This window comes from Bufo gargarizans, chromosome 2 (assembly GCF_014858855.1).
Source record: "Bufo gargarizans isolate SCDJY-AF-19 chromosome 2, ASM1485885v1, whole genome shotgun sequence".
In the NCBI taxonomy this organism is placed as follows: Eukaryota; Metazoa; Chordata; class Amphibia; order Anura; family Bufonidae; genus Bufo; species Bufo gargarizans.
The window spans coordinates 255,221,113-256,374,545 of record NC_058081.1 but is presented as its reverse complement, the minus strand read 5'-3'; the positions used below and the strand labels follow the sequence as shown (position 1 = coordinate 256,374,545).

At 42.8% G+C, this 1,153,433-nt stretch overlaps 2 protein-coding genes and 1 pseudogene across 2 annotated transcripts; all 3 read right to left on the bottom strand.

Annotated features, from left to right (window-relative positions):
* Nucleotides 1-32,886: 32,886 nt before the first annotated feature.
* LOC122929921 lies at nt 32,887-33,065 on the bottom strand (annotated as a pseudogene).
* Nucleotides 33,066-357,565: 324,500 nt separating this feature from the next.
* TBC1D22A (TBC1 domain family member 22A) lies at nt 357,566-978,202 on the bottom strand. Its single transcript, XM_044280236.1, has 13 exons — nt 977,984-978,202; nt 966,664-966,720; nt 954,457-954,797; nt 936,487-936,657; nt 853,840-853,910; nt 805,147-805,275; nt 802,722-802,784; nt 777,316-777,430; nt 703,239-703,351; nt 647,410-647,485; nt 567,946-568,073; nt 477,616-477,711; nt 357,566-358,125 (listed from the first exon to the last, which is right to left on the bottom strand). Exons 1-13 carry the CDS (start codon nt 978,043-978,045, stop codon nt 357,997-357,999), a joined length of 1,551 nt encoding a protein of 516 aa, XP_044136171.1. The 5' UTR covers nt 978,046-978,202; the 3' UTR covers nt 357,566-357,996.
* LOC122927906 lies at nt 621,582-624,230 on the bottom strand. Its single transcript, XM_044280237.1, has 2 exons — nt 623,809-624,230; nt 621,582-622,270 (listed from the first exon to the last, which is right to left on the bottom strand). Exons 1-2 carry the CDS (start codon nt 623,820-623,822, stop codon nt 621,640-621,642), a joined length of 645 nt encoding a protein of 214 aa, XP_044136172.1. The 5' UTR covers nt 623,823-624,230; the 3' UTR covers nt 621,582-621,639.
* Nucleotides 978,203-1,153,433: the final 175,231 nt, after the last annotated feature.

Genomic DNA, 1,153,433 nt, shown 5'->3' with positions numbered 1-1,153,433 from the left:
TTTAGGTCCCTTTGGCAGTCACATATAGGCTCACTAAAGTGTCAGAAGCTTGCTGCCCATCCCCCCTCAGCAATAATATGTAGGCTCACTATCCTCCACACCCCCTAAAGTTGTCAGAAGCTTGCTACCCATCCCCCCCCTCCAGCAATCACATGCAGGCTCACTGTCCTCCACACCCCCCAAAGTTGTCAGAAGCTTGCTACCCATCCCCCCCTCCAGCAATCACATGCAGGCTCACTATCCTCCACACCCCCTAAAGTTGTCAGAAGCTTGCTACCCATCCCCCCCTCCAGCAATCACATGCAGGCTCACTATCCTCCACACCCCCTAAAGTTGTCAGAAGCTTGCTACCCATCCCCCCCTCCAGCAATCACATGTAGGCTCACTATTCTCCACCCCCCCCCCCCCCACCCCCAAGTTGTCAGAAGCTTGTTCCCCATTCCTACCAGCAATCACATGTAGGCTCACTATCTCACTATCCTCCACACCCCCTAAAGTTGTCAGAAGCTTGTCCCCCCATTTTCCCCAGCAGTTACATGCAGGCTCACCATTCTCCCACTCCCCAAAGTTGTCAGAAGCTTGCTCCATATTGTCCCCCCATAACCCCTAGCAGTCACATGCAGACTCACCATCCTAAACCCACCGCCAATTTAGTCACAAAGCTTCTCCCATTCTCTAAGCTCCCTATCAACTTTCCATCTGACTGCCCCATCACACCATCCCCTGCTGCCACCTGTGCCACTACTACTCCTAACCCTCTGCTGTCACCTGTGCCACTACTACTCCTAACCCTCTGCTGTCACCTATGCCACTACTACTCCTAACCCTCTACTGTCACCTGTGCCACTACTACTCCTAACCCTCTGCTGTCACCTGTGCCACTACTACTCCTAACCCTCTGCTGTCACCTATGCCACTACTACTCCTAACCCTCTGCTGTCACCTATGCCACTACTACTCCTAACCCTCTGCTGTCACCTATGCCACTACTACTCCTAACCCTCTGCTGTCACCTATGCCACTACTACTCCTAACCCTCTGCTGTCACCTATGCCATTACTACTCCTGCAACAAGCAAAATTCTGGGAGTTGTAGTTTCCCAGGCGGCAGTGCCCTCTGCCAGCCGGCCACTACATCCAGTCACACACACCATAATAATGGTACCTGGCGGATGACAGTCCGCTTCCAGGCTGCACATGTGGGCTCAAGTCACTAACAGGAAGTTCCAAGGGGAGACAAACACACATCCTGCTGCACGGGAACCAATGTCACAGTCAGAACGGCCCCCTGGATACAACATACGGTTTCTCTAGTTCCGCGGCCAGGAGTTCCCAGTGGAGTCTGGTAGCTGGTTGGCACTGCGGGAAGCATGTGGGGCGGGCCTAGTAGACGCACCTGAATTTTAAAAAAATTAAAGGTGCAGTGCGTCGTGGTGCGTGCCAGTCAAATATGACCTGCGTGCCATCTCTGGCACGCGTGCCGGGGGTTGCCGACCCCTGGACTATTGCAATGTACTTTACTAGGCTCTTTGCCTGTGTGTGGAAACCTGCTGTAGTATCTATTCCCTTCATTTTCTGTTACTAACTTGAGGTAGCATTCACACTTGTGTATTTTTTTTATTTAATTACTTTTGCTGCTTCCCCTACATGTATTCACATTTATTGGTCCCCTCCCCCCTGTGTCCCTCTTTTATACCTGTTTTACTCCATCCAATGATGTAAGACTCCATTATATGTGTTTTATTGTGGTGTTCTAATAAAGTATATATTTTTTACTTACATATGGTCGCTTTTTCTTTGGTGATCTGGGTATGCACATCGTGTTATAGGCTGTGCTTCCACAGTAGCCAGTGACAGCTCATGTATGACACCTGCCATTTGCTCAGGCCATTTAAGGAGGCCATGTTATTTGTCAGTTGGCAGAACTACGAGATGAATGATGTCATTCCACTCTTTCACATCCTGGAGGAGATGCTGACAAATCTTATTGGTGAGGGTACAGAAGACGTGGCACCTACTTCTCATAGCCACCTGAACCCTGAGGAGGCTGAACTGAAAATGGAGTAGGTCATTAACGCTAAGGAATTTTATACACAACTAGGTATATCTAGTTGGTATATCTGCCCAAATGAAAGGAGAGAAGCAGGAGGCGCTAGAAGAGCACAAGGAGCTGGAGGCCGACAACAAAGACAATGCAGATGACCCCGACAGACCGCGGCAGTATGAAGTGGACATGGAGGCAGGAAGGCCCTCTGAGTTCCTTGCACAAATGGCCAGACGCATGCTTTCCTGTTTTTGTAGTGACAGCCACATTGTTAGGATTCAGCATAGGGATGACTAACTGCTATCCACATTGTTAACCTTTACTCGAAGTCAAAAATAGGGGCATTTTTTACTGTCATGGGGCCACTACTGTCACTGGTACTGCCACTGATGGTACCCTCCCACTCTGTGATGGGGCCACTATTGTCACTGTTACTGTCACTGCTTCTGCTGCTGCCACCCTCCCCATTTTATCATGGGGCCACTACTTGAATCTTGGGGCACTGCATGGTTAAAGGGAGTCTGTCGCCTACTCTTAGCATTCTAGACCTTATTTAAACAGTACATTTATTGTATATGTCCGACATAGAGAAGCTGAAAAAGCAAGTTTACAATGATATGCTAATTTGGTTGTGCAAGTGCCCAGGGACGGTGTTATGGCCGCAAGTGCCAAGGCCTTTCACCAATGTACGTGCCTAACCATTCCCCTTGCAGTCCTCTGGATCCTGGTTTGGCAGTGGATAACGCAGGCACGAGATCTCAGAGGCAGAGGAGGGTGATGGACAAAGAGGGCAGGGCGGACCAAAGGACTGCAAGAGGAGTGGTTAGGTGGGCCCATCGGCTAAGGGCCTGGTGACTTGAGACCTAATTAGCATATAGTTATAAACTTGTCTACCTGGGACATATACAATAAAGGTACTGTTTAAATTATGGGAAACTGCGCAATAATGTAGTATGAGCGGTCTAGAACAATAAAAGTAGGTGACAGATTCCCTTTAAGTCCACGGTGATAAATTGAACCTGACAATAACAAATGTGGATAGGGAAATGACTTAACATAACATAGAATAGAAAAAAATAATAATAATCATCTTGAACTAGGAGGCGAAGGTCAAAGTGGACTAGTAGGTTGAGGAGGCAGTAGACGTGGCGGCGGCGGAGGAGGAGTTAGCCAAGACTGTTTTTCTATCTTTTTTTTTTATTTATTAATATTTTTTATCAGTTTGGGAAGGCCCCAAAACATTGGGAAACGGAAAAGAGAACGCAAAGAGAAAGTGTGCTTGTGTATAACAATGGCTGGATGCAGGTGGTATACTTGTCTATTCAGCACAAGGTACAGACAAGTCCTGTGGGATCCATGCCTGGTGCATTTAAATGAACGTTAACTTGTCCACGTTGGCAGTGGACAGGTGGCTGCGCTTGTCTGTGATCACCCCCTCTGCCGTGCTAAACACACGTTCGGACAATACACTGGTTGCAGGGCAGGCCATCACCTCCAAGGCAAAGAGGGAAAGCTCAGGCTATTTGCCCAATTTGGAGACCAAAAAGGTTAATAGGGCAGACATATCAGTGAGTACGTGTAGGCGTGTGCACACGTACTGTTCCACCATGTTGCTGAAATTCCGTCTCCTGCTAAGACGTTCCGTATCAGTTGGTGGTGCTGGTTTGGGTGCCACCCTGCTGTGAACCCGGTTCCTCCCCATCATCATCCTCCTCCTCATCCTCCAGAACAGTGTCCTGGCTGGACAGTTGTGTCCCTGGCCAGTGGCGTAACTATAAATGACTGGGCCCCACAGCAAATTTTTGAACGGGGCCACCCCCAGGAACTTTTTTGCACTCCTTCTGTGCAACCCCCACACCAGTGGCTAGTCAAATTGCTCTCTCAAACTAGGCACAACAGCCACTGTCTGTCCGTTTTCTACAGTGTCTCTGTATATTATGTAATTTTATAATACTTTTGGGGGGGCCCCTCAGAATAAAATCTTTTAATCCTCCTCCTGAGTTAGCCCTATCTGAGTTTTGGCCCTAAATTAGCCCCTTACCCTGCCTCCCCTATAGCTATGCCCCTGTACCTGGCCTCTTTTGGTGCAGGAACCCACCATCTGAGCCACTTGGGAATGACTGGCCTGATAACCGTGGAAATGATCCCGCTTCCTCCTGTGCCTCATCGCTCAAAGCGTTTTTTCAAGGAAATAAAGAAGTGGGATAGTAACGCGGAGGATGGCGTCATCGGCACTGGCCATGTTGGTGGAGTACTCGAAACAGTGCAACATGCACACACATCCCGCATGGAGGCCCACTCGATGGTGAAGTGGTGCTGTTCCGCAGAACGACTCACTCGTATGTGCTGCAGCTGAAACTCCAACTATCGCCTGCTGCTGCTCACACAGTTTCTTCAGTATGTGCAAGGTGGAGTTCTACCTTGTAGGTACGTTACATATGAGGCGCTGAGCAGGAAGGCCGAAGTAACTCTGCAGCGCAGACAGGTGAGCAGCAACAGGGTGAGAACACCGAACACGCACTCAGATGATGCTCACTTTCTGCAGCAGCTCTGACATATTGGGGTAATTTTTCAGGAACCTCTGCATCATTAAATTCAGCACAGGCGCCAGGCAAGAAATGTGCTTCAAACCGGCTAGGCCCAGAGATGCTACGAGATTTTGCCCATTATAGCACACCACCAGGCCTATCTATCAGCTTCCCAAAATAGTGATAGTGGTTTTCCATATACCTGAGTCCACAAAATTACTGCATGAGGGTGATATACCAGCTTCAACTAACAGCTGATTGAGGCCTTCCATATATCAGTTTCCACAAAATAGTGATAGATGTTTGCCATATACCTACGTCCACAAAGTTACTGCTTGAGGGTGATTTACCAGCTTCAACTAACAACTGATTGAGGCCTGCCATATATCAGCTTCCACAAAATGGTGATAGATGTTTTCCATATACCTGCGTCCAGAAAATACAGATTGCGGGTTTTGATATACCTGCTTCAACTAACAATTGATTGAGGGCTGCTATATATCAGCTTCCACAAAATAGTGATAGAGGTTTTCCATATACCTGTCACGGTCAAATTGATGTTTGACCGTGATGCTGTTGCGTGCAGACTGGTTGCCGGGGGCAATGAGTAGTTTGCTGTTTGCATGTATACTTTCCGTTTTTGGGTGTTTTCCCCGTTTTGGTTGTCATTGGGTTAATTTAGGTGTGTCTGCTTGGTGTGGTGGGTGTGACCGCAGGCCTCTTTATATCTTGGTGTGTTGGAGCCTGTGGTCAGTCTTATTTTGTTGTCTGCCTGTGTAGGAGCTCTGCTCCCTGGCAGTATGTCTTTGTGTCTGTGTGAGTCACCCTTATTTATTATATTGTTTCCTTGCCCTGGCTGTGTGTCCCCTCCAGTGTGTGTCTCTGTTTTCCTCCCCCACCTGGTGTATGTGGTATTGGTGTGGTTGGTGTATGGAGGTTTTCTGGTGGTGTCTTGGCTCCGAAAGGGGTGTGCTTTCCTGGAGGGGTTTAAGCGAAGACAAGACTGTGGGTTTCCCAGCCTGGAGCCGTATTCCATCTTCTCTATGGCAGGTAAGTGTGGATAGCATAGTTATGTTGCTGTGTAACTTACCTGCCGTACTGTTTATCCCATGGTCTTGCTTCCTGTCTGCCACTGGGCCTCTGGAGACACCTTTTCATCTGTGGTGTAGGGGTGGTCTCTGCCCTGTCATTAGGCCTAGGGCATTACAGGGATAGTAGGGTCCTAGGTTCGTGAGCATGAGCCCCCTTACCATCTGAGGCGGCTCATGTCGAGGGAGAGCTAAGGGTTACTTTAGGTGGTGACCAGCTCCCTTTGCCCTGCTATCTGGCGTTGCAGCCACTGTCATTGCACGGTGGGGAGTTTTTCCCGCTCCCCGCCGTGACAATACCTGCATCCACCAAATTACTGCTTGAGGGTGATATACCAGCTTCAACTAACAACTGACTGAGGCCTTTCATATATCAGTTTCCACAAAATAGTTATAAAGAGGTTTTCCATATACCTGCATCCACAAAATTACTCCTTGAGGGCGATATACCAGCTTAAACTAACAACTGATTGATGCTTGCAATATATCAGCTTCCAGAAAACAGTAATAGAGGTTTTCCATATACCTGCAATCACAAAATGCAAATTGCGGGTTTTGATATACCTGCTTCAACTAACAACTGATTGAGGCCTGCCATATATCAGCTTCGACAAAAAACTGACTGAGGGGATTGATATACCTGCTTCTACAAAATACTGATAGAGGGGATTGATATACCTGCTTCCACCAAATATTGATTAACGGGTTCTATATGCATTGTGCAATTAAAGATAGGCACAACCAGAATATTTGGTTCACTTGGAGTAACAATATATTTATTGGACAACGGATAACATCAAATAGGCAGTAGTCAATGGTAATAAAACAATATAAATTACTAATAAATTACTAAAACAAAGAGATAACATTAAGTCACCCAATGATGATGTGCGGTGACGCAGGCAAATCGCACATATATATGTGGAATAAGGTAAAAGGAATTCCAACCCTATACAATGAAGCAGAGTTGGGTATATTTCAAGTGTCTCTCCAAAAGCAATATGAGGAATTGCTTATGTGCTGTGCATGCTCACACTAGCATCACTTCATGTCCTCCCCAAAGTTGGTTGAAAATGGGGATATTTAGTATGCTTGTTGTTTGTCTACTTCCAAATAACCCCTAATTTCTACAGTTGTAGTGTCTGCATCACAGGGTACTCACAGTTTGATGTCTCCAGACCGCAGATGGTATCACACGCTGTGTGGCGTCCCACCTGTATTCAGCGTGGCTGCGACTGCTTGTGTGATGAGTCTCGTAGTTTATCTCGAGATCTTAGGTATTAACCCTGTGATACTTGCCGGCTTTCGCTCCTGGGGTCTATGGATTAGTATACAGCTGCTTTTGGTAGTTAATCAAGCTGGTCAGCACAATTTCCTGGATCAATTCTTCTGTAATGTTTCAGTTGCGCAACTTTGCACTTATTTCCTAAAAAATAATGCTGGGGCACGTCATCAAACTTTTTTTCTGTTTAAAACCAAATGCTTTTCGGAGTGTATATAATTTCCCACTCCTTCTTCAGTGGTGACTTATCTGTGAATGAATATGCCCTTATATATCGTTCCCAATTAGAGTTGGGATCTTCTTAAATATATGGAACTGGATTTTGGTGTCCCACATCATTGGCTTAGTATATAAAACCATTTTTCCCTAAATAAATGTCCAATTTGCAAAGCTCCATAGTTAAAAAGATTGGGCACATGTTAAGGAACATCTTGACACAAAAAACGCATATGATATATGACACGATTTTGTTGTGTTTTTCATGCGTTTTTTTATGGGTCACATGCGTTTTTTGTGTATCTGTAGACACAAAATACATCACTTCCATGTCTCCAATCTATACATTTTCATTGCTCTTATCTAATATTCCACAAAATGTGTATTTTGACTTGCAAGAATCTTGACATGAAAAGTCTCTAAGTCTACAAATCAAATCCAAAAACAAAACCAATATAGTGGGTGTGGTTACCCCAAGCTGCTGCACACAATAACACAGAAAAAGCATATAGTATATGGTGTAATTTGGTCGTGCTTTCCATGCGTTTTTCTGGACTACATGCGTTTTTTGTGAATTTACATCCGCGGATACAAATAATGTTGATCCCATGCTTCCAGTACATACATTTAGATTGCTGATGCCTAGTACTCAACAGACTATAAATTTTAAATTTTCATTAAAAGCAATATCCCTAAGTCTGTAGATAAGTCTAAATGCATGTTTTCACAAAATACTGATTGAGGGGTGCAATAATTCATAGTTTTGATGCCTTCAGTGTGAATCTACAATTTTCATAGTCATGAAAATAAAGAAAACTCTTTGAATGAGACGGTGTGTCCAAACTTTTGGTCTGTACTGTACATAAAGATAAAACATAATCTTTAATAATGTTACAAATGCAGTTTCGGACAGCACATTCCGGCCCCATGAAAAATGAATGGGGCTGCACCCGTTCCGCAAAATTGCGGAAACAGATGCGGACCCATTTTGCGGACGTGTGAATGAAAAAGATATCCCTCAAAATAAAAATATATTAAAGTTAAGCAAAAAGCATAAATGTAGTAGGTAATGCACTAAATTAGGTGCACATCCATGAATCCCAGAGGTAAAGCAAAAAAACATCTATCCATGGGCTAGATGATGATGTGATATTGAAGGACAGGGTGCGCAAAGAACTGCCCCAAATATTGCCCTACAGGGGGCTCCTATTCTGGCCCTGATAGCCTAACCACAGATCACCCGCCCTGATAAGAGCGACCCCATCCGGAACCTTACCCTATATAAAAATGGCCCTAGTAAGCCCCTAGCCCCCTGACTTCCAGGTGATCACTGGATCTATGTGTTTTTGACTCATTATAAAAGTATATTATAAGTATATCGCACCCCTCTGTGTATCACCTATACCAGTCCTTAAAAGGACTTTTGTGATCCTATTAGCTAGCGTTTGGTGTCTCCAACAGCCTGTCCCTGCTCCACATAGCAAAACACTGGCAAAACACTGAATGTAAAATGGCGGCCAGATCAGGTTTATTTATAAGGTAGGGGGTATGTCCATGTGCTGAAACGTCTCAATTGGCTGTCCTGTACTACCTGATGGATGTGTCATGGGTCAAAGTTCTTCACAATGTAAAACAATATGCCGGGTGTGAATATCTCCATATGTTTGAATGACCGCAGGCGAACCGCAAGACCATCTCTAACCGACAGGCTCAAGGACTGGCCTAACTTCTGTTCTACATATTTGTGCAAGGCTGGTACTGCCTTTTTTGGAAAGAAATGAGGGCTTGGGACTCTCCACCTCGGTTTGGCACAATACATCAGTTCTCTGAAAGGTGCAGAGTCCACCACTTGGAAAGGGAGGGACTGCAGCACCAGCAACTTGGACAGGAGCATATTCAGCTTCTGCGATGGATGAGTGCATGTATACTATTGTCTCTTGGCAATCACTTTGGTGATCGATTGCTGATGGAATGACTGACGAGGAGTAGGAGGGCGAGGAGCTGGAGCATCAGGGCTGGTAGATGATTGGAAGGACAGACAGCTCACTTTGGCTGAGGTGGTGGAGCCATGACTGCCTGAAATCAGGTGCGTGCCACTGGGTGATGCAGGGGTTGCCTCGGCAGGCTGGACCACCACTTCGGAGCCACGGTTCTCCCAGGCTACTTTATGGTGACACTGCATATGTTGACGCAGGTCTGTGGTGGCAACATTTTCATTCTGGCCACGCTTCACCTTCTGCCCACAAATTCAGCAAATGGCCATGTTCACCTCCTCCGGCGGTATAACAAAAAGCTGCCACACCGCTGTGTAGGTGATTTTACTCCCAACACTCTGTACTGACTGACTGCTAGCAGTGCTTCCTCCGTGAACCCCTGCACCACTACTTTCCAGGCAGGAAGGCTCCTGCGAAGCAGGTGGTCTACCCTGGGCACATTTAGCTCCCGACATTCCACTGCTGCCACCCTGCTGACTCCCGGCCACACTACCGACTTGCTGACCCTGCCGCTGCCTCATGCACAAGATGCCACCCTCTTCTCCCGATGATGATGAAGCCCCTTCGTCACCCGGCTCCTAATCGCAATCGGCTACATATTCACTGAGTACTGTCTGCACGTCACTGATGTCCTCCTCAACGGTCTCTGAGCCAGGAGCCTGACCGCTCCAAACACCAGCCCCCATGCCACTCTCCTCATCACTACTTGCCCGCCTACCGGAGGAAGCTGCAGATGTCTCCTGCAGATCTTGTCTGGGTAGTAGCTGCTAACTGTCCTCTAGTAGCTCATCCTCGCTGTATAGTGGAGCTGAGCCAATAGAATATAATACTTCTCTGGCTGAGGGAACAGAAAAGTACAGAGGCAGGTTGAGGACTAGTGTTGAGCGCGAATATTCAAATTGCAAATTTTCTTTCTCAAATATCGTAACTTCGAGATTTCGCGAATATTTAGAATATAGTTCTATATATTCGAAAAATCGAATATTCGTTTTTTCATCTGAAAATATGATTTCTCCCTGCTTCTTGCTTATGGGTCAAAAGGCCATTGGCCCACAAGCAACTTAAGCAGGGGGGAATCATGTTTTCATATGGAAAATAAAATGACCAATATTCTAAAAAACAAATACATAGCAATATAGTGAATATATCCGTTATTTAGAATGTTGGCATTATATTTTTCCTATCTGTACAGTTGTTCGCATACTCCTCCCCGACAAGCATCCCCTTCACCATGGGAACGCCTGTGGGTTTGAAAATACCCCTTCCCTGAGATCGTTAAAGCTCAGATCCGATGGTATATTCTAACTCACAAACGCACAGGCATTCCCATGGTTACGGGGACGCTTGTCGGGGAGCAGTATGCCAAAGTGGAATAACAGTACACATAAATTCCAGTCTATATGTGTATCTTACAAATATTCGTAATATTGCTCTAACTTCGTCTTTTAGAATATTTGTAATATTCTAAAAGACGAAGTTAGAGCAATATTACGAAAATTCGTAAAATACACATATAGACTGGAATTTAGCTAATATAGTGCTATATTAATTTTTTTAATAGTGTATATATTTTCCAAAACTGAAGTTCAGAAGAGGCAAAAAAAGTTAGACAAAAAAAAAGATTATAACACTATATTAGCTAAATTACAGTCTATATGTGTATTTTACGAATATTCGTAATATTGCTCTAACTTCGTCTTTTAGAATATTCGTAATATTAAGTTAGAGCAATAATATGAATATTCGTAAAATGCACATATTAGCCTAGCCATAGTCAATGTCATAGGAACGTTGCCTTATACTGTCAAAAGAAAAATCGCAATACACGAATAATTAAATCGTATATTATTCGCGATAAATAGAAAAATGACGAATATTCGATTTTGACGAATATAAGACAAATATTCAATCGAATATTCGTGAAATATCGCAAAATCGAATATGGCACCTCCCATTCATCACTATTGAGGACAGGTGAGGGCACAGGGCCTGCTCCCAGGCCATGCCAACTAAAAATTGTGTCTAACAAACCCACCGACTCTTGTCTTGGGATGAAGTGGATGATCGAGTCAACCATTCAAGAACCGCTTGGTTGCTGGTCAAGACACGAATGCTAGATGACACCGGGAGCTCAGGCCTCTCGAAGTGACCCTTGCTGCCACACCCCCTTACCCTGCTGCGACCTGTACCTGCGCTAGAAATATTTAGGCCTCTGCCCCTCCCCTGTGCAGGGCCTGTCACTACTCTGTCTGACATAATATTAGATTAAATAAGTAAATTAAAAGGTAATTAATACACCCCAAAAAAGTCTGCAATTTTGTCACTTCACCACACAACGGCTAACAAGCCTTTTTTTTTGCCACTAATATGTGACAAAAAAGGCTTTAGAACATATAACTGCACTGCTGAATAGCAAATAACATATTTTTGTTGCCACTAATACACGACAAAAAGGATTGTAATTTTGTAATTTAACCACACAATGGCTAATAAGCCCTTTTTTCCCACTAATACACGCCAAAAAAGATTTAGAACATATAACTGCATCACTGAAGGCAAATAATACTTTATATTTGCCACTAATAGATGCCAAAAAGGGCTGTAATTTTCTCACTTCACTACACCACGGCAAATAATACTTTTTTTTCCCACTAATAGACTTCAAAAAAGCTTTAGAACATATAACTGCACTGCTAAGCAGCAAATGTTATATTTTTTTGCCACTAATACACTTAAAAAATGTCTCTCATTTACTCATCTCACCACACAATGGCTAATGAGCCCCTTTTCTTCCACTAATACGCGTCAAAAATGGCTTTACAACATATAACTGCACCGCTAAACGGCCAAAAAAGCTTTAGAACATATAAACTAGCGATCAAAATTTGAGAACAATTTATAATCACTTGATTTTTACAGAAATAATGATCATCATTGGAAGGATTTTTTGTAAGGGGTATACAATGCCATTAGAATTTAGAACAGTGTTTTCCAAAATAACCAAAGTTTATCAACATAAAACCTTTATTTTTCAAAAAACCTGATGATCACAATTAGAGAACAGCAATGACTGTAGCACAGAGAAAGATCTAACAACATTTTTTGAAGATTACAACAGTCACCAATTAGTGTTGATCGAGCACCAAAGTGCTCAGGTGTTTGGGTGCTCGGGGCAAACACCTCGGGATGCACAATGGAAGTCAATGGGAGAAACTGAGCATTAAACCAGGCATCCCCTGCTCTGAAGAGGGGAGAGGGTCTGGTTCAAAGGAAAAGATCAGAAATTGATGGAAACACCACCGAAATGGTTCGGAAAATGCATGGGGAGGATGTCTGGATGCATCTTGGACTCCCAGGTCGCTGTTAGGAACGATGTTGTCCAAGTAGTACGCCACTTTTACAGACTGACAATAATACGCACAAAACCAAAGATAAAATCAATTTTAAAGGAAAAATTGTTAGCAAATATTCTTTCCTGTATATTTACTTGTATATAATGTGCAAGTGCAGCCAAAAATTACAAGGAAAAGGCACTCCGATACACCCTGAGTATCACATAACGGAGGGTCTCATTCACATTGTGGTACAATTGATCAGGTAGTGTGACTCCTACACTCATAAATCCTATGCACTTCACAAGTGAAAGGGCCTCCAAAAATTACAAGGAACCGGCACTCCAATACACCCTTTATTAAACAAAAAGAAGGGCATCATACACCCTTATAAAAATATGATTGATGGCCTGCTGGTGACCCTATAAAACATTAGGGGCAAGGGCCTGCTGCTGATCTGACCATCTAAAACATTAGTGGTGAGGGTCTGCTGCTAAGCTAACCCTCTAAAACATTAGGAACGAGGGCCTGCTGCTGATCTTACCATCTAAAACATTAGGAGTGAGGGTCTGCTGCTTAGCTGACCCTCTAAAACATTAGGCGTGAGGGCCTGCTGCTGATCTGACCATCTTAAACATTAGGGGTGAGGGTCTGCTGCTGATTTGACCATCTTAAACATTATATGCGAGGGCCTGCTGGTGAGCTGACCCGCTAAAAGATTGTAGGTGAGGGCCTGCTGGTGGTCTTACCCTGTTAAACATTATGGTTGAGGGCCTGCTGGTGAGCTGACCCTCAAAAACATTATATTCAAGGGCCTGCAGGTGAGCTGACCCTCTAAGAGATTGTAGGTAACGGCTTGCTGGTGAGCTGACCCTCTAAAACATTATATGCGAGGGCCTGCAGGTGAGATGACCCTCTAACAGATTGTAGGTGAGGGCCTGCTGGTGATCTGACCCTGTAAAACATTATAGTTGGGGGCATTCTGGTGAGCTGACCCTCTAAAACATTATATGCAAGGGTCTGCAGGTGAGCTTACCCTCTAAAAGATTGTAGGAGAGGGCCTGCTGTTGAGCTGACCCTCTAAAACATTATGGTTGAGGGCCTGCTGGTGAGGTGACTCTCAAAAGCATTATATGTGAGGGCCTGCTGGTGATCTGACCCTCCAAAAGATTGTAGGTGAGGGCCTGATGGTGATCTGACCCTGTAAAACATTATGGTTGAGGACCTGCTGGTGAGCTGACCCTCTAAAACATTATATGCGAAGGCCTGCAGGTGAGCTGACCCTTTAACCCCTTAAGGACTCAGCCCTATTTCACCTTAAGGACTTGGCCATTTTTTGCAAATCTGACCAGTGTCACTTTAAGTGCTGATAACTTTAAAACGCTTTGACTTATCCAGGCCGTTCTGAGATTGTTTTTTCGTCACATATTGTACTTCATGACACTGCAAAAATTGGGTCAAAAAAGTTAATTTTTTGGGATAAAAAAATACCATATTTACCAAAAATTTTGAAAAATTTGCAAATTTCAAAGTTTCAGTTTCTCTACTTCTGTAATACATAGCAATACCCCCAAAAATGTTGATGACTTTACATTCCCCATATGTCTACTTCATGTTTGCAGCATTTTGGGAATGATATTTTATTTTTTGGGGATGTTACAAGGCTTAGAAGTTTAGAAGCAAATCTTGAAATTTTTCAGAAATTTACAAAAACCCAATTTTTAGGGACCACTACAGGTCTGAAGTCACTTTGCGAGGCTTACATAATAGAAACTGCCCAAAAATGACCCCATTCTATAAACTACACCCCTCAAGGTATTCAAAACTGATTTTACAAACTTCGTTAACCCTTTAGGTGTTGCACAAGAGTTATTGGCAAATGGGGATGAAATTTGAGAATTTCATTTTTTTGCCTAATTTTCCATTTTAACCCATTTTTTCTACTAACAAAGCAAGGGTTAACAGTCAAACAAGACTTTATCTTTATTGCCCTGACTCTGCCGTTTACAGAAACACCCCATATGTGGCCGTAAACTACTGTACGGGCACACAGTAGGGCGTAGAGGGAAAGGTGCGCCGTATGGTTTTTGGAAGGCAGATTTTGCTGGACTGGTTTTTTGACACCATGTCCCATTTGAAGCCCCCTGATGCACCCCTAGAGTAGAAACTCCATAAAAGTGACCCCATCTAAGAAACTACACCCCTCAAGGTATTCAAAACTGATTTTACAAACTTTGTTAACCCTTTAGGTGTTGCACAAGATTTAATGGAAAATAGAGATACAATTTCAAAATTTCACTTTTTGGGCAGATTTTCCATTTTTATATTTTTTTCCCAGTTACAAAGCAAGGGTTAACAGCCAAAAAAACTCATTATTTATGGCCCTGATTCTGTAGTTTACAGAAACACCCCATATGTGGTCGTAAACCGCTGTACGGGCACACGGCAGGGCGCAGAAGGAAAGGAATGCCATATGGTTTTTGGAAGGCAGATTTTGCTGGACTGGTTTTTTGACACCATGTCCCATTTGAAGCCCCCCTGATGCACCCCTAGAGTAGAAACTCCATAAAAGTGACCCCATCTAAGAAACTACACCCCTCAAGGTATTCAAAACTGATTTTACAAACTTTGTTAACCCTTTAGGTGTTGCACAAGATTTAATGGAAAATAGAGATACAATTTCAAAATTTCACTTTTTTGGCAGATTTTCCATTTTAATATTTTTTTTCCAGTTACAAAGCAAGGGTTAACAGCCAAAAAAAACTCATTATTTATGGCCCTGATTCTGTAGTTTACAGAAACACCCCATATGTGGTCGTAAACCGCTGTACGGGTACACGGCAGGGCGCAGAAGGAAAGGAATGCCATACGGTTTTTGGAAGGCAGATTTTGCTGGACTGGTTTTTTGACACCATGTCCCATTTGAAGCCCCCCTGATGCACCCCTAGAGTAGAAACTCCATAAAAGTGACCCCATCTAAGAAACTACACCCCTCAAGGTATTCAAAACTGATTTTACAAACTTTGTTAACCCTTTAGGTGTTGCACAAGATTTAATGGAAAATAGAGATACAATTTCAAAATTTCACTTTTTTGGCAGATTTTCCATTTTAATATTTTTTTTCCAGTTACAAAGCAAGGGTTAACAGCCAAAAAAAACTCATTATTTATGGCCCTGATTCTGTAGTTTACAGAAACACCCCATATGTGGTCGTAAACCGCTGTACGGGCACACGGCAGGGCGCAGAAGGAAAGGAATGCCATACGGTTTTTGGAAGGCAGATTTTGCTGGACTGGTTTTTTGACACCATGTCCCATTTGAAGCCCCCCTGATGCACCCCTAGAGTAGAAACTCCATAAAAGTGACCCCATTTTAGAAACTACGGGATAGGGTGGCAGTTTTGTTGGTACTAGTTTAGGGTACATATGATTTTTGATTGCTCTATATTACACTTTTTTGTGCGGCAAGGTAACAAGAAATAGATTTTTTGGCACCTTTTTATTTTTTGTTATTTACAAAATTCATCTGACAGGTTAGATCATGTGGTATTTTTATAGAGCAGGTTGTCACGGACGTGGCGATACCTAATATGTATACAATTTTTTTTATTTATGTAAGTTTTACACAATGATTTCATTTTTAAAACAAAAAAAATGTTTTAGTGTCTCCATAGTCTAAGAGCCATAGTTTTTTCAGTTTTTGGGCAATTATCTTAAGTAGGGTCTCATTTTTTGCGGGATGAGATGACGGTTTGATTGACCCTATTTTGGGGTGCATATGACTTTTTGATCGCTTGCTATTACACTTTTTGTGATGTAAGATGGCAAAAAATGGCTTTTTTTACACCGTTTTTATTTTTATTTTTTTACGGTGGTCATCTGAGGGGTTAGGTCATGTGATATTTTTATAGAGCTGGTCGATACGGACGCGTCGATACCTAATATGTATACTTTTTTTTTTTTTTTAAGTTTTACACAATGATTTCATTTTTGTAACAAAAAAAATCATGTTTTAGTGTTTCCATAGTCTAAGAGCCATAGTTTTTTCAGTTTTTGGGCGATTATCTTGGGTAGGGTATGATTTTTGCGGGATGAGATGACGGTTTGATTGGTACTATTTTGGCGTAAATGCGACTTTTTTGATCACTTTTATTACCTTTTTTGGGAAGTAAGGTGGGCAAAATTTCAATTTTCTCATAGTTTTTTTTTTTTTTTTTTTATGGCGTTCACCGTGCGGGGAAAGTAACATGACCGTTTTATAGATCAGGTCGTTACGGACGCGGCGATACCTAATATGTGTAGTGTATTTTTTTTTTTTTTTTTTATTCAGTGATAAATGTTTTTTTTTTATCTTAACTTTTTTCACTTTTTTTTTACATTTTTTTTGACCCAGACCCACTTGGTTCTTGAAGATCCAGTGGGTCTGATGTCTGTATAATACAGTACTGTACAATATATATTGTACTGTACTGTATTTTACTTACCACTTTGTCTGAACAGATCTCTGCTTTCAGCACAGATCTGTTCAGCACCATGGACAGCAGGATGCCTGAGAAGGCGTCCTGTTGCCATGGGAACCTTCCCCGTCTGCTCAGTAGTGTTCAGAACTTCGCAGACGGGGAAGGGTAAGGACGGGGCTTGGGGGGCTGCCTGGGAGCTCTCTCCCTCTCCCATCGGGGGGCTGCAAAGGCACAGCAGCCCCCCGATGGGAGAGGGAGGGAGCTCCCTGACCTGTTAACCTTTTCCATACAGCGGTCCGTACGGACCGCTGTATGGAAAGGGTTAAACGGCTGACATCGCATCACCGATGTCAGCCGTTTATACCAGGGTGCCAGCAATGTGCTGGCACCCTGGTATACCCACTAGAAGCCAACGATTATTCAAGGGGAGGCGGGCGGGGGATCGTGATCCCGCCTCCCGCACCTCCCGCACCGCCTGCGACACCCCCCCTGCACCACCCGCCCACATAATATCATTCAGGGGTGCCGGGGGGGTTAATATAAACTTAATTTCTGGCATTTTAACGTTTGATCCCCGCGGTCAGAGACCGCGGGGATCAGAATCGGCTAAAAGCGCAGCAAACCGCAGGTCTGAATTGACCTGCGGTTTGCTGCGATCGCCGATACGGGGGGGTCACATGACCCCCCTCGGCGTTGTGACAGGATGCCGGCTGAATGATTTCAGCCGAAATCCCGTTCGGATTAACCCCCGGGGCGCCGCAATCTTATTTTAAACTCATGACGTACCGGTACGTCATGGGTCCTTAAGGACTCGGGAACCATGCCGTACCGATACGTCCTAAGTCCTTAAGGGGTTAAATGATTGTAGGTGAGGACCTGCTGGTGAGCTGACCCTTTAAAACCTTATATGCGAGTGCCTGCAGGTGAGCTGACCATTTAAAAGATTGTAGGTGAGGGCCTGCTGATGAGCTGACCCTCTAAAACATTAGGAGCGAGGGAAGACTAATAAGCATGTTGATACGATGGAAGAGGAGGAGGTCGAGAAAAGGAAGATTGAACCATATACTCTTTTCTGTGGTGGAACGGGTGCATGGGAATACAGTGTAATCAGTACATTATTAAAAAGACATTTCAAGTGCCTTTAAGTTCAGCCACTTTCCTCTGGTGGAGTAGAGAAGTCAGGGGCAATCCAGTCCATTTTTATAAGAGTCAACCTGTCAGCATTTTCAGTTGATAGGCGGATGCACTTATCAGTTATTATGCCCCCAGCAGCACTAAATACCCGCTCTGACACAACGCTGGCAGCAGGGCAGGCCAGCACCTCCAAGGCTTAGAGCGCCAGTTCCTGACACATTTCCAGCTTGGACACCCAGTAGTTGTAAGGCACAGAGGGATCATTGATGACGCTGACACGGTCTGGTACTTACTCCTTCACCATCTTCCAAAATTATTCCCTCCTTGTGACACTAGGCTGCGCATCAGGGTGAGGGTGCTGGTTGGGTGTCATGAAACTGTCCCAGGCTTTGGAGAGTGTTGCCCTGCCTCCTGTGTAACTGCTGTGTGTTCCCCTCATCTCCCATCCTCGGTTGCCCAAGGAACTACGTACTCTGCCACCAGTGTTGTCAGCTGGAAATTTTTGGAGCAATTTTTCCACAAGGACCTTCTGGTATTGCACCATTTTGTTCGTACTCTCCACCACAGGAATGAGAGATGAGAAGTTCTCTTTATAGCAGGGGTTGAGATGGGTGAACAACCAGTAATCCGTGTTGTCCAAAATGCGTAAACCGCGTGGGTCATTGGAAAGGCAGCCTAACATAAAGTCAGCCATGTGTGCCAGAGACCCAACAGGCAAGACTTTGCTGTCATCATCAGGAGGATGACTCTCAGTCTCCTCATCCTCTTCCTCCTCTTCTACCCATTCATGCTGAACAAATGGAATTAAACTTCCATGGGTATTACCCTCTGTAGTGGAGGCAACCGTCTCTTGCTCCTCCTCCTCTTCCTCATCATCATCCAATTCGTGCTGAGAAGACGAAGTGAGGATGTTATGGCTATCAACCTGTGTAATGTCTTCCCCCATTTCCACCTCTTCCACATGCAAAGCGGCGGCCTTAATTGTGAGCAGCAAGCATTTGAGTTGACACAGACGTGGGATGGCAACGCTGATAATAGCGTTATCGCCCCACACCATCTGTGTTGATTCCTCAAAGTTTCTTAAAACCTCACAGAGGTCAGACATTCATGCCCACTCTTCGCTTGTGAAGAGCGGAAGCTGACTGGAAAGGCGACGACCATGTTGCAGCTGAAATTCCACTACTGCTCTCTCCTGCCGACAAAGCCTGGCCAACATGTGGAACGTGGAGTTCCAGTGCGTGCCCACGTCGCACAACAGTCGGTGAGCTGGCAATTGTAAGCACTGCTGCAGCATTGGCAGACCGGCGGAAGCTGACTTGCAGAAATGGGCACACACACGACGCACCTTCACCAGTAGCTTAGGCAAATTGGGGTAGGTTTTTTGAAACCGCTGAACCACTAAGTTGAAGACCTGGGCTAGGCATGGGATGTGTGTGAGCTTTCCGAGCTCCAAAGGCTCCACCAAGTTACAGCCATTATCAGACGCAACCATGCCTGGTTCTAGGTTGAGTGGCGAGAGCCACAGCTCAGTCTGGTCTTTTAATTACAGAGGTATCATCTATTGCAAACCTAAAAACAGCAGTATAATGGCCATTTGGATCCGCAGTCAGTGCAGCAAGCTGTAATAGGATTGTTCCTATTACCCAGGACGTACACTCCTGTCATGGAACCATGAACCAGACGTACACAAGAGATAAGTGGAAATAAGAAGGCTTTATTGAAAATCAAGCTGTCAGGCAAAAGTCCAAACGGATGGCTAAACCGAAGCAGGGTCTTGCGAAGCCAGAGGTCAGGAACCAGAAGGGTAGTCAGACGAAGCCTGGATCAGGAACCAGCAGGGTAGTCAGACGAAGCCAGGATCAGGAACCAGAAGCAGCAGCAGTCTTAGAAGCATGTGAACACAAGAGGACCAAGCAAGGAACTGAAGCCACAGACCTCCTATATATATGAGCTAGGCATCCAGCTCCTCCCAGTGGGAAGGAGAAGCCGCAGGGTGGGAGGCTACAAGAAACCCAGAAACCAAGATGGCCGCCAGCACATGTCAAACGAAGGAGAACAGCAAGAAGGTAAGACCATGACAACTCCCCTATTGAACATAGTTCTGCTTCAAAACTGTGGAATAATTCCTCCCTATCCTTTCCCTACACTTCTAATGCTCTTTCCCTGAACTTCTATTCAGCAAAATAAGAGTTTTCAAGTCTTTCCTAGCACTTTCCCTAGAGTCCGCTGACACCTCTCCCTGCACTAAGTACACTGGAAAATGGCGGAGGCTATTTATAGGGCTGTGACATCACAGGGCTAGCTGGCTGCTGATTGGCTGCAAGAATGGCATTGTGGGTGATCCTTGTTCCCAGAGTTCCCAGCCATTTTAGGAAAAAATGTGATTCGTTATCACGAAGCGTGAGGAAATTCGGATTCGGTGCAAATCGAATTTTTCCTGAAATTCGGATCGAATTCCACTTTGTCAACTTTGATTTGCTCATCTCTAGTCATGTACTATGCTGAAATACATTTAAATTAGGCATATTTTAGGTGCAGATAGTGGCAAAATGGTTAGTTGTGCCACTATCTGCGACTTCGCACCGCTCACACCAGGTCTAAAAATGGGGGAGTGGTGTAGGCCAGTGGTGCCCAACCATTTTTCGTCTGAGGGCCGCACTTGACATGGTATAAATTTTGCGGGCCAGAACCAGGTAGCTTTGCCGGAAAGAAATACAAACACTGAGTCGGCACATTTGAGCATTACTACTGTGAAGTGGCAAATATTTGGGCATTTTTTATGTGAAGGGACACATATGGGCATTTTTACTGTGAAGGTGGCACATGTGAGCATTACTACTGTGAAGGTGGCACATATGAGCATTACTACTCTGAAGGGGACACATTTGAGCATTTCTACTATGAAGGGGGCACATCTGGGCATTTTTACTGTAAAGGGGGCACATGTGAGCATTACTACTGTAAAGGGGGCACATCTGGGCATTTCCCCTGTGAAGGGGGCACATCTGGGCATTACCCCTGTGCAGAGGGCACATCTGGACATTACCCCTTTGCAAGGAGCAGGGCCGGATCTATAATAAGGCTAACCAAGCGGCTGCTTGAGGGCGCAAAGAAGGGGGGGCGGACTTACCCGGCAGCCTGCCCCAGCCTGCAGGTGTGCCATGCGGCCCTGTCCCTCACCTCCTCACAGAGCGGCAGGCAGGCTCAGCAGCAGCACGGTATCGGCAACCCAGAGAGTCATGGGGTCAGAGGGGTGTGACTGCCAAATGGCGCTGCGGCGGGCAGCAGGCAGCAGCAACTGGTGTAGACTGGGTAGCGGAGGTCTGGAGACTGGAGGCAGAGCTGTTGGTGGTGAGTAACTGTGTGGACAAATGTCTCTGAGTATTCTGTCTGTGCGGCCCACAGGGAGAAATATATGTGGCATGGGGGGGGGGGTGAAATGGACATGATGGAGGGGGGAGAAATGTGACAACATGGATGGAGGGAAAAGAAATGTGACAACATGGATGGAGGGGGAGAGAAATGTGACAACATGGATGGAGGGGGAGAGAAATGTGACAACATGGATGGAGGGGGAGAAATGTGACAACATTGATGGAGGGGGAGAGAAATGTGACAACATGGATGGAGGGGGAGAAATGTGACATGGATGGAGGGGGGAAATATGGCAACATGGATGGAGGGGGGAGAAATATGACAATAAGAATGGAGGGGTAGAGAAATGTGACAACATGGATGGAGGGGGAGAGAAATGTGACAACATGGATGGAGGGGGAGAGAAATGTGACATGGATGGAGGGGGAGAAATGTGACAACATGTATGGAGGGGGAGAAATATGACAACATGGATGAGGGGGAGAAATGTGAGGGCTGATGTGACATAGGTGATTTGACATGGAGGAGGAGAAATGTGACATGGAGGGGGAGAAATGTGACATGGAGGCCTTGAGGGGGAGAAATGTGACATGGGGGCTGATGGCTGACATGGGGGGATGATGTCTGACATGGGGGCATAATGGCTGACATGGAGGCTGATGTCTGACATGGGGGGCTGATGGATGGGGGCTGATGTCTGACATGGGGGCTGATCTGATGCATTGGGGGTTTGATCTGAGGCCTGATTAACATTAGGGGGTCTGATTGCTGGTCTGACCTGAGGTGTAATGGAATTTTTTTATTTTTTATTATCCTCCTCTAAAACCTAGATCCGTCTTATGGTCTGGTGCGTCTTATAGAGCGAGAAATACGGTCCTCAAACCAGTGATTGTCTGAAGCAGAGCGAAGATGCCAGCTGATGCAAACGGGACCAGGGCCAGATGAAATGCTGCCAAAACGTAGCTTTGCTTGTGTTGGCAAAAATCCTTGCACCGGCCATGGCAAGGAGGCATATCTGGGCATCACCCCTGTGCCCCCTGTGCAGGGGTCACATCTGGTCATTACTACTGTAAAGGGGGCACATCTCTGAGCATTACTACTGTGAAGGTGACACATCTCTGGACATAGCAAGAGGAGTGGAATGCAGGAAACTCTCTCTAGAAATGCCTTTTGGTCCTCTCTCCCTCATTAATATTGCTAAGCGCATTCTGAGGAGCAACCCAGGCAGCCCACACGGCCACCAGACATAGTGATCACATATTAAGAAATAGGCTCAGGTCCAATCACTTCCACCACTACCACACCTCGCCAGTCACATCCTTCATAGACGTCCTGCTCCCATCTGACTCGTCCTCACCTTCTCCTTCAACGTGCTCTGTTGCCTTGCTGAGAGTCCAGAGGGGGTCTGTAAGGGTGGGTGGGTAATTTATTGCCCCCTCTTTGTATATATATATATATATATATATATATATATATATATATATATATGTCCATTTTGCCCCTTCTGTATATATATATAAATTTTTCCCCCTCTGTATATATATCCATTTTGCCCCCTCTGTATATATTACCATTTTTGCCCTCTCTTTATATATATTCCATTTGTCCCCTGTGTATATATTCAATTTTTTGCCCCTACTGTATATATTTGATATATATTTCATGATTTTGCCCCCGGGGCCGGGGGCCCTATGAAGGATTTGCTGTCAGTGTCATGCCGGCATGCCACTGTGCCGCACTGCCAGGTGCCCCCCATGTGAGTACAAACCGGATTCCAAAAAAGTTGGGACACTAAACAAATTGTGAATAAAAACTGAATGCAATGATGTGGAGATGGCAAATATCAATATTTTATTTGTAATAGAACGTAGATGACAGATCAAACGTTTAAACCGAGTAAATGTATAATTTTAAAGGAAAAATAAGTTGATTCAAATTTTCACAGTGTCAACAAATCCCCAAAAAGTTGGGACAAGTAGCAATAAGAGGCTGGAAAAAGTAAATTTTAGCATAACGAAGAGCTGGAAGACCAATTAACACTAATTAGGTCAATTGGCAACATGATTGGGTATAAAAAGAGCTTCTCAGAGTGGCAGTGTCTCTCAGAAGCCAAGATGGGTAGAGGATCACCAATTCCCACAATGTTGCGCAGAAAGATAGTGGAGCAATATCAGAAAGGTGTTACCCAGCGAAAAATTTTGCATCTATCATCATCAACTGTGCATAACATCATTCGAAGATTCAGAGAATCTGGAACAATCTCTGTGCGTAAGGGTCAAAGCCGTAAAACCATACTGGATTCCCGTGATCTCCGGGCCCTTAAACGACACTGCACCACAAACAGGAATGCTACTGTAAAGGAAATCATAGAATGGGCTCAGGAATACTTCCAGAAACCATTGTCAGTGAACACAATCCACCGTGCCATCCGCCGTTGCCAGTTGAAACTCTACAGTGCAAAGAAGAAGCAATTTCTAAGCAAGATCCACAAGCTCAGGCGTTTTCACTGGGCCAGGGATCATTTAAAATGGAGTGTGGCAAAATGGAAGACTGTTCTGTGGTCAGACGAGTCACGATTCAAAGTTCTTTTTGGAAATCTGGGACGCCATGTCATCCGGACCAAAGAGGACAAAGACAACCCAAGTTGTTATCAACGCTCAATTCAGAAGCCTGCATCTCTGATGGTATGGGGTTGCATGAGTGTGTGTGGCATGGGCAGCTTGCATGTCTGGAAAGGCACCATCAATGCAGAAAAATATATTCAGGTTCTAGAACAACATATGCTCCCATCCAGACGTCATCTCTTTCAGATAAGACCCTGCATTTTTCAACAAGATAATGCCAGACCACATTCTGCATCAATCACAACATCATGGCTGCGTAGGAGAAGGATCCAGGTACTGAAATGGCCAGTCTGCAGTCCAGATCTTTCACCTATAGAGAACATATGGCGCATCATAAAGAGGAAGGTGCAACCAAGAAGGCCCAAGACGATTGAACAGTTAGAGGCCTGTATTAGACAAGAATGGGAGAGCATTCCTATTTCTAAACTTGAGAAACTGGTTTCCTCGGTCCCCAGATGTCTGTTGAGTGTTGTAAGAAGAAGGGGGGATGCCACACAGTGGTGAAAATGGCCTTGTCCCAACTTTTTGGGGATTTGTTGACACCATGAAATTCTGATTCACCATATTTTTACCTTAAAATTGTACATTTTCTCAGTTTAAACTTCCGTGATTTATGTTCTATTCTGAATAAAATATTAGAAGTTGGCACCTCCACATCATTGCATTCAGTTTTTATTCACGATTTGTATAGTGTCCCAACTTTTTTGGAATCCGTTTTGTATAAAGCCGACGTTGTGTGCACATTTACACATACAAAAAAAATAATACTTACCTTCTCTGCTCCCGCCGCCTTGTTCTCACACAATCCCGTCATCCAGCGTGCGCCACAGGCCCACGTCATCTGATCAACCCACATGATCCCGCAAGACCCGGCGCTGAGGTCACGGGTCTGGATCATCACAGTAAGAATAGCGCAGTGTCGGATGGGTGGGGGTGGGGCCGGGGGTTGTGGTTAGGTTACGTAACGAACTGGGCAGTGCTTCGCCGCTGGCCAGGTCTGACCCGACTGGCCATGAAACCATTGAAAGCACTTGCACCGCAAAACTAATAATAGTAGTACAACTGTGCGCAAGCACGGGCCGCATGACACAGCTTCGCGGGCCAGATGTTGCCCGCGGGCTGTAGGTTGGACATCACTGGTGTAGGCGAAAATGGTCAAAATGTAAGACATCTCGGATCCTCTGCCAGTTTAGGGCTTTATTAAGACATGAGTAGAAAAGGAAACTAGGAGAAGGTTGCAAAATGCATACCAAGGGTTATGAAAATGAATGAAGGAATGAAGACTAGAAACCAAAGTGTAGTGCAACCTTTCTTACTCAAGGATACCATTAACATATTGTGACACAGTGAGAGGTTTTGTCCGGGAAAACAGGTATTTTCCTCCTAGCATGTGCTGCTGGACTGAGTTACCGCCAGGTGAGGTCAAATACTGGACCGGATTTTAAGTGCCTGTCCAGGTTTTGGCATCACCTGGCTGTCCTTAAATAGGCAGCTGGGCTCAGAAGCGAGGTCTCTGTGTTGTGATCTGGGAGCCTTGTGTCTGGCTGAAAGTTTGCTACCTGTTTGGCGTGAAAACAGGTTGGTGCTGCTATGGTCAAGGTTGGTTTGAGGCAGAATTGCAGCATGGTGTAAATTAACACCAACACTGCAAGGTGATTTATTTTCTGTTTGATTATGACTGCTTGTTTTGTCACTTCCCTAAAGTGTGAATAAAACGCGGATCTGTTTGACCCAAAGAATTTGTTGTTGCCCCTATACTGCATCCGCTAATCCTGTCTACCAGAGCGAAACCCCACAATATGTAAAAATTAGAGTTAAGACAATAAGTTTAATGCACAGTACTCCAATGTACTGTATAACTAAACAGATTAATTATTAATGTCGCAGCACATTACCTAGGTACATGCATCTATAGATTAGACCAGCTAATTCCAATACACAGTAAGTCTATGTATAACAGAACATATTAAGTATTAATGACCCAGCAAATGAACTATATAAACATGCCTATATATTACACCTCCTGTTGAAAATGAGCCTGCTACACTGTACGTCCATGTATAAGTGAACAGATTAATTATCACAGGTGCAGCAGATTAACTAGGTACACATGCCTGTTCCCAAACCGCGGATCCGCAAAAAAAGGAAGCCGCCCGTGTGCCTTCTGCAATTTGGCCCATTGTAGACATGCATATTCTTGTTCGCAAAACGGACAAGAATAGGACATGTTATTTTTTTTTGCGGGTTCTCGGAACGGAGCAACGGATGCGGACAGCGCACGGAGTGCTGTCTGGATCTTTTGCGGCCCCATTGAGGTGAATGGGTCCGCATCCGAGCTGCAAAAACTGCGGCTCGGATACGGACCATAACTACGGTCGTATGCATGAGGCCTAAATCTGATGCACAGTCAATCTATGTATAACAGAACAGATTAAGTATAAATGGTCCAGCAGATTAACTTTATAAATATGCTGATATATTAAGATAAGATGAAATAAGATAATCATCTAATAGTCCCACCATGGGGAAATTCACATCGCCTGTTGACAATGAGTCTGCTGCAGTGTAACTCTACGCATAACAAATTCATTATTAAAGGGAACCTGTCATCACCTTTATGCTGCCCATACTAACGGCAGTATAAAGTACAGACAGGTGAGTTGATTTCAGCTGGCTGTCATAAGTTAAACGTAAGTGGCTGCCAGGAACCAACATCACAATCATTTGCAGAATAGGCCTAGAAAAAGAGTCCCGGCCACCTGAGAAGAATCCTGGTTATTTATAAATTCCTGCTCTCCCTGCCCACCTATAGAGATGTCCCGAACTAATCGCCAGCGAACAGTTCCCGGCGAACATTGCTTGTTCGCGTTCGCCGCGCCGGGCGAACATATGCAATGTTCGGTCCGAACCCTATTCGTCATCATTGAGCAAACTTTGACCCTGTACCTCACAGTCAGCAGACACATTCCAGCCAATCAGCAGCAGACCCTCTATCCCAGACCCTCCCACCTCCTGGACAGCATCCATTTTAGATTCATTCGGAAGCTGCATTCTCAGTGAGAGGAGGGACAGTGTAGCTGCTGCTGATTCAATAGGGAAATCGATAGCTAGGCCAGTGTATTCAGTGTCCACTCCAGTCCTGAAAGACTCATCTGATCTCTGCTGTAAGGACAGCGTCCTGACAGCACCCCAAAAAGCCCTTTTTAGGGCTAGTACATCAGTCTGCTTAATTTTATTTTTTCCTTTGTAATCTAATTGCAGTTGCCTGCCAGCGTGTGTGTCGGGCTCACAGCATATACTGTGCCCACTTGCCCAGTGCCACCACTCATATCTGGTGTCACAGTAGCTTGCATTAAAAAAAAAACTATTTTGACTATAATATAATAGCAGTTAGTTTTCTGCAAGCTTGTGTTTTAGGCCTACAGCGTCTACTCTGCCAACTTCTGACAGTGCCACTCATATCTGGTGTCAAAGTAGCTTGCATTAAAAAATAAAAAAATTGACTGTAATATAATAGCAGTTAGTTTTCTGCAAGTGTGTGTGTTAGGCCTACAGCGTCTACTCTGCCAACTTCTGCCAGTGCCACTCATATCTGGTGTCACAGTAGCTTGCATTTAAAAAAAAAAAACTTTTTTGACTGTAATATAATAGCAGTTAGTTTTCTGCAAGCGTGTGTGTTAGGCCTACAGCGTCTACTCTGACAACTTCTGCCAGTGCCACTCATATCTGGTGTCACACACAGTAGCTTGCATTTAAAAAAATAAATAAAAAAATTTGACTGTAATATAATAGCAGTTAGTTTTCTGAAAGCGTGTGTTAGGCCTACAGCGTCTGCTCTGTGCCAACTTCTGCCAGTGCCACCAGTGCCACTCATATCTGGTGTCACAGTAGCTTGCATAAAAAAAAAAACTATTTTGACTATAATATAATAGCAGTTAGTTTTCTGCAAGCTTGTGTTTTAGGCCTACAGCGTCTACTCTGCCAACTTCTGACAGTGCCACTCATATCTGGTGTCAAAGTAGCTTGCATTAAAAAATAAAAAAATTGACTGTAATATAATAGCAGTTAGTTTTCTGCAAGTGTGTGTGTTAGGCCTACAGCGTCTACTCTGCCAACTTCTGCCAGTGCCACTCATATCTGGTGTCACAGTAGCTTGCATTTAAAAACAAAACAAAACTATTTTGACTGTAATATAATAGCAGTTAGTTTTCTGCAAGCGTGTGTGTTAGGCCTACAGCGTCTACTCTGCCAACTTCTGCCAGTGCCACCAGTGCCACTCATATCTGGTGTCACACACAGTAGCTTGCATTTAAAAGAACAACAACAATTTTAACTGTAATATAATAGCAGTCAGTTGTCTGCAAGCGTGTGTGTTAGGCCTACAGCGTCTACTCTGCCAACTACTGCCAGTTCACAGTGCCACTCATATCTGGTGTCACAGTAGCTTGCACGCATAGTACAACTAAACTAATCTAAAAAAAATGACAGGCAGAGGCAGGCCACCCCACAGGGGCCATCGTGGTCGTGGTGCTGTGATTCCCTTTGGCCCTAGAATAATGCCCAGGGTTCAGAGGCCACGTACCCTGAACTCAAAAAGTTCTGAGGACATAGTTGACTGGCTAACACAGGACACCCAATCTTCTACAGCTTCTGTTCGGAACCTTGACGCACCATGCTCATCCAGCTCAGCTTCGGGCACCTCTCAAGTTACCACTTGCCCGCCTACCGCCACCACCAACACTAGCACCACAGCTGCTTCACTTGATCTGTCAGAGGAGTTATTTACACATCAGTTGGAAGAAATGAGTGATGTGCAACCATTATTGCCAGAGGATGTAGATAACAGGGATATGTCTCAGTCAGGTAGCATTACACACATGGACGTACAGTGTGATGATGATGATGATGTTGTACCCGTTGCTGCTTCCTTTGCTGAGTTGTCAGATACAAGTGAAGCGGTTGATGATGACGATGTGTCCATGGATGTCACGTGGGTGCCCGCTCGAAGAGAAGAAGAACAGGGGGAAAGTTCAGATGGGGAGACAGAGAGGAGGAGGAGACGAGTTAGAAGCAGGGGGAGGTCGTTGCAAGGAGCTAGTGGCACAGTCAGACAGCATGTATCGGCACCCGGGGTCAGCCAGACAAAACGCCAATCAACACATGCTGTTGCCACCACCAGAATGACGTCATTGCAAAGCTCAGCAGTGTGGCATTTTTTTTTGTGTGTCTGCCTCTGACAACAGCGATGCCATTTGCAACTTATGCCAAAAGAAACTGAGTTGTGGGAAGTCCAACACCCCCCTAGGTACAACTGCTTTGCGAAAGCACATGATCTCACATCACAAACGCCTATGGGATCAACACATGAGTACAAGCAGCACACAAACTCAAAGCCACCATCCTCCTCCTGGTCCAGCATCTTCAGCCACGTCAACCACTGCTGTCCTCCTTGCCCCCTCTCAACCACCCGCCACTCCGCCTCTCGCCTTGAGCAGTTCCTGCTCATCTGCCCACAGTCAGGTGTCTGTCAAGGACATGTTTAAGCGTAAGAAGCCAATGTCACAGAGTCAACCCCTTGTTCCGACAGCTGGCTTGTCGGAACTCTTAGCCCGCCAGCTTTTACAATACAGGCTGGTGGAGTATGAGGCCTTAAAAAAAAATTGTAGCTATTGGGACACCGCAGTGGAAGGTACCCGGACAAATTTTTTTTTCACAAAAGGCAATCCCCAACCTGTACTCTATTGTGCAAAAGGAAGTAATAGCATGTCTGGCACACAGTGTTAGGGCAAGGGTCCATCTGATCACTGATACCTGGTCTGCAAAGCACGGTCAGGGCAGGTATATCACCTACACTGCGCATTGGGTAAACCTGCTGACGGCTGCCAAGCATGGAATGTGTGGCTCTGCAGAGGAGTTGGTGACACCGCCACGACTTGCAGGCAGGCCTGCTGCTACCTCCTCTACTCCTCCTACTCCATCCTCTTCGCTAACCTCCTCGGCTGAGTCCTCTTCTGCTGCTGCGTCTTGCTCCACATCAACTGCACACCCCCAGCTCCCCAGGGTCTATTCCACATCCCGGATACGACAGTGTCATGCCGTCTTGGGGTTGACTTGTCTGAAAGCAGAGAGTCACACCGGACCAGCACTCCTGTCCACCCTGAACGCACAGGTGGATCAGTGGCTGACTCCACACCAACTGGAGATCGGCAAAGTGGTGTGTGACAACGGAAGCAATTTGTTGGAGGCATTGTACATGTGTGTAATCTGATCGTACAACGCTTTGTGCATAAGTACCCAGGCTTACAGGACGTCCTCAAGAAGGCCAGGAAGGTGTGTGGCCATTTCAGGTGTTCCTACACGGCCATGGCGCACTTTTCAGATATTCACCAGTGAAACAACATGCCAGTGAAGCGCTTGATTTGCGACAGCCCGACACATTGGAATTCAACACTCCTAATGTTTGACCACCTGCTCCAACAAGAAAAAGCCGTCAATGAGTATTTGTATGACCGGGTGCTAGGACAGCCTCTGCGGAGCTGGGAATTTTTTTGCCACGTTACTGGACGCTCATGCGCAATGCCTGTAGGCTCATGCGTCCTTTTGAGGAGGTGACAAACCTAGTCAGTCGCACTGAAGGCACCATCAGTGACATCATCCCATTTGTTTTCTTCCTGGAGCTTGCCCTGCGAAGAGTGCTGGATCAGGCCGTAGATGAGCGTGAAGAGTTGTGGTCACCATCGCCACCAGAAACAGCTTATCAGCATTGATTGCTGGACCTGCGGTAACGCTTGAAGAGGAGTCTGAGGAAGAGGAGTCAGAGGAGGAATGTGGCTTTGAGGAGGAAGACCAACCACAGCAGGCATCCCAGGGTGCTCGTTGTCACCTATCTGGTACCCGTGGTGTTGTACGTGGCTGGGGGAAAGAATAGACCTTCAGTGAGATCAGTGAGGACGAGGAACGGGACATGAGTAGCTCTGCATCCAACCTTGTGCAAATGGGGTCTTTCATGCTGTCGTGCCTGTTGAGGGACCCTCGTATAAAAAGGATGAAGGAGAACAACCTGTACTGGGTGGCCACGCTACTAGACCCCCGGTATAAGCAGAAAGTGCCTGAAATGTTACCGAATTACCGGAAGTCGGAAAGGATGCAGCAATTCCAAAATAAATTAAAAAATATGCTTTACACAGCGTATAAGGGTGATGTCACAGCACAACGGGAATCTAACTGGGGAAGAGCACACAGGCAAGGGCAGGGCACTTTACAGACGTGTTGTTGATGGAGGACATGCAGAGCTTTTTAAGTCCTATGCATCGCCACAGCCCTTCGGGGTCCAACCTCAGAGAACGACTCGACCGACAGGTAGCAGACTACCTCGCCTTAACTGCAGATATCGACACTCTGAGGAGCGATGAACTCCTTGACTACTAGGTGTGCAGGCTTGACCTGTGGCCTGAGCTATCCCAATTTGCGATAGAACTTCTGGCCTGCCCCACTTCAAGTGTCCTGTCAGAAAGGACCTTCAGTGCAGCAGGAGGTATTGTCACTGAGAAGAGAAGTCGCCTAGGTCAAAAAAGTCTAGATTACCTCACCTTTATTAAAATGAATGAGGCATGGATCCCGAAGGGACTGACAGTGGGCGATACATTCGACTAAAAAAGGCATGATGAGATGAGCTGCCTTGGGCTAAAAATGGTCCAAACGCTGCTGTATTTTATCTCTGCCGGATGACTTGCATGACTTATCCGCCACTAACTAGGGTTCAAGCCGCAATGTTTTAGTACACTTTCTACCTGGAAACCATAAACTTTTCTGGCCGCTGCTACAGCAGCGGCTACAACAATACCTAATTTTTAAGGCATGTGTACGTGCCAAATTTTTCTGGCCTCTGGTGCTGCACTGTGGCTGCAAAAACAAAACAAAAGGCACATACATGTTGTGATCGTTACCTTGTTGTGGTGAAGGGGCTTGCGTATCACAATGAAGCGATCAACTCTATGAGTGTGTTGGCAATGGCAATGTTGGCACAGCCCAGATGATAAGGTCATTGCTTCATTGCGAACAGATTGGCTGGATAATTCTGCATAGAAAATACATTAATTTTCTTTGTGATCATCTAAGGTGATCATTAAAGCCTACTAAGCCAACAATGGGCCCACACTGCAGAATCATTGTTTTCTGGGTCACTTAACTGTCACTGAACTACATCAGCACGACCATAGGCTTTAAAAAAAAAAACATCGGCTGCAATCTCCCAAACGTGCCACGAGCACAGTCATCACTACACCAAGATTGACGCATAGACGAATACAATTTGTCATGAGTGTGTCAACTATTGACAACTTTTTGCGGTTGTCTAAAATCTATTCCATACAAGTCTCCTGATATGGGACGTAACAGGGATTAAACTGATAGGTATAGTACTACTTAACACACCACTCCTATCTGGTGGCACAGTACATTGCACAGCGCATGCGCAGTGCCCTAAATTGGAAGTAGGAGGACCAACCAAGCATCTTTTTCCATCTCCCGGTTACTAAAATCTATTCCATAGACCGGCCCCTGATAGGGGACGTAACAGTGATTAAACGGATAGGAATATTATTACTTAACATACCACTCATATTGGGATTGCATAGTACATTGCACGGCGCACGCGCAGTACCCCAAATTGGAAGTAAGAGGACTGACCAAGCATCTTTTTCCATCTCCCGGTTCCTAAAATCTATTCCAAACACGTCCCCTGATAGGGGACGTAACAGGGATTAAACTGATAGGAATAGCACTACTTAAGCACACCACTAATATCTGGTGGCACAGTACATTGCACGGCGCATGCACAGTGCCCCAAATTGGAAGTAGGAGGACCAACCAAGCATCTTTTTCCATCTCCCGGTTCCTAAAATCTATTCCATACACGTCCCCTGATAGGGGACATAACAGAAATTAAACTGTTAAGAACAGATTTTTTTTCAATAAAAAAAAAAAAGGACAGCCTTTGCGGAGCTGGGTATTTTTTGGCCGCGTTACTGAACGCTCATGCACAATGGCTGTAGGCTCATGCGTCCTTTTGCGGAGGTGACAAACCTGGTCAGTCAAACCCAAGGCAACATCATCGACCTTATCCCATATGTGTTTTTTCTGGAGCGTGCCCTGCGAAGAGTGCTGGATCAGGCCGTAGATGAGCATGAAGAGGAAGAGTTGTGGTCGCCATCACCACCAGAAGCAGCCTTGTCGTCGTTGATTGCTGGACCTGCGGCAACGCAGAGAGAGAAGTCTGAAGAAGAGGAGTCAGAGGAGGAAAGTGGCTTTGAGGAGGTGGAAAACCAACCACAGCAGGCGTTCCAGGGGGCTTGTTGTCACCTTTCGGGGACCCTTGGTGTTGTACGTGGCTGGGTGGAGGAAGAGACCTTCAATGACGTCAGTGAGGACAAGGAACGGGACATGGCTAGCTTAGTATCCAACCTTGTGCAATTGGGGAGTTTGCGGTTGTGCAAAAGGACTGTTTGCGGTGCGTTAAACGGGGAGTTTGGTCTGTCAGAGTTTGGTCTGTCACTGTAAAGCGGGCATAACCCTTGCACTACCTGATCGATACAACATCATACCTGATAGTATACACACACTGGATGTTTTAAAGCACATTATTCCAAACAATTTAGGAATGTTAGGTGATTTATGCCCTTTATGGATTAAAACCCGACTATGCGTTAACTATGTAATTTTCCATGGGAGTTTTGCCATGAATCCCCCTATGGCATGCCACAGTCCAGGTGTTAGTCCCCTTGAAACAACTTTTCCATCACTATTGTGGCCAGAAAGAGTCTCTGTGGGTTTTAAAATTCGCCTGCCTATTGAAGTCAATGGCGGTTCGCCCGGTTCGCCAGTTCGCGAAAATTCACGTTCACATTTCGCGAACGGAAAATTTAATGTTTGCAACATCTCTACCCACCTACTGAGGACTGACAGTCCTCTACCTAGTTTTCTCTCTTTCTCTCTAGCAGAGAACCGTCAATCATCAGCAGATGGCCGGGGAGTGCAGGAGATTATGAATAACCAGGACTCTTCTCAGGTAGATTTGACTCTTTTCAAGGTCTGGGCTGTAATGATTATGATGCTGGTTCTTGGCAACCACTTACTTTTAGTTGATGTGTGACACAGCACTGAAATCAGTATTTCTGTCACTACATTATACTGTCCTCAGTGAGGTGAGCATAAAGTTGATGACAGTTTTCCTTTAATGGCCCGGCAGATTAACCTGGTACATGTGCCTATATATTAGACCGGCTGTTGAGACTTAAGTATGATGCACGGTCAGTCTATGTATAAAAGAACAGATTAATAATGAATGGCACAGCAGTGGAACAAGATGCACAGGGCGATTACACAAAGCCTACACTGTCCCTGCACTGTCCCTGCAGTCTACCTATGCTCTCCATTCAGTGTTCGCCCTATAATCTCCCTACAAAATCCCTGCACTGTCCCTATCCAATTTTCTACAATTAAAAGATTGCTAAAACACTGTCCCTAGCACTTGCCATGCCTCTCCCTATTCTCAGCTCATAGTAAAATGGCTGAGACTAAGCAGGATTAGGCTTTTTATAGGGCTGTGACAGGGGTGGCTATCTGCTGATTGGCTGGATGCACAGCATTATGGGTCCTGGGCTTCTTACTTTCACTTTTCACACGTGTAGCCACCATTTTAGGAAAAAAATCGATACGTTACAATGAAGCAAGAAGTTTTCCTGAAATTCGTCTTGAATTCAATTTGTTTCACTATGCTCAACACAAGTAAATTTTTTTCCATGTCAATGGTTGCTCAATGGCTTTATTCCATATCAATGAATTGGAAAGAGATGAAATAATGAACATAATGTGACGACACATGGATAAAAATATATGTTATCAACACATGTAAAATTATTTTTACAAATAGTTATTTTATAGTGTTGAATATTTGAATCACACATTTTAATTGCGAATATCGTCACTTCGAGAATTCGCAAATATTTAGAATAAAGTGCTATATATTAGTATTTGTGAATAGTGTCGATCGTGAAAATTCTAATCGCGAATTTATCGCTAATTTATCTCTAATTTATCGTGAATATCGCCATTTAGCAACATCCCTAGCAACCAATAGGAAAGTTGCCTACCCCTTAGTGTTGATCGCAAATATTCTAATCGTGAATTTTTATCGCGAATATATTACATTGCCGATTTTCGGAATCAAGTAAATAATGACTGTAGATAATGAATTCTTGAATTTACAAATTTATGGCGAATATTTGGCCATAAATTTGCGAAATATTGCAAATGTGAATATTGCCTATGCCGCTCATCACTCTTCTTTTATTGAAATCTGCTGTCCTAGTAAGGCCTCATGCACACGAACGTTGTTTGTTTCTGTGTCCGTTCACTTATTTTTTTGCGGATAGGATGCAGAACCATTCATTTCAATGGGTCCACAAAAAATGCAGACAGCACACTGTGTGCTGTCCGCATCAGCATGTCCGTTCTGTTGCCCCGCAAAAAACATTGTGCATGTCCTATTTTTTTTTTGTTTGCAGACAAGTATAGGCATTATTACAATGGATCCGCAAAAAAAAATGGATCCGCAAAAAAAGGATGCCATACGTTCCGTATGGCATCCTTTTTTTGCGGATCCATCAGTTTTTTTGGCGGACCGCAAAACACATATGGTCTTGTGCATGTAGCCTAAGAAATACATTATATCTCCTAATGCTTCTGCTGCCTAAAGTGCAAGTTAACCGCTGAAACTTGCCCCCTAACATCTAAAATAGTGGTAACGTAATGGTAGTTTATAGTTAGATTCTGAGCTTTTATTATTTTGAATGTCATATGGGATATCTAACCAAAGACTTACAATGGTTATAGACATCTTAAGTGACATTCATATGGATCAAAATCATCATCCGTATCAATTTTCATGTCCTAACTGCTCTATTAATCAAGTAGGATGCGGACACTTTAGTGGATCATGATTTTGATTTCTTACAAGGAGACCAAATATTAGATATAGGCTCCTTCAAGTACAGATAAATTATTAAAATTGGCCCTATACAATATCCATTAAAACAGTGGAATGAGTAAAATGGTAAGGTTATATTCACATGTGATAGATTTGTAGAAGCAATATAACTCCACTCTCCTAAATTGGTCTTGTAGAAATAACCCTATTCACAAGAACTTACTTGAAGCAGAAATGTCTGCAACAAATCTGTTGAATATATGTATAGCCTAAATTTTCAATAGTGCTTACTGGGTATTTACAGTATTTTCTTTGGTCTTGACTGTGTACTTTGGCTTTACTTCCTCAGCACATACCTATGATTCGAGATTCTACTTCCAACTTGCTCTACTCAGAGTCTGTGGTAGTGCCCTTTTTTGGGTCAATGCAATTTTTTTTTTTCTTATGAAATCATTGCATACATTGAGCCCAGTGTTTTTTTTTTCCCTTTATTGCCCAGTGTCTTTCTCCCATAGGCCTATATTATTTTTTGCCACTACAAAAAAAAAACATCTGTGCAATGTGTGTTTGTATTTTTTATAACTTTTTTGCATGGTGTTTAACGCCTTAAGGACCCAGGACGACAATGCTCGTCCTAAATGGCCGGTACTTTGCGCTCCAGGATGAGCATTCTCATCTTGAGGTCCTTCCTCCACCCCATGTGCAGTGCCATGATCAGCAGCACAGATCCAGCTGTTACTGACAGCCGGATCCCTGCTGTATCCACCAGCATCGGTGATAACGCCGTTGTCGGTGGATTAACCCCTCATATGCCGCAGGAGGTTTGTGCTCCCTCTCCTTAGCCGATGGTTGCCATAGCAGCCCCAAATTATTCCAAGGCCTTACGGCCCAGCATGTACGGAGGCCTATGAAGCCCAGCCCCCAGGATGGGTCTTATAGGCAAACTATCAGTGTATTACACTGTCTAAGGCCTCATACACACGGCCGTTGTTTTTTACGCATCCGAGCCGCAGTTTTTGAGGCTCGGATGCGGACCCGTTCACTTCAATGGGGCCGCAAAAGATGCGGACAGCAATTCGTGTGCTGTCCGCATCCGTTGCTCCGTTCCTTAGCCCCACAAAAAAATATAACATGTCCTATTCTTGTCCACGCTTTGCAGACAAGAATAGGCAGTTATATTATAGGCTGTACGTGCCATTCCGCAAATGGCGGAACGTGCACGGACGCCATCCGTGTTTTGCGTATCCGCAATTTGCGGACCGCAAAACCAACAACGGTCGTGTGCATGTAGCCTAATACACTGATAGTCAATGCAGTACTATACAGATATATTGTGCTGCATTGAAACAGGGATCAGACCCTGTAATGTTGAAGTCCCATAGTGGGACGAAAATAAAAAATAATAAAATTAAAAAAAGTGCTTTTAACAATAAAAAAATTAAAGTTTCAATTAAAGCAAAGGCCTTTTCCCATGTTTAAAAAAGTAGACATATTAGGTATCGCTGCATCAGTGACAACCTGCTCTATAAAAAAACACATGACCTAACTTCTCAGGTGAACACCGTAAAAAATAAAAATAAAAACTGTGTAAAAAAAGCAATTTTCAAAAGTCATATGCACCCTAAAATAGTACAACCTTCTCTATAAACATACCACATGACCTAACCTGACCGTGAAAAAATAAAAATAAAAACGGTGTCAAAAACTAAATGGTTAGCAAAATTAGAAAAATCCGTTTTTAATACCTTGAGGGGTGTAGTTTCTAAAATGGGGCCGTTTACGGGTGGTTTCTATTATGTAAGCCTCACAAACATGAAGTAGACATATGGGGAATGTAAAGTAATAACTATTTTAGGAGGTATCACTATCTGTTTTAAAAGCTGAGAAATAGAAATTTTGATAGTTGCGAATTTTTCCAAATTTTTGGTAAATTTGATATTTTTCATAAATAAAAATGAAATATTTTGACTCAGAAAGCATTTTAAAGTTATCACCACATAAAGTGACTCATGTTAGATTTGCAAAAAATGGCCTGGTCCTTAACCCTTTAGGGACTGGGCTAATTTTGACCTTAAGGACCAGGCCATTTTTTGCAAATCTGACCAGTGTCTCTTTATGTGGTGATAACTTTAAAATGCTTTGTCTTATCCAGGCCATTCTGAGTTTAAAAAATATATATATTTTTATTTATAGAAAAATACCAAAATTTTGAAAAATTTTGAAAAATTTCCAAGTTTCAATTTCTCTACTTCTATAATACATAGTAATACCTAAAAATTACTTTACATTCCCCATATGTCTACTTCATGTTTGGATCATTTTGGGAATTACATTTTATTCTTTGGGGATGTTACAAGGCTTAGAAGTTTAGAAGCAAATCTTGAAATTTTTCAGAAATTTTTAAAAACCCACTTTTCAGGGACCAGTTCAGGTCTGAAGTCACTTTGTGAGGCTTACATAATAGAAACCACCCAAAAATGACCCCATTCTAGAAAATGCACCCTTCAATGTATTCAAAACAGATTTTACAAACTATCTCTAATGGAAAATAGAGATACAATTTAAAAATGTCACTTTTTTGGCAGATTTTCCATTGTAATAGTTTTTTTCAGTTACAAAGCAAGGGTTAACAGCCAAACAAAACTCAATATTTATGGCTCTGATTCTGTAATTTCCAGAAACACCCCATATGTGGTTGTAAACAGCTGTACGGGCACTCGGCATGGCGCAGAAGGAAAGGAATGCCATAGGGTTTTTGGAAGGCAGATTTTGCTGGACTGGTTTTTTGACACCATGTCCCATTTGAAGCCCCCCTGACAGCTATAGGGGGTGCAGAGGTAGCAGTCGCTACCGGGCCCAGGAGCCTGAGGGGCCCAAAGAGCCTTGTGCCACATAAGAAGACACTGGTATTATAGAAGGTGTATGCAAGTTACACCTCTGGCTGGACAGGAGGGGTTAGGTTAAGAATTTGGTATGGAGGAGGGGGGGTGCAGTTTTGAATTTTTACCTCCTGCAGCACGAAGGTTTGAGGGAAGGGGGGCCCAAGCTGAACTCTTGCACCAGGGCCCATGAGCCTTTAGCTACGCCCCTGCCCCCTGATGCACCCCTAGAGTAGAAACTCCAAAAAAGGACCCCATTCTAGAAACTACACCCCTCAAGGTATTCAAAACTGATTTTGCAAACTTTGCTAACCCCTTAGGTGTTCCATAAGAATTAATGGAAAATAGAGATACAATTTCAAAATTTCACTTTTTTTTGGCTCTGATTCTGAAGTTTATAGAAACACTCCATATGTGGTCATAATCCTCTGTACAGGCTCACGGCAGGGCGCAGAAGGAAAGGAATGCCATACGGTTTTTGGAAGGCAGATTTTTCTGGACTGGTTTTTTGACACCATGTCCCATTTGAAGCTCCCCTGATGGACCCCTAGAGTAGAAACTCCAAAAAAGTGACCTCATTTTAGAAACTATGGGGTAGGGTGGCAGTTTTGTTGGTACTATTTTAGGGTACATATGATTTGTGGTTGTTCTATATTACACTTTTTGTGAGGCAAGGTAACAAGAAATAGCTGTTTTGGCACCGTTCTTTTTTTTATTTGCAACATTCATCTGACAGGTTAGATCATGTGGTATTTTTATAGACCAGGTTGTCACCTAATACCTAATAGGTATACTTTTTTTTATTTATGTAAGTTTTACACAATGATTTCATTTTTGAAAAAAAAAGATATCATGTTTTAGTGTTTCCATAGTCTGAGATGCATAGTTTTTTCAGTTGTCGGGCGATTATATTGGGTAGGGTATGTTTTTTGCGGGATGAGATGACTGTTTGATTGGCACTATTTTCGGGAGCATGTGACCTTTTAATCGCTTGCTATTACACTTTTTGTGATGTAAGGTGACAAAAAAATGGCTTTTTTTACACTTTTTTTTTTTTTTTTTACGGTATTCACCTGAGGGGTTAGGTCATGTGATATTTTTATAGAGCAGGTTATTACTGACGCGGTGATACCTAATATGTATACTTTTTTTTATTTATGTAAGTTTTACACAATGATTTCATTTTTGAAACAAAAAAATCATATTTTAGTGTCTCCATATTCTGAGAGCCATAGTTTTTTTCAGTTTTTTAGCGATTATCTTAGGTAGGGTCTCATTTTTTGCGGAATGAGATGAAAGTTTAATTGGCCATATTTTGGGGTGCATATGACATTTTGATGGCTTGCTATTACACTTTTTGTAATGTAAGGTGACAAAAAATTTATATTTAGCACAGTTTTTATTTTTTATTTTTTACAGTGTTCATCTGAGGGGTTAGGTCATGTGATATTTTTTTAGAGACGGTCGATACGGACTCGGAGATACCTAATATGTATACTTTTTTAATTTATGTAAGTTTTACACAAAAAAAATCATGTTTTAGTGTCTCCATATTCTGAGAGCCATAGTTTTCTCAGTTTTCTGGTGATTATCTTAGGTAGGATCAGATTTTTTGAGGGATGAGATTTGATCGGCACTATTTTGGGGTGCATATGACTTTTTGATCGCTTGCTATTGCACTTTTTGTGATGTAAGGTGAGAAAAAATTGTTTATTTGGCACAGTTTTTATTTTTGATTTCTTACGGTGTTCATCTGAGGTGTTAGATCATGTTATATTTTTATAGAGCCGGTCGATATGGACGTGGCAATACCTAATATGTATACTTTTTTTTTTTTCTGTAAGTTTTACACAATAACAGCTTTTTTTGTTTTAGTGTCTCCATATTCTGAGCCATAGTTTTTTTAATTTCTGGGCGATTGTCTAAGGTAGAGGCTAATTTTTGCGGGATGAGCTGACGGTTAGATTGGTACTATTTTGGTGGGCATGCACCTTTTTGATCGCTTGCTGTTGTTTTTTTTGTGATGTAAGGTGACAAAGAAATGGTTTATTTAGCACAGTTTTTATTTTTTACGGTTTTTATCTGAGGGGTTAGGTCATGGGATATGTTTATAGAGCCAGTCAATACGGACGCGGCGATACCTCATATGTCTACTTTTTTCTCCCTTATTTTTTTACCAATTTTTTTAACTTTATTTGGAGAAAATGATGTTTTTGTTTATTTTTACTTGAAACTTTTAATTTTTGGGGGGGAAAACTTTATTTTTTTAACTTTTTTTTCTCTTTTTTTAACTTTTTTTTCTCTTTATTTTTTTAACTTTTTTTTCTCTTTATTTTTTTGTCCCACTTTGGGACTTCAAATTTTGGGGGTCGAATCCTTCACAATGCATTCCAATACTTCTGTATTGGAATGCATTGGCTGTATGAGTATAATACAGTGAGTATTTGTCACCGCCAGACATTTGAGAAGCTCTGACAGACGTTCTTCGGAACCTCCTGCCTGACGTTCTTTTGTTTTGCTTTCGTTTTTTCATCTCGTTTCCCTCTCTCAGCTGTCATCTAGTTACACTGATTGCATCCCTTTAAATCCCCTCCCATACTGCATCACTTTGCGGTTTATACAACTTCCTGGAGTGTGCTGATGCTAGAAGCTGTTACTACTGCATCCACAAGATAAGTCTGTTTTCTTTATTTCTGTTTGCCTGTGGGCTTGATCCTAGGTGACCCTGACTCCCTCCGTATTAAGTGTAGGGAGCCGGTGGTCGTGTCCCCTCACTATTATAGGGTGTTCAGGTGCATACAGTCGAGGTACGAGGGTATGCAATTTTCTACCATTGAGATTTTTGCATAGGCTGAGCAGTAAGGGAGAGTAAGGGAGAGAACTAGGGCTCTTACAGGGCTTACCCTCCTGTTTCTTAGTTTTGGATTAAGTCAGTCAGATCTTCATTTGTGTCTTCTAGTTTTCTGCAACACCATCCGTGACAGTATTACTCATACAGCTTCCGGCCTGTGAGATCCAGGGGGCTGGATCTCACAGGCTCGTCACAGGAAGGCAGCGCCGATGCCTCAGGAAGGTCAGGAAGCCCCAGGGGGACCCGATGGCACCGCCATCAGCTACCACCACAACATTGAAAAGCCGCAAACCGCAGGTCTGAATTGACCTGCGGTTTGCGGCGATCACCGACACGGGGGGGGGGGGTCACGGGAACCCCCCAGCTCATTTAGCCAAGGTGCCTGCCCATTGATTTGAGCAGGCACCTTGTTCATGTTCTGATCACCGCTCGCCGGGCAGCGGTGATTGGAAATACACATGACGTACCCGTACGTCATGTGTCCTTACATACCGGGACAATATGCCGTACCGGTACGTCATGTGTCCCAAAAAGGTTAAGGTGAAAAATGGCAAGGTAATTATGGGGTTAATGTTTTTTCCCCATACAGCTCTCCAGAAAAATTAACATTAAGGGAGGCATATACTTTCCCCTAAAAACTAATGAAAAATAAACAATGCCTCAAAAATGTTTTAGTTTTTTTTGTCTTTTTTATTGCCAGGAAAAAATGCCATGAAGGCAATTGAGTGAAGGAGCCATGAGGCTTATTTTAAAAATAGTCTTACATCATCAACTAAAAGGACTCTAAACCCAGGCAGAATAAAAAACTGAACAACCATCAAAACCTTACATAATCTCTTTATGTGTCTTTGTTATTTGCTTGTATCATAAGAAATTAAGAAATTACAATTGCAGACCATAACAGATAAAAAGGAATAATGGAAGCTCTTAGCACACATACAGTGGGATGCAAAAGTTTGGGCAACCTTGTTGATCGTCATGATTTTCCTGTATAAATCGTTGGTTGTTACGATAAAAAATGTCAGTTAAATATATCATATAGGCGACACGCACAGTGATATTTGAGAAGTGAAATGAAGTTTATTGGATTTACAGAAAGTGTGCTATAATTGTTTAAACAAAATTAGGCAGGTGCATAAATTTGGGCACCACAAAAAAGAAATGAAATCAATATTTAGTAGATCCTCCTTTTGCAGAAATTACAGCTTCCTGAGAGTCTGGATTCTGGTTGATGGTATTTTGGACCATTCCTCTTTACAAAACATCTTTAGTTCATTCAGGTTTAATGGCTTCCGAGCATAGACAGCTCTCTTTAAGTCACACCACAGATTTTCAACTATATTCAGGTCTGGGGACTGAGATGGCCATTCCAGAACGTTGTACTTGTTCCTCTCCATAAATGCCTTAGTGGATTTTGAGCAGTGTTTAGGGTCGTTGTCTTGTTGAAAGATCCAGCCTTAGCGCAGCTTCAGCTTTGTCACTGATTCCTTGACATTGGTCTCCAGAATCTGCTGATACTGAGTGGAATCCATGCGTCCCTCAACTTTGACAAGATTCCCAGTCCCTGCACTGGCCGAACAGCCCCACAGCATGATGGAACTACCACCATATTTTACTGTAGGTAGCAGGTGTTTTTCTTGGAATGCTGTGTTCTTTTTCCTCAATGCATAACGCCCCTTCTTATGGCCAAATAACTCAATTTTAATCAGTTTCATCAGTCTACAGCACCTTATTCGAAAATGAAGCTGGCTTGTCCAAATGTGCTTTAGCCCACCTCAGGCGGCACTTTTTGTGCTGTGGGTGGAGAAAAGGCTTCCTCTGCATCACTCTCGCATACAGCATCTCCTTGTGTAAAGTGCGCCGAATGGTTGAATGATGCACAGTGACTCCATCTGCAGCAAGATGATGTTGTAGGTCTTTGGTGCTGGTCTGTGGGTTGACTCTGACTGTTCTCACCATTCGTCGCTTCTCTCTATCCGAGATTTTTCTTGGTCTGCCACTTCGAGCCTTAACTTGAACTGAGCCTGTGGTCTTCCATTTCCTCAATATGTTCCTAACTGTGGAAACAGACGGCTGAAATCTCTAAGACAGCTTTCTGTATCCTTCCCCTAAACCATGATGGTGAACAATCTTTGTCTTCAGGTCATTTGAGAGTTGTTTTGAGACCCCCATGTTGCTACTCTTCAGAGAAAATTAAAAGAGAAGGGAAACTTACAATTGACCCCCTTAAATACTCTTTTCTCATAATTGGATTCACCTGTGTATGTAGGTCAGGGGTCACTGAGCTCACCAAGCCAATTTGAGTTCCAATAATTAGTTGTAAAGGTTTTGGAATCAATAAAATGACAACAGTGCCCAAATTTATGCACCTGCCTAATTTTGTTTAAACGATTATAGCACACTTTCTGTAAATCCAATAAACTTCATTTCACTTCTCAAATATCACTGTGTGTGTCTCCTATATGATATATTTAACTGACATTTTTTTCATCGTAACAACCAACGATTTATACAGGAAAATCATGACGATTAACAAGGTTGCCCAAACTTTCGCATCCCACTGTACGTGTTGGGTCCATCTACCAGGCGTCAAGGTGGCTTCCGCAGATGGGTCCCCAGCACTGGGACTTCTGAGCAGAGTATGTTTGTAGCTGGTTCCTACACTGCCCTGAATATTGTAGACTTAATTAAGTCCAAAGTGAGGCAGTATATTTAGTGATAGGGACCCATCTGCGGAAGCCACCTTGACGCCTGGTAGATGGGCCCGACACTTATGCGTCTAAGAGCTTCCATTATTAATTTGTAGTCGGTATTGTGCCACTTTTATCTAGAATGACCCCATTTCTTAGCTCTATTGTTTGTATATATAACAGTGTGCAGCCATTTTGTTTTTTGTAATTATGTTTGCTTCATGGATATGCACCTGTGATTCTGAAGGCTGTAGTCTAAATTTTCTTGCAATATATTGAGGGTAGCACCTCTTTTAGACTGAACACGCCCATCTACCTGGGACTTCTGAGCAGAGTACGTTTGTAGCTGGTTCCTACACTGCCCTGAATATTGTAGACTTAATTAAGTCCAAAGTGAGGCAGTATATTTAGTGATAGGGACCCATCTGCGGAAGCCACCTTGACGTCTGGTAGATGGGCCCGACACGTATGTGCGCTAAGAGCTTCCATTATTCATTTTATAGTCAGTATTGTACCACTTTTATGTAGAATGACCCCCATTTCTTAGCTCTATTGTTTGTATATATAACGGTGTGCAGCCATTTTGTTTTTTGTAATTATGTTTGCTTCATGGATATGCACCTGTGATTTTAGACTAGGTTCTAGTCTAAATTTTCTTGCAATGCACTTAATAATATAGATACAAGCATTATATATGGACCAAGCCCTCACTCTGATGTAATAAAATCTGAGACACTTGGCCAATATATTTTGATCAGAACACATCCGCACATTTATTTATCATATTATGCAGGATGTTTTTATCTTAGTTTTTTCTGTAATTTTTCTGTTTATACAGTATATGCTTGAGGGAGTGGAACCTTCAAGTGTGAATGTGCTCCTGGTTTATCTTGGGAGTAGCATTCCTTTGCACTTTTGCCCTTCCTATCTAATAGACCACCTCGATTAGGTGGTACATATAGGTGTGCTTGCTCCTCATCCCATCGATTGAATGATGCACATGGAGGTGACTAGGAGCAGCACACCATATGTGTGGTGTCTACGCTCCTGAACATAGAAACCCAATGGCTTAGGTAGGTTTAGCGTAGGACCCGCCTGACCTGAGACCACCTTGGCGCTTGGTAGGCGGACACAGATGTGTTTTGATCAAAATATATTGGCCAAGTGTCTCAGATTTTATTACATCAGAGTGAGGGCTTGGTCCATATATAATGCTTGCATCTATATTATTAAGTGCATTATTATCTTTTTTCTGTAATTTTTTTTAATGAATGTGGCCAGGGACATCCGCACATTTATCTATCATATCGTGCAGGATGTTTTTATCTTATTTTTTTCAGTGATTTTTCTGTTCACATCAACATCTGCATCAACATCTGCATATACATCAGCATCTGCATATATCCATCAACATAGCAGTGCTCAGAATATATACGCCTTAATCGCTAAAATCACACCATTAGGTATATGTATCCTCATGTATGATGCTGTCAACATGTGATGGAGAATTAGGTATAATCTTTCATATCTGTGATAAACAAATAAAGTGTACTGGTATATTTCCTAAGGTTAGTTGGCCTCCCCCAAAAGTAATTGCAAGGGTTAGTTGAACTTGGAATCCGCTTAATAATAAAAGGTTAGTCAAGGGTTAATCAGACTCTGAAGTCCTTTGAGCTAAATACAGTGTTTCAATCCTTATAATAAAATATAATATATGTAAAATATATATGTATATGTTTACTTCAAGGTAAATTGTTAGTATAGTTAGCTTGTGCCGCTACACCGTGGCGTCCCACGTGACGGTCAAAACCAAAATGGATTTTATCTCTTTGATGAATGAACCGGAGGCCGCGCTACCTTATCTCCCAGCTTTATCGCTCGGGGAGGTGCTCACTTAGTATACCACATAGCTCGAAGATTCAGAGCTTGGCGCCTCACGTGGGCCGGTGCTCCTCTCCTGATGTTGCAGCTCTTTCCTGGATAGAGCGTCGAGTGAGCTACCTTGTCTCCCAGCTGTGTTACTTGTGGGGATCCATACTCAGCGTATCGTGTGACTCATGAGTTGAAGGCTTGTTGTCTCAAGTGAGCCGGCGTTCCTCTTTTGGTCTCACAGCTTGTGCATAGAGCAATAAGGAGAAGGATTATAGACACCAAACTTTATCCATGGATTTTTGCAAAAGTGGGTCTTTCAGTATGCAGACACCGTATGTTGGTGGATAGATGCAGATGTTGATGTACAGTATATGCAGATGTTGATGTGAACGTTGTGGATGTCAGTCACCTTATAGGTTCTAGTGACATGTGTCTTACAGCCAACTTTACACATGTTAACCAGTCAAGGTATTTATTTTTATCCTTTTATATATATATTTATATAAATTGTTCTATGTTTTTTTTTAATTCCGGTTTTTATAGGTTTGTTATAATAAGGCGCTAATAAATACTAACTTTTTACATAGTTATCTCTGGGTGGTCTCAGATGGTGAGTGCCTGTCGTTTTTGTACATATTGCAGGTGAGTACATAACTTCATAGGGTGCTTGTACAAGTCAAAAAAAAAAAAATCAGGCTATAACAATATAACTATAAGATTCATGTTATAATTAGAGATGTCGCAAACATAAAATTTTCCATTCGCGAATGGCGAACGCGAATTTCTACAAATGTTTGCTAACGTGCGAACCGGGTGAACCGCCATTGACTTCTATAGGCAGGCGAATTTTAAAACCCACAGGGACTCTTTCTGGCCACAATAGTGATGGAAAAGTTGTTTCAAGGGGACTAACACCTGGACTGTGGCATGCCGGAGGGGGATCCATGGCAAAACTCCCATGGAAAATTACATAGTTGACGCAGAGTTGGATTTTAATCCATAAAGGGCATAAATCACCTAACAATATATATTTTTTTAAAACAACGTGGTTTAAAACATCCAGTGTGTGTATACGATCAGGTATGATGTTGTATCGATCAGGTAGTGTAAGGGTTACGCCCGCTTCATAGACATTGACAGACCAAACTCCCCTTTTAATGCACCGCAAACAACCGCAAACAGTCCATTTACCCAACCGCAAACTTCCCATTTGCACAAGGTTGGATACCAAGCTAGCCATGTCCCGTTGATGTCATTGAATGTTTCTTCCTCCACCTAGCCACGTACAACACCAAGGGTCCCGGAAAGGTGAATTGAATTGATTTTTCGAATGGGGAGATGGTTAAAAAAACGCTGGCTCCCTCCCTTTTGTTTGAACCCACGGTTACTGCGTCTGCGCCGTGCAATTTACTGTCCCACCCGATATGAGTGGTATTTCCTGTAGTTCTCTCTTCTCATCAGTTTAATCCCTGTTACGTCCCCAATCTGGGGTCCATTTATTAAATAGATTTTTCGAACGGGGAGATGGTTAAAAAATTGCTGGATCCCTCCCCTTTGTTTGAATCCACGCCATGGTCACTGCGTCTGCGCCGTCCAATTTACTGTCACACCCGATATGAGTGCTAATTTCTGTAGAACTATTCTCATCAGTTTAATCCCTGTTACGTCCCATATCAGGGTGGTATTGCCTTTTGTGAAAAAAAATTTTGGCCGGGTACCTTCGACTGCCTTCACAATGACAGACCAAACTCTGATACACCAAACTGAATTGATTTTAGGAACCGGGAGATGGAAAAAGCAGCTTAGTCGGTCCTCTTACTCACAAGTTGGGGCACTGCGCATGCACGGAGCAATGTGCTGTGACACCTTATATGACTGGTGTCTTAACTAGTACTATTCCTATCAGTTTAATCCCTGTTACGTCCCCTATCCAGGGACGTGTGTCGAATTGATTAACCATTGTCGAATTAACGAACCATTACGACATCCTGGAATAATTTAGTTCTGAGCTTTGTACTTGATTTGTATTGGATTTGTTGGGGATTTTTTAAATTGTCTGCATTATTTCTAATAAACTATTAAGAGACTTTATTATGATTTTTTTATTTTATGTATTAAAAACCCACCCATACAACTTAAAAAAATAAATAATAATTTACGTTTTTTCTATGAAAAAACATCCAGCCGTCCCGATAGCTTTTGGTCTGATCATAATGAAGCAACGGCCTTATAATCTGGGGTGTGGCAACATTGCCAACACACTTATGGAGGTGATGATCGCTTCATTGTGATACGCAAGCCCCTTCACCACAACAAGGTAACGATCACGAAAGGGGAATTGACACTTGTATGTGCCTTTTTTTTGTTTGTTTTTTGCAGACACAGTGCAGCACCAGAGGCCAGAAAAATTAGGCATGTACACATGCCTGAAAAACAATGTTATTGTTGCAGCCGCTGTTGTAGCAGTGGCCGGAAAAATTGATGTTTTCAAGGCCGAAAGGTGACTAAAACATTGCGGCTTGAACCCTAGTTGGTGGCGGAGAATTCACGAAAGTCATCCGTTATGCAGACATTAAATACAGCAGCGTGGGGACAATTTTGGGGCCAAGGCATGTCATCAGGCCTTTTGTTAGTTAAACGTATCCCCTACTGTCAGTCCCTTCAGGATCCATGCCTCATTCATCTTAATGAAGGTGAGGTAATCAACACTTTTTTGACCGAGGCGACTTCTTTTGTCAGTGACAATGCCTCCTGCTGCACTGAAGGTCATTTCTGACAGGACACTTGAAGCGGGGCAGGCCAGAAGTTCTATCGCAAACTGGGATAGCTCAGGCCACAGGTCAAGCCTGCACACCCAGTAGTCAAGGGGTTCATCGCTCCTCAGAGTGTCGATATCTGCAGTTAAGGCGAGGTAGTCTGCCACCTGTCGGTCGAGTCGTTCTCTAAGGCTGGATCCCGAAGGGCTGTGGCGATGTGTAGGACTGAAAAAGCTCTGCATGTCCTCCATCAACAACACATCTGTAAAGCGTCCTGTCCTTGCCGTCGTGGTCGTGGTAGGAGGAGGATTAATTTGACCTCTTCCCCAGTTAGATTCCCGTTGTGCTGTGACATCCCCCTTATAAGCTGTGTAAAGCATATTTTTTAGTTTGGTTTTGAACTGCTGCATCCTTTCTGACGTCCGGTAATTTGGTAACATTTCCGCCACTTTCTGCTTATACCGGGGGTCTAGTAGCGTGGCCACCCAGTACAGGTCGTTCTCCTTCATCCTTTTTATACGAGGGTCCCTCAACAGACATGACCGCATGAAAAGACCCCATTTGCACAAGGTTGGATGCCGAGCTACTCATTTCCCGTTCCTCCTCCTCACTGATGTCATTGACGGTCTGTTCTTCCTCCCAGCCACATACAAGACCACGGATCCCAGATAGGTGACAACAACGAGCACCCTGGGATGCCTGCTGTGGTTGGTCTTCCTCCTCCTCAAAGCCACATTCCTCCTCTGACTCCTCTTCCTCATACTCCTCTTGCAGCGTTTCCGCAGGTTCGGCTAGCGATGATGACAAGGCTGTTTCTGGTGGTGATGGTGACCACATTTCTTCCTCTTCACGCTCATCTACAGCCTGATCCAGCACTCTTCGCAGGGCACACTCCAGGAAGAAAACAAATGGGATGAGGTCGCTGATGGTGCCTTCAGTGCAACTGACTAGGTTTGTCACCTCCTCATAAGGACGCATGACCCTACAGGCATTGCGCATGAGAGTCCAGTAACGTGGCAAAAAAATTCCCAGCTACGCAGAGGCTGTCCTAGCACCCCGGTCATACAAATACTCGTTGGCGTCTTTTTCTTGTTGGAGCAGGCGGTCGAACATTAGGAGTGTTGAATTCAAACATGTCGGGCTGTTGCAAATCAAGCGCCTCACTGGCATGTTGTTTCGGCGCTGAATGTCTGCAAAGTGCGCCATGGCCGTGTAGGAACGCCTGAAATGGCCACACACCTTCCTGGCCTGCTTGAGAACGTCCTGTAAGCCTGGGTACTTAGACACAAAGCGTCAGTGGTCAGATGGACCCTTGCCCCAACACTGTATGCCAGAGATGCCGTGACTTCCTTTTCAATCACAGAGTAGAGGTTTGGGATTGCCTTATTAGAAAAAAAAATTCCACTGTGGTGTCCCAATAGCGACAAATTTTTTGAAGGCCTCAGACTCCACCAGCTGGTATGGTAAAAGCTGGCGGGCTAAGAGTTCCGTCAAGCCAGCTGTCAGACGCCGGACAAGGGGGTGACTCTGTGACATTGGCTTCTTACGCTCAAATATTTCCTTTACAGACACTTGACTGTGGGCAGATGAGATGGAACTGCTCAAGGTGAGAGGCGGAGTGGCGGGTGGTTGAGAGGGGGCAAGGAAGACAGCAGTGGTTGACGTGGCTGAAGATGCTGGACCAGGAGGAGGATGGTGGCTTTGAGCTTGTGTGCCGCTTCTACTCGTCATCATGTGTTGATCCCATAGGCGTTTGTGATGTGCGATCATGTGCTTTCGCAAAGCAGTTGTACCTAGGTGGGTGTTGGATTTCCCACGACTCAGTTTCTTTTGGCACAGGTTTTAAATGGCATCGCTGTTGTCAGAGGCAGACACACAAAAAAATGCCCCACTGCAGAGCTTTGCAATGACGGCATTCTGGTGGTGACAACAGCATGCATTGATTGGCGTACTGTCTGGGTGACCCCGGGTGCCGATACATGCTGTCTGACTGTGCCACTAGCTTCTTGTGACGACCTCCCCCTGCTTCCAACTTGTCTACTTCTTCTCTCTGTCTCCCCTTCTGAACTTTCCCCCTCTTCTTCTTCTCTTCGAGCAGGCACCCACGTGGCATCAACGGACACATCGTCATCATCAACCACTTCACTTGTATCTGACACCTCAGCAAAGGAAGCAGCAGCGGGTACAACATCATCTTCATCATCATCACACTGTACGTCCATGTGTGTAATGCTGCCTGACTGAGACATATCCCTGTTATCTACATCCCCTGGCAATAATGGTTGTGCATCATTAATTTCATCCAACTGATGTGTAAATAACTCCTCTGAGGGATCAAGTGAAGCGGCTGTGGTGGCTGTGGTGATAGTGGTGGTGGTGGTGGCGGGCAGGAGAGTGGTGACCAAAGCTGAGCTGGAGGAGGATGGTGCGTCAAGGTTCTTAGCGGAAGCTGTTTAAGATTGGGTGTCCTGTGTAAGCCAGTCAACTATTTTCTCAGAATTTTTTGGGTTCAGGGTACATGGCCTCTGAACACTGGGCATTATTCCAGGGCCAGTGGAAATCACAGCACCACGAACATGATGGCCCCTGCAGCGTGGCCTGCCTCTGCCTGTCATTTTTTATTAGATAAGTGTTACTATGCGTGCAAGGTACTGTGCCACTCTATATAAGTGGTGGGCAGTGGGCACAGTACAGTCTGTGTGGGCCTGACACACACGGGCTTGCAAATGTGATTAGATCACAGTTAAATTTAAAATAGATTTTTTTTTTCCTGAAAGGTATTTGGGGGAATGACACCCTGTAACGGTATGAGTGCAGGCCTAGCCAGCCACTAGCCAGTGGCCACAATACAGTATGTGTGGGCGCCTGACACACACGGGCTTGCAAATGTGATTAGATCAGTTAAATTTTAAATAGAATTTTTTTTTCTGCAAGGTATTTGACTGAATGACACCCTGTAACGTTATGAGTGCAGGCCTAGCCAGCCACTAGCCAGTGGCCACAATACAGTATGCGTGGGCGCCTGACACACACGGGCTTGCAAATGTGATTAGATCACAGAAAAGTATTAAATAGAATTTGTTTTTATCTGCAAGGTATTTTCTGTCACACCCTGTATGAATGGTGTGCACTGTGCACACAATGCTGTCTATGACTGAGCCTGCAGCCTCTCACACACGGGCAGCCAGGCAACTGCAATATATATATATATATATATATATATATATATATGGAGAAAAAAAAAGCACACTGATGTACCAGCCCTGAAAAGGGCTTTTTGGGGTGCTGTCTGGATGCTGTCCTTACAGCAGATGAGTCTGTGGACACAGAACAATGCCCTAGCTAACGCTTTCCCTATTGAATCAGCAGCAGCTACACTCTCCCTCCTCTCTCTGTGAATGCAGATTCCGAATGAATCTAAAATGGATGCTGTCCTGGAGGTGGGAGGGTCTGGGAGGGAGGGTCTGCTGCTGATTGGCTGGAATGTGTCTGCTGACTGTGAGGTAGAGGGTCAAAGTTTACTCAATGATGATGTATAGGGGGCGGACCGAACATCGCATATGTTCGCCCGCAGCGGCGAACGCGAACAAGCTATGTTCACCAGGAACTTTTCGCCGGCAAACTATTCGGGACTTCACTAGTTATAATCACATTTGCGCAAATGATGTCCCTTACATATAACAACTACAGTGTACCACCTTAGCCAGAGCAGACAAAAGTCCGGAGAGATAAACAGGACACATGTGGTGTGACATATTCTCTGTATAATCAGCATAAGATATAGAAACGTTGATTATATAAATAGAACTCAGACAAGGATTTGTAGGAACAGTCAGTGAGAAAAAATGTGATAATGTAGTAATGTAGTTCATATTAAAGAGCTGCTACTACAAAAACCTCCCCCCCCCCCCCCCCACCACTGTTCTCCAAACAAACTAATGAGGACATGCATCTAGCATGTCTGTTAGAGAGGCTCAGAGGATAACTGAGATAAATGTGGTACAGCTGACACCCATTGGTTGTGATATGAATTGCAGCCTGTCCAGAGTTTAGATAACATGTAGTGATATTGTACGGAACTGGTTTCATGACAAATTATAGTCCTTAAATAAGGATTGGAGGGAGAACAGTTAAGGTAGGACACATCTGTACAGAGTTGTGCCTGGTAAACGATGAAGGGGATGCAGTGCTTACAGGTTTGCCACATATCTTTCAATCAGGCGTTCGCTATTGATAAACTGTACTAAAAAATAAGCATCAATTTCAAATTCCTGGAATACCCCATTAATATGAAGTGATCCTGAAGTTCCAGTTTGATATTTATTAATTTGGTTCATTTTTTTAATTTGAACATTCTATTAGTTCTATTATTTCATGTATGGAAATATCAATATAATAAGTAACCAGTTATAGTATTATTGACCCATTATTTCTATTACTGACTAAGCCAGTGTGCAAATCCTTCACACGTTGAATGTATTGCAGAGTATTAGACTGCTTTGTGGATTTCAGGTTTTCAAGGATTTTAAACTGTTAAATCTGTAAGATTAATTGCTTTATGCTGCACAACCATCTTTGCACTTGGAAAATAAAGATTGTAGCTCTAGGCTCAAATAAGAAGCTCAATTCTATTATCTTAAACTAACTTTAAGAGCTAGTGGTTGAGTCAGACAAGATGATTCAGACACACTGTAGATGGAATTTTCCAGACACTATTTCATCAAAGTCGTTACACTTGTGATCACCTAGGGATAGGTGTTGCTTCACTCATTCTATTTAATCAAAATCACTCTATTTTGATGCTCTCTTCTTTTTTACATATTTTCATTTTATTTCTTTGATTTGCTCTGCGCTCTGTATATACAAATATAATCCACAACTGGATAGCATACCTGTCAGTAGGAGTATTTGTTCATCCAATGAATGAGGTCTGACTCATAGTTTTGTTACATACTAGGATAGGTTCAGAGATTTTTCTTTTTGCATTTTTTGAGCCAAAATCAGAAGTAGATAGAAAATGAATGGTAAATATGGAGGAAGGACCTCTCACTCTTCTTCTTTCTAGCATTTGCTATAAAAAATGCATCGAAATCTGCAGACATGTTGCAATGCTGTATTTCTTACAAAAAGACCACAAATCGTATGCATGGGCAAGCACTTTTCTTCATCCTTAACACTAAACACTGGGATACCGCAAGGCTGTGTGTTGAGCCCTCTCCTTTACTCCCTCAAATGACTGTAAACCTATTCACAATACCAATACCATTATAACATTTGCAGATGACACGACAGTGATAGGCCTAATCTCCAACAATGATGAAACAGCCTATAGGAAAGAGGTTGAGAACCTAGAGAGATGGAGTAAGAACAACAACCTCATACTCAATACCAAGAAAACAAAGGAGCTAATTCTGTATTTTAGGAAGAAGAAACAAAATGGACACCATCCCATTAGCATTAATGGTGGAAACGTGGAGATAGTTCAAAGTTTCAGATTCTTGGGAGTTCATATTAGTCAGGACCTATCATGGATAAAAAACACAATAGAAATTACCAAAAAAGACCTTTAGAGGCTTTATTTTCTGAGGAGTCTGACGAGAGCACAACTCCCAAAACAGCTGCTTGTCAAATTTTACAGGTGCACCATAGAAACTGTTATCACATACTGCATTACAGTGTGGTACTCCGGCTGCTCTTCTGAGGACAAGAAGACCCTCAAGCGCATCATCAGAATGGCTGGAAGAATCACTGGTACTCAGTTACCATCACTGGATGACATCTTCACTGCTCGCTGCAGCAACAGGGCAAAAATTATCTGTGGGGATCCAACTCACCCCGGCCACAGCCTTTTCACTCCCCTACCCTCTGGTAGGCGTCTTCGAGCCCTACATGCTCACACCACTAGGCTGAAGAACAGCTTTTACCCCAAAACAATCAGTCTCCTAAATGCTCTGAGACTATTGCCCCTTCCTAGGATAGAAACTACCACAGACTGAAAATGACTGCTGCATTCATGACCCCATGATGACCTCTTGTCTGCAGTGGTGTCTGAATCAGTGTGTATATACTCATAAGCACTTCCTACTTTGCTCTTGCTATATATATGCTGTGAACTGTGAATAGTAATTCTTTAGTTTAAATGTCAGTTCTTGTTCCCCTGTCCATGGCATCTAGGATTGCTCCAAACAACATTTTATTGTATTGTACATTGTATTACATTGTATTGTACAGTGACAATAAAGGCATCTTATCTGATCTTATGTGAAACTAACCCTAAGGCCTCCTGCACATGAAATTGCGCGCTGCAATGCAGGAAAACCAACTGCGGGACAGCAGACCCATTCACTTTAATAGGTCCACGATCCGCCCATTCCGCAAAAAGATAGAACATGTTCTATCTTTTTGCTGAACGGAAGTACAGGGCGAAACCCCATGGAAGCACTCTGTAGTGCTTACACAGGGTTCCGTTCCGTGCTTCCGTTCCGCACCATTCCGCATTTCCGGATTTGCCGACCCATTCAAGTCAATGGGTCCGCTTCCGTGATGTGGAATGCACACGGAACAGTGCCCGTGTATTGCGGATCTGCATATGCGGTCTGCAATACTACAACGGGACACCCACGGTCGTGTGCAATAGGCCTAAGGGTGATCTCATCACAACCGTGCAACAGTACAATATGGCACTTGCATTTCATAGCTCTGGGTTTCAGTAAAGAAACAGTAGCAATTTTACAGTGAATATATAGATATAATGTACTTGAAAAGTTGAGCAACTTTTTTTAAATGCATGATTTTACTTAAAAAGGACCTGTCACCACAAAATGCAATGCAATCTTCAGGCAGCATGTTATAGAACAGGAGAAGCTGAACAGATTAGTGTAAGGCCGATTCATTCGCCTGTATTTGTGGGAGGGGCTTGGTTGCCTACTTCAACGGCCAGTGCCCTCCCACAAATCGTACGACGTGCAGAGTTTCGCAGGAAGCGTGCGCTCGTACCTGGCATCTTTGTCTCCAGCAGGCAGGTGAGTGGAGTCTGGTCGGCTGGCCCCTAGGTGAGTGGGGCTATGCTCCGGACCGCATCGCTTCTTTCCTCCAGGCACGATGTCTGGCTGTCATTCAGGGGGAAGGGGGGCGGCGGCGGAGCCGCGGCGGTGTCTGCGCTCCCCCCCCCTCCACACAGGGCTCCCGAACACTGCCCTCCTCCGGCGGGGGGGCGGAGCCTCGGCGGGGGGGCGGAGCCACGACGGTGACGTGCTCCCCTCCTCCCGTCCACACATGGTTTACTGCCCTCCTCCGGCGGGGGGCGGAGCCTCGGATGGGGGGCGGAGCCACGACGATGACGAGCTCCCCTCCTCCCGTCCACACAGGGTTCCCTAACACTGCCCTCCTCCGGCGGGGGGGCGGAGCCACGGCGGGGGGGCGGAGCCACAACGGTGGCGGCGCTCCCCTCCTTCCCCGCTTACAGGTCCACCACGTTCCACTTCACCAGCGGGGGGCGGGGCACTACCTCCCCACGTGGTGGGCGGGCTCAGCCGGCGGTGGGTCGGCCCCCAGATGAGGGGGGGCGCCCCCGCACTGAGCGCCCTGCCAGGGAGCGAGTGCGGCGCCACGGGGCCACAGTTTATCCGGATAAGGGGGGGGCTGGGTCACATGAGGCCTCCCCCCTGTCCCGGCTCCTAGATGCCAGGGGGCTGCGCCGTTTCCCCACGTGGTGGGTGTGCCCAGCCGGCGGGTCGGCCCCTCGAGCAAGGGGGGCACCCCTGCTCTGGGCACCCTGCCAGGGAACAGCGTGACCCCCCACGCGGCAACATTCATTTGACCGATGTGGCGGGGCCCGCGTTGATTCAGGGGCCCCCCCGCACCGGTTTAGGCCAGAGGGCTACGCTACTCCCCACGCGGTAGAAGTGCTCAGCCGGCAGGTGGGTAGGCCCTGAGCGACGGAGGGCACCCCCCGCACTGGGCACTCTGCCAGGGAGCCGCGCAGCCCTCCACGTGGCTCACGTTCTGTGTTGGCGTGGGGCAGGGGCCAGTGCGCTAGAGGGTCCCCCCATTCGGGCCACGGTGCCAGGGAGCTCCGCTCTCCCCACGCGGTTATCGTGGTGGAATGCGGGGGGCGCATTGGCCATGCTCTGCGTTTTCACTAAAGTCTGGCACGGGCCGCCGTGCCACCTCGATAGGCAGGGATCCGTGACAACACCGGAACGGTCGTGGGGGGTACATCTTAGCCAGTGACTAACCCCTTCTACCGGTCACCTGCAGCTTACAGCTCATGTCCAATCATTCCATGTTTTACCTGTATGGTTCCGTATGGCAGGCACGATCCGCAGTTGACACCTTCATTGTTTGCTTCCAGGGTCCAAGTTGTCTTGATCTCATTACGTAATTGTGGCTTATCGGTAAGGTAGTAGGGGTTCACGTGGGGGAGGGGAAAGGAAGTGCCCATCAGTGGGTTATGTGTCTCACGCATTGTCTCACGTCCAGGTTGTGCTGTTTCACGAACTTCTGTGGTGGTCAGTGTAGATTTCTGAGTAGGTAAGTAGATCATTTCCCCCGTGTTGTATTTCCGGGTGGCGGTTCCTGGCCACTCCCTCACGGTTCCTTTTGTGTCAGTGTGCATAGCTACACGGGGGCAGTACACCTTTCCTTGCTTTGCGTGCAGTTTCACGGATACTGGTGGTCGTCCAGTTTAGCCGGTCACTTATGTTACTGTTTCCACAGCTGTGATGTCACACGCATCAGACATCATCGAGGCGTCCGTGGACGAAAACGCAGCAGGAATGTCTGAGGGGGGCAGTATTCCGTCCCTACGTGCATGGACCATTCCCAAGCTCATGTCGGAGCTAACGAAGAAGGGCGTCCCTTTCCCGGCTTCCGCCAGGAAGGCAGAGTTGTATCGACTGTGGAAAGACTCTTTAGTGCCCAGTAGTGACGATCCCCCTATGACCACGGTGCAGACGTCACTCGCGCAGTTGCACGTCATGTTGAACAGTCTGACTTCGGCGGTCACCTCGATACAGGCTAGGTTGGAATTAATCGAGTCTTAAGTCCCGGTCGTTCCGATTTCTGCCCCTGAGGTCCCGGTCGTTGCCACCTCTGCCGTAGGGGATACCCGTTCTGTCCAGGCCATCCCCAACGTGGCTCCATCTCATTTCGTGCCAATCAGCATCAGGAAAGACATCCTTGAGGGTAGGGATGTTAACCTCGCTTCATTGCTGATAGCCTCCAGAGACTTGTCTGACAACAAAGTCATAGCTTGCGGGGAAGTCTCGGTGGTGCTGAGAGGCCGTGACCACAGGCTTAACCGCAAGCTAACCATCCCGGAATTTGTCATGGCGTTCAGCCTTTTAGGGATGTTATATGTTCTGCCAGGCCGGACAGGAGGGAGGAACTCGATCTGTACCTCTTTCGGGTTACAGAGTTGGGTTACAAGTATGGAGGAAATTCGTTTTACGACTATCATTGTTCGTTTTGGCCAAAGCAGCAGCTGCGCTTTCCCAGTTCCAACATGTGACAGATTGGTCCAACTTAGACACAGAACTGTTCTGCAGGCACTTTGCTGGCCTGAAAGCTCCCTCCTGTTCCGCCTGTCAGTCCATCTTCCACTCGGTAGAGTGGTGTCACTAGTCAGCCGCCAGTACCTCATCGTACCCGTCCAGCTCTACAGCTGGACCACTCGATGTTTTCAGACCCCCCCAGCTCCGTGGACAAGCTAGGTCGGCCCATTGTTCAGCTAGGTAGGGCTCAGATCTGCCAAGAAAGTTGAGGGCCCGTCCACAGTTATCACCTTTCTGGGCATTGAACCAGACTCACAAGACATGTTAGCCAGGTTACCTTCGGACAAATTGATGAGGATCAGAGAAGTTATCCACAGGTTTGCAGTCACGACCGTGGTCACTAAGGCCGATTTGCAGTCACTACTGGGCATGTTAAATTTTGCCATGCGCATCATTCCGCAGGGCAGGGCGTTCATATCCCGCCTGTTGGCGCTCCTGGCCACGGCCCGGAGCAGGACAGCCCAGTGTGTCTGGATAGTCAGGCCTTAGCTGATCTCCACATGTGGGATCAACTTCTTTGTCAATGGAATGGGGTGTCCTTGTTCAGTCCCGAGTTGTCGTGTAATTCTCCTGTAGTATTTTCAGATGCGGCCGCAAGCTCAGGTTTGGCCGCTATTTTTGGCACCCACTGGGTCGCGGGCGAATGGCCTGCCGAGGTGAGACAGATCCCAGGTTTCCTCCACTCCTCGGTACTGTTCGAACTGTACCCCATTGTGGTAGCTGCCTACATATGGGGCAATCGTTGGGTAAATCAGTCTGTTCTGTTTGTGTCTGACAATGCAGCAGTGGTAGACATTGTAAACAGTGGGTCGTCTAGATCATCCCATGTTATGTGTCTCTTGAGACGACTAGTACTACTCTCCCTACATCACCACTTCCATGTCCATAGCGCGCATGTGCCAGGTTCACAAAACGTGGCTGCCGATGCCTTATCAAGGACTAATTTCTCCCTTTTCTTACAGGTCATGCCAGAGGCAGATGTAGTGGGCGCTACCGTCCCTCCTCACGAATCCTTAATCCTAGCGTGACTAGTCACCTAGAGACGGCCCACGCCTTGATTTCCAAGTCCCTTTCCCCCAACACCACCAGGGCATATACCACCGGGTGGAAGGCGTTTTGCAAGTTTCAGGGGGAATGTCCTCAGGAAGAATCTAGTTTTGTAGAATACATCCTGGCGTTCATTGGCTACTGCCACTCAGAACTAAAACTCTCTCATAACACCGTGAGATCATACCTGTCGGGAGTGCAACATTTCTTCTCCATCAATCATCCCGAACGGACATCGGTGTTCTCCATGCATGCTGTCAAAGCCGCACTCGAGGGTTTGAGCAAATGCGGGCCCCAGGGCCAAGTACGTAGGCAGGCTGTCACAGGGCTCCTTTTCCGTAGACTTTATGACGTTCTGGATAGGAATCCTTTTGGGGTTCTACCCAACCTGGTGCTCAAATCCGCCATCTATCTAGCTTTATGGCTTCTTGAGGCCTGGGGAGTTCACTTGTTCTCCTGGCAGCAGCAGGTTTCTCACAGTCGACCAGCTGGTCCAAAACGCCGAAGGTTACGTGCTGCTGCTGAGGACGTCCAAAACCTCACAGGTGGGGCCCCCAGTACCGGTGTCTTATTTCCCGCGTCTCATCAATGGTGCCCTGTCACAGTTCTCTGTCAACTACTATCAGCCTTGTCAGGGTCCGGGCCAGATAGTCCATTATTGCCCTTTGGGGTGGCGTCACTCACCACCCATCAGTTCGTGTCCCACGTACGCTCCCTGGTGGCCAGCTTGAGCGGCGACGCCACCGCGATCTCGGGACATTCGTTCCGCATAGGTGCTGCGTCCGCGGCTTCCAAGAATCAGGTGCCAGCGCATGTCATTCAGAAATTAGGGCGTTGGCGCTCCACGTGTTTTAGCCGTTAAATACCTCACCCGAAACTGAGATGTCAATAGCTTTCAGAGTCTGGTTTGTAATCACGTTGTAATAAAGTACTCCTGCCTACCGGTATGTCTTTTGCCCTCTTTCAGGCGTCCCTCCACGACGCGGTTACGGCACAACTCTGACCGCTTTAGAGTAGGGCATCCCAGGTAGATCTCGGTACGTTCCTGGTTGCCACGACCACAAGTGTAAGGCCGATTCATTGGCCTGTATTTGTGGGAGGGGCTTGGTTGCCTACTTCAACGGCCAGTGCCCTCCCACAAATCGTACGACGTGCAGAGTTTCCCCTCCCACCCACCCTTTTCACCTGTTACTCTCAAAGGGGATGCCCTCTTTCAGGCGTCCCTCCACGACGCGGTTACGGCACAACTCTGACCGCTTTAGAGTAGGGCATCCCAGGTAGATCTCGGTACGTTCCTGGTTGCCACGACCACAAATATATAGTTTTGTGGGAAAAAATTCAGTAAAATGTGTAAGGCTACTTTCAAACTCGCGTTTTGGCTTTCCGTTTGTGAGATCCGTCATGGGCTCTCACAAGCGGTCCAAAACGGATCAGTTGTGCCCTAAGGGTACTTTCACAGTAGCTTTTTGTTTTCCGGTATTGAGTTCCGTCCTAGGGGCTCAATACTGGAAAAAAACTGATCTGTTTTATTCTAATGCATTCTAAATGGAGAGCATTCCGTTCAGTAAGCATCAGGATGCATCAGTTCAGTCCTTCTTACGTTTTTTTGCCGTAGAAAATACCGCTGCATGCTGCAGTTATCTCTCCCCCAAAAAACCTGAACACTTGCCGCAATGCCAGATCCGGCATTAATTTCCATTGAAATACATTAATGCCGGATCCGGCCCCATATGTTACGGCAAAACAGATCCGTTTTTTCTCTCCGCGCATGCGCAGACCATTAACTCTGTGAAAAAAAAAAATACCGGATCAGTTTTCCTGGATGACAATCGGAAAGACGGATCTGGTATTGCAATGCATTAGTGAGACAGATCCGCATCCGGGTCCGTCTGACAAATGCACCCGTTTGTGTCCAGATTGCCGGATCCGACTGCCGGCTGAAATCCTCTGCCGTAAATGTGAAAGTACCCTAATGCATTCTGAATGGATAAGGATCCGCTCAGAATGCATCAGTTTGATCCGATCAGTCTCCATTCCGCTGTGGAGGTGGACACCAAAACGCTGCCTGCAGCGTTTTTCTGTCCGCTTGACGATACTGAGCCAAAGGGATCAATCCTGGCACACAATGTAAGTCAATGGGGATGGATCCGTTTTCTCTGACACAATAGAAAACTTATCCGTCTACCATTTACTTTCAATGGAGTTCATGACGGATCCGTCATGGCTATGTTACAGATACTACAAAAGGATCCGTTCATTATGGATGCATGCGGTTGTATTATTGTAACGGATCTGTTTTTGCAGATCCATGATGGATCCGCCCAAAACGCAAGTGTGAAAGTAGCCTTATTTATGCATTTACTCTGCTTTTTGTAACTTAAAGAGTCACTGTACTTTCATACAAATTAATTTCAGTTAATAGATAATGGTGTAACTAGCAACTTTCTAAATCACTTTATTTAAAAAATAAGCCTGAAAAAAGCTATAGTCATGGCCATCTCAGTTGCAGTCAACCACTTGTTGTTAGATATGTTCCCTGGTAACTGAGACTCAGAAGATGTCTGAGAAGAAGTTAGGGTGTGTCAGAGCTAGCTGATTTTGTAAGCCTGATAAAATAACTGCTTCTACACAGCTTCTGAACAGAAAAGCAGCCTCCTGCTTTTCTGTAGGTGTTATGTATCCCTTTATATCTGTTCTGTGAGCTCCGGAGCTAATAAAACAAAAAAAAAACAAAGTGGGAAGTAAGGGAAAGGAAGGGATACCCTCTGCTTCTGAGTGAAATACATCTCACTGTGCAGCTGAAACAGAATAATTTTGTTATGCCAGCAGGTTTGGACCCACTCTGCCACTGACCGGCTATACCTTGGAGGGGCATGACTAAGTGACTCCCTGGTCTTCACTAGAGCCTCTGATGGTAAGGATAGGCTTGGGCCATTAGGTTAGTCACCAGGTTCCACTCCAGAGTGGTCCACAAGTCAGTGGCAGCTGACCAAGGGGTCAGAGATACCAGTGCAAAGCTCAGAGGAGAATGACGCAGTCAGAAAGTCTGGGGTCAGGGAAGGAAGCAATCAAGCAAAGTCCATAAACAAAGTCCGAGGTCAAAGGTAGGCGGCAATCAAGCAAAGTCTGTTGAATCAAGAAGCAGGGTCTGGTACACAGAAAAGCAGAGCTAAAAAACACCTTCACACAAGGAACTAGACAAAGCTAGTGACCAAGATTGCTCTGGCGCCTTTCTGGAGCAGGAAGCAGCCTTAAATACTTCCTGCAACTCATCCATAGGCTGGGGAGATAGAGGGCATGTATGTACTGCCTCACAAGGGAGGAGAGACACGCCCGTGCACGCCAAAACGACAGTACAAAACTAAAGCAGCAAGTAAACTCTGGGACAGAACACAGATACAACACTTAAGCTATCGGCAGTGCATGCTTGTCAGCATGGTGCACAGCAGCAGAAGGAAATGAGGGAGCCCGGCGCACGTGTTCGCGTGTAGGGAGAGCAATGCAGGCACGAAGTGCTGGGTTAACAAATATGGCTGAATAAAACATTAAGGAAGCTCAAAAAATGTATGTTCCTTCACAGTTATACTTGTACAAACAAGCATAGACATTATATAATTTTTTTTTTCAAAACTTTAAGATCGCCCTCATGAATAGTTCTTGGTACACAGGGGAGGTGTATAAGTGTGTGTGTGTGTATGTGTGTATATATATATATATATATATATATATATATAAATATATATATATATATAGATAGATAGCTGTCAGTCACAAGCAGAGATGTAATATATAAATTGCACATTACTGAATCTTTACCCATAAAACTATATATCAATCTGCTCAGCTTCTACTGCTCTATAACATGCTACCTGCAGATTGCACTACATTTTGTGGTGACTGGTCCACTTTGAGTGCAGCTGCAGCTGATATAAAAGATTGAACCAGCATTAAGATTTCTGTGGGTTTGCTTATCTTTGATCAATTCAACAACTTGCTGGCAGACACTTCTAATGACTTAGCTGAGCTCCACTATAGGAGATTTTTTCATTCATCACATTACAGTCCACTGCCAAGTGACTCTACTTCCTATAATCTAACTCATAATCTATCCTCATTCAATGTGTTTTGATCATGTCAAGCAGGATTACTCTTTGACATAACCCTACATCTGGAAGTTCCATCCCACCTACACTTAAAGGTTGAGATAGGATTGCACTGGCCACTTTTGGTTTCTTTTTGTGCTATATACAGAGGGGGAAATAAGTATTTGATACCCTTCTGATTTTTCAAGTTTTCACACCTACAAAGAATGGAGAGGTATGTAATTTTTATTGTAGATACACTTTAACTGTGAGAGACAGAATAAAAATAAATAAATCACATTGTATTTTATCAAAGATCTGTCACAGATCTGTTGTTTTTTCTTTAAGAAGCCCTCCCTCTGCACTCATTAAATGTACTAACTGCACCTGTTTAAAATCGCTACCTGTATAAAAGACACCTGTCCACTCACTAAATCAAAGAGCTGTCTAAGGACACCAGGGACAATGTAGATGTGCACAGGGCTGGGGTGGGCTACAGGACAGAAGGCAAGCAGCTTGGTGAGAAAGCAACAACTGTTGGCGTAATTATTAGAAAATGGAAGAAACACAAGATGACTGTCAATCTTTCTCTGTCTGGGGCTGCATGCAAGATCTCACCTCATGGGGTAAGGATGATTATGAGAAAGGTAAGGAATCAGCCCATAACTACACGGGAGGACCAGATCAATGACCTGAAGAGAGATGGGACCATAGTTTCAAAGATTACCATTAGTAACACACTACGCCGTCATGGATTAAACTCCTACAGGGCATGCAAGGTCCCCCTGTTCCCTGTTCACACCAGCCCGTAACCAGGCATGTTTGAATTTCTCCAATGACCATATGGATGATCCAGAGGAGGCATGAGAGAAGGTCATGTGGTCAGATAAGACCAAAATAGAACTTTTTGGTATGAACTCCTCTTGCTGCGTTTGGAGGAAGAAGGATGAGTACAACCCCAACCGTGAAGCATGGGGTGAAAAAAAATCATACTTTGGGGGTGCTTTTCTGTAAAGAGGACAGGATGACTGCACCATATTGAAGGTTGGATGGATGGGGCCATGTATCGCAAGATTTTGGCCAACAACCTTATTCCCTCAGTAAGATCATTGAAGATGGGTCATGTCTGGGTCTTCCAGCATGACAATGACCTGAAAAACACAGCCAGGGCAACTAAGGAGTGGCTCCTTAAAGCATTTCAAGGTCCTGGAGTGGCCTAGCCAGTCTCTAGACCTGAACTCAATCAAAAATCTTTGGAGGGAGCTAAAGCTCAATGTAGCCCAATGACAGCCCCAAAACCGGAAAGTTCTGGAGAAGATCTGTATGGAGAAGTGAGCCAAAAGTCCCTGATGCAGTGCAAACTTGGTCAAGAACTATAAATAAATGGCACCGGACGGGGTTAAAAGCAGAGTGTGCCTGGCATGCTTGCTGTACCTGCGCTCCCTGGACTTTGTGTGGCTGTCATGGCCCATAACAGGTAGGAACTAGTGTTAGGGACCACTCATAGAGGCGACCTTGACATGGTGAGTTGCTTATTACGCTTTGGCCAAAATGTACACTAATGCCTCATTCAACATCCAGCATAGAGGCAGGGCAGCGTGCTGGTTGCAGAGTGCCATTGCATTTGTGTTTTTGCGTTTGTATATGTATTTCGCCATAGCAAGGTGCACCTGCATACAGGGTTGTGCTGACTGAACCCCCCACATTTTTTTCTTTGTAGTATATATTGGAGGCGTGGCGATCTCCATGCAGTCATGCACACCTGACCAGTTAGTCTGCCCTGGAGGCTGGTTTTGAAGTCAATATAAAACTGAGTCTGCTTTTATAGCGCCTACCAGTAGCCATTTGGCTCCAGGAGAAGTATATAGTGGGCTCAGCATGCATGTTGGTACTTGCATCCCTGGATCCGATGGAAGCTGTTATGGCACCGGACGGGGTTAAAAGCAGAGTGTGCCTGGCGTGCTTGCTGTACCTGCGCTCCCTGGACTTTGTGTGGCTGTCATGGCCCATAACAGGTAGGAACTAGTGTTAGGGACCACTCATAGAGGCGACCTTGACATGGTGAGTGGCTTATTACGCTTTGGCCAAAATGTACACTAATGCCTCATTCAACATCCAGCATAGAGGCAGGGCAGAGTGCTGGTTGCAGAGTGCCATTGCATTTGTGTTTTTGCGTTTGTATATGTATTTCGCCATAGCAAGGTGCACCTGCATACAGGGTTGTGCTGACTGAACCCCCATATTTTTTTCCAAAAACCATAAATATCTGATCTCTCTAATTGCAAACAAGGGCTTCTGTACTGTACCAAATATTACGTTCTGTTTTTCTATTGTATCAAATACTTATTTTTTTATGCAATAAAATGCAAATGAACTATTTAAAAATCATACAGTGCGATTTTCTGTATTTTTTGGGGGTCAAGAACAAATTTTTGGTAAAAAATTACAGACCTCTACATTCTTTGTAGGTGGGAAAACTTGTAAAATTGCCAGTGTATCATATACTTATTTTCCCTACTGTTAGGAGTTAATGGCCTTCAGAATATCTTTGATAACAGACTTTAAAAGTGGGATGAGGATGCATAAAAAACAATATAGTATGATAGGTAGAATGTTCATTTTTACTGCATTGATTTGGTAATCAGTGAAAGGGGTACAGTCAGCCATGCCCTAATCTGTTTCCTGACTCCTGAAGTTGACAGGAGTTCTTCCTAAGCGTAGCTTTTACTGAGTCTGCCAAATACCTAGATAAGAAAATCCCTATTCCACTATTGTAAATAGAAAAAAAAAATTAAAATCGGACACCAGGTTCGCATTGGAAATTACCACTATCATCCGAGACTTAGATTTCATTTATAACATGATACCACTGAATGTACAGTTTCTTTTAGATTTTGTAAACTATCAGATTTTTACACATAATCCTATATCAGCATAAAACCCAATTCTATACACATGACCTATATTGCATTGTTAAATTTGATAGCAAGAAAATCAATGACAAGGGGCACAAGATGCAATCTCAGAGCATAAACCCCCTACTCCAAACATGAGGCGTTGGATGTAGAGATGGCCTTGCGGTTCGCCCGGCTGTCGTTTTGCGGTGAACTTTGCGTGTTCGCGATTTGCCGAACATGCGAACATATGGAGATATTCGCACCTGCCATATTCTTTTACATTGTGAAGAACTTTGACCCATGACACATCATCAGGTGGTACAGGACAGCCAATTGAAACATTTCAGCACATGGACATATCCCCTACCTTATAAATAAACCTGATCTGGCCGCCATTTTACATTTATTTTTTTGCCAATGTAGGGAGAGGTTGCTGTGTGGAGCAGGGACAGGCTGTTAGGGACACCAAACGCTAGCTAATGGGGTCAAAAAAGTCTTTTTAAGGACTGGTATAGGTGTGCTATCGATAGGGATGTGATATACTTATAATATACTTTTATAATAAGTAAAAAACACATAGATCTATATAGTGATCACCTGGAAGTCAGGGGGCTAGGGGCTTACTAGGGCCATTTTTATATAGGGTAAGGTTCCGGACGGGGTCGCTCTTATCAGGGAGGGTGGTCTGTGGTTAGGCTATTCGGGCCAGAATAGCACCCCCCTGTAGGGCAATATCAGGGACAGTTCTTTGCCCACCCTGTCCTTCAATACCACATCATCATCTAGCCCAGGGATAGATGTTTTTTGCTTTACCTCCGGGTATCATGGATGTGCACTGGAACCCCCCGGATTGTGGTAGGACATATGGTTTCTGATTTGGTGCTGCCGAGCACCTGATTTAGTGCCGCCAAGCACTTGTTATTGCCTACCACATCTATGCTTTTTGCTTAACTTTAATAATTTAATTTGTTTTCATTTTGAGGGATATTTTTCCATTCACACATCCGCAAAATGGGTCCGCATCCGTTCCGCAATTTTGCAGAACGAGTGCAGACCTATTCATTTTCAATGGGGCCGGAATGTGCTGTCCGCATCCGCATTTGCGGATCCGCACTTCAGCATCCGTGCTTCCGTTTCCTATTCTTGTCAGCAATTGCAGACAAGATTAGGCATTTTCTATTATAATGCCGGCGATGTGTGGTCCGCAAATTGTGGAATGCACATTGCCGGTGTCCGTGTTTTGTGGATCCGCAAAACACTTACGGACATGTGAATGGGCCCTCATAGTTACATTATTAAAGGTTACGTTTTATCTTTATGTATATTCTAATGGATTGCCTTCCTTGTACAATGTTATAATATACGTTCTATGTTAGAAAGTATATTATAGTGCATTTGTATTGTGCGGTTCAGGTATATAGAGGGACAAGCGTTATTGGAACAAATAATTTCCACCCCGCAAAAAAACTGGGGTGTTATATACCAATATACTTTCTTTATAGTGCATTTGGGTACTGTATAGTGCATTTGCGGATGCGCGTACGCGAAAATTATATTGACGATATTTTGCATTGAAAAAATTATTAATGGAGATCGCAAATTTGAATAATACATGTTGTGGGACTATTTGTGCACTTGTAGTAATTATTTCTTGGCTACAAATATGAGCTGAAGGTTTTTCAGGTTCACCTGCAATTAAAATGAAGGGGACCCGCCACGAACTTGCGGATCACGAACATTTGATCGTGTTCTCACGTTTGCGAACCGTCCCGGAAGATGTTCGTCCATGACTAGTTAGACGTGTATAACGATAAGACAAAAAGGAAACTGAAAAACTGAAACTACATAATGTGACCTCCAGGAACGAGTGTTTATGAAAAAGAAAATATAGTATTGACAAAAAGCTCACCCCTCTAACAAATCTGGAATGGGTGCTCTAGTCTCAGTTGATTCACTCAATCAAACAATGAACCCGAGGTGGGCAAACTTTTTGACTCGTGGGCCACAATGGGTCATATATAGGGTTGAGCGAACCCGAACTTAAGGATTTTGGGACCCTGGACCCGAACCTGAACATTTCAGTAAAAGTTTGGGTTCGATGTTCGGCGATTTTATTGGCACTTTTTGAAAGGCTGCAGAGCAGCCAATCAACAAGCGTTTAACTCTGTGCCCTTAGAAGCCATCACAGCCATGCCTACTAATGGCATGGCTGTGATTGGCCAATGCAGCATGTGACCCAGCCTCTATATAAGATGAAGTCACATTGCGCTGCACGTCACTCAGCTGTGTTTAGTGTAGGGATAGGTTGCTGCTGCTGTGAGGGAGAGAATAGGAAAGAATCTTTAATCTGAAGTGCTTGCTAACTCAGCGATCTACATAGATTTTGTTTTGTGGGTGTAGTGTAGAATATTTTTACCCTGCCTTGAGCCCTGTGACAGATAAAAATAACTTTTATCCGTTTGTAAGTTAGGTGGGCGGCGACGGCCATTTTATGCAAGCTCAGTGCACCAGCACAGCATATGTGCTTTTGTAACATTCAAATAAAAGCTTGAAATGCTGCAATAATAATCTGGGTTTAAAAAAACACCCATTTTTGGCAATATCCTACATCTGGTGCCTCTGCAACATTTGTCAGTGTGCAATTTAAGCTAGAAATACAGCAATAATTTTCTGGGTTTTAAAAAACACCCTTTTTGTGCAAAATACTAAATTTTACAGCCCTTGCTGCATTTGTCAGTGTGAGATACACGCTTTAGATACTTCTGTCATATTCTGTTAGTAAAAAAAAGACCCTTTTAGGGCAAAGTACTTAATATTGCAGCCTTTGCTGCATATGTTATTGTTAAAACAAGCTTTAAATACTTCAATAATTTTCTGGGTTTTAAAAAACATCCATTTTTTGCAATACCATCTATCTGAGGCTTCTGCCGCATTAATCAGTGTGCAATTTAAGCTAGAAATACAGCTATAATTTTCCGGGTTTAAAAAAAACACCCTTTTTGGGCAAAATACTAAATTTTACAGCCCTTGCTGCATCTATACGTGTGAAATTCAAGCGTTATATACAGCGGTTATATTCTGTTATTCAAAAAACACCCATTTTGTGCAAAATGCTTAATTTGCGTCCTTGTCTGCATCTGTCAGTGTGAAATTCAAACATTATATACTGCTGTCATAGTATTAAAAAAAACACCCTTTATGGCCAAAGTACTTAAAGGGAGTGTTTCACGCAGATTCACCCTATTAACATAATAACTGTATTATGTCCACGGCATCCCCCCTATTAAAAAGGTGCTTACCATTTGTTCCTTGCTAGCATCGTTTTGGAGAAAAACACTTTTAATCCACATGCAAATGAGTCTGTGAAGTTGCCCAGGGGCGGCGTTACAACAGCCGGGGCCCAGGCCCCTGGGTCATTTTCATACGAAGGCACTCCCCCTCTGCCGCGTCTGCCCGCCCTTAGTCTCTGTTCTAACCTCCCTCCTCCCGTCCGTAATCCCGCGCATGCACACACTAATTGCGATGGCCCGACAGTGCACATTCAATGCGCAAGCGCCGATATCACGTTCATCGGCGCATGCGCGGGATTACGGACGGGAGGAGGGAGGTTAGAACAGAGACTAAGGGCGGGCAGACGCGGCAGAGGGGGAGTGCCTTCGTATGAAAATGACCCAGGGGCCTGGGCCCCGGCTGTTGTAACGCCGCCCCTGGGCAACTTCACAGACTCATTTGCATGTGGATTAAAAGTGTTTTTCTCCAAAACGATGCTAGCAAGGAACAAATGGTAAGCACCTTTTTAATAGGGGGGATGCCGTGGACATAACACTGTTATTAGGTTAATAGGGTGAATCTGCGTGAAAGACTCCCTTTAATATTGCACTATTTGCTGCATCTGTTGTTGATAAAAAAAGCTTGAAGTACTTCAATAATTTTTGGGGTTTTAAAAAACACCAATTTTTGGCAATACCCTCTGCCGCATTACTCAGTGTGCAATTTAAGCTAGTAATACAGCTATGATTTTCTGGGTTTTAAAAAACAACCGTTTAGGGCAAAATACTTAATGTGCAACCTTGTCAACATTTGTCAGTGTGAGATATATACTTTAGATACTGCTGTGCTATTCTGGTATTAAAAAACACAAATTTTGGTCAAAAATCTTAATTTGCAGACCTTGTGCGCATCTGTACGTGTGAGATACATGCTTTAGACACTGCAATGCTATTCTGGTTTTAAAAAAAAACACCCATTTAGGGCAAAAATCTTAATTTTGCAGCCTTTGCTGCATCTATCAGTGTGAGGATACAAGCGTTAGATACTGTTTTTTTCTATTCTGTTATTAAAAAAACACCCATTTTGGGCAAGATTATAAATTTTAGAAATATCAGTAGAGCGTCAAATAAGGGATGTGGCCCCTGTCGTAGTGCTGCTGGTGGAGCTCCTGTTGCAGGGAGAGGACATGGTCGATCTGTGCCAGCTACACGCACAAGTGAAACACCTTCCTCAGGTGCAAGTAGGCGACAGAACCTTCAGCTGTATTTGGTCGGGCCTAATGCGGCTCTGCGAATGGGGAGGCCAGAACATGTACAGGCGATAGTAGATTAGATTGCTGACAGTGCCTCCGGTTCCTTTACATTGTCTCCCGCTGAAACATCAGAGTTGGCACCTGCAGCCGATGTCATCAGTCTTTCACCTCACCCCCTTGCAAATCAGCCAAGCAGTCTGAGCCCCAAGTCATCCACCTAGCCCTGCCCCAGAAGTGGAAGAGATTGAGTGCACCGATGCCCAACCACTTATGTTTCAAGATGAGTACATGGGAGGACCATCGCAGCACGTCTCGGATGATGACGAAAAACAGGTGCCAACTGCTGTGGCTTTCGAAAGTGTGCAGACCAACAAGGAGGGCAGGGGTGAAGACTGGGTGGAAGATGATGTGGAGGACGATGAGGTCCTCCACCCCACATGGAATCAAAGTCATGCGAGTGACCTTTGTAGTTCGGAGGAAGAGGCGGTGGCTACCAGCACAGCAGAAGAGGGAGCAGGGCGCAAAAGCGGAGCGGCCATCCCCTAGACAGTACGCCTGCTACTTCCCACCGCAGCAAGGGACTGGGCACACCAAAGCCAGCTCCAAGGAGTTCCCTGGTGTGGCTGTTCTTCAGACAATGTGCTGACGACAAGACACGAGTGGTTTGCACGCTGTGCAATCAGAGCCTGAAGCGAGGAATAAACGTTCTCAACATGAGCATAACCTGCATGACCAGGCATTTAAGTGCAAAGCTCGAGCTGCAGTGGAGTAGACACCTCAAAAACCAAGAAAGGTCTCTGGCTCCTCCTGTTTCCTCTTCTGCTGCCTCTTCATCCACCTCTGGAGTGACTGGAAGAGGAAGTACCCCACTACCCACCTGCGATTCCTGGCCCTGAATGCCAGCATTTCAAAATTACTAGCCTTGAAATGCTGTCATTCTGTCTGGTGGAAACGGAGAGTTTTAAAAGCCTTATGGCGGTGGCTGTCCAACAGTACGTCATGCCCAGCCTCCACTACTTTTCCAGGCGTGCCATCCCATTCCTGCACAACCAAGTGTGGGACAAAATCAGGTGTGCACTGCGCAACGCCATCTGTGGCAAGGTCCACCTAACTACGGATATGTGGACCAGTAAGCACTGTCAGGGATGTTATATCTCCAAAACAGCACACTGGTTAAATGCAGTGGTGGCTGGGCCTGAGGCGGATAGCAGTTTGGCGCATGTCATTTTAGTGCTCAAAAGTTCGGGTCCCCATTGAATTCAATGGGGTTCGGGGTTAAGTTCGGGTCAAGTTCATCCAGGTGTCCGCTTAACTCTAGTCATATATTGGACCTGGGGGCCGGACCATGAGTAGATGGATGTGGCGTTTTTGGGAATTAATATAAATTACATTTTGTAACATTAAAGGTTTAGTTTAATTCAAGGTAGAAAAACATAAAAAGAGTTATTGTAAAAAACTTTTCTGCAATGTATTTCTTTCTTCACATAGTATGTATAACTCACCTTCAATTTTAGTGGGAACAGTGTTGTTGGTCTCCCTTTTTTGCTCAGGCATCAAAGTCTGGAGTTAGCTTTGTTGCTATTCGCAGAATAGATAATGTGCCAGTATATAGGGCCCCCATAGTGCATCCCCTCTTCTCCATAGTGCCCCCCATATTGTGCCAGTATATAAGGCCCTCATAGTGCTTCCCCTCTTCTACATAGTGCCCCTCCATATTGTGCCAGTATATAGGACCCACATATTGCTTCCCCCCCCCCATATTTTGGCAGTATATATGTGCTTCCTCTCTTCTCCATAGTGGCCCCCATAGTGCTTCCTCTTTTCTCCATAGTACCAATCTATATTGTGCCAGTATATAGGGCCCCCACCCCCCCTTCTTGCCACAGTATACTATAAATAATAAAAACAATAAACACATATACTTACCTTTATGCTGCTGTCAGTGATACGATGCAGGCCTCTTCCGGCCTGTGTCCCGCTCTGTACATCTCAGGCCTGTAGCCTATCAGAGGAACGGGCAAGGGAGACGCCTCTCCCCTGCTCCTCCTCACCATTCATCCATTCATCTGTATCTCTGTCCTGAGGACGGCGATACAGATGAATATGGAGATAAGCGCTTCCACAATCTCCACTCCTGCTGCCTCCGGACAGCTCTGTGGGCCGGATGAAAAGGTCCGCCAGGCCGTAGTTTGCCCATCACTGGCATAAACTCTAAAGAACTGACATTTGTTTTATCCCGAATTTGCAGAATGCTATAATAAGGTAAAAATTGCCCATAAAGCTGTCCAAAGCCTTTTGTGAGACAAGGTGACCAAAAAACAGCAATTCTGGCATTGTGCTTTTTATGGTGTTTACTAAAAGGGAGAAATAATGTGTTATCTCTGATCCTGGATGTTGCAAGTGGGTCTCAGCTGCTTTACACAGTTGGCACCCACCTATGCATGGAGCAGATTCATTATGACATAAATATACAACAGCTGTCAGGAAGGGGTTAATATTTAATCATCAGACAATTTCTGTAAAGCTGAATGCTTAAACCTTTATTATGTGGCTGGCAAAGCACAACAGACATCGACCCATCAAAACAGACATAGATAGATAGATAGATAGATAGATAGATAGATAGGCTGACCAAGTTATGCATTTTTTTTCTGGTAGAATATGCAGAAATGATTAATGCTGGATTCTGCCACTTCTAAGTATCTGCATACTTGTGTTGCTTTTATAAAAATGGAAGTGCCATAAGATCCAGAATGTTATCCTTGAAATGTCAGACAACATTACTAAAATATAGCCAATCCATAAATTTCATATAAAAGTCAGTGAACTGTACAAATTGATGTTCTTTCTAAACTAGACTATTTAATGCAGAATTACAAATTAGGTTTTTTTTCTATGCAACATGGTTCAATGGAGCTAGCTGCAAAACAGACAGGTTTCAATCTTGCTTTAAAGGTTTATTAAACTACTGGAATCCATCGCAGCCAGATTGTTTTAACCCCTTTATGACATCCACCGTACATTTATGGCGGACGTCAGGTCTTTAACCCCTTAAAGACCAAGCCAGTTTTCACCATAAGGACCAAACTACATTTTGCAAATCTGACATGTTTCACTTTATGTGGTAATAACTCTGGAATGCTTTTACTCATCCAAGCCATTTTGAGATTGTTTTCTAGTGACATACAGTCAGGTCCATAAATATTGGGACATCAGCACAATTCTAATATTTTGGACTCTATACACCACCACAATGAATTTGAAATGAAACGAACAAGATGTGCTTTAACTACAGACTGTCAGCTTAAATTTGAGGGTATTTACATACAAATCAGGCGACGGTGTAGGAATTAAAACAGTTTGCCTATGTGCCTCCCACTTGTTAAGGGACCAAAAGTAATGGGACATAATAATAATCATAAATCAAACTTTCACTTTTTAATACTTGGTTGCAAATCCTTTGCAGTTAATTACAGCCTGAAGTCTGGAACGCATAGACATCACCAGACGCTGGGTTTCATCCCTGGTGATGCTCTGCCAGGCCTCTACTGCAACTGTCTTCAGTTCCTGCTTGTTCTTGGGGCATTTTCCCTTCAGTTTTGTCTTCAGTAAGTGAAATGCATGCTCAATCGGATTCAGGTTAGGTGATTGACTTGGCCATTGCAAAACATTCCACTTCTTTCCCTTAAACAACTCTTTGGTTGCTTTTGCAGTATGCTTTGGGTCATTGTCCATCTGCACTGTGAAGCGCCGTCCAATGAGTTCTGAAGCATTTGGCTGAATATGAGCAGATTATATTGCCCGAAACACTTCAGAATTCATCCTGTTGCTTTTGTCAGCAGTCACATCATCAATAAATACAAGAGAACCAGTTCCATTGGCAGCCATACATGCCCACGCCATGACACTACCACCACCATGCTTCACTGATCAGGTGGTAAGCTTAGGATCATGAGCAGTTCCTTTCCTTCTCCATACTGTTCTCTTCCTATCACTCTGGTACAAGTTGATCTTGGTCTCATCTGTCCATAGGATGTTGTTCCAGAACTGTGAAGGCTTTTTTAGATGTTGTTTGGCAAACTCTACTCTGGCCTTCCTGTTTTTGAGGCTCACCAATGGCTTACATCTTGTGGTGAACCCTCTGTATTCACTCTGGTGAAGTCTTCTCTTGATTGTTGACTTTGACATACATACACCTACCTCCTGGAGAGTGTTCTTGATCTGGCCAACTGTTGTGAAGGGTGTTTTCTTCACCAGGGAAAGAATTCTGTTGTCCACCACATCCACCACAATTACCACAATTTTTTTCCGTGGTCTTCCAGGTCTTTTGGTGTTGCTGAGCTCACTGGTGCGTTACTTATTTTTAAGAATGTTCCAAACAGTTGTTTTGGCCACATCTAATGTTTTTGCTATCTCTCTGATGTTTTTTTTTTTTTTTGCAGCCTAATGATGGCTTGATTCACTGATAGTGACAGCTCTTTGGATCTCATCTTGAGAGTTGACAGCAACAGATTCCAAATGCAAATAGCACACTTGAAATGAACTCTGGACCTTTTATCTGCTCATTGTAATTGGGATAATGAGAGAAAAAACTCACACCTGGCCATGGAATAGCTGAGAAGCCAATTGTCCCATTACTTTTGGTCCCTTAACAAGTGGGAGGCACATATGCAAACTGTTGTAATTCCTACACCGTTCAACTGATTTTGATGTAAATACACTCAAATTAAAGCTTACAGTCTGCAGTTAAAGCACATCTTGTTTGTTTCATTTCAGATCCATTGTGGTGGTGTATAGAGCCAAAAATGTTAGAATTGTGTCAATGTCCCAATATTTATGGACCTGACTGTATTGTGCTTCATGTTAGTGTTAAATTAACGGAAAATAGAGGTAACATTTTAAACTTTTATTTTTTTCTATCTATTTTTTCTGTAGCCTTACAAGGGTTAACAGCCAAACAAAAGTCAATATTTTATTAACCTGATTCTGCACTTTACAGAAACACCAAACATATGGTCTTAAACTGCTGTATGGGCACACGGCAGGACACAGAAGGAAAGGCGTGCCATATGGATTTTGGAGAGCAGAAGTTTCTGTGATCATTTTAAATTGCCATGTCGCATTTGAAGACCCCTGATGCACCCCTACAGTAGAAACTCCTAAAATGTGACCCCATTTTGTAAATTACAGAATGAGGTGATAGTTTTATTGGTACTATTTTGGGGTACACATGATCACTCGATATTATTGTTTTGATCACTCGATATTACGCTTTGTGTGAGGCAAGGTAACCAAACAATAGCTGTTGTGGCACAGTTTATTTTTCAGTTTTTTATGTTCTCCTGACAGGATAGATCATTTGTTGTTTTTATAGAGCAAATTGATACAGATGCAGCAATACCAAATATGTGTATTTTTATTTTACTGTTTTACATAATAAAGCAGTTTTGAAAACAAAAATTATGTTTTTCTGTCTTCATTTTCTGAAAGCTACATTTACTTTATTTTTTCTGCTGATTGTCTTGTACAGGGGCTCTTTTTTTGAAGGAAGATCTGATGATTTTATTGGTACCATTTTTGGGTACATATGATTTTTTTTGATCATTCAATATGACACTTTTTTGGAGCAAGGTGACCAAAAAATTGCTATTTTGGCACAGTTTTTATTTATTTATTATAACAGCATTCACCTGAGGGGGTAAATAATGTGATATTTTTATAGAGTAGGTCATTACAGATGTACCTAACATGTCTCATTTTTAATTTCATTTTTATACAATAAAAGCATTTGTCCCCGTTTTTTCTTTTCTTTACTATAAACGTATAAATATTTATTTATTTTTAAAAACACACTTTTTCATTTTTTTTTTTATATATTTGTCCCACTGTGGGAATTCAACTTTTCATAATTAAATGAATTGAACTGTCAGCGTCTTGTACAGTAAGACACTGAAAGTTGCCTAGGAGGCTGGATCTCATGGGCTACTGTAGCTGGAAGGCTCCGATGCCTGTGTAAGGCATCGGAGCTGCCATAGCAACAAGCGGCCCCCTTTCACCGCAGAGCGGGGGCCAATGGAGTCAAAGGGAGACCCCTCCCTCTGTAAAGACCACACGTCAGCGCTGACCAGTTGAAGGGTTAATCTGCCGGCATAGCCGCATACAGAGATGCCAGCGGATGCAGCAGGGACCAGGCTGTCAGTAACGGCTGAGCCAGTGCTGCTGATCGGGCAGGCGCAGCTCCTGCACCTGCCCATTCATATCACGTACATGCATGTGAGGACGTGGCAAGAGACCTCATTCCCTCATGTACATGTACATGATAATGTGTGAAGAAATGAAAGATGGCACCTGCGCCGAAGTGAAATGATCACCTTAGCTGCCAGGTGCCTGCTGTTTCCTATAGCAGACAACCGCAGCTAATGTCTGTGTTCAGCGGTAATGCCAAATGCAGACATTTAACTCCTCCATTTAACTCCTCAGATGCCATGGTCATCTGAGAGGGTTAAAACCCAGAAGTGCACGCTTCCAAATAAGAAAAGGTGAAGATCATGCAAGATGTTTCTTTACAGTGATGAGCCTGTATTAGGCTTCCAGGCTATACCTGTATATTACAGTTCAGGCCAGCAGGGAGCAGCACTGAGGAGATGGGGACCCAATGATTAGGAAGGCAGCCCAATGCCTTCCATAGGCATCGTGCTGCATTCCATGTAAGCCTGTGAGATCCAGCCCCCTGGGTCTCACAGGCAGGCAGGCTGTAAGTGTATTACACTGTGTAATACACATATAGCCAATGCATTACAATACAGATGCATTATAATGCATTCTACAGGGGATCAGACCCCCAAAAGTTGATGTCCCATAGTGGGACAAAAAATAAAGTAAAAAAAAAAGTTACAAAAAATTGTTTTACATAATAAAAATAATACAATTTTTACACATTTTCTCAAACATATTGACTCAAATTTATCACTAACATGAAGTACAATGTGTCACGAGAAAACAATCTCAGAATGGATTGAATAGGAAAAAGCTTTCCAAAGTTATTACCACAAAAAGTGATATGCAAAAATCGGCCAGGGATTTAAGGTGAACAGTGGTTCGTTACTGAAAGGGTTAACATACAGTGTATTTAAAAACACCTCGCTGTCACGTGTGTTATACTTTTTCATATTCCAAACCTTCCAAAATGTGTCCCTTATCAGCAGCAGATGATGATTAAACACACACAGTGTTATGGGATGAAAAAAAAAAAGTGGCTTGGGGGACCAAGCATCCAAGAAATATGCCTTGACAAGGTCGGAATGCCTGCCCATACGACACGCACAATTGTAGTTTGTCAGAAGAAAAAGTGTCTCATTGTGAACTAGCATAAATAAAATTCTCCCTTTTAATTGGAAGCAGCAGTGCAGTGTGGACGTGGAAATGGCAGTGTATGGATGGCAGCAGCAGAAGCAGTATAGCATGGAACATACAAGGCTGTCAATGGATAGTAGTGACAATAGTAGTAGTAGTGATAGTGGCGGCAGATGCTTTGCGTTATTGGTGGTGGCAGTAGAAGATTAATAGCGAGAATCAGCAGCAGCTGAGGCAGCGGTGGTTGCAACAGCAGCCATATGGTATGTGTTGGCAGAAGGGCAGCAGCATGATGGAGGCAGCAGCTTTATGGAAAATCATGGTCAGCAGGTCATAGCAGTGGCATGATAGCAGCAGTGGAATGATGAAGGCAGCGGTAGAAGCAGCAGCCGTACAGAACGTGATGGTTGGCAGGTTTCATTAGTGGCATGGTGGAGGCAGCAGCAGCCATAAAGAACATGATGGTAGGCAAACGGACACCAACAGTGGCAAGATTGGGCACCACTAGCAAGGCAAGATCTTCTTCAGCTGAAGGGGTTTGAAAATCCTCCTTAATCCAGCTTGGTTAATTTTGGCAAAACTGATATTTTGGACACTAGCAGAGGACAACTTGGTTCGTTTGGGTGTCACCACACCCCCCGGCGGCACTGAAAACCCTCTCCGAGATGACACCGAAGGCTGGGCAAGGTGTTTGCTCGCGATAAGCTGCAGCAAGCTGGGTACACAGTGTTTCCGAGTAATAACGAAATTTGTCCTCCTTTTCTTTGGCAGGAAACATTCCCCCATTTTGCTTTGATAACAAGGTTCTAAAAGCATAGCTATCCGGACCAGTAATCATCCGACTGCTTGATGTCAACAATCCTCCTGTCACTGTATACACAAGTGAGGGTGCAGTTCGCCATTCTGGCCAGCATACCCGAAGAGCAAGTTCTTTCCACTTCCGCACCTTACTGAGACGATTGGGTGTCAGGGTCGGTGTCACCATCATCCTCTTTCTCCTCTTCAAGTAACAGCACCTCATAATCCTTCCCATGGATGTTTCTCATTGTGGGTCCCCAACTGCTACAGGGCCAACTCTTGCATAAGCATCAGCGTCTCTTCAAAAATACATAAGATGGTGATGAGGGACAACTGCAGCATGAACGGTATGACCTACCAGTGCCCAACCTGGAAACAACACATGCTCCCTGCTGAGGCAGTCTGGTGCATGACCCAATTGTTCACAGCTGCCCTGCTCATACAGATGCTTGAGTATGCGCATAATTGAATTCCATCGAGTTGGACCATCGCAGATTAAGCATTGTAGCTGCATACCATTCTGATGCTGCAAGTCCAGAAGAAAGCTCCTCACCACATGAAAATAGATTAAAAGAAGGACAGTCTCCTGTACATTGCAAGCACCTTGCGCAAGCACATACATTTTTTTTAAAGGGCCATGCAGGGAGCATGTACAGTACAGACCAAAAGTTTGAACACACCTTCTCGTTCAAAGAGTTTTCTTTATTTTTATGACTATGAAGGCATCAAAACTATTTATTAACTCATGTGGAATTATATACATAACAAACAAGTGTGAAACAACTGAAAATATGTCATATTCTAGGTTCTTCAAAGTAGCCACCTTTTGCTTTGATTACTGCTTTGCACACTCTTGGCATTCTCTTGATGAGCTTCAAGAGGTAGTCACCTGAAATGGTCTTCAAACAGTCTTGAAGTAGTTCCCAGAGATGCCTAGCACTTGTTGGCCCTTTTGCCTTCACTCTGCGGTCCAGCTCTCCCCAAACCATTTCGATTTCGTTCAGGTCCGGTGACTGTGGAGGCCAGGTCATCTGGCGCAGCACCCCATCACTCTCCTTCATGGTCAAATAGCCCTTACTTTCAAAGTTTTCCCAATTTTTCGGCTTACTGACCTTCATTTCTTAAAGTAATGATGGTCACTAATTTTTCTTCACTTAGCTGCTTTTTTCTTGCCATAATACAAATTCTAACTGTCTATTCAGTAGGACTTTCAGCTGTATATCCACCTGACTTCTCCTCAACGCCATTTATAAGGCAAGAAATCCCACTTATTAAACCTGACAGGGCACACCTGGGAAGTGAAAACCATTTCAGGTGACTACCTCTTGAAGCTCATCAAGAGAATGCCAAGAGTGTGCAAAGCAGTAATCAAAGCAAAAGGTGGCTACTTTGAAGAACCTAGAATATGACATATTTTCAGTTGTTTCACACTTGTTTGTTATGCATATAATTCCATATGTGTTAATTCATAGTTTTTATGCCTTCAGTGTGAATTTACAATTTTCATAGTCATGAAAATAAAGAAAACTCTTTGAATGAGAAGGTGTGTCCAAACTTTTGGTCTATACTGTATGTTGTTTCCCCTAGGTTTAGGGTGGCCAGGATGTTGTATCGATTGTCGCTGACCACCTAGCCCAGTTGGAGTCAGCATGGTTACAGCCAGTGGGATATTTGCTGCTTGATGTACTTGAGCAACTCCTTGCTGGTGTGACTACTCTCTCCCAGGCTGATCAGCTCCTACATGGTGTGGTAACAATTTACTTGACACATGTTATAGGAAGGGGAGGTAGTGTGAGTAACACTGTGCCTTGCTGCTACCTGGCACAGGACCGTATACATGAAAGAGGAAGTGGAGGAGGCACATGAGGCCTGCTGTGGGAGCCAGCCCCATGATATGGTGAGGGGAAGTCAAAACAACCTGGCCATGTTGTTGGGGTGCTGCTTCTCCACTGCCGCAAAAAAAATTGACCCAGTGGGCCATGTGTAATGCCCCAGAGTGGCATTACCACTTCTGCACCTTGCTACTATCTCCTATGGTTAACCTAATGTCATTTTATGTATTTATTTCCAGGTCCCGTATACTGTGTATATCTATTTCTATGCAACTGCTGTGTTCAACTGTAATATGCCTAGTTCACCAGCAGGTGACAGCATAAATGGCAGAGCTACAGGTACAGAGAATGGAGCTTTCCTTTCCATTCTAACCCCCCTCTGTGGTTTGGTGGGCGTGTTCCACTTGCTGCAGGGACGGTGGAGTTCAGTTCCTAGTCAGTCTAGCTTACCCCCTGCTAGGGGAAAGATCAGCTTAACCCCTGCTAGGGGATGTAAGCAGGTGCGAGTATCTGTTGGACGTGCCTTTCCCAGCCAGCTAGAGCACCTTCAGCTCTGATGGATGTGGAGTCCACAGCTGGAAGCCTCTGAAGCCAGTTCCCTAGATTAAGCTGGTGTCAGACAGCAGAGAGAAGTTGCAGCACCCAGAGAAAGCTAAATTATTCAGCTATCCTTATTGAGACTGCTCACTAAGTTTTCATGCTATCTAATTCAGTGCCTTATACATATCTGTACTCTTGTCATATGTACTTGTCATCCCTTTTTCTTGTTATGAAAAATATTCATAAATAAAGAATATACAAAAAAAAAAAAAAAAAAAATTATTCAGCTATCCTGTCAGCACAGCAGAGCCAGAGAGCAACAGATGTAGCAGAGAAGAGTTGTCATGGTCCCTCAGGTGACTGATGTCAGGAAACCGAGGATACTGGCTGAACGTGGAGTAATCTAACAGCCTCCTTGATTTCTCTTGATTTAGTGTTGATAGGGTTAATGACTAGTGTTGGGCGAGCATCGCTATGTTCAGCACATCACGGTGTTTGGCCAAATTGCATGTGCTCGAGTCAGTGTATTTAAATCTAATTTAACTTTTATTTCTGAAAAGTTTCTGGCGGTATTCGAACTATACCTTTTTATATTAAAGCGCAGAATGTTAACCACTACACTATACAGCTGCATGGCCAGTTATTAAAATATATGAGATTCCTGCTATATAGGAATACTTGCTGTATACGTATTCCTATACAGCAGAAAACTCTTATTTGTTTTATTTTTTTTATAACTGGCTGTATAGTGTAGTGGTTAACATTCTGGGCTGTAATGTAGAAGGTTGTGAGTTCAAATCCTGTCAGAAACTTTTCAGAAATAAAGGCTAAGTGTAATTTAAACATACACTGCCTGTCCCAAAAAAAGGTCACACACTCTAATATTTTGTTGGACCTCCTTTAGCTTTAATTACAGCACGCATTCGCTGTGGCATTGTTTCGAATAGCTTCTGCAATGTTACAAGATTTATTTCCATCCAGTGTTGCATACATTTTTCCCCAAGATCTTGCATTGCTGATGGTAGAGTCTGACTACTGTGCAAATCCTTCTCCAGCACATCCCAAAGATTCTCAATGGGGTTAAGGTCTGGACTCTATGGTGGCCAATTCATGTGTGAAAATTATGTCTCATGCTCCCTGAACCACTCTTTCTCAATTTGAGCCTGATGAATCCTGAAATTGTCATCTTGGAATATGCCCGTGCCATCAGGGAAGAAAAATTAATTGATGGAATAACCTGGTCATTCAGTATGTTCAGGTAGTCAGCCGACCTCAATTTTAGAGCACATACTGTTACTGAACCTAGACCTGACCAACTGCAGCAACCCCCGATCATAGCACTGCCCCCACAGGCTTGTGCAGTAGGCACTAGGCATGATGAGTGCATCACTTTATCTGCCTCTCTTCTTACCCTGATGCGCCCATCACTCTGGCACAGGGTAAATCTGGACTCATCAGACCACATGACCTTCTTCCATTGCCCCAGAGTCCAATCTTTATGCTCCCTAGCAAATTGAAGCCTTTTTTTCTGGTTTGCCTCACTGATTAGTGGTTTTCTTATGGCTACAGAGATGTTAGATGTCCAGTCCCAATCCCTTAAGTTCGCATTGTGCATGTGGAAATGCTGTTACTTTCACTATTAAACATAGCCCTGAGTTTGATTTCACCAAAGGTTTAAGTGATCGCCAATCACGATCATTCAAGATTTTTTTCCCCAACACATTTCTTTCTCGAATACGATTGGTCCCCACTATACTTCCAGTTTTGAATAATGCGTTGGACAGTTCTTAACCCAATTTTAGTAGTTTCTGCAATTTCCTTAGATGTTTTCTCTTCTTGATGCATGCCAATGATTTGACCCTTCTCAAACAGACTAACATCTTTTCCATGACCACGAGATGTGTCTTTAGACATGGTTGTTTAAGAAATGAGAAGCAACTCATTGCATCAGTTGGGGTTTAATAACTTAGTGCCAGCTGAAAGATAATCGCCCATGCAGTCATTATCCAATAGGAGGCTAATAATTTGCTTAGTTAAATCCAGGGGGGCAACTTTTTTTGGGGACAAGCAGTGTATATATACGTTTTTAGCGATAATATATTTACATATATCATATATATTTTGAATATATAATATATTATAATTTTTATATATATACTGTATGTGTATATATATATATATATATATATATACATATATATATATTATTGCTAAAACATCAGTAGTATTATGTATTCATATATATATATATATATATATATATATGGAGTGCAGAATTATTAGGCAAATGAGTATTTTGACCACATCATCCTCTTTATGCATGTTGTCTTACTCCAAGCTGTATAGGCTCGAAAGCCTACTACCAATTAAGCATATTAGGTGATGTGCATCTCTGTAATGAGAAGGGGTGTGGTCTAATGACATCAACACCCTATATCAGGCGTGCATAATTATTAGGCAACTTCCTTTCCTTTGGCAAAATGGGTCAAAAGAAGGACTTGACAGGCTCAGAAAAGGCAAAAATAGTGAGATATCTTGCAGAGGGATGCAGTACTCTTAAAATTGCAAAGCTTCTGAAGCGTGATCATCGAACAATCAAGCGTTTCATTCAAAATAGTCAACAGGGTCGCAAGAAGCGTGTGGAAAAACCAAGGTGCAAAATAACTGCCCATGAACTGAGAAAAGTCAAGCGTGCAGCTGCCAAGATGCCACTTGCCACCAGTTTGGCCATATTTCAGAGCTGCAACATCACTGGAGTGCCCAAAAGCACAAGGTGTGCAATACTCAGAGACATGGCCAAGGTAAGAAAGGCTGAAAGACGACCACCACTGAACAAGACACACAAGCTGAAACGTCAAGACTGGGCCAAGAAATATCTCAAGACTGATTTTTCTAAGGTTTTATGGACTGATGAAATGAGAGTGAGTCTTGATGGGCCAGATGGATGGGCCCGTGGCTGGATTGGTAAAGGGCAGAGAGCTCCAGTCCAACTCAGACGCCAGCAAGGTGGAGGTGGAGTACTGGTTTGGGCTGGTATCATCAAAGATGAGCTTGTGGGGCCTTTTCGGGTTGAGGATGGAGTCAAGCTCAACTCCCAGTCCTACTGCCAGTTTCTGGAAGACACCTTCTTCAAGCAGTGGTACAGGAAGAAGTCTGCATCCTTCAAGAAAAACATGATTTTCATGCAGGACAATGCTCCATCACACGCGTCCAAGTACTCCACAGCGTGGCTGGCAAGAAAGGGTATAAAAGAAGAAAATCTAATGACATGGCCTCCTTGGTCACCTGATCTGAACCCCATTGAGAACCTGTGGTCCATCATCAAATGTGAGATTTACAAGGAGGGAAAACAGTACACCTCTCTGAACAGTGTCTGGGAGGCTGTGGTTGCTGCTGCACGCAATGTTGATGGTGAACAGATCAAAACACTGACAGAATCCATGGATGGCAGGCTTTTGAGTGTCCTTGCAAAGAAAGGTGGCTATATTGGTCACTGATTTGTTTTTGTTTTGTTTTTGAATGTCAGAAATGTATATTTGTGAATGTTGAGATGTTATATTGGTTTCATTGGTAATAATTGAAATGGGTATATATTTGTTTTTTGTTAAGTTGCCTAATAATTATGCACAGTAATAGTCACCTGCACACACAGATATCCCCCTAAAATAGCTAAAACTAAAAAAAAACTAAAAACTACTTCCAAAAATATTCAGCTTTGATATTAATGAGTTTTTGGGGTTCATTGAGAACATGGTTGTTGTTCAATAATAAAATTAATCCTCAAAAATACAACTTGCCTAATAATTCTGCACTCCCTGTATATATGAATACATAAATCAGAAGTATGATATTTTATATATATATATATATATATATATATATATATATATATTTACTAATTACTAAATATATATGTGTTAAGGCAATTTGCCTGGATTTGTGGGAGGGGCTGAGGTCCGCCTCCAGCCTATTTAGGGCACTCCCCTTACCTGGCTCCTGCTCCATTTGAGGTCTGAGCTTTGAGAGAGAGAGTCGCTTGGGGAGTCGCTGGAGTTTTGCTTGCGAGTTGCTGAGTTTCTGGAAGTTCGTCGCCGTCAGTGTTCTGGATTTGGAGCATTCCTGTTTCCGTTCTTCCTGCTCCGTCCGGTTTCACTGTGGGTCGCGTTTGCCCATGGAGCTGTGGGTCGTCCACACGGTACAGCACGGGGCCTCTCTGCTTGTTCCTCTCTGCCACTCATTTTCGTTTCGCCATTGTTGGACTCAGGTCAGGTTTTCTCGCTCTTGAATCATGCCAATTTTCATGTCGGTCATGCCTGTCAGCATTGCGCAAGAATGCGACCATACGGGAGCTCCATTCACAAATCAGCAGCAAGCCACCACATGTGTATTGTGTTTCAGGGTCATATTCACCATCCATACCATTACTCTTTCGGTTCACCACACCTGCCAAACTTCATTCACACGTGCACTGTACAGCACGGGGGCCTCACCATTTTGTCCCCCTGTACCATCTCATCTTGTATTTCACCATTGTTTGGTCATGTGCCACCTCATCACCGCCCGGCACACGCGCCGCGACCACAGAGCCCCAGCTCTGCCTCCGTGGTGTCCGGCCTGGCATCCGCAGCCGCAGCTAGTACAGGGGGACCGCCGGCATCCAGGGTTGTCCGTCTCTACCAGCAGCCGGCAGAGCCCCGGAGCAGGCGGTTAGCTTCCTACCCCACACTCACTAGGCAGCACGATCGCTAGGCTCCTCTGTATCTTTGTCCTTGTTTTGTATACAAATTTCCATATTCCTTCCTTATCGCATGGTTTCCCTCTGCGTTACACACCGTTCACATGGTGCGATTTTCAGAGAGCTTGGATGTGTCGTCAGATTCTGCAAGGAGGGCCAACATACCTCTCCTTTGCCTTCGTATCGCATGTCAGCATGGTGGTGGCAATCTCCAAATGGGTTAGGCCCAAATTTCAGATAGGAGCTGATATGCATTTATCACATGTTTTTCAATTGACACCCGCATGTTACCTACATGGGTTGCCCCATACCTTGCTGACTTGCACCACAGTACATTCATACAGTACTGATGTCCGGCTCCTCGGGGTGTCCAAACTCCATCCAGCACAGTACACAGGTCCTATCCCGGCGTCAGTCATGATTTACCATGCATAAATTCTGTGTATAACCATGCGTATTAGAGCCACGATTCATCCCCAGCACACTTGGGTCACTCATATTACATCCGGAAAAGGATCTCCAGGTCAGGCGTTCTGCTTCATGCCCCCTCCCACACAGGCGGCGCAGTCCAGGGGGGGCATCCAGCCTGTTGCCCTCACATCCCCTCCATATCAAAGCACCCCACCACCACCAGGTCACAGCACCACAAACACAACACAAACCCGCCACATCACCCACGTGCCCCATGGTCCAAAGTAAATAGATAAATAAATCAAAGAAAGGGTAATCCCGCCATAGTCCATGGCCGCACGTCCCCAAAAAAAACAAAAAAAAAAAAGCAATAGTCCTCATGGTCACACATTCCAAAAAAAAATTAAAAAAAATGGTATGGCACCTATGTAGACCATGCGGTCACACGTTCATTTCAGCCCACATGCTAAGCCTCATTTCTCACGTCTCGATCCAACCAGTCACACGCGCAAGCATGTACTTGTTTCATTCCCATCAGGTCATGTGTCCGTTCGCACCACAGTCCACACTCGTCTTACCACTTTATTTCAAACCCCTTTTAGGCGGTCTAGCATAGACATATTTTTCTCCACACATGTGTTCTGTGAATTTTCTTACCACCAGGTACGTACACCTGCTCTTACGATTTGCATTTCTTTTCATTTCTAGGCTTATAAGAGTGAGGCACCACTCACATCCAGTGCTGCATTCACCCACTTGTTCTTGCATCATGCGTTTTACCCTGCTTCCACTAAAGCTGCATTTCTTTTCATTTCTAGGCCTATGAGAGTGTGTTCCTACTATGTTCACAAGTTGGTTATTCGTTGGTCATGACAAGGGTCTTCTCTTAGCGAGCTGCAATGCCTCTGGCTCTTGTTTTCTCCATCAGTTCAATTTCACGGTTCACGGTTGATTAATGTTTCGGTTGTGCACGTGGTTCGGATCACTACTGTCCATGCATTTTTTCCACCAGGTCTGGCTCATGTTTAACTACTTATCATCACCGTGAGGTCATCTCGTTCAGTCCCTTGGCTTCAGGGGCCCGGTGACCGTTCTCGTGTTGTCCATTAGGGGTACTATACGGTTAGTATAGGTCAGTGTCTCAAGTTCATTGTCGGAGATGGTCATGGTTATGCGAGTCCTATTGGTGCCGCATAATAAAAAAAAAAAAACTCCGCCATTGGTCTCCCACGTGTGTTTTCTCTGGTTTAGCACGCACCCACGACTCCACCATTAATCTCTCACGCATGGTTTCTCCGTTTCAGTTGTATACATACGACTCCGCTATTTGAGTCTCTCACGCATAGCTCCGCCATTAGAGTCTCTCACGCATGGCTTTCTCCATTTTAGTGTTTCACATACAACTCCGCCATTAGTGTCTCTCACACATGGCTTCTCCATTTTAGTGTTTCACATATAACTCCGCCATTAGAGTCCCTCACGCATTACTTCGCCGTTTTAGTTTTACACACATTTCTCTGCCATTACAGACTCTCACGCATTACTTCGCCGTTTTAGGTTACACTTATAACTCCGCCATTAGAGTCTCTCACGCGTTACTTCGCCGTTTTACTTTCACACACATAACTCCGCCATTAGACTCTCACGCATCACTTCGCCGTTTTAGTTTCACACAATAACTCCGCCATTAAAGTCTCTCACATATGACTCCGCCATTAGAGTCTCTCACGCATGGCTTCTCCGTTTTAGTGTCACACACATGACTCCGCCATTAGTCTCACGCATGGCTTCTCCGGTTAGTGTCACGCATATGACTTTGCCAGTAGAATCTCACGCATGGCTTCTCCGTTTCAGTGTTACACATATAACTCCGCCATTAGAGTCTCTCACGCATTACTTTGCTGTGTTAGGTTACACATATGACTCCGCCATTAGTCTCACGCATGGCTTCTCCGTTTAGTGTCACACATATGACTTCGCCAGTAGAATCTCTCACGTATGGCCCTGCCATTAGAGTCTCTCACGCATGGCTTCTCCGTTCTAGTTTTACACATATGGCTGCCATTAGAGTCTCTCACGCATGGCTTCTCCTTGTCAATTTTACACATATGGCTCTGCCATTAGAGTCTCTCGCGCATGGCTCCGCCATTAGAGTCTCTCACGCATGGCTTCTCCGTGTCAATTTTTACACATATGGCTCCGCCATTAGAGTCTCTCACGCATGGCTCCGCCATTAGAGTCTCTCACGTATCGCTTCCCCATTTAAATTCTACACACATAACTCCGCCAGTCGAGGCCGGCTGCGTGGTCCCACAACCAGCATGTTCCATGTCTTTTCTGCCTTCAGACCCGCTCGCATGGCTCGGTCACCTGTGGCTTGCAATACAATTATCTTGTGGTGACTCGCACGCGTGGCTTGCGCCATTAGAGTCTCTCTCACGTTATCGTTTTCTCTGACTTTTATTTTCTAGGTTGTCAGATTCCTCCTGGAACATAACATCACGCCCCCTTTTGTCATGTCTTCTCTTCTGGGGTTTGCTTCTTTCTGCCACCTTAAACTCAAATGTCATACAACGCCATCATACTCTATCTCACTGGCATTCTACACCACATGCTAATCTTACACCCTAATAACATCAGTTTCATGGCCTCTCACCAAATCAAAACCATACTCAGAGGTATTCAGAAAGCGGAACCCGCACGTCCAGCCCAGAGGCTACCCATTAACAATCATATTTTCAAGGCATTATCCGACTTACTAGACGCCAAGCCTTCTGAAGCAGATACCAACTCCATCATCAAAACAGTAATTTACTTGGCCTTCTACGGTTTCCTGAGGCCCGGGGAATTCACTACAACCTCCACGACCCAAGCCACACCTTGTCTTCTTGTCTCCCACTTGGCGAAACACATGGATCATTACATCCTGACCTTACCTCACTCCAAGAGTAGTCAGCACTTACCCGTCAACATTTCATATTACCCCACGCACAACAGATGGTGTCCAGTCAGGGTTCTGGATGCTTACAGACAACGTCACAAGTTTCTACCCTCTCAACCGCTACTTCAACTACATGGTTCGGTACTCACCACCACCACCTTCATGACCCATGTCAGGTCATCCCTCACACAACTGGGCCTCAACGCAGCCAACTACTCAGGGCACTCCTTTCGCATTGGAGCCGTGTCCACGGCCTCCAGTGCCAACGTCCCTACTCATGTCATCGGGAAATTGGGGCGCCGGAAGTCATCCGCTTACTCGCGATACATTCCCAATCCAACACAAGAGTTAAGAGATGCTTTCCAAAACATGTCGGGTTGAGCTATTCATGTATATATTTGACTACAATAAAACTGGTTATTTCCATTTTTGCCCTCTTCTTTCTCAGGCCTACCTCTTCCTCGGTTTCGGCACACCACAACCGACTGCGCTTATTCCCTGTTTTCCTAGGGCTCTTCACTGTACTACCGTAAGCGCCTAACACAAGTGTTAAGGCAATTTGCCTGGATTTGTGGGAGGGGCTGAGGTCCGCCTCCAGGCTATTTAGGGCCCTCCCCTTACCTGGCTCCTGCTCCATTTCAGGTCTGAGCTTTGACCCTCCCACCACTCCACTCATTCACACTCATTTCTTCCATATCTTTTTCCTTGGGTAGGCCCTCTTCTTTCTCAGGCCTACCTCATCCTTAGTTTCGGCACACCACAACCGACTGCGCTTATTCCCTGCTTTCCTAGGGCTCTTCACTGTACTACCGTAAGCGCCTAACACAAATATATATATATATATATATATATATACATACAGTACAGACCAAAAGTTTGGACATACCTTCTCATTCAAAGAGTTTTCTTTATTTTCATGACTATGAAAATTGTAGATTCACACTGAAGGCATCAAAACTATGAATTAACACATGTGGAATTATATACATAACAAAAAAGTGTGAAACAACTGAAAATATGTAATATTCTAGGTTCTTCAAAGTAGCCACCTTTTGCTTTGATTACTGCTTTGCACACTCTTGGCATTCTCTTGATGAGCTTCAAGAGGTAGTCACCTGAAATGGTCTTCCAACAGTCTTGAAGGAGTTCCCAGAGAAGCTTAGCACTTGTTGGCCCTTTTGCCTTCACTCTGCGGTCCAGCTCACCCCAAACCATCTTGATTGGGTTCAGGTCCGGTGACTGTGGAGGCCAGGTCATCTGGCGCAGCACCCCATCACTCTCCTTCGTGGTCAAATAGCCCTTACACAGCCTGGAGGTGTGTTTGGGGTCATTGTCCTGTTGAAAAATAAATGATGGTCCAACTAAACGCAAACTGGATGGAATAGCATGCCGCTGCAAGATGCTGTGGTAGCCATCCTGGTTCAGTATGCCTTCAATTTTGAATAAATCCCCAACAGTATCACCAGCAAAGCACCCCCACACCATCACACCTCCTCCTCCATGCTTCACGGTGGGAACCAGGCATGTAGAGTCCATCCGTTCACCTTTTCTGCGTCGCACAAAGACACAGTGTTGGAACCAAAGATCTCAAATTTGGACTCCTCAGACCAAAGCACAGATTTCCACTGGTCTAATGTCCATTCCTTGTGTTATTCAGCCCAAACAAGTCTCTTCTGCTTGTTGCCTGTCCTTAGCAGTGGTTTCCTAGCAGATATATTACCATGAAGGCCTGATTCACACAGTCTCCTCTTAACAGTTGTTCTAGAGTTGTGTCTGCTGCTAGAACTCTGTGTGGCATTGGCCTGGTCTCTAATCTGAGCTGCTGTTAACCTGCGATTTCTGAGGCTGGTGACTCGGATGAACTTATCCTCCGCAGCAGAGGTGACTCTTGGTCTTCCTTTGCTGGGGAGGTCCGCATGTGAGCCAGTTTCTTTGTAGCGCTTGATGGTTTTTGTGACTGCACTTGGGGACACTTTCAAAGTTTTCAGACTGACTGACCTTCATTTCTTAAAGTAATGATGGCCACTCGTTTTTCTTTACTTAGCTGCTTTTTTCTTGCCATAATACAAATTCTAAGAGTCTATTCAGTAGGACTATCAGCTGTGTATCCACCTGACTTCTCCACAGTGCAACTGATGGTCCCAACCCCATTTATAAGGCAAGAAATCCCACTTATTAAACTTGACAGGGCACACCTGGGAAGTGAAAACCATTTCAGGTGACTACCTCTTGAAGCTCATCAAGAGAATGCCAAGAGTGTGCAAAGCAGTGATCAAAGCAAAAGGTGGCTACTTTGAAGAACCTAGAATATTACATATTTTCAGTTGTTTCACACTTTTTTGTTATGTATATAATTCCACATGTGTTAATTAATAGTTTTGATGACTTCAGTGTGAATCTACAATTTTCATAGTCATGAAAAAAAAAGAAAACTCTTTGAATGAGAAGGTGTGTTTTTTTGTAATTACACATTTATTTTTATACCTTGTACAGTAGAGGTAAGGACCTTATCCACTCAGCTTTATGGCTAAACTGTGTCAGAAAAACCTCATAGAAGTTTCTGACATAGTGAGTATTCCTATTCAGCAGAAGTCTTATTTTATATTTCTGTGCCAGTTAACATGTAGCTCTATAGTGTAGTGGTTAACATCCTTGCCTCTAATGTACAAGGTTGGGAGTTTGAATCATGACAGAAACATTTCAGAAATGTAGATTAAATTTATGCATTTTTTAGTAATTGTAAAAAAAATTATGGCACAAAATAAATGTGCAATCACTATAAATATATATATATATATATATACTGTGTGTGTGTGTATATATGTATATGTGTGTGTGTATATATATATATATATATATATATATATATATAATCATACTTCCGATATATATGAATGCATATTATGTGTGAAACTACTACTGATGTTTTTAGCCATAATATACTTACACATATTCTAATATATTATATATTCTTATTATATAATAATATATGTAAATATATTATGGCTAAAAACTTATTTATCGTATTATGGCAGTGCATCTTATGGGGCGAATGCTGCAGTTCACACTGATACACCGCCGACCGCATGCTGCACAGTGCGGTCGGCGAGTGTATCAGTGGTGAGGGAGGAGGAGCTGGGGGACGGCATCTAGTTTTGAATGGCAGTCACTGTATTCTATTGCACCGGGCCCCGCTCACTTTAGTAATCCTATCTATACCTGTAGGCATTGTTTAACTATAATCTTCAATATAATCCATTAATCTTCACTTACTAACGTCCGTATCAGGCAGGAGGTGAGGCGGGTGGGCAGTCACTGGCAGCGTAACTCACTACGTCATGCTCCTGCTCCGCCCACTTTATGAATGAAGCAGGCGCCCACCCCCTGTATTGGGGGTCATTCACACTACACCGGGACACTGTTATGGGGGGGATCTGTGGATGACACATAGCATAAGATGCTATATGTGTCATCCACAGATCCCCATAACAGTGCCATCCACAAATGTCCCCATACCAGTGCCATCCACAGATGCCCCCATAACAGTGCCTTCCACAAATTCCCCTATAACAGTGCAATCTAGATACTCCACCATAACAGTGCAATCTACATACTCCCCCATAACAGTGCAATCTACATACTCCCCCATAACAGTGCTATCCACCAATGCCCCCATAACAGTGCCATCCACAGATGCCCCCATAACAGTGCCATCCACATATCTCCCATAACAGTGTCAGCCACATATCCCCATAACAGTGTCAGCCACAGATCCCCCATAACAGTGTCAGCCTGAGATCCCCCATAACAGTGTCAGTCACTGATCCCCCATAACAGTGTCAGCCACAGACCGCCATTAGTTAAAAACCACCAAAAGCACACCTTTTGGTTAAAAATATTTTTTTCTTATTTTCCTCCTCAAAAACCTAGCTGCGTCTTATGGGCCAGTGAGTCTTATAGGGCGAAAAATACGGTGTGTATGTGTGTGTGTATATATATATATATATATATATATATAAATAATTAATGTGTTTCAGCCAGGATTTAAACTCCCAACCTTGTACATTAGAGGCACGGATATTAACCACTACACTATACAGCTACATGTTAACCTGCACAGAAATATTAAATAAGTCTTCTGCTGAATAGGAATACTCACTACATCAGAAACTTAAATTAACTAACATAGTTTTGCATTCAGCTTCATAGCTGAGTGGATAAGGTCCTTGCCTCTAATGTACAAGGGGTTGGTAGTTCAAATCCCAGCAGAAACTTTTCAGAAATAAATGCTAAATTACATTTAATACAGTGACTCGAACACACGTGGTGTTCGGCTGAGCATGCTTGATTAACACTAGCTGACAGCCTTTCCTCTTAGCATGCTCAAGAGGCTAGGAAGTTTGTTAGTCGGAACACAGATGAGTTCTTGGACCTCCCAGGACATACTTCAGTAATCCACCATGTAGATGTAGATCCTCAGAATGACCCCATATGGACCCCCACCCCCTTTTGGATTTTAGTTTTTAACTCACTGCTTTCTTGGAGCCATAGCTATTTTATTTTTACAAACTGTACTTTATAATGCCAGCATTTAATATTACATAACATGTAGTGGGAAACTGGAAAGAATCCAAATTTGGTGGAATTTGAAAAAATGCAATTCCTCTACATTTTTATGGGTTTTATTTTTATGGCATTCTTTTATGACTTATGCTCTTTATTTTCCGGGTCAGTATGATTACGTTAATACCACATTTTTGTAGTTTTTCTCATGTTTTAATACTAGAAAAAAAACTTTCTTTTTATCCCCATATTCTGACCCCCTTAACTTTTTTAAAGTTAAGTCTAGGGAGCTGTATTTTTAGGGATGGTCTATGGTTTCTATTGAGACCATTTTGGGTTGTGTATGATTTATTTTTATTACCTTTTTTATATTTTTTGGGTGGAAGAGAAGTGATAAAATAAAAAAAGGTGAATCTGTCATATTAAATTTTTCTCCATTATGCTATTTACTGGTGTTTTCTGACACGATGATGCCTATGATGTATATTTTTTGATTATTTATATTTTTTTACTTTTTTTAGGCTCCCACGTGAACCTTAACATGCAATCATTAGATAGAAATTTGTATAAAGTAATGGAATTTTATCCATTACACTATACAAAGATATGCATATTACACCTGCTACCACCTGCAGGCGTGAATTGTAATATCCAAGTAATAAGTCTTAAAACCCAATCTCAGCCAGCAGGAGGCAAAGTGCACAATTCTGGGTTTTCAGTCTTTCAGATGCCATTGTCACATTTGATTGTGTCTAGGGATGAGCGAACCAGAACTGTATAGTTCGGGTTCGTACCGAATTTTGGGGTGTCCGTGACACGGACCCGAACCCGGACATTTTCGTAAAAGTTCAGGTTCGGTGTTTGTCGCTTTCTTGGCGCTTTTTGAAAGGCTGCAAAGCAACCAATCAACAAGCGTCATATTACTTGCCCCAAGAGGCCATCACAGCCATGCCTACTATTGGCATGGCTGTGATTGGCCAGTGCAGCATGTGACCCAGCCTCTATTTAAGCTGGAGTCACGTAGCTCCGCACGTTACTCTGCTCTGATCAGTGTAGGGAGAGGATGCAGCTGCTGCTGTTAGGGCGAGATTAGGCACTAGACAGGGATTTACTCAGCAAAAACACTTAATGAAGTGATCGATCTACAGCTGTGAATCATTCATCTTCTGCTATTCAATTGCTCACTGTTTTTAGGCTGCCCAGAGCGTTTTTCAGTCACTTTTTTCTGGGGTGATTGGCGGCCATTTTGTGTCTTGTGGTGCGCCAGCACAAGCTGCCACCAAGTCCATTTAACCATCAATAGTGTGTTGTTTTTTTTTGTTGCTATATCCTACATCAGGGGCTTGGCTGTGCTTGCTATTTTATTGAGGGGTGAAATACAATTGCCAAAATAGCAGTACCCTAAATCTGATGTTTGAGCTGTGGCTAGCCAATTGTAATACTGTCGGCTGTCTGGCAAAGGATATATATTTTTTCTGAGTTGAAATACAATTCCCAACTTAGCAATTCCCTAAATCAGTGGTTTCTGCTGTATCAGGCCAAGTTTAAATCGATCCATAAAAGGGTATATTAGATTGAAGGTGCGGATAGTGTCATCCTTAATAACTTTACACGCTACCGTGCATTTCCAAGTTTAATTCTGTCCGTAAACGTATACCTGTCACCCAGCGCCTAAATAATAGGCCTAAAATTCATATTCAGCTAAATCTGTGGTTATTGCTGTGGCTGGTCAATTCATTTGGTGTCCGTCAAAGCACAGTTTTTGTTCTGGGTTGAAATACAATTCCCAACTTAGCAATTCCCTAAATTAGTGGTTTCTGCTGTATCAGGCCTACTTTAAATCTATCCATAAAAGGCTATATTAGATTGAAGGTGCTGATAGTGTCATCCTCAATAACTTCACACACTACCGTACATTTCCAAGTTTAATTCTGTCCGCAAACGTATACCTGTCATCCAGCGCCTAAATACTAGGCCTACAATTTATATTCAGCTAAATCTGTCGTTACTGCTGTGCCTGTATTAGTGTAATACGGTACCTAAATAGATAGCCAGATAGTGTTAGGTGTCTGTAAAAAAAGGCCTGAATTTGAATTCAATACATTGGGCCAAATTTTTTTCTTATTGTGGTGAACGGTAACAATGAGGAAAACATCTAGTAAGGGACGCGGACATGGTCGTGGTGGTGTTAGTGGACCCTCTGGTGCTGGGAGAGGACATGGCCGTTCTGCCACAGCCACACGTCCTAGTGTACCAACTACCTCAGGTCCCAGTAGCCGCCAGAATTTACAGCGATATTTGGTGGGGCCCAATGCCGTTCTAAGGATGGTAAGGCCTGAGCAGGTACAGGCATTAGTCAATTGGGTGGCCGACAGTGGATCCAGCACGTTCACATTATCTCCCACCCAGTCTTCTGCAGAAAGTGCACAGATGGCGCCTGAAAACCAAGCCCATCAGTCTCTCACATCACCCCCATGCATATCAGGAAAACTGTCTGAGCCTCAAGTTATGCAGCAGTCTCTTATGCTGTTTGAAGACTCTGCTGGCAGGGTTTCCCAAGGGCATCCACCTAGCCCTTCCCCAGCGGTGGAAGACATAGAATGCACTGATGCACAGCCACTTATGTTTCCTGATGATGAGGACATGGGAATACCACCTCAGCACGTCTCTGATGACGAAACACTGGTGCCAACTGCTGCTTCTTTCTGCAGTGTGCAGACTGAACAGGAGGTCAGGGAGGAAGACTGGGTGGAAGACAATGCAGGGGACGATGAGGTCCTAGACCCCACATGGAATGAAGGTCGTGCCACTGACTTTCACAGTTCGGAGGAAGAGGCAGTGGTGAGACCGAGCCAACAGCGTAGCAAAAGAGGGAGCAGTGGGCAAAAGCAGAACACCCGCCGCCAAGAGACTCCGCCTGCTACTGACCGCCGCCATCTGGGACCAAGCACCCCAAAGGCAGCTACAAGGAGTTCCCCGGAATGGCATTTCTTCAAACAATGTGCTGATGACAAGACCCGAGTGGTTTGCACGCTGTGCCATCAGAGCCTGAAGCGAGGCATTAACGTTCTGAACCTTAGCACAACCTGCATGACCAGGCACCTGCAACGACAGCAGAGTTGCCCACATTTTAACGTGTGCGGACTACTGGGTTGCCACCCTGCTGGATCCCCGGTACAAAGACAATGTGCCCACCTTACTTCCTGCACTGGAGCGTAGTACAAGGAAGATGCGCGAGTACAAGCGCACATTGGTAGACGCGCTACTGAGAGCATTCCCAAATGTCACAGGGGAACAAGTGGAAGCCCAAGGCGAAGGCAGAGGAGGAGCAAGAGGTCACCAACGCAGCTGTGTCACAGCCAGCTCCTCTGAGGTCAGGGTTAGCATGGCAGAGATGTGGAAAAGTTTTGTCAACACGCCACAGCTAACTGCACCACCACCTGATACGGAATGTGTTAGCAGGAGGCAACATTTCACTAACATGGTGGAACAGTACGTGTGCACACCCCTCCACGTACTGACTGATGGTTCGGCCCCATTCAACTTCTGGGTCTCCAAATTGTCCACGTGGCCAGAGCTATCCTTTTATGCCTTGGAGGTGCTGGCCTGCCCGGCGGCAGCGTTTTGTCTGAACGTGTATTCAGCACGGCAGGGGGCGTCATTACAGACAAACGCAGCCGCCTGTCTACAGCCAATGTGGACAAGCTGCCGTTCATAAAAATTAACCAGGCATGGATCCCACAGGACCTGTACATCCCTTGTGCAGATTAGACATTTATAACTACCTCCCCTTAACCATATATTATTGTACTCCAGGGCACTTCCTCATTCAATCCTATTTTTATTTTAATTTTACCATTATATTGCGGGGCAACCCAAAGTTGAATGAACCTCTCCTCTGTCTGTGTGCTGGGGCCTAAAAATATCTGACAGTGGCCTGTTCCAGTGTTGGGTGACATTGCAACACGCCAGACCTGCAGGGTATGACGAAGTGAGGTCACGGTTATGGGCAATCGAGGGTACTCACTATATTTGAAGAACCCTGGGCAGGCGCGTGGCAGTGAAGGAGAGGTAGACACGGTTCCTCTGGGGCACACTCTGTATATAGGGACCAGGCCAGATGGTGGATGAGGTGCCCTGGATGTTACAGGTATTTTGTGTGCCTGGGGCAAGGTCCCTGTGGTATTCGTGACGCCAGTGCCTTTGGACGGTGGCACGCCGGTTGGTGGTTGGAATGATGGAGGTACACAGTATATAGTGAACCAAACATAACTTTACTGAACAATCCAACTTTGTACAGCAGGTAGAAGTACAGTCTTTCAAACACAGTTCCACAAGGAGGCTTATTCACAAAATGGCAGGCAATATTCATGCAAGATACGCAGAGGGTAAATTCACAAGCACTCAGCAGCAGGTTGTACCTTTCCTCAGAATCAATGTACAGTGTCCTTTCTAGAACTCCTGCTCTGGCTTTATCTCCCAAGGCCCGGATGCCTAAAAGGGTGGCTTAAATCCTTGGTTACTATCTTCCTCAGGTATTAGATTCTTGCTGCACTTTCTAGTGTAGTCTGCCCATCAGGGTTACGTAGCTTACCCTGGATCGCCTTCTCCTGTAAGGTGGATAACTGTGGGTTTCTCCCAGGAGGTTGGATCCTGCAACTGGGGTATCTTCAGAGCTAACTTAGGCTCTCTTGTTCTCAGGCAGGCTGGAGCTTCTCACTAGCCTCCTGGACATCACTAGCAGCCAGGGCTATCCAGCTGCATGTCAGGAGCAGGCTTCTTAACCTCTGTCTTCTCAGACTCCTGACTCTGCACTAACTCTCCCTGTCTGGGCCTGGACATTTATACTAGGGGCTCCCTATCTCCCTCTAGTGTCTGGGATGTCTAACTACACCCAACTAGGCCTGCTATTGCATCATACAGGGGTACATTGCATATAACAACACATTAAAACATACATTAAATGCACAATTAAACATGACATTTCTGTTCCTTGTAAGTAGGAGTAACGCGCACACCAATTAACCCTTGTGTAGTGCCCACCCCTACCTAGTGGGACACTACATACCCCCACGCTATAACGTTGCCCGTTCTCGGCGCAACACTTGAGGGTCCCTGCACAGCTGGATACTGCACCTGTAATAGGGAAGATAAAAGCAAAGCAGGAAAACACATCTACATTTGCAAAATATACATTATATGTATACATCAGGCAGTTCCACTGGATTAGGAGCAAGTAATGGTGAAAAGGGGCGTTGTTCTCTTCTCTCAGGATAACACAATGGGAACAGGGGCGCTGACCTGGCACAGCGTAACAATAAATACCAGGATAGTCCATAAGTGCAAATTGTCCATGAAAAATGTAAAACATTAAATAACAATTCTTGGAGGCTCAAAGCATTTAAAATGAGTCCGTACCCAGGTTCTTTTCTTTTTGTTTAATCCACAGCCACGTAAAGATATCGCAGATGAAACTAGAAAGGCAGATAGAATCACAGAGGCTCGCACGAGGTGGAGTCCATCTCTGGGCACAATACTTTAAAATAGCAGCAAAATCTCAGAGGCTCATGTACATTTGAGTCTATCCCTGGGCCCAATTCTTTTAAATTCCAGTTGCATAATAAAATAGCAGCACATAAAATAGTCCACATTATTTAAATGGCATACATATAGAAATAAGTGCTGTAATACCCTTAATCAACCTGAAAAGGGGGTTAAAGGGTTAAAAGTGCAACTTAGGAAAACAGGCACAACTGGGTTTTCACTCTGAGAAAGCAGGCAGGAGGTCCTGTAAACAAGATGGCCTTGCTGCACGTGGTATTTCAGTGGCTTGCCGCCTCCACTGAGCCGTGGGTAACTGGCAGCAGCAACAGAGGGCCAAAACAACGAAGGACTCCTGTCCTGGAAGGGTTAAATCTTCTATAGGATCCCTTGGCAAAACAAATCACACATCAAGGGCCTAGCAGGCCAATTCACAGGGGCATGTCGTATTCACTTTGCATTTCAGTGGTGCTCCCTGGCTCCATTTGTATATCGGGCCTGTACTGAGGTTCAATAGATGGATGTGCCCACAACACTGTATTGGGGGGCAACTGCAACATAAACGGACCCCTAATAGGTATAGGCCCCATAGGCCTAGGGGTAATCAAAGTCGCTGACCTCACCGGAGCAGGCATAACAATCGTGGGCTGCTGCACTGGCCTGCTGCAAGCGGTCCGGTGGGTTCTGGAATGACTGGCTCTGTGCGCCGGTGCACAGCGTAAGAGGTTCCCACCGCAGGTGCCGGTACTAAGGAGGGACGACTGGCAGGGACAGGTACTCTCACCTTAGACTCGGAGACGTCCGAGTCCTTACGTCCTCTTTCTTGTAGGTCAGGTGGAGTCCGGATCCTGGCGGAGGCAATCTGGCGTAGCTCCCGTAGCTTTAACTCCAGCCGCACAATCTGGTCGTCCAGGCTTTCAGAGTCGGGATCGCTGGTCTCCGCTGTCGCCGTCGGCACTTGGAAGGTGGGTGGTTCGTCCTGCGCAGCCGCTGCAGGCTCAGGTGAGGCGTCCGCTTTCCTCCCTCTGCGGATATTTTCCAGGGTAGCTCGGAATCTCTCGGCATCCTGAAGCTCACGGACAGTTTTCTCCCTGCGAGGCAACTCAGGTGAGGGCCATGGGCTAACCCTCTTTTCCACCACTGTTGGTTGCCAGAATACATTTGGGCCAATGAAAGAGCCCCGTTCCTGGAAGGCATGATGGGCCGGTCCTGGAGAGCACACAGGTTCGCGCTCGCAGCCAGGGTTGTCCTCCGGAGAGCACACAGGTTCGCGCTCGCAGCCAGAGTAGTCCTCATCAAGGTCCCAGTCCTCCGATTTCTTTTTCGGACGGGACACGGCAGTGGCGTAGGGGCCTCGCAGACCCTCAGCAGGGGTGAATTCAACCTCCTCTCCCTCGCGGAGGTTATGTAAACGTTCTGGGAGGTAGCCCCGCTTGACGGACCTCCGATTGACATATAAGTCTCTTCCAGTCAGGTAGTCTTTTATGAAACCGAAGCCTCGGTCCTTGTCAAAGGCCACAACCAACCCCATTCTCCTTTCCAGGCGGGGTTGTGTGTCGGTGTGGCACTCATGAACGGTCTTTGCCAGTTCTTCATAGTATGTCTTGGTTTTAGTTGTCTTCTTTATGGCGGCCTCCCGGATCTCTGCCATTAGAGCTGACCACTTGAATGAGGGCTGGAAGAAGTCTTTCCAGGAGCCATAGTAGGTCTCCGGTTGCGTCCTCGGTGGCGGGCAGGCGGGTCTCTCCGGTCCCGGAGAGTAGGCCGTTGGAGCGTCCTCTTGCTCTACACCAGTAACATTCATCATTAGTAAATCAGGCGTGGACATCTCAGCAGGAAAGTCCTCACTCCTCAACATGCTCGATCCTTCTCTGGAGAGCGACAGGGTGGCGCCAACAAGTTCAGACAGATCCTCCCATTGCACTGGGAGGCCGCCCCCCAGGTACTCCAGTATGGGGAGGCGGAGTCCATTACAGCAGACATGCAAATGTCCAGACAGGGCGGTGGCGCCAGCATACAGCCTTCCCGCACTTTTAGCAGAAGGCGCCAATTTTTACCGCCAATTTAAGATGAAGATGACGCAGCAAACAATTTCAATCCAGCTAAGCGGCCATCTTTGAGCAAAATAGCTGTCTATTCACTGACAGCAAGCGGTGGCTTAAATAAGTAGAAAACAGTCCACACAATGCTATTTTCACACCGCAATTATTACAGTTCACTTTGGCCCAGCAATTTTCAATAAAACAATTGGGGCATGTCACTTTAAGACAATTTTCAGCACACAGTTTTTAAATCCCCAATGGCGCAGGAATATTCGGATCCTGTTCGTGACGCCAATTTATGCAACACGCCAGACCTGGGCCAGGGTATGACGAAGTGAGGTCACGGTTATGGGCAATCGAGGGTACTCACTATATTTGAAGAACCCTGGGCAGGCGCGTGGCAGTGAAGGAGAGGTAGACATGGTTCCTCTGGGGCACACTCTGTATATAGGGACCAGGCCAGATGGTGGATGAGGTGCCCTGGATGTTACAGGTATTTTGTGTGCCTGGGGCAAGGTCCCTGTGGTATTCGTGACGCCAGTGCCTTTGGACGGTGGCACGCCGGTTGGTAGTTGGAATGATGGAGGTACACAGTATATAGTGAACCAAACGTAACTTTACTGAACAATCCAACTTTGTACAGCAGATAGAAGTACAGTCTTTCAAACACAGTTCCACAAGGAGGCTTATTCACAAAATGGCAGGCAATATTCATGCAAGATACGCAGAGGGTAAATTCACAAGCACTCAGCAGCAGGTTGTACCTTTCCTCAGAATCAATGTACAGTGTCCTTTCTAGAACGCCTGCTCTGGCTTTATCTCCCAAGGCCCGGATGCCTAAAAGGGTGGCTTAAATCCTTGGTTACTATCTTCCTCAGGTATTAGATTCTTGCTGCACTTTCTAGTGTAGTCTGCCCATCAGGGTTACGTAGCTTACCCTGGATCGCCTTCTCCTGTAAGGTGGATAACTGTGGGTTTCTCCCAGGAGGTTGGATCCTGCAACTGGGGTATCTTCAGAGCTAACTTAGGCTCTCTTGTTCTCAGGCAGGCTGGAGCTTCTCACTAGCCTCCTGGACATCACTAGCAGCCAGGGCTATCCAGCTGCATGTCAGGAGCAGGCTTCTTAACCTCTGTCTTCTCAGACTCCTGACTCTGCACTAACTCTCCCTGTCTGGGCCTGGACATTTATACTAGGGGCTCCCTATCTCCCTCTAGTGTCTGGGATGTCTAACTACACCCAACTAGGCCTGCTATTGCATCATACAGGGGTACATTGCATATAACAACACATTAAAACATACATTAAATGCACAATTAAACATGACATTTCTGTTCCTTGTAAGTAGGAGTAACGCGCACACCAATTAACCCTTGTGTAGTGCCCACCCCTACCTAGTGGGACACTACATAATGAAGCCTGATTCTCTGCTATGACATGAAGCCTGATTCTCTGCTATGGGACCACTCTCCTCTGTCTGGGTGCCGGGGCCTAAATATCTGACAATAGACTGTTCCAGTGGTGGGTGACGTGAAGCCTGATTCTCTGCTATGACATGAAGCCTGAATCTCTGCTATGGGACCTCTCTCCTCTGTCTGGGTGCCGGGGCCTAAATATCTGACAATGGCCTGTTCCAGTGGTGGGTGACGTGAAGCCTGATTGTCTGCTATGACATGAAGCCTGATTCTCTGCAATGGGACCTCTCTCCTCTGTCTGGGTGCCGGGGTCTAAATATCTGACAATGGACTGTTCCAGTGGTGGGTGACATGAAGCCTGATTCTCTGCTATGGGACCTCTCTCCAATTGATATTGGTTAATTTTTATTTATTTTATTTTTATTTTTATTCATTTCCCTATCCGCATTTGTTTGCAGGGGATTCAACTACATTTTGCTGCCTTTTGCAGCCCTCTAGCCCTTTCCTGGGCTGTTTTACAGCCTTTTTAGTGCCGAAAAGTTTGGGTCATCATTGACTTCAATGGGGTTCGGGACAAAGGTCGGGTTCGTATCCCGAACCCGAACATTTACGGGAAGTTTGGCCGAACTTCTCGAACCCGAACATCCAGGTGTTCGCTCAACTCTAATTGTGTCATCAGACGGGTTAAATGTCCATGAACGGCATAACCGCCAATTGTGGACATTAGACACGGGTGTCTGTTGTGTGAAAAGCAGGAATCTGATTACTTTGGTAATCGATCCACTCCAGAGTAGGTGCCATCTCTGTTTAGCAAATAGCATTTATGTAGAGAAAGTTAAAACAAGGCACTTACTAATGTATTGTGATTGTCCATATTGCCTCATTTGCTGTCTGGATTCATTTTTGCATTACATTACACACTGCTTGATTCCATGGTTATGAGCTCCCTGCAATCCTGCAGTGGTGACTGTGCTTGCACACAAAAAAAAAAGCATCAACCTATGCGCATTCCCACGGTCCTGGCCACCAGAGAGGCAAGCACTTTTTCTTATAGGGTGCAAGCTCGACGACCACTGATGGATTGCAGGGTGGCCGTAACAATGGAAACTAGCAGTGTATGATGTGATGAAAAAATGAGTCTAGCCAGCAAAGGAAGTAATATGGATAATAATGATATGTTCGTAAGTGGCTTGTATTAACTTTCTCTACATGATAAAGGCCACTTACTGAAGTTAGACAACTCCTTTAAAGACCTAGGAAAGGTTTAATGGTGGCTCAATTATTTTTGATCTATATTATTGATCAACAGCCAACAACGTCATTTGCATGTCCCCTGAGGTGGGGACTTTTGCTACATGACATGGATTGACTGGCCACATCTAGGACCACACTGGCTTCATCATCGCATGTAGCTATCTGGCTGTCAATGTTTCTTGTCCCTGATGAACCTATGACATTCTATAAGGGAAATCTATTGGGACAGTTAATAGAACATATTCTATTAGGGAAGGACCTGTATTGTAGGGACAGCCAACGATAAGTTGGGGACAACCCTTTTGGGGCAATAACTCTGCTTTTAGACAGGGACCAATAAAATAATAGGATGAGTCCTTTCATGTAGCCTAAAGCCGATCTGTATCCAGCAATTAACTTCCAGAATTGTACTCTGGAGGACAAGAGACCATACAAGCCTTCCTGGGTACATCAAATGAATACAGTGATGAATTCTGGAGTCCCCATGCTTCAAGGTCATGGAGCAGATATCAGCATCACCTGAATGCTGGTGATTACAATATCTGGGAGTAACGGAACGCCTGGCACCCTGACTGGGTACCTCCGTTGATGGATGCTCCTAGTGCTTCCCGAGGGCTCCAAGCCCTCCGCTCGACACTGTAACCACCACAGACCCCACGAACTGATGCAGCTTGGTTGGGGTCTCGCCGTCCTCCACCCACGCTGAACCCAAGACCAAGCTTCAGCTTCCAGTGGGTGAACCTCTCCTAAATCCAGAGAACAGGAACCAGGAACAAGCTCTTACAAGAGCTTATACTCAGGGGAGTATTGTGATATAGCAATCCCCAAGAGTGTAGTTATCCCATCCCCCAAACATGAGCTAAGACTTCATGAAGGAGTAAAGCAGGACTCTTTAATGGGGCTACCTGTCAGCCTTTTATACAGGTCTTCCAGCAAGGGACACTTCCCCTGGAGAGCTTGTGGAAGACTGAGACAGTTTATACATTAGCCAATCACTTACATTTATAGTATTGAAAAACTCCCAGCAATTGTACACAACCCCCCTCTGCATGTGATACAATTAACAAAATACAATGGGCATTGTCTATGATGCAATTACCAAATACAATGGGCATTGCCTGTGACACAATTAACAAAATACAATGGGCATTGCCTATGACACAATTACTAAACACCATTAACTTAATCACTCACAGGCAGAAAACACAAATTTTTCCCAACCACAGAAAACACCCCAAAGCACCACATATGCCCCTAAACATATTTCCTGATAACCTCGATCTGGGTGAGCAACCAATCCAAAACTCACCCAAATCGGTTCAGGGGTTCAGGAATTTCCTGGAAGTCTTATTTTGGCCCCACGTGCACATGGTCCCATGTCCAAAATAGTTCAATACACTCGATGGCAAAACACTGCTGGACAATTTAAGATGGTCGCCGACACATTTTTGAATCTGTTCCAGTAAAAAGTTCAAGGGGCAGAAACAGTGCCTTTAGAATCCAATATGCCCAAATAGTGTCCCAGGGGCCATAGTCACATGCCAACAGGCTGGCAAGCAGGCCTCTCCAACTCCCAGTGACAAAGGTGCTTTTGTCACACTGGGTACATTGATCACCTAATAAGTGACCACCACAGTGATAAACTAATTTTTTCATATGTGGCTTGTCCCTTAAAGGATACTTTACCTATATAGTATCTGATGCAGCAGATACTGCATTACTAGTGATGAGCGAGCATGCTCGGCCGAATACCTGTTCAGCTCGAGCATTACTATGCTCGGCAGATGGCGGTACTCGGCTGCTAAGCAGCCAATAAACGTGCAGGTAAGTACTGCCATCACTGTAATGCGAGTAGCCATGTTGCTATATAGCACCCGATGACACGTGCTCAGATCAGTCATAGTCAGGGAGAGCAGAGCGTAGGAAGTGAAAGGCAGTGGAGGGAGCGAAATTCACAGTTATTATTCTAAGAAAGCTTTTCAAAGACCCAAAAGTCCTACTGTGTTTGTGTGTGTTTTAGAGCAGCAATATATTTTTACCTGCGCTAAATTGATCAGTCACAGGGACATCCATGCTGAGGAATGGACAGATAGTGCAGGGAGAGAAATTTGGTGTTTCTACTACCAAAAGCTTTTCAAAGACCCCAAAGTCCTTTTAAGGACTACTGTGTGTGTGTGTGTGTGTGTGTGTGTGTTTGATAGCAGCAAGATATTATTATTTTATACCTATTAGTGACATATACTGTAAATCATCCGCAGACAGTTAATTAAAAATAATCAGCTCCACATTTATTGTCTATAGTGTGTGTTTAACCGCCTAACGCAGATCTGCGGTCCGGAGGCGGCAGCTCTGCGCAGAGTGACGCATATACACGTCATCTCGCGAGAGCCGAGACTTCCTGTAAACGCGCGCACACAGGCGCGCGCGTTCACAGGAACTGAAGGTAAGAGACAGGATCTCCAGCCTGCCAGCGGCGATCGTTCGCTGGCAGGCTGGAGATGTGATTTTTTTTAACCCCTAACAGGTATATTAGACGCTGTTTTGATAACAGCGTCTAATATACCTGCTACCTGGTCCTCTGGTGGTCCTTTTTGTTTGGATTGACCACCAGAGGACACAGGTAGCTGTGTAAAGTACCACAAAACACTACACTACACCCCCCCCTGTCACTTATTAACCCCTTATGAACCCCTGATCACCCCATATAGACTCCCTGATCACCCCCCTGTCATTGATCACCCCCCTGTCAGGCTCCGTTCAGACGTCCGTATGATTTTTACGGATCCACGGATACATGGATCGGATCCGCAAAACACATACGGACATCTGAATGGAGCCTTACAGGGGGGTGATCAATGACAGGCGGGTGATCACCCATATAGATTCCCTGATCACCCCCTGTCATTGATTACCCCCCTGTCATTGATCACCCCCCTGTAAGGCTCCATTCAGATGTCCGTATGATTTTTACGGATCCACGGATACATGGATCAGATCCGCAAGACGCATACGGACGTCTGAATGGAGCCTTACAGGGGGGTGATCAATGACAGGGGGGTAATCACCCATATAGATTCCCTGATCACCCCCTGTCATTGATCACCCCCCTGTAAGGCTCCATTCAGATGTCCATATGATTTTTACGGATCCACGGATACATGGATCGGATCCGCAAAACACATACGGACGTCTGAATGGAGCCTTACAGGGGGGTGATCAATGACAGGCGGGTGATCACCCATACAGATTCCCTGATCACCCCCTGTCATTGATCACCCCCCTGTCATTGATCACCCCCCTGTAAGGCTCCATTCAGACGTCCATATGATTTTTACGGATCCACGGATACATGGATCGGATCCGCAAAATGCATACGGACGTCTGAATGGAGCCTTACAAGGGGGTGATCAATGACAGGGGGGTGATCACCTCATATACACTCCCTGATCACCCCCTGTCATTGATCACCCCCCTGTCATTGATCACCCCCCTGTAAGGCTCCATTCAGAGGTCCGTATGCGTTTTGCGGATCCGATCCATGTATCCGTGGATCCGTAAAAATCATACAGACGTCTGAATGGAGCCTTACAGGGGGGTGATCAATGACAAGGGGGTGATCACCTCATATACACTCCCTGATCACCCCTGTCATTGATCACCCCCCTGTCATTGATCACCCCCCTGTAAGGCTCCATTCAGACGTCCGTATGATTTTTACGGATCCACGGATACATGGATCGGATCCGCAAAACGCATACGGACGACTGAATGGAGCCTTACAAGGGGGTGATCAATGACAGGGGGGGTGATCACCTCATATACACTCCCTGATCACCCCCTGTCATTGATCACCCCCCTGTAAGGCTCCATTCAGACGTCCGTATGCGTTTTGCGGATCCGATCCATGTATCCGTGGATCCGTAAAAATCATACAGACGTCTGAATGGAGCCTGACAGGGGGGTGATCAATGACAGGGGGGGTGATCACCCCATATAGACTCCCTGATCACCCCCCTGTCATTGATCACCCCCCCTGTAAAGCTCCATTCAGACATTTTTTTTGGCCCAAGTTAGCGGAAATTGTTTTAGCGGAAAAAAAAATTCAATGAACTCGCCATGCCCCTTATTGAGTGCCTTGGGGTGTCTTCTTTCCAAAATGGGGTCACATGTGGGGTATTTATACTGCGCTGGCTTTTTAGGGGCCCGAAAGCGTGAGAAGAAGTCTGGGATCCAAATGTCTAAAAATGCCCTCCTAAAAGGAATTTGGGCCTCTTTGCGCATCTAGGCTGCAAAAAAGTGTCACACATCTGGTATCGCCGTACTCAGGAGAAGTTGGGCAATGTGTTTTGGGGTGTCATTTTACATATACCCATGCTGGGTGAGATAATATCTTGGTCAAATGCCAACTTTGTATAAAAAAATGGGAAAAGTTGTCTTTTGCCAAGATATTTCTCTCACCCAGCATGGGTATATGTAAAATGACACCCCAAAACACATTCCCCAACTTCTCCAGAGTACGGCGATACCAGATGTGTGACACTTTTTTGCCGCAAAGGGGCACACATTCCAAAGAGCACCTTTAGGATTTCACAGGTCATTTTTTACACATTTTGATTTCAGGGGCATGGCGAGTTCCTAGAATTTTTTATTTTCTGTCACAAGTTAGCGGAAAATGATGATATTTTTTATTTTTTTCTTACAAAGTCTCATATTCCACTAACTTGTGACAAAAAAAAAAATTCTAGGAACTCGCCATGCCCCTCACGGAATACCTTGGGGTGTCTTCTTTCCAAAATGGGGTCACTTGTGGCGTAGTTATACTGCCCTGGCAATTTAGGGGCCCATATGTGTGAGAAGTAGTTTGCAATCGAAATGTGTAAAAAATGGCTGGTGAAATCCGAAAGGTGCACTTTGGAATATGTGCCCCTTTGCCCACCTTGGCTGCAAGAAAGTGTCACACATGTGGTATAACCGTACTCAGGAGAAGTTGGGGAATGTGTTTTGGGGTGTCATTTTACATATACCCATGCTGGGTGAGAGAAATATCTTGGCAAAAGACAACTTTTCCCATTTTTTTTATACAAAGTTGGCACTTGACCAAGATATTTCTCTCACCCAGCATGGGTATATGTAAAATGACACCCCAAACACATTCCCCAACTTCTCCTGAGTACGGCGATACCAGATGTGTGACACTTTTTTGCAGCCTAGGTGGGCAAAGGGACCCACATTCCAAAGTGCACCTTTCGGATTTCACCCTTCATTTTTTACAAATTTTGATTGCAAACTACTTCTCACACATATGGGCCCCTAAATTGCCAGGGCAGTATAACTACGCCACAAGTGACCCCATTTTGGAAAGAAGACACCTCAAGGTATTTCGTGATGGGCATAGTGAGTTCATGGAAGTTTTTATTTTTTGTCACAAGTTAGTGGAATATGAGACTTTGTAAGAAAAAAAAAAATCCGCTAACTTGTGACAAAAAATAAAAAGTTCTATGAACTCAATATGCCCATCAGCGAATACCTTAGGGTGTATACTTTCCGAAATGGGGTCATTTGTGGGGGTTTTCTACTGTCTGGGCATTGTAGACCCTCAGGAAACATGACAGGTGCTCAGAAAGTCAGAGCTGCTTCAAAAAGCGGAAATTCACATTTTTGTACCATAGTTTGTAAACGCTATAACTTTTACCAAAACCATTTTTTTATTTTTTTTTGCCCAAACATTTTTTTTTTATCAAAGACATGTAGAACAATACATTTTGCAAAAATTTATATATGGATGTCGGTTTTTTTTTTGCTAAATTTTACAGTTGAAAGTGAAAATTTTCATTTTTTTGCAAAAAAATCATTACATTTTGATTAATAACAAAAAAAGTAAAAATGTCAGCAGCAATGAAATTCCACCAAATGAAAGCTCTATTAGTGAGAAGAAAAGGAGGTAAAATTTATTTGGGTGGTAAGTTGCATGACCGAGCAATAAACGTGGAAATTAGTGTAGTGCAGAAGTGTAAAAAGTGGCCTGGTCATTAAGTGGGTTTCAGCTAGCGGGGTTGAAGTAGTTAATACACATTCGTGACATATACAGTACTCCATACGAAAACTGTTTCTTTAGCATAAATTAAAATAATCAGGGGCCAGCCCTCATCTTCTGTCTCTGTAGTGTGTGCGTGTAATACACATCTGTGACATATACAGTACTCCATCGGAAAACTTTTTCATTTAGTGTAAATTTAAATAATCTGGGCCTAATCTAGTGTCCATAGTGTGTTGTTTTCTGTGACATATACAGTACACCATCCGAAAACTGTTTCTTTAGCGCAAATTTAAATCATCTGGGCCTAATCTAGTGTCCATAGTGTGTTGTTTTCTGTGACATATACAGAACAGCATCCGAAAACAGTTTCTTTAGAGTAAATTTGAATCATTTGGGCATAATCTAGTGTACATTGTGTGTTGTTTTCTGTGACATATACAGTATGTCCTCCAAAAACTTTTTCTTTAGGGAAAATTTAACTAATCTGGGCCTAATCTAGTGTTCATAGTGTCTGGCTTTCTGTGACATATACAGTACGCCCTCCAAAAACAGTTTCTTTAGGGCAAATTTAACTAATCTGGGCCTGATCTAGTGTCCATAGTGTGTGGCTTTCTGTGACATATACAGTAAGCCCTAGGAAAACTGTTGTCACGCCCTGCCCTGTGGGTGTTCTGAGACTATCTGTCAGAGTTGCTGCACGTGACTCACTCGATCTGACAGTTTGTTTTGGGTTTGAACAGAATCCCACCTCCTATCAGGTGTGGTTCGTTTGGTCATTGGGGAGGCTATTTATTCCTCCCTCTCCCTATAGCCTTTGCGGGTTATAGTTCTTCTTTGTTTGTGTGCTGGAAGTTTTGGTGGATTGTCTGCTCAAACTCCATCTAAAGATAAGTCTTTTTCCCCTTTTCCTTCTGTGTCTGTTTTTACTAGGCCTCCTTCGGTAGATGAAGGAGCTGGTAGTCTCTTACCCTTTTCCCTAGTGCTGAGTGTTTGGTCCAGTGTGTTTCAGCTTAGGCACTTGGGCATGTGCATATCTACCATCAAGATATGCACATGGGCATAGCAGCATAGGGAAAGTCTTTTAGGGATTGCTAAGAGGTGACCCCTTTGTTCCCTAGCTTTTGGGGCCTAGTCAGTTGTTTTGTTTGCTTTGCTGTTTCCTGTTTCCTTCCCTTATCTTACCTATCGTGACACTACCGTGACAACTGTTTTTTTAGGGCAAATTTAACTAATCTGGGCCTCATATAGTCTCCATATTCTGTGGGTTTCTGTGACATATACTGTCCTGCATCAGAAAACTGTGGCTTTATTGCAAATTACAATAATCTGAATATGTGGTGTTCTGTGACATATACAATACATTGTGTTTAAAAACACACCACACTGACATGTTTTTTTTATTTTTTATTCCAAAGCTTCCAAAAATTGCCCCTTATCAGGAGAAATGATGTTTAAACTCACAGTGTTATGCTGTTATGAAAAAGAAAAAAAAAAACATTAAAAAGTGGCTTGGGGAACCAAGCATCTGGAAATTATGCCTTGACAGGGTCAGAATGCTTGCCCATATGACACGCACAAGTGTTAATTGTCAGAAGAAAAAGTGGGTCATTGTGAATGAGCCTAGAAAAAATATTCCTTTTAATTGGGAGCAGCAGCAGTACAATGTGGATATGAAAAGGGTATGGTCAGTGTCGGACTGGGGTACCTAGGGACCACCAGTAAAATGTATTTTGGGGGCCCACCGTACGGATACATTAAAATATAATAAATAATCTAACAAGTTTTTTATATGAACATAAGCTGGTTGAGGTGCTGTACATTGAATATATGTATGTAGTGTACTAAATATAATGTGTTATGTGCCACTTGTGCAGGGGGTGGGAGACTAGGGGCCCACCTTGCTCAGGGGCCCACCGGGGAATTCCCCTGTACCCCTGTGGGCCAGTCCGAGCCTGGGTATGGTATAGATGTAAAGGCATGCGGACGCAATAGTAGTGGCAGCAGAAGCAGCATAGCCTGGAACATAAAAGGCAGTAAGTTGGCAATCTATGGGTATTATTAGTAGTGGTGGCAATGGTAGTAGGGGATTAGTGGCATGGAGCAGCAGCAACTGAGGCAGCACGGCAGCAGCCACCATATGGTACAAGTTGGCAGGAAAACAGCATCAGCGTTACTGAAGATGATGGTCGGCAGGTCGCAGAAGTGCCATGATGATGGTGGTGGTGGCATGATAGAGGCAGCAATGATGGTAGGCAGGCTGTAGCAGTGAAAAAAAAAAGGCTGTAGCAGTGGCATGATGGTGGTGGTGACATGATGGATGCAGCAGCAGTACAGAACATGATGGTAGCAGGCTGCAGCAGTGGCATAATGGCTGTGGTGGCATGATAGAGGCAGTCGCAACTATAGAGAACATAGAAGTGGCATGATGAAAGGAGGCAGCAACAGTGGCAAAATGGGGCACCAATGGCAAGGCCAGATCTATTAATTGGCCTCGGCTGGAGGAGTGTAAAAATCCTCCCGAATCCACACTTGATTCATTTTGACAAAAGTGACGCTTTGGACACTGGCAGAAGACAACTTGGTCCATTTGAGTGCCACCACAGCCAACCCCATCCCCTGCAGCACTCAAAACCCTCTCCAAGATGACACTGGAGTCAGGGCAAGTAATAGAAAGAGAGCATGCTGTGCCAGTTCAAGCCACTGTTCCAATCTGTCTTCCCAGAAATACATGGGATCAGGGAACAGGTTATGTGTCAGAGACTGGCCAGATTGTAGTTAGGTCTGAACCTGGGCGCTGAGGCAAGAGCTGTCACCCTGTTAACTGGCGTCATCCTGACGCGGCATGTGGAAAAACTGTTCCATCATGTTACGGAGAACGAAATGGCTGCTGCTTCTTGTGGCAGCAGAAAGGGGTGCCGCTGTGGTTGCGGAGAGGGGCCTCTCAGACATCATAGCACAAGCATCTGCTCACGGCAAGCTGCATACACAGTGTTTATTAGCCTAATTTCTGGGTGCTACCTCAGGGCTGCTGCAAAAAACATTGACCCAGTGGGCTGTGAAAGACATGTACTGTCCCTGCCCATAATAGCTGGTACAGGTGTCCACCACGTTGTCAGCCTTGCCACACAGTGAGCATCACAAGGATTGTCCTGCGCTCTCCACCAGAGTACAAAACACTTCTACAATGGTGCTAGTGCACCATCACCAACATGTCCAGGTGGGTGTTCAACTTGTGCTGGTGGATAAAAGTTGTTTCATGGCTAAGAATTCCATTATAGATGTCTCACGATGGAGCAAAGGACAAGGAGAAGTCTTAGGATAAGAAGGAGGTGATGATGATGACAAAGATTTCATATCGCTTTGGGAAATGCATGGGGGGGGGGAAGAAAAATTCCTAACTAGGGTTGAGAAAACCTAAACTGTAAAGTTCGGGTTCGTGCCGAACTTTAGGATTTTTGGACCCTGGATCCGGACCCGAACTTTTCAGTAATTTGGCTATTTTATGGTGCTTTTTGAAAGGCTGCAGAGCAGCCAATCAACTAGCCTTCAACTCTGTGCCCTTAGAAGCCATCACAGCCATGCCTACTAATGGCATGGCTGTGATTGGCCAGGGAAGCATGTGACCCAGCCTCTATATAAGCTGGAGTCATGGAACGCTGCACGTCACTCTGCTGTTACTAGTGTAGGGAGAGGATGCTGCTGCTGTGAGGGAGAGAATAGGAAATAATAACTCAGCGATCTACCTAGATTTAGTTTTTTGGGTGCAGTGAACAATCTTTTTACCCTGCCCTGAGCCCAGTGACACAGAAAAATAACTTTTATCCGTCTGTTAGTTCGGTGGGTGGCGGTGGCCATTTTATACAAGCCCAGTGCACCAGCACAGCATAAGTTCTTTTGTGACATTCAAATCCAAGCGTGAAATACTGCAATAATTTGGGTTTAAAAAAAACACACATTTTTGGCAATATTCTACATCTGGTGCCTTTGCAGCATTTGTCAGTGAGTAAGACGAGCTTAAAATACTTCAATAATTTTCTGGTTTTAAAAAAACACAAATTTTGGACACAAAAACAAATTTTGCAGCCTATGCTGCATCTGTCAGTGTTAGATACAAGCTTGAAATACTGCAATAATATTCTGGGTTTAATAAAACACCTATTTTTGGCAATACCCTACATCAGGGGCCTATGCTTCATCTGTCAGTGTGAAATACATGCATTAGATACTGCATTTTGGGTAAAATACTTAATTTTGCAGCCTATGCTGCATTTGTTAGTGTGACATACGAGCTAGAAATAATGCACTAATCTGGGTTTAAAAATATCCTACATCTGGAGCCTTTGCAGCATTTGTCAGTGCGTAAGACAAGCTTAAAGGATAACTGTTGTATATTATATTTTTTGAGAATTGGATTGTGGTGATTAATATCTCCTTTTTTTCCCTGTACTGCCTTCTTTTACTTGTGCTTAAAATGGGGTTCCTAAGCATGGTCCGTCTATCTGTTGAACTACGGAGCACAGAAGCAAGCTGCCTGCAAGGTCAGATTACAGACAGCCAGGGACTGTAAGTAAATGATTAAAGCCAGGTCCTCCCCAGCAGCTGATAACAGTGCCTGGGCTGTGTGCACTTCTCCCTGTCCCTGCGCTTGGCAGACGCTCCCTCACTCAGCAGAGCTGGAGAAGGCAGAGTTGGAGCAGCGCAGACCAGGGAAGAGAGATCTGCCATCTGCTCAGTGTATAAATGAAAGCAACATGTGGTAAGAGGACCCCTTTGTGCTGCAGGAGATTAACCCTTTAGGGGAAGGGCTCTGGTTACTGACACTTTTGGGGGGCTATTGTTACTGGCTAGTGAGGGCAGGCGGGATTAGCCTCAGGGGGAGGCCAGTGGCGGCCATCTTAACTGAATAGTGAAATTGCAGTTTTATGCAGACTGGTTGCTAAGGGCTGAATCTTATTAAATATGGGGTAAGTCAGTCTAATAGTAACTGATTCTGGAATATCATGTTATTAGTAACTACAGACGTGGACAAAATTGTTGGTACCCTTTGGTCAATGAAAGAAAAAGTCACAATGGTCACAGAAATAACTTTAATCTGACAAAAGTAATAATAAATTAAAATTCTATAAATGTTAACCAATGAAAGTCAGACATTGTTTTTCAACCATGCTTCAACAGAATTATGTAAAAAAATAAACTCATGAAACAGGCATGGACAAAAATGATGGTACCCCTAGAAAACACAGAACATAATGTGACCAAAGGGACATGTTAATTCAAGGTGTGTCCACTAATTAGCATCACAGGTGTCTACAACCTTGTAATCAGCCATTGGGCCTATATATATGGCTCCAGGTAATCACTGTGTTGTTTGGTGATATGGTGTGTACCACACTCGACATGGACCAGAGGAAGCAAAGGAAAGAGCTGTCTCAAGAGATCAGAAAAAAAATTATAGACAAGCATGTTAAAGGTAAAGGCTATAAGACCATCTCCAAGCAACTAGATGTTCCTGTGAGTACAGTTGCACATATTATTCATAAGTTTAAGATCCATGGGACTGTAGCCAACCTCCCTGGACGTGGCCGCAGGAGGAAAATTGATGACAAATCTAAGAGACGGATAATCCGAATGGTAACAAAAGAGCCTAGAAAGACTTCTAAAGAGATTCAAGGTGAACTTCATGCTCAAGGAACATCAGTGTCAGATCGCACCATCCGTCGTTGTTTGAGCCAAAGTGGACTACATGGGAGACGACCAAGGAGGACACCATTGTTGAAAACGAATCATAAAAAAGCAAGACTGGAATATGCCAAACTACATGTTGACAAGCCACAAAGCTTCTGGGAGAATGTCCTGTGGACAGATGAGACAAAAATCGAAGTTTTTGCCAAGGCACATCAGCTGTATGTTCACAGACGAAAAAATGAAGCATATCAAGAAAAGAACACTGTCCCTACTGTGAAACATGGAGGAGGCTCTGTTATGTTCTGGGGCTGCTTTGCTGCGTCTGGCACAGGGTGTCTTGAATCTGTGCAGGGTACAATGAAATCTCAAGACTATCAAGGAATTCTAGAGAGAAATGTACTAGCCAGTGTCAGAAAGCTTGGTCTCAGTCGCAGGTCATGGGTCTTGCAACAGGACAATGACCCAAAACACACCGCTAAAAACACCCAAGAATGGCTAAGAGGAAAAAATTGGACTATTCTAAAGTGGCCTTCTATGAGCCCTGACCTCAATCCTATTGAGCATCTTTGGAAGGAGCTGAAACATGCAGTCTGGAAAAGGCACCCTTCAAACCGGACACAACTGGAGCAGTTTGCTCATGAGGAGTGGGCCAAAATACCTGCTGAGAGGTGCAGATGTCTCATTGACAGTTACAGGAAGCGTTTGATTGCAGTGATTGCCTCAAAAGGTTGCGCAACAAAATATTAAGTTAGGGGTACCATCATTTTTGTCCATGCCTGTTTCATGAGTTTATTTTTTTACATAATTCTGTTGAAGCATGGTTGAAAAACAATGTCTGACTTTCATTGGTTAACATTTATAGAATTTTAATTTATTATTACTTTTGTCAGATTAAAGTTATTTCTGTGACCATTGTGACTTTTTCTTTCATTGACCAAAGGGTACCAACAATTTTGTCCACGTCTGTACATATATGAAAATTAAAATTAGGATCTAAATGTGACAGTTATCCTTTAAAATACTTCAATAATTTTCTGATTTAAAAAAAAACTCCAATTTCGGACAAAAAACAAAATTTTCAGCCTTTGCTGCATCTGTTAGTGTGAGATACACGAGTTAGATACTGGTATTCTATTCTGTTATTTAAAAAACACCCATTTTGGGCAAAATACTTAATTTTGCAGCCTATGCTGCATCTATCAGTGTGAGATACAAGCTTGAAATACTGCAATAATATTCTGGGTTTAAAAAAAACAATTTTTGGCAATCTCCTACATCTGGGGCCTATGCTGCATTTGTTAGTGTGACATAGAAGCTTGAAATACTTCAATAATAGTTATTATGGGCAAAATAACAAATCTGCAGCCTTTGCTGTATCTGTCAGTGTGAGATAAACACCTTAAATACTGCTGTTTATTCTGTTATAAAAAAACACCCATTTTGGGCAAAAAACTAAATTTGCAGCTTTTGCTGCATCTGTCAGAGTGAGATACACGCATTAGATACTGCTGTTAGAGTTGAGCGAACACCTGGATGTTCGGGTTCGAGAAGTTCGGCCGAACTTCCCGAAAATGTTCGGGTTCGGGATCCGAACCCGATCCGAACTTCGTCCCGAACCCGAACCCCATTGAAGTCAATGGGGACCCGAACTTTTCGGCACTAAAAAGGCTGTAAAACAGCCCAGGAAAGGGCTAGAGGGCTGCAAAAGGCAGCAACATGTAGGTAAATCCCCTGCAAACAAATGTGGATAGGGAAATGAATTAAAATAAAAATTAAATAAATAAAAATTAACCAAAATCAATTGGAGAGAGGTCCCATAGCAGAGAATCTGGCTTCCCGTCACCCACCACTGGAACAGTCCATTCTCAGATATTTAGGCCCCGGAACCCAGGCAGAGGAGAGAGGTCCCGTAACAGAGAATCTGGCTTCATGTCAGCAGAGAATCAGTCTGCATGTCATAGCAGAGAATCAGGCTTCACGTCAGCCACCACTGCAACAGTCTATTGTCATAAATTTAGGCCAAGCACCCAGGCAGAGGAGAGAGGTCCCGTAACAGACAATCTGGCTTCATGTCAGCAGAGAATCAGTCTTCATATCATAGCAGAGAATCAGGCTTCACGTCACCGACCACTGTAAGAGTCCATTTTCATAAATTTAGGCCCAGCACCCAGGCAGAGGAGAGAGGTCCCGTAACAGACAATCTGGCTTCATGTCAGCAGAGAATCAGTCTTCATGTCATAGCAGAGAATCAGGCTTCACGTCACCCACCACTGTAAGAGTCCATTTTCATAAATTTAGGCCCAGCACCCAGGCAGAGGAGAGAGGTCCCGTAACAGAGGATCTGGCTTCATGTCAGCAGAGAATTAGTCTGCATGTCATAGCAGAGAATGAGGCTTCACGTCAGCCACCACTGCAACAGTCCATTGGCATATATTTAGGCCCAGCACCCAGGCAGAGGAGAGAGGTCCCGTAACAGACAATCTGGCTTCATGTCAGCAGAGAATTAGTCTGCATGTCATAGCAGAGAATGAGGCTTCACGTCAGCCACCACTGCAACAGTCCATTGGCATATATTTAGGCCCAGCACCCAGGCAGAGGAGAGAGGTCCCGTAACAGACAATCTGGCTTCATGTCAGCAGAGAATTAGTCTGCATGTCATAGCAGAGAATGAGGCTTCACGTCAGCCACCACTGCAACAGTCCATTGGCATATATTTAGGCCCAGCACACAGGCAGAGGAGAGAGGTCCCGTAACAGACAATCTGGCTTCATTTCAGTAGAGAATCAGTCTGCATGTCATAGCAGAGAATCAGGCTTCACGTCACCCACCACTGCAACAGTCCATTTTCATAAGTTTAGGCCAAGCACCCAGGCAGAGGAGAGAGGTCCCGTAACAGACAATCTGGCTTCATGTCAGTAGAGAATCAGTCTGCATGTCATAGCAGAGAATCAGGCTTCACGTCACCCACCACTGCAACAGTCCATTTTCATAAGTTTAGGCCAAGCACCCAGGCAGAGGAGAGAGGTCCCGTAACAGACAATCTGGCTTCATGTCAGTAGAGAATCAGTCTGCATGTCATAGCAGAGAATCAGGCTTCACGTCACCCACCACTGCAACAGTCCATTTTCATAAGTTTAGGCCAAGCACCCAGGCAGAGGAGAGAGGTCCCGTAACAGACAATCTGGCTTCATGTCAGCAGAGAATTAGTCTGCATGTCATAGCAGAGAATAAGGCTTCACGTCAGCCACCACTGCAACAGTCCATTGGCATATATTTAGGCCCAGCACACAGGCAGAGGAGAGAGGTCCCGTAACAGACAATCTGGCTTCATGTCAGCAGAGAATTAGTCTGCATGTCATAGCAGAGAATGAGGCTTCACGTCAGCCACCACTGCAACAGTTCATTGGCATATATTTAGGCCCAGCACACAGGCAGAGGAGAGAGGTCCCGTAACAGACAATCTGGCTTCATGTCAGTAGAGAATCAGTCTGCATGTCATAGCAGAGAATCAGGCTTCACGTCACCCACCACTGCAACAGTCCATTGGCATATATTTAGGCCCAGCACCCAGGCAGAGGAGAGAGGTCCCGTAACAGACAATCTGGCTTCATGTCAGCAGAGAATTAGTCTGCATGTCATAGCAGAGAATGAGGCTTCACGTCAGCCACCACTGCAACAGTCCATTGGCATATATTTAGGCCCAGCACCCAGGCAGAGGAGAGAGGTCCCGTAACAGACAATCTGGCTTCATGTCAGCAGAGAATCAGTCTGCATGTCATAGCAGAGAATCAGGCTTCACGTCACCCACCACTGTAAGAGTCCATTTTCATAAATTTAGGCCCAGCACCCAGGCAGAGGAGAGAGGTCCCGTAACAGAGGATCTGGCTTCATGTCAGCAGAGAATCAGTCTGCATGTCATAGCAGAGAATCAGGCTTCACGTCACCCAACATTGGAACAGTCCATTGGCATATATTTAGGCCCCGGCACCCAGACAGAGGAGAGGTTCATTCAACTTTGGGAAGCCTCGCAATATAATGGTAAAATGAAAATAAAAATAGGATTGAATGAGGAAGTGCCCTGGAGTCCAATAATATATGGTTAAGGGGAGGTAGTTAATGTCTAATCTGGACAAGGGACGGACAGATCCTGTGGGATCCATGCCTGGTTCATTTTTATGAACGTCAGCTTGTCCACATTGGCTGTAGACAGGCGGCTGCGTTTGTCTGTAATGACGCCCCCTGCCGTGCTGAATACACGTTCAGACAAAACGCTGGCCGCCGGGCAGGCCAGCACCTCCAAGGCATAAAAGGCTAGCTCTGGCCACGTGGACAATTTAGAGACCCAGAAGTTGAATGGGGCCGAACCATCAGTCAGTACGTGGAGGGGTGTGCACATGTACTGTTCCACCATGTTAGTGAAATGTTGCCTCCTGCTAACACGTTGCGTATCAGGTGGTGGTGCAGTTAGCTGTGGCGTGTTGACAAAAGTTTTCCACATCTCTGCCATGCTAACCCTGCCCTCAGAGGAGCTGGCATTGACACAGCTGCCTTGGCGACCTCTTGCTCCTCCTCTGCCTTGGCCTTGGGCTTCCACTTGTTCCCCTGTGACATTTGGGAATGCTCTCAGTAGCGCGTCTACCAACGTGCGCTTGTACTCGCGCATCTTCCTATCACGCTCCAGTGCAGGAAGTAAGGTGGGCACATTGTCTTTGTAGCGTGGATCCAGCAGGGTCGCAACCCAGTAGTCCGCACAGGTTAAAATGTGGGCAACTCTGCTGTCGTTGCGCAGGCACTGCAGCATGTAGTCGCTCATGTGTGCCAGGCTGCCCAGGGGTAAGGACAAGCTGTCCTCTGTGGGAGGCGTATCGTCATCGTCCTGCCTTTCCCCCCAGCCACGCACCAGTGATGGACCCGAGCTGCGTTGGGTGCCACCCCGCTGTGACCATGCTTCATCCTCATCCTCCTCCACCTCCTCCTCATCCTCGTCCTCCTCGTCCTCCAGTAGTGGGCCCTGGCTGGCCACATTTGTACCTGGCCTCTGCTGTTGCCAAAAACCTCCCTCTGAGTCACTTCGAAGAGACTGGCCTGAAAGTGCTAAAAATGACCCCTCTTCCTCCTCCTCCTCCTCCTCCTGGGCCACCTCCTCTTCCATCATCGCCCTAAGTGTTTTCTCAAGGAGACATAGAAGTGGTATTGTAACGCTGATAACGGCGTCATCGCCACTGGCCATGTTGGTGGAGTACTCAAAACAGCGCAACAGGGCACACAGGTCTCGCATGGAGGCCCAGTCATTGGTGGTGAAGTGGTGCTGTTCTGTAGTGCGACTGACCCGTGCGTGCTGCAGCTGAAACTCCACTATGGCCTGCTGCTGCTCGCACAGTCTGTCCAGCATGTGCAAGGTGGAGTTCCACCTGGTGGGCACGTCGCATATGAGGCGGTGAGCGGGAAGGCCGAAGTTACGCTGTAGCGCAGACAGGCGAGCAGCAGCAGGATGTGAACGCCAGAAGCGCAAACAGACGGCCCGCACTTTATGCAGCAGCTCTGACATGTCGGGGTAGTTGTGTATGAACTTCTGCACCACCAAATTCAGCACATGCGCCAAGCAAGGGATGTGCGTCAAATTGGCTAGTCCCAGAGCTGCAACGAGATTTCGCCCATTATCACACACCACCAGGCCGGGCTTGAGGCTCACCGGCAGCAACCACTCGTCGGTCTGTTGTTCTATACCCCGCCACAACTCCTGTGCGGTGTGGGGCCTGTCCCCCAAACATATGAGTTTCAGAATGGCCTGCTGACGTTTACCCCGGGCTGTGCTGAAGTTGGTGGTGAAGGTGTGTGGCTGACTGGATGAGCAGGTGGAAGAAGAGGAGGAGGAAGCCGAGAAGGAGGAGGTGGCAACAGGAGGCAAAGAATGTTGCCCTGCGATCCTTGGCGGCGGAAGGACGTGCGCCAAACAGCTCTCCGCCTGGGGCCCGGCTGCCACTACATTTACCCAGTGTGCAGTTAGGGAGATATAGCGTCCCTGGCCGTGCTTACTGGTCCACGTATCTGTGGTTAGGTGGACCTTGCTACAGATGGCGTTGCGCAGTGCACACTTGATTTTATCGGATACTTGGTTGTTCAGGGAAGGCACGGCTCTCTTGGAGAAGTAGTGGCGGCTGGGAACAACATACTGTGGGACAGCAAGCGACATGAGCTGTTTGAAGCTGTCTGTGTCCACCAGCCTAAATTACAGCATTTCATAGGCCAGTAGTTTAGAAATGCTGGCATTCAGGGCCAGGGATCGAGGGTGGCTAGGTGGGAATTTACGCTTTCTCTCAAATGTTTGTGAGATGGAGAGCTGAACGCTGCCGTGTGACATGGTTGAGACGCTTGGTGACGGAGGTGGTGGTGGTGGTGTTGGTGGTACATCCCCTGTTTGCTGGGCGGCAGGTGCCAACGTTCCTCCAGAGGCGGAGGAAGAGGCCGAGGCGGCAGCAGCAGAAGAGGCCGAGGCGGCAGCAGCAGAAGAGGCCGAGGCGGCAGCAGCAGAAGAGGTAGCAGGGGGAGCCTGAGTGACTTCCTTGGTTTTAAGGTGTTTACTCCACTGCAGTTCATGCTTTGCATGCAGGTGCCTGGTCATGCAGGTTGTGCTCAGGTTCAGAACGTTAATGCCTCGCTTCAGGCTCTGATGTCACAGCGTGCAAACCACTCGGGTCTTGTCGTCAGCACATTGTTTGAAGAAGTGCCATGCCAGGGAACTCCTTGAAGCTGCCTTTGGGGTGCTCGGTCCCAGATGGCGGCGGTCAGTAGCAGGCGGAGTCTCTTGGCGGCGGGTGTTCTGCTTTTGCCCACTGCTCCCTCTTTTGCTACGCTGTTGGCTCGGTCTCACCACTGCCTCTTCCTCCGAACTGTGAAAGTCAGTGGCACGACCTTCATTCCATGTGGGGTCTAGGACCTCATCGTCCCCTGCATCGTCTTCCGCCCAGTCTTGATCCCTGACCTCCTGTTCAGTCTGCACACTGCAGAAAGACGCAGCAGTTGGCACCTGTGTTTCGTCATCATCAGAGACATGCTGAGGTGGTATTCCCATGTCCTCATCATCAGGAAACATAAGTGGTTGTGCGTCAGTGCTTTCTATGTCTTTCACCGCTGGGGAAGGGCTAGGTGGATGCCCTTGGGAAACCCTGCCAGCGGAGTCTTCAAACAGCATAAGAGACTGCTGCATAACTTGAGGCTGAGACAGTTTCCCTGGTATGCATGGGGGTGATGTGACAGACTGATGGGGTTGGTTTTCAGGCGCCATCTGTGCGCTTTCTGCAGAAGACTGGGTGGGAGATAATGTGAACGTGCTGGATCCACTGTCGGCCACCCAATTGACTAATGCCTGTACCTGCTCAGCCCTTACCATCCTTAGAACGGCATTGGGCCCCACCATATATCGCTGTAAATTGTGGCGGCTACTGGGACCTGAGGTAGTTGGTACACTAGGACGTGTGGATGTGGCAGAACGGCCACGTCCTCTCCCAGCACCAGAGGGTCCACTAACACCACCACGACCATGTCCACGTCCGCGTCCCTTACTAGATGTTTTCCTCATTGTTATGGTTCACCACAACAACAAAAATATTATTTGGCCCAATGTATTGTATTCAAATTCAGCGGGATATAAATTTGAGGCCTAGTATTTAGGCGCTGGGTGACCGGTATGGATTTAGTGACGGAATTAGACTTGGAAATGCACAGTAGTGTGTGTGTGAAGTTATTCTGAATGACCCTATGTGCACCTTGAATATTATATACCCTTTTAGGGATAGATTTCAAATAGCTCTGATATAGCAGAAACCACTAAATTATGAAATTGCTAAATTGGGAATTGTATTTCAACCCAGAACAAAAAATGTGCTTTGACGGACACTAAATAACTTTCCCAGCCACAACAGGACAGCGGTAACGAGAGATTTAGCGGGATATAAATTTGAGGCCTAGTATTTAGGCGCTGGGTGACCGGTATGGATTTAGTGACAGAATTAGACTGGGATATGCACAGTAGCGTGTGTGTGTGAAGTTATTCTGAATGACCCTATGTGCACCTTGAATATTATATACCCTTTTAGGGATAGATTTCAAATAGCTCTGATATAGCAGAAACCACTAAATTATGAAATTGCTAAATTGGGAATTGTATTTCAACCCAGAACAAAAAATGTGCTTTGACGGACACTAAATAACTTTCCCAGCCACAACAGGACAGCGGTAACGAGAGATTTAGCGGGATATAAATTTGAGGCCTAGTATTTAGGCGCTGGGTGACCTGTATGGATTTAGTGACAGAATTAGACTAGGATATGCACAGTAGCGTGTGTGTGTGTGAAGTTATTCTGAATGACCCTATGTGCACCTTGAATATTATATACCCTTTTAGGGATAGATTTCAAATAGCTCTGATATAGCAGAAACCACTAAATTATGAAATTGCTAAATTGGGAATTGTATTTCAACCCAGAACAAAAAATGTGCTTTGACGGACACTAAATAACTTTCCCAGCCACAACAGGACAGCGGTAACGAGAGATTTAGCGGGATATAAATTTGAGGCCTAGTATTTAGGCGCTGGGTGACCGGTATGGATTTACTAACAGAATTGGACTTGGAAATGCACAGTAGCGTGTGTGTGTGAAGTTATTCTGAATGACCCTATGTGCACCTTGAATATTATATACCCTTTTAGGGATAGATTTCAAATAGCTCTGATATAGCAGAAACCACTAAATTATGAAATTGCTAAATTGGGAATTGTATTTCAACCCAGAACAAAAAATGTGCTTTGACGGACACTAAATAACTTGCCCAGCCACAACAGTACAGTGGTAACGAGAGATTTAGCGGGATATAAATTTGAGGCCTAGTATTTAGGCGCTGGGTGACCGGTATAGATTTAGTGACAGAATTAGACTGGGATATGGCCAAAAAATAACCACACTATTGCTGGTTAAATGCACTTGGTGACGGGCGCAGCTTGCCCCTGATGTAGTATATGGCCAAAAAATGAACAGACTATTGCTGGTTAAATGCACTTGGTGTCACAGCTTGACCAACCACACTACTGAGGGTTAAATGCACTTGGTGACGGGCGCAGCTTGCCCCTGATGTAGTATATGGCCAAAAAATGAACAGACTATTGCTGGTTAAATGCACTTGGTGTCACAGCTTGACCAACCACACTACTGAGGGTTAAATGCACTTGTTGACGGGCGCAGCTTGCCCCTGATGTAGTATATGGCCAAAAAATGAACAGACTATTGCTGGTTAAATGCACTTGGTGACAGGTGCAGCTTGCCCCTGATTTAGTATATGGCCAAAAAATGAACAGACTATTGCTGGTTAAATGCACTTGGTGTGATAGCTTGACCAACCACACTACTGAGGGTTAAATGCACTTGGTGACGGGCGCAGCTTGCCCCTGATGTAGTATATGGCCAAAAAATAAACAGACTATTGCTGGTTAAATGCACTTGGTGTCACAGCTTGACCAACCACACTACTGAGGGTTAAATGCACTTGGTGACGGGCGCAACTTGCCCCTGATTTAGTATATGGCCAAAAAATGAACAGAATATTGCTGGTTAAATGCACTTGGTGTGATAGCTTGACCAACCACACTACTGAGGGTTAAATGCACTTGGTGACGGGCGCAGCTTGCCCCTGATGTAGTATATGGCCAAAAAATAAACAGACTATTGCTTGTTAAATGCACTTGGTGTGACAGCTTCACCCTGATGTAGGCTTTAGCCAAAAAAACAACCACACCATTGAGGGTTAAATGCACTTGGTCGCAGCTTGTGCTGGCGCACCACAAGACACAAAATGGCCGCCGATCACCCCAGAAAAATGTGACTGACAAACGGTCTGGGCAGCCTAAAAACAGTGAGCAATTGAGTATCAGCAGCTCAATGATCCACAGCTGCAGATCGATCAATAATCAAGTACTTTGGAGGAGTTAATCTGCCTAATCTCGCCCTACTGTCGCAGCCGCAACCTCTCCCTACGCTAATCAGAGCAGAGTGACGGGCGGCGCTATGTGACTCCAGCTTAAATAGAGGCTGGGTCACATGGTGCTCTGGCCAATCACAGCCATGCCAATAGTAGGCATGGCTGTGATGGCCTCTTGGGGCAAGTAGTATGACGCTTGTTGATTGGCTGCTTTGCAGCCTTTCAAAAAGCGCCAAGAAAGCGTCACAAAAGCGCCAAGAAAGCGACGAACACCGAACCCGAACCCGGACTTTTACGAAAATGTCCGGGTTCGGGTTCGTGTCACGGACACCCCAAAATTCGGTACGAACCCGAACTATACAGTTCGAGTTCGCTCATCCCTAACTGCTGTTCTATTCTGTTATTTAAAAAAATGCACATTTTAGGCAACAAACTAAATTTGCAGCCTTTGCTACATTTGTCAGTGTGACATACACTCGTGGGATACTGGTAAATTATTCTGTTATAAAAAACACCAATTTTGGGTAAAAAACTAAATTTTGCAGCCTTTGCTGCATCTGTCAGTGTGAGATACATACATTAGATATTGGTGTTCTATTCTGTTATCAAAAAAACACCCATTTTGGGCAAAGTACTTAATATTGCAGCTTTGCTGCATCTGTCAGTGTGATATATACACATTAGATACTGGTGTTCTATTCTGTTATTAAAAAAAATATCCATTTGGGGCCAGTGCCGCCATTAGGGGGGTACAGCCGATACCCCAGTACGGGGCCCGGACCCTGAGGCCAGTTCCAATAAAAAAAAATAATAATAATCCCCCCCCCCCCCCATTTGTCAGTGACTCGAGTTGGGGGAGGGGCTCGGGAGGAGTGTAATCTGATCCTAGAGTGGACTGCTTCTGCCAGCCCCGCCCCTCCCCACCCACCAACCAATCAGAGCTGAGGCAAGGCAAGCACTAGCAGCTCTGAGTCACTGACACAAGTACAGGGAGTCTGAGAAAGAATCGAATGAGTCTCAGGTTAAAAGAATCTAAAGATCCGACTTAGTTAGAGACTCATTCGATTCTTTGAGTTAAAAGAACCATCAGTCAGACTCTAGAACAGGTTACACTGAGGCTGATGCTTTTGTTGCAGCAATGATAAGATTAAGGGACAGGAGCAGAGAGATAAGAGAAGTGACAGATGACTGTGAAGACCACGCGATCTGTTGCTCAGAAGCCATGAGATCGTAAGGCTACTTTCACACTAGCGGCAGGACGGATGCGACAGGCTGTTCACCCTGTCGGATCCGTCCTGCCGTTATTTCGCCGGACCGCCGCTTCGTCCCCATTGACTATAATGGGGATGGGGGTGGAGCTCCGGCGCAGCACGGCAGTGCATGGCGAAAGGCCGCCGGACTAAAAGTACTGCATGTCCAACTTTTTAGTCCGGTGGCCTCTCACCGCGAACTGCCGTACTGCGCCGGAGCTCCACCCCTGTCCTCATTATAGTCAAAGGGGACGGAGCGGCGGCAGGACGGATGACAGGGTGACAATCTCTCTTCAGGTTTATTAGAAAATCGTGCACAAATTGCACACTAGTTATTTTCCTGAGTGATGTCTGTGTGGACTGTGGGGACTATTTTATTATCAGCCAGTGTTACTGTTATCAACTTAGCACATCCAGTTTTCCCTGTGCATTCACTTCACTTGGTTGTACTGCTGTCGGACTGCTGTCACTGTGGGTAACAATGCATTGCATGCACAACAGACAACAATGCACACCACACAGCTTCTGAGTCCTCCTGTCCGCTTCCCTTCATTCCTGACTCACTCAGTCAGAGCTCAGACAATGTACCAAGAGCCGAGTCAGCAAGTGAATCGAAGCATCCGCGCATGCGCACCACCTAAGCTCTTCAGTCAGTAGACTCAGCAAGTGAACCGAAGATCCGATTATTTAAATGAACCGATTGATCTGAAAGATCCGAACTTCCTATCTCTATTCCTTGCCCGACCCCCCCCCCCCCCCCACTCCGCTGATTCCCATATTATACCTGGTATACCGGCTTTGGCTGCATTTCCCTTTAAAAGGCTCTGAGCCGCTGCGCAGCGGCAGATGACGTCAGACGCTGTCCGCTGCCTGCTGCCGCCTCATGCCGTGACGCCGCCTTCAGCCTGCCTGCCACTGCCAGACACAGTCAATTTTGGTTTGCAGGCTTGCAGCCAGGCACGGCGGCGAGGACTTCTGTTCTGGCCTCTGGGAGTGGGACTGGAATAGAATCTGGAAATAATTGTGGTGGAAGCCTGCCCAGCTGCCCTAGTGCCCTCGCCCCTCGCCCCACTTAGCCAGCCCAGGAAGGAGTCAGTGCCGGCTCCATACTCCACTCCATCACATGTTGGACCGGACGGACTCCAACGATTCATTAAGGTCCATTAGGTTACTTTTTTCCATAAATAATGTTATCATTGGTTGAGTGTCATCCACAGATCCCCCATAACAGTGTGTCATCCACAGATCCCCCATAACAGTGTGTCATCCACAGATCCCCCATAACAGTGTGTCATCCACAGATCCCCCATAACAGTGTGTCATCCACAGATCCCCCATAACAGTGTGTCATCCACAGATTCCCCCCATAACAGTAAATCCTCCACAGATTCCCCCCATAACAGTAAGTCCTCCACAGATTCCCCCCATAACAGTACGTCATCCACAGATTCCCCCCATAACAGTACGTCATCCACAGATCCCCCCCCCCCCCCCCATAACACTAACAGTAAACCTTGTACTTTTAAGGTGTTTTTTCTTAAATGTGCCATGGGAAGATTGCTAGGGCAGATTAGAACAGGTAGTGTAGTTAGTGTTAGTGTAGGGTCCTGCTTAAAAGAGTCTACCTTGTCGTGGTAGCAGGCTTCATATTATTTGGTCAAAAATTAATTCCTTACTGAAATCACTGATTATCACTTTTTACTGTCTTTGTAGTTGTAAAAAAATAATGAAATTGGGGTAGGTCCTTAGGGGTGGAGGGGAGGTGGAGTCAGGATGGATTCTAAAGGGGCGGGGTAGGAGGGGGGGCCCAGGCCTTGAGCTGTGTAAGGGACCCCAAAATTTCTGATGGCAGCCCTGTTTGGGGCAAAAAAACTAAATTTGCAGCCTTTTTCTGCATCTGTCAGTGTGAGATACACGCATTAGATACTGGTGAATTTTCCTGTTATTAAAAAAACACAAATTTTTGGCAAAATAATAAATCTGTGGCTTTTGCTGCATCTCTCAGTGTGAGATACATGCGTTAGATACTGCTGTTCTATTCTGTTATAAAAAAACACAAATTTTGGGCAAGATCCTAAATTTGAGAAATACGAGAAGAGCGTCAAATAAGGGACGTGGCCCCGGTCGCAGTGCTGCTGGTGGAACTCCTGTTGCAGGGAGAGGACGTGGTCGACTCGTGCCAGCTACACGCATAAGTGAAACACCTTCCTCAGGTGCGAGTAGGCGACAGAATCTTCAGCGGTATTTGGTCGGGTCTAATGAGACTCTACGAATGGTGAAGCCAGAACAAGTACAGGCGTTAGATTGGGTTTCAGACAGTGCCTCCGGTTCCTTCACATTGTCTCCCACCCAGTCTCCTGCTGAAAGATCAGAGTTGGCACCTGCAGTCGATGTCCATCAGTCTTTCACCTCACCCCCTTGCAAATCAGCCAAGCATTCTGAGCCCCAAGTCATGCAGCAGTCTCTTCTGCTTTTTGATGACTCTGCTAGCAGGGGTTTCCCAGGGCCATCCACCTAGCCCTGCCCCAGAAGTGGAAGATATTGAGTGCACCGATGCCCAACCACTTATGTTTCAAGATGAGTACTTGGGAGGACCACTGCAGCACTTCTCGGATGATGACAAAACACAGGTGCCAAGTGCTGTGGGAAAGCGTGCAGACCGACAAGGAGGGCAGGGGTGAAGACTGGGTGGAATATGATGTGGAGTCATGGAATCAAGGTCATGCGTGTGACCTGTGTAGTTTGGAGGAAGAGGTGGTGGTCGCACAGAGCCATCAGCACAGCAGAAGAGGGATCAGAGTGCAAAAGCGGAGCTGCTGTCCCCTACACAGTATGACTGCTACTTCCCAACGCAGCAAGGGACTGAGCACACCAAATCCAGCTCCTAGGAGTTCCCTGGCGTGGCAGTTCTTCAGACAATGTGCTGACGACAAGGCACGAGTGGTTTGCACGCTGTGCAATCAGAGCCTGAAGCGGGGCATAAACCTTCTCAACCTGAGCACAACCTGCACGACCAGGCATCTAAGTGCAATGCACGAGCTGCAGTGGAGTAGACACCTCAAAAACCAAGAAAGGTCTCTGGCTCCTCCTGCTTCCTCTTCTGCCTCAGTCTAGGCCTCTTCATCTACCTCTGGAGTGACAGTGCCACCTCCCACCCCGCAAACAGAGGATCTGCCAGAAACACCACCACCTGGGTCACCAATCATCTCCACAATGTCCCACAGACGCATTCAGCTCTCCATCTCCAAAAACACAGGCGCGGAAGACGAAGTAGCCCCCTACCAACCTACGATCCCTGGGCCTGAATGCCAGCATTTCTAAATTACTGGCCTTTGAAATGCTGTCATTCCGTCTGGTGGAGACGGAGAGTTAGAAAAGCCTTATGGTGGTGGCTGTCCCACAGTACGTCGTGCCTAGCCGCCACAACTTTTCCAGGCGAGCCATCCCTTCCCTGCACAACCAAGTGGGGGATAAAATCAGGTGTGCACTGTGCAAGCCATCTGTGGCAAGGTCCACCTAACTATGGATACGTGGACCAGTAAGCACTGTGAGAGATGTTATATCTCCATAACAGCACACTGGGTAAATGCGTGGCGGCTAGGCCTGTGGCGAATAGCAGTTTGGCGCATGTCCTTCCACCATCAAGGATTGCAGGGCACTTAAGTTTGCCTCCTGTTGCTTCCTCCTCCTACTGCCGCTTCCTCATCCTCTACCGACTCCTCATCCGGTTAGTATAACACCTTCACCACCAACTTCAGCACAGCCAGGGTTAAATGACAGCAGGCAGTTTTAAAACGTATCTGTTTGGGGGACAAATCCCACACCGCGCAGGAGCTGTGGACTGGCCTTGAACAACAGACCAATGAGTGGTTGGTGCCAGTGAGCCTCAAGCCCGGCCTGGTGGTGTGCGATAATGGGCAAAATCTCGTAGCATCTCTGAGGCTAGCCGGTTTGACGCATATCCCTTGACTGGCTCATGTGCTGAATTTGGTGGTGCAGAGGTTCTTTAAAAATTACCCCGATATGTCAAAGCTGCTGCATAAAGTGCGGGCCATCTGTGTGCACTTTCGGTGTTCTCACCCTGCTGCTGCTCACCTGTCATCTCAGCAGCGTAACTTCGGCCTTCCAGCTCACCACCTCATATGCGACGTGCCCACAGGGTGGAACTCCACCTTGCACATGCTGGCCAGACTGTGCGAGCAGCAGCAGGCGATAGTGGAGTTTCAGCTGCAGCATGCACGGGTGAGTTGCTCTGCGGAACAGCACCACTTCACCACCAATGACTGAGCCTCCATACGAGACCTGTTTTCCTTGTTGCGCTGTTTGAGTACTCCACCAACATGGCCAGTGCCGATAACGCCGTTCTCAGCATTACTATCCCACTCCAATGCCTCCTTGAAAAAACGCTTCTGGTGATGATGGAAGAGGATGTGGCACAGGAGGAGGAGGAAGAAGGATAATTTCATAGGGTTTCCGGCCAGTCATTCACAAGTGGCTACGAGGGTGGGTTCCTGCACCCACAAACGCCAGGTACACAATTGTCCAGCCAGGGCACAGTTTTGGAGGATGACGTAGAGGAAGAAAGAAGACACACGAATTACAGAAGGGACTATTAAATGAACAAGACAACATTATTAATTTAAGCAATACAAATCTCACTACAGCACAAATGTCACTCCTCAACAAAGGGCTCAAATTTGCCCCATCTGCGAAATTAAACAAATTCGATACCTATATTGGTATACAAAAATTTATAAGAAATCTTTGTTTAAAAAAATATTTTTTTAAAAAATCCATTGGTCCCACAGACTCAAATAATAGATGAATTCCCACATACAAATTTGAAAAATAAATCTAAAAAATTTCCCAGTAATGAAATAGGTCCAGAATTATCTGGATTCCAAAAATGCGTTGAAACAGACCTAAGACATTTGAAAGAAAAACGTATCTATAAGAATAATCTATCTAAAAAGGAAATACTAGCAATAAGAGAGCTTCAAGAAAAAGAATAAATCACTATAGTGATAAGGGGGGCGCTATAGTGATTATGAATACCAAAGATTATAACAACGAATGTTGGAGACATCTATCTGATGCCAGTACTTATAAAATACTGAAAGTAGACCCAACGGTGACCTTTAAAGAGAAATTGCTGAAATATTGCAATAGAGGGTTACATCTGGGAATCCTAACAAAGGCAGAGTTTGATTTTATTGTGGGAACGCCGGGCAGACTCCCAGTCCTTTATTGCCTGCCGAAGGTACAGAAGGATCCTGTTAATCCGCCCGGCCGCCCCATAATATCTGGCATTGGTTCCTTAACTGCAAATTTGTCTAAATACATTGACTCATGGCTTCAACCGTTAGTTAAAAAAACAGTGTCACATCTAAAAGATACCACACAAGTGGTAGAAATTTTTGAAAAAATGACAGTAGATGATGATTGGATCCTGCCTACTTTAGATATACAATCATTGTATACAGTGATCAATCATGATCAAGGTATTAACGCCCTGAAAATCCAATTAGAAAAAGAGGATTTCAAACAAGAACAATTGGAATTTATAACAGAGGGTGTAAGACATATATTGGAACACAACTTCTTCTATTTTGAGAAGAACTACTACCTCCAGATCACAGGGACTGCCATGGGCACCAGGTTTGCCCCTAGTTATGCAAACTTATTTCTGGCACATTGGGAGAGTTTGTTTGTTGATCCCAAGAGGGGGGGGCAGCCTGGTGCTCTGGCAGAGATATATTGATGACATCATCTTGATCTGGAGGGGTAATGAAGCTACCCTACTGTCATTTATTTCTGAACTAAATAATAATTTATATAATCTAACCTTTACAGCTAGTATCAATAAATTAGAGACAGAATTTTTAGATTTAAACATCACTAAAAAGGGAGACAAATATATATGTCGAACATTCCAAAAACCAATGGCGAGGAATGGATTCATATTATATTCAAGCTGCCATTTGCCACACTGGCTGATGAATGTACCCTTCGGACAATTTCGCCGGATAAAAAGAAATTGTACTGAGGATTCACAATATTTAGAAGAAGCCCAATTGCTTAAAAATAGGTTCATTAAAACTATCCCACACACGTATTAGAACGAGCACTTTGTAAGGTAAATGAAACACCTAGAGATTATTTCTTTGTAAAAAAATCACAAAAATAATACAAAGGGGGATAAAATAGACTTTAGGATCATATTACCATTTTCAACACAAACAAGTTGAACACATCATTAATAAATATTGGAATCTGTTAAGACAGGATAAAACAATTGGTCCACTTATACCCACCAAACCTAAAATTATATACACAAGAGCACAAAACTTAGGACTTAAAATTGCACCTTCCATTAAACACAAATTGAAAAAGTTTTCCCCTCACACAAACAATTGGATCAACCTAAAGGGATTCTATAGATGTGGCAAGTGCCAAGGTTGTAAAACAACAAAATTCCCTAGAAAAATCACAGAGGTATCCTCATCTCAGAATAATTTTTCAATGACGATAACATTTTTTCTCAATTGTGATACCTCAAGTGTAATTTATCTGATCCAATGTCCCTGCAACAAGCAGTACATTGGCAGAACAAAAAGATCTCTTAAAGTTAGAATAAGCGAACACCTGTGAAATATCAAAAGTGGCTATATGAAACATGCACTATCAAGGCACTTTAAAGAATTCCATGATAAAAATCCGAAAGGGATGTCTTTCATGGCGTTACAAAAAATTGATCAACACTGGCATGGTGGCAAGCATATAGAATGAATGTCTAGTGCCGAATCAAGACTCATCTTTGATTTCGGCAGCCTCATTCCATTGGGTTTAAATGCAGAATTAGAAATTTTCGGCTTTCTTTGAGTTTGAGCTGCATGTCTGCTATCCGATGGAGAGTCTCATGCCTGGCTGTTTATCAGCACCGAGACTCGCCCTCGATGCCAGACATGTACCCCCTATATCATCAACACCTCAAGTTGAATCCCCTGAATGTTAAATCCACAAATAGTTTCTGTCACTTTATACAGTTAATGATTTGTAAATATATCTATGTTCCATGATGATATAATACAAGATTGTATTCATTGTATGATTATTATTGTAATCGGTTTTTAGCAGTATTTATTCAGTTTTTATCAAAATTTTATTGAAAGCAACAAGATATAACATTTATCTCTATTGGGTGGTGACTACTCATCACAAGATACAATATATAAAAAAACTGCATAAAAAAGAAAAAACCGCATGACAAAAAAACGCGTCATAATCGCATATAGAAAATCGCATACAAAGAAACAAAGTTGAATCCTGAATTACTAACTCCACACCACTAATTCAGATAGACCTGGGCGGTTTATAAATAGCCAGTCGAAAATGGGAGAGTAGCTGCCACTGATGCGTCTGGCATGAACAGCTGCTACAAAATGACAGCTGCTACAAAAGGCCTCTTTCTTAAGTCCAAAGAAAGGGAGTAGTACGCTGTTCATGCCAGACGCGTCAGTGGCAGAAAAAAAAACTGTAGCTCCCAGGTTATGGCGATACTAAAATATTTTTTGGGGGTTCCTAAAATGATAATATAGTGTAAAATCTAAATACATTTTAAAATGTAGACATATTAGGTATTGCCGCGTCCGTAAGAATCTGCCCTATAAAAATAACATTTGACCAAACCCCTCGGATGAACAGCGTTAAAAATATAAAATAAAAACGGTGCCAAAACACAAATTTTTGGGCAAAATTTCCATTTGAATACTTTTTTTCCAGTAATAAAGCAAGGGTTAACAGCGAAACAAAACTAAATATTTATTTCCCAGATTCTGTAGTTTGCAGAAACCCCCTATATGTGGTCGTAAATGGCTATATAGCCACACGGCAGGGCATAGAACGAAGAGAACGCCATATGGTTTCTGGACGGCAGATTTTGATGGACTGGTTTATTTACACCAAGTCCCATTAGAAGCCCCCCCTGATGTAGCCTAGACTGGAAACTCCAAAAAAGTGACCCCATCTAAGAAACTACACCCCTCAAGGTATTCAAAAGTTACTTTATAAACTTTGTTAACCCTTTAGGTGTTTCACAAAACTAAATAGCGAATGTAGAAACAATTTTAGAATTTACATTTTGTTACCTTGCCTCAAAAAAGTTTAATATAGAGCAACCAAAAATCACATTTACCCTAAAATAGTCCCAAAACAACAACCACCTTATCCCGTAGTTCCTAGATGGGGTCACTTTTATGGAGTTTCTACTCTAGGGGTGCATCATGGGGCTTGAAAGGGTACATGGTGTGAATAAACCAGTCCAGCAAAATCTGCCTTCCAAAAACCATATGGCGTTCCCCTTCTTCTATGTCCTGCCGTTTAGCCAAATTGTAGTTTACGACCACATATGGGGTGTTTCTGCAAACTACAGAATCAGGGCAACCCATATTGAGTTTTGTTTGACTGTTAACCCATTTTTTACAGTAATAAAGTAAGGGTTAAAATAAAAAAATTGAAAAAAATTGAAATTCAAAAATTGTTTCTCCATCTGCCATTAACTCTTGTGGAACACCTAAAGGGTTAACAAAGTTTGTATACCCAGTTTTGAATACCTTAGGGGGGTGTACTTTCTTAGATGGAGTCACTTTTTGGGAATTTCTATTCTAGGGGTGCAACGGGGGGCTTGAAATGGGACATGGTATAAACAAAACCAGTCCTGCAAAATCTGCTTTCCAAAACCCATATGGCGTTCCCCTCTTTCTATGTCCTGCCGTTTGGCCAAACAGTAATTTAGGACCACATATGGGGTATAATTCCCAAAATGATACAAACATGAAGTAGACATATGGGGAATGTAAAGTCATCACAATTTTTGGGGGTATTACTATGTATTACAGGAATAGAGAAACTGAAACTTTGAAATTTTTGGTAAATTTAGTATATTTTTAGCAGTGTCATGAAGTACAATATGTGACGAAAATGGCCAAGTCCTTAAGGTGAAATAGTCCTTAAGGGGTTAAAAAAAAATATGAACATTATTTTCAATTCTTATTAAACCTTTAAATCTTTTTTTTTTTTTGTGGTGCATCTGACTTTATGATCGCTTTCTATTACACCTTTTTGTGATAAAAGTTGTCAAAAAAAATGCCTTTTTGGAGAGTTTTAAATTTTTGTTTTAAAAGGTGTCCACCTGAGGGGTTAGTTGGTATGATATTTTAATACAGCTGGTTGTTACAGATGCGGCAAGAACAAATATTTTTTCTTATTTTTTTAGTTATTTATATTTTACACAATAAAAGCATTGTTGAACCCAAAAAAAAAATCATATTTTACTGTCTCCATAGTTTGAGAGCCATATTATTGTTAATGGTAGGGTCTCGTTTTTGGCAGAATTAAATGACCGATTGTTACTATTTTGGGGGGCATTTGCCTTTTTTGATAGCTTGGTGTTGCACTTTGTGATGTTGGGTGACTAAATTAGTATTTTTTTATTGTTTATTTTTTTTATTTTTAAAGTGTTCACCGTAGGGGTTAGATCATAGGATATTTTTATAGAGACGGTCGATATGTACACGGCGGTACAAAATATGTCTGTCTATTTTTTTTATTTTTTTTATTTAAAGTCTTTATACACATTAACTATTTAAATCTCAATACGTTAGTTAGTAATATTTATGATCATTATATAGTTTATTACTTAGTTATATTTCAGTACAGTATAATTTTATTTTGTTAGTGATAATACTATAGAGTTTAATATTATTTATTTGTTAAGTTAGTGGTTTTAATGTAAATTAAAGAGTTATTGTCCAGTGTTCTTTTTTGTATTACTATAGTGTATGTTGTCACCTCATTGTGAGCCCTTTTAATGTTTATGTACATGTTATGGATACATAATCATATTGCTATGTGCACATATTTACCCTCCTGGCGGGGGCTGGTGATCTCCTCCTCTTCCTCCGAGTCCTGAGATGGGGCGGTGCTGGAGGGTCCAGCACTTTCCACCTCCTTCACTTCTCCCACATCTGGTGGGGGTGGCTCAATAGGCTCGGAGGGTCTGGCCTCCTCTTCCTCCTCTTCCTCCTGAACCTCCACGGCCTCCACCGATCACTTTCTCCGAATGGAGGGAATAGGAACTTCTGTGATCACAGAATGTACAGATTTTAGATAAACAACTCAGAAATCGTAAGAATATAAATATATAAAAAGAAATTCCAATATGGAGGGATCTATATATAATTTCAGTGGCTGCCAGCTTTATGACGCATAACCCAATCAAATATGAACAGCATGCTAAAAGACATCCCCTCCACAGTGTATTGATGAAACAATAGGGCGAGATGAGACCTATGTGATGGGATTATCTCCTGAGTGTATCATAGGATGATCTACTTCTCTACACCAGAGGCGGCTACTTCTTAATACCATCACTAACACAATAGAACAAAGGGACAAATAAACTAACACATTCATTGGGAGTCTCAGAGCAGAGTTAACCCTTATTGCGTTTATGGAGTCACACCATGCAACTTTAATGGGGAATAGGAAAGATGTGGCCTAAAAACTCAACCAAAATAATAATGGTTTATAGTTCCCTCTAACTCAAATAGGTCAGAGTGGGGGTCTTCATAGTCCTGGCTCAATAGCCCGTAGGAAGGAGGCTAGCCCTCAGGCTTCTACTGCAGACACAGTGATGGTTCAGTTTGTCACTTGTCTGGCACAAAGCCAACACATCACATCAACCAAAGAACACCATCCCCACAATGAAACATGGTGGTGGCAGCATCATGCTGTGGGGATGTTTTTCAGCAGTCGGGACTGGGAAACATGGACAGGGATATTCTTGAGCAAAACCTGTCTCACTCTGTGCGTGATTTGAGGCTATGACGGAGTTTCACCTTCCAGCAGGACAATGACCCCAAACACACGGCTAAAGCAACACTTGAGTGGTTTAAGGTGAAACATGTAAATGTGTTGAATGTGTTGTAGTTCTGAAAAAACGCGCCCGGGTGCACGCTGCCTTACTGTTACGGTTAGAAGATGGGATTGTATTACAACTGTAGGTGGGTGGGGTCTGAGATAACAGATATTGTCCAGGTAAGCAGAATTGTACATGTCTAGTCAAGTCCCGGTATGGTATGGGGTGTACAGCTGGTACGCCTCCCCGGGATGCACCCTGGGTAACTCTAAATGAACCAGCAAATACTGGCAGAAGAAAGCTTCTCCTGAGTCCTAACCAACAGGATACAAACTATAATCTTTAGACTCTGTGTGTGTGTGTGTGTGTGGTATATAGTGTGTCTGTCTGTGTGCGGTATATAGTGTGCATGTGTGTGCGGTATATAGTGTGTGTGTGTGTGTGCGCTATACACTACGTGCAGAATTATTAGGCAAATGAGTATTTTGACCACATCATCCTCTTTATGCATGTTGTCTTACTCCAAGCTGTATAGGCTCGAAAGCCTACTACCAATTAAGCATATTAGGTGATGTGCATCTCTGTAATGAGAAGGGGTGTGGTCTAATGACATCAACACCCTATATCAGGTGTGCATAATTATTAGGCAACTTCCTTTCCTTTGGCAAAATGGGTCAAAAGAAGGACTCGACAGGCTCAGAAAAGTCAAAAATAGTGAGATATCTTGCAGAGGGATGCAGCACTCTTAAAATTGCAAAGCTTCTGAAGCGTGATCATCGAACAATCAAGCGTTTCATTCAAAATAGTCAACAGGGTCGCAAGAAGCGTGTGGAAAAACCAAGGCGCAAAATAACTGCCCATGAACTGAGAAAAGTCAAGCGTGCAGCTGCCAAGATGCCACTTGCCACCAGTTTGGCCATATTTCAGAGCTGCAACATCACTGGAGTGCCCAAAAGCACAAGGTGTGCAATACTCAGAGACATGGCCAAGGTAAGAAAGGCTGAAAGACGACCACCACTGAACAAGACACACAAGCTGAAACGTCAAGACTGGGCCAAGAAATATCTCAAGACTGATTTTTCTAAGGTTTTATGGACTGATGAAATGAGAGTGAGTCTTGATGGGCCAGATGGCTGGATTGGTAAAGGGCAGAGAGCTCCAGTCCGACTCAGACGCCAGCAAGGTGGAGGTGGAGTACTGGTTTGGGCTGGTATCATCAAAGATGAGCTTGTGGGGCCTTTTTGGGTTGAGGATGGAGTCAAGCTCAACTCCCAGTCCTACTGCCAGTTTCTGGAAGACACCTTCTTCAAGCAGTGGTACAGGAAGAAGTCTGCAAGGTAAGAAAAACATGATTTTCATGCAGGACAATGCTCCATCACACGCGTCCAAGTACTCCACAACGTGGCTGGCAAGAAAGGGTATAAAAGAAGAAATTCTAATGACATTGCCTCCTTGTTCACCTGATCTGAACCCCATTGAGAACCTGTGGTCCATCATCAAATATGAGATTTACAAGGAGGGAAAACAGTACACCTCTCTGAACAGTGTCTGGGAGGCTGTGGTTGCTGCTGCACGCAATGTTGATGGTGAACAGATCAAAACACTGACAGAATCCATGGATGGCAGGCTTTTGAGTGTCCTTGCAAAGAAAGGTGGCTATATTGGTCACTGATTTGTTTTTGTTTTGTTTTTGAATGTCAGAAATGTATATTTGTGAATGTTGAGATGTTATATTGGTTTCACTGGTAAAAATAAATAATTGAAATGGGTATATATTTGTTTTTTGTTAAGTTGCCTAATAATTATGTACAGTAATAGTCACCTGCACACACAGATATCCCCCTAAAATAGCTAAAACTAAAAACAAACTAAAAACTACTTTCAAAAATATTTAGCTTTGATATTAATGAGTTTTTTGGGTTCATTGAGAACATGGTTGTTGTTCAATAATAAAATTAATCCTCAAAAATACAACTTGCCTAATAATTCTGCACTCCCTGTATAGTGTGTGTGTGTGTGCGGAATATAGTGTGCGGCATGACAATAGATGTGCAATGTGCATGTTAAATATTTTTCTATGCTTTCCATACAAATATGCTACTAACATAGTGGGTGTGATGTAAAAGGAATACTTAGTGTGAAAATAAATAATATCTAGTGAGACCTTTATAAAAGGTGAAGTTTTGTGCACTTAAGAAAAATTTTAATCGCTGAAGGTCGCACTGGCGATTTATGCATATAAAGCGATTGTTCAGACATGCAGGTGAAATGTAATCAAATACACTACTTTAATGTAAGATTACTTACAGTCACCAGGAGTTCTTCCTCTTCGTCGCTGAACTTCGTTCCACCCATGGCATCCATTGAATTGCTAGTCAGTGCAAACCAGTTGCTGTAGGCCACACCTTCCTAGCGCATGTGCTCTTGCGATTAATACTTTGACGAAATTTCGCAGACAAAAAAAAAATGCTTGGCGATCGCAGATTCTCTTAATACTTCCAGTATGTCAGTGTCCATGTTGTGGGACTATGTGTGCACATCTAGTAAGTATTTTGTGCCTGCAAATATGACCTGGAGGTTTTTCATGTTCGCCTGCCATTAAAATGAATGGGACCTGCCGCGAACCTGCGGTTCGCAAACATTTGGGATAGTTTGAGCGATGGTGTTCGCGAACCGTCCCATCAGATGTTTGTCCATCACTAATGCTTAATATCCTGTTATCGCTCACAGATGTGGTGCACTACCCTGTGTATTGGTTTAGTGATCACCTATATGCTGTTTTAATTAAATTGAACAACCCCACAGAAAATTCAGTTCCAACCATGTGGAGAAAGAAATGAATTGAAATGGATGATTTAGACCCGATGTCTGTGAAGGTTCTCATTTATCCAGGTCATGGTGTATATCTGTAAAGAATAAATCAAGGCAACTGGACGTACTGTAGATTTCTTGAAAACGTTTCATATTTATTCCCAGAATTTTTGTACAATCGCTCAGAATTGAGAAAGCTCGTTGGAAGAACGTGAAACGTTTTCAAGAAATCTACAGTACGTCCAGTTGCCTTGATTTATTATTTACAGATAGATTTAGACCTGATGCTTAATATCATGTTATCACTCACAAATAATGTGGTGCACTACCTTGTTTGTTGGTGTACTGATCACCTATGTGCTGGTTTGAATAATATCTATAAAAAAATTGATTCCTGTTAAAATGGGGGAAAACAATAAAATGTATGGCTTTGCAGGTAGCTGCATTTGAGGTTTTCAGAAGCTGCAGTTCTGCTAGAAGACAAAGCCAGCCTCATCTTCTCACTTCTCACTCCCTGGCTGACAGTTTTCCCTGCCTGTCCCTATTCTACACACAATACTTCTTTATTGTAATTCTAGACTTTCCCTTCAATGTCCCTGGCAGTAGAACACAAGAAGTTTGATTGATTTTGAACTGTCTCTGACTCCTTAAGATCATTTTTCTGGCAGACACTGTAAGATCCATCCACCGTCATTCACAGCACAGCACAGAATGTCATTGTGCTTGTTCTGCAAGAGCAAGTCTATGCCTGCAGCAGCACTAATTGGCTACTCCAGGATTTTTGTCGGCCTGGGAGCCAAGCAGGACAAGCACTTCCTCTCAGGGTCATGTGAGCACCCTTCTTCTTCCTCCCTAGTGTTTTTTTCCCACCAAAGTGCTCTAAAAAGAAGCTATGTGCCATTTTCCTGAATTAGTCCAAACTGGTTCTCTCATCTTTAGTAGCAATTACAACTTTGCACACAATATAAAATCTTGACCACTGACTTATTTAAGGCAATCGAAATACAGTCAGTATAGAATGCTGGAAAGAATGGAACCTCAGTTGCCATGATGCAAATAAATGACTGTATTCAAGACTCAATATTATGCAGAGTTCTATTTACAGATATGAATGTGCTGCCAGAAGAAAGACAGAACCTTAGAGAGAATGTTGTAGGAGGTGGCTATGAACATCCAGAATCAAATTCTGGTACAAGCATATACCAGTATCATTGAATACACCTATATTTTAAAAGTTCAGCATTATGGTGACTTTAAATGGTAATGAAATTCAGTCCATAGTTTAAAGCCTAGCCAAGTTACTTTCAGCTTCACATTCATGGCTACCTAAATTGGCATAAGCAATAGTGCCTTTGGTGGGGATGATAGGTGTTGGAAACTTCTGAGAATTTAAATAAAATCATTATCTCTGATGCAACTTAGAAGAGCTCACAGTATACTAAATGGGAGTTTCATGGGAGCTGAGTTTAGTGGGAGCTGAGTAATTACCTAAATAGTGAGCCCCCTCTAGTGATGGCTTCTGGTGAGCAGAATATTATCATATAGTCAACTGTAAGACTGTGTGAAGAGAAACAGGTGCTCTGCATAAAAAAGCTGTTATCCCCTATAAAGAATTTTAAATGCATTTAATTTAAATTAAATTTTAGGTACACTTTGCTGCCATAAACAATTTCCATTACAAAATCCATGAAAATTCAAATAACCAGGAACACTGCCAATTAATTAAAAGAGAAATTAAATTTTATTAAAGGAAATTAATAACAATATATAAATATGTACATTCAAAATTCCAAACTTTATTACACTTCATTATCATATGGATTCTTATACAGTGACCCCTTAAAATACAATGGCCTCAGGATACAATATTTTCAACATACAATGCTTTTTTCTGACCCATCGTAAGTTGAAACTAGACTCAGCATACAGTGTCTCAAACTCAGATCCAATCAATCAAGGCCACTTCTCTGGTAAATAGCTATATTAGTTGCTAGTTAGCAGCTATTCCTGACTATTATATGTAAGGACTTGTTTTATCTGTCTCAGTTATCTGCTTATTTTTCTTAAATCTTCATCATTTTCTCTAATCTTGGATGGCATTTTGGGGCTTTGGAACCGATTTCTCAACTTACAGTGGTTTCAACATTGAATGGTTTTCCTGGAACCAATTAATATTGTATATTGAGGGACCACTGTATATTCAAAGAGATTGCCCAACATTTTGATATTGATAGCCTATCCTCAGGACCTCAGGATAGCTCATTAATATCTGATTAGTGGGGGGGGGGAGGGCTCACTTATGTGAGAGTCTGCTGTGGTAGTGAAATAATACTGTGAGTCAGTATGACATGCAGATGACAGGCGTCGCTCTTAGAATGACTGCACACCACTTATTGTGGGGCCAAAACTGTCCAAATAACTCGCATATGAACTCTGCCTTACAGGTCAATGTTAGCGCGAAGAAGAAGCTCACTCCTTTTACACCATCATCAGCTGATTCCACATAGATGTCTACAGACCCTGTTCTATTAAACGTTTATACAAGTAGAGCCCCCCGACAGAGTAGGGTATCAGCAGTAAGTTTGTGTTAGCGTCACTGATTATTTTTCCCTTCCTCTGATTCACAGATCCTGTCTGTGGAGCATCCGCCTTCACTCGGTCAGCATTTGGTCAGTAATCCATCAGTATTGCTAATGCCAAACAAAACAGGAGTAGATCCAAAACAGAGATGACACGTGAATGGAATATTTGCATGTCATCTGTGTTTTGTACCCACTCCTGCTTTTGGCTACCAAATCATAATCTAATTCTGATGGGACCATACAGGCCTCACAGCTGCTACACAGACAGGATACGTTGTGCATCTAATTTTTCCTTCCTTCTGACAGATAAGAAGGGTCAATTAAATGATGATGTCAGCCAGGCCGAAAGGCAAAATAGTGGCAAGGTGACATAGTGTGGAGGTGGCAGCAGCATGAAGAGGCCACAGAGTGGCCATTTGAACTAGTGGTGAGGTGGAAGCAGCATGAGAAGACCAAAGAGTGGCCCAATGACAGAGTTTGGAGGTGGCAGCAGCATCAGGAGGCCACAGGGCAGCATAATGACAGAGTCTGGAGTTGGCAGAAGTTTTAGGAGGCCACAGAGTGGCACAATGACAGTGTGGAGGTGGCAGCAGCAGGAGCATCAGGTGGAGGCCACAGGGTGGCACAATGACAGTGTGGAGGTGGCAGCAGCAGCAAAATCAGGTGGCCACAGAGTGACATAATGAGTGTGGAGGTAGCAGCAGCAGCCTCAAGAGACCAGAGAGTGGCAAGGTGACATAGTGTGGAGGGGGCAGCAGCATGAGGAGGCCACAGAGTGGCCCTTTGAACTAGTGGTGAGGTGGCAGCAGCATCAGGAGGCCACAGAGTGGCACAATGACAGTGTGAAGGTGGCAGCAGCAGGAGCATCAGGAGGAGGCCACAGGGTGGCACAATGACAGTGCAGAGGTGGCAGCAGCAGCATCAGGTGGCCACAGAATGGCACTTTGACAGTGTGGAGAGGGCAGCAGCATGAGCATCAGGTGGAGGCCACAGGGTGGCACGATGACAGTGCAATGGTGGTGGCGGCAGCAGTATCAGGAGGCCACAGAGTGGTATGATGACAGTGTGGAGGTAGCGGCAGCAGCAGCATCAGGAGGCCACAGAGTGGCACAATGAAAGTGTGGAGGTGGCAGCAGCAGGAGCATCAGTTGGGGCGAGTTCTTCTTTGGGGAACTATGGCTGCCGCTGCACTAAACACCCACTCTGATACCACACTACTGGCCAGGCAGGACAGCTTTTCTAGGACAAACTCGGCCCGTTGCAGCCACAAATCCAGTTTGGCTGCCCAGCAGTCCAGTGGATCTTCAATGTGGGGTGGCAGAGTGCTGTCCATGTACCCTATGCCACCACCTGCTCGCTAAGGTTCTGCTGTGGAACGTGAGCACAGAGGGGCCCCCCAGTCAGACCTGCGAGAGGATGGACGATGGTGCAAATAGGCAGCAGCCAACTGACTACATAGGATGTCTCTATAGTAGTTCAGTTTTCCCTCCCTCTCAGCGGGTGTAAAAAAAGGCCCCTATTTTGGATCGGTAGCGAGGGTCCAACAAGGTGGAGATCCAGAAGTCATCCCTCTGCCGAATGGTGACAATTCAGCTGTCACTACGCAAGCAAGTGAGCATGCATCGGGCCATTTGGGCAAGTGACTCAGAGGGACTCTCTGCCTCCATCTCTACTGCATACTGCCATGGTGTGTCTGGGTCATCTGTCTTGTGTTCCTCATCACCCTGTAGCTCCTCTAGCTGTTCCTACTCCTCCTCTCCTGTTAACTGTGTATAAAAACCATCCATATCGCTACACATTGCTTGTGCTCCAATGTCCTCCTCCAGTTCATCCACCAAAGGGCTCATGTGGCCATGAGATCTAGGCGCCACGTCTCCAGTCCCCTGACCAGCCACATTTACCAGCATTTGTTCTAGGACATGAAGCAGTGGAATTACATTGTCCATCCCGTAGTCCTTGCGACTAACAAATAACTTGGCCTCCTCGAAGGGCCTGAGCAAACGGCAGGTGTCACTGGCTGACATCAAAGTGGAGTACTCCTGTCTGCTTGGATCATCAGGAAAGCGTTGATGGCCTTTCTCTGTTGATGCAGTAGGTCCAACATATGGAGTGTGGAATGCCAATGGGTGGAAACGTCGCATATCAGCCTATATTGGGGAATGCTGTTCTGCCACTGAAGCTCAAGGAGGGTGTGCTTTGCGATGTACGAGTGGCTGAAGTGCATGAAAAGTTTCCTGCCCATTTTTAGGATGTCTTGCAGATGGGTGGAAGATCCGAGGATCCACTTGACAACCAGATTGAGCATGTGTGCCATGCGGGGCGCATGGCTCAGCCCTCCTTGACGATGCACCGACACCATGTTCCTCCCCTTTGTCGGTCACCATAGTTCCGATCTTCAGTTTTCGCAGGGAAAGCCAGGATTTGATTTCTTGATAAAGAACACGGAGTAGTTTCTCCCCTGTGTGATGTGCAGAACAGCATGTTCTTGTAAATGTGGTATGCTGGAGGGGCACTGTGAATTGTCCCTGCAGTGGGGGCTGAGGACATGGTTGAGATGAGGAGGCAGACGCGGACATTGTCGCAGGACCAACTGCGTGAGAACATGGAGGCGAAAACTGTGTGACCTGGCAAAGTTGCTGGTGTGGCTGTGCAGGAACCACATTCACCCAGTGGTAAAGGACATGGATTGTCCCTGACCGTAGTTACAGCTCCACACGTTGGACAAGACCACATTCAACTTTTGCGCCATTGGATAAGTGCATGCATACTGTTGTCTCTTGGCAATCGCTTAGGTGATCGATTGCTGACGGAATGAATGACGAGGAGGAGCAGGAGCATCAGGACCAGCAGATGATGGGAAAGACAGACAGCTGTTGGGTGAGGTGGTGGAGCTTTGACTGCCTGAAATCAGGTGCAGCGTGCCACTGGGTGATGCAGCGGTTCTTGTGGCAGTCCGGACCACCACATCGGAGCCACGGTTCTCCCAGGTCACCTTCTGCCCACAGAATCTACATATGGCCATGTTTACCTCCTCCTGCGGCTTAACAAAAAACTGCCACACCTCCAAGTAGGTGATTTTACCCCCAACTCTACGCACTGACTGACTGCTACTGCCGCTGCCTCTGTCAACCCGTGTACCACTACTTCCCGGGCAGGTAGGCTCCTGCGAAGCGGGTGGTCTACCCCGGGCACATTTGTCTTCTGACCTCCCACTGCTGCCACCTTGCTGACTACTGGCTACACTAGCAACTTGCTGGCTCCACTGTTGCCTCACAGGCAAGCTGCCACCCTCTTCTCCCAATCATGAGGAAGCCACTTCATCACCCGGCTCCCAAGTGTGATCAGCTACATCATCATCGAGTACTGTCTGCACTTCACTGATGTCCTCCTCAACCATCCCTGGGTCAGGAGCCTGACTGCTCGCACCAGCTCCCACGCCACTCTCCTCATCACTACTTGCCCGCCTAGTGGAGGAAGCAACGGAGGTCTCCTCCACATCTTGGCTTGCCAATAGCTGCTGACTGTCTTCTAGTAGCTCATCCTCACTGTATAGTGGAGCTGAGCCCACAGCATACAATACTTCTCTGGCTGATGGAACAAAAAAGGACAGAAGCAGGTTGAGGACAGGTGAGGGCGCAAGGCCTGCTCAATAAGGGTTGTGTCTGACGAACGAGTCAACCATTCAAGAACCGCTGAGTTGCTGGTCAACAAAGGAGAAGACTGGCACTCGCTGTGCCAGTGTCATCAACGGAGAATACCTCAATCATCTACATACAGGGGAAAAATTTCCGATCAAGGTTTTTTTTTACTTGTAACAGCAATATTGTTATATACATTCTGAAATGCCCATGTGGGCTAGTATATGTAAACACAAGTCAACTATATGAAAAAAGAACCTATTACTAATTCTTTTTCATTTTGATCAATGTCGCCATAATGTTTCCCAACTACTTTTTTAAATCATAGGACAAGTATTGCCTCCACGAAGGGGTGGCAATAGGATCCAGATGTTAAAAAACCGCGAGGCCTTCTGGATCCATAGGTTGCAGACCCTGGATCCAAAGGGCCTGATTCGCGAATATGAGCTTAATTGCCTTTTCTGATGTAATTTCCCCCTACTTTAGGAATATTTCATGAACCCCTGTAGGGATTTATTGTTCATTATTTATTGCTTTTACGTGAGCGTTTATCACTAAACAGATTTCTTTTCTTTTTACAGAAAATGTAATAAATATTGAAACTACTCTTTCAGGTTTTTTGTCATTGTGCATTATCCCTTTAACAATTAACCAGATGTTTTGACTTTTGTTGGCAAAATAGCAAACAATTGAAGATTATGCTAGCTTTAGTGTACTAATAATCTTAATTTTAATAAAGACAGGAGGCAAGTATTTTGCATTAACTCTCTTTACTAACTCCACAGCAGTAAAGAAAAATGTAAAGAGTAACAAGTAGATCACTGCGCCGCATAGTATATAAGGGTCATGCTGCCTGTACACTTCCTCTTTCTAAAAGCGACATCAAAGTCCAGGTTGAGCTTGAACATCCAGAAATTCAACAAACTGTAACAGCGGTTTCTGGCGAGCAGAACTTGAGGAGACTTCTGGTAAACGAGGTTGGAGGTAAGACCGAACGAAGCTCTCATCTCATCCTATGGGGTCGTAAGATTAACAAACCAGCAACCAGTGGAGGACCTGAAGAGGGTTACACTGAAAGGAGAGTATAAAATAGGTTAGGTATAGAATCGTAACTATTCACGCTTATGGGCTTTAACGGAATAGTGTAAAGTTAAATTATTATAAATAGCGTGCAAATTATCTAGTGGCTAAATGTAAGGTAGGTGTAAGTATGTAATACAACTAAGAACTGTCCGTCAGGGAGGCAATACTTAGGGTGAGAAATTCCGAATATGTCCCAAAACAGAGAGATTATTAAAATCAAGCCCCATATCCGACACCTTGAGATTCACTCCCCCAAAGAGTCAGGGTACGGAATAGAAGGGAGGGAAAATACTCGCCTCCTGTCTTTATTAAAATTAAGATTATTAGTACACTAAAGCTAGCATAATCTTCAATTTTAAAACATGACAGGAGGCTTCCTATTTTGCAATTTTAACGCTGAAGAAGAGATGTCCCAGCAGAAGGGGGAGTGCGAAAATAAAAGGTACGGAAAGTAGATTCCCTAGACCAGTCCACCGTTCGGAGAATATCCGAAAGGCATGCCCCTGCCATTAGGGCTGATGAAGCCGTCGCTCCGCGAACGGAGTGGGCGCCGAAAGCGGGGTCTATACCTGTGAGGGAAAGGATCCAGCGGATCCAACGGGCCAGCGTGGTGACAGAGACTGGGGCGTAAGGGCGCACGTAGGAAACTAGGAGTTGACCCGACGTAGAGGAACGGAGTGAGGAGTAACCGAAACATAACTGCGAAGGGTGGACACAACACAGAGCTGCGGGTCGTCTGGAAAAAAGGGATAAGAGACCGACGTCGAACCTGATTTAGTGCGACGAGAGATATGGAATGTGACTCCTTCAGGGGTCACCTCAAAGGCATCGACATCGAAGGCCCGAACGTCCGACACCCGTTGGAAAGACACAAGACAAAGGAGAAAAGCGCACTTAGCGGATAGTTGGCGAAGGGAGAGGCGGTCATTCGGAGGCCAATCCCTGAAAAAACGGAGAACCAGTCCCACGTCCCATAGGTGATGGTATTTGGGGGCTGGGGTGCCGCATGCCACGGAGTAGGTGACAGACCAGAGGATCTTTGCCGACCGGGAGGTCCCCGACGGGAGTATGGGCTGCCGAAATTGCGGAGCGAACGACGTTGATAGAGCAATAAGAGCGGCCAGAAGAAAACAAGGAGGAAATAAAATTGAGAATCATGGGAACAGGTGCCGTAAATGGATCGGAGTCCCGTTCCATGCACCAAGTAGACCAGGAGGCCCAAGCTGAAAGGTAGCAGCGTCTAGTTCCCGGGGCCCATGAGTCCCATAAGAGGTCCCTAGCAGTCTGCGATAGTCCGCTGACTCGCCAGGAACCCCGGAAAGAGACCAAGCCACCAGGGGTAGGTCAATCTTCCAGGATGAGCGGGTGGAGACATCCTTTGGGATCCGTGAGCAGGTCCTGGAAGGATGGAAGGAGGAGAGGATCCATGTAGGAGGAGGCCAGGAGGTCCGGGAACCATGGTTGACTTTGCCACAAGGGCGTTATGAGAACCAGTTTGATTTGCTGTGTCCGCATCTGGTGTAGTGTTCTCGCAATCATGGAGAATGGGGGAAAAGCGTAGGCTCCTGTCGCCGGCCATTGTTGGAGAAATGCGTCTGTCACTTTGCTCTCCGAGTCCGGGAGCCAGCTGAAGAACTCCGGGGTCTGGTGATTGTTGCGAGAGGCGAACAGATCCAGGTGAAAGGGACCCCTCCGGGCTGCCAGGGCCCTGAAGATTCTCGTGTTCAGCTTCCAGTCGCTGACGTCTCTCCAGTGGCGAGAGAACCAGTCGGCTGCGAGGTTGATTTCTCCCAGCAAGTATTCTGCTTGTAACGTGATGTTGCGAGGGAGGCAGTAGTCGAAGATGTCCCTCGTGATATCCGACAGTAGGCGTGAGCGAGCGCCTCCTAGGCGGTTAATGTACTGGACTGCGGAGATGTTGTCCATGCAAAGGAGGATGCAACAATTGGAGCTCTCCTGAGCCAGGCTGCGAATCGCGAAGGATCCTGCTAGGAGTTCGAGGCAATTGATGTGCATGGAGAGCTCCTGCGTCGTCCATGCTCCTCCCGTGGAGATGGTTCCGTTGGTGGCACCCCATCCCCACAAGCTGGCGTCTGATTCTAAAACGAAATCTGGAGTGTCTCCGAATATGGCCTTGCCGTTCCAGGCTTGCATGCTGTCCAGCCACCATGACAGCTCTTCACGAACTTCTGACGTCACCGGGACGGGTTGATCGTAGGTAGGTCTGTGGCGAAGGTATTTTGCCTTGAGTCGTTGCATGGCCCTGTAGTGGAGAGGACCCGGAAATATGGCTTGAATGGAAGCTGAGAGGAGTCCCACAATCCTGGCCAGGTTGCGTAGAGGGATGGAATCGAGTCGGAGAACTCTGCGAATCTACTTGTGAATGGTTGCGATCTTTGAGGTTGGTAGCCTCAGAGTGCACGTCGTCAAGTCGATCTCGAAGCCGAGGAATTGTATCGTCTGGGTAGGGGTCAGCTCCGATTTCTGTTGGTTCACCACGAAGCCCAGAGATTCCAGTAGGGATATTGCCAGGTGAGTGTGTTGGTGTAGTCTGCGTTTGTCGGAGCAGAACAGGAGGAGGTCGTCCAAGTAGATGATGCATCGAATGCCCCTGGACCTCAGGTGGGCCACCACCGGTTTTAGGAGTTTGGTGAAACACCATGGGGCTGAACTGAGCCCGAAAGGGAGGCAAGTGAATTGCCAAGGGCGACCATGCCAGAGGAAACGTAGGAGTGCTCGACAGTCCGGGTGCACCGGGACTGACAGGTATGCATCTTTTAGATCGAGCCTGGCGAACCAGTCGTTGCTCCAAAGAAGGTCCCGCAGGAGGTGGATGCCCTCCATCTTGAAGTGGCGGTAGACCACGTACACGTTGAGGGCGCGAAGATTGATAACTGGGCGGTATTCTCCCGACTTCTTCCGCACGAGGAAGATGTTGCTGAAGTAACCTCCCTGTTCGTGGACTGGTTGAATAGCCCCTTTGTCCCGAAGCTCGCGTAGCTCCGCGTTGATGAGGTTGTGGTCGAAAGACGACATGTGGATGGGGTGAGGGGGCTGAACCTGAAAGGGGGTTCCCACTAGGTCTATGATATATCCCTGTACTGTTTGTAGAATCCATGCGTCTGAGCAAAGGGCGGCCCAATTGTGGAAAGAAAGGGAAATACGGCCCGCAGTGCGGGTACATGGTAACAACGGAGGAATATGGATCCTTACCTGCAGTAAAGCGGGAACGTCCGCGTCCGTGGATTCCACGGCCTCTATCCGAGCCTCTGGAAAAGGGTCATTGCTGATAGTCCCTTGTCGGATAAAATGGTGTTGGTTGAGTACGGGGGCCTGAAGGCCAAAATCGGCTGGCGGCGCGGCCCCGTTGCCGGCCAGCCCTTCCAAAAACCCCTCTGGTAGGGTTGCTCCTGAAGACACTGCGCATTGAGGATTGCACCTTATTAAGGGAGGTGAACACGTTGACATGTTTGTTTAATTCCTTGAGGAATGGTTCACCGAAAAGTTTCCCTTGTGCCTAGGGCCCAATCTCTTTTGTGCCAAGGTCTGCCAATTTACCGTTAATACGGAATAATGCTGCTTTTCGTCTCTCCGAAAAGAGCGTAACATTGGCGTTTCCGATGAAACAAAAACAACGTTGTGCCCACTCACAAATGTCATGTGCCCATTCCCTGAAGTCATCGGTGGAGAAGGAATCGGCTTTGGCGTAGGCATCATCCACCAGATACATAATGCGAGCCAGGGGGCCTACGGAATCCAGTAGGTTATCTTGGGCGCCCCATAGGCCTTTCTCTACCCCCCGTCGAGGGTCTCTGCCACTGCGCATCATAAAGGTCGTCATAACTTTGTCAAATTCTGGGGTCTGAGCGACCTTATCCGGCAGGGAAGGGCGTGGGCATTCAGACCTGAGTCGGTTGCGGACCTCTTTCTCCAGAGGTTTGCGGAGCCACAGGTGCATGAACCTGGAAAGGTGTTCTGGAGGCGACCATTCACCCGATCTGGGGTGTCGTATGTTGCGAGGATCGAACATCGCCTGACCTGAGGGGTCCATAATGGTGTCTGAGTCAAGAGGAGGTTCTGCGTCAGCAGTGTCTTCGATACCTCTTGCCTGGGCCGCACCCAGGAGGGTCTCCTGCATGAAAGCGGAAACAGACTTCTCGTCCGAGCCCCATGCGTCGTAATCCGACTCTGAAGCGTCAGCTTGCCACTCATCTAGCACTGACATGGAGTGGGTAGGGTCCTGTTCTTCTTCTGAAGAGTACTCCTGACGCGGGGCCGGAGTGTGAAGTTTGGCAGGTTTACGCTTGGCAGGTGCCTTACCCTTGGGTGGTTTGGGTGTATAGTCCTCGCCTTTGTCATGGCGTTTCGTAGGGCGGGATTCATCCACTGTCTGATAGTCGGACAGGTCGGAGTCCGACTCGTGCCGTTGACGTCTGCGAGTTTTAGGTACGTCAGGAGCCGAAGCTCGGGCCTTGGAGAGTGCCTTCTCCACAGAGGCAGCGACAGCTGCGTTAATCATAGCCTGGAAGTCTACAGGGACATTCTGGGAATTCTCCATGATAAGGGTCAGCTGGTATGTCACTGAAAGGTACAGTAATAAACGGGCACCCAGGTCTTGAGAACAGGCGTATGGTCAGTTTTAATAGTATGGGAACAAAGACCAGTATAAACCCCAGCAGGGTAAAGTAGTGACCTTATAAACTGGGGCTCACCCAGTTAGAGAGAACTGCAACAGCTAGTCTCCCAATAAGCAGCGTATTAATAGTGGGGGCTCACCCCGGTCGCACAGGGTTGAAACCTTTAAATGCAGGTCACAATAATAAACAGGCAGCAGCACTGACCTGACTGACCCAGCCACATGAGGCACAGAGAGAACTGAATAGTAGTCTGAGATAGGCACAGGGGTGAAAACCAGTAATGAGGGAGTAACAGCTAATTAGTACAGTCACACTGAATCCCCAATGAGATGTTATGAGGTAAAATTAAGATTTTCTCACTTTACCACACAACTGCTAATAAGCCCTTTTTACACACAAAAAAGGGCATTAGAACATATAACTGCACCGCTGAACGGCAAATGAATTTTTATTTTGCCACTAATACACGCCACAAAAGGCTTTAGAACATATAACTGCACCGCTGAATGGCAAATATATTTTACTTTTGCCACTAATACATGCACCAAAAGGCTTTAGAAGATATAACTGCACCGCTGAACGGCAAATATTTTTTTCTTTTGCCACTAATACAAGCAAAAAAGGGCTTTAGAACACATAACTGCACCACTGAACGGCAAATATATTTTTCTTTTTCCAATTATACAAGACAAAAAAGGCTTTAGAACTAGAGATGGCCTTGCGGTTCGCCCGACGATCCTTTCTCTGCGAATTTTGCTTGTTCGCGATTCGCTGAACATGCAAACATATGGCGATATTTGCACGCGCCATATTTTTTTGCCTATCGCCGAACTTTGACCCATGACACATCCATCAGGTGGGACAGGACAACCAATTGAGATGTTTCAGCACACACACACCCAACCCTATAACAGAACCCAATCTGGCAGCCATTTTACAGTATGTGTTTTGCCAGTGTAGAGAGAGGTTGCATTTTAGAGCAGGGACAGTTAGAGACACCAAACGCTAGCTAATAGGGACACAAAAGTCGTTTTAAGGGCTGGTATAGGTGTTCTATTGATAGGTGTGAAATACTTATAATATACTTTCTAACATAGAAATTATATTATAGTGTACTTGTATTGTGCAGCAGTTGTGTGCAGTTCTGCTGCGATACCGCAGCTAGATAGAGGGACAAATGCTATTTGAGTAACTAATTGCAACGGGTGTGATATATCTGTTGCCCACCCAAAAACTGCTTGAGGGTTGCGATATACCTTATTCCACAAAATCCTGATTAAGGGGTGCTATATACCTTTTCCCGCCAAATACTGATTTGGGGGTGCTATATACCAGTTTCCGGCAAAATATCAGTTGAGGGGTGCTACATACCTGTTTCTGCCAAATACTGATTTGAGGGGTGCTATATACTTTCTTTCACAAAATACTGATTGCGGGGTGCTATTGCTATATACCTTCTTCCACCAAATACTGATTGAGGGCTGCAATACACCTGCTTCCAAAAAAAAAACTGATTGAGGGGTGCCATATTCCTTCTTCCACAAAATCCTGACTGAGAAGTGCTATGAACCTGTTTCTGCCAAATACTGATTGAGGGGTGCCATATACCTTCTTCCACAAAATACTGGTTGAGGGGTGCTATATACCAGTTTCCACAAAATACTGGTTGAGGGGTGCTATATACCAGTTTCCGCAAATTACTGATTGAGGGGTGCTATATACCTTCTTCCACCAAATACTGATTGAGGGCTGCAATAAACCTGCTTCCACAAAATTCTGATTGAGGGGTGCTATATTCCTGTTTTTGCCAAATACAAATTGAGGGGTGCTATATACCTGTTTCTGCCAAATACTGATTGAGGGGTGACATATACCTTCTTCCACAAAATACTGATTGAAGGGTACTATATACCTTCTTCCACCAAATACTGATTGAAGGGTGCTATTGCAATATACTTTCCTCCACGAAATAATAATTGAGGGGTGCTATATACCTGTTTCTGCCAAATACTGATTGAGGGGTTACATATACCTTCTTCCGCAAAATACTGATTGAGGGGTGCTATATACCAGTTTCCGCAAAATACTGATTGAGGGGTGCTATATACCTTCTTCCACAAAATACTGATTGAAAGGTGCTATTGCTATATACTTTCCTCCACTAAATACTGATTGTGGGGTGCTATCTACCTGTTTCCGCCAAATACTGATTGAGGGGTGCTACATACCTGTTTCTGACAAATACTGATTGAGGGGTGCTATATGCCTTCTTCCACAAAGTACTAAATGAGGGGTGCTATTGCTATATACAGTCATGTGAAAAAATTAGGACACCCTTTGAAAGCATGTGGTTTTTTGTAACATTTTTAATAAAAGGTTATTTCATCTCCGTTTCAACAATACAGAGAGATTAAAGTAATCCAACTAAACAAAGAAAACTGAAGAAAAGTCTTTTCAAGATCTTCTGTAAATGTCATTCTACAAAAATGCCTATTCTAACTGAGGAAAAAGATAGGACACCCTTGCCCCTAATAGCGAGTGTTACCTCCTTTGGCTGAAATAACTGCAGTGAGACGGTTCTTGTAGCCATCTACCAGTCTTCGACATCGGTCTGAGGAAATTTTACCCCACTCCTCAATGCAGAACTTTTTCAGCTGTGAGATGTTTGAGGGGTTTCTTGCACGTACAGCCCTTTTCAAGTCACCCCACAGCATCTCAATGGGATTCAAATCTGGACTTTGACTTGGCCATTCCAGGACTCTCCATTTCTTCTTTTTCAGCCAATCTTTGGTTGATTTACTAGTATGTTTTGGGTCATTGTCATGTTGCATGGTCCAGTTCCGCTTCAGCTTTAATTTTCTAACTGATGGTCTCACATGTTCTTCAAGCACCTTCTGATACACAGTAGAATTCATCGTGGATTCTATGATGGTGAGCTGACCAGGTCCTGCTGCAGCAAAGCAGCCCCAAACCATGACACTTCCACCTCCATGCTTCACAGTTGGTATGAGGTTCTTTTCTTGGAATGCTGTGTTTGGTTTACGCCAAACATGTCCTCTGCTGTTGTGTCCAAATAATTCAATTTTGGACTCATCTGTCCAAAGAACATTATTCCAGAAGTCCTGGTCTTTGTCAACTTTATCTCTGGCAAATGTCAGTCTGGCCTCGATGTTTCTCTTGGAAAGCAAAGGTTTCCTCCTTGCACACCTCCCATGCAAGTTAAACTTGTACAGTCTCTTTCTGATTGTAGAGGCATGTACTTCTACATCAACAGTAGCCAGAGCCTGCTGTAGTTCTCGAGATGACACTTTAGGGTTTTTGGAGACCTCTTTTAGCATCTTGCGGTCTGCTCTTGGGGTGAACTTGCTGGGGCGACCAGTCCTGGGCATGTTGGCAGTTGTTTTGAAAGCCCTCCACTTGTAGACTATCTTCCGGACAGTGGAATGGCTGATTTCAAAATCTTTTGAGATCTTTTTAAATCCCTTCCCAGACTCATAGGCTGCTACAATCTTTTTTCTGAAGTCCTCTGACAGCTCTTTTGCTCTCACCATGGTGCTCACTCTCACTTCAACAGTCAGGAGCACACCAAACTAAATGTCTGAGGTTTAAATAGGGCAAGCCTCATTCAACATGCAGAGTAACGATCTACTAATTATGTGCACCTGGTGTGATATACCTGTGTGAGATCTGAGCCAATTTAAGAGGGAATACATGTGAGGGTGTCCTATCTTTTTCCTCAGTTAGAATAGGCATTTTTGTAGAATGACATTTACAGAAGATCTTGAAAAGACTTTTCTTCAGTTTTTTTGTTTAGTTGGATTACTTTAATCTCTCTGTATTGTTGAAACGGAGATGAAATAACCTTTTATTAAAAATGTTACAAAAAACCACATGCTTTCAAAGGGTGTCCTAATTTTTTCACATGACTGTACCTTCTTCCACCAAATACTGATTGAGGCCTACGATACACCTGTTTCCACAAAATACTGATTGAGGGGTGTTATATACCTGTTTCTGCAAAATACTCATTGAGGGGTGCTATATACATGTTTCTGTAAAATACTGATTGAGGGCTGTGATGCACCTGCTTCCACAAAATACTGATTGAGGGGTGCCATATACCTTCTTCCACAAAATACTGATTGAAAGGTGAAATTGCTATATACCTTCTTCCGCCAAATACTGATTAAGGGCTACGATACACCTGCTTCCATAAAATACTGATTGAGGGGTGCCATATACCTGTTTACGCCAAATACTGATTGAGGGGTGCCATATACCTTCTTCCACAAAATAGTGATTGAGGGGTGCCATATACCTGTTTCCGCCAAATACTGATTGAGGGGTGCCATATACCTTCTTCCACAAAATACTGATTGAGGGGTGCTATTTAATGATGATCGAGCACCAAAGTATTTGGGTGTTCGGCCCGAACACATTGCTATATTTTTGTGCTCAACTGAGCACACGAGTATAATGGAAGTCAATAGGAGACAACCAGGCACCCCCTGCACCTGTCAGCATTGCCAGTGGACAAGCGGATACGCTTATCTGTTATAATGCCACCAGCAGCACTAAATACATGCTCAGACAAAAGGCTGGTGGCAGGGCAGGCCAGCACCTCCAAGGCGTAGAGCGCAAGTGCCATGTGGACACCCAGTAGTTGTAAGGCACTGAGGGATCATTTAGGATGCTAACATGGTCTGCTATGTATTCCTTCACCATCTTCCAAAACTTTTCCCTCCTTGTACCACTAAGCCGCACTTCAGGGTGATGTTGCTGGCGGGGTGACAAGTGTCCCATGCCTTGGAGAGTGTTGCCCTGCCTTTGTTGGAACTGCTGTGTGTTCCCCTTGTCTCCCTTCCTCGGTTTCCTAAGGAAGTACGAACTCTGCTGGCCGCTTTGGAAAATTTTGGAGCAATCTCTCAACAAGTACCTTCTGGTATGTTGCACCGTCTTACTCGTCCTCTCCCCCACAGGAATGAGAGATGAGAAGTTCTCTTTGTAGCGGGGGTCGAGAAGGGTGAACACCCAGTAATCCGTGTTATCTAAAATGCGTATAACGCGAGGGTCACGGGAAAGGCAGCCTAACATGAAGTTAGCCATGTGTGCCGGAGTAACAACAGACAAAATGTCAACATCAGGATGACTCTCCATCTCCTCCTCCTCCTCCTCCTCCTCCTCCTCCTCCTCCTCTTCATGGTCCAGTTCATGCTGAGAAGACGAACTGTGGGTGGTCTAGCTATCACCCTGTGTAATATCCTCCCTCATTTCCTCGTCTGCCACATTAAGAGCGTTGTCCTTAATTGTGAGAGGTGATCGTTTGAGTAGACCCAACAGTGGGATAGTTACGCTGATAATAGTGTTATCACCACTAACCATCTGTGTGGATTCATCAAAGTTTTTTAAAACCTCACAGAGGTCTGACATCAATGCCCACTCCTCGCTTGAGGTCCGACATCAATGCCCACTCCTCGCTTGTTTGGCAGTTTACTCGAAAGGCGATGACCATGTTGGAGCTGGTATTCCACTACTGCCTTCTGCTGCTCACACAGCCTGACCAACATGTAGAACGCAGAGTTCCAGCGCATGCTCACGTCGCACAACAGTCGGTGAGCTGGAAGCCACAAACGCTGCTGCATTGTTGACAGACAGTTTGAAGCTGTGGATGACTTGCAGAAATGGGCACACATGTGGCGTGCCTTCACTAGTAGCTCTGGCAAATTGGGGTAGGTTTTGATAAACCGCTGAACCACTAAGTTTAAGACATGGGCTAGGCATGGGATGTGTGTCAGGTTGCCGAGCTCCAAAGCCACTACTAAGTTACGGCCATTTCAGACACAACCAAGCCTGGTTGTAGGTTGAGTGGTGAGAGCCACAGCTCGGTTTGGTCCCTAAACCCTGCCACAGCTCTGCGGCTGTGTGCAGTTTGTCCCCTAAGCAGATCAACTTCATCACGGTCTGTTGACGCTTGCCCACAGCAGTGCTACACTGCTTCCAGCTAGCGACTGATGGCTGACTGATGCTGGAGGTGGAAGTGGAGGAGGAGGAAGCGGAGGAGGAGAAGTGGGGGTTGTAGCCAGTAACATAGCTGCTGGCGGAGACCCTGATGGACGTAGGGCCCGCAATCCTGGGTGTGGGTAGCATATGTGCCATCCCAGGGTACGACTCACTCATAGCCTCCACAACATTCACCCAGTGTGCAGTCAGGGAAATGTAGCATTCCTGGCCACCAGCACTTGTCCATGGTGAAGTGGACCTTCCCAGTAAGTGTGTTGATCAGGGCACGGGCGATGTTCTGGGACACTTGCTGGTGTAAGGCGGGCCCGACAAAAATAGTGGCGGCTGGGGACCGCGTACCGAGGGACGGCCGCCAACATCAGGCTGCGGAAGGCCTGAGTGTCCACGAGCCTAAATGGCAACATTTCAAGGGCCAGTAATTTCGAAAGTTGCGCATTTAGTGCTATGGCGTGTGGGTATTTGCTCTTGCGTTTAAACAGTGGCGGATCCAGAGCCTGGTCTCGGGAGGGGCACTTTCAGATTATTTTCTGTCCGCCGCCACAAGACTACACAGTGTAGAGGTATACTGTATATTGTGTGGGACAGTGTATGCTATATGTGTATAACAAACATATTTAACATGAAAACTTACAATTCCTTGGCTTGGCCCTTGGGGATCTCGGACGCCACTTCAACACTTTGGCTGGGGGGCTCGTTAGAGCTGATGTTGCGTTTTATCCTAATGAGAAAGATTTCATAATAAGGATTTGGAGAAGGAGCAGAGGGGGGGTTCATACCATAGGGGAGTAATAAAGCCCACCATAATGCCCCCCCAGTATTAATAATTCTCCTTATAATAGACAGTGCAAAAAAATATAAATACCCCCTTGTAATGCCCCAGTTGAGCTAATGTCCCCATAGTGCCCCTATAATGTGCCAGTATAAAATACCCCTATATAGTGCCCGCAGCAAATGCCCCCATAGTGCTCCTCTCCCCCCTTCCTCCTAGTGTCCCCCATAATGTACCAGTATAAAATGCCCCATATATAGTGCCCCAGTAGAGGCCCTCAGTGTCCCTCATAATTTGCAAGTATAAAATACCCCTTCTTAGTGGCCCCCGTAGATGACCCCATAGTACTCCTCTCCCCCCTTCCCCATAGTACCCACTATAATGTGCCCCAGTATAAAATGCCGCTGTACAGAGCCCCCCATACTGTACATACCCCTTCGTTGTGGCCTCAGTAGATGCCCCTATAGTGCCCATCAATAATGTGCCAGTAAGAAGTGCCTCCAATAATGTGCCAGTAAAATGTGTGGCCATAGATGCCCCAAACACGTGCCAGTTACGAGAGCCCCCCTTAATGTGCCAGTAACAAGAGGCCCCCTAATGTGCCAGAAACAAGAGCCCCCCCCCTAATGTTCCAGAAACAAGAGGCCCCCCTAATGTGCCAGAAACAAGAGGCCCCCCTAATGTGCCAGAAACAAGAGGCCCCCCTAATGTGCCAGAAACAAGAGGCCCCCCTAATGTGCCAGAAACAAGAGGCCCCCTAATGTGCCAGTAACAAGAGGCCCCCCTAATGTGCCAGTAACAAGAGACCTCCTAATGTGCCAGTAGCAAGAGACCCCCTAATGTGCCAGTAACAAGAGACCCCTCTAATGTGCCAGTAACAAGAGGCCCCCTAATGTGCCAGAAACAAGAGGCCCCCCTAATGTGCCAGAAACAAGAGGCCCCCCTAATGTGCCAGAAACAAGAGGCCCCCCTAATGTGCCAGAAACAAGAGGCCCCCTAATGTGCCAGTAACAAGAGGCCCCCCTAATGTGCCAGTAACAAGAGACCCCCTAATGTGCCAGTAACAAGAGACCCCCTAATGTGCCAGTAACAAGAGACCCCCCTAATGTGCCAGTAACAAGAGGCCCCCTAATGTGCCAGTAACAAGAGGCCCCCCTAATGTGCCAGTAACAAGAGGCCCCCTAATGTGCCTGTAACAAGAGGCCCCTCCTAATGTGCCTGTAACAAGAGGCGCCCCCCTAATGTGCCTGTAACAAGAGGCCCCCCTAATGTGCCTGTAACAAGAGGCCCCCCCTAATGTGCCTGTAACAAGAGGCCCCCCTAATGTGCCTGTAACAAGAGGCCCCCGTAATGTGCCTGTAACAAGAGGCCCCCCTAATGTGGCAGTAACAAGAGGCCCCCCTAATGTGGCAGTTACAAGAGGCCCCCCTAATGTGCCAGTTACAAGAGGCCCTAATGTGCCAGAAACAAGAGCCCTCCCCCAATGTGCCAGTAACAAGCGGCCCCCCTAATTTGCCAGTAAAACTATTGTACATATAAAAATATAAAAACCACTCATACTTACCTCCATGTCAGCGATGCAATGCAGGCCTCGTCCCTCGCTATACGGCTCATGCGGCACGATGACGTCATTGCGCCGCCTGCGTCAGCCTCTGATAGGCTGCAGACACTAGGCCGGCAGCCTATCAGAGGAAGAGGAAGGGACCCTCCTCTCCCTCCCCTACCCGTTCGCATTTGCAGCACAGCCATCTGTATCGCTGTCCTGAGGCCGGTGATACAAATGACTATGGAAATGAACGCTTCCACAATGGAAGCACTCATCTCCCTGTGCCCTGCGGCCGCCGCCCCCACTTCTGAGCAGCTCAGGGGGGGGGGGCAATTGCCAGTTTGTTTAAATGACTGTGTTATGGACATTTGGATGCTGCGCTGGGACAAGGAAGTAGATGTTGTTGCTGATGGTTCATGCGAAGGTCCAGGTGCAGGGCAAGGGGCATCCGGGCTTGCGCCTTCGACAAGGGATAGGCCAGCAGTGGGTAACAAAGGGGAAGAGGAGGCAGTGGTGTGACCCGCAGACCCAGATTGTGGACTCAGGTGTTTGGCCCACTTATTAGGGTGCTTGGATGCCATGTAACGGATCATGCCGGTTTTGGTGAGGTTGCTAGTGTTCACGTCCCTGCTCATTTTGGTACGGCAAAGGTTGTAAACTACCACTCTTTTGTCGTCTGCCCTTTCCTCAAAAAAGCGCAATACTGCGAAACACCTACCCTTTGGCAAGGTAGATTTACACATGGGGGTGCTTGGTGCAATGGTTGCGGGCCTGTTTGGTGTGGGCCGACCTCTCCCTTTTGCAACCTCACTGCCTCTTCCAGCCTGTTGCGGTGCTGCGGATCCTTCCCCCTCTGTACTGCTGTCCTTGCTCGGCTTTTCACCTTCCCATGTTGGGTCAGTGACCTCATCGTCCACCACCTCATCTTCCACTTCCTCACTTTGCTCATCCGCCTGACTTGACCTAACCACAACCTCAGTGATTGACAACTGTGTCTCATCATCATCCACCGTTCACCACCGTCATCTTCTTGAGACTGTGAAGGCTCAAGAGGTTCGGAATCGGGGCACAATATCTCTGGTCCCTCTTCAAGCATGCTGGGTGCGAGGACCAAATCTAATAGTGGCGCTGGACATGAAACTGGGTATGGTGGATGTTTTTTTTTTCTGGTGCACTGGCAGCCGGCACAGTTTCATTGCGCCCAGGGCCACGGCCTTTGCGTGCACCATCAGCATCACGCCCACTTCCCCATCCCTTAGTGCTTGCCTTATTCATATTAATGGATTTGTCACTAGATGTGGTGCAGATTGCTTTACTGTCCGCTAAAGACACCGTTTTCGGATGCAGGACAGTATATGTCACAGAACACCACAGATTATAGACACTATATTAGGCCCAGATTATTTGAATTTGCAATTCAGACAGTTTTCGTATGCAGGACAGTATATGTCACAGAAACCCACAGAATATGGCCACTATGTTAGTCCCAGATTATTGGAATCTGCAATACAGACACTGTTTTCTGATGCAAGACAGTATATGTTACAGAACACCACAGATTATAGACACTATATTAGGCCCAGATTATTAGAATCTGCAATACAGACACTGTTTTCTGATGTAGTACAGTATTGGTTACAGAACACCACAGATTATGGACACTATATTAGGCCCAGATTATTGGAATTTGTAATGCAGACACTGTTTGCAGATATAGTTCAGTATTTTTTACACAAAGCCTCACACTATGGACACTAGATGTGGCCCGGATTATTAAAGACACAGTCTGCGGATGAGGTACAGTATATGTCACTAAAAGGTATAAAATAAAAATATCTTGCTGCTGTCAAACACACACAGAAGTCCTTAAAAGGACAATGGGGTCTTTGAAAAGCTTTTGGTAGTAAAAACAGCAAATTTCTCTCCTCAGCACTGTTCCTGAGAATGCAGGTAAATAGATTGCTGCTCTAAAACACACACACACACACAGTGGTCCTTTAAAGGACTTTTGGGTCTTGGAAAAGCTTTCTTAGTATAAAAACTGTGAAATTCGCTCCCTACTCTGTCTTTTCCTTCCTACGCTCTGCTCTCCATGTCTACGTTTGAGCCGAACATGCGTCATCTGTGCTATATAGCACCAGATGACGCGTTCCGGCCAGCCACTCACTGTAATGCCAGCAGCCAACAAGGCTACTGGCATTACAGTGAGGGCAGTACTTACCTGAACCTTTATTGGCTGCTTAAAACCTGCAAAACGTGCGGGTAAGAGACTCGAGCATTGCACTCGAGCACATGCGTTACTCATGTGCTGAGCATAGCAATGCTCGAGCCGAACAGATATTCGGCCAAGCATGCTCGCTTATCACTAGTGCTATTGCTATATACCTTCTTCCACCAAATACTGATTGAGGGCTGCGATATACCTGCTTCCACAAAATACAGTTTGAGGGGTGCCATATACCTTTTTCCACCAAATAATTATTGAGGGGTGCTATATACCTGTTTATGCCAAATACTGTTTGAGAGGTGCCATATACCTTCTTCCACAAAATACTTATTGAGGGGTGCTATTGCTATGTACACTCACCTAAAGAATTATTAGGAACACCTGTTCTATTTCTCATTAATGCTATTATCTAGTCAACCAATCACATGGCAGTTGCTTCAATGCATGTAGGGTTGTGGTCCTGGTCAAAACAATCTCCTGAACTCCAAACTGAATGATGTCAGAATGGGAAAGAAAGGTTGGCTACAACAGCAGAAGACGCCACCAGGTACCACTCATCTCCACTACAAATAGGAAAAAGAGGCTACAATTTGCATGAGCTCACCAAAATTGAACTGTTGAAGACTGGAAAAATGTTGCCTGGTCTGATGAGTCTCGATTTCTGTTGAGACATTCAAATGGTAGAGTCTGAATTTGGCGTAAACAGAATAAGAACATGTATCCATCATGCCTTGTTACCACTGTGCAGGCTGGTGGTGGTGTAATGGTGTGGGGGATGTTTTCTGGGCACACTTTAGGCCCCTTAGTGCCAATTGGCCAACGTTTAAATGCCACGGGCTACCTGAGCATTGTTTCTGACCATGTCCATCCCTTCATGACCACCATGTACCCATCCTCTGATGGCTACTTCCAGAAGGATAATGCACCATGTCACAAAGCTCAAATCATTTCAAATTGGTTTCTTGAACATGACAATGAGTTCACTGTACTAAAATGGCCCCCACAATCACCAGATCTCAACCCAATAGAGCATCTTTGGGATGTGGTGGAACGGGAGCTTCGTGCCCTGAATGTGCATCCCTCAAATCTCCATCAACTGCAAGATGCTATCCTATCGATATGGGCCAACATTTCTAAAGAATGCTATCAGCACATTGTTGAATCAATGCCACGTAGAATTAAGGCAGTTCTGAAGGCAAAAGGGGGTCCAACACCGTATTAGTATGGTGTTCCAAATAATTCTTTAGGTGAGTGTATATACCTTTTTCCACCAAACACTGATTGAGGGCTGCGATATACAAACCGGATTCCAAAAAAGTTGGGACACTAAACAAATTGTGAATAAAAACTGAATGCAATGATGTAGAGATGGCAAATGTCAATATTTTATTTGTAATAGAACGTAGATGACAGATCAAACGTTTAATCCGAGTAAATGTATAATTTTAAAGGAAAAATACGTTGATTCAAATTTTCACGGTGTCAACAAATCCCCAAAAAGTTGGGACAAGTAGCGATAAGAGGCTGGAAAAAGTAAATTTGAGCATAACGAAGAGCTGGAAGACCAATTAACACTAATTAGGTCAATTGGCAACATGATTGGGTATAAAAAGAGCTTCTCAGAGTGGCAGTGTCTCTCAGAAGCCAAGATGGGTAGAGGATCACCAATTCCCACAATGTTGCGCAGAAAGATAGTGGAGCAATATCAGAAAGGTGTTACCCAGCGAAAAATTGCAAAGACTTTGCATCTATCATCATCAACTGTGCATAACATCATCCAAAGATTCAGAGAATCTGGAACAATCTCTGTGCATAAGGGTCAAGGCCGTAAAACCATACTGGATGCCAGTGATTAGGGATGAGCGAACCCGAACTGTATAGTTCGGGATCGTACCGAATTTTGGGGTGTCCGTGACACGGACCCGAACCCGGACATTTTCGTAAAAGTCCAGGTTCGGGTTCGGTGTTCGTCGCTTTCTTGGCGCTTTTTGAAAGGCTGCAAAGCAGCCAATCAACAAGCGTCATACTACTTTCCCCAAGAGGCCATCACAGCCATGCCTACTATTGGCATGGCTGTGATTGGCCAGAGCACCATGTGACCCAGCCTCTATTTAAGCTGGAGTCACATAGCGCCGCCCGTCACTCTGCTCTGATCAGCATAGGGAGAGGTTGCGGCTGCGACAGTAGGGCGAGATTAGGCAGATTAACTCCTCCAAAGGACTTGATTAATTGATCGATCTGCAGCTGTGGATCATTGAGCTGCTGATACTCAATTGCTCACTGTTTTTAGGCTGCCCAGACCGTTTGTCAGTCACTTTTTTCTGGGGTGATCGGCGGCCATTTTGTGTCTTGTGGTGTGCCAGTACAAGCTGCGACCAAGTGCATTTAACCCTTAATGGTGTGGTTGTTTTTTGGCTAATTCCTACATCAGTGTGAAGCTGTCACACCAAGTGCATTTAACCAGCAATAGTCTGTTTATTTTTTGGCCATATACTACATCAGGGGCAAGCTGTCACCAAGTGCATTTAACCCTCAATGGTGTGGTTGTTTTTTTGGCTAAATCCTACATCAGGGTGAAGCTGTCACACCAAGTGCATTTAACCAGCAATAGTCTGTTTATTTTTTGGCCATATACTACATCAGGGGCAAGCTGCGCCTGTCACCAAGTGCGTTTAACCCTCAGTAGTGTGGTTGGTCAAGCTGTCACACCAAGTGCATTTAACCATCAATAGTGTGGTTATTTTTTGGCCATATCCCAGTCTAATTCTGTCAGTAAACCTATACCTGTCACCCAGCGCCTAAATACTAGGCCTCAAATTTATATCCAGCTAAATCTGTCGTTACTGCTGTACTGTTGTGGCTGGTCAAGTTATTTAGTGTCCGCCAAAGCACATTTTTTGTTCTGGGTTGATATACAATTCCCAATTTAGCAATTTCATAATTTAGTGGTTTCTGCTGTATCAGAGCTATTTGAAATCTATCCCTAAAAGGGTATATCATATTCAAGGTGCACATAGGGTCATTCAGAATAACTTCACACACCCGCTACTGTGCATTTCCAAGTCTAATTCTGTCAGTAAACCTATACCTGTCACCCAGCGCCTAAATACTAGGCCTCAAATTTATATCCAGCTAAATCTGTCGTTACTGCTGTAGCTGGTCAAGTTATTTAGTGTCCGTCAAAGCACAGTTTTTGTTCTGGGTTGAAATACAATTCCCAATTTAGCAATTTCATAATTTAGTGGTTTCTGCTGTATCAGAGCTATTTGAAATCTATCCCTAAAAGGGTATATAATATTCAAGGTGCACATAGGGTCATTCAGAATAACTTCACACACCCGCTACTGTGCATTTCCAAGTCTAATTCTGTCAGTAAACCTATACCTGTCACCCAGCGCCTAAAGACTAGGTCTCAAATTTATATCCAGCTAAATCTGTGGTTATTGCTGTGGCTAGGCAAGTTATTTAGGGTCCGTCCAAGCACAGTTTTTGTTCTGGGTTGAAATACAATTCCCAATTTAGCAATTTCCTAATTTAGTGTTTTCTGCTGTATCAGGCCTACTTTAAATACATCCCTAAAAGGGTATATCAGAATCAAGGTGCTGATAGGGTCATTCTCAATAACTTCACACACACGCTACTGTGCATATCCCAGTCTAATTCTGTCCGTAAAACGTATACCTGTCACCCAGCGCCTAAATACTAGGCCTCAAATTTATATCCTGCTAAATCTGTCGTTACTGCTGTACTGCTGTGGCTGGGCAAGTTATTTAGTGTCTGTCAAAGCACAGTTTTTGTTCTGGGTTGAAATACAATTCCCAATTTAGCAATTTCCTAATTTAGTGGTTTCTGCTGTATCAGAGCTATTTGAAATCTATCCCTAAAAGGGTATATAATATTCAAGGTGCACATAGGGTCATTCTGAATAACTTCACACACACGCTACTGTGCATTTCCAAGTCTAATTCTGTCAGTAAACCTGTACCTGTCACCCAGCGCCTAAATACTAGGCCTCAAATTTATATCCAGCTAAATCTGTCATTACTGCTGTACTGTTGTGGCTGGGCAAGTTATTTAGTGTCCGTCAAAGCACATTTTTTGTTCTGGGTTGAAATACAATTCCCAATTTAGCAATTTCCTAATTTAGTGGTTTCTGCTGTATCAGGCCTACTTTAAATACATCCCTAAAAGGGTATATCAGAATCAAGGTGCTGATAGGGTCATTCTCAATAACTTCACACACACGCTACTGTGCATATCCCAGTCTAATTCTGTCCGTAAAACGTATACCTGTCACCCAGCGCCTAAATACTAGGCCTCAAATTCATAGTCAGCTAAATCGGTGGTTACTGCTGTGCCTGTATTAGTGTAATACGGTACCTAAATAGATAGCCAGATAGTGTTAGGTGTCTGTAAAAAAAAGGCCTGAATTTAAATTCAATACATTGGGCCAAATAATATTTTTGTTGTTGTGGTGAAGCCAGATTCTGTGTTATGGGACCTCTCTCCTCTGCCTGGGTGCCGGGGCCTAAATTTATGATAATGGACTGTTACAGTGGTGGGTGACGTGAAGCCTGATTCTCTGCTATGATATGAAGACTGATTATCTGCTGACATGAAGCCAGATTCTGTGTTATGGGACCTCTCTCCTCTGCCTGGGTGCCGGGGCCTAAATATCTGAGAATGGACTGTTCCAGTGGTGGGTGACGTGAAGCCAGATTCTCTGCTATGGGACCTCTCTCCAATTGATATTGGTTAATTTTTATTTATTTTATTTTTATTTTTATTCATTTCCCTATCCACATTTGTTTGCAGGGGATTTACCTACATGTTGCTGCCTTTTGCAGCCCTCTAGCCCTTTCCTGGGCTGTTTTACAGCCTTTTTAGTGGCGAAAAGTTCGGGTCCCCATTGACTTTAATGGGGTTCGGGTTCGGGACGAAGTTCGGATCGGGTTCAGATCCCGAACCCGAACATTTCCGGGTAGTTCGGCCGAACTTCTCGAACCCGAACATCCAGGTGTCCGCTCAACTCTACCCGTGATTTCCGGGCCCTTAAACGACACTGCACCACAAACAGGAATGCTACTGTAAAGGAAATCACAGAACTGGCTCAGGAATACTTCCAGAAACCATTGTCAGTGAACACAATCCACCGTGCCATCCGCCGTTGCCAGCTGAAACTCTACAGTGCAAAGACGAAGCCATTTCTAAGCAAGATCCACAAGCTCAGGCGTTTTCACTGGGCCAGGGATCATTTAAAATGGAGTGTGGCAAAATGGAAGACTGTTCTGTGGTTACACGAGTCACGATTCGAAGTTCTTTTTGGAAATCTGGGACGCCATGTCATCCGGACCAAAGAGGACAAGGACAACCCAAGTTGTTATCAACGCTCAGTTCAGAAGCCTGCATCTCTGATGGTATGGGGTTGCATGAGTGCGTGTGGCATGGGCAGCTTGCATGTCTGGAAAGGCACCATCAATGCAGAAAAATATATTCAGGTTCTAGAACAATGTATGCTCCCACCCAGACGTCATCTCTTTCAGGGAAGACCCTGCATTTTTCAACAAGATAATGCCAGACCACATTCTGCTTCAATCACAACATCATGGCTGCGTAGGAGAAGGATCCTGGTACTGAAATGGCCAGTCTGCAGTCCAGATCTTTCACCTATAGAGAACATTTGGCGCATCATAAAGAGGAAGGTGCAACAAAGAAGGCCCAAGACGATTGAACAGTTAGAGGCCTGTATTAGACAAGAATGGGAGAGCATTCCTATTTCTAAACTTGAGAAACTGGTCTCCTTGGTCCCCAGACGTCTGTTGAGTGTTGTAAGAAGAAGGGGAGATGCCACAAAGTGGTGAAAATGGCCTTGTCCCAACTTTTTGGGGATTTGTTGACACCATGAAATTCTGATTCAACATCTTTTTCTCTTAAAATTGTACATTTTCTCAGTTTAAACTTTTGTTCCGTGATTTATGTTCTATTCTAAATAAAATATTAGAAGTTGGCACCTCCACATCATTGCATTCAGTTTTTATTCACGATTTGTATAGTGTCCCAACTTTTTTGGAATCCGGTTTGTATATAGCTATATTGAATATAGTGCTATATTTGAATATTTTTGAATATTCGTCATTTTTTTCCATCTGAAGTCATGATTCATCCCTGCTTAAGTTGCTTGTGGGCTAATGACTCAATGGCCCACAAGCAAGAAGCAGGGAGGAATCATGTGTTCAGATGGAAAAAATTACGAATATTCTAAAAACAAATATATAGCACTATATTGTATAGTGCTATATATTCTTTTTTGACCCATGCCTGTATTCAGCATGCAATATTTGCATATTATGCGATCATTACCTTGACGATTTTTGCGTAAAAAAAAGAATGTAGAATAGAACGAGTATACGAATTTGCGAATATATGCCGAATATTCCACAAAATATTCACAAAATATTATGATTTCGAATATGACCCCTGCCGCTTATTACTACATAGATATAGCTGTCATATAGTTTAGATAGATATAGATGTCATATAGCTTAGATAGATATGGCGATCATATAGCTTAGATAGATATGGCGATCATATAGCTTAGATACATTAAGCTGTCATATAGCTTAGATAGCTATGCTGTCATATAGCTTAGATAGCTATAGCTGTCATATAGCTTAGATACTCATAGCTGTCATATAGCTTAGATAGATATAGCTGTCATATAGCTGAGATAGATATAGCTGTCATATAGCTTAGATAGATATGGCGATTATATAGCATAGATAGATATGGCGATCATATAGCTTAGATACATTTAGCTGTCATATAGCTTAGATATCTATAGCTGTCTTATAGCTTAGATACTCAAAGCTGTCATATAGCTTAGATAGCTATAGCTGTCATATAGCTTAGATAGCTATAGCTGTCATATAGCTTAGATAGATATAGCTGTCATATAGCTTAGATATATATAGATGTCTTATAGCTTAGATATATAGATGTAATATAGCTTAGATAGATATAGCTTAGATATAGATATAGCTTAGATACATATAGCTGTAAAAAAATAGATAGATATAGCTGTCATATAGCTTAGATACATATAGCTGTCATATAGCTTAGATACATATAGCTGTCATATAGCTTAGATACATATGACTGCCGTATAGCTTAGAAATGTATAGCTGTCATATAGCTGTGATATAGCTTAGATAGTTATAGCTATTATATAGCTTAGATACATATAGCTGTCATATAGCTTAGATAGATATTGCTGTCATATAGCTTAGATACATTTAGCTGTCATATTTGGGTAGCTTAGATGGATATAGCCCTCATATAGCTCAGATACATGTATCTGTCATATAGCTTAGATACATATAGATGGCATAAAGCTTAGATACATATAGCTGGAATCTAGCTTAGGAAAATATAGGTGGCATAAAGCTTAGATACATATAGGTGGCATAAAGCTGAGATACATTTGGGTAGCTTAGATAGATATAGCTCTCATATAGCTTAGATACATATAGCTGACATATAGCTGTGATATAGCTTAGATAGTTATATCTATCATATAGCTTAGATACATATAGCTGTCATATAGCTTAGATAGATATAGCTGTCATATAGCTTAGATACATATAGCTGTCATATTCGGGTAGCTTAGATAGATATAGCTCTCATATAGCTTAGATACATATAGCTGACATATAGCTGTGATATAGCTTAGATAGTTATAGCTATCATATAGCTTAGATACATATAGCTGTCATATAGCTTAGATACATATAGCTGTCATATAGCTTAGATAGATATAGCTGTCATATAGCTTAGATACATATAGCTGTCATATTCGGGTAGCTTAGATAGATATAGCTCTCATATAGCTTAGATACATATAGCTGTCATATAGCTTAGATGCATATAGCTGGCATAAAGCTTAGATACATATAGCTGACATATAGCTTAGATACTCATAGCTGTCATATAGCTTAGATACATATAGGTGGCATAAAGCTTAGATACATATAGCTGTCATATAGCTTAGATATATATAGCTGTCATATAGCTTAGATAGATATAGCTGTCATATAGCTGAAATACTCATAGCTGTTATATAGCTTAGATATATATAGCTGTCATATAGCTTAGATAGATATACAGTGGGATGCGAAAGTTTGGGCAACCTTATTAATCGTCATGATTTTCCTGTATAAATCGTTGGTTGTTACGATAAAAAATGTCAGTTAAATATATCATATAGGAGACACACACAGTGATATCTGAGAACTGAAATGAAATTTATTGGATTTACAGAAAGTGTGCTATAATTGTTTAAACAAAATTAGGCAGGTGCATAAATTTGGGCACCACAAAAAAGAAATGAAATCAATATTTAGTAGATCCTCCTTTTGCAGAAATTACAGCCCATAAACGCTTCCTGTAGGTTCCAATGAGAGTCTGGATTCTGGTTGAAGGTATTTTGGACCATTCCTCTTTACGAAACATCTTTAGTTCATTCAGGTTTGATGGCTTCCGAGCATGGACAGCTCTCTTTAAGTCACACCACAGATTTTCAATTATATTCAGGTCTGGGGACTGAGATGGCCATTCCAGAACGTTGTACTTGTTCCTCTGCATAAATGCCTTAGTGGATTTTGAGCAGTGTTTAGGGTCGTTGTCTTGTTGAAAGATCCAGCCCCGGCGCAGCTTCAGCTTTGTCACTGATTCCTGGACATTGGTCTCCAGAATCTGCTGATACTGAGTAGAATCCATGCATCCCTCAACTTTGACAAGATTCCCAGTCCCTGCACTGGCCACACAGCCCCACAGCATGATGGAACCACCACCATATTTTGCTGTAGGTAGCAGGTGTTTTTCTTGGAATGCTGTGTTCTTTTTCCTCCATGCATAACGCCCCTTGTTATGGCCAAATAACTAAATTTTAGTTTCATCAGTCCACAGCACCTTATTCCAAAATGAAGCTGGCTTGTCCTAATGTGCTTTAGCCCACCTCAAGCGGCACTTTTTGTGCTGTGGGCGGAGAAAAGGCTTCCTCTGCATCACTCTCGCATATAGCATCTCCTTGTGTAAAGTGTGCCGAATGGTTGAACGATGCACAGTGATTCCATCTGCAGCAAGATGATGTTGTAGGTCTTTGGTGCTGGTCTGTGGGTTGACTCTGACTGTTCTCACCATTCAACGCTTCTGTCTATCCGAGATTTTTCTTGGTCTGCTACTTCGAGCCTTAACTTGAACTGAGCCTGTGGTCTTCCATTTCCTCAATATGTTCCTAACTGTGGAAACAGACGGCGGAAATCTCTGAGACAGCTTTCTGTATCCTTCCCCTAAACCATGATGGTGAACAATCTTTGTCTTCAGGACATTTGAGAGTTGTTTTGAGACCCCCATGTTGCTACTCTTCAGAGAAAATTAAAAGAGGAGGGAAACTTACAATTGACCCCCTTAAATACTGTTTCTCATAATTGGACTCACCTGTGTATGTAGGTCAGGGGTCACTGAGCTTACCAAGCCAATTTGAGTTCCAATAATTAGTTCTAAAGGTTTTGGAATCAATAAAATGACAACAGTGCCCAAATTTATGCACCTGCCTAATTTTGTTTAAACAATTATAGCACACTTTCTGTAAATCCAATAAACTTAATTTCACTTCTCAAATATCACTGTGTGTGTCTCCTATAAGATATATTTAACTGACATTTTTTATCGTAACAACCAACGATTTATACAGGAAAATCATGACGATAAACAAGGTTGCCCAAACTTTCGCATCCCACTGTAGCTGTCATATAGCTTAGATACTCAGAGCTGTCATATAGCTTATATATATATATATATATATATATCTGTCATATAGCTTAGATACTGTATATGTCAAAAACAGTAGGCAGCACTCCATGAGATAAAAAAAAAGGTACAAATATCTTTATTTACCCAAACAGGACATGCAACGTTTCGGCTCTATGCTGGAGCCTTTCTCAAGCAGTGCATATAGACAAAGTGCTCAGTATATATAGCAATCTCAATTAATGTGCCAGTTCATTACAGTTTACATAACATTTGCAATCAATTCATAGCAATTTGCAAACAATCATAAAATAATACAGTGAAACAATAAAAAATTAAAAATTTAACCAAGACCTCATATATCTTATGATCGCATCATATATAACAGTGATTAAAGTACATTCAAAATATATATGAGAGGAACTCCATATGTGTACATAATTAATCTCCATATCATTATTAGTGCCATATGTAATCAATAATATAAAGTGCTAAGTGCTTACTAGATGATATCGCTAACGAAGGGTGAAGGAGGAGTGATGAGGTGAATGGCTGCCATCAGTAGCATAGCGTGTAGTCCGGCATACCTAAAGCGTAACTGCGCATGTCAGGATGACGTATGTTTCTCATTTCCAGATTTCGCCGCCCTCATTACTATGCGGTTGCGCACTGTGACCCAGATGCAGAGTCAACCATTTTAAGTGCTGGAATAACACATAGAGTATCGGGCGCAAGCGCATTCATACAGGCCCCATCTGATATACACATCGAAGTTATAAAGCACAAATCCGTGCAGCAATTAGAAACAGATGGCTATGCGGGGTCAGATGCAGGCTACCACAACTTGATAGAAATGGAGCCTCCATCCGTGGCCATGGATCAATTATGAGCCCGCACGTCAATGCAGGGTCACACTGTATCCATGACCATAGCCCACCTATCACCTTTTCAGAGGGTTCTCCTCAACACAGATACACGGTCCATGTGCATAACAGAGTATGACCAAAGAGTATAAAAAAATAAACACTAAATAACAAGCATCCTTATGCTCCTGGATCTGCGATATGGCATCAATGGAGGGGAATGAAATTCCTCAATTGTATTATGACAGCCTACCAATATATTCCAATGGCGTCAAATAATGTTCCCTATATCCACGCTCTGTTCAGAGTACGTAGAGATAAAAGGTATCCTGACCACTTTAGAGTGTGGTGTCTTACTTGTGAGGGTATCATTCCTGTCCAATTTTATAGCCATTTCCTTTTTATGTTGTAATAATTTTGTATTGGACAAAGTAAATGTTCTTTATGAATTTTTACTTTTTAATACTTTTTATTTTTTTATTACAGATGATTTGTCACGGAGTGTGGAGAGAGGAAGTTTGAGGCTACACCAAGTGATGGCGTGCAGTTATCATTACAACTTATACAGGATGCTTGTTATTTAGTGTTTATTTTTTTATACTCTTTGGTCATACTGTTATGCACATGGACCGTGTATCTGTGTTGAGGAGAACCCTCTGAAAAGGTGATAGGTGGGCTATGGTCATGGATAGAGTGTGACCCTGCATTGACGTGCGGGCTCATAATTGATCCATGGCCACGGATGGAGGCTCCATTTCTATCAAGTTGTGGTAGCCTGCATCTGACCCTGCATAGCCATCTGTTTCTAATTGCTGCATGGATTTGTGCTTCATAACTTCGATCCTGTGTATATCAGATGGGGCCTGTATGAATGCTCATGCGCCCGATACCCTATGTGTTATTCCAGCACTTAAAATGGTTGACTCTGCATCTGGGTCACAGTGCGCAACCGCATAGTAATGAGGGCGGCGAAATCTGGAAATGAGAAACACACGTCATCCTGACATGCGCAGTTGCGCTTTAGGTACGCCGGACTACACACTATGCTACTGATGGCAGCCATTCACCTCCTCACTCCTCCTTCACCCTTCGTTAGCGATATCATCTAGTAAGCACTTAGCACTTTATATTATTGATTACATATGGCACTAATAATGATATGGAGATTAATTACGTACACATATGGAGTTCCTCTCATATTTTGAATGTACTTTAATCACTGTTATATATATTGTGATCATAAGACGTATGAGGTCTTGGTTACATTTTTTATTGTTTCACTGTATTATTTTATTAATGTTTGTAAATTGCTATGAATTGATTGCACATGTTATGTAAACTGTAATGAACTGGCACATGAATTGAGATTGCTATATTTAATGAGCACTTTGTCTATATGCACTGCTTGAGAAAGGCTCCAGCATAGAGCCGAAACGTTGCATGTCCTGTTTGGGTAAATAAAGATTTTTGTACCTTTTTTATCTCATGGAGTGCTGCCCACTTTTTTTTTTACTTTTATGTATTGGACTTGCTAATATCCATATTGGGCCAGCTGCACCCCCTTGTTTGCATTAGAGACGGTGCTGCCACTTTTTTTTTTTTCTTTCTTATATATATATATATATATATATATATTTATATATAACATATATATCTATGCATGTGGGAATATATAGAGTGATCTATATCTCTATGTACATATATATCTATATACTTCATAAATATATGAATATAAAGATATAGCTTAGTAAATATATATATATATGTATAAGGTAAAATATATTTACCAATCAATATCTCTATATACATATATATCTATATATAGAGAGTATCTGCAATGTGACAGGAAGATCTTCTACCTATGTGAGTTAGGAGATGAAGTTAGGTTGTGCAGAGTAGGGTAAGGGGAAGGTCAGATTATTCACACCCACAGAGCTTAGTCATTGTTGTTACACGCCCCCACAGCTTTGTTGCAGCATGTAAACAAAGCAATAATAACAGAACCATGCAAAGGTGTAAGTATGGGTTTCTCTTAAGAAATCAAGCTTAACTAATGTATATGTATGTCCTGATGAGTTTTATAAGATTTTTTTTTCCATAATTCGGATAACCCCTTTAAATTTGAGGGGTTAATTTTTTCAGTGATATTTTTGTCTACACCCCCTTCTGAAGATTATTTCTTAATTCTGTGAATTATAGAATATATGAGTTTCACTTTTTGAATTGAATTACTGAAATAAATTAACTTTTCGATGATATTCTAATTTACTGAGATGCTCCTGTATATGCTGCAGTGCGTGGATAAGAGTTCTTAAAATCTTACCCACTTTGTTGGTACTGTAAAGTGTTGTGGAATACCGCACAGCAAATCTGCAGTATATCCATTCTATCTGAACATACCCTTATCGTCCTTTAACGAGGTGTTTTCATGTATACATTTTTCAGTTACTATATACAGTACAGACCAAAAGTTTGGACACACCTTCTCATTCAAAGAGTTTTCTTTATTTTCATGACTATGTAAATTGTAGATTCACACTGAAGGCATCAAAACTATGAATTAACACATGGGGAATTATATACATAACAAAAAAGTGTGAAACAACTGAAAATATGTCATATTCTAGGTTCCTCAAAGTAGCCACATTTTGCTTTGATTACTGCTTTGCACACTCTTGGCATTCTCTTGATGAGCTTCAAGAGGTAGTCACCTGAAATGGTCTTCCAACAGTCTTGAAGGAGTTCCCAGAGATGCTTAACACGTGTTGGCCCTTTTGCCTTCACTCTGCGGTCCAAATCACCCCAAACCATCTCGATTGGGTTCAGGTCCGGTGACTGTGGAGGCCAGGTCATCTGGCGCAGCACCCCATCACTCTCCTTCATGGTCAAATAGCCCTTACACAGCCTGGAGGTGTGTTTGGGGTCATTGTCCTGTTGAAAAATAAATGCTGGTCCAACTAAATGCAAACCGGATGGACTAGCATGCCGCTGCAAGATGCTGTGGTAGCCATGCTGGTTCAGTATGCCTTCAATTTTGAATAAATCTCCAACAGTGTCACCAGCAAAGCACCCCCACACCATCACACCTCCTCCTCCATGCTTCACGGTGGGAACCAGGCACGTAGAGTCCATCCGTTCACCTTTTCTGTGTCGCAAAAAGACACGGTGGTTGGAACCAAAGATCTCAAATTTGGACTCATCAGACCAAAGCACAGATTTCCACTGGTCTAATGTCCATTCCTTGTGTTCTATAGCCCAAAAATGTATCTTCTGCTTGTTGCCTGTCCTTAGCAGTGGTTTCCTAGCAGATATTCTACCATGAAGGCCTGATTCACACAGTCTCCTCTTAACAGTTGTTCTAGAGATGTGTCTGCTTGTTCTAGAACTCTGTGTGGCATTGACCTGGTCTCTAATCTGAGCTGCTGTTAACCTGCGATTTCTGAGGCTGGTGACTCGGATGAACTTATCCTCCACAGCAGAGGTGACTCTTGGTCTTCCTTTCCTGGGGCGGTCTGCATGTGAGCCAGTTTCTTTGTAGCGCTTGATGGTTTTTGTGACTGCACTTGGGGACACTTTCAAAGTTTTCCCAATTTTTCGGACTGACTGACCTTCATTTCTTAAAGTAATGATGGCCACTCGTTTTTCTTCACTTAGCTGCTTTTTTCTTGCCATAATACAAATTCTAACAGTCTATGCAGTAGGACTATCAGCTGTCTATCCACCTGACTTCTCCACAACACAACTGATGGTCCCAATCCCATTTATAAGGCAAGAAATCCCACTTATCAAACCTGACAGGGCACACCTGTGAAGTGAAAACTATTTCAGGTGACTACCTCTTGAATGCCAAGAGTGTGCAAAGCAGTAATCAAAGCAAAAGGTGGCTACTTTGAAGAACCTAGAATATGACATATTTTCAGTTGTTTCACACTTTTTTGTTATATATATAATTCCACATGTGTTAATTCATAGTTTTGTTGCCTTCAGTGTGAATCTACAATTTTCATAGTCATGAAAATAAAGAAAACTCTTTGAATGAGAAGGTGTGTCCAAACTTTTGGTCTGTACTGTATATACTATATACAGTGTGTGTACTGTTAAATTTAGTATACATATACACACAGGTAAATAGGGAGTTAGACAAAAATTGGGCAACAATTTTTTTAAGCATACTGCACATTCAGCACTAAATAAAATAATGAATATGAGAATGTTGTGATAATACTGTATTTACAGTATTTTATTAAATGAGGTTTATTATAGGAAGATAATGTTGCATAAGTGAATTAACTGTAAAATGCTTAAATGCTTCTAATAAACATACTTTCCTTAAAAGAATCTGTTCAATCATGGAGAATGAAAAGAAAAAAAAACACAGATTGTATCCTTTCCCATTCTCTTTATAATCTAATTGGAATTCTCTTCAGAAAGAGCAATAGCTTATCTTAACATGATAACAACATTATAGCTGAGAATGTGAGAGCATGCTGTGGCTGTTACCCACAGGGATAGAAGGATAGATTCTCCTCCTGGCAATTTGCTGGAAATTGCAGGGGCTTTATTATCTGATTTAAATTCACTCTATCACCTTTAGTTCACAAGATGGTGAAAATATATATCTAGCATATTCAGAGTACAACAGGCACAGAATCCCTGTAACCCATCCCAGCAAGCCACTGGGAAAAAAAAATCTGCAGAAGTTAAAATTTGACACAAAAAAGGCATCTTCAATGACAGAGTTTGAAGGCAATTTGTCAGATGTTGGCAACTCATTTCCTTATCAGCAGGGGACTGTCCCCCCGTGATATGCCCCATTATTTAAGTGTTTGAAACTCTTAAGCAAAAACAAATTTTACCTCAAACAACTAGGTAATGATAGATTGTGCTCATTTCTATGTCTCCCTTGCTGGTATGGTGTGAAAATGTGTGGTCATTTATATTGTATTAGAGCTGTAAATGTCTTTTAACACAACATGCATAGCATCCTTGATAATCATTTTTCCTTGATAAGAATATAATAATAACTTGCTGTGTAGCTATTTGTTGCAATAATTACATAAAAATATTAAAACTTTGATTTTCAATTATTTGTTTTGTTTGTTAATCGAGAATATAATATAATCAGTATCCAACAGCAGCGTGATTATGAATTACACAATAAACATTCTGTACTCATTGTACCAGTGTTAAAATGCAGTCATTTATAAAAGGAAATAACTATCCTTGATCATTTTAAGAAGGTTTGACAAGGCTTTATATACTCTTTATGATTAGCTGATATCTTCAGCTCCTTTGTGTTCAGAATGTTCCTCAGAATGTGATTTCCCTACTGTTCACAGCCATAGTTGGTGAGCAAGCTGATCATGTGAACAGAAACCTGTTTGCATTTGTAATAATAATGGTAACACAGTGCTATAGGAAGTAATAGCCCTAAAAAAATAGTATTGCATGGTTTCCTTTTGCAGCTTCTCCTGCCACTTTGGACCACCATCAAGTCCTAGATACAATGACGAATTAATAATTCACCTTTTGTAGCCACTTCTTTTACTCTATGTAATGACCTTATGGAGAGTGTTGGCTGTTCTAATGATGTAGTGATCCAGAAAATGGCATTAGCCTGCTACTTGAAACCATTCTAGTCCATTTAAATTATGTAGTTTAAACAGTTAGGCATCAGAACAGGCCCACAGAGAACATCAACTATCATAAACCCTAAAGCTTTATAATTTAAAAAAATATCCAAATAAATCTCTTCAAGTCAATGTTTGGTCTTCAGTTCTTATTTCATTCTCATTAAGCTTTTAAAGGCCTGTTCCAATGCTTTACAAGTGATGGACTATCCTCAGAATAGGCCATCACTATATGATGTGCTGGTGTCCGCTACCCTTTACTGCCGATCTGATAGCTCCAGTGGAGGAACTACACAGCTCTTTTATTTGTACAATGGATGGAACTGGTAACTGCAGTGCTGCACCCGTTGAAGTGAAAGTGAGCAGTGCTGCAGTAACCAATGTTCTGCCAAGTACCAACACTGGAGCTACTGCAGAGCAGATTATTGGCAGAGGTCCAGGGTGTCGGGTCCAGGGTGTCTACCATTCTGAGGACAGGCCATTATTTTTCCTTCAATACAGCACCCCATTTTTACTTTTTGAAAATATTTTTTGAAAACTTAATTTAACTTTCTTCAGTGGGAGCTTCCTCCCTGTGTCTAATAGCTCAGATGCCCCAGTTACTAATGACTGCAGCTTCTGAGGGGTTGAACTGCCAGGTCACAAACATATCTGATCCCGGCAATGAGAGCAAAGTGTCAGCTGTATAAAACAGCTGGCACCCTCAAGCGATGGCGTGGCCCAGCTCCTGAGCCCACACTATTACAGCTTTCTACCATTATGGTTCTGGGTGTTAATTACCTACACTCACCAATGGAGAAGTATGGCACTGGGCATTAAGGAAAAGACAATACACTTTGTTTAATGCTTAAGTGGTGTCTCTGTAAATTAATAAAAATTAAATTACAAAAAAAACTAATATTACTTGATTATAAATATATTCCCAAATTCTTTTCATTAGTTATAATGAATTTTTTTCTGGGGAGCGATAATTAGTGGAAATAAAATGGCTGCCTTCCAATTAGTCCACACAAAACCTGTCCTAATCCCACAGAAGGACAAGTTACTTTACAACACTGAACTAAAGAGCTGTCTCAGCCTCCTCTCTGCTCTGCTTGTCAGCGATTATAATCCGGAGTACAGTTTAATATTTCTTATATCTTCAGCTGAATCTCTGTAGGAATGGAGGAGACATGAAGTACAGAGAGGAGGTGGTGGTGTGGCTATAAGCAGCAGTACTTGTATGCCGTCTCCATTGCCACAGCCCCATATTATCACAGTTTGTCCTTTTCATCTTTTCTGTACTTCATGTCTCCTCATGAACTCTATTCCTACAGAGATTCAGCTGAAGTTCTTATCAGCTGTGATCATAATCATTGACTAGCAGAGCAGAGTCAGCTCTTTAGCTCAGTGTTGTGAATTAACTTGCCCTTCTGTGAGATTAGGACAGGTTTTATGTGTACTATTTAAAAAAAACAGCTATTTTAACTAATGAAAGGTACTTGGGAATATATTTATAATATTATAAGTAATATTTAAGTATTTTCATTTTCTTTATTCCAGGAGAAGCTCTTTAAGCTAGTTAACCCTACAACGCTTGGCATCATATTACATTAATTAACAGTGAAATACAGTTAAATACCTTGCATTTAATTCAAAAAAATATACTTTTTACCATATAGTTATAATGACTTTGTATGCATTGTGTCTTACACAGCAATATAAACAGCAAAATTATGAAGGAATACAAAGAAGTAACTTTCTGCTGACATTGATTGGACATCATCTGGGGCTCAGTCCACAACGTGCAATGGCCCAATTATGATCAAACACTTCATTAATAGTAAAGCTAATTAACTGCAGGGCTAAGGTAAGTGAGCCATAGAGAATTAATCAAGTTTTACTACAATATATGCTCAGAAAGGACTTTTCTTTCTCTAGAAATAAATTGTCTACTGCCTTGCTTACATTGTGCTGTTTCACTTGGATTAAGCTTCTCACAGAGGAAAGTTAGATATATTTTTCCTGTCTCTGCTAATCAAGAGTGCTCACTGCCTACTAAGACAGTTAAAAAAGAAAATAATAACATAACTTTAATATAGATAAAGGTTAAAAAAAAGCCTAGTCCCTTTCTTCGAACTTAAAGATAGGCGAATTTACCTTCCCCTGGATTAATACAACCATTTTAACATCTGGACATAAAAATAGCTTGTACTACTCTTATTAGTTTCTAGCCATTGAATAAAATTATATATAATTTTTTTCTTGTCAAGAAAATCACCTCATCAAATAGGATAAAAAAATGTATGTTTTCTAAAGTGATATATACATAAATTAGAGTTTTTACATTTCCTGAATAGTTTCAATCACTATTCCCATTGTGAGGTATGGAATCTAACTTCTACTGTTATTAATAATTCATATCCTAATAGGCTTCTTAATTAAATAAGCCACTTCATGATTTCAAGTGTTTAAAATGAGTAATATAGATTATTCAAAACCAAAATGTGGTTTTACAAGAGTTGAATGATCTTTTGGTGAATAACATTGATGACTTAAACTTAGGATAAGCCAGTAGTCTGTAATTGGTAGAGTTTCAACTCCCTGGACCTCATAAAATATGCTAAATAATTTACTAAATATATTGGCCACATGTACTGAGGAGATTGCACATACATATTGGCATAAATTATGCCAATCTTTGGCTTTAATTTGGTGTATCTATGTTTAGAGAATATATGCAAAAAGAATCCAAGGCAGCAAACAGATAACCGTGATAAAAAGGGTATTTGTGTCACGGCTGAGGGTGGGGAAAACCCTCAGCCGTGCGATGCCAGAAGATGTTAGGCTGCTCGGCCAGGACGACAGGATTAGGGAGCAGGTCACCTCCTAAAGCGTCCCTAACCTGACCCTAACTCCTAGCTGCATGGGCCGACCTTTAACCACCTCCGGACCGCCTAACGCAGATGTGCGGTCCGGAGGTGGCAGCCCTGCGCAGAGTCACGCATATATCACAGGAACGGAAGGTAAGCGAGTGGATCTCCAGCCTGCCAGCGGCGATCGCTCGCTGGCAGGCTGGAGATCTGATTTTTTTTAACCCCTAACAGGTATATTAGACGCTGTTTTGATAACAGCGTCTAATATACCTGCTACCTGGTCCTCTGGTGGTCCCTTTTGTTAGGATCGACCACCAGAGGACACAGGCAGCTCAGTACAGTCGCACCAAACACTACACTACACCCCCCCGTCACTTATTAACCCCTTATAAACCCCTGATCACCCATGATCACCCCATATAAACTCCCTGATCACCCACCTGTCATTGATCACCCCCCTGTCATTGATCACCCCCCTGTCAGGCTCCGTTCAGACGTCCGTATGATTTTTACGGATCCACGGATACATGGATCGGATCCGCAAAACACATGCGGACGTCTGAATGGAGCCTTACAGGGGGGTGATCAATGACAGGCGGGTGATCACCCATATACACTCCCTGATCACCCCCTGTCATTGATCACCCCCCTGTCATTGATCACCCCCCTGTAAGGCTCCATTCAGACGTCCGCATGTGTTTTGCGCATCCGATCCATGTATCCATGGATCCGTAAAAATCATACGGACGTCTGAATGGAGCCTTACAGGGGGGGGGATCAATGACAGGGGGGTGATCACCCATATACACTCCCTGATCACCCCCTGTCATTGATAACCCCCCTGTAAGGCTCCATTCAGACGTCCGCATGTGTTTTGCGGATCCGATCCATGTATCCATGGATCCGTAAAAATCATACGGACGTCTGAATGGAGCCTTACAGGGGGGGTCATCAGTGACAGGGGGGTGATCACCCTGATCACCCCCTGTCATTGATCACCCCCCTGTAAGGCTCCATTCAGACGTCCGCATGTGTTTTGCGGATCCGATCCATGTATCCATGGATCCGTAAAAATCATACGGACGTCTGAATGGAGCCTTACAGGGGGGGTGATCAGTGACAGGGCGGTGATCACCCATATACACTCCCTGATCACCCCCCTGTCATTGATCACCCCCCTGTAAGGCTCCATTCAGACGTCCGTTTTGCGGATCCGATCCATTGATCCGTAAAAATCATACGGACGTCTGAATGGAGCCTTACCAGGGGGGTGATCAATGACAGGGGGGTGATCAGGGAGTCTATATGGGTGATCACCCCCCTGTCATTGATCACCCCCCTGTCATTGATCACCCCCCCCCCTGTAAGGCTCCATTCAGACATTTTTTTGGCCCAAGTTAGAGGAAATTTTTTGTTTGTTTTTGTTTTTTCTTACTAAGTCTCATATTCCACTAACTTGTGTCAAAAAATAAAATCTCCCATGAACTCACCATACCCCTCACGGAATCCAAATGCGTAGACATTTTTAGACATTTATATTCCAGACTTCTTCTCACGCTTTAGGGCCCCTAAAAAGCCAGGGCAGTATAAATACCCCACATGTGACCCCATTTCGGAAAGAAGACACCCCAAGGTATTCCGTGAGGGGCATATTGAGTCCATGAAAGATTGAAATTTTTGTCCTAAGTTAGCGGAAAGTGAGACTTTATGAGAAAAAAAAGAAAAAAATCAATTTCCGCTAACTTATGCAAAAAAAAAAAAAAATTCTATGAACTCGCCAGGCCCCTCATTGAATACCTTGGGGTGTCTTCTTTCCAAAGTGGGGTCACATGTGGGGTATTTATACTGCCCTGGCTTTTTAGGGGCCCGAAAGTGTGAGAAGAAGTCTGGGATCCAAATGTCTAAAAATACCCTCCTAAAAGGAATTTGGGCACCTTTGCGCATCTAGGCTGCAAAAAAGTGTCACACATCTGGTATCGCCGTACTCAGGAGAAGTTGGGCAATGTGTTTTGGGGTGTCATTTTACATATACCCATGCTGGGTGAGATAAACATCTTGGTCAAATGCCAACTTTGTATAAAAAAAATGGGAAAAGTTATCTTTTGCCAAGATATTTCTCTCACCCAGCATGGTTATATGTAAAATGACACCCCAAAACACATTCCCCAACTTCTCCTGAATACGGCGATACCAGATGTGTCACACTTTTTTGCAGCCAAGGTGGGCAAAGGGGCACATATTCCAAAGTGCACATTTCGGATTTCACCGGTCATTTTTTACACATTTTGATTGCAAAGTTCTTCTCACAGATTTGGGCCCCTAAATTGCCAGGGCAGTATAACTACCCCACAAGTGACCCCATTTTGGAAAGAAGACACCCCAAGGTATTCCGTGAGGGGCATGGCGAGTTCCTAGAATTTTTTATTTTTTGTCGCAAGTTAGTGGAATATGAGACTTTGTAATAAAAAAATAAAAATAAAAAATCATCATCATTTTCCGCTAACTTGTGACAAAAAATAAAAAGTTCTATGAACTCATTATGCCCATCAGCGAATACCTTAGGGTGTCTACTTTCCGAAATGGGGTCAATTGTGGGGTTTTTCTACTGTTTGGGCATTGTAGAACCTCAGGAAACATGACAGGTGCTCAGAAAGTCAGAGCTGCTTCAAAAAGCGGAAATTCACATTTTTGTACCATAGTTTGTAAATGCTATAACTTTTACCCAAACCATTTTTTTTTTGCCCAAACATTTTTTTTTATCAAAGACATGTAGAACTATAAATTTAGCGAAAAATGTATATATGGATGTGGTTTTTTTTGCAAAATTTTACAGCTGAAAGTGAAAAATGTCATTTTTTTGCATAAAAATCGTTACATTTCGATTAATAGCAAAAAAAGTAAAAATGTCAGCAGCAATAAAATACCACCCAATGAAAGCTCTATTAGTGAGAAGAAAAGGAGGTAAAATTCATTTGGGTGGTAAGTTGCATGACCGAGCGATAAACGGTGAAAGTAGTGTAGTGCAGAAGTGTAAAAAGTGCTCTGGTCATGAAGGGGGTTTCAGCTAGCGGGGCTGAAGTGGTTAAGGTAGGAGGACCTATGCTCAGGAACCTCGGATCCCTAACTCACCCTCCGACTGGTCCCTGGACTAGGAGTCAGGGTAAGACGGCCTGTTCCTTCTGGACACGGAGGAACAGGGGTCTCACTGGCCAAGCTGCAGGGAAAAGGGGAACACTAACAGTCTTAGGGATATGACAGGTGAACTGAACTAGTTCCACCTACCTGCCACAGCTTTGCTGACTGGATCCCTGTGCACACAGGAATCCAGATCCATAAGCTTCACCAAACAACAAAGGAAAATCCCAACTGAACATCACATAGACATCACACATAAACATGACATAAACTTAATGTGACATAAATCTTATGACCACAAGGGTGGCCCCCACTGGCAGGTGTAAAACACAGGAGGTTGCTCCAGCTAAGCATGGCTGAAGCAACCCCCAGACTGAAGCTAACAGTGAGGCTTTATAGGCCCCAGTAGCCACACCCAACAAACACGGGAGTTAACCCTTCCAGCACCAGGGAAGGGAAACACAAACTTAAAAGGGAAAGTGTCCAACCCAAAAACACACTGTGGCTGTTGCCGCAGGCAACGACATGGGTGGCAACCATGTCCTGGGAGTCAGCCCGAAGGCCGGGACACTGCCACCACATGTACACATACAACCAAACGTTGCCACAGGCAACCACAGTGAAGGGAAGATGTCAGTGCACACCACACATAACACAGAGTGCACACCAGACATACAAAAGTGCATACATACACGCACACAACTCCAAGGCAACCGCACACATACCTGTTGTCCGCGGCAACCGCACCTGAGGCAAACAGCAAAATGCCTCCAGCTGCGGTTGACACAACAACCCAAACCGCGGGCAACTGTATGCGGCTCCCAAGGAGTCACGGCCATAAACATGGTCGTGACAATTTGTCACCACCAGATCTTTGAGAAGTTCTGTTAGACATTTTTCAGTACCTTCTGCATGATCTTCTTTTGCATTCGTTTTGACATCTCTCCTCCCTCTCCCAGCTGTCATCTATTAGCATTGATTGCCTCCCTATATATCTCCTCCCCATACTGCCTTACCTTGCTGTTTATACAACTTCCTGGAGTGTACTGATGCTAGAAGTTGTTACTGCTGCATCCACAAGATAAGTCTGTTTCTTTATTTCTGTTTTCCTGTGGGCTTGATCCTAGGTGACCCTGACTCCCTCCCTATTAAGTGTAGGGAGCCGGTGGTCGTGTCCCCTCACTATTATAGGGTGTTCAGGTGTCATACAGTCGAGGAACGAGGGTATGCAATTTTCTACCATTGAGATTTTTGCATAGGCTGAGCAGTAAGGGAGAGAGCTAGGGCTGTTACAGGGCTTACCCTTTTGTTCCTTAGTTTTGGATCAAGTCAGTCGGATCTTCATTTGTGTCTAGTTTTCTGTAACACCAGCCGTGACAGTATTTTATTCACCCATGTGTAGACAGCAACGTTTCAGCTCGCTCTATGGAGCCTTTGTCAAGCCAAAGGCTCCATAGAGCGAGCTGAAACGTTGCTGTCTAGAAATGGGTGAATAAAATACCCTTTTTTTCACGGATATCTGTGTGCTGCCTTGGATTCTTTTTGCATATATTCAGCTGGATCTAAGTCCGTGATCCGTCTCAAGGAATTGCACCACCTTGTATTTGTGTGCTGCTCATCCATTTTTCTATACATATGTTTAGAGAAGTTATGTGTGTGTAGACTTATGAAGGGGGCAGCTTCATGGGGAAATGGGTGTGGCCAAATATTTTAACATTGGGCACCAAAATTACATCATGATTGAAAGTGTGTAGCCTTGCATTAAATTTACTCTCCAAAATCAACTACTGTAATAAATCTGGGGCATGTCTAGACAGCCTAAGAGTATGCCATCTGTAGGATTAGTAAATCTGAGTCCCTTGACACTCATATCCATGGGGCACTCAGGCATAAAGTGTAAGTTACTACCATTAAAAGGGTCTATTTCCGTCTTCTGCTGATCTGTAAGGGTTTGGGGACATGGGTCCACACAGCTCAACCTTTAACTAACTAGTCTATTTTAATAATAAGTGATTAAAGGTATTATCCCATTATAAGAATGTATTCCTTATCCACAGGATAGGGAATAAGTGACTGATCAGAAGGGGTTCAATTGATGGGACCCTTGCCGATCAAGAGAACCAGGACCAGTGTTTCCTCATTTGAATGGAGCAGCCGATACACATGTGTTTGCACTATGCTAAAGTCTATTGAAATGCTGGAGTACAAGTGCCTGAATATCTCCATGAGCACCATAGAGCTAAATGGAGGGGCAGCATGCATTCATATCTACAGATCCATTAAAAAGAGGCAACACAGGAACTCATTCTCATGATCATCAAGAGCACCAATGGTCATAGTGAAGGCAATCAGACATTTATCTTCTTTTCTGTAGATCGGAAAGATATGGATTTCTGCACAAATTGGTCATAAAATGTGATCTGATCTTCATCTAAGTCCCAACAATAGACAATCACAGTCTGCTTAAACTAATAACACACAAATAATTAAATGTTACCATGTTTTTATTGAACACACGATATAAACATTTACAGTGCAGGTGGAAAAAGTATGTGAACCCTTGGATTTAATAACTGGCTGAACCTTCTTTAGCAGAAATAACTTCAACCACATTTTTTCTGTAGTTGCAGATCAGACGTGCACAACGGTCAGGAGTAATTCTTGACCATTCCTCTTTACAGAACTGTTTCAGTTCAGCAATATTCTTGGGATGTCTGGTGTAAATCACTTTCTTGAGGTCATGCCACAGCATCTCAATCGGGTTGAGGTCAGGGCTCTGACTGGGCCACTCCAGAAGGAGTATTTTCTTCTGTTTAAGCCATTCTGTTGTTAATTTACTTCTATGTTTTGGGTCGTTGTCCTTTTGCAACATCCATCTTCTGTTGAGCTTCAGCTGGTAGACAGATGGCTTTAAGTTCTCCTGCAAAATGTCTTGATAAACTTGGGAATTTATTTTGACCTTCGATGATAGCAATCCATCCAGGCTCTGATGCAGCAAAGCAACCCCAAATCATGATGCCCCCACCATTATATTTCACAGTTGGGATGAGGTTTTGATGTTGGTGCGCTGTGCCTCTTTTTCTCCATACATAGTGTTGTGTATTTCTTCCAAACAACTCAACTTTGGTTTCATCTGACCACAGAATATTTTGCCAATACTGCTGTGGAACATCAAGGTGCTCTTGTGCAAACTGTAAATGTGCAGCAATGTTTTTTTGGACAGCAGTGGCTTCCTCTGCAGTATCCTCCCTTGAAATCCATTCTTGTTTAGTGTTTTACGTAAACGTAGATTCGCTAACAGGGATGTTAACATATGCCAGAGACTTTTGTAAGTCTTTAGCTGACACTCTAGGATTCTTCTTCACCTCATTGAGCAGTCTGCGCAGTGCTCTTGCAGTCATCTTTACAGGACGGCCGCTCCTTTTATAACCCTTTCCAGCTTTATGCAAGTCAACAATTCTTAATCGTAGGTCTTCTGAGAGCTCTTTTGCGTGAGGCATCATTCACATCAGGCAATGCTTCTTGTGAAAGCAAACCCAGAACTGGTGTGTGTTTTTTATAGGGCAAGGCAGCTGTAACCAACCTTCAATCTCATCTCATTGATTGGACTCCAGTTGGCTGACACCTAACTCCAATTATCTCTTGGAGATGTCATTAGTCTAGGGGTTCACATAATCTTTTTTTACCTGCACTGTGAATGTTTACATGGTGTGTTCAATAAAAACATGGTAACATTTAATTCTTTGTGTGTTATTAGTTTAAGCAGACTCTGATTGTCTATTGTGACTTAGATGAAGATCAGATCACATTTTATGACCAATCATTGCAGAAATCCATATCATTCCAAAGGGTTCACATACTTTTTCTTGCAACTGTATACAGTATTAAGCTGTTTTGCCTGACTTCATATGGGAGTAGGATACCACATGAAGACCAGTGATGAGCGCCTGGGGCAATATTCGAATTTGCTATATTTCACAAATATTTGCGCGAATATTCATCATATATGCATGAATTCGAGAATTCGGGATTTTCAGATATTATTTTCTTTATTGCAAAAATTGGCAATTGAAAAATTTGCGATCAAAATTCGCAATATGAAAATTTGTGATCAACACTACTCTTAAAGTCTAAGTCTAAGATAATGCAGCCTTTTTATTGGCCTACAAGCAAAAAGCAGTGGAGGATCATGGGTACTAATGCTAATTTTCGAAATGCCAATATTCGCGATAAAAATTTGTGATTAGAATATCAACACTAATAAAGACCACACCAGGAAGGACTCAACAGACTTCAATTGTAATACTTATTTTCTTCTATACCTATTCTCCTTATAAACTTTAAATATTTTCTATGCACATTTATTTTTATGTAATCTTATTTTCCGTGTGCATTAAATAATCCTTTTTAGTTTCGGTGTGTTTAATTTTTGCTCTGCTTATGAAAATATCTGTGAGATTTAGCAGATTCTAAATGATAGTTCTAAAGTAATGGTCTGCAATTAAACAAATTCTACTCTTGAAAAATTTAATGTTTTCTTTTAGACAGTTTTCATGAATCTGTCCTTTTGTTTACAGATTAGCTTAACCCGATAGTGACCATGCGCTGTATATACGGCACTCGGTCATTAGCTTTATGCCGGAGTGCAATATAAATACAGTGCTCCAATTGGGTGTGCACAGGAGCTATGCTCGCCAGATGAGAGGCAGGGACCAGCTGTTACTGACAGCCGGGCCCCAACTATTAAAACCGGCATTGGTGAAAACTCCTATGCTAGCGAATTAACACGTTCGATGCCGCAGTCAATGCTTGCTGCTGCATCTGAGTGGTTTACAGAGTAAGTAATCTCTCTCTCTCCCCATTGGACTCCTGCAATGCATTTGAAGGGTCCCAATGGCTGCTATGGTATCCCGAGAACTAAGGCAGACCTCAGATGTCATACATGCCATGTATGAGCACCTATGAAGCCCAGCCCACGGGCTGGGTCTCTTGGGCAAACTGTCAGTGTAATACTGCATTGTAAAAGAGATAAGAGACCCAAAAGTTGAAGTCCCATATTGAAACACAAATAAAAAGTAAAAAGTGCTTTAGAAAAAAAATCTGTTTCAAGTAAAAAAAAAAACTTCCCCTTTCCCCTCATCAAGCTACTTACAATAAAAAAAAAAAAATTGGGCAAAATATTGGGTTGTCTGTAACAACCGGCTGTATATAAATATCATGAACTACCCAGTCAGGTAAACCCATAAAAAATAGTGCCAGAACAGCCATTTAACCACTTCAACCCCTCTAGGTAAAACCCCCTTAATGACCAGGCCACTTTTTACACTTCTGCACTACACTACTTTCACCGTTTATTGCTCGGTCATGTAACTTACCACCCAAATTAATTTTACCTCCTTTTCTTCTCACTAATAGAGCTTTCATTTGGTGGTATTTCATTGCTGCTGACATTTTTACTTTTTTTGCTATTAATCAAAATTTAACTATTTTTTTGCAAAAAAATGAAATTTGTCACTTTCAGCGGTAAAATTTTGCAAAAAAAACGACATCCATATATAAATTTTTCGCAAAATTTATTGTTCTACATGCCTTTGATAAAAAAAAATGTTTGGGCAAAAAAAAAATGGTTTGGGTAAAAGTTATAGCGTTTACAAACTATGGTACAAAAATGTGAATTTCCGCTTTTTGAAGCAGCTCGGACTTTCTGAGCACCTGTCATGTTTCCTGAGGTTCTACAATGCCCAGACAGTAGAAAACCCCCACAAATGACCCCATTTCGGAAAGTAGACACCCTAAAGTATTCGTTGATGGGCATAGTGAGTTCATAGAACTTTTTATTTTTTGTCACAAGTTAGCGGAAAATGATGATTTTTTATATATTTTTTTTCTTACAAAGTCTCATATTCCACTAACTTGCGACAAAAAATAAAAAATTCTAGGAACCTGCCATGCCCCTCACAGAATACCTTGGGGTGTTTTCTTTCCAAAATGGGGTCACTTGTGGCATAGTTATACTGCCCTGGCAATTTAGGGGCCCATATGTGTGAGAAGTAGTTTGCAATCAAAATCAGTAAAAAATGACCGGGGAAATCCGAAAGGTGCACTTTGGAATGTGGGTCCCTTTGCCCACCTTGGCTGCAAAACAGTGTCACGCATCTGGTATCGCCGTACTCAGGAGAAGTTGGGGAATGTGTTTTTCGGTGTCATTTTACATTTACCCATGCTGGGTCAGAGAAATATCTTGGCAAAAGACAACTTTTCCAATTTTTTTATACAAAGTTGGCATTTGACCAAGATATTTATCTCACCCAGCATGGGTATATGTAAAATGACACCCCAAAACACATTCCGCAACTTCTCCTGAGTACGGCGATACCAGATGTGTGACACTTTTTTGCAGCCAAGGTGGGCAAAGGGGCACATATTCCAAAGTGCACCTTTTGGATTTCGCAGGCCATTTTTTACACATTTTGATTGCAAAGTACTTCTCACACATTTGGGCCCCTAAATTGCCAGGGCAGTATAACTACGCCACAAGTGACCCCATTTTGGAAAGAAGACACCCCTAGGTATTCCGTGAGGGGCATGGGGAGTTCCTAGAATTTTTTATTTTTTGTCACAAGTTAGTGGAATATGAGACTTTGTAAGAAAAAAAATTTAAAAAAAATCATCATTTTCCGCTAACTTGTGACAGAAAATAAAAATTCTAGGAACTCGCCATGCCCCTCACGGAATACCTTGCGGTGTCTTCTTTCCAAAATGGGGTCACTTGTGGGATAGTTATACTGCCTTGGCATTCTAGGGGCCCTAATGTGTGGTAAGTAGTTTGAAATCAAAATGTGTAAAAAATGACCTGTGAAATCTGAAAGGTGCTCTTTGGAATGTGTGCCCCTTTGCCCACCTAGGCGGCAAAAAAGTGTCACACATCTGGTATCGCTGTACTCAGGAGAAGTTGGGGAATGTGTTTTGGGGTGTCATTTTACATATAACCATGCTGGGTGAGAGAAATATCTTGGCAAAAGACAACTTTTCCAATTTTTTTATACAAAGTTGGCATTTGACCAAGATATTTATCTCACCCAGCATGGATATATGTAAAATGACACCCCAAAACACATTCCCCAACTTCTCCTGAGTACGGCGATACCAGATGTGTGACACTTTTTTGCAGCCTATATGCGCAAAGCGGCCCAAATTCCTTTTAGGAGGGCATTTTTAGACATTTTGATCCCAGACTTCTTCTCACGCTTTCGGGCCCCTAAAAAGCCAGGGCAGTATAAATACCCCACATGTGGCCCCATTTTGGAAAGAAGACACCCCAAGGTATTCAATGAGGGGCATGGCGAGTTCATAGAATTTTTTTTTTTTGGCACAAGTTAGCGGAAATTATTATTATTTTTTTTTCTCACAAAGTCTCCCTTTCCGCTAACTTGGGACAAAAATTTCAATCTTTCATGGACTCAATATGCCCCTCACGGAATACCTTGGGGTGTCTTCTTTCCGAAATGGGGTCACATGTGGGGTATTTATACTGCCCTGGCATTTTAGGGGCCCTAAAGCGTGAGAAGAAGTCTGGAATATAAATGTCTAAAAAATGTTACGCATTTGGATTCCGTGAGGGGTATGGTGAGTTCATGTAAGATTTTATTTTTTGACACAAGTTAGTGGAATATGAGATTTAGTAAGAAAAAAAATAAAAAAAATAAAATAAAATTCCGCTAACTTGGGCCAAAAAAATGTCTGAATGGAGCCTTACAGGGGGGGGTGATCAATGACAGGGGGGTCATCAGGGAGTCTATATGGGGTGATCACCCCCCTGTCATTGATCACCCCCCTGTCATTGATCACCCCCCTGTCATTAATCACCCCCCTGTAAGGCTCCATTCAGACATCTGTATGATTTTTACGGATCCACGGATACATGGATCGGATCCGCAAAACGCATACGGACGTCTGAATGGAGCCTTACAGGGGGGTGATCAATGACAGGGGGTGATCAGGGAGTGTATATGAGGTGATCACCCCCGTCATTGATCACCCCCCTGTATGGCTGCATTCAGACGTCCGTATGCGTTTTGCGGATCCGATCCATGTATCCGTGGATCCGCAAAAATCATACGGACGTCTGAATGGAGCCTTACAGGGGGGTGATCAATGACAGGGGGGTGATCAATGACAGGGGGTGATCAGGGAGTGTATATGAGGTGATCACCCCCGTCATTGATCACTCCCCTGTAAGGCTGCATTCAGACGTCCGTATGCGTTTTGCGGATCCGATCCATGTATCCGTGGATCCGTAAAAATCATATGGACGTCTGAATGGAGCCTTACAGGGGGGTGATCAATGACAGGGGGTGATCAGGGAATCTATATGGGTGATCACCCGCCTGTCATTGATCACCCCCCTGTAAGGCTGTATTCAGACGTCCGTATGCGTTTTGCGGATCCGATCCATGTATCCGTGGATCCGTAAAAATCATACGGACGTCTGAATGGAGCCTGACAGGGGGGTGATCAATGACAGGGGGTGATCAGGGAATCTATATGGGTGATCACCCGCCTGTCATTGATCACCCCCCTGTAAGGCTGCATTCAGACGTCCGTATGCGTTTTGCGGATCCGATCCATGTATCCGTGGATCCGTAAAAATCATACGGAGTCTGAATGGAGCCTTACAGGGGGGTGATCAATGACAGGGGGGTGATCAATGACAGGGGGTGATCAGGGAATCTATATGGGTGATCACCCGCCTGTCATTGATCACCCCCCTTTAAGGCTGCATTCAGACGTCCGTATGCGTTTTGCGGATCCAATCCATGTATCCGTGGATCCGTAAAAATCATACGGACGTCTGAATGGAGCCTTACAGGGGGGTGATCAATGACAGGGGGGTGATCAATGACAGAGGGTGATCAGGGAATCTATATGGGTGATCACCCGCCTGTCATTGATCACCCCCCTGTAAGGCTGCATTCAGACGTCCGTATGCGTTTTGCGGATCCGATCCATGTATCCGTGGATCCGTAAAAATCATACGGACGTCTGAACGGAGCCTGACAGGGGGGTGATCAATGACAGGGGGGTGATCAGGGAGTCTATATGGGGTGATCATGGGTGATCAGGGGTTCATAAGGGGTTAATAAGTGACAGAGGGGGGGTGTAGTGTAGTGTAGTGTTTTGTGGTACTTTACACAGCTACCTGTGTCCTCTGGTGGTCGATCCAAACAAAAGGGGCCACCAGAGGACCAGGTAGCAGGTATATTAGACGCTGTTATCAAAACAGCGTCTAATATACCTGTTAGGGGTTAAAAACATCACATCTCCAGCCTGCCAGCGAGCGATCGCCGCTGGCAGGCTGGAGATCCACTCGCTTACCTTCCATTCCTGTGAGCGCGCGCGCCTGTGTGCGCGCGTTCACAGGAAATCTCGGCCCTCGCGAGATGACGCGTATATGCGTCACTCTGCGTAGGGCTGCCACCTCCGGACCGCACGTCTGGGTTAGGCGGTCCGGAGGCGGTTAATTGTCACCTGGCCTAACAAAAGCATAATATCAAGCAGTCGCATATACACCAAAATGGTACCAGTAAAAATCTCATCTTGTCACACAAGACCGCTGGAAAAAAATAAATAATATATGGCTCTCAGGAAATGGCAGCAAACTTTTATTGTGTAAATCAGCAAAAATTTCAAAAATAGACATATTGTGTCACAGTGTAGTCACTGTGATATGGGTTGTCGTGTTGCTCATGTTTGTGCTCTGGCGTACTGGCCTTGGTAGATTCTGTGTAGGCTGGTTGCCAGGGGTGACGTGGTAATGGGCAGCCTGTGTGTACTTCTCTATTGATGCATGCTCCTGTCCCTGTTCAGTTCTGGTGAGGTTAATAGTCTTGTCTGTGTGTGGTCACTAGGTGCTTTATATTTCTGTTTGCTGTAAGCCTGTGAGTCAGTCTGTCTCCAGTCTTTTTGGGTGCAGGAGCTTTGCACCTGACCTGGGTTATTTTAACTGTCCTGTCTGTGTGCTCAACTTATAAGACATTAAGCTCTCCTTGTCTAGTTCCGTCTAGTCTGTGACCACCATGTCATTCTGCATGGGGTCCAGACTTCTGCCTGTCTGTGCAGACCTGCCTATGACCGCCATGTGTCGTCCCGCATGAGGTCCAGACTTCTGCCTATCTGTGCCTTGTGTAAGGCTACTGCGTAGCCGAAACGTCGTTTCCTTTGTGTGTGCACTCTTGGCTCCCCTTAACCCCTTAGGGACACAGCCTTATTTCACCTTAAGGACCAGGCCATTTTTTTGCAAATCTGACCAGTGTCACTTTAAGTGCTGATAACTTTAAAACACTTTGACTTCCCATAAATTGTGATGATTTTACATTCCCCATATGTCTACTTCATGTTTGAATTATTTTGGGAATGATATTTTATTTTTTGGGGATGTTACAAGGCTTAGAAGTTTAGAAGCAAATCTTGAAATTTTTCAGAAATGTACAAAAACTCAATTTTTAGGGACCAGTTCAGGTCTGAAGTCACTTTGCGAGACTTACATAATAGAAACCACCCAAAAATGACCCCATCTAAGAAACTACACCCCTCAAGGTATTCAAAACTGATTTTACACACGTTGTTAACCCTTTAGGTGTTGCACAAGAGTTATTGGCAAATGGGGATGAAATTTGAGAATTTCATTTTTTTGTCTAATTTTTCATTTTAACCCATTTTTCCCACTAACAAAGCAATGGTTAACAGTCAAACAAGACTGTATCTTTATTGCCCTGACTCTGCCGTTTACAGAAACACCAAATATGTGGCCGTAAACTACTGTATGGCCACACAGCGGGGCATAGAGTGAAAGGTGCGCCGTTTGGTTTTTGGAAGGCTGATTTTTATGGACTGGTTTATTTACACCATGTCCCATTTGAAGCCCCCTGATGCACCCCTAGAGCAGAAACTCCCTAAAAGTGACCCCATCTAAGAAACTACACCCCTCGAGGTATTCAAAACTGATTTTACATACGTCTTTAACCCTTTAGGTGTTGCACAAGAGTTATTGGCAAAAGGGGATGAAATTAGAAAATTTCATTTTTTGCCTAATTTTCCATTTTAACCCTTTTTTTCCTTTAATAAAGCAAGGGTTAACAGCCAAACAAGACTGTATCTTTATTTCCCTGACTCTACCGTTTACAGAAACACCCAATATGTGGGCGTAAACTACTGTACGGCCACACAGCGGGGCGTAGAGTGAAAGGTGCGCCGTTTGGTTTTTGGAGGGCTGATTTTTATGGACCGGTTTATTTACACCGTGTCCTGTTTCAACCCCCCCGATGCACCCCTGGAGTAGAAACTCCCTAAAAGTGACCCCATCTAAGAAAGTACACCCCTCAAGGTATTCAAAACTGATTTTACATACGTCGTTAACCCTTTAGGTGTTGCACAAGAGTTATTGGCTAATGGGATGAAATTTGAGAATTATATTTTTTTGCCAAATTTTCAATTTTAACCCATTTTTTCCACTAACAAAGCAAGGGTTAACAGCCAAACAAGACTGTATCTTTATTGCCCTGACTCTGCCGTTTACAGAAACACCCAATATGTGGCCGTACACTACTGTACGGCCACACAGCGGGGCGTAGAGTGAAAGGTGCGCCGTTTAGTTTTTGGACGGCTGATTTTTATGAACCGGTTTATTTACACCGTGTCCTGTTTCAACCCCCCTGATGCACCCCTGGAGTAGAAACTCCCTAAAAGTGACCCCATTTTGGAAACTACGGGATAAGGTGGCATTTTTTCGGGGACTATTTTTAGGGTAAATATGATTTTTGCCATATATAGTGCTTGCATCTACTTTATTAAGTGCATTATTATCTTATTTCTGTGGTTTTCTTCAATAATATGGCCAGGGATAGCCGCGCATTTGTATCATATCGTGCAGGATGTTTTTATCTTAGTTTTTTCTATGATTTTTTGGTCTATGTAGTGTTTGCTTGAGGGAGTGGCACCTTCAAGTGTGAATGCGCACCTATTATCTTGGAAGTAGCATTCCTCTGCACTTTTTCCCCCCTCCCCTATCCAAAAGAGCGCCTTAATTAGGTGGTACATATGGCTGGGCTTGCTCCTCCTGCCATTGGTTGCTTGATGCACATGGAGGTTACTAGGAGCAGCACACCATATGTGCGGCATCTGCGCTCCTGAACATAGAAGCCCAACGGCTTAGGTAAGGTTTAGCGTAGGACCCGCCTGACCTGAAACCACCTTGGCGTTCGGTAGGCGGGCTTAGATGTGTTTTGATCAAAATATATTGACTAAGTGTCTCAGATATTATATCAGAGTGAGGACTTTGTCCATATATCCATGCATCTACTTTATTAAGTGCATTATTATCTTATTTCTGTGGTTTTCTTCAATAAATATGATTTTTGGTTTCTCCATATTACATTTTTGTGAGGCAAGGTCTTTGCCATTTGCCATTCACTGTTGAGGAACACCTAAAGGGTTAATAAAGTTTGTATAATCAGTTTTGAATACCTTGAGGGGTGTAGTTTCGTAGATGGGGTCACTTTTAGGGAGTTATTACCCTTTGGGGGCATCAGGGGGGCTTCAAAAGGGACATGGTGTCAATAAAAAAGGCCATCAAAATTGGCCTTCCAGAAACCATGTCGGTCCTTTCCTTTTGCGGCCTCCCTTTTACTGATACAGCAGTTTACGACCACAAATGTGGCGTTTCTGTAAACTGCAGTATCAGGGTAATAAATTTTAACTTTTGTTTGGTTGTTAACCCTTGTTTTGTTACCAGAAAAACGGATTGAAATGGAAAAGTGCCAAAAATAGCAGTTTTGGCACAGTTTTATTTATTTTTTTAACCGTGTTAATCTGGGGGGTTAGGTCATGGGATATTTTTATAGAGGGGATTCTTACAGACGCGGCAATACCTAATAAGTCTCCTTTTTTTTTTACAATTATTTAGGTTTTTGACTATATTACCCTTTTTGATACCCAAAGATTTTTGGGGTATCTCTAAAGTGTAAGTGTCATATTTTTTTTTATCCGATTATCTTATGTGGGTGCTAATTTTCTGCGGGATGAGCGGACGGTTTTATTGGCACTATTTTGGGGCTTATACGACTTTTTTATCGCTTGCTATTAAACTTTTTCTTATGTAAGGTGACAAAAAAATTCTTTCTTTGCACCTATTTTTTATTTTTTTTTGGACCGTGTTAATCTGGGGGGTTGGGTCATGGGGTATTTTTATAGAGGAGATTCTTACAGACGTGGCGATACCTAATAAGTCTACTTTTTTTTACAATTATTTAGGTTTTTGACTATATTATCCTAATGTCTGTCACCACCACCTAATAAAAAAATTACACTGAATGAATGTCACTGATATTTAGTGTTGAGCGTGAATATTCAAATTGCGAATATATATCTCGAATATTGCAATATTTCGAATATAGTGCTATATATTCACTATATTGAATAGTCATAATATTTTAAAATCTGAAAACATGATTTCTCCCTTCTTCTTGCTTATGGGTGCATGAGTTATTGGCCCACAAGCAACTTAAGCAGGGATGAATCATGACTTTAGACGGGAAAAATGCAGACTATTCTAAAAAACGAATATATATGACTGTATCGAATATATTAGTTTTTTGGAATATTTGTCTTTTTTTTCCAATCTGTACAGTTGTTCCACTTCGGCATATTCCTCCCGACAAGCGTCCCCGTCAACATGGGAACTCCTGTGGGTGAGAATATACAAGTAGTGAGATTGTGAAAACTCAGATGCAATGGTATATTCTAACCCCCAAGTGTTACCATGATGACAGGGACGCTTGTTGGGGAAGAGTATGCCGAAGTGGAACAACTGTACAGATTGAAGAAAAAAAGACTAATATTCTAAAAAACTAATATATTCGATATAGTGCTATATATTCATTTTTTAGAATATTCGTAATATTCTAAAACAAGAATATATATCAATATAGCAAATATTCAAAAAAACTAATATAGAACAATTTAGCAATTATAGTGCTATAATCTTTGTCTAATTGTTGTAATTTTTTTTCTCATCTCAGGTTCAGATAGGAAAAAAAATACAACTATTAACCACTTCCCATCTGGGCCATTTGCCCCCTTCCTGACCAGGCCTAATTTTGCAAAACTGACATATCTCACTTTATATGGTAACACCTTTGGAACGCCTTTATTTATCCAAGTCATTCAGAGATTGTTTTCTCGTGACACATTGTACTTCATGATAGTCATAAATTTGAGTCAAAATATTTCACCTTTATTTATGAAAAAATCCCAAATTTACCCAAAAATTTGAAAAATTCGCAGTTTTCTAAATTTCAATTTCTCTGCTTTTAAAACAGAAAGTGATACCTCATAAAATATTTATTACTTAACATTCCCCATATGTCTACTTTATGTTGGCATCATTTTGGAAATGTCATTTTATTTTTTTAGGACGTTAGAAGGCTTAGAAGTTTAGAAGAAATTCTTCAAATTTTTTAGAAAATTGCCAAAACCCACTTTATAAGGACCAGTTCAGGTCTGAAGTCACTTTGTGGGGCCTACATAGTGGATACCCCCATAAATGACCCCATTGTAGAAACTACACCCCTCAAGGTATTCAAAACTGATTTACAAACTTTGTTAACCCGTTCCACAAGAATTAAAGGAAAATGGAGATCACATTTTTAAATTTCACTTTTTTGGCAGATTTTCCATTTTAATCCAATTTTTTCTTTAACACATCGATGGTTAACAGCCAAACAAAACTCAATATTTATTACCCAGATTCTGCGGTTTACAGAAACACCCCACATGTGGTCATAAACTGCTGTATGGGCACACGGCAGGGCGCAGAAGAAAAGGAACTCCATTTGGTTTTTAGATGCCATGTCCCATTTGAAGCCCTCTGATGCACCCTTACAGTAGAAACTCCCAAGAAATGACCCCATTTTGGAAACTAGGGGATAAGGTGCCAGTTTTATTAGTACTATTTTTGGGTACATATGATTTTTTGATCATTCATTATAACACTTTATGGGGCAAGGTGACCAAAAAATTGGTTGTTTTAGCACAGTTTCTATTTATTTATTTTTACAGCGTTCACCTGAGGGGTTCAGTCAAGTGACATTTTTATAGAGTAGATTGTTACGGACATGGCGATACCTAATATGTATACTTTTTCTCATTTATTAAAGTTTTACACAATAATAGCATTTTTGAAACAAAAAAATTATGTTTTAATGTGTCCATGTTCTGAGAGCTATAGTTTTTTTATTTTTTGAGAGATTTTCTTATGTAGGGGCTCATTTTTTGCGGGATGAGGTGACGGTTCTATTGGTACCATTTTGTGGGACATACGCATTTTTGATCACTTGGTGTTGCACCTTTTGTGATGCAAGGTGACAAAAATTGCTTGTTTTGACACCGTTTTTTTTTTTTTTTTACGGTCTTCATCTGAGGGGTTAGCTCATGTGATATTTTTATAGAGCTATTTTTTACGGACGCGGCAATACCTAATATGTATACTTTTTTTATTTGTTTCACTTTAACACAATAATAGCATTTTTGAAACCCCAAAAATGATGTTTTAGTGTCTCCATGTTCTAAGAGCTATAGTGTTTTTTATTTTTTGAGAGATTTTCTTATGTAGGGGCTCATTTTTTGCGGGATGAGGTGACGGTTTTATTTGTACCATTTTGTGGGACATACGCGTTTTTTTTTTTACGGTGTTCACCCAAGGGGTTAGGTCATGTGATATTTTTATAGAGCTGGTTTTTACGGACGCGGCAATACCAAATATGTCTATTTTATTTTTTCTATTTTTAAATTATTTTTTTTATTCCTTACTTGGGGACCTTTTTTTTTTTTTACATGTGAAACTTTTTTTATTTGATTTTTTCAACCCTTTATTTTTTTTTATTTTATTTTACACTTTTCGTCCCCCATAAGGTCATACAAGACCTCTGGGGGACATTTGCTTCACTTTTTCTTTTTTTTTTTCACTGTTGATTTCTCCTGTAACTGGGGCTGACATAGTAGCCCCAGTTACAGAAGAAATGCACCCCCCAGAGAGGCTGTACAGCATGATTCTGCGCTGTACAGCCTCAGAGCAGGGCTGATCGAGGTCTCTGAAAGACCTCACACAGCTCCTGCACTCTCCGGTCCCGGCGGTCACATGACCGCCGGGCCGGAACAGGAAGCGCACAGGAAGCGCACAGCGCTCGGTGAGCAGCGATCCGGAAGGCAGGGACACCTGGGAACTGTCCCTGCCTTATCTCTGGGTTGCCCTGCTGTCACTGACGTTTTAAAACGTGCTTTCAGAAATAGAGGTCCACCCATAGGACGTTTATATCCTATGGGCGGACGGAAAGTGGTTAAAAAAAGATTATAGCACTATATTAGCTAAATTGCTCTATATTTGTTTTTTTCGAATATTCACTGTATTGCTATATAGTCTTGTTTTAGATATTACCAATATTCTGAAAAACGAATATAGCATATATTCTATATTAGCTATATTGCTCTATATATTGTTTTTTTATACTATTCGTCATTTTTTTCCATCTGAAGTCGTGATTCCTCCCTGCTTAAGTAACTTCAGATGGAAAAAAATGACGAATATATAAAAAAAATATATATATCGCACTAAATTCTATAGTGCTATATATTCGTTTTTGACCCACGCCTGTATTGCGAATATTACGCGATCGTTACCTTGCCGATTTTTAGAGTAAAAAAAAGTAGAATATAACGAATATTCGAATTCTTGAATATTCTACGAAATATTCGCGAAATATCGCGAATTTGAATATGATCCATGCCACTCATCACTACTGATATTTAAGCTGCACACACGTTAATCAAAAAGTATAGCGCAAGTAATGTCGCTGCCACCACCGCCTAATAAAAAATTACACTGAATAAATATCACTGATATTTAGGATGCGCAAATGTTAAATAGGAGGTATAGTGCAAGTAATGTCGCTGTCACCACCACCTAATAAAAAATTACACTAAATAAATGTCACAGATATTTAGGATGCGCACACTTTAAACAGGAGGTATAGCGCAAGTAATGTCACTATCACTAGCGGCTAATAAAAAATTACACTGAATGAATGTCACTGATATTTAAGATGCGCACACTTTAAATAGGAGGTATAGTGCAAGTAACGTCACTGTCACCACCGCCTAATAAAAAATTACACTGAATGAATGTCACGGATATTTAGGATGCATAAACGTTATACAGGAGGTATAGCGCAAGTAATGTCGCTGTCACCAGCGCCTAATAAAAAATTACACTGAATGAATGTCACTAATATTTAGGATGCACAAACGTTATACGGGAGGTATAGCGCAAGTAATGTCGCTGTCACCACCGCCTAATAATTTTTTTTTAATCTATAAATATATCATATACTTTATTTCCATTGTCCTGTTTCATCCAGATCAGCAGCTATGAGGATACTTTCGCCATGCTTGATTTGCATTTTTCAGTTTTTAACATTGTGAATCACTATTCAGACCATGCGTTTTTTTCAAGAATTTGCACATTTTGTGTGTTTTTTTATAAATGTCTCGTTCATCACTTAATTTTTTGGAGGCTGGCACATTTTGTTATTCCTGATATAGAAGTCTGAATAGTATATATTTTATGTGCACTCACTTGGTTTTAAAGATGTTAAACTTGCAGTAATGTTAATTTCAGTTGTTCGTATTGGCTGTGTTTTGGGCGTGCTGCAATCAGCTTCTTCCAGCTCTCACCTGGAGGTGGGAGGAGAAGTAGCAGCTAGCTTATATAAACATGGCCAGTAGGATATCTGATCGGTCACGACTAAGAACATGTTTGTTCCAAACGCCTAGATGTTCATTTGGTGATGCTGTCACTGTATGGATTTGCACTATACTGAATAAAGGAACCCACGATATTTTCGATATTTCGATGCTGGATCCATCCCTTCATTTCTACTATTTCACGGTCTTACCAAGGTTTCCATGCATCCAGGAAGTTGATACAAGGGATAGAGACAGCAGGTGAGCTGGACATTGTTTACAACATAATAAATTACACTAAATTAATGTTACTGATATTTAGGATGGGCAAATGTTATACAGGAGATTTTAGCGCAGGTAATGTAACTGTCTGCAGCGGACACAGTCTGCAGAAAAAGTACACTGGATGTCACAGATATTTTTAGGCTGCGCACACGTTACACCGGAGATGTAGCGCAGATAATGTTGCTGTAGCCAGCGGCAAAAAAAATTACACATAATGTAACTGATATTTCGGATGCCCTAACGTTATACTGGAGATGTAGCGCAGGTAATGTCACTGCCACCAGCAGCAAAAAATTTTGACTGAATGTCACTGATACTTTGGATGCGCAAACGTTATACAGGAGATGTAGCTCAGGTAATGTAACTGTCCACAGCGGATACCGTCTACGGAAAAAGTACACTGGATGTCACAGATATTTTTAGGCCGCACACACGTTAGACAGGAGATGCAGCGCAGATAATGTCACTGTCTGCAGCGGCCAAACAATTGCAAGCTATTTAGTGCAGGTTGCGCTAATAATATATATTGCTGCCAGATACAACAATAGTCCTTAAAAGGACTTTTGGTTCTCTAACAAGTTTTAGTGATTTAGTGCAGGTTGCACCAAAAATATATATTGCTGCCACACACAATAGTCCTTAAAAGGACTTTTGGGTCTCCAACAAGTTTTAGCAATTTTGCACAGGTTGCGCTAAAAATATATATTGTTGCCACACAAAACAATAGTCCTTTAAAGGACTTTTGGGTGTATAACTAGTATAAAAACTAAATTATTCCTTTTGCACACCCTACACTATCTCTCCCTTCTGCTCTCCATCTCTCCCTGACTAAGACTGAGCCAAACACATGTCATCGGGTGCTATATAGCACCCGATGACGCGTTCCGGCCAGCCAATCACTGTAATGCAAGTAGTCAACATGGCTACGGCATTGCAGTGAATGGCAGTACTTACCTAAGCAATTACTGGCTGCGTGCATCGCACTCGAGCACACGCGGCATTCTGCTGAACACCATGATGTGCTGAGCATTGCAATGCTCAAGTAAAATTTGCGTTTGGCTGAGCATGGTCGCCCAATACTAGTCTCTTGCAATCATGCCAATTCCAGTAACTACCATCACTTAAATCTCTTGGAAATGGTATGATAAAGCAAGCATAAGTAAACATTTCCAGATTTGAAGGAAAGGTAATGGGTCAGACAGAGATGCATTACGATACAATGCAAACAAATCCTAGTCCATCACCAATGAATTCCATTTCAGCTGATATGGGAAATGAACTGGTTTATCTTCTTTCAAGGTGGATTGTAAATTGTAAAGTGCTTTAATTGTTTACTTCCCACAGTTAGTTCTCAATCATGTAGTCTGAAGTTAATGGTGTTCTTCAGAAATGATTTAAAATGACCACCAGCAGCTTGTCCTACAGTGTGAGCAGGACTGGATGCCTCCATTTGCAAAGCTGCATGGGGATGTCACGATGTATGGAGAGTGGAGGAATACTAGAATGACAACAGAAGGAAAATGACCCAAAACTAGGCCTCACGGCTAGGGAAAGGAAATGGTCACCACCTAGAAAACCCTAAACCTAGCCCTGACTCCTGTCAGTATGAATAGACCCTGAAGGTGGTAATATTCATACACCGTATACCTAGGCCCTAGAAACCCTGAAAAGCCCTAGGCATAGTGACAGGGTCTGAGACCACTGGTTCTTTCCCAGATGCATGAACCAGCAGCTCCCTGAGGCCTAGGAAACAATGAACAAAAGGGAAAACAAAATACAAAGGGGAGTACACTTATCTTTATTAGAAAATGGATGAGCAGGAACTCAGAAGAGGACAACACTCCAGGCTGATAATATCAACTGAATGGTAAGAAGTGTAAGTCCATACTAAATAGAGGAACAGTAATGACCACAAGCTACACCTGAAACAAGAGGTGTGGTCACACCAACAACAACAATGCAAAGTGAAAACCGAGAGGCTGTCAGATAATCTCACGTGATACAAGTCTCTCAGATCTTCTGATCCCTGTCATGGGAGGGATCATGACAGGGGGTGAGGGGAAGGAGCTCAGTAAACTGCTCTACAATAGATGGTAATAAGATCCTGCCTATAATATGCCATCGTAGCAGAGCAGCCTGACAGGAAAACTCACCAGTATGTAGTATAAGCAAGCGACAGACCATAGTGTGTACTGAGTCTCTTCACCCCCACCCTTAGGCAGCTGTACAAGTGAAGGCCACCAGTCCTGATCACATTCCAGGAAAGGTTGCAGGCATCCATTTTAAATCGCTCCCAGGGGAACCCCTTTAAGCAAGGTTATAGAGTAAAATAATAATAGTGCCTACAACATCATATTCTGATACTGCCAGCAAGAAGACTGAAATAAAATATGGGATGCAAAGGACTTTATGGTTGAAATTAAAGATAAGCAAATTTTTCAAAAATTCTATTCAGTTTGTCCGAATTTTTGGGGAAAAATGTGGTTCGATACGAATAAATTTGCTGAGAATTTCATAAAAAATCTGCTATTTCCTGACTGCAGAGAGCCTTTATAGTGGTGTAGAACACTGTGCCTTGTAGTAACATGCATAGGGAGTCTGCTTTGGTAGTGAAATAATACTGTGAATCCGTATGACATGCAGATGACAGACGTCTCACTTAGAATCACTGCACACTTCACTTATTTGGGCAGTCACGAGGCCAAAACGGACCAAATAACTCAAGTATGAACTCCGCCTTACAGGTCAATGTTAGCACCAAGAAGAAGCGTACTCCTTTTACACCGTCATCAGCTGATCCCACATAGATGTCTACAGACCCTGTTCTATTAAACGCTTATGCAAGTAGAGCCCCCCGACAGAGTGGAGAGGGTGTCAGCAGTAAGTTTGTGTCAACTTCACATATTTTTTTTTCCCTTCCTCTGATCCGTCAGAACAATAATCCTCAAAAAATTAATCCTGTCTGTGGAGCATCCGCCCTCACTCAGTCAGCATTTGGTCAGTAATCCATCAGTATTGCTAATACCAAAACAAACATGATGACACGAGAACAGAATAGTATCATGTGTTCTCTGTTTTGTACCCACTCCGGCTTTTTGCTACAAAATCATAAGCAAATTCTGATGGGACCATACAGGCGTTACAGCTGCTACATGACAGGATCCTTTGTGTGTCTCATTTTATCTTCCTTCTGACAGATCAGAATAAGGTTCAAATAAATGATGATGTCAGCCAAGCCAAAAAGGCTAAATAGTGGCCCAGTCATGAAGTGGGGAGGGTGGGAACCACATGAGAAGTCCACAGAGTGGCCCAATGACATAGTGGTGAGGTGGAAGCAGCATAAGTAGACCACAGAGTGGATGACAGAGTCTGTAGGTGGCGGTAGTATCAGGAGGCTAAGAGTGGCACAATGAGAGAGTGTGGTGGTGGCAGCATCAGGAGGCCACAGAGTGGCTAAGTGACATTCTGTGGAGGTGGCGGAAGCATGAGGAGATCACAGAGTGGCCCAATCACATAGTCTGAAGGTGACGGCAGCATCAGGAGGCCACCGAGTGGCATAATAGAGTGTGGAGGTGGCAACAGCATGAGGAGGCCACAGAGTGGCGCAATGACAGATTCTGAAGGTGGCGGCAGCATCAGGAGGCCAACGAGTGGCACATTGACAGATTCTGGAGGTGGCGGCAGCATGAGGAGACCACAGAGTGGCCCAATGACAGAGTGTGGAGGTGGCAGTAGCATGTGGTACGGTGACATATTGCGGATGTGGGTGGCAATACCAGTACCCAATGAAGATGGTGGGTGAAAGAAGGAGCACTTAGCATCAGATATGTGGAATCAGGCGGGTGGCAGCATCAGAGTAGTAGCTGAGGCAGGTAGCCAGAAGAAACCGTTCTCTTTTGCCAAAGTGTTGGTGTGGCACCATAGATGATCTAGTCTGATATATCAGGCATTGGTGGGTGGAAATCCTAGCTAAAGGTCAGTCTCTCCACATTTTGGGCAGGCAGGTGAGTTCTTCTTGGGGTAACTGGGGTAACCCTGCCACAGTAAACACCCGCTCTGATGCCACACTGCTGGCTGGCTGGCAGGACAGATTTTCCAGGGCAAACTCTTCTAGTTGCGGCCATAAATCTAGTTTGGCTGCCCAGTAATCCAGTGGATCTTCAATGTGGGTTGGCAGAGTGCTGTCCAAGTATGCCACCACCTGCTGGTTCAAGTCCTGCTCTATTTCTAGCTGCTGGTGAGTAGTTTCTTCACTGTGTGGGTGAAGGAAGCTGCTTATCAGCGACTCTAGACTCAGGCATCTGCTGATAGAGCTGGTACTGCTCCTGCCACCCCACCCCTCCCCAGCAGCCATGGCAGTGGAACGTGAGCGCAGAGCACCCCCCCCCCCCCAGTCAGACTTACGATAAGATAGACGATGGTGCAGATAGGAAGTGGCCAACTGACTACAAAGGATATCTCTATAGTAGTTTAGTTTGTCCTCCCTCTCAGCAGGTATAAAAAAAGGCCCCCATTTTGGACCAGTAGTGAGGATCCAACAAGGTGGAGAGCCATAAGTCATCCCTCTACCCGAATGGTGACAATTCGGCTGTCACTACCGAATCAACTGAGCATGCAGCGGGCCATTTGCGCAAGTGACTCAAAGGGACTCCCATGCCTCCATCTGCACTGCATACTGCCACAGTGCGCCTGGGTCATCTGCCTAATTTTCCTCACCCCCCTCTTGCTCCTCCGGCGGCTCCTGCTCCTCCTCTCTTGTCACCTGTGTAGAAAAACCACCCATTTCGGTACACATTGCTTGCGCTCCAATGTCCTCCTCCTCCAATTTAGCCCCCACAGGGCTCATGTGGCCATGAGATCTAGGCACCATGTCTTCATTCCCGGAAACCAGCCATATTTTGCAACATCTGTTCCAGGACATGAAGCAGTGGAATGACGTTGTTCATCCCATAGGCCTGAGCAAACAGCAGGTGTCACGCATGAGCTGCCACTGGCTGACATCGAAGTTACACAGGGGAGTACTCCTGTCCGCTTGGATCATCAGGAAAGCGTTAATGGCCTTTCTCTGTTGATACAGTAGGTCCAACATATGGAGTGTGGAATGCCAACGGGTGGAAACGTCGCATATCAGCCTATGTTGGGGGATGCCGTTCTGCCGCTGCAGCTCAAGGAGGGTGTGCTTCACGGTGTACGAGGCAGAAAGAGAAAAACAAAAAAATAAAATATATAGTGGCAATTCTGGAGGAGCTGCTAAACCCCTGACACTGTGGCGTGTCCTTTATTGGGGGAGCAGCCCAACCGCATGTGGACCGCAGTAATCGACTAACCCCAGCAAATTATGCATACAATGGAGGATGTCGGCGCGGTCCACATGCACCACAAGAGCAAACTACACAAAAAATGTAGCAATCATATGAAACACACAGAGAGAATGCACCAAACAGATATAACACTGACTATGCTGGCAAGACATGAATAAAGGTATTAAAAGCTGAGACTTTTGCCAATATATTCCAGTCATGGATATATCGGAGCCCATCATGCACCACGTCACGGCTCTCAGCATGGCAATGGGTCCTAACCGCTGCTCTAACTATGGTTAGAGCAGCGGTTAGGACCCATTGCCATGCTGAGAGCCGTGACGTGGTGCATGATGGGCTCCGATATATCCATGACTGGAATATATTGGCAAAAGTCTCAGCTTTTAATACCTTTATTCATGTCTTGCCAGCATAGTCAGTATTATATCTGTTTGGTGCATTCTCTCTGTGTGTTTCACGGTGTACGAGTTGCTGAAATGCATGCAAAGTGTTCTGGTCATTTTTAGGATATCTTGCAGATAGGTGGAAGACTTCAAGAACTGCTTGACAACCAGACTGAACACGTATGCCATGCAGGGCGCATGGCTCAACCCTCCTTGACGTAGCACCGACACAATGTTCTTCTCATTGTCGGTCACCATGGTTCCGATTTTGAGTTGTCGTGAGAAAGCCAGGATTCGATTTCTTACTGAAGGACACCTAGCAGTTCCTCCCTTGTGTGACTCAGTTTGCCTAGGAAAACGAGATGCATAACAGCATGACACCGCCGTGCCGTGCACATGTGGTTTGCTGGAGAGGCACTGAGAATTGTCCCTACAGTGGAGGCTGAGGAGGCAGAGGCGGACATTGTTTCTGGACCAACGGCGTGGCAATGTGGAGGCAGAAGTTGCTGGTTTGGCTGTGCAGGAACCACATTCACACAATGGGCCGTAAAGGACATGTACTGTCCCTGACTGTAGTTACAGCTCCACACGTCGGCACTGACATTCACTTTAGCAGACACCGACAGGCTCCAAGACTGGACCACCTTCTGTTTTATATATTTGTGCATGGCTGGTACTGCCTTTTTGGCAAAGAAATGGCGGCCTGGGACTGTCCACCTTGGCTTGGCACAAGCCATCAGTTCTCTGACAGGTGCAGAGTCCACCACTAGGAAACAGAGGGATTTTAGCGCCAGCAACTTGGACAGGAGCACATTCAGTTTCTGCACCATTGGATGAGTGCACGCATACTGTTGTCTCTTGGCAATCGCTTTGTTGATCGATTGCTGACAAAATGAGTGACAAGGAGCATGAGGAGGAGCAGGAGCATCGGGACTAGCAGATGATGGGAATGACAGACAGCTCCCTTCAGGGTGGTGGAGCCTTGAAACCGGGTTTGTGCCACTGGGTGATGCAGCGGTTGCTGCAGCAGGCTGGATCACCACATCGGAGCCACAGTTCTCCCAGGCCACATGGCGACACTGCATATGTTGAAGCAGTGCCGTAGTGCCAACATTGGCACCCTGGCCATGCTTCACCTTCTGCCCACAGATTCTACATATGGCCACGTTCACCTCCTCCGGCGGCTTAAGAAAAAACTGGCAAACCGGCGAGTAGGTGATTTTACTACCAACACTATACACTGACTGAATGCTACCGCCGTGCCTCCTTGAACCCCTGCACCGCTACTTCCCAGGCAGGTAGGTTCCCGTGGGTGGTCTACACCTGGCACATTTGGCTCCCGACCTCCCACTGCTGCCACCCTGCTGACTCCCGGCCACGCTAGCGTCTTGCTGGCTCCGTCGCTGGCTCACAGGCAAGCTGCCACCCTCTTACCTCGATGATAATGAAGCCCTCTCATCACCCGACTCCCAAGTGCAATCAGCTACATTATCATCATCGAGTACTGTCTGCATGTCACTGATGTCCTCCATCTTCAATGGTCTCTGGGTCAGGAGCCTGATTGCTCGCAACACCAGCTCCCAAGCCACTGTCCTCATCACTACTTGCCCGCCTATTGGAGGAAGCGGAGGATGTCTCCTCCAGATCTTGGCTGTATAGTGGAGCTGAGCCCACGGCAAACAATACTTCTGTGGCTCTGGGAACAGAAAAAGACAGAGGCAGGTTGGGGACAGGTGAGGACGCAGGGCCTGCTCCAGGGCCATACCAACTAAGGATTGTGTCTGATGAACCCCCTGACTCTTGGCTGGGGGTGTCTGATGTCAATTGCGACAAAGTCGAAGATCTAGTCAACCACTCAAGAAGCACTGGGTTGCTGGTCACGACACGACCGCTAGCTGAGACTGGGAGCTCAGGCCTCTCAAAGTGACCCCTGCTGCCACAGCCCCTTACTCTGCCTGCGCCATAAACATTTAGGCCTCTGCTACTCCCCTGTGCAGGGCCTGGCACTTCTCTGCCTGACATACTGTTAAATCAAATAAATAAAATGGAAATTAAAACCCCCCACAAAAGCCTATACTACAGATAACTGCACCGCAGAGCGGCAAATATATTTTTTATTTTACCGCTAAAACACCCCACAAAAGCCTTTACTACAGGTTACTGCACCACAGAGCGGCAAATATATTTTTTCTTTTATCACTAAAACACCCCACAAAAGGCTTTACAACAGATTACTGCACCGCATAACTTTTTGTGCTAATACACGTCACAAAAGGATTAACAAGAAATAACTGCACCGCAAAGCGGCAAATGTATTTTTTTTCTTTTTGCGCTAACACGGCACAGAAGGCTTTACAAGAAATAACTGCACCACAGAACGGCAAATGTATTTTTTTTCCAATAAAACACCCCACAAAAGCCTTTACAACAGATAACTGCACCACAGAGCTACAAATGTATTTTTTTCTTTTTGTGATAATACACATCACAAAAGGCTTAACAAGAAATAACTGCACCGCAGAGCGGCATATTTATTTTTCCTTTTTTTGCTAAAACACCACTCAAAAGCCTTTACTACAGATTACTGCATTTCAGAGTGGCAAATGTATTTTTTTCTTTTTCCACTAAAACACCCCACCAAAGCCTTTACTACAGATAAGTGCACCGAAGAGCAGCAAATGTATTTTTTTCTTTTTGCACTAATACACATCACAAATGGCTTTACAAGAAATAACTACACCGCTGAGCGGCAAGTATATTTTTTCTTTTTCCGCTAAAACACCCCACAAAAGCCTTTACAATAGATTACTGCACTGCAGAGCTGCATATGTATTTTTTTTTTGTGCTAATACATGTCACAAAAGGTTTAACAAGAAATAAATGCACCGCAGAGCAGAAAATGTGTTTTTTCTTTTTCACTAAAATATTACTCAAAAGCCTTTACTACAGATTACTGTACTGCAGAGCTGCAAATGTATTTTTTTCTTTTTCTGCTAAAACACCCCACCAAAGCCTTTACTACAGATAAGTGCACCGCTGAGCGGCAAGTATATTTTTTCTTTTTCCGCTAAAACACCCCACAAAAGCCTTTACAATAGATTACTGCACTGCAGAGCTGCATATGTATTTTTTTTTTGTGCTAATACATGTCACAAAAGGTTTAACAAGAAATAACTGCACCGCAGAGCAGAAAATGTGTTTTTTCTTTTTCACAAAAATTTTACTCAAAAGCCTTTACTACAGATTACTGTACTGCAGAGCTGCAAATGTATTTTTTCTTTTTCTGCTAAAACACCCCACCAAAGCCTTTACTACAGATAAGTGCACCGCAAAGTGGCAAATGTATTTTTTCTTTTTGCGCTAACACACGTCACAAAAGGCTTAACAAGTAAAAACTGCACCACAGGACGGCAAATGTACTTTTTGCGCTAAAGCACCCCACAAAAGCCTTTACTACAGATTTGTACTGATTTGTGTGCAAGTGCTGAAAATGTATTTTTTCTTTTTGTGCTAATACACGTCACACCGTAGTGCTCGGGGGCTCGGGCCGAATACATCGTGATATTCGGGTGCTCGACCGAGCACCCGAGTATAATGGAAGTCGATGGGAGAACCCGAGCATTAAAACAGGTACCCTCTGCTTTGAAGAGGGGATGGTGCCTGGTTCATAAGAAAATGTCATAAATTGTTGGTAACATCACGGAAATGGTTCTGTAACAGCATGGGGAGGATGTATGGATGCATCTTTGACTCGCTGGTCATTGCTGGGAACTATGTTGTCCGAATATTACGGCACTTTTACATAATGACAATAATACACACAAAACCAAGGGGAAAAAATGATTTTAGAGGAAAAATTGTTAGAAAACATTCTTTCCTGACAATTTACTTGTATATAAAGTGCAAGTGCAGCCACAATTACAAGGAAGAGGCACTCCGATACACCCTTAGTTACACATAAAGGAGGGCATCATACACACCCTTTAAAAATTATGATTGATGGCCTGCTAGTGACCCTCAAAAACATTTGGAGCAAGGGCCTGCTGATATGACCATCTAAAACATTAGAGGCGAGGGCCTGCTGCAGCATTGGTGACTCTAGATAACCTCTGCATCCATTCGGATGTCTGGCCTATCAACTTTCAATGTAATTGTCAACTCAAAACCATTGTAAACTACGGGTAACGGATAATCAGTGTTTGATTCCAGAGATGGAGCCTGAGAAATGGCTCCCACATCCAAGGAAGGCAAGCGGGTGGCGCGCAAATCACACACTCCCGACTCGTGGAGGTAGTGACGATACATAACAATATAGGACTCTTAAGAATCCCTGATATTGGAATGAGTAATAAAAAATTTGAGGGAATGTCACTGCGGTATTTTGGATGAGGAAACGTTATACAGGAGAGGCCCTGCTGCCACTTTGTTGACTCTAGATAACTTCTGCCTGGTCGCACGTCCCCGTGATGTCCACAATCGATTTTGATATCTTCCCTATCAACTCAAAACCATTGTAACTACGAGTAACGGGGAATCAGTGTTTGATTCCAGAGATGGAGAAACGGCTGCGGCCGCCACTTTCAAGCAAGGCAGCATGCGCGCAAATTACGTATTAGGTATAATTAGCTGAGGAACTGCAGATGAGCTGACCCTGTAAAAGATTTGAGTTGCGGGCCTGCATGTGAGCTGACCCTATAAAAGATTTGAGTTGCGGGCCTGCTGGTGAGCTGAGGTGGAACCGACAAACCCAACTTGATTTTGATGGCTGCATTAATCTGCAGGTGACTGTCTTACATCTCTACAGATTTGTTTCCATCTGCATCTTTCTCAACAATCTGTGGCCTCATTCTTTTATCCAGACTCTGTCATTGTGCCACTATGTGGCCTCCTCATGCTGCCATCTCCACACCATGTCACCTTGCAACTCATTTTTATCACCATGCTGCTGCTGATACTGCTTAAAAGGCCTTAAACTGAACACCAGGCCCACAATTTAATTAAGGTTTTGAAATCGATAAACCCAACTTGGTTTTGTGGGCTGCATCCAGGGGCGTAGCTATAGGGGGTGCAGAGGTAGCAGTCGCTACCGAGCCCAAGAGCCTGAGTGGGCCCAAAGACCATTATAGAAAGTGCATACTGATCAATTTAAACCTCTGGCTGGAGAGAAGGGGTTAGGTTAAGAATTTGGCATGAAGGGGTGCCCTTTCAATTTTTGCCTCAGGCAGCAGGAAGGATATGTGCTCCCCTGCCCCTTGCCAACAAGCACTGATGGACAGGGACCCTGGCTGCATCAGTGGTGTAGCTAGAAATGACTGGGCCCCACAGCAAATTTTTGAATAGAGCTCCAACCCACAGTAATTTTTTAGCGACCCCTTGCTTTCATGCTGCCCCCATTCCTGTGGCTAGTAAAGATCGTTCTCTCAGACCAGGACCGGCAGCTGTTCCATCAGTTTTATACACTGTCTATACTGTCACTGTATCTAATTTCATTGTGTAATACTGTTGAGGGGGCTCTGACCAAATCCTTTAGTCCTCCTCCTCCTGGATGGGCCCCTTCTGGGTCAGGGCCCCAAAGCTGCAGCTTCCCCTATAGCTACGCCCCTGGTCTGCATTAATCTGCAGGTGATCGTCATACAGCTATGCAGATTTGTTTCCATCTGCATCTTTCTCAACAATCTGTTGCCTCAGTCTTTTATCCAGACTCAGATGTGACAATTCACTGCAGGAAAATGTGGATAAATTATGGAAAAAATATAATTGTTTTCAATAATATTCTTCCTATCTCTGCCCCTGACACACAGAAAGTATAGCCGAACAAATGTCACAAGTCACTGCAGACACCCTCTATGGAGAAAAAAAATCGCAAAGTATGGGAAAAGAAATTAGACTGCAAGATTAAATTGCTACCAACACACACAATAGTCCTTAAAAGGACTTTTGGGTCTTTGAAACGTTTTAAAATTGAATAAATCGCTATCACAAACTCCCTACATTATTTGTCCCTTTCTGGCAGCAGCTCTCCCTGACTCGCAATGAGCCGAACCCGCGTCATCTGGTGCTTTATAGCACCCGATTACACGTTCCAGCCAGCCAATTACTGTAATGCCAGTAGCCAACATGGCTACTGGCATTACACTGATGGCAGTACTTACCTGCACGTTTATTGGCTGCTTAGCAGCTGCGAAACATGCGGAGAGGAGACTCGAGCATGGCGCTTGAGCACATGCGATACTCGGCCGAGTACCACCATGTGCCGAGCATAGCGATGCTTGAGCCGAACAGGTATTCGGCCGAGCATGCTTGCTCAACACTAATCAGGAGTAGAAATTCTATTTGCTTGATCCTGCTCTTCCCTGACATCATCTGTTGGGGGAGAGTCGGTAGCTCTTCATATAGATTAAATTGATGTCCAGCCCCATCAAAAACACCAAAAATACATGCACATTTTATTTATTTCATTTATTTCAGAAATCCTCACTGGAAGGACTAAAATTATACTATATAAGTACTGCTCACAGTATACACTGTATAAAACTGAACCTGTTGAACAACAACAATGATTCTATAATGAGCTTAGCCTGTTATAGCAATATAGTAAAAAAATCAAATAAAAAATAAAACCTAATCAAAACAGTGCCTAGTTTTTATTTTATTTTATTTCTTTATGATATAAAAGTGAAACATTCAGAAAGTTAAATAGCTTAATATACAAGCAGCTGGCCTTTTAAATGTTTGTACTTAGAAATCCTGAAATTTAAGTATGGACACCACACTGCAGAGAAATAGTACAGTCTGCCGCTGTTTCTTTACAGCAGCTTATAATACATTTCTCATTCCTCTGAGGTCTGTTGCTGAGAAAACATACCTGATGGAGAGCATAAAAATTGAATTTTTTAGTAAGTACAAGATAAAAGATGGGAAGTGGGAGGAAAAGGAGGAGGGCAATAGCAAGCAGTAGGAATCCCTTTAGCCAAGGTTTATAAAGCTTACAAGTTCTCACTGGAGAATTCTACAATAAAATCATTATATCCGGGAATTGGTGTTATGCTGTACTACACATATCAACAGGAAAAGAGCAAAATGGGCAGTTTGGATATATTTGAAAAGGTGCTGGGACATGGCAAACACAAAATAACAGTTATTAAACTAAATTATGCCTGTTGGCTCTGGGCCAGCTCCCATATTTCCTAATGAGAGGTATTTATGAAAGCATTGCCATCACTACAATCATACTTTACAAATTTTGCAATCTAATAGTTATAAATGGTGAAGGGCTGGGGTTTCAGCATATTTTAATATAAACCTAATAATTACTTCCAGTGTGTGACAGGCTTTATAAATTCCAAAAGTCCCCACATTTTTGTTAAAGCAATAATAACAAGAAAAGGAAACTGAATGAATAACATTGGTGTGATTCAGTTTAAAGTTTTTTTCCAGGAACACACTGATGACACAATTAATATGCAATCAATTGGTAGGATCCATACCTCTTGACCGCCACAAATAATCAGAATGAAGGGACCATAGCCTACACCTTTATCCTATGGCTCTTTTAATGTTCTTCTTGATACAACAGCGCATCTGTACATGGGGCAGCCACTTCGGAGATTTCTTGATTAATGTAAAAAAAATGAAAATCAGACATCATATAGTACATGACAATCTCTTTATAACAAAGCTAGAACCAGCCCTGTACCTCACATGGATCCAGAGATCTCCAAATATATTGCTCTAGTTGCTGTGCAGCTCTGGGGGGGGGGGGTCTTTCTGATGCAGCTCTCTCCCTATCACAGCTCAGGAGGCAGTAAAATGATGGAACTGAGCATGTGCGTCCACCTCAACGAGGTGGACAGAGAAATAATAAGAAAAAAAAACATGGACTAATAAACTTTCACTTGTTTTTTATTGGATTTTTTGCTGGAGTGCTGACATTTTTTTCATACATATTACTACAGCACGTAGCTAAGTATAAGCACTAGCAGAAAGAAATGAGCTATACATTGCATGCCAAAAAGTTATCAATTTTATTCATTTTATTAGTTGTAGTAATGGTTTAATGCTCATGGGGAAAAGACATTAATTTATGTAGATACTCAGACATACATGGGAACAGATGTTGACCTTTTTCTCTTGAGCTACATTATACAGTTTAGCAGCTGACATTGCAATAATATAATTAAAATAACTTGTTTCTGCTTTCAGATAAAATTATTATTAATTTAAAAGATACCGAGAAACCTGTCCCAAATAATTGATTCATTTATTAGAATGCCACATTGGGAACTAGTCACTAGAATATTCTTACCTTATTATCCGAGGTGTCGACATGGTTTAATGGGACTCCTTAACATAAATTATATAGCAACATAGTAACATAGTACATAAGGCCGAAAAAAGACAATTGTCCATCCAGTTCGGCCTGTCATCCTGCAAGGTGATCCAGAGGAAGGCAAAAAAAACTGTGAGGTAGAAGCCAATTTTCCCCTCTTTAGGGGAATAAAAATTCCTTCCCGACTCCAATCAGGCAATCAGAATAACTCCCTGGACAAACAACCCCTCCCTAGTAGCTATATCCTGTAATATTATTACACTCCAGAAATACATCCAGGCCCCTCTTGAATTCCTTTATTGTACTCACCATCACCACCTCCTCAGGCAGAGAGTTCCATAGTCTTAGCTTTTTTTTTTCTTTCTTTTTTTTTGCAGCACAATCAAAAGTATTGAAAATATACTGGTAGTTGTTATTGTTTGTATATTTGTAACATATAGATTGGCCCATTTATAAACCCTAAAAGTGGAAATGTGAGCACAGTATATGAGTATGAATAAATACTATTATAGAAGTTAATACCTCAATAAAAATATAAATGAGATATTTTCTCTTTATTTCGTACCTTGTGCTGTCATTTAAAAATTCCTGGGTTTCATATGATTTTGCACACTTCTCAACATTGAAATTGCAACACCAAGAGGGACAAGCTATAATGTTATGCAAATTGAGGAAATATCAAGTGTTGCTCAGATCTGCAGATGATCCAATTTTCAAGCACCTAGCTTAAATTGGTGAAATGTGAGAGGGGCATAAAAGCCAGAATAAAAGCAAAGTTTTATAGTCACAGGAAACTAAAAAAATCGGAAAGTCATGTGGGATGATTTTACAATGCCTCTTATTCATTGATGTGCCAGTTATCCCTACTTGTTGCAAACTGAGAGGAACAAAATTCTTACAAATATGAGACCTTGATTTATCACTCTGGATGATCACTATAAGCCTAGGCCAAGATGTCAGCGCTGTTCAGTGTTGCATGTCCCGGTGGTTGGAGTACAATGGCAAACTGGAATGGCAGCAAGAGGTGCACAGAGTACCGTTTTTATCTCAAGTGCAATTAAAGTCAGATATTTGTCTGAAGACCATATGGGCAATGCCATGAAGAAGCCTTCACAAGGGAATTTCACATCATTGCTAGGCCATTTCTATAAACTGTCCCTGGTGCCAAAACCAGGCCACATGTTGATTGTACTACTGTGAGCAGCCTGAATGACCTAAATGTGTTACCATGGCCTGCAGCATCTCCAGACTTATCTCCCATTGAGTGCATCTGGGATGTCATTGGTCAGGATTGTAAAGGGAATTGCCTGCAGCAAATCGTGATGATTTGCATGTCCAAGTGCATTCCGCATGGCAGAATACTCCTTAGACAACCATAAATAACCTCATGGATAGAATGCCAAGATATGTAGGTGTATTTCTGCATGTGGCGCTGAAACTCGATACTGAATAAATCAAGACGTTTTGATATTTTTTTTCCATTGTTTTATCATTTGCATAACATTAACATGACTATTGATTCTGTGATTTTCAGAATTCCACAACTTTTCGTTCTTGGTGTTGTAATTTCAATTTTGAGGAGTATAGATTCTTTTTATATATGGTACATAGCCATGAGACATAACTTTTGCTAACAAATTGATCAAAATTGCAACCATGCATTCTGAGGAACTGAGCATGTTTCAGTGTAGCAATGTCAAAAGAATCATAGACAAGGTATTAAACCTCTGTATAGTGCTACAGTTATATTTTAGAAAACTACACAAAATCTTATAAGAATTAAACTAACAGGGCAGGCACTTGCTTGGATGGAGCTAATTTGAGGAGAATCTCTAACAGACAGAGATTTCCTAGGCTGATGTAAAAGTGACTTGGGAGACTTTCAGGAAGCTGCAGTGGCAATTAGCAGTCATCTCATACACAGAAGTCTCAAGTAGGGATGCGCGGGTTTGCCTGGTTTGGCTGAATTTCGGGTTCGGGGCCCCAAACTTGACCCAATCTCGAACACAAACCCAAACCCCATTGAAGGCAATGTGGACCCGAACTTGGGCCAATAAAATGGCTGTAAAATAGTCATAGTAAGGGCTAGAGGGCTGTAAAAGGAAGCAAAATGGGGATAAGAGCAGGACAATTGCCCTGCAAACAAATGTGGATAGGAAAATAACTTAAAACAACATAGAATAGAAAATAAATAAAACATAATAATCTTGAACTAGGAGGCGGAGGTCAAAGTTGAGTAGGAGTTTGAGGAGGCATTGGATGTGGCGGTGTAGGTGTAAGCGGCGGTGGAGGAGGAGAAGGAGGTAGCCAACACTGTTTTTTTTTCCCCTTTATTTATTTTATAAATTTGGGAAGGTCCCAAAGCATTCGGAAATGGAAAAGAGAACGCAAAGAGAAAGTGCACTGGAGTATAACAATGGCTGGGTGCGGCCAGTATACTTGTCTACTCAGCACAAGTAAGGACACAACAAATAATTTCCACATTTCTGTCATGCTAACCCTCCCTTCTGAGCTGCTGGCGGTGCCCCAGCTGCATTGGCGACTTCCTCCTCCTCCTCTTCCTTTGTCTTGTGCTTCCACTGAGCCCCCGCTGTAAGGTAGCAATGCCATCAGCAGCGCGTCTACCAGCGTGCGTTTGTATTCGAACATCTTCCGATTACTCTCCAGTGACGGAATTAAGGATGGCACATTGTCCTTGTAGCGGGGATCCAGCAGGGTGGCCACCCAGTAATCTGCACTGGTTAGAATATGGGTAACTCGGCAGTCATTGCGCAGGCAGTGCAGCATGTAATCACTCACCCACCAAACTAACAGACAGATTAACTATTAGATTTTTGTGTCAAGGGTGCAAAGAGCATTGCACCAACAAAAAATCACTATAGGTCACCCACAGAATTAAAAGCCATATTAATTATTATATTTTTGTGTCAGGGTGTCACGGACGGTGTACAGGAAATAAGACAATGCAACATGCATATATGACTCACTGGATCCAAAGCTAAGGAACCAAAAGGGAGACCCCTGCACAAGACCTGGCACTTTCCCTGGCTGCTCAGCCTATGCAAAAATCCCAAAGGTGGAAGGTTGCATATCCACGTACCTCGACTATTTAACACCTGAACACCCTACAATAGTGAGGGGACACGACCACTGGCTCCCTACACCAGACACGGAGGGAGTCAGGGTCACCTGGGATCCAGCAAACAGAAAATAACAGATAAATGTACAGCACTTAACTTAGTAGCAGACTGGGAAATAGGATCAGCATGCACACACACTCCAGGAAGAAGTATAAGCCGCCCAGTAATGCATTATGGGGAGGAATTTAAAGGGAAGCAATCAGTCCAACTACATGACAGCTGAGAGAGGCTAACGAGATGAGGAGGTGAACACCACAACAAAGAAAACTCAAGGAGGAGGTTCTGAAAGGCTTCTGTCAGAGCTTCTCAGCTGTCTGGTTGTGACACAGGGGTGCAAAGCTGATGTATTGTACCCACAAGAAATCACTATAGGTCACCCACAGAATAAATAGCCAGATGAAATTCCCTCTCCCTCACTTCAGTTGCCTCCTTCCTGTCCCCTCACTACTTAGAGCTGATGGGCGGTGCTACATGTGAACCAGGTTGTATAGAGGCTGGGTCACATGATGCACCAGACAATCACAACCAATCCATTACTAGTCATGGCTGTGATGGCTTCTTAGTGCCCATAGCTTAAAAGCTTGTTGATTGGCTGCTTCGCAGCCTTTCAACAAGCTTTATTAAATGCCCGAACACCAAACTGGAACACAAACTTTTGGAGCAAAGTTCGGGTTTGGGTCTGGGTACCCGAACTCGCAAAGTTCGGTACGGACCCGAACTTTGCAGTTCGGGTTCGCTCAACACTAGTCTCAAGTCCATCAGAATGGGAGCTGTGCTCATAAAGCAGTTCTCCCCTTCTCATATAAGGGGTCTGTAGCAAAGGATCCCATCTATGAGGTCCATAATCCTTGATAGGAGATATGGGCAGGGTTTGTCATCGCCCAGCAAGTTGGTGTTACACTTGTGTGGCTGTGGAGAATGAAATAAATTAAAAGGTTTGAATGCAATATTCAAAAGAAAGGACAAATTAAGTAATAACTATTGGAGTGAACAGAACTCGGCATCTGGGTGTTTTTGTGATGGATTGTGAACACTTTGAGGGTCATTTATTATCCAGAAATACGCCTATATTAGGTGTATTTCGGGCGCAGATTGCAGAACGAAGGTTATTTGCGCAGCTCTCTGTGACTTTTCACCGCTCATGCCAGGTCGCCAAAAGTGGATGTGGCGGGGAAGTGGACAGGCCGGCAGGACCATCTCAGTCATCACTTTCTACGCCTGTTTTAGGTGTAGAAAATGGTCAAAATTTAAGACAGCTAGGAAGTTGTCTTACATTTAGACTGGTGTTGGATGTGGCGAAGTTATTTAGAGGCCAGCGTTCCTACATGACTGTGGAGGATTCACCGCCAGATATAGAGGTTACTAAGTGTGCCAGGCGCAGCACTATAAAGTGCCTTTTGCTCTGTGGCATTAGTAGAATTTTGATATCTCTGACTTTTAGTCTAACCAGACTGTCTATTACTCCGTAATTCCTCTAGTGCCGTTCTATGGAAACAGTAGGTTTAAAGAGCACACCAAATGCTTCAAATAACTTCTTTACTAACTTCAACTTTTCTTCATATATAACATTGCCGCCTCCGCAGCAGATAGTCCATGTACAAAACTCTTGTTGAAAAGATATCACAAAATGGCTGTATGCATAGGATTGTGGTTCAACTGTTCAATCTTGTCATTCAACAGAAAATGGTGGATATATTTCTCTCTTGAGTATCTGTACTCTCACTTTAAGCTATTTAAGCACTTTATGATTTCTCTGAGAGGTATGTCTGAGGTCTAACTAATAGTTCTACTGCAGATTGCAGTTTGCTTTTGCAATTTGTATGGATTGTATGATTGTATGGCTCAGTATGATGGAACAGTAAATAAAACAAATATATATCTAGTTCAGTATATAGTTCTAAACACAATACTAACAATATGAACATTATATAACAGTTTACCTATTTTGACCTCTTGTTCCCATAAAACTCAGCTCTCAGAGGAGTGAATGTCTCTTCCGCTCCTGTCTCTGGTGAATAATGATTCTAGCTATTAACCTACAGAAGGCCACCTGTCAACCAGACAGCTACGATTACCACTCATAAAACATCTAAGGTAAACCAAAACGAACAAGTGGAAATGATGTATAAAAGTATAAATTTATTATAAAGTATAAAGGATGGAACAACTACAGATAATGCAAGGATACCGAGAAGCGCAGGGTCACAGGCACCAAAAAACACCAATGTATCTGTGGGTTATAACACACAGAAAGGTACAGTCCATTAATGATAATAAAAGCTCAGGGGTTACCTGAATGGCCAGATATAGTGTCGCCACAGTAGAACTATGCACAAATCATGCAAATGACCATACCAGGTAAGCAAAAGAGCTTTGTCACACTACACACAGTACTTGAACAATTAAAGCAGACCATGGAAATAACAAGTACTCAGATAGAAGTAAAAATCTTGATAATATGCACCATGGGTGTGTTGAGGGACTCACTATGGATGTATACAGAAGTCCCAAACAACGGTGTGAAACAATACTAACTCAGAACGTACCTGAGGACATGGTGGTAAGTGGACGGTCGGACCCTGGGCGCACAACCTCGACGCACGTTTCACCTTACGGCTTCGTCAGGAGTAATGATTCTAGCAGCAGGAGCTGAGGGAATTCCCAGACAGGCTGTGTGTGAGGCTGGCTGTGATGGGTGAAAACTCTTGCAGTATGAGAAGCTGGCTATGATTGGTCTAGACTTCTTCCCAGCAACAGCAGATTAACACTATACTTTCTGTTTCTGCTGTGTCACTGAACTTACCTTACATTACAAAATTAATCTTAAAGGCATATTATCTTTTTCTGCTTCTGTAAACACAAAATATAACAGTTATACGATATTCAAAACATGAAGTCACAGTAAATTACTCTGCTTTTGTCTTTAACACATAAACATAGGAACTGTATTAAGGTTATTAGCACATTTAGCTGTATACACATTTAAGGCTACCTAGGACAGGTCTTAGCTGGCCAACTGCACCAAAATCAGCGTCTTAAATGCGAGTCTTAATAAATTACCCTTTTTATTTTGCTTTGACTACCCCTCCCCCCTCATTATTATTATTTTTTGGGGGCGGGCAGGAGTCCGTGATACATTATTGTCATTTGAAGTATATATTTATATTAGAATCTCAGATTATTATTAGTATTTGTATTTTGCTTATTTATGTATTCAGTTTTCCAATTAAGAGAGAGTTTTTTATTTGTTTTACAATCATGAATCCTAATATGATTTAGTTATTAAATAATACATTTACATTAATAAATTAATGGTACTTGCACTGTGGTTTTTGAGAAAGGGATGGATATATTTTTTTCCTGATTACTTAAGTAAGTCAGCTGGAGACACAGTACTTTTGTATGTATAGCACTCTTTTCACATCTAATTCCACTAGTCACTTTTTGAAGATGGTTGTATCAATGAAGACTGTTTGCACTTCACAAAATAAAAATATATCTAGATTCAAGACAAGCGGACCAGGTCTACTGATACATAATCCATATCCTTTGTATTAGTAAAATAAATAAAAAATGGTAATACACAACAATATATTGAAATGGCTGTGGTGGCTCACTCCTAATTTGCTCTGATGTGGTGCTTCAAACCCAAAAAAGAGGGAACACCCAACCCTCTGGATAGTGGGTAAATGTATACACTCGGCATCCAATTGAAATGTAAGAGTTTAATTAAAACATAAAATATGTAAAATTCACATAAAATATTAAAATGCTATCTATAAATTGAAAATTAAAAACAAAACAATACAATACAGATGGTTATGTTGTTTTCAATGAATATCACAGTGAGCACTGAGAAAATCGCATGAAAAAAAATCGCATTTGCTGCTTGTAATCTTCCCAAACCACTTCAGGCAATTTCAATCTGTGACCATGTTATTGCAAGTATATAAACTTTAATCTGATTAAAGTGTTAAAAACTATCCTAAGGCTCCTGGATTGCCTAATTAGGTTTTTCCTGTCGAACCAGGAACTGAATTGAACATATCAGCTATCCATTGTTTGAATTATGGCAACTAGTAGTGGTATGTAATTCAGGTTATACAGCAGATCCAGGTTCACAGAGATCTGGATTCCAAGGTATCAGATGGAAGAAGACCATTCAAAGGGTGAGTGTTCAGCAAGTCTCATTTTAGATTTCCTTTTATCAAATGCGTATTCAATTTGGATTAAGTAATCCCGTATCCACACGAAAAATCCAAAGTTGAAGAAAACTCCAAAGTGGCCAAATAGAGTTTGCAGGTAAGGTAGAGCAACCTGGAGGTTCATAATTTGTCATCCACCAAGGCAGTTAGTTTGTGTATTTTGTCTTTACAATTGGGGCATTCTATATAAGTGGATTGCCTAATTTTCTAAAGGAGGGTTTCTATTTTGAAGGACAAAGAGAATTTGAAGGAAAGTATAATATACTGCAACTCTGGCAGACAAATTGTCATACATTGAGAAAATCACCTATTGAAGAGGTCAGCTAGCATAAAGGCTCAAGGCCCAAGGCACATGATTAAAAGCCTTTTTGACATCACTGCCAAAAAGGATAGCTTTAGTTTTAGTGCAGTTAACAAATTTAATTTCCCCTCCCTCTGAGGAACACAACTGTCCTGATCTGGGTCAATAGTGGTGGGAAGTACGGATTTCAATCAAGGACAAATATTTTGACAAATACATTTAAATGAATGTTTAGCAGAGCAATTGGTCTATAGCTATTACATTGGGTTGGGTCTTTATCTTCCTTTGGTAGAATGGTGATGTTTACTAGCAGTGATTAAAGTGTAAAAGGTATTACAAATAGAACTTCATTGAATAGACTGGTAAGGATAGGGAGTGATACAGACTGGAAAGTTCACTAATAGAAGGGAGTCAGGCCATTTATGTGAGAAGGGGGATGTCACTGTGTAAGGGGAGGGAAGGAACACCAGAATGACAACAGGAGGAAAATGACCAGGAACTAGGCCTCAAGGCTAGGGAAAGGTAAACGGCAACCACCTAGAAAACCCAAAACTTAGCCCTGACTCCTGAATAGCCCTAGTAGTTTGGACAGGGTCTTAGACTACTGGTTCCTTCCCAGATGAACGAAGCAGCATCCCCCTGAGGCCTAGTAAACAATGAGCAAATGGGAAGAACAAAATACAAAGAGAAGAGATGAGCAGGAACTCAGATGAGTTCCAAACACCAGCTTTTCCAACTCCAGGCAGATAATATCAACCACATGGTATGAAGTGTGAGTCCAGACTAAAAAGAGGAGCAGTAATGACCACAAGCTGCACCTGAGACAAGAGGTGTGGTCATGACCAACAACAACACAGCAACAAGTGAAAACAGAGAGGTTGTCAGATAACCTCACGTGTAGCCAGTCTCTCAGATCTTCTAACCTCTGTGATGGGAGGGACCGTGACAGGGGAGCATAAGCATGAGGCCTGCTGTTAAGAAATTTGAGGAAGAGAGGGGCTAAAAAGTATGCTGTGAGTTCACTTATGCTGAGTAATTTTATCAGTGCAGTCAAAGTTGAGCTTGCATAAAGTATAGTAATACTCATAAAACTAACATGCAATTGATTCACTGTTTCGCTTTAATCTGGCATTCTTGTCTCTAATCGAGTCAATGTGATTCCTTCCTGTGATTTAATAATATTACATCTGAATTTACTTCAACATGAACAACATACAAATATTTTTTACTTTTTCTTATGAAGGTGAGAAAGCAAGAGGGATTTACATACCACATCAATAAACATTTCAAGGAAGCTGCACAGCAGAAGCCAACTAGCTAATATAGTTGGTAGCTTAGTCCATGGCTCCAATGCCTTAGCCATAGTTAATTTCTGAAAGTCTATTGCCTTTATTAACATTTGTGATATTTACTTTTAGATTTCAACAGATAATAGTAAATCTATTTCAGCATTGGCTGTATTCCATTGCAAATAATATATTTCAAATAATACACAGAACAATAGCCAGAACAAAACACTGCTGTCACCAAAGTAACATAATAGAAATGCAAGAAAAGTACAATGTATGTGCTCTGCAGAAGAGCTTTTTATTTTCTAAACATGTTAAACATTAACTTATAATTAGAAAAGCAAAAATAGTAAGTCCTATTCTACAGAACGAGCAGCTAAACTTGAAATTGTCATCTAACTCAATAAAACCCAATACACTAGGTTGCCACTAATAACAGCTACATTTTTTGATGTATCTGCAACAGTTTCAGCGTTATTGTATATAGCTTATTATCCTGTGTTATTGCTGTTGCAGTTGTGATGACACTGAAAGCAATCTACCATATTGAGCTAAAATTGCAATATTTTTTCAAACAGACAATTTTAATGAAAGCTTATTTGATTTGATCAAGCCGTTTCAGTAGTGTGGGATTAACAATAAGAAATAAAGTCAGTAATTTATCACAGAACTCTAGCAGCCAATTCACATCTGTAAAGTAAAAAGTGATGACATGCTTCTGCCAATTTTGCTATGTAATTTTTGAAGTAATACCAGAGCCTCCATGCTGCCTGCTATATGCAATTCCATCAGAAAATTAAACATTTCTTGAATTGATTGCTTATAGGAAAAGTTAGCTTAGCAAAAGGGGTTTGCAGAAGAAATCCAACCTCATGTAAAATACATATAACCCAAGCTGTCATGTTATAAATATTAGAACAGAACTTTTAAGTAAAAAGGCAATAATATTTTTTTGTTTCAATTTTATCTCAAAGTTCTTTGAACTGCACAAATATATTCTAGATGGCCTGCATCTACATCAGAAAACTTAAAACCAGACCAATAATTATGAACAAGAGAATTTTTCCAATAGATTTTTTTTGTATTTAAATTTAAGATTTTTTTTTTAACTGTGGCTGAAGGCATATTCCAATCAAAATAAAGAAAAGCTTGATTTATCTTGATATATCTTTCCCCAGTTGCACTATTTTATTTTTTTCTTGGACGATCATGCTAGTAATAGTATAGTAAATGGAGCTCTGTGTATCATACTCGTGTCCTAATTGTTGCCTCATGTCTACAAACAGTCTTTATCCTTTTGTTTCCCGGGCACTGTGCATAACATTGTTTGCCCCCTTATCACTGATGTTATATCATCTAATCCTATTATAGCTGTAGTACAGTGCATGTTACTGGACCTTCAGTCTGCTTCTTCCAGGTATAGGTTTATTCACTCATTGGTCATGTTAAACAGTACATGTTAAATGAGGAATAGACAACTCTCCCATTCTTTGATTATGAATACAAGGAGACCACTTTCTTCACAGACCCCTTGCAAGATGAGACATTGATATAAGTATAGCCATTTCAGAGTGATTGCCTTATGAATTGAAGGCAGAATAGCGACCAGTATTAGTGTTTAAGAGCAAATATCCTCAATACCCCATCATTATACCATTCAACACAATGCAAAACTGTAGCTCTGATATAATACTGGCATATAGGAACATTGAGGATTTATTTTCTTATCATTTGAACTATGAACTATGTGCTAAATTAGCTATCAGTGATTCTTATTCCCTATGTAAGTACACTAGTCTGAATTTTAAATAATTAAGTTTTTTTTTGCATGAGCTTGTATTTTATGTATATAAAGTTATTTTGATCGATTTTACATGTTAGAAGAAACAGTGTCATTTGTTTATGGCAGTGAGAGCATATGTTTCTTGCATGGTTTCTCACTGGATATGTGGCGCCTGTATACAACCTAATTTACAAGTGATTAGGTAGTACTCCTATGACAAGATTTAAAGAAATAAAAAGATAGATTTGAAACTTAAAATGCATAACTATACTTAACATAACTATAATTCTTTCATGTATGACACTGGTTAACTCAGTTGAAGTTAAGTATAGAGTGTTCAGCTATAAAACATTCATCATGGAGTTCTTAAACTGTATATTTGTAGAGGTTTGAGGAACCATATTGTGAAAGTAATCTAGACTAGAAGAATGTTTCCAATTTACCAGAAAGGGTTATTCAAGGGCCTTCTAGCTGTAATACAGAGTTTAGACTAGTTAATGTTTTTCAGTAAAAGGACAGATAAAACCAGAATTTATGAGTTCTGTGGCTTCTGAGGATCGAGGGATAAGATTGAAGATATAGGCATACAAAGATCTATTTTCTAGCTTGCTCAAATCATGAAATATATTCTTAAGAAGCTAATATATGCAAATGTTAACTGAACCTATCCATGATGATTGGTAAAGCTTTGCCGCAATGAGAAATGCATAATAATGGTTATTGGCTGCTTTTTGATAGTGTTTTCATATAATAAACAGGTCACAGGTTATTTTGATCAGATAAGACTTTGAACTCAGACTCAATATTTAACAGTTTTAGTCCCTTATTCTTACTGTAGTGATTATTGTATATATTTTATGTTTTTTGTCTTCAGATTAAAAATGGAAGTGTTGTAACAATATGATCTGCCTTGTTATATGTTATATACAGTACAGACCAAAAGTTTGGACACACCTTCTCATTCAAAGAGTTTTCTCTTTATTTTCATGAATATGAAAATTGTAGATTCACACTGAAGGCATCAAAACTATGAATTAACACATGCGGAATTATATACATAACAAAAAAGTGTGAAACAACTGAAAATATGTCACATTCTAGGTTCTTCAAAGTAGCCACCTTTTGCTTTGATTACTGCTTTGCACACTCTTGGCATTCTCTTGATAAGCTTCAAGAGGTAGTCACCTGAAATGGTCTTCCAACAGTCTTGAAGGAGTTCCCAGAGATGCGTAGCACTTATTGGCCCTTTTGCCTTTACTCTGCTGTCCAACTCACCCCAAACCATCTCGATTGGGTTCAGGTCCGGTGACTGTGGAGGCCAGGTCATCTGGCGCAGCACCCCATCACTCTCCTTCATGGTCAAATAGCCCTTACACATCCTGGAGGTGTGTTTGGGGTCATTGTCCTGTTGAAAAATAAATGATGGTCCAACTAAATGCAAACCGGATGGAATAGCATGCCGCTGCAAGATGCTGTGGTAGCCATGCTGGTTCAGTATGCCTTCAATTTTAAATAAATCCCCAACAGTGTCACCAGCAAAGCACCGCCGTGTCGCACAAAGACACGGTGGTTGGAACCAAAGATCTCAAATTTGGACTCATCAGACCAATGTACAGATTTCCACTGGTCTAATGTCCATTCCTTGTGTTCTTTAGCCCAAACAAGTCTCTTCTGCTTGTTGCCTGTCCTTAGCAGTTGTTTCCTAGCAGATATTCTACCATGAAGGCCTGATTCACACAGTCTCCTCTTAACAGTTATTCTAGAGATGTGTCTGCTGCTAGAACTGTGTGGCATTGAACTGGTCTCTAATCTGAGCTGCTGTTAACCTGCGATTTCTGAGGCTGGTGACTCGGATGAACTTATCCTCCGCAGCAGAGGTGACTCTTGGTCTTCCTTTCCTGGGGAGGTCCGCATGTGAGCCAGTTTCTTTGTAGCACTTGATGGTTTTTGTGACTGCACTTGAAAGTTTTCAAAAAATTTTGGACTGACTGACCTTCATTTCTTAAAGTAATGATGGCCACTCGTTTTTCTTTACTTAGCTGCTTTTTTCTTGCCATAATACAAATTCTAACAGTATATTCAGTAGGACTATCAGCTGTGTATCCACCTGACTTCTCCACAACACAACTGATGGTCCCAACCCCATTTATAAGGCAAGAAATCCCACTTATTAAACCTGACAGGGCACACCTGTGAAGTGAAAACCATTTCAGGTGACTACCTCTTGAAGCTCATCAAGAGAATGCCAAGAGTGTGCAAAGCAGTAATCAAAGCAAAAGGTGGCTACTTTGAAGAACCTAGAATATGACATATTTTCAGTTGTTTCACACTTTTCTGTTATGTATATAATTCCGCATGTGTTAATTCATAGTTTTGATGCCTTCAGTGTGAATCTACAATTTTCATATTCATGAAAATAAAGAAAACTCTTTGAATGAGAAGGTGTGTCCAAACTTTTGGTCTGTACTGTATGTTATCGCTATGTACCTCATAGCCAGATAACGTTTATAGACAGGAAGTTCATTTGGAGCAAAAGCCAATGATACCATGCAGCCCAGTCAACATCACCCTAAAAAGACAGGCAAACTGAATGTAGGCTTAGGGGTAAATCATATGTGCAGTAAAAATGACTCACTAGTCTGGTTCTTATGATCTTTCTAAGTTACTCAATAGCGTTTCCAGGAAGTGCTAAGATTCTCAATTCAGCTATAAATGCAGCTATGCTGCCAAAGGCAAATTAATTTAATAACATATTCTTAAGTAGGATTATACTGAAATTTATAGTGATTGAAGAAAGCATTTTCATAAGGAACTTCGTACCAGACCACTGCCTCATGAGAAAAAAATACTTGTTTCTTGCTTGGTGTATCCTCCATAGGACAAGGTTTAATGTATATTTTATTAGAATTACTATTCAATTTCATAGCAAATTTGCCTCTGGTCATTAAAAAAGATGTATGGAAATTATCAGCCAAGTATTCCATCCAAAATATTATAGTTCACAATTTATATGTTTTCAGAAGCAAGTCACTAATATACTGATACACTAATTATCCTGGCCTAATCTTGAAAAATAAATAGGCATTGTTTGCCAAAAGTACTTATTAAAACCACAAATCATAAAAAACTACAAATATGCCCACAAACAAAGTAAAGCAATAACATCGACTTTTCAGTAGTTTGCACTTTGGAGAAACTTTGGACCACTGTAAATGCTAAAATACAATAAAGTACTAAGTTTGTTCTCCTTTTGGCAAAAAAATGAGAAGTATGTGCCTGTACTGAACATACAAATACATTGTAGCTTTGGTAGAAGACCTACATAGCTTTGTTATGTTTGAATGTTGTGTTAAATATTATATTTATTTCTGGACTTCATTAATTTAATAAATACAATGCTAATAAAAAAAATTCTTTTAAACTTTATTCAACTACCGGATGGAACCAGTATAAGGCTTTATGCACATTTCAGGTTTTCCAAATGCAGTGTTCATACATTCCAATATATATAAGAAGTAACATTAGTTTAAATATTTGTCACAATTAGAGTTGAGCGAACACCTGGATGTTCGGGTTCGAGAAGTTCGGCCGAACATCCCGGAAATGTTCGGGTTCGGGATCCGAACCCGATCCGAACTTCGTCCCGAACCCGAACCCCATTGAAGTCAATGGGGACCCGAACTTTTCGGCACTAAAAAGGCTGTAAAACAGCCCAGGAAAGAGCTAGAGGGCTGCAAAAGGCAGCAACATGTAGGTAAATCCCCTGCAAACAAATGTGGATAGGGAAATGAATTAAAATAAAAATTAAATAAATAAAAATTAACCAAAATCAATTGGAGAGAGGTTCCATAGCAGAGAATCTGGCTTCCCGTCACCCACCACTGGAACAGTCCATTCTCAGATATTTAGGCCCCGGCACCCAGGCAGAGGAGAGAGGTCCCGTAACAGAGAATCTGTCTTCATGTCAGCAGAGAATTAGTCTGCATGTCATAGCAGAGAATGAGGCTTCACGTCAGCCACCACTGCAACAGTCCATTGGCATATATTTAGGCCTAGCACACAGGCAGAGCAGAGAGGTCCCGTAACAGAGAATCTGGCTTCATGTCAGCAGAGAATCAGTCTGCATGTCATAGCAGAGAATGAGGCTTCACGTCAGCCACCACTGCAACAGTCCATTGGCATATATTTAGGCCCAGCACCCAGGCAGAGGAGGGAGGTCCCGTAACAGAGAATCTGTCTTCATGTCAGCAGAGAATCAGTCTGCATGTCATAGCAGAGAATGAGGCTTCACGTCACCCACCACTGCAACAGTCCATTGGCATATATTTAGGCCTAGCACACAGGCAGAGCAGAGAGGTCCCGTAACAGACAATCTGGCTTCATGTCAGCAGAGAATCAGTCTGCATGTCATAGCAGAGAATCAGGCTTCACGTCAGCCACCACTGCAACAGTCCATTGTCATAAATTTAGGCCCAGCACCCAGGCAGAGGAGAGAGGTCCCATAACAGACAATCTGGCTTCATGTCAGCAGAGAATTAGTCTGCATGTCATAGCAGAGAATCAGGCTTCATGTCAGCCACCACTGCAACAGTCCATTGGCATATATTTAGGCCCAGCACCCAGGCAGAGGAGGGAGGTCCCGTAACAGAGAATCTGTCTTCATGTCAGCAGAGAATCAGTCTGCATGTCATAGCAGAGAATGAGGCTTCACGTCAGCCACCACTGCAACAGTCCATTGGCATATATTTAGGCCTAGCACACAGGCAGAGGAGAGGTTCATTCAACTTTGGGTAGCCTCGCAATATAATGGTAAAATGAAAATAAAAATAGGATTGAATGAGGAAGTGCCCTGGAGTCCAATAATATATGGTTATGGGGAGGTAGTTAATGTCTAATCTGGACAAGGGACGGACAGGTCCTGTGGGATCCATGCCTGGTTCATTTTTATGAACGTCAGCTTGTCCACATTGGCTGTAGACAGGCGGCTGCGTTTGTCTGTAATGACGCCCCCTGCCGTGCTGAATACACGTTCAGACAAAACGCTGGCTGCCGGGCAGGCCAGCACCTCCAAGGCATAAAAGGCTAGCTCTGGCCACGTGGACAATTTAGAGACCCAGAAGTTGAATGGGGCCGAACCATCAGTCAGTACGTGGAGGGGTGTGCACACGTACTGTTCCACCATGTTAGTGAAATGTTGCCTCCTGCTAACACGTTGCGTATCAGGTGGTGGTGCAGTTAGCTGTGGCGTGTTGACAAAAGTTTTCCACATCTCTGCCATGCTAACCCTGCCCTCAGAGGAGCTGGCCGTGACACAGCTGCCTTGGCGACCTCTTGCTCCTCCTCTGCCTTGGCCTTGGGCTTCCACTTGTTCCCCTGTGACATTTGGGAATGCTCTCAGTAGCGCGTCTACCAACGTGCGCTTGTACTCGCGCATCTTCCTATCACGCTCCAGTGCAGGAAGTAAGGTGGGCACATTGTCTTTGTAGCGTGGATCCAGCAGGGTGGCAACCCAGTAGTCCGCACAGGTTAAAATGTGGGCAACTCTGCTGTCGTTGCGCAGGCACTGCAGCATGTAGTCGCTCATGTGTGCCAGGCTGCCCAGGGGTAAGGACAAGCTGTCCTCTGTGGGAGGCGTATCGTCATCGTCCTGCCTTTCCCCCCAGCCACGCACCAGTGATGGACCCGAGCTGCGTTGGGTGCCACCCCGCTGTGACCATGCTTCATCCTCATCCTCCTCCACCTCCTCCTCATCCTCGTCCTCCTCGTCCTCCAGTAGTGGGCCCTGGCTGGCCACATTTGTACCTGGCCTCTGCTGTTGCCAAAAACCTCCCTCTGAGTCACTTCGAAGAGACTGGCCTGAAAGTGCTAAAAATGACCCCTCTTCCTCCTCCTCCTCCTCCTCCTCCTGGGCCACCTCCTCTTCCATCATCGCCCTAAGTGTTTTCTCAAGGAGACATAGAAGTGGTATTGTAACGCTGATAACGGTGTCATCGCCACTGGCCATGTTGGTGGAGTACTCGAAACAGCGCAACAGGGCACACAGGTCTCGCATGGAGGCCCAGTCATTGGTGGTGAAGTGGTGCTGTTCTGTAGTGCGACTGACCCGTGCGTGCTGCAGCTGAAACTCCACTATGGCCTGCTGCTGCTCGCACAGTCTGTCCAGCATGTGCAAGGTGGAGTTCCACCTGGTGGGCACGTCGCATATGAGGCGGTGAGCGGGAAGGCCGAAGTTACGCTGTAGCGCAGACAGGCGAGCAGCAGCAGGATGTGAACGCGGAAGCGCGAACAGACGGCCCGCACTTTATGCAGCAGCTCTGACATGTCGGGGTAGTTGTGAATGAACTTCTGCACCACCAAATTCAGCACATGCGCCAAGCAAGGGATGTGCGTCAAATTGGCTAGTCCCAGAGCTGCAACGAGATTTCGCCCATTATCACACACCACCAGGCCGGGCTTGAGGCTCACCGGCAGCAACCACTCGTCGGTCTGTTGTTCTATACCCCGCCACAACTCCTGTGCGGTGTGGGGCCTGTCCCCCAAACATATGAGTTTCAGAATGGCCTGCTGACGTTTACCCCGGGCTGTGCTGAAGTTGGTGGTGAAGGTGTGTGGCTGACTGGATGAGCAGGTGGAAGAAGAGGAGGAGGAAGCCGAGAAGGAGGAGGTGGCAACAGGAGGCAAAGAATGTTGCCCTGCGATCCTTGGCGGCGGAAGGACGTGCGCCAAACAGCTCTCCGCCTGGGGCCCAGCTGCCACTACATTTACCCAGTGTGCAGTTAGGGAGATATAGCGTCCCTGGCCGTGCTTACTGGTCCACGTATCTGTGGTTAGGTGGACCTTGCCACAGATGGCGTTGCGCAGTGCACACTTGATTTTATCGGATACTTGGTTGTGCAGGGAAGGCACGGCTCTCTTGGAGAAGTAGTGCCGGCTGGGAACAACATACTGTGGGACAGCAAGCGACATGAGCTGTTTGAAGCTGTCTGTGTCCACCAGCCTAAATGACAGCATTTCATAGGCCAGTAGTTTAGAAATGCTGGCATTCAGGGCCAGGGATCGAGGGTGGCTAGGTGGGAATTTACGCTTTCTATCAAATGTTTGTGAGATGGAGAGCTGAACGCTGGCGTGTGACATGGTTGAGACGCTTGGTGACGGAGGTGGTGGTGGTGGTGTTGGTGGTACATCCCCTGTTTGCTGGGCGGCAGGTGCCAACGTTCCTCCAGAGGCGGAGGAAGAGGCCGAGGCGGCAGCAGCAGAATAGGCCGAGGCGGCAGCAGCAGAAGAGGTAGCAGGGGGAGCCTGAGTGACTTCCTTGGTTTTAAGGTGTTTACTCCACTGCAGTTCATGCTTTGCATGCAGGTGCCTGGTCATGCAGGTTGTGCTCAGGTTCAGAACGTTAATGCCTCGCTTCAGGCTCTGATGGCACAGCGTGCAAACCACTCGGGTCTTGTCGTCAGCACATTGTTTGAAGAAGTGCCATGCCAGGGAACTCCTTGAAGCTGCCTTTGGGGTGCTCGGTCCCAGATGGCGGCGGTCAGTAGCAGGCGGAGTCTCTTGGCGGCGGGTGTTCTGCTTTTGCCCACTGCTCCCTCTTTTGCTACGCTGTTGGCTCGGTCTCACCACTGCCTCTTCCTCCGAACTGTGAAAGTCAGTGGCACGACCTTCATTCCATGTGGGGTCTAGGACCTCATCGTCCCCTGCATCGTCTTCCACCCAGTCTTGATCCCTGACCTCCTGTTCAGTCTGCACACTGCAGAAAGACGCAGCAGTTGGCACCTGTGTTTCGTCATCATCAGAGACATGCTGAGGTGGTATTCCCATGTCCTCATCATCAGGAAACATAAGTGGTTGTGCGTCAGTGCATTCTATGTCTTTCACCGCTGGGGAAGGGCTAGGTGGATGCCCTTGGGAAACCCTGCCAGCGGAGTCTTCAAACAGCATAAGAGACTGCTGCATAACTTGAGGCTGAGACAGTTTCCCTGGTATGCATGGGGGTGATGTGACAGACTGATGGGGTTGGTTTTCAGGCGCCATCTGTGCGCTTTCTGCAGAAGACTGGGTGGGAGATAATGTGAACGTGCTGGATCCACTGTCGGCCACCCAATTGACTAATGCCTGTACCTGCTCAGGCCTTACCATCCTTAGAACGGCATTGGGCCCCACCATATATCGCTGTAAATTCTGGCGGCTACTGGGACCTGAGGTAGTTGGTACACTAGGACGTGTGGATGTGGCAGAACGGCCACGTCCTCTCCCAGCACCAGAGGGTCCACTAACACCACCACGACCATGTCCACGTCCGCGTCCCTTACTAGATGTTTTTCTCATTGTTATGGTTCACCACAACAACAAATATATTATTTGGCCCAATGTATTGTATTCAAATTCAGCGGGATATAAATTTGAGGCCTAGTATTTAGGCGCTGGGTGACCGGTATGGATTTAGTGACAGAATTAGACTTGGAAATGCACAGAAGCGTGTGTGTGAAGTTATTCTGAATGACCCTATGTGCACCTTCAATATGATCTACCCTTTTAGGGATAGATTTCAAATAGCTCTGATATAGCAGAAACGACTAAATTATGAAATTGCTAAATTGGGAATTGTATTTCAACCCAGAACAAAAAATGTGCTTTGACGGACACTAAATAACTTTCCCAGCCACAACAGGACAGCGGTAACGAGAGATTTAGCGGGATATAAATTTGAGGCCTAGTATTTAGGCGCTGGGTGACAGGTATGGGTTTAGTGACAGAATTAGATTTGGAAATGCACAGTAGCGGGTGTGTGAAGTTATTCTGAATGACCCTATGTGCACCTTGAATATTATATACCCTTTTAGGGATAGATTTCAAATAGCTCTGATATAGCAGAAACCACTAAATTATGAAATTGCTAAATTGGGAATTGTATTTCAACCCAGAACAAGAAATGTGCTTGAACGGACACTAAATAACTCGCCCAGCTACAGCACTAGGGACAGATTTAGCGGGATATAAATTTGAGGCCTAGTATTTAGGCGCTGGGTGACAGGTATGGGTTTAGTGCCAGAATTAGACTTGGAAATACACAGTAGCGGGTGTGTGTGAAGTTATTCTGAATGACCCAATGTGCACCTTGAATATTATATACCCTTTTAGGGATAGATTTCAAATAGCTCTGATATAGCAGAAACCACTAAATTATGAAATTGCTAAATTGGGAATTGTATTTCAACCCAGAACAAGAAATGTGCTTGAACGGACACTAAATAACTCGCCCAGCTACAGCACTAAGGACAGATTTAGCGGGATATAAATTTGAGGCCTAGTATTTAGGCGCTGGGTGACAGGTATGGGTTTAGTGACAGAATTAGATTTGGAAATGCACAGTAGCGGGTGTGTGAAGTTATTCTGAATGACCCTATGTGCACCTTGAATATTATATACCCTTTTAGGGATAGATTTCAAATAGCTCTGATATAGCAGAAACCACTAAATTATGAAATTGCTAAATTGGGAATTGTATTTCAACCCAGAACAAGAAATGTGCTTGAACGGACACTAAATAACTCGCCCAGCTACAGCACTAGGGACAGATTTAGCGGGATATAAATTTGAGGCCTAGTATTTAGGCGCTGGGTGACAGGTATGGGTTTAGTGCCAGAATTAGACTTGGAAATACACAGTAGCGGGTGTGTGTGAAGTTATTCTGAATGACCCAATGTGCACCTTGAATATTATATACCCTTTTAGGGATAGATTTCAAATAGCTCTGATATAGCAGAAACCACTAAATTATGAAATTGCTAAATTGGGAATTGTATTTCAACCCAGAACAAGAAATGTGCTTGAACGGACACTAAATAACTCGCCCAGCTACAGCACTAAGGACAGATTTAGCGGGATATAAATTTGAGGCCTAGTATTTAGGCGCTGGGTGACAGGTATGGGTTTAGTGCCAGAATTAGACTTGGAAATACACAGTAGCGGGTGTGTGTGAAGTTATTCTGAATGACCCAATGTGCACCTTGAATATTATATACCCTTTTAGGGATAGATTTCAAATAGCTCTGATATAGCAGAAACCACTAAATTATGAAATTGCTAAATTGGGAATTGTATTTCAACCCAGAACAAGAAATGTGCTTGAACGGACACTAAATAACTCGCCCAGCTACAGCACTAGGGACAGATTTAGCTGGATATAAATTTGAGGCCTAGTATTTAGGCGCTGGGTGACAGGTATGGGTTTAGTGCCAGAATTAGACTTGGAAATACACAGTAGCGGGTGTGTGTGAAGTTATTCTGAATGACCCAATGTGCACCTTGAATATTATATACCCTTTTAGGGATAGATTTCAAATAGCTCTGATATAGCAGAAACCACTAAATTATGAAATTGCTAAATTGGGAATTGTATTTCAACCCAGAACAAGAAATGTGCTTGAACGGACACTAAATAACTCGCCCAGCTACAGCACTAGGGACAGATTTAGCGGGATATAAATTTGAGGCCTAGTATTTAGGCGCTGGGTGACAGGTATGGGTTTAGTGCCAGAATTAGACTTGGAAATACACAGTAGCGGGTGTGTGTGAAGTTATTCTGAATGACCCAATGTGCACCTTGAATATTATATACCCTTTTAGGGATAGATTTCAAATAGCTCTGATATAGCAGAAACCACTAAATTATGAAATTGCTAAATTGGGAATTGTATTTCAACCCAGAACAAGAAATGTGCTTGAACGGACACTAAATAACTCGCCCAGCTACAGCACTAAGGACAGATTTAGCGGGATATAAATTTGAGGCCTAGTATTTAGGCGCTGGGTGACAGGTATGGGTTTAGTGCCAGAATTAGACTTGGAAATACACAGTAGCGGGTGTGTGTGAAGTTATTCTGAATGACCCAATGTGCACCTTGAATATTATATACCCTTTTAGGGATAGATTTCAAATAGCTCTGATATAGCAGAAACCACTAAATTATGAAATTGCTAAATTGGGAATTGTATTTCAACCCAGAACAAGAAATGTGCTTGAACGGACACTAAATAACTCGCCCAGCTACAGCACTAGGGACAGATTTAGCGGGATATAAATTTGAGGCCTAGTATTTAGGCGCTGGGTGACAGGTATGGGTTTAGTGCCAGAATTAGACTTGGAAATACACAGTAGCGGGTGTGTGTGAAGTTATTCTGAATGACCCAATGTGCACCTTGAATATTATATACCCTTTTAGGGATAGATTTCAAATAGCTCTGATATAGCAGAAACCACTAAATTATGAAATTGCTAAATTGGGAATTGTATTTCAACCCAGAACAAGAAATGTGCTTGAACGGACACTAAATAACTCGCCCAGCTACAGCACTAGGGACAGATTTAGCGGGATATAAATTTGAGGCCTAGTATTTAGGCGCTGGGTGACAGGTATGGGTTTAGTGCCAGAATTAGACTTGGAAATACACAGTAGCGGGTGTGTGTGAAGTTATTCTGAATGACCCAATGTGCACCTTGAATATTATATACCCTTTTAGGGATAGATTTCAAATAGCTCTGATATAGCAGAAACCACTAAATTATGAAATTGCTAAATTGGGAATTGTATTTCAACCCAGAACAAGAAATGTGCTTGAACGGACACTAAATAACTCGCCCAGCTACAGCACTAAGGACAGATTTAGCGGGATATAAATTTGAGGCCTAGTATTTAGGCGCTGGGTGACAGGTATGGGTTTAGTGCCAGAATTAGACTTGGAAATACACAGTAGCGGGTGTGTGTGAAGTTATTCTGAATGACCCAATGTGCACCTTGAATATTATATACCCTTTTAGGGATAGATTTCAAATAGCTCTGATATAGCAGAAACCACTAAATTATGAAATTGCTAAATTGGGAATTGTATTTCAACCCAGAACAAGAAATGTGCTTGAACGGACACTAAATAACTCGCCCAGCTACAGCACTAGGGACAGATTTAGCTGGATATAAATTTGAGGCCTAGTATTTAGGCGCTGGGTGACAGGTATGGGTTTAGTGCCAGAATTAGACTTGGAAATACACAGTAGCGGGTGTGTGTGAAGTTATTCTGAATGACCCAATGTGCACCTTGAATATTATATACCCTTTTAGGGATAGATTTCAAATAGCTCTGATATAGCAGAAACCACTAAATTATGAAATTGCTAAATTGGGAATTGTATTTCAACCCAGAACAAGAAATGTGCTTGAACGGACACTAAATAACTCGCCCAGCTACAGCACTAGGGACAGATTTAGCGGGATATAAATTTGAGGCCTAGTATTTAGGCGCTGGGTGACAGGTATGGGTTTAGTGCCAGAATTAGACTTGGAAATACACAGTAGCGGGTGTGTGTGAAGTTATTCTGAATGACCCAATGTGCACCTTGAATATTATATACCCTTTTAGGGATAGATTTCAAATAGCTCTGATATAGCAGAAACCACTAAATTATGAAATTGCTAAATTGGGAATTGTATTTCAACCCAGAACAAGAAATGTGCTTGAACGGACACTAAATAACTCGCCCAGCTACAGCACTAAGGACAGATTTAGCGGGATATAAATTTGAGGCCTAGTATTTAGGCGCTGGGTGACAGGTATGGGTTTAGTGCCAGAATTAGACTTGGAAATACACAGTAGCGGGTGTGTGTGAAGTTATTCTGAATGACCCAATGTGCACCTTGAATATTATATACCCTTTTAGGGATAGATTTCAAATAGCTCTGATATAGCAGAAACCACTAAATTATGAAATTGCTAAATTGGGAATTGTATTTCAACCCAGAACAAGAAATGTGCTTGAACGGACACTAAATAACTCGCCCAGCTACAGCACTAGGGACAGATTTAGCTGGATATAAATTTGAGGCCTAGTATTTAGGCGCTGGGTGACAGGTATGGGTTTAGTGCCAGAATTAGACTGGGATATGGCCAAAAAATAAACAGACTATTGCTGGTTAAATGCACTTGGTGTGACAGCTTCACCCTGATGTAGGCTTTAGCCAAAAAACAACCACACCATTGAGGGTTAAATGCACTTGGTGACAGGCGCAGCTTGCCCCTGATTTAGTATATGGCCAAAAAATGAACAGACTATTGCTGGTTAAATGCACTTGGTGTGACAGCTTCACCCTGATGTAGGCTTTAGCCAAAAAACAACCACACCATTGAGGGTTAAATGCACTTGGTGACAGGCGCAGCTTGCCCCTGATTTTGTATATGGCCAAAAAATGAACAGACTATTGCTGGTTAAATGCACTTGGTGTGACAGCTTCACCCTGATGTAGGCTTTAGCCAAAAAACAACCACACCATTGAGGGTTAAATGCACTTGGTCGCAGCTTGTGCTGGCGCACCACAAGACACAAAATGGCCGCCGATCACCCCAGAAAAATGTGACTGACAAACGGTCTGGGCAGCCTAAAAACAGTGAGCAATTGAGGATCAGCAGCTCAATGATCCACAGCTGCAGATCGATCAGTTAATCAAGTCCTTTGGAGGAGTTAATCTGCCTAATCTCGCCCTACTGTCGCAGCCGCAACCTCTCCCTACGCTAATCAGAGCAGAGTGACGGGCGGCGCTATGTGACTCCAGCTTAAATAGAGGCTGGGTCACATGGTGCTCTGGCCAATCACAGCCATGCCAATAGTAGGCATGGCTGTGATGGCCTCTTGGGGCAAGTAGTATGACGCTTGTTGATTGGCTGCTTTGCAGCCTTTCAAAAAGCGCCAAGAAAGCGTCACAAAAGCGCGAAGAAAGCGACGAACACCGAACCCGAACCCGGACTTTTACGAAAATGTCCGGGTTCGGGTCCGTGTCACGGACACCCCAAAATTCGGTACGAACCCGAACTATACAGTTCGAGTTCGCTCATCCCTAGTCACAATGGATGCAAACCCTCAACAATAGTCCACATATGATTATCCAGAAGTACAATCTAGTCAGACTGAAATGTGAACTTTCAGCTTTAAAGGCTTCAAGAAAAGTATTGCATTTACTGTATAGGAATATAGTCATGCACTTAGTGCCTACATTTTCACAGGTTAATAAGTACACTGCTATGTCCATAATTAATGCATATCTCACCAAATTAACCTTTAGAAATAGTATGAGTGTAGGGCCACACAGACAGGTTTCCTGATGCAGTTTTGGAAGACAAAACCAGGAGTGAATTTAGAAAACAGAAGTTGTATCTGTCCTTTATACTTTCTCGGCCTGTGTAATCCACTCCTGATTTTAGCTTCCAAAACTGTATCAGGAAACCTGAGCATGTGGCTGTACATCGACCATGTTCCAGTGGATTTTATAATACACATTACTTTCAAAGTTTAGGTAAAAGCCAATGACTGTATAAGAAAGTATTGTTAATACGTGTATCCAATCAGTATTGCATCATTGTCTAAAACTCTACACAAAGTGCTATGTGCTTTTGCTGTATCAGTCTGCTTTCTACTTCCAGCATGTGCAGCTGTGGATTGTGCTTATCAGAAATGGAACAAAAAACAGATACATAGTAACATAGTATAAAAGGCCGAAAAAGTCCATCCAGTTCGGCCTGTTATCCTGCAAGTTGATCCAGAGGAAGGCAAAAAAAAAGTGAGGTAGAAGCCAAATTTCCCCACTTAAGAGGAAAACATTCCTTCCCGACTTCATTCAGGCAACCAGATAACTCCCTGGATCAACGACCCCTCTCTAGTAGCTATAGCCTGTAATATTATTACACTCCAGAAATATATCCAGGCCCCTCTTGAACCCTTTTATCAAACTCACCATCACCACCTCCTCAGGCAGAGAGTTCCATAGTCTCACTGCTCTTACCGTAAAGAATCCTCTTCTATGTTTGTGTGCAAACCTTCATTCCTCCAGGCGCAAAGGATGTCCCCTTGTCACAGTCACAGTCCTGGGGATAAATAGATGATGGGAGAGATCTCTGTACTGACCCCTGATATATTTATACATAGTAATTAAATCTCCCATCAGTCGTCTTTTTTCTAAAGTGAATAACCGTAATTTTGATAATTTTTCAAGGTATTGTAGTTCCCTCATTCCAGTTATTACTTTAGTTTCCCTCCTCTGAACCCTCTTTAGCTCTGCTATGTCTGCCTTGTTCTCTGGAGACCAGAACTGTACACAGTACTCCAAATGTGGTCTGACCAGTGATTTGTAAAGTGGTAGGACTATGTTCTCATCACGGGCATCTATGCCCCTTTTGATGCAACCCATCATCTTATTGGCCTTGGCAGCAGCTGCCTAACACTGTTTTTTACAGCTTAGTTTGCTGTTCACTAAAATTCCTAGGTCCTTTTCCATGTCAGTGTTATCCAGTGTTTTACCATTTAGTATGTACGGGTGACTTGCATTATTCCTACCCATGTGCATAACCATATACTTGTTAAACCTCATCTGCCACTTCTCTGCCCAAGCCTCCAATCTATCAGGGTCCATCTGTAGCAGTATACTGTCCTCTTCCGTGTCAATTACTTTACACAGTTTAGTATCATCTACAAAAAAATGTATTTTACTGTGCAAGCCTTCTACAAGATCATTAATAAATATATTGAAGGATAGGGCCCAGTACTGACCCCTGAGGTACTTCACTAGTGACAGTGACCCAATCGGAGAATGTACCATTAATAACCACCCATTGTTTTCTATTACTGAGCCAGTTACTTACCCACATACAGACATTTTCTCGCAGTCCAAGCATTCTCATTTTATATACTAACCTTTTATGCAGTACAGTGTCAAATGCTGTGGAGAAGTCCAGATATGTGACATCCATTGATTAGCCGCTGTCAAGTCTAGAACTTACCTGCTCATAGAAACTGATGAAATTAGTTTGACATGACCGATCCCTCATGAAGCCATGCTGATATTATGTAATTTGCCTTTTTTTATTGAGATGCTCCAAGATAGCATCTCTTAGAAAACCTTCAAACAGTTTACCCACAACCGATGTTAAACTTACCGGCCTATAGTTTCCGCACTCTGTTTTTTGGCCCTTTTTGAATATTGGCACCACATTTGCTATGCGCCAATCCTGTGGAACACTCCCTGTCATTATAGAGTCCTTAAATATCAGAAATAAGGGTCTGGCTATGACAATACTTAATTCTCTTAGGATATGGGGGTGTATGCCATCTGGTCCTGGCGATTTGTCTATTTTAATCTTTTTAAGACACCGCTGTACTTCTTCCTGGGTCAGACAGGGCAATTTAAATGGGGAATTTACTTTTACATTCTGTATTTCATCTGACAGTTTATTTTCTTCAGGGAATACAGTGGAGAAAATAATATTTAATAGCTTTCCTTTCTCCTCATCACTCTGTAAAGGGCCGACACCTTCAGATTTATACTTGTCATGGTCTTACCTTCTCACTGTTCTCCTTCGTTTGACATGTGCTGGCGGCCATCTTGGTTTCTGGGTTTCTTGTAGCCTCCCACCCTGCGGCTCCTCCTTCCCACTGGGAGGAGCTGGATGCCTAGCTCATATATATAGAAGGTCTGTGGCTTCAGTTCCTTGCTTGGTCCTCCTGTGTTCACATGCTTCTAAGACTGCTGCTGCTTCTGGTTCCTGATCCTGGCCTCGTCTGACTACCCCGTTGGTTCCTGATCCTGGCTTCGTCTGACTACCCCGTTGGTTCCTGATCCTGGCTTCGTCTGACTACCCCGTTGGTTCCTGATCCTGGCTTCGTCTGACCACCCTCCTGGTTCCTGACCTCTGTCTACGCAAGACCCTGCTTCGGTTTAGCCATCCGTTTGGACTTTTGCTACGGCTTGATTTCCAATAAAGCCTTCTTATTTCCACTCATCTCTGTTGTACATCTGGTTCATGGTTCCATGACATTAGGACCAAGCCATGAATTCTGACGGTACAGGGCCATCCTCGCTACCTACGCTGGTTGCCAGACTTGATCAGCAGGATCACCTGTTGGGTCGGTTCGCTGTGGCGTTGCAAACCCTGCTTGAACGCACGGCTCATTTCGCTTCCGTTGCCGATGGGTCGGTTGTCGCTCCTGGGCCCGCTCCTACTGCCGCTCCGGTTGTTGCGCCAGAGTCTACCCCGACACCTGTTGCTGCGCCTGCGGTGTCTCGGGGTATGACCGGTTCTGCCCCCCTTCCACAGCGCTTTGGGGGAGAGCCAACTCAGTGCCGAGGTTTCCTTAACCAGGTGGGCATTTATTTCGAGTTGCTGCCACATGCCTTTCCTACTGAGAGATCAAAGGTGGGCTTCTTGATCTCGCTGCTCTCGGACAAGGCCTTGGCCTGGGCCAGCCCTTTATGGGAGAACAACAATCCGGTGGTTGCCGAGTTTTCCGGTTTTGTTGCTTCTCTTCGGAAGGTATTCGATGTGCCGGCTCGTGCTGCCTCTGCTGCGAAGCTCCTTATGTCCATCAGACAGGGTTCACGATCCGTAGCTGAATACGCCATTGAGTTTCGTACCCTGGCAGCAGAGGTGGGCTGGAATAATGAGGCTCTGGTCGCTGCTTTCTCTCATGGTCTCTCGGATGCCTTGAAGGATGAGGTTGCAGCTAAGGACCTACCAGTGGAGCTCGAGTCTCTTATTTCTTTCCTGATTTTGATTGACACCAGACTCAGGGAGAGACCTTCCTTTAAGGAGAGCCTGCGGAGGTCTCCTAACAGATTGGCGCCTACGTTTGCTGTCCCACCCGTGCCTCCCTCTCCTCCCACGCCTCCTGGGGATGACTTGTCTGGGGGTGAACCCATGCAGCGGGGGTTTGCTCGCCTGTCTGAGGGGGAGAGGGTACTCCGGAGACGCGAGGGCCGATGCATGTACTGTGGTCTTGGTGGGCATTTTCGGTTGGCATGTCCGAACCGTCCGGGAGAACGCTCGCACCTGAGGTCCTGTCGGGGGCAGATCTTGGGTGGAGTCTCCTCGTCCCCGGTTTCACGTGTTGACAAACCACTGATCACGGTTGTCCTCTCCTGGGTCGGGGGCTCGGTGACGACCCAGGCGTTGGTGGACTCTGGTGCTGGTGGTTTGTTCATTGATAGAGTGTTCGTTGCCGCCAATTCCATTCCTCTGCAGCCTCGAGGTTCCCCACTGGCTCTTGAGGCGATAGACGGCAGACCCCTTCTGCCGCCACACGTGACTCATGAGACCCTTCCAGTGGGGATAGCCATTGGTGCCGTTCACAGAGAGTCGGTCTGTCTCCAGGTTATTTCGTCTCCACACTACTCGGTGGTCTTGGGGTACCCCTGGCTCCAGAAGCATAATCCGACTTTCGATTGGAGATCGGTCGAGATCCTCTCGTGGTCACCGCAGTGTGGGGCTAGTTGCATCCATGGGCCTGTCAAGTTGCTGTGTACTTCCTCGGACTCTCTGTTGCCTCCTGAATACAAAGAGTACCGGGATGTATTCGATAAGGTGCGCGCGGTTGCCCTACCTCCGCACCGCCCATACGATTGTGCCATAGAGTTACAATCCGGTGCCGTTCCTCCTCGTGGCAAAGTCTATCCACTGTCGGTAGCGGAGAATGAGGCCATGGAGGAGTACGTGAGGGAGGCGCTTTCACGCGGACACATTCGCAAATCCTCGTCCCCGGCAGGGGCTGGATTTTTCTTTGTGAAAAAGAAGGGCGGCGAGTTGAGGCCTTGCATCGATTACAGGGGTCCCAATCGCATCACGATCAAGAACGCTTACCCGATACCCTTGATTTCCGAGCTGTTCGATCGCCTCAAAGGGGCCACGGTCTTTACCAAACTCGACCTGAGGGCGGCATAAAACCTGGTAAGGATCAAGGCGGGCGATGAGTGGAAGACCGCGTTTAACACCAGGACTGGTCATTATGAATCCTTGGTTATGCCCTTTGGGTTGTGCAATGCGCCCGCAGTCTTCCAGGAATTCATCAACGATGTTTTCCGTGACCTGTTGCAGCAGTGTGTGGTGGTCTATTTGGATGACATCTTGGTATATTCTGCATCCATGGAGGCCCACATTCTGGATGTCAGACGAGTGTTGCAACGCTTACGAGAGAACAAGCTGTTCGGTAAGCTTGAGAAATGCGAATTTCACCGATCCCAGGTAACCTTCTTAGGTTACATCATTTCCACTGAGGGGTTCTCCATGGATCCTGAGAAGGTTTCGGCTGTCTTACAGTGGCCCCAGCCCAGTGGGCTTCGTGCCCTGCAGCGCTTTTTGGGCTTCGCCAATTATTATCGGAAGTTCATCAGGGACTTTTCCATGCTAGCCAAGCCTCTCACGGATCTGACCAGGAAGGGCAGTAATCCTCAGGTCTGGCCGCTCGAGGCCATCCGAGCTTTTGAGGCTCTAAAGTCCGCCTTTGTGTCGGCTCCGATTCTGTCGCATCCCAACCCTGGGTTGCCTTTTGTCCTCGAGGTGGACGCGTCTGAGACAGGAGTAGGCGCCCTCCTGTCTCAGCGTAGAACACCAGAGGGTCCTCTGCTTCCTTGTGGGTTTTACTCCCGGAAACTGTCTTCCGCGGAGTGCAACTATCAGATTGGTGACAGGGAGTTATTGGCCATCGTGCAGGCCCTTAAAGAATGGAGGCACTTGCTCGAGGGCTCGGTGGTTCCGGTTCTCATCCTGACGGACCACAAGAATCTGACCTACCTCTCTGAGGCCAAGAGATTGACACCACGTCAGGCCAGATGGGCTCTGTTCTTGTCACGTTTTAATTACGTGGTCTCCTACCTACCCGGCTCCAAGAACATCAGAGCGGATGCCTTATCACGGCAGTACTCCGAGCTGTCCGGGGAGGAGTCGATTCCGACTGCGGTCATACCCCCGAATCAGATCCTGGCCGCTATTCGCACCAGCCTGACCTCTCCTCTGGGTGAGCAGATTTTGGCGGCTCAATCTGGTGCTCCCTCTGGGAGACCCAACGGCAGATGTTTTGTGCCTGAGGAGTTGCGCACTCGGTTGTTGCGAACCTACCATAACTCCAAGGCCGCGGGGCACCCTGGAAAGAATCAGCTGTACTGGGCGGTTTCACGTCTGTTCTGGTGGCCTTCTCTACGTTCCGACATCGCCGCATATGTAGCGGCATGCTCCGTTTGTGCCCAGAGTAAGTCCCCTCGGCACCTTCCGTTGGGCCTTTTGCAACCCATAGCCACCGGGGAGCGTCCATGGTCACACCTGGGGATGGATTTCATTGTGGACCTCCCTGCATCCCGAGGCCATACGGTCATTTTCATGATTGTGGATCGGTTTTCCAAAATGTGCCACTGTGTTCCTCTCAAGAAGTTACCCTCTGCACAAGAGTTGGCCTCGATTTTTGCCAGGGAGGTCTTCCGGTTGCACGGTTTGCCCAAGGAGATTGTGTCGGATCGGGGGAGTCAGTTTGTGTCCAGGTTCTGGCGCGCCTTTTGCTCCCAGTTGGGGATTCATCTCTCTTTCTCCTCGGCCTACCACCCTCAGTCCAATGGGGCCGCAGAACGATCCAATCAGGCCTTGGAGCAATTCCTTCGTTGCTATGTCTCCGATCACCAAGACAATTGGGTTGACCTCCTGCCTTGGGCTGAGTTTGCCAGGAACACAGCGGTGAACTCTTCCTCTGGGACGTCTCCCTTCATGGCCAATTATGGGTTCCAACCTGCCGTGTTACCGGAGGTATTCTCTCCCCAGGATACTCCGGCTGTGGAGGATCACCTTTCCGTCCTACGTACTTCTTGGGTACAGATCCAGAGGTCCCTTGAGGTCTCTGCGCAACGCCAGAGACTCCAGGCTAATCGCAGACGAGCGCCCGCTCCTTCCTACCAGGTCGGAGACCGTGTATGGTTGTCCACCCGCAACCTCAACCTTCGAGTGCCCACTCCCAAGCTGGCGCCTCGCTTTGTTGGTCCATTCCGAGTGCTTCACAGGGTAAACCCGGTAGCCTATGCCCTTGCGCTTCCTCCTGGCATGCGGATCTCCAACGTGTTTCATGTCTCCCTGTTGAAGCCATTGGTGTGTAATCGTTTCACTTCCTCGGTTCCTCGGCCCCGTCCGGTCCAAGTGGGCAATCGTGAGGAATATGAGGTGAGCAATATCCTGGACTCACGCCTGGTCCGCGGTCGGTTGCAGTTTTTGGTCCATTGGCGTGGTTATGGTCCAGAGGAGCGTTCCTGGGTTCCCTCCGCAGATGTCCATGCTCCTGCGTTGCTCCGAGCCTTCCACGCACGCTTCCCTCTGAAACCGTTCCTTACTCCGCGGAGGAGGAGCCCTTGAGGGGGAGGTACTGTCATGGTCTTACCTTCTCACTGTTCTCCTTCGTTTGACATGTGCTGGCGGCCATCTTGGTTTCTGGGTTTCTTGTAGCCTCCCACCCTGCGGCTCCTCCTTCCCACTGGGAGGAGCTGGATGCCTAGCTCATATATATAGAAGGTCTGTGGCTTCAGTTCCTTGCTTGGTCCTCCTGTGTTCACATGCTTCTAAGACTGCTGCTGCTTCTGGTTCCTGATCCTGGCCTCGTCTGACTACCCCGTTGGTTCCTGATCCTGGCTTCGTCTGACTACCCCGTTGGTTCCTGATCCTGGCTTCGTCTGACTACCCCGTTGGTTCCTGATCCTGGCTTCGTCTGACCACCCTCCTGGTTCCTGACCTCTGTCTACGCAAGACCCTGCTTCGGTTTAGCCATCCGTTTGGACTTTTGCTACGGCTTGATTTCCAATAAAGCCTTCTTATTTCCACTCATCTCTGTTGTACGTCTGGTTCATGGTTCCATGACAATACTTTTCACCATTTATATAATTGAAGAACATTTTAGGCTTAGTTTTGCTCTCTTTGGCAATTAATCGCTTGGTCTCTAGTTTGGCCGCTTTTATTTGTTTTTTATATATATTCAATTTTTTTCCTTATAGTTTTTCAGTGATTCCTCACTATCTTCCTGTTTTAGTGATTTAAATGCTTTATTTTTGTCATTTATTGCTTTCTTTATAGTTCAATTTATCCACATTGGTTTCTTATTGTTTTTTAATCTTTTATTCCCATAAGGTATGTACCTCTCACAATTAGATTTTAGGATGCTTTTAAAAATATCCCATTTTGTGGCTGTATTTTCATTTTTGAGGACTTTGTCCCAGTTAGTTAAGCCTATGGCCTCTCTTGGCTAAATTTAGCTTTTTTGAAGTTTGGTATTTTTGTTCCTTCCTGAAGTAACACTATTTTGAATGATAATTGGAAGGTTATTACTTTATGGTCACTATTTCCCAGGTTTCCACCAACCTGCAAATCTGTTGTTCTGTCAGGTCTATTGGTTAATACTAAGTCTAGTATGGTCGTCTTGCTAGTCAGTTCCTGAACCAGTTGGGAAAGGTAATTGTCTTTGGTTATTGCCAAGAAACTGTTTCCTTTATGAGGTGTACAGGTTTCAGTTTCCCAGTCTATATCTGGGTAGTTGAAGTCCCCCATAATACCAACCTCATTATGATTTGCCGTCTCGTCTATCTTGTTTAGTAGTAGATTTTCTGTGGACTCTGGTATATTAGGTGGTTTATAATAAACTCCTATTAGTAATTTATTATTGTTTTTGCCTCCATGTATTTCTACCCACAGTGACTCCACATGTTCATGTGCCTCACTTATATTATATGGGACTGTGTGCTTTAGACAGGACTTTACATAAAGGCAGACCACTCCCCCTCTCAAATTTTGGCGATCCTTTCTAAACAGAATGTAACTTTGTACATTAACTGCCCAGTCATAATTATCATACAGCCATGTCTCAGTTATTCCCACTATGTCATAGTCCTCCTTACACATCACTAATTCCAGTTCCCAAGTTTTATTAGTCAGGCTTCTGGCATTAGTATACATACATTTAATAGGTTTATGTGTATTTTTTACATTACACCTTTCCTTCTGAACTGTTCTAGTTCCTCCTTCTATTCCTCACCAGGTCTATTACCTTGGCCCAGGTCTCTATCTGCACTATCTTCACCTCCTATAACATAATTACCCTCCCCAGTACCTAGTTTAAAAACTCCTCCAATCTCCTAGCCATCTTCCCCAACACAGCTGCCCCTTCCCCGTTGAGTTGCAGCCCATCCCTACGATAGAGCTGAGAGAGAAGTCAGCCCAATTCTCCAGGAACCCAAAACCCCTCCTTCCTACACCAGTTCTTGAGCCACTTGTTAACCACTGAATGAAGAGGAAAAAGCTAACTGTTGTCACCTCATTAAGACACGGTTGTCCAGGATCTGCAAAAATACATGTTTCAATAATGAATAATTATTTAATTAATAATAATTGCAGATTCTTAGCACAAGAATGGGAAACCTCAACTGCTGTTGACACAACTATTGTGCATTATTGACTATATTTTATGGAATTGAATGCTTGAAAACTGAAAAAGAAGCCTTTACCAACAAGGGCAATAAATGAGAACTGTCTCCAGTGGGATCATAAATATGGTATTGTTTCAGATGAAAGTCAATTTATGTTGGAATAGCTGCCCATGTCCATTGCCCCGTTCTCCCCAATGGGCACGGACGCTGCGCTACTCAGCATGCTGCTTCATCAATGCTTCTCCTTAGTACTCCAGACTCTGTCCCCTTAGGGCACATGCGCCCTTACCTCCAGCTTTTTAAAAAGCCAGTGCTCATGCTTCCAAATCCAACCCCAGCCAATGGCTAAGGGTCCCTGGATATTTAAGGCACCCTGAGCTTTTAGGTTCCCTACTTACCAGCAAAGGTATTTGATAGTCTAGTGCTGTTCTGATTTACCCGTGTTTATCCTGTATTATTTTCTGCCTGTGTTCCTATTGGTGTCAGCCCTGTTTCTTGCCTCCCTGTGTTATCCTGCACTTCCAGTTTCCAGTTTTGTCCATGTTTGAGTTAACCCTGTTGTTCTGCCTTATCTGTGTTCCTGCCAAGTATCCAGCCTGCCTGCTCTGTCTGCTTCTTCATTACACCCCTGTCTGCAAGTTTGTACTGTTTTTACTATCATCTACGCTATCAGTGTGCTGTCTGGATCTCTAAAACCAGCAGTGAAGCTTAAGTGACTGCTTAGACTGTGCCTGATGTTTTCCAGTGGTTTTGGTGTAGTCTCTGCATCCTGAGCTTCTGGTGCTTGCAAGTGTGTAGGCTGCCAACTATATTAGGACTATCCCAAGAGGTGGCGGTCTGGTTGCTCCCTGTCAGTAAAGTCCAAATCCCTATACAGGGGTTAAAGGGTGAATACCAGATGCCAAAATAATGGTCTTAGGATTAGTCCAATATCAATTCAATTAGTTGGCATAGCGGGTCCACAGTCACTGATCCATTTAAATTCTGTCTTGACAGTGATGAACCACTACTTGTTCTCTGTACCACTAATGAAAGGATGTGACCAGAGTGTTAGTGCCAAACAAAAAAACATGGAGTCACGGTGTGGAACTTTCTCATACAATGGAGATGGCCGCTAAGAACTTGAAGATATTGTAAACTAAGTTTCAAAAACAGGTCCATCCAACAAATTGAAACTGATAGATGTCTGTCACGGACGTACCGAGACAAACAGACGTTATCGAGACAGGTGGCAGGAGATCTGTGAGACTGGCAACACGTGGTTTGATCTGACATGTTTTCCTTTTGGATCAAATGACACCTGTGTTGGCTATTTTGGTCATTTAAACTTCTCTATTTATTGTTGTTTCTCCGACTATGCTATGCGGTTTATAGCTTCTGTTGGATATGTGGTTAGCTTGTGTTTGGTTCTTGGCTGAGTTCCTGGTGTTTCCTTTCCCTTTTGTATTTTGTTTATATATATGTCTGTGTTGCCTTTCAGTGTTGTTTGTCATTGGGCCTGAGGGAGACTCGTGTTCGTCCTTCCCTTTGGAGGAACAGGTAGACTCAGTCGTGACATTAGTTACAGGGTCCTATAGGGTGAGATAGGATTCTAGGTATCCAGTGGATGAACTTGCCTACCTTTTGGGGCCTGTTCATACTGGTAGTCTGTCAGGGCTGGAGTTAGGGTTTCCTCCAGGAGGTGTCCATCTTCTTTCCCTAGTTTCTAGGCCTTATTCTTGTATCCCCTTTCCCTCCTATGCTTGCTATGGTGTTTTCCTCATACACAGGAGCATGACAATGTCATTATTTGTATGTGGTACGAAAATATCATCCCTCAAAGATTCAAAATCTTTAGATTCCATGGCAAAATTGACACATTGCTGACACGTTGTAGTGGATTTTAAACATCAAAACAAAGAAACTGGTCTTTATACTATTTAGGCCTCTTTCACACTTGCGTTGTCCGGATCTGGCGTGTACTCCACTTGCCGGAATTACACGCCGGATCCGGAAAAACGCAAGTGTACTGAAAGCATTTGAAGACGGATCCGTCTTCAAAATGCTTTCAGTGTTACTATGGCACCCAGGACGCTATTAAAGTCCTGGTTGCCATAGTAGGAGCGGGGAGCGGCATACTTACCATCCGTGCGGCTCCCGGGGTGCTCCAGAGTGACGTCAGAGCGCCCCATGCGCATGGATGACATGCCATGTGACCACGTCATCCATGCGCCTGGGGCGCCCTGACGTCACTCTGGAGCACACCGGGAGCCGCAAGGACGGTAAGTATGCTGCTCCCTTGCTCCCCGCTACACTTTACCATGGTTGCCAGGACTTTAGCGTCCCGGCAGCCATGGTAACCACTCTACAAAAGCTAAACGTCGGATCCGGCAATGCGCCGAAACGACGTTTAGCTTAAGGCCGGATCTAGATCAATGCCTTTCAATGGGCATTCATTCCGGATCCGGCCTTGTGGCAAGTCTTCAGTTTTTTTGGCCGGAGCAAAAAGCGCAGCATGCTGCGGTATTTTCTCCGGCCAAAAAACGTTCCGTTCCGGAACTGAAGACATCCTGATGCATCCTGAACGGATTTCACTCCATTCAGAATGCATTAGGATATTCCTGATCAGGATTCTTCCGGCATAGAGCCCCGACGACGGAACTCTATGCCGGATCCGGACAACGCAAGTGTGAAAGGGCCCTTAAAAAATGGGTATATATGCCACATCATGTTACATTTTTTCCCACCAGTGTAATTAGACAAACTAACATAATTATAAACATACGTATAATAATACGTATATAAGTAATTTTTAATACGTGAATGCAAATTACTGTTGCCAACTTCAGCTGCTCCTTTTTTTGTGGTTCTTTATGGTTTCACTTTTTCTTTCAGTAAGTGAAAAGCATGCTTAATCTGGTTGAGGTTATTAGCCATTGAAGATTATTTAATTTCTTTGCAAAAGGGTGTCCACTTTATAAAACACAGTTTCATATACCAAATGGGGAATTCTGAATTAATAGAAGGGTCCTCTGTTTAGGATCCTCATGTCTTGTCTAGAGGTGAGAGCGGTTAGAAAGAGTGTTTCTCAATCTGGAGGACCTTTCTTGACCTGTAATAAACAGCACAATGATGTGATTGGACACAATGTAATGCCACAATTCCCCTATGGTACCACTATAGGGAAACTGAACACTTTCTGCCAGACTTCCAAATTACTTCAGGGGGTCCCTGCAGAGTGACACTTTGTGATGAGCTTATTGTCAGGGGACCCTTCTAACCAGAATGAAGAATATCTTTATTTTCTAAATCATATGGTTCCCTTTCACTTAAAAATACACAACACATCTCATAAAAGTGGTTGTCTTGAATAAAGACTATTTTTTAATGGATGTTGATTGCTGCAGGCCAACTTCAGTAGTAATATTTAACCATAATGGTCAACAGGTAACACCACTTGTAGCATGTAGTATTACATGTCATCCATTCAAATTAATTGAATCTGCCCAGACTATAAACACATCATCCACATATCTTAGGTAGAGTGTCTATGTTATGTATAGTCTGACTGGATGTGCCAAAATTGGATCTAACCTCAGCGAAGCTCTCCCTTCTGGATCATAAATGTAAAGAAGGTACTCAGCAAGAGACCTTCCCCCTCATGAAGTCCATATGCCTAAGGTGCATTAAGCATATAAACAGGGGTTGCCTTTGGGAAATAATTTTTTTAAGTTCCCCTTTCAGAGTGATATATGAAAAGTTTTCATTGGTGGAGTGACTCCAACTGATCACTAGAAAGAGGAGAAAGAAGCTCTCACATAGAGTGTTCTCCCTCACTTTGCTGATTTGCTCAATAGAAAGTCTATCAAATTGTCTCGAGTCCTGCAGCGAGAAAGAAGAGCTCCTACAGAGCCTATCTCCTCGTTTTAGTGATTAGTGGGGATCTCAGTAATTAGACCTTCACCAATCAAAACCTTTGATACATCATTATAATATATCAAAAGTTGTTTAAAAGTACAGACACTTCAAACTAGTAATTAGTCAATACTTGTTCACCTATCTGACATTAGGGTAAATCCATCAAAGGTCCTACAGTCTTTGATGCACTCCACTAGACTTACATGCATGTATCTTCCACCATGATACAGATAAGAATGTCAATAATGTCTGGTTTCGAGGCAAACTTTGGTAAACCTGTTTCTCATTTCAGTAGACTCTTAGATAATTATTTTTTATTTTAATATTTTTTTCAACTGTTATTAAGCAGTTTTTAACTCCTTGAAGATGTCATTCTGTTACTTTAACCCCTTAGATGTTGTGATCAATAGCAATTGCAGCATCTAAAGTGTTTAACAGAGGGAGGGGGTTCTCTATCAGTCCATCAGCTTATCACAACACAATTGTAGTGCACTAAAGGTGTCAACGCAGCTATCATTACCTGCCTATTAGGGCATGCCACAGTATTACTAAAACAGGTGGCTTACCAATAGTATGCAGTGAGTATGCAGTTCAATGCTATAGTCTCTCCTTGTACCCCCAAGGCAATACAAAAACAAAGTACCGTAATATAGATTGTTTCATAAGAATTCATTAATAGAAATAATTAATTGAAAAAAAAATGTAAACAACTTTATTGGTATATAAAACAATACACAAAAAAGAGAGTTGGAGTAGACACTCAATATAGTTAATACCTTTTTTTTCCTATTTCTTCCCCCCAACCCAACCCCCCTCTCCCCCCACCCTAACCCTGTGATGCGTCCGTCACACCCCCCCCCCCCCCCCCCCCCCTCATGTTCCCCTTCAGAGGAAAGCTTCAGAGGAAAGAGAGGAATAGTAGACAGGAGAAGAGGGAGAAAAATAAATAAATAATTTAATTTAAAAAAAATGATAAAGCACATCAATTGGTACAGTAAAATATAAAAATTATAAAAAGCATCTCTAAACTCAAGCTACAATTATGATGAATGAATGCTAGGTAACTAATAAATAATGTACTGGGCCTTAGTGGATCTTGGACTAATATATGCTTGTTTAATCCTTCAAAAAATGCAGTTACAATTAAACTGCTGGTAAGCTCATTAATTTACATCAGTTAAGTAAGCAGCCATATAAACGCAGAGTAGTGCAGATTTACTATTTTCTGTCAAAAAACTGGTGTGCATGCTTTGCATCAAATTTACCAACTGTTTACTAACAGTTTTTTCTAAGCATTTTACACCTCATTTGACAAGAGGGAGTCCCTTAATGGAAAAGGGCCTGACTCTACGGGAAAGGGAAATTACCTAAATGTGCATTCGTGCATCAAAAATGCTCCAAATGTTTGGGACATTATTGTGGTAAAACTATGCCAACTTATAGGTAGTGGAAGGGACAAATGTTTTGGAGCATGGACAGAATTTTTGTCACACAGACAAAATTCTGATGCATGGACTGAATTCTAGCGTAAATCTGGTGCCTGATTTAACATACTCCAAATTTATATAGGTCCATGCACCAAAATAGTACATTTGTCTATTAAAACTGTGTATCATATTCTTAGACAAAAAAGTATGACAAAATTAGTAAATCTGCATCTATAATGTTTTATTATTCAGTGACACCTAGTTTTTGTTAGAATACGAGGACTGCTTGGTATAAGCCCATAGCATATTCATTAGCCAATCTATATTTAGCAGTATTTATAATAAGTATGTGTACAGTACAGGGAATCAATTAAGTACATCGAACTCTACCTGATATATGTGGATGGTGTATTTATAGTCTGGACAGGGTCTAATGAAAATTTTGAGGACTCTCTCACATACACTATGTTAATGAAGTAAACAATATGAACAATTCCCAACTTGAATTCCTCAATGTTCTTGTAACAGTGGATAAAGGGAACCTCATAACTTCGGGATACCGAAAATTACACTAATATTAATACACTCTTACTTTTTAACAGTCACCACTACACAGTGGGCTATTCCTTATATAATATGTCTGAAGCTACAAAGGATAAATGGTGATGACAATGCATTTGCGCAGCAGGTGACAGATTAAAACATACATTATCTTGCCAGAGCTGATCCTGAAAATGTATGAGATGCAGCCCTATATAGCGTAAACAACTTGAAACGTGATCAGCTACTTGATAAAAACAGCCTTGTAGGAAAAAAAGAAAGCTGTCTTACATTTAGAATCAGTGGTGGATATGCCAAAGGTATGTAGAGGCCGGCGCCTCTACATAACTTTGGCATTCTACCGCTAGTGCAGAAGCTTTTTAAGACCAGCATCTGAAACGGTGGTCTTAATAAATGTGCCCCTTTATAATTTTGTTTAAATGTAATGCTTTTGTACTGGAAATTTATCTGTCATACTAAAGAACTGACAAATGACAGAGAAAGACCCTGTCCTAAAAGAGGTGCGCCCACTGTAACCTTCCTTGGAGTGCTAATTTGAAACACATGTCTCTTCACTGAAAGGATGATCTTAAAAGGTTGCCATGGATATGACCACTATTCCTTTTGTAATCTAAATATAATAGATCCATATCTGAGACTTTGATTACTGTATAAATCAGTTTATTTTTGCAAAACACATTTTTTTAGTCATCATCTATCCCTGTGGCTTCTTGTGTTTAAGCAAAACTATAACTATAGACACTCATCTAAGGGTACGTGCACATCTGTGTTTTGGTATTCCCATAGTCTGCTCAGGAAGAGAAGAAGACAACAGAAACTACCCTATCCGGTATAGACAGATACTACCTGCCTGATTGCTAGCTTTCCGATGGAAAATACTGCTGCATGGAGTGGTATTTTTCCATCAGAAAGCCCATGTGGTGTCCAGCTATGCCAGGTCTGGTAATTCCGGTAGTCTGCTCCTCTGCCAGAACAGACTACCAGAATACCTAGCCAAATTCAGCATGTTCTGAGACAGTGGAAATGCTAATATACTACAGTTTACAGGCATTGAATGAATGGAGTTGCCAAGGTCCAGTGTTGATTGTCACATATTGCTTAGAAAAAATGGAATGGAATGAATTATGTGAAGTAATGCTTTTGGGCACTTGGAATGGATTATACAAATGATCTTAATGTTTTGTAATACTTTGTGATACATTGCAATATTTCACCTAGGCTACTTTTACAGTTCAGGGCTCTCACAAGCGGTCCAAAACGGATCCGTTTTGCCCAAATGCATTCTGAATGGAAAAGGATCTGCTCAGAATGCATCAGTTTGCCTCAGTTCCGTCTCCATTCCGCTTTGGAGGTTTGCAGTGTTCTGGTGTCTGTCTGACGAAACTAAGCCAAACTGATCCGTTCTGACACACAATGTAGGTCAATGGGGACGGAATCCATTTTCTATGACACAATCTGGCACAACAAAAAATGGATCCGTTCTCCATTGACTTTCAATGGTGTTCAAGACAGATCTGTCGTGGCTATGTTAAAGATAATACAAACTGATCCGTTCTGAACGGATGCAGTCGGTTGTATTATCTGAACAGGTCCATCTGTGCAGATCCATGACGGGTCTGCACCAAACGCGAGTGTGAAAGTAGTCTTAGGGTGGGGTCACACTAGCATTAGGGATTCCGTTATGGCTTTCTGTTATAACAGGGTTATAACGGAACATAACGGAATCCATAAGATGGAAGGACGGATCCGTTCTTCTGACCATAGACTAGCATTATGACGGAAAGCAAAACGGACGCCTTTAAAAGGCATTCTGTTTGCTTTCCGTCCTAATAGAAGTCTATATGGGAATCAAAACTGATCCGTCTGGTTCCCGTTATGCAAGACGGAAAACAAAGTCCTGAGGACTTTGTTTTCTGTCTTGCATAACGGGACCCAGATGGATCTGTTATGTTTTCCCAAAGACTACTATTAGGACGAAGCAAAATGGAATGCCTCCTAAAGGCTTCCGTTTTGCATTCTGTCCTATGGATTCCGTTATGTTCCGTTACAACCCTGTTATAACGGAAAGCCATAACGGAATCCCTAACGCTAGTGTGAACCCACTGGCTGTAGGTCTGAAGATGTGCGTGTCCACTCGAAATGGCTGTTCTTCAGACAGTAATTAAAAGTTAGCATAAAGGACCATGGGAATTCAAACCACAATAAAGATGTCACTTCAGGTATAATAAAATGGTCTTGTTGTAACAGCTTCAGTCTTAACATGCCAAGAAGTTTATTGTGGAAGTCAAATGTGAGCAAACAAATCAATAAAAGCAAATCTACAAGAGTGAAAAAGTTTGGTGCACTTACTTTATTTTAAAAACTGAAATAAGACAACAGAATTGAGGTGCAAAAATAGCTTCATTATGCTGTACATGCCAACCTACTTAATTTTTTGGGGTAAAAAAGGAGATCCATTATTCATTAATTCGTCATTTATACAAACTATTGTTTAAACCAGATCCTTCTGTAAACAAGAGAATAACATTATAGTAAGAATGCAAAAGCAATATTATTATTATGTGAACTTCTGCTGAACATATTAGGTGACAATAATTATATTTTATTTTTAATTCATATTAATATACTTCTGCAGGCTTGAATTACCAGTAGTACATTTCTCTGAAACATTTTAGCATTCATATACCTTGACATGTACTACACTACCCATGCAACATGGTAGCTTTCTGCTAATAGTATTCAACTGAGCCTACATAAATCACAGTCATAAAGGGATGAACCTGCTTGGCAACTATTAAATGCCAAGAGAACACATCCTAAAAATGTATACAACCACCACAGAGAAATACTCATATCATTGGGTATATCAGATATGGATAATTAACATGAAGCAGAGGAAACTGATATACATCAGTACAGGCCTCTTTATTCCAGTCCTCACAGGCCTGTCCATGATGCTTACATTTTTTTATTGTAGTCATTTATTTAGACTTCACAAATAACTGCTAAAAATATAACGCCTCCTAGACATATACCATGCGGTCTCTGAAACCCAAAGGTAAAATAGATAGTATGTTTGTTAAAGGGAACTTGCTATCAACGTAATGCTTCCATCGCTGTGGGCAGCATAAAGTAGTGACAAACATGATTTCTGTAATTCGTGAGCTAAAATTGGTGGCTGACAACCAGTATTATAATCACCGCAGCCTGGACCTTGAAAATATTCACTACTACCTGAGAAGAGTCACAGTTATTCATGACCTTCATACATCCCCTTCGCCCCCATCTGCTGATGATTGCCAGTTCTGTCCTAGGTAGAAAAAAAAGAAAAGAATGCCAGTCATCAGCAGGTGCATGAAAAGAGCAGGAGGTCAGGAATAACTGTGGCTTTTCTCAGGCAGCAGTGAGTAGGGCAGGCCCGAGCTTCGATAATTATACATCTGGTTCCCGGCAACCACTTACTTTAGCTCTTGAGTGGCAGACAGCTGAAATCAGTCACTACTGTATGCTGCCCTCAACGAGAGTAGAATAAAGTTTTTTACTTTATTTTAAACTTTTAAACAGCATGGATATATGGATAGGATCAAAGCACACACTTTTTGAATTCTATACAGTCATGATAAAAAAAAGTACACATCCTTTGAACTCTATGGTTTTATATATCAGGACATAATAAATAAAAACATCTTGTCTTTAGATGGCTTAAAATTATATAAAAACAACCTCAGATGAACAGCACCACATCGCAAATTAAAAAGTGTTTTCATTTATTTAACAAAAACAAGACCAAAATGCAGAAGCTATGTGTGACAAATTAAGTACATGCTTACTGCTCCCACAGAAATGAAAGGGGTTGAGCAGAAATTTATATTCATGACCTATACTCAGGATAGGTCATCAATATCTGATTGGCAGGGGTCAGACACCCGGCACCTCAGCCGATCAGCTGTTTGACGAGAAGGAGGCAGTCCATGCAAGCACTGCTTCCTGAATGGAGTGAGACGAAATGCAGTGTAATGAACAGCTGCCTCCTCTTTACAGCTGATCGGCGGAGATGCTGGTTGTCAGAATCCCACTGATAAGATATTGATGATAGGTCATCAATATAAATTGCCGCACAACCCCTTTAAGAGGGTAAGTCATAGTCAGGTGCTGCTAATCAAATGCCCTTGATTAATTTGTCTGTGAAGGTTCCCATTTATCAAGGTCATGGTATATCTGTAAAGGATAAATCAAGGCAACTGGACTTACTGTAGATTTCTTGAAAACGTTTCACTCGTTCTTCCAACGAGCTTTCTCAATTCTGAGTGACTGTACAAGAATTCTCTGGGAATTATTGATCTTAGGGATGTGGATGTAAGTGCCCTATTACCCCAGAGACAATTAGGATAATGGAATCAACACCTTTGACCCCATTCTGGGTATAATGACCTCTGACCCCATGCTGGGTATAATTACCAGATGTTGATTCAGTTACATATTTATTCCCAGAGAATTCTTGTACAGTCACTCAGAATTTAGAAAGCTTGTTGAAAGAATGAGTGAAACATTTTCAAGAAATCTACAGTAAGTCTAGTTGCCTTGATTTATTCTTTACAGATATACTCTTGATTAATTGATCACCAGTAGGTGAGAGTGTATAAAAGCTTTGGCAGTTTGCAGGTCTGGAGCATTTAGGCATATGTTAACACAATGACAGGGAAAGACATCAGCAATTATCGTAGAGAAGTAATTGTTGCAGCCCATGACTCTTGGAATGGTTATAGGGCCATTTCCAAACAATTTGAAGTCCATCATTCACCAGTGAGAAAGATTATTCACAAGTGAAATACATTCCAGACAGTTAGCAATCCTCTTAGGAGTAGACACCTCAGCAAATGCACCCCAAAGTCAGACCATGTCATGTTCAGAGAAATAGCACAGTGCAATCATGAATTCATAGTTTCTGGTTAGCTATTTAGTGCACACAATAATTTTACATGATATGAATCTCCTTTTGTCCAAAATAATGTCAGCTCACCTTTATTTTTTTTTACTAACAGTGAATGCTAGTTCAAAAATATTGATACAAAGAAATGGCCCCACTCAACATTGCTATGGTATGAGCAAGAGTGGTGTCATGTCTGAAATGTGTAAGCTGACAAAGATACAGACTTCTATTAATGGATATGCTTTAAGGATGCTAAAATAAAAGAATCATTTCTATAATAAAGCACTGTTGGACGTTGTCTCTTTTTTGCTTTGCTCATCCTACAGGAGTAATAGAGAAACCTCTCATTACGGGCCTGTTAGTGCTGTGCCCATGTATAAAACATGGAATTTCTTGACGTACAATATGGTGAATAAGATAGAAAGAGATCATCAAGACGAGATGAAACAAGATGTACTTCATTATTGATTATACTATTAAGAACTATGATAGGTAAGCTGCTCTGTTCTATTTGCAGGAATAGGTCTCTCTCATGTCTGTCCTGTGCATTCAGTGTATACACCGGGAACACTTCAAATGGAGCTTGGTAAATAACCCTTTCTGATTTAATGTGCATGCCACTCTTAGTGTTAGATTGTAAACCACTGGTTGAAAATGGCACAAAATATAGACTACAATAGAGTATAGAGGAGGGTAATAAACTCATATGTAAGATGACTGATGTAGAATGCTTATATGGCAACCATTTGAGAGTCTGTGTATATTATATAAGTGACTTAACTTGCAATATTTATGTTTAAATCTTAGCTAAATAAAGCAATTGCTTTACTTTCTGCTGCTCGTGATATATTATGTTTCACAAATAATCTATAAAATAGTTTATTCCACCATTTTATTCTTAAATGGAACTATTTAAAAGCTACAATTTATCATCGCCCCTGGAATTGTTTGTTGATTAAAAATTATTGGTTATCTATCTCACAGGCAGCTGCCATCATAACTAGTGTTAAACGTTTACATGAACCTTCCCTCTGGGGTAATAGTGCACTTACATCCACATCCCTAAGATCAATAAAAATGTTCCTCGTTGCAGTTCAATCAATATGAAAGTTATAGATCACAAAAGACAGCACTATCATTGCCATCACAAATTACATTTTTTTTTTTTTGCACATACTGGAACTTTGTCTTTTTTCAATATTAGTAAAATTATAACAGTTTACGCAAATATTTATATCTAATGATATTGGTTGAATAGGTTTACACTGTATATTCAACAATTAACAACCTCTATTCTAATTCTTCTTAGTAAACCCTATCAATTACTTTAATACCAGAAGACAAAAGGTTCTAAAACAAATGGGGAGATTTATCAAGATGGCCGCTTTCTGCACTGGTATTTATAAATTAGGCACATCCTCAGGCAGTCCGCGCACCTAAACAGAAAAATACAACAGCTCAAAGCTGTCGTAGATTTCTGGCTTCATTTACACCAGAAAACTGAATGAAGATAAATAAATGAAGATAAGACTGTTGCTCGTGCCCCTTTCAAGCCCTTTTTGGACAAGGACAGAGTAAACAGAGGTGGTTGCCATTTTTTATTTTTATTTTTTTAAGTCACAATTAAAAAGTCACAAACATGCAGCTTATGAATTTTTAAAGCCACTCTTCTGGTCCAAGGGAGATAATACAGTGTTGGGAATGTAGAATAAAAACTTTTAACATCTATTCATTAATTACTATTGCACAAGCAAAAAGCCTAAACTTTATGCTACATGAAGATATAAACTATAAGTAACAGCACACTGTTTCATGTTATTTGTGAGCCAATGTTTGGTCTTACTGGTCCATCAGATTGGGATTGTGCTTGCTGAAATTTATGTACCTGTATATTCTGTAGCACCAACAAAATAATTTCTTATACGCTAGGGACTCGTTCACACAGTGTCTTTTGATGCTGGAATTTTGGTGGAGATTCTACACCAAAAGGCCAGCAGCGACCATGCAGAACCCAACTTTACATTTCCATGGGAAGCAATGCTGCAATTTGTGTGCCAATAATGGACATGGCCTTTACTAGGGGAAGCCATGTTGAGTGTCCATTCGCAGTTTAGCACTATTCAACTGGGCTACACCTTGAGTAGGTCCACCTCATTCATACTTTAAAAAATGTGGCAAAGAATGCAATGACTTCTGCCACAGAATAAGCATCAGGTTGCTAAATTCGCAGTGCGAACTAGCCTTTATGCTAGTGCTACTATAAAAGTTTTTGTATCAGTTGACGGTTACATTACACATAATTGCAATCCAAGTCAATGTATTCATTTAGACTGCAAAATCAAAATCATCAGTAACAATACAAATGCCTTATTTGAGGAGTCCTATAAATGTAAGCAATTTGTATTCTGAACCTAAGGCAGAAGCAGCTATGAAGTTCACTTTCAAGATGCTTATCCATCCTACTATTAGGCAGGGCTACAATTACGACGGCTTATAGAACTAGCACCCCTTCCATAGTAAATGAAACAATGACAAGTATTCTTCCTGTGATTGAACAGACAAGTTTGTCAATCTCTAAGTCATTCATGAAAGAAGCTTTCATCTCTATGACAGAAATGATTCCACAAATGATAGGGTTTTAAAATCTATAAAGAATTTATAGCCCAACTGCCAACTTGAAACATCCCAGATAAAGTGTGTTCAGTATGCTTACCACATACTCTGAAGAGCTCTGTCACTCCAGGCTTTCTACCACATATCGTAGATCTTATTTGATTAAAAATCTCAGAGAACAGTAAAAATGAATAAATACAGGTTTAGGCCACCACAGAAATTTTTCATCAGAATTGACGTGTTCCACAATGACTAAAACTGCTATCAGCAGAGATAGGTGATTAGACAAATGCAGTACTATTCTTTAATTTGGAAAAGGCACTTAACTACAGAGTCACCTGGACCAGGATCATAAAGGATTGTACAAACCGGATTCCAAAAAAGTTGGGACACTAAACAAATTGTGAATAAAAACTGAATGCAATGATGTGGAGATGGCAAATGTCAATATTTTATTTGTAATAGAACGTAGATGACAGATCAAACGTTTAATCCGAGTAAATGTATAATTTTAAAGGAAAAATACGCTGATTCAAATTTTCACGGTGTCAACAAATCCCCAAAAAGTTGGGACAAGTAGCAATAAGAGGCTGGAAAAAGTAAATTTGAGCATAACGAAGAGCTGGAAGACCAATTAACACTAATTAGGTCAATTGGCAACATGATTGGGAATAAAAAGAGCTTCTCAGAGTGGCAGTGTCTCTCAGAAGCCAAGATGGGTAGAGGATCACCAATTCCCAAAATGTTGCGCAGAAAGATAGTGGAGCAATATCAGAAAGGTGTTACCCAGCGAAAAATTGCAAAGACTTTGCATCTATCATCATCAACTGTGCATAACATCATCCGAAGATTCAGAGAATCTGGAACAATCTCTGTGCGTAAGGGTCAAGGCCGTAAAACCATACTGGATGCCCTTGATCTCCAGGCCCTTAAACAACACTGCACCAGAAACAGGAATGGTACTGTAAAGGAAATCACAGAATGGGCTCAGGAATACTTCCAGAAACCATTGTCAGTGAACACAATCCACCGTGCCATCCGCCGTTGCCAGCTGAAACTCTACAGTGCAAAGAAGAAGCCATTTCTAAGCAAGATCCACAAGCTCAGGCGTTTTTACTGGGCCAGGGATCATTTAAAATGGAGTGTGGCAAAATGGAAGACTGTTCTGTGGTCAGGCGAGTCACGATTCGAAGTTCTTTTTGGAAATCTGGGACGCCATGTCATCCGGACCAAAGAGGACAAGGACAACCCAAGTTGTTATCAACGCTCAGTTCAGAAGCCTGCATCTCTGATGGTATGGGGTTGCATGAGCATGTGGCATGGGCAGCTTGCATGTCTGAAAAGGCACCATCAATGCAGAAAAATATATTCAGGTTCTAGAACAACATATGCTCCCATCCAGACGTCATCTCTTTCCGGGAAGACCCTGCATTTTTTAACAAGATAATGCCAGACCACATTCTGCATCAATCACAACATCATGGCTGCGTAGGAGAAGGATCCGGGAACTGAAATGGCCAGTCTGCAGTCCAGATCTTTCACCTATAGAGAACATTTGGCGCATCATAAAGAGGAAGGTGTAACAAAGAAGGCCCAAGACGATTTAACAGTTAGATGCCTGTATTAGACAAGAATGGGAGAGCATTCCTATTTCTAAACTTGAGAAACTGGTCTCCTCAGTCCCCAGACGTCTGTTGAGTGTTGTACGAAGAAGGGGAGATGCCACACAGTGGTGAAAATGGCCTTGTCCCAACTTTTTGGGGATTTGTTGACACCATGAAATTCTGATTCAACATATTTTTCCCTTAAAATGGTACATTTTCTCAGTTTAAACTTTTGTTCCGTGATTTATGTTCTATTCTGAATAAAATATTAGAAGTTGGCACCTCCACATCATTGCATTCAGTTTTTATTCACGATTTGTATAGTGTCCCAACTTTTTTGGAATCCGGTTTGTACATATGGTCACCAGGGTCCCAAAGGTCTGATCGCAAAATCACTGGAATGAGTACAATCTGTGTGCAGGGACCTGCAGATAGCTGAAGGATGATAGAAAATGATTTACATCTCCAGGTCTGGTACAGTTATCACAGAGAGAGGATTTACTAAGCTGGGCACACCAGGATTTCTTGCCAAATAATTACTGTACATGCCTTGCTCCATATTTATTTATTTATTTATTTAAGATAGTTTTGTGCCTTGCATAGTTTAAAGCTTTGTCAACTTTCACGAAACTTTTGATATTTCATAGGGACATATTAAAAACTGTGAGTAGTGAGCACATATTGCTCTATCTCCTCGCTAATCAGGGCGGAATCGGAGTCCAGCTTGGGCACCAAGGAAAGAGACCATGATATGAGCGCACTTTTCTCCCCTCGTTCTAAAGAACATTGGGGGCCTCAGCATTCAGACCCCCACCAATCACAACTTTAGATTGTCTCTATAACATATCAAAAGTTGTGCGAAATGTTAGTGACTCTTTAAAGAAAAGGGATGTGGCTTGCTGGGAAGGGACATATCTTAAAGGGGTTATCCCATGATTAATGTAGAAAATGAAAATCAGATATCACATGGTGCATGACAGTAACTTAGAACTAGTTCTGAACCTCACATTGATCCAGAGATTAACCCATTAATTGCTCTAATTGATAGATTTATTTCAAGCTGGCAGTTTAGTGGGCATGCAGTTTCTCAGAGGAGTGTCCTTTCTGCTGCAGCTGGTGGCAATTGAACTTAACTTGTGCTTCTGTCTTGGTGAGCAGGGCAGAGAAATTAGAAAGAGTATCGAGCACTGCCTCCTCTTCAAACAGCTCGGGGGGCGGTGGAGGGTCTCCAGATTACACCCAGTCAGATACTGAGGATAGGTCATCAATATAAACTGCCTGCACAACTCCTTTGAGTTTTAACCCCCAACAGTCACCTTAAAATTGGAAAAACCCTATAGGAAATGTCACTTTTTTATTTTTAATATTATGTGTGAAGAAAATATAGTGGGCAGACAGCTCAGGGGATGCAAGTGCATTTTAACTCCTTCTTCAATTTAGTTGTATGAAATCTTGAATTTTGCAGGATGAGTTGAATTTTTAGGAACCATCTTGGAGTACATATACTGTATTAAATAACTTGCAATATTTAATTTTTTGGGAAGGATAAAACAAACACAAAATTAACATTATTTTGTGGGATTTCTTTTTATGGAATTTAGTGTGTCTTATAAGTAATATGATAACATTATTTGGTGTATCAGTATGATTATGATGATGGCAAATCTATGAAGTTTTTATTATATTTTATAATACAGGGAGTGCAGAATTATTAGGCAAGTTGTATTTTTGAGGATTAATTTTATTATTGAACAACAACCATGTTCTCAATGAACCCAAAAAACTCATTAATATCAAAGCTGAATATTTTTGGAAGTAGTTTTTAGTTTGTTTTTAGTTTTAGCTATTTTAGGGGGATATCTGTGTGTGCAGGTGACTATTACTGTACATAATTATTAGGCAACTTAACAAAAAACAAATATATACCCATTTCAATTATTTATTTTTACCAGTGAAACCAATATAACATCTCAACATTCACAAATATACATTTCTGACATTCAAAAACAAAACAAAAACAAATCAGTGACCAATATAGCCACCTTTCATCCATGGATTCTGTCAGTGTTTTGATCTGTTCACCATCAACATTGCGTGCAGCAGCAACCACAGCCTCCCAGACACTGTTCAGAGAGGTGTACTGTTTTCCCTCCTTGTAAATCTCACATTTGATGATGGACCACAGGTTCTCAATGGGGTTCAGATCAGGTGAACAAGGAGGCCATGTCATTAGATTTTCTTCTTTTATACCCTTTCTTGCCAGCCACGTTGTGGAGTACTTGGACGCGTGTGATAGAGCATTGTCCTGCATGAAAATCATGTTTTTCTTACCTTGCAGACTTCTTCCTGTACCACTGCTTGAAGAAGGTGTCTTCCAGAAACTGGCAGTAGGACTGGGAGTTGAGCTTGACTCCATCCTCAACCCAAAAAGGCCCCACAAGCTCATCTTTGATGATACCAGCCCAAACCAGTACTCCACCTCCACCTTGCTGGCGTCTGAGTCGGACTGGAGCTCTCTGCCCTTTACCAATCCAGCCATCTGGCCCATCAAGACTCACTCTCATTTCATCAGTCCATAAAACCTTAGAAAAATTAGTCTTGAGATATTTCTTGGCCCAGTCTTGACGTTTCAGCTTGTGTGTCTTGTTCAGTGGTGGTCGTCTTTCAGCCTTTCTTACCTTGGCCATGTCTCTGAGTATTGCACACCTTGTGCTTTTGGGCACTCCAGTGATGTTGCAGCTCTGAAATATGGCCAAACTGGTGGCAAGTGGCATCTTGGCAGCTGCACGCTTGACTTTTCTCAGTTCATGGGCAGTTATTTTGCGCCTTGGTTTTTCCACACGCTTCTTGCGACCCTGTTGACTATTTTGAATGAAACGCTTGATTGTTCGATGATCACGCTTCAGAAGCTTTGCAATTTTAAGAGTGCTGCATCCCTCTGTAAGATATCTCACTATTTTTGACTTTTCTGAGCCTGTCAAGTCCTTCTTTTGACCCATTTTGCCAAAGGAAAGGAAGTTGCCTAATAATTATGCACACCTGATACAGGGTGTTGATGTCATTAGACCACACCCCTTCTCATTACAGAGATGCACATCACCTAATATGCTTAATTGGTAGTAGGCTTTCGAGCCTACACAGCTTGGAGTAAGACAACATGCATAAAGAGGATGATGTGGTCAAAATACTCATTTGCCTAATAATTCTGCACGTAGTGTACTTCCATAATAAAAACAATTGTTTTATATCTGTTTATTAGATATTACTCTCTAGTGATAATTGTTATAGCTTATTACTGTTGCTTGTAATGGCTATTGTATGTGCGTGTGGGGTACAAGTATTTGGTATGACTTTTTTGAATCATAGTGTCAATAAATGGCCTAAATTGATGCAGAGGCGTGATTAAATGGTCAAGTGCTCCTATTTAATGTTAGTTTATATATAGTATTGTGCTCAGTATTAAAGTGTGGTCTACTATATTGTCGTCTGCATCTTGTTAAACTGCTGAAACATTTGCATTTAATCTGTTAGTTTATAAATAGAATTATTGTGCCTCAGTATTAAGGGCTCGTTCACACGACTGTTGCCCCTCCGTTGCCTTATTGTGGCCCACATACGGCGGGTCGACAATACATGGGGCACCAGCCCTGTGCATTCCGCATCACGGATGCAGACCCATTCACTTGAATGGGTCTGCAAATCTTAAAATGCGGTGCGGCACGGAACGGAAACTACAGACTGCTCCCTGGGGTTCCGTTCCATGCCTCCGCACCGCAAAAAGATAGACCTTGCTCTATCTTTTTGCAGAACGTACAGATGGCGGAACCATTTAAGTGAATGGGTCCGCGATCCGCATTCATAGTTAATCTGTTAATACTGTACACTATGGCCAACAGACTTTCCTGGGCACTTCAAAGGGATGGTCAGTGGCAAAAATGTTGCTGTAATCGGCACAAGCAGCAGAAGAAAGGATGGTGGTAGCAGCAGACGCAGGAACAGGCCAGAACTGCCACAGTCATCCGGGTTTTGACCAACAATCCAGCTGTACTGGAGTGGTTGGCTCTTCAACATCATCTCAAGTGACAACAGATACATATAGCCAGGAATCGGTGGATTCCTATGATGCCATGCTTAGTTGGCATGGCCCAGGAACTGCCTCTGTGCCCTCATCTGTCCTGAACCTGCCTCTTGCTTTTGCTGCTCCTTCTGCTAGCCAATAATGTATGCAACCGGCTCTGCTCCACATTTCACTAAGGATGAGCTTAGTGAGGACAGTCGGCAGTTACAGGCCAGCACAGATTTGGAGGAGAGGTTTGCTGTGGACTCCTCTAGGCGTGTAACTACCGATGATGACAGTCGAGTGGGAGCACATGTTGCGAGAGGTCATGGATGTGCGCAAGAGAAAGGCGTGGGTGACAAAAGTGACAAATATATGTAGATGATGATGTAGCTGATTGCACATGTTTTCTAGGTGAAGAGGGGACATCGTTATCATCAGGGGACAACGGTGGCAGTCTGCCCGGGAGATAGCAGGGTGGAAGCAATGGGAGATCTGCAGCCAAATGGGAGGGGTATACTGTCTGCTACTCAGGCGACTTCCTGTCAGGAACACACTAGCAGTGCACTGGTTCATAAAAGCAGTGGCAGGCATCACACAGTGGTAGAGGGTATAGATGAGTAAAGTTTAAAAAAAATTGTTCCGAACGCTTTGCCGAATTTCGCCAACATGCAAAATATTGATCATGTGATAGAGGCCCCATGCTAATGTTTTATGCATTTGGTCTTTTGCATCTGAAATCTGTTTTATTCAGATGGAAAAGAAGTCCTGAATGGAGGATTTTAATGGCCTCTATCAAACGGTCAGCATTTGATCAGTTTTTTGTATCAGTATTTGATCAGTATTGGTAAGGCAAAAAAAGGAATCTTTCCAAAACAGAAATAAAACGTGATGGAAATATTTGCATGTCTTTTGTGTTTTGGACCCACTCCTGCTTTTAGTTTCCAAATCATGATCAAATTCTGATGCAAAATACTGACCATATGATACAGGCCTTATGTACCCTCAAACTACAGGACGCGTTTTTGTTTCTTTCTGTTCTTCTGACGGATCAGAAGAACGGAAAAATAAACGGTGATGTACACACTACCAAGCAGGGACACCAGTGGTCCTATAACAGACTGGTGAGGGTGGCAACATCATGAAGGGTCACAATAGTGACCCTAGAACAGATTGATGAGGGTGATAACAGCATGAAGAGTCACAATAGTGGCCCTGAAAGAGAGTGAGGAAGGGCAACAGCAGTGACAGCACAAGATGGTGGCAGATCACAGTAGGAGCAGATAGTAGTAGAAACAGCAGGCGTTTGGTAGTATCAGAATAGTGGCAGCAGCACATGGCATGCACCGATGTCTTGAAATCTTGGTTGATCTACACCTGATTCCTCTTTATAAAGATTAGTCTTTCAACATTTTGTGTTAAAAGACAAGTTCTCTTTGGGATAACTATATGCCACCCACCGTACTAAACACCTGCTCTGATGCCATACTACTGGGCGGTCAGTTGCAGCCACAATTCAAGTTAGACTGCTTAGTAGTCCAGGGATCTTGGATCTGGGGTGACAGGGTGCAGTCCAAGTATACCATCACCTCCTGGTTCAGGTTCTGCCCCATGTCCTGCTGCTGCTGCTGGGTGGCTTCTTCAGTAGGCAGCTGAAGAAAACTGCTTATCAGAGACTCAAGACTTAAGTTACTGCTGATGAAGCTGGTACTGCTCCTCCTCGCCCCCCTCCAGCAGTCATGGCAGTGGAGCATGAGATTAGAGGGTCCCCCAGATCAGACCTTTGTGAGGATGGGCGATGGTGCACGTAGACAGTGAATAACCAACTACAAAGGATGTCTCAATAGTAGTTGAGTTTTTCATCCCTTACAGAAGGTGTAAAAAAGGCCCTTATTTTGGATTGGTAGTCAGAGTCTAGCAATGTGGAGAACCAGTAGTCATCTCTCTGCTGAATGGTATTAATGCGACTATCGCTACACAAGCAACTCAGCATGCATCTGGACATTTGCACAGGGGACTCAGAGGGACTCCCTGCCTCTATCTCCACTGCATACTGCCACAGTCTTTCGGAATCATCTTCATCATTGCTCTGTAGCTCCTCATGCTTTTTTCCTGTAACTTGGGCAGATAGACAACCTGTCACAAGGGTATCGAGAGACACACCTGACTCCGTTATACCCGGGGTCAGGAAGTCGCAGCGGTTGGCTGCACGCTCTATTTAAGATAGGGCTGTTTTCCTTATGGTAGCTTTCTGGGTTTGCTTTGCAAACCCTTTTGGCTCACTCAGGGATCCGTAGCTCCTTCTCCTCAGCTGTTCCTTGTCCAGCACTCCCAAACCTCCTTATATTCCTCTCTCACACTTCTCTGGTTGCCAGAGATAGAGCTTCCTGCCTGGACATCTATCCTGACCCACTGGAGCTGTGTTGCTGCGTCCTCTGACTGTTGATTCAGAACGCTACCCTCCGGATCCCTGTTGGACCTTTGTGGACAGTTGTTGTCATCCACCTGGGTGTTTGTGTTTGTCTGTGTTTGTCTGTCCTCTCCCTGGTGTTTCCCTCTTAGTGCAGTGGTGAGGACTAGCGATCCCACCGGCCCGTTCACTATCTAGGGCTCATTTCAGGGAAAGCCAGGGTTTAGGCACGTGATCGCCGCACGGGTGAGGAACCCGTCTAGGGACGTCAGAGCAGTCAGGTGCCAGCCGCAAGGTGAATTAGGGGTCACCACCTTTCCCTCTCCCTTAGGCAGGGCTTTCCCTGTTTTCCTCCCTGTGCGTGACACTGGTCATTACATTATCTCTGGTCCTTATTTTGTGTAGGTAAAAAAAAAATATATATATATTTATATTATTATATTTTTTTTACCTACTTAGAATCCAGTATGGATCAAATTGCTGCTCTGTCCAAACATGGCCTGTCTTTGGAGGTGGTAGGATTGAAGGCGTCGGTCCTCCAGCAACAGCAGCAATTACAACTGACCGCAAGCCCAGCGGTTGCTACTGGTAACCAGGTTGTTGCGGAACCCAAGGTCCCTCTCCCTGACAGATTTTCTGGGGGAAGGGACAAGTTTTTGACTTTCCGTGAGGCCTGTAAGTTATATTTTAAACTGCGCCCTCACTCCTCTGGTAATGAAGATCAGCGGGTGGGGGTTGTTATTTCCCTGCTGCAGGGGGACCCGCAGTCCTGGGCGTTCTCTTTACCTACTGATTCCCAGGCTCTTCGGTCAGTGGATGAGTTTTTCGGGGCCTTGGGTCTCATATATGACGACCCTGACCGAGTAGCACTGGCTGAATCAAGAATACGGAGACTCTTACAAGGAGAACGGCCGGTAGAGGAGTATTGCTCTGAATTCCGTAGGTGGGCTACGGATACCCAATGGAACGACCCGGCTCTCAGGAGTCAGTTCTGCTTTGGGTTATCCGAAAGGGTTAAGGATGCGCTTGCATTATATGAGACCCCCTTTTCCCTTGATGCGGTTATGTCCCTTTCTATCCGTATAGAGAGACGCCTTAGGGACAGGTTGAAAGAACCGGAGAAATTGGTAACTCCTCTCAAGCAGCAGTTAGTCTGTACGGACTTAGAAGAGCCTATGCAGCTAGGAGGAATCACTCGTCAGGTCCGTCCTCCTGAGGCCCGCCGTAGGCGTGGGGTTTGTTTTTTTTGTGGGGAGAGGGGTCATTTCATTAATGTCTGTCCTTCTTTCCTCAGAAACAAAAGACCGTCGGAAAAACTACTAACCCCAGGCTGTGTGGAGGATGTCAGCCGGGGGGTATACGTCTCCTCCATACGTACATCGCAATTTGTGTTGCCAGCGGTTATTGTTTTTGGTGATAAGACGGAGACTATTTCTTTCTTTTTAGACAGTGGAGCAGGGGTAAATTTGATAGATGCCCATTTTGCCCGCACTTTGGGTTTGTCTCTCTGTACGTTACAGAGACCCATTCCCATATTCGCTATTGATTCTGCTCCCCTGTCTCAGAGAAACCTCACCCACATTGTTCATAATATACACCTTCGGGTAGGGGACCACCATAACGAGATGCTTTCAGGTTATGTTCTGGAGGGGCTTCCCACTCCGGTGGTGCTGGGTCTTCCCTGGTTGGTAGCGCACAATCCAGTAGTGGATTGGCAGGCCAGGGAGATATTGGAGTGGAGTGAGCAGTGCAGAGAAAATTGCTTAAATAGCAATTGCTTAGTCGCCCCCATAACTACCCTTCCTACATTTATTTCGGATTTTGAGGATGTTTTTTCTGAAAAAGGTTGTCAGAAGTTACCACCTCATCGTCCTTATGATTGCCCGGTTAACCTTATTCCCGGCGCAAAATTACCCAAGACCAGGTTATATAATCTTTCGGGTCCAGAGAGACAAGCCATGAAAGATTATATCTCCGAGAGCTTGGCTAAGGGACACATCAGGCCCTCTTCTTCACCCGTGGCTGCAGGGTTTTTCTTCGTTAAAAATAAAGATGGGGGCCTGCGTCCTTGCTTAGATTTTCGCGAATGAAATCGGATAACCATCCGAGACCCATACCCTCTTCCTCTCATTCCTGACCTGTTTAATCAGATTGCGGGTGCTAGGTGGTTCTCCAAACTTGATCGTAGGGGAGCCTACAATCTGATTCGTATTAAGGAGGGGGATGAGTGGAAGACAGCGTTTAACACCCCTGAGGGGCATTATGAAAATCTAGTTATGCCTTTCGGTCTGACGAATGCTCCTGCCGTCTTTCAACATTTCGTTAATGACATTTTTAGTCATCTAATCGGCAGGTTTGTGGTAATATACCTAGATGATATTTTAATTTATTCGTCTGATCTGAGAACACATGAGGAGCATGTCAGACAAGTACTGCAGGTCCTACGGACGAATTAATTATGTGCTAAGATTGAAAAATGTGTCTTCGCCGTTCAGGAAATACAATTCCTGGGTTATTTTTTATCTGCTTCAGGTTTCCGTATGGATCCTAGGAAGGTCCAGGCAATTTTAGATTGGGATCTTCCTGAGAACCTCAAAGCACTACAACGGTTCTTGGGCTTCGCGAAATTCTATAGGAAATTCATTAAAAATTATTCACTTATTGTAAAACCGCTTACTGACATGACTAGGAAGGGGACTGATTTTTCTAAATGGTCTGACGCCGCTAAAGTTGCTTTTTCCTCTCTAAAAGAGAGGTTTACCTCAGCACCTGTACTAGTCCAACCTGATGTCTCTCAGCCTTTTATTGTTGAAGTCGATGCGTCAGAGGTGGGAGTAGGGGCGGTGCTGTCTCAGGGTCCGTCTCCTGGCAAATGGCGTCCTTGTGCTTTCTTTTCGAAAAAACTATCTGCAGCAGAAAAGAACTACGATATTGGCAATAGGGAACTATTAGCTATTAAACTTGCGTTTGAGGAGTTGCGCCACTTCTTAGAGGGGGCAGTCCACCCCGTCACTGTGATTACGGACCACAAAAATCTCCTGTACCTCGAATCAGCTAAGCGTCTCACCCCTGGACAGGCTAGGTGGTCGCTATTTTTTACCAGATTTAACTTTGTTATTACCTATCGTCCTGGGGCAAAGAACACCAAGGCTGATGCACTATCTTGTTGTTTCCCTGGAGGGGGTAATGTGAGTGATCCGGTGCCCATTCTACAAAGAGGAGTGGTTGTCTCTGCGGTACACTCTGTTTTGGAGGGGAAGGTGTTAGAGGCCCAGGGGGACGCCCCGGTCTCTTGCCCCTCAGAGAAATTGTTTGTACCGTTGAACCTACGTTTCGAATTATTAAAGGAACATCATAATTCGGCACTTGCTGGGCACCCGGGTAGTAAAGCAACCTTTGAGCTATTGTCTCGTCGTTTTTGGTGGCCAAGGTTGCGTCAGGATGTATTGGATTTTGTGTCTTCTTGTTCTACCTGTGCGCGCGCAAAAGTTTCACATACACGTCCTGCAGGGTCTCTATTACCACTCGTCATTCCCAATAGACCGTGGACACATCTGTCAATGGATTTTATCACTGACTTACCTTTGTCTGCGGGTAAAACAGTGATTTTGGTAGTAGTGGACAGGTTTAGCAAAATGGTACACTTCATTGCGTTACCCACACTACCTAATGCTAAGACTCTTGCTCAGGTATTCGTCAGTGAAATCGTGAAGCTTCACGGGGTCCCCTCCGATGTTGTTTCGGATCGGGGTACCCAGTTTATTTCTAAATTTTGGAAAGCTTTTTGTTCCCGTTTGGGGGTACACTTGTCCTTTTCTTCAGCTTTCCATCCTCAGTCGAATGGACAGACTGAGCGAACCAACCAAAACCTTGAGACGTATCTAAGATGTTTTGTGTCTGAAAACCAAGAGTTGTGGTCATCATATTTACCGTTAGCTGAGTTTGCCATAAATAATCGTCGTCAGGAATCCACTGGCAAGTCACCATTTCTTGGTGCATATGGTTTTCATCCCCAATTCTGTACTTTCAAAGAGGGGGGGTCTTCTGGGGTTCCCGAAGAGGAACGTTTTTCGTCATCTCTTTCATCGGTATGGCAGAAGATGCAAGCTAACTTGAAAAATATGGGAGGTAAATACAAATGCATGGCTGATAAGAGACGGTCGCCAGGTCCGGACCTAGGAGTGAATGACTATGTGTGGTTGTCTACTAGGAATATTAAATTGAAGGTTCCCTCTTGGAAACTGGGTCCTAGGTTTATTGGCCCTTACAAAATTGTAGCCATCATCAACCCCGTGGCTTTTCGCCTGGAGTTACCTCAGACTTTTAAAATTCATAATGTTTTTCATAAGTCGTTACTCAAAAAATATGTTCCACCTCTAGAACCATCACCACTGCCACCCCCTCCTGTTGTCGTGGATGGTAATCTAGAATTTCAGATATCCAAAATTGTTAATTCTCGTCGGGTCCGCCGCTCTCTTCAATATCTGGTGCATTGGAGAGGTTGCGGTCCCGAGGAAAGAATGTGGGTTCCTGCGTCTGAGGTAAACGCCGACAGGTTAGTTCGGGTTTTTCATGCCTCTCATCCTGAGAGACCTGGTCCTGAGTGTCCGGAGGCCCCTCGTAGAGAGGGGGGTACTGTCACGAGGGTATCGAGAGACACACCTGACTCCGTTATACCCAGGGTCAGGAAGTCGCAGCGGTTGGCTGCACGCTCTATTTAAGATAGGGCTGTTTTCCTTATGGTAGCTTTCTGGGTTTGCTTTGCAAACCCTTTTGGCTCACTCAGGGATCTGTAGCTCCTTCTCCTCAGCTGTTCCTTGTCCAGCACTCCCAAACCTCCTTATATTCCTCTCTCACACTTCTCTGGTTGCCAGAGATAGAGCTTCCTGCCTGGACATCTATCCTGACCCACTGGAGCTGTGTTGCTGCGTCCTCTGACTGTTGATTCTGAATGCTACCCTCCGGATCCCTGTTGGACCTTTGTGGACAGTTGTTGTCGTCCACCTGGGTGTTTGTGTTTGTCTGTGTTTGTCTGTCCTCTCCCTGGTGTTTCCCTCTTAGTGCAGTGGTGAGGACTAGCGATCCCACCGGCCCGTTCACTATCTAGGGCTCATTTCAGGGAAAGCCAGGGTTTAGGCACGTGATCGCCGCACGGGTGAGGAACCCGTCTAGGGACGTCAGGGCAGTCAGGTGCCAGCCGCAAGGTGAGTTAGGGGTCACCACCTTTCCCTCTCCCTTAGGCAGGGCTTTCCCTGTTTTCCTCCCTGTGCGTGACACCGGTCATTACACAACCTAGTTGTGTATAAAATTCCAGGGGGTTTATGTCCCCTTCTCATCTTCATCCTCCTCCTTGGCCAATTCAGACTCCCCAGGGCTCAGGTGGCCGTGAGATGTGTGTGCCACGTCTTCTATCCCCTCGCCAGTCAGGTTTATCAGCATGCCTCGAAGAATGTGAAGGAATAGAATAACATCATTCATCCTGTAGTCCTGGCAACTGACAAACAGTGGCCTCCTCAAAGGGCTTTAGCAAACGGCAGGTGTCACGCATGAGCTGCCACTGTCTAACATTGAGGTTGCGCGGGGGAGTAGTCCTGTCAGTCATTAGCAACAGGAAATTGGTCACAGGTTTCCTTTGCTCATATAGTTAGTTTGAAATGTGGAGTATGGAGTTCCAATGTGGGGAGGCGATGCAGGGGAAAAGCATTCTACTTTTGACGCTCAAGGGGGGCGTGTTTGCGCTGTAAGAGTGGCTGAAGTGAATGCACAGTTTCCTTGACATTTTCAAGACATCTTGCAGGTGGTTGGAAGACTTCAGGAACCGGTGACAAGCAGATTAAAGATGTGTGCCATGCAGGGCGCATGGGTCAGCCCTCCCTGGTGCAACACAGACAGAATGTTTTTCCCATTATGGATGACCATTGCTCAAATCTCTAATTGGCAAGGAGACAGACAGTGTTCAATTTCTTGGTTGAGGATGCGGAGCAGTTCCTCCCGGGTGTGTCTCCTTTCACCCAGGCTGACCTGTGCTTTGCAGAGGTGGTATGCTGGAAGACCACTCTAAACTGTGCCTACAGTGGAGGCTGAGTACAAGGTGGAGGATGCTGAGTATGGCATTTTACCCCCATCATTCTGTACTGACTGCCTGCTGCTGCCTCCATGAACCCATGCACCGCTAGTAATTTCCTGAAAGGTAGGCTTCTAAATAGCAGACAGACTACCACAAGCGCATTTGGCTCCAGATCTTTCACCCCCTGATAATGATGATGCCCCCTCTTTACCCGACCCTCTTATGCGATCGGCTACATCATCATCCACTAATGTCTGTTCATCACTTATGTCACTCTCACCAGTCTCTGTCCCTGACCGCACGCAACACATGCTCCCTCCCGACTGTCATCATTTCACTCCTAATGGAAGACTCCAAGTCTGTGCTGGCCTGTAGCTGCTGACTGCTGAAAAACGGAGCAGAGATGGCAGCATACATTACTTCCCCAGCAGAAGGAGCAGCAAAAGAAAGAGGCAGTTGCAGGACAGAGGTTGTTCCTAGGCCATGCCAACTTAGTGTGGTGTCAGAGGAACCCACTGATTCCTGGCTCTGTGTGTCTGACGTCACTTGAGAAGATGTTGAAGAGTGAGCCAACCATTCCTAGATGACAATGGCAGCTCTGGCCTTTTGCTAGGGCTGCTGCTACCACCCACCCAAACATTTTTACCATTGCCCGATCCTTTTGAGGGCCAAGGCAACAGTTTGTTGGCCATAGTGTACAGTAACTGAATCAGTAATGTAACTATAACTATAAATGGAGCAGCAGTTGAACTGATTTTAGCTTACAATTACTGACTGTCTGAAAAGAGGTTTTATGGATGCTTAAAATACAGCTCAGAAGAATTGAAAAATAAACAGTAATGTGAACACAGCCTTATTGCCACTGCTGCTGCCACCCTCCCTACTCTGTCATAGGGCCACTACTGTCACTGCCACTGCAACTGCTGCCACTCTCCCCACTCTGTCATGGGACCACCATAGTAACTGTTAGTGCTGCTGCTGCCACCCTCCCCAATCTGTCATGAAGCCACTATTGTCACTGTTACTGCCACTGCTGCTGCCACCCTCCCCACTCTGTCATGGGGCCACTACTTGAATCTTGGGGCACTGTACAGTTAAATCCACAAAGATAGACCTGATGGTAACAGTTACCTTGTAATAGTGACATACAGTAAATCTATATCCAACAGAAGGGATTAAAAAGCATGTGTTTGGACTGCCACAACATGTATTAAAACAATTTTTTGCTAAAAGTGGCCCTGGTTTTGTAGTCGGGTCCAAATTGATGGAAGGCAGGGCCAGCAATACCATATTGTGGGCACATTATACCACCCCAACAGAGCCAAATATCACCATCGATCACAAAATACTGCCAGCAGCACAAAATACATCCCCAAAAAATTCCACTGACCGGCTGAGAGGAGGGCCCAGGTGGACCCCAGGCATCGGCCCACCGAGGAACTTTCCCTGTAAGGTCTATGGCCAATCTGCTCCTGGTTGCCTCCATTTCTTTATTTTGTTCCACTAAGGAGCCATTGCATTGCAGGGGTGTTCAAAGGTGTTTTGCTTTACTGAAGGGTGTTGTCCTTGTCTTTTTGTTTAACAGAAGGGATTAGCTATGCATCTTGGTGCACTGCACAGTGATGTAGACGGTGATAAATAACACCTGTAATACTGACGGCTCAGTACTTACAAAACCAATTAACTATCAATGTAGGTGCACTAGAACGTAATCCACATGGTAATACACTCTCCCTGCACTATCCATGCAGTTTAAGTTCTAAGTCTTCACACTGAAATTGGGCCACCAATGATTAGGCAGAATATGATTAGGCAGAGTGGCCTGGGTTTAACAGATTTATGGCAATTTGTGATGAATTAATTCATAACAAATCAAATGTCTTGTCGAGGTTCGGCAAATTGACCAAATTGAATCTTTCAAAACTTCGCTCATCTCTAGTTGTGTTCTTTCTTTCCCTGTCTAACAGAGGATATAGCTTAAGATTTAAACCAAGCATGTGCAACCACCTCATTGAGGTGGACAGAGAAATAAGGAAAAGTATAAACAGTAGGAGGGGCAATACAGATGCATTTTATTGAATAGTTCAGTGACAGTGTAGTATACTACATTTTTTATTATATGCAATTACAAAAGTATTCTGATCCATATGCTGATTTTAAAAATGTTGAATTTTTTGTGTGTCACAACACCTTTAAAGCAGCCCTCGCCACCTCACCCTGATGTCCGAACTCTGCTTTGGCTGAACCGTTACATCATTTTGTCAAAGCCCCTAACAGAGCAGAACTTTTAGGGGGCAATATGCATTTATCATACTGTGATAACTTTGGTACATCTGTAGACTGCCTGTTCTAACTTTGCATTGTTTAAATATTAGGATAAGTGAATCTACCCCAGTGCATCCTAAAATAAAATGAAGCTGTCCTCACCTAGTGTCCAAAGGAGCAACTTATCCTGCCACGGGCAAATACAGCAATACAGAGTTTGTATTACTGCATTTTACAGTAGAGAGTAGAAGCACTCAGCAGCCAGCCAGCTCAAGATCCGGACATACACCAGGAGGCATCCAGGCATGCACAGAGAGCGCAGGAAGCTAAGGTGCATACACCTCATCTTCAAGCGCTTACTGCACAAGACTGGAAGAAGGAGTGTTTCTGGCTAGGATCTGACGTGCCGGATAGAAGGAGCGTGCTTTAGCAGCGAGGCAGGCGGCATGGCCGATAGTATTCAGTGACCCAGTTTTCCCAACACAGTAAATGAAGACAGAAAGGTATTGCAGCTCCAAGCTGCCGTAGATTTCCATTTAGGAGCACGCAGCTTAGGGAATATCAAGACCAGTACAGAAACCAACAGTCTTGATAAATCTCCTCCTTAATTTTAAAGGGGTATTCCCATCTCAGACAATGGGGGCATATCGCTAGGATATGCCCCCATTGTCTGATAGGTGCGGGTCCCACCGCTGGGACCCGCACCTATATTCAGAACGGAGCGGGGAGCTCTGTGGCTGAAGGACCCCAGATTTCCCAGGGTTTTTCCACCACCAAGCGCTAATCCCCTCCTCTCCCATAGAAGTGAATGGGAGAGTACCGCGCATGTGCGGCCCATGCTCCCATTCATATCAATGGGGCAGACGGCAATAGCCGAGCCAGCGCTCGGCTATTTTCGGCAGCCCCATAGAAATGAACGGAGGGCAACTGCGCAGTGCTCTCTCCTTCACTTTCGGGGCTCCGTTCTCGATATAGGTGCGGGTCCCAGCGGTGGGACCTGCACCTATAAGACAATGGGGGAATATCCTAGTGATATGCCCCTATTGTCTGAGATGAGAAAACCCCTTTAGTAATAGGACATTTTCTGATAAAACACTGATTTTAAAGATGTAATGTATGTGTGTATATATATATATATATATATATATATAGTCTTAAAACAATGCAATCTGGGAAAAATGCATCTATATAACAGCTTTATAGAAGCTTAGATTTTGGTTCTTAACTACAAATTGGTTGCGCAAATCATCACTTATGCTACCTCCACAGAAAATTAGAATATATGTAGTACAGATGGTGTGGATTGTGCATCCTGATGTCCAGAGTAATTTTCACTCCTAGTCTAGCCAGTGCTTGTCACATTTCACATGATGCAGTATGGTACTTTGGCATAGTGCATTTTATATTAAAAGGAACGGTCTTGCCTTATAACTATACACATGGCTGCCTTTCTATCTACATTTCAAATTTAAAGAAGAGTCATTTTTAATAAAAGCTAACTTTATATTTTCAGAAATGTTTTTACATAATTAATGAAATTTAGATGTTTTTCTCACTCTGCTACTTGATTACAGTAAAGCTCATGACCTCATTGATTGGAGAATCACATTAAAGAAACTTGCTAATTTAGTTGCACTAATTGTAATTGTAAATTGCACTGGAATCAATGCCTGTAAGAAGTGGACAACCAATTTTCTTAGAATATTATGTATTCACCCATAAAAAAAATAAGACGGCTACTTTTCTGAGGCTCAAGGCATGCTTAATATGCCGTAATGGCTGCTAAATTCTAATTGATATTATATATTTCTGCAGTGTATTATCAATCAGGAAAATCATTGATTGCATCCTTTGAGGCTGTCATATACATATATTTTTAACCCTTTCTCTGCCAGGGGTGTTTCAGCATTTTCCGTTTTGACACGTAAAAATAAATGACAAAATAAAAAAATCCTACTAACCTCCCCATTCCCATTTATTTTCTTAAAGTAGACACCTGGCGCATTGTCAAAATTATATTACTGGGTAAAGGTAGCAGAAAGTAATATGGACCACACCTCTTAAAAATAAATGGACAACATGTGCAGAGTCTATACATAACACTGAGAACTAAATTTATATGCACAAATCTTCATAATATCATCTGAACTGGAAAGATCTAAATCTGGCTTTGAGCTGGAAATGTTAAAAAGTAAAATCATGTAAAATACATTAAAAAATAAGTGAACCCCCAAAATCTTTATATTTCCTAAAAGCAGACAACCTGATGAATGCAGCTGCCTTGACGGACTCACAAAAAGGTAGGGATAAGTGCAGCCTTTAAATTATACCCACTCCCCTATCCCTACCTACTTGCACGGTCCATCCTAACCGATGGGGTACAAAGGGGGCGGAAGTCCCTAGCTTAGGTACGTGCAGGGGCCTAAAGGAAGGAAATAACAAGGGGAGAAAACAAAAGACAAGGAAAGAAAAACACAGAAGCAACAAGCTTCCCAGGCTGGGTAAAACCACAACTGAAAACATGGGAAGCCAAGGTCAAGACCCAGGAGGTAACAAGGGCACAAAGGGGTAATTCAAGATCGAAGTCAATACAGCCCGTGGTCAGGAGCCAAGAGGTTGCGTCAGTACAAGGGGTAACACAAGATTGAAGTCAAATACAAGCCGAGGTCAAACAAAAGTTACACATGCAGAGAATGCTAGTGAGGTAACAAGACCAATCACAGGCAACATGTGGCCAGCAGTTTTCCTGCTTAAATAGGTCTAATTGATGAGTCACGTGATGTGGCCAGCGTCACATGACCCATGTCCAGCACATCAATCCACCTGAGTAATGACTCATTGACATTGGCGCTCAGTTCCCCCCCCCTGCTTGTTGTCTAGGGGACGAAGGATGCCGGCAACGCTGAAGAGGCGTGCACTGCCGGGTCCTCTCTGCCCCCTGGTTACTATGGAGACGAGGGTTCCGGCCGTGTCCTCGCTCCTCCTCACAAATTTTTAAGAAATAGGAACTTTTAAAAAAATGCAGTAAAACAAACATTGGCACCTTAAACTCACTTCCAAGCAGAAGTTTACACATAAAACCAACTTCCTGTATTGAAGACTACAAGCGCTCGGTGGGAATCCAACATAAACGTGTATGAAGACAGAACAGTAAAACAGATGCTAGTCACCAGCGATAGTGGATTTCACAATACGGAGTCACCATCACACACGCGGTCCTGCATATAAGGTTGCAGCGGCTGCCATACAGTCGCAAGAAGCGAGAGTGCAGCCCACAGCAAGCGCAGAACAATCCATACTATTGAAGTCCATTCCTACCTAGACTAAGTCTGCACAGAGACATTAAACAGCTAGCAAAAGACACACAATGTCCGCTAGCCAGACATCATCATACAGGACCAGGTCACGAGCAAGCTGCTCTAACAAGTTCTTAATTTAAAAAAAAGGCTGCTCTCGCCCATGCAGAAGCTGAGGCTGCAAAAGTATGGTCTTCCTTCACTGCACAAGAGATGCAACTAAAGCTAAGGCAAGCAGATGAAGAAACAGAGAGAGCCTGCCTGCAAGCGTCAATGGAAAAGAAGAGAGTACGCCCTCAAGCGTCACTGGAAGAAGAGAGAATACGCCGCCAAGTGTCAATGGTAAAGAAGAGAGTACACCTGCAAGTGTCACTGGAGAAACTTGCGGCAGAGAAAGAAGCGGCAGCCGCAGTAGCCCAAGCAGAGTTCCTAGAAGCCATGGAGTTCCTCGAATCCAAGAAACACTGTACTCGGTACAGATCTCGATCAACAAGATCCAGCACAGTGCATCTCAGAATATGTCCATCAGCATCCCAAGACAGATGACGACTATGATCCAGTATATCAGCCAGCTTATACAGAGTGCCAAAGATCCTACTTTGAACCATAGTACCTCAAGCAAGACGGTATGCGACAAAATGATGCTGACCACAACTACAGCCCTATAGAACAGAAACTACAACCTTTGCTTCGTCTTAAAGGGACAACTTTCACGTCAGAACGGTATTATAAAGACTTCCTTAAGCCAGAAACCCCTAAAAAGTATGGTGACACACCACACACAGCATAACAACAACACACCGAGTAGTATTGGCGCTAACCAGGACTCCACTAAGTTCTTTGCTAAATGGGAGCTGGTTACCAAAGGACTTATAAAGTTCACTGATTGCCCCGATAACTACAGGGCATGGCGAGCCTCCTTTCAGAAATCCATAAGGGACTTATATCTTACCTGTAGTGAGGAGTTAGATCTCTTGGTAAAGTGGCTTGGAAGGGAGTTTGCTGAACACGCCAAAAGAATCAGAGACATTAACATAACTAACAAAACTATCCAGGCAAAGGCCTAAAGATGGTGTGGGAAAGACTTGATGAGTGTTATGGATCAATAGAAGCTATAGAAAATGATTTATATAAGAGAAACCCAGAATAGTCGGTAGAGGTTAACAGAAGCTTAGGGAACTCAGTGACTTGTTGATAGAGGTACAGGTTGCTCAGGCAGAAGGAGATCTGCCAGAGCTAGCATTCCTGGACACCGCCAGAGGTGTCAACCCAATTGTCCAAAAACTCTCTTATAATCTACAAGAGAAGTGGATCACGCTTGATTGCCATTATAAACAGTTTCATAATGTACCATTCCCCCCCTTCGTGGTGTTTGTAGACTTTGTTACTCAACAGGCAAGGATCAGAAATGATCCCAGTTTTGACTTTACATTGTCATGTCCCACTACCCCTGGTGTCAAATCTCATAAAACACAAGTGGCAGTCCACAAAACTAACGTTTCCTCCACAGGTTCTCCTTAACAGGCTGTTTAAGGCTCCTCCTCAGAACAAACTCAAAGATCTTACCAAAGAATAGTGATAGATGAATATCGTCCGGGACGATTCGCAATCAAATGTTCACAAACTGAGCATTCGTGGCAGGCCCCATTGACTTTTGCAGCCACCAAATACTTACTAGAAGTGCACAAATAGTCCCACAACATGGATAATGACATAACAGAGGGGGATCTATTGGCAAAAATTCCCACAAAAAAATATGTATTTTAATCAGAGGCCATTTTATGCCCTGCTGGAGCCTAGAAAATTTTTATTTTAGGCCACGGGAGTATAGGCCCCAAAAATTAGGCATTCACCTGACAAAAAAGAACTTGTGATTATGTGGCTGGAGGTACATTAGGCGGTCACTGGATACAAATTTTACTGTAGGCCAGTACAGGCCCCAAAAATTAAGCATTTACCTGACTAAAAAGAACTTGTGATTATGTGGCTGGAGGTACATTAGGCGGTCACTGGATAAAAATGTTACTGTAGGCCAGTACAGGCCCCAAAAAGTAGGCATTCACCTGACAGAAAAGGCCTTTTATGCTGCCATATATACATAAAACAAGGACCATTCTTTGTTATGGGTCATGGCGAATATTTGTGGGCTGGCATGAGGAAATTCAAGTACACGTGGTCGTCACAGGTTTTGAATTCCTCCGAGATCCATGCCTAGTTCATTTTTGGAAATGTGAGGTAGTCCACACTGTCGTGAGCTAGGCAAATGCGCTATTGGTCACGATCATCCCTGCTGAGCTGAAGTTCCTTTTGGACAAGACACTCAACGAGGGGCAAGCCAAGAGTTCCATAGTAAATTGTGCCAGCTCTGGCCACAGGTCAAGCCTGTACACCCAGTAGTCCAGGGGTTCCTCACCCGATGTAGTCAGATACCTGTCGGTCTAGGTGTTCCCTGAGGCTGGATCCGGAGGGCGGCTGTCGATGGGTTGGTTGCAAGAATGATCTCATATCCGAAGTGACCAACACATCTTCAAACCGCCCTCTTCTTGCAGGCGCAGTAGGATTAGTGCTTCGCTGTAAGTGGAAATTCCTCTGCCAGCGCCTGTAACAGCAGAATACAGCATCTCTCACAGCAAGTCCTAAAAATGCTGCATTTTGACAGCCCTCTGTGATGCTGGTAACATGTCTGCCATTTTGTGATTGTACCGGGGTTCTAAGTACATTGCCACCCAGTACTGGTCTTTGCCCTTTATGCTTTTTATATGGGGGTCCCTCTTCAAACACTGAAGCAAGCGATGGAGTGTCCTGGCTCCTGCTCAGGAGAATGTCGTCCTCAGTCTTCTCCCCCCAGCCACGGACAACACCAGTGATCCCCCAAAAAACCTGTTCTTCTTGCTACTTCTCCTCTTCCCTCCAGCCATAATACTCCTTTGACTCCTCTACAGATTCCTGTTGACTTGTCTCAGATGGAGTAGTCCCCCATGGGAATTCATTCAGTATTGCGACTTCCTCATCTTCCAGCTCCTGCTCCTCGACGGCTTGATCAATGACACGATGCAATGCACACTCCAGAAAGAAGGCGTAATATACAATGTCACTGATGGCTCCCTGTGACTGCTACTGACCAGTCTGTAGATCTCATCAAATGGGCGCAGAAGTCTTTATGCATCGCGTATGAGCAGCCACTGGCACAGTGGAGCAACCTGGAGCAACCTATCAAGCATATACAAGGTGGAGTTCCAGCGCGTCGGGCTGTCACAAATCAGACGTCTAATGGGCAAGTGCGAGCCATGGTAAAATCTTCTATAGTAAAATGGCCAGAGATTTTCCTGGCCTGCTGAAAGATGTACTGGACCCCGGGGTATTGGCAACGAATCACTGCACGATTAAGTTCAGGACATGTGCTATGCACGGCATGTGTGTCATTTTGCCCTGTTTCAGCGTGCTTAGCAGATTGGCACCGTTGTCGCACACCACTTTACCAACTGTCAAATTGAGCGGGGTTAGTCACTGATCGGCCTGTGGCTGCAGAGCTGAAAGCAGTGCAGCACCGGTGTGGTTCTTGGCTTCCAGGCACAACAGCCACAGCACAGCATGGCAATGTCTCACCTGAGACGTCGAATAGGTTCTGGGGAGCCTAGGGGTCGCAGTGGAAGAGACAGTAGCAGCAGAAAAGGAGGAGTCAGCCGAGGAGGAGACGGAGGATTAAGTAGGAAGAGGAGAAGAAGAGGCAGGCCTGCATGCAATCCTTGGCGGTAACACCAAATCCACCCAGGAGCCACAGGTTACATGCTTGACGGCCTTCAGAAGGTTCATCGAGTGGGCATTAAAAGTTATGTACCTTCCCTGCCTGTGTTTGCTAGACCTGTCTGTGGTCAGATGTATTTTGGCACCGACATTGTGTGCCAGAGATACTGTATATTTATTTGCCGCTGAACGTGGCCATATAGCTCTGGGATGCCCTTTTGGGAAGCATATAGCTCACTTGATACCGGTACTGGACCCAGAAGCCCCAATAGTCTTACTCCTTGGAAGAGACATACTATGAGTTCACAAGGCTAGAGGACAGATTAACGGTCCCCAGAACGCTCCATACGCCCAGATACTTGACCTAGGATGGGATGTCTAGGAGGAGCACACAAGCTGACCTCAGTCAACTGTATGCTCACTAACACACTTGGTAATGTACGTCCTTTTCTATTCCAGCCATGTCACAGCAGTTTCCTGATAAAAGAATTGCCACACAGCGCTCCTGTGCCTTGTCCTTTCGCAGATCCCTCCTGGGAAGACCACACCTGTGATAGTGAGCAAGATCACTTAGGGTGTACAGTGTTCCACAGGACAAGAGAAGAAAACCGGGTTGCAATGTCAATAGAAGACAGGCTGTTCTACAGTTGATTTATCTCCCTCAAACAGAGGCACTATGTGCCTACACAGCATTCTAGATCCTTCGCACCAAGCCACTTTAAGGACACAACACGGTTTACGGGTCCTGCATTCCTGTATCGTTCAATGTCTGTACCAGAGCCAACACGTTTGAATTGGTAGACCTAGATGCAGATTAAGAAATCTGATCTGAAGTATCTGTCCTATGTACGGTGACTTCTGACCACCAACTCAAATCTCATCGTTTCAACAGGTTCTCCACCTTGATGTTGCTCGTTTGTGGTATAGCCTTTGTAGTTCATATAGCTCAGTCTTACAAGTCGACATTACCTATGAGACAGAAGCCCTGCAAAGGTTGGCATCACTGCTCAGATGACCGCCTTATGCTCAGATGACCACCCCATGCTCAGATGACCGCCTTATTATCAGATGACCGCCTTATTATCAGATGAATGCCTTATTATCAGATGACCGCTCCATGCTCAGATGACACCCCATGTTCAGATGCTCAGGGGTGATTTGACATAGGGGAGATGTGAGCATGGGGTGTCTGATTTTTGGTGTCTTATGTGAGCACTGGGGAGGCTTATTTTGTGGGTCTGATAAGGATTTGGGGGTCTTATCTAAGCTCATACTACCCCCATGTCAGATAAGACCCCCAGATCAGTACATTAATCAAAATAAAACTGTGTAGGAGCGGGCTTATCCTACCTCTGCTGCTGCTGCTCTGAAAACTGTGGCGCCCTCTCCACAGTGACCTGACGTACACAGCGTCAGGTCAGAGCATGTGCCTCCACGTATTAAGGGGGGGTGCACTGCGCCACCAATGATAACCTTTAATACAGAAGGCGGGTGCTGGCAGAATCACATAGCCGACACCTGACCTCTATGATGGCACTGCGAACCCCGGCAGTTAACCCCTCAGGTGCGGGGTAAACTGATGCGTATCTCAGCTGTGGGTTCACTGTCACTTATCGTCCTGGGGTTAAGATCGATGCCTTTTCACGTAGTTTTCCTGGAAGTGGTGATTTAAAAAATCTGAGTCCTAATTTATCGGAAGGGGTGGTGATTAGGGATGAGCGAATCCACTTCGGATGAAATATCCAAAGTCGATTCTCATAAAACTTTGTTTCAATACTGTACGGAGAATGCATTGGCTCTGATGAGAACAACTTTGCGAAGTCTCGCAAGACTTCACATAATAACTTCAGAAATTGATTTAGACTGTAAAAAATATTTCCCAAACTTGGGTTCGGTTCCAAGTGGTGATTCGCTCATCCCTAGTGGTGATATCAACCCAATACCCTGACCATAGAGATGAAGGTGTTAGAGGTCCAGGGAGACGCACCAGATTCTTGCTCCTCTTGGAAATTGTTTGTGCCATCGGAATTGCGTTACAAGGTGTTTGAGGAACATCACTGTATGGTGCTTACAGGACGCCCTGGGAGCAGATCTACTGCCGACCTCATCTCTCGTAGATTCTGGTGGCCGGGGTTGCGTAAGTGTGTTGAGGACTATGTGTTGGCCTGTAGTGTCTGTGCGCGCGCTAAGATGACACATACTCGGCCTTCCGAATGCTTACTTCCGTTGCCTATCCCATCCAGACCATGGACTAATTTATCTATGGATTTTGTTAGGAAAGACAGTTATTTTGGTGGTGGCGGATTGTTTTAATAAAATGCTGCACTTTATAGCATTGCCTGGCCTAGCTAATGCTAAAACTCTCGCGCAAGTGTTTGTTGAAAACATTGTGAAACTTCATGGCATTCCCTCTAACGTGGTTTCGGATCGTGGGACTCAGTTTTTGTACATATTCTGAAAAGGCATTCTGTACTCAACTGGGGGTACAATTGTCTTTTTCTTCTGCTTTTCATCCTCACACGAATGGACAGACAGAGCGCACTAATCAGAGTCTGGAGACTTACTTAAGATGTTTAGTTTCTGAGAACCAGAAGGAGTGGTCCTTGTTTTTGTATTTGGCAGTGTTTGCCATAAATAATCGCAGACAGGAGTCCACTGGTAAGTCGCAGTTTTTTTTTGGGACACATGGGTTTCACCCGTAGTTTGGCACTTTTTCTGGTTCAGATACTTCTGGTATTCCTGAGAAGGAACGTTTTTCGTCAACTTTATCATCTATATTTAAAATAACTTTATGAATATGGGCAACAAGTATAAACGTGTGGCTGACAGGAGACATATGAAGGGTCCGGACCTAGGAGTGAGTGATTTGGTGTTGCTGTCCATAAGAAACATTTAGTTGAAGGTACCTTCTTGGAAGTTGGGTCCAAGGTTTATTAGTCCATATAAGATCACTGCCATTATTAATCCTGTAGCTTTTTTGTCTTGAACTTCCTCATGTTCTGAAAATACATAATGCATTTAATAAATCTTTGTTGAAGAGATATGTTGAACCTTTAGAACCCTCTTCCTTGCCACCCGCTCCTGTCATGGTGGACGGCAGTTTGGAATTCCAGATCGCCAAAATAATTGACTCTCAAGCTCTCCGTAGATCTCTTCAGTATCTTGTTCACTGGAAGGGTTATGGACCTTAGATGAGGATGTGGGTACCGACATCTGACGTGAATGCCAGTCGTTTGGTGAAAGCTTTTCACAGGTCTCATCCGGAAAAGGTCGGTCCTGGGTGCCTGGAGGTCACTTGTAGAAGGGGGGGGGGGTACTGTCACGGACGTACCAAGACATACAGACATCCCTGCGATTAGTGAGTGGCAGGAGAGCTTTGAGACTGGCAACATCTGGTTTGGTTTGACATGTTTACCTGGTGGATCAATAGGCGTCTGTGTTGTTTCTGGTACTGGCCACACCCTAAACCTGCAGGTGTTGCTTTTGTGATCATTTAACTTTCCCTATTTATAGTTGTCTCTCCCACAATGCTGTGAGGTTTATAGCTTCAGTTGGAGCTGTGGATAGCTGGTGTTTGGATCTCGGCTGAGTTCTTTATCTTGCCATAGGTTCTTGGAAGTTAAGTGTTACCTTTCCCTTTGTATGTTGGCTTTTTGTGTGTTGCATTTCTTTGTTGTTTTGTATTAGGCCTTAGGGAGACTCCCGTTCATCCTTCCTTTTGTAGGACCAGGATGTCTCATTCCTGTCATTAGTACCAGGGCCCTTTAGGATTAGATAGGACTTTAGGTATTCCTATGTGTGAACTCACCAACCTCTGGGGTTTGTTCATACTGGTAGTCAGTCAGGGCTTTGATTAGGGTTTTACATTAGGAGGTTGCCATCTTCCTTCTCTAGTTTCAGGCCTTATTTCCTTTTCCCTTTCCCTCCTATGTTTGGCGTGACACATGATCAGGTTTTGTTCAGGTTTTCTGATGCAGCTCTGATGCTAAAACCAAGTATGAATTCAGAAAAGAAGGATCTGCCTGTTATATTTACTATCCCTTTAAAACATGATCAAAACCTAAACATGTAGAGGCAGGCTATTGTTTTGCCAGATAACCCTGTATAGCCAATAGGGATTTTAGTATTGTATTAGTATACATGACACTAGGTTGAATATCTTTGGATATCTGAGCATTTCTGAAGGGTAATGTTAATAATAGCCAATTGGATTTAAATAATAGGCTCGTCTTCAGAGTCCTGAGATCAAAAGTGTAGAGCTTGAAAATACAGCAGGCTTCTTAAGTCTAGTCATCATTGGATGGTCCTACATCTATGGACATACACTGTACTTCAGTGAAATCTCAGAAGTTGTCTACAATAAATGTTCATTATAAGCGGTGTAGAGATCAATAACACAATTTTTCTTAATCTTTTAACTGTCATATCATTAAAAATGTATAAAGCTTTCCCTTCTAGTGCAGCATCAAAAGCTGCTTATGTGAGTAACACACAGACCACAAACTCTTTAAGTCTATTGACAACTTTCTGAGGACATTTTTCTTATTGTTTCCTAAAATATATGATCAGAGTGTAGCTAACCTTTTAGACAAGACTATTTAGATCTATTGTAAATGTTCTGGAACCAATCTTTCTAATATACTAAAATTAAAAGTTTTGCTGAAAAAAATAGGCACCTAAAGTTAATGATGTTGTCTCCTTATAGAAAATGGCATTTATCATGTAGATACAAGACAGTTACTAACGTATTGTGATTCTCCATATTGCTTCCTTTGCTGGCTGGATTTATTTTTCCATGACATTATACACTGCTCGTTTACAGGGGTTATGGCCACCATTGCTATGTAGAGACAAGTGGACAGTGCACCAGTGCAACATCTAAAATGTTGCTCTTAATAAATGACCCCTTAAGTTCCTGGTCTTTTGACTGAGGAAAACAAGGAGCAGTTTTGATGGTCATACCCGTTTATCGTAACACATCGGATGATCCAGCATCAGCATCATGTGGGCAGAGGAAAATCAGACAATCGCCACACAAGCGTTTATGATAAAGCGACCTGACCCTCATGCTCACTCCTTAGATTACAATGAAATATAGTCTGTAGATTATATCCTCTTGTTCCTGATAATTGGCTTGTATAATCGAGCTTTCAATCAGCAAATGCTTGTTTGTTGGCTGATGGCCATCTTTCATCGGGATGCCTGGTTTTTCTCTGGTAGATACGGTAAGTGGACGCAGTAGAGAGGCAAAATACAAGTTCTTAACTCAAACCTCAGTGTTTATTCACACTTGCGGCAGTTGCATAAAACAACACGTCACTTTGCAGTCTTTGGTGTTAATTCACACACAAAGGAAAAGTTCAATTTGCACAGAACAACATGTCACCTTGTTGGCAGTTTTGCCTCCAGTAGTCCACAGCAGGTTTTAGGGGGCCTGTTCCCCCTGCACATGGGTCTCAGCCCTCCAGTCCGGCACAAAACCTCAGATCCCAACACAGAGACTCAGCTGCTGAGACCATCTGCCTATCTAAGGACAGCCAAGTGCTGCCAAAACCCAGAGCGGCACTAAAACTCCGGTCCAGTATTTAACCTCACCTTGCTGGAAACCAGCCGCACATGTTGGGAGGAAAATACCTGCCTTCCCAGACAAAACCCCTCGCTGTGTCACAGGGAATATAGGAGGGATGAGCTCTTATATACTATCAAGGATCCTAAATAACAAATTGGTGATGAAAGTCATTCAGGGATTATATAAAACCTACAGTAGGTGGATGAATGGCTTCATGAATAATATATTGAGGCCCCAATTGAGTAATTGCAGGGAAAAGTAGCTAAAGCCCGGCCAGTCACTTGGAAGTCTTGATATTGAGTTAGCACCTAATTGAATCGCCTGCAGGAACATAGAGTGTAAAAGTTTAATTATTATGTTAGTTAATACTAAAACACCATAAGTCACAAAGAAACTGTGTTTATAGTCTCAACAACACTTTACAGAAGAAAATTCTGGTTTCAAGGGGTTAGTTACCTTATATATAATCAGTACACGACAGGGGGTGGTGGGGATATTCGCAATTTACTAATATATACAGTTCAGAAGCTGAGCAGAGATTTCTTTTATGGCCCCTTTCACATCCTCGTCCTCTCTCCAGATAGCCCCACCACTCATCCTGAAAATAGTAGCTGATGAAGGGACAGGTGAAATGATGCCATCCATGAGAGATTCCCAATGAAACCAACAGTTTTTGGTCCAGTTTCCTTCCTAGATTATGATGTTTTAATATATGCAAATGAGCCTATAGGAGCAACAGGGACATTACTGTTACTCCTAGAGGTTCGGCTCTCTCTGCATCTGCTGCACCCTTTGCACTTTTATAGACAGGGACAGGAACTGTAAACATCACACCTGGCCTTGTCAGTGAAAGTGCATCATCACGTCCCTAGAGGCTCAATTGCATACATTAAAACATCACATATGAAAATGGGACTAACACAGATGCCTTCAGCTATCAGGCACACATGTAACAGGATAGCCAGTTTCATAAGTACAAATCTGCTGACAGATGCCCTTTAATGGAGATCCTTTCTTCTATACCTATATGTTTAGATAAAAGGGAGGTTTGGAGCATGTCCCAAGGCTGAGGGCATTTTTATTATATGAAAAGAATAAGTATTATTCCCCTCTGTCTAGCTCCGATCCTTCTTTTGATCTGAGAGTAAGCACAGGAGGACATATTTCCTATATGTACAGTAACAAGATGAAGGAGCTAAAGAAAGTTCATTTTAGAAAATATGGTAAACTTTATGGACTCCTTAGAGAATTTCTTGTTTCATTTCATTACAACATTGAAAGAATCTCCAAAAACTTAATGAAAATAATGGGCGTCATTTATTAAACTGGTGTAAAGGAAAACTGGCTTAGTTGCCCATAAAAACCAATTAGAATCCACCTTTCATTTTGGACAGCTCTTTTGGAAAAAGAAAGGTGGAATTTGATTGGTTGCTATGTGCAACTAGGCCAGTTTTACTTTACGCCAGTTTGATAAATGACCCCCAATGTTCTAATGTTTTCATTTATGAAACACTACATAAATGGATACATAATTGTCGTATTCACATCTGACACTTTGACAGGGCTAAATTATCACTGGAGCAGCCAATTGAAAGTACTTTATAAAACAGGGGTATAGACATAACACAGAAAGATCTGGTTAGGCATGTGCCCCACATGAAAAATTCCAGGTCTCTCTACCTTGAGTAGAGTAATGACAATGACAAATATTTGTAATGCACTTTTTCTCACAGGGACAGTTGTGTGGCTTGGGTAATTCCCTGGGAAGTTAGTGGCTGCCATATAGGGTCAACCCCAATGTACTCTAGGTTTAATTTCATAGTGAAAACTAGAGTAACCAGAGGAAACCCATGCAAACACAGGTATAACATACAAATGTCAAGCAAATGTTGTCCCCAATTGGATTTGAGCCACCATGCTGCCCACAGACCTAGCCAGCTAAGATGAATCCTTGCCCTGGGTGAAGAAAAGCATATACATAAGAGAGAACCTGTCAGATTTCATGATGCTTCAGACTCCTTCATTAGAAAGAATTATGTGGTATTTGCATATATAGAAAGACCAGTCAATCAAGCCAAGCCAGTTGGTTAGTGGATTAGCCCAGCAGATACCTTTCCCCATGCCCTTTTAAAAAAAAAAAAAAAAACACTATTATTACTTCTATTATCTTACTTGCGCCTGTTTGCAAAGTTGTAAACTTTGGCACATGCCGCCTTTGTGTAAAATTTCAGAATTCTTTTACTTGCTGTTCACACCACTTTTTTAAACAGTGGGGCTTCGTGGGATGGCATGCCTCCGGTGGCACTGCAGATTTACTATTCTTTCTTACTATCATTTATCCCAGAAAATGGCCAGATAATTTGAGTAAATTATAACCAAGAAATCACTGCCATAGATTTCATTTTCTGGCACATGGCCTGCCAGAAGATGCTCCAAATTTATTAAGAGGCTTGCACCTTTTATATATATTTGGCTCATCTTCTGTATGAAACACCATTCTTAACAAACTGCCCCCTTGGGTTCTCTATAATGCAGCTGTTTCAGACTAAAATATAGTTATTTTGAAGCTTGTGCATATTTAATGCTAGCCCATGGTTAGAGCAGCATGAAACTGCGCAGGACACGTGGTTGGTATGATGCTATGATATTGTTGTACTGTGATTGATGTGGCTGCGATAGGATTGACATGTTATGACTTGAGTATATGTTTACTTGCACAAGCACTTTACTATATAAAACTATGTGTATTGTTCCTATATACATGCTGTCTACTAAGAATGGAATACTTTTGTAAGTGTTGACCCACGTGACTTGCTAGGGCGTTTTGTTATTTTTTTATGTGTGTTTTTAAAATCATGTGATAATAAAGATTTAATAATTTGTATATTTCTGGTTGTTGCTATTCTTTGGTGTTATATTTTGGGGCATGGACCGGAGCACGCATTTTTTGGCCCTTATGTGCGATAGGTGTTGTTGTGTAGAATGCCAATTTATGTTGTGTATTTCTGCCATGGACTTCACTCTTTGCAATGCAGGGATTCCGCAACTAAATCCGGTAAATTTGGTGCAGATTGTGCTGCTGCAGAGTACCTGGTGTACAATCGGTCATTGATTTCTTTTGTATCCACTACTGGCTTTGGCTTAAAGAGGACCTACCTCATGACATGCCTGTTTTAGTAAATAATTGTACTATATCACATTAAATAACAATTCTGGAGCATTTATTTGAATGACTCCATGCTGTGTCTATCTAACTACTAGAAGTTTAAGAATAAAGGTGCAGCAACCAGGCCACACTCCAGTTCTGGAGTTCTCCTGTCTGAATATGGTTGAGGTGCCCCTGATGTTGGTAGTTTTGAGATACAAAGCAGGGTCCCGGTTGTAGTGATGCCAACACTTTGCAGTGTAGTAGTAGCGCAGGAAGCAATGATGATACAGTTTTGAAGTAGAACAGTTCTTTAAAAGTTCAAACAAATCAGGACAGTTCTTATCTCACAATGGACTGGCAGTTGATACCCAGAATGCATTCTCACAGATGTTACAGATGACACAGCTACACAGGTAGTTGATAGGCCTAAATGTCTTTTAAAGCAATTCTCCTGACTCTGCACTTCACTAGCTGACTTTAGCATAAACACCCAGGCATTAATTCTCTTGTCAAGCAATATAACACAACCACAGGGCAGTCCCTTCAATGGCATTCAAACTCTTCTGCAGCTTATTTGAGCAGGTTCTACATCCATACAGATGGACAATCTGTAGTAGAAGTGTCCTGGGCCAGAAGCCTTTATTCAACTGGACACAAGAGCTGTAGATTCCTTTAGCTTTCAGCAATGAAATTTACCTCTACAGAGCGGTTTATTTACACCTCCCTATTCTTTCTTTTCATTCATCTGACTTGCTTTAATGGATGTTTCCTTTAGTTTTTTCTTTCTGGCCTACTCCAGGATGGCCCAGTGGTCCAGGGGTGGCTACTCTGTCAAGAACACAAATCTGCTTCCTTCTCCTGGCCCTACCTAGGCTAGACTACTCAAAAATGTTCTAAACCTTCTCCGTATGGTGAGAGGAAACAGCTCCACCTGGTGTCTGGTGGTGGATACTATGGTGTGTTAAATACCACATGCACACTACATACAATAAATATATGTTTTTCACAGAAATACAATATTTTACACATTGCAGTTAACTGTGACTCTTGAGAAGAATGCTGCAATGGTACAACTGAGTGCAACTCATTGGGGGGGTGTCCCTGCAGTCTGACACTGTCCAATTAGTGCTGCTAGTGTGAGACTATGCAGGGACACACCCTAAAGGTAGCACTGAGCTGTACATTTATTGATAAACATTAAGCAGGAATAATAGAGGAATGGCACACTGCAGGGTCATAAGAATAGATGCAGCAGAATTGCTATTTCTTGGAGAATGTAAGTAATTACTGCAAAAAACATGTTAGTGACAGGTCCTCTTTAAAAACAAAAAAAAGCTAAAAAAAAAAGCATCACAACTGCATGTGTGATTCCAGACCTACACAGTATGACACATAAAGCATAACAATTCGGATCTACACATCATTCAGAAAATACTTAGAGATTATCACTTTTGAAAATCCAGCTTCTTGTAGACAAAGAAAAATCTTTCAGCAGCTGATTATAATGTGAAGAGACACTATGCAAACAGTGTCTAGGAATTATTTTCTCTTTTAGCAGGGACTGCTCATTTCTTCAACACGAATGCAGTGTCAATCTTATCACATTCTGTCATTCAGTTATATACATGTTTGTGAATGTTCACACTATTTCCCATAGTAGAGATGCTTCCCTGTTTGGCTACGTCAGAATTCATTTACACATTTACTGAAGACGATGGTATATAATACTCTGTTTCTTTAGGAATAACCAACTATTGTTGAATTATCCATCTCACCATCCAACACAATATTATTACAGAAGATATGAGAGGCAGCATCATAATAAACTGTAGAACCACATCCGCCGAATTGTAATGAAGTGTTTATCACCCCCAAGGAGCAACAACATATGATATGATTCTCTATCTAAGTGTCTCTCCTTCACGGTATGAACAGCATAAACACCTGAGCCACAGTCAAGGAAAGGGATGAAGATATCTCTTATTAACAAGCAGCAACTGGAAATTAACCCCTATGTGACCAGAAATTCCACCATTTGCAATATTCAAACAGAAGGATTTCCATGGTTGCAACAGCCCAGTATTAGGTACAAGATACACCTGACCCAAGAGAGAGTCACAAGAACCACCCTATCAATGCACATCCAACAATAAGCAAATGATAAAATGTATAAAGTTTATTAGACACACCAACAAACACACATTTAAAATTGTATATAAAATTAACAGCGTGTCGGTATACAAATAAATATATGTAACCGACACATGCAATATAAACCAGCTATATACAATATGTACCTGTGAACAGCATAGAGAAAATATCGGATAAGGTAAGGCCACTGATGAACAAAAACAGACCAAAATGGAGTCAAATAGCAAGAGCCAAAACCTTCATGAACAGCTGGTGCAGTGGACCTGAAGACATGAGAAACGCCCAACGCGTATCACTGGCGCAGTCCGGCTTCCTCAAGGGTAATGAGCTACATGTTAGGGTGTCATATATATACAGAGTATAAAGAGCAATCAGTAAAATGTAATAATGTGTAGTGGGAGTAGGGGGGTGCAGCAGCATGTCACAAAACAATGTGCTGAGAGACCTGGTCTCTAATCTGAGCTGCTGTTAACTTGCAATTTCTGAGGCTGGTGACTCGGATGAACTTATCCTCCGCAGCAGAGGTGACTCTTGGTCTTCATTTCCTGGGGCGGTCTGCATGTGAGCCAGTTTCTTTGTAGCGCTTGATGGTTTTTGTGACTGCACTTGGGGACACTTTCAAAGTTTTCCCAATTTTTCGGACTGACTGACCTTCATTTCTTAACGTAATGATGGCCACTCGTTTTTCTTTACTTAGCTGCTTTTTTCTTGCCATAATACAAATTCTAACTGTCTATTCAGTAGGACTATCAGCTGTGTATCCACCTGACTTCTCCTCAAGGCAACTGATGGTCCCAACCCCATTTATAAGGCAAGAAATCCCACTTATTAAACCTGACAGGGCACACCTGTGAAGTGAAAACCATTTCAGGTGACTACCTCTTGAAGCTCATCAAGAGAATGCCAAGAGTGTGCAAAGCAGTAATTAAAGCAAAACATGGCTACTTTTTAGAACCTAGAATATTACATATTTTCAGTTGTTTCACGCTTTTTTGTTATGTATATAATTCCACATGTGTTAATTCATAGTTTTGATGCCTTCAGTGTGAATCTACAATTTTCATAGTCATGAAAATAAAGAAAACTCTTTGAATGAGAAGGTGTGTCCAAACATTTGGTCTGTACTGTAGAGGCGAGCCTATATATAACTTCGGGGTATCCACCGTTGGTCTAATTGTAAGCTAGCTCCCTTGCTGGCTTAATTTTAGACCATTTTCTTCACTTAAAACAGGCGTAGAAAATGATGAATGAGATGGGCCTGTTACCTTCCCCACCTACGACACGCCCACTTTTCTAAACCTGGCATGAGCCGGGAAAAGTCGCAGATTGTGGTGCAAAGGTAATATTGGCGTACTTCTGATAGTAACTGACCCCCAATGATCCTGCAGGCACTGCAGGATTTTTGCTATTTCAGTGCCTGCTCTCAGCATAAAACACACCCACAGAGAACTTTGAGTGACACTATATTTTCCCTGTCTGATAAAACCCTGACTTTCCTACCTATAGATTCAATCTACGTTACTAAATACTGTATGTCCCTAAACTGTCCCTACAACACAGTAAGATTCCTGGCTTGGGTCTGCAATTGCTTCTTTCCAGACACATTCAACACACGTCCTCTCACATAGCAAATTGGGCTCAGAATGGCATCTGCAACTTCTGAGCTAGCCAAAAGACTGAAGGACCTGTCAAAATCCTGCCCTCTGATTGGCTCAAAGGCTTTTTGTCAGCTTCTGAACTAGCCAATCAGGGAAAGCCTCCTCCCAGCATCTTGTAATCCTTTATCTTCATCCTCTCTTCCCTGTTTCATGCAAATTCTTACAGTAAAATGGTGTGGGCACCAATTTAAATTTGTTTAGCAGCAGAATTTTTGTAAGATTGTAACAAATCTAATTCATTCATAATTATCCATAATGACGATCCCAGAGGTGACGTATAAGCTATAAATGCCTAAGATGAAAATACCTATATACCAAAACCAGCAGCACTTCATTTACCAGTAAACGGTGATGTACCCTGTGCAACTGTATTCTTCAAAAGCCGGCCATGATTAAAAAAATATTTGTCAGGAGTCACTGTGGGAGGCTTGTCATGCTGACCAGCCAAGTCCCAGCTGGTTGACCTGTCTTTGTCTAGTCCCATAGTTAGGTGATGGATTTAAGACTGCAGATATATTGATTGGCCTGAGGGTTTCTTATTGAAGTCCTGGTTCTTGAGCAGTGTGATTCTCCCTACTCCTGGTATCTGACTGAGGCCTGTTTTCTGGATTAAGCTCTTGACTGCTGTTTTGGCTTCTTCTGATTATTCCTGGCATCCTGACTGTGGTGTGTTTTTGGATTAACGTCTTGACTGCTGATTTTGCTTTTTCTATCTCTCCTGATTTTGACTCTGCTTGCATTGGGTTCTGATGAATACCAAGGGAACCTTTGCTTCCTACGAACCAGAGTGGTTCAGGAAGACTGGTAGCACTTTCTGAGTCCATTGATTGTGGTTCTGGCATATGACCATATATTATCATTATAATATTACCAACTTTTACAATATCTAGAATAGAAAATCAGCATAAAATACTATTGTGAAAAGAATGTGTGTACTGTAGGTACAGTAAGTATGCTGGTTACTTATGCCTTGTGTTACTGCCTTATACCAATCAGCAATAACCTTAAGACCACTGACATTAATTGTCTTGTGACTATGGCACATTTAAAATGGTTGAAATATTAGGTACACATTCGTTGGAAGCAGGGGCGGACTAGGAGCTTAAAAAGGCCCTGGAAAAAATACAAAAGTGGCTCCGTTTTGTAGTCAGGTCCAAATTGATGGAAGGCAGGGCCAGCAATATAATATTGTGGCACATTATACCACCCCAACAGAGCCAAATACAACAGTCCATCACAAAATACAGCCAGCAGCACAAAATATAGCACCAAAAAATTCCATTGGGCATCGGCCCACCAGGATATTTCCCTGTAAGGTCTATGGCCAATCCGCCCCTGTTTGGAAGCAGGAAAATTGGGCAAGATTAAGGTTCTGAGCGACAAAGATAAATGGCCAAACTGTAATGGCTAAATTAATAGGTCAAAATATCCACGAAAAAGCAGGTCTAATGGGGTGTACCCGGTATTCATTGGTGTGTACCTTCCAGAATGGTCTAAGGAAGGACAACTGGTCCCATGGACACCAATAGCTCATTGATATAAGTGTCTTGAGAATATGTCATCAATATCAGGAGCCTGGGAAACCCCTTTAAGAGTGATGTCCACTAGTCTGGTACTAATGAAGCTCTAACAACATGTTCTGTAGCCCTTTATATTCTTTATCATTAAACACATTAGAGAAAATAGTCCATATGTCAAGCACAGAATGATGCGTTGCAATATACGTAAGTTTGAAAAGTTCAGCAATAAAAGTTGCACAACAATGTCGACATTTCTTAATGACTTAATATACACCAAATCTTACGTGAATTTATTTGTGGACAGCAGAAATCGCCTGAGAATAACTTTGTCAGTACAAGTGCAAAGCATGGCAATCTATAGTATTGCTAAATGCCAAAGAAGTCACCAAAGGTGACCTCTAAACCATGGACTTTATTAGACTATGAAAACTGATGTGATAATGCAACACTTTTATAAGGCACATCATTTTATTTTAGGATCTCCATGTATGGTGTATCATTTAGTTTAGGTACCAAGTTGTGAACAAGCTGAAAATCTTACCTTATATGCATATGCTTGCACATCCTAGCATAGAATAATGAAACAGCAGATGGGCTGTAAAAGGTTATGAATGTAATCTGCTTGGCTCATTTCTGCTAACAGACATCTTGAAATATTAACTGCTCTGTGGTAATATGAATAATGTTGTAAACAATATTGGATATTGTTACACAATGCCTATATATAAAAAAAACCTCATAGAAACAAGGTTTAAGAAGTCAGTTGACCTATACATGTACACAGAGAATTGTGGTGGTGATCAGAATCATACTTTTTATGGGAGTAAGATGGCAGAGCCCAGAATCTGCGGTTTTGCTCTTAGATGCATGGAACCACTGTCAGAATATATCCTATTTTTCGCTCTATAAGATCCCTTTTTTTGCTAGAAAAAATCTTGCTAAAAAGTGCCTGGGTCCCCCTGGCAGCTTCCTTCATGATCCAGCAGAGCGCACATACAGCACTTTACACGATCAGTCAATGAGCTGTAGATCTGCACATACTTTTCTCTCCCTGCCAACACCGGCCTGTATGATCAGCAGCAGAAGGAGAGCACATGGGGAGGAAGGTCCTACAGCTGTACTGAAAGGAAATGAGAACTCCAAGTACATATTAAGGACCTTTGATGAACTATACAGCGGCACTAGTGCAGAGGAATGTGAGTTTTTATTGAAGATGGTAAGTGTGTATAGCAGAGCTGCAGGTGTGGCGTACAGCTGTATAGGGTAGCAGAGCTGTAGGTGTGTAGAGCTGTATGTGTGTACCAGAACTGTATGCAAAGAAAAGGGGGTTAGTTAGCACATCCCAATGTGCAGGTGCATGCTGCCATGGCTGAAAACATAGAGAGAAAAAGACAATGCAACAGCACCCTGCAAACCAGATAAAGTATGATATTGCCATAGTCACAAAAAATATTATAGTGCTAATGCTACGCTTATTTATAAAGTGAGACGCTTGGCAAATGCATTTTGTACAAAACCATTTGAGCCCGTCTGTCGAACGTCAAGGGGATCTCTGTAAGATGGATCCTAACACTAAATACTACCTGTTATGCGCCATATTGGTTCTATAAAGTTCAGGAAGTGTTGGATCCACATGCATGCTGGGTCCACTCTGCCTTTTACCATTTTTGGTGCCATAATGGCCTCCATTACTTACAAGAGATGCAGGTACCAACATGCATGCCAAGCCCACTCCATTCCTGTATGTATGTAGCAGTGCGGTATGTGTGTACCAGAACTCTATGGGTGTAGCAGAGCTGTATGTATGTAGCAGGCCTGTATGTGTGGAGCAGAGATGTATGTATGTATAGTAGGGCTGTGTGTATGTAGCAGAGCTATGTGTGTAGCAGCACTGTATGTGTACCAAAACTGTGTGCGTGTATGTCACAGACAAATAATTAAAAATAATGTAGCAGAACAAGAAGCATGGAAGGACACAACAGATGTAAATTTAAGGAGGTGATCACATGCACCATTGCTGGTTGTTACAATGGTCAGTAGAGGACACAGTAAGGGTTATAGGAGCTGACCAAACCTACCCCCCCCCCCCCCACTACACCCTAAAGTTATTGACCCTGACTCCTCCACTTCAGTAAACCAAATTTCCTTCAAAGAAGACATAGAAAATATTTTTTTCTAATGTTCTGTTATCTAGATCTGGGGTGTGTCTTATACCGTATTTTTCGCCCCATAAGACGCACTTTTTCCCCCACTGCGTCTTATGGGGTGAATGCTGCCATTTTGCATCGCAGACTGCGATGTATCAGCTGGAGGGGGGAGGGAGGAGGGACGAGTGTCATGCAAATGCGGCGGGGCTGGTGCGGTCACTATACTCCGGCCCCGCCGCTCACTCACTTCCTTAATGCCTAAACATTTTATAATAATAGCTTTAATTAAAGTTCCTTTCCCCAGCCCCATCTGTACTACTTACTAAATGTCCTGTAGCAGGCAGAGCAGGGTGGGCGGCCGTAACTCACTGACTTCACGTGCCTGCGCCACCTACTTCATTCATAAAGTAGGCGGCGCAGGCACGTGACATCAGTGAGTTCTGGCCGGCCGCCCACCCTGCTCTGCCTGCTACAGGACATTTAGTAAGTAGTACAGATGGAGCTGGGGATCAGAACTCCAATTAAAGCTATTATTATAAAATGTTAAGGCAATAAAGCAGTGAGTGAGCGGTGGGGCCCGGAGTACAGTGACCGCACCAGCCCTGCTGCATTTGCATAACACCGGCCCCTCCCACAGGTTTAGCTCCAGTATATTAGGGCATCTGTGGATACCACTATTCTGGGGTAGGGGATATGTGGATAGCACTGTTATGGGGGGGAGACCTGTGGATGGCACTGTTATGGGGGTGATCTATGGATGCCACTATTATGGGGTGGGGGATATGTAGATGGCACTGTTATGGGGTGGGGGATCTGTGGGTGACACATATATAGCAGTGCCATCCACAGATCCACCCCCATAACAGTTCCATCCACAGTTCCCCCTCCATAACAGTGCCATCCACAGATCACCCCCCATAACAGTGCCATCCACAGATACCCTCCCATAACAGTGCCCCCCTCAGATCCCCCCATAGCAGTGCCATCCACAGATCCCCCATAACAGTATCACCCACAGATCCCCCATAGTAGTGTCATGCACAGACCACCATTAGTTCAAAACCCACCAAAAGCACACCTTTTGGTTAAAAAAAAATCTTAATTTCCTCCTCAAAAACCTAGGTGCGTCTTATGGGACGGTGCGTCTTATAGGGTGAAAAATACGGTAGTTCATGTCTTATAGAGTGAAAAATACAGTTCTATTATGCAATATATTGTTTTACTACAGTACATACTCTTGTTTAGAAACTTGATTAGTTGGGTTTGTTAAAGTTAAAAATAAATATGAGATCAAAATTTCATAAATCATCCTTGTTGAACTTGAATGAGTACTCTTTGTTACAGAGAGCTAAACTAAAGGTCCTCTGTCACAAAGCAAAATCGGTATTAGGGCCTCCCATGTAAGGTATTATTAGATCCAACATTATTAAGGACAACTACCAGGAACAAGTTTTCATAAAAATTGGCCTGTGTAATCGTGCAGCCTTTAGGTCTCCTCAGGTACCAGGGTCCTAGTGAACTAGGCACCTATGCACTCTCTATAGCTATAGCTCTGCTTTATTAGCAATATACTGCACTGAATACAGATCTACTTAGGAAATACCCCAGAAACCCAATATTATGCTGTGCAGAAACAGTATTATTATACAGTAAGTAAATTTCTGCAGAGAAAGGGTAAAGACTGAACTAATAATTATATTTCATATAAGAAATCTTTTGTCAACTTCAAAACAATGCAGGGACAGAATTTTGTAGAAATGAAGATATAGAATTATGAGGAATTGTTCTCTTTCCAGACATATGCAAGTATCCTACAGGTAAGTGAATATAAATAAAACTTCCCATACCATAAAGAGTAAACCAAAAGACCACTGAATACCCCGGCACATTGTCACAACTTTTATTCTGTCATTTTAATCATCTGTATAATCATCTCCTTATTTCACCAGTGTTCAGTATTTAACGGAGGCGATATAAGTTTTGGTGACATATATCTCCCTCAAAAACGGAACAGCATTTTAATTGCAGGCAGCGCATTATATTTCTTATATTATAGTATATTTCATCCCTGTCTGCTCCAAGATTCATTGCTTCATTACTTCATATTATATTGCCCAAAGCCTGATATCTACATCTTTATGATGCCCTGGATCCAGAGCTCATGAAATATGCAAGCTGACACTGTCTTTTGAGGGACAGATACAAGACGTTGCTATAAAATTTGGATAGACTGCCTGGAATTTATTGTCAGTTGAAGTAAAATAAAGTTTAGGAGAGTTTGTTAATGCTATAGAGCAAGAACCATCATTATTAGTATTGCTATTTTGCTGTTTGACAGTTTAGAACATCGCTGATTTTGATTTGGGAGACATCATGACTAGAACAAAAGCTGCATGCCTAGGGGAAAGTTCTCTATGTGTCAGCCTCAAGACCATATATATTTTTATTATTATGGATCTATGACATTCCCCATCAAATTTTGTGTCCATTATTATTATTACTCATGTGCCTGCACATAGACCTTTTAAGGAAAACAAAAACATGATTAAACATGTTTTCATGTAAAAAAGCAACATAAAATGCATTGCACAGGTAGAATTTACATTGTAATCATGATTTCCCTACTGTAACTCTGAATCTTTAAAATCAGAATACCGTTATACAAAATAAATACAATTCTGCATTCAACATTAACAGTGTTTTATACCCTACTTAAGGCTTGCTTTTTATGTCATCTGTCAAAGGCAGATTGGCAACATTCAAACTAAGTTATGAAAAGCAAAAAGATGTGATAATAAGAAAAAGACACAATTTGATTGTTTCCGCTGGTGCAGCTTTCATATTGGTCTATGTTATTTTAATATCAATTAAACAAGTTTAAAGGGAATAGTCAATCTCTGGAAATTATTAGCTGCAGCACATTGCCATAGCCAAAATTTCTAACAGTTTTTTAAAAATATAAGAGCATTTAGTGGAAATTAATAATCAACCCGCCCTAATATTTTTAATTTTTTTTTTATATATTCAGAATCTGTTAAGCACCACTGTTGTTTTGTCATCATGTTATGATCTTGGTCTCAAGAGTTTTTTTTTTCTAAAGAAATCAACAGTAAAGGACAGCCATATTACCAAATCACTAGATTGTATAGTATATGCTTGACCCACAAAACCAAAGTTAAAATACACATAAAAAAACAATTAAAATCAGCATACCATGATAACTTTTCAAAATAATGCATTACTAGAACACTAAATGTGCTATCTCTAAAGCTGTTTGCAAACTAGTTAAATGTACCCTGTAAATACACAAAGCAAAAAAAAAAGAAGAATGAAGCTGAATATCAGATGTATTAATTACCCGCACTAGACATAGTGTCAAGATGCCAGTATATACACTACTCACAAAAAGTTAGGGATATTTGGCTTGTGGGTGCAAATTCAGGATGAACCTAAAATGCACTCTAACCTTTACAGGAAAACTTAATGTGACCTTCTCCAAACTAAATTTCCTGGTTTAATTAGAGTTGGTATTTAAACAGTCCTCCTCGTCATGCTATTCACATTTTGACATTATGAGACCAAGATGACACCTAACAATTGATCAACGGTACTTTGCCATTGTGAGGCTTCAAGCAGGATGTTCTCAGACGGAAGTGTCCACTGAGCTTAGAGTGTCACAGAGTGTCAAAATAAAGTCCAGCAGAAAAGAAGACCCTTAAAAACACTCTTTAATTAATTAGATTAGGAATAAACCCAAAATATTCCCGATACATAATTATATTAATGGTCAACAAGAAACATAAATATCTATGTCCCAAGATAGTCATCTAGTACATATGTCAATCATAGGGACACTGCAGTGAAGAGAAAACTTTCCCTGTGATATCCCTGCAGTGTCACTCAGCCCAGAGACGACCCCTAAAGGTGGGGACTCTCTGTCCTCGTACCTATACTGTCAACAACCCCCTGACGAAGGCACGCCGAAACGCGCGTTGGGGTAGCGCCACCCTGGGTCTTTTTGCACACGGTTCTCTCAGGTGAGCTCTGGTCCACCCTGCCCCCCGCTGGTTGTGTGGTTATTTGTGTTTACTCACACTTTGCTCCTTATGCCACTCACTTTTGCAATTTTATCCAGTGGGGATGCAGGAGCTGACCTTGCTCTACCTAATATTGTATTCTACTATCCATATATTCATTCCATGGGTTGGGCACTGTACCCAGGATTCTTTTTTCCCATGTTAGACATGATTGTATTTTGATTTCTTTATGTTTATTCCGTGTGTACTTTTCCTCCCAGGGTGGCGCTCTGCTTTTTCTCCGCCCTCATCACCTTGCTTCACGGCATCTTATGCATTTATTTATTTTTCTCTTTTTTGTTATTTTAACATATGATAATAAAATTTATATATTTTTTGGTAATATGAGCTCTCTTTTCATTTGTTTCTGCTGTCAACAACCCTAGTTGGCCCTTATGGGTCTCTGTACCCCAATGCGTTTCTCCCACTCTTGGGTTCCTCAGGGGGTCAATATATTGTGAGGTAGCTAGGTTCAATAAACTCCACCCACAGGGTTATATACATCACATAAACAAATACAAGACACTGAATAAATACATCAAAATGCTGTGCCAAAATTGTATACTGCACCGGCAACCATTGATAGCAGGGGGGTGATAGTGATTAACTCATATAGACAAACTGCCTGTGAGTCAACCCCTCTGCTTGGGGTCCACCTGGTAATAGCAAGAACTTTTAGTTTGTGGAAGGTGACACCCCTCATGGTATTCATCTAGGGCAGGCATGGCCAACCTGTGGCTCTCCAGCTGTTGTAAAACTACAACTTCCACCATGCCCTGCTGTAGGCTACTAGCTGTAGGCAGTCTGGGCATGCTGGGAGTTGTAGTTTTGCAACAGCTGGAGAGCCTCAGGTTGGCCATCCCTGATCTAGGGGTATAGTGAGAATTTGGGGTTTCTGAGGTGACACCCTTCATGATATTCAACTAAGGGTCTTGTGAGAATTTATAGTGAGGTGACTGAGGGAAAGCTGGAAATCCTGCACGGGGCGGGTGGGGGGTGAAGGGGTAGCAGGTCCCACTACCAACCTACCCACCATTCCATAAAATATAGGCCTAAAAAAGCTTATCAAAACCTAAGAAAAATAATGCTGAGGCAAATCATCTCTCCTATATTCATTCCTCTCACCCAGCTATGCAAGAAAGGTGAAAGAGACCCTCCCTGAAGTACTTTTCTAGTTGCCGACAATATGCTGAGTATCGTGGGGGTTGCAATTTTATTATAATTTGCTTTTGGGGTTGCAATAATATTATAATTTGTTAGCTATGGTGCTGGTCAGTTAAATAAAAAAAAATTATGGCCAATATGTGTGGCATGGGGGGAAGATATAGAGTAAAAAAAATAATAAAAACAAAGGAAGTATGATAAATTTTAAAGCAGTCCTTAATGCACAGACTTGGTTTTGTGGGGCATATTTCATATTGGCGGATTGTGTCCTTTCTAATTCCACATTTTGCGCATACACATCTTTTTTGGGGCCTCCGTTTTTATTCACTGGGGGGAATATCTGTGGGGAAATGCTGGCCATGAATTATCCTGCAGACATCACTGCCAGATGCACTGTGACCTGCTTCCTGGTCAGTAAACATCAGGGATTTGATAACTTTTTCCTGAAATTGCAGGAAGGTATCTGTATTGCCAGCATATCTGTAGAGCACAAAGGCCTTGTGCAGAGCAACTTGGGTCAGCTGGACAGCCAACTTCTTGTACCATACTTTTGTTTTGCGCATGGCGTTGTATGGCTTGATGACCTGATCTGAAAGGTCCACGCCACCCATGAATTTATTATACTCCTGTACGCAAACAGGTTTGTTGGCTTGACTGGTGGACCCAAGTACAGGGACAAGGATACTGCTGCAATCATGGATTGTGGTTAAAATCAGGATGTCTCTCTTATATTTCATGTGTCTTATATTTCATATGTCTCTCTTATATTTTTATATTTCACAAGCAGCAGATTTTTGCTACAGACAGCCCTGCTCTCTCCCACGTTAATTGATAGTCCCAGGAAAGTTTTGGGGAGACCCCTCTGATTCTTACGAATTGTGCCACAGGCTGCAGTGGCTCTAGACAAAAGGGCTTTCAGCAAAGGGACACTAATATAGAAGCTTATAGAAGATCAGTGTCACGGAGGTGAGTGGGTGGATGTGTGGAGGAATATTGGGGTGGTGGACGGGCAGAGCGGAGGGTTTTTATCTTTTAAATCTTCACACGGAGCCTCTTCACAGGCTCTGCAGCTGTGATCTCCTGTATGATGAGCGCCGTGTCACGGAGGTGGGTGCGTGGATGTATGGCTGACTTGTAGAGTGGTGGGTGGGTAGAACGGAGGGTTTTTAGATAACTTTTTATTTTCTTCTTGCGATCTCCTTTTCTGCAGTTGTGATGTCCTTCTCTGACAAGCTCCCTGACAAAAGGGAGCTCGTCAGAGCTGGAGATGCTGGCAACTACAGCATTCAACGCTATGATTGGTCAGTCTGCACTGACTGGCGAATCACAGTGATCGCCGGCACGGGAGTGCTGTGATTGGTCCTGTGCCAGAGAGCTATGCCGGCAGCTGTCAGAGTCCCTGTCACCATGGCTGACATTGCGGTGACAGGTTGAAGCTTGGACTTGCAATTTGGACGTACATTTACGTCCAAAAGCGTGAAAGTGTTAAAGTCATTTAGGTGCATTATCACACCAGCTATTCATGCTGACTTAGTTTAACTATGTGCAAAGCTTCTAAAGCTTGAAGTTGGTTTCAAGTTACATTGTCAGGATGACATGCTAACCCACAGATTTTGATGCTATATTGCGTATTAGGTGTGTATTGCAATGATATATATATATATATATATATATATATATATATATAGCAGCTACAGTGGATATAAAAAGTCTACACACCCCTGTTGAAATGTCAGGTTTCTATGCTGTAAAAAAATGAGACAAAGATAAATCATTTCAGAACTTTTCCACCTTTAATGTGACCTATAAACTGTACCACTCAATTGAAAAACAAACTGAAAGCAGAACTTTATTTGGGGTAAATCAGAGGCACTTTAAATGATGGCAGGTGTATGCTGACTTTTTTTTTTTTCAATTGAGTGGTACAGTTTATAGGTCACATTAAAGTGGAAGAAACTCTGAAATGATTTATCTTTGTCAAATTTTTTACAGCACAGAAACCTGACATTTTAACAGGGGTGTGTAGACTTTTTATATCCACTGTATGTAGCAGTGCTGTATTTATCATGGGGTATATGTAGCTGTGTTGTGTCTATATCAGCTGTGTAGTGTGCATACAGCAGTGCTGTGTGTAAGTTATTGACAAAGGAAGGTTAAATAACTGGAAAATACTTGAAACCTAATTGTTTATACTGTAGAGGACACTATGGCCCACACACACCAACTGAGGGTTGGAGGATGAGGGAGAACGATGCTGTGCCACCCACTCACCTCCTGCTACACTCAGTCAGCACCCGCATTGAAGTGCTGTACAGAAATGATGATTTGATTATGTGGATGGTACGAAGCAGGGGGAGGAGGAAGCTGCCTTATCCAAACTCATTCCACTGTGCCCTGCACTAAGCATTGTAGCGAAGGGTGGCTCCTGCTACACTAACCATTTATGGGGTATCAGCCATCTTTATTCCTTCTTTCCATCAGATATGGTTACCCTAATTTAGGCTGCATTTCCCATTAGTGCTTTGCATGGATGGGTGGTGTTTCATCACATTAAGGAGAGCGAGTGATAGATCAGTGATAGTTCACTGATTAATGTGGTAAAGTCTCAATGTAGTCCCACATGATGCCGCTTCTGTCTCTCCTGCCTCCTGCTGGTGATACTTTTCTCGCTTCAGCTCTTACAAACAAGGGAGGAGCTGTGTGAAGCTAAATCTCATAGAAATACACATAGCACACACAGATGGTATAAAGAGTATGATAGTATACATGCTAGTATAAGAGTGGGAAACTTTTCTAACTCTGCAGCACAAATATTGTACAGCAGAAACTCTATCTTTAGCAGCACTATACACAGGATTTCATAATGGGTAGCTTACATGAGGTCAGTCACGCAGTAGAGACTCCTGTCTACATAGGACTGCAAGGTCTGGACCAGTGGTCAGACGGGGGGGGGGGGGGGTTCACATGACACAGGTACCCATAATGAAAGGGTGCAATATGTATGGTATAGATGCAACATAGATGGTATAGAACTAATTATAGTGCTGGTTAGTTAGCATTATATGTTCAACAAAATTTCTGGCTGTACATGTACGGTGGAAGTGCTCCTTCTCTCACTAGACTGGAACTCTTCTTCTTGAAGGAAGTAGATTCCACCCACTCTTACCAAGAGGGGAGAAATAAAGTGTTCTGCCCTGATTCCAGCCAACCATTGCCAACCATTAACTCCCCTGCTGGAATAAATGGTATAACATCACATTACATATAAAACATTAAACTTCCTTCTGGGATTCATGTCCCCACCTATCCCTTGGTTGAACTTGATGGACTTATGCTTTTTTCAACCGTATTATCTATGTAACTATGTAATTGTAGATGCCCCAAGGTCAGGGGTACTGCATTTATATTTGTGATTGGCAATAAATCTGATGGAAGACATTTAACCCCTGTGGTCAAATGTGACCACAGCATCTGAGGGCTAAAAACCCAGGAATGCTGCATGGTGATCATTCTTGGTGAAAGGCCTGAGCCTACTGGAAGCTATCAGGCCTTTCACAGGTGTATTTCAATGTAGACCTGTAAGTGACAGCATTACATATGAATATGCTGAATTTTCTATTTAGCAATGTATTAAATGCCATTGGCAAATAGAAATAGCAGTCTGACAATTGCATGTTGTTAGGCCCCTGGGGACCAAAACAAGTTTGAAAACATATAAAAAGATACAAAAAATTAGCATCATGCCCTTTTTTTCAGAATAAAAATAAAGGACAATTCATAAAATAAACATTATAGACATCGCTGCATCCCAAAATATTAAATTAAAGTATAAAATAATTTATCCCATATGGTGAATGGTGTAACAGACAAAAACTCAAAGTTACTGATTTGCCATGTTTTGTTGCTTCACCTCCCCAAAAAAAAAATTTGAAAAAATTATCAAAAAGTCAAAACATTGTCCTGCAAAAAAATGAGCACCACACAGCTGTACAGACATAACTATGAAAAAAAGATGGTGGCCCAAATATGAGAAAATTAATATTTTTTTCAGTATTAAAAAATTAAAAACTATATAAATGTGCCATCATTGTAATCGTACTGACCCAAAGAATGAAAGACATAGGTAAGTTTTGCTGCATAGCGGGCGCTGTAAAAGCAACCCATAAAACTATGGTGGAATTGCCTTTTTTTTCAATTCTACCCCATTTCGAATTCTTTTTATTTTATCGTATCCAACAGTAAATGGTGTCGTTAGAAATCACAACTTGTCCCGTAAAAAACAAGCCCTCATACGGCTATGAGAATGGAAAAATAAAAAAGTTATGGATCTGGGAAGGCTGGGAGTTAAAAATGAAAATACAACACCGAAAAATTGCCCATCCAGAAAGGGTAAATAGTAAAACATACTAAGAGGCATTTATTAAACTAATTACGACACTATTGTGGTGTTAAAAGTCCCAGATTATAGCGCACACCATATTTGCACCATAATTAGCGACTTTTCAAGCATCTCACCACCAAAGTGGAGGAACCTATAATGGCTCTCTAGATTTACTATAACTTGTGCCAAAAAACGGATATAAATTATAGCTCAAATCTACGCTAGCCCCTAAATGGCGTAGATTTGAGTTTATGGAGCATGGAGTACCAGAAATCTTCCTTTGCATGGAGTGCCAGAGGCATCTGCCTCTTAATAAATTAGGTGCATCTTAAGGGCCCTGTACACTGACAGATGAGGACGATTGTTGGGAAGGAAACTTCCTTCCTGACAATTGCTTGCTCATCAGTAAAGGAGACTGCTGCATATAGATTTGCTGATCTTCTCTACGGTATGGGTGCAAGTGATCACTAATGTCATCGCCCGCCCCCATACATAGTCATTGTTTGTTGATAGCAGAGGGCTGTTTAGACACCACAGTCTGCTGCCGACAAACAATTTAGGAGTCCACACCAACGATCCTGTAAGGTGATGAACAAGTGTATTGCTAGTTCATATGGTAATCGGCAGCCCCTTTACACCCGCAGATTATCACTAACGGGCATTGTTATGACCCCTTGTTACCAATAAACTAGCCGAACGGCAGTGTAAAGGGGCCTTTACTCCAGAACACAGGGCATCGAAACTGGCATACAGAAACGCCAGTCTTAATAAATGTCCCCCACTATGTTTTTACACAGTATGCAAGTAGATAAAATCTAGCACATAGCTCCAATTAAAATAGAATTCCTTTATTTATTTGAATTTCTTTAAAAACATGATCAGCACAGAAACAGCACAGAGAAAGATGTACAAATAAGGCACGTACACAAGGGGAAACCCCTGGTTATAGAAATTAACAGAATCTATTGAAACATATTGCAAACAGTCAATATATCTGTCTGCAGACAGACGAAACATATACTTCAACCGTCTATAATTAAATGCACAATTAAGAAATTACACACTAAGTGGCGCAAACACAATGCATACAAGAACCAGAATGCAATATAATAATCTTTATTTTTCTTCATTGTCAAAAAAGGATTAAACACAGGTTAATTGCATATTATCTCCTACTCTGTGTGGTTAACAAATGACTGTTATATATGCATACTCATTAAACGGTTTGTCTTATGAACCCTTGTCTATATGCCCTATTACGGTATATGGTTATCATAGAGGAGGTCCCATACTAGTATCCAAAATGGAGAGCCGCTTAATGCAGGCAGCTAAATATTCTGGTGGATTCTGGATGACCATGCATAGAACCCAGTGCAAAAAGTCAGCTTGGGCTCCTTTGAAGGTTATCCTCACGCATGCTTGCTCCAGCTGTCCGCATGTTTTAAGAGGGATCACTGGGTCTCTCAAAGGGGGTCATCCCATAATTAATGTAAAAAATGTAAATCATGCATCATACAGTACATGTGAATCTCTTTCTAACTAAACTAGAACCAGCTCTGTACCTCCATGGATCTAGATATTTTTCCATTTATTACTCCAATAGCTCTGCTAGATTAAGTTCAAGCTGGTAGTTCAAGGGAGTGTCCTTTCTCATGGGGTGTGTCCTTTCTTTTGCAGACTACGGTAACTTTCACAGTTTTTATCAGTAGATATGACTGATGACAGTAGAAGGATGGAACAGAGCATTTGCGACCACCTCAGTAGATTAACTTGCAGATTAAACACCAGGGGGCACAATTATAATGAAGTAAAGAGAATATCTCACAACTGGAGCACTTTGTTACAGAAAACAAATCACAAAGGCAAATAGCTTTTCATGTTGAATTATATTAAAATAAGGTTTATTCATGACACAAGCCCTTTAATTGACCTATCGATGCAGCACTAAGAGCCAGTGATTACAGTGCAGTTACATCTTCTCTGATTGGAGTCTTCCACTTCCCAATAGCACCTGAAGCATCTAAGGTGTTGGACAGAGGGAGCAGGCTTTCACACCACATTGTGCTTTTTGTACAGCTCTGTGCATTCACTTGCTCTCAGGTGTCAGCCACTGCAAGAACTTCCAAATTTAGGAATTTTGGGCTGTAGGTCCTGATAAGGGCCTCATATTAGATAGTGAATACACCTCAGCTCAGCGATCTCTTTTATACAGACATGCGCTATAAGAACACTGTAAATTTTGCAGTTGCCTGTCTGCATTTTCTCCACAGCTTCCCTTCCTTGACTACTGCTAACTATGGCATTAAGAGGTTAAAAAGGACCTTTCACCGATTAGGACACTGTGAACTAAGAATACAGACATGTAGAGCGACGCCCGGGGATCTCACTGCACTTACTATTATCCCTGGGCGCCGCTCCGTTCTCCTGCTATGCCCTCCGGTATCTACGGCCACTAAGTTATAGTAGGCGGAGATTTCAGTCACTAAGTTATGGTAGGCGGAGTCTGCCCTTGTTCTGCTGTAGCGCTGGCCAATCGTAGCGCAGAGCTCACAGCCTGGCCAGCGCTACAGAAGAACAAGGGCAGACTCCGCCTACTATAACTTTGTGGCCGGAGATACCAGAGGGAATAGCAGGAGAACGGAGCGGTGCCCAGGGATAATAGTAAGTGCAGTGAGATCCCCGGGCGCCGCTCTCCATGTCTGTATTCTTAGTTCACAGTGTCATAATCGGTAAAAGGTCCTCTTTAATAATCTTCTTTCTGACATCTTTAGCTCTCTGTCCATCATAAAACTTATTTCCTTGCGTTCCCCATTCCAGCATCTCAGATTTACAATATTTTGGATGCCATATATCAAAGGAGATCAGAAAAGAGATGAAACAAGTATAATTAGCCTTAGTGTGGTAAGGGGGCTTCTAGGCTCTTCTGTCTTGTGAGTCTGGTCTGAACTGTGACTGCTGCATACTTATTGTTACTCCACTGCTTGTATTAATAGGATAGCCTTTCATCTGAATTGCCACAATGTAGTTTTACATTCATGTGTCACTGCATGGAAAATATCTGGCTAGTCCCAGGAATATCAGATGTTGGCTGTGGATGCCCAGAGCGATTCCCTGGACATTGCATTCTGAAAGTGGGAGGTAATAATTGTAATAAAGCTATGTAATGTAAACCAGAATTTTTTAGTTTAAGGCCTCATGCACACGACCGTGGTGTGTTTTGAGGTCCACAAATCATGGATCAGCGAAACACGGATGGCGTCAGTGCGCGTTCCGCAATTTGCGGAATGGCACGGACAGCCTTCAATATAAATACCTATTCTTGTCCGCAAAGCCCCGGCATCCTCCATTGTACGCATTTTTTGCTGGGGATTGCCGTTATCTGCGGACCGCATGCGGAGGAATTGCTCCCCCAGGTATAGACACGTAACAGTGTTTGGGTTTGGAGCATTTCCACCTATTTAGGCCACTTTTTTAAGTGAGTTTAATTCCTTATTACACTTTATGGGGCAAGGTGACCAAAAAAATTGGTTGTTTTAGCACAGTTTTTATTTTTACAGTGTTCATCTGAGGGGTTAGGTCATGTGACATTTTTATAGAGCAGGTTGTTACAGACATGGCTATAGTTTTTCTTATTTATTTAAGTTTTACACAATAATAGCATTTTTTAAACCCATAGCCAGAGCCATAGCTTTTTAATTTTTTGACCGATTGTCTTACTTAGGGTCTCATCTTTTGCGAGATGAGGTACTATTGGTACTATTTTAGGGGGCATACGCCTCTTTGGTCGCTTGGTGTTGCACTTCATGTGATGCTACGTGACAAAAAATGGCTTTTTTGGCACTGTTTTTATTTTTAGTTTTTTAGTGGTCATCTGATGGGTTAGGTCATGTGCTATTTTCTATCAAGCAGGTTGTTATGGACACGGGAATATCTAATATGTCTACTATTTTTTTAACTTTTTTTTTTATAGTTTTAACTTTTTTTTACTTTATTGGGGATTTATATTTTTATATGTGAAACCTTTTATTTTATTTTTATAAAACACTTTATTTTTTTTATTTTACACTATGTGTCCCCCATAAGGTCTAGACTTCTGGGGGACATTTTTTTTTTTTTCACTATTGATTTCTCGTGCAACTGGGGCTGACAAAGAACGTAGCCCCATATACAGGGGAAAAACACCCCCCAGAGAGGCTGTACAGCAGAATACAGTGCAGTACAGCCTCAGTGCAGGGCTGATCGAGGTCTGTGGAAGACCCGACAACTTTTGCATTCTGCCGACCCCGCAGACAGCACAGCGTTTCCTGATCTGTATACACAGCGCTTGTTGAGCGCTGTATATACAGTGATCTAGAAGGCAGGGACAGTCCCTGCCTTCTCTCTGGGTTGCCCTGCTGTCACGGACAGCGGGCCCCCCGCTCGGCAGCTGCACGATTAGCGTGCTATATTCCAATCCAGCCAGCACTCCACCATGGAGTTCATGCTGCAATGGGAAGGAGAGAACCCCACATAAAATGTTTGAAGAAATCCCGGCAACCGTGTCTTGCTTCCAAGTGTATTCCTTTATTTTGATATCGTATTTCTTGATGTTCTCTTTCCTCATCTTCTCCATTTGGTTACCAACTATGACAGCATCTTTCAGCCTCATCTTTGCAGAATTTGCCACACAGACATTTTAGATTCTGCAATTTTCTACCATCTTCCTTCCGTTCTCAACACAAGCTTTCTATACTGCTGCCACTCTAATACTGTGATCACTGTACTCCCAAAATCCATCAAATACTATAATGCAGAAAATATAGTGCTCTGACTAGTAATAATGCCCTTTATACTGTCTTCAGTAATACTAATGTCCCCTACAGTGCTCCAGTAATAATAATGTCGTCTATAAGTGCATCCAATAATAATAATACCCCATATAGTGTCCCCAGTAATATTAATGTAAATCATGTAATGTAAATGGCGGTAATTGTGACATGTACATAAGGCATAGCTCTCTAGCGCCCAGAGAGGTCCTCTTGTTCAGTTGTGTGGACTGTACAGGGAACATTATGCCATACCAAAATCCAAATTCTGTTCCTAACCCAGAAATAATAATATACAGTCAGGTCCATAAATATTGGGACGTCAACATAATTCTAAAATGTTTGGCTCTATACACCACCACAATAGATTTGAAATGAACCGAACAAGACTATCAGCTTTAATTTGAGAGTATTTACATCCAAATCAGGTGAACGGTGTAGGAATTACAACAGTTTGCATATGTGAATCCCCCTTGTTGAGGGAAAAAAACTAATAGGACAATTGGCTTCTCAGCTGTTCCATGGCCAGGTGTGTGTTATTCCCTCATTATCCCAATTACAATGAGCAGATAAAAGGTCCAGAGTTCATTTTAAGTGTGCTATTTGCATTTGGAATCTGTTGCTGTCAACTCTCAAGATGATATCCAAAGAGCTGTCACTATCAGTGAAGCAAGCCATCATTAGGCTGAAAAAACAAAACAAAACAAAACAGACCATGGAAAACAACTGTAGTGGATGACCGAATAATTCTTTCCCTGGTGAGGAAAACACCATTCACAACAGTTGGCCAGATCAAGAACACTCTCCAGGAGGTAGGTGTATGTGTGTCAAAGTCAACAATCAAGAGAAGATTTCCCCAGAGGGAATACAGAGGGTTCACCACAAGATGTAAACCATTGGTGAGCCTCAAAAACAGGAAGGCCAGATTAGAGTTTGCCAAACGACATCTATAAAAGCCTTCACACTTTTCGAACAACATCCTATGGACAGATGAGACCAAGATCAACTTGAACCAGAGTGATGGGAATTGATGGGATGAGAAGACTATGGAGAAGGAAAGGAACTGCTCATGATACTAAGCATACCACCTCATCAATGAAGCATGGTGGTAGTAGTATCATGGGGTGGGCATGTATGACTGCCAATGGAACAGGTTCTCTTGTATTTATTGATGATGTGACTGCTGACAAAAGCAGTATGATGAATTCTGAAGTGTTTCAGGCAATATTATCTGCACATATTCAGCCAAATGCTTCAGAACTCATTGGACGGCGCTTCACAGTGCAGATGGACAATGACCCAAAGCATACTGCAAAAGCAACCAAAGAGTTTTTTTAAGGGAAAGAAGTGCAATGTTATGCAATGGCCAAGTCAATCACCTGACCTGAATCCGATTGAGCATGCATTTCACTTGCTGAAGACAAAACTGAAGGGAAAATGCCCCAAGAACAAGCAGGAACTGAAGACCGTTGCAGTAGAGGCCTGGCAGGGCATCACCAGGGATGAAACCCAGCATCTGGTGATGTCTATGCGTTACAGACTTCAGGCTCTAATTTACTGCAAAGGATTTTCAACAAAGTATTAAAAAGTGAAAGTTTGATTTATGATTATTATTCTGTCCCATTACTTTTGGTCCCTTAACAAGTGGGAGGCACATATGCAAACTGTTGTAATTCCTACACCGTTCACCTGATTTGGACGTAAATACCCTCAAATTAAGGCAGACAGTCTGCAGTTAAAGCACACCTTGTTTGTTTCATTTCAAATTCATTGTGGTGGTGTATAGAGCCAAAAATTTTAGAATTTTGTCGCCGTCCCAATATTTATGGACCTGGCTGTATTTTATGGGTTTCATCTTTGCGGACATATTCTTCAGATAAGTATGATTACAGATATATTACATTTATATATATAGTGTGCTTAGCGCTATATAGTTTTAACACTTAAAAAAAACTTCCGATTTTTTTTTTTTCTTTGCAGCAACATATTCTTTTTATAGTTATGTCTACGGAGTTGTGTAAGTGCAAATTTTTTCTGAGACCATCTGTATTTTTAATTCGTATAATTTGGGAGCGTGTGTGACTTTTTGATCACTTTTTATTTCATTTTTAGGGAGATGAAGCAACAAACGCTGTCAAATTGACCATTAAAAAAAAAATGATGTTATGGTATTCCCTGTACTATAGGTTGGAGGTCTGGATCTGAGCAAAAACCACAATGCTGATCATCTGGTGGAGAAAACAGGCCACACTATAATCTCACAGTGATATCTTCTGTTACCGCCTTACTGCATTCCCACGTGCATGTACGTGATGTGATTGAGCGGTAGCAGAAGCTTCACCCTGCTGTATTCACCGGCATCTCTGCATTGCATGATGTCGGCGGATTAACCCTTTTGCATGCCACGGCTCCTTCTGATTCCAAAGGCCCCCTGAGCTGCGCTGACAGGGGGCCGATGGTTGCCATGGCTTTCCCGATACCTTCCACAAGCATCGGACCCTGCCATCTACGGAAGCCAAGGAGATCCAGCCTGAGGGCTGGGTCTCCTAGGCAACTGCCAGCATATTACTGTGTAAGACGCTGACAGTTCAATTCAGTACAATACATACAGTGGGACAAATATAAAAAGTAAATAAAAGTGAAAATTAAAAAATCCAAGTTTCAAGTTAAAAAAAAGCATCCTTTTCCCAAAATAAAGTAATATTTATTTCTGTAATACGGAAAATAAGAAAAGTAGACATATTAGGTATTGCCAGGTTCATATCGACCGGCTCTATAAAAATATCACATGACCTAACCCCTCAGATGAACACCGTCAAAAAAATAAAACAAAAACTGTGCTAAAAAAAACATTTTTAGCACCTTACACCACTAAAAGTGCAACACCAAGCCATCAAAAATGCATATGCCCCCCAGAATAGTACCAATCTAACTGTCACCTTATCCTGCAAAAAATTAGCCCCTATCTAAGACAATCGCCCCAAAAATAAAAAAAATATGGTTCAGACTATCGAGACACTAAAACATGATTTTTCTTTGTTTTAAAAAATGCTGTTATTGTGTAAAACTAAAATAAATGAAAAAAGTATACATATTAGGTATCACCACGTCTGTAAGAACCTACTGTATAAAAATATTACATGACCTAACTCCTCAGATGAACACCATAAACAAATAAAAAGGGTGTCAAAAAAGCAATTTTTTTGTCACCTTACATAACAAAAAGTGTAATACAAAGCGATCAAAAAGTCATATGCACCCTAAAATAGCTAAAATAGTACCAATCAAACCATCATCTCATACCCCAAAAAATTAGCCCCTACAGAAGATAGTCGCCCCCCAAAAAATAAAAAATATGGCTTTCAGAATATGGAGACACTAAAAAATGCTTTATTATGTAACACTGAAACAAACAACCCAAAAAAGTTGTCATATTTAGTATTATTGCGTCCGTAACAACCTGCTCTATAAAAAAAAACACATTATCTAATGTTAAATAACAAAAAATTAAAACAGTGCCAAAATAGCTATTTTTTTATTACCTAGCCTCACAAAAAGTGTAATATAGAATAACCCAAAAATGTACCCTACAAAAGTATCAACAAAATTGCCACCTTATCCCGTTGTTTCCAAAGGGGGTCATTTTTTTGGAGTTTCTACTCTAGGGTTGCATCATGGGGTCTTCAAATGTGACATGGCAACTTAAAATTATCCCAGTAAAATCTGCCCACCAAAAAACACATAGCGTTACTTTCCTTTTGCACCCTGCTGTGTGTCCATACAGCAATTTACAACCACATATTCGGTGTTTCTGTAAACAACAGAATCAGTGCAATAAATATTGAGTATAATTTCCAGCCTTGAAGAATTTAAACCCCTAAAAGTTACTTTATTGGTATACGTTAAAAGGATCCTATAAGGGTCCACTAGATACACACTAATTAGTATACAAAAAAAATAATTAAGTGACCAATAACCACATCCAGATGAAAAATTATTATTAACCTGGGGTATGGGAGAATTTGTCCCTAAATCTACCCCTATCCTGAAACCTCAGCCCAGGGAGGGCTCCTGATGGTGGAGGCCCCCTGTCCGCGTACCTATACTGCTAACCCTTCCTGTTCCCTATGGGGGTGTCGCCGATACGATAAATAATTATCCCAGGTGTGAGGTATGGATAATAATTACCAACTATATGAGTACACTGGATGGGAAAAAAAGGAAAAAGAAACACAAAACATAGTACATACAGACATGAAAATACACTTAGTCAGGGTTGACATTATAGTCATACGCCTCAGTTACCTCAACGCATTTCACCCACGTAAATACGGTGGGATCATCAGGAGGTGTAATTTAAACAGTTAATCTATATAGTGTTTTATATGTGACTAGATAGGTACCGGTACAAGACCGGGTCACATAAGAGAAGTGCTCCAAGATATGTGCCGGCTGAAAAGCCAGATCGCACTCGTGAGATAAAAGCTCTACATATGGTTAAAATAGAGAGAAATTGAGACAGGGGAATATGTCAATGATACTTATGTTTGCTTTGGACTCCATCCAGTGCAGATAATGTTATCCACATCCTATATGGGGTAGGAAACAGTTAAAAAACACGGTCAGTTTCAGCATTTGAACAACTAGATGTGTGTGAAGTCACTGGTAAGTGCAAACTCACGGTTCAGTAGATAGAGAGGGCCACAGTTAGTTAATTCTCTGCTATTCCCCTGCCATGGTTACTAGACAGACCCCACACTGAAAATAAGGTACATCATCAGTCTTAAGCATTGATGCCAGCGCTCAATAGACACAGACAAAACAAAAATCTCTAGTTGAAAAGATGCCATACTCACATGTTGGAGTCTCCCCTATGCTCAATGTCCCCCTGGTAGGCTATTTACTCACTGTTGTGCAGGCTGTATTTAAAAGGAACCGCCGCCTCACACCACTGATGGTTAATTTGGTTCCATCCTGGCCCCATTTCCTGCCGTTGGAACGCACATGCGTTCCAACAACAGGAAGTACCAGTTCCTAAAGGCAGGGCTAAGCGATCATTGCCAGCGCCGCCCTTCTGAGTGCTGGAACGCATATGCGTTCCAAAGGGCGACTTCCGGTTCCGGCATCCCGCATTCATGTAAGATGCGGTGCGCTCCATGCGATGATCTCCTCCCTGATAGTTATAGTGATGCCAGGCAAAGCCCTATTGCTGTTCAAACATAGGTATCTTTAGTTTATTCAGAATTCTGATATAATTTGGCAAGCCTGGGATCCTCTATTATGCTGTGATGAATTAACATATATATAGTGCATTTTAGCAAGTTTATGATCTTGCCATAGTACTTGTCATATTCACCCCTCCATATCTGTGGAGGTATGTCTTAAATGCATATATAAATATATATTACCCACATCATTGCCAGCATACATAGGGGGGCAAGGTGGAGCATATACTGGACACCGGATTCAGACAATGCCTTACATTTACTACAGTGGAGTATATATGTATATAAATATAATGTTCTCATGATGCGAAGGCTTAAAATACACATACCGGCATACTTCACCATTAATTTTGATGTATACATCCTTAAGGAGGGTAACCAAGATGTATGGTCACCTCAGGACAGTCATCCAATAGTGGATCACTAATGTCCAATCCGATACAACATTATATTTCATGCTTTACGCATGTGGTCTAATTTTCAGTACACTTATTAAGTCACATGATGCTCGGCTTATAGAAACGGAATACAGATATCACGGACACAGTCGCCTCTCATAAGAAACAGGTGAATGTCAGCCTTTCGTTGATGCCTGTGGGTGCCTGAGATCGAAATCTGTGTATCCACACACATTCCTTCTGCAGGATTTTATTGTCCCAGTTCCCACCTCTGGGTGAGGGTGGTATGAGCTCCAAGACAGAGAATTTTAGACAAAGAGGATCCCCTCCATGTACATCATTGATATGGGAAGCTACTGGAGTAACCTTTTCATTGATGACATCATTAACATGTTCGCAGATTCTCCTGCGTAGCTCCCTTATCGTCTTCCCTATATAATCTTTGGGGCAGGGACATTGACAAATATAAATAGCCCCTTTACTACGACAACTGCAGAAGTCCCTGATATCAAATACCTGTCCGGTGGCTGTGCATGTTATGGTTTTGGCCGTAGAGATATATTTGCATGCTTTACAGGTCCCGCATTTGAACATCCCGAGGGGTTTGCGGTCCAACCATGTGCCCTCCCTTATAGGGGGAGCGTAATGGCTATGGACCAAGCGGTCTTTGAGGCTTTTGCCCCGTCTATAACAGACACATGGTTTTTCCGTTAAAATATCTGATAGATCGTGGTCCATCCGCAATATGGGCCAGTATCTATTAAGCACCTTCATCACCTCTTGATTGGCCGAATCATAGGTGGAAACAATACGGGGTGGTTGCATTTTATCTACCTCTCTCAGTTTTGGCACTAGTAGTTTAGTGCGATCCTGTACCACTGCATGTTTAAATGCCAGGTTCAGAGGTTTCTGTGGGTAACCTCTTTCTTTGAACCTTGATTGTAATTTCCTCGCTTCACTAAAAAACGCTTGATTATCCGAGCAATTCCTCCGTGCACGGAGATATAGCCCCCTCGATATCCCTCATTTGAGGGGAGCCGGGTGGTGACTATCCCAGTGCAGGAGGGAGTTAGTAGCGGTCGTCTTTCTAAACATGTTAGCAGTTAGCCTGTCACCGTCAATCGTAACAAGCACATCCAAGAAGGCAATTGTCTTCGAGTCAATCTCCGATGTAAACCGAAGGCCCACGTTGTTCACATTAATTTCAGTGATGAACCTACTGAACTCAGAAGGGCGGCGCTGGCAATGATCGCTTAGCCCTGCCTTTAGGAACTGGTACTCCCTGTTGTTGGAACGCATGTGCGTTCCAACGGCAGGAAATGGGGCCAGGATGGAACCAAATTAACCATCAGTGATGTGAGGCGGCGGTTCCTTTTAAATACAGCCTGCACAACAGTGAGTAAATAGCCTACCAGGGGGACATTGAGCATAGGGGAGACTCCAACATGTGAGTATGGCATCTTTTCAACTAGAGATTTTTGTTTTGTCTGTGTCTACTGAGCGCTGGCATCAATGCTTAAGACTGATGATGTACCTTATTTTCTGTCTAGTAACCATGGCAGGGGAATAGCAGAGAATTAACTAACTGTGGCCCACTCTATCTACTGAACCGTGAGTTTGCACTTACCAGTGACTTCACACACATCTAGTTGTTCAAATGCTGAAACTGACCGTGTTTTTTAACTGTTTCCTACCCCATATAGGATGTGGATAACATTATCTGCACTGGATGGAGTCCAAAGCAAACATAAGTATCATTGACATATCCCCCTGTCTCAATTTCTCTCTATTTTAACCATATGTAGAGCTTTTATCTCACGAGTGCGATCTGGCTTTTAAGCCGGCACATATCTTGGAGCACTTCTCTTATGTGACCCGGTCTTGTACCGGTACCTATCTAGTCACATATAAAACACTATATAGATTAACTGTTTAAAATACACCTCCTGATGATCCCACCGTATTTACGTGGGTGAAACGCGTCGAGGTAACTGAGGCATATGACTATAATGTCAACCCTGACTAAGTGTATTTTCATGTCTGTATGTACTATGTTTTGTGTTTCTTTTTCCTTTTTTTTTCCCATCCAGTGTACTCATATAGTTGGTAATTCTTATCCATACCTCACACCTGGGATAATTATTTATCGTATCGGCGACACCCCCATAGGGAACAGGAAGGGTTAGCAGTATAGGTACGCGGACAGGGGGCCTCCACCATCAGGAGCCCTCCCTGGGCTGAGGTTTCAGGATAGGGGTAGATTTAGGGACAAATTCTCCCATACCCCAGGTTAATAATAATTTTTTATCTGGATGTGGTTATTGGTCACTTAATTTTTAAAAAAAAAATTTGTATACTAATTAGTGTGTATCTAGTGGACCCTTATAGGATCCTTTTAACGTATACCAATAAAGTAACTTTTAGGGGTTTAAATTCTTCAAGGCTGGAAATTATGTGATATATTTACCCCCACTATATCAATGTACATTGATTCTGCTGGAATTACAATAAATATTGAGCTTTGTTTGGCTGTTAACCCTTGCTTTGGTACTGGAAAAAATGGACAAACATGGAAAATCTGCCAAAAAAGTGAATTTCTGAAATTTCATCTACATTTTCCTTTAATTTTGTGGAACACCTAAAGGGTCACCAAAGTTTGTAATATCAGTTTTGAATACCTTGAATTATCCCAGTGAAATCTGCTTTCCAAAAACCATATAGAAACATAGAAACATAGAATGTGTCGGCAGATAAGAACCATTTGGCCCATCTAGTCTGCCCAATATACTAAGTACTATGGATAGCCCCTGGCTCTATCTTATATGAAGGATGGCCTTATGCCTATCCCATGCATGCTTAAACTCCTCCACTGTATTTGCAGCTGCCACTTCTGCAGGAAGGCTATTCCATGCATCCACTACTCTCTCAGTAAAGTAATACTTCCTGATATTACTTTTAAACCTTTGCCCCGCTAATTTAAAACTATGTCCTCTTGTAGCAGTTTTTCTTCTTTTAAATATTCTCTCCTCTTTTACCTTGTTGATTCCCTTTATGTATTTAAAAGTATAGAGTATGTTGCTCCTTTCATTCTGCACCCTGCCATGCACCCGTACAGCAGTTTACAACCACATATGGGGTGTTTCTGTAAACTACAGCTTTGTTAGCGGGGGAAAAATGGATTAAAATGGAAAATCTGCCAAAAAAGTGAAATTTTTAAATGTTATCTCTATTTTCCATTAATTCTTGTGGAACACCTAAAGGGTTAACAAAGTTTGTAAAATCAGTTTTGAATACCTTGAGGGGTGTCATTTCTAAAATGGGACCATTAATGTGTGGTTTCTATATGTAAGCCTCACAAGGTGACTCTATAACTGAACTTGTCCTTAAAAAGTGGGTTTTTGAAAAGATTTGCTTCTAAACGTCTAAGCCGTCTAACGTCCCAAAAAAAGAACCTATCGTTTACAAATTGATCCAAATATGAAGTAGACATATGGAAAATGCAAAGTAATAACTTTTTTAGGAGGTATTACTATCTGTTTTAAAAGCAGAGAAATAGAAATTTTGAAAGTTGAGAAATTTTCCAAATCTTTGATAAATTTGGTATTTTTTATATAAATACAAATGAAATATTTTGTCTCAAATTTACCACTGTCATAAAGTACAGTAAGTAACGAGAAAAAAAATCTCCAAATGGCTTGGATAAGTAAAGTTATCACCACATAAAGTGACACATGTCAGATTTGCAAAAAATGGCCTGGTCCATAAGGTGAAAAATGGCAGGATCCTGAAGGGGTTAAGGGTTGCTCTGGATGATGGATATATAATAGGTCACCTGTCATTAAAAAAAGGCAGTCAGGGACCTGAATCCTGGTATGCATATCCACATTCATATTGCAGAGAGCAGCAGTTCACTGTAAGAAGTCAGCATGTATCAAAACTAGGGATAAGCGAATTGACTTTGGATGAAACATCCGAAGTCGATTCGCATAAAACTTTGTTAGAATACTGTACAGAGCGAGCGCTCCTTACAGCATTAGAATGTATTGGCTCCTATGAGCCAAAGTTATTACTTTTCAAAGTCTCGCAGGACTTCGGGTAATAACTTCAGAAATACATTTCTACTGTAAAAAAACTTTTTCCGAATTCGGGTTTGGTTCCAAGGTACCACTTGGAACTGAACCCTAGTTCGGGAAATAGTTTTTTACAGTAGAAATCTATTTAATAAGTTATTACGCAAAGTCTCACGAGACTTTGCAAAGTAATAACTTCAGCTCATCAGAGCCAATACATTCTAATACTGTACAGAGCGCTCCCCTCGCTGTATTGAATAAACCTTAACATTTGTTCTTCACATCTGAAATGTTTAGCTTCCTGTCAGAATTACGAGCTTCTGTATAAATGAAGCAGGAGCCTACAGACGGAATCCCCTTCAGAGCTTATTGTTTATGCACATATATAATTGGCAAAATCAGCTTATTCACAAGAATGGCATTTTATTCACTCAGCAGGTAGAAAAGCAATATCAAATTAAATTGTGTACACTTTGGAGAACTTTGACAACAGCTTGATGACCAAAATAACAAATACTTCATTTTTTATTTACTGTTTACATTTGCAAAACAGAATCTCACTTCGACAATTTACAATAAACCAGTTTCCTTTGACGCCTCTACTTTTTTCCTTACATTTATTCAGATTTAAACATTTGAAACTCATGTGCTAGCCACTTAAAAAAGTTTTTTTTTACTCAATCAGTGTTGATGGTTTTTAGGCTCCTATAGCTTGTGAATGTGCAAAATGGCTACATATTACATTTACAGTCATTTGCATCTAGCTCTATACTGCAAAACTATACTTAAAGGGACATTAAACCTGAAAAACAAGAAAGAAAAAAACATCTGCAGAAAGCAGTTAGAGAAGTATTTAGCTTCTCTATACTTCTCCATCTTCGGAGAGAGACCAGCTCAGTGCATTACTGTAGCATAAAAAATAACGGGCAGAAGACAATACTTTCATTATATTTTTGATTAGTTATAGGGACATATCAATAGTTTAGATTGATAGGGGTCTGAGCGCTGAGACCCCCACCAATCTCTAGAACTAGGGAAGTAAAGTGTGTACTTAGCACTCTCTCTCACACACAAAAGTTTAATGAAAGTACAGTGTCACTTTAACACTGCATTGACGTCAATAGACATTATACATGGAGCAGTGGCGTACCTCCAATAGAGGCAGAGCACGCAACTGCTATAGGGCCCCTGGGGGAAATGTGCCCCCAGTGGAGGTTAGGCCCCGCCTATTAATTGCACTTGTATGGCTACCTGAGAATGTAAGAGGTGGAGAAGGACCTTTGGTGATGTCATCAACCATGTGACCAGTGCAAAGAACTGGTGAAAGACCTGTGACATATCCCTGTGAGGGGGCAGAGCTTCTGTGTGGTGCCTGGAGGAGAGGTTAGTGGTGTTCTGGGATAACCTATAACATCCTAGAATAGCTAGGAATTGTAGTTCTGTCCTAATTATCCCTCTCCATGTAATTTAAACGTATGCCTTAGTACAGTCTGGTAATACTGGGAGTTGTAGTTCTTCTGTCCTATTGTATGCCTCTCTATGTAATTTCAATGTATGCCCTTGTACAGTTTGGCAATGCTGGGAGTTGTAGTTCTCTCCTCTTATACCCCCTTCTCTGTAATCTATACTGATTCCCCATAATTAGTCTGGCCATACTGGGGGTTATAGTTATTTCTTAAAGCTCTCACCTAGTACTAGATGATGTCCTATAATAATCTGGACATGCTGGGAGTTGTAGTTCTCTCTTTTTAGGCTCACTTCACCGTTTTGTTTTCCGTTTTGCGTGCAGGACTTTTTTCCATCTAAAATAACAGATCTCTGACAGAAATGGCATAATACAGGAACCGTTTTTTCTTTATCTTTCTGTTCATCTAAGGGATCAGAAGAATGGAAAACTAAACGGTGATGTGAACCCGGCCTTATACTCTTTCTGTGTAATATCAACTTGTATCCGATAATAACAGCCTGGACATGCTGGAAGTTGTAGTTCTCTCCATTTTACCTCTCCCTGTGTTGCTCCCTAATTTCCAATAATAACAATCTGATGATGATGAGACTTGTAGTTCCATTTTCACTATTATAATGTTCTGCAGCCACTGAGGTGTGTATTAGGCTTTGTTCACATCTGTGCTGGTGACGTTCACTGTTCTGCCATCATAGGAGCAAATCAACGAAAATCACGGCAGTCCCGGATCTGGCACTTCATGGACGACAACACCCAACAGATCCCGCTGACTATGATGAGCTCTGATGGGTTTCCATCTGCCAGGCTATAAAATTCTGTCCATAATTTACTGATCTGCGAATGAGGCCCCAACACAGATGTGGTCAAAGCCTTTTAAACTATCTAGCAACAGATTATGATGTTCTGCAGCAGCTGAGGTATGTATTAGGAGGTTCGGCAGAGGCTGAGGTATGTATTAGGAGGTTCTACAGCAGCTGAGGTGTGTATTATGAAGTTTTGCAGCAGCTGAGGTGTGTATTAGGAAGTTCTGCATCAGTTGAGTTGTGTATTAGGAAGTTCTGCATCAGCTGAGGTGTGTATTAGTAGCTTCTGCAGCAGGTGAGGTGTGTATTAGGAGTTTCTGCAGCAGCTGAGGTGTGTATTAGGAGGTTCTGCAGCAGCTGATGTTCTGTAGCAGTCAGAAAAACATCAGTTGTGACTGGATAAAATCCTTTAGATTTCTGTGTCTGCACTTTGGAAAATGTCCCTGTCCTGTTCCACTGCCAGCACGCGTCACACTGTGACCTGACTGACCAGTCCAGACCTGACCTGATCCTGCACTGTCACCAGTCCAGACTCCAGACTAGTGCTGTGAAGATAATCAGGCAATCACTTGCCATCAGATTTTGGTATTCTGTTCCAGCAGAATACCAGAATCGCCAGATCCAGCATATGCCAAACATTCCGTGACAAATCAGTTTACCTGGCAAGTTGGACAGAGACTTATGCACGGATCGGGACTACTCCAGGCTTTCCTCCGTTTTTTGTTTGCCTGATATTTGTCCAGTAAAGTGTACCTGGACTTTGTTTACTTTGTTAATAATCCCCTTTGACTTCATCCTCACTGGTCTGTTTCGTTGGTGCCTTGCATTACAGAACAGTGGGCCAATCAAACAGTTGCCATGGAAAGAATCCAGCAGCAGCTGAGTTAACAGGAGCTGTTAACCCAATGACGCCCGAATGTGCCAGCAGTCACTGCAGCTCAAATCCAGGAGCAACTGTCTAATGTGATGGGGAGGTTCAGCAGCTGCTCCAAGGAGCTTCCACGTTACCCATCACGATTGCAAGACACCAAGTGAAGCCGAATAGATTCCTCTGCCTGACTCCTTCACAGGAGATAGACAGGAATTCCTAATTAGCTTCCAGCAATATTAGAGGATTGGGATCATAATGTCCTTTCTGCATGGAGATCCCCAATGTTGGGCGTTTAATTTGCCCCAGGACCACGCCGTCTATTTGTCAGTCGAAGCTTTCTTTGAGGCCATGGCCGTTTTCTAGGAAGACCCAAATCGTACCCGTACTGCCGAGAACCATCCCGAGCATATTCAGCAAGGTCACCGCCCTGCCGAAGAAAACACTGTGGAATTCAGGCGATGGGCAGCTTTCACCTCCTGGGGCGCTGCCGCCCTCTGCCATAGTTTCCGGCTGGGACTTTCTGATGCAGTCTGGGATAGCATAGAGCAGAACCTCCTAGGTGCTATTATCCCTCCTCCAACCCAAGTGATAGTTCCCATTTCACTACAGTGGCAAGACAAAGTCCATGTGTTTTCTGCCCTGATTGATTCTGGAGCAGCAGAAAATCTTATGGACTCAGTCTTGGTGCATCGACTTAGCATCCCGCTTATCCAGCCAAAGACCACCCTGTCGGTGACTGCTATTGATGGATCTCCTCTCCAGTATGCTCATGCCGTGTGGATGATGCCCGGGATGCAGGTAACAGTGGGAGCTGATTATCGGGAGACCTTAAGCCTTTTTGTCCTGGACATGCCATCCACTCCTGTGATTTTGGGTCTCTCTTGGTAGAGACTGCATAATCCGATAGTGAACTGGTGCTCAGGTCAGATTTGCCGGTGGAGTACTGAATGCCTCACTCGGTGCTTATGTTCTGAGTTGCCACTAGCCTCTACAGAAGTATTAAGTACATTACCCCAACATTACCACTTCCAGGATGTGTTCAGTCCACAGAGGGCTAAAGTGTTACCCCCCATAGGTCATATAATTGTTCCATAGATCTGTTGCCAGGTACCATGCCACCCCAGGGACATCTATATAATCTCACTGGGCCTGAGATTCAGGCCCAGCGTGATTATATTAAAGAGAATTTCGAGAAGGGTTTCATTCGTCCATCCACTTCCCCCGCTGGAGCCGGGTTCTTCTTTGTGGAGAAGATGGATAGAGGATTGAGACCCTGCATCGATTTTCGCGCCCTCAATCGGATCACGGTGAAGAACCGATACCCTCTGCCTTTGATTGACGATTTGTTTTCTCAGGTGGCAGGGGCCCGGGTCTTCACCAAATTTGATTTGAGGGGTGCATATAACTTGGCATGCATCAGAGAAGGTGATGAATGGAAGACCATATTCAACACCAGGGACGGGCATTATGAGTATCTCTTTATGCCTTTTGGTCTCTGTAATGCTCCTGCGGTCTTCCAGGAGTTCATCAATGATGTCCTCAGGGATCTCTTAGGTAGATTTGTTGTTGTATATTTAGACAACATACTAATCTACTCTTCGGATCTGGTGTCTCATCGGAGACACGTGTGTCAGGTTTTCCAGAAACTGAGGGAGAACCGCCTCTTTGCCAAACTAGAGAAGTGTCTGTTTGAGGTAACGGAATTGCCTTTTGTGGGGTACATTATCTCAGAAAGGGGACTGGCTATGGATCCATCCAAACTTTCTGCTGTCTTGGATTGGCCTCGGCCTAAGGATCTGAAGGGACTCCAGCGTTTCTTAGGCTTTGCCAACTTCTACCGCAAGTTTATTAAGAATTTCTCTGTGGTAGTGGTACCTCTCACAAACCTCACTAAGAAGGGAGCTAATCTTTCAAAGTGGACGAGAGAGGCAGACAGAGCCTTTGAGACACTAAAGCAGGCCTTTGCACTGCACTAATCTTTACTCATCCAGACACTTCCCGACCTTTTGTCCTCAAGGTCGATGCCTCGATGTGGGTGTTGGGGCAGTTCTTTCACAGTATTCTGGGGTCCCTGAGAGGTTACATCACTGTGCCTTCTTCTCTCGAAAGCTCTCTCCAGCCGAGTGTAATTATGACATCGCCAATAGAGAGCTTTTGGGAGTAAAATTGGCTTTTCAAGAGTGGAGACATTGGCTAGAGGGTGCGGAACATCCCATTACAGTTTGCACTGACCACAAGAGTTGAATACCTAGAAACTGCCAAGAGACTCAACTCTCGACAAGTTCTGTGGGCATTGTTTTTCACCAGCTTCAATTTTCACCTCACGTATAAGCCAGGTTCTAAAAATGTGAAGGCAGATGCTCAGTCCCATTGCTTCCCTGAGGCTGCTTCCATCGTGAGCTCTGAGCCAAAGACTATTCTTGCAACTAAATGTTTTCTGGCCGCCCTAGGGACCGCAGAGTTAATGGAGGACTTGTCCTCTCTTCTCGAGCTGTCACAGGCAGAGAGTCTGCCTAACAAGCCAGAGGGGTGATGGTTTGTACCAGTTAACCTTATGTTAAAGGTTATCCAACAGCTTCATGACTCCAAGTCTGCAGGACATCTGGGTGTTAAGAAAACACTTGCCCTTGTTAAATGTCACGTTTGGTGGCCCAGTATGTCCATGGATGTTAAGGCCTACATCCAGGCATGTGGTGTGTGTGCTCGATGTAAACCGTCTTGGTCTGCCCCTTCTGGTTCTTTGCTACCACTACCCTTTCCTCAGGTTCCATGGACTCACATCTCCATGGACTTCATCACAGATTTGCCAAGGTCCTCTGGAAATACGGTAATCTGGGTAGTGGTGGACCGTTTTAGTAAAATGGCCCATTTTATCCCACTTCCCGGATTGCCCTTGGCCAGAGAATTGGCAGACGTTTTTGAATCATGTCTTTCGATTACACAGAGTGACGGATGATATTGTTTCAGATAGAGGTGTTCAATTCATCTCTCGGTTCTGGCGTTCTTTCTGCCCCCGGTTGGGTATAAATTTGTCTCTCTCTTCCGATGTTCACCCAGAGACCAACGATCAGACGGAAAGGACTAACCAGACCCTGGAGCAATATCTCTGGTGCTTCATATCAGACTGCCAGGAGGAATGGGCCGTGCATCTACCCTCCGCAGAGGTAGCTAATAACAACTCTGAGCATGCTTCCACCAAGAGGTCTCAATTCAGGTGCATGGGGGGCAGGGATACAAGGCTCTCTTGTCTGGCCGAGCCTCCACTGATTCCCAGGTGGTGGATAAATGGTTCGAGGATAGACGTCCCATTTGGTCGTCGGTTCAACAGAGTCTCTGCAGTGTGGTGAAGCAACAGAAGAAATTTGCTGATTGTCATCGCACTGTACAGCAAAAGTTTAAGGTGAGAGGTCAGGTGTGGGTCTCCACCTGGAACATTCCGCTGCATCAGCCATCTTCCAAGTTGGGTCCTCGATTAATTGGTCCAAACGCAGAAGATCAACCGAGTAACGTACAAGGTTGCTCTTCCACCATTGATTCAAGGAGTGAACACCTTTCATGTATCACTTCACAAATCGGCAGCCGACTCTGTCCCCTTCATTCAGATTCCACCCCTGTTGGAGGTTCAAGGGGTGCCAGAGTTCGAGGTGAACAGGATTTTGGACTCTTGTTGTGTCCAGAGGTCTCTCCTATACTTGATAGACTGGAAGGGCTTTGGTCCAGAGTAGAGATGTTGGGTACCTGCTCATCAGGTGCATGTGGATGAGTTGGTGGCAGCTTTCAACCGGGATAATCCGGGGAAAGCTTGCTTGCAGTCTTCTGAGCTGCCTCCTCGAGGGGGGGGGGGGGTAATGTAAGATCCTCACCTATTTAGCACTCCGGTGTGACCAAAAAGGGTCCTCGTGGAGCTGCAGGTCAGGTTACGCGTGTCTCCATTGATAAACCAGGTCCGACCCCTTTGCGAACTGACGCGGGGATGCGTTTGCATGTGCGCCGGAGGGGGAAGACCCCATGGCTTTCGGGGACAGCTTGGCTGGCTAGTGGCAGTGTGCTGCGGCCGAGCTTGTCTCCGGTGCCTATTGCAGATTCGATTCCGGTGTCCATGTCGACGCGCTCACGCACTCTCGCATCCGCTCGAAAACGGGTTGGCAAGGGGATACGCGGTCGCGCGGATGCGCTTTGCCGACCAGCAAACAAAATGGCACCTGGCCGCAAGTTCAAAGTAGATTAGGGGGCCGGCATTGGTCTAATTGACTAATGACCGACCAAAGCCTTGTACACAGGAGTAGGGCAGGATCATGACCTATGGGGTGTGGACACTTGGCACCCTGGGATTTGCTAGCAGGCACATAAAAGGTGGCCTCCCAGGTCGGTCAGTGCCCACTGTTATCTTTCCTCAACCAGGTGCAGGTCAGTACTGCTAGCTACTGACTGAAGATTACTGGGAATCCGTCCGTTCCAGTGGGACCCAGGACCCGGGACGTTCTGTGATGCATCCGTTTACCTGGCAAGTTGCACAGAGACTTATGCATGGATCGGGACTACTCCTGGCTTTCCTTTGTTTTTTTGTTTGCCTGATATTTGCCCAGTGAAGTTTACCTGGACTTTGTTTATTTTGTTAATAAACCCCTTTGACTTCATCCTCACTGGTATGTTTCGTTGGTGCCTTGCATTACACTCACAAAGTGACTCCAGACCTGAACTGGTGTTTAAAAAGTGGGTTTTGGAAAAGATTTGCTTCTAAACTTCAAATTTTGAAATTGAAATTTTGAAAGTTGCGCATTTTTCCAAATCTTTGGTAAATTTGGTATATTTTTTATAAATAAAAATAAAATATTTTGACTCAAGTTTACCAATGTCATAAAGTACAGTATGTAACGAGAAAAAAAATATAAGAATGGCTTGGATAAGCAAAGTTATCACCACATAAAGTGACACATGTCAGATTTGCAAAAAATGGCCTGGTCCATAAGATGAAAAATGGCAGGGTCCTGAAGGGGTTAAGGGTTGCTCTGGATGATGGATATATAATAGGTCACCTTTCATCTACATGAAAAATGCAGTCAGGGACCTGAATCCTGGTATGCATATCCACATTCATATTGCAGAGAGCAGCAGTTCACTGTAAGAAGTCAGCATGTATCAAAACTAGGGATAAGCGAATTGACTTTGGATGAAACATCCAAAGTCGATTTGCATAAAACTTTGTTAGAATACTGTACAGAGCGAGCGCTCCTTACAGCATTAGAATGTATTGGCTCCTATGAGCCAAAGTTATTACTTTGCGAAGTCTCGTGGGACTTCGGGTAATAACTTCAGAAATTAATTTCTACTGTAAAAAAAACTTTTTCCGAACTCGGGTTTGGTTCCAAGGTACCACTTGGAACTGAACCCGAGTTTGGGAAATAGTTTTTTACAGTAGAAATCTATTTAATAAGTTATTACGCGAAGTCTCACGAGACTTTGCAAAGTAATAACTTCAGCTCATCAGAGCCAATACATTCTAATACTGTACAGAGCGCTCCCCTCACTGTATTGAATAAGTCTTAACGTTTGTTCTTCACATCTGAAATGTTTATAGCTTCCTGTCAGAATTACGAGCTTCTGTATAAATGAAGCAGGAGCCTACAGATGGAATCCCCTTCAGAACTTATTGTTTATGCACATATATAATTGGCAAAATCAGCTTATTCACAAGAACGGCATTTTATTCACTCAGCAGGTAGAAAAGCAATATCAAATTAAATTGTGTACACTTTGGAGAACTTTGAGAACAGCTTGATGACCAAAATAACAAATACTTCATTTTTTATTTACTGTTTACATTTGCAAAACAGAATCTCACTTCGACAATTTACAATAAACCAGTTTCCTTTGACGCCTCTACTTTTTTCCTTACATTTATTCAGATTTAAACATTTGAAACTCATGTGCTAGCCACTTAAAAAAGTTTTTTTTTACTCAATCAGTGTTGATGGTTTTTAGGCTCCTATAGCTTGTGAATGTGCAAAATGGCTACATATTACATTTACAGTCATTTGCATCTAGCTCTATACTGCAAAACTATACTTAAAAGGACATTAAACCTGAAAAACAAGAAAAAAAAAACATCTGCAGAAAGCAGTTAGAGAAGTATTTAGCTTCTCTATACTTCTCCATCTTCGGATAGAGACCAGCTCTGTGCATTACTGTAGCATAAAAAATAATGGGCAGAAGACAATACTTTCATTATATTTCTGATTAGTTATAGGGACATATCAATAGTTTAGAATGATAGGGGTCTGAGCGCTGAGACCGCCACCAATTTCTAGAAGTAGGAAAGAAAAGTGTGTACTTAGCACTCTCTCTCACACACAAAAGTTTAATGAAAGCACAGTGTCACTTTAACACTGCATTGACGGAGTATGGAAGCTGCAAAACTTCATCAATATCTTGCAAAACCTCCTCTTGTATGTGTGCAGGAATACTAGGCAGTACCACGTCACTGACACTACAGGAATTGCTTCCAAGCTTTCCCAGGTGCCTGAATGTCAAGTTTGCCTATATACCAAGAGAGATTTCTCCCTGCCTGTCTAGGTAAATTTGACATTAATCAGTGTTGGAGACATGGATTATAATTCTTGTGGAGCTGTACACACTGATCATATAATATTACTCTTACATTATGGATGTAATCCAGCTTTCCCAGGACCTTAAAAGGCAAATCTGCCTCCCTATTGAACTATATAGTAGTGATGAGAGGGATTTATCTTGGTAGATTTAGTATTTTGCAGTTTACTACAGCTCCACTGTCACGAATATTGGGGAGGGGAGGGATACCAGAAAGACAACAGAAGGGAGAAAACAAAGAACTAGGCCTCAAGGTTAGGGAGAAGGGAAAGGTCACCTCCTAGGAAAGCCCTAGATCTAGCCCTGACTCCTGTCAGTATGTATAGACCCTGAAGGTGGGAAAATACATATGCCGGAACCTAAACCCTAAGAGCCCTGAGATGCCCTAGAGGTATTGAAAGGAAATGAGACTACTGGTTCCTTCCCAGGTGAACGAACCAGCCTCTCCCTGAGGCCTAGTAACAACAAGCACAAGGGAACCACCAAATACAAAGAGCAGTACAACTTATCTTATAAAAACAAAATGGATGAGCAGAAACACAGGTAAGGTCCACACTCCAACTCTTCCAAATCCAAGCAGAGAATATCAACCGCATAGTATGAAGTGTGAAACCAAACTAAATAGGGAAGCAGTAATTACAGCCAGCTGCACCTGACAAGAGGTGTGGTCATTATCAAACAACAACACTGAGAATCAAGAGGCTGTCAGTTAACCTCACATGCAGGTACCGTGACATCCACATGATGGACAACAATTTCTGTGGAAATATAATGGTGGCCACACTTGGTGTATACTATATAGTATCGGAAGAGACAAGGCAAACAAAAAGAAAATTAAATTAACTCCTTAACAACGCAGAACAAGAATACTCATTCTAAACAGTGGGTCCTTCTCATATTAGGATGAGTATTCTCATCCTGTGGTTAACTGTCCCTTCCCTATACATGTAGTGGATCAGCGGTAAGGAGCTGACTGTTTGTAATACCAGCTATATCTGCCAGCATTGGTGAAAACACAGATGGTGGTAGATTAACCCCCTATATGATGCTATCAATGGCGACTGCGGCATACAGGAGGTTGATTCTCTCACTCCATTGGGTCCCTGGCGCTGCGATGGCTGGGTCCTGATAGTTGCTATGGCAGCCCCAAGCCTTGCAAAGTCCTTGGGGCCTGACAGCTACAGAGATCTATAAGGCTAAGCCCCTAGGCTAGGTCTCATAGGCGAACTGTCAGTGTAATACACTGATAGTCAATGCAGTATAATACAGCATGTATTGTACTGCATTGAAACAGGGATCAGACCCTGAAATGTTGAAGTCCCATAGTGGGATAAAAATAGAAAAGTGGAAAAAGTGATTTCTAACAATAAAAAACATTTAAGTTTCAACTTAAAAAAAAACACCCTTTCCAATAATCAAGCTATGTACAATGAAAAAACAAACAAAAAAACAAACATATATATATATATATATATATATATATATATATACACACACACATATTAAGGGTTTTCTTTTCTTTTTTCTTCACCTTAGAGCCTCTACAGTTGTAGGCCAGTGCTGTATAAGTCACCAAACTAAATCTCAAATACACATGATGCTGTTTCTCCTTTGGTGTGCCCATATAGCACTTTACCTCCACATATGAGGTGCTGCCATATCCAGAATGAAATGGGTAACAAATTATGTGGTCCTTTTTTGCCTGTAACCCCTTAAAAATGAAAAATCTGGGTCTAAAGCAACATTTTCTTGGAAAATGTTAATATTTTTTTTCATGAAATGCAATTTAGGTCAAAGTGCTTACTACACCACTTGAATAATTTATTGGGGGTGTAGTTTCCAAAATGGGGTCACTTTTTTGGGGGGGATTCTGCTGTAAAGGTGCCTCAAGGTCTCTTCAAAGAACCATTTCCACAAAATCTGCACTCACAAGCATATGGTCCTCCGTGGCAAACCCATACAGCAATTAACAACTACATATGGGGTGCTGCCACATTCAGTAGAAACTGCATATCAATTTGTAGGGTCCAATTTTTTTTTCTGTTACCCCTTTTGAAAATCATAAATCTGGGACTAAAGCAACATTTAATTGGAAAGATGAATTTGTTTCATTTTAACAGTCAAGTGTTTCTAAATTCTGTAAAATGCTGGTGGAGTCCAAGTGGTCAGTACATCCTTCAATAAATTCCTTGAGCAGTGCAGTTCTCAAAATGAGGTCACCTTTTGGGGGTTTCCGCTCAAAAACCATTCTTGCAAAATCTGACCTCTAATAACCAAATGGCTCAATTTTCCTTTGGAGCCCTGCCATGTGCCCAAATAGCAGGTTAGTTCCACATATGGAGTATTGACATGTTCAGGAGAAAATGCTTAACAAAATTTGGGATGCTTTATTTCTGTTACCCCTTGCGAAAATGAAAAATGGGGGGTTTATGCAACATGTTATTTTAAACTTTTATACCATGTGTTTCTAAAGTCTATGAAATGCCTGTGTGGCAAAAAAGGCCAGTACACCCTTCAATAGGTTCCTTGAGGGGTGTAGATTCCAAAATGGGGTAACTTTTGGGGGGTTTCCACTGTAGAGGTACCTTAGGGTCTCTTCAAATGTATCATGGCACCCTAAAACCATTCCAGCAAAATCTGCACTCCATAAACCATAACCTAACCATGTGTCCATATAGCAGCTTACGACCATATATGGGGTGTTTCTGTAAAACCGCAGAATCAGCGTAATAAATATTGAGGTTTGTTTTGCTGTTAACCCTTGCTGCCTTATAGGAAAAATAGATTAAAATCTAAAATCTGCAAAAAAAGGGAAATTTTGACATTTCACCATTTTTTTCATTACATTTTTGTGAACTATGTAAAGGGTTAACAAAGTTTGTAAAATAAGTTTTGAATAATTCGAGGGGTATAGTTTCTACAATGAGGTCATTTATGGGTGTTTTTTTTTTTTTTTTTTACTATATGAGCCCCACAAAGTGTCTTCATAACTGAATTAGTCCTTAAAAAATAGGTTTTGAATATTTTCTTAAAAATTCTAAGACTTCTAATGTACAAAATGATGAGTACAAAAAGTAGCCATATGGTAAATGTTAATTAATAACTATTTACCACAGAATGATAGAAAAGTGGGAACCTAAGACGTCTGTGTGTCAAACTCTGTTATCCATCATGGGGTCCAAATGTGATTTCTGTCATTTTTGAGGAAGGTTAGTGCTGTATGTTGTGCTATTCTTTCTGTCAAATCTGAAGGAACTATTGTAAAAAGTATTAGAACAGAGCCTATGACCGCGGCGTGAAAATAGCCTTATTTTGTTAATATTTATCACTGTCTCTTCCTTGAGGGTACTTGGAGTAAAAGGGTGGGGGGTACTTTATGGGTAGAATGAGCACAACCCTGTAGTCTGCCAGCAGTCCTATGGAGAATGAATAGAAGGGCAATGGACATGTGTAACCTGCAGGGACAAGAGACCCCCTTGATTGTTGGAGGCTCCAGCAGTTGTGCCCACACAGATCACAGCATTGGATAGTTTCTAACATGACATAACCCATTTAATTACTCTACATAATATTTAGCTTATTTCATGCTCTTTGCAGTATACCTAGCATACCTAGTTTCTATCCAACAGTCCACCCATTAACTATTCACATGTGGAATCAGTCGTAATTATTCTAGTTTGATGTTTACATGTCAATGAGCATCCAGGGTTCTTAAGTAAATAAACAATGTTATTCTACTTCTTGATGGTTTCAGGTAGCTATAGATTTCATTAGATGATCATGGGTTTCCTTAGTAAACAGAAGTGTAGGAATAAAGTAAGATATAAGAGAGGCAAGAAGACAGAAGCCTTCACTATTGGGCAATGTTTAGCATCAGTAACATGGTTTAGAAAAATGTAATGACCCTCCTGAGCATTTCTTATGCCATGTTTTAACCTATTTACTATTTATCTGGTGTACTCAAAGAAATGTTTGCAATGAGCCTCTCTGTCTCCAACTTTGGTACCTTTATCTTTTTTCATATTATAGTTTGTGAGGTTAAAAAGAACATGTCAGGGTCAAAATGCAGTCTACAGGCAGTATGTTATAGAGCAGGAAGAGCTCAGCAGATCGATAATTTTATGAGAAATGATTCAGTATAACTTGTAATTTATACATTAAATGTTTTTCTCTTTCTGAACTTGGTTGTACACAGGGTAATTTTTTTTTTATCAGTAATATATGCGCAGAGAATGCTATCAGTCATTGATAAACCCACTCAGGCAACTGAGCTCAGAAAGAGCAGAGATTTTAATTAATACATTACAAGTTTTGCCGACTTTCCCACAAAACTATGTATCAATCTGCCTGCTCCTTCTGCTCTATAACATAGTGACAGGTTCCTTTTAAAGGGGTTCTCCAGAAATAAAAATTAAAATACCTAAATACATTTTATAATAAATATATTCACAAATACCTTGTATTACTTAGAATGGCTTGTTTTGTTTGGGGAGCAAAATTAGGAGAAATAAAATGGCCGTCATTTTATCAGTACACACAAAACCTGTCCTAATCACACAGGAGGACAAGTTACTTCACCACAATGAGCCATAGTGCTGCCTCATCCCCCTTTCTGCTCTGCCTGTCAGGAATCATGATCCTGAATACAGGTGAATTTTTGTGGGAGATGATGAGAAGACATGAGAGGAGGGTGAGGGGTGGCTAATGAGCAGCAGCACTTGTTTACAGTTGCCATTACCACAGCAACAAATTACCACAGACTGTCCCGTCCGTCCTCTGTGTACCTCATGTCTCCTCATGAACTAAATTCCCCAGAGATTCAGCTGAAGATCTTATCAGCTGTATTCAGGATCATAATCCCTGACAAGTAGAGAGGAGGAGGAGGCACCTCCTCCTCCTCATGTGTGATCAGTAGCCTTTATAAATAATGAAAGGTATTTGAGAATATTGTGGTAATGTGAACAGTGCTGGAAGGTGTGTTGTCCCACTTCAGGTATCTCAGATGGGTGAGACAGATAAAATCCAGAGAGTGGCAGTAGTCTCAGCAAAGCATAGATTGCAGAGACATTTTTGTATACATTTTCTGGGCTGGATTTTACTTGGACTGGTGGCTAGGCGTGCTAGAGGGAGTTGCCAGTCCACACCCTTCCAGTACGGGTTATCCTTTCTACCTGAGGTGATCGCAGGTGAGGCCTGCTGTAATAAGGCTGGCACAAAGCGCCTCAGAGTAGGTAAGTCTGGGGAGAGATACAGAGACCCAGAGCAGAGGCTCTGTGTGTGGTCTTAGCTTGCTAGTCTCAGAGACCAGGGCATTGTGACAGCCCGAAGTTTGGGGAACGCCGTGACGCCGGGATTCAAGGGTCACAAGGCCGGAGTCGGGAGGACTGTTGGGCCACACTTCCCCATACACGTACGGGACTGATTACAGCCAGAGAGGCTGGGGAACTACGGGCTGAGAAAAAGTCGCATATGGGTTCTGTGTGTGTTCTGTAGCTGAGTCATGGCCTTGTTAACAGGTGTAGTGAGAGCCCAGCCGGGCAGGTATTTGTTTTCTTTTAATTTATGTGGGAACCTCATCACACCCAGTGATTATTAACTGGACTGTTCAGTGTATGAAAAATGTCCCAATAAATGCAATGTTTGGCCCCGAAAGCTGCGGTGGATGATGATTTCTTGTGAGAATGACCCCCCCAAGTACAGTGATCCCTTACATTTGGTGGAGGATGCGGGCAAATTGTCCACGAAAGAAGGGCAACAGTCGGTTGTTAGGGGCAACAAGACAAAGAGCAGGTGCTACTGAGTGCTGCTTTGTTGCAGTGTTATGCTTAAACAGACAGAAGCCTCTTACGTCCAGTGGAGCTGTGGCTTGTGCTGTTCTGGACTCTTGTTACTATTTTGCTGCTCGGTGATTTAAAGGGTCAAAAAAAACCTGACCTGTGAAAATGGCTGCGGCTTGGTATCATCCGTGGGAGAAGGACTGCGAGCTAGTGATTGGGGGAATCCCGCTGGGGGTCACTCTAGATACCCGCCAGCAGGTGTCTCGGGTCAGGCCTGATTTGCTGGACTTTCTGGAGAGAGGGCCAGAGACTGATGCCACCGTGTCTCTGACCTTTGTGACAGAGTATAGCTCAGTGCAATGGGAGCTGTTAAAATGTGCGACCCTGGAAGTGGAATTTGTGCTGGGCAAGGACTTTCCATTGTTTGGGCAGTTGTGGAGCGGAGCTCCTGATAAAAAGCAAAGATATGCTGTTGCCAAGGGAAACCTTCGGGAAGACAAAGAGGTGGAGAGCGATGCAGTTCTCATGAGTGCATATCTTCTCTGCGACTTTGCACAAGATTCTAAAGGGTGCGGCTGGAATGACCGTCCAGGAAGAGTCTTAACTGCAGGCCAAGTTGTTTCCGGTAGCAACTGTTGGAGTAAGGAGTCTGCAGGTGATCATGGTACCAGGAATCAAGAGCAGGTCTCCAGAGGCTGGATTTTGGAGGATGGTCTCAGCAGAGATGTCCGTGGGATATCCTCATCTCCCGAGACTGCTGAACCCGTGACACCGAAGGGTAAGACTGTTCCTGTTATTAACTGTGTGGCAGACCCAGTGACAGTGAGCCGGCGGCAGTTGATACCTGCTGGGCCGGTAGGTAATAAGTCACACAAAAAATAAAAACGGTGTCTGAACAGGCGGATAAGCCTGTTGTGATTGCTCCCTCGCAGAAATCTACAGAGGAGAAGGTTTCTGTGTTACCTCAGTTGCCCATGATCAAAGCTAGTTTTGGAATGACAAGGATTCGGGATCCCATGCTAGCCTGGGTAAGAGTTAGCACAATATTGAAACCTGAGACTGGTAAAACAATAAAGGCGCTGGACAGTCATGAGGCTAAAAACTATCCGCTGATTTTTACTGAGCGTGAGACTCCAATGAGAACAGGGACTTATGAACTTGATGTTACAGATACGCTCATGCATGAGGGAGTGTCGGGGTGTAATTTCCCCTTATGCTGGTAGTTGTGGAGTAATGGAGACACTTCTGCAGAGAGTGCAAAAACTCCTGCAGAACTTGTACCTGTCCCTTTAAGTGAACGTGTAAGGGAAAGGACCATTGAAAACAGTGATGTAGTTGAAGTGAAAAATGTGAGGTCATGTGAAGTATAAGATGATGACATGCCTTTTCCCTTTCAGGATGTGGTCAGGAGAGAAGTGCCCCCTCCTGGTAAAAATATACAGTACAGACCAAAAGTTTGGACACACCTTCTCATTCAAAGAGTTTTCTTTATTTTCATGACTATGAAAATTGTAGATTCACACTGAAGGCATCAAAACTATGAATTAACACATGTGGAATTATAGACATAACAAAAATGTGTGAAACAACTGAAAATATGTCATATTCTAGGTTCTTCAAAGTAGCCACCTTTTGCTTTGATTACTGCTTTGCACACTCTTGGCATTCTCTTGATGAGCTTCAAGAGGTAGTCACCCGAAATGGTTTTCACTTCACAGGTGTGCCCTGTCAGGTTTAATAAGCGGGATTTCTTGCCTTATAAATGGGGTTGGGACCATCAGTTGTGTTGTGGAGAAGTCAGGTGGATACACAGCTGATAGTCCTAATGAATAGACTGTTAGAATTTGTATTATGGCAAGAAAAAAGCAGCTAAGTAAATAAAAACGAGTGGCCATTATTACGTTAAGAAATGAAGGTCAGTCAGTCCGAAAAATTGGGAAAACTTTGAAAGTGTCCCCAAGCGCAGTCACAAAAACCATCAAGCGCTACAAAGAAACTGGCTCACATGCAGACCGCCCCAGGAAAGGAAGACCAAGAGTCACCTCTGCTGTGGAGGATAAGTTCATCCGAGTCACCAACCTCAAAAATTGCAGGTTAACAGCAGCTCAGATTAGAGACCAGGTCAATGCCACACAGAGTTCTAGCAGCAGACACATCTCTAGAACAACTGTTAAGAGGAGACTGTGTGAATCAGGCCTTCATGGTAGAATATCTGCTAGGAAACAACTGCTAAGGACAGGCAACATGCAGAAGAGACTTGTTTGGGCTAAAGAACACAAGGAATGGACATTAGACCAGTGGTAATCTGTGCTTTGGTCCAGTGGCGTACACACAATCCATGGGGCGCCGGTGTGAAACTGATCTATGGGGCCCCCTCCCCGTCGCCCCCCCCCCAACCTGCCTCCAAGCCCCCCCTACTACCTCCACTACTAGTGTTGTAACTATAGTGTAATGGGCCACAGTGCAAACATTTTTATAAAGAACCGGCAGATTTTCTTACTAAGGGCTCTTTCCGTGCGGGTAATCCTCTGCGTGACTGAGTGCCAAGCCCCATTCTGGACAGCAGAGACACGAAGCAGTAACATGATTGACTGTGATCTTTTTACTACAAAATCACGGTGACAACTTTATGTCTGTGATTTTGTAGTAAAAAGATCACAGAGAGGCACAGAGCATTACCAATCATGTTAATGCTCCGTGTCTCTGCTGTCCGGAATGGGGCTTGGCTGTCTTTCACGCAGTGGTTTACCCGCACGGGATCCGCTCGTGTTAAAGAGCCCTAAGCCCAATGCATGGCTACACTCACCCAGTCCTAATAAAATCTGGTCCTAACTCATCCAGGGTGTCGCTGGCGTCGGCGTGATGTCCGCTGGATCCAGAACAAGGTCCCTGTGGTGATAAAGAAAAAAATAATAATCACATAAGGAAGGGATGGTGACTGCCCCTGTGAAATCACCAGCAGGGGGCACTGTGCTGGCCTGTAAGACTGAGCCATGCCAATGTATAGCAGGGTAATCTAGGACATTTCCCCTAAGTGGAACCACACAGTACTAATGCCCACCTTGTGGCCCCTCACAGTAGTTATGTCCACCTTTATTCCTGTCACAGTAATTATGCCCAGATATGTGCCCCCTCATAGTAGTTATGCCAAATGTGTCCCCTTACAGTAGTTATGCCCAGATATGTGCCCCCTCAAAGTGGTTATGCCAGATTGTGTCCCCTCACAGTAGTAATGCCAGATTATGTGTCCCCTCACAGTAGTAATGCCAGATTATGTGCCCCCTCACAGTAGTAATGCCAGACTATGTGCCCCTCACCTAGTAACGCCAGATTATGTGCCCCTCACAGTAGTAATGCCAGATTATGTGCCCCTTCACAGTATTTATGCCCGGTTATGTGCCCCCTCAAAGTAAATATGCCCAGATATGTGTCCCCTCAGAGTGGTTATGCCAGATTATGTGCCCCTCACATTAGATATGCCCACATATGTGCCCATCCCCCTCACATTGGTTATGCCAGATTACATGCCCCATCACAGTAGTTATGCCTTCATATGTGCCCCCTCAAAGTTATGCCTTTATATGTGCCCCCTCACAGTAGTTATGCCACATTAGGTGCCCCCTCAAATTAGTTATGGCAGATTAGGTGCCCCTCAGTAGAGATGCCAACTTTTGTGCCCCCTCACTCTAGTTGTGCCCATCAAACAAACCCCCCCCCGCCCCCAGTCTGCAGCGTTAGAAAGCAGCGTTAGAAAAAAAAAAAACATACTTACCTTCTTCCCTGGTGAGAGGAGGCAGATTGCCAGGCTTTCAGGTCTCCTCCCACAGGCAGCAGCGCGATCTGGGGCCAGCAGGGGGAGCTCCTGAGCTCTGAAGATCAGTGAAGCAGGGAGCAGAGAGGTTTCCCTGCTTCACTGTGGAAACGGAACTGCCAGCCATGTGTGTGTGAGTGCGCTCCCCCCCCCTCTTTCTTGACCCTCCGGCCCCCCCACCCCCATATTATACATGTAATGGAGGCATGGAGAGCGCTCTGATGGGGCCCGGAAATGCCACTGTACTTCATGCCGGGCCCCATCAGAGCGCTCCATTACATGTGAGTACCGCGGGGGCCCTGCCAGCAGCCTGGGGGGGGGGGGGGGTCCACAGGCGGCCGGGCCCCCTGGAGTGCTGGGCCCGGTCGCAACTGTGACCATGGTATGTACGCCACTTCTTTGGTCTGATGAGTCCAAATTTGAGATCTTTGGTTCCAACCACCAAGTCTTTGTGCGACGCAGAAAAGGTGAACGGATGGACTCTACATACCTGGTTCCCACCGTGAAGCATGGAGGAGGAGGTGTGATGGTGTGGGGGTGCTTTGCTGGTGACACTGTTGGGGATTTATTCAAAATTGAAGGCATACTGAACCAGCATGGCTACCACAGCATCTTGCAGCGGCATGCTATTCCATCCGGTTTGCGTTTAGTTGGACCATCATTTATTTTTCAACAGGACAATGACCCCAAACACACCTCCAGGCTGTGTAAGGGCTATTTGACCATGAAGGAGAGTGATGGGGTGCTGCGCCAGATGACCTGGCCTCCACAGTCACCAGACCTGAACCCAATCAAGATGGTTTGGGGTGAGCTGGACCGCAGAGTGAAGGAAAAACAAGTGCTAAGCATCTCTGGGAACTCCTTCAAGACTGTTGGAAGACCATTTCAGGTGACTACCTCTTGAAGCTCATCAAGAGAATGCCAAGAATGTGCAAAGCAGTAATCAAAGCAAAAGGTGGCTACTTTGAAGAACCTAGAATATGACATATTTTCAGTTGTTTCACACTTTTTTGTTATGTATATAATTCCACATGTGTTAATTCATACGAACCGGATTCCAAAAAAGTTGGGACACTATACAAATCGTGAATTCGTGTTCACCGACAATGGTTTCTGGAAGTATTCCTGAGCCCATTCTGTGATTTCCTTTACAGTAGCATTCATGTTTGTGGTGCAGTGTCGTTTAAGGGCCCGGAGATCACGGGCATCCAGTATGGTTTTACGGCCTTGACCCTTACGCACAGAGATTGTTCCAGATTCTCTGAATCTTCGGATGATGTTATGCACAGTTGATGATGATAGATGAAAAGTCTTTGCAATTTTTCGCTGGGTAACACCTTTCTGATATTGCTCCACTATCTTTCTGCGCAACATTGTGGGAATTGGTGATCCTCTACCCATCTTGGCTTCTGAGAGACACTGCCACTCTGAGAAGCTCTTTTTATACCCAATCATGTTGCCAATTGACCTAATTAGTGTTAATTGGTCTTCCAGCTCTTCATTATGCTCAAATTTACTTTTTCCAGCCTCTTATTGCTACTTGTCCCAACTTTTTTGGGATTTGTTGACACCGTGAAATTTTGAATCAACGTATTTTTCCTTTAAAATTATACATTTACTCGGATTAAACGTTTGACCTGTCATCTACGTTCTATTACAAATAAAATATTGATATTTGCCATCTCCACATCATTGAATTCAGTTTTTATTCACAATTTGTATAGTGTCCCAACTTTTTGGGAATCCGGTTTGTAGTTTTGATGCCTTCAGTGTGAATCTACAATTTTCATAGTCATGAAAATAAAGAAAACTCTTTGAATGAGAAGGTGTGTCCAAACTTTTGGTCTGTACTGTATGTGATACAAAAATGCTGGTTAATGTTGTGAGCCCAGAAGGTGTACCACACGTACCAGAGGTGGATATGCAGTACTCACGGGGTATTTTTGTTGCTGGGGAAGTGTCCAATGTGGGGACTAACGCATCGGTGCCCCTAGAGGTCAGAACCGATAATGATGACACAAGTAATACAAGTGACGCATGTGCCGTGGCCTATAGCAACTCAGAGAGAGGCTGCCATGTCAAGGTCTTGCCAAATTGACGTAGTTACGGGTAGCAACCAGACGATAATTGCACCTGATGTGACTAGAGTTGAGTGGGGAGACGCCAGCCTAGTGTCTGAGACCCATATTCAGGCAGCGTTAGATGACCTGACCTGTCAGTACAGCTGCAATCATGATGATGATTTCTCTCTCTCCACACGGTCCCTAGATACGATAGAGAAGGGACTAGTTGTCATCATAAAGACATTGAAAAAGGCTGCAGAAGGGTCAAAAGAAGAGACCCCAGAAAAGATGAGTGAACTGAAGGGTCTACTGCCTGGTGTCCCAGAGAAGAGGAAAGGCTCCAGAAAGGCACGGAAGTCTCTAGTAGACATCGACAATGGGCTTAAAGAGTCCCTGGGTGGAAAACCCACAAAGTGTCTAAAGGAGAATGGTGGTACTCCTTTGTCTGATGCAGCAGCAGAACAAAGTAAAGAGCCGCTGGAACAGGAGGCCCAAGAGTGGGGCGCTTCCAACAAGGTGCGAAAAACTAAGAAGGAACAGAAGTTTGGCCAGCTCCTGGCTGAAGAGAAATACATATCGGCTCAGTATGCCGAAGAACGTGACCGAGCGGAGGCTGATTCTCGGGAGAAAGAGTCCAAGGCCCTCTCCTTGGCTAGAGCAATTGAGAAGTGCTTGAGGAGCGAAATGAATTAGAGAGGCTAAACAAGCAACTCAGAGAAGAGATAGAAGCTCTCATGAGCTCAAAAGATGACATCTATGAGTTGGAGAAGCCTAAGCGTGCTCCTGCACAGCAGGTGGAAGAAAATGAGAAACCGGAAGAGGAAGATCCTCTGGAAAGTGCCAAGAAGTCAAAGCCTTGTAAGAGTTGGTCTGGACATGGCCAGCACCCCGGCACCACCAAGGCAGAGAAGGTGGAAAAGGTATCGGCTGAACCAGTTGATGGGGCTGATGTGGATACAGAAGCCAAGAGGCTCCTGACAGTGAGCAGCCCGGGCCTGGGCATGAAAGTTGTCCCCTCTGCCGTCAATGCCTTCCAGAAAGCCAGGTGTCTGATGGGGAACAATATCCTGGGTGAACCTCTAAAGGGATTGCCAGAAGATGACGAGTCTAGTGAAGATCCCGTTGTCTCCAGTGCCTCCAACCTTGATGCGAAAGAGGAGGAGGAGTTAAGAAAGCAAGGATATGATGCCATGTCCCTGAATGGTGAGAAGGCTAATAAAGTGAAGTAGGATGCCAAAGAGACAGAGGCCAAGGAAGCTAAGGCCTAGCTCTTGAAGTGGGAGAAATCCTTGGATGTTACAGAGATCAAGGGTAAAGCCGAAGTGGAGAGAGCCAGTGAAGAGGCAGAAGACCCTGAAACTGAGGCACCATCTGAGAAAACCACTGCAGAAAAAGAAGCGAGCAGGGGCAAGCCAGCCCTGCTGACGGAGCTTCGCAAAGACAAGAAGAAAAGGCCTAAGCATCTGCAAGAGCCAGCGAAGTCAAACAGAGTCTGTCGTTTGCATAAAAATATATTCTGAAGGGAGTTCCAGAAGCAGAGATCGAAATTCTAAGAGTAAAGGAAAAAGAAATGTACGATCTGCGGTTAAAATAAAGAGACAAAAAGAGGCGAGTCGTAAGAAGCGTGCTCAGCTGAAGCAGCTGTGTAAAACAAAGAGAGAGAAAGATAAAAAAATAAAAAGAGAGGGTCTGCCTGTCACATGGACATGGGAACCTTGTAGACAATGTCTCTTGGGCTAGATGCCAGTGTGGGTAACAAACCAAGCACGGATGGCATGGGTCTGGAAAAATAAAGGGAAGCCTCTGACGCTGACCACATCTTCCAGGGAGAAGGCTGAGCCAGGCGATGGCAAGATAATGCAGATGCCCTGTCACAAGCATCCGGTTGGTACAAGTGTTGGTACAAACCCCATGCTCATTTGAACAAAGGGGGGGGGGGGGGGGGGGGCGGGATATGTGGTAATGTGAACAGTGCTGGAAGGTGTGTTGTCCCACTTCAGGTACCTCAGATGGGTGAGACAGATAAAATCCAGAGAGTGGCAGTAGTCTCAGCAAAGCATAGTTTGCAGAGACATTTTTGTATACATTTTCTGGGCTAGATTTTACTTGGATTGGTGGCTAGGCGTGCTAGAGGGAGTTGCCAGTCCACACCCTTCCAGTACGGGTTTTCCTTTCTACCTGAGGTGATCGCAGGTGAGGCCTGCTGTAATAAGGCTGGCACAAAGCGCCTCAGAGTAGGTCAGTCTGGGGAGAGACCAGGGCATTTTGACAGCCCGAAGTTTGGGGTACGCCGTAACTCAAGGGTCACAAGGCCAGAGTCGAGAGGACTGTTGGGCCACACTTCTCCATACAGGTACGGGGCTGATTACAGCCGGAGAGGCTGGGGAACTACGGGCTGAGAAAAAGCCACATATGGGTTCCGTGTGTGTTCTGTAGCCAAGTCAGGGCCACGTTAACAGGTGTAGTGAGAGCCCAGCCGGGCAGGTATTTGTTTTCTTTTCATGTATGTGGGAACCTCATCACACCCAGTGATTATTAACTGGACTGTTCAGTGTATAAAAAATGTCCCAATAAATGCAATGTTTGGCCCCGAAAGCTGCGGTGGACGGCGATTCTTGTGAGAATGACCCCCAAGTACAGCGATCCCTTACAATATATTCATAATAAAGTAATATTTAAGTATTTTCATTTTCTTAATTCCTGGAGAACCCCTTTAAGGGCATGTCTTTAGCTGGTCAATTTATACCTTAGCATAGTTAACACAAACTAAGGTTCGGACTGCTCTAGAAGGTTGTGCACTGCTCTGTCACTATGTATATGGGTATATAGCCTGCTGAATGTGTGTAAATCAAGTCATTCTTTATTCAATGATATTCTAATATAGTTGAAAAGATTTGCATAAATGGCTAAAAGGAGTATTCTGGGATTTTATTAATGATGACCTATCTTCAAGATAGGCAATCAATATCTGATCGTGGTGGTCTGATACCCCACACTCCGTCTATCATCTGTTCTGCTGTAGCTCCAGTGCCAGAAGTCGATGCTGGAACTACACAGCTCTGTCCACTACATAATGGACTTCTAGCAAAGGAACTACAGCAGGAGAGCTGACCGTGGGAGTGCAGGGTGTCAGACTCCTGCCAAATCAGATATTGATGGCCTATCCCGAGGATAGGAAATCGATAATAAAATCATGGCCAACCCATTTAATGTGTCACAAAACTATATCTGAGCAAACAAAATATTAGATATCACAAGTTGGATGATTGGACTCTTGCATGAATACTAATCTGTTTATTAATATGCAGATGAAGGAATCTGGACACATCAGACCATGTAACCTTTTTACAGTATTCAATGGACCAATTTTCATGATTATGTGCCTGCTGGTATATATTTTTTTTAATGGAATCAGAATATATTCATCACTTTTACAACTGAACTGGGCCAAGGACAGATGATGTGTGTTTTACAATGAGATAAAGCACTCCACTGTGATGTGACTATAGAAAATGACACAATAGTCACCAGTTTCCCGTGGCTCCGCTTTTACATAACTTACATTCTGAAACTGTAAATGAAAGCAACCCTCCAGGTTCATTCTTAACAGTGCTCATTTGCATGAATATTTCTGACCATTACATGATGTTCAGCATTTTTCTCAATGGTGGTTAATTAGTCTGTACCCCTGTAATGAAAATCAACTTTCCATGCACTGACTCTCTGGTGAGCCTGTTATCGACTCTGGCCCTGACTTATGAAACTGGTGCATAGTAACCAGATTCCACTTTCATTTTACAAAGGAGCTCTGAAAAATGAAAGGTCGTTGCTTTGGGCAACTAAGCCAGTTTTGCTATGCACCAATTTTGATAAATCAACCCTTTTATCTTTATACACAAAAGCCAGTATGCAGATTCAGAGCTGCAGGAGATGTGTCTCAGACTACTGCAGACACCTTATAGACACTGTAATCTGGGCTGTAGTAACAAATCACAGCTTGGTCCTGAACAACACCCGGACCACAAGTACTGCAGAAAATAAAAAGCAAGTAAATGTCACCTGTATCTACTGACTTCCATATTCTTAAAGGGATTGTTTCACTTGAGCAAGTGGAATTTATCACGTAGAGGAAGTTATTACAAGGCCTCTTTGGTGGCCAGGATAATGGGAGTGCACATAGGCTGCGGCTTTTACCTATAGTGTGCAAGCACAGCCACCGCTGATGGATGGCAGGGTGGTCCTAACCATGGAAACTATCAGTGTATAATGTGATGGAAAAATGAATCCAGCCAGCAAAGGAGACAATATGGACAATCACAATATATTAGTAAGTGGCTTGTATTAACTTTCTCTACATAATAAAAGCTATGTGGTGAAGTGACACAACCCCTTTAAGCTACAACTAGAACAGTTGCATTACTCAAACATGTCCACTTTTATGTTTGGCTTCATTCATGAGTCACCTTCCATTTTAAAGACATACAGAAGAAACCATATTAGCTGCGCTTAATGACAAAGTCAAATAGGGTTAAGGGATCGCACATTTTAAGATGCAAATGTTCCAAGTTGAAATATGAGCCTTCACAGAGATAAGATGACAATTAACATAAACCATCAGTTCCAGATAAAATAGTTTAATGGAACGTAATAATAATAATAATAATATGAGGTGATCATGTCACCCTAGTTATAGACTACTTTTACACCAAATCAACTACCTGTGCTGGAATCTCTCTTCCTCTAGTGAATCTTTCAGAATATGCTGTCCATCTGACATGAGAATAAATTACAGATGCTCAACTCCAACAGTTTAATAACATAAAATTAAATTAAAAAAATGGAAGTCCTTAAGGCTTGCTGAAAATCAGCCATATTCAAATCATTAGACAAATAATGATATAATACTGGGCCTGCACTAGGGATAAATGCTAATAAATGCTTGCAGGGGGAGCTCCTTCCACTCAATGTATGTTGTGCCTGCATTAAGTTTACATGATAGCCGGGCCGCACAACACTTACTGTTAAGTACTTACTGATAAGTACATCTCGCATTACGTTTTCAGTGCAGTTTTCCTACTTGGAAAATAAATAACTTAAAAGGTTCTAAATTGTATCACTCAAGTCATTTCAATGCTGTCAAAGGTGATGTTCACTTTACTATGGCATGCTGGGCTAATACAGGAGACATTCCACAATGGTACCCGCATCCTCTCCATTAGCTAGAAATAAGCGGCTTTCAGCTCTGGAGGAGAAATGAATGTATGTGCATTCATTTAAAATGGGCATGCCGCAATCTTCTAGTCCTCAAACAGCCATGATGCCTGTAGAGTGTAGCTCTCACAATGATAATAGCCGATTATACTCCGCTCCCAATATTCAGCTCCGATCAGTGGGTCTCAATGTGGGAAGGGGTGTCACCTTTACATTCCGTGGTATCAGATCTAAAAGTCATTTTATGTTTAAAGGGCTAGCCATTAATATAGTTTGGCTTTCCCATTAGTGTATTATTAGTATAACAATTGAGCACTAATAAGAAGCATTTGCAAGAGAAATTCTTGAGCGAATAAAGATCTGTTGGCAAATTTGGCAGAACAGCCATTCGGTAACATGTCCTTCCTAGGAACCTTCTTGAGTGACATCATTTTAAAATTGTTTGCAGCATTTACAGCTGTCAGAGCAGAAAATCTCCTGTACGTGACAGCTGCAAGGAAAAAGCTATTTATTTTATATATGACACTACACATACCTCTCAGTGCTGAATTCGCCAGATAGGGATATGTAATGCAATGGATAAAAGACACTTCCTCAAGACTGCTCAGAATCAGATGTTTTCTGACAAGTATGGTCAGAGAAATTAACTCAATATACAGTGACAGACACATCACAGACACAGAAATAAAGTGCACAGTTAATTGCCTCTGACCAATTCCAATAGGATTCATCCAAAACACAGGAAATGAAGACATTCTGAAAAGTGTTACTGAGGTACAATAATAATTTGAGTGGTTTATAGGTGATGGTTGTATGTAGTATTCTGCTGTATGCTTGGTAAAATATATAAAACATAGCTCTTAATAAAATCTTATTAAAATAATAGGGTCACAAAAAAAGCTGTCCGATGGCTGTCAAATGGTTAAAAAAACAGAAAAAAACATACTCACTGTGCTGATACCCTGCTGCTGTCCTGATCCTCTCCACTTCCTGTTGTATCTCAACTCAGCAGGAAATGGCTATGAACGCCACTCAGCCAATCATTGTCTGAGGTGGGTCATTGTTGCAGTCAGTGAATGGCTGAATGCATTTCCAGCTGTATCAAGATATCAATAAAAAGTGGAACACAGGAAGGGCCTGGGCAGTTTCAGAGTGGCAATGGCTTGGTGACAAAAAAAGCTGTTGGATGGCCATCAAATGGTTAAGTAAACCTGAAACAAACATACTCACTGTGCTGATATCCCGCCACTGTCCAGATCCCTGTTGTTCTCCACTTCCTGTTGTATCTCGACGCAGCAGGAAATAGCCGTGAATGCCATTCAGCCAATCACTGTCTGAGATGGGTCATTGTTGTAGCCAGTGATTGGCTGGATTCATCGAGACATCAATAAAGTGGAGCACAGCAATGACCTGGGCAGTTTCAGAATGGCAATTGCAGGGAATCGGCAAGGTGTTTATTTCTTTTTAACCATTTGATTGCCATCCAGCTTCTTTGTACTGTAATATTCGTGATATTAGCCATCAGATTTATTTAGTCACCATAAATAATAAGGCAACTTAAAAGTATAAATAAAGATTCAAGCAATGATGTGGTTAATATATTATAAGAATTTTAATGTTTACTGTACTGTACATTTCACATGTTCCAAATAGTTATTTTCAGAAATACAAAGATTTGAAGCTGTGCAGGTCTAATTCAAACTTGACACACCTATCAAAACAATCACATGTCATGATGATTTGAATCACAGGCGGGATGACATCATTATTCCTACTGGTACTTTGTAAATACAATTAAAAATATGCTTCTTTGGTATATGGCATGTTCATGTCTTAGAATAACCTACAGAAGAATTGACACCTACACCTATTCAGTAATGGTTTTATGTTGCTTCCAATAAATTTTAGCACTGTGATAAAAATGGACAAAAAAAGTATTTATAATATTTATAGATATTCATATAAATCATTAATAAGGAGGGGCAATGCTCAAACGTTGCACATAATGAATGAAATATGTTATTTCTTGTAGTGATTTGGAGCATCTGCAAATGCAAATTTTAGTCTGTAGGCTTCAGCTAAGAGGACGCTGATATCTTCATTCCCCCATTGGACTGTTGGCAGATTCTGCAAAAGTATCAACAACCCCTGCAAAATATAAAAAAGGAAGATCTTTAAAGAAATGCATCTATAAAGCCTGGGTAATTCACACATACAGTATTCGTACCAAATTTCTTACATTAGATAAACAGCAGAAGAGATCCGATATTATTCGCTGCAAACCCTGTACTAATACCAAAATATAAATATCTACCTAAACCTAAAAAATATCACATATAAAAAATGTGGGGTTTTCTGGTACTTTTATATTGCTAACCCATCCTCAGGACAGGCCCCTTAATATCTGATCTGCAAGGGATCAACGCCCCCCCCCCCCCCCCCCCTCGTTAATCAGCTGTTCTGCAGTAGCTTTGGCCCCACAAGTTGGTTACTGCAGCACTGCCCCCATTCACTACTGTGGGGGTCGGTATTCAGTAACCAGCTCCATCCATAACACAATGGACAGAGCTGTATAAATCTGGTGCCACAGCTACTACAGACAGAACAGCTCATTAGTGGGGGGTGCAGGGTGTCGGACTTCCACTGATCAGATATTGGTAGCCTATTCTGAGGACTATGAATATAAAAGAAGTGGACATTCCCTTTAAGCGGTTTGGCAAGCTTAAAAATATATGTAAATGTTTTTAAATAACAAGATATAAAACTTTACTCATGCTCTTCAATTAACAAAAGGTGCCTAGGTATCTAGTCAGTCCCGATACCAAAGCTTTACTTCTGGCTTGTGCAGATACCATTTCCTGTCACAGCACGGGACCTGTACTGTGTGTGAAGCAGGCTTACTGACTGGCTCATTTCAACAGGTAAGTCAGTCCCCTTCTCAGTTCATACATGAGTTGTAATGAGATGGGGGCTTAGATATTGAAATTAACCAGTCAGCCAACCCCATTTTGGGCTAATATTTCTTCAATTGGCAGTTTTTGTGATACATGTAGTTTAAAACCAGTTTATGGCATTTTCAGACTATCCCTCCTGAGTTCCCTCAGCTGATGGCTCATGTAAAGCCTCATCTCTGATCTCCTGACCTCATAAACACTCTTTTAAGCCATATTCTTATTAGTTTGGTAAGCTTAGCTATGAGTGTTTATGAGGTTGGGAGATCAGGCTTTACATGAGCTGTCAATTGAGGGAATTCAGAGGGATAGTGTGCAAAACGTAAAAACACAAAATGCAATCGCACACTGCAACCAGCACTCTGCCCTGCCTTTATGCTGGATGTTGAATAAGGCATTGGTGTACATTTTGGCCAAAGCGTAATAAGCCACTCACCACGTCAAGGTCGCCTTCATGAGTGGTCCCTAACACTAGTTCCTACCTTTTATGGGCCATGACAGCCACATAAAGTCCTGGGAGCGCAGGTACAGCATGCACGCCAAGCACACTCTGCTTTTAACCCCGTCCGGTGCCATTACAGCTTTCATCGGATCCAGGGATGCAAGTACCAACATGCATGCTGAGCCCACTATATACTTCTCCTGGAGCCTAATGGCTACTGGTAGGTGCTATATAAGCAGACTCAGTTTTATACTGACTTTAAAACCAGCCTCCAGGGCAGACTAACTGGTCAGGTGTGCATGACTGCATGGAGATCGCCACGCCTCCATTATATACTACAAAGAAAAAATATGGGAGATTCTCTTTGTAGTATATAATGGAGGCGTGGCGATCTCCATGCAGTCATGCACACCTGTCCAGTTAATCTGCCCCCTGGAGGCTGGTTTTAAAGTCAGTATAAAACTGAGTCTACTTATATGGCACCTACCAGTAGCCATTAGGCTCCAGGAGAAGTATATAGTGGGCTCAGCATGCATGTTGGTACTTGCATCCCTGGATCCGATGAAAGCTGTAATGGCACCGGAGTGCTTGGCGTGCATGCTGTACCTGCGCTCCCTGGACTTTATGTGGCTGTCATGGCCCATAAAAGGTAGGAACTAGTGTTAGGGACCACTCATGAAGGCGACCTTGACGTGGTGAGTGGCTTATTACGCTTTGGCCAAAATGTACACCAATGCCTTATTCAACATCCAGCATAAAGGCAGGGCAGAGTGCTGGTTGCAGTGTGCGATTGCATTTTGTGTTTTTACGTTTGTATCTGTATCTCGCCATAGCAATCTGCACCTGCTAGGGGTTGAGCGGGCTGAATCTCCCATATTTTTTCTTTATAGTGTGCAAAAAGACTGCTTTTTAACCGGATGTATGAGGAAAAACTACTGAAAATTTGTAATAAAGACCAACTGAAAAAATATATTTTTAGCTAAATGAGTAAAATGCTATCATTAAAAAAATTGCCCATAAGGTGTCCGTAGCCTTTAAGATACTTTTTCTGACCTGAGGAACCCTTGTAATATAAGGAAAACCAAGTTAATGCATAAAATTGCATGAATGTAAAAGTAAAAATAATGTCTAAGATAAACAGTACAGCTTGTGGTCATGCAAAATACATAAACAGATTAGACAATGTTTAAACTGACTTATGTAAAAATAAATTCTACATATATCTGCATGACTATAGCAAATAGAAAGGCAACAAGATCCCATGGGACACAAACAGAGTAAGCATACACACATGTGATGACATGGTACACCTGCATGTTACACTAAATCTAGAACGTTCCAGATCAGCAGTTTTTCTACAACAGCCTATTGTCTGCTGAAAGATTTGCTGGACAAGCACCGGATGTAGTCTCCTAAATTATTTCTTCAAAAGATCCAATTCTGGGACTTCACATTAAGATGAATACAAATTTACAAGATTTCTATTAAAAATGCATTGTTCCCACTGAAAATGTGTAATTTCCCTACACTAGCAGAGATTAGGTAACCTATATTGTATGCTTTTATAGTTTCCAGTCTCACTATAATTTCAGTCTACTATTGAATGATTTCTAAAATCTATGCCCACTTTGCTAAAACCAGATAAGAAATAACTTTTCTCTTTTTTTCCAGAGTTTCGCTTTCATTCCATTTCACTTTATATTACTATGACCTCTATAGTTCTAGGGTTGAATGCAGTGCTCCGGCATTATGGTAACTTACTGACTAAGCTACACACTCAATTTCAAAATCTAATTTAGGGATCCAAGTTCAGTAGATAAAGGGTGAATGAAACTGTCAAGACCTCTGTTTTATAAAATGTTAAAGAGATGAAAATTCTATTTGTTTGACCTTTAAAGATAGTAAGGCAGGATCCTGAAAATAAAATCTGCTAAGTACATTTAGGTCTGCTTTTATGATCACCTCAATTATAGGCAGGACAAAAGACAAAGAAATCTCTTTGGCAGGACCTACTAACCTTTTTAAAGCAAAAATCAGATTGATATGTTAGCCTGGTCCACGCATAGCTTACTTGTGATTTCAGAAACATAACTACTAAAGAGGCTTCTTAGAACATGGATCAATGATCCACATCATGATGTCTCCTACGTATTATACTGTATCTCATATACACTGCTTTAGCCTTAAAAATACAAAGATGCTTCACTTCAAACAATAAATCCCTTGCATCACATGATAGCATTACAAATACCATGTTAAATGGGAGAATTTGGCTCATTTTGTGAGGCACAGAAACTATGCTATATATTATTTCCCATCCTTTTCCTGTCAGGACCTTATGCACTGGGCAGAATTTCTGTTATTCATTAATGCAAATTAGAAAAGTAACACATTAAATAGGTTGTCCAGCGATTAAAAAAAAGCTCCCCATGGTATAAAAAAACTAAATCAGTGAATACTAAATTTAGCATTGACCCACCTCAACCACTGATCCACCGATTAGCTGAGCTGGCATTTCCAGCTTGTCAAGCAGAACTTTTAAGTTGTAGTTGTACCCAGGGAGCCTGTCGGGATTTCATGCTTCCTGTAGTTCAGGCAACATGAAGCTCCTGACAGATTCACTTTAAGGCAAATATTAAAATGTGCTGATCTTTGCTACAATTCTAAAATGTGCTGATCTTCTAAAGGGAAAAAAAATAACTAGTAAGACTGTAGTCAGCTATCTGGACATGTCTGCTAGGTGAGTATAACCGGTTCATCTCGATGGACACAATATTTTGAGCGTCATTGAACTTTAAAAAAAACTTTTGATATGTCCTATTGACACATCAAATGTTTTGATCCGTCGTGGGTCTGAGCTCTGAGACCCCCATCAATCACATGAAAGAGTAGAGGGAAGTCCCGCATACTGCATTCTCTCTCCTTGCTGCAGGAGGCATGCACAATAGAAAGGCTATGGGCCTATCTCTATTCCATCTCCAGCAGCAAGCAGAGAGAGCAGGATACGTGATTCTCCCCCTCCTCATTCTAGCAATCAGTAGGGTGTCTCAGCACTCAGACCCCCCACTGATTAAAACCTTTTATATATCACAAGATTTATCAAAAGATTTTTAAAAGTTCAGTGACATGTTAAGTATTCTGTATTGCATTACTGAACATTACACTTTGCCTTTCTGTGTGTGAATTAGGGTTTATTCATTGAACCTCACAGGACTCTGAGGCACTGTAGGGGTTAACTCCCTTTTTGCTCTGTGTACAGGTGCTAGGCTGTGTGGTGCTGATTAGCCCTGTTATACAAACCACATTCCAAAAAAGTTGGGACACTATACAAATCGTGAATAAAAATTGAATGCAATGATGTGGAGGTGCCAACTTCTAATATTTTATTCAGAATAGAACATAAATCACAGAACAAAAGTTTAAACTGAGAAAATGTACCATTTTAAGGGAAAAATATGTTGAATCAGAATTTCATGGTGTCAACAAATCCCCAAAAAGTTGGGACAAGGCCATTTTCACCACTGTGTGGCATCTCCCCTTCTTCTTACAACACTCAACAGACGTCTGGGGACCGAGGAGACCAGTTTCTCAAGTTTAGAAATAGGAATGCTCTCCCATTCTTGTCTAATACAGGCCTCTAACTGTTCAATCGTCTTGGGCCTTCTTTGTTACACCTTCCTCTTTATGATGCGCCAAATGTTCTCTATAGGTGAAAGATCTGGACTGCAGACTGGCCATTTCAGTACCCGGATCCTTCTCCTACGCAGCCATGATGTTGTGATTGATGCAGAATGTGGTCTGGCATTATCTTGTTGAAAAATGCAGGGTCTTCCCTGAAAGAGATGAGATCTGGATGGGAGCATATGTTGTTCTAGAACCTGAATATATTTTTGTGCATTGATGGTGCCTTTCCAGACATGCAAGCTGCCCATGCCACACGCACTCATGCAACCCCATACCATCAGAGATGCAGGCTTCTGAACTGAGCGTTGATAACAACTTGGGTTGTACTTGTCCTCTTTGGTCCGGATGACACGGCGTCCCAGATTTCCAAAAAGAACTTTGAATCGTGACTCGTCTGACCACAGAACAGTCTTCCATTTTGCCACACTCCATTTTAAATGATCCCTCGCTCAGTGAAAACACCTGAGCTTGTGGATCTTGCTTAGAAATGGCTTCTTCTTTGCACTGTAGAGTTTCAGCTGGCAACGGCGGATGGCACGGTGGATTGTGTTCACTGACAATGGTTTCTGGAAGTATTCCTGAGCCCATTCTGTGATTTCCTTTACAGTAGCATTCCTGTTTCTGGTGCAGTGTCGTTTAAGGGCCCGGAGATCACAGGCATCCAGTATGGTTTTACGGCCTTGACCCTTACGCATAGAGATTGTTCCAGATTCTAAGACTATTCGGATGATGTTATGCACAGTTGATGATGATAGATGCAAAGTCTTTGCAATTTTTCGCTGGGTAACACCTTTCTGATATTGCTCCACTATCTTTCTGCGCAACATTGTGGGAATTGGTCATCCTCTACCCATCTTGGCTTCTGAGAGACACTGCCACTCTGAGAAGCTCTTTTTATAACCAATCATGTTGCCAATTGACCTAATTAGTGTTAATTGGTCTTCCAGCTCTTCGTTATGCTCAAATTTACTTTTTCCAGCCTCTTATTGCTACTTGTCCCAACTTTTTTGGGATTTGTTGACACCGTGAAAATATGAATCAACGTATTTTTCCTTTAAAATGATACATTTACTCGGATTAAACGTTTGATCTGTCATCTACGTTCTATTACAAATAAAATATTGATATTTGCCAACTCCACATCATTGCATTCAGTTTTTATTCACAATTTGTTTAGTGTCCCAACTTTTTGGGAATCCGGTTTGTATATGCTTGACTATGTGTCCCACCTCTTGGATGTGCAATAGGTCTCAATAGATCTGCCAGGTCACACTGCCTGCTGGAGCATATACTAGAGCTATAATATCAGAGTTTATTTTCTTATAACTCTGACAACTGCATAGTAGATCTGTCATATTCCATTCAGCCTTTTTCTTCCAGAACACAATAATTGTATGCCTTTTGTTGACACAAATTTCTTCATTTAGTCAAATGACACTTTAGAACTATCAGTTTGTATATCTCTGTACCCAGGGTGTCTGTCATCTAACCTACCCTGTGTCTGTGACTCAGGATGAGTGAATCGACTTCGTATGAAACATCCAAAGTCGATTCGCATAAAACTTTGTTCCAGTACTGTACGGAGGAGGAGCTCCGTACAGTATTAGAATGTATTGGCTCCGATGAGCCAAAGTTATTGCTCTGCGAAGTCTTGCGAGACTTCAGGCAATAACTTCATAAATTAATTTGTACTGTAAAAAAACATTTCCCGAACTACAGTACAATTCAATTTATGAAGTTATCACCCGAAGTCTCGCGAGACTTCGCGAAGCAAAAACTTTGGCTCATCGGAGCCTATACATTCTAATACTGTATGGAGCTCCTGCTCCGTACAGTATTAGAACAAAGTTTTATGAGAATCGACTTTGGATGTTTCAGCCAAAGTCGATTCGCTCATCCCTACATGTGACCTTGATCCTTGCCTATATTATGACCAAGTTCCATTTGCCCTGGCCCTGCACTGTCCTTGGATTTGCAAGTACTCTGTCTGCCAGACCTCATCTTGGTTCTGTCTGTTTGCTTTGTCTGTTCCTCTGGTGGTTTGCACTAGTGTCTCTGAACCTTCATAGGTTAGCTCCCAACTAACCCGGGACTACTCCAAGAGGTACCAGCATGTTGAAGCAAAGACCAAATGCCTAAATAGGGATTAAAGGCTGTAAACCAGGGGACTGCCAGGACAACACCCTCACGATAGTCCAAAGTCAAACCAGTCATGCACAGGCCACGGAATCATGAGCTACTCCTGCGGTATCTGGACTTCGTTTTTGCCCCCTGGATGTTTTGACAACTTCTTCACCCGATTCTGCTTTGTGTGAATTGACTACTGAAAAAACTATGTCTGAGCATCGGCTGGATTTTGTGTACCTGTTTTTTCTTTGCCTGAACTACTTTGCTGGGCTACTGTGCGTGTCTGCAATTTCTGGATTGTTTCGTGAAGTAACATTTTTTGCTACCAATAAGAATAGTATCTGTAACCCTGTATATGCTTCGAATTTGGGCCCTTAAGAGGGCCCTGTCTTTTCTCTTTGGGCTTTCTTTTGCAGAAAAGGGGGCCTTGAGATATAATCAGCCCTGCTATGTATGTTTAAATATGTGTCCCTGTGCAATAGGTCTCAACAGATCTGCCAGGTCACTCTGCCTTCTGGAGCATGTACTAGAGCTATAATCTGTCTCGGTACCCTGTCTGTGTGTCTGATTTAACAGGCATCTGTCAGCAGATTCGTACCTATGAAACTGGCTGACCTATTGCATGTGCACTTACCTAAAATATCTCGCTGAACCACATACTTCAGTGTCCAGCACGGGTGTAATACTTTAGAAGTCAGGGCTAGGCGTGATAATGTTTTTACTGCCTGGCCCTGTCAATCTCAAGAGAGCAGAACCTCTAGGTGTAATGGGAATGCCCCCTTTGCTCCTACTGGCTCATATGGATATATTAAAACTTTATTTTTATCACCAATGTGATGGGACTGACATAGATACATTCAACTGCCAAGCGCACATGCAACAATTCAGCCAGTTTCAGGTACAAATCTATTTACAGATGCCTGTGACCTTGATCTGTTGATAGGCCTGTATTTTGACCTACCATATTTTTCGCTTTATAAGACGCACCCCCCCCAAAGTGGGGGGAAATGTCTGTGCGTCCTATAAAACTAATACTAGTGAGCTCTTCCATTATGGAAGCACTCACTAGTATGTATTAGGAGCGGGGAGCGAAGTGCAGCAAGCGCAGTTAATATTTACCCTCCCTGGTTTGCGCCACGGCTCCTCTTCAGCTGTCGCGCTCCCATCTTTCTGGCTGGCGCTGCACTGTCCTGACCCCGTACAGCATCAGGACGTAGTGCGCGCACTATGACCTGACACTGCACACAGTCATGTGACAGTGCAGCGCAGGCCGGAAAGATGGGAGCGCGACAGCTGAAGAGGAGCCGCGGAGCAGGACAGGTAAGATGATTTTTTTTATTTTAGTCTGATCTGAGGTCTGATGGGCTATTCTGAGGTCTGGGGGTACTAATGGGCTAATCTGAGGTCTGGGGGTGCTGATGGGCTAATCTGAGGTCTGGGGGTGCTGATGGGCTAATCTGAGGTCTAGGGGTGCTGATGGGCTAATCTGAGGTCTGGGGGTACTGATGGGCTAATCTCAGGTCTGATTGGGGGTACTGATGGGCTAATCTCAGGTCTGATTGGGGGTACTGATGGGCTAATCTCAGGTCTGATTGGGGGTACTGATGGGCTAATCTCAGTTCTTTTAAGGCTCTGAGTGGGCTGATATGAGGTCTGATGAAAAATATTTTTTCTTATTTTTCTACTCTAAAATCTGGGGTGCGTTTTAGGGCTCTTTCACATCTGCGTTATAGTCTTCCGGCATAGAGTTCCGTCGTCGGGGCTCTATGCCGGAAGAATACTGATCAGGATTTTCCTAATGCATTCTGAATGGACAGTCCGTCCTTCAGGATGCATCAGGATGTCTTCCGTTCCGGAACGGAACGTTTTTTGGCCGCAGCAAATAGCGCAGCATGCTGCGCTTTTTGCTCCGGCCAAAAATCCGGAACACTTGCCGCAAGGCCAGATCCGGAATGAATGCCCATTGAAAGGCATTGATCCGGATCCGGCCTTAAGCTAAACGTCGTTTCGGCGCATTGCCGGATGCGACGTTTAGCTTTTTCTCAATGGTTACCATGGCTGCCGGGACGCTAAAGTCCCGGCAGCCATGGTAAAGTGCAGTGGGGAGCGGGGAGCAGCACACTTACCGTCTGTGCGGCTCCCGGGGCGCTCCTGAGTGACGTCAGGGCGCCCCAAGCGCATGGATCACGTGATCGCATGGACACGTCATCCATGCGCATGGGGCGCTCTGATGTCATTCTGGAGCGCCCCGGGAGCCGCACGGATGGTAAGTATGCTGCTCCCTCGCTCCCCGCTACTACTATGGCAACCAGGACTTTAATAGCGTCCTGGGTGCCATAGTAACACTGAAAGCATTTTGAAGACGGATCCGTCTTCAAATGCTTTCAGTACACTTGCGTTTTTCCGGATCCGGCGTGTAATTCCGGCAAGTGGAGTACACGCCGGATCCGGACAACGCAAGTGTGAAAGAGGCCTTATAAAGCGAAAAATACGGTAGTTTTGTCTGCCCTGACCCTGAACTGTCCTTGGATTTGCAAATACTTTGTTTGCCTGACCTCAGCTTGGTTCTTAGAGCGGTGAAGGAAAACATATCCCAGACCAGCGCTTTCCAAATAATGCTTCTTTTATTCAGGTAAATCAAGTAACAAGATAAGGAGTCCAAATTACGCGTTTCAGGGACCTGGACAGTATCTGAGAAAGGGACAGGCCACTGAAATGCATCTATGGACTCTTTATCGTGTTACTTGTTTTACCTGATTAAAAGGAGCATTATTTGGAAAGCACTGGTTAAGAATCCTTTTCCCATCACCACTCCATGTGTCAGAACGCCAATACCCATTATTGCCTTGACATTGAACTTCATGACCAAGCATGTCCATCTACAACCTGCACACTGTTTCAATGCCTATTACAGTTGTTCTAGCTTATCACAACATAGGGTGAGCTGCAAATTGTGTTTACCACTGTCTCCCATAATACTCAGGCGTCACTCTGTACAGCGGTCTGTGCCTTTTTCTTCTCACTATAGTGCTTTGCCTGATCCTTTGCACTGGTGTCTCTGCCCTCCGTAGGCCAGCTGCTAACTACGCCAGCACTATTCCAAGAAGTAGTGGCCTGGTGGCTCCCTTGCAGCGATGACCAGATCCTTGTTTAGGGGTTAATGGGGGAAAACCAGGGAACAGTCAGGATAATGCCCTCAGGAATAGCCCAAAGCCAAACCAGTTAGTTGGCACAGTGGTTCCACAGTAGTTCCATTGTCCGTAACACAGAATAAATGCTAAAATATTTCAGTACTATATAAAGGCAACAAATGGCAATGTGCATCTTCTGATGCAATTTAATTCTATATCAGAGTTTATTTTCTTATAACTCTGACAACTGCATAGTAGATCTGTCATATTCCATTCTGCCTTTTTCTTCCAGAACACAATAATTGTATGCCTTTTGTTGACACAAGTTTTTTCATTTAGTCAAATGACAATTTAGAACTATCAGTTAATTAATAACTACACCATCTCATACTGTTCCAGCAAGTACATCTTGGCTTGATGCTGACATATGACTCTGCCAGATCATGTATGGTCAAAAATCTGATAGCAATTAAATACCAAGGGAGACATTTATGCCAGTTTGGTAGCATTAAATTGTTGCACATGCGAATTTTGGCTCCCCACGCCACTTTCAAAAGTGGAGTGAGAAGTTGGTCTGTTTCTGAAAATAGATTACTTTTAAGATGATGATGTGTGACAGTAGTAAATGTCGCAGCCAGTTGTAAAGTATGTCAGGTAACCCCCCTAGCTTACAATCACTTTTTGTGCACCAAAATTATAAAACCTGTATGCCTGCTGATAAACGAGAAACCAAAGGCAGCTTTAATAGTGGTAGAAAAAAATGTGCAATCGATAAATGCCCCCCCAAATCTATAAATAACTGGGAAAACTCATTTCTAGACATAAATATGTGCATGTAAGAAGCAAAATGTCAAGGCATTCATCTTCTCTCTCTTTGTAGTACTATGGGTAGAGTGGGAGAGAAAAGAACTGAAATACTCTGCCCTAGAATAAAGTCAGTGTGCAGCGTGTATGGAGGCACAGAGTGATATCACAGAAGAAACAATCACACATGAGATCTGAGACATACAGAGATACAGTTGGAGACGCACACACACATTAGGTAAATATGAGCCAGACATGACTTTTTCAGCAGCATCTAAAGTGTATAAAGGTCACAAGACTCTCCCCCAAAGGCAGATTTTGGAGGAAAGAAGGATCAGTCAGTCATGTTGAATTTCCACAGTTCAAGTTCATGGATGACAGAAGTGTTAAGCAACCACTAGATGAGTCTCGAAAGGATTTATGCCCCTCTACCCATTGAAAATGCATGCTTTGACAAGCATGCATATGGATGAGGAGTCGGAAGGAATAGCTGTTGGGAAAATAATCATTCATCTAACAGCTACTGTGTACATACTTTATAGGAATCTAGCTTTACAGGTACATCAGTACTTGGCTTCTTACAAGACAGAGCTCCGATAACAGTCCTGTACCTGTGTTCATCACAGGACCGGGGCAGACACTAATCCACTGGAAAGTTCTCATTGAATAAATGACTGCGACTGCAAGCAGAGATCTTAAAAGCATACTGGAAGATTTTCACTATACCAAGAATCACCTGTATTTGCTAAAACCAGAATACCCCTATAACAGTATGATGCATTCTGAAAGATAGATTATATTTTTCTTTTCTGACAAACCCATTTTTCAAGGATCATAAAAAAAATCAAATGGCAAATTAAATGTTTTGTACCTGTTTTAGCAATATTATAGCAGTAACGTCCAGAATAAGAAGTATATTTATAAGTCCATGATAAATGGAACTGAAAAGTCCTAACAAATGTAAGAAGGAAATGTGCTCAGAACAGTTACTACATACTAACTAGCAAGGGGCTGTAACGAAGACAGCATCTCCCAAGTATCAAAAACTGATGTGTAGTTGGAGAAGTGAACTGGGGCAGGTGTCCTGGGTGCTGGTTGCTATGTGGATGCCATGAAGCCAATGTGGTGCCACCAGGGTTTTTAAATACAGGTTGAGGGCAGAGAACTGAACTATTGTCCTGGGTTAAGAAAAGCCTAGCTAAGGCTCATCTTAGAAGGTCTTCTGTCCAGCATGTTATTTATTAGGGCAGGCACTGAGTGTATGTGGCCACTTGGGAAGCATGTGCACCTTGATTAAGTCAAGTGGGTCCCGGCATCTTTTCAGGTTTGCCTTGAATATTGCAGCTAAAGCCAATCTGTACCATTTTGTATTTTCCAAATTAGACATTTAAACAGCATTTATGTAACATCTTAATCTGTTAAGGTTTGCTGGACAAGCACTCGCTGCAGTACAAAAAGTGGCCAGTCCTAGGATCTTAGTACTGTCCCATCATCATCTATGCGGAGAGAACGCGATAGGAAAATAAACTAAAATGTCTGTAAATGAAGCAAAAATATACTTTTGCGAGAAAAACAAAAACTGTTATACACTGTCTGTGATTCTATTTTCTATAAACTGTTAACAGCCATGCCACTTATGTCAGCCTTACGCCTTTATTAACAGCAGGAGTTTGGAAGCAACTTTGGATGTGAAACAAGTGATGCAGGAATGGAAAACCTCCAGCGGTGACTGATAATGATGCAGGAATGAAGTTGGTACAAAATCTTAGAATACAGAGACTATGTATAATATACTGGCCTACATTCTTATGGCTAATCACATGTAGACATTGAAAATTACACTGGTTTAACAAATATTATCCCAACAAAACATCACAAACAGTAATTAGTTGAATATTTTGCATAAATACTACATATTAAATGATGCTTGACCTATGTCCATCATACCCCAAAATATACTGTACTTAGCGTATTGTTCTTCCATACTGCATATAAAAACACAAACATAATACATCCAAAATATTAATGGGCTGCTAATTTCCAGGCTGGCTGATATTCAGTAGATGTAAACCACAAGCAATATGGACAATCACAATACATTAGTAAGTTCCTTGTATTAACTTTCTCTACATAATAAGTGTCATTTGCTGTCATATGTTTAATGCGGTACACTAAAAATAAAGGAGATATGTGAATACTCTGCAGGATTTATAAAGAGTGACGTGCTATAAGCTAAGGCAAAGAGATTTGATGGAACATGGAAGATATACATTTATGAATATAGGTCTCCAAACTTTACAATCCTCTCTCTAGAAGTTAAGTCCTCCACCAATTGAATCTCACCAGAGACTTCCCCTATAATGTAAAACTCAATTTTCAATGTCCTCCAAATGCAAACTAGGGTGCTACCTTTCCATAAAACCCTCTTACAAGTATTAGAATAGATGTATTATATTCTGATCATGGTAGCCATCAGTTTAATACTGCAGTCATATAATTAGCAGGACATAATGAATAGGTACCATCCTGACCACCATCAATGAATGTATCAAAGTACTCGTAACAATCAGGACAAGCTGACGAACAACCACACAGGCACTCTTCATGATGCCATTTACTAGCTACTATTAAGCCGGTATGAACCAATTAGTATTAATTAGTATTTTATTGTCTGCTTTTACATAGTGAATTTTTTGAGCATACAGTATATCTTGTGACTCCACTATGTGTCTTTATTTAGTTTATTGTATAAAAATCCATCAGTTACTTAATTAATGGCACATTTAGAAATCTTTTATTTTAAAACAATGTGTTTTTTTGTGTGTGTTTTTTTAACGAAGTCAATCACTTATGCATGTATTCTTCTAATACACGTTTTTATAGGGATGCCAATATTACTAGTCGCACCCACGAGAAGTCGGCTTGGCACATTATTATTTTATTTAAAGCATTATTATAGGGGGTCCAATAACCTGAAATGTATTGTCTATAAGAAATAAAAGGATTATTCCAGCTATAGTCTTACTGCTGGTTGACTGTTACTACAATACAAAGAGGTAGATTTATCATCTCCCAGCACTAGTTTTGTGGCAAAAAAAGAGTCAAACACAAGGGACGCAAATGGCGTTTCTGTGGGGTGTGGGCAGTGCCAGCTGGCTCGACACATTTATCTTATTTTGCTCCTGCTTTCAGGCCCAAATGAAGACAGAAACCTACAGCAGCTTTGTATAATGTGCTTAATATATGACGTCATAAAATAGGCGCATGCTCCAGCAATGAAGAAGATATCCAAGACCAGCATAAACCACCAGTCTTTGATAAATCTCCCCCAAAGAAAGTACTCTTGGCTTATTCTTTATTCCATTGTTGCTACTTTAGAGACTATAGTGCCTCCAATTGTCTTAAGCTACCCACAGACAACAGATCACAGATCGTTTACTTTGGAACGGCAGGACTTATGAGCATCCCTCTTCTAGAGGATACTTTTATATGCTGATAGGCAATTGCAGATGTGTTACACCCTTGTCAAATTTAAACCAGTATGTACTTCCAGCCATGTTTACACACATGGTGAGTTTGAAGACAATAAAGAAATTTTATAGTTGAACTTTCTTGTAAGATGTCTATGAGCACTTACTCAACACTTAAAGGGAACCTGTCACCAGTTTTATGGTGTCCTAACTAAGGGCAACATAAATAAGTGACTGATTCGCTTAGCAAAATGCTGGGTCACTTTCTTTAATTGACCCAGTCAATCTGCCAACATCTTGTATTGAAAAGCTCCAGCTGATAATGATGAGTCCTGAATATTCATGAGCTCCTGACTCTCCCCGCCCACCTGCTGCTGAATGACAGTTTGTTTCCATATGAATCAGCAGCAGGTGGGCAGGGGAGTGGCTATAGCTCTGAATTAAATATACGCTGGACTCAATGACATCACGCTGGACTCCAATCAGCTCATTAGCATGCAGCATCTTTATGTGTATATTATGAGGTAACCATCTGTCACACCAGTAAGTGAATACATCTAAGGCACTTTTTAGTAGTTAATGATTGTATATAATTAGTTATATTATAATCAAATATCCACACATGACAGGTTCCCTTTAAAGGGTTAGCCCATCATTTAGAAATGAAACTCGAAAGAAGTTTGCAGGGTTATTAAACACTGTAATAATAGAACAATAATGCTACATAAACCTGCAGGATTACATTTTCTAGCCACACTGTTGCCCTCTTGTCAGTGCAGTAATAGTGGATTGTCTTTTGCAGCAGCTCATGTGAGTAGCAGAATACAACTGCCATGTTGCATTGATGACATGTTCCAGGCTGTTCTTCTGCTGTATTCCCTTACAATATTTCATACTGTGCTCCTAAACACTGAACCTCTCATATTAGTTCCCAGTTAAAGCCTCCTATAACCCTTAATTCTGGAACTGAGCATGCTGGACCAGCAAGCTGAAGCTGAACTATGCAGGTTGTAACGCCAGAAAATGAGCCATAAACATCAGCAAACTACTGAAAAGATTTAAAGCGTACCTCACTTAAAAAAAAAAAACCTCTGCATTAATAAGTTGTACAGTGTCTGTACATAAATAACACTATTTTGGGCCAGTATAGTACTTGTATCTCATTTTTTATATCAGTTTTCCTCTGTGCATGCTAAATGTCTAGTTTAAAGTTCCCCCAGAGATGGTGGATGGAGCCTAGTTTCCATCCACTGCACACAGAAAGTAGAGGACAGCCTGTTTCCTAACCTTCTCTTTCCAACTGAGAAGCAGCCCCGGGATCATGAAGGACATTACAGAGATGTACTGACCTGTATGGTTGTGAATAAAGCACTTAGGAAGTTTAGATAAACCCATGTAGCTGCAGCAGTCTGTTAGTCTATGTGTGTCTCACTCAGCAACTCCCCTCTCTATAGACTTGTATAACATGTGTTATATGATCTTTCTGTGAGCTGCTCTTGTCCTGGATGGGTTTAAGGCATTTTTAAAATTGAAAATAAATTAGGCAGTGGGTGGGTGGGACAAAGGAAAACAGGTATACAAGTGAGAACTAGAAATTTTTCACTGATAATACATTATAAAGTTTCTTGTGGTCACTTGTACTATTGACATATTGATTTATGCAATGTTGTGTGACAAGTAAGTGACATTTAATCACTATATACTGAGGAATTTTACGTTATACTACATACTTTCAAGTTTTGTATTTCGGAATATACTTTGAAAAGGAACTAGTTGGAGGGTCATGATTCCTAAAATGTCAGTGGCTGAAAAAGGTACATTAAACCTTAAAATTGTCCTTACAGAATAGTGACTTAAAGAATTTATCATCAGAATAGTTTTGGTCAACCTGAAACAAAGTGCCCAAACTGCCTTGTAAAGATGTGCATGACACTCTGGGGTCTACTAGGACGGTATTCAACACCTTTCAAGATCTTTAACGCAAAGAAAGCATTAGTAATGTCAAGTGACAGTGCCATAGATGGCTATTTGCAAGTGGATGGTTTCCGATAACAAACATGATCTGCCATTTTGAGTGGTTTGCCTGAATCAAATTGCAAAAGCTTTGGATTCACTTGAATCTGAAATTTTGAGATGTGTTTTATTTATTGGGATGATAGTTTAGTGTTTATAATATCTCACAGCAATTCAAGATATTGAAGAATGTATATCTGTAAATGAGCTAAAAAATACATTTCTAGTGTCAAAGCTGTATGCAACAAAATGATGTCAGAAGATGTAAAACCACATTATCCACGGACTGGCTCATTCATATATAATATCATCTATTCTTTAAAATTATATTGATTCCTTTATGCATCAGTAGAGCAAAGTCTTGCTATACATACAAAAGAAAAAAACGTTATGAAATCTGTGAAAACATGCTGAAAAACACCCACTTAAGATGGCCTACAGAAAACAGGTGATATGATAGGAAAAAAAATAATAATCTCCTACATTGAGCATTTCATATTTAATAGAAGCTATTGCAAATTATACTCAATTTTTGTTGCTAAGCTACAATAGGATACGAGAAGCACAATCCCGATGTCCTTAAACGTAAATCCCCCGCTGCGTAACATATATAAATCTTGACAAAGAATAAATCACATTAGAAGAATCAACATAAAAAAACTGTTACTAAGACTTTTCAACTCCAAGTCCAAATCCTCTGAAATGTGTCCTTTGATGGCTTACCATCAGAAACCTATTCATTACTAAAACATCCTTCTCACTTGATTGCCATCATGACTCATTACACTGCTAAACGTGAAGACGCAAACTAATTTGTGCAGATGTGATTGGAAAGTGTATTAGACCAATTAACCTGAATCTCCCTTGTTTGCATGTACAACTTAATGGCTATTGTTTTATCTCTCCTCTATGCAGTTATGAGAGAATAATGAATAATTGTGGCTAAATGAGACTCTTATCTATGTCATTAGTGAGCTTGAGGTATCGGAATACAAATGTATACATAGCAGGGACGGTTCATATATGTGATTATGGGTAGATTTTTATCAGAAGTACTGTAATATCTTTCTGGGATAGAATAGTAATAATATGAAAGAAACTGAGGAATATAGGGAAACTAACTTTGTATTTCTCATCATAAGAGATTTTTAAATCACATGTAGCTTTAAAGGCTACGACAACTTTCCAATATTTTTATTTTTTTTACGTTTCCATTACACCTAGAGGCTCTGCTATTTCCACAACTGCTGTGCCCTCAACACTTTGATTGATAGGGACAAGCATGATGATGATTACGCTGCTTGGCCCTGTCAATCAAAGGATGTGCCAGTTGCAGAGAGGGCCGAGCCTCTAGGAGTAACAGCAACACCCCCATGCTCCTAGAGGCTCATTTGCATATATTAAAACAATGTTTCTCATCAATGCGGGCACATATGAACATGGGACCAACACAGATGCCTTCAGCTACCAAGTGCACATGCAACAGGATAGCAAGTTTCATAGGTGCAACAAGTTTACAATTTTACATTTTTATTTGGGGTTTGGCCCCAATTATAGAGACGACTTTCTACATACACTATATCATACACTTTTACAGGGATTGTTTTAGTTGATTAATAGTATTGCTAAAATATATCCCTAGTGGTCTACAGTGGTTTAACAGTTGATACCTAATACCTCTTGTGGTCTAAGGTAAAGTAGGAGCATTGATATACACTATACATTTAGGTTATGGGTTGCTACCTAATATCCCTGGATGTCTACAGTTAGTGGTTAACAATCATTTATTTAATTATGGTATATATTATTATATTTTTAAGGGTGATGCAGGGGTTAGCCATGGTCTTGGGCAGGAAAGTATACCTATTATATAATTTAATAAAAACATCCGGAATTCTCATAAAGGTTAGGGCTCTGCTCTGATAAAAAGATCCTAATCGCTTGCTTTCCATTCACATATTTGAAGTGTAACATGTTACAAATCTGTATTCCTCCAGCTGCCAGAGGAAGCATTACACTACATAGTTCTTTATAGATGTACACCTCTCCTGGAGCTCAATAATAAACTCATAGGGAGTAGTCGTACACAACAAACACTGCCAAACTGGACGATTTTAGCAGGTTTGGATGGCGTCCTTTGTGTATGGTGGCGTGCAGATTACTCCCCAACAAATGATGTTGGAGCCATTTGTTCTCAGGAAAGAATAGCAGGTGTTCACCATTAATTGGATTTATTCCTGACCTGCCTAGGATTGGGGGCTTCAAGCACTAGAAAACCCTCTTGCTTCAAAAAAGCAAAAGTTAGCCAACTAAGAGATGCCATGGGCCTAACTAACTGGTATAAAGTCCTTAAAAATAAAAACACAGCCACAAAATTAGATATTTTTAAAGGCATCCTAAACTGTAATTGGGAGAGGTACATACCTTATGGGAATAAAAGTGTAAGGAACAAGAACAAAAACAATGTAGATAAATAGAATTGTAAAGATAGCAATAAATGACAAAAAAGAAAGCATTTAAATGGGCATTCCCATCACAGACAATGGGGGCATATCGCTAGGATATGCCCCCATTGTCTGATAGGTGCGGGTCCCACCTCTGAGACCCGCACCTACAATGAGAACGGAGCAGGGAAATTAACGAAGGGCTCACTGCGCATGCGCAACCGCCCTCCATTAATTTCTATGGGGTCTACCACGGTCTGCTCCCATTTACTTCTATGGGTGCAGCGATTGGACAGACCCTGGGAAATCTGGGGTCCTCCAGCCTCAGCTCTCCACGCTTCATTTTCATTGTAGGTGTGGGTACCAGAGGTAGGACCCGCACCTATCAGACAATGGGGGCATATCCTAGCAAAAAAAGAATATGTAAAAGACAAATAAAAGCAGCCAAACTAGAGACAGAGAGATTAATTGCCAAAGAGAGTAAAACTAACCCTAAAATGTCCTTCAATTATATAAATGGTAAAAAGTATAAATCTGAAGGTGTTGGCCTTTTACAGAGTGATGAGGAGAAAGCAAAGCTATTAAATATTTTTTTCTCCACTGTATTTACTGAGGAAAATAAATTGGCAGATAAAATGCAGAATGTAAAAGTAAATTCCCCATTAAAAGTGACCTGTCTGACCAAGGAAGAAGTACAGCGACATCTTAAAAAGATGAAAAGAGACAAACCGCCGAGTTCTAAGAGAATTAAGTAATTTTATAGGCAGACCCTTATTTCTGTTATTTAAAGGAAACTAGTCATCACTTTCTAAACCTATTTATCCACTCACTTTTCTAAAAATACTTGATTTAATACATGATATTAAAATCAATTCTGAACAAACTATCAGTTCAGAGAAAAACCTAAAATAAATGTTCCTGCCATATATGTAAATGAACTTTAGATGAGTCCTGTCTCCTTCATGCTTCAGAGATAAGTCCAGCGTTCTGCCCCGCATCTACTCCTTGCTCCCCAACGGCACAAAGCTAAAGCGCCGTAATCTCGCAATGTGCGAGATAGCGCATGCACAGTTCGTTCCCTGAGGCTGTTGCCAGCATAGGGAAGGAACACTATGCCAACACTGCGCATGCGCTAGCTTGCGAATTGCGAAATTACGGCGCTCTAGCTTTGTGAGGTTGGGGAGCAAGGAGGAGATTCGGAGGATGCGGGGCGGTGCTGGGCTCCTTCACAGTGGGTGTGGCTGGCCTCTGGAAACATTAGTAACAGCTCCTTGGGCTTCTTACTTTCCTCATTTACAAAATAAAAGCACAGAGACCTACAGGGAATGGATATTGCGGATGTGCTAGCGGCGATCCAGCAGCCAATGTCCTCAGCTCTATACCCAAAATCCAGGTGACAGGTTCCCTTTAAGGACGCTATATTGACAGGGAGTGTTTCACAGGATTGGCGCATAGCAAATGTGGTGCAAATATTCAAAAATGGTCCAAAAACAGAGCCTGGAAACTATAGGCCAGTAAGTTTAACATCTGTCGTGGAGAAACTGTTTGAAGGTTTTCTAATAGATGCTATCTTGGAGTATATCAGCATGGCTTCATGAGGGATCGGTCATGTCAAAGTAATTAACACGGAAGAGCACAGTATACTGCCACAGATGGATCTGGATACATTGGAGGCTTGGGCAGAGAAGTGGCATGAGGATTAACACTGACAAATGTAAGGTTATACACATGGGAAAGAATAATGCAAGTCACCAGTACATACTAAATAGTAAAGCCCTGGGTAACACTGACATGGAAAAGGACTTAAGAATTTTAGTGGACAGCAAACCAAGCTGCAAAAACCAGTGTCAGGCAGCTGCTGCCAAGGCCAATAAGATAATGGGTTGCATCAAAAGGGGCATGGATGCCTGTGATGAGAACATAGTCCTGCCACTTTAGAAATCACTAGTCAGACCACACATGGAGTATGGTGTACAGTTCTCGGCTCCTGTGAAGAAGGCAGAAATAGCCAAGCTGGAGAGGGTTCAGAGAAGGGCAACTAAAGTAATAACTGGAGTGGGTGGACTACAGTACCCAGAGATGATGAAAATCAGGGTTATTCACTTTAGAAAAAAAAGACGACTAAGAAGCAATCTAATAAGTATGTATAAATATATCAGGGGTCAGTACAGAGATCTCTACCATCATCTACAGTTGCGAGAAAAAGTATGTGAACCCTTTGGAATGATATGGATTTCTGAACAAATTGGTCATAAAATGTGATCTGATCTTCATCTAAGTTACAACAATTGACAATCACAGTCTGCTTAAACTAATAACACACAAATAATTAAATGTTACTATGTTTTTATTGAACACACCATGTAAACATTTACAGTGCAGGTGGACCCCTAGACTAATGACATCTCCAAGAGCTAATTGGAGTGAGGTGTCAGCCAACTGGAGTCCAATCAATGAGATGAGATTGGAGGTGTTTGTTACAGCTGCCCTGCCCTATAAAAAACACACACCAATTCTGGCTTTGCTTTTCACAAGAAGCATTGCCTAATGTGAATGATGCCTCGCACAAAAGAGCTCTCAGAAGACCTACGATTTAGATTTGTTGACTTTCATAAAGCTGGAAAGGGTTATAAAAGTATCTCCAAAAGCCTTGCTGTTCATCAGTCCACGGTAAGACATATTGTCTATAAATGGAGAAAGTTCAGCACTGCTGCTACTCTCCTTAGGAGTGGCCGTCCTGTAAAGATGACTGCAAGAGCACAGTGCAGACTGCTCAATGAGGTGAAGAATCCTAGAGTGTCAGCTAAAGACTTACAAAAGTCGCTGGCATATGCTAACATCCCTGCTAGCAAATCTACAATATGTAAAACATTAAACAAGAATGGGTTTCATGGAAGGATACCACAGAGGAAGCCACTTCTGTCCCAAAAAAAACATTGCTGCACGCTTACAGTTTGCACAAGAGCACCTGGGTGTTCCACAGCAGTACTGGCAAAATATTCTGTGGACAGATGAAACCAAAGTTGAGTTGTTTGAAAGAAACACACAACACTATGTGTGGAGAAAAAGAAGCACAGCACACAAACATCAAAACCTCATCCCAACTGTGAAGTATGGTGGTGGGGGCATCATGGTTTGGGCTGCTTTGCTGCCTCAGGGCCTGGACGGATTGCCATCAAAGGAAAAATGAATTCACAAGTTTATCAAGACATTTTGCAGGAGAACTTAAGGCTATCTGTCCACCAGCTGAAGCTGAACAGAAGATGGATGTTGCAACAGGACAATGACCCAAAGCATAGAAGTAAATCAACAACAGAATGGCTTAAACCAGTGGTCCCAACCTTTTTTGCACCAAGGACCAGTTTCATGTAAGACAATTTTTCCAGGGACCGGGTGGGGTAGGGGGGTTCTGGGGCGGGGCTTAGGGGGTGAGCGGTGTTTATGGGGGTGCTGGTCGGCGCTGACTGATTCACACGCACGACAAAACACAAGGTGCATATTAATATATATAACACTATATAACAATTACATTTATTATTTAAATGTGACTCCCAAAAAAAAGTATTGCAACACCAATTCGATACCATGAAAACAAAAAATACTCACACGTTAACCACATGTTGCATGGGGTTAACGTGTGAGTATTTTTTTATTTTTACTTTTTGCAAAGTATCAATTGCCTATTATGTGAGGAGGTACTTGATGGGGTCACTTACTATTAGGCCGAATGCACACGGCCGTTGTTCACGGCCGTGAGCGGTCCGTGGAACCGCGGCCTGGATTCCTCCTGAGAGCAGGAGCGCACGGCGTCATTGGTTGCTATGACGCTGTGCGCTCCCTGCTGCCGCCGCAATACAGTAACACACTGGTATGATCTATACCAGTGTGTTACTGTACTGTGGCGGCAGCAGGGAGCGCACGGCGTCATAGCAACCAATGACGCCGTGCGCTCCTGCTCTCAGGAGGAATCCAGGCCGCGGTTCCACGGACCGCTCACGGCCGTGAACAACAGCCGTGTGCATTCGGCCTTAATGTGAAGCAAATAGAAGTCTAAATTGATAAAGCCTTGTGCCTCATATTAATAGTAACACCAGCAAGTACTTCCTGACATAATGGACATTGAGCAGCATGGGGTTAATGTGTAGGCTGGTGTTGGGTACCACAGTATGATAAGGTTACTGGCTATTAATGTGAGGCACATGGAGTCTAAATTGATGAAACCATGTGCCACATATTAATAGCAACCTCGTCAAGTACCCCGCTTAACATAATGGACAACATGGGGTTAATGGTATCAGGTACATGCTGTTAAAATGAGGCACATTGTTTTATCAATTTGGACATGCATGTGCCTCACATTAATAGTAAGAAACCTCATTATGTGTACCTCATATTAATGGTAAACCTAATGTTGCCCATTATTTGATGATGTGCTTGGGGGCCACATACTTTTAATCTGCGGTACATGGGGGTACTAATGTAATAACACCATGTACATCAGATGAATAATAGGTGACCCCATCTGTGGGACAGTGTGTGGGTACCTGTGCTTTCCAGATCACTAATGGCTAGGGACTGATCTGAGAACACAAGAGTCAGGAGGAGGAGGCTGCCGAGCACACTAGCTGAGACGGTGCAGCGGTAAACTCTCTCCCGTCCCTCCTCCTACTTTAATATTAGACATATTCATTGGTGGCAGTGGTGCGGCGCCTCAGAGCCCGCTCATTGTATTGGGCTCTGCAGCAGCCGCCTCATGGGAGGGAGGGATTCCCTCCCTCCGTCTCCATTGATGTTGGCAACATGTACGCGTCGGCGCACATGCGCTCCTCTCTCCTCTGTGGCCCGGCAACATATCTCCCAGGGCCCGGTCCTGGTTGGGGACCGCTGGCTTAAACAGAAGAAAATACGCCTTCTGAAGTGGCCCAGTCAGAGTCCTTACCTCAACCCGATTGAGATGCTGTGGCATGACCTCAATAAAGCGATTCACACCAGACATCCCAAGAATATTGCTGAACTGAAACAGTTCTGTAAAGAGGAATGGTCAAGAATTACTCCTGACTGTTGTGCACGTCTGATCTGCAACTACAAGAAACGTTTGGTTGAAGTTATTTATGCCAAAGGAGGTTCAATCAGTTATTAAATCCAAGGGTTCACATACTTTTTCCACCTGCACTGTGAATGTTTACATGGTGTGTTCAATAAAAACATGGTAACATTTAATTCTTTGTGTGTTATTCGTTTAAGCAGACTGTGATTGTCTATTGTTGTAACTTAAAATGTGATCTGATCTTCATCTATGACCAATTTGTTCAGAAATCCATATCATTCCAAAGGGTTCACATACTTTTTCTTGCAACTGTATTTATTCCCAGGACTGTAATGAAGGGACATCCTCGGCGTCTGGAGGAAAGAAGGTTTGTACACAAACTTAGAAGAGGATTCTTTACGGTAAGAGCAGTGAGATTATGGAACTCTCTGCCTGAGGAGGTGGTGATGAAGAGGTCACTAAAAGAGTTCAAGAGGGGCCTGGATGTATTTCTGGAGGGTAATAATATTACAGGTTCTGGTTAATAAAGATCCAGGGAGTTATTCTGATTGCAGGATAACAGGCTGAACTGGCTGGACAGATGTCTTTTTTCAGCCTTATAAACTATGTTACTATGCTAAGTTTCATTTATTTTATTTTTTTACAGAATCTGTATTTTATTATCAACAGAAGAAAGGGATTCATAAAACGAGTACTAAGCCGTTTGGGGTGCTGTACCTTTGGCCATATTTCCCTTTAACCATGCTTCTAGAAGACAATGAAGAGATTCATCATCTAACTGACCATGCTCTTATTAAAAAACAGTTGTGTATAATGCCAGTATACAATAAGCTGCATTACTACCAAATTTACAATCTATGTGATAAAGCCTGGAAATTTGGTCCGGAATACACTGTGTAGCATTGATCCAGAGTTTGTGTGGCTGCAAGTGGAGTCCCTACAAATTTGTACAACAGAGCAATAAGCCTTTTCAGGTGCCAAAGTATGATGCCTCTGCACTGCCCCATATTTTGGATATATTCTCCCATACATGTAATAGTTATGTGTTTATAATAGGACATCCAATTAAAGGGGTGGTGCCATGTAACACATTTTACATTTTTCAAACCGGCACCTGGCTCTGAATACTTTTGTAATTGAATATAAATAAAAATGTAGCATAGCCACTGAGCTATTCAATAAAATGTATCTGTATGTCGCCACCTGCTGTTTGTTCTTTCCCCTAATTCTTGTCCATCTGAGGTGGTTGCAGGTCCTCAGTTTAAATCCTAACCACCTCCTATCCGCCCATAGACTAAAAACGTCCGGGAGGTGGTTCTATATCTCTGAATGGACGTTACTGAACGTTCATTCAGAAACTGCAGCTGCACGCTAATCGTGCAGCTGCAGATTGGGTTGCCCACTGTCAGTGACAGCAGGGCAACCCTTAGAGAAGGCAGGGACAGTGCTCTCACTTAGCACTGTGTATACAGTGCAGGAAGGGCTAAATGTCCCCCAGAGGTCTTGTATGACCTTATGGGGGACTAAAAGCATAAAATAAAAAAATTTAAAAAAAAGTGTTAAAAAATTAAATAAAATGTTTCACATGTAAAAAGAAATATTCCCCAAGTAAGGAATAAAAAAAAAGTCAAAAATAGATTTTTAAAAATAAAATAGACATATTTGGCATTGCCGCGTCCGTGACGGTCGGCTCTATAAATATATCACATTATCGACCCAGTCCAATAAACAACATAAAAAAAAATAGTGTAAAAAAAAAACTATTTTTGTCACCTTGCATCACAAAATGTGCAACACCAAGTGATCAAAAAGGCGTATGTCACCTCATTCCGCAAAAAATTAGCCCCTGAATAAGAAAATCACTTGAAAAATAAAAAAACTATAGCTCTCAGAACATGGAGACACAAACTTTTTTTTGTTTTAAAAATGCTATTATTGTGTTAAAGTGAAATAAATAAAAAAAGTATACATAATAGGTATCACCGTGTCCGTAACAACCAGCTCTATAAAAATATCACATGACCTTACCCTGCGGATGAACACCGTAAAAAAATATCAAAACTGTGTCAAAAAAAGCATTTTTGTCACCTTACATCACAAAAAATGCAACACCAACTGATCAAAAAGGCGTATGTCCCACAAAATAGTACTAATAAAACCGTCACCTCATCCTGGAAAAAATTAGCCCCTACATAAGAAAATCGCTCAAAAAATAAAAAAAATATAGCTCTCAGAAAATTGACACATTAAAACATATTTTTTTTTTTTCAAAAATGCTATTATTGTGTAAAACTTAAATAAATAAGAAAAAGTATACATATTAGGTATCGCCACGTCCGTAACGATCTGTTCTATAAAAATGTCACTTGACTGAAACCCTCAGGTGAACGCTGTAAAAATAAATAAAAACTGTGCTTAAACAACCAATTTTTTGGTCACCTTGCCCCATAAAGTGTTATAATCAATGATCAAAAAATAGTATGTACCCAAAAATAGTAGCAATAAAACTGGCACCTTATCCCCTAGTTTCCAAAATGGGGTCACTTCTTGGGAGTTTCTACTGTAAGGGTGCATCAGGGGGGCTTCAAATGGGACATGGCATCTAAAAACCAAGTGGTGCTCCTTTTCTTCTGCGCCCTGCCGTGTGCCCATACAGCAGTTTCTGACCACATGTGGGGTGTTTCTGTAAACCGCAGAATCTAAGTAATAAATATTCAATTTTGTTTGACTGTTAACCATCGATGTGTTAAAGAAAAAATTGTAATAAAATGGAAAATCTGCCCAAAAAGTGAAATTAAAAAATTTGATCTCCATTTTCCTTTAATTCTTGTGGAACGCCTAAAGGGTTAACAAAATTTGTAAAATCGGTTTTAAGTAACTTGAGAGGTGTAGTTTCTACAATGGTGTCATTTATGGGGGTATTCACTATGTAGGCCCCACAAAGTGACTTCAGACTTGAACTGGTCCTTAAAAAGTGGGTTTGGGCTATAGTCGTAAAAATTTTAAGAATTGCTTCTAAACTTCTAAGTCTTCTAACGGCCTAAAAAAATTTAATGACATTTTCAAAATGATGCCAACAAAGTAGACATATGGGCAATGTTAAGTAAAAAATATTTTATGAGGCATCACTTTCTGTTTTAAAAGCAGAGAAATTGAAATGTAAAAAATTTAACATTTTTCCAAATTTTTTGTAAATTTGGTATTTTTTCATAAATAAAGGTGAAATATATTGACTCAAGTTTATGACTAGCATGAAGTACAATGTGTACTTCATGCTAGTGTGAGCCTCTCAGACATGGCTCCCAAGGCGGTACCAAGGCTTTAGGGAGTCACAGTCATTTTGATGGTATGAACTTTATTCGGTGATACTGTGTTCTAGGCCTATCGTCTCACCGCGAAGGCCACTGTGAGTAGTATTTATCTCAGACTGGCTTTTTATGCCAGTGTATGAAATCTCCTGTGTTCTAGGCCCATCTCTGAAAGGCTTGGATAAGTAAAAGTGTTCCAAAGTTATTACCACATAAAGTGAGATATATCAGATTTGCAAAATTAGGCTTGGTCAGGAAGGGGGCAAATGGCCCAGATGTGAAGTGGTTAAACTGCCACCAGCCACATGTTCTGTTAGAACCAGTGACAGTTACAGAGAATGAGCTACAGAAGACAGGAAATGCCCCCTGAGCTGTGATAAGGAGATAGCTACAACACAAGGGACACACATATGAGCTGACAGCCTGAAAAGAGCAACTAGAGTAATGAATGGGGAGATCTCTGGATCCATGTAAGGCACAGGGCTGTTTATAGCGTTGTTAGAAATTATGTCTGATTTTAATTTTTTACATCAGTCATGGCATAACCCTTTTAAGCATGGCACGGTTGGTCGTATTTCACATGAACCTGACATACACACCTCTATATGCTTCTGCATCAAATCTAAGGCATATGGAGTTAAGGCATAGTCCCTCAAGACTATAATACGAATTAGCTGATGAGCCTTTTCTCTGTCCTTTAGAAGTCACTTGGCAAAAAAATTAATCAAAATGCCCTGTGGGAACGACACCAGATAAAAAAAAAAAGGTTGGGAGAATGAAATGCCTCTTCAGACTGGATATTTCTTGCTCTTCAGTGTCATGACATTTTGAAACAAAGCTGGTATCATTTACTGATGGACTGCGTACATGAGGTGAAAACTATCATTTACCGCAGCCGCAGATGAAAAACAGCTACGTCGGTTAATTAGCATAAACATCTTGATAAATACTGACCGTCTGATCTACATCGCTTCAGAGGTGCTCGCAAAGAAAAATGACATCTTTGGTACTTTCAAACCACATTTGTACTCCTCTTGTTTGCACATCCCCACTGAGCACTTAGGCAGCCCTCTAAGGCAGGAGGAAATACATTTTTAACGGATTTTGTTTCTGAACTAAATATTATTCCCCATCTCAAGCAAATCCCCAGGTCAATTGAGTCATGAATAACCATGGAATTAATGTATTCATGACAGCTGCACTACATTAAATATTCAAATTTTGTTTATATTTTTACAGATTGTGACAACTTCAATGTTGACTTTTTCAATCTCGTAGTTTGCATAATTTCCACACAAAGGAGAAATTTAAAGGGCAAGCAGCGCCGAAACTGAATACGTGTCTGTGTATTACGTCTTTGGATTTCACTTGAAATCCATTTATTTAGAAGATTTCAAGAAAGGTATAACGTGTTACCTTCCAGTGATAGCACATTAAACAGATGGTCAGTACATACTGAAGGTTTCTCTACATATGTGCTCAATAAAAAGAAAAAATATGGTATTTTTTTAATATGGTAAGATAGTAATAACCCTGTATAATATCATTTGGGCTTAAAGGGGTTGTGTCACTTTCGGCAAATAGCATTTATTATGTAGAGAAAGTTAATAAAATGGCACTTACTAATTTATTGTTATTGTCCATATTGCTTCCTTTGCTGGCTGGATTAATTTTTTCATCACATTATACATTGCTCGTTTCCATGGTTACAGATCACCCTGCAATCCAGAATCAGTGGTAGTGCTTGCACACTATAGGAAAAAGTGCTGCCTCTCTGGAGGCCGGGACCATGGGAGCTCACATAGGCTGGTGCTTTTTCCTTTAATGGATTTCTGGGTGGTCGTAACTAGGGATGAGTGAATATCGACTTCAGATGAAACATCCAAAGTCGATTCGCATAATACATTGTTTAAATACTAAGAATGTATTGGCTCCTATGAGAAGTCTCGCAGACTTTGCATAATAACTTAATAAATCAATTTCTACTGTAAAAAAAAAAAAAAAATTCACAAACATGGGTCTGGTTCCAAGGTACCACTTGGAACGGAACCCGAGTTCGGGAAGTGTTTTTTTACAGTAGAAAATGTATTTATTAAGTTATTATCTCGCATGACTTCGCAAACTAATAACTTCAGCTCATCTGAGCCAATACATTCTAATACTGTGCGGAAGTCGAAGTCGATTCGCTCATCCCTAGTCGTAACCATGGAAACAAGCAGTGTATAATGTGATGAAAAAATTAATCCAGCCAGCAAAGGAAGCAATATGGACAATCACAATACGTTAGTAAGTGGCTGGTATTAACTTTCTCTACATCATAAGTGCTATTTGCCGAAGTGAGACAACCCTTTTAACAATACATTGCATTTTACCTTTTCTACGTGATTAAATGAAAAAAATAATGTACATATATTCATACATTGCTCTCACCCAGCTTATAGTAAAAAAAAATATGCATCATTCTGTCTCCATGTTCTTCTCGAATAAACCTACATCTATTCTAAATTTCTTACATGAGTATTAGCTTAGAAACCAGAGGGTAGAATATAGAGAAATGTAGCCTGACAGTTACTGTCACCTGTATAACAGCTCAACTTAGGTCATGTCAGATTTATACATGAAGCAATAGGGATGCCATAGAGGTCCCTGAGCCCTCTACTGCGCCTCCTGTTGGCAGTGTGGCTGCTGGCAACTAGTGCACATCATAGAAAGAGATTATTTCTCTGATGGCTGGGTTATGTCTAAAATTTTAAAATAGAGCCTGGTTGCTGGAGTTAACTCCACTTTGGCTGGGTTCACACTTCGCAGTTGTGGTGTGGCTGTTGGTACAGTGTTTTTTACTGCAATTTAGGAAAACCATGGTAAAAACGACACATCGGCCACAATGTGCGAATACCCCTTAAATGTATTGAGCCAATGGATTTACATCTACGTCTGTGAATACTGGCACTGAATCTGGTCACTGTATCCAGTGTAAATGCTGACTTTCGGCCGGACAAAAAAAATACTACACAGTTTTTTGTCTGGCCAAAAACTGGCATATATGCCAGAAAGTGGCTGGATTCCCGCCGGATCCAATTACAGTAAATGGGGATCTGGTTATGCGCGCTGGTATATGGCGGTGTAGGATGCGGTAAACTCTGGCAGTCTGTTCCTCCGTCAGAACAGAATGCTGGCGTTCACATCGCAGATGTGGAGCTACCTGGAGAGCTCTTCAGAGAAGTGTGAGCCTCTCAGACATGGCTCTTAAGGCAATACCAAGGCTTTAGGGAGTCACAGTCATTTTGATGGTATGAATTTTATTCGTCGATACTGTGTTCTAGGCCTATCGTCTCACCGCGAAGGCCACTGTGAGTGGTATTTATCTCAGACTGGCTTTTTATGCCAGTGTCTGAAATCCCCTGTACTGCCGGAGGATGAACCTAGTTTATGACGAGGCACACGCCTTGTAATAAATTAGGCACATCCTCTGGCAGTCAATCCGCTAGACTGAAATCTACGGCATTCAAATTGTGGTAATTGAGTGCTATGAAAATCCCTCTTAAATGTATGTAATAAGATTGGGAGGACAGGGGAATAAAATGGCAACCCAGACTGAATTTATAAAAACCTGCATCTAAATCTATGTCTGACGTGATCATTAAAGTGAAGCTCCAAGCAAATGTTCCTACCGTTCTAAAATGCAGTGGGCAGACAGTCTGCAAAGTACAGCAGAGCAGCTGGTAATGTCAGAAAGAGGGCACTGTTTTGACAAATTCTGTACAGCAGGGGTTATTGCCTATGCTGTAACCTGTCTGTATTAGTCTCATAGACACTGAATGGAGCAGCAGTGTGCATGATTATCGCTACAATTAAATCCTTACTGCAGTTGGTTGTATATTAAATTAGCCTAGTCGGCCATTTTTCCTCAGCATTTAAAGTAAATCCAGGTGGTGAAACCATACATTTTACAACATAAAATATGTATTCTACACAACATGGCCTTTAGTAAAGAACATAAAAAAATGAAAATATGAAGAAAAAAAAAAGGTTTTGGTTGACATTATGTTAAAAAAGAATGATGACATGTAGTTACATAGTATGTAGCACCTGATGTTTAAAGGATAGCAACACACATGTCCACATAGATGAGTGGTGGCAGACATATATGCTCAGTTAATTTCCTCATAATCAGATCTTTTCACAGTGATCCACTGTTCACAACAGATCAGCCAATAGAAATAGATTTCTGACCTGCTTTACCTGTGCCTCTACAGTACCATGGCAGTATAGATGAGAAGGGCCCTTCAGCAAGAGAAGTAATAAGGTACTAAACTGTCAGCTGCCAGAGAAGGAAGGAGACAGATTTGGTTCAGAACTCTTTACCAGAAAAACTAATTATTATTACCAGGACTAAAGGGAAGAAAATTATGAAAAAGGGTATTTATTCTTCTCACTGAAAATTACCGTATTATTCCCCCTATAAGACGCACTCCCCCCCAAAAATGGGGGGTGGAAAGTTAGTGCATCTTATGGTGTGAATATAGGGGGAGGGGGGAAATGTCAGGCGCTACCTGGGTGCCGCTGCAGTGCTGGGATGAAAGGGCCGCTTTGATAGATGAATCAGCGGTGGTGAAGCAGGCTCAGGCTCCGCAGGTGTGCGCTCCAGTTGCCGGATGTGCCCTTTGCTTCTCGCTCCGAGTTTGAATTTCCCTCTGGTATATACGGTAAATGCGGGATCAGAGGGCACTCGTGTTTCCATCCTGAGTCTGCACCACCACCGCCACGCTGCGGGTGCTGGGCGCAAAGGGCCTGGCGTGCTGCAGGTGTTAGGAGGCAGAGAGTGCCCCCTGCTGCAGATGGTGGGAGGCAGGGGCTGGTCGCCTCTGCAGGTTGTCTGTGGTAGGGACCGGCCGGCCACAGAAGATGCACTATTATGGAGGAAAGTTTATGGGAGCGGGCAGACGAGGGGCGGAGCAGACTGCCCTGTCACACATGCCTGCTCCGCCTCTCAGTCTTCACATGTGCCTGCTCCTGACTATGTGCACTGTGACTGCTGTGAGAGTTGTTCCCTGCCAGAAAGTCATCCCTAAGGTACCCCTAATGATCCCACTCCTGATAGTGACCCCACTCCTGATAAAGTGACCCCACTCCTGATAAAAGTGACCTCACTACTAATAATTTTAACTCACCTTTTGTTCAAAATATTTTCAAACTCTAAAACCTAGGTGCGTCTTATAGGGCAAAAAATACGGTACTTAGAAACAGCCATTAACATCCTTCCTTGACTTATCAGGAGAATTATTCACAGGATACCTCTTTATACTTTATGAGTACAGGTGAAACTCGAAAAATTTGAATATCGTGCAAAAGTTCATTTATTTCAGTAATGGAACTTAAAAGGAGTTGCATTAATGCAGCTTAAAATTATAATATTGTGAAAAGGTTCAATATTCTAGGCTCAAAGTGTCACACTCTAGTCAGCTAATTAATCCCTACCCCTGAGCAAAGGGTACCTGAGATTGTAAATTTGGGGTTTTCAATTATAACAAATAAAGGCTTGAAATATCTCACTTTGCATGTAATGAATCTATCTCATATGTTAGTTTCACCTTTTAAGTTGCATTATTGCAATAAATGAACTTTGCAAGAAATAAAAAAAATTCAAGTTTTACCTGTAAGTTTGTGTACCCTTTACATATTAAACAGACATCTAACTATGGCCGACATTTAATTTCTCCTGCCTGTGGGCCCATGTTTCACTTTAAGATCTCTATTTGAAATAACAGTTAAGCATTACATTGTCTAAAAGTTTTGTGTAAGAAAATTGCCTATGAAAAGATCATGCTTATTTATCTTATTTTTAACCTTTAACAACACTCCATGACCTTTTCATCAACAATCAAAAAACAGAGAACACAACCTGATACACTGAAAAGATGAAACTAACTAGAGACAAAAAAGGTCATTCGGCACTGACTCGGATCTGACGGTGGACACTCATTCTTGATTCTAAATAGGAGAAAAGTCAATCTTTACTGTCATGTTATCAAACCCAATAAGAACCCGGTACAGTCAATGTGCCACATCTGCTTTACAGTCCACTATATTGGGTTTATATTTTGAAGTGAGCAACCTACGATTTGACTTCTCACCCGCCCTACCTCATAAGAAACCCTGATCTTCTAAACATGGGGCTAAATCTCCCCAGTAGTTATCTCTAAGCATCAGTGGATGCAGCTTTTCAAAGTTTATTGCTTTGACAGCTTGTTATTAGTTTGAATATCTTGTCAAGTTGTGGAAGGATCCTCTGCTAAAAATAGAGAGACATTGATAGCTCAATAGGACACAACTGCCAGCTTCTGAAATTGGTCAACAACTCGGGCTGACAGCTCTCAACAAAGTGAAAAATGGAAGGTGACACTTTGACAGAGCAATCTTCTGTTAATCTTCTGATAACATAGGGAGGTATATTGCTTGTGTAATTAATTTCATATTTTTGAGAAGGAGAAATTCCATGGAGAAATGTACCTTTATATCCTGAAAATAAAAGCTTATGACACATTGATGGTCTTTGCTGTTCATATTTCTTTTATCATACACTGGGGCATATATTTTATGATCACTACATGACCCACTTAAGGCAGCAATTAAATCCCTCATACATTTTTCTTACAATTTTCACTTCATAAATACAGAATCGGCTAGTTGCTGCACTGAAGCAAGCTTCAACCCTCTGTAGTGGTTTTGTTTGATGCAGTGAACATGAGAAATGAGACAGTGGTGTGACCATCTTGTACCTGACCGATCTATGGAGGATGTCTTCTGTTTTTCTGTATGTGTAGAGCTCTTGACCTCTATTGGCAAGCCGTACAGATTACACTTTTATGTGTATCGTGTTTAATGTTATTAATGAAAACTTATCTCCTAAAAATCTTTACAGCTACACAGTGAACCTTTACTGTTACAGCTAGTGTAGCCATGTGGAGGAGACCCCAATGATGTAATTGTTAAGAATGTCTTTTCAGTACTATGTTTTTCCAACTCTTAGTACCACTGCTGATCAGCTGTTTAAAGGGGCAACGGCACCTCAGCCTCTTCATTGTTTGTCTGCACACAGTCTACTTTAGTAGTGGCAATGTATTGTAGCCTTGTCCCACTGAAGAGAAAAGGAAAAAGCTACAATAACCTTCACCTCTGCTACTGCATAGACAGCATACATATAAACAATAATGTGGACAAAGCACTCAAAAAGAGCTCCGATGACCCTTTAATCAGCTTACAGTGGGGATTTGGAACTCAAACAATCTGATACTGATGGCCTGAGGATAGGCTATCAATATTCCAAACCCAAGCAGCCCTACTAATGGCACATCCACTGCTGCAGACTAAATGAATAAAACTCTAGCATGATCCGTGATACAACCTATGGAGTCCATAGTGGTTTAAACCAACTTTCCTACAAACACATAAAAAAAATAAAGTAAGGGTCCAAATTTTTTTTCCATAATCTTAGGCCTCCTGCACACAACTGTTTTTGGGTCGTTTTTTTGCGTTCCGTATACAGTCTGTATACAGAACCATTTGTTTCAATGGTTCTGCAACAAAAAAACGGAATGTATTCCGTATGCATTCCGTTCCCATATTTCCATTTTCCGTTCCGTTGAAAGATAGAACATGTCCTATTATTGCCCGCAAATCACGTTCCGTGGCTCCATTCAAGTCAATGGGTCTGCAAAAAAAACAGAACACATACGGAATGTACTCCGTATGTCTTCCGTATCCGTTATGTTTTTGCAGAACCATCTATTAAAATTTTTATGTCCAGCCCAATTTTTTCGATGTAATTACTGTATATGCCATTTGGAAAAACGGAACGGAAAAACGGAACAGAAACAAAAAACGGAACAACGGATCCATGAAAAACGGACCTCAAAACACTGAAAAATCCATACGGTCGTGTGCAGGAGGCCTTACAGAAGAGGGTGACTCAGGGATTCAGTTTATGGGAGATATTTTTATCTTAGTGGGTATTCCGTTTAACAACAATTTAAAGTTCAAATGCACTTGACTTTTTTTAAATTAGATTTAACATAGACAAAAATGCCAACTTGTAAAAGTGACACTAACTGCGTTATCTGGCTATGAAAAAATTTCAATGCTCAATTTTTGTGAGAACCATTTAACGTTGATCAGGAAATATGAAATTAGGTGCAATACTTACTGTATGTCTGTTATATAAAATGAAAACATTCAGTTCTGGCAATAATATTTGCCTGATCAAGCCATGGATTTTTTGGAGATGGTTTTTAGTATTCACTTCTAAAGTTTCGATGCAAAATTTTGAAAAAATATGACTAGTAGAAATTAACTTATTATGGGGAAAAGGCTACAAATTTTATGTTTACTTTAGAAGAAATGTCAAATGTAAATCTGAAGACATGCAAATTGGAACCATATAATCTGGGAATGGCCAAAGTTACTTTTAACATTTGAGAATATACATCTATATTGAGGAACTTAAATTATTTTTGTCAAACACCGATTGCTAAATACTGGATGTCAGATAAATGTCCTTCCATTAAGAAATGGATTGAGTGCTCTTCCAGAAGTATGTTGGAAGGGATAGAAATGCTTTTTCTGATTGCTCCTAAAGAAAACCCAAACAGTAAATTATATATAAAACTAAAACCCACCCATTAAAAACAAGCCTACACACAGCTAGGTCAATAGAAAAAAAAACAACAAAAAAAACATGGGTTTTGGAAGGTAGCAACACGAAAAATGACTTTTTTTTAACATAAAATATGTTTTAGTTCACCAAAAATACTGAAAAAAAAATGACTTACACTCACCTAAAGAATTATTAGGAACACCATACTAATACGGTGTTGGACCCCCTTTTGCCTTCAGAACTGCCTTAATTCTATGTGGCATTGATTCAACAAGGTGCTGATAGCATTCTTTAGAAATGTTGGCCCATATTGATAGGATAGCATCTTGCAGTTGATGGAGATTTGAGGGATGCACATCCAGGGCACGAAGCTCCCGTTCCACCACATCCCAAAGATGCTCTATTGGGTTGAGATCTGGTGACTGTGGGGGCCATTTTAGTACAGTGAACTTTTTCCAGTCTTCAACAGTCCAATTTTGGTGAGCTCGTGCAAACTGTAGCCTCTTTTTCCTATTTGTAGTGGAGATGAGTGGTACCCGGTGGGGTCTTCTGCTGTTCTAGCCCATCCACCTCAAGGTTGTGCGTGTTGTCGCTTCATAAATGCTTTGCTGCATACCTCGGTTGTAACGAGTGGTTATTTCAGTCAACGTTGCTTGAATCAGTCGGCCCATTCTCCTCTGACCTCTAGCATCAACAAGGCATTTTCGCCCACAGGACTGCCGCATACTGGATGTTTTTCCCTTTTCACACCATTCTTTGTAAACCCTACAAAATGGTTCTGTGTGAAAATCCCAGTAACTGAGCAGATTGTGAAATACTCAGACCGGCCCGTCCGGCACCAACAACCATGCCACGCTCAAAATTGCTTAAATCACCTTTCTTTCCCATTCTGACATTCAGCTTGGAGTTCAGGAGATTGTCTTGACCAGGACCACAACCCTACATGCATTAAAGCAACTGCCATGTGATTGGTTGACTAGATAATCGCATTAAGGAGAAATAGAACTGGTGTTCCTAATAATTCTTTAGGTGAGTGTATTATCATCCATCATGATCCAGAGAGTGAAGTTAGATTTGCATGATTTATATCACATGCCACAAAAGAGACTTTTTTCTCTCAATCCCCAGTTAATCAATAAATAATATAAACCACAAAATGGTGTCTATAAAAACTACTCCTGCAGAAAAAATAAATAATAATAATAATCACAGAGTCCTATAAATTTACATTATATAATAAAAAAACAAAAGCCTTCCCAATCCCCCATCCCTCCTGTTCCAATGATCCCAGAGTCCCTGCACTGATTCTCTATGCATCCTGACAAACATTATACACCTACTCAGCCCAACACAATCCACAGCAATGACCCAACTAAGCCAGCAATTTCCTGCGTGTAGAAAGGAACCACAAAGAAGAGGCCAGTAGGAACCTGTGGATAGAAGGATCAGTGGATGGACTGCAAGTATGACTTTTTTTTTATGAGCTAATGCTCTTGTAGTCCCATATGATGTAAACAGAGATGGGCAGGAGATCTCAGCAGCATCTGCTTTGGAGTAGAAAGGGAATAAACAGTTGAGTATTGGTGTTTTTGTAATTTTATAATATAATCAGCTAACAAAAATACTGCTGGATTACCCATTTAAAGAATTTAAAAGCTAATTTTCACAGACTTGCAGCTAGAAACATTTCTTTTCATTAAAGATTATTATTTTTTGTATCAAGTAATCGTGTATACTGAACCTGTGTACAATATCTATATTCCAGTCACTTCACAATAATTAATATGCTAACCCAAACATATCAGATTTGTAGCCTTATATGAACAGTCTACAGGTAATTGAAGTCATCTGAATATCTGCTGAGGGCATAAAACTATATTAATTCAAACATTAATGAGCAATATAACTAGACTGATTATATTAACAGAACAGATAGAAGCAGGTTGCTAATTGTAAACAACCCATTTCCCATTTTAATGTGCAGTCTGTTTCATTCAGTCAAGACTTATAATTAATAAATGTCCTAAGACAAAATAATACAGTTCATGAATTACCATAAGGTACTGCAAGTCAGCATTTATATTGTACAGTATACTTCCCAACACCATATAACATCATGAAAAATTATTTATATTCAGGTGTGCGAGCAGCATGGTGGTTCAGTGCTTGGCACTGTTGCCTTGCAGCACTGGGATCCTGGGTATCAATCTGACCAAACTGAAGATTTGCATGGAGCCGATATGCACTCCCTATGATTGTGTGAGCTTCCACTGGTTTGCTCTCAAACATAAATGAGGGTAATTTGCATCCCGTTAAACTACTCCTAATATATATGTCTGAGATTGTGAGAAGACTGAAACTAAAGCTTCACAGAACCCTTTACCCAACGACAGTACTGCTATTCTGCAAATCAGGAAAAGAGAGACAGTATTACAAGGTAAAGCATGATGATAGGGTCACAAACTACTTTCTGTGAATTTTTCATTATACATGTCTCTCAATGGATGATGTAATACACTGCAATAATTCTGGATTGTAGTATATTATGCCTGTCAATGCCAACAGACAGCTTATTAGTCCATGCCCTAATAGGCTTCTTTACATAACAGACCTGGAAAAGTTGCAGACTGCCAAAAAGTTGCGGCGGGCTGATGGGGTTCCTTCTCTGTCTAAGCAGCATGTTAAGGGAAATATGGCTTTCAGCCAGAACCTCATCCTGATGACCACACAAATATGCCTAATAATTGGACCCAGTGCTATTCACCCATTCAGTATGGCCAGTAGCATTGTGTCCCTTGTTAGCATATCTAAGGCAGTTGAACAACATCCTCTTGACCAAGAGATGGGGGGGGGGGGGGGGGGGATATTTGGGTGGTCACAGGGTGGAGTCTATGGTGGGGGGGCTGGGACACAGCAAGATATAGGTGAAAGTTGGGAGTGAGGCAGGGGCTCTCTCTTCCTGCCAGCCACTGGAACAACAGCACTTCAGGAGCAAGCTAAGTTATATGTGTGCGTATGTGGGTATGTATATAAGTATAATATCCCAGTAGACTTTATATGTGTACATATAGATATTTGTAGTCGGCAATTGCATTACCAGTTAGATTATATATGCTGTTTATGCAGGAGTCTTTATATGTACATGTACTAATGGTCAGGTACTGGATGTGAAGAATAGATTCAGTAGACTGTATATTGATGGACTCTGGATATACTGTATATACATACACATTATTAGCCACATTTGCTTAGTATCCGGGGTGGGCAGGAACGGAGGTGGCTGTGTGTGGTGGTGTCCTCTATGTATTGTGTTATCTGTATCTCTATGTATAATGTCCATTGCTTTGTCATCTTTATGTTATCAGTAAACTATTTTTATATATAAGTATCTGCGAGGGTTGTGTGTTGCTCCTGGGGTATATGAAGGACTGGAGGAGGTGTAATTATACACAGGATATTCGGGTTGTATGGGAAACAACTGCAACATTGCTAGGAATAGAATAGAAGGGATGGAAAACGGAGATATACATAAATCTCCATTTTCCAAGAAGCAAAAATCCCCTCTTCAATGGCGAGCTAGGCCCAAATGTTTTAATTGATCTCTGTTGGGATATACTGTTGAAATTGCTGTTATACTGTGAATTTCGGACAGGTAACACAGTTTCATTGAGTCCTAGAGTTCAATTAATTACAGAGAACCTATTTAAGTGACATTCCTGGGTTGCTGATTGCTTCCCATTATAACCTGTGTGGTTTGTTTTGTGTTTCGTTCATTTTTTTTCCGGTCCTTCAGTAGAATCTGCTGGTTGGTAAAAGATTCTTTCAGAAGTAACACACAGATCGCAGGGATAACCGTGAGTGACAAAGCAGGACATGGGACTTTTGAAAAGTTAAGTAGATACAGTACGTTTAACCCTGTATTGCCTAGATCAAATGAATCTGTGCAGATGTTATGGGAATCTCTGGTAGATCAAGCTGATTCCTATGACAAATTGCACATTGCTAAACGTGGTGTGCTCAAACAAACGTCCAAGCGGCTTCACATGCTTGCTAAGCTGATGTGCATATTTGATGATTCCATTAGCAAGCTGGAGAAGGTGGAATCATTTGAAGAGACAAAGCCCCCTGTAAATTTGCATTGTAATTGTTGTGCAGAAGCGGTTAAACAGGTTTCTAGTCTAGAAACACAACACAAAGATAAAGTCAGTCAGTCTCAGTTAGCTGAGAAAGAAAAATACTATGCAGATGTTGATAAAGTTTTTATACAGCTGTATATGGAGATAACGGGCTATAAGGAAAAGGCAGCCTCTACAGAGGTGATAATGGCTGACCTGAGGACCGAGTTAACTGAGAGGGATGAGAAAATTAGCAACATGCAGAAGACCATAACTGAGCTCTCACATCACAAAGATTTGCACTCAAAGCAAATTAGTGTTTTGAGTGCAAACAGGGGGACAGATGAGAGTGAGAGCGCTCCTATGGCTGCCTCCAATCAGACCGATTCCACTCCAATAGCTGTAAAAATTACTGCTGGTGAATCCATTTGTGGTTTAGGAGGTGGCATGGGACATTTACAGACTACTTCCAACTCACAGACGTGTCACAGCAATGCAGCAGAATTGCATTCTTTCCATAACATGGAGAGGATGCAATTTCTGCTAAAGATATGTAAACTGATTCCTACATATGATCCAGACGCAGATCCTTTCACTTCCTGTGATACTTTTGAGGAACATTGCCAGAAATTTTCTGTCCCTCCAGAATATCGCATGGAACTGTTCAAGTTATGGTTGCCTACACATCTTTTTCAAAGATATGAGGTCATAGAAAAAATTGCCTCCAGGAATGGCCTATTTCATGATGAGGAAGACAGGCTTTCCATCCTCATGAAATTGGTAACAGGGCATACGGACGTCAGCCCAGAGGTCCTAAGTAACTTCAGGCCTACCATCCACGATGATCCCTTGTCGCTTTGTGGGAGGTTTGAAGCCATGTATAGGAAGGTGACAAAGGATCATGGTGTAGGAGCCCCACAAGGCATGATACGTATGTTTGTGGAGAAGTTTCCATATCTTGATACCGCAATTCGTTTAACTGCAGCTAAGGAGACATCACTGATTGAAGCAGCAATGGTAATAGAGCAGGTCAGGCAGGATTTGCTAAAGAGTCACAAATCTATAAAAATCAGGAAGAAGGTAGCATTTAATAAAAAAATGCAAGATGGCTGCATGTTAAAGAAGATGGCAGCCAACAAAATATCTGTGTATTCTAGTGCTCTTCAAAGAAGAAAGTGGGAGAATATACAGTGTTTCAATTGCTTGCAATCTGGACACATAAAACGACTCTGTCCGCACAGAGATGTAAGGCGGGGTGGCTTTCAACCACACATACAATTGCAGAGACAGAGACCTGTTTCATTTGTGAGCCAACAGGCTACACATGAAACAGGGCTGCAAAAAGACACCATTACAACAGATATCCCTACTGGGAATCTGTTATAATAGATTTGTGGTGGGGATCCCCAAAGATCTGGCCATAATAAATAACTCAGGGGTCCCCCGTATACTGGTCAGAGCATGCAATCAATGTAAACCTATAATAGCCCCAGTGCATGGGGACATGGTCACCAACACAGGGGGAGGGATTAGGTTTACTGTTGCAGAACCTTTTGTTTGTTTGTCCTCAGTGTGTAATGCAAATGTGATAGAGTTCTTGTCTTTAATCTCTACACCCAGGTGTCTGTTGGGGGAGCTGTTAGGAATTTAAGGCCATACAGCTCACAAACAGATGGTATTGTCCCTCAACCATGAAGAGACAATGGATTTTAGATTAGCTCTCTTGCTTGCATCAATTGGCAATACTGTTGGTTCATAAAGAATAGCTTCTTGTACAATAGGACAGTTCAGTCTGGGAGTGCTCTTTTCATGTTGGGCAGGTACCTTAAAAAAAAATAATAAAAAAAATAACAAAGTCTGGTTGTGAGGCGGCCCTCGCCTATATCACTAGGAATATATGGTTCTAATTTTTGGTGCCAAGGTCTGTTGCTGCCTAAACTTGGCACAGAGTGTCATCATAAGGGCATGTCGTTGCATATCTACAGTGTGTCTTACTCAGGTAAACCCTGTACTGTCAGCTTCTGAATTGGGTCACTAAAGAGTATGGAGAAATGGCAGTCTATCTCCCTGTCTGTCACTGGCACTTATAAGTAGGCGTTCAGTCAGGCCAAAACTGACTGGGCCCATTAACGGTAGTAAATAACTACCATGGATACATGGCGTGTAATTTGGGTGCTAGCCCACAAAGTCCGTGGCGCAGCCAGTAGGTTGTGGGGCATAGCTCTCCCTATTGGGGATTCTGCGAGGGAGTGGGTTGATCCCACAGTGATCCGCAGAGGCGCTTTGTATAAATTACGACTGTCCAGTCGGACGCGGAACTTGGGCACAGCCGTTGCAAGTGGGAGCTTCCACTGGGTTGTGATATATAGCCTCAGTTTGTAATGTACCTACTAAGAGTGCTAACTGTTATCTACAGATACTGTCAACAGGGGGAGGCCATGATATCTCCTGATGGATTTTCAGATCTGCAGCTGTTGATGTGTGCTCCCCTGAGGAGCAGACTGTTTAATATGATTCCAGGTGGAGAAATGCCCAGAGACACAATGATTGCCCTTGATCTAAGAAGATGACCAGACATCTGTACCCATCAGAAAGCCACCAGAAGAAATCCCAGATGAACATCAGAACCATCCAAACACAAGAAGATGAATCAACCGATTGGCCAAAAATGCAACATAAATGAGCTTATAATGTATTGTGTTTGTTCTTATTGTAAACACTTCCACACACAGACCAGGCTTCCAACACAGTGTGTCGGTATACCGACAACAGGGGGATATGTTAAGGGAAATATGGCTTTCAGCCAGAACCTCATCCTGATGACCACACAAATATGCCTAATAATTGGACCCAGTGCTATTCACCCATTCAGTATGGCCAGTAGCATTGTGTCCCTTGTTAGCATATCTAAGGCAGTTGAACAACATCCTCTTGACCAAGAGATGGGGGGGGGGGGGGGGGATATTTGGGTGGTCACAGGGTGGAGTCTATGGTGGGGGGGCTGGGACACAGCAAGATATAGGTGAAAGTTGGGAGTGAGGCAGGGGCTCTCTCTTCCTGCCAGCCACTGGAACAACAGCACTTCAGGAGCAAGCTAAGTTATATGTGTGCGTATGTGGGTATGTATATAAGTATAATATCCCAGTAGACTTTATATGTGTACATATAGATATTTGTATTCGGCAATTGCATTACCAGTTAGATTATATATGCTGTTTATGCAGGAGTCTCTATATGTACATGTACTAATGGTCAGGTACTGGATGTGAAGAATAGATTCAGTAGACTGTATATTGATGGACTCTGGATATACTGTATATACATACACATTATTAGCCACATTTGCTTAGTATCCGGGGTGGGCAGGAACGGAGGTGGCTGTGTGTGGTGGTGTCCTCTATGTATTGTGTTATATGTATCTCTATGTATAATGTCCATTGCTTTGTCATCTTTATGTTATCAGTAAACTATTTTTATATATAAGTATCTGCGAGGGTTGTGTGTTGCTCCTGGGGTATATGAAGGACTGGAGGAGGTGTAATTATACACAGGATATTCGGGTTGTATGGGAAACAACTGCAACATGCTAGGAATAGAATAGAAGGGATGGAAAACGGAGATATACATAAATCTCCATTTTCCAAGAAGCAAAAATCCCCTCTTCACAGCATCATAATTAATGGCAGCATTTAGGGGTTAGTTGTGTAATACAGCCAGCACCCGACAGTCATGGCTCCTGTGCCCACCCCATCACTATGTAGCATTATGGCGCAGGGAACTAAGGGGTTAAACATATGGAAGTTCACATATACCACTATATCTTTTTAATCACACTGCATCCTTAGAACAAGCTGCATTTTCAAAAAAACACCACTAGGAGCAAAAATAGCTAAAAAACTGATACTGCACATAAACACAGTTGACTGTGTTTAGTTATCAAAACTTTTACTACGGATCAAAGACTTTATTTTAATATTACATTTTGAACACTGAAAATTTAAATAGTTATGATGGTAACAATATATTTGTCCAAGATTTACGCCTCATGCACACCGCCGTATCAAAAAAGGCACATGTATCCCTAAAAAAGCAAAAATTGCCTGAATAACCCAACATTAAAACTGCAAATGTTATAGCTGTGAAACCCCCCCAAACTAAACAATTTATTAGAGACAATTTGTTACATACTTTTCAAAAAGTCCCAGCTGATAACTATGGCTTGAATCAGGTCAACGGGGTAACCACACTAACTTTCCCATTAACTTTCAAACCTTATAAAGCAAAAAGTTGCAAAGACTTACTTTGTGAATTGTAGAGTGTAGGGCTTGATAAATTCCCCCTAAATTAATCTATCATAAAAAAACACTCTAGGAAAAACAGAGACAGTATATTATGCCTAATCTAGGGCCTAAGGGGACAGTGAATTCTATCTTTGGTGTTTTCCCAAGATTCTTAAATGTTCCAGACAACCCCTTCAATGTGCCCCTGAAAACATTAAAGGGTTTATATTAACATTTACAAACACAGCACTATAACCAGTATTGTTACTACGGCACTTGCTTCACTGTCCCTCACTGTGCAGTGTCCAATATTTGTGTACTGCAGTGAGCTCTGATATAAGCAGTGTGATCATGCACTGAAGTGGCCACTGATCAAAGTTCACGTGACTAGACACATGTCCCTCAGCAGTCTCCATTGAACATAACTGGGCATGTGGGGTACCCTGAAGCAGATACCGTAATAACAATACAGTAGTATGTTATTATAAAGTAGCCAAACCCTTTAAGAGTGATGACTACATGGCAACTTTAGATATTCAGCCAAATATCACAGTATTGTGGATCTACATTGGAACATAATGAAAGTGAACCTGCTGGATTTCTGTGACTGGCAAAACAAAACTAAATTTACTTTGATTATGTTGTGATGTAGCATCGTGATATTGTGATTGCCGGCCAAAGTTGTCATGTAGTTCTACAGACCACTTGAGGTTGGAAACTTTGCCTATACCTGGATGAAGAAACGCCACACATTTAGACCTTATTTTGGAGTGTTTCTTTTAAACAAATGTCCATTTGAATGGAGATGTGCTGTGGTGGGTGGACAGGAGCAAACAAGCCAAAGAGACCTCAGTTCCTTTATTCTAAAGATTGACAATGGTAACTGAGGTCAAGCTTTCTTCATTGTACTGCATGCCTTAGTGATATGCCATGATATTATAAAAGTCCTCCCTTAAATATTGTGCTATTGTGGGGTATGGCCAGGTCATCACATGATGTCATTTCTTGCCGCATGTGTTGTGCATGCTGACATTTTCCTTTATTTGGAGGACACTGTCCCTCTAAGAGAAAGATTAGAATGTTGTCTGTCTACTTGGCACATGTGTTCACTGAAAAGTGCTACAAAATGCAGTGTATCACAATGTTTACATATAATCCAATGGGTATTGTAGCATTAAAGCATGACACTATGTGTTATATATTATATTAAGGTTTGCAGCAGGAAATAGGTGTAGTGTGAAGCTGAAGCCACATGGTGTAAGAGAGGAGGTTCCTGCAACAAACTGTATCCTTACTAACAAGTCAAACGTGGTGAGTTAATTTGGAAGCTGCAAAAGAAAAGCTAGAGCAGGGATCAGCAACCATTATTGAAGCTCTTCATTAAATACCGGAGGACCAGGAAGCAGTGAAGACTCTGTACTCACCGCTTCTTGCTCCTCGGCTCGGCTATCGGCTGTGCAGGGCTGCACACAGCGTGAGGGCGCTCTTTGACCTCACACTGTGCGCCGCGATACACAGCCGACAGCAGGATGAAGATTGTGATGGTGAGGAGCAGTGGTGTCCAGCAGGAGAGATGAGTTTTATTTATTTTTTATTTGCACTGGGGGCTGATGGCTGACATTTAGTGGCTGATATATGGGGCTGATGGCTGACATATGGGGGTTGATAGAAGGCTGACATATGGGGGCTGATACATGGCTGACATATGGGGGCTGATACATGGCTGAAATATGGGGGCTGATACATGGCTGAAATATGGGGGCTGATACATGGCTGACATATGGGGGCTGATACATGGCTGACATATGGGGGCTGATACATGGCTGACATATGGGGGCTGATACATGGCTGACATATGGGGGCTGATACATGGCTGACATATGGGGGGTGATAGATGGCTGAAGGTTGAGGGTTGATCTGAGGCATTGGGGGTCTGATATGAGGTCTGATTGACATTGGGTGTCTAATTGGGGCTGTAAGCAGAGGTCTGATTCACTTTGGGGGTCTGATTGCTGGTCTGACCTCAGGTATAATGGATTTTTCCCCCCCTTATTGTTCTCCTCTAAAACCTAGGTGCGTCTTATGTGCAGATGCGTCTTATGGGGTGAAACATATGGTGTAAGTGTTGTGTATGACGGGTATGTCCAAATCAACCGGACTGGGGCAGGAACTAATATTTCCCTGCTCTGCAGGCATGAAGGCTGCTGAAGGGGTTAATCTTGCCTGAAGTATCCAGTGGGAGAGAGATACAGGGCAGACAGCAGCTCAGCCAGTGCAGGGGGCATGACCAGCACAGTGACTCTCATGTACAGACACATCTGCTCTCTCAGATTTGTTTACAAAATATCATCAGAGCAGGGAGAGATCCTCAGTAAAATCTGAGAAAGCAGCCACTGCATATATAGTAAGTGCATGGTAAAGCCCTTACATTTGCCTGGTTAAAAACATACAAAGGACAAACAAATAACCCCTTTAAGGGCTCCACAACAATGGAGACCATAACACATAAGGTCTGGGATCCCTCCCTACTATGAACTTAGTGGTTTGCTTCTGATGCTCATACAGCCGCCGCTGCATCTCACCATCGCACGGATCAAAACATTCGGCGACAGGGGCGCGGGTATCCCTAGGATAGCTAAAACTGAAACAAAAAAAATAATATATACAGACTAATTTGATATCGTCCCATCTGTAACAACCTGCTCTATAAAAGAAACACATGATCTATCCTGTCAGGTGAACGCTGTAAAAAACAAAACAAAAATAAAAATGGTGCCAGAACAGTAATTTCTTTGTTACCTTGCCTCACAAAAAGCATAATTTCAAGCGATCAAAAATTAGATATACCTCAAAATAGTGCCAATAAAACTGTCATCTTATCTCATACTTTCCAAAATGTGGTCACTTTTTGGGAGTTTCTACTGTAGGGGTATATCAGGGGGTCTTCAAATGCGACAAGGCAACTTAAAACTATCCCAGTGAAATCTGCCCTCCAAAATCCATATGTTGCTCCTTCACTTCTGAATCCTGCCATGTGTCAATACTACAGTTTACAACCACATATGGGGTGTTTCTGTAAACTGCAAAATCAGGCAAATAAATATTGAGTTTGTTTGGCAGTTACTTCTTGGTGCCTCACTGGAAAAATAGATTAAAATGGAAAAACTGCAAAAAAAGGTGAAATTTACATTTCTGCTCTATTTTCCTATAATGCTTGTAGAACACCTAAGGCCCCATGTACACGACCGTGGTTTGGGTACGCCTCCGAGATGCATTTTTGCGAGTCGGATGCTGACCGGTTTACTCCAAAAGTCAGTTCCACGGCCCCGCAAAAAAAAAAAATAGAACATGTCCTATTCTTGTCCGTATCACATATAGGATTGCTCTATTCAAGTCCATATGTTCCGTTCCGTATGCAGAAAACACACGGCCAGCAAAATGGACACACCTAAAGGGTTAACAATTTGTAAATTCATATTTGAATAACTTGAGGGGTGTAGTTTCTAAAATAGGGTCATTAATGGGTGATTTCTATTATGTAAACCCCACAAAGTGACTTTGAATTGGTTCTTAAAAAAGTAGATTTTGGAAATCTTCTTTAAAGTTTTAAAAATTGCATCTAAAATTGCAATCCATCTAACATCCAAGAAAAAAAGGACATTTACTAAATGGTGGTAACAAAGTAGACATGTGGGAAACGTAAAGCAATAACTATTTTATGAGTTATCACTATCTGTCTTAAAAACAGAAATTGAAATTTAGAAAATTGGTAATTTTTCCAAATTTTTGAATTGTTTTAATAAATAAAGGTGAAATATATCAAATCAATTTTACCACTGTCATGAAGTACAATGTGTCATGAGAAAAAACTGTCTCAGAATGGTTTGGATAAGTAAAAGAGTTCCAAAATTATCAAATAAAATAACACGTTAGATTTGAAAATATATGGCGTGGTCAAGAAGGTGAAATCTGGCCCGGGGTAGAAGGGGTTCTTATTGTGCAAAAATAGTAAAACATTAAAATAAAAAAAATAAAAAATATGCATTTGGTATTACTGTAAAAGTACTGACCCTGAATAAAGTTATGTTATTTATGTTGAAAAATGAATGCCACAAAATTTATAACCAAAACTTTATGGTGGTATTGCTGTTTTTTCCTATCCCCCTTTTAGAAAGAGTTAATAAAAGTTAATCATTAAGCTATGTGTACCCCAAAAAGGTGCCATTAACAACTGCAACTTGTCCCACAAAAAAACCCTCATAAGGCTATACCAACAGAAAAAGAACAAGTTATAGCTATTGGAATGAGACACTGAAAAAAAAAATATATATATTGGTCACTAAGGCCCATAACAGGCTGGTCACTAAGGGGTTAATAAAGAGTAACTGATGGTTTAGGTAGACTTTAATGAGATAGTAATGACATCAGAACTCATTGTTGAACTAGATATTACTACAGTGCCAGGACACATTTAAGGATGACTTACATTTTATAACCAACGTATGTCATTTATCGATCTGAAATGCTTTGCAATTCACACTTTTGTAAATCCCGTCTCAGATGTATCAGAAAGATTTAATACCTGGCAAATCCAGGAGCTGGCATAAAGGTAAACAGAATTAGGAAGGGGAGACGGGCAAGATTAAAGTCATAAAGGAAGTCAAGCGAAAAATAGTGTTTACTTTCTCCTCAAGAAACATGTTACAGCAAGTTTGTTACCATGCCACATTAAATGGGAAATGCTATCATCCAAGGTTTTATACACAGTACACATGGTGCTGCTTTCTGGTATTTAAAAATATAAAATCTCATTCCCCATCTTCAGCATCTACCATAACTTATTTCTTAGATTGAAGTCGTCTAATAAATGTGATGAAACTTCAACAACCACTACAAGTTCTGCAAATGTAACTATTCATTTTCAACAGTGGAAATTACATTGGCAGCCTGGATAGTATTGCTGCAGCGATAGATCGGATTTCAACTAGGAAACAATCCATGTAGAATTTGGATAGCCTCTCCTCTCTGGGTGAGATCCTTATCCTGTTTCTTATGCTAAAAAAAAATCACTCAGTTTAATAATAACAAAATACTGTAATATTACTCTTCTGAAAATCAAACACAGAACTAATTGTGGGGTTTTCCAGGAGCTAAATAATGATGAGGTATGCTCAGAATAGACCAAGTGGGGCACGTCTCTTGTCACCCCTGCCAATCAACTGTTTGAAGAAGCTGCGGCACTCAGTGAGCAATACTGTCTCTTTCTAGGCCTGTGACATCACGTTCATCAGTCACATGTCCTATGTGCAGCTTAGTCCAATTCAAGTGAATAGATCTGGGCTGAAATAACAACCACAGCCACTATACAATGTACGGCACTGTGCTTGGTACGTTGCGAGGCCATAGTACTCACAAAAACTGCAAGGTCTCTTCAAACAACTGATCGTCAGAGAGTGCTGGGACTTGGAGCCCCACCAAACAGATATTGATGACCTATGCTTTGTCATCAACATCGTACTCCTGGAAACCGCCTTTCAACATATAAACGTATGTAAAATATATGTTTGTATTTAGTAAGGTTTGTCTCGGACCATTCATTCTTGCTGTCAAAAGGGATGGGACCACTGGCACAACTTGTAAATAGCATTGTAAACACAAATAACACCTTAACCTCCTAACAGTCACATTAGAATTGGAAAAACCCTCCCAAAAATGCCACTTTTTTATTGTAGATTTTTATTATACATCTGAAGTAAATACTGTTGGCACACAACTCAGGGGATACAATTGCTTTTTTTTTACCCTCTTAACATAACTTATTTTAGCCTTTAAAAAAACAAAAACAATAAAAACAAAACATTTTCTCCTCCATGGTCCAGCAGTGATAACCATTTAAATTTTTCTTCTAAAAATGTTCTAGTTTTTGCAGGATGAGTTGTAGTTTTTCTTTGGAATGATTTTGGAGTACATATAGTGTATTAAATAACTTATCTTTTTTTGCGAGGGGGGATAAAGAGCATAACATAATAACTTTATGCTGTAGGTCTGTACAAATATGATAATGCCAAATTTATATACATTCTACATTTTTAAACATTTTTTTTTCCTCCTTGAGGCTGTGAGCTCCCCAACTGTCCCCTCGTCCTTCAGACTGAAGAGGGGAGGACTTAATATTTCATTAATTAATAAATCCCTCATATCTCTGGATTTGTAGCAGGTAGTCTTGTTTGAATACTGGCATTCCAAGCTTTCAAACAACCATAATCACATCATTATCTCTACTAGATTGGAATATATAGCTGCTTGAAATCTCTAGCTGCTACCAATCTTGAGATATGAGAAGTAAAATCAGCCCTCCCCCAGCCACTCTGCTGCCTGAGCTCTGCTTGGGCTGAACTGTTAAAGGGATTGTCCAGGATCAAAAAACATGGCAGCTTTCTTCCAAAAAGAGTGACACATCTGCCAACAGGTTATGGGTGGCATAGCAGCTCAGCCCCATTCACTTCAATGGAGGTGAGCAGGAATACCAGACAGAACCCATAGTCAAGTGTGGTACTGTCTCTAGAAGAATGCGACCATGTTTTTCTCATTGTCATCCTCAATAACTGCTTTAAGTCCTTTTTCTCAAAGCCAGAGCGCAGTTTGGGCAAGACTGTGATTAAAGTGTTCTAAATGAATACAGGTGGAAGTCCTTTACTAAAGCTGTAATCAATTAACCAGAGTAGAGAACATGTCTAAAAAGAGCAGGTTATTCTCTGAGGGACATGAGCACATCTGGCCAGTGGGCTCAATGGGAACATGCAATTTACCCATAAGGGGAATTAAACATTTGTTAATGGCTATAAATACCAGGAGGCAGTCACCTATTGATGAGTATATTTATGAGGGACCTGTCTTACTAAACAGATTTCCAAAGAGGACAACTTGTTTAACCTCTTTAAAAAGCAAGTAAAACACAGCTCGTTCTCTGAGGAACCTAGGTACATCTCACCTGATCCACAAACAAATTACAAAGGATAATTTTCAAAAAGAAATCTTAAAGCTACCACTTCAGGACCATATTGGATTTAAACCTATAGCAGTCTGTATGGAAGCAACATACAAATAACCTCCACAAACTGAAGCTATGGAGTACATTGTTGAGATGTGGAAAACTGAAAGCAAATGCAGCTCATTCCTGCAGCTGTCCATAATATAATAGTATAGATTAATATATACTGTAATATATGACATATTTGCATTACTTTTTATTATAAACAGTTAACCCCTTCTACCCCAGGCCAGTTTTCGCCCCCTCCCAGGCAATTATTTGCATATCTGACATGTGTCCCTTTATGTGGTAATTACTTCGGAAAACTTTATCCAAACCATTCTGAGATTGTTTTCTCGTGACACATTGTACTTCACGATAGTCATAAATTTGAGTCAATAAATTTACATTTATGAAAAAATAAAAAATTTACCAACAATTTTGAAAATTTAGCAATTTTCTAAATATTTCTCTGCTTTTAAAACAGAAAGCGATACCCCTTAAATATTTATTACTTAACATTCCCCATATGTCTACTTTATGTTGGCATTATTTTGCAAATGTCATTTTTTTTTTTAGGACGTTAGAAGGCTTAGAATTTTAGAAGCAACTCCTCAAACTTAAGAAAATTTCCAAAACCCCCTTTTTAAGGACCAGTTCAGGTCTGAAGTCACTTTGTGGGGCTTACATAGTAGAAACCCTCCATAAATGACCCCATTGTAGAAACTACACCCCTCAAGTTACTCAAAACTGATTTTACAAACTTTTACAAACTTCCACGAGGATTAAAGGAAAATAGAGATGAAATATCTAAATTTCACATTTTTGGCAGATTTTCCATTTTTATCCTTTTTGCTCTATAAAACATCGAGGGTTAACAGCCAAACAAAACTCAATATTTATTACCCTGATTCTGCAGTTTACAGAAACACCCAACATGTGGTCATAAACTGATGTAAGCGCACACGGCAGGGCGCAGAAGAAAAGGAGCGCCATATGTTTTTTCGAAGGCAGATTTTGCTGGACTGGTTTTCAGATGCCATGTCCCATTTGAAGCCCCCCTGATGCACCCTTACAGTAGATACTCCCAAAAAGTGACTAATTTTGGAAACTAGGGGATAAGGGGCCAGTTTTATTGGTACTACTTTAGGGTACATAAGCTTTTTAATTGCTCTATATTACATTTTTTGTGAGGCAAGGTAACCAAAAAATGGCTGTTTTTGCACAGTTTTTATTTTCTACAACATTCATCTGACAGGGTAGATAATTTTTATAGAGCAGGTTGTTACAGAAGCAATGATATCAAATATGTCTACTTTCTTTGTTTCAGTTTTACATAATAAAGCATTTTTGCGAAAAAAATGTTTTTGTGTCTCCATTTTCTGAACGCCTTATTTTTTTTATTTTTCTGCCGATCGTCTTGTGCAGGGGCTTGTTTTTTTTGCAGGAAGAGTTGACGTTTTTATTGGTTCCATTTTTGATCATTCATTATTACACTTTATGGGGCAAGGCGACCAAAAAATTGGTTGTTTTGGCACATTTATATTTTTTTTTTACGGTGTTCAGCTTAGGGGTTAGGTCATGTGATATTTTTATAGAGCAGGTTGTTACAGACGCAGAAATACCTAATATGTCTACTTTTTTTTATTTATTTCACTTTACAGATTAATCGTTTTGAAGCAAAAATAAATAATCATATTTTAGTGTCTCCATTGTCTCAGTCATATTTAATTTTTTTTCAATTTTTGACCGATTGTCTTAGGTAGAGTCTCATTTTTTGCTGGATTACGTGACGTTCTGATGGGTACTATTTTTTGTGGGGGGGGGGGGCATACGTCTTTTTGATCGCTTGGTGTTGCAATTTTGTGATGTAAGGTGACAAAATTTTTTATTTTTTGGCACTGCTTTTATTTTTTTACGATGTTCAGGTGAGGGGTTAGGTCATGTGATATTTTTATACAGCTGGTCGTTACAGATGCGGTGATAACTAATATGCATAAATGTTTTCATTTATTTAAATTTTAACACTATAATAGCATATTTGAAACAAAAAAATAATGTTTTAATGTCTCCATGTTCTGAGAGCTATAGTTTGTTTTTTAGCGATTTTCTTATGTTGGGGCTAATTTTTTTGCAGGATGAGGTGACGGTTTTATTGGTACGATTTTGTGGGACATACACCTTTATGATCACTTGGTTTTGCACTTTTTGTTATGTAAGGAGACAAGGAACCATTTGCCAAACTCGGGTTCGGTTTCAAGGTACCACCACTTGGAACCAAACCGGAGTTCGGGAAATGTTTTTTTTTACAGTATAAATCTATTTCTGAAGTGATTACATGAAGTCTCGCGAGACTCATTGGAGCCAATACATTCTAATACTGTACAGAGCGCTCGCTCCGAACAGTATTGAAACAAAGTTTTATGCAAATCTCTAATTATAATACATCTGTATTGTAATGCATTGTATGTTAGTGTATTACACTGAGCCTGGGGCTTGATCTCTTCAGCCACCGTAGAAGGCAGGTCCCGATGCGGTGCAAGGCATTGGGCAGCCTGTGCATGGCATCGGGCTGTCTTGTCACCCATCGGGTCCCCGCTACAGCAGTGCAGGGCTCCCTCACCCACCACATGCACCTTCTATGCTGTGGTAATCGCTGACCGCTGCATAGAAGGGGTTAATCCAGCAGGGCCCCAGCTATCAGAGACTGCCAGGCCCCTGCAGTGATCTGGCGCACACTGCTACGGTGCCCGCCCGATCACCATGACGTAATAGTAGGTCAAAATGCAGGAAATGCAGGATTGGAAAACTCCAGATGTTAATCTGCTTAAAAAATGTATTGTAGAAATATAGTTTATAAAGTGGTTGCAATGGCAGAACCTAAATTCAAGGGGACCTATCAATAGCTTTTTTGATGTAGCATTAGGTAAAATGTAGGGATGGGCGGACCCGTGGATGTTTGGGTTCGGACAAACTTTGGGTCAAAGTTTGGGTTCGGGACCCAAACCCCATTGAAGTCAATAGGGACCTGAACTTTGGTGCACTAAAATGGCTGTAAAATAATCGCAGTAAGGGCTAGAGGGCTGCAAAAAGAAGTAAAATGGGGGGTAAGAACAGGACAATTGCACTTCAAACAAATGTGGATAGGGAAATGACTTAAAATAACATAGAATATATAAAAAAATATATATAAAAATCTTGAACTAGGAGGCGGAGGTCAAAGTGGAGTAGGTGGTTGAGGAGGCGGTGGATGTGACTGTGACTGTGCAGGTGGAAGCAGCTGTGAAGGATGAGGAGGTAGCCAACACTGTTGTTTTAATTTAAATTTTTTATAAAATTGGGAAAACCCCCAAACATTGGGAAATAGAGAATGCAAAGAGAAAGTGCGCTGGAGCATAGCAATGGCTGGGTGCAGCCGGTATACTTGTCTGTCCACAAGTCCTGTGGGATCCAAACCTGGTTCACTTTAATGAACGTAAGCATGCCCACGTTAGCTGTGGACAGGCATCTGCGCTTGTCTGTGATCACCCCCCCTGCCGCGCTAAACATGTGCTCGGACAATATACTTGCTGCAGGGTATGCCAGAACTTCCAAGGCGTAAAGGGCATGTGTCCAATTTGGAGACTCCGAAGTTGAAAGGGGCAGACTCATCAGTCAATACGTGTAGGCATGTGTACATGGATTGTTCCACCATGTTACTGAAATGCTGCTTCCTGCTAAGACGTTCCATATCAGCTAGTGGCGCTGGTTGTTGTGGCATGCTGACGAAGCTTTTCCACATTGCGGCATTGCTAATCCTCCCTTCTGATGTGCTGGCGGTGCCCCAGCTGCGTTTGAGACTTCTTCCTCCTCCTCCTCTGCCTTGCGCTTCCACTGAGCCCCCGCTGTCAGGTGTAAATGCCATCAGCAGCGCATCTACCAACATGCGCTTGTACTTGCGTATCTTCCGATCATGCTCCAGTGACGGAATTAAGGACAGCATGTTGTCCTTGTAGCAGGGATCCAGCAGGGTGGCCACCCAGGAAACAGCACTGGTTAGAATGTGGGCAAATCGGCGGTTGTTGCGCAGGAACCGCAGCATGCAGTCACTCATGTGCCAGGCTGCCCAGAGGCAATGCCAAACTGTCCTCTGTGGGAGGTGTATCGTCTGTGTCTTCTGTATCCCGCCCAGCCACGTTTCATTGATGACCATAAGCTACTTTGGGTGACACCCTGCTGTGAACACGGTTCCTCATCCTGCAGAACTGTGCCTTGGCTGGACAGTTGGGTACCTGGCAACTGTTGGTGCAGGAACCCACCCTCCGAGCCACTTTTGAATAACTGGCCTGATAACCATGGAAATAATCCCTCTTCCTTCTCCTTTTCCTCCTGTGCCACATCCTCTTCCATCATCGCACAAAGTGTTTTTTCAAGGAGACATATAAGAGGCATAGTAATGTTGAGGACCGCGTCATTGGCACTAGCCATGTTGGTGAAGTACTTGAAACCGCGCAACAAGGCACACAAGTCCCACATGGAGGCCCATTCGGTGGTGAAGTAGTGCTTTTCGCAGAGTGACTCACCCGTGCGTGCTACAGCTGAAACTCCACTATCGCCTGCTGCTGTTCGTAGTCTCTCCTCACATCTCATATGAGGCAGTGAGTGGAAGGCCGAAGTTATGCTCGCAAACAGGTGAGCAGCAGCAGGGTGAGAACTCAGAAAGCGCGTACAGATGGCGCGCACTTTCTGCAGCAGCTCTGATATATCGGGGTAATTTTTCAGGAACCTCTGCACCACCAAATTCAGCACATGCGCCAGGCAATGGATGTGCGTCACACCGGCTAGCCCCAGAACTGCTATGAGATTTCCCCCATTATTGCACACCATCAGGCCAGGCTTGAGGCTCTGCAGCACCAACCACTCATCGGTCTGTTGTTCCATCCCCATCCACAGCTCCTGTGCGGTATGTTTTTTCCCCCCAAACAGATGAGTTTGAAAACAGCTTGCTGTCGTTTCCCCCTGCCTGTGCTGAAGTTAGTGTGGTAAAGGTGTTACGCTGACCGGATGAGGAGGCATTAGAGGAAGTAGCAGAGTAGGAGGAGAAGGCAACAAGAAATGTCCTGCAATCCTCTGTGGCAGTAGGACATTCACAAACTGCTATCCGCCTCAGGCCCAGCCACCACTTTATTTACCCAGTGTCCAGTTAGGGAGATATAACGTCCCTGCCCATGCTGACTGGTCCACGTATCGGTAGTTGCGCAGTGCACATCTTATTTTGTCTGCCACTTGGTTGTGAACGGCAGGGATGGCTCGCCTGGAAAAGTAGTTGCGGCTGGGAACCACGTACTGACAGCTCAACACTTCCATGGGACAGTGTGGACATGCTGGGTGACGGTGGTGGTGTGGCTGCCACATTCTCTGTTTGCGGGGTGGCAGGTGCCACAGTCACTCCAGAGGGGGAGGAAGAGGCCAAGACCACAGCAGAAGAGGGAACAAGAGGAGATCTTTTGTGGTATTTCAGGTGTGAACTCCACTGCAGCTCGTGCTTTGCATTTAGATGCCTGGCAATGAAGGTGGTGCTCAGGTTTACAACATTTATGCCTCGCCAAAAATGTGAATATGTCACCCACCAAACTAACAGTACACTGCTGCTGTGGAATAGATACGATGCTCTCCTCTACCTGCAAGGTACACTGCTGCTGGGGACAGAGACCAGTTGTTTCCTCTTCCTGCAAAATATACTGCCACTGGGGAGCAGGACAGACTGCACCTACTGCCTGAACCTCCGCCTGCCATTGGGGATCTGAGCCGACCGCCAAGCATCCCTGTAGGGCCGGTGGAGAGACCTCGGTGCCATCTCCACCTGCCATATGGAGTTCCTCCCAGCACCCATCTATCAGGTCCCCTACCTCTGTAGCTGGTAACGAGGAAATGGGGTTGGCCTCCATCTCTCCCAGAAGCTTCAAGGGACTACTGGTGCCAGGCAGAGGCTAACAGCACTCTGCCCTGTTGCCAGCTCATCTGCTGGGAAGTAAACTGCCAGTTTGGTGGCCTTGAAGAGAGTCTTCAGGTTCACTGATTGTTGTAGGTAGAGGCCTGTGGAGCTTTGCTCTAATAACTCTTAAGGTGGGGCTAGAATTTCCTCTGCATCGGCCTGCGGTCGGGGAGAGGGGCTGCCTGCCCTGGCTGCCTGGAGTTTCAGAGGTGCATTTGGTTCTGGGCAGAGATTAGCAGTGCCCTGCCCTGATGCCAGCTTTTCAGTTGGGACTAGTAGTTCCTTGACATCTGTGGTTGCTGGGGCATACTGTTGAGCAATGTCAAACAGTCTTTGGTATGCCTGTTCCAGCTCCCATTTCTGTCTAACTAAAAAGTCCAAATCAGTCCTCAATCCGAAATCACTGGGGAGTTCCAACTCCCCCAAATCATGTATGTCGTCCTCCTCCACTCCTGTGCACTCCCAAATTGTGGATTCTCCTGGAGTGCCTCAAATATAAGTCCTGGGCAGCCAAAATCATAGCCCTCAGTGGGATTATTGTTCTCAGGCATGGACACAATTGGGTGACAATACCACTGTAGTGCCCGATACCCATCATCCAGCATCAGTTACGTTTGGAGCAGCTCATCCATCTCCAACAGCCAATCCTCCCGCGGCTACTCTCCCAGGAAAGGAACATGCAAGTCCGATTGTTGCCAGTATGGTTCCTTAGATGTAGGGAGGACCTTGCCACAATAGTGCTGCTGCAATTGAAGAGTCTCCCTCCAGATCTCCTGGCGCAAAGCGTCTCTCCTCCTCAGCATGTCCTGGGCAGAACCAGGATTCTGGAGCTGCATCAGTGCTTCCATGGCCGTAGGCAACTGTGGCTCTTCTCCTATGTTAGCAGGTGGTTTGAATGTCTCCTAAGGCAAGGAAGAGCATCCCACTGCTGCCACCAATGTGACGGACCCCCAGTACTCAGGAAGAGTATGTCTGTCTCTGCATTCTTCCTTAGGCAGGAGATATTGCAAACCACTGGTCTTTAGCTCCCAGTTTTCCCCAGTCACTGGTCGAGACCCTCTACGGTTCCACTTGTGGATGTCCATGTTAGTCACCCTTCCAATTCTGTTTGGTGAGATAGTCCATCAGCATTCAAATTGTGTTTCCCAGGCCGGTATTAGATTGTGAAAGTGAATGGCTGTAGGAACCGGCTCCACTGCAACAGCCATCCATGTGCCCCGGACACCCGGTTTAACCAAACAAGTGGGATCTCCAAAATACCAGGTCCGTAGTCGCTAGGAAGAAGGCTGGCCCTCAGGCTTCTCCAGCCGCCCGAGTGACAGTTCAGTCCGTCACACCTCACACCAAAAATAGGAATAAGTCAACCACCAAACTAACAGACGGATAAACTATATTTATTTCCATGTCATGTATGCAGTGCAGGTGTACCTCACACAAAAATGGGTATATGTCACCCAATGAACTAACAGACGTATTAACTATTATAACAAACAGCCAGATTCCTAACATTCTTCCTAGCTTCAGCTGCCTGCTTCTGGTCCCTGCACTTCTCAGAGCTGATGGGTGGTTATACACATGATCCAGCTTGTTTAGAGGCTAGGTCACATAATGCACCGGACAATCACAGCCATGCCATTACTAGGCATGGCTGTGATGGCTTCTAAGTGCCCACAGTTTAAAAGCTTGTTGACTGGATGCCATAAAGCCTTTCAAAAGCTTTATTAAATGGCCAAACACCGAACTCAAACTTTTCCGGCAAAGTTCAGGTTCGGGTACCCAAACTCGCAAAGTTTGGTACGGACCCAAACTTTACAGTTCGGGTTCGCTCAACACTAGTAAAAATAAATCATAACACATCATGTGCTGCATGTCAATTACTTGAGAAGAGTTCTGCAGCAGCCAAGGCATACACAGTGAAGTGATATATAGTGGTCTTGGCTACATCTGCACACTGAACTTGACAATGTTTTAGTGTACAAAATGCTAATGGTAGGTTAATTTTGATAATACAAAATATAGAAACTATCAGAATTTGGCCATTTATACAATGCATTCAGAAAATCTTCACTCCCTTTCAATTTTTTCACATTTCTGTATGTTGCAGCCTTGTGCTAACAAACAAAATTGCAAGTTTTCCCCACAGAAGAACACAGTGGCCTCCAGAATTCTAAAATGGAAGAAACCAAACTAAGTAATTGGGAGAGAAGGACTTTGGTAAGAGAGGTGACCAAGAACCCAATGACTTCCAAAGATCATGTAGTCAGATGGGAGAAACTTCCAGAAGGTCAGATATCACTGCAGCATTACACCAATCTGGGCTTTATGGCAGACTGGCTGAAAAAAAGCTTCTCTTAATTAAAAGGCACATGAAAGCCTGCCTGGAGTTTGAAAAAAGTACCCAAAGCACTCTCAGACTGTGAGAAACAAGATCCTTTGGTCTAATGAAACTAAGATTGAACTTTTTGCCTCAATTCTAAACATTGTCTTGAGAAAAGCAGGCACTGCTCATCACCTGCCCAATACCATCCCTACAGTGAAGCATGGTGATGGCAGCATCATGCTGTGAGAATGTTTTTCAGTGGCTGGGGCAGGGAGACTGGTCAGGGTTTAGAGAAAGCAGAATGGAGCAAAGTATGGATATTCTTGATGAAAAGTGTTCTGGACCTCAAAATGGACCAAAGTTTCACTTTCCAACAAGAGAATGACCCTAAGCACTCAGCCAACATAGAAGTGGCTTGGGGGGCTGCAGAGAAGAATGGCAGAGAATCTCCAAATCCAGATGTGCAAACTTTGTAGCATCATAGCCAAGAAGGCTGGAGGCTGTAATTGCTGCCAAAGGTGCTTCAACTAAGAATTCAGTAAAGGGTCTGAATACTTATGTTAATGCAATAATTTAGTTTTTCCTTTCCAAAAAATTTGAAAAGATTTGAATAAGCTTTTTTTACTTTATCATTATGGGTATTGAATGCTGAAGAAAAACTTTTTTTTATTTTAGCAGAAGGCTACAACATAACAAAATTTAAAAAAGTGAAAGGGTCTAAATGCACTGTAACTTCTATTTATGTACAAGAAGTATGTTTATGAAGAAACATTTTCACTTTAACCAACTATACAATACATAGTTGCTTCATGACTTCAAGACCCCATCGACAAAACAGATTACATTCCATAAAATTTATAAATTATGGGGAGCAAATCTGTAAACTCATTTTAAGGATCTGTAAAATGCCATCTTTATTACAGAAACCGGTTATCCATGTTTTCTACTGTATTTATTATGATGTGGCTAAAAATTATTTATTCACTGCATGGGACAAACAAATATCAATTACATATGGCCATAATAAATGTCTTCCCAAAAGAAAGATATTGCTTTCAACAAGGAGCAATCTAAAATTATTTTACAAGAAAAGGATATTAATATTTTAACTGACAAAGCAATTTCTAGAAATGCTGAAAAATTTGCTCTTTTCTGCCAACAAAATTACTAAAGGTTAATAAATATGCATTTGGTTAATTCCTTGGATTAAAAAATAGGTGCTGTTCAACTTCCCTAAACGGATTTTAAATTGCTACCTTAATTTAACTCCTTTTGTAATGCTAGTGTTTATGAAAAATGTTGAAGGCAGCCTTGGCAGATACATAAAAACCAAGTCTAAAACTATAAAAGCAAAAAAATGTTTCTCTCTAAAAAATGATGGAATAGAAATATTTTAGTGTTACCACAATACATATTACTAATCAGTGGCATAATTGTAGTAAAGGTACAGAATACTATAGCCCTTATTGCTAAATAACAGAACATTTCTGCTTTACACATGCTAAGACATAACACTTTACACTGCTTTTAAAGAGGACCTTTTACCACTCCTGACATTCCTGGTTTATTAGCTTCATACATTCTCCATGTAATTACAATTCTGGAGCATCTATTCTTATGTCTCTTTGTTATGCCGTTCCTTTATTATTAATACTAGAAGTTATAAATTAATTGCTATTAGCCTTTAGTAAGGGTACAAAGGGGTGGTAACAAGTTGGGGGGGGGGGGTGTACCTGCACAGACTCACTCTATCCAATCAGTGCTGCCATTTTCAGACTGTGCAGGGACACCCCCCAACTGGTTACCTCCCCTCTGTACCCTTACTGCTGACTGCTAGCAATTATTCATAACTTCTAGTAGAAATAATAAAGGAATGACACAACTTAGAGCCATAAGAATAGATGTTCCAGAATTATTACATGGGGAATGCACAAAGCTATTAAAATAGGCAGGTCAGGAGTGGTGAAAGGTCCCCTTTAAAGAGGACCTTTCACCAGATTTTATTAATTGAGATAAGTACCTGTTTTTTCTCTCCGGCTGTGATGCTCTGCACTGCGATTGGACAGCGCTATAGCCAGGGGAGAAGGAGACGCTCAGAAAGACTCTCTCTTCCCAATTGCTCCGATGATCAGTATTAGCATACTGAGCAGGGAAAATACAGAACGGCGTAGGAGTGGTATTTTAACAAAACAGGCAAGGTGGCAGCATCAGCGGGGGGTACCCCGCAAGTACAGATACTTATCTCAATTAATAAAATCCGGTGAAAGGTCCTCTTTAAGTTTGTATTTTAAAACCTAAACTGCATATCATCAAATCAAGTGGTATGTTATGTTGTCAGCCTTTAGGCACCGATGACTCCATTACATGTGCCATTAGCAGCATTAAAGAGTAACTATACTTTTCATTAACGTTTTGGTAAAATGTCCCTAATAATTTTTGCAATATACTTTATTAATGCATTTAGAATTTTTTATAGTGATATCCCCCCTAAAGCACACCTTTCACTTCTCTGCGGTGTACGGGCTCTAAAGTTTATGAATGGGGCCGCAGCGCATGGAGTATGGGCATGGAGTACGCAGTGCATGGAGCAATGTGTGCTCCTGCCCATATTCCGTGCACTGCAGCCCCATTCATAAATAATGATTAGAAGAGTAAGGCAGCACCTCCACATATGGTGTCTCGTGCAAGGACCTGGTCTAGTCCGTACAGATCCAGAAAAGTAGTAAGAGATGTCCAGCACCGAGATAAATAAAAATCTTCAGTCTTTATTTAATAGATTTAAAAGAATGCCCCATTCATAAACTGTAGACTGAAGTCAGCAGTGTACAGAAAAGTGGATTTTAAAGGTAAAGGTGCTCTTTGGGGGGAAGGGGGGATATCTCTATTAAAAATTCAAAATGTATTAATCAAGCATATTACAAAAAGTATTAGGCATCTTTCACATGAGCGTGACAGATTGGGTCCAGATGCGTTCTGTGAAACTTGCACCATTTTTGCAAGCAAGTTCAGTCAGTTTTGTCTGAGATTGCGTTCAGTTTTTTCCGCACAGGTGCAATGTGTTTTCATGTGTTTTTTCACTCGCGTAATAAAAAACTGAAGAAGGTGTACAAACAACATCTCTTAGCAACCATCAGTGAAAAACACACTGCATCTGCACTTGCTTGACCCATTCACTTCTATTGGGCTGTGTGAAAAACACAGAATATAGAACATGCTGCGTTTTTCACGCAACGCATAACTGTACACAAACTTATTGAATTGAATGGGTCAGGATTCAGTGCGGGTGCTATGCGTTCACATCACGCATTGTACATGAGTGGATAACTCGCTTGTGTGAAAGGGGCCTCATTAGGGCAATAAGGACATTTTACCGAAAAGTTAATTAAAAGTTTAGTTACTCTTTATGGCACCGGTTACACTATTTATACACAGCACTGAATACATCCATCAGAAGTATAAGTTCCCAATATATAACTCCAAAGGATGGTTCTGATGAATACATTTTAAAGGCATACAATGACATATGTCCTCCATAGGATTCCAATTTTGCTAATTGTCCTGTTTTTTAGAAAGCACGGTCTGCTGTAGTTTCCTTCACAGTTGAAAGTAAAAGGTAAGGATACAATAGAAAGTGAAATGAGCCTAAGGTTGTTGGGATGACCTAACTGCTGATGGTATCCTGGCAATAAGATTCCTTAGTGTGCTAAGCCCTCTGCACTGGTGTTCTGATATGCTGTCTGTCAGTGTACCAACCTCTACCTGTTTATCCATATTTATCCTTTACTGCCTGACCTGTGCCTATTACCCATATTGATCCTATGCTGCCTGCTGAGAGCTTTCTACTTATTAACATATTGCATTTACTTTGCCAGCCCTGACCTCAGCATGTCACTGACTAAAAGTTAGCGACCTGGTGGCTTCCCTGCAGCAAAGTTCAGATCCCTGTATATGGGTTAAAGTGTGAATACCAGGGAACAGCCAGCAATATGCACTTAGGATTAGCCCAAAGCCAAATCTGTTGGCTAACACTGTGGTTTAATACCCACTGCCATAACAAACAGAATCAATAGCATCTCGACAGTCTTAAAATGTGAAGTAGTTGTGTCCATCCTTTGCCACATTCACTTTCTTTGCAAAACAAGATTTACATGTGTTAAAGCTTTAAAGTTGAACTTTATTCAGTGACAACATCTGACACATTTATCTATCTATATTTACTGCCCCCAGCAGAGAACTTTGATTCTGAAAACTGCATCCTTTATCATCAACAGTTAGTTATTTATAATGAACAAGACTGGTCTGGTCATCAAAAAGCATAACATTGGTCACAGTCATGGAAGTGAGTCATGCAATATTGCTTTATTGAGCAATAAAATTTGGTGTCCAAAATAGGACCTCTCAAGGAATAGTAAATACTTTGAGGTGTCACAAAATTAGTTAATCTAGGAATTGCAAAGTTGCTTGATAATATTAGGATAAGTTGTCATGTGCTTTTAATAATTTATTTGATGCCTAATTTCACAATAATGTCATGCCTGGGGTTTCTGTAATTTAATAAATCTAAGGTTCATTTCAAGAGAATAAAGACAAGTCAGGAGTAAAACTATTCCATTAAATTGTCACAATAAATTGCCTTTGTGAATTGGAATCCTTATTGCAATAATCAAGGAATAAATCATTTAAATAAAACACATTTGCGATATTCAGCTATAATAAAATGAACGCCGCTTCATGTCTTGAAAAATAAAAATGTTGACTTTAACAGTTCTGTTTAACTACTCTTAAACAGGCACTTAAAATGCAGTCCGGGCCAATTTTAAAACCGTCTCATGCCTCAGTTTGGAATAAATGTATGATTAAAATGTCATTTACAAAAAGTCATACTTTCAAAGGTTTTCCAATTGTTAATGCCATACAGTTACCAATAGATCCTTTAGTGATCATTTCATTAAAGTAGACATTACACCTAGAAGACAGGCTACAAATTGAGAATCCTTAACGGTTAATACCTTTTAAAGGAACCCTAAACCTAGAAATTTATTTAAATAGTCCCTATTATCGAGGATGAAAGTTTGGTCGCACGTTCATCAACTATAATAGGCCTGTGCAAAAGTGGAGCCAGACACCCGATGAATGCACATTTCTTGCTAATGTGCTCCGTTTTTTCAGACCATACACTGTAATATATATATATATATATATATATATATATCAAAAAAACAAAACAGTGGCTGCTCGCTTTTGAACCATGTACTTCTGCCCATCTGCCCAGTGCTTTTAATTAAAGAAGTGTGATATACCTGAATTCTACATTGCCCTTAAATTCTGTAGGCCAAACGTGCAGGAGCAGCAAATCTGTTAGTGTAGGTCGCGTCTGTTAGAAGCCCCGACAATTTTTTTATTTAAAAAAAAAAAATGTGCGCAAAGAGCTTCAAATTTTTATATAGTCATATACAGAAGTTTGCATTTGTTCATGTTTCCAGTGTTTGCATGTGTCTTTGGCATGGCAGTGTGCTGCTACTTGTAGTCCTTGTTTGCTTATATGTGTGTGTATATATATATTACAAAATAGGTTAAAGGCAGGCATAAGGCACACATATTGCATACATTGCACCTTTTAATTGTGCACCCAAAATATAATACACTATGTAGCACTAGCCTAATAACTGCAGTGTTTTTTTTTTTTCTTAACAAAATATATTCCGATATTACCAATTCCATAGTTAGTAAAAGCTCATTATTCAAACATTTTCAAACAGAAAATACTTTTGGTACATGCTGATTAAATACAAAAAAGAGAAACTATACAAGAATATATTTTTAGTATACTGTATACCAAACATATTGGCTCACCATAGTTTGAACACTGGCTAATGTCAATAGAAATGTGGGCAGCTTGACTGATATCATCGGTGTTGTACAAAGTATAACCAAAACTAACAATCATAAATATTCCTCCAATAATAAAGAAGATACTGGGATAATAAAATAGGTTTGCTTTTCTTTACAGAAACAGCGCCACTCTTGGCTATCAGCTGCATCAAGTATTGCAGTTTATCCCAATTAAAGTGAAAGAGGCTGAACTGTAGTGGACAAGAGTGGCACCATTTCTAACAAAAAAATATTGTATCTTCTTGTAATCTTGTTTGTAAATATTTTATTAGCATTTTCATATAAAACAAGTTTGAATACTTGAAACTATAATGTCCCCTATATGATCGACCCTTCTCCTTATCTTGTAAATCCAACTTAATCAATATACATCCCAGGTCTTTGTGATGAAAGGTCTAGCACAGTGAAGCCAATTGATCAGTAGACTGTGAAACATATTAGAATTTAGGATAAACTGGGCACCAAGCAAGTAGCAAAAAGAATTGGAGAAAATATAAAGAAAAGCTAATCCTAAATCAGCGCTGTGTGTCACTTCATTCTATTATGGTTCTCATACTCCAAACACTTCTAGTTTCTATTAGTTTCCTTATCAGCCATTCTGATTGAATTTGGTAGTCAAGTGTGCAAGCTCCTGTGATTTTCCTCATCTCTGGGGTTATACACTGATAAGACCAATAACTGACATTGTTATTCAGCATATTCTACCTGAGAAATAAACACTGTAAGAAAAAGGTTTTCTTTAGAGAGAAACGTCTCTGGTGACAGTAGTGAATTACTAAATAAATGAGGGTTCTGCCGTTACATTCTGCTGAATAGGGCAACTGAATTGCTTAAAAAGCAAGGGGATATGCACACCCTGCGGTGTTGCTTAAAATGTTGAAGAGCCTGATAAATGACTATAAAATGTTTACAATACATAGCAAACCAGGTCACTCATCCATACAATATAATTGTTCTGTCTGAAAGGAATGGATTTACAAGGCTGACATCTGAAAAACAACCTTCATTCTAAACACAAGGTAGATGTCTGTATCGGAGTGCAGTAATGTCCTTGACATCTTATCAAGTACAGGATAGTCTATTCTAATTTTGCCTGGACTAAAAAAAGGAGCAAAGTAAGAATATACTCCAGGAAACACACATCAGATTAGATCTATGTAACTCGGAGGTTAACAGTGTGCTGTGCAGAACACACGCGCTACCTCAAGTCTCTGTGTAGATTGTACAGCGCTGTTCAATAGGAAGATGCTTCCGAGAACTGGAAAGTGAAAACATCCAAAGATCTATCTATGGGACGAGATCCTAAAGCAATAACATGTAATGCAACCGTTTTCAGGACAAAATATTTAGAAATAATCCCACATAGTACTTTAAATAAACCATTACTTTCAAATCAAACTTTTATACACAGAAAAATACATGAGAAATTCTATGCATTTCTTAAGTTACCAGCTACATACTATAAAATAAAATCTCTCATCAAAAAGTGACCTATGGTTTAAATCAGTCTTCATATTAAAATGTTCAAAACATTTTGTTGTATTTTGAATTTTCTATGTTATTTTTTTTAATATTCTTAGATCTTGCAAGGCTTCTTGTTCTGTTCCTCAGAGGAAGGAATAAGGTGAAAGGTAACACCTATATAAAGATCCACCAATCACAGTAACTGAGTGGAACACGTCACCCTCTTCCTGCACAGTGGTCGAAGCATAAGTCACACAGCATGCCTAGAACAGTTTCCCACAGAAGTCTATAGGGAAAATTTATCAAGTTCCTTGTAGAAAAGTTGCATCTTTTGAACAAGCCTTCTTTTAGCTAGGTCGTGTGCTTATATTAAAATTACGACACTAGAAAACTGCCATAAAATCTACCCCACCTACTAGGGGGACACAGATTTCAGGTTTTATAGATAGGCACATGGCCATTCAAGAACCACCAAAACTATGAAAAGATGTGCACTATTGTGCATCTCATGTCAGCAGAAACTAGATCAAGACTGGCATGTAAAATCACAGTTATCTACAGCTATAAAATATCTCTGAACGCTGAGGCAAGAAGGCCATCCACATAATCATGAAAAGAGTATAACAATATATATATATATAGACGTTAAGACATATTGAAAATATTTCATTATGAATTTTAATTAGTAAGACAAATATGAACACCATGAAACTGCAGTGCACTCTGCAAGCAATATTTCCCTGTTCATACTATGCTGAATACTCATGTGGGCAGTCAATCATTGATAGAACTGCCCACATGCCTATTCACCTTTGATATCCAAATTTGATCTAGTAATTATACTTTATATCACTGACTACCATGGTGTAGACACATTTACAAACAAGCTAAAAAGAACATATTTTCTGTAATTTCTCAATGAACATTTGTTGTCGAGTTTGAAGTATGTTAAAAGGGTCGTCCATCTTTTATGAAGTAATAGCCTAAACCAGTGATGGCTAACCTCCCAGCATGTTCCATTCATTTCTATGGAGTTCTGAGAACAGCCAAGTTAGAGTGCATCTTGGGACTTGTAGTTTTACCACAGCTGGAGTGCCAGGGTTAGCCATCACAGGCCTATATCCAGGATAGCAAATACTATCTGATTAGCGAGGATTCATAATGCTACTTAGCCCATTTTTATTAAGGGGGTTCTCTGGGAATTAATCAAATAAAAGATTTCAATATTACTTTGTTATAAATATATTCCCAAATACCTTTCATTAGTTATAATTGTTTGTTTTCTCTAGGGAGCAATCATCAGGGGAAATAACATGGCCGCCAACCTATTAGTATACACATAACTAGAGATGTCCCGAACTATTCGCCGGCAAACAGTTCCCGGCGAACATCGCTTGTTCGCGTTCGCCACGGCGGGCGAACATATGCGATGTTCAGTCCGCCCCCCTATACGTCATCATTGAGCAAACTTTGACCCTGTACCTCAGTGTCAGCAGACACATTCCAGCCAATCAGCAGCATACCCTCCATCCCAGACGCTCCCACCTCCTAGCAAAAAGCAAGGACAGCATCCATTTTAGATTCATTCGGAAGCTGCAGTGTTAGTGAGAGCAGGGACAGTGCAGCTGCTGCTGATTTAATAGGGTAATCGATAGCTAGGCCAGTGTATTCAGTGTCCACTCCAGTCCTCAAAGACTCATCTGATCTGCTGGAAGGACAGATTTCTAGGGCTGGTACATCAGTCTGCTTCTTTTTTTTTCCCTCTGTAATCTATTTGCAGTTGCCTGCCAGAGTGTGTGTCAGACCCACAGCGTATACTGTGCCCACTACTGCCAGTGCCCAGTGCCACCACTCATATCTGGTGTCACAGTAGCTTGCATTTAACAAAAACAACAATTTTTTCACTGTAATATAATTGCAGTTGCCTGCAAGCGTGTGTGTCAGGCCTACAGCGTGTACTGTGCCCACTACTGCCAGTGCCCAGTTGCACCACTCATATCTGGTGTCACAGTAGCTTGCATTTTAAAAAATAAAATAAAATTTTCACTGTAATATAATTGCAGTTGCCAGCAAGCGTGTGTGTCAGGCCTACAGCGTGTAATGTGCCCACTACTGCCAGTACCCAGTGGCACCACTCATATCTGGTGTCAAAGTAGCTTGCATTTAACAAAAACAACAACAATTTTTTCACTGTAATATAATTGCAGTTGTCTGCAAGCGTGTGTCAGGCCTACAGCGTGTATTGTGCCCACTACTGCCAGTGCCCAGTTGCACCACTCATATATGGTGTCACAGTAGCTTGCACGCATAGTACAACTAATCGGAAAAAAATGTGACAGGCAGAGGCAGGCCACCCCGCAGGGGGCATCGTGGTCGTGGTGCTGTGATTCCCTTTGGCCATAGAATAATGCCCAGTGTTCAGAGGCCACGTACCCTGAACTCGAAAAGTTCTGAGAACATAGTTGACTGGCTAACACGGGAGACAATCTTCTACAGCTTCCGCTCGGAACCTTGACGCACCATCCTCCTCCAGCTCAGCTTCGGGCACCTCTCAAGTTACCACTCGCCCGCCTGCCGCCACCACCAACACTACCACCACAGCTGCTTCACTTGATCTGTCAGAGGAGTTATTTACACATCAGTTGGAAGAAATGAGTGATGCGCAACGATTATTGCCAGAGGATGTAGATAACAGGGATATGTCTCAGTCAGGCAAGCATTACACACATGGACATACGGTGTGATGATGATGATGTTGTACTCGCTGCTGCTTCCTTTGCTGAGTTGTCAGATACAAGTGAAGCGGTTGATGATGACGATGTGTCCGTGGATGTCACGTGGGTGCCAGCTCGAAGAGAAGAACAGGGGGAAAGTTCAGATGGGGAGACAGAGAGGAGGAGGAGAGAAGTTGGAAGCAGAGGAGGACGTTGCAAGGAGCTAGTGGCACAGTCAGACAGCATGTATCGGCACCCGGGGTCAGCCAGACAGCACGCCAATCAACGCATGATGTTGCCACCACCAGAATGCCGTCATAGCAAAGCTCAGCAGTGTGGCATTTTTATGTGTGTCTGCCTCTGATAACAGCGATGCCATTTGCAACCTGTGCCAAAAGAACACCCACCTAGGTACAACTGCTTTGCGAAGGCACATGATCTCACATCACAAACGCCTATGGGATCAACACATGAGAACAAGCAGCACACAAACTCAAAGCCACCATCATCCTCCTGGTCCAGCATCTTCAGCCACGTCAACCACTGCTGTCCTCCTTGCCCCCTCTCAACCACCCGCCACTCTGCCTCTCGTCTTGAGCAGTTCCTGCTCATCTGCCCACAGTCAGGTGTCTGTCAAAGAAATGTTTGCGCGTAAGAAGCCAATGTCACAGAGTCACCTCCTTGCCCAGCGTCTGACAGCTGGCTTGTCGGAACTCTTAGCCCGCCAGCTTTTACCATACAAGCTGGTGGAGTCTGAGGCCTTCAAAAAATTTGTAGAGATTGGGAGACCGAAGTGGAAGGTACCCGGCCGAATTTTTTTTTTCCACAAAAGGCAATCCCCAACCTGTACTCTATTGTGGAAAAGGAAGTCATGGCATGTCTGGCACACAGTGTTGGGGCAAGTGTCCATCTGACCACTGATACCTGGTCTGCAAAGTACGGTTAGGGCAGGTATATCACCTACACTGCGCATTGGGTAAACCTGCTGACGGCTGCCAAGCATGGAATGTGTGGCTCTGCAGAGGAGTTTGTGACACCGCCATGACTTGCAGGCAGGCCTGCTGCCAAGTCCTTTACTCCTCCTACTCCATCCTCTTCGCTAACCGCCTCGGCTGAGTCCTCTTCTGCTGCTGCGTCTTGCTCCACATACACTGCACCCCCCCCCCCAGCTCCCCAGGAACGATTCCACATCCCGGATACGACAGTGTCACGCCGTCTTGGGGTTGACTTGCCTGAAAGCAGAGATTCCCACCGTACCAGCACTCCTGTCCGCCCTGAATGCACAGGTGGATCAGTGGCTGACTCCGCACCAACTGGAGATTGGCAAAGTGGTGTGTGACAACGGAAGTCATTTGTTGGCGGCATTGAATTTGGGCAAGTTGACACATGTGATGTCCTCAAGCAGGCCAGGAAGGTGTGTGGCCATGGCGCACTTTTAAGATATTCAGCGGCGAAACAACATGCCAGCGAGGCGCTTGATTTGCGACAGCCATACACGTTGGAATTCAACACTCCTAATGTTCGACCGCCTGCTCCAACAAGAAAAAGCCATCAGCGAGTATTTGTATGACCGAGGTGCTAGCCTCTGCAGAGCTGGGTATTTTTTTGCCACGTTACTGGATGCTCATGCGTAATGCCTGTAGGCTCATACGTCCTTTTGAGGAAGTGACAAACCTAGTCAGTCGCACCGAAGGCACCATCAGCAACATCATCCCATTTGTTTCCTTCCTGGAGCGAAGAGTGCTGGACCAGGCCGTAGATGAGCGTGAAGAGTAAGAGTTGTGGTCACCATCACCTCCAGAAACAGCCTTATCAGCAATGCTTGCTGGACCTGCAGCAACGCTGGAAGAGGATTCTGAGGAAGAGGAGTCAGAGGAGGAATGTGGCTTTGAGGAGGAGGAAGACCAACCACAGCAGGCATCCCAGGGTGCTTGTCTTCCCCTATCTGGTACCCGTAGTGTTGTACGTGGGTGGGGGGGGGGGGGGGGGGGGGAAGAACAGACCTTAAGTGAGATCAGTGAGGATGAGGAACGGGACATGAGGAGCTCGGCATCCAACCTTGTGCAAATGGGGTCTTTCATGCTGTTATGCCTGTTGAGGGACGCTCGTATAAAAAGGCTGAAGGAGAACGACCTGTACTGGGTGGCCATGCTACTAGACCCCGGGTATAAGCAGAAAGTGGCTGAAATATTACTGAATTACCGGAAGTCGGAAAGCATGAAGCAGTTCCAAAACAAGTTAAAAAGTATGCTTTACACAGCGTATAAGGGTGATGTCACAGCACAACGGGAATCTAACAGGGGAAGAGGTGAAAGTAATCCTCCTCCTACCACGACCACGCCGGCAAGGACAGAACGCTTTACAGACGTGTTGTTGATGGAGGACATGCAGAGCTTTTTAAGTCCTACGAATCGCCACAACTTGACCGACAGGTAGCAGACTACCTCGCCTTAACTGCCGATATCGACACTCTGAGGAGCGATGAACCCTGATAGGGGACGTAACTGGGATTAAACTGATAGGAATAGTACTACTTAACATACCACTCAGATCGGGGCAGCACAGTACACTGCAAGGCGCACGCGCAGTGTCCCAAATTGTAAGTAATAGGACCGACCAAGCATCTTTTTCCATTTTCAGGTTCCTAAAATCTATTCCATACACCGGCCCCTGATAGGGGACGTAACAGGGATTAAACTGATAGGAATAGTACTACTTAACAAACCACTCATATCGGGTAGCACAGTACATTGCAAGGCGCACGCGCAGTGTCCCGAATTGTAAGTAATAGGACCAACCAAGCATCTTTTTCCATTTTCAGGTTCCTAAAATCTATTCCATACACCACACCGGCCCCTGATAGGGGACAAAACAGAGATTAAACTGGTAATAAAAGATTTTTTTAATAAAAAAATAAAAAATAAAAAATAAAAAAAAGAGGACAGCCTCTGCGGAGCTGGGTATTTTTTGGCCGCGTTACTGAATGCTCATGCACAATGACTGTTGGCGCATGCGTCCTTTTGCGGAGGTGACAAACCTGGTCAGTCAAACCCAAGGCAACATCATCGACCTCATCCCATATGCGGAGTGGTGAGGAGGAAGGTGGCTTTGAGGAGGTGGAAGACCAACCACAGCAGGCATCCCAGGGGGCTTATTGTCACCTAACGGGGACCCTTGGTGTTGTACGTGGCTTAGTGGAGGAAGAGACCTTCAATGACGTCAGTGAGGACAAGGAACGGGACATGGCTAGCTTGGTATCCAACCTTGTGCAAATGGGGAGTTTGCGGTTGTGCAAATGGACCAATTACGGTTGTTTGCGGTGCGTTAAACTGGGAGTTTGGTCTGTCATAGTTTGGTCTGTCACTGTGAAGCGGGCGTAACCCTTACACTACCTGATCGATACAACATCATACCTGATGTTTTAAAGCACGTTATTCCAAACAATTTAGGAATGTTAGGAGATTTATGCCCTTTATGGATTAAAACCCGACTCTGCGTCAACTACGTAATTTTCCATGGGAGTTTTGCCATGGATCCCCCTCCGGCATGCCACAGTCCAGGTGTTAGTCCCCTTGAAACAACTTTTCATTTACTATTGTGGCCAGAAAGAGTCCTTGTGGGTTTTAAAATTCACCTGCCTATTGAAGTCTATGGCGGTTCGCCCGTTTGCGAAAATTCGTGTTTGCGAACAGAAAATTTTATGTTCGCGACATCTCTACACATAACCTGTCCTAATCACACTGCTCTGCTTTTCAGGGATGAACACAGCTGATAAGTACTTTAGCTAAATCTCTGTGGGAACGTAGTTCATGAGGACTAAATGAAACACATAGAGGATGGACAGGACAGACTGTGGTAATGGAGACTGCATACAAGTGCTGCTGCTCATTATCCACATCCCTACCCTCCTCTCTGTACTGCATGTCTCCTCATAGCAACATAGTACATAAGGCCGAAAAAAGACATTTGTCCATCCAGTTTGGCCTGTTATCCTGCAAGTTGATCCAGAGGAAGGCAAAAAAAATAAAAAACTGAGTTAGAAGCCAATTTTCCCCACTTTAGGGGAATAAAAAATTCCTTCCTGACTCCAATCAGACTAACTCCCTGGATCATCGACCCCTCTTCTAGTAGCTATAGCCTCTAATAATATTATGCTCCAGAAATACATCCAGGCCCCTCTTGAATTCCTTTATTGTACTCACCATCACCACCTCCTAAGGCAGAGAGTTCCATAATCTCACTGATCTTACCGTAAAGAATCCTTTTCTATCTTTGTGTACAAACCTTCTTTCCTCCAGACGCAGAGGATGTCACAGTCACAGTCCTGGGGATAAATAGATGATGTGATAGATCTCTGTACTGACCCCTGATATATTTATACATATTAATTAGATCTCCCCTCAGTCGTTTTTTTTCTAAAGTGAATAACCTTAATTTTGATAATCTTTCAGGGCACTGTAGTTGCCCCATTCCAGTTATTACTTTAGTTGTCCTCCTCTGGACCCTCTCCAGCTCTGCTATGTCTGCTTTGTTCACTGGAGCCCAGAACTGTACACAGTACTCCATGTGTGGTCTGACTAGCGATTTGTAAAATGGTAGGACTATGTTCTTATCACGGGCATCTATGCCCCTTTTGATGCAATCCATTATCTTATTGGCCTTGGCAGAAGCTGCCTGACACTGGTTTTTGAAGCTTAGTTTGCCGTTTATTAAAATTCCTAGATCCTTTTCCATGGCAGTGTTACCGAGTGCTTTACCATTTAGTATGTACGGGTGACTTGCATTATTCCTTCCCATGTGCATAACTTTACATTTGTCAGTGTTAAACCTCATCTGCCACTTATCTGCCCAAGCCTCCAATCTATCCAGATCCCTCTGTAGTAGTATACTGTCCTTTTCAGTGTTAATTACTTTACACAGTTTAGTGTCATCTGCAAAAATTCACACTTTACTGTGCAAGCCTTCTACAAGATCATTAAAGGGGTTGTCCGAGTTATGAAAAAAAAATATAGCACTGAAAATCTGATACATAACTGAGCTAAGCAAGTTTTATGCAAAAGAAAAATATAATTTTTCCTCATTTCCCTGGTTCTTTTCTGGGCCTTTGTTTACATGCAATAAAAACAATCTCTGCCCCTCCCCCTGCTCTGCTAAGGGAGTGGATACAAGAGCTGCCCTGAGTGACATGTCTGCCTGCTGGGAGACTCTGCAGTATGTTGTATGTGTAGGACTACAAGTCCCAGCTGTATAATGACACTGCTAAGGGAGTGGATACAAGAGCTGCCCTGAGTGCTGGGAGACTCTGCAGCATGTTGCATGTGTAGGACTACATGTCCCAGCTGTATAATGATACTGCTAATACACACAGGATCTTCCCCCTACCTTCTTGTGTAATGCTCTCTAGTATATCAGCTCCAGTGCCCAGAATTGTCCCTGCTGCAGAGCTGTGCAGCTGACGGGGTTAAGTATCCTAGCAAAGAGTAGACGGCAGTGAAGGGGGGGGGGGGGGGGGGCGTGGCCAGAACAGTGATGTCTCGTTTACAGGCTTGTAAACGACCTTCATCAGAGCAGGGAGAGAAGCTTACATCACAGGTCATGTGACCCTCAGTGAAATCTGAAAAACCAGGCACCGGAGATAAAGTGAGTGAATTGGAAAGCTGTTACATTTGCTTAGTTAGGAACATAGAAAGAACAAAAAAATAACTCGGATAACCCATTTAATAAATATATTGAAGAGAATAGGGCCCAATACTGACCCCTGAGGTACCCCACTAGTGACAGTGACCCAATCTGTTTTCTATCATTGAGCCAGTTACTTACCCACATACAGACGTTTTCTCCCAGTCCGGGCATTCTCATTTTATATACTAACCACTTATGTGGTACAGTGTCAAATGCTTTGGAGAAGTCCAGATATACGACATCCATTGATTCGCCGCTGTCAAGTCTAGAACTTACCTCCTCATAGAAACTGATTAAATTAGTTTGGCATGACCGATCCCTCACAAAGCCATGCTGATATGGCGTTCGTTGCTTATTTCCATTGAGATGCTCTAAGATAGCATCTCTCAGAAAACCTTCAAACATTTTACCCACAACAGATGTTAAACTTACCGGCCTATAGTTTCCAGGCTCTGTTTTTTTAACCCTTTTTGAATATTGGCACCACATTTGCCATGTGCCAATTCTGTGGGACATTCCCTGTCAGTATAGAGTACACAAATATCAGAAATAAGGGTCTGGCTATGACATTACATAATTCTCTTAGGATACGGGGGTGTATGCCATCCGGTCCTGGCGATTTGTCTATTTTAATCTTTTTAAGTCGCTGATGTACATTTTGCATGTCATCTGACAGTTTATTTTCCTCAGTGAATACATTGGAGAAAAAAATATTTAACAGCTTTGCTTTCTCCTCGTCGCTCTCTGCGACTCCCCCCTCATTACTCTTTAAAGGGCCGACACCTTCAGATTTATACTTTTTAACATTTATATAATTGAAGAACATTTTAAGGTTAGTTTTACTCTCTTTGGCAATTAATCTCTCGGTCTCTAGTTTGGCCGCTTTTATTTGGTATTTACATGTTCTATTTTTTCCTTATAGTTTTTCAGAGCTTCCGTGCTACCTTCCTGTTTTAGTGATTTATATGCTTTCTTTTTGTCATTTATTGCTTTCTTTACAGTTCTATTTATCCACATTGGTTTCTTTTTGTTCCTTAACCTTTTATTCCCATACGGTATGTACCTCTCACAATGAGATTTTAGGATGCTTTTAAAGATATCCCATTTTGTGGCTGTATTTTTTATTTTTGAGGACTTTGTCCCAGTTAGTTAGGCCTATGGCCTCTCTTTTAGCTTTTTTGAAGTTTGGTATTTGTTCCTCCCTGTAGAAACGCTCTTTTGAATGATAATTCGAAGGTTATTACTTTATGGTCACTATATCCCAGGTGTCCCCCAACCTGCATGTCTGTTGTTCTGTCAGGCCTATTGGTTAATACCAAGTCCAGTATGGCCATCCCTCTAGTCGGGTCCTGGACTCCATTCCTACAGAGATTTAGCTGAAGATCATATTAAACTGTATTTAGGATCATACTCCCTGACAAGTAGAGCAGAGAGGAGGATGAGGCATCTCTTTAGCTCAGTGTTGTGAAGTAACTTGTTCTCCTGTGTGATTAGGACAGGTTTTCTGTGTACCAACAGGACAGCTGCCTATTTATTTTCCTAATGATTGCACCCTAGACAAAATGAGACACTCTAACTAATGAAAAGTACTTAGGAATATATTTATAATAAAGTAATATTTAGATAGTCTCAGTAATTTCATTTTCTAAATTCCCAGAGAACCCCTTTAAGTGACAGGCCATCGCTTAATAAAAGGTGGACAACCATTTAAGCCAGTACACAGTAATAAAAAAGATGTATGAACTAATGCATATTGTAAAATGAACCTATAGCTCATTATGGAGAATGTTGAAGTTGTTATTTTTAATACTAAAAATATAGAAACTCCTGTGTAAAATACATTTAATAAAAGCAGTTCATAAAAATGTATTAACCAAAAGCGAAACTAAACAAAATAATGAAGAAATGAAGCTGGTATACAAGGTATAATATGAAGGAAATGTTATACTATCTATAGTGTATTAGGGGAATACAAAAGTGCAAAAATTACAATCTAAGAACATAGTAAGGTACAACCCTATAATCAGAGTCCTAGAAGACCACTCATGTAGTGCATGTACTGTGGTATCCAGCTCAAAAGGTCCTTTATTATTAATGAGCCTTTTTCGCTTTCAGAGATAAAGATATGTAGTCACAAATTACACAGACCTTTATGTCTGGAATCCAATGCGGTGTCAACCTGTCTAAATGACTTTAAAATAGTAACCTCTGTGATTACATAATAATAGTGCAGACAAGTCAGATTATAATCTCATTCTCAATCTCATCATTCTCCATATGCTTCAAAATATGAGACAGTGTAGCTCATAGCTAAAAATGTCAGATCAAACCAAACTGCGGTATCATCTCACTCCCATTAATTAAACATATGCTTCCAATTAAAACAATACAAAAAGTGAGAAAAGGGTCACAAACATTTCCCAAAGCAAAACATGAATAACACACAACAGTATGCAATAAGCTTTAGTCTGAATGACACTATTCCTGTGTATTTGTTTTCCAAGAAATGCCCATAGCCAAGCTGCAAGTCTACTGTGTTCCTTCATATTGACCTTCATGATTCTATCACAATCAGGGGAAGGCATACGATGCTTTTTTTGGTATTCACAAAATACATATCAATACAAATAAATATATCAATCTAAACAGACAAGGGGATGACACATTTTTATGACTGTTAATGTCTTAAGGGGCAAAGCACAAAGATCCAATGTCATATTTTCTCTACAGAACAAAACACTTAAAATATCTGGTAAACAAACATAAAAATGAATGACTATGCAGGACATCAAACTCATTTGAGCATCTATAGACATAAATAGACTTATAGACCAGCTATGTACAAAACACTTTTACATCTATTCATATACTGAATATACTGTACTATATAATTAACTGAATACTTGACAGAAAACATTGGCAGTGACTTAAATTTCAAAAACAGCCTCAACCATTGCCTGTTACTAAACCTTCATTCTATCCTATATGCTTTACTTCACCTGTCTACGCTAGTTTCACACTAGAGTTAAACCTTTTCGGCAGGCTTTTTCCGTCCAAATTCCGGGCAGCTACCAGATCTCTGTCGGATCCCATTATATGGGGTCAGTGGGCACACGGTAACATTCGGCTATGCCAAATGCACAGAGCTCTGGCTCTATTGGATCTATTGGATTTTATGAAATCTATGCCAGCAATAAAGCTGGAATAGATTTCAGTCTGGTGGTGCACAGACTGCCAAAGGAGGTCCTATCAAAACCACCATAGCACAATCTGGTCTTGATAAATCAGGGCCTTATAGTTGATTAAAAAATAGTTTATCTGTAATATCTTATATAAGACACTGAAACATAAACTTCTTTTGTTTTTTACTATGAAATTACAAAAAAAAGCACACCAGTGGATGTAGAGGACTCTCAAATGCCCAATACTTACGTGGAAAAAACTACCATTATTAGTGTTTGCCTTTAACCATCCAGATGTAAATAAAACATACACACTCCACACATTTAGATGGCAGAGTATTGCTAAAACAGCCTTGGAAAACAAGACAATAGAAATATAAAGCTGAAACTGTAGCCTAAACAGCGTCACTGACTATGAGGACTTCTAGCCATGTGCTAAATTTACATCAGTATGTATAAAGTGTAGTACAGGTTGCTTTATGGGAATAAAGTGGGCACCAGGACGTGTTTTTCAGGACAAATTTGGCAATAATAAAATATACACTGACTTAAGATAAGATACCAACAGACTGCAGGTTTGTATCCCTCTGGGTGCATTAAAATTTTTATAGATTGACCAGCTGTTTTCAATGTCATAGGAGTAATGAAAGAAGAAGTTTGAAAAAATAAAAATAAAAAAATAAATAAATCACACGCATTGTTGATGGAAGATGACAGGGCAGCTTTGTAACGCACAAGTATCGAAAGTTGCTCTTAAATGCAGTTGGCCCATTTTCAAAAGGTGATGTTTCTTTGTTAGGAGTCCTGTTCAGAATCACAAGAACTTTATTTATTTACTACAGTGAAGGTTACCGGAGACCAAGAGCAGCTATTATGGCTCTGTGTAGGGAATAAAACATTTCTCATTAAGATTAGTAGGGCAGTTTGGCAAACGTATACCCATACAGAAGTGACATAAAAAAAAAATACTCTCTGTTCCCTTGTATGTGCCATTTAAATTTCACACAAGGACTTTTCCTGGAGGAAAAAAAAACAAAGAATAAAAAAAAAAATATTTTTTTTTTTTGTTTACTTTATGCGATTTAGCAAGTCCTTGAAAATCCAGAAATGTTTCCATCTATGGTCATTAACAGCCTTAAGGTGGCCAAATACATTAGTCTAATGTTGATCAAAAGTGACTATTTCAACAAAAATGCATCATTTTAGCCAACCAACCATTATCGCCTGAAATTATGTGTTTTATTTTCATCCAATTATTGGATGACAGATCGTTTGTTCAAAGGTAGTTTGTGGACGAAAGATCTTTCTCTGGAAGAATATTCCCAGAAAGATCTTTTGTCTATCACCTGGTTTCATTGATCATGTACTGAACAACTTTAATGTCCAACATGGACTAAAATGTGTAGGCCAATGTGTACGGCCACCTTTACTGTACCTATGCAAAATAGACAATGCTGGGGCTCTGTTAATACACAACATCATTTCCATAGGATAATGTCAGGTTTGTATCGTTCAAGTTACATTCAAGACTTTGGGTAACTAAAATAGAGGGTTTTCTCCATAGCAATAATATACCTGTGTAATTCTATGGGGAATTATGTCACCAGTTTTTATATATGAAGGGGAAGGTACCCTAAAATCTTAAGAGGTACTTCAGTTACTGCTGCCATAATTTTGCTGAAATGGATAAAATTGGAGATAACATAGATCCCAGCCATTAAAATCCTTACATTTTACAGTCAATAATGACCATGGCATCTAACTGGAGGAAAAGGATTCCCTTGGCCACCCCTTTCCACACTATGATCATGTGGGTTGCCATAATAACTGGTCTTAGGTCTGCCATGTGTGTGCGAGTCTATTAATCTCTATATACTGGCAGGTAAAACACACTGCAATGCAGAGGTATTGGTGTGTGGTATTTAAGTGTCTGAAAAAGCTATCAACTTTTACACCGGAAAGTGATGCAAAAAGCAAGTGCCAAAGGGAAGATAATCTAGCAAAGCAATTAGAGCAGCGGATGTGGAGATCTCTGGACCCATATTAGGGAACAGGGCTGGTAATTGTCCGATTTTCATTTTATACATCATATTGAGAGGTGTACACCTTTTAATAGACTTTTGTGCATTTTATTTTAACAAACTTCAGGCAAAGACTGGCATATGAAACACCAGTCTCCCCTAATGACTAGCTCTTTGGAAATAAGGCTATATGCAATGCATCCTAAGAAAACATAAATCTATCAGCATGGTACTTATGATCAATGTGAGACATATATTAAATATGCTAGACCTAACTTCAGAATTACATCCAAGACTTGAGAATGCTCCACTTGTAACAGTGTGACCTGCTATCGTACAGTAGGACTATAGGGCAAATCAATGGAAGGCATCAATTAAAACCATACAGTTAGAAGTTCACGCTGTTGGGTCATGCTGTTACACTCCTATATTTATGTTGTTCAAAACTTGTTTTAGGCTGGAAGCTTTCTTATGGATCAAAACAGAAATATGCAATGAAAGCTTACACTGTCAGCAACACATTTCTATACGATCAGCAATTCATTTATTTATCACAGTGCTCTTAAAACATTTAGCAACCTTCTTGCTGACTATTTTTTAATGCTATGCACAAAACGTGTTTCAATTTTAGATGACTGTACTGGTATCAAAGCAATGGACAAAAACTATGAATATTACAATAGCATTAGAATAACAAGCTCCCACCGTAACTTATTCATAAAGAGACTACAGATTTCAGAGCTGCAAAAATGGCACAAATAAACACAATCCTTACATTCATAATCAGTTCATGGCTCTAGAAGTTTTAATTGAAAAGTATATGCTTACTTTGTATCAGAATACTATTCAACTTCATTAAAGTCCAGCTTCACTTTAAGGCTGGGTTCACTCGGGCAAGATTTCCGCACGGGTTCAATGCGGGAGGTGAACGCATTGCACCCGCACTGAATCTGGACCCATTCATTTCTATGGGGCTGTGCACATGAGCTGTGATTTTCAAACATCACTTGTGCGTTGCGTGAAAATTGCAGCATGTTCTATATTGTGCGTTCATCACGCACAATATAGAAGTGAATGGGGCTGAGGGAAAATCGCAAGCATCTGCAAGCAAGTGCGGATGCGGTGCAATTTTCACGCATGGTTGCTAGGTGACAGTCTATTCACTGTATTATTTTCCCTTATAACATGGTTATAAGGGAAAATAATAGCATTCTGAATACAGAATGCTTAGTAGGTGATCAATTGAGGGTTAAAAAAAATAAAACAATTAACTCACCTTCTCCTCTTGATCGCGTAGTTCCCGGTCTCTTCTTTACTTCTTTAATGATGAACTACCGGCTAGGACCTGTGGTGACGTCAGATCACATGCTCCAATCACATGGTCCATCACCGTGGCACGTTAAAAAATGTCTTTTAGCTCTGGCATTGAAACAATTGTGCCTAGGGTGGCCCAAGAATATCAAACCAAGACTGGAAGTTGCAAATAAATGTGTCAAGAAAGTTCTGTGTATTATTCCCCAGCCTCTCTAGAATTTAATAATACCAGTTATAATAAGAGCCGCGCTGGAGTAAAATGTGGAAAATGTATTAAATGTTATACTATACTATTCGCTATACTATTGCTAAAACAAAGATATTAATTTCTTTTTTCTGAAAGTAGTGGAAATGGGTGTGCATAGTCTTTTATATTATTGCTAAAGCTAATAACTATAGCTATAACTTTATAAAATTTATTTCAGCTGCTTCGCTGAACTTCGACAAGATATTTGATTTGTTATAAATTACTTCGTAATGAATCACTTTCCATTGTAAGGAGAGGGCACAATGATGGGGAACAGCAACTGCGTCATCCCCCGTCATTTAGGCTCTCACATTCAGCCTTTCAGGGGTTAAAAGAAAAAAAAAAAGATATTACTCCTCTCATGCACTTGCTCGTGGAGAGACCGCTGATTACGTCATTGCGCGCTCCCAGCATGATCACATCATCACACTTGCTGCATGTCCTTTGGCGAGTTTTCTTAACTCTAGACAGGAGCGGAACGCCTCTCCGCAAGCTACCAAATTAGGAAAAATTGATTCGTTACCACAAATCGCAAGGAAATCTGGCTTCGAAGTAAATCTAATTTTTGCTGAAATTCAGATCGAAGTTCCCTTGGGATATTTCGGTTCACTGAACACTAGGTATAACTTTTTAATGTTTTTATTTGCCTTTTTTATTTTTTTGTATTTTTGGGAAAAAGTGAATTAACCCCTTCTTGGCTCAGTCAGGACTGAAGGGGTTTATTCAAAATCAAATCAGGCTCACATCAAAAATCTAAGATGAGCACACCTCTGCTGACTTTTCTTCACAGTGAGAGCTTGTCACAACATTCAGATGTGGTCACAAGAAGTGGTTTCCGGGATCTTCACTGTGATTGCACTAATGACAGCGTGGTTACAGAAATCTGCAGCACCACAGGGCGCTGAAGGATCACAGTGTAACCAGCTGCTTTTAGACTGGGGGTTACAGTTAAAAGCTGACCACCCCGATGTATAAAGTTGCGTGGCAGTAAGAAAGTGACTTAGGGCATTACACAGGAGGCAAAGACACAACATACAAAAAAGGTTAAAATCCACAAAATAGCAGAGCAACTGGCCATGGCAGTCAGATGGCTTGCAAAGCAGGAATCTGATATCCTGAATGTGGTTACCATGGGCACTTACTGCCCTTTCTGGCTGCACTACTTCTTCTACAAGAAGCCCTTTAACCACCCCCCGTCCGCCCATAGACTAAAAACGTCCGGGAGGTGGTTCTATATTTATGAATGGAAGTTCTGCCAAAATCTGCCCAAAAAGTGAAATTTAAAAATTTGATCTCCATTTTCCTTTAATTCTTGTGGAACGCCTAAAGGGTTAACAAAGTTTGTAAAATCGGTTTTAAGTAACTTGAGGGGTGTAGTTTCAACAATGGGGACATTTTTGGGGGTATCCACTAAGTAAGCCCCACAAAGTGACTTCAGACCAGAACTGGTCCTTAAAAAGTGGGTTTTGGCAATTTTCTTAAAAATTTTAAGAATTGCTTCTAAACGTCTATCCCTTCTAACGTCCAAAAAAAAAAAAAAAAAAAAAAAAAAAAAATTTCCAAAATGATGCCAACATAAAGTAGACATATGGGGAATGTTAAGTAAAAAATATTTTATGAGGTATCACTTTCTGTTTTAAAAGCAGAGAAATTTAAATTTAGAAAATTGCGAATTTTTTAAAATATTATTATTTTTTTTTCATTATTAAAGGTGAAATATATTGACCTCAAATTTATGACTAGCATGAAGTACAATGTGTCATGAGAAAACAATCTCTGAATGGCTTGGATAAGTAAAAGTGTTCCAAAGCTATTACCACATAAAGTGAGATATGTCAGATTTGCTAAATTAGGCCTGGTCAGGAAGGGGGCAAATGGCCCAGAAGTGAAGTGGTTAAAAGAGGTTGTTCAGCCTAGGAGCCGACAACATCAATGGTTCTAACTTGTGCCCCATAAAAAAATACAAAAAACAAAAGATCTTGCTGTGCCCGTACCACTGCTCTGTTCCCACATTCTTCAGGTCCCCGCAGGACCAGCTTGATTCCGTGACCACTGTGGTCAATTACACGCCTCAGCAGTCACATCTGCTTGAATGGCACCTCATTTTTTTTTATTATAAACAGGTTAGGATCATTGGGGTTGTCAGAATCTAGGCCGGACAACCCTTTTAAGTTTCATTCACTAGCCGCAGAAATGGCAAAGAGACATTACAAGGGCAAGGAGCGGACACTCCTGTAAGCAGGTTTTCAAGGCTGTGGAGATTATACTAAGATGTAAAGTGCTGAACCTGAAGCTGTAAAATATGTTACAGGACAGAACAAGGAAAATAAATAAGTATAGATTATATAATTCAAAGACCGTAAAAAAAAATGTTTACGTGTTATGCGTTTTAACCTTGCTGACCTTCAACCTTCGTAATCACAGGCTTCTTCAAATGAATTAAAATAAGTCCTGTCATTTCACGGTTTTTATTTATGCATTTATTTTGCTACACTCTGGCAGCGCTCAGTAATGCCAATCAATATCAAAAGCAGATCTGCGAATCCGTAAAGTGTATGGTTGATATAAAACCACTTACAAAGAGGATTACTTAAATCCAACACATCCTTCAAATACAAAAAATGACTGATGGATGGAAATGCTACAAAATACATTGTCAGATGCACAAGACACTTAAAGCCTCCATTAAAAAGAAAAGACAAACTGCTCAACACTGGCAAAAAAAAAAATAATGTAAGTTAGTGTCACAATGCAGAGATATGTTGGTGTAACTATCAGTAAAGGACCAGACGTCACAGCCAGTAAACAATTATGACGTTGATACACCGGGCTGCTTTGCAAGATGTAGCTGTTTTTATATATCATTAAAAATTGATTGGCAAATGTTTACTTATTGTTATTGGCTGTGAAGGATTACCTGAAAAAATGGGTCAATACAGTCAATACTTAAATGGGTTATCAAACCCCTAAATGCTGCACCATACGCCTGGGCCCCTCACACACAATATACTTACCTTGCTTGCCAGCACCCGCGATGCTAAGGAGGCTCGTCACCGTGGCAGTCTGCCATTGGCTGCCCTACACCGACACCGGATGTTTTGATCCGCTCATGGGGAGAAGCAGCGGCGGCCATGCAGGGACCAGGAGCGGCGCGGGTGCCGGGAGCAAGGTAAGTATATTGTGTGTGAGGGGCCTGGGAGTACGGTGCAGCATTTCAGGGTTGGATAACCCCTTTAATCTATAGAAAACATCTGCAGCTGGCATGGCCAGGAGTTTTTGGGCCAAATCCCTAGATGTGGCCACCATGTATAGTCCTAACTTTAGGATAGCAGGCAAAGCAGATGCAATGGGGTTCAGCAACATTGGGTGCTCATGTCCACGGAGAGGGGAGTTGAAGTTAGTGATAACTGTGGATGATAGATGGGGAGAGCATTGTATGAATAAAATAAAAAAAAGCAATAAACAAACTATTCAATTAGCAACTTTTCAGCATATGAGAAACAAATTATTAGTTTCAGGGTGGAACTCCAAGGCAACGTTTAGTTGCCATGGTGTTTCAGTAAAATAACAATATGTCCAGATTTTTTGCAGAAATCGCAAGATTATTGTTGCTGCTGTTGAAGGATCGTTGGGATGAATTTTCCTTATCACTCTTCTAGTTTCACTATGCAAATAAAGTAGAGCCAGAGTATGTGACAACCACATCCTCACACAGGCTGTCCTGCAGTGTCATTAGGAGGATGGATTCAATGCCCAGGAATCCGACACTGGCCATTTTATCTCCTCCATTGACTGTCCCCTAAATGAGCCATTATAAATAATTAAAAGCATAATAAAAGGCATTTAAGAATGTATTTATAATAACATGTTTTTCAGTATTTTCATTTCTTTTTCTTTCTTGGAGAACCTCTTTAAAAGGGATTTTCCCATCACAGACAATGGGGGCATATCGCTAGGATATGCCCCCATTGTCTGATAGGTGCGGGTCCCACTGCTGGGAACCGCACCTACAATGAGAACGGAGCAGGGAAATGAACGGAGGACGCACTGCGCATGCGCAGATGCCCTACATGCATTTCTATGGGGCCGCCGAAAATAGCTGAGCACTGGCTTGGCTATTGCTGTATGCTCCAGAGAAATGAATGGCGCATGCGCGGTGCGCACCCATTCACTTCTATGGGAGCAGAGCTTGGTGGGGTCCTCCAGCCACAGCGCTCCCAGCTTCGTTCTCGGTGTAGATGCGGTTCCCAGAGGTCGGACCCACACCTATCAGACAATAGGGGCATATCCTAGCGATATGCCCCCATTCTCTGACATGGGAATACCCATTTAAGGCCATTACAGCAGCATCTCACCCCACTTCAGCTTTGCTTCTGGACATGGCTGCTACTCTGCTCACCTTCACTCCCTGGTGGTCTTGGACCCACCAGCAGACGTCCTTTCCAATGGGCTCAGCCAACAGAATAGTTCCACTTCTACCACCTGGTTGCGGCTTCCTGCAAGCTGAAGTTTGCTCCTGCCTTGACCATAGAGTGCCATCTCCTTCTGCTTCTTAAAGGGCAAAGTGCACGCATCCTAATCTTAACCATCCAATAGTTGGCCAACTAAGTTCTTAAGCCACCTGTCCCTGTGGGAAGGTGCCTGAGCCATAGGTTTCAGTTGGCTAGTATCCAGCAAAGTAGTCCACCCATGTACTGACTACTACTTGTTTCCCAGATCTGTCCCTTTGTTGCCTGACCTGGCTTCTACCTGATCTCCTTTCTGACCCTGAGTGGCCTGCTCTGACCTTGGACTGTTTATTGGATCGCACAAACTCTGCCTGTCATCTGAACAGATACTACTCCCAAAGGTAGTGGTCATTCCCCTGAAGTGGAGTCAAGATCCCTGTAGCAGGGTTAAGGGTCAAGACTAAAGGGCCACTTAGATAACTCTCTTAAGAGTAGCCTAAAATCTGCTGACAGAGGCATTTTAATAAAGCTAAAATGTTGGGAGATTGAGTTATCAAATCCTAAAAATATAATTTAATCTTATGTCTGGTTTAAACCCTCATTCACACATAATGGGTGATAGAGGTAAGGTTGCAGTATGAAAAACAAATAAAAACTGTTCAAATAGACAAGCTCAGACACAACTAGAAATAAAGATCAAATTCTGAAAATATTGGACAAGCTTTTAAAGTAAAAACAAAAACCCATACATTTAAATGTTAAAAACCTAAAATGATTTCAGAGTAGTTCTAAAAGCTTGCTCAGCTCTTCTAGCTGCTTTAAGGGACAATTATCTTAAAGCAAATATAAAAATAACATGTACACCAAAGCTAAAGACTCAAATCATTAAGCAGCTGATAAAATGTAACACAGAGTTTTGCACAGACTTAAACACAATGTGATGGCAGATAAGTACTTGGCCGACCAGTCACTCTATTTTTCTTTATGTTGTAAAAGCTGGAGCCTGGTATGGCTTCCCTTCATCTTTACAGTCGCTTTCTGTCATGCAGACAGAAAGTAAAACTAGATAATGAAACAGTTTTATTAGCAACATTCACATTGTTTTTTCTGTGATTTAAAATTATATTACAGTGACCATATCTTCACAGTTCACAAATACAAAAGCAAACATATTTATACATTATTGCTGGGTGCCACAGAAAGGCTGCAGCCACCATAAAATGTCTACTATAGTTTCAATCTTCATACCAGCACCTTTAGTTTACATTTATGCTGCATGCGCCGTCAGTCAGCCGTATTAGAAGCTGTGATTGCTATTACTTTTGACAGGTCTTCATTCATAAATTTAAAAAGAAAGCCTCAAAGCTTTTCGAAAGACTAAAATTTGCCAGAACTAGATGGACTTGACAACACAAAATAATAAAGCCCGACATTGCTTATACAAACATAATATGTGAAAGTGGTACTGAACAGACCAAGTAGGAAATCGGCAATTAAGAAATGGAGAATAAATGTGTATTTAGAGATGCAGATGATCAGGAACAAAAGTTCCTGCGAACAATTGTTCCTGACAATCTGCTGGTGTAAAGGTGAAGCACGTCATTCGCATGGGCACCTAAATTATCGTTCATGAACAGCAGATCATGCTGTCTATACAGTGGTCTGCTACCCAGAAACAATGCAGATTATGAGGATGAGCGATCACAAAAGCAATCGCTCATCCTCATACTGTGAAGGTGATCGCTGCATATAAATGTAACACTTCACCCCCACTGAACAAGCAGCCGACTATCGTGAACGAACCATTCCTTCCTGACAATCTGCTGCTCATGGGTACCTGTAAATCCAACCTAAGCAGTCAAACCTAGATAAAAGTGTTTATCCAGTCCGGTTGAATGGCTAATAGTGTTGAGCGAACTTGTGTTTTAAAGTTCGGTGTATAAGGTTCAGGTTCGGGTTATTTAAGAATTCCGTTATGGATTCCGCTACCACCATAACTTATGGTCCATGGTAGCGGAATCCATAACAGAATTATTAGATTACCCGAACCTTGTACGCTGAACTTGAAAACACCAAGTTCGCTCAACACTAATGTCTAATGTAACCAGTCTAAAACAACATTTAAAAGGGTGACTGAGTTATTTTAGAGCTCCAGGTCCTCCTCCTACATAAAGTATCAGTCATAACAGCCATTAAAAAGGTCTTGGTTCTCTCCTCTTATCTTGTAATCATCTTTATTATACTTCAGATTAATTCAGTATCAAACAGAAGTGCGTATGTAAAAATCTCATCTGTACTCACCAGGGAAGATTTACTAATCCTAAAGATGGAGTAAACTTAGGCAGGCTCTATAGACCTGCACCACATTTATCACAGGGGCTCAGGCTGGGTGATGAATGTGGTGCAGGGTTAGACACTTTTCTCTAACTCTATACCAATGATTAGTTGACTTACTTTGATACAGAAGTTAAGCCACAATTGTGGCACAATCTTGAGTGCTAAATGTAGCATATTTGGCCATGACCCTTTCCAGCAAAGTCATCCACTGGCTACAGCAGTGCACTTGATCCTATCCCTGCCAGAAATGTGCATGAGGGGACCAAAAAACCGAAGACAGCAGTGGAGAGCCATGGAGCCGGACCTGAGTATCAGGAAAGTATGTATCCTTCGACAGGTACTGGTCATTTAAATCATCAGATAAAGCAGTCAATGGGAAAGTGTCATCTGGGTAGTTAGTTGGAGGGAGCTCCTATTGTCCTTCAATCGACACCTGGTGGCGAAACCATGGTGATCTGGGTGGTTATTATCACATATTGCAGTATGGCTTAAACGGAAGGCAGTAAAACAAAAACAAAACAAAAAAACTATAGTCTGCAACAGTATACTATTGCAGTCTATAGTCTAAACTATTTAAGGATCGCATGATCAAGTCAAATCACCCCTTTCCCCAACTTTACACACAAAAATAAAACAATAAAAATGAACATAATTGGTATAGTCAAGTCCACAAATGTACAAGAATGTACAACAATATAAAGACATTCTGATGATGTAACCCCCCAAAAAATGGAATAAAAGTTTATCAAAAGAAGCATGTATCCCAAAATTATACCAATAAAAACTACAGCTTGACCCACAAAAACAAATCCCTACACAGCTCTGTAGATGGAAATAAAAATAAGTTATGTGTGTCAGAATATGGAGATGTAAAAAAACTATACAAAAAAAAAACACAGAACTATAAAAACATAATAACTATATACATTTGTATCACTGTAACTGTACTGGTCATCATATCATTTTCAGAAAATGCCATAAAACCAATACCCAAAGAACAATGGAAGAATCTAGTTTTCTTTGTACCCAACATTCTTTTTTTCTGTTTTCCAATACAGGGTAAATTAAATGCGGCTATAAAAAAAAAAAATATATATAATAATTCTGAATTAGCAAAGTATAAAAAAATAATGCCTGGTCTGATTTGGCATTGTTTTAAGCGGCTCACTATACTGAGTAAGACAGTGGTATGCCCTTTACATGGTGTTCCAGTAATAATCAATCTCCATCACTGGTTTTATCTACACTGGACCTTATTTATACAAACTGTACATCTCCAATTCTGTCATTTTTTCTTTTAAGTGTGTTTACAGTTATTTCTTAATATGTCTCCATTATCAGAATCATTCATTTTATGAGCATAAGAGGTCAGTTAATAATACTGACAAGCTGCAATTAAGAAACATGCATTTTCCCACGACTTCCCGACAGTCTATAAGCAGATAGCAGCTTACAGTATTTATGGCTGCTTATAATTTCAGAAACAAATAGTTGGTAAAAGAAGCCTATTCAGGTAATTTGATAAACTCTGTGAGGTGACTCAATTCTCCTCAATCCTACATTTTCACTGTAATTCAAAGGTGCCACCTATAACTCCCATTCTGTAAAAGACAATCTCAACCTCCACTCTACTAAATGAATCACCTCCTCACAAACTCTCCTGCTTCTCTTATGGAATTCCTAACCCTCTAAATGCACACTGAAAACCTTCATAAACGTAATATGTCCCTTATAAAGTCCCCCAATCACTGTCTGACAGGTCTAAAGCTGCTTACAATGGCCTACGGATGCAATCATTTCATACAATGGTCTTTCCTGGGCCATTGTAACTTAAGACCAGACTGAACATACAATGCCCTAAACAATTCTGATTTGTGGTTCATATGACTGCCAGGAATATCCAAAGAAACAACATTGCCATTTCACTTGCTGTCTAGCAGCGCCTCTCTACAGTGCAGTGTGGTACTACATGTTCTGTCCTGAGCGTTACTTGTGTCAGGATAAGCAAACTCCTTTAAACACAAAGGATGGTGTCTTCATTTTATTTTTCTGGTATCCTGTGTGTAATATACAGAACCCTGAAGTTCTCTAAAAAGAAAGTACTTTACAGCTTTCAGAAGCTTTTTCTAATTGCTATATGTAAATACTTGCTTTATCTGTGACTGCTTGATTTTGTTTAATCTTGGTCTTATCTTATTTTGGGGGTGACATTATGGGACTTTGAAACCAATTACCAGTTTTCCATAGAGTTATGGACTCAAGTTACAATGGTTTCAACATACAATGATCATCCTGAAACTAATTAACATTGTATCTTGAGGGACCACTGTATATCTATTTCTAGGAGACTGAAATATGTGAATGTTAAATGCTGCGGATGTTGATGGCCCTATAAAAAAAAAAATAATAATATTACACTACTTTATTAAAAGATCATCCCCATTTATATGGAGTAATTATATGAACAGAAATATTTTTCAGATCATTTATATTAAAGGAAACATACTTGCCCTTGTAGACATTGTGTTTATTGCCGCTAGACCTTGTAAAGATAAAAACAATGAAAATCTTCTACCTATTGCATTGTCTTAAGTGGTCTGTAACTGTTAAGTCTATGTCAGTTCTGGCTCTTGTCTCCACTTTCAATGCTGTTCTGTCACTGTCAACTATGATTTGTTCTTGTATCAAAGGTGCTAATTTTGTCTATGAAATGTGCTGATTGGAAAATAATTATCTCGAGCTTGCTTATTCTCAACACTAGAAGACAGCAGCACAAGAGTTCAGATTATAATCAGAAAGACAGGAAGATCTCTTCCCCTGAAAACAAAACAGCTAAGCAACTGTGAAATTGCAATATGGTCTACATTTAAGACAAATGTTCTCATTAAGTATCGAGAGCCACCCACAAGCTGTGTGCTTGTATTAATACAATATTCAAAGGTAATCCCCATAAACTCACTTTACAAGAGACTGGAAAATGATAAAGAGTACAGGCTACTGTCTTCACTGAAGGCAAGATGCATTAATTAGCATTTTATTTTGATACTTCTAGAAAGAACAGTGCTTAGTGAATAACGGAGTTATAAATATACTTCTTTGACGACCTCCAAAACACATCAAGCTGTCATTTAAATTGCTGACACAAAACAAAATCCAACAAAAAGGGGTAATATCCCTTCTTATTCCCCAAAACTGGGACAAGGTAAATCACATATTTACTCATTTAGACAGACCTACCGTACATGCATAATTTTATTATTACTTTCATTATTATCTTAAGCTTTTATATGGTGCCAAAATATTCCACAGCACTGTAAAAATTGTCATCATTCACATCAGTACCTGATCCAATTGGAGCTCACAATCTAAAATCTATCAATGTGGGAAGAAACCCCCACACACATGAGGCAGATGTTGCCATTTGTCACATTTCAGCCCAGGACCTCAGCACTGCAAGACAAAAGTACTAACTACTAAGCTACTGCTCTGGGGCAAAAGTCTGACACACTTCATACATTTACAATACTCTGATCCACTTAGTCCAAAGTTGATCAAAATTGACAATTTCAAACAAAACAATAGTTTGTGAGATGAAATTCAAAAGAGAGATTGTTTTAACCAGCACATGACAAACCATTATTATCTGAAAAGAAGTCTGACGTGTTTAATATTTACACCAGCTAGTTGACTTCATTTGAAATATTTTTCCTACTTCCCACTACATTTTATGCCATATTCAAATGGTGGCATTAGAAAGTACAACTTGTCCAGCAAAAAATAAGCCCTCAAAAGGATATGTGAACGGAAAAATAAAAAAAACGTTATGGCTCAAGGAAGATAGAGAAGAAAAATAAAAATGCAAAAACTAAAAAACCTCCGGTTTACTAAGGGTTAATGAGTTTTTGTAACACTGCTGTTTGGTTAACATATATCTTTTTGCTTTTCTTTTACAAGATTTTTTACTTAATATTAGAATTTTCTTAAACTAAGTAAATACGACCAAGCAAGTGACATGCTGAGAGGTATCATTTAATGTTCTGAAAAAAATGTTGCTTATTTAATGACATGAACTTTAAGCCTGTCTTTTCTCTAAATGCTAACAAGAATTAAATGCACAAAGAAAAAGTCCTGAATGTTCTTTTCCCCCATGCAATTTCCAAGATGCAAAGCCTATTTTATCTGTAAAGTTTCATTCAATGAGCTATAGCTTAGGTGTCTCATAAAAGCCTTTAGCTTTAACCAGTACTTAGAGAGGCATGTAAAATATTTTATAAGTTTATGCATTTCAATTTTCAGAATCCCAAGAGAGGAACAATTTTATATGCTTAATACTTCCTTCTCCATTACCTATTTTCCCTGGTGTAAAACCTCTATTTGCTTTCTTTAAAACTCAGTACACATTTCTTTTTTAATTTTGTGTTACTGAACAACATGACTTTAAAAATAACATGTTAAATTGCTACAACGTAAAAGTATTACTTAAGACCTTCCATAATCCTGAAGTGATACAGTGAGAGGTTAAACATACATCCTAGCTATAAGTATTTGAGAAAATGGTCTAGTGCAAGACCAGTAGCATCTCATTTTTATTTTTTCTTAAGTGGATGCTAATAACCGAAAATGAAAAGTTCTCAAATTCATTCATACATCAAGGCATTCTGCTTAACACATTTAAAGCGGTGGATTTTGGGCAGTTACTTATTTATTAACAGAAACAGCGATTTTCATATTTTTTATTTAATTATTATTATTTTTTACTCCTGGCCTTCTTGGAGCCATAACTTTATTTTTCCTTTCACATAGATCACATAGACATATGATGGCTTGTTTTTGTCAGGAAATGTGTACTTTCTAAAGGTGCAATATTATATTACATATAATGTAGTGGAAAGCTGGAAAAAAAATCCATATGGGGTAAAAATGTTAAAAAAAAACTTGCAAATCCTACACAGTTTTCTGGGTTTCCCTTTTACAGCGTTCGTTAACTTCATTTATTACAGTGATAACAAATTTTTTAAAGTTTTTCTTCTGTTTTAAATACTTAAAGGAAGTGAGTTACCAAATGTTTTATCTGCCAGTTAAAACCAGATAGTAACAAGTTTTTTTTTTTCTAATCTATTTTTATTTTATGATTGTAGATTTTTTTTATTTTGTATTTTAACAATTTATATTAAAACTGGTTAACCTTAATCATAAAACTTTTGTTATTACAAGTTTTTTTAAGCTTTTACATTAGCTCTTGGAAGCAACTCACTAGCAAATATTTCCTTTGTGGAAAAAAAAAAGCAATTATTAAGTTGCTTGAAAAATGATAATTATACTCAATGGTAATTTGATTTTCAAAAGTCTATAACAACACCATGAGAGAGGGTCCGCCTCCCAGGACAGGAAACCCACAGGTAAAAAAGGAGGAACCTCTCCCTTCCTCAGTAGTTTTCAGAGACAAGCAGCCCTCCATAATCCAATCATCCGACTTTCCTCGCTTGCTTGACTGAAGGCATATGCTCTCTAAACATTTAATATTATTCTATTTTCCTTTTTTGCACACCTCGTGACCATACCCAGGAACTGTCACCAACATAGAAGTAAAAAGGGTGGAATTTTAGGGGTGCTGTCATGGACTTTGAAAATCAAATTACCGGTGAGTGTAATTATCATTTTCCCCATCATCTATGACAGCACCATGAGAGATCCCAGAGAAAATCTAGGGTGGGGCCACGGCCTGGAGTTCCTTACGACCAAAGGACAGAAAAAGAAGAAAGATACAACCTATAGTGCTTATAGAAGGTCAATGGAGATGACCAAGTTGCAGCTTTACAGATGTCTGGGATTGAGGCTTCTGCTCTCTCTGCCCAAGAAGTTGCCACCGCTCTTGTTGAGTGAGCCGACCATCCCCAGGGAACCGGCTTCTGCAGGAAAACGTAAGCTAAACAGATAGCCTGCCTTATCCACCTGGCTAAGGAACTTTTACTAGCCGATTTCCCTCTATTAGGGCCTGAAAACTGTATAAACAAATCGGTTGCCTTGCTCCAATCCTTGGCAGCCTGAATATAAGCCAACACACATCTGCTAACATCCACATGATAAAGCTCAGCTTCCTTAGGGTGATCACAAAAGGAAGAAACAAACACTTCCTGGCCCTTGTGAAAATTCTAGACTACCTTGGGGAGAAATGCTGGATCGGGACGAAGACTAATGCTATCCTCCTGAATGGACATATAATGATGGTTGATAGAAAGAGCTTGCATTTCACCTAATCTCCTGGCCAATGTGATGGCTACTAAAAAGACACAGTTTAATGTTACAATCTGGATGGAGACTTCAGAGAGAGGTTCAACGGGTGCTTTGACCAAAGCATGAAGGACCAGGCAGAAGTCCCAAGGAGGGACTCTTGCGATACTAGCCAGGATGTTTCTAGCAACAGCCTTACAAAATCTAACAATGAGAGGATGAGCAGCTAGACTTGAATCAAAAAAGAGACTTAGGGAAGAAATATGAATCTTTAAAGGTACTTAAGGTCAACCCTTTATCTAATCCCCTCTAAATAAACTCTAAAATCATAGGGATGCTAAGCTGACAGGAAGGTGAAGGAGGTATCCCTAAAAATGCAAAGAAAACTGACAATACTCTAGAACAAGGCTGGCCAACCTGCGGCTCCCCAGCTGTTGTAAAACTACAATTCCCACCATGCCCTGCTGCAGGCTGTCTGGGCATGCTGGGGGTTGTAGTTTTGCAACAGCTGGAGAGCCGCAAGTTGGCCAGCCCTGCTCTAGCAGATATGCCTTTAGTCACTGCCTTCCAACTCTTTAATAAGGTAGAGACTACCGACCTAGATAGTTCCTTCCGGATCAAAACCGACCTTTCAAAAACCAAGCCATCAAGTGAAGGCCCCTAACTGGGGGATGTATTACTGGGCCATGACACAAGAGATCTCCGGAAGGACCAATGGCTCCCTGACAGACAGTAGTCTTAACCAGGAGAACCATGCTCGACGGGATCAAAAGGGGGCTATCAAGATCACAGAAGCTCTGTTGACCCTTATTTTAACACCTTGGGAATAAATTGTAACAAAGGGAATGCATACAGAAAACCCCTGTCCCAGGGCTGAAGGGAAGGCATCTAGTGCTTTGGGAGAATCCCCTGGACAAGGAGAAAAGAACCTTTTCACATTCCTGTTGCTTCCTGTAGCAAAGAGGTCTATGTCTGGCAACCCCCACAGGCTTAATATTTTGGCAAATATCTCCTGATTCAAAGACCATTCCCATTGGTCTAGTCTGTTTCGACTCAGGTAGTCTGCTTTCCAGTTGTCTATATCTCTGATATGTAGGGCTGATAGTGACAACACCCTCTCTTCCAACAATGGGAATATTCGACTTGTAATTCCCATCAACTCCTTGGATCGGGTCCCCCCCGATGATTTAAGTAGGCCACCACGGAACCATTGTCGGACACGACCTTTAAATGTCGGTTCTAAAGCCAAGGCAGACTCTCAGAATCACCTGCAGTCTTCAGAACCGCTGTTAATTCCTTTGCATTGGAATACATCTTCCAATCTGCATTGCCTCAGGATCCCTGAAAAATTGTGTCCAGAACATGGGCCCCCCACCCAGATGGACTGGTGTCTGTAGTGACTACTAAAGGGTTTACCCCCTTCCACGGGACCCCCCTGATCTAGATTCTCATGTAGCAGCCACCATTCCAGCGACTGACGGGTCTTCCCAGAGATGAGAATCTTGCTGTCCAGCTCCTCCTCCTTTCCTGACCAAGACTGAAGAATCTCCCACTGGAGATCCCTGGAATGAGCTTGAGTCCAGAGAACTGCAGTAATGCCCGATGTTAAGGTACCTAGTATGGACATAGCTTTCCTGACTGAAATGCAAGGGCATAGAATCACTCGCACCACTGACCTTAATTTGTCCAAGGTCAGAAAGGATCTCTGGGAGGTCGAGTTGAACAATATCCCCAGGAACCTCTGCAACTGTAGGCAGATAATTCTGGATTTCCCCACGTTCACGATCCAACCCAATGATTCCAGGATCTGAATTACTTGATCTGCCTGTGAAAGACAACTCTGCCTGAATGGGGCTACTATTAAAAGATCGTCCTGGTATAGGAAAACAAGATGTCCTTCTCTCTTATGTGAGCAGCCATCTCCGGCACCAGCTGGGTAAATATACGAGAAGCCATAGAAATCCCAAAAGAAACACCTGGAACTGAAAGTGTCTTACTCTCCCCTTCAGATGCAGTGCCCTTCAAGACCTACAACCATTACATCCTGAATGGAAAGAGCTTCTTCTTGCTCTTATTGCTATTGCTTATTGCTTTAAAAGCTGATCCGTATTCTGAATAGGAGATATTGGAGTAAACTGGCAGGGATTTAACCTGAGATTTATGAGGAACCTTCTTGAATTTAAGCGAGTTCCCCACTTCCTCTCTAATTAACTTCTTCATGCATTTCATCTTCTGCAATTGTAGACTCAATACAAGGGTGACAAAGTAGCTTAGTATAGGCAGGAGCTAACTTTGCTTTACACAATCCACATTCTTTGCATTTGGTTTAGAGGATGCCTTTTTAGGTTTATCCTGAAAAACAACAAGACTGCCATAAGCCAATATTCATAGAACAGCACATATCACCATTACTTTCCCTGACCTTCGACAGCCTGGATCCGGACATTCCCGACAAGGATCTCGGCTTGTAGATGGGTATCTGAATTTATCACAAGCTCCAGCGTCTCGCACGCACATGACTCACCAGGCTGGTCCTCCTATTATTATAATGACTCCGTCCCCTTCAGGCTTAGCATGCCACGTGGGAGCCTGCTTCGACCGCCAGAGATGCCCGCAATAGCAGGGGACTTTGCTACCCAGTTAGTAACACAGTGTGAGAGACGAGTGAGGACAATTATAGCAGAGATGAAGTTGGGAAGCTTATTGCGCGCACAGCCGCTTAGTCCAGTACAGATGCCTCACGTTCCAGTATAGTGCTCACGTCCTTGCGTCTTCCGGGTGTGTGGAGTGGGGAACTCACCCGGTGCAAACCCCCCCCCCCTTCCCAAGATGAATAAAACTTTCCTAGTTGCCCAGGGAGAAACTACCCTCTATGGCCATACCTGTGGGATCCACTTCCTAGGAAAGGAAACCACTAAGGAAGGGAGAGGCTCCTCCTTTTTTATACCTTTGGGTTTCCTGTCCTGGGAAGCGGACCCTCTCTCATGGTGCTGTCATGGACGATACGGAAAATAAACGTTTAGAGGCAACTTGTCACTATAAAATGCAGTGTAATCTGCAGGTAGCATGTTATAGGGTGGAAGGAGCTGAGCAGATTGTACAATATGTGCCTGCAGATCTCTTTAGTCTTTAAAAACATGGACTTAAATGGCTTACCAGTGCTAACTGGGGTATACGTACTTTAATTATCACTATCCAAGAATATATTTTCTTCTGACTAGTATGCAGACTAGATAGCGGATATGGTGGTTAATCAAATAAGCTACTGTTTGTCACCAACAATATGTCAGGGGTGATTGTAGTTCAATAAAATTAATCTCTGCCACAGACTATGTTGGAAAGCAAAGAATATATCATTGTCAAATTGCAGTCCACTGAATATCTTTTGCATTCCAAAGAAAATGGAAACTAAAAGGATTAACTTTAGATCATAACAAAAAAGTGCGGAATGTAATCAGACGGCTCACATGATCAGCATTAATTACAACTATATACACAAGAGAAAATAGGCAAACACAACATTTGTATTGCATGCCATTCACTTGTGAAAAAAAACTGTAATCAATCCAAAATATGCTAATTAATAATTTATGCAAGACAGTTATACTACATGTGTCTTAAGGCCAACCTGAAGCCAGAAAGGTATTTCTAACTGCAGCAATAAATGCATTTCTATCTTCAGTTCGCATCTCAGAATATATATTTTTCTTAGGAATTTCAATGTGTATAAAATGTGCAAAAATACTTAGCGATAGAAAATTTCAATATATTTAAGTAATGCTAAAAGAATAGGGGAGAAACTACGTTATCTGGCACCATAGAAAACAAAACAGTCGGATAACATTATTTTCATTCTGTCTAATCCATGCTTTCTCCACCATAAGACATATGGACTTAAAGGAAACGTGTCACCAAAAATGTTATCTGCCAGCTAAAACCAGTTAGTGATAAATATCCTTTTGATCTAATCTGTTTATATATTCTGATTGCAGATTTATTTATTCTCTTTCCTGAACTTTATTATGGGGGCAGACATCTATCCTAAGCTGTCCTTAACAGCGTTCAGAAAGCATTAAGAAAATTGGTTTAGGGCAGCCCCATGGGCCATACACACAATGGTCAGGAGGGGACTTCATTGACTTCTATGGGAGAGTCTTCAAGGCATGTTCTGTGACCTGTGCAGAGGTCATTGTACAAGGAAAGAATAGATGAGCTCTGACAATCATCTATTGTGAACAGTGGATCCTGTCTTATCTGTCATTCTAATCCTGCCTGTAATAATATTACCTCTGTGTGCAGTAAAGTGATCTGTACAGACCAAGAATCGGCACCTATAATTCTTATTAGTGGCTAGTGGGAAAAATGCAGGCTTTTATGGTTTTTGTTTATATATACTGTAGATATTGACATGGAAAATTTTAAATAAAAAACATGATTTAAACAATAGATCTTTTTCTGATGACGCATTTCCTTTAACCTGTTCCGGACAAATGACGTACTGGTACGGGATGATGTCCCGGTACGTAAGGACACATGACGCACCGGTACGTCATGTGTAGTTCCGATCACCGCCGCACGGCGGGAAGTGATCGGGACAAGGTGCCTGCTCAAATCATTGATCGGGCACCCAGGGACAATGCGCGGGGGGTCCTGTGACCCCCCCCCCCCGTGTTGGCAATTACGGCTTGCAGCGGTGCCATCGGGTCCCCGTGCGGCTGTAGGGGGGACCCGATGGCATGGAAGGCAGCAAGATGCCTTCCTTAGGCATCGGCGCTGCCTTCAGGTGACGAGTCTGTGAGATCCAGCCCCCTGGATCTCACAGGCCGGAAGCTGTATGAGTAATACACACTGTATTACTCATACAACTAATGCATTACAATACAGAGGTATTGGAATGCATTGTAAAGGGGATTAGACCCCCAAAAGTTGAAGTCCCAAAGTGGCACAAAAAAAGAAAGTGAAATATATATATATTTTTTAAATAACGTTTCCCCCCCAAAATGTTTAAGTTTCAAGTAAAAAAATAAATAAATAAATCATTTTCCCCAAAGAAAGTTAAAAAAATTGGTAAATATTAAGTATCGCCGCATCCGAATCGACTGGCTCTATAAACATATCACATGGACTAACCACTCAGATGAACAACGTAAAAAATAAAAACTGTGCTAAATAAACCATTTTTTTTGTCACCTTACATCACAAAAAGTACAACAGCAAGCGATCTAAAAGGCGTATGCCCACCAAAATAGTACCAATCTAACCGTCACCTCATTCTGCAAAAAAATAGACTCTACCTAAGACAATCGCCCAAAAAATAAAAAAACTATGGCTCAGAATATGGAGACACTAAAACAATTTTTTGGGTTTTAAAAACCGGTACAGCATAAAAATATCACATGACCTAACCACTAAGGTGAATACAGAATTTTTTTTAAAAAAATGGTGTAAAAAAGAATTTTTTTGTCACCTTACATCACAAAAAGTGTAATAGCAAGCGATTCAAAAGTCATACGCACCCCAAAATAGTGCCAATACACCTGTCATCTCATCCCGCAAAAATCATACCCTGCCCAAGATAATCGCCCAAAAACTGAAAAAATTATGGCTCTCAGACTATGGAGACACTAAAACATGATTTTTTTTTTTGTTTAAAAAATAAAATCATTGTGCAAAACTTACATAAATAAAAAAAAAGTATACATAATAGGTATCATCGCGTCCGTGACAACCTGGTCTATAAAAATACCACATGATCTAACCTGTCAGATGAATGTTGTAAATAACAAAAAATAAAAATGGTGCCAAAACAGCTATTTCTTGTTACCTTGCATCACAAAAGGTGTAATATAGAGCAACCAAAAATCATGTGTACCCTAAACTAGTACCAACAAAACTGCCACCCTATCCCGTAGTTTCTAAAATGGGGTCACTTTTTTGGAGCTTCTACTTTAGGGGTGCATCAGGGGGGCTTCAAATGGGACATGGTGTTAAAAAAAACAATCTAGCAAAATCTCCCCTCCAAAAACCGTATGGCATTCCTTTCGTTCTGTGCCCTACCGTGTGCTCATACAGCAGTTTACGACCACATATGGAGTGTTTCTGTAAACTACAGAATCAGGGCCATAAATATTGAGTTTTGTTTGGCTGTTAACCCTTGCTTTGTAAGTGGAAAAAATTATTAAAATGGAAAATCTGCCAAATAAGTGAAATTTTGAAATTGTATCTCTATTTTCCATTAATTCTTGCGGAACACCTAAAGGGTTAACAAAGTTTGTAAAATATGAATACCTTAAGGGGTGTAGTTTCTAGAATGGGGTCATTTTTGGGTGATTTCTATTATGTAAGCCTCACAAAGTGACTTCAGGCCTGAAGTAGACATATTGGGAATGTAAAGTAATAACAATTTTGTAGGTATTACTATGTATTATTTTGGCAAATTTGGTATTTTTTTTTTTATAAAGAATTTTTTTTTTTTTTTTACCAGTGTCATGAAGTACAATATGTGATGAAAAAACAATCTCAGAATGGCCTGGATAAGTCAAAGCGTTTTAAAGTTATCACCACATAAAGTGACACTGGTCAGATTTGCAAAAAATGGCCTGGTCCTTAAGGTGAAAATGAGCCCGGTCCCTAAGGGGTTAAGCGGTAGAACTACCATAGACACAAGTCAGTAAAAAGAAATCTGTCTTTTGCCAGTTTAAGGCTGGGTTCACATCTGCGCTGTGAACTCTGTCAGTTTGTTCTGACAAAGGAACAGAATGCTGGAGTTCACTGTATCCAGCATAGCCGGATACAACCATGCACCACCAGATCCCATATATGCCGTCTTTCAGCCGGACAAAAAATGTTGCATGTAGTTTTTTTGGTCCAGGTGAAAGACAGGCATGTACGCCAGATACAGTGACCGGGTGTGAACACGGCCTAAAAAGCATTCCTATATGGATAACACTCTCTAATATAGTTACCCTAATGAAATGCTAAATGACAAAAATTCACTTAGGTGACATCACTACCTTTTAAGAAGAGGAAATGTAAATGAGCTGTTACCAATATCTGCCTCTAATGCCACCAAACCTAAAGTGCCTGCAAGGAGGAGGAGGTAACGACGGGCATAGGGTGCCAGCACCACAATTATACTACTAATGTATGAAAAGGGTACATTAACCCCTTAACCACCCCTGACGTAACATTACGTCATGGCCGCCAGTGACTTGATGACTTTGAAGTAGTGATACGTCAAGATAACCGGGCGGGCACAGGAGCGGTGTGAGCACGATCAATGAAACCTGCTGTATCCACCGGCATAGCTGTAAAAGGTGATGTCGGGGTTTTAACCGCTTATATGCCACAGTCAAAGCCGACAGTGGCATAAAGGGGGTTTGTGGGGTTTTGCAGCTTCTCCGCATCTCCATCGGGTCCCTGCTCTGTGGTGACGAGGACCCGATGGATGAAATGGCAGCCCGATAGGCATCGGGGCTTGCTTTCTATGGAAGCCTATGAGACTTCAGATTTTAATATGATGTCCACTTTGCTGTAACATTCAATTAATCTGAGAAAATATGTATAAACAAGAGTGAGATCTGCTCTTGGCTAATGGGTTTCCACTGGAGAATGGAATAAAATTCCTTAGTGGGGGACTTCCTTTAAAATGTCAATTTGCCCGTACAGGTCATATTTATTAAAATCATAAAACATATTGAGTAAACCGTTTTAAAAAGAAGTTATTCATTGTTCAGTGTCAACAGGAAACATTTCCTCAAGCAACAAGTATGAAAATCGTAACATCTTTCAGTATTTCATTTCTCCACCCTACTGCTACTTTAATTCTTTGGGTCTTTTCTTAAAAGCTAGTTGAATCAGTGCACTTCCAACAATAAAACATGTCGCACCATGCTTTTGTTGAGACACCAATATTCTAAAATGCTAAATAGAAATCAAGCTGTGGTAATATGTACAGTGCTGAAATGTGTTGTGGGGACTCGCTCTGGTAGACAGGATTAGCGGATGCAGTATAGAGGCAACAACAAGTTCTTTGGATCAAACAGTTCAGTGTTTTATTCACACTTTAGGCAAGTGACAAAAGAAGCAGTCATATTCAAACAAAAAGTCACCTTGTGGTGTTGGTGGTAATTCACACCATGCACAATTCTGCCTCAAAGAGTCCTTGCTGATAGCAGCACCAACCTGTTTTCACGCCAAACAGGTAGCAATCCTTCATCCAGACACAAGGCTCCCAGATCCGAACACAGAGACCAGGCTTGTGAGCCCAGCTGCCTATTTAAGGACAGCCAGGTGCTGCCAAAACCCGGACCGACATTTAAAATCCGTTCCGGTATTTGACCTCACCTGGCTGTAAATCAGCCCAGCAGCACATGCTGGGAGGAAAATACCTGTTTTCCCAGACCAAACCTCTCACTGTATCACATGCACCCCCCTCCCTTTGTTCAACCCTGAGGGGGGTAAAACATGCCAGACAGTGTACCCGGGACAGGGCATCTGCATTTCCCAGTAACCGGCCTGCCCTGTGTTCCACCAAAAACGTAAAGTTTTGTAGGGAGAGAAACCATCAGGTGACCCGGGTATTTTTGTTCTTGGCCTGGCTCATCCACTTGAGAGGGGAGTGGTCAGTCACAAGGCAGAATTTTCTCCCCAATGAATAATAACTGAGAAATTCTAGAAGAAACACACAACACTATGTGTGGAGAAAAAGAGGCACAGCACACCAACATCAAAACCTCATCCCAACTGTGAAGTATGGTGTGGGGGCATCATGGTTTGGGGCTGCTTTGCTGTGTCAGGGCATGGACGGATTGCCATTATCGAACGAAAAATGAATTCCCAAGTTTATCAAGACATTTTGCAGGAGAACTTAAGGCCATCTGTCCACCAGCTGAAGCTCAACAGAAGATGGGTGTTGCAACAGGACAACGACCCAAAGCATAGAAGTAAATCAACAACAGAATGGCTTAAACAAAAGAAAATATGCCTTCTGGAGTGGCCCAGTCCTGACCTCAACCCGATTGAGATGCTGGGGCATGACCTCAAGAAAGTGATTCACACCAGACATCCCAAGAATATTGCTTAACTGAAACAGTTCTGCAGAGAGGAATGGTCAAGAATTACTCCTGACTATTGTGCACGTCTGATCTGCAACTACAGGAAACGTTTGGTTGAAGTTATTGCTGCCAAAGGAGGTTGAACTAGTTATTAAATCCAAGGGTTCACATACTTTTTCCACCTGCATTGTGAATGTTTACATGGTGTGTTCAATAAAAACATGGTAACATTGAATTCTATGTGTTTTATTAGTTTAAGTAGACTGTGGTTGTCTATTGTTGTGTCTTGGATGAAGATCAGATCACATTTTATTTCCAATTTGTGCAGAAATCTATATCATTCCAAAGGTTTCACATACTTTTTCTTGCAACTGTAGCTCATAATTTGCTTTCCAATTTATGGCATCCTGAATATTGACATGAGCTAATAAATTGTTATACCTCTTTCAATGATTTCTACAAGGCCAGTTTCATACGATTGAGTTGTCAGTGGGAAACAAATTCCATGTGGATGCATGAATTCCCGGCCTGAATCTGCTCCTGTAACAGGGCCCCATGGCACTGTAATGATTTATAATGCTGTGCGTCCCTGCCCAACATCGGCTGTATTGAATAGTATTGATATAATAACTTCACTACAATTAATTACAGCCTATGTTGAGCAGGGACACAGAACTATGAATAATTATGAAGCTATGAGGTCCCATCACAGGAGCAGAGTTTAGGCCAGAAATCACGCCCTCACACAGAGCTTGTTTCCTGCAGACAACTTGATTGTCTGAAACTAGCCCTATACTGTACTGTCTATAGAAAGCCAATGGCCCTAAGAAGACTTCCAGCTTGGGGAAGGCTTAAGGTTTTCTTACACAGGGTGATGACGAGTGTCGACTGACGACATACAAGCACCTGTTTAAAGTGCCTTTCACATAGCCCAACGCAAATTAAAAGGGCAACAATTGGTAATTTTTACAATTGTTTGTTTCCACTCACTTTGCATATTGTCACCAGCAAACCCTCTACTTACACCGGGCGAAATGCTGCAGACAATGGACAATTTTAGGTACTACATGAATAATGTGATTATGTGACAAATAAGGGATTTGCTTGGATGGTGGGTGATCAATGTTTGATTACATTCACAATAACTGGCCTGATTCTCGGTTACTGTAAAAGGGCCTTGACTTATCAAAGTAGCTGCTGATGTCCTCAGAACAATATACTGGACAACTGAGGACTGGTCACCACAGAACTCAACAGAATTAACTGCATTTTGGATTGTGCAGAAATTGCAACTAATTTATAAGACCGAATTTACTTCTAACAAGTAACCCTCCAGATTTTATTGAATCTTTCTCCAACTATACATTGTCAATTTTGAAAGAGTTGTCTCAAAAAGACAACTCCTTTTTCCATATGCCCCATAAGGGCTGATGCACACCACTGTGGTTTCTGTCCACATCCAATTCACATTTTTTTGTGTGTCAGATGCAAACCCATTCATATCAATGGGGCAGCAAAAGATGCAGACAGCATACCTTGTATCCAAAAAAAGAACATGTTCTATTCTTGTCCATTATACAAAGCTAGGACTGTTTTATAGAGGGCAGGATGTTTCTGTTCCAAAAAATGTGGAACGCACATGGCCGGTGTCCGTGTTTTGCGGCTACAGCCGTGTGTATGAGTCCTAAGGGCCGCTTCACACGAGCGGATGCCGTGCGTGGCATCCGCTCCGTGAAAGAGTGCCAAGACCCGCTGCAGACTGCAGAGGCACGGAGCGGTAACATGACTGTTAATGCTCCGTGCCTCTCTGTGATCTCTTTACTACGAAATCACAGTGACAACTGTGATTTCGTAGTAAAGAGATCACAGAGAGGCACGGAGCATTAACAGTCATGTTACCGCTCCGTGCCTCTGCAGTCTGCAGCGGGTCTTGGCACTCTTTCACGGAGCGGATGCCACGCACGGCATCCGCTCGTGTGAAGCGGCCCTAAGGCTACTTTCACACTTGCGTTGTTAATTCTAGTAGTGAGATCCGGCAGAGGATCTCAATACAGGAATTCAATGGAACCATTTTGATTTTGCACATCAGGATGCAATAGAATGCGGTTGTGTGAAATCAAAACGAAAAAAAGCAGATCCATCACACATTGAATTTCAATATATTTAGTTTAGTTTAGATCCGCTGCAAGCTGCGGTTTTGAGTCCGGTCACAAAATGGAATGCTGCCAGAACGGAATACATCCTAATTCATCCTGAATGGTTCTCTTTCTATTCAGAATGCATGAGGACTAAACGGAAACATTTTTTCGGTATTGAGATCCTCTGCCGGATCTCAACACCGGAAAATAACAACGCAAGTGTGAAAATAGCCTAAGGGTGTTTGGACTTCATAAAGGGTTCTCCACTCAATTTATTTTAAAAAGGTGTTATCCTGATGAGACAACACTTTTAAACACATTTTATATCTGACCTAAACCACTGAAAATGGCCAGAAAAAAAAGCTAATTTTTCACTTTTATTCTAAGTCTTATATTTTTTTTTTTTTTTTTTTACAGTAAATTTAATAATCTTAAATTATGCAATGAGAACTTACTCAATGGCAATTTACTTCCAGAGCTTCCATATTTATTTTTTTCTTGTAGGAACCTTTGGCCTTGAAGATACCATAAGTGAGGTTATTAGGAATAGAGTGAATGGACTATTTTTTGCCTTTAAGAAATGGCACATAACAGTCATTATCTAATTGGTAGATGTATGAACTGAATAGTAATTGCAACATTTTCAGCAAATCGATGAAATCCATTCAATCACATCTTGTCAAGGTGAGACAGAAATCTGCCTCCAAAAAAAGATGAAATTATTGATGAGCCCACAGAGAAAAGAAAGATAGAATTGTTAATCGGAGAATAAAGCCTCCTATTGATTACAAGTAAATGACAAGGAAAACGTTGTCCTGAGTAGCCAAATGCATCTCATCATAAAAACTCATACATTCATCATGTTTCTCAAAAGAGGAGGAAGCTTGTTTATACATTGTGACATCATAATGTACATGATAAGTGACAGGTTCATGTGATATGAGGTACCCTAACTAGACTTCTAATCTACAGTTAGGAATAGCTGGAAAATCCAATTTGTGGTCAGGTCGTTGAACAGATGGAAATGGATTTGATGACTATTGGACAATGATGGAACACACAGCAAAACAAAACAAATCATACAATTCTAACTTTAATTTTAATTTTATGAAATGAGTGTCTTTTAGCCTCCTTCGATCTCCAACACCAATTCAAATTTCAGTTCACATACATCTCTAAACACTGATGTTATGTTACCTTACCAGTTGTAAAAAGCTAGAAATTGTTAAAATAATAATAAAAATACATTAAAAAGTAATTGTCAAAATATCAAACATTACATTGAATCCTCTCAAAAGAAAAAAACCTTTAAAAAAAAATGCAGGGCCATTAGAAAAAGACACCAACGGGATCTCATTAAAGGGGTTATCTGGTATATGGCCTAGTTGCAGCTCAGTCCCATTCAAGTCAATGGGGATAATCTGCAATACCATGCACAGCTGCTAAATGATGCACGGTGTGCTGTGTTCTTGTACGTCGCTCCACATATAGTGGGTGCCTCCTCTAAAATACAGCAGGCACTTGGCCGCAATGATGGGGAATGGCAATCATGCCGAACCATGTCATTTAACCCCTCAGATGCCACTTTCAACAGTGATTGCAGCATCTGTGAGGTTAGGCAGAGGGATGCGGCTCACTCTGCCCTCTAATCGGAACCCCTGCACTGAAACTGCAGGGCTTCGATCGACTACCATGTGAGCCTGGGGCCTGATGAAGCTTCCGAGGTCTACCATGGTAAGCTTCCTGCTAAGCAGTGCACCAGGCAGAATGTCATAATCTCATTCACCCTACTAAATCTGAATTAGGGATCATGCACACGGCCGTTGCTCAGCAACATCCATGCGGATTCCGCAGACGGATCCAGGCCAATTCAACTTGAATGGGTCCATAAGCCATCAGCACCACCCAAAAATAGAACATGTTCTATTTTTGGGGTGCAGTCGCACGGAGAGAAACCCCACAAAAGCACTGCGTAATGCTTCCGTGGGGTTCTGTGCTTCCGTTCCGCACCGCACCTTTCTGATTGCGGACCCATTCAAGTGAATGGCTCCACATTCGTAATGTGGTGAACACATGGCCGGTGCCCCATACTGTGGACACACAACAGCCATGTGCATGATCCCTAAGGGCGAATGGAACAAGGAATTATAAGATCCCAGGTTTTAAACCCCTAAGGGGGGGGTAAAAGTTATTGTTAAAAAAGTAGAAAAAAAACAACAAAAAACACCCATTTCCCAATGTTACATATAAAAATATATAAACCATCAAAAATAGACATAACAGGTATAGTTGCTTCTGAAAATGTCTAAACTAATAAAATATAAAGTATTATCCTGCACAGTGTACGCAGTAATGGGGGCATGCACCACAAAAGCCTATAATAGGCATTCCGTCATAATAGAAGTGTATGGCCAGCTTAGACTTCTATTATGATGGAATGCAATATGGAATGCCTCATAGTTTTGTGGTGCATGCCGTCACAGAATTCCATTATGGTCCGTGGTAGCTGAATCCATAACGGGATTCTTAGATAACCTGAACCTGTACGCTGAACTTGAAAACACAATTTCGCTCAACACTAAATAACAATAATCTAAAAGTTGTATGCACCCCAAAAATGGTACCAATAAAAACAATTTGTCCCACAAAAAACAAGCCCTCATACTGCTCTTTAGACAAAAATATATAAAAGTTACAGCTGTCAGAAAATGGCAATGCAAAGAAAATGTCGTTTTTTAAAGTTTTTTTTTAAGTAGTAAAACAAAATTAAGTTTGGCATTGTCGTAATCGTATTGAGCCACACAATAAGGATGACATGTCATTTTTAGAGCACAGTGATTGCTGTAATATCAAAAAACCTTGTTGGAATTGTGTTTCTTTATTCAATTTAATCCCACAAATATATATTTTTTTCCCCTATTTTCCAAAACAAGCTATGGTAAATTAAATGGTGATATTAAATAATCCAACGTATCCTGCAACAAATAAGCCCTCATAAGGCTATATAAACAGAACATTTTAAATATTATGGCTATTGGAACGTGGGGAGGAAAAAACAAAAATGGGCTCAGTATTTAAGGGTTTAAAGACATATCTAATTAACCATATTGGTTTGTGTAGATTACTGCACCAAAAAAAAAAAAATCACAGAAAACAACACAATGCTGTGATTATCAAATAAACACAGAAATATGGGGTGAATCAGGTCAGGTAGATTGTTCTGTGCTCTAATAGTTTTCTGACAGGCTGCTCTGTGTTGTTCTATAAGGGCTCACACACGACTGTGGTTTTTGCACGCAACCGATCCACATTTTTTGCAGATTGGATGTAGACCTATTCACTTCAATGGGGCCGCAAAAGATGCCGACAGCAATTGCGTACTGTTTGCATCCATTACTACGTACCGCAGCCTTGCATAAAAAAATAGAACATGTCCTAGTCTTATCCATTTGGTGGACAAGGATAGAACTTTTCTATAGAGGGCAGGACGTTCCGCTCTGCAGCAATATAGCAAAAACAGCAATGGCCGTGTGCATGAGCCCTAAGGGGTATAATGGAATTGCAGATAACTAATCTCACCCTACGGAAACTCCCTTATAATGTCCAATGCAGAGACCCCATCATGAAAAGACCACCCCAACCTAATGCGGGTGACCGCACCCAAATTGAATAGCCTATGCACGTTTCTGCCAGCTTCTTAACCAGCTCCATCATTGGACAAAAAAAATTTGGACTAAATCCATCAGAGAACATGTATAGTGGAGTGTAAAGTGGGGTGACCTGTAATGGTGTTTAGAGATAATTCGCCAATTGGGTCTGACAACTCACTGAAAACCAAGCTGAAAATGTAAAGTTTCTTATAATGTTATTTATTTTATAGCTGGAAATAGTGTATGTACAACATGATAAGATAAGATATGCAGCATTCAAATGTGGGAATTGTGAGCAGGGTAAGTAGAAAGTCCACAATAAAAATATTCTGCATTATTGATACAAATGCACCAAATTACATTGCAAAATTGTAATGGACAGATTTGCTGCTCACAGGCAAGGTTAAGCTCTGTATCTTTAAAGACTACCTTATAATCTCCTTATTATGCACATCAGTATGTAATGAACATTAACAATTTCACAGCCAAGTCAAGGATTTACACCAGGACATTCTCAGTTAGTTTACATGTAAATGAATATATTTCAGTCTAATGCAATATGGAAAAATTGAGTCAGTATGTACAAAGAAAAATAATAAGTAGTCACAAGGAGAGAACATTAGACTTCCCCAGGGTACTTGCAGAAGAATAGTGTCTCGGGCTGCTTTCATTCATGTGCAAATACGCTCAGTTCTGAGAATTTTTGAACAAGTGTTACGCAAAAACTGAATTGTCTTAGTTTTGTACACTTTTGTAAAGAACAGTTTTTTTACAATCAGCGCTAAAACCTAAATTACACTAATTACAACCATTAGTTGTATCTCCACATTCCATCTTAATTATATTTTACAGATTGCAAGAAGAAACGTATGCTGGGGATTTTAGTGGCAACTCGTCTCTCATTCTACACAGGACCGCCATAAAATTCCTGATAAAATGCTTAGCAAATGAATTTAGCACAGGACTGCAGTCCCACTTTCTCAAGGGTGAAAGATAATTTAATTTTACACTACATTTGTACTGGGCCTCCTCTAAGTGCTGTGCCAAATTGAAGTATATGCAAAGGATAGGACTTCGCTGAGTCATTTAAATAAGACCATACATGTAATTACATCTCCTTAATGATTTAGTGCATAAACTTTCAGGAGTTTATCCGCTTTGACACCTACCTGTAGCTGCCAGGATAACTTCATTATTGCAATTATTATAGACATACTTAAGATCTGCTAGAATTTAAATAGTTAGACTACTGGAATAGATTTATGGGAGGGTTTTTACAACACACGTTTCCCCATATTCTACTAGCAATAAAGTCAGTGAACAGCAGTTAGTCCTGAATACCGAATGAGAATTTAAATATCCTGGGCATATAAAAAGAGAAAGCTTATTAAGTGAGCTAAATGATAGACCAAACTACATTTTACAAAAAGGCACGTTTCTGCACAGAGTATGCAAAAATATGCCTAGAGCAAGAACGTTAGATGGGAGATGGCAAACACTCCCATTAGATAAATGTTCCAGAAGGAACTACAATCTAAAAATAAGGCAGCAAGAAAAGTTCATTTCTCGTATAATATGTAGTTTCAATCAGAGGCCATTTTATTTAGCCTCTATATGACCAAGGATCATTGATGCCTGGATCCGGGGCAAAATATAAATCTTTTGGAATCATACATTCTAAAAGCAGACACAAAAATTGTGTAATGCTCCGTTAGGCTATATTCCACCTCATCTGATGTGTATTTTACATGAGGATATGCTGAAAAATATGAGGCAGCTACTCCGATTGCTTCCACGGATGTGCTACAGATCCACATAAATAATAGCCCTATTAAAATTCAATGGATATTTCTTGAGGAATCTGCAAAAAGAACAAGCATGTTCATTCTTCTTGTAGTTTTTTTTTCCCAACAGTATACACTTTGATATGTGGCATGTGATTGGGGATACTGGATGTGGAAAATTTGTAGAATTCATTCCAAAGTCTGCACCAATACCTGAATGCGTGAATATACCGTTACCAAGATATTTCACCTTAGAGACATTGTTTCTAGTGGAGAATACCTCGGTAAAATAGTGCAGTATGAAGGCAACATATAGTAACAATAGAGGCATCTGCTCTGTGTACAGAACCAGTAGGTTTCAGTTGGTGAAATAAAAATAGCCAAAATATTTAATTGGTAACTAATATTCCTTGGGGACTATTTGGTACTAATAATCTTTGTACATCCTATTTGCTTACTAGTCTATACTCGTGAAATGGAGAGAGATAGAAATATGGTAATAGAGAGTGCGACCAAAGGGAATTTATTTCTATGCATATACTCTACATTACTGTCTAAATACCACCGAATTATAAGGGGAGAAATTTACAGAAAACCGATATACTTTTAAAGGAAACCTATCACATTGAACATGGTATCTGAGCTGAAGGCAGCATAGTATAGAGCAGGAGGAGCTGAGCAGATTGATGTATAGTTTTATTGGAAAATATTTAGTAAATATTTTATACTTTAAATTCCTGCTTATTCTGGGCTTTGAAGTCGGGGAGGTGGTCCTATCAGTGATTGACAGACTTCCCCCTATGCCTGTGTATACAGAGATAGCTGTTAATCACTGATGGGACCGCCTCCTGGACTTCACAGCCCAGAATGAGCAGGAATTTAAATGAATGAATGACAAGTTTTACTGAATCTTTTCCCATAAAACTATTTATCAATCTGCTCAGCTCCTCCTGCTCTATAACATGCTGACGGCAGCTCAGACACCATGTTCAAAGTGACACCACCTTTAAAGTACTGGTGAACTCACTTTAAATGGTCACTGAACTTTCAACAAACTTTTTATTAATAGTATAGGTGCATACTAGCAGCTCACTTCTCCTCACCGCTCCCATCTCTATAGACTTATATGGGCTGCATGCAATCAGATTCTTTGGTGAGCTGGCAGTCTGTCTTGTCTGTCAAGATATCTTTAGCAGAATTTTAGTTTGGGAAGGGCGGTGGGAAGACATATTGTTGTAAAATAAGATATATTACAAAGTATCTGATATTCACCAGAATAACTGATTTATGCAAAACTTGTTGAAACAAAAGTAACCTCTTAATTCTTTCAACATACATTTGGAAAGCGACAAAGATAAAGCCAACTTCTTCATGTTAACATTACGAATAAACTAATTGTTCAAACACAAAATAATACAAATGTTAATGTTAAAAAGTTACCAATACAACAAAAAACCATGGTAAATCACAACAATGTTTGCAGGCTAAGGACAGCACCAAAGTGATTTTTATTAATACTACGACACAAATCATGGCCAGATCACTGTCAACTTAACAATTCTACAGACAAGCACATCAAACAAAAACAACTATTAATAGTGGCAAGCTGGCCTAGCCGAGACAAGAAGGCCAAGGAAAATGGGAATCTGAAACATGAGGTATTTCAAGAACGTAATAACTATGATAAAGTGTTTGGGTACCTTGGCAGCTAATGTAAGAGAGAGCAGCTGTCCATGCAGATGAATACAGAACAATATCGTTTTATCAAAGACATACCAGTGCCTGACCATGGATTTTCTCCATTTCTTTTCTTTCATTGCAAAATGTTCAATAATATGTAATAAGTGAAAAAGGTCAGTCATTAGGAAAATACTATTTGAACTGTATATTTTGTAGTGTACTATACTATGCCCAATATTAAAAGAGTATAAATTATTCTCATTAATATTATTCCTACTGCTCATACATTCTATATATACACAGTTCTGCATAGGATCACACAGAACTTCTTTATACCAGACATTTGGTTACACACAATAACAATTCTCTGCAACGTATGGTTTTAACCCTGAATCATTATTATGGACATGATTTGTTATTCTGTTTAAGTAATTATACTGCAAGGTTTATATACGCGATAACATTTAGTGGATTTATATTCAATACATAAATACCATTGATCTTAGTTTTGATGAATAGGAAATCAAAATACCCTACAACTGTACATTTTTTTGTAATATAGTCCAAAATTATACAACTCTTTTTAAAAATCTTGACTGGTTCATGTGACTTCACCAAAAGTAGGAAGTTCTTACTTTTTAAACATTTTGTGTTTTCTAAACTCTACCTGACAACTGTATCAATGCTGTGCCACCTTTCTTGACCTCAGCCTGATTACCTGTCCTGACCTATTGTGTGTTTTACTGTTTTGCACAAACTGCACCTGTCCTGACCTTGGCTTGCCTTCAGACCATGCTTCTGTCTCTCCTCTTAGTACTATGCACCAATGTCTCTTGACCCGCCTGGGCCAGAAGCAAGTGGATTTCATTGTTAAATTGTCTGACTGGTCATAGCGAAGCAAAAAAAAAAAAAAGCAATCAGAATAGTAGAGGGCAAGTAGTGTCAATGAATTTATTACTAAATTCCATCCACTGATTGGCTGTCTAGTAGCACCTTTCTACAGTACAGTCAATAAAGTCCTACATGTCCTATATTGCTTTATCTGTCTTAGTGAAAGGGGTTGTGCAGCCAGTACATATGGATGACCTATCCTCAGGATAGGTGATTAATATCTGATCGGTGGAGGTTCGGCACCTCCGCTGGTAAGCTGTTTGAAGAGCAAGTGGCACTCCTGTGAGCGCTACTTCCTCTTCAATATTACTCTGCATGTCGTCTAGAAAGTCTAGCGCAGTGAAATTATAAGTGTATGTTCCACTCCCTTGTAATTACAATGTCTCACTGCTGTAAGCGAAACGACACAGTGCAATCTTCAAGAGAAAGCACTGCTCGCACAAACTTTGTCTCCTCTTGAAACAGCTGATCAGCGAGGGTGCTGAAATTCAGACCCCCACCGATTGGATATTGATGACCTATACTGAAGACAGGTCATTAATATGTACTGGCTGCACAACCCCTTTAATTGTTTAAATGTTATGTATTCTTAGTGTTATAGTCGCACGGTACAATACACACCCTGGAACGAGCGAATATTGAATACAGTCAGCATATAAAGTAGCAACCTTTACTAAAATACTGTTCACTTTTACATGCTGTTGGCATTAGGGGTAAAAATAAAAGGATCGGTTGATAAGGAAACCTGAAATACAAATGGTCAACCATAATTTTCGATGCAATTACTTCAGTTTTGTGTATTTGAACACTTGATACATCACCCCATTATCTTTCAGAGCACTGGTTTGAGATATCATTTACTAGTCTTTGTTGGTACTTAGCAAATGCACTTCAAGTGCTTGACTAAAGCGTTTCTTTTGCTGTTATTATAAGAGACACAACAGTGGCAATAAAGGTCTTCTGTGCAGAATCCTTCAATAATACAATTATAACGCATGGTTAAAATTTACAGCACAAACTAAATTCAAACTACATCTTTACCATTTATTATGTGAATAAGACTTGAAGATGAACATGTTCCCTTGATTGAGGTCAGCAATTAAGTAAAATGCACTTTATTACCATGATTTTGCTAAGAGATACTAAAATATTGCTAATACACATAAAACAGTGAAAGGTGAAATGGCATAAGATTTAAATACTAATTAAACCAAAACGCATATTTTTTTGGCCGTAGTTACATTCTCCATCCCCTTTTCTAGAACAAAGTCAGAGACTTCCATAAAATACACTTGCTGCTACTGTATTAGTGCAAGAACAAAGAGAAAAACATAAGCCAATATTCAGAAGTATCAGAAAAGTAAAGCTGTACGTACATATAAATGTTCCGTGATACCACAAACCTGTTCTGACAGGTACGACAGATGCTGCACTAAGCTCAATAAAAAGTAAGTTACTACACTGGCTATATACTTAAGCGATGCTCTAAAGCCCAACTACTCTTGAAATAAATTTTGATTTGGTATACCATTTTACAACTTTTCAGAGACATATGCAAAGTAAGCAATGACTACAACAAGCTTTTAGAAAATGGTCAACAAATGCAGCAAACTCGGCAGACGTTTTTTTACATATTTTCTAAATATTATCAAATATTTTCCTAATGTAAGGCATAATGCGATAGTGATTTTCCAATATTGGCTTGTAAATTATGAGTTTCTGGAGCTCCGAGATGGTTGTCTGCAGCAACTGAAATCATAGAAAGCTTGAAACATAATGGAGCTGTAACACAGTGTTATGGATGTATCTCTTTCTGTTTTTCCGACAGCTGTGATTCGCAGTAGGAAGTGATGCAGCTCATAGGCTGACCATGTACTGCATTTTATTAGGATGTAACTTCCTAGGTTACGATATACACAAACATGCTAAATAATGATGCCATAGCTCCTCTTGATTCCTTTTAAACTTTAAGCCTAGATAAAGTGGGCCTAACTTATCTTGTATCTGATTATTACTGGACAATCATTAATCTCTGAGACATATCTTGCATTATACGATTCAGAGTGGCCAAGGTCTGGTTGAGGAGTACCTAAAAAATGGCAACTGCTCATGGTACAACCTCAAATCCACATCATTTTACAATGCTTGTTTGTGGGCAGGGGCTTTTTACTGGCAAAACCTGGGGTCTCGAATACCAGCTTCAGGAAACTGTGCAGTAAAACCACATTCTATTGCATAACACCTAAAAGTCAGATGCCAAGTGTGGACTCCCATGGACTGACCACTTGGCCAGATTCAATAGGATCAAATGTATTTGGTTCAAGACAATTGCTTAGCGAGTTAGACATTACTATGTTGGGTTATTTTGTCTGATTCATCTATGCGGTAAGACTTTCCAAGAATAAACAATGGAGTAACACATATGGATATTTTACTCTTGTGAGCTTATAGGCTTTACAAATAAAGAGTTAAAGAACATGCAGAAGTCCTATGGACGATGGCATATGAAACTATCACAAAGTTCCAGAAAAATATATTGCACATCTTATTCATTAAACTACAATGAAGATTAAATAGAAAAAAGGAGATAAAAGACATGTAAACAACTGATCTAAAAGATCAGCAAACACCATAACAGTGAGCCAACCTTAGATTTGTTCAACTCGCCTTAGACATAATGGAACAACTCTGAGATGTCACAAAACAACAATCTCTTGTGACAAGTTAAAAAAGTACAGACTAAGACTACTTTCACATGTGCAGTAGCCTTCTCCGGCGGGAGAACAGCCTGCCGGATCTGTGCTACCAAAACTCTCCTCTGGCCCCATTCACTATAATGGGGGCGGGCCAGATGTCCGGCTGCAGCCCGGCAAACAAGCCAAAGGGGGCCGGAATAAAACTACAACATGCTGCGTTTTTTTATCCATCCGCCTCTCGGCTTGTTTGCTGTGCTGTGGCCGGACCTCTGGCCTGTCCCCACTATAGTGAATGGGACCCGAGCGGACTTCCGCCAGCACGGTGGACTTGCAGTAGCAGTGATCTGGCAGGCTGTTCACCCACCGGAAAAGCCTACCGCAAATGTGAAAGTAGCCTAATACAAAAACTTCTCCAATTAGCCTTTGCAGGTTTTGAGATTTTTTGTTATTTTTTTTATATAGATAATTGCACATCATATAATCATTAAAATGTATGCATATATAAAGATTTATGACAGCTAAATAAATAAATTCGTGTTTTTCATAGATTCTCAGTTTTATTCTTCTACACTTAACTGGGTGGGCAATTTCACTATATTTCACTAGAATCAATGGGTAGCTATTATAGTTCAGATTTTCACATACCACTACAAATAAATCTATACGTTTTCTACCTGATTTTGGTCCAGTGATTTTTATAGGCCAAAGTATCACAGTGTTCAGTTATGATCAAAATCAGCCACAAATCTAGCCATATGAAACTTTATAACAGATGAATTACATATATATAGTGAAAATCAGTTATTGGTGGAGCTTTTTCTAGCTGTATTAAGGCACATTTCCAGCAAAATGTAGTAACAGATTGGTACATTTGTTTCCTTTACGCTGGGTTCACACCTAGGCGTTTATCAAACGCGCGTTTCTATGCGCGTTTTTGTCGCGTGTTTTATGCGCGTTTTTTTTAATAGTGAACGCGCGTTTGACGCGCGTTTGGGTGATTGACAGCAGTGTTGTCCAAAGAGTCTATGGCCCAAACGCGCCCAAAAAAGCTCCTGTACTTGTTTGAGCGTCGGGCGTTTTACAGCGCGATCGTACGCGCTGTAAAACGCCCAGGTGTGAACCCTTCCCATAGGGAATCATTGGTTCTTACCTGTTGTGCGTTTTACAGCGCGTAGGAACGCGCTGTAAAACGCTCAGGTGTGAACCCAGCGTCAGTCTTAACACATTGGTCATTTCTGCATAGTGACAAAAGGAAATGCATTCATATTGGTTGTCCCTTTTGAACCAAGTTCTCAGAAACTAATCACCAATTGTCACTAATCATTTTAAATCAATAACCAGGTGACAATTTACCAATAAGATAGTTTAAAGGTGATAATAAATATGGCTGCTTTTAGTTTTGCAGCTTCACAAAAAATGGTTCAACTTGTACTGAACAAAAAAAAAAAAAAAAAAGACAATATTTTAGCATGTACATCAATAATTGCCAATTTTTGGCGAATAGAAATGGGCGAATTTCATGCTTCACGCTTAGTTTGGTGGTAAAAGCAGAATTGTGTTATGGATTCCGTTACCACATACCATAACGCAATTCTATGATGGAATGCAGAACGGAATACCTTTAGAGGCATTCCGTTATTCATTCCGTCATAATTGAAGTCTATGGGCTGCAAAACTGAAACTCCACTGCATAACTGAAACGGGACGGATTCGTTTTGCAGCCCATAGACTTCTATTATAACGGAATGCCTCTAAAGGTATTCCGTTCTGCATTCCGTCATAGAATTCGATATGGTCTGTGGTAACGGAATCCGTAACACAATTCTGCTTTTATTACCAAACAAAGCGTGAACAAATTTCAAAATATGAAATTTGCTCATCTCTACTAATAATATCTGACAAATTTTACTTTTTAGGTGAACATTTCTTTTATCTATATAAAATACCCAGGAGACAACCATCGAACATATTGAATTGATATATAATTCTATTAGCTCATTCATACTATTTAAACATATGTATCTCATTTATACTGAAAATGTAAACCATGTAGATCGAACATCATCTAGTAAAAGCAGCATTACTAGATCATACACAGTACAATAGGTTAATTCGATACTCAGGACACCCAAGTAAATCACCTCTATTTAACGCAACTCTCACTAAAGTAATCTCACACAGCTATTACCGGCAGATTTAAATTGTGGTCTGGAACGTTGCTGCTCACTACAAATCACCTGTATTTGAAAAGTCTGTGATGCCAAAGGTGACATTGTTTAAGTGTACAATTTGTCACATGTTTTACAGTTTGTAACTACTTCCCTTTGTTGAGTGGATTTATTGCATCGTCACCATAGGCACATAACTGTGGCCTCATTTGAATCTATATGCTACAGCAAGTAAAACAGAATCACTTACATGAAAATCTTTTTCTTCCAGAATCTCTTTCCTCCATCTCACTAGAAAGGCAGCACATACATATAAATGGAAGTGGGAAAATCCTTCAGGTTCAGACTAAAAAATACAAAATGGCAAAACAGTTATTTGAAATATTCAAAGATAATTCCATAGATTAAGGGTACATTCACATTCCGATTTTGCGGAACACACATGGCCAGCCCTATGATAGAAATGCCTATTCTTGTCCGCAATTGTGGACAAGAATAGAATATGCTCTATCTTTTGAAATAAAATGGGACCGCATCCCGGACGCATAAATATATTTGAATATATGTGAATGTACCCTAAAGGGGTTTCTCATTTCAGCAAATGGCATTTATCATGTAGAGAAAGTTAATACAAGGCACTTACTAATGTTTTGTCCATATTGCTTCCTTTGTTGGCTTAATTTCTTTTTCCATCGCATTATACACTGCTTGTTTCCATGGTTACGACCACCCTGCAATCCAGCAGTGGTGGCCGTGCTTGCAAACTACAGGAAAAGATGCTGGCCATTGTGGAGGCCAAAAACCACAGGCGTGCACATAGGCCGGCGCTTTTTACTATATAGTGCGATCACGGGCACTGCTGCTGGATTGCAGGGTGGTCACAACCATGGAAACGAGAAATATATAGTGTAATGGAAAAATTAGTCTAGTATACAAAGAACAAATTCACGGAAATAAAATATTAGGGTGTACGTCTATTTTATAAGTTATTCACTGCCTGTACTAGACGCTAAAACATAAACAATATATCTTTATTAGTTTTATAAGTTAAAAGGGGTGGGACCCAGTTACAGGCCTATAACGCAATACTCCCGACACCCAAGGAATAAACAGATAAAAGAATGGCTTCCTAAATCGGGAGAGTAAAGGTGCTGTGACACAGTGAGAGGTTTGGTCTGAAAAAAACAGGTATTTTCCTCCCAGAATGTGCGGCTGGGCTGATTTATAGCCAGGTGAGGTCAAATACCGGACTTTAAATGCCAGTCAGGGTTTTGGTAGCCCCTGACTGTCCTTAAATAGGCAGCTGGGCTCAGAAGCCATGTCTCTGTGTTGGGATCTGGGATCCTTGTCTCTGGAAGAAGGCCATGAGCAAGGACTTCACAAGGTCACTTTTTGTTTGGATAGGACTGCTTGTTTTGTCACTTGCCTAAAGTGTGATTAAAACACTTAACTGCTTGAGTCAAAGAACTTGCTGTTGCCTCTATACTGCGTCCGCTAATCCTGTCTACCAGAGCGAGTCCCCACAGTGCTAGCGGCCATACTAGCACTGGATGCCGCACCACATGTGTGGTTACATCGCTCTGCCTTTGTTATTTTACTATTAGGGCTCCTGATGATACTTTAACATTGAAACGCGTTGAGCCGCCACCTGTTACTTTCTCTGCTTCAGTGTTTGTGTGCTGCCGTGCTGCGCATTCAAGCTGGCTAGGGCAGAGATCAGACAGTTACCCCCAGCACTGCCTTCAGTATACTCTGATGGCTTGCAGGCGTTTGCTGTGTTATGAGGCAGTAAGGGTCTACTGTATCCCAGTGCTGCCAAGGGCTTTAGGGAGTTTAATTGGTATGTATCAACCTTCATACCCACCCACAATCTGGCTACCTGGCAGCAGGGTCGGGTTATGACCCTTTTTCCATACCTTAAGCATATTACTGCACAGTACATGGTATGAATGACCTTCTGATGTGAAGTTCGGTGTCATTGGAAAGCACCTTTACTCTCCAGATTTAGGCACCTATTCTTTCATCTGATTATTCCTTGGGTGTCGGGAGTATTTCGGTATAGGCCTGTAACTGGGTGCCACCCCTTTTAACCTATAAAACTAAAAGATTTATTGTAGTCATCAAAGAAAGCAATATGGACAATCACAATTTATTAGTAAGTGCCATGTATTAACTTTCTCTACATAATAAATGCTATTTCCTGAAGTGAGACAACCCCTTTAAATAATGAAATGTCATTTTTAAAATATATGTTTGAAAAAGAAACAACATGCAGACTTTAGAGGTTATTGAAACCTTAGACATGGAGAAATGTTATTTTTCATTACGGCATGTTAATGGTTAACTAGAGTAAAATAAGTTGAACTATATTTGAGGCTGAAATCTTAATTTCTACTTTCATTTTCAGACCCCTTATATTCATTTTACCATCTGCTCCTGCAAGTTTTAGACTTTCCTAACATGTTCTTGTTAGATCTGATGCTAGATTTGTGTGCCCTAAATTCTACTGCCCTCACTAGCTCTCAAGTAGGATCTCATCTTTCTTTATGTTAACAGACTCTGAGAGAGCAAACAAAGCAAGGATTGACATATATAATAATAATCACTCTACAGTGCTCCAGAATATGTTGTAACTATATAAGCATCAGGAAATTGGGGAGCTACAGTTAGCTCCATATATATTTGGACAGAGACAACATTTTTATCATTTTTGTTCTGTACGTTACCAAAATGGATTTTGAACAAAACAATTCAGATGCAGTTGAAGTTCAGACTTTCAGCTTTAATTCAGTGGGTTGAACACAATGATTGCATAAAAATGTGAGGAACTAAAGCATTTTTTAAACTCAATCTCTTCATTTCAGGGGCTCAAAAGCAATTGGAGAATTAAATAATTGTAAATAAAATGCTAATTTCTAATACTTGGTTGAAAACCCTCTGTTGGCAATGACTTCCCGATGTCTTGAACTCATGGCCTTAACCAGACGCTGTGGTTCCTCCTTTTTAATGCTCTGCCAGGCCTTTACTGCAGCGGTTTTCAGTTGTTGTTTGTTTGTGGGCCTTTCTGTCTGAAGTTTAGTCTTTAACAAGTGAAATGCATGATCTATGCCAGGCATGCTCAACCTGAGGCCCTCCAGCTGTTTAAAAACTACAACTCCCAGCATGCCTGAACAGCCTACAGCAGGGCATTGTGGGAGTTTTAGTTTTACAACAGCTGGAGGGCCGTAAGTTGAGCATGCCTGCTCTATGATTTCAGATCAGGTCACTGACTTGGGCATTAAAGAATATTCAATTTCTTTGCTTTAATAAACTCCTGGGTTGCTTTGGCTTTATGTTTTGGGTAATTGTCCATTTGTATTATGAAACGCCGACCTTCGCCATACTTTTTTCTTTCCATCATTCTGGTAAAGGTTGATCTTGGTTTCATCTGTCCAAAGAATGTTCTTCCAGAAGTGTGCTGCTTTTTTAAGATGCTTTTTAGCAAAGTCCAATCTAGCCTTCTTATTCTTGAGGCTTATGACTGGCTTGCACTGTGCAGTGAACCCTTGTATTTACCTTCATGCAGTCTTCTCTTTATGGTAGATTTGGATATTGATATGCCTATATCCTGGGGAGTGCTGTTCACTTGGTTGGCTGTTGTGAAGGGGTTTCTCTTGACCAGGATAAATATTCTGCAATCATTCACCACTGTTGTCTTCAGTGGGCGTCCAGGTCTTTTTGCACTGTTGAGGTCACTGGTGCTTTCTTTCTATCTCAGGATGTACCAAACTGTAGATTTTGCCACTCCTAAAAGTGTAGCAATTTCTGATGTTTTTTTTTTCTTTTTTCGCAGATGAAGGATGGCTTGTTTCACCTGCATGGAGAGCTCCTTTGACTGCATGTTTACTTCCCAGCAAAATCTTTAAACGCAAGTACCATAGCTCAAATCAACTCCAGAACTTTTATGTGCTTAATTGAGAACAAAATAATAGGGATTGCCCACTAAACAGCCTTTGATTAGCTTGTCCAATTACTTTTGGTCCCTTTAACCCCTTAAGGACCAGGCTCATTTTCACCTTAAGGACCAGGCCATTTTTTGCAAATCTGACCAGTGTCACTTTAAGTGCTGATAACTTTAAAACGCTTTTACTTATACAGGCCATTCTGAGATTGTTTTTTCGTCACATATTGTACTTCATGACACAGGTAAAATAAAGTCAAAAAAATTAATTTTTTTGCATAATAAAATACCTAATTTACCAAAAATTTGGAAAAATTAGCAAATTTCAAAGTTTCAGTTTCTCTACTTCTGTAATACATAGTAATACCCCCAAAAATTGTGATGACTTTACATTCCCCATATGTCTACTTCATGTTTGAATTATTTTGGGAATGATATTTTATTTTTTGGGGATGTTACAAGGCTTAGAAGTTTAGAAGCAAATCTTGAAATTTTTCAGAAATTTACAAAAACCCAATTTTTAGGGACCACTACAGCTCTGAAGTCACTTTGCGAGGCTTACATAATAGAAACCGCCCAAAAATGACCCCATTCTATAAACTACACCCCTCAAGGTATTCAAAACTGATTTTACAAACTCCGTTAACCCTTTAGGTGTTGCACAAGAGTTATTGGCAAATGGGGATGAAATTTGAGAATTTCATTTTTTTGCCTAATTTTCAATTTTAACCCATTTTTTCCACTAACAAAGCAAGGGTTAACAGCCAAACAAGACTGTATCTTTATTGCCCTGACTCTGCCGTTTACAGAAACACCCCATATGTGGCCGTAAACTACTGTACGGCCACACAGCGGGGCGTAGAGTGAAAGGTGCGCCGGATGGTTTTTGGAAGCCAGATTTTGCTGGACAGTTTTTTTGACACCATGTCCCATTTGAAGCCCCCTGATGCACCCCTAGAGTAGAAACTCCATAAAAGTGACCCCATCTAAGAAACTACACCCCTCGAGGTATTCAAAACTGATTTTACAAACTTTGTTAACCCTTTAGGTGTTGCACAAGATTTAATGGAAAATAGAGATACAATTTCAAAATTTCACTTTTTTGGCAGATTTTCCATTTTAATATTTTTTTTCCAGTTACAAAGCAAGGGTTAACAGCCAAACAAAACTCATTATTTATGGCCCTGATTCTGTAGTTTACAGAAACACCTCATATGTGGCTGTAGACCGCTGTACGGGCACACGGCAGGGCGCAGAAGGAAAGGAATGCCATACGGTTTTTGGAAGGCAGATTTTGCTGGACTGGTTTTTTGACACCATGTCCCATTTGAAGCCCCCTGATGCACCCCTAGAGTAGAAACTCCATAAAAGTTACCCCATCTAAGAAACTACACCCCTCAAGGTATTCAAACTGATTTTACAAACTTTGTTAACCCTTTAGGTGTTGCACAAGATTTAATGGAAAATAGAGATACAATTTCAAAATTTCACTTATTTGGCAGATTTTCCATTTTAATATTTTTTTTCCAGTTACAAAGCAAGGGTTAACAGCCAAACAAAACTCATTATTTATGGCCCTGATTCTGTAGTTTACAGAAACACCTCATATGTGGTTGTAGACCGCTGTACGGGCACACGGCAGGGAGCAGAAGGAAAGGAATGCCATACGGTTTTTGGAAGGCAGATTTTGCTGGACTGGTTTTTTTGACACCATGTCCTATTTGAAGCCCCCCTGATGCACCCCTAGAGTAGAAACTCCAAAAAAGTGACCCCATTTTAGAAAGTACGGAATAGGGTGGCAGTATTGTTGGTACTAGTTCAGGGTAGATATGATTTTTGGTTGCTCTATATTACACTTTTTGTGCGGCAAGGTAACAAGAAATAGCTTTTTTGGCACTTTTTTTTTTGTTATTTACAACATTCATCTGACAGGTTAGATCACGTGGTAATTTTATAGAGCAGGTTGTCACGGACGCAGCGATACCTAATATGTATACAATTTTTTTTATTTATGTAAGTTTTATACAATAACTTCATTTTTAAAACCAAAAAATTGTTTAGTGTCTCCATAGTCTGAGAGCCATAGTTTTTTCAGTTTTTGGGCGATTATCTTGAGTAGGGTCTAATTTTTTGCGGGATGAGATGACAGTTTGATTGGCACTATTTTGGGGTGCATATGACTTTTTGATCGCTTGCTATTACACTTTTTGTGACGTAAGATGGCAAAAAATTGCTTTTTTTGCACAATTTATTATTTTTATTTTTTATGGTGGTCACCTGAGGGGTTAGGTCATGTGATATTTATATAGAGCCGGTCGATACGGACGCGGCAATACCTAATATGTATACTTTATTTTTATTTATGTAGGTTTTACACAATGATTTTATTTTTGAAACAAAAAAAATTATGTTTTGGTGTTTCCATAGTCTAAGAGCCATAGTTTTTTCAGTTTTTGGGCGATTATCTTGAGTAGGGTCTAATTTTTTGCGGGATGAGATGACGGTTTGATTGGTACTATTTTGGCGTACATGCGACTTTTTTGATCACTTTTATTACCTTTTTTGGGAAGTAAGGTGGGCAAAATTTCAATTTTCTCATAGTTTTTATTTTTTTATTTTTATGGCGTTCACTGTGCGGGGAAAGTAACATGACCGTTTTATAGATCAGGTCGTTACGGACGCAGCGATACCTAATATGTGTAGTTTATTTTATTTTTTTTAATTTTTATTCAGTGATAAATGTTTTTTTTTTTATCTTAACTTTTTTCACTTATTTTTTTTTTTTTTTGACCCAGACCCACTTGGTTCTTGAAGATCCAGTGGGTCTGATGTCTGTAAAATACAGTACAGAACCGATATAGGTTTCTGTACTGTATTTTACTTACACTGAACAGATCTATGCTTTCAGCACAGATCTGTTTAGCACCATGGACAGCAGGATGCCTGAGCAGGCGTCCTGTTGTCATGGGAACCTTCCCCGTCTGCTCAGTTATGGTCGGACCGCTGTATGGAAAGGGTTAAACGGCTGACATCGCATCAACGATGTCAGCCGTTTATACCAGGGTGCCAGCAATGTGCTGGCACCCTGGTATACCCACTGTACACCAACGATTATTCAATGGGAGGCGGGCGGGGGATCGCGATCCCGCCTGCCGCACCGCCCGCCTCCCGCAACGCCCCCACCGCCTGCGACACCCCCCCTGCACCACCCGCCGCCATCAAATCATGCAGGGGTGCAGGGGGGGCTGTACTATATTGATTTTAGACACTCTAAAGTTTCTGATCCCCGCGGTCAGGGACCGCGGGGATCAGAAACTGCAAAAAGCGCAGCAAACCGCAGGTCTGAATTGACCTGCGGTTTGCTGCGATCGCCGAAACGGGGGGGTCACATGACCCCCCCTGGCCTTTTAACAGGATGCCGGCTGAATGATTTCAGCCGGCATCCTGTTCAAATTAACCCCTGCGGCGCCGGAATGCCGATTTTAAAGTCAGGACGTACCGGTACGTCCTTGGTCCTTAAGGACTCGGGAAATAGGGCGTACCGGTACGTCCTATGTCCTTAAGGGGTTAAAAACAGGGTGCCACATGTAAAGGAGCTGAAACTCCTAAACCCTTCATCCAATTTTGTGGATACCATCAAATGAAAGCTAAAAGTCAGGATTTTATGTTCATGTCCATTATATAACTATAAGTTGAATATGTTTTAGTAAACAGGTAATAAAAACAAAATTTGTGTCAGTGTCCAAATATATATGGACCTAACTGTATATAATAAGTGATTTACCAATAGGTCATGTTCATATGGCATACATTTTCAGTAGGCAAATCCGCTGTGGATTTTTCAAAAAATCTGTGGCAGAAATCTAAAGCTAAGTGTGGATTTAGATGAACGAATAATTGTCCAGATTATCGGGAACAACCGTGTAATCTGGACATCTAAATGTGTTGCCAATCACCCGATGAACAAGTGAAACACTCGTTCATCGGGTGATCCTGTAGTTCGTGCAGGCACCACCAATCATCATGTCTGGGCACCAGATAGTGCAGTCTAAACAGCGATCTGCTGCTCAAAGAAACAATGATTCTGTATGGGGACGAGGAATAGCTATAGCGATCCCTCATCCTCATACTGTAGAGGATTTTTCTCGCAGAATCAATGGTAATAATGAACATGTGGTGGATTTATTATCCACAATACATTCATTATATTGTATGGATATTTGCCTGAGTGTGTATGTGGATGGGGTAAAGTACCACATTCACCTGCATTGCCTGGGGAATGTCCGGATTAAGGAGTGGAGTTTGCACTTATGACAGAATCCTCAAGCTGTGAACATAACCATATAGTTTCTTTCGTCACAATTAAATTTTGTAGGGATATAAGCCCTTCCTTAGATTCCACTGGACCATTAGAACATATTTAGAATTAAGAGAATGAACATATAGGTCCTTTGGGGGTCATTTACTAAGCTGAAATCCGCTTAAATTAGGTGTATTTCAGGCACAAATGCCAGTGCAATGGTTAGTCCACCACTATCTGTAACTTTACCCCACTCATGCCAGTTCTAAAATTGTGGGCTTAGAGGGGCTGGCAGGCCAGTCTCATTCACCGTTTTCTACGCCTGTTTTAGGCGTAGAAAATGTTCTAAATGTAAGACAGCTAGGAAGCTGTTTTACATTTAGAACTGTAGCTGGATGCGCCAAAGTTAAGGAGAGGCCTGCGTCTCTTCATAACTTAGGTGTACCACTGCCGCCTATGGGGCTTTATTAAAACCGGCGTCTAAAACATTTAGAACTGTAGTTGGATGCGCCAAAGTTAAGGAGAGGCCTGCGTCTCTTCATAACTTAGGTGTACCACTGCCGCCTATGGGGCTTTATTAAAACCGGCGTCTAAAACTCCAGCCTTAATAAATGTGTCCCTTTAGCTTTTCTGTGTAACAGTTTTTAAAATTGGGATCTATACATCAGGCCTATTGTTTTCAGGAATATTAGTACCTTGCATCTAACCATAAATCCCCCAGATCTGCATTTACTAGAATAAATTAATTTTACAGCTTACATAAATCCTTGACTTTAAGTGGTGTTGTAAACCACACGCTAGACAATAAAGACAAACTTAAAGAACAAATAAAACCCAAACACAGTCATGCATGGTTTTCCACTGCAGCAAAATAGTTTTCCCTCTATCCGAAGAAACAACTTTAAAAGCTCTTCTCACTGCAAGACTCTATGTGTGAAGTGGTGCTGATACAAATAAGCAACGCTGTAGACCAGGATCATTATTTTCTATTTTCCTTACATAGTCCCTCTCACTTTCTGCATATCAAATTGCAGGTTCTCAATGTGCAGCTACAAGTCTCCTCTTATCTAATAAATGTAAGCAGATGGCTTTACGGTTTCAAGAGGCACATGCTGTTATGAATGTATTTCAAATCTTCATAGTAACTGGAAAATGCCTGCAAATGTTCTTTGAAAACAAAACTCTCATAAACTATATTAAACATATTTGAGCTTGTCTAAAAGGCAGGTGCTTCCATAAACTAAATATATCTGAATTTAGAATTCATAACGCTATAAAAAGGACCAAGTCCATGGTGCTCTCTTGGTGAGTCTATCGTTTGTGGAGAATTATAATAACACAAAAGTCACATTATCTGCAATTCTTTACTACAAAGTCATCAACGAAATTGCAACTTCTACACGTAAAACAGATCTAGTAATGAACACCGTTAGGCAATTCTTTTGTAAGCCCTCTCTCTAAGTACTCCATTACCAGAATACAAGCTGTTGTAAAAGGCACCTGTGACTATGCTAATCTATTGGGGCGCAGAAATTATATGCACGCTCAGGTCTCGGCATTGGCAATTTCATTTACACAAAATGCTTACCACTTTGAAGTTGCAAAATATTTTTACTGTGACACAAATAATAATGAACACATTTTTAGAATGGCCATTTTTATCACCAATAAAGTCTATGGTGCTATAGTTTTAACAACTGCTAAGACAGGAGTGCACCTGTCTAACGTCCGTTAAAAACTGATGCACTAGAACAATATGGTCTTTTAGGGGTTAAGAAAATATACCTCTTACACACGCAGTGACACTCCTCTCTTGATTGAAAAGGACCTGCCGAAGAACCTGCGCTCAGTGTGATGACGTCACCAAGCGCTCATGCTGGCAGCAGAAGCAAAAAATTACAGCTGGAGGCCACTATGGGAGCCATTATGGTGGACATTACTAATTCTTGGGACCACTATGGGAGACATTATAACTGCTGGGGGGCACTAATGGAGACAGTACTAATGCTGTGGGCCACTAAGGGAGACATTATTACTGCTGGGGCCACTAAAGGGGGATATTACTACAAATGGAGGCCACTATGATGGACATTTTTACTGCTGTGGGACATTATGTGTACTGAGAACACCATAAGGGTTGGGATTTTTATTAAAAAATAATGAAATTCATCCCTAAAGAACTGATTAGGTGATAGGGCAAATTCGTGTCCTCCTTTAAGACAGCCCCCATTGATCAAAACATTTGACATATCACTTACAATACAGAATATCAAATCTGTCAAATATTTCAAATAGCAGATTTTATTATCTAGAAACCCTAAACTTTGTATGTAGATACATTTTTGTTTACAAAACGTATTTTCTTACAGCATACTGTGTTATCGTCTACTAGAGATGAGCGAACCTGTCAAGGTTTGATTCATTTTTAGGTTTTTCCAAATTTTGGGAAAAATTCGGTTTGAGGATCAACCAGTTTGGGAGGATAGAGTGAGAGTGAGACTTGATTCAGAAAACCAGAATGTCTCAGGAAAAATTTGCCTTACTTGGTTGACTGGCCTTGAGGGGTACTCTTTGGGGTGCTATTTATCATTAGGGAGACCAGAAAACGCATGAGTATTGTATGCCAGGCAACAGTAATATTGGTTTCTAGGCAGAGTATATGCAAATCACATCTTAATTCAGCTGGCATGAAAAAAGATTAGCATTCTTTTCTGTTTTGGAAGAAAGGCTAATTCGAATATCTTTCTCAGAAAAGCAAAGGTATACAAATAAGGTTTCCTGACACAAAAGAAAAAAAGTGATACCCTATTTCTCTCGTTTGCCTGAAACAAACCACAAAAATTTTAGCTTCGTGTGAATCTGAACTTTGAGAAATTTGGAGCGAATCCCGAATCGCATAGGCACTTTGATATTAATTATTGTGATTATGTACTGTTCCCGTCTTTTTTTATTAACTTATAGATGGCTTTGCACTATGCAGGAATAAATGCTACGTTTCATACCCTTTAAGGGTGGGAATTCTATTACATAGAATTTACTGATGGGATTGGTTTGCTGACATGTGACATATATATTGTGGCTCTTTTCTTTGTATATACTACTGCTGCTGATTCTATATTTTACATTATCAATTGATGTGAAATTAATAAGGAATACATAATTTGTTTGCTGTGTACTTCTAATTTTGGTGTGGCTATATAAGGTTTCATAGCTGACAATGCATATCAGAACAAAAAACTATCTAGGATTTCTACTGCACTGAAAGTTCAAAAGCACACAGCAGTCTTCATAATTCTTAAATGGAAGAATTATGGAAGATGGCATAACCAGGACTCTTACTAGATCTGGCCACCCCATCGAACTAAGAATCAAATGGTCACTCTGGCTGAGCTCCAAAGACCCTGTGGGATAAAAACTTTCAGAAGGTTCACCACCATTGCAGCACTCCCCCAATCTGGGCTGTATGAGAGAGTAGCCTCTACTCAGTAAAATGCACATAAAAGCCAATCTGCAAAAAAGCATCTAAAGGCCGCTCAGACTGTCATAAACAAGATTTTCTAGTCTGACGAAACCAAGATTGGACTTTTTGGCATCAAATTTAAGTTTCATGTGTTAAAGCTGGCTAAATGTATTTGCTCTACTGCTCCAAATTGTCTTTATCCTAGGATCTTACATGCATGGAAGAAACTACACTGACACCAGACAAGGGTCAAAGCAGTTCTCATTTATTACAAGAGGTTAAGCAGTCCCCCTGAGACTCGTGGCATTGTTCCACTGGCTAGAATACAAAAATAAGAAAAGAGATAACACTTAGCATCTGCACATTGTTTTACCAGCTTTGGTATGCAAACTATGTAAACATCTAAGTGCAAGCACCATATTGTAATGGCTTCATATTAACATCAGTACAGCATACCGTACGTCATATATGACACATCAGGGAGGAGGGTCCCCTTGGATAATGTTAAGCCTTTGTGCCTTGTCCCAACTTGAGTGAAATAGGCATTGTCTGAGAGCTGGAGGATATAGGGGCCATTTAAGTTGATCAAGAATTATATCAACATCTCTATCACATGTTTGGAGGAAACCAGAAACTCATTACCTGCCCAATTTTAACCCTACAATAAATCATGGTGGCGGCATCATGCTGTGGGGGTGTTTTTCAGCAGCCCGGACAGGCAGAATGGTCATGGTTGAGGGCAAGCGGAATGGAGTAAAGTACTACAGAGATATTCTTAATGAAAACATGATACAGAGTGCTCTGGACCCTTATACTGAGCACAAAGGTTCACCAGCCAACAAGACAATAACCCTAAGCACACGACCAAGGCAACACAAGAGTGGCTTAGGCTAGGTTCACACCTGAGCGTTTTACAGCGACTTCCTAGGCGCTGTAAAACGCTCAACAGGCAAAAACCAATGTTTCCCTATGGGCATGGTTCTCATCTGAGCGTTTTACAGCGCGTACGAACGCGCTGTAAAACGCCCTATACCCCAAGTAGTACAGGAGCTTCTTTGGGGCGTATTGTCGCGCGTATTTTGGCAGTTTTTCATTGGATGCCTCTGTGGTTAATCACACAAACGCGCGTACTACGCGCGTTTCCAAAATACAAAAACGCCCCAAAATACGCCTGTAAGAAGCACTTATCGAATACACTCAGGTGTGAACCCAGCCTTAGGGACAACTCTGAGAACGTCCATGAGTGGTCCAGCCAGAGCCCTGACTCAACCCTAATCAAACATCTAAGGGGAGACCCCATCCAACCTGGCAGAGCTTGAGAGGATCTACAAAGAAGAATTGCACAAAATTCCCAAATCCAGGTGTGGCATTACAGCCAAGATGACTGGAGGATGTAATTGCTGCCAAAAGTTCTTCAATTAAGTACTGAGCAAAAGGTCTGAATACTTACAGTATGTCACAATATTTAGGGTTTTTCCTTTTTAATAAATTAGTAAAGGTTTCAAACATTTTGTTTCCACTTTATCATTTTGGGGTATTAAGTGTAGAATGATAAGGAAAAAAAAAAAAACTATTTTAGCACAAGGCTGCAACATAACAAATGTAAAGTAAAAAAAAAAAAAATTAAGGGTCTGAAAAGCTTCTTAAAGCATTGTATATCCTTTGTTAAAATTAATTATTGTTTGCTACATTTCATTATCCATGTCCCTTGGTGGGAAGGTTTACTGGGCTGTCTGCATGGAGGTCATCTCCATGAGATGGCCACTAATGGAGGTTCATGTGACCAGACATATCACTCACTCTCCTGCATTCTAACACACAGCATCTGCACTAAACTCCCAACAGTACAGAAGGCAGGTACAGTCTATTTGAATGGTGAAGACTGACTGATATGCCTGGTCATATGGCCCTCTATCAGCAGACATTTTCATGGACATGACATCTGTGCAGACAACACAAAAGATTTGCCCAGCAAGGGAATATGGGTTATGAAAATAGCAAATCGTATATTATTTTCAACAGTCTATATTAATAAGTGCTATATAGTCATCTTACATACACACTGATCAACCCCTTTAATCAAAATGACAGTGGCACAGGTATTCTGGAATACCTGATACATTTCTCATAGGCTGGCATTGCCATTTCTATGCCATGGTTCTCTGTGATCCCCATGACTACTGTACATTAGTTTTATGGCTGTTAACATAGGAACATTGATACTGATTCTGACTTCCAGATAATGACATTATACATATTTTACCACATCCATAAACGCAAGTACAGGAAACTACCTAGTTTTGTCTGCTGTATGTATCTGCTGGCCATCAGATGGTGCACCCCACGACTTTGTGTGGTTGCAGTGGTAGTGATGGAATTTTAATGCACATTGAAAAAAAAAAAGTGTTAGGTTTTATAACATCTAAAGCCACATCCCGTGTTAATGTCATGTGACACCATCCATCTCCTGCGAGATGGATGCGGTCAAATCTGCACCCCACTATGGCCAGCGGCAAATAAGTTACGGCTTTGATAAATAACTCAGGTATGTGGCTGTAACATGTACTTGGCACGGCAACAGCCTACTGCAGACTCTTCACCAGATCAACAGGCAGAACCAACGCAAATGTCTCTTAATTTGCCAAGAGCCATTGTGGTCAACATCTAACATATCTGCTCAACAACTCTGGATTGGCTTTAGCAGATACAGCCTTCTGCTTACCAGTGCTCAATTTAAGCTACTTTATAACCCCCACCACCTATCCCTATTTCTAGAGCAAGCTAGCTCCCATTTGTACACCCTGACGATCTGGAAGAAATGTATTTTCCTTGAGCCCAAAAACAGACATCGTTCCCTCCTTTTTATTACTTTTGTGTCCTTGCAATTAATGCCTAATTTACTGGGAATCAAATGGCTATCTAGGAACTGGTGGTCTATTTAACTGGTTGTATAACTGTTTATTATTGCCAATCATTGGGATTTTATTTGTTCTAGGTTGGCTAGGGAATTTAATCCATTTATGCTTAAGGAAAATACATTTTCAAGTAAGCAAAATGTATTACTAAAATAACTATTACGGCAAGCAGTCAGAGCTAACGGAGCCAGTTTAAATACACGACTATGCTCAGAAGAGAGGAAAGATAGCACAAGTGAGCACAGAGATCAATTAACAACTGCATCATTTGGAAAAGAAACTAAAACATTTCAGATAACTAATGAGTCGACTTGCCATGGATAGGCTAGTTTTTATCACCTGAATGCAATGTGATAATGGGGCCTTTGTATGAATTCTGCTCTTTTCTATCTGGTTCTAACAGACATTAATGGGTGCCTTAGTCCTATTTACTTGGAAGAGTAGTCCAGCTGGTTGAATAATATGCAGTCCTACAGAGGAGAAGATTAATTATCTCCATCACAAATAACTTATACCCCAATCTAACAATATAATTATTACATATTTTACATTTTGATGTCTAAACTACTTACCTCATGTATCATCTTAATTACTTTTCTACTTGTTTCCCAGAGAAGCTGAGTAATATGGCATTAATTAATGGACACAATAAAGAAACTGCCAGTATTGTTTCAATTCTTTCTGTGAAGCCGGCTCATTTGCATGCTTGCTTTTCCCCTACCTTTTATACTTAACAATAGCACCACTGAGACTTCTGCATTAAATTGTAAGTGCATTAAACAAAACACAATCATATTCATTCCTACAGATATTCATCTATTACCATATTTAACATTGAGTACTTTTTATTATATCGTCTCGTGGGTGTTGAGCTATGGGGTCAGATTTGTACATTATAGTATGCATTTTGCATGATAATAGAATTTGTGGTTACTGCATTACATAATAAATGTATGGTGAGTTAAATGAATACAAAGTAAGACTGCAAGACACAGTTGGGAAATTATATGTGCTTAAGTTCCAGAAAAAAAAAGCACATGAAAAGAGATGTTAATGTTATTTTAATCTAAATGCACGTCAAATGCAGTTGTATATTAAAGGGAATATACAGTACTGCAAACACATTGAATTGCTATAATGCATGTATTGCAAAAAAAAAAAAAAGAAGAAGAAGATAATAAGCATTTTAAAACTGAATAATTTTAAAATGCAAGATCAGGCCGGTGTGTAGACTCATCTTGCATTTTTATTACTCCCTTTCATGTGCCCGCACTTCTACTTTTCTGTAAGTCTACAAGAATGGGTGAAGCAAAAAGTATAAAACACTGAAAACTCCCTGATGTGAGTATCCAAAACTGCATTAGATGAACAATATACTACTCTCCAAAAGTTAGGGACATTTGGATTGTGCGTGAAATTTCAGGATGAACCTAAAATGCACTCTAACCTTTACAGGTGAACTTAAATGTGACGTTCTCTAAACTTTTCAATGCACATGCCCAACTGTTCAAAGTGTCAGTACTTTCTGTACAACTTGCTGTTCTCTAATAAGGAGCTTAATGGCAAAATTCACAACAGGTGTTTGATTTACGAATAGCCCAATAAATTTCCTGGTTTAATTAGATATGGTATTTAAACAGTCCTCCTCGTCATGCTGTTCACATTTTGACATAATGAGACCAAGATGACACCTAACAATTGATCAAAGGTACCATTGTGTGGCTTCAAGCAAGATGTTCTCAGATGGAAGTGTCACAGAGTGTCATCAGCAGGTTGCTACAGAGAGACTGGAAGAGTCATAGAAAGGCATAAAAGTGGACATCCTTTGGACACATCCCACAATGATGACCACTTCATTGTGAACAATGCCTTGCGGAAACGGATGATGAATACCGCATAACTCCAGGCACATTTAAGGGAGGTCAGAGGCAACCAAGTGTCACGTCAGACCATTCAAAACCGTTTACATCAGCGTGGTCTGCGTGCTAGACGACCTGCAAGGATACCTGACCACACCACCAAGCACAGGCGTCATCGTCTTGCATGGGACAGAGAGCATCTACGCTGGGCGAGGGACCAGTGGGCCTCAGTGCTGTTCACTGATGAAAGTCAATTCACTCTGAGCAGAAATGATGGCCAACAACAATGTTGGCGACATCAAGGAGAGCACTAACTGTTACCAGACAAGCCTTTGGTGGTGGTGGTGGTATTACAGTGCGGGCAGGTGTCTCTAGTCAATACAGAACTGCCCTACACTCTGTGAATGGTACAGTGTCAAGCCCATACTACTTGAATAACATCATTAATCCAGTCATTGTGAATCTGCATGAACAATACAGGCCTAATTTCATCTTCATGGACGACAATACGCCAGCTTATCGAGTTCGCATCATTAGGGAAAGGCTGCAGGAGACTGGGGTACCTCAAATGGAGTGGCCTGCACTTTCTCCAGACCTGAATCCTATTGAAAACCTATGGGATCAGCTGAGTCGCTGTATAGAGGCTAGTAACCCTCTACCCCAGAACTTCAATGACCGGAGAGCCACCCTCCAAAAAAAGTGGGATGCCATGCCTCAGCAGACAATAAGTTGACCTGTGAACAGCAAAAGACTTTGTGGTCAAACTGTAATTGATGCTCAAGGCCACATGATAAGTTATTGAGACTGACTATTTTTTGTGGGTATATCCACCGCTCTTAGCTTTTGTTCTAATAAATTGTTTGAGATGAGGAAATCACAATTGCATGCTTCTACTTAAATGCCCTACCTTCTCGATATACTATCACTGTAGCGTAAACATTTTCCGTTTCCACCTGAAAGCCAAACATCCCTCATTTTTTGTGAGTAGTCTATGTTTAAAATCTGAGCGTGTCACTGCATATGACAGGATCAGAATGCATACAGGATTTGTTTTAGTCTGCAACCATAGATAAACATAAATTGGTATCGGAGCTGTAAACTAAAGAACAACATGTGTCACATCACAGGCGTCTGATAACCTGAACTCTGATTTGGCTGTTCAGAAAAAGAGTTCTAAAAGGCCCCTCAAATATTCTACAGATTATTCATTTATTTCCCATTGCTTACATAGCAGCAATATATTCCACAGTGATGTGGAATATTTTGTCACACACACATACTATATGTGGTACCAATTATTAAAGGAAAATCCTTTGTGGTGGCTCTACCATACAACCTATCTGCAGGTTCATGATGACGATTAAATATCCAGGAGGCTTCATGACATCAGACACCTACAGTAGCCCCGTTATGATTCTACTAGTACATATGGTATTCTCCCTCTATGTCTCCATCTCTCTGTATATCTATCTCTCCCTATCTCTATCTTTCCATCTACCTCTCTCTCATCTTTGTCATCCATCTTTGTTATCTATCTATTGAGAGTCAGCTTCATGTGTGCTGCTTCTGACTACATACCTTTACAATAGTGAGGCTGAATATTTGTCAGACAGTTCATGCTGATGCCATTGGTCAATGCTGGCAAGTAGTCTATTAGTTACATTGCTATTATATCAGGCAGACTACCCAGCAATCTAAGCACAAAACATAAAGTACTGGAAAATTCTCTGCAAGCACAAATTATGGATGCATGCCATCAATAATGATTTATTCTCAGAATAGATCATCAATATCAGACTGGTGGGAGTTTGGGACCCAGAATCCCACTGATCAGCTGTTTGGGACTCCTGCAGTGCTGCACACTATGCAATGTATGCAGTGTATGGAGCTGGAGGCAGACAGTTATGTACACCATGTAGTGGCCGTGCCTGGGTACTTCAGCTCAGTTCCCATTTAAGTGAAATAGAGGTGAGCTCCGAAAACTGCTGCTTCTGCTTCATGCACTGCAGCTCAAAAGTGTTGGGGGTGCCTGGTTTCAGAACTCGACCAATCGGTTACTTAGAAGTTTTCAATACCTGTATCCTGAGAACCCCCTTAAATCTACAAAAAATAAGGCAATACGTTTCAAATAAAATACCAGACATTAAAGGGGGTTTTCTCACTTCAGCAAATGGCATTTATCATGCAGAGGAAGTTATCACAAGGAACTTAGTAATGTATTGTCCATATTGCCTCATTTGCTGGCTTGAGTCATTATACACGGATGCTGTCCAGAAGTTACGGCCACCGCTGCAGAGCAGATACCAGGTGACCGGGATGGGAGCTGCAGCTTCACATGCTGCGGAGAAAACCCGCAGTGTAAACCGACTTGTGCTAAGGGTTTTAATCTGCTGTAATCAACGGTTTGCAATGCAAAATCTGAAAGCAGGAGGAGACCCACTGAGATCCAAGCAGCTGCAAAAAGCATCTTAGTTGACATAATGTCCTATTGCTGGCTAGTGTGAGGACCTTGTTGGATTAGGATAGGTGACCCAAGACCCCTTTAGTGTAAGTCACTATTGGGATTGAGGCATGTACCGTGCAGTGAAGGTAGTCGCGCTGCACTGCATTAGCAAATTATTAATATGCCCCCCCGCCAATGGAGCAGCTCAGAGGAGGAAAACTGTCCAGACCTCAATATGACTAGTGCTGATATGACTTGTGTACGGGCTGATAATCAGTCTCTACAGACATTATAGCATGTCTGGTCATATCAGCACAGGCCATAAATAAGTAATTAGCGCTGGTCAACCAACTAAAATTAGGGCTACTGAATTCTTGTCAATGCAGCCCAAAATGAGAGCCCTGGACTGCACATTGTAGCCGCTAAACATCCATGGACCATGTAACCCCATCCCACTAATCAGTATCCTAGTGTACCTGAATGGCTTCTGGCTCCCTGGCACAACCTCTGGATACTACAGTTTGCACTTTACTGTCTCACCAGACAGGGTTGCAGGTAGGGTTAAGGGCGCCTTCACAAGCGGCAGATTTTGTGGCAGCAAGCACATGGATTTCTGCAAGCCTCATTCAGGTGAACAGGAACAGCAAAGCACAGGCAAAACAGCGAGGTCTGAGGCGGAGCCAGCATTCAAGGATCGGTGAGCAGCAGGCAGTGTAAGCTCCGCCTCCGCAGAACGTGCTGATGCAGTGTCAGGACTCTGTATGTGCTGCGACCAGGACCTCATGTGGTTTGTGGATTATGGAAAATAAACAATTATAGTATTTACCAGCGGCCAACTGTGTTGTCAGGCAGATCAGGCCAACCGGAATCTGCCCGACAAGGCAGATTGCCAGTCCGGGCCTGGATTTAGTCCCTGCACCCCCCTAAGCCAGCCTAAATAAGGCTCATTTACAATCAACAGCTATTGAGATCCTTTGTTCATTTCTGAGCACTCATAATGATAATTGGTTCATGTTAGCAAAGGTTTAGTAATAAAACATACTTAGTGATGAGTGGCATGGGCAATATTCTAATTCACGATATTTCATGAATATTTGGTAGAATATTCGTCATATATTCGGAAATTCAAGATTATTTTCTTGATCGTGAAAAATCTACAATGTAATATTCGCGTAATGTATGTGAAATACCGGCGTGGGTCACTATAGCTACATTTTTCAAGCTGCTAGAAGTTTTCTGAGACTGGAGAAAATGGTTGGCACGGCAGAACATTAAAAAAGGCTTTATATGCAGTTAGAGTGCTCCAATATATTTGTGATTGCGCAAATCGGCACTAATGATGAGAATATTTTGGCGCAATACGTGCATCTTCACATTTCAACAGGTCTGACTAATTATTAGTGATTGGTGCACTAAGTATTGTTGTGAACTTGTGACATCACAGCACTATGTATGTAGCCTGTATATATGGACAGCAGAACCTGTCCAGCAATCACATTACCTAACACTCATCTACACTATATCAGGATATAACCTACACTGACTATCTCCCACTAACTATCTGTATTATATATAAGCTAACTAACTATCTAATGTAATGACACAGGAAAGCAGAGAGCAGAATAACACTGCTGTCTCTTTCAGATCTGCAAAATACTGCATACAAGGGCTGCTGGGGAGGTTCTTATATAGTGAGGGGTAGGCAACTTTCCTATTGGTTACTAGGGATGTTGCTAAGCTCAGACAAAGACATTGCTGCCTTATCATTGGCCCACAAGTAAGAAGGGAGGTTACTAATGGGAAAAAAAAAATCTAGAATATTAGAAATTAAAAATATATAGCACTATATTCTAAATATTCGCAAATTCTCTAAGTGCCGATATTTGCGATTAATATTCGCGCCCAACACTATTACTTATCAACTGTGAGGATGTAAAACTGAATGCTATTGGTGCCATGATTGATACAGTATGTCTATGAATGCTGGGTGGCAACCTATATAGGTGCTTTAACATTGTCTGCATTCTTTGCCACCCAACATTCCCAGACATACCTATGACTAAAATAAGACTTACTTGGGAGATGTGCCCAATAATAAACCACAATATATATACTAGGTGGAGAAGCTGAAGGAGTCCTGTCAAGTAATGCAGGACCTGAAGCACTATGTCAGAAATGACCAGGAAGCTACCTTAACAGGAGCAGCTACACCAACATTCATTTACTGATGCTCAGACGCCCTGACAAATGTGGAACAAAGAAGAAGCTGAGCAGATGGAGAGCTCCTTGCGTCAAAGTCATATATTGGTTACTGACTGGATTTTGACCCTAAAGCTCACGAGGATGTGTGAGTCGCCCTGTAGCAGTAGCAGTGACTGCTATGGCTGTACTTCTGTTTCTGTGTGTGAAAGACAATCGTTTTTCAAGGCCCTGTCCCCTGCTCCCCCTGCTGCCAGATCTTCAGTAAATTATCAGCAGCACTAAGGTGCTTTCCTTTTCCCACCCCCACACTTTCTGACAGCCTAGGTAGGTGCGCTCATGTGCTTTGTGGTAAATACAGACCTGCCCCCAAGATAAGCGGTTTAAAAAGCACTTGGAGAAGCAGTACTGCCTCCTGACTGCATACCAATCACAGCAATGTACACTGTATAGTGGGTGTGCTTGGTACTGCAGCCCATTCACTTGAAAGGGACCAAGTTACGCGTAGGCCATGCGGCCAATGAAAGTGATCTCACTAGCTTAAGAAAACGCAGTGGAGCTATCTAGAGGATGTGGGAGCCAGGAGTTGGACCTCAGCCAATCTTCTATCCTGAAGATAGGTCTTTAATATTTTACTCTGAGAAAATCCCTTTAAAGTTACAATTAACTTTTTTTTACATTACTCCAAGCTGCAACATCTCTAAATAACAACTGTTGTGAGATGCATTTAATACACTTTAATGTAAGGGATAATGATCACTGCAGATTTGAAGGGAGAACAGACATCAGTCTTCTGGATAGACAAATTACCTGTCTCCATTTAGAATCCCAATAAAACAGGCTCCATGCCTTGATTATTCCTGCCAAAATACAAAGCTATTTGAGATCAGTGCAGCCTCGGCTAGATATTAGTCATACCATTGCTGTTATCATGTCCCTACTAACAACCTCAATGAAGCTAATTAAATAAGTCAGAGAAGATCTATCAGTCTTAAATCTGTTAAGCTTGTAAGATACGAAATAATTAGCATTACCTCTAGTTTATTTCAACTTTTATAATTAGATTCAAAGTTTTGACAGCAATTATTTTAACTAAGGGATGTGTTTCCCTCAATCCTGCATTTTATTGCAGCTTCTTCATCAGTGATAGAAGTTCCAAATAGTTTTTCATTTTAAAGAGGTACCTGAAAACCTGTTGAATCCCTTAATGACAGGCCCATTTTTGCGTTTTTGTTTTTTTCCTTTCTTCCTTCCAAATGCCATAATTTTTTTCTTTATATTTTATGTTTTTTTGTTCCCGTGGCCATATCGGGTCTTATTTTTTTGCCGGATACGTTGCATTTTTTATGGCACCATTAAAGCAGCTGTGTCACCTGGATCAACCCCATTAAACCAGAGATACTGGCTGTAGGGCTCGTCATGCTGATTAAAATGATACCTTTCTTTTGTCTGTACGATAAACAGCTGCAGAGATATCGGTGTTTTTATTCATATGCAAATGAGAAGTTTGAGCACCAGGAGGGGCTTTGTAACATCCCCTGTGTTCTGCACACTCCCCCCTCCCCTTGATTGACAGGGCTAGACATGCCGAGGGCAGAGCTGTGTCCTAAAATCATATACTCTATGTACTATAGTTTCACCGAACTGAGATCGGCTCAGAAAGCTAATCTATATATTACAGCTTTATTTTTAGTCCCCTTAGGGGACTTGTACATGCAATCTTCTGCACTCTATGGAATTCTGACAGGCCTGGTAATCTTCCCAAGGCCGTAGGTTGTAATAGCAACCGATCAGAGCCCCACAATTTTGCCAATCCAAGGACAGAGGAAGCCCCCCTGAATCTGTCTAAGACCTAAGCTCACACTTCAGTGATTTGATCCATGATTTCCATCAGTGATTGTAAGCCAAAACCAGGTATGGGTCAACAACACAGAACAGGGGAAAATCTTTCTATTATACCTTATCGTTGTATAGTCTCCCCTCCTGTATTTTTGCTCATAATCACTAATGGAAATCACTGACCAAATCACTGAAGTGTGAACAAGGTCTAACCACACAGATGCCTGGGTTGCTAGGTGACATCTGAGGGGTTAAATGACCAGAAGTGGCAGTGTCTGTTGTATTACACAGCTGGCACCTGCTCCATAAGTCCCCTGCACACTAATGCTGTATATGTACGGCATTATGCTTTAAGAGGATATAGAAGTATGAGAATCATTTGTGTCAATATAGTTGTGTTTAACCTGTTGCTGTAAAGAGCCGATGGGGTGAAATGGTAAGCATGTCGGGACTCTGAACTTCAGAAACGGGGACCTGATGGGTGAGAAGGCAGCCCGAAGCCTAGGAGATCAAGCCCCTTAGGCACTGGTAATACACCAACAGACAATGGTCTAACCTGTCAGGTAAACATTGTAAAAAACTAAAAATAAAAACTGTGCCAGAAGAGCCATATTTTTGTTACCTTGCCTCACAAAAAGCATAATATAGAGCGATCTGTACCCGGATGGAAAACTCGCTTGTGTGAAAAAGGCCTTATGCTGCAGACAACTCACACAAATGCTAATAAATTCATGTTCAGAACAGAGGTCGCAATAACAACTGTACAAGCATCAGACGCCTGTACAGGCAGTTTTACTCCCTAAAAAAGTCTGATGCGTATGAATACGCACAATGATTTCACTGCCATTCATGAGCACACTAAGTGCTGTGAACGGCACAGGCAGCACAGCAATCCAATCACAAATCTCCTCACAGTACAGAGCTTTGTTATTAGAGAGGAGGCTGCTGATTTGTCAGTATCAACAGGCTGCCGTGCCATTGGCTGATCCTCTCACACCCCCTTTTCCCGCCCGCTGAACACACAGCAGCAACCATTTCATTAATTAAGAAAAAGGGTGGTGCGATCCGCCACCCGTGCCATTGCCGGCTGCTGATGAAGGGAAAGCATGACGGGAATGGAGCCACTGCTGAGTAAAGACAATGAGAGAAGTGTCAGGCTTGTGCCCAGGTGATGTCACAGTCACAAGTGCCTTGCAGGCTCCTATCTGCTGCTGGGAGCTCCATGTGGTTTATCAATTGAAAACTAATAGCCAAGAGGCTAAAGAAAACCCTGCTTCTGACCCTTATGTTAAATCATAACTTTCATTTGATTGCTCTGATACCTAAACACCAAAAGGAAAAAAAGAATGTTAAAAACCTGCTGTTTCTCTAGATAACCTGATGTTGATAGTAGTATTAATAGAGTCTTAAGGGTCAAAAAAAAAGCAGGTACCCTGCTTTTATAAACCTTTGAGACTCTATTAACACTACTATCAACATAACTAATTGTGACGAATACCACACCTCGTGCCCGCTTGACGTCAACTACGTCCAGCTCACGAGAAGCGGTATGGTCATGGGTTTACCAAAAACGTGAAGTTACGCCCTCCAGAGCAGCACGTAAGGTCAGGTTGGTACAGTTTACACACACACCTCCTGTCCACGCGGGCACAGAGAGGCAACAAGCTGAGAGAGCCTTTTCACTGCCGCAGTAAAAACAGCGCCTCCTCAGCCCGGGTATCTGCCACCATCTCTCGTTTGATATAAACCTGGTCGGCTAACGGGATTACATAGGGTCAGAAACGAACCCGTGGTAGCTTATAACTAGGCCAAAACACGGACATGGGGATTCATGATCGAGATACAAGATAGCACAAGATTAAAATATAGATTTAATCGCCGTAAGGGCACACTAGATTAAACACAATATACACAGAGAATATATACAGTGGTCTGAGGTTACAGATTACAGGTTATATGGGTACAATAGGGTTAAGCAGTGTAAAAGTCGGTTACCGGGTAAGATGGAAGTTCCTTTTGGTTGTGAGATGTTCTTTGCTGGAGTCCACATGAAGGGCCGTGATCTCAGCCATTTCCTGGGTCCCTCTAAACACATGTGTAGGATGCAACCCCTCTTCAGAGAAAGACACGCCTGCTTGCTGGCACCAGACTATTAACCTGTAGCCGGCCCCTCCCCTACCAGCCTCAGGGAGGGGTCCACTCCCCCTCTTCTGGGCTGGTAGCAAATGACCCACAAAACCGTTTAGGGTTCATAGCTCCAGACCAGAGGGTCACAGGGAGATGGTTCTGGGACCAACGGACCTGCTTGGGTTCCGGCTACAAGTAGAGTCCAAACCTGGTACCGTTATGTGGTTTCTGTGGGGAGATATGGATATCTCCGTTCCCTGACTTCGCACTATTAAACAAAGACCATGGGCACGTACATCATGGCCACCGGGACACAAATATGTATCTGGTTTGCACCTGCGATGGCCAGGCAATTCATTATGAAAGGTAGGTGCCAACATGTATGGGAGGTCTCATTGATCCTGAGCAAGGGCGGATACCCCAGGCTGGGGGTTTTCTTGCAGGATTCAGCTTGGCTCCAAACTGATGGACTGAGATGTCACCTTCTCCTTGAAGCCTGGACCCCCTGGGGCTTTCTTCCTTGCCAACTGACACTCAGATGGCTGGGGACTAATTTTGCATGTACACTGAACATGCCAAGAGGTGAATCAATGAATGACAATCAGGGTTGGGGGCTTTGTAGCAGGGCCCTCCTGACCTTATGTTGACAGTAGTGTTAATAGAGTCTCAAAGGCTTATAAAAGTCGGGTACCTGCTTTTATAGACCCTTGAGACTATTACACTACTATCAACATAAGGTCATCAAGAGAAACAGCAGGCTTTTAAAATTATTTTTTTCCTTTTGGTGTTTAGGTATCAGAACAATCAAATAAAAGTTAGGATTTAACATAAGGGTCAGAAGCAGGGGTTTCTTTAGCCTCTTGGCTATTAGTTTCTCTATGTAAGTACTCTGGACCAGAGGTCTATTTTCCTATATGGAGCACACTTTCAAGAGATCACAGAGAAGACTATAGGGTACATTATACTGTGCTACAGTCTGATATATTGTGTATAAGACTGTCCTATAACTGCCTCCTGTACATTCGTCCCAGACCCTACCCACTGCCACCAGACCACTACTGCTCCCTGCCACAACCACCAGACCACTACTGCTCCCTGCCATAACCACCAGACTACTACTGCTCCCTGCCACAACCACTAGACCACTACTGCTCCCTGCCACAACCACCAGACCACTACTGCTCCCTGCCACAACCACCAGACCACTACTGCTCCCTGTCACAACCACCAGACTACTACTTCTCCCTGCCACAACCACTAGACCACTACTGCTCCCTGCCACAACCACTAGACATCCCTGCTCAAATCTTATTGCATTGAGATTTGCAGTCTACTGCTCCATCTCTATGTAACAAATTTGGTGCTTAAAGAAAGGTAGAGATTGAGAGAAAAATGTTAAACGGTCAAAATGTGGTGTTTCTGCATGGTAGACATTATAGAGGAGACTGGTAATGGTTTCCCTGCATGAATAGCAACCCCCTTGCCTATGTATTATATATATGAATAACTACAATTTTCATACTCCTCCTTGCCTAAAAATACTCCTCAAAAATGGTCAGAGGAGTATTTTTACTCTCCGGGAAAAAATATAGTGCGACCTCTGGTTCAGAATGCTGTTTTGAAGTACAGCATAACCCTGCCATGAGTGTAATAAGTGAAAATGAGGTGACCGATACCCTTTAAAGACATATAGGTTGAAAAGCTGTAATTTCATGATATGATTTGGCAATATTAGGGGTTGGTCACACAATGGATTTTGAAAACGTGCTGAAAAACGTGCTGGGGTTTTTGGCGTGGGTTTTATGCAGATTTTTTACACAGTTTTTTTTAACGAATGGATGCTCACTTCAATGCAAAGTTTTTTTTTTCTGCAACTAAAAGTTTCCAGAAAACGCACAAAAAAACACATGGACTTACATGAAGCTTTTTTTTATTTATTTTTATGGTAACCATTCATTTCAATGGGAGATTCAGAGCGGATTCTGCCCCCAAGAGGTACACTGCCTCTTTCTTCCATGTGTAGTGCTGCTTCCCATTGAAATGAATGGTAGGCTGCTTAGAGGAGTTTTTGGGAAATTATTTTAAGGCAGAAACCCTCCAAAATCACCACTAAGAAACTCAGTGTGAACTGGCCCCTACAGTAAAAAATCTGATCACTTTGGGCAGCACGTTGGCTTAGCGGTTAGCACTAGTGCCCTGTGCTCTAGGGACCTTTCTGGGTGTAAATCTAATCAAAGATATTTGCATTAAGTTTGTATGTTCTCCCCATGGGTTTCCTCCGTGTACTCCAGTTTCCTCCCACACTCCAAAGACATACTGATACAGAATTTAGATTAAGATGACTAGTATGCTGTGCAAAAGCGAGTGATCAAATAAATCAATTAAGCTCTTCGTCTTCTAAAGCATTTCATTATATCATTCATCTCCATTCATATACAGGGTGGGCCATTTATGTGGATACACCTTAATAAAATGGGAATGGTTGGTGATATTAACTTCCTGTTTGTGGCACATTAGTATATGTGAGGGGGGAAACTTTTCAAGATGGGTGGTGACCATGGTGGCCATTTTGAATCCAACTTTTGTTTTTTCCATAGGAAGAGGGTCATCTGACACATCAAACTTATTGGGAATTTCACAAGAAAAACAATGGTGTGCTTGGTTTTAACGTAACTTTATTCTTTCATGAGTTATTTACAAGTTTCTGACCACTTATAAAATGTGTTCAATGTGCTGCCCATTGTGTTGGATTGTCAATGCAACCCTCTTCTTCCACTCCCACACAGCCAGATTATACCTTATATTTATCAGAGCTCCTTTGAAAAATGTAAGGTGGAATCTGATTGGCTGCTATAGGCAAATATGCAAGTTTTGATAAATCTCCCCAAATGTCTTTTTTAATTTAGTTTAAAGGAGTTTTTCAGGTTCCTAATATTGATAACATATCCTTAGGTTAAGGGCTCATTCATGCGACCATGCTGTGTTTTGCGATCTGCAAAACACGGATGCCGCCATTGTGCGTTCCGCAATTTGCAGAACGGGCTGCCTATAATAGAAAGGTCTATTTTGTCTGTAAAAAGGACAAGAATAGGACATGTTCTATCTTTTTTGTGGGGCCATTGAATGGAGCAACTCCGTGTGCTGTCCGCATCTTTTGCGATCCCACTGAAGTGAATGGGTCCGCATTTGAGCCGCAGATGCAGCCCCAAACAACGGTTGTGTGAATGAGCCCCAAGTTAATAATATCAGATCAGTGAGGGTCCAAGACCCCACACCTCTTCCAATCAGTCGTTCCCTGCATCCTCTAGTAATTTGAATGGGGCAGGAAGCATAGCCACATTCAAAGTGTAGTGTAGGACATGCAGGGTTACTGCTAGGCTTGAGCGAATCACCCTTCCCATCATAAATCCGTGGAGCAAAAGTTAGTTTTTCACGAAGTCGTGCAAGACTTCGGTTAATTCCTACCATATGCATATTTGTGTATTGAAAAACAATTTATACGGATACAGCATTAAAATCTAAATATTTGAATGAATCGACGTTGGATCTAGGATCCGAAGATCGATTCGCTCAAGCCTAGTTACTGGGGCTTAGCTACCACTGAAGTGGATGATAGCGGAGCTACAATAACTATGCTCGGCTGCCAAACTATGAATGCAGCTGTGCTTCCTGTGCAATTCATAGTACTAGTTTCAGCACCATAAACTGCAGGGAATGGCTCATAGGTTAGGGTGGGGGGTGTTGAACCCTCAATGATCGGATATTAACACCTTCTGGACCTCCACCATACATGTACAGCAGAAGTCCAGCATATAAACAGGTCGTCCATTCAAAAGCTGAGCTAGCGCCACAGGTGTCGGGTACCTGCTGTTTTATACAGTAGACACCTGAAGCTAAAGTCTGTCATTGATGATAATGCCAATAACAGAAATGTGACCCCCTCAGATGCCATGGTCCATTGTGACCACGGCAGCTGAGACAGCTTTCCCTGGAAGCGTTGCACTTCTAGGTGCAGGGGAGCCATTTGATCCCTGAACAGGGGAGCTGTTCATTCGCTGTGTTAGCCTCGAGCCTCTTACAAGTCTGTCGTTGATGATAATGCTAATCGCAGAAATTTTACCCCTCAGATGTCATGGTCCATTGTGACCACAGTAGCTGAGACAACTTTCCCTGGAGGCGGTGCACTTACAGGCTCAAATGGCTCCCCTGCACTGAGATCAGGGGAGTCATTCATTGGCTGTGCTAGCCTCGAGCCTCCTAGAGGCTTCAATGCCTGCCACAGCAATGTTCAAATGAACACACTGAGCCACCCATAGGCCGTAAGCAATGTGGCAATCGCATGCTCAAGGACCCCTAGTTCAAAATATTTTTTAAATGTAAATAAAATATACACACCCTTTCTTCTTTACAGAGGTTATCCAGTAATAAATATTGATGACGTTGGAAAGAGCAGTCACTTTTTAGGTGGTTTTGCTGGTGAATACCTTTATTTTGTAAGCTAAAAACAACAAAAAAAAGTGTTGTGTCTATTTGGTTCCCATTATCTAGTTTAAAAATCTGAAACACTGACTGAAAAAATATGCAATAATCATAGACATGTAAAAGGTGGAAAATAAGTTAACAAGGTTTTGTCATAGTCTATGTTTAGAACATTTTATTAATTTGTAGCAGGCACATAGCTATGATACTTCAGTTAGCAGGCCCCTGTTACGGTACATAAAAGTAAAGAAGCAAGAAAAGAGCGAGTAACAAGAGCCAGATTAAACCCACTGAACAGAATTCTGTGCTGAGCTGCTAAGTAGTAAACTGCAAAGAATCCTGTTCCCTTGAAATTCTTTTACCTGTAAATACACATGAGAGCGATTTCTAGTGATATCATGTCTTTGCGTTCTTACAAACACAGACACATTGAAAGGATCCGTGTAGTTCTCCACAGCTTCCCCAAGGGCACATACTTCACCTAGGAATCCTTGTTAGTTTTTTTTTTATTAAAATGACCAGACTGTAAGGGCAATGTATTGAAGGTGACAAGAGTGCCAGAAAAATACTATTGACAGCTTTTCTTCATCAGTACTATGTTACTGTTAACAGTTCATGTAATATCACATTTTTTTATTTTATTTTTTTAGATGAAACCAGAAACACATGCACAATTCTTTACAGATCATTCTTAAAAAGGTTCTTCAAGGTGCCTGCTGTTTACTTTTATCATCTGCTTTCTGAGAACTATTACTAGGAATGCATGATATTGCTGCGAAAGGCCCTTACGCTGACCTATTATTAAAAATACGGTAGTCATGGTTGAAAGTACTGAGTTACTATGTGAGACCCGGAGGTCATATGGAAGAAAGACCTTGTATAGGAGCAAAGGTAAATTAAAAACATGTCTTCCATATTATACAATAAGTAAAGTTAAAATGTGTTAACGTAACCAAGCAAGGCTATGTTTGGGCTATGAGAAAGTGGGGAAAATAAGTATTTGATACACTGGCGATTTTGCAAGCTTCCCCACCTACAAAGAATGGAGAGGGCTGTAATTCTTATCGTAGGTAAACTTTAACTGCAAAACAAAGACAAAATGTAAAAAAAAAAAAAAAAAAAAAAAAAGATTTTTAAATAATTAATTTGTATTTTATTACATGAAATAAATATTTGATCACCTACCAACTAGCAAGAATTCTGTCTCTCACAGGCCTGTTTTTCTTTAAGAAGTATAACTCTGCACTCAGTACCAGTATTAACTGCACCTGTTTGAACTAGTTACCTGTATAAAAGACACCTGTCCACACACTCAATCAATCACACTCCAACCTCTTCACCATGGCCAAGACCAAAGAGCTGTCTCAGGACACCAGGGGCAAAATTGTAGACCTGCACAGGGCTGGGATGGGCTACAGGACAGAAGGCAAGCAGCTTGGTGAGAAAGCAACAACTGTTGGCACAATTATTAGAAAATGGAAGAAACACAAGATGATTGTCAATCTTCCTCTGTGTGGGGGCTTTTCCTCGTGGGGACAAGGATGATTTTGAGAAAGGTCAGGAATCAGCCCAGAACTACATGGGAGAACCTGGTCTATGACCCGAAGAGAGCTGGGACCACAGTCTCAAAGATTACCGTTAGTAACACACTACACCATCATGGATTGGGCACCCTGTTCACTCTAGCACATGTCAAGGCCTGTTTGAAGTTCGCCATTGACCATCTGAATGATCCAGAGGAGGCATAGGAGAAGGTCATGTGGTCAGATGAGACCAAAATAGAACATTTTGGTATCAACTCCACTCGCCTTGTTTGGAGGAAGAAGAAGGATGAGTACAACCTAAAAAACACCTTCCAACCGTGAAGCATGGTAGTGGAAACATCATACTTTGGGGGTTCATTTCTGCAAAGGGGAAAGGGTGATTGCACTGTATTGAAGAGAGGATGGATGGGGCCATGTATCAGAAGATTTTGGTCAACAACCTCCTTCCCTCAATAAGAGCATTTATGATGTGTCGGGGCTGGGTCTTCCAACATGACAATGACCCGAAACATACAACCAGGGCAACTAAGGAGTGACTCTGTAAGAAGCATTTCAAGGACCTGGAGTGGCCTAGCCAGTCTCTAGACTTGAACCCAATCAAAAATCTTTGTAGGGAGCTGAAACTCAATGTAGCCCAGCGACAGCCTCAAAACCTGAAAGATCTGGAGAAGATCTGTATGGAGGAGTGGGTCAAAATCCCTGCTGCAGTGTATGCAAACTTGGTCAAGAAATTGATAAAATGTCTGATCAAAGGTTTTTGTAAAAAAATAATTAAGTTCTGTTTTCTATTGGATCAAATTATGTAATTATTTAATGCAATAAAATGCTAATTAAGAATCATACAATGTGATTTTCTGGATTTTTTTTTAGATTCTGTCTCTCACAGTTGAAGTGTACCTACAATAAAAATTACAGACTTCTCCATTCTTTGTAGGTGGGAAAACTTGCAAAGTTGTCAGTGTACCAAATACCTATTTTCCCCACTGTAAAATATACAGAAGCATCCTGCAAAAAAATGCACATCATGCAGTACCTATTAATTTAACATGGGAGTCTACAGGCGACATATTGTATCACACTGTATGTCTATACAGTGGCATACATCCAGAAATTCTGCTTCTGATGTACTTCGCAAACGTAATGTGACTAAACCCTAAAACAGTGCTGTTTATGCATCTCTGCAAATGAAATAAACTTTGTGCAAGTTTACTGGGATTATCCCATGAAAAGTATTTGTCACTTATCCACAGGATAGGTGATAAATGTTGGATGACATGGGGTCCAACCCCTAGGTCCCCCAGCAATCCAGAGAAGAGGAGTCCCAAAATCCCTTCTCTGAATGGAGTGGTATTGCACATGTCTGTCCACTGTCCACACCTCCATTTAGGCTTCATGCACTCGCCCATGTCTGTGTTTTTGTCTGCTAACAACAGTTGCAGAAACTATGGAAACCTTCCGTGTGCACTCCGTATTTTTGGGACTAAAAGGTCTATTTTCGTCCACAATATGGAGAAGACTAAGACATGTTCTAAAATTTGTGGAACAGCCACATGGATCTGCAAAAAATATGAATGTGTGCATAGATATGAATGGGTCAGTGTGCTATCCCCAAAATATGGGGATAATAAATAGTTGAAAAATAGGATATGTGCAAGAGTCCTAATTTAGATGGGGCTGACCTATATCCAGCGTTCAGACCTCAGCAATTTAGGGGGGTAATTTCTTATACTGAAATACTCCTATATTAGGCGTATTTCAGGCACAGATGGCGGCGCAATAGTTAGTTGCACAGATGGTGGCGCAACTAACTGTCTATCTGCGACTTCGCCCCGCTCAAGTCAGGTCTAAAATTGTGGGTGTGGCGTGAACGGGGAAGGTGGGGGCCAGAAGGCCCATCTTATTTACCATTTTCTACACCTGTTTCAGGGGTAGAAAAAAAGTCTAAATGTAAGTCAGCTCGGAGGTGTCTTACATTTAGAACTGAAGCTGGATGAACCAAAGTCATGGAGAGGCTGGCGCCTTTTCATAACATTGGCCGCACCACCGCCAGCACAGGGGCTTTATAAATGCGCCCCTATACATTTTTCACCTATTCTGTGGACAGTTGACCCTTCATGGGATAACCCTTTTAACTGTCCAGGTCAATAATACTAGCAGCCATATCTTATTCTCTTCCAAAGAACACACACGGTACACATTTCTGTTGCTTCTCTGCTTTCTGGAGGGAAAGTTCTGTGCATACAGATTACTGACCGAACCTTCCAACAAAAACAGTATTCAGAAGTGATTTTTAAGTGAGTTTCCACAATGGCCAAGCTACTTGACTTCAATCAGCTGCAAAGCTTCTTTTATTCTGTTATCACATCAGCATTGGGAACGAATGCCAAAGATTCAATAGTCTTCCTGAGGAAGTGCTGTCACACTTTTAGAATAGCAATGAGCCTCCATCCTCTCTTCTTGCATGCTTTCATTCTTGTAGATGAATGTATGCATGACAAAAAATAAATACAACAAGGGAAGGTAAATCGTAGATAGGTGTGAGGGACATACATAATAACTGAAGTGGAAAAATACCACTGCATTTCCAAGGGCAATCTGATCTGTGCAAAAATGGATAGCAAAAAAAAAAGTTTCAGCAAAGCGGAGCAGATAATCATCATGGAGAGATGTCCTATGTAAAGGCTGGGAGCTAATTTACATTACTTAGAGTTTGATGTGATCAAAATACAGTAGAGATGTATATGTTTTATTAAAGATGACCAAAGGAACAGCAATACATATAAAAAAAAAAAATATAGTATAAATCTTAATATTTTCTTGGCAATTATTGTGTAGCTGATTTCAAGCCCCTCATCAAGATAAATGCATAGCTTGAAAAAAAGACACCGGTCCCATCAGTCGACAAATGAGCATTTGCTCATTCATCAGCTGCTCAATTATACTGGCAAATTATCAGAAATGAGCATTAACCTGAACGATTGTTCCCGATAATTGTCCTTAAAATTGTGCAGTCTAACAGGACCCTTAGAATAATTCAATTTATAACCATCAATGTTATTTGCTACTAGATAAGCATGTAGCCCTTTTTTAAATGTGGACATAGTGTAACAGCAGCTGATGTGCGCCGATGTTCCCCTGCTTACCGCCGCTGTCCCGAGCGCTGTGTTCAGCGGTGATCTGCTGCCTGTGTTTCCTTTCAGACCTGGCCACAGCATGCTTGCTGCTTGTTTTCTGCAGCTTTTCCTTAAGGGCTGGCACGCATCACTTCCTGTGCTTTAAGGGTTGGATCATGTGATCTCGCTGACCAATCCTAGCCCTCCTGCACATATATAAGTGGCTCAGCCCCCTTCCCAGATTCCTTAGTGTCAAAGTCTGTGTGTGTTCTGCTAAGGTTCCGGATATCCGCTTGTGTTCCTGACTCTGCTACCTGTTTGATCCCTGCCTGCTTGCCTTGACTCTGCTGTTGCCTGACCTGTACCTGACCTATTGCCTGTTTGATTTCGCCTCTGCCTCATCATTCGGTCCTGCACTGTTGCTCCTGGTTATGACTCAGCCTGCTGACAATGCCTGTACCTCTGGTACCTTGCTCAGGAACCTCCTGGTCCGCTTGGACCAGCTGCCTTGTGTGCCAATGCTCATCAGGAGATAGCGACCTGGTGTTCCCCTCGAAAAGTCTATCCCCACCAGAGGTACTGTGAAGATTGAAGGGTTTACTTAGACAACAACCTTAGAGGAGGTAGGACACATGGCACAGTGGGTTCACACCCACTATGGTTCGTGAAACACAGTATCTGCCATTACTTCTTCTTGGGGTAGGGCATTTGACTATCTAAGTGTAAAGATCCCTTTACTGTATTCAAAGTGTATGTATACCTTGGGGGCATTTTTTTTTTAATTATTATTATTGCATTGAACTAATTTTGAGCTATACATTTTTTTTTTTATTGGTCTTTATTAAAAATATGGTGTCCTATTTTCTGTACAGAGCTGACATGCTCTAGCAGCACCATTTGGATTTTCTGTCTTTTCCATCAGACCAGGAGCTGACGGACTTATCTCTGCTTATAGCTCAGTTCTTATCTTACTGATAAGAATGTGGCTTAAATAAGTGTTTATGACCTCTTGCTAATTTAGAGATAAGAGATAAGGGTTATTAGATGACGGCATAAAGTGAAAGTACCAGTCACAGCTAGAAAACCGTTAACCCTTTGTGACAGAACAACTCAATATTTTAAATAAAGGACAATTGAAAAAAATATTTTTAGCAAACAATTTGTAACATGAAATCATAAAAAATTTAATAAAAAATTGCCTCTGAAGGTGTACATAACCTCTGAACTTCCATATGCAATGTAAAGTCCATGGAATGAATAAATAATGTCAATTCTTTGCACAGGCCAAATATCTATTTAGCAAAAGAGACATCTTTACTGCCTGCAAGGTGATACTAAACTCAATCTTACCTACAGTAATAGGGTCATAGGCCACTTGGAGACATGTTACCGCTGAGAGCAAACACTGGCTGCAGTGGCGCACATGACCATGCTCAGGTAAGAAGTTGATAGACGGGGAACAGAAGTCCAATGAAGAAAGCCAGGGAGCTGGAACATAGCTACAAAGACCAGGTGGGTATGGCTGGGGGCAGATTTAAAAAAAAAAAAAAAAAAAAAAATGGACAACCCTTTAGAACTCAAAATATTTTTGGGCCTTTACAGCGCAAAAGAACAATAATAAGAGAAATTGTTCTGTCGCCTTACTAGTACACAACAGCTCTTTTACACTAAGGTAGCTTTCATGCAGAGATAAAAAGGATGCAAAACAGTTTTCTTAAGAAAACATCATAAGCAAAGGCACTCTGACCATCTTATGCTGCTATTTTTAGAGCCTTAAGTCTACACATTACAATAAAATTTAGGTCTACTTTGTAATATTTCAGCATAATGTATGTATAAATGTGATATGGTCCACAGCAAATGTGAACAAGATAAAAACCTCCCAGTAGAGTTCATAGCCATTCATTCTTCTGCCATCCCCTCCATAGCTTGCTCTATATAACAGGGCACGTCTGCACAGACAAATTTCTCTTGATAGTTATACTACGGCCTACTTATCCTGTGTTACTCAGGTACCAATTAAGGAAGAAACCAATCCCCATCGGGGTACTCTCGACTTGCATTTCTTATTACTTATTTACTCCTTAGTACGCTGGAACATAAGGTATTCATCCATTATCGTTTTTGGGAGATCACATTCTCTGGCAAAGGAGGCAATTAAACATGTTTCCAAAAGATTCAAAGCAAATTGTTATAGCCCAAAGTAAAGCAAAGCTCTCACTAATGATAATATTCCAGTCCTCTGATATGGTTTGCATAATTTCTAGATCTATAACTCCTGCATTCTTGCAGCTGTTGGACGAAGATAATTGTCGGCACCTGGCAACTGATCTGCAGCAAGTGCCCTGCATACAGTAAAAGAACTCATTTATTTTAATAGCAACATCTGAGTAATCAGGTTTTAAATTGGCGCCAGTGGTGCGCTTACTGGAAATATTGCTGACTGTCATGTTTATTAAGGACTGATAAATAAAATGTTTGAAAGCTGCTTTCAACCCGGTATCATACAGTGCGATGGTTCATAGGGCTCGCAGCAGATTGCAAGCTTTGATCTCCCATTTGTCTGGAACGCAATTACAATGAAGTGGCTAGGACTAGAAATACATTTCATCAGCATATACAGTATACTGGGCGCAAGCAACAAGTAAATATGCTAATATCGTAAATCACTTCATAACACACATCATAGATGTAAAAGATAAGAATCAGACATTATACATTTCATATATATGTATATATATATATATATATATATATATATATATATATTCCAGAAAAAGGACGGCACTCCAGTAAGATGAAACCATCCGGTGCAACGTTTCGGCTCTGAATGAGCCTTTTTCAAGGCTTGAAAAAGGCTCATTCAGAGCCGAAACGTTGCACTGGATGGTTGAATAAAGGTATCCTTTTCTTTTCATCTTACTGGAATGCCGTCCTTTTTCTGGATTCTACTTGTGGGGTGAGAAGTCTATACCCTAGGATCGTGCACCCTATCTTCATCTAATTACAGCCAGTGCCGCCATTTTTCCTTTGTATATATGTATATGTATATATATATATATATATATATATATTTATATATATGAGAAATGTATATACAAAACTCTTTCTTTTTTAAATCAGATGTTTCTTTATTATCAATTTTCATTCATTTTTTATAACAATAACATGACCTTTTGTAGACCACTGACATATACAATATCAGTCATAAAAGATATATATGATATACACATTATAAGACACATATCTACAAAGACATAGCACGAGTCTACATAAAGACACAGATATCAAAGCCATCTCCAATGTGATTACAAATATTCTCCATAAACAAATAAACCCATAACCCCACCCCCCTCCCAAACCCCTATAAGAGCAGGACACATTTATAACAACCCTTCTTAAGTATCATTCCTGGGGAGTCGGCACCACAATACCCATTAGTAAACCATCCTCCAGTATCATCTTCCAACCACCAATATGTCCATAGAACATCACCATCCAACATCCATCTCTTCATACAGCCATATTTCAATTCCAGATAGACCAATCACCAACAGGCTTCTGCACCTACACCACACACCTACTACCATCTGTGGCCTCTCCCCTTTCCAAACTCACTGCAGTATCATATGTATCCTCCATCTTCACTGCACTCACCTCATCATATAAAACTCCTTGTGAGCGCTAACCAGGAGCTACAGCACCCAGAGTTATCGATCCAGCTGCCCCAAATCGCTTCAAATTTACAAAGCTAGAACCAGCCCTCTAATGCACATGGATCTAATAATTTCTCCAACTGAACCCCTAGATTCTCCAAAGGTTTGCAGATCAGGGGGCATGTGCTTTCTGCTTCAGATCTCTACCTATCACAGCTCAGGGGGATTCATTTGGCAGCAGTTTTTTACCTGTAACTGTCACAGCATCTAAAAGTAGATCCATCTGGGGGCAGTTGAAGGATGGAACTGAGCATGTGCGACCACCTCAGTAGAAGTACGTGCACATTACCTTACAAATTAAACACCACTGAGCACCATTACAATGAAGTATAGAGACTACCTCTTAACTGAAGCATTTTTACAAAAGTAATGAGTTTATCAGGCTGAAATGGATTCAAAAACTTTTAATGTGGCACAACCACAAGACTTTACTATGCAGGAAGGATATTCCACTGGCTATTTTCTGTTAATGTTTAATTTTATTCCGGGAACACAAACTGTTTATTCACAATGAGATCTAGGAAATGGTGTCTGGAGAATGATGTGGCGCCAGCTAAATATGTAAAAAAAAAAAGGCAATTTCAGAGGGTTGTTTGTGAGACCCTTTCCTTGTTCCGATCCACTCTACTAACCACATTGATGCAGGCTATTAGCAGAGCGAGCGAACGCAGGGCAGGAGCTCACACAACACATCTCTCCTCCTGCCTGTGACCGCTCTGCTATACCACATATACACCAGGCTTTAGCGGAGCAGCACTGGCCTGTACAGCAATCAGTGCGGCCCCAGCGGTGTGCGGGAGTAGGGATTCTAAAGCGCAAGACACCTGAGCTTCAAAAAACAAAACAAAACAACGTATATTAGAAATATTTGCTAGGGAAAAAGATATGTTACAAATATTCTTTTTAGCACATTTACAACAGGTTTTAATAAAGTGTAGCTGAAGGTTTAGAACTGGAACCGCTATGGGGACAGCAGTAGCATGTATTTTTGCTAATATTTATAGGTATATTTCTTCGTGAACCCTTACATTAATTACATTCAGTTATAGAGGATATGTTTATTGTCTGAATGTGTATGGAAAAACCTTTTTTTATTTTGTCATATTTGAGTTTTATCACATAAATTAAAAAAAGTACTTTTTGGACTTACCAGTATTCATTGAAGATGGTGAAATAATCACAAAGGGTTATAGGAAACCCACCGCGACCAATACTATATTACATTCTAATAGTTTCCACACGTTCAGTGTCAAAACTTCAGTCCCCTTTGAACAATTTGTTACATCTAGATTAATGGTAGGGATAGTGATTTCATTATGCAAGCTAAAGAAGTCAAGATACGTCATACATTCCTTGAGAGAAAGAAAGGCAACATACAGCTGGCCCACCAAGTTCTTCTAAGCTCTTATAGCAGAGAGGTAGTTGGGCAGAAGCTGCTGCCTTCTCCTTTGTGTACTGATCTTCTGCTGAAGATAGGGCAGTGGGAGGATCCAGGAAGGGGCATTTATTTTAAACATGATTTCCCTAGTAGAATCCCATAGTCATGTTTAAAGTTTAAGCTAACAATCTGAGTTTACAAGTTTTTATAGCCTAAGGCCGCATGCACAAGACCGTGGTGTGTTTTGTGGTCCGCAAATCGCAGATCTGCAAAACACGGATGGCGTCCTTGCGTGTTCCGCAATTTGCAGAATGGCACGGACAGCCTTCAAGAAAATTACTATTCTTGTCCGCAAAGAGCGGACAAGAATAGGACATGTTATATTTTTTTAGCGAGGCAACGGAAGCGGAGAGCACACGGAGTGCTGTCCGCATCTTTTGCGGCCCCATTAAAGTGAATAGGTCCGCATCCGAGCCGCATGCGGACCCAAACAACGGTCGTGTGCATGAGGCCTTAGCTGAATGACAGCAGTTTCTCAAATGGTTTACAGCTTCAGTCTTGAACTATTGACTATCCATTCCCTTCACTTATACAAGTGTCTAGTCCTGCAAAAAACATATTTACTTAATCAGTTATCAGTAAGAGGCTAGGTTAACCAAGGGCGTTGCGTGCCTTGTAACAGCGGAACACAACACAATGGAAAGTATAAGTATTGCCGCTCCTTAACTGTGCGTTGCGTGCCATAGAGTGAAGCATATGAAAAGCATGCTTCTTCATGGTCACTTAACGTGTTCGTTTTGCGGTAACGTGACGCACTGCATGCATTGGCCTTTATTCTTACTGTAGAGAATTAATAATAACTTTTTGTCAATTGGGACATTTAAACTTGCTTTTTTTTTTATTCCAATTTAAATTTAGTAGGAGACAGTTCATTTTTGCCGACACCGACTCCAGGTACCCAAAATTGCCTCAGACTCCGACGCCACAGCCCTGGATATGTTAGGTCTAAACTAGGATTGTTGTAAATACCAACATTTTGATTTGATCTCTATACCATTCGATACCACGCAAAAAAAAAAAAAGAAATAAAACACCAAAAAAGCAGTGTGCATTCAGAATTTTATGGAACGTCCGGCTCATAATCGAACAGTTCGATCCTATATATATTTTTTTATGAATCACGCATTTATTTTTCTGTTGTGGAGTTCATCCCATAGGAGAATTTTTCAAATATTTTAATAGTTCGCACTCTTTTGGTTGTGGCGAAGCAATATGTTTATTTATTGTTTATATATTTTATATGTAAAATTGGGAAAGGGGGTGATTTAAACTTAATATTTTGGTGCTTTTTTTTCTTACTTTTTATTTAATAACCATTTAGCTCTAATAGAGTGAATAGGACTTCACACTGTCCCTGCTGCCCTGTGCGTAGTACACACAGCAGCAGGGAGGTTACCATGGCAGCCAAGGCTTCCGTAGCTGCCTGGAACCAATTGGAGCCCCAGGATTACACTGCTGGGGCTCTGATCAGAAGCTGCCACTGCACCACCAATGACTAATACTGGGGGGTTTGGGGGGCACACTGCACCACCAATGTTTTTAGTACTGGGTGAAGGAGGGGGTGCACTGCACCACCAATGAAGATAAGTAACTGTAAAGGGGGAATATTAATCACCAATATTATGCGAATATCGATAATTAATATTCCTAAATAGGAGGAGCCGTCTAGTGATGACTCCGCCTACTTATGCCTTTATATAACAATTACACAATATCTTCGCTATGCCTTACACTAATCACTATACTAGCTGCATGCGCCTTACTTACTACCGCTAACAAATACACACTACACAAAGGGTACAAGTAACACAGTATTTATTAACACCTGACACTACGCACACAATACAGTAACAATACAATACTCAACTACACTACACATTCCCAAATTCCACCCACAAACTAACTATACAATACACACATACAAGTATAACAACCCACCCGCCTAGCTCTATACTGTCCCTACGGGGTTACAAGAGGGTTAAACACGATACTTTGTTTGCAGAGCAGCTGCATGCTCAACAGAGCAGCAGAGCATGGGTTAACCAGGGGATGCAGGGTTAACCAGAGGATGCAGGGGTTAACCAGGGGATGCAGGGGTTGGGGTAACCCAGGGGTTAATCAGGGCCACCAGGGTAAACGTTCAGGGGTAAAGGGTTAACAGGGTAAATCAGGGGAGCAGGGATGTTAACCAGGGGGATGCAGGGGGGGGGGGGGTTAACCAGGGGGATGAAGGGGGTTATGAAGGGGGGGGTTAACCAGGGATCAGGGAACCAGAGTGGGGGGTTAATGGAGTTGGTGGGATGGGGGGGGTGATACTTATGGATTGCCAGGGGTCCGCTCGTTCGTCCAGGAAGGGGGGCGGGGGGGGGGGTCCGGTCCGGCTGAGCGCAGGATGCGCTCCCTTTCAGGTGAGTGAGGGGGGTCCGGTGAGGCCAGTGGGGGCCCAGACCCTAACTCTCCTCCTGAGTGCCGGGCCGCCGGATATTTAAACCCGGCCGGCCGCACTCCCGCACCCCCATCATCCACGTGGGCCGGCGCAGTGATATGACGTCACTGCGCCGGCCCGCACATCGGGGACGCGCTGCAGACAGGCGGGAGATCCTTTGATCTCCCGCCTGTAGCTCTCAGCATTCCGGACAATTGCGATGCCGGAATGCACATAATAGAGGGAGCGGAGGTGTCTCCACTCTCTCTATTATGTTTAATTATCTCCAGCAGGGCTGCAGATAATTAGAACAAAAGGATTCAAATTCATTAGAATTTGAATCCTTTTGAGGTCACCAGAATGACCGGACCTTATCCGGTCATCCTGGCGCCTTTACTCAGAATACATCAATGTGAATGCTTGGGCCACATTCACATTGATGCATCTGGGTCCATGTAGGGGGGGGGGTTTATATAATATACATGAGTATGGATGCTTGGGGCACATCCATACACATGTATATACATTAATATTAGGGACATAAGGGGGCACAGATTATATAAGGGGGCACAAAACCCCTACATATACTATAAGGGGGCACAAGGCCCCTGCACATATATTATAAGGGGGCACATATTTCCCACAGGGGCCACCATGAGCCCCTAGGGATCACCATGGGCAGACGTGCGCAGATGCTGGGCACATCATCCCATGGTGCGTTGGTTAATGTATGCATATATACCATACATGCCCGCACGTGTTTGCGGGCATGCATGGATATATATGCATCCGTCTCAACCCTTCCTCAACAGTAACCTTTTAATACAAATACAGGAGGCGGGTGCTGGCTATGTGATTCTGCTGCCAGCTGTATTTGTATTAATGGGTGAGTTATCATCATTGGTGGCGCAGTGGCCACAGCCCCTCCCCTCCTCCGCCCCACTCTCTTCATATTGGTGACAGCAGCGGCAGAGGGGAGGGAGAGAATCCTTTTCCACTGTGCTGCTGAGGGAACATGGCGCGCGCTGAGAGCAGCGTGGGCCTTGTTCTCTGATAATAGGCTGTCAAATACCGATATCAAATCGATACCGGTACAAAAGTATCGACTGGGTATCGATAATTCAATACCCGCTACAACCCTAGTCTAAACACTTAGTTTGATATTATGATTAAAAAGAGTAAGCTAAGGTGTGGACAAAGTTCCTTTTGTAGTATTAATTTACAAGAAAATAACTTAAATACTGGGCGTGTCCATTATACAGTTAGTAGTTAATTAGTTGTCGCACTGAAATTGTGGTTGATATGGTGGGCTGTTTTACACAGGCAAAACAATTAGATGTCTCTTAAAAGAGTTAAGGGAACACCAACTCCATAATATTATGTCACAGCGGCAAGTGAGTTGCTGCATTATGATATAATAGTACACCTTGATGATCAGGCGGGCAGAGGAGCTGTGCATGCCCGATCAATACAGGAGCCCGCTGTGACTAACAGCCGGGCCCCTGCTGTATCTGCTGGCATTGCTGTAAATGTAGACTGATTAACCCCTTATATGCCGCAATCAATGCTTACCTCGGCACGTAAGAGGATCGTAGAGGGAGGGGGCTCCCTATGCCTCTTCATCGGCCCCCTGTGCTGCAGTGACAGGGTACGGCAGCCCCAGGCCACGCAAAGACATCTGGGTCTGCCATATATAGAAGCCTGTGAGACCCAGCCCCCAAGCTGGGTCTCAGAGGCACACTGTCAGTGCATTACACTGACAGAGAATGTAGTACAATACAGCATATATTGTACTACATTTAAATAAGGATCAAACCTTGATGTTGAAGTCCCTGTACTTGTGCTTTCCCTTCATCACGTGATTTTAAATTAAAAAAAGCGAAAAGAATTTTAAAAAGACATACTCGATATTGCTGTGTCCGAGTGGCTCTATAAAAATATCACATGACCTACCACCTCAGGTGAACTCTGTAATAAAAAAATAAAATAAAATAGAAACTGTGCCAAAACAGCCATTTTTGGTCACCCTGCCCCAAAAAATCTTAATACTTATCAAAAAATCTTATGTACCCAAAAATGGTTATTATTATTATTATTATTCTGTTTTAGCGCCTATCCCCACATTATTTGACCCAAAAATGGTACCAATAAAAAGTCAACTCTTCCTGCAAAAAACAAGCAGCTACACAAAACGATCAGCAGAAAATTTTTAAAAATATGGCTTTTAGAATATAGACACTCTTTTTTCGAAAAATGTTTTTATTCTGTAAAATAAATTTAAATAATTAATAAAAATAGACAAATTAGATATTGCTGCCTCCGTATGAACCTGCTCTATAAAAAAAAGCACATGATCTACCCCCTCAGATAAACACCTTAAAAAATGTAATATGTGCCAAAACAGCATTTTTTGCGACCTTGCTCAAAAAGTAACGCCCCCCCAGGAGGAATCTGGGGAAGCATACTTCGGGGTGGCCGCTCACCCCTTGTACTTTGGAAGAATCCCTCCTAGTGGATTCTAATGGATTTTCGATCACGTGATATATCCTGGTCTTCCCAGGTGGATGCAGTGTTTGGAGCTATAGGGAGCGATGATCCAGGTCAGAAAATGCTATGTTGCTGAGAGGGCAATTGAAGCACGTGTTACATAAGCAAATGAAAATGTGGTGGAACAAAGCCACGTTAGAGAAGTACTTGCTGCAAGAAGTGTATATTTATGGTAAAAAATTAAAAATAAATCACAAATCACATGTACCCAAAAATGGTACCAATAAAAAGCCCATACACAAGATGAGCGGCAGAAAAAAAAAAATGGCTTTCAGAAAATGGAGAAAGAAAAACTAATTAAATTAGACATTTTAAAAAATGACAAATTAAAATAGACATATTTGGTATTGAGGCGTCTGTAACAACCCGCTCTATAAAAATATCACATGATCTATCCTGTTAGGTGAACGCTCTAAAAAAAACTAAAAATAAAACCTGTGCCAGAACAGCCATTTTTTGTTACCTTTCCTCACAAAAAATGTAATATAGAGCGATCAAAAATAGTACCAATAAAACACCTTATCCTGTAGTTTCCAAAATGGGTTCACTTTTTGGGAGTGTCTACTGTAGGGGTGCATCAGGGGGTCTTCAAATGACAACTTAATGGCGACATGGCAACTTAAAATTATCTCAGTGAAAACTGCCCTCCAAAATCCATATGTTGCTCCTTCCCTTCTGTGCCCTGCCATGTGCCCATACAGCAGTTTACAAACACATACAGGGTGTTTCTGTAAACTGCAGAATCAGGGTAAAAAATATTGAGTTTTGTTTTGCTGTTAACTAGAGATGAGCGAATTTCATATTTTGAAATTTGTTCATGCTTCGTTTGGTGGTAATAGGTGAATAGCATTATGGATTCCTTTGCCACGGACCATAATGCAATTCTATGATGGAATGCCTTTAGAGGCATTCCGTTATTCATTCCGTCCTAATAGAAGTCTATGGGCTGCAAAACGGATCCGTCCCGTTTCTGTTATGCAGGGGAGTCATCTCCTGCCTAACAGAAACGGGAGGGATCCGTTATGCATGCCATAAACTTTTATTATGACGGAATAAATAATGGAATGCCTCTGAAGGCACTCTGTTATGCATGCCATTATATATTTGCATCATGGTCCGTGGTAATGGAATCTATAAATGCAATACTGTTTTACTACCAAACGAGGTGAAGACTTATTTCAAAATACGAAATTTGCTCATCTCTACTGTTAACCCTTGATGCCTTATGGGAAAAAAATGGATTAAAATCTAAAATCTACAAAAAAAAAGGTGATATTTCTCCTCTATTTTCCTTTAATTTTTGTTGAACACCTAAAGGGTTAACAACGTTTGTTTCTATGTGCGCCGGATAACTTACCTGGCACCCTTACTCGCTGGAATAGCAGTGCGCCTGCGTCCCTTATTCAATGCGGCGGCATTGGCGTTTCCTGCTGCGCCTGCTCTGTCCTCACAGGCACGGGATCTAACAGGATTGGGGACTGTAAAAGCCGCCCAGCGCAGTGAATAATAATGAGCTGGGCAGCACTAGGAAACGACAGTTGGGGTGCGGCTGGGCACAAAGGTAGGAGAAAAATCGCCCCTTGGGCACAAAGGAAGGTGATTGACAGATGAATATAAAGTTGATTTTACATGGTTTAAAATGCGGACAGGGGGTACTCTTATATGATTGGAATACACTTCAAAAGACCTATGACTGCATAGGAATATCTAAATATGTTTATAGGGCCTGTCAGTGTCCCTTTAAGTTTAAAAATGCATCAGTCTTGAAGGGGTGAATATTATTAAAAAATTATACCAAAGACGCCGTGACCTCAAACGTGACTTCCCTTTTTTAGTGTAAATGATGCTTAATCATTTCATTAAGAAATGCTCTGCAACATACTTTTTATATTAATTTGCCAACTTTGTCAATACCCCTACTTGAGATCAGTGGCTGAAAGCATTAGTGTTTACACTGGCTACAAACCCTTTCAAATTATGTCCAACTGGCATGGTTGTAAATGTTCTTCAGGACAAAGATCTTTGACAGACTAAGGGTCCATTCACACGTCCTGTTTTTTTTCATCCTGAAAAACGGTCCATTTTTTGCGGATCCGTTGTTCCTGAAAATGTTTCCGTATGTCATCCGTTTTTTGCGGATCCGCAAAAAACGGGAACATGTATACATTTCAATAATCAAATAAAGTTGTTTGGATTTCTTTGAAAAAAAATTGAAGAAAAAGAAAAAAAAAAAAAAAAAAATATTTGTTATGTGTTTCCAGGAACGGAATCCGCAAAAAACGGATGACATACGGAATGACATCCGAATGTCATCCGTTTTTTGCGGATCCATTGACTTTGTATTGTACCAGGATCCGATTTTTCAGGACAAGAATAGGACATGTTTTATATTTAAACGGACATGCGGAACGGAACAACGGAAACGGACAGCACACATTGTGCTGTCCGATTTTTTCCAGGACCCATTGAAAATGAATGGGTCCAGATCTGGTCCTGAAAAAACGGAACAGATCAGGAAAGAAAAAACGGACGTGTGAATGGACCCTTAAAGACGTATTCAAGCCAGAGCAAGTGACGGCAAATTACAAAGACCTCAACAGACCATGAAGCCCCTTCCACACTTCCACTTCTCAGCATTACTCTTGTTCAAACACTGTGCAAGTATGGTGAATGTTAAAGTTAAAGTCTTGAAATGTGCAGGGAAAAGTCAGACGGAGCCAAGTCCATTCATTCTAGCTGTATGTGGTTGTCACTGCAGTCATGCCCCATCAATCAGCAAGTGACAGCAGAAGTTAATCTTTAAACTGTCCCCCCTTGGTCAACTAGATATGATCACAATGTGCTTGAAGTCTCTGGATGTAACAAAGAAGGTATGCATCTTCAAGCAGCAATCTCTAAAATGTCAAAGAATTGAAAGCTGCACAAACTTTAATTGTACAATAAGCTTGATTTTCATAATTTTTTTTAAATCAACAAAAATTAGTCCAGGGACACAAATGAGAGTCATTTCTGTTGCAAGCCCTGAACCTAATCTGTAGCACTGTAAATCACTGGGTTGGAAATAATCAATAAGAGTTAGTTTCTTCCCATTAAGCACCTGCAAAATAGGACTTTCTGAGATATTGGTGACCTCCACCAGTCAGTACTAAGCCAGAGGGAGGTGCCAGGATCAACAACTGGTGGGTTAGCCTGCTTCTAGTCAATTACTCATGGACATGGCCTTACTACTGATGGAGTATGGTGTTAGACTGCAGCCCATCACCACATGCAGAGATGACAGTAGTGGGCAAGGATCCTTGCCACCACCAGATAAAGAGGTTTTACGCAGTAGAAAGAAGATTATAGCTTGCAAGCTCCAAAGTGCCTCAAAAGACGGAAAACTCAAGGATTATGGGGCTATAATAAACTTATAAAAAGCTCTTTCTTCCAAGATTTTTTATAATCACAAAGAGTTATGATAGTAAAGCCTGTTAAGCTTTAACCCTGTACAAGACTTGAATTACTGTCAAAATGAAGAGGATTTATAAGCGGAGTACTGGAAGCCTTCAGAATAATGCAGCAAACACTATAATAACTGGGCACTCTGCAGCAGCTCTAACCTTCGGGTATACTAAGGATTTACAGCATATGTTTAATGACCCAGGGCTCTTTAACATGGCTCATTTTCGGACTTAGGAGAACGTTTAATAGCGATACCAATTCAAAGATCCAGACTGGATGACCAACTAAAGTCTTTCTGAAAAAAACGCTTTATGCCTTATATAAAAGTACTGAACAGAAACAAATTTAGTGAATAGGATGGAAATTGGTGCTTTAGCATTGCCAAATCTAATGGACATCCACAACAGAACAAGAGTAGCATTAAAAGCACAAAATGACCCATAACAGTGGGAAGTGTAGTTGCAGGATGTTATTAAAGCCATTTTTTCAGTTTTCTCAACAAATACAATTCTGGTACCGACTGAGAAGTAATTTGACTTATGACTATGTAAATCTGAGCTGCCTGGCAACGGGACATTCACATGAGGCTTTGTATTCATTGTTTAAGAAGCAGTTTTAGTGCACTGTATTTACAGTCCAGTTGGAAGAATACAGGATTGCCTCTTCCCTGGAATAACCTTCTGCAAAACACAAAACTGCAATCAATCTGTATCAAGGGGCTGGTCACTGTTACACAGCAATTATACTAGTGTATGGTAAACCTTAGAACATTATACTAATGACACAAAAAGAAAAGAAAAACTAAGCTGGATTTACTAAATTGGTAATTCTTTGTATTACGTTAAGTGCCGTGAAATGAACTTGACTGTAATGACTTTTTTTTGTCACAGACATATAGTAAAATGTATACCATAAATACTACACTCCGTTATAGCATATATGCTATGAATATAAAATAATAAATATAAAATAATTTGATAAAGTTGAATTTGCGTTAATCAACCACTGATAGCTTCATTTGCACTGTGGGTTTTGTGTACCACATGAGAAAACTGCAGACTGCCCAGGTCTTTAGATATGGCATTTAGAGAGCAGGTGAGTGTTAAACAGGGATTCTCATGCTCGTCTGCATACTAGTGCTGTTATTGCAGTTTCTATGCAATGGTCTGGCATCTGGGTCGGATAGGTTATTGTCTAGCTTAGGCAGGTTAATTTCAGGCGGAGTTGTTGATTGCTTAGCCTTTATATGTCCAGGCCATTTGCTTCTCTGGTTGCTAGTGTTAAAATTTGCCTCCAGATTCATTATCTTACTCATGTCTGTTGTGTTTGTCAGTAGTGTAGCTTGAATGTTTGCTGTGTTGGTTTGTCTTTGGTGTCTTGCTGAATTGCATTTTCGAGAAGTCCGAGTAAGGGCCGCTTCACACGAGCGGATGCCGTGCGTGGCATCCGCTCCGTGAAAGAGTGCCAAGACCCGCTGCAGACTGCAGAGGCACGGAGCGGTAACATGACTGTTAATGCTCCGTGCCTCTCTGTGATCTCTTTACTACGAAATCACAGTGACAACTGTGATTTCGTAGTAAAGAGATCACAGAGAGGCACGGAGCATTAACAGTCATGTTACCGCTCCGTGCCTCTGCAGTCTGCAGCGGGTCTTGGCACTCTTTCACGGAGCGGATGCCACGCACGGCATCCGCTCGTGTGAAGCGGCCCTAAGGCTACTTTCACACTTGCGTTCAGAACGGATCCATCTGCATTATATTGTAGAAAAAATTCTAAGTGTGAAAGTAGCCTGAACGGATCCGTCCAGACTTTACATTGAAAGTCAATGGGGGACGGATCCGTTTGAAGATTGAGCCATATTGTGTCATCTTCAAACGGATCCGTCCCCATTGACTTACATTGTAAGTCTGGACGGATCCGCTTGCCTCCGCATGGCCAGGCGGACACCCGAACGGTGCAAGCAGCGTTCAGGTGTCCGCCTGCTGAGCGGAGCGGAGGCTGAACGCTGCCAGACTGATGCATTCTGAGCGGATCCACATCCACTCAGAATGCATTAGGGCTGGACAGATGCGTTCAGGGCCGCTTGTGAGAGCCTTCAAACGCAACTCACAAGCGGAACCCCGAACGCAAGTGTGAAAGTAGCCTAAAGTGTATCTTTATTTAACCACTTCCAGACCAGGCCATTTACCCCCTTCCTGACCAGGCCTAATTTTGCAAATCTGACATATGTCACATTATGTGGTAATAACTTTGGAACACTAACTTATCCAAGCCATTCTGAGATGGTTTTCTCGTGACACATTGTACTTCATGACCGTGGTAAATTTGAGTCAATATATTTCACCTTTATTTGTAAAAAAATCAAAAATGTACTAAATATTTAGAAAAATTCACAATTTTCAAAATTTCTATTTCTCTGCTTTTAAAACAAAAAGTGATACCTCATAAAATATTTATTACTTAACATTCTTCATAGGTCTACTTTATGTTGGTATCATTTTGGAAATGTAATTTTATTTTTTAGGACGTTAAAAAGCTTAGAATTTTAGAAGCAATTCTTAACATTTTAAAGAAAATTTCCAAAACCCACTTTTAAAGGACCAGTTGAGGTCTTTAGTCACTTTGTGGGCCCCCCCATAAATGACCGCATTGTAGAAACTACACCCCTCAAACTGATTTTACAAACTTTGTTAACCCTTTAGGTGTTTCACAAGAATGAAAGGAAAATGGAGACAACATTTCAAAATTTCACTTTTTTGGCAGATTTTCCATTTTAATATTTTTTTTCTTTAACACATTGAGGGTTAACCTAGGGTTGGGCAATATACCGGTGTTGGCGGTATACCGCGGTATTAGAAAACAACGATATTGCGGTTTCCTAATAACCGCTGTATTTTGTGACATAGAAGCCGTCATGTGCGCTGACCACTTCAAAATCTGCATCTGCCCGCCCCAGCATGATTCCATACAAATTGCTGCCTACAGCGGCTACCCCGGCTCCTCCACGCAGACTCCCATAATGCAGTATCCACCCACTGACGTTGGAATCAGGATGACAGGCGAGGCTGCGCAGCGTACGACAGGACAGGAGCACCACTAACGCTTCTGCTTACAGCCTGCAATACACCCCCTCTAGTAGGAGATGATACACAAGATTACTATAAACCACTCGTTCTGGCACAGAATTAACCCTGTAATGGTACACAGCAGCTTGTGAACACAGCACAGGCCGTTTCACCTTTGTATCTCAGCAGAGTAAACATTGAAAGCAGCGCTCTGATTGGTTGTTGTGTTGCAAGGTCAAATAAGGTTCCATCAAGGGCGACATAAAAATACATGAGCTACAAATGTAGTAAAATTAAATAAATAAAATTAATAAAGAAAACATACCCATTTGGTATTGATGTGATTGTACAGCCCCATAATGCCTTAGTTATGTCACATGCTGAATAGCACAAAATATAAAACACAAAAATCAATGTTGGAATTGTTTTTGTTTTTCCATTGGCCCTCAATCGACTAGTTAAAGACACCCGAAATGGTCAAAAATATGACATATAAAAGTATAACAATTAACGTCTCCTTGTGGCTGCTTGGCTGCCCCCATACAGTATAACGTCTCCTTGTGGCTGTCCCATACAGTATAACGTCTCCTTGTGGCTGCTCCCATACAGTATAATGTCTGCTTGTGGCACCCATACAATATAATGTCTCCATGTGGCTGCCTCATACAGTATAATGTCTCCTTGTGGCTCAAAGTGTTTTTTTTTCTTCTAAATGCGCATTTATCGTGACATATATCGTTATCGTGATAAATTTCTTAATATCGTTATCGTTGGAATATTTTTTATATCGCCTAACCCTAGGTTAACAGCCAAATAAAACTCACTATTTATTACCCTGATTCTGCGGTTTACAGAAACACCCCATATGTGGTTGTAAACTGATGTAAGGGGACACAGCAGGGCGCAGAAGAAAAGGAGTGCCATATGGTCTTTGGAATCCAGATTTTTCTGGACTGGTTTTTAGATGCCATGTCCTATTTAAGGGGCCCCCTGATGCACCCTTACACTAAAAAACTCCCAAAAAGTTACCCCATTTTGGAAATAAGGAGATAAGGTGCCAGTTTTATTGGTACCATTTTGGGGTACATATAATTTTTTATTGCTCTATATTACATTTTTTATGAGCAAAGGTAACCAAAAAATGGCTGTTTTGGCACGGCTTTAATTTTTTACAACATTCATCTGACAGGGTAGATCATGTGTTATTTTTATAAAGCAGGTTGTTACGGACACAATGATATCAAATATGTCTACTTTCTTTGATACAGTTTTACATAATAAAGCATTTAAAAAAAAAAAGTTTTTTGTATCTCTATTTTCTGAACGCCATATATTTTTTTTCATTTTTCTGCCAATTGTCTTGTGCAGGGGCTCGTTTTTTGCAGGAAGAGTTGACGTTTTTATTTTTAGGTATATATGATTTTTTGATCATTCATTATTACACTTTATAGGGCAAGGTGACCAAAATTGGTTGTTTTAGCACAGTTTTTATTTATTTTTACAGGGTTCACTTTTTTTTATAGAGCAGATCGCTATGGACGTGGAAATACCTAATATGTATACTTTTTCTTATTTAAGTTTTGCACAATAATAGCATTTTTTAAACCCCAAAAAATAAGTTTAAGTGTCTCCATAGTCTGACAGCCATAGCTTTTTTATTTTCTGTCAGATTGCCTTAGTTAGGGTCTAACTTATTGCAAGATGAGGCGACGGTTTGATTGCTACTATTTTGGGGGGCATACGCCTTTTTGATTGCTTGGTGTTACACTTGGCGTGATGTTAGGTGACAAAAATGGCTTTTTTGGCAAAATGTATTTTCACAGTAGGTTTTTTGCAGGATGAGATGACGGTTTCATTGTTACTATTTTGGGGGGCATATGACTTTGATCGCTTGGTATTGCAATGTTTGTGATAAAAGGTGACATGGCTTTTTTGGCACTGTTTTAACTTTATTTTTTTACGGTGTTCATCTGAAGGGTTATGTCATGTGATATTTTTATAGATCTGGTTGTTACGGACGTGGCGATACCTAATATGTAGAAATAGAAGTATAGTGGGCACTCTATATCCGGCACTAAAATATTGGGTACTAAATATTGGGTACAACAGATTTATTTAGATAAATAATATTATCAATCTACTTCATAAATAAAATAAAACTTGCAAAATGTTCCCAATTGTATGACAGTACAATTAATAAAAAGTCATAAGATATTCCTAAAAATATATAAAAATAAAAAATAAAAATAGTATAACAATATAATGCTCCTAGAGGTTAAATGATATAGATATATATATATTCACATTCATAAAAGTCCCTTTAAAAACTTCCGCAATACTTTGTGCGATAGATATGATAGATATCCTGAGTTTTGGCAATGTTCTATGCGCTTATACGTTCAAATCCGTAGGTCTCACTTCAATGGAGGATTATAATGGTAGCTATTCAGGGGTTAGTTACATGCAGTATAATAATTAGGTTTGACTCACTGCTTAATGTTCGTTGGTTTTTCTGACTTTCGTGGCGTCCCACTACTGGTCAGATCACTCACCCCTCTTCTTATATGCTGTGCATAAGCTGCGCTACTGAGGAAGAGGTTAGCAACCTCGAAACGCGTATAGCGAGAGTGGATGAGATCCTTAAAGTAATGAGACGTCTTATATTACTATAACCAGTAACAAACTTGTGTGGAAAAACAGCAAGATTATTGCCAGAAAGCTGTAAAAACGGAGGTTGGTACCGCCTCCGGAATTTGAACTAACCCAACCACATTGGATTCAGGTTATGTGACGTGTTGAAACTCCGATCACGTGACAAACGCTCTGAAGCTCCGATCACGTGACAAACCATCTACACGTGGGACGCTGAACAGAGACCAAGAGGAAACCTCGCGGACATCGCAATATTACCGCTAAATGGAAGCGCAGCTTATGCACAGCATATAAGAAGAGGGGTGAGTGATCTGACCAGTAGTGGGACGCCACGAAAGTCAGAAAAACCAACGAACATTAAGCAGTGAGTCAAACCTAATTATTATACTGCATGTAACTAACCCCTGAATAGCTACCATTATAATCCTCCATTGAAGTGAGACCTACGGATTTGAACGTATAAGCGCATAGAACATTGCCAAAACTCAGGATATCTATCATATCTATCGCACAAAGTATTGCGGAAGTTTTTAAAGGGACTTTTATGAATGTGAATATATATATCTATATCATTTAACCTCTAGGAGCATTATATTGTTATACTATTTTTATTTTTTATTTTTATATATTTTTAGGAATATCTTATGACTTTTTATTAATTGTACTGTCATACAATTGGGAACATTTTGCAAGTTTTATTTTATTTATGAAGTAGATTGATAATATTATTTATCTAAATAAATCTGTTGTACCCAATATTTAGTACCCAATATTTTAGTGCCGGATATAGAGTGCCCACTATACTTCTATTTCTATTTTTACTTCATATTGTGGTCTGGGTGAACCACAACTTAGTGAGAGCACCGATCTATATTAGCAGGAGGGGTGAGCCACTATATACCTCTATTATCAGATACCTAATATGTATACTTTTTTATTTATTTCACTTTAACACTATAATAGCATTTTTGAAACAAAAAAAATATGTTTTAATGTCTACATGTTCTGAGAGCTATAGTTTTTAAAATTTTGAGCGATGTTCTTATGTAGGGGCTCACTTTTTGCGGGATGAGGTGACTGTTTTATTAGTACCATTTTGTGGGACATACACCTTTTTGATCACTTGGAGTTGCACTTTGTAAGGTGACAAAAAATGGCTTTTTTTATACTGTTTTTTTATGATGTTTATCATGTGGATCATGTGATATATTTATAGAGCTGGTCGTTACGGACACAGCAATACTTTTTTCGTTAAACCTTTTTATAACACTTTGTTTTATTTTAAACTTTGCGGTTTAAGGTCATAAAAGATCTCTGCGATTTAGAAGGCACTTTTATTCTTTACAGATATGATGTCACTGACAGCGCCCCCCCCCCCCCCCCCCCACTCGGCAGCTGCACAATTAGCGTGTAGCTGCCATCTCTGAATGGATGCTATATCCTATGTGGGCGGATGTGAAGTGGTTAAGTTCACTATCAGTCATCTGCCCTCAACCTTCATGTCACTAAATCTTATAGCTGATCTGCTGCTGGACTCCCATCTCTTTCATCTGTGGCTATCATCATGCGTTTCCTGAGTTTATTTCAGTACCTTATCAACCTGTGTTCATGTGTGCTTTATATATGTTTTTTGGGACAATATGTTTGTTGTGCAATTCAGTCCTACTGTGAGTCCTGGGAGGTTTCTGAGTACTAAGAGACACAATTAAAGGCGACTGCTACAAATGAAAGGCAGTTCTGCAGTCTTGTGATCAACCGGTATCAATACAGGGACACAAATGTTTATCATACTTTACCTCTAAAAACCACACAGCCATAGCTATGTCAATTCATGGTAAAATGCTAGCTATAACATTAAAACAATCTAATGCTGACAAAACAGCGCAAACCATTAAGGCTGGATCTCTGAAGGTGTCTTATGGTATCTGGCATCAGAATGTTAGCAGTAAATCCTTTAAGTCCTGTAAGTTGCCAGGTGAGGCCCTTGTGGATCAGACTTGTTTTCCAGCACATCACGGCTGTCTGAACAGATTGAGATCTGGGGAATTTGAAGGTCAAGCCAACAACTTGATCCCATATTGAAGTATCATGTTCCTCAAACTATTCCTGAAACATTTTTACAGTGTGGCAGAAGGAATTATCCTGCTTCTATGAAGCCACTGCCATTAGGGACTACAGTTGCCATGAAGGGGTGTACTTCTGCAACAATGTTTAGTTAGGTGGTAAGTGTCAAGGTAACACCCATGAGAATGCCAGGACCCAAGGTTATTGCTCAGAGCATCACACAGCAGCATCTTCCAGCATTAGGCCTCATGCACACGACCGTTGTGTGCATCCGTGGCCGTTGTGCCGTTTTCCGTTTTTTTTCACGGACCCATTGACTTTCAATGGGTCCGTGGAAAAATCGGAAAATGCACCGTTTGGCAGCCGCATCCGTGAGCCGTGTTTCCTGGCCGTGAAAAAAATAGGACCTGTCCTATTTTTTTCACGGCCAACGGTTCACGGGCCCATTCAAGTCAATGGGTCCGTGAAAGAACACGGATGCACACAAGATTGGCATCCGTGTCCGTGATCCGTGGCCGTAGGTTTTAGTTTCATACAGACGGATCCGAAGATCCGTCTGCATAAAAGCTTTTTCAGAGCTGAGTTTTCACTTCGTGAAAACTCAGATCCGACAGTATATTCTAACACAGAGGCGTTCCCATGGTGATGGGACGCTTCTAGTTAGAATACACTACAAACTGTGTACAAGACTGCCCCCTGCTGCCTGGCAGCACCCGATCTCTTACAGGGGGATATGATAGTACAATTAACCCCATCAGGTGCGGCACCTGAAGGGGTTAATTGTACTATCATATCCCCCTGTAAGAGATCAGGGCTGCCAGGCAGCAGGGGGCAGACCCCCCCCCCTCCCCAGTTTGAATATCATTGTGCGGCCCCCCCCCCTCCCCTGTTGTTAACTCGTTGGTGGCCAGTGTGCGCACCCCCCTCCCTCCCTCCCTCTATTGTTTTAATACATTGGGGCCAGTGTGCGCGCGCCCCCCCAACCCCCCCCCCCCTCCCTCCCTCTATTGTTTTAATACATTGGGGCCAGTGTGCGCACCCCCCCAACCCCCCACCTCCCTCCCTCTATTGTAATAATAGCATTGGGGCCAGTGTGCGCACCCCCCCCCCCCCGCCCCCCCGATCATCTGTGGCAGCGGAGTAGAAGATTTTCATACTTACCTGGCTGCTGGCTGCTGCGATGTCTGCGTCCGGCCGGGAGCTCCTCCTACTGGTAAGTGACAGCAATGCGCCGCACAGACCTGTCACTTACCAGTAGGAGGAGCTCCCGGCCGGACACAGAGATCGCAGCAGCCAGCAGCCAGGTAAGTATGAAAATCTTCTACTCCGCTGCCACCGATGATCGGGGGGGGCGGGGGGGGGGCACACTGGCCCCAATGCTATTATTACAATAGAGGGAGGGAGGGGGGGGGGGTTGGGGGGGCGCGCACACTGGCCCCAATGCTATTATTACAATAGAGGGAGGGAGGGGGGGGGGGGTTGGGGGGGCGCGCACACTGGCCCCAATGCTATTATTACAATAGAGGGAGGGAGGGGGGTGCGCACACTGGCCACCAACGAGTTAACTACAGGGGAGGGGGGGCCCACTGGCCACCAATGAGTTAAAAACAGGGGGGGGGGGGTCTGCCCCCTGCTGCCTGGCAGCACCTGCCAGGCAGCAGGGGGCAGTCATGTACACAGTTTTTTTGTATATTCTAACCTGAAGCGTCTCCATCACCATGGGAACGCCTCTGTGTTAGAATATACTGTCGGAAATGAGTTTCACGATGTAGCTCATATCCGACAGTATATTCTAACATAGAGGCGTTCCCATGGTGATGGGGACGCTACAAGTTAAAATATACCATCGGATTGGAGAAAACTCCAATCCGATGGTATAACAGAACTCCAGACTTTACATTGAAAGTCAATGGGGACGGATCCGTTTGAAATGGCACCATATTGTGTCAACATCAAACGGATCCGTCCCCATTGACTTGCATTGTAATTCAGGACGGATCCGTTTGGCTCCGCACGGCCAGGCGGACACCAAAATGACTTTTTTTTTCATGTCCGTGGATCCTCCAAAAATCAAGGAAGACCCACGGACGGAAAAACGGTCACAGATCACGGACCCACGGACCCCGTTTTTGCGGGCCGTGAAAAAAAACTGTCGTGTGCATGAGGCCTTAGGGTTAAAATACAACATAATTTTGGCACAAAATATTACCTTAAAGTAAGCCATCCAAGATGTGGTGTAAGGAAAAATCTAACAAGTCTTGCAAGAAGCAAAAAACGTATCACACAGCGTGAGCCACTGTGATAAATTTGGCACATCATCTGCTCATTTGGTGTAGTTTTAAGCTAATCTACAGTATAAACAAGATATAAGCAGAGAATACTTTATAGAATAGGATATAAGTACAAGTATATAACCATCTGCTAGTAGAGCGCAATTGCTGTTATGCTCACCTTTTGGAGTTGTGCAGAAGGAACAACTCCTATCTGTCTTGTATGTAAATGGATTCGCTGGAATTCCAGGTCTAACCGGATTAGCATTTATGAAAAAAAAAAATCCAGGAAAATGTAACCGTACTATGCTCCTAATAACGCCATTAGCAAATCTTCCCAGGGACATATTCTCTATTTTTATCTGTGCATTTCTAACACGTTTCAGGACTTATAAAAATGCCCCACTTTCTCCAGACAATAGACAGAAGTCTAGTTGAAAGCTTAAAGATAAAACTAATAACCCCCGCACACACTTTATTTATCATTGAAAACTGGATTAGAGTCACATCTATACTTCTAGATAGAGAATGGCGAAGTTGAGGAAACAGATGTGCACTCACTTTCATTGAGGCCATTGCCATTTTAAGTTGCAGTATAAATTTACAGCAAAGTCTGTTTGCCAGTATGAATTATATAAGCCAGTAAAGTCAGATCAGCATGTATATTCTCTGAAAAAAGGATTAGGACAGATTGGGAGCCTGAGCTGGTAACAGGGGAGGTTTAGCAGAGATCAATGAAAAATATGTACATATCTGGGAAGTGAAATCATGTGCAGTAAATACTAGTCGTCTGGTTTCCTAAAAAGCAACATCAATTCCAAATGCAGAGCATAGCTAGCCTATTTTTCTAACCACAAAAATACTGTAGGTACAACTGAGCAGTACAACAGTCCTCATAACCCCTTATCCAATTATGCTCTACTTTCTCCACTTTCAGAATAGAGTGGAAATGTGTGTGCTTTTCCCCCACTTTTTATATGTTTTTGCTTAGAGTACAGGAAAGCACACCACTTACTAAGCAGTCAGCATTGTGCTTCAAAGAGAACTGTAATGTCGCAGAAATGAAATTACAGGGGTTGTCTGAGTAAAAAATATATAGCATGAATCGGATTGTCAGCAATATATACAGTGGATATAAAAAGTCTACACACCCCTGTTAAAATGTCAGGTTTCTGTGCTGTAAACAAATGAGACAGATAAATCGTTTCAGAATCTTTTCCACCTTTAATGTGACCTATAAACTGTATAACTCAATTGAAAAACAAACTGAAATCTTTTAGGTAGAGGGAAGAAAACAAAACTAAAACTAAAATAATTTGGTTGCATAAGTGTGCACACCCTCTTATAACTGGGGATGTAGCTGTGTTCAAAATCATGTTAAATAGGAGTCAGCAGACACCTGCCATCATTTAAAGTGCCTCTAATTAACCCCAAATAAAGTTCAGCTGCTCTAGTTGGTCTTTCCTGAAATTTTATTAGTCACATCCCACAGCAAAAGCCATGGTCCACAGAGCTTCCAAAACATCAGAGGGATCTCATTGTTAGGGCTCATGCACACGACAGTATGGCTTTTTCAGTGTTTTGCGGTCCGTTTTTTACAGATCCATTGTTAAATTTTTAGTTTCCGTTTCCTTTCCGTTTTTCTGTTCCGTTTTTCCATATACAGTAATTACATAGAAAAAATTGGGCTGGGCATATCATTTTCAATAGATGGTTCAGCAAAAACGGAACGGATACGGAAGACATACGGATGCATTTCTGTATGTGTTCCGTTTTTTGCAGACCCATTGACTTGAATGGAGCCAAGCACCGTGATTTGAGGACAAGAATAGGACATGTTCTATCTTTTCACGGTACGGAAATACAGAAATACTGAAACGGAATGCACACGGAGACACTTCGGGACCCGATCATTGCAGAGGTCCGGCAGTCCCTGGTAGCCAGGCCCCTACTGTATCCGTCGGCATCGCTGGAGGATTAACCCCTTCTATGCCGCTGTCCGCGCTGACCGCGACATAGAAGTGGTTTGCAGTGGGTGAAGCAGCGCATCGAGTCCCTGCGCTGCGGTGGCGGGGACCCGATGCGTGACAAGGCAGAGGCTGCCCAATGCCCTGCACGGCATCGGAACCTGCCTTCTACGGGTGCCGAGGAGATTCGGCCTTAGGCTGGGTCTCCTAGGCAACCTGTTTGTGTACTACTTACTGTAGTACACGAACAGGCAATGCATTTTGTAATGCATTACAGAGGGGACCAGACCCCAGCGTGGGACAGAAATAAAGTTAAAAAAAAAGTAAAAAAGAAGTGTTTTGAATAATAAAAAAATATAAATTCACGCCCATTTCCCCTGATCGGCTCTATAAATATATCACATGATCCACCCCGTCTGATAGACACCATAAAAAAAAAAAAAAAAAAAAAAAGCTATGTTTGTCACCTTACATCACTAAAAGTGCAACACCAAGCGATCAAAAAGGCGTATGCCTCCAAAAATAGTACCAATCTAACCGTCACCTCATCCCCCAAAAAATGAGTCCCTACATAGGACAATGGCCCAAAAAAAAAAAAACTATGGCTCTCAGACTATGGAGACACTAAAACATGATTTTAATTTTTTTTCAAAAATGCTTTTATTGTGTTAAAAAAAAAAATGCGCAGTTCGTTCCCTGAGGCTGATGCCAGAACACTATGCTGACACTGCGCATGCGCTAGCTCACGCATCGCGAGATTAAGGAGCTCTAGCTTTGTGACGTCGGGTAGCAACAAGGAGATTCGGAGGATGCGGGGCGGTGCTGGGCTACTTCACAGTGGGCGTGGCTGGGCTCCGGAAACACTAGTAACAGCTCCTTTGGCTTCTTACTTGCCTAATATATATATATATATATATATATATATATATAAAATCTTTTTTTTTGACAAAATTAAATCTATGGGGAACAGATATTGCGGATGTGCTAGCAGCGATTGAGCAGCCCATGTCCTCACCTCTATACCCAAAATCCAGGTGAAAGGTTCCCTTTAAAAAAGGTTTGTAAATGTCTTTACAACTGATGACCTATCCAGACTGAAAAAAAATAATCAGGAGCCATTGGCCCCTAAACTAGAAAATTTGGGAACAAAATTAAATTTTTTTGTCGCCAAATAAAAAAATGCATATAATTTAAAAAAGGAATTGACGGAGAAGATGAGATGCAGGTCACAGTAGTGAACCAGCACTACATATAGGAAAATACAGCACAACTTACCTCTCACATCCAGTGACATCTTTTGGGGAACAAGGTGACTAAAAATGGCGAATTACGCAGTTTAGATTTTATTTTCTGTTACAGCCTTCACCAGAGAGGAAATATTTTTTTTATATTTTAATAGCTCACACTTTTTCGGATGTGGCGATATGTAATATGTTTATTTTTATTGTTTGCTAATTTTATATGTAAAATTGGGAAAGGGGGCAATTTAAACTTTTAGAATTTTTCATTTTTTTTTTTACTTTTCATTTAATAACCATTTTGCCCCATAGGGGATATAACCTGGATCTTTTCATCCCTTGTTCTATTCACCCCGATAGAGCTGTATTAGGGTGACTAGGACTTCACTCTCTCACTACACACAGCAGCAGGGAGATTACCATGGCAGCCAGGGCTTCAGTAGCATCCTGGCTGCCATAGTAACTGATCAGAACCCCAGCAGTGTAATCTGCCACTGCCACCAATGGAGGGGAGGGGACCCTGTGGTCACCATATAACAATGAGGGGGGGCTGTGGCCACTGCGCCACTAATGATACTAATAATGGGGGGGAGGCACTGCGTCACCAATGAATGTAATTATAAGAGGACCTTTCATGGGTCCCAAAAATATGAACGTAGTAGCAGGCTACATAGAGCTGGGCCCAGGGACCTCAATGTACTTACCTCCCTGGCTCTGAGCTGCGATTGGACAGCACTGCTGTCAGAGAGAAGGAGAGACACTGGCGTCTCCTCCTTCTTGCTCTGAATGTTCAAAATACCGGGGGCCACAGCGGGCGAACAGAGCCTGCTACTAAGTTCATATTTTTTGGACCCATGAAAGGTCCTCTTTAACTAATTTATACAAGTGTCGGCAGCGGTAACACAGACCCGGCCCCCGGCCTCAATAACAGGGCATGCGATCCGCGGCAACTAACCCCTCAGATGTGGCACCTGAGGGGTTAATTGCCGCAGGACTCCCTCCTTCTCTACTGTGCTAGTGAAGAAAACATGGAGTGTGCCATGTTCTTTAACTGATACTAGGCTGCGCAGCAGAGCGACGGTCCAGTCGCAAATGGCGACAAGACTAAAAAGTTTGGTCGCCATCTGGAGCCCTGGCCGTCATTCGGGATCCCCACAGACGCGGCCTTCTCGCAGCTGACTAAGCACAGCACCGTTATTTGTATAGCGGCTGTGTTTGGTATCCTGCTAAGCCTCATTCACTTCTAAGGGGCTGGGCATAGGCCATGTGACCGATAAACGTGTTGTCCTGATGATAGGTCATCAGTAATAAAGTCTCTGAAAACCCTTTTAATTTAGACCATGCTGAGCCATTTAAAGATTATTTTTTTCCCTTGATAAGCACTTTAAAGGCTACTGACACTTTTGGGGCAATTTTCTATGATTTTTTATTTATTTTTTGCCAAAAATGAGTGAAATGCAATCATTTTTAATTAGTCTTTATTAAAAATGTTCAGCCATTTCTGAGATACAGGGCTTAAAAATCAGTCTGTTTGCAAGCTGTTGCTTTGTTTTATTTGAAAGTCATCCTCTGACGGCTTATGTATATATATAGCTCTTTCCTCTGATCTCCTGACCTCATAAATACTCAATATAGCTTAATTCTTATCAAACTGATAAGAATATGGCTTAAAAAAGTGTTTATGAGGTAAGAACATCAGAGAAAAGAGCAACACATGAGCTGTCAGATGACAGGATTCAAAAACACATAAAAGTGAAGGCCTGCAAACAGACTGATTTGCAATCCCTGTACCTCTGAAAGAGCTGAACATTTTTAATAAAGACAAATTAAAAAAAATTTTTTAGCCCACAAGTAAAATGCAAAAATAAAAAATGCCTCCAAAAAGGTATATATAGCCTTTAAGCTGTTTACAAGGTACTGTGCAAAAGCACATAAGATATATGTACTCCCAGTTGTTGCTGATTTTCTTTTTCCAAAGGATTAACAAAATGTGGAATATACAACTGATTCTTGACAATAAAAAAAATCCTGATTTGTATTAAAAGATCTGGAAAAAATACTGGAATTCCTCGTTATAACACTGTTAAAGTTGTATTCCAGTGACTAAAAGGTATCCCTATCTGATGGGTGACCACTGGGACCCTACCAATCCCAAAAATGGTGGCCCTGTACTTGCAGGAGTCAACTGTACTATGTACAGTTTAAGACTGTTTGGGAGAATGCAAATCACCAAATCAAGCAGTGCGCAGCAACTGAGCTAGTAAAGGATGTTGGCAGATTTCAGCTCAAAAGCCTGCCGAAATATGAATGCAAAAATGACTTGAGAAACAGTTATGGAAAGTAATATATGCGTAAACTTCCATACAGCTGTACTGTTGATGCTGGTATTTTGCCAGGCTATAGTCAAAGCTCCACTGGCCATCTATAAGCTGCCGTAATATGTTTTGAATAGGAAATAATAGCTGAAAGATCTTTTTTATTTGTGTGTCTGCAAGCTCCGTAATTGTCAGATGCGGAATTTCCATTACAAGAAATGCAGCAAGTCTACTTCTAAAAGCATTGGTAGGGCTGTCCAACTGGTGGCTCCTCGAACAGTGTTTGTGAGTAGCAGAAGGTGGCATTTACTGTAACCTTTAAGGATTTATTTCACACACACAAGTATATTGTGTTCTCCGATTGCTTCTCAACATCCCTCTTGAATATGTTAGGGACAATTTACTTAAGTCATTACATTTAACTGTCACAGATGTTATATTTCAATAGTCTCTGGTGATCTTTTAAAACTGTTATTTCTACTCGGAGCTCTGATGCGAGTTGTAATACTTGATATCAGCAGCAGTATAAAAACTATAGCCATAAGTAATATAAAAAATATATTGATTCATGTTGTTCATTTGCAAGCTGTTAGGAAAGGATCAACAAAATAAAGACGTAAAGCTAATTGTCCTGGAGTTTGTATTAATCTATGCAACGACCATCTGGCAAATATAAGAAAATATAAAATCTAAGTGTAACCATCTCAAAGTTAAAACTGTAATAACACCATGGGAGCTGCATAATGAGATGGCTAAAGAAGCCACTAAATCCAAGGGATTACAAGTCTTTTCTTTATCAGTCTCCCAACAAAAACAGTGCAATGATTCACTTTATATAGTCTTTTTCAAAGAGGTGATACATTTCAGTAATCTCTATACATACAGCTCTATGCTCTGTGCCCTGTGCCAAATGCATGGATGAAACCAGAAAGAAAAAAGTCAGAATCAAATAATACAAATACTATACAGACGTGGACAAAATTGTTGGTACCCTTTGGTCAATGAAAGAAAAAGTCACAATGGTCACAGAAATAACTTTAATCTGACAAAAGTAATAATAAATTAAAATTCTATAAATGTTAACCAATGAAAGTCAGACATTGTTTTTCAACCATGCTTCAACAGAATTATGTAAAAAAATAAACTCATGAAACAGGCATGGACAAAAATGATGGTACCCCTAACTTAATATTTTGTTGCGCAACCTTTTGAGGCAATCACTGCAATCAAACGCTTCCTGTAACTGTCAATGAGACATCTGCACCTCTCAGCAGGTATTTTGGCCCACTCCTCATGAGCAAACTGCTCCAGTTGTGTCCGGTTTGAAGGGTGCCTTTTCCAGACTGCATGTTTCAGCTCCTTCCAAAGATGCTCAATAGGATTGAGGTCAGGGCTCATAGAAGGCCACTTTAGAATAGTCCAATTTTTTCCTCTTAGCCATTCTTGGGTGTTTTTAGCGGTGTGTTTTGGGTCATTGTCCTGTTGCAAGACCCATGACCTGCGACTGAGACCAAGCTTTCTGACACTGGCTAGTACATTTCTCTCTAGAATTCCTTGATAGTCTTGAGATTTCATTGTACCCTGCACAGATTCAAGACACCCTGTGCCAGACGCAGCAAAGCAGCCCCAGAACATAACAGAGCCTCCTCCATGTTTCACAGTAGGGACAGTGTTCTTTTCTTGATATGCTTCATTTTTTCGTCTGTGAACATACAGCTGATGTGCCTTGGCAAAAACTTCGATTTTTGTCTCATCTGTCCACAGGACATTCTCCCAGAAGCTTTGTGGCTTGTCAACATGTAGTTTGGCATATTCCAGTCTTGCTTTTTTATGATTCGTTTTCAACAATGGTGTCCTCCTTGGTCGTCTCCCATGTAGTCCACTTTGGCTCAAACAACGACGGATGGTGCGATCTGACACTGATGTTCCTTGAGCATGAAGTTCACCTTGAATCTCTTTAGAAGTCTTTCTAGGCTCTTTTGTTACCATTCGGATTATCCGTCTCTTAGATTTGTCATCAATTTTCCTCCTGCGGCCACGTCCAGGGAGGTTGGCTACAGTCCCATGGATCTTAAACTTATGAATAATATGTGCAACTGTACTCACAGGAACATCTAGTTGCTTGGAGATGGTCTTATAGCCTTTACCTTTAACATGCTTGTCTATAATTTTCTTTCTGATCTCTTGAGACAGCTCTTTCCTTTGCTTCCTCTGGTCCATGTCGAGTGTGGTACACACCATATCACCAAACAACACAGTGATTACCTGGAGCCATATATATAGGCCCAATGGCTGATTACAAGGTTGTAGACACCTGTGATGCTAATTAGTGGACACACCTTGAATTAACATGTCCCTTTGGTCACATTATGTTCTGTGTTTTCTAGGGGTACCATCATTTTTGTCCATGCCTGTTTCATGAGTTTATTTTTTTACATAATTCTGTTGAAGCATGGTTGAAAAACAATGTCTGACTTTCATTGGTTAACATTTATAGAATTTTAATTTATTATTACTTTTGTCAGATTAAAGTTATTTCTGTGACCATTGTGACTTTTTCTTTCATTGACCAAAGGGTACCAACAATTTTGTCCACGTCTGTATATACCAGGCAAGCTCAACCTGCGGCCCCTCCAGCTGTTGCAAAACTACAACTCCCATCATTCCCGGAAAGCCTACAGCTATCAGCCTACAGAAGGGCATGGTGGGAGCTGTAGTTTTACAACAGCTGGAGGGCCGCAGGTTGAGCATCCCTGCTATATACTTTAAGCAAGGTTCATATCTGCATTGGAGGCTGTGTTAGGAGCCTCCATTTGCACATTACGTCATATATGATTAGCACTGTTGGTGTCCACCATTTTACAAATTTATTATGGCTTGAATTGTATTTTTTCTTTCTTTTTTTTTGATGATAATATTTATTTTTCTTTCTGAACAGAAAAACAGAATTCACAGCGCCGTGTGAAACCAGCCATATACAGACTAGTTCTAACTGTAAGACACCTTCTGAGTCCTCTTACATTTTGACCATTTTCTACGCCTAAGACAGGCGCAGAAAATGGCAAATGAGACGGGCCTACTGTCCCGTCCCCTTCCCCGCCACGCCCACTTTTTTAGAACTGGTGTGAGCGGGAAAAGTTGCAGATAGCGGCACCTGAAATATGCCTAATTTAGGCATTTTTCTGATTAGTAAAAGAGCCCCATAGTGTGTACTCTAGAATTTGTATTGACTGCTGAGTATCTTTACAGCTGTCTCTCACTGACATGAAGCCACTCTATATTGCGCACTTACTTAAATGCCCTGATGAATTCTAGCTTCTTCAGCCATTGATTAAGATGGGGAAAGAGATGCACAATACTCCATTACAAGTGAATGGCACTCACCCCTCTCCACCATTGCCCTGGATGTAACTGGTTAGTCTTACAATAGCTGAGTGTAGCTCCATCAGCAAAACTAATAGTCCATTGGCCAATTTGGAAAGATGGTCAGATCTTGACCAAGAAAGCACCATAATTCCAGCTCAGGGCCACCAGGTTTGATGACTAATCATTTAAAAAGTATAGTTACACTTTAGTTTGGGGCGGGAAGGTCACTAGTATCCAATAGTACTAAAGCTGCCTGAGCACTATTGTTGTCCAACTTATTTCAGACATTACATATATTTTACATAGTTACATCGTTGTTAAGATTGGAAAAGACAAAAGTCCATCAAGTCCAACCTGTAATCCTGCTATATCGATACACAAATCCATGGATCAATGTCCATCTTCCTTTTAAAAAGGGGTTCGACTAAATGGAAAGGGTGTGTGGAACAAGATTTCTATACATTGTCATAAGCTTCAATGTTATTTTGAATTAAAAAGTCATCTAAACCTTTTTTGAAGCCATCTACTGTATTTGCTGTGACCAGCTCCAGCGGCAGGCAATTCTAGAGATTTACAGATCTTACTGTAAAAAATGCTTGTCGCTAACTTAGAGATGATTTTAATTAATACTTATAGGAAAACAGAGTTTTGTTCTAGAATGAAACAAAGCCAACAGTATAGCACATTTGTGAATGTATGACCATGCTCCAGAGTGTCACTTTACACTGGGGAGCAGTGGTGATGAAAAGGCTCATAAATCAGAGAAAGGCTGGATTTATCTTTCTTCTTTGTACCTTCTAGGAGAAATACACATACCAGCTTTACTCATTTACACAAGGTCTTTTGGCAAGCTATTATGTCTCCCAGTGCGATTATAAACTGTGAACCTTCCACATTGTAAGTTTATCTGGAGAGCAATAAAAAAAGATTTTGAATCACAATTGTTTCAAACCTCACACAAGTACATTTGCACCTAAAAATACTTCATCGGTCTAACCATCAGGGGGCAAGTGAATATGAAATAAAAAATAAAATACATTTCCAAATCAAAATCGTAGCATAAAATGGGCAGCGCAGTGCAATCTTGGAGGCATTTAACCCGGAAGCACAAAAAACAAGTCAGTATTTAGACAAAAATGTATTTTATCTTTAATTGCTTAAAGGGAGACTGTCACCACAATTTGACATTATAGACAGTTTACATAGTGCTATAGCATAACTATACGTGAATCAAATGGTACCTTTGTTGTGTTGTTCTGAAGTTCAACAGAGGCAAAAATCGCTGTTTTATTCATATGTAAATTAGGGCTAGCAAGTGCCCAGGGGCGGCATTCGCACTGTTAGTGCCCAGGCCGGTCTGTCTCCTTCTCACATAACTCCTCCCCAGCCTGTTGCATCATCCAGTGTACTGGACGAGATCCCGCCGGCAATGTGATGCTGCTGCCCACAGTGATCATGGTGCGCATGCTTGGGCCGGCGTTGACCTGCGCACTCATCGGATCCCGGCCAGTAAACTAGATGATGCATGGGGCTTACAGGGCGGACCAAGCAAGAAACTGGGATGAGTTATCTAGGAAGAAAGCAGAGTGGCCTCAGCACTTACAAACCGAAAGCCACCGCTGGTCCTTTGCAAGCCCTCATTTACATATAAATAAAACAGCGATTTTGCCTGTTGAACTTCAGAACAACACAACAAAGGTACCATTTGACTCATGTATAGTTATGCTATAGCACTATGTAAGTGGTCTATAATGTCAAATTGTGGTGGCAGACTTCCTTTAAAAGAATTAAAAGCTGTCTAACCCCATCCATCATTATAGATCAGGAAATTGTGGGGAAAGATTCAGGAGGACTTGTAAAATATACTTTGAAATCTCTGTGCTTTCTGAATTTAAATCTGCCCCATGCAGAACTATCACTGTCTGACAGCTATGTATACACACTTACAGAGTGCTATGCTATCAATCATTGATAACACCTCCCCCATGTACAGCTATCAGTGACTGACAGCTATCTATGTATACACACTTACACAGAGAATGCTATCACTGATAACACCTCCCCATGTGTACAGCTATGTATGTGTACACACTTACACAGAGAATACTATCAATCGCTGATAACACCTCCCCCATGTACAGCTATCAGTGACTGACAGCTATCTATGTATACACACTTACACAGAGAATGCTATCAATCACTGATAACACCTCCCCATGTGTACAGCTATCTATGTGTACACACTTACACAAAGAATGCTATCACTTATAACACCACCCCATGTACAACTATCAGTGACTGACAGCTATCTATGTATACACACTTACACAGAGAATGCTATTAATCACTGATAACACCTCCCCATGTACAGCTATCAGTGACTGACAGCTATGTATACACACTTACACAGAGAATGCTATCAATCACTGATAACACCTCCGCTGTGTACAGCTATCAGTTACTGACAGCTATCTATGTATACACACTTACACAGAGAATGCTATCAATCACTGATAACACCTCCCCATGTGTACAGCTATCTATGTGTACACACTTACACAAAGAATGCTATCACTTATAACACCACCCCATGTACAACTATCAGTGACTGACAGCTATCTATGTATACACACTTACACAGAGAATGCTATTAATCACTGATAACACCTCCCCATGTACAGCTATCAGTGACTGACAGCTATCTATGTATACACACTTACACAGAGAATGCTCTCAATCACTGATAACACCTCCCCATGTGTACAGCTATCTATGTGTACACACTTACACAGAGAATACTATCAATCGCTGATAACACCTCCCCATGTGTACAGCTATGTGTACACACTTACACAAAGAATGCTATCAATCACTTATAACACCACCCCATGTACAACTATCAGTGAATTACAGCTATCTCTGTATATACACTTACATAGAGAATGCTATCAATCACTGATAACACCTCCCCGTGTACAGCTATTAGGGACTGACAGCTATGTATGTATATACAGTTACACAGAGAATGCTATCACTTATAACACCACCCCATGTACAACTATCAGTGAATTACAGCTATCTCTGTATATACACTTACATAGAGAATGCTATCAATCACTTATACCACCCCATGTACAACTATCAGTGACTGACAGCTATGTATGTATATACACTTACACAGAGAATGCTATCAATCACTCATAACACCACCCCATGTACAACTATCAGTGACTGACAGCTATCCATGTATACACACTTACAAAGAGAATACTATAAATTGCTGATAACACCTCCCCATGTGTACAGCTATCTATGTGTACACACTTACACAAAGAATGCAATCAATCACTCATAACACCACCCCACGTACAACTATCAGTGACTTACAGCTATCTCAGTATACACACTTACACAGAGAATGCTACCAATCACTGATAACACCTCCCCGTGTACAGCTATTAGGGACTGACAGCTATCTATGCATACCCACTTACACAGAGAATGCTATTAATCACTGATAACACCTCCCCTGTGTACAACCATCAGTGACTGACAGCTATCTACAGTTGTGGCCAAAAGTTTTGAGAATTACCTAAATATTGGAAATTGGAAAAGTTGCTGCTTAAGTTTTTATAATAGCAATTTGCATATACTCCAGAATGTTATGAAGAGTGATCAGATGAATTGCATAGTCCTTCTTTGCCATGAAAATTAACTTAATCCCCCAAAACACTTTACACTGCATTTCCTTGCTGTCATTAAAGGACCTGCTGAGATAATTTCAGTAATCGTCTTGATAACGCAGGTGAGAATGTTGACAAGCACAAGGCTGGAGATCATTATGTCACGCTGATTGGGCTAAAATGGCAGACTTGACCTGTTAAAAGGAGGGTGATGCTTGAAATTATTGTTCTTTCATTGTTAACCATGGTGACCTGCAAAGAAACGCGTGTAGCCATCATTGCGTTGCATAAAAATGGCTTCACAGGCAAGGATATTGTGGCTACTAAGATTGCACCTCAATCAACAACTTATAGGATCATCAAGAACTTCAAGGAAAGAGGTTCAATTCTTGTTAAGAAGGATTCAGGGCGTCCAAGAAAGTTCAGCAAGTGCCAGGATCATCTCCTAAAGAGGATTCAGCTGCGGGATCGGAGTGCCACCAGTGCATAGCTTGCTCAGGAATGGCAGCAGGCAGGTGTGAGCGCATCTGCACGCACAGTGAGGCGAAGACTTTTGGAAGATGGCCTGGTGTCAAGAAGGGCAGCAAAGAAGCCACTTCTCTCCAAAAAAAACATCAGGGACAGATTGATCTTCTGCAGAAAATATGGTGAATGGACTGCTGAGGACTGGGGCAAAGTCATATTCTCCGATGAAGCCTCTTTCCGATTGTTTGGGGCATCAGGAAAAGGTGAGCGCTACCATCAGTCCTGTGTCACGCCAACAGTAAAGCATCCTGAGACCATTCATGTGTGGGGTTGCTTCTCATCCAAGGGAGTAGGCTCACTCACAATTTTGCCCAAAAATACAGCCATGAATAAAGAATGGCACCAAAACACCCTCCAACAGCAACTTCTTCCAACAATCCAACAACAGTTTGGTGAAGAACAATGCAGTTTCCAGCACGATGAAGCACCGTGCCATAAGGCAAAAGTGATAACTAAGTGGTTTGGGGACCAAAACTTTGACATTTTTGGTCCATGGCCTGGAAACTCCCCAGATCTTAATCCCATTGAGAACTTGTGGTCAATCCTCAAGAGGCGGGTGGACAAACAAAAACCCACTAATTCTGTCAAACTCCAAGAAGTGATTATGAAAGAATGGGTTGCTATCAGTCAGGAATTGGCCCAGAAGTTGATTGAGAGCATGCCCAGTCGAATTGCAGAGGTCCTGAAAAAGAAGGGACAACACTGCAAATACTGACTCTTTGCATAAATGTCATGTAATTGTCGATAAAAGCCTTTGAAACGTATGAAGTGTGTGTAATTATATTTCACTACATCACAAACAACAAACAAAGATCTAAAAGCAGTTTAGCAGCAAACTTTGTGAAAACTAATATTTGTGTCATTCTCAAAACTTTTGGCCACGACTGTATGTATACACACTTACACGGAGAATGCTATCAATCACTGATAACACCTCCCCGTGTACAAATGAGACCGGCCTACCAGTTTTTTCCCGCCACACTAGGGTTGAGTGATATACCGTTCTTAGCGATATACTGCAGTATTAAGAAACAGCGATATGGCGATATTGCTGTTTCCTAATAACCGCGTTATTTGGTGAAGTCATAGAAGCAGTCATGTGCGCTGACCGCTTCAAAATCTGCTTCTGCCCGCCCCTGCATCCGTGCATACCAAATAACAATTACTAGCCGCAGCGACAGCCTCTGCCTCCTCCGAACTCCCATAATTAAGTCTTTGCCTACCGACATCTGATGTTGGAATCGGCACACGAGCGACTTGAGGCAGCAAATGACTCACTCTGGCCCCCACAGAGTTCGCCTGTGAGTGACTTTCCAAGGCGGAGGAAGAGGAGTGTGATAGAGACCCTGAAATATTACAACTGGGCAGCCCGAGTGAATAAAGGTGTTATGTCTGTCTATGTAGGTCTTCTATAAATGCGGCCATGTCTGACTCTGGCCAAGTCCTTCCTGCCTACAAGCTGCACATTGAAATAGCAGGCATTAGGGAATGAGTCATCATGAGTCCCTTCCCCATTACCCCATACAAGAGCAACAAGAAGACATTACTGTATGGTGGCCATAAGACATTGTTATACTGAATGGGAGGGGAGGCTCAAAAATTGGTGTCCAAATGTCAGTATAATGTCCCCTTGTGATTGCCCCATACAGTATAATGTCTCCTTGTGGCTGCCCCATACAGTATAATGTCCTCTTGTGGCTGCCCCAATACAGTATAATGTCTCCTTGTGGCTGCCCCCATACAGTGTAATGTAACCTTGTGGCTGCCCCCATACAGTGCAATGTCACCTTGTGGCTGCCTCCATACAGTGTAATGTCACCTTGTGGCTGCCCCATACAGTATAATGTCACCTTGTGGCTGCCCCATACAGTATAATGTCACCTTGTGGCTGCCCCATACAGTATAATGTCACCTTGTGGCTGCCCCATACAGTATAATGTCACCTTGTGGCTGCCCCATACAGTATAATGTCACCTTGTGGCTGCCCCATACAGTATAATGTCACCTTGTGGCTGCCCCATACAGTATAATGTCACCTTGTGGCTGCCCCATACAGTATAATGTCACCTTGTGGCTGCCCCATACAGTATATTGTCTCTTTCCCGAATTGTTTTCTTTTTCTTTTAAATGAGTATTTATTGCAATATATACATTTTTTATATTGTTATCGTGGGAATATTTTTGATATCGCCTAACCCTACGCCACGCCCACTTTCTTTTTAGACCTGGAATAAGCAAGGAGAAATCGCAAATTGTGGCGCAAAGGACCTTTGCACCACATTCTGCACCAGAAATATGCCAAATTTTTGGCGTATTTCTGTTTAATAAATGACCCCTATAGCTCTTTAGAATCTATATGGATCAATACCTGCACCAGCTCTCCTGTACAAGTGAAAGACAAGACCATAGAAAAGAGTAACATAAAAAGCATATCTGATAAAAAATAAAAATAAAGGGTTGGCAAGAGATCGGTTTTCATTCACCGACACCCATCTGTTCCAATCTGTCAAAAACATAATGCCAAAGTGTATTTTGGCAATTTAGGAGACTAGCTTGATTCAGCTGATGACATGTTTAAGGATAATAAATAAACATGCTTATTTGTTGCACTATAAACATTAATGGAAAAGTATTTCCCAAGTAATTTCAATTCTTCAATTCATTTATTGACTGGCATGTCAAGATTTTAATCAAAAGTGAAGACCGTTTATCAAAAGTGCTAATAATTTTTGTACCTTTTTCCTTTATTTTTTTCTTTTTGTGTGACTCACAAAACGGTAAATCAGTATTGAGGAATACCTTTAGATTATCAATGTGAACTTTACCAGGCTATTGTCCATAATAACGTTCAAACTAATGAAAATAAATAAATAAATAAATAAACAAACATACATCAGTCAAATGCTGTGTAAAATCAATGCTAAACCTAATGCCAGTAAAGCTTAAATCCACATATCTAAAGCACCACAAAACTCACTTGTGTCGGTCAGCTACTGGAATTAGTTTAATCCTCTTGCAACAACAGGTACATTGTTAATTATAACTTTTAAAGTCACAGCTACCTGACAGATGCCATTACGTGAATATAGTTTGTGGGGACAAATAAGAAAACTTTATTAAACCTAATAAAGTGAAAAGAAAATGTGCCTTCATTTTATATACAAATAACACTGAACAAATTACACTAACTTACGTCACTAAATATTTTGACAGACAGCTGCCTTCCTATGGTCTAAACCAGGGATGCTCAACCTGCGACCCTCCAGCTGTTGTAAAACTACAACTCCCATCATACCCTGCTGTAGGCTGATAGTTGTAGGCTGTCTGGGCATGCTAGGAGTTGTAGTTTTGCAACAGCTGGAGTGCCACAAGTTGAGCATGCCTGGTCCAAACATTATTCTCACACCTTATCGGCAGCATAGAAACCTAGAATGTGTCGGCAGATAAGAACCATGTGGCCCATCTAGTCTGCCCAATATACTAAGTACTATGGATAGCCCCTGGCCCTATCTTATATGAAGGATGGCCTTATGCCTATCCCATGCATGCTTAAACTCCTTCACTGTGTTTGCCGCTACCACTTCTGCAGGAAGGCTATTCCATGCATCCACTACTCTCTCAGTAAAGTAATACTTCCTGATATTACTTTTAAACCTTTGCCCTTCTAATTTAAAACTATGTCCATTTGTAGCAGTTTTTCTTCTTTTAAATATTCTCTCCTCTTTTACCTTGTTGATTCCCTTTATGTAGTTAAAAGTTTCTATCATATCCCCTCTGTCTAGTCTTTCTTCCAAGCTATACATGTTAAGGTCCTTTAACCTTACATATAAATGATGGAGGAAGAAGAGAACGGGAAGTAAAGGTTTAATGCTCATGGGTAACCAACACCATTTTTCAGTTGTTTCTCTAATGCTCCTTTCACACTGGCATTTTGGCTTTCCGTTTGTTAGATCCGTTCAGGGCTCTCACAAGAGGTCCAAAATGGATCAGTTTTGCATTAATGCATTCTGAATGGATAAGGATCCGCTCAGACTGTATCAATTTACCTCCGTTCCGTCTCCATTCCGCTCTGGAGGCGGACGTTTTGGTGTCCGTCTGACGAAACTAAGCCAAAAACTGATCCGTCCTTACACACAATGTCTTGGCTATGCTAAAGATAATACAAACGGATCTGTTCTGAACTGACGCAGACGGTTTTATCTGAACGGATTCATCTGTGCAGATCCATGACGGATCCGCACCAAACGCGAGTGTGAAAATAGTCTAAATCTCAAGAAAGAACGAAAGGACAACTGGAATAAAATTATTTGAAATTAAAAAAATCCCCATTTTAAAAAGTGATTCATATACTTAGCATAAGCCTTCATTTTTAAGACTGGAATTCCCCTTTATCTCCAGGGTGTATATGGTTGTGTGTTTCAGCAGTTAGCACCACTATCTTGTGGAATTAGGTTCCTACTAGCAAAAGGGCTACATCTTCAAGGAGTTTCTACATTCTCTAAATGATTGTGTCCCCCGGAACACATATATAAACAATATACTAAAAGATCCAATGGAATCTGATGGCTGGCATAGACATCAGATTGTCAGGAGTGATTGACAGCTATTCTTCCTGACACTAGGCCAATAAAGAGAGGGGAATGAGCCTTTGCTAGACAACTCTGGCAGCAGCTTATCTCCCTTGAGTACAAAAGGATCAGACATGCGGAACTGTCAGATTCTTATTTCCCCCAAAAAACAGAAACAACCAATACACATTTAATTATCTAACCACCAAAATCAGCAGGTTCAACCAACATAATGTTTAGACCCACATTATTTAATACACTACGTGCAGAATTATTAGGCAAATGAGTATTTTGACCACATCATCCTCTTTATGCATGTTGTCTTACTCCAAGTTGTATAGGCTCAAAAGCCTACTACCAATTAAGCATATTAGGTGATGTGCATCTCTGTAATGAGAAGGGGTGTGGTCTAATGACATCAACACCCTATATCAGGTGTGCATAATTATTAGGCAACTTCCTTTCCTTTGGCAAAATGGGTCAAAAGAAGGACTTGACAGGCTCAGAAAAGTCAAAAATAGTGAGAAATCTTGCAGAGGGATGCAGCACTCTTAAAATTGCAAAGCTTCTGAAGCGTGATCATCAAACAATCAAGCGTTTCATTCAAAATAGTCAACAGGGTCGCAAGAAGCGTGTGGAAAAACCAAGGCGCAAAATAACTGCCCATGAACTGAGAAAAGTCAAGCGTGCAGCTGCCAAGATGCCACTTGCCACCAGTTTGGCCATATTTCAGAGCTGCAACATCACTGGAGTGCCCAAAAGCACAAGGTGTGCAATACTCAGACATGGCAAGGTAAGAAAGGCTGAAAGACGACCACCACTGAACAAGACACACAAGCTGAAACGTCAAGACTGGGCCAAGAAATATCTCAGGACTGATTTTTCTAAGGTTTTATGGACTGATGAAATGAGAGTGAGTCTTGATGGGCCAGATGGCTGGATTGGTAAAGGGCAGAGAGCTCCAGTCCGACTCAGACGCCAGCAAGGTGGAGGTGGAGTACTGGTTTGGGCTGGTATCATCAAAGATGAGCTTGTGGGGCCTTTTTGGGTTGAGGATGGAGTCAAGCTCAACTCCCAGTCCTACTGCCAGTTTCTGGAAGACACCTTCTTCAAGCAGTGGTACAGGAAGAAGTCTGCAAGGTAAGAAAAACATGATTTTCATGCAGGACAATGCTCCATCACACGCGTCCAAGTACTCCACAACGTGGCTGGCAAGAAAGGGTATAAAAGAAGAAAATCTAATGACATGGCCTCCTTGTTCACCTGATCTGAACCCCATTGAGAACCTGTGGTCCATCATCAAATGTGAGATTTACAAGGAGGGAAAAAACAGTACACCTCTCTGAACAGTGTCTGGGAGGCTGTGGTTGCTGCTGCACGCAATGTTGATGGTGAACAGATCAAAACACTGACAGAATCCATGGATGGCAGGCTTTTGAGTGTCCTTGCAAAGAAAGGTGGCTATATTGGTCACTGATTTGTTTTTGTTTTGTTTTTGAATGTCAGAAATGTATATTTGTGAATGTTGAGATGTTATATTGGTTTCACTGGTAAAAATAAATAATTGAAATGGGTATATATTTGTTTTTTGTTAAGTTGCCTAATAATTATGTACAGTAATAGTCACCTGCACACACAGATATCCCCCTAAAATAGCTAAAACTAAAAACAAACTAAAAAATACTTCCAAAAATATTCAGCTTTGATATTAATGAGTTTTTTGGGTTCATTGAGAACATGGTTGTTGTTCAATAATAAAATTAATCCTCAAAAATACAACTTGCCTAATAATTCTGCACTCCCTGTAGAGTAACGAAACTTTAGTTTTTCCCCTCAGATAGACTGTGTCAGTGCACAGTAAAAACTTAATATACTTCATTCACCATTTCCGTTCCCAGGATAAATTAAGCCCAAAGATCATCTGCTGTAGCCGCTAAATTTGTAATCCACTTCATGTTGCCACCTGAATTCCGTCTCTCTAAGGACTTTGTAGATGATTTTTAAACTAGTGTGGGCGTCTCTAACCGGGAGCGCTCGTCACCATTGTGGTCACAATGTATACCTGCGCGGTTTTGATTTGCACACAATACAGAACTCTTTCACAGCTGTAGATGCAGTTTAAATTAGTAAGGTGTAACTATGCACAAAGTCTATCTGAGGGGAAAAGTTTAGTTACTCTTTAACATAGTATACACATGCATGTGAGATATAGAAATTACACTATAAGGCTATTTTCACACTAGCGGCAGGACGGATCCGACAGGCTGTTCACCCTGTCAGATCCGTCCTGCCGCTGCTCCATCCCCATTGACTATAATGGGGACTGGAACGTAGCTCCAGCGCAGCACGGCAGTGCACGGCAAAAGGCCGCTGACTTTTTAGTCCGGCGGACGCTCACAGCGAACTGCCGTGCTGCGCCGGAGAATGGGGAAAGAGCGGTGGTCCGGCGAAATAGCGGCAGGACGGATCCGACAGGGTGAACAGCCTGTCGGGTCTGTCCTGCCACTAGTGTTAAAGTACCCTAAGTCCATATTAGAACCTGTCATCAGGGATGACCACGTATGCACAAGGCTGTGGAGAATGTTAAAAAGGTTTCAGTTCTGCTTTGTACTAAGAACTGCTTCTCCTGTGTATAGGTCAGAGACTAGCAAAACAATATGATGTTCAAAGAGGTTACTAAATCTTAGCCCAGGGGTCTGTGCCGACGCTGCTGCCCCTACCCGCGGGTACAGGTTGCTGGGCTCCCTCTTGCTGACATGCACCTTGTAGGAGAGTTTTTTTGTAGTTTCTGCTTTGCGGTGTACTGGACCCTACTTTTAGATTTAACAGATTTTGCTTGTTTGCCATCTCACTCTGATCTTGGACTTAGTTTACAGACTTTGCTTGATCGCTGCCTGCCCTGACTTCAGACTTCCTGACCGCGTCCTTTCCCTTGCTGTTTGCACCAGTATCTCTGACCCACTGGTCAGCTGCGACTGACCCGGGAACTGCTCTGGAGTGGCACCTGGCAACTACCCAAGCCTATCCTCACCATCAGAGGCTCTACTGAAGACCAGGTAGTTACTTCCAGGGTATAGCCAGTCAGTGGTGCAGTGGGCCCAAACCCGCTTGCATAACACTAACCTCGGAACCCTGTAAAGTTCTGCTAAGGTTTTCTTCAAGACAAATAGACAATATTCTAGAGCTGGTATGACAATGCATTTATTTAACATTAAAATTGTGTTATAACGAATAGCATCTTTATCTCCTTGTGCCGAGTATGTTTGGTGCAGTTCAGATAAAGCAGAGGCTTGTACTGAGTAGGGCCTAAAACAGATCCTGTAGAGTCTTGTACACAGACAGAGGAACTGTCCACGCCATAGTATAGCAATTACATAAAAAAGTAAAATAAAATAATAATAATAACTAAAAAAAAACTCTACAAAATTCTGCATAGAGGAAAGAGATGCAAACCTATTGAGATGAAATCCAGGCTAGCGCCACAATAAAACACATGAGGTAGATTAAAATTCACCAAGTGCATTACAAAGCTTGACAAGCATTTTGGTTTTAGCCACCTGGGACTTAGCATTATTCAATCAGATAAGCTGCAATAAGAAGCATAAAGGAATTTACTAAAGCATGACAATCATTTTCATCCTATCTGATCTCATCATATAGACTATAGGTAACGTTGAGAACCAGGCGGATAATGTGGAGATGAAAAGTGGAAATGTGAATGAAAAGAATAGAAAAGTAGCTAGGCTTCAAAATGTATTTCAGCATTTCTTAGATTATCACACGCTTAAAGGGGTTGTCCAGGTTCAGTAAGAACTAAAGAAGTGAGCACTACTTACCTAACAGATTCAGTACTGCCGTTCTAGCATTTGTCTGCAGCGGTCGATGCGACATTACGTCCACAGCTGGGTAAACAAAGGCTAGACAGGATTACCTGAGTGGTACTCCTGCAAGGTACTTTCTGCTCATTTCGTTGTCCAGTTTCTTAATGGAACTAAACAAGCCCTATAAGGGCAAGCTACACGGTGAAAAACAGGAATACTTTATCATAAGTAATCTCATTCTTACACTGATTTACACTACAGTTCTGCAAGGACATGGCTATGCGATTAATCGGTGTTCACAACCTTCACAACTATTACTAAGGCTACTTTCACACTAGAGTTAATGTTTTCCGGGATTGAGATCCGTCATAGGGTCTCAATACCGGAAAATACGCTTCCGTTTTGTGCCCATTCATTGTCAATGGGACAAAACATAACTGAACAGAACGGAATGCTCCAAAATGCATTCCGTTCCGTTCTCAAACCGGAGAGCAAATCGCGGCATGCTGTGGTTTGCTTTCCGTCCTGAGATGCGGAGCAAGACTGATCCGTCATGACCCACAATGCAAGTCAATGTGGACAGATCCGCTTTCTCTGACACAATAGAAAACTGATCCGTCCCCCATTGACTTTCAATGGAGTTCATGACGGATCCATCTTGGGTATGTTAAAGATAATACAACCGGATCCGTTCATAACGGATGCAGATGGTTGTATTATCAGTAACGGAAGTGTTTTTGCTGAACCCTGCCGGATCCAGTAAAAACGCTAGTGTGAAAGTAGCCTAACAAGTACAAGGAGATGCATTGCTCGCATGAGCGCTGTGGCCCTTTAAAACTGCTGATTGTTTTGAGTGCTGGCATTTGGACACCTGCAGATCTGATATTGATGCCTTATCCTGAGTATACGTCATCAATATCTGTAGACAGGACAACCCCTTTAAGGGCAAATTCACAAGTAGCACAATTGATGCAGAAATATCTGCTACTGTTCCATTCATCAGAATGGGGTTCGCAGAAATCCATGTAACATTGTAGTTGGTAAATTCAGGGCATGTAAGCCCTGAGAACAACCAAAACCTGCCTGGTATCACCCATTATGCATAGGACTTCCACCCAGAGACAACCTGAATTTGCTGCGACTGTCTCTGAAAACTAGGAGCTGTTGGCAACTATGTCTGTGCACGTGTAGAAGTAGTCTTCCTAACAGCGAAACAGCGTTGGGAGGAGGGCGCTGCTCTGTCGGTCGGTAATCCCCATGTGTTTGCCCTTTTTTATTTTTACTATTTCAGCACTGTTCTATTTATTTTTGACAGATTAGCCGCCCATTTGGGTGAATAATGATACATTTACATAGGTGTTGGATGTTGCCTTGATTTATCAGTCGCACATGCAGCGCCCTCTATGTCCTCTCTGGTACATTTATTGCTGCAATATTAATTTATCTATGTATTTCTGGTTTTAATGATTATGTAATAAAGCTTATCTTTTTTACTAATTGAGGTGAGGCATCTTTTGTTGGGGGTATCATAGTATTGGTAGACCTCTGTTACCCTTGGGTTTAGTTTTAGTTTGTATTTAGTTTGTAATCCCGCAATATAAAAAATTGAAGAAAAATCGAAAAAGTTATGACTGCTAGAACAAAAAGGGGGGAAATATTATTGGTCCTTAAGGCTAAATTTAATTAAGTCACTAAGGGGTTAAAATGCAATAGTCTCCCCTGAGCTGTGCGCCAACATATTTTACTACAGACACGCATTTTAAAAAGAATTGACATTTTTGGGAGGGTTTTTTCCAATTTTGACTTTTAGGAGGTTAAGACAGCCTTGACCAAATCTGTAAAAAAAAATGTTTAAATCTAGAAGAAACCCTCTAAACACCACAAAATTTGGGGGAATTTTAGAGAAGAATGCAACATAATTCAGTCAAATGGCATGCCATGTACGATTTTATCTTCACAAATGAATAACGATAAGCACAGACGATAAAGCACATATGCCAGTAATACAGCGTTATCACAACTGGAAGCATTTCACAAAAAGCTTTCCACAACATGATGCATTATTACGGCTTACACTACAATTCTCAGCAGGCCTGACCAGGGTTAGCTGCCACAGATCAGGTTGACGGATTTCTAATACCACTCTCAAGAGGTGAAGCTGACAAAACTGTAGCGCTATTCACATTAACCTGTTGAGGCACTGCACCAATTCTTTTCAAACGGAAAAAGACGATCTCTGCTTTCTTCTACATATTCAATATTGGTAGTGCATACACTGAAATTAAACTGGTCATACAGTTAGTGGGATCTCTCAGCATTCATAGCTACTGCTACATAAATCCAAGCATAGAGGCCTGCAATCTCCAGAGCAGCATAATGACCCATGTTCTAGTGTACAGAAACCTACTGTAACAGCATACAAGATTTACTAAGTTATGCAAAAAAGGCAATGATGTGCACCAAATTTACTGCATTATATGTTTTTTTTATTTTTACAAAGCACAACAGTCTTGACAAGTGTCTAAAGAAATCAGGCATCAATAAGTGGAAGCAGAAAATATGTCAATCTTATAAAAGACCTGGCAGTTTTGGGTGGAAAATACCAATTAAGGCTACTTACTAATAATACAACCGTCTGCATCCGTTATGAGCAGATCCAGTTGTATTATCTTTAAAGGGAACCTGTCACCAACTTTATGCTGTCCATACTAACGGCAGCATAAACTAGAGACAGGTGAGTTGATTTCAGCGGTCTGTCAAGTTAAAAGTGGTTGCCGAGAACCAACATCACAATCATTGCAGGCTGGGCCTGGAACAGAGTCACGGCCACCTGAGAAGAGTCCTGGTTATTTATCAATTTCTGCTCTGCCTGCCCACCTGCTGATGACTGACAGGCTTCTACCTAGTCTTCTCCCTTTCTCTCTAGGACAGAACTGCCAATCATCTGCAGATGGGTGAGAGAGCAGGAGATTATAATAACCAGGACTCTTCTCAGGTAGATTTGACTCTTTTCCAGGCCTGGGCTGCAATGGTTATGATGCTGGTTCTCAGCAAGCACTTACTTTTAGCTCACGAGTGACAGCACTGAAATCAACATTTCTGTCACTATTTTATGCTGCCCTCAGTGAGGTCAGCGTAAAGTTAATGACAGGTTCCCTTTAAAATAGCCAAGACATCCGTCATCAACACCATTGAAAGTCAATGGGGGACGGATCAGTTTTCTATTGTGTCAGAGAAAACAGATCCGTCCCCATTGCAGCGTTTTGGTGTCCGTCTGGCCGTGCGGAGCCAAACGGATCCGTCCAGACTTACAATGCAAGTCAATGGGGACGGATCCGTTTGACGTTGACACAATATGGTGCAATTGCAAACGGATCCGTCCCCCATTGACTTTGAATGTAAAGTCAGGAGTCCCTATTAATATACCATCAGATCGGAGTTTTCTTCAATCCGATGGTATATTTTAACTTGAAGCGTCCCCATCACCATGGGAACGCCTCTATGTTAGAATATCCAACAGTATATTCTAACACAGAGGCGTTCCCACGGCGATGGGGACGCTTCAAGTTAGAATATACTAAAAGAACTGTGTACATGACTGCCCCCTGCTGCCTGGGGAGCAGACCACCACCCCCCTGTTTTTAACTCATTGGTGGCCAGTGCAGCCGGCCCCCCCTCCCCCCTGTTTTTAACTCATTGGTGGCCAGTGCGGGCGGCCCCCCTCCCCCCCTGTTTTTAACTCATTGTTGGCCAGTGCAGCCGGCCCCCCCTCCCCCCAGTTTTTAACTCATTGGTGGCCAGTGCGGGCGGCCCCCCCTCCCTTCCCCCCTGTTTTTAACTCATTGGTGGCCAGTGCAGCCGGCCCCCCCCCCTGTTTTTAACTCATTGGTGGCCAGTGTGGGCGGCCCCCTCCCTTCCCCCCCTGTTTTTAACTCATTGGTGGCCAGTGCAGCCGCCCCCCCCCTGTTTTTAACTCATTGGTGGCCAGTGCGGGCGGCCCCCCCCTGTTTTTAACTCATTGGTGGCCAGTGCAGGTGGCCCCCCCCTCCCTACCCCCCTGTTTTTAACTCATTGGTGGCCAGTGCGGCCAGCCTCCCCTCCCCCCCTAATAAAAATGACCGACCGCCCCATCATTGGTGGCAGCGGAGAGTTCCGATCGGAGTCCCAGTTTAATCGCTGGGACTCCGATCGGTAACCATGGCGACCAGGATGCTACTGCAGTCCTGGTTGCCATGGTTACTTAGCAATATTAGAAGCATCATACTTACCTGCTGCGCTGTCTGTGACCGGCCGGGAGCTCCTCCTACTGGTAAGTGACAGGTCTGTGTGGCGCACTGCTTAATGATCTGTCACTTACCAGTAGGAGGAGCTCCCGGCCGGTCACAGACAGCGCAGCAGGTAAGTATGATGCTTCTAATATTGCTAAGTAACCATGGCAACCAGGACTGCAGCAGCATCCTGGTCGCCATGGTTACCGATCGGAGTCCCAGCGATTAAACTGGGGCTCCGATCGGAACTCTCCGCTGCCACCAATGATGGGGGGTTGGTCATTTTAATTAGGGGGGGGGGGGTGGCCGCACTGGCCCCCAATTAGTTAAAAACAGGGGGGGGGGGCACCAATGAGTTAAAATAAAAACAGGGAGGGAGGGGGGGCCTCCCGCACTAGCCACCAATGAGTTAAAAACAGGAGGGGGGGGGGGCGGCGGCCGCACTGGCCACCAATGAGTTAAAAACGGGGGGGGGGGGGGGGAGTCTGCAGGCAGCAGGGGGCAGTTATGTACACAGTTCTTTTTAGCATATTCTAACTTGAAGCATGGGAACGCCTCTGTGTTAGAATATACTGTTGGATCTGAGTTTTCACGAAGTGAAAAATCAGATCTAAAAAAAACTGTTATGCAAACGGATCCGTTCTGAACGGATGCAAGCGTTTGCATTATAGGAGCGGATCCGTCTGTACAGACACCAGACGGATCCGCTCCGAACGCTAGTGTGACAGTAGCCTTAGTAGTAAATTTGCAAGTATTTAGTCACCATTTGGACCCAAATTTAGAGCAGCTTTTTATAACTTGTCAACTCATGGGCCAAATTAATGAATTTCAGCCTACTTTGTGTACAAGAGAAATAACATTATATCCGACCATTATATGACGTGCATTCTGAATTTAACACTAGCTTTCCCCTATGCAGACATCTCTAATTGTTAGTGTACTGGAATAACTGCTATGATGTCTCCCATATACAGCACACACAGAAAAGAGAACTATATCGCCCTGTAGCACACCCTCAGAAGCCGTGGCAGCAGCATGGAGAACATTATACAGCTGTAATGAGTAGTGTATTCATGAGCTCTCCCCATCCCCCACCTCGTATTGATACAGGAATGATGAGGACTCCAGCCCCTGTGATAACACAATTAGAGAAAATGACCCAGCATTTTGCTAAGGGTATTTGTCACAAGTTTATGCTGCGCTTCTTTAGGGAATCTTGTGACAGATTCCCTATAAATTCACAAATGAAGACAGGAAGTTATTGTTTTTGGGAGTCATGTATTTAGCAATGAAGTGTCTACTTTAATGCTCCTATTTAATATAATAATAGTTGTACAGCAAGGTTTGGGCACTGGATACTTAGAGTACATTTAAACTGCTTATTCCTTCCACCTGTTTCTTGGTACCACTTGTTAGAAGTCCAGTAAATCATAACATCTAGCCACACTCTACATTTGCTTTGTCTTGCTTTTCTCGACCTACCAATCTTTCCTTCTCTTTCCCTATCTTTTTCCCCACTCATTTCTTCTTCTTTAGGAGTGTTTTATTACAGTCTCTTCTCTATCGCTACTACAGCTTAAAGGAGTTGTTTAATCTCACTGTCTCTAAGGTGAGATGAGACACAGTCCCAACTACCAGCAGGCCGGGAAACAGTAGACCGATCTGGTGCTCGCTGTTTCAGTATCTTCCACTGTGATGCATGAGAGCTACAAAAACATAGCTCTCACGCACTGCAATTGGAGCTACTGAAAAAGCAAAGCAGCGGTCCACTCTGTTGTTTTCCGGTTGGCTGGTGGTCAGAACTGTGTCTCATCTCGCCTTAGTAATGGTGAGATTAGACAACCCCTTTAAATCTTTCTCTCTGCCTCAAATATTAGCTTGTAGCATAATGTATTCACCTAACCATACAGAATGACAGTAATAGCTACATTTCCACAATCATATATAAAATTGCGTACAATACAGCTTTATAAGGAAATAAATGGCAGCGAGATGGTATGCGTTTTATTTATTTTTTGTGCAAGTTCTAGGACAAGTTCAATGATTATCCATGAAATTATAAGTATATCACAGTGAACACCATATTAAATTTGATAATAATTTCCTTGGGACATATTGTATTTACTGTGCGATTCAGTAAGCTACGTTATCTTGTTTGTCCAGTGTATTTCTACAAATTGCTCCTCAGAGAGTTGGCCGGTTCTGTTCATTTAAAAAGCGATATAAAATATAAGAACAACGTACCTCACAAAAAAATATAAAGGAAATATACCATTCGGCAAATATAAAGGACAAATTACTTCTGTACGACAGCAGACATACCATGTAAAAGAAATGTATACAGTACAGTCTATCAATGTATAGGAGCCAATCAGAAAAATAGGAATCATGTACCGTTCTATGCAGACCAATCCCACAATGGTGGCAGCAGGCAGCAGAAAGCACAAAATAAAATATTAAAGAGGACCTTTCATCAGTTTAGCCCTAGTCTAATTATGGTTTTACCTTATAAGGCCCCCCCCCTTTTTTTTTTCTTTCTAAAGACCCCCCCCCATTCGTCCGCTGTTGGCCCCGTTGATTTCGGCACCTTATATTATAATGAGCTAACTCGGTTATACTAGGCGAAGAACTCACAGTTTCGCTGGGAGCGGTTCTCTTCTCCCTGGCTGTGAGTGCATCCAATCAGATCACACCACTCTTACCCATGGAGAATAAGCTCTAGTTCTCGCAAGATTCGAGAGCAGACAAACGGGGGAGGGGTTGCCCACAGCGGACAAACAGGGGGGTGCCATGGCATCAGTGGGGGGGGCCCTATAAGGTAAGACCATAATTAGACTAGGGCTAAACTGATGAAAGGTCCTCTTTAAAACAAAATCTTCTAGTATAAGGTAGGGCCCCCACGCAGGGCTGTTTTAACACATTGGTGGACCATGTGCCAAGGTCTCATGAGTGGGCCAAGCACTCCGGCTTCTAAAGCACAATTTAACTTCACTATTGGAATAAACCCTAAAATCTATAGAAGCAGACAAGTGTCCTGTAATCTATCTATTAATCTATATTAAATATAGATGGAATAGAAAGCAGCACTTGGATCTTTCGTTTTGGATGCCAACAATTAAAGCTGTACCAACTTTTCAAAAGCTCAAAACTTTTTTTTTTTTTTTAAATAATAAGCCAGGTTTTTAACCACACCGTGGTTATAGCCCTACAGTGCCTCCACACAGTAGTTATGTCCTCTTACTGCACCCACACGGCAGTTATTTCCCTTTACTGCACCCACAATTTATTTTTTACAATAAGCCACGCTTCTAACTCTGCCCAATGTCTACCTACACATGTCCAATCCTCTTAGAGACCCCATACAGTGGTTATAGCCCCCATAGTGCCCCCACAAAGTAGTTATGCCCTCTTACTGCCCCACACAGCACCTATGCCCCTATAGTGCCCCAACAAAGTAACCAAGCTCTCTTACTGCACCACACAGTAAATATTTCCACTCACTGCCTGACATGTTAGTTATGCCCCCCTTACAGTAGTTATACCACCTTAGTCGACCTAGTGTCTTCAATAGTTAGGTTGCCGTACTGTGCTGTACACCCTCTGACACTGGATGCTGGGAGAGGATCACAGGACTATCAATAAGTACTCTCCCTTTGTAATTATACTGCTTTTCGTGTACTTCTATTGCAGGCATGCTCAACCTGCGGCCCTCCAGCTGTTGCAAAACTACAACTCCCAGCATGCCTGAACAGCCTACATCTATCAGCCTACAGCAAGGCATGGTGGGAGTTGTAGTTTTACAACAGCTGGAGGGCCGCAGGTTGAGCATGCCTGATCTATTGTATCACTGCTGTTATTCCACATAGAGAATACTTTGTGAGAAACAGGTCAGGATTTTTGATGTGTATGAATGTTTTGGCAAGGGTGTAGACCTAATCAGTATATTAACTACATTGCCCCTACAAGATCTATTGTATGTTTACCGCATTGACTTATTGGTTTGACAGGGTTTTTACTGTTACTTTAGTAGTGTGATCTTAGGGTGCAACATGGATAAGCTCTGGTGCGGGGCTGCCCTTTTCAGGGCAAACATGCAGCCTATGCAGAGAAAATGTAGGTTGTACCAGGGGCATAGTACCAGGCGTCTGACAGCACCTTCGGTAGAGTGACAGGTGTCCATCATTGATACTCTGCCCTGTTTATTAGCAAAGTACATTGCCCTTTCTGATTCACCCCAGTCACCACTGGTGATGACACCTATTTGACATAACTGGTTGTAACGTTAATTTAATAAAAGTTAAACTTTGGTTTGCAGTGATACAAGTTGTGTAGTCAGCCATTTCTGTGTAGTCAGAACATTTTCTTTTCAATATTGTTATATCACTTACATGAAACTACTGCTAAACATAAACGCCATGTCTGTACTTGCCGTAATACCTTTGTAATTCATGATAAACGACTATTGTATTGCTGCGCAGCACTCATCCGTGTGGCATACTTCCACTAGCCGCAACACGGAAACTTGTCCTTTTAAAAAAGTGGCATTTTCTAACTGGATATTTTAGCTCAGCCTTCTGCATCTTCTTACATTTTCACATCATATAACAGGACTGCGTTAGAAAGAAGAGTAGAAATTTCCAACTCTAAAGTATTGTATGCAGCATAAAAGTCCTTTTTCTAGAAATTTGCTATACTAATGGAAAATGCGCACAGTATAGCCGAATGCACAGACCTCAGACATGTAGGTACCTCTGTGAGTGACACTTCCTACTCTAGAATACTTCTTTAATATGACACATGGAAGCACATCACATTATGGTATGGGGCTATAGTAGGTAGATCCATACTGCAAGAACACTAAGGCCACCTGCACATGAACATGTGCGCCCCGTGGACGTTTTGCGGATCGCAATACACAGGTACCGTTCCGTGGGCATTCCGCATCATGGATGCGGACCCATTCACTTCAATGGGTCCGCAAATCCGGAGATGTGGAATGGTGCGCAATGGAAGCACGGAACTACAAAGTGCTTCCGTGGTGTTTCGTCCTGTACTTCCGTTCCGCAAAAAGATTGAACATGTCCTATCTTTTTGCGGAACGGGGAACCATTAAAGTGAATGGGTCCGCGATCCGCTGCAGCTGCCCCACGGTCGGTGTTCGTGCACTGCCGCCCGCAATTTGCGGGCTGTAGCACGTCCACGGGGCGCACATGTTCGTGTGCAGGAGGCCTAAGGGAGATGTTAAAAAATCTACACCTACCTGTTATACACAGTTACATAGGCTCAAAAAGAGACACTTCCAATTAGTTCAACCTTTTTCAACATCCTGTGCAGATTTTTAGGTCATAAAGGTCTCACGCTACTTTAACTTGCGTTTTTGCTGGATTGGGCAGGCTTCATCAAAAACGCTTCCGTTACTGATAATACAAACATCTGCATCAGTTATGAATGGATCCAGTTGTATTATCTTTAACATTGCCAACTCCATTGAAAGTCAATGGGGGACGGATCCGTTTTCTATTGTGTCAGAGAAAACGTATCCATCCCCATTGACTTGCATTGTGGGTCATAACGGATCAGTCTTGCTCCGCATCTCAGGACGGAAAGCAAACCACAGCATTTTGGAGCATTTAGTTCTGTTCAGTTACATTTTGTCCCCATTGACAATGAATGGAGAGAAATGGAAGTGTTTTTTCCACAGTATTGAGCCCCTATGACAGATCTCTATACTGGAAAATATTAACGCTAGTGTGAAAGTAGCCTTAATCCAAAATGCTCTCTGATTCGTCAGCAACAAAAAGGCATTCAATAGACTGTTTCAGGTATGCATGTAAATATACAAGGCAGGTATTCCTACACCTGACCAGAAGTCGCATAACATTTTTTCCGAAAGAGTAAAAACACTCCTCTTACCGTTTTTGAGGAGTATTTTCAGCTGAAGAGGAGTATGAAAGTTGAAGTAATCAATATATATATATATATATATAATACATAGGTCTAAATTACATTAAGAGGCTGCTATTTATGCAGGAAACCGTTCTCAGTCTACTCTAGAATTGTCTTCTATACATACGAGTTCAATGTTTTGTTAATCTCTGATGTCGGGAGCTGGCTCTGCAGTCAGAAGAATACAGCCACGCTGTAAGTGATCCCATTCCCCCGATGCAGTGCTCTGCTGTCCGTCCACAGCTCCTTATCAGCCTGACATCAGGTGGCCTCCTCACGGGCTGCTCTTCAGTCTTCATGGATCTTTCCTCGGCCAGCCACTGGTTAGGGACTCTGGAGAAGCAGCGCGCCGAAATTGGCCAATGAGCAGCCTCCCTCCCTAATAACAAGCTCCTTACTTGCTGCCATCCCTCCACCTGCGAGTAAGGAGCTTAGCTATTAGATGTTTTGGGTAACAGCAGTATTGCTGCGCTGCCCATGAGATTCACAGCGTGCAGTGCGCTGGTTAACTACATGAAAAGTCTTAATGCGTATTCATACTCATTAGCCTTTTTTCAAAGTGTAAAATTGTCTGAACAGGCGTCTATGACGCTTGTACGGTAGAGATGTCCAGTTCTTGCACGAATCGTTCTTTTGAATCGATTCCTTTCACTGATCTGGAGGAGTCGATTCATCTGACTGAGCCGATCAGTGTGAGGTAGCAGAGACTCTAGCAGGTCTTGTGTAACGTGATCCTAGGGTGAAGGCTGGGCCCTCCCAACCATTTTATTATATTAATTACTCCTCCCCTCCAGTCCTGAGTTTTCCTCACCCCCTGGATGCTTATTTTTATTTATTTATTTTACTCCTGAGCTTCGGTTCACTTGCTTGTCAGCCGACTCAGCAAGTGAATAGAAGATTAAATTCATGAATCAGTTGTTTTGAATGATCTGATTCAAATGAACTGATTGATAAAGATTCAAACTTCCCATCGCTATTGTACAGGCGTTATTGCGACCTCTGCACCTGACAGTATATACAAGTGGCTCCCCTACTGCTTGGACTCACCTGGTATGTATCCCACAGCCTGATCGTACACCGCAGGGGAACTTCTCTCATCAGAAGATTATTCATCCAACGGAAAGCAAATTGCAGGTATTCAACCTCATACTGATGTAAGTGCCTGTGTACTTGTTCTGAAAGCAAGCAGAAAACCACTTGTTACATCTTCAGATGCTTCATATTATAATATAATGACACTAAAAGCCACGGAGCAAATCTAAAAACAATAACATTTTTCTTGCCTGAATGCAAATATTGATGTGGAATGTAATTAAAGTAACTATTAGCTTGTGGAACCGACATGTAGCAGAAACCACAATGTGGTGCCAGATCCCTCACATGATGGACACTGGGCCTCATTTACCAAAAATGTCTAACAGAAAAACGTAATCAAAGCTCACCTTTCATTTCTTCAAGTGTTCTGAAAAAATTAAAGGTGAGCTCTGATTGGTTGTTGTGGACAACTAAGCGTTTTTCTGTTAGACAATTTTGATAAATGGGGCCCCCCATACAATGGAATCCATCAGGTTCTGCCAATTAGATGGGAATCTCTGACATAGATGTGAATATAGCCTTACATTTCTTGTAAAGATCACGATGACTGCACATGAATATCCCTTTTGAGAGCATACAGTATTCATCTGCCTGTTGTCAAAGATGATAAAGACATGCGCACGTTCTAGGGTGCACATACACCTGACCATGATGTGCCATGCAGAGAAAAAGGCGCACATTATTTTCACATTTTTCCGTGCAGTTTTTATAATTTGTTTCATCTGCTAAAATCTGTGCAGCAAAGAAATGTGGCAACTCATAGTAAGGCCTCATGCACAAGGCCGTTGTTGTGTTCTGTGTACGTTGTTCCGTTTTCCGTGATTTTCTGCGGACCCCTTGTCCTATTTTTTTCACGGACAACGGTTCGCGGACCCATTCAAGTCAATGGGTCCGTGAAAAAACACGGAGGCACACAAGATTGTCATCCGCATCTGTTTTTTTTCTATCATTTGCAAGGCAAACTTGACTTAGATTTTTTTTTCACTTTCCTTCATGTCTGGTGATCCTCCAAAAATCAAGGAAGACACACGGAAACAAAAACGGAAACGGATCACGGAACAGACTAACATTTTTTGTGGCATATGTCAGGTCAGTTAAATCTATGACCGCATAGTACAGGGATGGCCAACCGGAGGCTCTCCAGCTGTTGCAAAACTACGACTCCCATCATGCCCGGACAGTCTACAGCTATCAGCCTACAGCAGGGCATGATGGGAGTTGTAGTTTTACAACAGCTGGAGAGCTGCAGGTTGGCCATGCCTGGCATAGTACAAGAGAAGATGTGAACATAGCTTTAAATGTGTCAAGAGAAGTAGATCATTTAATGAAGATGTGCACCAAGAAGCCAACAGGTGGCATAAGGATGAGGCATGGATCTAACATGCTGATTGAGGTGTCCTGAACACATTATGCCATGTGTTCCATTTACATATATTTACAGTACTGCAATCTGTGACCATTCTGCTGACTTAAAATCCATTCATCTTATGACATACTTGATAACTCTCTCCCACTGAATTTTGGAATAAAAAAAATATTGGTGGACTACCTTCATGGCGCATGTCAAGATGAGGCTGAGCAGAATAGTAAACCTACAGCGGTATTCCTGCCTGCTTTTGACACGGGCTGCGGAGATAGTGCAACTTTGGTGCAAGTACCAAAGCTTCACTGTATGAATAAGCCCTAATATGGTTGTATAAGTCACATGTGGTGCTTGGATAATTTCTTTCTCAAGGAGGACAGATTACTCCTACTTTGAATCATATAAAGAAAGTCATAATGAAATCTGATAATTGGATTTACAAATCATGATTCCAACTGCAAGCTTTAATAAGCCCCGTCTGAGATTCACTAGCATTTAAACAATGATGAATAATGCTCCAATAAATTATGACTACTGCTTGCCAGTAATATTGATCAAGAAAAGCAATGGCAAACACTGAATTAATTCATTCTTCCTTCTTATGAGCAATTGTGAGCAGATGCACTTTCGCAGATAAAGGTAATTTGGTTAGCAATAATTCTAAATTTAAATTTTCCAACTCACTAGAAATAAGCATTTGCACATAATGAATGAGCAGGAAAATGTAATTATTGTCATCTATCAACCCAAAAATATTTTTTCATAAAATACTTATGCAGCAGTTTATGATAATAACATTATACGAGAGTGAAAGGGAATGATAGCTCTAATATAAAAAATGTACAAGGCTTTAGCAAGTGCTGTTAAACACATTTCTCAGCAGTTTTACCACTTTGCAGTCATATTTCCCCCCACAACAAGTCACGAGGCTTCCTTATAGATACATTAAGATTCCCAATGCTGTTAAGAAGACTAATTATAACTGTACATCAAGCAGGGCAATTCCACGAGTAAGACACTTGCTAATGAATTACACGGTGAAGATGGGTATCAGTCATGCTGCCCTTTAGAAGGCAAAGACTTAAAGGTCAACACAAAAACCCAAAATTACCAACACTGGCATTTTTACACCAGTCTAAAAGTCTCTGTGCACATTCAATAAAGTGTGTTCTTAACCCCTTAACCACCAGCTTGTTTAAGGCCTCACTGACCAAGTATTATTATTTTTTTTATCTGTCTGCTGCCGTTCACCTTAAAAACATACTTTTATAGATATGCTAATGAGCCTCTAGGTGCTATGTGGGCGTCATTAGCACCTAGAGGGCTCCGTCCACTAACCATTTCAGCCGCCCATCGCGTCCCTCCAGCCTGCCCCGCTCCTGTTGATTGACGTGAAACTTCTCAGTATCTCGTACCAATTCCCGCGCCGTGCACTTCTGTATTCGGCGCAGTGAGTGAATGCCGTGCTCCTGGTGCCGGCTTCCTCACTGTAACGTAGTTGGCGCAGTGAGGAAGCATTGTATTTTAATGTCAGTGCTATACTGAAACTGACCAGAAGGCTGCCCCAGAGAGGCAAAACCTTCTAGGGAACAGGCTTGGGGCATATACTAGGTCCTGGCCTGCTTACACACACATTGGCACCCCACAATCTCATTTGGCAGCAATATGGATTTGGGGAGTTTTCCAAGTGTATACACTTCTGAATTCATACATAATCTGAAAGGAAAATGACTTGGCATGCTCCATCCACAGAAGTATCACTTACACAGGGATAAAAACAATTAAAGCATATAAACAGTTTTGTGGTAGCTTCCATGTAAAGTACAAAAGGGGTCATTCATCAAACAGAAAACCATTTCTGGCTCAGATTGCTGCTCAAAGGTCCTTTGAGCAGCAATCTGTGACTTCTCCCCCCCCCCTCACTCCAGGTCAAAAAATGGGCGAGACATGGGCATGGATGGGGACAGGCCCGCAGGTCTGTCTCATTTACCATTCTCTTCGCCTGTTTTAGGCATTGAAAATGGTCTACATGTAAGACAGCTCGGAAGCGGTCTTACATTTAGAACTGGCAAAGGCTCTGCTGACATTATATAGAGGCCGGCTCTAGGTATAGGGGTCATTAAGCCCGGCGTCTAAAATGTTGGTCTTAATAAATGTGTCCCAAAGTGTCCTGGTTGTACAGTGTAGGCTAAACTTTATTGGTACTTAGTAATTATACAGAGCAGCGTAAAACATTTTCTTAGAATATATTTATTGATTTGTTGCCCTGCTTTACGGTCTGTTGTGGAATCAGGGAATAAGCATTACCGGTATCCGACATCATGGTATCTTAGTGTGGTCAATAACCACCCAAAAAGTTTGAAAAACACTCCTATAAAATATATGCAGTTTTATTAATACATAAAATATACAAAAAAAATAACTTAAGGCACACGGTCATGGGAAGACGGGGAACCCCATGTAGCGGGGAAGTAATCCTCACCCTCGCACGTACTGACCAGAGAATCCGAAAATAGTCTGCCACACACAATGGGTTCAATATAAATAATGCAGAAATGACATATAGCTAGATACATATCCAAATAATAATAGATGTGAATACCATCAACTACTACCACTGCCGTGTCATAGTAACCCATAAAAAACACAAAGGCCAGTCTACAGTTGCTGAGAAGCAAGAGGTCTGGTCGCAGCTGTATAAGAATATGAACAGAGCAAGGCACGGCAATCGTAGGTATACTATGTAATCACTGATACATAATAACACAAAGAACAAGCATAGGAATGTATCAATTACCCATGATGTGTGGAAACACCAGATGTCTGGACAGAGCAGTACCTCGACGCGCGTATCGCCAGGAAAAGGCTTCGTCAGGAGGTAAAAAATGTGCACAGGTGTACGGCTTAAATAGTGAGGTTCACACCAGGTAATACTAGTGCGCATGGTGAATGAGGAACCAACGTCACAGGAACGCGCCGCCAGTTGCCAGAGAGCCACGTATAGTGCACCCCATGCGCAGCACAACCCAGCCGCGGGGTGATGCCACGCATGAGTATTGCGCGGCACAGCACCCTCCTTATTATACTCATTATTTTATACAGGCCACAATGATAATGCAATTATTGAAGCTATTATCTCTGTTTCGGTAAAAAAAATGTCAATCAAGACAAAAATAATGAAGTATACTGTCAAAACCTTATTGTACTCTTTATATTTCCTCAATGGCCTGTAAGTATGGGAATCTACATTTTATACACTGCAAAAACAATGCAGTGATTTTTATTTATTTTTTTATATGCAAAGACTATCACATATTTCCAGCCTGAAAATGTTCACTTATAAACAATATTTTGTTATTACTAAATAGGCCGATGAATTTCTTAGTATGAGCTCCATTTCCAGATAGAATCCAATCAGCTGCAGAGACACAGTGAATATGAAGCAGCACATACCGATAACTTTAAAGGGATTCTGTCACCTTGTTTTAGCTTATAGAGCTGCGGACATGCACGGCTAGATCGCCGCTAGCATGTCCGCAATATACCTGTCCCATAGCTCTGTGTGCTTTTATTGTGTTTAAAAAAAAATACTTTATAGATATGTAAATGAGCCTGGTAAGCTGTACTAACCTTCTTAGAGGCCACCCACGCCCCCTGTGAAGGAGACCTGCACCGCATGCGTCCTCCGAATCTCCTCCTTGCTTACAGTTAGATCGCCGTAATCTCACGCATGTGAAGTGCCGGCATAGTGTTCCTTCCCTGTGCTGGCATCAGCATCAGGGAAAGAACTGTGCATGCGCAAGCTCGCGCATCGCAAGATTATGGCAATCTAACTGTAATCAAGGAGGAGATTCGGAGGACGCAGGCTGTGCTGGGCTTCTTCACAGGGGGGCGTGGGTGGGCTCCAAGAAGGTTAGTACAGCTCCTTGGGATCCTTACCAGGCTCATTTACATTAATTCTACTTATCGCTGGAAAGATCTCCTAACATTATATATAATTTAACATACATTGCACTCTGGTTTACAAGGAACACAGCAGCAGATGTTACCGTAACTTAATTTTTTAGCACTTGCTTTAAATTTGTCACCATTATTTAATGCTCTGTTTCTTGATGGGGCAAAGGACACTGTATTCCTCCCCACATACTGTATATTTCAAGTAATGCGCGCTCTTGTGAACCACATGCAGGGTATGCATTTCAATGCCCTTTGAAGCCTTCTCCATAGCTTAGTACATTTCACTAGGAAAAAAAATAATTGTCTTGATTTATGACTACCCTGTACTTAATTATTTGCATGCTATACCCTCCAATATGACTTTCTTTGTAAAATAAATAATGATGTCAAAGCATGTGCAAGTCTCTTAGGTACTCTTAAATGTTAATTATGTCTCCCTTTCAACACCTCTTTCCTAGTTAGCGTATTCCAAAGTACTTGAATCACTCTTACACTCAAGAGGACAAATCCTTCTTCCTTTTCATGCGTTGTCATGAGCTGCACTGCATAATGTCCTTCAAGTAGCTTTTAACCGTCCACTGTTAAAATCTGAGAGATATTCATAGAGCACAATAAATAAAATTTCATTATCAACTACGTATTCAAATGAACACTTTTTAGATATAAACTTGAAAAATATTCATAAGAAGCCAGGGTACCAATCAACCCTATGGAATATTAACATCAAGTTAACACTAGTGCACTGGTTACCCTAGTCCTAAGGCAATGAAGCAGGGTTTTCTTCAGTTCTCTTAGAATTTTACTATAAAACAATGGGAAATGATTTACCCCAAATTTAAAACAAAGAATTTATTTGGGTCCATACAAAAACTAATTTAAAAAATTATATATTATATCGCTAGAAGAAACACCTGGCACTGCCCGAATAGGAGGGGCTGGTTTGCGTTTTTTTTTGTTTTGTTCCAAGGATGCCCAGGAGTCAAAACCGTGCACTTTTTTTTTTTTTTTTTGAGGGGGGGGGGGGGAAATCGCTAATAGCCCTATATACCCTGGCAATTACACACTGTTTATTTTATTTTTAACTGTCCCTCAGCTTCCCACTCCACAGTGCCCTCCTTAACAGTGACCTCCACAGCAGTGACCTCCACAATGCCCCATTCCCCTATCAGTGACTACCGCAGCTCCACGCCCCATTAACAGTGACCTCTACAGTGCCCCTCCCCTTAGCTGTGACCTTTAATATGTGTCATGTGACCGTGTGTATGACAGTTAGGATATGAGTGTTGCAAGCTTCTATTGCCTAATACGGGTCACGTGATGGTGCCATATTTGCATTTTTGGGGAATATTTCAAGAACGGTACATCCTAGAGTACCTATGTTGGTTTCAAATTTGGCTTCCAACGGATCAGGCGTTTTGGAAGCCTATAGAGTGCAGACGGACAGACAGAGATAAAAACATTGAGAGACTGGCACATCCAAACACCAGTGTTAATCTCCCTGCACTGGCATGAGATGCCCCTAATTTATAAAGAGGTACCAAATCAGGTGCATCCCTGACACTCTTCCAATCTTATAATGCATTGGCAGGATAAGTCTTAACATTATGACTGGTGGGGGTCTGACCTGTGGGACCCTAGCAAACAGGGTAATGAAAGGACTGAGCTATCCTACACTGCAGGCAACATATCTACAAAATATAAATTAAGCAATAAATAACAAAAAGAAAGCATTATATAAAAGACAAATAAAAGCTGCAAAACTGGAGACAGAGGGATTCATTGCCAAAGACTGTAAAACTAACCCTAAAATCTTCTTCATTTATATTAATGGTAAAACGTATAAATCTGAAGGTGTCGGCCCTTTACAGAGTAATGAGGGGGGAGTCGCAGAGAGCGATAAGGAAAAAGCAAAGCTGTTAAATATTTTTTTCTCCACTGAATTCACTGAGGAACATAAACTGTCAGATGACATGCAGAATGTAAAAGTAAATTCACTATTAAAAGTGCCCTGTCTGACCCAGGAAGAAGTACAGCGGTGTCTTAAAAAAGATTAAAATAGACTAATTGCCAGAACCAGATGGCATACACCCCCGTATTCTAATTCAATTAAGTAAGGTCATAGGCAGACCCTTATTTCTGATATTTAAGTACTCTATACTGACAGGGAGAGCTCCACAGGATTAGTGCTTAGCAAATGCAGTACCTATATTCAAAAAGTGGTAAAAAACAGAGCCCGGAAACTATAGGCCGGTAAGTTTAACATCTGTTGTGGGTAAACTGTTTGAAGGTTTTCTAAGAGATGCTATCTTGGAGGATCTCAATGAAAACAAGCAAATAACATCATATAAGCATGGCTTCATGAGGAATCGGTCATGTCAAACTAATTTAATCAGTTACTATGAGGAGGTAAGTTCTAGACTTGGCGTGGTGAGTCAATAGATGTCATATGTCTTGACTTCTCCAAAGCTTTTGATAAAGTGCCAAATAAAAGGTTAGTATATAACATGAGAATGCTTGGACTGGGAGAAAACGTCTGTATGTGGGTAAGTAACTGGCTGAGTGATAGAAAACAGAAGGTGGTTATTAATGGTACACACTTAGATTGGGTCACTGTCACTACTGGGGTACCTCAGGGGTCAGTATTGGGCCCTATTCTCTTCAATATATTTATTAATGATCTTGTAGAAGGCTTGCACAGTAAAATATATTTTTTTGCAGTTGACACTAAACTGTGTAAAGTAATTTACACAGAAGAGGACAGTATACTGCTACAGAGGGATCTGGCAGATGAGGTTTAACACTGACCAATGTAAGGTTATGCACATGGGTGGGAATAATGCAAGTCACCTGTACATACTAAATGATAAAACACTGAGTAACACTGACATGGAAAAGGACCTAGGAATTTTAGTGAACAGCAAACTAAGCTGCAAAAACCGGTGTCAGGCAGCTGCTGCCAAGGCCAATAAGATAATGGGTTGCATCAAAAGGGGCATAGATGTCCGTGATGAGAACATAGTCCTACCACTTTACAAATCACTAGTCGGACCACACATGGAGTACTTTGTACAGTTCTGGGCTCCTGTGAACAAAGCAGACATAGCAGAGCTGGAGAGGATTCAGACGAGGGCAACTAAAGTAATAACTGGAATGGGTGGACTACAGTACCCTGAAAGATTATCAACATTTGTTATTTACTTTAGAAAAAAGACGACTGAGGGGAGATCTAATTAATATGTATAAATATATCAGGGGTCAGTACAGGGATCTATCCCACCATCTATTTATCCCCAGGACTGTGACTGTGACGAGGGGACATCCTCCGCGTCTGGAGGAAAGAAGATTTGTACACAAACATAGAAGAGGATTCTTTACGGTAAGAGCAGTGAGACTATGGAACTCTCTGCCTGAGGAGGTGGTGATGGCGAGTACAATAAAATAATTCAAGAGGGGCCTGGATGTATTTCTGGAGCGTAATAATATTACAGGCTATAGCTACTAGAGAGGGGTCGTTGATCCAGGGAGTTATTCTGATTGCCTGATTGGAGTCGGGAAGGAACATTTCCCCTTAAGTGGGGAAAATTGGCTTCTACCTCACAGTTTTTTTTTTCCTTCCTCTGGACTTACTTGCAGGATAACAGGCTGAACTGGATGGACAGATGTCTTTTTTCAGCCTTACAAACTATGTTCCTATGACACTGCACTTTTAGGCCACTGATAAAGGTCTTCCTAATTTATTCCAGACAGAAATTTGTTATTACATCTGAATAAATAGCGTTTCTATCCCCCATGCAGACAATTTGAATTGAGTATGTATTAATTCCTAAGTAATGTGATTACTGAGGCTTCTGGCTTATATAAATGAAATGCTAACACAAAGGGATTAGTGAATATCATTCCTTTATTGATTTATATTAAATATGTATTGTACAAAGGGTCTTAATCAATGCGCGTTTATAAAGTTATAGGCCAAAACTTGATAAGCCAGACCATCCAGCTGGAAACAAAGCATTGCAATTCAGAGGTGCTCGAGAAATTAAAGCACCTCTGGTCTCCTGGTGACTTTCTATAATTCCTGCTAGAAAACAGCACATCTTAAAAAATATGAGACATCCTAGACTACCTACGAAATGTCAATTATAATTCATTTTCACCGCCCTGAAACCTGTACCTGAGTCACAGGGACAGCCTAAGGTTATCATAGGCCAGGGGTCAGCAATCTCAGACACTGCAGGAAAAACTACAACTCCTAGCATGCTCCATTCATTAATATGGGAGTTTGCGAACAGCTGAGCACCTGTACATGCTGGGAGTTGTAGTTTCACCTATGCTGGAGTGCCAGAGGTTGCTGACCCTGTGTGCTGCCATGTGGAAATGTATTCTCCACTAGAAGCAATCTAGGGGAGAATAACTCCACGATACAATACCTAAGGGAACATGAATCCATATTGGAGGATACTGAGGAACAGATTTATATTCATTCATGCCCTATGGCTTTGGGAACTGACCTATTTAATGAGACCTGAAATAAGAAGATATAACTAGGCCTGTCCAGTTATCTTCTGCTACTACTCAATCTGTTATCAATGCTTGGTGGAGAATCTAACCAAACAAAAAGAGTTCAACAAGGGCCACAATAATACTCATCACATTCCTCTCCTATATTTTACCACATCAGTCAGCAACAGCTTTCAGATGTCAATAAGGCCCACATGGAAAATCATGGTTTGGATTAGTGTGCAAAATGCAATGCAATCTGCAGGCCGGATATAACTGAGCATATTGGTATAGAGTTTTGTAGGAAAAGAGTAAAACTTGCAGTTTATACTTTTAAATCTCTCCTCCTCCTGACCTCATTGTTCCTGAGGGAGGTGTTATCAGTGATGGCCTCCTATCAGCTTCTGTCAATGCAAGTGATCTGCTTTACTGCCCTTCTCGCTGCTCTGAATCACAACTGTAGTCTTCTCCTAGTTGGATGCTACACCTGTCATTCAGAGCAGGGGAATGGGGACCATGAGGTATCTCACTGTAGACACCACTACACAGAGATGCTAAAAGGGGTATTCCGGTTACCATAAATCTCACTTATTTTTTAGACTAAATCATCATCAATAATTACCTAATATAATGTACATCTCACATATCTACTATTCAGCAGTTATAAAAGTAGTTTTCTTTCTCCGCTACCCATTGTGTTTCCTCACAAATTACCATGGCATCAACCTGTAGTTCTCAGCCTTTGGTCGAACATGCTCAGTGTGTTGCTATCAATTCTCTAGCTCAGGGAAGCTCAAACTACGACCCTACAGCTGTTATAAAACTATAACTCCCACCATGCCCTGCTGTAGGCTGTCCGGGCATGCTGGGAGCTGTAGTTTTGCAACAGCTGGAGGGCCGCAGGTTGGGCATCACTGCTGGAGCTAAATGTCTTGTGAAACAAAGGGTGTGTTAGGCCTCATGCAAACTGTCAGTTTTTCATGGACATTTTGCATTAGTGTGTGCATCCATTTTCTGTCCGTGTGTCCGTTTTGCATCTGTTTTGGATACGTTTTTCATGTCCCTTAAAAACGGACATGAAAAATTGATGGATTTGATTGGCAGTTATTTCTAGACCCATCCTTCTGAGAACACCCACAGGATGGTAGGCCCCCAGCTAAAATAATGTCCCCCACAGTGTATATAATATTTTATAGTGTCCCCAGCTTTCATAATGCCCCCATGTAGGCCCCCAGCTAAAAAAATGTCCCCCCCAGTGTATATAATCTGGAAGTGTAAGGTTTTTTTTAACCCCTAAATGGCCTGTGTACCTGGTTTTAACGTCCGTTAGATGGGTGCACTCCTGTCAATCGGCCGTTAAAAACTGTCCCATTGATTTCAATGGGGTCCGTCCGGCATGTCCTATTTTTGGACGGACGGTATTCACTGGCCGTTAAAAGAACGGCCATGTGAATAGCCCCATAGACTTTCACTGGTGCTAAAAATGGCCGTTTGACGGCCGTTACTTAGACGGCCGTCACACGGCCATTTTTCACTGTCATATGCATGTAGCCCTAGTGTGCTGGTGATTACTGAGCAGAGGGGGGGCGTGACCGGACTGTATATCAGGCAGCCAATCGGTAAACAGCAACACTCACAGCAGGAAAGCTAGGGATTGTGGGGATTGTAGTTCTGTGAGGGAAGATCAGGCGCCATGATACTCTCAGGGTGTTGCAGGCTCACACAGGAGCTAGACAAATAGAATGCAAGGTAAAATAAAGCTCTGGTTATATGTGTAGGTATGGGTTCTGGTTGGGTCACAGCTTGCAGCCTTAATGCAGTTTTTCAAAAATTAAGTTACTTTACTGTAATACCCCTTTAAAAAAAGATAGTTTGTCCTGGTCTTTCCAGCCCCATGTGCTGTCAGCAGTTCTGCATGGTCAAAACTGCTTATGGACTCCTTTTAACCACTTGCAGACCTCCACCAGTGTTTAAATATTGAGCCCGCTGAGTAGAGTGGGGGCCATGCCTTGCAAGTGCCTGCTGTCTTTACAGAGATAATGCCGATCAAAGTTAACCCCACAGAAGCTGTGCTCACTCATGTCCACGGCATCTGAGAGACTTTTCCCCGGGAGCGCATAGCAGAGACTGAGAAGGGGGGTTTGTTCAATGCGGTAGAGGCACAGATGCCACAGCCTTGTTTCTATGGTGTTATGCCTGTGGTAAGGTGGTATAAGAACATAATTAAACCCCCATAGGCTGCGATGGTAATTCATTGCGGTTAATGGGAGAAACAATCTGATGATTACATGTTCAAGTACCCTAGGAGGGTTTTAAAAAGTGTAGAGACATGTTAAAAAAAAAAAAAAAAGTTTTTTTTAAAAAATATTAAAATTAAAGTCACCCCCCCCCCTTTCATTATATTAAAAATAAAAACAGACAAAAAAAATAAAGATGATAGGTATCGTGTTCTAAAACACCCATATGCTATTAAAATATAAATGTATTGCAAACACCATATTGGGAAAAAAATCTAAATGGCCAATTCGATGATACTTTTTTGCTTCTCCTCCCAAACAAATTTGTATAAAAAGTGATCAAAGTCATACACACTCCAAACTGGTATCAATAAAAACCACAGAACTTTCTGCAAAAATGAACCATCACACAGATCCTTAGGCATAACTATAATTATAATACAAACCGGATTCCAAAAAAGTTGGGACACTATACAAATCGTGAATAAAAACTGAATGCAATGATGTGGCGGTGCCAACTTCTAATATTTTATTCAGAATAGAACATAAATCACGGAACAAAAGTTTAAACTGAGAAAATGTACAATTTTAAGGGAAAAATATGTTGAATAAGAATTTCATGGTGTCAACAAATCCCCAAAAAGTTGGGACAAGGCCATTTTTACCACTGTGTGGCATCTCCCCTTCTTCTTACAACACTCAACAGACGTCTGGGGACCGAGGAGACCAGTTTCTCAAGTTTAGAAATAGGAATGCTCTCCCATTCTTGTCTAATACAGGCCTCTAACTGTTCAATCATCTTGGGCCTTCTTTGTTGCACCTTCCTCTTTATGATGCGCCAAATGTTCTCTATAGGTGAAAGATCTGGACTGCAGACTGGCCATTTCAGTACAAGGATCCTTCTCCTACGCAGCCATGATGTTGTGATTGATGCAGAATGTGGTCTGGCATTATCTTGTTGAAAAATGCAGGGTCTTCCCTGAAAGAGATGACGTCTGGATGGGAGCATATGTTGTTCTAGAACCTGAATATATTTTTCTGCATTGATGGTGCCTTTCCAGACATGCAAGCTGCCCATGCCACACGCACTCATGCAACCCCATACCATCAGAGATGCAGGCTTCTGAACTGAGCGTTGATAACAACTTGGGTTATCCTTGTCCTCTTTGGTCCAGATGACATGGCGTCCCAGATTTCCAAAAAGAACTTTGAATCGTGACTCGTCTGACCACAGAACAGTCTTCCATTTTGCCACACTCCATTTTAAATGATCCCTGGCCCAGTGAAAACGCCTGAGCTTGTGGATCTTGCTTAGAAATGGCTTCATCTTTGCACTGTAGAGTTTCAGCTGGCAACGGCGGATGGCACGGTGGATTGTGTTCACTGACAATGGTTTCTGGAAGTATTCCTGAGCCCATTCTGTGATTTCCTTTACAGTAGCATTCCTGTTTGTGGTGCAGTGTCGTTTAAGGGCCCGGAGATCACGGCCATCCAGTATGGTTTTACGGCCTTGACCCTTACGCACAGAGAGTGTTCCAGATTCTCTGAATCTTCGGATGATGTTATGCACAGTTGATGATGATAGATGCAAAGTCTTAGCAATTTTTCGCTGGGTAACACCTTTCTGATATTGCTCCACTATCTTTCTGCGCAACATTGTGGGAATTGGTGATCCTCTACCCATCTTGGCTTCTGAGAGACACTGCCACTCTGAGAAGCTCTTTTTATACCCAATCATGTTGCCAATTGACCTAATTGGTGTTAATTGGTCTTCCAGCTCTTCGTTATGCTCAAATTTACTTTTTCAAGCCTCTTATTGCTACTTGTCCCAACTTTTTGGGGATTTGTTGACACCGTGAAAATTTGAATCAACGTATTTTTCCTTTAAAATGATACATTTACTCGGATTAAACGTTTGATCTGTCATCTACGTTCTATCACAAATAAAATATTGACATTTGCCATCTCCACATCATTGCATTCAGTTTTTATTCACAATTTGTTTAGTGTCCCAACTTTTTGGAATCCAGTTTGTAAAATAAAAAAAATAAAAAAAAATTTAAAAAATGTTTTAAAGCATCAAATAGAACTAAAACTATATAAAAGTGGCATTGCTGTAATTGTACTGACCCAGAAAATAAAGGGAACAGGTCAGTTTTATAGTGTAGGTTGCATAGTTAATACAGTTGAAAAAAAGACATACAGCCAGGTTCATAAGTATTGGGACATCGACACAATTCTAACATTTTTGGCTCTATACACCACCACAATAGATTTGAAATGAAACAAACAAGATGCTTTAACTGCAGACTGTCAGCTTTAATTTGAGGGTATTTACAACCAAATCAGGTGAACGGTGTAGGAATTACAACAGTTTGCATATGTGCCTCCCACTTGATAAGGGACCAAAAGTAATGGGACAATTGGCTTCTCAGCTGTTCCATGGCCAGGTGCGTGTTATTCCCTCATTATCCCAATTACAATGAGCAGATAAAAGGTCCAGAGATCATTTCAAGTGTGCTATTTGCATTTGGAATCTGTTGCTGTCAACTCTTCAAGATGAGATCCAAAGAGCTGTCACCATCAGTGAAGCAAAAGAGACATGGCAGTAGCACCCTGCAAACCAGATAAAGTACAATAATGCCATAGTCACAAAAATTATGGTGCTAATGCTACGCTTATTTATAAAGTGAGATCCTTGGTCAATGCATTTTGTACAAAACCATCTGAGCCCGTCTGCCGTACGTCAAGGCGATCTCTGTTAGACGGGTCCTAACACTAAATACTACCTGTTATGCGCCACAATGGCCGCCATAAAGTTCAGGGAGTGTTGGATCCACTCTGCCTTTTACCATTTTTGGTGCCATAATGGCCTCCATTACAAGGGATGCAGGTACCAACATGCATGCCGAGCCCACTCTATACCTTTCCTTGTGCCAGACAGCTTCCAATGAATGTAGTGAGAGCAGGCTACAGCTTTATACTGAAACTAATTAAAATCAGCCTATGGGGCAGGCGGGCTAATCAGGAGTACCTGCATCCCTTGTAATGGAGGTCATTATGGCACCAAAAATGGTAAAAGGCAGAGTGGATCCAACATGCATGTGGATCCAACACTCCCTGAACTTTCTGGTGGCCATTATGAGACTCAGATTTCTACACATTTTCATAAGCATTAATGTTGTTTACTTTTAAGTATTCATCTAAACCCTTTTTGAAACTGTCCACTGTTCCTCCTGTGACCACGTCCTGAGGAAGTCTATTCCACAGATTCACAGTTCTTATAGTAAAGAAGCTTTGACACTTCCGGAGACTGAACTTTTTCCTCTCCAATCGGAGGCAGTGCCTCCTTGTCTTTTGAGCGCATTTTACACCATATTTCTTGTATGGCCAATTTATATATTTGTATAGGTTAATCATGTCCCCACTTAGACGTCTCTTCTCAAGACTAAATAAATTCAATTCTTTTAATCTTTCTTCATAACCAAGACCCTCCAGGCCCCTTATCATTTTAGTCGCTCTCCTCTGTACTTTTTCCAGCTGCAGAGCATCCTTTCTATGGACTGGTGCCCAGAATGAACTGCATGTTCAAGATGAGGCCGCACCAACGCTTTGTAAAGTTGTAATATTACATCTCCGCCCCGTGAGTCCATGCCTCATTTAATGCATGACAATATCCTGGTGGCCTTAGAAGCAGCTGATTGACATTGTATGCTGTAATTTAATCTACAATCCACAAGGACACCCGAAACTTGCTCTATAAGTGACTCTCCCAGTGTTACATCACCTAGGACATATGAAGCAGAGATTATTACTAGCAAGATGCATAACTTAACATTTGTCCACATTAAACCTCATTTGCCAAGTTGATGCCCAATCACTCAGAATAGTATATGGATATCTTCCATAGACTGTTCAGTACTACATAGCTTAGTATCATCTGCAAAAATAGAAATGGTGCTATTAATCTCGTCCTCAATATCATTAATAAATACATTAAATAATAAAATGGCCCAGCACTGAACCTTGGGGTACACCACTTATAACCCGGGACCATTCTGAATAGGAATCATTGACCACAACTCTCTGGACACGGTCCTTTAGACAATTTTCCACTGAATTACAAACTTTACTTTCCAAGCTAATAGACCTTACTTTACCTATTAATCGTCTATGAGGGACAGTATCAAAAGTCTTTGCAAAATCCAGAAACACTACATCCACAGCCGCCCCTCTGTCCAGGCTACTACTAAACTCTGCATAAAAACAAATCAGGTTAGCCTGACAACTTCTGTCCTTGGTAAACCCATGCTGGTTATCACTTATAATATTATTTACAGTCACATACTCCTGTATATAGTCCCTTAAGAGTCCTTCAAACATTTTTCCCACAACAGAAGTTAAACTAACTGCTCTATAATTACCTGTGAAGGACCTTGATCCTTTTTTGAATATGGGCACCAGGTATGCCTTGCGCCAATCACTTGGCACTGTACCAGAACCTAGAGAATCTTTAAAAATTATAAACAGGGGCACAGCAATGACTGAACTGAGCTCTTTAAGCACTCTTGGGTGTAATCCATCTGGATCCAGAACCTTGTTCACATTTACCCTACTTAACTTGTCTTGGACCATATCTACAGTTAGCCAATTGAGTATATTACTGGGTGTACCAACAGCCCCAGCACCACAGATATCAGCTCCTTTCTCTTCTTTTGTATTTACAGAGCTAAAAACCTATTTAGTAACTCTGCTTTTTTATTATCTTCAGTGACTAACCCCCCCCCCCCCACCATTATTTAGTGGTCCTACCTGCTCAGACCTAGGTTTTTTAGCATTTATATATTTAAATAATTTTTTGGGACTTGTTTTGCTCTCTTTTGCTACCTGCTGTTTGTAACCTCATAAAAACGAAACCCATAAAACTGTGGCAGATTTGCATATTTCTTTTTATTCCAAACCATTTGGATTTTCTTCCAGTTTTCCACTACAGTATATGCAATATAAAATTGTGGCAATAGAAAGTACAAGTTGTCTCACAAAAAACAAGCCTTATTATGTCTACGTGAACAGAAAAAAAAAGCTCCGATTACAGCTTAGATGCAATACCAGAGACAGCCTATAGATAGGTATGCTGTTGTTTCTGGAAGAAAGCAGTCATATTTTCTAATATTATACAACTCCTCTAACTTTGGCAAAAGAGGTTAAAATGGTTAAATATTTGACATGAGAGATAAAAAAAAAAAATCTATAAAAATAAGAGCAAGATCATGGATAATGGTGAAACAGAAGTAAAACAAGCTACATACATAAGTACTGTACTTGTCACCAGCTGCACATTTTTAGCTGCAAACATATATAAATATATATAAAATAACATTAAAAAGATAACTAGACATGTATCCTAAAGATTACTATGTACAGTAGGATTTCTTTCTACGCACAGCCGCATTAACGTAAGTTGCCATAAGCTTCCTTCAAACTATTGGTTTTAGAACTTATTTCAGTAAATCATTAATACCTTAAGAAAAAAGTGAAGAAAAAAAAATGAAGAATGTCATTATTTTAAAATAAATCAGGAGGATTATGAGTGCATACATGAATATTTAATGCCAATGAAATACACCCTTTTAAGCTAATATTTCAAACATTGGTGTGATTATGACTCGGCAGACTGCCAATAATCTGATTTGCATAATTTGCATGACAAACAAGTTATTGACTAAGGCAATAAAAAGCATTACACATTCACCAAAATCTAGGGAAGTTTTCATTTTAATTACCACCAAGCTGTAATGCATATAAGTGACTTATGAAGGTAAATTGCAAAATGTTCACTACTACACCAGTTCTCTTAAAATTAAAAATAATAAAACTGGTTTTCTTATCCACAAAAGTCCAGTCATTTGAATTCTCCATCATAGGATTATGGAGGGTTTTATTGTTTGCATTAACATCTGTCAAATCAATCATGAAGGTAGCAGTAACTTTAAAATATGTTTGTTTTAACTTTATTGCGCCTATCTCCTGTTCTGGGCTGTGGTCACATGACTATGTCCATACAGCTCTTTTCTATTTCTTGTGTCATGTCCATGAGCATGTTAAGGTAGCAACAGGGACAGTGACTGGGAAGTGTCTATGTTACTAGCTGGGTGGGGGGAGCTTTAAACTAGCTTGTTAGGGGGCGGTGCTGGAGGTGTGGCAGAGAAAGAAGAAGTGCATCATGGGTTTGGTGGGATAAAGCAACAGGAAGTGCTACATACATGATGGAAACAAACCAAAAGGACATATTTACATGGTGAAAATGCGTCAGAGGTCAAATAAATAAAAAAAATATGGGATATGTCTACACACCCACACATAGTAAGCAATCATATGAGCATGTCTGTTAAAAACCTTAGTAATCCTAAAAAAATAAAAAATAAAAAAACTTTACTGTATCATTTGGATATAAAGAACGCAGGAGTTGACCAATTAAACAGGTGCGTCTTTTCAACCAGGTCACTGGATTTCTTTTGTATCTCATACATACACATTAACAATGGATCTTTAACATTTGAGCTTGGTAGAAAAACCTTCGGTGCATCAGGGAGATTAATCTTAACAAACCTAAAAGTAAGACATCATGTATAGCAACCCCATTATATGTCCAATTAAGCATGCTAAAATAAGGCATCAATAAAGGTTTCTAGTTCTTGTGGCCCGCAAGTAAAGCAGAACATTCAATGAACGGGCATCTAATAATGCTTCATTGACACTGTGGCATGCCCAAGAATAAGAGCCGCTAGCAAGGTTTCCAAAAGCAATATCCCCGTGCTCGGTCCGGGAAACACAGCCAATGTTTCAGCCGCATCTCCTGGATTGACAGCAGCTCCATAGCGATTTATCCGACAACCCAATTAGCTACTTATACAAGGAAATAACTAAGTCTATAAAGCAAAGGCTTATCAGTGCAAGCAGGGTTTATTTATTAAGTAAAACTAAAGCAACTATAAAATTAAAATAATATTTAACAATCCTTTCATTATGTAAGATCATGTGGGGAGATTTTCATTTTTAAAGTGAGTGTTGCAGGAGTCTGTGTAGCTGTACTGTGCTCCAAATGTATCAAAATGTTGCACAATTGGGAGGTTTTATGAAAAGTAGTGTAATGGAAATCTGGCTAATGGTCGCTTTACATGGGACAATGAGCTAGCAGATTGTCGGAAAGGAAGCGTTCCAGCACAGTGCCTTTACATGCACCGATCTCCTCCAGCTCCTATGGAGGAGTATGGAAAGGAGCAATGTCTAATGCCATCGCTCTTCCCCATAGTGTCTCGTTGTTTCCCGGCGGGAGATTGTGTTTACACAGCACGATCTACTACTGGGAAACGATCTTTTGTGCTGCACAAAACATACAATTACTCAATAAACAATCGTTTAGCTCGTTTACCTGGTAATCTGACTGATTGCTCTGGCCAACTAAGTCAGCTTTTCCGTAGTGCTTCCATGGCCTTCTGCTCCCTATCTTCCGGATTGCGGACCCATTCGAGTTAATTGGTCCTCATCCGTCAAATGATGCGCATGCGGCTGGTGCCCATATATTGAGGACCCGCTGTTTGTGGTCCGTAATACGGATAAAACCGGCACACGTTCATGTCCATGAGAAATTTTTCTCCAGAATGAAGCAACAGATCACTAAGTGAAAGGTATCATTATACTCCACTGAGCTAGATTAAAAGGTATTGTGCCTGGTTTATCTATACATTTCATAGTGACACACCAAGTCTTACACTAGTTACTCCATTTTCTATGCTATCCTTTACTGGAGCAAGATGGCTACAATTTTTGTGAATTTTTAAAAAGTGATAACTCTGGCTTTAGTCAGCCAGACAAATCTAATTTTCTAACCAATTTTTGCGGGCCACAAATCTAAAATACAGATGCAGACAGCACACTTCAAAGGAGCTGCAGAAGATGTGGACAGCACACCGTGTGTTTTCTGCATCCATATGTCCATTCCGTGGCACCCGCAAAAATAACTGAACGTTCTATTCTTGTCAGTTTTACGGACAAAAATAGGACTGTTCTATAGGGCCAGGATGTTCCACTCTGCAGTTTGTGGCCTACGGTTGTTGTGAATCGTTAAAATCACTTTTTCTTTAATACAGAACGTGATGAAGTATCTTTATAGGCAAAAACTTTTAAAGCTTACCTGTACTGTAAACCCCAGAATTCTAACTGCAAAAAAGGGGCCATGTAGCTTTTTGGGCGCATTTGCACAAACATTTTGTGATATTTTGCATTTTTACACCACTCGCTCCAGTTCGGTGGTGGAGAATGTAGGTGTATTTAGCCGGTCAAGAGTTATTTAAGTCAAGAGTTATCAACAGTGGCATTTTAAAACCTTGCGTAGAACGGTGGCGTAGAACGTGTTGCAACATCTCATGACATAAGTGTTAGTTTGTTAGACACATCTGGAGACATTTATCAAAACTTGTATAAAGGAAAACTGGCTTAGTTGTCAAAGATAACCAATAAGATTCCACATTTCAGTTTCCAAAAAGAGTTTTAAAAAAATGAAAGGGGGAATCTGATCAGTTGTTATGGACAACTAAGCCAGTTTCCTTTATACAACTTTTGATAAATCCCCCCACCCATTGTGCGGTATTAAAGTTGGTGAAAATTACCAAAAACACAGAATCCAGAATCCACTGATTTTTAAAATTCCTTTCATTATAAATCACCAGCAGCTATTGCCCACTCTCTTCTCCTGCCTAAGTTATTGAAAGGAAGTCATTGTCTTCCATGTTAGAGAGTAGAGCTATGAGCCCAATCACAATCAATGTTTCTACAAGTCTACAAAGATTACATGACACTAAATCAACTCCTCTAACATCTTGTATCACAGTGCAGAGACTTAAAACAGTGTTGATGGTGCTGTGATCACAGGGCTTTTTTTAGTGGTCAGGTTAATTAGGTTATTTGGAATAAGAAAAACATGGCATATTTCTTCCAAAAACTGTGCCACACCTGACCACAATTCCGTTTGGTATTGTCGCAAGGCCAGGTTCATTTTTGTTCAACCTCTTGAAATGTTTGTTTAAGCCTCATTCGACCATATGGCCTCCATGCACGTGTTGCAGACCGCAAACAGCGAGTCCACAATACATGGGCACCGGCGGCGTGAACTCCATGCTGCGGTGCGGACCCATTGACTTGAATGGGTCTACGATCTGCAACATACGGCAAAAGATAGAAAGTTCTATTTTCTTGCACAGATTGGAACCCCACGGAAACCCTCGGAAGCCCTTCTGTGGGCTTCTGGGTCCCTGCCTCTGCACTGCAAAAGATAGGACGTCCTATCTTTTGCCGTATGTTGTGGATCGCAAACCCATTCAAGTCAACTGGTCCACACAGCAACATGGAGTTCACGCGGCCAATGCCTGTGTATTGTGGACTCGCGATCTGCAACACGGGCACGGAGGCCATACAGTCGTCTGTATTGGGCCATAGAATGTGCTAATTGTGCACTGTGATCAGCTACTATGTGTAAACAATGACATGATGTACAATGACCACGTAGAATCTATTACAAAAAAAAAAAAAAGAATGCAGAAAATGTCAGGAGATGGAAATTACACAGATGACATGTCATTATCAGAGCTAATCAAGAAGAACTTCCATATAAAATGTTATGTACAATTTACACATGATATATTAATATGGAAGAACTATGGCTCACAATATGGTATATTTTGCACATGATGCAAACCCCCGTTTCTTGAATTTGAATCAGGAAATTTCAGAACGGTTTGTCATCTATTATACTACTAGAAAGTATAATCTGCGCCGGTTGTCATGCTGTCACTGGCGGTAGAGAAATACAAATTACATCTGCAGGTACTGTTCATTTGTGTGTACCCAAGCATGCCATCAGCATGGTCTTATAAATGCACAACAAATAACACCTGGCAAAAAAAAGGATAGAATCAGATTTACTAGGTGTCACCGGTTATCAGTTTAACTCTAAAATGTTTAACCCTTGCAGACAATTTTATTTAAGATTTATTCAATGACTCCGGAAAAGGCTCAAATTAAAAAGTACAGATTCATTTTAAAGATGAACTTTTATCCCTAGCTATTTTACAGCGAGGAACAGAAGTATTTGAACACCCTGAGATTTTGCAAGTTCTCCCACTTAGAAATCACGGAGGGGTCTGATACTGGCTACCAGAGGTGTAAAATGTCCAAACATCTCTGGCAGCTAAAGGGTTCACCTGTACTACTCTGCGGATCCAAGCAAACCTATTAATGATCCCGATATAACCAACTATGAGAACAAAACACTCAACTGACATTAGTCCCAAAAAGTGTAAAAATGAAAAGTCTATTGCTGAGTTAATCACACTGCAGAGTGTGAGAAGAGAGAAGAAAGTCTGCATGTGTAAAACAGCCTCAAGGCTTGTTGATAATGCTGCTGCATACATTGCTGGTAAAGCGAGGCATTTAATTGGCATCAGGAGCATACATTTTTGTTTTGAACTACAGTCTTAGATTTCACCTCTAGGCAATGTAGTATTGCTTTTTATACAGTTAACTCAATTATGCATAATGTCACAGTAAAAGTCCATCCCAAAGTAATCCCCTGCTCAGACAAATGTATATACCTCAAATCTATTGGACATGAATATCTAGGTGGTGCTAGGATACCATTAAGACTTCAGACTGCAATTAAGGGGAATGTGTTATCAGAAAACAACCTACTGTTTAATCATGTTTTTATGTTAAAAATATTTCTAAAGAATTCACCACATGCATAATTCATTCACAATACACCACCTTGGCACCCTGCCAAGCACTCATCTAACACCAAGGGCACACCACCTGACGTCAGGCAGGAGTCCTAACATCAGAGAGTGCGCAGAGGGAAGAAAAGGGGCACTGTTCATGCACCAAAGGGCCCCAGGGAGCTCACAACCAAGGACTGGCACCGTGAACCGAGTACTACTACCACCAACATGGCCACTACCACTCAGTCCCATCCTCGCCTCCCCTACATACAGGTCACTGAATATGGCCTATGGGGGTTGCTATTATGCACATTTCTGAATGCTGTAAAGAATGGTTTGGGCAAGATGGCCACCCGCATAATCATCTTCAGGAAATAGAATAAATCTGAAAATATAAACAGATTACAAAAAAGGATATCTGGTTTTAACTTTAAAAAAAAATAAAAAATTGAATACCTACAAATTGCCTCCTAAATCAGAAAATTCATACCTGCTCCCCACCACTCCGGCCCTCCGCGCTGCCTCTACTGTGCCCATGTCCCAGTTCATGGAGCATTTACATCTATTGATCCATGGTCACATGCTCCACTGCAGCCAATAACTGGCTTCTGAGGAGCTGTGACCACAAACAGCACGTCACCTTACTGCTGATGTAAATGAGGATTTGACCTGTGGTGCGTGTTCTAAATCTGCATGTCAATTGATGATGCAGATTTATGCCAGTGCAATACCTTGTTTACATGCATTAGAACCATCTACCAAAAATGTTCTGCCTACCACTGTATGTTCACCTTGGCACTCACTACCAGCAATGTGAACATGCCTAACAATTTCTTGTCCCCCACCTGCATGTAAGGGCCCCACCTTCTGCTAACCGGGTGTAAAAAAAAAACACACCCTGTGTTAAGCTATAACTTAAACTACACCCCCTTTTTACCCATATAAAGAAGGCCAATAGTTTTTGGGAAAGTTGTCAATCCTAGATACACTGCATCTGTAACAGCCTGTACTATCAACTTCATATATTATTTGTGGTTCACAGAAAACAGTAAAAAATTTATTGCTGTTTTCTATTCATTTCAGCTACTAAAAACAGAATACAAAGCAACCAAAAATGGTACCAATGAAAACTACAAAACTTCCCACAAAGAGCAAGCCCTCACAAAGGTATGCCATTAGATCAAAAAAAATTGATGAGTCTTGGAATGCAATAACACAAAAACAAATTATTTTGTAAAAGAAAAGTACTGTAACACAATCAAAACTATATAAATTTGCAATCTTAAGTGTATGGACCCACAAAATAAATTATGCAAAAATGTATCCCAAAAAACCATGTTGAAATTAATGGTTTCTTTTAGCCCTCAAAAATATTATATTATTTAAATCCTTCCTTATTTTCTGCTTTAGTTTTTTACTCCCTCCCTTCCCAGAGCCATAACTTTTTTATTTTTCTGTTCATATAGCCTGTACACGCTTTGCTAAGCTAAAAGTCATGCATGTAAGCTTTTAGCTTAGCTAAGCAGGCACAGACTGGAGCCCGCTCCACTAATCCTGGCATAGCACATTGTTATCCAAGTTTGCTCCATTCTCTGCGGCCCCATTGATACAGTGCAAGGAATCCATACACACTTTTCTAGTTGTTCTTGCATTTTAATAGTTAAAAATAAAACCTTTGGGGGAAAAAATGTTAGTTGCACTGCCATATTAAAATTTTTGGGAGATCAGAATATTTACATCTGCGGATCTGTGCGAGGGCTTATTTTTTTGCGGGGTGATCTGCAGTTTTTAATGATTTTGGAGTATGTACAACTTTCTGATTACTTATCAATTTTCTGGGAGGTGAAGCAAAAAAAATATCGGCAATTTTGATTTATTTTTGTTAACAGCATTTACCATACAGGATAAATAAATTTAGTTTTAAATAGTTTTGGTAAGCGACTATGCAATGATCTTTATGTTTTTAGTATTTATTTTAATTATAGGGAAAGGGGAGTAATTAGTTTATTTTTTTAAACTTTTTTTTTAAGTCATCATAGGTGGTTATAACAAGCAATTATTAGCAATGCACTGCAGATTTCTTATGTTCTTATGCCATCTGTTTATGACTTTTTTGATCTCTTTCTATACAATTTTGTTTAGGAGGTGATTCGCCATTTTGATTTTTTTTCTCTGTTACACCATTCACTGTATTGGATAAATATTTGTATATTTTAATAGTACAGACATTTTGGGATGGGTCAGTGTTAACACTTAACATTTTTATTTTTACTTTTAATATGGGGAAAGAGAATGATTAGATTTTTTATATTTTAAAAACTTTTTTCACTTATTTTAAGTTCCCCTAGGGGACATTAACATGCCATTATCTTATGGCTTTGCCCACAGACTGCAATGATTTAATAGACAGGGCTCCATAAGAACTTTGTTCTTGTGGGTTTTCTGAAGGCCTAAAATTGCCATAGAAATCAAACAGCTCCCTTGAATTCCTGTGCACTCCAGGGATTTCAAAGCTCAGGTGCAGTGGTATCAAATGACCACTGCATCTGAGGGGTTAACTGTCTGTGATCGGCATTACTGCTGATCATGGACAATGACTTCAGGTTGCTATTGTGTAAAACAGCATGCATGCGACGGGTTAGATTGGGCACAATGTTTTAAAGACTTGACTTCCACCGCACATGTATGGAGCAAGTTGGGAAGTGGTTAATACACTGTATGTGTCTGCCCCTGGACCCCCGATGTATCGACTTCTAAGGAAGCTCCGATAAAGACCAGTTTTTGTATCCTGGTGAGTGCCGCAACTTTGTTACTCTCTCCTCTCCACATTGTAATACACTGTATGTAACCTCAAAATGGTTCCTATAAAACCTATAACTCATCCTGCAAAATTAAAGGTTTCATACAGCTATAATAAAAAATAAATTAAAAAAAATATGAAAAAAAATATGAAAAAATATATATATATAAAAAAAAAAAATGGAACAGATGGTAAAAAATTTTGCTAGTCCCTAAGACTAAAATTTGTTACGTCAATAAAGGGTTAAAATGCACTTCACGGACCAAAGTTATGCGTCAACTATATTTATTTGAGACAGAAATAAAAATCGATAATAAAAAGGTGACATTTCTGGAATGATTATTCCAGTTTTTAAGTAAATGGTAGGTGGTGAATCAGCTCAGTAGTAGAAAAATAGAAAAGGCGATTAGCTTAGGCTTAAGTCAATTGACCATACATACTTGCTAAAGCAAAAAATAAAGCACTCCCAGAAATGCAAATTTCTGAGCAGACACTATACTTGTATAGGTTTTTCTAGACAGCACAACTGAATCAGGAGAATGCAGCTACTATCTTGCCTGCACTAAATACTGATGCCATTTACTTTCTGCATTAGGCTACTGTCACACTGGCGTTTTGGCTTTCCGTTTGTGATATCCATTCACGGCTCTCACAAGCGGTCCAAAACGGATCAGTTTTCATTTTAATGCATTCTGAATGCATCAGTTTGCCTCCGATCAGTCTCCAAACGGATCTGTCCTGACACACTATGTAAGTCAAAGGGGACGAATCCGTTTACTCTGGCACAATAGAAAACGGATCCGTCCCCCATTGACTTTCAATGGTGTTCAAAACGGATCCATCATGGCAATAGAAGACGCAATACAACTGGATCAGTTCATGAGGGATCCGCAAAAAACGCTAGTGTGAAAGTAGCCTTAGACATGCTTTCCTCACCGTTTTCTAAAGCTATCCACTATTTTTTATTATGTAGCGTCCTTCTGCTAACAAAAACATGTTTTTCTCTATCATTCTGCACTCAATACCCCAGAATGCCAAAGTGAAAAAAAAAATGTTTCCACCATTCTTGTCTGCACATCCTCTCAAGCTCTGTCAGGTTGGAGGGGCGCCACCAGTGGACAGACATTTTCAGGTATATCCAGAGATGTTTGATTGGGTTCTGGTTGGGAAACTCATTCACAGTGCTGTCCCTAAGCTACTCCTATGTTATCTTGGCTGTGTGATTAGGGTGATTGCCTTGATGGAAGGTAAACCTTCACCCCAGTCTCAGGTCCAGAGCACTGTGTGCATAAAACAGGGTAATCTCTTTGGTGTTACATATTGTAATCCCACTGGCACGCGGTGCTCATAGGCCTAAGCATGGCCTAAGCAGTTTATCTCATAGGTTTATTATATCAGTGGAGCTGATGATCTATTCATATGAACACATTTAACAGTCTGATATACACAACTCAACAGAACAAGGAAGCTTCAACACTGCAAGGCGAGCTCGTAAAAGCAGTTTCTTCTCTTGTGAGATCACCCTGCAGTGCTGAAGCTTCTTGTATTTGCGCTGTTCCTTCATCCTTCGAGCAAGTGTGACACCTCTAGTTGAAGGGGGTGAGCTAGCGTTGGCAATTTTTTGGCATAATATATATATTTTTTAAAGTCTATATATAAATGGGTTCTTACACAGGTAAAAGAAGCTGTCATTCCATAAGACAGCAAATGATATGACACAATCTTAATATTTCGGTCAGGTAGCTTATAAACACAAGAAAAAGTATGCTTTACTAAAGATGCTCATTTATTAAGCATCCAATTAAACTGAAATGAAAGCTTTACATTAATCTTCTTGTCAGCGCCTGCACATCTCTACAGTAGTCTCTTTTGATCAATCACAAAGCGCATTCAGAAGGCAATTCAGTTAATGCTTTTATTAATAAAGAAGTTTACAAAATTCTGTTTAATAAGTGCATCAACAAATTTATTAGCATTTGAGATGGAACTGCAGGATTTCATTACAACTAATGGTACCCTCCTTTAGGTTTTCTGAATGTTACAGTTAAGAGTCACCATTTCAGAAACTGTTTTACGATATGTCCTCAAACAACAGACACATTTTAGATTTCTGCTTCACAATCGATTTGTGAGCATTAGAACTGAACAACAGGGAAGTGGAAGAAGTGGCCTGATGTGATAATGTATGTCTTCTTTTTCATCATGTTCATGGCATTGTGCGTGTTGCTTACCTAGTAAAGACATGGCACCAAGATGCTCCTTGGGGTGAAGGCAAGCTTGTGGAGCACTGTAGGGCTCTTAGGTACTGGCATTCATTTGGGGGGTAATCAGTGTAAGTAATCCGGGGCAAACTGGCCATAAGACTCTACAAAGACATTTCCCAGTGGGCCACCCGAGTTCCCCTCATGTAGGAACATCAGGTAATTATGCACCTGGACAGCACCCACAGGTGTCCTCCTTAACTCAACTGTATCACTGTCCTTAGGACAGTGATACAGTTGAATACTGTAAAGTAGGCGTCAGTACTTTATACTGCACTTTACTATTTTGTTCTGTTGGGGTGGTATATTGTTCTGCACTATGGTATTGCTGGCCTTCTACTTCTATTGCCCTGCATACTTGTGTTACTCTGCTTTCTATCATTCTGGATTTATCTATGACATGGGGCCACTTTAAAGAGAACCCCATCACCAATGTTTTTCCTTTTAAATCATAGATATTAACACAATAACTTTTCTGAATATTTTTTTAATTACTTATATTAAGAAAAAGTGTATAATTACTATGTCTATGCCACATGCATAGTATGTTAATTAGCCGACTCTCTTGAAAGAGTCGCCGTCAGGAAGTTCCTGGCATGCACTGCAGTGCTATGTCACTCTCTCTATGAGCCCCAGCAGCATAAGGCCTCATGCACACGACAGTATTTTTTCACGGTCCGCAAAACGGGGTTCCGTTGGTCCGCGATCCGTGAACGTTTTTTAGTCCGTGGGTCTTCCTTGATTTTTGGAGGATCCACGGACATGAAAAAAAAGTCGTTTTGGTGTCCACCTGGCCGTGCAGAGCCAAACGGATCCGTCCTGAATTACAATGCAAGTCAATTTAAAGTCAGGAGTCCCTTTTATATCATCGGATCTGAGTTTTCTCCAATCCAATGGTATATTTTAAATTGAAGCGTCCCCATCACCATGGGAACGCCTCCATGTTAGAATATACCATCGGATTTGAGTTACATTGTGAAAACTCATATCCGACAGTATATTCTAACACAGAGGCGTTCACATGGTGATGGGGATGCTTCTAGTTAGAATATACTTCAAACTGTGTACATGACTGCCCCCTGCTGCCTGGCAGCACCCGATCTCTTACAGGGGGCTGCGATCCGCACAATTAACCCCTCAGGTGCCGCACCTGAAGGGGTTAATTGTGTGCATCATATCCCCCTGTAAGAGATCAGGGGCTGCCAGGCAGCAGGGGGCAGACCCCCCTCCCTCCCCAGTTTGAATATCACTACTGCAGTCCTGGTTGCCATGGTTACTTAGCAATATTAGAAGCATCATACTTACCTGCTGGCTGCTGCGATGTCTGTGACCGGCCGGGAGCTCCTCCTTCTGGTAAGTGACAGGTCTGTGCGGCGCATTGCTTAATGATCTGTCAGTTACCAGTAGGAGGAGCTCCCGGCCGGTCACAGACAGCGCAGCAGCCAGCAGGTAAGTATGATGCTTCTCAGCTGCCACCAATGATCGGGGGGGGGGGGGGGGGGGGTGAGGCCGCAAACTGTGCCACCAATGAGTTAAATACAATAGAGGGAGGGAGGGGGGCGCACACTGTGCCACAAATGAGTTAAATACAATAGAGGGAGGGAGGGGGGGCCGCACTGGCCACCATTGATATAAATACAATAGAGGGAGGGGGGGCCGCACACTGTGCCACCAATGAGTTAAATACAGTAGAGGGAGGGGGGGGGCCGCACTGGCCACCAGTGATATAAATACAATAGAGGGAGGGAGGGAGGCCGCACTGGCCACCAATGAAATTGAAACTGGGGATGGAGGGGGGTCTGCCCCCTGCTGCCTGGCAGCCCCGGATCTCTTACAGGGGGCTATGATACGCACAATTAACCCCTTCAGGTGCGACACCTGAGGGGTTAATTGTACGGATCACAGCCCCCTGTAAGAGATCGGATGCTGCCAGGCAGCAGGGGGCAGTCATGTACACAGTTCGTAGTATATTCTAACTAGAAGCGTCCCCATCACTATGGGAACGCCTCTGTGTTAGAATATACTGTCGGATCTGAGTTTTCACAAAGTGAAAACTCAGCTCTGAAAAAGCTTTTATGCAGACGGATCTTCGGATCCGTCTGTATGAAAGTAACCTACGGCCACGGACGCCAATCTTCTGTGCATCCATGTTTTTTCACGGACCCAAATAGGACAGGTCTTATTTTTTTGACGGACAGGATACACGGATCACGGATGCGGCTGCAAAACGGTGCATTTTCCGATTTTTCCACGGACCATTGAAAGTCAATGGGCCGCAAAAAAAAAACGGAAAACGGCACAACGGCCACAGATGCACACAACGGTCGTGTGGATGAGGCCTAACCTGTAGTTTAGTGCTTAAGCCTCAGATCTCGCGATAACAAATGAGATCTTGTGGTTTAGGAAGGATAGCAGCTATGGAAGCCAGACATATAGAGTTGATTGATGGGGACTCTGCCTGGTTGCTCTGATCCAGGCTCATGATGTGCTAGCATCCATTATCCTGTGGATGGGTGAAGAAAGGGTCTGTAGAGGAAAGCTGGCACATCATGAGCCTGGATCAAATCAACCCTGCAGACCCCCGAGGTCCCTTCCACCCTGCAGTTTTGTACAATGATTATAGAATGAAGCAGGAGTAGAGGCTCTGCCCACCAGCCCCCGGGACTTGTGTGGAGCTACAGGGCAGAACCTTCCTATAGCCACTACCCAGGTGAGTGTTACCGTCTGTGCAGTGCCACAGCCTGGCATACATTAATCCTCCCCGTCACATACCTGAATCCTCCTTGTATTGTAAGTAGAGGTTTAGACAAGGAGGGTTTCGGGTTGTTGTGCAGAGTGATCATCCCTTACATGGCAGTAATCCTCTGTTCACTAACTTCACTGGATGTCACATACAGAGATACATTCTGTCAACCCCATCTGCTGTCTATACTGAAATAAACTGCACAGCTTCTTGTGTCAGTAGTTGCTCGTTTTTATGCAATTTGTGAGATCTCCCCCCCCCCACTAGATTTTTTTATTTTATTTTTTATCTAAAGTTGTGAGCACCATCTTCACTTTTGTCATCAAGTGGGACACAAGGATAATAGCTAAAATTTTGTGATATCTGTCTGTGGGCCCCATCATATTGCTGTTTTGAGATCCGGCAGGCTGTTCAAGCACAGTGCAGCCTGCCGGATCCTGTACTTCACCAGGGATCCCAGGCAGTGATCCAGCTGATTTCTGGCATAAAATGTCGGGTTTCAGCCAGGAAGAATAGTTATGGATTTTGAGATGTGATAATCAAAGAATAAAAAAAATAAAAAAATAAGTCAGCCACTAAGGCCCAAAACAGGCTAGTCGTATTTTCGCTCCCCAGTACAGTCCGAGAGCCATAACTTTTTACATTTTCCATTCAAATAACCAAATGAGGGCTTTTTTTTGGACGGATAAGTTGTATTTTTTAATGGCACCATTTAATTTACCATGTCCTGCATTGGAAAAATTGGAAACATTTTTCGGTTTTGATATTACAGCGTTCGTTGAGCTCTAAAAGTGACATGATATCCTTATGCCTTATTCACACATCAGTGTTTTGGTCAGTGATTTCCATCAGTGACTGTGAGCCAAAACAAGGACTGGAGCCTCTGGAGATAAGATCTGCTTCTGTTCTGTGTTAAGAGCTGCACAGGGTTTTAGCTCAAAATCACTGATGGAAATCGCTGACCAAAACACTGATGTGTGAATGAGGCATTATTTTGCAGATCAATACGTTTACGGCTATACACGATTTGTGCAGTTTTTATTTTGTTTTAAAAAAAACTATCAAATAAATCTAAGTTTTCTGGCTATCATAACTCTCTTTAAATTTCCATCCACAGAGCTATGGGCTGCGGGCTTGTTTTTGGTGAAAAGAACTGTAGTCTTTATAGGTGCCATTTTGCGGTACGTACAACTTTTTGATTAATCTTTTTCAATTTGTTTTGGGAGGCAACAAGGTGATTAAAAGATGGTGAATCGCCTCCTTTTTCATTATGGCTTTCAGCCCTCAGTAAAGATACTTTAATAGTTCAAATAATTTAGGACAAAATGGCAAAACCTGTTATGTTTAATTTTTTATATGTAAATTTGGGAAGGATTGGTGATTTGAATTTTTCCCTGTTTTACAAAACTTTTAGCCCCCTTAGGGGCTATAACCTGTGATCTTCTGATTGTCGCTCTATGATATTTTGTTGCTATGTCTGCTGAGCCATGCCTCATACAGGCTTTACAGGCAGTTTACCATGACAGGTCTGTGAACCTTCAGCAGACCCCTGGCTATCATGGTAACTGATCAGTGCCCTGCAATTTCACTGCGGGATCTCTAAACTCAAGACAGAGGGAGCCCCTTCTCTCTGCCTAACTACACAGATGCCACAATCCCTATTGACCACAGCCATACCTACCAATCATCCCGGATCCGGCGGGACAGTCCCATATTTGAGTGGCTGTCCTGTCGTTCCGAAACAGCTGAGGTATGTTGTGCTCTCATCTGATTGTAATGGTGAAGCAGGGAGTCATCCGCTTCCCGTTTCACCATTCCTCTCAGCTCCCGGCGCTCCACAGCAGCAGCACGATATGCTGTTACACATCACACTGCTGGTCTTTGTAGGAGGAGAAGGACAGACAGCCTCTGCTCCTCCTATGCAGCACAGAAGCACAATGTCTAACAGCATATCCTGCCTGCTGCTGGTTACTTCCTGTGAAGGGGGCACATAACTGGGCATAACTGCCGTAAGGGGGCACATCTGGGCATAACTGCTGTGAAAGGGGCAAATATGTGGACATAGCTACTATGAAGGTGGCACCATGTGGGCATTACTACTATGAAGGGGGCACAATTTGGGAATTACTACTGTGAACAGGGGGCATATAGGCATAACTTCTGTGAGGGGTACAATTTGGGCATAAATGCTATGAAGGGGTGCATATGGGCATGACTACAGTGAAGGGGGCACATGTGTACATTACTAGAGGGGGCACAATGTGGACATTACTACTGTGTGGTGGCAGAAAAGTGGCACTATGTGGCGGCATTAAGTGGACTGAGTGTGTATAATTATGCTTTGGGTGGAGTTAGAAGCATGGCCTAGTATGAAAAAAATTGCCATGGGGCGCTGTTTGTGTCCCACATAATGTTCCTCTTTTAAATTTAGTAAAGTTGGGAGATATGACTGCAGCATCTGAGGGGTTACAGGGCTCCAGGTGGCTACCAAAATGGTCGCCAATGCGACTTAGAATTGCTGAATGTGGTCAAGACTTTGTAGTCTTGTTGCCATTTGCGCCTAGACCCTCTGCTGCTCTGCCGCTTTCACGTTAAACTGACATGGGATGCGCTGCCGTCAGTGCGTGCCATGTTCTTCTCAACAGCACAGGGGAGAAGGGGGCAGTCCCTCCCCCCTGCACCACTGCAACCAATGGGCTGATAGAAGCGAGGAGGAGGGGAGGGGCTGTGGCTTCTGCGCCACCAATGAATGTCGTTTATGCTTAATACAAACGCAGGCTGCGCTGCGGGTGCCGACCATATACCATACCCGGCACCCAGCCTCTATGACTGCGCTCTGCGATCCGCCGCTATTAACCCCTCAGTTTCGGCATCTGAGGGGTTAATAGCAGTGGATCGCAGCACGCAGTCATAGAGGCTGGGTGCCGGGTATGGGATATGGCCGGCACCCGCAGCGCAGCCTGCGTTTGTATTAAAGGATAACTGTCACATTTGGACCCTAATTTCAATTTTCATATATGTAGTTACTAATAACATGATATTCCAGAATCAGTTACTATTAGACTGACTTACCCCATATTTAATAAGATTCAGCCCCTAGCAACTAGTCTGCATAAAACTGCAATTTCACTATTCAGTTTAGATGGCTGCCACTGCCCTCTCCCTGAGGCTAATTCCTCCTGCCCTCACTAGCCAGTAACAATAGCCCCCCAAAAGTAACCAGAGCCCTCCCCCATAAAGGGTTAATCTCCTGCAGCACAAAGGGGCCCTTTTACCACATGTTGCTTTCATTTATACACTGAGCAGATGGCAGATCTCCCTTCCCTGGTCTGCGCTGCTTCGACTCTGCATTCTCCAGCTCTGCTGAGTGAGGGAGCGTCTGCCAAGTGCAGGGAGAAGTGCACACAGCCCAGGCACTGTTATCAGCTGCTGGGGAGGACCTGGCTTTAATCATTTACTTACAGTCCCTGGCTGTCAGTAATCTGACCTTGCACGCAGCCTGCTTCTGCGTCCTTCAACAGATAGGCATGTTCCGTCTAGCAACCCTATTTTAAGCACAGGTAAAAGTAGACAGTACAGGAAATCTGGAATGCAAGCGGCTTTTTTGGGGTTTTATTTTTTTCACGTGGTATCGAGTATCGCAATACTTTTTTATGGTATCGGAATAGTAAAAATTTTGCTATCGTGACAACCCTAGGTAATACGTGTTTTTTTATTTTTTTTATTATTATTATACCGTAATTATATGTATTTTAAATTTGGCGACTAAAAATGTAAATTTGGCTCCTAAATTTTTCAGGTTAGGAGCCAATGGCTCCTTGATATTATTTTTTGTCTGGAGCCTTGGGTTAAATGACTGGGTTCTCCCATCACTGCTGATCCCGGTTATTGTAGCCAGGTACCTGCTGCATAATAAAGCTGCTACACATTATGTATGGAGCGGAATCATCGCAGCAGCCTGCTCTATACAATCCCATACTCACCATCATGTAAATGTACGTGAAAATGCGTTATGGGGTTAATATTGGCTATTTGCTCATAATTTTCTAGATATATGAATCTTGAGAGGGTGACAGGTGATTATTTTCATTGTCCATTAGAGATATACAGTGTACATGTTTTTTTACCATATAGAAAATGTGATGTTATAACGTAATATGGAGATTAACTGCTCTATATCGATTTAATATTATATTGCTCTAAGGGTTTCTTCACATCTTTTGCACATACAATGAATACAGCAATAAGCCTGTCCCCAGTCACCTGACAGAAGCCAAAAAAACTTGTGGGGTCATTTATCAAACTGGTGTAAAGTAGAGCTGGCTTAATTGCCCATAGCAATCAGATTCCACCTTTCATTTTTCACAGCTCCTTTGGAAAATGAAAGGTGGAATGTGATAGGTTGCTATGGGTAACTAAGCCCGTTTTCAGTTACACAGGTTTTGATAAATCTCCCCCAAAAAATGGCAGCTTTTTATCGCCACCTTTCAGGTGCAAGGGAGATGATACATGTTCCCCATTCTGTTCATGCTCCAAAGCACAGTGTTTGGACTGAAACTGTGTATGCTGCAGGTAATTGACATAAAATCACACAGTGGCACTGTTTCACACATAAGCCTAGATACCCAGGCACACCATCACTTTATCAAACAGGACAGAGATAAATAGCAGTATCCAAATTATAATGGAATTGGGTACAAGCGTATCTGGGTAATAAATGCTGCTCCTGAAGTTTTGCGCATACTCTATGCCTTGACCTTGCTTTGGATAAGAGACTCTAACTGAAGAACTCTCTGGTCTGGAATGTGGGGGCGGGGCTTGTATGCACACACAGTCACAAGATGGCCGCTGTTTTCTCTCGTAACATAAGGACTGAATTTACTGTTGTTATGCTTCTAAAGGTATCTTCTTATGTATTTAACTATATTTACCTTTTCTCTACTGTAATATAACTTCGTATACTCCATGGTGACAGGGTCTCTAAGTTCCCAGTTTACACCTCTAAGAGCTGGAAAAGCAAGTCTGAAACATGGAGGCCTTACCCTGCAACTAACAAGACTTGAGGTGGTTGCATGGGATTTCAAGAAAGTTGCATAAGGGAAAGAAATTATGTATGTAAAAAATTAATAAATAATAGCCAGTGCACATCCAATCAATAGCCTCACTGTTCATATGCCACAGATATAAGTATCTCCTCTGAGGTCAGTGACTGGCCGCAACAGTCACGTGAACAATGTACATTATGTCATCACTGCAAGAGGTGGTGGGGACCACCAAAATGGTGGTGCTGAAGCAGAGGTAGATTTAATCTGTAAAATATGGGGTATTTTTTATTTAATATCATTTCATGCCCTTAATCGATGTTCTTAAAAGCCAAGGACCATGCCTAGATGGCTCAGAGATCAGAGCTGTACAAGGGGGACATAGAAATTTCAGATGGGTCATATTAATGTTACGACTTAACATATAGCTATCAATGTATAAGCTTCAGCTTATATAATATAGAAATATACGCTTCTGCAACGGACATACAGCAATTATTCAGTTCTTATTCTTGCTGAAGGCTTCTAAGTCCTGTCTTTGCACTTAATGACTGACACATTTACGATAATGATCAAAGGAGGAAAAAAAAACTGATGAACAGCACAGTGTTCGGTTACATTTATTGTGATAGCTCTGTTCATAATTTATACTCTGGGGTAAAACTATAAAAGGCTCCTTTCAAGTTCACATTTTCTTTTAAAATACAAGAAAATAAAGCTAGTAAGCTATAAAAGTGACAATATTTATAAAGTCAAATTATATGATATCTATCAAGGTATCTAAATTATTAATAAGAATAGATACATAGAGTAATACGTAATGTTTCAAGTACTGTATACACAAAAAAAGATAATAATAATAATCAAGTCATACTTCCCCTGCCGATTCCAGCATTGCGCTCCAGTCCTGCACTGCTGATGTCCTCTTCTTGACCAAACACTGGCCTCAGTGTCACTGCTGAGGTCAGTGCCTAGGAAGACACTGTGGTAGCTAGGAAAACAAACACAGACAAGGAAGACTGGAGCGCGGCATTGGAAGCGTCAGTGGAGAATACTGGGAAGTATGAATTTGCGTGTTATTTTATCACATTAACCGCTGCTGGTGATGTATTATTTTAACTTGTACAATCCTTTTAAAAATGGAAATTATGTTTTTGTTTTTTTGTTTTCATCTCCGCACCTTCCAAGAACCATAACTTTTTTACTTTTCCATTCACATACCTGTATATTGATTTCTCTTTTGTGAGACAAATTATAATTTTTTAATGCCACTATTAAATCTACAATGTCATTTTTTGGGAAAATGGGAAAACATTATTTGTGAAGAAATTGAAATAGACCCATTCAATTTTGCCATTTTTTTATTATTTTTTTTAAAGGCAAAAGAAAAAAGGAACCTTTAAGCCTCATTAACACATCAGTGTTTTGGTCAGTGATTTGGAACCAAAACAAGCACTGGAGCCTCCACAGAGATAAGGTATAAGGGAAAGATTTGCTCCTGTTCTGTGTTTAGAGCCACAACTTGTTTTGGCTCACAATCACTGATTGAAATCACTGACTAAAACACTGACGTGTGAATGAGGCATTATTCGGAGGGTCAGTACCATTAGAATGATCGCCACATTCTCACTTGAACAGGAGGGAGCCATCTTACTAAAGTAAATGGGACGGCAGAGAGGTAATTAAACTCCTCGCTGCTGCAATGTGGTTGGCAAGCAGGTAAACCTAGAATACAGAACTTGTACGAGCACTGCATTCTCTTCAAACAGCTGATCGGCGGCCAGCAGTCGTGCCCTGGTCGGATATTGATGATTTATCCAGAGGATGTGTAATCAATATATCTGTGAAGGTTCTCATTTATCCAGGTCATGGTATATATCTATATAGAATAAATCAAGGCAACTGGACGTACTGTAGATTTCTTGAAAACGTTTCACTCGTTCTTCCAACGAGCTTTCTCAATTCTGAGTGATTGTACAAAAAATTCTGGGAATAAATATGTAACTGAATCCACATCTGGAAAAGAATGAGGGGCACTCCGTATAAGGGAACAGGAGACAATGGTTAACAGTACAAATTTAATGTCACATCAGATCATTATACATAAAAACCACCCATAAAAATATAATCAAATAAAATCTGTATCAACATACAGGCAGGATCCTGATTGAATCACGCTAATTCAAAAGTCCATGAAACGCCAACTCAATCACAACAGATGGTAAAGGCAAATGGCCGTTTCCAAGATGTATCTATTGAATATAGCACAAAGAGATGCAAATTCTCATCAGTGTCCAATGTGTAACCACCGAGATCAGCGATACTTAGGTGAAGTTTTGAGCAAGGGTGCTCTTCTTGTAAATAACACAGTAGCAGCCGAAGTCTCTTACCCTCTGTATCCACTCCGCTTGGAGGCTCGAGGTAGCGGCTGAATGTAGCTAACGCGGCGTCCCACGTGGTGTAGAGTCTGACGTGGCGTCTCACGTGACTCACCAGCTTGGATTGTAGTAGCGTATTCCTATGACGCTCACCAGCTCTGTGTTAGCCTGGTTAAACAGATGACCCCGACCGGAGCAATCACTCAACGGTCACTCGTAGTATTTGGGGGGAAAAAGGCTCAGTCTCGACTTGCCCAAACGCGTTTCGAGGTATAGCCTTTTTTCCCCCAAATACTACGAGTGACCGTTGAGTGATTGCTCCGGTCGGGGTCATCTGTTTAACCAGGCTAACACAGAGCTGGTGAGCGTCATAGGAATACGCTACTACAATCCAAGCTGGTGAGTCACGTGAGACGTCACGTCAGACTCTACACCACGTGGGACGCCGCGTTAGCTACATTCAGCCGCTACCTCGAGCCTCCAAGCGGAGTGGATACAGAGGGTAAGAGACTTCGGCTGCTACTGTGTTATTTACAAGAAGAGCACCCTTGCTCAGAACTTCACCTAAGTATCGCTGATCTCGGTGGTTACACATTGGACACTGATGAGAATTTGCATCTCTTTGTGCTATATTCAATAGATACATCTTGGAAACGGCCATTTGCCTTTACCATCTGTTGTGATTGAGTTGGCGTTTCATGGACTTTTGAATTAGCGCGATTCAATCAGGATCCTGCCTGTATGTTGATACAGATTTTATTTGATTATATTTTTATGGGTGGTTTTTATGTATAATGATCTGATGTGACATTAAATTTGTACTGTTAACCATTGTCTCCTGTTCCCTTATACGGAGTGCCCCTCATTCTTTTCCAATATACTTTTTCCTTCCGTGCGGTCTGGGTGGACCGAGAGGTGAGCACCCTATCCATTCAGTACATAGGGTGAGCCGCTGATTTTGACATTTTTTGCTATTGTTTGAATCCACATCTGGTAATTAGACCCAGCATTGGGTCAAAGGTGTTGATTCCATTATCTTAATTGGAGTCAGTAGGTGATAAAGACTTCCCAGAAAAAGGTGTCAAGACAGCATTATACGTGGCAGACAATAGATGTCTAACCCCCCACCTCTATTCAAGCTTGGCTTCTCCATTTTTACGTAGATGGCCTCCTTCACGCCTCGTTTGTACCAATCGGCCTCCTTATCCAAAACACGTACTTGACTATCTTCAAAGGTGTGACCTGTTCCTTTTAGATGTAAGTACACGGCTGAATTTTGACCAGAGGTTTTGGCTCTTCTATGCTGGGCCATACGCTGATGTAGTTGTTGTTTTGTTTTGCCGATATACAGTTCTGAGCATTCCTCATTGCACTGGACTGCGTACACAATGTTGTCCATCTTGTGTTTAGGCGTTGGGTCTTTGGGGTGAACCAGTTGTTGCCTCAGTGTGTTTCTGGGTTTAAAGCAAACAGGAATGTGATGTTTATTAAAAATCCTTTTGCGTTTCTCAGACACCCCAGCTATATATGGGATAACCATATTCTTGCGTCTGTCATGCTTCTCGCCCTTACTGGTAGTCTTGGCGGTCTTTCTTCTCCTTCCTTCTGTTTTGACAAAGGCCCAAACTGGATACCCACAAGTTTTAAGAGCCCCTCTGAGGTGTTTGAGTTCCTTCGCCTTGGCCTCTGTGCTGGTGGGGATTTTCTCTGCCAATTAGGATAATGGAATCGTTTTCTCTGCCAATTAGGATAATGGAATCAACACCTTTGACCCAATGCTGGGTCTAATTACCAGATGTGGATTCAGTTACATATTTATTCCCAGAATTTTTTGCACAATCACTCAGAATTGAGAAAGCTCGTTGGAAGAACGAGTGAAACGTTTTCAAGAAATCTACAGTACGTCCAGTTGCCTTGATTTATTCTTTACAGATATGTAATCAATATAGCAATTTTACACTAAGATAATACATTTGCGGCACTCACTGAATCACTTTGCAGTTCTTTATTCCATTTTTTAAAAAGATCTCAGTTGCCAATTGCGGGAGGCCAGACGAAGCACGGTCAGCGTGAAACGGCCGTTGCCGTATACTGTGTAAGTGCCCACATCGGCAACAGAGATGTTTTTATAAGATGGAATAAAATACTGCAAAGTGATCCGGTGAGTGCTGCAAGTTTGTTATCTGGGTATACAAGTGTGCACAATTCTATATGCGGAGCATCATTGGGGGTCACACGAGGGAGGAGTGCCAACTCCACTTTACCCTAGATGCATGTGGCAGAGACAACCCAGAACATGTCACTAAGTGGTTAAGGAGGACCTGTCACCTGATATAACTCTGAGTTGTTATTCGTCCTAAAAACATACGCATAAATTACAAACTGGATGCTTCCATTTACCTTGCCAAAAGGGTGCATCCTTACATTCTGACACTGGCAACACTGATTGAACAGTGTGAAAGTGTGCAGTGATACAATTACACATGGTAAAAGCCAGTTGGCAAATTATTCCTACGTTTCTAGCAGGAATAACAGAGGGATGGTACAACATAGCTATAAGAAAAGGTTATTCAGGATTGTTATTTTATGAGCAATATGAGTATTTACTAAAATAGACATTTTGAGAGAGGTGACAGGCTGGGTAAAATAAAATACAAAATTCTGACACTGATAATCCCTCAGATGCTAGATTCCAGTAGCAAATGAATTTAAGAAAGCAAGACAGAAGAAAACATTAAAAAACTACATATTTAATACAGTGAATAAATACAAATGAGATAAAACAAACTTTACTTGGAAAGTGGCTTATCTCAAACCAACGATCAAATTTGTTACATGAACCAGTAAATTAAAAAAAATACCATGTCCCTGAAAGACATCTGTTTCAGACTGACTTGTTTTCTTGCCAAATTGATTTTGCCCACCAAACAGAAGAGTAATTAGTCTACTCTCAATATCTTGGGAAAATCTGTATTGGAAGGATAAATATTCTTAAGTTTAAATATCCAATTAAAATGTATACTGTAAAATAGGGTTCCAGAACTCGGCAAGGTACATGGGATACTGTAATATACTATTTTATTGTTATTATTATTATAATTTTTTTACATGTGACAGGCGATTTTAACTGCATTAGCTATGATACAAGATTGTGGCCTCTTATACTGCACAATTATTATTTCAGCAATATTCAACTGCTGGCACTTCTCTCTATTCACACACTTTATGTCATCATGAGGAATGCGGTCCAGAATTTGGCACTCAGCCAATATTCCTGGTGATGGCAGGCTTTTTTTTTTTTTAAATACATAAAGTTGGGCACAACATAAATGACTGAAGTGCCATCCTACTATCTATACAGAGAATTTTCAAATACCTTTCCATTTAGTCAAAATCCCTGCTGCCATCATTGCACACAGAGGCTACATTACCTGTTAGGATTAAATGAGTGTCTAGACTAAGTATCGTTTTAGTCTACTTTCACACTTGCATTTTGGCTTTCCGTTTGTGAGATCAGTCATGAGCTCTCACAAGCGGTCCAAAACGGATCAGTTTTGCCCTAATGCATTCTGAATGGATAAGAATCCGCTCAGAATGCATCATTTTGCATCAGTTCAGTCTCCATTCCGTCTGATGAAACTAAGCAAAACGGATCTGTCCTGGCACACAATGTAACTCAATGGTGACGGATCAGTTTTCACTGACACAATCTGGCACAATAGAAAACGGATCCGTCCTCCATTGACTTTCAATGGTGTTCAAGACGGATCCGTCTTTGCTATGTTGAAGATAATACAAACGGATCCGTTCAGAACCGAAGCAGACAGCTGTATTATCTGAACAGATACGTCCATGACGAATCCGCACAAAACGCGAGAAAGTAGCCTTAGCTAGTAGTGAGAAGTCTTGATGCTCTCCAAAAAATAAACAATATAAAATGTGATTTGAGACCCTTTAATGGCTAACTAAAATACTAAATGTTATAAGGCAAGCTTTTGAGACAAGCAGGTGCCTTCTTCAGGCCAGGAATGAAAAGATCTCTACAGAAACATGGATATACACAGGAAATAACAGAGAGGTGGAGTAATAAATTGCTAAACACCAACAAACAGAGCAATGGTCTTGGAGAAAGTCCTTAATTAGTTTACAGATAAGCTGTGTGAAAGTTTGTTGGTCTGAGTTTAGAGAGGAGACGACCCATCTTTGTCCTTGTAGCAGACCTTGAGCCCTGTGTTCAGTGTGTCAAAGATGGTCATAAGTCGGTATTCCCAAACTCGTCTATCCCTTTGGGATTTAAAATGACTCTTTATATTAATACATGGAGGTCTGTAATGTTATGGTCAGGAACACCAAAATGTTTGGCAACAGGGAAAGGTGTCTTTTTCTCTTTTATGGAATGACTGTGAGACCTTATCCTCGCTCTGAGTGTCTGCAGTGTTTCCCCCACATAAATACCCTGAGTTGGACATTTTGCGCACATAATGAGGTACACCACATTGGATGCAGAACATGTGAATGTTCCAGGAATCTTATAGTCCTGCTGGGTGTTGGCAAAACGTATCCTGTCTGTGGTCAGTATGAGTGAACAGGTTTTGCATCTCCTCACATTGCAGGGAAAAGTCCCTTTCCGTATATTGGATGGTAGTAAGCTCCTGATCATCAGATTTATTAAATTCGGAGGTTGCCTGAAGCATAGCATGGGAGGGTCTGGGAATATTCTGAGACGGTCATCTTTGAGTACAGTATGGTGTAGTTTCCTTGTGTTTTTTTCTTAGTACCTATAGTTGTGGGTTGTAGATCACCACTAGAGGTACACGGTCATTGCCTTCTTCTTGTTTATATTCAAGGAGTTGGTTTCTGGGGATCCTGGTGGCTCTGCCGATTTGGTCCTTAGTTGTGGTAGGATGGTAGCCTTGGTTTAAAAATATCCTCTCAAGGTGGCCTAAGTGTTCATCCCTGTATGTTGGGCTGGAGCAGATATGATTGGATCTCATGGCCTGGCTATAGACAATGGATTTTTATATGTTATTGGGGTGGAAGCTATCCCATCTCAGGTATGTAGGGTAATCAATGGGTTTTTGATATAGTGATGTCTGTATTAAGTTGTTTTGAATACTTGTGGCAGTGTCCAGAAAGTTGGTTTCTGTATGCAAGTAATTCAATATCAGGGATATGGTGGGATGAAAGTTGTTGAATCTCTCGTGGAACCTTAGTAGCTGTTCTTCAGAGTCGGTCCAGACAATTAGTACATCATCAATGTAACGAAAATAGGCCAAGGGTTATGTGGAGTGGCACGCTAGGAAATCGCTTCTAGTTTTGCCATGAAGAGATTAGCATACTGTGACGCCATTTTACTGCCCATAGCGGTTGCCATGTGCTGTACATAACTATTTCCAGTTCTTTGAGAAGATATACCTATAGCGCATCATGGCATCTAAAGGTTTTAATTATCGCAATTGGTATTATTGTCGATCAATGTATTTAGCCGCGGGTCTCTGATTTTTTAAACAGAGGAGACCCGCAGGCCATGACACCCAGTGCACGTGCGAACAGGCACCATGTTTGCCTATCGCTCCTGTGCCGTACATGTACGGCGCTGGTAGAGAAAGGGTTAAAGACCGTATTGCTTTTGTGACACATCTTTTACATTTCTACAACAGAAGGAGCCAGTCAAGGACCAGCACCATAAGTAAACAGCAGAGTTATGGTATGATCACTAAAGTTGTGCCTATTCTATCAGCTGCAAGAGAACGGCTGAGACTGACAGGAGACCGTACGATTCGTATTACATAAGTCTGCAATTGTGGCCTGAAAAAAGCTTTGACTTCAATATCGTCAAAAGAAGCGCTGGCTCGAGTTTGCAAAAAGTTATAAACAGTAGACAGAAGATTGGAAATGGGTGATTTAGAGTGATGAGACAAAAGTCAATAGACTGTGCTCTGATGGGTACAAATGGGCCTGGAAGAACCAAGGGAAAAGGGGGCTAACGAATCGAGAAATTGAAGGAACTGTCATGTTTGGTGGACGAAGCCTCATGATATGAAGCTGGACTTGACCAGGATCGGTGGCGGTCTCAATGCTGAGCTATATGTGAGTCTCCTACCAGATAAGTTACTTTGTACACTTGAGTACTATGGGTATGAAAAGGACGGCATAGTCTTCCAGCAGGACAACGAAGTAGAGGTGCTGGATTGGCCTCCACAGTCCCCAAAAGTCAACCTAATCAAACACTTGTGGGTAGACTTGAAGAAAAAGCTGTATTTGTACCCAAGTGAGTTGACCAGTATGCACCAACATTGGAAGCATGTAGAAGAGACCTGGAAACAGATTTCAGTCGAGACATAATTGAATTTGATTGAGAGCATGCCCAGAAGGATTCAGGCAGTGTTGAAAGCAAAAGGTGGATTTACAAAATAGTAACAAATTAAAATGTAGAATTTTAGGAGGAAAACAGTAACAATGCAGTTACATGACAATAATCTGCATAACTAATCATATGCTAAATAGATTAGGTATGAGATAGCCAAGATGACTGTCTATAAAATGATGGCAGTCTCGCATTCGAAGCTATAGTGAATGGTAAGATAAGGAGCCTGAAACTGAAAAGTTGAAAACATTGTTACCCTTTTGCTCGTCAGTGTATTTATTTGATGTTTTGGTGGCAAGCATTTGAGAAAGCTCCATTCAGAGGTCAGGGACAGTCACAGAATGTTGGCAACAAATCCGCCATATGTACTCACCAATTACATGCAGGGGAGCCACAATGAGCACATTTTTAATTCATACAACTTGACAAGTTCCATGACTTTAAACACTCATCTATGTAGTTACAATGTAAATATTTAAGAGGGAAGAGCGAGCATCGGACGTCACTGGGCTCGGCGCATGCCCAGTGACGAAGATGAAGCTGCCGCCCTCAGTCTCCTGATGATCGCACAGGCGCAGCCCTCAGTGGGTACTGCGCCTGTGCGAGACTTCGTTCGGCGTGAGGGAGGGGGAGGAGAGGCAGGAGAGGCTGTGGCAGGCTGGGGGCGGCAGTTAGAAAATACAAGGAAGGCGGGCTGGGCACTGAAAGAGGGGCGGTACTGGGCTCACTAGGAAGAAAAAAACGCCCCTCTGGGCACCTTCAGGACGCATTTCCTTATTGATCAAAGTCGTTTTTTAAAGTAACTGCTGGACGGATTTCAAGATTAAACAGCACAGCTTAATCCAGGTAAGCTGTGCTGCATGGCTGCTTTTAAATCGTTTTTTGGCTGAGGGGAGGTGACAGAATCCCTTTAACACAGATTAAATGTATCCTGTGCAACAGCATTGATTAATCCAGTTTCATCACAGAAGGAAAATTTAACACCGCAACTGTGCCACCAGTGTCACTCAGGGATTTTTACAAAACTGCTTTTGTCTCTGATTGATAGATATACACTTGCCCCTTCTCTTCAAATAGAAAGTATTGCATAACTTGACGTAGCTGGTACAGACCCTCATTAACCCCTTCCCGACCGCAATCTGTATATATACACGTGATATCTGCACATACCCCGTGCAGCTACCACGTATATATACGTTCTGGCAGCTCTTTAATCAGCGCTTGGATTAAAGCTTCTGCCCCTGCCCTGTATGCTGTCACGGACAGCATACAGTGCAGTAATGCCGGCAAGGGATCAATCAGAGTGGCCCCTTGCTGGCAATCGATCCGATTGGTTAGTCTGTGCAGACTAACCAATCGGATTGCGGCAGTGTTAAAATGCCGGTTTCAGGCTCTGATCTGCGCTTTACAGATCAGAGCCTGAAATCAGTGCCCCCCCGCCCCCGATCTGTGCAGACACCCCCCCATCTGTGCCCCCTCCATCTGTTCCCCATCTTTCACAGTGCTGCCCCCTCCTTGAGTCCGCCCCCTGCTGGCGTGACACCCTCCCTCCCCCCCCTTCCAGTGCTGCCCCCCTGTCTGCCCTCCTGCTGTGTTTGATGGCGGTGGCTCCATTCCTGAGCCGCCGCCATCATCAGAGTGCCAGCTCTATGCTGACACTCTGCTGTAAGTTCTGTAACCCGGCAGCGGCATCCATAGGGTTAATAGAGGGAGGGGGCTCCCTCTCTCCACCATCGGGGCTGCTGCACTGCGATGGCAGCCCCGATGGTTGCCCTGGCAAAAGCGTCCGCTGTTGCCACCTACAGGGCATCTGAATGTATTACACTTTGCAATGCAAGAGCATTGTAAAGTATAGTACAGCCATCAGCCCCACTGGATCTTCATGATCCAAGAGGGACTTGATTAAAAAAAAAAAAATGTGAAAAAAATAAATATAAAAAAATAAAAAAATTGCCTTTTCCTATAAAAAATGAAAAATAAAAAAACTACACATATTAGGTATCACCGCGTCCATAACGACCGTCTCTATAAAGATATCACATGATAGACCCCGTCCGATAAACACCATGAAAAAATAAAAACTGTGTAAAAAAAATGCCATTTTTGTCAACTTACATCACAAAAAGTGCAACAGCAAGCAATCAAAAAGGCGTATGACCCCCAAAATAGTACCAATCAAACCGTCACCTCATCCCGCAAAAATGATACCCTATTTAAGACAATCGCCCAAAAAATAAAAAAGCTATGGCTCTCAGACTATAGAGACACTAAAACATCATTTTTTTGTTTCAGAAATGCTATTATTGTGTAAAACTTAAATAAATAAGAAACAGCATACATATTAGGTATTGCCACGTCCGTAACGATCTTCTCTATAAAACTATCACATGACCTAACTCCTCAGATGAACGCTGTAAAAATAAATAAATGAAAACTGCTCCAAAACAGCCAATTTTTGGGTCACCTTGCCCCATAAAGTGTAATAATGAATGATCAAAAAATCCTATGTACCCAAAAATGGTACCAATAAAAACCTCAACACTTTCTGCAAAAAACGAGCCCCTGCACAAGACGATCGGCAGAAAAATAAAAAACATATGGCGTTCAGAAAACCAATCCAGCACAATCTGCCTTCCAAAAACCGTATGGCATTCCTTTCCTTCTGCGCCCTGCCGTGTGCCCGTACAGCAGTTTACGACCACATGTGGGGTGTTTATGTAAACCACGGAATCAGGGTAATAAATATTGAGTTTTGTTTGGCTGTTAACCCTCAATGTGTTAAAGAATTTTTTTTTATAAAATGGAAAATCTTCAAAAAATGAGAAATTTAGAAATTTAATCTCCATTTTCCTTTAATTCTTGTGGAACGCCTAAAGGGTTAACAAAGTTTGTAAAATCAGTTTTGAGTAACTTGAGGGGTGTAGTTTCTACAATGGGGTCATTTATGGGGGTTTCCACTATGTAAGCCCACAAAGTGACTTCAGACCTGAACTGGTCCTTAAAAAGTGGGTTTTGGAAAGTTTCTTAAAAATTGTAAGAATTGCTTCTAAACTTCTAAGCCTTCTAATGTCCTAAAAAAATAAAATGACATTTCCAAAATGATGGCAACATAAAGTAGACATATGGGGAATGTTAAGTAATAAATATTTTATTAGGTATGAATTTCTGTTTTAGAAGCAGAGAAATAGAAATTTGGAAAATTGAGAATTTTTCCAAATTTTTGGTAAATTTGGGATTTTTTCATAAATAAAGGTACAATATATTGACTCAAATATATGACTATCATGAAGTACAATGTGTCACGAGAAATCTCAGAATGGCATGGATAAGTAAAAGTGTTCCAAAGCTATTACCACATAAAGTGACGCATGTCAGATTTGTAAATTTTGACCTGGACACTGGGGCATCAATGACCCTTGGTCATGAAAGGGTTAAGTACAACACAATCTACCTCTGTAGATTTGGTGACTGACAGGTGTAATAAATTATAAGGTGCAGGTTATAGTGCAAGGTAATCAAAGAACATTTCCTAGTTAAGATTAAAAAAAAAAGATAAAAAAAATTGTTCATGTAATTTTAAAGAAAATAACTTAATCACAAAACTTAAAATGAATTTAATGCAACTGATAAATTCCCTTTCCCCTGTGAAATGTAGATAAATAGAGCGTTGCTTGGAAATCACTATATCAGTAAATGACAATCAAAGCAGCCATGCATTAGAAGCTTTTCTACTTCTATTGAAGGGATTTAACTTTTGATTACAGCATCTTAAACAGTTTCTCTGCATCAATGAACTGTGTATATCTTAAATACATAATTACACATCCAAGAATTCACTAGCTTTGTACAGAACTTATTTAAATGTTCCCTGTACATGAACAAGAAAACGTGGTGCACACAATGTACTAAAGAACGAGCTACAGAAATCGACAAATATGCCGAAACTGGTCAAGAAACTTCAAATAAACACTTAATGATATACATCTTTTAACTATTCAAATCAAGGTAAGTAGCCGGGGAGGACACCTGACTAAAACACAGAAGCAATGCATTCTTCAATCTCCTAATTTACTTGTTTCTGTTAAGCTAAAAATGGAGCAAGATACTTACGTAAAAAGAGATCTGGCAGGTTATTCCGGCGGGGAACAGTCTGTTGGATCCGTCCTTGCTGGGTGCAGCCGTGCGCTGCTGGCAATCCGTCCAGCCTCATTCACTATAATGGGGGCCGACAGAGATCCATCCGTAAACCGGCAAATATGCAAAGGAGCGGCCGGACAAATGCCCTATGAATGTGACCAGTTGGAATGCCAGAAGCGAATGGCTGCGCCAGCCAGGGACGGAAACAAGCCTAACAATTTGTCCATAAAGCCATTCAATGCCCCTTTTTTATTACCTTAGGCACTCTATATAACATTACGAGTTTTATTTAATCCATCAAGAATATACGGCAAGTTTAAAAAAAACTAGCTTATGCCAAGTACAGATTAAGGCGGTTTGTTGTATAACACTGCATTATATAGACCTTTAATCTCCTCACAGTCACATTAAAATCGGAAAAACCCTCCCAAAAAGTCAAATTTTTTATTGTTAATTTTTAATATGTGTCTGAAGTAAATCTTGTTGGCACACAAGTCAGGGGACACAAATGCATTTTTAACACCTTATTGACATAATTAATTTTAGCCTTAAAGGGAACCTGTCACCGGGATTTTGTGTATAGAGCTGAGGACATGGATTGCTAGATGGCCGCTAGCACATCCGCAATACCCAGTCCCCATAGCTCTGTGTGCTTTTATTGTGTAAAAAAAAGACGATTTGATACATATGAAAATTAACCTGAGATGAGTCCTGTCCCTGACTCATCTCACATACAGGACTTATCTCAGGGTAATTTGCATATATCCCAGCAACAGGTTCCCTTTAAGGACCAAGTAACTTCTTCTCCCTTTCTGTCCCGGCAGTCATAACTTTTTTATTTTTCTTTGTGGGATGAGTAGTAGGTTTTTTAGGAACTTTTTTGGGGGGTATACATAGTGTATTAAAAAGCTTTTAATATTAGATTTTAGGGGGAACAATAAAAAAACTGAAATTTTTACATTATTTTGTGGAATTTATTTATGGCTTTTACTGTGTGGTATAAACAACATAACTTTATTATGTGGGTCAGTACAATGATGATAATGCCACATTTCTATATACTTTTACTATTTTTCCTTTCCTTTGGCAGGCTGTCAGCTCTGCAACTGTTCCCCCCTCATCCTCCAAACAGAAGGGGAAGGCTGCTTTAGCTGCTCACATCTCTGAATTTGTATTGTTTGAAAACTGGCATACCAGCTTTCCCCACTGCATTATCTTCAATATTTGATAAGATATCACTGTTAGAAATAAGGACGCAGTGAATGCAAATGAAAGTAAAAGTAAAAGCAGGTTTTACCACATTTATTCCTGACTAGATTTCTAACAGCAATATCTCCTGATTAGGTTCTGCTAATGTTGGTCTTGTAGGAAAGCTTTCAAACAATACCAGGCCCATGTCCAGGGTGGTCGTAACCATGGAAACAATCACTGTTATATGTGATGGAAAATTAATCCAGTCTGCAAAGGAAGCAATATGCATAATAACAATATATTAGTAAGTGGCTTGTATTAAATTCCTATACATAAAAAATGCTATTTGCTGAAGTGAGACAACCCCTTTAAGTATTTCACCCAGAGCACAAACTGAGCTCGAGCAAAACAGCTAGGTGGTTAAAATAACACTCTAGGTAAAACTAGTACAGACCGTAGCGGTCTTTCTGGATCTCAGTATATCAATGTTCAACGTGGCACTGAGTGCGCGGGTTGTGCTAGCATTTGGGTGCAGATACGCAGATTGGAGGAAATGGAGCGCTCCTATTTTCACTGAAGACGGTGAGCAATCTTTGGTCAGTATATTTAACAATAGTAGATGTAATATATCTGGGTATACTGTCCCAATCAGCGTATCGGTACCTAAACACTAGCACAACCGGCACACTCAGTGCCACGTGGAACACAGATAAACAGAGATCCAGAGAGACCGCTACGGTATATACAAGTGCCTGAAACATACAAGCACCCGCTACATGGACTCTGAGGCATCGGACAGGTAACGTTATTATTAGGGTCCATTCACACGTCCTGATTTTTCTATAATCCGATTTTCTGTCCGTTTTTTGCGGATCCGTTGTTCCTGAAAATGTTTCCGTATGTCATCCGTTTTTTGCGGATCCGCAAAAAACGGATAGATGTCTAAAGTTGGAAGCAAATAAAGTTATTTGGATTTCTTTGAAAAAAAGTGAAAAAAAAGTGGATAAAATGACAAGATATGATTACCTCAGGTGCCATTTTCTTTGGTTCATCGTGAGGTAAAGAGCTCTGTGTGGAAATTTTGCTGTATAGCCATTTTTCCGTGCATACTCTACTGCGATAAAATGCCGAAGGATATTTGTGGAGTTCTGTTCCATTGGGTCCTATTTCGGTTATTCGGACAACAACAACCAATGTTGGAAGAAGAACCGGAGAGGAGGAGGAGGAGACACTGGATTCATCCCATTGTTGCGCAGAGAATTCAGAAGGGACAATTTCACACACTTTATAACGATCTGCGTCAAGACCCCTTCAAGTTTCACAATTTTTGCCGTATGTCCATGGCGTCATTTGATCACCTTTTGACGTCTCTCCACCCTGACCTTAACTTCAGGGACACAAGCATGCGGCGCAGCATCTCTGCCGAACAAAGGCTTATTGTCACGTTGAGGTAAGTTTTTTTCGGTAATGTGAATATTTTGTGTATTTTAATTTTAATTGAACTAAAACCTTTTTTTTTTTTTCCACAGATTCCTTGCAACTGGAAATTCGTTTGCATCGCTGCACTTTGAATTTTTGCTAGGGATCTCAACTATCTCTGGGATTGTCTGCCATACGTGTAAAGTCATATGGCAGCGACTCAGAGATGCGGTGATGCCCACCCCCAAGGCGGAAGATTGGCTTCGTATCGCCGAGGGTTTTTTCCAATCCGCGCAGTTTCCAAACTGCATTGGGGCACTGGACGGAAAGCACATCCGTGTGAAGAAACCGCCTCACTCAGGGTCCCGGTACTTCAATTACAAACAATATTTTTCTGTAGTGCTGATGGCCTTGGTTGACAGTAACTACAAGTTTGTAATTGTGGATATCGGGGCCTACGGGAGCACTTCAGACAGCCGCATCTTTAGTGTTTCCAGAATGGGTGAACGGCTTCGTGAAAACCAGCTTGCCCTGCCAGAGCCAAGAAGACTACCCGGATCTGCAGGTCCGCCGGCTCCATTTGTGATCGTGGCAGACGAAGGATTCGCATTGTCACATCACCTGATGCGGCCCTTCCCTAGACGCGATCTGGATGACAGGAAGCGTATCTTCAATTATCGATTGACTCGCGCCCGTCGGTATGTGGAGTGCGCTTTTGGAATACTGTCCAGTAAGTGGAGAGTATTCATGTCATCCATACAGATGAATCCGGACAATGCCACCCTGGTGATACAGGCTTGTGTAGTGCTGCACAACTTCACCAGGATACATGATGCCTCCGCTGATGCTGATTTGGGTCAAAATGTGCCATCTTTAGTCAATTTTGATCTCAGTCGGACTGGAAGACCGGGAACGGCTGGGCTAGCTGTTCGGGATTTCTATGCCGACTTTTTCAGCAGTCCAGAGGGGGCATTACCGTGGCAATTGGAAGCCATCCGTGGAAGTCGTTGATTTCAGCTTGAATCTGGTTTCCAAATTAATTTCCAAATTTTCAATTTATTAGTTTAGTTAGATCCCCAGTTGTTATAGTTTAGTTTAGGGACTCGCAAGATAAAGAGGACCCTTGATGTGGGCTTGCGAGCTGAGGTATTTAATATTTGACAAATGACTATCATTCTCTCAGAATTTGGTGATAGTGTTTTAATTTTTGAATCTTTTTTTTTGCTATTAAATACCTTCAAATACCTCTAAATAACATTAGTGCAAAAATGATCAAAATGTTTTTTTGAATTGTGTTTTTGTAACCCCATTTTTTTTTTGTTTTCAAGCAATAAAGATTTCAAAAAATTGTGTTTGCAGTGAATTTTTAGAACTATATGTTATGAACGTTAATTCATTAACCACTTGCCACCGCGCTAACGCCGAAAGGCGTCATTGCGGCAGCTCTCCCAGGCTACGCTTACGCCAATAGGCGTCTTCTCGTGTGATCCGAGATTTCCTGTGAACGCGCGCACACAGGCGCGCGCACTCACAGGAACGGAAGGTAAGCGAGTTGATCTCCAGCCTGCCAGCGGTGATCGTTCGCTGGCAGGCTGGAGATGTGATTTTTTTTAACCCCTAAAGGTATATTAGACGCTGTTTTGATAACAGCGTCTAATATACCTGCTACCTGGTCCTCTGGTGGTCCCTTTTGTTTGGATCAACCACCAGAGGACACAGGCAGCTCAGTAAAGTAGCACCAAACACTACTACACTACACTACACCCCCCCCCCCCCCGTCACTTATTAACCCTTTAGGAACCACTGATCAGCCCATATAGACTCCGCATGTGTTTTGCGGATCCGATCCATGTATCCGTAAAAATCATCTAGTCTGCAAAAAAGTGTCACACATCTGGTATCGCCGTACTCAGGAGAAGTTGGGCAATGTGTTTTGGGGTGTACGGCGATACCAGATGTGTGTCACTTTTTTGCCGCCTAGGTGGGCAAAGGGGCACACATTCCAAAGAGCACCTTTGGGATTTCACTGGCCATTTTTTACACATTTAGATTTAAAATTAATAACCACACATTAGGGGCCCTAGAATGCCAGGGCAGTATAACTTACCCACAAGTGACCCCATTTTGGAAAGAAGACACCCCAATGTATTTCGTGATGGGCATAGTGAGTTCATGAAAGTTTTAATTTTTTGTCCCAAGTTAGTGGAATATGAGACTTTGTTTGAAAAAAAAAAAAACATCATTTTCCGCTAACTTGTGACAAAAATTTTAAAGTTCTATAAACTCACTATGCCCAATCAGCGAATACCTTGGGGTGTCTACTTTCTAAAATGGGGTCATTTGTGAGGGTTTTCTACTGTCTGGGCACTGTAGAACCTCAGGAAACATGATTGGTGCTCAGAAAAAAGAAAAAAAAGAATAGACTTTTTGAAATGATAAATGCCATTTATTTTAGAAAACAATTTTTTTTGGAAAAAATAAATTAAAGTTCAAAAAGATCCCTTGTAAAAGGGCCAGGGTTGGAACTTGGGAGATGAGTTGCCTGTGAAGAACTGGGGTGTCCAGCCTCGAATTGATAACTCCCCAGGGATGAACTGTCTCCGTGATGGAATCGAGATGGGGGTGGATGCTGAGAAAACGTTGGAGCATATGGCCTCCAATTCAGCATTGCATCGCGGTCCCGCTCTAAATTGTGAACAGTTTGCATTGGTTCTTGTGGACCTGCAAATAGGTCCATCAACAGTGCCACAGCAGATAGACACCGAGCTTTTCGTTCCTCGGGTATTTTTTTTAGTAAGGGCACTAAACTTTTTATCATAGTTTCGTCCGCACTCTCACCACGATTCTGGTTTAAATAGTCCATAACCCTTGCTTCAACAATGGCTCTAGTATCTAAACCAGAATCGTGGGGAGGGGGACCCCTACGTCTACCCGAGGAACGAGGCTGGGTGCTTATCTGCTGTGGCACTGTGCGATTTTCCGGGACATCCTCCCTGACTGGTTCTAATGGCGGAGTTTCATCCGTGGATGGAGGGGCCGATGGATTTTCTGGGGAAGCTGGGCCAGATGGTGCTTGGTCAGCCTCCAGAGCACTGCAGAGGTTATCAACGGTCCTGTAAAAAAAATTTCAGAAGTATTAATAAAAGTTAATTATTCAAGAAACAAAAAAAAAAAAAAAAAAGATTATTATTTGACAGACATGCAGATCTGGGAAACGTCAACCAGTTTCCGACCTACATTTCCCATCATTTCCGAACGGCATACAGAAATCCTCTTAACCATAGGACCATTGTGAGAGTTGCTAGTTGCTAACAGTTTTATGCATGACGCAGGGTCACTATCCAAGCTATTGGATATGAAAAAACCATAGGCCCACTGCTGATGAGAATAACTGATTCTGTCAGGATAGATTGACTATCTAGTTCAACTAAACCCACAGGATTCCTCACTCAATGAGTGTTGTCGAACTAAAACTCCCACGTTGGCCTGCTGTAAACTGATAGCTGTATGCTGTTCGGGCATGCTGGTAGTTGTAGTTTGGGAACAGCGGGAGGGCCGCAGGTTGAGCATGCCTGGTATTTTATAACATAGAGGCTTTCTCATGGTGATGTGGACGTTTCAATATAAAAAATACCATTGGATAGGAAAAAAATCTGATCCAATGGTATATTAATAGGGACTCCTGACTTTACAATGAAAGGCAATTGGAAATGGATCCGTTTACAATTGCACCATATTGTGTAACTGCAAAAGGATCCATTCACATTTACTTACATTGTACCTCAGGACGGATCCCTTTGGTTCGCCATCTCCAGGAGCACATCTAAATTCTTCATACATCATTTAGGCTGCTTTCACACTAGCGTTCGGTATTCCGTTCGTGAGCTCCGTTTGAAGGAGCTCACGAGCGGACCCGAACGCAGCCGTCCAGCCCTGATGCAGTCTGAATGGAGGCGGATCCGCTCAGACTGCATCAGTCTGGTGGCGTTCAGCCTCCGCTCCGCTCGCCTCCGCACGGACAGGCGGACAGCTGAACGCTGCTTGCAGCGTTCGGGTGTCTGCCTGGCCGTTCGGAGGCGTGCGGATCCGTGCGGATCCGTCCAGACTTTCAATGTAAGTCAATGGGGACGGATCCGTTTGAAGATGCCACAATGTGGCTCAATCTTCAAGCGGATCCGTCCCCCATTGACTTTACATTGAAAGTCTGGACGGATCCGTCCTAGGCTATTTCCACACTTAGGCTACTTTCACACTAGCGTTCGGCTAGCGTTCGATCGGATCCGATCATAATAATGCAGACGGAGGCTCAGTTCAGTACGGATCCGTCTGCATTATTCTAGCAAAAAAAAGCTAAGTGTGAAAATAGCCTTACGGATCCGGCCTTGCGACAAGTGTTCCGGTTTTTTGGCCAGTGCAAAAAGCGCAGCATGTTTAGTAAAAGAGGCATGGTGCCGGTAAAATTTATGCATTCTAAATGGATCCATATCCAATCAGAATGCATTGGTCCTTATCTTGTCATTTTTGGACCGCTTGCGCCGGCCTAAAAACTGATTTCACAGGTCGACCGCGAAACGCCAGTCAGAAAAGAACCAAACTATACTCATCAAGATGACATTGAAATATAATATAATATTATTCAAACATTACTTACGGTCTGGTTTCCATTACAGGCCTTAGAAATTGTAAATGTTCAGTATATAGATAAGGCTTTTTGGCCAAGGACCCATCTCCACTTTTATGCCGCAGGTTCAATTCCCGCTTGAACTGGTCCCGGCAAGAGTACCAGCGGTTTTTTATTTTATTGACTGGGATAAAAAAAGAAAAAAGAATAAACTGACATATATTTTACATTTGCAATATTAAAAAAAAAACATATATGAGATTTACACACTATTCAAACACTAATCTACTCAATTTAAAGTTTTAGCTGTAAAGGGTGGCATGCAGTACCTCAGGCCCCCCTGCTGTTTCCAAACTACAACTCCCATCATTTCTGCACAGGCTACAGCTATCAGCCTATAGCAGTGTTTCCCAACCAGTGTGCCTCCAGCTGTTGCAAAACTACAACTCCCAGCATTCCTGGACAGCCTTTGTTTGTGCGGGCATGCTGAGAGTTGTAGTTTTACAACAGCTGGAGGCACACTGGTTGGGAAACACTGGCCTATAGCATGGCATGTTAGGTGTTGTAGATTGTCCGAAGCAGGATGGCCACAGCTTGAGCAGCCATGCTATAAGGAGTTAACATGTTTGCAAGGGCCAAAAAAAAAATGTAGCCATATGCAGCTGTATTTATGCCTTGCTCTGCACAGGTTTGCATAGCAACCATCTGGGACTGGGGGGTTAAAATGTTTGCAAACCAGCTCAAAAAGCATGCATATGCAGATGTATATGAATGCCTTGCTATGCACAGGTTTGCAAAGTAAAAATCTTTGATGTAAGGATTTTTAAAGTTTGCAAAGCCTAAAAACCTGGATAGTAATTCTATATGGAATGCATGGTCAGCTTGCTGCTCTCCAAATGCTGAAAAACTACTACTCTAGACAGCACGTCATAGGAGGAGTAGTAGTTAGGAGAGCCATAGTTTACACCTTCCTGAGTACATGCATTTCATACAAGAAATATGACCAGACATATTAAACATATATAAATTACTCACTGATGACTTGACGCTTCTTGGCATCTGCTTTCGCAAATTCTGCCCCATCAAGTTCCTTGGCAATCTCCTCCCAGGACCTATCTTTCAAAACTCGGTCATGGTATGACTCCAGCCGTGTATCCCATAGATTGGGACGCTCCTCAATCAACGTAATCAGACGTTCCACATCATACAGTGGCATCTTGTCAACTTCTCCAGTCTGATTTTCACAAATCTGGATCCAGCTCTGCCAAGCCCTTCCCCTTTGTTTTCTGTGGGCAGGATTTAATTTCCAGGAACGGATTCCGTTTAAAACGGATGACATACGGAAGGACATCCGAATGTCATCCGTTTTTTGCGGAACCATTGACTTTGCATTGTACCAGGATCCGATTTTTCAGGACAAGAATAGGACATGTTTTATATTTAAACGGACATGCGGAACGGAACAACGGAAACGGACAGCACACATTGTGTTGTCCGATTTTTTCCAGGACCCATTGAAAATGAATGGGTCCAGATCTGGTCCTGATCTGTTCCTGAAAAAACGGAACAGATCAGGAAGGAAAAAACGGACGTGTGAATGGACCCTTAAGGCGCACAATTGCTATTCCATCTGTTCTGTTTTAGTCAAGTAATGTTGACATAAGCGCAGTCAAGATTGTTTTAGGTGACTGCTTAAAAAGGACATACAAGCCGATTGGACTATTATTATACAGCATAGCCAGATTCAATGGAGGAAATACAGTCTCAGTAGACATCGCATATACCTGATCTATAACTAATATATGGAATTTGACACTTATGCCATTTGGTGTTTCATTATCATTCAATGAGTGATGTTTAAACCCCCCGATGATCCTCTGATTTGCACATCAATCAGGACACTGAAAACGGAGGTTCATCTAAACGGGGCTTTGTATCATCTAAACATCAAACCGGATACTCAGCATATTCATTTTCTATCTGGCATAATAATATTGATACACTAGTGGCCACCAGTTTTTATTAGATTTTATTTAAAAATGTTTACTCGATTTTATTGTTATGTAAAAAACTAAGAACAAAATAAGTGATGTGCTGGTCATCCCTATGACAACCAGATATTAGAGTGCCCTCCACCTATTACAATTGGGTGTTGGGTGTCGCCAGTGGAGTGAGCACCAAATCCGTGTAGGTTTGAGTTGGCCACTGTTACTATGACCTCAACAAGGTAGCCTGCTCTCCCTGCATTTATTGGAGGCCATTGCGGCACCAAAAGAGGTATAATATAGTGTGGGCTCAGCATGCATGTGGAACCTGTCCTAAATAGATCACCTTGTTGTTGGCGGACAGCCTACAAATCTCACATTTATAACGTACATTTTCTATAGTGAGTATGGCACGACTGTATTTACTTTATTATTTGTGTTTGCAGAGTATTGTTGCATTGTGTTTGTTTTTGTTTACGGGGTACAGAAAGTCACTCTAAGTGTTTGACTTTTCTCTCCCTTTTATTTCATAACAGTCTTTGCATATGTATGCATCTCTGTTAATTTCTTCATTTTTTAAGTAAGTACTGTTCTTTTTTGCACATCAACACCTAAAACTTTAATGGTTTGCCTTGTTGCCCTAAACGAACCCCAACATCAGTTTAAGAGTATAAGTACAGCCAGTGTTACTATGTGAGTGCATGGTTGTAACCCCTGGGAAAAAAAAACTGTGTATACTGCAATGGAAAAATTAATCAAACCAGCAAAGGAAGAAATATGGACAATCACAACACATTAGTAAGTGTTGTCTACATGACAAATGCCACTTGCTGAAGAGAGACAACCCTGTATTTTAGAAGTACAGTGATTTGACAGTGCTAAAATGCAGTACAAAAACTTGAAAAATCCCAGCCTGCCTAACCCCTGCTGACAAACGGTAGTGTAAATTAGCACCAAAGTACATCAGCAGTTTAAGGGCATATCTTATAAACCAGCTAAAATCACAAAGACTGCTTCATTTTTATAGGCAGCAACATACATATTTAATTGTCTCTTAAGTGCACAAAACAAAGACAGTATAAAGTAGTTAAACACTGATGTATCTTAAAAGTGACTGCTAAAGAAAGTAAGATCGGCAGATAAACGCCTTGTGCTTGTCATTTAAAACATGGGATACGAGACAGATCCAACAGAACAGCACAAGATATGTTATTGTAACTGTCTATGAAAACGCAGAGACTGACAGCAGAAAAACCTCTTTAACAAAGCAGAAACCTGAGGATTTTCATGGTGCTGACCACTGGATGCGTGAAGTGGGAGGGTCTTAAACTCTGCTCCCTCGGACGAAAGAAAGTTGATAATAGGTTATTCCCTAATTCATGAGAATTAAAAATTTATATTGAGAAGACCCAATTTCCATCTTATTACTTGCAAGATGATTAGTAGTATCATTACTGATTATTACTTTTAAATTAGGCCTCTGGCTTGCTGTCAAACACTTCCCAGAAAATGGAATATTACCTAAACATAAGTCCCTGACCTGAATGCTTTAGAAGCTTGGTGTCCAGCAATAAAAGACTGTACAAGATCACGCAGCATACTGTGCTATTTTGGGCAGTAGAATGAGAGACACCAAGACAAAATGTGACTCGGCATCAGAGGTCGCGCTACATTTTTTCTGGAAGAGTAAAAATACTCCTCTTACCATTTTTGAGGAGTATTTGTAGCCGGTGAGGAGTACGAAAGTTACAGTAATTTAAATAGTTAATACGAAGGCCTACATAACATTAAGGGGTTGCTATTTATGCAGGAAAACCATTACTAGTGCTCTAGAACTGTCTTCCATGCATAAATAGCAAATTTAGACAATTTAAAATTTAGCTGAGGTCACTGTTGCACTGAGGGGTCGATACCACTGAGGTCACTGTTGCGCTGAAGGGTCGGCACCACTGAGGTCACTGTTGCGCTGAAGGGTCGGCACCACTGAGGTCACTGTTGCGCTGAAGGGTCGGCAACACTGAGGTCACTGTTGCGCTGAAGGGTCGGCAACACTGAGGTCACTGTTGCGCTGATGGGTCGGCACCACTGAGGTCACTGTTGCGCTGAAGGGTCGGCAACACTGAGGTCACTGTTGCGCTGAAGGGTCGGCAACACTGAGGTCACTGTTGCGCTGAAGGGTCGGCAACACTGAGGTCACTGTTGCTCTGAGGGGTCGACACCACTGAGGTCACTGTTGCGCTGAAGGGTCGGCACCACTGAGGTCACTGTTGCGCTGAAGGGTCGGCACCACTGAGGTCACTGTTGCGCTGAAGGGTCGGCACCACTGAGGTCACTGTTGCGCTGAAGGGTCGGCACCACTGAAGTCACTGTTGCGCTGAAGGGTCGGCACCACTGAGGTCACTGTTGCGCTGAAGGGTCGGCACCATTGAGGTCCCTGTTGCGCTGAAGGGTCGACACCACTGAGGTCACTGTTGCGCTGAAGGGTCGACACCACTGAGGTCACTGTTGCGCTGAAGGGTCGACACCACTGAGGTCACTGTTGCGCTGAAGGGTCGACACCACTGAGGTCACTGTTGCGCTGAGGGGTCGGCACCACTGAGGTCACTGTTGCGCTGAAGGGTCGGCACCACTGAGGTCACTGTTGCGCTGAAGGGTCGGCACCACTGAGGTCACTGTTGCGCTGAAGGGTCGGCACCACTGAGGTCACTGTTGCGCTGAAGGGTCGGCAACACTGAGGTCACTGTTGCGCTGAAGGGTCGGCACCACTGAGGTCACTGTTGCTCTGAGGGGTCGACACCACTGAGGTCACTGTTGCGCTGAAGGGTCGGCACCACTGAGGTCACTGTTGCGCTGAAGGGTCGGCACCACTGAGGTCACTGTTGCGCTGAAGGGTCGGCACCACTGAGGTCACTGTTGCGCTGAAAGGTCGGCACCACTGAAGTCACTGTTGCGCTGAAGGGTCGGCACCACTGAGGTCACTGTTGCGCTGAAGGGTCGGCACCATTGAGGTCCCTGTTGCGCTGAAGGGTCGACACCACTGAGGTCACTGTTGCGCTGAAGGGTCGACACCACTGAGGTCACTGTTGCGCTGAAGGGTCGACACCACTGAGGTCACTGTTGCGCTGAAGGGTCGACACCACTGAGGTCACTGTTGCGCTGAGGGGTCGGCACCACTGAGGTCACTGTTGCGCTGAAGGGTCGGCACCACTGAGGTCACTGTTGCGCTGAGGGGTCGGCACCACTGAGGTCACTGTTGCTCTAAGGGGCCGGGACCACTGAGGTCACTGTTGCTCTAAGGGGCCGGGACCACTGAGGTCACTGTTGCTCTAAGGGGCCGGGACCACTGAGGTCACTGTTGCTCTGAGGGATCGGCACCACTGAGGTCACTGTTGCTCTGAGGGATCGGCACCACTGAGGTCACTGTTGCTCTGAAGGATCGGCACCACTGAGGTCACTGTTGCGCTGAAGGGTCAGCACCACTGAGGTCACTGTTGCTCTGAGGGACCGGCACCACTGAGGTCACTGTTGCTCTGAGGGATCGGCACCACTGAGATCACTGTTGCTCTGAGGGATCGGCACCATGAGGTCACTGTTGCTCTGAAGGATCGGCACCACTGAGGTCACTGTTTTTTGAGGTTTTTTTTTATGAGGTTTAAAGGGTTTGTCCTAAGATCGATATTTATAACCTGTCATTAAAGAGTACCCCTCACCTCTCCTGATTTGTCTGTTTCAGAAACTACTTGTAACCCCCCCCCCCCCCCAATGTAATAACAATCCTGGAGCATCTATTATTATAACCTTATGTTTCACCAATCCTCTTATTTCTGCTATTAGTCATGAATGACTTGATAGCAGTTTGCAGTGAAGGTCCAGATGGGGGTGTCACTGCACAGCCAATTATTAAATCAGTGCTGTCAACTGGTAACCCTCGCTGGACCTTTATTGCAGACTACTAACAATTTGTTCATAAGTTCTAGTAGGAATAATAGAGGAATGGTACAATATAGAGTCACAAGAATTGACTCTTCAGAATTGTTATTGCATGGAAAATGCAAGTTTTTACTAAAACAGACATGTCCCCTTCAAGTACATGATCGCTGGGGGCTCCACCTTGGTTACCATGTTCTAGTGCTCTCTGGGTTAAGTATGGATAGGTAAATAGTGTTGATCTTGGGACAATCCATTAAATTTTTTGCTGCTGTTTCTGTGCCGCTGGTCACTGGGGTTTGCCATCCATCACATGGGCCAGACATGTTACCCCAGGCAGAACAGTACCAGCCATATTAGGCCCTAAAGGCCCATCAAGTAACCATGGGGCATCAGCCTCCTAATGTGCAGACAGCGTTTGTCATGAGGACGGGAGTACAGTACAGCTGTTACCCATAGCAACCGGAGACAGCCTGTTCTGTTATTAGAGGAAGCAGCCACAGTCTGTTCGTAAGTCATAACCCCGTCAGCCACATTCCCCCCAGAACAGTGCCAATCTGCCAGACTGTGACTTATGAACAGACTGTGGCTGCTTCCTCTAATTACAGAGCAGGCTGTCTCCGGTTGCTATGGGTAACAGCTGTACTGTACTCCCGTCCTCATGATGCACGCTGCCTGCACATTAGGAGCTGGAAACTGACACAACACTCACCATGCTGCCGGCCGTGACTTATCGGTAACCTGTGCGAACAGTTACTACTAGCAGGGCTGGTCCCTGACAGGGCGCACACCGCGGACGAGCACCGCTATAGCTCACATATCCAAAAGTGTCTTCATAGCCGGATTAGCCTAATACAGCATGTGAGGCTGAACAAGTTAAAACAAGACGCTACAGGAAGGGCACTTACCCCACCAGTGACAATCGCGTGCGCCTCCTTCCTTACTTCAGAGCAGTGTGCCATAAGCTTCGGCAGCCACTCATTGGTTGTTTCAGGCAGCAGCAGCATCGGTGCGCTGCCTGTGCCATTCACAGCGCTCACTGCGCTGATGAATGGCAGGGAAAAGTCTAAGCCGTATCGGTTCGCCTTAGACTTTTTCCAGGGAGTAAAATGGCCTGAACAGGCATTTATGACGCTTGTACAGGCGTTATTGCAACCTTTGTTCAGCATTATAGCTAATGGGGTCCACTGAGCTCTGCTGGCGTTATGTGATTTTTTAACTTGCTTTCAATTTTTCTGTTCCATGATAGAAAAGAAGAATGGATACCGTCAAAGCAGAAACACGCAACATGCATGGGTATCCACAATTCAGCAAAAAAAAAAAAAAAAGCTTATTCATTACAACTCTACATTTTTATAGTGACCTTTGTGACCCTTTTTTAACTCGTATACTAATTACGCTAGTACCTCTGTAATCATCACCTGCCCAGCAAAGATCAAGGCAGGAAATAACAAGTGACCTGTCATTCAGCACTGCAAGAGTTAATCCTTTCCTTGTGATCAAACTTTCCATTTAACTGGGCTGTGGATCAACTACACCAGGACTACTCCAGGAGGTAGCAGCCTGGTTGTTTCGCTACAGCAAAGTCTAGATCCCTGTACAGGGGTTAAAGGGTGAATACCAGGGAACCACCTAGACAATGCTCTTAGGTTAGTTGGCACAGTGGGTCAACACCCACTGCCTGTTATGATAGCTTTCATACAAGGTTTCATACATTAACAGCAAGCAGAAAATATTAAAAGTATAGTGCAAATATATGTATATTTTTACTGCAGGAGGTATAATCCGATATTTTTTTTCCAACAGAATGATTTCACATTGATTAATATTTCAAAAAAGTGAGAGAAATTAGAGGTATGCATTACATTTTATTTACTTAACCTAAAAAAAGAAGACTCATGGCCAAAACATTTGTGTCATGGAGTTGGAAAGCTAACATAATTACCAGATTCGCTTCAATCAGCTGACAAATGTACAGATGGAGCCAAACAAGAACATCGCCAAATGTCTAACATCTGCAGAACTTGGATACAAGAGTCCTCAATGGATTCCAATTTTTACAAGAGCCAATTTGCTACGACTGAGCTTGTGCAAAGTGCAACATATTTGAAAGAAAAAAGGACGGAGAGAGAAGAAGGCTAAAACATAACAACCTTTTTGTGCTAGAAACACGAGAAATCTACAGACGGCAATAGAAGGAAATAATCACTTAAGGCCTGCAAACTGACCAGCTCATTTCTCCTTGATGCATCTTTCCCAAAGCTGACTTTAATAAATTATTTAAAATTGGGAGGCTCTGCTAAATGAGAAACAGGCATTCAGCTATCCATGTAAATAAAGATGCTACTGAACATTGCAAGACTGAAAACAGTTGTTCTCTGCTAACAAGCGCTTTAAATACTTGATTGAATTGCTTGTTTGTTAGTTAATGGAATATCTGACTGGCAACGTTTTCTTTGACTGGTTCAGTTGGGTGTCACTTGAGTACAAACTGCTCAAGTGCTCTTTCTGTGCTCTAAATCCGAGTATACTAAACAGGGAACAAAAGGCTATACAATCGGAATACAAGAAAAAGAAGCTAAACTCTCACAGGATGTGAATAGCGAGAGCAAATGCTGAGATTAAGCTAGTCTGGGTTTACAGTATTTAAATTCTTAATGTTAAAATATTAATCTCCAAATTTACAAAAAAGAGTGCAGTGTAACATGCCTATTTTTATACAGATGGAGAAGGGCTTTATTTTTATGCATTGGGAATATTTTATTATTTTTTGCTAGCATCTGTCCATTAGTTCATATCCAAAATCTGAAATAGTTGGCAATGATAATAGCCACTAACCAGGTGGGTGCAATGATTGAAATGGATGAAATGATTGCCGCTTTTAAACACAGTAAACCCTGCATAACATGTTGAACTCACAAAGTCATAATGTGTGCAAAAGAAGGGATTTGGAGAGGTACTGTAATAACTAATACTGACTTAAAATTGCATATATAAGCAAAATTACATTTTCACTGACTCCAAAGCCAACTTAAACAGCAACTAGAAGCATCATGCATTCTGTGTATTTCTATCGTCAGTTATTAGAACCTTGCCTGTCTCCCAAAGTTACATGAGTAAAAAGTTTGTGGAATGCTAGAAATGTACCAAAAAGTCTGTTTGGATTATCAACTCTTATAGAAAAGTCCCGGTAATTGATATGCATCAAAAACTACAACAAAGTTTGGTTAGAAATACCGGCGTAGCAATTCTAGACAAAAGTGTTATGTTTAAAGATGTACCAAACAGCATGCAACATTTGATACATTTGGCACAAAGAATTCTAACCCAGACTCAAACAAAACAGACTTTAAATAATCTCCTAATGATACATTTCCCCCCAAGTTCTATGCATTTAGTACATGAAATGTTGTTTAGAGAAAGAAAAGTAAACCATTGATCAGAGACAAAAGTTCCCAACAGCACAGTGACCTCTATTATTCTTAATTGGAAAAAATATGGAACAACCAGGACTCTTCCTAGAGCTGGCCCCCATCAAACTAAGTAATTGGGGAGAAGGGCCTTAGTAATAGAGGTGAGCAAGAACCCAATCGCCACTCTTGCTGAGCTCCAAAGACCCTGTGTGCAGATGAATCTTACAAAAGGTCAACCATCACTGCATCCAACAATCTGAGCTTTATGGCAGTTTGGGCAGAAAGAAGTATCTCCCCAGTTAAAGAAACATGAAAGCTCACGTGGAGTTTGCAAAAAAAGCACCGAAAGGACCCTCAGATTGTGAGAAAAAGGATTCTCTGGTCTGATGAAATCAAGATTGAACTTGGCCTCAATTCTATTACTACAGGGAAGCATGGTGGTGGCAGCATCACGCTGTGAGGAGGCACTTATTAGTGTCTGGGACAGGGAGACTGGTCAGGATTGAGGAAAAGCTGAATGGAGCAAAGCACAATGATGTTATTAATGAAAACTAGATCCAAAGTGATTTTGACCTCAGACTAAGCTAAAGGATCACCTTTTAACAAGGCTGTGACCCTAAGCACACAGCATAGACAACACAAGAAAACTGAAAACTGTATCAATGTGCTTCAGTGGCCAAGTCAGAACCCTGACTTAAACCCACTTGTACAGTCGTGGCCAAAAGTTTTGAGAATTACATAAATATTGGAAATTGGAAAAGTTGCTGCTTAAGTTTTTATAATAGCAATTTGCATATACTCCAGAATATTATAAAGAGTGATATGATGAATTGCATAGTCCTTCTTTGCCATGAAAATTAACTTAATCCCCCCAAAAAACTTTCCACTGCATTTCATTGCTGTCATTAAAGGACCTGCTGAGATCATTTCAGTAATCATCTAACTACGGTGAGAATGTTGACTAGCACAAGGCTGGAGATCATTATGTCAGGCTGATTGGGTTAAAATGGCAGACTTGACCTGTTAAAAGGAGGCTGATGCTTGAAATCATTGTTCTTCCATTGTTAACCATGGTGACCTGCAAAGAAACGTGTGGCTACTAAGATTGCACCTCATTCAACAATTTATAGGATCATCATCAAGAACTTCAAGGAAAGTGGTTTAATTCTTGTTAAGAAGACTTCAGGGCATCCAAGAAAGTCCAGCAAGCGCCAGGATCGTCTGCTAAAGAGGATTCAGCTGTGGGATCGGAGTGCCAGCAGTGCAGAGCTTGCTCAGGAATGGCAGCAGGCAGGTGTGAGCGCATCTGCACGCACAGTGAGGCGAAGACTTTTGGAAGATGGTCTGGTGTCAAGAAGGGCAGCAAAGAAGCCACTTCTCTCCAAAAAAAAAAACCATCAGGGACAGATTGATCTTCTGCTGAAAATATGGTGAATGGACTGATGAGGACTGGGGAAAAGTCATACTCTCCGATTGTTTGGGGCATCAGGAAAAAGGCTTGTCCGGAGAAGAAAAGGTGAGCGCTACCATCAGTCCTGTGTCATGCCAACAGTAAAGCATCCTGAGAATATTCATGTGTGGGGTTGGTTCTCATCCAAGGGAGTGGGCTCACTCACAATTTTGCTGAAAAACACAGCCATCAATATAGAATGGTACCAAAACACCCTCCAACAGCAACGTCTTCCAACAATCCAACAACAGTTTGGTGAAGAACAATGCATTTTCCAGCAGGATGGAGCACCATGCCATAAGGCAAAAGTGATAACTAAGTGGCTCGGGGACAAAAACGTTAACATTTTGGGTCCATGGCCTGAAAACTTCCCAGGGCTTAATCCCATTGAGAACTTGTGGTCAATCCTCAAGAGGCGGGTGGACAAACAAAAACCCACTAATTCTGTCAAACTCCAAGAAGTGATTATGAAAGAATGGGTTGCTATCAGTCAGGAATTGGCCCAGAAGTTGATTGAGAGCATGCCCAGTCGAATTGCAGAGGTCCTGAAAAAGAAGGGCCAACACTGCAAATACTGACTATTTGCATAAATGTCATGTAATTGTCGATAAAAGCCATTGAAACGTATGAAGTGTGTGTAATTATATTTCACTACATCACAGAAACAACTGAAACAAAGATCTAAAAGCAAAACAATTAGACCAGGCACTCAAATATGTGGTCAAACATGAGAAACATTTAATTAAGCTCCCTAAAATTACATAAATTCATAAATGTAGAGCAGCATAAAGATCACATATGACATAAATGGCAGCAATAATATATACATTTAGTAGCATAAAAATCACATAAAAACAAATCACATGAGTAGCAGCAATAGTTGGTCATCAAAGTGCATGGTCATCAGAGTCCAGAATATGAACAACCGCAATCCATATATTGTATCTTTAAAAGTAATAGTCCTCTTATATATTCGGGTAACACTCTTACACAAACAGATTCTTAGATAATCGTGATTCCATACAATGTTGCTACTGGCTTCCAGCAACAGCGCACAAAGTAAATGTATCAAGTCTCTTGGATGGACAGAGAAGACTAAGAGGCACAGTGTGGTAACGTACTGAGGTGGCGTCCCACCTATTATTGCATCTGTATTAGTGTTACCTCAGTCTAGTCGATGTCCTCTCGTCTTTGTGCGGGCTTGGAGATTCGTCATGGACCAGATATATGAGCTGACTGTGCGCTTGTTGGAGCTCCGTATCATCAGCTGACTACGCACTTGTTGGAGCTTCATATAATAAAGACTTTCTCCAAAAGTTACCGGTCTAAAGATCTAAAAGCAGTATAGCAACAAATTTTGTGAAAACTAATACTTGTGTCATTTTCTAAACTTTTGGCCACGACTGTATATCTCTGGAGAGGCCCCATCCAACCTATCAGAGCTTGAAAGGATCTGCAGAGAAGAATGGCCGAAAATCCCCAAATCCAGGTGTGCAAATGTTGTGGAATCAAAGCCAAGATGAGTGGAGAATGTAATTGCTGCCAGAGTTGCTTCTACTAAATACTACATCAAGGGTCTGAATACTTAAAGGTATGTCAATGCAATAATTTGGTTTTCCCCTTTCAATACATTAGCAAAGATGTAGTATCTTCTGTTTTCACTTTGTTATTATATTGGATTGAGTGCAGTGTGATGGGGAAACAACTTGATTTTCTTTATTTTAGCACAAAGTCACAACATAAAGTCTGAAGACAGGGTCCGAAGACTTTGCAAATGCATTGTATATTTTGGGCTTTATCATTTTATGTATTATGTAAATAAGCCTAGGTAAAAGCTTCAAGGCCACACACCACATGCATTTGCTAACGCCATGCTTACACACAGCACACAACTGTTGAGCAATATTGTGGAAAATTCTGTCCCCATTACTAATGTATAAATACCCCCTGCAGAACACAGAGGGCAAACACTAAACAAGACTTTTACACAAGATACCCTGTCCAATTTCCACCATCTTTGGTGTTGCTGTAAAATGAGAGCTTGGCAATATTTAACTCGAGCTAAGTGATTGTTTCTTTAGTTGATATAACTGCTGCTGTAACTGTCTTATCATTGCTATTATTCAGAAAATCCTGTATTCACCATTGTTTAATCCTATTTATTCCCATATCCCAGAGTTCCCAGTAAAACGACTGTAAAAACAATACATGCACTGCATCAATTAGAATGGTTACCTGAAAAGGAATGGATAAGAAAACGCATGTCATAACCTGTCATAGTCTATACAGCGTGTTCCTGATTACATGTGGGAATGGACCTTATACACAGATGGTCAAAAGTTCTGTCAGACAGTAAAGCCATAAGAACAGCACACATACCTGCACAAGTCCTGCCTGGAACGTCATGCATATTAAGACAATGTTTTTACTGAAGTGGGGAGTCACATATTGTACACTTCTAAGAGCACTGGAACGTATTTAAAGAGGACCTGTCACCACTTCTGACATGCCTGTTTTAATAGCTTCATGCAGTCCCCATGTAATAACAATTCTGGAGCCTCTATTCTTATGGCTCTATGTTCTGCCGTTCCTTTATTATTTCTATTGAAAGTTATGAAAGAATTGCTAGCAGTCTGCAGTAAGGGTACAGAGGGGAGGTAACAGGTTGGGGGTGTGTACAAATGCACTATTCACGTCTATGTGAGTGATGCAGACAGCATAGAAGTGAATGGACGTCAGGCACACTGCCAATCCCTCAGAGAGGGGAATTAAGAACACCCATTCTTAGGATTGCTTCGGGTCCAAGTAGTCATCCCTCTTCGGGATCTGATATTTATTACCTATCCTGTGGATTGGAAAATCACAACTAATGGGTAGCTTAATAAAACTTAACATTTATTAATGTCAGATAAAATAATAGGCCCTTTCAAGATTAAAAAATTGCATTGAATGCAACCAGTTGGCTGCAAAAGTATCTGAAATAGCAATGCTATAAAAAAAATGGAGGGGACCAAAAATACAGGGATAGCAATACTAATAGAGAAAGAGCAAGTGATGTTTAGATAGAGGGACACACTGCTGGGCCGCAAACCCTAGGCGTCCCTATGGCTACTTTCACACTAGCGTTCATGGGTCCGTTCGTGAGCTCCGTTTGAAGGAGCTCACGAGCGGACCCAAGCGCCTCCGTCCAGCCCTGATGCAGTCTGAATGGAGCGGATCCGCTCAGACTGCATCAGTCTGGCGGCGTTCAGCCTCCGCTCCGCTCGCCTCCGCACAGACAGGCGGACAGCTGAACGCTGCTTGCAGCGTTCAGCTGTCCGCCTGGCCGTGCGGAGGCGAGCGGATCCGTTCAGACTTACAATGTAAGTCAATGGGAACGGATCCGCTTGAAGATGTCACCCTATGGCTCAATCTTCAAGCGGATCCGTCCCCCATTGACTTTACATTGAAAGTCTGAACGGATCCGCTCAGGCTGCTTTCACACTTAGAATTTTTTCTAAGTTATTAATGCAGACGGATCCGTACTGAACGGAGCCTCCGTCTGCATTAATATGATCGGATCCGTTCAGAACGGATCCGATCAAGCGCAAGTGTGAAAGTAGCCTAACTCTACCTCCTTCCCCCGTCCCTACTGTCCTAGCCCTGTCGTCACCCTACCTAAACATGGACTGCCCAGCTTTGTCCGACAGATAGAATAAGGTCCTATGGATCTCAATTACATCTGACAAAATTTTTGGGGGAGGCTGGTTATGCTGTGTCACAATATGGCTATTTATGGCCTACAACACTAAATGCATACAACACTCTAGAGACATCAAAATCCCTTAGTGCAAACATTCACAACATGTCCCGACGCGTTTCCTCGGTGGTTACCAATTCCTCAGGGGACTAATACATATATTTGTGACCATTGTATATCAGGTCACTATTCACATAGAGTATATACAATAGGCACAGGTCATTTGTACTCCAGATTGATACAGTATGGTCAATCCAGGCTATAAATGGCTACAAAGCCCCTTACAACCAATCTGATCAAGTGTCTCAGATTCTAAGTTTGTGACCAATAAAATGTCAAGTCACAGTACAATCTATATGTATACACCAATCATCAGTCAGTTAAATTTCAGGCTGCTATTATTCCATCAGCCCAAAACATTTGTGACCACAAATATCCGGGTCACCAGTCAAAGCAGGTGTATCCAATAAACACCAGTGTGATACTAGTCCAAGCTCATATGATATGACCAGCCCAGATCTAATTCCATTCAATACTCATTAGGATGTTGACTCCCATACATTGAATCAGCTATTCTGGTCAAATGTAACCATTGAATATCCTCAGCTGTACAATGGCGTGTGCACAAAACGCTAAGCAGCAGTGGTGTAAAGGCACAGAGTCAGCATTTACTTATCTGTTCAATATTTGATACCAATTGTACACAGATGGTGAGGGTGTCTCTCCTTGGCGTCCTGCGGGTGGCAGCAGTAATGGAGATGTGTTTGCGGCTCATTTAAAAAGCTGCACTACTCCGGCCATTCCCCGCCTATTCGCGTCACTTTGCAGTCATCCGGCCTGGGTCACATTTTAAAGACACGTGACCCGCTCTCACGTGCGGAGGGGGCGTCATTAGGATCGGAGGATGAGGCTGCTACCAGCAAGTAGCCGGTAGCAAGGTAATTAGCATATTTTAAAAATAGCTTTTTATCAAATTCTATTGAACCAAAATGATTATTTAACTTATGTATGCAGAGCTCGCAGTATAAGGATTATTAGTAAACACAAAAAAAAAAACGGTTTAGTGGGCTGACAGAAGCCCTTTAACAACATCATCAGCAAGCGGGTTCGTCACAATGTATTAGTTGGACCAGCGGGCAAGCCTGGTCCTCCACATACAATGCTTCACTAAAATCATTATCCCAAGGGTTTGTACGATCCACAAACCCCAGGACTACACATAGGAGTTTTTAAGGCTAGTTCTTATGATTTCTGACATCGTTACAATTAATTACACATTATCCCGGATCCAGCAGCTCTCCTCCCTTAGGACCCAAACAACACTTAACACTCTGTTGTAAATACAAACAATGGGTTCAAAAGAGGGGGGAGGGAGGGACCGGGATCTGAGGGTTGGTGGTAGTTTAGGGCATTCATGAATCAATGTAGCAGCTAAATGACATGGGAGCCACCGTTTTCAACTGAATGATCCACCACGTATCTCTCTGTAAGACCCTCTTATCCCAGTCCCCCCCCCCCCATCTTGGTCGTGGCCATGAATTTCAGGCCAGATAGGTCACCATTGTGTACCCCATTGATATGTTTTGCCAAGGGTGTATCTGTCATTTCTTATGTCACCCCAACTGTGCGGCAGTTCACAAAGTGTCTAATTTTATAAGTTCTGCCAGTGACAGTGCCACTGAATGAGCGTCCCTGGATAATATGTGGACACGCCACACAGCCACTGCAGTGAAAACATCCCACAGGGCGCTGAAGCCATGTATCCTTAGTATCTTGAATCTCACTGAAGTGGCTGTGGACTAGGCGATGTTTGAGGCTAAGGCTCCTACGATAAGTGACCTGTGCTGTCTCGGATACTACCTTTTTAATATCAGGATTGAGCAGGAGGACATCCCAGAGGCGTATGGGACCACTGTCTATTTTTTTAGGTTTCGGATACAGTAGTTCATCCCGATTTACTCTCACAGGCTCTTTTATATGCTGATCTAAGAACTGAATCAGGATAGCCCCCATCGCGAAATCTGCACCGGAGATCATTAGCTTGTTGTTTTAAGTCCGTCCCCCCCCCAGGTGAAACAGTTTCTCCTAATCCGTAGGTACTGTCCCACCGGTATCCCTCTTTTCAGGGGTTGTGGGTGGTGACTACTCCAATGCAGGAGGGAGTTCGTGGAGGTAGGTTTCCTGAATGTTCTTGTTTCTATCATGCCCTCCTTGCCCCTTGATATTTCAATGTCAAGAAAGGGCAAAGTGTCAGTTTTGAACTCTGACGTAAACTTCATATTGATGGAATTGACGTTCAGATCCTGAGTCTGCAAAGTATTTTTCCCCACCCTTCCAGACGACAAAGATGTCGTCTATAAATCTGGCCCATGTGGTTATACATGAGATATGGTTGCTGGGTACATCATTGAATACCAGGGTCCGTTCCCACCAGCCTAGGAACAAATTTGCATATGACGGAGCACATGAGCTCCCTATCGCGGTGCCCCTGAGCTGGTGGTAAAGGACCCCGTCGAACAGAAAACAATTCCTCGTCAAGACAAAATCCAATAAGCGCAATACCAATGTATTGTGGGGATGAAATTGTCGTCCCCTCGTATTAAGAAATGTCTCCACTGCCCTCATTCCCAGAGCATGGGGTATGGAGGAATACAGGGCTTCTACGAAAATCGAAGCCAAAGACGTATCTTCCTGCAAGAATACCCCCCTCAAGGCGACCCAAAAGGTCACTCGTGTCTCTCAGGTATGAGGGCAGTGTCCTTACAAACGGTGCCAAAATATGGTCTAGATAAATCCCTATATTTTGGGTCAGACTATTGACACCTGATACAATGGGACGTCCTTTCAGGGGAGTGCCACCTTTGTGAATTTTTGGTAAACTATAAAAAGGTGGCTACAGTTGGATGTATCTTATATAAAAAGTAAAATTCCTCCGCTGAAATCAGGTTCTCTGCCTTTGCCGTCCGTAATATCAGAGCAAGTTCTTTCTGGAATAAAATCGTTGGGTCCCCAACTTCTCATACGTTTCTCTATTACTTAGTAACGCCTGCCTGATCTTATAATTAGTCATGTCCATCAGCACAATGTTTCCTCCTTTATCAGAAGGTTTGATAGTCACGTCCTTCTTGTGTTCAAGGTCTTGCAGTGATTTGTATTCAGATTTACTACAATTGAAACCATATTGAGAGGGAGTGAGGTTTGTCAGATCACGGCGTACCTGATTAACCATAACGTCTATACATGTTGGATCCCCCAGAGGTGGCATTTTAAGGCTCTTGTTTTTAAGGGAGGTAAAAGGACCCTTACCTTCCTGGAGAATACTATCACTCAAACTAAATAAAAGACGGACATCCTGTAGGATATCAGGTGAGATACCCACCTCTCTGCTCTCTCGTCTCTCAATTAGAGCGTAATGTTTCCGCCATCTGAGTTTTCTTGCAAAGAAATGGATATCTATAACCCAATTAAATGGATTAAAGCTGGACGTAGGAACAAAGGAGAGGCCCTTGCTCAGGATGCACATTTCTGAATCCTGTAGCTGTTGGTTAGAGAGGTTAACTATTTGGTTCTGTTGCCTTGAGGTCTGCTAGTTTGTGGTGGTGATTTCTGAAACCCTCGGTTGCGTAAAGGATAGGGTGTCTCTAAAAAATCTTGCCCACCGTAGCCCTGTCCTCCTCGTTGGTTACTCCTTTCCCCTCTACCTCTGTAGCCTCGTGTCCTCTGTCGACCCCTACCCCTGCCTCTATTGTAGTGACCTGCTTCCTTCTCGTTTTCTGAAACGTCAGTGTCACTAGGTGTAACGTCTATGTCCGGTCATTTGGTTTGTGGTATGTCCCGATCTAAGGTGGAGTAGACTCGTTTGTCCCTAAAGTCTTGCAGATCCCTATTAAACTGGCAATGTTTACGTTCTTTTAAATGAAACTGGAACTTTTCCAGAGTATTCTTAAGTTGCAGTTCCTTGTTGTTAAAGTCTGTCTCAGTTTTAAATTTATGTGTAAGTTCAATCTAAACCCTGAGTTTGTTCTCCAGGGTCACCAGATTGACCTTCTCCTCATCCAGCAGTAGTTGCATAAATAGCAACGAGCTCTTAGTGGCCTCCTCCTCCCACTTGCTCATCAATGAAGTGGAGTCAGGGTAATCCTCAAGCCTCTAGGTACGATTTTATTTTTCAAATAATTTTCTATCGATTGTATCTCCCACCAAGAAGTAATTTGCTCCTTGTAAATTTTAGTGAGGTATTTGAATGCCGCTTTAAACAAGGGTGCGTATTTACTCTGTACTAGGGTTTTCTCTGAGAAAACCTCACTAGCTTCAGAGAGTAATTGCTCTTGATCTACGCCAGTAGAAAGGAAACCAGCCATACTCCAAATATAATAAAGTATATAAACACAACCAAGTCAAGTTGGTCAGACTACATATCAATGGGGTACACAATGGTGACCTATCTGGCCTGAAATTCATGGGGATTGAGGTTGTCCCAAGATGGGGGGGGGGGGGGGGGCACTGGGATAAGAGGGTCTTACAGAGAGAGACGTGGTGGATCTTTCAGTTGAAAACGGTGGCTCCCATGGGATTAAATGAACAGTTGTCATTTAGCTGCTACATTGATCCATGAATGCCCTAAACTACCACCAGCCCTCAGATCCGGTCCCTCCCTCCTCTTTTGAACCCATTGTTTGTATTTACAACAGAGTGTTAAGTGTTGTTTTGGTCCTAAGGGAGGAGAGCTGCTGGATCCGGGATAATGTGTAATTAATTGTAACTATGTCAGAAATCATAGGGACTAGCCTTAAAAACTCCTATGTGTAGTCCTGGGGTTTGTGGATCGTACAAACCCTTGGGATAATGATTTTATTGAAGCATTGTATGTGGAGGACCAGGCTTGCCCGCTGGTCCAACTAATACATTGTGACGAACCCGCTTGCTGATGATGTTGTTAAAGGGCTTCTGTCAGCCCACTAAGGCTACTTTCACACTAGCGTTCGGGCGGATCCGTTCTGAACGGATCCGCTCATAATAATGCAGACGGAGGCTCCGTTCAGAACGGATCCGTCTGCATTAAAATGGCAAAAAAAAAGCTAAGTGTGAAAATAGCCTCGGACGGATCCGTCCAGACTTTCAATGTAAAGTCAATGGGGGACGGATCCGCTTGAAGATTGAGCCACATTGTGGCATCTTCAAACGGATCCGTTCCCATTGACTTACATTGTAAGTCTGGACGGATCCGCACGGATCCGCACGCCTCCGCACGGCCAGGCGGACACCCGAACGCTGCAAGCAGCGTTCAGCTGTCCGCCTGTCCATGCGGAGGCGAGCGGAGCGGAGGCTGAACGCCGCCAGACTGATGCAGTCTGAGCGGATCCGCTCCATTCAGACTGCATCAGGGCTGGACGGCTGCGTTCGGGTCCGCTCGTGAGCCCCTTCAAACGGAGCTCACGAGCGGACCGACGAACGCTAGTGTGAAAGTAGCCTAAACCGTTTTTTTTTTTGTTTTGTTTACTAATAATCCTTATACTGCGAGCTCTGCATACATAAGTTAAATAATCATTTTGGTTCCCTAGAATTTGATAAAAAGCTATTTTTAAAATATGCAAATTACCTTGCTACCGGCTACTTGCTGGTAGCAGCCGCATCCTCCGATCCTAATGACGCCCCGTCCGCATTGTGATTGACAGGGCCAGGGAACGGAATCGTTCTCTGCTGGCCCTTCCTGTTTGCATTCAAAATCCGGCGCCTGCGCCGCACCTATCTTCAATCTGCGCAGGCGCACTGAGAGGCGGCCGCTCGCTCGGCCGCTCTATCCTCAATGCGCCTGCGCCGATGACGTCACATCTACACCCGGCGCAGGCGCATTGAGGATGGAGCGGCCGCCTCTCAGTTCGCCTGCGCAGATTGAAGATAGGTACGGCTGCGGCGCAGGCGCCGGATTTTGAATGCAAACAGGCAGGGCCAGCAGAGAACGATTCCGTTCCCTGGCCCTGTCAATCACAATGCGGAGGGGGCGTCATTAGGATCGGAGGATGCGGCTGCTACCAGCAAGTAGCCGGTAGCAAGGTAATTTGCATATTTTAAAAATAGCTTTTTATCAAATTCTACTGAACCAAAATGATTATTTAACTTATGTATGCAGAGCTCGCAGTATAAGGATTATTAGTAAACAAAAAAAAAGCAAACTGTTTAGTGGGCTGACAGAAGCCCTTTAACCTAGAGCGGCTCCGGGCAGCGCACAGGTTTTTGCAGGTTGAATACTGACCGGTCACATGGTGTGGTCTCCGCCCCCTGGAGACGTCTGCTTGTTAGAACGGTTGCCCTGCAGAGTCGTTATGCTTTCACGCTGTGCGCTTCCTGTAGCTGCTTGGTCATGTGACCGAGAGCGGGTCACGTGTCTTTGACATGTGACAAGGCCGGATGACGCAAAGTGACGCGAATAGGCGGGGAATGGCCGGAGTAGTGCAGCTTTTTAAATGAGCCGCAAACACATCTCCATTACTGCTGCCACCCGCAGGACGCCGAGGAGAGACACCCGCACCAGCTATCTGTGTACAATTGGTATCAAATATTGAACAGATAAGTAAATGCTGCTTTGCGTTTTGTGCACACGCCATTGTACAGCTGAGGATATTCAATGGTTACATTTGACCAGAATAGCTGATTCAATGTATGGGAGTCAACATCCTAATGAGTATTGAATGGAATTAGATCTGGGCTGGTCATATCATATGAGCTTGGACTAGTATCACACTGGTGTTTATTGGATACACCTGCTTTGACTGGTGACCCGGATATTTGTGGTCACAAATTTTTTGGGCTGATGGAATAATAGCAGCCTGAAATTTAACTGACTGATGATTGGTGTATACATATAGATTGTACTGTGACTTGACATTTATTGGTCACAAACTTAGATTCTGAGACACTTGATCAGATTGGTTGTAAGGGGCTTTGTAGCCATTTATAGCCTGGATTGACCATACTGTATCAATCTGGAGTACAAATGACCTGTGCCTATTGTATATACTCTGTGAATAGTGACCTGATATATAGTGGTCACAAATATATGTATTAGTCCCCTGAGGAATTGGTAACCACCGAGGAAACGCGTCGGGACATGTTGCGAATGTTTGTACTAAGGGATTTTTATGTCTCTAGAGTGTTGTATGCATTTGTGTTGTAGGCCACAAATAGCCAAATTGTGACACAGCATAACCAACCTCAATTTTTGGTCAGTCAGGGATTTTGATGTCCCTAGAGTGTTGTATGCATTTAGTGTTGTAGACCATAAATAGCCATATTGCGACACAGCATAACCAGCCTCAAAAAAAAAAAAAAATATTTGGGTCAGTCTTCCAGCTCTTCTTAGCGGATAGATGTAATTGAGATCCATAGGACCTTATTCTGTCGGACAAAGCTGGGCAGTCCATGTTTAGGTAGGGTGACGACAGGGCTAGGACAGTAGAGACGGGGGAAGGAGGTAGAGTTAGGGACGCCTAGGGTTTGCGGCCCAGCAGTGTGTCCCTCTATCTAAACATCACTTCCTTTTTCTCTATTAGTATTGCTATCCCTGTATTTTTGGTCCCCTCCATTTTTTTATAGCATTGCTATTTCAGATACTTTTGCAGCCAACTGGTTGCATTAAATGCAATTTTTTAAATCTTGAAAGGGCCTATTATTTTATCTGACATTAATAAATGTTAAGTTTTATTAAGCTACCCATTAGTTGTGATTTTCTGTTAGATTTAAAGGGTTTAGCCCACTATTACAAATAAGTAGTCTGACCAACTTGACTTGGTTGTGTTTATATACTATCCTGTGGATTGGTAATAAAAACTTTTTTGTGGGATCACATCCTTAATAGTGTTTTTTCTACATTATTTGAACTACCAATGTCAAAACAGGGACAGAAAACACAACGGGTGTACCAGGTGTGGGTGCACAGGGGTCTAAATGGTAAGTGACTGTATGAAAGCATAATTATTGTTGAATTACTAAGGAGACATAAGGTGTCCGCTATGAAAAGCTATTCAAGAGCAGGGGCCCTATACAGTTTTTGTAAAGGGGCCCTCTGCTGTGTGCCCTGTCTGAACTGTGTCAAAACATTAGCGAGATTGAGGAAGGCAACATTATTAAACATACAAAAAGTAAATAGTTTTTTTCAGCTTATTAGTCAAACTGAAATTGCTATGCCTTTGTATTACTTTATTATTCATCTTGATTATTCTCCAACTGAAGGGATGAGCGTAATACGATGCGTAAAGACCCTGTTTCCTGATGCCTTTCCTTTTGTTCATTTGCAGGACATAAATTCCTTTGTAGCTAGGTGAGCTAAATAGTGCATTAGTATGAGATCTGGCATTTCAGACTAAATTAAAAAAAACTGAACTCAGCTTTTAACAAGCTATTTCCAGAAGACAGAAATAATCATTTTTTTGTTTTCAGTTCCATCATTGACAAGTGTCACAAAAAGCTTAGTTCTGCTTGGCATCACTTTGTTAATGCCCTGTTCATTAATTTAACAAACTATCGAGAGAATATGTTAAGAATGGGCAAGCATTATCTGTAGAATTTCCTTTAATTAAATTTCGCAAAGGCATGATGACAGCATCTCACAAAGGGAATTCTTTAAAGAACAGGGAGGTCTAACGACAAATCATGTTTGCACACACACTAATTTATCTCAAACTTTCCTGCCATTTTCCTTATTAGCCGTTATAGAAAATGTATAAACTCAGAGGTAGATGTAAGAATAAAGAGAAAAAACTCAAAACCAGGCACCATCAGCAAGAGGAGACTCTCAAATTAATCAGCCTCTGAACTTCGCTTCAAATGGATGATGCTTCATTGTACCTGGTCTTTCCATTGCTGCAAGGCGACTCCGATTGAATTTTTATTATAGGAGCTTAATCCAAGTAATGGAAGATGCTCATGGTCTACTAGCTTCCCTTTAAAGGATTCACAGTAGAAGTCATTCAAGCACCACTGTGTAACATGCTGATTAAGGATGACATTCCATATGAGAAGCTGAGGAAGACTGGCACAGCACATAATTGCACTGATAGGAGTAGTATGATCACTTAGCACTGGAACTATACCCTGCCAGAGCAGTTTTAAGCAACTCACCGTCAATGCGGCTAACCAGCTCCTCCAGCATTTTCACTTTCTTCTGAATTCCTGGCTGTGCAAATGTGTAGTTATCCTACAGGGGAAAAATAGCAGAGAATAAGCCACTGCTAAAAAGAAAAGCAACCCTGAAAAAAACAAACAAAGAAGAAAAAACTATAAACTCACTAGTTGCTACATACTTTTGACCCATTTAGATTGCAAGCTCCTTTTTCATTATTTATATGCAAGTAGCCATTAGTTATTGAAGCATATTTGCTTTGGTTATTGTAAATGTTCACTGCTTCTCATGACTGCAAAGTGCCAAGATTATGCTCCAGCTATGTTCACATACACATAAGAGGTTCGGAGATTCTATCACTGATTCTGTCAAAATGACAGACACCTCAGTGGCACTTGACAAACCCCATTCTAAGTCATGGGGGAGTCTGACATGGTTTGTGACTTGTACCGAATCCGCCACGGGACAGCACTATGGCTTCTGTTAGAAATAGAAGCTACAACAGGGAGCCGCTTAGCAACTCTTCAAAAGGGTTTTATACTGATGACCTATTCTCAGGATGCAACACCAGACACCAATCAGCTGTTTGAAGAGGTTGTGGCGTTTCTCTGAGTGCCGCGGCCTCCTTACAGCCATGTGACCGATTAACGTGAGGTTACTGGCTTAGGAAGAGGCCGCCACACTCATCGGAGCACCGCAGACTCTTCAAACAGCCGATCAGTGGGGGTGCGGGAGTCAGATTCTCACCGATCAGATACTGATGGCCAATCCTGAGGATAGGTCATCAGTATAAAACACTTGGAAAACTCCTTTAAATTCTACTTACATACAAATGCTTATTTGTCTAGTTTATCTTTTCCTAAGTCCCATCAGGTTGGCTGCAAAACGGCAGCAGAAAAAATGGAAAATCGGATAAATACCAAGAGAGTGATGATGTAGCACTAGGTCCCAGCTGCCATCTACTCTCTGGCAGTCAGACTGGGCCAGTCTCATTCTATTAGAAGTGAGTGACAATAATGGGTCACCATAAAAGATCCAACTGTCGCTAGCTAGCAGCCTGATACCATTTAAACCGATGCTCATCCAACAGTGCTGCTCAAAGAATAGGAAAAAGGTAGATTGTAGAAAAATCTAAACGCGTTAACCCTTTGCTGCCTTTTAGACATCAGTCTGTTTGAAGGGCAATTAAAGCACCATTGCATATTTCAAACTGCTAAAATTTTAAACCTCATAATAAAACCAAATGTGTGAATAAAGAAAATTGAAAATATTATGCACATTTCTAATGGGCCCTATGTTACACTAAAGCCAGTATCTGTCTTTGCTCTAAAACGGCTGGGGTACATTTAATCATTTCGCTTTTTGCTGCAAGTAGAAGCAATCACACAAATGAACAGATAGTATTGAACTTTACAAGCTTTTCACAGGTGCTTTGGATGCCTTAGGCAGAGAACTAGGAAACAGATCAATGTTAAGCTCCAATAATTATAACGGCTCAAAAGAAAACGTGAACTGGGCACTGGGTTTATTACACCATTACAAAGGGGACTGGTATATTATATGGCCGAGAATTAAATGAGAGTAGTAAACATTGACTGGTGCACTTCATTGGAAGAAGGTAAATGTGAAGCTTTTCAGTGACATTTTAGAAAATTTGTCACACATATTTGGTAGAGATCTTATGAATCAAATCTACATTTTAGTAGATGCACAGAGGGTCATTTATCATGGGAAGTTCACCCCCCCCCCCAACTAAGGTGGCGAAGAAAGAGGGAGTGGTGTGGGCGGGCCGGATGGCCCATCTGATTCATCATTTTCTACGTCTGTTTTTGGCGCAGAAAATAACTTAAATCTACGCCACTAAGGGAGCTGGCATAGATTGAAACAAGCCTCAACATAGCTTAGGCGCATCAAGGGTTTAAATCGCTGGTCTTAGTAAATGTCCCCCATAGCATCCACACTATACCTGATGCCAGAGCCATAGAACTTTTTCTGTTATATGGCCTCTTTATGGTGTCATATTAAAGATATACTCTCCCTTAGAGGCAGAGCTGTTAGTGGAGTTTATCTCTATAATATGGCATTCTCTGGAACATGTATCATTGTTATTTAACATATGTATGGTTCAGAGAGAAGACAACCATGCCCCCATATGAAACTGGAGTAATGATATGTATCCATAGACTTTCATGGAACCTAATAGGAGGACAGCACAGCAACAAATATATCACAGTTTTGGTCAAACCAGTTTTTTATCCATTGCAAAAACTGATGACATTCAAAACAAAAGTCCAATAGTAATTTACAGGAACAACGAAACATACAAAAAGCTGCACTGTGCCCATGATAACAACGGTAAAAATTAATAATAATAACCACCTCACCTTCAGCTTCTCCCAATCCACAGCTGCCACCCTGGAATGCAGCCAGTAAAGCTATTTGCCTATCTTACAGCCTTACACCACATATAGGATTAGTAAAGGTCCCTTTACACGGGACAATATTGCAGGAAATAGTCGGGAAGGAAGTGTTCCTTCCCGACAACCTGCTGCTCACTGGTGGAGGAGACTAGTGCTATTACATGCAGTGATCTCCTCCAGAGATGGGGCAGCGTGATCGCTAATGCCATCACTCTTCCCCATAACAACTCGTCGTTTTCCGGCAGCAGACCGTGTTTACACAGCACAGTCTGCTGTCTGGAAACAAGGATTTTTGTGTTTATACAAACGATCCAATTACCGAATGAACGAGCGTTTCACTTGTTCTTCAGGTAACCAGCTGTACCTTTACACCTCCAGATGATCGCTAACAGGTATTACTATGAACGCTCGTTAGCAATGATCTATCAATTCTCAGACCTTATATCTGCCCCTATCGCAAAAAAAATAACAAACAATTTAGAAGAGGACAATTGGAAGAATATACAATATAAAAATAAACTTCTGTTGTAGGAGTATTGTTGTGGTTGCAGCAGGTACATGCTGTATACTGCTGCAGCCAAACATTGGCCTGAGCAGTCATGTGCCACAGAATACCTAGGCCAGTAATTGGCTGCAGTGGTGACATGTATAACAATACATCACTGGCTGGAGCCTGGAAGAAGCAGCAGCAACAGAGGATCAGAGAGTCCAGGAACATGAGGAATTTCCTAATTTCCCTGGTTCTTTTCTGGCCCTTTGTTTACTTGCAATAAAAACAATCTCTGCCCCTCCCCCTGCTCTGCTAAGGGAGTGGCTACAAGAGCTGCCTTGAGTGACATGTCTGCCTGCTGGGAGACTCAGCAGCATGTTGTATGTGTAGGACTACTAGTCCCAGCTGTATAATGACACTGCTAAGGGAGTGAATACAAGTGCTGCCCTGAGTGACATGTCTGCCTGCTGGGAGACTCAGCAGCATGTTGTATAGAACTACAAGTTCCAGCTGTATAATGACGCTCCTAAGGGAGTGAATACAAGTGCTGCCCTGAGTGACATGTCTGCCTGCTGGGAGACTCAGCAGCATGTTGTATGTGTAGAACTACAAGTCCCAGCTATACAATGACACTGCTAATACACAAAGGATCTTCCCTCCTACCTGCAATGCTCTGCAAAACTTCTCTGTCAGCTCTTGTGCCCAGCATTTGTCTTCTCACTGCCTGCAGCTACACAGTAAACACTTCATCCCTGAGTCTGTGCAGCTGAAGGGGTTAAGAATCTTGGGAGAGAGCAATAAGCAGCAGCCGGCAGTGCAGGGGGGGGGGCGTGGCCAGCACAGTGACGTCTCGTGTACAGATCTCTCAGGCTTGAGCATGAACATTATCAGAGCAGGGAGAGAAGCTGACATCAACAGTCATGTGACCCTCAGTGAAATCTAAGAAACCAGCCACTGGAGATAAAGTAAGTTAATTGGAAAGCTGTTACATTTTCCTAGTTAGAAATATAGAAAGAATAAAAAAAATAACTCTGACAACCCCTTTAATATACTAGCTATATGACAAGCATGTGGCCTAAAATATATATGGTTAAATAAATTCAAGCTTCACTATGGAAATATTTAATGGAAGCAGGCGCTGAAACTACATGAGTACAATACCTTGGATAACACTGCAGATAAAGATGCAGTTAGGATTATTTGGAACATGTGTGAATTGTTCCCATGCAGATCATCACATTACGTCTTGGCTACTGATCCTTTATTTAATTCTTTGATACTGAAATTCAATAAATGCTTCTAAATGGATCTATTCAAAGAACTGCCAACATGGAATAGTGCATACAACTGAATGGTGAGGTTTAGAGAAATCAGCACCATGGCTAGCTCTACTGTAAGCAGTTGCAACACTGAACTACAGTATGATAGGAAAGACCATCAAACCCTTCTGGATCAGGGGGCTACTGGTCTTAAAACACTAACTGGTCAGAACTTTTCACAATAACAACAGCTATGGGGGAATTTATCATTGTAGGTGTATGAAGCCTTTAAAAAAAAGAATTGGAGTTGCTTTGCGCAGCTGCATCAAATTTATTAAGAGGACGCTCAGTTTAATTAAATCTGGCGCAAGTGTGATGTGGCTTTGCCATTGTTAGTAAAAGTACGTCAGGGGGGTTGACTGGTATGGAGATGTGACTTTTTAGCGGCACATCATAAATGAGACATGAAAGTTTTCTAATCTGTAATCCCAACCAAATTTTCACTCCAATTCTGAAAGTGGCGCAGCTCACCAAAAGTTGCAAATATTTTACAAATGTCGCAAAAGTTCATACATGCCTATCGGCTTACAACCTGGCCCAATATATTCAGAAATGTATGGCAGTAGAATGTGCCATACAAAGGTGGTTCATATGGCGATTAATAATAACAATTTGTACTATAGTCATCTATATTAAAGGGATTCTGTCAGCAGGTTGTTACATATTAAGCTGCCAAAAGGTTCACTGAGGTCTCCTTGAGTATGTAAGAAATATACCTCTATCTGACATATGAATCCTGTTTGACATAAAAAATAATGTTGTATTTATGCCAATTACCCCTGAAAAGAGCCCAAGGGGCTGTCCTAATGGTTAGAGGAGCCCAGTCGTGCCCGTTCAGACTGAGGCCTGCACATCCCCTCATCCTGAATTCTCCCTCCAGCTTATCTGACGTCAAGCAGACCCTGCACTGTAATGTCGCACAGGAGCTCAAGTAACATCTTGTTGTGCCTGCACTCCCTCTGCTGGCTTCAGCATCAGTTAACCTACTGCGCATACACCAGCTGCATATGCAATTCTGCTGAACCGCTAGTGACTACACTAATGCTTACTTGGTATCATGCGCAGGGTGTCCTCCAATGATCTCTCCTCTTTCATGCCACTACCGGGTTTTCACGCCAAGTTGCTCGTCACTTCTGGTTCAGGAGAACTGTGCAAACAGCTGGCACATACGCAGTAGATTAAATGACGCTGAAGCAGATAGTGTGATCGCAGAACACAGTGCAGGGTTTGTCACTTGAGAGCCCACATGGTCCACGATCCCTCTGCCTGTTTCCGCGTCAACCAGAAGAGGTACTGGACCTGGGAATGGTACGCAAGAGGATAGAGCATTGGAAGCCAGCCTGTGCATTATACCAAGTATTAGTACACTCACTTGCATTTCAGGAGAATTACATATACAGCTGGCGCATGTGCAGTAGGTTAAATTAAGCTTAAGGTGGTAGAGGAAGTGTAGGAACAACCATAAGTCACTTGAGCGCCAGTGCGACTTTACAGTGCAGGGTCTGCTTAATGTCAGAGGAGCTGGGAAGGGAATTCAGGATGAGGGGAGGTGCAGGGCTCAGTAACAATGGGCACAGCTGGGCTCCACTAACCATTAGGACAGCCCCTTTAGCTCTTTTCAAAGGTAATTAGCATAAATATAATTTAATTTTTTTTTTTTTAAGCAAACAACAGTATTCATATGTCAGACAAGGGTACGGCATATTTCTAACATATTCAAGGAGACCTCAGTGGTCCTGTTGGCAGCTTAATATGGAAAATCATACTGACAGAATCCCTTTAAGCTTAAGCATTTAGCACCGATTTTCCTTCTTCATACAAACTGGGCAATTATCATGGTAATTGTTTGGAAGTTGGCGTATTAATAATTGCCTTAAAGGGTATATTACAGCTTTTTATAAGTTGGGGGGAAATTATAAAAAGCTGAAAAACCCTTTTATCAATAGCCGAAGAGAGTAAAAAATAAATAAATAAAATAAATAAATCATTGTGGTTTTTTACTGTCTAGATCTATAATTATATACATGTGATACGTGAAGAATATTCATTATATCAATTTTTTTTTTTACTTGTAAAATTATAACTAGACAGCAGTCAATTTAAATGCCACCATTTTTGCAACAAAAATAGTAAAATAGTATATAAGGTCGAAAAAAGACATTTGTCCATCCAGTTCGGCCTGGTATGCCGCAAGTTGATCCAGACGAAGGCAAAAAATTAAAACTGAGGTTGAAGCCAATTTTCGCCACTTAAGGCGAAAAATAATTCCTTCCCGACTCCATTCAGGCAATCTGATAACTCCCTGGACCAACGACCCATCTCTAGTAGCTATAGCCTGTAATATTATTACACTCCAGAAATACATCCAGGCCCCTCTTGAACTCTGCATCACCACCTCCTCAGGCAGAGAGTTCCATAGTCTCTCTGCTCTTACCGTAAAGAATCCAATTCTATGTTTGTGTACAAACCTTCTTTCTTCCAGACGCAGAGGATGTCCCCTTGTCACAGTCCTGGGGATAATAGTTGATTGATGATGGGAGAGATCTCTGTACTGACCCCAGATATATTTATACATAGTAATTAAATATCCCCTCAGTCGTTTTTTTTCTAAAGTGAATAACCATAATTGTGATAATTTTTTAGGGTACTGTAGTTCCCTCATTCCAGTTATTACTTTAGTTGCTCTCATATGAACCATCTCCAGCTCTGCTTTGTCTGCCTTGTTCACAGGAGACTAGGACTGTACACAGTACTCCAAATGTGGTCTGACCAGTGGTAGGACTATGTTCTCATCACGGGCATCTATTCCCCTTTTGATGCAATCCATTATATTATTGGCATTGGCAGCAGCTGTCTGACACTGGTTTTTACAGCTTAGTTTGCTGTTCACTAAAATTCCTTTTCCATGTCAGTGTTACCCAGTGTTTTACCATTTAGTATGTACTGGTGACTTGCATTATTCCTCCCCATGTGCATAACCTTACATTTGTCAGTGTTAAACCTCATCTGCCATTTCTCTGCCCAAGCATCCAATCTATCCAGATCCATCTGTAGTAGCATACTGTCCTCTTACGTATCAATTACTTTACACAGTTTAGTGTCATCTACAAAAAATTATATTTTACTGTGCCAGCCTTCTACAAGACCATTAATACATATATTGAAGAGGAGAGGGTCCAGAACTGACCTCTGAGGTACTCCATTTGTGTATGCCATCTGGTCCTGGCGATTTGTCTATTTTAATCTTTTTAAGATGCCGCTGTACTTCTTCCTTGGTCAGACAGGGCACTTTTAATAGTGAATTTACTTTTACATTCTGTATTTCATCTGACAGTTTATTTTCTACAGTGAATAAAGTGGAGAAAAAATAATTAATAGTTTTGCTTTTTCCTCATTGCTCTCTGCAACTCCCCCCCTCACTCTGTAACAGGCCAACACCTTCAGATTTATACTTTTTACCATTTATATTAATGAAGAACATTTTAGGGTTAGTTTTGCTATCTTTGGCAATTAATCTCTTGGTCTCTAGTTTGGCCGCTTTTATTTGTTTTTTACATATTCTATTTTTTTTCCTTATAGTTTTTCAGTGCTTCCTCACTACCCTCCTGATTTAAATGCTTTCTTTTTGTCATGTATTGCTTTCTTTATAGTTCTATTTATCCACATTGGTTTCTTCTTGTTCCTTAACCTTTTATTCCCATAAAGGTATGTACCTCTCACAATTAGATTTTAGGATGCTTTTGAAACTATCCCATTTTGTGGCAGTATGTTTATCAGATAGTTAGGCCTATGGCCTCTCTTAGGCTACTTTCACACTAGCGTTCGGGCGGATCCGTTCAGAACGGATCCGCCCATAATAATGCAGACGGAGGCTCCGTTCAGTACGGATCCGTCTGCATTATTTTAGCAAAAAAAAGCTAAGTGTGGAAATAGCCTGGGACGGATCCGTCCAGACTTTCAATGTAAAGTCAATGGGGGACGGATCCGCTTGAAGATTGAGCCACATTGTGGCATCTTCAAACGGATCCGTCCCCATTGACTTACATTGTAAGTCTGGACGGATCCGCACGCCTCCGCACGGCCAGGCGGACACCCGAACGCTGCAAGCAGCGTTCAGCTGTCCGCCTGTCCGTGCGGAGGCGAGCGGAGCGGAGGCTGAACGCCACCAGACTGATGCAGTCTGAGCGGATCCGCCTCCATTCAGACTGCATCAGGGGTGGACGGCTGCGTTCGGGTCCGCTCGTGAGCTCCTTCAAACGGAGCTCACGAACGGAATACCGAACGCTAGTGTGAAAGCAGCCTAAGTTTGCTAAATTTTGCTTTTTTGAAGATTGGTATTTTTGCTCCTCCCTGAATAAAAAACACTTTTTTGAATGATAAATGGAAGGTTATTACTTTTGCTCCTCCCTGAATAAAAAACACTTTTTTGAATGATAAATGGAAGGTTATTACTTTATGGTCACTATTTCCCAGGATTCCAACCTGCACATCTGTTGTTTTGTCAGGTCAATTGGTTAATTCTACAGTCGTGGCCAAAAGTTTTGAGAATTATATAAATATTGGAAATTGGCAAAGTTGCTGCTTAAGTTTTTATAATAGCAATTTGCATATACTCCAGAATGTTATGAAGAGTGATCAGATGAATTGCACAGTCCTTCTTTGCCATGAAAATTAACTTAATCCCAAAAATACCTTTCCACTGCATTTCATTGCTGTCATTAAAGGACCTGCTGAGATTATTTCAGTAATCGTCTTGTTAACTACGGTGAGAATGTTGACGAGCACAAGGCTGGAGATCATTATATCAGGCTGATTGGGTTAAAATGGCAAACTTGACCTGTTAAAAGGAGGGTGATGCTTTAAATCATTGTTCTTCCATTGTTAACCTTGGTGACCTGCAAGGAAACGCGTGCAGCCATCATTGCGTTGCATAAAAATGGCTTCACAGGCAAGGATATTGTGGCTACAAAGATTGCACCTCAATCAACAATTTATAGGATCATCAAGAACTTCAAGGAAAGAGGTTCAATTCTTGTTAAGAACGCTCAGGGCGCCCAAGAAAGTCCAGCAAGCGTCAGGATCGTCTCCTAAAGAGGATTCAGCTGCGGGATCGGAGTGCCACCAGTGCATAGCTTGCTCAGGAATGGCAGCAGGCAGGTGTGAGCGCATCTGCACGCACAGTGAGGTGAAGACTTTTGGAAGATGGCCTGGTGTCAAGAAGGGCAGCAAAGAAGCCACTTCTCTCCAAAAATAACATCAGGGACAGATTGATCTTCTGCAGAAAATATGGTGAATGGACTGCTGAGGACTGGGGAAAAGTCATATTCTCTGACGAAGCCTCTTTCCGATTGTTTGGGGCATCAGGAAAAAGGCTTGTCCGAAGAAGAAAAGGTGAGCGCTACCATCAGTCCTGTGTCATGCCAACAGTAAAGCATCCTGAGACCATTCATGTGTGGGGTTGCTTCTCATCCTAGGGAGTGGGCTCACTCATAATTTTGCCCAAAAACACAGCCATGAATAAAGAATGGTACCAAAACACCCTCCAACAGCAACTTCTTCCAACAATCCAACAACAGTTTGGTGAAGAACAATGCATTTTCCAGCATGATGGAGCACCGTGTCTTAAGGCAAAAGTGATAACTAAGTGGCTCGGGGAGCAAAAAGTTGACATTTTGGGTCCATAGCCTGGAAACTTCCCAGATCTTAATCCCATTGAGAACTTGTGGTCAATCCTCAAGAGGCGGGTGGACAAACAAAAACCCACTAATTCTGACAAACTCCAAGAAGTGTTTATGAAAGAATGGATTGCTATCAGTCAGGAATTGGCCCTGTTGATTGGAAAGTTGATTGAGAGCATGCCCAGTCGAATTGCAGAGGTCCTGAAAAAGAAGGGCCAACACTGCAAATACTGACTCTTTGCATAAATGTCATGTAATTGTCGATAAAAGCCTTTGAAACGTATGAAGTGCATGTAATTATATTTCACTACATCACAGAAACAACTGAAACAAAGATCTAAAAGCAGTTTAGCAGCAAACTTTGTGAAAACTAATATTTGTGTCATTCTCAAAACTTTTGGCCACGACTGTAGTATAGCCGTCCCTCTAGTCGGATCCTGAACCAGTTGGGAAAAGTAACTGTCTTTGGTTATTGCCAAGAATCTGTTTCCTTTATGAGATGTACAAGTTTTAGTTTCCCAGTCTATATCTGGGTAGCTGAAGTACCCCATAATAACAACCTCATTATGATTTGCTGCCTCGTCTATATCGTTTATTAGTAGAAGATTTTCTGTGGATTCTGGTATATTAGGTGCTTTATAAAATTATTATTTATTATTTTTTGTGCCTCCATGTATTTCTACCCACAGTGAATACATATGTTCGTCCCTCAATTATATTTTCCAGGACTGTGTGCATTAGACAGGACTTTACATAAAGGCAGACCCCTCCCCCTCTCCGGATTTGGTGATCCTTTCTAAACAGACTGTAACTCTGTACATTAACGGCCCAGTCATATCTATTATCCAGCCATGTCTCAGGTATTCCCACTATGACATAGTCCTCCTTACACATCACTAAAACCAGTTCCAATTTTTATTAGTCAGGTGTCTGGTATTAGTATACATACATTTAAGAGGTTTATGTACATTTTGTACCCTACACCTTTGCTTCTGAAATGTTCTAGTCCATCCTTCCACTCTGCCCCAGTTCCATTACCTTGCCGCAGGTCTCTATCTGCACCATCTTCACCTCCTATAGCGTAATTATCCTCTCCACCAGTCCCTAGTTTAAAAACTCCTCCAACCTTCTAGCCATCCACTCCCCCAACACAGCTGCCCCTAACCAATTGAGGTGCAGCCCATCCCTACGATAGAGCCTGTAGCCGAGAGAGAAGTCGGCCCAGTTCTCCAGGAACCCAAACCCCTCCTTCCTACACCAGTTCTTCAGCCACTTGTTAACCTCCCTAATCTCCTGCTGTCTTTTTTGTGTGGCTCGTTGAACAGGCAGTATTTCGGAAAATACTACCTTTGAGGTGCTTGCCCTAAGCTTTTGACCTAAATCCCTAAAATCATTTTTAAGGACGCTCCACCTACCTCTAACTTTGTCATTGGTTCCGATCTAGTAATCTGTCAACTCGATCCGCAATGTGTCTAACTCAAGCGTCAGGAAGACAACACACCGTTCAATGATCCCGGTCTTTGTGACAGATCGCCCTATCTGTACCCCTAATAATTGAGTCTCCCACTACCAGCACCTGTCTGGCCTGCCCTGCTCTCCTGGTCCTCTGCTTACTGGAGCTGACATTCCTCTGAATGGCAGAGGAAGTGTCCAGCTGCAGCAGTGCTCTCTCTGAACTGACATCCCCCTCATCTGCCAACCTTGCAAACTTGTTGGGGTGTGTCGGATGAGGGCTAGCCTCCCTGGCACTCTTCCCTCTACCCTGCTTTCTAACTGTTATCCAGCTAGCTACCTAACTTTCCTCAGCCTCCTCGCTACCACCCTCCCCCACATCTGCCCCCCAAGAGTGCTTGATCAGTGAGTAGCAAAATCTTTTCCAAATTGTCAACACCGCTCAGTGTTGAAACTCGCCCATTTAGAAACTCGATGTGTGATTCCAAATGGGCAAATTGCTCACATTTTGAAAAAAAAATATGCACCCTCAAACGGCTGTTCCAGGACTGCATACATTAGACAAGATGTTCACTGGACTGCGCTGTCAATAATGGAACACATACTAAATGGGGATTACGCAAGAAAAGAGAAACATACAATATAATGCAGTGATAAGAAACTGATTTACACACGAATGCTCACAGACCCGCGTTATTTACCTGCTTGTATAAATGGAGCTCTCAAAACAGCCTGTTTTTTTTTCCTCTGCATTCCAACTGTCCTCTGAATAGTTAGATATTTATCACAATCCTGTAGATAGCACAAACTTAGGCTTTATGCCAGAAACGTGGCACAAAACATTGCATCTTAACCCCTTAGGGACCCATGACGTATCGGTACGGCATGTTTCCCGAATCCTTAAGGACCCATGACGTACCGGTACGTCATGGCTTCAATTCGCGATTCCGGCGCCGCGGGGGTTAATCGGAACGGGATGCCGGCTGAAATCATTCAGCCGGCATCCCGTAACAACGCAGGGGGGGGTCATTTGACCCCCCCGTATAGACGATCGCAGAAAACCGCAGGTCCATTCAGACCTGCGGTTTTCTGCGTTTCCGGTCCATTCGGGTGTGCTGTGACCCGATGAACCGGAAAAAGACTGCGATCGGTGGCGTAATTTTACACCACCAATCGCAGTCCGAGGATTTGAGGAGGCGGTGCTGGCCCTGGTGCTGAACACTGCTGTCCAGGGTGCTGATTGGTGCAGGGGAGAGAGGCGCGAGATTCAAACTTCCTGCGCTCCTCTCTCCCCTCCTCTTCCTGTCCAGCACCCTGACCGTGCAGCATCGTCCAGCACCAGCTCCTGTGTCCCCCTAATCGGCATCCATCACCCTCCTGCACCCATCGCCACTCAGGTAGGTTAGGGTCAGTGAGGGAGAGGCACCATTAGGAAGGGAAAGAAGGGAAAAGTTAGTTAGAAAAAAAAAAAAAAAAAGAACTTTTACACAAAACTTTTTTGATCCATCTATCAGACCCCAGAGCCCCCCCTGCCACTTGCCCCCCCCACCCATCCCCCCACCACCACCAGCCCCCCCCCACCCCCCCCACCCATCCCCCCACCAGCCCTCCCCCCACCAGCCCTCCCCCAGCCTCCCCCCCCCTCACCACTAGCCCCCTTACCACCACTTTTTTTTTATTTTTCTGCGTTCGCTGACTGGTCGGCACTTTAGCGTCCGTCCACTGTTAGCGCATCGCCTGCCCCACCGCTGATCAGCGTTGTACCGCTGATCAGCAACTTTGAACTTTTTTTTTTTTTTTTCCTAACACTTGCCTCTTTATTTTCCTTTTTTTAGTACGCGAACACCCGTTGCCCCCACACACACGCACATATAATAAAGGTTTCCACACACGCACACCTACACGCACACACACCCATGGCCCGCCGGGTGTTCTCGGCCGAGGAGGCATACGCCCAGATTGCCTCCGACTCCGAGAGCCCCAGTGAGGATGAGGATGACCCCACATTCCTTCTGTCATCCGCATCCTCCTCATCATCATCGGATGACGATGAGCCACCAAGGCGGCGGAGACGCCGCCAGGCGGAGCCAGGGTCCACACATGCTAGGGATCCTGTGGCCCACCCTAGTACGAGCCGCCCTGGGGTTCGTACTGGTTTCCCGGCCCACCAAATAAGTTCACCGGAGCCCCCTGCCGATGAACTTAGCTGGTGTCCCCCAGTGGACTTTGAGCCTGAGATTCCGGATTTCGCTGGCAATCCTGGAATCCAGATTCCCACAGTGGGGTTTACTGAAATAGACTTTTTTAGTTTTTTTTTCAGTAACCCACTGGTGAATTTGATGGTGGAGCAGACGAATCTGTACGCCCAACAGTTCGTCGCTCAAAACCCAGGCTCATTTTTGGCTAGACCCGGTGGCTGGACGCCGGTCAGTGCAGCCGAAATGAGGACATTTTGGGGCCTCGTGCTGCATATGGGTCTAGTCCAAAAACCCAGTGTCAGGCAATACTGGAGTGGGGACGTCCTATACCAGACCCCACTGTACAGTATGGTCATGACACGTCCCCGGTTTGAGGCCATCCGGAAATGTCTGCATTATTCCGATAATGCAGCATGTCCACCCCGAGGTGATCCTGCCTATGACCGGCTGTATAAGATACGGCCGGTCATCGATCACTTTGGGGCCACATTTCAGCAGGCCTACGTACCTGGAAGGGAGGTCGCGGTTGATGAGTCTCTCGTTGCGTTCAAGGGGAGACTCAGTTTCCGCCAATACATTCCCACAAAGCGGGCGAGGTATGGCGTGAAGCTATACAAAATTTGTGAGAGTACCTCAGGGTACACTTACAAATTTCGTGTGTACGAGGGGCGAGATTCCCGTATTCAACCCCCAGAATGTCCCCCCACTCTGGGTGTTAGCGGGAAACTCGTGTGGGACCTTATGCACCCACTGCTGGATAAGGGTTACCACTTGTACGTGGATAACTTTTATACCAGCATTCCCTTGTTCAGGTCCCTTGCCGCCAGATCCACGTTCGCTTGTGGGACCGTGCGGAAAAATCAGCGCGGCCTCCCTGCCCACCCCCTCCAGGTACCTATCCCCAGGGGTGAGACCCGTGCCCTTACCAGTGGAAACCGGTTGCTGGTCAGGTATAAGGACAAGAGGGATGTCCTTATGCTGTCCACAATCCACGGTAACAGCACCACCCCAGTCCCTGTGCGAGGTACCGCGGCAACGGTCCTCAAGCCCGATTGTATCGTCGACTACAATCGGTATATGGGAGGAGTTGATCTCTCTGATCAAGTCCTCGCGCCATATAATGCCATGCGCAAAACCCGGGCATGGTACAAAAAAGTTACGGTCTACATGGTGCAGGTTGCCATGTACAACTCTTTTGTACTATCCCGAAGCGCTGGCAGCACAGGGACATTCCTCCAATTCTATGAGGCAGTCCTCAAAGACCTGATCTTTTCGGACCGGGAAAGAGCAGGCCGGAGTACCTCGGGAACTGGAGGCGCCCGGATCGTCCCTGGCCAACACTTTCCAGGTGTGGTCCCCCATACTGGAAAGAAGGGACAAACCCAAAAAAGATGCAGAGTGTGTCACAAGAGGGGGATACGGAAGGACACCACCACTCAATGTGACACGTGCCCCGATCATCCGGGCCTCTGCGTTATCGATTGCTTCAGGGAGTATCACACTTCCATGGAGTACTACATTTTTATAATCCCCAACAGTCCACTAGAGAACATAAAACACTATGGCTCTTAGACTTTGGAGACACAGAAACAATTTTTTTTCCCCAAAAAAATATTAGTTTTAGAGCAGGCATCCTCAAACTGCGGCCCTCCAGATGTTGTAAAACTATAACTCCCAGCATGCCCAGACAACCTACAGCCATCAGCAGGGCATGGTGGGAATTGTAGTTTTACAACATCTGGAGGGCCGCAGTTTTTAGGATGCCTGCTTAGTGTCTCCAAAGTCTGAGAGCCATACATATTGGGCATCGTCGCGTGCGTAAAAGTCGTCGCTATAAAAATAACATTTGACCAAACGCCTCGAATGAACGGTGTTAAAAATATAAAACAAAAACGGTGCCAAAACACCCATTTTTGGGCAAAATTTCAATTTGAATCCCTTTTGCCGGTAATAAAGCAAGGGTTAACAGCCAAACAAAACTCAATATTTATGACCCTGATTCTGTAGTTTGCAGAAACACCCCATATGTGGTCGTAAATGGCTATATAGCCGCACGGCAGGGCATAGAACGAAGGGAACTCCATACGGTTTCTGGAAGGCAGATTTTGATGGACAGTTTTTTTTTTGACACCATGTCCCATTAGAAGCCCCCCCTGATGTAGCCTAGACTAGAAACTCCAAAAAAGTGACCCCATCTAAGAAACTACACCCCTCAAGGTATTCAAAAGTTACTTTACAAACTATGTTAACCCTTTAGGTGTTCCACAAAACTAAATAGCGAATGTAGAAATTTTTTTAGAATTTAATTTTTTTGTTACATTGCCTCAAAAAAGAGTAATATAGAGCAACCAAAAATCATATTTACCCCTAAAATAGTCCCAAAACAACAACCACCTTATCCTGTAGTTTCCTAGATGGGGTCACTTTTATGGAGTTTCTACTCTAGGGGTGCATCAGGGGGCTTGAAAGGGTACATGGTGTAAATAAACCAGTCCAGCAAAATCTGCCTTCCAAAAACCATATGACGTTCCCCTCCTTCTATGTCCTGCCGTTTGGCCAAACAGTAGTTTACGACCACATATGGGGTGTTTCTGCAAACTACAGAATCAGGGCAACCCATTTTGAGTTTTGTTTGGCAGTTAACCCTTGTTTTACTCCTGGAAAAAATTGATTATATTGGAAAATTTTCCAAAAAATAGAAATTTCTAAATTGTTTCTCCATCTGCCATTAACTCTTGTGGAACACCTAAAGGGTTAACAAAGTTTGTAAACCCAGTTTTGAATACCTTGAGGGGTGTACTTTCTTAGATGGAGTCACTTTTTTGAAATTTCTATTCTAGGGGTGCAACAGGGGGCTTCAAATGGGACATGGTATAAACAAAACCAGTCCTGCAAAATCTGCCTTCCAAAACCCATATGGCGTTCCCCTCCTTCTATGTCCTCCCGTTTGGCCAAACAGTAGTTTACGACCACATATGGGGTGTTTCTGCAAACTACAGAATCAGGGCAACCCATTTTGAGTTTTGTTTGGCAGTTAACCCTTGTTTTACTCCTGGAAAAAATTGATTATATTGGAAATTTTTCCCAAAAATAGAAATTTCTAAATTGTTTCTCCATCTGCCATTAACTCTTGTGGAAGACCTAAAGGGTTAATAAAGTTTGAAAAAACAGTTTTGAATACCTTGAGGGGTGTAGTTTCTAGAATGGGGTCATTTTTGGGAGGTTTCTATTATCTAAGCCTCACAATATCACTGCAAACCTGAACTGGTCCATAAAAAGTGGGATTTTGAAGATTTCTGAAAAATTTCAAAATTTGCTTCTAAACTTCTAAGCCTTGTAACATCCCCAAAAAATAAAATATCATTCCCAAAATGCTACACACATGAAGTAGACATATGGGGAATGTAAAGCCATCACAATTTTTGGGGGTATTACTATGTATTACAGAAGTAGAGAAACTGAAACTTTGAAATTTGCTAATTTTTCCAAAAAAATTGTAAAAATTTTATTTTTTGGTGCAAAAAAATTAACTTTTTTGACCCAATTTTAGCAGTGTCATGAAGTACAATATGTGACAAAAAAACAATCTCAGAACGGCCTGGGTAAGTCAAAGCGTTTTAAAGTTATGAGCACTTAAAGGGACACTGGTCAGATTAGCAAAAAATGGCCAAGTCCTTAAGGTGAAATAGGGCTGAGTCCTTAAGGGGTTAAACCACGCTCACCCCGTTCCACAAAAAACTCATGACTCCTTCCCACTAAACCACACCTGCTTTTGGAGCAAAATTGGAAAAACTTGTAGAAACCCTAGTTGCATCAAATGATGCCACTTTTTTAACAGATTCTAGGCGCAGCCACATACTGTAAGTAAATCTGGGCCAATATGTTTAGATCATTTATTGTTTAAAGAAATAAAATTAAAAGGGAATACAAACAATAGTATCTCCAGTTTGGTACCAAAGAAACCTAGAATTTTATTAAAATACACAGTCAGAAATAGGAAAAAACAATTAAAACTGTAAAGAGTTTAACTGAAAAGACTGACACAAACTGTAAAAGACTGACACTGCAATATTCTGACTTCCAGAAAGAGACATACTGGAGAGATGGAATATAAATTTATTTCACCTTTTTATCTCAACAGGAAATTAAACTACAGAGACAGTGACTGTGCATCCGATTATACTGAAGACCCATTTGTCAACTGCTTGCCAATACGAAATACATTTCTTTTAGAAGACACTTAAAATTCTGGGTTAACGCAACATGTTATATATACAGTAAAAAACTGAACATGATAACTTTCTATGACCTGGAATCTCAGAGACCTCTCAAGAGATCAAATCAGTGCAGTCCTTGAGCTTAAAATTTCCATTCTCTGAGCAGTACCCAATGATTTGGGTATTCTTCTGGATATTGTAACAGTCCCAGCTTACAGACTTCATCACCATAAATTAGATGCCTCCTCTGACTGAAAATCAACTCCAAAAGGAGCTGGTACAGATTTCAGTCATCATTTGTGTCAATTTTTTATGCAAGTCATGATAATGTGCAAAAGCTGATGGCCCTGGCCAAGCACCACCTCCCCTTTTAGAAACTGTCAAGGATGGCATAATTATGGCAGTTGTGACTAGATTTAGTGAATTTGGGGTTTTGTGAATTTTTTATGCCAAAATCTTGGTGCAGGGAGATGGTAAATCTCCCCTACTACTGCTATAGAGGTACTGAGATAGTGATCTCATATATTTATTTTTTATATATATATATATATATATATATATATATATATATATATATATATATATATTGCATCTTAGAAGACCAGGGAGTTCATATTAGGTACAAATTAGGCTGGGTTTATATTGTATTGTTCCCATCCGTTTAAAGAATACAAAAAAAACATATACGTTGAATGGATGCCTCAGACTGATGCTATACAGAGCAACATATTTTTTTATTGAACTCTGCAGGATACAAGAATGTGGTGTGCTGCATTTTAGTATCCTTTTTCATCTAACATATACGTCTTTCAAGGTGGAGGTCGCTATAACACTCCTAAGTGGCAACTAGGGGTGGCCATAGTTATGGAAACAGCTTAGTGACTGCGTTTCCATACCTTGCATAGAAGTAAATAGAAGCTACCCAAACAGTGTATTAGATTGCGGACTGTCTGATGCGGATCGCGGACCCCATTCAAGTGAATGGGTCTGTGATCCGCATGCAGCTGCCCCACGGTCATGCCCGTGCATTGCGGGTCACAATTTGCGGTCCGCAGCATGGGCACTGAGCGATTACGCTATATGGGCATGAGCCCTTATACTGCGCACCACAGCCGGTTTAGCAATTTCTATAACTCTGTGCACCCTCTGGCCACTGCTTACTGGGTTTATTCCTATCTGAGCTGTGAAAGACTGAAATGGAAATATGAAATATTTTAGCTTTTTCTAACTTTAGTTGCATTATTTCCTACATCACTAATCATTACAAGGCAATAAAAAAGTTAATAAAGCATAAAAGCACTATTTTTTGGGACATCTATCAGAGAGATCATGGTTGATTCCAGTTTATATTTGTTCCAGCTGGATAGACAATTTCTGTACTCCTAACCCTCACAAAATCACATCAGCAAATCAAACTGAGATCATTATTGCATTAGTATAACAAACAATCCCACCCACGCTCAGACAGAAATGCATGGTCAGAGATTGAAAGAAAAAAGTGGAAAGGATGCGTACCCTCTACTTATGTCCCATCCACAGCTCATAAACTTTTGCATCACCCACTCTTGCACAGCCCTTCTTGCTCGCTACAAGTTGTTAGGTTGCTAATACAATTTCCAGATACAGGATAGGAGTCGATAAATTAGCCCGCCTCCAGCGAAAGTATGAGTGGATTATTTTTATTTTATTGCCCACAAGTCACAAACATAGCCAACATAATCCGAAGGGCCCAAAAATGCATAGACGTGAACCAGGACCACTTTCAGCATCTTTACTGACTTGTGGGCAAATAAAGAAAAACAATCCACTTGCTTGTTCATCTTGCCATACTATGGCTGGGGACAGACTACTTTTTCATGGGCCACCCTGTATTTTATACTCATTCAAGTTAGCAGGGTTGGGTAACGATCAACATTTGGTAGGAATTCTAACTAGAGTTTGGGAAGGGGTGACTTACGTATTCATGCAGAACATATGGTGTAGATTCTCTAAAATACTGTAAGACTTGCGAGTGTGAAATGTTTCCCTACATGCCTTTCAATGATTTCAATGACTCTACTATCTACTGCTGTCAATAGGAGATATCACAGCAGAGAAAACAATTATAACACAGCAAGTTATTGAGGAGAAGAGTAAGTAATGCTTAGCGGGTGGGTCAAGTGAGAATATTTGTGGTGGGTTGGATATGGACAGTGCAGCTTCAGTGTGAAGGGGCAGGGTAAAATGACAAAACAGAAATTCACGGCTTTATTGCTTTTCTTATCCATAAGAAAACATGCCTAGAATGGGAACACACTCAACTGTATAATGAAGATTACAGGAACTCTTTTTAGCATTTAGTATATGTAAGTAAAGGTAACAGAGCATGAGTTAAGCACATGCACATTTGCATTAAAACCATTTTTGATCAGCGTAATATTCTGATCAATTGGAAGAGCTAAAATGCTACAACCTTAGGTCACATGCCACTATAATGTATAAATCTGGAGTTTTAGACAGCAATTAGTAAAATGTCTTTGTCTGCTACAGCTAATCAAACACTAAATAGTTCAACACAAAGTCATCTTAGTTTCCTAGTCAACTAATGCTATGGAAAGCTTTCCAGCTACTTAAACACTATGTAAAAATAAAATAAAAGAAAAAGAAAGAAAAATTACAGCAGATACTCATAATTTGGGGATTTCTCCATGGAAAATGTCCAGAAAAACCTATTCACTGGTCAAACGTCACTCGCCAATCAAAAACGTCTGATAAGTTGCACAATGTATTATGTTTTATTGGCTTTAGACAGATACTTTATCTGCAATTTTTTGTTAAAGTACAAATTAAGGGGGTAATTTACTATTTTGAAATATTTCAGGTGCAGATGGCGATACAAAGGTTAGTTGTGCCATAATCTGCGACTTTTACCCACTAATGCCATGTTTAAAACTGTGGGCACAGAAAATGGTCTAACTGTAAGACAGCAAGGAACAGTGTCGGACTGGGGTTCATAGGGCCCACCAGTAAAATTTTATTTGGGGGCCCACCGTACGGATAAATTCAAATATTACCTGCTCACTCAGCAGCAAGATGCTACTAGATTATTGAATAAGGGAGTCCCTGAAGCAACGATGAGAAGGTAGGTCCTGGGGAGAAGAGGACACTGGTAGCTTTCCTCTATACCTAGAAGTCATCTCAGCTCTAAACGTGTCTATAATAATAAACTGGGGAGTTTCTTTAATAACACCGCACAACAATAATTTTGCTACTGAGAGAAGAACATGTGATTTATACTAAAATGAGCTGATTCCAAATATGCACTCGGAATTTGCCTGACACGTCTAGATTTTAAAGTTATACATGCAAAGCCTATTCAGTTATAATGTTAATGCATTATATTGGAGATATTCCAATGGACATGTCCAGACCTCTTCGGACGCACTCAGGCTGATGTCAGCAGTAAGTGTATAAGGCAAGATGGACAGATTTTGATAAAGTGATCTGTTATAGTGCTATCAGTTTTGAAACTTAAGATGGATAAACGCAAATGTTTTAACAATCCAGACAATTTCTGCTACATATGTGGCAAATATACTACTTATGATCAGCGCAAGAAACTGACAAAGCGAGTGCATCTTGCAGCTTGGGATGCATAACTTGGGAACAGACTAGCTGCAAACTATGCTCAATTAGTAGACAACATGCTTACAGCATATGAACAACTTGGCTGCCGAATGTTATTGAAAGTGCATTTCTTACATTCCCATCTTGACTTTTTGCCACCCAATTTGGGACACGTAAGTGACAAACATGGAGAGCGGTTTCATAAAGATATTTCTACAATGCAGAACAGGTATCAAGGCCGCTGGAATCCCAACATGATGGGGAACTACTGATGGTTTTTGCAATGGGAAAATATGACCGTTCACAAACGCAAAAGCAGATGCCTGAAGCACTTAACCTCCCTGGTGGTATTGCCAAGCGTGACTCAGGGTTAATTTTCACTGCCAGGAGCGGTAACCCCGAGTCACGCTGGGGGTAACATTGCAGAGCTGTCAGCGGAGTCCCCTTACCTTCTCCTGGAAATCCAGCGATGTCATCCTCTGTGATCGCAGACGAGAGCGCCGGCCGGCATCTGACTTCCTGGTTCCGTTCCGTGCGAGAGCAGCGACGCAAGGGAGCGGAACTGGGCAGGAAGTTCAAAAACATAAAAGTGACACACACACACACACACACACACACACATAAAAAAGGTGATACATTGTAATCTGGGAAGATTACACTGTATCGCCTCAGATATAACACTTGATCACTGTACAGTGCCCCTTGCCTGCTATTTTACTGTCATTTGCACACATATTGGCATAAAAAAAGCAGCACTTTTGGTACAATATTCAAGACATTATCATACCGCCAGGGAAGTTAACAGTACTGGGCCTTGCTCAAGTAAAACTTTGAAATTGAAAAACAAGACTTTTTGAAATGTTGTTATTCCATTACATTTTCATACACTGTTTACTAAGCAAACTTTGATGTAGATCAGGTAATTGTTGGAGTAAAACTCGTTCTGTTCAAAATTATTCCGTGCTTTCCACAGGCTTATTTCATTTAGGCATACTTATGCATAGCAAGATTTTGTGACGTGTTACAACAATTCTGACTTCGGATTTGTAATCCGCACACTCTATTTAGTATAAGACAAATGTTTTTTGCCCAGTAGCAGCCAAAGTTTTTTTTTTTTTTTTTTTTGCTGCGTGGTGCAATCTATCAAGTTTTTTTTTTTATATATATATATATATATATATATATATATATGAACATAGGCTGGTTGAGGTGCTGTACATTGTATATATGTATGTAATGAAGTAAGTCTACTGTGTTATGTGCCACTTCTGCAAGTGGTGGGAGACTAGGGGCCCGTCTTGCTCAGGGGCCCACCGGGGGATTCATCTGTACCCCGTGGGCCAGTCCGAGCCTGGCAAGGTAGCTGGCTTACATCTAGACTGGAGGAGGATACGCCGAAGTTATGGAGAAGGCATTGCCTCTTCATAACTTCGGCAGATCCATCGCCACCTATAAACCTTTATTAAGACAGGCATCTAAAAGACTGGTCTTAATAAATTAACCGGTAAAAGATTTCCTCAACTCCCGGGCTGCATGGAGTCACATAGGTGACCTCAAAATCTTTAATCCATTTACTATATTCTGCAGTAAACATGTATTCGAAACTAATAAACATTTCAAAAAATGTAATACCAGATATGTTAAAAGCATCTACTGAAAACGTACAAAATAAACATACTTAAACCAAGCATTGAAAAGTGAATGAATAACATCTGAACAATGACTACATTCCCTCCGCTAAGTATTGACATACTAAAATACATGACATCATAAACTTTGTTAGCATCAACCTTTATTACAGTCCACATCTCCATTGTTAATAATGTACACGCTGAGAGTTTGTTGATGGTCATGCCTTATAGTTTACATAAGCTTCAATGGGAGTTTTTGTTAAATTTTATCGCATTCCAAAAAACACAATACAGGTCCTTCTAAAAAAATTAGCATATTGTGATAAAGTTCATTATTTTCAGTAATGTACTGATAAACATTACACTTTCATATATTTTAGATTCATTACACACCAACTGAAGTAGTTCAAGCCTTTTATTGTTTTAATATTGATGATTTTGGCATACAGCTCATGAAAACCCAAATTTCCTATCTTAAAAAATTAGCATATTTCATCCGACCAATAAAAGAAAAGAGTTTTTAATACAAAAAAAGTCAACCTTTAAATAATTATGTTCAGTTATGCACTCAATACTTGGTCGGGAATCCTTTTGCAGAAATGACTGCTTCAATGCGGCGTGGCATGGAGGCAATCAGCCTGTGGCACTGCTGAGGTGTTATGGAGGTCCGGGATGCTTCGATAGCGGCCTTAAGCTCATCCAGAGTGTTGGGTCTTGCGTCTCTCAACTTTCTCTTCCCAATATCCCACAGATTCTCTATGGGGTTCAGGTCAGGAGAGTTGGCAGGCCAATTGAGCACAGTAATACCATGGTCAGTAAACCATTTACCAGTGGTTTTAGCACTGTGAGCAGGTGCCAGGTCGTGCTGAAAAAATAAATCTTCATCTCCATAAAGCTTTTCAGCAGATGGAAGCATGAAGTGCTCCAAAATCTCCTGATAGCTAGCTGCATTGACCCTGCCCTTGATAAAACACAGTGGACCAACACCAGCAGCTGACAAGGCACCCCAGACCATCACTGACTGTGGGTACTTGACACTGGACTTCAGGCATTTTGGCATTTCCCTCTCCCCAGTCTTCCTCCAGACTCTGGCACCTTGATTTCCGAATGACATGCAAAATTTGCTTTCATCCAAAAAAAGTACTTTGGACCACTGAGCAACAGTCCAGTGCTGCTTCTCTGTAGCCCAGGTCAGGTGCTTCTGCCGCTGTTTCTGGTTCAAAAGTGGCCTGACCTGGGGAATGCGGCACCTGTAGCCCATTTCCTGCACACGCCTGTACAAGGTGGCTCTGGATGTTTCTACTCCAGACTCAGTCCACTGCTTCCGCAGGTCCCCCAAGGTCTGGAATCGGTCCTTCTCTACAATCTTCCTCAGGGTCTGGTCACCTCTTCTCGTTGTGCAGCGTTTTCTGCCACACTTTTTCCTTCCCACAGACTTCCCAGAGTGCTGTATCAAGGCACCTCAGTGGGAACAGCCTATTCGTTCAGAAATTTCTTTCTGTGTCTTACCCTCTTGCTTGAGGGTGTCAATGATGGCCTTCTGGACAGCAGTCAGGTCGGCAGTCTTACCCATGATTGCGGTTTTGAGTAATGGACCAGGCTGGGAGTTTTTAAAAGACTCAGGAATCTTTTTCAGGTGTTTAGAGTCAATTAGTTGATTCAGATGATTAGGTTAATAGCTCGTTTAGAGAACCTTTTCACGATATGCTAATTTTTTTAGATAGGAATTTTGGGTTTTCATGAGCTGTATGCCAAAATCATCAATAGTAAAACAATAAAAGGCTTGAACTACTTCAGTTGGTGTGTAATGAATCTAAAATATATGAAAGTCTAATGTTTATCAGTACATTACAGAAAATAATGAACTTTATCACAATATGCTAATTTTTTTTAGAAGGACCTGTATATGTGAATGTTAATGAAAACAGATGGTTTGTGTTTTCTATATATTTTTAATTTACTCACGGCAAATTATTGCTTTGTTGGCAGGTAGAGTTAGGGATGGGGACTCAATTAAAACATTGCATCTCCCCCACTAACCTATAGCATAAGGCAGTGTGCCCCATAGGGTGTCTGTATATAAAAAAGAGAGCTCCAAAAGGTGCAGTGCATGAAATCTGTATAAATTAGAAAGCCCTTATTATTATGGAAATTATAGGAGCTCTTTGCTGAATACCATCCACACAAGCTTCCAATACTAGAAGAGTCAGACAGACCAGTGAACGAATGCCCCAGTCCCCTGAAAGTAGCCTACAGTTACACAAATGGTCTATTCACTATGAGAAAGCTCTGGTGACAGGAGATAAAGCGCCGGTACTCTACACACATCCTCCCCAAACCCTATATAAGTCAGTGCTCTGAATCGGTCATACTCCCTCAAGACTGCTGAATGCACTTAGCACTGGAACCCATGGCAAACTGAGCTACAGCCTAGCTCACATACTGCCTAGGTCAGTGGAGTCACTGCAGTGCTTTTTCTCTACTCATCATTGCTCCTGTCTGTCTAGGTCATGTTCTTCTAGGGCTAGACGGACAATAAAGTAGTTATTCTGTCATACCAATCCTTTACCCAATATTATAGGGAGATTACCTTGCAGTGGGTTGTAAAAAGATTATTTTGATCCGCCACTCAGGATCGGACTGTGGGACACAAGCAAATGCTGAGAGATTTCTGCTCTTCTCTCTGCAGAATTGTGAATGCAGCTCAGGACTTAACTTAAATACATGCCGCAAATCAAGATCAGTAATGTTAATGCATTAAAAAGAAACTAACTGCAACATAAGAAATGTATAATTTTTCAACAATGGTAGGCAGTTAATTAAAATTTGTGTGTGTATATATATATATATATATATATATATATATATATAATAAACACACACATGGAAAAAAATGGCGGCACCAATATACAGGTAATACGTTGGGTGCTGTGTCCAAGAGTATAGCTCCTTACCCAATAAAATAATCCAAAAAACAGACAGCACATCCAGTAGAAAAAACTGGTTTATTTACCCATGTGGTACAGTGAGGCAACGTTTCGGCTCAGACACAGAGGCTTTCTTTATGCTTGAGAAAGGCTCTGTGTTTGAGCTGAAACGCTGCCTCACTGTACCACATGGGGGAATAAACAACCGCTTTTTCTACTGGATGTGCTATCCGTTTTTTTGGATTATAAGCCTGTGGCAGGGCTCTATAGGAATATAGTATATTTCTGAATATACATATAAATATAAATAAAATGACAGTTTACATAACTAAACATTACTTTGTCAACACTATAGCTACATATACACTTATTATTTTATCACCATCACTACCCTCATAGCAATTTTGGATTATCCATTTTCATTACACTGAATCTCGACTACACTACTTGCTCATTTTGAAATGTTCACTCTATTTGTCCTGTTCCCTATGGCAGTTTATAAAATGAAACAACTTGCAGGACATTATTTCTTGCCCTGCAGCTGTCTGTAAGCATTAGGGACCATATACCTAATTGCAGTTAATACAGCAGACTTAGCCCCCTGCAGAGTATCAACTCCTTTCCCCATCATTAAGCTCTTAGTGCCTCAGTCCAGATTTCTCAGCAAGAGAGAAATGCAAAATCTGTCAATGTTTACAGTGGGTGCCCCAAATCTACTGGCGCCATGTTGATACATACAAAGCTTTATTATCTTTACTCATATTTCATTCCAAACATCACGGTAAAGATGGCCTCATTTTACAGAATCAGACTGAATAATCATTGAATTATTACCTAATTGCCTCTGTCTGAATAAAGTTAAGGACTCATATGACATATCAAAGAATTTGCAGAGGGAACAATATATAAACCATGCGACCCCTTGCACAGTCTGGATAGTAAGGACACTATTATAAGGATCAACCTCATTTCTTCTAACGAGACAGCAGTAAAAGGTGACAAACACAACGAAATGAAGAAGCCAGCTAGGAATATCAGAAACCATTTCAGATGCTAACAGTAGGGAATGTCTGAGTTCTGCAGGCTAATATGAATGTTTTTTAAGGCTTGTATATCGGATCAATGGCAATACCAAGGCTATGTATGCCATAAAATACTCACAAAGAGGTTGTCCTACAATTATAAACTGATCTACTGCTGTGGTATTGATAACCTTTGAAAATAAAATCCTTTTTAAAGGGAATCTGTCACCAGTAACCTCCCTATTGAAGGGTTTGCATAGACACAAAGCAGTGATTCATCTGATTAACCTCTTCATGAACACCTCACTTAAAAATGGTGCAGTGGGCGCCATAGTACCTCGGAACCGAAGCAGAGTTCTTTTTTACGTTTTAAAGGGGTTTTCCACTTTAAAAATAAATCAACTAACAAAGTTATTCAACGAAGTCATGCGTGACTTAACTGACTTCAGCTCATCGGAGCCCATATATCCCAATACTGTATGGAGACGAATCTCTGTACAGTACTATTCCAAAGTTTTGAACTTAAAGCTATTTCTTCCCTTACTTTGGCTTTAGATTAATGAAATGAATGAAAAAATAAATGTTTGCGCTTCTTATATGCTGGGTACCACACAATTTATTTTCAAGATGGTTCTTTCAGCGATATCATTTAACCTGAGGATAAAGTATATTGGACTAAAGGCGGGTTTACACACTTCGAGAAGCAGCCAAGCATTCCTTTACAAAAACTGTCTGTTCCTCCAGTGGGGGGGATTCACCTCCACAGTATGAGAACGAGTAATCACTACTGCGATCGCACATACTCATACAGCTGCATTGTTTCTGGGCACCAAAGTGCCGTTAAGACCGCACAATATGCTGCCAATTTACTTGCCAGCTCGAAAAACTGTTTCACCTGATGAATGAGCATTTCACTCGTTCAACAGGTGATTGGTTGCACCTTTAGACAGGCAAATTGTTGGGAACAAGTGGCCTGACCAACTTATGGTCAAATTTGCATATAAAAACTCCAAAAATTAGAATATCGTGCAAAAATAATTTATTTCAGTAATGCAATTTAAAAGGTGAAACTAACATATGAGATAGACTCATTACATGCAAAGCGAGATATTTCAAGCCTTTGTTATAATTTGGATGATTATGGCGTACAGCTTATGAAAACCTCAAAGTCACAATGACAGGTAGCCTTTGCTCAGGAGGTATGGATTAATTAGCTGACTAGCATGTGACACTTTGAGCCTAGAATAGTGAACCTTTTCACAATATTCAAATTTTAGGTTTGTAACGGCACCGTTTCCGCAGACAAGGGGTTAAAATCCGTTTAGGCAATAAGCCCCTTTCCGAGAGACAGGCACAGCTACTGCAGAACACCAACCTCCCGAACTGGATACAAAATAGCACTCCAAACTGGAACCTCACAAGTAGCTGTCAGTCAGACGAACAGGAAAAGCGTATCCGTCAGCTTACACTCCTGGCAATCAGTCTCCAACAGCATACAGGGAATCCCCCAATAACGAGACAAGGCTCCGTGTTGAGGGTCAAGCAGTGATCTGAAGTGCTGGCACACCCAGCCTGGTTTTTATTAGTTGTTGCAGATACAGGACAGATACAACATATCCCCACAATGCATCATGGTTTCCTCCCCTCTGTCCCGGAGACGACCAAAGACAATCCAATTATCTCTCAGGACAAAGGGGAGATCACCAATACACATGTGGAGACAACAGGACAGGAATCACCACCCAAACACACAATGGCACACCCCCACAGCAAACACAGACATTTAACATATCCCCAGATAGCTCAAGTCTGAGTGCATATCATTAGGTGAATGGCACTCAGAATACACGAATACAATAATATTAGCCATCTGGGTGCCCTCACATAACATACAATGTAACCGAACACATAATAACATAAAATACAATTCTACAGACAGATTTAAGCTGTGCGGCCGGTCTGTCTTCTCCTTTACAGTTACTATGGGCCATAATCCTGAGGCAAGAGGCTTTTAAACAGTCCTCTCCAAAACCCAGTGGCGAGGTTGGTTTCGCCACACATCTCCCCCCCCCAGGGAAGACTAACCAGATACCTGACCTCACGCCGGTCGGTACCTGAGTTAGTCTGGCAGCCCACCCACAACCCAATACTGGACCTGCTGAATTTCGTAGCCTGTCTCTGTCCAGTAAGTCCACCAAGGTGATGTTGGAAGCTGGTACTCCCGGTCTCTGTGTTGCTCCCTGGTTTGGAGTGGAGGTTGCTTTGTGGGCAGGGATCAGCGGTACTCAGCCCTGGTGCCAGCGCTACCACGGAAGAAGCCTGGTTGGAGTCTGGTTGTTGGAGGGGGAGACCGACTGTCTCTACCCCCTGTGCTGTAAGTGCAGAGACCACGGTCCCATCTGCACTGTTGTGGGGCTTACTGTCTCCCCCTGGTGCGTTAAGCTGCCGCTGGGGAGAGGGGGTAACGAGCTCCTCTCCCATACATACTTCCAGCCGCTGGGGAGTGCGACCGACCGCCTCCGCTCCCAATACAGTGTCCTGCTGCTGGGGAAAGGAGACTGGGCTCTCTATTCCCTGTAGGACACTCTGCCGCTGGGGGACAGGACCGACTGTCTCTGCCCCCTGTAACTCCGCCTGCCGCTGGGGAATGGAGACTCGGCTCCCAATTCCCAAAAAATCATGCTGCTGCTGGGGGGCAGGAACAACTACCTCTGCCCCCTGTAACTCAGCCTGCCGCTGGGGAGGGAGGCCGCTGCTCTCCCCTCCCTGCACTTCACACTGCCTTCCCGGCACATCACTCTGCTGCTGGGGGGCAGGAACAACTACCTCTGCCCCCTGTAACTCAGCCTGCCGCTGGGGAGGGAGGCCGCTGCTCTCCTCTCCCTGCACTTCACACTGCCGCTGGGGAATGGATACTAGGCTCCCAATTCCCTGCAGGACCGGCGGAGAGACCTCGGTCCCATCTCTACCGGCCACCTGGGGTTCTTCCCAGTAAACATCAACAATATCTGCCCAGCTGAATGGGTCTGGATCTGGGTCTGTCACCTTACCGTCCTGCTGAGCCTTCTCAATGGAGTGGAAGAGATCTCGGTAGTCCTGCTCCAGTTCCCACTCCAGGGTTGCTAGGTGAGCCAGGTCTTTCTCTACTTCATGGGGGTCATCCCACTCATGCCTAGCCTCCCTCTCATAGAAAATGTCCTGAAGTCTGGACTGTGCAGGGCTCCCGAAGTCAGGCTCTGCAAAGGACTCCCATAACAAGCCAGGACCATCAAACTCCTCTCCCTCTGGCTTGTCATGCTCAGCTGTCCAGGGTACAAACTGTGCCACATACCACCAAAGCGCCTGGTAGGCATCCTCCAGCCATAGCTCCTGCCATACCCGGTGCTGCAGTTCCATCACCCATTCCTCCAGGGGCTGCTCTCCCAGGAAGGACATCCGCAGGGCCACCTGCCTCTGCAACCGCTGCTCTTCACTGGGGAGACTCTCACCTCGCTGGTACTGTACATTATCCAGGGCCTGGTACCAGATGCCTTTCCTTAATGCATCCCGGCCATCCAGGTCCTCCTCCTCGTATAACACTGCTGGTTCCATCCTGGTGCCTCTAGGGTCGCTGTACTGGGACATGCGTTGCCCTTAAGTTGTAAAATCCAAAGAAATGGTGTCTCCTGTAGCTGTCCTTCTGGCTGTAGGAACGATCCCGCTGCTTGCCACCAATGTAACGGCACCGTTTCAGCAGACAAGGGGTTAAAGTCCGTTTAGGCGATAGGCCCCTTTCCGAGAGACAGGCACAGCTACTGCAGAACACCAACCTCCCGAACTGGATACAAAATAGCACTCCAAACTGGAACCTCACAAGTAGCTGTCAGTCAGACGAACAGGAAAAGCGTATCCGTCAGCTTACACTCCTGGCAATCAGTCTCCAACAGCATACAGGGAATCCCCCAATAACGAGACAAGGCTCCGTGTTGAGGGTCAAGCAGTGATCTGAAGTGCTGGCACACCCAGCCTGGTTTTTATTAGTTGTTGCAGATACAGGACAGATACAACATATCCCCACAATGCATCATGGTTTCCTCCCCTCTGTCCCGGAGACGACCAAAGACAATCCAATTATCTCTCAGGACAAAGGGGAGATCACCAATACACATGTGGAGACAACAGGACAGGAATCACCACCCAAACACACAATGGCACACCCCCACAGCAAACACAGACATTTAACATATCCCCAGATAGCTCAAGTCTGAGTGCATATCATTAGGTGAATGGCACTCAGAATACACGAATACAATAATATTAGCCATCTGGGTGCCCTCACATAACATACAATGTAACCGAACACATAATAACATAAAATACAATTCTACAGACAGATTTAAGCTGTGCGGCCGGTCTGTCTTCTCCTTTACAGTTACTATGGGCCATAATCCTGAGGCAAGAGGCTTTTAAACAGTCCTCTCCAAAACCCAGTGGCGAGGTTGGTTTCGCCACAAGGTTGCATTAATGCAACTCCTTTAAGTTGCATTACTGAAATAAATTAACTTTGCACGATATTCAAATTTTTCGAGTTTCACCTGTACCTGGCACATAATATTGCTTAACATATAGGTTTACAGAAATGAAAAGGCAGCAACATACTTAGATATTTGGAAAGAACATTGGTTTAGTAGGCTACACAATCATAGGGAAGACTGCTGACTTGACAGTTGTCCAGAAGACAACATCTACAAGGAGGGTAAGCCATAAATGATCATTGCTAAATATGCTGGCTGTTCAGATTGCTGTATCCAAGTATTTTACTGGACAGTTGAGTGGAAGGAAAAAAGGTGCACAAGCAACAGGGATAACCGCAGCCTTGAAAGGATTATAACAAAAAAAGGCCATTCAAGAATTTGGGGGAGATTCATAAGGAGTGGAGTCAGTGCTCAAGAGCCACCACACACACAGACATATCTAGGACATCCTTGTGTCAAACCATTTTGTCAAGGAGAAAAAGGACTGGACTGTTGCTCATTGGTCCAAAGTCTTGTTTTTGCATTTCATTTGGAAATCAAGATCCCAGAGATTGGAGGAAGAGTGGAGAGGCACACAATCCAAGGTTCTTGAGCACCAGTGTGAAGTTTCCACAGTCAGAGATGGTTTGGGGAGCCATGGTTTGGTCCATTGTGTTATATCAAGTCCAAAGTCAGCGCAAGCCGTCTACTAGGAAATTTTAGAGTACTTCATGCTTCCCTCTGCTGACAGGTTTTATGGAGATGCTGATTTCATTTTCCAGCAGGATTTAGCATCTGTCCATACTGACAAATGTGCCAATATATCATTTAATAACCACAGTATCACTGTTCTTGAGTTGACAGCAAACTCCCCTAACCTAAGCCCCTTAGAGAATCTATGGGGTATTGTCAAGAGGAACATGAGAGACACCAGACCAAACAATGCAGATCACCTGGAGGCCACTATCAAAGCAACCTGGGCTTCCATAAGACCTCAGTAGTGCCATAGGCTGATCGCCTCTGTGCCACACCTCATTGATGCAGTTATTCATGCAAAAGGAGCCCTGGCCAAGTATAGATTGCATATACTGTACATACTTTTCAGTAGGCCAAAATTAAAATAATTTTTGAAATTAGTCTTCTATGCTACTCAAATTTTCTCTGACTTTTGGGCTTTCGTTAGCTATAAGACATAATCATTAACATTAGAAGACATAAATGTTTGAAATAGATCACTCTGTATTATAAATGAATCTACAGAATATATGAGTTTCACTTTTTGAACTGAATTACTAAAATAAACTTTTAGATATTCTAATTTATTGAGATGTGCCTATATATATATATATATATATATATATATATATATATTATTGTGAAAATCAGTCTAAGATTTCAACACAGACACTTTTCATTCAAGTGTTAATGTGATGACAATATAACACTTTTCTAAAAGTTTACTAAAGAACTCAGTGAATGCCTCTGCAGTTGTCAGTGTCCAATTATGAAATCTCTAAAGCTCTATGCCTTTCTAAATGTCCATATTTCAAGTGAAAGCTAAAAATGTGCACATTTTATTCTTACAGTAGAAAAGGTTACTAATTAACAGAATGGCATATGTGCAGCTGTATGCAGGCCCAAGTAGAAAGCAGAAGATACAAGTAGAACAAAAAGAGTTTACACAAGTCTGTCAGAAAGGCTTTGTACTCTGACTGCTTCTCTACCAATTTACTAACGCCTTAGTGGAGAAAAAAAATCTTTTAAGTCTTGAGCTCATTAGGCCGAGTTAATGGAACAACATTTAATAATGTGCATTTGGTTAATTCACAGCACTAAAGAGAAATCAATACTAGATTGTAATGATGCTGCATGGAACCCTGTTTAACCTAATCAAAGGGGAGAAAACCATGATCGTTTCTGCTAGGACAGGTACACAGATGGTGGATTCTAATTATCGGCACTATTAAAGTAAACAAAGCATAGCGACATCATAAACAAGCTGGCAAAATATAATTTTCTTTATCATAAAATGGAGTTCTTACAGATATTTCTACTTTACTGCTTACTTATCCATAGGATTTAAAAAAAAAAAAATAAAAATGTAAATATATATATATATATATATATATATTTAAAAAAAAATCCTATGGATAAGTAAGCAGTACAGTAGAAATATCTGTAAGAACTCCATAAAGACGTATATTTGTAGGTACAGTCAGGTCCATAAATATTAGGATATCGATACAATTCTAATTTCTTTTTGGCTCTATAAACCACCACAATTGATTTGAAATGAAACAAACAAGATATGCTTTAACTGCAGACTGTCATCTTTAATCAGGTGAACGGTGTAGGAATTACAACAGTTTGCATATGTGCCTCCCACTTGTTAAGGGACCAGAAGTAATGGGACAGAATAATAATCATAAATCTAACTTTCACTTTTTAATACTTTGTTGCAAATCTTTTGCAGTCAATTATAGCCTGAAGCCTGAAATGTATAGACATCACAAGACGCTGGGTTTCATCCCTGGTGATGCTCTGCCAGGCCTCTACTGCAACGGTCTTCAGTTCTTGGGGCATTTTCCCTTCCGTTTTGTCTTCAGCAAGTTAAATTCATGCTCAAATCGTCATTCCACTTTTTTCCCTTAAAAAACTCTTTGGTTGCTTTTGCAGTATGCTTTGGGTCATTGTCCATCTGCACTGTGAAGCGCCGTCTAATGAGTTCTGAAGCATTTGGCTGAATATAAGCAGATAATATTGCCCGAAAACGCTTCAGAAGTCATCCTGCTGCTTTTCTCAGCAGTCACATCATCAATAAATACAAGAGAACCAGTTCCATTGGCAGCCATACATGCCCATGCCATGACACTACCACCACCAGCCTTCACTGATGAGATGGTATGCTTAGGATCATGAGCAGTTCCTTTCCTTCTCTTCCCATCACTCTGGAAGTTGATATTGGTCTCATCTGTGCATAGGATGTTGAACTGTGAAGGCTTTTTTAGATGTTGTTTGGCAAACTCTAATCTAGCCTTCCTGTTTTTGAGGCTCACCAATGGTTTACATCTTGTGGTGAACCCACTGTATTCACTCTTGTGAAGTCTTCTCTTGATTGTTGATTTTGACAAATAAACACCTACCTCCTGGAAAGTGTTTTTTTTTTTTTTTTTTTTTATCAAATAATTTCTATTGATCAAATAAAGTCAGCTTATTTTATGACAGTACAAGGTCTCTTTTTTTCATTCACAAATGCAGTCAATATACAGCAGTATCATATGATATCATAAAAGAATCACCATACAACTGTATACAATGTACAGAAACATAGGACAAAAATTAGACAGTAGAAGCCCATAACCTAGCATATGCCCAACCCCCCCTCTCCCCCCTCCCATGTCCCCCTCCCCCTCCCCCCCATAGAACTAAGCGCGAACCCCTCCAAGATATCCTAGATAACAACATGAGTATGAGACAACCACTCACTCCATAATTTCTCAAACTTCTGAGGACAGCCTCTCCTCGTAAACACACCTCTTTCCATTGTCAACATGTCATGCACCTCCCGCACAAACTCATCCAATGTAAACGGACTCCCCTGGATCCACCGCTGCGCCACCAACTTCCTGGCCACATACAGCAGCCTCCCCACCGCCACCTTTACCGGCTCACTCCCACCAATATCTGACACATACCCCAACACACATACCTTAGGGTCCTTTTGAAGCCTCAGCATCAGGTTACGAGTAATCATATTCAGCATTCCATCCCAGAAGTTACCTATCACTGGACAAGACCAAAGCATATGTAACAGGTCTGCACCGTCCTCCATACACTTTGTACATTTGTCATCCATTCTAACCCCCACTTTCTTTAAAAACACTGGAGTTTTATACACTCTGTGGATGATGAATAATTGTGACAACTTGCCCTGTTCACTTAGGGACACTCTGGGAACTACCTCCAGTATATCTATCCACTGATCATTAGAAATGACCCGCAGATCATCGTCCCATTTCTTCATCCTTGTAAGCGGTAACCCTCCCAAAAATGTGTCCAGTAAAAGAGTATATACCTGCGATATCAGTCCTCTTTTCCCCCCTGTTGGAAGGACAAGTTTATGAACCACCTCTATTTGGGCTATAATACAACCTTTCCTCACCGTGACCTCAAAGGCATGCCTCAATTGAAGATACCTATAAAACCAGACCCGGGGAATATCAAATTCCTGCTGCAAACTCTGAAACGATTTGAATACATTGCCCTCAGTCAGTTGACCTATCCTCATCACCCACGAGATTTCCAACTCCAAAGCCCTGACAAAAACAAGAATTCTGGCAAGTTATTATTCCTAATTGGGGAAAGCTCACAGACGCCACCCACACCTCGAAGCTGCTTCACCTTCGCCCAGACTTTCTTCATAAAGGTCAATAAGCAAGACCTTCCCTCTCCCCACATGCATTCCCGACCCCTCCAGAAAACACATAAGGTCCCGACTGCCCAACCAGTGTTGCAGTATCTGTCCTGTCACATCCGGCAACTGGAAGTCAATCCATCCCTTAAAGTGCTGACATTGGGAAGCTAAGAAATAGATCCATGCATTAGAAACAGCCAAACCTCCTTCATACTTAGTGTATTGCAACGTCTCCAGCCTAATCCTAGCCTGACTGTACTTCCAAATAAGATCTCTAAACATAGAGTGTATTCTCCTAAATCAATCCAGAGGAATCCACACGGGAGCATTGTTCAATACATAAAGCAGCTGGGGCATCATTACCATCTTTAAAAGGTTTACTTTACCCACTACCGATAAGAAGAGCCTACACCAAGTCTTCACATTTAGTCTAAAAGTGGCTAGCAGTGGAGTTAAATTAAGGTCTTCAAAATCCGACAGTCTAGGTGTTATATACAACCCTAAATATTTGAATTTATCTACCCAGGGAACCAAACTATCGACACACCCACCTGACAGGGCCTGCCTATCAACTGGCATCAAAGCGGACTTCTGCGAATATATCTGAAGCCCAGAGAAGCACCCAAATCTGTCTATTAGCTCCCCATATGTGGTCGTAAACTGCTATACGGGCACACGGCAGGGCGCAGAAGAAAAGGAATGCCATTCGGTTTTTGAAAGGCAGATTTTGCTGGACTGGTGTTTTTGACACCATGTCCCATTTGAAGCCCCCCCGATGCACCCCTAGAGTAGAAACTCCAAAAAAGTGACCCCATTTTAGAAACTACGGGATAGGGTGGAAGTTTTGTTGGTACTAGTTTAGGGTACATAGCTGTACAATAGCTGTTTTGGCACTGTTTTTATTTTTTTATTTACAACATTCATCTGACAGGTTAGATCATGTGGTATTTTTATAGAGCAGGTTGTCACGGATGCGGCGATACCCAATATGTATACTTTTTTTTATTTATGTAAGTTTTACACAATGATTTAATAAAAAAAAAAAAAAACATGTTTTAGTGTCTCCATATTCTGAGAGCCATAGTTTTTGGGCGATTATCTTAGGTAGGGTCTAATTTTTTGTGGGATGAGATGACGGTTTGATTGGCACTATTTTGGGGTGCATATAACTTTTTGATCGCTTGCTATTACACTTTTTGTGATGTAAGGTGACAAAAAATAGTTTATTTAGCACAGTTTTTATTTTTTTACGGTGTTCACCTGAGGGGTTAGGTCATGTGATATTTTTATAGAGCCGGTCGATACAGACATGGCGATACCTAATATGTATAAAAAAAAATTATTTATGCAAGTTTTACACAATAACAGCTTTTTTAAAACAAAAAAAAAATGATGCTTTAGTGTCTCCATATTCTGAGCCATAGTTTTTTTATTTTTTGGGCGATTGTCTCAGGTAGGAGCTGACTTTTTGCAGGATGAGGTGACGGTTAGATTGGTACTATTTTGGTGGGCGTACACCCTTTTGATCGCTTGCTGTTGTACTTTTTGTGATGTAAGGTGACAAAAGAATTGTTTATTTAGCACAGTTTTTATTTTTTACGGTGTTCATCTGAGGAGTTAGGTCATGTGATATGTTTATAGAGCTGGTCGATACGGACGCGACGATACCTAATATGTCTATAAGTCTTTTTCCTTTTTTTTTTACAATTTTGTTTAATTAATCTTAGGAAAAGGACGCTTTTTTTTTTTTTTTTTACTTGAAACTTTGAGAAAAAAAATAAATGTAACTTTCATTTTATTAACTTTTTTTTTTTTTTCACTTTATTATTTGTCCCACTATGGGACTTCAACATTACAGGGTCAGATCCCTGTTTCAATACACCACGATACATCTATATTGTGCTGTATTGAACTGTTAGTGTCTTACACTGTAAGACGCTAACAGCTGCCTAGGAGACCCAGCCTGGGGGCTGGGCCTCCTAGGCCTCCGTACATGCCAGGCCCCAAGCCTTCGAATGGCTTGAGGCTGGCATGGCAACCATCGAGTCTACACCACAGCAGCGCGGGGACCCGATGTACGAGGTAAGGGAGCGCAAACCTCCCATATGCCGCGGTCAGCGCTGACCACGGCATATGGGGAGTTAATCCACCGGCATCGCGTTATAGCAGATACTGGTGGATGCAGCAGGGAGCCGGCTGTCAGTAACCGCTGGATCTATGCTGCTGCTCGCGGGACCGCACGCGGGGGGAGGAACGACTGCAGGACGAGAATACTCGTCCTTTAGCACCAAGTGCCGGTGATTTAGGACGAGCATTCTCATCCTGGGTCGTTAAGGGGTTAAAGCACATCTTGTTTGTTTTATTTCAAATCCATTGTGGTGGTGTATAGAGCCAAAAATGTTAGAATTGTGTCAATGTCCCAATATTTATGGACCTGGCTGTTTATATGTATATATGTTCTGCGATCACTCAAAAACGCAACCATCGATTTCAACGAAACTTGTTATACACATCCTTTGCCACCTGGAAATAAATCTTGTGGGGGTCACATCTCTCTCGCACGTACCGTTCCTGAGATATTCCCCAAAAAATGCAAATATGGCACATCACATGACCTACATTAGCCAATAGAAGCCTGCAGGTCTTTCTCTTCATATCCAAACTGTCATACACACGGTCCCATGTCCCTCATCAGTCAATAGAATCTCGCAGGCCCTTAGTCTCCACATACACAGTTTTACACCAGGTTTCCTTAACAACCCAGCCATTTTTCTTAACTGCTGTAGGTCAGCTTTATAGGGGCAGGGTACTGTAGAGGTCACAGTTATGGGGGATACTGTCAATATGTTTTAATGACATACACAAACATGAAATGAAATGGATGAAATATACCCGTGCAAAGCCATGTCCTTTTGATAGTGATTATATATGTACAGTCCTCTTTTAGGGATCAAGGGTCTATATTGCATTTTGGAATTATGCATTTTATTCCATGCATTCAATTTTTTTTTTCTTTATTTTTTAATTTGTGGGTTATATTTGCTTTTCTTTTAATACAACATTAATATAGAAAAGAATCTTATCAATTTGTTGCCATTAGGCTACTTTCACACTTGCGTTCGGGGTTCCGCTTGTGAGTTCCGTTTGAAGGCCCCAAACTGATCCGTACAGCCCCAATGCATTCTGAGTGGATGCGGATCTGCTCAGAATGCATCAGTATGGCTCTGTTTCGCCTCTGTTCCGCTCAGCAGGCGGACACCCGAACGCAGCTTGCAGCGTTTTGGTGTCTGCCTGGCTGTGCGGAGCCAAAACGGATCCGTCCTGACTTACAATGCAAGTAAATGGGGACGGATCCGTTTGACGTTGACACAATATGGTGCAATTGCAAACGGATCCATCCCCCATTGACTTTCAATGTAAAGTCAGGAGTCCTTATTAATATACCATCGGATCGGAGTTTTCTCCAATCCGATGGTATATTTTAACTTGAAGCGTCCCCATCACCATGGGAACGCCTCTATGTTAGAATATACCATCGGATTTGAGTTAGATCGTGGAAACTCAGATCCAACAGTATATTCTAACACAGAGGCGTTCCCATGGTGATGGAGATGCTTCAAGCTAGAATATACTAAGAACTGTGTACATGACTACCCCCTGCTGCCTGGCAGCACCCGATCTCTTACAGGGGGCTGTGATCCGGACAATTAACCCCTCAGGTGCCGTAAGAGATCAGGTGCTGCCAGGCAGCAGGGGCCAGACCTCCCTTCCACCCCAGTTTTAAATTCATTGGTGGCCAGTGCAGCCCCCCCCCCCCCCCTCCCTTCCCGGTATTAAATTAATTGCTGATGGCACTGGGGGAACTGATGTACTTGGGCTGATCGCAGAGGTGGGAACAAACGGTGCTAAGGACTGATGGCAGGGGTTCTGAGGAATTTTTATAAAGAAAAACTATGAATTCATTTTTTTTTATTAGATTACTCTAATAATCGTAAAAAAATAAATCTATAGAATACTCGATTACTGAAATAATCGTTTACTACAGCCCTAGCTGCAACACTCCATTGTTTACCAAGCACAGTCCCATACATTTTATGGATGTGCCTGGCATTGCAGATCACTACTGATGATTTTCTATGAATGGAATGAACTGTGAAACCAGGCACAACCACAGCTGTGCCTGTTAAAGGGGTTGTCCGAGTAAGAAAAAAATAATAATAATAATATAACACTGTAAATCTGATGGTCACCAATATATAACTAAGATAAGCAAGTTTTAGGCAAAAAAAAAATATTTTTCCTCATTTCCCTAGTTGTCTTCTGGCCCTTTGTTTACCTGCAGTATCAACAATCTCTGTGGTTTTCCTCATGAGTATTTGTGCCCCTCATCCTGCTTTGCAAAGGGAGTGAATAACAGTACTGGTCTAAGTGACATGTCTGACTGCTGGGATACTCATCAGCATGTTGTATGTGTAGTAGTACTAGTCCCAGTTGTACAATGACACTGCTTATACACACAGGATCTTGCCCCTACCTGTTCTTGTGCAATGCTCTACTCCTCCAGTCTGTCAGCTCTTTGTCTGCAGGATGAGGAGGGCAGATCCTGTTTCACTTTAGTGGCTGCAGCTGCTCAGCAAAGCCTCCAGCCCTGATCATGTGCTGCTGAAGGGGTTAAAGTTTCCTGAAGAATCCAGGGAGAGGGCAGACGGCAGTGCATGGGGGCGTCAGTGAAATCTGAGAAAGGGGCCACTGCAGATGAAGCAAGTGAATTGTAAACCCCGTACATTTGATAAGGTACAAACATACAAAGAAGAAAAAAAAATATCAGATAACCCCATGAAAGAAAGGGATGCAATAGGGTAACTTCAATTAGTTGTTCAGTCGGGAGATAAGGAATTGGACCACATAACTCTCATATTGACATCCAAATGGTAACTATAAATATCAGAGTTCTGGAAAAAACCCTAACATTTTTTAACAATTTTTTTTTTATAGAAGGCGAAAAAGTACTTTGCCATATAAGTGGGATCAAGTCATTGCCAAGAACAATGTGCTTTTAAAAGCAGTCACCAAATGAAGCAATTTAAGTACATAGATTGAAGACAAAGAGCGATTAAAATATAGGAAAATTATATAACCGTAAATATAAATTATATAACCGTCAAAGGAAATATTTCAAAACTAGAAATTAAAATGTATATTACAGATAGCCAAAGTTAATAAAAATACAATGTCAACCCGATGTCCCCACCCAAAAGAGAGTCCTTCAGGTATGTTTATTAACTGCATGAATTCATCAAGGAAAATAATAATTTATTATACAGTATAGGCTCTTGTCATATAAGAATCTTCAATCAATGTGAACAGTGTAAAAGATGGATGACTGTTTTTCTTTAAAGTGTAGCAAAATAAAGATCTCAATGTCATTATAATTTTAGTTTGTTGCCACTGTCAATAAAATATTCAATCATTTTATGATGAGACCAGGAGTTTATTGGTTGAGAATATAGATGTATGCCAATCTTTTATTTTTCAAAAGACCTTGACTAAGAATTTTCCAGCAAATCGGTTGACTTGAACTGCCAGCACTGCAAACATACTGAACGTATACCCTCTGCAATAATTACTCATTTACCTCTTCTAAAAAAAAATCAACATAAACTAAAAGAGTGTATGATCAGAGAGTTAAGCAACTACCTTACGCTAGTTACCAAGATATGAAGAAAGTAACAGATATCCCGCTAATGGCCTGTTAGAGAAGTCTGGTTATCAAGCCCTAAAGATTGAGAGCCACAACTACGCTGTCAAAAACTCCCACCTACAGTATTGGAGTGCCTCAGATTAATACAGCCTTTCAGCACGCTAAAATGTAGCAAATATTAAGTTGCACCAAATTATTAAAACAAAAGCATGCATGAAGTTTGTATGCACCTTGTGTGGGGCTGAAATGGGTGCACTATAGGGGGTGTGGTGTATGTTATTTGGTGTTAAAATTAAAGCTTTAAGAGTTTTATTTTTATTTTGTTCAGGGGAAAAATACTATATATGTAAAATGGCTCACAGACATGATAAAAAAAAAAAAAACACGTTCACAGGTCACATGACCCTGTGTCAGGACATTATCGCTGAAGCGGAAAAAAGAAAATGGTGCTGGAGAGAGTATCACTGAGATGGATATGACTTTTTTTTCTTTTTCCACTTTAACCCATCGGTACAATTTCCAATTTGTCTTAGTATGTTCATAATTAAAAAATATTTTTACATTGTATGTCAGGGATCAGCAACCTCCGGCACTCCAACTGCTGTGAAACTCCAACTCCCAGCATGCACATTTACTTAGCTGTTCTTGCAACTCCAATAGAAGTGAAAGGAGGATTCTGGTAGCTGTCCCTCACACACAATGTACTTGCTTCTGAAACCCGTACTGCCGCTGCATCTCCTCATTACTGCCTCCTATTGGCTGCACAAACCCTCACACCGGATGTTTTCATTTGCGCGCCAGGGAGATGCAGCGGCTGCTATGCGGGCTTCAGAAGCTATGTGGGTGCCGAGGAGCGAGGTAGGTACATTGTGTGTGATGGGCCCGGGCACATAGGGGGCATTTCAGGGGTTGGATAACACCTTTAATAGGATACTACCTTTAAAGGGAACAAGTAACCTTCAGCACGCCCTATTAAGTACAATAATACATTGTAGGACACCTGCTGCTGAGTCCAGATCAGTAATTTGTATGTCAATACTCACCCCAATCCCCTGCTATGTGCCCACAAGCTGACTGTGAAATGCATAGAGATGTGTGGCGAAACCAACCTCGCCACTGGGTTTTGGAGAGGGCTGTTTAAAAGCCTCTTGCCTCAGGATTATGGCCCATAGTAACTTTAAAGGAGAAAACAGACCGGCCGCACAGCTTAAATCTGTCTGTAGAATTGTATTTTATGTTATTATGCGTTTGGTTAAATTGTATGTTATATGAGGGCACCCAGATAGCTAATATTATTGTATTCGTGTATTCTGAGTGCCATTCACCTAATGATATGCACTCAGACTTGAGCTATCTGGGGATATGTTAAATGTCTGTGTTTGCTGTGGGGGTGTGCCATTGTGTGTTTAAATGGTGATGTCTGTCCTGTTGTCTCCACATGTGTATTGGCGATCTCCCTTTGTCCTGAGAGATAATTGGATTGCCTTCGGTTGTCTCTGGGACAGAGAGGAGGAAACCATGAGGAATTGTGGGGATGTGTTGCATCTGTTCTGTATTTGCAAAACTGTAATAAAAACCAGGCTGGGTGTGCCAGCACATCATACCACTGCTGACCCTCAAGACGGAGCCTTGTCTCGTTATTGGGGGGATTCCCTGTATGATGTTTGAGACTGCCAGGAGTGTAAGCTGACTGTACGCTTTTCCTGTTCGTCTGCTGACAGCTATTTGCGAGGTTCCAGTTTGGAGTGCTATTTTGTATCCAGTTCGGGAGGTTGGTGTTCTGCAGTAGCTGTGCCTGTCTCTCGGAAAGGGGCATATCACCTAAACGGATTTTAACCCCTTGTCTGCTGAAACGGTCTGTTACAGAGGACTTGTCCATTAATTAATCACCCCCCCTCTCTGGAACTAATATTCTCTCTGAATTCTGTGAAAAATCCATCTTGATAAAACCAAGAAGGGTTGCCTGCTCACTTAAGGATACAATTACATTGTTTCACAGAAGTTTATGGTGAGCAGAGGGGGTCAGAGCAGTGAGCACAGAGAAGCAGGTGATGATTCAGTAGTTAATATTAATGGCGCATTCTGAGATTTTGTCTCATAGAAGTGAATGAGGCTGAGCGCAATATCAAGCACAGTCATTATACAATGTACGGCGCTGGGCTTGGTAAGCACAGAGAAGGTCGCAGCGCTCACAGTAGCACCGATGCCTTCTCGAACAGCCGATCGGCGGGGGTCAAGGGTGTCAGACCTTCACCAATAAGATACCGATGACCTATCCTTAAGATAGGTCAATCAGGATTAAAATCTCAGAAAACCCCTTAAAGTGTTATATCTTACGCTTAGTACATCACTACTGCCAAGAACTTCTCTATAATGTCCTACATGTTGCTTTTGACTGATTCTGAGAGACTGTGAGACAGGAATTAGAATCTCTTGTCTCAAGGTGTGTCCTATTAGAGGAGATAATAGCAGCTAGTCTTCACACACCAGGTCAGGAATGAGAATGGTAGATGGAGCCTGGAGAGGAGAAAACTGCTAAAACTTGCTAGACTCAAGTCATCGAATAGTCAGATATACTGTTATCACTTGTGTGCACACACAGCATCTTATTCTGAAAAGTCATCTAAAGTGGTGTAAGTATACAGTGGTCCTAGACTACATACTTGTGCACGTCAGGCATCACTTATGTAAGGATTTCTGTATACAAAGAAGAGCTGAAATTCTGAAAATATCATTTACTACAACCATCAGTAAATACAACATGGATATCTGATTCTGCAGTGTTTAAACGGGAAAGACAAATGGAAGACCTGATAAGAGCACAGCGGAAAATCAGGCATATTTCCACTTGGTGTGAGTGGCTTGACTCCCAATAATCAAATCAATATGAACATTATGGCTTCTAGGTAGTTAAGTCTGCAGATGGTGTAGTTTCTGTACTCCTATTTTTCGTCCTCTTCTTTCTTCTTTAGATTCTATACTTTGTTTACGGGAAATTCTTCTAGTAATTTTCTTCACTTATCTCAGATGCAAGATGGAGTATATTATGATATCCTATAATGCTGTCATCTCATGTTATGTCTCTTTGTTTGCAAATTCAGATAACCCTTGAAAATCACATAAAATAACTGCATTACTGGCAATTACTTAAAGTGGTATTGGTTTTAGCAAAAGAATGTTAGTTGTTTTTTAAATAAAAAAATGAATGTGTTTTTTAATACTCTTATAGTTCCTCAAGATTTCCAAGATTAGATCCAATTCAATAGGAAGTAGAATTGTCTGCTTTTAGTGAATAATTTTGTCACAGTCGTGTGATTGACACACAGCCGTGACATCCATGACCTCAGGTACAGCAACAAGAGGAATTTGTACTATTAGGCCTAACTGGCATACAGATTTAACTCCAAAAATTAGAATATCTTGCAAAAGTTCATTTATTTCAGTAATGCAACTTAAAAGGTGAAACTAACATATGAGATAGACTCATTACATGCAAAGCAAGATATTTCAAGCCTTTATTTGTCATAATTTGGATGACTATGGCTTACAGCTTATGAAACCCCAAATTCATGATCTCGGAAAATTTGAATATTACATGAAATCAATAAAAAAAAAAGGATGTTAAATAGAAAAGTATAATCATGCATATGTACTCAGTACTTCGCTTCGGACCCTTTTGCCTCAAGGCGTGGCATGGATGCAATCAGCCTATGACACTTCTGAGGTGTTATGGAAGACCAGGATGCTTCAATAGCAGCATTCAGCTCTTCTGTCTCATCTTTCTCTTGGCAATGCCCAATAGATTTTCTATGGGGTTCAGGTCAGGTGAGTTTGCTGGCAAATCAAGCACAGTAATCCCATGGTCATTGAACCAAGTTTTGGCACTTTCGGCAGGGTGGGAAGGTACCAAGTCCTGCTGGAAAATGAAGTCACCATCTCCATAAGCTCGTCTGCAGAAGGAAGCATGAAGTGCTCCAAAATCTCCTGGTAGAGGCTGCATTGACTTAATGAAGCACAGTGGACCAACACCAGCAGATGACATGGCTTCCCAAATGAACATAGACTGTGGAAACTTCAGACTGGACTTCAAGCATCTTGCATTGTGTGCCTGACCATTCTTTCTCCAGACTCTGGGTCCTTTGTTTCCAAATGAGATGCAAAAGTTGCTCTCATCAGAAAAGAGGACTTTGGACCACTAAGCAACAGACCAGTTCTTTTTTTAATTAAGCCCAGGTAAGACGCTTCTGACGTTGTTTGTTGTTCAGGAGAGGTTTGACAAGAGGAATACGACATTTGAAGCACGTGTCCTGGATCTGTCTGTAAGTGGTGGCTCTTGATGCATTAACTCCAGCCTCAGTCCACTCCTTGTGAAAGTCCCAAACACCTTTAAATGGCCTTTTCCTGACAATCCTCTCCAGGCTGTGGTCATCCCTGCTGCCTGTGCACCTTTTTCTTCCATAATTGTCCCTTCCACATAACTTTCTATTAATGTGCTTTGATACAGAACTTTGGGAACATCCAACTTATTTTGCAATTACCTTTTGAGGCTTTCCCTACTTAAGGAGGGTGTCAGTGATGGTTTTCTGCACAATTGTCAGGTCAGCAGTCTTTCCCATGATTGTGAGTCCTACTGAACCAGAATGAGACAATTTAAAGGCTCAGGAACCCTTTGCAGGTGTTATGGATTAATTAGCTGACTAGAGTGTGACACTTTGAGCCTAGAAAAAATATTGAACCTTTTCATAATATTCTAATTTTCTGAGATTGTGAATTTGGGGTTTTCATAAGCTGTAAGCCATAATCATCCAAATTATAACAAATAAAGGCTTGAACTAGCTCACTTTGCATGTAATGAGTCTATCTTATATATTAGTTTCACCTTTTAAGTTGTATTACTGAAATAAATGAACTTTTGCACAATAGTCAAATTTTTCGAGTTTAACCTGTATCTCTAAGCGTCACTGATGAAGCAAAGCCAAAACATTGTGGAATAAAAAAAAAACGAAGTAGTAGAGGATTGAAATGGCAGTTCTACTCCAACCTTCCATCATTCCCCAAAACCTCCCAATCCCAATGGTTTTATTACTAACTCGACTAAATATCTTCCTTTTAGCAAAACAAGCTTCTGATTAAAACACTGGTGACACTGTCCAGCACTTTGTCACCTGCCCACTCATATTTATCACATGCATTCATGAGTTACTTTGGCATTCCAGTGCACATCTTGCATGATGTATGCAGTCCTGGAACAGGAGTTCAAGGGTGCATATCTTTGTTCAAGATGTGAGCAAATTACCCGTTTGGAATCGCAAATCGAGTCTCTAAATGGCCAAATTGCAACACTGAGAGGATTTGACAATTTGCAAAAGAGTTTGCTTCTCACCGAGCAAGCACTCTTTGGGGTAGATGAGGGGGAGGGTGACAGAGAGGAGGCTGAGGAAAGTGAGGTAGCTAGCTGGGTAACATTAAGAAAGCGGGGTAGAGGGAAGAGTGTCAGGGAGGCTAGCCCTGATCTGACACACCCCAACAAGTTTGCACGTTTGGCAGATGAGGGGGATGTCAGTCCAGGGATGGCACTGCCGCAGCCAGACACTTCCTCTGCCAGTCAGGGGAATGTCAGCTCCGGTAAGCAGGGGCCCAGGAGAGCAGGGCAGGCCAGACAGGTGCTGGTAGTGGGAGACTCAATTATTAGGGGAACAGATAGGGAAATCTGTCACAAAGACCGTGATCGCCGAACAGTGTGCTGTCTTCCAGGTGCTAGAGTTCGACACATCGCGGATCGGGTTGACAGATTACTGGGAGGAGCTGGAGAAGATCCAGCGGTCATGGTCCATATCGGAACCAATGACAAAGTTCGGGGTAGGTGGGGAGTCCTTAAAAATGATTTCAGGGATTTAGGTCAAAAGCTGAGGGCAAGGACCTCAAAGGTAGTATTTTCCGAAATACTACCTGTACCACGGGCCACACAAGAGAGGCAGCGGGAGATAGGGAAATTAACAAGTGGCTCAAAAACTGGTGTAGGAAGTAGGGGTTTGGGTTCCTGGAGAACTGGGCCGACTTCTCTGTCGGCTACAGGCTCTATCGTAGGGACGGGCTGCACCTCAATGGGGAAGGGGCAGCTGTGTTGGGGAAGAAGATGGCTAGAAGGTTGGAGGAGTGTTTAAACTAGGGACTGGGGGGGGGAGGGTAATTATGTTATAGAATGGGAAGATAGTGCAGATAGAGACCGGGGGCAAGGTAGTGAGACTGGGGGAGGAATGGAAGGAGGGACTAGAACAGTTCAGAAGGAAAGGTGTAGAGTAAAAAATATACATAAACCTCTCAAATGTATGTATACTAATGCCAGAAGCCTGACTAATAAAACTGGTGAACTGGAATTAGTGATGTGTGAGGAGGACTATGACATAGTGGGAATAACTGAGACATGGCTGGATGATAGCTATGACTGGGCAGTTAATGTACAGGGTTACAGTCTGTTTAGAAAGGATAGTCAAAACCGGAGAGGGGGAGGGGTCTGCCTTTATGTAAAGTCCGGTCTAAAGACCACACTCCGTGAAGATATAAGTGAGGGACATGAACATGTGGAGTCACTGTGGGTAGAGATACATGGCGCTAAAAACAATAATAAATTACTAATAGGAGTTTACTATAAACCACCTAACATACCAGAGTCCACAGAAAATCTACTACTAAACGAGATAGACGAGGCGGAAAATCATAATGAGGTGGTTATAATGATGGACTTCAACTACCCAGCTATAGACTGGGAAACTGAAACTTGTATATCTCATAAAGGAAACAGGTTCTTGGCAATAACCAAAGACAATTACCTCTCCCAACTGGTTCAGGACCCGACTAGAGGGATGGCCATACTGGACTTAGTATTAACCAATAGGCCTGACAGAACAACAGACGTGCAGGTTGGGGGACACCTGGGAAATAGTGACCACAAAGTAATAACCTTCCAATTATCATTCAAGAGAGCGTTTCTACAGGGAGGAACAAAAATACCCAAAAATAAATAAAAATACCAAACTTCAAAAAAGCTAAATTTAGCCAACTAAGAGAGGCCATAGGCCTAACTAAATGGGATAAAGTCCTCACAAATAAAAATACAGCCACAAAATGGGATATCTTTAAAAGCATCCTAAAATCTCAGTGTGAGAGGTACATACCGTATGGGAATAAAAGGTTAAGGAACAAAAAGAAACCAATGTGGATAAACAGAACTGTAAAGAAAGCAATAAATAACAAAAAGAAAGAATATAAAACACTAAAACAGCAAAGTAGCACGGAAGTACTGAAAAACTATAAGGAAAAAAATAGAACATGTAAAAAACAAATAAAAGCGGCCAAACTAGAGACTGAGAGATTAATTGCCAAAGAGAGTAAAACTAACCCTAAAATGTTCTTCAATTATATAAATGTAAAAAAGTATAAATCTGAAGGTGTCGGCCCGTTAAAGAGTAATGAGGGGGGAGTCGCAGAGAGCGACGAGGAGAAAGCAAAGCTGTTAAATATTTTTTTCTCCAATGTATTCAATGAGGAAAATAAACTGTCAGATGACATGCCGAATGTTGAAATAAATTCCCCATTAAAAGTGTCCTGTCTGACCCAGGAAGAAGTGCAACAGCGACTTAAAAAGATTAAAATAGACAAATCGCCAGGACCGGATGGCATACACCCTCGTATCCTAAGGGAATTAAGTAAGACCCTTATTTCTGATATTTGCAGATTCTATATTGACAGGGAATGTCCCACAGGATTGGCGCATGGCAAATGTGGTGCCAATATTCAAAAAGGGTCCAAAAACAGAGCCTGGAAACTATAGGCCGGTAAGTTTAACATCTGTTGTGGGTAAACTGTTTGAAGGTTTTCTGAGAGATGCTATGTTAGAGCATCTTAACGGAAATAAGCAAATAACGCCATATCAGCATGGCTTCGTGAGGGATCGATCATGTCAAACAAATTTAATCAGTTTCTATGAGAAGGTAAGTTCTAGACTTGACAGCGGCGAATCAATGGATGTCGTGTATCTGGACTTCTCCAAAGCATTGGACACTGTACCAAATAAAAGGTTAGTATATAAAATGAGAATGCTCGGACTGGGAGAAAACATCTGTAAGTGGGTAAGTAACTGGCTCAATGATAGAAAACAGAGGGTGGTTATTAATGGTAAATACTCAGATTGGCTCACTGTCACTAGTGGAGTACCTCAGGGGTCAGTATTGGGCCCTATTCTCTTCAATATATTTATTAATGATCTTGTAGAAGGCTTGCATAGTAAAATATCAATTTTTGCAGATGACACTAAACTGTGTAAAGTAATTAACACTGAAGAGGACAGTATACTACTACAGAGGGATCTGGATAGATTGGAGGCTTGGGCAGATAAGTAGCAGATGAGGTTTAACACTGACAAATGTAAAGTTATGCACATGGGAAGGAATAATGCAAGTCACCGGTACTAATTAAATGGTAAAACACTCGGTAACACTGACATGGAAAAAGATCTAGGAATTTTAATAAACAGCAAACTAAGCTGCAAAAAACTGTGTCAGGCAGCTGCTGCCAAGGCAAATAAGATAATGGGTTGCATCAAAAAGGGCATAGATGCCCGTGATGAGAACATAGTCCTACCACTTTACAAATCATTAGTCAGACCACACATGGAGTACGGTGTACAGTTCTGGGCTCCAGTGAACAAAGCAGACATAGCAGAGCTGGAGAGGGTCCAGAGGAGGGCAACTAAAGTAATAACTGGAATGGGGCAACTACAGTACCCTGAAAGATTATCAAAATTAGGGTTATTCACTTTAGAAAAAAGACGACTGAGAGGAGATCTAATTAATATGTATAAATATATCAGGGGTCAGTACAGAGATCTATCCTGTCATCTATTTATTCCCAGGACGGTGACTGTGACGAGGGGACATCCTCTGCGTCTGGAGGAAAGAAGGTTTGTACACAAACATAGAAGAGGATTCTTTACGGTAAGAGCAGTGAGACTATGGAACTCTCTGCCTGAGGAGGTGGTGATGGCGAGTACAATAAAGGAATTCAAGAGGGGCCTGGATGTATTTCTGGAGCGTAATAATATTACAGGCTATAGTTACTAGAGAGAGATCGTTGATCCAGGGATTTATTCTGATTGCCTGATTGGAGTCGGGAAGGAATTTCTATTCCCCTAAAGTGAGGAAAATTGGCTTCTACCTCACAGGGGTTTTTTGCCTTCCTCTGGATCAACTTGCAGGATGACAGGCCGAACTGGATGGACAAATGTCTTTTTTTGGCCTTATGTACTATGTTACTATGTTATTCACAATCCAAGGAGTAATAAAGGGAGACAGCTCAAGAAGGAACAGTTCACACAGAGACATAAATGTATAAATTACACATTTAACAGAATTTTTTCCCAAACAACTATATATCAACCTGCCCATCTACTCCTGCTCTATAATATTCTGCCTGCACTGCAATTTGTGGCAACAGGTCCTCCTTAAATCTATACACGACCTATCAGATAAGTGTGTTTACATAGCTGTATCAGAAGACTGACAATTTAGGAGTGGAATCAATCTCAAAATTCTATGCATTTCATGATTATAATTTTTTTTTATGTGTGTTTTTTTTTTTCTTGGCATGGATTTTCAATCCACATACAGGAAGAAAATATGTTCCATATGAAAAACAATGAGCATTTCCCACTGAAATCAAATGGTGGATTCCACATGGATTTTGGTACAGAAAACATAACCTAAACATGACCCAACATGACCTAAAACACCAGATAAATCCTAATCTAGTCTTTTAGAGGGGTTGTCTCACTTAAGCAAACAGTATTTATTATGTAGAGAAAGTTAATACAAGGCACTCAATAAATGTATGGTTATTGTTCATATTGCTTCCTTTGCTGCCTGGATTAATTTTTCCCTCACATTATATACTGATTGTTCCCACGGTTACGACCACCCTGTAATCCATCAGCCGTGGTGCTCGCGCATGCACACTATAGTAAAAAGCACCAGCCTATGTGCGCTCCCATTGTCCCGACCACCAGAGAGAACAGCGCTTTTTCTATAGTGTGCAAGCACGGCCACCGAGGATGGATTGCAGGGTGGTCGTAACCATGGAAATGATCAGTGTATCATGTGATGGAAAAATTTATCCAGTCAGCAAAAGGAGGACAATAACAATACATTAATAAGTGCCCGGTATTAACTTTCTCTACATGATAAATGCAATTTGTTGAAGTGAGACAACCCCTTTAATCATTTCCACCATGTTTACCATGAATGCAAAGAGTTCGCCCAGGCCACCGAATTATGGCTGGCACTGAATCGGTTACTGAACCATTGTCTGCTCAGACCATTGCTGAACAATATTTCAAAGTACCTGAAAGATACCAATGGGTTTAAAGTGTACACTGAATAATGTTGTGGGGCAGGAGGGTTTCAAACTTGTGTTTGACGTCAAGCGTTTTTATACCCAGATACCGCACAATTTGGGGGTTAAGGCCTCATGCACACGACCGTTGTGTGCATCCGTGGCCGTTGTGCCGTTTTCAGTCTTTTTTCGCGGACCCATTGACTTTCAATGGGTCCGTGGAAAAGTCGGAAAATGCACCGTTTGGCAGCCGCATCCGTGTTTCCTGGCCGTAAAAAAAATATGACCTGTCCTATTTTTTTCACGGTCAACGGTTCACGGACCCATTCAACTCAATGGGTCCGTGAAAAATCACGGATGCACACAAGATTGTCATCCGCGTCCGTGATCCGTGTCCGTTTTTTCCTATCATTTCAATGGCAAACTTGACTTAGATTTTTTTTTTTCATTTTTCATGTCTGTGGATCCTCCAAAAAACAAGGAAGACCCACGGACGAAAAAACGGTCACGGATCACGGACCTATGGAACCCGTTTTTGCGGACCTTAAAAAAAAACGGTCGTGTGCATGATGCCTAAGGCTGTAGAACAGATGCTTAAAAACAGATAAAAATTTGAATTCCATTTCCTTTGTTAAAGAATCCCTTTCATTTATTTTGACACATAATGCTTTGTATTTGATAATACACTGTGTAGCCAAGATGATGGTACAACCATGGGTTCTCTAGTAGCATGCACATTTTCAAATGTATACCTTGCGATTTTCAAGAAAAAAAAATAAAAAAAAAATCAAACATGTTAGATTATATCTGTATGCCAGTCCAATGCAGAGGTCAGAATGGCTGTTACCTATTTGTGTCAGTTCTTCTCCTGCAGATTTTGGATTTTTATTCTGGAGCAATAAAAGTTATACTTTAAAGGATTGGCGTATTCCACTACTATTTTTCTCTTTGGATGTACATAAGAAGAGTAAAATATCTGACTTGATTAACTGACTCCCAATCAGTTGAATTGTGAAAATGTAATATATTGTTGTCTGCTTCAACAATAAAAAATAAATTAATAAAAAAAGAATAAAAAAAAAAGAAACCACCCAAGTGTGTAAAATATGTACTTATGTGACAACACTGTTACCAAGTAAATGAAGTTTTAGGAAATACATGAGTTTCCATCTATGCCCTACATTTGCTGAGCATTAGGTTGTACAAAGTACATAGATGGCAGTGTGTCATTCTGGGAAGGCAGTGAGAGCAACGTAGTAAACACTGTGTATTCACCATTATGCTGCAGCCTGTGATAGATTCAATCACAGATACCATTACTACATGACATTGTGTATTACTTACAAAGGATATCTCTTTTCCTATATTGTAGTGCTGGCAGCAGGTTGCAAGCCAGACAGAATGAGTTACTGCCTCTTTAGAAGCCACTTATTGCAACCGACAATAGCTTTAGGGCAATCTATGTAAAGCAAAGGCACACTTTTATGTGCACACACTTTACACCCTGAATCTTGATGTCTGCAGTTTAATCATTGTGTGATGTTTAGGAGATTGGAATAGCATCGAAGAGCCAGAAGGAGACATGGCTGGACTTATAATACACAAGGAAGCAAAGAAGTTGTGTGAATAGGTTTTTAAACTAAATAAAATAATAATCTGTAGACTTCCAACAATAAGTGATTGTACCAACTTTTCTAAACTTTGTTTTGTAAATCTCTTGTTGCCATATATACACATACATACACACACACCAAGAGCAGTAAAACATTCTCACTTTTATGCATAACTCCAAGAGAGTGATTATTTGTGCTTTTTAAGATGTCGGCAGTGACTAAGGCATTACTTCCTTATCTGCCCCAAAAACTCTCTTCTACAACCCCCTCCCCATTCTCAAACTCTGAGGAGGACTTCACTGATGAGGTACCTTCCAGATGTTGGTGAGGCAGCTTTAACAAAAAAAATAATCTATTGCATCAAGCTCATGCTTTTCTATGGATTTACCAATTTCTAGTTTAGCAACAATGCTGAATGCTATTGTATTTATTTCAATATTATAATGTATGCAGAAGACACATTTTAAAATACAGGGACTTAGGCACTACCCTGTATTGACTGGTGAGGACCCAGTAAAAATAAATAAATAAATTAGGAAGTCGTAATGAATATGATACATTTAAAACTTAAATTATTTTTTGTCAGGGAATATTTTTTAAATGGAGCAGAGCTAGTTAAAATGCCACAATCATTACCTTAACACACAGATCCCTTGCTACTAATGTTCCTATGCGGATCTGGTCCCTGCTGCTCTCCATTTCATTTTCTAGTCCAGAGATTCATAGTTAAAAGTATAAAAACTTGGAATTCCTGTACAGACAGTTACTAGCCACTGTGGGGACCACCACAGCCATTGATTGCCTGAGCGAGCAGCCATTTCCTTGTGTTGAGCATGGGGACCATTGATTTCCTTTGATTCACAGCTACATCACTCAATACTAATATATATAGACTAATACATAATAATCCATGCATGCTGCTGCTTCTGAGTGTTCACTAGAAGCTCTTCACTTCTCTACGTTTACAATGCATGGGAGACATCATAGCATCTGTTCTACTGCTCTCTCCATAGTCTTCTGCCGACATTGTGTAACCAGATCTCTCAGTGAAGCTGAAGGACCATATATCTCTGGATTCAGATTCTACAAAGGAATTCAGAGTGATTGAAAGAGGCATTTTTTACTAATGAGATATAAAAAGTCTCCTTAAGAATATATAGTAGTGTGCAAAACTAGGAATATACAGTACTCTGAGAAACTTTTGAGTTGTTCCAAACATCTTGAAACAGCATCTCCAAACAGCTGATCGGTAGGGGTCCCAGGTGTCGGACCCCACCATTCAAATACTGATGACCTGTCTAGAGGTAGGTGCCTGAACCTGGTTTACTTAGATCTGCATATAAGTATTACGCACTAAACAGTTGAATATTTTTAATCAAGACAATCTGCAATTATGTGCACTGTAGAGATGAGTAAATTGACTAACAAACTGATCTGTCTCAGTAGCCACACTTATTCACCTGTAGGGGGCTGTCTCTACAAGTAAAAAAAAAAAAAAAAAAAAAAAAGAGCCCATACTTTTTTATAATTGACAGGGCCGACTCTGTCAATTTCCTGTCTGCGCTACTGCCGGATGCAATAGCGGGTGGTGGAGCATCCGCAGTAGCTGCTCTTAAAGCCAAATTTGAGATTCAGCAGTGGCGCAGGCAGGAGATTAACAGGGCCGGGTGGAATATCAGCCTGTTAGTCATAAATAAGGTGGGCGCTTGTTCACCTAAAGGGACAGTCCCCCACAGATGAAGAAATCTGGCTAATGAGATAAATCTATTCGTTAGAACTGAATCGCTCAACTCTTGGTAAAAAAATAAATAAATATGGTTTTAGAGATAAAAAGAGCATAAAAAATAAATGGACATGAGCTTATAATCTGCTTACAAAATAAGCATACAGTACTTTACTTTTCTCATGGGATAAATACTTCCAAGACCTGACCTTAAAAGTACCACAAACAAATAATCTGATGTACCGAAAATGACTGCCATCTTTACTAATACCTTGAGACTGAAAACAATATCCCAGGGGTTTGAACCCTAGCCCTGTGTTACTCAGTGTAAGGAGGTTTTGTAAGTGAACACATTTGTCATTTTATAAGCCAACAGTAACGATACAATGCAGACAGATTTCCTCAATGGAGCAGGTTTTCCCCTATGTACTTATTTCTCAGCTTACAGATTTTTTTCTCTCAGAGTCCCAGCAGTAGCTCAAATTCATGAAATAAATCAGTTATAGAGACTGCACGAGGACAGGGGGAATCAATTTACCTGAATGCCATCAAGTAGCTTGCTCATGCACCAGTAACTGTCAGCTTCGATGTTCCGCAGCACCTCTTCGGGCAGACTGGAAACATCAACATTTTCCAGTTCTTCTTCTTCGGCTAAAATAGAGAGGGAACACAGTATAGTAGGCAGAGTGCACAAATTCAGAAAGCTAGGTCATGTACAACCATTTCCAAAAAAAACTGTGTGATCAACAACATTGGCAGCTAGAGGAAAGCTAGGACTACCTATCAGATCATTTTATTGGAGAACCTGATAAACTAGTTTGACAGATACAGCATAGATATACTGACAAGATGAGCACATCTGTAATACACAATAAACAGGAAAACTACTATGGTCTGCACTTAGCAGAATCAGATAAACGACTTAGGGTACTTTCACACTTGCGTTGTTTGATTCCGGCAGGCAGTTCCGTTGCCTGAACTGACTGCCTGATCAGGCAAAATGTATGCAAACGGATGTCATTTTTTCTGACTGATCAGGCATTTTTCAGACTGATCAGGATCCTGATCAGTCAGAAAAATGCCTAATCAGTCAGAAAAATGCATTGCAATATGGGATCCGTTTTTCCGGTGTCATCAGGCAAAACGGATCAGTTTTTTTTTTTTTTTTTTTTCATTTTTAAAGGTCTGCGCATGCGCAGACCGGAAGGACGGATCCGGCATTCCGGTATTTTGAATGCCGGATCCGGCACTAATACATTCCTATGGAAAAAAGTTCAGGCAAGTCTTCAGTTTTTTTCGCCGGAGATAAAACCGTAGCATTCTACGGTTTTCTCTTTTGCCTGATCAGTCAAAACGACTGAACTGAAGACATCCTGATGCAAACTGAACGGATTACTCTCCATTCAGAATGCATGGGGATATGCCTGATCAGTTATTTTCCGGTATAGAGCCCCTGTGACGGAACTCTATGCCGGAAAATAAAAACGCAAGTGTGAAAGTACCCTTAGAACATCTTTAAATCATCTAGTTGTTTGAAATATCTCAAACCTGTTGCTGTTAAGTACAGCCATTAACGGGGCACTGTCTTTTTTTAATTGGTAAAGAAATGACACAATTTTCTAATATACATGAATTTAAAATACAATTTTTAAAATTCTACTCACATACCTTTATTTATTAGAGTAGTTAGTTGATCCAGGCACAGTAGAATGGTATGGCCCATGGTCAGTATTGCGTAATGCTATCATGGACTAATTACAGCAAATAGGACTAAATATGGTGTCAGTATTGTGACACACTATATGCCATGTGAGCCCTGGCAGTCAGGAAGCAACTTGGTTACATGACAAATGTGCTGGATCACACAGGACACATGTATGTGACAACTAATAGTGACGAGCGACATAGGAAATATTCATTTTTTGCAATATTTTACAAATATTTCACATAATATTCGCAATAAATTCGCAAATTGTAGAATTCGCTATATCCAGTCATTAATTCCATAATTGCGCAAATCGACATTAACGATGCAATTTTTTTTGTGCAATACGTTTTATCAGGTCTTACTACATTTTACTGATTGCTGCAATAAGTATTGTTGTGAACTTGTGACATCACAGCACTATGTCTTTAGCATGTACAGTGGATATAAAAAGTCTACACACCCCTGTTAAAATGTCAGGTTTCTGTGATGTAAAAAATAAAAATTAGACAAAGATAAATCCTTTCAGAACTTTTTCCATCCACCTTTAATGAGACCTATAAACTATACCACTTAGGCTAGTTTCACACTAGCGTTCGATCGGATCCGTTCTGAACGGATCCGATCATATTAATGCAGACGGAGGCTCCGTTCAGTACGGATCCATCTGCATTAATAACTTAGAAAAAATTCTAAGTGTGAAAGTAGCCTGAGCGGATCCGTTGAAGATTGAGCCATAGGGTGACATCTTCAAGTGGATCCGTTCCCATTGACTTACATTGTAAGTCTGAACGGATCCGCTCGCCTCCGCACGGCCAGGCGGACAGCTGATGCAGTCTGAGCGGATCCGCTCCATTCAGACTGCATCAGGGCTGGACGGAGGCGTTCGGGTCCGCTCGTGAGCTCCTTCAAACGGAGCTCACGAACGGACCTATGAACGCTAGTGTGAAAGTAGCCTTAATTGAAAAACAAACTGAAATCTTTTAGGTAGAGGGAAGAAAAAAAATATAAAAATAAAATTATATGGTTGCATAAGTGTGCACACCCTTAAACTAATACTTTGTTGAAGCACCTTTTGATTTTATTACAGCACTTAGTCTTTTTGGGTATGAGTCTATCAGTATGACACATTTTGACTTGGCAAGATTTGCCCACTCTTCTTTGCAAAACACTCCAAATCTGTCAGATTGCGAGGGCATCTCCTGTGCACAGCCCTCTTCAGATCACCCCACAGATTTTCAATCAGATTCAGGTCTGGGCTCTGACTGTGCCATTCCAAAGCTTTAATCTTCTTCTGGTGAAGCCATTCCTTTGTTGATTTGGATGTATGCTTTGGGTCGTTGTCATGCTGAAAGAGGAAGTTCCTCTTCATGTTCAGCTTTCTAGCAGAAGCCTGAAGGTTTTGTGCCAATATTGACTGGTATTTGGAACTGTTCATAATTTCCTCTAGCTTAACTAAGGCCCCAGTTCCAGCTGAAGAAAAGCAGCCCCAAAGCATGATGCTGCCACCTCCATGCTTCACTGTGGGTATGGTGTTCTTTTGGTGATGTGCAGTGTTGTTTTTGCACCAAACATATCTTTTGGAATTATGGCCAAAGTGTTCAACCTTGGTTTCATCAGACCATAACAACTCTTCCCACATGCTTTTGGGAGACTTCAGATGTTTTTTGCTAAATGTAGCCTGGCCTGGATGTTTTTCTTCATAAGAAAAGGCTTTCGTCTTGCCACTCTACCCCATAGCCCAGACATATGAAGAATACGGGAGATTGTTGTCAAGTGTACCACACAGCCAGTACTTGCCCCAGATATTCCTACATCTCCTTTAATGTTGCTCTAGGCCTCTTGGTAGCCTCCCAGACCAGTTTTCTTCTCGTCTTTTCAATAACTTTGGAGGGACGTCTAGTTCTTGGTAATGTCACTGTTGTGCCATATTTTTTCCACTTGATGATGCCTGTCTATACTGTGTTCCATGGAATATCTAATGCCTCGGAAATTATTTTGTCCCCTTCTCCTGACTGATACCTTTTAACAATGAGATCCCTCTAATGTTTTGGAAGCTCTCTGTGGACCATGGCTTTTGCTGTGGGATGCGACTAAGAACATTTCAGGAAAAAACAACTAGAGCAGCTGATCTTTATTTGGGGTTAATCAGAGGCACTTTTTTTTTTCATCCCTCCACCTAAAAGATTTCAGTTTGTTTTTCAATTGAGTTGTACAGTTTATAGGTCACATTAAAGGTGGAAAAGATTCTGAAATCATTTATCTTTGTCTAATTTTTTTACATCACAGAAACCTGACATTTTAACAGGGGTGTGTAGACTTTTTATATCCACTGAATGTATGGACCTAACACCTTACACTATATCACTATGTAACCTACACTGACTATCTCCCACTAACTATCTGTAATATATATATATATGAGCTAACCATCTAATGTAATTAAATAAGGATCCAAATGAGTCTGCAGAGCACAGCAATGTCATCTCTCTCTCTCTCTCTCTCTCTCTCTCCCTGAACTGCAGAAAAAGAGCAGAATATTAGTTGCTAGGGATGTTGCTAAGCTCAGACAAAAACATTGCAGCCTTTTCATTGGCCCACAAGCAAGAAGCGGTAGTACTGATGAAAAAAAAAAAATCTAGGATATTTGTGATTATGAATATGTAGCACTACATTCTAGATTTTTGAGAATTTTCACGATAAAAATTTTCGATTAGAATATTTGCAATCAACACTAATAACTAAATAGCTAAATAGGACTAATGGTGGGAAATGAATTTCAATATGGTTATTACAATAACTACATGATTGTGTGTCTCTAAGTGACTTGTAAAATGGCTGCCTGTCTGTAGACAGATATTCTTAACTCGCTATTGACGACCTATACATGTCTTTACTGTGGTTAATAATGGGCTTTAAACCTGCACATATGCCTTCTTACAGTGGGGCTGGTTTAGCCCAAAACAGGTGTTCTGTGTTGGGTAGATTGGGTACCCGGCTGTCTTGTAACAACCAGGTAGCCGCTCTAACATTGAGAGTTGGAGAAACCTCCAGTCCCGACCAATTATCCCCATAACTGCTGCAGTCAATAGTGACCAAAGTTTCTAAGCAGCTTCACCAATCACTCCCCCCACGAATGCAATGGCAGATTGCTGATGCCTTTACATGGCAGCCGGGGGTCTAATAAAGGCCTCTAGGTCTGCCAGGGGCACAGCCTAAAATATTTCTGTCAGTTTTCTACTGTCAGCATAATAAACTGTACTGGATAAGTCCACTTGTGGGAATAATAACTGTTAAAAATAAGAAGTCTTCCTTGAAAAAGTTTTTAAATTGAAAAAATAAATGATGGATGGCTGCACCCACAATCATGTTCACGAAACAAAATAAAAAAAAATCTACCACAGGAAAAACCTGATATGTGAAAAGGATGAAAAGGATATGTGTTGCTATCTGGTTTCAACTGGCAGAAAAAAATATAGCTGAAACATTACTTTTAATAAAGTTAACTGTAAAAACAAACAAAAAAAACCCCACCACAACACACAGAGATAGATCAATGTGAGAGCTGCTTCCATACCGACAATGTCAGACAAGCAGTAATACTGTACATTCTGACGCTGAATAAACCACTATTAACCGGTTAGATAACTGGACAGAATGCCAGGGGTCACATGAATAATGCTATGTTTACACAGGACTGACTGACGTGTCCATGAACCATACCATTCTACAGTACAAACAGAGGTCAACTGCACTGATCAAAAAAGGCATGTGAGCAGAATTTTAAATACATATATATCAGAAAATTCTATTATTTCTTATTCTATTTTAAAAAAAAGGGACTTTACCCTTTCATTGCGCTTGTTTAGAACAACATTTTAAGGATTCATTCACACAGATTCAGAAACCTGCTGCTCATCATTATAATCTGCACTCCATGCATGTATACACAGTAGGCTGCACTTTGTCATCCTGCTAAAAGATGTACACTGCTTTGTTTTATTATGTTGTATCCTCTTGTAGCAGACATACATATATATCTGCTTTATAATGTGACTTACAAACATAATAAATAGTATGATACATATAAAATCCTATCATCAGAAAAATCGTTATGTATCTGGCTGACATTAGCGATGGGCTAATGTCAGCAGTACATAACTGTATGACTTATAACTCCCTGCCTGCCGCTGTTCCCTCAAAATAAAGACTTGTATAATATGCTAATGATTGAGCCTCTAGGTGCTGGTGGGAGCACCTAGAGGCTCCGTCTTCCCACCCTTTGGCACGCCCATGTCCAGTTGATTGACGTCCTAGTTCTCCTCTGTGCCCGTAAATCCCACGCCTGCACCATCCTGTTAGGATTTGGCACAGGCGCAGTGAGTGAAGGACGCTCTCCTGCTGCCGGCTTCCTCACTGCGCCGAATACTAAATGGATCGGCGCAGGCGCAGGATTTTAGGGGCACAGAGGGAAAACTAGGACGTCAATCAACTGGACATGGGCGTGCCAAAGGGTGAGAAGACGGAGCCTCTAGGTGCTGCAGCAATGCCCCAGTAGCACCTCGAGGCTCATTAGCATATTATAAAAGTCTTTATTTTGAGGAAACGGCGGCAGGCAGGGAGTTAAAAAAATAAAATAAATAATGACACTGTTATTTTCTGATGACTTTAGCACATCGCTAATGTCAGCCACATACATAACGATTTTTCCCTTACATAATAAAGGAAGGAAAAGACTGGACAGTAAAACAAAGGCACTCTGAGGGCAAAAATAATGAAATACCATTGTGAGACATGACGAGCTTTTCTGTAAATAAACCCCTCACTTAATTGGAAAAAATAAATTCTTATCTGCCCTCCACAATTTTACGACAAGGTCATAACTACAGATGAACGAATTTCATATTTTGAAATTCGTTCACACTTCGTTTTTTGGTACAATGAATTGCGTTATAGATTCCGTTACCACGAACCATAACCGATTCTGTGACGGAATGCCTTTAGAGGCATTCCTTTATAATTGAAGTCTATGGGCTGCAAAACGGAATCTGTCTCGTTTGCATTATGCAGGAGAGTCCTGCGTTATGGTCCGTGGTAATTGTGATTTGCATGTAACATATACATAAACTTATAAAACAATACCAGAATTATAAACGACAACCTATATAATTCCCTTTAACATACACCTGACAATAAATCAGATTTCATGATGGTGGATTTTTACCAGTTTTTGGTTATATAATATTTATTTGCATAGCGCCAAAATATTCCACAAGACAAATATCCTAACAGTCCTTTTAGACTATATGGCTGGCTTGTGCAGTCATAATAACACAGATTAAAATGAAATAGCACTATTATTGAAGGGTGAGCTACTTTCTCTGGACCCATTGCAGCCTTCTTCTCTTGAAGGGGTTGCCCAGTTTTGAAAACTTGTTATCATATACACTGCTATGGAATTCTAAATTATCACTGGAGGGAAGCTCTGTTTAGGATATTCATCTCTTGGGTAGAGGGGAGAGTGGTTACAAAGAGAGTGTCTCTCGCTACTGTCTTGTAGACAACCCACTGTTTTAAAAGGGCACCGTGTAATGCTTGATTGTCCCTGTGGTGGTGCTGCAGGGAAATTGAACACTTACTGCCAGGTTTTTGCACTGGTCATAGCTGATCACTGGGATTCAACAAGAGGACATTGTGTGATCACCTTAGGGTACTTTCACACTAGCGATATTCTTTTCCAGTATTGAAATCCAGTGAAGAGTCTCCATACCGGAAAAAAAACACATCAGTTTTGTCCTAATGCATTCTGAATGGAAAGCAATCCGTTCAGTGTGCATCAGGATGTCTTCCGTTCCATCCCTTATACACTACCTACTACATAGAGATGTATTATTGCTGGATCCGGTCCAAAGTGTTCCGGAAATTGCCAAATCACCAGATCTGGTTTTCCGGTCTGCGCATGTGCCAAGATATAGGAGGAGCGGGTTTCTCTTTTGATCTTTGAAAAAAAAATTAAATACCGGATCCATTATTCCAGATGATACCGGACGAGACGGATCCAGTATTTTGCCAGATCCATTTAACGGATCCGGAAAAAAAAGCTTTCCGTTTGTATACTGCTTTCTGGAACTGCCTGCTGGATTTGCTAGTGTGAAAGTACCTTTATTGTCAAGGGAACCTTCTAACAAGCAGGAATTGTGCAAAGCAGTGCTACCCTTTAATTACATCAGTGGACTTAAAGGGGTTGTCCAAGTTATATTTATTTATGACCTATCCTCAGAATAGGTCATCAATATCAGATCAGAGGGGGTCCGACACCCGGCACCCCCTCCGATCAGCTGTTTGAAGAGAAGGCGTGTGCGGTGTCAGCGCTGCCTCCTCTTCACTGTTTACCTTCTAGCCGTTGCATCTGCAGTGGTGAGCAGGTGTAATTACACCCAAGCCGTCCCATTCATTTCAATAGGAAGGCTTGGGTGTAATTACACCTGCTCACCACTGCAGATGCAACGGCTAGAAGGTAAACAGTGAAGAGGAGGCAGCGCTGACACCGCGCACGCCTTCTCTTCAAACAGCTGATCGGAGGGGGTGCTGGGTGTCGGACCCCCTCCGATCTGATATTGATGACCTATCCTGAGGATAGGTCATCAATAAATATAACTTGGACAACCCCTTTAAAGGAAATCTGTCATCTACATCATAAGCAATTGTCTATTAGCATATAGTAGCTTATTCCCAACAGTACCTTTGTTTCAAAGACTAGGGTTTTCTATTTTCTGAAAAAACAGTTTGGTATGTTAATGAGCCAAGTAAGGTGCCCAGAGGGGTGTTATTTTTGTATGAAGGAGCATAGTTACGACTCCTGGTAGTGCCTAGGCCCACCTCCTCTACGCTTTGACATGACGCCCCCGCTGCAATGTGTCCGCCCACCCCCTTACTATGTCACTTACCAGGGGCGGGGAGACACGTTGCAGCAGAAAATAGAAAACCCCAATCTCTGAAACAAAGGTTCACTTGGGAATAAGGTACTATGTGCCAATAGGCAATTGCTTTATTTCAATAGCCATGATGTAGGTGACAGATTTCCTTTAAAGGAGTATTCTCATCGCAGACATTTATGGCATATGCACAGGATAAGTCATAAATAACTGTGAGGCCTGCACATCTCCAGAACCTTGCCATATATGCTGTAAACCACTATGATATTCACAAGTAAAAGCAGTGCAGATGGACTTCCAGTGTCTAGGTCTGACCTGGTTAGCCACTTCACACCTTTCTTGACCAAGAGATTGAACCTGAATACACAGTAAGGAAAACAATGGCCAGCGAGTCCATTCCAGTTTGGCAGAGCTTACTGTACATTATTGTATTTTAATGTACCGATATCGGGATCTATACTAGCAGTACGGAGGCAGTCGTTAGGCCATACCTCTAAGCATAACATGACAACAAGGAATATGGCCAGTCTCGGGATCCTTCAGTGGACACTCTGCTCTCTGCCTATACAACATATGGAGGCTTGATACTATTGCAGGGATTCACCAAAACCACAGGAGTCCTCCTCAGTCCGCCTTTTTTTAAATTTGTATGCTAATCAGAATTATGATATACAAAGAGCTATAATGATGAAATGAGTAGTTTATGTGATTGCTGTCGTTAGCTCAGTCTGTTACAATTATGCATGGTTAATGTTGCTGTCAATGTCCAGACAGATTTTACTGAAAATATATGGTACATACTACTTTGCAGTTACCAAAAGTTATATATGGATTCATTTTCTTTTTTTTTTTTCCCCCTCATTTTTTTCATACTAATTATAAAAAAAGCATTCAAATTGAAAACTCTTTTTTTGTGAATTACGATTTTTTAAAATTTCAGGTAAATGGAATAAATGAAAAGAACACAGCCATTTACTAACAATATATTTTTGTTTCATTTGTATTTTGCAGTGTGGCATAAAAAGGATTTCTCTATCTGATTAAGTAAGTCTTTGTAGAAGTAGAGTTAATACGGAATCAACAAAATGCAGCCATTTGTTCCACTATTCACATTACGTTAAGTGCTATTTCAGAAAGAACGAGATATGAAAAGGTACTGTTTTATACGGTTACAGAAAGGTATATAAACCCAAGTGCTTATTTCTTCTTACATGTTTAAGTATGCCCACTGGCAAAATGTCATACAATGGCTGAAGAAAACTAGGAAGGGCTGCGGAGATCAGAATGTTTGATGGTCAGATGTCCAGATGTCCGGATGCACTCATCTGTGTTACCGTCAAGAGCAACTCATTTCTTTTCCAGATCTATGATGAATCAGATATGTATCTCTTTTCAGATGAATGCTTTTGAAACATTGCAAACTAGGTCAGCATCAAAGAAAAGATGCTGTCTTGAAGTGTTTTTTGCCTTTTATGTTTTCTTTTATCTGCTAGGATCTTCAAAGCAACTGGGCAATGCGCAATCAGCTAAAAGAAAATGGACTGCAGCAAATGGCTCCATTATACAAGCCAGAAGCAAACATTCCCTGTTTCTTCTGACACATAATTCGGAAACATAATAGTAAGCGTACTGTACTCTATGAGACAACCACCAAATGAAGGGCAAATCATACTTCAGAATAAAAACCTACTATACACAAATTAAAGCATTTCATAGAACAAAGTTATCAATGGAAACCTTGAAGATTTATCAAAAAGTTAAGTTAAAATAGTCTCTTGTCTTAGGAGAAAATATGCAGTTTATTTGTTTTCTAAGAATACCCAAATAAGCAGACAGATTTTTTTTGGTTTTCATCTTTCACTCCCTACTTCCTGATGCCATAACATTTTTTATTTTTCTGTTCACATAGCCGTATGAGGGTTTGTTTTCTGTAGGACAAGCTGTATTTTCTAATGGCTCCAGTTACTATTGCATAAGATGTAATGGGAAGGTGTTATTGAAAAAAAAAAAAAAAAAAAAAAAAAGGAATTCTGACATAGTTTTATGGGTTTTGTTTTTACAGCATTCCCTATGTGGTAAAACTGACATGACAACTTGATTCGGTGTCAGTACGGTTGCAGTGTTTCTTCATTTACAGTGCCTTGCAAAAGTATTCACCCCCCCCCCCCCCTTGACTTTTTTCGTATTTTGTTACATTACAGCCTTAAGTTTATGTGATGGATCAGAACACAATAGTCTAAGTTGGTGAAGTCAAATGAGAAAAACATATGCATAAAACTATTGTTTAGAAATAGAAAACAGAAAATTGGCATGTGCGTATGTATTCACCCCCTTTGTTAGGAAGCCCATAAAAAGCTCTGGTGTAACCAATTACCTTCAGAAGTCACATAATAAGTGAAATAATGTCCACCTATGTGCAATCTTAGTGTCACATGATATGTCATTATATATACACACACAACCTAAGCAAGAGGCATCACTAACCAAACACTGCAGTGAAGACCAAGGAACTCTCCAAACAAGTAAGGGACATTATTGTTGAGAAGTACAAGTCAGGGTTAGGTTATAAAAAAATATCCAAATCTTTGATGATCCCCAGGAGAACCATCAAATCTATCATAACCAAATGGAAAGAACATGGCACAACAGCAAACCTGCCAAGAAACAGCCACCCACCAAAACTCACAGAGCGGGCAAGGAGGCCATTAATCAGAGAGGCAGCACAGAGACCTCAGGTAACCCTGGAGGAGCTGCAGAGTTCCACAGCAGAGACTGGAGTATCTGTAGATAGGACGATAATAATCTGTATGCTCTATAGAGTTGGGCTTTATGGCAGAGTGGCCAGAAGAAAGCCATTACTTTCAGCAAAAAACAAAAAGGCACGTTGTGAGTTTGCAAAAAGGAATGTGGGAGACTCCCAAAACATATGGAGGAAAGTGCTCTAGTCTGATGAGACTAAAAATGAACTTTTCAGCCATCAAAAAAAAATGCTATGTCTGGTGCAAACCCAACATATCACATCACCCAAAGAACACCATGGTGGTGGCAGCATCATGCTGTGGGGATGATTTTCAGCAGCCGGGACTAGGAAACTGGTCAGAGTTGAGGGAAAGATGGATGGTGCTAAATACAGGGATATTCTTGAGCAAAACCTGTACCACCCTGTGCGCAATTTGAGGCTAGGGCGGAGGTTCACCTTCCAGCAGGACAATGACCCCAAACACACTGCTAAAGCAACACTTGAGTAGTTTAAGGGGAAACATGTAAATGCGTTGGAATGGCCTAGTCAAAGCCCAGATATCAATCCAATAGAAAATCAGTGGTCAGACTTAAAGATTGCTGTTCACAAGCACAAACCAACCAACTTAAAAGGAGCTGGAGCAGTTTCGCAAGGAGGAATGGGCAAAAATCTCAGTGGTAAGATGTGGCAAGATCATAGAGACTTATCCAAAGTGACTTGGAGCTGTGATTGCACAAAAAGGTGGTTCTACAAAGTATTGACTTGCACTGTATATAGTTTAACATGCGTTTTAAAACACATCAAAACTTTTCTTATTTGCGTGGCTCCATAACTTTTATAGTAACATCTAATGTGTGTAGGGCACTCTGTAGTTTATATTGATACCTTTTTAGAGTGTGTATGACATTTTCATCACTTTTTATTCAGTTCTTTTGGGGGGTGAAGTAGCCCAAAAAAAAATAAACCGGCAAACTGGCCATTTAGATTTTTTTTTTTTCCCCCGTTAAGCCATTCACCATACAGGATAAATATTTTTAAATTTTAATAGTATAGGTGTTTTGGGACACAGCGATGGTAATGACCATTGTTTTTCTTACTGATTTCTTGGGGAAAGAAAAAATATTTTATTTTTTATATCTTTATTAAAAAAAACTTTTTCACTTTACACTTATTTTAAGTTCCCATAGGGGACTTTAATATGTAATTGTGTGATCGCTCCTCCTTCTATAGACTACAGTTATTTAACAGATTTAACACTACAGACACTGCAGCCTATGGAAGATTAAGTCCACTCCTATAAAGCCATGAGCCTACTAGAAACTTTGTTATGACAGACCTCTGAGCCTTCTGAAGGCCCAAGGCTGCCATAGCACCCAAAAGGCCCACTCAATCTCAGCGTTGAGGAGCCTTTCGGTATCCAGGAGCACAGCCATCTCAGGATAAGACTGTTCAAATGCTGTGGTAGCAATTGACCACAATATCTAGAGCAGGGATGGCCAACCTGAGGCTCTCCAGCTGCCCAGGCTACCTACAGCTATCAGCCTACAGCAGGGCATGGTGTGAGTTGTAGTTTTACAACAGCTGGAGAGCCTCAGGTTGGCCATGCCTGATCTAGAGGGTTAAATGTCCATGATTGGCATCATCACGATCATGAACTCTGCTTCTGGGTGTCTACTGAATAAAACAGTAGGCACCTGGTGACTAAAGTGTCTGCTCAGCTGAGCGGGGCACCATCTTTAAAGTTTCGACTTGTGCCGTACATGTATGACGCAAGTCATGAAGTGGTTTAATTAAAAAAAAAAAAAAAAAAAACAGGATTCTCATTTGCAGACCTACACCACTCATCAGTTCATGTTTTAATTCCCTCCTCTTTCCTTCCCATTTTCCACTGTCTTAAATATCTGAACTATCTTTTGCTTCAGGTCCCTACATTATTAGTCTATGGCAGTTTGATCAGGTTTTGGTGATACTTTCTTTATTGGGCCATTTACATGGACCGACAATATAGCCAATTTTCAGGGATCAACGTTTGCAGAATCCCCTGATAATTGGCCTATGTAAAAGGTTCTAGCGATCACTCAATGAACAAGGAAGCAATCACTCATCAAGTGATCGAGTCTTTCGGCCAGCACCTAAAATCATTATTTCTGTGCAGCCTGAGTAACAGCGATTTGCTGGCCAGAAACTAAGAAACTCTATGGGAATAATAGATCATTGTAGCGATAACTCGTCCCAACACAAGGGAGATGACTTATGCATGTAAATGCATCTTAAGTGTTGGAACGTCTACAGGTATTACTAGTTCTCTCACTAGTATCTAGGACTCTTTACTAACTAGTTATATTGGCTCCACTAATAATTTCATGTATAGTTTATGTTTAGTAAACTGTATAAACCCCAGTAAATATAGACTAATAAACATTGGTGATTTAGATTTTCTACAATTTTCTGTATGGTATTGCATCTATATAATACAGAACAAAAAAAAAAGTAGTCTTGAGAAGTAACACAGTTGTGAGACTAAGTTCTATGTCTCTATGACAGACTTTGGAACTGCAAGTAATGCCATTAGCGAGTGTTATTTCTATGTAGGACACAAACCAATTTTTTATGAAATTCCCTGTAGGCTAAAAAAAAAAAAGCTGAAAATAATCAGCAACCTGGATATTGTTCATCGCCAGGAGGGTGTGGAAGATCTCGTATAATATAATATCATCTACTTCTTATTCTCAGTAGATGAACATTGGAACATTTTTAAGTATTTCTATACCCACGGCCAGTATAATTGAAAATATAGACAATAAACATGAAGAATACAAATAATGTCAAAATCTGAAAATAAAAATGCTGATAGTTTAAAAGTGGTCCTTGTAATGAAGAATATTCTATGAGTTAGAAGTTGTTTTCAGTGTCCTCCATAATATAACAATACTTTTACTCTGTCATAACTAAAATAATACATGAAATGTTGACAGAGCCATCCATCAAAATGCAAAGACAGACAAAAAGAACTTTCTGAAACAAATCAGATCATACAGCCTTAGTAGTACAGGTCACAACAAGTCTTGTAAGAAAAATAGCCACTGCTGGTATTTCTGAAGCCATGCAGATAAGATATATAAAAAAAATAAAGCCCTGAAACACAGTTCAAATTAATGTCTAGCAGCACAAAACCCAGCACAAGACATCTTATAAAACGGAGCAGAAAAATAACACGGTGCAGGCCTCCACAAAAATTCCTGTCTATATAGCTCATATGAGAATATGGTCATTATAGTGAGTTTTGGATACCAATGTGTAAGATTCATCAATTCATCTGAATTGGCGCCATGTAACACCATGGGGGAGATATATCAAGACTGGTACATCCATACGCCAGTCTTGATCTCCTTGCAATGACGTGAGATGTGCCCAATTTATTAAATAGGTGGATATCTGCCCTGCCGTGCGCCAAGAACTGAAGTCTACGCCAGCTACAGGCTGGCGTAGACTTCAGCTATAACGTCTGCCACTTTCTGGCTAAAGTTATAGTAAATGTGCTGGATGGCACAAAGAAATACACTTCAGAAAAGTGCAGTGAAGCTCAAAAAGGCGCACATAATGGTGTACATATGGTGTACAGCATAATCTGCAACTTTTTTAACGTTACAATAGTGGCGTGAAGAGCTTAATGAATGTCTTCTGCAGCAGCCACTGATAAAATCCTGACTAACTGCAGCTGTCACTTGTACAATATGGTTTTATTATGGAGCACAAATTGGATAAATTTACTCTAAGTAGTTGTATAGAGGATTTAGAGCTGGTGATGCTAAAGAGCTCCTTTGCAAAAAACATTGTCTAGTTTCTTATCTTAGTTGCCTAATTAGCTCCACCCTTGGAATGTCTATATAAACCATGACCTGCCATTTACTTTTTGCCAGATTATTGTGCTTCCCGCCTTAATGGGGTTGTCCCACAAAAAATAGTCCACAGTTTATAAACCAGCACCTGGATCTGAATACTTTCGTAATTGCATGTAATAAAAAATTTTGTATAGCTACTGAGTTATTCTGTAAAATAATTAAAAATTATTATTTTTTTGACCTGTTCACCTACAACTGCCTCCTGAACTGTGATAGGGAGAGCTGAGACACGCCCCCTTAGCTGCAGCGGAAAAGACACTCCCCCTGAGATGTCAGCTTGATATAAATCTAGTAGAGCAATGAATGTGGAGATCTATGGATCCATGTGAGGTACAGGGCTGGTTCTAGCTTTGTTAGAAAGGTATTGTCATGGACTATATGATGTCCGATTTTAATTTTTTACATTATTCATGGCATAACCCCTTTAAGGTGCATTTCGACGAACAGATAACCGTTAAACAATAACAATTTATGTTAAATGATTGTGTTGTGTAAATGTGTGTAGCATCTGAACAATTGCAGTGAAAACGCTCGTTCAATAGTTGTAAAGTCCATAATTGATCTTTCTTTGAATGAAAGATCTTTTGTCCGACTACTGGATGAAACATTTCAAACATGGCTGACTTCTTTTCCAGCAATGATGACAGCTAAAATGATTGTTCATCTTTCCAATGAATTGAAAAACCACATCAAATACACATCAAAAACAGATGTTAGAACGTGCAGTTTCTGGTGTGGTGTGGGTGCAGAAACGCACAGAAATCCTCACGGAAAATCTCACCTTTATATTATTTGTACATTTATAAGGGGAGATAAAATGCAAACAAACAGTATATTTTGTCAGCCGATGCCTCTTGTCTTTTGGGGGGAAAAAAAATGTCAAGAAGGTTAGCTATGAGGGTCAAGTTACCCATGAGTATACTTTGTAACTACCACTTCCTGTATATTTTCATGGCCGTTTTTTAGAAAATGGGAGATAAATCATAAATGAAATACCATCTATTTGCCTAATAGTTCTTTGAGGATTCATACATTCCTGCTTTTACTGGACAATTCATAACAAATAATAGACTAGAGAGAAAATTTATTGATAAAATGACATCAAACTGTCACGGTACATGATCTATCACAAGCATTACAGGTCTCCTTGGTTGAATGGACGCAGAATACATGATGACTCACTAAAAAGAGCTTTAAAAACACAAATGGCTCACAAAAAGGTTGAATTATTACGCCATAAGTAATAAGGGCATGGTTAGTATCTGCTGTAGGAACAGGAGGTCGCTGTTAAACTTGCATCAATTCTATAAAAACACAGCCTGTTTACAACAGAAGATAAATGACATCAATGCAGATATTCTTGACTTTAACATACTAGGAAAAATTAGTGTCATCCAGTCTTGCAAAAAAATAAAGATCACATCTGAACACAGTCTTATATTTAACCACTGTTATTATAATCGTAACATTGAGATGATGGTTGACAATTGATAGAAAATGTAAGGACGATTTCTCTTTTTTAAGGTACTTAACCGATTTAGTCTATTTACTTTTGTCCTCAGGCCCTCAAACTTCACCACTGTAAATGTATGGTGGGGGTTTACAGCCCACACTCCTGTAATCTAGCAGGAGTTGGGGAATAACCAATACCCACAAGTACCACAAAAATACCAAAATGTATTGAACCAAATATAATATAATAAAAAGGGAAAGGTAAACAAGGGCTAAATGAGGGAAAAAAATCAGGAATCTCAGAGTATAAAATCAACCATAGGGGCCAATGGGGCAAACAATATAGTACATAACCAAAACGACAATCAATGGTATATCAAAGTAACAAAGCCAGAAGTACTGTAGGTGAAATATGCATAGAGGTGTCTAAATCACAAATTGCCAGGTGCTCCCTTCATAACAGAGATGTTGGGTCTTAGCATACCCAGATACGCTCTGCCAATGATTACTGTGACCACAGGGTGCTGTTTCCCCTGTACCTGGTGCTCCTATCATTGCCCAAGTTATAGTGTAAAATAAAAAGAGTGAATATATGATGGAGTTTTATGACATCATGGGGATAAAATATATAAAAAGAAACATGTACAAATACAAATTTCTAAAATATTGTACATGTAAAGAAACAGAAACACTGCCCAAGCACACTCAAAATGTTGTTATAGCTATCCTGTTCATCCAAAACGATACATATAAAAAAAACAGACAAATTATTTTAGTGTTAATTTAAAGAATAAAGTATATATTTTTGTACAATTCAACCTTTAAAAATCCAGAAAAGAAAAAAAGGGGAAAAAAATAATATAAAATATATATTTTTTATATATTTATATTTTCCCCCGCCATGAAAAGGGATATTAAAAATGCACAAACATGAGTTAAAAATTAGTTCATATTTAAGTTGTTTAAGGGGTAAAAACCACTTCATGTAATTAGTCGTCAACTTTGATAAATAACTTGCCCTATGGCAATAATTTATTTAACTCTTTAGAGATCTTGCTTGTTTAACTCTCAGCACTGTCACACAGATGTGCAGACTGAGGAGCTGCTGTTACTGCCGAGATGGGATATAACTCTGATCCTGACAGTTAAACTTCTAAGATGCTGCGTATAATAGTGTTTGTAGCATATGAGGGGTTTGACTAAGGGCTTGTTCATATGAACGTGCTGTGTTTTGCGGCCCTTTATAGAAATGCCTATTCTTGTCCGCAAAACCGACAAGAATAGGACATGACTTATAATTTTTGCGGGACCACGGAACGGAGCAACGGATGCGGACAGCGCATGGAGTGCTGTCCGCATCTTTTGCGGGCCCATTGAAGTGAATTGGTCCACCCCCGCATTTTTTGCAGCTCGGAACCAAACCACGGTCGTGTGAATGAGCCTTAATAGAGGCAGCACCCCCTGTCCTTCAGTTGGGAGTGTTTGCTGTGTTCTCCAGACTGTACTGTCATTTTTCCAATGTAAATACAAAGAAGTCCTATACTTTCCAGTTGTTTCCTAAGTAAGGGCCCTTTCACACGAGTGGATTTTCAGTGAACGCATAGCATCTGCACTGAATCCTGACCCGTTCATTTCAATGGGTCTGTGTACGAGCGTTTTTTTTTTTACCCATCAGTTCTGCATTGCGTGAAAAACGCAGCATGTTCTATATTCTGCATTTTTCACGCAGCCCTGGCCCCATAGAAGTGAATGGGTCTTCAGTGAAAAACGCATTGCATCCAGAAGCAAGTGCGGATGCAATGCGTTTTTCACTGATGATTGCTAAGAGATATTGGGCCAGATTTATCATTACTCCGACAGCTCACTCCACTTTCACATATGGCTAAAGTCAGATTTAGCCAAGTCAGATTTATGATCGGCCCTTTAAGACTGTAATAAATGTGGTTTGACGGTAGCAGTTTATCGGTCAGTAAACAGCTTTACAAAATTTGCATGTCCTCACGAAAAAGTCGCATGTTCTATTAAAAAGTCTCATAAGATAAGCATGGTCCTCACTGGAGTGAAATTGCAACTTTTTAAATAGTCCCAATAGTAAATCTGTCTAGAGATTCATTTACATAAGAAAACACGCCCACTTTCAGAAAACTGCCGAGCATAGTGCAGAGCAGAAAAAAAGTGGCAAATTTGTGCGCAGTTTTAGCGTTTGCGCAGTTTTTGCGACTTTTTCACTCCATTATTCTGACTTGAGCTAATGATAAATCTGGCCCATTGTATGTAAACCTTCAGTTTTTTTATCACGCGCGTGATAAACACATCAAAACGCATTGCACCCGCGCTGAAAAAACTTAACGCAATTGCAGACAAAACTGACTGAACTTGCTTGCAAAAAGGTGCGAATTTCACTGAACGCATCCGCAGCCAAACTGTCACATTCATGTGAAAGAGGCCTTAGGGTCACGGATTAGGTCCGGATGCATTCAGGAAAACTCGCATCACTGCAAGTAAGTTCAGTCAGTTTTGTCTGTGATTGCGTTCAGTTTTTTCCTGCATGGGTGCAATGCGTTTTGATGCGTTTTTCACGCTCGTGATAAAAAACTGAAGGTTTTCATACAACATCTCTTAGCAACCATCAGTGAAAAACGTATTGCATCCGCACTTGCTTCCGGATGCAATGTGTTTTTCACATAGAACATGCTGCGTTTGTCACGCAACGCAGAACTGATGCGTGAAAAAAAAAAAAATGTACATAGACTCATTGAAATTAATGCGCACAGCATCATAGGTTACTATGAAGCTGTGTGCATAGGGTCGTCCGTGGGACTATTGTCCCACGCTCATATGATATTATGAGTGCGGGACAATAGCTCATGCGTGATATTTACCAGAGCCAAGGTGATATATTTTCTCCAGCAGCACCAGCACCAGGGTATGTGTCTGGCTCCTTCCCTCACATGGGCCAGTTTACACGTCCCCCTCCCACATCTGGGGATCGTTATTACAGCCCTGGCCCCCTCAAGAAGTCCCCATTACACTGTTAATACCACCCCCTGGAAAAAAAAAAAAGGGAAATACTTGTCCAACATATAGCTACTGTATATCTAAGCTATAGCTATATATATCTGCATCTAAGATATATCTTTGATACAGCTATAGTTGAGAATCAGCGATAGCTTAGGTACAGCTATATCTCCATCTTATAGATAGAGCCGTAGCGGTATCAGAGCCGTAGCGGTGTCTGCAATGTGACAGGAAGATCATCTGCCCGTGTGATCATGTGACAGTTTTTTTTTATGCAAACTTAGGTTGTGCAGGGTGAGGGGAAGCTCAGATTGTTCACGCCCACAAATATTCATGAGGCAGAGCTCAGGCATTGTTGTTATATGCCCCCTCAGCATGCACTTCAGCATTTAAACACAGCAATAACAGAAACATGAAAAGGTGTAAGTATGGGTTTTTCTCTGAAGAAATCAATCTTAACCAAAGTCCTGATCAGTTTTATGAGGTTTTAATTTTTTCCCCCCCATAACTCAGATAACTCCTTTAACATACTGAGCGGGAAAACTACAGAGGGGCACAGCGAGGTGTAGGAGCGATATTTAAAAAAAAAAAAAAAAACAGGCAGGGTGGCAGCATCAGCGGGGGGAACGTCCTCTCTGTAGCAACCTGCTGATGACATTCTGTGACACTCTAAGCCAGTGATGGTGAACCTTTTAGAGACAGAGTGCCCAAACTGCAACACAAAACTCACTCATTTATCGCGAAGTGCCAACATGGCCATTTACCCTGAATACTAATATAACATATCTTTCATGTACTTTATCATTCATCTATAATAGCCTGCCTACATTCAGTGAGCAGTCTGTGCCATTCATAGCATGCCCTGCGCTGATAAATGGCAGAAAAAGTCTAAGGCCTAGTGTTACACCTTGGACTTCTTCCAGGGTGCTGGTGCCCACAGAGAGGGCACTGAGTGCTGCCTCTGGCACCCGTGCCATAGGTTCACCATCACTGCTCTAAGCTAACTGGACACTTCTGTCTAAAAACATCCTGCTTGAGGTACTGTTGATCAATTGTTAGGTGTTGTCTTGATCTCCTGATGTCAAAATGTGAACAGCATGATGAGAAGGACTGTTTAAATAACAATTATTACTGAACCAGTTAATCTTTTGGGCAATTCATGAATCAAACGAATGTTGTGAATTTTGCCATTAAAGGCTATGTACACCTTTGGTGACAATCTTTTTATTATTATTATTATACTGTACTTATTTTGAGCTAAAAATCATTTTTTCAATTGGTCTTTATTAAAAATATGGAATCCTTTTTTGCGTACATACAGTTGTGTTCAAAATTATTCAACCCCCACTGAAATTGAGTGTTTTGGCCAGTTTGACATTGATTTTGATCATTTTAGTCATCTTGTTTACAATTAAATCAAAGAGGCATGTGTAAGTCAGACAAATATAACATAACATTTATAATGAAATAACCACAAATGTCTTTTCTGTGCTCACATCATTATCAGTTTTATTCAACCCCTAAGTGACATTCAATCTTAGTACTTAGTACAACATCCTTTTCCAGTTATAACAGCTTTTAAACGTGAAGCATAGCTTGACACAAGTGTTTTGCAGCAATCTACGGGTGTCTTCGCCCATTCTTCATGGGCAAAAGCCTCCAGTTCATCACATTCTTAGGCTTGCGCGTTGCAACTGCTTTAAGTCCCACCAGAGGTTCTCAATCGGATGGCCACTTCAAAATGTTCCAGCCTTTAATCTGCAACCATGCTCTAGTGGACTTGGAAGTATGCTTGGGATCATTGTCCTGTTGAAAGGTTCAACGTCTCCCAAGCCTCAGGTTTGTGACGGACTGCGTCACATTTTCATCCAATATCTCCTGGTACTGAAGAGAATTCATGGTACCTTGCACACGCTGAAGCTTCCCTGCACCTGTAGAAGCAAAACAGCCCCAAAGCATAATTGACCCCACGCCATGCTTCACAGTAGGCAAGGTGTTCTTTTCTTCATAGGCCTTGTTCTTCCTCCTCCAAACATAGCGTTGATCCATGGGCCCAAACAGTTTTAGTTTTGTTTCATCAGTCCACAGAACACTATCCCAAAACTTTTCTGGTTTGTCCACATGACTTTTGGCATACTGCAGTTGACTCTTCTTATTCTTTGAAGACAGAAAGCGGGTGCGCCTGGGAGTTCTGGCATGGAGGCCTTCATTACGCAGTGTGCGCCTTATTGTCTGAGCTGAAACTTCAGTACCCACATCTGACAAATCTTTTTTCAGTTCCTCGGCAGTCACACGGGGACTTTTCTCCACTTTGCGATTCAGGTAGCGCACAGCAGTCGAAGTCAGCATCTTCTTTCTGCCATGACCAGGTAGCGTTTCAACAGTGCCCTTTGCCTTGAATTTGCGAATAATGCTTCCTATGGTGTCTCTTGGTATGTTTAACATCTTTGCAATCTTCTTATAGCCATTGCCCTTCCTGTGAAGAGAAATCACTTCTTCTCTTGTCTTCCTGGACCATTCTCTTGACTTCACCATGTTTGTAAACACACCAGTAAATGTCTAGAAGGAGCTGAGTATCACAGTCCTTTTAAATCTGCCTAATTGGTGCTTATTATACTTGATTGCTGCTCCTTGACATCCACAGGTGTTTTCAATACCTGATCGAAAACACTTGAATAAACCTCTGTTCTTAAGAGTGGTAGTCTTTAAGGGGTTAAATAATTGTGTCAATGAAGAAATCACAAAAAAAAACAATTAATACTGCATTACAAAAACAATTGATGTCATTTTAGTTGCATTTGGTTCTTTAAAAAGTCCTTGTAAGATTTCATTCTGAACACAATTACAAATGTACACTAAATTCCCTAAAACCCTTTACAGCATTGGGGTTTGAATAATTTTGAACACAACTGTACCTGAGATGCTATAGTAGCAGCCAGTGGATATTTGTTTTTTCCATTATCTGGGGGGCAGATGGACTTGTTATCTCTGCTCTCTGACATTATAAACACTCAAATCTCAATCCTTATTTTACTTATAAGAATGTGGCTTAAATAAATGTTTATGACCTCTTAGTGGTCTAGAGAAAAGGGTTATTAGCTGACCAGCACAAAGTGAAAGTAGCAGTTACAGAGATAGAAAAACAGTTAACCCTTTGTTACAGAATAGCTCAAAATTTTTAATAAAGGCAAAATATGATTTTTATCCAAAAATGAGCAAAATGCAAACAAAAATAGCGTCCAAAAGGTGTACATAGCCTTTAAGCGCCTCGTTAGAGAACAGCAAGTTGTGCAAAAAGTACTGACATATTGAAAACTTGAACATGTGCGTTCAAAAGTTTAGAGAAGGTCACATTACGTTCACCTGTAAAGGTTAGAGTGCATTTTAGGTTCATCCTGAAATTTTACGCACAAACCAAATATCCCTAACTTTTCTGAGTATTGTATGTTTTTTGCTTTAATAGGGCAATATCTAATTTATAGGTTTCCAGATCTGGAAAAGGGTACAAAAAAAATACTGCTACACAAAGTTTCCAATTATGGAGGTCCACAATGGCTGTCCACCTATGGTCCCCAACCAACCTCACAAAGCTTTATTTGCAGAGAAGAATGGCAGAATATTCCCAAATCCAGGTGTGCAAATCTTAAGGCATCATACCCAAGAAGATTGGAAGCTGAAATCGGTGCTAAAGTGTCACGGATGCGGTGCCTGGATACTAGGGTAGAGGAGAAGGTCACCTCCTAGAACAACCCTAATCCTATCAGTATGAACTGTGCTCGATGGTAGGAAAGTTCATACACAGGAACCTAGGGCCCTAACACCCTGTAGGGCCCTGGTATAATGACAGGACTTGAGACAACCTACAACCTATTTCTCCACCAGAAGGATTAACAGGAGTCTCCCTCAAGCCTAGATACAAAAGACATGGAAATACAACAAACAAAATAAGAAAGATGGCACTTAACGTCACATGGCGCAAAGGCAACGCCAGGAGCTTAGCCGAGATCCAACAACTAGCTAGGCCAGAGTCCATAAACTGAAGCTATAAACCGCACCCCCAAAAGGGGTAAGCAGTAATAAATAGGGGAAGTCAAATGACCAAACCAACAACACCTGCAAGAGGTGTGATCATTTCCAAAACAACACAGACACAATTGATCCACAAGGAAAAAGTCAGATTAACCCACATGTTGCCAATCTCTCTGATCTCCTGGCACCTGTCACCTGTCACCTGTCACGGGAGCGTTCGTGACATAAAGGTCCTTCAACTATGTACTGAGTAAAGGGTCTGAATATTTATGTCAATGTGAGATTTATTTTTATTTTTTTCATTTTCAATAAATTAGCAAAGATTTTGAATATTCAGTTATCACTTTGGTACTATGGGGTATTGAGTGCAGAATGCAGGGGGAAAACTTTTTTTATTTTTATTATTTTAGAACAAGGTTGCAGTATAACAAAATTTGAAAAAAGTTAAGGGTTTTAAGACTTTCTGAATGTACTGCATTTGTCATGTGAGCATTATTAAAGTAAGGTGCTAGACAGAGAACAATACTCATTCTGCTTGTGTGAAATTGACCTTAAAAAAAAACAGCCAGATATTATAAGTACCGTATAACTATGGTAAAATGTTTCCCATCTTATTCTTCCATTGACTTAAATTAACTGCACAGTGCCAAATATAGTTAATGAGTGAAAAGCTAAACAAGAAATCCAACAATAAAATGAGTTTAATATAATCCATGGAAGATTGTGTTATGCATCAAGCCATTGCAATATAATTTTTTTGTGCTACAATTTATGCATCCAACAAGCTCTGCTTAAATCACCTCTTGATATGTCTCGTTGAGTAACTATTTCGAATCCACATGATATAAATTCTGTAATGTTGGCCCAGATTTACTAATCATAAAGATAGGTTAAGCTTAACCCTTATAGGGCCTCGCAATTTACAATTTTCATTTTTTCACTCGTCGCTTCTCAGAGTCATAACATCTGTACTTTTAAGTGAAACCATTTTTAAGTGTGTGTGAATTTTTTATTACTTTTTATAGAAAAATTTGGGAAGTTGAACTGACATAAAAGGCAAATTACCATTTTTTTTTTCTGTTATGTCATTTGCCGTATTGGAATAGTATTGTTATATTTTGATAGTACAGGCTTTCTTGCATGCGGCAATGCCGTTTATTTTATTTTTTTATTGGCTGAATATTTTTATTTTGGGGATAGGGAGGGGATTTGAACTTTTATATAACTGGCAATCATTAGATCGCCCATTGTGTTCATTGATGGCTATACAGCCATAATTGAACACTTCAATTTCAATATAACAATTCAGTGATGGCACCTAGTGGCCTGTATTGGTATATTCGAATAATAGCTGCTGAAGCTTGCCTGAGGCTTCGGGCTTTTAGTACAGCATAACAGAGTGTGTGGCTCCCGCTTCCGGACTGCTCAGATGCCATGGTCACATTTGACCATGACATTGAAGGAGTGAAATTATCTCACACATGTGCCGTGGGTCTATGCACATGTTTAACGACGTCTCAAAGGGGTTAAACAGGCTGTCTAGACCTGGACTAGATTATGGTAGCTCAGGCTGGGTAATAAATGTGGTGCAGGGGCAGACACTTTTTTCTGACTCTTCTGGGTTTTATGTTGTTAAGTGGTTACCTCTATACTTGATTCCCTTACCATTATAAATATAAGAAAACAATAATTACTTTTACCGGTAATTGTTTTTCCTGAAACTCATGACGGCACCCATGCGATTAGGACCTCCAATCCAGGACAGGAAACCTGAAAAAATGGTTCACACCCACACCACACCTCAGTGATTCTAATAAACAGACCTCCGGTGGCATGCCAACCACCAAGAACAAGAAGGTTGAAAACAGAAACCAACACACAAAGTAGTAAAGAAGAAAATTATAGCTCTTCTAATATCTTCTAGGGAAGTAATTTTACCAGCTACTCATAGATATATATATATATATATATATATCTCTATATATATATATATATATATGCAGAGAATCGGACAGCACTCCAAGACTTGAAAAAAGTAGAAATCTTTATTCACCCATGTGAAAAATAATTGCAACGTTTCAGCTCACAATCGAGCCTTTCTCAAGCAATGAAACACACACACACACTACAGACCAAAAGTTTGGACACACCTTCTCATGACTATGAAAATTGTAGATTCACACTGAAGGCATCAAAACTATGAATTAACACATGTGGAATTATATACATAACAAAAAAGTGTGAAACAACTGAAAATATGTCATATTCTAGGTTCTTCAAAGTAGCCACCTTTTGCTTTGATTACTGCTTTGCACACTCTTGGCATTCTCTTGATGAGCTTCAAGAGGTAGTCACCTGAAATGGCCTTCCAACAGTCTTGAAGGAGTTCCCAGAGATGCTTAGCACTTGTTGGACCTTTTGCCTTCACTCTGCAGTCCAGCTCACCCCAAACCATCTCGATTGGGTTCAGGTCCGGTGACTGTGGAGGCCAGGTCATTTGGCGCAGCACCCCATCACTCTCCTTCATGGTCAAATAGCCCTTACACAGCCTGGAGGTGTGTTTGGGGTCAGTGTCCTGTTGAAAAATAAATGATGGTCCAACTAAAACGCAAACCGGATGGAATAGGATGCCGTTGCAAGATGCTGTGGTAGCCATGCTGGTTCAGTATGCCTTCAATTTTGAATAAATCCCCAACAGTGTCACCAGCAAAGCACCCCCACACTATCACACCTCCTCCTCCATGCTTCACGGTGGGAACCAGGCATGTAGAGTCCATCCGTTCACCTTTTCTGCGTCGCACAAAGACACGGTGGTTGGAACCAAAGATCTCAAATTTGGACTCATCAGACCAAAGCACAGATTTCCACTGGTCTAATATCCATTCCTTGTGTTCTTTAGCCCAAACAAGTCTCTTCTGCTTGTTGCCTGTCCTTAGCAGTGGTTTCCTAGCAGATATTCTACCATGAAGGCCTGATTCACACAGTCTCCTCTTAACAGTTGTTCTAGAGATGTGTCTGCTGCTAGAACTCTGTGTGGTATTGACCTGGTCTCTAATCTGAGTTGCTGTTAACCTGCGATTTCTGAGGCTGGTGACTCGGATGAACTCATCCTCCGCAGCAGAGGTGACTCTTGGTCTTCCTTTCCTGGGGAGGTCCACATGTGAGCCAGTTTCTTTGTAGCGCTTGATGGTTTTTGTGACTGCACTTGGGGACACTTTCAAAGTTTTCCCAATTTTTCGGACTGACTGACCTTCATTTCTTAAAGTAATGATGGCCTCTCGTTTTTCTTTACTTAGCTGCTTTTTTCTTGCCATAATACAAATTCTAACAGTCTATTCAGTAGGACTATCAGCTGTGTATCCACCTGACTTCTCCACAACGCAACTGATGGTCCCAACCCCATTTATAAGGCAAGAAATCCCACTTATTAAACCTGACAGGGCACACCTGTGAAGTGAAAACCATTTCAGGTGACTACCTCTTGAAGCTCATCAAGAGAATGCCAAGAGTGTGCAAAGCAGTAATCAAAGCAAAAGGTGGCTACTTTGAAGAACCTAGAATATGACATATTTTCAGTTGTTTCACACTTTTTTGTTATGTATATAATTCCACATGTGTTAATTCATAGTTTTGATGCCTTCAGTGTGAATCTACAATTTTCATAGTCATGAAAATAGAGAAAACTCTTTGAATGAGAAGGTGTGTCCAAACTTTTGGTCTGTACTGTGTATATATATATATATATATATATATATATATATATATATATACACACACACACACACACACATATACACACACATATATATATATATATATATACACACACACATACACACACACACATATATACACATACATACATACACACAAACACAGGTGAAACTCAAAAAATTAGAATATCGTGCAAAAGTCCATTTATTTCAGTAATGCAAATTAAAAGGAATTGCATTAATGCAGCTTAAAATTAGAATTGTGTGAAAAGGTTCAATATTCTAGGATCAAAGTGTCACACTCTATACAGCTAACTAATCCATATCCCCTAAGCAAAGGATACCTCAAAATTGTGACTTTAGCGTTTCATAAGCTATAAGCCATAATCATCCAAATTCTAACAAAGGCTTGAAATATCTCACTTTGCATATAACGAGTCTATCTCATATGTTAGTTTCACCTTTTAAGTTGCATTACTGAAATAAATGAACTTTGCACGATATTAAAATTTTTCGACAGACCCCCCCCCCCCTTAACAGTGCCATCCACAGACCATCCCACCCCCTTAACAGTGCCATCCACAGACCCCCCCCACCACATAACAGTGCCATCCACAGACCCTCCCCATTGCCACTCCAGTACAGTTATAAAATGTGTATCAATTAATAATGATTCATGCTGCCCCCTCTGTAGTATAACATTCAATATATTCTACTCACAGGGCCACTGTTTCATTGTAATGCAGGCCGGCCGGGCAGACGAGCGGCAGCGTCACTGACTGACGTCACGTGCCTGCGCCGCCTGCTTCATTCATAAAGTAGGCCTGGGCAGGCACGTGACGTCAGTCAGTGACGCTGCCGCTCGTCTGCCCGGCCGGCCTGCATTACGATAACAGTAGCCCTGTGAGTAGGATGGATATATTGAATGTTATACTACAGAGGGGGCAGCATGAATATTAATTTACACATTTTATAACTGTACTGGAGCTGGGGGCCCGGCCCCCAGTCCCTCCCCGCTGATACATTGCAGCCTGCCATGCAGGCTGCGATGTCAAATGGTGGCGGAACGCTGTTCCGGTGCGTTCCGCCAGAACGGGAAGGGGGGGGGGGGGGGCTACAGCTTGTAGCACTTTTCTCCCAAAAATGTCAAAAAAAAAAGGTATGGGGAGAGCTCCAAGTAGCAGCTCTGCATATCTGGCCCAGAGAAGCATCCGCTCTCTCCGCCCAAGAGGCTGCCACAAATCTAGTGGAATGAGCCCCAAATCGCGAAGGAGGAGTTGGGTTAATAATAATAATATTAATAATAATAATAAATAAGCCAGGGAAATAGAATTCCCATCTAGCAATAACACTAGTAGAGACTTTGCGCCCTCTAGCTTTACCCAAAAACTGAATAAGGAGATTCTCATCTATTCTCCAAGATGAAGTGGAGTCTAGGTAAAATATAAACACCTTCTGCCATCCAGGCAATGGAATTTTTCTTCCAACATATTGGTTGGGTTTGGACAGAAGGAGAGAAGAATCACATCCTGACTTCTATGAAAATCGGAGACCAACTTAGGCTGAAATGATGGAATCGTTCTAATAATCACCTTGTCCTCTAAAATGGTAGTATAGGGAGGAAAGGCAGAGAAAGCCTGAATTTCTGAAATCTCACTTAATGGTACAAATGGCTTTTGCGATCTGGCCGAATGGACAGTATTCAAATTCCAGGGGGTGAGAGACAAGGGTCTTAAGGAAAGGTGCATTCTTGATGCTGCAGACAATAATCTTTGTCAGTGATTTAAGTATGTAGCCATTCAGCAACTAACTTGTCATGAATAAGGATCAGTATTAGAGCATCCGAAACATGTAGACTTGCTTGCCGTGTTGAATTTTTTTATTCGGTGTTATTTTGGAATAAAGAACTACACCTTTTTTGGAAGCTGGACATCCCGTCTTATCTTTATATTGTTCTAAACTGGTGCCTTTTTCCAAGCACAGTCCGTGCTTCCATCGCAAGACTGACCAGGTGAGCGCTGCCTACAGAACTTTTTACCTTTGTCTTTTCACCACTTAAGAATCTTTTAATCCATGGATGATCTGCTAATCTGGAATCAAAGAAATAACTTAAAGCAGCTACCTGAACTTTCAATGTAGATGCTTGCAAAAACTCTAGGATCTTTGGCATTTCAGGAGACTTAAATGGGTCTTGGCTATGTCCTAAGAAGGTTGAAAAAACATCCCAAACTTTGTTATATTTTCTTGAGGTAACCAATTTCCTACTCTTCAGCATAGTGGAGACTACCATGGCAGATAATCCCCTTCTAGACCAAACTTCCCTTTCAAAATCCACACCGAGTGATGGAGACTTTCTGGGCTGGAAAGGAATAGCGGACCCTGGTACAAAAGATCCTCTTTCAACGGATGGGGCCACGGAGGCTCTACTGCCAACTTGAGCAGGCTGGAGTACCTTTGGCGACATTGGAGCTATCAGGATAACCGAGGCCCCTTCTCTTTCTATTTTCTTCAATACCTGGGGAATAAGGCAAAATGGAGGGAAGGCATTCCCTAACTTCTGGCTCCAGTCCTGTGCTAACCCGTCAATTGCTAACAGGCTGTACAAATGGTTGAGGGAGAAGAACCTCTCTAATTTTCTGTTGGCTCTTGATGCAAAAAAGTCCACTGTGGAAAGAGCGTACCTCTGGACTATTTGCAAAAAAAATTATTTGTTTAGACACCATTCTCCTTGTTTTAAGGAGACTCGACTTAGGAAATCTGCTATGACGTTCTCTTATCTCCTCTGCTATATAAAAGATCTTCTGGCATAGAAGTAAAAGGGAAGTGTGGCGAAACCAACCTGGATAGATTCTCTGGAATTATCCACCACAACAGGGAGAGTCGTGTCTTTGAACCAAGGAGAAAGGGGAGCCGTCCCATGATTTTAGGATGCTTGCTTGAAGCTCTCTGGAGTGGATCTGTGTATGAGGTACTGCTGGAATCGGTAATGTCATCTGCCCGAGTGCCGCCATTGCTTCCCTGAAAGTACACTAGTAAGAAAGGAAGACTGACCATACTTGTTCACCGATTGACTCCTTCCAGTCCACTGCTTTACCCTCAACACAGAGCTTGGCCTTGTTCTTGGGGGGATTCACTGTATGCTGTTAGAGACTGATTATTAGGAGTGTAAGCTGCTTGGGTGTGTTTCCTATTCGTCTGGAACCCCTGTGGATAGATTCTCTGGAATTATCCAGCACAACAGGGAGAGTCTTGTCTTTGAACCAAGGAGAAAGGGGAGCCGTCCCATGATTTTAGGATGCTTGCTTGAAGCTCTCTGGAGTGGATCTGTGTATGAGGTACTGCTGGAATCGGTGATGTCATCTGCCCGAGTGCCGCCATTGCTTCCCTGAAAGTACACTGGTAAGAAAGGAAGACTGACCATACTTGTTCACCGATTGACTCCTTCCTTGGAAGTGGAAGAAAACTTCTTTGCAGACATTAGTCCAGCTGAATTCCTAAGAAAATGCAAACTTGAGAAGGAATTATGTATAATGTTTTCCAATTTATTTTCCATCCTAGATTTTGCAAAGTGGAGCAGAGGAATTGTATATCTTTTTCTAGTCTCTTTTTTGATTAAGACACTATTAAAAAAGCGTCCAGATAATGCACTAATGCAATTCCAGACAGTCTTACAAAAGCCGCTACTTCTGTTACTACTTTAGTAATGACTCTGGGAGCCTGAGAAACACCAAAGGGCAGCGTTCTGTATTGGAGATGCAGTGACTATCCCTGGACCCAGAATGCTGTTCTTAAAAACTTTTGGGAGGAAGCATGGATTGGAACATGGTAATATGCATCCTCCAAATCCAAGCTTGCCATCCAGCAATCCTGGAAGAGGAGATCTACAGTTTATTTTATAGCCTCCATGAGAAACTTTTTGTAGACCATTTTTTTTAAAGATTTTTTTTTAGATTTAAAATGTTCCATTTGGTTTCTTCACCAAGAATAGAGGGGGCTTAAACCCTTTGCCTCTCTCTGTTTTGGGAAGCGGGCAAACTACCCCTTTGTTCAAGGAGGAGTAAAATCTGGTGGATGAGAAAGAAAATTGATTCTGGCTTGAATTCCTATCACAATTAAAGAGGCTCTTTCATCAGTCCAAACATTGTAAGATAATTATCAGGCTACATACAGGGAGAAGGAACGCCCAGGGTGAAACAGGGCAGACTCCGCCTAGTAGAACCAATTCAGTGAAGACACTGGAGGACACAGTGGGCGAACGGAGCGGCGCCCAGGGATAATAGTAAGAGCAGTGAGATCCCTGGGCGCCGATTTATGTAGCCTGACAATTATCTTGGCTGCCCATTAACCCCTGAAGAAGCCACAATACTGGCGAAACATGTCGGGGGGCAGTGTTAGTTTTTAATCACTGTGCACCACTCCACTCCACTGTTAACCAGCAACTAGCGGTCAGGCTGGCCGACGTTGCTTGGTTTGGTTTAGCAATCAAGTTAGTTGTGCTTTTGGCTACTGTGCACCGAGTCCGTGTTGCGGTGTTAGTTGCCACTAATCCTAGTCTGAGATCAACTAAAACGCTTTATGCGCCATTCACATAGTGGGTTGATATTTCCATTTCTCCCACCACTCTATATGGCTGTTATTACAACCATTCTCAGCTGGCAGAGTCACCGCGGACGGTGGTACGGTAGTGTTCTGCCCTTACAGTGGTAAGGGTGAGAGATAGGCAGGGTGAAGAGATGTGCACTAATTGTCAAAGCAATACACCTACCAGTGAAGTGGTGTACTGTGTTTTTAACATCCAATTAAAGAGTGCACCTCGCACACACTTGGCATTTAGGTTTTACTTGTATTCAAATAAAAAGTGAACTATTAATTTATACCTGGGTCAAGACAGGTTCTATTGCCTGGATAGGCATTTGTAAATAAACTGATAATTATTTTACAATGTTTGGACCAATGAAAGGTCCTCTTTAAGATCCATTTGTTCTGAGAAATGGACCTCCAGGCTGGGAGAAACTGAAATATCCCCCCACCTTATATCTGGCGTCATTGTAGTTTGTCCTTTGCTGTACTGTCCTGGGGCTTGAACAAAAAAAAAAAAAAAAACGGATCTATTAGGAAATTTCTCCCCGTCTCTCCTGTCACCTGCCAACCCGTTAGTTTTTTTTTTAAAACTGGTCTGGGATTTACGAAAAAGGAAGTTTTCTGAGGAACCGGGAAACCCATCTTCTTATCTGAGGCCCTCTCTAGGATGTCATCAAGCGAGGAACCAAACAACCTAGAAGCCTCACATGAAAGAGAGCAAAGTCTAGACTTAGAACCCTGATCCCCCTTCCATGAATTAAGCCAGATAGACTTTATAGCTGCGTTAGACATGGCCGCTGCTCTGGCAGAAAAAAGGATCACATTAGTAGAGGCGTCCGCCAGGAAGTCTGCGGCTTTAGAAAAGGTAGGGAGGGAAGATAGCAATTCCTCTCTAGGTCTTTTGTCCTTAATATGAGACTCCAGCTGATCCAGATATGGTTAATAGCCTTACAGACCTGGAGTCCCAAAAGGCGGCAATGGCCAGCCTAAGACTTGTTGAAGCAGACTCCCAAGCACCTCAAGATAGACCTCTGCTTTTTTATCTAACGGATCTCCTAAGCAGCCCAAGTCATCAAATGGTAGAGCATATTTTTGGGGTATTTTAGCTACCAGGGCATCTACCGTGGGGGCCCTGTCCCAGACACCCACTACAGACTCCCCAAACGGATATTTTCTTTTTACAGAATTAGGACTGAAAAATGTTCTATCAGGATTTTTCCATTCTTTTCTGATAAGGGCTTCCATATTTTTATGAACGGGGAAAACTTGATGCCTTTTAGGGCCGAGACCGAGGCGGTAGGAGCTAGCGCCTGAAGCTGATGGTTGCCTGAAGCTGCTGCTCCGTACTTAATATCACCCTATCAGCACTTATAATCAGCCTACAGATCCAGTCATGGTCAAGATCGGTGGCTCAAAGGCTGGTGACACCTCGGAACAGAACAGGCAGTCAGCAAACAAAGGTGACAAAAAAGCTGCCGCAGCCTATGTGGCTCGAGACGCTGGTCTCTCCACGCGTCGCCGGCTGCACACAGAGGGATCCAGAATCAATACCGGAGGGTGAGGACACCTCAGATAGTCTCCCTATCTCCAGATCCTACCTTAAAGAAGCCCTCTGTTCTACCCTTGCTGCCGCACTGGAGCCCCTGAGCACCAACCTGTTAGCAATCAAGCAAGATGTCCGGCAAATCGGCAGGAGAGTCGAGACACTAGAGGACTTACAAGCGGTGCGAGTGAAGCATCAGATGCAAGTTGCGAATCATCTAACCTCCATCCAGCATAACTTGAACTCTCTATATTGCGCTGTGGAGGATCAAGAAAATCACGGGAGGCGCAACAACTTGCGATTCTGCGGTATACCAGAAACTGTAGCTACAAGCGATATTCCACACACGATCGCTCAAATCTGTATATCCATATTGGGACCGGACTCCGCTCATGAGGTAATCCTAGAGAGGGCTCACAGAGCCCTCAGACCTAAACCAGCTACAACAGCCCCTCCCAGAGACATTATCTGTAAATTCTTAAGCTTCCAGGTTAAAAAAGCTATACTATCCAAAGCTCGATCTGCCAGAGAGATTTCCTGGGATGGCCTCAATATCTCTGTATTCCAAGACTTGGCCCAAACCACGCAAAAAAAAAAGGAGATCACTGAAACCCTTGACAGACTGGCTCCTGTCGCATAATACACCATATAGATGGTCCTTTCCCTTCGGATTATCCATTTTCTATGAAGGCCGCAGGATGAACATCACCTCCTTCACTCCACTCCAAGAAGACTGAAAAGATCACTCGCTCTCATCCTCTTTCATAGGATCATTTCGTAACATCTCCATTTATTTCTTCTAGTAAGGTATATACAAATATTACTTACATCCCTCCTCTCACTCCTCCTAACAGGCCGTATCCTCCAGCCTTTATCTCCCCTTTTCTGAAATCTTTCCCCCTTACCTTACCAAATCCTCCTTGCTTTACTCACGTCTTTATATCCGATCTGTCCTCACCTGGATCAGCATCCTGGCAAAGGGTGATAATCATTGGTTTCTAACATTCCCCTTCCCTCACATACCTGAAACTTTGTGTATTAACGTTCCTATGCTCTATCATAAGGTTCTCAATTTTTTCTCTTTTAGTTTATGTTCCACATATTTGTTAGGTAGATGTCTCCTTACTGTACCATATTCCTTCAGTCAAACTGCTTTATACTAGTAGATATACCGTCAAACTGCATGTATATAGGGATAATGTCCATATTGTATATCTCCCAGTACTGGGGACCCGGATGGCAGTGGACCCACACACAAGTTGAAACAAAATGGCAAATCTAACAATTGCATCATTTAATGTTAAAGGCTTTAATGCCCCTTCTAAAAGGTGTCAAATTTTCTCTTTATTAAAAAAAGGGACACCTCCATACTATTTTGCAAGAAACTAATTTCAAGTTTAATCACTATCCTGACTTATCTCGTTCCAGCTTCCCTGTGTGGTTCCACTGTGGTTCGGACTCCTCCTCCTCCAGGGGAGTTAGCATTGGTTTCAATAAAAATACCTCATTCCAATATGGGTCACATATTCAGGACCCAGAAGGGAGGTATATAATGTTAAAAGGGTCTATAGCCAACCAAACATATACTCTCATCAACGTGTATGCTCCCAACGTCAATCAGGCTGCCTTGTTCAAAGATATCTCTCCAATTATAGATTCCTTCCAAGAAGGTATAGTCATATTGGGTGGTGACTTCAATGTTACCCTAAACCCTGCCTTAGATTCCTCGAAACAAAATTCAGCCCTATCTTGTAGATCTATTAACTCCCTCTGTGACAAGCTTCACAGCCTGAACCTGGTCGACGTAAGAGTCAATGTAAGAGACTACACATTCTTCTCAAATCCCCATGGCTAATATCAAAGATTACTTACTAATATCTAAAGAACATCTCCAACTGTGTACCAAGGCCCTCATAGGTTCTATTAACTTGTCAGACCACTCCCCAATATATATCACTATGTCTTTCCCTCAAACATCACAAAGAGTAACCAATTGGAGACTCAGCGAACAGCCAATATTCTCATGCAAGAATAAAACCTTAATCCGAAATGCCCTCAACGACTTCTTCTCCCAGAAGGCCCTTCCTGACACCACCACCCCCCAGATCCTCTGGGTGTAACGATCGGCAGGGTGGTTCCATCTGCAGCACAGCGACTCCTCCCACTGGGCGGAGCTACCCCATATAAGCCCCGTGGCAGCTATGCACAGTGTTCCACTAATTTGGAGTGTGCGCCTGTGCACACTGCTACTGAAGCTCTCCCCACTGACATTGGATCCGGACTTCAGAACACCTGGGAACCTTCTCCAAGACTCCGCTAACCTCCCATGGCAATCCGGGACGCTACTTAAGGATTCTACCAAACTGCAAGTAGAGCTATTTAGTGGCTGACTTTAATCTGGACTACCAATACCTTACATCAGTGGCGATAATATTCAAGGCACTCTGTTCTCTGTGTAATGCTTGCAAGGGGGGCGTGTGTAGTCCAAAATATGACTCGTGGACTATAACTGTTGCCTGCACCATATGTATAACTGCATCCACGTGCAGGGCGTATAGAGATAGCCGTTAATAATATAATCAGAGCAGGGAGCAGGTGTATGATGTTAGGGTCCCTAACTCTCAGTAGTTTGAGAGAGCCGCCTGGGAATCCGTTACTGAACCTGATCTAACCTCACCTTCCTTCTTGGTCTTGTGCACTAGTTAATGCAACACGTTTCCGCAGTTGAGATCCTCACAAAACAGTTCGGCGCCTTACATATTAGTGGAACCCAAATGGATCCAGCGGAATTAGCAGGACACATCGTCATCCTCTCACAGAAGGTTGAGAATCTATCTGAGGATGTTCAGAACCTGCAACTCGAGAATCAGACATTGCGAGATCTTGTCGCACAGAACACAAACCTCCCACGGGAGGGACCTGAGCCATTGGTCAGTCCTCCGGAACTATTCTCAGGCGATCGTAAACAGTTCCGAGATTTCATTAATGCTTCCAAATTAATGTTTGAGCTTCGTCCTAGGACCTACCCTACTGACCGGATAAAAGTCCTCACTATGATCTCCTTTCTTAGGGGGGAGCCCAGAGCCTGGGCAAATACCTATTTGGAGAGGGAGGACCCCGTCCTAGACAACTACCACCAATTTCTTACAATCATGGCCCTCTTGTATGAAGACCATAGCAAGCAGCTGACGGCGGAATCCGCCATCAGGAGCATTAAACAAGGCAGACGGCCTGTTGAGGATTTTATTGCACAATATACGCGGTGGGCTCGGGAGACTGAGTGGAACGATCTCAGTCTTAGGAACCAGTTCCGTCTGGGTCTTTCCGAAGCACTGAAGGATGAGTTGGCAAGAGGTGACATGCCCCTCACCCTTGAAGATCTTATGCAACGTGTCACCACCCTCGACCGGCGTCTCCGTGAACGCAGAGCAGAGCGGTCCTATGGATATGTACCTCCCAGTGGACAAACCGATATGCACCCCCCTGAAGAAAAGATGGAGATTGCTGCCCTCAGGGGCCCTCTCACTGAAAGAGAGAAAACGAGAAGACGCAACTTGAATCTCTGCCTATATTGCTCTTCCGAAGGCCATGGGGTAGAAGATTGCCCGGCAATACGGAAGAAGTCCGAAGGTAAGCGATACTCCCTATGTAAAATCGTTGATCCCCAGATTAGAACCCCGGGTTACTTATACACCTCTCTTACTCTACAGTGGGACCAAAATCGACTTACCGTTGACGCAATGGTGGATACAGGATCCTGCGGAAATTTTATCGATACGCTGTTGATTAAGCGAAATAAAATTCCATTGGTCAAAAAGAATTCCCCGTTGTCCGTGAGTTTTATTGACGGCACTACTTCGGCCTCAGGCCCAGTTCAAAATCAAACCCTACCTATACTGGTGACGTGTGAAAACAACCACACCGAATTTATGTCCTTCGACATTATACCCTCCCCTTTATTCCCTATCATACTAGGACTACCTTGGTTAAAACTACATAGACCAACACTACTATGGGATCAAGGGAGGGTAGCCTTAGATTCGGGGTATTGCCAGGAAACCTGTTATCCTACAAATTCCATATTACTGGTTGGCGGCACCCAGATACCAGACCACTACCTGGACTTCGCCGACGTGTTCAGTTCAAAGAATGCGGAGATGCTTCCGCCTCACAGGACATACGACTGTCCCATAGATCTACTTCCAGGAAGTGAAATACCTACGGGGAGAATCTATCCATTGGCGAAACCTGAGCTAGACCACCTCAAACAGTATCTAGAGGAAAATCTGAAGAAGGGATTCATTAGGCCCTCTACTTCACCCGCAGGATCGGGAATGTTCTTTGTTCGGAACAAGGATTCCAGCCTTCGTCCTATCATCGACTATAGAGCCCTAAATAAAGTGACGGTAAAGAACAGGTACCCACTACCTCTCATTAATGAACTGATTGAACGCCTCAGCACTGCTACTGTCTACACCAAACTAGACCTTAGAGGAGCTTATAACTTAATAAGGATCAGAAAAGGAGACGAGTGGAAAACCGCTTTCCGAACTCGTTACGGACTCTTCGAGTACCAAGTGATGCCGTTCGGACTGTGCAATGCACCTGCAACATTCCAAAATTTTATAAATGATATTTTTCGAGACCTACTGGATGTTTGTGTCATTGTCTACCTCGATGACATATTGGTCTATTCAGACAACATCCAAGACCATAGAAGACATGTGCGTTGGGTATTAGCACGTTTGAGAGCCCATTGCCTGTACGTAAAATTTGAGAAATGCGTATTTGATACGACTACACTACCGTTCCTGGGTTACATCATCTCCCCCGAGGGGATTCAGATGGACCAGACAAAGATTGAATGTATACAAAATTGGCCCACTCCAAAATCCAGGAAGGCACTCCAAAGGTTTTTGGGGTTCGCTAATTTCTACAGGAAATTCATCAAGAATTACTCTGCGACTACAAAACCGCTCACCAGACTTACAAGCATCAACACGAGGTTCATATGGAATGGAGATGCTCAGGAAGCATTCCAACTACTGAAGGACAGGTTTACATCCGCTCCCATCCTCACCATACCTGACCCTAACAACTTGTACGTCCTCGAAGTGGATGCTTCCCAAAATGCTGTAGGAGCCGTCTTATCTCAACGTTCATCATTAATGACGCCCCTACATCCGGTAGGGTTTTTCTCCCGGACCCTCAATCCGGCCGAGGTTAACTACCCCATAGGGGGAAAAGGAACTTCTGGCAATAAAAAACGCCTTGGAAAATTGGAGACATATATTAGAAGGCTCGACACACCCAATCACCATATACTCAGACCACCGCAACCTCCAATACCTAAAGACCGGCAAAACATTATCCTCTCGCCAAGTGAGATGGAGTTTCTTCTTCGACCGCTTCGATTTCCAAATCACATACAGACCCGGCTCAAAAAACGGAAAGGCAGACGCGCTATCTCGTTTGAATGATCCCCATCCAGGGGCAGAATTCCCTTCGTGGGTAATTCCACCCAAAAAAATTATCGCCACTGTAGCTCTACGACAAAGGCTCAAGGACTGTTTAACCCTAAATGAAAACGATCTACCTCCAGGACTCCGTAGGGATGATGAAGGGTTCTGTTATAAGGGAAATCATCTATACATACCACCAAACGTTACAACACAAGTAATTCAACTATGCCATGATACTCCCCTGTCGGGTCATCCGGGCATCTCCAAAACCATGGAGTTAGTCCGCAGATATTACTGGTGGCCCAACATGTTACAGGAAATTGAGGACTACGTCGCCTCATGTGAGATTTGTGCCACCTGCAAACATGATCGTAAGCAACCTTACGGCCTACTAATGAATCTCCCGATACCCTCCAGACCCTGGGAGTGGGTTTCACTGGATTTTATAGTTGACCTTCCTTCTTCACATGGTCATAATACCGTACTTGTTGTTGTTGATCTACTAACAAAAATGGCACATTTTGTGGCCCTGAAAAAATTACCATCTTCGAAGGAGACTGCTGAGGTTTTTGTGACTAACATCGTCCGTCTACATGGAGTGCCTACTAAACTCATATCGGACAGAGGCTCACAATTTATCTCCAAGTTCTGGAAGGCTCTTTGTGCGAGACTCCAGATAGACCATCGGATGTCCAGTGCATACCACCCGCAGACAAACGGACAAACAGAGAGTAAACCAATGCCTCGAGCAGTACCTTCGCTGTCACTGCTCATATCTCCAGGACGACTGGGAGCGCCTGCTCCCTCTTGCGGAATTCTCCTATAACAATTCCAAAAGTGCCTCCACTCTTCACTCTCCATTCTTCTCGAACTACGGTTTTCACCCTTCTCCTATCACTCCGATGAGTATCCCTACTAACGTACCAGCTACTGAAGATTACATCTCCACATTACAGAAGACCCTCAAGGAGCTTAAAGAAAACCTTATCCGAGCTAGAGATCGACAAAAAATGTATTATGATCGACGCAGAAGGCCGAGTCCCCCTTATCAAGCAGGGGACTCCGTCTGGCTCTCCACCAAAAACCTCCGCTTGGGTACTCCCTCTAAAAAATTGGGGAAACAGTTCCTGGGACCATTCCGTATCGAGAAGGTCGTCAACCCCAACACGATGAAACTTATTCTACCTCCTCGTTTTCAGGTACACCCCACCTTTCACGTATCTTTGCTGAAGCCTTTTCGTCCTAACCCTTTCCCGGGCAGGAACCCTGCCCCGTCACCTCCGGTCATTGTCCAAGGTGATGAAGAGTTCGAGGTTGAGGAGCTCTTGGATTCCAGAAGGAGGAGGGGGAGACTCCAGTACCTCATACGATGGAAGGGTTATGGTCCCCAAGATGATTCTTGGGAGGAGGCCGATGATGTCCACGCTCCAAAATTGCAAAGGGAGTTTCACCGCAGGTTCCCCGACCGGCCCTCCCCTTCTAGGGTACCCCGGAGGGGTTCCCTTGGGAGGGGGGTACTGTAACGATCGGCAGGGTGGTTCCATCTGCAGCACAGCGACTCCTCCCACTGGGCGGAGCTACCCCATATAAGCCCCGTGGCAGCTATGCACAGTGTTCCACTAATTTGGAGTGTGCGCCTGTGCACACTGCTACTGAAGCTCTCCCCACTGACATTGGATCCGGACTTCAGAACACCTGGGAACCTTCTCCAAGACTCCGCTAACCTCCCATGGCAATCCGGGACGCTACTTAAGGATTCTACCAAACTGCAAGTAGAGCTATTTAGTGGCTGACTTTAATCTGGACTACCAATACCTTACATCAGTGGCGATAATATTCAAGGCACTCTGTTCTCTGTGTAATGCTTGCAAGGGGGGCGTGTGTAGTCCAAAATATGACTCGTGGACTATAACTGTTGCCTGCACCATATGTATAACTGCATCCACGTGCAGGGCGTATAGAGATAGCCGTTAATAATATAATCAGAGCAGGGAGCAGGTTTATGATGTTAGGGTCCCTAACTCTCAGTAGTTTGAGAGAGCCGCCTGGGAATCCGTTACTGAACCTGATCTAACCTCACCTTCCTTCTTGGTCTTGTGCACTAGTTAATGCAACACGTTTCCGCAGTTGAGATCCTCACAAAACAGTTCGGCGCCTTACACTGGGACGCCCACAAGGCCTACATTAGAGGGCAGCTCATTAGTCTAGGATCCCACCTCAAAAAACTTAAGAGCCCAAATTGATACCCTCCTACAGGAAATAAGGAAGCTAGAGTCTCTCCACAAAAACGCCCTTTCTGACCACCACCTATCCAAGCTCAACTCACTTCGCTTTGAACTGAAGAATCACCTGAACTCAATGTCAGCCAAATTCTTCCTCAACTCCCAATTCAAATATTTTGCCTATGGCGATAAGGCGTCCAAATTTGCAATAAACAAAATAAAACAAAGGAAGGCACACAACTATATATGCAAAATCCAAAAAGAAGATGGGGGGACAGCCATTAACTCTAAGGATATCGCCGCCCAATTTCAATCCTTTTACCAATCACTATATAACCTTCCACAAGCTACCTCCCCACCTGAGGCCCATTCCAATATTGAAGCCATCAATAGCTTCTTAGATTCAATTTCACTCCCCAGACTCTCCCCCCTTCACCAAAAGATGTTAGAAACTCCCTTTTCATTGGAGGAGCTTAAGACCGCAATCAAACAACTCCCAAAAAATAAAGCTCCAGGTCCTGATGGTCTCTCAGCTGTTTATTACAGTACATTTAGAGACTCCATTGCCCCATATCTTCTGAATATATGCAACCGATCACTTAAAGGGTTTCCTCTCTCCCAAGATATGACTAGAGCTCTCATTACCATCATTCCTAAAGAAGGAAAGGATCCATCCCACTGTGCGAACTACCGGCGTATCTCTTTACTAAACTTGGACTTAAAACTCTTGGCCAAAATGATGGCAAACAGTCTTTCCCCTCTCCTACCATCTTTGGTACATGGCGATCAGACAGGCTTTGGGGTTGGAAGGGAGGGCAAAGACAACTCAGTCAGAATCCTCAATGCCATACATCATGCTAATAAATTATCACATCCCCTAGTCCTTCTCAGCACAGACGCCGAAAAGGCTTTTGACAGAATCAACTGGGACTTTCTACGCCTAACATTAGTTAAATTTGGCTTTCCCAAACCCTTTATAGAGGCTATATTCTCCATGTACACTACTGCCTCGGCGTCGGTGCTGGTGAATGAAACCACTTCCCCTACCTTCCTTATTAGAAATGGAACACGCCAGGGGTGCCCGCTTTCCCCCCTAGTATTTGTACTAACTATGGAACCCCTCCTTCAGTCTTTCCGTCAAAATCCTAAAATTGAAGGAATAAGAATGGGAAATCACGAACATAAAACTGCGGCATTCGCGGACGACTTATTACTCCTTACATCTAATCCGAAAGTTTCTCTTCCCATGACACCCTAGAAAAATGTTGTCCTCTATCCAATCTAAAAATAAACATGAAAAAATCCCACATACTAAGCATAGGCCAGAGTGCTAAAACCAAAAATTACCTAGCAACCAGTTCCCCCTTCAATTGGGACACCCCATATATTACCTATTTGGGTGTCAAAATTGGAGCAGACCTTACCAAACTATTTCAACTCAATTTTACCCCACTCTTTCAATCCATACAATGCCAACTAGACAATCTTCACCTTCAAACTCTATCTTGGTTTGGCCGCAAAAACATATTCACATTATTAGTTCTCCCCAAACTGAACTATCTGCAACAAGTTCTACCCATCCCCATCCCTAACTCCTTTCTAAAATCCTTCAATAGGGAGATCCGCTCTTTTATATGGTGTCGCAAAAAAGCCCGAATACGCCTCTCTATTTTGCAAAACCCCAAAGCTTTGGGTGGTATCAACCTTCCAAACTCCTCTCTTTACAATACAGCCACTCTGCTAACCAGAGTTATAGACTGGTTCAGAGAGACCCCACACAAATCCTGGGTAGGCATGGAAACATCCCTTGTTCAATCCTCATTTAGAACTCTGCTGGTTCACTCTCATATGAACCAACTAAAATGTAATAATATCAGTCCAAGTATTAAAGCCTAAATATCCAGCTGAATTAATAATCAATATATGAAGGGGTCATGAAATATAAGAAGTTCCAGCAGAGTTAGACCCTTTAAAACGTAACTTTTACTGATATAGTCAAATAAAATAATGCCACCTTTGTGATTCACCAATTGAAAAAAAAAATATAAAAAATATTGTGAAACAAACTATATAAATTATAAAACACTCTTTACACGGGATAACCACCTAGTGATCTGGTCATAGAGGTATGGTGCACACAGAGCAGTATATAGGGGAGTGTATAGATGTCTAGCCTTTCCCTTCTCTCACCCTAAATCACTGCTCAGCCCAGGGACGTCCCCTGATGGTGGAGACTCCCTGTCCTCGTTCCTGGACTGACTGCCCTGTGTATACCCTCCTCTCAATAGGCGATATCTGGCTGTCCCGTATATATAACGGACACTAGTTGTGTCGCATTTAATGGATACCTGTGCAGATCACAGCCCACATAGATAAAAGACTGATACAAATATAAACAGGTGCAGAGGAAAGGATAAATCCTACAGCACCGTTATGAGACGCCTGCAAGGAATATTATGATAACAATATGTTCCCAGGCTATTTCTCATCAATAACCCAACGCGTTTCCCCTATTACTAGGCTCATCAGGGGGTCAAAAGACAGTCATAGGTAAACCATTACATAGAAGGATAGTTTAAGATATACTCATGATACATGTGGAGGACATAGGATCGGATACGCAGATGCTGATATGTGTATGGGATCAAGCGGACCATTAGATCACTTACTTATGTTCCTGGACAGCCAACTTGGTCAAAAGCCCATTTAGATGAGGCCATATTATCCAAAGACTGTAAAAACATAGTATAAATATCTGTTTCATGCTAAAGTCCATATAGGTAAATCAAAGACAGACCACATGGTTCCTAGTTACATTTCTCTAGCGTTCTGATTGCTTCCTATGCCTCCAGATGGATACATAAACCGAACTACCTACCTCCCTAAATACCCCAACCTCAGCTGATTTGAATCTGCCACTTTCAGGACGCCGAATATGTCACTTCCGGTTTCCTGAGGTCTCCATTTACATCACTTCCGGTCTTTGGACCGCATGTGTGCCGTACTTCCGCCCTATGGAACGCGGCCGCACGTCACATCCGGTTCCAAGATCCTGCCGGCTAGACAACCCGTTTTGGCCAGCAAAAGGCCGCGCCTCCTCCATCAAATGGACCGCAGACAATAATAATATCCAGTCCCGTGGAACGCATGGCCCTATCTCATCAAATACACTATTCAAAAAGCACTCCATCTGTAATAACCGTTAGCTAGACAGGTGGAGGCTTATCCAATGATGAAGTTAATATAGTAAATATTGATGCAGCATAAGCTCAATGCGTAGCGGTCTCTATATATATATATATATATATATATATATATATATATATATATACACACACACACACGGCAACAGTGCTATTACGGGGTAACCTATGGCGATAAGTGGCTAATATTCAGCTGGATCATCGCAGATGACATTGGATTGATCATATGCCGAGGATAATGGGGCACATAGGGGGAAGGTCTGTATGGGCCATACTTTTATAGAAAAAAAGCTGTTACACAATATTTCACTTACGGTGCATGCCCTAGAAAAAGTATTAAAGCCACACTTGAAGGTATCCCACTGCCCTCCCCACACATACAAATAAGGGATCTGATACACCTAACCTCCACAGAACTGAAACAGAGCATCCCTTTACGCATTCGTAAATCCCACTCTCCAGTACTCTCCTTGTTTGGAGAAGACGGTACCCTGATAAACAGAGAAAGTTTCATCTCTCTCTTGCCTGAATTCCCTATATCGATTTATCCAAGCTACTATATCAAAATTCGTCCCATTTCAAGCCCTTCTAAGACCCCTAACTTGGTTCGAAAGCCTCATCAACTTACAGCCTGCTCCCAAAAAATTTATTTTCCAGCTATACAGAAGACTTAATGCCCCTATTTGTGTCCCCAAATTGGCCTTTATTGGCGCCTGGGAGAAAGACCTAAACACCACATTTTCCTATGAAGATCAACTGAGACTATACAAGGAACCTCATACGTCCTCCAGGTGTGTTAGGATACAAGAAAATGGATATAAAATCCTTACCAGGTGGTATAAAAACCCTGATATCACCTGTAGATACAACAGCACAGGTTCTGACGCATGCTTCAGGTGTGGAGAGGGGGGGCGGGGGTTAGGTTTTTCCATATCTGGTGGTCTTGTCCTCCTATGTTTAATTGGTGGACTGAGATCTTTAAGAAATGTAACTCAATCTGCAATACCCAGTGCCCACTTTCTCCTCAACTTGCACTCCTTGGCCTTCCCCCCTCCCACACATCCAGAGTCACACCATTGTTTAAGAAACTAATCTCAGCAGCTCATCTTTTAGTCCCCCGTTATTGGCTTTCACCTGACTTACCTCCACTGGAACACTGGTCTAATAAAGTGGATACCATTTACAGATTTGAGGAAATAGCAGCTTGGGAGAGTCGTTCTCATGATGCCTTCTGCAACCTATGGAAACCCTGGGAAGTCTTTAGGCAACCTAGTAAAACCCAATAAATGTATCTGCTATGATATTTATTGCAGCACATAAGTAATGACTGATATTAACGGCTTAATGAATGAGATGACATCTACTATGTTCATTTAGTTACTGTTCCTGTAACTCTGCAGCATGTCTTTATATTATGCTGCGTATTGTTTATCCATGTATGTAGCATTGAATTATCATTTCAATAAAACTTTTAAAAATGAAAGAAAAAAAAAAAAAAAACCTGGTCAGCAATAGATTTAGGTTGTTTTACATCCTCTACTTGCATGGTGATTTTAAAGGCTTAAAGGGGGGTCGGCGCATCCTGCATCACCTGGTTCCGACATGCTGGTGAAAACCCAGATCCTGCACAGCACCGTGTGCACACAAAGCTGGCTACCTTCTCATGCTGCCAATTTATAAAACGCACCTCAGTTCCTTTTAACCCTAGGCCCAAAAATGCCTAATCCAAGGCATGAGGATGCCCACACCTCTTCCAGCCCAGCACCCAGAAATTACATCATTGAGCTGGAAGGGGCTGTCCCAGAGCGCATGCGCAGAACGCCAGAGAAGCACGCGCCACCATCTTGGAAGCGGGACGCCGGGCACTCCGATGCAATGGACACGGAGCCTCATTAACATGGCCCACAGTGGCTCCCAAATGAGGCTTGGGGGGAGGCAGGAGGAATAGTAGGCTCGGGCAGCGGCTCCCCCCAGGAGACTGACACTGCCAGGGATAGGTCCCTTTACGGTATAGTAGACCCGGACCTCCCCAGTCTCCAGAGGTGAGAACCAAGCAACGGTAGAGTCAGAGCTCCTCAGGTACCTCCTATCCGGAGGACAGGAAACCTGAATTGAGGTGTGGTGGGGGTGTGAAGAATTTAATCTCTTCAGGTTTCCTGTCCTAGATGGGAGCCGTCATGGGTGAGGGGAAAAAGTGATCAAAGTTGAAGCTTGTATTAAACCACATAAAGGGCTTTTCCCATCACAGAAAATGATGGCATACTGCTAGATATCATCCCCTTTCATTCAATTCTAAGAACAAAGCAGCCAGAACGTGAAACCTATGTTGAAGGCCAGCAAACAGGCCTCACCAATGTCAGAACACTAGTCTTCGTATTTGCTTTCATAATTTTTGTCTCCTGGTCTCATTTAACCCATTAATGACAAAGCAAATTTTTTCATTTTTTACTCCCGGCTTTCCTGGGGCCATATATTTGTTGTAATTTTTAATAGCACAATTTTATATTGCATAGGATGTAGTTGGAATCTGGAAAAAAAAACCTCCAAAATGGAGTGGAATGTGAAAAGAAACGCAGTTCTGGAAACATCACACATATACATGGACTAGCAATATATTTAAAAAAAACAATGGAGGGCACATTTATTTAGAGCATCAGCTAAGACAACTTTCTTTTGAACTTATTTCCCTATTAGATTTGAGGGTTTTATGGCATACAGATGCCAAAGGCAATTGCATTTCTCTTCTACTCAAGAGGAAAATGTTTGAGAATAATTCTAACTTGAAATGGCAATCTATTTTTTTCTTACTAGTTTCAACATCAGAAGATGGAAAAAATAACTAAAGTGGATACCACAGGGAAACTTGAAAACACAAACCCTAGATCTAAACAATGCTGCTCCCCTGGAATACATTCCCCATTTCACAATTGCATTAATTGCAATTAGCTTTCCACTCTTTAATAAATCTTTAATTTTGACACCTACAGACATCCTTTGGCTTTAGTTCAACTCTATTTGATTCCTGCCATCATTATTCAAAATCTTATTTTCCTTCTATTCTCCTGACACTACATTTTTCCAACTTGCTGTTTCAGTTAATGCTCCTTTTCGATGAACTCCCACTACACTCTGCTATCTAACACTAATCTTTAGAACCAAATTAACTTTCCTACTGTTAAAATCAAATGCAAACTTACCATGGTAAAAAAAAAAAAAAAAAAAGATTAATTAATGTATCTAGCCGATGAACTATGTGTAGCATAATTATATTTCAAAATATTTTAAAATGCTTAATTACTAATAACTGAAAAGTAAGGTATGAAGCAAGATTTAAAAAAATACAGTGGGAAGGGAAATGCACAGTTTACTATTAAATATATATCTGCCTATCAACAAATACTTTTAAGTTATTGCTCTGTCCCTAGATGACCTCTCCCTGACATGTCAGCAGAAGAATTTACTACATTTCAAGCACATCATCACCATTAGAAATCATTTCAACCAACAATCCCATAAACCTATCTTTATAGTTACTCAGTGTTCATCCCCTGTTGTTTGGTTTCACCATAACTGACTGATGGAAACTTGTCGACACTGCTCTACAAATCACACCTCACCACCTGAAGACTTAACCAAATCCCACCCAACTTACCCAACCTTACTACTGTAAGTAATACACTCTAACCCATCTCTCCAACCTATCACTAACTACTGGCACCTTTCCTTTTCATTACACATGCAATCTTCACAACGATCCATAAGAAGCCATCCTTTGACCCATTTGTTTTGTTCATTTATCACATCTCCCTGCTATCACTTGCCTGAAGCAACATGCCCACATTGAGCTGTCCTACTACCCTCTCAACCAACTCTTCTTATGACCACCAACAATCTGCCTTTCGACTCCACCATTCTACTGAAATGGCATGAGCCAAAGGCATTCATTATTTGTGTACTATCAAGGCACTACACTTCTCTTTCTAGACCTGTCTGCAATCTTCAACGTGGTTGATTACTCCACCCTGTTACAGCTTTTGTTATCCCTTGGCACCACACACACACACACACACACACACACACACACACATGACCTTCATTAAGATCACCTCACAAACTATATTTCAGACTCCCGTTATCACACCACCACCACCTATTCAACCCTATTCCTTCTGGTGCCACTCAATGATTCACTCTGGGGCCCCTGCTGTTTTACATCTATAAGCTTGGTCTAGGACAGCTCATAAAAAAATGTATTCATAAATTAAAATACAAGTCCTGAGGAGATGACACAAGCAGATTATGCTACAATGGTGATAGGAACACAGGCTTACTTGTCCAGTCACAATGTCAGGAACTAGGTAGACTTCTAGTATGCCAATCAGCATTTTCCTCCTCCACCTCCTGTTTACTAAAACTCAACATGGACAAAATTGAATTCATAATCTTTCTCCCATTTTACTCAACTCTTATGAATGGGGCTGAGCTGCCATACCAAGCACAGTTGCTATCTAATGGCTGGTGCTGTGCTTGCTAAGCTGCGAGAAGGCTTCAGCACTCAAAGGAGCACCACAGACTCCTCAAGTAGCTGATCAGCAGGGCCCCAGATGTCAGACCCCCTCCAATCTGATATAAATGATTTATCTTGAGGAAAGGTCATCAACAGCAGAAAACCCCTTTTAACCACTTCAGCCCCGCTAGGTGAAACCCCCTTCATGACCAGAGCACTTTTTACACTTCGGCACTACACTCCTTTCACCGTTTATCGCTCGGTCATGCAACTTACCACCCAAATGAATTTTACCTCCTTTTCTTCTCACTAATAGAGCTTTCATTTGGTGGTATTTCATTGCTGCTGACATTTTTACTTTTTTTGTTATTAATCAAAATGTAACGATTTTTTTGCAAAAAAATTGCATTTTTCACTTTCAGCTGTAAAATTTTGCAAAAAAAACGACATCCATATATAAATTTTTCACCAAATTTATTGTTCTACATGTCTTTGATAAAAAAAAAATGTTTGGGCAAAAAAAAAAAATGGTTTGGGTAAAAGTTATAGCATTTACAAACTATGGTACAAAAATGAGAATTTCCGCTTTTTGAAACAGCTCTGACTTTCTGAGCACCTGTCATGATTCCTGAGGTTCTACAATGCCCAAACAGTAGAAAACCCCCACAAATGACCCCATTTCGGAAAGTAGACACCCTAAGGTATTCGCTGATGGGCATAGTGAGTTCATAGAACGTTTTATTTTTTATCACAAGTTAGCGGAAAATGATGATGATTTTTTATTTTTATTTTTTCTTACAAAGTCTCATATTCCACTAACTTGCGACAAAAAATAAAAAATTCTAGGAACTTGCCATGCCCCTCACGGAATACCTTGGGGTGTCTTCTTTCCAAAATGGGGTCACTTGTGGGGTAGTTATACTGCCCTGGCAATTTAGGGGCCCAAATGTGTGAGAAGAACTTTGCAATCAAAATGTGTAAAAAATGACCGGTGAAATCCAAAAGGTGCACTTTGGAATATGTGCCCCTTTGCCCACCTTGGCAGCAAAAAAGTGCGACACATCTGGTATCGCCGTACTCAGGAGAAGTTGGGGAATGTGTTTTGGGGTGTCATTTTACATATACCCATGCTGGGTGAGAAAAATATCTTGGTCAAATGCCAACTTTGTATAAAAAAAAAATGGGAAAAGTTGTCTTTTGCCAAGATATTTCTCTCACCCAGCATGGGTATATGTAAAATGACACCCCAAAACACATTCCCCAACTTCTCCTAAGTACGGCGATACCAGATGTGTCACACTTTTTTGCTGCCAAGGTGGGCAAAGGGGCACATATTCCAAAGTGCACCTTTCAGATTTTGCAGGCCATTTTTTACACATTTTGATTGCAAGGTACTTCTCACACATTTGTGCCCCTAAATTGCCAGGGCAGTATAACTACGCCACAAGTGACCCCATTTTGGAAAGAAGACACCCCAAGGTATTCCGTGAGGGGCATGGCGAGTTCCTAGAATTTTTTATTTTTTGTCACAAGTTAGCGGAAAATGATGATTTTTTTTTTTTTTTCTCTTTTTTCCTTACAAAGTCTCATATTCCACTAACTTGCGACAAAAAATAAAAAATTCTAGGAACTCGCCATGCCCCTCACGGAATACCTTGGGGTGTCTTCTTTCCAAAATGGGGTCACTTGTGGCGTAGTTATACTGCCCTGGCAATTTAGGGGCCCAAATGTGTGAGAAGTACTTTGCAATCAAAATCTGTAAAAAATGACCGGTGAAATCCGAAAGGTGCACTTTGGAATATGTGCCCCTTTGCCCACCTTGGCATCAAAAAAGTGTCACACATCTGGTATCGCCGTACTCAGGAGAAGTTGGGGAATGTGTTTTGGGGTGTCATTTTACATATACCCATGCTGGGTGAGAGAAATATCTTGGCAAAAGACAACTTTTCCAATTTTTTTATACAAAGTTGGCATTTGACCAAGATATTTTTCTCACCCAGCATGGGTATATGTAAAATGACACCCCAAAACACATTGCCCAACTTCTCCCGAGTACGGCGATACCAGATGTGTCACACTTTTTTGCTGCCAAGGTGGGCAAAGGGGCACATATTCCAAAGTGCACCTTTCGGATTTTGCAGGGCATTTTTTACACATTTTGATTGCAAAGTTCTTCTCACACATTTGGGCCCCTAAATTGCCAGGGCAGTATAACTACGCCACAAGTGACCCCATTTTGGAAAGAAGACACCCCAAGGTATTCCGTGAGGGGCATGGCGAGTTCCTAGAATTTTTTTTTTTTTGTCGCAAGTTAGTGGAATATGAGACTTTGTAAGGAAAAAAGAAAAAAAAAAAAAGAAAAATCATCATTTTCCGCTAACTTGTGACAAAAAATAAAAAATTCTAGGAACTCGCCGTGCCCCTCACGGAATACCTTGGGGTGTCTTCTTTCCAAAATGGGGTCACTTGTGGCGTAGTTATACTGCCCTGGCAATTTAGGGGCCCAAATGTGTAAGAAGTACCTTGCAATCAAAATGTGTAAAAAATGGCCTGAGAAATCCGAAAGGTGCACTTTGGAATATGTGCCCCTTTGCCCACCTTGGCTGCAAAAAAAGTGTCACACATGTGGTATCGCCGTACTCAGGAGAAGTTGGGGAATGTGTTTTGGGGGGTCATTTTACATATACCCATGCTGGGTGAGAGAAATATCTTGGCAAAAGACAACTTTTCCCATTTTTTTATACAAAGTTGGCATTTGACCAAGATATTTTTCTCACCCAGCATGGGTATATGTAAAATGACACCCCAAAACACATTCCCCAACTTCTCCTGAGTACGGCGATACCACATGTGTGACACTTGTTTGCAGCCTAGATGCGCAAAGGGGCCCAAATTCCTTTTAGGAGGGCATTTTTAGACATTTGGATCCCAGACTTCTTCTCACACTTTCGGGCCCCTAAAAAGCCAGGGCAGTATAAATACCCCACATGTGACCCCACTTTGGAAAGAAGACACCCCAAGGTATTCAATGAGGGGCCTGGCGAGTTCCTAGAATTTTTTATTTTTTTGCATAAGTTAGCGGATATTGATTTTTTGTTTGTTTTTTTCTCACAAAGTCTCACTTTCCGCTAACTTAGGACAAAAATTTCAATCTTTCATGGACTCAATATGCCCCTCACGGAATACCTTGGGGTGTCTTCTTTCCGAAATGGGGTCACATGTGGGGTATTTATACTGCCCTGGCTTTTTAGGGGCCCTAAAGCGTGAGAAGAAGTCTGGAATATAAATGTCTAAAAATGTTTACGCATTTGGATTCCGTGAGGGGTATGGTGCATCCATGTGAGATTTTATTTTTTGACACAAGTTAGTGGAATATGAGACTTTGTAAGAAAAAACAAAAACAAAAACAAACAAAAAATTTCCGCTAACTTGTGCCAAAAAAAATGTCTGAATGGAGCCTTACCGGGGGGGGTGATCAATGACAGGGGGGTGATCACCCATATAGACTCCCTGATCACCCCCCTGTCATTGATCACCCCCCTGTAAGGCTCCATTCAGACGTCCGTATAATTTTTACGGATCCATGGATCGGATCCGCAAAACACATGCGGACGTCTGAATGGAGCCTTACAGGGGGGTTATCAATGACAGGGGGTGATCAGGGTGATCACCCCCCTGTCACTGATCACCCCCCCTGTAAGGCTCCATTCAGACATCCGCATGATTTTTTTACGGATCCATGGATACATGGATCGGATCCACAAAACACATGCAGACGTCTGAATGGAGCCTTACAGGGGGGTTATCACTGACAGGGGGTGATCAGGGTGATCACCCCCCTGTCACTGATCACCCCCCCTGTAAGGCTCCATTCAGACATCCGCATGTGTTTTGCGGATCCGATCCATGTATCCATGGATCCGTAAAAATCATGCGGACGTCTGAATGGAGCCTTACAGGGGGGTGATCAATGACAGGGGGTGATCAATGACAGGGGGTGATCAGGGAGTGTATATGGGTGATCACCCGCCTGTCATTGATCACCCCCTGTAAGGCTCCATTTAGACGTCCGCATGTGTTTTGCGGATCCGATCCATGTATCCATGGATCCGTAAAAATCATGCGGACGTCTGAATGGAGCCTTACAGGGGGGTGATCAATGACAGGGGGGTGATCAATGACAGGGGGTGATCAGGGAGTGTATATGGGTGATCACCCGCCTGTCATTGATCACCCCCCTGTAAGGCTCCATTCAGACGTCCGTATGCTTTTTGCGGATCCGATCCATGTATCCGTGGATCCGTAAAAATCATACGGACGTCTGAACGGAGCCTGACAGGGGGGTGATCAATGACAGGGCGGTGATCAATGACAGGGGGGTGATCAGGGAGTTTATATGGGGTGATCATGGGTGATCAGGGGTTTATAAGGGGTTAATAAGTGACGGGGGGGGGTGTAGTGTAGTGTTTGGTGCGACTGTACTGACCTACCTGACTCCTCTGGTGGTCGATCCTAACAAAAGGGACCACCAGAGGACCGGGTAGGAGGTATATTAGACGCTGTTATGAAAACAGCGTCTAATATACCTGTTAGGGGTTAAAAAATTCGGATCTCCAGCCTGCCAGCGAGCGATCGCCGCTGGCAGGCTGGAGATCCACTCGCTTACCTTCCGTTCCTGTGAGCGCGCGCGCCTGTGTGCGCGCGTTCACAGGAAATCCCGGCCCTCGCGAGATGACGCGTATATGCGTCGTTGAGCGCAGGGCTGCCACCTCCGGACCGCACATCTGCGTTAGGCGGTCCGGAGGTGGTTAAGCATGTTAATGGAAAATAAGTAGACAATTCATTTTAAGAATATTAAAGGAAATCTGTCAGCTACTTGTATAAGTGCAATGTACATCTTTTTACCATTATGTTTACGATGCCTTTGTTAGCTTTATCTGAATTTTTCAAACTCCAGCAGGGCATCACCAGCAGTTTCAAGAGCCCAGAACCACCTCTTCCAAGTGCCCATGCTTGCCTCTCACTAGAGCCAAAGAATGCCTCTTCATCTCTAGCATTACCTCCCCTGGCGTTTCCACTCTGCCCCTCTTCACAGACATGACATTTTCTTTCAACTCTGCCCATGGCTTTGCAAGAGAGGCACATACTCTATATCTGCAGTGATGCCCACTGAAGGGACAATAGAGTAGAGAGCTGGCTCAGGTAGTTTCATGCTCTACACCTGCATGAGTTTTCAGTGAGACACAGGCTGACATTGCGGACTTGAAGCAAACTAGTGATGTCTAAGAAGAAGGGTGGAGTTGAAAGTGCAAGGGAAGGTAATGCTAGAGAGGAAAATGGGGTCTTAGGCTAGAGAAAGAGATGGGCTTGGGCACTTGGAAGAGGCAGTCGTGAGCGATTGAAACCATTGGTGATGGCCTGCTGGGCACTTTGGAACCCATTTGCAAACCAAACCAAGTACATTTTAAGAATAAAAAAATACAGATAAAGGTAATAAAGTATGGTTGAGATAATTTTAGATGCACACTGCACTGGCTTTGCTCACATATAATAGAAGTAAACTGAAAGGTGTGGTCAGTGCTCAGCCTATGACTTTATTAGAACACGAACTTTTTCTCTGTGACACCACTACTGGACTGGAGTAAAGGAGCCAGACACTTTGTAAACTGTTCCACAATGGGGGTCATCTATTTGCTGACCTGTTCATGTCATCGCCGCATTTGGGAGCACGTCTGCAATAAACATGACTCATTGGTGGCCAATCACCAAACATGGGAGTGACTCATTGTTTTTGAGAGTCCAAGGTATTGAGACTGTACCACCATCCATGAAAGGGGGGGATTGGGACAAATTGATTTGAGGGAAAGTAGCTCAATGGCTATTTAGGCTGAATACCCTCAAGCCTAAGAGGAATAATGAACACATATCCTTCTCCTGTTTTATTGATTAAAAGGGGTACACTGACCCTCAATATTTTAGTGGTTAATTGCACTCTGTTTGTGGAGACTTCCTCTACACGGTGTAGACATTTTCTGTGCAGAAATTTGTGTGGATTTTAAAATATGCTGCATGTTTCTGCAGATTTTCAGCAGAGTTTATCCTTTGCAATGTATAAGCTACACTGCCATATTCATGTACCCAAAAAAAAAAAAACTTTAACAATGGCATAATATGGGACGTAATGAAACACAACCGCTTTATAGAACTCTAATTTGTCAACATAATAATTGTGATTGTTTTTCTTTCCTTTACTGTCATTCAAACTAATTTACACTCTGATAATTAGAACGAGCTAAAGAACAACTACATCACTGAGATCTAATCGTAAATTGTATACATTATTGCTCCTTTTAGGTCCCTAAAGACCCTGCGTGTTTGCTTCTCTTGCCAATGTGACACTAATTATGACTCCTGGAGCTCTTCAATCTGCACGCTAAAACATATTATGGAATTTTCATTAACATTAAATTCTATGACTTTTCTAAAATTCTATTCACAAAACAAATTTAAAGCTACGCTGGGTCTTGTGTGTTTAAGAACCGCTGCACGTTCTCTTGGTTTACATACCTGCCGCAGTAATTACATATATCAGAATGCAATTCCCGCATGACTATTTTTTTTTACAAATATATAAAATCATCAGTAAGTTGAAATACAACTATTGCAAAGCAGATAATGTACTGTACATCCTCCTGGACTTTCAAAACTGGTGTGTTGGGCTCCATTGTAAGGCCTCATGCAAACGACCATATTTTTCATCCGTGTGCTGTCCACATTCATATATCCACAATGTAGAACAGAATAGTTCTATCTGTTGATGGGAGTGAGAAAAATGCAGAATGCACACAGAAGGTATCCATATTTTGTGGACCAAAATACGTATACGATCATGTGCATGGAGGACTAGCTGATTTTATTTTTTATATTTCTTAATAAATTACAATTTTTTCCTTTTCCTGCTGGGACACAATAGGTGTTAATTAACCCTTTAATGAAAGGGTATTTTCCATATTTTCGTAATCTACTTATTTTCCGTTTCACCGCTTGCCCTATAGGAAAAATATTGTTATTATTATTAGTATGAGCGTTTTCGCATGTGGTGATGCCCATGGTGGGTATTTTTGTTTATACATTTTTAACAGTGCTATACCAGAAATGCTCTTTTATAGTTTTGAATATTTCTACTTGCTTAGCTTTAGATGAAGCCTCTGTACATGGATGATAATAATTCATCTACATTCGGGGAGTAATTCCTGTATGTTTGGAGTAAAGTTCATTCTACGTGATAGATACAATACCTTGGCACCCATGAACACTGGTATTATGTCAGGCAGGTTTTCTAGGACTTTGGAGAGGTGGAGAGTTTATATACATTTTATTAAATTTAGTTCTATCGTTTTAATTTTAGTGTCTTATAATTTGTTAAGAATTAATTTTACACTAGAGATATTCAGGCCAGCAGGAAACACACGTGGGTTGTGTCTCCTGCTGTCCACATATACAGATTACTAATAACACTAATCTAATGGTTACCACCTATGTGATCTCCAGTGATGGGTACACAAAAACCTACAAAGAAGAGGTCAAACCTTCTTTGCATTCCCTTCGGAATCAACCAAACACAGACACGGCAACTTTTGCATTAAAGGAGTATTCCAGTTAAATTAACTTTTTCCCTTATCCACAGCCACTACACTTATTTCAGGAAGCTTTATGGTGATACCTGATCCTGTGGATGAGGGATCACGTAAGATAAATGAGAAAAACATAAAAGGTCCATGGTATTGTGGCCTCTAAAGGTTCCAGATAGGATTTCAGTTCCCTGTGACAGTAAAGGATTGTGCCGTCAGTGTGACAGCCCGCTACTACCCGTCCACCAACAGCAGTATGACATTTAACAAGCACAGGGACCATGCTATTAGCCTGCTAATCTACATGGAACTAGCAGGAAGGTGTTAACCTCTGAATAAAAAGATGACCTGTCTGTACAATTAAACGAAACTGCAGAGATTTCCCACCGAGCCCCTTTAAGAGCTACTAGCGAAACCCTAAACCACTGCACAGTAACCTGCAAAGGTCCAATACAAATGTATCCGTTGCATTATACTCCGCGGGGCAGAAGTGTCTAAAAGAAAATTGTTGATCACAGTAACCAGTGACTGTACAACTCTTATTTCTTATAGAGCTCTTGAAAACTGAAAGCTACACTGCTAGTAATTGCTATCGGCAACAAAGGTAATTTGTCATTTAGGCAGTTTCATAAATCTGCCCATTTCAGTATTGTACTGATGCCATGGCAAAGGTATGACCCAGCATGCAGTAGCATCTCTCCATGGCCAATGTCAGGCTGGGGAGGGAGATCGCAACTGTAGGTACGATGCAACATCAACTTCATTGTTTGATAGGTGAAGGTCGAACCTCCAGAACTCCCGGCCAATTAGCACAATGAGGAGTGCGAGACGCAACCTGTGGTGGTAAAGTAACAGAAAAGCAGCTAGTCCATACAACCGCACTTGTAAAAGGCAATGCAAAGTATATAATGTTAACAATGCCTGATGAAGCGCCACATGCACAAAACGGACAAATCCCTGTGAGCATCCAGGTTTTCCCCCGCTGACCATGTCTGGTATATGAAGGCATTCATGAATTTCCATTTATTATCTACACAATATTGGACTCCATTGTTTATACAGCTCTCTTGTCATTGATTATGTGCTTTGTAAGCCGGGATAACCACCTCACTGTATATAGGAAGGTTAACAATGGCTGTTTAGAGTTTAGATATAAAATTACATATAAGGCTACTTTCACACTGGCGTTTTGGCTTTCCGTTTGTAAGATCCGTTCAGTGCTCTCACAAGAGGTCTAAAACGGATCAGCTCAAAATGCATCAGTTTGCATCAGTTCAGCCTCCATTCTGCTTTGGAGACAGACAGCATTTTGGTGCCCGTCTGATGAAACTGAGTCAAACGGTTTCGTCCTGGCACACAATGTAAGTCAGTGGGGACGGATCTGTTTTCATCGACACAATTTGGCACAATAGAAAACGGATCCGTCCTCCATTGACTTTCAATGATGTTCAAGACGGATACGTTTTGGCTATGTTAAAGATAATACAAACGGATCCGTTCTGAACGGATGCAGACGGTTATATTATCTGAAAGGATCTGTCCGTGACTGATCCGCACTAAACGCAAGGGTGAAAGTAGCCTAAGTTGAGTAATGATACTGAACAAAACATTCATTGAGCCACTGGATTATAGAAGATTAGTTAAAGGTTATGTACACCTTTGGAGGCATTTTACTTTAGGATTGCATTTCACTCATTTTTGGCTTAAAATCATATTTTCAATTAACCTTTATTAAAAATATCGAGCTGTTCAGTCACAAAGGGTTAAAGGGAACCTGTCACCGGGATTTTTTGTATAGTCACACAGCTAACAGACACGCAAACAGTTAAAGGGAACCTGTCACCGGCATTTTGTGTATAGAGCTGAGGACATGGGTTGCTAGATGGCCACTAGCACATCCGCAATACCCAGTATCCATAGCTCTGTGTGCTTTTATTGTGTACAAAAAAAAGAAAAAAAATGATTTCATACATATGCAAATTTACCTGAGATGAGTCCTGTCCCTAGATGAGTCAGGGACAGGACTCATCTCAGGTTCATTTGCATATGTATCACATTTGATTTTTTTTTACACAATAAAAGCACACAGAGCTATGGGGACTGGGTATTGCGGATGTGCTAGCGGACATCTAGCAACCCATGTCCTCAGCTCTATACACAAAATGCCGGTGACAGGTTCCCTTTAACTGTTTGCTTGTCTGTTTGTTAGCTGTGTGACTAGTACTTTCCGCTAATAACCCTTATCTCTAAACTACCAAGAGCTTATAAGCACTGATAAAAATGTGTCTTAAATAAGTAAGATAAGAATTGAGTTTTATTGAGTGTTTATAAGTTCAGAGAGCAGAGATAAAGGAGTCCTTCTGCTCCCCAGATGACGGAAAAGAGAAAATCCACAGGTAGCTGGTGAGCATGCCAGCTCTGTACACAAAAAAGGTTTCCATATTGCTAATAAAGACCAATTTTTTTTATTTATTTTTTTACCTTGCAATAAATAAATAAAAATGCCCCCAAAAGGTGTACATAACCTTTATTAGGGATGTATCTGACATGTATGTTGTCTGTTTCCAATGACAACCAGCAGAGTCAGTACAGCTCTAGGATATAATATAGGACAGAGGTCACACTACATTTTTTTCCAGAAAAGTAAAAATACTCCTCCGACCATTTTTTACCCGAGGAGGAGTACAAAGTTTGCAGTAATTCAGGTACATGATATATCGGCCTACACTTGCGCACATCTGCGTTGGAGGCTGCGTTTGGAGCCTCTGCTGCAGATTCTGTCAAAAAGACCGGACAAGAAAGCCTTATATGCAGGACTTTTTGGTCTGGTAAAAAGACAGATCCCGACTGAACGGTCTCCATGATAGTCGGCGGAGTCTGCTCAGTTTCTTCCCTGTCAGGCTGGGTGACATCACGTTTTTTTTCATACATTTAATGTACACACAAAAAACGTATATATGTTACCTATAGTTCCATTGTTAAAAAAAAAACAAAAAACAATTATACGTTAGCCTACATGTTTTTTTTTTGCAGGATGGAAACACCCATCCTGAAATGTTCTGCAAAAAAAAAGTATACTTTTTTTTGTTTGTTTTTACAATGGATCTCCATGGTGCTGGACGCCACAGTATGGCGTCTGTTGTGTTGTGGTGAATGTGAATGTGAATTAACTTCCGTTAATTTCATTGTTCTGCTCTATTAGATGAGCAGAACAACAGAAATAAATGGCGCTGGTGTGAACGGAGCCTAAAAGGTGGGTATGCAGGGGGGCCATTACTGGTCTAACATCAGGCTATTATAGTAAAGTGATAAAGTCCAGTATGGCGGATCTTCCCTGTACTTTACCACTTGGCTATAATAGCCTGTCTGCATTTACTACATACTGCGCCACATACATCATACACTGCACCATATACATGGGTGTGCTGTATGCACTGAAGCATGTGATATATATAAATGTGTGTGATGTATGTAGTGCAGTGTGTGTTGTATGCAGTGCAATGTGTGTGGTGTATGCAGTGCAGTGTGTGACGTATGTAGTGCAGTGTGTGACGTATGCAGTGCAGTGTGTGACATATGCAGTGCAGTGTGTGACGTGTGCAGTGCAGTGTGTGACATATGCAGTGCAGTGTGTGACGTGTGCGACGTATGTAGTGCAGTGTGTGACGTATAGATGTGGGTGATGAATGTAGTGCAGTGTGTGATGTATACATGTGTGTGATGTATGTAGTGCAGTGTGTGATGTATGTAGTGCAGTGTGTGATGTATGTAGTGCAGTGTGTGAGGTATGCAGTGCAGTGTGTGATGTATACATGTATGTGATGCATATGTGTGTGATGTATGTAGTGCAGTGTGTGATGTATGCAGTGGTGTGCGATGTATGCAGTGTGCGATGTATACGTGTATGTGATGAGTGCAGTGTGTGATGCATACGTGTGTGACGTATGTAGTGCAGTGTGTGATGCATACGTGTGTGACGTATGTAGTGCAGTGTGTGGCGTATGTAGTGCAGTGTGTGACGTATACATGTATGTGATGAATGCAGTGCAGTGTGTAATGTATACAGTGCAGTGTGTGATGTATGTAGTGCAGTGTGTGACGTATGTAGTGCAGTGTGTGACGTATGCAGTGCAGTGTGTGATGTATACATGTATGTGATGAGTGCAGTGTGTGATGTATACATGTGTGTGATGTATGTAGGGCAGTGTGTGATGTATACATGTATGTGATTAATGTAGAGCAGTGTGTGATGTATGCAGTGGTGCGATGTATGTAGAGCAGTGTGTGATTTATATAGAGCAGTGTGTGATTTATATAGAGCAGTGTGTGATTTATCTAGTGCAGTGTGTGATTTATCTAGTGCAGTGTGTGATTTATCTAGTGCAGTGTGTGATGTATACACGTATGTGATGTATGTAGAGAAGTGTGTGATTTATATAGTGCAGTGTGTGATTTATCTAGTGCAGTGTGTGATTTATCTAGTGCAGTGTGTGATTTATCTAGTGCAGTGTGTGATTTATCTAGTGCAGTGTGTGATTTATCTAGTGCAGTGTGATTTATCTAGTGCAGTGTGATTTATCTAGTGCAGTGTGATTTATCTAGTGCAGTGTGTGATGTATACATGTATGTGATGTATGTAGAGCAGTGTGCGATTTATATAGTGCAGTGTGCGATTTATATAGTGCAGTGTGCGATTTATGTAGTGCAGTGTGCGATTTATCTAGTGCAGTGTGCGATTTATCTAGTGCAGTGTGTGATTTATCTAGTGCAGTGTGTGATTTATCTAGTGCAGTGTGTGATTTATCTAGTGCAGTGTGTGATTTATCTAGTGCAGTGTGTGATTTATCTAGTGCAGTGTGTGATTTATCTAGTGCAGTGTGTGATTTATCTAGTGCAGTGTGTGATTTATCTAGTGCAGTGTGTGATTTATCTAGTGCAGTGTGTGATTTATCTAGTGCAGTGTGTGATTTATCTAATGCAGTGTGTGATTTATCTAGTGCAGTGTGTGATGTATACATGTATGTGATGTATGTAGAGCAGTGTGTGATTTATATAGTGCAGTGTGTGATTTATGTAGTGCAGTGTGTGATTTATACATGTATGTGATGAATGTAGTGCAGTGTGTGATTTATGTAGTGCAGTATTTGATGTATACATGTCAGGATGTAACGTAATGCAAGTAATGCAACGTATTTACAAGTTATATCTCTTAATTTCAACAATGATATTTTGAACTGTGTATTCACGTAAAAATATAAAGCATAGGCACAGTTTATAGAATAACAGATGGCAATGACAATACACAGGATGTATACTGCATATATATATATATATATATATATATATATATATATATATATGTACAGTGGGATGCGAAAGTTTGGGCAACCTTGTTAATCGTCATGATTTTCCTGTATAAATCGTTGGTTGTTACGATAAGAAATGTCAGTTAAATATATCATATAGGAGACACACACAGTGATATTTGAGAAGTGAAATGAAGTTTATTGGATTTACAGAAAGTGTGCTATAATCGTTTAAACAAAATTAGGCAGGTGCATACATTTGGGCACTGTTGTCATTTTATTGATTCCAAAACCTTTATAACTAAACATTGGAACTCAAATTGGCTTGGTAAGCTCAGTGACCCCTGACCTACATACACAGGTGAATCCAATTATGGGAAAGAGTATTTAAGGGGTCAGTTGTAAGTTTCCCTCCTTTTTTAATTTTCTCTGAAGAGTAGCAACATGGGGGTCTCAAAACAACTCTCAAATGACCTGAAGACAAAGATTGTTCACCATCATGGTTTAGGGGAAGGATACAGAAAGCTGTCTCAGAGATTTCCGCCGTCTGTTTCCACAGTTAGGAACATATTGAGGAATTGGAAGACCACAGGCTCAGTTCAAGTTAAGGCTCAAAGTGGCAGACCAAGAAAAATCTCGGATAGACAGAAGCGACGAATGGTGAGAACAGTCAGAGTCAACCCACAGACCAGCACCAAAGACCTACAACATAATCTTGCTGCAGATGGAGTCACTGTGCATCGTTTAACCATTCGGCGCACTTTACACAAGGAGATGCTGTATGCGAGAGTGATGCAGAGGAAGCCTTTTCTCCGCCCACAGCACAAATAGTGCCGCTTGAGGTGGGCTAAAGCACATTTGGACAAGCCAGCTTCATTTTGGAATAAGGTGCTGGGGACTGATGAAACTAAAATTTAGTTATTTGGCCATAACAAGGGGCGTTATGCATGGAGGAAAAGGAACACAGCATTCCAAGAAAAACACCTGCTACCTAAAGTAAAATATGGTGGTGGTTCCATCATGCTGTGGGGCTGTGTGGCCAGTGCAGGGACTGGGAATCTTGTCAAAGTTGAGGGACGCATAGATTCCACTCAGTATCAGCAGATTCTGGAGACCAATGTCCAGGAATCAGTGACAAAGCTGAAGCTGCGTCGGGGCTGGATCTTTTAACAAGACAACGACCCTAAACACTGCTCAAAATCTTCTAAGGCATTTATGCAGAGGAACAAGTACAACATTCTGGAATGGCCATCTCAATCCCCAGACCTGAATATAATTGAAAATCTGTTGTGTGACTTAATGAGAGCTGTCCATGCTCGGAAGCCATCAAACCTGAATAAACTAAAGATGTTTTGTAAAGAGGAATGGTCCAAAATACCTTCAACCAGAATCCAGACTCTCATTGGAACCTACAGGAAGAGTTTAGAGGCTGTAATTTCTGCAAAAGGAGGATCTCCTAAATATTGATTTAATTTCTTTTTTGTGGTGCCCAAATTTATGCACCTGCCTAATTTTGTTTAAACAATTATAGCACACTTTCTGTAAATCCAATAAACTTAATTTCACTTCTCAAATATCACTGTGTGTGTCTCCTATATGATATATTTAACTGACATTTCTTATCGTAACAACCAACGATTTATACAGGAAAATCATGACGATTAACAAGGTTGCCCAAACTTTCGCATCCCACTGTATGTATATATATATATATATATATATATATATATCTCCACTTGTTGGGACACTAAAATTGTGAATAAAAACGGAATGCAATGATGTGGAGATGGCAAATGTCAATATTTTATTTGTAATAGAACGTAGATGACAGATCAAACGTTTAATCCGAGTAAATGTATCATTTTAAAGGAAAAATACGTTGATTCAAATTTTCACGGTGTCAACAAATCCCAAAAAAGTTGGGACAAGTAGCAAAAGGAGGCTGGAAAAAGTAAATTTGAGCATAACGAAGAGCTGGAAGACCAATTAACACTAATTAGGTCAATTGGCAACATGATTGGGTATAAAAAGAGCTTCTCAGAGTGGCAGTGTCTCTCAGAAGCCAAGATGGGTAGAGGATCACCAATTCCCACAATGATGCGCAGAAAGACAGTGGAGCAATATCAGAAAGGTGTTACCCAGCGAAAAATTGCAAAGACTTTGCATCTATCATCATCAACTGTGCATAACATCATCCGAAGATTCAGAGAATCTGGAACAATCTGTGCGTAAGGGTCAAGGCCGTAAAACCATACTGGATGGCCGTGATCTCTGGGCCCTTAAACGACACTGCACCACAAACAGGAATGCTACTGTAAAGGAAATCACAGAATGGGCTCAGAAATACTTCCAGAAACCATTGTCAGTGAACACAATCCACCGTGCCATCCGCCGTTGCCAGCTGAAACTCTACAGTGCAAAGAAGAAGCCATTTCTAAGCAAGATCCACAAGCTCAGGCGTTTTCACTGGGTCAGGGATCATTTAAAATGGAGTGTGGCAAAATGGAAGACTGTTCTGTGGTCAGACGAGTCACGATTCGAAGTTCTTTTTAGAAATCTGGGACGCCATGTCATCCGGACCAAAGAGGACAAGGACAACCCAAGTTGTTATCAACGCTCAGTTCAGAAGCCTGCATCTCTGATGGTATGGGGTTGCATGAGTGCGTGTAGCATGGGTAGCTTGCATGTCTGGAAAGGCACCATCAATGCAGAAAAATATACTTATTCTAGAACAACATATGCTCCCATCCAGATGTCATCTCATTCAGGGAAGACCCTGCATTTTTCAACAAGATAATGCCAGACCACATTCTGCATCAATCACAACATCATGGCTGCGTAGGAAAGGATCCGGGTACTGAAATGGCCAGTCTGCAGTCCAGATCTTTCACCTATAGAGAACATTTGGCGCATCATAAAGAGGAAGGTGCAACAAAGAAGGCCCAAGACGATTGAACAGTTAGAGGCCTTCTAAACTTGAGAAACTGGTCTCCTCGGTCCCCAGACGTCTGTTGAGTGTTGTAAGAAGAAGGGGAGATGCCACACAGTGGTGAAAATGGCCTTGTCCCAACTTTTTGGGGATTTGTTGACACCATGAAATTCTGATTCAACATATTTTTCCATTAAAATGGTACATTTTCTCAGTTTAAACTTTTGTTCCGTGATTTATGTTCTATTCTGAATAAAATATTAGAAGTTGGCACCTCCACATCATTGCATTCAGTTTTTATTCACGATTTGCATAGTGTCCCAACTTTTTGGGAATCCGGTTTGTGTATATATATATATATATATATATATATACACACACACATACATACATACACACACACACACACAGTACAGACCAAAAGTTTGGACACCCCTTCTTATTCAAAGAGTTTTCTTTATTTTCAGGACTATGAAAATTGTAGATTCACACTGAAGGCATCAAAACTATGAATTAACACGTGGAATTATATACATAACAAAAAAGTGTGAAACAACTAAAAATATGTCAGATTCTATGTTCTTCAAAGTAGCCACCTTTTGGTTTGATTACTGCTTTGCACACTCTTGGCATTATTTTGATGAGCTTCAAGAGGTAGTCACCTGAAATGGTCTTCCAACAGTCTTGAAGGAGTTCCCAGAGATGCTTAGCACATCTCGATTGGGTTCAGGTCCGGTGACTGTGGAGGCCAGGTCATCTGGCGCAGCACCCCATCACTCTCCTTCATGGTCAAATAGCCCTTACACAGCCTGGAGGTGTGATATATATATATAGATATATATATATATATATATAGATATAGATATATATATATATATATATATATATATAGATATAGATATATATATAGCTATATATATAGCTATAGATAAGGAACCTACACTTTATTTTTATTAACATGTTGCCATAATCATGATTACAAGATGAAAGGATAAATATTAAGAGGAGTCCTATAGATTAAATGGTAAAAAGCTCTAAACCAGCAATACAACAATAATAATGTCATGGCTTTACCACAAATAAGAATGTTGCTTACAGCTTAATTTAAAAGAATGGGAAAAGAGGATGCAGTGACTGAAGCCACTTAATTTACCACTTAGAATTCTAGGCATTCATAAGATCATGTGTTGAAATGAAACAATAATTAAGTGAATGCTGAAATCTATTCATCTCATAAGCTAAAAAAAATCATGCCCAGCTTTAAAGCAAGCACATTAGACAGAAGACCATATGTCTGCGTTTAAACAAACAATATCCCAAATTGAAAATGATCTGACATGGGCAAGAGAGGACGAGAGCCTGAAGCATTTATCTACCAAGGTTGTTTCCAGAAGCAATTGTCCTTGCAGAGAGGAACTAGAACAAGTTGAGTTTTAATAGTAGGACACTTAGACTAATTAACATTACAGTAATGAACTCTTTATCAATCTAACAAATATGCTTTTAATTGCATCGTCCAGAAGAATAGGACAGTTACCAAGTTTCAAACAACAACGAGGGAGAATATCCTTAATTTGTTTCCCCATTAAAATCATCATTTTACCTGTTAAGTATTCTAATCATAAAGTTGTAGGAGAAATGGCAGCTTCTCTGGATTCGATATCATCTGGAACACATTTTAGATTCAGTTTTTCTCTGGAAGTTTAACGGTACGGTCTTCCATTCAGTCCCTCTTACGGTATTTGGCCGGAGAAAATACCGCAGCATGCCTCAGTATTCTCTCCGGCCAAAACTCCGGAACACTTGCCGGAATCCTCTAACGAAAGTGTGAAAGTATCCCAAGGCTAGATTCAAACGCAGCACTTAAGTCAGGTGTTTGTGGTGTCCTGTACATTTATATGCCTTATTTTGTGCCTTTTTTGCAAGAAATTACCGACACCAGACAAGGCAGAGGCATATTTCCCATGCCTTATTAGGAGGACTTCATAGCTGGGTGCTCGAGGAACCTTTCATAATGCTTGGTATATACAGCATTCTGGTCTTACATAAGGCTTCCAACCCTTAATTCCTGTATTTGATGACCTTCCAGTCCAAGACACAACCATGATGCTATAGTTTTATACAAAACTTCTGCTCCAAGACAACATCCCCTTTCTCAGAACTTCATGCCATCTTATTCATTGCTATCTGACAGGTTCTGAAATTATGATTTTAGCAGAGGCACAACCTTGTATTCCTGTGTGACAAACATGACATATGTAACTGACTCTTCAGGGGAGATTTATCATCTTCCTACAGCAGAAAATTGGCTTTAAAAAGTCACAAAAATAGTTTTACGCCGTCCTCACGACTTTTCAGAAAGGGGATGTGGCACAGGTGGGAAGGGGGCAAGGCCAGCAGCTGCAACAAATTTATCTTCATTTACGCCAGTTTTCAGGTCCAAATAAAAGCAGAAATCTATAGCCGCTCTGAGCTGCCATAGATTTCTGTTCAGCTTCATGGACTGCCAGAGGATGTGCCTCATTTATGATGAGGTGCTGATCTTGATAAATCTCACCATATTTCTTATATTCATTCTTACTGTTTCATAGAGTTAATGGCCAAATTGTAGTGTGTTGGTCAGTTGACGATCCCCTGCTGGTTTACTGCCTCACAATTCTGCTCTGAAGCTGAGCAAAGGATTATGGGATTGTTAGACTCCATCTAGCATTTGTTGGAAGAGACTGAAGATTGAAGATGAGCCCCAAACCCATTTAGCTACGGTCACAAAATAGATTGGATGGAGGGCAAGAAACATCTGATAAAATATCTGTTACCCATCCAATTGACATATAGGGTGTGTGTTCGTCCAGGGAAATTTTTTAAAAAGTCACTTGGATATGTGTGGGAGGGAGTCTGTGAGAATGGGGCTATAACATCAGAAGATGAATCATAGTTCCTTGGATAAAGGCCAAGAACCGAATACCAAGATCCACTGGTAGAAATACCTGAACCACATACTGAACCCTCTTGCACACAAACGTACTTTCATTCCTTCTTCGTTACGTTTTTTTTGCAGACTGTATACGGAACCATTCATTTCAATGGGTCCACAAAAAAAAACCAAAGGTACTCCGTGTGCATTCCGTTTCCGCATTTACATTCCGCAAAAATATAGAACATGTCCTATTATTGTCTGCATTACGGACAAGGATAGTAATGTTCTATTAGGGGCCAGCTGTTCCGTTCCGCAAAATACGGAATGCACACGGATGTCATCCATATTTTTTGCGGACCGCAAAATACATACGGTCGTGTGCAAGAGGCCTTAGATTGTGAGCTCCAATGATAGCGTGTAAAGCGATGTGGAATATGTCAGCGCTATATAAATGAGAAAAATAAATATACCACATCTTTTAGGGATTTGAGTTTCATTTTTATGTAATCCCTTTTCTTTTACCTTCACTTAGATTGTTCTTTTTGTAACTCTAAGGCTCCACTCATATGTCCGCAATTCCGTTCCGCATTTTGCGGAACAGAATTGTGGACCCATTCATTTCTATGGGGACGGATCCGGAAATGCAGACCCGCACTTCCGGGTCCACAAATCTGATCCCGAAAAAAATAGAACATGTTCTATTCTTGTCCGCAATTGCGGACAAGAATAGGAATTTTCTATTACGAGCCTGCGATGTGCGGTCCGCAAAATGCGGAATGCACATTGCCGGTGTCCGTGTTTTGCGGATCAATGGATCCGCAAAACACACACGAATGTGTGAATGGACCCCAAGGCCTCTTTCACACGAGCGTGACGGATTAGGTCTGGATACATACAAGGTGCGTTCAGTGAAACTCGCACCATTTTGCAAGCAAGTTCAGTCAGTTTTGTCTGCAATTGCGTTCAGTTTTTTTTCCGTGCGAGTGCAATGCGCTTTGATGTGTTTTTCACACGCATGATAAAAATCTGAAGGTTTACAAATTTCCTAGCAATCATCAGTGAAAAACGCATTGCATCCACACTTGCTTCCGGCAAGCAATGATTACTTATCAGTACTGGAAGAATCATAGGAGCGGTTAGGAGACTACTGGGATGGCTCATGCATCTATATGACCATAGCCGCCAGATGGATTTCCCCCACTGTCCTTTAACAGGCATCTATCCTGACCTGATCTAAAACGGATCCTTGATTCATCTTATCAGTGATGTGGTAGCATTTGTTCTGTGTCTCTATATATGTCATGGACATGACTAACACACAAGTGGGTAACACCTATATTAGTGTCAAGCCCTGCCTGATTACTGGACCTTCTATATGGAACTACCGTCACTTTTTGGCATACTCTGGCTATGCTAGATATTATTGTAGATAGATCAGTCTCCTGATTTGAATTGACCGCTCCTATTATAATTTGTATTATCCATTTTAATCTCTATTTAACCTTATCTTTCTATCTAGACGTCTATGTATTTATATGTACTACTTTTTTTATTATTTCTTTTGTTTGTCTTTGTAGTGATTCACCCGTTAGACTGACCCCCTGAGGAACCCCCTGGGGAAACGCGTTGGGGTTTGAGGACCCGGTCAGGTCCATTTAGGGTGTGATGGGGTATGAGGACCCGGTAGGGCCATTTAGGGTGTGACAGCCCGGGTACAAGGACAGAGTCCCCACCATTTGGGGCTGTCTCTGGGCTGAGCTACAGTATATGGTGATCTTAGGGAAAGAATTTCCTACCCTACACCTCGAAAACGTACCTTTAACATCACTAATCATTATTTGGAATATTTATTTATTTGGTAGATTATGTGTATACTATATGACTATTGACAGTCACCTTACTTATATTTTGAGGAATTGATTTTTAGCAAATTATAATAAAGTGTATTGATTTTAAAGTTTTTTTTTTTTTTTTCCCTGGAATTTGTTTCAAGAATAGGGCATGCGTATCCCGATACTTAGTTTATAACGTTTGGACCCATGAAAGGTCCTCTTTAACTTCTCAGGTGACGCAATCAACACCGGTCGCAGCACCTGGGAGGCAAGGCAGAAGGATGCAGCTCTCTCTAACTTCCGATATGAGCCCCAGCAGTGAAATACAATTGGTTACCATTGCAGCCTCGATGCTGCTGAAGCCTTCCATGGCTGCCATGGTTAGCTCCCTGCTGCTCTGCATGAAGCACAGCTCAGCAGGGACAGTGTAAAAATCCTATTCACCCTAATAGATCTCTATTAGGGTGAATAGGCCAAGAGATCAGAAGAGCCCAGGTTCTAGACCCCTGAGGGGACTAATCGTTATCGTCATTTTGACCCTTTTTTCCGTTACGCCATATTGGAAAAATATTTTTATATTTTAATTGTACGGGCAGTTTCGGTCATGGTACCCATGATGCTTATATTTTTTGTTATTTAGATATTTTTCTAATATAATTTTTTTTTTTTACTTATTTGTTAATTATTAATTTTTTGTAATGATTTTGAAGCTCGTATTTGAGCCTACAAAGTAAATTTTGAAATTTTTAATTTTGAAAAATCTTGTATTTTTAAAATGAAACTATTATGGAGATTTGCTAATTTCTTATCTTAGCCTGCCATCTGGTGGCCAAAATAAGAATTACAGTTTGAATGTTCTCAGCCTGTTCAGCGAGGCCGAGCGCATTAAAACCAATTACCGGCATCCCCATCAGCCGCAGGGGATGCCGGTAGCACAAGCTTCTGGATTTTTGTAAATTTAAAGGCTTTAATTACTGCAATAGGCATTACTGCAGCAGAGACCTGCCGGCCATGACACCTGCTGCACGTGCGAGCGGGTGCCATGTTTTCCTATTGCTCCAGCCCTGTATATGTACAGTGCTAGTAGCGAAAGGGTTAAAACAGGGCCCTTAAAGTCCTATATGCACATAGTGTGGGCCATCAAAATAATTTCCTCTGGTGGGCCCTAGGGGTTTCAGTCCCACTCTGGATACATGATAGTAAGGAAAATACCAAATGTTAACATTTCACTAAAGTAAATTTGTTATTACTATATATTGGCCATTTATGAAGGAGTCGGAGCAGGAACAGGAGTGGGAGTCTTAAAATGCAGGAGTCTGAGTAAGTTGGAGCTTGCCAACTTCACAGCCCCGGCTACACCTCTGGTATCATGGTCTCATATATGGCAGCAAAATCGAGTGACAAATTCCCTTTAACAGTAATTGCTCAGGTATTTCAAACATTGTTATATTGGGGTAATTTATAGGCAGATGTAGAAGTAATGTGGTATGAAACAATGATGTATTTACCTAGAATTTTAAAGTCTAAATGTTTTTTGTCCTATAACCGTCTCTACCATTATCTAAATGCATATAATTTATTAAAACAACATTTCTTTACAAAACCCCAGTATGTCACATTATGTTTCTACTACTTCTCTTACCAAAGTATGGCTTTTGAATATTTGACACATTATTGCAGCATGGTGTAAAACTAAATTATAATACAATATCTGCATCTGTATTATGTAGCACAAAGCAAGAATGTAATTTCCGATCTCAGGCAGAAAGATGAATTGGAAAAATAGAAAAGCACAACAATCGACAAAATACCGGTAAAATATATATAAAATTGGGGAAGGTAAACATATAGAATGAAGCACACTTAGTATATACAGATTCAAGGTCATTAGTTGTCTTCCAAATTAATGTCCGATTCGTGTCAAAACAAATGTTTTATCCTACAAAACTATAAAACTATAAAGTAACGCCAGCAATATACAAATTAATTAAAGGCGTAAAAAATCTAGTGCTGCTGTGATCACCGATATGGTAAGAGTATATGTGGTGGTCACTATACTTAGAACATAAAAGGTGTTTCACAAAACAGGATAAAAGACTAAAAAATATTAAACGGTGGAAAGAAACTCCACTTGTATTTGGCAAGAAGATAAATATGTATTTGTGTTCACCTATGATCTTGACACAGATGCTACTGCATTAACCGTCACTTGGGTCCTACAATGCAAGTTGCTGGCAAAGTAGTTAAGACAAACTTATTTACCACATTAATTAAATGGTCTATTTAACATGGAATATCAATTCTCTAATCACATCTCAGCTGAACTTCTTATTTCAATTAACAACTCTAAAGTCTTCCAACAGAGATCCAACTGCTCTAGGATCATTAAGAACATTTTCATTATCTGTCAAATGAGGGAGTAAAAGGCAAAAACGGCAAGCACTCTCAGGAGTAGGCCTCTACCCTACTTAAGAGATGATTAGGGAGTAAGCAGCAGTAGTTCTCATTAGTTGCTAAGCAATGAATAGACCGCCAATGAAACAAGAATTGGAAACAAAGAAAAAAGGTGTTTCCATGCAAATCCAAACTCAAGGGCAGCTTGCCCTTTTCTATTAACACTAAACGTGACATTAGCACATTACCAATCATCAGAAGTCAGGGAAAGGTGAAATGAGGAACCCTATTAGGAGCAGCTATACCTCCCTGCATAAACGTTAGCAGATTTGTCCTTGGAAATTCGGATTTACTAGTAAATAAACTTTGTGCTAAAAACAGCAGATGTGCCTTACATCATCCGTAGGAAACGGGGAGGGAAGAACATAGTTTATCACAAGGGGTTAATAGTGAACCACTACATTTAAGGGAACATGCAGTTTAAAAGAGGTTGTCTCATCTCAGACAGTGGGGGCATATTGCTAGGATGTGCCCCCATTGTCTGACAGGTGCAGATCCCAGCAAACAGAGCCCCATAGGAGTGAATGGGAGCGCACCGCGCATGACCGGCCAACGCTCCCATTCACTTCTATGGGCCCGACAGCGGGCTCCGCTATTTTTGGCAGCCCCGTAGAAATGAACGGAGGGTGGCTGTGCATGCACAGTGCGCCCTCCACCACTTTCAGGGCTCCACCGTTAGGACTCGCACCTATCAGACAATGGGGTCATATCCTAGCAATATGCCCCCACTGTCTGAGATGAGACAACCCCTTTAAGGAATAGATAATAACAGTTACAGACTGAGTCTGACGTGCCTGTAAACAAACATTTTGACATCATATAAAGTCATAAAACGCAAACAGATTGTTTTAAAAAAAAGAGAATGTCCCCAGAAAATTTCCTCTAAGACCAAACATGGTGCCTTGTAGAGCTAGCTCACCTGGATTTAGTGATACCTTTCACTTCTCTCTGGAGAAGCAGTACTTTTAATCTATATATGGATGTGCAGTTAAAGGAACCGGTCACCTGGATTTTGCCTATAGAGCTGCGGACATGCTCTGCTAGATCGCTACTAGCACGTCCGCAATATACATTTCCCATAGCTCTCACTGCTTTTATTGTGTCAAACTAACGATTTTATATATATATATATATATATATATGTAAATGAGGCAACTAAGATACCCAATGGGCGGTTACTAACACTTCTGGTGCTCAGCCACGCCCACTGTGAAGGAGGCCAGTACCGCGCCGCATTCTCTGAACCTCCTCCTTGCTCCCCAACGTCACAAAGTTAGAGCGCCGTAATCTGGCAGCTAGAGCGTGCGCAGTTCGTTCCCTGAGGCTGATGCCAGCACAGGCAAGGAACACTCGCTCATGCGCGAGATTATGGTGCTCTAACTTTTTGACATCGGGGAGCAAGGAGGTGATTCGAAGGATGCGGGCGGAGCTGGGCTCCTTCACAGTGGGCGTGGCTGGACACCAGAAACGCAAGTAAAAGCCTCTTGGGCACCTTACTTGCCTCATTTACATATATATAAAATGTTTTTTTTTACACAATAAAAGCCCTGAGAGCTATGTGGAATGTATATTGCGGACATGCTAGCGGTGATCTAGCAGCACTTGTCCGCAGCTCTATAGGCAAAATCCAGGTGACCAAATCCCTTTAAGTGGACTGGATAGACTCTGTTCCCTTGCTCCTGCTTTCTCTGCTAGTCCCTCCCTCGCTTTCTTGACTGGCAGGGCCAGGAGACATAACTATGCAGGAACCTGGCTCTGTCAAACAAGGAGAGGGAGGGGCTGGGTGAGGAAGCAGGAGGAGTGCACAGAAAGGCTTGAGTCTCTCCTTGGTGCACTTAACTTAACATTTGCATATGAATTAAAAGTACTTACAAGGCATTGTGCCTGGCTTAAAGGGGTCATCCAAGTATACATTTTTACCTTTCCCTGTCAGGCCTTGCAACTTACTATATGCGCAAGTGCCTGCTAGTGCCAATCAATGGCCGTACGAACCAGCCAACATACCTCCTCAGCTGGTGCCAGAGAAGAATTGCACTAAAGTCTGCTGCTACTGTATATATTTCCAGTTCTACGTTACACTTAGTTAAAAGTACTTTTTTACGTTTAACTCTGGCCTCATTCTTCAGTGCTACAACTTTCACTGCAACGGATCCCAGGGAGCGGTGGCCTGAGGTAGGACACAGTGACACAACTACACTGCATCAGAGCCAATACCACTTCCCTCCCGCAGGGGCTCGCTGCAGTTGCAGAGAAAGGAAACCGGGTAACACCACCCTTCGCCTTATAGAGTTCACAGTGCGGGGAAAACGGGGATGATAATACACTTCGCTTTATAGGACTCATTGTGCAGTAGCAATTTTAGGGCTGGGAACTCCATCTGTAGGCCAACTACTCAAGCCAGGGCCTTTATCATAAGGAGGAACCCCAGGTGCAAGACAAAAAAAAATCTGAAATAATCATGACATGTTTTCTAGACGAGTATAAGGATAATGTGATTTGGATACAATTACCAAGATTATTTTGAAGAAACTTACCAACATAGTCCCCAACAAATACTACAAAGAATGGTGTAACAAGGTCATTTATCCCTTGAACATATCCACTGGCTGGATGTCGAATTGCCCATATAAACAAAATCCTTTCAAAGATCTGCAAAGTAAAAAAAGATCAAGTACTTTAGATACCTTAGATTTCAGATATAGACATGTTCAATCTTTCATAAAACAATAGTACAGATGAATATAATAAAATATGCAATATGTCAGAGAAAAACACCCCTTTCTCCACTTACCGTATTTTTTTTGCCTATAAGACAAACTGTATGTATTAGACAAAGGACAAAATAGTGGGAAGCTCACCTGAATAGAGCACAACTGGCTACCATCCAAAAGCTGTTACAACCTAATAAATACACTAATGGTCGGCACACAAGAAGTCAAAATACTTCTTTATTGTTACCTCTAAATAAAACACAAACTATGATAAAATAGTCAGTACAATTCTAAGTGTATTTTTTATCACAATTGTACTGACTATTTTATCATAGTTGTGTTTTATTTAGATGTAACAATAAATAAGTATTTTGACTTCTTGTGAGCCGACCATTAGTGTATTTATAAGACAAACTGGACTATAAGACATACCTAGGATTTGGAGGACGAAAATAAGAAAATAATTATTTTTTCCATCAGACTTCAGAGCAGGCCCCCAAATCAGTTACCCATTCTTCATCAGACTTTAGATTAGACCCTCATTCTTCACCAGACCCCAAAATCAGACTCCCAAGCTCTATTAGCCTCAGATTAGACCCTCATCAGAACCCCCAGTCCCAGCTAAGCCCCCCATCAGCACCAGATCAGACCCCCAATCAGCTTCAGATCAGCCTTCATCAGATTCAGATCAGAACCTATCAGCCTCAGATCGCAGCCCCATCAGAGGTTACAAAAATAATTAAATAAATAAATAAACTAACTTAACTTGCTTGCTCCGGATGGCGCTGCAGATCCAGGACACACCCTTCCATTGCTTCTTCCGGGTCCCGCTGTGTACTGTGACTTGACGGCGTACAGTGTCAGGTCATAGTGCGTGCCTTCGTGCACCAAGTCATGCCACTGTGCGTGGTCAGGACACCACAGAGGGACCTGGAAGGAGATTGGGAAGGGAGAGTACTGCCAGCGTATTGCTGCCCTCACCTTCCCATGCCTCCTGCATGCTAATGACCGCTTCTATAATGGAAGTGGTCATAAGCATTCAAACAGTAAGACGCAGTGCCACCTTTTCCCCATTTTTTTGTGGGAAAAAAGTGCATCTTATAGTCCAAAAAATACAGTACCTACTGCAAACCCCTGCTTCACTAATGTCTTATTCACATATCAGTGTTTGGTCAGTGATTAGGAGCCAAAACCAGGCGCGGTTCAGAAACACAGAACAGGTGCAGATCTTTCCCTTATACCTTATCTCTGTGCAGGCTCCAACCCTGGTTTTGACTCCCAATCACTGATGGAAAGCACTTATTGAACACTGATTGTGTGAATAAGACCTAACTTCCAACTCGCTTCTCAAACTCATCTTCAGTAAGTTACCGGCTCACAGAAGGGTCAGATTACATCTGCAGTCCACAGATATCTATGGAGACGGGAGGGGAGGAGCTGCTGGAAAGAGGTAGAGGCACAGAGATGCTGCTGACTGGCTACTGAGTAAGTTACACACACAGTACTACTGAATACACACCTGACAAACACAGCACTGCTACATGCACACTCACAACCCTGCTATATTAACACAACTGCACTACATGCACAGCTATGTTACATGCACTCACACACAAAGACATGGGGAACAATTTTAGTAACAGACATACCTGTAGAGTGCATCTTTAGCAATAGGGTACATCTTTTAAATAGAAATACCTCCTGCTGAAAGTCCTCCCCAAGTGGCAAAAATAAAGTCATCTGTGGGCTGGGCAAAATGGGAAGTGCAGCTTTACTCATTTTCCTGCACTTCCTCTCTGGTCCTGCCCACTGGTGACATGGAAGGTCTTTGCAGTACACAGCTTTCATCTCACAGCTTGGGTAGCATGGATCCGCAAAACACGGACAGCGGCAATGTGCGTTCCGCATTTTGCGGACCTCACATTGCCGGCACTAAGAGAATATGCCTATTGTGCACAAGAATAGGACATGTTCTATTTTTTTCAGGATCGGAATTGCGAACCCCGAAGTGCGGGTCCGCGTTTCCGGTTAAATGTTGGTTAATCTGCCACCAATGCAGGATTAAAGGAATTATTAGAATATTTCAGACTGCTTCAAGGGGTTCTCCACCATCAGTGTCCTTTTTTTCAGACCTTCCACTCCAGCATGGCCGGCCCAGTGGTGGTGAGCATACTTATTTGATCCCTGCTGCTGGGTTCTTAATTCATCGCTCCGCGTAATGCGTCACTGGTCCCGGGTGTACCTCCCCATGTCAATATTCTGTTTGATGAGAGTCACATGACTGATGCAGCCAATTAGACAATGACATAAGTATGCTCACCACCATTGGTCCGGCCGCACCGGGTCAGTCTGAAAAAAGGGACACCAAAAGGGGGACAACCAGACAACCCCTTCAAGACAATAAGAAAAAAAAATAATACAGGTGCTTAACCCCCTTCATCTATCTAACGGTTCAGATTTTACAGACATTTTTGACTGTGGCATCTAAGGGGTTCCCGGCAGCTACAGGTAGGTATCAGTTCTGTAAGGGTGGGTTCATATGTTTTATGTCTCTGTTCGATGTATACGCAGCTCACCACGTTCTTGTATCCTGCGCAGTCCAGTAAAAAGGGATAATTTTATACTTTTACAATGGAACTCTATGGTGAACGGATGCCACTGTATGGCATCCAAATATACAGAAAAAAAAATGGACGGAGACAGCACATCCTTTTGTTGGAATTTATTCCAGATTCAATGTTTCGGCTCCACAGCTGAAACATTGCATCTGGAATAAATTCCAACAAAAGGATGAGCTGTCTCCGTCCATTTCTGTATATTTGGATCATCCGATCAGTGTGGGGAAGCTTACCACTTTCCCTGGAGACGTGCACCCACTGCCTAACAAAATAGGTGTGCTGTCCTCCCTTCTTTTTAAACTGTATGGCATCAGTCTGAGGCATCCGTTTAACATATACATCTTTTGTATACGTTAAACAGATGGGAAAAACTTGATGTGAGCCCAACCTAACACACCCGGCACCTGTCATGTATGGCATGTGCTCCTAGACTCCCTTCCATTGTATGTGGGGAAGGGGTTAAAGATCAGAGTGAAAGATGTAACTGGTAAATGAAGTGACAACAGATTTTACAGTAGACAGCCTCTTCCTACTTGGATCTATCATTTACAACAATAGATATAGCAGTCAAATACAAGTCTGGCGGTTAGCTGAGCAAAGATAAAAGAACTCCGCAAATGTAATGAAAGACAAAGATCAGTATTGTCCAGTGTAGGATATTCTCTGCGGTTCCTAACAGATGGAACGAGGAACAGGTAACATTCATGCCTTTGATATTCGGCATTGCAGTAGACTTTTGATGCCAAACGATATAAAATGAGCAAGAAATACTCATATTATATTATTAGGATTTAAACGGAGCAGTCCTCTCTCCTGACACAGTGCAAATAAAAAAAGGGATGGCGGCAGCACCCTAAATAAGGTGCAGAAGAACTATTCTTCTTTATTCCAGATCCAACATTTTGGCTAGCCAAGCTTTTTTCAAGCATGGTTGTTGTTAGGGATGAGCGAATTTCAGGTCATGAAATTAGTTTGCGCTTCGTTTGGTGGTAAAAGCAGAATTGCGTTATGAATCCCTTTACCACGGACAATAACGCAATTCCACGATGGTATGTATAACGGAATGCCTTTAGAGGCATTCCATTATTCATTCAGTCACAATAGAAGTCTATGGCCTACATAACGGATCCGTCCAGTTTCCGTTACGCAGGAGAGGCCTCTCCTGCATAACGGAAACAGGATGGATCCGTTATGCAGGCCATAGACTTCTATTATGACGAAACAATTAACGGAATGCCTCTAAATGCATTCCGTTATACATACCGTCATGGAATTGCGTTATTGTCCGTGGTAAAGGGATTCATAACGCAATTTTGCTTTTACCACCAAACGAAGCGCAAACTAATTTCAAAATATGAAATTCGCTAATCTCTAGTTCTTGTAGCGTCTTCTCGTTACAGGTCTTCAAGTTTTAGTATATGTTTACATTCCTCATGAAATGACAATTCTGGACAATCTTTTTGCATAACTCTTAGTTCTGCTGTTCCTCTAATATTCCTACTAAAAAGGACAACTAGATGTTACCATTTAACTTGTCAACGGGAAGGTCTCTATAGCCAGATACTGTCGGAACTCATAGAACAGGCAGTGCACGGCGAGAGGCTGCCAGACTAAAAAGGTCGGACATGCAGTACTTTTAGTCCGGCGGCCTCTTGCCATGCACTGCCGTGCTGCGCCGGAGCTCCGCCCCCGTCCCCATTATAGTCAATGGGGACGGAACGGTAGTCCGGCGGCACGGCGAAATAGCGGCAGCCTGTCGGATCCATCCTGCCGCTAGTGTGAAAGTACCCTTAGTAAATCTACTGCATTGCTTTATAAAAGTAATAATTATTATTATAGCAGTCGTTATTTTTCATTAGTGGTATAATTATACATAAAACAGCATGCATTATAACGCATGCAAAAACAGCACATGGAAATGTAACAGGTTTTCTTGTAAACACAGTTCGTACATACCAAGCAGAATAAAAGTAGGATTGCTCAATGAATTTAACCCCCCCACTGTGCAGATTCAGACCATGTTCTACAGAAACCGACAGAGCAGTTCAGCCACAGCTCAGACAACACTCAAGATTTATCATTTAACTTATTTTTTTTCCACTTGAAGAACTATAATAGGCATCTAAGATGATTTCTCACCTTCAAATGTAATATTGAGCTAAATATGCTAAGTCACAACAATTTCAAAATAAACTGCATATCCCTATGCATTATTCATAAAACTATATTTACGTTTTTATGTCTAGTTTTCCATGGTGTGTGAAAATGAGATAACACTTTCCTTCTGTATTACATATTTGAAAGTGTCCCCTGACTTGCAGGGGCATCTCATATTTGAATGATACTGTAATGAACCACTCAGACTGATTTGCATTAGTTCTCTGTTTGAAATGACAGGACAGTATAACATCGGCAGGAAATACGAACACCCAAAGACTTGTCAGACAACCTGCAATATAGTCAATGAGGTTGCATTTTAATTGCACACAACCTTAAAAATGGGAGGGGAAAGGGGGGCACAACTATTCTAGGGGCCACCGGGCACAACTATTCTAGGGGCCACCGGGCACAACTATTCTAGGGGCCACCGGGCACAACTATTCTAGGGGCCACCGGGCACAACTATTCTAGGGGCCACCGGGCACAACTATTCTAGGGGCCACCGGGCACAACTATTCTAGGGGCCACCGGGCACAACTATTCTAGGGGTCACCGGGCACAACTATTCTAGGGGCCACCGGGCACAACTATTCTAGGGGCCACCGGGCACAACTATTCTAGGGGTCATAGGGCACAACTATTCTAGGGGTCACCGGGCACAACTATTCTAGGGGTCACCAGGCACAACTATTCTAGGGGTCACCAGGCACAACTATTCTAGGGGTCACCGGGCACAACTATTCTAGGGGTCACCGGGCACAACTATTCTAGGGGTCACCTGGCTGTTCAATAGGTCACATTTATTACTGAAATGGTGTACGTTATTTTTGTCTGACAGGGGCCGTTAGGGCTCATGCACACAAAAGTATTTTCTTTACGTGTCTGTTCTAGTTTATTTTTAGGACCGTATACGGAACCATTCATTTCCATGGGTCCGCAAAAAAAAAAAAAAAACTGAAGTTACTGTGTGCATTTGCGTATGTCCATATTTCCACTCCGCAAATAAATAGAACATGTCCTATTATTGTTCGTATCAAGGACAATAGGACTGTTCTATTAGGGGCCAGCTGTTCTGTTCCACAAAATATGGAATGCACACGGATGTCATTCGTATTTTTTGCGGATGCGTTTTTTGCAGACTGCAAAATACATATGGTCGTGTGCAAGAGGCATTAGGCATAGCTTTGCCAGAAAGGAGACATGGCTTCATGCACCAAAAAAAAACGCATCAAAATCTTGGCATGTTGTTGGAGTAGACTAACCTATAGGTGGTGTACACTTCGACTACACAGCGAGAGATTTATCATCCAGTATCAGCCACTATGATAAATCTGGTGTAGTTTAAGACCAACATAATCGCCTTACTAATCCTCCTCCAGCCTTTATTTCTTAGTTTCTCTCTACTTGCAGGAAAAGATCACCTAACCAATCACTGGCTGCAGTAGTCTTTTCCTGCACATTGAGATGAAGAGGCATTATTTTTACTTGCATGACTTTTTTGCATAGGCTAGCAATATAGTGGGCAAGAGGAAGAGGACAGTTTGGTCCTATAGGTTGTACTGACTAAACTTACTACAAAAGACACAGTAAATTTCATCAAAGACCCCAAAGATGTGTCGGCAAGTATGTCTTGGATCTCTAAACATACTGGGGCAGATTTACTAATTATGAAGGTGTCATCAACTTAGACAGGCTGTCTAGACAGCACCAGATTTATTACCGTGGTTAAGGCCTCATGCACACAATTGGTCAGTTGAAAACTCGGAAAATGCACCGTTTGTCATCCGCATCCATGATTAGTGTTTCCTGTCCGTCAAAAAAATAGGACCTGTCCTATTTTGTTGACTGACAACGGATCACAGACCCATTAAAGTCAATGGGTCCGTGAAAAAACACGGAGGCACACAAGATTGCCATCCGCGTCCGTGATCCGTGTCCGTAGGCTACTTTAGCACAGACTGATCCGCAGATCCGTCTGCATACAGCTTTTTCAGAGCTGAGTTTTCATATCGTACATTAAATTCATTGGTGGCCAGTGTGACCATACTGTGTCAACGTCAAACGGATCCGTCCCCATTGACTTGAATTGTAAGTCAGGACGGATCCGTTTGGCTCCGCACGGCCAGGTGGACACCAAAACGACTTTTTTTTTTTTTTAAACTTTCCTTCATGTCTGGTGATCCTCCAAAAATCACGGAAGAAAAAACAGACACGGATCATCGGAACCCTGTTTTGCAGACTGTGAAAAAATACTGTCGTGTGCATGAGGCCTTAGGATGAATGACAGATTATATAAATAGATAGGCATGTCAGGAGTGGTGAAAGGTCCTCTTTAAACCAACTATTGTTTGGCTTACTTTGCAATTGAATTTTATACAGAATTGTGTCTTAGAACATGCCACGTTATCGCTAAGCCACATCCTTTGCAGTAGATAACACACTCTTGACATCCTATGGGTTTCTCCAAAACTAGATGCACCAAACTTTCTAGTGCATGCACATGAAATGTAGACCACCCTCTTTTCATTAATTCCTCAGAGGTCCCCAAGCGCTTTGCCTATGCTGAAAACAATCACTGGCTGTAGCAGCGAAGGTGATCATGTCCATACATGAAAAAAAAAAGCCAGTGACAGGAAGATGGACGAGACGGAGCCATCACACCAAACTGGAGTAGTGAGACGGAGCCATCACACCGAACTGGAGTAGTGAGGAGCAGGAAAGTATGATTCTTAATAGGCTATGGTGCAGAAGTAAAAAGTGATTACCATAAAACTCCCAAAACAAAAGGATGAATCCCATGATCAAAATGGCTTTAGTAAAATTAAAGGGGTTCTCCGGTAATGATTTAAAATGGTCGCCAACAACCTGTCCCAGAATGTGCACAGGGCTGCTGGCCTCCACTTGCAGAGCTGCCTAGGAGGGTGGCCTTAGTATATACTACCTTCTGGCACTTGCACATACTAGATATTGGTGAGTTTTCCTGTGAGTAGTACAGGGCTGCCACACACTAGTTCCCATGAAGAACCTGCCTGTGGCAAGGCTCCCTAGGAACTTAGGGGCACATTTATTAAGAGCAAAGTTTTAGACGCCGGTCTTAACCACTTCAGCCCCGCTAGGTGAAACCCCCTTCATGACCAGGCCACTTTTTACACTTCGGCACTACACTCCTTTCACCGTTTATCGCTCGGTCATGCAACTTACCACCCAAATGAATTTTACCTCCTTTTCTTCTCACTAATAGAGCTTTCATTTGGTGGTATTTTATTGCTGCTGACATTTTTACTTTTTTTGTTATTAATCAAAATGTAACGATTTTTTTGCAAAAAAATGACATTTTTCACTTTCAGCTGTGAAATTTTGCAAAAAAAACGACATCCATATATACATTTTTCGCTAAATTTATAGTTCTACATGTCTTTGATAAAAAAAAAATGGTTTGGGTAAAAGTTATAGCATTTACAAACTATGGTACAAAAATGTGAATTTCCGCTTTTTGAAACGGCTCTGATTTTCTGAGCACCTGTCATGTTTCCTGAGGTTCTACAATGCCCAGACAGTAGAAAACCCCCACAAATGACCCCATTTCGGAAAGTAGACACCCTAAGGTATTCGCTGATGGGCATAGTGAGTTCATAGAACTTTTTATTTTTTGTCACAAGTTAGCGGAAAATGATGATGATTTTTATTTTTTTTTTTTTTCTTACAAAGTCTCATATTGCACTAACTTGCGACAAAAAATAAAAAATTCTAGGAACTCACCATGCCCCTCACAGAATACCTTGGGGTGTCTTCTTTCCAAAATGGGGTCACTTGTGGGGTAGTTATACTGCCCTGGCAATTTAGGGGCCCAAATGTGTGAGAAGAACTTTGCAATCAAAATGTGTAAGAAATGACCGGTGAAATCCGAAAGGTGCACTTTGGAATATGCGCCCCTTTGCTCACCTTGGCAGCAAAAAAGTGTCACACATGTGGTATCGCCGTACTCAGGAGAAGTTGGGGAATGTGTTTTGGGGTGTCATTTTACATATACCCATGCTGGGTGAGAGAAATATCTTGGCAAAAGACAACTTTTCCCATTTTTTTATACAAAGTTGGCATTTGACCAAGATATTTTTCTCACCCAGCATGGGTATATGTAAAATGACCCCCCAAAACACATTCCCCAACTTCTCCTGAGTACGGCGATACCACATGTGTGACACTTTTTTGATGCCAAGGTGGGCAAAGGGGCGCATATTCCAAAGTGCACCTTTCGGATTTCACCGGTCATTTTTTACAGATTTTGATTGCAAAGTACTTCTCACACATATGGGCCCCTAAATTGCCAGGGCAGTATAACTACGCCACAAGTGACCCCATTTTGGAAAGAAGACATCCCAAGGTATTCCGTGAGGGGCACTGCGAGTTCCTAGAATTTTTTATTTTTTGTCACAAGTTAGCGGAAAATGATGATGTTTTTTTTTTTTTTTTTCTTACAAAGTCTCATATTGCACTAACTTGCGACAAAAAATAAAAAATTCTAGGAACTCACCATGCCCCTCACAGAATACCTTGGGGTGTCTTCTTTCCAAAATGGGGTCACTTGTGGGGTAGTTATACTGCCCTGGCAATTTAGGGGCCCAAATGTGTGAGAAGAACTTTGCAATCAAAATGTGTAAGAAATGACCGGTGAAATCCGAAAGGTGCACTTTGGAATATGCGCCCCTTTGCCCACCTTGGCAGCAAAAAAGTGTCACACATGTGGTATCGCCGTACTCAGGAGAAGTTGGGGAATGTGTTTTGGGGTGTCATTTTACATATACCCATGCTGGGTGAGAGAAATATCTTGGCAAAAGACAACTTTTCCCATTTTTTTATACAAAGTTGGCATTTGACCAAGATATTTTTCTCACCCAGCATGGGTATATGTAAAATGACCCCCCAAAACACATTCCCCAACTTCTCCTGAGTACGGCGATACCACATGTGAGACACTTTTTTGATGCCAAGGTGGGCAAAGGGGCGCATATTCCAAAGTGCACCTTTCGGATTTCACCGGTCATTTTTTACAGATTTTGATTGCAAAGTACTTCTCACACATATGGGCCCCTAAATTGCCAGGGCAGTATAACTACGCCACAAGTGACCCCATTTTGGAAAGAAGACATCCCAAGGTATTCCGTGAGGGGCACTGCGAGTTCCTAGAATTTTTTATTTTTTTGTCACAAGTTAGCGGAAAATGATGATGTTTTTTTTTTTTTTTTTCTTACAAAGTCTCATATTCCACTAACTTGCGACAAAAAATAAAAAATTCTAGGAACTCACCATGCCCCTCACAGAATACCTTGGGGTGTCTTCTTTCCAAAATGGGGTCACTTGTGGGGTAGTTATACTGCCCTGGCAATTTAGGGGCCCATATGTGTGAGAAGTACTTTGCAATCAAAATGTGTAAAAAATGGCCTGCAAAATCCGAAAGGTGCACTTTGGAATATGTGCCCCTTTGCCCACCTTGGCATCAAAAAAGTGTCACACATCTGGTATCGCCGTACTCAGGAGAAGTTGGGGAATGTGTTTTGGGGTGCCATTTTACATATACCCATGCTGGGTGAGAGAAATATGTTGGCAAAAGACAACTTTTCCCATTTTTTCTATACAAAGTTGGCATTTGACCAAGATATTTATCTCACCCAGTATGGGTATATGTAAAATGACACCCCAAAACACATTCCCCAACTTCTTCTGAGTACGGCGATACCAGATGTGTCACACTTTTTTGCAGCCTAGATGCGCAAAGGTGCCCAAATTCCTTTTAGGAGGGCATTTTTAGACATTTGGATCCCAGACTTCTTCTCACGCTTTAGGGCCCCTAAAAAGCCAGGGCAGTATAAATACCCCACATGTGACCCCACTTTGGAAAGAAGACACCCCAAGGTATCCAATGAGGGGCCCTGGCAAGTTCATAGAAATTTTTTTTTTTTTCGCATAAGTTAGCGGAAATTGATTTTTTTTTGTTTTTTCTCACAAAGTCTCACTTTCCGCTAACTTAGGACAAAAATTTCAATCTTTCATGGACTCAATATGCCCCTCAGCAAATACCTTGGGGTGTCTTCTTTCCAAAATGGGGTCAGTTGTGGGGTGTTTGTACTGCCCTGGCATTTGAGGGTCTCCGCAATCATTACATGTATGGCCAGCATTAGGAGTTTCTGCTATTCTCCTTATATTGAGCATACAGGTAATGAGATTTTTTTTTCCGTTCAGCCTCTGGGCTGAAAGAAAAAAATGAACGGCACAGATTTCTTCATTCGCATCGATCAATGTGGATGAAAAAATCTCTGCCAAAAAAAGAAAATGGAGGGGAAAGGCGTCTGCCAGGACATAGGAGCTCCGCCCTACATCCATACCCACTTAGCTCGTATGCCCTGGCAAACTAGATTTCTCCATTCGCATCAATCGATGTGGATGAATAAATCATTGCCGGGATTTTTTTTTTTATATATATATATATATATACATACAAAGTGCTTGCCAAAGCATAGGAACGCCGCCTCCTCCTCAGCTCGTATGCCTCGGCAAACGTATCTGTCACTGCAGAGGAGAAAATCCCGTCTTGCAGCGCCGCATACACCGATTTGCGTGTAATCTGACAGCAGTGCAATGCTTCTGTCAGAATGCACATCGGTGCTGCAGCTAGTAGATCGGTTGGTCCACCTGGAAGGTAAAAAGACAAAAAAAAAAAAGAAAAGAAAAAACCAGGCCACAACGCAATAATTTTATTAACTTTGGAACAGAACATGTAACTTTAACTTTTGGAACTAAACATTTACCTGTTTTTTTTTTTTTTGTTTTTTTACCTTTATAGAACAAACCTCTCCTTCCCCATGGGTCAATGTGCAAAGTGCAAAGCGCAAATCGCCCAAAGATGTGGCGAAGTGCGTTATGCACTTTGTCCCATGTGAAAGGAGACGTTTGCAGCAGCTGTGAGTGAATGGGCCCTAATAGCCCTGTGTGCCTATCCTGGTGAGATGATCCCTATGCTAATAGTGTACCTGTGAGTGGTACTTCCGGAAACACTCTCCAAAGAATAGGGCAGGGTGGTCCGGACAGTCAGGACAGAAATAGCGGGTGTCACGCCTTATTCCACTCCTGCTACAGACACGACATTTTTTTCGGGGTGGCGGTCGGTTTGAGGTACCAGCAACGACACTGGGGAAGTGTCGCTCGTGTAGACGGCTAACTACACTGGTGGATGGGGCCACGGAACCTCCTGGATACAGGAGGTTCGCGATGATCTCTTCCTGAAATTTGAGGAAGGATCCAGTTCTCCCAGCCTTACTGTAGAGAACAAAACTATTGTACAGAGCCAATTGAATTAAATATACAGACACCTTCTTATACCAGCGTCTGGTGCGTCGGGAAACTAAATACGGAGCCAACATCTGGTCATTGAAGTCGACCCCTCCCATGTGGAGGTTATAGTCGTGGACTGAGAGGGGCTTTTCAATGACACGGGTTGCTCGCTCAATTTGGATTGTCGTGTCTGCGTGAATGGAGGAGAGCATGTAAACGTCACGCTTGTCTCTCCATTTCACCGCGAGCAGTTCTTCATTACACAGTGCGGCCCTCTGCCCCCTTGCAAGACGGGTGGTAACGAGCCGTTGGGGGAAGCCCGCGCGACTAGTTCGCGCGGTACCACAGGCGCCAATCCGTTCTAGAAACAAATGCCTAAAGAGGGCCACACTTGTGTAAAAATTGTCCACATAAAGATGGTACCCCTTGCCGAATAAGGGTGACACCAAGTCCCAAACTGTCTTCCTACTGCTCCCCAGGTAATCAGGGCAACCGACCGGCTCCAGGGTCTGATCTTTTCCCTCATAGACCCGAAATTTGTGGGTATAGCCTGTGGCCCTTTCACAGAGCTTATACAATTTGACCCCATACCGGGCGCGCTTGCTTGGGATGTATTGTTTGAAGCCAAGGCGCCCGGTAAAATGTATTAGGGACTCGTCTATGCAGATGTTTTGCTCTGGGGTATAAATATCTGCAAATTTCAGGTTGAAATGGTCTATGAGGGGCCGAATTTTGTGGAGCCGGTCAAAAGCAGGGTGGCCTCTGGGACGGGAGGTGCTGTTATCACTAAAGTGCAGGAAACGCAGGATGGTCTCAAATCGTGTCCTGGACATAGCAGCAGAGAACATGGGCATGTGATGAATTGGGTTCGTGGACCAATATGACCGCAATTCATGCTTTTTTGTCAGGCCCATGTTGAGGAGGAGGCCCAGAAAAGTTTTAATTTCGGAAACTTGGACTGGGCTCCCTCGGAAAGACTGGGCATAAGAGCTTCCCGGGTTAGCGGTTATAAATTGTGTGGCATATCTGTTTGTTTCGGCCACAACTAAGTCTAAAAGCTCCGCAGTCAAGAACAGCTCAAAAAATCCCAGGGCCGAACCGATCTGAGCTGTCTCAACCCGAACTCCAGACTGGGCAGTGAAAGGGAAAACTACGGGTGCGGCGGAAGTTGGGGACTGCCAATCAGGGTTTGCCAGCACCTCTGGGATTCTAGGGGCTCTACGGGCACGTCTTTGCGGTGGCTGCGACGGGGTCACTACTGCACGTGCCACCGTACCAGCTTCAACTGCCCTTCTGGTGCTCGCTACTTCACCAGGTTGTACGGCAGTGCTGGTACTAGGTCCAGGAAGGGCTGGGCTGCTGGTGTATGCCTCACCACGTAATCCGACAGCACCAGCCCCACTCTGCTGCTCTTGAAGCGGATCCTGCGCAACCTGCGGTCTAGCGACACGGGGCCGGGTACGCCTGCTGCTATCAGGGACCTCAGCCTCCTCGTCCGAACTTTGGGTCAGAGAGCCACTGCTTTCTACAGGTTCGTATTCTGACCCGCTGGATTCATCAGATGAGGGTTCCCACTCCTCATCCGACTGGGTCAGAAGCCTGTAGGCCTCTTCAGAAGAATACCCCCTGTTAGACATGTGGGCAACTAAATTTCGGGGTATTCCCTGAGACTACCCAAGAAAAAAAAAGCAAGCCTGTCTTACAAAGGGGAGCCTAGCGAAGTACCGGAGGCCGCTGCGGTTGATAAAAAATATCAAAACTGATTTTTTTATCGCCGCAGTGCGTGTAAAGTGAATGTGCAGTGATCAAAAAAAAATAATTTTTTTTGTCACTGCGGTGGGGCGGGCGTGGGCAAACGCACGTGTGGGCGACCGATCAGGCCTGATCGGGCAAACACTGCGTTTTGGGTGGAGGGCGAACTAAAGTGACACTAATACAATTATAGATCTGACCGTGATCAGTTTTGATCACTTTCAGATACTATAAAAGTACAAATGCTGATTAGCGATACGCTAATCAGCGAATAACGGACTGCGGTGCGGTGGGCTGGGCGCTAACTGATCGCTAACTACCTAACTAAGGGACCTAAACTATACCTAAAACCTAACGGTCAATACCAGTGAAAAAAAAAAAAGTGACAGTTTGCACTGATCACTTTTTTTCCTTTTCACTAGTGATTGACAGGGGCAAGAAGGGGTGATCAAAGGGTTAATTGGGTGCTGGGAGGTGATCTGGGGGCTAAGTGTAGTGTAGTGGGTACTCACAGTAATGATGTGCTCCTCTGCTCCTCTCCTGGAACCAACCGACCAAAAGAAGGAGCAGAGGAGCACAGCAGCCATATAACCCCATCATATTTACTAATATGATGGGTTATCTGGCTGCTGATTCGTTTTTTTGAAAATCATCAACCTGCCAGCCAATGATCGTGGCCGGCAGGTTGATGACGAAGTTCTTCTTTGAATTTTGCCGGCCCGCGATGCGCATGCGCGGGCCGGCATACCCGGAAATCTCGCGTCTCGCGAGAGGACGCACCGGCGCGTCCAGCCAGAACAGCACGACCGCCGCGAAGACGCAATCCTGCGTACGGCGGTCGTGAGGAGGTTAATAAAGGCCCATAGTTGGCGGTGGATCTGCCGAAGTTATGAAGAGGAGCCAGTCTCTCCGTAACTTCGGTGCATCCAGCTCCAGTTCTTAGTGTACAGCTTTCGAGCTGTCTAACATTTAGACCAATTTCTATGCCTAAAACAGGCGAAGAAAATGGAAAATCAGACGGACATGCCGGTCCATCCTCACACACGCCACGTCCACAATTTTAGACCTGGCGTGAGCGGCCATTTACACCTGAAATATGCCTATTTTAGGAGCATTTCAGATTAATGAATAACCCCTTAGTGTAATTCTGATCAATCCCAATGCTAATGCATTGTAGTCTATGAGAAAAGCAATCTAATGATTGTTTGCTATAGTTCCCTAGGAGAACTACTAAAGTGTAAAAAAGTGTAAAAAAAAAAACAAAAAAAAACAAAAAAAAAAAAAAAAAAAAATGACCCCCTTGTCCCCAAAACTAAAATAAAAATAAGCATCCGAAGCTCATTTTGCTCAACTCTAGTCATGAATATCTAGAAGCCAGTAAACCCCTTTAAGGGGGTAGGGTTTATAAATTCATATATGACATCACAAGTCGTAAATTACTACAGTAATTTACATTACTAAAAACTCTCATAGAAATGAATGGAGCATGCTGGGAATTGTCGTTTCACAACAGCTGGAGTGCCGGAGGTTGCTGATCCCTGCTATACACCCTCACATGGTCCTGGACACCAGAGAGGCCGGCACTACAGTGTGCAAGCACAACCACCACTGATGGATTGCAGGGTAGTCGTAGACCCTGGATATGAGCTGTGCATAACATGATGGAAAAATGAATCAAGCCAGCAAAGGAAGCAATATGGACAAACACAATACATTAGTAAGTGCCTTGTATTAACTTCCTCTACATGATAAATGCCATCCGCTGAAGTGAGACAACTACTTTAACTGGACAGTGAATTCTGAACAAAAATAAATTAAAAAAAGCACAAATGTATTTACCGTATTTTCGCCCCATAAGACGCATTCCCCCCCCCCCCCCCAAAAGTAGGGGAAAATGCCCCTGAGTCTTATACTAATGAGCCGCTTCCATTTTGAAAGCGCTCATTAGTACTGGAGGACCAGGAAGCGGTGAAGGCTTTGTACCCACCTCTTTCTGATCCTCGGCTGTCGGCTGTGCAGGGCTGCGCACAGCATGAGGCACTCTGTGACGTCACGCTGTGCGCAGCTTTCATAGCACAGCCGACAGCAGGAGGGTGCAGATTGCGCTGGAAGAGAGGAGCGGCGGCATCCAGGTACAGGTGAGGTAAGTGTTTTTATTTTATTTATATTTATGAGGCTGATGGACACTTCTGGAGGCTGATGGAGAGGCTGCTGGGAGGCTACCTGGGGGCTTTTATCTGAGGTCTGAGTGGGGGTCATTCATATTGGGATCTGATCTGAGGTCTTATTAACATTGGGGATCTTATTGGGGCTGTTAGCTGAGATCTGATTAACATTGGGGGTCTGACCTGAGGTATAATGAAAAATATTTTTTCTTATTGTCCCCCTCTAAAACCTAAGTGTGTCTTATGGGCCGGTGCATCTTATAGGGCGAAAAATACTGTACTTTCCTATTCCACCCCATTAATCTTTTCTTTCCAGGTTCTCAATACATTGTATGGAATATTAAATGGTGACATTCAAAAGTACAACTTTTTCCACCATAAAACAAGTCCTCTTATGGCTACAGTAACGCAAAAATAAACAAAAACGCAAAAATGGCTGCAGCGGAAAGGCGTTAATGCTCGCGTAAAATAATATATACTACAGAGGAGTTGGCACAAGCCATTTTCAAAACACAGGATTTAACATTTGAGTGGCATCTTTCCAAAAGATATCACTTAGTCTAATATTAATGAATGTTTAATGCTAGAGACTTAATCACCTCTCTCCATATGTACCTCATCATTATTTTATGGCGATAATTAGTGCTCAGAACTTGCATTACGTACATTAAGGTAAAGATACAAACAGATGAAAGAAATATTTATACACGAGTTGGCAAACAAATATAATTACAACCTAAAGGGGTCCATTTATCATTCATAGTAGTTAGAGATGAGCGAATCGACTTCGGAAGAAATACCCGAAGTCGATTTGCATAAAACTTTGTTCTCATACTGTACAGAGCAGGAGCTCCGTACAGTATTAGAATGTATTGGCTCTTATGAGCCGAAATTATTGCTTTTTACTAGGGATGTCCCAATACAAATTTTTAACGACCGAGTACTGATACTTTTATTTAAGTACTCACCTATACCAATTACCGATACCAATTATAACATATTATATTTTTTTCAGTATAGAAAAGCAAGAAAAACTATACATCTGTGGTATCGCCATAATCGTACGGACCTTGAGAATAAAATTAACAGGTCAGTTTTACTGTAAGGGAATTTTCTTCTAGCTCCCCACTGGTGGAATTAAAAAGTGCAACTTGTCCCACAAAATTTGTATGTATGGCCCCCTAGAGGCAGGGAGTGAAAAACGTAAATGCAAAAACGAACGGGGGGGGGGGGGGAAGCTGAATGAGTTAAGTTCTCAATTCTTTTCACCACTATGACCACAGGAACCGGTTTGCAGCAAGGCTTCCCAATGGAAGTTCACTATCTACATCATGGCTCACTTACTCCTTGCTTCATAGTCCTGACCAGATAAGAAACTTAGTGCAGGAGAGAATGGCAGACTTTCAGATGAGAAAGTAGGACTAGAGAAAGGAGGAACAAGTGTGGAGTTCAGAGGACAGCCAACATAAGAGGAATGTGAGGCTTCAAATGCATTCATTGCGCCTGTGACGGATATAAAGAGTGAAAGATAGCATTTTACAAAGGAGCGTTAACATAAAATATCTTTTTTACGCTCAGGGCAACCCGAAGGTTATGCCAATAGTCAGCAAGCTCCACTGAGTTGGACAAAGCAGCGAAGTTTAACACAGAACAGAGAGAAAAATCCATTTCACTTCTAAGGCGTCTGCTACATAAAAAGTGCCGCACTACTAACTGATAAAAAAAGGAACAGGGGAGCGAGAGGCAAAGACAAATTGGCATGTCTGGGAAAAGGTTAGGTACATTTAATAAGAATGTGATTTCCCATTAAGCCAGTCTGTGGTACATGAATTCAGGAAGATTTACAGAACACCAGGCAACGCAGACGTAATTACATCTGAATGGTCACAAGGTTTCAAGCTCCGGAAGAACGAATGCAGGATATCAGTCTTCCTGCAAAATACCAGCCTGATCCTCTCACTTTATTCAAAGGATTTTACCTGTTATATGATGTAAAAATGCTAAAATATGCTGAATGTTACTACTATCCCTGAATGAGCTCACTGGCGTCAAACTTATACACACAATGAAACGGTCTGTCTAAGACTAGACATATATTCAACTGTGGCAGTAAATGCCCCTACCGCAGCGGGATTGGGCGAGACACCTCACAGAAAGCTGTACTATAAGGCCTCTTGCACACGACCGTATGTATTTTGCGGTCCGCAAAAAAATACAGATGATGTCCGTGTGCATTTTGCAGAACGGAACAGCTGGCTCCTAATAGAACAGTACCATCTTTGTCCGTAATGCGGACAATAATAGGACATGTTCTATTTTTTTGTAGAACGGAAATACAAAACCAAAACGGGACAGACACAGAATGAAAATACGTTCATGTGCAAGAGGCCTAAGGGTCCATTCACACGTCCGCAAAATAGGTCCGCATCAGTTCCGCAATTTTGCAGAACAGGTGCGGACCCATTCATTTTCAATGGGGCCGGAATGTGCTGTCCGCATCCGTATTTGCAGATACGCACTTCCGGATCCGCAATTACGGACAAGAAAAGCCATTTTCTATGAGAGTGTGGGTGATATGCGGTCCACAAAATGCAGAATGCACATTGCCGGTGTCCGTGTTTTGCGGATACGCAAAACACATACGGACGTGTGAATGGACCCCAACACATGCATAAAACGGAACCTGCAATAATATAGCCCCAACACAGCAACATGACGCTCCCTTTCCTATACATTGTCCTCGGGTGTTCTTCCAGGGGATCAGCAGGACATCACACAGTGGTCATCTAGACAGCCAAGAAAAATCAAAAGCAACTAAGCAAACACATTTCAATACTGATGGCAATTTAGGAACAGGTCCCAGGATACACTGATAAAACATAACAGAAAAAAAAAAAAGGATACTGAATCTGGAAACCAATGCACAGAGCACAAGCTGTCCCAAGCGGCAGAGAAGCAAAAGACCTAGACATATATAAAGGCTAAGCCATCAACAGCTCCAGCCGAAATTTACCAGCCTAAGCTAGACCATAACCTATCCCAGATTCACATGCAAGGCTGAGGCACAGCAATTGCCCCACCAATGCAACAGATGAACATGAAGCAACAGGGAGATTCCTGATGCTCTTAACACACAAACTGTAAGAGTACAGCAGCAAAAAGTAAAAAAAGTAAAAATAAAAAATTGACATTACTTCATTGATAATTCCAAAACCGTACCATGCTGTCTGCGGTTAAAAACAAATTATATTCATGACAGAATGTGTAAAGGAATCAATTAAAAACCATATAAAGTGCAGCAGACATATATGTGACATGGACGAGTATGTGTGATGGATGGCACTCAGTTGCATCTATTAAATCCACACACCCATTGTTTCTGTTGAGAAGACCTTAAAGAGCATCTGTCAGCAGATTTGTACCTATGACACTGGCTGACCGGTTACGTGTGCACTTGGCAGCTGAAGTAATCTGTGTTGGTCCCATGCTCATGTGTAGCTGCATAAAATGAGGTTGTAATATATGCAAATACATCTCTAGGAGCGATGGGGGCGTGGTCATTACACCTAGAGGCTCTGCTCTCTCTACAACTGGCATACCCTCTGTACTTTGACTGACCGGTCCAGGCAGTGTAAATGTGATCATGCATGGCCCTGATTTCTCCTAAAGTGAAAGTACAGAGGCCGCAGCAGCTGAGACTCTAGGAGTAGTGGCAACACCCCCATTGCTCCTAGAGGCTCATTTGCATATATTAAAACATATTTTTTCTCAGCAATGCGTGTACATATGAACATGGGACCAACACAGATGCCTTCACAGTGTCCCACTCCGTATCAGTAGAGGGGCCCTGTATACGTTTGGGTATTGCCAGATCCGGGGAACTCCAACAGGCATATGGCACTATCCAGCTATGTCAGATCCGGGGAACTCCAGCAGGCATGTGGCCCTATCCAGCTATGCTGGATCTAGAGAACTCCATCAGGCATATGGCACTATCCAGCTATGTCAGATCCGGGGAACTCCAGCAGGCATGTGGCCCTATCCAGCTATGTCAGATCTAGAGAACTCCATCAGGCATATGGCCCTATCCAGCTAGGTCAGATCCGGAGAACTCCAGCAGGCATGTGGCCCTATCCAGCTATGCTGGATCTAGAGAACTCCAGCAGGCATGTGGCTCTATCCAGTTATGTTGGAACCGGAGTACTCCAGCAGGCATTTAGCCCTATCCAGCTATGCCGGATTCAGAGAACTCCAGCAGGCATGTAGCCCTATCCAGCTATGCCGGATTCGGACTACAGCACCATATCCCTTTAGATACAAAGCTGTATAACTTAATTTCAAGTACAAGAACTAAGATAGCCTATGCCGAGGCTTGACAAATTTCCTTGGAATCTAGGAGCCAGATAAAAAAGTTAGTAGCCAGGCGGAGCCACATCATAAAGCCCCCAGTAGATGCCCCCATAGTGCCCCCCCCCCCCACACACACACACACTACGCCATAGAGCCCCCAATAACGCATGCCAGTACATAGGGCCACCAGTAGATGCCCCCATAGTGCTCCTTCCACTCTTCTCCATAGTGCCCCCCATAATGTGCCAGTATATAGGGCCCCCATAGTGTGCCAGTATATAGGGCCACCATAGTGCTTCCCCTCTTCTCCATAGTGCCCCCCATATTGTGCCAGTATATAGGGCCCCCATAGTGCACGCCCCCCCATATTGTGCCATTATATAGGGCCACCATAGTGCCCCCCCCATATTTTGCCAGTATATAGGGCCCCATAGTGCTTCCCCTCTTCTCCATAGTGCCTGCCCCCCATAATGTGCCAGTATATAGGGCCACCATAGTGCTTCCCCTCTTCTCCATAGTGCCCCCCATATTTTGCCAGTATATAGGGCCCCATAGTGCTTCCCCTCTTCTCCATAAAGCCCGCCCCCCCCATATTGTGCCAGTATATAGGGCCCCACCCCCTTTCTTGCCACAGTATACAATAAATAATAAAAACAATAAACTCATATACTTACCTTATGCTGCTGTCAGTGACAAGCCTCTTCCGGCCTGTGTCCCGCACTGTAGGGCTCAGTCGGCGCGATGACCTCTGACAGGCTACAGGCCTAGTGCCTGTAGCCTATCAGAGGAACGGGCAAGGGAGACGCCTCTCCCCTGCTCCTCTGAACCATTCATCTGTATCGCTGTCCTGAGGACGGCAATACAGATGAATATGGAGATGAGCGCTCCCACAATGGAGGCGCTCATCTCCACTCCTGCTGCCTCCAGACAGAACTGGCCCCCCTCCAGCGCTCCGCACCCATCGCCCAGGCACCTTTAAAAAAATAACAGGCTGACAAATACCCAAGCGCCAGGGCCAAAATCCTGATCACCATGGCGACCTGGCACCTGGGATTTGTCGAGCCCTGGCCTATGCTATCAGATTTCACATTAGCTTATACACTGACTGGGGCCATACCTGAGATAAATATCACTATAACCCATTTACCATTTTAGTAAATAACATTTCAGAAAAGGGACATAAAAAGGCTTATTTATCTGTATATGTATTATCTGGTATAAATATAAAATTAGATGCAGTATTAATGGCAAAAATAATAGACTGTAATATGAAGAAGTTATCCCAGACTATTATGTATGAGAAGAAGCCCATCATTTCTCCATCACAAGAAATACAGGATAATAAAATACACGCATATTTCAATAGAAAGATTGGTTAGACCTCTGATCAACCATGACAAAAGCTGATGTATCTGTCAATCATGAGGGAAAAGAAATAAAATGCATTTTAGTAGGCAGCGATACATATTTTGGGTAAGCGCTCTCTTGTGTGAAGTGTGACTGCAGATTATTATTTGCATTGTGCATCTATTAATATTGTAGAGACGCCTATCAAACTGCAACTAAGAGGTGCAAAATGTGAGATATCAACTGGGATATGACTTTAAAGGCAATTACAAACATGGGATACGGCATTGGCGTACGTTTCTATATTGGCCTGCAGATGACTTCCAACAGCTGCGTGTCCTTATGTGTACACTGTAGGCTTTAGGTGATCTTGTGTAGATTTCCATTATATTTTCAGGAGATACACTAAAGCTGGCCATGTAGATCAGATAACTGTAGGCTCTAATATGTATGGGCAGCCTTATTCTGCCCTTACATCTGCAATCAGGGAAAACAAGGTAATAGGCCAGACATAATCCACATGGGGAGACTGGCAGTTCCTTATCGCCTTCACTCATGTCTACTGTGGAGAGATAGATGTCAGCCAAAATCTAGCTTTATGCAGATGGCTAGTTAAAAAGATCATATACTACACACAGTACATTAGCTGTGACCACATCCATGGAACCAGATGTATAAGAGCCCATTCATAAGAACTATTTACAAACAGCAGGTTTTCCTATTCTAGTGTGTGTGTGTGTGTGTGTGCGTGCGCACGCACGTGGGGGGGGGGCGACTCTTGCCACCACTGTCGTGGCGCTTGGTTGAGCACTGCGGCATCATCATCATCTGCAGTCTATTCCAGGAATCCGACACATCCGTCACTCCAGCTGTTCTGAAACTACAACCCCCAGTATCCTCCTTTCACTTCTATGCTAGTTACAAGCACAGTCAAGTAATTGTGCATGCTGGGAGTTGTAGTTTCACACCAGCCGGCATGCCAAAGGTTACTGATCATTAGCCTATTCTAAGCACAAAACATTAAAGGGAACCCGTCACCTTTATGCTTCAAAGGGCAGCAAAAAGCAGCGACAGACACTGTAAAACCAGCCGTCGGTTATATCCTAAAGAAACACTGCTGCTGACAATGTACAGTCGTGGCCAAAAGTTTTGAGAATGACACAAATATTAGTTTTCACAAAGTTTGCTGCTAAACTGCTTTTAGATCTTTGTTTCAGTCGTTTCTGTGATGTAGTGAAATATAATTACACGCACTTCATACGTTTCAAAGGCGTTTATCGACAATTACATGACATTTATGCAAAGAGTCAGTATTTGCAGTGTTGGCCCTTCTCTTTCAGGACCTCTGCAATTCGACTGGGCATGCTCTCAATCAACTTCTGGGCCAATTCCAGACTGATAGCAACCCATTCTTTCATAATCACTTCTTGGAGTTTGTCAGAATTAGTGGGTTTTTGTTTGTCCACCCGCCTCTTGAGGATTGACCACAAGTTCTCAATGGGATTAAGATCTGGGGAGTTTCCAGGCCATGGACCCAAAATGTCAACGTTTTGCTCCCCAAGCCACTTAGTTATCACTTTTGCCTTATGGCACGGTGCTCCATCGTGCTGGAAAATGCATTGTTCTTCACCAAACTGTTGTTGGATTGTTGGAAGAAGTTGCTGTTGGAGGGTGTTTTGGTACCATTCTTTATACATGGCTGTGTTTTGGGGCAAAATTGTGAGTAAGCCCACTCCCTTGGATGAGAAGCAACCCCACACATGAATGGTCTCAGGATGCTTTACTGTTGGCATGACACAGGACTGATGGTAGCGCTCACCTTTTCTTCTCTGGACAAGCCTTTTTCCTGATGCCCCAAACAATCAGAAAGAGGCTTCATCGGAGAATATGACTTTGCCCCAGTCCTCAACAGTCATTCACCATATTTTCTGCAGAAGATCAATCTGTCCCTGATGTTTTTTTTGGAGAGAAGTGGCTTCTTTGCTGCCCTTCTTGACACCAGGCCATCTTCCAAAAGTCTTCGCCCCACTGTGCATGCAGACACGCTCACACCTGCCTGCTGCCATTCCTGAGCAAGCTCTGCACTGGTGGCACTCCGATCCCGCAGCTGAATCCTCTTTAGGAGACGATCCTGGCACTTGCTGGACTTTCTTGGACCCCCTGAAGCCTTCTTAACAAGAATTGAACCTCTTTCCTTGAAGTTCTTGGTGATCCTATAAATTGTTGATTGAGGTGCAGTCTTAGTAGCCACAATATCCTTGCCTGTGAAGCCATTTTTATCCAACGCAGTGATGGCTGCACGCGTTTCTTTGCAGGTCACCATGGTTAACAATGGAAGAACAATGATTTGAAATCTTCAAGCATCACCCTCCTTTTAACAGGTCAAGTCTGCCATTTTAACCCATTCAGCCTGACATAATGATCTCCAGCCCTAAAAGACGATTACTGAAATGATCTCAGCAGATCCTTTAATGATAGCAATGAAATGCAGTGGAAAGGTTTTTTTGGGATTAAGTTAATTTTCATGGCAAAGAAGGACTATGTGGGGGGTTCAGTCCGCACAACCCTATGCAGGTGCACATTGCTATGGCGAAATACAGATACAAATGCAAAAACACAAAGAAGGACTATGCAATTCATCTGATCACGCTTCATAACATTCTGGAGTATATGCAAATTGCTATTATAAAAACTTAAGCAGCAACTTTTCCAATTTCCAATATTTATGTAATTCTCAAAACTTTTGGCCACGACTGTACACTGTAATGGTAGAAGCGTGGGGAGTCTGGCTCTGGTTCTCCTTCCCCTGCTCGCCTCTGGCAGCGCGTGACACTTCTCTGATGCACACTGCCAGCATTTAAGGGGTTGTCCCACGAAAAATATTCTACAGTTTTCAAACTAGTACCTGTATCTGAATACTTTTGTAGTTACAAGTAATTAAAAATCTAGCATAACCACAGAGTTATTCAATAAAATGTATCTGTATAGCGTCACTGCAGTTTTTTTTTACTTATTTCTTTGTCCAGCTCACTGAGATGGCCGCACATGCTCAGTCTCATCCTTCAACTGCCTTCTGAGGATAGGTCATCAATATATATGGCTGGAAAACCCCTTTAATGAGTACAGCATAAAAGATGTGACAGGTTCCCTTTCATTTTAAAGTCACCCATCAATGACTTTCGGGATGTATAACTACATCATATATATCATTTAATACACACAAGCTGTGTGGTCGCTACCTGTTATTCAGGACAGCACAGTGGACCATACCTGATCTAGAGCAGGGATGCTCAACCTGTGGCCCTCCAGCTGTTGTAAAACAACAACTCCCACCATGCTGGTAGTTGTAGATTTGCAACAGCTGGAGGGCTGCAGGTTGGGCACGTCTGATCTAGAGGAAAAGGAACAATATGATGCCTAGTCACCAAGAATACAGAGAAGGAACACCCGTGCATTTGGTATATGAATAGACTGTGACCACCGAAACGGAGTGAAATGTTGCAGAACCTACCTCAGTAACGACTGGCTGAAGAATCAAGGTCTCCGGACTCATTCTAGGAATATCTATATGAATCTGCAAGCACAAAAACAGCAGCGTTTGAACGGTAACATCGCACATGCACACAATTCCATTTTCACAATAAATCCCCAACCGCATATGGCATTAACAATTCATTTAGACAACAAGGCACGCCCGTGCTTTCCATTTATACTGCTGTAATGTATTTGCATATTTACAATTCCTCTGTTGACTAGTGTCTAACAGATGAGAAGTATTTGAAGGGCGAGCGCAGTCCTTTGAAGAATATGCTTACATTGAAACAGTAAACCCTGCACACGACTGCATTAGCTGAGGGACGTAATAATGGGCTCAATGTCTTGAATTGTAGCATTTATGAGCTGCATCTGACCAATTAGTTTACATGAACAGCAGGGTTCTCGTTACTGAAGAGCGGAAAACCTCTGCTTGCAATGTCATGTCACAAGATTAGAAGAGCTACTGTTCCAAAACTAAAAAAAAAAACAGTGTGCGCCAAATGCCGACTTTTCGCTGCAGACCCCTGTATAGGAAAGTAGTCTGCTGCCTTTTGCTATAAAGTAAAAGATAAAAAGCTATGGCTGTGCATACCACCCCGACAAAGGCAAAACAAGACTGTTTGGGCCTCCGTTGAGTGTACCAGGTATGTGCATTTCCAGTGCATATGCTGAACATGTCCACTGAAATTTCCTAACCTGAATTTCACCTGAATATTAAAAATGTAAAAAATTAAAAATAAACGATCTATATTATTAACAAAACGTAAAAGGGTTTTGCCATCACAGACAATGGGGGCATATCGCTAGCTGATAGGTGTGGGTCCCACCTCTGGGACCCACACCTACACGGAAAACGGAGCGGGGAAAGCAGTCGAGGGTGCACTGCACCTGAGCAGCCGCCCTCCATTCATTTCTATGGGGCCACCGAAAATAGCCGATAGTGCTGGCTCAGCTATTTCCGTCAGCTCAACCGAAATGAATGGGAGCAGGGGCTGTGCATGCTCGGTGCACTCCCATTCACTTGTATGGGAGCAGCGTTGGTGGTGGCCGGACCCCGGGAAACTCAGGGTACTTCTCCCCTCTCCGTTCTCGTTGTAGGTGGGACACGCACCTATCAGACAATGGGGGCATATCCTAGAGATATACCCCCATTGTCTGGGATGGGAATACCCCTTTAAGAGGGTACATATGACCAGGCTTATGCTGCCCTATCTGAGGGCATAGTAAAGTAGAGACAGTCACCCCAATATTAGCAGTGAGTCTTATTCAAGTCATGCTTGAATCATTCAGTGTAATGACAGCATTGTAAAGCAGGAGTCTTCTGCGCTGGTTTTGATATCCCCTGCACCGCATTCCCGAGCAGTTTGCGCGCCAAACACAAATCCATGGTAGCTCTGAGCCGCCGGAGATTTCTGGCTTCATTTGCGCCATTAAACTTCCAAAACTGAAGATAAATTTGTTGCGGTGGCTAGCCATGCCCCCTTCCTGCCCAGTGGTGAGGGTGGCGTAAAAGACAACACTTACGACTATTTTTTATAATTTCACATTCAAAAAGTCGCAAACATGCAGTTTGAGGCTTTTTAAGGCCATTTTTCTGGCACAAAACACATGATAAATCTCCCCAAAGTCTCCCCCTCTCCCCCCAGCCATTGATCGGCAGCTTTCTCTATATGCACAGTAACAGAGAGAATGATGTCAGTCAAGAGCTGGAGTGCAGGACAGGACTGAGCCTCCTGGTTCACAGCACTGACATTTCCCTGCAACGATTCAACCATGACTACAGCATCTTCACAAGTAAAAAACACTACTAAAATCAAGGTGGCGGTCACCATCATGCCCTCGGACATGCTGACAGGTTCCCTTTAAGCACAATTTACTTTGATTACAGACTACACAATTTTGTCATCTGTAAGCTTATGTAGACCTCAATACTGGCTGCAGCATACATTATAGAGAGATATTCAGCTGTATATTTCTGTCCACATCCGTTTTGCAATTTTGCAGATAGGATGCGGCCCCGCTAAAAAGATACAACATATCCTATTCTTGTCCACGGATATTGCGGACAAGAATAGGCATTTCTATCATAGGGCTGGCCGTTCGGTTTCTCAAAATGCAGAAGTCACACAGCCAGAATCCGTGTTTTGCGGGCCGGCAATTTGCGGGCTGCAAAATAGAAATGGTCGTCTGAATGATCCCTTAGTAGTAGTTTCTTGGAGAAGGTGGATCTATGTAGCTACACTGTGTATGTCATGCTAATTGTACTTCTAAAATAGCACACTTATCGATATCCGAGTCTCACTTCTTCCTGGGATTCGCGTCCCCATCTATCCCTTGGTTGAACTTGATGGACTTAGGTCTCTTTTCAACCATATTAACTATGTATCTATGTTACTTACCTGTCTGTAAGTGCTTTGATTTGCTTCATCATTCCTTGAGTTATAGTATTGTTCTATGAAGGCAAAATACTCCTTCTGCTTTCTTTTCAGCGTACCATCCCTTCTTTCCACATTTGCTGGAAGATAACCCTAAGGAATACAAAGGAGTGCAGAAATAAGTAATAAATCCCATTGTCAACAGTGAGTCAGTCACTACCACCAAATATACAAGATCTCTCCATACTGCCAGGTGTGCAGGTAAGTGTGACACAGCTCAGATTGTGACAAATGTCACCGTGCAGGCCAGTCTGCCCTGGGAGCCACAAATGCTAAAGCAGCTTCACTTGGGGCACATTCACACTTGCGTTCTTCTTTTCCGGCATTATCCTAATGCGTTCTGAATGGAGAGTAATCCGTTCAGGATGCATCAGGATGTCTTCAGTTCAGTCTTTTTGACTGATCAGGCAAAAGATAATAATACCGCAGCATGATACGGTTTTATCTCCAGCGAAAAAAAACTGAAGACTTGCCTGAATTCCGGATCCAGTATTTTTCTCCATAGGAATGTATTCGATCCGGCATTCAAAATACCAGAATGCCGGATCTGTCCTTCCAGTCTGCGCATGCGCAGACCGGTAAAAATGTAAAAAAAAAAAAAAAAAAAGAAATGGATCCGTTTGTCCGTATGATTCTGATCAGTCTTTAAAATGCCATCAGTTGGCATACATTTTGCCAGATCCGGCAGGCAGTTCCGGCAACGGTACTGCCTGCCATATTCCTCTGCCGCAAGTGTGAAAAAAGCCTAACAGAGGGAAACATAGGGGACATTCATCATTCCCTGTCCGCCAGAAAACAGGTGTCAAAAAGCCAGAGCATGCTATGGCTATACAAAACCAGGAAACTGGTGTACATTATATCTGAAATATCCACCAGATCCCTTGCTGGTATAGACTTCCAAGCACAGATGGACCACAGTTAGCCTTTATTCACAGGTCAGTGATTTCCCTGAGCCAATAACAGGTGCAGATGTCTGTGGAGGCTCCAACCCTGGTTTTGGCTCACAAATCACTGACAGAACTCTGATGTGTAAAAAAAAACACATCTGCGCTGCACAACTCCTTTAACCACTTAAGGACCACAGGTTTATACCCCCCTAGTGACCAGGCCCTTTTTTACAAATCGGCACTCCACAACTTTAGCGGTTTATTGCTCGGTCATGCAACTTACCACCCAAATGAATTTTACCTCCTTTTCTTCTCACTAATGGAGCTTTCATTTGGTGGTATTTTATTGCCGCTGACATTTTTACTTTTTTTGTTATTAATCGAAATTTAACGATTTTTTTGCAAAAAAATGACATTTTTCACTTTCAGCTGTAAAATTTTGCAAAAAAAACGACATCCATATATACATTTTTCACCAAATTTATTGTTCTACATGTCTTTGATAAAAAAAAAATGTTTGGGCAAAAAAAAAATGGTTTGGGTAAAAGTTATAGCATTTGCAAACTATGGTACAAAAATGTGAATTTCCGCTTTTTGAAACAGCTCTGACTTTCTGAGCACCTGTCATGTTTCCTGAGGTTCTACAATGCCCAAACAGTAGAAAACCCCCACAAATGACCCCATTTCGGAAAGTAGACACCCTAAGGTATTCGCTGATGGGCATAGTGAGTTCATAGAACTTTTTATTTTTTGTCACAAGTTAGCGGAAAATGATGATGATTTTTTTTTTTTTTTTTTTTCTTACAAAGTCTCATATTCCACTAACTTGCGACAAAAAATAAAAAATTCTAAAAACTTGCCATGCCCCTCACGGAATACCCTGGGGTGTCTTCTTTCCAAAATGGGGTCACTTGTGGGGTAGTTATACTGCCCTGGCAATTTAGGGGCCCAAATGTGTGAGAAGTACTTTGCAATCAAAATGTGTAAAAAATGGCCGGTGAAATCCGAAAGGTGCACTTTGGAATATGTGCCCCTTTGCCCACCTTGGCATCAAAAAAGTGTCACACATCTGGTATCGCCGTACTCAGGAGAAGTTGGGGAATGTGTTTTGGGGTATCATTTTACATATACCCATGCTGGGTGAGAGAAATATCTTGGCAAAAGACAACTTTTCCCATTTTTTTATACAAAGTTGGCATTTGACCAAGATATTTTTGTCACCCAGCATGGGTATATGTAAAATGACACCCCAAAACACATTCCCCAACTTCTCCTGAGTACGGCGATACCAGATGTGTCACACTTTTTTGCTGCCAAGGTGGGCAAAGGGGCACATATTCCAAAGTGCACCTTTCGGATTTTGCAGGGCATTTTTTACACATTTTGATTGCAAAGTTCTTCTCACACATTTGGGCCCCTAAATTGCCAGGGCAGTATAACTACGCCACAAGTGACCCCATTTTGGAAAGAAGACACCCCAAGGTATTCCGTGAGGGGCATGGCGAGTTCCTAGAATTTTTTATTTTTTGTCGCAAGTTAGTGGAATATGAGACTTTGTAAGGAAAAAAGAAAAAAAAAGAAAAATCATCATTTTCCGCTAACTTGTGACAAAAAATAAAAAATTCTAGGAACTCGCCGTGCCCCTCACGGAATACCTTGGGGTGTCTTCTTTCCAAAATGGGGTCACTTGTGGCGTAGTTATACTGCCCTGGCAATTTAGGGGCCCAAATGTGTAAGAAGTACCTTGCAATCAAAATCTGTAAAAAATGGCCGGTGAAATCCGAAAGGTGCACTTTGCAATATGTGCCCCTTTGCCCACCTTGGCAGCAAAAAAGTGTCACACATGTGGTATCGCCGTACTCAGGAGAAGTTGGGGAATGTGTTTTGGGGTGTCATTTTACATATACCCATGCTGGGTGAGAGAAATATCTTGGCAAAAGACAACTTTTCCCATTTTTTTATACAAAGTTGGCATTTGACCAAGATATTTTTCTCACCCAGCATGGGTATATGTAAAATGACACCCCAAAACACATTCCCCAACTTCTCCCGAGTACGGCGATACCACATGTGTGACACTTTTTTGCAGCCTAGATGCGCAAAGGGGCCCAAATTCCTTTTAGGAGGGCATTTTTAGACATTTGGATCCCAGACTTCTTCTCACACTTTCGGGCCCCTAAAAAGCCAGGGCAGTATAAATACCCCACATGTGACCCCACTTTGGAAAGAAGACACCCCAAGGTATTCAATGAGGGGCCTGGCGAGTTCCTAGAATTTTTATTTTTTTTGCATAAGTTAGCGGATATTGATTTTTTTTTGTTTTTTTCCTCACAAAGTCTCACTTTCCGCTAACTTAGGACAAAAATTTCAATCTTTCATGGACTCAATATGCCCCTCAGTGAATACCTTGGGGTGTCTTCTTTCCGAAATGGGGTCACATGTGGGGTATTTATACTGCCCTGGCTTTTTAGGGGCCCTAAAGCGTGAGAAGAAGTCTGGAATATAAATGTCTAAAAATGTTTACGCATTTGGATTCCGTGAGGGGTATGGTGCGTCCATGTGAGATTTTATTTTTTGACACAAGTTAGTGGAATATGAGACTTTGTAAGAAAAAACAAAAACAAACAAAAAATTTCCGCTAACTTGTGCCAAAAAAAATGTCTGAATGGAGCCTTACCAGGGGGGGGGGGGGGTGATCAATGACAGGGGGGTGATCAATGACAGGGGGGTGATCACCCATATAGACTCCCTGATCACCCCCCTGTCACTGATCACCCCCCCTGTAAGGCTCCATTCAGACATCCGCATGATTTTTTACGGATCCATGGATACATGTATCGGATCCACAGAACGCATGCGGACGTCTGAATGGAGCCTTACAGGGGGGTTATCAATGACAGGGGGTGATCAGGGTAATCAGGGTGATCACCCCCCTGTCACTGATCACCCCCCCTGTAAAGCTCCATTCAGACATCCGCATGATTTTTTACGGATCCATGGATACATGTATCGGATCCACAGAACGCATGCGGACGTCTGAATGGAGCCTTACAGGGGGGTTATCAATGACAGGGGGTGATCAGGGTAATCAGGGTGATCACCCCCCTGTCACTGATCACCCCCCCTGTAAGGCTCCATTCAGACATCCGCATGATTTTTTACGGATCCATGGATACATGTATCGGATCCACAAAACGCATGCGGACGTCTGAATGGAGCCTTACAGGGGGGTTATCAATGACAGGGGGTGATCAGGGTGATCACCCCCCTGTCACTGATCACCCCCCCTGTAAAGCTCCATTCAGACATCCGCATGATTTTTTACGGATCCATGGATACATGTATCGGATCCACAGAACGCATGCGGACGTCTGAATGGAGCCTTACAGGGGGGTTATCAATGACAGGGGGTGATCAGGGTAATCAGGGTGATCACCCCCCTGTCACTGATCACCCCCCCTGTAAGGCTCCATTCAGACATCCGCATGATTTTTTACGGATCCATGGATACATGTATCGGATCCACAAAACGCATGCGGACGTCTGAATGGAGCCTTACAGGGGGGTTATCAATGACAGGGGGTGATCAGGGTAATCAGGGTGATCACCCCCCTGTCACTGATCACCCCCCCTGTAAAGCTCCATTCAGACATCCGCATGATTTTTTACGGATCCATGGATACATGTATCGGATCCACAGAACGCATGCGGACGTCTGAATGGAGCCTTACAGGGGGGTTATCAATGACAGGGGGTGATCAGGGTAATCAGGGTGATCACCCCCCTGTCACTGATCACCCCCCCTGTAAGGCTCCATTCAGACATCCGCATGATTTTTTACGGATCCATGGATACATGGATCGGATCCACAAAACGCATGCGGACGTCTGAATGGAGCCTTACAGGGGGGTTATCAATGACAGGGGGTGATCAGGGTAATCAGGGTGATCACCCCCCTGTCACTGATCACCCCCCCTGTAAGGCTCCATTCAGACATCCGCATGTGTTTTGTGGATCCGATCCATGTATCCATGGATCCGTAAAAAATCATGCGGATGTCTGAATGGAGCCTTACAGGGGGGGTGATCAATGACAGGGGGTGATCAGGGAGTGTATATGGGTGATCACCCGCCTGTCATTGATCACCCCCCTGTCATTGATCACCCCCCTGTAAGGCTCCATTCAGACATCCGCATGATTTTTTACGGATCCATGGATCGGATCCACAAAACGCATGCTGACGTCTGAATGGAGCCTTACAGGGGGGTTATCAATGACAGGGGGTGATCAGGGTAATCAGGGTGATCACCCCCCTGTCACTGATCACCCCCCCTGTAAGGCTCCATTCAGACATCCGCATGATTTTTTACGGATCCATGGATACATGGATCGGATCCACAAAACGCATGCTGACGTCTGAATGGAGCCTTACAGGGGGGTTATCAATGACAGGAGGTGATCAGGGTAATCAGGGTGATCACCCCCCTGTCACTGATCACCCGCCCTGTAAGGCTCCATTCAGACATCCGCATGATTTTTTACGGATCCATGGATCGGATCCACAAAACGCATGCGGACGTCTGAATGGAGCCTTACAGGGGGGTTATCAATGACAGGGGGGTGATCAGGGAGTGTATATGGGTGATCACCCGCCTGTCATTGATCACCCCCTGTAAGGCTCCATTCAGACGTCCGCATGTGTTTTGCGGATCCGATCCATGTATCCATGGATCCGTAAAAATCATGCGGACGTCTGAATGGAGCCTTACAGGGAAGTGATCAATGACAGGGGGTGATCAGGGAGTGTATATGGGTGATCACCCGCCTGTCATTGATCACCCCCCTGTAAGGCTCCATTCAGACGTCCGTATGCTTTTTGCGGATCCGATCCATGTATCCGTGGATCCGTAAAAATCATACGGACGTCTGAACGGAGCCTGACAGGGGGGGTGATCAATGACAGGGCGGTGATCAATGACAGGGGGGTGATCAGGGAGTTTATATGGGGTGATCAGGGGTTAATAAGTGACGGGGGGGGGGGGGGGTGTAGTGTAGTGTTTGGTGCGACTGTACTGACCTACCTGAGTCCTCTGGTGGTCGATCCTAACAAAAGGGACCACCAGAGGACCAGGTAGGAGGTATATTAGACAGCGTCTAATATACCTGTTAGGGGTTAAAAAATTCGGATCTCCAGCCTGCCAGCGAGCGATCGCCGCTGGCAGGCTGGAGATCCACTCGCTTACCTTCCGTTCCTGTGAGCGCGCGCGCCTGTGTGCGCGCGTTCACAGGAAATCTCGGCTCACGCGAGATGACGCCAATCGGCGTTAGTGTGACCTGGCAGCGCCGCAGCATTGACGCCTTTCGGCGTTAGCGAGACGGGAGGAGGTTAATGCCTCATTCACACATCAGTGTTTTGGTCAGTGATTTACTTCAGTGATTTTGAGACCAAAACAGGTGCAGATCTTTCCCTTATATCTTATGTCTGTGGGGGCTCCAGTTTTGGAAATCAGCGACGGAACACTGGTGTGTGAATGAGGCATTAAAGGAGTTGTGCAGCGCAAAGATATTCATGACCTCTTGGCATCCCCACTGATCAGCTGTAAGGCAGCGGCACTCGTGTGAGCGTTGCTTCCGAATCAAAATTACCGGCGTAAAGAGGGTGGCAGTGTAATTACAACTGCTCCATTCCATTTAGGTGAATGGGTCGAGCAGCTGTAATTACACTGCGCAGCCGCTGCAAATGAGGCAGGACACAGGTAAATTCAAAGCGGAAGCAGCGACTGCACAAGTGCTGCTGCATTAAAGAGGACCTTTCATTACATAAAAAAAATCTAAACTAAGCATACAGACATGGAGAGCGGCACCCAGGGATCTCCCTACACTTACTATTATCCCTGGGCGCCGCTCCGTTCTCCCGCTAGAGGCTCCGGTATCTTCTGATTTTCGGCTCAACTGGGAGGAGCCTGCTCTTGTTCTCCTGGGCGTCTCCTTCTCCCAGGCTGTAGCGCTGGCCAATCGCAGCGCTCAGCTCATAGTCTGAGAGTTTTTTCTTCTCCCAGTCTATGAGCTGAGAGCTGCGATTGGCCAGCACTAAAGCCTGGGAGAAGGAGACGCCGGCAGGCTCCTCTCAGTTGAGTCAAAAATCGGAAGAAACCGGAGCCTATACCGGGAGAACGGAGCGGCGCCCAGGGATAATAGTAAGTGCAGGGAGATCCCTGGGCGCCGCTCTACATGTCTGTATACTTAGTTAAGATTTTTTATTCTAGTCAAACGTCCTCTTTAACGCTGATCAGCTGGGATGTCGGGCATCCTGAGGAGAGGTCATGAATATCTTTAAGAGGTGTGCACCTCGTGATTGTGGATCAACTGAAGCCAGCATGGGATAGATTAAGATTGGCGAGTAATACACCAGTCTTAAGAAGTGTTGACCCCATTTACATACAAAATGACAAATCTCCACCAGAAGTCGTCTCTAACCTTTAGGTAAAGTAAATGTAATAAAAACAAATAGAAATATAAAATGCTTAAGGCTACTTTCACACTTGCGGCAGGATGGATCCGACAGGCTGTTCACCCTGTCGGATCAGTCCTTCCACTGTTTCGCCGTGCCGCCGCTCCGTCCCCATTGACTATAATAGGGACGGGGGCGGAGCTCCGGTGCAGTGCACGGCGAAAGGCCGCCGGACTAAAAGTCCTGCATGTCCGACTTTTTAGTCTGGCGGCCTCTGACCGCGAATTACCGTACTGCGCCGGAGCGCCGCCCTGTCCCCATTATAGTCAATGGGGACGGAGCGGAGGTCCGGCGGCACGGTGAAACAGTGGAAGGACAGATCCGACAGGGTGAACAGCCTGTCGGATCCGTCCTGCCGCAAGTGTGAAAGTAGCCTAAAACAAACACATACACCTGACATGTATATCAAAAATAAAACTATTACAGCGATGTGCTGTAGAGAATACTGTACACTGGGACACCAACCGCCAATGGAAAATCAGAGGGCCTCATTTATCAGAACTGTCTAACAGGAAACCCGGCTTATTGCGCTGCTCCTGTGTTAGGCTACTTTCACACTAGCGCTTGATCGGATCCGTTCTGAACGGATCCGATCATATTAATGCAGACGGAGGCTCCGTTCAGTACGGATCCGTCTGCATTAATAACTTAGAAAAATTTCTAAGTGCGCAAGATGCCTGAGCGGATCCGTTCAGACTTTCAATGTAAAGTCAATGGGGGACGGATCCGCTTGAAGATTGAGCCATTAGGTGTCATCTTCAAGCGGATCCGTTCCCATTGACTTACATTGTAAGTCTGAACGGATCCGCTCGCCTCCGCACGGCCAGGCGGACAGCTGAACGCTGCAAGCAGCGTTCAGCTGTCTGCCTGGCCGTGCGGAGGTGAGCGGAGCGGAGGCTGAACGCCGCCAGACTGATGCAGTCTGAGCGGATCCGCTCCATTCAGACTGCATCAGGGCTGGACGGAGGCGTTCGGGTCCGCTCGTGAGCTCCTTCAAACGGAGCTCACGAGCGGACCGACGAACGCTAGTGTGAAAGTAGCCTTACTGTATCAAAATAAATGCTGATGGTAAAAGGAATCAAAACTTCTTTTTGGCTGCTTTACATGATTAAAAATGGCTAGAACATATCATTGATATAATATTTTTTCTCTTTAGTATTTCCGCACAGCCAAAGTTTGGTACAAAATTTGTTCTCACCACAGAGTGAAAACCTGAACAAGCGTTTTCAATGCAAATGCAGTCACAAATTTTACTAAAGGAAAAGGTATTGGCAAATGTTCATAGTACCGCTGTGATAGAAAACCAGTACTGGATGTAAAAACTGTCAGTTTCTATAATGTTTTTGATGTTAGGGTATCCCCACTGTAGTGAATAGAGAAAAATAAAGAAAATATTTATTGGAAGGCTCAGCATGTCTGAGCATTACGCAGGCAGCCCATTGATTTCGATAGGCAAAGTGTGCAATGTATTATTCCTCTGTGGAGATCCTAAGGAGAAGTAGAAGACTTACTACTTTTATTGCTTACTGCTTTTATCTCCCTCTCTCTTTATATATATATATATGAACAGAGAATTCCACAGCACATCCAAATAGTAAAAAGTAAAAAAAGCGACTTTATTCACCAGACACGCAATGTTTCGATCCGCTCAATGGGATCTTTCTCAAGCAGTGACAAAAGTGGGCAGTGCATAGTGCATATTTATGCGGTTTAAACATCATTAAATAATTAACAAAATAATTTGTTAATTATTTAATGATGTTTAACCGCATAAATATGCACTATGCACTGCCCACTTTTGTCACTGCTTGAGAAAGATCCCATTGAGCGGATCGAAACGTCGCGTGTCTGGTGAATAAAGTCGCTTTTTTTACTATTTGGATGTGCTGTGGAATTCTCTGTTGTTATACTTTTGGAGGTGGATCGCCTCCCCAGGCGCTGGCACTCCGACCGTACCGTCCAGACAGCTGTGCTGCCCACACCCTTCTACCTGTGTTACCATTGTATCAAGTGGAGCTAAACACGCCGCTATACACAAGATGACTTCTGATAAAATTTTTCCCCACTGGGGACCTGTCTACACCAGGCGTTTTTTCATACTCCCAGGAACAGGCAAGCAGAATCCTTGGTGCCCACAAGGGAAATGCCGAGTTTTTGTCCACTCCGAACATCTTGGATACCAAACGGGACTTTGAACGGATTACCAAGAAATTGGCGAGTCTCGATTTGCACCTCACCACTTTGGGAGAATATTTTAAAACCAATAGAATACCTTGTGGGTTGAGGACACACTCACAACCAACTAAGTACATGCATGATAACGAATTTCGTATTAAATATGAATCCATTGCTAACAAATTTGCATTGGATCTCATTTTGCTGAACATGGAATTTCTCCAAAAAGATCTGGTTGACACCACTGAAAAACAGGAATCTCTACAAGCCATATTAGGTTCCCTGTTGTCCATAGACGAATATCATGACTACTTGTCTAAATGCCAACCGTTCTTGGATAAATTAAGGACTGAAATACAAGACAGAAAGCGTGATGCATCAGGCTACAACACAGGGAATGTCTACAATTGGAAAATCAATCACCAGCCACAACAACGTACTCAAAAAGCTGGAAAGAAACTTCCTACTAGGGACTTGACCCAAATGCAACAAAACAACTCTGTTACTGAGCCTTTTTTAGAGTATACAGCGAATTTGTCAGGAAGAAACGAACACAACGTGGGAGGACGAAAACGCCACCGCTACCAATACAAAAACAAGGAGCAAAAGGCAATTTGTCAAAAAACGCAACTAAACAATGCTAATATTGTGGTAAATATTTCCTCACATGTTCTATCAGATACACAATTGAATGTTTTGGCCAGGGGTCTGAGCTTTTGTCCCAATAGTAATACGGATTGGTTACAACTTGAAGCGGATCTATATCAATTCTTCCGCAGACTTAAGCTCAGAACCTGGTTCTCAACACATTCGTCTACAGGTAAAATTTGTACCCATACTGAATTGAAATTGAGTGATTATAACTTGTTTAACAAGAGTGATTTTATTCCACCTATGTCTTCCCCAGCAACTGAGTTATTCATTGATGCAGTAATGAAAGATGTGAATACTTTGAAATTGAATGCAGAAAAAAAATGTATACACCCCAATATAACATTACTGTAGTGGCGTGCTATTGATGAGTTGGTCCATGACCACAGTCTCAGACAAAGGCAGTGCGATTGTGCTCATGGACACTCATCAGTACATTGCAGAAGCCAATAGACAGTTTGAAGATTGTGAAGTTTATCAAAAACTACATACTGACCCCAGATGGGATATTGAACGGAAGATACAGAGTTTGCTACAGGAGGCCACCAATGCTGGCATCATTGATGACAAGCTTAAAGAGTTCCTTTCAATTTCACATCCTATGACACCGTTTTTATACTTGCTGCCCAAGATCCACAAAAACCTCAAAACTCCCCCTGGGAGACCCATTGTCTCGGGCCGGGGATCCATTTTGTCCAATATCTCTATCTTTTTAGATAAGATATTGCGACAATATGCAGTGTCAGCTCAATCTTATATTCAGGACACCTCAGATTTTCTGAATAAACTAACATGAGTACCCTTCCACCGAATGCAATTTTAGCATCGTTAGACATTACCAGTTTATACACCTCAATCCGACACAACTTTGGGATCGAGGTGGTCACCAAGGCCCTGACTCAGTCCACTTTTTCAGCTGAATGTCAGGACTTTATTTTATAACTTCTACATTTGGTACCGACATGTAATTATTTTTTGTTTGGAGATTATTTTTTATCTCCAGAGGAAGGGGACCGCCATGGGGTCAAATGTGGCCCCTACTTACACCAACATGGCGGTCTCCTTCCTCAAGGAGACATACATCTATGTATCGCCCCACTTCCGGCATGTCCTGAGGTGGTGGCGATACATAGATGACATTTTCTTGATTTGGACTGGGTCGGAGGACTCACTCATGGAGTTTTTTCAATTTCTGAACACCATTGACACAGATATTAAATTTACCTTAGAACATTCAAGTGAACAAATTCACTTTTTGGACACTGTTGTGACTATTAAAGAGGGTGTGTTGTCAACGTGCTTGTACTCCAAGCCCACCGATCTCAACACATTATTAAGTTACAACAGTGCACATCCCAGAGCCATGGTGAAATCACTTCCTCTGAGTCCGTTTTACCGTGCAAAACGCATTGTGAGTAACAATGATGAATTGCCAGATACTCTCAAACGCATGACACAGGCCTTGGTGGATAGAAATTATCCTTTATCTTTACTAAATGAACATCTTACCAATACACAGGAAAAATCACGCCATGATCTTCTTAAAAAGAAGGATAGGAATAATAACAAACAAATGAAGAGAATTCCTTTAGTTACTATCTACACTGAAGACAGTACACAGGTCAGACAGATCATATTAAACCACTGGCCGGTCTTGAAGAGTCGACATCGGGGAATTGAAGAATTTCTTCTTCCTCCCTTCATGTCATACAAGAGAGCTAGAAATCTCAAAGACAAACTAATACACACTAACATAGGTCCACAAAAAGAATCTGGCCAGACCTTTCTACGCTGCCCTAAATTGGGAAGTTTCCCCTGCTTGAACTGTATAAATTGTCGCTATATGCATAAAGGCAGTTTCTTTCTGCATCCATCGACACAGAAAAAATACCATATCAAATACTATTTAACATGCGAATCCTCATTCGTTGTATATATTCTTTGGTGCCCATGTCAGCTATTATATGTGGGTGAAACCTCACTGGATTTTAAAAGTAGAATCAATCAGCATCGGTATACTATTCGTAAAAAACGCATGGATCTTCCAGTTCCAAAACATTTTACTGACATGGGCCACAAAGAAAGGGACCTCAAATTTATACTAATAGATCACATTCCCACTCCCTGTGGAAGTGGCAATAGACACACTTTACTCAAAAAATGTGAGATCCGGTGGATCGCTAGATTAAACACATCGAGACCCCAAGGGTTAAACGTGGATTATAGACCCTGGCGACGGTACTCCCGTCCAATGTGTCGCCTGCTAATCTCCCTGATGGACCACTGACCCATATTCATACGCTTCCTACATCGGAGCCGGTATTTTGCGGTTCACACTGGGACTCGATTGGGAATCATGGTATGCTTGTGCATGTGACTGTTTCATGTGCTGGGTTACAGATGTCATTATGGCGATTGTGCTGCCCACACCCTTCTACCTGTGTTATATATATATATATATCTCAGCAAAATGAAAGCAGCACTCTGGTCTTCAAGTGAAAAAGGTGGATACTTTATACACCTTTTTATGTGGGGGGGGGGGTTCTCCTTTTTTTTTTTTTGACCAGACGGATAGGGGTGGTTTGAAGAAATAACAATAATAATATATATTCCTTTTATTTGTATAAACAGGGATATGGAGTGGCAATAGATCATCTTTTCTCATCTTTATTCGGGAGTTGAGGTAGAGGTTGGTGGTTGAGGGAGCAGGGGAGGGGTGACGTCTTCGATGTCCCTGTTCTCTGTTCCGCATGGGGGCGCACGTTCTGGTAAACCTGGGACGGGCGCACCTGTGTGGCACATCTGCGACCCTGCACTATTTCCCAATAAAGTCTGTGCAGTATCAGGGGTGTAGTGGCTAGGGACGGGGGACAATGACTTGCCCCTGATCCCTTATCACCATGGGACTTATATGCACCTGAGTTGACGTTTGGTGCGGGCCCCGTTATAGACATCCTCTGGATCCATAGCTATTATTACTCCTTTACTATATGTGATATATGTTGCCATGGTCCCTTGACAACAACAACACCGCAGCCTGTTCCGCTGGTCATGCGCCGTCGTTACTTGCCACATGGACTGACATATTCAGTGTGGGCAGACAATGTTTACATGGTGCGCATGTGTGGCATGTGAGGAATGCTCACTGTCGTGGGACAGATGCCAGCGCCTGCGCAGTCTCCAACATTGGACGCTGAAGCTGTTTGGCACATGTGAGGATTCATGACGTGGGTTTGTCTTCTTTTTAATTAACACATGATTAGCACAGATGCACTTTATGTATAGATTACTTATAATTATTGGATTTAACACAGAATTATGGACACAATGAAATTATTTATTGTACTCACGGTCACTATATAATAGCGCTGTATTTTGTGTACATGTATTATATTGAAATAATATTTAACATCAAGTTTTACAAAGTATAATTATGTTTATTTATTTATGATCAATTATGTAACACTGATGAGGTTTACCTGATTTAAATATGTTGGGGGCACTATGTTCACTAGCGTGACAAAGGCTCCATTGAGAGAGCTGAAATGCTGCATTGCTGTTGGGAACCATTGTGGGAATTGCACCTGGCATACCTATAGAGTGCTGCGTTTCCTTTCTTCATATATATAATGTATTATATGCTACGAGATAGTGATTTTTTATTTTTATTTTTTGTTATTCTCAGAGTTATTTTTTTTCTGCACGATTATGGAGGCCGCCATCGCACTGCTCCTCTGCACAGAGTATAACATTTCGAGCTCGCTGCGGTCACATGGAACCTGCAGATTGTCAATGACTCGTTGACATCTATGGGAGGGTGTTCTAGACATGCTCTGTGACCTGTGCAGTACTGGCAGTGGCAGCTCACGTGACTTCTGCCTCCCCACTGTCCCGACGCATTGGGATGCAGTATGTCCCAATGTCTACTGTATCTGCATCCTGAAGATGCACATACGGTTGAACACAATGGTGTAGCAGGGAGCTATCTGCTTTACCTTTCACAAGCCTGTGTGCTCCCCAACTGGCAGGCACCATGCAGTGACATCATCGCGCCTTCTGCACTGAAGATTGCACAGGCCGGTGAATGATGTGCTCCATTCATCAGAGGAGGGAGGCAGCAATATTATGAGGGAGGCATAACTAATTATCGGAGGGTCCTTTCTCCCAGCAGCGGTTAGGATTTATAACCACCACTGTTCCCAGAAACCCAGTAGTGAATTTTTAAAGTAAATTCTGTGTTATGTTTTTCTTGTATTTTACTCTTTAAGTTCTAATTACTCTTATTTTGCTCTTGTTGTGAATGTGATTGCTGCTGTCATGCCAAAATGTCCTTCTTCTCCTAATGTGAGAGGACAGCAAGGGGTCATAACTAATGTGAGAAGGTATTAAGGGAGCATAACTAATGTGAGGGTGCACTAAGGTGGCATATCTACTCTGTGAGGGAGCACATCTATTGTGTGGGGGCATAACTACTGTTAGGGAGCACTAATGGGACATAACTACTACTAGGGAGCACATCTATTGTGAAAGGGTCTTAACTATTGTGAGAGGGCACTAAGAGGGCATAACTACTGTGAGAGCACACCTATTGTAAGGGGGTACTAAGGCGACATAACCACTCTTAAGGAGCACATCTATTGTGAGGGGGGCATAACTACTGTGAGGGAGCACACCTACTGTGAGGGGGTCCTAAAAGGTGGATAACTACTATTAGGGAGCAAAACTACTGTTAGGGAGCACTAAGGGGCACCTCTACTGTGTGGCGGCACTAAGGAGGGCCCACTCATAACATTTCTGCACTGGTCCTACCAATGTATTACACCGTCAGGAAATGGCTAGGAAATGTCACCTGAGTGAAAGCTGCTGAATGAGATAACCCTGTAATGAAGGGCACAAATCTATTTTGCAGTTGCCACATCTGACAGTGAAGTTACCAAACGAGAAGTGCTGCTAACTGATGTGTTTTCCTACGGCGTACAGAATGTGTAAATGTTTCATTTTCTGTTCAGGCACTTTACATTATTAACCATTTAAGAATACAAAATTTAGAGGTGCTCAGCATGTTTTATTACAATAACTGCAAAGTTCTTTCTATTTCACTGAGCAAAAGCACTTTGTAGGCAATACACAGTTGCAGCTCTTGTACTTTATGGAACATGTAAAAATCTTTGGCTGGAATATGAAAGCGGTAGGCTAAATGCCTTAACCAGCCAAGCTTTGTATCTCTTCATAATTAATTGTGCAAGAGGTATAAAAAGTTAGATAGGAGGAAATGTTTGCTCAAGTAGCATGCTGACATGGGCTCTGCAGCCGGATTGGCGCCCATTCCGATCACGTATCTTCTGTGAGACAATATTTTCTTAAGAGAATAATTGCTCTGCGATGCTGCAGAAAGTAGACATCAAGGCCTTCCTATTAGGCATTAAGAAGCAGTCATTTATTATGAGTTTGCCTCGTTTAGATTGTAAAGGAACATTTTCCACGGCTCATATAAAGAGCAGCAGAGCTCCAATAAGAGGCGCGCTCTCGTTAAGAAAGTGGATGCAACCTCACAAATGCTTTTTTTTTTTTTTTTTGTATTTACTGGAACTGAGGAAATTTAAGGCATATTGTTTCAATGTTCAACTTAATTAGCCTTTAAAAATGTTGAGCAGATGTTTGCAGCACAAAGATACCTCTGGAATAAATAACACACGACAGGTAGAAACGCTAAGGCCCGATGAGTCAGTTCATTAGACTGTCATGTGACCTTTCCAGCTCTTCCGATGGATCCGGGAAAGGCACTGCGTGTGAAAAGCTCATCAGAAAACCCATAAGTTGTGACTAAAGTGTCACGGTTAGGCATATTTACACTACGGGAATGGGTGCGCAGTTTGCTATAAACCTCGGTGGTGTTGTACATCCTGGGGCGTTTAAAGCCAGTAATTACCTGCACCTTGATGAGCTCAATGGAAGAAGTAAAGGATTACATATAGAGATAATGTCAATGGTTATTAACACGTGCAGACAATTATGTTAATACTGCTCTGAACTCAAGTGGAGATTCAGTTTCCATACAAATCTGCACAGCTAATTTCAATGCAGTATAAGCGCTCACATTTCTTGAGGCAGTAAGCTTAGAAACTTAAAGGGCTGCAGAAAGACTGGGTTTTGGCCATTTAGATTGAGTCTTCTGCTTATTTGGAAGCTAGCAGATAATATATGATCAGCTCTACCTATGACAAAAGCTTTGAATAACACTAATTACTGTATCACATAACACTAAGATGTCCACTTTCACAGCTAAGGCTGCTTTCACACTGGCGTTTCTGGGTCCACTTGTGAGATCTGTTTCAGGGCTCTCACAAGCGGCCCAAAACGGATCAGTTTTGCCCCAATGCATTCAGAATGGATAAGGATCCGCTCAGAATGCATCAGTTTGCCTCCGTTCAGCCTCCATTCCATTCTGAAGGCGGACACCAAAACGCTGCTTGCAGCGTTTTGGTGTCCGCCTGACGATGCTGAGCCAAACGGATCCTTCCTGACTTACAATGTAAATCAATGGGGACAGTTCCGTTTTCACTGACAGAATATGGTGCAATTGAAAACGGATCCGTCCCCCATTGACTTTAAATGTAAGTCAGGACGGATCCGTCCTTAAAAAGAATAATGCAAACGGATCCGTTCTGAACGGATGCAAGCGTTTGCATTATCAGTGCGGATCCGTCTGTGCAGATACCAGATGGATCCTCACCGAACGCAGGTGTGAAAGTAGCCTTTATTGTTCCTATGCATCTAAGGGCTCATGTACACTGACGTGTACAGCCCGTGCCTGTGTTGTAGCCCGCAAACAGCGGGTCCACAATATATGGACACTGGCCGTATGCACTCCGTATCACGGATGCTGGCCCATTCACTTGAATGAGTCCACAATCTGCAAGAGTGCTTCCATGGGATTTTGATCCATTCTACAAGGTGCTTCCATGGGATTTCAATCCGTTTTATGAGGTGCCTCCATGGGATTTTGATCCGTTTCACCAGGTGCCTCCATGGGATTTCAATCCGTTCTATGAGGTGCCTCCATGGAATTTCGATCCATTTCACCAGGTGCTTCCATGGTATTTCGATCCGTTCTACGAGGTGCTTCCATGGGATTTCGATCCGTTCTACGAGGTGCTTCCATGGGATTTCGATCCGTTCTACGAGGTGCTTCCATGGGATTAACATCAGTTTCACCAGGTGCCTCCATGGGATTTAGATCCGTGCCTCTGCATCGCAAAAAATTACATGTTCCATTTATGCAGACTAAATCTTGCAGATCGTAGACCCACTCAAGTTAATGGGGCCGCGTCCACAAATGACAGACACATTTGTGTGCATGAGCCCTAAATAAAAAATGAAGCAACCTTGCAAGTAATCTTCATTAAAAATCCACCAATATGTTGTTCCCTTACGAGGGGAGAGTGCAGTTTCGGTGACTGCGACCAGGGGAAGTAAAGTAGAGTAGAAATGGCATATACAGAGAGTGTAAGACAGGCAGTCGTTAGCCAGACTTTAATCATACCCTAGATTGTGGTGCAATATACAGGCTGTTTGATGGGGACCATCAACCAGAGCTGCAAGAAGTTTTTTTTCTTTACACCAAGAATATAGTGTATTTTTCAATAGGAATATAAGGTAGGTTGTTCTTTGTGTCTACTTAAAGGGGTTCTTCAGGAATTAAGTACATGAAAAGAGTAGCTAAAACTTTCCATTATATATGATGTCCCTAATGCCCTGAAAAAAAATTCCAATATACTTTATTACTTGGTTTTATATTTTTTTTACAACACTTTTCCCTCTCTAAAGCGCACTATTCACTGTGTGCTTAAGGCTACATGCACACAAATTTTGTTTCAGTGTCCGTTTTGTTTGTTTTTTGTAGATAGGCTGTGGACCCATTCATTTCAATGGGTCGGCAAAAAATGTGGACAGCACACCGTGTGCCATCCGCATCAGTATTTCTGTTCCGTAGCCCCGCAAAAAAAAATAAAAAATAGAACATGTCCTATTCTTGTCCGTTTTAGGCATTGTTACAATGGACCGGGGGGGGACTAATGAAATACGGATGTCATACTTTCTTTTTTTTTTTTTTTTTTTCCGGACCACAAAGCACATACGGTTGTGTGCATGCAGCCTAAAACTCAGTTCTCTGTACACCGCTGACAGCTCAGCGGAGTACGGAGAGTGACATTTATGAATGGGGCTGCAGCAGTGCTGCGAGTAGGGGCAGGATATCCTCTAATTCGAGACTCCTTTTCCACCATCCAAGATGGCTGCACAACCTTTCAGAATGCCTGATACACACTGTGCACTTGGTAGCCCAAGACACTTCCTGCTCATCTTGGATTGGCTAGCAGTACTCACATGAACAGTGCTAGTCAATCCAAGAGCAGGGATGGACAAGTAAAAAGTGCCTTGGGCTACCGATCTGAAGTGCATCAGGCAGTATGAGAAGCAGTGCGGCCATCTTGGATTACAGACAGGAGCCTGATAATTAGTGGATCATCAGTTAAAAAGATGAAAACGAGGCCACCACGTAAATGTTCTGTTTGTTTCCCAATTAATGTGTTGCGTTTTGTTTTCTTAACCGGAATGTACTGTAGCTTTAACAAATTCTATCATCTATCATCCGGTCTCTAGAAGAAAAAAATATATTTGTTAGGGTAGTTAATCATTCTTGTCTTGTTCTCTCTGGTGGGTTACTCAATATCGTGGCATGGGCACAGTATTAAATTGTGAAAAAAAAAAGGCACACCGAGGTGCACTGCATTTGATTGCAGAAGAAGTCACAGGTTGCCAGATGTTTGAAGGCTTTCAGGTGACTTCTTGCCACAGCCTCTACTGACAAGTGACATGTCTGAAGAGGTTATCATAAAAGGTCTCGCTTAGCCAGACAGCCGGTCCCTTCCGGGGAGGAGGCTCCCTGCTTTGTGAGGCTGAGATAACACCTCAGCGCTTTACCCTGAGAGCCTCTAAACTTCTGCGACCCCATGACTGTGGGCAATCTGTGCAGTATAGAAAATGAAAGTCAAGCAGTCCACGGCTATGATTTACATTTTCATATCACTCATAAGTGCTTTACATGCAGAACAGGGTATATGCGACTGCGCTCACCTACTAATACTGTGCAGACAGGCACAACACTTCACAGCATAGAATGTATAGCTTTCCTGGTTCACCTGCAGCCAGAAATACCTTCTGGGGTCTAAGGACCATCAGACCAGCATTTTAGTAAAGAACTGGGTGGGGAAAATGTGGGAATGGCTATCAGTATATTTGGCAATAAGATGCTTTCCGGGACTCTACCAGACCCTTCTTCAGGTTCATTCAACAGTCCTGAAATTGTTTTTCAGCAATATCATTACCTTACCGAATATGTATATTTAAGCCATTCTTTTGACAAGAACGCTGGAGAGAAGATTCAAGTTCCCCTACCAATTATAATTAATTCTTAGGTAATCTGTGTTAGAGGACCGAGAGTTGAATGAAGACCGGCAAGGCTATGTGCAGCTCTGAATCCTTCACTTCTGTACAGAAGTCATTTTACAAGAAATACATTTTTTTCCTCACAGATAAAAAAAAACCCTGTCCTTTTCTGACATTTTGTAACATTTTAAGGGATCACAAATGTTGCGGTAAGCGATCCATGAAACCCCCGTTAATATTACCTTCCTAAACCTTAGCTAGCTGCTGATTTAATTTGAATAAGTGCTTGTCATTTTATGTGCTATCATTTAAATTACAACTCCTTTCATGCTTTCTGGACAAGCAAAAGATCACAGTGAGTGCACGAAAACCTTGTAGCTCATAAACTTAAGGACAGACTAAAACCTGCATAAGCATTCCATCATAAAATTTTAAAGATCTCACCGCTGACACATGACTTCATTTAATAATGATCAGTAACCCATTACTTTGATTATACTCACCATAAAAGCTTCAATGCAATGGTATTGAACATTAACAAATACATATTTCTTAGGTAAGGCTTCTCTTCAACCATTAAAAGTATGCAGGAAACCACTCTACACACGCTGAGTGCGTCTGATACTGGAAACTAGCTGGCATAACATTCCTGGTGTCCTCACCCGAAGCCCTTTATTAATGCTGAAAGGCAGCCATACGTGCGGCATAATCAAGGTTAAATGTATTCTGCACAGGCCATCCTATACCGCCATGTCATGTCAATTTGAACCAGCCAGTGTTACAGCTTAGGGTACTTTCACACTAGCGTTATTATTTTCTGGTATTGAAATCCAGAAAAGGGTCTCAATACCGGAAAAAAAAGGCATCAGTTTTGTCCTAATGCATTCAGAATGGAAAGCAATCCGTTCAGTATGCATCAGGATGTCTTCCGTTCCATCCCTTGTATGGTATTTGACCAGGAACAATACTGCACTTGCTCAAGGGAAATTAATGCCGGATACGGCATGTATTAATGCCGGATCCGGTACCAAGTGTTCCAGAAATTGACGCATCGCCGGATCTGGTATTCCGGTCTGCGCATGCGCCAGGATATAGGAGGAGCTGGTTTCGCTTTTGATCTTTGAAAATAATTAAATACTGGATCTGTTATTCTGGATGATACAGGATGAGACGGATCCGGGGAAAAAAGGATATCATTTTGCATACTGTTTGCCGGATCCTGGCAACGGAACTGCCTGCCGGATTCTAACAACGGTAGTTTGAAAGTAGCAATCCTCATCTTGATTCTTAATGTCAATGTAAAAAATGGCACGGAACATTTCCTTGACTTTTTCAATAGCGCTCATCAGTGACGTCTTCTCCCACTCAATTTCAGAGCTGCTACATCTGTTGGCAGCCAAATTAAAGATGCACTCATGTTATAACCATTTACCTTTTATCCACTGGATAGGTGATAAATGATAGATGGGTGGTGGTCCAAACTCCTTGGACCCCACCAATCCCTACAATAGGTGACCTTAGTGGTGGACAATTCTGCCATCAACAAGTCTGCTGATAGTTAAAGGGGAATTCCCATCATAGCAAATCTAGTTAAATAGTTAATATATATACAAGGAATTTTACTAATACCTTTATCTGACAATTGTGCACCATTATGGAGAGCTCGAATCCTGTGTATCCCTTGCCCCCACTCTGCGGATCTCCATGGTCACCTATGGTTATGGCCACAGTTTCTGTCCAGCAGTGGTGGCTGCACTTTCACAGTGCTCTGCGTATTTTACTAAGAGGGTGGCTGGGTTCTTGGACCAAAAAAGGTAACCCCTAGAGTGTACAGTATATAAAACTTGCATAACAGCTTTCTCTGATAAACTCCTATATCACATACATGCATGAAAAAATACCAGAGTGAGTTTAAAGAGCCAAAAGAAATTGTAGCAATTTTGAAAATCTATCAAGAGAACTGAACCGCATAACATCACATTTCAAAAGAAGACTGTATGCTCCATGGATGCTTAAAAGAGCAAAAAATATAGTCCAACATAGAAATAGGGAGGCTTTATTGTTTGACACACATAGTTTTACTAATCAGGTGGATAAACCCACAGTAGCCTTGCAGTGGACAATTTCCTTTCATTAAACAAACCGCACTTTCACCAAAACTAGTAGTTACTATAACATCGCTATGACTATTTTTGCAATTACCTTCAATTTTCTGTAATGCATCCCTTGCTTGATAAGTGACGATTCCTGCCCCCTTATTTTTGCTCGTTGCAAAGGGGAACTGGGCACCGCTATAGTACTAACAGTGGTGGCCGCGCAGGAGCGGTGCCACATCTATGTGTTTTAAATCTGGCGGATGCTCACTAGCTCCCGACAGCTCCGGAGCAGACAGTGTGCAGCCGCCCTCCAATCACCCATCAGCTACTTTCGGCGCTCCCATAAGAATAAATGTGGAGAGCACTCCCCATTCATTTCTATGGGAGCCGCGAAAACAGCCGAGCAGCGCAATTCTATGTAAATCTTTTTTAAGATGCAGATGGCACAAATTTCTACAAACCGGATTCCAAAAAAGTTGGGACACTATACAAATCGTGAATAAAAACTGAATGCAATGATGTGGAGGTGCCAACTTATAATATTTTATTCAGAATAGAACATAAATCACGGAACAAAAGTTTAAACTGAGAAAATGTACCATTTTAAGGGAAAAATATGTTGAATCAGAATTTCATGGTGTCAACAAATCCCCCAAAAGTTGGGACAAGGCCAATTTCACCACTGTGTGGCATCTCCCCTTCTTCTTACAACACTCAACAGACGTTGTTCTAGAACCTGAATATATTTTTCTGCATTGATGGTGCCTTTCCAGACATGCAAGCTGCCCATGCCACACGCACTCATGCAACCCGATACCATCAGAGATGCAGGCTTCTGAACTGAGCGTTGATAACAACTTGGGTTGTCCTTGTCCTCTTTGGTCCGGATGACATGGCGTCCCAGATTTCCAAAAAGAACTTTGAATCGTGACTCGTCTGACCACAGAACAGTCTTCCATTTTGCCACACTCCATTTTAAATGATCCCTGGCCCAGTGAAAACGCCTGAGCTTGTGGATCTTGCTTAGAAATGGCTTCTTCTTTGCACTGTAGAGTTTCAGCTGACAACGGCGGATGGCACGGTGGATTGTGTTCACTGACAATGGTTTCTGGAAGTATTCCTGAGCCCATTCTGTGATTTCCTTTACAGTAGCATTCCTGTTTGTGGTGCAGTGTCGTTTAAGGGCCCGGAGATCACAGGCATCCAGTATGGCTTTACGGCCTTGACTCTTACGCACAGAGATTGTTCCAGATTCTCTGAATCTTCGGATGATGTTATGCACGGTTGATGATGATAGATGCACAGTCTTTGCAATTTTTCGCTGGGTAACACCTTTCTGATATTGCTCCACTATCTTTCTGCGCAACATTGTGGGAATTGGTGATCCTCTACCTATCTTGGCTTCTGAGAGACACTGCCACTCTGAGAAGCTCTTTTTATACCCAATCATGTTGCCAATTGACCTAATTAGTGTTAATTGGTCTTCCAGCTCTTCGTTGTGCTCAAATTTACTTTTTCCAGCCTCTTATTGCTACTTGTCCCAACTTTTTGGGGATTTGTTGACACCGTGAAAATTTGAATCAACATATTTTTCCTTTAACCCCTTAAGGACACAGCCCTATTTCACCTTAAGGACCAGGCCATTTTTTGCAAATCTGACCACTGTCACTTTAAGTGCTGATAACTTTAAAACGCTTTGACTTACCCAGGCCTTTCTGAGACTGTTTTTTCGTCACATATTGTACTTCATGACACTGCTAAAATTGGGTCCAAAAAGTTAATTTTTTTGCATAAAAAAATACCATCTTTACCAAAAATTTTGAAAAATTAGCAAATTTCAAAGTTTAAGTTTCTCTACTTCTGTAATACATAGTAATACCCCCCAAAATTGTGATGACTTTACATTCCCCATATGTCTACTTCATGTTTGTAGCATTTTGGGAATGATATTTTATTTTTTGGGGATGTTACAAGGCTTAGAAGTTTAGAAGCAAATTTTGAAATTTTCAGAAATCTTCAAAATCCCACTTTTTATGGACCAGTTCAGGTTTGAAGTCACTTTGTGAGGCTTACATAATAGAAACCACCCACAAACTTTGTTAACCCTTTAGGTCTTCCACAACACTTCATGGCAAATGGACATAAATTTTTAGAATTTAGATTTTTTGGAAAATTTTCCAATATAATCAATTTTTTCCAGGAAAAAAACAAGGGTTAACTGCCAAACAAAACTCAAAATGGGTTGCCCTGATTCTGTAGTTTGCAGAAACACCCCATATGTGGTCGTAAACTACTGTTTGGCCAAACGGGAGGACATAGAAGGAGGGGAACGCCATATAGGTTTTGGAAGGCAGATTTTGCAGGACTGGTTTTGTTTATACCATGTCCCATTTGAAGCCCCCCCTTGCACCCCTAGAATAGAAATTCCAAAAAAGTGACTCCATCTAAGAAAGTACACCCCTCAAGGTATTCAAAACTGGGTTTACAAACTTTGTTAACCCTTTAGGTGTTCCACAAGAGTTAATGGCAGATGGAGAAACAATTTAGAAATTTCTATTTTTTGGAAAATTTTCCATTTAAACCCATTTTTTCCAGCAATAAAGTAAGGGTTAACAGCCAAACAAAACTCAATATAGGTTGCCCTGATTCTGTAGTTTGCAAAAACACCCCATATGTGGTCGTAAACTACTGTTTGGCCAAACGGGAGCACGTAGAAAGAGGGGCACGCCATATGGGTTTTGGAAGGCAGATTTTGCAGGACTCGTTTTGTTTATACCATGTCCCATTTGAAGCCCCCTGTTGCACCCCTAGAATAGAAATTTCAAAAAAGTGACTCCATCTAAGAAATTACACCCCTCAAGGTATTCAAAACTGGGTTTACAAACTTTGTTAACCCTTTAGGTGTTCCACAAGAGTTATTGGCAGATGGAGAAACAATTTAGAAATTTATATTTTTTGGAAAATTTTCCAATATAATCAATTTTTTCCAGGAGTAAAACAAGGGTTAACTGCCAAACAAAACTCAAAATGGGTTGCCCTGATTCTGTAGTTTGCAAAAACACCCCATATGTGGTCGTAAACTACTGTTTGGCCGAACGGGAAGACATAGAAGGAGGGGAACACCATATGGGTTTTGGAAGGCAGATTTTGCTGGACTGGTTTATTTACACCATGTACCCTTTCAAGCCCCCTGATGCACCCCTAGAGTAGAAACTCCATAAAAGTGACCCCATCGAGGAAACTATGGGATAAGGTGGTTGTTGTTTTGGGACTATTTTAGGGGTAAATATGATTTTTGGTTGCTCTATATTACACTTTTTTGAGGCAAGGTAACAAAAAAATAAAATTCTTAAATTTTTCTACATTTGCTATTTAGTTTTGTGGAACACCTAAAGGGTTAACAAAGTTTATAAAGTAACTTTTGAATACCTTGAGGGGTGTAGTTTCTTAGATGGGGTCACTTTTTTGGAGTTTCTAGTCTAGGCTACATCAGGGGGGGCTTCTAATGGGACATGGTGTAAAAAAAAAAAACTGTCCATCAAAATCTGCCTTCCAGAAACCATATGGAGTTCCCTTCGTTCTATGCCCTGCCGTGCGGCTATATAGCCATTTACGACCACATATGGGGTGTTTCTGCAAACTACAGAATCAGGGCCATAAATATTGAGGTTTTTTTGGCTGTTAACCCTTGCTTTATTACTGGAAAAAAAGGATTCAAATGGAAATTTTGCCCAAAAATGGGTGTTTTGGCACCAGTTTTTATTTTATATTTTTAACGCTGTTCATCCGAGGGGTTTGGTCAAATGTTATTTTTATAGCGACGACTTTTACGCACGCGACGATGCCCAATATGTATGGCTCTCAGACTTTGGAGACACTAAGCAGGCATCCTAAAACTGCGGCCCTCCAGATGTTGTAAAACTACAATTCCCACCATGCCCTGCTGATGGCTGTAGGTTGTCTGGGCATGCTGGGAGTTATAGTTTTACAACATCTGGAGGGCCGCAGTTTGAGGATGCCTGCACTAAAACTAATATTTTTTTGGGGAAAAAAAATTGTTTCTGTGTCTCCAAAGTCTGAGAGACATAGTGTTTTATGTTCTCTAGGGGACTGTTGGAGATTATAAAAATTTAGTACTCCATGGAAGTGTGATACTCCCTGAAGCAATCGATAACACAGAGGCCCGGATGATCGGGGCAAGTGTCACACTGAGTAGTGGTGTCCTTCCGTATCCCCCTCTTGTGACACACTCTGCATCTTTTTTGGGTTCGTCCCTTCTTTCCAGTATGGGGGACCACACCTGGAAAGTGTTGGCCAGGGACGATCCGGGCGCCTCCAGTTCCCGAGGTACTCCTGCCTGCTCTTTCCCGGTCCGAAAAGATCAGGTCTTTGAGGACTGCCTCATAGAATTGGAGGAATGTCCCTGTGCTGCCAGCGCTTCGGGATAGTACAAAAGAGTTGTACATGGCAACCTGTACCAAGTAGACCGCAACTTTTTTGTACCATGCCCGGGTTTTGCGCATGGCATTATATGGCTTGAGGACTTGATCAGAGAGATCAACTCCTCCCATATACCGATTGTAGGCGACGATACAATCGGGCTTGAGGACCGTTGCCGCGGTACCTCGCATAGAGACGGGGGTGGTGCTGTTACCGTGGATTGTGGACAGCATAAGACATCCCTCTTGTCCTTATACCTGACCAGCAACAGGCTTCCACTGGTAAGGGCACGGGTCTCACCCCTGGGGATAGGTACCTGGAGGGGGTGGGCAGGGAGGCCGCGTTGATTTTTCCGCACGGTCCCACAAGCGAACGTGGATCTGGCGGCAAGGGACCTGAACAAGGGAATGCTGGTATAAAAGTTGTCCACGTACAAGTGGTAACCCTTATCCAGCAGTGGGTACATAAGGTCCCACACGAGTTTCCCGGTAACACCCAGAGTGGGGGGACATTCTGGTGGTTGAATCCGGGAATCTCGCCCCTCGTACACACGAAATTTGTAAGTGTACCCTGAGGTACTCTCACAAATTTTGTATAGCTTCACGCCATACCTCGCCCGCTTTGTGGGAATGTATTTGCGGAAACTGAGTCTCCCCTTGAACGCAACGAGAGACTCATCAACCGCGACCTCCCTTCCAGGTACGTAGGCCTGCTGAAATGTGGCCCCAAAGTGATCGATGACCGGCCGTATCTTGTACAGCCGGTCATAGGCAGGATCACTTCGGGGGGGACATGCTGCATTATCGGAATAATGCAGACATTTCCGGATGGCCTCAAACCGGGAGCGTGTCATGGCCGTACTGTACAGTGGGGTCTGGTAGAGTATGTCCCCACTCCAGTAATGCCTGACACTGGGTTTTTGCACTAGACCCATATGCAGCACGAGGCCCCAAAATGTCCTCATCTCGGCTGCACTGACCGGCGTCCAGCCACCGGGTCTAGCCAAAAATGAGCCCGGGTTTTGAGCGACGAACTGTTGGGCGTACAGATTCGTCTGCTCCACCATCAGATTCACCAGTGGGTTACTGAAAAAAAAAACTAAAAAAGTCAATTTCAGTAAACCCCACTGTGGGAATCTGGATTCCAGGATTGCCAGCGAAATCCGGAATCTCAGGCTCAAAGTCCACTGGGGGACACCAGCTAAGTTCATCGGCAGGGGGCTCCGGTGAACTTATTTGGTGGGCCGGGAAACCAGTACGAACCCCAGGGCGGCTCGTACTAGGGTGGGCCACAGGATCCCTAGCATGTGGGGCCCCTGGCTCCGCCTGGCGGCGTCTCCGCTGCCTTGGTGGCTCATCGTCATCCGATGATGATGAGGAGGATGCGGATGACAAAAGGAACGTGGGGTCACCCTCATCCTCACTGGGGCTCTCAGAGTCGGAGGCAATCTGGGCATATGCCTCCTCGGCCGAGAACACCCGGCGGGCCATGGGTGTGTGTGTGTGCGTGTGTATGTGCGTGCGTGTAAACCTTTATTCTATGTGCGTGTGTGTGGGGGCACGGGTGTTCACGTACTAAAAAGTCCAGGCAAAAAAAATTTGGGGAGGATGCGGGGGGGCAAGTGGCAGGGGGGGTCTGGGGTCTGAAAGCTGAAACAAAAAAGTTTAGAATAAATGTGCTTTTTTTTTTTTTTCTTTCTAACTTTTCCCTTCTATCCCTGCCTAAAGGTGCCTCTCCCTCACTGACCCTAACCTACCTGGGTGGCGATGGATGCAGGAGGGTGATGGATGCCGATTAGGGGGACACAGGAGCTGGTGCTGGACGATGCTGCACGGTCAGGGTGCTGGACAGGAAGAGGAGGGGAGAGAGGAGCGCAGGAAGTTTGAATCTCGCGCCTCTCTCCCCTGCACCAATCAGCACCCTGGACAGCGGCATTCAGCACCAGAGCCAGCACCGCCTCTCCAAATCCTCGGACTGCGATAGGTGGTGTATAATTACGCCACCGATCGCAGTCTTTTTCCGGTTCATCGGGTCACAGGACACCCGAATGGACCGGAAACGCAGAAAACCGCAGGTCTGAATTGACCTGCGGTTTTCTGCGATCGTCGATGCCCCCCCCCCCTGCATTGTTACAGGATGCCGGCTGAATGATTTCAGCCGGCATCCTGTTCCGATTAACCCCCGCGGCGCCGGCATCGCTATTTAAAGCCATGACGTCATGTGTCCTTAAGGACTCGGGAAACATGCCGTACCGGTACGTCATGTGTCCTTAAGGGGTTAAAATGATACATTTACTCGGATTAAACGTTTGATCTGTCATCTACGTTCTATTACAAATAAAATATTGACATTTGCCACCTCCACATCATTGCATTCAGTTTTTATTCACAATTTGTTTAGTGTCCCAACTTTTTTGGAATCCGGTTTGTAGAAAATTAATGAGTAGGTCAAGCTACAAAAATCACAGTTGCAGTTATGTAGTTCTGTGAGCACATTCAGATCACTTAACGTCGAAACTCTGGAATATAATAGGTGTCATAGCAGGTCAGTGAAACATCTTAAAGTGTTTGTGGAAAAAAAAAATCTGGAAACCATTCAAGGGGGAGATCTGAACGGAAACCTCCTCGATATGGAAACTTTAGGATGTTTCACTTAAAGTAGCACTCCCGCAAAAATGTTTATTCTCTGACCAGTTAGAAAGGTGCATCATATAATCTGAAGTGAATGTGATCTTCTCATCAGATTGTATTTGTGAGTTATAACCTCCGTTCTAATTGTGTCACAGGTTAAGGGAAAGGGAAAACACCAAATACACACCACAACGAATAGACAACAATCTAGGCCTCAAAAGCTAAGGAAGAGGGATGGTGACCTCCTAGTAATCCCTAGGCCTTTCCCTAACTCCTGCCAGTATAAGCAGATCCTGATGGTGGAAATACTCATACACCAGATACCTAAAGCCCTGCTAAAACGGACGAGCCCTAGGATAGGTAGCAGGGGATGAGACAGCTGGTCCCTTCTAGAATGAAGGAACCTGCGTCTCCCTGAGGCCTAGAAACAACACAAACCAGATAATAAGAAACAGCAAAGGAAACAAGTACTTAGCTTAGAGAAGCATGGAGAAGCAGGAGATCCAAGACAAACCAGCACTAGCAACTCCAAGCAGAAACTATCAACCGCATGGTCAGCAATGTGAGGCGGATCTAAATAGAGTCTCATCACTAATAACGAGCGGCACCTGAGGAGAGGTGAGATCCTGCCAAACAACAACATACATAGGAGGAAAACAGAGAGACCTGTCAGATAGCCCTTATGTGCAGCAAGTCTATCTGATCTTCTCACCTCTCTCACAGGAGGGACCGCGACGAATTGTAGCTGTGTCATGTGACCAACTGATCTCTGACTGACACAGGACAGGAAGTCAGTTACTTCTCTATTCATTCATATGACACTGGGAGTGAGGCTGCCATAGGAATACATATAGAAACTGACTTCCTGTCCACACATAAGAAGCTTTGTTATTTGGAGAGTCTGATTGCTGGTCACATGACACAGATGAGAAGCATTAGGGAGGTATAACCAGGGCCGATCCTACACGGGGTGCAGTGGGTGCCCCGCACCCCAGCGCTGTCACCCGAAAGGCGCCGAGCGAGCCGCCGGGACTTTTTTTTTTTTTTGACTTTTTTTTTTTTTTTTAACCACCTCCGGACCGCCCGGTGGGCCGGGCCGCCTCAGCCTCAGGGTTCGAGTGGGGCCGGGGGTGTGCCGTGACACTGTGTGAGACGAGTCCGTGACTGCCGGCCGCCGGCCGGCCGGGTATGGCCTAATCAATTCACACCCCTGTCACTGTCTGTGACTGCTCCGCTCCGCCTCCTGCCAGCCCACTGTGACACTGACACAAAGAACAGACACACACATATACTAACTGACTCACGTGTGAGACTGAGACCGCCTCCTGTAGTCCGCCTCCTGTAGTCCGCCTCCTGTGCTCTGCCTCCTGTGCTCCGCCTCCTGTGCTCCGCCTCCTGTGCTCCGCCTCCTGTGCTCTGCCTGACTGCCTCCCATCTTCCGGCGGCCGGCAGCGTAACGTCGCTCACTGCGACGTAACGTAGTGAGTGACGTCACCGTCGTCACGTCATGTTACAGTTACGCTGCCGCCGGCTGCCAATTTTGAATATTGAAGAGCGGGACTGGAGCACTGCCAGTGCCACGCCAGTCACGCCACCAGCTTCTGCCTGCCAGTGCCCGCCCCTGCGCCCTAGTAGTGCCAACTACTGTCCTCCTGACTGAGTCCTGACTCCTGACTGTCCCAGGCAGTAAGTTAGTGAATTAACTGAATAGTGATGATTAGTGATAGATTATATTAGATAAGATAGTAACTTATGTAAGGCCTCTTTCACACTTGCGTTGTCCGGATCCGGCGTGTACTCCACTTGCCGGAATTACACGCCGGATCCGGAAAAACGCAAGTGTACTGAAAGCATTTGAAGACGGATCCGTCTTCAAAATGCTTTCAGTGTTACTATGGCACCGAGGACGCTATTAAAGTCCTGGTTGCCATAGTAGTAGTGGGGAGCGGGGGAGCGGCATACTTACCATCCGTGCGGCTCCCGGGGCGCTCCAGAATGACGTCAGAGCGCCCCAGGCGCACGGATGACGTGTACATGCGATCACGTGATCCATGCGCTTGGGGCGCCCTGACGTCACTCTGGAGCGCCCCGGGAGCCGCACGGACGGTAAGTATGCTGCTCCCCGCTCCCCACTACACTTTACCATGGCTGCCAGGACTTTAGCGTCCCGGCAGCCATGGTAACCATTGAGAAAAAGCTAAACGTCGCATCCGGCAATGCGCCGAAACGACGTTTAACTTAAGGCCGGATCCGGATCAATGCCTTTCAATGGGCATTCATTCCGGATCCGGCCTTGCGGCAAGTGTTCCGGATTTTTGGCCGGAGCAAAAAGCGCAGCATGCTGCGCTATTTGCTGCGGCCAAAAAACGTTCCGTTCCGGAACGGAAGACATCCTGATGCATCCTGAAGGACGGACTGTCCATTCAGAATGCATTAGGAAAATCCTGATCAGTATTCTTCCGGCATAGAGCCCCGACGACGAGCTTGTAAATAAACTTGTGCAAACTGCAAACTATATGAGTAGTTACTAACTACTCATATACTTTGCACAAGTTTATTTACAAGCTCAATAGCTCACTTACATAAAGGAACGGACGTCTTACAATAGGGTGGGACACTGTTATGGGGGGGGGGGGGGGGGGAGGAGAAGTGATATGTGGATGATGACACATTTATATAGCACAAGATGCTTGCGCTGCCTGCCATATATGTGTGTCATCCACAGATCCCCCCGGCCACCTATAACAGTGTCATCCACAGATGCCCCATAACAGTGTGTCACCCACAGATGTCCCCATAAGTTCCATAACAGTGTCATCCACAGATGCCCCCATAACCGTGTGTAATCCACTGATGCCCATAACAGTGTGTCATCCACAGATGCCCCCATAACCGTGTGTAATCCACTTATGCCCATAACAGTGTGTCATCCACAGATCCCCCATAACAGTGCGTCATCCACAGATGCCCCCTAACAGTGCGTCATACACAGATCCCCCATAACAGTGCGTCATCCACTGATGCCCATAACAGTGTGTCATCCACAGATCCCCCATAACAGTGCGTCATCCACAGATGCCCCCTAACAGTGCGTCATCCACAGATCCCCCATAACAGTGCGTCATACTGTCATCCACAGATCCCCCATAACAGTGCGTCAGCCACAGATCCCCCATAACAGTGCGTCATACTGTCATCCACAGATCCCCCATAACAGTGTGTCATACTGTCATCCACAGATCCCCCATAACAGTGCGCCTGCGCACTGAGGAGAGACAGAAAGGAGGGCACATAATCAGTGGAAGCAAGCAGAGGACGGTACAGCAGACGACTGAATCGCTTCTTTTGTAAGTAAATTGTTTTATTATAAATGTAGTTTAATGTTTTTGTCTTTTATTATATTCTGGCTTTTGCTTGGTTATGTAGGATGCTTTTTAATAATAAGTAAATGTAGTGGTGCTATAATGTGGACCCCAGGCCTCTCTGATGTCCTGCAGGCTGGGCTGGCGCTGTGGCAGCATACGGTTGGTCAGGCAGCAGAAAGGCTCTGGGGCTGTCATTGTGCTCTGGAACTTTTCCCTTTACAGCCACTGCTATCTCTCTCTCGTACAGTGCAGACTCCGCAAGAGGCTTTCAGTTTGCTCTCCGTCCTCTTAAAAGTCTATGGGAATCAAAACTGATCCATCTGGTTCCTGTTATGCAAGACTGAAAACAAAGTCCGTCTTGCATAAGGGGACCCAGACTGATCCGTTATGCTTTCTCATAAACTTCTATTAGGACAGAGCAAAACGGAATGCCTCTTAGGGTCCATTCACACGTCCGTTGTTTCTTTCCTGATCTGTTACGTTTTTTGCGGAACAGATCTGGACCCATTCATTTTCAATGGGTCCTGAAAAAAATCGGACAGCTCAATTTCAGATTTTTTTTCAGGACCCATTGAAAATGAATGGGTACAGAACTGGTCCAGATCTGTTCCGCAAAAAACGGAACAGATCAGGAAAGAAACAACGGACGTGTGAATGGACCCTTAAAGGTTTCCGTTTTGCATTCCATCTGGCCATTCCGTTTGAAACGGAACCTATAACGGAATGGCATAACGCAGATGTAAACCCACCCTGTACGGAATAGGTGGTATTTGCCAGAGTTGCTGGAGAACTGTGAGTGCAATTTCGGGGGCACTGACCTGTACAGGGTGTGGAGGATTGGGAGGTTGAGATCCACTGAGGATATTATAAGACTTTTCTGTAGCTTCCTATATTGTTGCAAAGCTTGTGTGTTGGCTGAAGCCTTCCTATCTTACTGGTGGCTGGCCCTGCCCCTCAATTGTGCTTCCGGGTTTGGCTCCGCCCCTAGACTGCAAGGGGGTGGGGCTGAAGTTGTTGCCATAGAAACGTTGTAAAGGGGAGGAGTTAGTAAGATAACCACGCCCATGTGGGGGCGCCAGAAATATTTCTGCACCCAGGCGCCTGTGACCCTAGGATCGGCCCTGGGTATAACTCACAAATACAGACACTGGAGATAAAATGACATTCACTACAGATTACATCATGGACCTTTCTAACAGGTCAGAGAATAAAATGTTTTGCGGGAGTTCTTCTTTAACCTCCTCACGACCGCCGTACGCAGGATTGCGTCTTCGCGGCGGTCGTGCTGTTCTGGCTGGACGCGCCGGTGCGTCCTCTCGCGAGACGCGAGATTTCCGGGTATGCTGGCCCGCGCATGCGCATCGCGGGCCGGCAAAATTCAAAGAAGAACTTCGTCATCAACCTGCCGGCCACGATCATTGGCTGGCAGGTTGATGATTTTCAAAAAAACGAATCAGCAGCCAGATAACCCATCATATTAGTAAATATGATGGGGTTATATGGCTGCTGTGCTCCTCTGCTCCTTCTTTTGGTCGGTTGGTTCCAGGAGAGGAGCAGAGGAGCACATCATTACTGTGAGTACCCACTACACTACACTTAGCCCCCAGATCACCTCCCAGCACCCAATTAACCCTTTGATCACCCCTTCTTGCCCCTGTCAATCACTAGTGAAAAGGAAAAAAAGTGATCAGTGCAAACTGTCACTTTTTTTTTTTTCACTGGTATTGACCGTTAGGTTTTAGGTATAGTTTAGGTCCCTTGGTTAGGTAGTTAGCGATCAGTTAGCGCCCAGCCCACCGCACCGCAGTCCGTTATTCGCTGATTAGCGTATCGCTAATCAGCATTTGTACTTTTATAGTATCTGAAAGTGATCAAAACTGATCACGGTCAGATCTATAATTGTATTAGTGTCACTTTAGTTCGCCCTCCACCCAAAACGCAGTGTTTGCCCGATCAGGCCTGATCGGTCGCCCACACGTGCGTTTGCCCACGCCCGCCCCACCGCAGTGACAAAAAAATTTTTTTTTTTTGATCACTGCACATTCACTTTACACGCACTGTGGCGATAAAAAAATCAGTTTTGATATTTTTTATCAACCGCAGCGGCCTCCGGTACTTCGCTAGGCTCCCCTTTGTAAGACAGGCTTGCTTTTTTTTTCTTGGGTAGTCTCAGGGAATACCCCGAAATTTAGTTGCCCACATGTCTAACAGGGGGTATTCTTCTGAAGAGGCCTACAGGCTTCTGACCCAGTCGGATGAGGAGTGGGAACCCTCATCTGATGAATCCAGCGGGTCAGAATACGAACCTGTAGAAAGCAGTGGCTCTCTGACCCAAAGTTCGGACGAGGAGGCTGAGGTCCCTGATAGCAGCAGGCGTACCCAGCCCCGTGTCGCTAGACCGCAGGTTGCGCAGGATCCGCTTCAAGAGCAGCAGAGTGGGGCTGGTGCTGTCGGATTACGTGGTGAGGCATACACCAGCAGCCCAGCCCTTCCTGGACCTAGTACCAGCACTGCCGTACAACCTGGTGAAGTAGCGAGCACCAGAAGGGCAGTTGAAGCTGGTACGGTGGCACGTGCAGTAGTGACCCCGTCGCAGCCACCGCAAAGACGTGCCCGTAGAGCCCCTAGAATCCCAGAGGTGCTGGCAAACCCTGATTGGCAGTCCCCAACTTCCGCCGCACCCGTAGTTTTCCCTTTCACTGCCCAGTCTGGAGTTCGGGTTGAGACAGCTCAGATCGGTTCGGCCCTGGGATTTTTTGAGCTGTTCTTGACTGCGGAGCTTTTAGACTTAGTTGTGGCCGAAACAAACAGATATGCCACACAATTTATAACCGCTAACCCGGGAAGCTCTTATGCCCAGTCTTTCCGGTGGAAACCAGTCCAAGTTTCCGAAATTAAAACTTTTCTGGGCCTCCTCCTCAACATGGGCCTGACAAAAAAGCATGAATTGCGGTCATATTGGTCCACGAACCCAATTCATCACATGCCCATGTTCTCTGCTGCTATGTCCAGGACACGATTTGAGACCATCCTGCGTTTCCTGCACTTTAGTGATAACAGCACCTCCCGTCCCAGAGGCCACCCTGCTTTTGACCGGCTCCACAAAATTCGGCCCCTCATAGACCATTTCAACCTGAAATTTGCAGATATTTATACCCCAGAGCAAAACATCTGCATAGACGAGTCCCTAATACATTTTACCGGGCGCCTTGGCTTCAAACAATACATCCCAAGCAAGCGCGCCCGGTATGGGGTCAAATTGTATAAGCTCTGTGAAAGGGCCACAGGCTATACCCACAAATTTCGGGTCTATGAGGGAAAAGATCAGACCCTGGAGCCGGTCGGTTGCCCTGACTACCTGGGGAGCAGTGGGAAGACAGTTTGGGACTTGGTGTCACCCTTATTCGGCAAGGGGTACCATCTTTATGTGGACAATTTTTACACAAGTGTGGCCCTCTTTAGGCATTTGTTTCTAGAACGGATTGGCGCCTGTGGTACCGCGTGAACTAGTCGCGCGGGCTTCCCCCAACGGCTCGTTACCACCCGTCTTGCAAGGGGGCAGAGGGCCGCACTGTGTAACGAAGAACTGCTCGCGGTGAAATGGAGAGACAAGCGTGACGTTTACATGCTCTCCTCCATTCACGCAGACACGACAATCCAAATTGAGCGAGCAACCCGTGTCATTGAAAAGCCCCTCTCAGTCCACGACTATAACCTCCACATGGGAGGGGTCGACTTCAATGACCAGATGTTGGCTCCGTATTTAGTTTCCCGACGCACCAGACGCTGGTATAAGAAGGTGTCTGTATATTTAATTCAATTGGCTCTGTACAATAGTTTTGTTCTCTACAGTAAGGCTGGGAGAACTGGATCCTTCCTCAAATTTCAGGAAGAGATCATCGCGAACCTCCTGTATCCAGGAGGTTCCGTGGCCCCATCCACCAGTGTAGTTAGCCGTCTACACGAGCGACACTTCCCCAGTGTCGTTGCTGGTACCTCAAACCGACCGCCACCCCGAAAAAAATGTCGTGTCTGTAGCAGGAGTGGAATAAGGCGTGACACCCGCTATTTCTGTCCTGACTGTCCGGACCACCCTGCCCTATGCTTTGGAGAGTGTTTCCGGAAGTACCACTCACAGGTACACTATTAGCATAGGGATCATCTCACCAGGACAGGCACACAGGGCTATTAGGGCCCATTCACTCACAGCTGCTGCAAACGTCTCCTTTCACATGGGACAAAGTGCATAACGCACTTCGCTACATCTTTGGGCGATTTGCGCTTTGCACATTGACCCATGGGGAAGGAGAGGTTTGTTCTATAAAGGTAAAAAAAAAAAAAAAAACAGGTAAGCAAACAGGTTAATGTTTAGTTCCAAAAGTTAAAGTTACATGTTCTGTTCCAAAGTTAATAAAATTATTGCGTTGTGGCCTGTTTTTTTTTTTTTTTTTTGTCTTTTTACCTTCCAGGTGGACCAACCGATCTACTAGCTGCAGCACCGATGTGCATTCTGACAGAAGCATTGCGCTGCTGTCAGATTACACGCAAGTCGGTGTATGCGGCGCTGCAAGACGGGATTTTCTCCTCTGCAGTGACAGATACGTTTGCCGAGGCATACGAGCTGAGGAGGAGGCGGCGTTCCTATGCTTTGGCAAGCACTTTGTATATATATATATATATTAAAAAAAAAATCCCGGCAATGATTTATTCATCCACATCGATTGATGCGAATGGAGAAATCTGGTTTGCCAGGGCATACGAGCTAAGTGGGTATGGATGTTGGGCAGAGCTCCTATGTCCTGGCAGACGCCTTTCCCCTCCATTTTTTTTTTTTGGCAGAGATTTTTTCATCCACATTGATCGATGCGAATGAAGAAATCTGTGCCGTTCATTTTTTTCTTTCAGCCCAGAGGCTGAACGGAAAAAAAAATCTCATTACCTGTATGCTCAATATAAGGAGAATAGCAGAAACTCCTAATGCTGGCCATACATGTAATGATTGCGGAGACCCTCAAATGCCAGGGCAGTACAAACACCCCACAACTGACCCCATTTTGGAAAGAAGACATCCCAAGGTATTTGCTGAGGGGCATATTGAGTCCTTGAAAGATTGAAATTTTTGTCCTAAGTTAGCGGAAAGTGAGACTTTGTGAGAAAAAACAAAAAAAAAATAATTTCCGCTAACTTATGCGAAAAAAAAAAAATTTCTATGAACTTGCCAGGCCCCTCATTGGATACCTTGGGGTGTCTTCTTTCCAAAGTGGGGTCACATGTGGGGTATTTATACTGCCCTGGCTTTTTAGGGGCCCTAAAGCGTGAGAAGAAGTCTGGGATCCAAATGTCTAAAAATGCCCTCCTAAAAGGAATTTGGGCACCTTTGCGCATCTAGGCTGCAAAAAAGTGTGACACATCTGGTATCGCCGTACTCATAAGAAGTTGGGGAATGTGTTTTGGGGTGTCATTTTACATATACCCATGCTGGGTGAGATAAATATCTTGGTCAAATGCCAACTTTGTATAAAAAAATGGGAAAAGTTGTCTTTTGCCAACATATTTCTCTCACCCAGCATGGGTATATGTAAAATGGCACCCCAAAACACATTCCCCAACTTCTCCTGAGTACGGCGATACCAGATGTGTGACACTTTTTTGATGCCAAGGTGGGCAAAGGGGCACATATTCCAAAGTGCACCTTTCGGATTTTGCAGGCCATTTTTTACACATTTTGATTGCAAAGTACTTCTCACACATATGGGCCCCTAAATTGCCAGGGCAGTATAACTACCCCACAAGTGACCCCATTTTGGAAAGAAGACACCCCAAGGTATTCTGTGAGGGGCATGGTGAGTTCCTAGAATTTTTTATTTTTTGTCGCAAGTTAGTGGAATATGAGACTTTGTAAGAAAAAAAAAAAAAACCATCATCATTTTCCGCTAACTTGTGACAAAAAAAAAAAATTCTAGGAACTCGCAGTGCCCCTCACGGAATACCTTGGGGTGTCTTCTTTCCAAAATGGGGTCACTTGTGGCGTAGTTATACTGCCCTGGCAATTTAGGGGCCCATATGTGTGAGAAGTACTTTGCAATCAAAATGTGTAAAAAATGGCCGGTGAAATCCGAAAGGTGCACTTTGGAATATGTGCCCCTTTGCCCACCTTGGCAGCAAAAAAGTGTGACACATCTGGTATCGCCGTACTCAGGAGAAGTTGGGGAATGTGTTCTGGGGTGTCATTTTACATATACCCATGCTGGGTGAGAAAAATATCTTGGTCAAATGCCAACTTTGTATAAAAAAAATGGGAAAAGTTGTCGTTTGCCAAGATATTTCTCTCACCCAGCATGGGTATATGTAAAATGACACCCCAAAACACATTCCCCAACTTCTCCTGAGTACGGCGATACCAGATGTGTGACACTTTTTTGATGCCAAGGTGGGCAAAGGGGCGCATATTCCAAAGTGCACCTTTCGGATTTCACCGGTCATTTTTTACAGATTTTGATTGCAAAGTACTTCTCACACATATGGGCCCCTAAATTGCCAGGGCAGTATAACTACCCCACAAGTGACCCCATTTTGGAAAGAAGACACCCCAAGGTATTCTGTGAGGGGCATGGCGAGTTCCTAGAATTTTTTATTTTTTGTCGCAAGTTAGTGGAATATGAGACTTTGTAAGAAAAAATAAAAATAAAAAAATCATCATCATTTTCCGCTAACTTGTGACAAAAAATAAAAAGTTCTATGAACTCACTATGCCCATCAGCGAATACCTTAGGGTGTCTACTTTCCGAAATGGGGTCATTTGTGGGGTTTTTCTACTGTCTGGGCATTGTAGAACCTCAGGAAACATGACAGGTGCTCAGAAAATCAGAGCCGTTTCAAAAAGCGGAAATTCACATTTTTGTACCATAGTTTGTAAATGCTATAACTTTTACCCAAACCATTTTTTTTTTTTTGCCCAAACATTTTTTTTTATCAAAGACATGTAGAACTATAAATTTAGCGAAAAATTTATATATGGATGTCGTTTTTTTTTGCTAAATTTCACAGCTGAAAGTGAAAAATGACATTTTTTTGCAAAAAAATCGTTACATTTTGATTAATAACAAAAAAAGTAAAAATGTCAGCAGCAATAAAATACCACCAAATGAAAGCTCTATTAGTGAGAAGAAAAGGAGGTAAAATTCATTTGGGTGGTAAGTTGCATGACCGAGCGATAAACGGTGAAAGGAGTGTAGTGCCGAAGTGTAAAAAGTGGCCTGGTCATGAAGGGGGTTTCACCTAGCGGGGCTGAAGTGGTTAAATAGCAGCTTTCCTCCAGTTTTAATTCTCAAAAAATAAATCATGTATCATTAGTAATACAACTGTTTGCATTTCCATCGATCCAGTTTTTCTGTTCTGACTTGACGACCCTTTCAGTGAAGTCATGTTGTATTTTCTGGTGCAGTAGACATATTATACTTTTTTACTGTGCTGTTTTATTTCACCATAAAATCTGCAATTCTCTTAGGTCTCTTTTACATGCACAAGTTTTTTGTCTGGATGGGATACATGTAGTGGACGGAAAGCAACCAAATGGACTGCTGATCTATTTTTTGTGAAAAATGGAAGGCATCCGGATGCAATACATTTTTCACTGATGGCTGCTAGAGGTCAAGTGTTATTCTTCAGTTTTTCTTCCCACGTGTGAAAAACACATGCAATCTGGATACAATCCAGTCAGAAAAAAGCACACACTGACCACAATCACAGAAAAAAAACGGATTGAACTTGAATGCAAAATCATATTTTTCTCTGAGCACATACTGACATATTGCTTGTGTGAAAGAGGCCTTAAATGCTATGTACACCTTCGGGGACAATTATTTTTTCTTATAATTGCATTTTACTCATTTTGGGCTACAAATTATTTTTTCAATTGGTCTTTATTAAAAATACAGAACCGTTGAACTAGCAAAGGGTTAACTGTTTTTCTAGTTGTGTGCCGGGTACTTTCATACTGAAACATGGTTTCATGACCATTTGATAAAGGGTACTGTTCTGTCTTAAACCGACTCTGGCTACTCTGTTAAATTGATATTGTTTCTACTTCAAGAATAGTCATGTGTGTGCATCATAGAGCTTTTCCCAATTTAATACCGCCCCAGTTATTTACATACACTTGAGACTCCCATGTTTTAACTGTGTTTTCTCACTCAAAACACAGTAGTTACAATAAAGGCATAAGCTTTTACAAAGGGTTAAAGGGGCTGTCCGGGTTCAGAGCTGAACCCGGACATACCCTTATTGTCACTCAGACAGCCCCGCTGAGGCTAGCATCTGAGCATCTTATGCTCCAATGCGCTCCCTTGCCCAGCGCCATCTAGCAAGGGCTCTTTTGTTTTCAATAGCACACTGCCGGGGGGAAATCTCCGCCCGGCAGAGTGTTCGGTGACGTCAATTTAGCGCCGGGCAACGGAGAGCATCGGAGCATGAACTGCTCCGATGCTCAAGTCAGGGGTGCTGCCTGGGTGAAAATGGAGGTATGTCCGGGTTCAGCTCTTAACCCCTTTTAATAAACACTTCAAGGTCTGGGGTGAGAGCAGATGAACAACGCCTACACAGTGACAATTATGGAGCGCATGCGCTGGCTACGTTCCAATAGGGAATGGAGCTTTTTGTTCAATTGGTATGAAGCGGTAACCCTTCAGGAAAGAAGTCAGAAGCTCATCCTCGCGTAGTGACCTAATCATTTTTTTTCCCCGATCGAGACTGACTGTTTTCGCCTCCTGGCTGATGTCGCTGCCAGATTATGTTGACTCCATTGGTGGCGTATGTACCTTTATTCTGGATGTAGTCAGGACTACAGTTGAAGTGTTGATATAATTGTGTATTATGTTCTTTATCCCTTGTATATAGATATATGGTGGAAAGAAGGACATTATATCTCTATGTATATACTACTTATTATATTTAATAAAATCGCATTATAAACCTTTCTTTGAAGTGTAGCTATATAAAGAGAGTCTCTTTAAAGAGTATCAGAACCTGAAGTCTTGCTGTTATCAGCAAAACAGGCAGTCCACAAGATTGCAATCATCTGAAAGCATTCATTTGGACTGCAGCTGTAGTTCAATAGTTAAAATAAATCATTTTAACTACAAAAACTCGCAGTGCATTTCTAGCCTTACCGCTGTATGTTTTTTCTCTTGGATTCTAACTTGTAAGGCTACTTTCACACTAGCGTTTCTGGGTCCGCTTGTGAGATCCGTTTCAGGGCTCTCACAAGCGGCCCAAAACGGATCAGTTCACCCCAATGCATTCTGAATGGATAAGGATCCGTTCAGAATTCATCAGTTTGGCTCCGTTCGGCCTCAATTCCGCTCTGGAGGCGGACACCAAAACGCTGCTTGCTTACACAACGTAAGTCAATGGGGACGGATCAGTTTTCACTGAGACAATATGGTGCAATTGAAAACGGATCCGATCCCCCATTGACTTTCAATAGTGTTCAGGACTGATCCGTTTTGACTTTGTTCATGATAAATCGAACGGATCCGTTCTGAACGGATACAAGCGTTTGCATTATCGGTGCGGATCCGTCTGTGCAGATACAAGATGGATCCGCACCAAACGCGAGTGTGAAAGTAGATCGGCTACTGCCTTTAACCCTATGCAGGACTACTATTTATGTCCCACTAAAGGGGCTGGAGGTCAGAGCGTTGTCCGTGCAGCAGGCAAGGAATCAGCCTGCAAGATCTGTGAGCTACAGTTTTCTATTTGTTCCCCTGTAGGCACTGCAGTAGGTATAAACAAATCAATTCGTCTCATCAACCAAAGTTCTACACCTGCGAGGGGGTGTCCCACCAGCTGAAGACACTTCCCCATACAATCTTGCACTTGTGCTGTTGCTCTGAGACTAGCTTCACACTAGAGTTAGGGCTCTTTCACACGAGCGGATGCCGTGCGGGAAATTTGCTGCGTGAAAGAGAGCCAAGCCCCGTTCCGGACTGCAGAGACACGGAGCATTAACATGATTACTAATGCTCTTTGCCTCTCTGTGATCTTTTTACTACAAAATCATGGTGAGATAAAGTTGTCACAGTGATTTTGTTGTAAAAAGGTTACAAAGAGGCAAGGAGCATTAGCAATCATGTTCAATCATGCTCAGTGTCTCTGCTGTCCGGAACAGGGCTTGGCTCTCTTTTACGCACGGGATCCGCTCGTGTGAAAGAGCCCTTAGACATCTCCAAAAGAAAAAAACACAATGCAGCAGCACCCTGCATACCAGATAAAGTACAACAATGCCATAGTCACAAAAAAAATTATAGTGCTAATGCTACGCTTATTTATAAAGTGAGATGTTTGGCAAATGCATTTTGTACAAAACCATCTGAGCCCGTCTGCCGAACGTCAAGGCGATCTGTTTTCTAAAAAATGCATTGGTGCTGCATTGTCTTTTTCGCTCTATGTTTTTAGCCATGGCAGCGTGCACCTGCGCATTGGGATGTGCTGACTAACCCCCTTTTCTTTCCTTAGTCATCTCCGGCAGACTGTTCCAGCGGGGAACAGCCTGGCAGAGATGTCTGAATCTGGCACTACCAGACACTACCTGATATCCATCGGCCCCATTCACAACCCGGCGCGTAGCAGTTTTCGTCCAGCTGATTCTTGGCATATTTGCTAGGTTGCGGCAGGATCTCCGAAGGTCCCCATCATAGTGGATGGGGCCAGACAGTGATGAGGTAGCTTCCGGAAAACCAGTTCCCTGCTGGAACAGCCTGTTGGATCTAAAAGCGCTAGTATGAAACTAGCCTGAGTAGCACTGCAAGAACCGAGGGTTTGGATCAAATGCTATAGCTGTAACTGTGCATGGGCCGCTATACTTCCAGCGGCAGAGGGAGTGTCTTCAGCTGCGTGGATAGTCCCTCGCAGGTGTAGTACTTTGATAAGACAAAACGTTCCATACTAATTGATTCGATCACACTACGCTGTAGGTAAACTGCAGTCACCACTCTACCCTAATAGAACTGAGCTAAAAAGCAGTCAGGTAGTGCAATCTCCTATAGGTACTGACTTCTATATAATTTCTGAAATCATGATTAGACAGTCACTACTGAAAGAAAAAAAGTGACCGAAAGAAAATCTGAGCATGTAATACATCCACACATTGACACCTATGTATAAGTGCCAGAACACCATTAAATGGTTTCCAGAAAATAATATTGGCCATAAATGAATCTAGCTGGCTGCCATATATCATTTGCTGCCTTCCACTGTGCCCAAATGAATTGGATAAATGAGGCTGCTTTCTATCTCCAGCCACACAATCTAGCTCCTCGACCTGTCTCATCACCCAGACTTCAGCAAACAGCCACAAAAGCTTCATACATTACAGTCAAATTACTGGGAATCGGTCACCAGATTTCTGCCCTAACTGAGGGCAGTATTAACTAGTAACAGAACCCTTTAGCAAATGCTGGGTCACTTTCTTGTACTGACCCAACCGTTTTGCTAAAATGTGTATTGAGCATCTCCAGCACAAGCAGAGTACTGGGCTCCCCCCAATACAGTGCACACACCAAGGAGACGTCATATTCGTGAGCTCCTGACTTTCCCTGTCCGCCTTGCTGATTTCTACAGGGAAAGAGTGGTTCGTTAGGGGTGGGGGGCAGGGAGTGCTGGGAGCTCTTGGATATGTGGCCTCCTGAGCTTCTGCAGTGTGCTCAGCTTATGGTGGAGCTACTCAATACTGACTTTAGCAAAAGTGGCAATTCCAGAAAGTGACCCAACGTTTTGCTAAGGTCAACTGTCTGGTGACAGATTCCCATTAAAGGGCATCTGTCAGCAGATTTGTACCTATGAAACTGGCTGACCTGTTACATGTGCATTTGGCAGTTGAAGATATCTGTGTTGGTTCCATGTTCATATGTGCCCTTATTGCTGAGAAAAATGATGTTTTAACCACCTCCGGACCGCCTAACGCACGGATGCGTCCGGAAGGTGGTTGATTCATTCCTCCTGGACGCATCCGTGCGTCATCTCGCGATAGCCAAGATTTCCTGTAAACGCGCGCACACAGGCGCGCGCGTTCACAGGAACGGAAGTTAAGCGAGTGGATCTCCAGCCTGCCAGCGGCGATCGCTCGCTGGCAGGCTGGAGATGTGATTTTTTTTTAACCCCTAACAGGTATATTAGACGCTGTTTTGAAAACAGCGTCTAATATACCTGCTACCTGGTCCTCTGGTGGTCCCTTTTGTTTGGATCGACCACCAGAGGACACAGGTAGCTCAGTAAAGTAGCACCAAACACCACTACACTACACCCCCCCCCCTGTCACTTATTAACCCCTTATGAACCCCTGATCACCCCATATAGACTCCCTGATCACCCCCCTGTCATTGATCACCCCCCTGTAAGGCTCCATTCAGACGTCCGTATGATTTTTACGCATCCACGGATACATGGATCGGATCCGCAAAACGCATACGGACGTCTGAATGGAGCCTTACAGGGGGGTGATCACCCATATAGACACCCTGATAACCCCCCTGTCATTGATCACCCCCCTGTCATTGATCACCCCCCTGTAAGGCTCCATTCAGATGTCCGTATGATTTTTACGGATCCACGGATACATGGATCGGATCCGCAAAACACATACGGACGTCTGAATGGAGCCTTACAGGGGGGTGATCAATGACAGGGGGGGTGATCACCTCATATACACTCCCTGATCACCCCCTGTCATTGATCACCCCCCTGTCATTGATCACCCCCCTGTAAGGCTCCATTCAGATGTCCGTATGTGTTTTGCGGATCCGATCCATGTATACGTGGATCCGTAAAAATCATACGGGCGTCTGAATGGAGCCTTACAGGGGGGTGATCAATGACAGGGGGGTGATCAATGACAGGGGGGTGATCAGGGAGTCTATATGGGTGATCACCCCCCTGTCATTGATCACCCCCCACCCCCCACCCTTGTAAGGCTCCATTCAGACATTTTCTTTGGCCCAAGTTAGCGGATTTTTTTTTTTTTGTTATTATTTTTTTTTCTTACTAAGTCTCATATTCCACTAACTTGTGTCAAAAAATAAAATCTCACATGAACTCACCATACCCCTCACGGAATCCAAATGCGTAAATTTTTTTTAGACATTTCTATTCCAGACTTCTTCTCACGCTTTAGGGCCCCTAAAATGCCAGGGCAGTATAAATACCCCACATGTGACCCCATTTCGGAAAGAAGACACCCCAAGGTATTCCGTGAGGGGCATATTGAGTCCATGAAAGATTTACATTTTTGTCCCAAGTTAGCGGAAACGGAGACTTTGTGAGAAAATACAAAAAAAAAAAATCAATTTCTGCTAACTTGTGCCAAAAAAAAAATATTCTATGAACTCGCCATGCCCCTCATTGAATAATTTGGGGTGTCTTCTTTCCAAAATGGGGTCACATGTGGGGTATATTTACTGCCCTGGCATTTTAGGGGCCCAAAAGCGTGAGAAGAAGTCTGGGATCCAAATGTCTAAAAATGCCCTCCTAAAAGGAATTTGGGCCGCTTTGCGCATCTAGGCTGCAAAAAAGTGTCACACATGTGGTATCGCCGTACTCAGGAGAAGTTGGGCAATGTGTTTTGGGGTGTCATTTTACATATACCCATGCTGGGTGAGATAAATATGTTGGTCAAATGCCAACTTTGTATAAAAAAAAAAATGGGAAAAGTTGTCTTTTGCCAAGATATTTCTCTCACCCAGCATGGGTATATGTAAAATGACACCCCAAAACACGTTCCCCAACTTCTCCTGAGTACGGCGATACCACATGTGTGACACTTTTTTGCCGCCTAGGTGGATAAAGGGGCACACATTCCAAAGAGCACCTTTAGGATTTTACAGGTCATTTTTTTACACATTTTGATTTTAAACTACTTACCACACATTAGGGCCCCTAGAATGCCAGGGCAGTATAACTACGCCACAAGTGACCCCATTTTGGAAAGAAGACACCCCAAGGTATTCCGTGAGGGGCATGGCGAGTTCCTAGAATGTTTATTTTTTTGTCACAAGTTAGCGGAAAATGATGATTTCTTTTTTTTTTTCTTTTTCTTACAAAGTCTCATATTCCACTAACTTGTGACAAAAAATAAAAAATTCTAGGAACTCGCCATGCCCCTCACGGAACACCCTGGGGTGTCTTCTTTCCAAAATGGGGTCACTTGTGGGGTAGTTATACTGCCCTGGCATTTTAAGGGCCCATTTGCGTGAGAAGTAGTTTGCAATCAAAATCTGTAAAAAAATGACCGGTGAAATCCGAAAGGTGCTCTTTGGAATGTGTGCCCCTTTGCCCACCTAGGCTGCAAAAAAGTGTCACACATCTGGTATCGCCGTACTCGGGAGAAGTTGGGGAATGTGTTTTGTGGTGTCATTTTACATATACCCATGCTGGGTGAGAGAAATATCTTGGCAAAAGACAACATTTCCCATTTTTTTATACAAAGTTGGCATTTGACCAAGATATTTCTCTCACCCAGCATGGGTATATGTAAAATGACACCCCAAAACACATTCCCCAACTTCTCCTGAGTACGGCGATACCACATGTGTGACACTTTTTTGCAGCCTAGGTGGTCAAAGGGGCACACATTCCAAAGAGCACCTTTCGGATTTCACCGGTCATTTTTTTACAGATTTTGATTGCAAACTACTTCTCACGCATATGAGCCCCTAAAATGCCAGGGCAGTATAACTACCCCACAAGTGACCCCGATTTGGAAAGAAGACACCTCAGGTTATTCCGTGAGGGGCATGGCGAGTTCCTAGAATTATTTTTTTTTTGTCACAAGTTAGTGTAATATGAAACTTTGTAAGAAAAAAATAAAATAAAAAATAAATCATCATTTTCCGCTAACTTGTGACAAAAAATAAAAAGTTCTATGAACTCACTATGCCCATCAGGGTGTCTACTTTCCGAAATAGGGTCATTTGTGGGGTGTTTGTACTGTCTGGGCATTGTAGAACCTCAGGAAACATGACAGGTGCTCAGAAAGTCAGAGCTGTTTCAAAAAGCGGAAATTCACATTTTTGTACCATAGTTTGTAAACGCTATAACTTTTACCCAAACCATTTTTTTTTTTTACCCAAACATTTTTTTTTTATCAAAGACATGTAGAACAATAAATTTAGCGAAAAATTTATATATGGATGTGGTTTTTTTTGCAAAATTTTACAACTGAAAGTGAAAAATGTCATTTTTTTGCAAAAAAATCGTTACATTTCGATTAATAACAAAAAAAAAGTAAAAATGTCAGCAGCAATGAAATACCACCAAATGAAAGCTCTATTAGTGAGAAGAAAAGGAGGTAAAATTCATTTGGGTGGTAAGTTGCATGACCGAGCAATAAACGGTGAAAGTAGTGTAGTGCAGAAGTGTAAAAAGTGGCCTGGTCATTAAGGGGGTTTCAGCTAGCGGGGTTGAAGTGGTTAATATATGTAAAATATATGTAAATGAGCCTCTAGGAGCAACGGGGGCTTTGCCATTACATCTAGAGGCTCAGCTCTCTCTACAACTGCTGTACCTTTTGCACTTTGTTTGACAGGTCCAGTCACCCCTTCCAATCAGCTGTATAAAGAGGCCACCAAGCTCCAGTGACCGCCGCGGCCTCTTCAAACAGCTGATCAGTCGGGGTGCGAGAAGCTGGACCTCCACCGATCAGACACTGATGACCTAATATGATGTCATTTATCTGTTTTAGACAGGTTTTGGAGGAAAACCCCTTTAATAAGACAGCATTCAGCTGACTACTAGACTACTGAATGTACAATAGTAAAGTGCTCAATCCAATGAGGCTCAGAGAGAAGGAACTCTAACGCTGAGACTACAGCTTTGTGCTTGTAGAAGATTCCAATTAAAACTGTCAAAATCGCAAATAAAATCCACTAAACTGCAAACATATTAGCTCTCATTAGCATGAGGAAAAGGCATTTTAACACTGGAAATTAAACTCAATCTGATGTAAACACTTTGTTTTCCCACTTGATGTCATGCCAAAAGAGGATAGCTGTTTAAAACATCTATCCGAGAGAAAAGGGAGAAAAAAACAGCAGTGCTAAACACTGGTGTGCACAGATCAGAATGCTAAAGAGGTGAAGTGCATGGAGATCCAGTGATGAGGTCTCCACCATCCTCCAGAGTAAGCGGTCTAAGAGAATCCATCCAGAATTCTACAGCTGTTAAAACTGGCACCAGCTAAACCATTAATATTAAAGAGGATCAAATCTGACAACTAATACATTCCTATAAACATTGCCGACATTTTCTCTTGCATAATTTCTAATAAAATAATTTTTCTTAAAACAAACGGGGAAAAAAAAAAAAAAAAAAAAACACAGAGCAACTGAAATAACATTCCATCACCCAAAATGTCTCATGTATGGATGCACAAGGTGTTATTTTTGCAGCCTAGGATTGACTTACAGACAGTAACTTCCAGGTTATGGATCTGACAGGTTTTGGAATTCCAGACCAGCTCAACTTCCTCAGCTCATCTGCAAAAAAAACAAAGGGCGTGATAAGTATCAGACATTTAGGCCCCTTTCACACAAGCGAGTTTTACGAGCCGGTGCAATGCGTGACGTGAACGCATGGCACCCGCTCTGAATCCTGACCCATTCATTTCAATAGGTCTGTGTACATGAGCTTTTTTTTTTTTTCGCATTTTTTTCACGCATCAGTTCTGAATTGCGTGGAAAACGCAGCATGTTCTATAGTCTACGTTTTTCCCGGAGCCCTGGCCCCATAGAAGTGAAGAGGTCTTCAGTGAAAAACGCTTAGTGATTTTCCATGTCAAATCATTTTCTTAGCGAGTCTGAAGTGGTCTCTCTCTTCACACTGATATCACAACCTCTGTCATCAGAGAAAGCACACATATGCAGACTCATTCTGTGATGGAGCCCGATGAGTATCCTTAATTTATAATGGGAGGACCAAAATTCTTTCAGGTTTCCAAAACAGCTATTCTTGGAGGGCAAGGCCTAGCCAAGCATGTGAGGAGACATTAACGCTGCAGCTCCTGAACTAATCTGCAATCCTCCTGCATCCATCTGATTTAGCTGCCTACCTGACCTTAAATACACTCCAGAGTTCTCCCTGACTTTGTGGAGACTCAAATCTGCCATTATGACCTGTACAAGCTGGAAAGACAAAGAGGCAAAAGAGGGCCCACTCTCCACCCTGGCAAAACAAAGTGGAGTCTATGCTTCCACCAGAGAGGTGGATGTGGCAGCCCAGCTTGAGTAATGAACCCACTCTTAAGGACGTTTACTCAGCGGTAGCACAGTGTAGTAACACTTTACTGAATATGAACACTCAAACAAGCAGGTTACAGGAAAATGTCTTGCCGATATGTCAAGATCTCAGGGAGGGAACAGCACCTACAAGGAGAGCGGAGCCAGGGAGAGTTGTGGCTGGAGGACCCCGGGGTCCGTCCACCACCAGGCGCAGCTCCCCGCCTCTCCCATTGAAGTGAATGGGAGCACACCGCGCATGCGCGGCCACCGCTCCCATTCATTTCTATGGGGCCGACAGAAATAGCCGAGCCAGCGCTCGGCTATTTTCGGCGGCTCCATAGAAATGAATGGAGGGCGGCTGCGCATGCGCAGAGCGCCCTCCTCAAGTTTCTCCGCTCCGTTCTGCTTGTAGGTCCTTGTAGACCTATCAGACAATGGGGGCATATCCTAGCGATAGGCCCCCATTGTCTATGATGGGATAACCCCTTTAATGACCAGAAATGTAAAGTGGAAGAGAGAGTGATAGAAGATCAAATCCCCCCAGTTAAGAGAGATCTTGGCAAATCTTAGTAATCATAAGTATCTTCCGATTAACGACTGAAAAAAGTATATCTCTTTCTGGGCTCTTCCACCGACATTCAGAGGAGGAGAGCAGAGTCGGACTGGCCCACCAGAGTACTAGAGCATCCTCCTATGGGCCCAGGCTCTGACACCATAGTGGGCCTCGAAGAGAGAAAAACAAAAAACGAAAACAAAAAACATTTGAAGCTGCCTTAGTGGACAATAAATTGCCACTAGAGTCTATTTTCTTTTTACTCAAAAGCTATTAGACTTTATTGATGCTATAGGGGTTGGGACATGAGAATAATTTCCTCTGGTGGGCTGAAGGAACCCCAGTCAGATCCTGGAGGTGAGTGAGAGAGCTACAGCTTTCCTAGTCTATGACCTATCCTTCCAAGATAAGAGTGGTCGCCTCTGGTGATGTGTATCTGTTCAAGACATATATTGTGGTCTGTTAGTGGTTAGATGTTCATTAATGAATCCTTCGTAATACCGCAAGTTCTGGATGAGGATGCAACCCTGTTTATGTTGTCTCTGGTGCCTCTGATCTAACTGGGGATATTGAAAAGTACTGCATATTATGTTAAATGCCTTGTTTAACCTACTGTTCTCCTGCTGATATATAGGTTGGCCTACTTAAGATTCTGTCTTTTGTGTTGAAGAACCTTGATGGATGCCTAAGCATATGAATGTGGTTAAAAATCTTAAAATTCCTTTTCTTCACTTCTTCTCAGGAGTACTTACTACGTACTACTTGAGTACAGGAATACATTTTCCTCCACTTAGCTTTGGTAGGGGAAATGTGTACAAGGGGGTTGATGCTGTTTATTTGCACAGAGTTCTAGATATTATTAAGGGTACATATTATGCTGTTTATAATTATTATTTTTGCCCGAAAGACTGCATGGACCATGGAAAGTAAGATGCATCTTACTTTGTGGAATGTACAGGGCATGAGGAATGCCTCAAAACGTTATGCGGTGTTCTTAGCCCTGCAGAACTATCAGCAGCCATACCATAACCATCTGAAATACATGTTGTGATGGAATTATTTTCCAGGGATATGGTGTCGAGAAATGTGAGGGAGCCTTCACACGTGGCAGATTTTGATCCAGACGATTTCTGCGACTGAAAAACAACTCCACTCATCTGAATTGGGGCTTGCAGAAATCCATGTGCCCCATTCAAATGAATGGAAATGATTTTCAGTAGCAGAATATTTTTTTAAAATTTGTGCATTAAGGCACCCTAAAACAGGAAAAGGCATCTTTTTTCCCACATCACACTACTGTACGGATGAAGAGAAGTGGCAAGACATCACAACGTTAATCATACATAATGCAGACACTCCATAAGAGGCGCTTTTCCCCTTAAATAACAATTCTCCCTGCTGTTTATAACCCAAGCCTAAAGTGCTTATGACAATACAATGCTTATTTTCCACAAATGGGTTTCATTTCCTAGCAACATATTTAGAAAGTACAAAGAACCTCATACAGCAGCCCAAAGATACATAAAATTGCTTCAATTATGAGAAAAAATATTTGCAATCCTCTCTCTGTACAGAGCCGAGAGAGACGGTAAATATCATGAAAGTTCTGCAAGATGGATGTAGAAGTGAAATGACTGTGCTCAATATGCTAGAAATGTTGTTTAGTACTAAACAGAAAAAAGCGAGTCCTATCCTCTGCTATATCCTAAATGGTTTTGCAGGAATTATTTATATTTCCACAGCTGCTATATACTGTGCACATATTTCACAGTGCATTGTGCGTATCGCTCTTATTTATGGTGCAAGCTTCTCCTTCCCAAGCCGGAACTCCTATTCTGTTCACCTTCATGCCCATATAAAATAGGTACTTTCACACTTGCGCTTGATCGGATCCGTTCTGAACGGATCCGATCATATTAATGCAGACGGAGGCTCCGTTCAGTACGGATCCGTCTGCATTAATAACTTAGAAAAAATTCTAAGTGTGAAAGCAGCCTGAGCGGATCCGTTCAGACTTTCAATGTAAAGTCAATGGGGGACGGATCCGCTTGAAGATTAAGCCATAGGGTGACATCTTCAAGCGGATCCGTTCCCATTGACTTACATTGTAAGTCTGAACGGATCCGCTCGCCTCCGCACGGCCAGGCGGACAGCTGAACGCTGCAAGCAGCGTTCAGCTGTCCGCCTGTCCGTGCGGAGGCGAGCGGAGCGGAGGCTGAACGCCGCCAGACTGATGCAGTCTGAGCGGATCCGCTCCATTCAGACTGCATCAGGGCTGGACAGAGGCGTTTGGGTCCGCTCTTGAGCTCCTTCAAACGGAGCTCACGAACGGACCCATGAACGCTAGTGTGAAAGTAGCCTAACTGTGTTCGTTCATATGTGGACGCATTGCTGAGAAAGATTTAGTTTTAATATATTCAAATGAGCCTCTAGGGGCAATCGGGGGGGATGTCATTACTCCTATAGGCTCTGCTCTCTTTGCAACTGCCATGCTCTCTGCAATCTCAATGACTAGGAGAAGTTTAGGTGTGATCACATTTACAGTCTGGCCATGTCAATTAAAGTGCAGAGGAAATGTCAGTTGCAGAGAGAGCAGAGACTCTAGGAGTAATGACAACGCCCCCGTTGCTCCTAAAGCTTTATTTGCATATATATAACAAAAAAATATTCTCTCAGCAAACATATATGAACATGAGACCAACATATATACCTTCAGCTGCCAAGTGAAAGGGGGTGATTTGAACTTTTAATATTTTTTTTTACTTTCTATTTATCAACTTTTAGCCCACTTAGGGATCTTTTGATTTATTGTCCCATACACCATAATAGAGATATATTATGGTGAACGGGATACTACCACTCTGCCTGCTGAGCTGTGCCTCATGCACAGCTTTGCAGGCAGATTGCCATGAGAGGCCTGGGAACCTTCAGCACACCCCAGGCTTTTATGGTAACCAATCAGAGCCCTGTGATTTCAATGTGGGGGCTCTGATCACACATGCCATAATCGCTATTGAACAAGGCATCTGAGGGGTTAAAGGACCGGTTTGGCAACATAGCCAATCCCAGTCATCGCGTTGGGTGCGTACTGTATTATACAGCCAAAACCAACCGCATATGGATTAGGCTCAGTGCAGCAGCCTGCTCCATACAATCCCATGCATTAACGTGTTAAATAGGAAGCATCTTGGAGTTACGGCATTTTTTTATTGAATTCTGCATTATTAGACAGATTTTAATGAATATAAATTTAAGATAATGTCATTAAAAGGGTTTTCTGAAATATTTTTACTGATTCGTGGGGATCAGACACCCGGGATCTCCGCTGATCAGCTGTTTGAGAAGGCACCAGCGCTCGCAGCGGCACCGTGGCCTTCTCCATGCTAAGCATAGCGCCATCCATTTCATAGTGGCTGTGCTTGGTATCACAGCTCAGCCCGATTCACTTCAATGGGGCTAAGCTGCGACTAAGCCATGTGCAGGGAAAACTCCAAGTACTGGTGCCTTCTCAAACAGCTGATCTGCGGGTCCCAGGTGTCCAGAGATTAGGCAATCAGTAAAAATATCTATGATAACCCATTTAATTCAAGTACTATTATCTGAATAAACAAGCAGGAAATAATGCCTCAAAAGTCAGAAGTCTGCAAAGCTAAGACATTCTGAAAACTAACACTGTTATACAGCATCTACACAATCATAGTAAGTAAATTAGAACTCCATCACAATTTACACAGTCATTTTCTAACTACAAATGTCTATTGAAAACAACAAAGCAATGGAGCAGAAAGTAACATGGTTGTTGCTGGAACTGTATACACAACGCTCTTTGAGCACAATGTATACAGCAATGTCAAAGGCAGAGTCGGTGTCTGACAACGAAAACAGGATTCCCTTTCTTCTACGATCTCCATGCAACTGCCATCTCTGTCTGGGTATATACACTGTGTGTGTGTTTTCACACATACATACATATACAGTATAATTTATATATATATATATATATATATATATATATATATATATATAAAATATATACACACACACACACATACACACCCTCTGTGTGGAGGGGTCAAAGGTGCCCAAAAAAAAAAAACTGTGGCAAAAAAAAGGATGAATTATCCAACAAGAATATAAATTAAAATAAAATATAGAAATTAGGATTTTATTAGGATGGTTTTACATAGGGCATTTTTGAGCACCAAACCACCAAGGGAATCTGTCACCTGCTTTTAGCATTTTAAGCTTTCAACATCGCCATGTTCACTAAAGTACCTTATTTCCTGCAGTGGTCTTCTTACTTTATTTCGTTTTGTCATTTTGATTTAAAAAAAAAAAGTTATTTTTCTGATATGCTAATCAAGCTCCAAGGTGCCCAGAGGGGCGTTTTCCTTCTCTGGAGCCCAGTGCCGCCCCCCTGCAGTGCCCAGCCCTCCTTACTTTCACACTAGCGCTTGATCGGATCCGTTCTGAACGGATCCGATCATATTAATGCAGACGGAGGCTCCGTTCAGTACGGATCCGTCTGCATTAATAACTTAGAAAAATTTCTAAGTGCGCAAGATGCCTGAGCGGATCCGTTCAGACTTTCAATGTAAAGTCAATGGGGGACGGATCCGCTTGAAGATTGAGCCATATGGTGTCATCTTCAAGCGGATCCGTTCCCATTGACTTACATTGTAAGTCTGAACGGATCCGCTCGCCTCCGCACGGCCGTGCGGAGGCAAGCGGAGCGGAGGCTGAACGCCGCCAGACTGATGCAGTCTGAGCGGATCCGCTCCATTCAGACTGAATCAGGGCTGGACGGAGGCGTTCGGGTCCGCTCGTGAGCTCCTTCAAACGGAGCTCACGAGCGGACCGACGAACGCTAGTGTGAAAGGAGCCTTAATTTGAAGCCCAAGAACGCCTCCTGTTCCTTAAGTAACCTCCCACAGCCCCGGCAAACGGTTCCGCCCTCTCGTCACGTCATCTTCTACCTTCAAGAAATGCCCCGTTCTTCGTGTCGGCCGCCAAAAATCTCGCGCAGGCGCAGTACCGGCAACATGGCAATGGTGACAGCTTAAAATGCTAAAAGCAGGTGAGAGATTCCCTTTAATTACTCACAAATGCAAAAAAATTTAAAGAAATAAAATCCAACCTAAAACGGTTACTCTAAAACTGAGCTAAAAAAAAAAAAGAAAAACAACAGCTAAGGGTACTTTCACACTTGCGTTGTTTGATTCCGGCAGGCAGTTCCGTTGCCTGAACTGACTGCCTGATCAGGCAAACTGTATGCAAACGGATGTCATTTTTTCTGACTGATCAGGCATTTTTCTGACTGATCAGGATCCTGATCAGTCATAAAAATGCCTGATCAGTCAGAAAAATGCATTGCAATACCGGATCCGTTTTTCCGGTGTCATCAGGCAAAACGGATCCGTTTTTTTTTTTTTTTTTTCATTTTTAAAGGTCTGCGCATGCGCAGACCGGAAGGACGGATCCGGCATTCCGGTATTTTGAATGCCGGATCCGGCACTAATACATTCCTATGGAAAAAAATGCCGGATCCGGCATTCAGGCAAGTCTTCAGTTTTTTTCGCCGGAGATAAAACCGTAGCATGCTACGGTTTTCTCTTTTGCCTGATCAGTCAAAACGACTGAACTGAAGACATCCTGATGCAAACTGAACGGATTACTCTCCATTCAGAATGCATGGGGATATGCCTGATCAGTTATTTTCCGGTATAGAGCCCCTGTGACGGAACTCTATGCCGGAAAAGAAAAACGCAAGTGTGAAAGTACCCTAATGGGCTTATTCAAATTTTTAGAATGTTGCTTTAATTCAGTGATGCCCAACCTACGGCACAAATGCGGCCCGCGAAGCAGTGTCATGCGGCCCGCGCAGTAACAGGACTTTATCAGCGCAGGGCGATGCTGCCTGCAATCTCCCCGCCCAGCGCCGCCTCCTAGCTAATTTATTCACTGCACTTGCCTCTGAAATTGAGAAGGAAGCGCCGTAATCTCGCACAGGCGCACCGGCATCGAAGTGCACATGCACCGTCCTCCTGGCCTCTGCCAATGTGCCTCTGCGAGATTACAGCGCTTCTCTTCAATTATACAGAGGCAAGTGCAGTGAATAAATTAGCTAGGAAGAGTCTCTGGGGGAGGGGTGTGAATCTGTAGATGACACTGGGGGGGGAATCTGTAGAGGACACTGAGGGGGGGGGGGATCTGTAGAGGACACTTACGGGGGGGGGGATCTGTAGAGGACACTTACGGGGGGGATCTGTAGAGGACACTTACGGGGAGGGGGGGATCTGTAGAGGACACTTACGGGGGGGGATCTGTAGAGGACACTTACGGGGGGGGGGGATCTGTAGAGGACACTTACGGGGGGGGGGAAATCTGTAGAGGACACTTACAGGGGGGGATCTGTAGAGGACACTTACAGGGGGGGATCTGTAGAGGACACTTACAGGGGGGGATCTGTAGAGGACACTTACAGGGGGGGATCTGTAGAGGACACTTACAGGGGGGGGATCTGTAGAGGACACTTACAGGGGGGGGATCTGTAGAGGACACTTACAGGGGGGGGATCTGTAGAGGACACTTACAGGGGGGGATCTGTAGAGGACACTTACAGGGGGGGATCTGTAGAGGACACTTACAGGGGTGGATCTGTAGAGGACACTTACAGGGGGGGGATCTGTAGAGGACACTTACAGGGGGGGATCTGTAGAGGACACTTACAGGGGGGGATCTGTAGAGGACACTTACAGGGGGGGATCTGTAGAGGACACTTACAGGGGGGGATCTGTAGAGGACACTTACAGGGGGGGGGATCTGTAGAGGACACTTACAGGGGGGGATCTGTAGAGGACACTTACAGGGGGGGATCTGTAGAGGACACTTACAGGGGGGGGATCTGTAGAGGACACTTACAGGGGGGGGGATCTGTAGAGGACACTTACAGGGGGGGATCTGTAGAGGACACTTACAGGGGGGGATCTGTAGAGGACACTTACAGGGGGGGATCTGTAGAGGACACTTACAGGGGGGGATCTGTAGAGGACACTTACAGGGGGGGATCTGTAGAGGACACTTACAGGGGGGATCTGTAGAGGACACTTACAGGGGGGGATCTGTAGAGGACACTTACAGGGGGGGATCTGTAGAGGACACTTACAGGGGGGGATCTGTAGAGGACACTTACAGGGGGGGATCTGTGGATGACACCGGGATCTAGGGAGGGGTGTGGGGATGTTGGGGTGGGAGGTCCTGGAGGGGTGTTTGGGTGGGAGCTCTGGTAGGGGTGGGAGGTCCAATAGGTATGTAGGGGTTGGAGGTTCGGGCGGAAGGGGGGGCCATACATTTTATTGCTATGGGGCCCAGTCATTTGTAGCTACGCCCCTGACTGGTAAGATTGGGGGCGGGCACTGGAGTGATAGAGCGCCCTGCTGTAGGAGAAGCCGGCGGGAGATGAAAGGAGGAGGGGCCAGCTCCTGGTGGTGTCAGGCACACAGCACAAGCATGGCGGTGGAGGATCTGACTGAAGTCTAAAGACCAGACATCAAGGTAGACCTGCAGAAGAAGGTGACAGCGCAGTATGTGATGTATACATGTGTGTAATGTATGTAGTGCAGTGTGTGATCATCACATACTGCACTACATACATTACACACATATATACATCACATGCCCCCTCACAGTAATAATGCCAAGATATGCGCCCTCTTCACAGACTTAATGCTCACACATGCCCCCTCACAGTAGTTATGCCAAGATATGTGCCCCCTCACAGTAGTTATGCCCAGATATGTGCCCTCTTCACAGTAGTTATACCCTGATATGTGCCCTCTTCACAGTAGTTATGCCAGATATGTGCCCTCTTCACAGTAGTAATGCTCACACGTGCCCCCTCACAGCATTTGCATTTCTTTCTGGCAAAGCTACCTGGTTCCGGCCGCGAAATTTATACGAAGTCTAGTGCGGCCCTCAGACGAAAAATGGCTAATTCATTCCCTTCCAGAGTACTCGGCTTAGAAGGAACTGGATGTACGGTTACCATACTATTTTCTGATAAAATGACAAGCATATTTTATCTGCCAATCAAGGGTAAGATACATTTTCCACAACAGACCTTTTAAGGACCAAATCAAAAGCGAACCCCACAGGTGTGTAACGAGTCATACTGTTATAAATATGTCAGCGTCAGAGGCCGGACAGCCCATCTGATTATTATTCTATAAAACTATATTCACATCAATATTCATGGGTTTCGACACACTACATTAAACAAAGAAAGGTGTGTAATAGAGCATGAAAAAGGCTAAACACAATTTATCTCTATCTAAAGAGAATTCACCCTCTTCCACTACAGTATACTCCTTTTTAGTTCTTCAGATTGGTCTGCACATGTCAAAATATGTAAAGAGCCACCATAAATATAGGTCAAAGATTACAGACATCCTCTTATATACTAACAAACACGTTTTAAATAAAGTCTGAATGGTGTCTCACAATGTTTTGTAGTATTTATGTGGTTTTAAGGCAAGGTCCTAATAAAAGGATTTGACTTCAGCCACATCAAGGACATGCCTTCCAAATCAATCTCTGGACGAATCGGAAGCTAACTGCTATGTATATGCAATGCTAAGCTGCTGAATATGCTGAACAACGTCTATGAAGATAAATCACCAATACACTAACAATTAAAGTTCCTTTCCTTCTCTGAGATACTCACGTAAATACAAGGTTCTGTTGCCTTTCCTTACTGAAAGTACATGATTAGAGTACATCAAAAAACATAACGCAGCGGTGAAAGGGTCAAATAAACTAAAGGGATGGTCCGGGATTTTGATATTGATGTTCTATCATGTCAATCACTTACTCCATGTTACAGTTAATGTAATCCTCGATATGACACACCATAAAGTGTGCAGAACCCAAAAAACTCTCAATAGTTTTCGCGAATAAACTCTGCACAGATCTGCATTTATAGAAACCTGAACAGTGTAAAGGGCCTTTTAGACTGCCCTCAATTGAACAGATTACGGCTAAGAAGCGTTAGTAGTAACGCTCGTTAACGATGACCTTGCAGTGCAAATTCACCGCAAATTACCCGATGAACAAGCAAAACGTTCATTCATTGGGTAATTGGATCGTTACCCAGTGGCAGATTGTGCTGTGTGAACATGATCTGCTGCCGGGAAACGAGACAGTATGGGTAAAGGAGATGGCATCAGCGATCATCCCCCCCCCCCCCCCCCCCATATGCTGGAAGAGACCGCTGCATGTAAATGCAGCAGTCTACTCCGCTAGCGATCAGCAGATTGAAATCCCAAGTAAAGGGACCTTTAGGCCGGCAATTTTTCTTCTTCACACAATAGGAGCATATAACGTAGTAAAACGTCACGGATCTTTTTGAATTGGGGGCTATATTGTAACACTAAACCAGGAACCTGGTTAGACTCTACATGATGCTTTTTCCGCGATCCAGATGTTTGTCGCTGTGACAGAGCATTTGTTTTGTTAACATCTTGAGTCACTGACTGGAGAAGGACACGGCACAGTATATAACGTATTAAACTATTTTAGCTTCTAGGATTTCAATAGAAAGCATTATTCTATGCTATAACATATATGGTGCACTGTAACATGTATCTCTATAACAAAGTAAAAACTTGGCAATGTTTTAAAATGTCACCCTCAACTGTTCTGCATGGAAAACGCAGTTCATTTATTAGTGGCCGTATCTGAGCAGCTCACGCTCGTGATCCCTCCCCTGTGCTGTCAGCTACTAAAATTAGACAATGAATCTTGTTCTTCCAGTATAATTAAACTATCCACGATAGCCTCTAATGCTATATTAATCACACAGTTGGAAAAATGTAACTCAATTGTCATTGGTTATTAAGTCAGAACATTTCTGAGGAAAAAAAAAAAAGTTATTGCTGCCAAAGAAAATGTTTATGGACCGAAATAGAACCGTATCTGGACCCAGAGCAGCAGGTGTTTTTTCGATGTAGATACCTGCGTATGATGATGTGCTAATGACTGTATTATTCAACATAGTCACACTGATGTGTAGGTATATACTATACAGTCAGCACAGATTGGACAGTGGCAGAGCGTAACACCTGGTTTTCCATTTATTTATATACATTCAAGTGGAATAACAAAAGATTTTCCAGAATTGTAATTTCATAGAGAAAACAAGTATTGTATTTTTCACTCCATAAGACACACTTTTTCCCCAAAGGTTGGGGGTGGGGGGAATGGAAGTGCTGCAAATATTCATAAGTGCTTACATTATTGAAGCGCTCATTAGTACACAATAGGACCAGGGAACAGTGAATATAGCACTCCTGGTGCCGGTTGTATTCACCGCTCCCTGGTCTTCTGTCATGCACCCGCCTTGCTGTATTCTGGGAAACGTCAGGTCACATCACTCTGCAGCACTGGCAGAAGACCAGGGAGCGGTGAGTGCAGGAAAAGCATGCTGGATCTCGAGATTAGCGGAGCCATCCAGAAACGCAAGTCTGAGGTCTGATGAAGACTGAAGGTCCGATTTGGGGGTCTGATCTGAGTTCTGATGAGGATTGTGGGTCTGATCCCATGTCTGCAGAGCATTTGTGGTCTGATGAAAAAAAAATTTTTTTGCTCATTATTTTCCTCCTCTTAATCCAAGGTGCATCTTATGGAGCGGACAATGCAGTATTTACTAAAATAAACATGTCAGGAGAGCTAACATATCTTCTCCAATTGAACCATACTACAATCACCCTGCCAATGCTGCTAGCCATTCCACAGGAAGGAAGAATAGCACTGCCAACAAGTTAGTACTTTTCCTCCATAGCGGACGGCAACCCTGAGGAATAGCGACACTCTTCAGTATCCATACAAGGACAGGTAAAAGACCAGAAACAGATATTATTTTTGCTGACCTAGAAATCTTACAATCAAAAAGCTTCATTCATATGGTGGATTTTGTGCAATGAATACGGTGTGGAAACTGCCTCCCTTTGTCGCTAATGGGAGACCAACCAATACTGAGAAAAATGTCAGGAATAAGCATTTTCAGAGCAGCTACTATATTAAAACATGAATAAATATGATATGTATACATGACTAACATTTTCACAAGGTATGGAAATTAAATTGGGTTGTCTAGTGACACACATCACTGATTTATCCCTATAAAAAACCTTTAAGACTTTGATGCTAAAGCTTTTCTCAGAGCATGCCTTCGCCATAAATGTTTCATTTCAACAAATCCTGGCATGTGAATAGATTTTCAAATCTTTAGTCAGCTATCTTCTATTTCCATTTGGTTTATAGTAAATCTTCCCGATTCTGAAAAAGTGCCTGCGGCAGGAGCCTCCTGCCTCTATTAAAGCGCTATTCTTGAAATACAATATTAAAGAAATAAGTCATCAATATCAGCTTACCAGCTGTCTGAAGAGGCCATGGTTCTCCGGGGAGAGCGGTGGCCTCTCCCTAGGCCAGTGATGTCACGTTCATCAGTCACATGGCCTGTGTGCAGCACAATCTCATTCAAGTGAATGGGCCTGGGCTGCCATGCCAAGCATAGCTGCTATACAATGTAAGGCACCGTGCTTGGTAAACTAGGGGGAGGCCGCAGTGCCCACTAGAGTGCCACAGCCTGTTAATACAGCTCATCAATGGCGGTGGCGAGAGTCAGACACCCACAGGTCGGATATAGATTACTTATCCTGAGGACAAGTCACGAATATTGTGCTTCTGGAAAATCCCTTTAACCCCAAACCCTCTGCCTTTTACTAGCCAACAGAAGAGACCAGAACACATGCCCACCACCTCAGAGTCCAGTTTCGACACGCTTCACAGGATTCCAGCATATACAAGAGTGGATAGGTGATTTTTACACACCATTCACAGAACTCAGATGTGCAGGATCTTCTGATTCATGGTTGAAGTTTGGCTTCTCATATATGCAGCTAATAATTCCTACATTCAAACAGGACAGATCTAGCAGATCAGATATTTCACCAACCGACTTGTGACATAGATGACAGACCACTACCAGTGTTTGCCTATGGAGACTGCCTGGCTGTTTGCTTGACTGTATGCACTTGTGGTGGACGCGGCTGAAAGAGCTAAACTCCAGAATTAGTAGGGTGTCCAGATACTTTTAGACAAATAATTTCTATGTACCTAGGCATGAACTGTAGAAGACAGCAAGTAAATATCACCAGAGGGTGGAGGGGTGACTTGCAACCTTGACGAACATAAACGGGATGGCAAAAGATGCAAAAATAACACAAATAAATGAAACCGATGGCAGAAAATGTAAAACTGACAACAGTAAATGGAGAGTATGGCAGAATGTGCAAAAATGACAACTATAAATGGAAATGGCAGAAAATGCTAAATAACAAAAATAATTGGAAATCATGGCAAAATATGCAAAAATGACAAAAAATAAATGGAAGTGATGGCAGAATATCCAAGGATACAGACTGCCGAACATTGTTAAAAATCACAGAAAACTAAAACTCAGTAAACAACTAATCAATTTAGAAGACTGTAAAATATACACCAACTTTAAGGAGAAAGTCATACTTTATAGCATTATTGTGATAATTTTGTACTTGGCTTTGGCTGTCCACACCGACATAAATGGTTGGTCTTCTTAAAGAGGTGGTCCTTTGTTCCATTTGTCTTAAATGTCATCACAGATTACCATATGCAGTAATGATGTACAACATGTCTCCTACACTACAGAAACATACCGGCAGTATGCATATAGAGTATGTGCACAGGGCTACAGGATACATAAAGGAATTAAACAAATCAATCAATTAAGAAGGCATGGGCGCACATATACACACGTACCCCCCCCTAAATGACAAGTGCTAAATAACTGACGGTGAGCCTGGGATGAACTTGCAGTAACCTCCATGTAGGTTCTGATTGCTTTTCAATAATGTAGCTCCATTAAGCAAGAGGGCATTACAATCCTTTAAAGCATGGAAAGCTGAAGTAGCTCTTCAATTCTCATTGCAGCCATCTTATAAGAACCAGGAGCTTTATTTCCCTTTGTGACCATGATCTTGAACCTATTTCCACTAATAAGGCTTCTTTGGCACACACATACTAGCAGTTGGCACAACAACTTCTCTGTATTCTTTCCTGCCATTTGGTGAATCTTTCAGAAGAAGCCATTTGGGAATGAATTCTCGCACAGATGCAAAGTTGCTCTGTTACTCAGTTAACTGGCATGAAAACAGCACAGAGGCTGCAGGAAATTACTAATCTGGATAAATGAAGGTTTAACATGGGGAAAAACAGGCAAACAGTAAACGTGTTCTTGGTAGATTGTATACTACTGATCCTCTGGTGTGCTAACACTTCCCGTTCCCTCCCCTGACTGTTTTACTAAATATATTCCCCATAATATACCTCAACAATTCTGGAGCATCTTTTCCTATAATTCTATACTGGGCGGTCCCTCAATTATTTCTCCTAGAAATGTAAGAATAAATTGACAACGGGGTTACCTGGTTGAGAGTGTATTCCTACACACTGACACTGCCCAATGCTGCCAGTGTAAAGGCACAGCACTTTGACAAAAAGAATGGTGAAGCCGGGTTGTGAATTTAGGAGAAAATATGAGGAAGGTGTTCTGAATGACCCCGAAACGCGTTGAGCCATACCTGTCTTTTACAATAAAGGAATTGACAAGAAGTACCGTTCGAGGGACTGCTGTTTCTTCCAAAGATCGTACAAGCGACCCAGGCGAGGGAGGTAGTTTTGTGGGCGTCTTGAGCTTTATCCAACAAAACCCCTCCCTGGTGAAGTGAGTGACATTCATTCTAAATTGCTTTTATGGCCTAGTTTCTAATCACGCAATCTAATTGTGGACCAAGTGTGGGTCAGTGGCATCCTGAATTCCTTAGGGAAACCACGGACACCTGTCCATGGTCATAGACCTATGCAGGTATATTAGTTTCTCTGATGTACTGTGTTTGGTCCTACATCAAAATACAACTTTGTGTGATTCCTGATCACACATAGGGAAACTGTAAAACCATAGTACCATCTATATTTGGGGCAGATAGACTGGCGCCAGCAGTGTGGTCACTTTTTTAGGTATATATGTATTTTTTATATATACACACACACACACACACACACAACTCAAGCTTTTCTGTTGACTCTCTGCAGTAGCCACTCCTGCTACGCCTCCCCTCTCCATGTCAGCTAGGCGGAGCAAGCCCAATGAAACATTACAGATCAAAGCAGGCCGAGTTTGGTTAGAAAATCCAGCAGGAAGCTGATGAAAACAGGAAGTTCTGCATGTAAGCATCCTGCCAGAATGCAGTGATGCTGATGAGCAGAAGGAAAGTGCTGACATTAAAAGCAGGTATATGGGGCAAAAATATGCAGTGTTTGTGGTACCCTGGGCAGGTAAAAAAGGATAAAACAGGAGAATCCATGCTTTTAGTTTAACAAAAAATGCCAGAAGAGCCAATGGGTTCTCTCTAACTATAAGTAGTTCTATAATAATAAAACTATGGCACAATTATGTATTCAAGTTGAGTACATAGTAACATCCCAAAAAGTTTAAGAGAACTTCCTGTATAATTTTTTTTTAGTTTATCAGTATAGTTGAGCTTTTCAGGATCCCAATGTACTATGAACAGTTGGTGCGGAGCAGGTTCAGAGAGAAAACTGGCAGGTTCAGAAAGCAAACTGACTAATCATGAGGCATGTATTAAAACAATTGGACATCCTCTAATAATAGGCCAGGTTTCATTTAAAAATGTAACAATAGCAAAGAGCTTCCTGTAATCTGGCATTAAGCCATATCAAAATAATCTGGAAAACTGAAAGCATAGTCCAAGGATTCAGTTTATCCAGTGTGACACAGCGAGAGGTTTCGTCTGGGAAAACAGGTATTTTCCTCCCAGCATGTGCTGCTGGGCCGATTTACAGCCAGGTGAGGGCAAATACCAGACTGGATTTTAAATGCCGGTCTGGGTTTTGGCAGCACCTGACTGTCCTTAAATAGGCAGCTGGGCTCACAAGCCATGTCTCTGTGTTGGGATCTGGGAGCCTTGTGTCTGGATGAAGGCTTGCTACCTGTTTGGCATGAAAACAAGTTGGTGCTGCTATCAGCAAGGACTCCGAGGCAGAATTGCCACCAACACCGCAAGGTGACTTATTGTTTGAATATGACTGCTTGTTTTGTCACTTGACTAAAAAGTGTGAATAAAACACTGAACTGTTTGATCCAAAGAACTTGTTGTTGCCTCTATACTGCGTCCGCTAAGCCTGTCTACCAGAGCAAATCCCCACACCAGGGATGACATGAGTGTACTGAGGCACAGTAAGGAAATATGTGAGTGTGTATAAGATAAAGAGAAATAAGTAGCTCATGGGGGTCAGGAACTGGAAACCCTCTTTAAAAGGGTTGTCCAACTTATTGAAAGCTCCCCAAAGCAAATAAATGAGATGTGATAAACTAACAAAGATCATGCAGTCACCAGTGCCGGTATCTGTTTACATGATTGCAGCGACAGCATTCTGTATATCCCATATCATAGATGCAGCCCATCATTCTCCTCACCAGTATATGGTACAAGACCACTAAAGTTAGTTATTGGTTGCAGCAGTCACATGAAAACGGCAGAGGATAAAGAGGTGATCAAATTCTATTATTTTTTTTTTTTATTTGCTCACATTTTATGGATTTTGGGTAGCTTTCTAAATAAGCCACACAACCCCTTTAAGAAGCATAGTATAATAGGAAAAATAATGAACTGACACCCAGGCATCCTCATAGTTCTTTCACGACCCAGAAGCTATACAAGCTACATAACATTTGAAAAAATCCACGCATGTTATTCTGGTTTATCACTCCTCCGACTGTGCTTATCCATGTACTTCTGTCTCACTGAAGAGAGTGCGCCAGTGCGTGTTATTTTTAATAATTTAACAGAAAGAGGACAACTTCTCCTTTGCTATTATGGGAGATGTCACCTTGTACCACTCGGGTGAAAGTTGCCTCAGCATCCTTAGCTCCAAAGGCACAACAAATAAGACATCCTGTAATACTCCCAGACAGATATCACAACACCTATTAACTTATCACACAATTTCAGGTCAGGTACGTCTTGAAAGAAATATTTGGGGCTTAACTCTTTGAAGAATAAAACATCACTAATGCATCACGTTGCTTTTCCTTAGTGTTCATCTTGTAAAAGGGGTTAACCTAATTTCTTTGCGCAAACCACATGCTACAGCTTGTTTAATTTGTTTCAAAGCCGATTCACATCAAAAATGGCTATGAAACCTACTTTTTTTGTTCCCTTGGTTCTGATGTCGTTTGTTGATTTCAGTGGAAACAAACAGATAACGGTAGTGTCTTTGACTTCACCAAAGTGCGCTAGCACATAGTTCTGGAAGAAGATGTGGCTTTTCATCATTCTTATTTGAAAGTGTCAAACACATTTGTGCATTTGAACAAACTATTGGGACACAAAGCAGTCATTCGAATAGAACGTTCCTTGAAGGCTAACTAAATGACATGTTCAACTAACGAGTGTGTCATCGGATCTTTGCTTTCTTATAAGCATGCCATTTTTTTTTCAATTACATTACGACGTTCATGGGGTATTCAGCCCTACTGATTGAAGATAAACAGTTGGGTCCAGATCCAGATGTATTTGTATAGGTCATCAATATCAGATCAGAGGGGGTCCACACCCCAGTACCAACACCTGCTGACTGCAGCAGATACTAAGCAGTGCACAGAGCCTTCTGCTTCATCTAATGGGTAGTGGCCATGCTGGCGTTCCCATTAAAGGGAACCTGTCACCCAAAAATCGCCTATTAAGCTGTTTACAGTACCTTATAGTGCTGTATAGTCGTTTCCTGATGCACTTTTTGTTAGTTTTGCAGCATGTATGCTCAGTCAGAAATCGATGTTATATTCAGCTGCTGCCCCGTGCTTCAAGTCAGGCTTGAAGTCACGGGGGCAGCGGCCTCGGCGTCTTACATGGCCCTCTCCCCGCCCCCTGCCTCTGTGACTGACAGCCGAAATCCGATTCCGGGACCGCGCTCAACGGCCGCATGCGCAGTAAAGGGCGGCAGGAGCGCGGTCCCGGCTGCCGCGCGTACTACGCGCCGTCTTACTTTCGCCGCACTGCGCATGCGCCCGACATCCTGTATCAAACGCGCCCGCGCCCAGATGCCGGGCGCGGGCGCGTTTGATACAGGATGTCGGGCGCATGCGCAGTGCGGCGAAAGTAAGACGGCGCGTAGTACGCGCGGCAGCCGGGACCGCGCTCCTGCCGCCCTTTACTGCGCATGCGGCCGTTGAGCGCGGTCCCGGAATCGGATTTCGGCTGTCAGTCACAGAGGCAGGGGGCGGGGAGAGGGCCATGTAAGACGCCGAGGCCGCTGCCCCCGTGACTTCAAGCCTGACTTGAAGCACGGGGCAGCAGCTGAATATAACATCGATTTCTGACTGAGCATACATGCTGCAAAACTAACAAAAAGTGCATCAGGAAACGACTATACAGCACTATAAGGTACTGTAAACAGCTTAATAGGCGATTTTTGGGTGACAGGTTCCCTTTAAAGGTGTCTAGGAGCTGAGCCGCAGTATGCTTTGATATTGATGACCTCTTTAGAGAATAGGTCATCAGTATCTAAAACCCAAAGTACCAATTCAAAGTTGAAAGTCTACACTTCAATCACATCTTGGTGGCTTCACTCTGATAGTATACAGAGGGGGCCTATGCATTTTGATCATTTAGGAATTTGAGTATATTGCATATCCTCATGCTATGAAACCCACTCAAATGAAGTCACTGACATGTTGAGTGGGCATATGCATTTTGACCAAAATGTAAACAAAGTGTTTCATAATGATCCATGGCTTTTCTCAACAGTTGATGCATGCTATACAATTATATCCTTAAGTGCCACAGGACTTGATAGTGTAATAACTATTTTACACCATGCTTTATGCAGGTCAGATAGTTACTAGATCCAGTAGGTATGATTATCATGATCATTTAAATGAGCGCTCCAGAAAAAAAAAAAAAAAAAGTCAAGATGGAGAGACCATAAACAATAATGTCTTCTATATGGCTTGGTATAAACATTTTAGATAATGTGCCATTTATGGATTGTCTGCCATTTTGAAATCATTCTTACTCCCTTAAAAGGGTTGTCCCCCCAAAAATATTTTACAGTTTACAAACCAGCTCCTGGATCAGAATATTTTTTCATTTGCATGTAATTAAAATTTTTGCATAGCCACTGATTTATTCAATAAAAAGTATCTGTATAGTGCCAACTGCTGTTAGTTTTTTCTTATTTCTTTGTCCTGCTCACTAAGAAGGCCGCACATGCTCAGTTATATCCTTCAGCTGCCTTCTGAGCTGTGATAGGGAGAGCTGAGACACACCCCCCCTTAGCTGCAGCAAAAAAGACACTCCCCTTGAGCTGCCAGCTTGATATAAATCTAGCAGAGCAATGAATTTGGAGATCTCAGGATCCATGTTAGGTACAGGGCTGGTCCTAGCTTTGTTAGAAAGAGACTGTCACCTAGTATATGATGTCTGATTTTCATTTTTTACATTAGTCATGGGATAAACTTTAATGCAGCCTACATTTCCAATCAAGCCTATGCAGAGACTTAGCAGAGACAGACCTTTATGTAGAATATCACCTATAATAGCAGTGCACTTGTGATCCCTTAGATAAGGCAGAGATGATATCTTCAGCAGCACGCTATATATGTGAGGACATACAGGGGGACAAGAAGGGCAGGGTGTCTCAATGAGGAGAGGTGTCTGAGAGCTGGGAGGAGGAATTTGATAGAAGATGTTGTCAGGAACCAACAGGTGTGAAACCACTGTTGCCACGTGACCAACCTCCTCTGAGGGCGTTGTCTAAGTTAACTCCTCATTCTCCACAGTACCCCTGATGGTGGGGGTAGACTTCCCTGAGGAGAACACCAGGTCGCTACTTCCTGAGGGGGTTTGGTACATGACCTAGTCCATGAAGACCAGGGGCTACCAGTGCAAGGTACCAAAGGAACAGTGGTAGTCAGCAGGCTGAATCATAGAAACATAGAATGTGTCGGCAGATAAGAACCATTTGGCCAATCTTGTCTGCCCAATATACTGAATGCTATGAATAGCCCCTGGCCCTATCTTATATGAAGGATGGCCTTATCCCTATCCCATGCATGCTTAAACTCCTTCACTGTATTTGCAGCAACCACTTCTGCAGGAAGGCTATTCCATGCATCCACTACTCTCTCAGTAAAGTAATACTTCCTGATATTACTTTTCCAGCCTGTTTCTAGCAGCGCTTGCTTAAATGGGTTATCCAAGGCCTATAATGTCCCCTCATATACCCAGGCCCCTCACACAGATAAATAGTATATACCTTGCTAACCAGGAGTGAAAGTGCAGGACTGACGGATGAGGCAGAGGCGAAGTCAAACATGCAATGGGTCAGGGCAGGTGGCTCAGGTACAAGTCAGGCAATCCGGATCAGCAACAGAAGAGTTGAGGCAAAGCAGGTAAGGATCAACCAGGTAGCAAAGTCCAGAAATACAAGCACTGGTCAGATATACAGGAACACCAACACAGACAACAGCAACTTTTGCAGGACAAAAAGGACCTTTGCTGATCAGACACCTGGGAAAGGGGCTGGACCACTTATAAAAGTGTAGGAGGGCTAGGATTTCTCAGCACGGTCACATGTGCTAAAGCCATAAATCACAGGAAGTGACGCACACCGACCCTTAAAGGGGTTATCCAAGACATATAATGTCCCCCAAAATGCCAGGGTCCCTCACACAGATAGTACTTACCTTGCTCCCCAACACCCATGTCGTTGCTGATGCCGGCACGGCCGCTGCAGCATCACCCTGTTGCGGGGATAAAAACATCCTGCGACAGAGTAGGGGGGGAGCCAATAGCAGGCCGAGACGGGAACGAGCCTCCCTAGTATTGAGAGTGACGCTATGGAGGCTTGTTCCTGTCGCAGCCTGCTATTGGCTGCCCCCCCTGAAGATGCAGTGGTGGCCGTGTCAGCAACAGAAGCGACATGGTTGCCAGAGAGCGAGGTATATACTATCTATCTGTGTGAGGGTCCTGGGTATATGAGGGGGCATTATAGGCCTTGGATAAGCCATTTAAGGAAGTGCTACTGGAAACAGGCTGGAAAACATGTTGTGCCCAGGGCTAGAAGGAAATTGTGGAGCAGATTCCAGCAAGGACGATGCATACAAGGACTGAGTCCAGGACTGAGGCAGTGAATGGAGAAACACAATCAGCTGATCACCGCCGAACACGGAGCCAAACACCGCCGAACACGGAGAAATTACACTGCTAAAATAGAGTTAGCCTTATATGTCCAAAAAAAATAAAAATTTGCCAGTAGGATTGTAGCAAATAAATGTGTTATGCACATTTTTACGGGATCTATATTATGAAAACAATAGAAAAAAAAAATAGAAAACTGCATTCAAGTGTAGAGCAAGGTAGGTAACCACCAGGTTATAAAACATGCTCCTTTGCCATCTTTGTCACCAACAAAAACTAGACAAGAGCCACTGTCAATTCTCCTAAAACACTTCAGAAGGTCTAATTACACACTCTGCTTTCTTCAATACAATTGATTAAGCAGCCAATACCATGCGGGATTTAATTAACGAAAGCTTTCTTTTGTGTTAAAAACTAATCCATTGTTTAAAAAAAAAACTGAATTAGATAAAATACTAAAGATGCTCATTTTCCAGCTCAGCAAATGATTCTGAATGTTTTTTTCTGTAACAAAAGTATATAAAGATCACCTTCACTTTTTAAATTGAAGGGAAAAAGACCGAGAATAACTAGTAAACCAACACACTAGGAGATAAGACGACTTAAATGTTATATAACAACCAGTTACACAAGACCCTGAGACAGGAGAAACACCATGGAAATGAGTTGCTATTAGAAAGTTGTTAAACAAGAACCCGAATCTTCCTCGTTGGACAACTGGAGGAGGACAGGGAAAAATGCACTACAGCTATTTAAAAGGCCCAACATTCAAATTATTATTTTACTTCACTTCTAACATTGCAGTTAACCTATGCTTACACGATCAACCAATGCAGTCATCATACTTAAAGAGGACCCGTCACCGCTCCTGACATGCCTGTTTTATTAGCTACCTGCATTCCCCATGTAATAACAATTCTGGAGCATCTATTCTTATGGCTCTAAGTTGTGCCGTTCCTTTATTATTTCTATTGAAAGTTATGAATTAATTGCTAGCAGTCTGCAGTAAGGGTACAGAGAGGAGGTGACCAGTTGGGAGTGTGTACCTGCACAGTCTGAAAATGGCAGCACTGATTGGATAAAGTTAGTCTGTGCAGAGCGGACCGGAAGAAGCAGGGTGGTGCGTCCTGGATCTGTCTGATCTGAGGTCTGATGGGGGTCTTATCTGAGGCTGATGGGGAGCTAATCTGAGGCTGGTGGACAGGGGGGTCCGATCTGAGGCTGATGGGGTTTAATCTAAGGCCGATTAAGGGTCTGATCAGTCCAACAGGGGCTGGGGTGGCTGATCTTAAGCTAACGGAGGCTGGGGGGTCTGATCTGAGGTCTGATGAAGAATAGGGGTCTGCTCCCATTTTATTTTTCTCCTTCAAATCCTAGATGAGTCTTAAAAAATGCATCCAAAAAATATGGTAACTTCAACTCCGTAGGAATTACTAATTTGACTGTCCCACTTTTACACTATTCACCTTTTCCACCCATCTTAATGTTTTCAGACTATTCCTTATAAATTGGAGACCTTTTAAAAATATACAGTACCAGTCAAAAATTTAGAGACACTTATTTTTTTTTCCCTACATTGTACATTCATATTGAAGACATGGAAATGATGGGAGGGACACATATGGAATTAAGTGGTAAACAACCATAATATATTTTAGATTCTTCAGACCAGACCCCTTTTGCTTTGATGACAGCTTTATACACTTTTGGCATTATCTCAATCAGCTTCATGAGGTAGTCGCCCAGAATGGTTTTCCAACAGTTTTGAGTGAGTCCCTAAAGGCGCTGAGCACTGGTTTGGCAGATATTCCTTTAGGGCTCAGGCACACAGCCTGAGTTTCAGTACGCATCCAATCCCCGTTTTTTTCATATCGTATGCAGACCCATTTATCTCAATACTTAAAGGGGTTTTGCCACTTCAGCAAATAGCATTTATTATGCAGAGAAAGTTTCCATGGTTATGACCACCCTGCACCCGCCAGCTTATATGAGCTCCTGCAGTACTGGCCACCAGAGAGGCTGGCATTTTTTCTTATATTGTGCAAGCACGACCACCACTGCTGGATTACAGGGTGGTTGTAACCATGGAAACTATCAGTGTATAATGTGATGGAAAAATTAATCCAGCCAGCAAAGGAGTCAATATGGATAATAACAATACAATAGTAAATGCCTTGTATTAACTTTCTCTACATAATAAATGAATGCTGACAGCACACATATAACATTCATATGCTGTCCACATTTTTTCAGCAGCCCCATAGAAATGAATGTATGTGATCCTTAAAAAAATGCAAACCAAAAATAAGTTTGTGTGCATGATGCCTAAGTGTGTATACATATGTACATAGCTTCCAGTCACTGATGGTTGACCGGGGGCAGTCTTAAAGGGGTTGTCTCACTTTAGCAAGTGGCATTTATGATGTAGAGAAAGTTAATATAAAACACTTACTAATATATTGTGATTGTCCATATTGCTTCCTTTGCTGGCTGGATTCATTTTTCCATCACATTATACACTGATAGTTTCCATGGTTACAAACACCCTGTAATCAAGCAGTGGTGCTCATGCTTGCACGCTATAAGAAAAAATGCCAGCCTCTCTGGTGGCCGGGACTGTGGGAGCTCACATAGACTGGTACTTTTTTCTATAGTGTACAAGCATGGCCATGCTGCTGGATTGCAGGGTGGTCGCAACCATGGAAACTTTCTCTGCATAATAAATGCTATTTGCTGAAGTGGCAAAACTCCTTGAAGTCTGTTCTGCAGCCCCACAAAGAAAGAAAACATGTCCTATGCTTGTCGGCTAGGATCTATGTTTTCCGGATCCACAATTAGCAGACCGCAAAACACTTACAGCCATGTGCATAAGCCCTTACTCTGCGTTTAACCATCTCAATTGGGATAAGTCCGGGAGATTGTCAGGACCATGTCACAATCCATCACTCTCCTTCTTGGTCAAATAGCCCTTACGTAGCCTGGAGGAGGGTTTTGGGTTGTTGTCCTGTTAAAAAAAAACAAATGATAGTCCCACAAAGAGCAAACAAGATGGAATGGTGTGCTGGTTAAAAGCCCCTTTGCACTGCTGTACAAAGCAGAAGATTGTCAGGAAATGAGCGTTCCTTCCCAACAATTGGCTGCTCGTCAGTGAAGGAGACCACTGCATTTACATACAACAATCTCCTCCACAGTAAGGACAGGAGACATGAATGCCATCGCTCTTCCCCATACAGAATCATTGTTTGGCTGCCAGCAAACAATGATTTAGGTGACAGTATGAAAGATTCAATTACTCAATGAATAAGCATTTCGCTAGTTCATCGAGTAATTGGCAGCACCATTACACCGAATACTTGTTAGGGATGATCTGCTCAATGTTTGGCTGTGTAAAGTGGCATTAAGTGTGCCTTAAATTTTGAATAAAATCACCAACAGTGTCACCTGCAAGGAACCCCTTCACCATCACACCTCCTCTTCCATCCTTCACAATAGAAACCATCTGCTCACCTTTTCTGTGTCTCACAAAGTCATGGTGGTGGGAACCAAAAATCTCAATTGTTGACTCATCAAACCAACGTACAGATTTCCTCTGGTCTAATGTCCATTCCTTAATTTGCTGCTTCTATGGCTGGTAACTAATGAACTTATCCTCTGCTGCAGAGGTAACTCTGTCTTTCTTACCTGGTTCAAAGTTTTGGAAATTTTCTGGACAGATATTCATGTTTTAAAGGCAGGGATGCACAACCTGCGGCCCTTCAGCTGTTTTAAGACTACAACTCTCACAATGCCCTGCTGTAGACCGATAGTTGTAGGCTGTCCAGGCATGCTGGGAGTTGGTTTTGCGACAGCTGGAGGGCCGAAGGTTGGGCATCCCTGTCAAAGTAATGACAGGCTTTCATTTATTTTTAGTTAGTTGAGTAGTTCTTGGCTATATGTAGCTTAGAACAGTAGAAGAATCAAGTTAAACACTGTACAGAACTGTGTCCCAATCCTATCTCTGCACAACACAATTGATGGTTTTAGACACATTATGAATGCAAGAAATGCTGCAAATAAAAGGCTATGTACACCTTAGGAGGCAATTTTTGTTTATTGCTTGCTGCATTGTACTCACTAAGGGTTAAAAAAATATTTGGTTCAATTGGTCTTTATTTAAAAATATGGAGTCCTTTTCTCTCTACAGAGCTGAGATGCTCTACTAGCAGGATCTGAATTTTCTCTCTGCTCTGTCAGGCAGCTAATCTGAGGCGCCTTACCTATGCTCTCTAACCTTATAAACACTCATCAAAGCTCAATCATTATCTTACTGATAAGAATGTGGCTCAAATAAGTGTTTATAACCTCTCAGTAATTTAGAGATAAGGTTTACTGCACAAAGTGCAAGTGAAAGTACCATCCACACAGCTAGAAAAAAAGTTAACCCTTTGTGATAGAATGGCTCAATATTTTTAATAAAAACTAATAGAATTTTTATTTTATTTTAGGTCAAATTGAGTAAAATGGATGCAATCATTAAAAAAAGAATTGCCCCCGAAGGCCTTACGTCCTAACAAAGCATACCTATTAATAGTCTACCTCATGAAGATGATTGAGAGAATGCCACGATTATGCAAAGCTGTCAAAGCAAAAGGGTCTACTATGAAGAATCTAAAATATAAAACATATTGCAATTTTACGTTTGTGTACTAATTAATTCGGTTTGTCCCTTCATTGTTTTAGATCTTCAATATGAATCTACAATGCAGAAAATAAAAAGTAAAAAAAATAAAAATTTTGTCTGCTACTCTATTTTCCCCACAAATGGCTTCTGTAACAATTACAATGATCCAGTGCTTAATTATAACCAACATGTAAGCCTTTACCCATGCTTTATGAAGAAGCAGCAAAAGAAAGAAAATAGAGATACTCAAGCATGCAGGCACAAATGAGATAGTAACGTAATAAAGTCATGTCATTACAAGTCCCATTGGGGACAACAAATGGAGTCTGAATTTTTTTTTTTTTTTTAAGTTGATAACCAGGTGGAAGTAACAACACCTGGTAGCCACTCAGGTAGAGAACAGCACAGAGTATTAAATGTCTAATACAATCTGACAAAACAGAACTACTCAAGGATCTATAGTAGTGATAGGTTTTATATTTCATGGGTACATAAATCTAAACTTTTAGAAAGGTTTTCTGTTTATTTTAAGTTATCTCCCATCCACAGGTCGGTGGGAGTCCTATCTCTAGGAGCCCCGACAATCATGAGAATAGGGGTTTTGTACCTAACAGGGTCCCCCTAAATGAACAGAACAGCAGGTTGTGCATGCAAACAGCAGCTCCATTTTTCTCTTTGGGAATCCCAGAGATAGGAGAGTACAGCTATTAGCACAGATCTATGGTTGAAAATGCTTCATGTTTATTTTAAAAAATATCCCAACTGGTCAAAATGCATTAGTGATTGCCACATGGACAAGGTGATGACAATATGGCTTGGAAGCCACAGGTAACTTGCAGTCTCATTAAAGGGGTTGTACACCTTTTTCTTACTAATGATCCATTATTTGGATAGGTCATCAGCATTTGATTGGCAGGGATCTGCCACCTGGGACCCTGGCCGATCAGCTGTTTCAGAAGACAGTAGCCCTTGCAGTGTCAGACCCGTTGCAGGTCCAGGGTTTTGGACCCACGCTAATCAGATGCTGATGACCTATCCAAAGAATAGAACATCAGCAAGAAAAAGGCAGTGAACTCCTTTAAAAATTAAATTCCTAGGCTTCAGAAGCATATTCCAGAGTTCCTGACACTGTCCCATAAAGAAACATATCTGCTTAAGCTAAAATACAGTTACCACGCTCAGCTCATAGCCTGAGAGAGAAAAAAGCCTCTCAGGCTATGAGCTGAGAGCTGTGATTGGCCAGCGCTGCAGCATGGGAGGAGGAGGTGCCGGCAGGTTCCCCTGGGTGGAGCCTAACTGTAAAGATACCGGAGGCAATTACGGGAGAACGGAGCAGCGCCCAGGTATAACTATAAGTGCAGGGGTGTCCCTGGGCGCCTCTCTACATGCCTGTATAGTTACTTTAGAAGTTTAATTCTGGTGAAAGATCCTCTTTAAATAAGCCAGCACCTCATTTGCAGACAGCTGTTTTGGGGTGATTGCCCCTCATGAGTGCAGAGCAGAGAGTACTGGCTTAACTGGGTGAGAGGCCTAAGTCAGGATTTAGGGGGTACTCTCTCTCCTGGGGAGAGCGCCTTAATCGGCGTGAGGAGACTTATAGGCCATACATGCTTCTCAGGAATTCTGGGAAGAAAGGGATGCAAATGAGTTCTTAACAAGCTCTGCCTCTGATGCCAGATGTAAGGCAGCTATCCTAAGAGTCAATGTTCGACCCTTTAAAAAAGCCTTGAGACAGTCCATTCTGCTCTGCACTGATGAGGGGCAATCAACCCAAAACAACTATCTGCAGATGAAGTGCTGGCTTATTTAATATCCTAGTCAGGTCTCAAGGCCTATTTAGAGGGTCGAACAAATAGGATAGCTGCCTTACATCTGGTGGCATCAGGGGCAGAGCTTGTCAAGAGCTCATTTGCATCCCTTCCCAGAATTCCCGAGGAGAATGTGTGGTCTATAAGTCTCCTCACGCCGATTAGGCGCTTTCTCCCCAAGGAGAGATAGAACCCCCAAAAAATAGATCTGTCTGTTGTTAAGCCTTCTATGGGCTGGATGAATGGCTGGTTAGTCTGTGATGTGCTGGACAATTGGCTGATGGGTCCGCAATAGAAAGGGCTATTCTCCCCAATACAGATAAGTACAAGACATGTTCTATAATTTGCAGGAAGGACAAAAGGGATGTGTAAAAAAATATGGATGCGCGCAAGGACCCAACGAAGGGAATGGGTCAATGTGCTACGCACAAAAAATGGTTCAGTTCACATCTGCATCAATCAAATTCAAAAAAGCTTTATTGGCACACCCAAGTAAAACATTTAGCATTGTCAAAGCAAAAGCAATAATAGGTATTTTGCAGGGTGGGTAAGATGTGGTTATTAAAAGGGGTCGATACTGGGTTAAAGAGGCAGTATAGGTGTATAATAGTCCACGGTGTCTCAACATATAGTGGGCATTAAAAGGGGTGGGGTGGTGTTGTAGGGGCAGTATTGGGGCATAACGGTCCATGGTAACTCATCTTCCTCTCAGTTGGTTGACACATACTGAGCAGTGATCTCCACAGTGGAATTCTCTTACCCCAGTAAGATGTGGAGTTTCCTCTGCTCTTCTATAGATGAGAAATCCAGGATGTGAGGGGAGAGTCTCTGAAAGTAAGTTGCCCTCACCGGTGAGTATTTGCTGTAGTGTAGCAGGAAGTGGGCCTCATCCTCCAGGGCCCCCTATACACAGTGCTGGCACACTCAGCTCTCCTGCGGCTTGTATGTCTGCCTATGCCACCCCGTCTCCATCTCCAGGCTGTGGGTGCTCAGTCTGTACAGGCTCAGGGTCTGTGTTTGGGGCAGGGTATCCTCTCCATGTAAGGCACTATGGTGTAGTCCCTTTGAGTGATTGGTATATGGCGAGTTTCTGGGAGTTGTTTATTTCGCTTCTCCATTCCTCTATGTATCGCTCTTCGCAGCGCTCTATGACTGAGCTCTTTTATTTGTGCTTTGTTCAGGGCATGTTGGGGGTTTTGGCTGGACATGCAGCTGACACTTAGTTGGAGGGCGCAGAGTTTGCTCTGGGCACTGTGGCTCAGCCAGGCTTGGTGGAGGTGAAAGCTGGGGCTGCTGCTCTGTATCAGGATCTGAGCAGGATCAGGGTGATGACACCATCAAATATTTTCAGCCAGACCCTTACTGGTGGTTTGAGGTAGTACAGTTGATTTCTGATGGCATAGAAGGTTCTGCAGGCTTTTCCTTTCAAGGTTTCTCTTGCTGTTTTGAAGCTCCCTGACTGGTTAAGCTCTAGCCCCAGGTAGGTGTAGCTGTTGGTTTTCCCCAGTGTGGAGCCATTTAATGTGAAGGAGGGGATGGGGGTTTTATTCTGGCCCTTCCTCTGGAACACCATGACTTTGGTCTTCTTTGGATTTATGGGTAGTGCCCATGTGGTGCTGAATTTTTCAGTACTGCCAGGCTGTCTTGGAGGTCTCTCTATGTTGTTCTGCCTAGTCTTAGGAGCAGAATAACAAAAATGATGGCTGTATCAAATGATGGTGCCTGAAGGACCACACTGACTATGGGTGTCTTTTCATGGTGTTCCACACTTTACCAGACAGAGTTTTACTGCATGCTGTACTATTTAGTCCTTCATTTTTGACAGAACCTCTAACACAATTGTGGACACAGCCTAAACAGTAAGGCTACTTTCACACTAGCGTTCGGGCGGATCCGTTCTGAACGGATCCGCCCATAATAATGCAGACGGAGGCTCCGTTCAGAACGGATCCGTCTGCATTATATTAGCTAAAAAAAGCTAAGTGTGAAAATAGCCTGGGACGGATCCGTCCAGACTTTCAATGTAAAGTCAATGGGGGACGGATCCGCTTGAAGATTGAGCCACATTGTGGCATCTTCAAACGGATCCGTCCCCATTGACTTACATTGTAAGTCTGGACGGATCCGCACGCCTCCGCACGGCCAGGCGGACACCCGAACGCTGCAAGCAGCGTTCAGCTGTCCGCCTGTCCGTGCGGAGGCGAGCGGAGCGGAGGCTGAACGCCGCCAGACTGATGCAGTCTGAGCGGATCCGCCTCCATTCAGACTGCATCAGGGCTGGACGGCTGCGTTCGGGTCCGCTCGTGAGCTCCTTCAAACGGAGCTCACGAACGGAAACCCGAACGCTAGTGTGAAAGCAGCCTAAGCCTCATTCATCTTTCACTTTTTCTCTTAATCACAATGGCATCCAAAGTTCACTAACTTGCCTGCTTCAAATCTTTAGACATGATCCCAATATAAAGAAATAATAGTAGTAATAATATATTCACATCTCTAAGATTACTGGATACCCAGAAATAATAATACCTGCACTGGTAACTACTTAACATTCACTGTGCCGTTCTGCACAGTCTTACCCAACACACGAGTGTTCCAGGAGAAGTACAAAACATTTCTAGCAAAGAAATTTTAAGGAGCTCAACACTTTCATCACATTCATTATTCATTCTTTGGCACAAAATTGTTATTTCAGTAAGATTACTGTAAATCGCTACATGAGGAGATGGCTTGCATGAACAATTAAACGATGGAAACGATAAACTAGATTTAGCTTTATGTTCTTACAGCAAATTTCTTGAGCAATTTAGCAGCAGAAGCCTAAAAAGAATTCCTTTTAAAATGGAGCTGGATGGAACAGCAGCTCCCCCATCAGATGTGAAGGGAAATAGCTAAGGATGGTAGGGAAAGCAGTCTGTGTGACCTTGGTAAATCCGGAATACTAATTAATAAGTTCCGTTTAGACATTCTAGTCTTCCTTGGCACAATACGGTCTTGATGCACAAGACAAAAGGCTTCATAATATAAACCAATGTTTTATCCATAGTGATAAGCAAACTCAATTTCAGATTCTGATCATTTGCGCTGTAACTGCTAATCATTGCTTCTAGGTACTACACATAGCTCCGTCCTCAAGTCACCTAGAAAACAGGCAAAATGGACTTTCATATCTTTAAGAAGCAGCATTTTCAACAATATACTAAGTCATATCAGGTGACAAGGGAACAGTCACATAGACAGGAGTAGTGTTCATTGCAAAGCAGACATCTGTAGACAGGTCTGTTGCACACATCGTCCACGTACTGTATATGCGAGTAGGCTGGACCAAAGTCAAGAAAAGGAGCCATTAATTTGTAGGGCTGGTGAGAGGACCAAGTGTTTTGGAGGGTCACTAGCCAGAGAAGACTCCATTCACAGACAGATATGAGACATACCACTAAAAAGGAAAGAGGAAAAGGCTGCTCCAAGCTAGTCACAACTATAATTTACAATCAACTTTATTGTGAAGGAAGATTTTAGAATCTGTTTTAAAGTTAATGGTAGGTAAGTACGATTCATTTTAGCTGGAAATTAGCAGCTCTTCGCAATAATAGGTGCAGAGGAAGGGCTCTTACAATTTCTCAATAATGACTGCATCCTTAGGCGGTAGAGAGCAAAGTGGTCAACTACAAGGATTATGTACTGGACACACATAAATATAATATAAATATGGTCAAATCTGGCCACTGACAAGTCAAGCTTATACCTGCAATCTACTGTCATGGTCAACGGAAATATAGTTGATACCAGTTGGATTTTTCTGTATTATCATTCCCACGGAGCTTCTGGCAGTCACTAATCTTCCATCTCGATTATGAACATATAAATGAGTCTGATGCACCCACATTAAGTGAATCCAAAAGCAAAAACATTTATGTACTATATCTATAGCTCGCAACCACTGCTCTGCATCCCTTAGCAGCGCACACTTCTCTCTGCCTCTTAAAGGGCCAGTGTGTATCAAACTACATTGAGCTGCTCATCTTTTAAGCTTGACAAAAGTTCCTGTTGGTGCAGAAAGATTTATTTTGTTTGGGATTTTTGGATAAACCTTAACTGTTTACTGGTCGCTTATTTGCCTGACTTATATCTGTGTTCCTGAACTGCATTAACTCATTTCTGTGACCAAGCCTATGCTGGCATCATGTTACGAGAAACCATCATTTGTTGCTATCAGCAACTAGTTGGGAGATGCGACCTAGGGGTGCCCTTTGCCAAGTTCACTCTCCCCTCAGTGGAATTTTGGGGTGAAAATCAAAGATTTCCCAACTCCAAAGAGTAACCACCAACTCCAAAGAGTAAGCACTATAAGCAGCACCAATGTCCTCATATCAGAAGTTCTGCCCCCTTTTTCAGTACAGCCTTTTGACTGAGTGTACACACTCCCATAGGAAATAAGGCAGATGATGGAGGGACATGTGACCAGACCCATCCACCAGCATCCTCCACTGAACATCACTGCGCACAACATTAGAACCTAGTGCAGGTGCAGTGCCAGGCGCTGAGGTCCCTGGTGGAAGGCCCTGGACAAAGTCCCTATCAACATTCCATGTTCAGGATTAAAGCATCATACAACCTGTGAAGGGACTGTACTTAAGAAGGCTTAAAGAGAGTCCGTCAGATTATTTTCACCAATATAACTAACGGCATTGCCCCACTGCTCCCAGGTGCCCAAAGCAAAGCTCGCCCAGCTGGCACTTAGGGGCCATTTTTCAGAATAAAAAGAAAAGTGTTTTCCTGGATATAGAATAAGAACACAAAGTACACAGTGATATGTTTGGAACCGGTTTGCAGTCTTCTGTGGGGCAATGCTGTTAGTTTTATTGGGGAAAAGGATGCGACAGACGTGCTTTAAGAAGACTGCCAATATGAGATCAACAGTGCTTATTCTATTATAACATATCAGTAAGTCACTTTCAATGCAGTTTACAGAAATTTGGGAAAAATGTTCATAAGGGCATCCTTCAGCAGATTGTACCTACTGTATAAAACTGGCCGACCTGTTACACATGCACTTGGCAGCTGAAAGCATCTGTGTTAGTCCAATCTTCAAAAGTGTCTACAGTACTGAGAAAAATTATGATTTAATATGTGCAAATGAGCCTCTAGGAGCAACTGGGCGTTGTCGTTACACTTAGAGGCTCTTTCTGCAGATGCAGCACCCTCTCCATTTTGATTGACAGGGCCAAAGAGTGTCAACATCATCACGCATGTTCCTGTCAAAGTGCAGAGGGTGCACCAATTGCAGAGAGAGCTGAGCCTCTAGGTGTTATGACAACGCCCCCGTTGCTCCTAGAGGTTCATTTGCACATATTAAAACAATTTTTCTCAGCATTGCAGGCACATACACTGGTGATCAAAATTAGAGAACAATTTATGAACACTTTATTTTTTTCAGAAATAATGTAATCTACATTGATCGTCATTTAAAGTATTTTTTGTAAGGGGTACACCATGCCATTAGAACAGTGTTTGCCAAAATAACAAAAGTATATCAACATAAAACCTTTATGTTTCCAAAAACCTGATGATCATCATTAGACAACAGCAATGACTGTAGCACAGAGAAAGATTCTAACTACATTTTCAGAAGAAGTCACCAATCAGAAGGAAGTGTACAGGCCCTTGCTTTAAATGACTTCAGCACATCTGCGGCCACAGGACATCACTAGTCTCACACTGCTCCGGTGTGATTTTGGTCCACTCTTCTTCCAGTCTCTAACGGTTCTTCACTGTTGTGGGTTTCTTGAACATACCTTTGTCACCAAGGATCTTCCAGAGGTTTTCGATCAGGACTCTGGGCTGGCCATTTCATTGTTTCAATGTTTTCAGTTTCAAGGAACTGCTTTACCTATTTTGCTGTGTGACGGGGGGCATTGTCCTGCATGAAAATTGCTGGCTGATTGAGTGATGAGCGCAAGGAAGGAACCACGTGTTGTTGAAGTAGGTTCTGATACACACTTGCATTCACTCTGCCATGTAGCTATAGGAGAGGTCCAACTCCTGCTGCAGAAAACATTCCCGAAACCATGACACTTCCTCCTCCACCTTTCACTGACTTCTTTACACACTTTGGGTTCAATCATTCCCCAGTTATAAAACAAACATAATGTTTCCCATCGGACCCAAATAAATTGGTTTCTTTAATCACTAAAATGAATTCTGTACCACTTCTCCTCTGTCCACACAACATGCTCCTCAGCAAAGGAGTGTCTAGCCTTTTGATTCTTTCTGCTAATGAGAGGTTTGCTCACTGCAGAGTGGGCTTCCAGTCCAAATGCTCTTAAACGTCGAGATACTGTATGATGAGACAGATCCTTACCCAGCTGCATTGTTGAAACGATTACCCATGGAGATTCTCCGCATTATCCTCTCCCCTTACATTTGTCTTTTGAGGGCGACCAGCCTTCTTGGGGGACTTGAATAAGTTTGTGATGTTGTAAAGATGCAATATTCTAGAAATCACAGACTTGGAACGACCAACTTCTCTTGTTATGGCTGATAGGACTACACTATGACCTTGACATTTCGGAAATTGTGTGTTGTTCTCTAATTTTGATCGCCACTGTATGAAGATGGGACCAACACAAATGCCGTCAGCTGCCAAATGCACATGCAATAGGTCATCCAGTTTCATAGGTACAAATCTACTTACAGATGCCCTTTAAGCCTTAGCCAATAGTAACACAAAAGGGTTACTCTCAGTACAGACACAGATACACACATGTTGGATGCAGATTCCGCCTTTCAAAGAGAACAGCACTAACAGATGCTTACCGCTTCCTCAGCTACTATTTAAATGTGAGAAAACATCAAATAAAATGTAATGCTTTCTATTTATACTTGCCATAAGTATTATAGGACAGGGCTTGACAAATTTCCTTGGAATCTAGGAGCCAGCTAAAAAAGTTAGGAGCCAGGCGGAGCAGCATCATAAAGCCCCCAGTAGATGCCCCCATAGTGCTCCCCCCCTCCCACTTCTCCATTGACGCCCCCCAATAATGCTGTATACCATGTTACATATACCGCAGCTCCGTCCCCGGACCTTATTAACTATAATGGGGACGGGGGTGGAGCTCCGGCGCAGCACGGCAGTTCGCGGTGAGAGGCCGCCGAACTAAAAAGTTGAACATGCAGTACTTTTAGTCCGGCGGCCTTTCGCCATGCACTGCCGTGCTGGGCCGGAGCTCCGCCCCCATCCCCATTATAGTCAATGGTGACGGAGCGGTGGTCCGGCGAAACAGCGGAAGGACGGATCCGACAGGGTGAACAGCCTGCCGGATCCGTCCTGCCACAAGTGTGAAAGTACCCTTAGTTATATAGCTACTGAATGATGCAGAAGAAGGGATGCCTTTATCATATATATCTCCTTGAGAAGCCAATTTGATCCTAAAGGGTTAATTCAAACTGTAATCTAAACTCAGTCCTGTCACTTCTCTTATCTCTCTGCTCCTGTAGCTCCTGTCCCTTAATCTTATCACTGCTGCAACAAAAGCATCAGCCTCAGTGTAAACTGTTCTAGTGACTCACGGTTCTTTTAACTCAAAGAATCGAATGAGTCTCTAAGTCGGATCTTTAGATTCTTTTAACCTGTGACTCAGGGGTCAAGTCCTGGGAAAAAAAGTGTGGGAACTCACCCAAGATCCACTGCAACCCCCCCCCTCCCCTCCAAAAAATAAAAAAGCACAGAAAATCTAGCATGCTGTAATTTGTGTCGCTGCGGACTAAAAAATAAATTAAAAAAATAGCACTTTTAGAAAAGTTTGTCCTGGGATTCGATCTCATGACCTCTACACAGCAGAAGCAAGGCATATGCCCTCACAGCTATGAAAGCTGTCTAGCTTGCTACTTAAAAAAAAATATATATAAGACTTCTACTGTAGGTAACTTTGCCCACTGTGTATGGATGTAGCAGAGCTGGGTGTGTTGGGGCAGCTGTCATGTGTATGGTTGTACACTAGGTATCAGTACACAAGGTATCAGTAGAAGTATCAGAAAAAGAAAAAAAAACACTTTTAGTTTGTCCTGCGATTCGAACTCATGACCTCTACACATTACAGGCAAGGCATTTACCCTCACAGCCATAAAAGCTGTTGAAGTAGTTGCTTAAAAAAAAAAAACTAAGACTTCTACTTATACCTAGTGTACTGATACCTAGTGTACAACCATACACATGACAGCTGCCCCAACACACCCAGCTCTGCTACATCCATACACAGTGGGCAGCTGTCATGTGTATGGTTGTACACTTGGTATCAGTAAACTAGGTATCAGTAGAAGTCTTATAAAAAAAAAAAAACACTTTTAGAAAAGTTTGTCCTGGGATTCGAACTCATGACCTTTACACATTACAGGCAAGGCATTTACCCTCACAGCCATAAAATCTGTTGAGGTAGTTGCTTAAAAAAAAAAAAACTAAGACTTCTACTTATACCTAGTGTACTGATACCTAGTGTACAACCATACACATGACAGCTGCCCCAACACACCCAGCCCTGCTACATCCATACACAGTGGGCAGCTGTCATGTGTATGGTTGTACACTTGGTATCAGTAAACTAGGTATCAGTAGAAGTCTTATAAAAAAAAAAAAAAAACTTTTAGAAAAGTTTGTCCTGGGATTCGAACTCATGACCTCTACACATCAGAGGCAAGGCATTTACCCTCACAGCCATAAAAGCTGTCAAGGTAGCTGTTTAAAAAAAAAAAAATAAGACTTCTACTTATACCTAGTGTACTGATACCTAGTGTACAACCATACACATGACAGCTGCCCCAACACACCCAGCTCTGCTACATCCATACACAGTGGGCAGCTGTCATGTGTATGGTTGTACACTTGGTATCAGTAAACTAGGTATCAGTAGAAGTCTTATAAAAAAAAAAAAAACACTTTTAGAAAAGTTTGTCCTGGGATTCGAACTCATGACCTTTACACATTACAGGCAAGGCATTTACCCTCACAGCCATAAAAGCTGTTGAAGTAGTTGCTTAAAAAAAAAAAACTAAGACTTCTACTTATACCTAGTGTACTGATACCTAGTGTACAACCATACACATGACAGCTGCCCCAACACACCCAGCTCTGCTACATCCATACACAGTGGGCAGCTGTCATGTGTATGGTTGTACACTTGGTATCAGTAAACTAGGTATCAGTAGAAGTCTTATAAAAAAAAAAAAACACTTTTAGAAAAGTTTGTCCTGGGATTCGAACTCATGACCTTTACACATTACAGGCAAGGCATTTACCCTCACAGCCATAAAATCTGTTGAGGTAGTTGCTTAAAAAAAAAAAAACTAAGACTTCTACTTATACCTAGTGTACTGATACCTAGTGTACAACCATACACATGACAGCTGCCCCAACACACCCAGCCCTGCTACATCCATACACAGTGGGCAGCTGTCATGTGTATGGTTGTACACTTGGTATCAGTAAACTAGGTATCAGTAGAAGTCTTATAAAAAAAAAAAAAAAACTTTTAGAAAAGTTTGTCCTGGGATTCGAACTCATGACCTCTACACATCAGAGGCAAGGCATTTACCCTCACAGCCATAAAAGCTGTCAAGGTAGCTGTTTAAAAAAAAAAAAATAAGACTTCTACTTATACCTAGTGTACTGATACCTAGTGTACAACCATACACATGACAGCTGCCCCAACACACCCAGCTCTGCTACATCCATACACAGTGGGCAGCTGTCATGTGTATGGTTGTACACTTGGTATCAGTAAACTAGGTATCAGTAGAAGTCTTATAAAAAAAAAAAAACACTTTTAGAAAAGTTTGTCCTGGGATTCGAACTCATGACCTTTACACATTACAGGCAAGGCATTTACCCTCACAGCCATAAAAGCTGTTGAAGTAGTTGCTTAAAAAAAAAAAACTAAGACTTCTACTTATACCTAGTGTACTGATACCTAGTGTACAACCATACACATGACAGCTGCCCCAACACACCCAGCCCTGCTACATCCATACACAGTGGGCAGCTGTCATGTGTATGGTTGTACACTTGGTATCAGTAAACTAGGTATCAGTAGAAGTCTTATAAAAAAAAAAAAAAACTTTTAGAAAAGTTTGTCCTGGGATTCGAACTCATGACCTCTACACATCAGAGGCAAGGCATTTACCCTCACAGCCATAAAAGCTGTCAAGGTAGCTGTTTAAAAAAAAAAAAATAAGACTTCTACTTATACCTAGTGTACTGATACCTAGTGTACAACCATACACATGACAGCTGCCCCAACACACCCAGCTCTGCTACATCCATACACAGTGGGCAGCTGTCATGTGTATGGTTGTACACTAGATATCAGTACACTAGGTATAATTAGAAGTCTTATATTTTTTTTTTTAAGCATTTACCTAGACGGCTTTCATGGCTGTGAGGGTAAATGCCTTCCTCTGATGTGTAGAGGTCGTGAGTTCGAATCCCAGGACAAACTTTTCTAAAAGACATTCTAAATGATCTTGTAGTGAAGGAGATGATGTCATTAGGGGGCGGGGCGCCATGAGAGGAGTCGCAGGCAGCGGCACCGCACAGACAGCTTCCTCTCAACTGAAGCCGCCCCTCCTCCCTTAACCTGCCCTGCACAGTGCGCTCCGTCTCCCCCTGTGAATCTGATTCAGCCGTGTTCTCCTGGCTTGAGGCTGAAAGGGAACAGCGTTCCTGCCATGAAAAAAGTGCAGGAACGCCGTTCCCATGCGTTCCCCCTCCACTCGACCCCTGCTGTGACTCATTTGACTCTTTCTTAGGGCTCTTTCACACTTGCGTTGTTCTTTTCCGGCATAGAGTTCTGTTTTCGGGGCTCTATGCCGGAAGAATCCTGATCAGGATTATCCCCATGCATTCTGAATGGAGAGAAATCCGTTCAGGATGCATCAGGATGTCTTCAGTTCAGGACCGGAACGTTTTTTGGCCGGAGAAAATACTGCAGCATGCTGCGCTTTTTGCTCCGGCCAAAAATCCTGAACACTTGCCGCAAGGCCGGAATTAATGCCCATTGAAAGGCATTGATCCGGATCCGGCCTTAAGCTAAACGTCGTTTTGGCGCATTACCGGATTCGACGTTTAGCTTTTTCTGAATGGTTACCATGGCTGCCAGGACGCTAAATTCCTGGCAGCCATGGTAAAGTGTAGTGGGGAGCAGTATACTTACCATCAGTGCGGCTCCCGGGGCGCTCCAGAGTGACGTCAGGGCGCCTCACGCGCATGGATGACGTGATGGACACGTCATCCATGCGCATGGGGCGCTCTGACGTCATTCTGGAGCGCCCCGGGAGCCGCACGGACGGTAAGTATACTGCTCCCCCCTACTACTATGGCAACCAGGACTTTAATAGCGCCCTGGCTGCCATAGTAACACTGAACGCATTTTGAAGACTGATCCGTCTTCAAATGCTTCCAGTTCACTTGCGTTTTTCCGGATCCGGAGTGTAATTCCGGCAAATGGAGTACACAACGGATCCGGACAACGCAAGTGTGAAAGAGCCCTTAGACTCCCTGTACTTGTGTCAGTGACTCAGAGCTGCTAGTGCTTGCATTGCCTCAGCTCTGATTGGTTGGTGGACGGGGAGGGGAGGGGCTGGCAGAAGCAGCTTCCACTCTAGGATCAGATTACACGGCCGAGTCCCTCCCCTCCCTGCTGCCAGCGGCTCTGCTATTGTGTGCTGTGACTCACTGACTCAGACTGAGGAGCTGTTTCTATTTTGTATAATTGTATTTTTATTAAAGTAATTATAAAAGTAGAAGAAACATACACAGTGTTATAGGAAATCTGCTGGCCATCAGGCGAGCAGTAAATATAAAAGCTTTGACAATGCAAATAAGCCACATAAATGCAGAACAAGCAATTCCAGTCTCATCAATTACAATTCGTGTAGTGATATAACTGAGCAATAACTGCCTACTTCTAAGCAGCCATAATGTAAAAAAAACTGTATCAATATCAAGAACATAGGACAGGACAAAACACAAGAGGGTAGACAGAAGGTTAGGGGGGGGTGAAAAGGATACTAATCAGCAGTCTCTGTGAGCATGTCCCAAGACTGCCATACCTTATGAAAATTATCCATAGAGTTATTGATAAGTGCAGATAGATATTCCATACGTCTAACCTCCGTAACACTGGAGAACAGATCAGACCTAGTCGGTATGTCTCGTCTCTTCCAGTATTTAGCTATAAGGCGTCTAGTTGCCGACAATATGTGAAGTACCAAGCAAAGAGGAGCTGTTTTAAACGGTGCTGCCTCCGGACAGAACGGCAGCTCCGCACCCATCGCCCGGGCTGACAAATACCCAAGCGCCAGGACTAAATTCCTGGTCGCCATGGCGATCTGGCGCCTGCGATTTGTCGAGCCCTGTTATAGGAAATGTCAAGAGCAAAGGCTCTTTATGGCTCATAAGCATTTTTCATTGATAATCAAAATGCTGCATACAATGACAGGCTCAAATTACACGGATCAGCAAGAACATGGAAACCACTGACAGGTGAAGTGGGTAACACAGAGTATCTCATTCAAATGACATCTGCCGAGGGGTGGGATATACTGAGTATCAAGTGAACAGTCCGTTCTTTAGGAAGAAAAAAAAAAAAAGGCAAGCGTAAGGATGTGATTAAGGGCTCATCTCCATGGGTGTTGCCCCAAGCGAATGGGTCCGCATCCATGATGCGGTGCAAAAACTGCCGGGGTCCATATATTGGGGACCCGCTGTTTGCATGAGCCTTTACTCTGACAAAAGCCTAGATGACTTGATAAGAGCATCTCCAAAACCAGCAGGTCTTCGGGGGATTACCTCATTACCTGGAGTCAGGAAGGAATTTTTACCCGTAAAATTGGGAAATTGGTCTTATAACAGTAGTTGCGGATCGCAGGTATTCGCCTACTCCCCACTGCGGTCCCAGGCTACGTGCACTGCCCTTCCTGGCTGCCTCTATCATTGCCCACGTCCAGCTGCATTACAGGGCAGGTAGCAAAGGCAATCTGCTGCCAGTGTCCCTCCATTCACTGCTCTGGTCCTGGACTCTGTGTCTGCAGATGTTATACCTTCTGGAATCAGCTCCACTGTTTCCTTTCTGCCCTGAACACAGCATGGCTTCTAGCCTGTTTCCTGTAACACCTCAGTAAGGGTTGGTGCACATCACCTCCTGTGATGTAAGGGTTTTGCACATGTGACCTGTGTGACCAATCCCAGTCATCCTGCACCTACATAAGCGGTCCAGACCCCTTCCCAGGTTCCTGATTGTCAAAGGTCCTTGTGTCCTGCAAAGATTGCGGTTATCTGTGCTCGTGTTCTTGTATACCTGACTTGTGCTAGTAATTCTGGACTACATTACCTGTTTAATCCTTGCCTGCTTTGCCTCGACTCATGTTGCTGACCCGGATGGCCTGACCTATAGCTTGTTTGACTTTGCCTCTGCCTCATCCTTCGGTCCTGCACGGTCGCTCCTGGTTACGACTGTCTGCTGACTACGACTGTACCTCGGGTACCTTGCACTGGTTCCCCCTAGTTTGCATGGACCAGCTGCCTTGTGTGCCAATTCTCCTCAAGAGGTTGTTTCCCTCAAAAAGTCTATCCCCACCACCAGGGGTACTGTGAAGATCAAGGTGTTCACTTAGACACTGTCCTTAGAAAAAGTTGGTCACCTGGCACAGTGGGTACACACCCGCTGGTTTATGACATACCACACAGGGCTTTTTTGCCTTCCCCTGGATCAACTTGCAGGAGAACAGGCTGAACTGGATGGACGGATTACTTTTTTCAGCATTACAAACTATGTTACAATGCTGAATGAAAAATAATAAGTGGGAGCCTTACCAGCCATGGCCTGGCAATCTGACAAAGTAGGCAGATTTCTGGTGTGCCGGTCTTGTGGACATACAAGATTCTGATGCCATATAGAATCAGGACAACAACCTGATGACATCTTTTCTAAGGACACTAGCTGTATGTGACTGCATCTACCAATCTCCCAGCACTGCTCAATGTATCCTGGCGACTTTGTACGTTGTGCCAAAGCTGATGATGTAAGAGGAACTTTTCTGGGAGTATGTCGGTGTGTCTGTCTGCTACACTTGTCTTTGCTGACATGAGTGAGCCAGTGGCAGCCTGTGTGGGAGCCAGGACTGCTGTACATCAGCAATACACAGCACCAGAACAGGCAGGAAGTAAGCAGCAGAACTGATGTTGTACAGCAGCTGTGGCTCCCTGCCTGTCTTGTGACCTAAGATCATTTTGGTAGGGGGAGGATGGGCAGAAGTGAAGTGGCTGTAGGTGCAGAAGACAGTCCAATTTGTTGACTGGGGAAACTGCACAGGGAGGGGAGGTGTAGTATATGAAGAAGTCACAGCAAAGGGAAATATAATGATTTGGCAAGAGAGGTTAATGAGATGTGCAGACACTATGGGGAGTAGTGTGAAATAACTACCTAAATTGGGGTACAGCCGTCTGGAATGACTGTAGGGAGTTCATAGGAGCATGAGGGGGATTGACAAGATCGGCATCCTGTAAAGCAAACAGATATAGCAACATTTATTATCTATATCTGTGTAGAAGTGCATGAAAGGGTTTTGCCGAGTCAAGGAGCTGGATTTTTGCATCTAGATGTATACAGCTCTGGCCTTGGCTGTCCATAAGAACGAGTGTCAGGGCCTTAGCATATAGATGAGCAAGAGAATGCCTAGGTCTGGTTGATTTGATAAGCAAATGAGGGCATGTCCCTAGATACCTGGTCTAATCTGGGTGTCCGAATGAATGATTACTTTGCAACATACTGTAAATGTACTTTATCTGGCTTACAAATTATTTGCTAGAAATAATGGCGATGGACAATATAGCATGTCAATCACGGCTCGTTCAGCTCCATTGACATCGGCACTTGATGTGCCTGAGCGGTTGTTGCTCATGCAGTCGTTGCACATTAAAGCCATATGCTTCACCTGCACAAGCAACAGGCTCAAAACCTGCATTGCAAAACGTATTCATACATTTCCAAGAGGAATGACATAAGGCACAGTTTAAAAAAAAAAAAAAAACAGGCTGTTCCACAATTGTTATTTTATGATCAATAGAAGTCTTCACCAAGGCTGAGTTCACACTTGAGTTATTAGATCAGTTATGTCCATCACACAGAGATCAGGTATGATGAAAAGATCTGCACCTGTTCTGGTTCAAAACAAGTTTTGGCTCACAATAAATGATGAAAATAACTGACCAAATAACTGCAGTGTGAACTCAGCCTAAGGGTACTTACACACGTCCGTAAAATGGGTCCACATCCGTTCTGCAAAATGGGGCCGGAATGTGCTATCCGCATGCACATTTGCGGATCCGTACTTCCGCATCCGTGCTTCCGTTTCGGCAAAAAAAAATAGACCATGTCCTATTCTTGTCCGCAATTGCGGAAAAGATTAGGCATTTTCTATTATAGTGCCGGCGATGTGCGGTTCGCAAATTGCAGAATGCACATTGCCAGTGTCTGTGTTTTGCAGATCTGCAGAACAATTACGGACGTGTGTATGGACCCTAAGGGTACTTTCACACTTGCGTTAAAGTTCTCCAGTTTTGAGTTAAGTCATAGGGGCTCAATACCGGGAAAAAACGCATCAGTTTATCCTAATGCATTCTGAACGGAAAGCAATCAGTTTAGCATGCATTAGGGTGTCTTCAGTTCCTTTACGGTATTTGAACAGAGAAAATTCCGCAGCATGCTGCGTTTTTTTTCTCCAGACAAATTGCCGGAATGCCGGATTTGGCATTTATTTCCACTGAAATGTATAAATGCCGGATCCGGCACCAAGTGCTCCGGATTTCCACTGAAATGTATAAATGCCGGATCCGGTACCAAGTGCTCCGGAAATTGCCGCATTGACGGATGCGGTTTTCCGGTCTGCGCCGGAATATAGGAGGAGCTGGTTGTGCAGCTTCCTGTTTGTCTCTTTGCTCCAGCCTGCGAGGGAGAAGGAAGCACGCCATTGAAGGGGAGTATAACGTTTTTGTTGTTGTGCAACTATAGGAAAAAAAAAAAATATATATATATATGCAGCTGCTATAGATCAAGGGGAGAAAAACAGAACTGGATCGCACAGCCGCAATGCTATGCTTAGATCTAATTAAATTCACTTCTCAGCACAATATTAAGCTGTACAAGAGGCACAAATGTACATTTTGATCAAAAAGCATAAGCCCACTCACCACGTCAAGATTGCCTTAGAGTGGGACCTACTCTGACAAATAGGCGCAGCACATTGCGGCAACAACGTGGCACTGCCCTAGTAGGCGGCAGGACCCAGGAGTCAAACAGCAAACCTGCTGTCTGACAATGCCACCCATGGCACTGGGTCCCATAAACCCACCAGCACAGCGCCACAAAAACAAAGGCCACCAAGCAGTACTGCACCATATGAACAGTTGTTCCATGGGTGGCATTGTCAGATAGCAGGGTTGCTGTTTGACTCCTGGGTTCTGCCGCTTACTAGGGCAGTGCAACTTTGTCGCCGCACTGTGCTGCGCCTATTTGTCAGAGTAGGTCCCACGCTAATAGGCAACCTTGACGTTCTGAGTGGGCTTATGCCTTTTGATCAAAATGTACACCTATGCCTCTTGTACAGCATGCAGTATTGGGGGCTGTACACTTTAATATAGCGCTGAGAAGTGAGTTTAATTAGATCTAAGCATAGCATTGGGGATGTGCGATCTAGTTCTGTTTTTCTCCCCTTGATATAAGCAGCTCCTATGTACTTATAACATACTGCTCCTATGTATAAGTACATAGGTGATGCTAGGAATAGTAGTACCTAGGTACTACTACTCCTAGCATCCACTATGTACTTATACCACCTGCAGTCCCAATGTACTTTTGCATAGGGCCTGCAGGTGGTATAAGTACAAAGTGGATGCTAGAAGAAGTAGTACCTAGGTATTACTACTCCTAGCATCACCTATGTACTTATACTACCTGGAGTCCCTATGCAAAAGTATATAGGGACTGCAGGTGGTATAAGTACATAGTGGATGCTAGGAGTAGTAGTTCTAGGTAGTGTTGATCGAGCACTGTAGTGCTCGGGGCGAACACATCATGATGTTCAGGTGCTCGTCCAAGCACCCGAGTATAACAGAAGTTAATGGAAAAGCCCGAGCATTAAGCCAGGTACCCCATGCTCTGAAGAGGGGAGGGTGCCTGGTTCATAGGAAAATGTCAGAAATTGATGGAAGCACCACGGAAATGGTGCGGGAACAGCATGGGGAGGAAGTCTGGATGCATCTTAGACTCCTAGGTCACTGCTGGGAACGATGTTGTCCGAGTAGTAAGCCACTTTTACAGACTGAAAATAATACACACAAAACCAAAGATTAAATCGATTTTAGAGGAAAAATTGTTAGAAAAAATTCTTTCCTGTATATTTACTTGTATATAAAGTGCAAGTTCAGCCAAAAATGTTGTCAATTTTCAGAACTGGGGCCATGATTAAGAGGGACAGACGGTGGCATCTGTATTGCGCCGCTAGAGGTGAAATTCGTGGATTGGCACAAGACGAACCACAGTGAAAGCATTTGCCAAGAATGTTTTCATTAATCAACAACGAAAGTCGGAGGTTCGAAGACTATCCGACAGGCGATCCGGCTGCGTTATTCCCACAACCTGCCGAGCAGATTCCAAGAAACCAAAGTCTTTGGGTTCTGGGGGGAGTATGGTTGCAAAGCTGAAACTTAAACTAATTGACAGAAGGGCACCACCAGGAGTCGAGCCTGCGGCTTAATTTGACTCGCAGACGGATCCGCACCTATACATGCAAACGACGGTATCCGTTCAGTGCGGATCCGTCTGCATAACAGCTTTTTCAGATCTGAGTTTTCACGATCGTGAAAACTCAGATCCGACAGTATATTCTAACACAGAGGTGTTCCCATGGTGATGGGGACGCTTCAAGTTAGAATAGACTAAGAACTGTGTACATAACTGACCCCTGCTGCCTGGCAGCACCCGATCTATTACAGGGGGCTGTGATTCGCACAATTAACGCCTCAGGTGCCGCACCTGAGGGGTTAATTGTGCGGATCTCAGCCCCCTGATCGGGTGCTGCCAGGCAGCAGGGGCCAGACCCCCCTCCCTCCCCAGTATTTAAAGCATTGGTGGAGCAAGCAGCGTTTTGGTGTCCGCATCCAAAGCGGAATGGAGGCGAAACGGAGCCAAACTGATGCATTTTGAACGGATCCATTCAGAATGCATTGGGGATGAACGGATCCGTTCGGGGCCGCTTGTGAGAGCCCTCAAACGGATCTCGCAAGCAGAACCCCAAAACGAAAGTGTGAAAGTAGCCTGAGCAGGTTGCGCTACAAACATATATTGCAGCTGTCACACACAATAGTTCTTACAAGGACTTTTGGGTCTCAAACGTTTTTGTACAGAAATCATATTCAATTACACTCCCTACACTGTCTGTCCCTTCCTATGCTCAGCTATCCTCAACTTCGAATGAGCCGAACACGATGACGTGTTCCGGCCAGCCAATCACTGTAATGCCAGTAGCCAACATGGCTACTGGCATTACACTGATGGCATTACTTACCTGCACGTTTATTGGCTACTTATCAGCCACGAAACGTGCGGAGAGGAGACTCGAGCATTGCGCTCGAGCACATGCGGTACTCGGCCGAGTACCACCATGTGCCGAGCATAGTGATGCTCGAGCCGAACTAGTGTTCAGCCGAGCATGCTCGCTCAACACTAGTCCTAGGTACTGCTACTCCTAACATCCACTATGTACTTATACCACCTGCAGTCCCTATAAAAAAGTACATAGGGACTGCAGGTGGTATAAACAGATAGTGGATGCTAGGAGTAGTAGTCTTACATAGAAGAATATGACAACCACTCTTTATAAAAAAAATGAAAAAAATAAAATGCCGAAAAATAAAAATTTCAGACAGCCCGCAAGCTGGTGACAAAAAAAGCCCACCTGCTATCCCGCCTGACTGCCAGCCAGCCTTACAACATTGTATATAGGCCTGCCGTCTTCATTTTATTTATTTTTTTATGACAAGTAAGTACAGTCCTGATCAAGTGTTTAAGACCACTTGAAAATGGCAAAAAATCATATTTAGCATGGCTGGATCTTAACAAGGTTCCAAGTAGAGCTTCAACATGCAACAAGAAGAAATGGGAGTGAGACAAAACACTTTTGGAGCATTCAATTTAATGAAAACAAATAAACTGAAACAGGCTGTTTTTCAGCTGATCAAAAGTTTAGGACCACACCTCCAAAAAAAACTAAACCCCCCCCAAAAACAGAAATCCAACTTCCAAACATGAACTCAGTAATGAGTAGCTCCGCCGTTATTGTTGATCACTTCAAAAATTCGTTTTGGCATGCTTGATGCAAGCGTTTCCATGAGGTGAGTGTGAACATTTCTCCAAGTGGTGAAGACAGCCGCACAAAGGCCATCTACTGTCTGGGAACTGTTGTCCATTTTTGTAAACTTCCCTTGCCATCCATCCCCAAAGGTTCTCAATTGGATTAGATCAGGGAAACACGCAGGATGGGCCAAAAGAGTGATGTAATTCTCCTGGAAGAAGTCCCTTGTCCTGCGGGCATTGTGTACTGTAGCGTTGTCCTGTTGAAAAACCCAGTCGTTACCACACAGGCGAGGGCCCTCAGTCATGAGGAATGCTCTCTGCAACATCTGGACATAGTCAGCAGCCGTTTGACGCCCCTGCACTTCCTGAAGCTCCATTGTTCCACTGAAGGAAAAAGAACCCCAGACCATTATGGCGCCCCCTCCACTGTGGCGCATAGAAAATATCTCAGGTGGGATCTGCTTGTCATGCCAGTAACGTTGGAAACCATCAGGACCATCAAGGTTACATTTTTTCTCAGAGAATAAAACTTTCTTCCACCTTTGAATGTCCCATGTTTGGTGCTCTCTTGCAAAGTCCAAACAAGCAGTTCTGTGGCGTTCAAGGAGACGACGTCTTTGAAGACGTTTTTTTGTTTTTGAAGCACTTCAGTCTCAGATGCCATCTGATGGTTATGGGGCTGCAGTCAGCACCAGTAAGGGCCTAAATTTGAATTTGGTTCGAGGATCGTCCAGTGTCTTGACGGACAGCCAATTGGATCCTCCGTCTCAGTGCTGGTGAAATTATTTTTGGGGACTTCCAATTGACTTTTTTGTTCCATAACCCTCAGGATCATTTAAGAAATTACAAATGACTCTCTTACTGCGTCCCACCTCAGCAGTGATGGCGCACTGTGAGAGACCCTGCTTATGTAGTTCAACAACCCGACCATGTTCAAAAAGGGAGAGTTTTTTTGCCTTTGCCATCACAACGTGTGACTACCTGACAGAAAACAACAATGAATCTACATCTTTGCACAGATTTTGCCTTTTAAAAGTCCTAAAATTTGGATCAGCTGAAAAACAGCCTGTTTCAGTTTAATTATTATTTTCAATTAATTGAATGCTCAAAAAAATTCTCACTCATTTCTTCTTGTTGCATGTTGAAGCTCTACTTGGAACCTTGTTAAGATCCAACAATGTAAAATATGATTTCTTGCAATTTTTCCAGTGGTCTTAAACTTTTGATCAAAACTGTAATATTTGAGTGGGTCTTTTGTCCAAATATTATTATTTGTATTTATTTCTATAGGCATATCTCCTCGACAACGCTGCTGACATGATACGGTATGTCAAGTTGGGTAGCATTCCCAAATATAATATGGTATCATTATTCTAATTTTATTTTATTTTTTCTCAAAGATATATGTTATTGTAGGTTCTTAAATTATAATTTTTTGGGGGGTATTTTACAGCCATCTCGTCCCGTTGCCTCTCAGATAGGTCGTGAAGCCTCTGCCAGAGGAAGTTGGGGAGAACGCGGTGGTCAGGGTCGTGTGAGTATTTTCAATCAAAACATTATGTTACTTTTTTTTTATTTCTTTTTTAGGGGTCCCGATTCTCCACCAGAAAGGATGAGGAGGACGTCGACAGTTTTTTTTTTTTTTTAAATGAACTCCTCATCCAGATGGTGGAGGAGCGACCACATAGACCACCAAGCAACCTGGCTCCTCTGGCTCGAGATATGTGAGGCAATTGTGCCAAATTGGGACGAACTTAGAGATATGGCACTTATCCCGTTGCCTAAGTATACAGTATTTAATTTGTAGATGGCAAACACGCATGTTTTATTGCTCAGAAGTGGTTTACCATCTAGTTGATGTTGGTCACTGCCACCGATAGTTTAACAACAAATGTATTTTTATAGTTGTTGTGGCTGGTTCAATTAAATAGTAAACCCTTTTTTATGTCAACAAATCATGTATTTTAAAGCATAACCTTTTTTTTTGTTGTTGTTTTTCTTTTGTTCCAGGGAATACAATCATGGTTCGGTGGCGGTCAATCAGGGACCGCTACAAGAAAGACTTCATTAGCTGACTGACATTAGCGATGTGCTATAGTCAGCACTACATAACAGTATGTTTTTTACATTTCTGCCTGCAGCCGTTCTGATAAAATAAGCACTTTTATAATATGCTAATTAGCCTTTAGGTGCTATGTGGGCGTAGAATCAGCACCTAGAGGCTCCGTCTACTCACCCCGCTCGTCTTGATTGATGTCACGGCTCGCAGCATCGCTGCCGAAATCCCGCACCTGCGCCGTTCACTTCTGTATTCGGCGTAGGCGCAGTGAATGAATGAAATGCTTCTGGTGCCGGATTCCTCACTGCGCCTGCACCGACTACGTCACAGTGAGGAAGCCGGCATCAGAAGAGCGGCCTTCACTCACTGCGCCTGCGCCGAATACAGAAGTGAACAACGCAGGCGTGGGATTTCGGCAGCGATTCTGAGAACCGTGATATCAATAAACAGGAGCGGGGCAGGCAGAACAGGGGACCTGGTCAGGATAAAGGATGAGTAGACGGAGCCTCCAGGTGCTGATTCTACGCCCACATAGCACCTAGAGGCTAATTAGCATATTACAAAAGTGGTTATTTTATCAGAACGGCTGCAGGGAGAAATGTAAAAAACATACTGTTATGTAGTGCTGACATTAGCACATCGCTAATGTCAGTCATCTACATAACAGTATTTCTGATGGTAGAAACCCTTTCAATAAGGAGCTTTGGCGCCCGAGTGGTTCGGGAGGAACCTCAAGGCGGCCATATCGCTACAATGCCGCCTTGGGGTTCCTACAAAAAACCCTAGAGCTGCGAAGGCAAGATGTTATGTTCATACAGATTATGAATTATGTTCTCCAATCTAGGTGTATGGCTCAGACATTTGGCACTCTGTCTTAGACATCCACATAGTACTTTGTGGAGTAGAGATGAGCGAAGCGTGCTTCAGATTATACATCTGAAGTTGCTTTCACAACAAAAATTCATACTGTACATAGAGATACTTCTCTGTACACCAATATAATGCATGGGCTCTATCTATGTAAAGTATTTCTATGATTTTTTTTTTCCAATGCAACTTCCTATGTGGCATCAGAAGTCGCTTTGCTCATCTCTAGCCAGAGGTTCTCCACCAAAATATAGAACAGCAAGCAGTACTCGGGCACCCGAAGTTACCCAGGAGGCGGTCCCTGATGAGCCGGCCACCGCGGGTCCCTCTCGTTCAGCTCAAGCAAGTGGTCAGGACATTAATGTTCCCCTACGTGTGCCCTCTGGCAACACAGCAATGGCCACTTTAGCCCCACTATTTGAGGCCCTCATGTGTCGCCAGAGGACAGGTAGGAGCCATCAGGCGGACTACGAGGGTCTCACAAGGCTCGTTTAAGAGTCCTTGATGGGATTCACAAATAGAGTTGCCGCTTTAGAGGATAATTTGCTGCGTCTTAAAGAGGGGGCAGTGTTGACATCGCAAATGAGTGCATCACTATTTGATATCGTTGCTCCCCGTGATGGAACAGTTCACACCCGACCAACTGTGGACTGCCCAGAAGACAAGTGGACTGCATCTTGTGACAAGTGAAACACTGCCCCATATCCCTTCCCCCACCCCTGCCCTATCCCCCATCCCAACATCCACATCCCTCTTTCCAGCCGCCCCATCCCAGTCCCAAACCCTCAAGCTATTTTCTCACCACTTTTCTCCCTCTCCTCCTCATTACCATCCTCCAACCTCTTTCACCACTCCCTCTACTCTAGTTGGGGAAACTCCATCTCCTGCCAAATCCTCCACTTTAAATACTCCCTCTGTTGCACTTTTTTGTCCACAGTGGCAGAAGAACAACAGGACAGAGGGACCCAAAACCGTGCACTGCCCTCCACCCCAAACCCTTCTACTTCCCCCAGGCCTTTTTATAGTTAAAAGTTATTTCAAATTATTTTTTATTTTTTTATATATATTTATTTTATCAAAAACTTATTTATTCATAATAAATCTGAATTGTTTTTGAAAATGTATGTGTTTGTATTTGTTGTTTAAGGTTTTTTTTTGTTTTGTTTTTTAAGAAATTGATTAAAAAAAATTGGTTCTTTTGGAACCCTTTAAAATTTCCCAGCACTGGCGGAGCGCACAAGTATTTGTCGCTTCGCTAGCATGGGGAGATTATGTTGACAAGCAGTAGTATGTAGAATAGAGGCCTGACATAATCTCCCAGCACTGCCAGAGCGACACAAGTATTTGTCGCTCCTACAGCGTGGGGAAAGTATGTTGACAATCAGTAGTGTGTAGAATTGAGGTCTGACATAATCTCGCAGCGCAGGCGGAGCGACACAAGTATTTGTTGCTCCTCAAGCGTGGGGAGATTATGTTTACAAGGAACAGTGTGTAGAAGAGAGGCCTGACAATCTCCCAGAGCTGGTGGAGCAACACACGCATTTGTCGTTACTTCAGAGAGGGGAGATCAATATATGCAACAAGACTCAATGTATAGTTTTAAAAAAAGTTTAGGAAACAAACTAATTTTACAAAACAGCTTTTGAAGATCAATACACACTACCGTTTCCACCCACATAACCACGCAACCAAACTGCAACAAGAATAAATTCAAATTAGATATATTTTTCCTGGAAAAAAACCCCACAAATAATTTAAATCATTTGGTCCTTCCAGTCCACTCTTCTTGCATTGGAGCAGAAATATTCAGCAAAGGAGTCTCTCATCCTTGAAACTGCTACAGTGGTCCGAGGTCCAAAACTTTTAAGACTGGCCAACTCGCTGTCTTCAGGTATCTGCTCGACATGTAGCAGATCTTTTATGAGGAGGTAGTTGTGTAAAACAACAGCTGCCTTTACTACCTCATCGACAGCTTTTATTTTCAGTTGAATTGGTTTAGTGAAAATTCACCATTTGGCCACCAGAATGTCGAATGTGCATTCAACCATTCTTCGAGCCCTGGTCAGGCGGTAGTTAAATACACGTTTGCTCTGGTTAAATCCGTGGCTGGAATACGGTTTAATTAGATTGCCACACATCTAAAAATGCCTTATCAGCAACTAATACAAAGGAAGGGCATGGGGGGGGGGGGGGAGTATCTGTACCTGGTAGTGGTTGAGGTGGTGGAAAATCAAATTGTCTATTGTATAACATTCGCCCCATGTAAGAATTTTTTAAGACCATGGAATCATTGGTTCAGCCATAAGCCCCAACATCGATTGCCACAAAATGGTATTGGGCATCGGCGATGGCCATTAATATGATTGAGAAATATTTTTTGTAGTTAAAATACTCTGAACCAGTGATTTGGGGCTTGATAATACAGATACGTTTCCCGTCTACTGCCCCAAGACAGTTAGGAAACTGGCACACCTCCCAATATTTTTCAGAAATTTCTATCCACTGTTGCCTACTTGGATGTGGGATAAATTATGAATGCAACTGCTCTCACAAAGCAAGTAGGCAAGTATCCTTAACCCCTTAAGGACATAGGACGTACCGGTACGCCCTATTTCCCGAGTTCTTAAGGACCCAGGACGTACCGGTACGTCCTGACTTAAAATCTGGAATCAGAAAAAGAGTTTCTAAATTAGAGATTTTGCACCCCCTCTGCACCCATGCAGGATTTGATGGCTGCGGGTGGTGCAGGGGGGGTGTCGCAGGCGGCGTCTAGTGGTTATACCAGGGTGCCAGCACACTGCTGACACCCTGGTATAAACGGCTGACATCTGTGCAGATGTCAGCCGTTTAACCCTTTCCATACCGCGGTCCGTACGAACCGCGGTATGGAAAAGGTTAACTGTCATCGGTCAGGGAGCTCCCTCCCTCTCCCATCGGGGGGCTGCTGTGCCTTTGCAGCCCCCCGATGGAGAGGGAGAGAGCCCCCAGGCAGCCCCCCGAAGCCCCGTCCTCACCCTTCCCCGTCTGCGAAGTTGTGGCAGACGGGGAAGGTTCCCATGGCAACAGGCGTCCTACTGTCCATGGTGCTGAACAGATCTATGCTAAAAGCATAGATCTGTTCAGTGTAAGTAAAATACAGTACAGAACCCTATAGGGTTTTGTACTGTATTTTACAGACATCAGACCCACTTGATCTTCAAGAACCAAGTGGGTCTGGGTCAAAAAAAAAATGTAAAAAAATTTGAAAAAAGTTAAGATAAAAAAAAAAAAAACATTTATCACTGAATAAAAAGAAATAAAAAAAAAAACACTACACATATTAGAACACACAGAGAGAATGCACCAAACAGATATAACACTGACTATGCTGGCAAGACATAAGTAAATCCTAACCACTGCTCTGACTATGGTGTGAACACGGTCTGGGGATGATATAATTCAGCTCACAGCCAAGCTCCCCACAATTGCCCAGCATGAATACTGCGGTTGTACAATGTAGATGAAGCCAGGCCGTGAGCCACACCCACACCAGACCATGTGAGGGAGGTTACCAGGTGCAAAAAAGTGTTGGAGTGCCAAGTAAAGGCAAACACACTCAAATCTAGCAAGGCAGAAAATGAAAAACATGTGTGTTCTATATGATTGCTACATTCTGTGTAGTTTGCTCTCGTGGTGCATGTGGACCGCGCCGATATCCTCCATTGTATGCATATTTTGCTGGGGCTAGTCGATTACTGCGGTCCACATGCGGTCGGGCTGCTCCCCTAATTAAAGACACGCCACAGTGTCATGGGCTGAGCAGCTCCTCCAGAATTGCCACAAATTTTTTTGTTTTTCATTTTCTGCCTTGCTAGATTTGAGTGTGTTTGCCTTTACTTGGCACTCCAACACTTTTTTGCACCTGGTAACCTCCCTCACATGGTCTGGTGTGGGTGTGGCTCACGGCCTGGCTTCATCCACATTGTACAACCGCAGTATTCATGCTGGGCAATTGTGGGGAGCTTGGCTGTGAGCTGAATTATATCATCCCCAGACCGTGTTCACACCATAGTCAGAGCAGTGGTTAGGATTTACTTATGTCTTGCCAGCATAGTCAGTGTTATATCTGTTTGGTGCATTCTCTCTGTGTGTTCTATATGATTGCTACATTCTGTGTAGTTTGCTCTCGTGGTGCATGTGGACCGCGCCGATATCCTCCATTGTATGCATATTTTGCTGGGGCTAGTCGATTATTGCGGTCCACATGCGGTCGGGCTGCTCCCCTAATTAAAGACACGCCACAGTGTCATGGGCTGAGCAGCTCCTCCAGAATTGCCACAAATTTTTTTGTTTTTCATTTTCTGCCTTGCTAGATTTGAGTGTGTTTGCCTTTACTTGGCACTCCAACACTCTTTTGCACCTGGTAACCTCCCTCACATGGTCTGGTGTGGGTGTGGCTCACGGCCTGGCTTCATCCACATTGTACAACCGCAGTATTCATGCTGGGCAATTGTGGGGAGCTTGGCTGTGAGCTGAATTATATCATCCCCAGACCGTGTTCACACCATAGTCAGAGCAGTGGTTAGGATTTACTTATGTCTTGCCAGCATAGTCAGTGTTATATCTGTTTGGTGCATTCTCTCTGTGTGTTCTATATGATTGCTACATTCTGTGTAGTTTGCTCTCGTGGTGCATGTGGACCGCGCCAATATCCTCTATTGTATGCATATTTTGCTGGGGCTAGTCGATTATTGCGGTCCACATGCGGTCGGGCTGCTCCCCTAATTAAAGACACGCCACAGTGTCATGGGCTGAGCAGCTCCTCCAGAATTGCCACAAATTTTTTTGTTTTTCATTTTCTGCCTTACTACACATATTAGGTATCGCTGCGTCCGGAACGACCTGATCTATAAAACGGTCATGTTACTTTCCCCGCACGGTGAACGCCATAAAAATAAAAAAATTTAAACTATGAGAAAATTTAAATTTTGCCCACCTTACTTCCCAAAAAAGGTAATAAAAGTGATCAAAAAAGTTGCATGTACGCCAAAATAGTACCAATCAAACCGTCATCTCATCCCGCAAAAAATGAGACCCTACTCAAGAGAATCGCCCAAAAACTGAAAAAAACTATGGCTCTTAGACTATGGAAACACTAAAACATGATTTTTTTTTTTGTTTCAAAAATAAAATCATTATGTAAAACTTACATAAATAAAAATAAAGTATACATATTAGGTATTGCCGCGTCCGTATCGACCGGCTCTATAAAAATATCACATGACCTAAACCCTCAGGTGACCACCGTAAAAAAATAAAAATAAAAACGGTGTAAAAAAAAAGCCATTTTTTGCCATCTTACATCACAAAAAGTGTAATCGCAAGCGATCAAAAAGTCAAATGCAACCCAAAATAGTGCCAATCAAACAGTCATCTCATCCCGCAAAAAATTAGACCCTACTCAAGATAATCGCCCCAAAACTGAAAAAACTATGGCTCTTAGACTATGGAGACACTAAACAATTTTTTGGTTTTAAAAATGAAGTTATTGCATAAAACTTACATTAAAAAAAAAATGTATACATATTATGTATCGCCGCATCCGTGACAACCTGCTCTATAAAATTACCACATGATCTAACCTGTCAGATGAATGTTGTAAATAACAAAAAAGTGCCAAAAAAGCTATTTCTTGTTACCTTGCCGCACAAAAAGTGTAATATAGAGCAACCAAAAATCATATGTACCCTAAACTAGTACCAACAATACTGCCACCCTATTCCGTACTTTCTAAAATGGGGTCACTTTTTTGGAGTTTCTACTCTAGGGGTGCATCAGGGGGGCTTCAAATGGGACATGGTGTCAAAAAAACAGTCCAGCAAAATCTGCCTTTAAAAAAACGTATGGCATTCCTTTCCTTCTGCGCCCTGCCGTGTGACCGTACAGCAGTTTTACGACCACATATGGGGTGTTTCTGTAAACTACAGAATCCGGGCCATAAATAATGAGTTTTATTTGGCTGTTAACCCTTGCTTTGTAACTGGAAAAAAAATATTAAAATGGAAAATCTGCCAAAAAAGTGAAATTTTGAAATTGTATCTCTATTTTCCATTAAATCTTGGGCAACACCTAAAGGGTTAACAAAGTTTGTAAAATCAGTTTTGAATACCTTGAGGGGTGTAGTTTCTTAGATGGGGTCACTTTTATGGAGTTTCTACTCTAGGGGTGCATCAGGGGGCTTCAAATGGGACATGGTGTCAAAAAAACAGTCCAGCAAAATCTGGCTTCCAAAAACCATACGGCGCACCTTTCACTCTACGCCCCGCTGTGTGGCCGTAAAGTAGTTTACGGCCACATATGGGGTGTTTCTGTAAACGGCAGAGTCAGGGCAATAAAGATACAGTCTTGTTTGGCTGTTAACCCTTGCTTTGTTAGTGGAAAAAATGGGTTAAAATGGAAAATTAGGCAAAAAAATGAAATTCTCAAATTTCATCCCCATTTGCCAATAACTCTTGTGCAACACCTAAAGGGTTAACGAAGTTTGTAAAATCAGTTTTGAATACCTTGAGGGGTGTAGTTTATAGAATGGGGTCATTTTTGGGCGGTTTCTATTATGTAAGCCTCGCAAAGTGACTTAAGAGCTGTAGTGGTCCCTAAAAATTGGGTTTTTGTAAATTTCTGAAAAATTTCAAGATTTGCTTCTAAAGTTCTAAGCCTTGTAACATCCCCAAAAAATAAAATATCATTCCCAAAATAATTCAAACATGAAGTAGACATATGGGGAATGTTAAGTCATCACAATTTTTGGGGGTATTACTATGTACTACAGAAGTAGAGAAACTGAAACTTTGAAATTTGCTAATTTTTCCAATTTTTTTGTAAATTAGGTATTTTTTTATGCAAAATTTTTTATTTTTTTTACTTTATTTTACCAGTGTCATGAAGTACAATATGTGACGAAAAAACAATCTCAGAATGGCCTGGATAAGTCAAAGTGTTTTAAAGTTATCAGCACTTAAAGTGACACTGGTCAGATTTGCAAAAAATGGCCTGGTCCTTAAGGTGAAATAGGGCCGTGTCCTTAAGGGGGTTAATAAGGAAAGGTACTGATAATGGAGGGACGTAAAACTTTCTCCTGTTTCCAGAAATCCCCCCCCCCCCCCCCCCAAAAAAAAACACAATACAAGCTATCTATTTTTGATTACCTTGTTTGGTAACTTAAACTGGACATACCATCGTTAAATGCTCAAAAATGCTTTCCTTTGTTCTGTTGTAATTTTCACCGGTCAAAGGACATTTTTTACAAATCCAGTGATGGAACGGGCTCTCCATGGAGAACGATAGGCGTATGCTTCTGACTAACATTGCTCACAGTGCTGTCAATGTCTCTAATGGTCGAGATATGGGTTAAATTATGACCATAGGAGCCGTTGAAGTCGCAGTGATGCAGAGGCTCCAAAGCCCTTGGCCTGCGCAATCAAGAGCTGCTCTAGGTAGAGTACTGCAGTATCAACCTGAACCCGGACATACCCTTTTTTCATCCAGACAGACCCCCTGAGGCTGGCACCGGAGCATCTCATGCTCCGATGCGCTCCCGTGCCCTGCACTAAATCGCGCAGGGCACGGGCTCTTTTGTTTTCAATAACACACTGCCAGGCGGTAACTTCCGCCCAGCAGTGTGTTTAGTGACATCACCGGCTCTGAGGGGTGGGCTTTAGCTCTGCCCTAGCTGTTTTACTGGCTAGGGCAGAGCTAAATCCCACCCATCAGTGCCGGTGACGTCACCGGGGTTACTGTCAGCCCCATGAAGTGCCCCGGTACGTCACCAGAACTCCTAAAAATGCCTTTGCCCTGTGCAATTTAGCGCAGGGCAAAGGAGAGCATCGGAGCATGAACTGCTCCAATGCTCGTGTCAGGGGGGCTGACGGGGTTAAAATGGAGGGTTGTCCGGGTTCAGCTCTGAACCCGGACAACCCCTTTAAGTTTTTATAATAGCAATTTGCATATACTCCAGAATGTTATGAAGAGTGATCAGATGAATTTCATAGTCCTTCTTTGCCATGAAAATTAAAGGGAACCTGTCACCGGGATTTTGTGTATAGAGCTGAGGACATGGGTTGCTAGATGGCCGCTAGCACATCCGCAATACCCAGTCCCCATAGCTCTGCATGCTTTTATTGTGTAAAAAAAAAATGATTTCATACATATGCAAATTTACCTGAGATGAGTCCTGTCCCTGACTCATCTCACGTTACAGGACTCATCTCAGGTTAATTTGCATATCTATCAAAGCAGTTTTTCTACACAATAAAAGCACACAGAGCTATGGGAACTGGGTATTGCGGATGTGCTAGCGCCCATCTAGCAACCCATGTCCTCAGCTCTATACACAAAATCCCGGTGACAGGTTCCCTTTAACTTAATCCACCCAAAAACTTTCCACTGCATTTCATTGCTGTCATTAAAGGACCTGCTGAGATCATTTCATTAATCGTCTTGTTAACTCAGGTGAGAATGTTGACGAGCACAAGGCTGGAGATCATGGCTGATTGGGTTAAAATGGCAGACTTGACCTGTTAAAAGGAGGGTGATGCTTGAAGATTTCAATTACTTACCGGTAACTAGTTTTTCCTCTAGCCCCCACAGCGGCACGACAGGATACCCCGCCTCCACAGGGACAGGAAACGTGGAGATTTTTAAATACTCCCCTCCCCTTACCTGCTCCATTAAATAACCGAGAAACTCTGGAATGGATTCGACAATATTAACCTTTATGTGTTATTGAAATTAGACAAGGATACTTTCAAAGAAATGACAAAAAAATATATATTTATTTTTTTAAACAAAAGTTTAAATAATTAAGGGGTGGGAAATTCCCTGTGTCGCTGTGGGGGCTAGAGGAAAAACCAATTACGGGTAAGTAATCTAAATCTTTCCAAACGCTCCCCCAGTGGCACGACAGGAGGAATCCTATATCAGGGGGGGGACAACCGCAGATAATACCCTGCGAGCAAATGATAACTCCCTGTTCTTCAACACGTCTAACTGGTAATGTCTAAAGAAAGTGGAAGGAGACGACCAGGTAGCTGCCTGGCAAATATGTTCTAACGGAACCTCCACTGATTCAGCCCAAGAGGCTGCTACAGATCGGGTTGAGTGGGCCTTTCAGGCCCGCCGGAGGAGGAACTTCCTTTAAGTCATAAGTCAAGATTGCAGATCTGATCCATCGACTAACAGATGTTTTGCTTGCTGCGTTCCCCTTATTTGGACCTGCAAATTGAATAAACACAGTCTGTCCGTTTTTCTGAGATCTTCCGTAGACTCTAGGTAGGCAAGTACTGCTCTTCTTACATCCAGGTTATGGAACCATCTTTGCTCCTGACTGCATGATGGGGATCCAAAGGAAGGGAGGGACACTTCCTGTAGACAGTGGAACTTAGAGACCACCTTAGGCAAAAAAGAGGGAGAATGTCTCAGTATTATCCTATCATCCTTGATGGACAGGTAGGGGGGCCTGGATTTCCCCCACCTTTCTAGCCGTGGTGATAGCTACTAAGAAAACAGTTTTAAAAGGTAAGTCATTTTAGAGATATTTCAGATAAGGGTTCAAAAGGACTGTCTGATAAGGCAGCCAACACTAAATTCAAGTCCCAAGGGGGGGACAGTGGACCTCACTATTGGTTGTTTTCTTCAAGCTCCTCTCACAAATCTCTTAACAAGGTCTACCTCTGCTAATTTTATATCAAAGCTGATATGTGGACTTTTATAGTGCTGACCCTTAGCCCCTTCTGTAGTCCTGACTGGAGAAACTCTAGGACCTTAGTGATTACAAGGGGACCTCTGGTATCACCACCTGTAAATTTTCTGAAAGACTGCCAGATTCTGTCATAAATCTTAGATGTCACCTTCTTGCGGCTATAAAGAATTGTGGAAATTACCGCGTCCAAGAGGCCCTTTCCCTTTAATATCTCCCGCTCAGTCTTCATGCTGCTAACTGAAGTTGCGTTGTCCTGGGATGCCATTATGGGACCCTGATGAAGGAGATCCGGGATGTCTGGTAGTAGCCACACGTCTCCTGCTGACATCCTCACTAGGAGAGGGAACCACGATCTCTTGGGCCAGTAAGGTGCAATTAGGATCAGCCTGTGGTTCTCCTGTAGCACCTTTTGCAGCACTCTGGGGATTAACGCAAAGGGAGGGAAGGCATACAAGTTTACTTTTGGCCACGGGTGGGAGAGAGATAGTCCACTATGAGTGGGTGATCTGTATAAGCTAGAGAGCCGAACTTCTCTATTTGTCTGTTTTGACGCGTGGCAAACAGATCTACTTCTGGAAGGAACCATCTTTGTGCTATCTGATGGAATCTTCTTGGGTTTAAGGACCATTCCCCTTCCTTTAAGACATCCCTGCTGAGAAAGTCCGCAACTGTGTTATCTTCTCCCCTTTTGTGAACTGCTGATATTGACAGTATGCTCCTTTCTGCCCACTGGAAAATGTATCTTGTGACCTTCGCCAAGGATGGGCTCCTTGTGCCTCCCTGCCTGTTCAGAAAGGCCACAGCTGTAGTGTTGTCTGAGAGTATTCTCACTTCTTTTCTGCAGATTTCTGAGTGAAGGGCCTTCAAGGCTTCCCAGACTGCGGTTAACTCCTTCAGGTTGGAAGAGGCTAGGTTTAGATGTCCTTGCCAGGCACCCTGTACCACAGACCTGTCTGTAAAGGCTCCCCAGCCGTTTTTGCTGGCATCTGTAGTAATAGTGACTACATTTGTTTGTTGCCACGGGACGCCTGTGTTTAGATTCTTGCTGATCAACCACCAATTTAAGGAATCTCTTACATACTGAGGGACTTTTACCTTCATCTCTAGTGAAGCTCTTGTTCCACCTTCTGAGCATGAAAGACTGAGGAGTTCACGAGTGAGCCTGGGCCCACTTCACTGCTGGGATAGTTAAGGGCATCAGACTCAAGATCTTCATTATTGACCTGATTGTCACTCTCGATCTGCTGCAGAATACAGTAAATTCCTGCTTGATAGTTTGAATTTTCTCCTGAGGGAGGAAGGTCCTCATGAGATCTGAGTCCAGCTGCATTCCTAAAAAGATCTTTCTTTTTTTGGGCTGGAGGTCTGACTTTTCCATATTTATTAGCCACCCCAGATTCGTTAGGCTTTGTTTCACTAACTCTATCTGTTCTAACAGAAGACTCTCTGATCCTGCTGCTTTTAGGAAGTCGTCTAAGTAAGGCACAACTAATATGCCTTTTAGATGAAGGTCTGCTATAACCTCTGCCATCACTTTGGAAAAGACTCTTGGTGCTGACGTAATGCCGAAAGAAAGGACTTGGAATTGATAATAGTGTACCACCGAATTTTGTTGTACTGCAAATCTAAGGAATTTCTGATGTTCTCTGCAGATTGGAATATGGTAGTACACGTCGGTGAGGTCTAGGGTTGCCATAAAGATGTTTTTTTTGTAATAGACTTATCGTGGATTTTATGGTCTCCATCTTGAATCGTTTGTAAAGTAGATGTTGGTTCAGTCCTTTTAAGTTTATAATGGCTCTGTATGAGCCGTTTGGTTTTCTGACTAGAAATATAGGAGAATAATAACCTGTTCCCTGTTCTTCTGGGGGAACTGACACTATAGCTTCCTTTTGTAAAAGGATCTTTATCTGATCTAGAATTAACGCTTGAACTGGATTGTTTTTTTTTGGTGATGTTGAACACCTCCTGGGGAAGAGAGGAGAATTCCAGTTTTAGGCCTGATGAGACTACATCCAACACCCAAGGGGAGTTGGAAATATTCTCCCAGGTTTGGAGGAAGTATTTTAGCCTTCCTCCTACCTTGCTTCTGGCGTCATTGTTTTGATGACTTTTGGGAGGAGTCTGAGGGGTTGACTAAAAAAAAACTCGTCCTCTTCACGAACGCCACCAGGAAGAAAAATCTTTGCTTTTCTGCCCCTAGATGTAGGAAAAAATCGTCTTTGATGAAAATTCCTTCTTTTTGTCTGTGGCCTTTTCTAGGATGTCGTCCAGTACTGTCCCGAACACCCTATCACCTTCGCAAGGGATGCCGCAAAGCTTGTTTTTAGAATTTGAGAGGGCCGCTGATCTGGCTGCTAGTTTTATAGAGTCGACCGAAGCGTCAGACAAAAAATTGGCCGCCTGCTTAAGAACTGGCAGAGATACTAAAATATCTTCTCTAGGGATTCCTGTTACTAGGTGTTCTTCTAACTGGTTTAACCAGATGGACATGGACCTGGCTGTATAGGTTGAGGCTACGCTAGGTCTAAGGATGGACATGGAAGCCTCCCACGACTTTTTTAGTAGAGCCTCGCTTCTTATCCATCGGGTCCTTTAGGAGACCCAAATCCTCAAAGGGTAAAGCCGATTTTTTTGTAATTTTTGCTACCGGGGCATCCACTCTAGGACATTTTCCCAAAAGGATGTATCTTCCTTTGAAAAGGGATATTTTCTTTATAGGACCCTAGAGACGCTCGGCCTTTTTTCCAGATCAGTCCATTCCTTACTAATTAATTTTGTAATATTAGAGTAGAGGGGAAACAACCTTTTCCTCTTTTCTCCTAAGCCTTTAAAAATCAAAGCCTGAATAGTTTTGGATTGTTTAGACTCCTCTAAGTTTAGGGTTGCTCTAATGGTTTTCAATAATGTTTCGGTGTCCTCTATGGAACAGAGAGGCTTCCCGGATTCGTCCTCAGAGGAAAGAGGCTCAGACTCCAAGGGGAGCTCCCCTTCATCTAAATCCTCTTCCTGATATTCCGACTCTAAAGTAGCAGATATCTCGGTCATGGAAGTAGAAGGTTTCTGGGACGTGGTGGCTAGTCTTTGATCCACAGCGCTGCTTACTTCCTCTTTAATTATATTTCTAATATTGTCCAAAAAGGAAGGGGACTCTTCCGAAACAATTTTCTCCAAACACTTTGAACAAAGGGGTTTCTTATAACCTGACGGTAAGGCTTTTTTTTTTACAAATGGAGCATTTTTTGACTCGCTGAGATTCGGTGGACTTCCGAGCTTCCCTGACCTATAGATATAAGTCAGAAAGCTTGTTTAATAAAGGGGGCTGTCTAGTCTGTTGAAAAGGGAGAGGTAGAGTCCCTTATCCAGTGCAGTAAAAAAGGTAAGAATCTAACCCCAGGCATTTTTCATTTCCCCCCAGAGGAGGATAGCTTACCGGGCTGCCGGTCTTGGATGGATCCGTGGGTCTGCGAATTGCGTCCTTTCCTGATGCCGACATGTTGCAGGCTGAATCTCAGGACGCCGCCGATTCCCGCAATTTTTTTAAACTCCTAGGGGAAGGGACGTCACTCTTCTGCGCCTGTGAGCTTGCGCTCACGTGAACCGCACCTTCCTGTCGCGAGAACTGAAAACCAGGAAGCACTGCCCGGGGCTGCCTCCACCAGAGGACTTGCGCCTGAGAGACAGGGAGGATCGCACCGCAGTCCCGCGATCCTGCTCCCCTATCCAAACTGCCGGCGGTCTTTCTGTAGGGAAAACGAACTCCCACAGGTGAACTCCATGCTAGTCCCAGAGGGACAAGAAACAACTGGAGCAGGTAAGGGGACGGGAGTATTTAAAGATCTCCACGTTGTTTTCTGTCCCTGGGGAGGCGGGGTATCCTCCTGTCGTGCCGCTGGGGGGGGGGGGGGGGGGGGGGGCGCATTTGGAAAATCATTGTTCTTCCATTGTTAACCATGGTGACCTGCAAAGAATCGACCTGCTCCAGGATAGTCTCCTAGAGAAGATTCAGCTGCTGGATCGGAGTGCCACCAGTGCAGAGCTTTCTCAGGAATGGCAGCAGGCAGGTGTGAGCGCATCTGCACGCACAGTGAGGCGAAGACTTTTGGAAGTTGGCCTGATGTCAAGAAGGGCAGCAAAGAAGCCACTTCTCTCCAAAAAAAAACATTAGGGACAGATTGATCTTCTGCAGAAAAAATATGGTGAATGGACTGCTGAGGACTGGGGCAAAGTCATATTCTCCAATGAAGCCTCTTTCCGATTGTTTGGGGCATCAGGAAAAAGGCTTGTCTGGAGAAGAAAAGGTGAACGCTACCATCAGTCCTGTGTCATGTCAACAGTAAAGCATCCCGAGACCATTTATGTGTGGGGTTGCTTCTCATCCAAGGGAGTGGGCTCTAGGGTTGTTGCGATATCGGGATTTCAAACGATACCGGGATTTCAGTTTTTTCGATACTGGGCTGCGCTTCTGCGCAGTATAGTATCTCTGAACATGAGCGCTGCTGCTGTTCTGCCACCAATGAGAAGAGAGGGGCGGAGGAGGGGCGGGCGCACTGCGCCACCAATGAGAAGAGAGGGGCGGAGGAGGGGCGGGCGCACTGCGCCACCAATTAGAAGAGAGGGGCAGGCGCACTGCGCCACCAATGATAGGACTATTCCCACACAGAGCGGCTCCCAGCGATGTCTCAGCACTCACCATTAGTCCTGGGCGCCACTCTGTTTGCCCGCAGTGCCCCATTACTGTCTCCTCTCCTGCTCCACGTGCTGCTGATTACTATCGGAGCGATGTGGAGGAGACATTAGCTTCACTAGTGGGCGTTCCTTCTCCCTGCGCTGCGATTGGACAGCGCTACAGCCAGGGAGAAGGACGCCCACTAGTGAAGCTGATGTCTCCTCCCCATCGCTCCGATAGTATTCAGCATGTGGAGCAGGAGAGGAAACAGTAATGGGGCACTGCGGGCGAACGGAGCGGCGCCCAGGACTAATGATGAGTGCTGGGACATCGCTGGGCGCGGCTCTGTGTAGCCTGATACTTAGTCTGGACCCAGGAAAAGTAGTCAGTCAGTCAGTGATTAACACAATACAGGAGGCGGGTGCCGGCAGCAGAATCGCATTGCCGGCACCCTGCCCCTGACAGGGAGCTGCGATCAGCGGCAGTTAACCCCCTCAGGTGCGGCACCTAAGGGGTTAACTGCCGCTGATCTACCAGTACCCGACTCCTGTATAAAGGGGTAATTATCATTGGTGGTGCAGTGTGCCCCCCCTCAACCCCCCATCCCACTAAAATCATTGGTGGCACAGTGCGCCGGCCCCTCTCAACCCCCAGTATTAAAACCATTGGTGGCAGTGGGCACAGGGTCCTCTCCCCTTCCCCTCATTGGTGGTGCAGTGGCAGCTTCTGATCGGAGCCCCAGCTGTGTAAGCCTGGGGCTCCGATCGGTTACCTTGGCAGCCAGGACGCTACAGAAGCCTTGGCTGCCATGGTAACATCCCTGATGCTGTGTGCACAAAGCACAGAGCAGCAGGGACAGTGTGAAGTCCTATTCACCCTGATAGATCTCTATCAGGCTGAATAGGACAAGGGATGAAACATCCCAGGTTCTAGCCCCTAAGGGGGGAAATAGATATTAAATAAAAAGTGTAAAAATAAAATAAAATAAAAAGTAAAAAAAAAACGTTGATGGCCGTAATATGACAAACCATTATCATCCCTCTGGTCATGTCACTCACCATTTTAGATGCTTCGTTTATACAGAAATTCACATGTTAATTTTCAGTTACTGCATCATGCGACTTAGATAGGACTAACCATTCTGTCCTTAGACTTAGGGTCCATTCACATGTCGGCACTTTGTGTGCGGATCCGTTCCACAATTATGTGGACTGGGTGCGGACCCATTCATTTTCAATGGGGACGGAAAAGATGCTGTCCGCATCCACATTTCCGGTCCGTGGCCCAGAACTTCCGGTCCGCGGCTCCGTCCCAAAAATGGAACATGTCCTATTCTTGTCCGCAGCTGCGGATACTTTCACACTTGCGGTAGCCTATTCTGGCAGGCTGTTCCAGCGGCGGAACAGCGTGATATAATGAGGACGGGCCGGAGGTCCGGCCGCTGCACGGCCAGACAAAAACTACAGCAGACAAAGATTCTATGAAATGCCCACATGATAAATGGCATTTGCTGAAGGGAGACAACCCCTTTAATCCATAGTGCACACACAGCTATGCTGATGCTCCCCAAACTGCTGCCATAAGCTGTTTGGGAGAAAACTTTATTCTTCCCCAGTTCCCTTCATCTTTGGCTACAGAAAGGCTAGATGCATGTGCATGATGTCTCACACACACACACACACACACACACACACCAGCAGAGAGGCAGGTGTTAACCTCCAACATACTGATATGCCAGCATTGCTTTAGGAGGTCTGACTCTGTATATAGTTTAGGAGTCCCTGCTCTGCTCTCTGGCCGACTCCATATATGCATATGGCTTAGCACACCCTGCTCTCTAGCCAACTCCATTCCAATGCTTAGGGATAACCCTGTACATTTAAAGGGGTTCTGCAGTTTGTTTAAATCTGGATAGATCATCAGCGCAGAGCTTAGCCCCGCCTAGGCAAGTTGATACGAGTCGTGACTAGGGTTGTTGCGGGTATCGAAATTTCGATACCCAATCGATACTTTTGTCCCGGTATCAATACGATATCAGGATTTCCATTTTTTCAATACTGGCCTGCGCTGCTGCGCAGTCTAGTATCAAAGAACATGAGCGCACTGACATGTTCCCTGGGCAGCACGGGGAGAAGGAAGCAGTGTTTCCCTCCCCCTGTTTCACTGCCACCAATAAGGAGAGAGGGGTGGAGGAGGGGTGGGCGCACTGCGCCACCAATGATAGGAAGACCTTTTTTATGACTTAGTTAAGTTAGCAGGACATGTAGAGCGGCGCCCAAGTATCTCCATGCACCTACTATTATTCCTGGGCGCCGCTCTGTTCACCCGCTGTGCTCCAGTTACAGTCTCCTGCTCCGTATGCTAATTACTATCGTAGTGCAGCACCTAAGGGGTTAACTGCCGCTGATTTGCTTCCAGTACCTGCCTCCTGTATTAAAGGTTAATTATCATTGGTGGCGCAGTGCGCCCGCCCCCCCTCAACCCTCCTGTATTAAAATCATTGGTGGCAGTGGCAACAGGGTCCCGTCCCCTCCCTCTCATTGTAAGCAGTAGCAGCTTCTGATCGGAGCCCCAGCAGTGTAATCCTGGGGCTCCGATCGGTTACCATGGAAGCCAGGACGCTACTAAAATATTAAGTATAAATTACATATAAAATATATAAACAATAAATAAATAAACATATGACATATCGCCAAGTCCAAAAAGTCCAAACTATTAAAATTTAAAAATCTATGCGGTGAACGGCAGAACAGAAAAAAAAAAAAATGTGTGATTCGTTATTTTTTTAAAATGCGGAATGCACGTAGCTTTTTTTTTTTTTGTGGTATCGAATGATATCGAGTATCGCAATACTTATTTATGGTATCTTGCATCCCAAGAAAAATGTTGCCATGATCGTTCCAGCTGACTGTTCCATAATAATTCTTTAGAGGTGGTTGACCCTTTGTACTTCCATTGCATGGCCTCCTCTAACAGCTGATCAGCGTGGGTCCTGGTTGGCAGATTCCTACTGATCTGATATTGATAACCTTTCCTAAGGATAGGTCACCTACATTAATTCCTTGATAACCCCCCTTTAACATCGAATATTTTCCTCTTTCCATGATCCCTGGCACTTTAGCAAAACACACTAACATACTCATATCTATTAGCTAACCAGCGGCATGAATACACAGTACATTTCACTTTGTATTTCCAGAGTCACATGGATAGAAAAAGAAATTCTGTTTATTCCATTTTTAGCAGGAAATGACAAGCGTGGCGGAAAACATTTACCATGTGCTAAAGCAATAAAGGTTTAAACCACTGAGGAGAACATCAAAACCCTACGATCACCAACAGAAGACAGCGGTTCTCGGTCCACCTTATCCCTGAGCACACAAATGTTTAAACTAGGACTCTTCACACAAAGTAACAAAGCCTTTGAATGCTGGCTACAAGCTAAAACTGCTGCAAAGCCTCTAACGATGCCAAGTCTTATCAAAGCACCTTAACTAATCTTCTCAACCTGTTCCGCTATAGCCTTAAGGGCTAGAAATCACTGCATTTAGTAACAGTATAAAAATAGACAATTCTGTGGTTGTGTGTCCAACTGCATTAGCCAGTTGCAACAGTATAGTCCATTAAAGCAAGGGACAAGGAGCAATTAAATACTACTATTTCATTTTACAGGACACGACACAACTGATGGAAATATGCTAACGCGCCATGGGCACTTAGAAGACCACGTGTGACAAGGATACCTTGTCAAAAATGTATGGTTTTTAAAACATCTAACAGGCTTAGCACTTTCTATTAAGGCTTATAGGGGCGGTCTAAAGCATCACATATAGATTACTTCATCCAGCCTAATTGCTACATGTCTAGGCAATAAATATTTGAGGACGAGATTTCTTAAGACATATGTCAGGCTCCATTTGATGCCTTCACGAAAAGCATCTGACTGTAACTGTTAACTCCCCTGTGACTTTTCCAACATGACACACAGCATCACATAGAAGAGTTTCTAGCAGCGCTGGGTGAACGCAGAGCCACACTACTTGTATCCTAGGAACATTAATTAGTTTTACTTAAATTATCTCATTTTTAACATATCAGTGCGGTCATTTTTAATGTCCATCAGAACAAGCTAATTTATGGTTTCTGACAGCACACGCGGTAAGTCTGTCTCCGTTGCCTAATCTGTGTTACTTAATTAGTAATACAGAATTAATTCTGACACCTTCAAAAATGGGAAACAGTAAGACCATCGGTAGGTCATATTAATGTATTCACATCTGGAATATTCAGCTTAGTATTTCACACTAATTAGATTTTTAAAGGAAATTGTTCTCTTGATTAGCATTTGTACCCTCTACAACCTTTGCTTGCTAATATTAGTCTGAGTCGCACCTCCTTTTTCTCTGGCCTTTCTCTTGGTTTCAAAGTTTTCAGCCCAATAATCACAACTTCCAGGAAAGATCTCACAATTAGGCTACATTCACACGTCAGTATTTTTCTATAATCCGAATTTCGGTCCGTTTTTTGCGGATCCGTTGTTCCTGAAAATGTTTCCGTATGTCATCCGTTTTTTGCGGATCCGCAAAAAACAGAAACATGTATACATTTCAATAATCAAATAAAGTTGTTTGGATTGCTATGTGTTTCCAGGAACGGATTCCGCAAAAAACGGAAGACATACGGAATGACATGCGAATGTCTTCCGTTTTTTGCGGAACCATTGACTTTGCATTGTACCAGGATCCGATTTTTCAGGAACATAATAGGACATGTTTTATATTTAAACGGACATGCGGAACGGAACAACGGAAACGGACAGCACACATTGTGCTGTCCGATTTTTTCCAGGACTCATTGAAAATGAATGGGTCCTGATCTGGTCCTGATCTGTTCCGCAAAAAACGGAACAGATCAGGAAAGAAAAAACGGACGTGTGAATGGACCCTTACAGGCATTTAGCATGCACCATTCAAGTACGGATGACAGATTGTGAGCTAGACGCTGACAAACTCTCTTTTTTTTTGTTTTGTTGGTTAAAGGGGTTATCCCATCTTTTGATGTCTGCTTAGGCTACTTTCACACTAGCGTTCGATCGGATCCGTTCTGAACGGATCCGCTCATATTAATGCAGACTGTGGCTCCGTTCAGAACGGATCCGTCTGCATTATAACTTAGAAAAATTTCTAAGTGTGAAAGTAGCCTGAGCGGATCCGTTCAGACTTTACATTGAAAGTCAATGGGGGACGGATCCGCTTGAAGATTGAGCCATATGGTGTCATCTTCAAGCGGATCCGTCCCCATTGACTTCCATTATAAGTCGGAACGGATCCGCTCGCCTCCGCACGGCCAGGCAGACACCCGAACGCTGCTTGCAGCGTTCAGGTGTCCGCTCACTGAGCGGAGCGGAGGCTGAGCGCTGGCAGACGGATGCATTCTCAGTGGATCCGCCTCCACTGAGAATGCATTAGGGCCAGACGGCTGCGTTCAGGGCCGCTCGTGAGCCCCTTCAAACGGAGCTCACGAGCGGACACCTGAACGCAGGTGTGAAAGGAGCCTTAATTGTGTAGTTTTTGCTGAACCTGCTGTCAGTCATAAGAAATCTAAACGCCCCCTGACTGAGCTGTTTAGTGAACATGAGAGAGCAGCCACGGCATGGAAAAGAGAAGGTGGGATAACCCCTTTAAAGTGTCAGTTAAAATATTTTTTTTAAAGGCAGGGAAGGTATTAAAATACTACTAATAATAAAATGTTCTACTCACCGACCTCTGATCGCCCGGCAACTGTCGCATCATCTCGCGAAAATAGACGAGATTGGACGCAGTGACGTCACCATACCCACGAGCATCCGCCCAACGACCTTCCCTCCTCGCAATGCGATATACTTGACCCGCACCATCAGGTGAAGTAGGAGTGTCTTAACCAAGCCTCATTCTGAGGCTGGCTTTTCAAAAGGTGGCGGTTCTCAGCGCTACCTCAGGCTACATCAGTCCATGTGCCAGCACTTTGGGGTCCTCGTCCTTTTCTACTGCTGTCAGCTTGAATCTCTATCAGAATCATGGACATACTTTGTTTCTGTTTCGGGGACACGGCTGAGACCTTTGCCAGTGTACCCGGCTCAGCTAAATAGCCCAAGCTCCCTTGTTTCCCCTGATGAGCTTTACACTCATCTTTGTAGCGAAACCTGCGTGTAGGGACTAGGCAGGAGAGAGCTTTATAGGGTGCACTAATTCCAGGGTTAGGTTCCTGACTGTGCCCGGTCACAGGGATCCGTGATAAGGTCACTTAGGCCAGTGTAGGTCCCTAGGGTATCACTAGGGCCAGATAGCCTAGCATCCCTAACCCTGTGTTTGACAACTGCCTCCAGCAACAGTGTACGTGCATCATCCAACACAGGGCATCATCCAACATTCGTTGTACCAAGGAGCATCTTATCAGAGTGGTAGGACCACCTGGTTACTTTTTTGGTGCCGCCGAGCACCTTTTGATAAGTAATTGTGTTCTGGTCACCAAGCACCACAACTATTTGTGGGGTGACCTTCCGCATTGCTTCTTTTTTGTATCTTCTATGTTGTTATCTATTCATCTTGGGGTCAATTTTCTATGAGTAGATTATTAAAAGTTAAGTTTTAAATTCATCACTTACCTCAATTTTCTGTATGACTCAGGTGGTCTAGAATTGTTATCTATATATTGTTATATACTCACTGACCTCTGCATTATATAGCACAAGACCGCTGAGGCCAGTGACTGGCTGCAGAGGTCATGTGCAGTATACAGGCCAGTCACCACTGAAGTCAGGAAAACAAGGCCCAGCAGTAGGAACGGCTGGAACACAGTGGATTTGAGATGGTGAGTAAAACTGATTATCTATTTTGCTGTGGAGGGTTCCTAAAAAAGAGAATCTTTTTTTTTTTTTTCTGACTTGGTCTGTTTTACCAAATGCTTGCATTCATCAAGAGGATGTATGAATAACACACTCTTAAGGGACGGTCACATTGCAGCTTTTTAAGCAGAATTTTGGCCTAGGCCGCCACGCCGAAATGTCATCGAAAACCTGCCATGCGCCACGATACTCAGCGCTGTCTCCCATTGAAATGTATGTCCGCACCAAAATTCTGCTTAAAAAGCCGCCATGTCGACATCCCCTTAGGGCAGTGATGGCAAACCTTTTACAGACCGAGTGCCCAAACCGCAACCCAAAACCCACTTATTTATGACAAAGTGCCAACATGCCAATTTAACCTGAATACTACAGTCCTTTATAGTATATCTTCCATGTACTTTATCATGTAGTAGCTATAATATCCTGCCTACATTCAGTGCGCTGCCTGTGCTGTACATAGTGCGCCCTGCGCTGATGAATGGCAGGAAAAGTCTAAGGCATATTGGTACACCTTAGACTTTTTCCAGGGTGCAGGTGCCCACAGAGAGGGCTCTGAGTGCCGCCTCTGGCACCCGTGCCATAGGTTCGCCACCACTGCCTTAGGGTATGCTCAGGTGCGACAGATTCCAACCATGGATTTCCTGCAACTGTCCCAGTCATCAGAAGAGGACATGTAAATGCTGCAAAAACAATCCATCTCACATAAATTGAGTTGATTTTCAGGCACACTATTTTTTTACAATAAATCTGACCTGTGTGAACTTAAAGGGGTTGGACACTTTCTGACTACTTGTGCCAATGTGGAGATAACTATATGACACTTACTAACATAGCCTTTGTTAATATTCTGTGTGCCGTTTTATATATTTCATAAGTCAAGTCTCCTTGTTGGGCAAATAATCTGTGCTGTCCACAAAGAGTCCTGTCCATAAGATGGCCGCTGATGGAGGGTCATGTGACCAGATATCACTCCGGCACTTCCATTCAGAAACACAGACCACCTGGCAGTGTACTCCCAATAGTGTATCTGTATGGAGGATACATCACATGGAAGCGATTTGCCTGGTCACATGACCCTCCATCGGCAGCCATTTTATGGACAAGACCTACAGTGCTGCACATAATTATTCATACCCCTGGCAAATTTTGACTTAAAGTTACTTTTATTCAACCAGCAAGTAATTTTTTTTTACAGGAAATGACATGCGTCTCCCAAAAGATAATAAGACGATGTACAAGAGGCATTGTTGTGGGGGGGGGGGAGAGAAATAATAAAATAAATTTCTCAGCTTTTATTTACATTTGAGCAAAAAATACAAGATGTTCCGCACTGTGGAAAATCTCAAGGACGTGGTCGGAAGCCAAAAGTGACACCTGTGCTGGCCAGGAGGATAGTTAGAGAGGTGAATCTGGGCTCTGCTGGTGGCAATGTCTCAAGGAAGACAATCCAAGTAACACTGCACACTGCTGGGTTCCACTTCTCCAGATAAGGCACACAGAAGCTTGCTTGGCCTTTGCAAAAGCTCATCTGGACAAAGAAGACTTCTGGATTATGGTAAGATGAAACAAAAAAAGTTACCTTCATTTGGCGTAAAAAAGGAGAAGCCTTCAACCCAAAGAACACCATCCCCACTGTCAAACATGGTGGCAGGAACCTAATGCTTTGGGGGTGTTTTTCAGCCAATGGACCAGGGAACCTAATCACAGTAAACGGCAGCATGAAAAAAGAGCAATACATGAGGATTCTCAACGACAACATCAGGCAGTCTGCAGCATGACAATGACCCAAAACACACAGCAAAAGTGGTGAAGAAATGGTTAGCAGACAACAACATTAACGTTTTGGAGTGGCCCAGCCAGAGTACAGACTTGAATCCAATTGAGAATCTGTTGAATGGGCAAAAATATCTGTGGAGGCATGCAAAAAGCTGGTCTGCAATTATAAGAAAGCGTTTGATTGCTATAATAGCCAATGAAGGCTTTTCTATTGATTATTGAGAAGGGTATGAATCATTTTGGACTGAACAATTTTTGCTCAAATGTAAATAAAAGCTGTGAAATGTTTTTTTTCCCACAATAATGCCTCTTGTCATTGTCTTTTTATCTTTTAGGAGACACCCATGTCATTTCCAGTTAAAAAAATAATAATTACTTGTTAGGAAGTGTGATAGCCCAAATGGAGACGGTTCATAAGCTTGTTCTCCCGACAGGGGGTGGAAAAAGAGGGCTGATATCACAGGTGTACGCTCTTTTACTTTATAAATTCTTAGAGGGGTTTCCGCTCTTAAGAATGAAGAAATGGGAGGCTGACTTGGGAGGTATGTCTAAGGATAAATGGGATGATATACTGGAAGGGGTCCCCAGGGTGTCCTTGAGTGAACAGGGCAAACTGTCCCAACTATTTATCATACATAGAGTATACAAAACACCGGTGTTCCTAAAGAAGGTTGGAGTCAGAATTGATGACAAGTGTCCAAAGTGTATGGAAGATGGTGCGGATTTGTTGCACATGCTGTGGGCTTGTCCAGTTATTGGTAATTATTGGGATGCTGTCAGGAATATGATTAACAGTAAAATGACTGTGCAAATTCAAAATGACCCCAAGGTGTGTATGTTGGGGTATATGTCTGAGATTGGAGGGACTGAATCGGTTAAGGTAGCAGTGGGGAGGTTGTTGTATGTGGCCAGGAAGTTGGTGGCCATGAGGTGGATCCAGGGAAGTCCGCCCACACTGGAAGAGTTTGAACGGAAGGTGCATGACATGCTGATATTGGAAAAAGGGGTGTATGTGAAGAGAGGGTGTCCTCAGAAATTTGATAAATTGTGGAGTGACTGGTTATCTCATACTCACGTGGTTATATAGGCCTTTGACGGTTCATGACTAGTTAATAGGGTGGGGAGGGGGTTTTGGGATTGTTAGGACTTATACTAATATTTGTCTCAATATTTGATTCCACGCGTGTGCACGCTATATACGGATGCCTGGTATTACTGTGTGTTGGTTTTTATATGGAAACTGCCGTATATTGATTCCACAAGGTGGATACAGTAAGGAAAGATTGTATTGCTTTTATGATGTCCTGCATCTATTGGTTCAATAAAAACGATTTGATTTAAAAAAAAATTACTTGTTATGACAGTTACTCATTACTGTCCTAAAAGTGTTGAATGCGTATAAAACCGTACAAAAACTGTGGAACTGCATATAAAAAATAAATAAAAAATAAATAAATATAAGAATGGTTATTTCAAGCAGAATATATGTATTTATTCAATGATGCCTCTGCTGTTCCAAGGCTTAGAATGCCAGTGGTGGCCCTACTCAGCAACCAACATCCCTCTCATCATGACTGCCAATAGATTGACAACTGTCGATCACTAAATAGAACCACCCACTGGACTCCTAAGCATAGAAAAAGCAGAGGCTTCAATAAACAAGATATACAGTCCCACAAAATGTTATGTCAATCTGCTCAGCTTGTTCTGCTCTGTAACATGCTGCCTGCATATCACACACAATGCTTAACCTGACAAGTTCACTTTAAGTCTAGGGACTACGCAACAGGTCCCTGTAAAATCGTTGCATAAGTGTGCACTTTCATTGTTCCCAGTTAAATTTAAAAAGTAAAAAAAAAAAAATTACTGTTGAATAAAGAGGTTGTTCAAGTATAAAAATAAATAAAATCAGACAGACAGTCACTATAGCATTGGAGCTGAACTGGTGTTTTTTTTTTTTTTTTTCAGTTTTACATCTTTACATAAACTATGAAGGAGCATTCACAGAGGCAATGGAATTGTTACTTTCCAGCAAGTCTATTTTGCCATCTTGCATTCAGTTTTGAAATCGGGGATAGAAACCGCTAACATTTTAGCTTACTCACAATACCCACATCCAAAAGAGTGAGTCAACTAGAAGCTCTCTTTAGTCATGATTTTGAGAGTGTATCTTGAAGCTTACATTTCACATATAGCTCAATACAGTGAAAGCAAGATGTTCTTTCACATTTAAATGAGGATTCCCTGTAACAATTGAACTCATTATGAGGCCTGACGGCTTTGCGCATTTCAAAAGGCCGGCATTTCTAATCTCATGTATATGCTATAGATTTTCATTCAAAGAATCAGAAAAAGAGAAGAAAACCCTTCAATCAGAAGGAATTTTAATGTCTAGAGCTTTCAGAAAGACTATAAATTTAAAATAAGGCAATTGAAGAAAGATTTGCTTTGAACAAGGTTCCTCAAAATATTTTATACACATGAAACTTAAAAACACATTTATTTTTAACTATAATTTTGGGAAAAAATACTAACGAGTTAAAAAAGTTTAAAAAAAATTCTTAAAAATGTAAGCTTGTAAAAATTATTTGATATTTAATTTTCAACCATTTTAAATTTTGTTTTCCATATCAGTAACCAGAAATATATTCATTAGGGGTTGTCCACCTTTTATTAAGAGACTTCCAATCAAGAGCAGCGGTCCAACAACCCATACCCACGCTGATGAACTGTTTGGCTATAACTCCGGCACCGGTAGCAGACAGCTCCATCTACTTTGTAGTAGTCACTGTCACACTTTTCCTATTAACTTCAATGAGCTCAGTCCACTATAAAGTAGATGCAACCTTCCAGAGCTGGAACTACTGCCAAACAGTTGAGCTGTGGGATGCTGGACTTCCACCGATCAGCTGGCCATGACTTAATAAAAGGTGGACAACCCCATTAAGATAAATAAGGTACAAAAAAACAAAACAAAAAAAAACTACAGCATAGGTTTACTTCAATGAAATGTAATTCTACAAAATCCTTGGGATTCCAACAAGATTGTGTTGCATCTGGAGACAACTCAAATGGGTAGTGGCTTAGCAATATCTATCACAGCCATCTTATCTGTAACTAGGTCCCTGATCATGGAATGACAAAAAATAATGAAATGAGAAAGCAGTAGTGAATATTCTGTAATGTAATTATGGTAAAATTAGTAAAGACAGTGCTCCAGACAAAAATAAATAATTCATTAGTAGCCATCGGCTCCTGAACTGAAAAATGTAGTCGCCAAATCGAAAACGATTTTTTTTGGGGGTATCGTGACAACGCTACGCCGATCAGATCGGCATAGGGTTGTTTCGATACCAAAATTTTGATTCGCTTTCGTCACCATAAAAAAGTATTGCAATACTCAATACCACTTAAAAAAAAAAAGCTATGTGCATTTCATGAAACATTCGGCCTATAAAAGAACAGTCCTATCCTATTTATTGGTGTGACAAGGCGATTAAAAAATGGCGAATCGCATGGTTTTTATTTATTTATTTCTGTTACGGCGTTCACTGCATAGGAGATATTTTTTTATCATTTAATAGTTTAGACTTTTCGGACGCAGCGCTATGTAATATGTTTATTTATTTATTGTTTATATATTTTATATGTAAAATTGGGAAAGGGGGGACTTAAACTTAATATTTTAGGGTACTTTCACACTAGCGTTTTTCTTTTCCAGCATAGAGTTCTGTCACAGCGGCTCTATACCGGAAAACAACTGATCAGGCATATCCCCATGCATTCTGAATGGAGAGTAATCCGTTCAGGATGCATCAGGATGTCTACAGTTTGACTTATCAGGCAAAAGATAAAACCGTAGCATGCTGCGGTTTTATCTTTAGCGAAAAAGACTTGCCTGAATGCCGGATCCGGCATTTTTCCCCATAGGAATGTATTAGTGCCAGATCCAGCATTCAAAATACCGGAATGCCGGATCCGTCCTTCCGGTCTGCGCAGACCGGTAAAAATGTGTAAAAAGATACAAGACGGATCCGTCTGTCCACATGACAAGCGGAGAGATGGATTCGATCTTGCAATGCATTTGTGAGATGGATCTGCATCCGGATGCGTCTCACAAATGCTTTCAGTCACATCCAGCTCTTACTATTAGCCCCTTTAGGGTCTGGAACCCTTGTACTATTCACCCTTAGGCCCGTTTCACATGGGCGAGATTTCTGCGCGGACCCAGACCCGACTTCTATGGGGCTGTGCACAAGAGCGTTGATTTTTCACGCATCACTTGTGTGTTGCGTGAAAATCGCAGCATGCTATATGTTGTGCATTTTTAGGCCCCATAAAAGTTAATGGGGCTGCGTGAAAATCGCAAGCATCCACAAGCAAGTGCGGATGCGGTGCGATTTTCACGCATGGTTGCTAGGATGAAAGTCTATTCACTGTGTTATTTTCCCTTATAACAGTTATCAGGGAAAATAATAGCATTCTTTAATACAGAATACTTAAAAGGTCAATTGAGGGTTAAAAATAAATAAATAAATAAACTCACCTCCTCCAATTGATCGCGTAGCTGCCGGTCTCCTGTTCTTTCTTCAGGACCTGTCAAAGGACCTGTGGTGACATCACTGTGCTTATCCCATGGTACATCACATGATCCATCACCATGGTAATGGACCATGTGATGAGCTCAGTGACGTCACCACAGGTCCTTAGACAGGTCCTGAAGAAAGAACAGGAGACCGGCAGCTACACGATCAAGTGGAGAAGGAGAGTTCATTTTTTAAAAAATTTTAACCCTCATTGCCACTGCGCCACCATCGATTATTATACTGGGGTGTTGGGGGAAGGGGGGGGGGGGGGGCGCACAGCGCCACCAATGAAGATAACTGACCTGTTAATACAAATACAGGAGGCAGGTGCCGGAATCATATAGCCAGCACCCGACCTCTATGACAGGGAGCGATCAGCGGCAGTTAATACAAATACAGGAGGCACCTGAGGGGTTAACAGGTCAGTTATCTTCATTGGTGGCGCAGTGGCCACAGCCCCTCCCCTCCTCCTCCTGTCCCTCTTATTGGCAGTGGCAGTAGCACAGGGGGAGGGAGAGACTCCTTCTCCACTGCGCTGCTGAGAACATCGGCGGCAGGGCAGAGAACTATCAGCTCCTGTGCCCCGCTGCTCTATTCAACTTCAGACTCAGAGCTGCGACGGCGGGTCAAGTTTCAAATGGCGACAAGACTAAAAATTCTTGTCTCCATTTGTAAATTCTAAGTTGCATTGGCGACCATTTTGGTCGCCATCTGGAGCCCTGAAAGAGATTTGGTTTATTCCAAGTGCTAGATTCTTGGATTCCTGAAAAAAACCTTTAACCTCTTCAGGACACATGACGTACCGGTACGTCATATATGGTTCCGATCACTGCCGCCCAGCGGGCGGTGATCGGAACCCGGTGCCTGCTCAAATCATTGAGCAGGCACCTAGGCTAAATGCACCGGGGACGTTCTGTGACACACCCCACCACTCCCCCCCCCCCCCATGTCGGCGGTTTGCTGCGCTTTCGGCAGTTTCTGATCCCTGCAGTCCCTGACCGCAGGGATCAGAAACTTTAAATGGGGGGGAATATAAATTCCCCCCCCCCCCTTGCACCCCTGAATGATTATTATGCCGGTGGGTGGTGCAGAGGGGGTGTTGCGGGAGGTGCGGCAGGCGGGATCGTGATCCGCGCCCACCGCCTCTTGAATAATCATTGGTGTGCAGTGGTTATACCAGAGTGTCAGCAAATTGCTGACACTCTGGTATAAACAGCCGACATCGTACGGACCGCTGTATGGAAAAGGTTACAAACAGTTAGGGAGCTCCCTCCCTCTCCCATCGGGAAGCTGCTGTGCATTTGCAGCCCCCAGGCAGCATGGGGTGACTGAGGGAGCTCTCCTCCTTACCCTTCCCCGTCTGCTCAGTTGTGGCAGACGGGGAAGGTTCCCATGGCAACAGGACGCCTCCTCAGGCATCCTGCTGTCCATGGTGCTAAACAGATCTGTGCTAAAGGCATAGATCTGTTCAAAGTGTAAAGTAAAATACAGTACAATACCCTATATAGTGTACTGTACTAGATTATACAGAAAGACCCACTGGATCTTCAAGAACCAAGTGAGTTGGGTCAAAAAAAAGCGAAAAAAAAATGTTTAAAAAAAACAACAACATTTATCACGGATTAAAGAGACCCTACCTAAGATAAATCGCCCAAAAACTGAATAAACTATGGCTCTCAGAATATGGAGACACTAAAACATGATATTTTTATTTTTTTTCAAAAATGAAATAATTGTGTAAAACTTACATAAATAAAAGTACACATATTAGGTATCGCCGCATCTGTGACAACCTGATCTATAAAGATATTGCATGATCTAACCCAGTAAAAAAAAAGTGTAAAAAAAAAAGCCATTTTTTTCACCTTACATCACAAAACGTGTAATAGCAAGCGATCAAAAAGTCATACGCACCCCAAAATAGTGCCAATCAAACCGTCATCTCATCCCGCAAAAATCATACCCTACCCAAGATATTTGCGCAAAAACTGAAAAAATTATGGCTATCAGACTATGGAGACACTAAAACATGATTTTTTTTTGTTTCAAAAATGAAATCATTGTGTAAAACTTTCATAATTAAAAAAAAAGTATACATATTAGGTATCGCCGCGTCCGTGACAACCTGCTCTATAAAAATATTAAATGATGTAACCTGTGATATGAATGTTGAAAATAACAAAAAATAAAAACTGCGCCAAAACAGCTATTTCTTGTTACCTTGCCTCACAAAAAGTGTAATATAGAGCAACCAAAAATCATATGTACCCTAATTAGTACCAACAATACTGCCACCCTATCCAGTACCTTCTAAAATGGGGTCACTTTTTTGGAGTTTCTACTCTAGGGGTGCATCTGCATCAGGGGGGCTTCAAATGGGAGATTGTGTAAAAAAACAAACAAAAAAAAACGGTCCAGCAAAATCTGCCTTCCAAAACCGTATGGCATTTCCTTTCCTTCTGCACCCTGCTGTGTGCCTGTACAGCGGTATACGACCACATATGGAGTGTTTCTGTAAACTACAGAATCAGAGCCATAAATATTGAGTTTTGTTTGGCTGTTAACCCTTGCTTTGTAACTGGAAAAATAGATTAAAATGGAAAATTTGCCCAAAAATTAAAATTCTCAAATTTCATCTCCATTTGCCAATAACTCTTGTGCAACACCTAAAGGGTTAACAACGTTTGTAAAATCAGTTTTGAATACCTTGAGGAGTGTAGTTTCTTAGATAGGGTCGCTTTTATGGAGTTTCTACTCTAGGGGTGCATCAGGGGGGCTTCAAATGGGACATGGTGTAAAAAAAATAAAAAATAAATGTCCAGCAAAATCTGCCTTTCAAAAAACATATGGCGCACCTTTCCCTCTACGCCCTACTGTATACCCGTACAGTAGTTTACGGCCACATATGGGGTGTTTCTGCAAACTACAGAATCGGGGCAATAAATATAGCATTTTGTTTGGCTGTTAACCCTTGCTTTGTTACTTGAAAAAATGGATTACAATTTAAAATTTGCCTAAAAAATCTAAATTCTGAAATGTTATCACCATTTGCCATTAACTCTTGTGGAACACCTAAAGGGTTAAGGTTCTAAGCCTTGTAACATACCCCAAAAATAAAATATCATTCCCAAATTGATCCAAACATGAAGTAGACATATGGGAAATGTAAAGTAATAACTATTTTTGTAGGTATTACTATGCATTATAGAAGTAGAGAAGATGAAACTTGGAAATTTGCAATTTAAAAAAATAATTTAGGCAAAGTTAGTATTTTTTTTTATAAATAAAAATTAATTTTTTCAACTTCATTTTACCAGTGTCATGAAGTACAATATGTGACGAAAAAACAATCTCAGAATGGCCTGGATAAGTCAAAGCGTTTTAAAGTTATCAGCACTTAAAGTGACAGTAGTCAGATTTGCAAAAAATGGCCTGCGCGCGCACTTCGCTCAATGAGGCTGATTCTAAATGTCCGCACAGGCGCATCAGGCACAGGCCTGTGCGCACGCGCGCGATCTTTGAAAAGGAGGAGGGGGCACTGACTGAGCGAGAGCCGGAGGCGGATTTCTTTACATTCAGGCGGCGCTAAAAGGATCAGGGGAGGAGCTGGGCACCAACGGCGGCGGCGGCGGGCGGCAGCTTCAGACCCTCAGAAACGCCCTGGGCACCTTATCCAAAGAGATTGACAGGTTACATAAAAGGTATTTTTATCAAAACGAGACGGCGAATTTATGTTATAACAACACCTTTGTAATCACAAGGGCGGCATGGAGAGAACAATAGTTTTAAAAGGGGGGGTTAGAAAGTGGTGACAGAGTCCCTTTAAAGTGGTTGTGCAGTCTGTTTGCATTGATGACCTATCCTCAAGATAGGTTATCAACATCTGATAGATGGGGATCCGACACCTGAAACCCCCTGCCAATCAGCTGTTTGAAGGGGAGGTGCAGCTTCCCATTCATTACACTGCGTGACTCCTCATTTATTTGAATGGAGAGAGGACTTGAAATTACACTACGCCACCACTGCAAGAGACAACGCATAGTGTAATGAAGAGGAAGCAAAGCTCGCATCGAGCGCCGCCTTATCTTCAACCAGCTGATTGGCAGGGGTGTCGAGTGTTGGACCTGAGGATACACACTCCTTTAAGGCGCCGCTTTCTATTCAAACAGCTGATCGGCAGGGGTTCCGGGTGTTAGATCCCCACTGATTAGATGCTCAGGACCTATCCCGATGATGGGGAATAAATATAAATCAGGCTGCACAACCCCCTTAACTGATTAAAAAGGTGAATAACCAGTGAAATACTACACAGCACTCTAGCTAGTATTCTTAGGGTATCACATTATTAGCTATTCTCTAAATAATTGTAATTAGCTGAACGTGAACACAGGACATGGTAGGACTGAAACCTACTATTCACCACCTTGCTTACTTTCTGTTTGATCTCAAATAATTATATTATATATTGCAATTTATTACGTGGCTGAGCATTACATGCACATCTATTCACATGATGTACTTACCAAGGTCAGTGTTTGGTCCCGCAAGAAGCTGTTTAAACTTTTCTAGGCGGAAAGCTTCTCGTTCTGATAACCCAGCAGTGTTCAAGCAAACCTGGTCGGATGACTTGCCCATAGGCATTGCAGATGGCTGGTGAGGTACTGATTGCTGTCTCTGCAAGGAATGTCTCTCACCTGCAACATGAAGTATGTACAGTTATGCTTGGATACTCAGTGGTGGACAAGTAGAAAGATACTGGTGTAGACAACATGGGGATCATGCCACTATTCAAGGCGTTATCACATAACCGACAATTCAAAGTACAATAACCCTAAATGAGTATTATGCACAGGGACCTTATATGAGGGCACAATGTATCAACAAAAAGGACTAGAAATGCATGTATCCAGAAAAGGAAACTTGCCTATAAAGTATTTTTTTGTAAGGCTATTTGACAAAACTTAAAGGAAATTATTAATTATGTTAAACATATTGGGGGGTCATTTATTAAGACAGCGTTTTAGACGTCGGTCATAATAACCCTGTGAACTACCAAAGTTATGAAGAGGCATCGGACTTAAATTTGGACCATTTTCTACGCCTAAAACAGGCGTAAAAAATTATAAATGAGATGGGCCTGCCAGCTCGTCCCCTTTCCCCCCGACACACACCACTCCCCCTTTTTTAGACCTGGCATGAGCGGGGAAAATTCGCAATTTGCAGTGCAAATAACCTTTGCACCAGAAATACCAAAAATAGGCAAATTTCTGTTAGTAAGTGACCCCCATATTTCTTGGTATGTATCACTTTTCAGTAGTCATTTCAGGCAGGATTACAATGAGAGTTAACACCTCTGCTTAGAGAACACAGGATTGACCATTCACAATAAGTAATAGTCACAGGGTATGCCCACAAAAAGTCCCCAGACGAGTCCTCTGCAGATTATGGTGTCAATGGCTCACGTGGTTGCTGTAAAATAAACGTCTCTAATCTTTTCAAAGGCTCAGACAAGATGGCCGCCCTCATGATTTTACATAGAAAATACAAAAACAGACAGACATTTAATTTACACAAGACAATGAGGAGAGAGGGACTGTACCAGGGTGGATTTGATTTAAATCAAACCAATTTAAATCACGATTTAAATCACTAGTCAGTAAGGCTTGATTTAAATCATAGTTTTCTACATAAGACTAATTCTTGCTGGTATAACTTATAATATGCAAGTAGATGAAGATTTTTAGAATAACAACTTTTCATATTAGTTTGATTAGGTTGATTCTGTATTGATAGGTTTGTAGAAGTTAGGATTAAAGGGAACCTGTCACCAGGATTTTGTGTATAGAGCTGAGGACATGGGTTGCTAGATGGCCACTAGCACATCCGCAATACCCAATCCCCATAGCTCTGTGTGCTTTTGTGTCAAAAAACAGATTTGAAACAGATTTGATACATATGCAAATTAACCCGAGATGAGTCACTTACAGGACTCATCTCAGGTTAATTTGCATATGTATCAAATCGGGTTTTTGACACAATAAAAGCACATAGAGCTATGGGGACTGGGTATTGCGGATGTGTTAGCGGCCATCTAGCAACCCATGTCCTCAGCTCTATTCACAAAATCCCGGTGACAGGTTCCCTTTAAAGTCTTTTTCTCAACTCTGTTCATGTTATAACATTTTTGCTGTGAAGAAGAGGCATGTGATCTCGGCTGAGTCAAATTCAGTTTTGAGAACTGCAAAAGTAAACCAAGCATCTGTAATAATATCTTGTAGGCAGAGAAACTGCCCAATAATCTTACAAAAACCTCTGGAAGAGCATGACATTGTGAATGGATTAATGGAATTTATTTACCAATTTTTTTTTTTTTTAACATATACAGCCTTATTCTACATAATTAAAAAACTAATCTTTATTTCATGATGGAATAACCTTTGGATGGTAATATATTTTCCTCAAAAAGCATTTAAATAATCCGATTTAAATTTAAAAAAAAATCAGATAAAAAAATAAATAAAAAAAATTTGATTTTTATCCACCCTGGACGGTACATATTCTAATCTTTGGGGGTCTGAGTCTCACTTCCTCTTTTGCTTCTAGTTGGCGCTTGCCACTTACATTTACCGAACGAGAAGGGCAGAGTGGTGCTGGGCATGGGGAGGTGGTGGAAAGTGTACACTCTACTGTAGCTGACCCTTTACGGGAGTGCTGAAGGACAATATATGTCTGGTTCTCATGAAGTCACTGTGGCACCAAAAGGTTGACACTCATAGTGCCACAGTGGCTCTTTATTTATTCAGGTAGATGCATACTGACTAATAGCCTACAAGAGCTTAACTTTACTATGTGTCCGGCCTAGGAGACTTTGTAACGTGCCCAGATTTAAATAAAAAAAATAAAAATTAAAACACGACAACCTTTCCAAATACTACACAACTGTATAACTCGGCGTGACCCCTACCAGCTGCTGTAGGCCTCCATATGACCTGGTCGTGTGACATTTGCGGCAAATCACTAGTAGTCGAGGTTACAAAGAGTGGGTAAGTCGGCTTCTTTTTTGGATGTTATTCATATATCTGTATAAGCATGTTAACAGTAGCAAACTTGAAATGCTATGCCGCAGTGTATAGATCGAGAACACAGAACAAAAAAAACAAAAATGGGAGGGAATAACGTGCTGTCGCGATGATTTTATGGAAACTGAATTACCGGCAAGTACTAATTCAGTTTTTTCCATAGCATCATCATGACGGCATACAAGGAGATATATGTAATGTTTTACAAAAGTATAGACGCTGGCTCATGTGGCAGCTTTACATACGTCATCAAGGGAATCGCCAGCCTTCTTGGCTTGAGAGGATGACATGGCTCTGGTTGAATGGGCCCTCAGGTTAACAGGACATGGGAGATTCTGAATATCATAGCATAGAGAGATTGGGCCAGATTTATCATGACTGACAGCTCACTCCACTTTAACATATGGCTAAAGTCAGTTTTAGCCAAGTCAGATTTATGATCGTCCCTTTAAGACTGTAATAAATGTGGTTTGACGGTAGCAGTTTATCTGTCAGTAAGCAGCTTTACAAAAGTCGCACATCTTTACGAAAAAGTCGCAAGTTTTTATTAAAAAGTCGCATGTTCTATTAAAAAGTCTCATAAGATAAGCATGGTCCTCACTGGAGTGAAATTGCGACTTTTTTGCGACTTTTTAAATAGTCCCAATAGTAAATCTGTCTAGAGATTCATTTACATAAGAAAACACGCCCACTTTCAGAAAACTGGCGAGCATAGTGCAGAGCAGAAAAAAAGACACAAAATTGTGCGCAGTTTTAGCGTTTGGGACTTTTTCATTCCATTATTCTGACCTGAGCTAATGATAAATCTGGCCCATTGTGTTTTTGATCCATCTGGCCAGAGAGGATTTGGAAGTTTTCTGGCCTTTGTTTTTCCCTGCGAACAGGACTAAGAGATTGTCGGACTTCCTGAAATCCTTGGTAGCCTCGATGTACTTTAACACGGAGCGTCTGACATCTAAGGAGCGGAGTTTTGACAGAAAGAAAGTAGGATGATCTCTTGGCTGCGATGGAAGTTGGATACAACTTTGAAGAGGAAACCTGGATCTAATCTGAGAATTATCCTGTCATCCAAGATACGCAGAAAGGGTTCTCTGAGGGATAGCGCTTGTATTTCCCCTAGTCTACGGGCGGATGTTATCGCAATCAGGAAGGTCGTCTTTAGTGATAAATGTTTAATCGAGCAGTCAGCTATAGGCTCAAAGGGGGGGTAGCGTCAGTCCTGAGAGTACGATGTTTAGATCCCAGGAGGGAACTCGTGACTTAATAGTTGGACGAAGTCTAGAGGCTGCTCTCATAAAAAACTTTTAATCCAGCAGTGGCCTGCGATATCCTGAAAAAAAAAAAAAAAAAAAACTGCCAAGAGAAGATACTTGGACTTAGAGAGTGAAAGGTCTCAATCCTAAGTCAAGCCCCTCCTGTAAAAAGTCTAGAATTTTCTGAATGTTTTGTCTTTTTAAATTTGGAGCAACATCCGCCGACCAGGAACAACAGAACCTCTTCCACATCTTTAAATAGATTGCTGAGGTCACATTCTTCCTAGAGGCTTTTAGTGTTTTTTTTTTTACCTTGTCCGACAATCCCTGTCTTTTCAGGAGCTGGGCCTCAGGATCCAGGCAGTTTCAAAAACTGTGAATTGGGGTATAGGACTGGACCCTGATGCAAAAGATCCTTCCTGATCGGAACAGGCCAAGGCTCCCGGATGGAGAGCTTCTTGAGAGAAGAAAACCAGCCTCTTTTTGGCCAGAACAGAGCTATTAAAATCAATGTGGTTCTGTCCTGATGTAATTTCTGAATTACCTTCGGGATCAATGGTAGTGGAGGGAAGGCGAAAGAGTCGCCAATGCCATCTTGCGGCGAATGCATCCAAGGCCCATGGGTTGTCCCTGGGGTTTAGGGAGCAAAATACTCCCACCTTCGAGTTTGCCCTTGAGGCAAAGAGATCCACTTCGGGATTTCCCAATTTGTCTACCACCATCTTGAACACTTCTTCATTCAGGGAACATTCTGTCTGGTCTAGCCTGTGGCGACTAAGGAAGTCTGGTTCTTGGTTTAATACACCCTTGAGGTGAACCGCTGAGATGGAGCTCACCTTTTGCCCTGCCCAGGTGAAGATCTTGGATGATAGTGACTGAAGTGTCCCACCTTTGTGTGAAAGATAAGCGATTGATGTCGTGTTGTCTGTGAGCATCTTCACATTGTAACCCTGAAGAATACTCTGTCACTTTTAGGGTCTCCCAAACTGCCATCAGTTACCGGTAATTTGATGAATGTGACCCGATTGATTGGGGCCAGGTCCCCTGAAACAGATGGTCTCCTACCTTCGCGCCCCAGCCTGAAAGACTTGAGTCTGTAACTACTTGAAAATAGGGAATCTTCTGCCACGGTGTCCCCTTGGACAGATTTGAGGAAAGCTTTCACCAATCTACAGACTTTTTTACTGGTGTTAGGATAGATAACTTGCGGTCTAGCAAGGATTGTCATTTGTCCCAGATCACGAGGATACAGTTTTGTAAGGGTCTGAAATGATTCTGACTCCAGGGTACTGCTGAAATGCATGAGGTTAATAGACCCAACAGGGTCATTGCTTCTCTTATTGAGCATGTTCTCTTCCCCTGGAATGTTCTGATTTTCCATTGCAGAGCTAAGATCTTGTCCTGGGGAAGAAAAGTAGCCTGGGCGTCTAGGATCATTCCCAGAAAGCGTATTCTTGTGGAAGGTAAAAGGATAGACTTGTCCTTGTTTACCATCCATCCCAGCCTGTCTAGTGTTGATAGAAGGGTGTCTAAGTCTAATCCCATCTGACGTGGACTGTCGCTGATTAGAAGGAAGCTGTCTAGGTACGGAACTAGCGTTCCTTAAGAAAGCCACTACTAACTTTGTAAAGATCCTCGGGGCCGAAGAAATTCCAAACGGGAGTGCCCTTAACTGATAGTGATGGATTCGGCCTCTGTCGTCTCTGATGGCAAACCAGAGGAATTTTTGGGAGTTGGTATAGATTGGGACGTGATAGTAGGCATCTCGTAGATCTATCATACACATCAGGACATTTGGGGATTAACAAGGGTACTGTTGACATTAGGAATTCCATCCTGAACTTTCGATACAAGATGAACATATTTAAGGGTTTCAAATGTATTATCATACGGAACTTGAGTAATCACGTTCTTTTTTTAGAAGGTCTTGAATTTCCTGCCATAGATTTGTCTGGAAGCGCGTTATTGAAAATCTGTTTTGGGGTTTTGAAGACAGCTCGATCCTGTATCCTGGGCCTACGATCTCTCTTGTCCAGGCATTCTGGGAGATCAATTCACAGGATGTCAGGAAGTTTGGGAGCCTTACCCCCACTGCGGCGTCATTGTTTATCGTTTGGTTTAGAGTGGGAGGTAGGAAAACCTCTTCCTTTACCGCCTTTGTGGTAGCTCTAGCGAACAGTCTTCCCTTTACCCCTGTATGATCTGTCTTGATTTGAGGAGGAACTAAAGGGATAACAGCATTTAAAGGGCCATCTTCAGGAAAACCCTTTTTAATCAGAGGCCTTTTCTAAGATCTTATCCAATAAGGGGCCGAACACATACTCTCCCGAGAATAGAATGGAGCAGAGCTTCATCTTAGAGGTTTTATCCCCTGACCAACATTTCATCCAGAGCGCCCTTCTGGCGTTAGAGAGGGCACCATCCCTAGCTGAGAATCGGACCGCCTCAGCCGAGGCATCAGCCACATAAGCGGTGGATGATTTGAGGAGGGGTAGGGAATTTAGAATCTCCTCCCTAGGGGTTTTATCTTTAACGTGGTCCTCTAATTCATTAAGCCTTGGGAACATGGATCTGGCCACGGAGGTTGCAGCAATATCAGACTTAATGTTAAACATTGCGGTTTCCCATGACTTCCTCAAGAGGCTGTCGGCTTTCCTGTCCATGGAAGCATCTTCAAAGGGAAGGGATGTTTTTGTATTCACCTTTGCCACTTGGACATCGATCTTAGGGATCTCATAAAAATTTTTTGGATTCCTCGGGATCAAACAACAACAATCGGTTTTTGAAGGCGGCGGAGACCCCTAAACATTTTCCCGGGTCAGACCACTCCTCCAAAATCACGTCCCTAATATTTTCGTTGATAGGGAATACATGAGTCTTCTTAACCCGCAAGCCTCCAAACATTTCCTCTTGGATAGAATGGCTTCTCTGTATCTCTTCCACCCCCATAGTTGATCTAACTGCTTTTAGGAGACTCGACATGTCCTCCATGCAAAAATAAAACCTACGGTTACTGTCAGATGATCCTGCGTCCGAGTCCCAATCTCCCTCTTCCTGCGATTTGACCGACGGAACGTCGTCTAACACAGCCTAAGAATCGGAGGATGAGGGGGATCTAAGCCTAAGATCTAAGAGGGGGATCTTTTTGGGTTGAGGAGTATACACAGGTTTGGAAGTTAGATGAGATAAAGATGACCGTATCTATTGAATCATTGTCCTAAATTTGTCCTTCAGGGAGGAAGCTTCATCACAGACAATATTGGAAATGCAGGCTTTACATAACTTCTTGGGATAATTGTCAGGAAGCCGGGCATTACAGGAAATGCACTTAAGAGACCTTTTGATTTTCTTTTGTGCCTCCTTGGAGACCTAAAAGAAAAAAAATGTATCCATGAGATGGGGGGCCGTTATGAGTGCTTAAATACTGCACAAATAACCCCCTCCCAGTAAGAGGAGAGGGGGATCAAAGAGACTCCCTGATCATTATAAAATAGGAACTTTTTCCCCAAAGGGAAACTCACAGATGGAGGCAATGGCGGGTCCTACTCCTTCGGCGTCTCTGTTCCGGACATCAAGAGGCAGAGTACTGCTGCTGAGTACGCGGGCTCAGGTAACCACTCTGGTGTTCGGCAGTTGCAGAAGCACAGCCCGGAACAGTGTGTTCGGATTTTTAGCCAGGGAGTATGCTGCATGCCTCCCATGTCACTCTGTCTGCCGGAAGTGACAACATGAAGAAGTGCCCGAAGCGCCGGGCGCGCAAACCCGGCTTGACCTGTCAGAGGTCGCCCTGGGAGCAGGCTCCGGACAGGACCAGAGCAAAACCTCCCGATCCATCCCCTGCCCAGCATAAGTACTAGGACCGCGGGATGGCAGGTGAGCACCATGATCCAGGATGGTGTATGCTGGGAAAAAGAAAGAGGTAAACAGATGGTAGAAGCTTCATCTTCCTACATACAGGGAGACCTTTCTCTGCCCTGTCCTCTGTAGGGACAGGAAACACTAGTGTTGGTGGTGGGAGGGGGGAATTTAATCCTCTCTCTGTTCCTGCCCCAACAGAGGTCAGGGGTCAATCTCTTTGTATGCCGTCGTGATGATGCTATGGAAACAGGTATTGGGGGCATATGTATGGATGGTGAGGGGTGTTAGGAGCAGAGCACATAAGAATTTTGATTTTGGGACCGGACAACTTCTGACAACAGGTTCCCTACTCCACAGCGGACAAGTGGCGTCATGACACATGTTTACATATACATACACCATATAGCTGCAACACACATAGGGTTATTGCAATACCAAAATTTTGATTCAATTTCGATACCATAAAAAAAGTATTGCAATACTCTATACCAAGCTCAAAAAATAAACCAAAAAAGCAGTGTGCATTCCGCATTTTATGGAACATCCGGCCCATAATCGAACAATCCAATCCTATATTTTTTTGGGGAACAAGGTGACAAAAAAAAATGCCGACTCGCACGGTTTTTATTTATATTTTTTCTCTTACGGCATTCACCGCATAGGAGATATTTTTTTATATTTTAATAGTTCACACTTTTTGGGGCATGGCGGTATGTAATGTTTATTTATTTTATAAGTAAAAATGGGAAAGGGGGCGATTTAAACTTTAAATATTTTGGTGTTTGTGTTTTTTTTCCTGGAGTTTGGACTATGCATCCAGCAGTGAGTACTTTGCAAGAGAATAGCGATGTTGGAAATATTGTTTTATAGTTGTTATCATCCTGAGAAAACTTGAAGATGTGCTAATCTGCCCTTTGCTAATTTCTAGACATTCACAATAAATGAACACAGACAGCTAAAAAGTGTGAAAACTTCAAGACCTTATAAGACTTGCCAAAAGCAGCAGATAATCAAGACTGTCAACAGCCAGCTACATACATCATGTACTGTACAAAATACCGAATAAAGCAACAGCAAAGAACTAATTATTAATATACAATATTTACTACTCTATAGTTATCTATATTTAGTGTTTTTTTCTTTAAATTCAAAAAGTAAGTGCTTAAAAGGGGTTCTTTGGGAATTTGAAAAATGAAAATACTTAAATATTACTTTATTATAAATAAATTCCCAAATACCTTTTATTAGTTATAATGGCTCGTTTTGTCTGTAAAGCAATCATTAGGAGAAATAAAATGGCCGCTTTCCTATTTTACACAGAAAAGCTGTCCTAATCACACAGCGAGACAAGTTACTTCAGAGCAGTGAGCTAAAGAGCGGTCCCATCTTCATCTATAATCATGAATACAGTTTAATATAATCTTCATGCCTCCTCATGAACTCCATTTCTACAGAGATTTAGCTGAAGTACAGAGAGCAGGGTGGGGGTGACGTGGATAATGTACAGCAGCACTTGTATGCAGTCTCCATTTCCACAGTCTGTCCTGTCCGTCCTCTCTGTACTTCATGTCTCCTCATCAACTCCATTCCCACAGAGATTCAGTTAAAGTTCTTATAATCTGTTCTCAGGATTATAATTCCTGACAAGTAGGAGGGGAAAGGGGAGGCAGCTGTTTACCTCAGTGCTCAGAAGTAACATGTCCCTCTGTATGATTAGGACAGGTTTTGTGTGTATTAACAGCACAGGGGCCATTTTGTCTATCCTTAGGACTGCTCCCTAAATAAAATGAGCCATCATAAACCATGACAGCTATATGGTAATATATTTACAATAAAGTAATATTTAAGTATTTTCATTTTATAAATAAATACTCGGAGAACCCCTTAAGGACCCTTGCCATACATGTACCTAACATCTGGACGCGACCAGTGACGTACATGTATGGCAAAAGGTCCGCTAGGTGCTGGGAGGGAATTGCGGGGGAAAATCGGGGCACCATGGCTGCTTTTACCGGCAGGCATCCGTGCCAGGTAAGGCAGCATGGTGCAGCATCGCCTTCCTGCAACTCCAAGCGCTGCGATTTGTCAATGAAGAACGGTACATTGCAGCGCCAGAAGCAGTATAGAGCTGCGGGTTGGGTCGGGGGGCAGCCAGGGGGAGGTGACTGGTGCTGAATCATAGTGAAGAAAGATGAACATCTGGATTGCTGCACTTATTTTATTTTTTTCCATTTGCAGCTGTTCCAGATCCCTAAACCACCCTCCGTCCCTGTCCCTTCCCTATTTTTGCAGAAAATGAGTTAGTTTTTTAAAAAAAATTTTTTTTCTTCTAAACTTAATGTCAAATTTATTACAACCCCCTTCGCTTGTGAAAACACACCATACACACCCCTCAAACAAAATAAAAGGTTTACACATTTCACACGTCACACTCCAATAAAATAAAAATGGCCCATCAATCCTAACGAGTATATTCAGCTTAAGAGGCATACCCAATGCTTGCCTCCAATACTGATTCTGCCAGCGAGAATGCCACTTTCCTCTACTCCTCTACCCCCTCCTCCTGATCATCATCATAATCATCTGCTGATGATGAGGGGCCCTCTAGAAAGCACCCCAGGGTAGCAGCGGAGGCAGCACCCCAGAGTGAACCGTTATGGAACCCACCGCCCGACGATTATCAGCCCCAAATTCCGGATTTTGAGGGCAGGTCCGGAATACAGATAGATAATGCGGGCTTCACTGAACTAGATTTTTTCAAAATCTTCTTGTCTGAAGATTTTGTAAATTTAATGGTGGCCCAAACCAATTTACAAGCTGAATAATTCATTGATCAGAACCCTACATTGGCATACGCTAGAACCCTAGGTTGGACCCCAGTAAGTGCAGCAGATATGATTAAGTTTTGGGGATTCTCGCTGCATATGGGCTTTGTAAAGAAGCCAAACGTTAGACAATATTGGAGTTTGGACATTTTCTACCAAACTCCAATTTAAAATAAGACCATGACCCGTAAACGATTTGAGTCAATTAGGAAATTTCTACACTACAACTACAATGCACAGTGCCCACCCCAAAACGACCCAACTTTTGACAGTCTGTTCAAGGTTAGGCCTGTCATTGACCACTTTAACACCAGATTTGCTGAGGTGTACAACCCTGATAAAAATGTCAGTGTAGATGAGTCCCTATTACTTTTCAAAGGGAGGGTTAGATTCTGCCAATACCTGCCTAGCAAACGGGTAAGGTACAGCATTAAGATATACAAACTTTGTGAGAGTAGCTCCGGGTACAACCACAAGTTCCGCAATTACGAAGGGAAAGATTCCCGGATAGAACCCCCAAGAATGCACTCCCAACCTAGGAATTAGTGGGAAGATCGTGTGGGACTTACTGTAACCACCTCTATGAGGATAACCATTATACCAGCATAACCCTATTCATGTCCTTAACTGCTAGGAGGTACTGTGGCTTGGGGCACAATGTACAAAAATCAGAGAGGCCTCCCTAGATACAGTCCTGATCAAAAGTTTAAGACAACTTGAAAAATTGCAAAAAATCATATTTAGCATGGCTGGATCTTAACAAGGTACCAAGTAGAGTTTCAACATGCAACAAGAAGAAATGGGAGTGAGACAAAACATTTTTTGAGCATTCAATTTAATGAAAACAACGAATAAACTGAAACAGCCTGTTTTGCAGCTGATCAAAAGTTTAGGACCACACCTCCCAAAAAAATAATAAAAAAAATAAATAAAATAAACCCCCCCAAAACAGAAATCCAACTTCCAAAACAGGAACTCAGTAATGAGTAGCTCCGCCGTTATTGTTGATCACTTCAAAAATTAGTTTCGGCATGCTTGATGCAAGCGTTTCCATGAGGCGAGTGGGAACATTTCTCCAAGTGGTGAAGACGGCCGCACGAAGACCATCTACTGTCTGGAACGGTTGTCTATCTGTTGTAAACTTTCCTTGCCATCAATCCCCAAAGGTTCTCAATTGGATTTAGATCAGGGGAACACGCAGGATGGGCCAAAATAGTGATGTTATTCTCCTGGAAGAAGTCCCTTGTCCTGTGGGCATTGTGTACTGTAGCGTTGTCCTGTTGAAAAACCCATTCATTACCACACAGACGAGGGCCCTCAGTCATGAGGAATGCTCTCTGCAACATCTGGACATAGTCAGCAGCCGTTTGACGCCCCTGCACTTCCTGAAGCTCCATTGTTCCACTGAAGGAAAAAGCACCCCAGAACACTATGGCACCCCTTCCGCTGTGGCGCGCAGAAAACATCTCAGGTGGGATCTGCTTGTCATGCCAGTAACGTTGGAAACCATCAGGACCATCAAGGTAAAAAAAAAATCTCATCAGAGAATAAAACTTTCTTCAACCTTTGAACGTCCCATGTTTGGTGCTCTCTTGCAAAGTCCAAACGAGCAGTTCTGTGGAGTTCAAGGAGACAACGTCTTTGAAGACGTTTTTTGTTTTTGAAGCCCTTCAGTCTCAGATGCCGTCTGATGGTTATGGGGCTGCAGTCAGCACCAGTAAGGGCCTTAGTTTAAGCCGAGGATTGCCCAGTGTCTTGACGGACAGCCAATTGGATCCTCCGGCTCAGTGCTGTGGAAAGTTTTTGGGGTCTTCCACTTGACTTTTTTGTTCCATAACCCTCAGGATCATTTAAGAAATTCCAAATGACTGTCTTACTGCGTTCCACCTCAGCAGCGATGGGGCGCTGTGAGAGAACCTGCTTATGCAGTTCAACAACCCGACCACGTTCAAAAAGGGAGAGTTTTTTTGCCTTTGCCATTACAACGTGTGACTACCTGACAGAAAATGACAATGAATCCACATCTTTGCACAGATTTGGCCTTTTAAAAAGGCATGTGGTCCTAAAATTTGGATTAGCTGAAAAACAGCCTGTTTCAGTTTAATTGTTATTTTCAATGAATTGAATGTTAACAAATTTTTGGGTCTCACTCTCATTTCTTCTTGTTGCATGTTGAAGCTCTACTTATAACCTTGTTAAGATCCAACAATGTAAAATATGATTTTTTGCCATTTTTCAAGTGGTCTTAAACTTTTGATCAGGACTGTACCTGGTAGGGCAACCACTGAGAATGGGTGAAAGTAGGGCTCTCCTCCATGAGAACAAGCTGGTGGTTAAGTACAAGGACAAGAGGGACATCCTTGTACTGACCACCAGTCATACAAACGCCAGCTCCCCTGCTCCTGTACGAGGTACCACAACCACTATCCCCAAACCAGTTTGTATCCTGGAGTACAACAGGCACATGGGAGGGGTGGATCTTTCAGATCAACTTCTGAAGCCCTACAGTGCCACACAAAAAACGAAAGTGTGGTACAAAAAGCTGGCCGTACACCTTGTACAGATGGCAATGTGCAATGCATACGTGCTATTTCAATCTGCAGGCCACACAGGAACTTTCCTTTAGTTCCAAGAGGTGGTCATCAAGGCACAAATTTTTCAAAGCCAAGCCAGGGAGGGTCCTAATACTTCTGGAAGTCATGGTACCCGTGTTGTACCAGGGCAACATTTTCCAGGTCAAGTGCCTCAGACAGTAGGAAAGGGAAGGACCCAAAAAAGATGCAGGGTGTGTTCCAAAAAGGGGGAAAAGGAAAGACACCATTTACCACTGCGAAACCTGCCCTGAAAAACCTGGCCTGTGCATGCAGGATTGATTTAAAATCTACCACTCATCCATGGAGTATTCATTTAATTTCATCCTTTATGTACCCTGTAGTTTTACCTCCTTATATCTCTGATTTAGTCTGCATAGCTTACAGATTCACTTTTCACCAACCACTACATACTGGTAATCATTTCTGTGAAACACCCGTTAAGTCAAAAGTACCCTTTCCATCACTTAAAATGTTCGTACGGAGGTGCGCTTTCCAAAATGGCGTCACTTGTTGGGGTTTTTAATTTCTGGGGACCTCAAGAATTTTTTTAATGCGACATGGCAGCTAAAATCCATGTCGCCCAATTCAGGTCAGCAAAATCCATATTTTGCTGTTTGAGTCTAGACCTATGCTGTGCGCTCATACATAATTTTTTTAGCACATATGGGGGGTTGCCGTATTCGGGGGGAAATAGGGAACAAAATGTGGGGTGCATTTTGTCCTGTTACCCTTAAGGAAAGTGAAAAATGCAGGTGTAAAGGAACTTTTTTGTAAACAAAAAATGCAATTTTTCATTTTCACTGCCAAACTTTTCCTAATTCTAGGAACACCTTTGAGGTCAAAGTGCTCACTACACACCTTGAAAGATTCCTTCAGGGGTGTAGTTTCCAAAATGGGGTCACTGTATGGCCACCTCAGGGTGTCTTCATATGCGACATAGCTCCCAATTACCATTCCAGCTAAAGCCATCTCCAAAAGCCATATGGTGCTCCTTCCATTCCGAAGCCTGCCGTGCGCTCATACATCGGTTTTTGAGCACATATGGGGTGTTTCTGTAAACTCCATAATCAGGGCAATAGATTTTGAGTTTTGTTTGGCTGTTATTTCTTGATGTGTTGCAGGGAAAATTCCCATATTCCTTTAATTCTAGTGGGACACCTAAAGGGTTAACAAATTTTATAAAATCAGTTTTGAATAGCTTGAGGGCTGTAGTTTCTAAAATGGGGCGATTTATTGGTGGTTTCCAATATGTAAGCCCCACAAAGCGACTTCATAACTGAACTGGTCCTTAAACAATTTCGGAAATTCTCTTAAAAATTTTAAGATTTGCTTCTAAGCCTTCTAATGTCCCCCAAAAATATAATGTAATTTTTATAATTATACAAACATACTAACTTTTTATGAGATATTACCATTTTAAAAGTAGGAATGGAGCCACCGCCATCAAACACAGCAGGGGGACCGAGCGGGGGGGCAGCGCTGGAAGGGGGGGGGGGGTCACAGCCAGCAGGAGGAATGTATGGGGCGGGGAGAGGGCGGACTCAAGGAGGGGCACTGTGGACACAAATTGAGGGGGCACAGGTGGGGGGGCTGCACAGATCGAGTGGGCACGAGGACACTGATTTCAGGCTCTGATCTGCAGAGCGCAGATCAGAGTCTGAAACCGGCATTTTTTCACTGCCGCAATACGATTGGTTAGTCTGTGCGGACTAACCAATCGGATTGATTGCCGGCAAGGGGCCACTCTGGTGCAATTGGTCCCTTGCCGGCATTACTGCACTGTATGCTGTCCATGACAGCATACATGGCAGGGGCAGAAGCTTTAATCCAAGCGCTTTGCAGCGCTTGGATTAAAGAGCTGCCAGAACGTTTATATACGTGTTAGCTGCACGGGGTATGTGCAGCTACCACGTATATATACGGATTGCGGTCGGGAAGGGGTTAACATTGGCGATCTGATCTAAGGTCTGACTGGGGGTCTGATCTGAGGTCTAATGAAAAAAATAAATTTTTCTTATTTTCCTCCTCTAAAACCTAGATGAGTCTTATGCGCAGGTTCGGTATATTTTTAATATCATTTAAAAACTTTACTATTTTTCACTTTTTTAAGTCACTTAAGGGGACTTGAACATGCGATCATCAGATCACTTGTCTCAGGCTGCGATGACCATTGCAGCCTATGGGCGTTTCATTATGTTCCTATGGAGTTCTGTGGCAGCTCTTGGATTATTCAGAAGGTCCAACGCTGCCACAGCAAGTGCATAGCTCCCTCGATCTTAGTGTGGGGGAGGGGTTCGGGCTCTGGGGGCACTTGACCACGTAATCTGAGAAGTTAAATTACCCTGATCAGCATTATCGCCAATCACAGACATGGTCTCCGTGTGTCTGCTGTGTAAAACAGCAAGCACCCAGAGGCTAAGGCACCTACTCAGGTTCTGAGCAGGAACCATGTTTCAAGACCTGACTTCCGCCTTACATGTCCAGAGGAGTTTGGGAAGGTGTTAAATCAGCTAGGCTTGATGCAGGTGATAATGTGATTGAACCTAGAAATGTCATGAAATGCAACAATATTTGGCATATTTCTGTTGTCCATTAAGTTTAAGACCTATTTTTGAATAAAAAGGTGGCAAAAGAATAGGTCATCAGTATCAGAGTGGTGGGTGTCAGACTCCCGGGAGCCACTCCGATCAGCTGTTTGAGAAGGCAACGGCGCTCCTGTATGCTACACAGCCTTCTTGCAGCTTTCCCTAGGCCAGTAACGTCACCTGGCCTAGGCGAAGTCCGGCCCTATTCATGTGAATGGGGTGGAGCTGTGATACCAAGCACAGCCTCTGTATCATATATGGCACTGTGCTTGGTAACCTGAGAGAAGGCTGCGGCCCTTACAGACAGCTGATTGCTGGGGTCCTGTGTGTCAGACCTCCATTTATCAGAAACTGATGACCTATCCAGAGGAATAGGTAATCCGTTAAAGCGACGCAGAAAACCCTTTCAACTTCAAAAATCCAAGGTATATTTCACAGAATAAAAAACATTTAATACAGTGCACTAAATACTTTGTTTTTAGGCCATGGTCCTTAGAGAAATGTGGTTTTAAAAGATGTCTGTAATTACAGTCCATGGTAAATAACTATTATACTACCTTGGTGCTTGGAAGTAATTAGTGCATGAAATGGACATTAAACTGGTATTACTCCAGAACATGAAAGCAGCTTTCAGGTTAACCAAGATTTTAACGTTAAGTGTGAATATGTCATAGCTGGTCTTATTATGTGAAAAATATTTATTATTGTGTACCTAACAGAAAACAAAGGTAAACTTTTTTTGTGCCAATAGCGCCAAATTTAAAATACATATAATTAAAAAAATTTAAACATGTCTTACCTAGGGTTGTCACGATACCCAAATTTTGTCTCGATTCCGATACTCGATACAACGTGAAAAAAACAAACTCCAAAAAAGCAGCGTGCATTCCAGATTTTACGGAACACCTGGACCATAATAGAACAGCCCTAACCTAATTTTTGTCGGGACAAGGTGACCAAAAAATGGTAAATTGCACTTATTATTTTTTTTTTCCTTCTGTTACGGCGTTCACCGCATAGGAGATATTTTTTTATATTTTAATAGTTTGCACTTTTTCAAGCGTGGCGATGGGCAATTTTTTTTTATTTTGCCGTTTCGATATTTTATATCTAAAATTGTAAAAGATATTTTATATGCAAGGGGTGATTTAAACTTAATATTTTGTTGTTTTGCTTTTTTAACCTTTTTATTTAATAACTATTAGAACCTGGGATCTTTCATGCCTTGTCCTATTCACCCTGATAGATCTCTATCAGGGTGAATAGGACTTCACACTGTACCTGCTGCTCTGTGCACACAACAGCAGGGAGCCGACTATGGCAGCCAGGGCTTCAGTAGCATCCTGGCTGCCATGGTAACCGATCGGAGCCCCAGGGTTACACTGCTGGGGCTCCAATCAGAACTGCCACTGCCACCAATGAGGAGGGGGGGAAGGGACCCCGTGTCCACTGCCACCAATGAAGCGGGGTAGGGGGGGGGACTCTGTGGCCACTACCACCAATGATTATAATACTGGGGGGGGGGGGGGGGGTTGGGGGCGAACTGCCACCAATGATTCTACTTTATAATACTTGGGGTGGGGGGCATGGTTCGGTGCACCACCAATGAATATAGTTTATGCCTGAATACAAACGCAGGCTGCGCTGCGGGTGCCAGCCATATCCCATACCCGGCACCCAGCCTCTATGACTCCGCGCTGCGATCCGCCACCATTAACCCCTCAGGGCTCTCTCACAAGAGGTCCAAAACGGATCAGTTTTGCCCTAATGCATTCAGAATTGAAAAGGATCCGCTCAGAATGCATCAGTTTGCCTCCGATCAGTCTTTATTCCGCTGTGGAGGAGGACACCAAAACACTGCCAAAACACTGAAACTGAGCCAAACGGATCTGTCCTGAGACACAATGTAAATCAATGGGGATGGATCAATTTTCACTGACACAAAAGAAAACGTATCAGTCTCCCATTGACTCTCAATGGTGTTCATGACGGATCAGTCTTGGCTATGTTACAGATAATACAAACGGATCCATTCATGACGGATGCATGTGGTTGTATTATTGTAACGGATCAGTTTTTGCAGATCCATGACTGATCCGGCCAAAACGCAAGTGCGAGCTTTAAAGGTGTTGCCCACTATTATTATTACTATTTATTCCTTTATCCACTGAAAAACTCAATTGCAGTGTCAAATGGAGTAAAAGAATATGAAATTTTCACAAAGTCTCCACTTTGTCCAAAGCTTCATTTTATACCCCTAAATGGCACTATAAAACATAATACAAAGAAAGGTGCATACCTGATGGATTAGGAATCTGACTTTCACTGGCTGATTTTACTATTTTACTGTCACTGTTAATGTAGGCGGGAAGCTCTTCAAGTCTCACAGGTCTGTCTTCCAATTGTTGGGTCTCCTGAAATTTGTTCTGTTCCTGTAATTTTGTATGGTTTTGAATCACTTTGTTAGCAGTTTCCATAACCACTTCAGTATTTAAATTTTCTGCTGCCATTGCCATAAGTTCATCATCATCCTCTCCAACGTCCCAGGCATCACTTGTGTTGCTTTCAAATTCTTGAAAAGTAGAGACTTTTTTCAATTTCACAGGTGTAGTTTGAATCTTTTGAACTGTTTTGCTCAGTCTATGAAACACAAAGTAAGGAAACATGAATACTAGACAATAATCACCCTAACACTAACTTTAAATCGCCCTAAAAATTTTTTAATTAAAAAGACAGTAAGGGTACTTTCACACTAGCGTTAAAGTTTTCCGGTATTGAGTTCAGTCATAGGGGCTCAATACCGGGGGGGCCCCGCGCACATAACTGCCTTTTGCATGTAAAGTGTTTTACTAGTGTGTGTGTGTGGGTGAAAAAATCTCTCTCCTAAGAGGTCCGGCCTCTGTACTCACTATGAATGCAATACACTGCAGCGAGCGGCAGCGAGGTGGCCGGCCGGCGCGTGACTGACGTCACTTAGTAACACTCCTCCCACTTCAGGAAGCAGGAGCGTTACTAAGTGATGGCCACCTCGCTGCAGTGCATTGCATTCATAGTGAGTACAGAGGCCGGACCTGTTAGGAGAGAGATTGTTTCACCCACACACACTAGTAAAACACTTTACATGCAAAAGGCAGTTATGTGCCCAGTTTAGGACACATGAGGAGGACCAGCATAAGATGATTTATGTCTTAAGCTGGCCCCCCTCATGGCCCTATGTGTCCTCCACTCATCCCCTATAACAGTGCCATCCACAGGTCCCCCATAAGTGTCCTCCACAGGTCCCCCATAACAGCGCCCTCCACAGATCCCCCATATAACAGCGCCCTCCACAGATCCCCATATAACAGCGCCCTCCACAGATCCCCCATATAACAGCGCCCTCCACAGATCCCCCATATAACAGCGCCCTCCACAGATCCCCCATATAACAGCGCCCTCCACAGATCCCCCATATAACAGCGTCTTCCACAGATCCCCATATAACAGCGCCCTCCACAGATCCCCCATATAACAGCGCCCTCCACAGATCCCCCATATAACAGCGCCCTCCACAGATCCCCCATATAACAGCGCCCTCCACAGATCCCCCATATAACAGCGCCCTCCACAGATCCCCCATATAACAGCGCCCTCCACAGATCCCCCATATAACAGCGCCCTCCACAGATCCCCCATATAACAGCGCCCTCCACAGATCCCCCATATAACAGCGCCCTCCACAGATCCCCCATATAACAGCGCCCTCCACAGATCCCCCATATAACAGCGCCCTCCACAGATCCCCCATATAACAGCGCCCTCCACAGATCCCCCATATAACAGCGCCCTCCACAGATCCCCCATATAACAGCGCCCTCCACAGATCCCCCATATAACAGCGCCCTCCACAGATCCCCCATATAACAGCGCCCTCCACAGATCCCCCATATAACAGCGCCCTCCACAGATCCCCCATATAACAGCGCCCTCCACAGATCCCCCATATAACAGCGCCCTCCACAGATCCCCCATATAACAGCGCCCTCCACAGATCCCCCATATAACAGCGCCCTCCACAGATCCCCCATATAACAGCGCCCTCCACAGATCCCCCACAACACAGCGTCATCCACAGATCCCCCATATAACAGAGTCCTCCACAGATCCCCCATATAACAGCGTCCTCCACAGATCCCCCATATAACAGCGTCCTCCACAGATCCCCCATATAACAGCGTCCTCCACAGATCCCCCATATAACAGCGTCTTCCACAGATCCCCCATATAACAGCGCCCTCCACAGATCCCCCACAACACAGCGTCATCCACAGATCCCCCATATAACAGCGTCATCCACAGATCCCCCATATAACAGCGCCCTCCACAGATCCTCCACAACACAGCGTCATCCACAGATCCCCCATATAACAGCGTCCTCCACAGATCCCCCATATAACAGCGTCCTCCACAGATCCCCCATATAACAGCGTCCTCCACAGATCCCCCACAACACAGCGTCATCCACAGATCCCCCATATAACAGCACCCTCCACAGATCCCCCATATAACAGCACCCTCCACAGATCCCCCATATAACAGCGCCCTCCACAGATCCCCATAACTATGTCATACCCAGCCGCGTCAGCGGCTCATATGGGAAAATCCAAGCAAATAGACCTCTAGCACAATTCCTTTAAAATATCGCATCGCATATCGTTATCGCAATTTTTAGGGCCCTAATCGCAATCGCACAAAATTCCCATATCGTGCAGCCCTAGTACCAAGTGTTCAAGAAATTACCGCATGCGCAGACCCTTAAAAATGTGCTGCCCGTACACGGAATTGCAGATCCGCACTTCCGTTACGCAAAAAAAAGATATGATGATGATGAAGATGGGAATACCCCTTTAATAAAGGGTATTTTTTCTGGCAACGTAAGAATGAGGATTTTTCATACTTGCAATCAGAAAATGCCCCGATTGTGGTGTACACATAATAATGTTACTTTTTGAATGAATGAATGATAACCAAGCTAAATAAAAAAAAGATTTAAAAAAAAAAAAAGATTAAAACTAAACCTCAGTTAAACTGGATTCACATTTACACATTTAAGAATGTTCCATTCTATGACGAGCGCAAAGCAACTGTGAAAGCTGTGAAAGTTAAACCAGAGGTCGTCCTCAGCCCCAGGTAAGAAAAATGAAAAAATATTTCCGTTTCACTTTGTAGGCAGGAAACAATTCCTAAAGCTGTCAGACAACACTTGAGTTCTCACATTTAACCACATCCAACAAGAGATTGATAGAGAAAGGGGTTGTCTCATGCTGCCATTACTAAGGGAGCCCAGACCACCAGGCAGCCGGGAAACGGACGAGCAGGTCGGCACGCCGCGGTTTCCACAGCTCCCATGCACTGCTTTTCTCAACACTTGGGTTTTCCATGTTTGACCGCTTGTTCTCTCTCCTGTTTGTAATATATGAAGCTAAAGCCCCTCTATTCATCAAGAAAAGGTAAAAAGAAGATACGCATGGTTCAAAGGTGTTGCTTCGGAGATGAATTGAGAAAGTACCATATATTCTCTACTGTAGTTTCTAGACTATCAGGTAGATGCAGGTCCATAGCTTCTATGACAATTCTGAAATCCTGATCAGTCAAAATGATGCTTGAACATATATTGCAGGGATGCTAAACCTGCGGCCCTCCAGCTGTTGTAAAACTACAACTCCCACCATGCCCTGCTGTAGGCTGATAGCTGTAAGCTGTTTGGGCATGCTGGGAGTTGTAGTTTTGCAACAGCTGAAGGGCTGCAGGTTGAGTATGCCTTATATAGCGTGTAGATTTCCATCTGGTAATAACCTTCTGTCTTTCCAAAAGGCATTAAAAGGGTCAGAGCCACAAAAATCTGCTTTTTCCTATTCACAGGATTGGGCATACGCATCTGGGACCGCCGCCATTCATAACAACAATGCCATGGGCTAGTATGAACAGCAAGACAGGTCGAGGATCCACACGTCCACTCTATTCATTGGGGCTGCGGGAGACAGCCAAGGGCAGCCCCAAATGAAGCAGGAATCAAAACCCGGGTCGGGCATTGTTTTATATGTGATGTTGAACTCAAGACTACAATCTTGTAAGTAAAATAAAGTGTATTGTGAACTTTAAAACGGGTCCTGAACAGCCCGTGGGTTTACAGACACAGACGCTGCAGCAGTTGAAGGTGGAGGAGGAGAGCTGCGGAGCAGAGCACCTGTATCAACTATATTTGTGTTACCTCTGAGACTTGCTAGTGCGGACACTATGCTTGTTTTTTATAGGGAAAGCACGTGGTTATCTAGGGCAGCCCTAGAGAGAAGTAGCAACATGCATTATTCATACCTGCGGAAAAGACTGCTGTTCTCCTGAACTGTGGGAACCCCAGCAGTTGGATCCCCACTGATCAGAGGATTAGAGAGAATAAGTTGATTTTTCTGGCACAAACCCTTGAAGGGCTTGTTCACACGACCACTGCCCCTCCGTTACCATATTGCGACCCATTCACTTTAATGGGTCCGCAAATCCGGAGATGCGGTGCGGAACGGAAGCACGGAACGGAACCCCACAGAAGCACTACGGAGTGCTTCCTGGGGTTCCATTCCGTGCCTCCACACCGCAAAAAGATAGAACTTGCGCTTTTTATTTTGTTGAATGGACGGATGGCTGACCCATTCAAGTGAATGGGTCCATGATCCACATGTGGCTGGCCCACGGTCGCCGGTCGGTGCCCGTGCATTGTGGACCGCAGTTTGCGGTCCTCAGCACAAGCATGGCAGGACAACGGCCGTGTGAACGAGCCCTAACTTTGAGGCCAGCACACAGACATTAATCTTCCCCAGGCTATGGCTGTCCATTCTCGAGTTACATAGTTAATACGCTTGAAAAACACAAGTTCATCAGGAGTATTTAAAGATAACAGTCATGTATAGGGGCAGTGATACCGACCATTTCTGTAATATACTTTAATTACTGAAATCGTACATTTCTATTAGAAAAATTCCTCTAAAGTGGCCCATTTTGAGCCTTAGCAACGCTCCTCTGTCTTCTGATTACATAACTGTGGAGACTCACTCAACACTGACCGTGCTATGTAAACAGAAGACAGAGGAGCGTTGCTAATAGAAAGAAAAAAAAAAGAAAGAATGACAGTTACACTTTAAGGCAGCATCCCCTGTGGCAAGGTGCCAGAGCAATAGGTTACCTAACTTGCTAGACCCTGTAAAAGAGCATGGTCATACATCTCGCAGCTTTCCCTAAGCCATGTGAGGTCATTGGACACATGGCCTAGTCGCAGCTCAGCCCCATTCAATTATGGAAGGACGGTGCTGTGCTCAGTGAGCAAAAAGAAGGCACCGGCGCTACTGCGAGCACCAATGCCTTCTTAAAAAAAAATAAGGAGGGAGTACCGGGTGTCGGACCCCCACTGGTCAGATACTGATGGCCAATCCGGATGGCAGGTTATCAGTTCCAAAACCATCATTTTTTTTTTCCCCGAACAGACCCTGACAGAATCCGTAATGCTCATGTGAATGAGGCCTTAAGGGCTCATGCACACAAATGTGTGCTGCCCGTATTGCGGTCCGCAAACAGCAGGTCCTCAATATATGGGCACCGGCCGTGTGCGCTCTGCATCATGGAATCGGACCCATTCACTTGAATCGGTCCGCAATCCGGAAAATACAGAACGGAAGCACTAAGGAGCATTTCAGTCCGTGCCTCTGCACTGCAAAAGAAAAATAGAACATGATCTATTTTTTTGCGGTGCGGACAGATTGCGGGCCAATTCAAGTTGAATGGGCCTTAAATCAGTCAGCGCCAGCCACACGGATGGTGCCAGTGCATTGGGGACTGCAAATTGCTATCCCCAATGCACGGCACGGGCGGCACATGTTCCTGTAAATGAGCCCTAAAGCTGCATAAACAAGAAAAATAAAAAATAAATCAATGTCCACTCTAATAAACATGTCTATATAATGCACCCCTAAATCAATACCATCAATAAGACACTTAGCATGCCAACTCTGTAAGCATGGACCACAGACTTCACCAATTTCAGTCACATTAGCCTCACATTTCATGGAGCGTCACAGAATCCATACCACCGCTTCACATTTTCCTCCAGTCAATAGCGGCATTGTTGCTTGGCTAAAACTCCCTACAATTTAACATTTCAACAAAGTTACATTTTTTGGTTCCTAATCAATAACCCAGGGGGAGTTGTGAAGCTAATTGAACTTCATGCCGCTTGTACACACATAGATACTTATTGCTCCACTGGATGCCTTACAGTGAATAGTGTTAATGCTTTGGAAGCCATGTACAGTACGAGAACGGTCTGCAGTTTTTAATATGCTGTATGTGTATATTATGTAAGTAACTCCAAATACAAGCACTAACTAGGAAAACAGTGTCACTAGAAGACTTCATGAGAATCAGCCACCTGAAGGAGAATGGATTCAGGAAAGAAATGCAAATAATACCAAGTTTTCACAGCTTCACCTGGGCCTTATAGGGGTTTTCCTAGACTTTAGAATCTGATCGGTGGGGGTCTGTCATCTGGAACCCCCACTGATGTTGAAATGGCATCGGCACTCGCAGTAGCACCGCAGCCTTCTAGCAGCTTTCTCTCGGCCACTGATGTCATGTTTATCAATCACATGTCCTAGGCGCGCTGAGCTGTGATACCAAGTACGGCCATTATTAAATGGATGGCGCTGTGCTCAGTGAGCAGAGAAAATACAGTCGCGCTCACAGAAACGCCACTGCCTTCTCAAACAGTTGATCGGCGGGGCTGTATATCAATATAGCCATAGGAGGACTTGCATGCTTCAAGATGGGCTGTATTTTTTAATGGCACTATTTTGGGGTACACAACGTATTAATGTTTAAATCATGTGTTTTATTTTTTTTTAAATTTTGGTGACTTTTTTTTATTTTCCATGTTCCTATCTATAATTTTTTTTTTTTTTAATCTAATTTGCTGTTGTCACACTGGCGTATTTTGTGAGCACTGTGCCTAAAATCTGTGAAGGCTTCCTGTTCTTTGAGAACAATCACAAGGATCACAGACACAATGGACAGGAGGGGATCTCATTGACTTCTATGGGAGACTTTCCTAGGCATGCTCTGTGACCTGTACAGAGGTCAGGAGGGAGTAGATAAGCTGTGATATCACCTATTGTGAATGGTGGACCAGATGTTAGGCTACTTTCACACTCTCGTTTGGTGCAGATCCTTCATGGATCTGCACAGACGGATCCGTTCAGATAATACAACCGTCTGCATCCGTTCCTATTATCTTTAACATAGACAAGACGGATCTGTCTTGAACACCACTGAAAGTCAATGGAGGACGGATCAGTTTTCTATTGTGCCAGATTGTGTCATAGAAAACGGATCTGTCCCCATTGACTTACATTGTGTGTCAGAACGGATCCGTTTGGCTCAGTTTCGTCAGACGGACACCAAAACGCTGAAAGCAGCATTTTGGTGTCCGCCTCCAGAGAGTAATGGAGACGGAACGGAGGCAAACTGATGCATTCTGAACAGATCCTTTAAAAATTCTGAATGCATTAGAGTGCAAACTGATCTGTTTTGGACCGCTTGTGAGAGCCCTGAACGGATCTCACAAACGGAAAGCCAAAACGCCAGTGTGAAAGTAGCCTTACCTATACAGAGGTGGTTAATGTCATTGAAATTCTACCTTAAAAAAGTTACCTGTACAGGGACATATCCCTCCTTGGCACAGTTTCCTCACTGACATCTGCAGTTAAAAACTGCAAAAAAAACTGCAGCAGAAACCCAAGTGAAAAACCCCTTAAGGACCCATGACGTACATGCACGTCATCTCTGGACGTGACTTAGGGAGCTGCACCCGCCCGATAGTCGGACCCCTGCTGTATGCATGTGGGCTTCAGACATGTGCGGGGTGGCCATCGGGTCCCCATGCTGCTGTGACGGGGACCCGATGGCAGGGAAGGCAGCCCGATGCCTTCCTTAGGCATCGTGGCTGCCTTCCAGGAGAGCCTGTGAGATCCAGCCTTCTAAATCTCACAGGCAGGAAACTGCAAGTGTATTACAGTGTGTAATAAACTTATACTCAATGCATGACAATACAGAAGTATTGTAATGCATTGTAAAGGGGATCAGCACCCTAAAAGTTGAAGTTCCAGAGTGGGACAAAAAATAAAGGGGGAAAAAAGGGAACAAAAAAAAAAAAAGTGTGTTATTGAAAATATGAGATGCTCTGATGCTAGCCTCAGGGGGGCTGCCTGGGTGAAAAGAAGGGTATGTCCTGGTTCAGCTCTGAACCCAGACAACCCCTTTAAGTCATCACTTTAAAGATGGTGCCCGCTTACGAGTGCAGCGGGTGCCATGGCCGCGTGATTTCTTCTGTTTCAAACAGCAGAGGCTTGCAGCGAATGTATGTGATCAGCCATTAGGCCGTTTGTATACATTTAACCCCTCAGATCTAAAATGGTGCAGGAGCCACACAACAGCGTTCCCGGCTGTGATAGGGAAAGCCGTAATATGTCCCTGATAGAGCCTGCTTGAGGCTTTGAGCCGATTCTGATCACTGGTATATACCAATAGCGGCCTGCAGCACAATACCAGTGGCAGCACTGTATAGATATATAATGACTGGTGTTTTCTCTGACCCACCAAAGAATACAATTGGCAATCTGATGATTGCTAGTTATAGTCATCCAGGGTTCACATATGGCTTAGTGAATGGGAAGGGGGGGGGGGGGGGGGGGGGTTATAGAGTGAAAAACCAAAAACACAAACACAAAAATGGAAGGGTCCTTTAAGGGTTAAAGGGAATCTTTCACTAGTTTTATGCTGTCCCAAGTGTAACATAAAATAGTGACAGATCAAAATGCTGGGTCACTTTCTTTAACTGACACAGCTGTTCAGCCTAAGGCCCCTTGCAGACGAGCGTGTCCGGATGCGTTGCGTCTGCGATCAGGAAAAACCGTGCGAGTAGGTACGCAATTGCAGTCAGTCAGTTTTGACTGCGATTGCGTTCCGATGGTCAGTTTTTATCGCGCGGGTGCAATGCGTTTTGCACGCGCGTGATAAAAAACTGACTGTGGTACCCAGACATTTTCACTGGAGTTACTGGGGGGTAAAGCATACGGCAAATACTGTATCCCGATGTAGTGCAAGTACCCCACCTATGGAAGTGGGTAATCCATAAGACAGGAACCGAATGCAATGGTAGAGAGATTATGCCGCTTATGAAAGGGGGTAATGCACATGGCGAGTCCAGTACCCGGTGGGGTGCTATTACTCCACCCAAAGAAGGGGGCAGGGTGGATAAAAAAATCAATGATTTTTTTTTTTTAAAGTCAAAAATCTGCTTTTTATTTAATGTAAATCTTATATTTTTTTTATATTAAATACATTACCATCCAAAGATTAGTTTTTTAATTATGTAGAATAAAGCTGTACGTGGACTCCCATATTGTTGAATGGATTAGGCAGTGGCCGAGGGACAGACAACAGAGGGTTGTAGTCAATGGAGTATATTCAGACCATGGTCTTGTTACCAGTGGGGTACCTCAGGGATCTGTTCTGGGACCCATATTGTTTAATATCTTTATCAGCGAAATTGCTGAAGGCCTCGATGGTAAGGTGTCTTTTTGCTGATGACAAAGATTTGTAACAGGGTTGATGTTCCTGGAGGGATACACCAAATGGAAAAGGATTTAGGAAAACTAGAGGAATGGTCAAAAATCTGGCAACTAAAATTTAATGTTGATAAGTACAAGATAATGCACCTAGGACGTAAAAACCCAAGAGCAGAATATAGAATCAGTTATACAGTCCTAACCTCAGTATCTGAGGAAAGGGATTTAGGGATCATTATTTCAGAAGACTTAAAGGTAGGCAGACAATGTCATAGAGCAGCAGGAAATGCTAGCAGAATGCTTGGGTGTATAGGGAGAGGCATTACCAGTAGAAAGAGGGAGGTGCTCATGCCGCTCTACAGAGCACTAGTGAGACCTCATTTGGAGTATTGTGCTCAGTACTGGAGACCATATCTCCAGAAGGATATTGATACTTTGGAGAGAGTTCAGAGAAGAGCTACTAAACTGGTACATGGATTGCAGGATAAAACTTACCAGGAAAGATTAAAGGACCTTAACATGTATAGCTTGGAAGAAAGACGAGAGACGGGATATGATAGAAACTTTTAAATACATAAAGGGAATCAACAAGGTAAAAGAGGAGAGAATATTTAAAAGAAGAAAAACTGCTACAAGAGTACATAGTTTAAAATTAGAGGGGCAAAGGTTTATAAGTAATATCAGGAAGTATTACTTTACTGAGAGAGTAGTGGATGCATGGAATAGCCTTCCTGCAGAATTGGTAGCTTCAAATACAGTGGAGGAGTTTAAGCATGCATGGGATAGGCATAAGGCCATCCTTCATATAAGATAGGGCCAAGGGCTATTCATAGTATTCAGTATATTGGGCAGACTAGATGGGCCAAATGGTTCTTATCTGCCGACACATCCTATGTTTCTATATGTGTAATTTTTTGGGTAAATCCATTCCATTAATCCATTTACAATGTCATGCTCTTTTGTAGGTTTTTGTAAGATTATTGGGCAGTTTCTCTGCCTACAAGATATTATCACAGATGCTTGGTTTACTTTTGCAGTTCTCAAAACTGAATTTGACTCAGCAGAGATCACATGCCTCTTCTTCACAGCAAAAATGTTATAACATGAACAGAGTTGAGAAAAATACATTAATCCAAACTTCTACAAACCTATGAAAGCAGAATCAACCTAATCAAATCTTCATCTACTTGCGTATTATAAGTTATACCAGCAAGAATTAGTCTTTATGTAGAAAACTATGATTTAAATCGCGATTTAAATCATTTTGATGTAAATCAAATCCACCCTGGAAGGGGGTAATGCATACGGTAAACACTGTAACCAGTGCTTATGCCATAACGCCACCTATGGAAGAGGCTAATGCATACGGTACATACTGTACCCAGTGGAAATGCAATTCCACCACCCACGGAAGGGGAAACGTCTACCTATGGAAGGAGGTAATACCTAAGGTAAGTATTGTATGCAGTAGTAGTGCAAATACTCCACCTAAGGAAAGGGGGTAATGCAGATGACAAGAACTGCTGGCTACTGTGGACGCAACCTTGGAAGATTGTAATGGATTCCAGTCAGGGTCTGCCAATTCCCCCCCCCCTCCCACCCCACTCGGACCGAACCTCTCCAGGTAGGGACGGTGCATCTGAGCAAAACCCTAGGGAGGAAGGATGGGGGTGCGGAGGTGACCGAGGAGGAAATATGTTCTGCTCTAGCCCGCTTGTGCGCAGTTCTACCTCTTAAAAACTTGCCTATGGCAGTTGCAGGCTGCGCCAGAGGGGATATATCAACCAAACTACCCAGAGGGTGGAATGGGAAAATCTAGAGGTCCATCAACCGGGTTGCGCAGGTGGAGGATTATCAACCAAACGACCCTGGTGGGCGGATTGGGAAACTATGAGAGTTTTTATTTTTTTATGAAACTGGGATGCCCAGCCTCATGTGGGCAAGAGACAGGAAAGGGGTTAAATTCTTTAACATTAAGGCACATTGCACTGAAGATTTAAAAAAAAACTGTTAATCTGGTGCCGGCCTCAAAGAGGTGGCTGGCCAGGAAAAGTTAAATATATATATATATATATATATATATATATATATATATATATACACACACACACACACACACATTTACTCTACCACTGAACCACCGGGTCATCATTGTAAACAACTTGGAAAGCCCACTCAGCCAATCACTGGGTGCAGTGCTGACCCGCCTCAGCCAGCGATTGAATGAGAGGGCAGCGATCAGCGTTAAAACACCATCGACACAAGATTGGCGAGTATTGTTTTTTCTTTTTAACCCTTTCTGCCCTTTAAATTTTTTTTATATATATATATATATATATATATATATATATATATATATATATATAATCTCCGACTAATCAGTGTGTCGCCATCTGCGCCTGAAATATGCCTAATATAGACTTATTTCAGGAGAATAAATGACCACCTAACACTTTTTATGGCATGTGACAAAAACATCAAAATCTAAAATACTCAAATCCCCAACAATTGCTTCTGCTTGCCCCATTGCATCTTTTAGCCATAGGAATTTTCATACCGTTTATGGCAAAAGTCCCCCCCCCCCAAAAAAAAAATAAAAAAAATTCTTACTACAGTAGCATGGCGCAGATCAAGAAGGTATACTATACCAAGAATAACAATAAATTCTGCATTTGAAAAAAAAAATCCATTCTTTTTTATTATTACATTAAAAGCAAGAGAGAAAAACCAACAAAACAAGCGGGTCAACTGTCCATAACACAAAGCAGAGCTAAAAGCTTGCCCGTTGCCTTTTATTCTATTTTTAATAGAAGAGATGATGAAAGGGAAATAAGGAAAAAATAAAAAAAAAATCTACTTACGTTCCGTGCAACAGTGGATCAAAAGGTGGATGCTGAGCTCCATACACATGCTGAATGCTAATTTGTAGGAGAAAACAGAAAAACAAAGTCACAAAGAATTCAGAATTTATTTAAAAAAAAAACTTCTAAAAAGCTTGTTTTACATGCAGCTTCCTATACACTGTAGCAAGCATGTGAATAAAATGTCCCACACCGATTATCAGCAGTTTAACCAGCGACCCCTGTTTGCACAGACACATCGCTGGGGTTCACCTGATGACAATACTGTTTTTCTTTTGCGGATCCAAGGTTCCGTTCCTGAGTTACGATACTGTTACATAATATACAAATTAGGTCTTTGGTGCAATGAGGGAGTCACCATTGCTCTTGTCACACACAAGCTCAGCTCCTTTCTATGATCAGCCCCTCCCTCGCTGCTTTGATTGACAGGGCCATTCAGTGGCAAAGAGCCAGGGAGGGAAGGGCTGGCAACAGAAAGAAGTGGAGCTTGGGTGTAACAAGAGCAAGGATAACACCCTCATTGCTCCAAATGCCTAATTTGCATATTTTGAAAAAGTAACACAACGCGGGAACAGAGTCTCAGAGCATCAAATGAAAAACAGCATTGTAATCAGGTGAACCCCAGCTATGTGTCAATACAGACAGATACGGAGGTAGAGCGTGACAGATTCCTTTAAAACAATATATAGCTGAGTATGCCTGCATTTCTCACCTAAGGCTAGTTTCACACTACCAAATCTTCCTGCAGGCTGTCCTGGCAGAGGAACAGCCTTCCGGATTTCATCATATCCAGCATAGTCGGAAAGGGCCGGGGCACCACCAGGCCATATTGACGATAATGGACCTGGCGTGGATCCGGCCCGTTTCCAGCAAGCGCCGTTTTTTTGTCTGGCCAAATCCCGACACGGGTGCTGGAAACAGGGCGGATCCCCGCCAGGTCCATTATACTATGCTAGAGACAACAAAAAATGTACTGCTAGTCTGAAACTAGCTTTAGGCTCTGCAGACAACCCACTATGGGGCCACGCTCTGTACATATGTACAGTACAGCAATATACATCAACCACAGTCTCTATAAAAAAAAAAAAAAAAAACACAAACTGCATCACGGCAGTGTTAAAATGCCAGTTTCAGGCTCTGATCTGCGCTCTGCAGATCAGAGCCTGAAATCAGGTAGTGTCCTCATGCCCCCTCGATCTGTGCCCCCCCAATCTGTGCGCCTCCAAGCCCCCCCCTTGTCCCGCCTACCCCTTATGCAGTTCCCCTCGCTCCCATCCACATTCATGCAGCCTGCCCTGATGCAGTCCGCCCCCTCCCCGCCCCATACATTTCTCCTGTCCCCATTTGTGCTGCCTCCCTCAATGCTGGCTTCCCCCTCCCCTTTCCAGCGCTGCCCCCGATGCGGTTCAGTCCCCCTGCTGTGTTTGATGGCGGAGGCTCCATTCCCGAGCCGCCGCCATCAGCAGAGAGTGTCAGCTCTATGCTGACACTCTGCTGTTACCCCTAAGATGCCACGGCAGCGGCATCCATGGGGTTAATAGAGGGAGGGGGCTCCCTCTCTCCACCATAAAAATGTAAATAAAAAAAAATAAAAATTGTCTTTTCCTATAAAAAAAATGAAAAAAATAAAATAAAAAAGACACATATTAAGTGTCACCACATCAGTAACGACAGTCTCTATAAATATACCACGATAGACATCGTCCGATAAACACCATAAAAAATAAATTAAAAAAAATCTAAAAAAAAAAAATGCCATTTTTGTCACCTTACATCACAAAAAGTGCAACACCAAGCGATCAAAAAGGTGTATATGAAACAAAATGGTACCAATAAAACCATCACCTCATCCCGCAAAAAATGAGACCCTACATAAGAAAATCGCAAAAAAAAATAACTATAGTTCTTAGAACATAGAGACACTAAAACATGGATTTTTTTTATTTCAAATATGCTATTATTGTGTTAAAGTGAAAAAAATAAAAAAAAGTATACATATTAGGTATCACTGCATCTGTAATAACCTGCTTGATAAAAATATCACGACCTAACCCCTGAAAAAAAAATTGTGCCAAAAAAGCAATTTTTGTCACCTTACATCACAAAAAATGCAACAGCAAGCGATCAAAAAGGCTTATGACCCCCAAAATAGTACCAATCAAACAGTCACCTCATCCCGCAAAAAATGATACCCTATTTAAGACAATCGCCCAAAAAATAAAAAAGCTATGGCTCTCAGACTATGGAGATACTTTTGGTTTCAGAAATGCTATTATTGTGTAAAACTTAAATTAGAAAAAGTATACATATTAGGTATTGCCACATCCGCAACGATCTGCTCTATAAACCTGTCACATGACCTAACTCCTCAGATGAACGCTGTAAGCTGTAAAAATAAATAAATGAAAACTGTTCCAAAACAGCCAATTTTTTGGTCACCTTGCCCCATAAAGTGTAATAATGAATGATCAAAAAAATCCTATGTACCCAAAAATGGTACCAATAAAAACCTCAACACTTTCTGCAAAAAACGAGCCGCTGAACAAGACGATCGGCATAAAAAATAAATAACATATGGCGTTCAGAAAATGGATACACAAAAACATAATTTCTTTTTCAAAAATGCTTTATTATGTAAAACTGAAACAAACAAAGAAACATATTTGATATCATTACGTGCGGAACAACCTGCTCTATAAAAATAGCACATGATCTACCCTGTCAGATGAATCTTGTAAAAAAGAAAACGGTGCCAAAACAGCCATTTTCTGGTTACCTTGCCTCACAAAAAAAACTTAATATAGAGCAATTAAAAGCCCAAAATAGTACCAATAAAACTGGCAGCTTATCCCCTAGTTTCCAAAATAAGGTCACTTTTGGGAGTTTCTACTGTATGGGTGCATCAGGGGGGGCTTTAAATGGGACATGGCATCTAAAACCAGTCCAGCAAAATCTGCCTTCCAAAAACCGTATGGCATTACTTTTCTTCTGCGCCCTGCCGTGTTTACCATTACATCAGTTTACGACCACATGTGGGGCGTTTCTGTAAACCGCAGAATCAGGGTCATAAATATTGAGTATTGTTTGGCTGTTAACCCTCAATGTGTTAAAGAAAAAAAAATTAATAAAATCTGCCAAAAAAGTGAAATTTAGAAATGTAATCTCCATTTTCCTTTAATTCTTGTGGAACACCTTAAGGGTTAACAGTTTGTAAAATCAGTTTTGAGTAACTTGAGGGGTGTAGTTTCTACAATGGGGTCATTTATGGGGGTATCAACTATGTAGGCCCCACAAAGTGAAGTCGGGGTGCAGCGTGCTTTGTAGTGCGAGGTCAGCTTCCACACAGGAAGGGAAGGAGGACCGTGCGCATGTGGAGAAATTACAGTCCCCCGCTGGACTGGGACGAGATCTGCTCCCGAAGGTCTTCCTCTGCCCAGCTTTGGAATGAACCGCAGGAGGGCAGAGGGGAAGGAAAAAAAAAAAAAAAAAAAAAAAAAAAAAAAAAAAAACACAACAGGTAATTTAAATAATAAAACTAAAAAATCTTCACCTCCCACAGGAGGTCTCTCTGTGAGGTGCTCTATAGGGACAGGAAACACTGAGGGTGAGAGTGGGTGGTGGCCTTTTAAACTCACTGTGTTCCTGCCCCTACCGAGGTCAAGGGGTCAATCTCATGGTTAAGCAGTCATGGTGGACGAAATGGAAATTTTTGCTGCGCAAGCCGCGCTTAAAAAGTCCCAAACATGCAATTTGTGGAGTTCTCATGCCACAACAGTGGCGTAGTTTAATGATAAGTCTAGTCCTTTATCTTTTAGGAAAGAACAGTGGAGGAGACTATTCTATCCTGACAAATGTACAGGACAGAGCACGACAGCAGGTACACTATAACACTGTAACAAACTGGCAGCTTTATGAACCTACTATGCCTCTGAACCCAAAAACCAATGTTTCTAGTCAATGACAACAAGCAGAGGTCATGAATATTGTGATGAATGGATACAGAAAATCTGAACCTTGTGTGACAGGGCTAAGAAGTTGGGAGCTGTACTCCTGCCTTAAGACAAACGAGGAAATACACAGAAGGATTTTGCAACGTCTTGTGAGCTTATTTCATGTCCAGACAATTCTTCACATCAGAGTTATTTTCCAGCAAAAAGACTAACGATTTCATGCAGAAATTATTCTTTTTGCTGGGATCCATTCCCATTTAGGGGTAAAAAATAAATAAATGCTGGTCCACAAGTAGTTAGTGAGCAAAGTTCTCCATAGGGGTATGGCTATACTGACTGCAGCAGTTATGGGTTTCTTGCGACTCGTGCAGCGATCCTACTCATGTTTATGGGCTCACCGCTACTCTTCGATCCTGGTCGCACCCGAACACTGCCAACCATTTTAGGCCAGGTTCACACACAGGGCCAGCTCCAGGTTTATGTGGCTCCTGTGCTAAAGAATTACAGTGGTCCCCTTGTGTCTCAGCATCTTTCACCCGCAGTTACCCTACATACCAATATTGTTTTTTGCAGCATTTTTTTTTCATGAAAAATATATTTTCCTGTAATTTCTAGCAAAGAATTCCCATACAGCCACCACAGGTAAACATATCCTGAAAAGGAAGGAGGCCGCTTTACATCACTTTTGTGGTCTGATCATTTTGCTGATGGAAATGCGGGAAAGATGATTTTATTTTTTGACAAAATGTACTGATCACAGGAAATAATGTGATCATTGTATGGCACGAGCTGCTGCAGTCCCCGGGATGGGGAATCTGTCACCTGCGTCATCGCTTAGTAAGGGATCATGCACACGACTGTATTTTTTGTCCACATCCATTCCGCACAGTGCGGTGTCCGCATCCGTACCTCCGTTCTGCAGTCCTGCCAAATAGAACATGTCCTATTCTTCTCCGTATTATGGACAAGGATAGCACTGTTCTCTAGACGGCAGGACGTTCTGTTCTGCAAAACGCACACGATCGTTATCCGTGTTTGGAAAATCCACAATTTGCAGACCGCAAGAACGGCAACGGCAGTGTCCATTAGCCCTGAGGGAACTGCATAGTAGCACGTCACCTAGTCGCACATTTCAAAGTTCTTTTTCTAAAAGATCGGAACCAGCAATGACGGAGATCACAGATTCCTTTTAGGTAAAGTGGGTTAGAAACATGAGGCTGTGGGAACTGTTTTTGCACTATTATGACTCTTGGGGTATCTTTATACGCAGCAGATTTTGTGGCAGAAAATTTTGTGACTGAAAATCATTTCCATTGACCTGAATGAGGCTTGCAGAAACCCCTCGCTGCCCCTTTCAAATTAATGGACCTGATTTTCAATCGCTGAATTTTCTGTCACAAAATCTGCCGTGTGTGAAGGCACCGTTACAGGTAGAAGAAAAGCTGAAACGTAACACATTGTGCAAGGATGGCTCTCTGCCTGGGGCGGAGAGGACAGACTTCTCAGCAAACAGGGGGTTTCCCAGCTCAAATGGTGCTTTATTCCAACACCTCGGTGTAACAATGTGGCATCCAAGTTACGAGATCAAACAAAACCCTGATAACCAGAGGTCGCACTACATTTTTTCCAGAAGAGTAAAACTACTCCTCTGACCATTTTTGAGGAGTATTTTTACCCGAGGAGGAGTACGAAGTTTGCAGTAATTCAGGTACATGATATATCGGCCTACACTTGCGCACATCTGCTTCGTAGGCTACATTTGGAGCCTCTGTTCCAGATTCTGTCAAAAAGACCGGACAAAAAAAGCCTTATATGCAGGACTTTTTTGTCTGGTAAAAAGACAAACCCCGACTGAACGGTCTCCATGATAGTCGGCAGAGTTTGCTCAGCTTCTTCCCTGTCAGTTAGGCTGGGTTCACATCACATTTTTTTTTCATACATTTAATGTACACACAAAAAAACATATATATATATATATATATATATATATGTTACCAGACGCCATACTGTGGCATCAGTCACTATAGTTCCATTGTTAAAAAAAAATTAATAAATTACATTAGCCTACATGTTTTTTTGCAGGATGGAAAAACGTGCTACACTAGGCTTTCCCATTCTGCAGAGTTCTGCAAAAGAAAAAAAAAAGTATACTTTTTTTTGTTTGTTTTTACAATGGACCTCCATGGTGCTGGACGCCACACTATGGCGTCTGTTGTGTTGTTGCGAATGTATGACAAAAACCCACTTCTGTTATTTTCATTGTTCTGCTCCATTAGATGAGCAGAACAACAGAAATAAATGGCGCTGGTGTGAACGGGGCCTAAGAGGTGGGTATGCAGGGGGGCCATTACTGGTCTAACATCAGGCTACTATAGTAAAGTGATAAAGTGCAGTATGGCGGATCTTCCCTGTACTTTACCACTTGGCTATAATAGCCTGTCTGCATTCACTACATACTGCGCCACATACAGGTCCTTCTAAAAAAATTAGCATATTGTGATAAAGTTCATTATTTTCTGTAATGTACTGATAAACATTAGACTTTCATATATTTTAGATTCATTACACACCAACTGAAGTAGTTCAAGCCTTTTATTGTTTTAATATTGATGATTTTGGCATACAGCTCATGAAAGCCCAAAATTCCTATCTAAAAAAATTAGCATATCATGAAAAGGTTCTCTAAACGAGCTATTAACCTAATCATCTGAATCAACTAATTAACTCTAAACACCTGCAAAAGATTCCTGAGGCTTTTAAAAACTCCCAGCCTGGTTCAATCATTACTCAAAACCGCAATCATGGGTAAGACTGCCGACCTGACTGCTGTCCAGAAGGCCATCATTGTCACACTCAGGCAAGAGGGTAAGACACAGAAAGAAATTTCTGAACGAATAGGCTGTTCCCAGAGTGCTGTATCAAGGCACCTCAGTGGGAAGTCTGTGGGAAGGAAAAAGTGTGGCAGAAAACGCTGCACAACGAGAAGAGGTGACCGGACCCTGAGGAAGATTGTGGAGAAGGACCGATTCCAGACCTTGGGGGACCTGCGGAAGCAGTGGACTGAGTCTGGAGTAGAAACATCCAGAGCCACCGTGTACAGGCGTGTGCAGAAAATTGGCTACAGGTGCCGCATTCCCCAGGTCAAGCCACTTTTGAACCAGAAACAGCGGTAGAAGCGCCTGACCTGGGCTACAGAGAAGCAGCAGTGGACTGCTGCTCAGTGGTCCAAAGTACTTTTTTCAGATGAAAGCAAATTTTGCATGTCATCCGGAAATCAAGGTGCCAGAGTCTGGAGGAAGACTGGGGAGAGGGAAATGCCAAAATGCCTGAAGTCCAGTGTCAAGTACCCACAGTCAGTGATGGTCTGGGGTGCCATGTCAGCTGCTGGTGTTGGTCCACTGTGTTTTATCAAGGGCAGGGTCAATGCAGCTAGCTATCAGGAGATTTTGGAGCACTTCATGCTTCCATCTGCTGAAAAGCTTTATGGAGATGAAGATTTCATTTTTCAGCACGACCTGGCACCTGCTCACAGTGCCAACACCACTGGTAAATGGTTTACTGACCATGGTATTACTGTGCTCAATTGGCCTGCCAACTCTTCTGACCTGAACCCCATAGAGAATCTGTGGGATATTGGGAAGAGAAAGTTGAGAGACGCAAGACCCAACACTCTGGATGAGCTTAAGGCCGGGAAACGAGTGGTTTATAGTAGGCATGTCCCGATAACATTTTTTTTTTGACCGAGTACCGATACTTTTATTTAAGTACTCACTGATACCAATTATAACAATTAAATAAATAACACATTTATTTTGTGACCACTGACCAACCAAAAGTCCAAAAAACAGTCCCCCAGCCTCTGATCAGTCCCCCATGTGCCTCCCAGCCTCGCCCTCTTATCAGCCCCCTCTGGTAACTCAACCCCCCCCCCCCCCCCCCCCAGTGTTAATCATTGGTGGAAGTGGCCCGCGCCCCCCCCCCCCCCAGTATTAATCATTGGTGGCCACAGGGTCGTCCCCCCATCATTGGTGGCAGTGGGCAGTTCCGATCGGAGTGCCAGCGGTGTAATGCTGGGGCTCCGATCGGTTACCATGGTAGCCAGAACGCTACTGAAGTCCTGGCTGCCATGGTATGTTAGTAAGCAGCATTATACTCACGTGTGCCGTGGACGCCAGGCGCTCCTTCTTCTGTCTGTGTGGCGCATTGCTAATGCTATAAGCATTAGCAATGTGCCGCACAGACAGAAGAAGGAGCGCCCGGCGGACACAGCGCACGTGAGTATAATGCTTCCCTGACAGAATGAATAGGCCGCAACAGCCCTCTGGTTCTAGGTGGCATACAGCTGCATGGGAGCTACAGGCAGGATCCCATTAGCAATGGGACCCTTTCCTTGTCCACACCAGTGGATCCTATGACATGTTACATGGGAGTGAAGCAGAGCTCCACTTCCAGCCCAAGTAGTGCAGGAAGACCTGAGGGCCACAGCAGGGAACAAGCCCTCCTGCCTCTCAACAACCCCATGCTCAGGGCAACTTCAGAACACTCCACAGCTCCTTCTGTGCCCATACACCATGGATGAATACACATACCATAGAAATGACAGCTGGTGCCCCCATACCCATAGCGCGTCTCACCACAGGAGAAGAGGAGCTAACTTACTGAGCAGTCGCTGGGCCTGGAGGGTGAGCACTGCTCTAGTTCCTGCGCATGGTGCTCCGGGTACTGTAGAGTGTGGGCAGTATCCGCTGCCAGAGCAGCCCTGTGCAGATGTGATCGAATGGTCGGCAGCACCAACCAATAATAAAGCTCATTGCTGGAAGAAGCTTTGTTATTGTTTACTGCAGGCACAGGCATGTCCCATTGTTGCGCTGCCCATGCCGTTCACAGCGCACTCTTTTGATGAATAGTAGGGAAAAGTCTAAGGGTACTTTCACACTTGCGTTGTTTGATTCCGGCAGGCAGTTCCGTTGCAAACGCATGTACTTTTTCTGACTGATCAGGCATTTGTCAGACTGATCAGTCAGAAAAATGCATTGCAATGCCGGATCCATTTTTCTGGTGTCATAAAGCAAAACAGATCCGGTTTTTATTTATTTCTCATTTTTAAAGGTCTGTGCATACGCAGACTGGAAGGACGGATCCGGCACTAATACATTCCTATGGAAAAAAATGCCAGATCCGGCATTCAGGCAAGTCTTCAGTTTTTTTTCGCCAGAGATAAAACCGTATCTTGCTACGGTTTTCTCTTTTGCCTAATCAGTCAAAATGACTGAACTGAAGACATCCTGATGCATCCTGAACGGATTGCTCTCCTTTCAGAATGCATGGGGATAAAACTGATCAGTTCTTTTCCGGTATAGAGTCCCTGTGACTGAACTATTTGCCGGAAAAGAAAAACGCTAGTGTGAAAGTACCCTTAGGCGTATTAGTACACTGTAGACTTTTTTTTCAAGGAGTAAAATGGCCTGAACAGGTGTGTATGACTCTTGTACAGGCGTTATTGTGACCTCTGATGGAGATGTAAATCATGTCTACAAGGCCACGTGCACACATCCTTTTTCAGACTGCGCTTTCCATCCATATCTGTCACATGCTGACATAACTGACCCAAGTTCACAGGATCATAAGGGTCCATCATGCTGTGCCTTTGAGTCAGTTAATCACGCAGTGGGTCCCAGACACCCGCAAGAAATACGGAGTAATAACACACCCAGAACACAGAGCCTAAAGAATAGTATTTAGGGTCTGCAGCCTGAGGCTCTGCCTTTCATACAGTGCCCCCCCCCCCCACCAAACACAGCCAGGGTTCCAGGAGGGTCACCCCCCCCCCCCCCAACCTCAAGTGTCTGCGGTGAAACTACATGGAATGGTAGAATACACCAGTGTCCTGTGTAAGGAACTACTCAGGACACAAGAAGGCAAACAGCAGCAGCGGTCGTGCCAGGTGCCGATGCCAGCTCACACAACTACTTTACATACTGCAAACCCAGTCACTGTAGAATTCTAGGACACACTTAGATATGTTATTCAACAGGGCTAATCTCCAGTTTTTCAGCCCAAAATAAGTATGTAGCATGCTTCTTTCTAGGGTGGCGCTAAAAATCCACCTGGTTAACTGCTGAATGGGCACAGGGTTACAGAAACATGATCTCATTGCAAGGGACGACGCAAACTTGTGTGATTTTGGAGCGAAATCCATTCTGAAACCAGTGTCAAATCCAATATGTAAAGTTAAAGGGGTTGTCCGGGTTCAGAGCTGAACCTAGACATATCCCAATCTTCACCCCTCCGGCCCCCCTGATATGAGCATCACAGCATTTCACGCTCCGATGCTCTCACTTGCCCTGCGCTAAGTCGCACAGGCACCTATTCAGTATTCAATGACGTCACCAGCTCTGATGAGCGGGCTTTAGGGCTGCCCTAGCCGTTTTATAGGAAGCCTGCCCATTAGTGCAGTCACCAGGCTCAAAGCTGGGCGGAAGCGTCCACTTAAAAGTCCCCATGCAGAACCCGGTACATCTACTAAAGAAGCCTGAATAGTGTAAGGCAAAGCAGAGCATCAAAGCACGAAATACTCCAATGCTCATATTAGGGAGGCTGCCTAGGTGAAAATGTGAGTATATCCGGCTTTAGGTCTGAACCCAGACAACCCCAAATGGGGTCTGCCTTATTTATCTGATGAAAGATAGGTCATTAACAGTGCTGAGCAAGCTTCTGTTTTCAAGTTATCGCTAAGAATCCAGTTATGGATCCCGCTACCGTGGACCGTCCGTGGTAGCAGAATCCATAACGGAATTCTTAAATAACCATAACTTTGTACACCGAAACTTGAAGACAGAAGTTCGCTCCTCCCTAGCCATCTGATGTATGGTGATGTGACATGGCGTAGGAAGAGGCCGCAGAGGGGGTGCAGGCAGTCGGACCCTTACCGATCAGATACTGATAACCTATCCTGAGGATATATAAATCCCAGAAAACCCCTTTAGAGTGACGCCAACCACTGGTACCTCTACTACCACAGTAGTGAAGACAGCAGCAGGCTCAGACACTTGTATACAATGTATAGTTTACGTGTGATGGAGAAGCTGCGGCTGTCACACCAGTCCCTCTGTTCTCTATGACAGGGCTCCCACCTATCCCCACCCTCCAGGACTCATTGGACACTATTCACACTCCCCCTGAGATCACCGCATCAGATTTCACATTAGACCCTGAAGGCATCACTGATTCTTCCTTTACATGTAAGCATGCAATAGGCACTGCGTGTAATACACACCACACGTCTTCTACAGAGAACCGCACTGCACTCCCCCCAGCACTGACAGATCATGGAGAGCTGTCCCTTCCCTGACATGTCCCCTGTCACGCACCTTCCCGGCATTTTAGCGACGTTCCTCTTCCAGAACTGCTTTCTCCCTGTGTCGCTCGCCATTTTCTCCCCACATTACCGGCTTGCAGGGATTACGAGGTGAATCGCGACCGGTTGATTTATTGTACAGAAAAAAAAAACACCTATCCACTGTAACTGGGAGCCGCCATGTTTGAACCCGCAACATTCGGCCCCGCCATTGGACGACTTGACATACTGAGGAACGCTGACCAATCTCAAGTGCCAATGCTCAGCAATACGGAAGTCAACAAAGTTTTGCCAGCACTTAAAGGGCCGTGTAGTCAGTGTGACGTAAAGCAGCGCGCAGCGTGTCGTGTGAGGAGCGCCAGTGTTGGTTGTCACAGAGCGGGCGGGAAGATGATTGGCTGCACCGGAAGCTGTGTGTGGTGAATGAGGGAAGGGGTGCCTCAGACAGAGAGCTAGAAATGGACCTATAGTGAGGGAAGGGCTGCCTCAGACTGAGAGCTAGAAATGGACGTATAGTGAGGGAAGGGCTGCCTCAGACTGAGAGCTAGAAATGGACTATAGTGAGGGAAGGGCTGCCTCAGACTGAGAGCTAGAAATTGACGTATAGTGAGGGAAGGGCTGCCTCAGACTGAGAGCTAGAAATGGACGTATAGTGAGGGAAGGGGGTGCCTCAGACTAAGAGCTAGAAATGGACGTATAGTGAGGGAATAGGTGCCTCAGACTGAGCGCTAGAAATGGACATATAGTGAGGGAAGGGGGTGCCTCAGACTAAGAGCTAGAAATGGACGTATAGTGAGGGAATAGGTGCCTCAGACTGAGCGCTAGAAATGGACGTATAGTGAGGGAATAGGTGCCTCAGACTGAGAGCTAGAAATGGACGTATAGTGAAGGAAGGGGTGGCTCAGACTGAGAGCTAGAAATGGACGTATAGTGAGGGAAGGGCTGCCTCAGAATGAGAGCTAGAAATGGACGTATAGTGAGGGAAGGGGTGCCTCAGAATGAGAGCTAGAAATGGACGTATAGTGAGGGAAGGGCTGCCTCAGACTGAGAGATAGAAATGGACGTATAGTGAGGGAAGGGCTGCCTCAGACTGAGAGATAGAAATGGACGTATAGTGAGGGAAGGGCTGCCTCAGACTGAGAGCTAGAAATGGACCTATAGTGAGGGAAGGGCTGCCTCAGACTGAGAGCTAGAAATGGACCTATAGTGAGGGAAGGTCTGCCTCAGACTGAGAGCTAGAAATGGACATAGTGAGGGAAGGGCTGCCTCAGACTGAGAGCTAGAAATTGACATATAGTGAGGGAAGGGGTGCCTCAGACTGAGAGCTAGAAATTGACGTATAGTGAGGGAATAGGTGCCTCAGACTGAGAGCTAGAAATGGACGTATAGTGAAGGAAGGGGTGGCTCAGACTGAGAGCTAGAAATGGACGTATAGTGAGGGAAGGGCTGCCTCAGAATGAGAGCTAGAAATGGACGTATAGTGAGGGAAGGGCTGCCTCAGAATGAGAGCTAGAAATGGACGTATAGTGAGGGAAGGGGTGCCTCAGAATGAGAGCTAGAAATGGACGTATAGTGAGGGAAGGGCTGCCTCAGACTGAGAGATAGAAATGGACGTATAGTGAGGGAAGGGCTGCCTCAGACTGAGAGATAGAAATGGACGTATAGTGAGGGAAGGGCTGCCTCAGACTGAGAGCTAGAAATGGACCTATAGTGAGGGAAGGGCTGCCTCAGACTGAGAGCTAGAAATGGACCTATAGTGAGGGAAGGTCTGCCTCAGACTGAGAGCTAGAAATGGACATAGTGAGGGAAGGGCTGCCTCAGACTGAGAGCTAGAAATTGACATATAGTGAGGGAAGGGGTGCCTCAGACTGAGAGCTAGAAATTGACATATAGTGAGGGAAGGGGTGCCTCAGACTGAGAGCTAGAAATGGACGTATAGTGAGGGAATAGGTGCCTCAGACTGAGCACTAGAAATGGACATATAGTGAGGGAAGGGAGTGCCTCAGACAGAGCTAGAAATGGACGTATAGTGAGGGAATAGGTGCCTCAGACTGAGCGCTAGAAATGGACATATAGTGAGGGAAGGGGGTGCCTCAGACTGAGAGCTAGAAATGGACGTATAGTGAGGGAATAGGTGGCTCAGACTGAGAGCTAGAAATGGACGTATAGTGACGGAAGGGGTGGCTCAGACTGAGAGCTAGAAATGGACGTATAGTGAGGGAAGGGGTGCCTCAGACTGAGAGCTAGAAATGGACATATAGTGAGGGAAGGGCTGCCTCAGACTGAGAGCTAGAAATGGACATATAGTGAGGGAAGGGCTGCCTCACACTGAGAGCTAGAAATTGACATATAGTGAGGGAAGGGGTGCCTCAGACTGAGAGCTAGAAATTGACATATAGTGAGGGAAGGGGTGCCTCAGACTGAGAGCTAGAAATGGACGTATAGTGAGGGAATAGGTGCCTCAGACTGAGCACTAGAAATGGACATATAGTGAGGGAAGGGAGTGCCTCAGACTGAGAGCTAGAAATGGACGTATAGTGAGGGAATAGGTGGCTCAGACTGAGAGCTAGAAATGGACGTATAGTGACGGAAGGGGTGCCTCAGACTGAGAGCTAGAAATGGACATATAGTGAGGGAAGGGCTGCCTCAGACTGAGAGCTAGAAATGGACATATAGTGAGGGAAGGGCTGCCTCAGACTGAGAGCTAAAATGGACGTATAGTGAAGGAAGGGGTGCCTCAAACGGAGAGCTAGAAATGGATGTATAGTGAGGGAAGGGCTGCCTCAGACGGAGAGCTAGAAATGGATGTATAGTGAGGGAAGGGGTGCCTCAGACGGAGAGCTAGAAATGGACGTATAGTGAGGGAAGTTATTTCTGTATTTATAATGTATTCTCTATAGCATTAAACACTATAGAAATAGGAAGTTGTTTTGTGATGTGGAGGTTTTCCATTTTTTTTTTTTTCTTTTTCACCCATTTTTTTCTATGGGAGTTTGTTTTTTAAGGAAGCCTATTTGTCCCTGGAGCTCCGTATTGAAAACCAGAAGGAATCTCCCTGGTCTGTTGTCAGTGGGAATCTACTCTGCCATTCTTTTGGCCGTGAATAATCTCTGTGCAGATTTCCAGATAGCGTCAAGAAGTCACAGTATTGCCCCTACTTCCCAACTTTGTAAACGAACAAAGATGGGCGCAGCAAATTTTTTCAGCGCTAGACCATGCCTCTAACTCCGCCCAAAACAACTATACACCTAATCCCACCCAGTCCCCTTAATGCCCCATATAGTATTAATTCCCCCTTCATGCCACCGCACAGTATTTATGTCCACGTTATGCCTCCTTCACAGAATTATGCCCAGTTATGTGCTCCCAGTAATATGCCCACATTGTGGCCCCTCACAGAATGTAAAAAAAATATAAACAGTACATACTTGCCTTCTTCCTAGCAGCAGCAGTACATAGGCTATTCTAGTCTGTGGAGGCGGAGCTGAGGCTGACTGCCGTCTGGCCCCCATTGTTGTCCAAGTTATTTTTATTGATGACGGGATGAGCGAATCGACTTCGGATAAAACATCCGAAGTTGATTTGCATAAGACTTTGTTAGAATACTGTACGGAGCGAGCGCTCCATACAGTATTAGAATGTATTGGCTTTGATGAGACGAAGTTATTACTTTACAAAGTCTCATGAGACTTTGGGTAATAACTTTATAAATGGCTACTATCTACTGTAATAAAAAATAAAAAAACTTTTACCAAACTCTGTTTCAGTGCCAAGTGGTACCTTGCCTGTCTGTGCTAACTCATTGGTCGCAGGGTAAATGTTGGAGCAGGGCGTGGAATGCAATTAATGGGGTTGTCCAAGATATTTTCATTGATGGCCTATCCTCAGGATACAGTAGATCATGAATATCAGATCACTGGGAGCGTTTAACACCCGGCACCCCCACTGATCAGCTGGTTGAAGAGAAGGCTGCGTGCCGTTTCAGCTCTGCCTCCTCCTGAGGATAGGTCATTGATAAAAATATCTTGGATGACCCCTTTAATACTGAGAAGGCCGCACATGCTCAATATCATCCTTTCACTGCCTCCTGAGCGGTGATAGGGAGAGCTAAGACACGCCCCCTTGGCTCCAGCAGAAATACACTCATGTTGAGTTGAGCTTGATATAAATCTAGCAGGGCACTGAATGAGGAGATCTCTGGATCCATGTGAGGTACGGGGCTGGTTCCAGGTGTGTGTTAGAAAGATATTCTCATGGGGGGACGTGGTCTGCTGCGGTGCTGCCAAGACGTGTTTCGGAGAGCTCTCTGACTTATCCTAACATTCCTTGGCCATCGACTTATATCAGCTGCAGAACAGCCCAGCTGCCCAGTACCAGCTAGTACATATTATTTTCATCGATCTTAGACCAACTGGACCGTCCGCGGACCAGAGATTTGCCTCCTCTACAACAGAGGCCTATGCGGCCTAGAAGCCTAACGGTCGCCCACTCTGAAGCTCCCGGCCTCGAGACCGCAACGCTATCCGAACCAGGAGCTGAGGGTCCCAGTAAGAGAAGTGCTCCCCCCCCTGGACTTTTATTGCTCTGTATATTGAGCCCAGATCTAAAACAGAGTTCTGCCAATCCCTGGTGACCATCCTGTTTTGCGGCACACCACGCTGACCTGCTCGGTGGCACAACGTGAGTGCCTCCTTGTCCTAGCAATCAGTGATACCGCTAACCACTAACATGGTGGAACACCATCTAAGGCACACAACTCACCAGAGTACCAGTGTCTCCAGTTAGATCTATCCTGGAGCCTCCCTGGTGGTTCTGGTCCAGCTGCCTGCTCTTTGAACTCCTGTACATGCTGTTGGCACTTCTATACTTTATTGCGAACATTTCTCTGCATAACATAAAAGGATCTGACCTCTACCCCCTCTATATTAGAGCATTGCTCCAATTTTTTGGGATTGTTCTAACAATCTAAATAAGTGCCACTGTGTTTAAAGGGAACCTGTCACCAGGATTTTGTGTATAGAGCTGAGGACATGGGTTGCTAGATGGCCGCTAGCACATCCGCAATACCCAGTCCCCATAGCTCTGTGTGCTTTTATTGTGTCAAAAAAACGATTTGATACATATGCAAATTACCCTGAGATGAGTCCTGTCCCTGACTCATCTCACGTACAGGACTCATCTCAGGTTAATTTGCATATGTATCAAATCGTTTTTTTGACACAATAAAAGCACACAGAGCTATAGGGACTGGATATTGCGCATGTGCTAGCGGCCATCTAGCAACCCATGTCCTCAGCTCTATACCCCAAATCCTGGTGACAGGTTCCCTTTAAGGTGCGCCATCACTAGCTTCAGGACTATGTCCTAATTTTCTGTAGCTTTAATACACTATCATTTCTACTCTCCGAGTGCTTAATAAGTGTCTCAGATGTAAACAGCATTAAGGGTTCCCAGGAGACCCAACTCCTCTAAAGCCAATTTCCTTGTGACAAAATAGTCAAAATCGGGCAAGCTGCCTCTAAAGACTCTAATAACACCCAAAAATCTGCTGCCTACCTCACGAGGAGAAATGGACAAATACATGACAAAGAAAAACACCAATCCCGCCATTCAGAGAATGTCTACACCATCCAAAGATGTTCTTCCTCTGGCTCACGCTGATAATGGAAAAGAATCAGATAGTGAAATGGATGTACCTTCCCATCAAGTTTCTCTTCTTATCTCTCGCTCTTTTTTACAGAAATCTCTAGACAAAGCTCTGGCCAAAGCCTTGGACCGCCTTTCTAAGACCAGGAGAACAGAAGCCACAGAAACAACCTGCGAATAAAAGACCTTCCAGAATCCGTTCTACCAACAGCTCTTCACTCGCCAGTTCTGCAAATCTTCTGCTCTGTCTTCGGAGACTCCTATGCGGATGATATTATAATAGAAAGAATCCACAGGGTGCTGCGGAGGAAACCTAAAGAGTCTGAACCACCACAAGATGTCATATGCCACCTCTTAAATTACAACGTGAAGGAGGAGATTCTGCATCTCACTAGATCATCTACCCAGATTGAGTTTGAGGTAACCCAATTGCATATTTTTCAGGACTTATCTCCACAAACACTACAAAAAGAAGAGCCCTTAAGCCATTAACAGAAGCTCTTAGATTTAAGGGCATCCAATACAGCTGGAAATTCCCATTCAGACTCGTGTTCGCATCGGGTAATAAAAGATTCCTAGTCCGATCAGTCACAGACCTTCCAGAAGTATACACGGCCTTGGATCTACTAGACCTGCAGATTCCTGATTGGGCAGTGGAGAAGGACCTGGCAAATTTACCACATCTCTAACCACCAACCCCATGGGAAGAAGTCACCCACTGCCGCTTCGCGAAATCCAGGAGAAAGGGAAAAGACTGACACCCAAAAGCATAATTTCAGATAACACCTGAACTGATATGTCGCTAACAGGGACATCTTTCTCACTATTAGTACCTTGATACTAATTGGTACTGTAACCTATATGAATATCTATAGGGGCTTTATGTTTCCACTTCTCCCTCTCTCTACTTCTATCTATATTCCAATCTGCTCTCTTGCAAATCTAAGAGATCTATTTTCTTATTCCTTTTCTAGAATAGGCCAGAGCCTAACACGTTACCGGTGTTCTCATACAGTGTCCCAGTAACAACATGATTTCTTCCCCTATAAATGCCAACTTCAAACAGGGGTATGAAGTATAGACACTACCAAATGTCCTCCTATTTGCTCAGATTTTTCACTTTGCTACCTTTCTGTCTCTATACATAATTATTACCCTTCCATCAGCTGATCAACGTGAACATTCTTGAGGCTGATCCAGCCCATACTTCTTTTTATAAGCTCTCCCACTATCTCTAATTTTCCGCTACTCCCTTGTAGCACTATCATTTCCTTCTTTATAAGGTATATGTAATATTTTCTACCCTTTATTTGTCCTCCTACTTACAATGTCATACATGCACGCTTAGTTGGGTCTCTACAGCCATGGTATCTGTTATATTGCTGTCAATGGCTGTACCCCCCTATAGTGTTCTTGCAAAGCACCTGGTTCACCTTAAATGTTACACTATATACTCTGACTGTATGTCTTACCATCTCATGATTACTGTTGATTTATTATTGATATGTTACTTGTGTTGTGTTACACCACCCCAGCCTTTCCTTTTCCCGTCAATCCTCGCTCTCCCCCCCCCCCCCCCCCCTTCCACTCCGCGGGCCACTGGTAATAATATGGCTAAGCAGCTAATGGCTCCTTTTCTTAGATATACAAATGACAATAATTAATATTATATCCTACAATGTGAGATGCTTACATTTTCCATCCAAGAGAGGTCAGGTGATTTATTTTCTTAAAAAGAGTAAAGCAGATATTTGTTTGATACAGGAAACTCACTTTAGGAAAACGAACATTCCCACTATGAACAGACTTCATTTTCCCACATGGTATCATACAGGATCGGACAGTGGCACGTCAAAGGGCGTAATTATAGGAATTAGCAAACATATTTCCTTTTTATTGGTTGATAAATGTGTTGCTAACGAGGGCCGCTACCTCTTTATTAAAGGGAAACTAGGTAACACTATGTTCACAATTGGAAATGTCCATGGCCCCAACAAGGATCAAGTCCCTTGGCTTATAAAGGTCTTGAAAATATTCTCTCACTTCTCAGAGGGGACCTTATTCTTGGGCGGTGACCTTAATGTTGCTCTGAACCTGCTCATAGACGCATCTACTGGAAAATCGACCCATCAATTTAGGACCTTAGCGAAATAAAACAGTTACTTTACTCCTTACAACTAGCTGGCTTTTGGTGTGCCCTCCACCCCTCAGTTGAGGATTTCACACAATGCTCGGTCCCACACAATTCCTGATAGATTATATATTTATCCCCATTAACCATATTCAACTATGCCACTCCTCTGATATTAAAACACAAGTCCTTTCAGATCACTCACTTGTGGAACTAATTTACACACTACCCTCGTCCTCACCTCCTTCTAGATGCTGGAGACTAAATGACCTTCTTAAACACCCCCCCCCTCCCCCCCCCCCCCCCCCTCCAAAATGTTCAAAAATTAAAGCGACACCTACAGGAATTCTTTGAAACAAATGAAAATGGGGAGGTCTCACTGCAGACAATCTGCATATTAGAGGGGAATTTATATCTCTCTCTGCATATGTGCATAGAGAAAGACTAAGAAAATATAAAATTTACAGCAGAAAATCTCACAGCTTCACATCTAACAGAATTAACATCCCTCCGAGATGAGCTTAAAAATATTCTTAATCTACGCTCAGCCAAAGCTTACCTGTGTGCAAAATATAAACATTACGCTCATGGCGATAAGCCGACCAGGTATATGCTGGCTCAGATTAAAAATAGGAAAAACAAATAAATCAGGGCTAGCCCTAAAAGCTCCTTGGCCACTTTACTACACAAAACAAAGGATATTGCACGACTTTTCTACACAGCTGTATAATTTACAAAAATCTCAGGGGTCCGTCAATACCAAGACTAAAAAAGAAATCATAGATAATTTCCTCTCCACATTATCTCTCTCCCAAGTAGCAGAGGCTCAATCCCCAAAACTCTGTTCCACTATATCCATTCAAGAAATCAAAGAAGCAATTGCCACTACACCTAAAAATAAATGTCCCTGACCAGACGTATTGTCCCCATTCTACTACGATACTTGTTTGGAGACTCTGCTTCCGTACCTTAAGAAGTTATATAATGCTGCACTAACTGTTATCTATAAAGATGGGAAGGATCCTACTCTATGTGGCAACTATCGGCCCATCTCCTTGCCTAACGTGGACCTTAAACTGTTTGTAAAAATATTGGCCCATAGATTATAAACTACCCTTCCATCTCTAATTTCACCCAATCAAGTTGGGTTTTTACCTGGTAGGGAGTGTAAGGACAACATTTACAGAGTATCGCAACTTATCACATATGCTAAAACATCGGATAAACCGTTAATACTGCTAAGTACAGACGCCGTAAAGGCTTTCGACTGGGTAGAGATGATTATCTGTGGTCCTCTCTAGCGGCCTTCGGTATTCAACACACCTTCATTGAAGTTATTTTTTCCTTATACAAAGACCCTACCGCTAGAGTAATGGTGAATGATGTACTGTCGTCTGTGTTCCCTATTTCTAATGGTACTCGACAGGGTTGTCCGTTATCTCCTCTGCTCTTTGTGCTAACTATGGAGACCTTGTTGCAGAAAATAAGACAGGACAACCACATATTAGGAATTAGCTGTGGAGGAAGGGAACATACGGCTGCAGCATATGCTGATGATTTTGCTGATGCTGACTGATCCTTCCACCTCACTTCCAATAATATAGCTCTTATTCAACGATTTTAGTCCTGAGAAACTTCATGGGTTTTGTCGTATGTCTGTGAGAAGCTTTGACTTGTTGTTAGCGACTCTGCGCCCTGGCCTCACATACCAGGACACAAATATGAGGCGCTGCATTTCTCCTGAGGAACGGCTCATCGTGACGTTGAGGTATGTATTTCTAACAGTATTTTATATTTGTAGAATGTGCAAACTAGTATATCTTGCTTTTGTTTCTATTTGTAATATGTGTAATAGTGTAACTACAATGCGATAATGTGCATATGTAGATTTGGTGTATTTTGTGGGTGTGAGAGGATATCTGTGTTGCATTATTGTTTTTCTATTTGTTTTCCAGATTTTTGGCAACTGGGAATTCATTTGCATCTCTGCATTTTGAGTTTCTGCTGGGAGTCTCAACTATTTCTCGGATTGTCCGTCAAACCTGTGATTTGATTTGGCAGCGACTCCTGGAAGCGGTGATGCCAGAGCCCAAGGCTTAGGATTGGATCCAAATTGCTAAGGGTTTTTATGTTTATGCGCAGTTTCCAAACTGCATTGGGGCACTGGATGGCAAACACATACAGTACGTGTTAAGAAGCCGCCTCACTCAGGGTCTCCGTACTACAATTATAAGCAATACTTTCCAGTAGTGCTGATGGCCTTGGCTGACAGTACTTACAAGTTTATAATTGTGGATATTGGAGCCTATGGGAGCACTGCTGATGCAAGCATTTACAGTTCTTCTAGAATGGGTGATCAGCTTTAAGTCAACCAGCTTGCCCCCCCAGAGCCCAGAATGCTGCCAGGTTCAGCGGGACCACCGGCTCCATTTGTTTTTATGGCTGATGAAGGGTTTGCTTTAACACCACATATCATGTGCCCCTTCCCCAGACGCAACCTGGATGACAGCAGACGTGTCTTTAACTATCGGCTGAGTAGAGCCTGTCGGTATGTTGAGTGTGCGTTTGGAATACTCACACATAAGTGGAGAGTATTACTGTCATCCTTACAGATGGCACTGGAGAATGCCACCCTGGGTATTAAAGCATGTGTGATCCTGCATAACTTTGTCAGGATTCATGATGCTCCCTCAGAAGTTGATGGATTAGGACCTGGTACATCTTCTTTATCTGGAGGATTGGACCAGACCAGACTATGAAGTGATTTGGACTCTGGTCATCATAGTCGTTTTGTTTTCTAGTGAGTTTTTTTTATTTAGGTGGGGGGTTTATATGTAGATAGTGTAGGGATTCACAAGACAAAGAGGACCCTTGCGTGGGCTTGTGGTCTGGGTTTAAAATCATGGTCATTTTTGAAATGTGCATGAATATATAATTTTTTTATTATTTTCTCTACAAACATCCTTTAATAACGCTTTATAATTATATGTTTAGGATCTATTTAATGTTTGCTGACTTGCCCACATGTTTATATAGTTTTTACAACATATTTTCCTTCTTTAGGCATGCAGAACACTTCAAGACACTGTCCAAGGTCCCAGCTTTGGAGGTTATCCCCGCTTAGAACATTTGGAAAATCCTTTTGGCATATATATGGTTGTCTTAAAGCAGGGATGGGCAACCTGTGGCCCTCCAGCTGTTGCCAAAATACAATTCCAAGCATGCCTGGACATCCTATAGCTATTAGGGCATGCTGGGAGTTGTAGTTTGGCAACAGCTGGAGGGCCGCAGGTTGAGCATCCCTGTCTTAAAGTATATGCACAGCCCTAGTTGTAATAATTAAAATAAAGCAATCAAAAATATGTGTATTATGTTTGTATTGTTTGCATTTCAATAAAAAAAGGGAATGGTGTTATATTTTGAATGTTATAACATATAAAATAAAAGCTGAGACATTTCAGTGTTCATATTTTTTTATGTGATAAATAGAAAGTAATAATAACAAAAATGGCTTAACATTCAGCCTCTTTAAATAAACAAAACAAAATACATACAAAATTATCCATAAGGTCCCGGAGAAAAGGTCCTGGACCATGTGCACGAGGGGGAGCCACATGAGTGTCTTGTAGGGTACGTCATTCTGGGGCCGGGAAACATATTCTGGCTCCTGTGTGAATAGGGGCTGGGCCTAAGCTGTTGTTACCCCATGCTGTGCCCAGGTTGGGGATCTATGGATAACATTAAAGCGCGTTGCTTTATGTTATCCACAGTCCACACCAGCTCCATTGGATCCATGGGGGAATCCATGATGGCGACCACAGAAGCCATAATGGAAAAAAATATAGTTTTTTTCTGTAGCAAAAAAATTTCGATAAAGAAAGCAGGCCCACTGAGCATTCACTCCTCCTTACCTTCATTTTGTCTCTGCCTCAAATACTCGAGCACCTGAGAATCAATCAGGGCTCGAGTATTTGAGGCAGATTCTGGATTTTCTCTTGGCCCTCTTCTCCGCCGTGATTGTCTCCTTGGTCGTTCAGTGCTGGATTCGGCTGCAGCAGCTCCCTCCACTGCAGAAGACTCCTCCCTCTCTGGACGATCCAGCTGCTGTACTGTTTGGCCCTCTTAAGCCCTGGGACGAGGGGATTCCAGGGGACCCGCAGCTTGATCTTCCTCGCTGGAGCTTGGAGCATGACCTCCCTGTTCCTCCAGTCTGTCAACTATGCTGTTGAATGAGAGATCATTTTAAAAAAACAATGTGTATAAAGGGTATTACCATATAAAACACATTTAATAACCCACACTGGAACACAGGGGTCCAGTAGCCTTTTAACATATCGATTAACTAGTTATTGCTTTTTAATATGAAAAGGCTGGAGAAGGTGTTAATAAAGTGGCTATTTGGTTTTCCAAATGCCACCTAAAATAAACCCTTCATATCTCATGTACTCTACACTGTTCCCATTAGCCATATGCTACATTGCAGAGGACAAGGCCTGTTTCAGTACTTACAGTGATGTACTGTCCTTGTCCACACTATGGTAGAAACCAACTTCCGCCAAGCAATATTGACGACCTGTTAAAAGGGACCTGCACAGATGGATGTTCTTTATCGCTCTCCTCACCTGTTTCTAATGTCAGCCATTTGTGCAGGTCATGTCAGGAGAAACAATGCTAGATGGAAGTCTTCTTCTAGCATGGTCTGGACAAGGGCAGTATATTACCAGCAGAGAACAAAGTGTACCAGGCATGTGCAATCCAGGCCAAGTTACAGCATAGCCTAAAAAAATACTTTTATGCTGTTATCATTCATACTAAATAAAAGGCGAATGCAAGGTAAGTTTTGGCATGTATACTATTATAACAACTACTAAATACATTTGGTACTAAGATCCAGCACAGGTTTCAAGAAATAAAGTTGTCTGGTATAAAGATAGGGCTTCTTGTGAAGCCCCCCATCGCTAGTGCGTCCCTATGACTGGATGAGTTCCCACCGATATTGATCACAGCATGACTGCCAGCGGGTCTTTACTCGTTGGACTGTAGAAATGTAACATAACAACCCTTCTAAATGTACATGTACACACACACACGTATAAATGCACATGTGTACAAATGGTTAAAACTAAATTTATACATGCAAACACATTTATCCTGGTACCATATACAATAACTTGTTAGTGCAATACACATGTTTTGTAACATTCATTTGGTGCATATACATTCAATGGCACTGTAAACACAAATTTCAGTCTATTTGATTCTAAAGAGGTTGGGACACCTCAGCAGATAGCATTTATTATAAGTTAAAACACGTGAAGACCAGCCACTTTATAACATACTTGTATTACCAACATTTCTTCCTACACTGGCTGGCCTCATTTTAAAATCACTTCCTACACTTCTTGTTTCCATGGTTACAAATACCATGAAATCCATCTGCAGTGACCACGTGTAACAGGGTTCCAAAGGTGCACTCGGTCTCCCATTAGCCACAGATCTGCTGCTTAGCTTCGGGAGCGAGGATCTGTGCTTGACCTCGTTCCCAGGGCGGCTTTGCTAGCTGGGAGGTTCCCTGCTCCTAAGTCTGCTTTGAGCGCAGAGCTGATCACTCGGTGCTCGACTGGTTGGTCTGTCGGTCATGTGACGCTGGCCACGTTACATGACCCTCACTCCCCACTATAAATACAGGCAGGGTGGAGCGCAGTGGTCACTTCCCTCCCCCCTGTGTGTGTGTATACACGACCGTTACAGATTAACAGGCCCAATAACCACTGTATTATGAATCCTCTGGTGACCCTGACTGACCATGTCTCTAATCTGATGCAGATGGTGCAGGAGTTAGGGGAAAAACTCAGTTCTTTTGAGTTAGGGCAAGGTTCTTCCACTCCTCAGGCCTCCACTCCACATTTTGAGCCCCAGATTAAGCTTCCAGAACCTTTTTCTGGAGACCGGAGGAAGTTTCTCTCCTTTAAGGAGAGTTGCAAACTTTACTTCCGTTTGCGCCCCGTGTGCTCTGGCCCCGAGAGTCAACGCGTGGGCATTATAATTTCCCGACTACAGGGTGATCCCCAGGACTGGGTGTTCTCTTTACCTGCTGGCGCCAGTTGTTTATCTTCTGTGGAGGGGTTCTTTCAGGCCCTGGGTACCCTCTATGATGAACCAGACAGGGCTCTAGTAGCCGAGACGGCTCTAAAGGCACTGGTTCAGGGCAATCTACCTGCAGAGGATTATTGCACCCAATTCAGAAGGTGGTGTGTCCCCTCAGGGTGGAACGAACCAGCCCTGAAGAGTCAGTTCAGGTCAGGTCTGTCTGATAATTTAAAGGATCTGCTGATCAGTTATCAACCTCCAGAGACCTTAGAGGAGGTGATGACCCTTGTTGTCCGACTTGACCGACGGGTTAGAGAGAGACGACAGGAACAATAGTATTCTTCCCAGATGGTGGTCCAGCCAGAGGCCTATCCCAGAGACAATGCTGAGGTCTCCACCAAGGAACCCATGCAGGTTGGCATGACCCGAGGGAATCTTCGCCGCAGACGTGGAGAATGCTTTTACTGTGGAGATCCTGACCATTGGATTAAACAGTGTCCTAAGAAGGTCCTCTCTGTCAAGTCTCCTAAGGCAAGGCAACCTAAAGACCAGGTACACCCTGATTTTTCTAAATATAAGCTTTTGGGACCCATTACGATTTCTCTGGGAGGAGATAAATGGCCGGGTAAGGCCTTTATCGATTCTGGCTCAGCGGCCAGCTTTATTGACTCTGAGTATGCTGTAAGATTGGGTATTCCAATGTTTGCTTTACCAACTCCTATCCATGTCATGGCTATTGATGCTACTCCTCTTATTGGTGGTAAAGTGAGCTCATGTACCTCAGAGATTTCTTAAACCGTGGGTGTGTGTCACTCAGAGAGATGTTCCCTTTTTGTCCTTGAGAACCTACCGGCTGAGGTGGTATTAGGGTTGCCTTGGCACCGACTACATAACCCCACTATAGATTGGTCCAATGTGGAGTTGGTGAGATGGGGGGCCTAAGTGTGACTCATGCTTGTCCGTGGTACAGGCTGGGGTCTCAGTAAAGTCAGATACTTTGCCCACTGTTGTTAGGGAGTATTCTGATGTATTCTCATCACCAACCAAGGAGGTTCTACCCCCCCATAGACCTTATGATTGTACTATAGAGCTAGTAGAGGGGGCCAAGTTTCCTTTCTAAGCCCGAACGCAAGGCCATGGAAGATTATATTAAGGAAAGCCTTAGTAAAGGGCATATTAGACCTTCTGTCTCTCCCATAGGGGCAGGGTTTTTCTTTGTTAAGAAAAAAGATGGTGGTCTTAGGCCATGTATGGATTACCGGAGATTAAATAAAATCACTGTCCAGAATAGATACTCCCTCCCATTGATTTCGGATTTATTTAACCAGGTTCTGGGGGCAACCTGGTTTTCCAAAATTGACCTGAAAGGGGCATACAATCTAATCCGAATCAAGGAGGGAGACGAATGGAAGATGGCGTTCAATACTCCAGTAGGACACTTTGAATATCAGATGATGCCTTTTGGACTCAGCAATGCCCCAGCTGTGTTCCAAAACTTCATGAACGACATTCTTAGGGAGTTCTTAGGTAAATTTGTTATTGTCTATCTTGACAACATTTTGATATTCTCTCCTGACTTCGAATCCCATGTGTCTCATGTTAAACAACTATCAGAGGGAGAATCAGCTATCCGCTAAGCAAGAGAAATGTGTCTTTGGTGTACAGGAGATTCTGTTTCTAGGGCATGTTCTGACTCCTCACGCCTTCAAGATGGATCCTGGTAAGGTGCTAGCAATTAAGGAATGGGTAAGACCTTCATCCTTAAAGGCGTTACAACGATTCTTAGGTTTTGCCAATTATTATCGTAAATTTATTATGAATTTTTCCGTAATTGCTAAACCATTGACCGACCTTACTAAGAAAGGGGCGGATTTGGAGAATTGGTCTATTGAGTCCATTTCTTCATTTGAAAAATTAAAAAAGGCATTCAGTAGCGCTCCCATTCTGATCCAGCCTGATCAGGAGAGACCTTTTATTGTAGAGGTGGATGCGTCCGAGGACGGCGCAGGAGCAGTCCTTTCACAAGGTCCTGCTAGCCTCACTAACCTGAGACCATGTGCCTTCTTCTCCAGGAAATTCTCTCCCACGGAGAGAAACTACGACATAGGGAATAGGGAGCTGCTGGCCATTAAATGGGCATTTGAGGAGTGGAGGTATTTTCTGGAGGGGGCAAGGCATTGTGTAACTGTTGTCACTGACCATAAAAACCTTATGTTTCTCGAGTCTGCTAAGAGGTTGAATCCCTGTCAAGCCAGATGGGCTCTGTTTTTTACTCGTTTTGATTTTTCCATTACGTTCAGGCCGGGAAGTAAAAATGTGAAGGCGGACGCATTATCTCGGAGCCTCCATGCTTTTCAACCTACTGAGGTAACACTTGAATCAATCCTACCAGCAAAGATCTTTATAGCAGTTCTAACCCAGGATATCTCGGCTCGCATTAGGTCTGAACAACATCTGGCACCGGTATCCACCCCAACAGATAAGTTGTTTGTTCCCGTACAATTTTGTCTCCAGCTGTTGGGTGAATGTCACGATTCTGCCTTTTGTGGACATCCGGGTGTTAAGGGCACTAAGGATCTGGTTTCTAGATCTTATTGGTGGCCCACTCTAACTAGGGATGTCAAGTCCTACGTGTCAGCCTGTGAGGTTTGTGCCAGGTCCAAGACACCTAGGACTCGCCCCTGCTGGTAACCTACGACCCCTACCCATTCCCAGTAGATCCTGGTCCCATATCTCAATGGACTTTATAACTGACCTACCGCCGGCGGAGGGTAAGACTGTAGTTTGGGTAGTGGTCGATAGTTTTAGCAAGATGGTCCATTTCATTCCCCTGGCTAAACTTCTGAATGCCAAAACCCTGGCGTCTATTTTTTTTAAAGAAATTGTTTGATTGCATGATATCCCAGAAAATATTGTTTCTGACAGGGGTGTGCAGTTTGTGTCCAAATTCTGGAGGGCCTTCTGTAAAAAATGTCAAATTTCATTGTCTTTATCTTCTGCCTACCACCCTGAGAGTAATGGGCAGACTGAACACCTTAATCAGTCTGTGGAACAATTCTTGAGGTTGTATGTGGCTGATGACCAGCAATTATGGGTGAAATTTCTTCCATTGGCTGATTTTGCTTTGAATAACCGTGTCAATTCTTCTGCTGGGGTTTCACCTTTCTTTTGTAACCATGGTTTCCATCCCCGTTTTCATTCTGGGTCATCAGCCTCCTCCTCTAACCCTGAGGCGGATAGGCTCTCCTCTGAACTGTGCACAGTTTGGGCCCGGGTTCAATCGAACTTAGAAAAGGCTCAAAGTTCTCAGAAACTCAAGGCCGATAGGAGACGTTCAAGGGGGGTGAATTTTCAGATTGGGGATAAGGTATGGTTGTCCTCCAAGAATCTCTCTCTTAAAGTAGATTCTAAAAAGTTTGCTCCTCGTTTTATTGGACCATATAAGATCACGGAGGTGATTAACCCGGTATCATTTAGATTGGAGATGCCCGAGTCATTCCACATTCATAATGTGTTCCATAAATCTCTACTTAAAATATATGTTGAACCGGTAGTACCATCGAAAGCCTCGCCTCCACCAGTTCTTGTTAATGATGCTGTTGAGTATGTGGTGTCTAAAATAGTGGATGTCAGAAAGGTGCGTAATTCCTTGCAGTACCTGATTCACTGGAAGGGGTATGGACCTGAAGAGAGATCTTGGGTACCTGCCTGGGAGGTTCATGCTCCTAGATTTGTTCGAAAATTTCATTTAGAACACCCTGAAAGGCCATCGCCTGAAGTCTTGGGTCCGGTGGCCCCTCGTGAAAGGGGGGGTACTGTAACGGAGTTCCGAAAGTGCACTCGGTCTCCCATTAGCCACAGACCTGCTGCTTATCTTCGGGAGCGAGGATCTGTGCTTCACCTCGTTCCCAGGGCAGCTTTACTAGCTGGGAGGTTCCCTGCTTCTAAGTCTGCCTTGAGCGCCGAGCTGATCACTCGGTGCTCGACTGGTTGGTCTGTCGGTCATGTGATGCTGGCCACGTCACATGACCCTCACTCCCCACTATAAATACAGGCAGCCTGCTGGCCACAGGTTGCCTGTTAATTTAGGTTCCACCTGTGATGTTGTATTTCCTGGCATACTTACCTCCTGCTGTTTACTGACGATCCTCTGCCTGCTCCTTGTGTACTTTGCTGCTCTCCTGGTATTCTGACCCCGGCCTCCTCCTGACGATCCTCTGCTTACTCCTTTGGTACTTCACGACTCTCCTGGTATTTATGACCCCGGCTTCTCCTGACTATTCTCTGCTTGCTCCATTTGTACTTTGTAGCTTTCCTGGTATTGACTCGGTCCGTTCACGTTCTGTTGTTTGTCTGTCTGTCATCCCTGCACCTAGTTCAAGCTAGGGATTGCCGTCCAGCTGTCCCCTGTCATTTGGACTCGCTAGGCAAGAAGCAGGGCCAGGGGTAAGGGTGGAGCGCAGTGGTCACTTCCCTCCCCCCTGTGTGTGTGTGTGTGTGTACGCGACCGTTACACCACGCTTGCACAGTACAGGAAAACAAGCTAGACTATCCCAGCTCCAGTAGTCCCAGCCAACAGAGAGGGTGGCAATTTTTTCCTATACTATTCAAGCATGGCCACCGCTGCTGGATAGCAGGGTTGTTGTAACCACAGAAACGTGCTAGGGCTCAATGACTTGACAAACGTTATATCTTTAAAATACAGGGATACACAATATGCGGCTCTACAGCTGTTTACAAACCAACTCCAAGCATGTCCAGATATAAGAAAGAAATCAGGTGACAGTAGGACATGGTGGGAATTGTAGTTTCGCTACAGCAGGAAGGCTACAGGTGGCCATGGCTGCTGATATATAATAATCTATAGTGCTGTGGAGGGTGACAAGGAAAATAACTATTTTAGAAAACATCCTCAGGGTGGCCCCTTCACAAATGCTTTTTCTAATTTACCTGCTTCCTCTATATATACACCAGTGCACCAAAGTTAGACATAAACATTTTCAGGAGAAAACAAAACACATCCACATTGGCTTACCTAACTTGTCACGTTTGGTGGAATTGGCCTTCTCCTGCTCACTGGCCAGCATCTTGCAGGTGACCTCATCCCATGCCCGCTCCTTTGTAAGGCTACTTACTCACACTCGCGTTTGGTGCGGATCCGTCATGGATCTGCACAGATGGATCTGTTCAGATAAAACAACCGTCTGCATCCGTTCAGAACGGATCCATATGTGTTATCTTTAACCACCTTCGCCAACCTCAGCCTGTTGACTATAAACTTCTTGAAGGTGGATCTCTATCTCTGAACCGACGTTTCTGAACGTCCATTCAGAGATCGCAGCTGCACGCTAATCATGCAGTTGCAGAGCGGGTTGCTCGCTGTCAGTGACAGCAGGGCAACCCAGAGAGAAGGCAGGGACAGTTCCCAGGTGTTCCTTGCCTTCTAGATCACTGGATGCACAGCGCTGACCGAGATGCCGGCCCCCAGTCCCTCCCTCCCGCTGATACGCCGGCCGCGCTGTGTGGCAGCGATGTATCAATGTAAAATTGCAGCATTCGCCCCTTAAGATGCAGCGCTATTTTTCACCCTATTGGGGGAGTGCTTCTTATAGTGTGAAAAATACGGTATGTACCCAAAAATGGTACCAATAAAAATGTAAACTCTTCCTGCAAAAAATTAGCCCCTGCACAAGACGATCGGCAGAAAAATAAAATAAATATGGCGTTCAGAAAATGGAGACACAAAAACATTAAAAAAAATATGTTTTATTATGTAAAACTGAAACAAACAAACATTTTAATCAATTTTTTTCCAGTAACAAAGCAAGGGTTAACAGCCAAACAAAACTCAACATTTATTGCCCTGATTCTGTAGTTTGCAGAAATACCCCATATGTGGTCGTAAACTGCTGTACGGGCACACGGCAGGGCGCAGAAGGAAGGCAACGCCATATGGTTTTTGGAAGGCAGATTTTGCTGGACTGGTTTATTTGCACCATGTCCCATTTGAAGCCCCCTTGTTGCACCCCTACAGTAGAAACTCCAAAAAGGTGACCCCATTTTGGAAACTACGGGATAAGGTGAGAGGTTTGTTGGTACTATTTTAGGGTAAATATGATTTTTGTTTGCTCTATATTACACTTTTTTTGAGGCAAGGTAACAAGAAATAGAAAATCTGAAATTATATCTCCATTTGCTAATAACTTTTGTGGAACACCTAAAGTGTTAACAAAGTTTGTAAAAATCAGTTTTGCTTACCTTGAGGGGTGTAGTTTCTTAGATAGAGTCACTTTTTTGTAGTTTCCACTCTAAGGGTACATCAGGGGGGCTTCAAATGGGACATGGTGTCAAAAAACCAGTCCAGCAAAATCTGCCTTCCAAAAACCATATGGCGTTCCCTACCTTTTGTGCCCTGTCGTTTGGCCATACAGCAGTTTACGACCAAATATGGGGTGTTTCTGAAAACTACAGAATCAGTTTTGTTTGGCTGTTAACCCTTACTTTGTAACTGGAAAAATTAATGAAAATGAAAAATTTGCAAAAAAAATTGCTGTTTGGGACCATTTTTTTTTTTGTTGATATGACAGGTTAGCTCATGTGCTATTTCTATAGAGCAGGTTGTTACGGATGTGACAATACCAAATATGACTAGTTTTTGGGGGGTTATGTTTCAGTCTTACATAATAAAGCATGTCTCCACATTCTGAAAGCCATGTTTTTTTTTTGGGGGGGGGGGGGGCGAATATCTTATGTAGGAGCTCATTTTTTGCAGGATGAGATGTCGGTTTGATTGGCACTATTTTGGGGTGCATATGACATTTTGGTCACTTACTATTACACTTTTTGTGATGTAAGGTAAAAAAAATGGCTTTTGACACTGTAGTTATATATATATATATATATATATATATATATATATATATATATATATATATAATTTTTTTTATTTTTTTTTTTTTTTTTTTTGCTGTATTCACCTGAGGGGTTAGGTCATGTGTTATTTTTAAGGAGCAGGTTTTTATGGACGCGGCAATACCTAATATGTATATTTTCTTTTATTTATTTAAGTTTTACACAACAATATCATTTTTGAAAAAAAAAAAAATCAGGATTTGATGTCTCCATAGTCTGAGACATATATTTTTTAATTTTTTGGGGCGATTGTCCTATGTGGGGGCTCTTTTTTTTGCGGGATGAGATGGTGGTTTGATTGGTTCTATTTTGGGAGGCATATAACTTTTTGATTGCTTGCTATTACACTTTTTGTGATGTGAGTGACAAAAATTGCTTTTTTGACACTGTTTTTATTTAATTTATTTTACGGTATTTACCTGATGGTTTAGGTCATATGATATTTTATAGAGCAGGTTCTTACGGACGCGGCGATACCTAATATGTATAGTTATCGGTGGTGATTGTAAATACACATTGCGTACCTGTACGCCCTGTGTCCTTAAGCACCAGGACATCAGGGCGTACCTGCGTAATAGAAATTATTTGTAATAGAAATTCTATTGCATCAGACTTTGTGTAAGGAAAGGTAAATCTCTTCACGACTCAGGCGCACTAGAGACAATAAAAGCATGTTCCTTTCATATATTGTTCTCCTAACAAATGCATCCATGCCAAGCCAATAAATCCGCGTCTTGTGCGGGGGCCCTAGCCGGCGTCCATACATTCGTCAAGAAAACACTGCTCTGCTGAACACACCAGTCTCCTCCGGCCCACAGCCCAGTGCATAGCATGTTGGACCATTCGCCGAAGGAGACCTCTGCGCCCGGCAGCTGTGTTTCCACATATACAGGAAGATATCCACTCCAATGGTTTACCCTGACACTGAGAGACACGATGACAATACACAATATATTAAATACACATCCTAATAAAATTTCCACAACACCTGTGCGCCCTGTGTCCCCAAGAGGTTAAAAGCAGAGAATTAAAATTTTGAAAATTGCTAATTTTTACAATTTCTGGTAAATTTGGGATTTTTTCATAAATAAAGGTGAAATATATTGACTAAAATTTATGACCATCATGAAGTACAATGTGTCAGGAGAAAACAATCTCAGAATGGGTTGGATAAGTACAAACCGGATTCCAAAAAAGTTGGGACACTATACAAATCGTGAATAAAAACTGAATGCAATGATGTGGAGGTGCCAACTTCTAATATTTTATTCAGAATAGAACATAAATCACGGAACAAAAGTTTAAACTGAGAAAATGTACAATTTTAAGGGAAAAATATGTTGAATCAGAATTTCATGGTGTCAACAAATCCCCAAAAAGTTGGGACAAGGCCATTTTCACCACTGTGTGGCATCTCCCCTTCTTCTTACAACACTCAACAGACGTCTGGGGACCGAGGGACCAGTTTCTCAAGTTTAGAAATAGGAATGCTCTCCCATTCTTGTCTAATACAGGCCTCTAACTGTTCAATCGTCTTGGGCCTTCTTTTTGCACCTTCCTCTTTATGATGCGCCAAATGTTCCCTATAGGTGAAAGATCTGGACTGCAGACTGGCCATTTCAGTACCCGGATCCTTCTCCTACGCAGCCATGATGTTGTGATTGATGCAGAATGTGGTCGGGCATTATCTTGTTGAAAAATGCAGGGTCTTCCCTGAAAGAGATGACGTCTGGATGGGAGCATATGTTGTTCTAGAACCTGAATATATTTTTGTGCATTGATGGTGCCTTTCCAGACATGCAAGCTGCCCATGCCACACGCACTCATGCAACCCCATACCATCAGAGATGCAGGCTTCTGAACTGAGCGTTGATAACAACTTGGGTTGTCCTTGTCCTCTTTGGTCCGGATGACATGGCGTCCCAGATTTCCAAAAAGAACTTTGAATCGTGACTCGTCTGACCACAGAACAGTCTTCCATCTTGCCACACTCCATTTTAAATGATCCCTGGCCCAGTGAAAACACCTGAGCTTGTGGATCTTGCTTAGAAATTGCTTCTTCTTTGCACTGTAGAGTTTCAGCTGGCAACGGCGGATGGCACGGTGGATTGTGTTCACTGACAATGGTTTCTGGAAGTATTCCTGAGCCCATTCTGTGATTTCCTTTACAGTAGCATTCCTGTTTGTGGGGCAGTGTCGTTTAAGGACCCGGAGATCACGGGCATCCAGTATGGTTTTACGGCCTTGACCCTTACGCACAGAGATTGTTCCAGATTCTCTGAATCTTCGGATGATGTTATGCACAGTTGATGATGGGTAACACCTTTCTGATATTGCTCCACTATCTTTCTGCGCAACATTGTGGGAATTGGTGATCCTCTACCCATCTTGGCTTCTGAGACACTGCCACTCTGAGAAGCTCTTTTTATACCCAATCATGTTGCCAATTGACCTAATTAGTGTTAATTGGTCTTATAGCTCTTCGTTATGCTCAAATTTACTTTTTCCAGCTTTTTATTGCTACTTGTCCCAACTTTTTGGGGATTTGTTGACACCATGAAAATTTGAATCAACGTATTTTTCCTTTAAAATGATACATTTACTCGGATTAAACGTTTGATCTGTCATCTACGTTCTATTACAAATAAAATATTGACATTTGCCATCTCCAATGAAGGACGGATCTGTTTTTTATTGTGCCAGATTGTGTCATAGAAAACATATCCGTCCCCTTTGACTTACATTGTGTGTCAGAACGGATCCGTTTGGCTCAGTTTTGTCTGAGCGGATCCTTTTCCATTCAGAATGCATAAGGGTAAAACTGATCCATTTTGGACCGCTTGTGGGAGCCCTGAACGGATCTCACAAACGGAAACCCAAAACGCCAGTGTGAACGTAGCCTGATCCGATCATGTTAAGGATTGGTCCGGGTGTCCCACTACTGGGGCCGCTCTTGTATGAGGGATATCAGCTTCTCAACATCCATTCTGTCTCTTTGTCTGTGTTCTCAGCCAAGGTATACCAGTTGGGGCGGTTTCAGCATCTGTACATGTGCTCAGCTAGTGTTTGTAAACACCAAACACATGGCGAAAGTGGGCTGGGCCTTGCATTTCTACAGCATGGATCCGCAAGAAACGGATGGCATACGGATGTGTTCAGTATGCATTCCAATTTTTGGGCGGCCCTATTGACTTGAATGGAGCGACGGAACGTTATTTGTGGACAATAATAGGACAAGTTCTATCTTTTAGCAGAACGGATATGCGGAAATATGGAAACAGAATGCACATGGAGTACATTCCGTTTTTTTGCGGAACCATTGAAATGAATGGTTCCGAATGCGGACTGCAAATGGAAACCACAAAAACGGAAAGGAAACGAAAAAAATAAATACGTTTGTGTGAAAGAGGCCTTAAAGTGAGTCTGTCAGCTGTTTTTCACCAATATAACTAAGAGCACTGCCCCATAGAAGACTGCAGACACATCCCATTAGACTCAACATTAGTGTTGAGCGAGCATGCTTTGCCAAACAGCAGTTCGGCTTAAGCATCGCTATGCTCGGCACATCACAGTGTTGGGCGAATACTGTGTATGCTTTAGCACAATTGAACACAATGAAAAACAATGGGAGAACCCTTTACCCCTGAGGAAGCCGGATTGCTCCGGCGACACGCGTTGGGCGCTTGCTATGTTTCCAGGTCCACTGTACCAGCTGGCTATGTAGGTTTGGCTCTTGATATTTGACCCTATGTCGGTCTTATTGCACCTTTAATTCTAGTGGTCTTACCTTACCTTACATTTGCTATATGTGATTTATTGTATTGCTTTATATGCTGGTTGATAACGCATACATTTTCATGTGATAATTCAGTGGACCTGTGTGTGTCGGTTACATATATTTATTGCATACCGCACTTTGTTCTACATTGTATACAATTTTTTAATGCGTGTGTGTTGTTGTGTCCAATAAACTTCATATATATATTTTTTATCCTTCAATGGTTGGATGTGCATTTATGGGGTGGCTCTTTTGACTCTCTCTTGGGTTAGACTATTTGTCACATGTAGTTTTACCACCCCTTGCACTCTTTAAGTATTTGGTGTGCCCCCTGTCTCTTTAAACTTATGCAATGGGAGAACCTGAGCATTAAGCCAAGTACCCCCTGCTCTGAAGAAAAAGGTAAAAAAAATTATGGAAACACCACAAAATGGTTTGGAAACAGCATGGGAAGGATGTCTGGATGCATCTTGGACTCCCATTACCTATGACATACAATAGATAACCACACAAAGGCTATTTGCCATAGGCCGGGTATGTGCAAGCCAACAATCTATCCATGAGACAGATACAGACAGCATAACTTACAATGGCAGCCTTGTGCACTATGAGACATTCAAAACCAGCTTTCATCTGACTGAGAGCCAGTAAGACTCTAAGTTGCTTTATAACTGTAGGATGGCTTGGGTGGACCTGCACACCTAGATCATTATCATTAGGGTGACAAAAAGTTTTCTGATTGTCCTAACATAATATTCAATAACCTTTCTATACAGTTTTGTCATGTAAACTAATTTGCATAACCATGGGCATATGGGAAAGACATGCAAATGAGCAGAATCTGCCTTGTTTTTCAGCTGAAAAACCATTTGCATGGAATATTTGCGATACAAAATCACGATTAGAATATTCACGATCACTACTCGCGAACAGCGCCATCTATTGGATTCATAGTCTTGTCATTGTAAGGTGTGCTGGTTTTGAGAGCTGGTTCTGAATGTCTCATAGTGCAAAAGGCTGCCATTGTAAGGTGTGCTGACTGTAATTGTCTCATTGATAGATTGTTGGCTTGCACATACCCAGCTTTTGGCAAATAACCTTTGTGTGGTTGTCTATTGTATGTCATAGGCAATAGGAATCCAAGATGCATCCAAACGTTCTCCCCATGCTGTTTCCAAACCATTTTGGTGATGTTTCCATCAATTTCTTACTCTTTTCTATGAACCAGACACCCTCTCCTCTTCAGAGCAGGGCGTGCCTAGTTTAATGCTCGGGTTCTCCCGTTGACTTCCATTGTGCTTGGGTGCTCTGTAGAGCACCCGAGCATCCCGATGTGTTCAGCCAGAGCACCCGAGCACTTTGATGCTCGATCAACACTACTCAGCACATCAGATCATCCTCCACCAACCTAAAACTGTTCTCTTATTTCTGTGAAGCCTCTTCCGATATCCTTAAATCTAACCTGGTTATTCTTTTGGTGGTCCAACTCTGCATTCCTGTCCAGAAAGATTGATGACTGCATACCTACGTCATGTAGCTGGGTACACTGCTACACTAGAATTCATAGAGAGCATTGTTATTGTCTCCCTTTCAGTTGCTGCTTCTTTATGGGTTTTTCCCCCTTTACTTTGTCTTCATGCTCAGTCCTGTTGTGGTTAGGTGACTGATGCAGCAATTGATGTATATTTCATTACTTTACCTTAAAATGGTCACTAGCCTTTTAATATATTTTGCACAAATCAATAGTACAGGCATATAAGAAACTTTGTAATATATCTTATCAGAAAAAATGACTTTCAACTTATCAGGCTTAACTTTTCCTCCTACCTTCCTAAACTAACATTGTCTGTCTTGAGAGACCAGGTGGACTGTTAGCTCACTAAAAAATGATCATACTACATGCTGCCCATAGTGAATTTCATTCTCTCAGTGGGTGGAATGTTAGTTTGGATGGTGGGGCCTGATAAGTAGAGGAAGAGACAGTTTTCTCTCATAAAATATATTGTGTGAAAAGTTAGTAGTGACCATTTAAGAAGCTCTTGGCTTGCTTTTGTGTTATCCATCCATATTGTAAAGGGCATTCCCATCTGTTTTAATTATTAGACTCAATTTAAGCAGAATGTTTAGTTCTATATACATCAGAATTCATCCTGTTTCTTCTATCCACACTCACATCATCAATAAACACCAGTGGCCCAGTTGATAATTCCCATGGACAGCTACCAAATGCAAACTAACACTTGAAATTAACATCTATCACTAAGGCTAGTTAAACATGAGCGTTAGTAGTGTGGATCCAGGATTGCCAGAAACTACATGCGCGCAATGGTTTTAGTCCAGCCGATTTTCAACGTATTTGCTGGTTGTGGCTGTATCTCCACCGGTCCCCAAAATAGGTAATGGGGCCAGACACAATTCATGTAGTTTCTGGCAATGCTATCTAGAAAGACCCATCAGGCTATTCCCCTCTAAAACAGCTTGCCAGTTCTCACTAACATTAGTGTGAAATGTGAATGTATAGACTTCATTTTAGTTCATAGCCTCCTTATTTTGGATACAAACTAATTTTTGTAAAAGTTACAAGAAATAGTTTGTGTATCAGGGAGGAGCAGAGAATTTTCTAATCTTGTTTTTTTTTTTTTTGTGGTTTGACATAAGAAGAACATCTCATTGTATGCCGAACAGACATATTTTGCTTCTCTTATCCTGTACCCTATTTGGTATAGAGCTATGCGTGCGGGGTTATAAAACTTTTGCTTATGCTTCAATAAATTGGGATTCTTTGTGGATACTGCATCTGTGTCAGTTCTCCCCAAGCTGCTCGTCATTTGCCTAGAATTCAGAAGCGAAGGAGCATAATCTGGGCTGATTTCACCCAACAGAATCACAAAATACAGACACAATGCGGAAAGTAAATATACAGGTCCTTCTAAAAAAATTAGCATATTGTGATAAAGTTCATTATTTTCTGTAATGTACTGATAAACATTAGACTTTCATATATTTTAGATTCATTACACACCAACTGAAGTAGTTCAAGCCTTTTATTGTTTTAATATTGATGATTTTGGCATACAGCTCATGAAAACCCAAATTTCCTATCTCCAAAAATTAGCATATTTCATCCGACCAATAAAAGAAAAGTGTTTTTAATACAAAAAAAGTCAACCTTCAAATAATTATGTTCAGTTATGCACTCAATACTTGGTCGGGAATCCTTTTGCAGAAATGACTGCTTCAATGCGGCGTGGCATGGAGGCAATCAGCCTGTGGCACTGCTGAGGTGTTATGGAGGCCCAGGATGCTTCGATAGCGGCCTTAAGCTCATCCAGAGTGTTGGGTCTTGCGTCTCTCAACTTTCTCTTCCCAATATCCCACAGATTCTCTATGAGGTTCAGGTCAGGAGAGTTGGCAGGCCAATTGAGCACAGTAATACTGTTGGACAATATACTCTCTTGCCTAACGTGTCCCTGACACATGATTTCGGTCAGTAACCCATTTACCAGTGGTTTTGGCACTGTGAGCAGGTGCCAGGTCGTGCTGAAAAATGAAATCTTCATCTCCATAAAGCTTTTCAGCAGATGAAAGCATGAAGTGCTCCAAAATCTCCTGATAGCTAGCTGCATTGACCCTGCCCTTGATAAAACACAGTGGACCAACACCAGCAGCTGACATGGCACCCCAAACCATCACTGACTGTGGGTACTTGACACTGGACTTCAGGCATTTTGGCATTTCCCTCTCCCCAGTCTTCCTCCAGACTCTGGCACCTTGATTTCCGAATGACATGCAAAATTTGCTTTCATCCGAAAAAAGTACTTTAGACCACTGAGCAACAGTCCAGTGCTGCTTCTCTGTAGCCCAGGTCAGGCGCTTCTGACGCTGTTTCTGGGGAATGCGGCACCTGTAACCCATTTCCTGCACACGCCTGTACACGGTGGCTCTGGATGTTTCCACTCCAGACTCAGTCCACTGCTTCCGCAGGTCCCCCAAGGTCTGGAATCGGTCCTTCTCCACAATCTTCCTCAGGGTCCGGTCACCTCTTCTCGTTGTGCAGCGTTTTCTGCCACACTTTTTCCTTCCCACAGACTTCCCACTGAGGTGCCTTGATACAGCACTCTGGGAACAGCCTATTCGTTCAGAAATTTCTTTCTGTGTCTTACCCTCTTGCTTGAGGGTGTCAATGATGGCCTTCTGGACAGCAGTCAGGTCGGCAGTCTTACCCATGATTGCGGTTTTGAGTAATGAACCAGGCTGGGAGTTTTTAAAAGCCTCAGGAATCTTTTGCAGGTGTTTAGAGTTAATTAGTTGATTCAGATGATTAGGTTAATAGCTCGTTTAGAGAACCTTTTCATGATATGCTAATTTTTTTAGATAGGAATTTTGGGTTTTCATGAGCTGTATGCCAAAATCATCAATATTAAAACAATAAAAGGCTTGAACTACTTCAGTTGGTGTGTAATGAATCTAAAATATATGAAAGTCTACATGTGTATCAGTACATTACAGAAAATAATGAACTTTATCGCAGTATGCTAATTTTTTGAGAAGGACCTGTACATGAATTATAGGTTCAACTTCAAATGATTACAAAGGTATACCAACCAAGCTGGACTCCCAGTATACCTTTGCTATCATTTGAACTTATGCCTCATGTATATTTACTCAATTCTATACTGTCATTTTGTGCCTGTGGATTTGGTTAGACTACTGTCCTGCATGTTCTAAGTTATTGTCCGCAGACGTTGCTGACATATACAATAAAGATGCGATTTGATACCGTGATTACTTTGTGCATTGTGTTGGAATTATTACTTTGATATATATATATATATATATCAATGTGTGAAGGCAGTTTGCCTGGATTTGTGGGAGGGGCTGAGGTCCGCCTCCAGCCTATTTAGGGCACCCCCCTTACCTGGCTCCTGCACCGTCCGAGGTCTGAGCTTTGAGAGAGAGAGTCGCTTGTGGAGTTAACTGAAGAGTTACTTACGAGTTGCTGTGTTTTCTGAAGTTCGTTGCTTTCGGGTCCAGGATTTGGAGCATTCCGGTTCCATCCGTCCGGCTTCACCTGGTTCTTTGCGGGTCACGTTTGCCTGTTTAAACTGTGAGTCATCCGTACGGTACAGCAGGGCCTCACGGCTGCCCCTGTACTAGCCCATTCATTTCACCATTATTTCATTTCACTCATGTAACGGTTTCGTCACTCCAAAATCATGGTTTTCATGTCTGCCACAATTTCGGTCCATGCATGGACACGACCACACCGCATCCCCACTCCAAGCACTGCCAGCACGGGTACTAGTTCCCATGGCGGCCACAAACTCCGTTTCCTCCTCACCGGCACCTCTCACACACTTCCGCCCCCCTCCCCTCACCCCCTGGTTCAGCTCAGCGGCATGCCCGCACCCTCATTTGCCACATGCTCGCCTCATTTCCGGCCGCTCCACATGCTCCCCCTCCATAGCAAAACACCACGGCCGTGGTCCCCCTTTCCCCACCGCCGCACCGGCCGCCCCTCCGTTCTCCTGCCGCGCTGCCGATGGCGGCCGCCGCGTCCCGGCACCTGGTCTGCGCATGCTCGGCCGGGGTGCTGCGCGTGCGCGGCCACGTCGGCGCACGCGCGGTAGCCTGGCGGCCGGCCGCCGGTGCCGCGTGTGGGGATGTGGGGGGGGCGCATGCACATCCCGGCACCGGAATCCCACTGCCATGCCCCAGGGACGTTTCATGTGGCCCCAAAAATTCCCTTATCTCCACAGTGCAGCCCATGGGCAACATGACCAGCGCCAGCATGATCACATGACAGTACTCGGCACAATGTTAGAATTGCATTTAAATTGCCAGGGGGCCATACACAGGAGGTTCCGTTACGAATGGTGGCATGTTCAGGACATATGAGCCCACTCTGCAAGTCTGAAGGGTCATTAATAGTGTGGTGTTTTTCCATTCTGCTTGTCAGAGAAAACACAAAAAAAAAAAAAAAAAAAGGGGTGCATTAATATCAGAGAAAACCCGCCATATAGTTAAAAACGAAAAAAAAAAAAAAAACCTTTTTCAAGGGGTCCGCCAATATCACAAGAAGAAACCCGCCATATAAAAAAAAACAAAAAAAAAAACACCGCCATACGGTCTGCTGATCACACGTTCCGCAACAAATCCGCCACGTCACGGGCCTCATTTCGCACGCCATCCGTGCAGCCGTGGCACCACTGCTGCTCACGTCATGATCCTCACAGGTCATGCTGACGTTCGTACCACAGTCCACTCTCGGCATACTACTTTCTGTCTACCCCCCTTTTTAGGCGGTCAAGCTTAAACATATTTGCGCTGCACGTGTGTCCAGTGAATTTTTTCTTGCTACCAGGTACGGTAACCTAGTCTGAAACCCGCCACATCACCCTCGTGCTCCATGGTCCAAAAAAAAAAAAAAAAAAAAAGGGATAAACCCCCGCCATATAGTCCCACCCCGGAAAAAAATAAATAAAAAAATTATAAAAAAAAAAAAAAACCGCCAGATAGTCCCATGGCCGCACGTTCCACTAAGGGAAAGGGAAAATAAAAAATAGGTATGGCGCCTACGTAGACCAGGCGGTCACACGTTCATGACGGTCATTTCAGCCCACATGCCAAGCCTCATTCTCACGTCTCGATCCAACCAGTCACACGCGCAAGCAGGTACTTGTTTTCACACTCACGTTTCATGATCCCCATCAAGGTCATGTGTCCGTTCGCACCACAGTCCACACTCGTCTTACCACTTTCTTTTAACCCCTTGTAGGCGGTCTAGCATAGACATATTTTCTCTACACGTGTTCTGAGAATTTTCTTACCACCAGGTACGCACACCTGCTCTTACGATTTGCATTTCTTTTCATTTCTAGGCCTATAGGAGTGAGGCACCACTCACATCCAGTGCTGCATTCACCCACTTGTTCTTACATCATGCGTTTTACCCTGCTTCCACTAAAGCTGCATTTCTTTTCATTTCTAGGCCTATGAGAGTGTGTTTCCTACTATGTTCACAAGTTGGTTATTCGTTGGTCACGACAAGGGTCTTCTCTTAGCGAGCTGCAGTGCCTCTGGCTCTTGTTTTCTCCATCAGTTCAATTTCACGGTTCGCGGTTGATTAATGTTTAGGTTGTGCACGTGGTTCGTATCACTACTGTCCATGCATTTTTCCATCAGGTCTGGCTCATGTTTAACTACTCATCATCACCGTGTGGTCATCCCGTTCAGTCCCTTGGCTTCGGGGGCCCGGTGACCGTTCTTCGTGTTGTCCATTAGGGGTACCATGCGGTTGTAGGCGGGGAAGTGTCTCAAGTTCATTGTCGGAGATTGTCATGGTTATGCGAGTCCTATTGGGGCCGCATAAGGGGAAAAAAAAAAAAAAAAAAGGAATGTAATAACAATTTCATCTGCCATTAATCTCCCACGCAGGGCTTCTCCGTTTTAGTTTTGCACACCGAACTCCGCCATTGGTCTCCCACGCGTGTCTTCTCCGGTTAGTACGCACCCACGACCCCACTATTAGTCTCGCACGCATGGTTGCTCCGTTTCAGTTGTAGGCATACGACTCCGCTATTAGAGTCTCTTACACATGGCTTCTCCGTTTTAGTGTTTCACATAACTCCGCCATTAGAGTCCCTCACGCATTACTTCGCCGTTTAGTTCACACACATTACTCCGTCATTACAGACTCTCACGCATTACTTCGCCGGTTAGTTTACACTCATAACTCCGCCATTAGAGTCTCTCACGCGTTACTTCGCCGTTTTACTTTCACACACATAACTCCGCCATTAGAGACTCTCACATATGACTCCGCCATTAGAGTCGCTCACGCATGGCTTCCCCGTTTTAGTGTTACACACAGGACTCCGCCATTAGTCTCACGCATGGCTTCTCCGTTAGTGTCACGCATATGACTTTGCCAGTAGAATCTCTCACACATGGCTTCTCCGTTTCAGTGTCACACACATAATTCCGCCATTAGAGTCTCTCACGCATTACTTTGCCGTGTTAGTTTTACACATACGACTCTGCCATTAGTCTCACGCATGGCTTCTCCGTTAGTGTCACACACATGACTTCGCCAGTAGAATCTCTCACGCACGGCCCTGCCATTAGAGCCTCTCACGCATGGCTTCTCCGTTCTAGGGTTACACATATGGCCCCGCCATTAGAGTCTCTCACGCATGGCTTCTCCGTGTTAATTTCACACACATGACCCCGCCATTAGAGTCTCTCACGCATGGCTCCGCCATTAGAGTCTCTCACGCATGGCTTCTCCGTATTAATTTCACACACTCGACCCCGCCATTAGAGTCTCTCACGCATGGCTCCGCCATTAGAGTCTCTCACGCATGGCTTCTCCGTACTAATTTCACACACATGACCCCGCCATTAGAGTCTCTCACGCATGGCTCCGCCATTAGAGTCTCTCACGCATGGCTTTTCTGCATTAATTTCACACACATGACCCCGCCATTAGAGTCTCTTACGCATGGCTCTGCCATTAGAGTCTCTCACGCATGGCTTCTCCGTATTAATTTCACACACACGACCCCGCCATTAGAGTCTCTCACGCATGGCTCCGCCATTAGAGTCTCTCACGCATGGCTCCGCCATTAGAGTCTCTCACGCATGGCTCCGCCATTAGAGTCTCTCACGCATGGCTTCTCCGTACTAAGTTCACACACATGACCCCGCCATTAGAGTCTCTCACGCATGGCTCCGCCATTAGAGTCTCTCACGCATGGCTTCTCCGTACTAATTTCACACACATGACCCCGCCATTAGAGTCTCTCACGCATGGCTCCGCCATTAGAGTCTCTCACGCATGGCTTTTCTGCATTAATTTCACACACATGACCCCGCCATTAGAGTCTCTCACGCATGGCTCTGCCATTAGAGTCTCTCACGCATGGCTTCTCCGTATTAATTTCACACACACGACCCCGCCATTAGAGTCTCTCACGCATGGCTCCGCCATTAGAGTCTCTCACGCATGGCTTCTCCGTACTAATTTCACACACATGACCCCGCCATTAGAGTCTCTCATGCATGGCTCCGCCATTAGAGTCTCTCATGCATGGCTCCGCCATTAGAGTCTCTCACGCATGGCTCCGCCATTAGAGTCTCTCACGCATGGCTTCTCCGGGTGGATTTCTACACATATGGCTCCGCCTTTAGAGTATCACGCATGGCTCCGCCTCAAAGTCTCTCATGCATGGCTTCTCCGTGCCATTTTTACACATATGGTTCCGCCATTAGAGTCTCTCACGCATGGCTCCGCCATTAGAGTCTCTCACGTATCGCTTCCCCATTCAAATTCTACACACACAACTCCGCCAGTCGAGGCCAGCTGCGTGGTCCCGCAACCAGTAGGTTCCATGTCTTTTCTGCCTTCAGACCCGCTCGCATGGCTCGGTCATCTGTGGCTTGCAATACAATTATCTTGTGGTGACTCGCACGCGTGGCTTGCGCCATTAGAGTCTCTCACGTTATCATTTTCTCTGACTTTTATTTTTAGGTTGTCAGATTCCTCCTGGAACATAGCATCACGCCCCCCTTTTGTCATGGCTTCTCTTCTGGGGTTTGCTTCTTTTGCCACCTTAAACTCAAATGTCATACAACGCCATCATACTCTATCTCACTGACATTCTACACCACATGCTAATCTTACACCCTAATAACATCAGTTTCATGGCCTCTCACCAAATCAACCATACTCAGAGGTATTTAGAAAGCGGAACCCGCACGTCCAGCCCAGAGGCTACCCGTTAACAATCATATTTTCAAGGCATTATCCGAATTACTAGACGACAAGCCTTCTGAAGCAGATACCAACTCCATCCTCAAAACAGAAATTTACTTGACCTTCTACGGTTCCTGAGGCCCGGGGAATTCACTACAACCTACACGACCCAAGCCACACCTTGTCTTCTTGTCTCCCACTTGGCAAAACACATGGATCATTACGTCCTGACCTTACCTCACTCCAAGAGTAGTCAGCACTTACCTGTCAACATTTCATATCACCCCACGCACAACAGATGGTGTCCAGTCAGGGTTCTGGATGCTTACAGACAACGTCGCAAGTTTCTACCCTCTCAACCGCTACTTCACTACATGGTTCGGTACTCACCACCACCACCTTCATGACCCATGTCAGGTCATCCCTCACACAACCGGGCCTCAACGCAGCCAACTACTCAGGGCACTCCTTTCGCTTTGGAGCCGCGTCCACGGCCTTCGGTGCCAACGCCACCACTCATGTCATCGGGAATTGGGGCGCTGGAAGTCATCCGCTTACTCGCGATACATTCCCAATCCAACACAAGAGTTAAGAGATACTTTCCAAAACATGTCGGGTTGAGCTATTCATGTATATTTGACTACAATAACTGGTTATTTCATTTTTGCCCTCTTCTTTCTCAGGCCTACCTCATCCTCGGTTTCGGCACACCACAACCGACTACGCTTATTCCCTGATTTCCTAGGGTTCTTCACTGTACTACCGTAAGCGCCTCACACAAGTGTGAAGGCAGTTTGCCTGGATTTGTGGGAGCGGCTGAGGTCCGCCTCCAGCCTATTTAGGGCACCCCCCTTACCTGGCTCCTGCACCGTCCGAGGTCTGAGCTTTGACCCTCCCACCACTCCACTCATTTACAACTCATTTCTTCCATATCTCTATCCTTGGCCCTCTTCTTTCTCAGGCCTACCTCATCCTCGGTTTTGGCACACCACAACCGACTACGCTTATTCCCTGATTTCCTAGGGTTCTTCACTGTACTACCGTAAGCGCCTCACACAAATATATATATATTTATTTACAACAGGCCGATTTGTGTATGCCAAATTATTATTTATTCATGTTATGCCCTTATATAGCGCTACTATATTCCGCAGCGCTCTACAGATATTATCATCACTCACTTCCCCAATGGGACTCACAATCTAAGGTCCCTATCGGTATGTGGAGTGTGGGAGGAACCCTGAGTACCCGGAGGACATACAAACCCCATGCAGATATTGTCCTTGGTCAAATTTTAATCTAGGACCCCAGCACGGCAAGGTGCCAGTGCTAACCACTGAGCAACCGTGCTGCCCATATTATCTTTCAAATTTCTGCTTATTGCAGCACAGAAATGTTAATAAAACATAATCACAGATAAAGGGGGCCAACATGCCCAAAGATCATAAGAGCAATTTTCATTGGTATATAAGGATACAATATAATATCACATATCTTCAGATAACTCATACAATCAGTCAAATATCGGCACTAAGAGAATGAAAGAGCTAAAAGGCCAATATGAATGAGTAACTCTATAAGCAACAAATTGGATGTAAATGTAAAATAGGCAGAACAGACGTAAATTAAACTGACGTAGCGATGAGCAGGTCTGGGCTTAAGGATACCCTCTGATCCCTCTGTAACCACGGTGCCCAATTTAGTAAGTATTTGTCATGAGTAGGGATGAGCGAACCCGAACTGTATAGTTCGGGTTCGTACCGAATTTTGGGGTGTCCGTGACACGGACCCGAACATTTTCATAAAAAGGTGTTCGGCGCTTTCTTGGAGCTTTTTGAAAGGCTGCAAAGCAGCCAATCAACAAGCGTCATACTACTTGCCCCAAGAGGCCATCACAGCCATGACTACTATTAGCATGGCTGTGATTGGCCAGTGCAGCATGTGATCCAGCCTCTATTTAAGCTGGAGTCACGTAGCGCCGCACGTCACTCTGCTCTGATCAGTGTAGGGATAGGATGCAGCTGCTGCTGTTAGGGCCAGATTAGGCAGTGATTTACTCTTCAAAAACACTTAATGAAGTGATCGATCTACAGCTGTAAATCATTCAACCTCTGCTATTTAATTGCTCACTGTTTTTAGGCTGCCCAGAGCATTTTTCTGTCACTTTTTTTCTGGGGTGATCGGTGGCCATTTTGTGTCTTGTGGTGCGCCAGCACAAGCTGCCACCAAATACATTTAACCATCAATAGTGTGTTTTTTTTTTTGCTTTATCCTACATCAGGTGCTTGGCTGTGCTTGCTATTTTATTGAGGGGTGAAATACAATTGCCAAAATAGCAGTACCCTAAATCTGGTGTTTCAGCTGTGGCTAGCCAATTGTAATACTGTCTGCTGTCTGGCAAAGGATATATTTTTGTTCTGGGTTGAAATACAATTCCCAACTTAGCAATTCCCTAAATCAGTGGTTTCTGCTGTATCAGGCCAAGTTTAAATCTATCCATAAAAGGGTATATTACATTGAAGGTGCTGATAGGGTCATCCTCAATAACTTCACACGCTACCGTGCATTTCCAAGTCTAATTCTGTCAGTAAAAGGGATACCTGTCATCCAGGGCCTAAATACTAGGCCTACAATTTATATTCAGCTAAATCTGTCGTTACTGCTGTGCCTGTATTAGTGTAATACGATACCTAAATAGATAGCCAGATAGTGTTAGGTGCCTGTAAAAAAAAAAAGGCCTGAATTTGAATTCAATACATTGGGCCAAATAATTTTTTTCTTATAGTGGTGAACGGTAACAATGAGGAAAACATCTAGTAAGGGACGCGGACATGGTCGTGGTGGTGTTAGTGGACCCTCTGGTGCTGGGAGAGGACGTGGCCGTTCTGCCACAGCCACACGTCCTAGTGAACCAACTACCTCAGGTCCCAGTAGCCGCCAGAATTTACAGCGATATTTGGTGGGGCCCAATGCTGTTCTAAGGATGGTAAGGCCTGAGCAGGTACAGGCATTAGTCAATTGGGTGGCCGACAGTGGATCCAGCACGTTCACATTATCTCCCACCCAGTCTTCTGCAGAAAGCGCACAGATGGCGCCTGAAGACCAAGCCCATCAGTCTGTCACATCACCCCCATGCATATCAGGGAAACTGTCTGAGCCTCAAGTTATGCAGCAGTCTCTTATTGTCATGGAACCATGAACCAGACGTACAACAAGAGATAAGTGGAAATAAGAAGGCTTTATTGAAAATCAAGCTGTAAGCAAAAGTCCAAACGGATGGCTAAACCGAAGCAGGGTCTTGCGTAGCCAGAGGTCAGGAACCAGAAGGGTAGTCAGACGAAGCCTGGATCAGGAACCAGCAGGGTAGTCAGACGAAGCCAGGGTCAGGAACCAGCGGGGTAGTCAGACGAGGCCAGGATCAGGAACCAGAAGCAGCAGCAGTCTTAGAAGCATGTGAACACAGGAGGACCAAGCAAGGAACTGAAGCCACAGACCTCCTATATATATGAGCTAGGCATCCAGCTCCTCCCAGTGGGAAGGAGAAGCCGCAGGGTGGGAGGCTACAAGAAACCCAGAAACCAAGATGGCCGCCAGCACATGTCAAACGAAGGAGAACAGCAAGAAGGTAAGACCATGACAGTACCTCCCCCTCAAGGGCCCCTCCTCCGCGGAGTAAGGAACGGTTTCTGAGGGAAGCGTGCGTGGAAGGCTCGGAGCAAAGCAGGAGCATGGACATCTGCGGAGGGAACCCAGGAACGCTCCTCTGGACCATAACCACGCCAATGGACCAAAAACTGCAACCGACCGCGGACCAGGCGTGAGTCCAGGATATTGCTCACTTCATATTCCTCACGATTGCCCACTTGGACCGGACGGGGCCGAGGAACCGAGGAAGTGAAACGATTACACACCAATGGCTTCAACAGTGAGACATGAAACACGTTGGAGATCCGCATGCCAGGAGGAAGCGCAAGGGCATAGACTACCGGGTTTACCCTGCGAAGCACTCGGAAGGGACCAACAAAGCGAGGCGCCAGCTTGGGAGTGGGCACTCGAAGGTTGAGGTTGCGGGTGGACAACCATACACGGTCTCCGACCTGGTAGGAAGGAGCGGGCGCTCGTCTGCGATCAGTCTGGAGTCTCTGGCGCTGCGCAGAGACCTCAAGGGACCTCTGGATCTGTACCCAAGAAGCACGTAGGACGGAAAGGTGATCCTCCACAGCCGGAATATCCTGGGGAGAGAATACCTCCGGTAACACGGCAGGTTGGAACCCATAATTGGCCATGAAGGGAGACGTCCCAGAGGAAGAGTTCACCGCCGTGTTCCTGGCAAACTCAGCCCAAGGCAGGAGGTCAACCCAATTGTCTTGGTGATCGGAGACATAGCAACGAAGGAATTGCTCCAAGGCCTGATTGGATCGTTCTGCGGCCCCATTGGACTGAGGGTGGTAGGCCGAGGAGAAAGAGAGATGAATCCCCAACTGGGAGCAAAAGGCGCGCCAGAACCTGGACACAAACTGACTCCCCCGATCCGACACAATCTCCTTGGGCAAACCGTGCAACCGGAAGACCTCCCTGGCGAAAATCGTGGCCAACTCTTGTGCAGAGGGTAACTTCTTGAGAGGAACACAGTGGCACATTTTGGAAAACCGATCCACAATCATGAGAATGACCGTATGGCCTCGGGATGCAGGGAGGTCCACAATGAAATCCATCCCCAGGTGTGACCATGGGCGCTCCCCGGTGGCTATGGGTTGCAAAAGGCCCAACGGAAGGTGCCGAGGGGACTTACTCTGGGCACAAACGGAGCATGCCGCTACATATGCGGCGATGTCGGAACGTAGAGAAGGCCACCAGAACAGACGTGAAACAGCCCAGGACAGCTGATTCTTTCCAGGATGCCCCGCGGCCTTGGAGTTATGGTAGGTTCGCAACAACCGAGTGCGCAACACCTCAGGCACAAAACATCTGCCGTTGGGTCTCCCAGAGGGAGCACCAGATTGAGCCGCCAAAATCTGCTCACCCAGGGGAGAGGTCAGGCTGGTGCGAATGGCGGCCAGGATCTGATTCGGAGGTATGACCGAAGTCGGAATCGACTCCTCCCCGGACAGCTCGGAGTACTGCCGTGATAAGGCATCCGCTCTGATGTTCTTGGAACCGGGTAGGTAGGAGACCACGTAATTAAAACGTGACAAGAACAGAGCCCATCTGGCCTGACGTGGTGTCAATCTCTTGGCCTCAGAAAGGTAGGTCAGATTCTTGTGGTCCGTCAGGATGAGAACCGGAACCACCGAACCCTCGAGCAAGTGCCTCCATTCTTTAAGGGCCTGCACGATGGCCAATAACTCCCTGTCACCAATCTGATAGTTGCACTCCGCGGAAGACAGTTTCCGGGAGTAAAACCCACAAGGAAGCAGAGGACCCTGTGTTCTACGCTGAGACAGAAGGGCGCCTACTCCCGTCTCAGACGCGTCCACCTCGAGGACAAAGGGCAACCCAGGGTTGGGATGCGACAGAATCGGAGCCGACACAAAGGCGGACTTTAGAGCCTCAAAAGCTCGGATGGCCTCGAGCGGCCAGACCTGGAAATTACTGCCCTTCCTGGTCAGATCCGTGAGAGGCTTGGCTAGCATAGAAAAGTCCCTGATGAACTTCCGATAATAATTGGCGAAACCTAAAAAGCGCTGCAGGGCACGGAGACCACTGGGCTGGGGCCACTGTAAGACAGCCGAAACCTTCTCAGGATCCATGGAGAACCCCTCAGCGGAAATGATGTAACCTAAGAAGGTTACCTGGGATCGGTGAAATTCGCATTTCTCAAGCTTACCGAACAGCCTGTTCTCTCGTAACCGTTGCAACACTCGTCTGACATCCATAATGTGGGCCTCCATGGATTCAGAATATACCAAGATGTCATCCAAATAGACCACCACACACTGCTGCAACAGGTCACGGAAAACATCGTTGATGAATTCCTGGAAGACTGCGGGCGCATTGCACAACCCAAAGGGCATAACCAAGGATTCATAATGACCGGTCCTGGTGTTAAACGCGGTCTTCCACTCATCGCCCGCCTTGATCCTTACCAGGTTATATGCCGCCCTCAGGTCGAGTTTGGTAAAGACCGTGGCCCCTTTGAGGCGATCGAACAGCTCGGAAATCAAGGGTATCGGGTAAGCGTTCTTGATCGTGATGCGATCGAGACCCCTGTAATCGATGCAAGGCCTCAACTCACCGCCCTTCTTTTTCACAAAGAAAAATCCAGCCCCTGCCGGGGACGAGGATTTGCGAATGTGTCCGCGTGAAAGCGCCTCCCTCACGTACTCCTCCATGGCCTCATTCTCCGCTACCGACAGTGGATAGACTTTGCCACGAGGAGGAACGGCACCAGATTGTAACTCTATGGCACAATCGTATGGGCGGTGCGGAGGTAGGGCAACCGCGCGCACCTTATCGAATACATCCCGGTACTCTTCGTATTCAGGAGGCAACAGAGAGTCCGAGGAAGTACACAGCAACTTGACAGGCCCATGGATGCAACTAGCCCCACACTGCGGTGACCACGAGAGGATCTCGGCCGATCTCCAATCGAAAGTCGGATTATGCTTCTGGAGCCAGGGGTACCCCAAGACCACCGAGTAGTGTGGAGATGAAATCACCTGGAGACAGACCGACTCTCTGTGAACGGCACCAATGGCTATCCCCACTGGAAGGGTCTCATGAGTCACGTGTGGTGGCAGAAGGGGTCTGCCGTCTATCGCCTCAAGAGCCAGTGGGGAACCTCGAGGCTGCAGAGGAATGGAATTGGCGGCAGCGAACCCACTATCAATGAACAAACCACCAGCACCAGAGTCCACCAACGCCTGGGTCGTCACCGAGCCCCCGACCCAGGAGAGGACAACAGTGATCAGTGGTTTGTCAACACGGGAAACCGGGGACGAGGAGACTCCACCCAAGATCTGCCCCCGACAGGATCTCAGGTGCGAGCGTTTCCCGGACGGTTCGGACATGCCAACCGAAAATGCCCACCGAGACCACAGTACATGCATCGGCCCTCGCGTCTCCGGAGTACCCTCTCCCCCTCGGACAGGCGAGCAAACCCCAGCTGCATGGGTTCACCCCCAGACAAGTCATCCCCAGGAGGCGTGGGAGGAGAGGGAGGCACGGGTGGGACAGCAAACGTAGGCGCCAATCTGTTAGAAGGCCTCCGCAGGCTCTCCTTAAAGTAAGGTCTCTCCCTGAGTCTGGTGTCAATCAAAATCAGGAAAAAAATAAGAGACTCGAGCTCCACTGGTAGGTCCTTAGCTGCAACCTCATCCTTCAAGGCATCCGAGAGACCATGAGAGAAAGCAGCGACCAGAGCCTCATTATTCCAGCCCACCTCTGCTGCCAGGGTACGAAACTCAATGGCGTATTCAGCTACGGATCGTGAACCCTGTCTGATGGACATAAGGAGCTTCGCAGCAGAGGCAGCACGAGCCGGCACATCGAATACCTTCCGAAGAGAAGCAACAAAACCGGAAAACTCGGCGACCACCGGATTGTTGTTCTCCCATAAAGGGCTGGCCCAGGCCAAGGCCTTGTCCGAGAGCAGCGAGATCAAGAAGCCCACCTTTGATCTCTCAGTAGGAAAGGCATGTGGCAGCAACTCGAAATAAATGCCCACCTGGTTAAGGAAACCTCTGCACTGAGTTGGCTCTCCCCCAAAGCACTGTGGAAGGGGGGCAGAACCGGTCATACCCCGAGACACCGCAGGCGCAGCAACAGGTGTCGGGGTAGACTCTGGCGCAACAACCGGAGCGGCAGTAGGAGCGGGCCCAGGAGCGACAACCGACCCATCGGCAACGGAAGCGAAATGAGCCGTGCGTTCAAGCAGGGTTTGCAACGCCACAGCGAACCGACCCAACAGGTGATCCTGCTGATCAAGTCTGGCAATCAGCGTAGGTAGCGAGGATGGCCCTGTACCGTCAGAATTCATGGCTTGGTCCTAATGTCATGGAACCATGAACCAGACGTACAACAAGAGATAAGTGGAAATAAGAAGGCTTTATTGAAAATCAAGCTGTAAGCAAAAGTCCAAAAGGATGGCTAAACCGAAGCAGGGTCTTGCGTAGCCAGAGGTCAGGAACCAGAAGGGTAGTCAGACGAAGCCTGGATCAGGAACCAGCAGGGTAGTCAGACGAAGCCAGGGTCAGGAACCAGCGGGGTAGTCAGACGAGGCCAGGATCAGGAACCAGAAGCAGCAGCAGTCTTAGAAGCATGTGAACACAGGAGGACCAAGCAAGGAACTGAAGCCACAGACCTCCTATATATATGAGCTAGGCATCCAGCTCCTCCCAGTGGGAAGGAGAAGCCGCAGGGTGGGAGGCTACAAGAAACCCAGAAACCAAGATGGCCGCCAGCACATGTCAAACGAAGGAGAACAGCAAGAAGGTAAGACCATGACACTTATGCTGTTTGAAGACTCTGCTGGCAGGGACTCCCAAGGGCATCCACCTAGCCCTTCCCCAGCGGTGGAAGACATAGAATGCACTGACGCACAACCACTTATGTTTCCTGATGATGAGGACATGGGAATACGACCTCAGCACGTCTCTGATGATGACGAAACACAGGTGCCAACTGCTGCGTCTTTCTGCAGTGTGCAGACTGAATAGGAGGTCAGGGAGGAAGACTGGGTGGAAGACGATGCAGGGGACGATGAGGTCCTAGACCCCACATGGAATGAAGGTAGTACCACTGACTTTCAGAGTTCAGAGGAAGAGGCAGTGGTGAGACTGAGCCAACAACGTAGCAAAAGAGGGAGCAGTGGGCAAAAGCAGAACACCCGCCGCCAAGAGGATCCGTCTGCTACTGGCCACCGCCATCTGGGACCGAGCACCCCAAAGGCAGCTTCAAGGAGTTCCCTGGCGTGGCAGTTCTTCAAACAATGTGCTGACGACAAGACCCAAGTGGTTTGCACACTGTGCCATCAGAGGCTGAAGCGAGGCATTAACGTTCTGAACCTTAGCACAAACTGCATGACCAGGCACCTGCATGCAAAGCATGAACTGCAGTGGAGTAAACACCTTAAAAACAAGGAACTCACTCAGGCTCCCCCTGCTACCTCTTCTGCTGCTGCCGCCTCGGCCTCTTCCTCCGCCTCTGGCGGAACGTTGGCACCTGCCGCCCAGCAAACAGAGGATGTACCACCAACACCACCACCTCCGTCACCAAGCATCTCAACCATGTCACACGGCAGCGTACAGCTCTCCATCTCACAAACATTTGAGAGAAAGCGGAAATTCCCACCTAGCCACCCTCGATCCCTGGCCCTGAATGCCAGCATTTCTAAACTACTGGCCTATGAAATGCTGTCATTCAGGCTGGTGGACACAGACAGCTTCAAACAGCTCATGTCGCTTGCTGTCCCACAGTATGTTGTTCCCAGCCGCCACTACTTCTCCAAGAGAGCCGTGCCTTCCCTGCACAACCAAGTATCCAATAAAATCAAGGTCCACCTAACCACAGATACGTGGACCAGTAAGCACGGCCAGGGACGCTATATCTCCCTAACTGCACACTGGGTAAATGTAGTGGCAGCTGGGCCCCAGGCGGAGAGCTGTTTGGCGCACGTCCTTCCACCGCCAAGGATCGCAGGGCAACATTCTTTGCCTCCTGTTGCCTCCTCCACCTACTCGGCTTCCTCCTCCTCTTCTTCCACCTGCTCATCCAGTCAGCCACACACCTTCACCACCAACTTCAGCACAGCCCGGGGTAAACATCAGCAGGCCATTCTGAAACTCATATGTTTGGGGGACAGGCCCCACACCGCACAGGAGTTGTGGCGGGGTATAGAACAACAGACCGACGAGTGGTTGCTGCCGGTGAGCCTCAAGCCCGGCCTGGTGGTGTGCGATAATGGGCGAAATCTCGTTGCAGCTCTGGGACTAGCCGGTTTGACGCACATCCCTTGCCTTGCGCATGTGCTGAATTTGGTGGTGCAGAAGTTCATTCACAACTAGCCCGACATGTCAGAGCTGCTGCATAAAGTGTCGGCTGTCTGTGCGCGCTTCCGGCGTTCACATCCTGGCGCTGCTCGCCTGTCTGCGCTACAGCGTAACTTCGGCCTTCCCGCTCACCGCCTCATATGCGACGTGCCCACCAGGTGGAACTCCACCTTGCACATGCTGGACAGACTGTGCGAGCAGCAGCAGGCCATAGTGGAGTTTCAGCTGCAGCACGCACGGGTCAGTCGTACTGCGGAACAGCACCACTTCACCACCAATGACTGGGCCTCCATGCGAGACCTGTGTGCCCTGTTGCGCTGTTTCGAGTACTCCACCAACATGGCCAGTGGCGATGACGCCGTTATCAGCGTTACAATACCACTTCTATGTCTCCTTGAGAAAACACTTAGGGCGAATATGGAAGAGGAGGTGGCCCAGGAGGAGGAAGAGGGGTCATTTTTAGCACTTTCAGGCCAGTCTCTTCGAAGTGACTCAGAGGGAGGTTTTTTGCAACAGCAGAGGCCAGGTACAAATGTGGCCAGCCAGGGCCCACTACTGGAGGACGAGGAGGAGTATGAGGATGAAGCATGTTCACAGCGGGGTGGCACCTAACGGAGCTCGGGCCCATCACTGGTGCGTGGCTGGGGGGAAACGCAGGACGATGACGATACGCCTCCCACAGAGGACAGCTTGTCCTTACCTCAGGGCAGCCTGGCACACATGAGCGACTACATGCTGCAGTGCCTGCGCAACGACAGCAGAGTTGCCCACATTTTAACGTGTGCGGACTACTGGGTTGCCACCCTGCTGGATCCACGGTACAAAGACAATGTGCCCACCTTACTTCCTGCACTGGAGCGTGATAGGAAGATGCGCGAGTACAAGAGCACATTGGTAGACGCGCTACTGAGAGCATTCCCAAATGTCACAGGGGAACAAGTGGAAGCCCAAGGCGAAGGCAGAGGAGGAGCAAGAGGTTGCCAACGCAGCTGTGTCACGGCCATCTCCTCTGAGGGCAAGGTTAGCATGGCAGAGATGTGGAAAAGTTTTGTCAACACGGCACAGCTAACTGCACCACCATCTGATACGGAACGTGTTAGCAGGAGGCAACATTTCACTAACATGGTGGAACAGTACGTGTGCACACCCCTCCACATACTGACTGATGGTTCGGTCCCATTCAACTTCTGGGTCTCCAAATTGTCCACGTGGCCAGAGCTAGCCTTTTATGCCTTGGAGGTGCTGGCCTGCCCGGCGGCCAGCGTTTTGTCTGAACGTGTATTCAGCATGGCAGGGGGCGTCGTTACAGACAAACGCAGCCGCCTGTCTACAGCCAATGTGGACAAGCTGACGTTCATAAAAATGAACCAGGCATGGATCCCACAGGACCTGTCCATCCCTTGTGCAGATTAGACATTTATAACTACCTCCCCTTAACCATTGTCATGGTCTTACCTTCTTGCTGTTCTCCTTCGTTTGACATGTGCTGGCGGCCATCTTGGTTTCTGGGTTTCTTGTAGCCTCCCACCCTGCGGCTTCTCCTTCCCACTGGGAGGAGCTGGATGCCTAGCTCATATATATAGGAGGTCTGTGGCTTCAGTTCCTTGCTTGGTCCTCCTGTGTTCACATGCTTCTAAGACTGCTGCTGCTTCTGGTTCCTGATCCTGGCCTCGTCTGACTACCCCGCTGGTTCCTGACCCTGGCTTCGTCTGACTACCCTGCTGGTTCCTGATCCAGGCTTCGTCTGACTACCCTTCTGGTTCCTGACCTCTGGCTACGCAAGACCCTGCTTCGGTTTAGCCATCCGTTTGGACTTTTGCTTACAGCTTGATTTTCAATAAAGCCTTCTTATTTCCACTTATCTCTTGTTGTACGTCTGGTTCATGGTTCCATGACATTAGGACCAAGCCATGAATTCTGACGGTACAGGGCCATCCTCGCTACCTACGCTGGTTGCCAGACTTGATCAGCAGGATCACCTGTTGGGTCGGTTCGCTGTGGCGTTGCAAACCCTGCTTGAACGCACGGCTCATTTCGCTTCCGTTGCCGATGGGTCGGTTGTCGCTCCTGGGCCCGCTCCTACTGCCGCTCCGGTTGTTGCGCCAGAGTCTACCCCGACACCTGTTGCTGCGCCTGCGGTGTTTCGGGGTATAACCGGTTCTGCCCCCCTTCCACAGCGCTTTGGGGGAGAGCCAACTCAGTGCCGAGGTTTCCTTAACCAGGTGGGCATTTATTTCGAGTTGCTGCCACATGCCTTTCCTACTGAGAGATCAAAGGTGGGCTTCTTGATCTCGCTGCTCTCGGACAAGGCCTTGGCCTGGGCCAGCCCTTTATGGGAGAACAACAATCCGGTGGTTGCCGAGTTTTCCGGTTTTGTTGCTTCTCTTCGAAAGGTATTCGATGTGCCGGCTCGTGCTGCCTCTGCTGCGAAGCTCCTTATGTCCATCAGACAGGGTTCACGATCCGTAGCTGAATACGCCATTGAGTTTCGTACCCTGGCAGCAGAGGTGGGCTGGAATAATGAGGCTCTGGTCGCTGCTTTCTCTCATGGTCTCTCGGATGCCTTGAAGGATGAGGTTGCAGCTAAGGACCTACCAGTGGAGCTCGAGTCTCTTATTTCTTTCCTGATTTTATATTGACACCAGACTCAGGGAGAGACCTTCCTTTAAGGAGAGCCTGCGGAGGTCTTCTAACAGATTGGCGCCTACGTTTGCTGTCCCACCCGTGCCTCCCTCTCCTCCCACGCCTCCTGGGGATGACTTGTCTGGGGGTGAACCCATGCAGCTGGGGTTTGCTCGCCTCTCCGAGGGGGAGAGGGTACTCCGGAGACGTGAGGGCCGATGCATGTACTGTGGTCTCGGTGGGCATTTTCGGTTGGCATGCCCGAACCGTCCGGGAAACGCTCGCACCTGAGATCCTGTCGGGGGCAGATCTTGGGTGGAGTCTCCTCGTCCCCGGTTTCCCGTGTTGACAAACCACTGATTACTGTTGTCCTCTCCTGGGTCGGGGGCTCGGTGATGACCCAGGCGTTGGTGGACTCTGGTGCTGGTGGTTTGTTCATTGATAGTGTGTTCGCTGCCGCCAATTCCATTCCTCTGCAGCCTCGAGGTTCCCCACTGGCTCTTGAGGCGATAGACGGCAGACCCCTTCTGCCGCCACACGTGACTCATGAGACCCTTCCAGTGGGGATGGCCATTGGTGCCGTTCACAGAGAGTCGGTCTGTCTCCAGGTTATTTCGTCTCCACACTACTCGGTGGTCTTGGGGTACCCCTGGCTCCAGAAGCATAATCCGACTTTCGATTGGAGATCGGCCGAGATCCTCTCGTGGTCACCGCAGTGTGGGGCTAGTTGCATCCATGGGTCTGTCAAGTTGCTGTGTACTTCCTCGGACTCTCTGTTGCCTCCTGAATACGAGGAGTACCGGGATGTATTCGATAAGGTGCGTGCGGTTGCCCTACCTCCGCACCGCCCATACGATTGTGCCATAGAGTTACAATCTGGTGCCGTTCCTCCTCGTGGCAAGGTCTATCCACTGTCGGTAGCGGAGAATGAGGCCATGGAGGAGTACGTGAGGGAGGCGCTTTCACGCGGACACATTCGCAAATCCTCATCCCCGGCAGGGGCTGGATTTTTCTTTGTGAAAAAGAAGGGCGGTGAGTTGAGGCCTTGCATCGATTACAGGGGTCTCAATCGCATCACGATCAAGAACGCTTACCCGATACCCTTGATTTCCGAGCTGTTCGATCGCCTCAAAGGGGCCACGGTCTTTACCAAACTCGACCTGAGGGTGGCATATAACCTGGTAAGGATCAAGGCGGGCGATGAGTGGAAGACCGCGTTTAACACCAGGACCGGTCATTATGAATCCTTGGTTATGCCCTTTGGGTTGTGCAATGCGCCCACAGTCTTCCAGGAATTCATCAACGATGTTTTCCGTGACCTGTTGCAGCAGTGTGTGGTGGTCTATTTGGATGACATCTTGGTATATTCTGAATCCATGGAGGCCCACATTCTGGATGTCAGACGAGTGTTGCAACGGTTACGAGAGAACAGGCTGTTCGGTAAGCTTGAGAAATGCGAATTTCACCGATCCCAGGTAACCTTCTTAGGTTACATCATTTCCGCTGAGGGGTTCTCCATGGATCCTGAGAAGGTTTCGGCTGTCTTACAGTGGCCCCAGCCCAGTGGTCTTCGTGCCCTGGAGCGCCTTTTGGGCTTCGCCAATTATTATCGGAAGTTCATCAGGGACTTTTCCATGCTAGCCAAGCCTCTCACGGATCTGACCAGGAAGGGCAGTAATCCCCAGGTCTGGCCGCTCGAGGCCATCCGAGCTTTTGAGGCTCTAAAGTCCGCCTTTGTGTCGGCTCCGATTCTGTCGCATCCCAACCCTGGGTTGCCTTTTGTCCTCGAGGTGGACGCGTCTGAGACGGGAGTAGGCGCCCTTCTGTCTCAGCGTAGAACACCAGAGGGTCCTCTGCTTCCTTGTGGGTTTTACTCCCGGAAACTGTCTTCCGCGGAGTGCAACTATCAGATTGGTGACAGGGAGTTATTGGCCATCGTGCAGGCCCTTAAAGAATGGAGGCACTTGCTCGAGGGCTCGGTGGTTCCGGTTCTCATCCTGACGGACCACAAGAATCTGACCTACCTCTCTGAGGCCAAGAGATTGACACCACGTCAGGCCAGATGGGCTCTGTTCTTGTCACGTTTTAATTACGTGGTCTCCTACCTACCCGGTTCCAAGAACATCAGAGCGGATGCCTTATCACGGCAGTACTCCGAGCTGTCTGGGGAGGAGTCGATTCCGACTTCGGTCATACCTCCGAATCAGATCCTGGCCGCCATTCGCACCAGCCTGACCTCTCCCCTGGGTGAGCAGATTTTGGCGGCTCAATCTGGTGCTCCCTCTGGGAGACCCAACGGCAGATGTTTTGTGCCTGAGGAGTTGCGCACTCGGTTGTTGCGAACCTACCATAACTCCAAGGCCGCGGGGCATCCTGGAAAGAATCAGCTGTCCTGGGCTGTTTCACGTCTGTTCTGGTGGCCTTCTCTACGTTCCGACATCACCGCATACGTAGCGGCATGCTCCGTTTGTGCCCAGAGTAAGTCCCCTCGGCACCTTCCGTTGGGTCTTTTGCAACCCATAGCCACCGGGGAGCGTCCACACCTGGGGATGGATTTCATTGTGGACCTCCCTGCATCCCGAGGCCATACGGTCATTCTCATGATTGTGGATCGGTTTTCCAAAATGTGCCACTGTGTTCCTCTCAAGAAGTTACCCTCTGCACAAGAGTTGGCCACGATTTTTGCCAGGGAGGTCTTCCGGTTGCACGGTTTGCCCAAGGAGATTGTGTCGGATCGGGGGAGTCAGTTTGTGTCCAGGTTCTGGCGCGCCTTTTGCTCCCAGTTGGGGATTCATCTCTCTTTCTCCTCGGCCTACCACCCTCAGTCCAATGGGGCCGCAGAACGATCCAATCAGGCCTTGGAGCAATTCCTTCGTTGCTATGTCTCCGATCACCAAGACAATTGGGTTGACCTCCTGCCTTGGGCTGAGTTTGCCAGGAACACGGCGGTGAACTCTTCCTCTGGGACGTCTCCCTTCATGGCCAATTATGGGTTCCAACCTGCCGTGTTACCGGAGGTATTCTCTCCCCAGGATATTCCGGCTGTGGAGGATCACCTTTCCGTCCTACGTGCTTCTTGGGTACAGATCCAGAGGTCCCTTGAGGTCTCTGCGCGGCGCCAGAGACTCCAGGCTGATCGCAGACGAGCGCCCGCTCCTTCCTACCAGGTCGGAGACCGCGTATGGTTGTTCACCCGCAACCTCAACCTTCGAGTGCCCACTCCCAAGCTGGCGCCTCGCTTTGTTGGTCCCTTCCGAGTGCTTCGCAGGGTAAACCCGGTAGCCTATGCCCTTGCGCTTCCTCCTGGCATGCGGATCTCCAACGTGTTTCATGTCTCCCTGTTGAAGCCACTGGTGTGTAATCGTTTCACTTCCTCGGTTCCTCTGCCTCGTCCGGTCCAAGTGGGCAATCGTGAGGAGTATGAGGTAAGCAATATCCTGGACTCACGCCTGGTTCGCGGTCGGGTGCAGTTTTTGGTCCATTGGCGTGGTTATGGTCCAGAGGAGCGTTCCTGGGTTCCCTCCTCAGATGTCCATGCTCCTGCCTTGCTCCGAGCCTTCCACGCACGCTTCCCTCAGAAACCGTTCTTTACTCCACGGAGGAGGGGTCCTTGAGGGGGAGGTACTGTCATGGTCTTACCTTCTTGCTGTTCTCCTTCGTTTGACATGTGCTGGCGGCCATCTTGGTTTCTGGGTTTCTTGTAGCCTCCCACCCTGCGGCTTCTCCTTCCCACTGGGAGGAGCTGGATGCCTAGCTCATATATATAGGTCTGTGGCTTCAGTTCCTTGCTTGGTCCTCCTGTGTTCACATGCTTCTAAGACTGCTGCTGCTTCTGGTTCCTGATCCTGGCTTCGTCTGACTACCCTGCTGGTTCCTGTTCCAGGCTTCGTCTGACTACCCTTCTGGTTCCTGACCTCTGGCTTCGCAAGACCCTGCTTCGGTTTAGCCATCCGTTTGGACTTTTGCCTGACAGCTTGATTTTCAATAAAGCCTTCTTATTTCCACTTATCTCTTGTTGTACGTCTGGTTCATGGTTCCATGACAACCATATATTATTGTACTCCAGGGAACTTCCTCATTCAATCCTCTTTTTATTTTCATTTTACCATTATATTGCGGGGCAACCCAAAGTTGAATGAACCTCTGTCTGGGTGCCGGGGCCGAAAAATATCTGACAATGGCCTGTTCCAGTAGTGGGTGACATGAAGCCTGATTCTCTGCTATGACATGAAGCCTGATTCTCTGCTATGGGACCTCTCTTCTGTCTGGGTGCCGGGGCCTAAATATCTGACAATGGCCTGTTCCAATGGTGGGTGACGTGAAAGCTGATTCTCTGCTATGACATGAAGCCTGATTCTCTGCAATGGGACCTCTCTCCTCTGTGTGGGTGCCGGGGCCTAAATATCTGACAGTGGCCTGTTCCAGTGGTGGGTGACATGAAGCCTGATTCTCTGCTATGACATGAAGCCTGATTCTCTGCAATAGGACCTCTCTCCTCTGTCTGGGTGCCGGGGCCTAAATATCTGACAATGGCCTGTTCCAGTGGTGGGTGACGTGAAGCCTGATTCTCTGCTATGACATGAAGCCTGATTCTCTGCAATGGGACCTCTCTCCTCTGTCTGGGTGCCGGGGCCTAAATATCTGACAGTGGCCTGTTCCAGTGGTGGGTGACATGAAGCCTGATTCTCTGCTATGACATGAAGCCTGATTCTCTGCAATAGGACCTCTCTCCTCTGTCTGGGTGCCGGGGCCTAAAAATATCTGACAATGGCCTGTTCCAATGGTGGGTGACGTGAAGCCTGATTCTCTGCTATGACATGAAGCCTGATTCTCTGCTATGGGACCTCTCTCCTCTGTCTGGGTGCTGGGGCTTAAAAATATCTGACAGTGGCCTGTTCCAGAGTTGGGTGACATGAAGCATGAGTCTCTGCTATAACATGAAGCCTGATTCTCTGCTATGGGACCTCTCTCCAATTGATATTGGTTAATTTTTATTTATTTTATTTTTATTTCGATTCATTTCCATATCCACTTTTGTTTGCAGGGGATTTACCTACATTTTGCAGCCCTTTAGCCCTTTCCTGGGCTGTTTTACAGCCTTTTTAGTGCCGAAAAGTTCGGGTCCCCATTGACTTCAATGGGGTTCGGGGCGAAGTTCGGGGCGAAGTTCGGATCCCGAACCCGAACATTTCCGGGAAGTTCGGCCGAACTTCTCGAACCCGAACATCTAGGTGTTCGCTCAACTCTTGTCATGAGACAGTGATTCCCAACTGGAGAGCTCCTCTAATCTGCAGATTTCCTGAACCTTTTCCCTCCACCTCAATATAGTAGGGGCCTGTTCAGAAAGCCAGTTTAGAGGGATCAGCAATTTTGCCACAGCAATTACATGAGAGAGTAAGGAGTGTTTGCTGAGGGGGCAATGCAGGTCAGGCAAATTCAGAAGAACAGCTTTGGGTGAGAGGATGTACCAGAACGGACGGATCCCTGGGCATGACCACCATATATGTAGTGTCGTACCCAGTTATGCATGACACCTCCAGCAGTTCTCCGACTCTGAGGGAAATATTTTGTGTAATATTTCAGGGGTTCGGTACCACTTAGTAACCAATTTATAGGCATTTTCCTGTGTTGTTATGCAACGAGAAAAGCCATGTGAGTGACCTAGTATCCTAGTAACTTCAGACTCTGAGAAGTAAACTTCAAGCTCAGACTCCCACTATTGGATGAAAGGTGGTTTCTCGAATATCTTAGTCTCTAGTAGTTTGTTGTATAAGAAGGAGAGTAGTTTATGTATACGCCTAAAAGATTGTACAATTGTATTGTACCATGGGGGAATGTAGTCTTTACGTGCTTTAACTAAGAACTTACACATTAGGCTAAAGTGCAAGTAATGCATGTGTGACCATTTGCTGATATTGTCAATAAACTCTGAAAACTACAACAACAAAAGTCTTTAACATGTTTTTCCTACCTATCCATAAAAGGTAAGGAATCTTCAGACCCAATAGTTGCGTACGAATATCAGATAATAGCGCAGGGTAATTTAGGTGAAAAGGCTGACTAGGGTCCCTTGTAATATTAACGCCAAGATATTTAATATGAGAAGAAACCCATACAAAGGAAAATGTTTTGGATAGTGTGAAAATAGTGCTCGTAGGGACATTAATGCCAATGGCCGAACACTTAGGGAGGTTTATTTTAAAATTGGATAAGTGACCAAAAACATCCAATTTTAAAATCTCTGGGAAGGCCTTTTCTGGATCAGACAGGATCAGCAACATGTCGTCAGCAAATGCTGCCACTGAATGCTGCATAGAACCAATCTTAACCCCTTTGATGTTTTCATTTTGCCTAATGGCCTGAATAAGAGTTTCAAGGCAAAGTATGAAGATAGTCGGGGACAATGGGCAACCTTGGTGAGTGCCGTTTGTAATGTTAAAATGTGGGGAAAGGATTCCATTGACCCTTGCATGAGGGGCAGAGTACAAGGACAGCACTGCCCCAACAAACCGTGGATGTAAACCAAACTTATATAGGGTGGCCTCCATAAACCTCCAGTCCACTCTATCAAATGCCTTTTCTGCATCTTTACCTAATAGAGTGAGGCTACTGTTGGTGCGTAGAGCGTGTTGGATTAACATGTGAATTCTGTAACATCTGAATTCTGAAAGTGCTGTCCCTGCACTCCCACCCCCCAACAAATCCCGACTGCTCTGGAGAGATAAGGTCATGTAGGAAGGGAGCAATTCTGTGCGCAAATAACTTAATGTCTGTATTTAAGAGGGAGATGGGTCTGTAGTTGGAAGGAAGTTCAGGGTCTTTATTTGGTTTTGGAAGGACAACAATATGTGCCTCCAACGCCTGTTTAGCAGGAGGAGACCCTACCAGTAGATAGTTAAAATAAGACGTCAGATGTGGGCCTAATACTGGAAAAAAAAAAAATTGTAGTACATAATCGGTAGTCTTTTCCCAAAGGGGTTGAGTTAAGTATTTTTTGTACTTCCTGAAGGGTGATAGGAGAGATCAGGGATTCACTATCCTCTTGTGATAACTCAGGTAAATTAAGAGTCAGCAAAAACTTTTTTGTGAGGTCAAGTCTGTCCTGAATGGTTACTGGCGACTCATCTGCACGGATGTTATATAGAGAAGCATAATATGAGTTAAAAATCTTAGCTATGTTATGAGCGTCAGTTGCTAATTCACCTTTGTTATTCCACATTTTTGGTATGTAGGACTGTTCATTTTGCTTTTTAACAAGAGCAGACATCATCCTGTTCCCTTTATTCCCATGAGCATATTGTTTATGCCTGACTTTTGCATAAGCTTTAACTGCTTTTATATTTAATAAGGCTTTCAGCTCCGCTCTGAGGACTAGCAGAGCATCTAATTCCTTAACTGCTAGGGATCTTTTATGGGCCTGTTCTAATTTGGCTATTTGGGACAATAAAGAAGATAGGCGAGCTTCTTGCGTTTTCTTTAAGTGAGAACCTAAGGCTATGAATTCACCCCATATAACTGATTTATGAGTTTCCCAAATAGAAGCCGGGGAAGTGTCGGATACTGTATTAAGTGTAAAGTAATTTATCTATTTGTTATTAAAATCGTCTGTATTAGATTATCTAGGCGTGTAGGATTGAGTGTCCAGATCCATTCCCTACCAGAAACATCCGGAACAGACAGATGTGATGAGGAGACTGAAGGGGAACAACCAACGGTACATAATCTTAGAGGATCACAGGAGATCTGTGAGGGGTTTCAAAATCCTCCTTTTCTGGAGGGTAAAGGATGCAAGGTCCTGATAAATCTGTATCTTAGACTTCAGAAGCTGGATATCGCCTATTGCTCTGGATTTTTGTAGAATGGCGTTAGTATCGTGGAAGCTTAGCAGGCCGCAAATTATGTCCCTGGGGTTACCAGAAGGGAGAGGTTTGGGGCATAATGCCCCATGGACTCTCTCCACCACGACTTGAGCAACCCTACCTGAGCCCAGTCGCTTGATTTTCGGGGAGATGATGCTCCGATTCTAATGGTTGAGGCGCCATCTTAGGAGCGCGCGAGGCCTGCTTCTTGGCTGTCTGCTGATGTATTTCTCCATGTCTATCTGGAGCGAGGGATCGCCCCGAAGATGCCACTGTGCTTCCCAGGGAGTTTTAGGTTTGGCTTATCAGTCAGTGAAATTGAAAGAACTATGTAAAAAAAACAAAAACATAATTTCTAAATATTTAATGCAATATTTTTGTTAAAATCTGAAACTCTACACTTAAATCACATATTGATGGCTTTGCTTCAAGTCTGTTGTGCTGATGAACAGAGGACATTGCATTGCTTTGTCAATCTAAGCAGCCAGGGAGAGGATGACTGCAGAAAGTTGTGGAGCTTGGGTGCAACAAGAACTATGGTGATGTCCTCATTGCACCAAAGACCTAATTAGCGTATTAAGAAAAAGCATTATAACTCAGGAATGGAGCCGGAGATCAAGAAAAGAAAAAGAAGAAAAAGAAAAGCAGAGTTTTAATCACACAAACCATGGCTATATGTCTATACAGACAGTTTGATACGGAGATCGCTGGTGACAGATTCTCTTCAAAGTACACATTATATCAAACCAGTTGTTCAGGTTGTAATAACTGAGTAGATCTGGTATTGTTAATCCTTGGGAGTGGTGTGCAGGAAAACTAAAGAACTGAGACTATAAATGGAGCACTGCAATAAACGTATGACAAATTGTTGCCTGAAATCCAGACACACCTGTAATAAAGAGTAATATTAGTAATATTCATAAAGGGCTGGGTAACTTATTAGTGGTAGTCAGTAGTTGCATCATGATGAGCTGGTGTGGCTGTGTGATTAGCAGCTGCGCAATGGCTGTAATACATAGCTGCAGCCCCCATTGACAGCTGGCTTCCCATTCCCAGAGCTGCATGATTAGCATGCAGCTATGATATCCGCAAGGACATTTTAAAACGTTCCTGCAGAGATGAAGGCCAACCGTCTTGACAGATATAGCCAATGGATGGTCAGGAAATGGTTAAGGTCTTAAGACTTGTACTCATTCGGCCCAATGTATATGGTGCTTCTTCTCTTTTTCTCATATATATATATATATATATATATTTATATGTATATTGTAGGGATTTGCTCTAGTAGGCAGGGTAAGCGGACGCAGTACAGAGGCAAGAACATGGTAGTAAAGCAAAAGTTCAGTGTTTATTCACACAAAAAGCAACAAAGTAAAAATAACACTATGCAGAGTCCTGGTGTTAATTCACACCACATAAAGTCCACAGCACAAACCTGTCACCTGGGGACTGTTTTGTCCAGTGCAATCCTCAGCCGTCCACCGCAGGCTTTAGGGCGCCTGATTTTCAGCGTGCGGCTCTCCAGCACAGTACCAACTGGTTGGAACTCAAACACCTCAGTGCTTCACAACTCCATTATGAAAATGCAGGGTAATCCACACCCAGCTGTGACTGCTGGCTGGGTTTTTATTCCCAGCCCAAAACCTGGCCTGGAAAGTGGGGAACAGCCACCCATCCTGCTCTTTGGCTGCTCCCAATAAGAACCGGCCCAGATTGGCTTTACAGCCACACTGAGTAAAACAGTGTCAGCGAGCACTAGCTGCCGCTGACACACAAAATTACCTGTTCTTATCTTACCGTGGCCGGGAACCTCAGTGACACATACCTTCGGTCAATGACTGATCCTTGCGCCTTCCTACAATATATACAGCCCACTTCTGGTAAGAGATCTAGTCTGCTGCCTGATTAGCTGCACCTGCACCAGTTGCATAAAAAGAACCCGGGCCGTGAGTCTGGGCCTGATTGCTGGATGATATCACTGGTGCTTGTGAGTAGTTTGCTGTGGTTTACTTCAGTGCTGACAGTACCGTACCTAGGACAGTCAGGGTAATACTGTTTAGTAAGTGCTCAGACCAGCAGGAATTGTTTTGTGTTTTGCCTGAAATGTGAAGGCTGTTTATTTTTGCTATTTAACCCCTTCAGGACCCTGCAATTTTTCACCTTCAGGACCCTGCCATTTTTTGCAAATCTGACATGTGTCACTTAATGTGGTGATAACTTTAAAACACTTTTACTTATCCAAGTTATTCTGAGATTGTTTTCTGATCCCATATTGTACTTCATTGCTTTGCTGCATAACATTAAAAATGGATGAGCTTCTCAAACAATTGTTACATGCTAATGCTAGCCACCAGCAGGCCGCTACCAACCAAATAAAGGTCAGCCCATTGCAATAGAGCCAGATTGGGGGTATGCACTCTGATGCCAATAATATGCAATGGCTGGGTCAGGTGTAAGTGATATAATAGTCTATAACTTTCTGTTCATGACGCCAATTGGAGCGTGCGCAGGGTACTAACACAGGGCCCTTTAAGGTGTTGTAACTCACGTACCAGGGTAGGAATGCCAGAGTGGTGTAATGTCTTTGTGTGATAATAGTAATAGTGAATAGTAAAACGGTGTCTCCTACCTTGGTACGGCTGGACTCCTGGATCCTGGCGCACTTGCAATAAAATGAGTGTGTTGCTAGTAGGAGTAATTGAGGGATTTGCAACAATAATTGAGATCCAGACTTGGAATATCGTTCAAACTGGTCTTTACTTGATGCAGCTTTCATCCAAATGAGATACAGCAATAGTCTGAAGTCCCAGCAGGTATTGGCAATGTATGGCAGGAATCTATATCTTCTGTCATGTGCCTGGAGTTCTTTGCAGGATAAGTATGTCTGCTTGTGGCTCTGTAATGTGGCAGGAATTTATATCTTCTGCGCTATCTGTCTTCTGCTGTATTGGGGACTGACTAGCTGAGGAGGAATTTGGCTTCTCCTGGTCTCTGGACGGTACTCACAGTTGTGCTCACAGGGTATGCTTCTTCCTGGAGTTCTGGAGGTGGCTGCTTGCTTTCCACCAGCTGAGGCTGAAGGGCACAGACTGGGAATGAGGATCTTTTGTCTCAGCCGAGACAAGATCCTGGCTTTGGATCCCTAGATCTGGGAGCTCCTAAAATCCACAGCCTTCCCCTAGCAGGGGTGGCTGGCACACTAACTGAACTTCCTGCCCTCCCCTTGAGGCAGGACATGGGCCCGCCCACTTCTGCTCATAGAGGGGGAGCTGAAATGGAATGTAGAAATACTAAACTATAGCTAAATCTCTGCTAAACAAGTTGCTGCCACCTGCTGGTGAACATTGAAATTACAGAAATATACAGTACAGACCAAAAGTTTGGACACACCTTGTCATTCAAAGAGTTTTCTTTATTTTCATGACTATGAAAATTGTAGATTCACACTGAAGGCATCAAAACTATGAATTAACACATGTGGAATTATATACATAACAAAAAAGTGTGAAACAACTGAAAATATGTCATATTCTAGGTTCTTCAAAGTAGCCACCTTTTGCTTTAATTACTGCTTTGCACACTCTTGGCATTCTCTTGATGAGCTTCAAGAGGTAGTCACCTGAAATGGTTTTCACTTCATAGGTGTGCCCTGTCAGGTTTAATAAGTGGGATTTCTTGCCTTATAAATGGGGTTGGGACCATCAGTTGCGTTGTGGAGAAGTCAGGTGGATACACAGCTACACAGCTACTGAATAGACTGTTAGAATTTGTATTATGGCAAGAAAAAAGCAGCTAGAAAAAAAAAAGTAAAGAAAAACGAGTGGCCATCATTACTTTAAGAAATGAAGGTCAGTCAGTCGAAAAAATTGGGAAAACTTTGATAGTGTCCCCAAGTGCAGTCACAAAAACCATCAAGCGCTACAAAGAAATCGGCTCACATGCGGACCGCCCCAGGAAAGGAAGACCAAGAGTCACCTCTGCTGCGGAGGATAAGTTAATCCGAGTCACCAGCCTCAGAAATCGCAGGTTAACAGCAGCTCAGATTAGAGACCAGGTCAATGCCACACAGAGTTCTAGCAGCAGACACATCTCTAGAACAACTGTTAAGAGGAGACTGTGTGAATCAGGCCTTCATGGTAGAATATCTGCTAGGAAACCACTGCTAAGGACAGGCAACAAGCAGAAGAGACTTGTTTGGGCTAAAGAACACAAGGAATGGACATTAGACCAGTGGAAATCTGTGCTTTCTGTCCAAATTTGAGATCTTTGGTTCCAACCACTGTGTCTTTGTGCGATGCAGAAAAGGTGAACGGATGGACTCTACATGCCTGGTTCCCACCGTGAAGCATGGAGGAGGAGGTGTGATGGTTTGAGGGTGCTTTGCTGGTGACACTGTTGGGGATTTATTCAAAATTGAAGGCATACTGAACCAGCATGGCTACCACAGCACCTTGCAGCGGCATGCTATTCCACCCGGTTTGCGTTTAGTTGGACCGTCATTTATTTTTCAACAGGACAATGACCCCAAACACACCTCCAGGCTGTGTAAGGGCTATTTGACCATGAAGGAGAGTGATGGGGTGCTGCGCCAGATGACCTGGCCTCCACAGTCACCGGACCTAAACCCAATCAAGATGATTTGGGGTGAGCTGGACCACAGAGTGAAGGCAAAAGGGCCAACAAGTGCTAAGCATCTCTGGGAACTCCTTCAAGACTGTTGGAAGACCATTTCAGGTGACTACCTCTTGAAGCTCATCAAGAGAATGCCAAGAGTGTGCAAAGCAGTAATCAAAGCAAAAGGTGGCTACTTTGAAGAACCTAGAATATGACATATTTTCAGTTGTTTCACACTTTTTTGTTATGTATATAATTCCACATGTGTTAATTCATAGTTTTGATGCCTTCGGTGTGAATCTAAAATTTTCATAGTCATGAAAATAAAGAAAACTCTTTCAATGAGAAGGTGTGTCCAAACTTTTGGTCTGTACTGTACCTGGCTTTTGGCATATAGCCTTTGTGTGGTTGTCTATTGTATGTCATAGATAATAGGAGTCCAAGATGCATCCAGCTTTCCTCTTAATGCTGTTTCCAAACTATTTTGATGGGGTTTCCATCAATTTCTAACCTTTTTTGTGAACCAGACACCCTCTTCTCTTCTGAGCAGAGAGTGCATGGGGTTCTCCCATTGACTTCCATTGTGCTCGGGTGCTCGGTAGAGCGCACAAGCATACCGATGTGTTCTGCCAGAGCACCCGAGCACACAAACACTTTGGTGCTCGATCAACACTAGTGGTAAAGCCTCAGATAAATAAAGTTGAGGCTATCCAGCAGTGGCCACGTCCTGTAACCAAAAAGCAGGTGAAAGCTTTTTTGGGAATTGTGCGGTATTACCATACGTTTACTCCTTACTTTGCCACTACAGCAGCCCCATTAACAGACCTTACTAAGTCTGTCATGGTCCAAAGGGCGTTCCAAGAATTAAAAGTGGCTCTATGTAAACAGCCGGTCCTAGTCACACCAGACTTCATAAAGCAGTTTGTCGTCCAGACTGATGCGTCTGATGTAGGGCTAGGTGCAGTATTCTCACTGGAGGTTGGGGTGAGGAACATCTTGTTATATATCTGAGCAGGAAGCTTACACCCGCTGAGAAAAATTACAGCATTGTTGAATGTGAGTGCTTAGCAATCAAGTGGGCCCTGGAATCACTTAAGTAATACCTATTGGGGCGCCACTTTAGGCTGCTCACTGACCACTCTCCACTTTCTTGTATGTGCCAGCAAAAATAGAGAGTGACACGAGTGACAAAGTGGTTTCTCACTTTACAAAATTTTAACTTTTTTGTTGAGCACAGATCAGGGAAGCTGCAATGAAATGCAGATGCTCTGTCCAGGACACATTGTCTGATAGTTAAAAGAGTCTGACCCCACAGATTTAAACAGATAGGGAGGGTATGTGAGACAGTGACAGGGAGAGTTATTGATGGCAGGTAATTTTCCCCCAGAATTCTGTCCTATGCAGCTTAAGCTCCAGGGAATGCCCAGTATGTAGTGGAAAGCCCAAGCTTTCCTGAGGTGGCTTTATAGAAAAGCCAGCATAAGGCCTGGAGTTTTGGATTGGGGAAGAGTTGGGGGTGGGTTCCCCAATCCACCACTTCTGTTAAGAGATCTAACCTGCTGCCTGATTAGCTGCACCTGCACTAGTTGCATAAAAAGAACCCGGGCAGTGAGTTTGGGCCTGAGAGCTGGATGATATCGCTGGTGCTTGTGAGTAGCTTGCTGTGGTTTACTTCAGTGCTGAGAGTACCATACCTAGGGCAGTCAGAGTAATACTGTTTAGTAAGTGCTCAGACCAGCAGGAATTATTTTGTGCTTTGCCTGAATTGTGAAGGTCATTTATTTTTGCTGTTTAAATCAAAATAAAGTGGATCTTTGTTTGAACTTCACCCGGTGTGTCACTGTCTCTGACTGTCCGAAAGCCAGACATCCAGAACAGCATGTCACTTTGCAGTCTTTGGTGTTAATTCACACACAATGGAAAGTTCATATTGCACAAGTCAGCTTGTTGGCAGTTCTGCCTCCAGTAGTCCACAGCAGGCTTTAGTGGGCCTGTTCCCCCTACACATGGGTCTCAGCCCTCCAGTTCAGACTAAAACCTCAGATCCCAACACAGAGACTCAGCTGCTGAGCCCAGCTGCCTATTTAAGGACAGCCAGGTGCTGCCAAAATCCGGACCGGCACTTGAACTCTGGTCTGGTATTTTACCTCACCTGGCTGGAAACAGCCCAGCCACACATGTTGGGAGGAAAATGCCTGCCTTTCCAGACAAAACCCCTCACTGTTTCAAATACCCTCCCTTTGTTCAACCCTGAAACGTGAACACATGCCAGACAGTTGTGACAGGACCAGGGGGAAAGTGGTAGAAGGAGTCTACATTTCACCTAGGTTCCTGTCTTATACGTTCTGAAAAGCAGCCAGGGAATTGACAGCAAGGAAAACTAGGTTTTCTCTTTGCAAGGGTTTTGTTAAAAACCTGGTTAGAAGGGCCTGGCTGCTTGGAGCAGGGAGAGATGGGTGGGTCCCTGCTCCAATTAGCCACTCCAGGTATTCAGGGTAACTGTGGCTAATCACCTTGGAACCTGAGTGTGCTATAAAAGGGCAAACAGCTCACTAGCTGATCTCTCTGCTCCTGGGAAGAACCCTGCTGTGTGAGTAAAACAACTGCGTGTTTGTTGATGGAGCTGGGCATAAGGCTCAGTTCCATGTAGTTAGGGACTACTGCCTGTTTAGTCGTAGTGGCCAGACGGCCAGGTATTTCATTTGTTTTGAACTGTTTTGTTTAATATTGATCTTTCTGCAAAAGTCAATAAAACTGGCTGAGGCCAGTTGCACCATACTTGCTTGGACTGGACTGTCTTTTATGTGCCTAAAGCGCCCGTCTATCCCAGGAGACGGCGGTCCCGTGAGCTAATCCCGTTACATATGGTGGAGGATGCGGGCACAAAAAATCCAGCAAGTTTTATGTCCTGGGTTAAGTCTGCTGTTCTGAAAAAAACAAACAGTGCAGATATGGAGGAAGTGCTGAAACAGCTGATCCAGGCTAACATACAGCTTCAAAAGGCAAATGCTAACCAGCAGGAAACCAATCGGTTGTTCATGGAGACTACACAAACTGGTTTCAGAGAACAGCAATCGCTTAATAAAAGTCTGGTGGAGCAGATAGCGGTGCTGGCTGAAAGGCCGCATGTCCAGGAGGAATCCATCTGTGTGGGGAGGAGAGTGCAAGCTTCCCTTCAAAAAATGGTAGCAGGGGATGATGTGGAGACCTACCTCACCATTTTTGAAAGAGCCGCTGAAAGAGAGAAATTGCCAGCGGAACAGTGGGTAGACACCCTTGCTCCATTTCTGAGTGGGGAGCCACAGAAAGCCTACTATGATTTGACTGAGCAGGATGCCAGACAGTACCCAAAACTGAAAGCAGAAATTCTCGCTCGCTTAGGGGTAACATCTGCGGTCAGAGCCCAGCGAGTGCACAACTGGACTTTCCAATTGGATAAACCAGCGAGGTCGCAAATGTATGATCTTTTTCACCTGGCTAAAAAATGGCTACAGCCAGAGGTATCTACAGCCACTCAGGTGGTGGAAAGAGTGGTCCTGGACCGGTTTGTTCGTGCTCTACCAGTTCGGATACAGCGCTGTGTGGGACAAGCGGACCCCAGGGATGTGGATCAGCTCGTCGCCCTAGTGGAGCGGTATCTGAACACCGAGGAGTATCTCCAAGACCTCTCTCCTACTTGGCCGGCTCCAGGGAGCCAGAAGTCTACTGATTGCGGTAAGACTGTTCCTAATCTAAAGGGGGCAAGGGAGGGCCGTAAAGTAGGAACTAAGACTGATCTATTAGCCAGACCTCTTAAGCCAGCTAGCCCTAGACAGCCTTGGGCGGTCAAAAACATTGTTTGCTGGCGATGTCAAGGACTGGGCCACGTGGCTGCCAACTGTCCTTTGGCTGATGAGCCTATGGAATGTGACAGTGGGCGGAGGAGGTCATTGTTTGCGGGACCTGCCTACTCTGCCTTGCCAACCCCAGACATGGAGCGACAAACTTGCAGCTTGGTGATTGAAGGACACTCAGTTCAAGCTCTGTTGGACTCTGGTAGTCTAGTGACTCTTGTGCATGGTAGCCTGGTGGACACTAGGAAGCTGCAAAAGAGACAGATGGGGGTCATCTGCATACATGGGGATACAAAAGAGTACCCCACTGCTATAGTCTCTTTTGAAACCCCGTGCGGGAAAGTAACCCATGAAGTGGGGGTTGTAAATAGTCTATTGCATACTGTCATTGTGGGGTGTGATTTTCCTCTGTTTTGGCAAATGTGGAATATGCTTGATAAGTGTTTAAGTGGGTCTGCTGTAGATCCCATTCCCCTGGCTGAACCTGAAAATGTGCAAACAGTAGGGGTGACCCAGAGTGAAACAGAGAACTTTCCCTTAGCAGTGCTTGCAGGTGATACTGATGATGTTCCGGAAATTGGTCTCCCTGACTTGCCGGTCTCCAATGATAACTTTGGGACAGCTCAACTCAGGGACCCTACATTAACCCACGCGTGGCAAAGTGTGAAAATAGTCAATGGGGTGCCTCAAGAAACTGGGGTAGAGAAAATATTTCCCCATTTTTCTATAGAGAATGAACTGTTATATAGAGTTGATGATAAGCAAAATGGACAAGTTGTGGAGCAACTGGTGGTCCCAAAATTGCATCGCCAGAGGGTGATGGATCTAGCCCATTCACATGTGCTAGGAGGGCACTTGGCTTATGAAAAAACCAAAGACCGGATTTTGCAGAGGTTTTATTGGCCCGGGGTACATAAAGAGATAAAAGAATACTGTGATTCATGCCCAGAGTGTCAATTACACAACCCGGTAGCGACCTTTAGGAGTCCGTTAGTGCCACTCCCGATTATTGAAACTCCCTTTGAGAGGATTGCAATGGATTTGGTGGGACCTCTTGTTAAGTCTGCCAGAGGTCACCAATACATTTTGGTTGTCCTTGATTATGCTACCCGCTATCCTGAAGCAATACCTCTAAGGAAAGCCTCTGCAAAAGTGATAGCCAAGGAGTTGTTCCAGATGTTCACTAGAGTGGGCATACCCAAAGAAGTACTCACTGACCAGGGGACGCCCTTTATGTCAAAGGTTACAAAAGAGTTGTGTAAACTGTTAAAAATAACTCACTTGCGTACCTCCGTTTATCACCCCCAAACGGATGGACTAGTCGAAAGATTCAACAAAACCTTAAAAGGGATGCTCAGAAAAGTAGTGGCACAGGATGGGAAAGACTGGGATTGTCTTTTACCATATCTTATGTTTTCTGTACGGGAGGTGCCTCAAGCATCTACTGGATTTTCTCCCTTCGAGCTAGTGTATGGTCGGCACCCTCGGGGTCTTTTGGATATTGCCAAAGAGACCTGGGAGAGTGAGGCTACACCCTACAAAAGTGTGATTGAACACTTGTCCCAAATGCAGGAAAGGATTGAAAAAGTAATGCCCATTGTAAAAGAACACTTGCTGCAGGCCCAGGAGAGTCAGTCCCGGGTTTACAACAGGTCGGCTAAAGTAAGAAATTTCAACCCTGGGGATAGGGTATTAATCCTTGTCCCCACCGTAGAAAGTAAATTTTTGGCCAAATGGCAAGGACCTTATGAAATAGTTGAGAAGGTCGGAGAGGTGAATTACCGGGTTCACCAACCAGGTAGACGTAAGCCCTACCAAATTTATCATGTGAACCTAATCAAACCCTGGAAGGACCGAGAGGTGTTAGCAGCTTACAGCAGTGGGAAAACGGGATGTAGCGTTGAGATACCAGAGGTAAAAATTGCAGACACTTTGTCAGGATCTCAAACCCAAGAGGCAAAGGAGTTTGTACAGAAAAATAAAGATGTCTTTTCTGAGATACCTGGTCGAACAGATATAATTAAACATGATATTGTAACCGAACCAGGGGTCAGAGTCAACCAAAAGCCTTATAGAATACCTGAGGCTAGACGTAAAGCTGTCTCCCAAGAAGTCCAAACAATGCTTCAGTTAGGGGTTATAGAGGAGTCCCATAGTGACTGGTCTAGTCCTGTAGTCTTGGTCCCCAAACCTGATGGCACCATACGTTTTTGTAATGACTTCAGGAAACTGAACACTGTCTCAAAGTTTGATGCGTACCCAATGCCTCGAGTGGATGAGCTGATTGATAGGCTTGGTAATGCTAGGTTCTTTACCACATTAGATCTTACAAAAGGTTACTGGCAAGTACCGTTGACTGAAGGGGCCAAAGAAAAAACAGCTTTTAGTGTCCCTGGTGGCCATTTTCAGTATGTAGTCCTTCCCTTTGGTTTGCATGGGGCCCCGGCCACATTCCAGAGGATGATGGACAAAATTTTAAGACCACATCGTAGATACGCAGCTGCCTATTTAGACGATGTGATAATCCATAGCACGGATTGGGGAAGTCATCTACCCAGGGTAGAAGCCGTCCTGAATTCTATTAGGGAAGCGGGTTTGACAGCGAATCCCAAAAAATGTGCCATTGGGCAAGAAGAGGCAAAGTACTTGGGGTACACAATTGGGCGAGGAGTTATAAAACCTCAAATAAACAAAGTGGAAGCCATCCAGAGCTGGCCAAGGCCTTTGAACAAAAAACAAGTCAGAGCTTTCCTAGGTTTAACGGGTTATTATAGGCGTTTTATTGAAAATTTTGCCAGCATTGCGAGCCCTTTAACAGACCTTACAAAAGGGAAGGATTCAACCATGGTCAAATGGACCACGGAGGCGGAACAAGCCTTTCAGAACCTGAAGCAGGCTCTATGTGCCCACCCAGTGTTAGTCACACCAGATTTTAAAAAGGAGTTCATTGTGCAAACAGATGCCTCGGATGTTGGTATAGGGGCTGTGTTGTCGCAAGTAAGGGCTGGGGAAGAGCATCCAGTAGTGTACCTGAGTAAAAAGTTAAATGAACATGAAAAGAAATACTCCATTGTAGAAAAGGAGTGTTTGGCAATTAAGTGGGCCGTAGAAGCTCTCAGGTATTATTTGGTAGGGAGAACATTCAAACTGGTAACTGACCATGCCCCCCTTAAATGGATGTGCCAAAACCGTGAGAAAAACAGGCGAGTGACCCGATGGTTCTTGTCTCTTCAAGATTATAGTTTTACAGTTGAGCATAGGCCCGGGCGTCAGCTGGGAAATGCCGATGCCCTGTCCAGGATGTACTGTTTAAGGGCACAGAGTGTTCCTACCCCAAGGTCGAAACAGGGGGGGAGGATATGTGACAGGACCAGGGGGAAAGTGGTAGAAGGAGTCTACATTTCACCTAGGTTCCTGTCTTATACGTTCTGAAAAGCAGCCAGGGAATTGACAGCAAGGAAAACTAGGTTTTCTCTTTGCAAGGGTTTTGTTAAAAACCTGGTTAGAAGGGCCTGGCTGCTTGGAGCAGGGAGAGATGGGTGGGTCCCTGCTCCAATTAGCCACTCCAGGTATTCAGGGTAACTGTGGCTAATCACCTTGGAACCTGAGTGTGCTATAAAAGGGCAAACAGCTCACTAGCTGATCTCTCTGCTCCTGGGAAGAACCCTGCTGTGTGAGTAAAACAACTGCGTGTTTGTTGATGGAGCTGGGCATAAGGCTCAGTTCCATGTAGTTAGGGACTACTGCCTGTTTAGTCGTAGTGGCCAGACGGCCAGGTATTTCATTTGTTTTGAACTGTTTTGTTTAATATTGATCTTTCTGCAAAAGTCAATAAAACTGGCTGAGGCCAGTTGCACCATACTTGCTTGGACTGGACTGTCTTTTATGTGCCTAAAGCGCCCGTCTATCCCAGGAGACGGCGGTCCCGTGAGCTAATCCCGTTACACAGTGTACACGGGACAGGGCATCCATGTTCCCCTGTAACTGGCCTGCCGTGTTCCACCGAAAACGTAAAGTTTTGTAAGAACAGAAACCATCAGGTGATCTGGCCATTTCTGTCTTTGGCCTGGCTCATCCATTTTAGAGGGGAGTGGTCAGTCACCAGGCAGAATTTTCTCCCCAAAAAATAATAGCGGAGAGACTCGAGTGCCCACTTGATGGCCAGGCACTCTCTCTCCACAATACTATACCTGGTCTCGGCTGGGGTCAGCTAACGGCTGAGGAAGACAACGGGATGCTCCTTTCCATTGAGTTCCTGAGACAATACAGCACAGAGGTCTACTTCGGAGGCATCGGTCTGTACTATAAACTCCCTTTTGAAGTCTGGCTTTACCAAAACCAGGGACCCACACAGGGCCGACTTCAAAGCGGAGAAATACTCTTCCACCAGATCATCCCAGCGAACCATCATTGACTTGTGTCCCTTCAAGAGCCTTGTCAATGGCGCGGCCACCGTAGCAAAGTGGGGAACAAACCTCATGTAATAGCCCACTATTCCCAGGAATGAATTTACTTGCCTAGTGGTGACAGGTCGGGGCCAATTTCTTATGGCCTCTAATTTGTTTACTTGGGGTTTGATGATTCCACGCCCAATGACATACCCCAGGTACTTAGTCTCCTCTAACCCTATCGCACATTTTTTTGGGTTAGCGGTTAGTCCAGTCTTCCGAGGGGAGTCCACTACAGCCTGCACTTTTGGTAGGTGACTTTTCCAGTTGGTACTGCGGATGACAATATCGTCCAGGTAACCCGAAGCATACCGATGATTTGGACGAAGCACAATGTCCATAAGTCGCTGAAAAGTGGCGGGGGCGCCATGCAGACCAAAGGGCCTTATAGTGATACAGACCCTCAGGTGTGACTCTTTGGCAGTCTCCGTTAAGAGCACCTGCCAGTACCCTTTTGTGAGGTCCAAAACAGAAAAGTACCATGCTTGTCCTAACTTCTCGACTAGCTTATCCACCCGGGGCATGGGATACGCGTCAAACTTAGAAATATCGTTAAGTTTACGAAAGTCGTTACAAAACCGCAACGTCCCATCCAGCTTGGGTATCAATACTATAGGACTGACCCACTCACTTTTTGACTCCTCAATGACGTCTAGCTGCAACATTAACTGCACCTCGTCCGAGATGGCTTGTCGCCGAGCTTCGGGTACCTGGTACCTGCATGGTTTTGAACTGACTTTTGCCTGAGGCTCAGTGACAATGTCATGCTGGATTATGGAAGTGCGTCCAGGGAGCTCCGAGAACACATCCGTGTTCTGACTAATGAACATGGTGAGGAGACAATTAAGATAATAAACTAATAAAGTGCAATAGTGCATGGTGTCCTCTAGGTGCAATAACTATAGCATATTTGTGCTGAAAAGAGTCTGATGACAGGACAACTGTATATGACATGACACACTGTCTCATTACAACACTCTGTATAATATCTCCTTTAAGTTTCTTTCATGTTGTTCTCCCCTTTGATGTGCGGTGATAGCGCTCTGACGCTGTGGTTATTGGACACCCATGGATTGTGGTGTCTGTCCTCTCACCTAGGCGCCCCGTGTGCTTCCCCTGGCATCGGGATGGGATATATTTGAATCTCTGGAGAGTGTGATCATGTGATTTGATTATGTCCTGCGATCGCCTTCTCCGTACATTACCAAATTACCTAGATTATATACAGCATTTCCATGGTGATGCGGTCACTTCCTCACATGGCAGTCTGGACATGGAGACGCCAAGTTACATGCAAGACTACATGCTGACCAGGTTCATGAATTATGTTTTTAATCTAGCACATATGGAATGTCACAAATGTTTGCACTTTATTAATTATGAGTCATTATTCATTTTGGCATATTTTCGATATTTTTAACATATTTATAATGTAACTTATGGATGAATTCACTATATTATCTTAATATCAGTGTTTGTTTGCTATATGAATGTATTATCATAGAATGTTTTGAGCACTATTGCACTTTATTAGTTTATTATCTTAATTGTCTCATCACCATGTTGGTGGTATTTATATATGCACTATGCACCATTATTGTTATTACTTGAGAAAGCTTCCATTGAGAGGACTGAAATGTCGAGGCTGGTGAAATAAAATACGCACGTATTTTTGGAAGAGCAGTGGAGTTTTTATTTTTGTATGTATTTGGTTGGTGGATCGCACCTATAGCTGCTGGCATTTTTCAGTCTTAGTTGCGGTGCTGCCCAGTGTTATATTTTTTTCTAGATAAATAGATATCTCATAATGGATAATATACACATATTTAGTAGTCTCCTGAACATAACAATGTGTACAATAATTGTCTGACAAAATGTATAATTATTGTATTTCATACAAAAAAAAGAGTTTAAAGGGTTGGATGACCTATCTGTAGGATAGGCCATCAATATTAGATCAGTGGGTGTCGGACTCTTGGCACCCCCACAGTTTAGCTGTTTGAAGAGGCCGCACCGCTCCAATGAGCACTACGCCTCTTCATTGTTTAACAGGCACAGTGCCGTAAATTAAATGCAAATGTGTCTGTACCAAATCATTGCTCCTACATAAAATACAGCTCATCCCACAGAAAAAGTTAAGCCTCATACAGCTATGCTGAACAAAAAATAAAAATGTAATGACTACAGGAATGCAAAGGGGCAAAGTAGTTAATGTTCAGTACTAAACACAGAAACTAGGTAGGGCAGAGAGCAATCAGAAGGTCCAAATTCAGTCTGGATCAATTTGAAAGTGCCAAATTAGAAAGTCCAGCAAAGTTCCACTATAGCTTTTTAACTGCATTCCTGACCTTGTCAGATCTACGGAAGAGGGAATATTTTGCATTATTAACACAGCTGACCTGTATGCTGTAATTTTTTTAAACCAATTTATAGATAATAATAGTATATAAGTAAAAAATGAATTTCATTATACCTTAATTATTCATAGAAATGATTGCAGTACCAGATATTTATTGGCATATAGCCTTCATTAACTCTGTCTTTTTTTTTGTAATTGCATATAGCTAATTTAGCTGATTTTAGGTTACTTTGGTGCAGGAATTGTGTAAAAACATGTAGATTTTTTTTGCTTAATAGCTTTCATATCTTCAAAGGACCACTTTTTAGATAACTAATTAGAGATGGGTAATTTACAGATATAACTGATTTTATTAGTTTGATTTATGAATGGTTTTAACCATATTATGCAAGTAGATAACGAATAATTTTCCTATAATGTTTATTACGTTGCTAAAGTTTTACCTCAGTGGCTCTACTTACAATTAGTATCTAAATTAAGATTAAAAATTCATTACATATGAGAAATTCATTAGAATGAGGGAACAGGAGTCATACAGAGACACCCTAAGGCAGTCATTTCAGCCTTATTTTTTAAATTGGGAAAGTTAAGGCTTTTTTTGAAACCAGGCACATTGGATATGAAAACCCATTAGTAATTTCATTATGCCTGCACATTATGCAGACATTGCTAAGTGCAGATGGGTTGTTTCTGTTAAAACTCCCTATTTCGTGTAACTTTTCAGCTGTAAATGGTTTTCAAGTGAGAACTGACAGATTTGACCGCTGCTCTTCTACAGGTTTCAAAGTGCTTGAAACAAGGTGATGTGAGTTAATGTGCAGGATTTTTTTTTTAAATGTTAGAGAAAAATCTGAATGGAAAAGTGAATTATTAAACATATCAGTATTTGCAAAACACAGTAATAGTATGGCCACAGATAGTGAGTCCTCTGCAGATTGGCTGCAGTGGGAAATCTGCTGCAGATCAGCCAGAAAAACATCAACAGAAAAAAACGCCTGAAACACCTGAGATTTTATATATTTTTTGTCTGTGGAGGCATCTCTGTCGTGATTGCAGTGTGTCTTTAGTTCCTTTCAACACATTTTCCACACAAAATTCCATTATGGAAGATCTGCAGCATTTAAGCTACAAGTGGCCATACTTTCATTTAATAGATGCACATTTGTTTTGAAAATAGAATGGTGGAATAATCTTCTTTTCATTTTTCGAGTGTAGAAGGCAATCTTTAAAGGTTATGTGCACCTTTAAAATTCGTCTGACGTCACATTTACAATGCAAGTAGGTGAACCCCTTGGAATTACCTGGATTTTTGCATTCAATGCTGATTATCTAAGTCACATTTATAGACAAACAGTATTTCTAATCACTAATACACAGACGATTGTTCTGTAAGAGAAAACTAAGAGAACCTTTGAACTGTATAACCTATAGATTCCTATTTAGCAGCATTCACCACTTCCAGATGTTTCCTGTAGCAGCAAATTAGATTTGATTTTGAGTAGGAATGTGTGACCATTCCTTGCTGCAAATCAGCTTAATCAGTTTTTGCGCTAGACTTCTTCAGGTTACACCAAAGCATCTCAATGGGTTTAAGGTCAAGAGTCTGACTTGGCCATTCCAAAACAAAGTTCTTTGTAACAGACAGTGGGTGTGGACCCGCTGTGCCAACTAACCAATTTGACTTTGGGCTAAACCTAAGGGCATTGTCCTGGCGGTTCCCTAGTATTCATCTTTTGACCACTGTACAGGGATCTGGACTTTACTGCAGGGAATCAACCAGGCCGCTACCTTTCAGAGTAGTCCTGATCAGTAGAGCACCAGGCAAAGATTTTTAGCCCCACCCATTGTTATAAGCCCCTCTTACATAAAAATAGGCCACTACCAACAAACACTGTACAGCTGAAATTATATTGTTGAGCATGAAGGTAAGAGTCTCACCCTCATCCTACATAAATGCACTGTACTTAATACTCAGGGTCCTGACATAAAGCTACTGTACTAACACTCACACTGCCCCCCCCCCCCCCCCCATGTAGCTCTGTGGCAGGAGCTGTTGCAGTTTCACGTCTTCCTTCCTAGTCCTTAAGGTGCCAAAAGAAGAGTGGAGGAGGAGCTGCGCTAAGGTGTGTAGATCCAGGTGGAGGCCCGGCTCTACACATCATACGGAGAGGGAAGGGCATGTCCTGGCTGCACTGCCTGCTTCATATTATACAATAGACAACAGCAGGCTACAGCCAGGAAGCTCCTCTGCTCTCCTCCCTCCCCAGATCCTGCTCAAGGCCTGTGGTTACCACCACCATCCGCCACCCGCCCATGGCCTGCTGCCTTCCTTGGCCGTCCTCACCCAGATCTTAATCTACCTTAATCTACCTTCTGCAAATGGCAGGGGGAGGAGCCGGACAACTCCTCTCCTATATAGTGCCACATACCTCTTAAATCCAGTGATGTCACCTTTGATGTAGACGTTCTCTTTCCTCATCTTCTCCATTCAGACCAGACCGCCATCATGATTTTTCAGCCAGCTCATGATTTTCAGCCAGAGATTGACAAACAGACATTAGTTTCCCACTTTTCCATCATCTTCATATCTTCTGAACACCCCATCCTGCCACCCCCAATACTGTGCCTGCTGTGCTCCCCAATACTATACTGCAGAAACTGTCCCCTGAAAAATACTAGTACCACACAGATAGTAATTCAACAATTATTGGCACACAGTGCTCTAAAAAAACTGTGTCTGGTAAATAGTGTCCCACACACTAATAGTATAAACATAATGTCCCCAAAAATAATTGTGTTAAGCTGATACTGTGCCAGTGCTCCCCAAAATCCCACCAATAGAAATAATTCTCTGCCAGAGCACACTTAGTAGTAGTAATGCCCTCATAGTGCCCATTCTAGTAATCATGTTCCCCATAGCCCCCCAGTAGTAGTAAAGCTCACCATAATTCCCCCTAGTAGTAATAATTATCCTTATAATGACAGTACAAGAAATACCCCCGCTTATTTTCCGCAGTTGAGCTAATGTCCCCATAATGTATGCCAATATAAAATACCTATATAGTGCCCCAGTAAATGCCCCCATAGTGCTCTTCTCCCACTTCTCCATAGTTCCCCTATATTATGCCTGTAAAAAAACACCCCTTCTTGGTGCTGCCAGCAGATGCCCCCATAGTGCTCCTCTCCCCCTTCCCAATAGTACCCCATAATATGCCAGTAACAAATACCCCTTCTTAATGCCCCCATAATGTGCCAGTAAAAAAATCACCCTTCTTAGTGCCACCAGATGTCCCCATAATATGCCAGTAAAAAAAAATACCCCTTCTTAGTGCCACCAGATGCCCCATAGTTCTCTCTCCTCTATAGTGCCCCCATAATGTGCCAGTTAAAATTGCCCCTTCCTATTGTCACCAGATGCCCCCATAGTTCTCTCTTCCCCATAGTGCCATCATAATGTGCCAGTAAAAAATGCCTCTATAGTGCCACCAGATGTCCCATAGTACTGCTCTCCCCTATAGTGCCTACTATGTGCCAGTAAAAAAATGCCCCCTTAGTGCCAGATGCCATAGTGCCCTTATAATGTGCCAGTAAAAAAATGCCCCTTTAGAGCCTCCAGTTGCCCCCATAGTGCCCCCAAATAATGCCCCTATAGTGCCACCAGATCCCCTATAGAGCCGCTTTCCCCTATAGTGCCTCCCAGGATGTGCCAGTACAAAATGCCCCCTTAGTGCCATCAGATGCCATAGTGCTCCCCATAATATGCCAATAATAAAGGCACCTTTAGAGTCCACAGATGCCCCCATAGTGCTCCACTCCCCCATAGTGCTCCCAAATAATGCCCCTATAGTGCCACCAGATGCCTCTATAGTCCCCCCAAAATGGGCCAGAAATAAATGCCACCAGATGCCCCCATAGTGCCTATCCAAAATGGTCCAGAAATAAATGCTCCCAGATGCCCTCATAGTGCCCCCCAAAAAGGTCCAGAAATAAATGCCCCCCATATGCCCCCAGGGTGCCCCCCCCCCAAAAAAAAATGGGCCAGTGAGAAATTACCTAGTAATATTAAAGATGTGGAGTGCTGCACACTGTAGTTGCTGGTGCCCGCAAAAGACTGAATAGTCGTAATCAATAATATGTAGATTGCGGCACACAGGACATTTGCTTGCAATTTTGGTAATTTTATTGATGTGATTTCATACAAAGTTCATGATCCAGTTTACATTATAGGCTCAGTTTAGACAACTACTCATGATAATGACGATGAACAGACGTTTCGGTCCAAGCGGACCTTCTTCAGTGGTCTTATTATCTAGTTCGTGTGGTGCAGAGGAGTCAGGCTGGATCACAGAAATGACCTAGTCACCAGGTGTATCCTATAATGTGCCATCTATAAAAAACAAAAACCTTCATGAGTCTGGCAGCGATGCAGGCCTCCTCCGGCCTGTGTGTTACTCGGCTCAGGCAGCGCGATTGACGTCATCACTATTGGCTGCAGTCAATTAGAAGAATGGGTAAGGGAGATGCCTCTCCCTCCCCTGCCCCGCCACAGCACATCACCGATACAGATGAATATGGAAATGAGCATTTCCACAATGGAAGCACTCATCTCCTACTGCCCCCCCCCCCCCACCACCACCGCAATCAGAACCAGGGCCGAGCCGCCTGTGGTGATTGGCGGTGTGGCCCTGAGGGATAAAACAACAAAAAAATATATAAATAGTTCTACGGGGATCCAGCCCTGTTGGATGCCCCCTTTGTTGGTGCACCCCTGGTCCTGAGGTCAGAGACACTGGTGCAAAGTACCAAGGGATCAGGCAAAAGGCGTAGTCTGAATACAGTCCAAGGTCAGGGCAGGCTGAGTATGTGCATATTGTAGATATCAATTCCAAGGTAGGGGAAGGCTGAGTACGTGTGTAATCCACATAGCAATTCCAAGGTCAAAGCATGCGGTAAAGAGCAAAATTAGACACAGGTCAAGGTCAGGAGACGAGAAAACCAATTCTATTCAGCCTAGGTACAGTACACTGGTATTCAGACAAGAGATCACACCTTCACTGGTTACTAGACACTAGAAAACCTTAAGCTCAGGCAGCGGTGAGCAGGGTGAGTAGCTTGGCATCTGTGCTGTGCCCACTGGGAAGAGCAGGGTAGGGCGAGCACCATTGCAGCATTCTTTTTCACATATTCTTTAGTTGATCTTATTCCATCACCCAACATCTCTTCAGCTTGTGGTCATGGACTGCTATACTTACATTCTCCTATGTTTTGCTAAACAATAGAAAACATTGTTCACTCAATGAGCACAAGCCTTCCAGGCCCTGAGGCATCAAAGTGTTCCCAAACCATGATATGGCTGTGTTTTTTTTCACATTTCTTGTAATGTAATTTTAAAACATCCTACTGAATTCCCCTTCAACAAAAATGCTCATTTTTTATTTATTTATTTATTTTTTTGCACTGTATGAATAAAGATTTTCATTAGCATGATTTATCCATCCGTATATAGCATGCATGTTTTGGGTAAGGTCTATAAAGTGAACTATATCACTTATTTAACTACACAATGTAAAAGCAATATATCTTCTCATTACAACAAAACCTAATACATGTAGCTTGGCAAAGGGCTAGAACAACAATTTGCTACAAAACCTGAAACTGAGTCTGGTCAGGAAGTGGTTAAAGTGAATCTGTTACCAGCCACCTCTTTATTCATCTGTCTTCATAGACCTATAGCTGTGGCTCGCCTGATTAAAATGCTGTTTTTGTTTTGTTAATCTGAGGGTCCGCTCCTGAGTTGTGAAACCTTTTCTTAATATGCAAATTACAACTTTGGTGCAATGAAGGCATCACCATTGCTCTTGTTACATACAAGCTTCACTATGGCCAGACTCCATCTCGCTGCTTTACAATTTCCCATCCCTGTCAATCAAAGCAGCCAGGGTGGGGCTGACCAGATAAATAAGCGGAGCTTGGGTGCAATAAGGCAATGGTAACGCTCTCATTGCACCAAATACCTTATTTGCATGTTGAGGAAAAGTATCATAACTTGGAAATGGAGTCTCAGATTAACAAAAGAAAAACTGCATTTTAATCAGGTGAACCACAGCTATGTGAACAGTTTGCTAGGGAGGTTGCTGGTGAGAGATTAGCTTTAAAGAATCTGATATTAATCCAATCCATCATCTGAAAGTTGCAATATTTGGGTTCCACCAACAGCTACTCCTTAGATCACATTTAGGTATTACTAAATTGTATAAGCTGTTTATTTGGACCAGCCTTATTGCCTCGGTTATGGGCCTGACCTAAAAAGGTGAATCACAAGCGATGGCCTTTCTGTGCTCTTAGGGGATGTTCATACAATTTTTAAAATGCGCTAAAAAAATCATCACAGAATCTGCGCTGATTTTCTGCACGCTTCCAGGAAGGTTTTGGCGCAATTTTTGCCAAGTTCACAAAGTAAATGCTCAGCAAACTCTTTATATCTATCCTCTGTAGCAATAATTGTTCAGTTTTGTAATTCTCTCATCATCCGAGTCATAGCGTCACAGATTTTCTTTGCCTATATAGTGCAGGATAGGTTATTATTGAAGAATAAGACAGAGGCTCTTGTGTATACCTATTTTAATTCATGTGTAATTTGTGGATTGGCAGCCATCTTGATTCTTTCTTCCCTCACATACGGTTTTCCTAATGAACACTACATTTCCTATCATGCCTGGCGTTGTAGAGAGGGAGGGGGCAGAGTCTCCACACTGTACTGCTCTGTGTCCTCTGAGGGTAGCCATGACAGGTCAGTGACACAGAGCTGCTATCCCTATACACTGCAGAGTTTATAAGACATTTAATAGGTGTAGTTGCCCATATCAACCAAACAGATTCCATGTTTCATTTTACAAAGCTCCTCAGTTTTCCTTTGTACCCGTTTTGAAAAATGTCCCCTCAATGTTTTCCTATGTAATGCAGCTTGTGTCTGTCTCCCCACTCTAACCTGTTATCTTTCTCTCTCCCCTATCAGTTCTTACATGCAGGAGGTAGGGAGACCAATGTGAAGCCACATCTGTGAGAACTACACTGGAGAGTCAGAACACACAGATAGTACAGACAGGTGGTAAAAATGAGGAGGTTTATATACTTCAGCTAATCACTGTATACATTCATTATTATTACCGGGGCACTATGATTTACTTTAAAACTGCAGAGATGAGATGTAGCTTGAAGATGTCAACTTGGTCATCTGGGTCGACTAGAGTAGAGGAGACTTTATTGGATGCAATAGGTATATAGTGCTGCATTCTCCTGTATATTTGGCAGCCTGGAATGTAATTTAAAAAGCAATAACCATGCATCATGGGTTCAAATATGGTGTCTTTTTGACAAGAATAATAGCGCTGCAAGCTACGCTATTTTTTCTCTCAAATCTGAAGGAAGGGACTGCTGCTGGAAGCTCTTCTCACTTGACTGGAGAAGGAACTGATGAAGGAAGCTCTTGTCCATTCACTGCCCCTTTAGCATGGTTCCTCAGAACCTCATTTTTTCAAAGCACAGTATCCACCACAGGCCATGCACTCAAAAGCACTACATATAGTGGCCTGTGATTGGCTCATACAGCTTTCTGTGTGTTCCTGTCACGGATGTAATAGGGGAGAACACCAAAAGACAACAAGAAGGAAGGGGAAAGATACTAGGCCTCACCGCTAGGGAAGGAAAAGGGTCACAACCTATAAAACCCTGCTACTGGCCCTAACTTCTATCCATATGGGCACCTCTCGATGGTAGAGATACCCATGCACAGGAACCTAGAAAACCCTGGTGACCCTTGGATGCCCTAAAGATAATGACAGGGCATATACCACCCGTTCCTTCCCTGGTGAAGAAACTAGCATCTCACTGAGGCCAAAACACAACAAGTGGAACACTTACCTTCTGAGGATGATGGATGAACAGGACTCCAACAAAAACCACACTCCAGCTCTTCCAAAACCAAATGAAGCTATCCCAAGCAAGGAGTGATAGGTAAAGTCAGACTAAATAGGGCGAGGTAAAGGTCACATGATCCACACCTGAACAGGAGGTGTGGACATACTAGCAACACTCAGACAAAGTGAAACCAAAAGAGGCTGTCAGATCACTAATTCGTAGATAATCTTTCAGACCTTCTGAGACCTGTAACAGATGTGACAGTTCCCCTATTTTGTTAAGGTGGCTGGACCATCATACAAAACTTTTTACCTTTTGTGCCACCTATATGTCCTCAAAGCTTGCAAGCTCTTATGTGGAGGAACCTCATGCCTCTTGATTTAATTTTTGATTGTTTTATTACTATTAAATGTCTGATTTTGTTTGTACTGTACATGAACCCTCTGATTTTAAAGTGCTGCAGAATATGTTGGTGCTGTATAAGTAAAGATTATTATTATTTATCTAATTGTATTATGCATATGTATAAATACAATTATTTTAATTGTCTCAAGCCATGTAGTGTTTTTTTTTTTTTTTATGAACTAGTCATACAATATAAGGATTATGATCTCACCAGAATATACTTTGAATATCATGCAATAAAGCCCATGCAATACTTTTTTTTTTTTTTGGAAGGACCCTGGTCAAATGAAACACTTTAGCAACACAGGCAATCGATTGAATCCATTATTATAACATTACAGGTACTTCAATAAAGCTTGGTGGTGACATTTATATGATCTATACTCAGTGCGTGCCTTGAAGTAAACAGAACTGAACCAACAACAAGAAACCGTGGCATATATTAAAATGAATCTGGTTGCCGTAAAAAATTGGAAGACATCTGTTTGTAATCCATTTTTCTCCTGAACCAACACAGCTAGCTGAAATGTTCACTACATTACAACACATGAACCAGGATTTTGTGATAAATAATTCAGAGAACACAGCTTCTTGAGAGCCCAAAACAGCTTGTCCTAAAGAAAGCAAAGATGGTATAATATGTCAAACAAACTGTTATGGAAATAAAATCATATTAGCTGAAATCGTAGTCATGTAGAGTATGCATTACTTGTAAAGCACATGGCACCTTCACTGGGAATCTATAGCATATATGCGTGCACTCACCCATGAACTTTATATCACCCATGAACAACTTGAGTGATTTCTATTTTTTTATAGCAGTATGAAATACAGCATGACAACTACCTCCTTGAGTAGATTATAGTACTTAACAGAGCTCATCCAATGTTAAAGGGGTTATCCAGCTTTTTTTAAGTGATGTGTGACGCCCCATGCCTGCCGATCAGCTGTACTGTGTACCTCCATTGCTGGAAGTCAGTGCTGGAACTACATAGCACTGTCAACAGTGTAGCAGACAGCTCTTGAAACTGCAGCACTGCTGCTATTTATTTCATTGGGATTCAATGAAATTTCAAATGAATATTACATTATGAGTTTTCAAACATGCTGTATTTGCTTCCATTGTTTTGTTCAAGGCATCAACAAAACACTGACCCAAATGGAAATAGAAATTTAGTCTTGGATTTTGATATTGATGGCCTGTTCTTAGGATAGGACGGTCATCAACATTTGATTGGTGGAGGTCTGACTCCCAGCACAACCACTGATAAGCTGTTTAAAGAGGCTGTAGCACTTCGATAAGTGCTATTGCCTAATCCTAGGTCCATGACATAACTTTCTTTAGTCACATGGCCTTTGTGCAGCTCAATCCTTTTCAAGTGAATGAGCTGCAATACCAAGCAAAGCCACTATACAATATTAGGCACTGTGCTGTATGAAACAAAAATTAAAATGGCGCCCCCGTGCCAAATTCTCAACCTAACCCCTTCCCTACTGTTAAATACATACTTGGAAAACATTACATACAATGCAACAAAACATACAGATTAATACAGCACCACATACCTATTTTATCTAGTGATGTCTCCTCTGATGTAGACAGGTAACAAATAGTAACTAGATAGTAATAATGTCCCCAATGTGCCCCAGAAGCAATAATGCCCCCATAGTGCCCATACTAGTAATCATGTTCCCTATAGTCCCCAAGTAGTAATAAAGCCCACCCTAATGCCCTCCCACAGTAGTAATAATCTACCTTATAATGTGTGCCAGTAGAAAAAAAAACGTATAATGTGTGCCAGTACAAAAATATCCCCTTATAATGTGTGTCAGTACAAAATATATCCCCGTATAATGTGTGCTAGTACAAAAAAATACCCCCTTATAATGTGTGCCAGTACAAATGAAATTTATGCCAGTGCAAAAAAATACCCCCTTATGTTTGCCAGTACAAATAAATGTCCCTTATAAGGTGTGCCAGTACAAAAAATACCAACTTTTTACACCTGCCAGTACAAAAAATAGATACTCAGGGCTCATGCACACAACCCTATGTATTTTGAGGTCCTCAAAAAACGGATCCGCAAAAAATACAGATGACATACCTGTACATTCCGTATTTTGAGGCCCTTCATAGAACAGTACTATACTTGTCCGTACTGCGGACAATAATAGGACATGTTCTATTTTTTTGCGGACCCATTGAAGTAAATGGTTCCGAATACGGTCCGCAAAAAAAACGGAACGGACATGGAAAGAAAATATGTTTGTGTGCATGAGCCCTTATAATGTTTGCCAATCCCAAAAATACCAACTGGTAACATGTACCAGTACAAAAAAATACAACCTTATAATGTGTGCCAGTACGAAACTATCCCCTTAAAATGTGTGCCAGTGTGTAACAGTGTCGTCAGTCGTTTTCACCGGCTATTGATAGGAGTTGTAAACCACTGATGTTTCAATAAACACAATAAAGTCAATGGATCTGTGTCCTGTCTTTGCAGAATACGCACAACACACGTCCATGTCACTGACAAGTGTTTAAGGTCTCTCTTCCCTCTCTCACTCTATGTGTCTCTGTCTCTCTCCCCTCTATCACTTTGTCTTTCCTGTCTCTGTCTCTCCCTCTTCTTCTCCTCTCTCTTTCTTCCCTCTCTCTCATTCTCTTTCACAATGGCTCCAGAGAAAGTGGCAGGTTGAGCATGCACCATGGCGCTTCATTCACTCTCTCAGACTGCTGAATAGAGAGGGGTACAGTGCTCATTTAATTTCAGCAGTTCCTTTGATAGTTAACAGAATTACAGGATGCATGCTCGGCAAAACATTCCATCTGGACCGAAACATTGGTTCCCCATTATCGGGATTGGTGGAGGTTTCAGTGTTTGGAATCAGACCGATCTGTTAGCTTTCCCATCTGCTGTTTAACTGTTATACTTGGCATAAGAGTTTGAATAATATCTGTAATATGAAACCTTCTAATGTACTAAAGTCAGCTGCTTCTGCATACGCTTAGTCTGGAAAACTGTCTGGTAAATGTTCCTCAGGAATCGTCCACATATAGCTAAAATCAAATATATATATTTTTTATTTCTTACTCTGAAAGATTATCTATTTAAAAAGTAAATTATATTGTAAAGCGCTGTGGAGTATGTTGGCGCTATATAAATAAAGATCATTATTATTATTATTATGTTATGATTATTATATAAATTCCGTTATATAGAAACAAATGCCGCTCATCTGACTGCGACACACACAGCAATGCATTGCAGGCCAAGGGTGACTAGGATTAGATGTCACAGACAGCCACACACTGACACTTTTTGTCCAGGGTACGTCATACCGAGAATGAATTGACCTAGAAATCAGCATTTGCATATGCTGAGTGTTAAATTGAAAAAAAAAAAAAAAATCAGCTTATATATCGCTTTTTCACATTATGTTCACATATTTACAATATTAAAGGGAAATGATAAGTTTATTGGGCAAAACCATACAACTGAGGAGGGTCTAGTGCCCTGTTGGGCCCTCTCTAGCCTGGATACAATATGATAGATAAGGTTGTCATGGAGGCATACAGGTTCTGTATGATATCCTGCGGCACATTTTCCCACAGATGTTGCAGTGGAGCTTGTAAATCATGCACATTCTTAGATTGCCGAAGCTGGCTTCTCAGCTGGTCTCATAAATGCTCAATAGGCAATAAATTTGATGACTGGGCAGGCCAAGACAATATTGCAATCTAGTAGAGACATTCCTGTGAAACCGTTTCTTTGTTAAGCACATTCCTGCTGAAAAATACCAGTTGTAAGCCCTGCTATGACAGGCAACACATGTGGCCACAGGATGTCCTGCAAATATCACTGAGTTGTTAGTATTCCTCATATCACTACTAGAGGTGACTGACTATTTGTATACAATGGCTCCCCAGATCATCCCATGAACAGTTAGGGCAGTTTGTTGCTCTACAGCAAAGGCAGAATTGAAGCCCTCACCACAAGGCCTCCATATTCAAACTCAACCATCATGGAACAAAACCTGAAATTATTGCTAAAGATTATACAGTTCCAGTCCATAGCAGTCCCGGTTTCTCATTCACGGAGCTACTGCAAACAAAGGCAATGGTGGCTGGCTGTCAAAGGGTGCCGTGACACCAAAGGTCCTGCTGCTAATTGCTTGGAAATAGCCTGGGCAGAGACAGGGATGTGTAATGAAGGTGAGAACTGTGCCTGGATGGTGGATGACAAAACTGTGGGAGCTGCTCATGCTTGTTGGTGGATCAATCAATCCTCGATACTGGAGGTCTGTCTGGGCCATCCAGAGCCTTTTCAATCTGTCTGCATGCCCTCATTTAATCACTGCCTCCAACAACTCTTAACAGATAGGTCAGAATGGACCAGATGGCAGACAATTATTTGAAACAATCATCCTGCATTTCTCAGTCCAACGATGTGCTCCCCCTCAAAGTCTGTCAACTGGACAAAATGTCTTCGAGTCCATCGTAGAGGCACTTCTAGCAAACGATATCACACTAAGAGGTACACTTCCCAAAAGTAGTGTCACGGCTGAGGATGGGGAAAACCCTCAGCCGTGCGATGCCGGAAGATGTTAATCGCCACTTGGCCAGGAGCACAGGATCAGGGAGCAGGTCACCTCCTATAACGTCCCTAATCTGACCCTGACTCCTAGCTATATGAGCCGACCCTGATGGTGGGAGGGCTCATACTCCGGAACCTTTAAGTCTCTACTAGCCCTCAGGGTGGCCCTTACTAGGAGCAGGGTAAGACGACCTGTTCCTCCTGGATACGGAGGAACGGAAGTCTCACTGGCCAAGCTGCAAGGAAGGGGAGACATATACAGACATATAGATATGGCAGGTGAACAACACTGGTTCCAAACTAACCTGCCACAGCCTTGCTGACTGGAACCTATGCACCAGGTATTGCTGTCCACACAAACACTAAGGAGACAGAACACACAAAACACACAGGAAACCAGGACATCTATAGCTGTAATAAACATGAAAAGGAAGGCAACATCAACTTAACATCACATATAACATTTATGACCACAAGGGTGGCCCTCACTGGCAGATTGTATAAGGGACCAGGAGGGTTCCTCCAGCTTACAAACAAGGCTGGAGTACCCCTCAGACTACTGATCTTAACTGAGGCTTTATCGCCCATGTAGCAACACCCACACACAGACACACCCAGTGTTCACATAAAGAGGGAGTTAACCCTTCCTACACTAGGCAAGGGATGGAAGCCACTTAAAGGGGAAATTGCACACATAACTAAAACCCTGTGCACACCAGACATACAAAAGACACACCTAACAAAGACAGTTAGCCAGGTGCAACCGCATGCACATTGCAGCAAGCTGCCTAGCACCAGCTCAGGCTGCTATACTGCAACACACAAAATAACTTGTTGCCCGCGGCAACCACAAGTGAGGCAACATACTAGCGGCCCTCACCTGTGGTTGAACAACCAAACCAAACCGCAGGCAACAGCTTGCGGTTCAGGAGTCACGACCATGACCATGGTCGTGACAAGTAGCCTCTGAGACCCTTTTTATAGGGCACCAACGGGTGCACATTTATGCCCTCTTATGGCAAGACCTGATGTCTACTCAGACTCCTGTAATCATTTACGTATCTGCCTGAGACATAATGGCATGCCGAGTATATGTGTGTGTGTGTGCATATGTATGTCTATGTATAGATAGATAAACAGATAAGTATGGAATGGATAGCACATTACTTTCATCATTGAGGAGGCGTTTTGAAAGGTAAATGATCCATAGTAGCTCCTTGAAACCAAAAGTGTATTGAACTAGCTCTTGGGTGTAGAGGGTGGGGTTTGTGCTGACACATTGGTGTAGTCACCAGGGCTACAACCAGTGGGCAGTGTTGTTGGAGTGAGTAGTGCTCTTGTCCATATTGCCACCTCTGCTGGCTTCATTAATTTTTCCATTGCATTATACACTGCTCATTTCTAAGTCACCACATTACTAAGTGCCTTGTATTGACTTTGTCTAGATAATAAATGTAATTTGCTGATGTGAGACAACCTCTAAGGGGATAACAAACAAGTACTTTTCCCACCAGTGAGGGTAAGCGCTTACTGGTTACTGCAGGGTACCCTATCACAGTAGATAGAAGACAGTACTAACCAATGAGCGCCGTCCTCTGCAGTGAAGGAAAGTGCTCATCTGTAAATAGGAGGCAGAAGGATGGAAGGAAATGTCAAATGTTCGCGAACCGCTCGTTCGCGGCAGGCCCCATTCACTTTAATGGCAGACGAACCTGAAAAACCATCAGGTCATATATGCAGCCAGCAAACACTTACTAAAAGTACACAAATAGTCCCACAACATGGACAGTGATATACCAGAGGGGGATCATTGGCAAAAATTCCCACAAAAAATATGGATTTTAATCAGGGGCCATTTTTATGCGTCTCAAAAATGTGCCCTGCTGGAGTCTAGAATTTTTTTATTTACTATCGGTTTGATGTATACAAATGTGCAACACTCCACATTTTTGTATCCTGCAGAGTCCATTAACAAAAAGCGTTAACGTAATTTTTTTTTCTACCATGGAACTATATGGTGAACGAATGCCACTGTACGGCATCAGTCTGAGGCATCTGTTAACGCATTCATTTTTGGTATGCATTAAATGGGTGGCAAAAATAGGATGTGAAGCCAGCCCTAGTGTCAGAATAAGCACCAGTACACAGTGGAGCAGCGTGGCTGAGAGGGGAGGCTGCCATATACTGATAGAGCGCTACCTGGTCCTGGTGGTCAGGGATGAGGACTGTGTTTCCCAAGGATCATTTTCTACTGGGAAATACAGGGCACAGTATAATACACTAGAATCTATATAATATAAAGATATTATCCATACCCCCAAATAATAATACAATTGGGTGGTCATTTATTATCTAGAAATATGTCTATGTTAGGCGTATTTCTGACACAGATTGTGGCGCAAAGGTCCTTAGCACCGCAATCTGCATATTGTTCCTGCTCATGCCAGGTCTAAAAAAGGAGGGCGTGGGCAGGGAAAGGGATACAGTTATGGCTATCCAGTTATTGGATACCACCGCCACACATTGACCGGGTAACAACTCTGTACAGTGACCAGATAACACCTCCATACCGTGACTGGATAAAAGGGTATAAGAGGGAACAGTACAGGAAATGACTAGGGTCACTGCACAGGGTGTGGTAAGAGGTCACAATGCAGGATATAAGGCAGCACAGTACGGGGTGAGGGGCACAGTCACATGACCCTGTGACATTAGAAGGTCCTTATGGTGAATGCGGTTCATACGCCACCATATTGAGATGGAGAAGAGTCAGACAGGGGTGTGATTGTGTGGCGAGAGATAAAAAATTTAACTGTCGGCCAGTACAGGCCCCAAAAATTAGTCAATAGGCACTCACCTGACAGCAAAGAATTTTGGATTCTGTGGCTGGAGGTACATTAGGCGGTCACAGGATAAAAATTTAACTATTGGCGAGTACAGGCCCCAAAAATGAGCCAATAGGCATTCACCTGGCAGCAAAGAACTTTGGATTCTGTGGCTTGAAGTGCAATAGGCGGTCACAGGATAAATATGTAACTGACGGCCAGTACAGGCCCCAAAAATTTGGCATTCACCAGACATGAAAGGCCTTTTATGCCGCTGTATATACATAAGGCAAGGACCATTCTTTGCTCTGGGTGGTGGCGGATATGTGTGGGCTGGCGTAAGGAAATTCAATTACACGTGGTCATCGCAGGTGTTGAAATTCTTCTGCCAGTGCCCGGAACAGCAGAATGCAACATCTCTTGCATTCTGCATCGCTCAGGAGAATGTCGTCCTCAGTCTCCTTCCCCAGCCACAGAAAACACCAGGGATCCCCAAAAAGTTAAAAGCCTGCTCTTCTTGCTCCTCCTCCCCCTAGCCACTATCCTCCTCTGACTCCTCTTCAGACTCCTGCTGACTTGTCGCAAATGGAGTAGCCCCCCCGGGAATTAATTCAGCATTGCGACTTCCTCATCTTTCAGCTCCTGCTCCTCGACGGCTTGATCAATGACACGATGCAATGCACGCTACAGAAAGAAGGCATAAGGTACGATGTCACTGATGGCGCCTGTAACGGCACCGTTTCAGCAGACAAGGGGTTAAGATCCGTTTAGGCGATATGCCCCTTTCCGAGAGACAGGCACAGCTACAGCAGAACACCAACCTCCCGAACTGGATACAAAATAGCACTCCAAACTGGAACCTCGCAAATAGCTGTCAGTCAGACGAACAGGAAAAGCGTATCCGTCAGCTTACACTCCTGGCAATCAGTCTCCAACAGCATACAGGGAATCCCCCCAATAACGAGACAAGGCTCCGTCTTGAGGGTCAAACAGTGTTCTGATGTGCTGGCACACCCAGCCTGGTTTTTATTACAGTTTTGCAAATACAGAACAGATACAACATATCCCCACAATGCATCATGGTTTCCTCCCCTCTGTCCCGGAGACGACCAAAGACAATCCAATTATCTCTCAGGACAAAGGGGAGATCGCCAATACACACGTGGAGACAACAGCACAGACATCACCATTTAAACACACAATGGCACACCCCCACAGCAAACACAGACATTTAACATATCCCCAGATAGCTCAAGTCTGAGTGCATATCATTAGGTGAATGGCACTCAGAATACACGAATACAATAATATTAGCTATCTGGGTGCCCTCACATAACATACAATTTTATAAAACATATCACAGGAACCACAAAACATGCAATAACCCCATAACCAATATATTCTCGGAACCGGGGGATCTGGGTGAACCACATGTCCAAAATTCACCCACATCCGTTCAGTAGTTTGGAAGATACAGTTACACTGAAAATATACAAGTTATACCAAAAATAGTCACTAATAAATGTGTCCCCTGTTTGGTAGTTTCAAACTACTGAATGATGTCTCTGTGCACCAAATACAGGCAAGATAGCACCGTGTGGGAAAGTCAGAACAGTGTCTCTGAGCTAAAATGGCCGCTATCTATTGTTCTCACCATGTGCTCCATCCCAGCAAGTAAGGCAGAGGATGCAATCCAGGGACAGAGGGCTCCGTCCCAAGTGCCTTAAGACCCAATAACTTAAGGGACCATTATCCCAGGGCAGGAGGCTGGTAAACAGCCCCCTCCAAAACACTGTGGCGAGGTTGGTTTCGCCACACATCTCCCCCCCCCCCCCAGGGAAGACTAACCAGATACCTGACCTCACGCCAGTCGGTACCTGAGTTAGTCTGGCAGCCCACCCACAACCCAATACTGGACCTGCTGAATTTCGTAGCCTGTCTCTGTCCAGTGAATCCACCAAGATTATATTTGTAGCTGGTACTCCCGGTCTCTGAGTTGCTCCCTGGCTTGGAGTGGAGGTTGCTTTGTGGGCAGGGATCAGCGGTACTCTGCCCTGGTGCCAGCGTTACCACGGAAGAAGCCTGGATGGAGTCTGGTTGTTGGAGGGGGAAACCGACTGTCTGGGGGACAGGACCGACTGTCCCTACCCCCTGTGCTGTAAGTGCAGAGACCACGGTCCCATCTGCACAGTTGTGGGGCTTACTGTCTCCCCCTGGTGCGTTAAGCTGCCGCTGGGGAGAGGGGGTAACGAGCTCCTCTCCCATACATACTTCCAGCCGCTGGGGAGGGCGACCGACCGCCTCCACTCCCAATACAGTGTCCTGCTGCTGGGGAAAGGAGACTGGGGTCTCTATTCCTTGTAGGACACTCTGCCGCTGGGGGACAGGACCGACTGTCTCTGCCCCCTGTAACTCCGTCTGCCGCTGGGGAATGGAGACTCGGCTCCCAATTCCCAAAAAATCATGCTGCTGCTGGGGGGCAGGAACAACTACCTCTGCCCCCTGTAACTCAGCCTGCCGCTGGGGAGGGAGGACGTTGCTCTCCTCTCCCTGCATTTCACACTGCCTTCCCGGCATATCACTCTGCTGCTGGGAGGCAGGAACAACTAGCTCTGCCCCCTGTAACTCAGCCTGCCGCTGGGGAATGGAGACTAGGCTCCCAATTCCCTGCAGGACCGGTGGAGAGACCTTGGTCCCATCTCTACCGGCCACCTGGGGTCCTTCCCAGTAACACTCTACAATATCTGCCCAGCTGAATGGGTCTGGATCTGGGTCTGTCACCTTACCGTCCTGCTGAGCCTTCTCAATGGAGTGGAAGAGATCTCGGTAGTCCTGCTCCAGTTCCCACTCCAGGGTTGCTAGGTGAGCCAGGTCTTTCTCTACTTCATGGGGGGTCATCCCACTCATGCCTAGCCTCCCTCTCATAGAAAATGTCCTGAAGTCTGGACTGTGCAGGGCTCCCGAAGTCAGGCTCTGCAAAGGACTCCCATAACAAGCCAGGACCATCAAACTCCTCTCCCTCTGGCTTGTCATGCTCAGCTGTCCAGGGTATAAACTGTGCCACATACCACCAAAGCGCCTGGTAGGCATCCTCCAGCCATAGCTCCTGCCATACCCGGTGCTGTAGTTCTATCACCCATTCCTCCAGGGGCTGCTCTCCCAGGAAGGACATCCGCAGGGCCACTTGCTTCTGCAACCGCTGCTCTTCACTGGGGAGACTCTCACCTCGCTGGTATTGTACATTATCCAGGGCCTGGTACCAGATGCCTTTCCTTAATGCATCCCGGCCATCCAGGTCCTCCTCCTCGTATAACACTGCTGGTTCCATCCTGGTGCTTTTAGGGTCGCTGTACTGGGACATGCGTTGCCCTTAAATTGTAGAATCCAAAGAAATGGTGTCTCCTGTAGCTGTCCTTCTGGCTGTAGGAACGATCCCGCTGCTTGCCACCAATGTAACGGCACCGTTTCAGCGGACAAGGGGTTAAGATCCGTTTATGCTATATGCCCCTTTCCGAGAGACAGGCACAGCTACAGCAGAACACCAACCTCCCGAACTGGATACAAAATAGCACTCCAAACTGGAACCTCGCAAATAGCTGTCAGTCAGACGAACAGGAAAAGCATATCCGTCAGCTTACACTCCTGGCAATCAGTCTCCAACAGCATACAGGGAATCCCCCCAATAACGAGACAAGGCTCCGTCTTGAGGGTCAAACAGTGTTCTGATGTGCTGGCACACCCAGCTTGGTTTTTATTACAGTTTTGCAAATACAGAACAGATACAACATATCCCCACAATGCATCATGGTTTCCTCCCCTCTGTCCCGGAGACGACCGAAGACAATCCAATTATCTCTCAGGACAAAGGGGAGATCGCCAATACACACGTGGAGACAACAGCACAGACATCACCATTTAAACACACAATGGCACACCCCCACAGCAAACACAGACATTTAACATATCCCCAGATAGCTCAAGTCTGAGTGCATATCATTAGGTGAATGGCACTCAGAATACACGAATACAATAATATTAGCTATCTGGGTGGCCTCACATAACATACAATTTTATAAAACATATCACAGGAACCACAAAACATGCAATAACCCCATAACCAATATATCCTCGGAACCGGGGGATCTGGGTGAACCACATGTCCAAAATTCACCCACATCCGTTCAGTAGTTTGGAAGATACAGTTACACTGAAAATATACAAGTTATACCAAAAATAGTCACTAATAAATGTGTCCCCTGTTTGGTAGTTTCAAACTACTGAATGATGTCTCTGTGCACCAAATACAGGCAAGATAGCACCGTGTGGGAAAGTCAGAACAGTGTCTCTGAGCTAAAATGGCCGCTATCTATTGTTCTCACCATGTGCTCCATCCAAGCAAGTAAGGCAGAGGATGCAATCCAGGGACAGAGGGCTCCGTCCCAAGTGCCTTAAGACCCAATAACTTAAGGGACCATAATCCCAGGGCAGGAAGCTGGTAAACAGCCCCCTCCAAAACACCGTGGCGAGGTTGGTTTCGCCACAGCGCCCTGGCTGTGACTGACCAGTTCGGTAATCTCATCAAATGGGCGCAGAAGTCTGCATGCGTCGCACATGAGCAGCCACTGGCACGGTGAAAAAAAACAAGCTCCCCAGAGCCTGTCCTGCTGCACAGTTCGCACAGGTAGTCGTTAACGGGATGTTTCTGCTGGAGCAGCCTATAAAGTATGTACAAGGTTGAGTTCCAGTGCGTCAGGCAGTCACAAATCAGACATCTGATGGGCAAGTGGTGTCGCCACTGAAAGTCAGCAAGGTGAGCCATGGCTGTGTAAGATCTTCTAAAATGGCCAGAGATTTTCCTGGCCTTCTGCAAGACGTCCTGGATCCCGAGGTATTTGTCAACAAATCGCTGCACAACTAAGTTCAGAACGTGTGCCATGCACGGCACGTGTGTCATTTTGCCCTGTTTCAGCAGATTGGCACCATTGTCACACACCACTTTACCAACTGTCAAATTGAGCGGGGTTAGCCACTGATTGGCCTGTCACCACAGAGCTGAAAGGAGTGCAGGACCAGTGTGGCTCTTGGCTTCCAAGCACAACAGCTGCAGCACGGCAACGTCTCACCTGGCATATCAAATATGTTCTGGGGAGCTAGGGGGTTGCAGCGGAAGAGGCCGTAGCAGTGGAAAACAGTGGAAAACAGCAGTAGTTGCTGGGGTAGCAGTTCCGACAAGCCAGCGGTCAGCCGTTGGGAAAGAGGATTATCCAGCGTCATGATTTGTTTACACTCGAACATTTGGGCCACGGAAGCCTGCATTGTGCCAAATGAACGCGACGACGGTACAGTGGAAGGTGGAATGGAGGAAAACTGGGAGGAGAGAGGAAAAGAGGCAGGATGTGGAGTGCCGGGAGTGTGGCTTTGTGGGTTCTGACGGTGTTGCTCCCACTGGGCTCGGTTATAGGAGGCCAGGTGCCTTCTTAAGGCAGTCATCCCTAGGTGAGTGTTGGGCTTACCGCAACTTATGTGTTGACAGCACAGGCTGCAGATGGCAACACTATTATAAGCAGCTGACACATTAAAAAAAGCCCACACTGCGGGGCCATGTGCCGGCATCCTGGGAGCGCAAGATGTGCATGGTGGATGGCTCACTCCAGATACATTTGTAGTCTTCTTTTTGCCTCCTGTGCACTGCAAGTTCTGCCTGCTTCTCATCCTTCTCCTCCCTATCTGCTGCTCCGTCTCTCCCTCTGAACTCCCCTCCTCTTCCTCTCTTGTGGGCACCCACATGATGTCCGTCGACACGTCATAGTTACATAGTTACATAGTTAATACGGTTGAAAAAAGACATACGTCTAGTAAGTTCAACCAAGGGATAGGTGGGGATGTGAATCATCACCTTCATCACCACTGACATTAGAAATCTCAGAGTAGGCAGCAACAGCGGGGACCACCCTCCTTGGGCTGATCTGGGTACTGTAGTCAGACTGCTGGGTGGTGTCCGTTGCTACCTGCTCTTCCTCATTCGATGGCTGCGCATCGGTAAGGTCTGGAAATAGATGGGAAAAAAATTCCTCTGACTCAAGTGGAGGGGCTATGGTGGTGGTGGTGTCACACAGCAGAGAGTGAGGAGGGCGCAGATACAGAGGATGAGGAGGGTGGAGAAGCAGAAGGCTGAATGAGCCACTCAACCAACTCTGGTGCGCCCTTTGAAGTTATCGCATGCGCCTTCAGCAACTTCCAACTTAGGCTTCGTCCTGGTGCACCTGCCTGACCCCTACCATCCCTGCGGAATGGTCTGCCTCTTCCTCCGCCTGTCATTTTCTAAATGACCCTGTGCCTAAGTCCGTAGAGAAGAGCAGTATTTGTGGAAGAAGGTATATTGCAGCCGTCAATCAGTATTTGGTGGAAAAAGGTATATAGCAATAGCACCCCTCAATCAGTATTTAGTGGAAGAAGGTATATGGCACCCCTCAATCAGTATTTGTCAGAAACAGGTATATAGCACAACTCAATCAGTATTTGGTGGAAGCAGGTGTATGGCACCCCTAAATCAGTATTTTGTGGAAGCAGGTGTATCGTAGCCCTCAATCAGTATTTGGCGGAAACTGGTATATAGCACCCCTCGATCAGTATTTGACCAAAACAGGTATATAGCACCCCTCAATCAGTATTTTGTGGAAGAAGGTATATAGTGCCCCTCAATCAGTATTGACTGTTGGCTGTTTCCGCCAAATACTGATTGAAGGGTGCTATATACCTGTTTCCGGAAGTAGGTCTATTGCAGCCCTCAATCAGTATTTGGTGGGAGAAGGTATATAGAAATAGCACCCCTCAATCAGTATTTAGTGGAAGAAGGTATATGGCACCCCTCAATCAGTATTTGGCAGAAACTGGTATATAGCACCCCTCAATTAGTATTTGGCGGAAACGGGTATATGGTACCCCTCAATCAGTATTTTGTGGAAGCAGGTGTATTGCAGCCCTCAATCAGTATTTAGTGGAAGAAGGTATATAGCAATAGCACCCCTCAATCAGTATTTTGTGGAAGAAGGTATATGGCACCCCTCAATCAGTATTTGGCAGAAATAGGCATATAGCACCCCTCAATCAGTATTTGGCGGAAACAGGTATATAGCACCCCTCAATCAGGGTTTTGTAGAAGAAGGTATATCGCAGCCCTCAAGCAGTTTTTTTTGGGGCAACAGGTATATCACACCCGTTGCAAATAGTTACTTCAATTGCGTTTTTCCCTCTATCTAGCTGCAGGATTGAAGTAGAATTGCACACAACTGCTGCACAATCCAAATATACTATAATATATTTTCTATGTTAGAAAGTATATTATAAGCATATCACACCCCTCTATATCACACCTATCGATAGCACACCTATGCCAGGCCTTAAAAGAACTATTGTGGCCCTATTAGGTAGCGTTTGGTGTCCCTAACTGTTCCTGCTCTAAAATGCAACCTCTCCCTACACTGGCAAAACACATAATGTAAACTGGCTGCCAGATCGGGTTCTGTTATAGGGTTGGGGGTGTTGGGGGGGGGTGTCAATGTGCTGAAACATCTCAATTTGCTGTCCTGTCCCACCTGATGGATGTGTCATGGGTCAAAGTTCGTTCGCTAAGGCGCGTGCGAATATCACCATATGTTTGCATGTTCGGCGAATCGCGAACTAGCAAAGTTCACTGCGAAGCGACAGCCGGGCAAACTACAAGGCCATCTCTAGCTCCTATTACATTGTGCGATTTTCAGGCCAATTACTGGGAACAAGTGTTCATAGGATCGCTCATTTCTGATAACTGGTCTGTATAATCGTGCCACCGATCAACTGAGCAATCACTGGTTTGTCAGCTGATTTGCATATTTCATCAGAATGAAACATGCACGATTATTGTCAGCACATCTTCCTGTGCAATCAGGGATGCACTGCATAAACAATAGAACTGAATGAGGGAGGAATGACTACAGTAGCGATCATTGCTCCACATTCACTTTGCATCAGACTCTGTGACATGCCAATGTAAACAAGTGCTGACAAACATTTATTTTTATGGCCCTTTGAAACCAAAAAGTTGTGAATGTCTTTTTTTTTTTAAGAATCACTAAGGCTTCTTTACAAGGACAGATTATCTGACAGATCATTGGGGAATTGATTGTTCCTGATAATCTGACAGTGTAAAATGAGCAAATACTTATTGATCAGGTGATCAAGTTGTTTAACTGGCACGGCAAATCATTGATGTAAAAAAACTGCTGCGCTGGAATAATGATTTTCTATGGGGTCAAGTGATAAACGTGTAAACTCTGTAGTCACCTCCGCAGGTTCGTTTCTAGTCATCTGTCAGATAATACGACCGTGTAAAAGGACCCTAAAGTCCCATACATGAACTCGATGTTACAAAAAGTGATTATAGTGTTCCTTCCAATAGAAGATGCAGCAGTGAATGGGTTTACTAGAGCAAAATGTGAGCATGATCTCGATTTTATACCAGGTTAATGAATACTGAAGTGAAAGGCAATAAGACAGTTAATTAGATATACTGATTTATGGCAATATACAATGTTAATGGTCTGAATCTAATTTTTTTTTTCTGCAACGTTTAATGAAAAGCTACAGGCTACAGTTTACTTACCTATTTTGTTCTGTGCAGTAGATTTTATGTTTTATTTCTGAAATCTTGGCACTTCCTGCTAATTTATGTTGCAGAGTTCATTTGAATGCCAAACTAGGAGAAATATTCAAATTTAGTCAACGAGCAGAATGTCAACACCACAATTTTACATTTTAAGGTCGTCTTTTTGGCTCACATTCCTCTTGCTTATTTATGTTTTTCCGCAGTCTGTGGACTTTATGAGTTCATGAAATCTATTACTTACATTCACAACATGGTAAATGCAACAGCTTATCCTTTTTTAATAAGTAATTAACAGCACCATGCTAGATGCATTTTCTGCATAATGCATTCCACTTGCTCTGTAGGGTTTTCAGAAGAGATCAGCTATTTAATGCTTACAGGCTTGATAATTTAAAAGTACTTAGTAACCTAACCTCAATTTTCCTTCTTGTGAGTGTATTTAAAGTTAGATTTGTTTAATTTAATTAACATCTAAGAAATGACCTTTATTGCATTAAAACTATTTGTTGACTGAACAAAATGCAAACTGCTCGTAGAGCGACTGTGTATGAGTATTTTTGTGAGAACAGCCAAATGTTTTATGAATGCCTTCAGTTTTGATTATTCCAGCAAATAAATGCAATTGGAAAGTTTACTAAATGAAACTGAATTAAAAGAAGGCCTCAGATGCTCATGTCCGCATTTTTATCTGCAAACAACAGAGCTACAAAATACGGAATGCTTCCTGCATTCCATAATTTTTCGCAATCCTATCAATAGAAAGGGCTATTCCACTGTCATGTTCTACCTGGGGTCGAAAATCTCTCAGGCATACGACCACAAGGCAAGCAATCAGAGAAGGCAATGCCCAAAATGAATACTTTTATGGACATGAGATATGGATATGACAGAAATTGGCAGATAATACCACTGAACCAAGTGCACTCGTTTGACTTAGAGCCAAACCCAGAGGGTGGAGACTAAGTGAGCTCCATTCTTCACAGGGCCCCTGATGGTGGGGATGGTCCCGGTGTACTTATACACACACCTGCAGAGACTGATGTTGGTGCAAGCACCAGCGGTCCCAACAAACATGAGACTAGACTGGAACCCAGGCACATGAAAAGGAACCCAAGTTAACCCAATAATAGATGTTCTGGGTTCTGAGCAATCAGCCTAAACTTTCATATCTTCTTATACTCTAATACATCTTCACAACCATCAAGACCATACAGCCCTGCTACTAAATGAATTTGAAAATGAGGAAAAAATATGGTCGTTCATTCTTGATGTGAGGGAATTCCCTGCTGGCTGTAAAATTAACTGTCACCCTGCAGTCTGTGAATTAACCCTTTCCTGCACTTGCTGGTCAGGAAAGAGTTAAAAGGGGTTTTCAGGCCTTCACAACTAATGACCTATCCTCAGGATAGGTTACCAAGCACAGCACCATACATTCTATAGCGGCTCTGCTTGGTATCGCACTCAACCCCATTCCACCTCAATTGGGTTGAGCTGCTGCTAGGCCATGTGACTGATGAACAGGAAACAAAACAGGCTGCTTTTGAGAGCTCCATTTATATAAGCAGGAATATAACGTGAGTTTGTGCATCACATGTTTGAATTAAGTGTGTGTTTGCATAAGTGTGCGACTTTAGATTAAGTGACTTCAGATTCAGGGACTTCAGTGGGGGACTTGCAGTAAATTAGTTTCTTATTACTGCATTATATTGTATTTTTCGCTTTCATTGTGTAATCCTCATTAGTATGTGTTCAATAATTGACGGCGCAGTCCAGTGCACATCTTGTCGGATGTATGCAGTCCTGGAACAGCCGTTCGAGGGTGTATATCATTGTTCAAGATGTGAGCAAACTACCCTTATGGAATCACAAATTGAGTATCTAAATGGGCAAGTTTCAACACTGAGAGGCGTTAACAATTTGGAAAAGAGTTTGCTTCTCACTGAGCAAGCACTCTTTGGGGTAGTTAAGGGGGAGGGTGAAAGCAAGGAAGCTAAGGAAAGTGGGGTAGCTAGCTGGGTAACAGTTAGAAAACGGGGTAGAGGGAGGAGTGCCAGGGAGGCTAGCCCTGATCTGTCACACCCCAACAAGTTTTCACGGTTGGCAGATGAGGGGGATGTCGGTTCAGGAACAGCACTGCTGCAGCCGGACACTTTCTCTGCCTGTCAGGGGAATGTCAGCTCCAGTAAGCAGGGGACCAGGAGAGCAGGGGATGCCAGACAGGTGCTGGTAGTGGAAGACTCTATTATTAGGGGTACAGAAAGGGCAATCTGTCACAAAGACTGCGATTGCCGAACAGTGTGTTGTCTTCCTGGTGCTAGAGTTCGACACATCACGGATCGGGTTGACAGATTACTGGGAGGGGCTAGAGAAGACCCAGCGGATATGGTCCTTATCAGAACCAATGACAAAGTTAGAGGTAGGGGGAGAGTCCTTAAAAATGATTTTGGGGATTTAGGTCAAAAGCTTAGGGCAAGGACCTCAAAGGTAGTGTTTTGTGTGGCTTGTACCACAAGCCACACAAGAAAGGCAGCGGGAAATTAGGGAGGTTAACAAGTGGCTCAAGAACTGGTGTAGGAAGGAGGGGTTTGGGTTCCTGGAGAACTGGGCCGACTTCTCTGTCAGCTACAGGTTCTATCGTAGGGATGGGCTGCACCTCAATGGGGAAGGGGCAGCTGTGTTGGGGGGGAAAATGGCTAGAAGGTTGGAGGAGTGTTTAAACTAGGGACTGGGGAGAGGGTAATTACGTTATAGGATGGGAAGATAGTGCAGATAGAGACCGGGGGCAAGGTAGTGGGAATGGGGGAGGAATGGAAGGAGGGACTAAAACAATTTAGAAGGAAAGGTGTAGGGTAAAAAATATACATAAACCTCTTAATTGTATGTATACTAATGCCATAAGCCTGACTAATAAAACTGGGGAACTGGAATTAGTGATGTGTGAGGAGGACTAGGACATAGTGGGAATAACTGAGACATGGCTGGATGATAGCTCTGACTGGGCAGTTAATGTACAAGATTACAGTCTGTTAGAAAGGATTGTCAAAACTGGAGAGGGGGAGGGGTCTGCCTTTATGTAAAGTCCTGTCTAAAGCCCACAGTCCGAGAAGATATAAGTAAGGGACATGAACATGTGGAGTCACTGTAGGTAGAAATACATGAAGGCAAAAATAATAAGTCCACAGAAAATCTACTACTAAACAAGATAGACAAGGCGGCAAATCATAATGAGGTGGTTATTATGGGGGACTTCAACTACCGAGATATAGACTGGGAAACTGAAATCTGTACATCTCATAAAGGAAACAGGTTCTTGGCAATAACCAAAGACAATTACCTTTCCCAACTGGTTCAGGACCCGACTAGAAATAGTGACCATAAAGTAATAACCTCCCAAATTTATTGCGACAGGAGGCTCCCATTGTGCATTAACTTTCTTTACTACTCCCATTAGCAGCAAGAATAAGTATTACAACAGGTAAATGATTTTTTTCAAAACAGGTAGTGAATATGTAAATGAGGAAGTCCAGGAAGCCAATCAGTGATCCTCTTAGTATATAAATGATGGTGCTGGTATAGATTCTGCCTCTTTCTTGCTGCTCCCAACCAAGGAAAGATATGTATTGGTATCATTTACGTTTTTCAAATGCATAAAATGTAGTTTCATGTTTATCTTCCATATCTACATGCGGTGCTTTACTGGCGCATTTCCCCTGTCAGGTACCGTATCTTCAGCCACCGCTTGTCATTGCGGTACTGCATTTTTCCTCACTGACTTAATAAATCTTCCCTGCGCGCTTTATATACACATTTCGGCCTTCCACCCATTATTGTACCCACAAATCTTACCTCCGTTTCCTCCTTCAGTCCCCAGACACCATTTCCTCCTATTCTAGCCGAAGTCTCATGTATCGCGAGACTTCGAGCGCTCCACTCTCTGGTCTGTGAGGTGATTGCGCGCGCTTTTCAAATCTCCTCAGCGCAGCTAAATCACCTCACAGTGATAAAGCACGTCCATACAGTTTTCTCCTCCTCAGAGTAAAACAACGATTACATATACACATATATATACACATTTTTACATATATCTACCTCATCTATCTAATTGTAAGTATACTTAATATATTTACTGTGCATGCATTCAGGGACTTATACTGGTCTGTATATATTTATGCTGACTAAGTATATGTACCTGAGTGCGCGTACTTGTGTTCATACAGGTATAAAACACTGATTTTTCTCCCATTTTCTCTTCCATTTCATATACACTTATTTAGCAATATGAATCCTTCTGAGGAACAAACTAATACCCAATCCATTCAACCCATTCCCATTGGATATGAGGTATTAATTTCGGATTCTATCCAACAAATGGTGGATCAATCCGTCTCAAAATCTGTATCTGAGGCGATACAATCAGCCATGGTATCCATTCAGGACTCCATTGCTAAATCTCTTTCCCTAGTAGTAAACCAAAGGTCCCCTCAAAATTATCCATCTACCCCAACTGACAACTTCCTCTCGGCGGAAGATTCAATTACGGAGCTGGCCAAAGATGTTAAACAACCGGGCAAATCAGCCAAAAAGAGAAAGTTTACAGAAGACCCAAAATCCTATACACTGGGAAAGGGTCAAAATTTTAAAGAATGTCCGCACAAAACTTGCGGAAAAGGTAATGGTGGCGAAAATCCCCACAAAGGACCCTCCACCCGGGAGGAGACTAACAATAGCCGGGTTATGACAGCCAGTAAGAGGGCTAAGTTCATCTCTTACAAAGATATATCTTCCTTTGCATCATCAGATGATTCAGATTCAATCCTGAAAGACGAACTCCCATTTTATTATGAGGATGACTATCCCGAGGACCCTGAAGAATCCCCTTCAACCAGCCAAATCCCAGAATCCTTAATTTTAGATAGTCAGGGTATCCTTTTCTTTAATCCCGACCAGATAAAACACCCTAGATCTGGAGAATGGGTTCCCCAACCCCAAATTTCAAAATTTCTGACGCACTGGGTCAATAAATCCCTGGATAGATCCTCTAAAAACAAATTAAAAGCAGAATGTCCAAGACCAACTTTACCACATAAAAAATCCCTAACTCCTGAGCTAGACCCTATCATTTTTAAATATTTAAATAAAACGGCTAAGAACCCCAAAAGAGGTCTGGACAGATCTTTTAAAATTTGCCAGGACAAACTTCTAGACTTATTAGGGCCCCTCACAAAAATATTAGATCTATCAGAGCAATCCGCTATTACAGGCCAACTGGTAGACACCGCGGTCCTTCGGGGCTGGGCCCAAAGAGCCATCTGTTTCTTTGGAAATGTTAACTCTGCCCTGAGTGCGGAAAGAAAACGCAATATACTAATGAAATTAGACCCACAACTCTCTCATCTGGCCAATTCAGACCCTGATGAGTCGGCTGAAGGCCTCCTGTTCGGAGACTCCCTTATCAAGGAGATAGGGAAATTTGTAGGAGTATTTTCCTCCCTTGACAAGGCCAAGACATCCCTAAAGAAAGTGGGTCAACCCAAAATTTTTGGCAGGGCTGGGAAAGGCAGGGGCCGCTTTCCCAGCCGAAATACACAATTCAGACAAATTCAACAGGCTCCCTTCCAACAAGACAGACCTTTTACCTTCACACCATCCACTACACCATTTTTCCCTACCAGAGGACGCCCATGGAGAACCCGAGGCCAGCGAGGTTTCCCTAGATTCCAGACCATCATCAGGTAAGCTCTTTTACCCCAAACTGTTCCCACATTCCTCTAGGGGGAAGACTGAAACATTTTTTCCAAACATGGTCTTCTCTAACCTCAGACTAATGGATCCTGAACACCATCTCAGGATATCAGATAGATTTCCAATCCTCTCCCTCACAGAACCACATTCCTCAACCAATACATTTCTCCACTCTAGATCAAGACCTCATAGAGTCAGAGATACTAGATCTTTTCCACAAGAGAGCTATCATTCAAGTACCCCCTCTATCTCCAGGCTTTATCAGCAACATCTTTCTAGTAAAAAAGAAAGACAGAGGTCACTGACAGATCATAAATTTGAGAACCCTCAACGATTTCGTGACTTATCATCACTTCAAAATGGAGGGAATTCACCTTCTCAGGGACCTATTACTCCCTCAAGACTGGCTAATAAAAATAGACCTGAAGGACGCGTATCTCACCGTACCCATACATCCTCTCCATCAACCTTTTCTACAATTTTTCTGGAACAACCAAAAATGGCAATTCACTTGCCTTCCATTTGGCCTATCATCAGCCCCTTGGTGTTTCACCAAATTAATGAAACCAGTGATATCATCCCTAAGATCCCGAGGGGTACGTCTAATCATATATTTGGACGATATCTTAATTATGGCACAATGACTCTCTTTAATTCTTACCCATTCACAATGGACCATTTCTCTTCTAACCAGTCTGGGTTTTCTAATCAATTACAAAAAATCCATCCTATCCCCATCCAAAGAAGTAGAATTTTTGGGATTCAATATCAACACCGACTCTGCTCTACTGAGTCTTCCTACCAAAAAACTCACTTTGATTCGAAAAGAAATCCGTTCAATACTAAACAAACATCTAGTCTCACTACGAACCATTGCACGGATTGTGGGCCTCTTGTCGGCCTCCATACAAGCAATCTTCCCCGCCCCATTACATTACAGAGCCCTACAACGTCTAAAAACTCAACATTTAAGGGAGGGCCTACAATATTCGGACAAAGTCCCACTATCCTCGGAAGCCAAAGAAGAACTTCTTTGGTGGCTTCAACATATTCAGATATGGAATGGGAAGATGATATTCAATTCCCTACCAGATCTGATTCTGGAATCAGACGCCAGCCTTTCGGGATGGGGCGCTCGTTGTGGTCCTTATTCCACAGGAGGGAAATGGTCAGGTTCAGAATCTCAGCTACACATCAATTGTCTGGAACTACTAGCCGCCTTTTTCGCCATGAAAAGTTTTGCGAAAGACAAATCACATTGCTGCATCCTTCTACGTATGGACAATATTGCGGCAGTTCAATACATCAACCGTTTAGGGGGCACTACCTCCAAGATACTAACCGACGTTGCCAAAGAATTTTGGCACTTCTGTCTAGACAGGGATATCATTTTAAAAGCAGAATACCTTCCAGGTCTAATAAACTCAGTTGCCGACTGGAATTCCCGATACCTTACGGATTCCAGCGACTGGCAATTGAACCCGTTCATCTTCAAACAAATCAACAATCTATGGGGTCCCCTCCTCATAGATCTATTCGCATCACGACTGAACACCCAACTTCCCACCTTCTTCAGTTGGCGCCCGGATCCAGAAGCCTTAGCCCTAGATGCTCTCCGCCAAATTTGGCCACAAGGACGCCTTTACGCCTTTCCCCCCTTTGCACTAATCTCCAGAGTTCTACTTCAGACAATCACTCAGAAATCCACACTGGTGATCATCACCCCATGGTGGCCGTCTCAAACATGGTTCCCCACACTACTCAGTCTGACGATAGATATCCCGAGAATTCTTCCCTCTCCACAAGACCTCCTCCGAGACCCTTCGGGTCACCTACACCCTCTAATCCTATCGGGACACCTAACACTAATAGCTTGGCTGATTTCAGGCAACAAACAATCGATCACGACCTTTCACAATCTGCTATTGACATCCTCTCCGACGTATGGGCCCCGGGTACCAAAAAGGCTTATAGATCAGCCTGGAAAATTTGGCTTCATTGGTGCACTCAATGGAATCTGGATCCCATTCATGCACCTGTTACCCACATATTAAATTTTCTTTCCGAATCTCTTAATATGGGGAAAGCTTATAGGACCATAAACCTCTATCGTTCTGCAATATCATCGGAACATGCCCCTATTAATTCAATCCCCGTGGGCAAACATCCCTTGGTTTGTAGACTTATGAAAGGTATTCGCTTTAGAAACCCCCCGAGACCTAGATATCACTCCACTTGGGATGTTACCTCCCTTCTAAATCTTTTTTCTACGTGGGAAGATAATGAACATCTCCCATTAAAATTACTCTCCTTCAAAATCACGACCCTCTTATGTCTTATATCCATTAAAAGGGTTTCAGATGTTAGAGCCTTAGACATTTCTCACAGATTCTTCACCCCTAACGGTGTAACCTTCCAAATCACCAGAAGAACCAAAACCAATCTCCATACGGTCTCTTACCCGGCCTTTCCTTCTAACAATAAACTATACATCGTCCGTTGTTTAAAAACATACGAATCCATGACCCAATCTTTACGCTCTCCTCAATCGTCCCAACTCCTTATCTCCTTTTGCAAACCACATCTTCCAGTATCTTCCCCTACATTAGCGAGATGGATTAAACTGACTATGCAAATGGCAGGAATTGATACGGCAATCTTTGGCCCACATTCTCTTAGAGGGGCGGTTTCCACTAAAGCATTCCAAAAAGGAGCTTCCCTCTCTGAGATTTTGAAGGCCATGGATTGGTCTTCAGAATCCACTTTTAAAACCTTTTATTTTAAACCAGATTCTCATGTATCCATGTCTAGCATATAAACTACTTTTGTGACTTTAGATATATATTTTAGCTTTAAACTTGCACAATGGGAGCCTCCTGTCGCAATAAAATTGGAGATTTTCCTAGCTACTGTAACGGAAAATATAGATTTTATTGAAGACAGGAGGCGAGCATTGTCCCCCCCTATTAACCCAACCCTAATCGTGTATATATTTTCTGTTTTCCATAGCATACTAGAATATCTTCAATTTCCTCAATCCTTCAGCGACCATCGAACGTTCCTGTTACTCCGGTTTTGTTCCCTCCAGATTTATTCTACATTCCGTTTATACTCAAGATCCATTTAATTCTACTTACTACACCTCAAGCCATCAAGAAAGAGGCAGAATCTATACCAGCACCATCATTTATACACTAAGAGGATCACTGATTGGCTACCTGGACTTCCTCATTTACATATTCACTACCTGTTTTGAAAAAAATCATTTACCTGTTGTAATACTTATTCTTGCTGCTAATGGGAGTAGTAAAGAAAGTTAATGCACAATGCTCGCCTCCTGTCTTCAATAAAATCTATATTTTCCGTTACAGTAGCTAGGAAAATCTCCAATTATCATTCAAAAGAGAGTTTCTTCAGGGAGGAACAAAAATACCAAACTTCAAAAAAGCAAACTTTAGCCAACTAAGACAAAGTCTTCAAAAATAAAAAATACAGCCACAAAATGGGATATTTTTAAAAGCATCCTAAAATCTAATTGTGAGAGGTACATACCTTATGGGAATAAAAGGTTAAGGAACAAGAAGAAACCAATGTGGATAAATTGAACTGTAAAGAAGCAATAAATGATTAAAAAAAAAGTATTTAAATCACTAAAACAGGAGGGTAGCGAGGAAGCACTGAAAAACTATAAGGAAAAAAATAGAATATGTAAAAAACAAATAAAAGCCACCAAATTAGAGACCGAGAGATTAATTGCCAAAGAGAGCAAAACTAACCCTAAAATGTTCTTCAATTATATAAATGGCAAAAAGTATAAATCTGAAGGTGTTAGCCCTCTACAGAGCAATGAGGGGGGAGTCACAGAGAGCGACGAGGAGAAAGCAAAGCTATTAAATATTGTTTTCTCCACTGTATTCACTGACAAATATAAACTGTCAGATGACATGCAGAATGTAAAAGTAAATTCCCCATTAAAAGTGCCCTGTCTGACCCAGGAAGAAGTAAAACAGCGACTTAAAAAGATTAAAATAGACAAATCGCCAGGGCCAGATGGCATACACCCCCGTATCCTAAGAGAATTAAGTCATGTCATAGCCAGACCCTTATTTCTGATATTTACAGACTCTATACTGACAGAGAGTGTTCCACAGGATTGGCGCATAGAAAATCTGGTGCCAATATTTAAAAAGGGTGCAAAAACAGACACCGGAAACTATAGGCCGGTAAGTTTAACATCTGTTGTGGGTAAACTGTTTGAAGGTTTTGTAAGAGATGCTATCTTGGAGTATCTCAATTAAAACAAGCAAATAACATCATATTAGCATGGCTTCATGAGGGATCGGTCATGTCAAACTAATTTAATCAGTTTCTATGAGGAGGTAAGTTCTAGACTTGAGAGAGCCGTATATCTGGACTTCTCCAAAGCATTTGAAACTGTACCACATAAAAGGTTAGTATATAAAATGAGAATGCTCGGACTGGAAGAAAATGTCTGTATGTGGGTAAGTAACTGGCTCAATGATAAAATACAGAGGGTGGTTATTAATGGTACACACTCAGATTGGGTCACTGTCACTAGCGGAGTACCTCAGGGGTCAGTATTGGGCCCTATTCTCTTGAATATATGTGTTAATGATCTTGTAGAAGGTTTGCACAGTAAAATATAATTTTTTGCAGATGACACTAAACTGTGTAAAGTAATTAACACTGAAGAGAACACTATACAGCTACAGATGGATCTGGATAGATTGGAGGCTTGGGTAGAGAAGTGGCAGATGAGGTTTAACACTGACAAATGTAAGGTTATACACATGAGAAGGAATAATGCAAATCACCCGTACATACTAAATGGTAAAACACTGAGTAACACTGACATGGAAAAGGACCTAGGAATTTTAATAAAAAGCAAACTAAGCTGTAAAAACCAGTGTCAGACAGCTGCTGCCAAGGCCAATAAGATAATGGGTGGCATCAAAAGGGGCATAGATGCCCGTGATGAGAACATAGTCCTACCACTTTAAAAATCACTAGTCAGACCACACATGAAGTACTGTGTACAGTTCTGTGCTCCTGTGAACAAGGCAGACATAGAAGAACTGGAGAGGGTTCAGATGAGGGCAACTAAAGTGATAACTGGAATGGGGCAACTGCAGTACCCTGAAAGATTATCAACATTAGGGTTATTCACTTTAGAAAAAAGCTGACTGAGGGGAGATCTAATTACTATGTATAAATATATCAGGGGGCAGTACAGAGATCTCTTCCATCATCTATTTATCCCCAGGACTGTGATTGTGACCAGGGGACACCCTCTGCGTCTGGAGGAAAGAAGGTTTGTATGCAAACATAGAAAGGATTCTTTACGGTAAGAGCAGTGAGACTATGGGACTCTCTGCCTGAGGAGGTGGTGACACTTATTGGAGTCGGGAAGGAAGTTTCCCCCCCTTAAGGGAGGAAAATTGTTGTTTTTTTTGCCTTCCTCTGGATCAACTTGCAGGATAACAGGCCGAACTGAATGGACAAATGTCTTTTTTCGGCCTTATATACTATGTTACTATGTAACATGTCGCCACTGGCCTAAAAAATAGCTGAAAGAAGACCGCCGAGCTACTGCAAGCACCGCTGCCTTCTCAAACAGCTGATCAACAGGGGTCCAATGTGCCGGACCTGCACAGATCATATACTGATGACCTGTGCTATTTTCCTTACCCAGGCCCACCTTGGTAGTCCTTGCACTTTTATCTTGTCCAGGTACTAGATTTCTTTGATGCCACATCATTATTTACTATGATACCAGTGTGGATGTGTTAGTCAATGTTTGTTGTACATTTGGATGATGCTATTTTGGACTACATACATTTTGCCCATATTTGTGTTTTTTAGTGGGAGCTGGGTAGGTGCCTGGTTTTATTCTGTACCAGCACACGCTTTATTGTATACAATTTTTTATTATGTTTGTGTGTCTTTTGTAGCCTTATTACAATTCTTGTATTGTTTTTATAAATAGTGGATGTGCATTTCTTTGGGGTTTTCTTGGGCCATGAGGTGTCTCTGTACCTTCTGTGACAGAGGTTAGAAGATCTGAAATACTGACTGCACGTGAGGATAACTGAGAGTCTCTTGATTCTCAGTGTTGTTGTTTGATAATTACCACACCTCTTGTCAGGCGCAACTTGTGGTCATTACTGCTTCCCTAATTAGTTTGGTCTCACACTTCATACCATGCGGTTGATATTCTCTGATTGGATTTGGAAGAGATGGTGTGTGGACCTTACCTGTGTTCCTGCTCATCCATTTTCTATAAGATAAGATGTCCTGCTCTTTGCATTTGGATGTCCCCTTGTGCTTGTTGTTTCTAGGCCTCAGGGAGACACTGGTTCGTTATCCAGTAGTCTCATTCCCTGTCACTACGTCTAGGGCATTTCAGGGCTCCTAGGGTTTAGGTTCCGGCATATGTATTTTTACACCTTTAGGGTCTATACATACTGACAAGATTCAGGGCCAGTTCTAGGGGTTTCCTAGGAGGTGACCTTTCCCCTCTCCCTAGCCTTGAGGTCTAGTTCTTTGTCTTTTCCCTTCTGTTGTCATTCTGGTGTTCCTACCCTCCCCATTACTCGTGACATGCGGCCAGTGATACAGTCCTAACCTCAGTATCTGAGGAAAGGGATTTAGGGGTCATTATTTCAGAAGATTTAAAGGTAGGCAGACAATGTCATAGAGCAGCAGGAAATGCTAGCAGAATGCTTGGGTGTATAGGGAGAGGCATTACCAGTAGAAAGAGGGAGGTGCTCATGCCGCTCTACAGAGCACTAGTGAGACCTTATTTGGAGTATTGTGTGCAGTACTGGAGACCATATCTCCAGAAGGATATTGATACTTTGGAGAGAGTTCAGAGAAGAGCTACTAAACTAGTACATGGATTGCAGGATAAAACTTACCAGGAAAGATTAAAGGACCTTAACATGTATAGCTTGGAAGAAAGACGAGACAGAGGGGATATGATAGAAACTTTTGAATACATAAAGGGAATCAACAAGGTAAAAGAGGAGAGAATATTTAAAAGAAGAAAAACTGCTACAAGAGGACATCATTTTAAATTAGAGGGGCAAAGGTTTAAAAGTAATATCAGGAAGTATTACTTTACTGAGAGAGTAGTGGATACATGGAATAGCCTTCCTGCAGAAGTGGTAGCTGCAAATACAGTGGAGGAGTTTAAGCATGCATGGGATAGGCATAAGGGCATCCTTCATATAAGATAAGGCCAAGGGCTATTCATAGTATTCAGTATATTGGGCAGACTAGATGGGCCACATGGTTCTTATCTGCCGACACATTCTATGTTTCTAAGTAAAAAATAAAATAATAAATAAAAATTTATAAAATTTTTAATAAAATAATAAAAAGTGAAATAAAGAAAATGAAAAATAAACATTTAGAGCAAAAGTTACTAGTTTTAGCAATAGTATAGCAGACGTACGTACAGTACACACATACACACATTTCCCCCCTTTTTCCGTTTATCAAAAAATATATTTATTAGTTTTAGCAATAGTATAGTGCAGGGGTAGGCAACCTCCGGCTCCCAGCTGTTGTGAAACTACAATTCCCAGCATGCTCCATTCATTTCTATGAGAGTTCTTAGAAGAGCAGAGCAAGTATGCATACTGGGAGTTGTAGTTTCACAACAGCTGGGAGCCGGAGGTTGCCTACCCCTGGTATAGTGTGTAAAATAGTATAGTGTATAAAATATACAAACATAGATAATTTTTTTTCCTTTTTGCTTTAATGAAAAAAATGTTAAATATAGTTATGTATTTTGGCGATATTCAGTACAGCAATAGTGAAATATACTCGCCTATTGTTTTCTATTATAAAAGAAATGTAAAAAATTGCAAAAAACTAAAGATTAAAATATCTGTAAAATGAGAACCTTCACAGACATAAAGATTAAAATGTCCAAATTTACCCAAGAGAAATATCTTAACCACCTCCCGTCTGCCTGTTGACTATAAACGTCCGAGAAGTGGATCTCTATCTCTGAATGGACGTTTCTGAACGTCCATTCAGAGATGGCAGCTGAACGCTAATCATGCAGCTGCAGAGCGGGTTGCCGCTGTCAGTGAGAGCAGGGCAACCCAGAGAGAAGGCAGGGACAGTTCCCCGATGTCCCTTCCTTCTAGATCGCTGTATACACGCTATGTGCTTCCTGTCCAGGCACGGCGGTCATGTGACCACTGGGCCGGGAGAGTGCAGGAGCTGTTGGGTCTCGATCAGCCCTGCACTGAGGCTGTACGGCGTTGTAGAGTGCTGTACAGCCTTTCTGGGAGGTTTATTTCCCCTGTAACTGGGGCTACTATGTCAGCCCCAGTTACAGGAGAAATCAATAGTGGAAAAAAAAAAGGTAAGTTAAATGTCCCCCAGAGATCTTGTATGACTTTATGGGGGACACAAAGCGTAAAATAAAAAAATAAAAAATAAGTGTTAAAATAAAAAAATAAAAAATAAAAAAAGGTTTCACATGTAAAACAAAAAATTCCCCAAGTAAGGAATACATATTTTTTTTTTAAATTGAAAAAAATTAATAAAATAGACATACTGTATTTGGTATTGCCGCATCCATGACGGTTGCCATTTTTGTCACCTTACATCACAAAAAGTGCAACAGCAAGTGATCAAAAAGGCATATGTCCCAAAAAAGGTACCAATTAAACCGTCACCTCATTCAGCATCCCACATAAGAAAATCGCCTAAAAAATTTTGCTTTCAGATGGATGGAACCTTTGTGCTCTGGAGAAGATAAGGTGTTGTCTGTGAGCTAAAGTATGTGGGAGCTTTTTTAGCTGAACCAATGACTGTAGTCCACATCACTATCAGTCCCCCCTTGGACCTCATTCTTTCCTTAATGAAAGCCTAGTACATCAGTCCCCATGCTTCAAATCCTCTTCGCCAGCTTCTATGACAACCTATCCTAGTGTATAGCCTCCCATGACACTGGAATTAGCATGGGAAAGTCAGATGTCAGTTTCTATGGTCGATGATCTCCAGGTGGTGTCTTAAGCAGGGGTGGGTAACTGACAGAACTAAGTGAACTTTGTCTCCCATCCTCATGGAATTCTCTCATGATCCTCTCTGGGGTAGCCCCAGCTAAGGCTTTGAGCAGAAGCCTTCTAATGCAGGGGATGACACAACAAACAATTACTGCAAGGATCAATAATACCATGATTATAACCATTCCAATTGGTCTGTTTCCGATTTTTTAACCCAGTTTTCGAACCAATTTTCCCATGAACTATCCACCCCAGAATTTCTCTTTAATTCTTCTGAAAGAGAAGTAAGTCCCTTCAGGGCATTCATGGCCTGACCATTTGGTCCTAAGTTATCAGGAATTACAGTACAACAGGTTTCACCAATCATTTTGCACACACCACCTCTTTCTGCTAGTAGCATGTCCAGGGCCATTCTATTTTGGAAAACCTTAACAGTAGTGGACCCTAGCTGCTCCACTATACCCTTTAATCCTTCTCTGGTGTAATTCACAAATCTCTGCTGATTATAATAGATATAATTGATCCAATCCACATTTTTATTTATAGTAACTATAGGGATTAAAGATTCAAACCCTGCTGCCACTTGACTTCTGGCTTTGAACTCATCTGGGACCCCCCTGGGCACTACTATAGCATCTATATACACATGGGAATCTAGGCTGCCTCCTGGGCTGGTTTTCCGCCTTCTCCTTACCATTGTCTCTCCTTGGGCATAACCAAATCCTAAGGGTTTCTTATTTTCTCAATAGTTTTCTACCAGTCAAGGGGATTAAATACATGGAAGGGCATCAACACTAGGGTTAAGGCACATTGCCCATGCAAGACAATTGTCAACGTTGTCCTCAATTTCATATCTGCACACAAGCAAATCACATTCCCTAATGCTTGAGTCTGGTTCATCAAGTGACTTTGATAGGGTTCACTGGTGGTATTCACCACAGTTCCATAATATCCTTCAGGAAACCTGTCCATGTTTTCCCTTTTTTGCCCTCTATCTCGAAACAGTGTTTTGTGCCTTGTCTCTATGGTTTGTGTCAGGCACCTTCATAATTAATGGTTAAGCAGAGCAAGAGATTTCCCCCGGCTGGGGGGCGGAGCTGCATTAGGGGCTACTAAATTATCTGTCCTGTTCAGACAGAGGGTGTATCCCTGGGGTGCTCAGTGACGGGGCTTGTTTTAGGAGTTACTGATTTATCTGTCCTAGTGACGAAGGGTGTGACCCCGGGTAGCCCGGGTGGGACTCAAATTTGGGGCCATTAAATTATCCTAGAGATGGAGGGTGTGGCCCCAAGGAGTCCCGGGAGGACTATAAATTATCTGCCTGGAGTGGTGGAGGGTTAGTTCTGGACTGGCGGAGCAGACGTGATAGCCAGGGAATATACCCTGCACAGGGGTGAGCCCTGCTTGGGAGTGTGAAGGAGAAGGTGCCTGCTTCTGTCTTGGTTATAAGTAGATAAATCCATGGGGCAGTCAGAGTCACTGCCCGAGGGCGAGTATACAGCTTATCAGCTGGTAGCCTGAGAAGAGGGGAGCAAGCATGTCAAACATTATAAAAAGCTGTTGAAGATATCTGGTAGTCATGAAAATGGAGAGTTAAACTCTGTAATATGGAGGAAAGTTTTAGCACAGTGCCGTGGAAAATTGCGTGGCGATGGCTTTATGAGTGCTGCGCAAGCTTGGTAGCGAACAGCAGGCCGCTTGACAGCTAACAGATAGGATCAAGGTCTGAAAACGTATGTCTAAATGCCACAAAATGGACACCACTGCCCTATAATGGCGCCGGTGGAGCAGCATCTGGTGATTCTCACTCTGGGGTGACAGTGAGGGGACCAGCAGAATGGATGTGCGTACATTGTGGGCAGAAGAATCTGATGCCCGAGATATGTGTCTTGCTTGTGGTGCCCCCCGACTCCACCCTTCTAGAAGTGGGAGGGCCTCTGTGACGACCCAGCTCTGGTCCGTAGACACAACCCCCCCATTCAGACGGTCCTCTGCCCTGTCCAGCCCCCACTGCAGGGTGACAGACAGTCCACTCCGAGTTGCCCCGACCCTCTGTTGATAACATTTGAAAAGACAGTGCAGCCCTGTGAAGATTCAGCCAGACAGACTACAGGGACAATGCTGAAGCCATTAACTTCCTTTTATCCTGTGCTGAATCCAGATGGCACATATTAGGTGCCAGGGGGTCAGGTTACCCGTTCTATTGCACCCCTAAATCACATGAATATGCCCATCATGATGGGAGTGGAGACGCGGGGACAGAAAGAGCAGCAGGAGGAGGAAGAGACAAAACCTACTCAAGACCCAGCAGTCAGTATGTTAGCCCCCCTTCCTTCATGCACCTGCCGGGAGAAGCAGGAGGAGGAGAGACAGGGGAAGTGTGGAGTGCAGAAAGGGAGGGGAGATGGAGAGAAAGAGAAAGAGACAGAGACAAAGTTAGCCGGACAAATAGAGGTCCTGACCAGACAAGCTCAGATGAAATGAGCCATCAGGGGGGATATGTGACTTTTAACCCCACACAGGCCACCAATCTGGAGAACTCTCTCCCCGACCCCGAAACAACATCCCATGCCCTTCTATAGGGCATTAGAACAGATCAGAAAAAAGCATTCTGCCACATAAAGAGACCTCTCTGGACTTACTCAAATTAAGGCAGGGGATTCTTTTTGGCCAACCATGGCTAAGAAGCTGCCAGCCCGAACCATGGGGATGAAGAATACCAAAAAAAACTATCAGTCTGGAGTGCATTTCTGTGATTTATTTGAGACTTGGGCTAGGACCAGACTGGCCGATTAGGCTATCCAAATTTAGGATATGAAACAAGATAAGGCAGAGTCAGTGGAAAAATGTGCAAACCAAATGGAGCAAATGTTTAACCACCTGGTGTTCTCTAAACAGGACCCAGTGCAAACCAGGATGCTGTCTAGTGCTGTCTAGGAGGGAGATGTTTATTCTGATGATACTTTTTAGATAGGCCCATTGCTGAAACTGAAAAATTGCCCTGTTAAGGAAGAGGGGTAAACACTGAGGTAAGAAGCAGTTAAAGATATTTCTTAAATACCTACAAACTCATTTATATTCTTCTTAAATCTTTCTTTATGTCTAGATGTTGCTTAAAGTGGTTGTCTCACTTCAGCAAATAGCATTTATCGTGTAGAGAAAGTTAATACAAGGCACTTACTAATGTATTGTTATTATTAGAGATGAGCGAATTTTTCAAAAGTTCGATTCGGCTGATTTGCCGAATTGTGATAAATTACTTTGTCACGAAGCACATTTTTTTGTAAGTAGTGGGTGCAATGACATAGAGCTGCGATAGCACCGCCCCCCGTCATTGTACCCCTCAGGTGCCGTGTTCATACATGAACCGCGTCCATTTGCTCACGACAGGCCAGTAGCCGCCATCTTCCTTGAAGATCTGCCATGAAATCTCGTGTGGCACGAGATTACATCATCATGCCGGCCAATGTGATGACATCATACGTCACCACGCACTGGATTTCGGTCGAGATCTTCAATCAAGACGGCGGCTGGTGGCCCATTGCGAGCAAATCTAGGAGGTAACAATGAATTTTTTTGTTTTTTATACAATTTCAGGTTAAATTGATTCGCTTACACGAAGCACGAGAAAATTCGGCTTCAAGGCAAATCGAATTTATCGTGGAATTCGATTCACTCATCTCTAGTTATTATACATATTGCTTCCTTTGCTGGCTAGATTTTTCCATCTCATTTTACACTGCTCGTTTCCATGGTTACAACCACCCTGCAAACTAGCAGTGGTGGTCGTGCTTGCACACTTCAGAAACAAAGCTCTAGGCTATATGCTCCCTCACAGTCCCAGCCACAGGGGAGGCCGGCACTTTTTCCTATAGTGTGCAAGTACGAGCATCAGTGATAGCTTTCAGGGTGGTCGTAACTATGGAAATGAGCTGTGAATCAACCCAGCAAAGGAAGCAATATGGACAATCATAATACATTAGTAAGTGCCTTGTATTAACTTTCTCTACATGATAAATGCCACTTGCTGAAGTGACACCACCCCATTTAGGTATTCGCTGGTAGATACATAGGGGGAGATTCATAATTTCCCCTGTGGCAGAAATGTGGCTTTAAAAAGTCACAAGCTGTGTGTTTGCGACATTTTACGAAAAGTTGCAAATGCCTCTTTTTACGACAACCTTGGCCCTTTTCCAAAAAGGGTGTGGGAAAGGGGTGTGATCAACAAATTTATCTTCATTTACACCACCTTTCTGGTGCAAATAAAGCCGGAAGTCTATGACAGCTCTTAGCTGTCGTAGATTTCTGTTTAGGCACATGGACTGCAGGAGGATGCGCCTAATTTATGATAAGGCCTGTCATAAATGTGGTGCATGGGATATCAATTACAGTGCAGAAGGTGTCTGTCTGATTAAATCTCCCCCATAAAGTTATAATATTACAGCGTTTAGTAAGTTGATGAAGCAATTTCTGTAAGTTGAATAGAATGATTCTCAGAAATCTATTGTCCCTACCGAAGAAAGAATTGTCACCCCGTTTGTCCAGAGAATAGTCTTTACCTATATCTGACATCCTTGCTGTTTTGATGGACAGAGCACCATAGTATGAAAAAAATAATATTATTTTGCCGTACTCTGAAGTTTCAATTTTCAAGTTTCATCAACAGAAATTGAGAACTAGTGCCTCATAAAAAAAACAATTTTCATTTCACTGCCCATATAGCATAGCATGAAATGAGCCTGGAATGCTTCATTTCAATGAGACTTTTTTCTGCAGCCACATATTTTTCAGTAAGGGAAGTTCCAAACAATATTTAAGTGGAAAAAAATGTAAATAAAGGAATTATAATCTGAAATACCTGTTATGAGCACAAAAGTTGACAAAAAATAGCAGTTAAGCGTAATTTATGTAGTAAGTGAATAGAAATACTATATGTTGTGTGAACACAATAGACATCATAAAATGGATTTATATGCCTTAAAAATGTAAGAGAAAATATGCTTAATAGTCAAATGTCAAAGCCAAACTTTATGACTTTCTGTCTTCAAGCCATCTTGCAAGATAAAGATGTCTAATTCTGATTTTATAGTTATACAGAAAAAATCCTTTATTCTGGGACTTGATATGTGATGGATTATCAAATATTCATCGCATATTTCATTGGAATTCTGTTGTTTTTCTTTCCTCATCAGTCTTCTGGTTTTAATTAATTTAATATTATATCACAATTTTGTGCTGAGTTATAAGACTTTCTGAATTCAGATTACATATGTTTTAGACAAAGTTCACATCCATCTTGACTGTTCTGTTATTCCATTCCGAGGAACAGAAAAACAGGGATGCAAAAATAGGCCTGTTTGGTGAATCAAATGTATTATGTTTTTTTCTGTCACTCGTCTTCAATGTTAAAAAAGGAAAGCTACTTTCAGTCAGGTTTTTGTGTGTGACAGAAATAAATGTACAACACAGAACTAAGATAAATGAAATATGATGGAATGTGCACAAACTGAGCATAGCTGATGCTCAAAATTACCCATCTAAACAAATGTGGACTAAAATGGATTAGATTTTTGGTTTTCCTGTTGCTCTGATGATACAAAATAATGGAAAAATAAACACAGATTTTAAATCAGCCTTCCTTATAGGGGTTCTCTGCTTTCGCTATATTGATTACCTATCCTATAGTATGGTATGGCTACTAGGACCCCACTAATCCTTGGTAACAAACCCAGCACCCAACCCAGCACTCATAATGGAACTCTGCTCCATTCACTTGAATGCGGCTGTGTTGCAAGTTGTGAAGGTCTCAATAGTAGGGTCACCCCAAATCTGTAACTGCTGGCAGAACTTACAATAGTGGGAAAGGGGTTGACCACTTTTTTGTATTGAGGACCTATCCTCAGGATAGGTCATCAATATTAGATGATCGGATGGCTGATTGCCAGCACCCCCGCCAATCAGCTGTTTGAAGAGAATGAACGCGGGCTTCTGTTCACTGTTTACTTACTGACCATCGACATTGCAGTGGTGAACATCTTCTACCTCTCCAATCTAAGCATTGAAAGTGTGATCTCTGAAACTTACAGTTGTGATGAGATAGCAGTAACCATCAATCTTAGCTGAATTGGCTGACAATGACTCGATCCAAATGACACCTTGTAGATTATGAAGAAGTTTATTCCAAACTGTGCAGATCATACACTGATGAACAAATGGATAGGTCAAAAAATCATGGTGTGAGCAGATAATAGGATACATGTGGCTGAGATGAAGAGTGAAGCCAGAATGCAAGGGAGCGAGGGGAGGAGACTTTACAGAGAGCACAGCAGGAGGGGAAGAGAGAAGGGACACACAGAATAAAAAGGCAAACCATGCATGTGTAACATGACAGAGCAGATGTAATTACAACTCCTGCATTCCCATTCACTTTAATGGGACGGCTCCTTCCTTTTCAAGTGAATAGCACAGAGCTGTCCCAATGAAGTGAATGAGACGGAGTGTTGTGTTATCTTCAAACAGCTTATCAGCTGGGGGTGTTGGCACTCTGCCCCCCAGTGATCTGATATTGATGACTTATCCACAGGGCAGGTCATCAACATAAAAATGTGGACAATCCCTTTAATCTTTAAATATTACTTTATGTAAAATTTAAGAGTAGGTCCACATAGGTCTGAAATGCTGCAGATTTGCCATGGCAGATTTGCACATGGCAAATCTGCAGCCTTTTACAGCAGCAGGAGAGTGGATAAGATTTTAAGAAATCTTCAGTGTCATACTTGAAAAATCTGCATGTAAATTAAGTTATGACAGGATAGATAGATAGCTAGATAGATAGATAAGTTATGACAGGATAGATAGATAGCTAGATAGATAGATAAGTTATGACAGGATAGATAGATAAATAGATAGATAGATAGATAGATAGATAGAATATAAAAACGCTAAGAAAAGCCACAGTGCAAGTAGGACTGAGCCGGGTTGTACAGGTGGTGTGCCTCCATTTCCTGATTTGTGTCAGTATGGTGCAGCACCTAAAAACACTGTTCCATCATGTTCATGAGACTGAACTAGCTGCTGCTGCTGTGGCTTCTGTTTCTTGTGGAAGCAGAGACAGCAGATAGTGGATGACTTGGTGGGGGACAGAGAGGGCCGTCCTAGTCAGACACACAGGCAGCAGGCATATGCTCGCTGAAAGTTGCGAAAAGCTGTGTACACAGTATATCCTGGTAATACAGCAATTTTGCCTCTTTTTGCCTGTTTGGCCAAAGGAAAATATTCCCCGATTTTGCTTTGACATTGAGGATCTAAAAGCATGGCGATCCAGTAGTCATCATATTGCTTGATGCTAGGTTGCCAGCATGCCTGAGGACCCAGTTTTTTCAGCTCGACTCCCACTGCGATGATTTGTCATCATGGCAAGTGTCATCATTATCATCAGCCTTGTTTCCCTCCACCACCAACTCCTACTCCTGCAGAGGTATCTCTAATCCTTCTCCATTACCTCCTTCATGGGACTTTGTCCATGTGGGTCCCAAACAGCTACTGTCCTGCCAGCATGATGCAGAAGCTGTCCTTTTTCTTCTATTCTTTTTCTCTATTCTTTAAAGCATCAGCGTGAGCATTTGCTGTAAAATAAATATCAGGCTGACAGTGTTGATGCAGCACTTATCCCTACTGACAAATCTGTTGGCCTCTTTAAAGCGCCTGAGTATGCGACACCCAAACCTGATGAGCTGCAACTACCTAACCTCAAAATAACACATGGTTGCTTTATTCCTTTTTATCTTGGTGCCCACTTCATGTGTTTTTCTTTTACCATTTGCAGCACTTATTTATCAACTAAGTGCTGAATGTCCCCTGATGAACCATTTGGATACCTCCTTTTGGGGAAATGCGTCGGGAAAAGTGTAAAAGCTAGCAAGGACACCCAGGGTTTCTGAGGGTTTAGCCACCGATAAGTGGGGTCGCCCCTATCGGGGCAGGTGCTCTGCTTCTAGGCAGGAGTAGCCGGTAGGGACAATTTAGGGAGATTACACCTTCACCTGGTGTCAAGTAACCGTGAATCTTTCAATACCTGGAGACTATCTGGTGTCAAGTAACTGTTAGTTTTACAACAAACTCTGGTCATTTAACTGCATGTACTTTGCTTTATCAAATACAAAAGTGTCAAATTGTCTATTGTCCCTGTTCCTTTCTAATATGCTATATGCACTACACTGAGTGTAGGCATAAGACATTAAGTTATCTACATTATCCATATATTATATATGTTTTTGGTGTTTGTTTTTTTATATTCTAATGATTATATTAAAAGTTAAATTTTAGGGGTTTTCTTGTTCAGTGATAATTCTAACTCCCCCCTATACAATTGTATCTCATATTCCTGCAAGAATCGTCCCACATTCTCCACCACATGAGAATACAAGACAGGGATGTTTGGCTTTTTTGGAGAAATAACGGTGGCCAAGTATGTTTCGTTGAGGCTGAGTGTACGCCATCAGTTCCTTAAAGGCAGCAGATTCCACTAAGTGGTATGGCAGCAACTGCATTGTCAGCTAAACTTTTACCTGACCAGGTTTCTTACTCACCATTTGATTGCTGGGCATGTAGAGTTGTTTCCTCCACTTCATTATCAATGACTGTCATTGGAGAGGAGGACTCTAAATGGGAGTAATGGTAACGGATGATGACAATGAAAAGGAAACTGTACCTCATGTGGATGTGGCCTAGCTCCTGAAAAGGAGATGGGAGAAGATCTTTTACTAATTGTGGGCCAGTTCTATTTTCCCACTTGATCTGGTGATACTCCATTATATGCTGCAATAGAGCTGTGGTGCCTATGTTTGAGGTTGAATGCCCATGGCTTATTTTCATCCTGCAGATCTTGCACATGGCAGTGTTTTTGTCTGCTGGCAATGTGATGAAAAACTACAAGACAGGAGATACTCGCACAAAGGTAGCAGCAGCCGAGCTTGGCCTAGGACGGCATGTTTTGAGACTGCACCCATAGTATCAGCGGCATCACCAGATCCTGAGCTGATTGCAATAGAAGCTGATCTGGCCTTGGCAATTTTTTTTTAGGTTTTGGTCATACGTAGCCTCTGCTCTTTCTTGCTGTCGTGGCCACTGATTTCCTCTTCTGATGTCACCTCACCTGTATTTGCCCAGAGTGCCACTGTCGCTAAAACTGTCCCTACTGCCACCACTGTGGATACAAGTGCCACAACTAATACCACTACCACTAATACAGCTGTGCATCTGGTCCCCCACCTCTGCCTAAATCTCCTGGCAGTCCAAATGCTGACTGTTTGCACACAGTCAACAGGAATACCATCTTGAGTATCTTCCATAGCATATGAAGTGTTCTTGGCTCTTTTCAGGAAAAAAAGAAGTCATCACAATAGGAGGGGATAGCTGCGGCAGGACTGTGCAAACTCCTGGTTCCAAGTTACTGTGTAAAACTCAAAGGTGACCTCAACATCATCACAACATTACAATGTCATCTTCTTTGCTATCAGTAATGCTGTGGTGCCTACCTGAAGTGAGGGAGAACTGTGGCCTGCTGCTACTGCTACTATTAGTACTGGCTGGATGGCTGGGGCTGCTACAGCTGTTTGCACTACAACAGCCACCCACATTCTGACTCACCGTTGACGAGGCACAGGTCTTTTGTTTTTCACTCTGTTTACCAGATATTTTATTATGATTTATTATAATTTACAGACAAAGGCATAATTAAACACTCTTCCTTTCTACAAACACACTGCACATGCAATACAATCCATTGAATGAAACTGGTATATTAATGTAGTAGATTGCAGTAACTAAAACTGCATGGTATATTGATGCATTAAAATGCGTTGGGTGAAACTGGAATATGAATGCAGTACAATGGTTTAACAAAACTGTATACTGACGCAATGCAATGTGTTAGCTAAAACTGCATGGAATATTGACACAATACAATGTGATAACTAAAACTGTATGTTATATAGATGTAATACAATACATTAAATGAAACTGGTACATTAATGCAGTACAATGAGGTAAATAAAACGGCGTGGTATATTGACACAATAAAGTGAATCAACTAAAACTGCATGGTATCTCAGCATAATAGAATGCGTTGAATGAAACTGGAATATTAATGCAGTACCCAGCATTAAATAAATTGCACGGTATATTGATACAATGCACTAAATAATACTGCACGACATGTTTACGCAATACAATGTGTTAACTAAAACCACACAATAGATTGATGTAATTCAAATGGTTTATTATTCCAGTACAATGCAATAACTAAAACTGCATGGTATATAAAAGCAATGGAATGCGTTAACTAAAACTGCATAATATATTAAAGCAATACATTGTATTAAAGGGGCTTTCCAATATCTAACAACAGCACCCCCATGTGCTGGGCCCCTCAGAGGGAATATACTTACCCGGGTCCCCGCTCCCTGCGCCACTCCTGGTCCCTGCACTGCCACTGCTGCTTTTCCCTGTACAGGGATGAAAACATCCAGTGACGGGGAAAGCATATAATGGCAGGTGGGGTCAGGGACGAGCTTCCTTAGCGTCACCTGTGATGCTAGGGAGGCTCGTCCCTGTCCCCGCCTGCTACATGGGGGGGGGGGGGGGGGGCTGTTGTATGATATTGGATAACCCCTTTAACTAAAATTGCACGGTATGTTGACATAAAAAAATGTGTTGATTGAAACTGGTATATTGATGCAGTACAATGCGCTAAATAAAACTGCACGGTATAGTGACACAATACAATTTGTTAACTAAAACTGCATGATATATTGACACAATACTATACAATGCATGATATATTGATGCACTGAAATACGCTGAAATGCTAAATTACAAACGTAGCTAAATTGAAATGCGTTTTTAGAAAAAATAGGGTGGTTGCACAGCATTTGCAACAAAATGTATGCTAAGAACTGTAGAAACTAGACGTTAAAAAAACTAGGTTGTGCAGGATCTTGGTGATTGCAGAATTTGGAGTTCATACATGAACTTTCCATGAACTTTCAACTTGCCATCAGCAGCTGCCCTTATTATGAAATACACATCCCACAAAAGCTTTCCCTGATAAAACGCTGACTTTTCTACATATTATTTCAATCTACCTAATTAAATATGTCCCCAAACTGCCCTTACAACACCTCGATTGCTGCCTTGTGTCTGTAATTGCTTTCTGCCAGACACATCCAAGACACTTGCTCTTAGATCACAAGCTAAACTCAGAATGGTGTCTCTGACTTCTGAGCAAGCCTAGGGACTAAAGGATCTGCCAAAATCCTGTCCCCTGATTGGCTCACAGCCTGTCTGTCATCCTCTGAGCCAATCAAAGCAAGCCCACTCCCTCCCAGGGTAATGTAATCCTCTATCTTTATTCTCTTTGCTCTTTTTCCAGTCAATTTTCACAGTAAAACGGCGCATGCGTTGTTTTGTGTGATTCGTTCAAAGTTAATCGTCAAAACTTTTATGGCAGCTGAATTTTTGTGAAATCTGTAACAAATCTGATTAATTTACAATCAATTTGCCCCTCTCTTGTTTAGATGCCTTTCTTGAATGTAAAAACATTGCGGTTTATGTGTACTGGATTTCTGAAGAAGGGACGTTGATCCAGGGATTTATTCTGATCGCTATATTTGGAGTTGGAAAGGAAACCCTAATATACTGTAGTGCAAATGGACTATTGCTTTCGACTGGATCAACACTGTAGGATTATAGGTTGGGCTTGCTAGACCTTTGTCTTTTTCCAACCATACCAACTATGTGCGTATGCATAGAGAAATGTACAGTACTTTAAAATTAGATATGGTCGAATTTTTTTTAAATTTGATTTGACCTATTCGCCGAAGTTCACTAAGAAATTCGATTTGTTCCGAATTAATTTGTCACGAATTGTTATAAACCAGCTATACCCAGACCACTCTGCCTAATCATATTATTCCCACTTGGTGGCCCAATCTTTGTGAAGGCTTGGAAGTTACTCCTTTCCTGACCGCCCATAGTAAATTTATGTCGCCCTGCTGGCAAGTGCAGTGGGCACCATGGCTGCTGGGTGTCTGATATTTTAAAGTGCCCCTGTCCTCTTGTGTGATGGTACCAGAGATTGTACACAGCATTGAGGCAAGAAAACGTTCCTCAAAGCAATAAAATTGAGGAATCCACAACAGGTATGACCTTAAAGTCCGTGATCCCTCCCTACTATGAACCTACTATTAAGGTTAAGACTAGATAGTCGAACATGGTGGAGGGATCAAAAATGGGTGCTGGATTATTGCAGCAAAACTGCCCCTAGCACATGAGCATTTGCCACGTCTCTCACTATGCTCAGCTCACATGACAATGGCTTAGACCGCGCAAATAGTGCTGTGACATCACAGGGGATGGCGGATTAGCTGGCTGCATGGCAGTATGGGTCATATCATGTTTTTGGGCTTCCTACTATCACTTTGTAGCTATCACGGTGGGGAGTGGCAGGAAACTACACACCGTACAATGTAGGTTGGCGGGATATGCCATTTAGCCTGGAAACAGGAAGAAAGGGAGCAGGTCACCTTCCAGCACATCCGTAAATCCTAGCCCTGATCTAACTATATGAGCGAACCCTAATGGTGGGAGGGCTCATACCCAGAACCTCGGGTCCTACTAACCCTAGAGATCCCTGGTAATAATGTCAGGGGTAGGAGACTGCCTTTTCATCCACGACACAGATAAACTAGAGTCTCCAGCAGGCCTAGCAACAAGAAAGGAACAGACAGTAGCATAAACCAGATTGGCAGGTAAGCACCCAGCGCAAACAACACACACTCGAACAACAGCACTTACCTGCCACAACAACTGGATGAAACAACTGTTACTGACTAGTGGTTCCCCCTCTGGGAAACCCTGGAGCCCACTTCCGCAGGCAGGTGGTCAACACGGTTCCCCCTCCGAGGAACCCAGGAGCCCCTCACCGGAGGAACAACACACAGGGAAACGCCTTGCATACATGCTGGACGAACAACACCAAAAGACCAGACATGAAACTATAACAAGACATACACCACACCCTGAACATAAACCCACACCAAACATCAACACAGGTAAGGTAGGGAACATGGAGGATACATTAAGGATGACAATCTATGTCCAACAAGGTCACCCTCAAACTGGACAAATGGTAAGATTCAGGATGGCAGCTGTCACGGCTGAGCATGAGGAAAACCCTCAGCCGTGCGGTATCAGCAGATGGAGTCGCTGCAAGGCCAGGACAGAGAATTAGGGAGCTGGTCACCTCCTACACATCCCTAATTTGACCCTAACTCCTAGCGGCATGAGCCGACCTTGAAGGTAGGAGGACTCATGCTCCGGAACCTTGGGTCCCTACTAACCCTCCGCAGGTCCCTAAGCTAGGAGCTGGGTAAGACGACCCGTTCCTCCTAGACACGGAGGAACAGGAGTCTCACTGGCCAAGCTACATGGAAAGGGGAAACATAAACAGACATATGAGACTAGTACCACACTTACCTGCCACAGACACACAACCTGGAACCCACGTGCAAGTGCTGTTATCCACAACCAACACCAAGGACACAGCACACAACAGACATCACACGGGAACCCAGTAAACCATATGCTGCAATAACACATAAACCATAAACTAACACCAGACATAAAGTTTATGACCACCAGGGTGGCCCTCACTGGCAGATGGTAAGTAACCAGGAGGATGTCTAAGCAAGCATGGCTGAAGCACCCTCTCTGACTACTGCCTTCCACTGAGGCTTTATAGGGCCAAGTAGCCACACCCACAGTCAGACACACCCACACTAGGAGGGAAGTTAACCCTTCCAACACCAGGGAAGGGAAGACATCAACTTAAAGGGGACGTGCACACAACACATATAACACCCCATGCACACCGATAAAAGGCACACCTATAGGAGAGGTTGCCAGGTGCAACCTCATGCCTACTGCAGCAAGCTGCCTAGCACCGCTCAGGCTGCTCTGCTGCCACATACCCAATGTTGCCAGCGGCAACCACAGGTGAGGCAACATACAATAGCCCTCACCTGTGATTGACAACAACACCAAGACGGCAGGCAACTGCATGCGGCCACAAGAGTCACGACCATGAAAAAGGGTCGTGACAGCAGCATAACTCCAGCTCCACAAGAAGCTGAAGTCCCACTAATCTCACGCTCCAAGCCCAAGTACTATAAGAGCCCACCCCCAGCTCCACCTTGCTCACACTTTAACTCCATACCCACCAGAATGAGAAGGGACAACAACCTTAAAGGGGAAGTGTGAATACATGCTAAAAACTACACGTTGCCTCTAGCAACAAGCATTCTCGGCTAAAGTGTCACTGTCCACTACGATCAGACCATGACACAGCCGTGACAGTAACACATGCAGATGCCATTTTAGGATGAACTGATTCGTTATCACAAAGCAAGAGAAAATTTGGATTCAGGACGAATCAAATTTTTTCTAAACTTCAGACCAAATTTCGCTTTGGATTCTTCTACTCACTCAACACTATAATGTTTGAATCTAATATTACTTACATTTATTAAATTTGTCAATACAAAAAAAAAACTAACCTGGCCCTTGCTAAAGTGATAACATAAATAAAAAATACCCTTCACTCCAGGACTGCCAATCATAGTTATTTTGTTGGTTGCTGAAGCTGTGATGTGCTGTGATGTGGCCTCTCCAGCCAGCGACTATAATGGTCATGTCAGTATGTAGGGTATTTTTTTCTATGGTATCACTATTGCATCTATAATGCCATCAATAATTGCACATATATAATAGCTGTGCCCTAGTGATCAGAGGGGGAGTGTTGCCATGATTGACAGCCACCTTCCCCCTCTAACAGGGTGTCTAATAATAATCTCTGTTACACTATATCTTAGGTAATGCTCTTACAGTTGATTGTGCATTTTAGATTTCTGTGCAGTAATGTGCTGTCATATAGACATATATAAATTACATACTGGTATATACATTATGATTAAAAAGTAAAAGTTCAATAATGGGTCTAAAAATGAAACCTACTCAAATTGCATCACATAAAATTTGAAAAAAGACATATTTTTTAATAAATCAATAAGCATTTAGTAAAAGTCACAAAAACATACAACACATACACATTATACATCCTCACAATCACCTTGATTCGAACAACAGTAATGCCCTCCATTACTGTAATTTTATCTGCGAACACTGTAAAAAATTTAACAATAAAACAAAAGATTGATTTTGTATCTATTCTTCCATACTAACCACATATAAAAATTATTTTTCATGTAATTAGTTATCTTTCTAAATTATAAGATACAGACTATATGGGATAGTAAAATCTCGATAGTGTTCTAATTAGATGATAAATCTATTTTACTTTATACATAAGTAAAGCTGGGCAGCAGATAGGTATACCTGCTTTCAGAGCGGAGGTTTATTTTAAAGAAAGTACAGAACAGTATGGAAAATTATAGAACATTCAGGCAAAACTAGAACACAGTGAGAACAAAGTCTTTGGATTATTCTGAGCAGCAAGCAGTGAAAATAAACCCCCATATCAAATGCATGTGCTGAAAATACATGGAATCTTGCTCTGAAAAGGCTTCTTTATAACATCCATTTATCTTGATATTTTACTCATAAATACTGGTAGTCTTATTACACTGACTTTGTTAGGGCTGTCATTCCATTCTCTTGACCAAAATAGTATTTATGGAAGTTTCCTGACCTCATTTATAACATTGTGTAGAATAATGCTGTTCATATCCATCATATTCCTTATGCTTAACTGTCAGTCAATATCGTGGGGGTAAAACAAGCAATAGACATATTTCTGTCACTGAATCCTACAAAGGTGACACCTTTTAAAAATGGGATTTATATTACACATCAATAAACATCACAGAATATAATTACATAGTGCTGCTTCACTGCAATAGATGTTTAGATAACTCATTTTAGAATAGTATCATAAATATAGTGGGGTCACATAATTTACACTGTGACCTCTCTGAATTTGAAGAAAGATGAATTTCGTCATAGATTTTTTTTCTTATTTAAAGGGGTTGTCCCACGTAAAATATTCCACAGTTTTCAAACCAGCACCTGGATCTGAATACTTTTGTAATTGCATATATTTACAAATTTTGTATAGCTACTGAGTTGTTCAATAAAATGTATCTTTATAGTGCCACTAAATTTCTTATTTCTTTGTCCTGCTCACTGAGATGGCCGCACATGCTCAGTTTCATCTTTCAACTGCCTCCTGAGCTGTGATAGGGAGAACTGAGACACCCCCCTTAGCTACAGCAGAAAAGACACTCCCCTTCAGCTGTCAGCTTGATATAAATCTAACAAACAATGAATGTGAATCAATTCTTCTTAATAAGATTTCACTTCCGTGCATACAAGCAGAGCAATTAGCTACACTTAATCAGACTATTACGATTGAGGAAGTGATGTCAACTATACGAACACTGAAATCAGGGAAGGTGTCACAACCAGACAGCTGAGAAGCTCTGACAGAAGCCTTTCAGAACCTCCTCCTTGAGTTTTCTTTGTTGTGCTGTTCAGTTCCTCATCTCGTTAGCCTCTCTCAGCTGTCATGTAGTTGGACTGATTGCTTCCCTTTAAATTCCTCCCCATAATGCATTACTGGGCGGCTTATACTACTTCCTGGAGTGTGTGTGCATGCTGATCCTGTTTTCCAGTCTGCTACAAAGTTAAGTGCTGAACATTTATCTGTTATTTTCTGTTTGCTGGATCCCAGGTGACCCTGACTCCCTCCGTGTCTGGTGTAGGGAGCCGGTGGTCGTGTCCCCTCACTATTGTAGGGTGTTCAGGGGTTATATAGTCGAGGTACGTGGATATGCAACCATCCACCTCTGGGATCTTTGCATACGCTGAGCAGCCAGGGAAAGTCTCAGGTCTTGTGCAGGGGTCTCACTTTTGGTTCCTTAGCTTTGGATCCAGTGAGTCATATATTCATGTTGCTTTGTCTTGTTTCCTGTACACCGTCCGTGACATTATAAGCCGCCAAAACAGTCTCAAGCATGGATCCGGTTTCACTTTTGGCTGAACGCTTCCAGGGTCTTTCATTGGAGGTAGCTGATCTCCGTAAGACTTTTTCTCAGCTTCAAGTGACCGGTTCAGCTTGCGTTCATGGAGTTTGTTCTGAGCCTAAGATCTCGCTCCCGGATACGTTCTCCGGGGGTAGTGAGAATTTTGTGCGTTTTAGAGAGGCTTGCAAACTCCATTTTCGCCTTCTTCCCCATTCCTCTGGTGATGAGAAACGGAGGGTGGGGATCATTATATCGCTGCTCAGGGGTAACGCTCAGTCTTGGGCCTTTTCGCTGCCGGAGGGGGCACGGCCTCTCCGTTCAGTGGATGAATTCTTTTTAGCCCTGGGTCAGATATATGATGATCCGGATCGTATTGCTCTGGCTGAGTCTAGACTACGTCTATTATGCCAGGTTAAACAATCCACAGAAATATACTGCTCAGAATTTCGGAGATGGGCAGCTGATACTGGTTGGAATGATGCTGCACTCCGAAGTCAATTTTGCCATGGTCTTTCAGAGGGATTGAAAGATGCATTTGCCTTTCATGAGAGGCCTATTTCTTTGGACTCTGCTATGTCTCAGGCCATTCGTATTGACAGGCGTCTTAGAGAGAGAGGAGAGATGTCCCCTTCCTGTCATACTCAGTCCTAGGACAGTGCAGCGGTCTCATTCTGTGCGCAGGGGTCTCAGTCGCTGTCAGCCCCTTCTGAGCAGGAGCCCATGCAGCTGGGGTTGATTGCTTCTGACAATAGGAGATTCAGCTCGCATGGGAGGGTTTGTTTTTGTTGTGGAGGTATAAATCATTTGGCAAATGTTTGTCCCTCTAGGAGATTCAGGCAGTTTTCTGGGAGTAATAAAGAAACAAACAGGAAAAAATCTTTTAAAAATGTTCCGTCTGTTACTATTGGCAGGGTTGAGGCGGAAATTGAAGGTTTTCCGTTTGCTTGTAGTTCCCATTTTGTCCTGCCGGCTATGGTGGCGCTAGAGAGCAAGAACTTTTTTTGTGAGATTTTTGTGGATAGTGGAGCAGCTGTCAATCTCATTGATAATCAATTTGCAATAACTCATGGTTTCCAGGTGCGCACTTTGGGAAGGGATATTCCTGTTTTTGCTATTGATTCCGCTCCACTTTCTCAGAAATCATTAAAGGGCATAGTTCACAATGTCCGTTTAATTGTGAGTGATGCTCATGTTGAGGATGTGTCCTGTTTCGTCCTTAGCGGTTTGCCTACTCCTCTAGTGTTGGGGCTACCCTGGCTCACTAAACATAACCCCACCATTGATTGGCAAGCGAGGCAAATAAATGGTTGGAGTGACTTTTGCAGAGAGAATTGCCTCACAACATCTGTTTCTGAGGTTACTACTAAGACTGTACCATCTTTTCTCTCTGAATTTTCGGATGTCTTCTCTGAGAGTGGAGTTCAGGATTTGCCCCCGCACAGGGAGTACGATTGCCCTATTAATCTCATCCCAGGCGCCAAACTGCCTAAATCTCGTTTATACAATCTTTCCCAACCTGAGAGGATTGCTATGCGTGCTTATATCTCTGAGAGTCTGAGAAGAGGACACATACGACCATCGAAGTCACCTGTTGCCGCTGGTTTTTTCTTTGTTAAGAAAAAAGATGGTTCTTTAAGACCTTGTCTGGATTTCAGGGAGCTGAACAGTATCACTATTCGTGACCCTTATCCGCTTCCTCTGATCCCGGACCTGTTTAACCACTTAAGGACCACAGGTTTATACCCCCCTAGTGACCAGGCCCTTTTTTACAAATCGGCACTCCACAACTTTAGCGGTTTATTGCTCGGTCATGCAACTTACCACCCAAATGAATTTTACCTCCTTTTCTTCTCACTAATAGAGCTTTCATTTGGTGGTATTTCATTGCTGCTGACATTTTTACTTTTTTGTTATTAATCGAAATTTAAAGAATTTTTTGCAAAAAAATGAAATTTTTCACTTTCAGTTGTAAAATTTAGCAAAAAAAACTATATCCATATATAAATTTTTCGCTAAATTTATTGTTCTAAATGTCTTTGATAAAAAAAAAATGTTTGGGTAAAAAAAAAAAAAAGGTTTAGGTAAAAGTTATAGCGTTTATAAACTATGGTACAAAAATGTGAATTTCCGCTTTTTGAAACAGCTCTGACTTTCTGAGCACCTGTCATGTTTCCTGAGGTTCTACAATGCCCAGACAATAGAAAAACCCCACAAATGACCCCGTTTCGGAAAGTAGACACCCTAAGGTATTCGCTGATGGGCATAGTGAGCTCCTAGAACTTTTTATTTTTTGTCACAAGTTAGCGGAAAATGATGATTTATTTTTTATTTTATTTTTTTCTTACAAAGTCTCATATTCCACTAACTTGTGACAAAAAATAAAAAATTCTAGGAACTCGCCATGCCCCTCACGGAATACCTTGGGGTGTCTTCTTTCCGAAATGGGGTCACTTGTGGGGTAGTTATACTGCCCTGGCAATTCAGGGGACCATATGCGTGAGAAGTAGTTTGAAATCAAAATCTGTAAAAAAATGGCTGGTGAAATCCTAAAGGTGCTCTTTGGAATGTGTGCCCCTTTGCCCACCTAGGCTGCAAAAAAGTGTCACGCATCTGGTATCGCCGTACTCAGGAGAAGTTGGGGAATGTGTTTTGGGGTGTCATTTTACATATACCCATGCTGGGTGAGATAAATATCTTGGTCAAATGCCAACTTTGTATAAAAAAATGGGAAATGTTGTATTTTGCCAAGATATTTCTCTCACCCAGCATGGGTATATGTAAAATGACACCCCAAAACACATTCCCTAACTTCTCCTGAGTATGGCAATACCAGATGTGTGACACTTTTTGGCAGGCTAGGTGGGCAAAGGTGCACATATTCCAAAGAGCACCTTTAGGATTTCACCAGCCATTTTTTACAGATTTTGATTTCAAACTACTTCTCACGCATCTGGTCCCCTAAATTGCCAGGGCAGTATAACTACCCCACAAGTGACCCCATTTTGGAAAGAAGACACCCCATGGTATTCCGTGAGGGGCATAGCGAGTTCCTAGAATTTTTTATTTTTTGTCGCAAGTTAGTGGAATATGAGACATTGTAAGGAAAAAAATAAAAATAAAAAAATCATCATTTTCCACTAACTTGTGACAAAAAATAAAAAATTCTAGGAACTCGCCATGCCCCTCACGGAATACCTTGGGGTGTCTTCTTTCCAAAATGGGGTCACTTGTGGCGTAGTTATACTGCCCTGGCAATTTAGGGGACCATATGCGTGAGAAGTAGTTTGAAATCAAAATCTGTAAAAAATGGCTGGTGAAATCCTAAAGGTGCTCTTTGGAATGTGTGCCCCTTTGCCCACCTAGGCTGCAAAAAAGTGTCACACATCTGGTATCGCCGTACTCAGGAGAAGTTGGGGAATGTGTTTTGGGGTGTCATTTTACATATACCCATGCTGGGTGAGATAAATATCTTGGTCAAATGCCAACTTTGTATAAAAAAATGGGAAATGTCTTTTGCCAAGATATTTCTCTCACCCAGCATGGGTATATGTAAAATGACACCCCAAAACACATTCCCCAACTTCTCCTGAGTACAGTGATACCAGATGTGTGACACTTTTTGGCAGCCTAGGTGGGCAAAGGGGCCAACATTCCAAAGAGCACCTTTAGGATTTCATCAGCCATTTTTTACAGATTTTGATTTCAAACCACTTCTCACGCATATGGGCCCCTAAATTTCCAGGGCAGTATAACTACCCCACAAGTGACCCAATTTTGGAAAGAAGACACCCCAAGGTATTCCATGAGGGGCATGGCGAGTTCCTAGAATTTTATATTTTTTGTCGCAAGTTAGTGGAATATGAGACTTTGTAAGGAAAAAAATAAAAATAAAAAAAATCATCATTTTCCGCTAACTTGTGACAAAAAATAAAAAATTCTAGGAACTCGCCATGCCCCTCACGGAATACCTTGGGGTGTCTTCTTTCCAAAATGGGGTCACTTGTGACGTAGTTATACTGCCCTGGCAATTTAGGGGCCCAAATGCGTGAGAAGTAGTTTGAAATCAAAATCTGTAAAAAATGGCTGGTGAAATCCTAAAGGTACTCTTTGGAATGTGTGCCCCTTTGCCCACCTAGGCTGCAAAAAAGTGTCACACATCTGGTATCGCCGTACTCAGGAGAAGTTAGGGAATGTGTTTTGGGGTGTCATTTTACATATACCCATGCTGGGTGAGAGAAATATCTTGGCAAAAGACAACATTTCCCATTTTTTTATACAAAGTTGGCATTTGACCAAGATATTTCTCTCACCCAGCATGGGTATATGTAAAATGACACCCCAAAACACATTCCCCCACTTCTCCTGAGTACGGCGATACCACATCTGTGACACTTTTTTGCAGCCTAGATGCGCAAAGGGGCCCAAATTCCTTTTAGGAGGGCATTTTTAGACATTTGGATCCCAGACTTCTTACGCTTTAGGGCCCCTAAAAAGCCAGAGCAGTATAAATACCCCACATGTGACCCCATTTTAGAAAGAAGACACCCCAAGGTATTCAATGAGGGGCATGGCGAGTTCATAGAAAAAAACATTTTTGGCATAAGTTAGCGGAAATTGTTTTTTTTTTAGTTTTTTCTCACAAAGTCTCACTTTCCGCTAACTTGGGTCAAAAATTTAAAACTTTCATGGACTCAATATGCCCTTCAGCGAATACCTTGGGGTGTCTTCTTTCCAAAACGGGGTCATTTGTGGGGTGTTTGTACTGCCCTGGCATTTGAGGGTCTCCGCAATTATTACATGTATGGCCAGCATTAGGAGTTTCTGCTATTCTCCTTATATTGAGCATACAGGTAATGAGACTTTTTTTTCCGTTCAGCCTCTGGGCTGAAAGAAAAAAATGAACGGCACAGATTTCTTCATTCGCATCGATCAATGTGGATGAAAAAAATCTCTGCCCAAAAAAAAAAAGGAGGGGAAAGGCGTCTGCCAGGACATAGGAGCTCCGCCCAACATCCATACCCACTTAGCTCGTATGCCCTGGCAAACCCGATTTCTCCATTCACATCAATCGATGTGGATGAATAAATCATTGCCGGGATTTTTTATATTTTTTTTTATATATACAAAGTGTTTGCCAAAGCATAGGAACGCCGCCTCCTCCTCAGCTCGTATGCCTTGGCAAACGTATCTGTTACTGCAGAGGAGAAATCTCGTCTTGCAGCGCCGCATACACTGACTTTTGTGTAATCTGACAGCAGCGCAATGCTTCTGTCAGAATGCACATGAGTGCTGCAGCTGCTTGATCGCTTGGTCCACCTAGAAGGTAAAAAAAAACAAAAAAAAACAGGCCGCAACGCAATAAATTTATTAACATTAACTTTTATAAACTTTTGAAACAGAACAATAACTTTTTTGCTTACCGGCGATTTTTTATTTTTTTTGTTTAGTTTTTTTTTACCTTTATTGAACAAACCTCTCCTTCCCCATGGGACAATGTGCAAAGCGCAAATCGCCCAGAGATGCGGCGAAGTACATTATGCACTTTGTCCCAGGTGAAAGGAGAGGTTTGTGGCAGCTCTGTGTGAAAGGGCCCTAAGACCCCTGTGTGCCTGTCCTGTGTACGCAATCCCTATGCTAATAGTGTACCTGAGTGTGGAACTTGCGGAAACACTCCCCTATGCATAGGGCAGGCTGGTCAGGACAGTCAGGACAAAAAAAGGTGGTGTCACGCCTTATTCCACCCCTGCTACAGACACGACATCTTTTTCTTGGGGAACGTTGAGTTGGGGTACCAGGATAGACAGACGGGAAGTGTCTGCCATGTAGCCGGCTCACTACATCAGGGCCTTGGGGCACGGATCCTCCTGGATACAGGATTTCCGAAATGATCTCTTCCTGGAATTTTAGGAAGGATCCTGTTCTCCCAGCCTTACTGTAGAGAACAAAACTATTATACATCGCCAATTGGATCAAATAAACAGACACCTTCTTATACCAGCGTCTGGTTCTGCGGGAAACTAAATAGGGAGCCAACATCTGGTCATTGAAATCCACCCCTCCCATGTGAAGGTTATAGTCGTGGACAGAGAGGGGTTTCACAATGACTCCAGTTGCCTGTTCAATTTGGACAGTCGTGTCTGCGTGAATGGTGGACAGAAGGTAAACGTCCCTCTTGTCCCTCCACTTCACCGCAAGCAGTTCTTGGTCACACAAGGCAGCCCTCTCCCCCCGTGCAAGTCGGGTACTAACGAGCCGTTGGGGGAAGCCCCGGCGACTAGGTCGCTCGGTGCCACAGCATTGAATTCCGACTAGATGTAAGTGCCGAAAGAGGGCCACGCTTGAGTAAAAATTGTCCACGTATAAGTGGTACCCCTTGTGGAGAAAGGGTGACACCAAGTCCCAAACAATCTTGCCACTGCTCCCCAGGTAGTCAGGACATCCGACCGGCTCCAGTTTTGAGTCTTTTCCCTCATAGACCCTAAAACGATATGTATAGCCTGTGGCCCTTTCACAGAGCTTATACAGTTTGACCCCATACCGGGCGCGCTTGCTGGGGATGTACTGTTTTATGCCAAGGCGCCCGGTAAAATGAACTAGGGACTCGTCTATGCAGATGTTTTGATTAGGGGTATACACATCTGCAAATCTGGATGACAAATGGTCTATGAGGGGTCGAATTTTATGGAGCCGGTCATAAGCAGGGTGGCCTCTTGGATGACAGGTGCTATTGTCCGTAAAATGCATAAAGCACATGATGGCCTCAAAACGTGCCCTAGACATTGCAGCAGAGAACATGGGCATGAAATGTATTGGGTCTTTAGAGCAATATGACCGCAATACATTTTTTTTAGTAAGACCCATGCTGAGGAGAAGGCCCAAAAAAAATTTAAACTCGGAAACGGTGACTGGTTTCCACCGGAAAGGCTGGGCATAGTAGCTTTCCGGATTGGCGGTAATAAACTGTGTGGCGTAGCGGTTGGTTTCTGCCACAACTAGGTCATAGAGATCCGTGGTGAAGAACAGCTCAAAAAACTGAAGGGCCGATCCTAAATGAGCCGTCTCCACGCGAACTCCAGACTGGGCGGTGAAAGGGGGCAATACGGGTGCGGCGGAATCAGGGGATTGCCAATTAGGATTTTCCAGCACCTCTGGGAGACTAAGGGTTCTACGGGCCTGTGAACGCGGTGGCTGCGACGGGGGAGTTATTGCACGTGCCACCGTACCAGCTGGAACTGCCCTTCTGGTGCTCGCCACTTCACCAGGGAATACGGCAGCGATTTTACGGTGTTTTTGCAGTGATCAGAAAAAAAAAATTCTGTCACTGCGGCGGGGCGGACTGAACGCAAGTGTGCGCACAAGATCAGGCCTGATCGGGCGAACACTGCGTTTTTTGTAGAACCTAAGGTGACCCTAATGTACTTATATAGATCTGATTGCGATCAGTATTGATCACTTACAGATACTATATAGTACTAGTGCTGATTAGCGACAGCGATGACGCTAATCAGCGACTAATCGGTGACTGCGGTGCGGTGGGCGCTAAACTACCTAGCAAGTAGCTAACTACCTGGCAGGGATGAGGGACCCTTACAGGGGGGGTGATCAATGACAGGGGGGTGGACAAGGGGGTGATAAGGGTGATCAGGGAGTCTAATATGGGTGATCAGGTGCTAAATAAGGGGTTAATAAATGACAGGGTAAAATCTAATGTGTAGTGTGGTGTTTGGTGCTACTTACTGAGCTGCCTGTGTCCTCTGGTGGTCGATCCAAGCGAAAGGGACCACCAGAGGACCAGGCAGCAGTTATATCAGACGCTATTTTCAAAATAGCGTCTGACATAACCATTTCATTGGACGATTCAAAAATCTACAGCCTGCCAGCCAATGATCGCGGCCGGCAGGCTGCAGATGAACTTGTGAACTGCGCGATCCTGTGAACGCGCGCTCCTGTGAGCGCGCATTCACAGGAAATCTCGGCTCACGCGAGATGACGCCGATCGGCGTTAGCGTAGCCTGGGAGCGCCGCACAGATGACGCCTTTCGGCGTTAGAGTAGCGGTAAGTGGTTAACCAGGTTGTTGGGGCTAAAGTCTTTTCCAAATTAGATCTAAGAGGGGCATACAACCTGGTCAGGGTCAGAGAAGGAGACGAATGGAAGACGGCCTTCAATACCCCTGAGGGCCATTTTGAGAATTTGGTTATGCCTTTTGGTTTGATGAATGCCCCAGCCGTTTTTCAGCATTTCGTGAACAGCATTTTTTATCATTTGATGGGAAAATTTGTATTAGTGTATTTGGATGACATTTTGATTTTTTCTCCTGATTTCAAAACTCATAAGGAACATTTACGTCAGGTCTTGCTCATCCTGCGGGAGAATAAATTATATGCGAAACTGGAGAAATGTGTGTTTGCGGTTCCAGAAATTCAATTTCTGGGGTTTCTTCTCTCCACTTCTGGTTTTCGCATGGACCCCGAGAAGGTCCGCGCTGTGCTTGAGTGGGAGCTTCCTGAGAATCAGAAGGCGCTGATGCGTTTTTTGGGCTTTGCCAATTATTACAGGAAGTTTATTTTGAATTATTCCTCTATTGTTAAACCACTCACTGATATGACCAGAAAGGGGGTAGATTTTTCTTCTTGGTCAGTAGAGGCGCGTAAGGCTTTTTCTAATATCAAGGAGAGTTTTGCTTCCGCTCCCATCTTGGTGCAACCTGATATTTCTTTACCCTTCAGAGTTGAGGTTGATGCTTCTGAGGTGGGTGTGGGGGCGGTCTTGTTTTAGGGTTCCTCTCCTGCCAAATGACGACCGTGTGCCTTTTTCTCGAAAAAACTCTCCTCCGCAGAGAGAAATTACGATGTGGGAGATAGGGAATTGTTGGCCATCAAGTTGGCTTTTGAGGAATGGCGCCATTGGCTAGAGGGAGCCAGACACCCTATTACCGTATTTACTGACCATAAAAATCTGGCCTACTTGGAGTCAGCCAAGCGTCTGAACCCGAGACAGGCCAGATGGTCTTTGTTCTTTTCTAGGTTTAATTTAGTTGTCACGTTCCGCCTTGGAGTTAAGAATGTGAAGGCAGATGCCCTGTCACGTTGTTTTCCGGGAGGCGGGAATTTTGAAGACCCGGGTCCCATTTTGGCTGAAGGTGTGGTGGTCTCTGCTCTTTTTTCTGAATTGGAGGCAGAGGTGCAGGCAGCCCAGTCAGAGGCTCCTGATCTTTGTCCTCCTGGGAGGTTGTTTGTGCCTCTCGCTTTAAGACACAAGATTTTTGAGGAACACCACGATACGGTCCTTGCTGGGCACCCGGGGGCAAGAGCTACACTGGATCTCATCGCTCGGAGATTCTGGTGGTCTGCGCTTCGTAAGTCGGTTGAGGGTTTTGTGGCAGCCTGCGAGACTTGCGCTCGTGCCAAAGTCCCTCATTCACGGCCATCAGGTCCTCTCCTTCCCGTCCTTGGACACATCCGTCCATGGACTTTATAACGGACCTGCCTCGTTCCTCGGGGAAGACTGTGATTCTGGTGGTGGTGGACCGTTTTAGCAAAATGGTGCATTTCATCCCTTTTCCTGGTTTGCCCAATGCTAAGACGCTGGCGCAGGCATTTATTGATCACATTGTCAAATTGCACGGTATTCCTTCAGACATAGTCTCTGATAGGGGCACGCAGTTTGTTTCCAGATTCTGGAAGGCTTTCTGTTCTCGCTTGGGGTTTCGGTTGTCATTTTCTTCTGCTTTCCACCCGCAGTCGAATGGCCAGACAGAGCGCGTCAATCAGAATCTGGAGAAATATCTGCGCTGTTTTGTGGCGGAGAATCAAGAGGATTGGTGTTCTTTTTTGTCCCTTGCTGAGTTTGCTTTAAATAACCGTCATCAGGAGTCCTCTGATAAGTCACCATTTTTTGGTGCATATGGGTTTCATCCGCAGTTTGGGACTTTCTCGGGAGAGGGGTCTTCTGGTTTACCTGATGAGGACAGATTCTCCTCGTCTTTGTCATCTATTTGGCAAAAGATTCAGGATAATCTAAAGAGCATGAGTGAGAGATATAAGCGTGTGGCAGATAAGAGACGTGTGCTTGGTCTGGACCTGAATGTTGGTGATCTGGTGTGGTTGTCTACCAAGAATATCAAATTGAAGGTTCCCTCCTGGAAGTTGGGTCCTAGGTTTATTGGGCCTTACAAAATCCTGTCTGTCATCAATCCTGTTGCCTACCGTCTTGATCTTCCTCAGACTTGGAAGATCCATAATGTTTTTCATAAGTCCTTATTGAAACCTTATGTTCAACCCATTGTACCCTCGCCTTTGCCTCCTCCTCCGATTATGGTTGATGGGAATCTTGAATTTCAGGTCTCTAGGATTGTGGATTCTCGTCTTGTCCGCGGTTCTCTTCAGTACCTTGTTCATTGGGAGGGTTATGGTCCTGAGGAGAGGATGTGGGTCCCAGTGACGGACATTAAGGCCTCTCATCTCATCAGGGCTTTCCATAGGTCCCATCCTGAGAAGGTGGGCTCTGAGTGTCCGGAGTCCACTCGTAGAGGGAGGGGTACTGTCACAACCAGACAGCTGAGAAGCTCTGACAGAAGCCTTTCAGAACCTCCTCCTTGAGTTTTATTTGTTGTGCTGTTCAGTTCCTCATCTCGTTAGCCTCTCTCAGCTGTCATTTAGTTGGACTGATTGCTTCCCTTTAAATTCCTCCCCATAATGCATTACTAGGCGGCTTATACTACTTCCTGGAGTGTGTGTGCATGCTGATCCTGTTTTCCAGTCTGCTACAAAGTTAAGTGCTGAACATTTATCTGTTATTTTCTGTTTGCTGGATCCCAGGTGACCCTGACTCCGTCCGTGTCTGGTGTAGGGAGCCGGTGGTCGTGCCCCCTCACTATTGTAGGGTGTTCAGGGGTTATATAGTCGAGGTGCGTGGATATGCAACCATCCACCTCTGGGATCTTTGCATACGCTGAGCAGCCAGGGAAAGTCTCAGGTCTTGTGCAGGGGTCTCACTTTTGGTTCCTTAGCTTTGGATCCAGTGAGTCATATATTCATGTTGCTTTGTCTTGTTTCCTGTACACCGTCCGTAACAGAAGGCTCCAGGACCAGACAGATTCTCGGGAGAATTCTTTAAAATCCTTAGAGAAGAAATTTCACAGCTACTTGTAGATAATTACAATAGAGTGCTGGATGGTCACAACCTAACAGAAACAAGTAATATGGCACATATCAAATTATTGTCCAAATCAGGAAAAGACCCCTTCCAACCTGCCTCCTACCGCCCTATATCCCTTATAAATGTGGATTTAAAAATACTTTCCAAAATAATGGTGGACAAGTTAGCAAATATTATGCCGACATTGATCGGAGCATCTCAAGTGGGCTTTGTAAAGGGACGGTCAGCTGTGTTCAATATACGCAGGGTTCTAGCTGTACTGGATTATGTTAACAGGAAAGCAAATACTTTGATATCGCCAGCCTTATAAACAATTGATGCTGAAAAGGCATTCGAAAATATAAGTTGGAATTGGTTGGGGACTGAAATGGATAGAATGCGGATTACAGGTGCTTTTAGGTCATATATTACTGCTTTGTATAAATCCCCTAAAGCACAAGTTGCATTACCAGGATTTTTGTCCACCTCTTTTTCACTTCTAAAAGGGACGAGACAAGGGTGCCCCTTGTCCCCCCTACTATTCAACATAGCGATTGAACCGTTAGCTAGGCTTTTGGAATCAAGAAATGTATTTGAAGGTATTAAAATAGGTAAACAAAGGGTCAAACTGTTGTTGTTTGCAGATGACATCATTATGTTCTTATCAGATCCACAAAGGGATATTAACAAGATTTTTAATATTATGAGGGAATTCGGTTCTTTCTCAGGCTTTAAGGTAAATGTGAGCTACTGACTATAGGGGTGGGAAACCATAGGAGAGATGTCATCTTGAGAGATTGCCCGGTAGCTTTAGTCACCTCTCATATCACGTACCTAGGAATAAAAATAGGGCGTATGCCTCATTCCTTATACACTCTTAATTATCTGCCATTATTCACACAAATAAAACAAGAATTAAAGAGATGGCAAAATGTGCCTTTGTCAGTGATGGGTAAATGTCATTTACTCAAGATGATCAGTTTCCCAAAACTATTATATCCTATGCAGACTATGCCAATTTTACTTCGACATGTAGACGTTTCTCTAAACAAGGCTTTTACAAATTTTATATGGTCTGGGAAAAAAAAAAACACATATAGCACTGAGATCATTATGGGCCCCTATAAATAAAGGAGGGTTAAGATTGCCAGATGTAAGGAGCTATAACTTAGCATGTCTTTTCAGACATTGTAGAGATTGGCTAAACTGGACATCACATTACTCTAATTGCAGTTTGGAAAAAGAGTTGGCGGGAGGATGGGATCTTGGATCTCTACTACATTCCAAATTAAGTTCTTTACATCCTACTATAAAAAATTGTATAGTGATCAGAGATACGGTGGTCACCTGGATGGAAATTTGGAAAATGTTTAGTCTCTCATTTTTAGCATCTAAGCACATGCCTTTATGGAATCATCCGGACTTTTAAAAGTTGTTTCAACCTTGGAAGTCGCTAGGTATACACAAAATGTCGCACATTATACATGAGGCAGAACCTAGATATTTATCATTAAGGGAACTTCCCATGGGGTAGTATTTACAATACTATCAAGTCATGAATTTTTGTGGGTCTAGATTGAGAGACTTGCAGAGAGAATATATTCCCAACCCCTTTGATACTTTGCTGAAGCAGAGAGAAAATAAATTATTGCATTCTGATATATATATAAGAGCCTAAGAGAAAAGGATAATAATAACTTGTTCACTAAAAGATTCCAGGGATGGAAATCACTTTTGGGATCTAATGAGTGGAATAATAAGATTATGACAGGGTGGGAGAGGGTGAGAAAAGCAGTCCCTTGTGAATGAAGGGAATCTCATTTCAAACTACTACATAGGGCAATTTATGCCTTTAACATCCCGTTCAAGACTAACCTACCTGATAGGATAAAGGAATGCCCTAAATTCCCTAAATGCCATGTATCCAAAGCTGGATTGGATCATTGTATTTGGCAATGTCCACAAGTATGTATATTTTGGAAAGAAACTCTTGCCTTGATAAATTGGTAGTATCTAGGTTGGTAGATGGAGCCTTATTGGGGGCTCTCAGATGTTTATTATATTCATGGTTACAACTGAATGTTCCCTCAAATGCAGAAGTTCAATTACAAATTAGATACTTCCTTGATGGATCAATTAGAAATGGAAAAACTAAAGTTGTTTAAAACCACACTTTTTTTTGACAAATGGAAGGTATATATCAGTAAGCATCTACCGGAAGCTGAAATCCAGAAAATTATGAAAAACTTCCAATATACAGAACCCCAGGCACCCTCTGCTCAGACGAGAAGAGGGTGTCTGGTTCATAAAAAAAGGTTAGAAATTGATGGAAACCACATCAAAATGGTTTGGAAACAGCATTAAGAGAATAGCTGGATGCATCTTAGACTCATATTATGTACGACATACAATAGGCAACCACACAAAGGCTATATGCCAAATGCCAGGTATGTGCAAGCTATCAATCTATCCATTAGATAGATAACAACCAGCATACCTTACAATGGCAGCCTTGTGCACTATGAGATATTCCAAACCAGCTCTCATATGACTGAGAACCAGTAAACCTCAAAGTTATTTTGCATCTGTTGGATGGCATGGGTTGACCTGCACACCTAGATCAATATCATTAGGGCGACAAAAAGTTTTCGGATAGTCCTAACATAATATTCAATAACTTTTCTATACAGTTTTGTCATGTAAAAACTAATTTGCAAAAACATGGGCATATGGGAAAGACATGCAAATGAGCAGAATCTGCCTTGTTTTTCAGCTGTCATAAGACTATGAAAACCAATAGATGGCGCTATTGAGTTATGAACAGCGCCCTCTATTGGTTTCACAGTCTTATAACAAGACTAACATTCTTGTCAGAAGACTATGAAACCAATAGAGGTCGCTGCTCATAACTCAATAGCGCCATCTATTGGTTTCAGAGTCTTATGACAAGCTTATTAGTGTAGCCTTTTGCATGGAAAATTTGTGTGTGTACCCAGTTTTGCACTGGGCATGCACGGCAAAGTGTCCAATCAGGACACAGCTCTCCACATGGACACATCACTCCACACAAGTTCCAGCTAACACTGCTTGAAACGGCCGACATCGGTGCTGGCACCAAAGTCAGCCGTTTAACCCCTTCCATGCTGTGGACCTTAGGGACCGCTGTATGCAGGGGCTAACTATCGGGTTGCTGCTATTTTGTGGCAGCGGCTGATGCTTGAAGGGTAAACTGAGGGAGTGAACATCCTCCCCCATCGGGCCGCTGCACTGTGGCAGCGTCTCGGTGGTTACCATGGCAACCAGGCACCTTCACAGGCATCTGGCTTGCCATGGTATATCTAAGCCTGATCACGCTCCTGCTAAAGGCAGGAGCCTGATCAGACTTAGGGCTAGTTCACACGAACGTGTGATGCCCGTTGCTGTATTGCGGACCGCATTTGCAAATCCAGAGATATGGAAGGGTGCGGAACTGAAGAACGGAACGGAACACTACGGAAGCACTACGGAGTGCTTTCTGGGGTTCTGTTCCGTGCTTCCACAACGCAAAAAGATAGAACTTGCTCTATCTTTTTGCGGAATGGAAGGATCGCGGACCCATTCAAGTGGCTGCCCCACGGACGTTGCCCGTGCATTGCAGACCGCAATTTGCGGTCCACAGCATGGGCACTGGCTTCACATGTACGTGTGAACGAGCCCTTAGGCCCTTTTCACAACGTCGAGAATTCTGTGCGGGTGCAAGGCGTGAGATGAACCCATTCACTTCAATGGGGCTGTTCAGATGATCCATGATTTTCACGCATCACCTGTGCGTTGCTTGAAAATCGCAGCATATTCTTTTCACGCAATGCAGGCCCCATAGAAATGAATGGGTCTGCGTGAAAATCGCAAGCATCCGCAAGCAAGTGCGGATGCGGTGCGATTTTTACACATGGTTGCTCGGAGATGATGTAAGTAAACTGATAAAAGTCAATTTACTGTTTTATTTTCCCTTATAACATAGTTATAAGGGGAAATAATAGCATTCTTAATACAGAATGCTTTACTAAAATGTGGCTTTAGGGGTTAAAAAAAAAAAAAATTAACTCACCTCATCCTGTTGTTCGCGAAGCTGGCATCATCTTCTTTCTTCATCTTTCAGGACCTGCTAAAGGACCTTTGATGACGTAATCATGTGGTGAGCGCGGTGACGTCGGCGCAGGTCCTGCTGAATGAAGATAGAATATTTCTATTTTCATTAAGCAGGACCTGCGTCAGTCCCAGCTGCCATTTCTGTTCGTCAGTCACAGCACTATAAGCCATATAGAGAGGAGCCCCTGTCAGCAGTCTGACCCGCCAGTCACTACCAGCAGTCTCAGCACCAGCAGTCAGTGCCAGTCCTACTGCCACCAGTCACAGTGCCAGCAGTGTCAGCCACAATCAGTGCCAGCAGTCTCAGCCACAAGCCGCAGTCAGCAGTCTTAGCCATAGCCAGCACTCAGTACCATCAGTCTCAGCCACAAGCCACAGCCAGCAATCTCAGCCATTGCCACCAGTCTCGGCCACCAGCCACAGCCACCAGTCTCAGCCACCAGTCAGTGCCAGCAGTCTCAGTCACAGCCACCAGTCAGTGCCAGCAGTCTCAGCCACAGCCATCAGTCTTGGCCAGCAGCCACAGCCACCAGTCTCAGCCACCAGTCAGTGTGGTCAAGTTCCCTTGCCATATAATATAGACTGTTCCTACTAATGTTTATGTGGTACTGTTCTAGTGCCTGTTATTGTAATGGGCTTAATGTCTAGTGAATATAATAATTCTTAGGAATTGGTTTTCTTAAAGGGGTTGTCTTATCTAAAACAATGGAGGTATATTGCTAGGATATGCCTTCATTGTCTGATAGGTGTGGGTCCCACCTCTGGGACCTGCACCTACACTAGGAACGGAGTGGGGAAGGTGGTGGTTGGAGGACCCCGGGCTCTCCCCTAGGATTGAATGAGAGCTCGCCGCACTTATGTGGCCACCCCTCCCATTCATTTCTATGGAGCCAAAGGAAATAGCTGAGCCAGCGCACGGCTATTTTCGGCAGCCCCATAGAAGTGAATAGAAGGCTGCTGCGCATGCGCAGTGCTCCCTCCACAACCTTCAGGAATCTGTTCACCTCTGGGACCTGCACCTATCAGACAATGGGGCATATCCTAGCGATTTGCCCTCATTGTCTGAGATGGGAATAACCCTTTAAAAACACACTATAGCCCTCCTTTTGATCTAAACACATGTAGGGGAAAACAATCTCCGAAGTAAAAGGGAATGTATTTTGGGGATCGACAAAAGCTGCATGAAACGTAGTTATTATATAAGAAACAGAACTTCATATGAGTTGCATGGAACAGTTGACAAGTTGAAAATTAGAAATTTCTGTGGCAGTTGCATACAATATAATAGAACACATGTAATCACAGCAGTATCACAATTTTTATGTGCTGGTTGATGTGATTGTGTACATATTTAAGACTAACTTCTGTTGCTTTATCTAAATGAGCTTTGTTTTGTTACTGTATGCATGTGCAGGCTTGGTTTTCTTACTGTATTTATGCACAGACCATGGTTCTCTTACCGTATCTATGCACAGACCATGGTTCTCTTACCGTATCTATGCACAGACCATGGTTCTCTTACCGTATCATTGCACAGACCATGGTTCTCTTACCGTATCTATGCACAGACCATGGTTCTCTTACCGTATCTATGCACAGACCATGGTTCTCTTACCGTATCATTGCACAGACCATGGTTCTCTTACTGAATCTATAAACACAGCTTGGTTCTGTTACTGAATCTATACATGCAGCTTGGTTCTCTTACCATATCTAGGCACAGAGCTTGGTTTTGTTACTGAATCTATAAACACAGCTTGGTTCTGTTACTGAATCTATACACAGAGCTTGGTTCTGTTACTGAATCTATACATGCAGCTTGGTTCTGTTACTGAATCTATACATGCAGCATGGTCCTGTTACTGTATCTATACATACAGCTTGGTCCTGTTACTGTATCTATACACACAGCTTGGTTCTGTTACTGAATCTATACATGCAGCTTGGTCCTGTTACTGTATCTATGCACAGACCTTTGTTCTGCTACTGTATCTATGCACAGACCTTTGTTTTGTTACTGTGTCTATGTATATAGCTTGGTTCTGTTACTGTATCTATGCACAGAGCTTACATATAGCTTGGTTTCTGTATTTATGTACAGTGCTTGGTTCTGTTACTGTATCTATGCATAGTGCTTGGTTCTGTTATCGTATCTATGCACAGAGCGTGGTTCTGTTACTGTATCTATGCATATAGCTTGGTTCTGTTATCGTATCTACGCACAGAACTTGGTTATGTTATTGTACTGTGAGGCAGTGACATGCCTCATGGTTGTTAGGGGAGATATATGGCAGGATTTGCTTTGTCTTCCCCTAGAATCACCAGGTCTGAAGAAAGACCAGGTGCAGTAATCACCTGGGGATAAAGGAATCCTCAGAGTGAGAGGGGGAGGGGGACTTGCACACAGAAGGCTGGAGTGGCTCTGTGTGGTCTGAGCCGGGAGGGCTGAGAGACCACTATCCCCCAAGAGACCCTGGTGTGGGAGCAGCCTGGAGGCTGCTGGAGAAAGGGCTGGGAAAGCCGCATCTCATCACGGGTGTGAATTGTGTTACGCTTTAGGTGAGTCAGGGAAACCTAGGTGTTTAGATAGGGCCCAGACGGGCAAGGTATTTTATTTTGGCTTTGTGTGTTTTTTCTTTATGCCGTATGCCACAATAAAGCACAGTTTGGTCCCTAAATCCTGGTGTCTGTGAAGAAGTGTGTGATTGCAACCACCGGAAAAGAGCTAATCCCCCACAGTACGTATGCACATAGCTTGGTTCTCTTACTGTATCTATGCATAGAGCTTGGTTCTGTTTCTGTATTTATGTACAGTGCTTGGTTCTGTTACTGTATCTATGCATAGAGCTTGGTTCTGTTATCATATCTATGCACAGAGCGTGGTTCTGTTACTGTATCTATGCATAGAGCTTGGTTCTGTTATCGTATCTACGCACAGAGCTTGGTTATGTTATTGTACGTATGCACATAGCTTGGTTCTCTTACTGTATCTTTGCACAGAGCTCGGTTCTGTTCACTTATCCAAGAGCTTAGTTATGATGCCATCTGTTAGTGTTTGATAGTTGTGAGCATGGTTCTGTTAGTGCTCAAATTGGTTCAGATATTGTCTGTTAGTATTGAGCTTGGTTCCATTACTGGTTCTAAGTACTTGGCTCTTCGACCATATCATGTTTAAAGCTTATTTGTGTTACCATATCTTAGCATAGCTTACTGCTGAGCTTAGTTCTGTCAGCGTATCTAAGTAGCAGCTTGAGATAATATAGATAATGTAGAGTAAATATCATATGGATATGTAGCATGGCATAAACTTTACTAAAATGTACTCCTTTAAGCAATATTTCCCTAATCAAAGAAAATAACCTATATGTACCTCAAAATGGTGGTAACAAAAACAGTAACTTATTCTGCATAAAAACAAGCCCTCATTCAGCTAACACTGCCAGAAAAATAAAGTTATGGCTCTTGGAATGCAATGACACGCTTTTACAGTCCAAATTTTGTAAAATATGAAATAAACGATACAAATGTTTTAAATAATGTTATATATACTGTACATGCAATAATAAAGCCATATAATGATAGCAGTTTTACTATTTCCCAGTCCGACACTGATACCTTATACATTGAATAAACTATAGATGATTTGCACATTACAATCAGCAATATATGAAGCCAATCTATATTACTTTTCTGTGTTACCAAAGATTTTAAGTTTTTCTGGTTGTATGCAAATAAAACCTAGAATTAGCCATCATTATTAGATCTGTGGCCAAATCATCTTTTTGAAGTGGCCATGGTACTTCTGCAAGCACATTGTTCCCTTTCTTGTTCACTGGGCACATTAGTAGTTACCCTGTCTTGTATTACCACTTTGTTCTATTCTAGTGAATCATACTGAGATTTAATACCAGTTAAGGTCACTAGTAAAAGTATAATGCTAGGCATACTGCTTTATTGTCACAATGTAGGGGAGGGGAGGTACATAGAATGAAAACAGAAGGAAAATGGCCAGAAACTAGACCTTAATGGCTAGGGAAAGGGAAATGGTCACCACCTAGGAAACCCTAAACCTAGCCCTGACTCCTGTCAGTATGAATAGACCCTAAAGGTGAGAATATTCATACACCATAAACCTAGGCCCTAGTAACCCTGAACATCCCTAGGAGTAGTGACAGCGTCTGAGACGACTGGTTCCAGTGTCTCCCTGAGGCCTAGTAAACAATGAGCAAATAGGAACAACAAAATACAAAGGGAAGTACACTTATCTTCAATAGAAAATGAATGAGCAGGAACTCAGATGAGGAACACACACCAGCGCTTTCAACTCAAGACAGATAATATCAACCACATGGTATGACATGTGAGTCCAGACTAAATAGAGGAGCAGTAATAACCACAAGTTACTTGTGAGACAAGAGGTGTGATCATTACCAACAATAACACTGCAACAAGTGAAAACAAATAGGCTGTCAGATAACCTAACATGCAGTCAGTCTCTCAGATCTTCTAACCTCTATGGAAACTCATTTTAAGAAGACCCCAACACATAGTTGTATTGACTATGACATTGAGATATGCAGCAGGATAGGTGATTTGTATACTTGCACTCTAGCATTCAGTGGCTCTGCTCTGTGAGTTTGTGCGGTTGAGATTTTGTTACTCCTGGATGCTTCTACTTCACAAAAATAGCACTTATCATTGACCTGGGCAGATCTACCAGTCACAAATTTCACAAACTGACTTGTGGCAAAAGGTAGTATCCCACTACAGTGCCACGTTTAAGCATGCTAACCACTTCTGTACAAGCAATACTATTACCAATGTTTGTCTATGAAGCTTGCATGGCTGTCTGTAATGGGTGTGGCTAAAATACTAGAATAATTTAGGCAGGGCCCATACTTTACACCATATAATGTATCTTGTAGCCATATTTGTGCTATATGGCAAAACTGTAACAACTTCCTCTATTTCTACACCAGAAGGCAGGACAAAAGGTAGAACAGGGAGTAGACTAAGAGCTGTGATGAGCTAGGGAAGAGACAAGAAGGGGCTGGGCTTGAGAACCAATCGTGGGGTAACCGTGCAAGTAGGTAGGGATATTAAGTTTTGACTTTTCCCCCTCTGGCTGTGACGCTGACTAGTACAACCATCCATCCTGTTGACTCCACCAGCTAGCAGCTAAACTGTGGATACAACCTAGGATTCCATACCACCAGCAGGAACCTCTCAGGGTGAACTATATTAGGTTCCACTTTAGGCAGGGCTCTACTTAGTGATAGGGAGGTTTCAGGGTAATTCGATGTAAATAATGATAAATGAGCCAGTGGCCTCGTCTATACCCCACTCTTGCTACACCTTTTTTGCAAAATTGATGGTGTAAAATGCCAATTGGGAGTCAAAAATTTGCAAATCCTGTGGATTTCTGACTTTTGTACACCAAAAAAAGGCATAGGGGGAATAATGAATTTCCTCCATAGTGAATAACTCCAATGGCTGTACTTCAGATATTCCAAATATGTAATTCCTGTGGAAGGAACACACATACTTGCGTGAAGAAACCCTGCATTCACAGAAATATAGTGGTTTGGAATATGAAATGTAATTTATGGACACATAACATATTCCAATGTCGACTAATCCTGTCACCAGAATCATGCTGCATCTCTTTGACACAGATTGATTACAGGCTGACTTGCTGCTCAACCTAGTATATCGGACATGCACTGAATCAAAAGCTTGGCTTGGTTTTCTTATGTAAAAAATACATTATTAAAACAACCAGACTTTCAAGAGAAAAAAAGTAAAACCTCTTAGTGCATATTCATGAGATTTATAGTGCATCCCAGGAGCACAGATTTGGCCTTAGACATAACTTAAAGTTAGCAGACTCAATGCATATGCAGAGTGGATCAATAAGTGGGATTTTCTAGCATTAAAGACTTTGCAGTACTGAAGCAACAGCTCTTGGTATATGTGTCTACCATTGCAGAGAGCCAACATAAAAGCTAAAAAATATACACACATTTGTCTTTTCAGTATGTTTTAGACCTTGTTAAAGTATAGTCTTCTAATTTGGCACAAAGCAGCCGAGCAGCTTCAGAATAAGCCTGAGGCACAAGAGGAGAGTGACAGATTGCTAGGATATAATTTAATATGTCACCTTTTATGAGCTCAAAAAGATACATTTAGTGGACAGAAGGAGAGTTATAACTTACTGGAGCAATATCTAATTAGTTAAAAGCAAGTAGCTAAGTTGGTGCTGTAGTACTTTCAGCTAAAATCTCGGAAAAAAGCAAGGTATCCTGGCAACCAGCTTGGGGGATTGAAAAAATGGGTTTCATTGTAGTGCAGAAATGCCAGTGTCGGAGACAAAAGACTTTTTCATAGCAGATAATTCCCAAAGGGAAAGTTCTGCTATACGCTACTTGTCTCTCTCATGAAATATACTCCCTTAAGTAAGTTTCAAAACTCCCATTGGGTATGAAATTGTATTATGAAACATCAAGCTTAAATACAGCATCTCTTCGTCTTCTTTTGTCTTAGTAGACCAAGATATTAGTTCTCTGAGGATATAGTATATTATTAGTCTTCCTATATTTAGCTGCATGTCATCACAATATTGCAAAACTAGTCTAGACTGTGGTAAATGGAAAGGATTTGAGGCATGAGAATGGCACTAGTGCAAAAGTCACCATCTGACTGAATCAAAGCATGTGCTGCACATATACAAATCATAGATGTATGTGTAAACTGGTTGTATAAGCACCATATGATATCGGATGAAGTACATTTTATTTCATTTTAGAACCAAAGTGTTGATCCATTTCCTGATATATCTTTGTAAAGGTTGGAGCTCCTTCCCACTACAGATCTCCACGTGCCCTGCTTCCTATCACACAGACATAGAGTTAAACAATACGTTGCGGCCTACCTGTAGGAATCACTAGTAGGCACTTAGGAGCTTTCTTCATATAGATTGATCAAGATTTTTGACCTAAAAAATAATGTTCATAGTTGGAGGTACAATTTACATTGAAGTATTGGTTAGAACTGCTTTTAGCTATTAGACTGTGAATCAAAAGTAATTTCATAAAACAAATCAATCCTTCAGTGAGCCCTCCTGAGTGAAGCATGTATTCTGCTAATAGGGGCACTATCCCGCAGCATTACAGAACTGTTACTGGAAATGTTGCCGCGTATTTCTGATTATAACATTATTTTATAGAACCTGCTAGTGCAAAAAAATAGAAATTAAAAAATGTATAACCCATAACCCTTGTGTAACCCATAAACTAATTTTATTGTACATCTATGCAAAATAAAGTAATACTTCTACTTTACAAAAAAAATGTCTGTGGCATTCCAAAGGATGGCACACCACGTATGTTCCCCTGTGGAATCCAGAAATCTCATCCAGATGCTGTGGAAAAAATATGCAATGTAAACTGACTTGCACAGCGGATTTTTATCCACAGGATGTCAATTTATGCTGCGCATTTTACTTGCAACTTTCATCTTTTGCTAAGGTTGAAAGCAACAGAGGACCAGATGCAATTTTTCTAGAATGCCACCGCAAAACAAAAAAAGTACCGTAAGTATATTTTGGCGTTTCCAGAGTCATCCCTCTGAGACATACCCTTAAGGCGGCATCTCAAACTTGCGGCTCTCCAGCTGTTGTAAAACTACAACTCCCACAATGCCCTGCTGTAGGCTGATACCTGTAGGCTGTCCGGGCATGCTGGGAGTTGTAGTTTTGCAACAGCCGGAGGGCCGAGAGTTTGAGATGCCTGCCTTAAGGTGTTTTTAAAAGATTGGTTTAACCCCTGCCATGTTTCACTTTAAGGACCATGCCATTTTTTGCAAATCTGACATGTGTCACTTTATGTGGTGATAACTTTAAAACGCTTTTACTTATCCAGGTCATTCTGAGATTGTTTTCTCATCACATATTGTACTTCATGACAATGATAAAGTTTAGTAAAAAAATATATTTTTATTTATTAAAAAATTCCAAATTTACCCAAAATTTTGAAAAATTAGCAAATCTCTAAATTTCAATTTCTCTACTTTTATAATAGATAGTAAATACCTCTAAAAATAGTTATTACTTTACATTCCCCATATGTCTACTTCATGTTTGGATCATTTTGTGAATACCATAAAAAAATTTGGGGACATTAGAAGGCTTAGAAGTTTAGAAGCAAATCTTGAAATTTTTCAGAAAATCTCCAAAACCCACTTTTTAAGGACCAGTTCGGGTCAGAAGTCACTTTGTGAGTCTTACATAATAGAAACCAACCAAAATAGACCCCACACCAAGGTATTCAAAACTGATTTTACAAACTTTGTTAACCATTTAGGTGTTCCACAAGAATTAATAGAAAATAGAGATAACATTTCAAAATTTAACTTTTTGGGCAGATTTTCCATTTGAATCAATTCTTTCCAGTTCCAAAGCAAGGGTTAACAGCCGAATAAAACTCAATATTTATGGCCCTGATTCTGTAGTTTACAGAAACATCCCATATGTGGTCGCAAATTGCTGTACGGGCACAGGGCATTGCACAGAAGGAAAGGATCGCCATACAGTTTTTGGAAAGCAGATTTCACTGGGATAATTTAAAGCTGCCATGTCACATTTGAAGACCCCCTGATGCACCCCTAGAGTAGAAACTCCAAAAAAGTTATCCCATTTTAGAAACTACGGGATAAGTTGGCAGTTTTGTTGGTACTACATTAGGGTAGATATGATTTTTGGTTGCTCTATATTACACTTTTTGTGTGGCAAGGTCACAAGAAATAGCTGTTTTGGCACCGTTCTAATTTTTTGTTATTTTTAATATTCATCTGACAGGTTAGATCATGTGGTATTTTTATAGAGCAGGTTGTTACGGATGCGACAATAAAATTGTTTGTTTCAGTTTTACATAACAAAGCATTAAAAAAAAAAGATTTTTTTAGTGTCTCCACATTCTGAAAGACGCAGTTTTATTTATTTTTTGGGCGACTGTCTTGTGTAGAGGCTAATATTTTTGGGATGAGATGATGGTTTCATTGGTACTATTATAGGGTGCATATGACTTTTGATCGCTTGCTATTACACTTTTTGTGATGCAAGGCGACAAAAAATTGCTTTTTGTACTTTTTTTTAAGGTATTCACCTGAGGGGTTAGGCCATGTGATATATTTATAGAGCATTTTATATTACAGATGTGGCGATACATAATATGTCAACTTTTTTTTATTTATGTAAGTTTTACACAATGATTTCATTTTTTAAACATAAAAAAAAACATATTTTAGTGTCTCCATAGATTGAGACAGCCATAGTTTTTTCAGTTTTTGGGCGATTATCTTAGGTAGAGTATGATTTTAGCGGGATGAGATGACAGTTTTATTGGCACTATTTTGGGGTGCGTATGACTTTTTGATCACTTGCTATTACACTTTTTGTGATGTAAGGTGACAAAAAAATGGCTTTTTTTACACCGTTTTATTTATTTATTTTTATTTACGGTATTCACCAGAGGGGTTAGGCCATGTAATATTTTTATAGAGCAGGTTATTACAGACACGGCGATACATAATATGTCTACATTTTTTTTATTTATGTAAGTTTTACACAATGATTTCATTTTTGGAAAAAAAACATGTTTTAGTGTCTCCATAGATTGAGACAGCCATAGTTTTTTCAGTTTTTGGGCGATTATCTTAGGTAGGGTATGATTTCAGTGGGATGAGATGACGGTTTTATTGGCACTATTTTAGGGTGCATATGAGTTTTTGATCGCTTTCTATTACACTTTTTGTGATGTAAGGTGACAAAAAATGGCGTTTTTTACACTTTTTTTTATGGTATTTACCTGAAGGATTAGGTCATGTGATATTTTTATACAGCAGGTTAATACAGACGCAGCGATACCTAATATGTCAACTTTTTTTTATTTATGTAAGTTTTACACAAACATAATTTTTGAACCCCCAAAAAATTATGTTTTAGTGACTCCATAGTCTGAGGGAGCCATAGTTTTTGGGCGATTATCTTAGGTAAGGTATGATTTTTACGGAATGAGATGATGATTTGATTGCCACTATTTTGGGGGTGCATATGACTTTTTGATCGCTTGCAATTACACTTTTTGTGATGTGAGGTGACAAAAAATAGCTTTTTTTACACCTTTTTTTAATGATCTTTTTTACGGTATTTACCTGAGGGGTTAGGTCATGTGATATTTTTATACAGCAGGTTATTACAGACGCGGCATTACCTAATATGTCTACTTTTTTATTTATATAAGTTTTACACAATAATATCATTTTTTATACAAAATAAATCATTTTTATAGTGTCTCCATATTCTGAGAGCCATAGTTTTTTCAGTTTTTGGGCAATTATCTTAGATAGGGTATCATTTTTGCGGGATGAAATTACGTTTGATTGGCATTATTTTGGTGTGCATATGACTTTTTGATTGCTTGCTATTACACTTTTTGTGATGTAAGGTGACAAAAAAATAGCTTTTTTTTTACACCATTTTTTTTACGGTGTTCACATGAGGGATTAGTTCATGTGATATTTTTATAGAGCAGGTTATTACGGACGTGGCAATACCTAATATGTATATATATTTTTTTATTTACTTAAGTTTTACACAATAACAGCATAAAAAAAAAATATATATATATATTTTATTTTAGTACTCCATATTCTGAGACATAGTTTTTGGGCGATTGTCTTAGGTAGGGGCTCATTTTTTGCAGGCCGAGGTGCAGTTTAGATTGGTACTATTTTGGAGGGCATATGCCTTTCTGATCGCTTGGTGTTGTACTATTTTTTTGACAGTGTTCATCTGAGGGGTTAGGTCATGTGATATGTTTATATGTCTACTTTTCTTTTTTTCCCTATTTTTTACAAAAAAAATTTACTTTATTTGGGGAAAATGACTTTATTTGGGGAAAATTACTTTATATTTTTTTTACTTAAAACTTTTAATTTTTGGGGGGCGAAACTTTATTTTTTCACCTTTTTTTAAATACGTTTTTGTCCCACTTTGGGACTTCAACTTTTGGGGGTCTGATCCCCTTTACAATGCATTCCAATATTTCTGTATTGTAATGCATTGGCTGCATGTGTTATACAGTGTGTATTACACATACAGCTTCCTGCCTGTGAGATCCAGTGGCCTGGATCTCACAGGCTCTCCATCGGGCTGCCTTCCATGGCATCAGGTCCCCATCACAGCAGCATGGGGACCCGATGGCAGCGCCGATTTACGTGAGGACATTGCATGTGCCGCGGTGAGCGCTGACCGTGGCACATGAAGGGTTAATGTGCCAGCATCGGTGATTTCTCCGATGCCGGCGCATGCAGCGGGGGTCCGGCTATCAGTGACTGCCAGAGCCCTGCCGCTGATCGGGCGGGTGCATCTCCTGCGCCTGCCCGATCAGTGCGCCGTACATGTACAGTGCTGGTCCTTAAGTCACGGACATCAGCGATGTACATGTACTATTCATTTTAATGGCAGACGAACCTGAAAAACCTTCAGCTCATATTTGCAGCCAAAAAATAATTACTAGAATTGCACAAATAGTCCCACAACATTGACAGTGACATACCAGATGTATTATTCATATTTGCGATCTCCATTCATTATTTTTTAAAATGCAAAATATCGGCAATATAATTTTTGCGTACGCCATGCGCAAATGCACTATACAGTACCCAAATGCACTATAAAGAAAGTATATTGGTATATAACACCCCCTTCAATCAGTTTATCAGTATATCACACCAGTAGAAATTATTTGTTCCAATAACGCAAAACACGGACACCAGCAATGTGCATTCCGCAATTTGCGGACCGCACATCGCTGGCACTATAATAGAAAATGCTTATCTTGTCTGAAATTACGGACAAGAATAGGGCATGTTCTATTTTTTTGCGGAAACGGAAGCACGGATGCGGAAGTGCGGATCCACAAATGCGGCTGTGGATCCGCAAATGCGGATGCGGACAGCACATTCTGGCCCCATTGAAAATGAATGGGTCTGAATTCGTCTCGCAAAATTGCGTAATGGATGAGGACCCATTTTGCGAACGTGTGAATGGAAAAGATATCTCTCTAAATGAAAATAAATTAAATTATTAAAGTTAAGCAAAAAGCATAGATGTGGTAGGCAATAACAAGTGCTCGGCGGCACTAAATCAGGTGCTCAGCGTCACCAAATCAGAAACCATATGCCCTACCACAATCCGGTGGGTTCCAGTGCACATCCATGAATTCCGGAGGGAAAGCAAAGGGGATAAGTCCCTAGTAAGCCCCTAGGCCCCTGACTTCCAGATAGATCTACACTCATCTAAATAATTATTAGGAACACCTGTTCTATTTCTCATTAATGCGATTATCTAGTCAACCAATCACATGGCAGTTGCTTCAATGTATATAGGGTTGTGGTCCTGGACAATCTCCTGAATGTCAGAATGGGAAAGAAAGGTGATTTAAGCAATTTTGAGCGTGGCATGGTTGTTGGTGCCAGACGGGCCGGTCTGAGTATTTCACAATCTGCTCAGTTACTGGGATTTTCACGCACAACCATTTCTAGGGTTTACAAAGAATGGTGTGAAAAAGGAAAAAAAAATTCAGTATGCGGCAGTCCTGTGGGCAAAAATGCCTTGTTGATGCTAGAGGTCAGAGGAGAATGGGCCGACTGATTCAAGCTGATAGAAGAGCAACATTGACTGAAATAACCACTCGTTACAACCGAGGTATGCAGCAAAGCATTTGTGAAGCCACAACACGCACAACCTTGAGTCGGATGGGCTACAACAGCAGAAGATCCCACCGGGTACCACTCATCTCCACTACAAATAGGAAAAAGAGGCTACAATTTGCACAAGCTCACCAAAATTGGACTGTTGAAGACTGGAAAAATGTTGCCTGGTCTGATGAGTCTCGATTTCTGTTGAGACATTCAAATAGTAGAGTCCGAATTTGGCGTAAACAGAATGAGAACATGTATCCATCATGCCTTGTTACATGGTGTGGGGGATGTTTTCTGGGCACACTTTAGGCCCCTTAGTGCCAATTGGCCATCGTTTAAATGCCATGGGCTACCTGAGCATTGTTTCTGACCATGTCCATCCCTTCATGACCACCATGTACCCATCCTCTGATGGCTACTTCCAGCAGGATAATGCACCATGTCACAACGCTTGAATCATTTCAAATTGGTTTCTTGAACATGACAATGAGTTCACTGTACTAAAATGGCCCCCACAGTCACCAGATCTCAACCCAATAGAGCATCTTTGGGATGTGGTGGAACGGGAGCTTCGTGCCCTGGATGTGCATCCCTCAAATCTCCATCAACTGCAAGATGCTATCCTATCAATATGGGCCAACATTTCTAAAGAATGCTATCAGTCGGCCCCTAGAGATGTGTACTCTAGATTGGATTATTTTCTGATTAGACACTCGGCTGTTCCACTAATAGATTCTTCCTCAATTGACCCTATCACTTTCTCTGACCACGCCATGCTGCATGTCTCCTTGAAATCCCCTCTTCCTATGGCTAGATCGTGGCAGTGGCGCCTTAATGAGTCGTTATTGCAGGATTTGGTAATCTCACAAGACATTGACCTGGCTCTCTCCCGCTATTTTGAGGAAAACCAGGTTAATGACACCTCACCTCTGACGATGTGGGCCGCCCACAAGTGTGTGATTAGAGGGGAGTTCATTAGACATGGAGCTCGGCGTAAGAAGGAAAGGGCACTGGAGATTTCTCAAATTCTGAAGGAAATTTCGGAATTGGAGCAGTTGCATAAACGCTCTCATGCGCAATCGGCTCGTTCAGCTCTTATACTAGCCAGATGTAAACTCAAGGATAAGTTAGACACCCGTACGAACTTTCTTTTATCCAAGGGTAGAAGACATTTCTTCGAGTATGGTAATAAATGTGGTAGATTACTAGCCAGATCATTGAGAGAACAGAGAGCTAGGAATTACATTCCACGTATCACTCCTCCAAGAGGTCACGCTCTGAGTAATCCCAACTCCATAACGGAGGCTTTTGCCCACTTTATCAAAACCTTTATAATCTCCCACAGTCTACCCAAGCTAGTTCATCCTTGGATTCAGTCATGAGTACATACCTGTCTGCTTCAGGTTTACCTAAACTACCCAGTGAGGCCCTTGAGGGTTTGAGTATCCAGATTACTACTGAGGAGATAGGTGTAGCCCTAAAGTCAATGTAACCTAGTAAGGCCCCGGGTCCTGATGGACTTCCGGCCTCATACTATAAGAGATATCTCCCCCTTCTTCAAACACCTCTTACTAATGCCCTGAACAGTGTGAGCTCTGGTACTCCCCTCCCTAGAGATATGTTGCACGCTCACATTACAGTGATCCACAAGGAAGGTAAGGACCCGACCGCCTGCGCTAGTTACCGACCTATATCTCTGCTTAATGTGGACATCAAGCTGTTTGCAAAAATTTTGGCTACACGTTTGTCCCCTTTCCTATCTGATCTCATACATACGGATCAAGTTGGATACGGATCAAGTTTGTCCCTTCAAGGGAGGCGAGAGACAATACCACGAAAGTGCTGAACTTGATTCATTATGCCAAATTACAACGCTCCCCCCTATGTCTCCTATCTACTGACGCCGAAAAGGCGTTTGACAGGGTGGGTTGGCCTTGGTTATATGCAGTAATTAGCCATGTGGGTATCGAGGGTCCTCTGTTATCATGGATACGCTCTCTCTACTCCTCCCCCTCGGCATCCACAAAGGTGAATGGAGTGCTCTCGCCTCCCTTTGAAATTAGGAATGGCACCCGTCAAGGTTGCCCCCTATCACCTTTAATTTTCATCCTTACTTTAGAGCCTCTTCTGAGATCAATTAGGAAAAACCCTGACATCTCTGGTCTGGTAGCGGGGAGTCAGGAATTTAAAATAGCAGCTTACGCAGATGATCTGTTGTTTATGATTACAGATCCCAGGATCACCTTCCCCAACCTTATTGCGGAATTTCAGAAGTTCCACAACTTGTCCAATTTGAAGATTAACTTACAAAAATCCGAGGCTCTTAATATATCCATTCCAAACTCCCTAGAGGCGGAACTGGCGGGCTCCTTACCTTTCAGGTGGACGAAAGATGCCATCAAATACCTGGGCACGATGATCCCCAAGGATCTGAAGGAAGTGTTCTCTAGAAATTACATTCCCCTATTGAGTCGGATCAGGGTGGATCTAAAGAGATGGTCCAAAGGCCTATATACTTGGTTTGGCAGGTGCGCTATATTCAAAATGAATGTCCTCCCACGCCTGTTATACTTATTCCAAACCCTCCCTATCCACATACCAGCTAGTTTTTTCAATTCTGCTCATCGTGACCTCTTCAAATTTATTTGGGCGGGAAGACATCCAAGAATTTCTAGATCCTTGCTACATGTCCCGAAGGATAGGGGGGGGGTCTGGGGATACCGGACTTAAGGAAATATCATGCGGCCTCCATGTTTCAACGTGTGTTAGACTGGTGCCGACACGTCCCTTTTAAACAATGGATTTCTATTGAGCAACTCTCTTCCCGTACCCCGTTGGCTTTACTACCGTGGGTTGCTAGGAAGACTCCGACTGCAATCTCCTCACACCGTATCATAGGCCCTATTCTACTCCAATTTGGCAAATATCAACATATTCCTACAGTCTCACCTACACCATCCCCAATGTTCCAAATTTTGGGACACCCGGACTTCCCGGCGAGTATTTCGGGAGGCCCATTTGTGCAGTGGAGACGGAGTGGGAGGTGTCGTGCGCCTTTCTTTAGAATAGCAGGACGTTGGCTTACTCACGCCAAACTACTAGAGCAGTCTGAGCCATGTACTCTCGGTCCATGGAGAACTAGGCAACTGCATCACTTCCTTTCCTCTATTCCCTCTTCCCCAGATTTTGATAGAGCCCTCACTCCCTTTGAAAAAATATGCATAGGTTCAGGTGTATATCGCCATTCTCTCGCAGAGCTATATAAAACACTGGTAATACCTGACAAAGATTTCTACCCTTCTTACGTAAACAAGTGGACTCAGGATCTACGACTGGATATCTCCTCTGACCAATGGCTTAAAATATTCCTATTAGCTCATAAGTCTTCCATTGCCAGTAAGTATCAAGAGGCTAGTTACAAAATATTGTCAAGGTGGTACTATGTTCCGACCCGTCTCCAAAGAATGTTTCCAACAGCGTCCCCTCTGTGCTGGCGTTGTGAATCGTCTCAGGGTTCGCTTCTCCATATTTTCTGGCAATATGACAAAATCAGGCATTTCTGGGACTCAATTCACAGGGCTTTATCGTCCGTTTTCCCTTTCACTATTCCAAATTCGCCAGGTTTTTTCTTACTGCTCCACTCGGATTTGCCCATGAGCTTACTCCGACGCTCCTGTTTGCGTCATATGGTCATTGCGGCTAGGTCTTGCGTCCCGATGAAGTGGAAATCCTCTGTTCCACCATCCACTGGAATGTGGATTCAAAAAGTGGAAGAGATCCGGAGAATGGAGGAACTAACGGCATCCTTGAAGTGCAACAACAAAACTTTTGTTACGACTTGGACTCCTTGGTTCACCTTCCAAGATTCAACAGAGTATCAATCCTTGCTTACCTGAAGTGTCCCTTGTGCTTAACCCGCCTATTAAGTCTTCTCTCACTGGATTTGTCCCCCCCCCCCCCCCTTCTGTGATGTGTCTTTTCCCTCTGTCAGTCTTATTGCTGTTATTGGTATCTTGATAAGAATACTTCGTGATTGGCCACTTTTAGGGAGTAGTTTTTCTTTCTGTCTGCCATGATCAATATTATTTTGTTCAGTCACTATCATGGTTATCATATGCTATGTATATTCAGATTCTATTGTCAGAATATTGATATGTTACTCATGTCTGTATGCCAGACTGGTTTCGGCTGTGCCATTTTGTGATATGTGATTTAACATGTTACAAGCATTGTCATACTCTTGAAACTTATAAATAAAGAATTTATAAAAAAAAAAAAAAAAGAATGCTATCAGCACCTTGTTGAATCAATGCGACGTAGAATTAAGGCAGTTCTGAAGGCAAAAGGGGGTCCAACACCATATTAGTATGGTGTTCCTAATAATTCTTTATGTGTTTTTGACTCATTATAAAAGTATATTATAAGTATATCGCACCCCTCTGTGTATCACACCTATCAATAGCACACCTATACCAGTCCTTAAAAAGACTTTTGTGGCCCTATAGGCTAGCATTTGGTGTCCCTAACAGCCTGTCCCTGCTCCACACAGCCACCTCTCCCTACACTGGCAAAACATTGAATGTACAATTGGGGCCAGATCAGGTATATTTATAAGGTAGGGGGTATTTCCATGTGCTGAAATGTCTCAATTGGCTGTCCTGTACCACCTGATGGATGTGTCATGGGTCAAAGTTCTTCACAATGTAAAAGAATATAGTGGGTGCGAATATCTCCATATGTTTGCATGTTCGGCGAATCGCGAACACACAAAGTTTGAGGAAAAACTACTGCCGGGCGAACCGCAAGGCCATCTCTAATCATCATAACCGGATCACCGGAAGTTAGATCCTAAAGTGTTAGCATATATGCCTGACCTCACTTACTACAATATTAGTTTTGGTCTTTAAAGCGTTACTGTACTTTCAAACTATTTCAATTCATTCAATAGAGAATTGTGTAAATAGCTAATTCCTGAATCATTTCATAAAAAAAAAAAAAATATTTACATCCACCTGAAAAAGTCTTGGCCACCAGCGGTCTTACTTCCACCTAATGTGCAGTCAACTGCCTGTTGTCAGCAGTATCCATCCCTAGTAAGAGACACAGAAGATGGCACAAAGGAAAAGGGGATGTGTCAGAGCTAGCTGAACTTCTGAGACTGCTTCTACACAGCTTCTGAATATTACATCAACATCCTGCCTTTCTGTAAGTGTTATCTATCCCTCCTTATCTGTTCTGTGAGCTACAAAGCTGAAAACAAACAAAGTGGGAAGCAAGGGAAAGGACATCACATCAGTACAGTACTAGCAGATTTCACAGAAGGGAGGCTCCCCCCCCCCTGCTTGTGAGAGAAATGCATCTAGCTATGCAGCTGAAAAAAGGAATAGTATTGCTGAAAAAGACATTCGTTTTTTTTTTTTTAATAAAACCTGTTCTTTCCCAGTTATGATTGTACAATGAACCACAGCCATTATGCAAACTTCTTTTTCAGGTAAGTTTTAAGTATCTGGAAGCTGCCCAGTCTTGTTTAGCTAAATGCCTCTTTCCTGTTTTAGTCAATTAACATTTCTTCTTACAGGTTATACAAAAGGTATCTGTGTTTCACCTCTACAAATTGATGGATTAAAGTGAGATTTAATCTTCCCTAGTTTGAATTAGTTTCTAATTTTCTAATGTGTTTGCAGTAAATCACAGTGCAATTAAAATGCTTATTATAGTAATTTTCATGTGCTGGAATGCAGACATATATTATTTAGGAGGCATGACAACATTTGCGCTATTGATACATTTGTCAAAGTCTTATTAAGAGACTTCATTTTGTTACAATAGGCCATTAATATGTAATTATATAGATCCAACTGTTAGAACCCATCCTAAAAATATAATACAAGTTATTCCAATATAGGTATTTTGTGCTCTTTTCTGCACTTTTGTGTTTTTATGTTTATTTCTTATTTTTTTGCAACTATGATTTTTAGTGCATTTTTGCAGAACAAAATGCCAGCTCCTGATGTTAGCCAAAAGTCTATGAAAAAAATGAAACGCAGGACACTCAAGTGGCAAGTGGCATTCCTTTCCATTAGGTGTTTTTTTTTTGTCTTTGCTATATTTTAAACAATGCAGAATGTTGAAGATATGGAATTTATTTCAGCTGTTTTTCCATCTCCTTATAGAAAAAAAAGACAACTGAATTTTTTTTGCAAGCCCATTGGAAATGCATTCCATGTAATGTCACTTCCTATGTAGTATGGGAAATACTGTATTTTTTTTGAATTTTCAAAATTCCATAAAAAATGCAAGAAACATTGCATATGTTTTTTGAGGCTGCAAAAAAAAAGTTTATGGGAGAAAAACGCCAAGCAATGAAGGAAAAAAAAAAACAAGCAATGAAGGAAAAAAAACAGACCCATAGCATGCTGTGATTTGAAAAAAATGCCATTGATCAAACAAAAAGCCTCAAAGGTGAAGAAAATTTCACAACAAAAAATGCCTGATTGTCCTGTGTTTAACCCTTTCTAACCCGGGCCAGTTTTCATCTTTCTGCACATGCCATTTTTTTGCAAATCCAACATAAGTTTATGTGGTAATAACTTTGGAAGACTTTTATTTATCCAAGCCATTCTGAGACTTTTTTCTCGGGACACATTGTACTTTGTGATACTCATAAATTTTTGTCAATATATTTAATCTTTATTTATGAAAAAATCCCAAATTTACCAATGTTCAAAACTTCAATTTTTCTGCTTTTAAAACAGAAAGTGATACCTCATCAAATATTTATTACTTAACATTCCCCATATGTCTACTTTATGTTGGTATCATTTTGTAAATGTAAATGTTGGTATCATTTTTTGTAAAAAGGTGCGTTTAAGGAAAATCGTGCGAGTAGGAATGCAATTTCAGTCAGTTTTGACTGCGATTGCATTCCGTTGTTAATTTTTTTTTGCGCGAGTGCAATGCGCTTTGAACGCGTGTGAGAAAAAACTGAATGTGGTACCCCAACCCGAACCCGGAATTTTTTACTGAAGTTCGTGTTTGGGTTTGGTGTTCTGTAGATTTTATTATTTTCCATTATAACATGGTTATAATAGAAAATAATAGCATTCTTTAATACAGAATGCTAGGTATAATGTCAATTGAGGGGTAAAAAATAATAAAAACATAACTCACCTCATCCACTTGATCACTCACCGGGATTCTCTTCTTTTTCCTTCTTGAAGGACCTGCAAAAGGACCTGTACTGACGTAATTGCGCTCACCACAACCTTTTGCAGGTCCTTCAAGAAGAACAAAGAAGAGGATCCCAGCTACACGATCAAGTGGATGAGGTTAATTATGTTTTTATTATTTAACCCTCAATTGACATTATACTTAGCATTCTATTAAAGAATGCTATTCATTTCCATTATAACCATGTTAATAGGGTCCCGGGTCATACATCCCTCGTCTCCTTAGCAACCATGAGTGAAAATCGCATTGCATCCGCACTTGCTTGCGGATGCTATACGATTTTCAAGCAGCCCCATTCATTTCTATGGGGCCTATGTTGCGTGAAAAACGCTGAATATAGAACATGCTGCGATTTTCACGCAATGCACAAGTGATGCGTGAAAAATATCGCTCATGTACACAGCCCCATTGAAATAAATAAGTCAGGATTCAGTGCGGGTGCAATGCGTTCACCTCATGCATTGCACACGTGCGGAATACTCGCCCTTGTGAAAGGGGCCGTAACCCTTTAGGTGTTCCACAAGAATCAAAGGAAAATAGAAATTACATTTCAAAATTTCACTTGTTTGGTAGATTTTCCATTTTAATCCATTTTTTTCTTTAAAACATCGATGGTTAATAGCCAAACAAAACTCAATATTTATTACCCTGTTTCTGCGTATTACAGAAACACCTCACATGTGGTCGTAAACTGATGTAAGGGCACACGGCAGGGCGCAGAAGGAAAGCAGCTCCGTATGTTTTTTTTTGGAAGGCATATTTTGCTGAACTGGTTTTTAGATGCCATGTCCCATTTTAAGCCCCACTGATGCACCCTTACAGTAGAAACTCCCCAAAAGTGACCCCATTTTGGAAACTAGGGGATAAGGTGCCAGTTTTATTGGTACTATTTTGGGGTACATATGATTTTTAATTGCTATAATATATAAAGTTTTTTGTGAGGCAAGGTAACCAAATATGTCTACTTTCTTTGTTTCAGTTTTACATAATAAAGCATTTTTGAAATAGAAATTATGTTTTAGTGTGTGTATTTTCTGAACGCCATATTTTTTTATTTTTATGCCGATACTATTTTGGGGTACATATGATTTTTAATTGCTCTATATTACGTTTTTTGTGAGGCAAGCTAACCAAAAAATGGCAGTTTTGGCACTGTTTTTATCATTTTTTTTTACAAAATTAATCTGAACGCCATATATATTTTTTTCTGCCGATCGTCTTGTGCAGGGGCTCGTTTTTTTCAGGAATAGTTGACGTTTTTATTGGTGCCATTTTTGGGTACATATGATTTTTTGATCATTCATTATTACACTTTATGGGGCAAGGTGACCAAAAAATAATGGTAATTTTAGCACAGTTTTTATTTATTTATCTTTCAAGCATTTACAGTACCTGAGGGGTTAGATAATATGATATTTTTTATAGAGCAGATCTTTAGGGACGTGGTAATACCTAATATGTATACTTTTTCTTATTTATTTAAGTTTTACACAATAATCGTTAATTTCTAACAATAATTTGTTTTCCCTTAGTCCTAACAGCAGCACAGATGGGGTTAACTGCCCCCCGTGGACTGGTAGGACTGGCGGATTTTTTAATGAGCCCAAAGAATAACCAATAGAAGAACTCCAGCTCCCTTAAGGGGAGGGGTTCGCCCCCCAGCCCACCGTGTCTGTAACAAGAAAGTACTTTAGGGTGGGAAATTTGTGTGCTGCTGTTAGAAATAAGGGAAAACAAATTATCGTTAGAAATTAACGATTCCCTTACGTCCTACCAGCAGCACAGATGGGGAGATAGCAAGAAGAATCCCCTAGGGAGGGTCCTCATGCTCGGCAGAAGTAAGGACTGTCTGCCCAAAAGCCGAAAACTCTGCTACCTTAGCATCTATCCTATAATGGGAGATGAAGGTTGAATCAGAGCTCCAGGAAGCTGCCTTACAGATCAACTCTAGGGGGAGAAGACTTCTCTCCGTGACAGAGGTAGCTACGGCCCTTGTAGAATGGGCCCTCACAAACTCTGGAGGATCTAAGGATTGGGAGGTGAAAGCCTCCCTAATGGCTTCCTTTATCCAGGAACTAATAGTAGTTTTAGACGCTTTACGGCCTTTAGACTTACCGGGAAACAGGATGAAGAGGTTCTCATCTATCTTGAATTGTCTAGATCTATCCACATAGATCTGGAGGCATCTCGATATATCCAGTGGATGTTGGACTGGAACAGGAGGTGGAGAATAATAGAGGTAGAGAGATTACCTGATTGATATTTTGAAAGGTTGGAACCTATCCTGTAGGAAAATGGTGTATGGGTGTAGAGCGGAAAAAGCTTGCAGCTCCGAAATTCTTTTGGCCGAGGTTATGGCCAGAAGAAAGACCACATTGAGAGTTAGAAATTTGAAGCTTACCTCCTCCAAGGGTTCAAAGGGGGGAGATGCTAACCCCGTGAGAACAACTGACAAATCCCATTGAGGAATCCTAGATAATGGATAGAAGTTGAAGGGCTCACGTTCGACTTCTGCCAGTTGATAATCTAATCTAGCCTAGGCGGAGCAGAAAGGAAATTGCGACATGAAGATGATGGGAAAGTAGGGGGAACGAAGAGGCTAGAAGAAGCCAATTGTCCGGGTAAGGAACAATGGTCAGACCCTGGAGTCTCAGAGCTGCCACCACCGATACTACCACCTTGGTGAAGATAAGGGGGGCAGATGAGATTCCAAAGGGAAGGGCGGCAAATTGAAAATGCCTGCGCACTCCTGAAATCTGGACCGCGATCCTGAGAAATTTCTGGGAGGAAGGATGGATCAGGATGTAGAGGTAAGAGTCCTTGAGGTCCAGAGTGGCCATCACATCCCCAGGACTGAGGAGGTGGCTGACTGACCTTATGGTTTCCATGCGGAACCTGGGTCTCCTTACGAAACGATTGAGGAATCTCAAATCTATGATCATCCGAAGATCTCCTGTCTTTTTGGGTACCAGAAATACTGGAGAGTAAATCCCTAGACCCCTCTCCCCTGCCGGTACCTCCTCCAGGGCTCCCTTGGAAAGGTAGTCCTGGATATAGGATTCTATGACTCTTTGTCTGGCCGGCGAAAAACTGCGCGTAGCAATGAATCTTTCTGGGGGGAGAGAAACGAGGTCTATTAGATAGCCTGTAGCTACTATACTTTGGACCCAGGGATCTGAGACTTCCTGGGCCCATACGTGTTTGAAGAAGGAAAGACGCCCCCCTACGGAGGTGAGGGAGGGGTATGGGAAAATCTAGAGGCGTAACGACAGGGGTAGCAGGGTTTATCCAAGAGCCTCTGGGAGGCCCATAGTCAGGAGGGCTTCGCCTCCCTGGTGGGTTTGCGGGAGCGTCTAGAAAACTTTCTAGACGCCCCCCCCCAGTCTCTACGTCCAGCCTGCTGTCCTGGTCGGCCCCCACGAGCTTGTCTACCCCTACCTCGAAAGGGCTGTTGGGGGAGACTCCCCCTTTTTATCTGAGAGACCCTCCATGATGGTGTCTAATTCTGAACCGAATAGACGGTTCGGTTCAAAGGGAAGCCCACAGAGGTTGTACTTGGATGCATTGTCTGCATTCCAGGGCTTTAGCCACAGAGGTCACAGAGGTCTCCTAGCGGCAGACACTAGAGCCATAGTTTGGGAACCAGAGTACGTCTGGACAGTTTGGCTATCACCATGTCCACCTTAGGAATGGAACCCCACGATTCCACTAAGGGTTTAGCCATCATAAACATGAATTTAAATTTCCGGGTAAGGACTGGACCTTTCTCCGTCTTTTTCCACTCTGTGCGCATCACAGAGAGAAGGGTCTCATCTGCCTTAAAGACCCGCTGGGTCCGGCAGGCGGGATTGGAAGACTCCCCTATGTCAACATCATGGTCCCCCTGATGGACTTTAGTAGCTTCTGTGTCTTTTCTGGTGGAAAGAAACAAGAAGTTGATTCTTCCTCATCAAAGGAAGATGACCCCACAGAAAGGGGCATTGGTCTATCAGTGGGGGTGCCAGACTGATTTGCTTAAAGCAACAAAAATGAGATTAGCCGGAAACACGGGAAGTGACGCGGCCAGTAACCGCGTCACTTCCGGTCATGGCGGCGCCCATACCACACCGGAGATCCGGTGAACCGAAGCATACAGGAGGGGAGCCAGTGCACAAAAGGGAACACATTGCCCCCAGGTAACGCCTATGAAAGCTGACTGGGGGAAAAAATAGAAAGGAATAAGCGCAAAATATAAGCGCAAGATGAAAGTGACAAAGAAGAGAGACCAAACAAACATAGTGATAATGGTCTCCAGATCCCCCAAAAAAAGGGAGAGCTTCGCCAGTCCACCTGTCAAAAGGACAGAAAAAAACACGGTGGGCTGGGGGGCGAACCCCTCCCCTTAAGGGAGCTGGAGTTCTTCTATTGGTTATTCTTTGGGCTCATTAAAAATTCCGCTGGTACTACCAGTCCACGGGGGGCAGTTAACCCCATCTGTGCTGCTGGTAGGACGTAAGGGAATAGCATTTTTTAAACTAAAAGAATGTTTTAGTGTATCCATAGTCTGAGAGCCATAACTTTTTTATTTTTTGACCGATTGTCTTAGGTAGGGTTTCCTTTTTTGCAGGATGAGGTGGTACTATTTTGGGGGGCATACGCCTTTTTGATTGCTTGGTGTTGCAATTTTTGTGATGTAAGGTGTCAAAAAAATGGCTTTTTTTGGCACCGTTTTTATTTTTTTTTATTTTTTACAGTGTTCACCTGAGGGGTTAGGTCATGTGGTATTTTTATAGAGCAGGTTTTTTATGGACACGGCAATACCTAATAGCTTTAACACAATAATAGCAGTTTTGAAGCAAAAAAAATAATATTTTAATCTCTCTAGTGTCTGAGTGTGATAGCTTTTTAATTTTTTGACCAATTGTGTTAGGTAGGGTCTATTTTATTGGTGGGATGAGGTAACGGTTTGATTGGTACTTTTTTATTTTATTTTTTACGGTGTTCTCCTGAGGGGTTAGGGCATGTGATATTTTTATAGAGCTGATTGTTATGGATGCGGAGATATCTAATATGTATACTTTTTTTTTATTTATTTCACTTTAACAGTTGCATATTTGAAACTAAAAAATGATGTTTTAGTGTATCATGTTCTGAGAGCTATATTTTTATTTATTTTTTGGAGCGATTTTCTTATGTAGGGGCTCATTTTTTGCGGGATGAGGTGATGGTTTTATTGGTATCATTTTGTGGGACATACACCTTTTTGATTGCTTGGTGTTACACTTTTTGTGATGTAAAGTGACAAAAATGGCTTTTTTGACACAGTATTTTATTTAAAAAAATGTAAGGTGTTTATCGGACGGGGTGGATCATGTGATATATTTATAGAGCCAGTCGTTAAGGATGCACCGATACCTAATATGTGTGTTTTTTCTTTTTCTTTTCTTTTTTTGTTATATAAAATCAGGGGAAAAGGGGTGTTTTTCTTTTTTCACTTGAAATTTTTTAATTTTTATTAAAAACAGTTTTTTACTTCTTTTTTTTAACTTTATTTCTGACTTTAACTTTTGGGGTCTGATCTTCTCTGCAATGCATTACAATACATCGGTATTGTAATGCATTGCCTGTTAGTGTATTAGAGTAATACACTAAACGGTTGCCTAGGAGACCCAGCCTGAGGCTGTATCTCCTGGGCACCCATTGAAGGTAGGTCCCAATGCCGTGCAAGGCATTGGGCAGCCTGTGCATGGCATCGGGCTGCCTTGTCACCCATCAGGTCCCCGCCACAGCAGCGTGGGGACCCGATAGGCTCCCTCACCCGCAGCAAACCCCGTGGCATAGAAGAGGTTAATGTACTGGAATTTGTGTTTTCACCAATACCAGCGCATACAGGGAACGGGAACAGCCGATCCTCTGCAGCTAATCGGACGGGCGTAGCTCCTGCACTTGCCCGATGAGTGGGCCTTAATAGTACGGTGCTGGGCGGCAAGTCACGTCCCGCTGCCCCGTACTATTACGGCGCTCGTTGGGAAGGGGTTAATATTTCCCATAGAAATATATGCAAAATCTGAAGCTAATGTTTTTTGTCTGAAAAAATGGCAACAAACATACCATAAAACACAAACCATCAATGTTCAGTGGTTTACACAAACCCAGCGATTTTTGGATGGGCGATTGGTCCACATCATGGTCCAAGGTATTGCATGTTTACATGTTGTTTTTCCACTGACCCACAGTAAGTGGAAAACCACTGATGTGTGAATAAACACATTAAAATAAATGGATAAATGTGCTGTCCATAGAGAATACGGACAGCACACTTCCACAATTTACTTACTTGTGAAAGTGGCCTAAGTTGATTTCGTTATCGTTATTCACAACATTTGTTTTGCAGCTATATATTATTATCATGCTATAGTGCAATATAAAATACACTACAGACACAATGTGGAAGACTTTCTAGGCTGTCTGCCAGGACTAGGCTTGGACTGAGATTCAGGCCTGCCATTTTAAAACAGGCCTACTTACTGTTTGGTGAAATACATTTATGACCTTCAACTACTAATGACATATTTGAATGGACATTACATTTAGCACAAAAAGCATACAGGAATATGCAGCACTACATGCCTATTATATCCAGGTATATCTCCTCTAATTGAGATGTTCTCTTTCCTCATCTTCTCTTCTGGGAGCAGACTGCCATGATGATATTTTTAGCCACATCTCGTATCTGCAGAGTTTGCCACTTTTCCAAAACCACTACCCCAAACCTTGGGTTCTTCAAGATTGCTATTCTGCAGCTGCACCCACTGTGCTTACCAATTCCACCAAATACTATACTGTAGAAATAACAGTACCATACAGACTGTTCCCTTACATACTTTTAGTGTTTCCAAAAGTCCCACCAATTATAATTCTCTCCCAGAGTGCCCTCATTACTAATAGTGCCCCCTATAGTGATAATGCTCCCTGAGAACACCCTCGTAACAGGTAGTTTCCTCAATACTGTGCCCAGTATTCATATTGCACCCCCTCACAGTACCACCCTAAAGTGCACCCAGTAGTAATAAGGCCCCTAAAGTTACCCAGTAGTAATAAGACCCCCTAAAATGCTACTATTAGTAATAAGGTAGGTCTCTGTAGAGCTCACAGTAGTAATAAGTTCCCTCTATAGTGAATAGCTGTAATGTGCCCCTGAAGAGCCCCAGAAGTTATAATGCCCACTGTATTTCCCTCCGTAGATATAATGCCTACCATAGTGCCCCAGTAGTTATAATGTGCCCCTGTAGTGCCCCCAGTAGTTATAATGCTCCAAAGTACTCATGCCCCCCTGTAGTGCCCCAAATAGTTAGTATCCCCTTGTAGAGTCCCCAGTAGTTATAATGCCCTATGTATTGCCCCAGTACTTGTCCCCCTATAGCACTCCCACTAGTAATAAGGCCCCTCTATAGTGCCATCAGTATTTATATGCCTTGTATAATGCTCCAGTAGTTATAATGTGCCCCTATAGTGCCTGCACTGCCTCATGTGCTTCAGGCCTAGTGTCCTATGATTTATAAAAGTGAACGGAGGGGCCAGTAACCATTGGTTCACATGGCCTGCCACACTAGTTAACTGTATCAGCACATCCTGGGCCCAAGTCTTTGATGTACTAGTTAACTGTATCAGCATTCTCAGGACAGAAATACAGTTGTATCTGCATTGGTCACTACTTTTGGGGTTTACGTTTGGGCCTAGCGATGCTTCAGGGGCACGTGGCAGAATTGCCAGATGGGCAGTGCAGCCCTGGTGGGTGCACATATATTAGTTTTGTCTGCTCAGTGTTTTTTTGCAGAACTGGACATGTGTATGTACACTTAGTGCATGGGTCTGGGGTCTATAGCATTGGACAGAAATGTAGCATGCCGCTATTTTCTGTCAGATGGTATTTGACAGCTGTCATCAGAAGTGATGCACCGGACAAATACAAACAATTCCCAAGAAAACTATGGGATCATTTCAAGCTTCTTCTTCTTTCTGGTGCTTTTTGTACCATGCTGGAGGGAAACTGAGCCAAATTGCTGAATATATAGTCCCTTGAAAAAGTATTCATACCCCTTGAACTTTTCCACATTTTCTCATGTTACACCCACAAACTTACATTTGTTTTATTGTGATTTTATGTAAATATGTGAAGGAACACACCAGACAGGTCAGCAACAAAGTTGTGAAGAAATGTAAAGCAGAGTTAGGTTATAAAAAAATATCCCAAGCTCTGATCATCTCATGGAGCATTGTTCAATCCATCATCCGAAAATGGAAGGAGTATGGCACAACTGAAAACCTACCAAGACATGACCGCTCACCTAAACTGAGAACCCAGGCAAGAAGAGCACTAATTAGAAAAGCAGCCAAGAAGCCATGGTCACTCTAGATGAGCAGCAGGGATCCTCAGCTCAGCTGGGAGAATCTGTACACAGGACAACTATTAGTGGTGTACTCCACAAATCTTATGGAAGAGTGGCAAGAAGAAAGACATTTTTAAAAGCATTCCATAAGAACTCCCATTTGCAGTTGGCCGCAAGCCATTTAGGTGACGCAGCAAACATGTGGAAAAAGTTGCTTTGGTTACATGAGACTAAAGTTAAACTTTTTTGCCTAAATGCAAAACGCTATGTGGGGCAGAAAACTATCACTGCATATTACCCTGAACACACCATCCTATGAAACATGGTAGTGGCAGCATCATGAATGTGCTTCTTCAGCAGGGAAGCTGGTGGGAGTTGAGGATGCAAAAGAGGCGACTGGAATGGAGGTTCACTTTCCAGCAGGACAACTACCCTAAACATACAGCTAGAGCAACAATGGAATGATTTACATCAAAGCATATTCATACATTAGAATGGTCCATTGGAAGCCTAGACTTAAATCCCATTGAGATTCTGTGGCAAGGCTTGAACAATGCTGTTGACAGACCCTCTCCATCCAATCTGAGTTTGACCTATATTGAAAAGAAGAATGGGCAAAAATGTCAGCCTCTAGATGGCAAATCTGGTAGAGACATACCTCAAAAGACTTGCAGCTGTAACTGTAGAGAAAGGTGGTCCTACAAAGTATTGACTCAGGGGGGCTGAATAAAAATGCATGCCATACTTTCCAGATTTTTATTTATTAAAAATTTTGAAAACCATGTGTCAGTTTCATTTCACTTCACACATTCTTGCAACTTTGTGTTGATCACATAAAATCAGAATAAAATACATTTATATTTGTGGGTCTAATGTTAAAGAATGTGGAAAAGTTCAAGGGGTATGAATACTTTTTCAAGGCACTGTATACTACCAATACAGAAGGTGCCAGTATATACCACAGGTGGCCATTATATATACTATCAATACGGAGGTGCCATTAAATATACTACCACTACAGAGGGAGCATTATACTACTATACTACCACTTAAGATGGGACATTATATATAATACAGCTAAAGAGGAGGCATTATCATACTGGAGAAACTACAGGAAGTGGGGAGAGCATTATATATACTACCACTAGAAGGGGGGGATTATATCATGGGGGATAGGTGCAAGCACTATACATGCTAGCACTACAGGGGGAATTATGGGGGGCATTGTAATACAGGGGGCATTATACATATGGGCACTATGGGGGGGGGTGCACTTTATGTAGTGGAACTGCACAGGACATGATTATACAGCATGAACTATTAGAGATCATTATAACTACAGAGGGTACTGCTTTTGACCTATACGTTTTTACACTAAGTAGGAAATACTGTTTTACAATAAATTCTTGACTGTCAAATGTTTACTTATTTCACAGACAAAGAATTTGATATATATCACCATAATTTCATATTAAATAACTCCTCCCCAAAACCACTGCTTGAGATCTACTAAATCAAAAGTGACAAACAAGGCTAAGAGTGAGCAGGGATATTTGATAAATGGATAGATACAAATCCTATTTAAGAAGCAGAAGTGGAACTTTGTTGATAATACTTACAGTTTGATAAATGAATCCAAAGTTAAGTATTTGGAAAATATAAAGGGGGAGATTTATTAGGAACTGCTTGTCCTGAACTGGCGTGAGCTGTATCACAATTCTTAAGAGGCACATACTTCGTAATAATTGTTGCACATATTGGGCTGCCCATGCACCAGAATAGAAGCTGGAGTAGATTTCAGTGGTGATATGCTCCAGTCATCTGGCACATATATAATTACATTTGTCTGTCTGTGGAGATTCCACTGGAAACCTCTCCTGCTCACACCTTGCCCCCTTTTTGAGAAAGTAGCGATGATGTCGGAAAGGGGGAAAATTCACAGAAGCTTTGACACACTGTAACTTGCTACAAAATTTGCAACTTTTCTATGTCAGAAAACTGGTGTAGAAGCATACAAAGAACTTGTCAGCACGAAATGCAGTCAGAAGGAGCTGAGCAGATTGATATATATCTTTTTGTAGGAAATGAACTGTAATTTATACATTCAAAGCTCTGCTCTTTCTGAACCACTGTGCCAAGTACCAGTTTGATGTTGGGCCAAACCCTCAGGGTGTTATTCTGGCGTTTCCCAGTCACCTTTTAACTCCCCATTTCTCAATCCCACTAAGAACCTGTGGTCTATCCTCAAAAAGCAGGTCCACAAACAAAAACACAGAACTTTTGATAAACTCCAAGCATTGATTAGACAAAAATGTGTTGTCATCAGTCAGGGCCAGAAGCTGATATCCAGCATGCCATGGCGAATTGCAGAAGTCTTGAAAAAGAATAGCCAGTATTGTAAATACTGAGTCTTTGCATAAACTTTATATATTTGTCAGCAAATGTTTAAGTATGAAATGCATATAATTGTACTTCGGTATACCGTAGAAAAATCTAACAAAAAGTCTAAATTAGCAGACTTTGTGAAAACCAAAATTTGTGTCAGTCCCAAAGCTACTATATACCTAAAACAGGTGTTTTACCAGAGAAATAACTATGTTGATTGGTTGGATTTGAGTCTGAGGCATTGTATGATGAGTCTTTGTTCAATTTACAATTGTCAAGGAAAGACCATTGTAAGTTGTATTCTGAGGTGATTGTATTTTGAGGGACCGTTGTATATTATATCATGTAAGCTATAAAGAAGTTGAAAAATAAAATATCTTCAAATTATAACATTTTTAAGGTGATAAAATACATAGAAATCCTAGATATTGGTGTACATTTATTCACAAACATGGCCAATGCCTCCACTAAAGATGTTTTATAGCAGAAGTCTTGTATACTGCTCCCCAGCTGCAAAACTAGAGCAATAGACAACAATCAGATTAATCATAGAAAATTGATTTGTTTGTGAGCAATGGTATTTTCCTCCTGATATATTGTTTGCCATTTCATCGCTATGATTTACCCCAGTTTCAGTCAGCAATTTAATTAATAGTCTAGCAGAATTCATGGGGCAACAGCCTGCAAATTTTGAAGTAGTTAATATTCTGAGAAGCTTGTTAGGTTATCAGTCTGACAGGTAAGTAAACATCTATCTGTCTTTGGGACCTGTCAAATTTTTTTTTTGCTGAATAGGCATTCCCGCATGTTGATTAGCTCAATAAATATTGCTTTCAAAGCGTTACATTAACTTTGAATGTAACACTTTCCTTATCTCTATGGGCCTCTGTTCTGCTGTTATGGGTTCCAGCAATGTAAATGCAAGAGGGGCTGCTGCAAAATTAATCATTTGAGGATTAAAGTTGCCAAGTTGTAGCTCATTACAAAGTAATGTTTAGTAAGTTATGTACCACTGCTGTGAAGATAGCATTTAAATGCATTGATAGGTGGCTTGCATTTGCAGAACATAAATATATACTCATCTCAACCAGTTCAGAAATAAAAAAGGGGACAGGATAGAACCTGGGAATAAAATAAAAAATGAACAAAATGTCTGCTACTTAAAATGCTGCAGCCTTGTATAAAAAAAAAAAAAAAAAAAAAAAAAAATTCCCACATCAATCACTACTCAATAGCTGATAATGAGAAATGTTTATAAAAATGAAAAACTAAAATTTCTCATGGATATAAGTCTTCAGATCCTCTGCTATGGAACTTGAAATTTAAGTTTTTAAATTTAAGTTTCTACACCTTGATTGGAGTCTAACTGTGGTAAATGCTGTTGAGTTGACATGATTTGGAAAGACACACGCCTATCTATAAAGGTCTAACAGCTGACAATGCACATCAGAGCAAAAACCAAGCCATGAGGAGGAAAACAGCTTATAGAGCTCACAGACAGGATTGTGTAGAGGCACAGATCTGGAGAATGGTACACACTTTTCTGCTGCACTGTAAGTTCCCAAGGGCACAGTGGACTACATAATTCTTAAATGAAAGACGTTTGGAAGGACCATTGCTCTTCCACCAAACTAAGGGAAGAAGGGCCTTGATAGCAGAGGTGACCCATAACCCAATGGTCACTCTGGCTAAACTGCAAAGTTATTGTGTGCAGATGGGAGAAACTTCCAGAAGGTCAATCACTGCAGCACTACCCTAATCTAGACTTTATGGCAGAGTTTCTGACTGAAGCCTCTCCTCATAAACATAAAAGCCACCTGAGGTTTACAAAGAAGCACCTAAAGCAGTGTTTCCCAACCAGTGTGCCTCCAGCTGTTGCAAAACTACAACTCCCAGCATGCCCGCACAGCCAAATGCTGTCAAGGCATGCTGGGAGTTGTAGTTTTGCAACAGCTGGAGGCACACTGGTTGGGAAACACTGACCTAAAGGACTGTGATAAACAATATTCCCTGGTCTGATGACACCAACATTACACTTTTTGGTCTTAATTCTAAGTGTAATTTCTGAAATAAATCAGGGATTGCTCATCACCTGCTGAATACTACCCCCTACAATGAAGCATGGTGATGGCAGCATCATGCTGTGGGATTAATTTTCAGCAGCTGGGACAGGGAGACTGGTCAGGGTTGAGGGAAAGCTGAATAAAATTTGTAACCTTAATGAAAAGCTGATCCAGAGTGTTCTGGAATTAATACTGGGCCAAAGCTTCACCTTCCAACAAGTGAATAATCCTAAGTAAAGACAACATAGGAGTGACCTAGGGACAACTCTGTAAATGTCCTTAAGAGGCCCTGCCAGAGCACTGACTTGACCCCACTTGAAGATCTCTGGAGAGACCTGAAAATGAATGTTCACCGACGGTCCACATCCAACCTAACAGAGCTTGAGAGGATTTGCAGAGAAGAATGGAATAAAATTCCCAAGTTCAGGCAAACCTTGAGGCATCATACCCAAGAAAACTAAAGGCTGTAATCGCTGCTGAAGGTGTTTCAACAAAGTATTGAGTGAAGGGTCTGAATACCTATGTCAATGCAATAGTTTAGTTTTTCCTTTTCAATAAATTAGTAAAGATTTCGAACATTCTTGTTTTCAAATTTGGGATCATTCATCAAACTGGTGTAAAGTAGAACTGGCTTAGTTGCCCATAGCAACCAATCAGATTCCACCTTTCATTTTTCACAGCTCCATTGGTAAATGAAAGGAGGAATCTGATTGGTTGCTATGGGCAACTAAGCCAGTTCTACTTTACATCAGTTTGATAAATGATCCCATTTGTCAGTATGGGTTACTGAGTGTAGAATAATGTAGAAAATTATTGTTATTTTTTATTTTAGCTCAACATAAAAAAACTGTAAAAAAAAGTGGAAGGATCTGAGGACTTTAAAAATGCACTGTATTTACTACCAGACAACATGCAAGTAGATAACTGGATCTTTTGAGGATACTTTTCTATACAAATAGGATGTCACCTTGTAGGTGATACAAACAGCTATGCTGGCTTTGACAAATAAATTAATGATAATCCAGGTCCTAAAGGCCCTTATACCCAGGTCCTAAATGGCCTTTTGGCCCGAT

What these genes read in the sequence shown, in the direction of transcription:
- TBC1D22A (XM_044280236.1), bottom strand. Translation starts at nt 978,045, where the DNA reads ATGGCGAGCGACACAGGGAGAAAGCAGTTCTGGAAGAGGAACGTCGCT. An exon ending in GTCGCTAAAATGCCGGGAAG is followed by an intron (nt 966,721 to 977,983) that starts GTGCGTGACAGG and finishes CCTACAAATTAG; the next exon opens with CATTCAGCATGTGTATGGAG. An exon ending in TAACCTGGAAGTTACTGTCT is followed by an intron (nt 805,276 to 853,839) that starts GTAAGTCAATCC and finishes TGTATTCCTTAG; the next exon opens with GGTTATCTTCCAGCAAATGT.